Source organism: Ursus arctos, unplaced genomic scaffold (genome assembly GCF_023065955.2).
Source record: "Ursus arctos isolate Adak ecotype North America unplaced genomic scaffold, UrsArc2.0 scaffold_16, whole genome shotgun sequence".
NCBI lineage: Eukaryota > Metazoa > Chordata > Mammalia > Carnivora > Ursidae > Ursus > Ursus arctos.
Window position 1 is genome coordinate 42,853,423 of NW_026622830.1, and position 1,153,433 is coordinate 44,006,855.

The window sequence follows — 1,153,433 nt, forward strand, 5'->3', positions numbered from 1 at the left end:
GGCTGTGATCTTGGGCATAAAGGGGCAAGGGAAGGTGGATGCTGGAGTTTGCCCTTCTTCTTCAGCACATCCTGGTTGACTCCACAAGGAGGAACTGCCAGAAAGTCCTCTTTTTCTGGAAAATATATTCCCAACCAAGCCCTGGCCTGCTGGGGCCCCTGCCAGCACACATGTCTGTTAGGTGGCATTGGATGCACTGAGAAGCCACAACACAGGGAAGTTTCCAGAAGGCTTCTGTCCCCCTTCTGAAGGAAGGCACTGGCTCTACCTTTTTAGGGGTACTGCCCTTTTATAGGTACTTATTTTCTCTCTACTTCCAAAAAGACCTGGCTGGAGGATAGGTGGGTGATTATGTTTTCCTAAGTCTGTTGCTGCAGACGCCTATCATGAATTCGAATGCTAAAGATTTGAGATTCTGTATGTCTCAGTGAATCTGGACTCACTTTAGGCATGCAGGCTTCAAAGAAAAGCCTAAATGTTTAAAAATGGGGGGAGAGGGGTGATAATATTTTAAGGTCTCAGACGGTTTTGAAGTGTGGTATATAAAATAGGAATAACACCGAACTTGCAATAAATGTAATAAAACATAGCCTTAGAGCTTTACCTAATTGGTCATGAAAATACTCAGATTGTTGGGAGAAATTGGAAGTGGGAAATTGGTGTTGGTGATGCTCCTTCTAAGATTTATTTATTCTCACCTTTTCAAAATCGGATAATTGTTCCATTAACAGGCTAATTATCCAATTACTCTGACCCATTTTGATCAGCTCTTTTGAAGTAGATGGGAGATTTCCATGTTGAATTTTGTGTAGACTCATACTAATTATTGGTCTCATTTATTTTTATATTTTCTGCAATAACTGCTCAACACACACACACCATCTATCTGACATCAAAACTCTATGAAAACAATCTAATGGATCTTTGAAAACTTTCCAAATATCCAGCTGTCTGTTATGATATAACTTCAGGAGGAATTGGGTAGGTTCAGCCAACGTTTCTCTGATAAATAAAAAGCCATGTGTCCATTGCATCATCCTCCGGAGATGTGGGGCACTTAGAGATGCTGAAAAGTCAGGCGCTGAGGCCATGGACAAGCAAAGGATTAGCAACATGCATAAGATAAATGATGTGATGCCCCAGAATTGATTTCACATTGAGCTTTATGCTTAGTTTCGAAACCCAGGGCAGAGCAATAAAACTCCACCAAAAGCTCTCAAATGGCTTCCTGTTGCACTCAGAACATTTATTTCCTTAATAAATTGTGACCAGTGGTCCCATTAATTTTTTACTGAGCTTCAATTTGGCAAACACTCTTACCAAGTTGTAGAGATTTTAAATGTAGTGAATAGTTGTAGTTACTACTCATTTTGGTTTTGGTCTTTGCTTTTACAGCAGGTAGGAGAGAAGAGAAGATTTAAGACCACATTGGCATATATGCCACTTCAGGGTTTTCCTGCTAAAATTAACTTACATAAATGTATGCGTATATACATACAATTCTTTACAAGACTTCAAACTTATCCTGTTTATCAAAAACTGAATTTGATGATATCACATCTTCTGGTAACTGATTCCAGAAAACTGCATACAAAACTTGAAATGACGTGTGACAAGGAATTTCAGGATCCTGGCAGTTGTTTTGAGGGATTCTGAGTCACGCCCACAGGCCGTTGCTAAAAAGAGAAGCACCTGTGTGCAAAGGTGCTTTCAGCAGAAAGCTAACACTTTTAAATGTTTGCAGAAGAAACGATGTACTCAGTTTTGTATCCTTCTTTTTGATACATTAATCATATGTATCATCTCCCTCCCAGATGCAGGATGATAAGTTTAGATGCTCTGTCCATCATCAATTCTCTAACCACCAATGGGTTTGAACAAAAATGCCCATTGCTGTAGTTTTAGGAGAATTTATTTTGTTGACTTTTACAGGTCCAAACAACCAGTTCCAGATTATCTGAAAATTTATTGTCATATCAGGTTGAATTATTCCCTCCAGTTGCTTAAAAGTTAAGTACTCTATTCAACTTCATGTATGAGAAAATGCATTTACCTACATTCGCTCATGGTCTGAAATCCAAGCTTCCCAAAGTTAAGCGCCAATTGGAATTACTTGGAGACTTACTCAAATATAGATTTTCAGTCCAGTAGGTCAAAGAATTTGCATTTCTCACCACCCCCCAGATGCTACCCCTGCTGGGTCTGGGTCCCACTTTGAGAACCACTGGTATAAATAATGTCCTTTGTCCAGAAAACCTATACTAGCCTCTACCGATATTACTGGTGTACAGCTTGAGGAAAACACACACACACACACACACAGGTGTACTATTTCTTTCATCCTTTCAAAATTCTATTTTCTTTCTACTTCCATTGAGATCTACCAATGGCTGAAAGTAAGAAAAGAAATTTGGGCAACTCCATAATCTACATTCTCTATCATCCTGCAGCATCTTTGCTTCCTGCCAAAAACAACTTTTAAATTAAAACCGAACAAGATCTTGGGGCGCCTGGATAGCGCAGTCGTTAAGCGTCTGCCTTCGGCTCAGGGCGTGATCCCGGCGTTCCGGGATCGAGTCCCACATCGGGCTCCTCGGCTGGGAGCCTGCTTCTTCCTCTCCCTCTCCCCTGCTGTGTTCCCTCTCTCGCTGGCTGTCTCTCTGTCACATAAATAAATAAAAATCTTTAAAAAAAAAAAAAAAAACAAGATCAAAGTTAATGATTTAAGATGAGAGGAGAGAAAGCCAAGATTCTGGGTGGAGTTATTAGCTCCGTAGAGATGGAACTTAGGCAACCACCAATTCTTTCACAGTAAAAAGGTTTAGTTATAAACTCCAACAAGAGAGGAGTGCCTGGGTGGCTCAGTACCTGGATGGCTAAGTCGGTTAAGCATCTACCTTCAGCTCAGGTCATGATCCCTGGGCCCAGGGATGGAGATCCCCATCAGGCTCCCTGCTCAGAAGGGAGTCTGCTTCTCCCTCTCCCTCTGCCCCTCCCCCCACTCGAGCACGTGCTCGTCCTCTCTCTCTCAAATAAATAAAATCTTAAAAAAAAAAACCTCCAACCAAGAGAAATTAATGGTGAATACAGGAGAAATTTCCTGCCCATGAACTCCCATTCACACATTACGACTATGTACAGCCAATTTTCTAATCTAAAAAGGTTATTTTGATGCAAAGCTATCCAACAAAGATGTCATGGTTCAGAAAAGAAAGAAAAGGTTTACACCAGAATTGGCCTTCAAGGCCCCAAATGCTTCAAACATTCATGCATACCCACTTTACACTCTTGCCTAAGAAACCATATTAGAACTTGGTCAGCCACACACCTCCTGCCGGGTGTGCAGAAACCTCCATACACAGGCTGTGGCCCCAGTCAGTGTCCACGTGGGAAATGATTGTGACTCCCAGGTGCAAGCACAGGCTTGGTTTGTGCCTATGGCCAGATCTTAACTCGGACATGGGCTTTTTCTACAAGAACCTCAGGGGACATCCTGTGCTCTAAAATGACATGGTCAAAGCCACATTTTTCTATCCACTAAAAGTGTTGCGCAGAGTCAGTAAGTGGGTTTAGATATTGGTATGCATAATCAGGAGGGGAGGCAAGGAGGAGGAGAATATCTTCCTTTGCAGAAATAAAACATTTTATGGTTAGCCTATGGCAGCAGTAGGGACGTTGTGTCCCAAAGCAAGGAGAAGTTCTACATCACTCCCTGAAGCTCTCTGTGCCCTATGGAGCCACAGCCAGCATCTCTTCCTAGAGGGCATCACCGAACATGAAACATGCTCCCAGGGTAGCAGTGCTAATGTGACACCCACACGGGCCATGTTACAACCAAATGTGAAGTTTTCCGTTTCCTGAATGCAAAGACCCCTCCGTCGTGGAGGCAGCACTTTAGACTTCGAGGCAGGATTTCATCTGCCACCTAAATATTAACTAACAACACGCTTTAGGAGGAAAAACAAGTTTGAATATCTAAAAGAAATCCATGCCAGGAAATTCACTCCTCTGTTATAAATGAAGCAAATCTGTTATAAATGAAGTAAATCAATCCGTTGGAGTTGGAGGCACTGGGTTTTAATGTGTTTTGGATGAACATGGTAACAGAATTGTTAACATTATTCTCAAAAGGGATCTAATAGAAATCCAAATTTTAAACTGCATTTTAGTGTTTGTTTCAGAAAGAAATTGTGTCCCTTTAGTATTTTAACATGGGTTGACTGGCTATGCAGAAAGTTTCACACTTTATATATAGGAATTCTGGAACAAGAGAGCCTTTTAGTGTGAATGGTAAGCTTTCCCTTGTACCTCATCAGGGAAATCGATGTCATGTATCACTGTTACCTCTGAGAGTCACCGGTTGTGACTCAGTGGTTTGGAAAACAGTGAGAACCTGTCTCAAATACCGCCTGGTCCCTCTTTCTTCTCCTGAGAGCTTTACTACTGTCCACGGTCCTGACTGTTCCCACTTGGATTTTTTCACATGTCATAGGCTGTCCGGCCCGATTTCTCTCTCTTGCTGGCTCAGAGATGGCCAGAGGCGTGTCTCTCAGAGCTTCTCATTGCCAACTGAGCAGTGATGTGATGTGTACCATCCAAAGACCTCAAAACAGCAAGGAGAGGTCACGGCATAACTCTAGGTTATGTTTGCTGCATAATCACAGGTCCTGTGATACATGGAATAAAAACTGGAACATTTTTTAAATTGAATTGTAGTTGGCATACGAATTATATTAGTTTTGGGTATACAACATAGTGATTAAACATTCATATAGAGACATTATATATACTTTACAAAGTGATCACCACAATAATTCTAGCTACCGTCTGTCACCATAAGAAGTTGTTACCTATTACAACTATATTCCCTATGCGCATTGTGTCCCCATGTCTAAAAACAGGGAACATTTCTAACCCAACTTTCAAACTCTAGATAATGACATAGTGGCCATAATAGTATCCTTCTTCCTGTGAAAGCCATAATTCAGTGGAGCCAGCAAGGTCTGGACCCCAGGGCAGAAGTCCTATCCTGTCCTGTCATATGCATATCTCAATTTCTCCCAAATGACTGTGTAGGATCACATGATCACTAAGGCCCCTGCCAAAGCAGACTTTCTATTAATTTAGACCAAAGAAAAGATTATTTCCCTCTTGAAATGAATATATGTTATGTAAAGACAGCAGGCCTGGTATGAGTTTTGAGATAAAAAGAGTTTGCAAGTTATTCTGGATGCCACAGTGCTCCTATAATTGGAATTCCTTCTCTACTGTTGCTGGGATTGTTTTTGTTTTTGTTTTAATGTATATAATTTGGATAGCATCTCTTAGAAAAATCAAAATTCTTTGACAAAGTTTCATCCCTTGTCATGCTCAGAAAGAATTTTTGGGTTTCAGAGATGAAAACACAGTCATTTCAAAGAAAAAGTGGCATATCTGCTTATTGCTGGCAATGGCTGGAAATATATTTATCCTTTCTAAGCCCCAAATGTAGTGTGAGTTCTGGACCTCTAAAAAACTCCAAAGGATTTACTGTCTGGGGGAACAAGGAGTTCCACAGAATGCACAGACTCCTGGGCTATCGGAAGCCAGAGCAGCCAAGCTCTGATGAGCAGATGACATGTGTCAGAACTTTCCAGTAGGGCTGGTGGAATGTGTCCAACCTTAGTCTGCTGGCCTGGAAAAGAGGCCAGGCATCTATAATGAAGCCATTTTAACATACATCCAAGTTGGAGAACTCCTCATGTAGTTGACTTCCCTTGCACATGTAAGTCAATCTGGGGACAAAGGCTATTTTAAATAGTTACAATATGTAGAATAGAGAGAACATTGCAATCACTGTGATTATAGGTTATTCATTTTCTTGTAGGTCTCATGACTGTCAGAAAGTCAGAGTTGCTTTTTATCTTTGCTCACACTCACAGTTCATGATTTGATGCAGCACAACGAGTCACAAATGTTTATGAGGGCTTGGAGGGGTTGAGATTGAAGGAGTAGCTGTCGATCTCTGAACCCACCGCATGCTTTCCTTGGGGAAAAATGACAGTACTTGGTTCAATGCTTACTAAATTTTGGCAGTTTTCCCCCAGAGAAAAATCATAACCATAAATGGTAAAATCTGCACAATATATTAGTAAATATTAAATCAGCAGCTTGTTAAGGAGATCTCCAGGCATTTTTTGGACATGGACCATAAAACGTGTTTGTGATGGTCCAGCTTGATGCAATTCAGAAGACCTAGACGCACATATTATGCTGAGGTCATGTGTGCTTTCCACAGCGCCAGCAGAGAGCAGTTAGGCTGGCCTCTCCAAACAAAGTGGAGGCCCTGCTCATATAAAGAAAATTCCCACTCAGGTTCCCCGCACTGGGTACAATATGCTAATGAGGGAAGGAGGGGGAGTGCCACATTGTTCTGATTGGTTGGAAAGGCCTCGTCCTGATTGGTCGATATTGGCAGGCAACTAAGGCGATGCATCAGTGTGTTTTGGAGCCGTCCTGTTTTAGGTCCTGCTTGTATGTGGGGCGGCATCCTGCTTCTGCTCGGTAAGAGAAGCGGTTTAACAGTAACAGCAAACAGAAAACGCCCCAGGTGCATAAGATTTTTCACTTGGGGCTTATTTCCACGGTCCCTGTCTCAACATCACTGGGCAGAGGCCCCAGTTTCTTAGTCCTTATTAAAATTTTAAAAGAATAATTTCTAGGGGCGCCTGGGTGGCTCAGTCGTTAAGCGTCTGCCTTCCTCTCAGGGCGTGATCCCAGAGTCCCGGGATGGAGCTCCACATCAGGCTCCTCCGCTGGGAGCCTGCTTCTTCCTCTCCCACTCCTCCTGCCTGTGTTCCCTCTCTCGCTGGCTGTCTCTCTCTCTCTGTCAAATAAATAAATAAAAATGTTTAAAAATAATTTAAAAAATAAAATAGTAATTTTTAAAGCCTCAGTCTTGTTTCTCAGAGACATCACCGGGAAATGCAGGCACTGAAAAAATCTGCGAAGACGTAAGCAAGGAGTGTGCTGGCTGCTCTGACAGACGCAGCCCCTACACTCCACACCTCCCGCTAAGGAAAGTCGTGCATTTTGACAATCCCAGAAAACATTTCCTAAACTTCCTCACTGCGTGCCTGTGCAGGTCATGGTATCGAACTCCGGCCTAAAGCAGTGACTCTGCACCGTAGTCCCACATTAGAATCACCTGGGGTGCATTCAAGACTCCCAATGCCCATCCCACTCCTGCCCCCTTCCATTTCCCCCCCCAACGCCACCCCCGCTCCATATTAGCTAGTTATCTTGCCCGGCTGCCAGGTGTTTCTACATGTGTCCATGGTTCAGAACCAGGGCCCACAGAAGTATAATCACACCATTTGTGATATTGTGCAGATCCAAGAAAAAATGCTGTGTGTTCCATAGGTTTTTGCTACTCAAAGTGTGGATGGGCCTTTAACTAGCAGCTTTAACTAGAACGAGATTTGGAATTCTTACAGAACACCATTGTCAGGTAGCACTTTCTGGAGTGATGGAAATGCCCTACATCTTAGCTGTCCAATAGGGTACCTGTCGGTACATGTAGCTGTTGAGAATTTGAGAGGTGGCTCGTGCAACTCGGAATAAAATGTTAAATCTTTATAAATTAATTTAAATTTACAGTTAAAGAGCTGCATATAATTAGTGGTTGCATTATGGGGCAGAACAAGTAGGGGATTATTAAGGGGCTGACTTGGCTGACAAAGATTACAGTTCCCTCCATAGTATAGAGAAGGTGCCCCTTCTGCTTTGCGCTCGGTCATGAGGCTGGCTGTCCTGAAATAGGAGGTATGCCTTAGAGCAGCCGTTCTCAAAGCCTTCACTGGGGGCTTGTTAGAAATGCAGGATCTCAGGCCCCACCCAGACCTACTGAATCAGAACCTGCATTTCAACAGGTCCCCAAGTGATTTGTACAAACATTGAGAAGTATAAGTTTGAGAAGCTCTGCATGTAGATAGCTGCTCTGCCCTCCAGAAGACGCATAGCCATTTGCATAGACAGCCTCTACATTGTCCCTGGTATCAGTGTATACCATAAGAATTGCCAGTTGTGTGTGTGTGGGGGGGTGCCTGCATGGCTCAATCGGTTAAGTGTCCTACTCTTGATCTCGGCTCAGGTCTTGATCTTAGTGTCATGAGTTCAAGACCAGCATTGACTCCATGCTAGGCATGGAGCCTACTTAAAAAAAAAATGCCAACTGGGGATAGACACAGATTATGGAGAACAATACATTTGAAAATGGGGGTGGATTGGTGAATTTGGAGGACAAAAGAGTTATAATTTAGTTCAGTAAGTTGGGGATAAAGGAGAAACTATAGAGAATCGAAAGGCCAAGATCTAATTCAGGGTGTATCTCACCTCATCTTGAAATTCACCCCACTCTTTAGATGTGGACCCATGGCGGATATGCTGCCAGATACCTTGTTAATATTGGAAATTCCTGCATTGTACTGATCGATTAAACAGGCCTGTCTCCTTTCTACAGTGAAATTGGGAATCGATTTTACTCTTTACCTTCCAAAGTCCCACCAGATTTTGTTTCACTTGCAAGATGAGAGATTTCTCCTTTGAGTCTATTAAAAACAGCAACCAAAAAAACTCAACCAACAAAGTAATTGCACTTAGCAAAAAGGGGGCAGAAAATAGAACAAGGAAGAGAGTGGTTTATGTAACAGCAATTTTTTGTAATAAGTGTGGGGACAGGTCCCACTGGGAGGACATTTAGGCTGTAATTTTTGAAACGACAATTGGGCCCCAGCTGGATAGTGGTAAGGTTCGAAGCCAGGAGCCAGCACAGCCAGGAAGTGGAGTAGCAGATGACTCAGCCCACAGGGCATGGGAGGTTGGGATGATTGCTTTACCCAGGGGAGCACCAACAGTCATCTGCTGTGTTGATGGTGGTGTGTAGTCATCTCAATGTGAGCAAGAATAAAAATCGGTCTTCCTGCAGCTCATGAGAGTAATTCATTCACAGTTCTGCGTGCCAAATCTAGATATTTAGCACCAACTGCCCCTGAACTTTCCTTAGGGTTGAATTTTCCTTGCCTTGGGACCTCCTGTCCCCATACTCATTTCCTCACTTAGCACCCCCAATCCAAATCTAAAGCTAAATAGCTGGGAATTGGTTTTAAGTGCTTCTTTCACAGCTGTTCAGACTATCCCAAGTACCTTAGAAATCAAGTTCAACTATTTAAAATTAACATTCGTCTCTCCCCCCTCCCCTCCTTATACAAAAGCTATTTTTTAAAGATTTATTTATTTGAGAGAGAGAGAGTGCAGGAGCAGGGGGAGGGGCAGAGGGAGAGAATCTGAAGTAGACTTCCCACTGCACAGAGCCCCATGGGGGTGCAGGGAGGGCTCCATCTCACAACCCTGAGATCAAGACCTGAACTGAAGCCAAGAGTGGGATGCTTAGCCAACTGCGCCACCCGGGCGCCCCCAAAAGCTGTTTTTTAGGAGCTATCATTACAGAATTTAATTTGCAAATAAGCACGAGATGAAAACAAATGAGGTATTTTATTCTGGCATTTTATGTGATTCTACCCACATGCAACAGCAAAGCCTTTGAGGGGATTTGATCCATTGCTTCCTCCCCCCAGGACCTATAACGTCCTGGCACAAGAAAACACATCACTGGCATTTTGACAGATAACTTCTTATGTTCTGCCGCCAAAATAAGGATACAGATAAAAAGTCCAAACACGTGTCAAAAGTATCTACTCAAAAAAGTTTTTCAAAATTACTCTCCTGCAATAATAAAATAAGGGAAGAAATAGAGGTTGAAGACATATTAACTCACGGACATGGGAACCAGTAAGAGGGTGAAGCTGGTCCAAGGAGTATGGGAGGGTGTGGGGACTTGGAGCTAAACACAAAGACCCCGAAGAGAAAAGTGAAAAGTGCTACAGATAAGACCAGTTAACAAGCACCAGGGCAACCAGCCTTTGGTGATGTTTCTCCTGAGGGAAACTATTTGCCTCTCTCAAACAAGACCCACAAGTTAATATTCTGAGCCTTCATCAATAATAGTGAGTCAAACAGAGGTACATTCCCCAACATGACTCCATAATCTCTGAGTGGACATGTTGAACAATGTCTCAGTAGGACACCAAAAGGACAGACTAGCCTCATCCCTAATCCCAACCCTCTCTTGGCTTTTTTTCCAGGGGCTGGATAATGTCGTGGAACTCCAACCGGTTTCAATTGAAATCACTTATTATATATGCGTGTTCACAAGGGATTCAGCTAAACAGGCCTGAGATTCCTCTAGTTTCCTAGCACGTTCATTAAAAGCATGGCCTTTCCCCCCACTAAAATGTTCCCTTTGTAGCCCACCACCCCCAACATGGTACAAGATATTAATTCAAAGGAATGTCATGCGATAGCTAGATTCCTCTCTCTTGCAAACCCGCCTTTGTTTCTCCTCCACGGTGCCCACATTTCATTCAAGGCAGCAAGAAAGCATAGCAGGAAACATTCAGCTGGGCATGTTCTCTCCCATATGCAAGTGAGAAATGAAGCACGAACGTTCGACTGGGTTGAATTATAAGCTCTTCTGAGTGTAATACATGCATGAAACACTGTAAAATTGAAACACTTATGTGATTTAATGTTAATTTCTATTTGGGGGAACTCTACAGTTTAAAAAAAGAAAGGAATTAATGAATTATGGATATTCTCAAGAGAGTGTTCTCATTCTCAAATATTATGTTCCCCTCAAAGAAATTTTTCACCCTAAAGTAAGATGAAGTAAGCGAAAAGTTTTGGTTACCTTCTTTTAAAAAGATAAACTGATTTTTTTCATACTTATGTGAATATGATTTCCCTATGTTCGTTTTTGCCACTTATTGTAGAGAACTATTGTGTTTTTCACTCTCCACTTGGATGCATTAATTAGGAGCTTAAGAGAAGTGGCAGCATGTATTTTTCCATTTCTTAGGAACCTAAGTATTCATAAATCTGTCTTTCACCACTGGAAAAAGTATTGATAAACCTAGGGAAATTTCTCAACATTGTTGTTTAAAGAATAACAAGATTCATCACATGTCACTATTCAAATTATCTTTTAATTTACTTTGATAATTATTGATTCAGTTGTGTCTCCTGCCTCCAAACTATGTTCAGTCCTACCCTCTGCTACCTGTGAATGTGACCTGATTCGGAGAGAGCCTTCGCAGATACAAACAAGTTAAGATGAGACCATATTGGCTTCACATGGGCCCTAATCCTGACACTGGTGTCCTTATAAGAGGGAAATTTGGACACAGACACAGGGAAAATGCCCTGTGATCACAGAGGCAGAGAAGTGGAGTGATGCCGCCACAAGCCAAGAAATGCCAAGGACTGCCAACGATCACCAGGAAGCTGAGAGATTGGTGTGGAATAGACTCTCCCTTGAGCCCCTGAGAAGGAACCAACTCAGCTTGACTTGGGACTTCTAGCCTCCAGAGCTGGGAGAAAACAAATATCTATTGTTATAAGCCACCCAGTTTGTGTTCATTTGTTACAGCCGTCCTAGGAAACGAATTCCATGATGATTCAGATAGCGACGCAAAAATAATACCAAGTTTATAAGCACACTAGGTCTCTTTGATTGGATCTTAACTAGTTAGGGAAAAGCTATAACTATTGGAAAATTGCACAACACTGTTTCAGTTATCTGTGTCCATTTCCAGGTGGGGCTGTGGTACAAAGAGGACAGTAGGACTCCCCAGTTTTGCCACTTCTGAAACAGTGTTTCTATGGGACATCCATTCCAGGTGACACCTGGAGATGCCAAGGCCATAGGTCCACTGCCCGTCACCTACACACACAGCCCTCCCTGAAGTCCTGAAGGTGGGAACAGATTCATCCATGATTCTGCCAAAGGTAGTGGTTGGCCACGGGTTTATGGGATGAGGCTTAGACACTGGGTGCTGGGGGTAGGGGTGGGAGATACTGTCTAATGGGAATGGGGTTCATATGAGAGACCAAGACTTCTGCAGCTTCTGCTCCCATTTGCTCCTAAGTAGGCGGGCTGAAGGCCCACACCAGAGGGTGGGCAGAGAATGGAGGTGTGTTCTCCCTATGAAACAACACCTTCAAGGGGCAGAGGCTGAGCCTGGGGCCAGGGTAGGACAGGAGCAGACAAGCTCAGGATGAATGGGAGGATCACAATCCCAGCCTTTGGACCTCTGGAAGGCTAGTAGGGACACAGACATGCAGCTACTGGAGTGTGCAATGGTCACTTCTCACTCTGCTGTGCACCAAATGTCCACCCAAGGGGGCTTCTAGCTTGAAAGAACCACTGTCCTCAGCAATCATTTGCCTTCACTAGCCATGTTTTGGAGACCAGCTAAAGAAGAGCCCGGCAGATAAGATTCTCTGAGACACAAGTATGCCAGACCTGTCCTCAGAGGAGACCAGTGGGGGAAACTAAGTCGTAGTCAATCCCAGGCTCTGCCATCACTGACCCTATCAGCAGCCCTTGGGGTATATTCCAGGAGGCAGCTGGCCCAACGGTGGCATTTTTATTCACTCTGGTGTCTGCTGAGCTGTGCTCTTTTTCTCTGCTTTTCTTCATTGGTCCATGTAGGTCCCTGCGGCCAACTGGCAGGTGTGATAATTCCATGACTCTGTCTTAGGTCCACGTGCCTCTGTCTCCTCATAGATATTTCTTCTGCTTCCATATCATGTCGAATGAGGGAGGACCCTGGTGTCTTCCCACTTTGAAAGGAGATGCAGGGATCTATGTTTCCTCCTGATCACAACCAGGACTTACCAGGGAGCAGGGCATTTACACCTTTCCTCCACAAGGCTCACACTGACACGATGCCTGGTCAGAAGCATCCTGGGTTGATTTGTCATTCAGATAAGTAACATTATCTTCAGGTTCGGGGTGCATCTTATGTGCCAAGGACAAAATGCAGTAGAGTATAAGAATTATAAGATGTGTCCACTGACCAGCACCAGGTACATTCCACAAGTATTGGACACTTAGAGTTCATAGAGCAACTAAACAAACAAACAAAAGCAGAATCAGACCCATAAGTACAGAGAACAAACTGATGGTTAACAGAGTTGGGGGGGTGGGGAGATGGGCAAAATGGGTGAAGGAGAGTGGGAGGTACAGGTTGCCAGTTATGGAATGTAGAAGTCACAGGGATGAAAGGCACAGCATAGGGGATGTAGTCAATGGTACTGGAATAGCGTTGCATGGTGACAGGCAGTGGCTACCCTTGTGGTGAGCACAGCACAACATATAGAATTGTCCGATCACTCTGTCGTACACCTGAAACTAATGTAACATTGTGCCAAGTGCACTTCAATTTTAAAAAGAGTTCATATAGTAAGCCACCTTATTATTTCCATCCTTCACTTGACACTCCGAATAAGCATGCATTAATGGAAACAATCCAGAAGATACTGGAATATTCCCAATCATTTCTCTTAACTAGAGAAGTGATGTCATAGCTTGCTTAAGAGCAGAACACATGGAAGACACCTCACGTCATTCTTCAGGCCACCAGTGACCCCTATGAGAGCCAGTTCCCCACAACGTAAGTTAAGGACCCCTAAGTTCCATCTTCTAGAGTCCCCCTTTCCTTTAATATCCAAAGAACATGTCTGAAACTAGAGTTCCACATGGCAGACTAATCATACACGTGTATGCCCCTCCCCTGCCCCCATCCCCCTAAAATGAAAGTAAAGAAGTGCAAACGGAATTCAATCCATTACAACAAAGATCTGTATGACCTTCGTCAGAAAATTTGAGCCAGTGATAAATTTAACGAAGACAAAAGCAGATGAGAGGATACTGGTGGAGGGGCACCTGGGTTGCTCAGTTGGTCAAGTGGCCGACTCTTGATTTTGGCTCAGGTCGTGATCTCAGGATTATTATCTCAGAGTCATGAGATCAAGCCCTGCAACAGGCTCCCACTTAGCAGGGAGTCTGCTTGAGATTCTCCCTCTCCCTCTGCCCTGCTCCTGTGCTCGCTCTCTCTCAAATAAATAAATAAATAAATCCTAAAAAAAAAAAAAAAGAGGATACTGGTAGATAATAATAAATAAAATAAAATAAAATAAAATAAAATAAAATAAAATAAAGCAATGAATGAAAGATCCAGCCCCAGATATATTCCCATGAATTTTACAACTTGGAAGATAAAACTTTGCAGAGGAAAAGAAAATCAGATCAATTTTAAAGAGGAGATTCAGACTGACAGCGTCCATTAGTTAGATCTCTTTTCAACAACACCAGATGGTAAAGCACAATGAAGAAATGCCTTCAAGTGAGGAGGGAAAAGTATTTTGAGCCTAAAGTGTCACTGTTAATCAAAATATCAATTAAGCACCGGGGCAAAATAAATATGTCTTCAGATGTACACAGACTCTGAAAGTTAGCCTTCTGGAGCCCTTCCCAAGATAAAATGAGGGCAAAAAAAAAGGGGGGGGGAAGAAGAACTGAGATCTAGAAAACAGTGGATCTACCCCAGAAGTACAGAGAAAGAGCTTTGGGACTATGGTTCTCAGCAGATAGAAGGGAACCAACTCAGATTGGAGCAGAAATACAGAATTCTCCCAAAGCATGTTTTCAGAGAGAAAATGGATTCCCTGCAGCAGTTAGTCTAATTGAAAGTCTGGATATTTCTGAAGATCTGTGATGGTAAATGCGCTCTGTTGACAACATAAACAATAAAAAATAAGGGAAGGACTGAAGAAAGGAAGGGAGGAAGGAAATGGGGAGGGAAGGGGAGAGGAAGGGAAAAGGGAAAGAGAGAGGAAAGGAAGAAGGGGAGATTAGAAACTTTGGGAGGGGGGCACCTGGGTGGCACAGCGGTTAAGCGCCTGCCTTCGGCTCAGGGCGTGATCCCGGCGTTATGGGATCGAGCCCCACATCAGGCTCCTCTGCCATGAGCCTGCTTCTTCCTCTCCCACTCCCCCTGCGTGTGTTCCCTCTCTTGCTGGCTGTCTCTATCTCTGTCAAAAAAATAAATATATAATCTTTATAAAAAATTTAAAAAAAAAAGAAACTTCGGGAGGGAAAGAACCATTTAAGGAAATAAAGGTTCAAATATGAAGTCAACTGAAATATAACATGATCATATTTTGAGGAATTGAAGGAGGTCAAGAAGAAAATTCATTTGACTTTGATGATAGAAACATCTTGAATGGTGACGTTTGATTCATTAGAGAAGGAAAACAAATCTTAGCCTATTATAAGGCTGTAGAGCAAACCCAGGTTATAAGGATGTTAATGTGGTTTATTGTTGTTCAGTCTTTAGAATCAACCTGTAAACAAGGTCTAGAAAACTGAATTATGATTATAGAGCAGAAGGCACAAGCAAAAGTAAAAATGTATCTGATAAAGATGATGGAGGGAGAAGTTCTATCCCAGAGGTAGTCAGAGAAGGTTTGTCCTCTCTGCAACCCCTCTGTCCCGTATCTACTGAGTTCTGTTTGTTATTCCACAGGCCAACACAGTTCCCCTGCTCCGCACCTTTGGCCTTGCGTCCCTCTCTCTGCTTCTAGCCTAGCTGAGTCTATGCTCAGGCTCCAGCTCACGTTTCAATTTCCCTGGGCTGTCTCCTCTGGCAACCCCCGTCTACAGTGATCTCACTGTACATTTGGGAACTGCTTCACAGACTCAAACTGACTTACCAGACGGAGGATTTGAAGAATGGTCTCTTCATACTGCTTATAAAATCAAAACACATGCAAAATGTGGTAGCAAAGGGAAATTTCAACTGTTCATTTGGAAAACTTTCCTAAAAGCAAGGAACCTGATCTATCTTTGAATTCACATTCCTGATTATTTTCAACTTTTGGAGCAAAAGCAATACAGATCCTTGTCCTCTGGCCACCAGTTCTTATTAATTACATTGAAATGGGGCACCTGGCCCTTTCCTTACCGAGAAGAGAAGAGGACCAAGCCCCATTCTCTGCAAGCACCTTGCTATCTGGATGTAGAATCAGTGTCTGTCATCCTTGGCTGAGTGCTGGCATCACCTGGGGAGCTTCTAAAACTCCCAGTGTCTGGGCCACATGACACATTCATTACATCACAATCTCGGGGGCTGGGGGGGGGGATTGCTGGACATCAGTGTTTGTAAAAAAAGCTTCCCAGTGATTCCATGGGGCACCTGGGTGGCTCAGTCAGTTAAGCGTCTGACCCTTGAGTTTGGCTCAGGTCATGATCTCAGCGTCATGAGGTTGAGCCCAAAGTGGGGCTCTGTGCTCAGCGCCAAGTCTGCTTGAGATTCTCTTTCCTCCTTCTGCCCCTCCCCCCCCACTCATGCACTTGCTTTCTCTCTTCCTCTCTCTCGCAAATAAATAAATAAAACCTTAAAAAAAAAAACAACTTCCCAGTGATTCCAGCATGCAGCAAGGCTAAGAACTGATTTAAAGGCTGCCGCTTTTAAGGCAGTGAGTCTTCTAGAGCCTTGGCGACATATTAGAATCACCTGGTAGCTGTAAAGCTGCTCATGCCTGGTCCCACTCTCGAGACCCTAATATAATAGGTAGGGGGTGAGACCTGGGCATCAGGAGTGTATAAAAGTCTCCAGTGATTGTAATGTATAGCCGAGAAGGAGACCCACTGCCTGGCGTATCACACAACATTAACAGTGAGAGAGGATTCGGTGAGAGACCCCAGAGCAGGAGCCGGGAGCTGGAGGACACCGCCCAGAGAGAAAGCGTGGAAGCCCCTTACTCACAGAAATAAGCCACAAGAGCCTGGATGCAGGTGTCAGAGAGAAACAGGGCAGCACAGAAGCCTGCTAAGGTGGGGTGTCAGTGCAAAGAGGAATGCATGGACCAATGGCCCTAGGGCATTCCTTCCTCCAGACTCTAGGCCATGGAGCAGAGCAAAGGGGAAATGGCTTTCTCCCAGTGTTGCTCCTCCTACTGGATTAAAGTTGAAACCCGAGGGGGGATGTTATCTGGTGGAAGCCAGTAAATGGGAGTGACCAGCAATCGTTTTTCAGGGCCTGGGGAGCTGCTCGTGGGGCTCATCCTTTCCTACCGTGGTAGGAAGACTCCTACGTTGGTTGCAAAATCCGCCGTGATCTCCACCCCTGGAGTTGTGTCCTATAATCTTCTCGTCCATTTGGGCAGGACCTGTGATTTGCTTCTAGCCAACAGAATATGACAAGTTGTCATTCCTGTGATTACATAATGACACGTATATATAACTCCATCTTTCCGGAGTGCATTAGAGGGAGAGACACTGTCTGCTGACCCTGAAGACGAATGCCGCGTGAGCTGCCAGTGGAGAGGGCTGCACGCCAGGGAGCTGCAGACGGTCTCCAGGAGCTGAAATACTGAATATACAAATGGACAATGGCCAGACTGAGTGTAGAAATAGAACTCTGACCCACAGCCTGCAACAACCAGCCCAGGAAACCAACCCCTCATCTACAGTTAACCAGCCCAGCAAGCCAGCTGCTGTTTATAAAGCAGACTCCTAAGAAGCACACCGCAGCCTCTAGCAACTGGTTGGGGAAGCCGCACTATAGTCTCTGTAATGATTGGTCCCAAATAGCCAGCACTTGATTCATAACTGACAACTTCCTTATTTTGTTTCTGTTTCCAGCTTGGGACCAATGAGAGAAAGCCGCACATGTGCCCCAACCGGTCATGCAGGACGCTGGCTGCTAGTTAGCCTGCTCCGGCTTCCCCAGGCCAACAGCCCGCAATCAGGACACACCAGACCTGAAGCCTTCCCTTTTTCCCACTGCAAACCTTTCCAACTTTCTGCCTGCCTTTGACTCTCTGCCAAACACAAATAATGATGACCAACTCCCTTGCTCGAGCAATTCTGAGTAGATGGCCTTTGCCTAGTCTCACTTGGTTGGTCTTAATTTATTTCCACAGAATTGAGAGCCTCGGTCGCACAGCTGCGAGGAAGTGAATTCTGCCAACAACCGCAGGAGCTTAGAAATGAACCCAGATAAGAGTTCAGAGGTCTCAGCTGAAGCCACAGCCCTTCCAACGCCGGGATGGAAGCCTTGTGAGACCCCAGGGCAGAGAACCTATCCAAGCTGCACCCAGAGTCATGACCCACTGAAACTGTGAGATGATAAAGAAGTGCTGTTTTCAGCTACTGCATTTGTGGGCATTTGTTATGTGGTAAGAGAAAACCAGGACACATATCCTTAAACTCATGAGAAGCAATAAAGCCTGGAGCTAAGCTTTGGCTCTTCTCCAATACACAGACCAGTTAGAATAGTCGGTACCCTCAGAAGATCATGGACGCTCAGGCCAGAATATTGTATGCCTGAGGAGCACAACTGCTGCAAAAGGGGCAAAATGTTCCAACGTAGACCACGTGAAGCAGAATTACAAAAATGGTGATGCCAAAAAATGTAAATTAGCATGATATTAAGAACATAGGGGAAGAAATTAGCCATCTGAAACAAAAATCAAAGATCACATAAAAAGGCAACAAATGGGAATATTAGATATGAAAGACTATTTTAATATGGAAAATGATAAGGGCGCCTGGGTGGCTCAGTCCGTTAAGCATCTGCCTTCAGCTCAGGTCATGATCCCAGGATCCTGGGATCGATTCCTGCAAAAGGCTCCCTGCTCGGTGGGGAGTCTACTTCTCCCTCTCCCTCTCCCTCTATCCCTCTCCCTGATTGTGCTCTCTCTCTCTTCAAATAAATAAATAAATAAATAAATAAAATCTTTTAAAAATATATGGAAAATGATAGTGGTGGAATATAGGAGTGGAATAAAGAACAGACAGATAGAGCCCAAGAACCAATGTATAGGAAGCTGTGATCCATGACCTCTCCAAGATGGCAGCTGAGAAAGATGGCAAAGTTAAAAGGAACAGAAGACAGAAATAAACATGCAGATCCAGGTTGCAGGAGATCCAGAAGGAGAGGAGGAAAGACTTCAAATAATGTCCTTAAATTCCCTAGAATTAAAAAAGATGATAGTCTGCAGATGTAAAGGATACCAAGGATACTCTAGAAAAGGAAAAACTCTTGGACCCCAATAGGGTGGAATTAGAAGCATTGAAGTCAAAACTATTATTTTTTTTAAAGATTTTTTTTATTTGTTTATGTGACAGAGAGACAGCCAGCGAGAGAGGGAACACAAGCAGGGGGAGTGGGAGAGGAAGAAGCAGGCTCCCAGCAGAGGAGCCCGATGTGGGGCTGGATCCCTTAACGCCGGTATCACGCCCTGAGCCGAAGGCAGACGCTTAACGACTGCAGTACCCAGACGCCCCCCAAAACTATTATTTTTAAGCTTCCAGATGACCAAAGCAGATCACCTTCGCTTCCTTGTTTCTTGCTTGCGGTGGAGCAAGAATTAAATTGACCTCAGACTCCTCAACAGCAGTCCTAAGCTCAAGAAGACAATGGAATTATATTTTTGAAGTGTTCATCAATGTAATTCTGAATCTAGAACTGTATAACTAGCCAGACTGCTGCTGAACTGCGAGGACATAATAAAAATATTTCCAGGCATATAAAGTCTCCAAAAGGGTGTTCCGTGCTAGAAGTGCAAATATGCAAAGGACCAGAGAGAAAACATGTCGGGCAGAGGCTCTGGGGCTGGATCAAGCTCAGTGTGTTGAAGGAACCAAAGGAAGGCCAGAAGTTGAGTGGCAGAAGACGGGGTTAAAGAGGACCCTGGGCCAGAGTGTGAGGACTCTGCGAACCATGAGCAAGAGTTTGGATTTCTTCTAAGAATAGTGCGGTAGCCAGTGGGGTGATCAGAAAAGGGTAGGATCCAATTTCCCTTCTAAATACGCTATTCTGCCTGCTATGTGTAGAATAACCAGTAGGGGGCAGGAGTGGATGCCAGATTCCAGGCAGAAAGCTTCCTGCGGTAGTGGAGTGATGGTGGCTTGGCCTAGGTTGGTGGCAGTGGAGGAACAACTGAAGGGTAACCTTATTGTATCCAAATGTAAAACAGGAGGAATATGTAAGGGAACATGCCCAGTAGGTCCTAGCTCAGAGTGTCGGGAGGCAAACTTTTCCTCTATCCTCTTAGAGTCTCTGGCTGGGCCCAAGAATTAAGTAGACATAAGGGAGCCCAGCAAGAACAAAGCATATACATTTCATTCTACGTTTGCATAGGAGCCTTCCCAGGAAAATAGAGACCCTCAAAGCGATTAGGTCTAGGTGCTTATATGGTAGGTTGAACAAAGCAGTGCTTGTGAAATAGGGGAGCGAAAGGAGGAGAAGTCTGTTTTCCCAAGGTGGGTCTGTGCAGACTCTTCTTGGCCTTGGCTCCGCATCTTTGCTGATGACAGTGTTCCTTTCCTCCTGGTACAGGGACAGCAGCTTTCACATGGAGTTCTGTGTCCTGTTTTCAGGGGGGAAAAAAGGGAGGTCAGAGTACCCTTCTTGCTCTTTTGTCTTTCAAGTGCTTTTAGCTCCAGTTTGTCAGTATGTCAAATGGACATATTTGGAGTGACATGTTCTGAGCCCCCTTTCAGTAGCTTACCAGGAATCCACCTGCTTACCTCTGTCTCAGCCCTTAGCTAGTCACCATCTCCCCATCTTCCACAACACCTTGCCCAGTGCCTGCCAAGCTACCTCGCTTGTCTCCTTCCATTCATTGCTGTGTCCTTCCTTCCATCCTTGCTCCCTACAGATGCCTTTGTGGTCATTTAAAAATGGAAAACAGCTCGAGCCATTCCCATTTGAAACCCTCCCCTACTGTCCCTAAACCCCTCACTCCAGCCCGGTGGCCTTCTCCCTGCTCCTGGAAGCTCACCTTAGGGCCTTGGTTCTGGCTATTCCTTCTGCTTAGACTGGAACATTCTTCCCCAGAAATTCACCTTACTGGGTCCATCTTTTGTCATTTGTCTCTGCTTAAATGTAGCCCCGGCAGGGATGTCTTCTCTGATCACCCAAACAATGTAAGTCCGTGAGCTACTCTCACATTACATGTTTTTGTGGCACACATGCCCTGTATATCTTCATTTCTATATGCTTGTGTGTTAATTGTTTGTCTCCCCTCCATTAGATGGCAAGCACCTTGAGAGAAAGATTTTGTCTGTCTTATCATACATTTACAGTGCCTAGAAGAGTACCTGCCACCCAGTAAATAATCAAAATTTATGTGTTGAATAAAGAGTGAATGAACCACTATGGTTAGAACAAGAAGTGTACTTTTCAAATGATGGAAGACTATATAAAGAGATAAAGTTCAGTTCCTTTAACCAAAAAGAATAGAACTTAAGAAATGGCAGGGTTTTACAAAATCCCAGAAACATAAAACAAGGTGACAGAAATTAAAGCAAATTTACCAGGTAGGTTTAAAAAATAAAATTCAATTATGGTATACATTGCTCCAAATGGACTCATCTACAGTGAAGTGATGCAGAAAGGTTTACAATACAGGATAGACAAAAATGCATTGGCTGAATGCAAACACAAAGCAGGGGTCATGATAGGAATTTCTGAACAAATCAAGGCAAACACATTGAATGGGGCAAAGGAGGTTTGTAATAAACTACACGATCCAGGGTGAAACTTAGTAACAGGAGTATTTAGGTACTGGGTAACACCATGAAAATGCTAGAATACAAATAATTGTAAATTGTAATAGATTGTACAGATTTTATTGTAAATGTAAATAGAATTGTAAATTCTAAGAAAAATATCAGAACTCCAATTGAAATGGAATATCTTTCTTTTTGGAAGATTGTATTTATTTATTTTAGGGGGGCAATCTAAACAGACTCCGCACTGAGCATGGAACCCAATGCAGGGCTTGATCTCATGACCCTAAGATCATGACCTAAGCTGAAATCAAGAGTCATATGCTTAACCGACTGAGCCACCCAGGTGCCCGAAATGGAAGATCTTAACACATCTGCCCTAAGTCCATTATATTTCAGAAGGGGAGGAGGGAAGAAAGCAGCATATAAATTAGGAGACTGACAAATAAAATAGTAAAAATAAATGACATCATGAATTAGAATAAATGTAAAATGTAAATGAATTAACATTTAATTAATTGGTGTTCAGATTCAAGATAAACAGTTTCTGAACACCCTCTATATACTAATTGTAGAACTGCGTTATGGGGGTGTTCAATATGCCTTCTTTTCTGATAAATACAGAAATATTTTTCAAAATAGATTGTATACTTGGTCACAAAGAATGTCTCTATTAATTTCAAAGAGCAGAAATTATATAAGCTACATTCTTTGTCCACAATGCAATAAATCTGGAAATTAACCACGAATATTTAAAGAATAAAAATAAACCTCAACACTAACACATTTTTAAATGGTCTAAATAATAAGGTCAAAGGAAAAATTAAAATATTAGGTAATTATACGTAAGTTCACCTTTACACTTGTACTTCTAATTTGCTATGTATCCAATATTATATATAAAATTAATGTTTTCTGATTAACAAAGTAATACACTATTTTAAATATTCAGACAGTTCATAAACATACAACTTAAAAAGTTAAAGTCTCAATAATCCCACACTCCAGAGGTAATCACTGACTTCTTTCTTCTAGATATATATTTTTAAAGATTTTATTTATTTGGGAGAAAGAGAGGGAGGGACAGAGAGAGAGGGAGAAGCAGACTCCCTGCTGAGTAGGGAGCCCTATGCAGGGCTTGATCCCAGGACCCTGGGATCATGACCTGAGCCAAAGGCAGACGCTGAACTGACTGGGCCACCCAGGCACCATTTCTTTTAGATTTAAATAAACAAAGATATAAGTTAAAATATAAATAAAATATATATCCCTGCCAAATATCTCCTTCTGTGAAGAATCACCTCCCTCTACATCAACTGCATCTTTGGAAAGGGAATTTCTAACTACCATCTAACTACTAGATAATTCCTAACACTAGGAATTGGTTAAGTATCCACAGATACTCTTTTTTCTTTCTTTTTAAAGATTTTATTTTCAAGTCATCTCTACACCCAACATGGGGCTTGAACTTAAAATCCAAGATCAAGAGTTGAACCCTCTAGCTACCGAGCCAGCCAGGGGCCCCTCCAGGAATACTCTCTACTTGTCTCCCAGGGTGGCCTTGGGAAAGGACCAAGTTAAGGTCATCCCATACCAATGCAGACACATGAATAAAGAATTGCCATCATTATGATGATTATTCTACAGCTCAGACCCTGGGGTACAAAAGTACTCTTGTCAAGTCATTGTGCATAAGACACCTCTACTTCTACAACAGAGAAGAAAAATTGCTGAGTTGCCAGCCCTGGGCAATGCTTTCAGAACCAATGCTGCTGGGTTTACTTTAGAGGAGAAATAACTTCATTACAAGTGACATTTTCTTGGCTAGCTGGACCTCAGCTGACCAAAGTGCCCCCAGAGCACTTGTGATCTCTGCAGCTGACTGGAGTGGTCACTTTGGTCCCCAGGGACCCTGGTGTAGGAAGTCAAAACTGCCAAATGTGAGGCAAGTCCATGAGAGGGTCCAAAGTTTGTTATTTTTTTTAAAGAGTTTATTTATTTATCTGAGAGAGAGAGCGAACACGCTTGAGCACGAGTGGGGGTGAGGGGCAGAGGGAGAGGGAGAAGCAGGCTCCCCACTGAGCAGGAAGACCAACACAGGTCTTCGTCCCAGGACCCTGGGATCATGACCTGAGCTGAAGGCAGATGCTTAATGGACTGAGCCACCCAGGCGCCCCTAACATTTGTTATTTTAGTGTTGTTTTCTTGGAGTTTTCTCTACCTGTTTTAAATCGTAGCCTCCCCGCCACCTTCTTTCTCTTCTTGGGCTAATTTCTTTCTCCATGGCAGGTATCATCAACCTTGCTACATATTTTTCTTGTCTGGTTTATTGCATCTGTGGCATTAGAATGGGAGCTCCACAAGAGCACGGTGTTCTGTCTGTTCGGTTTAGGGCTCTAGCGCCACTGCCTACAACAGTGCTTGAAACATAGTACTACTCAATAGATAAGTTTTTGTTTTGTTTTATTTTGTTTTATTTTGTTTTGATTTAGAGAGAGAGAGAGAAAGTGCCCATGCCCACCTCTTAGGAATTCCTGACAGTTCTACCTTCAAAATAAATAAGGATCCAACTGTTTCTCTCTACAGGCACTGCCTTGACTCCACTCTGTACAACCTGCCTCTCCAGCCAGGATTATTTCAATGGCTCCTAACTTGTTTTAACTTGGGCCACACAGCCGGCTCTCCATATGGCATCAAACTCATCTTTCAGCAATAAACATCAGATTGGGCCACCCCCTGCTCAGACCCTCAAGAGCTTCCACCTACCACCTCAGAGTCTTTGACTTTAATGCTCATCCCAGATATGTACTCCTTCCTCACCTCGTCCAGGTCCCTGCTCAAGTCCCATCTTCTCTACCAGGCCTACTCCGACCACTCCATGCATTCAATTCTACCCTCTGCATCAGACTTCGGCACTCGTCAGCCTGCTTATTTTCCTTTTCCTTTTTTCCCTTATTGCTGACCTCTTCTAACACTCCAGGTTAACTGACTTCCCGATGTTCCGCAATTTACCCTGTCTCCAGCTCCTGCTTCCCAGAATGTCAGCTCCAACAGGGCAGGGAGATCTGTTTTGTTCCCCAGGGCATCCCAAACAGATCAGTGCTGGGCCCATTATCAGATGCTCAGTTAATTATTGAATGGGTGACTTGCAACATTAAGAGAAACGCAGTGGATTTTGATCTCCTGGGAGCTGAGCTGACTGTAAAAGAGAAATCTTAGGATTTTACAAGGCAGGAATCACAAGAACCAATGCCAATGCAATTCTCTTTGGCGACTGGTCTAAGGCAGAACAAGAATAAAAATAAGGACTTGTTTCCTTTTTCTGCTCTGTCCCAAACAGGTGTCTGATGCTCCTTCTGCGTCTCTGGCTACTTTGGTAACTCTAACACCCTTAGCAATTGTTCCCCAAAGGTTCTCTCCTTGGCAGGGGAGTGGAAAAAATGCAGTAGCTCACCAGGGACCCGCGCAGGGAAGAAAAGATCACTGCTGGTTCCTGCCAGAGCACCAGCCTGCAGCTCCCAGCTCCCCGCCAGTCCGTGTGGCCGTCCCTCTGATGTAGTTTTGGAATGTTGGTGAGATCCAGGGCTGACGGCCAGGAAAGTATTCTTGAGACATCTTTGGTGCAAAAAGATGATTTTATTAAAGCACGGGGACGGGACTGCTGGTCAGAGAGAGCTGCTGCACCGGGGTTGTGAGGAATGGCTGATTACATACTTGGGAGTGGGGGAGGTAAGGACAAAGGAAGGTGTCCAAAAGGACTTTTATATACTAAAGAAGACTCGCTGGATGCTGGAGGCCTGGCCATTGTCAGGCTAAAGTTGTTTCTTCTGCTAGTAATGCACTAACATTAAGACAGTCGGGAGCTTCCTGGACGTGTGTTACACTCTATCTCAGGTCCTTGACTGGGGCTGCTGGTCATTAAGGAATTTAATTTTACTCTCCCTTCTGCCATTGTTTTCCACATCACTATGGAGGGGAGGGTGATGTTAGGGCTCCAGGAAGTTGGGTTATGGGGTCTATGAAAATTAGGCTATGGATAAGAATGCTTTTTCCTTGTATATCACTAACACATGGGCAAACGGATGGAGACTCAAGTCCTGCTGGACTGTGATCTTTACCAGTTAACCATTTGTTTTTCCTTTCCTTAATTCGAGGGCAGCCAAGAGTGCTTGGGGACTGTCACAGGTATCCCACCTGAGGGGAGGGGGGTTGCAGGATGTCAGCTTGTGCTTTGTCCTCAGCTTGACTTCTGCTCCCTCATCACCTAGGCTTTGTAAGGGTGGCTCTGAACTGAGCAAAACCACATCCTGCCTCCCAGCTGCTCTGGCTCCCTGGGGTCCGGGCGGGGCTGGGCAGTTCAGCACAGGCAGAAATCAACCCCAGCAGCCCGCTTCCCAGCGGGGATGCAGCACAACATCCCCCAGCGAGAGCCCAGCAGCACCCCCCCACCCCCCCCACCCCCGGCCCTAGAGCGCCTCGATCCCAAACAAAGGGCCGAAGCCCACCCGGGACCTCCCCGGCAGGGACTTCCCAGCCCCTGCGGCTGATCGCTGGGTGTGCAGCCAGGCGGCGGGGCTGGCCGGGAGGAGAGGTGTGCGCGCAATTTTCCCGTTCAGCAGTGAGTGCAAAGAAAGGAGACAGAGCAGAATCTCAGAGAACAAAACTCGGGTCCTCCCCGGGGAGCGAAGAAGAGTCGGGCGGCGGCGCCGAGTCGCGTCGCGAGCTGCTCCAGCCAAGTTTGCTCTGGGTTAGATCAACTCTCTCAGTCCGGGCTTCGCCTGGTTGCAGCCAGGGTTCCTGGTCACCCGCAGGCGCCTAGGCTGCACGTCCCGAGGGGCGGAGTGGGGACCGCACGTGGGGAGGGAGCGGCTGGACCCCGGGTCGCGCAGGCGCCTTTCTCGCCCCCTCGCCTCACCCCCGCCCCGTCCCCTCCCCGGGCTCCGGAGGGTGTTTGGGGGAGGGGGATGGCCAGCGCCGGAGCCGAGGGAGGGCCGGAGGCAGACACAAAGCCCGTCCCTCCCCTCCCCCTTCCCTCCCCAGCTCCTCTTCCTCCTCCTCCCGCTCCGCCCCTGCAGGGAAACCCAGCCCCGCGCTAGTTCGCGGGGCTACCGCTCGCCCCCGCCTCCGAGACCTGCGGGGAGGGCCTGCACGAGGTAAGGGGCGGCGGCCGCGGAGACCCCACCCCTGGTGTCTGCACCCAGCACCCGGGGAGGTTCTGGGGCGCGGGCGGGGGCTGTGTGGGGTTCGAGGCGCGGGGTGCTGCTGCTCGCACCGTCTTCTCCTTCGGAGGGGACCCGAAGGGAGAGAGCGAGAGAGTGTCTTCGGGGGGCTGTGGGGACGGGTGGGGGAGGGGGCGCCGGGGAGTGGGACTCCTGGACTGGGGCAGGGTGACCTTCCGGCGCCGCGGGACGACCGCTGGTCTCGGCAGGGTCAGGGAGTATCCTTATCCGACCTCCGAGGGGGTGGGGTGAGGGGCAGCGAGAGGGTGCGGGCGCGGTGGCTCCAGGTGCCGGGTGTGTGAGTGCGCGCGGGAGGTGGGCGGAGGGACTTTTGTCGAGTTCTACCTGTGGGGGCCACCTATGGGGTGTCAAGTGCGCCTCGTGCCTGGGAGCGCGGGCCCGACCGGGGGTCGCACAGCCCGGGTGCCCAGCTCCGCCCCGGTCCGTGCGCCCTGTCCTTGCACCGGGCAGACGCCCAGGTCCGAGGCTTCCTCCTCCCCGGGCAGAAGACCCCGCAGGAGAGTACGTGAGTCCGACCTGGGGGCGCTGGGCTGTCGCGGGGATTGATGGCTGCACAGCAGGAGGAGGAGGAGCCCGGGGTTCCTGCCGGGAAGGGATGGGGCCACTTTCCCATACTCAGGCCTCCCCACCCCCTTCTGGGCTCGGCCTCCACCCTTGGCCTCGGCTTCGACCCGCGAGGCGTCCACCCACCCATCACTCGCCCCCCTCCACGGTCGGGGGACCTCAGGATTTGCAGAATTCTGATTTAAAGCCTGTGATTTGTTGCCAAGAAGTACAGGGCAAGACCCGGCCCCTTGGGCCCTAAGAGGCGCCTTTCTTTGCAGAGATCTCAAATCCTTTGGGTTTTCCTAATTCAGCAGAGGAGGCTGCATCCAACCCGGGCATACAGTGGAGCCGCACTTTCTTGCAGGCCTGATGGTTTCCCGAACACTGGGGTTTCTTAGGAACGTGCTGTCATCAATAAGGAAACCTCAGAGCACTCTTCCAGCAACAGGACTTTGTCAATGTTGAGCAAAAATAAACACTTGGCAGTACTCAGTAATTAACATGGTATTTTAAGGCAGTATTTAAAAAAATTAAAATTCAATGTAAAAAATCCACGATGAACAAAATATCAACATTCTAAATAAAGAAAGGTTTTGTTATGCCCCTGCATTATTGTGCAATAGGGACAGTGGTTTCCAATCACCCTCAGTTTGTCTGGTCTCCACCTGGGGGTTAATGAGGGTTGACAATGGCCTGCAGCTGATGAGGCAATGCTGGCTTTATATATAGTCTTTTTTTTTTTTTGTTTTTTTTGACTGTACAACTTTTTATTAACTTTTTACCTAGTTCAAATATGGGCGAATATTTTGATAGGTGTGCAGACATGTATGCATTTTCCTTTTGGCCTCAGGTTCCAGTATGTTTCTAGAACACCCTTGAATTCCCTGTGCTAGGATACTGCAATAGCTCCCTAGAGGGCATCAGGGGGCCAGGGATTGGGTGGGGCCTGAACAGTAGGGGCCCTTGCATTCCGGACTAGAGAAGAATGCTCCCTGGTGGTTGACAGGAATTGCAGGGTTTAGGGACTGCTCTCAGCAGTTGGAGGCTGAGGACCTGAGAGTAGGGCACCTACTACCAGGACCTCCTTTGTCTGGCAGCATTCTGCAGACAGGTTAGCTAAGCAGAGGAGACCTAAAATAATCCACACTTGACCCCCTGGAAGGGGCAGCTGGGAGGAGCTTGACTCCCTCCAGGGCTCTGGTATGTGCTTGTTTGCTAGAGAGAGCTTCCCATCAGCCCTTCTATCCCCACTTAAGGCTTCTCCTCCCCTTCTCCAAAGTCAAGGGCCACTACCCACCTCAAAGAGGAGTTCAGTTCTCCAGAATCAACCTCTTTACTGGGCTGAATCCTCATGCTCTGCGTGGAGGAGACAGATAGTTTATTTCTCTTCTGTGTGAGGCCATGCAGCACTGGGAGGCCAGCCTTAATGGGGCCCAGTCTTCACATGCTCCCTACGTTATGTCATCCGGTATTATGTCCCATTTCCTGTGCACATCCAGCCAACGATCTTTCAAGATTCTAATGGTTTCAGCTGGGAAGGTTTCCTGACATCCCTCCTCCTTTCCCTGATAAGACACCCCCTCAGTGCCACAACAATTCCTTTTGTATCACTTATGAGCAGTATGCAGGGGACCCCACTTGCCCACTGTGAACAGGGTCAAAAGCCAGGTCCTAGCTCCTCCCTGCCTCCAACACTGAGGAGTGGGCATTGAAAAGAATGAACGAAAGTATCCCTTGGTAAATGCACAGGACAAAGTCCGTCCTTAGCAGATTGATCATACTTTTATAGCGCATTGTGAAATGCTTTTACAGATAACACCTCATTTGTTTTTCACCATAGTACTATTAATTCCATTTGTTAGGTGAGAAAACAGAGGCCTGGAGAGGTCAAAGCACCAAAGCTAGGACCAGGGCTCCAGGCCCAGAAGACATCTCGCTGAACCACAGCTGACTTGCTAGAGGTAGTTGCACTCAGCGGTACACCCCAGACAGTGTTCGTCTAGAGAATTTAACCAAGTTGTGCTTTAGGGTACAACTTTACTAAAGAATTATGATTGATAGATAGATAGACAGACAGACAGACGCCTGTGTGGCTCAGTTGGTTAAGTGTATGACTCTTGATTTCAGCTCAGATTATGATCTCAGGTCATGAGCCCCAAGTGGGGCTCTGCACTGGGGGTGCTTAAGATTCTCTCTCCCTCTCCCGATGCCCATCCCTGGTTGTGTGCTTTCTCTCTTAAAAAAAAAAAAAAAAAGAATTCCTAAAGAGTTACAGTGATAGAAAGCATTAGAAAAAAAAATGCTACTGTTAAGCAGGGTTTCCTCTGCAGGACTTTTTAGTGCCTTTATTATAGTGTGCTCTGGGACTTTTTAGGATGACGCCATAATATGGACCGTTTGCCAATTTCATTTGGCCACAGCACACTCTTTCGCATGAAGCATCTTTAGGATCCAGTGTTCCAAGGAGTCCACTTTGGAAAATGTTTAGTTCGCCGCAAATGCTTTTTTAGTTCACCTTCTGACATCCAGGCAGTTTCCAAGGAGCGTTGGTGCTTCCGATAGCAAGACATCTATATTCCGGAAATGAAAAGGCACAGAAATCCACCCCTCCCCCATCTTGTAAGGTGTTCCTTTGCAGCTGCTGTGTGCCTGATTAACAGAGTCAGTTCTCCAGGGTTTGGTCAGATCGGAGGGAACCGAAGGAGTCCAGTAGAAATGCAAACAGGCTCCGGGGAGCGTTGTCTTCACGCTGCTTAGAAGCCGACAGATGTCAACCAGCTTTCCTGGAGCGTGCCTCCAACACCACTTGTGTGTGGAATGGCAGCATAGGGATCTGGAGCTGAGACACCTCTTGCTTGATCACCTCCACTGAGTGGGAAGGCGCACCCGGGGTTTTCAGTTGTCTCACTTCCTCTTTCCCTGGGAGCTGGCGGTGCGGATTCTGTAGGAAGTCTACATTTACTCAGGAAACGGTAGCTGCTGGATTGGGAACAGAGGACTGCCGATGGGAGCCCCGCTCACAAGCACCCACTGTTTGAAATCTGGAGTTGCTAAGAAAGAGTTCGCCAGTGGCCAACAATTCCGCACTTTCCACAGATGGGTAACCCTGGATGTTCAGCCTCGTTTGCACTGAAGGGAGAAGGTGAACGGGGAAGCCAGAGTTCCTATTTCAGGGTTTGGGGGGGGGGAGTGGTGGGCTAGCAGCACCAGCAGAGAGCCTTGGGAAAGGTGACACCATCATCAGAGGGGGCACGGCCAAAAGCAGACGTTCAAGGATCTCCAGTGCTGAGTGAATTTATCTCAAGCTTTGTTTCACAGATGCTTCCAAAGCATGGAAAGGAAATAGTCTCTGGGACCTGTATAGATCTGTATTGATTAGAGTGGTATCACAGAAGTCAAGGAAAGGCGTGTTTTGAGAAAAATGGACCTATGGGGGGGTGTTTGTGTGCACGCGCGTGCCCTCCTGCATTTGGGGTCAAGGAAAAAAGTGGGAGGGCAGTAGTGTGATTTTTTTTTTTTTTTTTTTGAGTTTGAAAGTGTTGCAGAGAAAGAATTTCCCCTGCCCTTCCAAGTCCTTCTAGAAGGACTAAGAATCAAATAGACGGGGTTCTTGTGAGCCAGATTAACAGGAGAAAAATCAAATTTAATTACATATGTATGGGGAATCCACACAGACATGAAATTCCCAAGACAGGCAACAGGAGGCCAAGGCGAGGGATAGGAGTCTGAGGTTGCCCTATTATGCAGGTGAGTTTCTTAGGTACAGAGGCATCTCTGGTAATAGCTCTCCTCTTGGTACCTGCAGGCAGTTGAGGGGGAGGTAAAGAGCTTTTCCCAAATCGGCAGGGTTTTGATTGCTTTGAGTCAAAATAATCTTCATGCCTGGTGGCCCATCTTGGGGTGGCCTCCCTTGGCCCCTACAAAAGTCCTGGATGGTAGCCAGATAGAAATTTTCAATAAGCAACTGGAGACACAGAGTCCTTGGGGCAGGGTGGGGACTGGAACACAGGAGCTGATGAATTAACCCACGGAGGGACCACAGGCCCGGCAGAAAGGGGTCAAAGCTGAACTGGGAAGCCCACATCCAGGAGCAGGGATGGAGTTGGTGAAGTCAGTGGTGGGGACGAAGAGGAAGAACCTGCACCAGTGAGCCCGCCAATCTGGAGTTTTCAACCTGCGAGTTTGTGGCCGGCATCTGTTATGATTGATTAGGGCCCCGTCTATCCTGTGCCATTAAGTATTTTTATTTTTATTTTTATTATTTTTTATTTTTTTATTTTATTTTTTTATTATAATAATATTTTTTATTATGTTAGTCTCCGTACAGTAGGTCCCTGGTTTTTGATGTAAAGTTCAATGATTCATTAGTTGCGTATAACACCCAGTACCATGCAATAAGTGCCTTCCTTACGACCCATCACCAGTCTATCCCATTCCCCCACCCCCTCCCCTCTGAAGCCCTCAGTTTGTTTCCCAGAGTCCATAGTCTCTCATGCTTCATTCCCCCTTCTGATTACCCCCCCTTTCTTTATCCCTTTCTTCTCCTACCAATCTTCCTAGTTCTTATGTTCCATAGATGAGAGAAACCATATAATTGTCTTTCTCTGCTTGACTTATTTCACTTAGCATTATCTCCTCCAGTGCCGTCCATGTTGCAGCAAATGTTGAGAAATCGTTCTTTTTGATAGCTGAGTAATATTCTGTTGTAGATATGGACCACAACTTCTTAATCCAGTCATCTATTGAAGGGCATCTTGGTTCCTTCCACGATTTAGCTATTGTGGACAATGCTGCTATGAACATTGGGGTGCATATGGCCCTTCTCTTCACTACGTCTGTATCTTTGGGGTAAATACCCAGTAGTGCAATGGCTGGGTCATAGGGTAGCTCCATTTTTAACTTTTTAAGGGACCTCCACACTGTTTTCCAGAGTGGCTGTACCAACTTGCATTCCCACCAACAGTGTAAGAGTTTCCCCTTTCTCCACATCTTCTCCAACACTTGTTGTTTCTTGCCTTGTCAATTTTTGCCATTCTAACTGGCGTAAGGTGGTATCTCAATGTGGTTTTGATTTGAATTTCCCTGATGGCTAATGATTTTGAACATTTTTTCATGTGTCTGTTAGCCATTTGTATGTCTCCATTGGAAAAGTGTCTATTCATATCTTCTGCCCATTTTATGATTTGTTTATTTGTTTCTCGTGTATTGAGTTTGAGAAGTTCTTTGTAGATCTTGGATACCAGGCTTTTATCTGTAGTGTCATTTGCAAATATCTTCTCCCATTCCGTGGGCTGCCTCTTTAAGTATTTTTAATATCATCCCTGAGAAGTGTGGAGTGTCAGCTGAGAGTGTGACTAGAACCACACAAGTTGATGTAGCCACTAGCAAACCAACTCAAAGGCATTATTATATCGAATAAATGCATGATGCATTAACATTGCTTTTTTTGGTAGAAACAGGTTTTGAACTTGCTAATGGTTTGGCAAAAGCCTAAACAGTCATTTTGTAGAAGACTGTCAGAAAATAAAGTTGGATATGGCAAAGGGGTTGTGTGGGTGAGGCTATAGATAATCCGTCCTGTGGGACACGTCTCATTCTGATCAAGAATCTTTGGTGGCAAGGACCTCCCCCGCCCCTCCCCCCGAGTAACTTGAAATTCCTCCAAAAGTTGTAGGAAAGGTTATAAAGCTACTCCAATTTGTATTTTGAAATCATCTGTAAGAGTGATTCAGATGATGTTACGGACCTTCATTAGTGTCCAAATGAGAAATAAACTCAGGAGGTATTTTAATTACTGCTGTGAGCTTATTTCTCATTTTTATTTGATCATGACATGTGGTCAAATGATAGTAAATGGAGATATTAACCTATAATCCCTCACTCCCCTGAATTCTCAAAGGTGAGCATTCATAAATCAAACTTGGTGGAAACATTTGTATTTTACAATTTTTAATGAATTAACTCTTTTAATTGAGCACATTAACAGAATAAATGACATAAATGGAAACTTTGATTTTCACATTTACGATATTGTGTTCTAGGTCAGAAACACAAAGTACCAAAATCCACTTAGCTAGTTTAAATAGGGGGTGAAATGAACTTTATTTGCTTTATAAGACATTTTTTAATTGATGAAATCACCAGAGGTGTCCCCCCCCTCCCCCAAATAGCGAACGTCCCCTTGCATTTAACTCTGGTTTGATTACAAGAATACTTAAAAATGAATGGAGGCAGGTATTTCTCTGTGTGGTAAGCAAAGGGCACCTTCATGGTGGGATTGCCCATGAACCTATGAGTGTCTGGAAATGAGCCAAGATGTCGCACCTCTGAGAGGGATGAAACCAGCTGCTGTGTCTTGGAAGACCAGTCTAGGTTTTATCACTTCAACATGGTGTGTGGGGGTGCCGTGGCATCTAAACAACACCCCTCATCTCACTATCCAGACTTTTTTTGTCCAACTGCAGAGTGTTCATGACTTTTTGTCCTACTAAAACCTTCAGTCTTTTGTAAAGTCAAGTGCTTGGACTTTTTCTTCGGATTCCTTTAATGGCTCTTGCACCCAGAAATCCTTTCTGCATTCTCAAACGACTAACCTTTTATATTTCTTTCTAACTTCTATGGTCTTCATTTTACAGATTTCTGTAATCATCTGGCATGCGGTTTATGAAGTAAGAATCAACTGAGCTCTTTTTTCCCCAGCAGTTTACCGAGCATCATTTGGGAAATAGGTCCACCTCTCCCTGTCTCTATAATCCGTGCTGTTTGGCAGCCAAGTCCTTCTCCACTTACCACACCTTTATCTGTCTTTCTATTTTTTCCAAATTCTCTTGGCATTGTTCACCATTAATTCTTCCAGTAAAATTTTGTTCTGTGGGGTTTGTCTGGAATTATACTAAGCCTGGACACTGATTTGGGAAGACTTGATCGTTTTTGCTCCTCTTCTAGTAAATTGCAAACTGAATGCAACCTGTAGGCATTGGCTGTGCATATTCACGCCACACTGGCTTCCTGTTTCCGCCCTGCTGGCAGGTGCTGGGTCCTGGCTGACTTCTGGGACTCTGTGGTTCCTTTGGGATCTGAGATCTGACCAGTGCAGGTGTCCCTCTATAATTCCTGGCTCATGGGCCGGCCCTCCAGCCTATCAGGGGATGCTTAGAGATGCTAGTGAGGACAGGGCAGTGTCGTTAGTGCTTGACTCAGGAGACAGACTTGGGCCAAATTTGACCCCGAAAACTCCTAATTAAAACGCTTTGTTATTTTCCTTTGTGATTGTTTTCCCCTGGCAGTTTAGGGGTCTGAATGAGAACAAAGACAGATGCTCTGTCTTTTTAAATTTTTATCAGGTCTTTATTAAGCAAACACAGGGGTGGTGGGGGGTGTATTTCAGAGGCTCCTCTGGATCAGCGTCCTGAAGGAAGGAGACTCCACCCCCATTTTATGGCTTCTGAGCAAAGGAGCAGAGGTAGGGAGGGAGGGAGGAACCAATGAAATGAGCAGACAGGAAGGGCCCCACAAGGTTGATGAAGGGTGCTTTCCTCAAAGCTTCTCACCCCTCACCAGGATGAGGTCTGATGTATGAAGTTGCAGTCAGACCTGACAGCTCCTTGTCCCTCCCCCAGGGTGGGAGCCCTCCCTTGGCCATCTGTCCTTGGGGCCCCCTGCCCACTCTCTCTGTATTCTGTGATTCCTGTCCTGACACAGACTTAACACATACTTGGTATTACACACAGTCTTTCTCTGTAGGCATCTCTGTAGGCACATCTCATACCCCAGTTATGTCTAATATATTCAGCTAATGTCTTTCCCTAAACAGTGTACAGTGTGACCTTGGGCCATAAGGTATTGTAAACAATACAAGTAACCTATACTGTAATGTTGTCTTGGGCGATCCCTTTCTCTTAAACTGCATTTTCACTGAATTTCCTACCAGGGTTGGAGTCATATCACAGAGCGGGGCCCAGGACAGGGCACAGTGACCTCTTTCTATTCAAGCATGCTATGGTTGCTTATAGAAGGGGCACTTTTTCCTGTCCTGGGTGTCAGGAAAGGATTCACAGTGGAAGACATTAGCTCTGACAGGTGGGTTATTTGGTGATGGCTAGTAACCAGTGGGTTTTAGGTAGAGGAGTGTCACGTGCAAAGAATGAGAATCAAGAGGAGGGAGGTGCATTTGGAGAAAGAGCCCTCTTGATCGTTATGGCTCCTGCTTGGCTCTGGGGAGTGTGGAGAGAGGGAAGGTGTGACCTCAACCCTCTCATGGCTTCAGCCTAGGCAGGGAGGTTAGAGGGGGTGTGGACCTGTGGAGGACAGTTTAGGACAGTGTCATGTCTGAAAGAATCAGACTGGAGAGACGGGGGGAGTCTGAGAGGGAAGCCTATCATATACATAGTCTTTTCACAAAACCATGCTCAGGCTCTGCTGGGAATTGTGGCCTATTTTTGATTTAAAGAGAATCTCAGCTTCCTTTGTCTCACAGGAAATAAGGGGAGGTCTTCACGGGAAAGTTCTGGAGACTGGGCAGGGCCCACTAGAGTGGCTAGATTAGAGGCCAGCTGACTGGAGGAGTTCCACCCCTGTATCAGTCTTTGGCCAAGGGCTGCCCCTCACACTTCAGCTCTCTCTGCATGCAGGCAGAGCAGGTCCCATCAGCCTGAAGCCATCCTCCCACAGAAATGGGTGCTGGCCTACGGAGGGAAAATGGTAGAGGGATCTGAGGGGACATGGGCAGACCACTGGCAGCATCTGTCCCTACCTGGGATGCTTGTTCTCAACCTCACAGCCAGGGGAGGGCAGACGGTTGGGAAAAATTAGCCCCCTTCATTTCTTGTGATGGTATGAGGAGCAAGAGTTCTTTACTAACCCTCTGCCTTGAGGCTTATGCCTCCATGGCCCGTGAGTGGGTACAATGGCCACCCACCATCTTCAACGCTTCCTAGCTGTGTTTATTTTCCAGTTTTACTGCAGACATTTATGTCCTCAGATCATACTGGAAACATTCAGTGTAATCACAGGATGCCTGTAACTATGTAAATGTCCTTGTTGGACATAGTTAGTTCATTGTGTCTATGATCATTGGCTCCCGGTTCCTTGAAGACTGGTGAGGTGTAGGATGGAGGACATCGAGAGCCATGGGTCTAGGAAACCAGAGAACGTTTAGATCTGAAGGAGAATTTCTTAGTCATGTCAGGAAATGGCAACCTACACCCTCACTGTCCAAGCCAGTCATTTGTCAAATTCTTGCTCCATAAATACATGTAAGCATCTGAGAGCATATGCACCGACTGCCTCCATCCTTTCTGCCCCATGACCACTGTCATCCTTTTCTCCCATTTCTGGTGGGTGCAGGGCATAAGACAAGGGGATATGTGATTTGTTTCAAACTAGCCAATCACAGGCAGTCTCAGAGAAGAAGCACACTGTTACCGGGGGTTGCAATCTAACATGCAGATCCTACCCATTGATGTCCCACCAGGAGGAACTCCATGCATCTGCTCTTCTGAGCATGTAGCACCTGCAATAATGGTTGAGACAGAGGAGTCAGAATAACGTGGCAGGACCCTGTGGAATCTGTTGAGATTTTAAGCATCGTGCTTCAGGATCTCAAGAGATATATCATGATAAGATGTGATTTGGACAATTGATATAAGGTAGAAATCAATCCCTAGTTTTTTTCTAAGACATTTTTCATTTAGTGTAAGAATCAAGAAACCAGGGTGCCTGGGTGGGCCAGTCAATTAAGTGTCTGCCTTTGGCTCAGGTCATGATCTCAGGGTCCTGGGATCAAGTGCTGCCAGCAAGCTCTCTGCTCAGCAGGGAGTCTGCTCCCCCTCCCTCTGCCCCTCCCCTCTGCTCATGCTCTCTCTCTCACTCTCTTTCTCTCTCTCAAAATAAAATCTTAAAAAAAAAAAGAATCAAGAAACCACTAAAATCGTAATTGCAAGAGGAAAAAATGATCAGCTCTAAGGATGAAAGGAAATGAATAGCACAAAAGTATAACATTTTAGTTACCATTTTACCATGAATCCATGTAAACTTGTGAGTCTTAGCTGGCCTTTAGTATGGAGGAATTCTTTATGCATCCCATGAAAGACGATTCAAGGAAGTTGTGAAAGGCTTCAGGGAAAGCTGTACTCAATTGTTCCAGAGAGGAAAAGAGCCTGGTATAAGAACCAAGAAATCATAGTTCTCAAGGATTATGATGGTATTATAAAATAAAAATCATTCTAGAAATAGTAATAAAAACCACTAGTGATAAAAATCACAGGCTGATTGAACCGAAGGTACCTTACAACAGTATGATTTAGTATTAATGTAACAAAACTGCCTTTGAGGGAAATTTTCTTCTGGCGAATGCTGGGAAGACTGACCAAAATACATTACCATTTGACTTCAGACATTTTTGTACACCATACGAAAGGCCTGATAGAAGCAAGGAGAGCGCCTTCTGACTGGTAAAACATTTTCTGATAAACCATTCGACAGAAAATCTCTGCAAATGAACGTTGGTGAGGGAACACAGTTTGCCTTCCCCTCATTCTTTTTTTTTTTTTAAGGTTTTATTTATTTATTTGACAGAGAGAGACACAGCCAGCAAGAGAAGGAACACAAGCAGGGGGAGTGGGAGAGGAAGAAGCAGGCTCCCAGCGGAAGAGCCTGATGTGGGGCTCGATCCCAGGACCCTGGGATCATGCCCTGAGCTGAAAGTAGACGCTTAACGACTGAGCCACCCAGGCGCCCCGACCTTCCCCTCATTCTTGAGGAGAAATTAGGAAATCTTGCAGAGTTGCTTTGGTTCAAGCACAAACATCCTGGTCACTGTCCCTTATCTGCTCATGTCTGCATCTGCCTCCTTCCCAGCATGGATTCCATGGTCGGGGATTAGAACCCTTCCTTTGCATATACCTTCTTTGTTTGCCCCCTCTGTCAGGAGACTCCCCTGCCTAAACCTTCCCTAGTCCGTGCCCACACCAGGCAGGGGGACATGGATGTGGATGCTCCATTTTTCTCAACCCATCCACTCTCCTGCTCAGATCAGTCTTAGACAAACTTTTTTTTTTTTTTAATCACATCCAAATATATAGGAGTGATACAAAGTTTGGGGAACTACCACTTACTATGATATTTCCCTTTCCCTCTGATCCTATCCTGTTTCATTTACTTAAAATGTTCCAATGGCAACCTTCTAAATCAATTTCACAACCACTAATAGGCTTTGAAAAAAAAGGTGACTTGGATTATTATTTCACTTGGATTCCTCCCTTCTCGGCCTCCCAAACCCTCCTTGTTCTCAGTTGATGACCTTGCTTCTTATTTCACCGAGAAACTAGAATGAGTCCGAAGAACTTCCATCACTCCCGACTTAAATCTACCACCAGGCCTGCACCTGTGTCCACATACGCTGCCCCACCTCGGCCCCAAAGCACGAAACATTGGTGCTCTTCCTTGCCCTAGGATGTGCCCCTTCCTCATACCCACGTGACTGGCTCCTCACTTCCTTCTGGTCTCTCCCGAACGTCCTGAGAGAAGGTGGCCCTGAGCACCTCATTTAAAATAGCAAATCTCTGTTCCACCCTCCTGACCCACTCCATGCCCTGCCTAATTTTTCATTAAGCATTTATTTTCTCATGACATAGGTTAGGAAAGTCAAGGTTTTGTCTGTTTTGTTCCATGTTGCCTCCTCAGCACCTAGAATAGTGCTGGCATAGAAACTTGTTAATAAATATTTGTTGAATGCCACATTGAAGGCAGAAAGATGCCTGAAGCCTTGGGCAGCATGGCTAAAGAGGCTAAAATATCCCTCTGGGCTAAAAAGAAGAGTGTGCCTTGTGCTGAGTTCCAGCAGGACACATGTCATGCTCAGTTCCACAGCGCAAGGTCTCAGGGCTCCCATGGAAGAATCAGGAGGGAGATGGGCTATGAAAGTCCTTCCTCTTTATCCTTTTCCTCAAACCCCAAGAAAAAATTCTGCAAGGGAGATTTTTTTTTTTAAGTACATGGCGTATTCCAATTAAGTGTGAGATAAAAAATTTGGAAGTGTAAATGTAACCCACCTCTGAGGGATGGCACTAGGGGACAGTAATGCGCTGAAGCTAGCAAAGGGGCCGGACTCCCGAGAGTCCCTTCTGAGGAGACATTGCTCCTGCAAGTGCTGGTTTTCAACCCATGTGCCTGGCTGGTGGAGCTAGGCGTGACCAGCTACGTAACTTGTGGATTTAGTGCCAATGAAAATGGGAGCCCCTTGTTTAAAAATGATGAATAATTTTAAGAAGGTATCAGCAGAGCATTAAACTAAGAATGGAGCCCTTCTGAACATGGGTCATGCACCCCAAAGCCAGGCCTGGAGCCCTGCAGAGCTCACGTTGCACGAGACGTAAGCTTCCACTAACAGGAGCTCCAAGGTCCCATTAATAATTACATGAGCTGAGGGTACGGAGTGCCCAGCATGTGGCTGACCCTGTGCTCAGCTCACACATGCTGACCTCATTTCAGAATCTTAACTAGCCTGTGAGGTGATCACCTCATGTATCATTCCCTTGGTATCCATGAAATAGTTTTAATTTCTCTCTTTTTTTTCATATTGTAGAAACTGAGGTACAGAGAGGTTAAGTAACTTGTCTGTGGTCACAAAGCACACAATGGAAGAACTGCAATTCAAACCAGGTCTGTCGAACACCAGGAAACTACGCTCTTAGCCCCTACCCTGTAATATCTTTACAGATATGTCCACGCAGAACGATGAAGGTGTATTAGTTTGCTAGGGCTGCCCTAACCCAGTAGCACAGACCAAGTGGCTTAGAACAACAGAAGTGACTCGGCTCCTAGTTCTGGAGGCCAGAAGTCTGAAAGCCAGGTGTCAGCTGGCAGTAGCACGCTCCCTCTGAAGGAGGCAGGGAAGGAACTGTTCCCTCCTTGCCTCTCCCAGCTTCTGGTAGCCTCAGGCGTTCCTTGGCCTGCAGACCTAGGGGCCTCTGGTCTCTGCCATCTCTGCCGGCATCCTCACAGGACCCTCTCCCCTGTGTTTTTAGGTCGCCTTCCCTTCCTGCAGAGTCGCCTGTCCAGGTGTCCCTGTTTGTAGGCACACCTGTCACCCAACGAGAGACCCTCTCATGATTTCATCTTGACTGAATCTGCATAGACCCTATTTCCAGATATGGGCACATTCTGTGTACTGGGGATTAGGACTCTCATAGATCTTTTCAGTGAGGTGGAGGAGGGGACACAACCCATAAGAGGATATATCCAGGAATGGTGACCAATGCACCCAATCCGAAGAGGCATTCTCAGTAGTAAATCATTAACTGCGCAAAGTGCCTGATTGGGATCGCCTTTCCCCTGTCCTGTTCCGCCAGGACAGGGAGCCCTCAGCACCCTCTCAGGAGTGGGTGAATGCCCAGCATGGTCGCTGATGGCTTAAAGAAGTGGGCGAGCAGACTGGTGGTTCTTGACCATCGATTTAGAGATGAGCTGTCCATTCCATGTCCGTGGCTGGTCTCAGTGATCTCCTGATGGTGCTGTTAGGTGCCAGGGCCTCCTGAGAGGTGGGTGCTGGATGGGCCGCAGCTTCGCCTCCTGCTGGTGTAGGGTGTGCTACAGGCCAGATAGACTGTGTTTGGGAGATGAGTAACAGAACCTCAGAATTCCTAATAATACAGTGACTGTCATCACAGTCACTTAAAAATGACGTCATTGAGGGGCGCCTGGGTGGCACAGCGGTTAAAGCGTCTGCCTTCGGCTCAGGGCGTGATCCCAGCGTTATGGGATCGAGCCCCACATCAGGCTCCTCTGCTGGGAGCCTGCTTCTTCCTCTCCCACTCCCCCTGCTTGTGTTCCTTCTCTCACTGGCTGTCTGTATCCTGTCAAATAAATAAATAAAATCTTAAAAAAAAAAAGAAAAAAAAATGACGTCATTGAGTGTGTAAAAATAAAATATTAGAATGATTTTCTGTAGGCATTTTCGATTCCTTTGTGTGCCACAGAGGCAGAAGACGAGGGGAAATCACAGCTTTTCCCGAATAAATATTCCTCTCCCATCCTTTGCAGTGTCTGGCTCTTGATCTTTTCCCCACTTCTTCTCCTGTTACAAAAATATTGCTTTTATCACTTACTGCTCCAAGAAAAATACAACGTGCCCAGTCCACATTCCTATCTGACTTCCTTTGGAAACCTAAGTCAGGGCTGGTGGAGTGCCTTGTGCTGAGCTATGGCCCTATCCGCTCAAGCAATCTCCAGGCTCCCATTCCTGCTTCAGTGAACTATGCTTGGTGGCTGGGGTCAGGGAGGGAGATCTGACACCCGAGTCGGGTTAGATGCACTGTGTAAGCTGAGTTCAGGAACTGGAGCTTTGCCTTGACCAGTTCTCTGGGAGGAAGAAGAGGTGAACCTGCAGAGGCCTCCAAATCCTGCTGGTGTATGAGGATAGTTATTCTACAGAACCCCAGGGTTAGATTGAAAGAACCCCCCAAGATCATGGAGACTGGTGCTGGTCAGCGGAAAGCAAGGGCATGACTGTGAGTATTATGTAAAACTAAATTTATGCCTTTTTAAATTATATGTACATAATGTAGTATGAGTTATATATTATTTTGAATTTATTTTATTATTTTATTTTTACACACTGCATGATATTTTTCTTTATTTTATTTGAAATCAATTAGCCAACATATAGTACACCATTAATTTTTGATGTAATGTCCAGTGATTCATTAGTGGCATGTAACACCCAGTGCTTATCACATTATGTCCCCTCCTTAATGCCCATCACCCTGTTCCCCCATCCTCCCACCCACCTCCCTTCCACAACTCTGTTTGTCTCTAAGAGTCAAGAGTCTCCAGTGGTTTCTCTCCCTCTCTGATTTCTTCCCATTCAGTTTTCCCTCCCTTCCCCTGTGGTCCTCTGCACTATTCCTTATGTTCCACATATGAGTGAAACCATATGATAATTGTCTTTCTCTCTTGACTTCTTTCACTTAGCATAATCCCCTCCAGTTCCATCCATGTCGATGCAAATGGTGGGTATTCATCCTTGCTGATGGCTGAGTAATATTCCATTGTAGATATGGACCACATCTTTATCCATTCATCTGTTGAAGGACATCTCAGCTCCTTCCACAGTTTGGCGATTGTGGACATTGCTGCCATGAACATTGGGGTGCATGTGCCCTTCTTTTCGCTACATATGTATCTTTGGGGTAAATACCCGGTAGTGCAATTGCTGGGTGGTAGGGTAGCTCTATTTTTACCTTTTTGAGGAACCTCCACACTGTTTTCCAGAGTGGCTGTACCAGCTCTTGGTCCCACCAACGGTGTAAGAGGGTTCCCCTTTCTCTGCATCCTCACCAACATCTGTTGTTTCCTGAGTTGTTAATTTTAGTGATTCTGACTGGTGTGAGGTGGTATCTCATTGTGGTTTTGATTTATATTTCTCTGATGCTGAGTGATATTGAGCATTTTTTCATGTGCCGGTTGGCCATTTGTATGTCTTCTTTGGAGATATATCTGTTCATGTCTTCTACCCATTTCTTGACTGGATTTTTTATTTTTGGGGGTTGAGTTTGATAAGTTTGTATAGATTTTGGATGCTAGCCCTTTATCTGATAAAGCATTTGCAAATATCTTCTCCCATTCCATAGGTTGCCTTTTAGTTTTGTTGATTATTTCCATTGCTGTGCAAAAGCTTTCATCTTGAGGAAGTCCCAATAGTTCATTTTTGCTTTTGTTTCCCTTGCCTCTAGAGATGTGTCTAGCAAGAAGTTGCTACGGCCAAGGTCAAAGAAGTTGCTGCCTGTGTTCTCCTCTGGGATTTTGATGGATTCCTGTCTCACATTTAGGTCTTCCATCCACTTTGAGTTAATTTTTACGTATAGTGTAAGAAAGTGGTCCAGTTTCATTCTGCATGTGGCTTTCAGAGAGACTGTCTTTTTTCCATTGCGTATTCTTTCCCTGCTTTGTTGAAGATGAGCTGACCATAGAGTAGAGGGACCCTTTCTGGGTTCTCTATTCTGTTCCATTGAATTATGTGTCTGTTTTTGTGCCAGTACCATACTGTCTTGATGATTACAGCTTTGTAATAGAGCTTGAAGTCCAGAATTATAATGCCTCCAGCTTTGGTTTTCTTTTTCAACATTACTTTGGCTATTTGGGGTCTTTTGTGGTTCCATACAAATTTTAGGATTGTTTGTTTCAGCTCTGTGAAAAATGCTGATGGTATTTTGATAGGGATTGCATTGAATATGTAGATTGCTTTGGGTACCAAAGACATTTTAACAATATTTGTTCTTCTAGTCCACGAGCATGGGATGTTTTTTCATTCATTTTTTTAAAGATTCTATTTGTTTACTTGAGACAGAGAGAGAGAGAGGAAAGCACAAGTGGGGGGGAGGGGCAGCGGGAGAGGGAGAAGCAGACTCCCCACTGAGCAGGGAGCCTGATGCAGGGCTCAATCCCAGGACGCTGAGATCATGACCTGAGCCAAAGGCAGATACTTAATGGACTGAACCACCCAGGTGTCCAGGTGCCCTGTTTTTTCATATCTTTATGTCTTCCTCAATATTTTTCATACACTTCTGTAGTTTTCAGAGTATAGATCCTCTTTGGTTAGGCTTATTCCTAGGTATCCTATGGTTTTTGGTGCAGTTGTAAATGGGATCAATTCCTTGATTTCTCTTTATTCTGCCTCATTGTTTGTGTATAGAAATGCAACTGAATTCTGTGCATTGATTTTATGTCCTCCAACTTTGCTGAATTTCTTTATCAATTCTAGCAATTTTGGGGTTTTCTCCATAGAGTATCATGTCGTCTGTCAAGAGTGAAAGTTTGACTTCTTCTTTGCCGATTTGAATGCCTTTTATTTATTTTTTGTTGTTGTCTGATTGCTGAGACTAGGACTTCCAGTACTATGTTGAAGAGCAGTGGTGAGAGTGGACATACCTGTTGTATTCCTGACCTTAAGGGAAAAGCTGTCAGTTTTTCCCCATTGTGGGTCTTTCATATATGGCTTTTATGATGTTGAGGTATGTTCCCTCTATCCCTACATGGCTGAGGGTTGTTGTTGTTGTTTTTAATAAGAAAGTTGCTGTATTTTGTCAAATGCTTTTTCTGCATCTATTGAGAGGATCATATGGTTCTCATCCTTTCTTTTATTAATGTGGTGTGTCACATTGATTAATTTTTGAATGTTGAACCACCCCTGCAACCCAGGAATAAATTCCACTCAGTCGTGGTGAATAATCCTTTTAATGTACTGTTGGATCCAATTAGCTAGTATCTTGGTGAGAATTTTTGCATCCATATTCATCAGGCATGTTGATCTGTAATTCTCCTTTTGGTGGGGTCTTTGTCTGGTTTTAGGATTAAGGTAATGTTGGCCTCATAGAATGCATTTGGAAGTTTTCCTTCCATTTCTATTTTTTGGAACAGTTTCAGAAGAATAGGTATTAATTCTTCTTTAAATGTTTGGTAGAATTCCCCTAGGAAGCCACCCAGCCCTGGATTCTTGTTTGTTGGGAGATTTTTGATTACTGATTCAATTTCTTTACTGGTTATGGGTCTGTTCAGGTTTTCCATTTCTTCCTGTTTCAGTTTTGGTAGTTTATTTGTTTCTAGGAATTTATCCATTTCTTCCAGATTGCCTAATTTGTTGGCATATAATTGCTCATAATATTCTCTTGTAATTGTTCATTTCTTCAGTGTTGGGTGTAATCTCTTTCATTCATGATTTTATTTATTTGGGTCCTTTTTCTTTTCCTTTTGGTAAGTCTGGCTAGGGGTTTATCAATCTTATTAATTCTTTCAAAGAACCAGCTCCTAGTTTCTTTTATCTGTTCTGTTGATTTTTTAAAAAATTTCTATGTTATTAATTTCTGCTCTAATCTTTATGATTTCCCTTCACTTGCTGGACTTAGGCTTTATTTGCTGCTCTTTTGCCAGCTCCTTTAGGTGTAAAGTTAGGTTGTGTATTTGAGACTTTTCTTGCTTCTTGAAGGCCTGTATTGCTATATACTTCCATCTTAGCACCACCTTTGCTGCATCCCAAAAGTTTTGAACTGTCATATTTTCATTTTCATTTGCTTCCACGTATTTTTTAAATTCTTTTTTAATTTCCTGTTTGACCCATTCATTCTTTAGTAGGATGCTCTTTAACCTCCATGTATTTGTGGTCCTTCCAAATTTCTTTTTGTGGTTGACTTCAAGTTTCATAACACTGTGGTCTGAAAATATGCATAGTATGTTCTCAGTCTTTTGGTACTGGTTGAGAGCTGATTTGTGACCCAGTATATGATCTATTCTGGAGAATGTTCCATGTGCACTAGAAAAGAATGTGTATTCTGCCGCTTTAGGGTGAAATGCTCTGAATATATCTGTTAAGTCCATCTGATCCAGTGTGTCATTCAAAACCCTTGTTTCCTTGTTGATCGTCTGCTTAGATGATCTGTCCATTCCTGTGAGTGGGGTGTTAAAGTCCCCTAATGTATTATTATTGATGAGTTTCTTTAATTTTGTTATTAATTGGTTTATATATTTGGTTACTCCTACATTAGGGGAATAAATATTTATGATTGTTAGATATTCTTATTGGATAGACCCCTTTATTATGATATAGTATCCTTCTTCATCTCTTAGTAAAGTCTTTGGTTTAAACTCTAGTTTGTTTGATATAAGGATGGCTACTCCAGTTTTCTTCTGGTGTCCATTAGCATGAGAAGTGGTTCTCCGCCCCCTCACTTTCAATCTGGAGGTGTCTTTCAGTCTAAAATGACTCTCTTATAAGCAGCATATTGATGAGTCTTGGTTTTTTATCCCATCTGATACCTTGTGTCTTTTGATTGGAGTATTTAGTCCCCTTATATTCAGAATAATTATTGAAAGGTATGAATTTAGTTCCATGGTATTCCCTGTAAAGTCACTGTTCCTATCGATTGTCTCTGTTCATTTCTGGTGTTTTTTACTTTCAGGGTCCCTCTGTAAAGTATCCCCTTTAGTATTTCTTGCAGGGCTGGTTTAGTGTTCACAAATTCCTTTAGTTTTTGCTTGTCCTGGAATCTCTTGATCTCTCCTATTCTGAGTGACAGCCTTGCTGGATAAAGTATTCTTGGCTGCATATTTTCCCCATTTAGCTCATTGAATATACCATGCGTCCTTTCTGGCCTGCCAGGTCTCTGTGGACAGGTCTGCTGCCAGCCTTATGTGTCTACCTTGTATTTAAGGACCTCTTGTCCCAAGCTGCTTTCATTATATGCTATAATATGTTGAGGTGTTGCTATAATATGTTGAGGTGTTGATCTATTTCTGTTGATTTAGAGGTGGGCTCTCTGTGCCTCCTAGACTTGAATGCCTGTTTTCTTCCCCAGATTAGGGAAGTCCTCAGCTATAATTTGTCCAAATAAACCCCTGCCACTCTCTCCCTTTCCTTTGCTCCTCATCATCTGGGACTCCTATAATATGGATATTATTTCGCTTTATGGAATCACTCGGTTCCCTAAGTCTACTTTTGTGATCTACTAGGTTTCTTTCCCTCTTCTTTTCAGCTTCCTTATTATCCATCATTTTATCTTCTGTATCACTGATTCACTCTTCTTATTTGTTCATTTTCATTTTTATGGCCTTCACTTGGGACTGCATCTCAGTAATAGCACTTTTAATTTTGGCCTGACTAGATTTTAGTTCTTTTATTTCTATAGTAAGGGATTCTCTAGTGTCTTCTATGCTTTTTTCTAGCCCAGCTAGAATCTTTATAATCATTGCTTTAAATTCTAGTTCAGACATCTTACTTATATCCATATTGATTAAATCCCTGGCAATGAGTACTACCTCCTGTTCTTTCTTTTTGGGTGAATTTCTCCATTTTGTTATTTTATTCAGAAAAGAAAAGAAGAAAAAAAAAGAAAACAACAACAAAAACAGAAAAAAACCCAACAACAACAAAGAAGCACTAGATCCTGGGTGTGTTTTCATCTGCTTGTTAAAAGAAACTAGATCCCAAAGTAAGAAAGAAAGAAAAACATGTGTGTGTGTGTGTGTGTGTGTGTGTGTGTGTATTTGAAAATAAAATACAATGAGAGGAAGCATATATATAAGGTATATATGTATATACATAAAGTATATATAAAATTATATATATATAATATATATGTTTATATAATATGTATGTATATACATAAACTATATATAAAAATCAAATAAGAATAAAAAAGAATTGAAAAAATAAAATAATTGAGAAAATAATACTAAAAGACTAAGGAATAAAAATACAAAGAAGGCTATATACTGTTTTCCCCAAGAGCTGAAGCTTTGCACCCCTCTATGACCAGTAAACTTGGTGTGAGCGAGTTGTTTGTGCTGGTCTTCTGGACAAGGGGCCTGTTGCACTGATTCTCAGGTGGACTTGCCCTAGTGGAAATGCACCTCCGGTGAGCAGAGGGTCAGGGCTCTGTGTAAGCAGCTCCAGATTGCACCAGGTGGTGCTGTTTTTCTCCCTGACTGCTTTCAGCACTGACAGGCAGGATGATTATGGCCTGGAGCTGAAAGTTCACATCCCCCATTCTTGAGTGTGCCCTTAACCACTCTTGTCTCCCCAGTTTCCATCAGAACTCTGTGTTCACCTGGCTTGTGACTGAATGTTTTCATCTCAAGCACACGACCAGTTTTGAGTCTCCAAACTTTACAGACTCCTGTGGCATGGACTGTGCTGCTCCACCCCGGGGAGGGAGGGGATCATACTGTGGTTCTGCCGCTTGTTGGGCCCCTGTCCAGAGAGTGGTCACCCAAACACGTATGGGCTCGCAGTTTATGGCAACACTGAGCAGAAAGCTGGCACCTAGACTGCTGTTCTCAGCCAGCTTCCCTACTCTTGTGCGTGGGAACTCTATTGCACTCGGTCCCCCCACCCCCGCCACATTCTTCTTGTGACCCCAGGGATCCTGAGACCATGCTGTCCCACCTGGGATTCCACCCCACTTCGCCACTTGAGTATGTTTAAGCCAGGGACATCCCCCACTATAGAGGACTTCTAAAAGTTCTGATTTTGTACCCCACTGCTTGTAATACTTTAAGTAGCCCCTGCCCCGGGCATATCCTCAGATATATAGCCCTGGATTCATGTCTCCACGCCTACCTTCCCAACGGTGGTCACTTTTCTGGTGCTAGACTTGCAGCGTTTGTTTTCTCAGATCTCTGATAGATTTCTCAGGCGTTCAGAATGATTTTATAACTATCTAGCTGTAATCCAGGGACCAGAGAAACAGGGTCCCCTACTCCTCCACCATCTTAACTCCTCACCCCCCAAATTCTCATCTTTTCTTAACAAATAATTTCAATTAAAATATGGGTTATAGTTTTTATTATTATCATTTTTTTTTAAAGTAGGCTCCACGCCCAGAATGGAGCCCAGTGTGTGGCTTGAATTCACAACTCTGAGGTCAAGGCCTGACTTGAGATCAAGAGTTGGATGCTTAACCAACAGAGCCACGCAGACACCCCTCTTTTTTATTATTTTTAATAGTGGTAAAATATAACATAATTTACCGTCTTTACCATTTCTAAGTGTATGTTTCAGTGGCATTAAGAGCATTCATATTGCTTTACAACCATCATCACCACAGAACTCTCTTCACCTTCTGAAACTGAAACTGTACTCCTTAAACACTAGCTCCCCACCTCCTCTCCCCAGCTCCTGGCAAGCACCATCCTACTTTCTGTCTCTGTGTTTTAGACTACTCTATGTTCCTCACCGAAGTGGAATCATAGAGTATTTGTCTTGTGATTGTCTTATTTCACTTAGCATGTCCTCAAGATTCAACCATGTTGTAGTGTGTGTTAAAATGCCCTCCCTTGGGGCACCTGGGTGGCTTAGTCATTAAGCGTCTGCCTTTGACTCAGGGCATGATCCCAGGGTCCTGGGATTGAGCCCCACATTGGGCTCTCTGCTCTGCTGGAAGCCTGCTTCTTCCTCTCCCACTCCCCCTGCTTCTGTTCCCTATCTCACTGGCTGTCCTGTCAAATAAATAAATAAAATCTTAAAAAAAAAAGCCCTCCCTTTTTAAGGCTGAATTATATTCCCTTGTGTATACATACTACATTTTATTGATCCATTCATCTGTCGATGGGCACTTGGATTCACCTGTTGGCAGCTGTATATAATGCTGCTGTGAACTGGAGTATTCAGATCTCTTTGTGTGTGTGTTTTTTTTTTGTCTTTGCATTTACATTTTTTAAATTTTTTTAATGTGTTTTTATTATATTATGTTAGTCACCATACAGTACATCCCTGGTTTTTGGTGTAAAGTTCGATAATTCATTAGTTGCATTTAACACCCAGTGCACCATGCAATACGTGCCTTCCTTACTACCCATCACCGGTCTATCCCATTCCCCCACGCCCTCCCCTCTGAAGCCCTCAGTTTGTTTCTCAGAGTCCATAGTCTCTTATGCTTCATTGAGACCTTGTTTTCATTCTTTGGGAGTATACCCAGAATTGGAATTACTGGATCATATAGTGATTCTACTTTTAATCTTTTGGGGAATTGCTCTGCTGTTTTCCACAGCAGCTTGCATCACTTTACATTTCCACCAACAGTTCACAAGGGTTCCAGTTTCTACACATCCTGACTAACACTCGTTGTTTTGGTCTTTTGATAGGAGTCATCCTAATGTGTGTGACGTGGTATCCCATTGTCGTTTTGATTTGCATTTTGTTAAAGATAGTGAGGTTGAGTCTCTTTTCATCTGTGTGTTGGCTATTTGTATATCTTCTTTGGAGAAATATTTATTCAAGTTCTTTGTCCATTTTTAAATCCAGTTGTTTGTTTTTGTTACTGAGTTATAGGAGCTCTCTCTATATTTTGGATATTAATCCCTTATTCGCTATATGATTTGCAAATATTTTCTCCCATTCTCTGGGTTGCCTTTACACTCTATGGTTTGTGTCCTTTGAGGCACAGATGTTCTTAATTTTGATGTAGTCCCATTAATTTTTTTCTGTTGTTGCCAGTGCTTTTGGTGTTATATCCAAGAACTCACTACCAGATCTAATTTGTATTTTCTTCGAAGAGTTTTATGATTTTAGCTCTTATGCTTAGGTCTTTAATCCTTTCTGAGTTAATTTTTGTATGTGGCATAAGGTAAGCACCAACCCTTTCTTTTGCATGTGGCGATCCAATTTTCCTAACACCATTTGTTGAAAAGACTGTCCTTTGTTCATTGAATAGTCCTGGTACTCTTGTTGAAAATCAGTTTGCCATTTTTGCATGGGTTTATTTGTGGGCTTTTTATTCTATTTGTTGGTCTATATGTCTGTCCTTATGCCAGTACCACACTGTTTTGGTTGCTGTAGTTTTGGAGTAAGTTTTGAAATCAGGAAGTGCTAAGGGTTTTATAAATTGTTGATTGGATCTGACCCCACATAGCCTAGAGGTTCCAGGAAATGACTGTTTGAAAACAAACCCTCAAGTAAACTGGAGCAGTCTTCACTCACAGCAGAAACATTCCCCAGTATTTTTCTCTAACTTTATATTAGTTTCCAGTTGAGTACTGACCCTCCTTTCCATAAGGGGGATTTCCTGTTCATGTGAACGCTTTCCTTTCTTTGGCGCAGTTTTCATTCCACATGAATTTAGTCGGAGCAGAGCCTTACTTTGTGGTTTCCTTGGGCTTTTACTTTGCTTTTTTTTTTTTAAAGTAAATTTTTACTCTTTTAGAAACAAATAAAAACATTATTGGATGCCGGGAGGCTTGAGACCTTTGATTACAATCAACACATGCTACAATCCAGTCCTACAAGGTGTGATTTTCCTCCAAATCTAATGAAATTCTTAGGCAAATAATGCTACAGAAGCTGCATTTACAATAGAAAAAAAAATCATGTCTCTGTTTGGGATCTACCTGGATATATTTTCATTTATTGGGAAAGAAAAATAGTCTCCTGATACGGAAGCAATTAACTTTAGAAATGCAAAGGGTATTGCCCCCGGGCATTTAAAAATCTACAAATTGTCTGCAACAATGTGCTTCACTGCCAGATGTTATTAAAAAAGGGGCAGTGTTCAGTGACCAAACAAGATGGTGAATTAAAGTTGCATGAGCATTTATATAGACGAAGAACGTTCGACAACAGAAATACCCTAAAACTCACTGAATCCTACCACCTACATTTACAGAAGGGGAAACTGAGTCCCAGAATAGTTTAATTATGGATCCAAGCTCTTGTAACTAGCACACTTAACATTTTGGGACTGCTAGCTATGTGCTGGCATTGTGCTGTGTGGGTCCTTTATTTAGCTGTTGCTGAGATGAGTAACAGTTATGTTTGATTTTAATCCAATCATTAGTTACCTTTTTGTTTTCTTTTTTTTTTTTTTAAAGATTTTATTTATTTATTTGACAGAGAGAGACAGCCAGCACGAGAGGGAACACAAGCAGGGGGAGTGGGAGAGGAAGAAGCAGGCTCTTAGTGGAGGAGCCTGATGTGGGGCTCGAACCCAGAACTCCGGGATCACGCCCTGAGCCGAAGGCAGACGCCCAACCGCTGCGCCACCCAGGCGCCCCATCCTTTTTGTTTTCTTTCTGAGGAGAAAACTGTGATCTAGAAGGAAAGACATTTCATGTTTTTATTTATTTTTCTGAGATACGTGATGTTGTAAATTATACTTTTATAACCGAGTTATTGTTAGACATTTGGATTATTTTAGTTTGTTGCCCCCAGTGTATTAGCTGCTCTACTTTCAAACTGATGACTTTCTAATTTTTTCAAATTAAACAAGTTAAAAAAAAAAAAAGACCTACCATCATTTATGCTCTTTTGCTCTTGATGTCACAGAGGATGATGTTAGGTGAATAAAACCTGGCCATAAACCACTCTGAGTAGAAGAATGACCCAGAAGAGTTGGACTCTGAATGTGAGGAAGTGTTAAAGACCTCAAGCAATTGATTTGGCTTATCCATTTCTTTTTATGTGTTTTTGTTCATGTATTTCTTTTTATGTCCAAGAGTGACATATGATTTTTTTAAAAATGTCTAATTAGGTTGACTACAGCTCTTCTTTTTTTTTATTTTAATGTTTTTTTTTTATTATATTATGTTAGTCACCATACAGTACATCCCTGGTTTCTGATGTAAAGTTTGATGATTCATTAGTTGTGTATAACACCCAGTGCACCATGCAATATGTGCCCTCCTTACTACCCATCACCAGTATATCCCACTCCCCCACCCCCCTCCCCTCTGAAGCCCTCAGTTCATTTCTCAGAGTCCATAGTCTCTCATGCTTCATTCCCCCTTCTGATTACCCCCCCTTTCTTTATCCCTTTCTTCCCCTACCGATCTTCCTAGTTCTTATGTTCCATAGATGAGAGAAATCATATGATGATTGTCTTTCTCTGCTTGACTTATTTCACTTAGCATTATCTCCTCCAGTGCCGTCCATGTTGCAGCAAATGTTGAGAACTCGTTCTTTCTGATAGCTGAGTAATATTCCATTGTATATATGGACCACAAGTTCTTAATCCAGTCATCTGTTGAAGGGCATCTCAGTTCCTTCCACGATTTAGCTATTGTGGACAATGCTGCTATGAACATTGGGGTGCATATGGCCCTTCTCTTCACTCCGTCTGTATCTTTGGGGTAAATACCCAGGAGTGCAATGGCTGAATCATAGGGTAGCTCAATTTTTAACTTTTTAAGGGACCTCCACACTGTTTTCCAGAGTGGATGAACCAACTTGCATTCCCACCAACAATGTAGGAGGGCTCCCCTTTCTCTCCAGCAATTGTTGTTTCTTGCCTTGTCAACTTTTGCCATTCTAACTGGTGTAAGGTGGTATCTTAGTGTGGTTTTGATTTGAATTTCCCTGATGGCTAATGATTTTGAACATTTTTTCATGTGTCTCTTAGCCACTTGTATGTCATCATTGGAAAAGTGTCTGTTCATATCTTCTGCCCATTTTATGATTTGTTTATTTCTTGTGTATCGAGTTTGAGAAGTTCTTTGTAGATCTTGGATACCAGGCTTTTATCTGTAGCATCATTTGCAAATATCTTCTCCCATTCCGTGGGCTGCCTCTTGGTTTTTTTGACTGTTTCCTTGGCTGTGCAGAAGCTTTTTATCTTGATGAAGTCCCACGAGTTCATTTTTTCTTTTGTTTCTCTTGCCTTTGGAGATGTGTCATGAAAAAAGTTGCTGTGGCTGATATCAAAGAGGTTACAGCCTATGTTCTCCTCTAGGATTTTGATGGATTCCTGTCTCACATCGAGGTCTTTCATCCATTTGGAGTTTATTTTTTTGTATAGTGTGAGAGAGTGGTCAAGTTTCATTCTTTTGCATGTAGCTCTCCAATTTTCCCAGCACCATTTATTGAAGAGACTGTCTTTTTTCCACTGCATGTTTTTTCCTGCTTTATCAAAGAATAGTTGCCCAAAGAGCCGAGGGTCCATTTCTGGGTTCTCTGTTTTGTTCCATTGGTCTTTGTGTCTGTTTTTGTGCCAGTACCATGCTGTCTTTGTGATCACAGCTTTGTAGTACAGCTCAAAATCCGGCATTGTGATGCCCCCAGCTTTGCTTTTCCTTTTCAACAGTTCCTTGGTGGTTTGGGGCATTTTCTGTTTCCATACAAATTTAAGGACTATTTGTTCCAGTTCTTTGAAAAATGTCATCGGTATTTTGATCAGGATAGCATTGAAAGTGTAGCTTGGTCTGGGTAACATGGACATTTTAACTATGTTAATTCTTCCGTTCCATGAGCATGGAATATTTTTCCATCTTTTTGTGTCTTCCTCAATGTCTTTCAAGAGTGATTTATAGTTCCTAGAATATAGATCCTTTACGTCTCTGGTTAAGTTAATTCCAAGGTAACGTATGGTTTTTGGTGCTATTGTAAATGGGATGGATTCCCTAATTTCTCTTTCTTCCATCTCATTATTCGTGTATAGAAATGCAACTGATTTCTGAGCATTGATTTTGTATCCTGCCACATTACTGAATTGCTCTATAACTTCTAGAAGTTTGGGGGTGGATTCTTTTGGGTTTTCCATATAGAGTATCACGTCATCTGTGAAGAGAAACATTTTGACTTCTTCTTTGCCGATTTGGATACCTTTTATCCCTTTTTGTTGTCTGATTGCTGTTGCAAGGACTTCTAGTACTATGTTGAATAATAGTGGTGAGAGTGGGCATCCTTCACTTGTTGTGTTCCTGATCTTAAGGGAAAGGCTTCCAGCTTTTCCCCATTGAGGATGATATTTGCTGTAGGCTTTTCATAGATGGTTTTTATGAAATTGAGGAATGTACCCTCTATGTCTACACTCTGAAGGGTTTTAATCAGGAAAGGATGCTGTATTTTGTCAAATGCTTTCTCTGCATCTATTGAGAAAATCATATGATTTTTGAATTTTTCTTTCTGGATAAAATCTAAGACACTGATAGATTTGTGAATGTTGAACCACCCTTGCATCCCAGGGATGAATCCCACTTGGTCATGATGGATAATCCTTTTAATGTACTTTTGGATTCTATTAGCCAGGATCTTTTTGAGGATTTTGGTGTCCATATTCATTAGGGAAATCGGTCTGTAATTCTCCTTTTTGATGGGGTCTTTGCCTGGTTTGGGGATCAAGGTAATATTGGCCTCATAGAATGAGTTTGGTAGCTTTCCTTCTGTTTCTATTTTTTGAAACAGCTTCAGGAGAATAGGTATTATTTCTTCTTTGAATGTTTGGTAGGATTCCCCAGGAAAACCGTCGGGCCTGGAGTTTTGTTTTTTGGAAGGTTGTTTATCACTGACTCAATCTCTTCATAATTAATTGGCCTGTTTAAAAAAATCAATTTCTTCCTGTGTCAGTCTTGGTAGTTTATAGGTTTCCAGGAAGGCATCCATCTCTTCCAAATTGCTTAATTTATTGGCATAAAGCTGTTGATAAAAGTTTCTAATAATCCTTCCAATTTCATCAGTGTTGGTCGTGACCTCTCCTTTTTCATTCATAATTTTATTAATTTGGGTCCTTTCTCTATTCTTTTGGATAAGTCTTGCCAGTGGTCTGTCAATTTTATTAATTCTCTCAAAGAACCAGCTTCTAGTTCTGTTGATCTGCTCTACTGTACTCCTGGTTTCTAATTCATTGATTTCTGCTCTAATCTTGGTCAACTGTTTCCTTGTGCGTGGATTAGGCCTGTCCCTCTGTTGCTGTTTCAGCTTCTTGAGGTGAGAATATAAAAACTGCATTTTAGATTTTTCTATTCTTTTGAGTGAGGCTTGGATGGCTATGTATTTCCCCCTTAGGACTGCCTTTGCAGTATCCCATAGGTTTTGGACCGTTGTGTTTTCATTCTCGTTGGTCTCCATAAATTGTTTAAATTGATTTTTGATTTCCTGGTTTATTGAATCATTCCTGAGCAGGATGGTTCTTAGTCTCCAAGTATTTGAGTTTCTTCCAAATTTTTCCTTGTGGTTGAGTTCCAATTTCAGAGCGTTGTGGCCTGAGAGTATGCAGGGAATAATTTCAGTCTTTTGGTATCAGTTGAGACCTGTTTTGTGACCCAGAACATGGTCTATTCATGAGAATGTATCATGGGCATCAGAATAGAATGAGTATTCTTTGGTTCTGGGGTGTAGTGTTCTATATATATCTATGAGGTCCAACTTGTCGAGTATGACATTCAAAGCTCTTGTTTCTTTGCTGATTTCTTGCTTAGGTGATCTGCCTATTGCTGATAGTGTTGAGGTCCCCTACTATTAGTGTATTTTTATCTATATGTCTCTTTATTGTGGTTAAGAGTTGGCTTGTGTATCTTGCTGCTCCCCTGTTGGGGGCATATATATTTATAATTGTCATATCCACTTGTTAGATACATCCTTTAAGAATAATATAGTGTCTGTGTCTCTAACTGTCTTTAGTTTAAAATCCAATCTGTCTGATATGAGAATTGCTACCCCAGCTTTCTTTTGAGGTCCATTGTCGTGAAAGATGGTATTCCATCCCTTTACTTTCAGTCTGAATGTATCTTTAGGTTCAAATGAGTCTCTTGTAGACAGCAAATGGATGGGTCATGTCTTTTTATCCAATCTGCAACCCTGTGGAGTTTTATGGGAGCATTTAGGCCATTTACATTGAGACTGAGTACTGAGAGATATGATTTTAATGATGCCATGTTGCCAGTAAAGTCTTTGTTTCTATAGATTGTGACTTTCTGTTCTCTATCACTCTTGGGGCCTTTTTACTTTTATAGAACCCCCCCTTAATATCTCCTGTAGGGCTGGTTTCGTGGTTATGAAATTGGTCAATGACTGACGATTCTGGAAGGTTTTATATCTCCATCAATTCTGAATGACAGCCTTGCGGGATAAAGGATCCTTGGCTGCATGTTTTTCTCTGAAAGAGCTTTAAAAATGTCCCCCCAACCCTTTCTCTCACTCGAGGTCTGTGTAGACAGGTCTGACATAATTCTGATACCTTTTCCTTGGTACGTGAGAAATTTCTTTGCCCTGGCCGCTTTCAATACTATATTCTTGGATCTAATATTTGTGAAATGCACTATGACGTGACGTGGCGTAGGTTTGTCATGTTTGAGCTTGGGAGGGGTCCTCTCTGCCTCTTGGACACGAATGTTTGTTTCCCTCGCTAGATTAGGGAAGTTTTCAGCTACAATTTGTTCAAATATCTCTTCTAGACCTCTGTTTTTCTCCACCCCCTTGGGGATGCCAATAATTCTGACATTGGAACGTTTCATTGAGTCAGTAATCTCCCGTAACCTACATTCCTGAGCGTGGATTTTTTTGAGTCCAGATTCTATTTTAGCTTTCTCTTCTACTAACCCATCCTCCATTTCACTGATACGTTTTTCTTCCTCATTCACCCTGGCCATCAGAGCCTCTAGTTTTGACTGCATTTGGCTAATAGAATTTTTAATTTCTGCCAGATTCGCTCTCATTTCCACCCTTAGAGATTCTGTATTCTCATTAACATTTTCATTAATACATTTTTCAAGTCTACACATCATCTTGACCATTGTTACTCTGAATTCCATTTCTGATAATTTGGTTATATCCATATCCATTAGTTCTGTGGCAGAGGCCACAGATTCATTGTCTTTTCTTTGCTGTGGGGGATTTCTCCTTCTCGTCATTCTGATGAGGAGAGGTTGCAGGGTTGCCCAGAGCCCAAATTATTGACCAGGACCCAGGCCGTGCGCCCTTGTTTTATAGGGATCTTAGGGATGTGGGATTCTTGATTTTTCAGCCTGCCTTCTGGGGGAGGGGCCTGCCACACCGATACTCAGGCAACCCTGTTTGGGTAGAGTCTCCGTGTCTCCTCAATACTCAGCGCTGGTGATGTTCATTTGTAGAGATCCAGATGTATCTTCCTGCATCTCAGGCTGATTCCGTGGATGTTCAGGCTGGTCTCTACATATCTGTTTTGCTGTTCTTGCAGTCTGTCTTCTGGGAGAGGGGCCTGCTGCTTGTCTTCTCAGGCATCTTTGCCTGGGTAGAGTTGCTTCCCTCCTTCTCAGGGGGAACGTGAACTGGTCGGCTGCACAGCTTCTCTTCCCTGGTGTCTTTCCTCTTCTCTTTAGAGGGTCAGAGCAAACATGGCCATGCGGGAATCTCCGGCCCAGAGTCACAGTGTCGCAGTCCACCCTCCTCAATAGATCCTCCAGGTCAATCCGTCTCTACACCTGCACGTACCCAACTCCACAGCGACCAGAGCTCTTCTGATGAGAATAAAATAAAACTACTGTGATGAAAACAATAGTTCCCACTGTGTTGGGAACTTTATCTACTTTATTCCATCTGGGGCCCCTATACAGTTTGTGAATTAAGTGCCATAAACTCCATTTTATAGATAGGTAAACAAAGGCTCCGAGAAGGTAAGTGAACTTGTCCCAAGTCACAAAGTTAGTAAGTGGTGCCAGGCCAGGATTTGCAACCAGGAGAAGCAGATTGTAAAGCACAGCATGGACTTTCCATGACGTGTCCCCAACATGGCCCAAAACCACGTCCCTGATGATTAGCTCCCTGCAGACGCTGGGCAGGGAGAACCTGAGCCCCAGGAAATATGCAAGCCTGGCAGCCAGTGCTTGGGCCACACCAAGCAATGGAATATGTGTGCTGTAGACATTTGGAGGAAAGGCATCCATTCAGAGAGCTGGGACCTCAGAGGACCCCTGGGGGTGCAAGGGAAACTGAGGCCCAGAGAGGCCATAGGCATTGCCTACTAGCGTCTGGGATTATGTCCCAGGCCTCTCAACTTTTCTATGACTCCAAGCGTTTTCCTTCTCCTCTTCATAGCCAACACCTGGCAATGGAGAATCCAGATCTCAGATTGAGGGAAAATTACAAAGTCAGAAGGTAGAAACAGCCAAAAGAAAATTGTAGGTAACTTAAAAGAGAAAATCAGGCCACACAGCTGATCCGGTGAGGGCTCTAATGGGAATATTTTGGAGGACCCATCCACTTGGATTACCACAAAGCGGTGAAAGGAGATCTGGTGGTATTGTTTGCAATTCTGAATTCAGAAAAAGCAGTGTCATGCCCAGGAGGGCCCTGCAGTGAGGATCGCAGAGGGTCTAATTTCTGGCTTAATTCTCCGTGAAATCCAGCCAGTCCTCCTTAGCAAATGCCAGCTCCTGAGTGGCAGACACCCGAAGCCCAGATAGAAGTGACAGCAACAATGACAATAATAATAATAGTAACAGTAGTTATCTTAGCTGAGTGTTACTACACACCAGAGTGTTAACTGGGCATGCGGCTAAGGGCTCTTCTTATATTGTGAAGGATTGGGATAGATTTGAAGAAAGAAAACAGCAAGATCAGATGTTAATTAAGGAGCAGTGTTGAAGGAAGCTTCCAGGTTGTTTTTTCGGACTTGTTTCTAAGCACAGCCTGGCCCACAGTTCATGGGTCAGTAGAGCTGAACCTCACAGTGACGTAATTAACTTGCTCAGAATCCCAGGATTAAAAAACAGGGATGCTGGGATTTGCATAGGAAATGTCATTCCACATTCCAGGACCCATGTGGCCTCCTAGGATGAAAACCATTCATTGTGGCCACCCTCGTCCAACTGTAGCCCAATAGGGAGGCTCAGAGAAGGTCCTCAGACCCAAACATTAGAAATATGCGTATTTTTACAGACCCAAACACTTAGAAATTTTCTAAAATAAAATTTGTGGTAGTGAGACAACCCAGCTCTCAAAAGTATCACAGCTGGGGGTGCCTGGTGGCCCAATTGGTTCAGCATCCGACTTTTGGTTTCAGCTCAAGTCATGATCTCAGCATCCTAGATCGAGCCCTGCATCTGGTTCCATGCTCTTCATGGAGTCTGCTGGACCTTCTCTCCCTCACCGTCTCCCTCTGCCCCTCCCCCTGCTTGTGCTCTCCCTTTCTCTCAAATAGATAAATAAATCTAAGGCCAGGGGGAGAGGCAGGAGGGTGTGGTGGCTTAAGTCTATGTTCTAGAGCTGTGGCACCTCCACTTACTAGCTGTTGTAGTCTACGCAAATTAATGAACCTCTCTGAGCCTCAGTTTCTTCATCTGTGAAGTGGGGATAAGAACAGCCCCTGCCACGAAGGAGAGTATCCAAAGACAGATGCATGTGTAATACCTCACTCGGATTGACATGTTCTCAACATCTGCCCATGCAGTAAGGATGCTACTAGAGGTCCTGAATGGGGAAGCAGGGCCTTTGTTCAGCTGACTTCACATCTCCTCCTGCTAGAGAGGTGGAAGATGGCTGCAGCTTGGTCAGGTGGTTGCATTTGTTAGGAGAGACTAGCCAATAAACCTCCCACTTTCAGGAGCTTAACCCAAAAGCAAATGTCTAGCCAGTGTGTGGGAAGGTGGCTCTTCTCCAGGTGGTGACTCAGGGAACCAGCCTGTTTCCACCTTGTAGAATTCAGCTGGAAGTCACAGTTTCCAGGGTCATAACAGAAGGGGAGAGGGGGCTAGGGATGACATGCGATAGGTTTTAAATATCATAGTTAGCTGGACAGAACCCGGTCACATAGGCTCTCCCCCAACGCAAGAACCTCAGGAATAAAAGGCACACGGGGAGCCCCTCTACTCCGGGGGCTGCCCTGTTGTAAGCAGTGATCTGGAACTTGCTTATTGTATTATTGCCAAGAGAGACGACACTGATGATGATTTTGATTAGGTGACTTTCTGGAGGTTGGGGAAAAGGGTGTCTTGACTTTGGGGATCTGTTTAAAGAACAGCCATGCCGTAGCACTCTGGACATCTTATATCTGTCCGCATACCCTTCACCATGCTTTTAGGAGAGGCAGGGGACTACAGAGGAAGAGGATGTGCTATTTTCCTTTTTCCCCAGGAAAAGTGTTTCCAGGTACTCATCTACAGCCAATCTTCCTTAACCCTGTGCTTGTGCTTACGATGCTACATACGGCTAAAACACACTCACTGCAGGTTATTGACCCAGCTCACCAAAGGAAGGTCATATTTCTCCTGATAGGTTGGTTTCTAAGGTAGGGTGATAGAACACATTTTAAATGAAACCCTGTAAAAAATACCTGTTTAATTCTTTGAGGTGTTAATGCCTAAATGGTTAGCCATTCTTTATCTGGGCTCTGCATGTGACAGAACCCACAGGCCCATGTAAGACAAAGTAGATATCTACAGGAGAATTATTCATAAACTGTCCTATGGATTGATCACACTAGACTGGCTTGTCTTTCTCACTAAACATCTTGAGGGAAGGGTCCAGATGGCGCTTGCCTGTTCCTCACCGTGGGCCCGGCACCTAATCCAATGCCAGGCATGAAATGTATATTTTAAAATGGTGATTATTGTAAAATAACGGAGTTTAAAAATAGCTGTTGATTTGATTCACTGATCTCTCCAAGAACTCAAAATAGCAGTGATCCTGCTTATAAATGTTCATCTTTTTCTCCTGCATTCTAAATGCCTCCCTGGTTTGTATCAGGCATGAGCTTTGCATGGCTTCTTCTAAAACATGACCCGGGTTGGCTGTCCTTGTCTTAATCATTAAGGTAGGCCCCAGCTGGTGCACTGGTGTATTTATTTCATGGCCACTGAACGAGTATTTCATAAGCTGGGATGGCAGCTCCCAGCTATAACAGGACAGGAACCTGGAGCCAGCTAGATTTGTGATAAAGTGACGGAATGATAAGATAACCTTAAGTCATTTCCACTTCTCCACATAGGACTGCTCCTTCAGCGTGCGACTTCACCAAGAATTCACAGCAAAGAGGCTACCGGTGGTCAGTGTTCAGTTTTCTAGAAGCTCCATGGTGGCAGTGGAGGGGAATTCTATAGAATTCAGCTCATCCTGCCTTACTTCTCTATCACATCATAAAACAAGTATCTCTATTATGTTAGGAGTGGGAGTTAAATCTTCCGTGTTTCAGAGGGTTTACATTAATGTGGTTTTCTCAAACTGAATTCCTCCTTGTTCATTCATGCCACAAATATTTACAGAGAAGTTACTATGTACACAGGCCTTGGTCATGGAATGCAGCAGGGCCACCTCACCACTGTCCCTTTAAATCCTCGGCCATGGCCACATCAGTGACCCTGGGGACAGAGAGTACTCCAGGCTCTGCCCTGCACACTCCCATTAGGATCTTCTTATGTGCATCCCTGGACCCTTACATCCAAGACTCCTCTCCTTCTCACCCTGTTTGGATCAGTAACCCAGTCTAGGGCTGTCTTCCTGGCTATGAACTGTCTATGTGGAGGCTCTGAGAGGCTGAAGAAGAGGAGCCAAGTTAGGGAGCCCTCTCAGTCTGGGTTCCCCCAGAAGCAGGCCCTGAGCAGACACTTGAATGTAAGTAGTTTATTTGGTGGGTGGCCTTGGGAAGCATTGGTAGGGGAGTAAGGAGGTGCGTTGGGAGGGAAGCAGCCGATCCATGGTGCATTATCAAATCAGCCCTGTGGATAAAGCTTACCCTTGCCAAAGCATGAACTCTGACTCAGTTATCCTGCCCATTAGGTGGGGGCCAGGGGGATGGGTATTCCTAGCTCCCAGAAGTCATGGATGAGGGCTGTTGGGTGGTGGGGGCATTAATTCCCCGCACCTGAGGCTGCTGTGCTCCTGGCCCAGGCAGCGTCTGGTGTTTGCCACGGGGGCCTGGAGTGAAAAGCCATATGTATCTGAGTAAAGCTGACTACTGGAGCCAGGAGGGCTCTGCTAGAGCCCTGAATTACCTGCATTTCAAACTTGAAAATCTCAAGGCAACTTGAAACACAGGTGCGTCTTCTCTAATGACTTCTACCTACAGTTTCATTCTGGGTGGCAGAGGCTGTCAAGGGCTCAACCCTTTGCTGATACAGTTGGGGTAGGTTTGGCTGTTTTGGTGATGGCTGATGATATATAAGAATAAGAGTTAGCTTTGGGTGTGCATTAGGGTGTCAGAAAGTATTTTAAGCAATTGGTTTTGCGTGTGTGAATGCTTATTAGTTATTACAGAGTTCCTTGTTTAAAAAGTTGTATATACTTCCGTGCTGAGACATTCCTGCACTGTGAAGAGTAAATAGGTCTGGGTAAAATGGATATATATTTAATGCAGTAAATGGCATTATTATTTAAACATACAGAACTCCAAGTTGTAGTAGAATAATGGTGATTGCCTAAATCCAAATTTTTGTATACCTTCTTCCCAAAATCCCTTAAATCAACAATCAGGGCAAATAAAAGCATCTTTCACACATGCCCTCGGTATAACTAGGAGACATCATTTTACAAACTTCAGGTTACCTGTACAGAGGGAGATAAACACCCAGGTCCAGCCAGGTGGCTCTGGAGCCCACCCCTGTAAGGAGCACCGGATAGATAGCGGAGAAAAGTGGAGAAAAGGACAGGAATTGAGGAGCCTGAGTGATGCAGCCCAGCCAAATCACCCCTAGAAAGTCAAGTCCCACCCGTAGTGGAAATACTTGAATGCTGATGGGACCCACAGTGATAGTCCTGGGAATGACAAGGCTTCAAGACAGAAGGGGGAACCTTGGAAGCGCACTTACCACTTACCGTTTGGAGACTGGACAATGTGGAGAGAGAAAAACGAAAGGGATAGAATGAAGAGGCCCCTAGAGATAAAAAGGAATCACAAAATCAGAAGAGACCCTCTCCCAAAAGCAGCGCTAGTCACTAAGTAAACTGCACTTCACCAAGTCAACAGCAGAGGGCGTGTTTGAATCAACAAATTTGGGTAGCCTCCCCAAGCCCAGTTTCCTGTCTGTGAGAACTTACTGCTGGTCCAGGAAGGAAAACATTGTCGGAGGAGCAGAAAACAGCGACAACATGCAAGCAAAACTGCAGTTAAAAGAAAGCAGTTTAAGAATCAAACCATTTCAGAGGATGAATATTCTCACCCCCTCTAAACACACATGTGCGTGCACACACATGCACCCCAAAGTAGAAGAAAACAGTAGTGTTCCAGCATTAATTATCCTGAGATAAGCATTTCCACATATATATTCATATATATGTGTGTGTGTATGTGTGTATATGAGTGTATACATATATGTGTATATATATACATACATATTTATATATTTATACGTATATATATGTTTATATATATTTATGTGTGTGAGTGTGTGTATATATATATATACAGATATATACTCCGAATCAAAAATTTAAAAAATCAGAACTAGAGTGGACAAAACCCTGGAAGAGGTGAAATGAGAGTTGGCTAAACTTGAGAGAGAAGATGAAGAATTTCGGTTTGCAGATGCTAATTGGACAGCAGACTGACCAATAACCTGGCACCTTTCGCGAGTTGCCCTTGTCCATCCATGTTTTTTTCTTACCTGAGCTCCAGGCCAAAGCAAGTATTCCTTGCCTGTAACTGTGCTCTCTTCCAATGGGAAACATTTTGTCAGACCAATCTTGTTGATAGTTTTAACTTTCCAAGTTCTCCATTAAATACAACTCTAGGAAATACCCAAATACTTTCCAATGGCGATTCAAGTGGTGCTTGTTAAATAGATGAAACTTTTGAAGGACAGCATCATCTGTCATGATAAAATGTCAGATTTTCAGAGATAACAGACTTTTCACAGATATGTCCAAATTGCGATGAATGACCACAGTAAATTATGCCATATTTTACAGTTCACAAAGTAATTTCTATATGCTATGTTTATCTTTAAAGTTGCATGTTTAAACAGATGTGGTGGTTTCTTCCCCTCTTCTGTGTAACCAGAAACAGATTAGAAATGCTTTCTCTTGGTTTACACATCTGAAAAATGAGAATGGCATGGGTTCCCTCATACGTGACATTTGCAGTACACGGCTAACTTTAGACTGTGGGACAGATTGTATTTTTCCAAAGATGGCTACATCATTGCCCAACCCACATGTTCTCTTAGCCAGCTCTCCATCAAGAGGGAAGTCTAATCCCTTCCCCATGTATCTGGATATGTTTGTATCTCACTTGTGACAATAGAATGTGGTAGGAATAATATTGCATTACTTCTGAGGATAATTTGGAAGAGATAAAGCAGTTTCCACTTTGCTTTCTGGAACATTCTTGCTAGAGCCCCGAGCTGCCATGTAAGTAGTTATACCTGTCCAAGGCCACCATGCTGTGAGGAAGCCCAGACTAGCCCCTGGGAGGAGACCACATGGTCTGAAACTTTAGGAAGTTAGTTGACTGTAGGCAGGTCTCCAGCCATGCTAGCTGTGCCTCCCCCCACCCCCGCCTTTTGTTCCAGCTCCACCTAACATCTGGTTGCAACCACATTCAGAACTCTTGGCCACAACTGCCCCGCCAAGCCCTTCCTGAATTCCAGACCCTCAGAAACCATAAAGTTAATAAAATGATTGTTGTTTTAAGTCACCAAGTCTTGTGGTGATTTATTTTGATGTAAGAGATAACTGTTATGAATGAAGCCTCAAGGAATAAGGACTCTTTCTATGCCTAATACTCTTTGCAGTAGTTTTGTTTTGGATAATTTTTAAAGAGACAGTTGATAGAACAGAATATGTCTCTTTTGAGAAGAATTATGCACCTCTCTAAATTTTGCATATAAACTAGCCTTTCCACTGAGAAACAATTGAGTTATTTTCAGGTAATTATCTTTTGTAGTTACAGAGCTTTACCTATTGCTTTTGACAAAAGTAAGTTATAGGACAGAATGCTGGAGAGAACTGTTTGCTTTGTTCTCGAATGGGATAAAACTTTAAGAACGCAGAAATTAAGAACATGGCTGCCATTTTCAAGGCTTTCTGATGAAATGCAAGTTCAGTAGCTTTCCTGTTGGCTACATGGTGAGCAAACATGCCCAATGGTCTAGGCCGTAATAAAAAGACATGGCCTTGAACAGAGGGCTGGGGCAAGAAGATTTGATTCCTAATGGCATAGTGGCAGTGTTATGGAGTCAGAGTGCCTGGTTTGGATGCTGGCTCCCTTGCATAATGGTGGTGTGGCTGTGGGTAAGTAAGCCCATTTCACTGTGCCCCTGTTACCTCATCTGTTGTTACAAAGGTTGTCACAAGGATTGAGTGAAATACTACCTGGGAATGGCTTAATACAATGTCAAGCATATAGTGAGTATTCAGTGCTCTCAGGACTTTAAGCTCCAGATCCAGAGACCTAGATCTAGTGAAAGGGAGAATAAAACATAGGCACTAAGAACCATCCAGAGATTAAAGTTTGAGTCAGATATGTGGTTAGTGGTGATCACAGTACTGCCCCGTGAAGTATATAGGGCAGTTCTAGACCTGCTTGATCCGTCCAAGGTGGTGGTCTTTCCCAAATAGAAGGGTACAGTTTTTCAATCAACGAAGAACTACACTCCCTTCCTGAAGTGTCCAAATAAATTATCAAGGTTCCTTTGTAGAATTTAACATTTAAATTTAAAATACTGAAAGCAAACTAGGATTAAAAGGCAACTACCTTAGGGAGCCTGGGTAGCACAGTCAGTTGAGAACCTGAATCTTGGTTTCGGTGCAGGTGGTGATCTTGGGGTCATGGGATTGAGTCCTGTGTGGGGCTTCATGCTCAGCTCTGAGACTGCTATGGTTTCTTTCTCCTTTTCCCTCTGCCCCTCCCCCCATTCTCTCTCTCAAATAAATAAATAAATCTTAAAAAAAAATAAAAGTCAACCACCTTAACCGTCTATTTTACCAGAGCACTAAGGTAAGGAAAAAGAAATGAAAGTTATAAAATTAGAATAATTAAAAGTGTCTTTCAGAGATTAATATACTAGCAACAATTATAAAAGTTAAAAAAATATATGGTTTACCATATAAAAAGTACCATAAAAAATATCTAGGAAGAAATTTAACAGCAGGTATGCAAGAATGACACACCAGAAAGTACAAAATATTGGGAGAAATTAATTGAGATCTTAAAAAATAGAAGCATATACCATGTTCATGGATTGGAATACTCAATATTTTAAAGATGTCAGTTCTCCCTTAAATGATGTATAGATTCTTTGAAATTTTAATTAGTGTCCCAGTAGGGGTTTTTCCTGTATAAGCTGACAAGTTGATTACAAAATTTAAATGGAAGTGAAAAGTAATCATAATATACAAGGAAATATTTAAGAATAACAAATCTGGAGGTTTCATATTACCAGTTTTAAGACTTGCTCTAAAACTAGATAATTGAAATTGTGGCATTGAAACAAGGAAAAATAGATCAATGGAACAGAAATAAGAGTCCAGAGACAAACCTACAGATAAGCACTCACTTTACTTACAAGAAAGACTACCTTACAATTAAGTGAGCGAGAGGAGAGTCTTTTCCATAGTTGATGTGAGGTCACTTGTAGATTTGTAAGGAAGGAAATTAAACTTGATCCCTATGCCATACACAAAAATTATTTCAAGATGGATCATAGACTTAAAACTGAAACTATCGGGGCGCCTGGGTGGCACAGCGGTTAAGCGTCTGCCTTCGGCTCAGGGCGTGATCCCGGCGTTATGGGATCGAGCCCCACATCAGGCTCCTCCGCTATGAGCCTGCTTCTTCCTCTCCCACTCCCCCTGCTTGTGTTCCCTCTCTCGCTGGCTGTCTCTATCTCTGTCAAATAAATAAATAAAAAATCTTAAAAAAAAAAAAAACTGAAACTATCAACATTCTAGAAGAAAACATAAGAGACTATCTTTGTGACCTTTGAGAAGGCAAGGATTTTTAAAAACAGAACTGATAATAAAAGAAAAAGATGGATAAATTTGACTTCACTAAAATTAATTTCATTCATCCAAAATGCCCTTAAAAGAGTAAAAAAAGCAAGCCACAAACTTTGAAAAGATATTTGTAAAAAAAAAATTTACAATACGTGCATCCAATCAAGGACTCAAATCTAGAAGTGTGTGTATATATATCAGATGACACTCTTTAAGAATGGACAAGAGACTTGAGTGGACACTTTATAAAGGAGGATATCAGAATGGCTACTAAATACATGAAAAAATAATGTTCAGCCAGAGATGGTCCCATCTCAACCAAATGCTGTTCTCACCAGAGAAATTAAAATAGCACAATAGTATATCACGACACACCCAACAAGATGGCTAAAATTAAAATGACTGACAACATACAAAGTGTTAATGAAGTTGTAGAGAATTTTAACTCTCTTACATTGTGGGAGAGAATATATATTTGTACAAGATTTTTGAAACTATGTTTGGCTATAGTGACTAAAGCTGAATATATACCCTCTGACACAGAGATTATACTGTGAAGGTTACCCAACCGAAATGAGTACTTATGTCCACATGTATTTATTTATGATAGCCAAAACCTGGAAACTTCCATTATCTACATAATGACAGAAAGGAATGAACTACTGACACATAACATGGATGAATCTTGCAGACATAATATTGACTTAAAGAAATCACAAGAGTACATATTGCATGGTTCCATTTATATAAAGTTCAAAAAAAGGCTAATCTAATCTATGCCACAAATCAGAAAAGTGATTATCCTTTGGAGGTACTGAATATGGAAGGCTTGAGAGAATCTTCTGGAATGGTGTGAAAAATCATCAAGCTCTACCCTTAACAATTGTGCACTTTACTATATGAAAGCTATATATACTCAATAATAAATTTCCCCTTCCTTGTCTTTTGTTATGTGACAGTCTTTGAATTTTCTTCCTATTCTTTTATGACATTTCTGTCTCCACTAGCTTCTTTTCTCTCATTTTGTACAAAATTCTTCCCACAGTTCCATTATTTTCTTTTGCTACAATCTGTGTCTTGAGCATCTTAACTGTGGCCGCACCTGTCTGCTTTCTGTAGGGGACCCTTACCCATATATCTTTTGCTCCAGTCTGCCTCCTCCCATGGGGTCATAGAACTGACAGGGACATCAAACTATTATCCAGCTCACCTCCATATGCTTCAGTCCCCTCAATGGCATCCCCTGGGGTTGTTATCCAGTCTATGCTTCAGTTTCCTTGATGATGAGGCAGTCACCCCTATGCCAAAGTGCTGTCCAGGGAGTCTTGGAATGTGCCTTCCCCTAGTATCTGTCCTTTGGTTCCTAGGTCTACCTTTTACCTGTTACAGGTCAAGTCTGAATCCTCTTTGACAAGATGGAAGGCGTTTTCCCTGCTTTTCCTTTTCATCAAGTCAAGCATTCAAAGCTCCTTCAAGCTTTTTTCCCAAACCATGGTCACACATTTCATTTCTTTCCCCTTCGGGACAGACCCCAATTTTTTCATCAAAGTGTGGTACCCAGAATTAAATAGAAAGCTTCAGGGTGATCTGACTTCTATAGACCATCACCCCCTTCATTGTAGATGCTCTTTTCTGGATATATAGTTATGCATCTGTCAGTGTTAGTGCTCCAACTGCCTATTGGATTTCTCAATCTGGATCTCCCTCAGAACTTCAGACTCACCTTATCCAAAAATGAAACAGTAGTACACCTACTTAGATCAGTGATTCCTCTATCTTATTAAGGCTAGCAGGTCCAATTGCTTGCTTCCCACACAGGCAGTTTGACACTTAGCCTTACTAATCATGAGGACAGCTGTTTTACCACTTCCTTACATTCTCTATTTGCATATGTGGGTTGGGGGAGGGGACCATTTATCCCGATGCAGATTATGCATTCATTCCTCTTCATTTTTCAACTTGCACTGGACTTCTCTACTTAGACTCACCTTATCTAAAAATATCATCATCATCCACCTGCCCACACCAGCCCCTTCTCCTGACTTCCTTATACTCTGGGTGTTTGTAATGGATGCTTCCTCCTTGCATCTGGCATAAGAGCTCTTATTTCTGGCACTTTCTTTCCAAGTTCAAGTTTATAGTTCCCTAGCTCAGCTCTTCATTATCTGCCCTAAGTTGTCCTTCCACTTCCAGCATCCACCCCTAGATAGAGATTTCAGGGGCTCCCGTAGGTTTACCTTATACAGTGGAAGCCCTCCCCTGAGTCCAGGCCTTTGCCTGACCTACCTTTCCCTCAGAACCCTCAGTTCCCTCACAGTCAGCCTGGATTCCCATGCCTTTGTCTTGGCACATCTACTTTTAGCCAGGCGTTCCTTGTGCTCGCATACTTGAACCTGCATCCATCTTCACCCCCCCCCCCTTCAGATGCCTACATCTAAAAACAGAACCCTCTTTGTGCCCCTACAGGGTCCATCTTAGACCTGGAACAAAATCCAACAAATGTGTGTTAAATTGAATAAATGCATGAATTACTTGCCCCTTTCATTAATTGGCAGAATAGAAATAGAAGTAGTTGAAAATTACCACGGATATATGTGTGCATTCCTAGAAATACTAGTCATTTCTGAAGATAAGTAGAGGTTTCCAAAATAGTAAACATGGTTATGAGAATATTATTCAAAATAATCTTGTGGATCTTACTTAACGTAATGAAATATATTTAAATAAGAGTCAAAGAATCTAATTTGGAGGCCCAGTGCTAAGGTTTAGATTGTTGAAGGTCAAGAAAATTCTTAGACTGTTCTTTGAAAGAAGACATTCCAGAGAAGAAAAATGATTGACCTGGAGAGGAGGTATGCCTCACACTTGGATGTGAGTACACTGACGTGAGGAAAACTTCATATAGTCATGGCAACCTGGCTTCTGGGGGAAAAATCAAGATCATTGGTTAAGGAAAATTAGCCAGGATGTCCATTTTGAAGTGATCTGAAGTAATCCAAATTTTCTCCATTACATAAAAGTCTTTGAGAAGGGCATAAAAATATATCAAAGTGAATCCTGGTTTTTCATAGGTATTATAATTTCTATTACCAAAAAATATTTCTCCAAATGTTGATGTTCCTAGAACTGTCAACAGGAGGTGTTTTATTGGGAAATGTTACTATTCTCATGCAAACATCAGCATTTGAAGTGACTGATCAGTACAATTAGGGGTTTTTAGTCTGCTTTTACTGTGCCCTTTTCAGACAAATGGCTAAGGGAAGAAGTCTTCTATACTTACCGGAAATATGCTGTTTTGGAATTACCCATGATTACTATCTTAATTCCTTCCCTCTCCCCCCATCACTATGGTTGGAGTAGGTTGGGGGGCAGGATCCCCTTTAGGGACAAGGCCAGAGCAGAGGACAGGGTCGACTTGACAAGTATGCGCTGAAAGAGAGAGAAACTACTCTTTGTAAGTAGAGGAGCTGCCCTGGGAAGGTCTTGAGAGGTTTCCTCCACCAGAGGGGAAACTGGACTTCCAGGTGCTCTCTTTTGATTTGCTTTTATTTTTTTTTTTAAAGATTTTATTTATTTATGTGACAGAGAGACAGCCAGCGAGAGAGGGAACACAACAGGGGAGAGGGAGAGGAAGAAGCAGGCTCCCAGCCGAGGAGCCCGATGTGGGACTCGATCCCGGAACGCCAGGATCACGCCCTGAGCCGAAGGCAGACGCTTCACGACTGCGCTACCCAGGCGCCCCTTGATTTGCTTTTAGATTCCACCTGTCAGTAATGGCCGTCTGCATCAATTTATCCAATTCTTATTTCAACAACAAGATTTACATTTGTAAAAGGCATGAGAGGAGTATATAATATGTTTAAATATATGATATGCTATACATTAATCAAATACTGACTGAGGTCTCAAAGTGTTATTTTCCATGAAGATTTAAATGAGTGGAATTCATCTTGGTTTTCAGAGAGAATCATGTGGATCGCACAGAATTATAATAGTGATAATACAATAATCCATGCAGTGAAAAAGGTATATAAATTAAGATTCATTAACTAAGTGCAGTGAGGATTTCAGGGAGTGAGGGACACACGTGTTCAGGAACTCAGAGCAGACTTGGGGCATGATGGCAAGGACGAGCAGATGGGGCAGTGGTGGTCAATAGCAAAGATGAATCTGGGCTTTACGACTGACCAGCTGCTGGTGCTGCCCATGAACACCTCTTCCAGATATTTATAAAATGAGAATTGAATGCTGCCTACTTCATAAAGCTGCTGTGATGGCGTAACGGAGTCACGTGAAATGTACTTAACACACTGCCTTGGCTGTAATCAGTTCTTAATAAATGCCAGCAGGTGTGTGTGTGTGTGAAGTGCACAAGACAAGGGATGGGGATATCCATGTGGTGTTAGTGGCCAGTAAGGCTTTGAAGGCTATTCCATAAAGAAATGCTGTCCAATAGAAATATAATGTGATGGGGTGGCTCAGTCAGTTAAGCCATACACCTTCAGCTCAGGTCATGACCTTGGGATCCTGGGATAGAGCCCCGTGTAGGGCTCCCTGCTCAGTGGGGAGTCTGCTTCTCCCTCTCCCTCTGCCCCTTCGCCCCCTCCCCCACTCATGCTCTCTATCTCAAACAAATATATAAAATCTTTTTTTAAAAAAGAAATATAATGTGAACCACATATGTCACTTTTAATTTTCTAGTGGTTATATTTTTAAATGTTTTTTAAAATAGGTAAAATTAAATATTTATTTGTTTATTTATTTATTTGACAGAGAGAGCACAAGCAGGGGGAGCAGGAGAGGGAGAAGCAGGCTCCCTGGTGAGCAGGAAGCCTGATGTGCGGCTGGATCCCAGGACTCTGGGATCATGACCTGAGCCAAAGGCAGACGCTTAACTGACTGAGCCACCCAGGCGCCCAAAATAAATTTTAATTTTAATTTAATATATTTTCTTTAATCCAGTATATCAGTTTCAACATGTGAGCAATGTAAAAATTTTTTGATGAAGCGGTTTACATTTTTTTACTAAGTCTTCAAAACCTAGTGTGTATTTTCTACTTAGAACACATCTGAATTCAGACTCTCCACATTACAGCTGATCAATAGCCATGCAGGGTTAATGGCTGCTGTGTTGGACGACCCAGCCATACGGAGTCTTACTCTAATAATAGTAGCACCTTTTTCTTTGCACTCTTTTTCTCTGTCCTCCTTCCTAAAGAGATAGATGGCAATGCCTTTCTCTGATACAGTTAATTTAAAGATATAGAAAAGAGGGAGAAAGCATGCTCCAGGTCACCATCTTTCACAACTGGCCTAATCCTGAGATAGTCAGTAATAAAAGCTCTTTGGTTAAAGAATGTTGGGAGATACTGGAACATAAATTAACCCTTCCAGATTATATTCACATAGAAGCTCTAGAAGTCTTGCAACAAAAAAACCTATTTTACTTTGTGTAACTCCACATTTCCCAGTTCGTTAGGATTATAGAACAATGTTTTCTCTTAACACACACTAACTTTGGTAACACTGTTTGGCAACCTGTTTTCTTCAATCTGCTTTTACCTTGAGAGTTTCAGTTTTTAAACATTTCATAAGGGCTTTAGAGCTTCCAATGAGTATTAGGTGTGTGCAATCACACATAATAGATGCTAATCAATATTTGTTGATCAGTGAATAGTTGTGATCAAGACACTCCCCCATAAATTTAGCTTTTTTTCCATAGAGAAATGAAATTAAAACCTAAGATAATTTAAAGTTGTCAAGGTGAGAGACACTTTAGTATTCCCTAGAGAAAGTCTCATTTGCTAGGCAACCAATGTAAGTTTGAAATGAATTTGCATTTCTCTTAGGAACACGACCACATTAAAGTTCAATGACCAAGTGAGAACAGACGCCCTTTGCTGAGGAAATGCCTCTGTGCGCACTGTGAGACCAACACAGCCAGGCTGGGACAGCTTCCCAGACCCTTCCAGCTGCTTCCCTCCGACCGATGGGAAGCCCCCATTAGTCAGCTGCTCTTTTTAACGATCAGTTATATTTTTCTTCTATAAAGATGATCTTTATGTTTGATGTTTCACATTTCTGTGTGGAAGATTTTATAACATATGTCATATATATCCACCATTAGCTCAGTTTAATATCTATACTTAAGATTTGTTTGGGTTTGGTAAGTTCTTGTATTTTTCTAAGTCAAAACCTCTTTGGAAGTTGGCTAATAGCATTTTGCCTGGCAGGTTTTTTTTTCCCTCAGGGACTCAGAACACTTTGCCTTAAGTACTTAGGGATGAAAATTGAATATTGGTGGCAACATTCAATTCTCTTTATTTTGCCCATGTAGTGAGAGCACCAGATACATGAAACTATGGTCTGATGTTCGAAGCATGGTAACTAAGATACTGCAGTGACAGCAAATCCCCTTCTCCCAATGGCCAGGTGTGCTCTTTAGCCTCCCTTGTACATTATTTTGTTAAATCAAAATTGGAAATATATGCCAGGGTGCTAGAACTCAGTCAATAGTATTAATGCAATTACGTACTTCAGGCTCCATATTATGTGATGCATGGATGGTGCACGAGGAAAGGAAAAATTGAGACCAGCACCCCTGAGCTACACACATTGAAACAACATCATTGAGGTCGAAGAGTGGTAAGTTTGGAGGTCCACGATGCAATTGTTTAGAGACTTTTCAAATAGATGAACACACAGGCGTAAGTGCAAATGAGAGGGAATGTACATATGAGTTTGACCTGTCCTGTTTCGTCAGATGAAAGATTTGGATTATAAAGATTTTCAGGGGCGCCTGGGTGGCATAGTGGTTAGGCATCTGCCTTCGGCTCAGGGCATGATCCCGGCGTTGTGGGATCGAGCCCCATATCAGGCTCCTCCGCTATGAGCCTGCTTCTTCCTCTCCCACTCCCCCTGCTTGTGTTCCCTCTCTCGCTGGCTGTCTCTATCTCTGTCGAATAAATAAATAAAATCTTTAAAAAAAAATAAAGATTTTCATAATGGACATTTGTAAATATGGACTTATTCTCAGGGGTTCATACATCCTCTTTGGGAATTTTTGAAATATATGCTCATTCTGAGGATAGTGTTTACTAATTAATATAACTGTTCTGGGTCATCTAAGGCAGTGTTTTTCAGACTCTGAGTCATGACCCCCTAAGAGATTGTGAAATGGGAAGTTGGGCACATCCAGCCTTGTCTTATTTTTTTTAAGATTTATTTATTTACTTGAGAGAGAGTGCACACACATGTAAGTAGGGGGAGGGGCAGCAGGAGAGAATCTCAAGCAGACTCCCCACTGAGCACAGAGCCCATTGTGGGGCTCAGATCCCACAACCCATGAGTTCATGACCTGGCTGAAACCAAGAGTCAGACACATAACTGATTGGACCACCCAGGTGCCCCCAGCCTTGTTTTAAATAAAAGTGAATGGAATAGAAAACATCAGAAAGAAAGAGCTAAGTACTGTTGTATAAAATGTTTGTTTCTGGGGCACCTGGGTGACTCAGTCAGTTAGGCATTTGATTCTTATTTCAGCCCGGGTCATGATCTCAGGGTCCTGGGATCGAACCTGCTTCAGCAGAGATTCTCTTTCTCCCTCTCCCTCTGCCCCTCCCACTTGTGGTGTCTCTCTCTTTCTCAAAGAAACAACTAAAATCTTTTAAAAAATGTTTGTTTCTGTTTTGAATGTATATGTATGGTATGGGTCATGATGTGAAATATATTTATTACTGTGGACAGAAGTCAAAAGAGTTTGAAAGCCATTAATTGCTAGATCGCTGGTTCTTCACCTTTGCTGCACACTGGAATCACCCAGTGGGCTTTGAAAAATAGGGCTGCATGGGTCCAACCCCCAGGGATTCTGCTGTCATTGATTGGGATGTGACCTAGGCATGAGGCATGCTTAAAACTTCTTAGATATGTAGGCAGGAAGAAGAGCCCTTGAAGAGCTGAGCCTTCTAGACAGGCTGTGCTAGGTAATTTCAATGCCTGCTTTTGGATTTGCATTTATTTAATTTGCCTTAGGACCAAATTGTCCTACAAATTGGAATTGTGGTAGGGTACAGGGAAGGAGCAAAGTGGGCTTAGGATATAGATAACGTCTGCCCCAAGTGAAGGACAAATGCAGTCTAGTGGGGTAAAAAATGAGAGCTTTGCAGTAGTTCAAATATTGAAATGTGGAGGGAGAGTGTCGAGAGTGGAGAAGAGACTGGGGTAATAGGAATTGTGTGAGCATTACACCTGCCATTCCACTGTGGGAGTGAATGGCCTGGAGTCAGCATGATATGGACCCTAGTGCCTGCTGTGGCCCCAGGTGGTCTGTTTATGGGTGCCTCTCACTACTGCAAGCCTCTCCACACACCAAATTTGCTGCATTGAAGGGTAATTCTTTTTCTTTTTTCTTTTATTTTCTTGTAATTTAATTTCTAAATTTTAATTTAATTTTAATTCCAGTATAGTTAACATACAGTGTTACATTAGTTTCAGGTGTACATTATAGTGATTCAACAGTTCTGTATATTACCTACTTTGTTGAGGGTTTCTATCATGCATGGATGTTGTCCTTTGTCAAATGCTTTTTCTGCATCTTTTGAAATGATCACATGGCTTTTATCCTTTCTCTTATTGATGTAGTATATCACATTGATTGATTTCCAAGTATTGAACCATCTGTGCAGCTGGGAATAAATCCCACTTGATTGCGACGAATGATTTCTTAATTTAGTGTTGGATCTGGTTTGCTAATATTTTATGAGAATTTTTGCATCCATGTTCATTAGGGATATTGGCCTGTAGTTCTCTTTTCTTAGCGGAGTCTTTATCTGGTTTTGGTTTCAGGGTAATGCTGGCCTCATAGAATGAATTTGGAAGTTTTCCTTCCTTTTCTATTTTTTGGAATAGTTTGAGAAGAATCACTATTAATTCTTCATTGTGTGTTTGGTAACATTCCCCTGTAAAGCCATCTGGACCTGGACTTTCATTTGTTGGGAGTTTCTTGATGACTGATTCAATATCATTGCTGGTAATCATTCTGTTAACATTTCTATTTTTCCTGATTCACTATTGGGAGGCTTTGTGTTTATAGGAATTTCTCCATTTCTTCCAGGTTGTCCAATTTGTTGGCATATGATTTTTCATAAAATTCTCTTATAATCCTTTGTGTTTCTGTGGTGCTGATTGTTCTTTCTCCTTTTTCATTTCTAATTTTATTTATTTAAGTGCTTCCTCTCTCACTCTCTCTCCCTCCCTCCTCTCTCTCTTTTTTACTCACCCTCCTCCCCTCCCTTTTTATGAATGGAGCTAAAAGTTCATCAGTTTTATTGATCTTTTTAAAGAACCAGCTTCTGGTTTCATTGATCTGTTTTATTGTTTTTATAGTTTCTGTTTCATGTATCTCTCTCTAATCTTTATTATGTCCTTCCTTCTGATGGTTTTGGGCTTTGTTTGTTCTTCTTTTTCAGAATCTTTTAGGTGTAAGTTTCACTTGTTTATTTGAGATTTTTCTTGCTTCTTAAGGAACTTCCCACTTAGAACAGTTTTTGCTGCATCCCAAAGATTTTGGACTATTGGTTTTCATTTTCATTTGTCTCCATGTATTTTTTAATTTCTTCTTTGATTTTTTGGTTGCCCCATTCATTGTTTAGTAGCATATTATTTAACCTCCATGTATTTATGCTCTTTCCAGCTTTTTTCTTGTGGTTGATTTCTAGTTTCATATACTTGTGTTCAGAAAAGATGCATGGTATGACTGATCTTTTTGAATTTGCTGAGACATATTGTGGCCTAATATGTAATCTATTCTGGAGAACTTGAAAAGAATGTATATTCTGCTGTTTTAGGATTGAATGTTCTGAATACATTTGTTAAATCTATCTGGTCCAATATGTGTTCAAATCCATTGTTTCTTTGTTGATTTTTCTGTTTGGATGATCTATCCATTGACGTAAGTGGGGTATTAACATTCCCTACTACTATTGATTGCATTATTATTAGTTACTTCATTTATGTTTGTTATTAATGGTTTTATGTATTTGAGTGCACCCATGTTGGGTGCATAAATATTTACAATTGTTTTATCTTCTTGTTGAATTGTTCCTTTTATGATTATATGTTTTCCTTCTTTGTCTCTTATTACAGTCTTTGCTTTAAAATCGTAAGGGAAATTCTTGGTTTATTCTCTTATGGTAGTTCTTCCCTCACAGAAGATGGAACTCTGTTATAGTCACATTACAAGGAGGGACTGAGTTTTAGCATAACAACATGATCTAATATATTAAATTAATATTGTTTATTTTGGCAATGAGTATTTATTTATTAATTTTTATAATAATATTCTTTTTAAGATTTTTTTATTTTATTTATTTAACAGAGATAGAGACAGCCAGCGAGAGAGGGAACACAAGCAGGGGGAGTGGGAGAGGAAGAAGCAGGCTCCTAGCGGAGGAGCCTGATGTGGGGCTTGATCCCATAACGCCGAGATCACGCCCTGAGCCGAAGGCAGATGCTTAACAACTGCGCCACCCAGGCGCCCCAATATAATAATATTTTTTTATTATATTATGTTAGTCCCCATACAGTACATCCCTATTTTTTGATGTAAAGTTCCACGATTCATTACTTGCATATAAAACCCAGTGCACCATGTGATACGTGCCCTCCTTAATACCCATCACCAGCCTATCCCATTCCTCCCCTCCCCCAAAGCCCTCAGATTGTTTCCCAGAGTCCATAGTCTCTCATGATTCATTCCCCCTTCTGTTTACCCCCCTTTCATCTTCCCTTTCTTCTCCTACCAATCTTCCTACTTCTTATGTTCCATAAATGAGTGAAACTATATGATAATTGTCTTTCTCTGTTTGACTTATTTTGCTTAGCATTATCTCCTCCAGTCCCGTCCATGTTGCAGCAAATGTTGAGAAATCGTTCTTTTTGATGGCTGAGTAATATTCCATTGTATATATGGACCACATCTTCTTACTCCAGTCATCTGTTGAAGGGCATCTCAGCTCCTTCCACAATTTAGCTATTGTGGACAATGCTGCTATGAACATTGGGGTGCATATGGCCCTTCACTACGTCTGTATTTTTGGGGTAAATACAGTTCAATGGCTGGATCATAGGGTAGCTCAGTTTTTAACTTTTTAAGGGACCTCCACACTGTTTTCCAGAGTGGCTGTGCCAACTTGCATTCCCACCAACAATGTAGGAGGGATCCCCTTTCTCCACATCCTCTCCAACAATTGTTGTTTCTTGCCTTGTCAATTTTTGCCATTCTAACTGGCGTAAGGTGGTATCTCAATGTGGTTTTGATTTTTATTTATCTGATGGCTAATGATTTTGAACATTTTTTCATGTGTCTCTTAGCCACTTGTATGTCAGCATTGGAAAAGTGTCTGTTCATATCTTCTGCCCATTTCATGATTTGTTTATTTGTTTCTTGTGTATTGAGTTTGAGAAGTTCTTTGTAGATCTTGGATACCAGGCTTTTATCTGTAGTGTCACTTGCAAATATCTTCTCCCATTCCATGGGCTGCCTCTTGGTTTTTTTGACTGTTTCCTTGGCTGTGCAGAAGCTTTTTATCTTGACGAAGTCCCACGAGTTCATTTTTTCTTTTGTTTCTCTTGCCTTTGGAGATGTGTCATGAAAAAAGTTGCTGTGGCTGATATCAAAGAGGTTACAGCCTATGTTCTCCTCTAGGATTTTGATGGATTCCTGTCTCACATCGAGGTCTTTCATCCATTTGGAGTTTATCTTTGTGTATGGTGTGAGAGAGTGGTCAAGTTTCGTTCTTTTGCATATAGCTGTCCAACTTTCCCAGCACCATTTATTGAAGAGACTGTCTTTTTTCCACTGGATGTTTTTTCCTGCTTTGTCAAAGATTAGTTGCCCAAACAACCGATGGTCCATTTCTGGATTCTCTATTTTGTTCCATTGGTCTATGTGTCTGTTTTTGTGCCAGTACCATGCTGTCTTTGTGATCACAGCTTTGTAGTACAGCTCGAAATCCGGCATTGTGATGCCCCCAGCTTTGTTTTTCCTTTTCAACAACTCCTTGGTGATTTGGGGCCTTTTCTGGTTGCACACAGATTTAAGGGCTGTTTGTTCCAGTTCTTTGAAAAAATGTCATTGGTATTTTGATCGAGATAGCACTGAAAGTGTAGATTGCTCTGGGTAGCATAGACATTTTAACTATGTTAATTCTTCTGATCCATGAGCATGGAATATTTTTCCATCTTTTCGTGTCTTCTTCAATGTCTTTCAAGAGTGATTTGTAGTTCCTAGAATATAGATCCTTTACGTCTCTGGTTAAGTTAATTCCAAGGTAACGTATGGTTTTTGGTGCTATTGTAAATGGGATGGATTCCCTAATTTCTCTTTCTTCAGTCTCATTGTTCATGTATAGAAATGCAACTGATTTCTGAGCATTGATTTTGTATCCTGCCACATTACTGAATTGCTCTATAACTTCTAGAAGTTTGGAGGTGGATTCTTTTGGGTTTTCCATATAGAGTATCATGTCAACTGCGAAGAGAGACATTTTGACTTCTTCTTTGCCGATTTGGATACCATTTATCCCTTTTTGTTGTCTGATTGCTGTTGCAAGGACTTCTAGTACTATGTTGAATAATAGTGGTGAGAGTGGGCATCCTTGTCGTGTTCCTGATCTTAAGGGAAAGGCTTCCAGCTTTTCCCCATTGTGAATGATATTTGCTGTAGGCTTTTCATAGATGGTTTTTATGAGATTGAGGAATGTACCCTCTATGCCTACACTCTGAAGGGTTTTAATCAGGAAAGGATGCTGTATTTTGTCAAATGCTTTTTCTGCATCTATTGAGAGAATCATATGATTTTTAAATTTTTCTTTCTGGATAAAATCTAAGACACTGATAGATTTGCGAATGTTGAACCACCCTTGCATCCCAGGGATGAATCCCACTTGGTCACGATGGATAATCCTTTTAATAGACTGTTGGATCCTATTAGCTAGGATCTTGTTGAGAATTTTGGCGTCCATATTCATCAGGGATATTGGTCTGTAATTCTCCTTTTTGATGGGGTCTTTGCCCGGTTTGGGGATCAAGGAAATATTGGCCTCTTAGAATGAGTTTGGTAGTTTTCCTTCTGTTTCTATTTTTTGAAACAGCTTCAGGAGAATAGGTATTATTTCTTCTTTGAATGTTTGGTAGAATTCCCTGGGGAATCCATCAGGTCCTGGAGTCTTGTTTTTCGGGAGGTTTTTGATAATTGCTTCAATCTCTTCAGAATTAATCGGCCTATTTAAAAAATCAATTTCTTCTTGTTTCAGTCTTGGTAGTTTATAGGTTTCCAGGAAGGCATCCATTTCTTCCAGGTTGTTTAATTTATTAGCATAAAGCTGTTGATAAAAGTTTCTAATGATCCTTCCTATTTCATTGGTGTTGGTTGTGACCTCTCCCTTTTCATTCATAATTTTATTAAGTTGGGTCCTTTCTCTATTCTTTTGAATAAGTCTGGCCAGTGGCTTATCAATCTCATTTAGTCTTTCAAAGAACCAGCTTCTAGTTCTGTTGATCTGCTCTACTGTGCTTCTGGTTTCTAATTCATTGATCTCTGCTCTAATCTTGCTTAACTGCTTTCTCGTGTGTGGATTAGGCCTGTTCCTCTGTTCCTGTTCCAGCTTCTTGAGGTGAGAATATAAAAACTGCATTTTAGATTTTTCTATTCTTTTGAGTGAGGCTTGGATGGCTATGTATTTTCCCCTTAGGACTGCCTTTGCAGTGTCCCATAGGTTTTGGACCATTGTGTTTTCATTCTCATTGGTCTCCATAAATTGTTTAAATTGATTTTTGATTTCCTGGTTTATTGACTCATTCTTGAGCAGGATGGTTCTTAGTTTCCAAGTGTTTGAGTTTCTTCCAAATTTTTCCTTGTGATTGAGTTCCAATTTCAATGCATTGTGGTCTAAGAATATGCAGGGAATAATTTCAGTCTTTTGGTATCTGTTGAGACCTGTTTTGTGACCCAACATATGGTCTATTCTGGAGAACGTTCCATGTGCATTCGAAAAGAATGAGTATTCTTTTGTTCTGGGGTGTAGTGTTCTATATATATCTACGAGGTTCTTCTGGTCTAGTACGGCATTCAAAGCTCTTGTTTCTTTGTTGATTTTCTGCTTAGGTGATCTGTCTATTGCTGATAGTGGAGTGTTGAGGTCCCCTACTATTAATGTATTTTTATCTATATGTCTCTTTATTCTGGTTAAGAGTTGGCTTGTGTATCTTGCTGCTCCCCTGTTGGGGGCATAGATATTTATAATTGTCATATCCACTTGTTGGATACATCCTTTAAGTATAATATAGTGTCCTTTTGTATCTTTAACTACAGTCTTTAGTTTAAAATCCAGTCCGTCTGATATGAGAATTGCTACCCCAGCTTTCTTTTGAGGTCCAATGGCATGAAAAATGGTTTTCCATCCCTTCACTTTTAGTCTCCATGTATCTTTAGGTTCAGAATGAGTCTCTTGTAGACAGCAAATGGATGGGTCATGTCTTTTTATCCAGTCAGCAACCCTGTGGCATTTATGGGAGCATTTAGGCCATTCACATTGAGAGTGATTATTGAGAGATATGATTTTAATGATGCCATGTTGCCTGTAAAGTCTTTGTTTCTATAGATTGTGGCTTTCTGTTCTGTATCCCTCTTGGGGCCTTTTTACTTTTATAGAACCCCCCTTAATATCTCCTGTAGGGCTGGTTTCGTGGTTACAAAATCAGTCAGTGTCTGGTGATTCTGGAAGGTCCTTATCTCTCTGTCAATTCTGAATGACAGCCTTGCTGGATGAAGGATCCTTGGCTGCATGTCTTTCTCTGAAAGAGCTTTAAAAATGCCCCCCCCCAGCCCTTTCTCTCATTCCAGGTCTGTGTAGACAGGTCTGATGTAATCCTGATATTTTTGCCTTTGTATGTGAGAAATTTCTTTGTCCTGTCTGCTTTCAATACTGTATCCTTGGATCTAATATTTGCAAATTGCACTATGACGTGACATGGCATAGGTTTGTTGTGGTTGAATTTGGGAGGGGTCCTCTCTGCCTCTTGGACATGAATGCTTGTTTCCTTTGCTAGATTAGGGAACTTTTTAACTACAATTTTTTTCAAATATCTCTTCTTGAACTCTCTCTTTCTCCACACCCTCGGGGATGCCGATGATTCTGACATTGGAACGTTTCATTGAGTCAGTAATCTCCGTAAACTACGTTCTTGAGATTGGAATTTTTTTAGGCAAGTTTCTGTTTCAGCTTTCCCTTCTACCATCCCATCCTCCAGTTCACTAGTTCATTCTTCTGCCTCATTTACCCTGGTCATCAGAGCATCTAGTTTTGACTGCATTTGATTCATAGCATTTTTAATTTCTGCCAGATTCACTCTCATTTCCGCCCTTAGGGATTCTATATTTTCGTTAATATTTTTTTCAAGTCTACACATCATCTTGACCATTGTTACTCTGAACTCCACTTCTTATGGTTTGGTTATATCCATATCCATCAGTTCTATGGAAGAGGCCACAGACTCATTATCTTTTCTTTGCTGGGGGGATTTCTCCTTCTTGTCATTCTGATGAGGAGAGGTTGCAGGGTTGCCCAGAGCCCGAATTATTGACCAAGACCCAGGCAGCGTGCTCTTGTTTTATAGGGACCTTAGGGATGTGGGCTTCTTGATTTTTCAGCCTGCCTTCTGTGGGAGGGGCCTGCCATGCTGATATTCAGGCAACCCTGTTTGGGTAGAGTTGCCCCATCCCCTGCGAGGGGGGTGGTGGGGATGGGCACAAAGTGAACCGGTATTTCCGGGCTTTTGTTCTCTGGCAGCTTTCCCTGGCAGTTTTCTGTGGCTCTTCTGAGAGTCAGAGTAGCAGTGGCCGAATCTCAGCCTCTGTCTCAGAACAGAGAGATCGCAGTCCGCTCTGCACTGAGCTCTCTTGGCCTCTTTAACTCTGTTTCTGTTGGTGCTGCTAAAAACCCTGCAGTGTTCCGGGTTGTGTACCCTGCAGCCAGCGTCTCAGCCCTCACTTCCAGGGCCCGCACGTCTCTGTCCTTTGTGCTTCTAACACCGCCAGCCGCCAGCCACCCCCGCGCGTGCTCCCGAGCTCCCTGTTTCAGTATGGTTCGGGGGTGCTCCGGAACGCCTGTTTTCAGTCTGGTTGCACGTGTGTTCCCAGGCTCACGGTCTCAGTCTGCTCTCTTGCAGGTGCCGGTCCGTGAGTCCGCCCGCTCCCCAGTGCAGGTGGCTACTGCTTCCCGGCACCCGAGCATGGAGGCTCCTTCCCCCTTCCGTTTATCTTCCGATATCTGTGCTCAGATTAACAGGTCCCTGCTTCGTACCACAATACTCAGCGCTGGAGATCTTCATTTGTAGAGATCTAGATGTATCTTCCTACATCTCAGGCTGATTCCATGGGTATTCAGGATGGTCTGGTAGATATCCAGCCCAACTCAGGGGACCAGCTGAAAAAGGGGACGCCTGTTCCTCCGCCATCTTAACTCCTAAATTAATATTGTTGCTTCTAATAGTATTGGTTTACATTCTTTGCTGGGTGTGACTGTGTGGCTTACCCTGAATTTAGTGGGCCAGTAAATTAACTCCCAACTTCTTGTGTATCTGTTAGCAAAGATTTCTAGAAGACATTGTGAAGTGATGTGAATGGGCCTTAAAGCTTACTTCGACCCTTTATCAGTAATCTTATCTATGTGTAAAATAGGAGTCCGAGGAAAACCTGAATTAAAAAAGAGAGTTGGGGGGGGCACCTGGGTTGCTCAGTTGGTTGAGTGTCTAACTCTTGATTTCAGCTCAGGTCATGATCTCGGGATAATTCACAATTTCTTATTCAGTTGGTCCCATTTCGAAGTCCTAGACTGGAAGATTGCACAACTCTTTAAATTTGTAGAAGCTGACATGTTGCAAGGGGATAATGGAAAACAAATTGACACTTAATTGATAGAGAAGGGAGTTTGGTTCCTAATTAGCTTTTTTAAGTGAAAGAGTATTTCAGAGTTTTAGAAATCTGAGCATTGGCATAGGGATTTAGAGAACGTTCTGGTAAAGAAAGCCCGTCTTTAGTTACCTGGCCCAGAGGTGAGAATGAGGGCCAGACAAGGAAGGGAAGGCCACTGGCCGCACTCACAGCTATCACTGCATCCTTCCAGAGCCTGGTGAGGCAAGTCTGCTATGTGGTTGTTCACAGTATCTTTAAAATGCTTCCAAAACCCTAAATGGCTAATTCTGTGTGTTGTAGATGGAGACAAGAGATCCGGACTTCTGAACTTCCACTGGAAAAGATAAAATGTGCAAGCCCTTCAGGACACTGGGGAGGCTGCGGCTGAACTGAAGAGGGAGACGGGGACATGCCAGTGTGAAGGTATGTAACATTGAGATGATAAAACCCAGTGTGTGGCAATGATTTCCAGGTTCTACCGTGCCGTCAGAGAGATTGTGTGCTCTAGCTCGGTTATGTTGGTGCGGGTGTGACTTCTCTGATGGGCAGCTTCGTACCCATTTCCAGGTGTCTGAGCGAGTCAGTGTAAGATGCATTGGCTGCAGGGCCAAACCAACACCAAGGCGGTTGAGGAGAACGTAAACTATAGCTCCCATTTATGGAGCATAGACTACGTGTCAGGTGAGGCTCTAAGCACTTTAATGGATTAATTCATTTAATGCCCACAACACCACCATGAAGCAGGCACTGCTGTTGTCCCCATCGTAGAAATGGGGCCACCAGGGAGCACAAAGAAGCTGGTTGCTCACCAAGAGGGCATTGCGATGGTGTGACCCCATCCCAACATAAAAACCTTACTCTGTCTGCCCTCTCTTGTACATTTCTTCCCAACCCCACTTTTCTCTTTCTCTCTCTCTCTCTCTCTTTTTTTTTTTTTCCTGTAGCATCATAGGTCTCCATATAACAGGGAATTAGCATCAAAGGAATGTCAGTAGACATCACTGGCAGATCTAATTTTCCAAAAATGGCCACAACACTATTGATTAGAACCTAGACATGCTCCCTCAGGCAGGGAAGTCTACTTTTCCTCTCCTGGAGTCTGGGTAGAACTCAGTGACAGAGAGAAGGTGGCAGAAGGGACACAGAGTGGCTTCAAATCCAGATCATCAAAGACAACATGGTTTGTACCTGCCTCTCTCATTCTTTAGGCACACTTGTCTTTGAGACCAGCCACCATTGGCCCAGAAAGGCCATGTGTAGGGGTTCCAGCCACCAGCCCCACATAAGGCCATACTGACATGTGATTGAGACTTTGGGTGGCTCCAGCTCCCCGCCTTGGAGCTGCCCCCAGATGTTGACCAGAGCAGAGACAAGCTGTCCCTGATGAACTATTCCTGTTCAGCCCTGCCCCCACAGCAGATTCATGAGCAGCACTAACATTGTCATTGTTTCGAGGTGTCTCATTTATACCTTCTGCAACACCATGTAAGGTAGAGGACAATACACTCATTTACAAGTAAGGAAATGGGGGCCCATTGAGATGATGTGACTCACTCAGGGCCACACCATGAGCTGGGATTTGAGTCCAGGTCTGGTCTACCAGAGCTTATGAGATCTACCACTGCCCAGCTGTCCGCTCCTTCTGGATCAAGAGCTGGGGCCATTGCTGCCACTTAGACACCACTGCTCTCAGAGAAAGCCAACCCATTTGGCATAAGAGGAGAAGATAGTAAAACAGGAGATTTAGCTTTACATAGTCTTTTGTGACTCTGTTTCCTGAATTCAAACCCCAGATAAACGCTGCCAGTCCTGGCTGAGACAGTTCTCTTAGGAAGCCAACTACCGTCCCCCCATGAGCTTAGATTCCGTGGGATCTGCTCATGTCACGTGAGATACTTTTCCATATCATGTGAAGTAATAGTCATTTGTGTGACCAGATACTTCTATGTTATCAACATGGTTAATTTCTTGTTTGATTTCAGGCTCCCTGAGGCCAGGGATGAGACTGTCTCCTGTCTCCTCACCTCATGTCTTCTAGCACAGATTCTGACTCCCCGTAGACAATGCATAAAGGCAGGAGACATAAATACCAGAGGGCATCAACTGAGAATTTTCTCGACAATGATGCCAGTAGGGTAAGGAAGTGCAAAATTCCAGATATAAATACCGACGTCTTATCTTGCTGCTAAAGATTTGTCTTTTGAGGTCAGGGGTTTCTTTTTCACTTCCTCTGTCTTTCCTGTTAGATAAAACATCTTCATGTTTGACTTCTATAAAAAAACAACTTCAATGAAATGCAACGGTCAATTAACAATAGCAGGAACTGGCAGGGCTCTGAGACACTCTATTTCACTGCGTCGTTATCCAAGTGAAATATATTTTCAGACGTGCGACATGGGAAATTTGATTTTGGTGCGAATGTTGAAATATGACATGTAGCTTCTGCATTCATTCTGGGCAGCCTTTACTCATAGGATGGTGGCACTTGTGTCTTTCATCTTGTATTTAGTTATGTGCATGTCATTGCAGCTGCTCGAGAACTGTGAATAACTCCTATCTCTACCTTGTCCAGAATGTCCACTATTTTACCCTATGCTTAGCGGGTGTAGGGCTCCAATAATAATGGAGGCAGCAGCAGGACCAGAATATGAGGATTGTTTTTTTTTTTATTATTATTATGAAGGATAAATAAATGCATGCAAAATATGAGGCAAATTTAAGTCTTTAATCATGTTTTTTATGGCCCAATCCATCAGTTAGCTTTTGCTGCCTTAAAAAAAAAAAAACCCAAAACGTAGTAGCTTAAAATAATGGTCATTTATTTAGTTCAGGATTCTACAGGTTGATGGTTTGGGCTGGACTCCGCTGGTCTGGCCTGCTCAGCTGGGCTGACACATGCATCTTCAATCAGCTGCCAGGTGATGGCGGCCACACCTGGGATGGCTCACCTCTTTTCTACATGTCTCTCCTCGCCCTGCAGGTTAGGGCTCCAAGAGAGTGAGCACACATGGCTTCTTGAGGATAGGGCTTGAAATGACACAGGGTCACATCTGCCAGATTCTATTGGCCAAAGCAGGTTACAGGCCAATCCAGATTCAAGAGAAGAAAAATCGTCTACAGCCTTTGATGGGAGGAACTGCAAAGCCGCCTTGCAAAGGGCAGGCATATAGGGAGGATACAGAACTGCGGTCATCTTTGCAACCCACAACACCACGTGAAAGGCCATTATTGTACTCAGGGAATTAACAACATTACGACAGAGAATGAAAGGAAACCACGTGCATGGCCAATAATTTACGAGAAAAATGGCACTGGGCTGGAGAGTGGACAGCAGGAAGACGCTGAGATGGATACAGAATAGAAGAGACACCGGCCATTTTCTCCTTTCCCCACTCGCCTAACTCTAAAAAGGGGATTGAGAGGGAGGGGTGTGGCAGAGCGCAGGGGGCATAGTTGGTAGGAAGACTCTTTTCTTTTACTCTTCCCTTTCCTCCCATTGTCAATGGGGAGGAGCGGTGGCAGGTGATGAAAGTGTGGCTCTCTCATGTCTCACTCGGGGGGAACCAGCAGAGAGGGAGGGGAAGGGTCAAATGGTCTGTCTCTCAAATCACTTTGTTCCCATGAGATTTCAGGAGGGCTTTACCTTATGAACACTTGGCCTTGTGAAACTACCACCATGTTCATAGTCACATTTCATCGTCACAACAGCCCTATAAGGGCAGGATCATTATTATCCTCACTTAGCATATGGGGAAACTGAGTGCTAAGAGGTCAAGTAACTTGCCCTTGATTGCAGTTGGGCATTGGCAAAGATTGGGTTCAAGGCCCAGCTGTGTGATGGCTTCCGTGGTGCACTTGGCTGAACCCCACCATGCTGATGTGGCCTGCGGGTTTGACAGAAATGGCAGCCCTTGTGCAGGTGTGATCAAAGCACATGGGATTTACTCCCTCCCCTTCCTCTGGCCTCCGTTTGGATCCTGGACTGAGGAGCATGCTATGGAAGGGTAGGGCTGGTGGGATGACCTCACCAGCGGAGAATTTGGCAAGCGGCAAGTAAGCAGCTACCTTTGGGAAGACTCCCCAACTTCCCCTGGGTAAGCAGGGATGGGTCATTTTCAATCCCACCTGGGTGATCCATTTCCTTCTCCTCCTGGCTGAGCCCTGAGGCCCCAGTGGCTGGGTTTGAGCGCCCTATTTCACGGTACCCAGAGGGTGCTCTGGTAGGGTCTAGAGCAAGCGTAAGCCTCTGCTCACCAGACCAAAATCCTCAGGCCACTATAAGGGGCCCATCTGAAACAGCTCTGCTGGAAATACCTCCCGTGCCTTAGCCTTGCACATGGAGAAGCACAGCCTGACTGGTGTCTTTCGCTGGACTCCTCTCTGATGTTCTCTGGTTCTCAGGCTTCTCTTCTTTCCATGCGACTGAATCTCACTTATTTTTTTTTTTATTTTAATGTTTTTTTATTATATTATGTTAGTCACCATACAGTACATCCCCGGTTTCCGATGTAAAGTTCGATGATTCATTAGTTGCGTATAACACCCAGTGCACCATGCAATACGTGCCCTCCTTACTACCCATCACCAGTCTATTAAATGTAGTGGGAATGCTTGTTTTTCCTGTTGCGCTCCCTGCTTACTGTTTAATTAAAGGCTAGTGCTGCCATCCGCTGGCTGAGAATTTTAAAGTAATTTCCTGAAGAATTTCTCTCTTTACTCATTCTTCTTTTTCCCTCCATATTTTCTTCAATTCTACTGGTTCTTTCCAACATGCAGATGCAGCTTAGAAGCCTGATAGTAATAAGAATAAGTGAGTCTTGTTGGAAATAGGAGCATTGCTTTAAGGCTTGCGATGAGTCAGGTCCTGTTCTAGGTACGTTACCCGTTCTTTCCTCACACAGCCCTAAGAGGTAGCGAGGCCCCGTCTTTGTCCCCATTTTACCGATGACAAAATGGAGAGCGGTGAAGTCATCTGCGTGTCGTGGTGTCTGGCACATTCGAGTGCTCCATGAATGTTAGTTTTTATTTGTAAAAATGAGCCATACCTTGGCTTGGGTCAAGAATTTGTGTGCAGTGACACTCGGACACACAGTGAAGGAGAGGGTGGGATTGGGAAAGCAGGGGGCCATCAGGATGTGACCATGAGCCGGTGACAGTGGGTAGCTGGGGCTCAACCCCATTGGGGATCTGTGACAGATGGTGTAGGATACATCTTGGAATTATCCCACCAAGGGACACGGAAGCTGGGGTATTCTTGGAGAAATCATGGGGATCTTTTTAAAGCAATTATGGACTTCATCATTGTAATCCTGTATGTTGCCACCCATTTGTCCAGGGAAGGAGGCAGGGAAAAGCTATTGTGCATTATTCCCCTGGCTTCCCGTACTTCCCTTTTGTTCTCTGCCTAGGCTGTCACTGCACAGCATACCACCCCCAAACTCAGTGTAAAATTAACAATGAGCATTTATTTAGCTCATGCAACTAAAGGTTGGCTGGGGTTTGGTTGATCTGGGTTGAGCTCAGCTGGGTGGCTCTGCTTCCAGCATAGGTCCAGCTAGGCTTGGCTTCCCTTGGTTGAGGTATGGGCTCGGGCCAGCTCCACCTGAGTGCATTCTGAGTCAGGCCTGTGGGCAGCTGCTGCCTGAAGAAGGTTCCTCTCACGACTGCGACAGAGGCACCGGGGTGCAAGTGCAAACCCAAGAGGCCTTCTGCGTTATCTTATTGAGTAAAGGAAGTCACGTGGCCAAACCCAAGTTAAGAGGCAGAGAGGTATATTCTGCCTTCACTGGGGAAGTTTCTGCTACTGGCCTTGGCTTAGAATCAACAAGGCACTCTACTGTGCCTCCTTTGCCTGCTGCTAAACTGTGCAAATACAACATGAAATGTAGAAGCTTTACCAATGCCAGTCTTCGTTATCACTTTGGGCAAAATCCCAAATGTTTAATGATATTCTAATTTGTTATAAATGGGAGATGAAATGGTCATTAAAAGCTGCACACCCTCAGGTTCCGGAAACCTCTTTGCTGTCTCAGACCTCAGCTGGGGATTGTTGCCTTATCTTGTACCATGACTTCTCATCATGGACTCACAAAGTGTCTAGAGTTGTTGAGCTCTTCCGTCCCAGTTACAACTGGTTACCACCTGGGAAGCTGCCTCAAGTGGTGAGACTTGGCATCTGCCCCTACCAGTTGCTCAAGCTCAGAGTGAAATAAGAGCAGCAAGTGGAATGAATAAATTGTCAGTTACACTGATGTGTGTATTTTCCTACATTTTAAGAGAAGGCTGGAATCCTGTAAAAATCTCGTTTCTCTGCTTTTCTCAGTACCTTGGCTCTCTCATCTGGCATGACTACAATTTGGCTGGAAGGAGAAGAGGCAGAGCTTTTATGTTGGTTGGAATTTGCAGCCATAAATTTACAGGACTTTTTCCAAGTTAGCATGGAAAAGACTTGCGTTTTATGCTTTTTGTGAGTTATAAGTCATAAAGCATATGTTCAGGGTGGCTTGACTGTAGTGTTCTTGGCCCTGTAAAGAAGGTCTGTGGAAAAAAACCTAAGCCTTGAACGATTAAACGTCTTTGCAAACACTCGTAAGTTATTTATATTGTGTCCACATATTGGCTGAGCAAGCAAGCAAGTGAACACAGACCTTGATGCTAATGTCTTAACCATGGCACCTTACTTTGTCCCGTTAGAGCATTCTAATAAACACATTAATGAAATCATATGCCCCATTAATACTAAATCAAAATGCCTGTGAGCTTAGTGGTTTGTGTCTGTCTTTATAAACGCGCAAGGCTGAAGCATAAAGTACCAGATGTGTGAGCCAATAACTAAGTGTCACTTCTTGGTGGGAAGGATGGTGGGGGGAGTGGATAAATGAGACAGGGAAGGGAAAGCAGTTGTGTTAATGGGCAGATTACCACTGTGGGCAAGGGGGGCTCTGGGAGATGATTCGACCTCAACTCAGAGTTGCTTCACCAAGGAGTGAGGTCGCTGGGGTATTTTATCTGCTGATTCCCATCTATCATTGGTGAGGGCCATTTCAAGGGGCAGTAATTCCCTGGTCTTCTAGTCCACCCATGGGTGAGTCAAGTATGGTGCTGTCAGAGTCTTCAGAAAGAGTGCCACTGGTACTTGCTGTGGAAAGTCTAGACTTGTTAAGAGGATGGTAAGTGCTGAGGGGACGTGGATGAGACACCATTAGCATCTGCTACAGGGCACTCCAGAGATTTTCGGGAATGGAAGGAGGGAATTTGTAGCTTTTGCAACGGAGCCCAGCAAAAGCTAAATACCTTGAAGACTTTTGGACTGAATGGGGAAAGGTGAGTGTTCTTTTGCATGGCTATTTAATTTATCTACATTTTGGCACAGCCATACAATGAAATCTTATACGACCACAAACAAAAGAGGGAGAGCTAATGAGCTGATATGAAACTCTATTCAAGTTATAGTTTTGAGTAGGAAAAAAGCACAGTGCAGAACAATATGTAGAATATGCTGGACTTTTTTTTTTTAATGCAGACACTTTTATTAGTTTATAATTTACATGTCCTAAAATTCACCCATTTTAAGAATACCAGTATGAATGTTTGGGTAAATATATGGTTTTCTAGAAATTTCATGTAAATGGAATCATACAATATGTAGACTTTTGTGTCTAACTTTCACTCAGCATAATGTTATTAAAATTATTCACATCATAGTTATGTCAACAGTTTGTTCCCTTTTTGCTGTACAGTAGTATTTCATTGTACGGATATATCACTTTTTGTTTATCCATCCTACAGTTGATAGAAATTTGGTTTGTTTTTAGTTTCATTATTCTGAATCATGCTGCTTACAAACATCTCCACCTGCAGTCTTTATGTGGACATATATTTTAATTTCTCTTGGGTAGGTACTTAACCAGCAAAATTTCTGGGACATATGGTAAGTATATGTTTAGTTTTTTAAGGAACACCACACTATTTTCAAGAGACTGTACCATTTTTTCATTCCCACCAACACTGAATGAAGGGTCCAGTTTCTTCATATCCTCACCAACAATTGGTACCGTCAATCTTTCTGATGTTAATCATTCTCATAGAAGTGTAGTGACATCTTATTTCCCATTTAGTATTTCCTAACGATTAATGGTGTCCAGCATCTTTTCATGTGCTTATTTGCCATTCACTAATTTTCTTTGGGGAAATGTCTGTTCAAATCTTTTCTCGTTTTTGTTTCTTTTCTTACTGATTAAAAAGGGTTTGGACTGTTGTAATTTTTCTGTAAGGTCAACATTATTTCCAAATAGGAAGTTAAAAAAGGAAAACCCTAGCCCCTATCAGTGTCCCCACACCCCATCAGAATGGTATGCTCAGGAATTGTTTCCTGGTGTTTCATCCTCAGTAAAAGAATTAAAGGGAAGGGAGAGATCAGATTTTCAGTCTTCTGCCAAAAAGAGTCATTGTCCGGTAAAGACACAATGGATCTTTATTAAATCAAGACATACTTCTTTGACAACCTTTTTTCTGTAAATGGGAAATTGGTGATTTAAAAATGTCCAGATGTTAGATAAAGGAAAAACATGAAAAGACTTATTCTTATCTTTCTTTCTTCAGTCCCTACAGAAGTTACCCAGCTTCCTCAGCCTACCCCCGCCCCCACCCCGTGTATGGGTAAGAGGCACTTGCTATGTGTCTGCCTGCCAGTGTAGAGCCAGACCCGGGGAGCGGAGGAGCGACCAGAGCTGGTCCGCGCATGGGCACGGGCGCTTGTGTGTTCCCCAGCAGTGCTCCCCTCACACCCTCTCCGCACTGACGGAGATTGCGCATAGCCGGTGCCACTATGGAGTTGCCTTTCTTTCACTTCCCACCAAATGCGCGACTTCTACAATTTCTCCCATAATGAACGTGAACCAGATATAGCCCGTAAATTTATTGAGTTCAAGCAGAAATTAATGGGCCAGTTACCTAATAGCAGGTGGAGTAAAGAACAATGAGATGGAACAGAAAAATGTTCCAGTCCACCTGCCATCTCCTTGACTTTCAGCAGGTTAGCTTGTACTTACTGGCTTTTAATTTTTCAAATATTTAGTGAGTTCCAACTATTCATTCTTTCATTCATTCATTGAAGCTTTAGGAAACCCTACTATGCATCAGACACTTTGTGAGGCCAGAACCAGCTGACAAAGGGCTTCCCCAGGAGATTCCCACCCTAGTGGGAGAATTAGACAATAGATAAGCAAGCAAGTAAATACACAACACATGTCAGGTTATAATAAACATTAAAAAATGAAATGAAATGCAATAAGGAGGTAGAGACAGATGGGTTCATAAAAATTCTGAAAGGATGTACTACAAGGGATTAATAGAGCTAATCGTTTAAATTTATTTATTTGTTTTAGAATTTATTTTCAAATTCTCCTATAGCAAACTTGTATTGCTTTTGTAATAAAAAGGTTATTCTAAATTTACAGAAAAACATTAGATTTGAATGTCTACATGGTTAATCAGATCACTTGTTTCCTCGTTTTATGACCAAAAATATTGAAAAAAGACAACTGGAAAATAACACATAGTCTTTATTATCTGGGGGTGTGATTTCTGCATGTTAGGAATTTTGATATTTGGAAATACAAGATAAATAAATTACAGAAAACCAGACATGTTTATAAAATGCCTTCCTGAGGGGTAATTGGAAATGATGAATGATCCCTTCAAGTTTTGGTAAATTGTAAATTTTGCCAAGTCAGTCAAAATAGAAAATGGTAGCGTTAATGAAAGATGTGGGAACCAAAACATCTGAGCTCAAAATGCTGTTTCTGAGATTGTTTTTTGTTTTTAGTGGCAAGTGGGAGTGTAAAAGTGTGTCTAGGAGTTCAGACAATAAAGCATAAAGTGGCGATTTCAGCCACTTAGTTAGCTTGGCCCAAGAAAACTCCCAAAGTTGGAAAATTCAGACAATTATAAAGCATTCAAAGGCTTGACCCAGATTGTTTGCTGGAGGCCCAGCTCCCTGGAACAGATGCCTGTGGGTATGAGATGTGGGGGTGATCACACTGCTGGCTCCTCCTTCCTTCCCTTCCACCCTTCCCTCACCTCAGGGCTCCATAGGCCTGACTCTACCTTTTCACTGATTGGTGCCACTTCCCAGAGGGGTGACATTTTGTTTCGTAACATACCACTTAGATCATAACAACCGCTAGTGATAATGAAGCGGGAGAGCGAGGTTCTTGTCTCACGCAGTCGAAGAATGAATCTCGCAAAGGAAGAGTGAGTAAAGCTATAGAGTTTTATTAAGCAAGGATACAGGAAAAGCTCTTAGGAGTGAGAAGGGTCCCAGTAGGGTTGCCACTGAGGGCTTTTAGCATTGGTCTTTTATAGAAAGCTAACCAGGGAACGTAAATCTTTTTGGCTTCTCTACTGGCACTATTGATTAAGGATGAGTGACAACATTTTTAATGGTTTACTTCTTTTTAGGGTCTGGTTATTTTTTGTTGGTCACAGGTGATTATCATAAAAAAAGACTCCTCCTCCCCCCCCAGACACCTAGGGTAGGGTGGTTTGGTGTGTTCCCTTATCTCTGGTTCCCTTACACCTCCGCATTTTTTGGGATTTCTGTGAGCCTGATCACATAGCTTCCTCTCTCTCTCCCTACCTAGCCCCTCCTGTCCCTTACTCAATAACGGTGTGGTCACACAACCCCCTACCCAGACACCCACCCAAAACCTTCCTGCTCCACACTGTCAAGTCGTTCAATTTCTGGTCCATGTCGATTTAAAAATCCATTTGGTTGGAATAAACCAAATCCTATCCAAATATGAACTTATGTTTTGTAAACGGGTCATGTTTTCTTGTAACTAACCAATTCACATTCATATTTATCTACTTAAGCAAAGAAACTCAAAATTTGTGCCCGCATGAATTATTCATTGGCTTGTACTTTAAGCTCTATGGCTCTACTCATTGTTGCCATTAATTTCCATTGTTTCAAAGTGATTGATCCCAATATCTTAGAGGCTTGGTTTTTTGTTTGTTTGTTTTTTACTTGCTTATTGATTTGATTCTTGGGGAGCACAACTTCCACACCCTTATTTGCATTCCTAGGGAACTCATTACTGAAAAGTTAAATGATGCTACTCCTGAGAATGCTTATCATAATGAGGCAGGAATTTTATCTACAAAGATAAAGTATACTTTAAGCAAAAGTTAACATCTTAAAGTTTGTTAGTATTCAACAAAAATTAAGGAAGGTGTCTAAACGACCATTTAAGATTGAATGAAAAACAATATATTGGCTCCTTTTTTCTTACAAATATCAAGTTCTCTAAGAATAATTCATTTCTTCAATAAAATACTTCAATAAAATGTAGATTTATTAGGCTTTGTTTTGAAAATCTGCCCATTTTTTCCTTCTTTGAACTTTGAAAAAGCAGAAGTTACACTGACATGCTCAGTGTGGTATTTGCTGATGTATGAGTGTGTGTGTGTGTGTGTGGTTTTAATTTTTAGTTGTTTTTTTTCTCCCTCAACCTTTTCTTTTAATGTGAATCATATTATATTTTCCACTCCTGAGCACTGTGATTCATTGCCATCTATTTCCTCTGGAGCTCACTACCCCACAGAGTCCTCTGGGAAATTGATTAGTCACTCCCGAGCAAGGCACCTTGCGTGCCCATGGTTAGCATCTGCTCCAACAACTGTGTCTTTTGGAGGAAGATGAAAGTTGCTGTAGCTCCTTCCTTTGGGGAAATAATAGGGCATCAATTTGGGGGTTTGTATGGCTTGTTGCACTCCTGGATTCATCTGTACAATTTAACATACAGACAAGTTGGATACCACAAAAGACAAATGTCTCATTTGGTTAAGAAGCTTTTCAGGCAATACTTCTGGCCTCAGGAAACAGATATAAGAGTTGGTCACGGCCCCTTGCCTATGGCATGTGCATATAGTGTTTGTGGATAGGTTGAGTCTTAATACATGAATGCAGTTTTGAAAAAGTTGGAATAGATTCATTTATCTCAAACATATTTTTATCTAACCCACTTGGGTCTAAACTTCAGAAAGTTTCAAGCCAAGGATTTTTCTTCATCGGCCAGACTTATGAAGACATTCCTAAAGTCATACCTTTAGGTATCATATCAATTATTTTTTTTAAGATTTTATTTATTTATTTGAGAGAGCAAAAGTGAGAGAGATCACAGGAGAGGAAGAAGCAGACTCACTGCCAAGCAGGGAGCCCAATGTGGGGCTCGATCCCAGGACCTTGAGATCATGACCCGAGCCAAAGGCAGATGCTCAACCGAATGAGCCACCCAGGCACCCCAATCCTATTCATTATTGTCTTGAGGTTTCAACTTGCATTTAGCATTGCCGGTTGACAGTTTGTGACTGCCTATGTGCAGGATAGAGTTGTGATCTTACCTCCATTTGATACTACCTGACCTAAGAGCACTAGGGTTGCTATCTCTGCAGTGAGAAGAACTCTTTAATTTTGTTAATCAGAGTAAAGCCTCTTCAAGTTTTCAGAACTAGAGCAGTCAAAGAGCAGGGATAAATGGTCAACCAGGTAGATAGGCTGAACAAGGTGTCAGAAAGTCCATTTCTGGGCTGAGCCCTGGCATTGGGAAACTACTTTTGCCTTGCTAGGCCTTAGGGTTCTTATGAGTCTGTTAGCATGGAGAATTAGAGATGGGAATGCAACAGAAAACAGGGCACCCACATAAGGGTCAGACACGGTGACCTGTAATCAGAACTGGGTCACACAAACAGAAGTCCTGACCAAGTATTAGATGAACACAGAGAAATAGAACATTTCAAATTTTGCTGTAAAAAAGTATTGCCAATTCTAGCTCACTGAGACAACAGAGCTCTTGTCTGGATATTCCACTCTTGCCTGTCCTATTGATTGCTGGAAGCCCTGGGGAAATACAGAACATAGTCACCTTCCAACTTGGAATTTGAGTGTAAGAGTTGGCCCATTGTCAAGACAGTCCAGAGAGCCACGTTTCACCCCAGCTCTGACACTGGCCAGCAGTGAGACCTTGGGGAGGTCATTTAGCCTTTGAGCCTCACTTTCTTTACTGACAGAATTCGTTTGGGGCCAACTCTACCTGAAGGCTTGGGGGTATGTGTGGAGAAGGGTCCTGAGGTACCCCACTGGGATGTATCACCACAACTGATTATCAGCGTCTGTGATGTCAGGGAGAGAGGAAGTCTGCTATCTGCCATCCACACACTCAGTGAGCCCTCAGCTTCCTCCTTGTGCTAACAGCACTCTGAGATGTTGCGACTTATGACAGTCCAGAAGGCCATATTTGTTGCTCACTAGCTAGCCTGAACATTGCCCAGAAACCTTTACAGGGACAGAAACTCAGGCAACCACAAGGGGAGACCTAGGCTCCCCTTCAGAGCTTGGTTTCCTGCGTAAACCACAGTGCCAGGATGTTGCCCCACCCTGGGAGCTAGTGCCTGGTGGGAAACTGGAATATTCCCTGCTGTTTTGGAATTTGTAGGCCAAGGAAAATACACTTCTTTTTCCGAAGGTGATTTTGATGAGCTTAGAACTAGAAAGAAAGTGAATGGTCTCAAGTGGTGATTCCCATGGACGAAGGGTCTGTAGCTGGGGGTAATGGGTGCCTGACTGGTCCCCTCCACCCAAAACCAACCAATCCAGGGAAACTCCAAAAAAACAATTTTCATAAAGCCTTTTTGTTTCAGTTTCCATTCCTGTTGCAGTGTTCTGTTTTAATGATCTTGTCATTTCTGGCTCTTAGAATAAGGAAGAGTTTGTTTCCATGTGAGTCAAATAATGTTTGTTCTCTCCAGCCTTTTCTTTATGTCGTATTTTAGATGTTTCATAGAACTTAGGTTAGGGGACAAATTGGACACAGTGCGAGCTGGTCCCAGAATGTTGCTGCAGGCAGAACTGACAGTGCTCATCTAGAAGAGCCCTCTGGTTTCTACCTCACATCTCGTCATGTTAATCATTAGCCATACTGCAGACCCCCTATAACTCTGTGTCTCCACCGCCTGACTGTGTGTCTGAGCTCCAGACTCCCATCTCTAACTCCCTCTTAGTCATCTCTGCTTTGGGGACCCACTCTGCAAACTCTGATGGTCTGAAGTCAAGCTCTTTTGTTTCTCCCACTACACCTGCTAGTTTTCTAGAGGCCATATTTTGGTGAATTGTATCACCTCCACTCATTTCCATTGGCTGAAACCTGAATGTGATCTTAGACACTTTTTCCTCTTCCTACTGCCTACACGTATCAAATCCTATACCCCCTAAGTAGATTTCACATATGTATGTACCCCACCCTTTATATTCATCTCACATATATACTACGCCCCCCCACCCTGCTGGCCCTCCGCATTGTCATTCTCCTATCCAGAAGTATTCAGTGGTGCCTTGTCATGATCCATAAAGTCAAACCTAAATGTGTTTGCATGGCCTACAGGATGATTTGTTCTCTCCAACCTCAATTCCCCTTCCAATGAATACCTGGGACTCTTAGCAATAGTGAGCAACATTGGATTTGTGCTTTCTCCAAAGCACATCACGCCTTACTTTGTTTGGCGTTTCTGTGCTTTCCTCTGTGCCTGGAACCCCCTCCACTGCCTACTTATCCTTCCAGGCTCAACTCAGAGGTTGCCTTCCTTGTAAAGCTCTTCTGGTCTCCCTCAGAGGAACTTATACTTCTTGTCTTCTGTTCCTGTTGCTCGGGTCACGAATCTCAATTTTAACAATGGTCTTGTGAGTGTCTTGGTGCAGAGGGCAGCATTTTAGTACATGTCTTCTCACATTGACTGTCTGCTATATTGTAGGTGCCCAGTCATGCTGCTTAAATAGAAGAATGCTTGAATGACTTGTGGGCCAGAATCACCCATCCTCAGGGCCTAGGTTGGGAAAGCAAGACCTGGAAACGTGAAAAGCAGCAGTAGAGCTGGCTCATTCCTCTCTTACGTTTTTGAAGGATGTTTTCACACTACACAGGAACATGGTCTCCAGGACCTTCAGGCCCACAAAGCCCATTCTGGTCTTTGTTTCATCCTTTAAGGGGGACCCCAGTGTATTTTATTTCTAGGTGTCCTGGAGGTCTGAGCTTCCTGGGAGCTTTGTAAATGAGAAGTCCTTCAGGACAGGTATGGGACAGATTGACCAGTTCTCCAAGACTGATGAGGAGGCTGAGAACTGCCTGGATCTGATCAGTGGAGGTGGCAGTGCTCTTTTTTTCTTCCTGTGTTTGCTCAGAGCTTATAGATGAATGTCCTATAATGAATCCAAAGAATGGAAAGAATTTTCAGGGGCTGGATCGGTGGAATAAATGGAAGAGCCCATGTTTGTATGAAGTAAGGAACTCTAAAAGCCTGGAATAGATTCTAAACCGATATCCTGATTTTATCTTTAAAACTGTCTTGCTCAGGGCCTGTCCTTACTCTTTTTTTTTTAAAGATTTTATTTATTTATTTGACAGGGACAACGAGAGAGGGAACACAAGCAAGGGGAGTGTGAGAGGGAGAAGCAGGCTTCCCGCTGAGCAGGGAGCCCAATGCAGGGCTCCACCCGAGGACCCTGGGATCATGACCTGAGCCAAAGGCAGACGCTTAACGGCTGAGCCATCCAGGCGCTCCACCTGTCCTTATTCCTATCCTGATCCTCGCTAAATATCTGTATTCTGTTAGGTGTTGGAATGATATTAACTTATTGTGATGAGCAGCAGGTGTTGTAGAGAAGTGCTGAATCACTATATTGTACACCTGAAACTAATATCACACTGTATGTTAAGTAATGGAATTTAAATAAAAACTTAAAAAAAGAGTTATGTTAACTTGGAGCACTAGTAAAAGGCTCAGCGAATGATCCTTATTCTCACAAGTACAATAGATGCTCACTGATTTACACTAATGGGAGACATACGCACACACAATTATCAGTCCCGAGCACTGAAACACTGGATACATCTATTTGGATGAGCATAATGAATTTTTAATCATGTATGGTTACTCTTTATTGCTTATGCTAATATATGCATTAATATGGTTATATAATTTTGACAATAATTTAATAATTTAATTCAATTTAATAATTGAAAAGTACTCTGCATGCATTTAATATATTATTTCTTCATATGTACTCTGTAAAAGGAGGTGGCTGTTTTCATAAATATTTATCTTGGCCTAGCAACTTAGTAAACCAAACTTTTGAAAAAATCTTTTAAATAATTTCTAGTGACACGTAAGAATCATTAGAAAAGCTAACACATTAAGGACTTCCTATATCCTAGGCATTATGCTAAGAAGTACTTTTCCATAGATTATTGCATTACATACCTATTTTACAGATGGAGAAACTAAGGCAGAGGGGGACCAACTGCTCAAAATCTCCCTCTTAGTGAATCTCTGAGATGGACCCCTCCCTGTTTTAGCAGTTACAGAGCCATAGCAAGGAGCTGGTGCCAGGGGATTTCTCTTTTTCCTTTCCTTTCCTTTCCTTTTCTTTTCTTTTCTTTTCTTTTCTTTTCTTTTCTTTTCTTTTCTTTTCTTTTCTTTTCTTTCCTTTCCTTTCCTTTCCTTTCCTTTCCTTTCCTTTCCTTCTTTCCTTCTCTCTCTCCCTTTCTCTTTCTTTCTTTCTTTCTTTCTTTCTTTTCTCTTTCTTAAGATTTTATTTATTTATCTGTCAGAGAGAGAGAGAGAACACAAGCAGGGGGAGTAGCAGGCAGAGGGAGAAACAGGCTCCAGCAAGGAGCCGGATGCAGGACTTGATCCCAGGACTCCAGGATCACGACCTGAGCCGAAGGCAGACGTTTAACCGACTGAGCCACCCAGGCATCCTGCCAGCGGTTTTCTTACCTTAAAATCAAAGCTAACTGATAGTGAATATGGTAAGGAAGCAGAAGGTAGTGAAACTATTTATACTTTAAAGTCTGAAGGCTGAGTTAAATTCTGTTTCACCCTTTAGTAGCTGTTTGGCCTTCTCTGAGCAAAAGTAAGTGAATGGTGATAACACCTGCTTTGTTCCTTCTGCAGCTACCCAAGGACTGGTGTAAGCATCAGGGGAACTACTAATTGTATAAAAGTCCTTTGAAAGCTGGACCTCAGTAAGGTCCTACTTTGGGGGCCTGAACTAGGCCTCCCTCCAGATGACACTTTCCTTCTTGGAAGAGTCCTGGGGCAGAGAAGGAAGCTTTCAGATCTGTTTTTTACCACCACTTATCAAAATGGTGGTGGTGGGGGGTGGTATGTCTACCCTTGGTTGAACATAAGATGATTTTAGACAGATCAAAAATAAATCTTTTTTGAGGTTAGGGATTCATTTTAAGATTATTTAAAATATATTACCTAGCACACCAAATTGTGATATCACCATGGTTATTGCTTAGGATGAGTTAAATTTATTTGTCTTTAAGTGAATTGATTTTTTAAAAGTAAATAAATAATAGAACAGTATTCAATGGATGTGGCAAAAATTAATGCAGGCAGACATAGAATTATGGTATATCTAATTACACTCACGTGTCCTTCAAGGCCCTTCTGGTGCCCAGAGACCTTCCAGGGGCCTGCAGGCATTTTGCATTAGTAATTTTGAATTCTTTCTTTAATTGGGGCTTCCAAAATAGAATAAACCTCAGGCCCCCAACACCTGGATCTACCCCTGTGAGTTGGACTTTATAACAGTTATAGGAGCTTCTTAGAATCTCAGGAAGAGAGTTTTTTGTTTTTTGGGTTTGTTGTTGTTGTTGTTGCTGTTTTTGTTTGTTTTGTTTTTTTGCAAGTTCTGGCTATCAGAGACACAATAGGAGCCAAGAAGAAAAATGGTCTTCAGCAGTTTTAAAAAATGAACTCAAGACATAAGGTACAAAAGCTCAGATCCATCAATCATTTCCTGATAGAAAGGAACCCTCAAAGGTCAGCCTCTTAAACACTGGTTGGAAGCTATACACCAAGGATCACCAGGCTGGTACACCCCTGTCCAGACTGCTATGGGTGTTGAAGTCCGATGGCATCTCAGCAGCCCCCTTCTCCAGAAACCTGCCTTTGGCAGAGGGGAACCTCCTTGCCCGGGAGAATATGCCCAACAGGGCAGCCCAAGTCATTTACTGGCCAATACAAGGATGTAAAAGGCAGGTCCCGTGCCTCAAGTGGGATAAGTGTGGTTCAATTCACGTTACACTGCTTTCCGTGGGATCGGGCTGGGGCTAGACTTTACCTGTGAGCACAGACTTGCTTGATCCTTTGTCTTTCCCAACTCTGTTTTCCTCATTCCCTGACAAGACACTGTCAATAAGCCACATGCATTTGAATCCCCACTTCAGGTGCTGCTTTTGGGGAATCTGATCTAGCACTAAGCCTTCCTCAGCAGCCCCTCCAAATACTTGAACAGCCTATACATGGCTCTCCCCAGCAAACAGGAGCTCTCTGCTTTCCAGGGCATCTATCCCATTTGTAGGCAAACTCTGATCCTAGGTCTTCCCTAAGACCCAGCAGGTTGAGCCTAGTTTTCGGAAGACGGCTCTCCTGCCCCACCCTACTCCCCTTCCCATTCTTCTGTTTATTCTGAACTTTCCCAGGCCATTCAGCTAATCCTATTGTGGCCAGGTTTTTGTTCTTTTCTTGCTTCCTGGCTTCTCTCCTCACCTCAGTCCGGAGTGGGAGAGTACCACTATTGGTGCCCACCCAAACTGAGCCCTATGAATTGAGCTGTCATATTTACACTGAGAGCTGAGGACTCAGAGCAGGACTTCCCTCAATGGAGAAACTGCTTTCAATGACCCACATAGGATCAGCATCAGGGATTCGGTCAATGCTGCCATCACATGGTGCTAACATTCAGCTTTGATCCAGAGTCCCTTACTTCTACATGTGTTCTTGGTAGACTATACCTTCCACCAGTATGTGCTGCAGCCATGTGTTTTGTGCCCCTCTTCATAGGTTTTCACATTTCTTTCTGCCAAATTTCATTTTGTGAGCCTATTATCTCAGCCACTTGAATTGTACTTCATATCTTAATCATGTCATCTGGTCCCATTTTTCCAAAGCATGCTACAAATGCCACTAGAGGTAGCCCAAATGTTTAGGTGGTACTCAGGTGAGCATTTTCTACGCTTTTTTCATTGTTCCTTTTAATTCCTATGAAGTTAATTTATGCTGTAAAATATAATTAGCACATCAAACACATAGCTTCTTTTTATATAACTTTAAGTTAAAAAAGAGTCCATTTAAAGAAGGTCCTTAAGCTCCTCTGGTACATGGTAATGGGAACTGTGAGGGCAGTACATGAATGACTGCTGTTCAGGAAACAGTGACTTAGAAAATCTGACATTTCTTTGTCCTGCACCCATTTGTAAGCTTAACCTTCACTCAACCCTTATCCTAGTTCAACTTCTTAATAAGCATCCTGAACAGGACAGGCATGGAAAGAAACTGGAACCCGTTCCAGTGTGGTTGCAATCCATCAAGTAGGGCTCTCTATGTGTGGGCATTTAACTACTGTACTGTCATCCTCTTAGGCACAATTTTCCATCTTGCTCAAAATGTGTCATTATTTGTTGGCTCCTTTCATGAAATTCAGCTCCATGGGTAACAGGTTCTTAGTAATTTCCTAGTCTAGTAGTCCTGCCAAAAACATAACAAGTATGGCTAAGCTGACACAGCTTGCCTTTGGACACCCAGGCTGACCCCTGAGGATGAACACTTTTTGCCAAACCATTTTGCCAATAATCCTAACCATAGTCATGAGTAAGATGGCCCTCCAGCCCACAGCTGCATAGCTCGAAGAGTCCACTGCCTTTTCTCTTTTTGAAACCGGAGGTCAACATTATCCACCAGTCTTGACCCATCACCTCTTCGATTTCCTGTGAATGCTTGGAGATGACCACAAATCATCTGCCGTGCATTTTATTTTTAACTGTAGCCTGGCATGTGATCCCACCAGATTGGGAAATGGAAATGCCTGTGGAATAGCCAGATACTTGAGGATTCAGTCCTGCACATTAATGCTGGCTTCCTTTTCCCAGTCTTATAGTCTTTTTTTTTTTTATCATGTAGGAAGGCCATTTATTTTATAATAGCTTTTTTCTACTATAAATTATTTATTTTAATTTTTTTTATTATATTATGTTAGTCACCATACAGTACATCCCTGGCTTCTGATGTAAAGTTCAATGATTCATTAGTTGTGTACAACACCCAGTGCACCATGCAATACGTGCCCTCCTCACTACCCACCACCAGTCTATCCCACTCCCCCACCCCCCTCCCCTCTGAAGCCCTCAGTTTGTTTCTCATAGTCCATAGTCTCTCATGCTTCATTCCCCCTTCTGATTACCTCCCCCTTTATCCCTTTCTTCCCCACTCTTACAGTCTTAGCTCTTTCTTTATTTGTTCATATTATAGGCATTAAATACTCCAGTGGACAAGGAATTAAGTAGGTTTGCTTCTTTTATTTTTATTCTGTTTCCATTCAACCTTAGGGATTCATTTTAAGATTATTTAAAATATATTATCTTGTTCCTAAGTTCCTTTATGGTTTTATTTAGCTTTGTTTTATTTGCAAGACACTCCTTCCTGACATTCATATAGATCTACCTCAGTGGGTGGGATTCAGCTATGCCTCTGGAACGCGTGCCCGTATTTTGTCCTTTCTGACTGTGAGTTCGTTGGAGAGCTGTCTGTGCAAACACATCAGCTTGTTGTGATTCTTCTCCCTCTAGCTATGTACTTACTTGTGTTCATGGTGTCAGAACCCCATAGCCAAGAACTTCCCACCCTACTTGATGAGGACGAAGACATTTTTTTTAATAAACTCCAGTTCACCTTTAAACTTTTTGAAATCTCTGCTCATAACTACAAAATCCTCAGCCAGATTAGGTTTCTCATTCTGAGCTGAGTTGAATGTAAGGATGATGTAAGAATTCTCTCTCTTAGTGCCCATGACCACCACTTCTCCCATCAGTTCCTCCTTGTGATTGGAAGGAAGACGAGAATAGCACCCCTTCCCACCACTTGCTCAACTTTCTGAGGGTTGAGTCTGCCAGTGCGTTAGGTCAGGGGTGTGTCATCCGCAGTTATCACAACGATACTATGGGAATGTGGGTGCACAGTTGAATTTCCTATCAGGTCGGTCTTCAGTCTTTCTTCCTGATTTCTGTAGCAGGAACGAATCACTCATTTCCTGCGTTTGACAGGGGCTGTGGTGTCCTGCCATTACAATAGCACTGTTTCTCATTTATGTCCATTATTTTCCAACACGAAAACTCATGCATGGATGCATAGATTCGATCTCAACTTACAGAGATACCTTACTGACTTTTCAAAACAAATGAACAAAATCCATTACTTATGAAGAAAACATGACAAAGTATGTCCTACCTTTGTCATATTCTGATTAGGAGTCCAATTCCTTGTGGTTTTACTGATTCCTGTGAGGTTCTGTTGAGCTGGTCATTTCCTCCTCTCCCCCTATATCCGGTTTTGCATCTCCCAGACTCTGCCTTGTGTTGCACCTGGACTGGTCCAGCTATGTTTCCTCTGGCCCCGTTTCTTAATTGGCTTCCTGCTAGATTTGGCCAATGCAAAGCCCTGATGGATATTGTGGGTGGAAGGAAAGGAAAAGCCAGGGCAATTCACCAAACTTGGTGTATTAGTGACTCAGATTTGTGCCTCAGCAAAAGGACAGGTTACCTGGGGTCATCACTGGAGAATTAGGCCCATGAATGGTAAGGACTACTGAAATGACCAGTCATGGGATGAGAAGAAGCATTGGTGAGAGGTTCATGGAGGTTATAATTGATCTAGGTCTTAAGGAGTACGTGGGTATTTTCCTGGCAGTCATGACCCACATGCTCAGAAGAGGAAGAGTAGATGAACGGTTATGGAGAAAACGGGGATTCATCAGGTAGGACCGTAGAATAGAAGGTGTCAGTCATGAGAGACGAAACAGAAGAAAATATGTTGGGTCCAATGTATGAGTGACCCTCAAGAATAACCTTGCTACGGAATTTTCACTTTCTCCTATAGGCGAGTTCACTATAACCCTAGAGTTCTAGAATGGGGAGGAGCAAGAAGACCAAGCTGTATTAGAACAACTCCATTTATAATATACTTCATGTACCAGGCTTCTACAGAATATTATATTTGATGAAAGTGTGCTGTGGCTTAGAAAGTTCCAACTGCACTATTGTGGGTGAAAGGAATGTATTGGCCAGGGTATTCTGATGCATACAACTGAATCCCCTGTAGCTAGCTTGTGTAGGAGGGGGTATTGAGGAACAGAATTCTCAGCATCATAAAAGGGGGTCAAGAAGTGGGCTTTAGGCTGAGCTTCACAAATGACTCACAGAGTGACACAACAGAGTCAGCTGCCAAGTGTCAGTGAGCTGGTGGATCAGGAGATCCCTTCCCAGCTGCTCTCAGAGCCACACTAGCTCTGCCATAGCCACTGACCCTCTCTCTGTCCCTGCATCACTCAGTTCCCAGCAAAACTTTTCATGAGCCCTTCTGCTTGGCAGAACCTAAATCACATGGCTGCATCCCAGCAGCAAAGAGGCCAGGAAATGAGGGTTTTGCTTTATTTTCACATTCTATGTTAGAAAAAGACTTATCGTGGGGCAACTGGGTGGCTCAGTCGGTTAAGCATCTGCCTTCGGAGCCGAGATGCCCTGCAACAGATGACTGGATTAAGAAGTTGTGGTCCATATATACAATGGAATATTACTCAGCAATCAGAAAGAACGAGTTCTCAACATTTGCTACAACATGGACGGCACTGGAGGAGATAATGCTTAGTGAAATAAGTCAAGCAGAGAAAGACAACTATCATATGATTTCTCTCATCTATGGAACATAAGAACTAGAATGATCAGTAGGGGAAGAAAGGGATAAAGAAAGGGGGGGTAATCAGAAGGGGGAATGAAACATGAGAGACTATGGAATATGAGAAACAAACTGAGGGCTACAGAGGGGAGGGGGGTGGGGGAATGGGATAGACCGGTGATGGGTAGTAAGGAGGGCACATATTGCATGGTGCACTGGGTGTTATACACAACTAATGAATCATCGAGCCTTACATCGAAAACCGGGGATGTACTGTATGGTGACTAACATAATATAATAAAAAATCATTATTAACAAATAATAAAAAAAAAAAAGCATCTGCCTTCGGCTTGGGTCATGATCTCGGGTTCCTGGGACCAAGCCCCATGTCCTGCTCCCCGCTCAGTGGGGAGTCTGCTCCTCCTTCTGCCCCTCACCCTGCTCGTGCTCTCTCTCTCTCTCAAATAAATAAATAAATAAATAAAATCTTAAAAAAAATAAAAAGACGTCCTGTAAGACATTATCAAAGTGTAGAGAGTATGGTCAAGAGATTTGGGGCATACATAAATGACAGGTCTCCACTTTAGGAAGGCACTAATTTTTTTATTTTTAGAAATTTTTAAAGATTTCTTTGTTCGAGAGAGAGAACACAAGCAGGGGGAGGGGCAGAGGGAGAGAAACTCAAGCAGACTCCCCGCTGAGTGGGGAGCCCGATACACAGCTTGTTCCCACAACCCTGAGATCATGACCTGAGCCAAAACCAAGCTGGCGGCTGCTTAACTGATTTTTTTTTTAAAGGGAAGGCATATAAGATGATGTCTGTTCAGCCTGCTCTAATGAAATGCCACAGTTATTATAAATAATAGAAATTCATATCTCACAGTTCTGGAGGCTGGAAGTCTGAGATCTGGTGCCAGCATGGTTGGGTAAGGCCCTCTTCTGGGTGGCAGACTTCTGTTGTATCCTCACATGGTGGGAAGCACGAGGGAGCTCTGTGAAGCCTCTTTTATAAGGATGCTAATCCCACTCATGAGGGCTCCACGCATGATCTAACTACCTTCCACCTAATATCATCACCTTGAGCATTAGGTTTTCAATATATGAATTTGGAGGGACACAACTACTCAGAACATAAGTGATGAAATTTTTGCTTAAAAATACCATTTTGATGAAATCACTCAGTTTTTCAGCCAAGGCCAATCCTGAAAACTATGTATAAGGTCTGAGACCACTGGTGTCTTTAGCTAGCCTCACATTTTATTTTAACAGGTTCTCTGAACCCAAGTTAGCAGTTCATTAACTTTTATGCCAGGTCACAAATCATTTTTTCCTTATATGGCATATAATCCTGGAATCCTTTCTTGCTCCCTCTCTCCTATGTCATTCTTGCTCAGTTTGGTGAGGACCATCTGCTACCTGAGATATAGAGCCCTCTTGTGTTACTTGAGGAATGCCCTCAGAGTGTAATACTCAGCCATAAAAACCAGCCCTTTGCAATATTGTTTCCCACTGGATGTAACATACAAGCACATGTTTATCACAGCATCTACAGGACCCTACACATGGTTTGCATGGTATTTCCTGTTGCTGTGGAATAAAGCATGTGCAATTGCTATATGATGTGTCTCAGAAATGTCATCAGTGTTGTGGACACTGTGATGTGCCACCAGACCCCCTTTAAGGAAGGACTTGTTCTTCTGGGCATGCCGACCACAAGCAGCCTTAAGTGTCAGGGGTGCCTGACATTGAGGGGTGCTTCAGCTGCAGAGGGCTGCTTAGTCCAATATCACAGTCATTCCCAGAAGGACCCACATCCAATGACTGATGGCTGTAGAGGTACAAAAGCCCAGCCATCTCAGCCCAACTCAGGACAACTCTGACCAGTATTCTAGCTCCCTGTGGGGCTGGGTGAACCTGTCCCCAACCCACTTCTCCCTCTGCTTCCCCTTCTTCCTCCACCTAGATTCCACCTGCATTGGTCCCATGGGTGCTCCTTAATAATTCTGCACACTAAACTTCTGGCTCAGAGTCTGCTTCCTGGGGACCCTAACCTACAATAATTAGCATCTGCAAGAAGCACATAAACAGATGCCCCAGCGTGGCATGTGCCAATCAAATGGTCCATGCGCCAAGGGCAGTAAATTACCCTGAAATGTGCAGCTGCCAGCTACTCTCAATCAGATCAAATCCTGGTGCTCAGAAGTGGTTTCACTCATTTAAAAACTCAGTGTCAATTTTACATCAAAAGAAAAAAACCCTCAAAAAATTTTTGAGCTTTAGTTAATGATCCACATGATGAAATATTGAGGAACAAGTACAGGTGTCTGTATTTTTCTCTGAAATGCACCAGAAATCAGATGGGTTGATAGAGAGATGGACGGATGGGTAAATATGTGACAGAACTTGCATTGTAGAATGTTAACAGTAGAATCTAGGTAGTGTGTGTATGTTAACTGAAAAAAACCTTTCTATTTTGCTCTGTTTGAAGTTTTTATTATAAAGTTTTGGAAAAACAACCAGGTATGGTGTTCCTAGGAAGGGCAGACTGGGAACTTTTTATGAATTTATTTCCAAGATAAGGTTCAACCCATCTAGTATTAAAGATCCTGTCAGTGTAATTTCCCTGGTAACTGGATCCATCATTCATTCAGCAAACATTTACTGAGCAGGTATATGCAGATGTTCCAGGAAGGGTAAAGGAATATAAGAGCTTTATTCTGCAGTTTTGTTACAGTAGATAAAACAAATATGTATAAAATGTTAAGTAATAATAATTCATATCACATCACCCTTGACATAGACTTTTGAAATGTATTTACTGGTTCTACTATAAAGATAATGTTTCTGGCAATTAATAATAACAATAATAATAGTGGCCACTTACACTGTGCTCACCTCATACCTGGCCATGTTCCAAGAGCTTCACATGTTTTGATACATTTCATCCTGACACTTGTGGGGCCATGAGAATGTGCCTCCCAGACTTCCAACTAGAGGGGGTGTGATTGACCAAAGAGCCAACTGCTGCACTTGGTAATCCATCGCTGAATTTCCCAGCTAGGTACTGTGCCCTGCAGGAATATTAAGGCAGGTCCATTCCTAAGAGACACAGAACTCCTCTGACTGCCATTGCTGCCTCCATGGCTCTGGCAGCCTTCTCAGACTGCATGGTGGTCAAGGATGCTCCTCCATCCTTCCCCATGGCTCTCCCAGCCTCCCCAGCTCCCTTCCCAACTCTTCCACAGGCATTTCCTCTAATAAAATCTTCACACAATTGATCCTGTCTTGGTGTCTACAAATCAGAGGACCCGGACTAACACAGTACTGTCCTATGAGCACTACTATTATCATTACCATTTTGCAGGTGCAGAAACTGAGACAGAGGGAAGTAACTTGCACAGAATCACACAGCTGAGCTGGAATTCTGACCTGTGTCTCTGATAACTTATTTCTAAGAAGATGATACTCTAGGGTAGATCTTGAATGTTCTGAGTTGGACAGGCAGCATCTAGGGTTTATAATTAATAATGATAAAAAAAAGTAATAATATTGACAAGTGCGGGCATGGTGCTTTGAATACCTCAACCAATTTAATCCACACACCTACCCACCTTGGTATTATCTCCCTCCCACATCACATACCTGCTAAAAGGCAGAGCTGGGTCCTCCCCACTGTGACTCTACTTCAGGGTCTTGCTCTCCACCTGAGGTGCAAGCAATAGATATTCAGTTTAGAGGAACTGGAAGATATTGGGCATTGTCATGGTCACCCTGCTTGTCGTATGCAGATATTTCCCTTAAAGCTTTATTTGTCCCCATTTCACAGATATGGAAACTGAGCCTCAGAGAGGTTAAGTGATACTGAACATAAAGCCTATGTGCGTACTCAAGTGTGCACACACACAAGCACACACACAAACATATGTGCACAAGTGATGAATTACAGATCTGGGGTTTTAACTAGCTGGGGCTTCTGACTGAGTCCAAAGCCGTTACATGTAATAGCAGCAAAAAAGGAAATACCTGAGAATGAATTTAACTCAAAAACCATGAGAAACTGTTCAAAGAAAATTAAAATGCCTCAGGGGAAAATAAAAGCACTGAGAAATCAACACATTTTAGCATTATCTCTTTCCTAACCTTGGCTGATTTCATAAGTGAGAAACAGCTTTTCATTGTCAGTTCCGTTTGCATTTTATTACTGGGAAATTTCAACGGTTTCAAATTAACCACATGTCTTTTCTATCTTGTGGCTTTTTTTTTTTTCCTGTTCATAACTTGCACAGATTTCATTATTGGGATGTTAGAATTTTTTATTGATTTATCTGAATTAATTATAAGTTAATTGTATTATCTTTTGTCAAATTCCTAGCAACTGTTGAGCCATCCTTTTACTTTGCCTTTTAATTGTGTTTATGATGTGTGTTGATGTGCATACTTTTTAAATGTAATTAGGTTTATCAATCTTTTCCTTTTTAATTCTTTTTTCCCCCCTGAAAGGGAGTGTATGCTGACAATGATCTTCCCTATTCAGAGATGAAAGAGATAAATGCCTGTATTTTCATCTGGTTTTATTATTTATATATTTAATTCTATAATATCTGGAATGTATGCCCAGGGGCGGGGGGAAGAAAAAGAAAGATGTTATTCAGCAAGCTGAAGCAGTAACTTTACAAAGAAATCAAGATCTTGTTTTGTTTTGCTTTGCCAAAAAAACTTCAGAGATGTTAGCTTGAAAATAAAATCATATCTTCTCTCATTGGGAGGCTATTTTGTTCTTCTTTTAATATGAAGTGACTTTTGCTCGTTACCATTTATTTATTTATTTATAATTCAATTAATTAACATATAATGTATTATTGGTTTCAGAGGTACAGGTCTGTGATTCATCAGTCTTATATACTACCCAGTGCTCATTACATCACATGCCCTCCTTAATGTCCATCAATTAAAATAATAATTCTGCATTGTCAGTCTAGCATTAGTTTTATTATGCTGCATTTGCTCTCTGTCTTGAAGAATAGGGGGATGCCCTGGTGGAGTAGATTCTATGGGTACTTAACTAATTTACTCAATCCAGGGTAAGTAATTTCCTTAATCAAATGACTTTAATAAGACCATTACTTTTTTTAACGTTCAAAAAATTGAGATATGACCCACATGGCATAAAATTCACCCTTTCAAAGCATACAATTTAGTGGTTTTCAGCATATACACAAAGTTTGGCAACCATGACCACTATCTAATTACAGAACATTTCCATCACCCCAGAAAAAAACCCTATAACCGTTAGCAGTCACTCCCCATTCCTCTTTTCCTCCCAGCCACTGGCAACCATTAATCTACTATCTTTCCCTGAGGATTTATCTGTTCTGGACATTTCATATAAATGGAATCACATAATATGTGGCTTTTTGTGTCTGTCTTCTTCTGCTTAGCATAATATTTTCTGAAGTTTCATCTATGTTGTAGCATATATGAGTACTTCATTCTTTTTTTTTTTAAAGATTTTATTTATTTATTCGACAGAGATAGAGACAGCCAGCGAGAGAGAGAACACAAGCAGGGGGAGTGGGAGAGGAGGAAGCAGGCTCATAGCGGAGGAGCCTGACGTGGGGCTCGATTCCAGAACGCCAGGATCACGCCCTGAGCCGAAGGCAGATGCTTAACCGCTGTGCCACCCAGGCGCCCCTACTTCATTCTTTTTGATAGCTAAATAATATTTCATTGTATGGTAATACAGTAGTCCTGCCTTATCTATGGTTGATATGTTCTAAGACCCCCAGTGGATTCCTGAAACTGTAGATCGTACTGAATTCTATATACACTATGTTTTCTCTATACATACGTGATAAAGTTTAACTTATAAGTTAGACACAGTAAGAGATTAATGACAATAACCAATAATAAACTAGGACAATTATAGAAATATGCTGTAATAAAAGTTACGTGAATGTGATCTCTCTTAAAACATCTTATGGTACTATACTCACTCTTCTTCTTGTGATCATGTGAGATGATAAAATGCATATATGACGAGCTGGATGCGGTGATGATGTAGGCATTATGATGTAGTGTTAGGCTGCTATTGACCCAACAATAAAGCACAAGGAGGATCATCTGCTTCCAGACCATGGTAGACTTCAGGTAACTGAAACCATGGGAAGTTAACCGAGGGTAAGGAGGGGGGGGTGGCTACTGTACCACATTTTGTTTATCCATTCCTCTACTGATGGACATTCAGATTATTTCCTCTTTTTGGCTATTATGAATTTTGTTGGCATCAACATTGTACAACCTTGTACAAGGTTCTGTATGGACATGTGTTTTCACTTCTCTTGGGTATAGACACAGGAGTGGAATTTATGGATCATAGGGGAACTTTATGTTTAATTTTTTGAGGAATTGCCAAAGTGTTTAGCATTTGTATCATTTTACAATCTCACCAGCAATGTGTGAGGGTTCTAATTTCTCCAGATCCTCAGCAACACTTAACATCCCTAATTTTGATCGTGGCCATCCTGGTGGGTGTGAAGTGGTATCTCATTGTGGTATTGATTTGCATTTCCCCAATGACTAATGATATTGAACATCTTTTCATGTGATTATTTGTATATCTTTGGAGAAATGTCTATTCAGATCCTTTCCCCATTTTTAAGTTGGGTTATTTGTCTTTTTATTGTTGATAGAGTTGTGTGAATTTTTAAATAAATTCTGGCTACAAGTCTGTTATTGGATATGTAATTTGTATCGTAGCTTTGTAGTAATTTTTGAAATCAGTAAGTTTCAAATTCAACATCGAGTCCTCCAATTTTGTTCTTTTTCAAGATAGTTGTGGCTATTCTTCATTCCTTGCATTTTGGCAATTTCTACAAAAAGTGTTTTGAAAACGATTGTGTTGAATATGTAGATCAATTTAGAAAGTATGGGCCATCTTATCATCTTCCAACCCATGAACATGGACTGTCTTTCTTTTTATTTCCATCTTCCTTAATTTCCCTCAAGGATGTTTTGTTTTGTACTTTTTATTGTATAAGTCTTACACTTCTCTTGTGCAATTTATTTCTAAGTATTTTATTCTTTCTGATACTATTGTAAATGGATTCATTTTCTTCATTTCACTTTAATTGCTAATGCATAGAAATACAAATAATTTCTGTGTATTGATCCTCTGTTCTGCAACCTTGCCAAACTTCGTTTTGGTTCTGATTTGTTTTGTAGATTCCTTAGGATTTTTTGTATACAAGATGATGTTGTCTGTGAATAGAGGTAGTTTTACTTCTTCCTTTCCAGTCTACATGCCTTTTATTTCTTTTTATTGCCGAATTGTTCTGGCTAGAACCTCCACTACAGTGTTAAGTAGAAGTTGCAAGAGCAGACATCCTTGTCTTGTTCTTGATCTTAAGGGGAAGACTTTTTTAGTCTTTGACTGTCAAGTATGATGTCATCTGTGGATTTTTCACGGATGTTCTTTATAAGGTTGAGAAAATCCCCTTCTATTCCCCTTTTGTTGAGTGTTTTTATCATGGATTGGATTTTGTCAGTTGCTTTTTCTGCATCCATGGAGATGATTATGTATTTTTGTCATTTATGTATATATTACATTGATTTTTTCAGCTTTGAGTGATAATTGACAAGTAAAACTGTAAGATGTTTAAAGCACACATCATGATGATTTGATACATGTATACATCCTGAAAGGATTCCTCCCATTTAGTTAATTAACACATCTATCACCTTACATATTTATCTTTCTTTCTTTTTGGGGGTGAGAACATTTAAGTTCTGTTCTCTTAGAAAATTTTAGTTATACAATACAGTGTTATAACTATAGTCATCATGTTATACATTAGATCCTCAGAACTTATTCATCCTATAGCTTCAAGTTTATACTCTCTTACCAACTTTTCCCAAATTTCCCAACCCCCAGCCCTTGGCAACCACTTTTGTACTCTCTGTTTCTATGAGTTTGACTTTTTTTTAAAAAAAAAATATCACGTATAAGTGATATGTAGTATTTGTCTGTCCCATTCATTTCTCTTAGTGTAATGCCCTCAAGTTCCATCCATGTTGCTGCAAACAGCAGGATTTCCTGTTTTCCATGACTGAGTAATATTCCATTGCATAAATATATCACATCTTCTTTATCCATTCATCCACTGGTGGAACTTAGGTTGTTTCCCTACCTTGGCTATTGTGAATAATTCTGCAATGGACATGGGAGTATAGATATGTCTTTAATATTCTGTTTTCATTTCCTTTGGATATATACCCAGAAGTCGGATTGCTGGATAATGTGGTAGTTTTATTTTTTATTTTTTTTGAAGAACATCCATAGTGTTTTCCATAATGACTGCACCAATTTACATTCCCATAAACAGTGCACAAGTGTTCCCTTTTCTCCACATCCTTGTCAACACTTATACATTGATTCATTTTTGTATGTTGAACTAACCTTGCATTCTGGAGATGAATCCCCCTTGGTCATGGTGTTTAAGCTTTTTTATATGTTGCTGGATTTGTTTTGCTATTATTTTGTTGAGCATTTGTGTAGCTATAATCATAAAGGATGTTGGTTTGTAGTTTTCTTGTGATAACTTTGTCTGGTATTGATATCACATAATGTGATTTCATAGAGCAAATGATAGTGTTTCTCCTCTTTTTTGGAAGAGTTTGTGAAAGATTGGTCTTAATTCTTCTTTAAGCATTTGGTAGGATTCATCAGTGAAGTCATCAAGTCCTAGGCTTTTCATTGTGGGAAGTTTTTTTTTAAAAATACTAATTCAATCTCTTTGTTTTTTTTTAAGATTTTATTTATTTATTTATTTGACAGAGAGAGACATAGCAAGAGAGGGAACACAAGCAGGGGGAGTGGGAGAGGGAGAAGCAGGCTTTCTGCTGAGCAGGGAGCCTGATGAAGGGCTCGATCCCAGGACCCTGAGATCATGACCTGAGCTGAAGGCAGATGCTTAATGACTGAGCCACCCAGGTGCCCCTAATCTCTTTATTTGTTATAGGTCTATTCAATTTTCTATTTCTTCTTGAGTCAGTTCAGTAGTTTGCATCTTCCTAGGAGTTTATCCTTCCATCTAGGTTATCTAATTTGTTGGTATACTGTTGTTCATAGTATTCTTTTGTAATTCTTTTTATTTCTGTAAAGTGAATGATGTTAATGATTTGACCCTTCTTTCTTTTTTCTAGTTCAGTCTAACTAGAGATTTGTCAATTTTATCTTCTTAAAGAAACAACTTTTATTTTTGTTGATTTTTCTCAATTTTTCTATTCTCTAATTCATTTATTTCTGTTCTAATCTTTATTTCTTTCCTTCCACTTGTTTTGGGTTTAGTTTGCTATTTTAAAAAAATTCTTCAGGTGAAAGGTTAGGCTTTGGATTTGAAATCTTTTATCCTTTTTTAAAAGATTTTATTTATTTATTTGAGATAGAGAGAGAGAGAGAGCATGTACACAAGTGGGGGGAGGGGCAGCGGGAGAGGGAGAAGCAGGCTCCCCACTGAGAAGGGAACCCAGCATTGGGGATTACAATGACTATATTAACTTGTCATAATCTAGTTTGGATTACCAACTTAGTTTTCATAATATATAAAAACTTCCTCTCCTTTGTACTAATATTGTCATACATATTACATCTTTATGTGTTATAAGTCCATCGATACAGCTTTAAAATTACTGTTTTAAGCTATTGTCTTTTAAATGAATACGAGAAAAAGCTATTAACAAAAAATATATTTGTACGGTCCTTTATATTTTTCTATGTAGTTATCTTTACTGGTGCTCTTTATTTCTTCATGTGGATTCAAATTACTGTCTACTGTCCTTTCATTTCAGCCTGAAAGACTCTCCTTAGTATTTTTTGTAGGGCCATTCTGGTAGCAATGAATTCTCTCAGTTTTTGCCTATCTGAAAGTATTTTAAATTCTCCTTAATTCTTGGAGGACAGTTTTACTGGTTATAGAATTCTTGCATGGCAGGGCTTTTCTTCTGGAACTTTGAATATGTTATCCCACTACCTTTTGACCTGCATGGCTCCTGATGAGATCATATGTTCAGGTCAACAGACAAGATGAAAGGTAGCAGAGCTGGCTACTTTCTCATTTCAGTTTCCATTTCTTCACCTTTCACAGAGAAGGGTCATATTCCCTAGTAGCTACAAGGGTCTGAGGCTACTCTCAAACTTTAGATGCCTGGAGGAGCCTTGAGTCCTGGAAGAGCTTGCAAGTCTACTGGGGGTGGGGGGATATAAGAAAGAGAGAGAGACGGAGAGGGAGAATTATACATTAAAGATCCTGCAAAGAGGAATAAATTAATAGAAAGGGCAATGTCTACTTCTTTAAGTATATTTAAGAAAGGAAAAAAAGGGAGAGAAAGAAAGAAAGAGAGAAGGGAAGGAAAATAAAAGTTAGACCCCAAAGAATACATACCATATGGTTACATTTATATGAAGTTCAAATAGGCAAAACTAAAGTGAGGATAGAAGTCAAGATAGTCGTTCTCTTTGGTGGTTTGGGGATAGAGCAAGATAGAGGCTTCAGGGAAGCAGGTGGTTTTTTAATCTTGGTGTGCAGGTGTAGACTTGTATACAAATTTATAGAGCTGTCCACTTAAGACCTGTGCATATGTGTCACATCAACCCCCAAAATTAAGGGAAAAAATAATTCTGGAAAGGTATATTCCAGACTATAAATAGTGAGGGGGTAGGAAAAGTAGAATTATGAATGGAAACAGGTTGGGTAATGTCACTATGTCTATCTGTTTGCGAAAAAAAATTTTTTTGCAATGATTGTGTATTAGATAAAAAAGATTTATGTTATAGAAAAATATTAAGTGAATAAATAATTGCTGGGGGAGAGAATGCATCTAATGATCAATTTAGTGCTGGGAGAAGATGAAGATGGAGTAGGGACTCTGGGGCAGTGGATGTCATGAAGGGCAGGGGAATTTCACAGCACTTTGGGGAGGATTGTGGTTGTAGGCACTCCCTTCTCCACTGGGCATCATCCTGGGGCCTGGAGCTGGCTGTTTCCATTAAAGTCTCTTTCCCCTTATGGCTAGGGAAAATCACATTCCCATACGTGGAAAAATGTAAATTGATGGCCTGGATAAGTCCATTGCTGACAGGTTTGATGCTGTTTTCTGACCCAGCAGGTCTTGGCATACCCATATTCCAGCATTTGTGTTTCCAGTGTGGAATGTGGCTCTGGGTTCAGGGCTGATGCTGGGGGTGCCACCCCCACCCACCCCATAAACTGGATCCCTGGGGATCTCACACAAGCCTTCTCTAATCCCTGTAACTCCACCCAGTGACCTGACAACACAAGCTGGTCAGCTTGATGGGCCTATGAAGCCTCTGCAATCATTTTTGATCCAGATGTGAGGAGACCAACCTGTTCATTAAGAGCAGGATTCCAGCAGGAATTGTTGGATGAGATTGTTTTCCCAGTGGGATGGGCCCAATTCTGATGGTGTGCACGTGCCTATACTCATCACCTCATGGATGGACTTGACATTTGTTCTTTTATGAGCTTGCCTGCTTTAGCCTATGTCTCACCACCATGTGATTTTCATGAGAGGAACAAGATAACAGGTGAGCAAAGCTGCTGTGCACAGAGTCCCTCTGGTTTGTATATAACTGCCTACATACTTGTGAAGGAAACACAATAAAGGCAAAGATAGGGAAGGATAATCTTTCTTGTGACCGTGACAATAACTGGCCCTGTACCTGCTTTAAGGCTTGCCGACAGCTTTCATGAGCTAGATCCCTACTACTGTCCCAACCCCGCTTTGAAATAGGAGCTATGGTCTAGGTGTTAGAGGTGAGGAAATTGAAACTCAGGGAGGTTCAGTTACCTGCCCAAAGTCACAAAACCAGTTCAACGATGGAGCGGGACATGTCTCCTGGCTCCTGGCCTAATGCTCTTCCTCTGGTCAACCCGCTCCAGAGTCTGCTGTGCCATAAGGAACAGGAGGTCCTGTTCTGTCTTCTCCTTCCAGTTAGCTGCGGAAGGGTCTCATTCAACCCTCACCCCTGGCTTCTCTTCTAAGCCTTTCTTCCTCTGTGCCTCAGTACCGCCATCCCTCCCGCCCCTCCCACTTCTGCCAGTGTGAGGGGGTCAGCAGGGCCCTCCGCTTTGCCACTTATCCTCTGAATGAATCATGTGTTGCTACAGTGAACATGTATTATTTCTTAAGGGAGCAAAAACATGCCACAAGCTAATATTTCAAGACCTCCAATGTCATCCTCAACTTTCATAAACAAAGGCACTGAACCTCAGACAACATTCCTGGTCCAAGGTCACACGATATGTCACCAGTGGAACTGGCTGAGTCCAGATCTCATGGCTTTTGTCCCCATGGCTCTTCCTCTGGTGCCATGCCTAGGCAAGAGAGTAGTCAGGCTTATCAGTGCTTACCTGGGCAGGAGTTTGGAGTTGGCTGTTTCTCTGTTCCTCTTTAGGTGCCTGAGTTTCCCCTGTGTGACAGGGAGCTGGCAATGTCTGGGGGCAGGCAAATTGAAACCAAGAACTACTCCTGTTTTCTTATGTTTTTAAAATACAAACACACATTATCATTCCCTTTCCATAAAGAGCCCTTCCCCCACAGTTTCCAGGAATGTTTTTATTTTTATTTTTATTTAATTTTATTTTTTTTAAAGATTTTATTTATTTGACAGAGAGAGAGACAGGACAAACAGGGGTGCAGCAGGCAGAGGGAAGGGGAGAAGCAGGCTCCCTTGAAAAGCAGGGATTCTGAAGCAAGGCTTGATCTCAGGGCCCTGGGATCATGACCTGAGCTGAAGGCAGACACTTAACTGACTGAGCCACCCAGGCATCCCACCAGGAATGTTTTTATTTTATTTATTTCTTTTTAAAGATTTTATTTATTTGTTTGTCAGAGAGACAGAGAGAGCACAGGCAGGGGGAGTGACAGGCAGAGGGAAAAGGAGGCTCCCTGCTGAGCAAGGAGCCCAGTGCAGGACTCGATCCTAGGACCCTAGGATCATGACCTGAGCTGAAGGCACACTTAACTGACTGAGCCACCCAGGTGTCCCTCCAGGAATGTTTTTAAATTGTTGATGCAGCCCATTCATAGGTTCCTTTTGAGTTGCCATGCCCCTTAGGCCAATCCAAAAATACTTATGAAAATTAAGGAGATGTTTTTACATGTCCAGTCACATCCTGAATAGCTGAAAGAGCATCTCCATCCAGGATGGCCAGCTAGTTTTCAAGTCTCAGATCCATACAGTTGCATTCCCTGGGACCCAACAGAGCCTCTTCCCTGCAGGTTTCCCAAGGCCCCATCAGGGCCCCTCCCTGTGCTTGGGCTCATCCAGAGCCATCTATCAACACATGTCTTTTTTTTCTAGGAACTCACAGATTTAAAATCTTTAAATGTGATGAAGGTTATTTTTTTGTTGAGAATTGACACATAAGTCAGATTCGAGAAAGTTCCCGTCATCTCCAACATGGGACTTTTGTACCACTTCTTCTTCTCTGGCTCCTCCCATTCCCTCTGAGGTCTGTTCTTCATGGGCATTTGGTCATACGGGCCATATTCAAACTTTCATACCTACCAGGCAGGGACTTTTTCAAAAGGACTTCATTAGGGTTTTTGGCATTGCTGCCTTGAACACGAGTGGGGTTTTGTTCTTTCGGTTCTGTTGAAGTGAATTGACTCTGTACCTTCACCTGGAGTTGGAGTCACAGATGAAGCCCCATAGGCTTTGCTGACATATGGAATAAAAATGAGATGATGATTTGAACCATAAAGGTAGTTTCTTTTTCTGTACTAGGAAGTGTTCATATTTAATTTAGAAGATGATTAAGGTGTCCTCATTATGCAGGAGCTTATCATGTGAGGAAGGTGACCTTTCCAAAGATCAGAACATTTGGGAGCCTCCTGCAGTGCAGAATCAGGGGGAGACTCTGCACCCCTTGGGGAAAGCAGGGGTCTTAGAATGATAGGAGCACATGGAGCTTAGCTGGTGTTTGTCAGGACCTCCTCTGTCCCTCCTCTGAGGCAGGGTCCTATCAAGGGTGTTCATCGATTCGGTAATAAGGTCCCCATGATGTAAGTGCTGGTGATGGAGAAGGGAACTGGGGAGAAGCAGGATCAGGTGGCACAGTGTTTCAGGAAGCTTTCTGAAGGGAGGCAGGGCTGGAGAAGACTCTTGACTGAGTGAGGTTCAGAAAAGCAGAAAGGCGTTCGGGGGGAGTGGAACACAGCATAGTCCCCAGCTATGGCGGTACCTGGAGAATTTCTGTGAGGAGAGGGATCCCAGTCTGTATAGTTCTGGAAGGTCTGCCAGGGTACTCTAGGCAATTTTAATGATTGCTTCAGAAACTCTGCAACCTGGAAACGGAATAAAAGTGTGTCACTCGGCCAGTTGTGCTCAGACCGGTCAGGGCTGCCTGTGAGTAGACTGAGGGAGTGTCCCAGACGAGCATCTCACACCCACCCCCTTCAGCCAAGGCACCTTTGCCTGTATCTGGTGAACTTCTAGAATTTCACTTGAAAAAAGAGATGTGTTGCAAATAAAAATGTTGGAATTCACCAAGCTGTCATCACACCTTAAATATAGGGAAGCTGAGGCTCAGAGGAGGAAGGCAACTCCTTTCTATTTTTTTAAAAAAAGATTTTATTTATTTATTAGAGAAAGAGAGAGAGAGAGATCATAAGCAGGAGGAAGGGATAGAGGGAGAAACAGACTTCCCGCTGAGCAGGGAGCCCAATGAGGGACTCGATCTCAGGACCCTGGGATCATGACCTGAGCAGACACTTAACCAACTGAGCTACCCAGGTGCCCCAACTCATTTCTAGGTTATACAACTAGTCAGACACAGCTTCTAGATCAACAGAGCTTCTACGTCGTACAGCTCCTATTAACATCTGATCCAGTAATCTCATACAGCCACACCCCACCAGCATGTTCAAAAATAAAATGGCAAGCAACATTAAAGAAGAGAATAACTTTGAGTTTCTTTTGAGAAGAATGAGTCTTGTCAGAAGTAGAAAATTATTCTGACAAAATCACTTTCAGTCTTCAAAATGTTTTCAAATAAAAGGTGTTGACTTTCTAAAAAATACATTTTTTAGTTCTGTATAACATGGCAATGGAATGTCATGGCTCGTTTGTAACTGTGCATACAACAGGGTTCAGGTAAATTAATAAGATTCAGGGTACAAATAGCTTAGATGGGGTTGCCGAAAGAATAAACTTGTCTTCCTAATTGTCAATCATATTTAAATCCTCAAGTATGTCAAACTCCAATGCCACAATAATTTGAGAGAGAATAACTCCAGAAATGATGTCGATGGAGTAGTTTTCCAGTTTGGCTGGTAAGACTGGAAACAGTTTGTAATTGCAATCCTGTGCTCTTGGGAGCTACCCATTAAACACTTCATTGTCTCAGATATTTAAAGGATAAAAAACATCTCTTGCTTCTGAATCCGTCAACAATTCTGCCAAGATATAAGCTAAAAGAACAAAGTCTTCCAAGGTTGAACTGAAACCACGAGAATATAACCTGAAATGTAATCGTTCTTACTTCTGCTAAGTTTTTTTCTATTACCAATAGCTTGCAACTGTTACTCTCAGTATTAGCCTGTCATATCTGAAGTTATCTTGGTGTTTCAAAGTTATGTCTACTGCAGGGGGCACAAGCTCAAAACCAGGTAGGCATGGAAAAGGATACACGATGGGTGTGTGATAACTAGGGACCCGCCTTCCTTCTGTGGGGGAGGGGACATCTGCTGTTCCTTCCAGCTGACTGTTTGTCACATGGGAATGTAGAACTGGTGTTGCCATCCCTTGTAATTCTTCAAAAGAGGCCAAAAATTCGTATTTGTTAAGTGTCATGTCTTCATTTTTCAACATTGGCAACAATTCAGTTTTTCTTTTGTTTCTTCATTTTTGTATCACTGGGCAGCCCAGAATTAGTATTCAGCCCTGTAGCCAACCTTCTTTTATTGCTAAATAGAATAATGACATGGCTGAATTGCTGAAGGATCTTCGTAAGGGATGCTCATCAAGTCCTCTTTTTTCCTTCCTCCTTCATCTAAAGCATTGTTTGCAGTTTGTTTGAGCTCATGTGTTAGCATCATTTCCCCCACAAACAAAAGTCCGAAGGGTCCTGAGTCTCCCCACCAACTTCTTCTGCTTTTTCTCATGAAGCTGTGAGTTTAGGCAGCTAGTTCTTTGTGCTCTTTATCCTAGAGATAAGTGACAAGCATGAATTGCATGATTTCTGAATGTGATTTTTCATTTCACATGTTAAGGAATCAGGGAAACTTATGCCGAAAAATGCCCATGTATTTGAGGGGCACGAGCCCAGGCTGGTTGTGGCATGAGCAAAGGGGTAGAGCTGCTGGAGCTCCAGCTTTGGAGAACCTGAAGGTGTTCTAGAACTGTGCTGTCCCACACAGTAGCCCCTGGCCACACACAGGACTGTTGGACATTGGAATGTGGCTTGCACGAATTGAGATGTGTTGTAAGTATAAAAGACTGGATTGGGAAACAGTATGGAAAAAAGAGAACATATCTCATTCTTTATATTGATCACATATTAAAATGATAATATTTTAGTTGTGTTAGGTAAGTAAAATATTAAAATTAATTTTACCTGTTTATTTTTATGTTTTAATCTGGCTACTAGAAAATGATCATCTTCTACTGGGTCCCAGTCATGCGCTAAAACAGGGGTCTGCAAACCTTTTCTGCAAAGGTCCAGGTAGTAAATATTTTCGGTTCCTCAGGCCATAAAGTCTTTGTTGTAACCATTCACTGCCATTCTAGTGCAGAAGTAGCCGTAGACAACAAAAACAGACACATAGAACAATGGAACAGAATAGAGACCCCAGAAATGGACCCTCAGCTCTACGGGCAACTAATCTTTGACAAAGCAGGAAAAAACATCCAGTGGAAAAAAGGCAGTCTCTTCAATAAATGGTGCTGGGAAAATTGGACAGCTACATGCAAAAGAATGAAACTTGACCACTCTCTCACACCATACACAAAGATAAACTCCAAATGGATGAAAGACCTCAATGTGAGACAGGAATCCATCAAAATCCTAGAGGAGAACATAGGCTGTAACCTCTTTGACATCAGCCACAGCAACTTTTTTCATGACACATCTCCAAAGGCAAGAGAAACAAAAGAAAAAATGAACTTGTGGGACTTCATCAAGATAAAAAGCTTCTGCACAGCCAAGAAACAGTCAAAAAACCAAGAGGCAGCCCATGGAATGGGAGAAGATATTTGCAAATGACACTACAGATAAAAGACTGGTATCCAAGATCTACAAAGAACTTCTCAAACTCAATATACAAAAAACAAATAATCAAATCAAAAAATGGGCAGAAGATATGAACAGACACTTTTCCAATAAAGACATACAAATGGCTAACAGACACATGAAAAAATGTTCAAAATCATTAGCCATCAGGGAAATTCAAATCAAAACCACATTGAGATACCACCTTACGCCAGTTAGAATGGCAAAAATTGACAAGGCAAGAAACAACAAGTGTTGGAGAAGATGTGGAGAAAGGGGAAACTCTTACACTGTTGGTGGGAATGCAAGTTGGTACAGCCACTTTGGAAAACAGTGTGGAGGGCCCTTAAAAAGTTAAGAATAGAGCTACCCTATGATCCAGCAATTGCACTACTGGGTATTTACCCCAAAGCTACAGACGGAGTGAAGAGAAGGGCTATATGCACCCCAATGTTCATAGCAGCATTGTCCACAGTAGCTAAATTGTGAAAGGAACCCAAGATGCCCTTCAACAGACGAATGAATTAAGAAGATGTGGTCCATATAGACAATGAAATATTACTCAGCCATCAGAAAGAACGATTACCCAATATTTGCAACAACATGGAGGGTCTGGAGGAGATTATGCTAAGTGAAATACGTCAGGCAGAGAAAGACAATTATCATATGGTTTCACTCATTTATGGAACATAAGAAATAGGAAGATCGGCAGGAGAAGGAAGGGGAGAATGAAGGGGGGGTGGTAAACAGGGGAATGAACCATGAGAGCCTATGGACTCTGGGAAATAAACTGAGGGCTTCAGAGGGGAAGGGGGTTGGGGGACTGGGATAGGCCTGTGACGGGTATTAAAGAGGGCATACATTGCATGGAGCACTGGGTGTTATACGCAAATAATGAATCATGGGACACTACATCAAAAACTAAGGATGTATGGTGACTAACATAACATAATAAAAATTATTCAAAAAAAAAGAACTAGCCATAGACAATATGTAAATGAATAGGTGTGGCTGTGTTGCAATAAATCTTATTTACAAAAACAGGTGGAGGCAGATTTGCTGACTGCCGCTTAATGAGAAGATAAAGACCAGTGAGAAAGAGGAGACGGGGTCGCTTCTGACGGTCTGGTGGCATGCTGTTTGTTGCTCTGGGTGCTGGTGAAGTGGGTCTGCTAGCTTTTTGAAAGTTCATCGGGCTGTTTATGTGTCATTTCTGTATTTTTCCATATATACATTATACTTCAAGAGAAAGCTGACTTACAAGCCAGGGATTTTATCTATCTATTCTTATCAATCAGTGACGAACCTCTTCCCACTTTAAGAGTGACATCACTTTTCCCATTCTGCACTGGTAGACAACCATTTAGTTGCCCCACATAATCTGCTTTCCCCCCAAGTATCTGTAATGCCCATCTTACCATACATTCATTCTGTATAACAGTCACTGCCTTTGGGAGAATTGTACAAGGACAAAAGTCAAACGCCTGGCCATTTGGGGAGGTGGAAGGGGACAGAATTCGCTGGATTGCAAAAGCTGAAGCTGTATTAGGGCTGCATATGCTTAAGCCACCAGATTTTGCCAATTAAAAAAAAAATTCTGGTTCCCTATGAGCTCATCCTGTCTGCAGAATGAATAAACGGATTTAATATTTTGTCATTTAAATATAGACAGTCAGCGAAGTATGACTTTTCCTTCTGGACCTCGATGCTGACCAATGATCAAGGCACTTGTGTGTGCATGCCTGCTCAGATGTAAGGAGAGAGCCAGGAAGACGGGGTCCAGGGTCTGGGCACGGGAACTCATCACACACCCGGGTTCAGTAGCTGAGAGAATGTCTTTATACCCCCAGCTCTTTGCTTCTCCACTGCCTCGAAGTTGCAGAGAGAGGGCTTCCAGAAGTGGAAACATTTTTAAATAAATCTTTTAACTTTTCGCCTGTGGATACAGCTGCGTTGACACAAAGCCACGTTTGAGGCATGATGTCTCGGAAGCCTGGCACCACGGAGTGTTTTTCTACTGGGACCCATAATGGCTGGCTTTTAAGAGTGGTCCTGTGTTCAGTTTTATCAATGTGGTGCTTGAACTGGGCCTTCAGCTGACCTCCAAAAGGAAATAGTTTTAAAAGGAAGAATTTTAAGTCTGCCAAGAGTCAGATAATGGCACAGCAGAGAAAAAAGCAAGGGTTTTGTGTGTTTTATATTAAAATACAAGTCCCTTAATGCCTCAAAACAGCAGCCTCTAGAAAATGTGCAGCTTAATATATCAGGCTAGAAATTACACTTTTAAAGACCAAAATTTTTCCTTTGTTCCTTGTGATTTATTGGAAAGAAACAAGTTCTTTCCTCCTGAACCTCCTTCTACCTTTATTTTTGGTTTTATACAAGTGACTGTTGTCCTCAAAGTAAATTTCAGAGCACTCTGAAAAAGTCCCTGCTGTGTTCATAGCCTCATGCCTGAGGAGCTTTTAGCCTGGACACCCTGCAAAAATGTGCCTTGACCACAAGGGCCATTAACGTTTGGCTAATTCTGTATGATCAACTTCTTTCCCACCTGCACATCCTTCTTTTTTCCCAAAGAATAATCTATTTTTTTAAAGATTTTATTTATTTGAGAGAGCGCACTAGAGAGAGAGAACAAGCACAAGTGGGGGGCAGAGGAGGGGGAGGAGCAGACTCCCCACTGAGCAGAGAGTCTGATGCAAGACTTGATCCCAGGATCCTGGGATCATGACCTGAGCCAAAGGCAGATGCTTAACTGACAGAGACACCCAGGCACCCCCCTCCAAAGCATAATCTAGTGAGGACCCTGGAAGACAAGGGGGTGAGTTTTTTCATTGTGTCAGCACATTGGGCGTGGCTCAGTGGAGGCTGTAATTTCTCCTCAGGGTGATCATTTGTAAGGAGAAATACTGTGTATCCCCTTCATCAGTGTGGACTCTGGCTGGATGCTAGACAGGGGTCAAAAGCCACCACTGCAAATCACTTCAGGGGAAATGTGATCTAGATTCTCACAAACCAGTCATCCATGATGGTCACCTACTTTCTGTTTGTAGCAGCCACATGAACAGCTGGAGCTGCAAGGAACAGCTGAGGCAACTAGTAAAGGAGACCTGGGGACCCTGAGTTCAGTGGCATTGCCGTGTACATTTTATCACCCGACACATGTCTCTGGTGTGCTATGTCCTGTTCCAGGAAGTTCTCAGGGGGTGCACACTGGGGTTCGAAATGGCTGGCGGAAGGGAGTTTGCCTGCACTGCAGTCTGACTCTGCACTCCAGGCCTGCTGGCAACCAGGACAGTGAGAGAGGACAGTGAAGCAAGGAAGGCAAAGCCCAAGCCCGAGGCAGATGAGATAGATGGTGCAGGGCTGATACTGGGCCACACAGGGTCCAGCCTCCGAGGGAGGAAGGATCTGAGTTTCAGTAGTTCTAGACACAGGTAAAGTTGGGGCCAGGTATAGAGGGAGATGACTGGGGCAAGTTTCCAGCCACTAGGGGGGCCTTCTCAGGTGCCAGAGATCCAGAGGGACAAAGAACCCTGGGCTCCCAAGAGTGGTGACTCTCTCGGGTGACTGCAGGTAGTTGGTGGACACTGTGGCAGCTTCAAAGAGAATGGCTAGGATGGTGGGTTAGTGAGCTGTGGTCTCAATAATGCTGCCTAACAAAGCACCCCCGAACTCAGAGGCAAACAACTTCAAGGATTTCTTTCTTGCTGTCACATCTGCAGGTGGGCTAAAGCTCAGCTGATCTGGGCTGGGCTCAGTGGGGTTTGTCTTCAAGATATGCATTGGGTCAGGTCCTCTCCATTTGACTCTCATCTTCCTGGGCTTTCTGGAATGTGTTCTTCTTAGAGCCATGGCAGAGGCACTGGCCTGCAAACCCAACTGCAAATGCTCACATCACTTATTCTGTTAGCCAAGGCAGGTTGCACCACCAAGCCCAACATCAAGGGGGCAAGAGTATTCTATAGACTCTGCCTCTGCTGAAGGGAACTGCACAGTCATGTGACAAAGGGTGTGAGTAGAGAGAGGGGTAAAGAACTGCAGGTGAATTACATGATCAAATCAATTTTTTTCCAGCTCGTGTACTTTTTTTTTAAGACTTTATTTTTAAGTAATCTCTCCACCCAGCGTGGGGTTTGAACTCATGACCCTGAGATCAAGAGTCACACACTCTGCCAACTGAGCCAACCAGGCACCATCACTGCTCAGGATGGATTCCGTGAACTAAACTCACACAGCTTGTGATTAAGTCAGAATGCCAATTTATTGATTTGTGATGAGAAACCTAAATATGCTGTGGACTAAGTAACTCCTGTCATCCACTCAGTGTACTCTTCTTGTAGGAAAGCTACTTAGAGCATTAAATCATACTCCAGTTTTGCTTATAAACATGGAAACAGAGCAAGGGGCATTGGTTGGGGAGCTTAATGGCTTGAGTTATCCAGGTCTGCTCTCCAGTGGAGACCTCCATCTCCACAACAGGAAGATTCCTGCCAAAGGGGTACTTGGGCAGGTCACCCCCCTTTAGATGGAGATGTGCCAACTTACTTTTTTGCACTACTTTTTCTAACCTCTTCTCTGATCATTAATAACCTACATTCTTTCTTAGGTACAACGTAACTGACTCAACCATAGCTTTAGAGATAATAATGAAATTATTCCTCAGTGACTATCAGCTGATACCACATTGAGAATTAGGGCATTCATCAAGACTCCCCAGCTACCCAAGCACTGATTATTGCTTAGGACAAGGTGCTTTACATATTCATTAATAACTCTGAAATTGCAATGGGCATCTTAGCATCTTTGTTGGCCACATGGTCGTGAGAGAGTTCTCATTTCCTGTGCGTGTAACTTGCTTGTTATTCTCGGGGGCCTCACTGGATAGTGGTGGCCTCAACATTTCAGTCAACAAAGTATTTAAGGACCACTTGAGGAAAAAATAAGAGTCTAGGTTGTCATCTAAAAATCTTCCATTGACCCCTATGCAAGATCAAGGAAATACCAGTATTAGACTTGCACATTTGATGTGGGAGAAACTAGAGAGAAAATCCAAGATACAGTAACAGAGCACTCTTAAGAGATTGTGCACAAAAATGCTCTTGAGAGATTAGGCTCTGAATACGAAGTAGTTTTAGGATGATATTAATCAACCTATCTGCTTATTTTTTCTTTTTAATTTATGCAGAAAATGACATATGATAGCACTGTGTGCCTAAATAAGGTTTCTATCTTTTAAAGGCTCTTTCAATAAGATTAAAATAAATCCAAAAGAATTAGAAAGCATCATGTCATGGTTTAATTATCAATGTCTGTCCTATAGATGGTATGTAAAATAATCGTGGTCTTAACTCAATGGTGATTTAGATGCTGTCAAATTGGTATTTTTCCGCTGGAGTATTCTATTGACCAGCCATCAAAAATGGAACTAGAACCATGAATGGAGTAACTCCAGACCTGCAGGGTGGCTAATAATGAAGAAACAGGAAGAGAAACCACTCTTTGGCTTTTTATAGCCTTTATGTATACTGGGGTATTTTAGCACTATCCGCCCTCATTTTTTAAAATTATTTATTAGGATATAATTTTCACACAGTAAAAGTAAAATCTTAGATGTACAGCTCAGTAAACTTTTTGCAGACAGAGCTCTGTAGCATACCACCACTGTAGCTACCACTCAGATTAAGGTGTAGAGCAACTGTATCACTCTGGGTAGTTTGTCAATAACATTCCCAAATGAGAATGGCCATTTTTCAGATATTTGTCATCATAGATTCATTTTAGCTAATCTGTGACATAAAATACATACACTTTTGTGACTGGCCCCTCTTGCTCAACATGTTTTTGAGATTCACCCATCTTATGATATATATCAATATCAATAATTTGTTGCTTTTAAGTCCTACATTATATGAATGTACCACAGTTTATTTATCCATTTTCCTATTAATGGATATTTAAGTTGTTTCTAGTTCGAGCTACTATGGAATGAAGTTGCCATGAATATTCTTGTACATATGTCTTTTTGTAGACACATGCACTCATTTATGCTGAAGTAGCATTCCTGTGACAGATTGGGCATAGATATCAGTAGACATTCCAGTTTTCCAAAGTAGTTGGACCAAATTTTACTCCTACCAGCAGTGTGTGAGAGTTCCAGTTGCTCCACATCCTTGCCAACACTTGATGTAACAGTCTTTTATCTATTCAGCTGGTGACATGGGTGTATCTCATTATGGTTTTAGTTGAGATTTTCCTGATGAAAAACAATATTGAACACCTTTTTGTATGCTTTAGACTTGTATTCTCTTTAGTGAAGGGCCCATTCATGTCTTTGCTCCTTTTAAAAATTTCTTTTCTTTTCCTAATTGGTTTTCAAGTTAAAAAAATATCTTTGTTAGATATATGTACTTAGAATATCTTTTTTAAAATTTTATTTATTTATTTGATATATAGAGAGAAACAGCCAGCGAGAGAGGGAACACAAGCAGGGGGAGTGGGAGAGGAAGAAGCAGGCTCCCAGCGGAGGAGCCTGATGTGGGGCTTGATCCCAGGACTCTGGGATCATGCCCTGAGCTGAAGGCAGACGCTTAATGACTGAGCCACCCAGGCGCCCCTGTACTTAGAATATCTTTTCCCATCCTATGAGTTGTCCATTCACTTTTTAATGATGTGTTTTGAGAACAGTGTTTCTAATTTTAATGAAATCTAATTTATCTTTTCTGCATTGTATATCCTTTTAAAATGTTGTTGTTATTGTTGTTGTTGAGATAGTTCTTGCTTTTTATGTCCTGGTTAAGAAATCTTTGCCTACCCCTTACTTCCCTGGTCTGATAACCTATTTCCCATGCCAGTTCAGTTGCATGCCAAAATCAATGTATTTTCTTGAGAATAGAAATCAAGTCAGGCTAAATCTGGGTGAAGCAGGAAATTCCAGAGTTCAAGTTAGGAAGGTGAAATCAGCAGATGTGCAGAATAGATTGAAGCAGAAAGAGGCCCAACACAGTTAGGTTTTTGGTCCAAGGAAAGATGAATTCTAGAGGCTTTGTGGTTGGGTGAGCAGATAATTAACTGCATTGCTGTCCAGCCCACATTGTATCTCTTTGAGTATTTTGAGTGTCTTGTCAGACTCCTTCGTAAAATTAAACTCTTCAATGTTCACAACTTCTGATTTATTGCTTAGAAACATTAAAGGTTGACAAATTTTATGTTTTAGGGACATGATGTTAATGTCTAGTGGCCATCATTTTTCTTCTAAGTGCTCAAAACCCATTATCTTAATAATCCTTTCTTGACCATATTCAGGAAATAAAACCTCCACTTAGAATAACATTTATCCATCCCAAATCCTCTCACTCTTCCCCCATTTTTTATAAGTTTTCCTAAAAAAGATCCATGTCAATAATTCCATGATCTCATCTGTTTTCCTACAGTCCTGGGTAAATGTTTGGGTTTGCTTGTCATAATGAGACCCTGGCAGGTCCTGGACAGAACTGCCCAGGCAAAGGGGATGAGTGCCAAGTGGGAGTCAGTAGGAAGCACAGGACATGGTAGGAAGAAGGCAGGGCAGCTGTAAACTCTGTGTGGGACAGAAACTTATGTCCCAAAGCAGGGTTAAGATCAGGTAGCAGCAGCTGAGCTGAGACACCACCACTCAGGAGATGATCTCTGGAGGCCATGGTTCTGTGAGACTTTCCTGGGAAGGGAGAGTAGCTGTGCAGTGAGAACATATCTCCCTGCCAGCCTATTCCAACAGTTTCAGCCTTAGAATGTTGGGACAACAGAAATGGAGCTGAGTTTCTTAAGTGGTAGTAATTGGCAGGAACAAGATGGGAGTGGCCACTTAACATCTAAGAAGGTGAACTGGATGAGGCTGCAGAGATGTCCTTGGCAGTCCACTCTCAAGATAGGGTAGATGAGCATGGTGTAGTAGAGAGGACTGTTGGGAGTTGAACATACCTGGTTCTAATACTGGCTCTACTACCTGTTAATTGTAGGACACTAGGCAGGATGATACTTCCATCCTAAGATTAACAAGAGGACCAAATAGGGTAGTATATATAAAATGGTAATTTTCCGGGGTGCCTGGGTGGCTCAGTTGTTAAGCATCTGCCTTTGCCTCGGGTCATGTTCCCAGCATTCTGGAATCGAGCCCTGCATCGGGCTCCCTTCTCTGCAGGAAGCCTGCTTCTCCCTCTCCCACTCCCCCTGCTTGTGTTCCCTCTCTAGCTGCCTCTCTCTCTCTGTCAAATAAATAAATAAATAAATAAATAAATAAATAAATAAATAAATTAAATCTTTACCAAAAAAATGCTAACTTCCCCAGTTTCCTCCTACTTTTTCCCTATGCTCCACCCAATGGATAGCTGTCAGTCATTATCTTTCTTGCCCACTTTGCAGCACTGGCTCAATTGAACAGTCATAATATTTTGAAATAAAACCTTCCCTTGGCTCCCAAGTAGATCCTTCTGTTCCATGATGACAGCCACCATGTTGTATACATCTTCTAGGGCTGCCATAACAAGATACCACAGATTTAGGTGGTTTAAACAACATAATTCATCTTCTCACATTTCTGGAGGCTGGAAGTCCAAGTTCAAGGTGCTCGCAGGATAGGATTCTTCTGAAGTGTCTCTCCTGAGTTTGCAAATGGCTGTCTTCTTGCTGCCTCTTCATGGTGTTTCCTCTGTGTGAGTGCATCCCTGGTGTCTCTCTGTGTATGCCTTCTTTTCTTATAAGATCAGATGGATTAGGGCCCAGCTTAAGAACTTCATTTTAACTCATTTGCCTCTTTGAAGGCCCTATCTCCAAATATAGTTACCTTCTGAGGTATGGGCTTTAGAGCCTCAATATACAAATTTTGAAAGACAAAATTTAGTCCATAGCACATATGTGTGCTGACAAATCCCACACTTGTTTTTCCAGCATGTACCCCCCTCTCTTTAAAAGCTAGATCCATTGATGTACCTGCCTCCAGATCTTTCCTCCTAGATGTCCTTCTGTCAACTCAAACCCAACAATTCCAAAATCCAATGCATTATCTTTTCCCTAAGTCCTTCCCTTTCTTGCTAATTTATGGATTCATATAGGGAGCACTTCTTATATGAGTCTTATCAATTTGTTGGATCTATTTGAATAGGAAAAACCAAGAAGACCAACATGTATGTACAAGGAGAGGGGTAGTATAAAATGCAGCATGGTTTAAGCATGTAACCTCTGGGGTCCTCACTTATCTCTACCACTTACTCCCTATTGACTTGGAGAATGTTATTTCACATTTTTATGCCCCATTTCAGGCTGATTACTATGCCAACCTCTCTTGGATGTTGTGAGAATTATATGAGTCTGTGTACCCACTCTGGTACCTTAGGCCTTATCTGTTCCATTCATACCAGCCTGACTTCTGGCTCCCAGCATTTGTATATCTCTGCCAAAAGAGAATAGGAGCAGCCCTCAACCAATGACTGATGAGTGTTGGTGTATAAATACCCCAGCTCCCTCACCCTTTCAGATGGGAATCACTCAAAGGCTTGTGTTTCATGCTGTTTGCTAGAGTTCTGTGAAATTAAACTCCAGTGAAATTGGCTTGAAAAGTATCCTCTCCTTCTGTGTCTCACTCTCCATTCACCTACAGGTATTTTCTGGGATTATCTGCTCTAGGAATTGCTTGCCCTTGAATCCCTGTCTCAGGATTTGCTTCTGAGAGATCCCAAACCATGACAGTATGCTATGGGCTGAATGTGTCCCCTCAAAAATTGTATATTTGAAATCCTGATGCCCAGGTGGTGGTATTAGGAGTTGGGGCCTTTGGAAATTGCTGAGGTCATGGGAGTGGAGCCCTCATAAATGGGATTAGTGCTCTTATAAAAGAGACCTGGTAGAGCTCCCCAACCCCTTCTTCTATGTGAGGATACAACAAGAAATTTGCAACCAGGAGAGGGCCCTCACCCAAACCATGCTGGCAGCCTGATCTAGCACTTTCAGCCTCCAGAGCTGTGAGCAATAAATTTTTGTTGTTTGTAATAACTGTGATACAGTAAGTAAAAGCTTGGCTCAGTCCCTAGCATCTAGCAAGTGCTCAGAAATGTTGTTTCTGCCATTATCTAGTTGTTGTTCATCAGTAGAAAGCAAAGATGCCCCTGGGTGGGAAAGCAATCTTCTCCATGTTGCAGAAAGAAGTCCTGTGTGGCCATCATGAGGCTGTGAGAGCCCAGCTAATAATGGCCAGTTTATAACCTGTGTTCGTTCTCAGTGGGGGCTCTACTGGCCCCACTGAGCCAAATGTTGTTTGGGGGTGGGTGGGTAACAACAACGAATCTTAGTCTTTCTATGTATAAATCACAGATACCTATGACATATAAACAAATATACAGTATATTTGTAAAATTAAAATTGAATGAGAGGGTCATTAGGAGAAAAGTGTCAAAAGAAGCCCTTGAGAGGGGAGCAAGGACAATAAGGACAAGAACCCCACTGGTTTATAACAGGCAAAAAAGTTCCTACTGACGTTACCCTGGCTTTGGACCATCCTGGGTGGCACTGTTTAGTTTGCAGGGTTCATGTCCTCTTTTCTGGAGTGGGGAGTTAACAGTTGACTTGCATAAAGTTGTTTAGTTAGGTTTGCCTAGGGAGGCACCAGGCTCTTGGCAAAACGTCCATCTGTTTGTGGTTAAGATTGTCCTTGTTCTTATTACAACCAGACTTGGTTACATTTCGAGCACCATGAGGCTTGGCTCTGAGGAGCAAGACGACCGGTTCATCCAACATGGTGTGCTTTGAATCTTTCCTTCTGACTTCTCCAAAACTTCTCCTCTTGGCTGACAGCACTGAATTTGGCAAGAAGAAAAAAGGACTGAATTCCTTCGTTCCAACCCACATTACTTTTGCCAAAGTATGATTATTAAAAAGGTTTAAAAATATAGCTCTCCTACAGACATATAATGAGCCTGGCTTAAAGATTTATTTCACTCATTAGGAAGGCATCAGCAGGATGGTCAGGCTAGTTCAAAGTAGGATATAGAAGATGGATATCTATATATGATTCAGTTCAAAGCAAGACAGCTGAAATATGCTCACCTAACTTAGGTACAAAACTAACTACTGTTGTACAGGGCAATCAGACCGTAATCTCTGGAGTTGTTCTCTACTAGACAAATGTAATTTGTGAATTATGTTTCCATGATTTTATCTGGACGTTTGGGGCAGTTTTTCTTAAATTATCATCCAGATTCACCTTGACATTTTCTATACCAGTCTCTATGGCCTACAAAATCTTAACAAGCTTAAGTCTTCTATTTTCCTTTTGAGTATCTGAAAGGCCACCTGAAAATCTTGAATTAACTTGTCCCTTTTACATCAAAGGCACCTGGGAGCCAAGTGCATTCAGTGGTTTGCTGTGTTTACAACGCCTTTATATGCCTAGGCATCTGCCTATTTCCATGGTGTAAATACTCCAGCCATGGGGAATTTCCATCTACAAATGTGATGACATTGAAGGCAGAGTTGAGAAGAAATGTATACAATCACTTTTGTGAACCAGTATTTTCTAGTTCCAGCACGTCACTGAGTGTGTGCTCTGACATACGTTTCATGGATTGTGGTCATGGTATTCAAATTACTTCCCAATGATGTAGCATTATGGTCACTCAGTAAGTATTTCTGAAGAGCCTGAAAGTTCATCTCATCTGATGGTCCTCAAACTATAATCTCTGGAACCCTAATGATATTCCTTGGGGATGTTTCACAGGTTACACAAACTTTAATTCGAATTTTCTTTTCAAAGTTATATTTTTAAAAATACAATAAAAGAACACACGCATAGACATGTAGCAAACATATAAAGAAGTATGTGGGACTGGTGAACACCAATTGTAGAATTTTTGTAATGTCCTGAAATAGAAAAGAGAGTATGATGGTAAGGAATTCATAGGGATTGTGAGTACAGAGGTGTTGATACTATCTTTAAACATTGTCATATATCTTTTTTTTAAAGATTTATTTATTTACTTGAGAGAGAGAGAGCACACACAGGAGCCTGCGGCGGTGGGGGCAGGGAGAGGGAGTCGGGGAGAGAAACTCTGCACTGAGTATGGAGCCTGATGTGGCGCTCGATCTCACGACCCTGAGATTACAACCTGAGCTGAAACCAAGAGTTGAATGCTTAACCAACTTCATCACCCAGGCACCCCAAACTTTGTTGTCTATCTTACATACCATGTAACAAATTCACAAGACATGTACCCACAAATATATTTTATATCAAATTTCAAACCTCTAAAAAACACTGTCAAATTTGCTACCAGACTAAACTTATTTTGTACAAGTGGTGGGATAAAGCTGTCTCTTGCCTTCTCTGTTTAATTACACATTTTCAAATGTTGCCTGGGGACAGGCATGAGACTTTAAATTAAGATCTATCTATAGATAATTTTTTTTTTACTCTGACTCTTTTACTAGCTTTAATGGTCAAAACATTAAATTGTCACTGAGACTCTTGTTATATTTTATTTTGTATAAAGAGACAGTGGAATGTATTTTTAAATTTTGAAACAATTTCATACTTTTAAAAAAATATTTATTTATTTATTTATTTAAAGAGAGCGGGAGAGAGTACACATGTGCCAGGACACTGAGTCTGGGCTACTGGAGTGCCAGGAGCAGAGGGCGAGGGAGAGAATATCAAGTAGACTCTGCGCTGAGCAGGGCGCCTGATGCAGGGCTCGATCCCATGACCCCAAGATCATGACCTGAGCCGAAATCAAGAGTCGGTTGCTTAACCAACTGAATAAATGTTGGAAATAGTACAAAGAAACAAGTATGCCATTTATTTATCCAGCTTAGTAAATTGTTAACACATTACCACATTTGCTTTATCATTCTTTGTCTCTCTCCCCTACACATACACACACACACACACACACACACACACACACACACACACCTTTTTCTAAATGACTTAAGAGGAAGTTGCCTCCATCATGTCTCAATACTACTTCATACTACAGTTTTTACTTCCTAAGAACAGGGACATATTCTTATGTCACCATAGTACAGTTGTCAAATTGAGGACATTTAACACTGATGTAATACTCTTATCTAATCTATGGTCCATATTCCAGTTTCCCCAGTTATCTCAATAATGCCATTTATAGCAATTTTATCTTTTACTTTTTAGACTCAGGATCCAATCCAGGATCATGCATTGCATTTAGTTGTCATTTCTTTTTAGAGCTTTTCGATCTGAAATGGATCCTTAGCCTTTCTTTGTCTTTTTTGTTTTTTAAAGATTTTATTTCTTTGAGAGAGAGAGAGTGAGCGAGAGAGCCCAAGCAGGGAGTGCTGCAGAGGGAGAGGGAGAAGCAGGCTCCCACTGAGCAAGGAGCCCAATGCAGGGCTCCATACCAGGACCTTGAGCTCATGACCTGAGCCGAAGGCAGACACTCAACCAACTGAGCCACCCAGACGCCCTAGCGTTTCTCTGTCTTTTGCAACCTTGACATTTTTTGAGTTCAGGACTGTTGTTTTTGTAGAGTGACCCTCAGTCTGGCACATCCGCTGTTCTTCACAGGTAGATTCAGGTCATGTACTTTTGGTGGGAATGTGACGAAAGTAATGCTGCATCCTCCCCAGTGCCCGATATCAGGAGGCACATGTAGCAGGAGGCTCTGCTGGCTGGGTAAGGTGGTGTCCTCCAGGTTTCTCTTCACTGGGAGATTTTTGAGAGCCACGATTTGAGTACAAATGAGGGATGAATCCAGGGGGGCTTATTTAGACTTTCCTGGACCAGGCTCCACAGTTGCTCTGAAAATGTCAGCCAGCTGGGTGAGCCAGCCTGCTTTCTAAGCTGTGCGGCATTTTTGTGGCCCCGGGAAAGGGCAGCATCAGCAGCCTGCTGTGGCTGGGACTGCAAAAGCCGTCAGTGTCTGCATGTCTGGCTTGCGGCACCCTGGTGCTCAAAGAGCTGAACTAAGTTCCACGACAGGAGCCTACACCAAGCGGGGCCTCCAGGATGGTTGCTGAGTGTGGTTGTTCCCCTGTTTGGTGATGTCATATGTGTGCAGTGTGGCTTTTCTGAGGTTTCCCTACTTTCCCATGCACAATAAAGACGGTCTTTTCTCTGAGCCAGGGCTACTGAAGTGCCAGGCCGCAAACTGTGCATGGCCTGACCCAGGCTGGGACAGTGGCCGCTCACAGAAAAACAGGAAATTAGAACTTAGGCACTTTCCACATATTGGCTAAATTATGAGTTTCTCAATGGTTCCATGTGGCTTGAATAACAGGGTCATTTTTTTTCACAGAGGAAAATACTCTAACTAATTAAGATGTATTTTATTGAATAACATTTTATTTTAGTGAATTATTTCGTGTCCAGCACCGTTTTAAGTTCTAGCACAGATTCACTCAGGAATTCATTCCACAGGTTTTCACTGGGCCAAGGGAGCATGACGGTGTGGGCAGGGCAGACATGACGAGCTCATCCATGTTTTATAGGTATGCCCGGCACCCTCTAAATGTTAGGGAACACGCAGGGCGTGTGGGTGATAAGTAGAAACATGGAATTATAATGTCATGGGAGGCTGTTTGAGGGGCTGTGATTCCCAGAGAAGGGAAGGCATTGTGGTGGGGGCCCCAGGGAAGGTTTTCCAGAGGAGGCGATCCTTGGGCTGGGTCTTGAGAGGTAGAGAGCAGTTACCAGGTGGTGAAGGGGGCATTTTAAACAGAGATTTTCAGTGATTCGAAGGTGTGGCAGATGAGGGTGGCCTCATGGGAGGGGTCAGGAATGGGAATAAAGGTTTGAGTCAGGTTGGGCAAGACCCTGTGGTGTAGGCTACATCAAAGAGCTTGGACTTCGTGTCAGGGTTGGTGTCTCATCTGGATTATTAGATTTTGTGTTTCAGAGCAAGCAGGGTTTCTCAAACTTGAGGGAAGGGTTTCTGGGGAAGAAGACCCTCACTCACCCTTCTGAGGGACATGACCTGCCTCTGGATGTGTAGATGTGGGGCTGTGAAGATGGGAGCTGCTACTGTCTTGTCACCGTGGGCCACACTGAGCACTGCCAGCCCTGGCCCCAGGAAGGCAGACAGGGAGACAGAAGAAAGCCAGGGAAACAGGGCCTCGTGGAAATCGTGGAGCCACTGGACTGGCCCACACCTCAGGACACGTAGACTTCAGTACGTCCCTTAATCACTTGTACTGCTTAGTGAGTTTTAAGTTTTTATTTTGAAATGATGCCAAAGTTCCCAAAAAAGTTGTAAGAAAAGTTCAGAGAACTCCAGTTTACTATTTATGCAGATCCTCTGATCTGTACCTGTTCGCCACTTTGGCTGTACCAGTTGAGAGCAGGTTGTAGACTTCACATCCCATTACCACTTACTATGTTCCATATGCCGTTTTTAATAACAGGGGTGTTCTCTTCATCCTCCCAGTCCTATCGTCCAAGACTGAAGCTTAGTCATTGATCGGAACTACAGATACTAATTTTTAAATGTTGCCAATAACATCCTCTTTAGCATGTTTATTTCTCCAGTTAAGGATCACGTGTTTTTCGGAGGTTTGGGTCTTTTTAATCTGGAATGATTTTTTGGCCTTTCTTTGTCTTTCATGACATTGATCTTTGTGTAGAATGTGGGTTTTTAATCTAATGTCCCTCAGTCAGGGGTGTATATGCTGTTTCCTTAAGACTGGACTCAGGTTCCACACCTCCTGTTGGAATATAACTGAGGTTGTATTCTTGGGGTGTCATATCAGGAGGAATGTAGCATCTGTCCACCCTTACTGGGGATCTTAACTTTGGTCACCTGGTCGAGGTCTTATGTAGTTTCTCCGCTCTAGTTACTATCATTTCTTATGCAATTAATGAGTAGTCTGTAAGGAGACATTACTGTTTATTTTTAAGCCAATTTGAATTGGATTTTCTGTTACTGACAACATAAAAGCTCCTCGCTGATTCAAGGGCCTATTTATGTCGTGGGATTAATTGCTGATGACCATGGGGAAACAAGCAAGGGATTATGATGAGAAGAATAGGAGTTTCTTAAAAGCTTTAATTGTGGGTCAGGTGGGAACAGAGCTGGACCAAAGTGCATGAGTATTTTGTGAGGATGAATGAAAGTCTTTGAAATTATTTGGGAAAAAAAAAGATTTTGTATTGATAAAAATCACCATCCTCTGTAACAAATCTTTCAACTGTGGGAAACTGGCAACAATTTGAAAATAAGTCTTTCATTTCATTTTTTTCAATACTTTTAACTGGATGATGTTAGTAATACTCAGAAAGGCTAGTGGTTATTTACAGGGACACACAAACTTTATTAAAAATGTGTGTACATATTTTTTTCTGGATTTCATATTGGCAAAAATGTTTCCATCAATTGTAAATTCAGTACCAATTGAGCAGGATTCCTGAGAGAAGAAGTGAACCGGACTCTGAAGTAAAAATTTCTGCGTAGGCCATTTCCTGGGAGGCAATCTCAGGGAATGCCAATAGAAAAGTAGGGACAGGAGTGGCAGGAAGGGAAGCAGTCATTTAATTGTGTTATTAAACAAGTGTGTGTTGTGTATATGTGCACGTGTGTGTGTGTGTTGTGTGCATGTGTGTTCAAATCCATTCATGATTGTCCGTGATTGTCTTGAAACAGACCCTGAGATAAGCTTAAATGCGTATTTTTTTGGGATTTGGAGGGGATGCTGTTGGCAAGTTTGGAAGTGAGAAGAAAAGGCAGCCACTAACTGGTTTGTTACCAAGCCAGCACCCACTGGGGCGCCTGAAGCCCAAGTTCACGAGATCCCCCTGGGAAAGAGTGTAGGGCATGCACGTTGCAGCACTCCCACCTGAGATGAGGAAGCTGGGTCAAGGTGAGCAGCAGTGCACCAGGCACGGTGTGGCTTCAGCATCTTATCCTCCCGGAATTGCCAACTTCGGCCACTTTCACCTCGCTGGTCTAGGTGGGACAGTGTGACAGGAAGTGACAGCATGCAAATGTCACCTGGAAAAATACTCAACCAGGATAGGCCGATGCTAGTCAGGAATGTTTCCTGTCTCCACGCATGTGGTATCTCAGAGATCTCTCTTATGGAGGGGACAGTGCCAATCCACACACACGTCACTGCCGAGATTAGAAAATTGGGCTGGACACAGATCAAAAAGGACCCTGAATACCTAACCAGGGAATATGGATATTCAATTCTAAAGACTGGCTTGCGAGCAGGGAAGCAGGATGCTGGGAAAGGACGGTCCCTTTGGTGTGGAATGTTCCGGTGGCTCAGAGTGGAGCAGACGCAGACAGCGGGGGTGCACAGACATTAGGGAGCTGCTGAAACCATTAAGGTTGCTGCGGCCCAAAGTCTGAGTGGTTGTGGAGAAGGGGAAGGAAGATGGCAGCCGTTTCAAGAAGATTGCAGAACTGGGCCATGATTGATGTGCGGAGTCAAGCGAGGTTTCAAGCCTGGTGTCCTCGTTAGCAGAAGGGCGCGGGGACTTGAGAAGAACGGAATGTTAAGTGGAAAGTCAGCATTCAACATTCAGAGCTGCGTTTTGGAGAAAGAAACCAAAAATGAGTTCTTCTTTTTGTGCTTTTTTGTAGACAGGTATTTCTGAGTTCAGAAAAGCAGGTAGGAAAGCAGGAAGGGGACTCGGCCAAGACTGGGTTTTGTTTCGCTTTGCTTTCTTTCTAAATTGGAACCAGACAAAATACATAGTTGCAATATAGAAATTATGCACACGTCTGCCAACTGAATGATTTGACTTCTGTCTGCTCTCTTTGTACACCTCGATGAGCTAATACAGGCAATAGAAAATAATCAGAAATGGGGAGCAGGAAGGAGAAGGAAACACTCAAACTCTAACTGAGAAAAGAAAGCCTTTGGTTTGTGGAAAAAGCCTTGGTTAAAATAGAAGCTTCTGGTTGGGGGGGAGCCTCCCGTTTGTACACAGAAGTGCCATGTAACGTGCGATGTCACAACAGGCAGGAAACGGAGATATATGGGTAAGAGCCCTTTGTAAATCAAAGTGCCATGTGCCGCTGGGTCACTGTTCCCACAGTCGTGGGCGTTAGCTCTGTTATATCCGGTCCCCACCATTTGGGTGAGGCCAGTGGAGACTGTGAGTGGGGATAGTTTGGCCGAGCATAGAAGCAGACATAAACTACCTTTCCTGGCTTTCACAAAAACACTTTCAGCCTTCTAGAGAAGAGCAAGAGGGTAAGGTCTTCAGGGAGATAAAAAGCATTAACCTCTAGTCTTCCTTTTGGCTGGAGACCTATTATAGCCACCCAAAGGGAGGGAGGTCTTGTTTTACAAAGATAATCAGCTTTGGGGTGATTCTCCGGCATGTTATTCAGTTTCCTATTATCTGCAGTAAGTCAAGGTCAGTAGAAGCTGATTGTCGAAGGTCGTAATATATCCCCAGGCCCAAACAAATGTGCCTTTGGGGGCTTGATCTCAGACACAGGGCTGAAGAATTTTTCAGTGCTTACTGAGTGTGTTTTGACCGCCAAGGTGACGATGCTGGCAGGGTAGAGGCAGCTGGTTTAGGACTGAGACAGGATTGGAGGAGGACTCCATATGGTAGACCTATAGTGAGGGGCTGCAGTGTTCTAGAATAGCCAAAGGAGAGAGAGGGTGGACGAAGGAGTATCATAGCCAGGATGCTTTTAAGGAGAGAGCATGACCTCTTAAAGTGGAATTAGAGCTAGAGAGTAATTAGGAAGCCTTAGGGCCATTGAATGCAAGCCTGTCCCTCTTCCCCAAGTGCCACCAGGGTGTAACTAGGGCCATGTGGGACTTAAACTTACACTTCTGCAAACCAAGATCAGGTGAGCATGGGGGAAGATCAAACCAGTAATGGAACCTGTGTCTGTTGTGGGAATCTGTTGGGCCCTAACATGATCCAATGTGCCCTGAGACCTGAGCAAGAGAGGCCTCTGTCCTGAGCTATGCACTTTGTTTCACCAGCTTCATCACTCCCCGTGGGAGGAGAAGTCCACAGCATCAAGGCTTATGCCAGCCTGGAGCCTACATTTCCCTTCCCTTCTTGCTCCAGAGGCGCGGCACTCTGGGATCCCTGCTCACACGCTCCAAGCCTGGTGGCACAGCCTGCATGGGCTGGAAGTTTGGGGAAGCGAATTCAAGATGGACGGGAAGGCTGGGGTGTCCACAGAGCTGTCAGAAGAGAAGGATGACAAACCATGGGGTAGGTTCAGGATTGCACCTATGTTCCCACATTCAGCACAGAACCCTGAAGAGTCTGAAAATTTTAAATTGAAGCCCAACTTTCCAGGTCCTCATAAAGTTTCATTTGCCTTGGTCGGCATTTTAGTTAACAGTTTGTGATCTTGATTTATAATGTTAAAAAATTCAGACATAAAGTATGTGAGCCTCCATTTGTGTTCTTGCCCCAGGCCCTGCAAATATTCATGCCCACCTAGCATCCCCTTGGGAGGCATGAGAGCCCAGACAAGGCCAATGGCTCAGTGCCTCCACTATCCACAAAGGCCATCCATCCATGGGCTTGTTTGACCCTGCATCCTTTGCTCTTCTTTTTCCAGAAGTCTGACTCCAAGATCATCACGATGACCCAAAGCAGTCTCTCCCAGGTGTGAGTTTGTGCTCACCTTCAAATACTCCTGATGGGGCAATCCGGCTGCTCCCCCACCCCTTGGCCTCCGTCCTAACCGTGCCCACTGTAATCATGGGTCAGACACCTGCACAAAAGGATAGGATTTAGGTAAACCATAGTGAGGAAAACCCTGTGCTTTAAAGAGAACATGTAGAGCCTAGCAGAAACTACTTGGTAGTTTGGTAGTAATATGAGATTGGATTTGTGAAATGCCTCAATCATATGGATTTGTCTCTCTCAGCAAAAGACATGAATGCCATTGGTCAGCCAAGAGAGACTAAAACAGGCCTGAACTGCCAAGGCACAATTTTAGACACAAAACCACCTCCTTGGTGATGGCAGAAGATCTCATCGAGAGCCTTACTATGAGAGCTTATGTGAGTTTTCATGACTCTTTTGTAGACACATTAAATATTATTTTGGAGAGCAGCTGTTTCTTTATGCATTATCCCTGATAATTCCTGGATTCTGCCTGTGACGTGGTATTAATCGATGGCAGTAGGGCATTTACTATGGATAGAGTGTATCGTGGTATTTTGTTATTTTGATATTGAATGACCAAACCCACATGGGATCTGCAGGCTCAGAAGGAGGGTAGTCTTCAGAGGAGACTCTTCTATTCTCCAGCCCACTTGAGAGCAAGGATGGGAATTTAAGGCTCTCATCCCCATAACACATGGGTGCAGGTACACGCACAAACACACAGAGAAGTCTATTTGCTCAGCCAGTTATATTTCATCGGGAGTTTTGCATCTGTTCTGGTGGATTTTTTATTTGTTTTGTGGTTTCCAATGAAGATGCAATGGTGTGGACACATACCTGGAGACTGCAGAATTCTGATTTGTGCACAAATGAAAGAGCCGAGAAACATGATTGGATAGGGAATTACAGAGGACAAATTGGGTCTGTATGTGATAGAAAGGAAAGGCCTCCAGATCACAGACTCTGTAGGAACAATCCAGCAACAGACAGAACACGTGGATTGCCTAAACCTAAATCCTGTGTTTCAAAGTAGTATAAAGAAGGACTTTTCCAGCATGGTATGTGGGTTGACAGCATGGTATTTGAGCTTATCTTGTAATTCTTGAAGTTATAGTTCTTCCTATCATCTTATGCTCTTCACAGAGCCATTCCTTAAAAACCCTTCCTTTCAGCCTCAATGACTTCTTCGTAAAATCTCATGCACTTTCTTATCCAAGAAACATTTATCGATCATATATATGCCAGCCACTGAGTCAAGTACTAAAGATACTACTGAATAAGGCAGATGGGATCCCCAATGTCTGATTGGCTAAAGGAAGATCTTTTCTTCCCCTCTTGTTCAACTTATAAAGAAAGAGAACCCACTAAGTCTAAAATAAGAGACTAAACATATGGCTTCCTTCAGGTTTTGCTGATGTGATCACTCAACTTGGTTGAGATGATACGCAGACATAATTCACGTCTTGCTAGGAACAAATAATGTGGTTTCATTCCAGTCTAGAGATCTAGTTTCTTACTTTGCTCTCTTTTATTACCTCAGTGTACAAAGAATCAGATAAAAGCAACCTCTTCGGAGATCCTGGGGTTTAGAATGGGCGAGTCACTTCTCCCTGCTAGTTGTTAGATTCTCATGAATTTTGGAAGTTTGCTGATGTCCCATTGGTTGCTTGAAATTGGCCATGATGAGAGTATTTACCCCACAGAATTGGCAAATGCTAAAATTGGGAGCTTTTATTCCCCCAGAAAGCCCGTTTTTAAGCATTTTCCAGCACATCCCCTGATTAAAGGGGCAGGTAGGCATCCTAATGGTGAAGTGGAAAGTTTGGAAAGACATTCACATGTACAGGATCCAAATGAAGGAAAAAGAAGCAAATCAGTACATGAAATTCTAGGCAATATGTGCCCCAGGGGCTAGTTTAATCTATAGGGATGATGTCCTTCTTTTTGTCATTCAGAGGTGGTTGTCATGACATTTTAATGTAGGACTATTTTATTTTATGGTGGCAAGAACACTTAACATAAGACCTACTTTCTTAAAGAGAACATTTTGATGTAACCGTTTAGACTGTGTGTCTGTTCTTTACTCTTCGGTCCCCTAATGGCAGAGGCTGTTAATAAACAAAACAAATTAGAAGAATAAAGAACACTGAGTTTGGAATTACAATAGTCTATTGCTGAGCGACAGAGTATTCCACGAGTTCTTAGGAGAATTGCTTCTACTTTTCTCACTGATTATCTAAGAAATACAAAATATCTAATACTGTAGCCAATTCATAATGAAATAGGTGAAGCTGCACCTGACATCATTTGTGATAGATCCAAACCTGACTGATGAATGCATTTGTTTGGAATTTTTGAAAATGAAATAAACCTTGGTCTGAGAGATATTACATTGGTAGAAGAAAATCTTACAAGTGTTCAAACTATGCAATGCATATTTGTTATTTTCTAAAAATGTATAAATTCATTGAATAATATTGCAAAATATATATTCAAAATTTAACCCACGAAAATTGGAACTTGATAGAAAAAATGAAAACAATTACCACCACCTTACGGGGCAGGGATATTAAGTAGTAGAGTTTCATGAAGACAAAATTCTGTTTGCTCAATTGCATCTTTGATGTAAAGTTTACAAAGAAGAGAATTCAACCCTAAAAATCATTTTCCTTAAAATTAAAATTAAATGGGTATCTGTGTGGAAAAGTAAGGACTCCCACCCCCCTACCTCACACCATACACAAAAATTAGTTTGAGGTGGGTCATAGATCTATGCATAAAAACTAAGACTAGAATACTTAGTAGCTTTAAATTCTTATATTAGAAAAGAAGAAAGGTACAAAATTAAAAAGAACTGAAGAAAGCTTTAAACACTTTAACAGCACTGTGTAAGAAACTGACCAAGGCCTTAAATGCCTTAATGGAGTGTGCTCCAGAAAATATTTTCTCCGTGAAAATGATCAATATTGGTATAATTCCAATGGAAATATTTGTGCTTGTTAGCATTGAGTTAAAATTTCCTTGATGACACAAAACTGGATTAAAATAACAGGATAAAAACATCTTTACAACAATCCACAACTCAGTCTCATGATTAGAAAAGCTGAATCCATTCCATTTCCTTCAACTCAGGAACTTTAATTTTAAAAAAGAGAGAGGTAGGGGCACCTGGGTGGCTCAGTTGGTTAAGCGTCCAACTCTTGATTTCAACTCAGGTTATGATCTCAGGGTCTTGAGATCAAGCCCCACATTGGGCTCTGCTCTAGGCATGAAGCCTGCTTGAGATTCTCTCTCCCTCGGTCCCCACCCCTAAAAATAAAGAAATAGATAGGTAGGTAGGTAGGTCGGTAGGTAGGTAGATAGATAGATAAAAATAAAAATAAAAAGAGAGGCGAAGCCTCCATTCAACTTTGGGGTATTGATATAAGAAATAGAAATGTGCCTTCTGCTTGTTCTTTTCACCCCGAAATTGAGGCATCTTCCTTAGATAGCTCAAAGGCTTCCATGTCCTGTGTTCATCTAAAATATCCCCACCAGAGGTGACACCAACAAGTTCTGCTCTGGTTTGACAGGACTTTTTCTTTATCAGGGTGTGCTTTACTTTATTCCAAGATCTTTGAATTAAATATTTGATAAGATGATAAAAAACATTTTAAAGTTATACCTGCTTCTGAGAACTCATGGTTATCTTTCTGAAAGCTATTCTGGTCAAAGCATATTTGATGGAAAGGAATATAAATCCACCCAAACTACTCAAGAAAAGGGAACATTTATTGTCAAGATACAAGATGTCTTGAACCTTGGTACTGCCAGGCCTGGTGGGACCTATAAGGCCAATGGCCTGAGGTCAAGACTCAGTTGCACATGTGCATTCTCCCTTCCTGGCCCACGGGGACCAGTAGCCCTTGTATCTGCTCACTCAGGATATATGCTCCCTATAAATTGAGCTGGCATATGGCTCCAAATCCAACTTTCAAGCATAAGCACCTACCCTGTGACTCTCGGCTCAAAATCTTGAACAGAAGATTCTACTTCATCTGAGAACAGCCAATGAAATACTAGCCTGGGTCAGTTGTAACATAGCTGGTCCGATCAGCTGAGGGAATGGAGTGAGCAGAATCACTCACATTGTTTATCAGGCAAACATGGGCAGGGCAGGTGCTCTATAAGGGGTGTGGTTGGGTCAGTCAGGGCATCTGAGTGAGGCAGGCAGAGGCACTGGTGAACCCAAAGAGCTTATATCCCATCTAAAGAGAACACTCAAGAGTCCACCAGTTGTGGCCGTGCTGGAATGACAACGTAGTGTGACCAGAGAAGCTACATATCTACATTTTATGCAAAATGTATGCAAATGTCCTGATTTTTAAAAAGTGGACAGTTGAGGCAGCCACTGCCAAGCCCTTCCCATATCCCTTGGGTACTTAACATTTCCATGCATGCTGGCCTGCTTTCCAACTGCCAACTTTGCCTAAGGGCTCTCTTTGGCCACTAGAGCCCATTCTGCCTACACTAGGGGCATGGTGGAAATGCTGGTGAATTAGAGCTTTCTGGGGGCAGCTTTCAACCAGCGACTGGGGGCAGTTGGACATTTCCTCATCTCCCTTGTCCCTCAGTTGACACTACTCTGAGGCATGGTCTATACTGGCTTGCAGAGTTCTCCAGAAGGGTTGAAGTCCAGTGGCCCAGTGGCTACGTGCTTGGTCATGCACTTTGTGTTGACCTCCCCTCCTCAATTACATGAATTGTTGATTCAGGGTCTCTGGAGTCCATTAATTCAAACTTTTTTTAAGGTGTATTACTTAGGGTGCCTGGGTGGCTCAGATGGTTAAGTGTCTGCCTTCAGTTCAGGTCATAATCTCTGGGTCTTGGGATCAAGCCCCATGCTGGGCTTGTATTATTAAAGTGTATCTGTTGTGGGGCGCCTGGGTGGCTCAGTTGTTAAGTGTCTGACTTCGGCTCAGGGCGTGATCCTGGAGTCCTGGGATCAAGCCCCACATCAGGCTCCTCTGCTGGGAACCTGTTTCTTCCTCTCCCACTCCCTCTGCTTGTGCTCCCTCTCTCACTGGATGTCTCTGTCTCTCTGTCAAATAAATAAATAAAATCTTTTAAAAAAATTAAAAAATAAAGTGTATCTGTTGTATCTGCAGTGTAGACTCAGTTCAAGAGCTGCTAGGTTATAAACCTCCAATGAAGAGTAACCACCTACACAAAATTAACCACCATACAGTTCTTCCCATCATGGCCAGAGAGCCTTAGAAAAGAAAGTTCTAAAATCAGGTGCTCACAGGTTAACAGGTCAACCCTGAGGAAGACCTGGAGTGTGTGGCTCCCTGTCCATGGCCTCCTTCGGGTTAAGAGCCAATGTGGCTTAGGAGGCTTCCCCATTGTATACGCGAAGTCACTGCACATTTGTGGTTACCACTTACCACGTGGAGCTTTTCAAGTGAGGAGGTTGAAAAGTCACATACTTTTGAAATGCCAGAAGAAAATCACCTGGGGGTAGGCACCCCCTCTCCCTTCTCAGCCCTGTTCCCGGTGGGCAGAGTACAACAGTCTTGAGGACTGAGCTGTGCTCTAGAGAAGCACTCACTCCAGGGAGGAATAGGAATGTCTGCAGGGGTATGGAAGAGGGGGAAGCAGGAAGCCAATTCTTGAATGGTCCAAGAGATAAAAGGAGGGCATTGGGTGGGAGGTGAGAGAGGCAATTTCCCATCCAAGAGAAGCAGGAATTTCTTGCCAGTTGAGTTGCCTACCTGTTGCCCAAGGTGGCATGCATTGCCGTTGGTGGAAGTGTTCCACACCTTGGCCACGTGGACACCAGCAAAGCTAATGCAGCATGGATATGGCGAGAGTCTCTGTGAGGCACCAGTTTTTCAAGGATGGAAGGGATAGGCCTCTATCGGAATTAGCCCCATTGTCAGGCCAGTCTTACAAGTGGCAGAAATGCACCTTGCTAAAAAAAAGAAAAAAATATTTTATGATCCTTGGTTACTTTTGGGAAAAATGAAGTACTGAACAGTGTTCCCAATTCTATTTAAAAACACAGCTATTAGAGGCGCCTGGGTGGTTCAGTCAGTTAAGCATCCGACTCTTGATTTTGGCTCGGGTCATGATCTCAGGGTCGTGAGATTGAGCGCCGCATCAGCCTCCACACTCAGAGGGCAGTCTGAAATTCTCTCTGTCCTTCTCCCTGTGCCTCTCCCCACCCCCCCCACACTTGTGCTCTCTCTCTCAACTAAATAAATAAATCTTTTAAAAAAATGAAATCAAGAATAAAAACACAGTTATTAGTAAGAGGAATGGGAGTACAGTTTTTCGCTTCTGATTTCTTCCCACAAATTAGTTTCTCTTTTCAATGAAAAAAATTCATAATCTTAAACTGTTTTAAAAAAAAAGTTTGACTATCAACTGAGGGAAAATCAGTGCTGGACAGTGATACAAAATGCTTAAAGAAAAACATTTTTTTAAAATTCACATAATTTGAAAAAAAATTCGCATAATTTGAATTTTCAACCCAGAGCCTGGAATAGAGTTTTTCTGTCCAGCTTGTTAAATCCCTGGTAATACAAAGATAATTATGGAAATATTCAGAAACCTTCCCTGGATCCAGACGCAGAGCCGCCCCACTGGCTTTTCCTCTTAGTAATGGGATGAAAAGCATTCAAAAGACAGACCTGCCGTCATCAGAGCCACTTAAGACTGGGCAAAAAGGTGATTGCATTTCTCGGGATTGGCCTTGACCTGACAGATGCCCAGGGGTGAGTCACTTTCTCCTTCTTCAGTCAGTTTGGCTGTAAAGTAATTATAATAACGAGATCTTGTTTACTAAGAGCTGAAGTCCACTTTGCCTCGTCTCATTCAGCTGCTAGGAAGGAGAAGAAGAAAGGTAGTGATTAGAAGGCTTTTGTGGCCAACTGTCAGAGCAGCTCGGCGTTGAGAACCCATGGCTTGAAGAGGTGAAGTCTCTTGCAAATTGGACTTGTGAGTAGCGGATGCCTGTGTAAGTGTCCCTCTGCTTCTCCTGTGGGTCTGCACTTGTGACCTGACGCAAATAAGTAGGAAGGGTAGGTTGACTAAATAAATGGAGGGGGGAGGGGAAACTAGAGGGGGGAAGGAGTCTACACCATGGACCCTCCTGTCTTGCCAAGATCTGGCCCATGACCAAGAACAGCAAAAGCTGCAAGAGTGCCAGTGGCTCAACCCAGCCTCGCTGATCAGTGAACTGGAAGCTAGGCACTCAGTGTCCCTCTCCCTGCACCTAGCCTGCAGCCAGGGTCTGGGCGGCGGTGCCTCCGTGCCTGTCCTCAGTGGTTCGCAGTAGAATGCACCGGATAGCCAGCCCAGAGCCCGCCAGACCACTCGGTGAGTCTATGCTGAAAAGTCAGGACAGACCTTCACCTCAGCAGTGGCTTTTGGGGCCACATGAAAAGCCACAGCTAGGTTTACTCTCCAGTGGCAGAGGCTGGGGTATCTGGGAGAGAAGAATATTCACTTCCTGCCTTTGTCCTTTAGCTGACTGGAGTAACCCGCTTCGTTTACATTCCTTCAGTGGTGTTATTGAAAAGGCTTGGCAGCTCCAGAATATTTGCAGTGTCCCATTAGGGCTTTTTTTCCTCCTGCTATTTTTTTTTTTTTTTTTGCTAGCTTTTAGCTAGCATCTGAAAAGATCCACTGGATGGAAGTGATGGGCTCATTTTTCAAGGATCCACTTTACCCTTCAGGGAATCCAGGAAAGGAGCAACCTCCCAACGTATAAATCTGGAGGGATTTTACAACCTCTCAAACTGCTGCACCTTTTTTTGTTTCTCTGTCTAGCCTGTTACTGGGGTGGTTTTCCGACCAAACTACTGGTGTAACCCCTCGGGGTAGGGAGGGGTGAGGAACCATGAATGGAAAGAAGTTATCCTTTTAAGTTAGATTAAATTTCTGTCCATATTGAGTTTAGGTGTTAGAGGTTATGGTTTGGGAAGGAAACTATTGCTACAACAGGAAGGGCCTTAAGCCAGAACTTCTTTTGGGCCCTTAAGAACTTTAATTTTTTAAAATGAGGATAATCAATGATGTGCTGTCCACTTGGATTTTATTCAATGGGAAGGACCGCTATTGCTCTTGGCCACCTGCTCTTATCACCCGCTGTCATCTTCCTCCTGGAATAGCCTTTAGAAGAAGGAGGAGGTGACCTGCATTTTCTTGGACAAATGTGATAAGTCTGTCCGTCCCACACGCACAGAATCAAGACTGGCTGTTTCACCGAGGACCACTGGAGTTTGAAGTGCATGTATGCAATTTTCAGGCAGCTAATTAAACTGGTAAACTTCTGGAATCCAAACTGCTCCCTTGCTATAGGCAAAATTCCCTGCCTGTCATGGCTCATCAGAAGGGGTTTGTCTGTGGAAATCTTCTGAACAGAACAAAGAGACTTAGGTCTGGATGAGGAATGAAGTCTTGGCTCTCTCCAGGCAGTTCCTTAACTGCTGTACGATGTCAAATCCCTCGCTGAGAAAACGTCTGAAAGGAAAATAATTTTAGGCTTGGTTTCAAGAAACTTTTTTTTTAAATGTGTGTGCTTCTGCATTGAAACAGTTAATCATTTGCTCCCCAAGGTGACGGTGTGGCTCCCATGCCCCTCTTGGTTCTGAACGCAGCACTGTGTTTTCATTCTGGAGTTGCTCCAATCTGTGGATTTTGCTAATAAGTGATGAACTTCAAAGGCCTTGGAGCTGGGGCTCCATTCAGCTGCTGAGTCCGAGAACCCTAAGCTCTGGAGTCAGCACAATTGCAAAGGAAAGCTCACCAGTCTTCTCAGGAGGTTTTGAGCATTGGCCTTCGGCCCAGCGGGATTGCAAGTGGAAAGAAACACAGGGAAGGCATCTCCAAGCCTTTAAAGTGACCGAGCCGTGGAGAAAGGACTAAAATAGGTGAAGGTTCCGGAAAGAGGGGTGGGTGTGCACTGCATTACTATCTTCCTAGATGGGATTCCACAGATCAGTGGAGCCCACTATGAATGTGAACACTGAAGCTAATCTTGGGGCCAAAATGAGCCCCTTTCCAAAGAGCGTTACTCGCTAATGCACATGTAGTTCTCTGCTAAGTAATTACGCTTTTCCACTTGTTGAAAAGTCCCTTTGGAGCTGCTGGCTCTCTGTCCCCCAGCTAATAATGAAACAGCTTTAGCAAACTGGCAGCAGCTACTGTGGCTTTGGTGTCTCCTCCCCCTCCCCCGCAGTTGAACCCTTTTTAATATTCCTTAATGTGGTGTGACATGTTTTCACTTTATTGTCCTTATACCGACCGTGTTGGTCATGGTCAGGACGAGCTTTATCTTGGGCAGGTTATGGTGAGTGGGAGAACAGTTTTATATTTGCTCCTGGTCCTACCTCCTTGGGTAAGGAAGGTTTGGGGATGCGCCCCCAAGTCTTCGATGCCTGCTCACTGGGATGAGGCTGGCTGCTTGGGTGTGTATGTATTTTACTTAGAAGTGGCCACTGCAGGCTTTGTAGCTGAGAGGGAGGCTTATCGGGTTTTAATGCTCAAGTGAGGGAAATTCCAAGCTGAAATGGCCACAGTTATGATTCAGAATCATATCATGCCTTTAAATTTTTCTCTACATTCCAAAGTGCCCCGCCCCCCTCCCCTTGGGTTATCATGGAGCTGTTTCCGGGCTGTTTCTTATATAAACTAATCTCTGTAAACAGGGACACAGGATTTCATCCCTATCTTTGATTTCTAAGGAGAAAATGAAGGGATTTATTGCCAGTGCCCTTGTGTTGACCTTGCCTGGGGGAGAGGGCTAGCAGAGCTGATGATGACCTCATCCCATTCCAGCAGGATTTCCTGGGACATGCAGGGCCTCATTCTTCTGCTGTCGGTCTGTGTTCAGCCACATTAAGTCCATAAGCTTCAGAGCAGATTACGGTGACATCTAATATTGATCCCTTTAGGACTCGAGCGTGAGGTCAAGCAAACACACAAAGCAATCATTATACTTTCCGCAGTGCCAGAGTCCTTCTGCGTCAGCTGGAGGAGCCGGCGGTGGGGCAGTGAGGTGGGGCACAGACTAGGAACTGTGCTGTCTGGGGCAGGAAATCAGCCTGAAAGGGGATGGAAGGGCTTTGGTGGGAAATAAATGGCACTGTGTTGTTGACGGAAAAAGATCTTGGCAGGACCGTTGTTGTGAGTGTTCTGTGGCTTAGAAAGGAATTTCCTACAGGCTGGACTAACCATTAAAAATGTCTCTACCTTCAGGAGTCCCGGGCGTGCAGTAGAGTGTCGCCGGGGGAGATGTCAGCTTGGACCATGGGCGCCCGCGGTCTGGACAAGCGAGGAAGTTTCTTTAAGGTAAAAGGAAGCCTCGATTAGGATTGCTAATGGGCCGGCTCACTCACTTTGCCCGGCTGCGTGGGGAGCTGTGGAGGGAAGGCTGCTCTGAGCCAGCTCTGGTGGGGGGGGGGGGGGCAGCTCGCCTGAACCCAGCTGCGAACTGTTACCGGGTTTACAGTAGGTTGGAGTTTTGGTGACTTAGTGCTTCCAAGGCAGGCTCAGGATCCAGGAGCTGTGAGATGCCACCTTGTGTAAAACAGTGGAGGCAATCTTTGTCAACTGCTCAGCTGTTCCTTTTGCAGCTGGATGGTTTTATGATAGAAGCTGGAATTTGCATTCCAGTGAATCGATGCTGTAGGCAAGTGTGTTTCACACTTTGCTTGATTGTATGAGTTACTTAAGTCCTCATTAAAAAACAGCAACAAAGAACAGTTTCCTAGGTCTCACCCTAGACTGATTGAATGTTACTTGCTGGTGTATTTATCAAATACCTAGAGGCCTCTTGTGATCAGGCAAGAGAGAACCAAAGCAGCATGATTAAAACCATACCACTTTCCTATTTGGATATTGATGTTAATGGATGAAAGTTATCTTGCAAGCTTAATGAATGAGACAAGAGTCCAAATGGGTGTTTGATCTACTCCGTGTGTGTATGTTGTAAATTAAGACTTGGAGGTCATTTCAAGTTTGCACTTGGGAATTCATTTCCTCTTTATGGCTTTTACTTTGTATCCTTTCACTCACCCTCAAAATAATGCCTCCTCACTGTAGAAAATTTGGAAAACACAGAATCATGTAAGCCAGTAGAAAAACGGAGGTAAAATGTACATTTGAAATCTGTCCTAGGCAGGTGTTCAAACACCAGATCTTTTCCCCCAAAGGAAGAGTGATAATAGGGGCCTCTTAATTACCGAGGAAAACTGACAATGTTTACTAATTATCCCATCCTGATGGGCTATAAGTATGTATTAACTTACATTTATATGCTTCCCACTTGTAAAAGATAAAACCTGATTTATTGTATCAGTTTTGGATTCCAAAAAAATCCATCTGAAGAGCCTGGTGATACAGCAAAGCTAAATTCAATAAGCTGACCACGGTAAGGACAGACATCACCTGGACACAGTTCCACTGGTGTGCAGGTGGGAAGGCAAGAGTCATCTTTAATAGGTTTACAGGTCTGGGTGCTTGCCCTTTGAGCTGCATTTTTCAAGGCAGAGAATTGATCGGGTTTCAGCAGAGTATGTGACATCATAGTTCAGGGTTGCTGGATTCAGCAAGACAATGGTCTTGAATAGAATCTTGGCGAGTTAACTGTTGTTTGATAAGCAAGCTTTTCCCAGGTGAGCAAACTTTGCCAGGACAAATTGTTTTGTAGGAATTTCCTGCTGCAAACAGTAAAGTGATTTATTGGTTTAAAGCCTCAACATCCTGGGCAAGAATATCCTGGAAGAAATAGTTGTGTTGACACAGATGGTCTCCATTCTCCGTCCTCATAGTTCTGTGCTGTGGACTTAGTAGTCTCCGTTCTTTATCCGTTTACCCAAGTTTGATTCAAACCGGTACAGCATCCACCCACAAGAGCCAGACAAGGGGCTCTTCAAGTCCCCTGTAGGCCAGGCACTAAACCCGCCAGGCTCCTGACTCATCCAGTTCCTCCATCCTGTCTTAGGCAGAGATACTTATTTCATCCTGGTAGAAGGGACGAGCCCACCCCGCTCCTTAACCCAAGGCACTGCCTACATCATCCTAACTACTGGCTAGTCCGTAACTACCACCTTACACTCAGGAAGCGTGGTGGGCTTGAATCTGACATGGTAGTTGGATTTTAAAGCCAAAACAAAAGGAGAAAATCAAGTATGGTCAAAATTGCCTTTGAAATTCCCGAAGAGGGTCCATATTGGACTCACTCAATACTACCTGTTAAGTCCATGGTAGTCAGTGTGTCCTGCAGTTCTGGGGAAAATCTTTTTTTTTTTTTTTTTTTACTGTTTTTTTCAGTTGGACGGCAGGTAAAGCAGTTAGTTTGTATTTCTGGTCTGTGTCCTATGGAAGAATCAGTCAGGCAAGAGGTGAGAGGCCTGCCTGACCCCGTTGAGGGCAAGTCCTCCTTCATCTTCCCTGAGTCAGATGCCCTTGAGGAAATTGTTGGCCAAGTAGTTTGTACTATTTAACTTGGTGTTCTTTCTTTCTTCCTTTTTTTTCCCCCAGAGCTTAAATAGTTTAAGTTACATATGTCAAGTAAATGATATAGTTACTTTATGCTTCTTTCTTTTCTCTTCTTTATAGACATTGTTATTCTTTACTATGGCTATTCCATAATTAATGATGGAATACTATTATTAGTTATTATAGTAAATCAATATTATTGATGACTTCAAAATTCAGGCATGTAGTTAGCTGTAAAGAAGAAGTCAGCTGCCCTTTGAACATTTAATGCTGACTCTTTGGGGGTTCGTCTTTAAAATGCCAAGATAGAGTTTGGTTTGCTGGGATGTTTTGTCATTTAGCACCTTCTGGGACCCATTGGCTTCTTCATGCTTTATTGCAATTCACATTTATCAAGCACGTGTGATCATCCAGGCTCTGTACTAGTCACTAGGGAGAGAAAAACCAGAAGCTATCCCTGACTCCATGGAGCTTTCAGTCTGGTGGCAAATAAATGTATTGATCAAATAATCACAATGCTAAACACATAATAATATCAAAAGAGAAAACAGTGCTTCATGTGAGAAGTAAAAGGGGCTCTGATAATGTATAACTCTGAGAATATTCCAGAGAAATCTTCCCTCAGGAAGTGTCCTTTGATTTGAGAGTTGAGGTTGACTCCATATTATCTAGGAAGGTGGGGTAAGGCACCCTTGTGTCTTGCAACTTATCTGAGTCATTTCCGTGAGCCAGGACAGATAGGAAACCACAAATCAAAGCTTGCCACCAGTGGTTAGTGATTCTGGTTTAAAAACACAAGTTGGATAGGGGAAGATAATGATGAAAAAGAGGTTTGGTGATTGTCTTTCAGTTGTCTACACTTCACACAAAATCACATGAGCCCTAATAACCAAGAAATGGACAATATGCATGTGGAATTCCACTGTGACCCCAGAATGTAACCAAGTATTCTCACGCTTCATGAAATTCTCCTGTCCGGTTATAGGGCATTACTAGTATATGTGAAGACCAGCATGGCAGGAAATAAGAGAGTCATTCCAAAATTTAGACGTACCCCACCTCTCTACGTAATATGGAATCAACGTCAGCTTGCAAATCAAAGGCCACTTTCTCAGGAAAGATTTCTCTGGAATGCCACATTGGGTTACATATTCTCAGAGTCCCGTTTACTTCTCACATGGAGCCTTGTTTTGCTTATGATTCATTATATGTTTAGTATTGGGATTATTTGACTGGCCACCAAAGATGGTCTGAGCATTCTGGGATGGTTGACAATGCCCCGTGGTTATTGTTCATGTGGAATCACATCCCAGAAGTCTGGCCACAAAAGTCCTATGCTGGACAAATACATTTTCCACAGTCCTTCCTAGTGCCATTGTGAATTTTCCTTACTCACTGGTGAGAAATTCATCTTCCTGCTCTATAAGGTGTCTGTGAAAATCTATAGGGGGAGATGGGTGATGCCCTGGACAAGGCAGCCAAAGGTATCTGCCCCTCACTATAGAAGTTGACGCCTGTTGCTATAGGAATCCCAGGGTGTGTTGCATGAACGAGGAAGTCATCATCTAGGCTGGCAAAGCTGTAGATGGTCCTGCGCTAGCAGAGACACTCATAATCAGATTTGATCTCTCCTTTTCCTGAATTCCACAGCTTCCCCTGAGCCACGCCCCCCCAGCCCATCCGGATGCCTAGTGCTGGCAGATTCCTCTCAAGTCACCCAAATCCTCACTCTCCTCCCTCTCCTACATCCACCTCCCCACTTCCCTTCTCATTCTTTCATTCCGGGGCACTATGGAGGATGCTCGTAACCTGTCTGCAGCCCCACCGAGTGTGTTTGGTTTTTTCCAAACCATTCCATTCATCCACATTGCCTGCTTGGAGACGCTGGCCCCCACTGGGCCGGACCGGGTCTGCACTCTTCACCTTGACATTCAAGATCTTCCGGTTATGCTTCCCCATTCTACCTCCACTGGTCCTGCCACGGTGCCATCCTGGGTCTGCTCCTGTTGTCCAAACATGCCGAGGCCCAGACTCCAGGCTTTGTCCATCCCTCCTCATCCTCTCTCCTTCTACCCCTCCGCCACACTCCCAACTGCCCTTCCGGACTAATGTAGACGCCCTCTATCCACTGACGAAGGAACTCAGATGGTCTGAACTGACATCTACCTTTATTTTTGTCTGAAGATAAAATTGTGGTAGAAGGCCTAGCGGTGGCCCCAGCATAGGACCAGGAAGTAAACTTCCATTCATAACTTGACCTCTGCCCTGAGCGATTTGTTCTGTCCATTTGTCACTGTGTCCCTGACCCCGATGGGGAGCCTCTACAGCAGAGACCAATTCCGGAAGAGGACCAGTGTGTATTGCCCACTCGACAGTCTGATTTCTTCCAGAAATGCCTGGGCGAGCCTGCCCTGCGTCAACTACAAGTTAGTAGAGTTCTCTGTTTCTCAGTGCCTGCTTCCCAGCCTCTCTTTGCCTCTGGGACAGGGGAAGAGTTGGTCTTAATTGACCAGGAAGAAAATGTGTTTTGACAACAGGGATCCTACCGTCCTGTGCCTCCCCACTGCTCATTCTGTAGGGAGATTCCCTGAGCCTGGGCTTGCAAACCAGCTGCGGGGTGTGAGGGCCCACCTCAGCAGTGGGGGTGAAGTCTGAGAAATCCTCTTTTGGTCATTTGGAAGGGTTTGGATAACAGGTGCATCATGTGTGTCTTTCAGATGGTCCAGAGAAGCCATAGAACTGAGCTCTCTGGCACCATAAAGAATAGAGTGTGACTAGTTTTGAAGAGACCTAATTGCTAAAATCAGACTCTATGAAACAGATAAACCAGGGGTGATGATTCCCCTCACCCCAACTCCCTTCCCTTCACTATCAGTCCCTCCTCAGAATTGGAAAAGTTACTCTTTTTTCAAAAATTCTGGCTGCAGGAAGATTTTCAATCATCCAGAACTGGCACAGCCTCACACCTTGGGTGTCAGTGATTGCCAGCATTCAAGTCTCCAGACTGCTATTGGTGTGAGAGTCATTTCTTTGCATGTGCAGCCCAGGACCGCAATTCACTGTTGTGTGACGGGGACAGAGAGAGCAAGGGCTTGCAGAAGAATGAATGGAACCCAAATCACATTTTAGTCAGTAATTTCACGGAATAAATCCTCACATGGATCTGTGGACACTCAAAAGCCAAAGGTATGAGTGCCATGCCCTTGATCTCTTGACTGCGCCCTGGGCAGTGAATAGACATCACCTCACATGCCAGGCATCCAGGGAGGTACCGTGCAACAGTCTGCAATCAGGAAAGGACTAAGTGCTGCAGTGAAAATGAAATAGAGATTAGAGATTTGGTCAGAGCAGATGACGTACTGATAATTATTCATAATAATATTGCAAAGCAGAGCTGACGTTGGTATTTGGTGTATCTTTTGTTTTCCACAAATAAATTCTTCCTGGACACTTACACTTGGAGAGGCAGCAGGGCTGTCCCATAGAAATACAAAGCCAGCTACAGGGGTTGTTCTAAATGTTCTAGTAGCCACATTAAAAAGAAAAAGAAAGTGAAATTGATTTTAATAATATATTTTATTTAAATTAGCATATCTAAAATATTATCATGTAAGCTTGTAATCAATATAAAAGTATTAATCAGATATTTTACATTCTCTCTCTCTTTTTTTTTTTTTTGGTACCATGCCTTTGAAACCCAGTATATATTTTACACTGAGCACATCTCGATTCAGACTAGCCACATTTCAAGTGCTCAGTCACCACATATGGCTGGTGGTTGCCATATTGGACAGTGGAGAGTTACATTTTATCTTGTCTAAAGTGCTTCCTGGTACAGATGGGTAAACTGAGGCCCACGGAGGTTGAAGTGTGGCGGGTTAGTCTATATGAGGGATGGGAATTGGACCTGGCCTGACTTTCTCCTGTGGCACTCCACCCTCTGGAGCCCCCCTGAGGGGTCCACTGTGATCCCTTTCCCCCTGTTCCAGTGAGATTTCCCAAGAAACTCCTTCTGGAGAGGTCATGGGGACAGTGACCTCTCTCTCTGGAAGAGTGGTTGGCTTTTTTTGGATTCACATGCATGTCTCACCCTCTGCTCCAGATTCCTCCAGGACACACATACGTCCCTCAGGGTGTGACTTTCCAGGAATGTCACGAACTAACAGTTCCCATTTGTGTTTTCAAAAAGCAATGGATTTCATGGTTTTATGGGGTAGTTTTTCCAGCACATTTTGGCATTCATTTCTGATATTACATATTGCCTTTGGGCTGCAATGCATTCTCACCTGCTTCAAGGAACTTTGTTTGTTTGTTTGTTTGTTTAAATCAGGAGTAAAATAGATTTCACTGGTTCTCCTCAACCATATATTTTTCTAGGCTTACTTGTAACTCTGAGTTTTCATTATTAGGAGGATACTGAAGAGGGAGATGTAGATTTGAAGGACTGTTATGTCTGTGTATAATTTTCAAAACGTTAAAACAGGACTCTCATACAATATAGGATAAACATCTGTCAACGCTTTACTCATCCCATGCATGAAACCAGGAAACCAGCACCAAGCTGGTTCAAAGAACACTTAGACACGTGATATATCTGTAGTTGACTTTAAAAGTCCTTCTGTAATAAGTTTACTTAGGTAAAATCAAAAGTGGTTAAAGTTCTACAAGCAATAAAACTCTAACCATTCGTATAATCTCTCTCTCTTTTTCCCCCTGAACAGAAATTCCCAGGCTGACACATAGCCACCCAGTGCCAGAGCCCCTCATTAGTTACACATAGCAAATTCAAACACAGGTACACCCTCCCCCCAGATAACTAAATAATCTTTAGGACACTTTGTCAAATAATACCCAAGTGTAATGCTCAAAAACAAAAGGGTTCTTCCACCTGGAAATTTTAAAACTCCCTAATAAAAAACTCTTGGGTGGAAGGGGAAATACAAAATGGAACTACAGAATTTCTAAAAAAATATCAGAACACTACCTGTCAGAATCAATGGCATACACTTAAAGCAGAGGACAGAGGAAAATTCATAGCATTAAACACTTGATCAAAAAAGATAGGTCTCACCCACTTTTTGGACTTATTTTCAAGTTTTAAATAGTGTTTCTTATTCAATGCTGAAAGGCTTATTCCCTACCTCTTCTACAACCCTCCCCTTTCCTTGTCCCCGGCTTTCTCCAACCAGGAATTGTGCCTTAAAGAGTGAATTTCTTCAGTGAGGTTGTAGAACTATGGGAAAGCTTGTTCTGAGTTGATTGACTTAAATACCTAGAGGAGAAACTTCCTGTTCCCTGTGGAATCATGGATATATTAATAGCATTAATTTCTAGGCTCTTTTTCATAATGTAAAAGCCTCGCAATGCTATTTTGGATATTGCTCTGACACCTAAAGTCAAATCCTAGAGACTGACAAAATCCTTGCACGTGGGCCTTTCACCAGTAAGTTCACCAGACAGGTGAAACGTATGGAGTCTAATTTCCCAGGATAATAGTCTTTCCAACATCTTTACATGGTAAGCAGAAAACCACTTTCACAACAACACTGGAAGCTGTATTATCTATCACTATGCAACTAATTGCCCCAAACCTTAGTGACTTAAAACAACAAATATCTATACCTCACTGTTTCTGCAGGTCAGAAATCTAGGTTTAACTGAGTGCCTCTGGTGGTAGGTCGCTAGGAGATTGCGGTCAAGTTGTTGGCTGGGCTGCATTCTCATCAGACTGTTTGAATGGTGGGGAGCCTACTTCAAACTCCCTTGGCAGGTCTCCATCCCTTTCCACAGGGCTGGCCTCAGGACGAGGCCACTAGCTTCTCCCAAGGCCAGCGATACGAGAAAATAAGAGAGATGAAAGCTAGAGTCTGTTTACCACCTAATCTTGAGAATGATACACCATCACTTCTGCCATGTTCTGTTCATTGGAAGCCAGTCAGGTAGTCCAGCCTTCCCTCAAGATGTCACTCAAAGGTGTGAATACCAAAATGCAGGGTTCACTGGCCATCTTAGAGACAAAAACGCAGAAAAACTGTTAAGTCACAAAGTAAAAAACCTATAGGGCCAGAAAGAATGACAAGAATGGTGTGAATGGGTGGGTCTTTCTGGTGTTGGGCAGGTAGTTTTGGTGGGAACACAACCAGCTAAAAAGCACCAGACTGTGCCGGGAGGGGGATGCTGCTGACTCAGTTCCCACCAGATGTTGACACACAAGAGTGAATGTGGGTCCTCTGATATTTTTCAAGAGAGGCCAGAAATCCAGATTTTTACATAAGAGAACCTCAATTTAAGAAGTATAGTGAAGATGGAAGAGAATACCTTCCAGGGCAGGCTTTGGCCTGGGGGCTGTCAGTTTGAACTCCTACTTAGTTAGCTGGGAGAGGGATCAGCCAGGTGGAAAATTCAGTCTCCTAACACTGCTGACCCCCTGGGAGGCTCTGGGGGGTGTGCAAGGGAGACGGATGCCACAGCTGCTGTTTCTCTTGGGGGCCTCACATGCAGCGGTGACAGAGCCTATGAATTCTAGCTGAGCTCTGAGAGGCAGGATCATCCATAGATGGACTGAGGGATACGTAGGGAAAGGAGCAGCATGTTTCTCCAGGCCTTAAGACAGTGCCTTGGGTCAGCCCATGGTCACCAAGTATGTAGGGACCTTAAGTTGTCAGAGACTCCCCCTCCCACTTTTAGGAGCAGCTTCACAGGTTTAGCTGATGGGGTACTGAGAGCCCACTGTCCCAGATGTTATAGGTATCAAGAGAGGAACTAAACTGGGATACAGAGTCTTCTTTCTCCTTTGTCTTATCTTCTAAAAAGGAGAATGGCTTGCCAAAAATATCCCTCCCACCTTCTTGTAATTCCAACTGGAAACTCATTTTCAGTTAATAAGTAGCACTTAACTGGAAGAATGTCAGATGATTCATTAGTCATTCACAACCCAGTATAAACTAGGACTTTATACTAGATGCAGTCAGCCTAGAGAAGAAATTTGAGTTCATGTGTACTGAGGAGAAAGGGATAGAATAAGGCAAATTGGGATTTCTGGGGGGAAGGTGGACCTCAGGGACCCACTGCAGGTGTGGGTCAGTCAGCATAGGCACCGGTCACCCAGAGTGGAGAGGGTGTCAGGATGTAGTAGGTGAAGATACAGATGATCATATCTTCTGGATAGTCTCCCAACACCATTGCCCTGAACCTGGAGGCTGAGTGGTACCACGTGGACCCTTTATTTAGGACGTATCTTTTACCACCAAAAGCAAACTCTTTCTGTATGCACAACACTCTGATACCAAATGTGTGGGCTTTTCCCACCCCAGCCCATTCTCCAATTCTCAGTGGACACCAGCTGGGTAGTCTGACACTAACTACCCCGGGTTAGCACAGAACTCATAGGTTAAAGGCTCATCCCCACAAGACTGCCTCCACTTCAGACACCAGTCACGAGCAGTGGATTTCCAGATTATCCAAACTTCTGTCCAACTTGGCCAGAAATCAGTGGTTCCCACAACCCCTCTTCAGGTTCAGAAATTCACTAGATTGGCTCACAGAACTCAGGGAAACACTTTATTTACTGTTATCTATGTATTATAAAGGATACAGCTGAACAACTAGATGAGATACATAGGGCAAGATCTGGAAGGGTCCTGAGCATGGGAGCTTATAACCCTGTGGAGTTTGGGATGCACCACTCTCAGCTTCACCAGTCAGAAGCTCTCCAAACCCCTGCATTTAGAGTTTTGATGGAGAGTCATTATGTAGGCATGGTTGATTAAATCATTGGCCATTAGTGATTAGCTCAATCCCCAGTCCCACTTTTTCTTCCCCAGGGATGGGATAAGGGGTGGGGCCAAAAATTCCAATACTCTAATCATAGGGTTGGGTCACCTGTCCCCCCACCCTGAAGCTATCCAGGGGGGCTACCTGCCACCAATCATCTCATTAACAAAAACTCAGGCAGGATTCAAAGGCCCTTGCAAGTGAATAATGAAAGACACTCCTAACACTTCTATCACTTAGGAAATTCCAAGCTTTTTTAGGTTCTGTGTCTGGAGGCCCAAGGGGAATGAAACCATCACAGACAAAGACAAACCCTATAGGCACAAATCATTCCCCTTAAGGTGGTCCTGTTAATGGACAGATAGGAGTGTTTGATGACAAATCCAGCAGTGTGAAAGGCAGAGTTGAACCCCCTTAACAATGTTAAGACTGGGAGATTCAGATGCTGACATTATCTTTTCAGGTCAGTGTCAGAGTAAAGGAAAGAAAGTGAAGAAGAAGGGGGTTTATGTTTAGTTAAAATATGAAGTCTTGATCTTGGGAGGACACAGTCTACCTCCATGTCAGCTGCTTCTCTTCCTTGCCAATTTGATTTGGAGGTTTGCATCATCTGTGCAGGACCAGATGTCAGGTGGAGCCTTCTTTAGCTGTGAGATGCCTATCCAAGTCCCTGAAATTTGGCTGCTGAGTTATGAGGAGGACCTGGTTTAGTTCCTTGTAAGGAGATTCAAGGGCAGTCTGTTTTTACTGATTCTAAATCAGAAGGGTGGGAGAAAGTTGGAAACATTAGTTTGGAGAGTTGTAACCAGATTTTCAAGGAAACTAGAAGAATTCAGGGTAGGTCCACACCAGAACCTCCAAGAAAATTAACAAAATCTGAATCAAATGTAGACAATGATGTAAACATAATTTCTTTTCTCCCCAATTATCCTCATTTTTTGGTAGTAAAACTAACTTGTTGTATTCAGCTTTACCTGATTATTCCTTTAAGTGTAGCAAGATCAATGATTGAGGAAGTTTTTTTAAAGACTGCTTTGCTGGAATCTTGTAAACAAGTTAGCAGGTGGACTTTTACATCTGTCTCAAATGTGACAAGCCAGTCAAAGCCTTAGTAATATATATACAGCCAGTATTTCCAGCTGTGTCCTGTTCCAAGGAGAACATTCTTATTGAACTTATGTAAATAACTAATTATTTTGTCATGAAAAGAATACTCAAGAGTTTTTGAATTCTGGAGGCATCAGGTAGGAGAAAAAATAAATGTTTCATCTTTGGTCAAAAAGGTATATCTTAACAAATTGTTAATAGCTTCAGAGAAAAGAGGAAGGGATTTCCTAAAATCTGGAAAAGCAAAACAATAGAAAACCAACGATGTTTTAAAGAAGGAGTCATAAAATATTATAATCCTCTCCCTCAGTTTATTTCTTGTTCTGCTTGAATTCAATATTTCCACCAGGTCTGGAAATTCTTACCCAGTTTAATTGTATGATCTGAAAGTTATCAGAAACCTGTATTCTAGAGTACTTGTCAGATTCCTTTCCACAAATATCTCTGAAGATGAAACACAGTTGCAGGAAGTTTTGTAAAACCTCTGAGTACAGCAAGAATTGTAAATGACAATGGATTTCAATACGCCCATTTTTACAGATCTAATGAGAATTCATCATAATGGAATTGACAAGGAAATTTGATTATTTCTATGACATTCCACATCTTGAAATAATAACTAAAATAATGAGTGATAGCATACAAGGACTTATCAGATTTTTGGAACACTTATATTAATAACATTTACCCATGCAATGTGATCTAAGAAGGTTTATCATCACTTATTTGACATCCTTCCCATATAATTTAACACATCAAATAAACCTAATTTGTTTAACATCCCTTTCTGTAAGGAGAGAGAACAAATCCTTTGAAATATTCCAGTGATCCTCTGCAAAATTTCAAAGTTAGTTCAAGGTCAAAAAGACTTCACTTTGAATTTAATTTTTGGAGAAGTTTGTCTAAAATATTAAAAGGCTTGGACACTTGGCCAAATAAGATCATAGGTCACTGTGAAACAATACTTAGTTATCCATTTAACCTAAGTGAGAATTAAAAATTTCACAAGCAAATATAGAAAGTTAAATAGTCATAAAAAGCCTTAGCTTTTGTTGGCCCAAATTTGAGTGGAGGGCAAAGTGCTATGCTCGTCTCGTCCCGTGTGTGGATTGGCCCAGGACAAATGAAAAGAGCAGGTCTCCTTTCATAAACCCGGGAGACACAGGTTCTTCCTTCACCATCGCAGGGACCAACCAAGTTTGTCTGTCCCCCTCTAACTTTTCAGTGTCCCTCCACACTCAGGAAACTTCCATGGCTCACTATTGCCTATAAAAGAGCTTTGAGTGAAATGCAAGTCTCTACGTAATTTATCCATAGAGTGTCTTTCTAACTCTAACACGGATATTCCCCTTCATGACTTCAGATTTTTCCAGCACAATGCCGAATAGTAGGGGATGCCTGTGTGGCTCAGTCAGTTGAGCATCTATTGGTTTTGGCTCAGGTCATGATCTCAGGGTCATGGGATCCAGCTCCATGCTGGGCTCTGCGCTCAGCCTGGAGTCTGCTTGAGATTCTCTCCCTTCCCTTCTCCCTCCCCCGCTGCCCCTCTCCCTGCACATATGTGCACTCTCTCTCTCTCTAAAATAAATAAATAAAATCTTCTTTAAAAAATGAAAAAAAAAAAGCCTTAGCTTTTTTTAGGGGTGCTGGGGTGGCTCCGTTGGTTGAGGGACTGACTCTTGGTTTCAGCCTAGGTCATGATCTCAGGGTCTGGAAATTGAGCCCCAGTCAGGCTCCTGCTCAGCAGGGAGTCTGTTTTCCCTCTCCCTCCATCCTGTTTCACCCACCCCCAGTGCACACTCTTTTTCTCTCTCTGAAATAAATAAATAAATCTTAGAAAAAAAAAGTTTACAAAAAAAGCCTTGGGCACTTGGGTGGCTGAGTTGGTTAAGTATCTGCCGTCCGCTTGGGTCACGATCTTGGGCTCCTGGGATTGAGTTCCTCAGCTGTTCCCTGCTCAACAGGGAGCCTGATTCTCCCTCTGCTCCTCTCCCTCTGATGCCCTCTCTGCTCATGCTCTCTCTGTCTCTCTAATAAATAAATACAATCTTCAAAAAAAAAAAAGCCTTAGCTTTTTTTTTAATATTGAAAAGACTCATTTTTTTCTAAGTAATCAAAGACCTGATAAAGACAAAACAGAATCTTTGTTTTTCTAACAGATTATTTTAAAGGTGAAGAAAACCTTTGTTTACAATTCCTTATTAAAAGCAGGACAGGGGCACTTGGGTTAAGCATCTGTCTTCAGCTCAGGTCATGATCTTAGGGTCCTGGAATTGAATCCTGCATTACATCAGGCTTCCTGCTTAGCAGGGAGTTTTCTTCTCCCTCTCCCTCTGTCCCCCTGCAACCCCCCCCCACCATGCTCTCTGTCTCTGTCTCTCTCTCAAATAAATAAAATCTTTAAAAAAAAAAAGCAGATCAACAATCTAAGAGAACAGCCCTTTTAACAGAGAGAAAAACCAAATTCTAATTTGTGTACTTTTGATATTAAAACTCATTCTTAGATATATTTTAATCTTAGCCAACTTGACCACACATTAAAATTCCTTTTCAAAGATTCCTTTACCACAAAACTTCTATGACTTTTTTTCTATATTCAGATGTTATCCTAAGTTTTCCCTCTGTAAATAACAAGCCTCACTTTAGGACAAAATTTCTTTTTTTTTTTTCTTCAACAAAAATGTATCTCCATTCCTCATACCTTCTTCTTCTTTTTTTAAAAGATAAATTTATTTATTTGAGAGAGAGTGTGTGTAAGTGCAGGGGGGAGGGAAGGGTGAGGGAAAGAATCTCAAGCAGACTCCCCAGTGAGCACAGAGCCTGTCCTGAGGCTCAGTCTCACCACCCTGAGATCATGATCTGAACTGAAATCAAGAGTCAGATGCTTAACTGACTGAGCCACCTATTAACCCCTTATATTTTTTTACTTTAGCCCTGCTCCCTCTGGCAACCATCAGTTTGTCCTTTGTATTTATGGATCTGTTTCTGCTTTTTGTTTGTTTGTTTTGTTTTTTACATTCCACACATAAGTGAAATCAAACAGCATTTGTCTTTTCTGGCTGACTTATTTCACTTAGCATAATACCCTCTAGGTCCATCCATGTTGCTGCAAATGGTGAGATCTCATTCTTTTTTATGACTAAATAATATTCCTGTGCATGTGTATACACCACATTTTCTTTATTCATCTATGGATGGACACTTGGGTTACTTCCATATCTTGGCTATTATAAATAATGCTGCAGTAAACATAGGGGTACATTTATATTTTTAAATTAGTATTTTGATTTTTTGGGGGTAAATACCCAGTAGTGGAATTACTGGATCCTATGGTATTTCTATTTTTCATATTTTGAAGAACCTCCATACTGTTTTCCACAGTGGTTGTACCAATTTGCATTCCCACCAGCAGTGCACAGGGGTTCTCTTTTTTTCCCACATCCTCACCAACCCTTGTTATTTCTAGTCTTTTTGATTCTAGCTATTCTAATGTGTGTGAGGTGGTATCTCACTGTAGTGCTGATTTGCATTTCCCTGCTGATGAATGATGCTGAGCATCTTTTCCTGTGTCCACTGGCCATCTGTAGGTCTTCTTTGGAGAACCATCCTCTGCCCGTTTTCAATCAGATTGTCTATTTTTTCCTCATACTTTCTTTTACTGAAAGCACACATCCTACTTTTCTGCATATGGAGATGTTTCCCTTATTTTTAGTAGATTTAACCACATATATTAATTAGAATTCTAAACTATTAGCAGCCTTAACTAAAAAGTAAATGATTGTGAACTGTATTTTACGTTAGCATTCTATGAATTGGCAAACTAATCAATACTTCTTATGATTTTTAGAAATATGTGTTTTTTATAGTATAATTTTTTTTAAAAAGCATAAAACATGTTTACTAAAAGACCTAAATTTATCTTTAGTTTCTGTATATTAAGGAAGTCAAAAGTAAATAAATGTTTCATAATTTATTCATAAATTAATGTTTCAGTAAATAATGTTTCATAATTTTGTCTTATTGGAAATTATCTAAATATTCAGTGAATTTAACTTAACTCATCACAATGTAGCAAAACTAAGATTTCAGGTTTCCCCAGAATGATTTGGGGAAACCATTTTTTTTTAAAGATTTTATTTATTTATTTGCCAGGGAGAGAGAGAGAAAGCACAAATATTTATTTATTTGTGCCTGTCCCACAAGCAGGGGGAGGGCAGGCAAAGGGAGAAGTAGGCTCCCCACTGAGCAAGGAGCCCGATACGGGATTTGATCCCAGGACCCCAAGATCATGACCTGAGCCGAAGGCAGACGCTTAACCAATTGAACCACCTAGGCGTCCCTTGGGCAAACTATTTTAAAAGTTTACCTCAAAACTTTATCTTATTTACATCTATTCGGTTTACTTGTTCTTAACAATTATGTTTAGATTACCCACAAGAACTTTTATAAAACATTAGACAAAGTCATTATTTCAAGTTATTGTCTACTGACAACTTTGATAACAGGGATAACAGGAACTTATTTGATTAGGAAACCTAGATAGGATAAAAGCTGTATGTCTAATTTACCGAAAACTATCCTAGATCACATGAACCTGAAAAACATTTGTATTAGTTTCTGTTCTATTGCTGAGATTTAGAAATGCTTTATTTATAAGTGTTTATTTTTAAGTCAATTAAATAGAGCTGTTTACAAAATAATTTTAACAATGCCATTCAGAGGTAGAAAATGTCACATATCTATAAAAGACACACATAAACATACAAACAGAGACCTTTTAGTGATTGTTTTAAAATTTTTAGATGGGAAACAGGTATGATAATAAAAGCTCACTAGTTTATAAGAGAACAGTTGGATCCAAACTGTTTCCTGGTCAGTGGAATAAGCTAAGGTTACCTGATTGGAAGGCTAAAATTTTTTTTTGCTAATATTGTGGAGAAGACACAGGGTTTTTCATTCGTCTAAATTTTGAATGACCTTTTCCCCCTTTTGTTTCACTTCTGATAAGAATTACTTCACGGAGGTTTATGCTTTTAATATTTTTATCTCAAAGTCAGGGGGAAAATGCAGGTTCCTCCAAGAAGGAGCTTGGTTTCCTAAGGCTAATAATTTACAAGCCTTTTGAGAGTTTTGGAATTGGTAAAAGGAATAGGTGGACTTTTTTTTTTTTTTTAAAGATTTTTTATTTATTTATTCGACAGAGATAGAGACAGCCAGTGAGAGAGGGAACACAAGCAGGGGGAGTGGGAGAGGAAGAAGCAGGCTCATAGTGGAGGAGCCTGATGTGGGGCTCGATCCCATAACGCCGGGATCACGCCCTGAGCCAAAGGCAGACGCTTAACCGCCGTGCCACCCAGGCGCCCCAGAATAGGTGGACTTTGAATGGCCTCCAAAGCTGCATTTCTGGTTTTGTAAAGATTTGTAAGAGAAAGACAGTTGCTTTAAATTCCTTAGAGGACTGGTTTGTAGCTTGGGTGCTAAGGTCAGCCATACCCATCCATCTTTGTTAGAATGCATTATTGTTTTGGTTTTGGTTTTGGCTTTCCCTTGATTATTATTTTTTTAATTTTTTTTATTATATTATGTTAGTCACTGATTATTAAGGGGAAAATGTAGCACTTTATCAGTAAATCTCTGAGTCTCATTGATGCTGGGAGGGGCTCACAAAGGGCCCTCCTTCAAAGGTAGATATGGAGGTGTCTATAACATCATTACCTTGGTGGACTTTTGTTTATGATCCTGTAAAGCAATTCAGACAGAGGATAACTAGAATGAGTAGTCAAATCAAGGAGGGTATAAGGAAGCAGTAAGAATTAGGTCAATCTTTTTCTTTCCCTCCTGTTTTTTTTTTTATTATTATGATATATTAGTCACCATACAGTACATTATTAGCTTTTGATGTAGTGTTCCATGATTCATTGTTTGCGTATAACAGCCGGTGCTCCATGCAATACATGCCCTCCTTAATACCCATCACTGGGCTAGACCATCCCCCGACCCCCTTGCCTCTAAAACCCTCAGTTTGTTTCCTGGAGTCCATAGTCTTTCATGGTTCATCTCCCGCTCTGATTTCCCTCCCTTCATTTTCCCCTTCCTTCTCCTAATGTCCTCCATGCTATTCCTTATGTTCCACATATAAGTGAAACCACATGATAATTGTCTTTTTCTGCTTGACTTATTTCACTTAGCATAATCTCCTCCAGTTCCAACCATGCTGATGCAAATGTTGTGTAATCATCCTTTCTGATGGCTGAGTAATATTCCATTGTATACATGGACCACATCTTCTTAATCCAGTCATCTGTTGAGGGGCATCTCGGCTCCTTCCACAGTTTGGCTATTGTGGACATTGCTGCTATGAACATTGGAGTGCACATGGCCCTTCTTTTCACTACATCTGTATCTTTGGGGTAAGTACCCAGTAGTGTAATTGCTGGGTCATAGGGTAGCTCTATTTTTAACTTTTTGAGGAACCTCCACACTGTTTTCCAAAGTGGCTGTACCAACTTGCATTCCCACCAACAGTGTAAGAGTTTCCCCTTTCTCCACATCTTCTTCAACATTTGTTGTTTCTTGCCTTGTCAATTTTTGCCATTCTAATTGGTGTAAGGTGGTATCTCAAGGTGGTTTTGATTTGAATTTCCCTGATGGCCAATGATGTTGAATACTTTTTCATGTGTTTGTTAGCCATTTATATGTCTTCCTTGGAAAAGTGTCTGTTCATATCTTCTGCCCATTTTTTTTATTTGACAGAGAGATAGCCAGGGAGAGAGGGAATAAACAGGGGGAGTGGGAGAGGAAGAAGCAGGCTCATGGCAGAGGAGCCTGATGTGGGGCTCGATCCCAGAACACTGAGATCACGCCCTGAGCTGAAGGCAGACACTTAATGACTGAGCCACCCAGGCGCCCCTGTCCATTTTTTGATTTGATTATTTGTTTCTCGTGTATTGAGTTTGAGAAGTTCTTTATAGATCTTGGATACCAGCCTTTTATCTGTAGTGTCATTTGCAAATATCTTCTCCTATTCCGTGGGTTGCCTCTTTGTTTTGTTGACTGTTTCCTTTGCTGTGCAGAAGCTTTTTATCTTGATGAAGTCCCAAAAGTTCATTTTTGCTTTTGTTTCCCTTGCCTTTGGAGACGTGTCATGAAAGAGGTTGCTGTGGCCAATGTCGAAGAGGTTACTGCCTATGTTCTCCTCTATGATTTTGATGGATTCCTGACTCACATCAAGGTCTTTCATCCATTTAGAGTTATCTTTGTGTATGGTGTGAGAGAGTGGTCGAGTTTCATTCTTCTGTATATAGCTGTCCAATTTTCCCAGCACCATTTATTGAAGACACTCTTTTTTCCATAGGATGTTTTTTCCTGCTTTGTCAAAGATTAGTTGACCATAGAGTTGAGGGTCCATTTCTGGAGTCTCTGTTCTGTTCCATTGATCTATGTGTCTGTTTTTGTGCCTGTACCATGGTGTCTTGATCACAGCTTTGTAGTATAGCTTGAAAACATTCCATGCTCATGGATTGGAAGAATAAACATAGTTAAAATGTCTATGCTACCCAGAGCAATCTATACTCTCAACACCATCCCGATCAAAATACCAATGCCATTTTTCAAAGTGCTGGAACAAACAATCCTAAAATTCATGTGGAACCAGAAAAGACCCCAAATCGCCAAGGAAATGTTGAAAAAGAAAAACAAACCTGGGGGCATCACGTTGCCTGATTTCAAGAATTAGGTTGTCTTATAGTCCTTTGCGTTAGGTCCCTCTTGGGTCTTTTTAATTCTTTATCGGCTTTTTGCAATGAAGCTTTCGATGAAGCTAGTTTGGGAATTTTGAAGCTTTTGCTTTAAGTGCACTTCTTAAATGATCTTGTCTAACTGGAATGTTTCCCATTAAGGCCACTGTAATTCTAGGCTGTAATTCCCCTGAGGACTGGCAGCAGTTTGGTAGGACCCTAGCCACAAATGGAGTTTAATCCACATTTCTGTCCAGTCAAATCTAGCCTCAAATGGGGTGCAACTCACATTTCTGTCCAGCTTATTTTGGGGTTCCCAACCCGATAGTTACCTAGCCAAGTTCATGAGGACACAAAACAAGCCTAGGAAGATTTCGCCATTTTTGTAGATATGTATAGCTTCCAGTGTTATAGTGCTTAGATATAAGATATAAGCAGGTGTGCTGGAAGGTGATACATTTCAGTCTTTGGATTTAAAGGATTTCACCTAAACAAATTTTATTCAACTGAGGCCTTCTACTGGACCCAGTCCAGCTCAATTTGGATCCAGTCCAAGTCCTGCTGGTAACCACCACCAGTTCTCAAAGTGTCAAGGGTTGGGGTTTTCCATTCAAAAACCTGGGGATGGTGGTCTGAAAAACTAAGGGCTTGGCTGGGCAGCACCTTCTGCCTGCTCAAAGTGACCTACCCTGTATGGGAAAGCCAATCAGATCGAGAGGATCTCAGAACCCGGAGGAGCTTACCCAAGGTCTTTGGAAGCTGTAAGAGAGAGAGTGGACTCAAAGGTCACAGGGTACCACACCTGTGTTTATCATTGTCCCTGAATGCCACAGGGAGTTCCCTTGAGATCCCGTTGCTGCCACCAAATCTGTTAAGCAACAGAATTCAGCTGAGTATCTAAAAGATCAAATTGGTGGTATTGAATGATTCATGAATCAGGTAGCATCCCATCTAGCAAATAGAAAGGAGCCCTGTAGAGCTGCAGCAAAGGAAATGTTTTTAAACATAGAAGGAGCAGAAAGGAAGTTATTAGCCAAGAAGCCATTGTTTTAGGCAAGGTTGCCCTCCTAAGGGGAACACAAGGGACCTCTCAGTAAATTTCTGAGTGCTGACCAGGAAAAATTCCCTGTTGTCTGGCTGAAGGTTACATTCCACCAGGGGTGGGGAGGAGGTGGGAGGGTGCTGAAACAAAGTTAGGTTAGGTATCAAGTCTTGGTTTGCTGATGCGGGGCCCTTAACATAAATGACTCCATTTTGGACCTGTGGTTTCCTTTTTAATAGCATGCGTATTAGGAAGCAGTTGATCCTTGAAACGTGGTCCCTGGATGGGCAGCACTGGCATGCCTAGAGTTTGTTAGCAAGGCAATCTCGACTGCTGGTTCTCAAGGTGTGGTGTCAGCTTCCAGCATCAGCTTTGGCTGGAAGCTTCAGAAATGCAGATTGTTGGATTCCACCCCAGACCTAGTGAATCAGACACTGGGGGTGGCGTCCAGCCGTCTGTGTTTTAACAAGCCCGCCAGGGGATTCAAGGTTGAGAACTGCTATACCCTATATTTGAATGAGTAGCCAGGACGATACAAAAAGCATGGAAATGTCTGCCTTCCAGAGCTGATTTCATGTTCCTGTCTGGAAAAATGGAGTTTATCATCTTCCCAGCTGGGCTGTGAGCATCAATCAGCTCAGACGTAGTGTTTTCATGATGTCAGTCATTCCCCCTTTGTAGGTGTTGGTGTGATTGCCACTGCCCGCTAGGGGTCCTGATGTGGGCTTTCTTTTCTGTCTGCTTCCCCATGATACGTCCACATTTTATTTGCTCTCTCAGAAGTGGCTGCACACAGACACACTAGAGAAGACCGTCAGAGGCAGGATGACGCAGCCGTTCAGAGCTCTGTAACAGACAGAAGCAAAATTGCCCCACGAGGCCCCCAACACCTGATGTTGCCGTTTACCCGCAGGTGCTCGAAATTTCTCTGGGCTCAGATTCACAGATGTGGACTCCTCCTCAGCGAAAGCTTGGGGAAATGAACTCAAACTCTTGTTGGTATATGCACTGCCATTTGCCAGAGGAACAGAAGGACACATGCAGAAGCAACATGTCCTTTACTAAATGGCTGGCCTTTCAGGGAAAACAGCTTTGGGGCTACTCCATAGGCAGAGCCCAGCCTTCCTCTTTATTCAACGGCTTTTTAAAAGTTATGTTTAATTTCAGAAACAGTATTCCAGGCATTGTTCTAAGCACTTTAAACCCATGTACTTACTTAATCCTCACACTGTTGTTATGCCCATTTTACAGATAGGAGATTGAGACGTGGACAGGTTATGATACCTGTCCAGGGTCACATAATTTGTGTTTTTTGTAGTGGTTCCATGGTGATGGTGCTTCAACCTGGAAGGAATTTCATAGAGATGAGACCCAGCACCCTTGGGGCTTTAAAATGCTGACTCTGTGCCTCAGCCAGCTCTGAAATGAGAAACGAGCTCCCCCCCCCCTTTCATGTCATGGTCCCTGTGTTGGACGCTTATTCATTGAGATGCGAGCCTGACTCTGCTTTCCCTACTGGGCACCCACAGCTGTCCCTTTCAGTTAGCCACCACTCAGAGTTTCCTGCCTCAGAAAGTGGACATTGTTCTTCTCAAAGACCACCCCAAATACATCCTTCATCAGAATTGGGTTTACTAAGTTGCTACAGCAGGGAGAACACACCAGAAGAAGCGTGGGGTGGGTGATCTCAGTAAGAGGGACTTGGAAGGGGCTTGTTATAGGATTTGGGCTTGTGCTGGCTAATTCTTTTTTTTTTTTTAACTTTTTTTTATTTTGAGAGAGAGAGAGAGAGAGCATGAGCTGGGGGCAGAGGGAGAGGGAGAAGCAGACTCCCCGCAGAGCAGGGAGCCCAACATGGGACTCTATCCCAGGACCCCAATCTCATGACCTGAGCCGACGACAGACGCTTAACTGACTGAGCCACCCGGGCACCCCATGTGCTGGCTAATTCTAAGGAAGGAAAGGTTACAGATTACAGGATGCCCAGATGAATTTGAATTTCAGATGTAGCATATATATAGACAATGCATTCTATGCTATATTGGGGACATACTAATATTAAAAAATTATTCATTGTTGATCTAAAATTGAAATTTAACTGGACACTCTGTATTTTATCTGGCAACCCAGAAGGAGGATTTGAGTGTTTTCTGGAAGCTAGGACAATTTGGGTCATGAGGTAGCTTAATCGTTTTTCTGTAGAAGGCAGGAGGAATAAAGGGAGCCCGAGGTAGCTACAGTAAAGCAGCCAACACTCAGTGTCAGAAGAGGGGGCCGTTTAGTCATTTTTGTGGTTTGGGCGTCCTGTTCTGTCTTATTTCAGACCTGGTGGCTAGTGGCCTTGTTGACTCCATGTGTTGACATTCTGTGTGCATTAGTAATGTTCACTTGGGAACAAGCCAGAAGCATTGCTTACTTTCGCATTTAACTTCCAGATTCTGGGCTTGTTTCAGAGTCTCCCCAGATGCTAATGTCTCAAAGACGCAGGTCACTTGAGGTTCTGGTCCAGGACAGCCAGTTCAGTCCATGCCACTGGCTCTCCGGAAATATGTTTTGTTGTTACACCATGGGTGGAGGTGTGCCTGGCCGTCTCCCTACGATGCACAGGCTGCCCCCCACAACAAAGAATTATCTGGCCCCAAGTTTCCATCATGCTGAGGCCGAGAAATCCTGGTCTGGATTAGGAAATTAGGATATTTGGAAATTAGGAAATACCTCATTTCTGAGGTCTCTCTCGCTATCTCTGGGGCATGCCTTCCAGAACTAAAGGAAATGAAAGCAAGAAAAGTGTGCACGCATGTTTAGGACCAACTGTCCTGAATTGGCAACATGTGGGACTAGCTCAGTGCCTGGCCTTTAACAGTAGGTGTTCATTAAATATGCTGAACGCATGAAAAAATATATATGTGCATATTGTATATGCATCATTCATTTATTCAGCACCTAGAGAGGCAGGGCCAGTCCTGGGTACTGAGTGTGCAGTAATGGGGGAAATAGATAACAGAGAAACCTGTGTGGATGATTGGGGAGGGCTGGCATGCCGGCTGGGTGAGAAGTTGGCAGTTAGTGCAGTCAGAAGCCATGAAGGGTTTTGAGGAAGGGAGCACCGTGATCCAACATACGTGCAACCCTCAGAAAGCTCACTTGGCGTTAGTGCCCTGTCTACATTCCATGAACCAAGAAAGTGGAAGTGCAGCTCAGATCTTGCCTGGGGTCCCTCAAACAACCCAGAGCCTCCTCTCACCCAACCCACTTGCATCCGGCTTCCTAGACATTCCCTGCACCTTGTCCACATGCCCAGGAGCTCCCTCCCTTCTCACTCTTTCAAAACTCCTCCCTGAGTTTCCTGGTCCCCTCTAGTTTTCTTTGCCTCACCCCCACCTTCTCATCTTTATCATGCACGGGGTCTTGGCCTGTCTGGAGTCCTGAGCTTTACGTGTTCCTTCTCTGTCCCTTTGAAACCGCACAGCAAACACGGAGCCAGAGCTGACACCCCACTTAGAAGACAAGAGAGGGAGGAAGATCTCAAACTCTTACTCATCTGTTGTTAAGCCCGTCCCATACTTTTGGAAATCACCCCGTACCTGAAAGATGCGATGAGGGCTGGAGAGGAACAGCAGAGGGAGGACAACAATCAGGAAAAAGTCAGCAAACTGTGACCCAGCAGACACCTGTTTTTGTAATTGCAACACAGTCACACCCGTCCATCTGTGTATTCTCTACTGCTCCTTCCGTCCATAACTGGGGAGCTGAGTTGCTATAGAGACTATTGCCTGCAAATCCTAAAATATTTACTTTCTGGTTCTTTATAGAAAAAGTTTGCTGACTGCTGACTTGGGAGATAATTGCATTTTTGTCACAGAATTCTCAAAGTCAATATCTTGCACATGGTTAGTCATGTCACCACCTTACAGATGAACAGATACATGCTGCTGCCAATGAGAGGTTGGTCTCTGAGGGCTGGGCCCCTTCTCTTCCCTGAACCACACTGCCTGCCTCATATGGGTCATCAGAAACAGCTAGAATGAATACATCAGAGGTCTCAACCTCAGATGCCTACAGGGGCCAGGTGGATCATGTAAATGAGTAAAGCCAAGCCAGGCGAAAGTTGATAAATAGCAACGACATTTGGCTGCATTACTGGGGACAATAGAGAATGGTGGGGACTGTAGCAAACTGAAGAGCAGATGTCCCACATCAAGAGGGTGATATCACCAGGATAGCACTGTGTTTCTAATTTTCAAAAAGCTGAAAACCTTTGAACTTTTAAACTTGGGCTTTTGTGTAAATCTCCTGATTTTTGTATGAAATACGCTTCATGTTTCAATGTTGGAACTATTTTAACCATAAAAGATAGGACAGGCCCATGTGAGGCAAGCTGGACAAAACATAGCTGAGTGTGTCCAGAGGTCACCAGGGACATTGGAAAGACCATCAGAATTTCTCACTGCTCTAGATAAGACAGCAGGGAGTTTGCCTAGGCTCTCACCAGGAAAAGTTCCATATCAACCATTAGCCCTGGCTTCCGGTCAAGCCTTCAGCTGGACACTAAGAACAGGCTCAGACTCCACTTATCTGCAGAGGGAAGGAAGTGCCCAGGAGCCAAAGAGGATAGGGAAATGCAGAAAGGCTGAGCTCCCAGAGAGGAGGGTGGGTTCCAGGAGAGCCCCAGGGTCTGAGAGGAAGCTGCTAAATTCATCCTGGGCACGGCCAACAGGGGTGTCCCAGGGATGCACGTGTCAACCTTTTGAAATGTAATAAAGCCCAATTTTACCTTTAGCTCATCAAAGGTAGGTGTCGCTGAATGCAAGTCAGAATTGCAATGAAGGGGCGCCTGGGTGGCACAGCGGTTAAGCGTCTGCCTTCGGCTCAGGGCGTGATCCCGGCATTACGGGATCGAGCCCCACATCAGGCTCCTCCGCTATGAGACTGCTTCTTCCTCTCCCACTCCCCCTGCTTGTGTTCCCTCTCTCGCTGTCTCTATCTCTGTCGAATAAATAAATAAAACCTTAAAAAAAAAAGAATTGCAATGAAATATCATGACACACCTGTCAGAAAGCTAAAATCAAACACACAGGAAACAGCAGGTGTTGGTGAGGATGTGGAGGAAAAAGAACCCTCTTACACTGTTGGTGGGAATGCAAACTGGTGCAACCACTGCAGAAAACAGTATGGAGGTTCCTTTAAAAGTTAAAAATAGAACTACCTTTTGATCCAGCAATCGCACTACTGAGTATTTACCCAAGGAATACAAGAACACTAAGTCAAAGGGATACATGCACCCCAATGTTTATAGCAACATTACTTACAATAGTCAAGATATGGCAGCGGCCCAAGTATCCATCGATTTATGAACAGATAAAGAAGATGTGGTGTAGGAGCGCCTGGGTGGCTCAGTCAGTTAAGCGTCTGCCTTTGGCTCAGGTCATGATCCCAGGATCCTGGGATCAAGCCCCACCTCGGGCTTCCTGCTCAGTGGGGAGTCTGCTTCTCCCTCTCCCTCTGCTGCTCCCCCTGCTTGTGCTCTCTCCCTCTCTCTATCAAATACATAAATGAAATCTTTTAAAAAAAGATGTGAGGGGCGCCTGGGTGGCTCAGTCATTGGGCATCTTCCTTTGGCTCAGGGTGTGATCCCAGCATTCTGGGATCGAGCCCCACATCAGGCTCCTCTAATGGGAGCCTGCTTCTTCCACTCCCACTCCCCCTGCTTGTGTTCCCTCTCTTGCTGGCTGTCTCTGTCTGTCAAAAAAATAAATAAAATCTTAAAAAAAAATAAAAATAAAAATAAAAAAAAGATGTGGTGTATATTAAAAAATGGAATATTACTGAGCTACAAAAAAAGAATAAGACAAATACTATATGATCTCATTCATATGTGGAATTTAAGAAACAAAACAAATGAACACGTGGGGAAAAAGAGAGAGAGAAAGAAAGAACGACAAACCAAGAAACAGACTCTTGGGGCACCTTGTGGCTCAGTCAGTAGAGCATGTCGCTCTTGATCTCGGGGTCTTCAGTTTGAGTCCCCTGTTGGGCGTACAGCTTACGTTTTAACTAAAGAAAGAAAGAAACAAAAAAACAGAGAAAACAGACTGATGGTTACCAGAGAGGAGGCAGGTGGGGGGATGAGTTAATAGGTGATGGGGGTTAAAGAGTGCTCTTGTTGAGATGAGCACTGTGCGATTGAAATAAGAACTTAAAAAAGAGTCGGGGAAATTCTGTGGAAAGGTCATGGGTTTGCAAGTTTGAGAATCCTGGCTACTAATCCCTCTTACAACCATCACCAGCTGCTTGCCATAGGAAAAACTCTCAGAGCCTCAGTTTCCTCATCTGTGAAATGGGACCAAAAATCCCTGCCTGTTGCACCAGAACGATGTGAGGATTAAATGATATGATGCCTAGTATAGTACCTGCCGCAGCGAAGGCCACTTGTTAAGTGGTAGCTATCACTGACTAAAGCTAACAGAGTGATATCTTTACCTTTCCTGTGACATGTGATACGGACTTCCTGGGGCTTCCCCAAAGTTAGGACAGCCTCAGCTTCTCCGCCATCACATCCATAGTGTGATCTTTTCAAGACCTGACAAGGATCCTGTAAGAAGTGTTACATTAGGTTCTGTACGTAGGAAATTTAGAAAGACTTTGGACAGCAAAGGGGGGTGGGGACATAACCCACCGGAAACTAGAATAACGCTGTGGAATGAATCTCTCATTCCCAGCATGCAAGGGAATGAGGGCTGGGAACAATAGGAGTAACCCAAAGACATCATTTATGACTAAGTACAAAGCTTTCCAGAATCAAACTCAAGAGGCAGAAATTACTCCCAGGCAAAAGAGGTGAATACTCTGCCTCAGAAACTAACAATGCATTATATGTTAATTAATTGAATTATTAATTGAATTAATTGAATATTTTTTAAAATAAAAAAATTTTTTTTTGAAGAGCTGAACACTCCACCTTCCCTTCCGTTTGGAGAGATCGTAGTCATTGGTCGAGTACCTACTACAGTTGATGCTCGAACAACTCAGGTTTGAACTGCATGGGTCCACTTATGCGTGGAAATTTTTTGATAAATGTCGTACAGTGCTGTAAATGTATTTGCTTTTACTTATGATTTTCTTAATAACATTTTTTCCTCTAGCTTACTGTCTTGTAAGGATACAGTATATAATACAAAATGTGCTAATTGATGTTTATGTTAAGGCTTCTGGTCAACAGCAGGCTATTAATCAAGTTTTGGGGGAGTCCAAAGTTATACTTGGGTTTTCAACTGTGAGGGGGTCAGTCCATCAACCATGTTGTTCATGGGTCAGCTATATTTGAAGGAGCCGGACTTAGAGTGTGGGCAACAGAAAAAAATACAGGGAACACCATGCTTGCTGTCATGTTTTTGTTAGAATCTATCAAGGGACATAAAACAAATACACCTGTCACCAGAGCTGTCTGTTCTGTAATCTCTGGGCTCCCTTCACTGTCTCCTTCACCACTGCCACTCACCCACAGCCCTTCTTGCTCTACCCCTAAGACCATATTACATGCATTTAGAGTTTCCCAGACACTGGAAAAATTTTGATCCACCACCCTTTATATATGATTAAATACAAATTTTTATTTTTCCCAAGCGACACAAAAGTTAACTCTGATGAAATTTAAATTGTTTCCTTTCTGGAAATGTGACAGCCAAGTGCTGGGTGACTCCATCAAAGATGTACATTGTTTTGAAATTTATTTATTTATAATGTCTACACCAGTGTGGGGCTCAAATCCATGACCCTGAGATCAAGAGTCGCACGCTTGACCAACTGAGCTGGCCAGGCGCCCCAAAGATGAGCATTTTTGTGTATGTGTGTGCTGCCAGGTGTCCCATGCTGCTGGCATGGGCTGATTGTGGTTGGGGCTCTTAAGCCTACTGATGTGCTGGGGACCTTCCTTACACTATTTCCCTGCTATCCTCCCACCAAGTTTCCCCTGCCCCTTTCCCAGATGAGGATTTTCAGATGGCCCCATAGGTCGGTCCTACAGGTGGGAAGACCCCAGATGGCCCTCCCAACTGGCATGTGTGGTTGGAGGGCTCATCAGTAAGCAGCAGGCCTGCCTGGTGGCCACTGAGTGTTGACTCCACTGGGGGCTCTCCGCTGGGTGTGGCTGGCATGCTCAGGGGCCATGGCTCTGCCAGGTGTTGGGGTTCAGCAGCCTTGGGCAGGAAGAGGTGCAGTCTTCCTCGGCTAACACTTCCTCTGGCTTGGGTTCCGAGGGCACATTGACGCAAATTTTGAGGACAAGGAACATAGCTTACTGACCTTTCCAAAGGACAGATTTCCCAACAATAAGAATATGATAGTAAGCTTTGGAGTTGTGCTAGCAGAAATTAGGGAAGTGGTTTCTGGCAGCTGGGTTTTCATTCTTGTGTGGATCATTTTAATTCCCCCCCCCCCGGGGCTGGAGGCAGAGGAAGGAGGTTATTGGTATAATTTACAGAAAAATTGCAAGAATAGCATGAGGGGTTCCTTGTATTACATACTTTCATGTGTGTTTGTATGTATAATTTCATGTATATACGTACTATATAATTTCAAATTTCCATAGAAGTTGCAAGAATAATACCAGTGACTTCTCTATACCCATTACCCTAGTTCCAGATTCCCTAGTTGTGTACATTTTGCCCCATTTGCTTGATCACTCTCTTTCTCTCTTTCTCTCTCTCTCTCTCTCTCTTTTTTTTTTTTTTTTTTTTGAGTAGACTTTTTGCCCAACGTGGGGCTTGAACTCACGAACCTGAGATCAAGAGTTGCATGCTTTACCGACTGGGCCAGCCAGGCACCCGCTCTTTCTCTCTTTCTACGTATACACATGCACAAGCAGTTGTATAACTATGTAACTATTCCATAAATATATAAATTTTGCCTCTATATGTAGTCATATATGTGATATATTTTCTGAGCCATTTGAGAATACAGTGGAGACATCACACCCATTTAAACCCTCCTGCGTGTATTTCCTGGGAGCGAGGACATTGTCTTACATATATACGCATAGTAAATGATCAAACCCAAGAAATTAAATGTGACTACACCACTGCTCTAGCCCACAGTTCATTTTCAGTTTGGTGACTGCCCCTGTTATGTCCTATGGAATTTCTTCTTCCCTCATTCTGGTTCCACCCCAGGCTCACTTATGCATTTAGGGGTCATGATTCTTGAATCTTCAAATGACACCATTGTATTCACTTTATTATTATACGTTGAACTTGTTAAAGTGTAACATACATACAGAAAGTGCTCACATCAGTATCCAGCTTGATGAATTCTCACAAAGTCAACCTACCTGGTACTGGTTCTAAGTGGTGTTTTATATATGATGTCAAAAACATCAGTCCCAGGGCACCTGGGCGGCTCAGTCGGTTAAGCATCTGCCTTCCGCTCAGATCATGATCCCGTGGTCCTGGAATTGAGCCCCGTGTCCAGCTCCCTGCTCATCAGGGAGCCTGCCAGTGCCCCCTTTTTCCCCCCACTTGTGCTCTGTCTCACACGTGCTCTCTCTCTCTCTCAAATAAATAAATGAAATCTTTAAAAACAACCAAAAAACCACATCAGTCCCTTGGTTATCAGAATAGACAATTCTCAGGACATGAGCCCAGCACATGGATGTGCAGCCATTGCTTATAGACACAAAAGAGAGACACATGCGGTTCCACCCAACTCTCCAGCTCTGGGACCAGTCTCGGGTCTCCTGCTCCAGGCTGATGCTTCTACTGGTGGGCCAGGTCTAACCCCTTGGATCATCTCAGCCCAGCCATCTGATTCCAGGAGGCTGGTCCAACATTAGAAAGATTCCCAGCATCCTTTGCTAGGATGATAATTCCTAATCTTTGTGTGTGAACAGCAGGCCTTTCTTCTCCATCCTGAGTGTCTGATGTCATCAGGAAACAGGAGACCCCAAGATGTGGAAGAGGCACGGCAGAGGGGGCTTCATTTTGTCCCTCCCCCCGCCCCATTGAGGCACCATCTGAGTGTGCCTGCCCAGGGTTGGCCCTCAATCCATACCTATATGGACTCCGTGAAAGCGCTGTCAAGAGGGTTACTCTTCTTTACATTTCACACTTATCTTGGGCATTGCTTTAGGTGATTGTTACCTTCTTAGGGGAACCCAGAGTTTAAAGGGTGCTGCTGGGTTATTAAGAGATCATTTCCTCCGAAGATGATCTCTACAACATACATTTGTAAAAACACAAAACAATAACTCTGACACACTGTTTTCTGACTTTTCTGGGTTCTGAGTTTTTAAAATATGGTAAAACATACACAACATAAAATATACTATTTTAACTATTTTTAATTTATTTTTATTTTTTTATTTTTATTTTTTAAGATTTTATTTATTTATTTGACAGAGAGAGAGGCAGCCGGCAAGAGAGGGAACACAAGCAGGGGGAGTGGGAGAGGAAGAAGCAGGCTCCCAGCAGAGCAGGGAGCCCTATGCGGGGCTCGATCCCAGAACCCTGGAATCATGCTCTGGGCTGAAGGAAGACGCTTAATGACTGAGCCACCCAGACGCCCCTAAATATTTTTTAAAGATTTTATTTATTTATTTATTTGTCGGGGGAGAGAGAGCACAAACAGGGGGAGTGGCAGCCAGAGGGAAAGGGAGAAGCAGGCTTCCCACTGAGCAGAGAGCCCAAGGCGGGGCTCGATTCCAGGACCCCAGATCATGACCTGAGCTGAACGTAGACGCTTAACCAACTGAGCCACCCAGGCGCCCCCAATTTTAACTATTTTTTAAACGAACAGTTTGTGACATGGAACGACTTACAGTGTTGCATTCACATTGTTGTGCAAAAATGACCACCATCGAGATCCAGAACTTTTTCATCTTTCTGAATTGAAACTGACCCCGTTAAACACCAATTCCACATTCCCTCCTCCTAGCGCCTGGTAACCACATTCTGCTTTCTGTCTCTGTGCATTTGACTATTCCGGATACCTCATATAAGTGGATTCATACACTATTCGTCTTTTTGTGACTGGGTCATTTCATTTATTGAAATTTTCATGCAGTTGTGGCAAGTGTCAGAGTTTCTTTCCTTTTTAAGGCACAAACATAGTCCATTGTCTATATATACCACGTTTTGTTTATCCATTCATCTGGACATTCGGGTTGCTTCCCCCTTTTTAGCTCTTGTGAGTAATGCTGCTACGAACATGGGTCAGATTCTGTTTTTGAAGAACATGTTCTTAGTTCTCTTGCCCTGACTCAGAATATTAAAACTTCTCTGGGGCACACCACCCACAAGGGGTGTGTGTGTCCGTGTGTCTGTGTGTGTGTCTGTGTGTGTGTCTGTGTGTTGTGATGAGTACAGGCTAGGGATGAAGTGACACCCAAGTCTGTCTTGCACAATGCAGCTCCCTGTGTTTGCCGGCTGGAAGGGGCCAAGGGCTTTAGTAACAGTGCACCCTATTTAGTGATCCGAAGGGCTATACTGGGAGTAAGGTGAGTTACGTCAAGTAAATGCAAGATGTCGGTATTACTAGCATCTATGACCACTCACCAGACGTGTTCCTGTTCCTTATTTCTGTCTTACCTTCCTGATCACACTGTAAGCCTTTTCCAGGACAGGGAAAATGTCTTACACCTCTTTTGGTGTCCAGTTAGCCCATTACCCTGAAAGCAGCAGGTTTCCAGTAAATTAGTTGATAGTGACACATTTTTTCAATTTTATTTAAATCCAAGTTAGTTAACATATAGTGTGCTATTAGTTTCAGGGGTAGAATTTAGTGGTTCATCAGTTGCATATGATACCCAGTGCTCATTACATCAAGTGCCCTCCTTAATGTCCATCACCCAGTTACCCCATCATCCCACCTCCTCTCCAGCAACCCTCAGTTTGTTTCCTAGAGTTAAGAATCTCTTATGGTTTGCCTCCCTCTCTGTTTTTATATTATTTTATTTTTCATTCCCTTCCCCTATGTTCATCTGTTTTGTTTCTTTTATTCCATATATGAGTTAGATCATAAGGTATTTGTCTTACTCTGACTTATTTCCCTTAGCATAATACCCTCTAGTTCCATCCACATCGTTGCTAATGGTAGGATTTCTTCTTTTCATGACTGAGTAATACTCCATTATATATATAACACATCTTCTTTATCCATTCATCCATCAATGGACATGTGCGCTTTTTCCATATTTTGGCTATTGTGGACATGGCTACTATAAACGTTGGGTTCATGTGCCCCTTCAGATCAGTATGTTTGTATCCTTTGGATAAATACCTAGTGGTGCAATTGCTGGGTCGTAGGGTAGCTCTATTTTTAACCTTTTGAGGAACCTCCAGACTGTTTTCCAGAGTGGCTGCACCGGCTTGCATTCCCACCAACAGTGTAAGAGGGTTCCCCTTTCTCTGCATCCTCGCCAACATCTTTCATTTCCTGACTTGTTAATTTTAGCCATTCTGACCGGTGTGAGGTGGTATGTCATTGTGGTTTTGATCTGTATTTCCCTGATGCTGAGTGATGTTGAGCATTTTTTCATGTGTCTGTTAGCCATCTCTATCTCTTCTTTGGAGAAGTGTCTGTACATGGACAGTGACTCTGATGTCAGATTTACCTAGCTACCCATGCTGTGCGTTGACATCACCAGTGTCCCAGTAGGTACTTTCCCACCATCAGAAAGTTTTTTCTTTGCGAATTTGCATTAAACAGTTGCTTCTGTCTTGTCTGCAGCTGGGCAGCTGACTTAAATTAGTGGACTAAATTATTAATAAAACAATTGCAAGAATTGATTTCACCAGTATATATTAGACATCCATTATGTGGCCAGTTGGACAAGATGCTGAATATACTGACATCAAAAGCCTTGGTCTTGTCCTCTGGGCTCCCATTAGAACCTTGTTCCACGTGTGGGCTATCAATCAGCCAAGGATTTTGTTAGAAGAACAGAATCTTAGGCCCTACCCCAGACCCAGGAGTCGGAACCTACATTTTAATGAGCTCCCCAGGTGATGTATGTGTACATTCCAGTTTAAAAAACACTAGTCTGGTGGATATTATTCTGTTAGTTTTATTCGTAGTGATAATAAGAGAGTTACCAACCTCTTTATCACAGTTTATATGTGTATGTGTATGTGTGTATGTAGAAGAGTTGAGACCAGGTTAGCACTGGAACACTGTGCCCAATTCTAGTCACATAACTTAAATCAAAGCAGGATTGTAAGAATACTCCAAGGCATCCCCATATACTCATTACCTGGGAACACTGGGGAGGCGTAAAGGCCCCGAGGGCCAGTGAAGGCACCTGGATGTCCAAGATGGAGGAAATAGCCTGAGACATCTTCTCTGAATTTATAGCAAAAAGAAAAACATTGGTTGGGTTTTCCAGTAGCAGATTCAGAGACAGGTTGTGAATGCTAGTAGTCAGTCTGGGAGGAGATCACTGGGGGCTCAGGCAGGAGAGTAGAGGAATGGGACAAAGAAGAGCTTGGTCTTGGGAACCTGTGTAATGAGTATCAACACTGTCCCTCCAAGGGTGAGGAAGCTGGGGTATTTATGTACCAGGTGTCAGTCACCCTGCTCTGAGCTCTTCTGGCCAGAGCATCTGCAAGCCTTCAGGAGAGACTTCTAGGTGTTTGCACTAGAAAACCATCACAGCCTGCGGGAGCGGTAGCCTCCGAGGGGTATGGGCAAGGAACTAACCATACCTGTGAGCATACCCCATCTGAAATCATGAGGCCAGGGTGCCTCCGCAGACCTGTGCATCAAAGCTCCAGTTCCTGATGAGGAACAAACCAACCGTTTGTATTTTAACAAGTTTCAAAGCCTCAGTGATTCATCCCCTCAGAGTTACTAATCATCTTCACAAGACCGAAATGACCGATCTTCACATTTTCTTAAAGTCCAAATTCCCTTTTCATAATCCCTCTGCCGTCTTCCTTCCCTAAACTGTATATATGTGCTCAGAGGGCATTATCATACTCAACTTACAGAAAATAGGTTTTTAATGGTCTATTTCAAAATTTTCACTTTAGTGTTGCAAGTTGTAGATTCATGCTTCCTCTTCAGTTCCTGTGCCTTTGAATCTTTACTCCATGCATTCCTGGTGGGGTTTTTTGTGGTTTTACTTTTGTTTCAGTTGAAACTGGAATTCTGCATACAGCACGTATTGCCCCCAGTGGCCATGTCAGCATCCCCGTAAGTCAGCATTTCTTTAAGAGTTTCTGCAGAACACTGCTTTGCTGAAATAGACATCGGCAAACAGTCCTCGGGCAGCAGGTCTGTGGAATTCCGCACGCCGTTGCCTTCCTGGTGACCCACACTGCACACTAGCATCTTAAAGCTCCTGAGGAGCCCACCGCGACCTTGTCTGAGTGAATGCTTAGCCTGGCTTCATTGGATGCTGCCAGCGTTATCGTTACCGAGGCAGTCACCCTGTTTGGAAATCTCTCCTGCTCACATCTTAGACTGCTGGTGTTGAGCAAAAAAGCATCCGGGGAATTGCTAATTAGAACAAATCCCCGGACTCTCTCGTGCATCTGAACTTGGTAGGTGCTTGTAATGGGTTGAGTCAGAAGCAGTGGGGCACAAGAACATTATAGCTCAGAGCTTACTCCCTTTTTTGTAACTAGAAAAAAAAAAAGAGAGAGAGAGAGGGAGAGAGAATACTTCCCTGTATGTAAAGTGATGTTTTGGTATGAGGAGGGCCTTCTATTCCATACTGAGGTCAACCCCTGGCAGGCAGCTGAGTAGATTTGTCAAAAAAGGTGCACTGCATGGGTGAGGCTCCACTCTGCTTGGCAAAGCCCTGGCCTCAGGGAGTGAGGAACATAATTCCACCCTTTGGCCATGGCAGGATGTCTTATTTGCTTTGTTTTATCAAGGCCTGCACCAACCAGCTGATGTATCGCTGGCACTAAGTTCGGCAAATAAGTCCCTATCAGCAGAGTAGTAGATCACAGGGCCCCTGTGCTCTCAAGAAAACTTGTCTAATTGCTGTGCTGTTAACTCCAGGCTCTATATATGAATCGCACCCATCGTACTGCTCTTTTATTTCTGTTTTTCCCAAAATGAAAATAGCTATTTTTCCTACGGGAAAAAATATGCTTATTGCAGAAAAACTGAAAAACATAAAGAGAGAGAAGATTACCTATATTTTACCACCATTAATTGCTCCATCCGGAAATGAGCCCTGTATCTACATGCTAAGGCATCCAGAATCGGGCTCTATCTGTTGTATTACATAAATCCATTGATAAAGATATCACATAAATGGGCTCAGAGAATACATGCTGTTTTGCATCTTTTCTTCCACTTAATAATTTATCACTATATTGATATATATTATATATAACAATAAATATATAACAGAATCACCATTTTAAAATGTATTTTTAAGATAGAGTTGGCATATAATGCTATGTTAGTTTCAGGTATACAACATACTGATTCGACAATTCTATACAAGACTCAGTGCTCACCACGATAAGGGTACTTATCATCTGTCCTTATACCACATTATCATAATATTATTGACTTTATTTCCTATGTCGTACTTTTATCTTCAGGACCTTTTTATTTTACAACTGGAAGTTTGTACCTCTTAACCCTCTTCACCTGTCCCACCCATCTGCCCACCCATCTCTCTGCTGACCACCATCAGTTTGTTTTCTGCATTCAAGAGCAGCGGAATCACTATTTCAATAACTGTGCAGTATTCTAGTATATTGCCGTACCATGATTTTAACCAGTCAACTGCTGGTAGCCATTTAGTCCTGGTTCACTATTATGAATGGTGCTGCCAAGAACATTCTTTGCTATATATCTGATTATTTCTTTGGGTCAATTCCTAGAACTAGAAATGCTGAATTCAACAGTTTTCATACATAAATTGATGATGTATACATTAAGATGGACTTCCAGAAAGGGTGAGTCATTATTTCTCCTCCAGGGCTGTAGAAAGCCCAGTGAAGCTCAGTAGGAAGCTGGAGGTGGTAAAAGGGAAGTGAATGTAACAATATTCATGCCACTGCACGCTGAGAGGCACAGGAGGACAGCTGGCGATCAACAAGAGTGAGCCAGAAGAAGCGTTAGAAATTCATCGATCTCTTTATTTTTTTTAAAGTTTTTATTTAAATCCCAGTTAGTTAACATACAGTGTAATATTAGTTTCAGCTGTACAATTTAGCGATTCAGCACTTCCATACAACACACTGTGCTCATCACAAGGGCACTCCTTAATCCCCATCACCCATCTAGCCCATCCTCCTGACCACCTCCCCTCTAGTAACCATCCATTTGTTCTCTGTATATAGTTAAGAGTCTGTTTCTTGGTCTGCCTCTCCTTCTCTCTTCCCCCCCCCCAAGCTCATTTATCTTGTTTCTTAAGTTCCACATATGAGTGAAATCATACGGTGTTTTTCTTTCTCTGACTGACTTATTTCACCTAGCATTATACTGTCTAGCTCCATCCATGTTGTTGCAAATGGCAAGATACCATTCTTTTTGATGGTTGAGTAATATTCCTGTGTGTGTGTGTGTGTGTGTGTGTGTGTGTGTGTGTATCTGCGTATACCTACATCTATTTAATGCTTGAGGAAACTGAAGTCCAGAGAGGTTAAGGAACACCCCTCCCCTCATGCACACACAAAGCCTATGACCCGTAGTTGGCAAGTGTCTTAGAATGGATGGCCCTCAAAGATAGAGATAATAAAAACTTCAGAGATAATTTTCAAAGGTGAAAGCCATAATTCTCATACAAATACTTAGGGACTGTGTGTCAAAGATCAATTTAACTCATTAAAGAAAAAACCAACAGGATGTTAAAGCAGATTCCAGATGGCAGAGACTGGTCAATAGTCACGGGACAAGAGAATCCCATGTTGAACCAGCTCTAACATCTGCCATTAGCCAGCTTTGTGTGTCTAACTTTGCAAGGTTAGATGTAAGCTTGATACGGCTAATATTCAACAATATTTTGACTTTCAAACAATTGCAATTTCATATGGCTCAACCTGATACAAAAGCGGTTAAAGATGTCCAGGGCAATAAAATTAAAACCTTTTTTAATCTTTTCTGCCAAACAAATATCATTTGCAACTTACCAATATTCCACATGTTCTACATCTGACTGTACGGAGGCTGGGCTTTAATCAAAAGAAAAGAGTCAAACAAAATGACATTCCAGGTGACCATTAGGTAAGTTTTTTTTATAAAGATTTTATTTATTTATTTGACAGAGAGAGACAGCAAGAGAGGGAACACATGCCAGGGGAGTGTGAGAGGGAGAAGCAGGCTTCCCGCCGAGAAGGGAGCCCGATGCGGGGCTCGATCCCAGGACCCTGGGATCATGACCCAAGCTGAAGGCAGACGCTTAATGGCTGAGCCACCTAGGCACCCCTAGGTAGGTTTATTATACAGTGTCCAAGTATGACTTTGAAAGGGAACCTTTTTTGCATCAAGTTTTGCACAGTTTTGTTAACTGTAGGAACAAACCCTTTGTGTCTGAACTGACTTATGAATGGACAAGGTTGATCTCAGTGGTAAATCCAGCCAAAGCTCCATTGGCCTTGTTCCTCTGAATTCTTGAAGGCCAAAGGGGCACCACACTCAGGTTTTAGTGCATGTTTCCCGTGGCAATGGGCTTCAAGCTTCACATTTCCCAGGGACCTGGGGTAGAAGTACCGGCTCAGGGTGAGGGAATCTGCTCTTGCCAGGGTTCCAGCCATGGTCAAGGTAGAATGCCTTCCATGAGAGCCCTGTCACACCTGGAGAGAATGCTAGGTGGAGCCCAGGAGGCCTGAATGCCTGCTGGTCATCTTGCCAGACCCCATTTTGTAAACTCCAAGATGCTAGTCCCCATGCACCAGGTTTGTCACTGACAGGACAGTAAAACAAACCACTTACAACCTCAGGCTTCTTGACCAACACAACCTCAGGCCTCTCCAACTTGAGCTCCACAAAAACGTAGATCAGCACATTTCAGTCAAGATTTACTGATTTCCAAAATGTAACCTCTCTGAAATCACTTGTATGCTACAGTCAATGGTGTGTCATAGTTATAATTGGCAGCTCTTTTTTTTTTCTTGATGGCATATAAAATAAGAGTGTGCCTTATAATTAGTAGTATCTTTAATTTGATTTGATGGAGCACACTATATTTTGTTTTTCTTCCCTATTTCAGACCCAGAGCCTGATGCTTAATACTTACTCTATAAACATTTCATAAAAACATAAAGAAACAAATGCAAAATCAGATTTAAAACACAAATGCTGAAACTAACCAGGGCTGCAGAAGACATCAGTGCCAACTCTTAGAAAGAACCCTGTCCTTTGTGGTCCTTCTACCATTTAGCTTGTTACTTAACCTTAAAATTCAAAGCCGCGAGTGGTGATATGGTGATAATCTGTGACTTCCAAGTCATTGCAGAATATAACACAATACCAGCCTCAGACAACTAACCAAGTAAATTAGGACCTCAGCAGAATGACTGCTCAAGATGCAGCCATATAAGTTGCTTCCATGTTTCATATATTGAACTACAGACACTGTGTGTCTCTTAAAACTTCCCCCTTCCAAGGATACACTAAATTTAAAGTTATATCAGTGTTTGAAGAATCATTTCAAATATGTTGAAAAACAAAACTCAAAAAACTCTGGGCTCAGCCTCTGGAAGTTGCACAGAATGAGTAGCATCTATGCCAACGCGGTCCTCCCGGGCCCTCACGGCCTGGGTGTACTTGGTGTTGATGGTCTGGTGAGTCAGAGCCAATTTGGCCCTCTCTTACAGGTCAGTGGAAGAGGTTTACACCTTAGTCATTAGAGGGACTGTGTTTTAAAGCAGAGGCTTTTGCTCTGTGAGAGCTTAACAGTGGATTGGAAGAGAGTGTACTCCAGTATGCAGCCACATACATGGTTGTTGGTGGTAAATAGTTGAAAAATCTTGAGCACTGCCCTTCAGTGGCTACCACCATGTCAGTGACTTCCCCACCATGTCCAGATGAGCCTCTCATGGACTGGCTGGAGCTCCGCCCACTCTGCGTCCTGATTTAGCCCTGATCTAGGAGGAAAATGAACAGGGAAGTTACCAAGAGGAAGGCAGAGGAGGAAGAGCACTCATTCATTCAACAACTCGTGTGTGCCAGGGACTGGCCTGAGCTCCAAACTTATAGCAGGGAGCAAAAAGACATGGTTCCTACTCTGGGAGTTACATCCAGGTAGGGGCATGTGAGTGAGCCTCTGGCTCTAGGAATAACCCACAGGCAGGACCATCCACCTCAAACAGTGAAAGAGGAGAGCCATGAGTGAAGGTTGGGGGCTGTCTTAAGTCAGGTTCCCCAGAAATAGGTGCAGAGCTAAAGATTTTTATGAAAGTGGCTTATCAGGAAGGGCTCCCAAGAGAAACCCATAGTGGAGTGGGGCAGGGAAGGAGGGCAGACAAGGGTCCAACTTCAAGCAAAGTCCCCTTGAAGATAACTTTGGCTCCATCTTAAAGGGATCTTGGGGACAGTATAGGTCTTCTCAGCTGTCTCCACCAGAGGAGAGGGAACTGGGGCATTTATACCTCAGCACCCATCTGTTACTGGTCAAGGACTGACTTTGAGGGTCCTTCTTGGTCTCTGTACACCAGACAAAGCAGGTTCTGGCTACCTGAAAGCTGTGCTTTGACCAGGGCCTTGGGACTGGCTGTATAGGGCCAGGTTTTCTTCTCCTGACCACTTTTGGGAAGCATTAGGGGCCCTCTCTGGTGGAAACACTGGTCTTGGGAGAGGCCACTGTGCTGCCTGATGTTTGCAGGGGTTTTCAGATCTGAGGAAGCTCCAAGAGGCTAAAAGCTATGAAAACCTGGTCCATCAACATCTTGAGGTGTACCCAGAAGTTACCGATGCACACAAAGGACACCAGGTCCTGAATTTTCTGGAAATCTCCTAATTTCAAATGTTTCTATTGGCTTTAAGAATATTCATGCATATTGGGCCCCAAAAAGCCCTATCGAATTGATGTGCCTCTAGGGACATAGCATGTGGAGATCTTTCTCATGGGCATTGTACAAGGACCTGTGTCCCCCAACAGATACAATCAGCCAACACATCCTGCTACCTTAATCCCACTCTGTATTTCTAGTACCCTCTGAACCAGACCTCTGATTTTTATGTTATGGGTGGGCAATGTAACTTGGTAAGCCCACTCCCCGCCAGCAAATATTAAAAATGCACATCTGCTGTGGACTTTGTCTGCATCATCTCAATGCACTCTTAAACAGGCCTGAGAAGCAGCCCTCAGTATGGTCTCAGTTCACAGATGAGGAAATTTAAGGAGTCAAATGATTTATTCCAGGACACACTGCTTGAAGCTACAGAGCCGAAGGAATTCCAAGCCAGTCATTTAGCCACATTCTGCTTTTAAATATTAGATTTGTTCACTTGTGTTTGTTTCCTCTAAATACTGATGTTTAGGAAACACAATTCACCTGAGTAAACTTGAAGGTCTAATTGGCCAGTAGTTTCTGAATGGGGCAGTGCCTTGTCCGACAAATAGAAAGGAGTTCTAGGGAGCAGTACAAAATGGAAGACGTGCATAGGCAGAAGGGAGTAGGGACAAGGAAGTCATAAATAAAAGAAAGGTTTGTTTCAGGCTGGTCACCTTCCTCTGGGGGAAGGACCAGGGTCTGTCCTTCCATTTACGTTACCTGTATTGATTAGGAAATTGCAGACTGGTTTAAAATACCACTCCTGGGAGAGGCTGGAACTGCAGGTAGGTTAGGCATTAAGTCCTGGTTTGCGACATGGGGCTTTGCACAAGTGACTCCATTTGGGACCTAGTATTTCTATTTTTAACACTACTCTTTTCTGCTTTGAGCTAAAAACAGAAAGTTATTCACAACAAGCCATTTGTTTCACTTTACTCAGAGGAGGGTACAGGGTGGGTTGCGTATTAACTTTTTCTCTGTGTAAGTATGTGGAGGTACTTTTTTTTCTTAACTCCAAAGTAGAAAATGGAATAAAAAGATAGTGAATGTTGTTTTTAGTAAATAGGAAGGTTCTGACTGTGATTAGGGGATGCTTTGAATCAGCAGGGCTAAGATGGACTATTGCAAAAATGCTGTTGGGTTCACTTGCTCTCCATTTGGAAAAAAAAAATCAAGGGCAGAGTTCAATCTCCTGCCTCACAGGCCATCCCCAGCCTTCATGTTTGAAAGTGGTGGCCCTCTGGCACATTCCTTGGCCTGCAGAAGACACCTTGAGACAGATTTGGCATCTCAGAGTGCAGGGTTTAGGGTTTTGGGGAACCTAGTGTGGGCATTATTAGAGTTATCCCTCCCCTCCTTGTCCTGACTTTATACCACACATAAAATTATACTCCAGATGAATGAAGGGCCTACTTATAAATAAATACGTTATATGTAAATAGGCAAAACTATATGTAAGTCTCAGCAGAAAAGGGAGGAAACTTTATAATTTCAAGATAAGAAATGTCTTCCTAGGGGCACCTGGGTGGCTTAGTCAGTTAAGCTTCCAACTCTTAATTTCAGCTCAGGTCATGATCTTGGGGTCCTGGGATTGAGCACCGCATTGGGCTCCATACTCAGTGTGTAGTCTGCATGGGATTCTCTCTCTCCCTCTCCCTCTCTTTACCCCTTCCCCTGCTCTCTCTCTCTCTCTCAAATAAATAAATAAATAAATCTTAAAAAAAATAAAGGAAAGGTCTTCCTAGATAAGGCTCAATAAACAAGGGCCATAATGAAAAATTTTGATTCTATCAACATTAAAAGCTTAAGGAAATTAAAAAACAAAAAACAGTATGAGAGAAAATCTTTTAAATATTTGAGACAAGAGATGCATATCCACAACTCGTGCAGTTTAATGAGAAAAACCAAGAAACCCCAAAATGGGCATCAGATAAATGAACAGGCAATTCCTCAAAGGAAGAAATACGAATGAACAACAAAAATATAATCTGAGCAAAGCACAGTAAAACAATAAGAAGCCACGTATACTCATCAGATTGGCCAAAGCTTAAAAGTTTGATAAAATCAAACACTGATACACACACACACACACACACACACACACACACACACACACACAATGGAATACTACTCAGCCATCAAAAACATGAAGTCTTGTCATTTGCAATGACGTGAATGCAACTAGAGGGTATTATGCTAAGCGAAATAGGTCAATCAGAGAAAGACAAATACCATATGATTTCACTGATATGTGGAATTTAAGAAACAAAACAGAGGAGGATAGGGGAAGGGAGGGAAAAATAAAACAAGACAAAATCAGAGAGGGAGACAAATCATAAGAGACTCTTAATCATAGGAAACAAACTGAGGGTTGCTGGAGGGGAGGTGGGTAGGGGGATGGGATAACTGGGTGATGGACATTAAGGAGGGCATGTGATGCAATGAGCACTGAATGTTACATGCAACTGATGAATCACCTAACTCTACATCTGAAACTAATATACTATATGTTAATTGAATTTAAATAAATTTTTTTAAATGTTAAAAAAATGAATGAGCTAGGGCTTCATGTGTCAATGTGGACAAATCCCACATTTCATTGAGTAAAAGAAGGGAACCACAGGACAATACATCAGTACAATTCCATTGGGTAGAAAAAGCACAGGACGATACCGTTCGAGAATGGTGTGCACAAAACTGTTAATAGTGGTTACCTCTGGGTAGGTGAAAAGGATTATGGGTGATGGCCAAGGGATATTAGATTTAACGACAATTTATGTTTTTCAATGAGGATGTATTCATGTTTTTTGTTTGCAATTATAATTAAATTTCAAAAATATAAATGCAAACACCCTCGGGGGATGTGGCACACAAAGTTTAGAAAGCCAAAAAATTACAGGGTTTTGGGATGCCCCACCATCATTTTCTAGACCCTCTTCTGCAAGTGGAAGGAAGAAGCCTTCATTATTTTGTTTGTTTCCATGCTGACAGTTCCTGGGGGCAAAGATCGTCTGAAGGTGGATGAGAAACCCCTTTTTTTCCAGACTACTTTAGAAGAGCCCCAAACATGGGATGTACCCACCAGATCATAAGGCTCCCCCAGCTCAACAGAAGCAGACAGAAGAGGGATTGTTTGGGTGATGTGGTTTTTCGTGACCTGGAGGTAGGTCTAATCCCACGGGGCTGATGGGGCTGTAAAGGCCCATCACACCCCAAGGCCAAGATGATGCACCAGGAAAATAGGAATTCCAGTGCTGAGAGCTAAACACTTGACTTTTCCCACACCCTAGGTTTCAAGGCTTCCCCATATCAGCAACACATCCCCTTTTCAAACCAAGATAACATTCCTGAGTTCGACTTGCCATTTGAAGAGTGCTGTATCAGAACTTGCTCTGTAAACACTTTCTCCTTTTAATTCCACTTGGCCTTCAAGAGATTTTTTTTCTCCTTTATCTAACCCTAAAAGAAAGAACACAAGATTTAGAGTCCCTCCCTTTTCCCTCCCTCCAGCCTCCCATGTGAGCAGGGATGGCATCAAGACCTCTGTCCCCGGTCAGGGAAAAGGGGCGTCTAGTGGGCAGATGTTGAGATTAGAGACTTCTAGGCAGCAAAGGAAGATTGGATGCCACAAACACTGGTCTGCCCAGGTAGACCAGGTTTGCCCCGAGTAATGAAATGGCCTCTTTCCAGGCTGGGAGGTGTCTGCGTCTATTTGAAGTGTTTTCTAGTATCATTCTTTTTCATGGCAAGGCTCACAATTAAAAACAAGGTTCAGGACACAACCAACGGTGGGCGGGGATCAGGTGGGATTTGAAGGCAGGTCTTTCTGAGCCCAAAGCTGGTGCCCTCTCCACTGGTCCATGCTGCCAAACCACCAGGCAGTTGCTGCGACCAGACATTCTTGAAAGTGTACAAAGCTGCTGCTGGCTGTGTGGCCCCTCAAAGGAGGTTCCCGCCTATGGGGAGATTACCAGAATGATTGCAAAGTGGTACAAATTAGTGTAGACTCCGGCTCTAGCCTGGGACGCTGCAGGCCCAGCCTTGCCCAGGCCGTGCGCTGGGTGTGATCTCAGAGGGAAAGAACCTAGGCCTTCCTGAACGCTGCTCCTGCCCTTGGCCTGGATGCCAGCTGGCATGAAAATCACCCAGGTGAACAGTTCAGGCTCCCTGCACTTTGTCATGCACAAATGCTCATAGATGAGGGAGGAGGGTGAACAGAGGTTTCTGAGTAGAATGAGGAAGGGGCCCAGAGACCCAACACAGGGCTTGCCTTCCTCTTTCCTGTTGCGCACAGCAGCCTGCTCTGTCCCTGCATGGGAAGGTCAGCACACCACCTCTGTTTGCCTGCGGGAGGTAGCAAACACAGACGATGCCCTGGCTTTATCAGAGCGGACTCTGTGATGCCCAGTGCTTGTCCGTGTCTGTTTCCTGGTTTGGGGCCTTCCTCATGACTTGTACTTTTCTGGAAATGATACAGACACTGTGTTTTTGGTAGAACCACTGTCTCACTAATTTGGTGCCCTGCACCCTGGTGTCCTGTCTTGCTCTGATTGCACTGAATAATTGCACTTGGCCCCGTGACCATCTTCCCAACTGTCCACACACATCCTGGGAAGACAAATAAGGTAGACAAAATAGGCAGATGCTTAAGCAGTCCCTTCCCTGTTTTGTAGGAATTCTGGACAGCTACAGGGATATGGTGGGGTCTTCAGCTGTGTAAGTGGATTTGGCGAAATTTCGATTGCGACTTTGATAAAGCACTTAGTTGAAACTGCTATTGTCTTTAACATGAGAAAGCTTAGCTTAAAACTACCCCCCCCCCCCCCCCCCGTGGATGGCAGATTATCTCTGTTTATCCTCAAAGATAAAGAGCATTACGAGCATAAAAGTTCCATCAAACATCTACAGGTATCAAAAACACAAACAAACACAAGTGTATCTGGGAGAATTTGAGAAACATCTCAAATCCAATCATTGACACCAGGGCAGACCTCAGGGAGGAGCAGATGTTTGGGGATGACTTTTGCGGGTGGAGGGGCCTGGTGGGTGGAACAACCAATTATTCAGAGAGTCTGTGCCGTCAGGTGGGCAAGCAGGGGCAGAACGGAGGGGAGAGGTGGGGAGAGGTGGAGGGGTGGCAAGACCCTCAGCCGGCTGGGAAGGGTCTCAGTCATGCAGCCAGGTGGGCCCTCTGTCCTCATCCACCTCTGTGTCTTAGGCGTCACTGCACTACCCTTCTGCATTACAGATAAATGGTGTTGTTCATGATTTGCCATCCGAGTGCTCCTGCGTAAGAACCACAACTTCTAGGTTCTTTGTGTTAGGTTAGGTACAGAAGGAAGCAGGTGTGGCATGTGGAGGTCTTGAGATACTACTGAAGGTGTCAGCAAGACCAGTGTGAGGAGAAACACTCTGGCCAGAGAAGATCAAAGGCATCTCCTGGGGAAGGCTGTGTTTAAACGTTCACATTAATAATGGTGGCTGTCAAGGTGACTGAGGGTGTGGAGAGGCTGATTGTGCCTCATGACCTGTCTCCTTGCTGGGGATGGGAACTTTTTCTCCTAGGTTTGCCCGAGGCTGTGGGTGACGCTCCTGTGTGTGGCTCTCCTGCCCAGGACCATAGCTGTGGCCCAGAATGGGCGGGTGACCCAGCCCAGATTGGGAGGCCTTCAGCACAGACACTCAGACTGCCTTCCCTCACCCCACTTGCTCCCCCCTTCTCAGTCCTTCCACCTCCTTCCATTTTCAGACATAGCACCCCTTTTATTTTCCTAATAATCTTGATTAGGAATAAACATACAGAAAATCACACATACTACTAAACACATGTCATGGAACTCTGTCAAATCATCATTTTGCCATTTCATTTTAAGAAATAAAGTCTCATGGGTGGTTGAGCCCCTTGACCTGTGAACATCTTCATCCATTCTCCTCCAGGGGTAACCACTATCCTGGATTAAGATTATAACCCCCATAAAGATATACTGTATGGTGACTAACATAACATAATAAAAAATTATTAAAAAAAAGAAAAAGATTATAACCCCCATATCACACATTGGAGTTGTCTATCTATGTGTATATTTGTAAACACTATAGTATTGTACAGATTTGAATGGTTTTAAACCTTATATACTGGATATAACCCTTTTCAAGCCTTTTTTTTTTTTTTTTTTGCTTTTGTGAGAAGTTTTTGAGCATTTCTGTTTATATGTGTGTTGATACCGATAGCTCTGGTTCATTAATTTTAACTGCTACATACCTCAGTTTACCCATTCTATTATTGATGGACATTTAAGTGCTTATAATTTGGTTTTCTTACAAATAATGATGCAGCAAATATTCTTATAAAGGTCTCCTTGCACCCATGTGCCTGGATTTCTCTAGAGTGCATATCTAGGAGGTCTGTGTGTTTCTAACTCTATAAGACATTACCAAATTGCTCTTCAAAGTGGGCTCTACAAATAATACTCCTCTAGCAGCATTTGGGGGTGTTTTCCCACATTTTCAAATATTGTCAGACTTGTACATTTTTGCCAGCGGGCTATGTATAAAAGGGATCTCCTGGTCATTTTCTCTTCCAAGTCCCCAGTGCTTCTAGAATGTTTGCCTACAGCTTGCATCCCAGGCACACACAACAGAGATGGATCAAGCATGGAGGACTTGGCTGGCCTCCCTTCTTCTGACCTCTGAGCATTGGGAGCATGCAAAGCTATTTTCAGGGACCCCTTCTCCATCTCCACTTTCCCCTCAGTTAATCTCTCCCTTTCACAGGGCTTTGGAATGCCAGCACATATGCCAGTGACTTCCAAATGTATAAATATCTCCATACCAATAAGAAAATCAAGACATAATGACCCAATATCCAACTCGATTTCTTCCTCAAACCTAACCCTCCCCATGTCAGTCAAGGACACGGCCATCTATCTATCTGATAATCAAGTCAAGAACTTAGGAGTTGTGCTTGATCCTTCTCTTCCTACCACTCCTACATCAAGTCCATCAACTTCTATCAATTTCTGTGTAAATTGTTCTTATATTTCTCCCCTTCTTTCTAATTCCTCTGCTACCATCTTGGTCCAAGCCACCTGGACCACTCTTGCCTACATCCTTGCAGTTGCCTCCAGACTGGTCTTGCTGCTTCTCCTCTTGCCCTTAGAAACCATCTCTAACCAGCAGCCAAAGTGATCTTTTTAGAACATAAAACAAAGAAAATGTCTTCCCCTCCTAAAGCCCTTTGATGGTTCTTAATGTAGAAAACTCAACTGTACGGGTACTGTGATCTAGAATGCCAATGAGCTCTGGTGTCTGCCTGCCTCTCCTGCCACGTGCCTCCCCAGCCTCTGGGACTTTCTCTGTATGGAGGGATCTTCCCTTGATCTTTTCATGGCCCCCCCTTGTCATTCAGAGCTCCATCACTTCCTCAAAGATCCACCCTCACCATCCCATCCTACCTAGAGTGGTGGCCGCTTAACTGCCCCCTACAGCATCACCCTGTTCTGTTCTCATCCTGGCTCTTCTCAGTGCTCAAGGCTGTGGTCTGTGCTCCATTGGAATATCATCTCCATGAGAACTGTCCACCTCACTCCATGCTTGTAGCACCTGACATGAAGTGGGTGCCCGAAAAGGTTTGTTGAATTAATGAATGAATAGATGGGGTCAACAGTTTAGAACAGCCTGTAAGCTCAGATGAAGTTTCTGCCAGCGCTTGGGTGGGATAAATCTGCTTGAGACAAGACAACACTTATCTTTAGCTAGAATAGTGATTATCAAACTTTATAGCCCTAGGATCCCTTTATCCTATTAAAAATTATGGAGGACCCCAAAGAGCTTATGTTCATGTGGGTTATAGCTACAGATGCTTGCTGTATTAGGAAATAAAATGGAGAAATTTTTAAAAAATACTTATTTTGAAACAATAATAAATCTATTACACAATGACATAAGTAACACTTATGTAAAAAATAACTATATATTTTTTTTAGAATTAGTGAGCAATGACACACTTTGAGAACAAGGGCTCTACACATAGAGTGCCTAGTTAGCTCCAGGAAGGATTCTGTTGGCTGAGTGATTAGGTGGGTTCAAGAGTTTAGACCAGCCTTGAGGGGCAGATGTAGCCTCTTCCCAGGTGTGTGGGTAGAGGATACAAGCACGCATGAGCCTTCTGCAAGATGAGGGTACATCTCCCTCTGCATTCCCCTCTGGTTCACCCACTCCCCACCCCATGTAGCCCTCTCTCTTCCCTTTCCCTAAGCAGTCTTCTTTATAAAAAAATAAATAAATAAAAAGCAAAGAATAGGATGAGTAAGCTTTTAATGTCTGGAAATTGATTGTAAGCTATGTGTGTCTTTTAAATATTCTTATTTCTGGAGCATCTGGGTGGCTCAGATGGCTAAGCATCTGCCTTCGGCTCAGGTCATGACCTCAGGGTCCTGGGATTGAGCCCTTATCAGGCTCCCTGCTCAGTGGGGAGTCTGCTTCTCTCTCTCCCTCTGTACCTCTCCACCCACCCCGCCCCCACTCGTGCTCTCCCTCTCTCTCAAATAAATAAAATCTTTAAAAAAACAAAAACAAGTATGCTTATTTCTGAGCCAGAACAATGATTGTATAAACTTTAATTCAGGGAATTCCTCTTGAGTTTTGACTTTGACAAAATGAATGTGGAGGCCTGGTTTTACCAGGATTTGTTTATTCCTCTTTGTATTCATGTTGAGAAACCAAACTGGGTGTCATATCCTTTTTCTTAGGGCAGTACCGAAACCTAAGTTCTTCCTCTTTTTTTTTTTTTAGAAAAAGCTGCTCCCACCCTCATTTTTTTCCTCTGGGTAGAGGAAATTCACACAGCCGGGATTAAAAAAAAAAAAAAAAGGTGGTCTTCTCTGTGCTCCTATTGAAGCCGCTGAAGCTCTCTGGGCTCTGGGCACGCCTCTTCCACTGCCTGACGTCACACTATTTTTGTCTTTGAATAGCTCATTGACACAATCGTCTCGGAGATCGGAGAACTGAAACAGGAGATGGTGCAGACAGATGTCAGCCTGAAGAATGGATTGGAACCCAGCGAAGCCCACAGGTGACAGAGACAATCAGGTGCCGGGCGTCAGATGGGGGCTAAGTGGACCCTAGCAGCTACGAGGACTGCCATCTCGGTGGCTTCTCAGAAGTTTGGGAACTGGGAGTGTGGTGGCCTCTCCCAATGAAGCTGTCTGTAGGAGGTGGGAGTGGCCTAGGAACCAGTTGCCTGTTTATTTTAATCACTTTGAAGGCACTTGAACTTTACACCCTCTCAATACCTCCTGGCACCAGAACCCGGAAACCTAAAGTTCTATCTGTCGTATCCACCTACTCACAGTGATGGAAACAATAACGCAGCAGGATCCTCCGCGTGCAAAATAGAATTCAGTGTAGCCCGTGTCAGTCTCCAGAAGGTTTAAAGGGGCGCCCTAAAGAGGATGGACTCATTTTGCGTTCTCAGGTCAGAAAAAAAAAAAACCCAGCGCTTACCATAGCCATTAGTCTAAAATGTGAGCCAGTGTGTTGGAGTTTGGATGTGGTTGTAAATAACTGAGAAAAGTGGGGGACAATATACAATAGACAATGCTTGTTAAGCATTGAAGTGTTGTGTTTGTATCGCACTAAGTCGTAAGGGACTGGTCTTTATTGGGAGAATGGGAGTGCGGAGGTCAGCGTGGGGGTGGTAGGCTGGGGGAGGTCACTCCAACCTCATCTTAGCTCTTGGAGGCTGCAATTGTTTACTAGCAAAGGCAATAGAATATAGACACTGATGCCTGGCACCTCGGAGGCCAGCCTCATTATTAGCTTTCCCCTCTTTCCCAGGAAATGGGTTGAGGCAGCCTGGTGCAGTGTGAGGGTGAGATTCACGGAGTGGGTTTTGCTTGCAAGTCATGAGACAGGCAGGAATCCTGCAAGGGCAGGTGAACCAGGTGGTGCTGGTTGCCCAGGCAAGTTTCAAACCAGCCCAACTTGTTTCCTGTCCTAGACTGCAAGGAGAGCAAGCAATAGCAAGGAGGCATTTTGCAGCTGGAAGGTGGTGCTTTAACTCTCCTGCGTCTCTGGAGAAACTGTATTCCCCCTTAGCTGTGGAAATGCCACATGCCCTCCACTTCTTTTCCTTCTCTACACAAAAAAAAAAAAGCCAGGGGGTAGACCAGATGGGCCCCAAGCTTCTTGCAGCAGCACCCTGGCATTCTCTCTGATTTCCCTGGACCTCAATGGCTAATTTTTTCTCCATACACTAAACAAATGCACAATGATTTTTGATTAAAGACTGTCCACCTCACATTCAGAATAGTGCCAAACTCCGTGGAAGTGGAACTTTAGCCAGGGGATTTCCCTTTCCCCTTTGCATTGTTGAACTAAAATTAAAGTGGGAATCGGGTTGGTGCCAAAGGGAAAAGAAGAGAGCTTTAGTGGCTGCTTTCTCCCACATCCAGGGAACATAACACAGCAAGGTAGTCCCCAAGCTCTGCAGAAGACAGACACCAGTGGCAGTACCCCCTCCACTTCCACCCCCGTGTGTAAGGCCCAGGGATGTTAGGTTTGCTGGAAGACGTGATGGTACATCAGGGGCCATCACATCACGATCTTGATGTCTGACTGCAGTAGATACTGGGCTGGGAGAGCTGGGCTGCCATCTTGTCGTTAACATCTCTTTTTCTTTTCAAGTTTAAGAATGACTGTAAGCATTCCATAATACTATGTTTTTCAGATTAATGTCACTTATTCTCGAATGCTATGTTGGTTAACAATGAATTTGTGAAATTTCAGACACATTTTACTTGGTGCTTTTTTTAGTGGGGAAGAAAGAGAAAGGGCAAGCGTGTCTTTATTGAACAATGCATACGGTGTTTACCATGTGCCCGCCGCTGTTCTCAGTGCGTCACAGCAGCCAGCTCGTTGACTCTCCTAACTACCCTATGAGCTAAAGCTCCAGGATGGTCTTCATTTTACTGATGCAGGAGCTGACTAATTTGGCTGTGGTTTCTGTGCTAGGGTCTCTCCCTGATTTTGCCGAAGCAGGGAGTCGTGACTTTGCTGTTAGTTCCTCTGTTTTGCCCGATAATGTCCGGGTGGCCAGATATTGGAAGGGTAGGGTAAAGAGGACCTTCTGTTGTTTCCAAAATGAAAGCAGAGCAGAGCTCTGGCCACAGGGAAACAGTAGGTCAGCCTGGCGTAGAGCAGCCCAAAGGGCAGACGAAAGGAAAGGAAAGGGGGTGTGAGCAGTGGAGCCACCTCAAGTGAAACCACTATGGAGCGAAGAAGGATTGCTCCCCTGCTCCCCTCCCTCAGGACCTTGGCTGGGCACGCTCCGGTGGCCGCACAGATGCATGGACGTCACCTTCCTTTGTGGCATCCTTGGCGAGTGTGAGCTGTGATAACAGCCTCACCTACCCCAGCCACAGTCACCACAAAGTGTCTGTGGTCCCTTCGTTTGTTGAACGCTGGGCTAAGTGCCGCACTGGTGCCCTAGGTTAGGAATGCTGTTCCTCCACCCGCTTTGGCTTTTGGTCACTCCTTTGTGGTTAATATTGAGATAATCTTTAACCTTTTCATGTTGCATGGCCCCCCTTCTCAGATTAATATTTTAAATGCTTAAAATAAAATATGTAGGAGGACAGAAGGAAAACAATTCTATTGCAGTAGAATGATCAGAATTATTAAAATGCATGATTTCATAGCATAGGCACTTCTTTATTAACACATTAAATAACAAGGTCTAGGAACTACTGTCATCTGGAAGCAAAGATGGCCAGAAACAGTACTTCCTCACCAACAATGAAAACGTTGGGGTTTCTGTTGGTGACAGTCTCAGCTACTGCGCAAACTACTGGGATTTGTTGCCTGCATTCAAAATGGGAGGAGGTTAATTTCAAAACCAGGTTAGTGAAAGTAAAGATGTCACTTTTCTATCCAATGATCAGTTCTCACCTCCTGACCTGTCAGCGTCTGATCTGTCTTCTGTTCCAGGGACACTCAATTGGCTTGGCTTTGGGGACACCATACTTCCTGGTTTCCTCTCTCCTCGCCTGCTGCTGCTTGTAGTCTCCAGCTGGTTCCTCCTCATCTCCCTCACCTCCTAACCCGAGAGCACCCAGAGCTTAAGCCTATAACCTCTCTTCTCCCCAGCCCCACTGCTGTCTCCCACTAACCTTGAGCAAGATACTTAAAAGTCTCTGTGCCTCTGTGTGCATATCAGTTAAATGAGGATAATAATAGAGCTTGACTTGAGGGCGGTGAGAAAGATTAAGTGAGTTAATAACTGTAAAGAACTTTGCACAATGCTGGCAGTGAGTAAATACAGTATGTTGTTTATTAAAAGAGACCTCTAGAGTAATTTCATAGTTAATCCCATCCAGTCTTGTGGCTTTGATACCATGTGTATATTGGTGATTCCCAGCTTATATCCCTAGGTTGGTCCTCTTTTGAATCCAGATGCTTGCATCTAGCTGTCCATTCAGCCCGTCTGGCATCTCAAACTTACAAGGCCAAGACCGGGCCCTTGGCTTCCTTTCACAACCCTGCTTCCTCCCTGGTCTTCCCCATCCCAGTGACCATGGCTGCAGGTTCTTGGGCCTCACAGCCATCCCTCTTGCCTTTCTGTCTCTCATACCTGTGCTCCCATCTCCAGACCCTGGCAGCTCTACCTGTAAGGTTCCCCCATCAGCACCAGTGCCTCTGCTTTCACCCATCCTGCCTTCTCTGGGCTGTTATTTAAGCAGCATAGAGAAGGATCTGACTTTCATTAACCCATATCCAAGTCATGTCACTTCTGTTCAAAGCCCTTCAGTATTTCTCATTCATTAAAACCAAAATCATCGCCATGGCTTTTGAGATGCTCCAGGCTCTAACTCCTCACATCCCCTCGCCCTCCTCTCTTACAGCCTCTCCCCTCTCTATCGGTCTGCTCCAGACCCACCAGCTCCTTGTCCAGAAGGCTCCTACCTCCTGAACTTTGTACTTACTGTTCCCTCTGCCTGGAATGCCCTTCCTCCAGGAAGTATTCACCTTAGGACCCTCATTTCTTCTGTCACCTTAGCTGACTTGATTTTTCTTCATAGAACTTGTACAGATCTGACATATATGGTCACTTGCTTAAATTGTGCATTTTCTGTCTCCCAGCACTAGGAGGGAAGCGAACTGAGAGCGTGGGTTTGGTCTTAGAATAGTGCCTGGTGTGTAGCATACATTCAGTATTTGAATGGACAAATGAAAGATGCCAGCCCTTTGGAGATTCTAAACGTATTAAAGCATCAGAAGCCTCTTGCAGAAACAAAACATTACCCTGTAAAGCAATTAGGGGACCCCAGCCGGTGCATAAAAAAATCAAAAGTTGAAAATGTGCGATGGGCCCTAAGGTGGCTCTCTAGCAAAGAAGAGGGACCAGGGCACCTTTCCGCTATGTGCCAGCCATGCTTCCTCCATCACTTCTGGGTTCTGGGCTGTTGTAAATGTCTGCCAGTAAAGGAGCATCTGATTTAAATCAACTCCATGCCCTCTGCTAGCGTTTTACCGAAAAGAAGCTAGGAAGCCAGGAGAGAGATCCAGGATTTCTTGTTCCTGCTCTAAATGCTATTTCTTATTTCCTCCTCTCGCCATTCGTTGCCCCAAGACTAGAGTGTGGGGAAATAAAGGCTTTGTGCTTTCCTCTCCCTCCCCCATGATTTCACAGTCTGCTTTCTGTTGGGGCTGGTACAGTAGGCCAGACATAGGCAGTGCTCCACTGTCATTGCCATCTGGACCCATCACCTCTAGGCTAAAAGAAGTCTCTGAAGTTCCCTTTGTCCTCAGGTGGAACAAAGGGATTGAACAAAGCAACTTCATGAGATGAGGCTCAGGCTGGCTTTGCAGGATGGGGGGGGAGGTTGCCTGGCTGGACTGGGTCATCAAATTGTTACCTTTGTTTGCCCTCTTCCTCACTTCCCTCACTCTCACTCCTCTTGTCACCTTGCTAGTGCACTCCAGCCTGAGCAGACTGCTGGCGGGGATGCCCAGGGTCTTAAAACTCTACACCCAGCCCCGGAATCAGATGCACAGAATTCAAAAATTCTTTGGCCAGCTCTGTCCCATACTGTAGTTGGTGTGTAGCAGTTGGTCACCACCACTGACTTCTTCTGGAAGGGACTGTGTGCCCCAGGAAGTTCTCAGCTTCCCAGCAGCTATGCAATGGCATTGATACCCAAACCACAAGAAGCTCAGATTGCTGGTCCCTGGTACAACCCTTCACTTTTTCCACTTGAACGATGTTAGAACACAAGGTCAGAAGAGAAGATCAGTGGCTTACAGTCTGGGGAAGAGATGCTCAGTGTTCTACTCCAGTAAGTCTCCTGAAGTACCACGGTGACCATAGTAATTGCTCTGTGACCTTCTGGAGAAACCCATCCTCACTTAGTGCTGCTTTATTAAAAAAAAAACAAAACAAAAAACTTTCCACTGAAGTAAAACATGATTAAGAAAAAGCCATCAATAAGTATACAGCTAGATGAATCTTCAACGGTAAACATACCACATAGCAGCACCCAGATCAAGAGACAGATCATTCTCAGCAATCCGCCAACAACTCTCTGACTTCTATTGCCACAGATTCGTTTTGCCTGTTTTTGAACTTCATATCACTGGAATCATGCAGCATGTGCTCTTTTAACTCTGACTTCTTTCCATGTTTTGTGTAGTATTCCATTGTGTGAACCCAAAACAATTGGTTTATCCATTCTACTGTTAATGGGTATTTGAATTGTTTCCACTTTGGTGCTATTTTGAATAATGCTGCTATGTACATTCTTGTGCATGTTTTTTTGTGACACACCTCAGTAAGGAATATAGGAGTGGAACTGTTGGGTTGTAGGATGGTTAAATATTCAACAGTCAGTGAATGGTGCCCAAAAATTTTCCAATCATTATAGTCATTCACACTTCCACCAACAGCATATGGGAGTTCTGAATGCTGTGTTCTCCCGGTCTACACTTGGTATTGGCTGTTTTTTCATTTTGGCTATTTGGATGGATGTATGGATTTAGAGCTTCTAGAAGCATGATGGTTGAAGACAGGTAAGAGTACCTGTATGTACTCAGTATCTCTGTGCTGTGGGAGTCAGGAATGGGAGCTCTTTGGAGCATCATTTTATAATTCTTGCATGTTTAAGTTCAAGGCTAAAGTCATGAGTCATGTTCACAGCCGGTTCATTAGGTGATATTTATGGAAAGTGTGAAGTTATGGAAAGGATTATTTGGGGGGAGGAGATAAAAAGAGAAGACAATACAGAAATTATGAGTGTAAATACCTGTGTACCTTTTATTGTTTATATTTCTGCTTATGAATCTTAGATCATAAACTTGTAACAGAAGAAAAAGCCAATGAAATTTTCCCCGTGTCTTGGATTCTTTTGCTTTATGCTTTACTTTGTTCAGTACTTACATGCAGAAATATTCAGCATCTCATGAATTAATTCAGCCAAGGCCATTAGCTGCATCATAACTAAGAAATGCATGTGCATAAATCCAGTAGAGCTATAGTGTGAGTTTTAATTCTTCTCTGAAACTCAATATATCTGCATCCAATGCAATTTCCTGTATTTAAAAAAAATATATGTTCTTTAAAATATATATTCTCAACTGCAGTGACTTCAGACACAGAGTTTAATGTCACTCATCATTATTCCTTTCCAGCTTTTCCTCTTGAAAAGTCAGATACAAAGTGATCATTCTTCGTTAATCTATACCTGCTTTCTTTGGAAGATTTTGGAGAGTGTCTCCATGAGGTCATTGGGAAGCAAGGTTAAGTCATCAGATGCAGAAGTCTGTTTGCATTTTGTCTTCTCACAGTGTCTGTGTCATGGGTACTGTTAGCCAGCAAAACAGATATTTCCTCTTTTGCCTTTTAGCTGCATGTGCCACAGGCCATTGGTTCAGGGCTGGGAGCTCATCCTCAGGGCCTACAGCATCTGAGCGTGGGCCACTGCCCTAGAATCAGTCATATCTGTCACAAAGGTTGGTTTTCCTCCTTTCCTGGGAGCTCCTGTCTGGTTCAGCAGAACCTGGGAAGCTTACGATAATCACTGGCTACAGAGTATTGGGTATATCTTGCAGTATCTTAAGTCTCTTGAAAAGGGTGTTCGGTGTTATCAAAATGTATAGTTTCTTTGGGGCACCTGGCTGGCTCAGTCAGAAGAGCATAGACTCTTGATCTTGGGGTCGTGAATTCAAGCCCCATGTTGGCTGTAGAGATTATTTAAATTTTCCTATCATGCCCATTGAGGATATTCTGCTATAACTAGCTTGATTCATCCCCAACCCCCCCAAACCCTTAAACTGTTTCTTGATTTGAAGCCACTGGTGGGTGTTTGGGATATGGTTTCAAGGAATTCTATGAGGATTGAACCAACTCTTTGCTTATATTGTTACCAATGTAGCAACAATTAAGTTCAACTTCAAAAAAATATGTGTTAGGTAGGTGCTGTTTGTTAAAATACCTGGACAGTGGAGCTAGCAGGGAGACAGGATTATAAACAAGTATCATGTAATGGAATGAGGATATAATAGTGGAGTATACTAGATGTTCTGGGAACCTGACGGAGGAAGCTGGTAATTCCAAATGAGAGGTGTTTTAGGAAAGATGAGCTCCCACATTAACCTTAAGTAAAGAATGAGGTAAGCCTCCAGATAAAATATGCCCAAACATCTATTTAGTCTGTTTTGATTGGTGGTATCTATGATATTGGGGAAGACTTTTATTTTATTTTAAAGATTTTATTTATTTATTTGACAGAGAGAGAGACAGCCAGTGAGAGAGGGAACACAAGCAGGGGGAGTGGGAGAGGAAGAAGCAGGCCCTCAGTGGAAGAGCCTGATGCGGGGCTCGATCCCATAAGGCCAGGATCACGCCCTGAGCCGAAGGCAGACGCTTAATGACTGAGCCACCCAGGCATCCCCATGGGGAAGACTTTTAAAAAGAACATTTAAGAGTCATCTTTTTGATGACCAAGTAGAACATGTGCATTGTAGAAAAAGCATCATATAAAAAATAAAAAGATTACCATGAATCCCTGAGACAAAACCACTCTTGATTGTTTTTTGACTATCGTATTTCTTTTCCTTTGTGTGTATCTGTCCAATATTTGTATGTGCATTTAGATGGCAGATCATGCATGATTTTCACAGATTTAACCAGGGTGTTTCTGATCATCCTGAAAATGCAGTGTGTCCTAGAAATTGATTGCATTTTTGTCGAGGGATAGCACCTCCCAGTTGAGTAGCTGGCTTCCCTGTCCGCAGTACCCTTGGGCACACAGTTTTAATGATGGCCTACTCTAGATTAGGTACGTTTTACCCTTTACAGATCTTGCCTTGCTATTATATTGGTAGTTGATTCTGCCACAAAATATTTGCTTGGTTAGAAGGCAGTGGTGATTTAGTCCAGCTGTGAAATAACACTAGTATAACCAAAAGCACGTAAACACTAAGAACTGCAAATCCATGAAATGCTTGCCTTACCATGAAGCCTCGTGCAAGCCATTGCTCAGGGTTAAAGGTCAGCGGGCCAATACTTAAAGCCTGCCTGGCTCCTTCTCCTGTTTTCAGCTCCAAGGGTAGCCAGGACAACATGTTCTTTGTTTCTATTTCTTAGTTTTACAGGAACCAATGAAGGCCCCTGCCAGCATTGGCTCCATATCCGCCCTTTTCATCTCTAGCTGGAGACTCAATGACAGGAAGTTCATAAGCCATAAAAGTCCAGATCTTTCTCCTCTCTGAAAATGGCAGTGCCTCCTCCTGCCTGGAGGCGGGCATGTAATTTTTCTATTGACCAAGAAATTAGCCAGGGCCCCACATATGGCCAGAATGAATTTGAGTCTCCCTTCCTCTCCAGACTTAAATGTTTCAGAGTAGGAGTTGAATTCAGCTTCACAAATTCTAAAGAAGTGTTTTCATGATTAAAAGTAAGATGTCATTGGACAGTGACTAGTAGGTATTTTTTTTATTAAAGATTTTATTTATTTATTTGAGAGAGAGAGAGAAAACAAGCAGGGGGAGTGGCAGGCAGGGGCAGAGGGAGAAGCAGGCTTCCCACTGAGCAGGGAGCCCAATGCAGGACTCCATCCCAGGACCCTGGGATCATGACCTGAACCAAAGGCAGGTGCTTAACGGACTGAGCCACCCAGGCGCCCACTAGTAGGTATTTTTGAAATGGCAGGTTTTCTGGGAATTTTTCATTGGCTCCATGTGCATATATATATATGTATGTAACAGAAATTGGAACTGGTCCTTGTACAAGCAACTTTTATCAGATGGATCTCTTCTGTGTGAGCTGTTGTTTTCTTGTCTTTCTGCATAAGGGGCCTCTTCAACTCCTATTTTTTTCAGAAACCATCAATAGCAGACCCCTCACTCTCCCCCAAAAGATCAAGGAAGCCCTTGATTCATCTCCCACCAAGCCTGCCATGTTGGCCACTGCTTGATATTTGGAGTGTACTTGCTTTCGTATTGATACATAGACAAGGATCTACTGCTCCACGAGCAAGGCCATGGCAGACACAAGATGCCAACTTCTGTCTGGTGCTTAATTCTTAGGATGACTCCTGCATTGGTCTCTTGTAGCTGGAAGCCTGAGCCCTTGGGCACTGCCATGCCCCAGGCTGTACCTTTCTTGCCTTTGAGGCCCGTTGAAGTAACATCTTCACATGGGCAGAATGAGGAAGGGAGGCCTCCATTACAGAAATATCAAGAGAGGAAGCTTTTCATCCTTTCTTTTTCCCATCTGTAAGTTGAGGATGGCAAGCACTAGAGTCTAGGTTGGGAATAGACCCTAATGGCAGACGGAGACCATTCCAGCTGCAAGGACCACCAGGGGCAATCCTCAGGAAGGTTCACATTAAATGCTGACCAAACAAGCTCCGGAACTGTGTTTATGGAATAGTCTTTGTGTATCCTAGAATGGAAACATGTTGCTTTGTGTTCTTTTTTGAGTTTCTGGAAATTAGGGGACAGTAAAAGAGACATCCTGGAAACTTTGCTGAACAGAGTCTTTTACTCATAGCTCCCAGGACAGTCCAGAATCTTAGAGTCCGTTCTTTTCAGGCTTTGTCTGTTTTAGTAACAGATTCCTTTTTCCAATAAGACTCCATCTTTAGAGATGGGGAAACTGAGTCTGAGTGACCTGTAATAACAGGCCAAGGCCTCACAGTTATGAAGAGACAACTGAGGCTTTAATCCCAGCTGACTGCAACTGCTCTTTCTACCAAACCACTGGAGATTATGAAACTGAGGGGAGGCCAGGATCGGACTTGACCAGATTAAACCATGCCTGCCTTACAAAACTTGGCATGTTGACGTTGATTCACACATGCAGGAAATTCTCATGTTGATGCATTCTGACTCCAGGTAAATGAGAACTTTGTTGAGATCCGAATGCTAAAGCCCCCGTAGGTGTGTGCATGGGGTTCCCACTGTGGATTTTTCAACAGAAGGTAGCTTTCCTGCCAATACTCTTCTACTCCTATCTTCTCTGTGCTCAACCAGCTGGTACATGTCAACCTCCTTTGTTGGAATTAAATCTTATTCCCAGTGTTGGGATGAGGCGTTCTGTATTTGGGAACCTTGAATGGAGCATATATCACTAATGCCTGTGTTAGTGGGTGTCAGCTAAAACTCAGTGTTGACTTTTATATCCAAAGCGCACCCCCGGCCGGCTGGTGGGAGGTGGAGGGGCTGTCTACAAAGGAAATTCATGAAAAGTGAGGAAGAAGCTGCAAACACTTCGGATTTGTTGTTCTGGAAGGATTCGGACTGCTTCCTTTTCTTGACCCAGGCCTTCAGATGGCCAAAGGCCAGGGGGATCTTGGTAGTTGTGGTGATTTTTGCCAACCATTTCCTGATAAACACAGAGACAAGAACCTTTTGTCTCCTGAGACTGGAGCTGAGGAGTCGGATTCTATTGTTGGGCCTGGCTGAGGGAAGGCCTGAATCAGAGGTTATGCATGGGGGACCCAGGAAGAAGCTGATGGAGAGACCTAGTGCCCATGATGTTTCTCGTTGCCCACTGAGCTTCTCCCCTTCCTCACTCACAAGGAATAAACCTGTTGTTTGCAGATGACCTCCTACCTAGTTCCCCATCATGCATAGAGCAGGCATATGATCGATGCCTGCCTGGGGGTGAAGCTAGGCTAGTGAAAGAAATAAGTGGAATGCAGAGCAAAATGGGGTAAGTGCCCCAGAGGTGCATACACAGTGGGTGAAGGAAGTCAGTGTGCCCAAAGATTGGTTGCAGCTGCAGGAGATGGCGAGGGAACAGGATCAACCTTCGTTTTGACAAGGGGGCTAGAGCCAGTGTCCAGTGGGCACTCCAGAATAGCTTGACCCCAGTCAAGGATGGAGCTGAGCAATGGCAAATAGATGCTTTTTGGGGGATCCTTTCCCCCTTGAGTCCAAGAGCAAGGTTTATAAACATTAATATAGGGGAAATATTCTTGTGTTTTAATCCAGATTGTCTCAGCCCAAATTCCACCCACTGTGACACAATTTTTCTCTTATTCTTGCACCATCTTGCCTATTATTATGCGCCTAACATTTATCATTAAATTGACTCACCTTTGACATATATTTTAAAAAGTAAATTTGGTAAACCAGTCATAAAAAGACAGTGTATGATCCCACCTATATGAAGTACTTGGGTTAAAATCATAGAGACCTAAAATAGAGCAGTGGTTTCCCAAAGTAGGGGGAGTTACTTTTTAATTAGGCATAGATTTCAATTTCGCAAAAGGGAAAGAATTCTGGAGGTGGATGGTAGTGATGGTTGTACAGCAATATGGATATACATAACCCTCCTGAATTGTACATTTAAAAATGGTTAAGATGGTAAATTTTATGCTGTGTATATTTTACCACAATAAAAAAAATTAGGGAAAAAGAAGTAAATTTAATATCTCTGCCATAATTGGGAACTACACTAAATACAACAGCAATTTAAATAAGTACTAGACATTAAAATAAAAACTGTGCCTCCATGTGTGACCTTGGTGTAGCCAACGTTCTTTGGGAAATATTGTCAATTTTAATAAACCATAGAGAATTTATAGCATATCAAAATTTTTCCCACCAAATATGGTTTGGTTTGGTTTTTGAGCTCCTCACTTTGTCGCAGGACTGGGCCTCTTTGTTAGGGAGGCAGGCAGTGTGATGAATCTTAAGCCACAATGAAGTCCTGGACAAAAGCACCTTGGAAGCCAAGGCTCTGCTTTTGTTGTTGATTTTTGTTTTGTTGTGTTTTATTGATGGGCTCAGCATCCTATTGATTATAATTAACCCCATCAATTTGCCATGATACATTCTATGACTATTTATTAGACGCTTACTATGTAAACAAGGAAAAACTGTTAGTTTTCTTAAAAGTTGGGAGGGTCCATTGGAGTCCTTCAGGGACCTAGCACTCAGGCTGCAGGAAGAGCACCAAGTCTTCCTAAAGATTGAGCTATCAGGGAGCATTTTGCTGGAAATCCAGGTAAGACCAGGGTGGAGCCTGCTACTCACCACTTCAGATCCAAATCCGAGGTGGCCTTTTTGGGTTATTCAGTCCCAAGTGCATCGCCAGGATTGGTCTGGAAGGAGCCAGCAAAGCAAGCAGGGAGTCCCCTTCCAAGAGAGAATCACCTTCCACACCTTGCTAAAGCCTGATATGCCTTGCTAAAGCCTGATATGGGAGACCAGGGAAGGAGTGTGGGGCCAGGAATTGGATAGTAGAGAAGAAGACAAAAGTCAAAAGCCAAGCTATATTTTAGGAGGTCATGATAGTCCTTCCTTCAACCTATCCTGCTCACTTGGTCATCTAAATATCTCCAGATGTCCCAATTGACAAGGTCATTAGTTCTGTAAGTGGAAGCAAAACAGAATACCTAGATAAAACATAGCAGTGGCTTTTCCATGAAGGCAGACCGCATTTAGTAGTACCAGATTCCAAGGCAGGCAGGAGGATGTTTGTGGGGAGACACACATACGCACATGTGCAGACATGCCTGTGCATGAGCCAGGGAACCGTAAGAAGTGGGTTAGGGAAGGATTACTTTGATTAGAGTCACCGCCGGCCTTATTTAATTCCAGAGGACTTGCCACTGATTCTATGAGAGGTTTTTAGAAGTTGTTAATTAACTAAATCCATCTCTTTTTTAGTTGAACTATGATCTAACAGTCTGCTTTAGAAAGACAAATTCATAGTACATTTTAAGTATTTAATTGAAATGGCTTTTGTCTTTAAAAAATAATCAAGGATATCCTATCATGGAGGTTGATGTAAATTGTCCATTTAAAAAATACAGTTGTTCAGGGGCACCTGGGTGGCTCAGTCGGTTAAGTGGCTGCTTTCAGCTCAGGTCCTCAGGTCGTGATCCCGGGCTCCTGAGATGAGACCACAAGTGGGGCCTCCTGCTCAGCGGAGAGTCTGCTTCTCCCTCTCCCTCTGCCCCTCCCCCTGCTCATGTGCTCTCTCTCTCACACACACACTCATAAACAAACAAAATCTTAAAAAAAATAAAAAGAAAAAATATAATTGTTCAGCTTAATGAACAATTAAGGTGTGCTTTTAATGTGCACAGGGAAGGTTTGGCTTTTTGTTTTTTGTGTATACTTGTTTGTCCCCTTGTCTGAGCATAGAACCATCCATAGTGCTGCACCTGCGCTGAGAACCATTAGTGAAATGGAAGGTGCCACCTTGTTGATGGTAAAAACTTGGCATTATGCCTTGTATCTAGTCCCCTAAAGCTTCATTTTTGCTATTCAATGGCTGAATGATGTATAGAAGGTTGCTAGCTGTATTTACTGCACCAGTGTTTTTTCCTACAGAGACAAACTACATCTAAGTTTTTGTACTTTATATATTTCTTGGTTCTTGGTGTCATTTGTTTGAAAAAAGACTGGATTGTAATGTCAAAGTATAGTCCTCCTGTGTGATGTTTGGGACCCTGGTCATTTTTAGCTGCTTTGATAAGTCATGCCATCCTCTGGAGTTGTGGATTAGGGCAAGAAAGAGCATCATTTGAAAAGTCTGCTGCAAATTATTTTTCTCTGAGATGAATTTGATTCTGTAAAATTTAATAAAAATAGAACTCGTGCCTTTCTGCCCGTCCTGTATTAGAACACGTTTTCTGCAGTTTCTTGCTCCTGTCTAGGCTACTAACATGTGGCCCTGGGAATGAAGGGAATAAAGCCAAGTGGAAAGCCTGCTCTCCTCCCACACTCAAAAGATCCTTAAATTGGGTGTGACCAGAATGTAGGTGTTGCGGGAGAGCCTTGTCCCCCAGGCTAGGTGTAATATCCACGGGGCTGCTTCAGAGCCACAAGGCCTCGGTCTGTTGGCATGAGGGCAGATAACAGTATCTGAGTTGCCCAGAGAATGCTCTCTGCTCCTAGAGGCACATTGGTGGGGCATTCTGTGGTTTGCCCAGTATTTTCACATGTGGGTGTGGGTCTCACTGAATCCATACCTGAGCTTTATCTCCCCATAAAAGCAGGGCTAGATGCTTGGAAATAGTAATAACAGTTGAATAAATAAATGAATTTTATACTCGTAAACCCAGGGAGATGGTAGACATTTTCCCCAACCTATTATTTTGAGACATATCAAACATTATAGGATAGTTAAGAATAGTACTGTTCACCCAAATTTACCAGTTGTTGAATTTTGCCACGTTTCCTTTACCTCCGAGACTCCCCCCCACACACACTTTTTTGGACGGGAATGGGAGGCTGACCATTTGACACTTACTTTCCAACATTTTCACACTTTGACCCTAAATTCTTCAGTTTGCATCTTTTAAGAACAAGAGCATTTTCCTGCATAAATAACAGTATCACACTCAGGAAATTAAACATTAATACAGTATATCTGTTATACACCCTTATTCAAATATCCCCAATTGTCCTTTATAGCTATTTTTTATTCTGATGCCATATGTGATCAATTCTGTGTACTCAATAGAGTTATCTCTCTTATGTCTCTTTATTCTCCTTTTATCTATAATAATCCCACAGCCTTTTAAAAATTTTTCATGACATTGATAATTTGAAGAGTTCAGGCCAGTGGTTTTGCAGGAAGTCCCTGAATTTGGATTTATCTGGTTGTTTTTTCTTGTATAGATTCAGGTTAAACATGTTTTGGGTCAGGAAGATGACCTAGATGTTATTATAACCTTCTCTGAGCATATATTCGGGGGGGGGATGCATGATGTCAAGTGCCTGTTCATTGAAGGGTTAATGCTGATGGCTTGATTCAGATAGTGTCTCACAGGGGCGACTGGGTGGTTCAGTCTGTTACATGTCTGCCTTTAGCTCAGGTCATGATCCCAGGGTCCTGGGATTGAGTCCCATGGCAGGCTCCCCGCTCAGCGGGCATCTGCTTCTTCCTCTACCGTGTCTCTAGCTCACTCTCTCTCAAATAAATAAATAAAATCTTTTTTTTTTTTTTTTAAAGATGGTGTCTCACAGATTTCAGCATTGTCAGGGTACCTTTCCTCTTCATGATCAGTGATCTGTGGGCAGATATTTGAAGACTGTGAATGTTCTGTTCCCTAATAATCTTTCACCAACTGATGTTGCACCCATTCTTTCTTGTATCAGTTCTACACCACGTGGAGGCATTATTTACCACTTGCTGATTAGAAAGACGAAGTTCAGAAGGGGAGGTGGGTCTCACCAGCCGGCCAACCACGACCATGTCATCATTAGAATCTCCTGAATTATATCACAATGATTTTTAAACTGCTCATTCTTTGCACCCCCTTCATATGTGCAGGCAGGCATCTGTTTTCAGAATCACTGGTTTCTATGAATCTCATCAACTTCTGTTTTAGGTTGAATTCCCTAGAAGCAGAGCCCAAGGTGTAGCTTCTTGTGCCATGATTTACTGAGATAGGGTCTCTTCACACGCAGCCCGTGAAGGAGTGAGCAGTGCAGTCTGGGATGAGTAGGAAACCAGGCGGAGATCTGAGGGCAGTTGGAGGGTAACTGCAGCCAGATCCCACAGGGAGCTCTGCCGCATAAACAGCACCCGGGGTTGCCTCACCTTCAGGCAGGAAGGCCGTTCCTCTAGGCCCTGTTTCAGTATGTTATTAGCAGTGCATCCGCTCCCAGGGGAGCATGGAACTTTCCAGGTATGACCAGGACGAGGGGGCAGCCAGCACCCACGGCAGCGGGGGCTTGGGTCCCCAGTCTGGTAAAGGGGAACTGGGCAGGGCATCAACAGCGTCCAATACAGATTTATTTCCCTTATTAGTTCTTTGCTGAAGGTTGCCTCTGAGAAATGCCAATCTGTCTTTTTTGTTCTTTCTTTCAATCTCTCTTATAATAATATACTATAAACCTCAAATGTCTGACTGGTAAAGAAAGGTGTTAGCTTAGTCATTTGCAAAGACAAGACCTAATTTATGGTTGCTCCTTGATGAAGCCTCATGAATCTTATTTACTGTCTTCCTGTCTGGGCCCGGGTTTTTTAGGCTGAGGTTTGTTGTTAGGACAAAGACTTTATCTCTTGAACAACTGAGGTGTCACGGGATGTGCCCTTCTAAGGAAGGAAGAAGTATCCACATACTTACTCACCGCACACAGGAGTGTTAGGATTGCCGCGTTAGAGATGGTAGAATTTGCTCTTGGTAAAATATCAACAGGCTGAGACGGCAGGGATGGAGGGTTTACTTAGGTTTGGAGAATTCTTTCAGGGGCATGTTACCACTGCACCCCTCCCCCTGCAAAAAACCACCCCACCTCATTGGTTCTGAGTTCAAGTGTGCATTTCGCTCTTAGACCTCAAGCAAATGTTTCTCGGACTGCAGCATCAGCATCTCTGGGGCTTGTTAGAAATGCAGAGCCTCCCCCACCCCCACCCAGGGCTGCGGAATCAGACCTTCTGGGGCTGAAACCAGGAATCTGTAGCTCAACAAGCCCCAGGAGATTTCTCTCTTAGGCTCAAGCACCAGTCCAATGCAGTGGTTGTAAACTTGCCTGCAAGCTGGAATTGCCTAGGGAAATTTTTAAAATTCTGATGCCTTTGTCCCACCCCAGATGTCTGATTTATTTGATCTGAGGTGCAGTCTGGCCATCAAAACATGTTTAAGCTCCAGGCGATTTTTATAGGCAGCCAGCGTTGAGAATCACTGCTCTACAATTGCCTCGTTTACTTCATGTGAAAGGAATTTTAACACCAACTCATTTTGAAGAGTGTGCTCTTACAGCTGTAAAGATTCACTTCAAAATACCTGGAGGCCCTGGAATGGCATTTGCAGAATGAGAAACTGCTCTTTTTTGGCACAGATTCTCCCATCTGGAAAGTTGTAGCAAAGGTAAAGGGAAACTTTAAGGGGAAACCAAGTGTAAATCATGAGTGGAAGCATGAGATTCTTCAGATATGTAGAAAGTCAAGAACGTGCAGGGAAGACATTAGGATGGGGGTCTCTGGCTAGCCCGTGCACTGTCCTTGTGGGTGTTGATCCTGAGCCTGCTTACCCAAAAATGATCGCCTTAGGTTGGCTTCTTCTATATTCAGTCCCTCCTCTTAGGGGTGGAGTGGTCCACATGGGAAGAGCACACTTTTTTTTTTAACTTTTTCCCACTCTTGCCTACCATTTGGCTTTATCACCATCATTCTCAATGTTGACAACTTCATTCAGGCCACACATTTGCGTTTCTTTGGGTTTAGATGTTTGAAGACCATTTGAACCCTAACCTGAGCTTGCCCCTTCCAATGTGAATGATCAGGTCTGATCTTTTTCACTGGCCACTCCAGGGCCGGTGTTGATGTCCAGCTCATTGAGAGCCAGGGTGTGGTAGAGGGAAAGAGATGCCAGAGCCAAACGCTCTTAGATTGGAATTCGCACCTGCTCACTCTCACCAGAGGCGTATCCTTGCCTTGCGCAAGTGACTCAAGCAGTCTGGGCTTCCCTGACCCCCCTCTTCATTTTTTAACACTGGATTCCCGGTACCTGCCTTTGGGGGCTGTCTTAAAGGAAATGAGAGAATGTTTGCAAAGGGCCTGGCACACAATAGACACCACATAGATACAAGCTCTCCTGTGTTCATGATCTTACTTGTTACCTGCAAAGTTGGAAGAACACCAGACCTCTTGAATTTCTAGCTCTGCCATTTCATGGGTGTTTATAATTCTGGACAGCCCAATATCTTCTTGGGCTCCAGTTTTCATTCATAAAAGGGGGATTACATACTCAGTCACAGGGTTAGTGTTGGCACCAAAGGCAACTAGGGAAATCAATATATTTTTTTTATTGAGATTTCATTCACGATTAGACCTTAAAGTGCATAATTCCCTGGTTTTTAGCACATTCACAGAGTTGTACAGCCATCAGCACATCCCAGTCCAGAACATTTTCTTTACCTCAAAAAGGAATTCCATACTGATTAGCAACCACTACCCATCCCACCCCCACCCCCAGTCCCAAGCCACAACTAAACTTGCTGTTTCTCTATTTGTGTCTAGTCTAGATATTTTGTGTAAGTGGAATCACAAGATATTGGTCTCTAGCTGCTTCCACTTAGCATGAAGTCCATGGTTCATCCCGTTTTGGAGCATGGCTCAGTACTCCATTCATAAAAAGAAAGAATGAATATTATGACTGAATAAAATTCCATTGTATGGATAGACCACATTTCATTTATCCATTCATTAGGTGATGGAAATTTGGGCTGTTTCCACTTTATGGCAATTATGAACTTATGTTAGCATAATTTTATAAATAGCACAGCATTACTCAACTGTGAGGTTTTATTACAAATAATATTAGTAATAAAAATGCCTAGATGTGTGAAAAGAAACAAGATCCAGTTCATTTGGGTACGAAATGAGTGTGCATGAGTGAGTGTGAATGTTTTGTTTTTGCTTTAAGAGCATGCCATGGTTGTGCTTATGATATATGCTTTTGAGCCACAGGACCACGTGCTACCATATGGGACATAGCATTTAGGGTTCTGCGCTAAATGGTTTATGCCAGAGACAGACTCAACAGCATTCAGGATGTTTAGAACCTTTGGAAACTGGGTTAGAAATAGAAGGTCTGTCCGGTCTGTCCAGTATTCTGTTTAATAGTATAGATAGGGAGTGAGAGCTAATATGGCATCAGACCCCAGAAAGCTTTCAGGCTGGAGGGGAAGACAAGTGAGGTGGAGATGAAAGATGGAGTATGTGCGAGGACAGGTCTAGCCTAAAGACTGGAGGATGGTCTCCTCCTCAGAGAAATGGGGCTGTGGCCATTTAACTCCTGCCAATTCTCTTTATCCTAGCATGGTAAGACACAAGGATGATGGCTATTCCGAAGAAAAGGATGTGAAGACCTGTCCACGGGACTCTGGCTATGACAGCCTCTCCAACAGGCTCAGCATTTTGGACCGGCTTCTCCACACCCACCCGATATGGCTCCAGCTGAGTCTGAGTGAGGAGGAGGCAGCGGAAGTCCTCCAGTCCCAGCCTCCAGGGGTAAGACTCAGAATCTCAGGGAAACATGTTGAGACAGGCAGGGGTGCTGCTTTGTTAAAGAGAAAGACTTGGAGTTCCAGAAAGTTCTTCCTAGGTTGTAGGGAGCATAGCTTCCAATGTGCACCTGGGTTGCAGTGCAGGGGGGTTGTGGGATGTATGGAGGCAGCTCCAAGGGAAAAAGCCCTTCACAGTTTGTCTTTCTGTCTTCATTGGCTAAGTTACCGAGGGAGGTCCAGGACTGGGCAGGGTGACCGGGCATCTGAGTAATGAGGAAGGCCCCTGGCTGAAGGGCCTGGGCTGACTTCTTGGGCCTCAACACTGAAGGTGAGCCTGGTTGTGGGGTCCTCAGTTGCCCCTGATATTTTTATTCTGAGCCTGGGAACCCTGCCAGGGCTCAGCCATGCAACTTGGGACTTCAAAAGTTCCAAAGTTCTGTGTCCATAGGCTTGTCTGCTCTCGCTGCTGATGTAAACCTGTTTCTCTTGGGCTTCCTCAGTGGCTTCCCACAGGGCTCAGTGCCCAATTATGTTTCTTCAGCTACTGTCTACCCAACACCAGTCAACACCAGTCTCCTAATCAAGACTACTCCACGACTCTAGAGGTTCCTCAAAAAATGTCACTCAGTGATTGGTGTATCCTGTGCTGTTCAGTATGGTAGGCACTTGCCCCATGTGGCTATTTAAATTTGCAGTAATTAAAGTAAATTAAAAATTCATTTCCTGAGTTGCACTATAGCCACATTTGAAGTGCTTACTAGCCACGGATGGCTGGAGGCTACCATATAGGATGGTGCCGAACATAGCATGTTTCCAGCACAGAAAGTTGTATTGGACAGCGCCTTTGTACCGTATCTGCTTCCCAAAAAAGGATGAATACAATAAGTCATAGATAAAGTAAGACTCGGAACAACTCATGACAAGAGATAGAAACTAAGAAATAGATGGCGAAGCAAGGGAAAAAAAGGGAAAAAAGACAAACTCCATCGTAGCTTGCTGAGAATGTTGTTGCATTTGGGCACAAAAATAAACTTTTGAGTTTCCTATCAGCCAGAGCCTCACTGTTATCACTTTTTGACTCATAACTGAGTCTTTGTTTCTCATCTGACAGAAACAGACAAGACTGAGACTTCTGTTGGAACAGGCTCAGGGTGACGAGGTGCAATATTTGATCATCTTTGTGGAATATTCCTTGGCCAGCATGCCAGGTCGTTGCCTCTAGTCTGGGTCTGTACGATCAGGAGCCATGTCTGTGGGGCCCCTTCTTTTTGGAGGTTGAGTTGTCTGCTCCTGCATTTCTGCTTGAAAGTTCTGAAGGGGGAGGTTGCCCTGTTGCTAGGCAACAACTCCCTTCGCTGCATGGCTTCCCTCCCAGCACAGGGCACGTCCATTCCTGCTGAGACCACGGGGAACAAGTCAGGTGGAAAGTTCTGTCTGTCTACCTACTTGATCCCTGGACAGGACCTGCCTGACGAGATAGAGCAAGATGAGGGCAGGCTGAGGGCAGGTGGAGGACAGGAGCAGCATGGATCTAGAGAGGCCAGAGGGCACCACAAGCAAGAAGGCTGAAGAGAAGGAAAAGCAGGTGTGAGACGAAGGAAGATTTTTTTTTTAATTTTGTACTATGTTATGTTATTCACCATACAGTACATCATTAGTTTTTGATGTAATGTTCCATGATTCATTGTTTGCATATAACACCCAGTGCTCCATGCAATACGTGCCGTCCTTAATACCCATCACCGGCCTAGACCAATCCCCCACCCCCTCCCCTCTGAAGCCCTCAGTTTGTTTCCCAGAGTCCATAGTCTCTCATGGTTCATTCCCCCTTCTGTTTATCCCCCCTTCATTCTTCCCTTCCTCCTCCTACCGATCTTCCTGCTATTCCTTATGTTCCACAAATGAGTGAAACCATACGATAATTGTCTTTCTCTGCTTGACTTATTTCACTTAGCATAATCTCCTCCACACCCATCCATGTTGTTGCAAATGTTGGGTAATCGTTCTTTCTGATGGCTGAGTAATATTCCATTGTATATATGAACCACATCTTCTTTGTCCTTGAGACAAAGGAAGATTTGAAAGTCCAGCCATGGTATCATAGGTCCTTGGGGTGCCACCATCCTTAATTCATCTACATCCTAGGACAGGAATCAGCAAACTTTCTGTAAAAGGCCAAAGTGTAAATATTTTTGGCTTTGTGGTCCATACAGTCTGTCAGAGCCTCTCAGCTCCACCTTAGACAGCATGTAAATGAATGGGTATGGCTTTGTTTCAATAAAGCTTTATTTATAAAAACAGGCAGCAGGATAGATTTGGTCTGCAGGCCCAACTTTACCAACCCCTGTTCTAAAGCTGCAGACATTCAGGAAATAAGGTTGTACTCTCTCTGATCCCCAAGGTTCAAGTAGATCCCCACCTGTGCAAGGGAATAATACTTCTACTCCGCCAACCAACAGCTGGTTCCCAGCAGTGCTTTGGGCTTTTGTACCCACTGGGATAGGGTTTAGGAAACATCTGCTTCAGTTTTCGGGTGTCCCAGAAACACTAACTCCCAGATGTATTCTATTCCATGGCTGCCTCCCTGTGGGTGCTGGGAGAGAATAGAGAACTCAGCGGTCTTCCTGATTTTCCCTCCAAGCAGACACCCAATCCCCATAACCACACTCCCACCCTCCACCCAGAAGTTTCTTAGAAGCTATTGACTGGACATATGGAGGAAAGTGAAGATTAGGTGAAATAATAAGAGTTAAGAGAGTGGAGAGCATGGTGTCTAAATGCAGAGGGAAGAGAAGTGGTTAGAGAAACAATACAGGATAGGATCCTTGGAGAAGGACCATGTACTCCATCCAGAAGGGAACCAGAACTCAGCCAGGCTGTCCCACTGCACACTGTAGGAGGCACCATTTGATTTGTAGCCTAGGTAATTGGTGCCTCCCTGGAGTTGTGCAGTGCCTAGGGGTACAGGGCATACTTGGCTCTGCAGTGTTGGAGGCCAGAATGGTGGCCTGAAATGGACAGTGAGAATTGGGTTGGTTTAAAGCACATGTCTGAAAACAGTATCAGAACCTGGAGGGAGATTGTCACAAGTTGGGGCAAGTCAGGTGTAAATGGACCTGTAGTTCCAGTGTTGGCTGCGGTGAACCTCAGAGCATACCTCCCCACCTCCCTAAGAGGGCAGCCAGTTTTAGCTCCAGCAGTTGTCACCGTACCTGGTGTTGCCATATCATCCTGTTTTCCAAGAGAAGCTAGAAACTCAGATTTTTAAAACCTGCTTTTTCACTCTTGGAACAAACTTAATTCTCTTTTCTTTTCTTTTTTTTTTTTTTTAAGATTTCTCTATTTATTTGAGAGAGAGAGATCATGTGCAGGGAGGGGCAGAAGGAGAGGGAGAGAAACTGCCTGAACCATCCAGGTGCCCCACAGATTTAATTTTCTCTCATAAATACACTCATCAGCCAAATTAGCCAGTGAACTCAACAACTCACCTCCTATGGTTTAACCATGTTACCCATGATTAGAACCGGGGTTTCATCAACCATGATGCCCATTTAGACACGGACTAGAGAGCACGTAACATGAGCTATAAAACAATCACCAAACTGAAAATGCTACTGCAGTCTAAGGAAGCATTAGTGTTATGGAGAAGATTCCATCAAAGGGAAAGTAGGATTCTGTGGAAGCCAGTTGTCAAAGGAAGGCAGCTGTGGCATGTTTGTTGAGAGTCCCTTTTGCTGGCAGGGGAGAGTCCTGGGTTGAGCCTTGTGGTTTAGTTATGAAGGGCATTCTAGTCATGGACATCAGGTGTGCAGGAAATCATATGCCCAGCTTCTCATCTTCTAGATATTTCCTAAGCTTGAATTTTTTTCCCTCTGCTAGATCTTCCTGGTTCGTAAATCCACCAAAATGCAGAAGAAAGTTCTCTCCCTTCGCCTGCCCTGTGAATTTGGAGTCCCACTCAAGGAATTTGCCATAAAGGAAAGCACGTACAGTAAGTGGTCACGGGATGGCGAAGTCCTGGTTGACGGGAGGGCCTCTGGTCATCTGAGCAAGTGGAAGTGGACAGAGCTTGTGCTCTGAGACAGACAGACGTGAGTCTGAGTCCTGGCACTGTTACTTCTTCACTCAGTGACTGGGCAGGTAGCCTACCCTAGGAGCCTTGGTTTGCTTATCAGAACAATGGGGAGATCACAACACTAGGGAGCTGTTAACAGTTTAATTAAACAGCCTGCCTGCAAAGCGTGCAGCCCACTACTTGGTACATGGCAGGATGGCTTTCTTGCTACCTTCCCAGTTAAGAAGAGCATGGATTTGTTTCCTAGGTTGGCTGATGACTAACCCACAGAATAAGCCACAGCGATTGGGCCTTTTTATGGGATGTCATGCGAAAGCATGTGTCTGCCCGTCTTTGTGAATTACCCTTGAATGGACGTGTTCCCTCCAGACAATCACTGTTCAGTCATCTATGAAATGCAGCTAATCAAAGGCAGAATCCAGCCCTCTGAAAAAATCAACCAGCAGAGGTTTTGAAGGGAGAGTGGTGGCTTTGGTTTTCTTCTGCTATTCCGCAATCACTGAAAATGTGAAGTCTCGGGAGGCCACTTTTTTTTTTTTAAGATTTTATTTATTTATTCGACAGAGATAGATACAGCCAGCGAGAGAGGCAACACAAGCAGGGGGAGTGGGAGAGGAAGAAGCAGGCTCATAGCGGAGGAGCCTGATGTGGGGCTCGATTCCATAACGCCGGGATCACGCCCTGAGCCGAAGGCAGACGCTTAACCGCTGTGCCACCCAGGCGCCCGGGAGGCCACGTTTTAAATATAAAAGGGAACACACAATGCTGGTGTATGCCAGCCTCCAGGAAAGGATCCATAGAGACTCTGTGCCCCAAAGGGGAAAGCTTCATTGAAAGCACAGGTTAGCAAGCTGAGGAGGGAAGGCCAGGAGAGGTGAGTTTGGAAGCCTGGTGACTCTCTCAGTAGCAAGACTGAGACCAGGACGTTCGCTTGCTTTCCGATTTCCACCTAAGCAAGACTCAGTCCCTGTGTTTGAAGAAACCGAAGGTACTGAGGTCAGTTTAAGGGTAGGCAAGGTATTGTATTCAGCCCAGAGTTCATAGTCTCACTGAACCAAATGGCCTTCATGGAGTCTAGAGGGGACATTTCCAGCAAAAGTGAAACCTGCGGCCTCTTTGTGGTCAGCCTCAGGTTCAGCTGTCAACCTGGGCCTTGTGATGTGTTTCCTCCAGGCTCTGCAGGTCACTGATGCCCAGGGAAACCTCCACGAGTGACCCTGGTGCAGGGCTTCTACCGGTTTACTTGCATGGGGTGATCACAAGACAGACTGCAAACCCTCCATTCTAAAGACAGTGGATCAAATTTTAAGTGAGGGAAGCAGTGCTGACGTGGCTCTTGGAAGTTGGCTAGCCAAGAAGTGATAGACTACCTGGGTTTTACATCCCTTCTAATATCTAAAGTGAAGCATGATAAGTTAGCCTGGAAGTCCCCTCTTTGCCCCCTACGGTAAATACAGTTAGTGTTTGAACTTTAAAGCTTTCTTGGCATTCATCTTGGATTCCTCCTGACTAAAGATTTTTCCTCCCTATTGTGTCAAGATTTGAATCAATTCCCTCTTCCTATCTGGGGACTTACAGTGGTTGAAAAAGTCTGAGGAAGCATTCCCTTGTAACTAGTTACCACAGGTCTTGGTGCAGCCATGATGGCCCCTTCCTGGCCAGGGCCTGGCTTTTCTGTGAACGGAGGTGGACTGAGAAAGGAAGGACTTGCTAGGAAAACAGATACTTTGTCATAACATCTGGACAATATGGTTTAATAGTAAAGACCAGCTCATATTTGTATAGACTGCCTTCACAGGAATTACTCCATTTTTAAATTTAATTGTATTGTATTTTATTTTATTTTTTAAGATAATAAACAGACTTTACTTGCATAAATGGTATTATGACAATCGAAAGTGCCCTCACAAGTCTGTAAGACTAAAGGCACGTGAGTACTATACTGTAGTTATAAAAGCTGCTTCCCACAGGGGGACAGGTAATAATTCTGAAGCCATTATACATGTATACTGGACCTTACAATGAAGTAAGTGACGGCAGGTGGTGGGAGCCATGATTCTCACTGCTGGAGGGGGAGGTGACAGATAAATAAGAGCAGGAGACTAGAATGATCCATGTGGTAAGGATCAGTGCTGGAGATATCAGTAAGAACCCATGTTTCTCTTGATATAGATACAGGTGGTTACATACAGGGAATATTTGTAATTATGATGTATTTACACAGGTTAGTATACACTCATATATTTCTTTGGTCTGTCAGCTGAGAGATAACACCTAAAAGAAACAATACCCCAGTAGCAACCAGCACACCTAATGCCCAGATATTGGTGTGTGTTTGTTTACTTTTAACTTTTTTTTTTTTTACTTAAATTTGACTTGGTTGACATACAGTGCAATATTGGTTTCTGGAGTAGAATCCGGTTGATTCATCACTTACATACAATTACTCCATTTTTTAAAAAATTTCAGTTTCCTCTCCTACCCTTCTGGGAGAGAGGGAAAATACTGTTCTTGTCCATTGTACAGATGAGAAAACCAAGGCTCAGAGAGGTTAACCTCCCCCACACCGGCTCCCTCCTACTTAACTCATTAAATTGTGGTGCACGTGTAAGTTTCTGTTTCTGTCTGTCTGTCATGGTGTATGTGCAGAGGCATAGGTGTGTCTGGGGATGCTATCGAGATACTACATAAGCCAACTAAGACAACATACGCAAATCACAAGCAACACAAATGAGGATATGAAGTGTAATAAGAGGGAGAAACACGCATCTGATTGAGGAATAGAGGAAATCTTCACAAAGCCGAGGCTATTTGGAATGTTTTTGGAAGAATGACTGCCTGAGTGGCATTTTGGCCGACACGGCATGAGGAGTGGTTGGCAAATACAGAAGTATTTGAAGTCAAATCACTCACTGTCCTGCCATTTGGAAGATGTGCAAGATGGCTCAACATCTTGCCAGAACATGGTTGCTGGAAAGCTTGTGCCGTTGGTGGTGGCAGTGGTGGCAGGTGGGGTGCTCGAGGTCAGTGGGTTTTAGAATCTTCCCTACTGAATTTATCCAAAAGCCAGTTTACTGGAACCTTGTGTTTTCCTCCAAGCTTTGTACTCCTTTCGCCGGGTGTCTTAACCAGAGGTGGTTTGTTTTGGAAAAGAGGAATGTGGTCCAGTAGATCCACCCAAGGAGGGTCAGTGGCAGTGGGGACTTTGGTGTTTCCCCAACACCGTTGTATGCTCATGGCCTCTCATGCTGACCTGAGTGGCCCCTTGTCCCCTGCTCAACTTTGTGTTTGAACTTTTTTTAAGATTTTATTTATTTATTTGACGGAGAAAGAGTGCGTGCACAAGCAGGGGGAGGGGCAGAGGGAGATGCAGACTCCCCGCTGAACAGCCCCAAGGCAGGGGCTCCATCCCAGGACCCTGGGATCATGACCTGAGCCAAAGGCAGACACTTGACCAACTGAGCCACCCAGGCACCCCATGTGTTTGAATTTTTTAAAAAGATAGTTGTGCAATTTGAGCCTGTGCTGGTCTGTTTACCAAGCACTGGAGCATGTGCTCCGAATGAGTCAGGGCCTGAACTTCTAGGCCATGGACTCTTTAATGGCCTCATTCTGGGTGACACACATCCTCCCCACAGCTGGTTCTGATAAGCCACACAGTAGTAGTTGGTTCGAGAGCACAGAGATGGTCCTACACATGCAGCAGACAACACCAGAGGGCCTTTTCTTTCCCAGAACAATGCTCCAGGACACTCAGCTGGTTTCTGAAATCTCTCTTTTGCAGCTTTTTCCCTGGAAGGCTCAGGAATCAGTTTCGCGGATTTATTCCGGCTCATTGCTTTCTACTGCATCAGCAGGTAAGACCTCCTCACCTGTTATGATTTCAAGCACCTGATTAATGCGTGCAGGATAAATGGGCCTGGGGTTTCTTGATGAAAGCTGGGCAGAGGGGTCTAGGAGGCTTACTGCCTATGAGATGTCCCTGGAAGGATTGGCTACGAAATTAAAACAGTCACCAAGTCCCTCTGCCAGGCTTAAGATCAATATACTACCCTGGCCCCTCCAAATTAATACGTCCGTGTCTTCAAGCTATTCCCAGGGCTCCTTTCACCTAGACCCATCAAGCAGGGGAAATACACACACATGTACACATACACAAACACACAGAAAGGGACTCATGATGCAGACCTGTAACATAAAGGTCCCTGATAATGTTTCTGAAAACTCTCCAAGGGATGCAGTTCATGCTAGAAATACAGGCTCCGTAAACCAGCCCATAAATCTTGCATCCCTGTCCTGCGGGCCCACTTGGTGCTCATGCCCTTTTTGTAACTAAAGCAACTGTGTTAGACTACAAGTAGGTCAGCCCCAAATCACCATGTTAGTGTGGGGAGGCTATGAGTTGTTGAAGGCTCTCCTCTTTTCTTTCCTTGCTAGCCATCATAGTTTTTCAAATGGAGTGTTCTTTTGGTGCTTCAGAATCCAACTTTGCAGAGACTGATGTTGTTTCCACATAGGGCCGCAGGGCTCTTCCTCTGCAGAGACTGATGTTGCTTCCACATAGGGCTGCAGGGCTCAGTTGGCCCCCTTGGCTTCTCTGTGTGCCTGTTACAGACGATAGAGCGCAGACAGGCATGCATTCCTGGGTTGTTTCCAAAGATCATGTCTCACAGCCATCCCAGTGTGAAACAAAGAAGCTTGTTTGGGGTTCCTTTCCTTTATGTCAATTTAAGGATCAAGCCTGGCTCAAAGACGGAGTTAGACGTTTGTTGTACCTATTGGGTTAGACCCTCCCAGGGGCAGGCACTGAGCTGTTGATCCCTAGACATCCCCAGGCCGGCAAAGCCACACAGCCAATGCCCTGAGGGTGGGGAGGCACTTTCAGTGGGGGCATCCAGGGCTGATAACCTGGAGGAAGAAACCAAGGGGCTTCATCTAGAGTTGGATCCCGTGGGCAAGAGCCCTTGGCCTGTGTAAGGAAGAATATCTGCTGCCCAGATAGAAGAAGAAGCCAGTGCAGAAGCCCTCACCAGCCCCAGGAATCCACACCTGGTCTGGTTTGAGGCCAACCAGTTCCCGAAAGTGAATTTCAACACTCACATGTTGATCGGAGGTGAAGTTGGCCAATGCTTACTCTTCAGAGTTGGCTTGTTGACTGTCCTGTTGTTGTGAAAAATTGTTACACCTATAAAACAGTATTTGGCAGTAGCACACAAAAGATACCATCTCTCCCCTCAGTATTCATAATAGGCTGGTATACCTGCTGTCCAGGGCTGTTTGATAGTTGAGGGAGATAAAGCACATGAAAGCCTTCTCTACACTACAAAACAAGATACCAATATAAGGTGCTGATGGGAAAATCCCCACATTGACATTCTGTGATCAGAGACCCCTGAGACTCATTGGCCTGTTTTGTCCCTCAAAATGCAAAGGTTCTTCATGTTTTTGTTTCTCCTCTAATGCTTTATGCTACTCGTTTACCCAAATCGATGTTCTTAGTCATCAGTACTTGATTTGACCCAGTCTGACCACAATATTTTTGAAATGTTCTAGTTGGTTACTGGTATGTAAATGTATCCACATAGGGAAGTGGTTGGGTTGTCAGCCCCGGTGTTCCCCTGGAATGCGTATGCACAGGTGCACTAGGTTAGGGAATTCCTGAATCAGTCAGCATGTGGCTTGCTACATCAGGAACGTCCATGAAGAGTCAGGCTGAGAACACAAATAAGACACAAACCTTGGCCATGAAGGCCTGGTCGCTCCCTGTCAGTTCAGCATCCTCAGTGTCTTGGAGCATGCTAGAATCACCTGGAATCTTGTTAGAACGCAGATTCCGATTCAGGTGGTCTGGGGCAGTGTCTGAGAGTTTGTGTTTCCAACAGCCTCCCTGGTCATGAGGCCAATGCTGCTGGTCCTACAGTTTACACTTTGAGTAGCAAAGGGCTAGACGAAATAATAATTCTTAATTATTATTGACTAAGTATAATTATAATTTCAGGGGCTTTCTATAAATGTGCTAGGTACCATACATACATAATTTCTCATCCTCCTGGCAACTCTGAAATTAGGATCGTGAAGACACCATGGCTCAGAGAGTGAGACACTTGCCCACAATCATTCAATTAATATGTGGCAGATACTGGATTTAAATCCAGACCTGCCTCAGTGCCAGAGCCCATATCTTGCTACTGTACAGCACCCCTCCATGGACCTTGGGGTCCAAAGGACATGGGTTCCCAGCCCCACTTAATTCCACATGAGCTCTGTGAGTGGGTGCCAGGACCTCCGCATCTATGCTATCCTGCGCTCCTGATCCACAGGATGGAGGACATCAGAGCCTCTTCCCAGCGGCCCGTGTGGGTCCCTTGTGAGTTACAGTGCTTGGTGCAATAGTAAGTGCTCACTAGTTAGTCTCTTTAGAAACGTGACATATAGAGCAAAGGTTAAAAAGTAGATTATGTGTGTCCTAAACCTCTTGAGTGAAACATTTATACCTAAGCTGGCTTTATTTTGTCTGTTATGTAGGTTTTAGAATCAGGGCTCCTTTCCTTAACAGGATAAAATGAGAGGGAAGCAACCGTGTGTGTGTGCTATGTTATACCCTTAGCTGGTGCAGTGGAAAAGGACTCATGTGCAACATCTAATTTTCCAGTAGATCAAAGCCGAAAACCAGCCATTAGTGAGATACAGGTGTGGTTTCCTGCCATACGTGCCCTTTAGAAAAACCCAAACCAGCCATGTGATGTTTAGGCTCCAGGTACGGCATTAGGCAAGGTAAAAGCTTAAAATAAACAGGTTGGTTTTGTCATATGTGGCTTTCCCCCAAATCGTCTAAAGAAAGAAGATTTTAATTAAGTTTGTACAGCTGTAGAAACATATATTTATATGATGCTTTGGTGTTACAAAGTTCTGCTTCCCATTAATCTTCTTTAAGATTATAATCTGAGTCATTGCCTCTCCCGAGTCAGGCAGCAGCTATTACAAACGCTGCCGTCCCCTGAGGCTCCACCTGCTTCATCCAGAACAGAAGCAAGTGGACAAGAAGGGGGTGCTCACAACATTTGGAGGCAGACGAAAGGGTCCCTGGAAACAACTCGGAAAAGAGCCGCCTCCTGACCTCCCCACCCCTAGTATTTATGTGAGCAGTATATTCGAGGCCATGAGACAAATTACATTGTATTCATGTTTTGCTCTTTTCATTGACCTTACTAATTTGTTACTCATTGTCAACAGCTTCAGGGGTTCCAGAATTCTCCAGTCATCCAGATTTAATCTGATTCAATTTAGAATGTTGCCTAATCTTACTGTAAACAACGAGTTGTTTGGGATAGTCATTCTCTTCAATGGAAATTTTCACAGCATCTTGTGTAGACAAAATATAGGCAGAAGCTCTAGGTTTTGTCTCTCAGTTACTCCACCTCAGCCATGATGGCCTCCTTGCTGTTCTTCATATATGCCAGACCCTCTCGCACTGCAGGGCCTTTGCACCTGCTGCTCCCTCTGCCTAAAATGTTCTTTCTTTCATGATTTACGCCTTGGCCCCCTTTAGATCTTCAGTCAAATGCTACCTGCTCACGGGGCCTTCTCTGGCCAACTCTCACTCTTGAATACTCTTTGTTATTCCCCTTTTGCATGTTTTTTTAAATCTGTCGCACACATCCCCTTCTCATGTATTCTATAAGTAGCATATTTGTTCTTTGTCTTTCGGTGTCCACTGGAGTGAAACTCCATGCAGGCAGGCAGGGTCTTTTGTCTGTTTGTTCTCAGCACCTGGAACAGTGTCTGGCACATCATAGATGATCATAAACATTTGTCGAATGAATGAATGTATTCCTTTTTTTAAAAAGATTTATTTATTTATTTGAGAGAGAGAGTATGAGCGGGGGAGGGGCAAAAAGAGGGGGAGAGGCAGAGAGAGCCTTCACATAGACTCCCTGCTGAGCTCTGCGCTCAGCCTGAAGCAGGGCTCAATCCCAGGATTCTGAGATCATGACCTGAGCCGAAACCAAGAGTCTGCCGCTTAACCGACTGAGCCACCCAGGTGCCCCCAAGTTCTTTTTTTGTAAGACCAGTACCACCACTGAAAAAAATAATTTCTTTTTGGATAAGTCACTATTGTTATTGTATATTCATTCATTCATTTACTCAAAACACGCTTTCTCACTGTCTGTATCAGGCAAGGCGTTGTGAGAGCCCTGGGGGGTGGGGAATCACCAATGCTTATCCCACATATATGAAAATGAACAGCTGTTTGCTAGGTCTGCTTTTGTTCTTTTGGAGAAAGCAGGAGGCCATGGTCCATGCATTTACTAGTGGTGACACTGTATGTTGGCCATGGAAGGACCCTTGTGTCTTCCTGTTGGTCCTGTCGGTCTGTGATGTTGTGTGCATGTGTTTGCTGGTCCACCCATGGTGCCATGCTGCTTGGGGGCAGGCTGTTGCATGAAGTCCTTTCCATTTGCCCCCCTACTCAGCATGGTGCAGGGGTAGCAGCAGCAACATCGCCTGGGAGCATGGCAGAAATGCCAAATTTTCAGCCTCACCCAGACCTCCTGAATCAGAGTGTGCAGTAAAATAAGACTCCCAGGGATTTGTGTGCACATAACAGATAGAGAAGCCCTACCTTAATACCAGAGGGAGTTCTTGTCTCCAGCACAAAAGCACAATGCATGGGCTCTAGCTGGAAGATGTCAAAGTAAAACCAACAGATGGTGGAGAACCTGCCGTGTGTAAGGAAGTGAGATATAAATCTTGGTTTAGGATTATACATTCCTGCTCAGTGAGTTGGGGCCCAATGTACAGAACATGTGGCAAATTAGTACGTAATGTTTTATGTGTGTATATGTAAGATCCACCAACATAGGGATTCTGATACTAACACTAGGTACATGTCAGCTACCCCAGGAAGGAAATTTCATCCTTGTTACAGATAACCAAAACCAGTCAGCCTATCTCTCAGGCTGTCCGAGTGTGTTACTAGAGGCAAAAATAGTAATCCTGCGGTCCTATCTCCAGTAAACACAAGGTCTGGTTAGGTATGATGTAGTGTCTCCTTAGGACATTTCAGTTGAAGCTAAAACATCTCTAGGGTGGAAATGCAAAGAAGAGATAGAAACAAGACACATAATTACAAATATTCTCTTTTTTGAAAAATCAGGGATGTTCTGCCGTTTACCTTGAAGTTGCCTTATGCCATTTCAACAGCCAAGACTGAGGCTCGGCTTGAAGAACTAGCCCAGCTGGGACTAAGTAAGTGGGTGCCCCTGCCCAGGTCTCTCCTGAAATGAATCTATGGAGCAGAGTCAGTGTTAGGCTGGCTGGTGATACACTGTCCCATCGAGAAACAATCCCCATCTCCGTGGCAAAACTTGGCCTCTAGGTCCATGAGGCCCCTGAATCACACCTGCCAAGAGTCTTTTTTCTAAGTCGAACATTGAACTGACTCTCAGAGGCAAGTCCTCCATTTGCCTGGGTAACCCCCACATCTCCCCAGCGTCTCCCATGAATGGGTTTAGCTACCTTAAATATCTGAGTCCTAATGGAATACAAACTTCTCTAGTGGGTCCTGTCTTTCCTTTCTGTGGCGTCTTACTGGAGAAAGACCTTCCATGGCCAGCAAATAGTACATCTCATGTGCACTACTTTTGTTCTGGAAGAACACACGGGCATTGACAGCACTTCTGTGCTTTGGGGAATTTGACCGTGCAGGCATCTCGAGTAACAAATGTCTCACTTCCTCTCTTGTTGTTCAGTTTCAGTGCTGGTGTCCTGGGCCATGTCCCCTATTCTGCCATGCATCCTCGCTCTGGCCAGCTGGGCACTGGGTTCCCCTCCCGCCCCTTTGCCACCGCCCCTAAATGCAACATCATGCTTCTGGACGGTGGTTGACAATGGATCAGGACATACAGTTCACCCAATTTCACTTCCTTGTCCCATTGCCCTCAGGAATTATGTGGGTTTAACTTTTGGAGGCGGGGGGAGCTTTCCCCCTAGATTGAAAGGGGAGATTCTCTTAAGAATTTTAGGGCTTCAGTCTTACAAAAGATTAATAACCAGGCCATTGTATTGGAATGGAAATTTGAGATGCTGAAATGCAAGTACCAGGGCTCCTAGGACCTCTGAGAAGCCTGGAGATAGATTCAGACTCCCTTTTCAAACTTAGATTGCTTCAAAAGAATTGCTACATATGTCTGAAGCCTGTCTGATGGGCAATTAGGTAGTGGGATTGGGAAACTAATTCCTGGTAAAAATACCAGGGTAGGATAAATGTCTCTGCTGAAAAGTTACGCCATCTCTTGCAGTGGAGTTTCAGACACCTTTGGAGAGAGTTTAAGACATTTCTTGAATTTAAGTGAATGTAACTAACTGGATCGCAGGCCTCCTGAAGACTTGCACCAGGTCTGTTTTCGCTGCTGACCTCCATCCGCAAAACTCCTGGTTCCGTGGTCAATGTGCAGTGCCTACTTCATGCTGGGGATGAAGGACTGAACTGTCATGGTCAGCATTTATGTCCTGCAAAGCTAAATGCAAAAATACCTTGTTCTAGTGGCCACTGACCGGAAGCAAATGAGGTCTAATTAATACATACTCAATTTATAATTGTCAGTGTACACACTGTTCATTTTGTGAAGACACAGCACTTTCTACAACTCTACTTCATTTATTTGTCCTTCCAACAAATGTTTCTGGAGGATCTGCTATGTGACAGGCTCCACACCAAGGGGTCAAAAGTTAATAGTGTCCGTCCCTCCCCTCCCCCACCACCCAGGTCTATAGTCCATATGGGAGAATACATACGTGGGAGCTAAATGTACTAAACCTTATAAAGTCTGGGAGTGGTGGCAGTAGAAGCCTAAGATGGACCCAAACGTGGTGGGAGCCATTCCACCCAGACCTACACTTGGGCAAGAGAAATGCATATATGGCGAGCCAGTGTGTAATCTCAAATTTTCTGGTAGCCCCATTAAAGAAAATTAAAAAGACACAGGTGAAATTAATTTTCAGAATTTATTTTATTTAATGTAATAGATCTGAAATATTTTGACATAGAAGCAATATTTTTAAAAGTATTAATGCAATAAAAGCAATATTTTAAAGGCATTCATGAGATATTTTCCATTCTTTTTTTTTTTTTAAGATTTTATTTATTTATTTAACAGAGATAGAGACAGCCAGCGAGAGAGGGAACACAAGCAGGGGGAGTGGGAGAGGAAGAAGCAGGCTCATAGCAGAGGAGCCTGATGTGGGGCTCGATCCCATAACGCCAGGATCACGCCCTGAGCCGAAGGCAGACGCTTAACCGCTGTGCCACCCAGGCGCCCCTCCATTCTTTTTATTTTTTATACCAAGTGTTTGAATCCAGTATGTATTTTATCCTTACAACACATCTCTCTACTGGCATTAAATTTTCATCAGAAACACGTGACCTGTATTTAGATTTCATTAAATTTACAGTTGAAAAACTACATTCACATAACATACCCTAGTTTCAAAACTACTTAAAAGTTTGCCAGTAATCGAATTGCCCATCTATTTTTAAATTTAATTGACATGAAACGAAATTTAAAATCAAATGCTTCTGTTGCAATGCCTGGATTTTAAGCGCTCAATGGCTCTCGTCGATTTGGACAGCACAGAGCCAGAGAGAAGGAAAGGAAGGGCAAGAGGAAGCAGGTGACACTATCTGTAATGTTTAGGACACACAGAGGACGGGACAATGGCTCCCAATGCCAGCCTCCCCGTTGTCCCCCATGATCAACCATTCTGGGCCCATAGAAAAGAAACGCATTTTAGGCAAACGCAACAAGGCAAAGCTATAGAGAGAGAATAAACCTAATCCAAATGGAAATCACAACAGACATCACCATCACCATCTCCCACAATTTGCGTGGAAACCCAAGCCCTGTGTGTAGGTAACATAGGGCCTTTAGCTGCAGTAAGCAATGTGCACTGCTCCAAAGAGTATTGAGTGCATGTGGCCATAGTAAGGAGGGCTTGGATTTAGGGAGTATGGGCAGCTAACCACTAAGATAAATGGTTGAACTTGCACTTAGCATTTGCATAGGTCTGCTGTCCTTTTTTTCTGCTGATGGGTTCCATGAGTGTATTTTTCCTCCTTTGGGGTTTTAATGCTGAACGCGCGTAAAACCCCAAGTGGATTGTGTAACATCCCCCAAGCCCAGCTGCTGGTCCGGCCCATTAAAGGGGAACTGCCAGGTCCTCTGGAGGGCACCTCCAGGAGAAGTGGCTTGGAAAGGGTGGCTTGCTTTGCGAGTAAGCTCAGTTTTTGTAAAGCAAGTCTGGGAGCCCCATGGCCTTTTCCAGGCTTATCCTGTAACAATTCCAGTCCTTTCCTCACCTGTGCAAAGGCTGGGCTGGCTTTGTATGTTGGCCAAGCCACTTCTCAGAGGCTTTGAAGGTGAAAAGCCCCTGGAGCCTTCCTGTGAGCCCACAGTTGGGCCTGGCAGCACTTCTACCCTTTCCAGTAAGGGAATGCAGTTAAAGCAAAAAAGAAAAAGAAAAAAAAAAACACCCAAGTGTGGCGCCTCCCCCTTCAAAGACGTGTGTTGTCATGCAAGTGTGCTCTTTTTAATTTGTGAAGGAATGGCCCGAGAGTACTGTATTTACATTCTTGTGTTCACTGATAATGACTTTCAGATTTTTGGAGCTCTCCAGCTGACAACAAACCCCCAAACCCTCCACCTCCCCATAGGCCTCTCTCCTCAGACGGTGTTTGTCCTGCCTCTCGTCAGCTCTGCCTTATAAATGGAGTGCATTCTATAAAAACCAGGACGCCTTCGGAGCTGGAGTGCAGCCAGACCAACGGAGCCCTGTGTTTTATTAATCCTCTTTTCTTGAAAGTGCACAGCCAGGACCTCAGTGGAGGCCTGAAACGGCCCTGCACAAGGACTCCCAACGCGAATGGCACCGAGAGGCCTCGGTCCCCCCCACCCAGGCCCCCGCCACCCGCTATTAATAGTCTCCACACAAGCCCTCAGCTGTCCAGGACTGAAACCCGGGCGAGCATGCCAGAAACAGTCAACCATAACAAACATGGGAACGTAGCTCTGCTTGGAACGAAACCAACCCCCATCCCTCCACCCCGGCTGAAGAAGCAGGCTTCTTTTCTCGAGGCGGAAGGCAGCGCAAAGACCTTGACCGGCGGCCGGCCTCCTCCCGGCCAGGAGCCGGAGCCGGAGGAGCCGGAGCCGGGCACAGCTGGCAGGCCAGGTGGGGCCCCGCCTGCGGAGGCCCCGCGGGATTGCACAAGGAGCGCCGGCCCTGAATCACGGCCCCCGTGGCATGGAGGCAGACAGAGGCTGAGCGACATGAGCATTTCCACTTCCTCCTCCGACTCGCTGGAGTTCGACCGCAGCATGCCCCTGTTTGGCTACGAGGCGGACACCAACAGCAGCCTGGAGGACTGCGAAGAAGAGAGTGACCAGGAGACCATGGCCCCCCCCATCAAGTCCAAAAAGAAGAGGAACAGCTCCTTCGTGCTGCCCAAGCTCGTCAAGTCCCAGCTGCGCAAGATGAGTGGGGTGTTCAGCTCCTTCATGACCCCCGAGAAGCGCATGGTCAGGAGGATCGCAGAGCTATCCCGGGACAAGTGCACCTATTTCGGCTGCCTGGTGCAGGACTACGTGAGCTTTCTGCAGGAGAACAAGGAGTGCCACGTGTCCAGCACCGACATGCTGCAGACCATCCGGCAGTTCATGACCCAGGTGAAGAACTATTTGGCTCAGAGCTCAGAGCTGGACCCCCCCATCGAGTCACTGATCCCCGAAGACCAAATCGGTAAGTCCCCACTTGGCCTTTTTTTTCCTTTTAAACACAAAGAGTCCCATAACCTTGTAGAACAGTGCATCATCCCGTGGCAGTTCTCTTGGCTGAAGTTTTCTCTGGAGTTCAAAACAACAACACACTCCATGCCCTCCACCCATTGGAATGGCACCGTAGCTTCTCAAAGCAGCCCTCACCTTAGACCTGACTCCCCTTGCAAGTGTTTTGGGGAGCCATGGATGGGAACCCCAGAATGGTACTATTAAGGGGTAAAGTTTGCCTTCTGAGGGTCTGGGGGCCCACCTGATTTTGGGCTGTGTGTGTGACATAGCCGTAGCCTGTTTCCCCGCAGTGCGTCTCTGCAGGCGGTGCATGAATAGAAAGGTATTTGTGCTGTCTTCTGGGAGGGTGTTTTCCTCTGCTTCGTTTGGGAAGGACACCTTTCACTGAGGGACGGTGTGCTTCGCAAGAGTGCAGCCATCACGGGTGTGCAGCTGGATTTCGTTTCCATAGTGACCACACCTGTGTGACAAGTGACAGCTCAGTAACCACAACAGACCCACATCCAGAAGCTCCCTGGGACCACCACCCTGTCCCCCTTCTACCAAAAGGGTAACCGCCCTGCTGGCTTCTGATGCCACAGAATTCCTTAAGCAACATGGTTTTGGAGTAAGCAAAAAGAAAAAAAAAAAGAAAAGACAAGTTTATTTTGTGTACCTTTCAAATAAGTAACATATTTGGAGGTCACATGAAAGGTGTTTTCTCCAAAGTCAGGGGAAATATTTTCTTTATAACCTCATTGAAGGGCTGAATTGTTAATAGTTTCTTTGGCCAAGGAAAATTTGAATTTGGCAGGGCATCTTTTTTTCCAGGGCAAGAGTGTTGCAAGGATTTTTTTTTTCTTTAAATTTCAGAAGGTTGACTCTAAAAGGCTAATTTCAGGGACCTCATTCACTGGGCAGCCACAGCTGAAAGAGCTACCAAATATTTCCAGGCAGTTCATAAAGCTAAACCCAGATTTCTTCTTTCTGATTGGGTCTGTTTGTTGAAAGTAGTAAACACTATGTGGTAGAGAGTTGTCTCTCTCTCTTCTTCTCTCCCACCCTCCCTCCCTTCCTCTCTCTCTCTCTCTCTGTCTCTTTCTCCTTTAAGTAAGTTTCAGCAGCTCTTTGATTTTCTCACAAAGGAATCAAAGCCTTGTTTGTTTTCTCGTGGTTTAAGCCTGGTTGACGGGGCGGGGTTAGAGCCGGGTGTTGCTGAGGAGAGAAACTGGAAGGAATGTGCCCTTGTGGTGTGCTTGGAACTGAAAAAGGTTTCTAGGGGAAGGCGGAATAGCCACCCAGGCTATCCTGTCCTCTGTCCCGCCACAGCCTGCCCCTCAGGGGAGACCAGCTCACTTGCCATATGCACAGGGGTGCTGAACGGTGGAAGAAGCTTCCTCTGGGGGAGCCCAATGCGGGGAGCCAGGCGCGCGCTGATGTCAGCACCAAGCTATGTGGCCACAGCGCCAACCAGCCCACAGAGACAAGGGTCCCGAGGGAACAAGAGCCTTCCCTGCCTTCCCTGCTGAGACCAGAGTGCTGTTCCCTGGGAGGCTCTTCTGCCAGCTACTTTTGAAGTGAAGTTCAGATATGCTATTCGTACTCAGCACAAGGGCTCATTTTCTCCAAAAACAAACATACACTTTGCTGCACTGGAGAGATGCGGCTTTTAATCTAAGGTCATGACAAGAAGGGACGTTGACATTTCTGGAGCCTCTCCTGTGAGCCAGGGTTCTGTCCAAGTGATGTCAGCGGGGCCTGGCCTCACCCCTGTGAAGCAGGCACGGCCATCCCCTGTGGGGTGCAGAACACAGGGCTTGGCCAGGTGAAGCCCTCTGTCCCCAGGCCACACCAGCTAGGAACTAGCAGGTGCAGCATTTGGAAGAGTAGCTCACCCTTTGTTGAGGCTGCTCAGGCTATAATTCTGTATGGAGGTGTGGGTGTGGCCAACTAAGTGTTGCCCCACTTTTTTATTGGCTTGTTTGTTTTGGTTTTTTAAACTTTTGCATGAGAACAGGCACCTCATCACATGTTCCTTCCCGCATGAAAGCATCATTCTGTGTTGGAAGTACAATGAATGCGCTGGACTTTTGAAATTAAGAGGAAGGTGAACCAGAGCTGAGGTCACCTGAGAAACTCAACACTTGCCCAAATGGAAAGAAAGAGGTGACCCTAATGATCAGAAAACTGATCCCCTTCAATGTGTAAGTCACTCAGTAGGACTCTGACAAAAAATTGGACTTAGTCTAATTGTCTGTGTTTTCCATATTCATGAGTGAAGTGCTCACTAGTTTACTACAGACTGGTTAATACAGTCACTCCTTTGAGCCTCATAACCAACTGAAGGTTGGTACATTTATGTAGATATTGCTCATGTTTTGCAAATTCAAGAACAGAGGCCAAGACATAAAAAGTGACTTGCAGAGGGTTTCACTGCTGATAAGTAGGGGAGCTTGGATTCAACCCAGATCTTTTCTCAGTTGTTTGCATATTCCTACCATATCTCACTTCCTGGGAGGAAGTAATTCACTTTTAATGAGTTCACTTTGAATGCCATCTCCGGAATACCAAGCCTCAAGTTTGTTCTGAACAGGTGTCTGCTAATGCTCCTAAGGCTTTTCAAGAATGCCAGTCTAGTCCTGTCCTTTCCCACAACTTCTGAAGGTGATAGCTCTGAACCAGGAGGTGGGAATTTACATTTAAAGCCTGCATTTACAGATGTCCATCCTGAAATCCAGGAAGATGGAGGAGGCATTTCACTAGCTTAACCATGTAGACTTAGAGCTGTCATTCAAATGTGAAAAATGACCGTATGAACACATACATGTCTACATTTAGTATCTGGAGATGGTGCTGATCTGTCTTCTTCAGAGAGTGGTTCTTCAGGTGTCTAGAGAAAAGCCAATGAAAGCACCAAGCAGCTCTCACTCACTGCCACTTTATCTACATACTCTTGTCATAGCCCTTTCGGTCAGCACTTTCTAGGTGAGTGTAAAATGATAAATAGCCAATCTCAAAAATAAATTAAAAAATTAAAAAATATAAAATAAATATAAAAAATATTAAAATAAAAAAATATATTAAAAAAAAAAAACTTCCACTCTAAATGGTTGTATCCTAGTATGGAGAATTTACATTCTGTTTAGACTACCCTTTAAAGCACTGTCACCCAAAAGCCCTGCCATTTCAAGGGTCTTGAATAAATATTAGTTGATTGACATCAGCTTCACTCTCTGGTTGAAGAATGAAGCCAGTGGGTCTAAGACATGGTGAGTTCCCAGGTGAGTCAAGCCCCCTATTCCTTCCAGGGCCACATATTGTTTCCCTTCTGGAGAGCTCTCCATGTACATGGACAAACAGATGCTTTAACAAAAACTGTACACACTTTCAGGTCCTAGGAGAAAGTCCTGGGATCAGTAGCTTTATCAGCAGTGAGGTATACTCATGACTGGTGTGTCCTACCCTGTAAAGTAGGGACAGGGTGTGACATTACTCATTATTCTATCATGTGTTCCTCTTTGGTGAGCTTGCCCAGCATACCAGTCTTTCTCCAGTCTTTTTCAACCAATGGGAGAGATTAGTTAGAAATTTCTGATGGTGAAATCTCCACTCTGCAGAACTCGTTGCTTTTTTGTGGTCGATGTTTTGATTTTATTCAAGCAAAAGAATTTTTATTTCTGATCTGACGTTAATCTTGGGAAATCCCTCTGTTTCCAAGGTTTGTTTCAAGAAAAACAAAATTTCTCCAACTCCAAAAATCTTAGTCATCCTAAATTTTCTATTTCGTTCAAACAGCCCACCACAGACTGTCGGCAACAATAGAAGAAAGCCAAGTGTTTGTATCCCTAAAAGTTGATAGTAAAAAAAGCAGGACAGTAGTGTTCTGCTTTATTTAATTGGTGTATGCTAAAATATGTATTTTCTCTGAAGAACATTTTAATTATGTAAAGAAAAGGTATCTTTAAACTCAATTCCTATTCATGTGATTTTTTTTTAAATAGAGAAACAATACTGAAAAGTGGTTAGACACCAGAGAGCATACATAGCACGAATAAGAAAGGGGGTTTGAAGTGACTCCCTAGGAGTTAAACAATTACAACTACTTTACTTCCTTAAGCTTCAATATCTAGTGTGACTTGTGTTTTAATTTTTATTTCAAGTTTGGTTCAAGCCCTTGAGTAATTATCTGTTCTTTTTTAGATTAAGGGTCATTCTGAGAGATGTGACCAGAGCGGCATATTGGTGCCAAGATGAGATTAGAACCTCAAATCTGACTTCTGATCTAGACCGTGTGATCATAACACCTGCAAGGAGGGAATGTCCTTGTACAGTTAGCAAAGGGTAGAGATAAAGGAGAAAGATTGACCTCTTGCAAGATATAAAGAGAATGCTTATATTAGTTTTGAAAATTAGTTTAAATGGAAGACCCCAGCAGGAAGCATCTCTTTTTTTTCCCATGGGACATCATTTGTTGTACAGTTTTTGCCTTGGGACATCAAAAATTGGGTTAATTATATCAACTAAAAGAAGGGTCACAACCCTGGAGTTTAGGATCTCTGTTAGGAGTCCCCAACTCCATGATACTCTGTGCAAGGAAATGGGTAGCTCAGTAATTCAGAGAAAGAGAGCCCTTGCTAACAAGGTGGGAACTGGGATGGCATCACAAAATAAGGCTCATGGAGATGTCTGTGCTAGTGTTCTCTGACTATATCCTGAGAATCTTCTATCTCAAGAGAGAGATCAGCACCTGCTGGGCAGGAAACATCACCAGGCAAAAGAGGAATCTTAACAGCAATTGAGAGCATGAGCAGGGAGACATTTGAAAGTCAATGTTGATTGAAATGGAGGCATCAGAATCTTTTTAAGAGTTGGACACGTCTTCCTCTACTCTACTTCCGCCAGTAGAATGGCCCCGATTGGCTGTCTTACCTGTAGATGAAGCCCTCACCATCCAGAGACCCACCCCTAGGCTTGCCTTGCTCCCTCAGTCTGTCTACAGGCCAGGGCAGGAACACCCCCACCTTACCTCTCAAGGACAATGTCCACTTTGGAGACCCTCACTTACTGGCCAGAGTCGGGGGCTTCTTTTAGAAACCAGAAGTCTTAGCCCGCCCATCTGTCAAATCCAAGAGTATGTGTTAAATGCATACTGTGTTTTTAATAGAAGCAAGTCAAAGTCCCCATAATCCCTCACTGGTGTGTGGTTCTTGATGGTTTACAGAGCAATTTTATGCATAGAAGCCCCTTAAATCCCCTTAATGCCTTGGGGGGAGTCCCCTTATCCTTATTTTTAGAGATGAGGAAACAAAAGCTTAGTGAGGTCAAGCCCGGGTGCAAATGGGACTGAACCAAATCATGTAGTGGGCTTTTCACACTACCCAGAGCGGCTATACTGTCTTTCTGGGCCATTTTATGAGGAGGAAGACTGCAGTGGCGAAGTCATTGTACCAGAGGGGCCTGCTTCTCATTGATGTTGTTACCCTGACTCTCCAAGTTCTGCTCTGTAAAATGCTGGCTCTTCCCTCCACCCCCTCAGTACTCTGCAGAAGCAGGACTCTGAGCACTGCCCACAACCAGGAGATGAGGCTAGACTTCAGCTCCGCCTCCCCGAGGCCAGAGGAGCTGCAGAAATTAATTAGAATTTTTCTGTAAGGAAGATTGGGCTCTTTTCCACTGCATTGTTGTTGTTGTTGTTAATATTTATTTATTTATTTATTTATTTATTTATTTGAGAGAGAGAGAGAGCCGGGGTAGAGGGAGACAGAAAGGGAGAGAGAATCTCCAGCACACGCCCCACTGTGCACAGAGCCCAATGCGGGGCTGGATCCCAGGACCCTGACATCATGACCTGAGCCCAGACCAAGAGTTGGATGCTTAACCGACTGAGCCACCCAAGTGCCCCCTCCACTGCTTTGGTTTTTACCAGCCTTTACTAGAAGGTCCTGAAATCAGTCTGACAGATCCTGTACATAAACTATGATGAGAATATAACCTATACTTTCCATAATGCCTTTCCTCGAAGCCCAGCAAAATGAACAAAAATACGCGTGAGTCATCCCCTAGTGCTTGCCATCTTTATTTTGGGATCTTCCTCTAAATGATGAAGTGCCCTGTGTTATTTATGGGCCAAAGCATGCATTGCTTACAAAACATAAAGCAAACCCGGTTACAGGACATCCCTGCGGTGACAGGAGACTTCAGGGATGGGGTGACTGCCCCACACCTGGGGGATGGCTTCATTGCCAGAGTCTCGCTTCCTGTATTCTGCAGGGGTAAGGAGAAGAAACATAATTTTCATGTAGCCACCCAAAGGAAGCGTTTTCAGTTCAATTCAGAAGTCACTTTTGGAGCCCATGCTACCTGTGGGCCTCTAGCTGGGGACTGCAGCTGGCTCAGGTGAGCACCCCCAGGTCTGGTGTTCTGAGGAGAGAGGTCTAGTTTGCTCTATGCTACGGCAGAGGTCACAGAGAACACCAGGCACCCAGGGAGTGGGGAGGAGGCGGGCAGGTAAGGCTGCATGGGAATCCATGTTGGGAAAAGCAAGGAGCCCACCAGCCACAGGGAACAGCATGTGGAAAGGTGCAGAGGCACAGAGGGGCCACAGTACTGTTGCCTTCAGTGAGAACATGGGTTGCTTCTTCATGAGGATATGGAGCAAAGAAGGGAGAGCAAAGCAGGGGGGCACCCCCAGAAGCTGTCTTTAGGGTGCTGGGAAGCATTTTAGAAAAATCACTCCAGGCAGAGTAAGAGTCAAACTCTTTAACAATCTCTGTAGCCTAGGTGCCAACCAATCAAATCAGACACTGGCCATAAACACCTGCAGGCCAATGTGACAAGCCCAGAGGCCAGGGGCGTGGGGTAGAGAGACACAGAGCAGGGACAGCAGTGTGACCCCGGCCTTCCTAATCAGTAGACCAAAAATTGTCAGCGATGAACCGAATCCACCTTTCATCTCTCACACTTTCTCATCCCAAGTGGGGCTGGGGTCTCCACCTCTCAGATGGAGAGAAAGACACACCACTGCCCAAGTGCTCAGCTCATCTGGGCGTCTGAGCTGTTAGACGGGGACAGAATGGGGCTGTGACAAAACCGTGGCAAGTTCGGGGCAGGAAAACCAGAGGGCCAGACTGCAGATCTGCTGTCTTTGTACCTGTGGGTGGGAGGGGCTGAGGAGAGTAAGAGGGCGCAAGGGAGAAAGATGTACAGGAAGCCAGGCGGCTTTTCAATTAATTTATCAAAGCACTTTCAGTTCCCATTTCCAACCAAGTAAACCACAGTTAACACAGAAGAAAACAAAACCAAGCAGGTCTGAATCATTAAACCTGGAGTCCCTATCCCGAGGTATGCACCCGGCATTCGAAAGGAACAGGGGAGCCAGTGATTCTTGCCCGTTGACTAGGCGACAGGTGCATAGAAAGTGCTCACCACGTGGGATCTCACCTGATGTTCCCAACAATCCCACTGGGAAGCTGTGAATGATCCCATTTTATAGATGAGGAAGCTGAAGCCTAGAAAGGTCATCTTCTTCCCTCAAGGTCGCAAAGTAGAAAATGGCTCATGTGGACTTCACATGTAACCTGAGACCTGCTTGAACACCAGGCGGTCCGCTTTTTAGGGGTAGTTGGTACAGAGGATTAGCAAAGTTCTGCTGTGGCTGCCTGGGTGTCCCATCCCAGCTCTGCTAAGATGGGATGGATAAATTTCTGAGCTGGAAGGCAGGAGCGTGTGGTGGTTCAGAGTACATGCTCAGGCGGTACCGTTGGGTTTGAAATCCCAGCTCTGCTACTGATGAGCTGTGTGTGCTTGGTCATGTGTCTTAACATCTCTGTGCCTCCGTTTCTTCATATGTTACATGAACTAGACGCCATTGTGTCTGCCCCACTGATACTCACCTGTTTGATTCCCAACTGCTGGTGCCTAAGACATTTTGCCTGATGTTTCACGTGCCACCAGAGGTCTTGTCCTGGGCAGATGGAATGGCTGGGAAACGAATGCCCTCTCTTCTCTCCTGGAACCTTAAGGGAGCAGGTGTATAAATACCCCTTGAGGCATGCTGTACACTGTGTGTTGGACTTCCCACAGGGTTGAGCTGGTTGAGCTCCAGCTGCCTCCAGTAATAACTGGCTTTGTAGAGCACACAATGTTGCCTGCCTTCTCTCCCATCTCACTCCCTCGTCTGCTACCGGTGCTTCCTGGGCTCACCTTCCAAATGAACTACTCACACCTGAGTCCTTGTCTCAAGGTTGGCTTCTGGAAGAACCCAGGCTAAAACAAATAGGGATTATGTACTCGTTTCGGTCAAGGGTGGTGTAAATTCTAAATCTGTGTGAAGTGCGTAGCAGTGCTTGGAACACACCGGCACCCAGGCAGTGTCAGTTCCAATCCTTAATCCAATTAAGCAGTCAAAGGAAGAGAGGTTAGCGCATAAAGAAAACACCCAGCTCGTTTCGCTGTTCTCGTCCAGAGGGAGGCCCTTGTGCTGTCTGACTTGGCAGCAGCAGCGATAGGCTTGCAGCGCGTCTGCGCCACCTGGGAGAGTCATTGGACTTCTAAGCTGCGTGTGCCCCTGCACAACGAGGATGGCCCTAGTGCCCGCTTCCCACCGCTGAAATGAGGGTTAACATACAGGGGCGGGGGTCATTTGTAGAATCCCCTTGGGATAAGAACTGCTCAGAGGAAGCCCAACAGATTGTAGCGATTACCCAGGTGTAACTTCACCATTTGAAATTTCAAACATTAGCTTTGATTTCTGTCGCTTTCCTTTAAAAAAACAAAACAAAACAAAAAAAAACAAAAAGACAAAAAAAAAAACCCAAAAAAAACACAGAATGCCAGAACTCAAATAAACCGAGAGGCCATGCGACCTCATCTTTTATGTTTGTCAACTAACTTTAGGTTGCAGCCTGTACATTTTGGACATTATGTCGCTGAGATTCTGGGTACTGTTAGACTCTCCCGGAGAATGGCCATTATTATTCTGTTTTGTTTTGGCCATCACTCAGGGTGCTAGTTCCACCTTGCCTTCCTTGGGCAATGAGGCGGATGGCAGTTCAGAAGTTCGAGGCAATGACAGAGAGGTGAAGCGACTTGGCCAAAGCCACTTAGAAAGACAGAGCCGGGCTGGCTGCCAGGCTGCCTGTTCCTAATGTTCTTTCAAAGACACGCGCCTTCTCTGGACTTCACCTTAACCTTCCAGGCTCTCACTTCCCCCTAGGCAGCAGTGGATAAGCAGAAAATACTCCAGCTGATTGCATGAGCCAGTCTTGTGATGGTTCCCTGTCTGAACTCGGACTTTCTCTGGTATCTGTGCTGTCGGTCAGAGTGAAGCAACAGAGACGGGGCTTCTGTCTTCCATTCCTGATAAGGAGTGACTGCTTCACAGCACCAGAGGCCAGCACATTGGACGTTTCTATACATCACTACATCAGGTCTCAGTAAGGCAAGGAGCACCTAAGCCTTTGCCATGCCCTTCACCATTTCCCCCTTGCACATGAGCCTTGGGAACAATGGGTAGGATCTATCTAAATATTTTCAGAAAATTTGCTTCCAGGTTTCGTCATTCAGCTAACATTTGGTTTCGAAAATTTAAAACATTGTAGTTTAAACAGTTCTCTAGTATTTTCATGTCCTTTGTATGTTTGTTTGTTTGTGGATAAGTGCAATTGACACGACCAGATTCCTTGGGTTGGGATCCTGGCTCGCCTTCTTGCTAGCTCTGTGGCATTGATCTCCTTGGGTTTGTTTCCTCATCTAGAAAATGAAAAACATAATAATCCTCCCCCCATGGGGTTTGTTTGAGTATTTGAAGAGTCGGTGTATATAAGGTGTCTAGAATAGTATCATTGTTCTTACAGTTTAGAAGATTTTGTTTTCTTGGACTTTGAGCAACCACAGATAGTAGAAAACAGCAGGTAGTAGTAATTTATAAGAAATGTGACCCATCTGTTCTTTCTTCTTTTTTTCTTTTCTGGGCTAGTCCACATTCTGAAAGATCTTCTGTTCCTTTTGTTTCCCCAAATCATTTTTCCCTCTTGCTTTGTGAGCAGAATCTGTTTTTCCTATTGGGAAGAACCAAATGGGTTCCAAATCCCTGTTATTTGAGCTTTATTTTTTTTTCTATTCTTATGCTTATTAAGGATTTCAGGAGGGCAGAGTTTAGGAGCAAAGTTCTAGAAAATAATGCAAAGAGAACAGTCTTATTTCTAAATTATGACTTTTAAAAAGTATACTTAAAAAAAAATCTAACACTGGTCTTTTGTTTTGTTTTCATTTTGGATTTTAAGAGAATGGGCAGTTGGCAATGGATCTCAGGTTTTAACCATCCTAACAAAAGATTTCTGCAGCACCATTGCTGAGGGTGCGAATCTGTGGCACAAAGACCAGCGTCCCTTCCCTGGTGGCAAAGATGAGTTGCATGAGGGTCCCTGGCTCACTGGTAATGGGCTTTCTACCCTTGCGCCCCAGGAACAGCACAAAACCTTATGTTGATGGTTTGTGCTACGTTCTGGCTCAGAGATGACCGGGCTCACCTGAGGTTAAAAGTTGCTCTTGGGGTTCAAGGTGAAAATCTCAAACTGGTCTCGAGTTGTTTTCCGTTGGTTTGATTTATGCAGAATTATTGTAACTTATATTCATAAAGTGTGCAAATCTTAACTGCTCAGCTTGACAGATGTTCACATATGAGCACACACAGGGAGCCCCCACTCAGATCCACATATAGAACATCTCCATCTCCCCAGAAGGGTCCTCCCACAGCCTCATTTATTCCTAGGGGTGACTGCTGTCCTGACTTCTGTCATCACAGATTCAATTGTGCCTGCTTTTGAACTTTATATAAATGAAGTGCTAAAGGAGATACTCTTCTATGTCTGGCTTTTTTCACGCAGCGTTGTATCTATGAGATTCATCCCATTGCGTCTGGAGCAGCAGGGTGCTCTTTTTCAGGGAATAAATCTTCCATCGTCTAATTCCATTTTCTGAATTCCATTCTACGAATATATTCTTGTCTCCATTCTATTGGGATGGGCCTTTGGATGGTTTCCAGTTTGGGGCAATTATGAATCACACCGCTATTCATGTTCATGTACAGTCCTAATTAATGATTCGCATGACTTCTGCCCCCCTTGGTGACCGCATTCTAACAGGGTAGTGGTCACTTATAACCATGAATGGGGCTTGTGTGACCTTTAGATAGAGAGGAATAAACCAGCGAATGTTTGTAAAGCGCCTTGAACTAGAGAATTAAGAGATCATTTATTTCGGAAAGCAGTGTGCTTGTGTAAAATAGTTGTGCAGCCTCAAGCAAGCCATTAGACATCTCCCAATCTCTGCCTCCTCTTTTGTAAAATGACATTAGTATTTTGCAAAAATAAGAGAGTTGTAAGAATTAGATGAGCTAATAAATAATAAAATAAAGCACTTGGAGCCTAGTCCAGCTGAAAGCTCAGTGTTAATCGCTATCATTGGTTTTTCAATGTAATGATCATTTAGGGTAAAGTCAAAGATGCTATAACATCACACAGGTTTATTAACACAACAGAACCAATATAGACCAAGTATTTTGTTTCAATGCCAGATGTCAAGTGAAAATGTTGTTCTGTTTTTCTTCTTACTTTATAACCTCTTTTGCTTAAACCTTGACTTCTATAGCTATATAAAGCTCTAAATTTAAGCAAAGATCTCCTGGATATAGAGGCAGAGGAAAAAAAACAAAACAAAACAAAACTTGGGCTGGAGAAGCAGATCATTGTGGGGTCAGCATTAACTTTGGCATGAGTTTTAATTCTCGGTTATGGGAAAACTGTTTTTGGTGTTTGTGCATCCAGCTTAGATTTCTCTTTGTTCCTGCCTTTTAATAATAGGTGGCAATTTGGATGCATTATGATATGATCCAACGTCAGGAATTCCCAAGGCCAGAGAGATAACTCAACTTTTTCCAGTTTTATAAGGAAGCAGATCCATGGGCTTCCAAAATGGAATCACATTAAAGTCTCATAGATGAGGTCTGGCTACCCGGGTAGTCTTGATTGAGAACAGACAAACATTGGAAAGCTGATGTTGAAAAAGCAGAGAGATTATGATTATATAAGGCATCTTCAATCTGGATCTCCAGATTTATGGTCACTTTACTGTCAGCCAAGAAAGCTACTTCATTGGGCAACTATTCAAAGAAAGAGGGAAAAATAATGCCTTCCACACCTAAAGGTATTTCTAAACTCTGGCCAGAAACACATTTCAAATTTTAAAATTTTTATTTTGAAATCATTTCAGACATACAGAAAAGTTGCAATCATGTTCACCCGTTATCCTGATTCCCTGAACATTAGCCCTTCGTCATGTTTCATTTTCCTCCTTTCTCTTTGCTTACATGCACACGCATGCACACGCACATGCACACACACATGCACACACACACACACACACACCCTTCTTTTTTCTGAACATTTCAGAGTTAGTTGCAGACATTGTGTCCCTTTATCCCTAAATGCTCCGTGTGTATTTCCTAAAAACAGAGACATACCTAACCTGCAGACTATATTCACATTGCATCCAGTGTCCCACTAAAATGCTCTTTATAGCAAATGAAATAAAGAATTTGGGGTCCAGAATTCAATCTAAGATAACGTGTGTATTTAGGTGAGCTTATTTTCTCTGGAAATATTTGAAGGAATCTTGAATCTTCTCTTAGCCAGTCTTTCCTTTAAAAAAAAAAACAAAAACATATTTACTTACCTGTCAACCAGATGGTCAGTGGAGGGACTGCGTCAAAAGAATGAATGTCTTCTAGAATAGTCACCTGTGCTCATGGGGGAGGGGTCATAAAAGTAGTTAAAACAAATCTATTTCATTGTATTGACTGTCTGCAAAAAGAACTGTAAGAATTTATTATGGAAGATTCACTTTCCCCGGCTTTCCAGAAAATGTGCTGGAGAGTGAGGAGCGATGGTGCTGCTATGTTGTTGGTTGGGTGGATGTGAAGTGATAACCCGTCTGCCCTGTAGCCCATGCAGAGTTGCAGATGTCCATTCTGAGAAAGCAGACCTTGCATTTCTTCTTCCTTCAGAGAATGGTCACAGTAGCTGCACTTTCTTTGGCAGATGTGGTGCTGGAAAAAGCCATGCACAAGTGCATCTTAAAACCCCTCAAGGGACACGTGGAGGCCATGCTGAGGGACTTCCACATGGCCGATGGCTCGTGGAAACAACTCAAGGAGAACCTGCAGCTTGTGCGGCAGAGGAACCCCCAGGAGCTGGGGGTCTTCGCGCCAACCCCTGATATTGTGGATGTGGAGAAGATCAAAGTCAAATTCATGACCATGCAGAAGATGTATTCGCCGGAGAAGAAGGTCATGCTGCTGCTGAGGGTCTGCAAGCTTATTTACACTGTCATGGAGAACAACTCAGGTGAGTCGTCCAGGCTCCTTGCATTTCCCACCAGGGCCAGGGATGTGGCCGGCATGGCCGGGGACATGTCAGGCTCTCCAGTTCCCAGTTCTTCTTTGTTTCCATCTCTTGATTTCGCCAAGCAGCTCACAAAAAATTCAAGTGTCATGCTGGTGTCTGGCAGATGGGTTACTTGCAGCAGATGGGTAACACCAAGAAAAGTAAGTGGTCGAAGCAACGAGATTCTTGTATGATACCAATTTTTTAAAGATTTAGTTCAGGAAAGTGGATGCAGCTTCAGTCTCTGGAGACTGAAGTCAAATCCTTGCTCTGTGAATGAGTTCATTAAGTATGGGGCTTTGGCTACCTTAATCTACTTCTAAACTGAAGTCTCTATACCTGACATTGAATCTGACCCTGTCCTCCGTAAGGCAGGGATTAGACGAGGCAATGCAGGCATAGCCCCAACCATGATGGGAATATTAGCAATTGTCATTACTACATTTTGGCAAATGAGTGTTTGTGTCCACGATCTACGTCCGGCATGGGTCAAACAAGGAGCATTCAATAATGATATGGCTTCAGTACAACCATTTCATTGGTTCTCCCTTATTTGCTGAAGCAGCGTAATTGAATTCACAAAAGAATTACGTGGTTTTGAAAGTAAGTCCTCGGATTACCTCAGTTCTGCTTCTTATAGACTCAGGAGTAACCATGATTCGTGGCTAGTGATTGGGCCCTGCGTAGTACCAGGGCTTCGGTGAGCCCGTGATCCACTTTTCCTCTAAGTAAAATTGCTTCATGGAGAAGCAACAGACAGCAAACACAGGCTGTATTAACCACCGCTTATGCAGATGGGAATGTGTGTGCACTTTGCACGTTGTTGGGCAAAGACATTAAAATGTAAGCTCTTGAGCCGGTCGTGATAGCATCACCTCTGAAATTTGCAAACATATTTCACGTACAGGAAGTATATTTTCTGTGGTTCAGACAAACATTTATGTAAGTTCTAAAATGGTGTCTGCACAGGATTATGTTCTTCCGATGCACAGTTTCTCGGCCTTAGAATTGATGACATTTCAAATGGACAATTCTTTATTGTGGGGGCTGCTTCCTGTTTGGAGTTTATTGGCATTCCGGATGTCATTTGCACCCCACCCTCTAATCATGACAAAGAAAAATGTCTCCAGACAATGCCAAATTCCCCTCGGAGGGGGGGGCACAGTCACCCCGAGTTGAGACTCACTTATGTAATGAAAAGTAGCTATAAAGACTAAAAAAATTGTTTTGCCATGTATTAATCGTATGTATCTATTTGACATAGAGTGAATTTGCACATTTAAATAAATTAACTGTGTGCTCACATTGAGCAGAGCAAAGTTTTTTTGCTGGTCAGAGTTTGGTTCTGTCATTATGTTGATGATTAATTTCTGCAGAAAGCAGTAAGGAACACAGTAGAATTCACAGAGGATTAACCTAATAAGTGATACTTAGTAAATGTTTTATAATACTACTTGCTGAAAGGTAAACTATTTGCAAGTACTCTGTTCTGTTGCATAACTTGATGTATATCATGAAAGCATGGAGAAAATCTTTCATGTGTCCATTGACTCGCAGACATTTCATTCTGAAATTGTATGTTAGGGCTGGTGTCTGGCATGAGCAGCCAGGAGGGTCACAGACTGCATAGGATTCCAGAAACACCCACCTCTGTTTATGAATAGCACATTTCCCCAGATGACTCCTAGCTACCTAATAAAAGCAGTATGCGTAGGATATGAAAGAAAGAAGTGTTGGTAAAAATATTCCCATCTTCCCCTTTCTTCCGATCCCAGGGAGGATGTATGGAGCTGACGATTTTTTACCAGTCCTGACCTACGTCATAGCTCAGTGTGACATGTTGGAACTGGACACTGAAATTGAGTACATGATGGAGCTCTTAGACCCGTCACTGTTACATGGAGAAGGTAACAATCGCTTGAAGATATGGGAAGAATGGGGGTGCCTTTTTTTGGTTTTGTTTCCTTTTTTTTTTCTTGAAATGAAATTCACATAGCATCAGATTAGCTATTTTAACATGAACTATTCAGTGACATTTGGTACCTTCAGAGTTTTGTGCGATCCACCATCTCTCTTTTGCCTCAAATAAATAATAGGTTTTCATCACGCCAAGGTAAAACCCCATGCCCATTCAGCAGTCCTGTGGGTGCTTTTTTGACATTGTAAGGGTTAACTATGGTTTTAATTTCTTTTTTGACTTAAAAGAATGTGCTGACTTTTTTCTAATTATAAAAGTAATCCATATTCATTGTAGAAAATATAGAAAAGTCAGAAAACCACAAAAATAGAACCCAGCCATAAATATACTTCACTGAGATTGGTTAATTGTGATAAAAAAATTATTGAATGGAAAAAAAATGCCCTTTTTAAAAAGAAATGGTTTCCTTGAGGAATAAGAAGGGTATAAACTTTCATGAGAGAATATGTTCACTACCAGAAAAATATCCTGCTGTTCTATCAGTGAAACAGTGAAGGCTGGCCTTTTGTTTTCATCTGTTTAAAATATTTGTTCTCAAGATGAAAACAGCATTGATTTTCTTTTCTATTTAAATAATTGTATCTGCTCACTGTTAAAATACAAATGCAGTGGAGTAAAATCTGGGCAGTTTGCTTTCAACTTACCTTGTCAGTTTAGTCTCCTTCTTGTGTCTGCCTGACCCCAACATGTCTTAGCAGAAATTCCTTCTCCTTACACATGGGTTAGGTATTTTATCCTGGAAATAATTGGGATGTTTGTCATTGTGGTGCACAGCCTTGAAAAGCAGAAATAACTGGGGCTCTTATGTGAGCTTGTCTTTTTAAAGAAGAACGAATCAGGGTCTTTGCATTGTGAATCCTGTTAATCCATTTTCATGAGCCCAGATGGCCCCTGAGTGGTGAATTGTTGCATAGAACTCTTTTTGTTTTTGTTTTTTCTTTTCTCCACTGAGTTTTAGTCTGGCCTTAAGTAAAAGAGGTCCATGTGCTGATTGGATTCTGCAGGGAATGTGTCATATCAGGATTTTCCCTGGAGAGAAACTGAAATGCATTGTCACCCCCAGAATGTGTCCCTTAATCCCCTAAGTCCTCAGTGCTTGGCCTTTTTATCAGAGGGTCTGTCCTCCCTGGAACCCTCGAGTTACAGGTATATGCTTCCCACCCCTTGAGGGACAGTGCTGACTCAGGATTAGGGATGAATATCTTTTCATCCTATTCCTCCCACCCCCAGAGAGTATGAATGAACCTCTTTGATCCTTTTAGCCTCCCCCTGTTTACCCCTCCCTTCACTAATATTCTTCACCCTGGAACCAGACATTCCATGATGATCCTTCAAGATCCTGCCTGGAGCTTTCCTGGCCCGCTGTGGGATTTAACAGGAGAGGGGAAAGCATGTGGTTTTGTCCAAGGACCAATAGAAGCATACCTTAGTCTCCATGCCCTGCTTTCCTTTCTTCTACTGCATTATTATTACAATTTCATATGTGTCTGGGCATTGTTTTCATTTCAGTTGTTTTGAGCTCTAATCATGCTTAATTCTGAGAATGAGTACATCAAACTCTTGGGACTTTGGGGAAAGGGCATGTCAGTTTCATTCAGAAAATTACCATTCTGTTGCTGGCAATGTATACTTAGGACAAACTTATGCTTACATCTTGTGGCCCGAGGACTGAGACAGCCACTTCCTGCCACCCTTCCCAGCATTTCCCCAGCATCAGGCACGGCCCTGGGCACCATGCTGGTGACAGTTGGGCAGGTGGCTGTCCTCACCTCCAGGAATCACATAGGAAAGAAAGACAAGGACCCAGAAGAGTGAAAGTATGGAGCAGCCAATGAGCTTGTACTTAAACTAGAGCCTGCCTCCACTTAACTGTCTCAGGCTTCCTGGCTTCTTTCCTTGGGAAAACAGGCTGGCCCAGCCGGGTTGGCTGTGGTTACAGACTAGGCCTGCACATCAGGGACCTGAAGCTATGCAGACCAGGAGGAAGACACACATTACTAACCCAGCCCTCTGCGGCCTGCCTAAAGCCCTCTTTGGTTTTCGGGTCAGCAGCCCACATCTCTTTTCTGCTGTTTAAGCAGGTAGTTTCATTTACGGAAAAGGCGTCATAGAATTCCTCTTAAGTGCACAGCTCTTGTGGGAGGGTTACAGTTTTGCTGAAATGTAACCCTTCTTCTAATTGCATCCACATGTTTCGAAGTGTGGTCAACATTGGGCTTCCAGAATTTTGAGTTTTCTCCTTAGTGCCCTGGACGGATCAGAGCTATGGAGTCTAAAATTTGACATCCAAAGGGAACACCCTCCCTCCCAAACTTGATTGTAATGGTCCCTCCGAGCCCCAGCTCCAAAACTGGCACCTCCACACAGCCTTACTTGAATACTTAAGTCCCTGCTGATTGCTCTTGAAATCCTGTGTGTAGCATTTAAATTCTGTACCACAGGGGCGCCTGGGTGGCACAGCGGTTAAGCGTCTGCCTTCGGCTCAGGGCGTGATCCCGGTGTTATGGGATCGAGCCCCACATCAGGCTCCTCCGCTATGAGCCTGCTTCTCCTCTCCCACTCCCCCTGCCTGTGTTCCCTCTCTCGCTGGCTGTCTCTATCTCTGTTGAATAAATAAATAAAATCTTAAAAAAAAAAAATTCTGTACCACCAAGTTTCATACTCAGCTGTGTGCTGATTTGTTCTCAGGGCAAATATTTAGTAAAAATCAGCTACTCAGAACTCTGTACTAACATGTGGGAAGTTCCATAGGGAACTTGCACCCAGTTGGGGGGGGGGGGTGGGCATTGAGCTATTCAGGGAACTTGAAACAAGTATCCTGTTGTGTGCATGGGACCTGTATTGCCCAGAGTGGGCTAGGTGATGCTACACTGAAACAAAACCCCCCATATCTCTGTCAGTGACCCGAAAACCACAAAGGTGTGTTCCTTTCTAAGTTACATGTCCGGTACAGTTTGCTGGGGGCTGTGCTCATTTCTCGGATGGTAGACCAGTTGCCACTTCAAATGTTGTCACTTGTTGACAAGAGAGAGAGTTCTTGAGAGTCTTGCATTAGCAGCTAAACACTTTGGCCATGAACAAAACAACTAACTTGGAATCCGCATGAATAAACCCGCTATACCTGTTTTCTTTAATAAATTCATAAATTCTGTAAAGCTGGGACTCAGATTCTGTTTCTTACAAACCTACCCCCTGCTCTATACCCGGTTTGGGCTCACAATAGAAATTCAATAGATACTTTGAGAAAAGTGTCTCTCAAGTTAAAATATGCGGAGCTCAAGTAGGGAATTTTTCATAAGCATTAGGGGCGCCCCCTAGTGGTCCACTAGCATGGAGCTTACAAGTTCACCAAAGGCATCTAAATATAGTTTAGGACCAAGGTATGAACCCACTTATATGCATCTCACGGTGTTGCGAGTCTTTTAACACTCACTAAACACAAGAAATCATTCGTAAGTGCACCTACTTGCCTTCACTTGTGAATTATTTTTTCCTAAATGTCACGTTGCGTTAGCCCTCAAGTAAGGATAAGAAAGGGAATCAGGAAGGAAGTTTGGAGAATCCATGTTATGGCGAACACGCTTGTATACTGTGCAGTTCTCTCAAAGTGTATAGTTTACTTAAAATTTGGAAAATATTAATTCCTAAAAGAAAAGCCCCAAAGCAAGTATTGCCAAGAGATGCGTGGACTCCTGCTCAAGAAGTGAATGATTCTAAGCCCAGAGTGCTGGACCCCACTATCCTCATGTGTCTCCCCGCCTTCATCAGGCCCTGACCTTTCCCGACAAAGCACTTTCACAATTGCACTGAAATAATCTAGAGATTTTGTATGTCTCACCCATCAGAATGGAAATTCCGGTAGTGAAAACAGGGCGCTGTCAGCCTGGCCCGACGGCGCCGCCTAGCGCTGGCCCATGCCGGGGTCCTCCAGTACTTCCATAGGATGAATGAATGAATGGAGGGAGGAAGGTGGGAAGTACTCGCGCTCTTGGACACCAGCTTCTGGTCCCACAAGGAATGCATATGGAGACAATAGGAAGCATGACCTCTGCTTCTGTTGTCCGCACCGGCTACCACCAGAGTATAAATCACTGGATAACTAACTCATTCTTTCTGCCCTTCCCAGGAGGTTACTACTTGACAAGCGCCTATGGGGCACTTTCTCTGATAAAGAATTTCCAAGAAGAACAAGCCGCGCGACTGCTCAGCTCAGAGACCAGGGACACCCTGAGGCAGTGGCACAAACGGAGAACCACCAACCGGACCATCCCCTCGGTGGACGACTTTCAGGTACGTGGCTGGCTGTGGCGACGACCGGGGCCGAGTGCCACCCTGCTCTCCGGGGAGGCAGTCCTGGCTCACACAGCACACACAGCCCGGGCGCCTGAGGTCCCCCGTTGTCAGATCATCCGGTGGAAAAGGGATATTTTAAAGCACCCTCTGACCTTGTTGTTTCACTTCTCTGTTTTCTTTGAATTAAAAAAAAAAAAAATACATGTGGGTTTGGCCCAAGTTTTGCTGCCCTTAAGAAAACAAAGCCAGATTAAGTCACGATTTCTCCCAGAATGTCCCGCATGGATGCAGAGCACCTGAGCAGACAAGAAGTCAAAAAGAAGGAAGCCCTTGGCACAGGTGGTGGGTGTTTTATTTTATGAGATTGGCCAAGTGGAAGTAGCAGTGTTAGGCACTGCAGTTGACTTGGTCTCTCTGAGAAGAGGGAGAGGTGCGGTGATGTCTTCCCTGTTCTTTCTTTTTCTCTCCCCGCCCCCTCAAGACGGAAGACTCCAGAAGCTCATTGGCAGCCTCAGCTCTGGCAGCCAGTCGGGGCCAGAGTTTCAGAGTAAGCATCTGAGCCAAATCCTGCCTGGATCCCCATCCGGAGTTTTCATGGCCATGAGCTGGAAGTGTGGGATTCCCAAAGACCTGGTTTTTCAGGGAGGAAAGGCAGATTAAGGCTGTAGACTTCTTGTCCAACACAACTCTTGATTTGCTCGTAGTCAGTGACATTATGAATAAGTCCTCAAATGTCTTTGAATAGTATTTTCAAAGTTTCAAACTGAATTATAAAACCTGACGAGGTTTTGTTTCTGTGTGTCATGTGGTGAATTTCAAAGCAAGACAGATTAGTCTCTATGTTCAGAATCACCTTCCTTGCCTTTTTCTCTTCTTGATGCTCTGAAAATACTCGGAGGTTCAAAGTCAGCCCATTGTGGAAAGGCAAGATCAGCAAGTCTTTCTCCAAGAGAGCACCAGTCTCAGAAATACATTCCCAAGTGCATAAATCTAAAAAGAATGCCTACTGTACTCCCTTCCCCAACCCTCTTGAACGGATTGTTGAAGAACTGTCCATGTGTTAAATGATTTAGCATGTGCAGTCTCTTGGGATACTGTGATATTGGCTGGGTGTCAAGAGGATTCCTGAGGTCCTACAGCCTCTGAGGAGAAGCACAAAGGAAATGAGAAAAGCTCATGTTTCCATCTCCCTGCCTGCCACCAGCCCCTCACTCCATCTGTAGCTTCTAACCTGGAGCCCCCCAGATTCCGCAGAGCTCCTCCCCACTGGCCTCTCTCCCTTGGGATATACACACCTGCTTAGAATATAACCGAGACGGACGCCTGGGTGGCTCAGTCGGTTAAGCATCTGCTCAGAGGGGCGCCTGGGTGGCACAGCGGTTAAGCGCCTGCCTTCGGCTCAGGGCATGATCCTGGTGTTATGGGATCGAGCCCCACATCAGGCTCCTCCGCTATGAGCCTGCTTCTTCCTCTCCCACTCCCCCTGCTTGTGTTCCCTCTCTCGCTGGCTGTCTCTATCTCTGTCAAATAAATAAATAAAATATTAAAAAACAAAAAAAAAGCATCACTCAGAGTCATGATCCCAGGATCCTGGGATCAAGTCCCGTGTCAGGCTCCTTGCTTGGCAGGGAGCCTGCTTCTCCCTCTGCCTGCCCCTCCTCCTGCTTGTGCTGTCTCTCTCGCTGTCTCTCTCTGACAAATAAATAAATAAAATCTTAAAAAAAAAAAAAAAAGAATATAACCCGAGAGAGGAATTGTCAGTGCTTAGCTTGGTTGTAAAAGTGAAAAGGCAGAGGCGAAGCTCCACTTGGAACTCCTAGATCAGGGTCATGGACATGCACAGTGGTCTCCTCACATTGGAGAGATGGCACACCACAGTGGTGAAGACTAGAACACTGGCTTTCCCGCTCACAAGCTGTGTGGCCTGAGGCAAGTTACTTAGTTCTTCTGTACTTCAGTTTCTTCTCTGGTCAAATGGGGATGGTGTAGACTTCCTTACAAAGTTCTCTTCAGGAGTCAGTGGGTTAATGCTACCCAGCGTGTGAGCTAAGTGTTGGGGGCAGTGGGATGGGAGAGGAGGGGGTTGGTAACATGGATCATGTGTGTTCTCTAGGGTGTTCAGATTCAAGATCGTCAGAGCTCTCTTACACATGCAGAGTTCACTGTCTTTTCCCAACGCTTTTCCTCCCATCCACCCAGTAGTAAACCCTCAAGGTAGCCACGTGGGAATCTGGGCCGAGAGCACCATTTCCCTTCACTCCTGAGCTGGGGCACCAGATTTAGAAAAGGGAAACGTATTTGTTTTCTGTCTGGACGTTTGCAGTTTTATCTGGTCACCTCATTCCTGACGAAGTGGAAAATGAGAACCGTCCCAGAGAGCCTGGTTTGAGCGTAGGGTTCTTTATAGCTCACCAGGGCTTTGCGCGTGCGAGGAGCAGGTTTACGGTATGTCTTGATAGCAGGTGCCTGGTGCTGTTTGCAGAGCCCAGCCCAAGAATTCCCAATCATTTCGCTTCAACAACACCCTGCCCTGAATCAGCGTCATCCCCCCGGAGCCTCGGATGAGGTTGAACCACATGAAATTGCCACTCGAGGAGGTAAAAAATGGTCAAACATCCGCAGTGTCTTGTGGTCCCGTGTAACATTCTTGCCTTTGTTTAGGCGTCATTAAAAGTGTCCAAAGTGAGCCCAGTACGTGCTCTTGTGTCCTCATGTTTTAAATGTGACTTCTGGTGTGGGCTCTTCTGCTGGTTGGTTTTCTTCTCAAGCTGGGGATAAATCCAGCATTGGAACCGGTTCCCACCCTTAGCCGGAGCTTTCTTAGTCAGGCTTTCTGAGGGACGCTAAGATCAGAGCAGTCCTGCTGGCCTTCCTGCTGCTTGTATTTATTTGCAGCACATCAGGATACAGCCACTCAGTCCGTATAGTTGTCCCCTCCATTGTCCAAATTCAGAGCAGCCGCTTTCCTCTCACCCGAGGCCTCGCATCCTGCCAGGTCGGTCCTGCCAGGCCAGAGCCTGGCCTGGCTCATGAGTTAGACCTCGCCCTTGCATTATCGTGCTGGCTTATTGGTCTGTCTTGTTTTCTCTTCTGATTGGTCTCCCACATCTCTTTTTTTTTTCCACCTGCAGAATTACCTCCGAGTTGCGTTCCAGGAGGTCAACAGTGGCTGCACGGGAAAGACCCTCCTCGTGAGACCTTACGTTACCACCGAGGACGTGTGCCAGCTCTGTGCTGAGAAGTTCAAGGTGGGGGACCCTGAGGAGTACAGCCTCTTTCTCTTTGTTGACGAAACGTGGCAGCAGCTGGCAGAGGACACTTACCCTCAGAAAATCAAGGCTGAGCTGCACAGCCGGCCACAACCCCACATCTTCCACTTTGTCTACAAGCGCATCAAGAACGATCCTTATGGTGTCATTTTCCAGAATGGGGAAGAAGATCTCACCACCTCATAGAAGAGACGAGACTCCCCCGTGGCACATCCAAAGGGGGGTTAGGAACCTTGCCTTCTGGCTTCCACGTGCTTGTGCTTGAAAAGCAGTCAGTCACCTCCTCGGGGACCCCTCGGTTCAGTGACTAAGCCGTCCATGGGCTGACTTGGCCAAGGGCATCCTTATCCATGTTGCCCAGGCAAGGTAGCTGAGGTTCATGAAATGATAGGATGCTCCTTCAAAGATGGAAGAATTGCATTCGATAGTTTAGTTGTCCCGAGATTGTTTGCTACCGACGCCCCGGCCAGGTTCTAGGTCGGCTCACATGTACGTGTATGTCCTGAATAAACATTTAGGGTGCGAGCTCTTCTCTTCAGTTCAACAGCAGGTGTTTGCCAAGCCTGTCCGATGCAGTGCATCAGGTATGTCTCAGTTCTGTGGATGGCTCTATCCTTCTTTCCTACCTTCTTCCTTCTTTTCTTTCTGTTCTCTCTCTCTTTTTTTTTTTTTTACAAAGAGCCTTTGTGTTTTTATATATTTCATAGAAATTTTTATAGCAGTTGCAGGTAAACTGTCAGGATTGGTTTTTAAAATATTTTTGTAACTTTAAAATATTCTATAATTATGCATGTGATTTTAACATTTAATATTCAAAAAGAAATCTCTTGCTGGATTTGAGAGTATTGCATTTTTAAAATGTCTCTCTTCTGTAACTGGATGTTTTGTGGGGAAAGACTGCTGGATTTCTTAAAGCAATGTATTACTGACACTGGCCACAGAATGCCTTTGGAAATCTGATGTACTGTTACCTTGTTCGCGCTCAGTGGTATTGTGCTCTTTCGTGTTTTAACCAAGTGATGCTGAGGATCAGGAGAGAAATGAATGTAGAGAGAGGCTGAGAGAGAAAAACAGACTCTAACAGAGGACTAAGGATGTAGTCTGCTGGTTCAGACTCCTTGAAGGAAGTGGTAAAAGGAAATGGAAGGGTCCACTTACGCTGAAAATACTGTAAATATGCATTGAGATTTGGCAAAATCTATCCAACGTTATTTGCTTTTGGAAACAATTTTGAAAACCCCAGGAGGAGGGGGAAAAAAATAAGGATAACACTTGCCCCACCTTTTCCACATAAATCAAAACTAACAGCATCAGATTATTTGGGGGCAGAAACCACGTGTGTATAATGTGACTTCCATTGAGTGAAGTAAGATGCTGTTTGGAAAAGAGTTCGCGATGCCACCCAAAAGCCAATCTGTGTTATAAGAATGTATGAAGTTAACTTCATGTTTTATGAGACCTGTTTGGGGGTGCACAGAGTATGAGGGTCCTGTTTCAACGTGACACAGGGAGTCACAAGAACATGTTATTGTACTGTGTAAAGATGCATCGTCATCTAATTTGGTGGGCTTTGTACTTTGTACCTTTGTTTTAGCTTTTGCTGTACATCTAGAACCCTCAGCACATACTGTGTTGTACTTCCTTTTGTAAATGATTTTTTAAATGGAATTTTGCACATAATACATTGTAATACTGTATGATAAGCATGTGTGAAGATTTTTGAAATACTGAGTTGTCCTTTTTTCTCCTTCAAGAAGCAGAGGATAATTACGCACCACCCAGTGTTATGCAAATCTGAAATGCACACCAGGGTTTGTGGTTCGATAAGAGGAAGTGGAAAAGTTTGCATTTTTGCAGGAGCCCAAAAATCCAGGAGGATAAGGAAAAGAATAGTGTTCCAATCTGAAAGGATTTCCGGTGTTATCTATGACAGTTCGTGGCTTAGTTGGACCTAGAGAAAAATCGCTGTTAATCAGAAGGGCCCCACAGACCACCCCCCACCATTCTTATGTGATCTCTGAAGTGTCCTGTCCAAGAATTGAGTGCTCTTTCAAAGTTCAACAGGGCAGGCGCTCCTTTTTGCCGCCATTTTCCTATGCTTGGAACTATCCTGGCAGATAGCCAGTGCTTGATAAGTCCTTGTTGACTGAACGAACTTTTCTAACCCCTCAGTAGGATGGATACTTAAAGATCAGAGCAACAGCTGAATGAACTGCCTGCTTTTTATATTTACAATGAATTAAAAATGGGGACAGTTGAATCCACATTGCTGTCCTCCCCACCCTCCAAATTCAGGTCATTTTTGTCCTCTTCCTTAGAAATCAGTGCACAGCAATTTAAAGCAAACCCCAACGTCTGAATGGGAGGCAGCCTTCAGGGAGATGAGAGAGAGATCAAATTAGGACAGATTCGTGTGAGCAGAAGAAAACATCACAAGACAGCCCCTGGTTTTGTCATTGGGCAATGCTTCCCTGCTAAAATTACAACATAACATGTGTCTTGATTTTTTTCCCCCACGCAGACATTTCTCACTTCTCAAATTGCCAGGAAACAGATTTTGGTGAAGTTTGGAAGAAATAAGAGGAGAGTAAAAATACACATGATGGGTGGAGGGAGAAGAGAATGTATTTCCAAATCTAAAATTATGTGATAAAAGTTGAACGCTAGCCAGAAGGAAAGATTTTTTTTTAATTTTTAAATTTTTTTATATTGTGGGCACTGTCAAAGATTCCCCCCTCAGGGACGCAGAATAGAAATAGAAACTTAATAAAGTAGTTCAGTATTATGTGGAAGTTACAACTTTAGGTCTATTGGAAAACAAAAGGCAGGAAACCCAACCATGAATGCGTTCATTCATAAATGTGACTTCGCTTCCATTGGGCAGCTCCTACCTTCATCTGGAAGAGACTAGAAATGAAAGCATGCTGGTTATTAACAGCACTGCCTGGTTACTCCCCAAAAGTCAGAGAGAAATGGCATAATACATGGGGCACACGTTTCTTAATCACCTGGCTGTATCTGATAGTAAAATCCTAAAAATCATCATTTTCCAGACCATGTTAATGATGGTGAATTTGAACCCAAACGTGTTGTTGGTTATTTAGTTCACCCAAACCAAATTGGAAATGTGAAAAATGTATATAACGTTGCAGATTAATGAGCAGACGGTAAGAACAAAAGGAGGAGGAGACTATCTGGTATTTGTGTCAGAGAACAGGTTTTTATTTGAGAAAGTTCTATTTTTCTCCAATATCAAAGGATGGGTGGCAGATGGCACCAGCTTTTCCCACGTGAACACCGACTTTGCCAGAAGAATAGTCACGGGAAGTTTTAAAAGTACTCAGAAAGATCTGGTGGAGGTTTAATAGAGTGGTCCCCACAGTCTGCCCTCAAACCCCCAACCCAGCGGGAAAATCTCCATTTTTTATTGAACCCAGGCAGTTGGGGATTGGGGGCAGCTTCTCATCTCGATTGGAAGATACTCTCCCACCATGGAAGATGCCTGAATTCTGAGACACTCCACACAACAGACATTTATAATTGCATTACAGAAATGAATCGGTATTTTCCTTGACCAAACACGGGACTCCTGTCTCTCACTGCCAGTCTGGAGGGGAAGGGGGCCCAGAGCCCACAAACCAGGGTGGTCCAGGCTGTGACTGACCTCTGTGCAGGGCTGCGGTGTTCCTCTGGAGTATGCGGTGGAGATGAGGAGCAGCTGCCCCTCTGTGAGCAGCCCTCGGTCTCCCGCAGGGAGTGTCACCTCCCAAGAGTGAAGATGATTGCCCCCATTTAGCTCTGTTCCTCCCCTTTCCTCCCATTTCTCCCCCATGGTTCCAGAGGGTGGGTTTTTCTCCTCCAGTAGACTACAGTGAGGGCCATCCCAAGACTTTGCCAACCAGGGGCTCTGGCTGGGCACGTCCTTTCCCCTCTTCTTGCCAGAGCCTCAGAGTGTGACCCAGGCCCCGCTGCAAATGTCATCCACCCACCCTGTCTGGCACCAGGACTTGGGGTCCACTGGTCCTATTGGAATCAGGTTCTCAGCTTCAGCTGCTTTTTTCAAAACACCTGAGGGCCTTTAAAACTCTTAATGCCTTGGCTACCCAGACCAGCAGAATCTCTGCAAGTGGGGCCCAGGCAGCCGTTCTTACTAGAACTTTCAAGGTGACTGTACCGTGAAGTCAGGCCTGAGAAACACCAGTTTAAATCAAGATGCAGGTCTGAAGATACAAACACACCTGGGAGAGGTAAGCCCTTGTCTATGGCCACGAACTCCTAATCGAGTGGAGGCTCTCGATCTTATTTGGTTGTCAGTAGACCATGAAATAGGTACTTCTAGTATGGTGTCATCTAGAGAAATACGAAGCAAGCCACACAGGTAATTGTAAATTTTCTAGTAGCCACATTTAAAAAAAGGAAAAAGAGAGCACCGGGCTCAGTCGGTTAAGTATCTGCCTTCGGGTCAGGTCATGATCTCAGGGTCCTGGGATCGAGCCCTGCATCGGGCTCTCTGCTCAGGGGGGAGCCTGCTTCTCCCTCTCCCTCTGTCTGCCACTTTGCCTACTTGTGCTCTCTCTCTCTCTGTCAAATCAATAAAATCTTAAAAAAAAAAAAAGGAAAAAGAAATAGGTAAAATTAATAGTAATATATTACCAGGCTCCTAATAATTTATTTTAATAAGAAGGTAGTAATATATTTTATTTAACTCATGATATCCCAAAGATCATACTTCGACAATTAATTTAAATATTAAAGATGCATTTTCTTTTTACACTGCCTTCAAAATCTTGCGTATGTTTGACAGTCATTCCACAGCTCGTTTCACACCAGCCAATTTCGAATGCTCAAAAGCCACACGTGGCTAGTGGCTACCATGTTGGATAGTGCAGTTCTAGCATATTAATGAGGAAAAGTTTGAAAAGCTAAAAAATATGAGTGTATGTGTATATAAAATTTAAAAAGCATCCACCGCTTACCTCCATTAGAAAACACACGTGCATGCTATCAAACACAAAGTTCTTACTGGCTGAGGTCATCACAGCATCTTGGCTCCTCCAAGTGCCACCTATCAGCAAGAATTCATCCGTGCCATGTCAGAACAGTGCCTGGCACCCTGCGTGCATATTAAATATTAGTTGCTATTATCATGATGTGATCGACATCTTCGAAATATTTCCACTACTGTTTTTTGTACTTACCCCCTTTGGTTATTACCTGCTGGTAAGTTTCTGGTGGAATAGAAGAAGGGCAGTAAGCAGGTCTCAAAAGCTTAAGCAAAATATATTGGGGTGAGATACCTAGCACTTAAGGGAAAAAAATGAAGCGAATGCCATCCTTTAACTCTGTTGGTGCTGATGAGAGTGGCGATGGTGATGGCGGCGTGTGTGTGTGCACGTGTGTGTGCGCGTGTGTGAGAACTGGGAATATTTTCTCAGTATTCCCTACTGACTGAGAGTATCAACAGGGCCCATAGCCAGTGGGAATTTTTGCCAAGAAGGGCGAAGGCGAGGAAGGGAGGTTGCAAAGACAAAGTCTGTCCACTTCCCAGTCTGAGTGAGATGCCGAGAGGAAAATATCTCTGCCCCCACGGAGTCCACAGCAGCCCTTCCCAGAAAGGAATTATTACCTCAGTAGAAGTGTAACTCTGGTCAGTGATTATTTTGACAGCTTTTCCACTCTTTGTTTTATTTATTATTTTCACTTGTTTATTTAGATATTTATATCTAAATTAGGATTACACCTAATAGCATATGCTTTAGCATGTGAAGCTCTTTATCTCTGATGACCATCATTCCCATCTCTTGCCCATTCTACAAATCATGAGAAAATGGACTCACTTTATCAGATTGTACTTCCAGTTCATTTTCTCTTCCTCACTTGCTTTCACCTTTGCAGTCAACAGACATGCATCTACTCTGAACAGAAAGGACGAAAACCTGCAAAGAACAATAAACTGACAAAGACGCTTTAGCCAATCAAAAGTGAATATATGTGGACTGGCTAGGACATTGGAAGGCTTGGGTTTTTACCAGCCCAATACTTGGCAAATTGCAAAATCTCATTACACAGATAGCTTAACATTTTGCTGCAAAATATAGTCCATGGGCCAGGCATCACATCTCCCGGGCGCTGGTGTGAATCTTGGGTCCCTCCCAGACCTGCTGAAGCAGAGCCTGCATGTTAGCAAAATCCACAGATGGTGTGTGTGCACACTGTACTTTGATTGGGAAGTATTAGTTCCAGGTGTGTCTGGGGCAATGGCATTTGTGCAGCTAATATATTTAAGCAAATGTAGGCATGCTGCGGTTACCACACCAGAGGAAAGAAGGTAATGGCTGTGAGGCTTACTTATTTCTTTTTAAAGATTTATTTATTTATTTCAGAGAAAGTGCACACAGAGGGGAAGAGAGAGAGAGAGACACTCTCAAGCAGACTTCCCGATGAGTGCAAAGCCCAACTCGAGGCTCCATCACACAACCTTGAGATCACGACCTGAGCCAAAACCAAGAGTCAGACACTCAACCGACTGAGCCACCCAGGTGCCCCTGTGAGGCTCACTTTATAAAAAGGCATAGCCTCACTAAAATCACCTGCATTATTACAAAAGGTTTAAAATACAGCTGTCAGGAAGTAAATATTAACCTTAAGATTACTCGTTGTGCTCTTGCTTTTGTAGGAAGAGAGCTTAAGGGTCTGGGGAAAAAACAAAAATGAGATGGGTTGATGAAGTCAGATTTACTAGTTTTGCTGTTTTTGCTGGGTATTGTCTTCTTTTACCTCTGACTGTGTGAGGGCAAACAGAAACTTGGCAAGTTCTCTCTGGGCCAGCTGCTGGCACATGCATGTGGGCATGTGTGTGGGCATGCACGTGTGTGTGCAGGGACATCATCATGTAGTCCAGAGAATTTGGTCACACTGTCTGCACGTGATGTAGGAAGTTCACGAGTTTTTTAATTCTCCAAAAGGACGGCCATACTGCTGTTAAAGGCATTTCATCCCCTCAGGATGCATTCATTAAGAAGGACATTTTACACATCAATCTTGAAAAACATGGAAGATATATTTAGTTAAATGTATTTGGTGACCAAGGAGTGAATTGTTCAAAATGTCTTTGGAAGAGTGAGTTCCTTTGGCCTCACCAACCAACGATTGCAAAAGGAAAGGGTCAGAAGACTTGGAGGTGAAATGTTTGAGACCTTCCATATCCTTCGGATTCTTCTGATCTTCATTTCTCTAGGGCCATAATTCCCAACAATACTGAGCCCTCCTGCACTTTTCTCCATGAAGTTGGTTCACTCACATGATTTTGCCCTGGCTTTTCTGTGGGAAAGGGAGGGATTGTTTTAAAAAATAAACACAGGGGCGCCTGGGTAGCGCAGTCATTAAAGCGTCTGCCTTCGGCGCAGGGCGTGATCCCGGCGTTCCTGGATCGAGTCCCACATCGGGCTCCTCCGCTAGGAGCCTGCTGCTTCCTCTCCCACTCCCCCTGCTTGTGTTCCCTCTCTCGCTGGCTGTCTCTGTCAAATAAATAAATAAAAACTTTAAAAAAAATGTTTAAAAATAAATAAATAAAAAAATAAAAAATAAACACAACTCACAGTTTACAATGTCAAGTATTCACTGGTACATAACAAAGCAGCTCCCCACAACCCGTTTCTGATGCCTCCTCCCCTAAACAACTTCTCCAGCTGTGTCTTCCTTTCTTGGGCTCCATATTTCTAAAAGCACGGGGATGTGGATGTATATTGATTTATTTTCCAATATCAGACATTAATTACTCAGTCCCTATTATGGAAGGTGAGGATTTAATCTCCTTATACCATATTCTCTCCTTACCGCATATATATATACACGTGCACATTTTCTTCTCTATCTTCCCCAAATAATTACAAAACACTTTGGATATATTATTGTTTTTTATTATTATCACAATGTAAACATCGTTAAGAGCTAGCCTACAATGCATTTGTATTTCTTTTCTGTACAAGTTTTTGTTTTTCTTGGAGTTGTTTCCTTTTTCTCCCTCTGGCTTGCTTACTTTTCATGTACCTACCACTAACTCCTCCTTAAACTTCTACTCCAGAGCTTAGAAATTCCTTGCAATATGACCTAAGAATTTGGAATAATCCATTATTTGCTTGCTTATTTATTTATTTATTTATTTATTTATTTATTTATTTATTGCATGGAGCTCTCTTCCTAGAGCTGAGCTCCTGTTCTAATATGGACCAGTCGGTCTCCAGGACTCGATAGAGCTGTCATCCTGGGAATTCTCCTTACCGTTCTATGGAGGAGTTAAACATCTTATTTTCTATATCTGGATCCCTTATTTTGTCTTTTCTCTTTCTTCCCTCACTTTTTTGTTTTTTGAAGCACACTATTCAGGAGAATTGGAGGTGAAATATTTGAGACCTTACATATTCTTCTGATTCTTCTGTCCTTACTAGTGCTTGATCATTTGGCCAGGTAGAGAATTCTACGGTAGAAATTGTCTCTCAGAGTTTTTAAGGTTGGAAATCATTTTCCTTCATTTGACTTCTGGTTTTCAGAAATGCTGTTGATAAGTCTGATACCATTTGATTTCTAATCCTTGCTTCTGTCAAGATATACCTTGTGTGTACCTTACACAGTTGTCATAATGACCTCCAAAGAATCGTATCTCACTTTATAACACTGGATAACCTCCTTCCACTTTGACTATGGGCCCAGGCATATGACCTACTTTGATCGAAAGCAGAATAGCAAATATGAGGCAAGTAAATGTTTGAAAAGTGCATTGGGCCCTCTCTTGCTCCTGAGAACCCTCTCATCACCCTTGTGAACAAATCCAGACTAGTTTCCTAGAAGACAAGAGATTGTGGGGAGAGCAGTCCCCCCATTCCAGGAAGTTCCAGACATGTGAGCAAGGCAGTCTTAAGCCATGCACCCAGTTCAGACCAGACGAATTACCCAACCAACCCACAAATTGTTTTAAGTCACAAGTTTGGGTGGTATGATAACTAGCAAAAGGGAACTAATACACCTCCCTTCCTTTTTTTAAATTTAAATTCAAGTTAGTTAACATATAGTGTAGTATTGGTTTCAGGAGTACAGTTTAGTGCTTCGTCACTTACATATAACACCCAGTGCTCATCTCAGCAAGTGCACTCCTGATGCTCATCACCCATTTAGCCCATCCCCCACCTAGCTCCCCTCAAGCAAGCCTTAGTCTGTCCTCTATATTTAAGAGTTTCTTATGGTTTGCCTCCCTCTCTATTTTTAACTTATTTTATTTTTCCTTCCCTTCCCCTATGTTCATCTGTTTTTTTCTTAAATTCCACATGTGAGTGAAATCATATTTGTTTTTCTCTGAATGACTTATTTTGCTCAGCATAATACCCTCTAGTTTCATCCACATTGTTGCAAATGGCAAAATTTCATTCTTTTTTATGGCTGGGTAATACTCCATTGTGTGTGTGTGTGTGTGTGTGTGTGTGTGTGTGTGTGTATACCATATATATACCACATCCTCTTTATCCATTCATCAGCTGATGGGCAGTTGGGCTCTTTCCATAATTTGGCTATTATTGTTGCTATAAACATTGGTGTGCATTTGCCCCTCTTATCTTATTTTTTTAAAGATTTTATTTATTTATTTGACAGAGAGAAAAAGAGGTAACAAGCACTGGGGAGTGGAAGAGGGAGAAGCAGGATCCCTGCTGAGCAGGCAGCCCGATGCAGGGCTCAATCCCAAGACCCTGGGATCATGACCTGAGCCAAAGGCATATGCTTAACTGACTGAGCACCCAGGCACCCCTCATTTTCCCCTTTTAATCAGCATTTTTGTATCCTTTGTATAAATACCTGTTAGTGCAATTGCTGGGTTGTAGGATAGTTCTATTTTTAACTTTTTGAGGAAACTCCATACTGTTTTCTAGAGTAGCTGCACCACTTTTCCTTCCCACCAACAGTGTGAGAGGGTTCTCTTTTCTCTGCATCCTCACCAACATCTGTTGTTTCCTGAATTGTTCATTTTAACCATTCTGACAGGTGTGATGTGGTATCTTGTTGTGGTTTTGATTTGTATTTCCCTGATGATGAGTGATGCTGAGCATCTTTTCATGTGTCTGTTGGCTATCTGGATGTCTTTGGAGAAATGTCTATTCATGTCTTTTGCCCATTTCTTAACTGAATTATTTGTTTTTTGAGTGTTGAGTTTGGTAAGTTTTTTATAGGCTTTGGATACTACCCTTTATCTGATATGTCATTTGCAAACATCTTCTCCCATTCTATTGGTTGCCTTTTAGTTTTGTTGATTGTTTCCTTCACTGTGCAAAAGCTTTTTATCTTGGGGTGCCTCAGTTGGTTGGGCATCCATCTCTTGATTTCAGCTCAGGTCATGATCTCGGGGTCATGGAATCCAGCCCCACATTGGGCTCCATGCTGGGCATGGAGCCTACTTGGGGTTCTCTCTCTCCCTCTCTCTCTGCTCCTCCCTCTAACCCCCCCCCCCAATTTGCATGCATGCTTTCTCTTTCTCTTGAAAAAAAAAAAGAAGCTTTTTTTCCTGATGAAGTACCAATAGTTCATTTTTGCTTTTGTTTCCCTTGCCCCTAGAGATGTGTCTAGCAAGAGGTTGCTGTGGCCACAAGGAGGTTGCTGCCTGCTTTCTCCTCTAGGATTTTGATGGTTTCCTGTCTTACATTTAGATATCTCACCCATTTTGAACTTCGTTTTGTGTATGGTGTAAGAAAGTGATCCAGTTTCATTCTTCTGCATGTCGCTGTCCAGTTTTCAAACACCATTTGTTGAAGAAACTTTTTTCCATCAGGTATTCTTTCCTGCTTTGTGGAAGATTAGTTGACCATACAGTTGTGGGTCCATCTCTGGGTTCTCTATTCTGTTCCATTGGTCTATGTGTCTGTTTTTGTGCCAGTACCATACTGTCTTGATGATTATAGCTTTGTAATATAGCTCGAAGTCTGGGATTATGATGCCTCCTACTTTGCTTTTCTTTTTCAACATTACTTTGCCTATTCGTGGTCTTTTCTGGTTCCATAACAATTTTAGAATTGTTTGTTCCAGCTCTGTGAAAAATGCTGGTGTCATTTTGATAGGGATTGCATTGAATGTGTAGATTGCTTTGGGTAGTATAGAAATTTTAATAATATTTGTACTTCCAACCAAGAGTATGGAATGTTTTTCGATTTCTTTGTGTCATCAATTTCTTTCACAAGTGTTTTATAGTTTTCAGAGTACAGATCTTTTGGTTAGGTTTATTCCTCAGTACTTATGGTTTTTGGTGCAATTGTAAATGGGATTGATTCCTTGATCTCTCTTTCTTCTGCTTTGTTATCGGTAATACATCTTGCTTCCATTTTCTAGAATCTTTTTAGAAACTTTTAGAATCTTCTTCTTATCCCGACTATTTGGAAATGTCAGTGATGTGCTTTGATGTGGATTTTTTTTCATCAATTGTATTGGAGAATCCGTGGTCTCTTTCACTCTGGAGACTCATATTTCTAAATTTTGAGGACATTTCTTATATTGTTACAATTATCATTTCTTCTCTCCATTTTCTTTTTCTTCTGGAATTCCTGTTATTTGAATATTGGACCTACTAGATTGAGGGTTTTTTTTTGTGGGGTTTTTTGGGGGTTTTGTTTTGTTTTGTTTTGTTTTGTTTTGTTTTTTAGCTTTAATCCCTGCTTTCTGTCTCTTTGTTTTTATTTCTTATACTCTTGGGGGCATTGCTTCGATTTCTAATCTTTTTAAATACAATAACATATTTGCAATTTCCAATTTTTTTTGTTTCTGAATGTAATTTTTATAACATTTTGTTCTTTCTTTCCATGGCTACAGTATCTTCTTACCTCTCTGTGGATATTACAGTAAGACCTCCTTTAGTGTTTGTTTTTCTGTTTATGACATTCTATTTTTGTTTGATTGTTTTGATCTCTGTCTTTTGGGTTAGAGTCTCTACTCAAATGCTCAATGACTTTTAACTATTCATAACTAAATGTAAAGCACCACAAAACTTGTTGGAAATCGTGTATATTGGGCAGAGTTTGTGAATTGGTGTCCCTTCTCTTAGAATGGCTACGTGGCACTCTGCTCATTTTGTCAGAGGGCTGAAAAAGTGTAAATATCTGTGGGGCTTTCCTCTTGGGTCAGGCAGTTTCCGTACAAAAAAATTCTCTGTCATCCTACTGGGGGTGGCAGGGTGGGGTTCAGTCTAGCTGCCAGCATTCTGGGAGCAAAGCAGGTAAAGGGTTTACAGGGGTTCATCATTCAGGATGCTAGCTTTTACTTAATCCCCATTGTTGGTAGTGTGTCTTAACCTCGCCCTTCATGCTTGTGCTTTGAACTCAAGGACATGGCTTATTGTGTCTCTCCAAGGAGTAAGGGTCTCATCTTCTCCCTTTCTGGTACTTGGCTTGTCTAATTCCCCGAGCCTCTTCCAGAATTAATTGCCTTGCCTCTTGGCTTTTCCTCCTGCAGTCACTGACCTTTTGGCTTTATTCTATCTGCTAAATGCGTTTATTAGCATCCATAATTTTGCTGCCACTTCTTGCTGTTATTGTTTCTTCCTTCATTCTTTATATTCTTATGGATTTATACATTGAAAACAATTTTTTTAATTCTCATTTTAGTGAGGTATTGGTAGGGGGTGGATGTATGCAGTCTGTCTTGTTTCATGGAAACCTGTAGTCAGCTTTTAATATGAGTGGTGAGCACAGTTGAAAACCTGGTTAGCAGGACTGAACATAGATTATTACACTGATGGTCAGAGTCAATGTATCTATCCTGCTCAGTTATTATTTTATAAAAAAAATACATTCGTTATCTAAAGGCAGCCACCCACCCAAGCTGTTTCATTGTCAAGCACATTGCCTAGGATTTGTCAATATATATATATATTTACTGTGCTCCTTGTCCTTTCTACATGATCTGAAGGGAAAGAAACGGAGCAACAACAGATGAGACACCAAGCTGTTTGCTTGTTTAAATGTGGAATTCTGCCATGGTGGATGCGAACCTGGGTCAGCACTATTTACAGAAGAGCACATGGTGTTTTGTCTCAATGAGCAGGAAAATGTTTTGTGATAAAATGTGGTAAAAGCTTGTAGTTTTTTCCAACTAAGCAGTAAAAGGAATTACACAATGTAAAATGATAAATAAAAAGTTCTATGAGTCATCTTTAATGTGGGGAAAACGTGCAGCCAGGACAGAAACAGTGTTTTTCCTGCATGTTAAAAATAAAATTGAATGCACTGAAACTGAAATCAATAATAGCATGTCCCAGGAGCTCAAAAGACCGTGAGACTTTATGGGTTCAATGTAGTTCATGCTTTTTACTGAAATGCTGGGGACAATAATGTAAAAACTGATGATTTTATTCTTTTAAAGTCATGTTTATTGAGGAATAACTTACAGTAAAAATCACTTTCTTTAGTGTATATTCTATGAATTTTGACAGAAACAGTAATGATCAGTCGCATAAAACTCTCCCATAATTCCCTTCTGCTCCCCTCACCCCAGTCCCTGGCAACCACCGATCTGTTTTCTGTTCTTATAATTCTGCCTTTTCCAGAATGTCACATAAATGGAATTATACCATACACAGAATTTTGACTCTGGCTTCAACATTTGTATACAGGTTTTTTATGTGAACATAAGTTTTCATTTCGCTGGGATAAACGCCTGGGAGTGCAATTGCTGGGTTAAATGGTAGTTGCATATTTAGGTTTTAAAGAAACCACCAAACTGTTTTCCAGAGAGGCTGCACTACTTCACATTCTCACTGGCTATATGGGAGCGATCCAGCTTTGATTTTTTTTTTTATTTCAGTGTTTAAACTGCTGAAATTCACGAGGAGATACACTCCAGAGATTCACTAGGTTTAAAATGTATGCACTGTTAAGAACGTTCTACTTCCGGAAGTGTTATGATGAATGACACTCCAACATAAACTAAGTCACCCACAAAAAGGAAAACAAAAATCATGCTGGCCTACTCTTTCTCCCCAGAAAACTTTAAACACCAGAAAACAATGGAGTAATGACGTTTACAAAGTCTTCAGCTTTAAAGGAAACCTTTAAGTACCCGTATTGCTATGGTGCTCAGCAATCTCTTTGGTTTTAATTCAGTGTTAAAGGACCAAAAAAGAAAAGAAAAAAAAAAGATGACTAAGTGTTCTGTCGGGGATACCCTTCCAGGTTAGCTCTATAAGCTGCAGAACACTGATAGTAAAGAAATTGGTTTCTTGTCCACAGCAATAGAAATGCATCATACATGTCCAGATGATGCAATAGATTACTGCTCTGAGGAGAACAACCAGTTTCACATTTATTTGGTACATACATTTCAGCATTCCTGATTGCCTTGTGCACTTCAGTTTTTTAAAAAAATATTTATTAGAGAGAGCTCCAGTGCACGTGTGGGGGAGGGCAGAGAGAGACAGAGTCCAAGCAGACTCCCCACTGCACACGGAACCCAGTTCCAGGACCCTGAGATCATTACCTGAGCCAAAACCAAGAGTAAGTCCCTTAACCGACTGAGCCACCCAGGCGCCCTGGCTTGTGCACTTTAAGTTCTCCCTTGAAGTGGTCGTAACAACTTACTGGTTCTTTCATTAATTAATCAATTACAGTCTTGGTCATGTGCTCATTTTATATGAAAATCACAATTTTACCTTTTCTAAAAATTATCCTTTAACATTCATTCAAAGTGGCACCTTAGTTTTGCTGATAGGACAATGCCTCTAAATTGTCTCCCTGTTTAAACACCTGGCAGGCAGAAGCTGAGCTCATGAGGTCATATTCTGCCCTCCAGGTGCATTTCTAGGATGGGTTTGCATGCTCCAGGGACTTTATTACCTGTGTGTTTACACTCACCTATATTGTTGAGGGTGGTGTTTTTTTGTTTTTTTTTTAAGGTTTTGTTTATTTGACAGAGAGAGAGAGCGAGCAAGAGAGCGCAAGCATGACTGGGGGAGTAGCAGGCAGAGGGAGAAGCAGGGAGCCCAATGCAGGGCTCGATCTCAGGATCTTGGGATTGTGACCTGAGCTGAAGACAGAGCTTAACGACTGAGCCACCCAGGTGCCCCTATTGTTGAGGTTTTCGGAAACAATGCCAATTAACTTAGACCTTGGGATCCTTCTTATAGGCCTACCTATTTCTTCAGCCATCTGCTCTCTCCTTCCATGCCTGGCCTACATCTCTGGGCAGGGGGCTGCTGAAGATCCCTGTGGAGCAACTGGGGTTCCCCTGGCAGTTAGATGTGAGGGCCTTGGAATTTAGACATCTTCTTGAGCACTTATGTGGGCTGGTTTGACCTCTGCAATGTGTCCCTCAAGACCACTTCAGTGACTGCTTAGCAAAGGAGTGAGGGGAAAGCTGCAAAAGCAGGCAAGACATTTCTTAGCTTCTGGACCTATGCTGTCCAGAGCCACTACCTATGGGGCTATTGAGTGCTAGAAATGTGACTTATGCGACTGAAGAATGGAATTTTTAACTTCATTTAATTTTAACTAATTTAAGTTTAAATGTGAAAACCAATGTTCTGTTCAGTTATTTGAAAATTCAGTATGATTGGAACCATTTGAGTATGCAAATCTACCTTTTAACTATACATTTTATGTATGCATTTGATGAAATCTAAATACAGAACAGGTATTTCTTTTTTTTTTTAAAGATTTTATTTATTTATTTGACAGAGATAGAGACAGCCAGCGAGAGAGGGAACACAAGTAGGGGGAGTGGGAGAGGAAGAAGCAGGCTCAGAGTGGAGGAGCCTGATGTGGGGCTCGATCCCATAACGCCGGCATCATGCCCTGAGCCGAAGGCAGACGCTTAACTGCTGTGCCACCCAGGCGCCCCAGAACAGGTATTTCTGATGACAAATCACCTCCTGGATTGAAATATGTTGCAAATGCAAAATACACACCAGATTTCAAAGACTTAGTCCAAAACAAAAAAAAGTAAAACATTCCGTTAGTATTTTTTTAAATTAATTACAAGTAAAATGAGAATATTTTTGATATATGGGGTAAAATGACATATACTGTTACAATTCATCTCACCTTTCTCTTTATGTTTATAAAAGTGATCGTAGATTTGAGATCACATACTGGGCTGGCATCACTGGGAAAGGCAGCTCTGGACCATGAATTCTCCCATTCTGGTCCACTGCCTTTCTCATTGATTACGGGCCACTCGAGTGTTCCTGAACCCCGCTTCTCTACTGTGATTTCCTAACCCCTGCAGCTTTCTGTCTCCTTACTAGGAGATCACACTACTTCTTTCCTTCAGTGACGGCCACGGAGGAGTTTTGAGGTTCTGAAATGGTAAGACCCCTATGACTTTACAAGAATGATCCTGCAATTCCAGACGCCGCCGCCAGAGAGAGCCGTGTCGCTGCCGTGGTTGCCGAGCAACTTGTGGCCCGGAAGTAGTTCTCCGCAGCGCCCCCCGCGGCGACCGCGCGCAGGACAACTTCCGGCGAGGCGGGCGCGGGGTCCCCTGAGCCGGCTTCTGCGGCGGCGGCGCAATGACCACGCTCCGGGCCTTCACGTGCGATGACCTGTTCCGCTTCAACAACATGTGAGTGAAGCGCCCAGGGCCGGCGTTGGTGGCCGTGTCCCCTCTCCCGGGCCCGCGGACCTACCCCGCCGGCCGCCACTGGCGCCTCCTGGGAGCCGCCAGGTCGGAGCCGTGGCCGGGGCCGGGGCGGACGTGCAGACCTCCTTGCTGACCTTGGCCGAGGCGCTGCAGCTTCATCCCTCATCCTTTCGTGCTCGTCGGAGCCGGGGGAGCGCGCGGGCGACCTGTCGCGGTGGCTGTCGCGATGCGCCGGGGCGGGTGGAAGGAGGTGGGAGAGAGCGGACTGAGTCCAGCAATGGCTCTGCCGCCTGCGGCCAGTGTCCGGGCGGGTGATTCGGTTTCGTCTTCTGTGCGGTGGTGGGCCCAGAAGCGCCGGCCGCGGAGGCCTTTGCGAGGTCGACAGCCAAGTGTTTGTTGAGAATACGAACGTGGGGCAGCCCACCTGCTGATGGTTCATTTGTATCCGAGTGAAATCTAGTGAGGGTGGCACCGACCACCGCCGTTTCTTTCTTGGCCCGGGTTTGTTTTTGTTCGTTTCGTTGCTGAAGCGGTGCATATAGCCTGGACAGCTTATTTCAGGTGCGAGGAGTCAGGGCCGGGGCGAGGGGGGGGGGGGGGGGTAGGGTGGAGACACATGCTGCTGGAGGCCCACCGTACGTACTTTCTTTAAGTCCGAGTTAAGGCAGGACTTGTGACTTGAAGGTAACTTTTTTTTTTTTAAAACAAAACATTTTATTACATAAGTTTCTGAACATTTAAAAAGTTGACAGAATTTTACCCTAAACACCTATAGACACATCGGCTGGATTCTGCAGTTAATATTTTGTTATGTTGACTTTCTCACATATCTGTCCATCCATCCATCCACCCACCCACCAGTCCAAAATCCACTTTAAAGACAGTTGAGCAGTGTGTGAAAACTGAGGACCAAGTGGTTCGGATTCAAGTGTTAGGAGGATGGGAAGAACTTGGGGTGGCTAGAAACCTTTCAAAGAGGGGATGAGCCTTGAAGGATGGATAAAATGTTAACAGTAATGGGGCTCCTGGGTGGCTCAGTCATTAAGCGTCTGCCTTCGGCTCAGGGCGTGATCCTGGAGTTCTGGGATCGAGCCCCACGTCAGGCTCTTCCACTGGGAGCCTGCTTCTTTCTCTCCCACTCTCCCTGCTTGTGTTCCCTCTCTCACTGGCTGTCTCTCTCTCTGTCCAATGAATAAATAAAATCTTTAAAAAAATTTACATTTCTAAAAAAAAATGTTAACAGTAATGAGGAAGTTCTGGAGAAGGAAGCAGGTGTGAAGGTGAGGAAAGCTTCCGGGCAGACAAGTAGGAGACAGGTGTGACTGGAGTAGTGGGTTTCTCTGCGCTGTCAGAGCAGCTGGTGAAACTGGACTTTTGTTCTGCCGTTGGAGGTTTCAGGCTTGATGGGAAGAATTTTCTAATGGGCCTTTTTCAATCAGAGCAGTGTAACTCAGGTGACTTGTGTTGAGCTCTCCCTGTGCTTCCTGGGCACTGGCACTGTAATCATTTAATCCTCACAGTTCTCTAAAGTAGGTACTCTGATTATCCTCATTTTTTGTATGAGTAAAAGTAAGGTACCGAGAGTGCAAGAGAATTGCCCCAGGTGATAGAGCCCTGTGGTGGGAGTGGGTGAAGCAAGGAGTCTAATCCAAGGCGATGCCTCTACAACAGTGGTTATTTAAGAGTGGTCCCAGACCACCAAGAACACTTTGGAAATGCATAATCTCGGCTGTTTAAGGACTAGCGCTCTGGAGCCTGAGCTCTTCACCACAGAGTTATGTGGAATGTAAGTAAATTAGAGGAGGTATACCAGGCAGGTAAGCCATTTAGGACATCTTGGCAATAGCCCAGAGATGACGACTTGACAAAGGTTTGGGTTTGGGCTGTGCAGGCCTAGGAAGGCACAGTGTGCCTCGAAGCTTTAAGAGTAGACAGGGAAAAACCATGTGTGTGTGTGTGTGTGTGTGTGTGTATACACATTTTTTTTTTTTGAGAGAGAGAGCACGCATACATGTGTTCAGGGGGCTGGGGGCTGGGTGGAGAGAGAGGGAGAGAGAGAATCCTAAGCAAGCTCCATGCTCAGCTCAGGGCCCGACTCGGGGCTCGATCTCACAACCCAGAGATCATGACCTGAGCCAAAATCAAGAGTCGGACACTTAACCAATTGAGCCATCCAGGCTTCCGCAAAACCTTGTTTTAACTGAAGGGGCGGTGAGGGGTTGAGTCCTGTGGATTTTGGGAGCAGGAGAACTTCCAGGCAGAGAGAGTAGTAAGGGCACAGGTACCTGTTTCTGACTGGGGGAGGCAGCCAGTGTGGATAGTGCAAAGTGAGAGGGTGGGAACAGAGCTAGATCTTGGAGAGGCCCTTCTAGGAGTTGGGCTTCTCCGCTAAGTGCATTGAGATGCCCAGGTGCAGAAATCAGGTAGGTGTCTGGGCTAAAGATAGCAATTTGGGGGGCTCATACTATGTAGATGATATTAAAACCAGGGTGCTAGGTGACATCAGTGATGGAGTGAGTGTGGATAGGAGAAAAGAGGTTCCAGGTGTTGAAGGAGACCTAGTGGCCCACTGAAGTGGGAGGAAGAGCTGATGGTGGGTCTTGGAACCTGAGTGAGGAGAACATTTCAGGTGGAGGGAGTGGGGAGCCATGTCAAGAGCTGCTGATGGCTGAGCGTGCAGCATGTCTGTACATTTATCCCAGGAGAGAAGAGAATTGCAGGAGTGGGGGTCTGGGCAGTGAGAGGGGACAGATCTGCCCACCAGCACTCCAGGCATGGTTACAGGAAAGCAAGTAGAGTGGGGTGCAGATGCTTGTCAGTGTGTGGGTTCCATGGTGGGACCCTTGATGAAGGTTTCCTTCCACTGTTGTGTATTTTCTATGTGAAATAGGAAGCAGCAAGATTGAGAAGGAGCGGCCTGTTGTGGAGAGTTGAGGCAAGATGAGAGGCTATAAAGTAGTCCTTGAGAAGTGTGGGAGACTGTATTCCCACACTGTGGAGCAGTGATTCTCCAGGTGTGGCCGAGGCTCTTCAAGCTGCTTTTTGCAAGGTCAGAGTGATTTTCAGGATATCACCAAGATGGGTTTTTTTGCCTTTTTCATTCTCTCACAAGTGCACAGTGGAGTTTTCAGTTGTGTGACTTGTAATACCAAGCGTAACAGACACAGGTGTGAGAATCCGGCTGTCTTTTCTTAAGCTAGACGTTACAAAGATCTGTATAATTGTTAAAACAATACCTTTCCTGTTGCTAAATTGTGTTCTTGAAAGAAGAGTGACTTTTGGTTTAAAAAGTAAGTTACTCATATTAACATGTAATTTATTTTAAAATGAATGAATATTTCAGAAAATTTAAATATCAGTAGATATAACCCACATAAACAGAAGTTCTTTGGGGTCCTCAATAATTTTTTAGTGTAAATGGGTTCTGAAACCAAAAAGTTTGAGAACTACTGGCCTAGAGAAGGGCCTTGGTAAGGGTCCCAAAGAAGAATCTGACTGGGTATACAAGAGGAAGAGTTGTGGTTGGCTGGTTTTGAGTCTGGCAAAATAGTGGTTCCATTAATTGAATAGGAAAGTGAGGGGCAGAGCTCTTTGTAGCCAGCCACAGAGGTACATTTTATGAACTGCTGACTCAGGAGTGTTTTGATCAAATATGCTGGTGAGACAGGTGCTGGGCAGCACCAGAGCCAGATCTGGGAGTCTTCTTCCAAAAGTTAAGTGATGGGGTGGTGGGGAAGAGGAGGTGAGAATGTAGAAGAGTGGGGAGCAAACACCTAGTGGTGAGAATGCCCACACTGAGCAGGTAAAGGCCCAGAGACAGGCAGGAGGGACTGCTGTCAGATGCTGCAGGGAGCTAGTTTTACTTTCTGTCTGTGATTTACATGCCTGGTTGGGCCCCAGTTCCATTAGTGATGTATTGCCACTTAGAAAATGGAAGGTTTTGATGCAGACATATTAACTATAAAGTATCTTGTAAGGAAGAAAAGTTAAATAAAAATTTATAAGTATCTTTATAGTAGCTGTGATGGCTCAGTTTGGCCATTCGGTAGCTTACACTGTCTTCCTTAGCCCTAAAGTTGGTTTTAAAGTTGTGGATTTAGCATGTTTTGTTTTCCTGGGGTATGTTTTTAGTTTCAGTGGCTTATTTAAACTGGTTTTGTCAACACTGCTTACTACTGACATTTCTTTTCTTTCTTTTAGTAACTTGGATCCACTTACAGAAACTGTATCCTTTAAAAAAAAAAAAAGTTAAATGAAGGCTAAGAGTAAGGAACATGGAGAAACAAAAGAAAAAATAGACTCGAGTACCGAAAAACTTATTTAAAACTTGTAGGCCAGGAAACGTAAGCAACATTGAAAGTAATTTAAAAAACCAAACAAACTGGGAATAAGAGTTGTCTTAAATCTGCCTGACAAGCTGCTAACAGAATGACCTCATAAATCTACAGCAGTGCAGCTCCCCTGCCTACCTTGCCCCTTGGCAGTAAGTATGGCTCCATGCAACCGAAAGCAGTGATTTCAAGATGGGTTATTACTCTCTGTGAATGAAGCCTGGAGGTGACGAACAGTCTGTGGTGGTTTCATGAAGTCATCGGCGACCAGGCTGTGCACTTTAACCACTACATCACTCCCAGGGTGGCCTTGGCTTTCCTGTCCCAGGTAGCTGCCTGAGCAAACAGCATCATGTCTATGTTCCTGGCAGGAGGATCAACAGAGGGGGAGGTGAGAGTGACCTTCCCTTTCCAGGGTACCTTTAGGAAGTACCACACAGGCCTTCTGTATCCCATTGACCAGCAGCTGCCTCCAGCCACACTCACCCAGCTATAACAGTCTGGGAATGAGCCCACCTTTAAATTAGGGCTTGTTACTAAGAAAGGATTTGGGGTAGTAATTTGCCATATCTGTCATGTTCCCCAATGAAAAATGGGCAAAGATATGTGAAGTTGGGGTACTCTGGGTTATGTTGCACTAATAGACAATCCCACATTCTCAATGTCTTTCTAGCTTATATTCCATGTCCATTGCAGGGTAGGAGGGTAATATTAACTGATAATTTAACAAAAGAGGGCATATAAGAAGTTAATGATATTATTAAGCATTTAGTATCATCAGTCAAAAGATATGTGGATTAAAACCAAAATGAGATGCCATGCTTTACCTATCGGATTATCAAGGATTAAAACAAATGATAAAACTCAGGCTGATGAGGGTGTATGAGGAGCATTCTTATAAATTGCTAGTGACTCTATAAATTGCTATAGTCTTTCTAGAAGGCACTTTGGCAGTGTAATACATAGTAATTACATTTCCCAGAAGCTAAAAATAATAGTTAGGTGAGGAGTTTGGCAAACTAAGGTGCATGGGCCAAATTTGGTCCACTGCCTATTTTTATTTTTGTAAATACATTTTTATTGGACACAACCACACTGGATAATTTACATATTGTCTCTAGCTTTGTCCATGGCTTTCATAGTTAGAGTAGTTGCATCAGAGATCATATGGTCCACCCAGCCTTGAATATTTACCGTCTGTCCCGTTATAGGAAATGTTTGTTAACCCCTGAGTTATGTCATTACAAAAATTTTTATTGCAGAATTATAATATTAACAATTTGGAATAGGATTCACACACAAGGAAATGGTTAAATAAAGTATACTGTATTCATGAGGAATTTAAAAAGATTTTCAAGAAACTGAAAATAGCCCACATGTCCCATGTCAGGAGATAGGAATTTTAAATTGTTCACCCAATGGAGTGTACTATACATTATTAAAAATTAACTACAAGGTATAGGTAACAACAGGGCTACATATCAGAAACAAAGCTGAGTGAAAAAGCAAAAAACCACCAAAGTTTTCATTTTATATTTCAGAAATCATGACTTTTTAAAGAGACCTCCATGTTTAAAAAAAAGATTTTTGAATGACACAAAAATTTTCATTGTATAAGGTGAAGTATTAGGATGCGAATCAACTTATATGGTGTGTGTCTAGTGACACTTCAGATTTACAGTAAAAGTCCCATAATCCAGGTGAGGCCAGGTTTGAAAGTAACCTGCCAGGTCTTGGTGGTTGCTGAGCCGATATCTGGGCTCCTCCCTGAGCTGGAAGAGAGGCAGTAATGGTGTGTGTTGGTGGCTGAATGGCAAGAACACTGGCTGGCCTGCCGTGTTACAGGTTATGTTTGAAGAGTGCTCAAAATAGTGGCTGTCGTTCAGAGAAGAGTCTGAAGAATTTACAACTGAGCAGACTTTACAGAAACTTAAGAAAATTGTGCGTTCGGTGGTGACCCCTCATAGAATTGCATCAGCAAGTTTACACTAAGAATAGAATGAGCACATGTCAGTAAGGACGCCAAGGTTGAAGAGTTTCGTAATGAGCAAATTATTCAGGCTTTCACTCTTAAGTCAGCTTTTCTTTGTAGTACCAGAAAGAGAGAATTTGAATCAGTGCAGGGGAAACACTAGGTAATTGTTAAATTGACTTGGGCAGTACTTAACTTTTAAAGTTATTTTCACAGCCACACAGCTGGAGCTCAAGTAGGTACTAGTCATTAATTTTCTAGTGCAATTATGGAAAAACAAATGTATTAAGCTTCTACTTTATGCCAAGCACCAGGGATAGACTGAACATGACATTCATATACAGAAGGGAGAGAGAGAGTAAACAATATCCAGTGATGATAAGTGCTGTGCAGAGATTTAGATACAGTGTGGTCAGTATGGATACAGATGATAGAACTTCAGGCTCCTGGTTCTCTGCTGTTAGCTGGGTTGTCTCCACTCAATTTTTGAAGTTATATATTCAGGCAATTTTGTTATAAATTATTAGTGCTAACCTAAATATTTAATGTACTGACATGAATATAGAAATCACACATAAACATAGAGCTGGGGATAAAGTAACAATATACTTTTCAAAGGAACCTTTCTTCACAATATTTCTCTTATGAAGAACTTTGTACTGTCCATTACTTTCCATACTCCTTAACAAGACTCTAGTATGGGATTCCTTTTTACTTACAGTACCTCGCCCACTGGCCAGAGTACTTCATTGTTGCGGAGGCACCTGGTGGAGAGTTAATGGGTTATAGTAAGTATAATACCACTGGAACTTTTTTTGGTAGGCAGTTGAGATTTTAATATGGGTTTCAATTGATTGTAGGAGTAGAAATATAATCATGATGCCTATAATTTTATTTCCTTTAACCACTGACAGCTCGCCAATGCTTTCTACATTTTAGGCATTGTGCTCTAGGCCCCAGGGAATACAGATAGACATGGTCTCAGGCTTCATGGATCTTTCATCCTGTGCTTATTTTACATTTCTGCATGGTTTATTTGGTACATAATGCAGGAATTGTAGCATCTTCATTGAATTAGTTTAACAAAATTAACGAAAATTTGAGCTGTGGATTATCTCAGTTTTGTGTACACATACATACCTACATGTAGATATTTAAAAAATAGATAATCTGGTTCTGTGTTCAAAATTAGTTGTGTGTTTAGTGTATCATTCCTTTTTTTTTTTTAAAGCTTTCTCTAAGTGAGATTCAAATAAGAGCACTAGTAACCATTAGTTAGATGACTGTATGTGTTACTTAAAAATTAAAACTTTGTCATTAGTTTCCTTTATAATAATGTACCAACAGTCATTCTATATTCATGTATAAATCCATGTGTTTAATTACTGAGTGCAATCTTTTGTTGGCAGTCATGGGTAAAGCAGAAGGCTCAGTAGCTAGGGAAGAATGGCATGGGCACGTCACAGCTCTCTCTGTTGCCCCAGAATTTCGACGCCTTGGTTTGGCCGCTAAACTTATGGAATTATTAGAGGAGATTTCAGAAAGGTGAGATCCTGCTTTTCAAGTAATAATTTATGAACCCTAACTGTTTGATTTTTCTCATGGTGAAAATTTATAAGTTTTTTTTTCTCTGTTCAGGCTGAATATTGTGCTTCACAGTTTGCAGGATTTTCATTTTCTCCAGTAGTCGTGTATTCACATATTCAGAGTAGTAGTGTTGTCCCTATTTTGCCATTGAGGAAAATTCAGGCAAAGTGAATATATGCTGGGTTATAGGTATAATCACAAGACTAGACCTTAATGTTTTTTTTAGTGTTCTTGCCACTGTGGCAGATGTTTCCAAATTCTCTGTTAATATCGCCCTTGGCGTCTCAGTGATTTTTTTTTCATAGTGCCCCACGGCCAAAAAAAAAAAAACAAAACCCTCAGTTTAGACTGCTTAAGCAGTTATGTCCCAACTGCTTAGTAAGTATTTATGGCCTAACAAACTAGTAACTATTTGGAAAAAATAAAAAATTGAAAGAAAAAAATATTTTTATTTCATTGTTAAATAACTGTGGTTACTTACTAATGAGATGTGTGTGCCTTTTGGGCATTGCATGACTTCTCAACCTTGGAAACAGATTCAACATAACCACCTGCATTCTTGTTTCATATTATTTTCTTGTGGTACTGGGTTGTTTTTTAGTCACAGGAACTGCCAAAACCTGGCTTCATAAAACCTTTGATGACCTGTTCTATCATCAAAAGAAATGTAACACCGTGTAATGCTGCATTTGTGAATTAAATCAAACTAGTAGTTTGCCAGTGTCTGACGTGTAAGGTTTATCTGTGTTTTTCCCAAACATTTGAAATATCCTACAGCACCTCAAAGAGTTTGGGCCACCTTGGAGCACTCTGGAGCACAGTTTGGGAACTACCAGCATTAAGGCTTTAAAAAAAAAAAAAAAAGACCTTTTATGTATGTCAAACACCCTCATTATGTGAGATAAAATGAATATAATTAAGAGACTCCTGCCAACTCCCATTCTAAAAGAGATAAGAGATGTGTGTATAAGTTTAATCAGTTGTCAAGCTGCCATTTATTTTTTTCTCTACTCTTAAATGCCTAGAAGTATATAGGAAAGGGAATATTTGCTGAGAAGAGCTCTTGAGGTTTTCCACTTAGTGGATTTAAAAAGGTAAGTTTTAAAGAAGTAACCATGGCCTGAAAATGCTCTGGGCCAAGCTGGGGGCAAGAGGAACTTGAGCTTATTCAGGGAAGAGAGAAAATAGTATGAGCTGAAAAAGAAATCAGTTCTAGTACTTGAAAATTTTTAGTTTACACATTTGTTAATGGCATTATCTTGATGAAAAAAAGTGTTTGGCATTACTATAGAATGGACAGGGAGTTAAGAAATGGGTTCAGATTAGCTATCATGCTACATATATGATTTAATGTACTTATTGAATAGATTCTCAGATTAGAAAACCACTAAGCTCCCTTCTTTTCTAGTTTCTAAATCTTCATTACTTAGGAATAGTTACTAAGGTTTTTATGTGTGTGTGTGTGTATATGCCTATATACATACATACACGTATTTTTAACTATACATTAAAAACAAGAGAGAAAAAGGAAATTAAAGTGGTAAAACAAATCAAAAGCCTGAAATGAGATGTTAGCTATGAATCCAAATATAATGAGTAAATACAACACTAAATGTTAATGGACTAATTACTCCAGTTAAAAGACAAAGACCTGGAGACATTATGCTAAGTGAAGCCAGCCACAGAAAGACAAATAATGTGTGATTCCACTTATAGGAGATACCTGAAACAGGTAAATTTGGAGAATCGAAGAGTGGAAAGGTGGTAGTCAGAGACTGGGAGAGAGGGGGGAATGGGAAGTTACTTATCAGCAGGCATAAAGTTTCAGTTAAACAGAATGAATAAGCTCTGTAGTCTGCTGTACACTTACCTGTAGTAAACAATAATATACATTTAAAATTTATTGAGGGAAAAACCTCATATTAAGGTGTTTTTACAACAGTAAAATAATGACAAAGATGGTCAGAACTGTGTTCTATTTAGGGGAAATATATGTAAAGATTAAAAACAAAGATTGAAAGAAATTTTTTAAATTATCATGCAAACTCTAACCAAAAGACAGTTGGTGTACTTAACAAGAGTCACATAATAGTTCAGTAATTATCAGAGTAAAAAAGGGTCATTGCTTATAAGTAAAAAGCTTTAATGCATCAGGAAGATGTAATGATTACAAGTTTTATGTACACAGTGACATAAATTCAAAGTAAAAATACGAAAATTGATAAAAATACAAGGAAAAATAAACATTATCATAATGGGAAATTTGAACATGCTTCTTTCTAATTGATAGAACAATTAGACAAATGGATTAATAGGGGTGAGTACTCTTCCTGGGCCAGATAAATATTTAGGCTTAACAGGCCCCCTAATATCTCTAGTGTATGTGTGCCTGTGTGTTGTGTGTGTGTGTGTGTGTGTGTGTATGAAATACCCCTTCAAAATTTTAAAAACTTTTCTTAGCTGGAGAGCAGTACAAAAATAGGTTGCAGGCAGAACCCCCCTTCCTCAACAGATTAAAATCAGTAGCTAAAAATCTTTCCAGAAACCTATGTCTTCTCTGGCAAATTTTACTATTTTAAGAAGTAACAACTGTTAGTTCACTTTTACACAAATTAAAAAAAAAAAAAATACAAAAAACACAACACTTTTCAACTTTTTTTTTTAAGGCTAGAATAACATTTAAGAAAACCAACAAGAAATACAAGGATTAAAAATTTGAAGAAAATAGATCAGTCTTTATAGATGCAATAGTCCCAGAAAAATCTTAGCATAATGGATTCAGCAATTCATAAAAAGGATGATATATCAGGGGAAGGAAGGTTGTTTTTACATGAGAAGACCTGTAAATGTATTCCACCATATTAATAGATTAAAGGAGAACATTTGTTAGTTAAGTGCAGAAAATGCTTTGATAAAATCCTATTGATTAAAAACTGTTAGCAATGTAAGGGGAGAACTTCCTTAACCTAAAAAAAAAAAAAAATCTACCAAAAACCTGTAGTAAATATTAGCAGTGATGCTTTGAATGCTCTCCCTTTGAAGAAAAGGATGAGACAACGATGGATGCCTACAGTCAGCCCATCTTTAGTAGTTTACTGGAAATCCTAGACAGCACAGTACAGCAAGAAAAATAAAAAAAGATACAAGGATTGAGAAGAAATAAAACTCTTATTTTGTACACATAAGATTGTACAAACAGAAAACCACAAAGAAGCTTCAAATAAATGTTTAGAATAAAAGTTAAGCAGAGTTGTTGGACAGTCAGTATAAAATTCAATTTCATTTCTATACAAACAGTAAAATTTAGGAAAAGATGCCAATTACAATGGCATCAAAATACATTAAGCCCTTTGAGAAAATCTAACAAAAGCTGTGCAAGACTTCTCTGAAGTTTCTAACACTTTCCTGAGAGACAGAAAAGATGACCTATCTTAGTAAAGAGAGAACTATGTCAGTGGCGTAGAGGGCTAAACTGGTATTTGATCCATGGAGCCAGTGTAATTGAAATCAAAATCTCCAGTCTTTTTTTGTGAGGCTTGTTAAATATATTCTGAAGCTTACAGGGGAATGGAAGGAGACAAGATCGTTTGAACAGCAACAAAATGGGCAGGTTTGCCCCTCCAGATTAAGCTCTAATGAGTGAGCTCTGTGTCAGTGCTGGAGTACTTGTCTAGACCAGTGGAACAGAACTGACGAACAGGTGCAGGGATACGTAGATTTTGACATACCTCAAGGGAAGCAACCGCAGAGCAGCAGTGAAAGGATACACTCTTCAGTAAGGATGGTGGCACAACTGGATATCCACATAGGAAAAAAATTTCCCAGATTACTACCGTACCATACACAGATCAATTCCAGATTTATTAAAAACCTAGATGTGAAAAGCAAAACTAAAAAGCCCTTTTAAGTAATATAGGAGAGCGTATCCATGACCTCAGAGTAGAAAAGAACTTAAATAAGACATAAAACCTGACTGTAAAGGAGAGGCTCATATGCAGCTTCACTGAAGTGAAGTAACTTTGTTCACCAAAAGTTACAGGAGGATAATAACAAGTCAAGCCACAAATTGGGAAAAGATTTGCAACAATCCTTTACACAATGTCAACTATCCAGAATACATAGAGAGCCACAGCTGGGTGGGAGAAAAAATAAAATGTGTGAAAGACCAATAAGGACTGAAAAAAATGAGAAATCTAAATGGCCTGCAAAAATATATTTAGCCTCATTAATAATGAGCAATGCCAATTAAAATTATCCTGAGATACGAGATTTTCAAAAATAAAAATGGTGCACCAAGCCTTACCCTCTTCTGGGTGTGTAAGCAGACTGGGAAATGGGTACTACCTAAAAAGGTTGACGAGGCCCATGTGGGCCAGTGATCACACTCCTAGTTGTAGACCTTAGATACTGTACCATGAGACATAATAAAAATATTCGTAACAGCACAGTTCGTAATAGTAGAAACCCAAAATGTTTATCTGTGGGATCATGGACAACTTGTAGTATATCCACCCATTAAATGGAATGCTAAACGGAAATTGAACAAGATCCAGCTACACCAGGCTGCCTTGCACATTACTGAAAGGGGCAAATCAAAGGATATACAAAGTATAATAATAAAGTCCATAAATAGGAAAAACTACTAGGTGGTGAATCTACAGCAAAAACCAAGGAGCTAATGAGAGTAAGAGTTGGGACTTGGAGACCTGTGGGTAAGGGAGGTGGATGTCACTGCCCAGAGACCGGAGGGCTTCAGGTCTGCCACTGTCAGGCAGCCCGTGTCCTGTTGTGACACGTAGGCCATGGCCACACAGGTGCTTATTATTGCTTGGAATCTTTAATTTGCGCATATGGGTGAAAATATGGTATCACTAGTTGATAAAATGAGCGTGTCATTTACTGTGATATAAAATACACAGTAATTTTTTAAAGACAGAATTATCGTTTTAAAAAATGTTTTAAAAATTTATCTTTTAAAGAAAATACAGGTTTTAAAATGTTAGTATGCTAACAAAATAATGTCTTTATACCTCAAAATAATTGTCATAAATCCTCAGTAATACAAATGGATATAAAGTAATCAGCTGCAAAGTCCTAGTATTACCATTCTTTGAATTATAGTCAAAGCCAACAAAAGACAAGTGTTGTTTTTAAAAATATGTAAGTATTTTCTAGAATTCCTCACATTCTAACATTTTCCCCTTTTTGTCTTAAAGAAAGGGTGGATTTTTTGTCGATCTCTTTGTAAGAGTATCTAACCAAGTTGCAGTCAATATGTACAAGCAGTTGGGCTACAGCGTGTACAGGACAGTCATAGAGTACTACTCGGCCAGCAATGGGGAGCCCGATGAGGATGCCTATGGTGAGCTCCCTTCTATGACAGCATCCCCAAAAGAAGCCAGAACACTTACATTCATTCTACACACTGTAGTCATTTTAATAAACTGAAAAGAATCATATTTGTTGGGCTTAATATTTTAAATCTGAGCTATATTTAAATCTCCTTTAACCTGCCTTTATGAACCTATCAACAGTTAACTTATATTAACCAATGGTTAATTACGATCAGTTATTTTATTATGTTACAGGCATGTTAATTTTACTAAGATTTTGTCAAAAGAACATTGGCATGTAGAACTGAGTAGTTGTGACCAGGAGTCTCACTTAAAAACATTTGTCTCTGAGGACCTAGTAAATGTGGGGGTAGGGGATAAACCTCTTACGGGAACTTTACATATACACTTTGACATAAGATATTTTGGTATTTGAGTACTTACATTAAATTTTGCTTCCTAACAGATATGAGGAAAGCACTTTCCAGAGACACTGAGAAGAAATCCATCATACCATTACCTCATCCTGTGAGGCCTGAAGACATTGAATAACCATGGGCAGTGGTTCTTAGGCTGATGCTCCAGATATTTTATGGACAATATTATTTTCATTGGATGATCTTGGAGCTCTATTAGGAGAAAAGTAATCATTTAGGTCTTACAGACTTCAAGAAAATACAGGTTATAACTTGAGTCTGATTGTTTCCAGTTAGCAATATTATACCTACTAAAGCTGTTCACTGTAATAAAATTCAATCAAAAAGGCAGCTAGGTCAGATGGAAACATTCCACTATTTTGGGTCCTAATATTCACTATATGCTAGGGAAAAAACTTGCTCCAGTCTCCTCCTAAATTCTATGCCTGAGAACCACTGCTGCATATATATTTTTTATTTTGTATTGAACTGTTAATTGAAGCTTTAAAAGCATATATGAAATGTATAAATCTAAGATGTATAATAAAATGCACGGTAGACTCTAGGAGTGTGTTTTGGAATCTTGTTGGTCATTTATAAAATAAGATCGGGATTGAGAAGAGCCATCATTTAGGATATGATGTTTTTCTTGTTTGGCTTACATAGAAAGCATTTTCAAAATGCATACTTGAAACAGTCCCTGCCCAGCATATGTAGGCATCTTTATTGCATAGTAAATTTTTCCCAGATACTTGTTTTCATACTTTTAGTCCCAGATCTTTTGTCTAATCTCACACCACTTTGCTTAAATCCTGCCTTTGAAAATATAAAGACACTGAAGTTTCTTTAGAAGGGAAAAAGAACCTAATTCCAAAAGACAGGCCATAAAACTAGGTCATGGGCCACCCATGTAGTTTCATGTATAGTTTTACTTGTTATACCTGAAAATATACAGTGAGTAAAAGAAGTGGCTAAAGAAAACCCCACAGATATGATTACTAAAAAGCTTTTGCCTCTGAAAAACTCTGGTGGAGTTGAGGGTAAGCGACATCTTTCATGTTCTCCCATGAGAAGGTAATTTTTTTTTCCTTCATGCATTTCATGCTGGCACTAGCCAGAAAGTGGTGGTAGGAGTTTACATTGGGAAACTGACCATTAATTTTTGTTCTTATGCAGCATAAATAGGACAGAATTGTAGGAAGACTGATTAGTCACTTATATTAGCATTTTGGCCTTTCATCTCACCCCTTGACTCTGCACTTAGCCAAATGGTAATAAAATCAAGTTTCTTCTGGCCAACCAGACAGACCTCAGTATTCCATAGTCAGGATGCATGTGACACCCAGCAGCTGGGGTAACACTGGTCCAGAGCCTAAAGCACTGAGGCTGAACACAGGTGTGCCTTTGATGCTGTCCGTTCTAGCTGCCTCTGCCCTCAAACATTTGCTTACTTTCAAGATACAGTTTAGTACCATACTGACTAGCTTTCTTAGATTCCTTTTATTATTTTACTGCTTTTTTTATTCTTTAACATTTTTGTAAATTTAGTAAGTTTTACCCAATTAAATCTGCAAATAATAAATTGCTAGCTGCCCTTCCAAGTAAAAAAATACTCTAGAAGATGACAGTTCAACTCAAATAGCTTGGGCAGTGAACAAAACAAGAAAAAATAGGCTTGATAAATCAGGCCAGATTAAAGAAAATAATCAGACCAATTAAGGCAAATATTTTTTGCTTGAGGATATGAGCAATGTGTCAACAAATGTGTTAATCATCTCTGTGCCACTTTTTCTTTTTTGGCATTACCTTTGGTGTTTTTCATGTGTTCTAAACCAAGTGTAAGTTAAATGTATCCTGTATTACAGTAGCTACTTTCTGCTGTAACACTAGAGGATGTTTATTGGTACTCCAGGTAGAAATGATTCCCTCGGGGCGCCTGGGTGGCACAGCGGTTAACCGTCTGCCTTCGGCTCAGGGCGTGATCCCGGCATTATGGGATCGAGCCCCACATCAGGCTCCTCCGCTATAAGCCTGCTTCTTCCTCTCCCACTCCCCCTGCTTGTGTTCCCTCTCTCTCTCTGGCTGTCTCTATCTCTGTCGAGTAAATAAATAAAATCTTTAAAAAAAAAAAAAAAAAGATTCCCTTGTCCAGTAACACTGGGAAACACACCAGCATTGCTACTGGGGTTCATAATGTACATAATGTACAGTAACGTACCCAAGGCTCTGAAAAGCTGAACTGTAAAGAGAATTAACAAGGCTTAACCCTTAATCTGGGGTTTCCCAAATTTACTGGAGCAGGGGGCACTGTTTTTCACAGCACGTGTTTTACTATTCTTTAAGCCATTACAGAGCTCAACCAGTTGGGGAAACTGATTATAGCATAACTGAAATGTGACTAAAACATCTTGGTAACAAAAGGACCTTGATTGGAAATACAGTAACTATAAATTATTTCCCAACTAGTGTTTTCAAAAGCATGTAGTACCAATGGCCACTGTTAAGAAGGCATGGATATTTAGAAGTTAAATTCATCCAAGCACATTCAATTCTACAAGGATGAACATGTTTAGGAAAGTGGCTGGGAATGAACATTTTACTGAACAGTCACGATGTGCCAGGTATATTCTGTTTCTAATATAATCTTCAAAGGAGTTGGCAGCCCATTTTATGAGAGAAGAAACTAAAAGATTAAGTTATAGATCAAGTGGCAGCTGGGAATGGAACTCAGTCTGTGAAGATGTGAAGAAGTTAGAGGTTTCAGGTGAGTGCACGAAATATCTTTATGAAGAAGACAAGCATGAAAAAACCACTTTAAAAGTTACTGTAGAATGTAACTTGAACACTTCTAGAAAAACACTTTCAAAAGTGCAGGTCCATCTAAAATAGTTAAAAGCATTACCTCAATTAGATTTCCTAATGCGTGATGTGGACAAAAAAAAATTTTGGACTCAGATAAAGAAATCGGCAGTTAAAAAAATACTTGCAACCCCCACCCCTCACTAACCCAAGAGCATTTTAAAAATAATTCAAAAAATAGCTTCAAAGACTTCACTCAATTCGTTACTGGTGAAATATACAAAAACTTATGGAGTCACAAGAGTTCCGAGTGATTGATTTATAAAAATAATAAAACACTTATCAATATGAACAAGAACATCAGGATTCGCTCTCATCAATGTCCTTATCTGGGTCTTGCTCGGCAGCCTCCTTTTCCTGTTGCTGTTTCTTCCAAAGTTTGGCCATGGCCAGGAGCTTGAGGTTGGGTTGGTTGGCGGCATCTTCCGGAAAGATGTAATCATAGTACTCTTCCCAGCCTGCATCAGACTACAGAAAAAAAGTAAAACAATTAAGAGATAAGCCAACACGTGTCTGAAATACACTGTAATTACTTTACAGTGGAGACTTTTCACTGCAAAACCCTAGCGAGTTCAAATTCAACTTATGTTCATTTACAGAACAACATCAAAGCCCATCACAGAAAGAACAAGGGCTGGGCCTACAAGGTTGGGGTGAACAAGTACCTGTTGGGTAACCGCGTGATGGACATTAATAGGCATGGGATGTAATGAGCACTGGGTGTTATGTGAAACTGATGAATCACTGAACTCTACCTCTGAAACTAACAGTACAATATATGTTAATTAACTGAATTTAAAAAAAGTAGCTGTTGGGGTTGGTATTGCTGCAAGTGGGGCTCACGGAGAGCTAAAAACCAGTGGGAAAAGATCCTAAAAATTAAAGCACAACTCCTCTACAGTCAACCAAGAAGATATTCCGTGTCTCCACATCCATCTTGTAGTTTTCTAAGATTTTAAATTTTTAAAGACTTAATACTTAGTAGCGAAAGCCATAATCTGTGCACTATTAATCTGACTCTCTGCCCTTACAGCCCCACCTCAAATTGGTCACTGATTTGGCCTAAACATTGCTCTAGTTCCAGCTTCCACCATCACTTGCTCTGCTTATAAGAGCCTCCCAACAGGTCCTCCTCCAATCTAAGCCCCCTGAGTATGCCTGCAGGAGATGCCAACCACTGGGTCATGTCATTTTGTGCTTAAGAGCCTTTCTGTAGCTTACAAAGTCTCTGGCTTGGGTCCTACCTAAAAGCTGAATTTCATTTCCCTCCACTCTGACCTCCTGCTTAATGCTCCAGAAATATCATGCTTCATATAGCTCCTGAAATCAACCACCTCCCAGAAGCCTTTGCCAACCATCTCCCATCTCCACCCCTGGGTAGATGATACACCCTGCTCTGTGTTTCCATGGTAGCCAGGTTGCAACTGTCTCCTACTCCAGGCCGTTTGCTCCCATGCTCAGATTGTACATATGGCACTTAAAAGTACAAATTTCAAAGTTAGATGCATTTCTGCTCATCTAATAAGAACAGCTCTAGGGGCTCAGTTCTTACCCCATCATCAGCCTGGACCTTTCTTCTCTTCTTGACTTTCTCTGGCATGAGTTTGTCTACTCTCTCCTTATCTGATACTGTTCCGAATTCATCTTCAAAGCTTCTCCACGATTCCAGCAACATAAGTCTCTCTTCTTTTTCTTCACAGTTCCTCATGGTTTTGTTAGCCTCTTCATAAATTTGTCTGCACTTAGCCAAACTTCCTTCTTTCCCTGAAGACAGCTCAAACTGTGCAAAGCTGATCCATACCTTAAGAAAAATTATTATGGAAGCAAATTAACCATGTCACCCAAACACGATCATGTAATAATGCTAATTTCTAGTTAAAGACATCTGAACATACTAATGTGTTCATCTGTAGTATTCCCAAGAACATACTGATTACATGCTTCAATAATGTTGAAGCAGTCTGCTTCTATATCCAATTACGTGTTTGAAATAGTCTTAAAATCCTGAAAAGAGTTTAACTTTTTATTCAATCCTGTGATATTCAAGTTACTCCCATGCAATATAAATATTGACCTGATACAAACTTTAAATTCCAAAGTCCTGTGACACTCATAGGCTCTTTCTAAAAGCAAGAAAATCATTAACGGAAAAAAACCAACAAAAAACTGGAACACTTAAAATACAGAAATATGGTATTTCCTTCAGGACTGCCGATTTAGACAAAATCAAAGATAATCTACAGAGTGCAAGGTACCTTGACATGTTGTGTCCGCTGAAGCAATCTTCGGTAAAGATTTCGTGTTCTCTCAGTTTCTTCCTGCTCAATTTCAAAATCAATATATGATTTCCAAAGCACCTAAGAAAGAGAACTTAGTAAGTCATCCTTGACATTTAAAGAGCAACGTGTCCCTATCCAAAGCTGAGCTTAACTACCATTCCAACCTAGGACATCCAGGAACCCAGGACTTATATGAACAATTAAAGAACAGGCAGCATCTGGACACAATAAGAACAGTGGCATTTATAAGCTGGCCAAAACTTGGCTACCATTCTACATTAGGAGATAAAAGGCTTTGGATTCATTTTTGGATTCTCTTTCAGAGTTTTTCAAATGCTGGACTTAAGAAAAGGTCAGAGACTTGCCAAGTCTCCCAGACACTGCCATGATCCTGTCACATACAACTGACACTACCATGAGGACATGCCTAGATTAGCCAGGATATACTCTTCTTACCTCCACTGTAAATTCCTTGATAGGACTGAGTTCACCTCAACAACTATTCAGTAAATAGCAGTGTACTTGCTAGATACTGCCTGGTAGGAAACAAGGATGGAGTGACATGTGGCCTGGATGCCTGGGAGCTGAGGCCGACTGATGATAGAACCATTATACATAAAGACCTGCCCTAATGCAGCCAGTGGGACCCAAGCCATAAAATGCAGAGTCACATTAGGGCAAGACTAACAAAAAGGCTGGGTGAGTTCAGTGGCTCCCAAACAGGTCCTAGCTGTGGTTTGGCGCCACCTTGTGGCTTAAGTTTAAATAGGGAAGGGATGATTTCAGGTCCTAGGACAGGCCAGGATGGTGGCAGTAGTTTAATTTAAGGAATATTCTGGTTTAGATAGAGATTCTTTTGCTGACCCAATCTGGGAAGAACTGTGCCAGGAGAATCGGGATGTGCAGCCTCAACCTCCATCTGCCCTGTTCTCCAGAGCTGCCTGCTATTTCCCTGCCTGGCCGGCCCTGTCCCATCCCCTTTAGTTAGCCGTCTACTTGAAGAAGGGAGGAAGAGAGCAACTGGCCCCATTATATCCCAACTCATCCTGGTGTCAGCATGGGGCTTTTCTGGGCTCTGGTGTCTTACTAGGAGAGGGCTGCTTCTCGCACTCCCATCCTTCTTCTATGCCCCCAACAGTAAAGTACTAATCTGAGTAGACAAGACAGCAAGTGAGTTTATCTTTACACTCTAAAATGCACACACATGTAGATGGTCATCTAAAGCAATACTAGGGAAATATCTAAAACAAAATCATATTCATCTCGAGATTCTCACCTCTGGCATGTCTAAGCGTGGCTGACTGATGGCTAACTCGTAGATTGCCCGGGCTCTCTCAATATCACCAAGGATCGTTTCTAATTCTGCAAATTTAATCCAAGAGGTACAATTTTCGGGTCCAAATTCCAAGAACTTTTCATAAAGCTTCCGGCATCTGTCAAATTCTCGAAGCTGCAGCTCCAATTCTATATAACCTTTAAATAACTTGTTCTTTGGACATTTGCCTATGGAAGTTCCCTGGAAAATAAAATGACCAAACCACTGTGATATGTGGTTTCAACCTGTGTACAGACATCACTGACCTATCCCATCAGCTGTTCTCTGCTGAGGAAGAACGTGACAAGCCATTCTTTGCCTCTGTGGTATCACTGTCCACACTGGGTCTTGACAGAAGGCCAATGGAAACCCTCTACTTCAGCCAGCTGTCAAGAGGGCCTCTGCCCACTGGTTCCTATTCAGCAAGAGAGGGCTGCAGAACTGTCTGTACAAGTACTCTGGATTTTACTTAGTTTCTCAGAGCACTAGGGAATATGGATGTCAGATGGATGAAACCTCCTATAAGTAAAGTGGTGATCACAGAATGAAAGCTGCTTCACTGCCCACAGCCAGAGAGCCAAGAGTGGCTTACAGAAAGACACCTGCATTTAAACAGCATTTGATCTTATTAAGAGACTTTAGAACAGCTGTTAAGAGGAAGGTGCATGTAATACCCCCAGGTTTTTGCACAAGATGAATTTACTCAAGAGCTGACTTCAGATCTAATGTGATCTAACATCCAATCCTTCCAGTCTGAGAAAAGATCTGGTAACTGGCAGCTACAGATAAAGCTTCCAGTGTTAAAATAGAGCGATTTAAACATTATCACCCGATCTTTCTTCAAACGCCATGCATTTTCTGACACATCTCAGGTTATAAAGGCAGAATACTTCTGTTGCATTCTTAGTAGGAACTGTCCAAGTTGTAAGCACTAAGATTTAATTTCCTTCTCAAAGAAGTCAGTGATGCATCTTGATCCTTCCTTTTTCTCCCCCAAGATTTTAGTTACTTATTTGAGAGAGAGAAAGAGAGCATGTGCACAAGCACAGGGAGAGGGGCAGAGGCAGAGAATTCCACCTAGGTGCCCCTGATCCTTTCTTTACTTACCAAAGCTCTTCTGGCAAATGGTAAATTTTTCTGTCTTATTTCAAATTGTGCATATAGTAACCACATCTTGGCAAATGTGAACTAGAAAACAAAAGCACAAAAAACATTTAAAAGAGTTGTTTCAATTATGCTAAAGTTAAAAATTTAGTAAAAGGCCACATGCAATTAGATTTCCCTAAATATTACAGCTAGGACAGATGTATTTTCTTGTTTTTAAGCAAATGTGATTATTTTACAAAAGTTACAAACAGTAATCCAAATACTTTATTGTACTGTATGGCCCTGCAGCCCCCACTGAGAACCGGCTTTGTTTTGTGGGTATGCTCGTAAGCAGGCAGAACATGCCATCTCTATTCTAGAAGGTAATTCGGTCAATATCTCTACTTGTTTCTCATGCTGGGAAATAGGGTTGAGATAATGTCTCAGCCATTTCCAGACTCGCACACCAGTGTTAAGCCCCACGCACACCCATGTCCGCTCGGATGCCAACAAACATCTGCTCGTTGTTTCCTGCACGTGCCGAGTGCTTTCTGATGTGCAGCTTCCTCCTTCCACTCAGTCTATTCCAGTGACCCACCCTCTGAATTTCTACATCTTTTTTTAAAGATTTTATTTATTTGACAGAGAGAGAGAGACAGCCAGTAAGAGAGGGAACGCAAGCAGGGGGAGTGGGAGAGGAAGAAGCAGGCTCCCAGCAGAGCAGGGAGCCTGATGCGGGGCTCGATCCCAGGACCCTGGGATCATGCCCTGAGCGGAAGGCAGACGCTTAATGACTAAGCCACCCAGGCGCCCCTCTGAATTTCTACATTATTATCCATATTACTCATTTGTCAATGCAGACTGTCCTCTCAACCAGGCTGTAAGGTGTTTTCAGAGGCAAAGAGCATACTTTTGAGACCTAAGTTTTCCAGGGTGCCCTGCATAGCAAACTACTCAAACAGTAAGTATTATTTCACAAGTAACACAAGCAGGATTTTGACACTTTGGAACAGAACACTTACACCAAACATACCTTTTTATGAGGAATTAATTCCAAAGAAGCTTGATATACCTGTCTCGTCCTCTCGGGATCCTGTATTAGGAAAGAAATTTTCACTGAATATTGAAGTCTGTACTGATGCTAGTTTTGCTAGCACTAGTAAAAATATACACCCCCACCCTGAATGTCTTCACAGGGTGCTATTCTCAAACCCTGATTTCATTGTTTATGATCAAACGTGAACTACCTGTGGCCATCAAACTTTGGTTAAAGAATCAACAACGAGATAGCCATCAATCTCTGAGAGCTTGTCTGTAGAAAGGCTTTTCTCCTGAGAGCAGACAGAAACAAAGACATTTTATAGTCTCAGATCGACAGCAGAAAGCTAGTCTTTCCCAATTAATTTATCCACAACCAATTTCTGAAAATCCCACCTGATCTTTACTAGAAGCAAAGATGTGTAATCTAGCTGTGATCCCTATTTAGGATCAGCCCGGAAAATGATACAAAATAAGCTAACGACGGCTTCATTGTTCCCTTGGAAGTTCCAAGTGATAATCTGGTGCCTCAGGTTTGAAACACAAAATGAACAAAACAAAAAAACACCTCACCTGGGCCCATGACAGGTATACAGAGTTTAAAAGGGGGCAGAGAAATTATGTTAACTGTATGGCTGAAACTCTAGAACTAGATTCCTGTTTCAGGGATTGTACATGTCAGTACCCACTGCTACCCACCACAGCCAAGGTGCACGCACAGGGGTGAGCAGCCAGGGAGGGGGCAGCCATCAACAGCTGAGGCGTAATTCCATTTTTTACCTTGGCCTCCAATTCTTCATAGAGTGCGTAGTTAACCCACAGATAGATATAGCGCTTCCAGTGCCGCTTCTCTTGAATGGGTGGCACATTGGCAATGGCTCTTTCATAGACTTCTCGAACGGTTTCTGCTTCTGCATCACTTTCCACCAAGCGCAAGTAATCAAACCATGCATCGTAATTGTGTGGATTAGCCTAGAAAGACCACAAGTTTAATGAATAAAAACCAAACCAAGAGCTACACTTGCTGAACTCTGTGAGGTAAAAAAAAAAAAAAAAAAAAAAAGACGCTAGATTGCCTTCCTATATTTTAGCAACTGTTTGGCACCCATGTCATTTAAAAGTACCATTCCTGGGGCACCTGGGTGGCTCAGTTGGTTAAGTGTCTGCCTTTGGCTCAGGCTCCTGGGATCGAGTCCCACGTTGGGCTCTCTGCTCAGCAGGGAGTCTGCTTCTTGCTCTGCCCCCCCGCCCCCGCTCATGCTCGCTCTCTCTCTCTCAAATAAATAAAATCTTAAAAAAAATACTATTCCTGAGATTCTATAAATAGAAAAGAAAAAGGAACATAGAGGGCAGATTATTTGCCAGGTGTCCCACAGCAAGGCTGCTTTAATATACAACCACCACTCTCCAGATAATCGCTCAATAATAAGACGCCTACTTTTATAAATATATTTGTTTGTACACTTGACTGCATATCATTATGTCTAGATTTAAAATTACAGTGGATGATGAGCATTAAGGAGGGCACGTGATGTGATGAGTGCTGGGTGTTGTATGTAACTAACGCATCACTGAACATTACAACAAAAACTAATGATGTATTATTATATGTTGGCTAATTGAATTTAAATCGAAAAAAATTTTTTTAAATAATAAAAATAAAAATAAACAGAAGGGGGAATGAACCATGAGAGACTGTGGACTCTGGGAAACAAACTGAGGGCTTCAGAGGGCTGGGGGGTGGGGGACTGGGATAGGCCAGTGATGGGTATTAAGGAGGGCACATATTGCATGGTGCACTGGGTGTTATAGGCAAATAATGAATCATGGAACATTACATCAAAAACTAAGGATATAATGTATGGTGACTAACATAATAAAAATTTATAAAAAAAATAATAAAAATAAAATAAAATTACAGTGGAATTAGAACCATGGTCACAAACATGAACCCTGCCTTCTCAATTAATAGTCATTTATCTTGAATGTATCTTGCTGACCTCATTTAATACCAGACTTGGTCCTTTGGCGATATCCTAATTCATTTGACTAAGCAAAAGTTTTTATATGCACAGCAGACCAATAAAGGAAAATGCTATTATCTCAAAACAATACATTACAAATAAAGAGATGAGAATAAAAACATATCTACAATGTATGTTTTGTTCAAGCAGTTAAGCTAAAAGGTAGTGTACAAAAACTGTCAGGCTCAATATCCGACTCTCCCATCTTCAGAAAGGACTTCACATGGATTCCCGGTTTTTGTTCAAGTTCTACAGCGCGCTACCAGCAACCCTCACAGTAACTTTCAACATGTGGCGGGCAGAGCAAGCGCTGCTTGCTGGCCTTTCCCAGGAGCCTGCTGACTGCTGTTGCAATGGCTGCCAATCACTGCAGACATGTCAGCAAGAGCGTGATCCCTGGGAGCCCTCTCCTGCTATTCTTCGCTGGTTGGCACATCTCTGTCACCTGCAAGGTTCGGCGTCCACACCAGCACTCACCTTCACCTCTTCCTCATACTGGAATCTTCGTTTGCTCACAATGATGTCTTCAATACCTCGGCGATCACCGAACTTCTTCTCAAAGATGGTATAGTTTTTAAAGAGTTCTTGGGCCTCCTGCTTTGAAATTCTATCCAGGGCATACTTGTAGATCACTCTTACCCTTTCAAACTAAAAGCAGACAGGAGAATTACTTCTACAACACAATACTCTCACTTGAGCCACAACTTGGAAGGTAATTAGGATATGATATATTACTTGTTAGAGTCTGTGGTCTCAGAGTGTCCAAAATAAGACTTTTCTTCTCCCTCTTGTTGAGGTATTTATTCATCAGGGCCCACTGACACGCTCCTCTGAGCTCCACACTTAATACTGTCTACCTGACACTGCCCGTGGGGTGACACCTATGCATCTCAGACTAAACAGGTCCAAAACTGACCTCCTGTTCCTCACCATCAAACCTGGGACTGTCTTCCCAGTCTTGGTAAGCAACACTTACCGTCATGCCCTTGCTCCAGCCTCAAGCACCAGGAGTCCTCCTTGGGATTCCTCTCCTGTCCTCATCCCCTACCTTCACTACCTCAGAGAGCCCCGCCACCTCTACCTCTTCAACACAGCCCTTCCCTTCTCCCCATCCCCTGCTCCCCTCCCCCCACTGCCACACCATCTCCATTTCTTCCATGGCCACTTCAAAAGTCCCCTTGCTTCCTTCCACTTTTGCCACGTTCTTCCCAATACGGTCTCCACAGATTAGCTAGAGGTTTTCTTTAGAATATAAATCCCATCCTACCACTCTTCTGCTTAGAACCCTTCATACTTCCCACTGGCCTTGGAATAGTATCTGTAGTCCTTACTGTGGTAAGTGTAAGACCCTGTGTTTGGACCTCAGCCTACCTCTCTCAATTCTACGGTACCTGAATTACTTTAAGAGATTATTTCTATATGTATTATGGAAGACCAGAACTGACTTATTTGTGGGGGAATCTCTGTTTCCATTTCAAATTCTGCTCTGTTCTAAGGGCTCTGGACTTCTGTTTTCCAGGTTTGTTACCTATAAAACCCTTTAATGAGGAGACCAAATGATGAACTCTCAATTTATACACAGTATTCTCATCATATATATAAAGGTTTAATTTTCAAGCAAAGGACAACACACTTAGGACACTTTAGTACAATCTATAATCACTCAGTTCCCAATCTGAAGCTAAGCTACAAATGTATGCTGTTTTCTTTGAGAGATTTTGGAAACATTTTTTCCAAGGATAAGTAAGAAAATGGAATGAACTCAATGCACACAACAAGTAATCGTTCCTAAGCTATTATGCAATATAAATGAGTTCTTCAAGTGTACTTACTTCTTTCTGATTTTCTTCAAATTTGGCAAAGGCAACATAAAGGTGTTCATCCATATGCTCATCTCCAAAGAACTCGACAGCTCTCTCATACACTTTCCGTGCATGGGCAAAATAACCATGTTTTTCTTCAAAGCGGGCATACTTGATCCAGTTCTTGACATCAGGGTGCACGAGGACAAGTTCAAGGGAATTAAGGAAATACCACACAAGACAGCAAGGCTTTTCAAACGAAAACAACAACAACAACAACAACAACAACCTCCAAACCCAAACCCCCAACAATGCAAACTACGACTATAGGGTTGAAAAAACATGTGCAAAGGCAAAGAACAGCTAAACTGCAACCTCTGAAGGGGGCCGTGACTTGTTCATCTGTCTTCCTCCAGGACTTACTCAGTATTTCCGTAGTGGGTACAAACAGGAGTCTGGAGAAATGAAAAAGCTGAAACCTGTTATTGACCATGCTATCCTGAACAAGTCATTTAACATGTCTAAGACTCAGTTCTATCATCTGTAAAAAGAGAAAAAAGAATACTAACCCAACCTCAGTGGCTTGAAAGGAGGAAATGTGTGTAAAGCTCTTAGCACTTTGGTGCCAAAAAAAGGTGCTCAATAAATGGCACCTACTGTATTATATGCTCAATAACATTAACATCTGAATTAATGATTAAGAAAAAAATGTTACAAAAACAATACTGCTAACTACAGGCAGAAGAAAAAGGGTTTTTTTAAGTTTTTCTCTTTTTTTATTGAAACATAGTTGACACAGAAAAGAAAGCTTTGAATTACCATTTTATTTCTTAATAGACTAAACCTATTTTTCATCTACCTTGCTACAGGAAATCACTAATTCAAAGTAGTAATATGTGGCAGTGAAATTAAGGGCATAGGCTCTGAAGCTGCAGCTGGGTTCAAGGCCCATCTCCATCACTACCAGAGAGACCCAGGCCACACTGCCTCTCACTCATGCCTGCGTCTCCCACCCCGCAGACTGGAGTAGTTCCCGAACTCAGAGCTGTCCTGAGGATTAAGTGTTGTTATTTGTAATGTGCTTACAACAATGCCTGACACATAACAAGCGCTATACAAGCTTCTGTTAAATTAAACATATTAAAATGGGCAGAGGTCATAGAGACCTTAAAATTGCATAATAAAGCTGATGCTTGTTTTTCTGGGTAATGTTCTATGAAGCTACTTAATTAGCAAACACCAAATCTGTTCCTAAGGGAGATATGTGTACACACACAGACACACACACACACACACACACACACCCAATATAGATTATCTTAAATCCTAAAAACAACTAATCTTGGTATATTCGCTTTTGTTTTATAAAGGAAAAAAGGTTCAGAAGTGTGAACTGACTTACCTGAGGCTGCCCCGCTAACAGGTGCCAGGGAAGGGACTCACACCCATCCAGCTGGCCTGGAGCCAGAGCTTGTTGCGCTACACTATGCTGCCCTCCTGTCTCCATCCTTTGGATGGATTCCCAGTAGTGGTGCTAATGACCAACACCCTAGAAAAACCTAGAAAAAAAACCCAGGAGAAACAGGACTGGCTATAGCAGCCAAAGCCCTGGTATGTCACTTTCCACAAGGAATGCCAAAATACAAACAAATCCAAGGTTTCACTGGAAAAAGCTCAGTTACCCAGACGACAAACTTTTATTCTGACCATCCTATGTCTCTAGAAACAGTTATGTAGCTCATGAAGCAGATGAAACTTGTATCTTTGACTTCTGGGCCTACGTTAATGACAACCCATATGTCCAGACCATGACTATACCTCCCCGGCAGGAGTAGCAACCAGGACACAACAGCACCACTCAGACTCACTCAAAGGATATAGCGTTCATAAATGGTGCGGGCCCGGTCCACCTCTTTGTATCGCAGCTCAAAGTTGATGTAGGAGTGCCAGGCTTGCTCCTCAGGCTGCCATTCCATCCAGCGCTCAAACACTTGCCGGGCACCAGCAATGTTTCCCAACATCTCCTCCATGTACGTGTACTTGTACCTTTAACAAAATCATCCCAAAATATCTGTCATGGTCAAAATGACTTACGGGGGGAAAAATGATCTTTGGCACTTTTTGCAGTTCTAACTTGGTTAAATGTGAAGACTTAGGGCTTTATCTTCCCCAAAGGTTAAAGCAAACATGTTTTCTTATCAAATATAGATCTGGAAACGATGAACCAGAGCAAATAAAGATACATTTTAATTAAAGATTGCTTAGTTCAACAATAGGTTTCTTATGCATAAAAGATTGCAACCCAAATTTTAATTTTGATTACACAGCTATTACATGTAGTGATTATGACACTATACTATAGAACATTAAAAACTACTTACAGTACATTTAAAGAAAAAGTAGAATGTAAATTAAATATATATGATTGCAACTATGTAAATAAAGTAAAACACAAAAATGCAGAACCTCACTAGCCTACAAAAAGCTGCTTTGGTAGATCAGAAACTTACCAGAACTGGTTGACTCGAGGCAGAGTTGTTATGGCCCGGTCCCAGATATTTCGGGCATGGTTGACCTGGCGATTCTTCATTTCCATTTCTGCATATTTCAGCCAGAGTGTAATGTTTCGGTAGTCTACATCTAAAGCACGTTCGTATATGGATCGAGCCCTTAAGAAGCCAGATTTGGAGAATATCAAGAGTAGTACACATAACACATAGGGCCACTATCTCAAACCATCTGCAGTGGCCTGCTATTTTATCATGTGTTCACCATGAGCCAGGTTCTGGGCATAAAAAAGTGAAAAGACATGTTTTCAGGAAGCTTACAAACTCTTACAAAAAACTACATGCACATCATTACACCGCAATATGGTAAATGTTAGAGTCAAGGTTTACACAAGGAAGCAAAAGGGAAGAAATAATAATAATGTCTGGTGCAAATGGCTAAGCAGGAGGTAACTCCAGAGTTAAGAAGTTGAGGAAAGCTCCAGAGGCCAAGGTGGGTAGGGAGGAGTGCTCACTGTAGGCAGAGAGAACAGCCTAATGTAGAGTAAGGAGACACAAATGTGTTCATGGACTGGCTGGTACACGGGCACAGCTGGGGCAGTGGTATGCCAGGAAAATGCAGAAAAGCTGGGGAACAGGACTTTTATCTTGCTGGCCACTGGCTTCCAGTGAACAATTTTTTTATAAAAAAAATCCCAATACAGAGAAAGCAGGTGAAAGTATGCTTCTCTGACTGTGCTGTGTGCTGGAGGTGAGACCCACCTGCAGCGTCTCCTCTGCTGCTTCCCCCAGGACTCCCTACCACAGTGCCCCTGAGGCTCCTCAAGGGAACCCTAGGGTTTCACTGAACAACTTGGATGACTACTAGAGGCACACTCTTTCACTTGTGCTTTAACTTTTTCTACTTCTTTTCTGTCTCTTAACTTATGATATCTTTACATATGAAGTTACACACTCAGCAATTTTACCTTTGAATCTCCTTTAGACTCTCTTCCCATTGTGCATATTTTATCCAGTTACTAATCACAGTCCTGTTTTTTCTTATGTTATCTTCAAAAGTCTGGAGGAAGGGAAAAAGGGTCAAATTGAAGGGAAAAGTAAGTAAAAATGACATCATCCTTTGTCTATTCATCCTGTTCTAAAAGGTTTATTCATTTTGTTCTTATTTAGGAGAAATTACACACTGGAATCCTGAGAAATAAGAAACTCACTAATGAAGGTTACAATCTCAGGTGTTTCTTTACAGTCTTACATGCAAACAAGGAAAAAACTTTAGATATAAGGAATTATTAGCAGATTTGTTGGTATTTTCTTTTATTGCTAATAACTAACTGATACTTTAATAATAGTCTTTACTTGTTCCTAGTATGAAAAAATGTTTTTAACCATTTCATTCCTCTTAGTAATGTCTCAGAATTTCACACATCACTCTTTGAACATCACTAATAAGGAGGTACAACAGGATTAGTGGTTTAAAATTACCCCAGGGACGCCTGGGTGGCTCAGTCAGTTATGTGTCTGATTCTTAATTTTGGCTCAGGTCATGATCTCAGGGTTGTGAGATCAAGCCCCGAATGGGGATCCATGCTGAGTGTGGAGGCTGCTTAAGATTCTCTCCCTCCGCCCCTCCTGCTGCTCGCACGTTCTCTCTCTGTCTCTTGAAATAAATAAACAAAATCTTAAAGGAAAAAAAAATTACCCTAGAGTGAGGATTCTACAGTGAGAATTCCCAAGTCCTCTCATGGCTCTTTTCCAGAAGGTGGTACAGAGAAAGTACATAACGTGGCCTTGGTAAGCCCTGCCCCTTCCAGCTGTCAGATGCTCCACTTGTTAAACTTCCACCCATCTTTGATTCAGCACCAAAAATTAGGTCTCTGGTGAATTTAGTTTCCTTATACTTTAAAAGACAACTCATGGCATATTTTCTGAAGTTCAGCAAAATGCAATTATCTGGTAACCAGAAGTTGCACTACTCATGTGGCTAGAAACACTAACCTATTCTTATCTTTGCAAACTCTGACCTATAAATTCATAACAGTGTTATTAATAGACTGGAAAATATCACCCTGACTGACCTTCCTTTTTCTTAGTTTGTAATCATTTAACTCTTCTTCATCTGTGATCTTCTGTTGAGGTGGAGGTGGAAGCAGCTCAAGTTCTCTTTCTTTAGCTTCTCTTAAGAGTTGCTCAGCAGTTATCTGCACCTCAGCTGGGGCTTTGTTTTTCACCTTTTAAGACAGAAGACATTTTCATTTTTAGTAGATGCTCATCACACAAGATTTAGGAAGCAAATACACATTTTTTAGGATGTGAACTTTCTAAGTATTATTACAAGATGCCCACTTTGGATGATAGGTTTTCATTTCTCTATGAAACTAAACAGAAAACAAGGTTTTCTTTGTTATGCATGGTATTTATTACAAAGCCCTAGGCAAGTATTAAGAGAAAAGGCAGGAAAAATAGCAAGTGTTCCCTTTTAGATTAGCGTAATAATAAATTTTGAGGCGCTTAGGTAGAATTCTCACTAAAGGTTTTGTGTTATCAAGATTTGTGCTATATCTTTTTTACTGCTGCAACTTCTACTTACAGAATTTTTCAATTATGTCCCAGGTGGACAATAATGTCTCAAACCGCGTTTGGCTTTTTCATGACATTTCAAATCAAAGACAACATTCAGTAAATTCCCATCATTAGACCGTAAGCTTCTTGAAGGCTTAGAGCTGTGCTGTCCAACATAGTGGCCGTGAGCTAATGTAGTGAGCCCAAACAGAGATGGGCTGTAAGGGTAAAATATACACTGGATTTTGAAGATTTTGTATGAAAAAAAAAAAAACCAATAAACTACCTACTTAAATTTCCTATATTGATTACATGTTGGAATATCTTGGATCATGGATTAAAGAAAATATACAGTTAAAATTAATGATGCTTGTTTTGACTGCTTAATGTAGCTACAGGAAAACTTAAAATTACATACGTGGCTCACATTGTATTTCTGTTGGACCACTGGTGCCCAATAAAATTTTATGGAATTGAGGGGCGCCTGGATGGCTCAGTCAGTTAAGCGTCTGCCTTCAGCTCAGGTCAAGATTCCAAGGTCCTGGGATCGAGCCCAGCACTGTGCTCCCTGCTCAGTGGGGAGCCTACTTCTCCCTCTCCCTCTGCCGTTCCCCGTTTGTGCGAGCACTGCCTAGCTGCTGCCGAATGACCCCACCCCTCCCCCAGCAAAAACACATCCTAGAACGAAGGCCATGCCAACGCGGGGGTTGCCCCGGGGTGACAAAAGCCTGCACCCCACCACCGTATAACCCTTCCCCTCCTCCTTCCCCTTTGCCCACATAGCGTAGAACTGCTCCCTCTCTTGCCGCGAGCCCCAAGGAGGCTGGGGCAAGCCCCTCTCCCGGACCTCCTCCCACGAAGCCGCTCGCGGTCTCCTACCTTGGCCACTTTGGGAATCCTCTGCTTCCCGGCCGCGGTGGAGGCCGCCATGGCTGCAGCAGCAGATCTCGGGCCAACCTGGACCCCAGAAATAGGCCCCGAGGGCTGGCCGGAACCCCAAAGCTTTCTGACAACAAACGGGGTCCCGGAACAGGAAGCGGAACTAGCTGGTGTGACCTTTGACTTCCCGCACGCGCCGTGACGCAGGCAACTTCGTTTCTGTGGTAACCGGGCTGAGCGTCCTCCTCTGAGCGCCGGGTCTCGGAGTTGCCCGTGAGGTGGGTAGCCCTGGCCCGCCCGACAGGGACGCGGGGACGGAGTTCAGGGCGTCAGGGGCGCATCCCCAGGTCAGTCTCCAGAACTGGGAGGACCTGCGAGGCCAAGTGGGTCGGTCGAACCGTGGCGCGGGGGAAGGGGAATAGGAACAAAGCTCTGATCCGGAGGCTTGGGGGCGGGGGAAGAGAGGCAGGGCCGAAAACTGCCTTTCCCAGCATGCTAAGGGGCGAGCTGCCGCGTCCCTAGGCGGCTCTTTGCAGCGTTGCATTCTAGGCTTTGTAGTCTGAGGTCTTCCTTTCTGGGCAGTTGTGCATAAATAAACTCTAAGGCTTGTAATTAAAAATAACTGGAGGTATTTTAAAGCCAGATAATAGGAAAAAAATGAAAATAAATCATCAGAGTACTAGCAAATAAGCCATACTTTTGGTCAGGTAAACAGGTGTTTAAATTTTCTGTGAATGTGCCTTAATTAGGTAAAGTCTCTTAGCTCCGATGTCCTTAGTTGTGAGATGAAAATAATAGTTATCTCTTTCATTAGCAGTAAAGAGAAAATCTATGCAAAGTGATTCGTAAATGTTAGCTGGTGTAATTCTTGACCTGTCTTCAAAGCAAAAAATTAATTATATGCAAGCAAATGGTTAAGAGAATTTTTTAAGAAAGACTTTTTAAAAGTACTTTTAGGTTCACAAAAAAGTTGAAGGTACAGAGAATTCCTATTTCTCACACCGGTCATCCCCCTTTCCCCAGTATTTCTCACCAGCGTAGTACATTTGTTATAGTTGATGAACCCACACTGACACATCATTATAACCCAAAGTTCACAAATTAACACTAGGGTTCACTCTTGGTGTGAGACATTCTGTGAAACTTAATGACCTGTATCTACCATCAAAATATGGTAAAGAATAGTTTCACTATTCACTATTCTTTTCCAGAATGTCGTATCATTGGCATCATATAGTATGTAGCTTTTTCAGGTTGGTTTCTTTCACTTGGTAATATGCATTTGATTCCTCCATGTCTTCATGGCCTGATAGCTCATTGATTAAGAAATGACAGTTGCAAGTCTCTTTTGGTGTTTAGAAAAAAATATTTATAAATATGCTTGTGTGTATTTTATGTATTTAGAAAAATCACATCTATGTGAATAGTGCTTTTGAGAAAACTTATGACATATGACAAATGACTAACTGAAGTCATTTGTAATAGTATAAAAATATTTGCCATAGCTCTCTACTACCAATTTTATTATTTAAATGTTTGTAAGTTACTTCACTTTTCAAATTTTAAGTAACTTGAATGAGATTTTATATCACTGAAACAAAGTCACCTAACAAAATAAATACCCATTAAAATAAAAAGATGTTTCCCTTATGTGATGTCCCTTAAACTTGTAACTATGAATAACTAATTTAACAAAGTTTAATTTTAATAATCTCTGTCCTCCTTTCAGAGATGCAAACACTTTGAATGTTTTATTTCTGGTTGCCCTCCTTCCATCTTGCAAGTTTTTATTGCCTGGTAATTCGATGCTGTTTTTGTTTTTTAAGCAAAATTTATCATCATTATTACCTCTTTTTCTTTTTTTTTGCCATCAGTGCTTCTTTAGATACACCTGCCTGTTTATTTCTGTCTCTCCAGCACTTTATCTTATATTACACTCCCTTCTGATTTTAATTTTATTCTTCCTGATACACATCTTTTAGTTCTTTTAACCAGATTCTTTGGTAATTTCTTTCCATCTTCGTAGTAAATTGTCTTTTCTTAACTTTCATCTTTTAGTGATTGTTTAGCTAGGCATAGAATTCTAGGTTAACGGCTGTTTTTACTTTTACTTTTTTAAAGATACTATTCTGGTGATAAGGAAACTATAGCGCATAGGTAAAATTCAGCCCATAGGCTATTTTTGCTAAGAATTTCTTTTAAAATATTTTTAAATAACTGAAAAAATCCAAAGAATATTTCAGGACACACTAAAGTTATATAAAAGTCAAATTTCAGTGTCCATGAGTAGAATTTTATTAAAGATTTTATTTTTTGAGAGAGAGAGAGCAAGAGCAGGTGCGCAAGTGGGGGAGGGGTAGAGGGAGAAACAGACTCCCCATTGAGCCTGGAGCTGGAGGGGCTCAATCCCAGGACCCTGAGATCACGACCTGAGCTGAAGTCAGACACTTAACCGACTGAACCACCCAGGGGCCCCTAGAATTTTATCAGAATACAGTCATGCTTATTTGTGATCTTATTGTTTCCGGCTGTTATGCTATAATAGCAGAGTTGGGTAGTTGCACAAGGAACATGTGGCTCACGAAGCCTGAAATATTTATCATCTGACCTTTTACAGAGGGAGTTTGCCAACCTCTGAGCCACTGGCTTATGTTGTTGCTGATGAGAAATATACTCTTAGTCTAATTCTTACTTTCTCATGGACAGTTTGTCTTTTATCTGGTTGCTTTCAGGTTTTCTGTTTTTAGCATTTTGTAATTTCACTACTATATATTTAGGATTTATTTTTATTTTTATTTATTCTTATTTTCCTGCTCCTGAGGATTCAGGTCTTTCATCATTTCCAAAAAAATCATTAGCCATTATTTTCAAACAACATTTTATTTACTTATTTTTGGAATTCCTATAAGAAGATATTCTTTTTATTCTGTCTTACATGTCTCTTAACTGCTTTCTATATTTTTTTCTATTTCTCTGTGCTTCTTTCTAGAAAATTTCTTCATAGCTGTCTTCCAGTTCATTAATTCTTTTTAATCATGTCTAATATGTTTTAACCCATCCAGTTAAAGTTCAATAATCATATTTTCCATTTTTAAAGTTTTTGTTCTTTTTCATAATTACGTGTTCTCATGACATTTCTCTTTTTATATTTCTAATAATTGTAAACATACTTATTTCATCATCTCTTTCACAGTCTATTATCTGAAGTTTTGGGGGACTTGCACACTACACAGGTAGCATGGGTTAGGATGCACATCTACTTTGGTCTAGGATTTGGACTCCTCACAAGTAGTTTTGTTTTCTACCCAGAGCTATCATTAGAGAAAGCTGCTTTGCCGCTTCCAGGGGGTAGTAGTTTCAGTTTTTTTAGTCTCCTCATTTATCAAGAGGCCCACCCCTCCAAAGTCCAGGTTGGACGCATGGGTTTAGTTTCAGTTCTTGGTTCTGAATGAGGCCCCTGCTCTCCCCGCAGAGGGTGCAAACTCTTGCCCCGAGGGCCTGCATCACATTTGATTACTCCCTGAGCCACTGCACACAAAGTCATTGCCACCTGGGTGGGGGATTTCTCTCTGCTTGTTCCCTTCTTTCTTTCCTTGTTTCCTTTCCCCCCAAAGCTCAGCTCTCTAATTATATTTTCTTATTTTATTCAAAAAAAATATATGTATTTGTAGCTTTTGCTTATGACATCATGTTTCACAAACAGGATGTCTCTTCAGTTTTGCTTTTAAGTTAAAACCAAAACCAGGAATGACAACATTTATGGCTAGCTTTGACAAGAATGTAGACATTATTAATGTCCGTTTCTACCCAAAGTAGGTAAAAAAATATTTTATAACATATGAAAATTTACTGTCTCTACTAATGCCATGTCTTTGTAGGAGGCACGTAATTTCACGTTCACAGGCACTGTGGAAAATATTATTGAGTATTTAATTGCTCAGAGGTAGTCAGCCTGGTTCTGATTGCCTCCTTTGAAATAATACTGTCATTTTATTGCTTGGGAATGCTTCTCCCCGATTTGGAGGGAGAAGGCCTTCAGGTGAGACACCCTCCAGTAGATTATCTCCCTCCTGGGTCATCATCTCCATCCAGCATGTATCGTTTCTCCTAACATAGAAGATACTGTCTGAAATTATATACATGCCAAGCCCAAAAGAGAGGAAATTTCAGTTGGGACCAAAGGGTTTCACACCAGGATTTCAGATGAAAAAATTCTGAATATGGGTAGTGGTGACATGAATGTACTTAACACCATTGAACCATACACTTAAAATGGTAAAAATGGTAAATTTTATGCCACATTTTGCCACAATAAAAACCATCATGACTTCAGCCTTATATACAGTTTTATGTTTTTCACACTGAAAAGGTATTATGCATTGAGAAGGTACAATGAAGAATGCATCGCTGTATTTAGAAATGCTTTTAAAAATCAAATGTTAAGAAAGATTGACATTAGAGTTTGAACATGGAATTAGCTCATATTGCACCTGGGCTGTATCTTAGAAAGGGAATGTCATCAGGTCATCAGAACTTAATGGCCACCTTACTGAAGGTGTGTTCATTTATCCAAGAAGGGATGTGTTTATTGCAAAGGGAATTCATTGGTCTCGTGGTTGTCAACAATGTAGAGATGCCCAGGAAACTGTGAAGGTGCCACCTAAGCATTAGCCATATCTGGTTTCCTTGGCTTGGCGTCTCTGCAGTAGATGAAGTTCCCCCAGACCTCAGGAGCTTCGAGTGACTTCTTGATGTCCACTATTTTAAATCCTGAGAAACTTCCGTGCTCAATATTTACTGAACACACGTCAAACACTGCTTTTAGTGTTTTACATGTAACAACTCATTTACAGAACCTTTTACAGTATGCATATTATCTCTAATTTACAGATGAGAAAACTGAGGCACCGAGAGTTTAAGTAACTAGCTCAAGGTTACACAGCTAACAGGGGCTAGAAACTGGGTCTCATCCCTGGTACTCTGATTCCATAGCCTGTGTTCCTGGCCATGGCCCCATGTAAACTGCCTTCTGATAGCCAGGCTTTCATAGCCATGTAGTTAGTTACTCTGTAAAGAGAGAGTGCCTGGATGGCTTTGCCATGGCATGTGTGGAGGTTGAATCAGCTTAAAGAAATGTTTGCTTATTTACATCTTCAGAGTGTGAAGAAAATTTTGAGCCACTATTTCTGATTTTGGAGATGCTATTATAAATATGAAGATTTTCTTCCTTTGCAGAATGTGAAGATCTGCCAGTCTGAGCTCACATTTTCACAAGACAGCACGAGGCTGGAGTTGAGAGTACATGCGCTCCCCAGTTCACCTCAGTTACCCTGACACCAAGGCTGTAAGGCAGTGGCCACATAGCACACCTTGTTCTATCAAAGGAGAGGAAGTCAGACTTGTATTTAGCCTACATGACTTGTTTGTTAACTGTCTGGGTTGCAGAAACATCTGGACTGTCTGGCTGTTGACTTTCCCATTGTAAATGAAAAATTGGCATTTTGGGCTCCTCCTTTCAGTTTCTGTGAGCTTGGACAATGTAGGGCATCCGCAAGAGCTGGGTCTGCTTGGCAAGTGCTAATGGAGGCCTGCAGAAGTAGAGGGTGGCTTCATCAAGGAGACCACCACAGGGTGATGATTCTTGACTGCCACCTGCCATCTTTCTAAGTCCCCCTGCATGACCCCACACTTTGCAACCTTAACATCCAAGTGTTGATGGATAAGAGCAGTTAAATTGCAGTTAATGTGAAACCAGTGGACTGGGAGAGCAGGGGACCCTTACTCACAGAGGCAGCCTGCAGGCTACTTCAACAAGGGGAGCGTCAGGGGGTTGGACTAGAAGGACATGCCCAAGGTTCAGTTTCTGATCAAATGTCGGTGTCCTGAGGCAAGTCACTTCACTTCATGGGCCTCAGTTTGCTCATCTGACAAAGGAGGAGCTTGGTCCAGTGCTGTCTCAGACCCCTGCCGTGCTCAAGTTCTTTGGTACACTGAAAATTATACAAGGATGTATCTAAACAACAACGATAACAACAAAAAGCCAAATGATATAATATTGTGTTTTGGAAGAAAACCATAAGCACTATGTAATTCCACTTATGTGATATTCCAAAATTTAGCTAAGATCGTCTATGTGATAGAAGTCAGAATCGTGGTTACATTTGAAGAGGATAATGAACTGGGGGGTGCCATGAGACAGTGTTCCAGGGTGCTGGAAATGGCCCATATTGTTCCTAGGGTCAGTACGGTGGTGAAAATTAATGTGCCTGTTTTGAGTATACTGGCTAATACATAATAAAATGATTATCCCAAGGAAAAAGGAAAAGAAGAAACAGGAAGGAATGAAGGGACAGACAGGGAGGAGGGAAATAGAAAGACACACACATATATTAAGACATTAAGAGAGAGATTGAAATCAGTTTGTGGCCTGCTGTTCCTGTCAGCAGCATTCCCCAAAGTGTCTTTAGACTCTCCACTGTCGCTGTCATTAAAAATTCTCCTCAGAAAGGGTGTGGGAAAAGCTGGGTTATACAAAGAAAGGAGGTACTTTATTATGGAACTTCTCAAAGACTTTAATGGGCATGGTGGGCCCTCAGGAAGGCCATCATAAACAGCATTTCCTACACTTAATTGACCACAGAACTTTTTTAGTCTCAAAACATCTCTCAGTACTGTTGCTTTTCAGGGCTCTAGTTTGGTGAACTCTATTTGGAACATGGGTAGAAGCTGCCAGTATTTCCCCTATAACTCTTGACCACATGCCATGGTGGCCAATTAAATGAAAAGGATTCTGAATCAGTAAATAACTCCTTTCAGTGTTTTTCAATTCTATTGTTAGAATATTAAAGCAGCTTTGTTGGGAACAAAGAGTACAGTTTCAGAAATTTCTAGATGGGCCAATTCTCGGAAACATCATTCTTCTGGAGAGAAACATGTGGCTAGTTTGAGATGACAGTCGTCACAGCCACCCCCCGCCCAGGGGAAAATGTGTCTCACCAGCACTCAAATACCATGTTCAATCTGACCATACGGAAATTGAATTAATGTCTGATTTTGTAAGTACTTTAACCAGACCGGCTTGTCATCTCAGATTAACGGTGGACTGTTTTCTCTCTTTTTGGGACAGTAAAAAATGTCAGTGCTCACTTCTCCAAGAGGAAAGGTAGAAGTGGTTCATTGCCGAAGAACAGAATCACAGGATATTTATTGTATCAAAAACCTCATTAGAAAATTTACCCAGAAGCTGTTTGGGAGGCTTAATGTCATCTATCTTCTGTAAGTATGTAGCTAAGTAAGCCAAGAATGTTTATCAATTTTTTTAACTGGAAAAATTACTTTCTTCAGGGGTATGGGCAGATGTCTAGTCTCAGAACTTCTGGACTTGCTTCTTGGTGCCAGCGGCCTTCATGACTCTGAGCACATTGAAGCACACAGTCTTGCTCAAGGACTAGCACTTGCCCACTGTGACCAATCTGGACATTCTGTGTTCACCTGAAGCAGGGGTACAGGTGCGCAGATCTGTTTTTGGGGCGTTTCTCAAAGCAGTTGTACCTTTGGATGTCATGGAGGTAGTCTCCACAGGTGACAGTGGTTCCGTGTGTCTTCATCTTGGTCACCACCCCAGGCAGAATCCACCCTCAGATGGAGACATTACCAGTAAAGAGGCTGTCAGTGTAGGTGCCCTCTATGGAGCCCAGACCGATGTTCTTGTAGTATGGTGGGAGCTTCTTCTTGCCAGTTTCTCCAAGTAGGACGTTCTTCTTATTTTGGAAGATGGTTGGTTGCCTTTGACAGGAACGTTCAGTCTGAATGTCTGCCATCTTCCTGGCCACCTGAAAAAAGGCTGTTTATCAATTTTATTACACACAAGGAAGGGATCCCATTCCTTATCTTATAGGGCTTTATGGTGAGGAAAGGGACAGCAAGAAAATTTGTCCTGCTGAGCAGATTGATCTCCAGGAACAACCAATCTCTAAGTCTCATAACAACCTGCAAATTGAGAGGGTTTCTCATGGGTTTGGATTCAGGCAAACTTGAGTTCAAATCTCAACTGCCCACCCACTAGTAGAGTCACTCGGGGTAAATTAAAAATATCTGCTGCTAGTTTCCAGCATTTATTCTCTGTTGGGTGCTGTGCTTTACTAGTACTGTCTTATTTACAACTCTGAGGTAGCCACTATCTTGTCCATTTTACAGATAAGAAAATGCAGGCTTGCCCAAGGTCAAGCAGTTAGTAAGTGACAAAGCCCAGATTTGCTCTCTTAACCATTGCTGTTAAAATGATCTTCTAAACTTCAAAATATGCATAGATTTTTTCTCGGTTTTTTTTTTTTTTGACGCTAGAATGTAAACATTCTATAATCTGTTCCTTATTATTTTTATTGAAAAAGATAAAAGATAGCTTAGTATTTTGGGTTTTATAAAGCTTCATATTAAATATAATTGAAATGTTTAAACTAAGTCCAGTCTAAGACATTAAAATTTGTATTTTCTGATTATCGCACTGATGAATGTAATGCAAATGTTCACAATTTTGTGGGAGACCAGCAGGGCAACATGTAAAAAATGCTTTAAAAATGTGTATATCAGTGAAACGATTCCATTTTTTGCCATTATGGTGAATTAAACACCGTAATGATGTCCTCTGGATGGAAACAACATGTCGACACACACACACGAACACAAAAGTTAAGTATTGTGTAGAGAACATTATCAAAATGAAATCAGAAACTTTAGGAAAACAGCAGGAACCAGTGTCACCTTCTCCTTGAGGATTTTTGCTACATTCTAGAAACCTCTTGCTTCTGTTTTGACAGCTTTGCAAAGAACAGAAGATAAATACTCCCTCCACCTAAGGAGGGAAGTATTAGATCCTTTTGTATAAAACTGGGTTGCTCATTGTAAGGATGAATGAGACATAAACCCACTGCTGAAGCCAGGGCAGTAAGGAAAGTAGTCTTTTCAACCTCAGCATGGAATGAAGGGGGACAAAGCCTTTAAGAATTTGAAAGCATGTGTTGATTTAAGGTCCATGCTGATTATCTGTGTGGCCCCAAAAAGCTTCAAAACTTCCTAAATAATGAGTGCATTTTCAGACAAAAGCTATGTTTGTTTACCAGTAGACTGAATAAAGCAAATAAAGTGGAGAATTTGATTAAAAGTGGTCACAGATTAGTAGTGTGTCCAGGAAACTGGCTGAAATAACACAAATCAGGACTGAAGGATGGAGGTTCAACTCAGACTTCAAATAATGCACCCAGATAGAGTTCTAAGCTATATGCACTTACAGTCAAAAATCACAAATATATAAGGAAACATGCACCATTAGGGAGAACCAACAACCAAAAGTATAAAGCAGAATCAGACCCTCAAAGACTTCGGATGTCGTCAAAGAATAGAAAATAACTGCTTACTATATCTACAGTGAAAAGATACATTGAAATAGACCATAAAAATGAATAATGAGATTTGAAAAAAAGCCAAATAAACCATCAGAAATGAAAATATAGTTAAAAGCTCATTGAATGAATTAAACATCATAACAGACATAGTTGAAGACAGAAGTAGCAAGTAGCAAACTGGGGGACCGATACCAATGAATTATCCAGAATTCAGCACAAAGAGAGGCAAAAAGTAAGAATGGAACAGTTAACAGTTACAGTTAGGTCTAATCAGACTTTTGGAAGGAAACAACAGGAAGTAGAAGAGGCAATATTTGAAGAGATCATGGCTGACAGTTCTCCAGGATTGTTGAAAATACCAATCTGGAAAACTCAGTGAAACCCAAACAGGATAAATGCACAGAGAAATCCACAGCTAAGCACATCATACTGAAACAGAAGAATACCAAAGCTGGAGAGAAGATCTGAAAAATTATTAGAGAAAAAAGACAAATTGCCTGCAAACTACTGAAGATTAGACTAATAATGATTTCTCACTAGCAACCATGATAGCCAAAGATAGTAGAATATCTTCAGTATTCGAGAGAAAACAGCACCAAACTAAAATTGTGTACCCAGGGAAATAGGTTTTCAATACCTAGAGGAAAATGAATGCATTTTCAGGCCAGCAAAAGCTGAGTTAGTTTATCAATGAACCCTGAATAAAGGGGTTTCCTCAGAATATCCTCTAGGCAGAAAGAAGAATATCTCAACTAGAAAGCCAAGATATAAGAAAGTAAACAAATATATGTGCAAATATGTTGGTAAGTCTAAGGAAAAAATCAAACTTGCATAAAGCAGTGATGATGATGCCTAATCTAATGTAGATACTAAATATAAATAGTAAGTTATGAGATATAAATAATAACTTAGGTAAAATATAGAACAAAAATAGCAGATAAATTGTCAGGTGCACGATTAGAATGAAAGTACTTTTAAAGTATTCAAGGGGAGGGTAGGATTCAAAGGTACTCCCCTTCCTTCCCAGAAACTACACATCCAAGCCTATTATGGGGTAAATTATTAATTTTTATTGAAAGACATCAAGGAAGACCTAAATAAATGAAGAAGTATACCACACTCTTGAATAGGAATATTTAATAACACAAAGAAGTCAATTCTCTTCCAATCAAAACCCAAATAGATTATTTGTTGAAGTTGATAATATAGGTGTGAATTTATATGGGAGAGCAAAGGGCCAGAGCAATTTGAAAGAAGAGAAACAAGGTGGGGAGATTTGCCCAACTAAAAACTCATTATAAGTATGGTAATCAGGACAGTGTGGTAATGGCCAAGGAATTAGAGATCCCAGAAAGAGACCCACACTTATATGAAAACTTGATGACCAAGCCAGTGAGGAAAGGATGTACCATTCAATAAATGGTGCTGAGACAGTTTGTTACCCATATGGAAAAGAGAATAAACGTAAAGACCAACTTCCTGTCATACAAGAAAAAAAAAAGGAAAGGAAAAAAAACCAATTCTGGGTGAATTTATGATTTAAACGTGAAAAACAGGTAACATTGTTGACGGAATCTCTTAGATTCCAAATTCATTTATCCAGCTTTTTAAAATTTATTTTTTATAATGATATGTTAGTCACCATACAGTACATTATTAGCTTTTGATGTAGTGTTCCATTTATCCAGCTTCTTGTTGGATGTCACCCCTTGGATACCTGGTAGGTACTTCACAACCAGCACAATCATCACCTGCCTCCAAACTACTCTGTCCATACTTTCCCCATCTCGGTAACTCTAGCAACTCCAGCCTTTCGCTTGCTTGGACCAAAAACCTTGGTGTCACCTTCACTCTTGCTCTTACCTACCACACCAGCAAAGCTGTCACTTCTACCTTCAGAATACGTCCAGAACCTGGTCTCTTCTTTCCACCTCACTTCTCCTGCTGAGGTGAGGTACAAGGCACCAGCATTCTCACTTGAGTATTTCAACAGCCCCTTTGGTCTCTGCTTCTACCTTGGCATCAGTCCTCGCCCAACACTCGCCCTCCCCCCAGCAGACCCAGCAAATTATTCTCAACATAATAGCCAGAGTGACACTGTTCACACCAACCAGATCCTGTGGTGCTCTGCTCAAAACCCTCCACTGGTCTGCCATATGCCTGCCGTGACCTGGTGTGGAGCCAGGTGAAAAAGGGGAGGGTAGGATTCATTTTTCCCTTCTGACCTCATCTCCCTTGAGCTCCACTGAGTTCCTTTATTTTTTCTGCAGCACCCTGGGCATACGTGTGCCTCATCCAACAGTTACAGAGGCGTTTCCATTGCACCTCAAACACTGCCTTTTCCTGGAAGCGCACCTGTGCGTGCCTGCGAGGTTCATCCTCTTCTCCCCTATTTTTCTTCATAGCACTTGAACCCAACTGACATTCTATGCATTTTAGGGTTTTTTGTTTTGTCTTTTGAAAATAGGCCTGTCTCCAGTCACTAGAATGTCAGCTCCATGAGGGGAGGGATTTTTGTCTGTTCCCCGCTGTGTCCCTGGAGTCTAGAAAAAAGCTTAGCACTTGGTATGTATTCGAGAAATGTTTGTTACATTAATGCATAAATCCACTACTAGCCATGTGATTTTGCATAATCTGCTTAAGCCTTAGCATCCTCATCTGTGAAACGGACAGTTACACCTAATTTACAGGATGAGTGGGACAGTGAGAATAGTTGTTAAATATAGGGCAGTGCCTAGCTCCTAGGAGTTGCTCATTACTACTTTTTCCTTCCCCCCGGTTTTGCCTATAAGGGAACAGGGATGAGAGTCAGATAGAGGCAGTCTTTTCTATTATTCTCCTTCCCTTCCTTTCTCAGCAACTAGGCAGCCATGGAACAGGATGAGGCACTGCTTTATGAGTATGATGGAATTTTCTTCCATATATATCATTAAAAGAAATCAACAAGCTGCAGAATATGGTACAAAGAGAGGCGTGATTGCCTGAGATGGAAAAGCAAGTGACAGAGGGCCACTGTACATGTTAATGGGTCTTGAATCTTTACCACGCGAATAAATTTCTGCATGTGAACAAATTCCTGCATACAAATAAATTACAAACCCCCAGGTTGGTAGCAAATGTGCACTTGTGACTTGCCCTTCCTGGGGTGAAGTGTGTCACAGTTGGCCTGAGCAGGAGGGGACATGGTTGGGCTGTCCATGTGATCACCAGTGATCCATGTGATCAGTTGCCAAGGGCCCATCCTTTTAGGGGGTATTCAGAGCATGGCATGGGAGATGGGGGTGGGGTTACAACTAGGGCCTTCCTACAGATTTTTTTTGAAAACCTTCCACAAATCTGTTTTCTCAAATCCTGTACACAGACACATACTAATTACCTGAATGTTCTTGACAGCCAGTTGTTTCCGAAAGTGAGTTTCACACCGCCGCTGAGCCTTGGAGTGGCTGTCAGGGTACCTCGAATCCACACGTCTCATGTGTTTATGTATTTTCTGAATTGGCAGATATAGAAAGCATAATGTATGCCATGTGGGAGTGGAGTAATGAAAGGTTTTTTTTAATCTTGGGATCCTAATAACTATGGGATCCTAATAACTAAAAAGGTTGTGACCTACCTCAGAAGCCAGCATATCTTCAGAAGTAAAAGTAAATTTACATTTCCATAGTGTGTACCCAGCCCATGCAGCCTTTCATTTTTCCTATTAAGTAACTCCCATCCTCTTGGCAGGTCAGCCTCAAGGCTCAGAGATCCATTTTACAAGCATTTCTAAAACTGGTAGTTTCTTCCTGGTTTTATTGCATTTCATTATATTACCTGCTGGTTCAGTCACAGATACAGGAATGAATACAACTGACCTCACCTAAAAACCCTGCTAAATGGTAGGGGAGAAAATGAGCAGATTGGGCATGGCAGATGAGCGGGGACAGGGCCAAAGGAATTGGCCACATCAAGTGCATGTGTCACAGTGCAGGGGGCTGGGAGGGGGGGAGGAAGGAAACTGACAGGCTCTGGGAACACCCAGATCTGTGCCATTTGTGCTGCCTAATAAAGCAGAAAATGGGGATACTGTTTCACCCAAGATTTCCATCAAGTGTAGTTAAATAAAATGAGTTTTGGCTGAACTTGGAAAATTCGCTAAACCAAGTGAACAAATGAGACATTACTTTAATGAAAAGAACTCTGATTTCGCTTGCTGGATAATATCCTTGAGCTTTAATGTATTTTGTGTGAAATATACATGTATGTGTGTGTGTATTTTTGATTTGGCTTATTCCAAAAAAGAATTCTAAATCAAACTTTTAAAAACAAGCCTCTCCCTCTACCTTTTTCCACCTCTCCCTTCTTTTCTCCTACAATGATTTTTTATCTGTCCCATAGAGGGCTAATGTTAAGAGGTAATAAGAAGTGGGAATTATACATACAAAAGTATGATGCTACGAAAGTTACTTTCTTGCACTCAGCCATTTGGAAATTGAAGTGCATTTTGCCATTGAAACGACGTTATTCATGGCTGGCTTCCCAGGCCAACCCATAAAAGCCTATTTAATCTATAATGTCTGTGTGGTATAGTACTGTGCTAATTGTACTATGGAACCCAACCACCATCCTAGGTTCCCATGGATAAATGTGTTTCAAGTTCAAATTGGGATTCCAGGAACACATTTCCCTTGTTTCCCTGAGGGGATGGCAGCTGCCTTGTCCCAGCTCTTGCCCACTTCCTCCTCCACCGCCACCACCATCATTGCCGGGTCCTGTGCCCTGGGCATTTTCTCATCTGAATTAGAGTGAGGACTATCACTGTGAAGCAGTAGGTCATGACTCTGGGAGCCTGGGACAGAGGAGCCCAGAGGATCAGGAGCTGGAGAGAACCACTACAGGAGTGGGAAGAGGGGCAGAGATTCAGTGAATCAGAATGGAGAGACTGGGGGACTGCATCCTTTTGCTAATGAGCCCTCTGTGTGGATGGTGTATTCTTGGGACCTGAGGGCAGTCTGCTGTCTTCTTTCCACGATAGCCCTGTGGCAGGTGCACCCAGAGGAAGTCCCCTATGGCTGAAGAGTGGACCTCCTTTGAAGAGGGCCAGTGGCTGTAGGTGCTGAGATCAACATGCCTAGCACAATGTTTCCCAAAGATGCCTGTACCTCTGCTGGTACCCACGGTGATTTGTCTTGATACACCCAAGAACAAGTTTTGTTCTAAATGTGTATCTTGATTTTTATGGTTATCTTCTGTTTATAGCAAGGGATACCAGTTTTCCATTTACAATGATGTTGTAAATTTTCTATTGAAATCATCTTATCTAAGCCAAAAGTGAACCATTTGAAGAAAAAAATGAAGTACAGGAAGTGCACGTATGTGAGAGACTGCTCTTTGGTGAACGACTCTAGAAAAATGGTATGTTGTCAAGTGGGAAAAAAGCAGGCTACAAACAGTATGGGTTATGTGATTCCATTTTTAAAAACACACGAAGTACATTTCATTATATAATTATTCTCAAAAAAAAGGTAAGTCTGGTGAGATAGACACCAAAATATTGGCACTGTTTGGTTACCTATGGGAAGTGGTACAAAGGATGACTTTTCCAATCATTTTTTCTCTTCTCATGAGTACTTTCTGTTTTTGACTGTAGTCACGATTTGTTACTTTTATGATGAAAATAAAACTGGAAAGCGTATAGAACTTTTTCTCTATGCTCTCCATTATCTTTTCTCCTCCTTCAGTTACATGCTATCTTCTTAGTCCCCTTACTAAGGAATATGGGTAACTTCTGCCTTTGTTTTTTGAAGGAACACTTAAATCTTTTTTCCTCCAACTTAAGATACCAGTAGATTTCACTCAGCTGAAAAAGTGAAAAGGGCATCTCAATTTCTATACAAATGGTTCTCCATGCAGTAAACCATATACAATCCCTAAGTCAGAGCTCTTGCTGGCATGCCAGGCCGCATGACAGCGGAGCAATTGGGAAGGAACATCAAGATGTCCCCTTGGGACAACCACCAGAACAAGAGTTGGAAGACCTGCTTCTCCACCCTTGTCTTTTTTAACTTGCTGGGTTGCCTTGGTTTAAGCCAGACCCTCAGGGTCCCCATTTCTGCAGCTGGATCAGGTGATAGATACTCACATGCTGTAAGAATCCATCAGCCCAGAGATAAGGGCTCAGGGTTTGAAAAAATTGGTTAAGATAGCTGACAGAGATGGGGCTAAACTCTCAGCTTCACTACTTTGCATAGGTGACCAACTCATCCAGGTTTGCTCAGGACCTGTAGCCCTGATGGTCGCATATCCTGGGGACCTTCTCAGTCTCAGGTACACAGGGACAGTTGGCCACTCTAACTACACATGTTTAGGTCAACACGGTGGAATTGACAATGTTGGAAGTATAGGGAAAATGACAAACAATTTCCCCAGCCAACCTCCAAGTGAAGGGTATTGGACACTTCGTGTAAATATAACACCTTTGTAATGAAATATAATTCTTAATAAAAACTTAGTTGGTAGCCCCAGATGTCCTGAAAGTTGTGTTCTCGAAGTTGCTGCCACATTGTTCCCACCTCTTCCGGAGGTTTCATACATTATGCGGTGGTTGCTAGGCTTCAGTAGCCAAAGGAGGGAGAAAAAATGACACCTCCTCATCTCCCTTTTGGTAATCTTAGTCATGTGTGCAGTTTTAATCATTTCTACAGGGAAAAGGCAAACCTTGCTGTTACTCTCTGCAATGACAAGGAGGAGATCATGGCCCAGGCTACCTTCGTGGACTATCCCAACTGGAATGTCTCCAATCAGGACAGCTGGGTATCCGTGTTCCGGGATCTTGACAGTGAAATCCCATGCACAGTAAGCAATTACACACAGTTCTTATTAGAACAGCCTTAATTTTGAAGGGAAGTCCTATGTTTGACATATGTCTTTCCAGTTTTGAGACTGAGTAGTTCAAAATTCACGATGGAAAGGACATCATGACAGTGAGAAACAAAGTTAGCTAGTGGGGAGGAAAGGTGAGTTTAAGAGCAAGAGGCCAGAGAGGATGAAAAAGAGAAGGTAATAGGCAGATCAGTAAGCAAGGCGTCGGTCACCTCTGCTGGTGAAGGAGGGAGCAGGGAATCAGCGGGAGCGTCAGATGTGTGCTTCTCAGGTCTTCACACTGTGCCCCCAGCATCAGTGTCCAAAGTCTTTTTTCAATTGTTTTTTATTGAACTATAGTTAACACACAATGTTACATTAGTTTCAGGTGTACAACAGTGATTGGTCAGCTCTTTATGTTATGCTATGCTCGCCCCAAGTGTAGCTACCACCTGTCACTATACAATGCAGTACCATCGACTATATTCCCTATGCTGTACCTTTCATCCCCGTGACTTCTTCATTCCATATTTTTTAATTTTATTCCGCTCCCTTTTTACCCATTTTGCCCATCCCCCTCTCCCTCCCTTCTGAAAGCAACCACCAGTTCTCTGTATTTATGGGTCTGTTTCTGTTTTGTTTGTTTGTTCATTTGTGTTTTAGATTCTACATAAGTGTGAAATCATTTGGTATTTGTCTTTCTCTGACCGACTTATTTCACTTAGCATAATACCTTCTAGGTCCATCTATCTTGTCACAAATGGCAAGGTCTCATTTTTTTATGGCTGAGTAATATTCTATTGTATGTGTACATATGTGGGCGCAAGCCTGTGTGTGTGTATGTATGTATGTAATACCACATCTTCTTTATCCATCCATCAATGGACACTTAGGCTCAGCGTCTGAAGTCTTTGATATGTTGAGAGGGCACCTGCCTTTACATCTTTGCTCCTGTAACAGTGATAATAGAGCCTTAGGTTTCTGTTGCACTCTGTAATTTTCAAGGTGCCCTTGTGGACTCTGGCTCATTTGATGTCTTCTAGCTGTGGGCACATTACAACCTGTTGGCAACTTGACTTGGTAGCTGGTGCCAGGTCTGAGCCTTCTCTGCCCTCAGCCTGCCAGAGCCAGGCCTGCATATGGCCCCAGTTCAGTGGAGAGCTAGAGGCCATGACTGTGGGTAGCATGCTTGCCTGTCAGTGGAATTCAAGAGTGTGTCCCCAGAGCCCTAGGAAACACCGATTGAGTGAATGAGTGAGTTCACCTCCCCATATATACATGTATATGGACACACATACATGCCCACATGCACCCCAACACGCCATCCAGCATTTATTCAGCTAAATAATGTCTTCCCCTTGTCCTTTGCTTCTCCTCTTTCTCACCACTCTATACACCCAGTTACCGTTTTCAGAAAAATTATCTTAAACTTGGAAATAGGCCAAAAAGATGCTTTCAGTCCAATGCTTGTACCTTTGATTGATTTTCTATTGACCAGACTATTGTACAGTTCTACAGGAACAGTGATTATCTTTGTAGATTTTTATCCATTCGATTTGTAAATAATTTCTGTCTGGTGGAAGAGATCACCTCAGAAGTTATGGTGTATGGCCTTGTAGGACATTAACAATTTTGTATCTAGCCTAGCTGTCTTATTCTAACATCCCCTCGTTAAAATGCCTAACGTAGCCAACTCCTCAAGTGCGACGAATTGTTTTTCTCATCCCACCGATCGACTCCTTCATTGATGGGTTGAATAAATCTCGGACATGTGCTTCTTTGATATTTGTATTAGGGTCATGATTTTACCTTTTCAAGCATCATAAATTAACACCCTTATTCGTAAATTCATTCCTCTTTTGTTCCTTTGCTTGTTCTCTTAAGATGGTTTCTCTTTGAACTACTTTTAAACTCCTTCAGCAGTGTAGAGCTTGGCTATCCTGTATGGTGGCCATCGGCCATATGTACTTTTGAGTACGTGACATGTGCTAGTCTGAATTTAGATGTGCTGTAAGTGTAAAATATACACTGAATTTCAAATATTTAGTAAGAAAAAAGTGTAAAATATCTCACGATTTTTATATTACTTGGCAAAATGATAATTTAAGTGTATGTTAGGTTAAATAAAATATATTGAAAATTAATTTTATGTGTTTAGCTTAATTCTTTTTTTTATATGTCTACTAGGAAATTACATATGCGGCATGTATTTGTGGCTCAAGTTATTTTATTATTGGAAAGCATTGGTATAGAGCCTGACGGCTTCATGTATTACTTATCCCAGGGGTATTTGTAACTGAAGTAATGCTTTATCTTAAAGCTAAAGAATAAACCTTGAATTATAATATTTTTGATGGAAGAGAGAATTTGGAAGATACATCAGCCAAATAATAAGCTGTGTACTCCTAAGACTAGTCCTGTTCAGAATGTAAAGCAGATGTTAGGTAAGGCGGTTGTGGGATTAGCAGGTAACACACGGAATGTGCTCACAGTGGTGTTGTGGCTGTTGCTATATGGACTGTAGGGTTTGTATTGTTTCCCTTTTGGGAGTTTTCAGGCTCCTGAACCAAACTCATGGTTCTTCTCTTGCCATTTTATGTCTGATAAACACCGCTTCTGAATATTTCTGAGGCATGCACTATTCAGCAGGAAGGGAGACCAAGACACACATATGTGCAGGTGGTAACACAAGGCTATCTATAAAATTGGTCAGCAGACAAGAAACACAGAAGCACTCCTGTTCTGATCTAGGTGCAAGCACCACCCCCACCAGTTAACCACCTCACATTCACATTATCTCTGGAATTTGAAGATTTGCCCATAAACACTGGGGTACTGAGTTGAGCAGATGTATGGAATAACTGCTCATTATTGAGGCCACTTAAAATGTCTTCAGAAGTTAGGGGACAAAGCTCTTTAAAAACTAGAGATTTAACCTAAAGTCCTGTTCGAATCTTGCTACTTTGAGTTTCCAGCTATCAGATTTTCTGGATCCCAAGAGTAATATTTGATTCTGACTCTGGGAATGTTGAACAAAACAAGCCATTGGATTCATAACGTGGCATCTGCCTTCCATCCTTCAAATTCATAAGAGAATCTTTCTCTTGTGTCACTTGAATAGAGCAGCAGCTGCTGACTCAAGAGCCCCAGGGAATGGGTGATTGTCTTTCACTTGGCATAGACACCCCCGAGGACAAGACTACTGAGTTAATAATCGATTTCACTCCCCTGCAGGCACTTCCCTGCCCCTAGCCCCCTTCGTGAGGGCAGGAAGAAGGGCTGGATGCACTGGACTCATTTGCAATCCCTGTTTCCTTGAATAATTCTAAGCTAGGAGGACAGAAGGCAGCAAATGGAATCAGTGAGATAGCTCGAATGCTGCCTGAGTGTCTCATCACTATAGACATAAAATATCACCCCCCAAACCGGGCAGCTCTGAGCCTGTGGCCACCCCAAATCCTCCCCGCACCTCCCACCCTGCTCTGACATGGCCCGAATGCTGACTCAGCCTTTAATCATGTTCTCCTTTCTTGTACAGCCTCTAAACACGTTGTTCCTGCACCTCTTTGTGGCTGTGGATGAGTATTCCGTTGGCTGCTGCAAAGAGATTATTCGGTGAGTGGCTGGGGTCTTGCAGACGATGACATCAGAGAGCTGGCCAGCAGCACCGTAGACAAGACAGGTTAATGCCAAAATGACAGAGAAGAGACTATGTGCCTAGTTTTAAAATATTTCAAAGGACATGAAATTCTTTGAGGTGTTTAATTTGCTTATAACTTAATGGCTGTATTAAAGCCTCTCTGTTGAACAGCAGTGATATTTCTGAAAGAAAACGATCTGTTTCTTTGAGTCAGCACTCCCTTTGACACACATCTTTCACTACCATCATTTGAAGCAAACAGGTAGTGCAGTCATTTAAAAAAAATGGTTTTGGGGAGGTAGAGTAAAGCATCATAGGTTTGGATGTTTCTAAAAATAGTTTTCCTCAATCTTCTCTTTAGAAATGTTTATTAATCTGACAGACTTCAGAATCATCCTGAATAATATGGCGTGTCGAAATATGATCAGTCAGGCTGCCAGGTGATGGTGCTGTGTCTCTGACAGCCTGTGCAGACATTTGGGGGTGGTGGCCTCAGCTTTCAAGTCACTTTGTAATGTCACACCAGACCATCCAGATGCCAGGTCAAAGGTTAATGTCAGCAGAAATCTGGTGTGCCACGTGAATATGACACACTCTCTTCTCTCTACCTCTATGGAACAGACAGAAAAGAGGCCGTTTGGAATTTAAAGAAACATAGAGAAGGAAAAGAAATTGCCTTGAGGATGTTCTTGCCTTTGCAGGCAAGGAGCAGAGGAGCCCAGATGGATTTATGAACATCTGATGTTTTTAGTGAAGGCATGTGTCTCACACAGTGCCAGCTAACAGGATTTCTCTGTTATTAACACCTGTCCTGCCTTCTCTTCCCCTCGCCAGGACCGTGTTTAAGGCAGTGCCAGAGCTGCACTTCATATTCCTCATAGTTCCATCCTACATGAGCCTAGGTAAGGTCTACGCAACCACCTCCTGTCCCCAGGTGCCAACATAGGAAACTTCATGCTTAATGTGGCGCTTTGGGGAATGGGAATAAGAAGGGTCTCTGAGTCCTTAATGTATCACATGCCTATTTGATCATAACAATTAAAATACAACTTAGAATGGAAGTTACATTTTGTTCTGAAGTCCGAAAATTATTCCTTGGTAAAATGAGGCCACGTTTCTTTGTCTCCGTGATTTAGGCTCGACTCTCATAACCGTGTTTGAGCAAGTGGGGAACATTCCGAGTCTGACGTATGATGAGGACTTTGCTGTGCATATATGTCACAGGCACAACCATTACCCTCAGCTGCATATCCGCAACGCCAGGTAAGGCTGGAGCAGTGCCTTTTCTGACCTCAGGTTTACCCCAACACTTAGCTTACAAAGAGTCACTAAATTGCCAGTTCTTACTGCGAGTGATTCTAGCTTGGATTAAATCATTTTATAATGCCCGTAAGTATTACTTCATTTGGAGATATTTACAGTTCCCCTTGCTGACATAATTTACAAGACTAAATATCTGATGAGACTCATTTGGTGCTATGTGCCCAGCACAGTTGTACATTTACTACTTAACGGGTTTCTGAAAACACAATCCTTGGCCCCACACTGGGTGAAATAACTTTCAAATGGCCTTAAAAATAAATCTGCCTGTTTAGTTTTCCCAATAAACCCCACCTATTTCCTGACATTGACCCCAAAGAGGAATTTTGGAACTTGAAAGTCTTTACCGTCAGTGGGCCCAATGACATGCCCCAAAGTTCAGCTGCCTTAAGGAGATGGCTCTGGCAGATTCTATTTTTCAAAAATGGCTGCAACACCATCTTACATCCTGCAAGCTGTCCCACAAGGTGATCTTGGGAGATCATTGTGCTGGAGAGGCCACATGTTGGCCCTGGGGTTGACAGCCCCAGCATGTCTCCCACTGACAGCATAGACTGCCAGCCATGTGAATGAGCCATTGTGGACGTCCAGCCAAGGACAGCCCCCCTGTATCTGGAGCCCAGCTGACATGTGACTGCAGCCACAGGAGAGACCCCAAGCAAGGACTGACCAACTGAGTCCTCCCAGATTTCTGACTCACAAAATTGTGAACAAAATAAAAGGGCTTTTTTGAAATAAAAGTGCATATGAAATCATTTTACAAGGGTGGTTGTTTGGTTTTATCAGTGAAGAATAAATTGTGTCTTCTTGGGTCAACTGTTGCCAAGAATACTGAATTTCTTTAGAAAGTATTAAATTTAAAATTTTAAAAAGTGAGAGCCTACTATTTACCAGGCATGTAGTATTATGGCATAATTGTTAAGAATTTGCAATGATGGCGTGAGATCTAGATTCTGATCTTCATTCGACTACTCACCAGATGGGTTAACTTAAAAAAGGAACTTGGCCTCTTCAGGCTTCAGTTTTCTCCTTGTCAGTGGGTATCAGGACATTGTCTACTGCATGGAATCCTTGCAATGATTGGATGAGCTGATGGATGTACTAAGTAGTTCACACACTTCCAATCACATGTAAGCGCCCAAGGAAATGAAATATTATTATTAAGTTAAACAGGGGCGCCTGGGTGCCTCCGTTGGTTAAGTGTCTGCCTTCGGCTCAGGTCAGGATCCCAGAGTCCTGGGATTGAGCCCCGCATCAGCAGGGAGCCTGCATCTTCTCTCTGCCCCCCACCCCAGCTCATGCTTTCTTTCTTTTTTTTAAGTATGGTTTATTGATTGATTGATTGATAATAATTTTTTATTGTGTTACGTTAGTCACCATACAGTATATCCTTAGTTTTTGATGTAGTGTTCCATGATTCATTATTTGCATATAATACCCAATGCGCCATGCAATATATGCCCTCCTTAATACCCATCAGTGGCCTATCCCAGTCCCCCACCCCCCTTCCCCTCTGAAGCCCTCGGTTTGTTTCCCAGAGTCCATAGTCTCTCATGGTTCATTCCCCCTTCTGTTTACCCCCCCTTCATTCTTCCCTTCCTTCTCCTACCAATCTTCCTGCTATTTCTTATGTTCCATAAATGAGTGAAACCATATGATAATTGTCTTTCTCTGCTTGACTTATTTCACTTAGCATAATCTCCTCCAGTCCCGTCCATGTTGCTGCAAATGTTGGGTAATCGTTCTTTCTGATGGCTGAGTAATAGTCCATTGTATATATGGACCACCTCTTCTTAATCCAGTCATCTGTTGAAGGGCATCTCGGCTCCTTCCACAATTTAGCTATCGTGGACAATGCTGCTATGAACATTTGGGTGCATATGGCCCTTCTCTTCACTCTGTCCGTATTTTTGGGGTAAATACCCAGTAGTGCAAGCTGGATCATAGGGTAGCTCAATTTTTAACTTTTTAAGGGACCTCCACACTGTTTTCCAGAGTGGCTGTACCAACTTGCATTCCCACCAACAGTGTAAGAGGGATCCCCTTTCTCCACATCCTCTCCAGCATGCTTTCTCAGTATCTCTCTCTTTCTCTAAAATAAATAAATAAAACCTTAAAAAAACTATTAAATGGGGAAGACAGACCCAGCTACAATAAACTATAATCCTGGGTGGCTTAGAAAAATAAAGAACAGAGAAGAATGAAGGCAGCTTCCTACAGAACCTCTGTGCCCACCCCCACACCCAAATGTAAATATCCCATCAACGAGTAAGTGTTTACATTTACAAACTGTGTGATACTTCTCAGCAATGAAATGCAATGAACTTATAGACACAGTAGGGCTGATCAATCTCAGCTCATGCTGAGTGAAAGAAGGCAGACATAGAAACAAAGACCATATACTATTGACTCCTCTTGTGTGATGAGCAAACGGCTAATCTGTAGAGGTAGAGAACAGGTGAGTGGTTGTCTCTGGTGGTGGGAAGAGTGCAACTGGGAGGAACATGCTGGAATTCTGGGGCAGTGGCAGTGCTCTGTATATTGATTGGGGAGCATGCAGTTGCCAAAACTCACCCAACTTAATACCTGTGCATTTTACTATATGTTACTATGCCTCAATTTAAAAAATAATTTAAAATAAGGTTTTATGGAGAAGGTAGCCCCTGAATCCAGTCAGAAAGGATGAGCCAGAGTTTAGTCAGAGGGAGAGACTGGGCAAAGCTGTGGAGTAGGAAAGCACCTGGAATGTCTATTAGCAGGCAGTAGGCAAGTGTGGCTGCTGTTCAAGGTGTGGAGAGGAAGAGCAGGCCACTAGATGGCAAAGGAAGAATTATAATGAGAAGGCTTTATCCTGCAACCAGCAGGGAGCACTGATGAAAGGCATGTTATGGGCTGGGTGTGAAAGATAACTTTTCATGTGGTAAGTGGCTTATAAGGCAGGAGCACAGAACAGTTTGGCCAAGAAACGATGATCTTAGCTGGAATTCAGGCAGTGACAAGTCAAAGAGATCCAGTTGGGGGGTGGGGCGGGGAGCGGTGCATGGATGCAAGGAAATGTTTGAGGGGGAAAGTGCAGTTTGGTTGCCAACTGGATGGAGAAGTTGAAGGATGTGAACAAATTAATGGTGACTCGGGTTTTCAAGTATGGGGGTGTTGGTGGGGTCATTAGCTGAGAGTAAAAATAATAACATTAGATGGAGAGGTGGGAGGTGGAAATACAGGTTCTCTCATGAATGAGGAGGTCATGAAAATAAAGGAGATTGTCTAGTTGAGGAGGAGATTTTAAAGTGAAAAAGCAGAGGTCTAGGCAGAATTTTGAAAGGTAAAAATGAGCTGTTAATGATAATAAGGAGGAAAACTAGAAGAGAGGGAGAGGGGTCTTACAGAAGTCAGACTCTTAAGTCTGCCAAATAATGCAGGGAAATCAAATAATTTGAGTATAAAGAAGAGGCCTTTGGATTTAGAAATTTAAAAAGATACAGATGAGTTGAATAAAACTGATGAACTTCTAGCCAAACTGACCAAGAAAAAAGAGAAGACAAATTACCAATATCAGAAATGAAAAAGGTGATGATATTACAGATCTTACAGACATAAAAGGATAAGGGCTCTGTAAATTCAACAATTTAGATGAAATGGGCCAATTCTTGAAAAAACACGATCTGCCAAAACTCATTTAAGGAAAAAAAATGGTAATAACTTGGAGAATTCTGTTATCTTTTAAAGAAAAGTTGAATGAACTTTGGGTGAGAGGGAGGGTGGCTGCCTGCCCTGACACTGGCCTCTCCCCCAGTCTCCAGCCCCAACCCTGCCCCATCCTGATTTGCTTCTCTCCTTTTTCTCTTGTCCTCATGGCTCTGAACTCTGTCTTCCCAGGGTCCGGGCCTCAGGTTTCCGTGAAGCTCAGCCCTTTGGCTCCTCTCTATCAACCGTGGCCGCTTAGTCCCCAGTGCCCTACCTCCAGCCTGTTAGTTTGGGGTCTGGTCTTGTCCCTCCTTGAAGGGCAGAGTTGGGTTTTAGAAATCACATTGCAACAAGCTGAATAAATAAGAGGCAAGGAAGTGAAGGCAAGGGAATATCCACTGGTCTTTAGAGAAGTTTGGTGATGAAGGAAAGCAAAGAGAAGAAGGCAGGTGATGAACGCTACTCAAACAATGTAAAGTGGTTCCATATTTACTGTCCACATAGAGTATTTGCTTTGCATTCTGAGATCCAGCTGGCATGTGTCTAAAGAAAGATTACCAAGGAGTAAAAGAAATTGATACAAATTATCCAACTAATTTAGGAAAAGAGAGAAGAAAATTCCTTGTAGAAAACTATTTTTCTTTCCTTTTTTTTAAATTCATAGCTAAATACTCACATTATACTTGTCTTTATAAGACTCCTTTGGTCAGGATACAAATGCTAATACAAGCCAAATGCATTCTGAAGAAAAGGAATTCTGTGAGTGAAATATATTTTTTAAATAATATTTTTCATGGATTCTCTCACACCTTTCAAATCCTCCTTCCCGATTTATGACGATTCTTTTGTGAGTATCAGCACAGGAAAATAGGTCCTCCTGCCCTTCAGGAAATTACAGTCTTTAAAGAAGTTTTATTGTAGAAGTATTCACAAGTACGCAGTTTCTTTATTATGTTAGGAGAAATTTACATAAATTAATTGCTTAGGATCTTGTAAGTAGTCTAATAATTGCTGAACTTTTGTCTTCATTTCATTTAAAAATCTTTCATTTTATTCTGCCACTTGCTAATTAGCTTGAAGGATGGGTTCATTTAATAAAATGAATTATATTTTCAAATTGGAACAATTTTTAAAATAAAATTACTCATTGCAGTCTTCTGTGTATGTAACTACACACACGTGCAAGTATATGTGTATTCTCTCTTTGTCTTTTTGTCTGTATGTAGTAAAGATCATAGGTTCTGTTAATTGTATTTTTCATTTAATATAACAGTTCATCATCCTTCCAGGTCAGTTTTATTCTTTTTAATGGCTGCATGGTATTTCAACATATGGCACTAATAGTCATTTGATTATTCCTTATTTATGGAAATTTGTCCTCATTTTTTTTCCTATAACAAGTAGTACTATGGCCTTGTACATATATCTTCAGGTACTATTTTTTTTCTGTAGTATAGGTTCCAGAAGTGGAATTTCTGGGTAAGAGTACATTAAATACCAAGATTTAAAAATAGATGCTACCAAATTATTCAACCAAAATATTCATAGCAATGTATATTCTAACGAGTGGAGTCTAGTTTCCTTATACTTCACCAACGCTGGATGTTTTCAGTTATTAAAACTGTTTCCAATCTGCTAGGTCAAGCCAATATCTTGTTATTTTAAATTGTATGTATCTAAATATTTGTGGATTTGAGTGCTGTTTTACAGGATTCATCTGAAATAAAATAGTTGAATTTGAAATAAATTTCCAGTTTAGAAATTATCTGGATGGATGATTAAATGTATGTGTACAAAGTAGACGATTTTAGGGAGTAGGGTAGATAGGAACGGTAGGTGGGGGAGGCACATTTCCAGAAGTATTTTCTTGACCTTTTTTTTTTCACACTTACTAGGTCACCAGTCTATTTTAAGAGGATATAAGTCAGGAGCAGTCAGATGGGAGAGATGCACAGGGCAAGTGTGGGGAAAGGGGCAGAGCTTCCGTGCCCTATCCAGGTGGGCCATTCTCCCCAAAGCTCCATGTGTTCACCAACCCAGAAGCTCCATATTTTCTTAAAGTATGTAGGCAGTGTACCAAATCTAGATCTTGGCGATTGTCATTTTCTTGAGGAACTTTAAAGCTTAAGTACTTTCAGCATAGATATTTGGCAAGACATTATTGTATTATTATCTATTATTGTAATAGATAATCCTGTAGAATTAGTTAGATAATTCTATATAATCTATTATTGTAATAGAAAATGGTGTATAATTCTAATACTAAAACTGACATGTACAGAGTCAGCTTATCTAAAAATGACCTATTTCTTTCACTTTTAGTAAGGCGACATCTTTGCTAATCTACTCACTGATGCCCCACTTGGCATTCAGGTTGTAGGTTGCTCGAGAAAAGGTGTAGACTGTGCCCAGCCCAGCGTGGGCTCCTAGTAAGCATGTGGTAAACTGACAGTTTTGAATTAGTTTCTCTCCTTCCTACTTCCCATCTCAGCCCTTCCTTCCTTTCCTCCTTTGCCCTTGAAAACTTTAGAGTTACGGACTATAACCTTCAAGGAGACAAGGCTGTCCCAGCCTGAACTAAACCTTCCTGATTCCTGACCCTGAGGTCTTGCCTCTTCAGCCTCTGGTGGAGAAACGTCCTGCTTGCCCAGCCTACAGGAAATCTGCAGGTAGCAAGCCACAAGAAGAGTATAGTCCTGATGGCAAGGAGATGACAGTGGGTACTTTGTAAGGAGGTAGGGGCATTTATAAAAAGACAATTTAGCATACAGTAGTGAATTCATGAGGGAATGGTGACGTTATGACAATTGATGGTTTTGCTCTTGGAAGGTGAAGAGGTATGACACATTTTAAGAAGCCCTCTGTCCAAAATGTTCACATTCAAGTTTTGATACTAGCAGGTATAGAATTTCAGGTAGCCAGAAAGTCCGTTTGTGTAGATCATCTCCCTTCCTTAAGGATGCAGGAAAAAGAAGATTTTTCAGAAGGTCAGATGAGCATGGCCGTGCATCCTCTTAGGCTGCTGCTTTTCTCTTATTTCCCCCACATTGATTTTTTGACATCTGTCTCATCAATAGTTACTTGCACTGATAATTAACAGTGAAGACACAGTTCTTAAAACACTAGACCAGACAAGGGTTTGGAATGTAATTAGCCTTCCCCTGTTTACCTGGCAACATGTTCAGAACCAGGGAATTAACACTGTAACACCCAGTCCCAGTTCTTTGATTTACCCATGTGGAAAATTGTGCTGTAATCTGCCCCTCCACTTAGACACGAATATTAAAGTTACTGTTCTGTATTTTGCATAATATTTGAAATAAAGCATAGCTGCTTCTGGCTTGATTAATACTCGGTGGATTTGAGATGTTCTCAGACCAAGAAACCATAGGAATAGTCTTTCTGGGGGAAAATCTACCTTTTTCGAGTCTTTTGTGGGAGTGGGGGAGGACTCACCAGGAAAGGATTATGTGCTGTCAGTCAGTGTTGTAAAATAACTAAAATGGAGTGCTGCTTTTCTGCCGATAGTAAAGGTTAACCAGATTGCGTCAACATTATTGCTATGTAAAATAGATGAAAGACAGTTTAGGGCTTTAAAGCATAAGATTGGTGGTTTTTAAACATGAAAATTTCACCTTTTAAAGCAATTATTTTTATTAAGCATTTGACAGCCTCATGCTGTTTTGGAATTCACTTACGTTGTACTTCTGAGCAATTTCATATAAATGAATGTTCTGATGCTTAAGTTATGAGAATCCTAAAGCATTCAAAAAGAAGGGATAGTGCAATTAGGAGCTTCACCATTGCTCTTCTTGAGTCCTGGTAAGTGACCCAGCCAATAAAATCTGGTTAACAATCCAGCTGGAGTGTCGGCGTGCCAAGATGGACTTTTGGATCAGATCCTAGTGGTATAAATGTCAGAGCCCTCCTACTGGCCTTGCACGTGCTTTGAAGTCATTTAGGGTTTAAAATCCTCCATCATTTAAAAAATCATGACATTTTTCAAGGAGTAGAACCTAAATGGTTCTAAAATCCATCTTCAAATTTAAAGTGGAATATGTGGTTGAGAAATGATGGATTTGATTTTCTTAAAGAAGACCACTAGAGGTCACAAGAGATCTTGGAAAGAAAAAGGTGCTTTGTTTTATGCATCTGAAGAAAAAGACTGACTCTAGGTTCTCCTACCTCAAGCTGAAACAGTGTTCACGGTAAAAGCTTGTTTTAACCCAAAGACACTACTTTCTTTAGGACTACCACTAAATTAGATGCTCTGTGAGTTTTTTTTCCTTCATTCACTGATTTCTTACAGCACAGGCACACACTCTCAGAATTGAAGAAATACAATATTTATGGCATTTAAAGTAACATCAGAATCACTTTTTCAACAGTACATGTTTAAGTCTAGCTAATGAAATGCAAATCCTCTCTGGATGTGGAAAATACCGTCAGACAGGAGAGGAGAGGCCGAGCCAATATTCTGAATGCAAAGGTGGCTCGCCCCTGCTGCTGCTGTCGTTCCAGTCCTTAAGTGTGAACTTTCCATCTGTGAATTCGCAATGCTTTCTTTGCTGGCAAGGAAACAATGTGCATTTCCCACCCTGGAGGGAAGCTAGCCTGTGGATTTTCCTCTAGGATTGTAATTATACAGAGGAGTGGTCAGGATGCTGAAGCTTTGAAGCAATCTGAGGGTCTCCCTGTCACCAAGAGACCATGCCAGTCAGCTGGAAAAGTTCTGTGGGTTCCAGGCGTCATGATATTCTTTGAAAGCCCAGCTAACTGACATAGTGGAAATGATGAGACCGTGTCCCCCCAGGAAGCAAGGGAGAGCCATCCCGTTCCTGTCATCCTCCACCTTGCCTTCCCCTGGGGTTAGAGGACACCCACACCCCAAGTGATGTGTTGATTTCTTCATGCTTTGGATTCTACTCCCATTTTCATCTGGTACATTTGTCAGAGTCTGATAGACATTTAGGTACCTGAGCAATCAACCAGTCTTTACGGGATGGACCTCTTATTTCCTGCAAACAAGGTAAAAGAAAATATTCTGTAACTGAATTACATTAACAAGCACATTGTTGCCTCCTCCAAGCCCCTTCCCAAATGGAAGATATTTAAGATTGTTGCTTTTCACCCAGAAAAGTATCATTCCCATTCTACTTTACGTTGATGAACTATAACCTGACATAGCTGGACACATGGCTGCACTATGCCAAACGAATTCACATAGAGTCGCTGCTCTGCTGTCCCAGTGGCAGGCAGCGCTCATCACCTCCAAGTGCTCGAATTGGAACATTTTACTGGATGAATTGCTTTTCGTAGCTGGGGTGTTTTGTTTCTGTGGAGCCGGACTTTGTCATATGCCATTTGAGACTCTGCAAGGCTGATGTCATACTTTATCATTAGCACTGGGGCTGATGCAAGATCATAAATTATCAATTGCCCCAAGGAATGCATTTGGCAGAACAAGTTCCAGTCTACCCATTTTGGGGAAGAGCTGAACAGAGAGACTCTTTAGAACTCTGCAGTTTGGAGATTTTCTTGTTATTTTTCCCAGCAGAATTAGTAGTTAGGTGTGATTATGGATAACTTCGTTAGTAGGCTGCAGAGGGCTCATGATTAGGTGTACGGCCTTGGGTCTGTCTGAGCCTTTGTTTCGTTTTTTTATATCCATGGAGTATTATTTTTGTGTTCATCCTATGTAGATAAAAGCCCATAGTACACAGTTGATTTTGGAGTTTTCTATATGATAGGTGTCTCGATTCACTTAAAAGGACTAGGATATTGAATTATTTTCCCATTATTTACAACAGTAAGCTCTCTTAATATCAATGTGGAGTGTTGTTTTTGGCAAAGTGTTTGAAAATGGATTTCTTTTAGAATCTAAGCTCCCCTCTGTTAACAGCACCCTTTTGGCAGGTTAAGTGGGGAAGTGGTTTCTGGAATGTAGTGGATGCTCTAGGCTCTTTGAGAGAGGTCCTGAGTGCTGGGGGTTGGGGGGAGCCAGTCAGAGGGGGTTTCCAGGTGGTGTGGGATGTGTCAGGGGAATGTGAAATCTCCCCAGAGCAAGTGCTGCAGAGGGCTTACTGCCTGCAGAGTCCCTTGTATCACTACATTGTACCTTCCCTGCTGTCCTTGTCCCTGCCTGTTTAGTAGATGAGAAACCAAGGCTTAGCACTGAAGTGCCTGGGCAGGTTTCTCAGTCAGTACAGGGTCGTGGGCTCCCCTCAGGCCACACGTCCCTCACCTGGAAAACGGGCTTAGTAATGGCACCCCTCAGAGCTGTCAGTGCATGTGCGATACCCACATATCCTGGGGATGGGAAGGGCCCCGCCCACGTTGGTGTCACTGTTGCTCCTGTGCTATGGCCTACAGGGTACGCAGGTGTCAAAGTTCAACAAATCCAGACTGGTTAAAGTGGTAAGGACAGATTTTAAACGGTAATAATTATTACAATAGGGAAAAGCGTGTAGTGTGAACTGAACTAAACTTTGGTTTATACGGAGGTGACTGGGCCTTTAAAAGAGAAAATGAGGGAATTGGGAAGGGGCAAGGAGAGTCTCAGTAGAGTCAGGGAAACGAAAAATTACAAGACGTGGGAAGTGGGGTTATTCCTTGTAAAACCCATCTGAGTTTGATAGCTGGAGCTTATCGGAGTTAGGCTCCTGCCCTCCCACAGAGACTGGGAGGCAGGGGCCCCACCCTCAGGTGTTGGCTGGAACAAATAGGAAATTCTTTTGGCAGCCTTGCTTTCTCAGGAAGGCACTTCAAGGGGGGCTGGGGTCATCCTCAGGTGTGGCCTTGAGCTCAGAGAAAGTATGTGGGTGTTTGTTCAAGTCTTTATAGGCCAAAGTTGAAGTCTAGTTGAGAAGAGGGTTCAGAGTGTCTTGGTTAACCTTTGTTACAGAGAAGCACAGGACTCTGTCTCTGTCCCCAAAGAGCATATTCCTTGGTTGGCAACATACTATGCTTTGACATTAATACAAAAGCGGTCAATAGATATCCAGTTTTGACTCTGTCATTAGGTTCCTGGGAAGAGAAACTGGGAAGATGAACCACTAGAGGGTATGGAGGGGAGGGGAAGTGAGCCTTTAAGGATGCCAGAATTTGGAATAAGTGAGGGAGTCACAGTGCTGGATTAGGGATGGAGACAGAAGGAGGGAAGATGGTGAGGTCCCTTTCTAGGGACAATGAGTAGATCAGCTGGTATTATTGTTGGTCATAATGATGGAAAGAGGCTTTAAAAATGAGGCTAAGGGCTCTGGGTTCATCCCAGAAACAGTGGGAGCTAGCAAAAGTTTTTGAGTAAGGAAGTGAGATAAAGAAAGCAGAGTTTTAAACAGATTAGTGATAGTGGACAGAATGGGAAAGTTTATACCTACAGTGGCCAGTGGGCAACCAGTACAATGATTCAAGCGTCTGTAGTGATAACCTCTTCCTTTCCATGCATTGATTATAAACGTTCTTCAGTTTTTATTGACCCTTCCTACCTAAGCAGTAGTAATATTAATAACAGTAGCATGTCACACATTATTATCTCACCATTTAATTTACTGTCTTTATGACAGAGAGAAAACTCTGGCACAGAGAGGTTAAGTGATTTGCCCAAGGTCACAGTTAGTAAATCCAGACTTAGGCATTCTGGCTTCCAGCCCAGGCTTTGACCACTACACTCTCTCATTTATTCTCCAATCTTTTCAAAAGAGCACTGCGAGCCTTCAGTGCATTTATTGTGGAGCTTTGGTATGCCCAACCAGAGGTGGCCACTGGTAGCTCTCACAGTGCTTGTGTATACACAGAAATAGATGGGCAGGTAGTCAAAGACTACTTTAAAAAATTAGTGTGGGGCTGAAATAGCTTGTGAAATGGCCATGGTGTCAGAGTACAGTCCCGCCCATCCTGAAGACAGAGTTGGTGTTTGTTTCTGGCTCCATGTTTAAATGTTTTTATTTAGTTAGTCATTATTATTAAAATAATGTGTAATGTGTAACACACTGTAATGAACACACAGTGTTACATTAGTTTCAGGTGTACAGTTAGTGATGCAGCAATTCTGTACATGACTCAGTTCTGGCTCCACGTTTTAGACTCATCACTAGAGAATCCCTCTGATGTTCTGGCATGTGGAACGAGACTGTTGGTTGGTGATGACATCATTGCCAGGTTGATAGTATAGTATAACAGGCAAATATCCTGGTTGCCAAATAAGGACCCTCTACTGTCTCTCCTTCCAGAGAGTGTTGACAAGAGGTTAAGAATAAGATTCAGGAAGAAAGAGATAAAGAAAGGGGGGGTAATCAGAAGGGGGAATGAAACATGAGAGACTATGGACTATGAGAAACAAACTGAGGGCTACAGAGGGGAGGGGGGTGGGGGAATGGGATAGGCCGGTGATGGGTAGTAAGGAGGGCACATATTGCATGGTGCACTGGGTGTTATACACAACTAATGAATCATCGAGCCTTACATCGGAAACCGGGGATGTACTGTATGGTGACTAACATAATATAATAAAAAATCATTATAAAAAAAAAAAAAGAATAAGATTCAACCTGAGAATTTATGTTTAAGCCCCCTGGTTGTCATCTTCTCTTTGTTTTTTCCTTCTTGTACCATGCTCTGTTGGCTAGCTTTCTCCTACATCTGAGGTTTTATATACCAGAAATCTAGTTTTTCAAATAGGTACTTCTTCCATCAAGATGATGCTTCCATCAAGATGCTTATTGCTGTTGAAAAACCAACATCATTCCAACAGATGAGGCTCTGTCACCAGAAGTAAAGGTTTCATCTTGGATACAGGGTAGAGATTTTCATCCAGAGTGCATGGAGTTGTCCACTTTAAAGCATTTAGATGTGGAGAGTAGAGCTGTGGCAGGAAGGGGGGAATCTGATCCAGGAATTGTGGCAGAGCTGGGTGGATGAGCCCATGGTGTTGACCTCTGGCCCTTGTGCCAAAGTCTCCTCTCCACTGTTTTGCTTGTGCTCATGCTTCCTGCTGCCCATTTTCAAAAGGAATGTCAAAGTAATTTTCTGAAGTAAAATTTTGAAGTGTGTTGTTGGCTTAGTGTAGTATGTGATGGCAGGGTCTAAGCTGACCTGGGTTCATAGCATGCTCTGCTGCCAGCTATTTCTGTCATCTCAGTTGGAGCATTTCATCAATCCTATGAGCCTTGCTCTCCTCCATCGACAGAGTGAAGATGGCAATGCCTACCTCCTGGGGTTGCTATGAGAAGTATAGCAACAGATAATCTGGATAAGGTCCTGAGCTTTATATACACATGATTCACTCAGATGAACCTACTATTAATGTCAAAGAGAACATATTAGAAGATCAAATAGGTGGATGCCTGGGTGGCTCAGACGGTTAAGTGTCTGCCTTCAGCTCAGGTCATGATCTCCAGGTCCTGGGATCAAGCCCCACGTCGGGTTCCCTGCTCAGTGGAAGTCTGCTTCTCTCTCTCTCTCTGTCTCTCCCCCCTCTCCCTCTGCTTCTCCCCTGCTTGTACTCTCTCCCTCTCAAATGAATAAATAAAATCTTAAAGAAAAAAGATCATCAGATAGGATGATGAAGATGGTGTAGTAATGAAGTAAAGGGAAGAAGAGATAGAATTTAGTAGCCAAATCAGATATATTACAGGGAAACAAAAAGGTAGAATATTTTAATAAGAGAAGTATCAGGAATTGAGTATACGAACATCCTAGGCAGGTAAATAGATATAATATAATCAAGAGTATACTAAATATAAATATAACCAAGAGTATACTAAAAAGAAGAAAAGACTGTTAATGGAGTCCAAGGGTCAGCATCACTGTGCTACCCTAAACCTGGTTGTTGGTACTCCCTCTCCTCCCACACTGGTTGTCAAGGTCACTGTACAGAGTCCTGAGAATGGAAATTTGAGGTGAATGTCTCCAAGATGGTGAGCAGAGCTTCATTATTTTTAAACCAGCATTTCCCCCTTTATGGGAAATGTGGAGATGTCTCAAGGAGTAAAGGGTAGACTTCTGTCCAAGATGGCGATATGGGAAGACCCTGAACACACCCCGTCCATGGACACACCAAATCAGTGCTATTTCAGAACAATTCCTCCTGAAGAAGAACAGAGGCCTGACTGAACAGCTTCTGAACAGCGCAACAAATGGTAGAGGGATCACAGAGAGAATGACAAGAGAGACAGAGAGACAGGAATGAAAGGAACCTCCACCCTGGATGCTGTGAACTTCAGTGAGCAGGGATAGTACCTGGGACCATAAGCAGACTTGTCTGTCCTGGGCCACAGAAAAAAAGCCTTAGTTTAAAAGGGCAACTAGAATAAAAAGGAACCAGCCCTAGAACCCTGCCAAATGACAGGGGAGCTGCTGGAACTTTCTCTGAGTCAGAAGGGCTGGCGAGCACCATGGTTTCTGTTCTCCACCCACCTTGATAGGAATAAAGGGTACCACAGGCCAGTGTTGGATAAATGCATAAACAAGGTTAAATATTCCTTATGCTAGTACTTCTCAGTCTTTAATACATAACTGTGTCACTCCAGAAGGCACCTATACTAGGAAATTGTCTTTAGACAGTGGAATTCTTTTGGGGGGAGGAAGGGGATGCTGAGGGCAATGTCATAGAAGTAGTGTTCCTTGAAATGCTTGGGAAAAGTTGTCCCCAGCTTTTTGTCCTTTGTCTCATGACAAATGCTGCCCTACATTCCATATCCAAATATGCTGGGATTTTCTATCCCCAGGTCCCTTGACATAGCTCTCTGCCCTTCTCTTCATTCAGGTTCCACCTCAGATGTCCTTCCTCAGAGAGGTCTTCCCTGACTGCTTGACCCTGTCACTCTCCATCCCAGAGCACTTACCACTATTTGAAATGTATGAAGTAATATATTTGCTATATTGTCATTGTGTTTCTCCTATTTGAATGCGGCATCATGCCATCAACATGTTGCTGTGTCCCCAGCATTTAGAACAGGCTCTGGCACATAGTAAGTGCTCCACTGAAGGAAGGAACACTGAACTTAATTAAGCCTTTGCCTTAAACAGGGTAGAAGATCATGATGATCTCATGCCGATATTTATGCGCCATGACACACTTCTGAAGGAAACTTACGGCGAGTACTTCCTGGCTGAACTAGTAGAGGCCCAAGACGAAGAGAATCATGCTGTTGTGTGTGAGGTTGGTGATTAATCCACCTGGGGATGTGCTTAGTGAGAAAAATGAAAGAAATAAGCGACACTGCCCAGCTCCCCGGAGCTGCCATCGCTCCCTGCTTCCTCAGGCACTTCCAGGTGGCGTGCCAGGCCCGCTTCTGAGCAGTGACATCACCCTCCTTCCCTGTGTGACCTGGCTTTAGGTTTGTAGGTTTTTGTGAGGTGCTTCCAGATACCAGGCTGCTGTGGACTCTGTGCCCTGCCCCTGAAGGTAGGGATGGAATTTAGGGTGAGAGAGAGATTCTTGAGGGTGTCTGGGGGGATTTCTGAGACCCCAGGATCCCAGAGGGCAGAGATCACAGACTAGCGTCCTGCTGGCACGTGGAATTTGTTTGACTTGGAAAATAATTCTTTTTAACTCTTTGTTTTAATGAAATTTTACACTTATAGAAAACTTCTAGGTACCAAAATTCCCTAAATGGTAACATTTTACCACATTTGCCTCTTTGCTTGCTTTTTCTCTCTATATATTTATCTATTTTTATATATAAACATATATATTCATATTACTTATCGCATAAATGTATTTATACCATAATATAGATATTATACATATATGTATTATTTTAGAACTATTTATATTTTTTTCTGAACCATTTAAGAGTAAGTTGTGGATGTTGCGCCTTTACCACTAAATACTTCAGTGTGTATTTCCTAAAGACAAGAATGTTCTCTGACTAACTGTAGTACAGTGATCAGGTGGAGCAGTTATGCTTCCTACTGTCCTATTGTCTAATCTACAGATCTTATTCCGGTTGTACTGACAGTCCTTTATAGCAGAAGTAAATCCACATCATCTGTTGCACTCAGGTGCCCTGTGTCTTCAGTCTCCTGTAATCAGAACACCTCCCCAGTGTGTCTTTGTTTTTCATGACAATGACCATTTTGAAGAGCACAGGTCAGTTATTTTGTGCCGCATCTCTCAATTTGGACTTGTCCATTGTTTTCTCATGATTTGATTTAGGTTATAGATGATTAAATTTTGTTGTATTAGCTAGCATTTCAAAATTAGGAAAGTATATATAACAATTGGAATTTCTAGCTTCTCTAGAAAAATCAGAAGGCCTGCTCTTGGGCCCCAGTAAGTTGGAGCTTTGGAGCAGCTGCTGCTGTAGACAGTGCAGGTGCCCTCGAGCCCATCACCATTCCCCCTGTGCCCTGGGGGTTCATGACCCTCCTCTGGCCATCTTCCCCACCTTGTACCAGCCTGGCCTTCATGAGCATGTCTGTTGTGACCACTGATTGAGAACATGCTTCACGAGTGTCCTGATTCCATAACATGCATCCTGGAAGGCTATACTGAGATGGGAGGTAGGGATGGCAGTAAAGAAAGATGGAACTCACCCCCTGTGGTTTGACAGCTGTAGACCCTGGGGTCTACCTACACCCAAGGGAAGGGGGGGAGAAGAGACACAGACGAGAGCTGGCAAGCTAGCTAGCTTTAGTGTGTCCCAGCTCAAAGCAGCGAGCAGGCTGACCCAGCTCCTTGGGCAGCCACTGTGGGCAATTCTGCAACTCTTGAGACTGTCTCTCATCCTTGCCTTGCCCCCAGAAGCATTCACGGAGGGACACTCCTCCCTTACAGAGTTCTAGCTAGCTGTGGCTTCCTTCTCTGCATTTGTCCCCACAGGATTTGATAATGAGGATTCGATCCCAGTTCTGACAGCTAAATGTAAATGTGTTGAGGTATCTTTAGACCTTTGTGGTGGTTTGAATGTGCTGAAGTAGGCCTTCCTGAAAAATATGATGGCATTCTACCTCATGTCAGTCCATCTGAAGCTTTGGGCATTCTTAAGGGTTGAAAATGATGAAATGGCGATATTCACAGCGACTGCTCAGTGGTATGGAGAAATTGTCTGACTGAAAAAAAAATGAGACTTCTAGTGCCTTATGGTAATTAGGGAATGTGTGGAGACTGTTCAGCTTTAGGAAGGATAGGGCTGTGACCAATGGCATCTGCTTTATGTGTGTATGAGAAAGGTGAGGAAAATACTTTAAAGTAGTAAGTACCCAAACTTGAGCATGCGTTGAAATGACTTCTTGGGTGATTAGAACACAGATTCCTGGGACTCACCCTCAGTGTGATCTTTTAGGTCTGGGATGGGCCGGAGACTGTGCCTTTTTCACTGGTTCCTGGGTGATATTGACACTGCTGGTTCAGGGACCACATTTGTATACTCTGTTTTTAGGGATTGAAGCTCTCCTCCAAATGACTCATTGTTGACTTGCATACAGGGATCTCACAAGGTCAGACTTTTGTTGATGGTTTTAGGAATTAAGAAAAGAAAGCAATTCAAATGTAAGCTAAGATGTTCCCTTTGCATCACATGAGAAATATAGAGGGCAATTTCTGTCAAGGCATTTAAAAAAGGTTTATATAAGCTTGGACCGAAGATTGTTTTTGACAAGATAATTTTATTTTGAATGAATTTTTGTGTTGCCTTTTGCATATCAGTAATAATCAACAAACATGGATAGAACCCTTGGATACCCAGCCCTACACCTGAATACTTCATTCATAAAATCCCAAGGTTTTATGGCAAAGATGACCACAAATTAGTTTTTTTCTTCAAGTGGATATTTGACCTTTGCTTTGTGCCAGTTTATTGAAAAGCATTCAAAGGTGGGAATTCAGCAGTTTTACTTCTAGGGTGATCATTCCGGGATTCTTCATACACTGATTTCTCTATTTGACAAAACTGTAAGAACTATTTAAAGAATATTACTTTTCTTGGAAAACTTGGAATCAAAAGTTCTTTTATTCTGATAACATGATCTGTTTGAAACTTGGTTCTACTTTAGCAGTTCTCAAGCTTTGTTTGTATGAGAACCACCAGGGAGGCTTTTAGACTATCTCCATGCCAATTAACTTGTATCCAGAATATATAATGCACTCATATAGCAATAAAGAGACAAATCATCTAAATAAAATGTGGGCAAAGGATTTGAATAGACATTTCTCCAAAAAAGATATACAGATGGCCAATAAGTTCATGAAATGGTGCTCAACACCATTAGTCATCAGGGAAATACAAACCAACACCACAATGAGATACCACTTCACACTTGCTAGGGTGGTTATAATAAAAGAGAGGGACGATAACATGTGTTGGTGAGGATGTGGAGAAAGTGGAACCCTCATAGACTGCGGGTGGGATTATAATATGGCATAGCCACTTTAAAAAACAATCTGGCATTTTCTCAAAAAGTGAAACATAGAATTACCATTTAACCCAGCAGTTCCACTCCTAAATTGAAAATAGATGTCCACACAAAAACACGTACACAAACATTCATAGCAGCGTTATTCATAATAGCCAAAAAGTGGAAACAACCCAAATGTCCATCTGCTGATGAATGAATAAACAAAAGTTGGTATAGCCATACAATGGCATATTATTAGGAGATAAAAGGGAATGAAGGACTATGCATGCTATAACATGTTTGAACCTTGAAAACATTATGCCAGGTGAAAGCATCCAGACCTCAAAGCCCACGTATTGTATGATTCCATTTATATGACAGCCTAAAAAAACAAGTCCATAGAAACAGAACAATAGATCAGTGGCTAGAGAAAGAGGTGGATGGAGAATAACTAATAAAGGGTATGGGCTTTTTTTTATGGGGGAAGCAGGGGACGAAAACGTTTTGGAATTAGTGGTTGAAGGTATATACCTTTGTGAATATAAAAAAGCTACTGAATTGTATACTCTTTAAAGGTTTATTTTTATAGGTGAATTATATCTCAATTAAAAATCCTGATGCTAGGATGTACCAAGTAGATCAATCTATTGGGGTGAGACACAATCAGCATTTCTATAACACTACCCATACGGTTGCAGTGTGCAGTCCAGGTGGTAAAACATTTATCTACATGATGGAAAATGAAAACATATCTGGTTAAGGACAGGATGACCTTAGATAAAGGCATTAGTTTCTTAATGTGAGAACTGGCCCTAAAAATTAGATTCTGAAGTCCTAGTTCATAATATTTGTTTCCTTCTCCATTGAAAGGGTTTCTTTACTTTTATTTTTTCATATTCAGGTTTTTGCATTCTTCTTTAAGGACTTTCATATATTTTCATTTGACTTACAGCTTCAGCCTAATGAAAAAAGGAGGAGTCAGGGAATATTTGGGCCCAGCAGCAAAACTATAATTTTTAAAACATTTTGAAAACTGTGTCTTTACATGATGAAACAAAACTACTGAGAAGTAATGATTCATGCAGACCTAATGGACAAATCTAGTTTAGTCAGGCCTTTGTTTTTTACAGAAGGCTTTTATTTATTTGTTCCAGCTTTACTGAGATATAATTCACATATATGATTGTGTAAGTTTAAGGTGTACACTGTGTTGATTTGATACATTTATATATTGTAAAATGATTACACCATAGAGTTAACTAACACCTCCCTCATGTCACATAATTACCAGTACCTTTTTGTGGTGAAAATGTTTAAGATCCATTCTTTTAGCAACTTTCAAATATATAATACCGTATTGTTAACTAAAATTACCATGCTGTACATTAGATCCCCAGAACTTATTCATCTTATAACTGGAAGTTTTGTGCCTTTTGACCAACATCCCCCCATTTCACTCACCTCCCAACCCCTGGTAACCACAATTTTACTGTTTCTGTGTTCTTTTTTTAGATTCCACATATAAGTGATATCATATAGTATTTGCCTTTCTGTGACTTATTGTGCTTAGCATAATGCCATCATGGACCATCCATGTTGTTGCAAATGGCAGGATTTCCTTCTTTTCTCATGGCCGAATAATATTCCATTGTATGCATATATATCACATTTTTTAATTCATTCATCTGTTGAAGGACACTTAGGTTGTTTCCATATGTTGGCTATTGTGAATAATGCTACAATGAACACAGAAGTGCAAGTATCTGTTTGAGATCCTGTTTTTGTTTCTTTTGGATATACAACCAAAAGTAGTATTACTAGGTCATATGGCAGTTCTATTTTTAATATTTTGAGAAACCTCTATAGTGTTTTCTGTACTGGCTGTAGTAAATTACATTCCTAGAAACAGTGTATGAGGGTTACATTTTTTTTTTTTAAGATCTTGTTTTTAAGTAATCTCTGCACCTGACATGGGGCTTGAACTCACAACTCCTGAGATTAAGAGTTACATGCTCTACCAACTGAGCCAGCCAGGGGCCCCATGAGGGTTACTTTTTCTCCACATTCTTGCCAATGCTTGTTATCGCTTGTCTTTGTTATGATAGCCATTCTAATAGATGTAAGGACATATCTCATTGGAGTTTTGATTTTCATCTCTTCATGATTAGTGAAGTTGAGCATCTTTTCATGTACTTGTTGATCCTTTGTATGTATTCTTTGGAAAAAATGTCTATTCAGGTTCTCTGTCCATTTTTAAATAGCATCTTTTTTCCCCTGTTGAATTGTATGAGTTCTTTATGCATTTTGGATATTAACCCCCATCTAATATTCCAGTATATGGTTTACAAATATTTTCTCCCATTCTGTAGATTACATTTTCATTGTATTGATTGTTCCTTTTGCTGTGCAGAAACTTTTTAGTTTGGTGTCATCTTTCTTATTAATTTTTGCTTTTTTGCTTCTGGTTTTGGTGTCATATTAAAAAAATTGTTGCCAAGAACAATGTCAAGGAGCTTCTTTCCTACATTTTCTTTAAGTAGTTATACAGTTTCAAGTCTTATGTTAAGTCTTTAGTCCATTTTGAGTTAATTTTTGTGACTGGTGCGAGATGGAGTCCAATTTCACTCTTCTGCATGTGTATAATCAGTTTTCCCAATACTGTTTATTGAAGAGACAGTCATTTCCCCATTGAGTATTCTTGGCTCCCTTGTTAAATATTAGTTGCTCATATATGCGGGTGTTTATTTCTGGGCTCTCGATTCTGTTCCGCTGGTTTCTGTGTCTGCTTTTGTCTTAGTACTGTACTGTTTGGATTGTTATAGCTTTGTAATATGATTTGAAATCAAATCACCTTTGTTCTTTTTTTGAAAGATTTATTTTTTTATTTTAATTTTTTTAAAAAATTTATTTATTTTAGAGAGAGAGAGCACAAGTGGGAGGGGCAGGGAGAAGGAGAGAGAATCTCAAGGAGACTCAGTGCTGCGTGGAGCCGACATGGGGCTCCTTCTCAGGATCCTGAGATCACGACCTGAGCTGAAACCAAGAGTCAGACACTTAACTGACTGCGCCACCCAGGCACCTCTATTTATTTGAGAGAGAGAGAAAGAGAGAGAGTACCAGCATGCAGGGGGAGGGGCATAGGGAGAGGGAAAGAAACTCAAGCCAGACTGCTTGCTGAGTGTGGAGCCTGACTTGGGACTGGATCTCATGACCTGGAGCTCAAGATCTGAGCTGACATCAAGAGTTGGTCACTTAAGTGACTGAGCCACCCAGGCATTCTTCCAGCTTTGTTCTTTTGGTATCTTTTGTGGTTCCATACAAATCTTAGGATAGTTTGTTCTATTTCTATTAAAAACACCACTGGAATTTTGATAGGGATTGCACTGAATCTAGAGATGACTTTGGGTAGTATGAACATTTTAACAATGTTAATTCTTCTAATTCAATTGTTTTTAGTACTATTGTGGATAGGATTGTTTTTTTCTTTTTCAGGGGTGTAACTTTACTGAATTCATTTATCAGTTCTAACAGCTTTTTGGTGGAGTCTTTAGGATTTTCTATATATAAGATCATATATCATTTTCAAACAAAGACACTTTTACTACTTCTACTTACTACTACTTTGCTACTTCCTTTTCTTGCCTGATTTCTCTGGATAGGACTTCCAGTCCTCTGTTGAGTAGGAGCGGTAAGAGTGGACACCATTGTCCTGCTGCTGATCTTAGAGGGAAAACTTTCAACCATTCACTGTTGAGTATGATGTGCTATGGGCTTGTCATAAATGGCCTTTATTTAATTAAAATATTTTTTCTACTATACCCTGTTTATTGAGCATTCTTCTCATGAAGGGATGTGATATTTTGTCAAATGCTTTATCTACATCTGTTGAGATGGTCATATGATTTTTATTTTTCTATTAGTGTAGTATATCACTTTTATTGATTTGTGTATATTGAACCATCCTTGCATCACAGGGATAAATCCTGTTGTGTATGATCCTTTTAATGTGTGTTGAATTCACCTTGCTAATATTTTGCTGAGAAATTTGCATCAGTATTCATCGGGGATATTGGTCTATAGTTTTCTTGTAATGTCCTTGTCTGACTTTGGTATCAGAGTAATGCTGGCCTCATAAAATATTCAATTTTTTGGAAGAGTTTGAGAAGGATCGGTATCAGTTCTTCTTTAAATATTTGGTAGAATTTACAAGTGAAACCATCGGGTCTGGGGCTTTTCTTTGGCAGGAGGTTTTTGATTGCTGATTCACTCTCTTTACTTGTTATTCATCTGTTCGTATTCTCTATTTCTTCATGTTTCAGTCTAGGTAGGTTGTATATTTCTAGGAATTTATCCATTTATTTTAGGTTGTTCAATTTGTTGCTATACAGTTGTTCATTGTAGTCTCTTATGATTGTATTTCTTTGTTACCAGTTGTAATGTCTCCTCTTTCTATTCTGATTTTGAGTTTTCTCTCTTTTTTCTTAGCCTAGCTAAAGGTTTGTCAATTTTGTTTGTATTTTCAAAAATCAACTCTTAGTTTCATTGAACTTTTGTACTGTTTTTCTATTTCATTTATTTCTGCTCTGTTCTTGTATTTCCTACCTTCTGCTAACTTTGGGCTTAATTTGATATCCTTTTCCAAGTTCCTGGAAGTGTAAATTTCATTGTTTATTTGAGATCTTTTTTTCTTAATAGTAAGCATTTTTTTTTTATGTTATAGATTAGTGGTTTTTTTTAATGATTTTTTATTATATTATGTTAGTCACCATACAGTACATCCCCAGTTTCTGATGTAAGGCTCGATGATTCATTAGTTGTGTACAACACCCAGTGCACCATGCAATACGTGCCCTCCTTACTACCAATCACCAGCCTATCCCATTCCCCCACCCCCCTCCCCTCTGAGGCCCTCAGTTTGTTTCTCATAGTCCATAGTCTCTCATGTTTCATTCCCCCCTTCTGATTACCCCCCTTTCTTTATCCCTTTCTTCCCCTACCGATCATCCTAGTTCTTACGTTCCATAGATGAGAGAAATCATATGATAGTTGTCTTTCTCTGCTTGACTTATTTCACTTAGCATTATATCCTCCAGTGCCGTCCATGTTGCAGCAAATGTTGAGAACTCGTTCTTTTTGATAGCTGAGTAATATTCCATTGTATATATGGACCACAACTTCTTAATCCAGTCATCTGTTGAAGGGCATCTCGGTTCCTTCCACGATTTAGCTATTGTGGACAATGCTGCTATGAACATTGGGGTGCATATGGCCCTTCTCTTCACTCCGTCTGTATCTTTGGGGTAAACACCCAGTAGTGCAATGGCTGGATCATAGGGTAGCTCAATTTTTAACTTTTTAAGGGATCTCCACACTGTTTTCCAGAGTGGCTGTACCAACTTGCATTCCCACCAACAATGTAGGAGGGATCCCCTTTCTCCACATCCTCTCCAACAATTGTTGTTTCTTGCCTTGTCTGTTTTGGTGTCCATATTCAGTAAGGTGGTATCTAGTGTGGTTTTGATTTGAATTTCTTTGATGGCTAATGATTTTGAACATTTTTTCATGTGTCTGTTAGCCATTTGTATGTCTTCATTGGAAAAGTGTCTGTTCATATCTTCTGCCCATTTTTTGATTTGTTAATTTGTTTCTCGTGTATTGAGTTTGAGAAGTTCTTTGTAGATCTTGGATACCAGTCCTTTATCTGTAGTGTCATTTGCAAATATATTCTCCCATTCCGTGGGCTGCCTCTTAGTTTTTCTGACTGTTTCCTTGGCTGTGCAGAAACTTTTAATCTTGATGAAGTCCCATAAATTCATTTTATCTTTTGTTTCTCTTGCCTTTGGGGATGTGTCATGAAAAAGGTTGCTTTGGCCGATGTCATAGAGGTTGCTGCCTATGTTCTCCTCTAGAATTTTGATGGATTCCTGTCTCACATCGAGGTCTTTCATCCATTTGGAGTTTATCTTTGTGTATGGTGTGAGATAGTGGTCAAATTTCATTCTTTTGCATGTAGCTGTCCAATTTTCCCAGCACCATTTATTGAAGAGACTGTCTTTTTCCCACCAGATGTTTTTTCCTGCTTTATCAAATATTAGTTGCCCAAAGAGCCGAGGGTCCATTTCTGGGCTCTCTATTCTGTTTCATTGGTCTATGTGTCTGTTTTTGTGCCATTACCATGCTGTCTTTGTGATCACAGCTTTGTAGTACAGCTCGAAATCCGGCATTGTGATGCCCCCAGCTTTGTTTTTCCTTTTCAACAGTTCCTTGGAGATTCGGGGCCTTTTCTGGTTCCATACAAATTTAAGGACTATTTGTTCCAGTTCTTTGAAAAATGTCCTTGGTATTTTGATCGGGATAGCATTGAAAGTGTAGATTGCTCTGGGTAGCATGGACATTTTAACTATGTTAATTCTTTCAATCCATGAGAATGGAATATCTTTCCATCTTTTTATGTCTTCCTCAATGTCTTTCAAGAGTGATTTATAGTTTCTAGAATATAGGTCCTTTACGTCTCTGGTTAAGTTAATTCCAAGGTAACGTATGGTTTTCGGTGCTATTGTAAATGGGATGGATTCCCTAATTTCTCTTTCTTCGGTCTCGTTATTCGTGTATAGAAATGCAACTGATTTCTGAGCATTGATTTTGTATCCCGCCACATTACTGAATTGCTCTATAACTTCTAATAGTTTGGGAGTGGCTTCTTTTGGGTTTTCCATATAGAGTATTATGTCATCTGCGAAGAGAGACATTTTGACTTCTTCTTTGCCGATTTGAATTACTTTGATCCCTTTTTGTCGTCTGATTGCTGTTGCAAGGACTTCTAGTACTATGTTGAATAATAGTGGCGAGAGTGGGCATCCTTGTCAAGTTCCTGATCTTAAGGGAAAGGCTTCCGGCTTTTCCCCATTGAGAATAATATTTGCAGTAGGCTTCTCATAGATGGCTTTTATGAGATTGAGAAATGTACCCTCTATTCCTACACTCTGAAGGGTTTTAATCAGGAAAGGATGCTGTATTTTGTCAAATGCTTTTTCGGCATCGATTGAGAGGATTATATGGTTCCTGAGTCTTTTCTTGTTGATATGATGTATCACGCTGATTGATTTGCAAATATTGAACCACGCTTGCATCCCAGCTATGAATTCCACTTGATCGTGATGGATAATCCTTTTAATGTACTGTTGGATTCTATTAGCAAGTATCTTGTTGAGGATTTTGGTGTCCATATTCATTAGGGAAATTGGTCTGTAATTCTCCTTTTTGAGGGGGTCTTTGCCTGGTTTGGGGATCAAGGTAATATTGGCCTCATAGAATGAGTTTGGTAGCTTTCCTTCTGTTTCTATTTTTTGAAATAGCTTTAGGAGAATAGGTATTATTTCTTCTTTGAATGGTTGGTAGAATTCCCCAGGAAAACCGTCCGGGCCTGGAGTTTTGTTATTTGGAAGGTTGTTTATCACTGACTCAATTTCTGCATAATTAATTGGCCTGTTTAAGAAATCAATTTCTTCCTGTTTCAATCTTGGTAGTTTATAGGTTTCCAGGAAGGATTCCATCTCTTCCAGATTGCTTAGTTTATTGGCATATAGCTATTGATAAAAATTTCTAATAATCCTTCCAATTTCAATGGTGTTCGTTGTGACCTCTCCTTTTTCATTCATAATTTTAATAATCTGGGTCCTTTCTCTTTTCTTTTGGCTAAGTCTTGCCAGTGGTCTGTCAATTTTATTGATTCTCTCAAAGAACAAGCTTCTAGTCCTGTTGATCTGCTCTACTGTACTTCTGGTTTCTGATTGATTGATTTCAGCTCTAATTTTGGTCAACTGCTTCCTCGTGCGTGGATTAGGCCTGTCCCTCTGTTGCTGTTCCAGCTTCTTGAGGTGAGAATATAAAAACTGCATTTTAGATTTTTCTATTCTTTTGAGTGAGGCTTGGATGGCTATGTATTTCCCCCTTAGGACTGCCTTTGCAGTATCCCATAGGTTTTGGACCATTGTATTTTCATTCTCATTGGTCTCCATAAATTGTTTAATTTGATTTTTGATTTCCTGGTTTATCGAGTCATTCCTGAGCAGGATGGTTCTTAGTCTCCAAGTGTTTGAGTTTCTTCCAAATTTTTCCTTGTGGTTGAGTTCCAATTTCAGAGCGTTGTGGTCTGAGAATATGCAGGGGATAATTTCAATCTTTTGGTATTGGTTGAGACCTGTTTTGTGTCCCAGAACATGGTCTATTCTTGAGAATGTTCCATGGGCATTAGAATAGAATGAGTATTCTTTGGTTCTGGGTTGTAGTGTTCTGTATATATCTATGAGGTCCAACTCGTTGAGTATGGCATTCAAAGCCTTTGATTCTTTGCTTAGTTTTTGCCAGGGTGTTCTGTCTATTTCTGAGAGTGGAGTGTTGAGGTCCCCTACTATTAATGTATTTTTATTTATATGTCTCTTTATTCTGGTTAAGAGTTGGCTTGTGTATCTTGCTGCTCCCCTGTTGAGGGCATATATATTTATAATTGTCATATCCACTTGTTGAATACTTCCTTTAAGAATAATGTAGTGCCCTTCTGCGTCTCTAACTATAGTCTGTAGTTTAAAATCCAATTTATCTGATATTAGAATTGCTACCCCAGCTCTCTTTTGAGGTCCATTTGCGTGAAAGATGGTACTCCATTCCCTTACTCTCAGTCTGAATGCATCTTTGGGTTCGAAATGAGTGTCTTGTAGACAGCAAATGGATGGGTCATTTCTTTGTATCTAGTCTGCAACCCTGTGGCGTTTTATGGGATGGTTCAAACCATTTACATTAAGACTGAGTACTGAGAGATATGATTTTAATGATGCCATGTTGTCAGTAAAGTCTTTGTTTGTATTGGCTGTGACTTTCTGTTCTGTATCACTCTTGGGGCCTTTTTACTTTTATAGAACCCCCCGTAATATCTCCTGTAGGGCTGGTTTCGTGGTTACAAAATTGGTTAGTGACTGACGATTCTGAAATGTCTTTATTTCTCCATCAATTCTGAATGACAGCCTTGCTGGATAAAGGATCCTTGGCTGCATGTTTTTCTCTGAAAGAGCTTTAAATATGCTCCCCCAACCCTTTCTCTCATTCCAGGTCTGTGTAGACAGGTCTGACGTAATTCTGATGCCTTTGCCTTGGTACGTGAGAAATTTCTTTGCCCTGGTCGCTTTCAATACTGTATCCTTGGATCTAATATTTGTGAAGTGCACTATGACGTGACGTGGCGTAGGTTTGTCGTGGTTGAGGTTGGGTGGGGTCCTCTCTGCCTCTTGGACACGAATGTTTGTTTCCCTCGCTAGATTAAGGAAGTTTTCAGCTACAATTTGTTCAAACATCTCTTCTAGACCTCTGTTTTTCTCCACCCCCTCGGGGATGCGATGATTCTAACATTGGATCGTATCATTGAGTCAGTAATCTCCCGTAACCTACATTCGTGGGCTTGGATTTTTTTAAGACCATCCTCTATTTTCATTTTTTCCTCTATTAACCCATCCTCCAATTCACTAACCCGTTCCTCTGCTTCGGTGACCCTGGCCGTCAGAGCCTCTAGTTTTGCCTGCATTTGGCTCATAGAATTTTTAATTTCTGTCAGATTCGCTCTCATTTCTGTCCTTAGGGATTCTATATTCTCAGTAACCTTTTCGTTAATAGTTTTTTCAATTCTACTCATCATTTTGACCATCGTTACTCTGAATTCCATTTCTGATACTTTGGTTACATCCATAGCCATTATTTCTGTGGCAGAGGCCACAGACTCACTGTCTTTTCTTTGCTTGGGGGGGCTTCTCCTTCTTGTCATTCTGATGAGGAGAGGCTGCGGGGTTGTCCAGAGCCCAAATTATTAACTGGGTCCCAGGCCGTGCCCCTTGTTTTATAGGGATCTTAGGGATGTGGGCTTCTTCTTTAAAGATTTTATTTATTTATTTATGTGGCAGCCAACCAGCAAGAGAGGGAACAGAAGCAGGGGAGTGGGAGAGGAAGAAGCAGGCTCCCAGCGGAGGAGCCCGATGAGGGACTCCTTTCCGGAACGCCGGGATCACGCCCTAATCCGAAGACAGGCGCTCAATGACTGCGCCACCCAGGCACCTGGGTTGTGGGCTTCTTGATTTTTCAGCCTGCCTTCTGTGTTCTGGGGGAGGGGCTTGCCTCCCGATACTCAGGCCACCCTGTTTGGTTAGAGTCTCCATGTCCTCTGAGAGGGGGGATGGGGATGGGCACTCTCTGAGCCGGTATTTCCAGGCTTTTGTTCTCTGGCGGCTTTCCCTGGCGGTTTGCTGTGCCTCTTCTGAGAGTCAGAGCAGCAGCGGCCGAATTTCAGCCTCTGTCACAGAACAGAGAGATTGCGGCCCGTTCTCTACTAATGTTCTGGCCACTTTAACTCTGATACTGTTGGTGCTGCTCAACCCTGCAGCGTCCCGGGATGTGCGCCCCACACCCGGCGTCCCAGCCCTCACTTCCAGGGCCGACGCGTCTCTGTCCTTTGTGTTTCTAACGCCGCCAGCCGCCAGCTGCCCCGGGCGCACTCCCGGATCTCCCGGTCTCAGTCTGGATCCAGTGAGCGCACCGGGATTCCGGTGTTCCGTGAGAAGCCTGGTGGCGCGCGCACCCGGCTCATGGTCTCAGTCTGCTGTTTTGCGGGTGCCGTCCGCGAGCCCTGCCCGCTCTCCCGTGCAAGCTACCGCTTCCCGGCGCCCGAACGCGGCAGCTCCCTCCCCCTTCCGTTTATCTTCCGATATCTGTGCACGGTTTCATGGCTCCCTGCTTCGTACCTCAATACTCAGCGCTGGAGATGTTCATTTGTAGAGATCCAGATGCATCTTCCTGCGTCTCAGGCTGGTTCCGTGGTTGTTTAGGCTGGTCTGGTACCTATCCAGCTCGACTCGGGGGACTGGCTGAAAAAGGTGTCTCCTACTCCTCCGCCATCTTAACTCCATCTTAATAGTAAGCATTTATTGCTATAAATTTACCTCCTAGAACTGCTTTTTTCTTTTTTAAATTTTTGTTTAAATTTTAGTTAACAAAAGTGCAATATTAGTTTCAGAAATAGAATTCAGTAATTCCTCACTTATATAGAACACCCATGGGGCGCCTGGGAGGCTCAGTCGTTAAGCCTCTGCCTTAGGCTCAGGGTGTGATCCCGGCGTTTTGGGATCGAGCCCCATATCAGGGTCCTATGCTGGGAGCCTGCTTCTTCCTCTCCCACTCCCCCTGCTTGTGTTCCCTCTCTCCCTGGCTGTCTCTCTCTCTCTGTCAAATAAATAAATAAAATCTTAAAAAAAAAAAAAAAGAACAACCAGTGCTCATCACAACAAGTGCCCTTCTTAATACCCATCACCCATCTAGCCCATCCCTCACCCACCTCTCTCCATCAACCCTCAGTTTGTTCTCTATCATCAAGAGTCTCTTATGGTTTGTTTCCCTCTCTCCTTTTTTCCCCCTCCCATATGTTTCGGTGTATAACTGCTTTTTCAACATCCCATAGGTTTTGGTATTTTGTCTTTCCATTTCTGTTCGTTTGAAGATATTTTTTATTTCCTTTTTGATTTCTTCTCTGGAACAATTCCATGATTGTTCAGGAATGTTGGTTTTTGGTGTTTTCTTTTTTTGTTTTTTAATTTCCACATATTTGTGAATTGTCCAAGTTTCCTACTGTTACTGATTTTTAGTATTATAACATATGGTCGGAAAAGATACTTGGTATGATTTCAGTCTTCTTAAATTTGCTAAGACTTGTTTTGGCCTAATATATGATGTATCCTGGAGAATGTTCTGTGTATGCTGGAGAAGAATGTATAGTCTGCTGCTGTTGGATGGCATGTTCTGTGCATGCCTGTTAGGGCCATTGGTCTAAAGTACTGTTCAAGTCCAACGTTTCCTTGTAGATTTTCTGTCTTGGATGGTCTATCCATTGTTGAAAGTAGAGCTATTAAAGGCCCCTGCTATTATTGTATTGTCTATTTCTCCCTTCATATCTTTTAATATTTGCTTGGTATATTTAGATGGTCCAATATTGAGTTTATATATATTTATGATTGTTATATCTTTTTGATAAAATGACCCCTTAATCATTGATATAATGACCTTCTTTGTCTCTTGTTTCTGTATTTGGCTTAAAGTCTTTTTTGGTTTCCACTTGCATGGAATGTCTTTTTCCCTCTCTTCACTTTCAGTCTATGTGTTTCCTTAAAGCTGAAGTGAGTCTCTTTTAGGCAGCATATAGTTGGGTTTCTCTTTTCTTTTCTTTTCCTTCCTTCCTTTTTTTTTTTTTTTTTTTTTTTTTGAGAGAGAGAGAGAACATGAGCGGTTGGGGGGGCGGGCAGAGAGAGAGGGAGAGATAAAATCCCAGGCAGGCCCCATGCCTAGAATGGAGCCCAACATGGGGCTTCATCCCACAACCCTGAGATTGTGAGCTGAGCCAAAGTCAAGAGTCAGATGCTTAACTGACTGAGCCACCCAGGCACCCCTGCTATCTTGAATTCTTTATCTGGCAAGTTAGAGATCTCCATGTCTTTGGGTTTGGTTACAGGAAAGATATGGTGATCTTTTGGTGATGTCATTTTCTTGATTTTCTCATGTTTCTTGGAGTTTTTCATTACTGTCTTCACATCTGAAGTAGCAGTTATCTCCTCCAGTCTTTACTTTCTTCAGAAGGGACGTACCTCTGTCAGCCCTGCTAGAGATCCTGAGGGGTTCTCAGACCTGCTATGGATAAATCTGCTCCACCTTTCTTGCTCCCTCTTGTGGAAGACTTCTTAAGCTTGTATGCATTCTCTGGATCTTTCAAAGCACCAGGTCGAGTGCTGATAACCTCTTTTATTTTCCCAGAGGTAGCTGCTCAAGTGTGTAGTCTCCCTCTGGCCACAGACTGATTTTCTGCAGTCTTCACTAACCATCTGCCAAAGCCTGCTCATGGTGCTATTGGGAGTGTGCACAGGAGCTGGCCACAGGGCGGGATGATGTGTGAGTAAGGCACACAGGTTGCTAGGATTGTTTGTGGGCCAGTTGAGGGGTTTCATGGGCAAGATATTCCCAGCAGTTTGTGGGCAGGCTTCTTGATGTAATCCACAATGCAGTTAGGAACCGGGTCCCTTTATTGCCCTCCAAGAGTGCTATTTGCTGATCTTCCTAGCCTCTTTCCACTCCCCAAGTCATAGAGCTCCCAATTAAGTACTCTGGATGAGGTGAAAGAGAAGGGCCTCTTTGGAAGAATCCCACACAGCTGGGGAAGCTGGGTGCTCACTCACACACTCTCCCTTTTTCCCATTGGCTAAATCCATGGCCCATTGGACAAATCGAGGGCCGTTCTTGCCCTTAAACTGTGCCTCATTGGGGAATGGGTGAGATGGGTAAAGCCAGACTCTTCCTCTTATTCACTTCAGTGCATCCAAACTTGTACTTTTTTGCTCCAGTGGAGTCCTGGAACTTCTCTGGAAACTACTTTTTACAAAGACTGTCTCCTCTATAAATGATTATCTAAGTCCATATTGTCCAAGGGCTTCTGGACCATGGCCAAGACAGGCTGGACCTAGTTCACAGTCCTCCTCAGGATTCATAGTCAAGTCCGAGGTGTGTCTGCCTATTTCCTCATGTGCAGTGGGCAAAACCTTGGTGTATGGTGCTGAATGCCACAGCTCCTCAGAGGCCCTTTTGTTCATGGCTGGATGCCGAATGTTTGCTGTTGAGCTTGGGGACAACAATGATGGACATCTTTATGCCACCGTGATGCTGATGTCACTCTGGAGAAGGCTTTTGATTCTTTGGTTTTAAGGTGCCAGTTTCAACCCAAATCACTTGTGTTAGTGCTTATGAAGAGCAGTTGCAGTGACTACCTCCATGTATTTTCCTCTCTAGTCACATGTTACACATTTTCAGTGCATGTAACATCAGAGGAAAATTGAAGGCTGAAAATTGTAGCCCCACCCTGCAAGGATCCTTTGGTGTCTCTAAAGAGGCAATTGGGGTCCAGCCCAGTTTCTGAGAGGCTGTGTTACCTGAGACATCAGATGCTTCACATTCTGTGGAGAAACAACCATGGGCCTTGATCTTTAAATAGGAGGGCAGAAGCAGGACCTCCTTAACAGGGAGGAAGCCAGTCCAGGACTTGGGAGCACATCTCCAGTTTCTACTGAGCTGTCTCTGGTGTCTTAAGCCTTTTTGAGTTCAAGATCAGTGCTGTCATTCCCCTCCCACCTGCCTCCTGGACCCTTCTCCCAACCACCTGGACTTTCTTCGGCTGGCCCTGTAGGCAGTGGTATGCGGGAACTAGTTCATTCTGCCTCACAAGAACCAAGTATTCAGTCCTTAGGAACTTTGCAAGCTGGTTGTTAAACACAGCCATTATTAAAAATTAAATTATATAAATTTGCTGTGCAGTCACACTAGAAAACAAATACTCAACACTCATCACCTCCTAATTATTTTATTATTATCTTTGCTCTTGAGATTATTTATGTCTTTGGTCTCTCTAGTGGAAATACTGTTTAATAGTGGCTACTGGGCATCCCTTCCCAACTCCCTGTTCAGTAACATCACATTGGTAGCTTAAAATTGGCCACAATGGGAATATTTACACCACAGAGACTGGCAAATTGCTGAATCAGGGCTTTCCCCTTCCCCATTGCTGATTAAGCATTTACGGGTAGCACACCATTCTTACAGGTGACTGTAGTGGACCAGAGATCACAACAGAGTGCATCAAATCTGTCTCTTCCCACATTGGCCCATGATAGTTACAGGCCATGCATGTAGAATGCCTGTGCCGTGTAGGAAACTCTTGACTAGTTAAAGGTTTTTAACTGTACAGACTTTCTTTGGCTTGGTAGCTACTTGGGAGGAGTTTTGAGTCACCACTTTGCTGCGCAAATTGCTTTTCATAACTTTATCCTGGCTTACCTTGACATCTGGTGTTTACTCCAAACTGAGATTTTGGGGAAGGGTGGTTGGAGGCCAGGGGCGGCTCCTAGAGACAGATGGGCAGAGCGTCTGCTTTGGCATCATCCACAGCATGGGCAGCAGTGGTCCGAGCAGGCACTACTGACCTGCGGGTGGGCAGAGCCTGCCAACTCAGCCCTGCCATTGGCATGAGGCAGAGGGGATCAAAGCTGGCAGTGGTCACAATAAAGGCACCCTCATTGTGGAATATTGTCACCCTAAAGGGATGAGTGACTGTAGGGCGTTTTTAGAAGGAAGCATGGCTGATACTGTGCACACATGTCTCTAAATGGACCTGTGTGTGAAAACAAGGCCACTGCATGTAGGGATTTCAAGGAACCGGAGCTTTATGTATATATATCCTCACAGGGAAAACAAGAACAATAAGCAGAACTTCCAGTTTTGCTCTCTTAGTATAAGATAACTGAAGACACCTTTGTGGTGGGAAGTTATCACTGTCACCTAGAGGATAGATAGCAGTCAACAATCAATGTCGTTTCATTGTTCAAGTAAAAAAACTTCACTAATCTATTTTTCCAGAAAACATACACACAGACACACAAAGATGCACTTGAATACTCCCACAAATTCATATTTCAGAATGTTGTTTCTCAAATCAGAATAGTTATTTGAAAGAAACTCAAAGGAGAAAGCAGACATTTCCACAATATGTCCTTGCTCTGTTGCAGTTCATAATTGTGAACTTTTGTGGATTGTCACAACCCAGGATGAATGATGGGTATATAACAGGTTGTAGAATTGGAGACCATTACATCTTTGTTCCTAATGGCAAAACATGTTTTTTCTCATTTTCATCAGAATGTGTGATCCATGCCATTTGAAATCAAATTCCAAACACAATGAGCCATTAGTGTAATAGCTCATTACTAACAGCGGTCTTATAAATAATACATTCTTATCATGCACATGCAGCTCGCCGTGAAGCCAGCAAAAGGTATTTCAGGCCATCGAAGTTTCGTTGTGCCAGCGTGGCTGTAGATTAGAAGGACATCTCCATGTGAACCAAGATGGATGCCAATTTTCCCTGCCGAGAGTGAGGCTGGCCGTCTCTTTCTGCACATATGGTAGATGGATTGGTTAATCAGCGTCTGCTGAGTCTTGGGCCTGAAATTACAGAGAAGCCAGACAACTGTGGCTACGCAGCCTTTGTTCATGAGTGCAAACAAGACAAACAATCACTTGTTATTTGGGGAAAAAATTAAAATGTTTATTTTGGACTTTTATTAAAGTGTCGATGGCTTTATAAAACGGCTGTGTAAATCCAGCCTTGTACAGCTAGTATCATTGTGGGGTGGGGTTGGGGGATGTAAAGAAAAGAGTACGCGTGGAAAATTAATTTTTAAGAATTCCTCTTGTATTCCAGCATTAGGGAGAAAACAAAGGAGTCTCACATTTATTTTTCAAACACATGTTTGAAAACAAATGACTTTGAACTAGAAGACACATTTGAGAACAAATAGTTTAATGCCTAATTTTTCTATGTGTCATATAAAAGACTGAGTATTGTTGTAGCTTAATTTTGTGCTTCAGTAGGTTAAAATATTAACCATTTTCTCTGACTGACATTTATGGGATGATGCTGCATTCTTGGGACTAGGGAATGCCTATGATTATTTCTTTTGCTTCCTGTACAGAATGGTTGTCTCAAGAAATACCACCTGAATGCTTGAGGAGTAGAACCTAGTAATGCTGGGTTTCTATCAGGAGCTGTCTGTCAAATCAGTCAACCAAAATTTGCTTAAAATCCATGTTATAATTAACAGGAGGAGTTATTTATGTACAATTTAGTTTTCTCTCTTTTCTAATTTTAGTGAAATATAATTTTATAACATTGTATAAGCTTAAGGTTTACAATGTAGCAATTTGATACATATATGGTATGTATATAAATATATATGATATATAGATAAGTATATATATGTGTGTATATATATATATTGCACAATAATTAACACAGGAAGATTAGTTAACTAAAGTACTATGCATTCTTTCTTGCTCTCTTTTAAAATTTTAAATGCTTTCCTGCAAGGGAAGAATGACATACAGAATTCTTGAAGGGACATCATAAAGAATTTCAGTCACAGATTTAAAATTTTAAATGCTTTCCTTGCAGGGAAGAATGACATACAGAATTCTTGAAGGGACATCATAAAGAATTTAAGTCACAGATATCTATCAGTGTGGACTATGATAGAGTTAAATTTCATTCCTTTGTATCACTACCAATAATAGGTGTAGATCAGCTAATTACTCATTAGAAGATAACTTGTTTTCTTGACTTCTGACACTTCTGACACGAAATGTGTTAGGTTTTGCTTACATCAACCAAATATTCAGCTCCCTAGATACCAACTGGGTGTCCTGCGATTCAGTGCTGACGCTACCTAGAGTTAGTGTGGACCTCGCAGGGTAAGGGCTCAGGCCCCCAAGACTGCCCCCACTTCAGGTGCCAGTCATCAGTCCCAGGTTGTCCCCTATACTTCTAACTGAGTGGCTATGAAGCCCTCCTTAGGGGTCGATAATTTGTTAGAATGGCTCACAGAACTCAGGGAAACACTTTCCTTACTATTGCTGGTTTATTATAAAGAATATAGCTCAGGAACAGCTACATGGAAGGGATGCATACAGCCAGGTGCAGGGGAAAGGGCCCTGAGCTTCTGTGTCCTCTCTGGGTGTGTCTCCTCCCAGCACTTCCATGTGTTCACCAACCCAGAAACCCCTGATTCCCCTCGTTGAGGGGTTTTTATGGTGGTTCCATTAATGATTCATTATTTTTTTTTTTTTTAAAGATTTAATTTCTTTATTTGACAGAGAGAGACAGCCAGCAAGAGAGGGAACACAAGCAGGGGGAGTGAGAGAGGAAGAAGCAGGCTCCTAGCGGAGGAGCCTGATGTGGGGCTCGATCCCAGAACGCCGGGATCACGCCCTGAGCCAAAGGCAGACGCTTAACGACTGCGCCACCCAGGCGCCCCCCATTAATGATTCATTATATCATATTGGTGACTGAAGTCAATCTCAAGCCCCTCTCCCCTCTCCAGAGGTCATGGGGTGGGGCCAAAAGTTCCAACCCTCTAATCAGTCTCATGTTTGGTTTCCCTGACAATCAGCTCCCTTTCTCCAGAAGTCACCTCATTAGCATAAACATAGGTATTACCCAAAGGAGCTTATTAGGAAAAACAAAAGATGTTCCTCTCAAGAAATTACAAGTGTTTTAGGGGCTTTGTGCCAGGAACCAGGGATGAAGACCAAACATGTATTTCTTAGTCTATCGCACTGTCCCACTTACCTTCCCACCTGTGTATTCCTCATCAGAGGCCTAAAATCATGGGACCATTGTAGGAGGTTCAGAACCAGGTTATCTGTTCGGATGTTAGGAGGTGACATATTTGTAAATCAGACCCACATGGTGAACCAGTGTTGTGAGTTTACTTCACTCAAACATCCCCACCAAACCTCTTTGCTCACATCTCTTCCCCATAAGACCATCCAATCAAATAAATGAATGAATTCAAGAAAATCAAAGTTCCAATCTGAAAGAATAGGTGATCAAGAACATCTCTGAATCCAGGGTCAGTTGGATGGAACGACATGGTGGAGGGGAAGAAAGTGGACAGGAAGGCTGGGCTTGCCATGGGATAAGCAATAGATATGGGGCAGGTCTGGGCAAAGAGGGCACATGTTCTTTCCCTCCAGAACTCTAGCAACTTCCCTAAGTTATGTAGCCACTTCTAGGTTTATTCACAGTGATCATTCATTGGACACTTTTGGAGCACATTGTGCTGTGGTTGGTGCTGGACACTAGAGCTTCTAAAGGAAGCTCCCTCCCTTAAATATCTCAAAGTGCCTGCCAGGCTACCAACCGCCCACATGCTGTGGGCTCCTGGAAGTTTCATGATGAGAATTCATTTGGGGTTTGATAGAGTAACAAGAAGTTTTGGATGTTTCAGGTGGAAGGTGTAGCTGTCGGGTTCATGAGTGTGTGCTCAAGAGTGAACATGCAGCTCCTGCATGAGTGCTTTGACCTGGGGCCCTTCCACGGACTCTGCATCCCACACCCTGATGATGTTCTGCAGCCGCCTGAGGAGCTAAGCATTAAAGGAAGTCAAGGTACGGTGGCTATCACAGGAACACATCAGCAATTACATCCATGCCTTCTACACCTCTGTGCCTTTTGAGAGGGATGGAACTAGATGGCTTATTTTATGTCTCCTTCTCCAGTTCCCTTGAAGGTATAGTTTCCACAGCTAATCATATCTGGTGCACACATCTGTGAGCACAGATGGCCAAAAGTGCACAGATGTAGACAGAGATGGTGGCCCTGTAGCTTAAGGTTCCCTAAATTCAGAATGCCTGCCTTCAGAATGTTCATTGTGAAATAATTGATTGTATTTCAGCATTTTACATACACACAAACACATCAAAATATGTGTTTTTTTAAGTCAATAGCTTGAGAAGTACTGTATGCTTTTAAGGTTTAATCCCTCTAATTGGTGCTTTTGTGTTTGTATCTTTGACAAATTATTATATAGTATAGGTCTACTGCAAGTAGTCCTTTTTAACGTGCTTAAATTATTTCTAGCCATATTAAATAATAAAAATTGATTTTTAAATATTGTATCAGGTTCTTCATGAAATGAAATCAGGTAATCTCAGACTTTGGTATTTTGATGAGGTTTTGCTCCATCCATGGGTATCTTTGCAGGTAAAATGTTTCCATTCTTAAATCAGACAGATACAGGATAATGTTGATTCACTTCTCTAAACCTGGGTTTCTTCTTTTGTAAAATAGGAATAATATTAATACCTCCCACTTAAAGGAATTGTGAAGTTTCACTGAGATTACTCTTGTCAGGGGCTTTGTGCTGTGTCTTTTTTTTTTTTTTTTTAAGATTTTATTTATTTATTTTGAGAGAGAGAGAGCATAAGCAAGGGGAAGGGCAGAGAGAGAAGGAGAAACAGGCTCTCCACTGAGCCGGGAGTCCGATGGATGCAGGGCTGGATCCCAGGTTGCCCATGCTTCTCAGAAAAGAGAATTCTAAGTATTCTTAGAACTTTCCTAAGTTCTAAGTATTCTAAAGAATACTTAGGGACCATTGTAGGAGGTTCAGAACCAGGTTATCTGTTCGGATGTTAGGAGGTGATATATTTGTAAATCAGACCCCCATGGTGAACCAGTGTTGTGAGTTTACTTCACTCAAACATCCCCACCAAACCTCTTTGCTCACATCTCTTCCCCATAAGACCATCCAATCAAATAAATGAATGAATTCAAGAGTATTCTCTTGAGTGGAGTGGCTATTCTCTGAGTGGCTATGAAGCCCTCCTTAGGGGTCGATAATTTGTATCAAGTATTCTAAAGAACTTTTCAGCATGACACAATCCTGAACCATAAGTTATCTTTGTCACTTTCAAGAGCATAAATTCTTCTAAAGGCAGCATTAAATAGGTTTTATGGCTTGATTTTTTTCATGCATAAAATGGAGATAAAAATAGTGTCTAACCCAAAAAGTTGTTGTGAAGACTAAATGTTAGAATCTACATGATGCGCTCATCTCAGTGCCAAGCACAGAGTAAATCATCAAAAACTTTGTTTTTATTTCAGCCTGTGACTATTGTTGTTATAAAAAACAAATTGAAAAGATAAAGTCATTTCCAGTGTGTTTCTGAGTAGCCCTGAGTCTACTATGATGTTCCATACATAGAATGAATGGAAAAATTCCTATCTTAGAAACTATATGGGGAAAACAAAATTCAAAATTTAGGCTGGACCTGGACTTTAAAATACACACTCTAAAGCCCAAGGAGATATGGGAGCTGAAGGAAGTCCTACTTCTCTCTACTACCTTTAGTGTTTTTACTTAAAATTACTTATCTAGGACAAAATGGGAAGTAAAGGAAATAGAAAAACTTCTCTTGTTATCTTCTGTGCCTTGTTTATTTTTGAAAATCCAGCTTTATGTTCACTGATACAAAGATGATTATGAAATTGTCATCAGGGAGCACTATTATAGGCTTCCAAATAACTCAGGGATGGGTTCACAAATCATCAACAGCTTATTATATCTAAGAAAAGAGTCATCAACACATTTTGCTGCTATCTTCCTTCAACAACAACAAAGAGTGAGACTCCAGAGAAAATTCTAAATGTGCTATGATCTACCGTTCATTGTTTTTCTGATGAAAGTCTCAAGTTAAAAGAAATATAATTTCTCTAAAATATGAACTAAGATTCTTGTTTCAAATGAACACACATCATTGTGCTTTATACCTTGTATTTTGCTTAGTACTTTTTACTTTTCAAAGGATTGTTGTATATATTATCTCATTTTATCCTCATAACTTGATATAGGAGACTAGGACAGGGGACATTGTTTCCTTTTTATACCTGTCCAAGCTCATGCAAGGTTTTCAAGCTCATCAGGGGTAGACGGTCCTGGAACCCAGCCCCAGCCCTCTCTGCTTGGCTTTGTCTTGTATGGCTTTGACTGTAAACTCCAATGATGTGTCTACTACCTTGGATACATGATCAGCTTTCTTCACTTCAACAAGTTATGTAATGAGTTACCACTTTAATGAGTTCTCAGTGGCCTACCCATTTCCCTCAGGGTTTTGGGTGCGTGAGTGTGTGTGTGTGTGTGTGTGTGTGTGTGTGTGCACACGCGCATGTGCTCTGGACAAATTCCATGTACTGGAATCTTCACCTCTGTGTCTGTGGGATTTGCCAGAACTGTGGAAGGCCACTCTGCCCCATGCAAGAGGCAGGCTGGAAGTGTCAGGAAATTAGCACTCCAGGAGCAGCCTCCACTTCCCTGTCTCATGTCCCTGTCCCCCTATGCCTCTTTCTTGATCAACTCTCCAAATAAATGGTTTTACTGGAGTCCTTGATTCAAGGTCTGCTTCTGAGGGAACCCATACCAGGACATTGCCTATCCAGTCTTTTCCCACCAGCTGTGAAAACATTTATTTTTACACAACTGTCAGGAGTCCAGGTATAAATACCCTAACTCCCTCACTTCTCAGGTGGGATAACTCTGTGACATTAGTATTGTACTGTTTCCCAGAGTTCCTCTATGGGATTGGGTTCCAGCTGTCCACAGTGGTAATCTGTGTCATGATACATTGCTTACTAGCTGCCTTTTCTTCCCTTTCTCCCTTCCTCACTACCCTACTGATGCTTCTTGGAATCACCTCCCAAATAAACCACTTGTTCTCAAATCCTTGGCTCAAGGTCTACGCTTTCCCTACCAGCTGTGGAACTTGCAATATCACACCAACCTCAACCCTTCTGAACAGACGAATGTCAAGGCTCAACATTCTTAAGCTAATATAGTGCCCACCCCCCCTTTAGCTACTTACCCACAGTATAATCAGCCTACTAGCTATTCGTTATTTCAGCCATATCACAAGTTTTCATTGGATCTAAAAAGTTTAACCATGTACATTCAGTTTGCATTTTACTTGAATAACTTGTATATGTTTCCGTTTTTCAGCCACTCATTTTGCATATATAACCTTTTGCACACACTTGTAAATTTTGGTTTTTATCTACTAAACCTTGGGACTAAACTGGGACCGATAGGAGCAAAGTCTAAGGATGCAGATTTTGTCCCATTATAAAGAAACTCTCTAGTAAATGTTTATTTATTTTTTTTGTGTGTAGTGAAAAGCCTAGTTTAGAAGTAACAGGTTCTCCCAATATTGGAAGAATTCATAAAGACACCATCTCTAAATATAGTCATAAAGACACCATCTCTAAATATAGTCATATGCTTCAAAAAAGGTTTTCTTGTTGTGTGGGAGATTGTACTAAATGAGATTTAAGATCCCCTAAGATGCTAAGTTTCTGTGAAAACTTAGTGAACATACATTAGGATATTGCATATGCCTGATAGTTTATGTGTATTTTCTTCCAGTAACAATAAAAGGGCTCAAAACAGTTATTTTTGTCCAGTCGGCCCCACCACTGGCCCTGCCCAGCGTTTGAAAATCATGCTGTGTCTTTTATTCACTGCATCATCACAGTAAAGACTTTGGAATCAGAACTGAGCTGGCGAATTTCTTGGTGATGCATAAGGCAAAATAGGGCACAGCCTGTATTTCCATAGCCGGATTGGCATTGCCACCGTTTACTGGTTAAAATTAAAAAAAAAAAGAAAAAAGAAAAAAAGCAACTTTTGTTTGTCATTAGGCTGGTGTGACCTGGGGAGCAGGGTCTCAGGCTCAGATCTGTGAATCTCATTATGCACCCTGGGCCCACTGTGTAGAATCTCTGTGGAACTGATACGCCCTTGGCAGGGAGAAACTTAGTTCTATATAACAGATTTGTGGGCTTTCAAAAGAATAATTAGTGTAGCCCCTTGTAACCAAACCACTCAGGAAGAGTGTTGCTTACTAGATATTTAAAAGGCCTTTCAAAATACGATTTTCATAATGCATCCATATAAAACATAGCAATGTTGCCTTTTAAATTTTTTAAAAATTACTTTTTGTCAGGAAATGTTTCTTTATGTCTTATTTAAATTTCTTTTCTTTGGACTTACTTTTGCTTCTTACCTCAGATTCTCTCTGTAGGAGGAAGAAACATCTGAAACCAGTTTCCAGTGCCAGAGCTAAGACAATGGCTAAATCAAACCTTATTGTGTATCAAATAGCCCTTTAGCTTCTTTTCCTAAGGTTTCATTTTATATACTTGGGTGCCTTTATGTTTCCCTTTATTTTTCTTTTAACATGGGTTCCAAATATGGATGAAACACTTTTGTTTAGAGCATAGCAGTATTTCTGCCAAAATATTTGCATTATATATCTCAGAACACTATTTTAACACCCAGTACATTCTGCAGTTATTGAGTGACCCACTAGGACTCCGTATTAGTTTGCTGGGGCTGCCCTAACAAAGTACCACAGACTAGGGAGCTTAAACAAGAGAAATTAATTTTGTCACAGTTCTGGAGGCTAGAAGTCCAAGATCAAGGTGTAGGCAAGTTTGGTTTCTTCTGAGGCCTCTCTCTTTGGCTTGTAGATGCTTGGCTTGTCTTCTCCCTGTGTCTCTCACATGGTCTTCTTTTTCCTTGTTTGTGTCCTATCTTTTTATAAGGACTCCAGTAATATTAGATTAGGGCCCACCCATATGACCTCATTCTACTTGAATTATCTCTTTAAAGACACCATCTCTAAATATAGTCACATTCTGAGGGGCTGGGGGTGAAGACTTCAATATATGAATTTTGTGGGGAAACAATTCAGCCATAACACTTAGGGTCCTGTGTTAACAGTTCCCTGGAGCCTTGTGGGCAAGACTAAAGCAAAATAATTGCTAAAGCAATTATGCAGATAGTGTCAACAAAGTCCTCTCTACTTAATGCTCATACAAAGCCTGAGATGCAAACTCATATTTATCACAATCTGTTTTTGGTATATGAAGGTAACAAAATTGCATTCTTTCAAAGCTTTAGCCACTCTTGCCAACTTTGCTTTTCTAGAATTAACCATGTGAGTTCTGATGCTTTGGTAGAGTTGTTGATGAAACAAGTATATAATACCAGACCTATGCCCAGCTCGTGTGACTATCCCCAAGGTTGACAGCATAAACTCTTACAGGGATTCTCAAAGTGGAGCCTTTGGACTGGTAACATACCAGGAAGAAGATGATGCAGACTTGAAACCCAGTCTTGTTGTCAGGAACACTGCCTTAAAAGTCTTGGTGAGCCTTTTGATATCAATTGACCCCTGAACAACATGGTGGTTAGGGGCTTTGTGTGCCCCCCCCCCCCAGGAAAACTTTTGACTCTCCAGAAACTTAGCTACTAATAGCCTACTGTTGACCAGAAGTCTACCAGATAACATAAACTGTCAATTAGCATGTATGTTGTAAGCTAGAGAAAGGAAAGTGTTATTAAAATTGTAAGGAAGAAAAAATACATTTACAGCACTGTACTGTGTGTGTGTCTGTGTGTGTATATAACCCGTGTGTACCTGGACCCGCACAGTTCACACCCCTGTTCAAGGGTCAGTTGTATTTAACAAAATCTGTTGCTGATTTTTCCATCAAAATTCAAGTACAGGTTTCTGTGTCCTTGCGAATGCTTTTAAAAACATGGGGCACCTGGGTGGCACAGCGGTTAAGCGTCTGCCTTTGGCTCAGGGTGTGATCCCGGCGTTATGGGATCGAGCCCCACATCAGGCTCTTCCGCTATGAGCCTGCTTCTTCCTCTCCCACTCCCCCTGCTTGTGTTCCCTCTCTCGCTGGCTGTCTCTATCTCTGTTGAATAGATAGATAAAATCTTTAAAAAAAAAAAAAAAAAAAGAAAGGAAAAAAAAATAAAATAAAAACAGCAGCGACAAATGATGGCACCCAGTTAAGGACGTTATTTTGCAGAGAGCAAGATGACTGGGGAGCATACTAGTACTCGCCTGTTCAGCATTAGGAAGGACTTGTGTTATGACTGGAGTGCTTTGCTACCAGCCATTTCATGATGGTAGAAGTACAAACACATTTTTATATAGGGCCTTGAGGTCTTTGAAAGAAAAGTGGCTTTATTTATGTTCGTTATGATCATTATGTGCTGGGATTATTTTCTCAGTAGGTGATGTCTGTTTTGCCCATATTTATGATGCAGGGGAGAAGGCATTTAATGAATTTCAAGAGTGTATTTGACTGTAAAACACATCTCTCTTAGTATATTCACATGTAAATAGCCCTTTTATTTGTTCTCTTTGGTGACCTTTCTTCTTTTGGGGGTAGATCACAGTTTGTTGTTGTTTGCCATTTCCAAATGGGAGGACGAATGATAATAATGAAAGATTATGCAAAAAATCCACGTTTAAAATAATGTTGATATGCCACTTGTGTTGCAGGATAATTATAGTAATTTGGCTATTACTCTATATGGAGTCAGGAGTTAGTTGCTAGAAAACACGGTGATAGGGGTGATTCAGGGGATTTTCATCCCAACAGGCTGTTTGATCCTGCTGACTTTTCTCTTGAAAATCAATTGCTTGCGGTGAATACTCTGAATTCCCCCTTGATTAAATTGGCTGCCGGTGGGCTGCACCCATTGCACTGGGGTCACTGTGAGTTCTGTGTCTGTTTACACAGGGTTTTTGACAACTCTTAAGGTATCATGGACCAAATTTAATCTAAGCAAAGCAACTAAGGAAGCAATTACTAGAAATCACAGTCTTTGCAAATGACAACAAACAAAGGAAAATGTACTAATTCTAAGCCCAACATGAAGCCAGTTATTTTGCTACTGGGTTGCAGGCCTTTTCTCCACTGCATATTGCTCTGGCTTTTGGTGTTTTCAGTCTTCAAGGAATACATAGCTATCTTAGAGGAAGACCTGGGACAGTCACAGTGGCAGCTGCCGCAGACTTCAGGTTTTTCACTGACAACGTTCCATTTCTCCCTCAGAGTTATTAATATTTCAGATTTTCTATTTCTTTTGAATCAAATTTAGGAGATTAGATTTTTCTAGGAAAGCTTCATTTCATTTTTTTTTTTTTAAGATTTTATTTATTTGACAGAGAGAGACAGCCAGCAAGAGAGGGATCACAAGCAGGGGAAGTGGGAGAGGAAGAAGCAGGCTCATAGCGGAGAAGGGATCACGCCAGGATCACGCCCTGAGCCGAAGGCAGATGCCCAACGACTGAGCCACCCAGACGCCCCAAGAAAGCTTCATTTCATATAAGAAGATTTAAAAATTATCAGAATACAGTTATGTATGTGTGTGTGTGTATATATCTCCAGTGTGTATGTACATACATATAGATACACAAGTATACACATATGTGTATATACATATATATATATATGCACACATGTATACAAACTATTAAAAATGATTAAAGAAAACAAAGTTTATTTAACACTTCATGAAGTGGATTGTCTCCTTTTGGAGAACTGTAAAATGGGGTAGTAGCTTTTATAGAATAAAGAATAAAGAACAAGGAAAAGAAAAATAAAATATATCTGATGGGCTGGGGCCACACTGTTAGCCTTGTTTGGAGTGAGAAGACCCAGAGTTGGTTTGGCTTTTGGGGATTGACTGACTGCCTTTCTGGTCAAGTGGAACACTTGTAGGGACAAGAAGGTTGTGTAAGTTGTGTAAGTTTCAGTTTGCTGATGGGGCACCCCAGGCAGGGGTAACTCCATCTTGGGCCTACAAAATTTTATATGTATGTATGTATGTGTGTATATATATTTATACAATATTCTATATTATATATGATTATTATAATTACCAAGTTATAAATAACATATTTATATTTACTTGATTTTCTGTTTCTATTTATATAATATGTCTGACTCCGTGTGGAAAAAGACTTCTTGTTTTTATTGAGTGCAGATTTCAATCTTGAAATAGTTTGGAGAAAAGAGAAACATAAACAATTCACAAAGCTAACCATGTGAAAAAATATTATTTATCATAGGTGTGAGAAAATATTCAGCTTCCCTGAAACTGAAATGCACATAAAAATCCAAGATCTTTTTCTCCCCCTTTTTGCATACTGAGTTATAAGTACGTATATATTTGAGATAATTCATCCTGAGCAAAGAGCTTGGTAACTAGCACTCCGAATTTCTGACAGATAGGAAGGTCGGCTGATAGAATACTCTGGAATACAATGTAGAAATGTTTTCTGCTCTTTGACTTCAACTGTAGTAAGTCTGAGGAAATAATCCTAAATCTGTAAAGAGATACACATTCAAGACTATTCACTAAGCTTAATCGTAATACTAAAAATGAACAAACAAATACCCAAATAAATAAACAAGTAAGTTTGTAAAAGCCCAAATCTCCCACAAGAGAGGGATGGCTAAACATGTGGGTAGCCACAGGACAGCGGTGCAGCAGCCTTTTAAAAGGTTACAAAGAGTGAAGGGAAATGGTTATGATATAATCTCATGTGAAAAAATCAATGCAAAACGAATTGAAGTCTGAGTAAAACTGCCTAAGAAACACATGCTATGAAGAGCCCTGGGAGGGAATGAGTTAAAATGACAAAATTAACTGAGTCACAGAAGTAACTGGAGGGCAATGCTTTTATTTCCTCCCCCTATTTTTTAAAATGTGAAAACAATCTTACATTTACATGAAAGTTGTAGGTGCTTTTTTTCTTCCTGAACCATCTGACAATAAAATGCTGACGACCTCCTGAGTCCTTGTGAATACATTGTATCCCATTGTACTCTGAATACAATGTATGATTCCTACAGAGGGACAGTCTCCTTTACAGCCGCAAACATCCAGCAAGATTGAAGAATTAACTTGAGGATGTTACTCCCAACTAATCCATAGTCCACAAACCTTATTCAAGTTCTCCCATTTGTCCTAACAATGTCATCCTTCATAGCAGAAAGATCCAGTCCAAAGTGACAATCTGCATTGAGTTGCTCTGTTATCTTTCGTTTTGGAACAGTTCCTCTGAGTTGCTTGAATATGATGCCCTAAACAAGTTTGAAGATGGTAGACCCCTGCTTCTGTAGACTGTGCTTGAATCTGTGTTTGTCTGCTGTCTCCTCCCGAAGAGATTCAAGTTGTGCACACCTGGGAGGACTAGCATAGAAGGGCCTGGGTTCTCATTGCGCCCTGTCGGTTATTACACACATTCAGTCTGTCCCATTACTGATGGTGGGTGGTCACTCTGATCACTTGATTGAAGTGACTCTTGTAGGTAAAAAATTAAAATTGTTTTAGCTCATTCCAGCCAGTGCAGAGAGCTATAATAATTTCTCCATTCCTGATCTCTATATTGATTCGGCCCTGATTCTCATTTGGAATCAGCAGCTTCGCTGATGCTATTTTAACCATCTCATGGAATTTCAGCTTCGCTCTGCCCAGCCTCCCAGCACAGGCACTTGCTGCTGCCGCAAATGTCTCCTTGGGTAGATAATGCTCTCGGTGTCCCAGTGAGTCAGTCCTTCTGTGCAGCATCTGCCCCTTGCCTCCAGTACTGGCTGATGTGTGGTCCATTGCAGGGAAACGGTTCCTGACTCTGCTTGTAGCCAAAATAGACAGCGCCTGTCACCTCTAACTAGGGCTAGTGAGATCTCCATGTGCCCACTCTGGAGCTTGACCTACAATTTCTTCTCTACTGTAGCTGGTTATAGCTCCTCCTTCTCCTCTTTGCTTCTTTACCCTCTCTTAAAATATATATATATTCTTTTGTTTGATCTTTTTAGAGAGCTAGCTCTTAGATTTATCTACCAAGTCTATGGCTTTCTTTCTGAATTTATTAATATTGGCTTTTATTCCTATGACCTCCCTTCTCTTAATTTCTTTGGATTTGCTTTGGTGTTCCTATTCTACTTGCTTGATTAATTTATTTTTGTTTTTTTTCTTGTTTGATATAAAAAACGTTTGTTGAGAAGAAAAACTTCCTCTACCAACTCAAGTTTGAATGGTCAGGGACCTGCAAATTCACTGGCAATAGACAGGTTAACAGGAAAAAATTTATTATGCATGCAGAAATGCTCTATATTGGTGAGCAACTCACCGAATAGCCAGAGGTAAAGATGTGTATATCAATTTAACAATGGGAGGAGGGTTAGGGGTTCAATGGGAAGATATAGAAACTTCTATTGGGTTTTTAATGCTAGTGGGATTGTGCCATTGAACTTGCCAGGGATAGAATCATACTGAAACATACAGACTGTGTAGTTGAGGTCAATGAAGGGGTCATCAATGGTAACAGTATCCACTTTGCCAGAGTTAAAAGGAGCTCTGGTGGGGTGCCTGGGTGGCGCAGTCAGTTAAGTGGCCAACTATTGATTCCAACTCAGGTTGTGATCTCAGGGTCCTGAGGTTGAACCCTGTGTCGGGCTCCACACAGTGCAGAGTCTGCTTCAGATTCTCTCTCCCTCTCCCTTTGTCCCTCCTGCTCATGCTCTCTCTCTCTCTTTTTCTTTTAAATAAATAAATCTTTTTTTTTTTTTTAAAGATTTTATTTATTTATTCGACAGAGATAGAGACAGCCAGCGAGAGAGGGAACACAGGCAGGGGGAGTGGGAGAGGAAGAAGCAGGCTCATAGCGGAGGAGCCTGATGTGGGGCTCGATCCCAGAACGCAGGGATCACGCCCTGAGCCGAAGGCAGACGCTTAACCGCTGTGCCACCCAGGTGCCCCTAAATAAATAAATCTTAAAAAAAAAAAAAAAAAAAGGAACACTGATGACTAGGAACTCAGTATGGCTAAGAGCTCTATTTTCTCTGACTTTCACCATTGTGTCTTAGGAGTGCTGCTGGCATTGCAGAGGAAAACGTAGCTGTCTATTTACTTGGAAGGAGCAGAGAGCCTATTTTGCTGGAATTTTATAAGAAAGTTTAAATTAGACCTTTAAATGTTTCTTGAGGCTAGAATGCCAAGCCAAGAACTCACCACCAGACTTCACTTCCAGTAGTACCTGTAGATTTGGGTGAGTTCCTTTCTTCTCAAAGTCCCCCAAATTATCCTTCCTTACTCACCTGTAATGCTGGGAAACTTGTAAGCCAGTGGCAGATACCCAAAAAGCCTTGATAAGCATTAAGTCCATAAAATCAACCTTATTTCCTTAAAATTATCTAGTTGTATTTGATTCTAAACATGTCATTCTTAAATATGGCATTCCAATCAAAGCCTTGGTCATATAACCAATGTTTCCAGTTACGTCCTGTTTACAAAGAGAACAGATTCTTTTTTTTTTTTTTAAGATTTTATTTACTTATTTGGCAGAGAGAGACAGCCAGTGAGAGAGGGAACACAAGCAGGGGGAGTGGGAGAGGAAGAAGCAGGCTCCCAGCAGAGCAGGGAGCCCAATGCGGGGCTCGATCCCAGGACCCTGGGATCATGCCCTGAGCCAAAGACAGATGCTTAACGACTGAGCCACCCAGGTGCCCCAAGAGAACAGATTCTTATTTAACCTGTGAAAATAACTATATTGCTATGAAAATTAGAATACTCAATAAGAGTTTCCAAATTCTGGAAGAATGAGGCAGGGAGAAAAATATAAGTGTTTTCAAAAGTATAATCTACTAAATTGTTGAAAGTTAAAAATACCTTAAGAGCAAAAAGGAAGGCTCCTTAAAGCCAGGAGAAATATTTTAAAGAAATGACATAATATCCTTAATCAGTTCATTTTGTTCTATGTAATTATTTTTTGTTCTCCTTGATTTGATCTCGGGTTAACAGTTTCATGAACCCATCAGCTTGCCTACAAGAGATTTGTAACTCCTTGCTCAGTCCAGTGATACGCTCTCAATGTTAGTCAGTGCTACCGGAAGCCTATATTCTAGAGTGCTTGGCGTTGTCCCTTTTCATGGGTCTTTGAGACAGTTCCTTTTGTTGAAGTTAAGCGCCCAGGCTTGTGGCTGATTGTAAGAGCTTCCAGGGAAGCATCAAGACAACCAGTAACTATCTGCAGGTGGTGGAAGACTTAACTGTCTGTGGCTAAAAATCTTATGAGAGTTCATTATGAAATTAACATAATTGGCAAGGAAATTTTGTTGTTTCTGTGGCATCCTGCATTTGAAAATAATAACTGGAATGTTGATAGCATTATATTATTGTGTCTAATACAAGGCAAAGCAGTACCAGAACAGTGAGGATGTTGACAAATTTCTAGGAGCTTTGTATAATCCCAGAAGTATTTATATTAATAACACTTACCCATACAAATATAACTTAGGGAAAGTTAAACATCTCTTATTTGACAGTACTTTTTATGCTATTCAATGTATCTAATTAATTTTCGTTATCTCTCATTTTACAAGAAAAGAACAAATCCCTTGAGATTTTCCAGGGACCCTCTGGGAAGTCAGTTAAGGGTCAAGATTTTACTTAGGATTTGATTTTGGGAAGGCAAAATACCAAAAGTTGTCAAATATCTTAAAAGGTTTGAACACCTGATTTTATAGGATCATAGGTTGCTATGAAAAAATACTTACTTACTGGGATGACTTGGCTCAGCTGGTTAAGTGTTGGCCTTGGGCTCAGGTCATGACCCCATGGTCCTGGGATCTAGCCCTGAGTCAGGCTCCCTGCTTGGTGGGGAGCCTGTTTCTCCCTCTCCCTGCCCCCCATTTGTGCTTTCTCTCTTTCTCTCTCTCAAATAAATAAACAAAATCTTTAAAAAATACTTAATTACCTATTTAATCAAAACAACCATAAATAATTCAAAAGTAACTACAGGAGGTAACATAGTGGTAACAAACAAACAAACAAACTTACCTTAAGACATTTTAAAACCAGTTTATCTGTGGGGCACCTACCTGGCTCTGTCTGTGAAGTGTGTGTCTCTTGATCTTGGGGTTGAGTTTGAACCCCATGTTGGGTATAGGGATTATTAAAAAAAATAAAATCATTAAAAAAATTAAAAAACCCAGTTTATCTGATTTCCCACATAAACTTGCAAGTCAGCTCAAAAATAATTTTTAAGATTTTTAAAAAATTTATTTGACAGAGAGAGAGAGCACACAAGCAGGGGGAAGGGCAGGCAGAGGGAGAACCAGGCTCCCCACTGAGCAGGGAGCATGCTGCTGGATTGCGGGACTTGATCCCAGGACCCTGGGGTCATGACCTGAGCCAAAGGCAAATGCTTAACTGACTGAGCCACCCAGGCACCCCAAAAATAATAATTTGAGAACTTGAATGGTATTGCTTTGAACCTATTGATCAGTGTGAGGGGAACTGACATCTTTACAATATAGTAAGATATCTAATCTATGAACATGGTATATTCCTCAATTTATTTTTGTCCTCTTTAATTTCTTTTCACTATGTTTTATACTTTTTGCAATATATGCTTTTCACATCTGTTGTTAGATTCATTCCTAGGTATTTGATATATTCACACTTTTGGAAACTTTATCTTTAAAAATTTTTGTTTTCTAATTGTTTGTTGCTGTTATATAGAAATGCAATTTGTTTTGGATATTGATCTTGTATCTAACAACCTTTCTACACTGATTTATTAATTCTATGAATTTATCTGCAGATTCTTTTGGATTTTCTCTGTACAATGTAAGTTTTTCTTATTTTCTAATCCTTATTCTTTTTCTTTTTCATGCACTGATTAATACCTTGAATAGAAATGGTGTTAGCAGGTATACTTTTGTTGTTCTTAATATGAAATGGAAAGCTCTGAATATATTACCATTAAGGATGGCTTTGTGAATACCCATTATCAGATTAAGAAAGTTTCTGTATTTATGGTTTGCTAAGAAATTTATCAAGAATGGCTGTTGTTGTTTTCTTAATTGAATTGAATTCTATAAAATGCCTTTTTTCTGTATTTGCTGAGTTGATCATATGATTCTTCATTATTCTGTTAATGAGGTAAATTACATTGATTAATTTTTGTATGGTAACTATTTTGTTAATAATAGGCTTATTATTCTTTTTATGCAGTGCTGGATTCTTTGCTAATGTTTTGTTGAGGATTTTTGCAGCTATGTTCCATGAGTGAGAGGGGTCTGTAATTTTCAGTTCTTGAAATATCCTTGCCAGACTTTGGAAATGAGGTTCTGTTGGCCTCATAAAACAATTTAAGGAGTAGTCTTCCTTCTTTTATTTTTGGAAGGTTATGCAAGACTAGAGATATTTATTCTTTAAATGTTTTGTAGAATTTCCCAGGGAAACTATCTAAACCTGGTGGGCTTTTTGAGGGAAGGTTTTTGATTGCAGTTTTAGTTTTTTAAATTGTTGTAGAACTATTCTTCGTCTGTTTGGTAGTTTGTAATTTTTTATCAGAACTTGTACATTTCCTTTACATTTTCAAATGCATTAGGATAAAATTGAAGCCATTCATTTTTTCCTATTATACTTTTACTGTTCATAAGCTCTGTAGTGACACTGCCTTTTTCAAAATTCCTGACCTTGATTATGTGTATTCTCCTGTCTCAAACAGTCTTGCTAGTGGTTTGTCAATTTTATTAGTCTTTTCAAAGAACCAATTATTAGCTTGTTTGGTCCTCCCTATTCTGTGTTTGTTACTTATTTTATTTCTGCTCTTTTCTTTATTTCCTCCTTTTTATATTTGGGCTTATTTTGATGTTTGTTTTCCTATCTTAAGATGGATCCTTAACTCATTGATTTTCAGGGTTTTTTTCTTCTCTTTTATGAGTGTTTAAATTATAAACATTCTCCGCTTGGATTTAGCTGCTGCTCACAAGTTATGCAATGTATTCGTTATCAATATTTTTGAAATTTCACTTTATTTTACTCTCTGGCCCTAGGTTATTTAAAAGAATTATTTATTCTCAAACATATGGGGATATCTTTTATCTTTTTATTTAATTTTATTATGGTAAGAACACTTAACATGAGAACTACCTTCTTATGTTTTTTAACTATACAGTACAGTTTTGTTAACTCTTAAGTATACAATACAGTTTTGTTAACTCTAGGCACAGTATTGTTCAGTAGATGTCTAGCACATATTCATTTTACATAACTGAAACTTTATACCTATTGGATAGTAGCTCCTCATTACCCCCTCCTCCCAGCCCCTAGCTACAACCATTCTATTCTATGCTTCTATGAGTGACTATTGTAGATACCTCCTGTAAGTGCAGTCACACAGTATTTGTCCTTCTGTGATTGGCTTATTTCACTTAGGATAATGTGTTCAAGGTGTATCCACATTGTTACATATTGCAGATTTCCTTCTTTTTCAAGGTTGAATAATATTCCTATATAAATGTGTGATATATATATCTATATAGATATATATATATATCTCACATTATCTATTTGGGATGTTCTAGTTATCTTTTTATTACTGTGTATTAGCTTAATTGCTCTGAAGTTGGAAAACCTACCCTGTGTGATTTTAATCCTTTAAACTTCATTGAACATATGGCTGAGTTTTGAAAACGTTCCTTGAGTCCATAAAAAGAGTGTATATCCTATAGTTGTTAGGTGCAGGGTTCTATATAAATCAGTCACATTTGATAATAATGTTCAATTGTATCCTCATTGACTTCATCACTTATCTGATTAATTAATGAGAGATGTGTTAAAATCTTCTGCTTTGATTGTGAATGTATTCATAGCCTATCATTTTTCATTTTTTATTTTGAATCTGTGTTGTTAGGTATATAATTTTTAAATCATTATATCTTCTTTGAACTTTTTTAAAAAATCAGTTATGAAGTATCCTAGTCATCTTTAATGATTTTTTTTGCCTTAAAGTCTACTTTTTCTGATTTTAATATGGCCATATCTACTTTCTTTGATTCATATTTGCATACCATATCTTTTTCCATTCTTTTATTTTCATTCTTTCTATTTCCTTACATTTTAGATGTGTCTCTTATAAACAGCATAGAGTTTAATTATTTTTAATCTAGAGTGACAACCACTGTCTTTTAATTAGACTATTTAGTCCATTTATATTTAATGTTCTTATGGGTGTATATCTACCATCTAACTTTATAGATGTCTCCTATGTTTTTATCTGTCATTACTGGGCTTATTTATTTGTGCCTTTTCCTTTATTAATCTCACCAGTGTCAATTTAATTAGTATTTTTAAGGAACCAGGCTTAGGAGTTGGTTGATTCTCTCTATTATCTTTTGTTATTGCATCAATACCATGATAGTGCTTCCAGCAAACAGCCACAAAACCACAATAAGCATGTTTTGCTGATACAGCTGAAGCCAGTTAGCTCTCCTGATCTTATCTGGGTCTTCTCATATGTCTTGGCATTGGTTGCCTGTTGGCTGATTTAGGCTGGCCTTGACTCTCCTCCATGTGCCTCTCATCCTTTTAGCAGGCTAGATTGGGCATGTTCTTATGGTGACCACAAAGGTGCAGGAGACCAAGTAGAAACATACATGGCCTCTTGAGGTCTAGGCTTTGCACTAACATATGTTACTTATCTAAAGCAGGCCACATGGCTGAGCCCAGAATCAGAAAGATAGGATACTACATAGCAAAGGGCCTAAATCCAGGGAGAGTGAAAAATCAGCATCATCATTCCAACCCTTGCTCACACACAAAGAAGAATAATGCTGATGATTTTTGTCATGGACTTCTTTCTCCTGTCTTATTGGAGACACAAACTCCAGTTTAGCCTACAGGAGGCTAAAACCTATAGTCTCATCTCAAGACAGTGATATGGAAATTACCAGGGCATGAAGCTCAAGTTGATCATACTATATGGCCTGGAGTCTGCACTGCAGTCCAGTGGGGAGGAGTTTCCTTGAAAAATAAGAAAAAAGCCCTTTATCCTCCTTTCACACAGCCTCCCTAGTGTTTTCCTTTGTATCGTTGTGGACTTCATCATCAGCCTCTTGCTGTTCATTCATCCATTCAGTAAATACTGAGTACTTCCGGGGCACCTGGGTGGCACAGCGGTTAAGTGTCTGCCTTCGGCTCAGGGCGTGATCCCGGCGTTATGGGATCGAGCCCCACATCAGGCTCTTCCGCTATGAGCCTGCTTCTTCCTCTCCCACTCCCCCTGCTTGTGTTCCCTCTCTCGCTGGCTGTCTCTATCTCTGTCGAATGAATAAATAAATAAAATCTTAAAAAAAAAAATACTGAGTACTTCCCATATACTAGATATTAAGAGCCTACTCTAGTACTGGGGAGTCTATTACTGTCTAATGGCAGGATAAATAAGCAGGACAAATTAATTTACAATAAGAGAAGAGTTTTGAAGGCTAGAAAATTGTGGTGGGACCACAGCAGAATTATACTTAAGTCATCTTGAGAGCATCAGCTTAGCATTCACAGGAAAAAAAGCTTTTGAGTCAAAACTTCAAAAACTAATTGGGGCTTTCTAGGTGAATAAGCAGAAAGATTTTCCTAGCAGAGGGAACAAAATGTGCAAGATAAGGAGGTATTAGGAACCATTGCTTATTAAGGGAAAGTACAAGTTCAGGGTTCCTAGAGCATGAAGTGAGGGATTGACAGGAGATGAAGCAGAATAGGAGATTGAGGTGAGGTAATCAAGGCTTTCATGCCTTGCAAAAGAGTTTAGATTAATCTATTCACAACATGCTGGATGGTGTTCCATTGGGAATCTTTAATTAGAAAGGGAGCCATGGTCAACTTCTAGTTCACAGGAAGACTTTCCAGTGGCCACTAGAGTGTCCAGGAAAGAGATGAGGAGGGACTGAATCAAAACAGTGATTATGGATGAACCTCAGAGATATTTTGGAGAATTAATGGAATTTGATATTTTACTGCATATGGAGGAAAGGAAGGTTATGGAAAAGGGAAAAATCAAGGATGACTGCAGAAATTGGGTGGATGGTGGAACCAGTTTGCAAAATGGGAATAATAAGAGTGAGTGAATTATATGATGGAGATGCTGTGATTTCTGATTTGGATGAGTTGAGTCTGATCTTCCGAGTAAGCATTTGGATGGATACACAGCATTCCTTCAGCGACAGGTGTTGTTTGAGGTAGACTGAAACATTACCTCCCAAAAGATATCCACATTCTAATCCCTGGAACCTGAAAATATTACCTTAGTTCTGGAAAAAGGGTATTTGTAGGTATGATAAAAGATTTCTAGATGAGATTATCCTGGGTTATCTGAGGGGCCCTACATGCTATCACAAGTGTCCTTATGAGAGAGAGACAGAGGGAGATATCACAGACAGGAGGAGGCTGTGACCACAAAGACAGAGATTGGAGTGATGTGGCCACATGGCAAGGAATGCAGGCAGTCACTAGAAGCTGGAGGCAAAAACAGCCTCTCCCCTAGAGCCTCCGAGGGAATGTGTCCCTGCAGACACCTTGATTTCTGCTCAGGGATACTGATTTTTGGACTCTGGCTTCCAGAACCATGAGAAAATACATTTCTATTATTAAGCCACGAAATGACTGGTAATTTTTACAGCAGCCCTAGGAAAGTAACACAATTACAAAGAAGACCACAGGGTCAGGGGCAAACCAAGGAAGGAAAACATATCAAGAAATAAGGATGTCTTCACTCTTCAGCAAAACTCCGAGAAAGAGTTGTCTGCTCATTATTTCCATTCTCTTTTATTGTCTCAAGGCTACTTCTTAGCCTTCAGTTCTCAACTTAAATGTTTGGAAGGACTTCAACTGCTCAATCTAAAGCAGCTCCTGGGGGCATTTTCTATATGCCATCTATCATAACGGTGTTTTCTTGTTCATTTACTAACTTGCTTTGGTGGTGCAAGTTCGTTTCATTCATTGCTGAAATCCCTGGAATGTTAATGTCTAACAGATGGTAGGTGTGAAATATAAATTTTTAAATTAATGAATGAATAAATGAGCATTCAGTGTACTTTGTTCATATGTTTGCTTCAGCAACTTTCACACTGTGAGATAGGGGTGTGTGTGTGTGTGTGTGTGTGTGTACCCTCATCACTTGTGAGCCTTGTAGAATAAGAGGGGCTACATCTGATTCATTATTTACTTCTGAGTATCTCAGGGTGCTTACAACTCATTGTTCTCCATTGAAGTTTAGTTGAATGAATGATTTAACTTGAACCTCTAATCTTTCCCCTTCTTAAAATTGAGTGACTTAAATTCATTCAGCAGGCTTTTTTGAAATCATCCATAATATGATAATAATAAACAAGAATTGCTATTTTGTAGTATTTTGGAGATAAAAATTTACTTTTATAATTGGACATTTAAAAAATCTTGATTACATTATAACACATGAAACTGTCCTTTAAAAAATTAAGATAATGCAGTTAAAGTTGAGTTCCCATTGAACCACGTCTAAGCCTGATTCTTTCTCTCCTCCCCAGAAATACCCATTGTAATAACTTTAGTATGCATCCACCCAGACCAGTTGTTTATACTTTTATATGACGTCCATGTATTCATAGAAAAAACACTACTATTTTGTGGTAGTGGCTTTTTTAAATATATAAATGGTGTCTTTGGGAATAGGTGGTGTTTTGAAATTTACTTCTTTTTTTTTTTTAGATTTATTTATTTTAGAGACAGAGAGAGAGAGAGCAAGCAGGAGGGAGGGGCGGAGGGAGAGGGAGTCAGTCTTTTTTTTTTTATTTATTTTTTAATATGTTAGTCACCATATAGTACATCCCTGGTTTTTTGATGTAAAGTTTGATGATTCATTAGTTGCGTATAACACCCAGTGCACCATGCAATACGTGCCCTCCTTACTACCCATCACCAGCCTATCCCATTCCCCCACCCCCTCCCCTCTGAAGCCCTCAGTTTGTTTCTCAGAGTCCATAGTCTCTCATGTTTCATTCCCCCTTCTGATCACCTCCCTTTTTTTTTATCCCTTTCTTCCCCTACCGATCTTTTTAGTTCTTACGTTCCATAGATGAGAGAAATCATATGATAATTGTCTTTCTCTGCTTGACTTATTTCACTTAGCATTATATCCTCCAGTGCCATCCATGTTGTAGCAAATGTTGAGAACTCGTTCTTTTTGATAGCTGAGTAATATTCCATTGTATATATGGACCACAACTTCTTAATCCAGTCATCTGTTGAAGGGCATCTCGGTTCCTTCCACGATTTAGCTATTGTGGACAATGCTGCTATGAACATTGGGGTGCATATGGCCCTTCTCTTCACTCCGTCTGTATCTTTGGGGTAAATACCCAGTAGTGCAATGGCTGGGTCATAGGGTAGCTCAATTTTTAACTTTTTAAGGGACCTCCACACTGTTTTCCAGAGTGGCTGTACCAACTTGCATTCCCACCAACAATGTAGGAGGGATCCCCTTTCTCCACATCCTCTCCAGCAATTGTTGTTTCTTGTCTTGTCAATTTTTGCCATTCTGAGTGGCATAAGGTGGTATCCTAGTGTGGTTTTGATTTGAATTTCCTGATGGCTAATGATTTTGAATATTTTTTCATGTGTCTGTTAGCCATTTGTATGTCATCATTGGAAAATGATATCTTCTGCCCATTTTTTGATTTATTTGTTTCTCGTGTATTGAGTTTGAGAAGTTCTTTGTAGATCTTGGATACCAGGCTTTTATCTGTAGTGTCATTTGCAAATATCTTCTCCCATTCCGTGGGCTGCCTCTTAGTTTTTTTGACTGTTTCCTTGGCTGTGCAGAAGCTTTTTATCTTGATGAAGTTCCACAAGTTCATTTTATCTTTTGTTTCTCTTGCCTTTGGGGATGTGTCATGAAAAAGGTTGCTTTGGCCGATGTCGTAGAGTTTGCTGCCTATGTTCTCCTCTAGGATTTTGATGGATTCCTGTCTCACATCGAGGTCTTTCATCCATTTGGAGTTTATCTTCATGTATGGTGTGAGAGAGTGGTCAAGTTTCATTCTTTTGCATGTAGCTGTCCAATTTTCCCAACACCATTTATTGAAGAGACTGTCTCTTTCCCACCGGATGTTTTTTCCTGCTTTATCAAAGATTAGTTGCCCAAAGAGCCAAGGGTCTATTTCTGGGTTCTCTATTCTGTTCCATTGGTCTATGTGTCTGTTTTTGTGCCAGTACCATGCTGTCTTTGTGATCACAGCTTTGTAGTACAGCTCGAAATCCGACAACGTGCTGCCCCCAGCTTTGTTTTTCCTTTTCAACAATTCCTTGGCGATTCGGGGCCTTTTCTGGTTCCATACAAATTTAAGGACTATTTGTTCCAGTTCTTTGAAAAATGTCATTGGTATTTTGATCGGGATAGCTTTGAAAGTGTAGATTGCTCTGGGTAGCATAGACATTTTAACTATGTTAATTCTTCCGGTCCATGAGCATGGAATATTTTTCCATCTTTTTGTGTCTTCTTCAAAGTCTTTCAAGAGTGATTTATAGTTTCTAGAATATAGGTCCTTTACGTCTCTGATTAAGTTAATTCCGAGGTAACGCATTGTTTTTGGTGCTATTGTAAATGGGATGGATTCCCTAATTTCTCTTTCTTCAGTCTCATTATTCGTGTATAGAAATGCAACTGATTTTTGAGCATTGATTTTGCATCCCGCCATGTTCCTGAATTGCTCTATAACTTCTAATAGTTATATAGAATCTCTAAGGGCGGAAATGAGAGCGAATCTGGCAGAAATTAAAAATTCTTTGAGCTAAATGAAATTTACTTCTTTACAGGCATAGGTCTAGAACATTCCTTTTACCTTCTGGGCAGTATTCCACCACATGGAATGTGTCACATTTGTCCTTAGAAGGACATTAAAGTTGCTTCTGTTATTTTGTTATTGAGAAAAGTGCTGCAGTAAACATCCCAATGCATGTCTCCTTGGACCCCTTGCAGAGTTTCCTCAGGCTCTATTCCTGGAGTTATTCTTGCTGGGCTTGGAAATACTCACATGCCACCAAATGTGGCCAAACCAGTCATCTTCCTCCAGACTTTTTCACAGTTCTCTCATACTAAGTGTCAGCATTTTAACCTTTTGACAATATGGTAGGTATGAAAGGAGATATTATTTTAACTTTATTTCTCTCAATATTATTGAGGAGGAACACTTTTGTATGTTTATGGTTGTTTACATTTCCTGGATATTCATTGCCTTTGCCTAATGGGTTGCTTCTTCTTTCTGTAATTAGATCGTTAGTCTATTTTATGTGTTGCAAATACTTTCTCCATGTATCAAATTTTTAAAAAAATTATTTTTAGGGTACTTTTGACAGACCTTTTAGATTTTGATGTGGTTGAATAGGTATGTTAACTAACTGGAATTAAAATAAAAATGTAAAAAAATGCCTGGCACACACAACAATTAAATAAATAAAAAATATTTTTTCTTTTCTGACCTTTACCCTTTTGCAGATGGATTTTTAAGGAAGAATTGCTCCACCCCCAAGATCATAAGATACTCTCCTATAATTTCAACATTAAAAATAAAAAACTTTAGGCTGTTAACATATTTGCAAGTGATTTTTGTCTATTATATAAAATAGGGGACCAGATTAATTATTTCCCATATAGTGAGCCAACATTATTTATTTATTTGTATAGTTTTTTCTTTCTCCACCAATTTGAAATGCCACCTTTAACATATATTAATAATTTTAAAATTGTCTGGCTCTTTTCTGGATTCCATTCTGTTATATTACTTGAATAATCCATGGTCCCAGTAACTCTGGCTTTATAACATGTCTTAATATTCATTAGGAAATTTCGCCTGCTGTTTGTTCTTATTTCTTAAAATTCTGTCGACTGTTTCTTAAAATGTCTTAAAAACTATTCCTCCATATTTATTCTTTTAGAATCAATTTATTCCATTTCACAAAAAAATCTTGTTGGGAGCTTTGATCTATATTTAAAATAAATGTTAAACTCCACCAGATTGTTTACTTTTATTTATTCCTAAAACCATCAAAATATATTCATTAGCTTTCCCTGTGTATTATCACTATTAGATAGAGCAGGGCAGACCCAGGTCTTGTGGGATCTAGAGTCTATACAGTCTGAGAGCCCTCTCTAAGAAAACAAATGCAAAATTATGAATACAATAGTACGTGTTGTGTCTTGGGAGGAACCTGGGGGGTGGTACCTGAACGCTTCACATTATTAGCTTCATGGTAAGCCCATCCCATAGAAGCAATCTCAAGAACCGGGGAAGTCCTAGCAAATGGTGCATCTACTCCCACTAGTTCATAACTTCTAAGCTACATAGGTGGTGTAAGTAATAAAATAACTTAAATTTGTAGCCTCAGTCATGTTTTTGGTTGTGTGTTATATAATACCAGTGCTTTGACTTTTCCCTGGGATAGCATCTCACATTTGAGGATCTCAGGACACATTATGAACATTAACTAATGAAACCTCCCAAAACCCCGGAGACACAAGAAAGAGAGATACAGCATCACCTCGCCCAGTTCTGAAATGCAGCCACCTCTGGGGACAAGCGTGGCAGCTGCTTACTAATAAACTGCAAGAACCCCACGACAGTTTAGCCAAGACAATTAGCTGTTGTAGTTGGTAATTGTCTCATGAACATTAGACTGTCAAACAGTGAAGTCACCAGGTTATCAGTTCATTGCAAATCAAATCCATTCTTTAAGGTCTCTTACTGTTTTAGTAAATTTGTCCTAATTATAAAAGAAATATATGTACAATGAAGGTCTAGTATTTTTCTTTTAGTTGCTTTTTGGGTTGTTCTTCAAATTTAAAACAAAATAGGAAAATCTATCTTTTAAAAAACAAAGAAGGACTTGAGAATAGGGAGTTATTGATATGTGTTTTTTTTTTTTAATTCAAAAAGTCTGCTGCTGAGCAAAACAGATCAATGATGGTAGAAGACCAAAGAGCAACTGCCTTTAAGTGGTACATTGGCTGGACAGGGAGATGAGGGAAACTTCCAGGTGCTGGGAATGCTTTAGGTATTTATTTGGGTGGTTTGTACATGGGAGTAAATATATGTAGAAGTTCATGCATTTTTACCGAATACACATTATATCAACAAAGTAAATTAACATAAAAAGCATGTGGCTCTTGTCATCATGAGAATGTCGGAAACCCCATATAGACTTTCTGAAAAGTTTTGCAGGGAGCAGGACATATTCAGGTACTAAGACATGATACATCCCCCCAAGCATGTTTCTTCAGAAGAGGAATTCTAGGTCCTTTGCTGCTCTTGCCAGCCATTTTCTCCCCATGCCAAAAGAGCTACCCCTTACCCTGGGAAGTGATTCTCTCTCATCGTACCTTCAACATTATGTACTTCTTCATCTATGCCCTTTATACTTCCCTAGCCATCCAGTTTTTCTCTTAGAATTTCATTCTATTTCACTCAGCTCCATCTCTGCTAGAAGCAGGTATAGGGCATGCATAATCTGGGGATTTGTGGTTGAGAGGTATCTGCAGGAGCCATTGTCCTGGCTGGCACAGTGGGAGAGGAAGAAGCTGAGAGGATAGACTACCTCTGGCCTATCCACATCATCTGAAATGAATGTCAGAGACAAGAAGATAGAGAGGCAGGCCTGTGCTGGCAGTGAGGGGGGGGGGGGCAGCCCCTGGGCAGAACATCCTAGGGTGACTGTGAACAGATGTCATTGCTGAGAATCCTCCAGCAGAGCAGACACAGGGAGAACCAGAGGAAGAGGTGGGAGAGAAGTGGGAGGGGGAGAGGGAAGCAAAGAGAGTCTGACAAGATAGGAGAGAGAGGGGGGCAGAAAGAGAGGAAGAGAAATAAGAAGGCCCAGAAGAAAGATGGGCTGGAAGAAAGACAGGAATGCAGAAGGAGGAAGGAGGAGAAGGAAGAGAGGGGAAAAGAGCTTTGTAGACAAAGAGGGAAAGTTTTTTTTTCTACTGTAATTTTTAGTAAAAGTTAAAGATGCAAACACTACCCTGATTATTGACTTTCCAGAACATATTAAAACAGTAATGCTCAGCTCCAGTTCTTCTTGCTTAGAAATTAGAGAAGTAAAAATAGTGGTCACTGTCAGATTGTGTGCTATAATATTTTCAAACAAAGGAAAAGCAGCTCTTGTGCAAATTAATCTTCGGCGTTCAGATAGCACTGACATAGCTAATTGTGGTCTTTCCCACATTCGGTCTTCAAATCATTTCAAAGCCTGCAGCCCAGAAAGTTGCTAATCAGTTGTTTGTTAACTTTAAAGGGGGGCTCCTATGAAAGGAGCACTGGCTCAGGAACCACAGAGGGTTAGGGCCCCCTGTGGGCCAGAACTAGGCTCCAGCCCATCGCTGGCATCCTGTTTTCCCCATAACTCTATAGGGGCAGATATCATTTTATCTCCATCACATGCATGAGGGCACTGAGAGGTCAGAATTGGGGTGGACTCCCCACCTCGTGGTACTGCCCTCTGCTCTACAGTTCTTCAGATGTGCTGCAGGTGAGAAACATATTGGTTACCATGCTGTCTCCAGTGTCCCATAGCTCTGCAGATATTTATCATCTATTTTCTGTCCTTATGCCACTCTCTCTTTCTCAAAGATGCTGAGCTTGGTACTTGCAACCACAGTTCCCCGAAAATAGTTGAGGAGCCACGGGAACCTGTCTCTCCAGAGGCCATGGAAGGCATTCAGGTAACAGAGGTCACTCACCCATGCGTGGGGCCCTGGGCCGGGCATGGGGGCTGCTTGTGTTGGGGGTGCTGGCTCACGACTGAGTTCTGATGCCTACTGTAGAAAAGGCCTCTCTAGCACTAAGACTGGGGAGACATCAGGCTGGGAGGAAACCTGAGTGCGTGTTTGTAATAGACAAATTAGAGAAGCTTCGCTAGCTTCAAGAATACAGGTCAGAATGGCGTTTCATTCCTTCTTTTCCTTCCTTCTCACCCGTTCCCTAATTTCAGGAGGCTAAGGCAGATAAAGCTGCTCATTTAAAGCCAGGTAGAAAATCCAGACATACTGGAGACACCTACACGCTGCCCACATACTCACATGAGGCTCTGTTTTCCTTCCTGCCTGATTGGGCTTTGGAAGCTATAGAGATGCCCTCCACAGCTTCCTGGAGAGCCGCTGGCTCCGCTTGTCTTTGCCTGGCCTCAGCAGGAGCCCCCCCCCCCCCCCAGCACCCTCCTGCTGTCAGATCTCTGCATGTGCTGTTGCTGCCCTCACCTAAAGAAGGGGTAAATCCACAGCAAAGGAGGCCACAGTCAGCCATGTAATAGATTACGTAGGATTTGGCAGACAAGCCGACAGATCCAGCTATTTGTTCCAGCTCTGCCAACTTCTGACCACTGATGGGTTTTCAGTAATATAAATGCCCAAATTTACTGGGCTCTGGGTGCTCACATACTCCTGCAGGACCTTGGAACATGTCTCTTGTGTCCTCAGGAACAAGGCCTCACCTAGGGGGTGGTGAAGGAAAATGGGCTCACTTCTAGGCTAATGTTTTTGGCCTGGTCCTACATCAGCACTGCGTGTGGCCAGAATCCCAAGGTGTGATTCCCTACACACCTCCTTCAGCTTCTGCTCTGCCTGACTTCTCCATCCAGCTGGGCTCAGAACCCCTCCCTGAGCCCAGGATGGGGAGCAGGTGCTGAGTCATTGCTTCTAAGACTCTAGCCTCTAACTGTTTTTTTCCCCCTCCTTTTCAACCTTGGGCAAAACATTGTTCCTCCTTGCCCATCAACTCATGCGAAGAAAACCTTGGAAAAGGAGGATGGAGGGAGGACATTTATCTTAGCACTAGGCCACCTGGCTTGTCCTCCCATATTTCCATACTGTCTCTATGGAAAATGCATTCTTATGCCCCAAGCCACAAAAGGATCCAACCTGTAGCTGGTTGGCTATTATATTTCAAGTGCTGATTTAGTCTCTGCATGAGACTGGGCATACCCAATGGCCAGGCACTCTGCTGTGTCTGAGGGTACTCATGAGACCAAAATACAGCCCCAGACTTCAAGAGGTAGTGACTTGGTATGGGAGAGGAGAACCCTAATTCAGTATGCAGAAAGGAGGATGGGAAGCATCCCGGAGGAGGGGACTTTTTAAAGAGTGTTGTATGACATGGATTAGGTTGTGGAAAAGGAAACTGATGAATGGAATTAATGAAAAAGGAAAACTTAGTGCTAAGGTCTTTTGCTTTTGGCAAAGGTAGAGTAAAAAGAGACTAGATTTATTCTCCTGCCTGAAAAACCAAACAGTGGCCAAAGTATATGAGATAACAGTTTTTAAGACACTACTTATCAGATAACCAAGGAGAGAGATGCCTGAGAGATGGGAAACAAGCTAGGCAAGTCTTCTGATTGCCCTGGTCTCCTATCTTGAGAGAATTTCAGGCCATGGCATGGGGCAAGAGACCCCAGTGGGAACCCAGTGGACTCCCAGAGTTGAGGAGGCAGATCTGTAAGTCCGTGGAGACTAAAGCTGCTAAGGTTTGCAGGAGAGAGTACCAGAGAGGAGAGAGCTGCTCAGAGAGAGATGTTAGACACCAGCAGAGGGCCGCTCCTGAATGTTCAGCTGAAGACTGATCAGCACAGGCACGTGAGAAAATAGTGAAGGTCAGGCTGAGGAAAGAACCTCCCAAAAGGAATCCAGTTCACAGTGCCCAGTGCTCATCCAAAGCTGGAACCAGTGCCTGTTCCCATCAGCCAGACTGGAGAACCTTATGACTCACAAGGCACTGGAAGAGTGCACGAAGAGTCTTGCATCAGTAGTGGGAATAATCAGCTCTAGAGAGAGCACTGCATCAGTCATGTCTAACATATTTGTAGAGCAGAACCAGAAGGATCAAACAGCTCCCAAGTGACTGAGTCCCAGAACAAAGTTCGAGAATGTGTTTAGGAGTGCAAAATTAACTAGCACCCAACTAGGTTAAATTACAATGTTTGGAATCAAAGAAGATATTACTGGCCCTCAAAAAACTGAGAATGAATGATTCATAAGGTGGAGATAACCAGTTGAAACCACCGTAGATCTGAGGCAGAAATTAGAATTAGTGAACAAGAACATTAAAACAGTTACTGTAACTATGTAAGTTCCAAAGTTCAAAGAGAGACATGGAAGATATAAAAACTAAAACCTCTAAACATAAAAACCACAATTCATGAGATGAAAAATACATGGAAGGATTAACCATAGATTAAACATCGCAGAAAGAAAAGTTAGTAAACTTGAAATACAAATGAGAATTAAAAAATAAAAAAGATCATTGTATCAGTGAGCTGTGGGATAATATCAAGTAGCTAATATGTGTGCAGGTGAAGTTCATAAAGAAGAGGAGGGAGAGGTTGAAATAGAAAAAATATTTGAAGAAATGATGACTAAACAAATTCTAGATTTTATGAAAACAGTAAACACACAGACACAAGCTCAATAAAAAGCAAGCACAAGAAACACAAAGACAACTGTATCAAAGCCCATCATAATCAAATAGTGGAAAACCAGTGATAAAGAGAAACTTTTAAAAGCATCCAGAAGAGGGGGAAAGGCAAGCTGGGAAGAGAGGAACAAAGATAATGGTTGCAGCAGATTTCATGTTGGAAACAATGCAAGCAGCAAGACATTGCAGTCACAGCTTTAAAGACCTGGCAGAAAATAAACTGTCAACCTAGAATTTTATACCCACCAATTATCTTTCAAAAATGAAAGTAAAATTTTCATCTACACACAAAATGTGGACGAATTCATTACCAGCAGACACATACTACAAGAAATGTTGAAGTCCTTCAGACAGAAGAGAAATGATACCAGATGGAACTCTGTATCTACACAGAGGAGTGAGGAGTGCTGGAAACAGTAACGGGATGGGTACACATGTAAGATTTTGTTCTTATTATTTATATCTCTTTAAAAGATAATTGATTGCTTAAGTAAAATAAAAAGAACATAATGCGGTGCTTGTAGCAGATGTTAAAATGAAATGTATGGCAAAAATAGTACAAAAACCAGGAGGGGAGAAATGTAAATATAGTACTTGAAGGCTCTTCTACCATACCTGACGTGGTATAATATCACCTGAAGATAGATGTGATAAGTTAAAGATGTATCTCAGAAACTCTAAAAAATATTGAAGTTACAAATCAAATTCGGAGAGTTATACTTAATAAACCTACAGAAGAAAGTGGAACCATAAAAATATATAACTGGGGCACCTGGCTGGCTCAGTTGGTAGAGCATGTGACTCTTGATCTTGGGGTTGTGAGTTCAAGCCCCATGTTGGGTATAGAGATTACTTAAAAATAAAATCTTTTAAAAAATATATACAACTAATCCAAAAGAAGGCAAAAAGATGGAAAGGGAGTATAAAGAACAGAGGGACAAATATAAAACAAATAGGATGGCAGACTTAAACCTATATCGATATATTGATAATCACATTATCAATTATGTATATCAATCATGTATAATTACACGTATATTGATAATTACATTAAATGTAATATACATTGAATATCCCAGTCAAAGATCATATAAGGCCAAGATAGGTTGGATGAAAAAGCAAGACTCAATTATATGGAGACTACAAAAATGCACTTTTTAAAAAAGATTTTATTTTTTATTTGAGAGAAAGATAGCACAAGTGTGGAGAGGGGCAGAGGTAGAGGAAGAGGGTGAAGCTGACTACTCACTGAGTGTGTAGGCTGACTCAGGGCTCGATCCCAGGATGCTGAGATCATGACCTGAGTGGAAGTCAGACACTTAACCAACTGAGCCACCCAGGGACCCCAAAAATGCACTTTAAATACAAAGATACAATAGGTTCAAATTAAAAAGATACAAAAAGATACAGTGTGTTAACACTAATCAAAAGAAAGCTGGGGTAGCTTTGTTCATTTCAGACAAAGTGGACTTCAGAACAGAGAATATTACTAGAAGTAACATAGATCAAGAGAACATGACAATCCTAAATACTTACGCATCTAGAATTTCAAAACACATGAAGCAAAAACTGATAGAACTGCAAATACAAACAAATGACCATATTTAGAGATTTCAATATCCCTCTCTTAATAATTGATGGAAGAAGTAGAAAATTGGTAAGAATATAGATTCTGAGAACACTACCAACAACTTTGAGCTGACACTTAATAACTCTACCCACAAAATGGCAGAATACACATTCTTCTCCTGTGCACATGGAACTTTTACCAAAGTATACCATATCCCGGGCCACAAAATAAATCTCAATAAATTTAAAAGGATTTAAGTCATCTAAAGTATGTCTTCTCACAACAAAAGAGATTATAAGAAGATAAAACTCCAGGTTAGTATCTCTCACGAACATCGATGGAAAAATCCTAATAAAAGTTTTAGCAATTTGAATCAATATTATAAAAAGGATAGTGCATCTTGACCAAGTAGGGTTTATTCTTGGAAATGCAAGGTTGGTTTAACATAAAAAATCAATCAAGGGCACCTGGGTGGCTCAGTCAGCTAAGCATGCTAACTCTTGATCTCAGCTCCTGTCTTGATCTCTGGGTTGTGAGTTTAAGCCACATGTTGGGTTTCACACTGGGCATGGAACCTACTTTTAAAAAATCAATGTAATTCACCATATTAACAAGCTAAAAAAGATTACCTAATGTTTCTTTTAAAAATGCAAGGAAGGCATCTGAAAATTCCATGTTCATCCCTCATTAAAACTCTCAGAAAATTAGGAATCAGAAAGAACTTCTTCAGTTTGATAGAGGCTATTTTTGTAACTAACATCATACTTAATGGTAGAAGACTGAATACTTTTCCACCATGGTCAGGAACAATGCAAGAATGTCTGCTCTCACCTCTTCTATTCAAAATTATACTGGAAGTTCAAGCCAGCAGAAAAAGATAACAGAAATAAAAGACATCCAGATGGGAAAGAAAGAATTAAAACTGTCCTTTATTTGTAGATAGAACATAATCATCTAGAATCTACAAAAGAGCTACTAGAACTAGTAAATAATTTAGCATGTTGCTAAATATATACAAAATTCATATGCAAAGTTCAATTTTATTTCTACGTAATAGCAATTAATAACCAGAAATTGAAATAAACTCCATTTACTCTAGTACAAATATACAAAATACTAAGAGATAAATCTGACAAAAGATGTTCAAGACTTGTACACTGAAAACCACAAAAAATTGCTGAGAGAAATGAAATAAGACCTAAATAAATGGAGAGCTATCCCATGTTCCTGGTTTCAAAGACTTGATATTGTCAAGGTGTCAATTCTTCCCCAATTGATCAATGCATTCCCAGTCAAAATTTCAGGAGGAATTTTTCTAGAAATTGAAAAATTAATTCCAAAATTCATATGGAAAATGGAAAGGACCTAGAATAGCCAAAACAACTTTGGAACAGAACAGTTGTTGGACTAATACTACTTATTTCAAGGTCTACTATATAGTTCTTGTCATTAAGCCCCTGTGATAACGATGCCAAGGGAACAGAAGATCCAGAAATAGACTCAGCCTATAACCTAGAGTGACAAAAGCAGATAATCGTTTGTCTGTGGTTGGCCGAGTGGCACAGGATGGGAGGGAAGAGCACCTAGAAACACAAAAGCTTTGGGGAGTGATGTATGTGCTCATTATTTTTATTATCGTGATATTTTTATGGGTGCATACATAGGTTAAAACTTTTCAAAAGGTATACTTCAAATATGTAAGTTTACTGTTAATTATACGTCAATAAAGCAGCTGGAAGAAACTTAGTGCAGCTTTCAAGTTGCACAGAAGAATAAGAATAACGAAGTAATAACTAACGTCTACGGAGAACAAGGAGGAGCCAGCACTGTGCTAGCATCTCTCTCTCTACCTGTCCTTATTTTATTCTCCTAACAACCTGGTCAGGCAGGTGCTGCTTTTAGCCCCTTTTAGAGATGAGGCCACGGAGACTCCATGACTTTCCCAAGCCAGTAAGCCATGGAGCCAGGATCTGAACCCAAGGCATTTGGTTCCAGAACTGGGGCTCTGAACCACTGTAGTAGGTGTTGCTTAAATGTCTTGCCTTTGTCATTTGCAGGCGAGAATCACAGAAGGAGCCACAGCTGAGGGACTTTTGTCAGCAGTCCATAGCGAAAACGCTAGTGAAATGGAGGTAGGGTCTTTGTGCTGGAGAGGTTCACTGCTCTCCACTGAGTGCTGGCGTGCTCGTTCCTCCTCCAGGCTTCCCCGCCTCTCTCTACCAGCTCAGAGCTGCCACCTTCTTTAGCACTCACTCCACAAAGCCTTCCTCGATGAGGTCTTCCTCCACTGAGAAATCCTTTATTTGTTATCCCTTGTACAGCTTGGTCCTAGAAGTTATACTGTTATGGATTCAGGCCAAGGGGTGGTAGCATCTTCCTCCAGCTGCCACCCCTGGGGCACTTCTTCTTCCTTTGTTGGTTTCCCTTCTCCCTGCCCACACTTTCACATGTGGTCCTTTGTTGAACCTCCTTGGTCTGCTGCACTGGAGTGTGCCCTCTGTTTCCTGCTAGAAACCCAAGGATTCAGGTCGTTTGGCAGGGTTCTGTGGACTCTGCTTGGGATTTTGAATTTTTCCTAAGGAGCAGAGGAAGGCTTTGAAAGTTTTAAGTGGGACATTCACATGATCAGACGGTCTCATGCCCCAGTGGTGAGCCCAGTTCTGAGCTTTCAGTGGATTCCCCATCACCTCTTCTAGACTCATGAGTCAAGCTGAGAAGTCTGGAGAGCCCTTGAAGGAACAGGAAGTCAGGTCATCTCCATGGAGGTCCTGGGAGGACCATGTTAATGCAACACTAATCCCAGACATCAGAATTCTGAGAGAGGGCCAAATTTTGGTACCCCTTTCTTCTCCAGATTCTGAACAATTAAGAAGCCTACACAGAAGTCAGCTAGAGATAAAGGTGCCACTTGATTTTGGCTAACACTGAACTGGAGAACAAAGCTTGGACCTGTAACAAGTGGATTTCCTAGTTCCGCCTGCTGAATTCAGTGTACACACCTGGCTGGAGGCAGACTTCACCGTTGGAGCAGGGTCTGCCCTCCTGGGCTAAGTGTGTGGAGGACAGGAGAATGCATGCAGTCAGGAGCAGGATGTGCTGCTAGGAAGAGAGTGCATCAGGCAGGCCAGGGTCCATTTTCCGAATCTTACTTTAGCACCTGCCGGGGGACCCTGCCTGTGTCCTTCTGGCACTGCTCATTCCTCAGCACCTGAGGACAAGGACTTCAGGTTCCTGGTCTTTCTCTGGCACTGTGCCTGCAGGCGGGTCAGAATCTTTGGGAAGCAGCCATCTGACAATTGCTGAAAGTAGTTGGAGAATCAGTACCCCAGTTTCTTTACCTCTTGGGTGGGACAGCTCTGAGATGTATTCTCTGGAGTCTCCTAAGGATCTCAGTGAGATTGAGTGGGACATTCTGCATTGGTGTCTTTCCCTTCCTTGCCTCTCTTCCCCACTCTCCTTGCAGAATTTCCTGGCATCACTCCCCAAATAAACTTAGCTCAGAGTTTGCTTCTGGGGACACCCATGCCAGGGCACTGACTCCTCAGGCTCCGGGGAGGAGAGAATGAGGCAGGGAGCAGAGGGTGAGGCATGCTCTATTTCTAAGAGGTAGCTATGCCTGTAGGGGCCCAAACCAGAATGTGGATGTGGAGGAGGGGACAGGATGTTCCCTGCTGCATTAGACATACTGGACCCCCAGAGGGCATCCGGGTCAACAAGGTGGATTGATGTCCTATGTTTATCTCCTTTCCCTTCTGGAAAAAACCACGGAAATGACAGTAAAGCAATAAGAAGGGCACAAATCCACAAAAACAACAAGACTAAGAGAGGAGATATTGGAAGGTGAGCCCTTTCAAAATGTTGAGAATGAAGAAAATCGATGGAGGAGTTTACACTGGCTTAACACGGCGGAGAAAGGAGAAGGTCCAGCACCACTGTGAGGGGAGGGACTAGCAGAAAGCAGGTGACTTCTCCTTCTGTGTCCACAAAAGGCCCAGGGCCTGGGCTTCTGGAAGGCAAGGCGAGGACCAGGCTGAAGTGAGGGGTCTGACAGTCTGCTATGCAGTGCTGGGGACACTAGAGTCCCTACAGACAGCACCTGGCTTGTCCGCCATACTCAAGCGTAACAACTAGATGACCGTTTTTTGGATGGATGGGATGGAAGCAGCTCCAAATTCAGGTTCAGCCCGCACTGTGTGAGGCTGTGTAATGGGGAAAGACAGAACAGACAAGTGGAACTCTCCATTTCAAATGGAGAAACCCCTGTCCTCTCCTCCCACCGTGTTCTCCAAATGCCAGAAGCCAGGTCTTTGTATTAGTTTTTTATCACTATGGTAACAAATTACCATGAACTTAGTGGCTTAAAACAACATAAATGTATTATTATACAGTTCTGGAAGTCAGAAACCCCAAACTAGGGGTGCCTGGGTGGCGCAGTCATTAAGCCTCTGCCTTCGGCTCAGGCCGTGATCCCAGTGTTCTGGGATCGAGCCCCACATCAGGCCCTTCCACTGGGAGCCTGCTTCTTCCTCTCCCACTCCCCCTGCTTGTGTTCCCTCTCTTGCTGGCTGTCTCTCTCTGTCAAATAAATAAATAAAATCTTAAAAAAAAAAAAAAAAAAGAAACCCCAAACTAGTGCTAAGATCCAGGTGCCGGCAGGACTCTGTTCCTTTTGGAGGCTCTAGGGGAGAATCCCTCCCTTTGCCTTTGTCAGCTTCTTTTTTTTTTTTTTTTTTTTAAGATTTTATTTATTTATTTGACAGAGATAGAGACAGCCAGCGAGAGAGGGAACACAAGCAGGGGGAGTGGGAGAGGAAGAAGCAGGCTCATAACGGAGGAGCCTGATGTGGGGCTCGATCCCATAACACTGGAATCACGCCCTGAGCCGAAGGCAGACGCCCAACCGCTGTGCCACCCAGGCGCCCCTACCTTTGTCAGCTTCTGGAAGCCACTTGCATTCCTTGGCATGTGGTACCTTCTTCCATCTTCAAAGCTGGTAGCATAGTATCTTCCAGTCTCTTGACTCAGACCCTACTGCTTCTTTCTTTCTTTCTTTATTTTTAAGATTTAATTTATTTATTTGACAGAGAGAGAGTACTAGAGAGAGCAAGCACAAGTGGCGGGCAGAGGGAGAGGAAGAAGCAGGCTCCCCGCTGAGCCGGGAACCCAATTTGGGGCTCCATCCCAGGACCCTGGGATCATGACCTGAGTCGAAGGCAGCCACTTAACCGACCCCTGGGGTCACGACCTGAGTCGAAGGCAGCCACTTAACTGACTGAGCCACACAGGCACCCCTTGCCTCTTTTTTATAAGGATCCTTCTGATTATATTGGGCCTACCCTAGATAATCCAAGATAATGTCCTTGTCTTAAAATCTTCACTTAATGACCTCTGCAAAGCCCCTGTTGCTCTGTAAAATGCACAGGTCCTGGGGATTGGGCCATGTACAGTCTGCAGGGACCACTGTTCTGCCTATCACAGTCTCCAAGAGATTGAGCACATATTCAGAGACATGGAGGTAAATACCAAAGAAATGAGAAAGTTGAAAGGGCTAGCCAATGGGAAGAGGAATTGGAGGGACAGGGGACTCCTGATTTTCTTCATAAGGTTTTAGTGTTGATATTATTTTAATGTTTGCTGTATTACTTTGATTTAAAAGAACACTGGGAAGGATCTCAGAATGAATCATTTTCCTCTAACTGAGCTATAACATCTTCTTAGATGCCCCTGAAATGAAACGGGAAGGTCTAACAGTAGCTTTCTGGGTGGCTCCCGCCGGTTGGACCCCCTGAGCTCCACCTCATCACCAAACTGCCCAAACAGTCCCAAGATCCAAAAATTCTTGTAGCACAAAATCACAATGAAAACACTTTGGGAGACAGGTATTTTGCTTATGGAATTGATAGGTATATACTACTACCACACTCTAACTTCTACCAGTGTTGCAGTTGAAATATGGATCCTATGTGAAAGACCAACGGAAACCATTCATTTTCTGAACTTCACGTGAGGACTTCTTTCAGTCCCTTTATAAATCTTGAATATCTCATTAAGAACATCTCATTAAGGGGCGCCTGGGTGGTTCAGTCGTTAAGCGCCTGCCTTCGGCTCAGGTCATGATCCCAGGGTCCTGGGATCGAGCCCTGCATCAGGCTCCCTGCTCGGTGGGAAGCCTGCTTCTCCCTCTCACACTCCCCCTGCTTGTGTTCCCTCTCTCTGTCAAATAAATAAATTAAATCTTAAAAAAAAAAAAAAAAGAACATCTCATTAAAACTAGGCCTGGCTCAGGATGATTTGTTTCAGGTGAGACTGTCACATCTGTCCTAGGGAGACCGTATAATGTAGAGAGGATGCAACCAGTAGCCCATTAAATTGCAGAAAATGAATAGGATTCCCACTCAGTTCCTCCTGTCTCCTTGCTGTAGGACATAGAAAACCTCAGTCAGCAGTCCACTATGGGTGATACAAATGGCTCTGTCAGCTGTCTGAGCTTGGCGTCCGTTTCGCTGCCCGAGCAGACCAGTGACTTCCGCCCCATCTACAAGGGAGCCTCAGCTGCTTTTTGTATTCAGCTCTTTTGTATTGAGGAGAAATACGAAGCAAGGCAAGTACTGATCCCAGGTTGTCTATTATGGTAAGACTTTTCTTATGGCATTGGTGGCCTCACATTTTAATCTTATGGAGCTCATGGTATCTAAACCTGGCCTCACATCCTAATCCTGTTTTGTTTTTGTTTTTGTTTGTTTTGTTTTTTAAGCATGGAATTCTGGGGCCCAGTCCCAGAGGTTTCAGACCATAAAATTTGGGCAAGGGCCACAGAACCGGACTGCCCAGGTTTTGGCTCACCTCTGTAACAGTTGGGGATCTGGAAAATCATCACTTATGTAACTAGTGCTGCTCTCCATTCTCTAAAGTTTGCATTTGGGTAGGGGGAGGCTTCGGATTTAGGTGGTTGCTTGTCTGGAGTCTTTTGGTTGCAAGTATCAGAAAATCCAACCCAAACTGGTTTTTGAAAAGTGGAATAATTGCTTCATATCACAAAGGATAAGTCCACTGGTGGGACTGATTTTCAATGTGGCTTGATTCAAGATAACCCCATCAAATTCCAAGTTTCTCTCTCTGGGTCCTGCCTCTGGTTCCCTGCCACTGGCCCCATTCTCAGACAAATGACAGTCCCAAATGGACAGTGGGCTCAGGCTCTGTACCAGAAGCTAGTGAGAAGGACTTTGAGCCTGGCTTTCTAGCTCAAGCCCCATCGGACCTGATCAGACTGTGTGCTCATTCCTGAGCTGATGGATGGGGCCAGGCCAGCACATGATGACAGCTTAGTCCTTTGCCTCATTCTCTCCCCACATCCCAAATTTGGGCCTGAAGCCTCACCCAAATGTAATCTGAGAAGGGGGCCAGTAGAACACCAAACAACAATCCAGGGCAGCTGCTAGAAGGAGGAGGCAAGGTGTCAGACAAAGCCTGGGCACCCACCAGACCACTCAGTCACCCCACTTCCTATCCCCACGTGTTCAGTGCTTGCTGCCATCTATAGTCTGGAAGCGGACCTTTGACCTTGATGCCTAGATTCCACATCCCCTTTAGAACTCCCACTGACTCCACAATTTTATTCATAGAACAATCTGGAAGAGGAAAAGTTTTGCCCAAATTCATAGACTGGAAGGTTCAGAGTATCCTTTAGATGACCAAGAGTACTGCTGGATATTTCCTTCTTAGAGAATGTATTTTTTTTAAATTTTATTGTTATGTTAGTCACCATACAGTATATCATTAGTTTTTGATGTTTTGTTCTATGATTCATTGTTTGTGTATAGCACCCAGCTCACCATGCAATACGTGCCCTCCTTAATACCCAGCACCGGCCTAGCTGGATCCCCCACCTCCTCCCCTCTGAAACCCTCAGTTTGTTTCCCGGAGTCCATAGTCTCTCATGGTTCGTCTCCCCCTCTGAATTCCCCCCTTCATTTTTCCCTCCCTCTCCTAATGTCCTCCATGCTATTCCTTATGTTCCACATATAAGTGAAACCATATGATAATTGTCTTTCTCTGCTTGACATATTTCACTTAGCATAATCTCCTCCAGTTCCATCCATGTCGATACAAATGGTGGGTATTCATCCTTTCTGATGGCTGAGTAATATTCTATTGTATATATGGACCACATCTTCTTTATCCATTCGCCTTAGAGAATGTATTTAAACATACTCCCAGTCTCCCAACCTCACTTAGAATCATGTTTTACTTGTACTTTTTTCCTTTTATGTTTTCAATTTCTTTGGAAATCTTAGAAGTTGAAAAGGGAAATCTTTATTTTAGTTATATCGTAGACATCTAAAAAGCCTATAAACCCTTCTAGATTTGTTGTGTACATTTATTTTTCCCTGTGTGTTCAGATAGGATTGTGCTTTGAATGTGACTTTTGAATTTTCAGACAGAAATTCGATGATCCGTTATGGTTTGTCTGTGACTATACAACCACAGGTGGTCAGAAAATCTTTTGCATGTAAAAGAGAAAAAGATCAGGATTGCTTATAATATACCCACATCTCTCTGACAGCTCTAACAAAAAAGGGAGGGATTATGTCACAGAATGACTATTGAGCGTCTTTGAATGCACAGGTTATTAATTGCTATAATAATGTCTTTAGTTAATAAAAAAATACTTTATTACTGAAATATGAAGCTTATGACTTTCTGCAACTTGATTAATGTTCAGGTAGACACAAATTCTGACTAGTGGTTGGCTATCACTGCGTGGCAGGAAGAGAGCCATAAATCTCTCTAAATATATACTGATGCTGCATTTGCTTGCGGGTCAGTGACAATGCTCACTGTCTTGTTTACAGATCACTGGACTTTATGAATTTTGTCTTCAGTCTTTTTCCTGTAAGTACATGCTGAATTTTGAGTAATATAATTGATTTTGTAATCTAGAAAAGTTATAGAAAAGTAAAATGGCGTATTTGCTGTCCAAACATGTACATTGCCATGAATGTTGAGGTTTGAATTGCTTCTGTGTTCTGAAAATAAGGTTGAATGATATATCATGAACTCTTCAAAATATCGTCATGGCTGTTTTAATAGTTCCCTTTCAATGTCTAATTTCTTTTAAGGATAGCTTTAACAGTGTTTTATTAGAATCAAATAATTAATAGAATCCTGGTAGTACATGAAAATGTCAAAAACGACACAAAAGTGGATTAGACTGCCATATTACTTTAGAGCTTACATTGGCTCAAAGAATTCTGAAACCACTAGATTGCTTTTCTGAGAGTAGTAAAGTAGGAATTTGTGGCTGATTTTCTGGTGGTGTCACCTGACACAGTGCCTGACATGGAGGAGGCATTCAACCTACTATGACTGGTTTGGTGGATCGGCCTCAGACAAACAGACCAGAGCAAACAACATCCTCCATTCCTGTTCTCTGCCTCCATTTTTGGTTCACTGTTGTCAAGGGATGGAGAGTCTAATCAACTTCTCACTTGATTGGAGGGAAGAAAGTGGGAAAGAAAGGCAATTGAGGAAAAAATGGATTTTTATGAAGACTTTTTCCATGCCTCCCCTATCAGTTAAGTCAAGTCAATAACTAGACTTCTTCAGTTGGTTAATTACAAGCAAAATATCTATTGTCTTATTTTTCCTGATACTCTTTCTACTGAGGCAAAAAACAAGTATGGTTTAATTATGTTTCCTGAAGCCTATGTGAGCATAAGTTGTATTTCCTCATTTAGTTGATATAGTGAAGCCTTGCAGTAATGTTCTCCATTGTTTTTATAACTTTTGGGGATTAATGTTAAGGCATTTTGAAGCTCATAAAGCAATGTAGATTATCCTAAAGTAGGATTTACAAAGCTAGTTTCCCTCAGAGATGACCCAAAGTATTTTCCCTACATTTAAATTCACTCCCACTTTGAAGTCCCTGTAAAGGCAGATCTTCAGCATTGCAAAACCATGCTGGCTTTTATAAGGTAAAAGACACTTTTACGTTTTAATTCTATTTTATTTCAGGATATGAGGAGAGGGGAACAAACTACTTTTATTATTCATCCTTAAATCCTTCAAATCTGAGTCAAAGCAATTCATTATAGTCTCCTCCTCCCAGAGAAAGACCACTGAGACTTGGCACCCATTCCTTATTTTCAGCTTGAGTATTTCAACAACTTGACTTTCAAGTTCCCCAAAAGGAGCTGTGTTATTTTGCTAGAAAGAAGGAAGATAAGGTCAAACAATGATTCACTCCTTTGGTTTGCACAAACATCCCCAGGGTTTTGGATTAGCACAAGTAATGCCTTCACAGGGTTCAGGAGGAGGCGAGATCCCAAAGGGACAAATTAGCTCTGGGAAGAGCAGGCCACTCCTGTAGGCACCTGGCAGAGGGTCAAGTGGGATGTGTGGAACACAGATGGTCTAGGACAGCTCTGTCCGATAGACAACAAATTCGAGCCACATAAATAATCTAAATATTCTGGCAGCCACATTAAAAAAAAAAAAAAGCAAAAAGACAGGTGAAATCAATTTTAATAATATATTTTGTTTAACTGAATATGCCCCAAATTTAACCATTTAACGTGTAATCAGTATGAAAAGTTATTAATGAGATATTTTACATTTTTCCCAGTGTTTGAAATCTAAAATGTATTATTACACCTGTAGCACATTTCAATACAAGCACTACATTTTCATCAGAAATACTTGATTTGTGTTTAGATTTCATAAAATTTACAGTTGAATAAGTAGATTCATATACCCAAATTGTTCCAACAAACATAAAACTTTTCTAATAACTGAATTGAGTATCAGTTTTTATATTTAAATTTTAAATTAATTAAAATGAAATAAAATTAAAAACTCAGTTCCCCAGTCACTCACATTCCCAAATGCCCAGTGTCCAGACATGGCTGCTGGTTCCCATATTGGGCAATGTAGATCTCAGGGGTAAGTGGAAGCTCTGAGGACATCTGGATCCTTATACCTGTTAACTAAACACACTTCCCAGGTTAAACACATTCTTAGATCTGTTCACCTAAATGGGATCATGTCATGATAAAATACAGACGTCCATTCATGTATAATACAGGATTTTAAAGAAGAAAAGGCCTGGAGCACCATTCTCTTATCTCAGAGTAAGGGGACCGGGGCTGGTGCTCTATCACTTAGCAAGCCTAGGGCCTTCCCTATGACACCACGCTGCCTCATGGCCTTCAGGGTGCAAGTGAATTTGCCAGCACAAAGGACCTTACTTTCAAAACTGACTTCCACAAAAGACCTATGCCAAATGGGTCCTATTGCTTACAATATTCATTTATTTAGGTTTCAGCCAGACTTGCAGAGATTTTCTCAGTATGCTTACAGTTCCTTATTGTCTTGAATTTCATATGATTACTTTCCAAATTATAGGAAAGTTGAACTTGAACACCCTGTCCTTTGCCCATTTTACTCCCTATTTTCTGTAGTGCTTTACAGCAGGAATTTGTTTAGTGATGAATGGTTTCTGATTCTCTTCCTGTGTGTCCTGGTTACTGAACATGTTAGGAGAAGAACTTCTGCATCATTTCTCTGCCGCACCTCACACCTGAGTTTGCCCTCATCCAGAACTTTGTGAAGATTGTCCCCTTCAACAACTGTACGCTGGAGCAGGATCTCTATGTCTTCCATCGGGCTGGATTGCTCAAGTAAGTGGACATACGTTTGGCTGAAAGGCAATCCATGAAATTAAACAAAGAGAATGGAACAAGGAGCTTGTTACCATTTTAACTTAATGATTTAAGAATTGTTTTATTGGTGGAGGGCTTGATCAAGTGATTTTAACCAATACACTTAGGGAAAAAGTCATATTGAGAAGTTACTTGTCCAGTCAGATATTTTATTGTCAATAGAAAAAATATGATACCAAAACAGAAAAACTGACACCCCCCCCCCCAAAATGGCCAGACTATTTACTTAGGAAGAAAAACAAACAGAAAACAATGGATATTTTAAAATCTTCAAACTTATCATTCATAGGGGAAAGGAAACCCAAACAAGAATGAGACATCATTTTTGATCAATTGGCAAGATCTGAAATAGGAAAGCATTCAGTTCTAATGAGACAATGTAGCAGTGGTCAGAATGTAATTGACATGAAATTTCCAAGGGCAGTTTGTCCAGAATGCTGTGGTGGCTCATATCCTTCAACCCTTAATGCCACTTCTAGAAATACATCCTAAAAACTGGTTGCAGAGATGCAAACAAGAAATTATATATAAGGATTAAAGATATTGGAAATACTCTAAATGTCCAATAGTAGGAGAATGTTTAAATATTTTATGGTAACTATATGAAGGAATTTTAACTCTGTTTGCAATTCATTTAAAGAATATTTAATGATTGGAAAATGCTCAGATCGTAACGCTAGGCTTATACTAGTATATAAAACAGCATTTCAATATGACCTAAATTTCTAGAGAAAGAAAAAACATGAATAAAATAGAGCAAAAGGAGACGTGCAGATGTGGTACTATGCTGTGCCACCCAGCCCCTCTTGTTGAGGACTAAAGAACTCACTTTCTGACTATGGGATGTGTGAACACCAACAGCTTGAAGCTGGGGCCCCCTTGAAAGAGATTGCCCTGGACTGAAGAGAAGGGTTTTGCCCAAGTTTGCCCCTCCCAAGGGCGGCCTGCATCCAGTGACTAGTCTTGCATGTGGGGAGGGGGAGGAGACGCAGTATAAAAAGCCAGCAGCTCCCTGCCTCAAGGAGGGACAACTCTGAAGGGTCTTCCCAGGGCCAGAACTCCCAGTGGGATCAGCTGAGTGTTTGTTGTGACCCTATTGCTTGCAGTCTGACTTTTCCCTCTGCCCTGTCCTGCTTCTGTCCCTCCTTACAGGGGTGGAGAGTCCTAAGAGCGCACCCCAAAAAATCCCAGCCTATAGAGCTCTGTGTGAGGCTGCCTCCCAGGGAACCTGGCCTGCAACACTAGACGGAGTGAACAGTTGCCCCTGGGCGGTAGTAGGAGCATCTGGGATGATTTTTAATTCCCTTCTTTACATTGCCTAAAATTTGGAATTCTACACCCAACTTGCGTACTGCCTAGGATTCTTGTGCTGGCAAGTAGTAGAAACCCATCCGATTGGCTTAAGTAACTGGAGAATTTATTACTACACAGTCAAGTGACGAATCCAGTCAAGTGAAGAATCCATCCATCCAATCAATGGCGATGCTGGCTTCATAGAGGGTTTAGTTAGCCTTATTTGATCTGTCTCTTCCAGGTTGACCCTTCTCAGACCCATGCTTCCTCTGTGGTTGCAGGATGGGTGAGGTAGCTGTAGACCTTTTATCACTTCAAGTCCAATGGGAAAAGAGTGGTGGGTATCCTTTTCAGAAGCCCCAACACAAAAGTCTTTTGCCTCTCATTGGCTCAGATTGTGTCCTGTGTTGACCCATCACTGGACCAGAGGCTGCTGGTTGGCAACACTTAGGTGTGTTCCCAGAGCTCAAGAGTTGGAGGGGTGTAGTGCCAGACAAAAATCTGGGGGCATCGCTGAAGAAATGGGCAGTTGAGCGGCTCCCCATAGCTCTGTTTCAGGATAGGACCATCTTGATCAATAGAAAATGAACAGTATATGTGTGTGGTAGGAATACTATCAATACTTTGCATTTTCTGTAATTTACCCTTTTCAAGCTAGTCTTATGTGTGTAGTCTTATTCTTACAAGATATTATGGAGTTCATCAAACTGTGCATTTAAAATGGGTACATTTTTACAGAATGTAAATGAGACCTCACTAAAATTGCTGCAAAATCTTACAAGAAAGTAGAGTAGTTTCAGAAAGCTTTCTCTATACTTGATATATTAGCCTTTTAAGTGAAGCTTAGAGAAACATCCTAAATGATCACTTTATATTTGGAGGCTGGCTAAATATTCCTTTGGCATTTTCATTTGGCACATTACTATGCAGTTTTGAAAAAAACAAACAGATCTATATATCCTATATGGATGGTGAGAAAAGCAAGGAGTCAAATAGTAATAGTAATTGTACTGATAGCTTACATGTATGAAAGGTTTATAGCATTTTAGTCACTTTCTTAATCACTTTCCATGTATCAATATGTACAGTGACTTTATTAGGTAGGTACCATTATTATTATCCCCATTTTACAGGTAAGGAAACTAAGACTCAGAGAAGTTAAGTGATTAGTTCAAAGTGACTCAGCAGGATGTGGCAGAGCTCGTATTAGAACTAAGGCAGTTAGGAGCACCTGGGAGACTCAGTTGGTTAAGCGTCTGACTCTTGATTTCAGCTCAGGTCATGATCTCAGGGTCCTAGTATCAAGCCCTGCATGGGGCTCCCTGCTCAGTGCAGAGTCAGCTTGAAATTCTCTCTCTCCCTCTTCCTTTGCCCTTATCCACCCTGCTCTCATGGGCTCTGTCTCTCTCTCTCTAAGGAAAAAAAAAAAAAAGAACTAAGGCAGTTAGCTTCCAAAGTCAACTCGTCACCACCTCACATATTGCTTCTCTTTACTGTGTTTTCAGGTAAAGCTACTGTAACAGAGAGACCCCAAAACACAGTGGCTTGAGCCAGATGGAAATTCCACCTCTATCACACAGTTGTGCAGACATAGCAGCCTTTTCCCCATGTAGTTGTGCAGGGACCCAGGTTCCTTCTCTTACTTCTTCCTCATCTGGTAGAGTGAGGGTGTCTACCTAACATCTGCATGATAAGTCAGGGGGTCTGTGAATTTGTATGGAAAGAAAAACTACATCTTTATTTTATAACCTCTAGTTGAAATTTAGTGTGTGCTTCCATTGTGAGCAGAGACAAGCCTCAGAAGTGTTCCTGAAGCCACAACTTTGTAACAAGTAGAAATCATGGATATTTTCCTATCATGTTACAGTTGTTCCAGATATCTCAAAATATGTATGCTCATCCTACTTTGAAATTTCACTAAATTCATTCTAATCAGAACTTGTTACTAATTGCTTAGGAGACATTGATATTACTAAAACATACATTTTAAAAACATTTTGGTAACTCTATTTCAATATAACTCCTTGTCTTTTATTTTACACATTTAAAAATATTATTCTGAGCAGGGGCCCTAGCATCAACAGACTGCCAGAGGGGTCGATGGCATTTAGGGGTCCTAAAATTTCTAGACCCCTGCCAGAGTGGGCTCTTTTCCTTCTCATGCTTCAAGCTGGCTCAAAGGATGGCCACCTTTCAGCCCATGGAGAAGGGTAGGAAGAGAAATGAAGAAGCACTTCCCTTTTATGGAGCTTACATCACTTCTGCTCATAGACTGTGGTCAGGAAGTTGGTTGCACGGCCCTCCCTAGCTGTAAGGAGGCTGAGGGTATGTCACTGGTAGGTTGGGTGTGTGCCCAGAGTTGGTTTTGTTATTAAAGAGGAGGAGGGGGAAAGGATACTGTGGACCCATCGTGTCTAGTTTTTATCTTGCATATACATAGAAGCTCTAGCAAGGTACGCAGGACTTTATTAACGTTATTAACCTTGTGTACATAGGACTTCCTTAACCTGAGGAGCAGGACCAGAAGGTTGGGTTTGACTGGTGACTTATTTTTTACTTTACGTTTATCAGTGCTGTTTGATTTTGTTTCATTAATAAACTTTTTTTGGAGGGAGCAGCTATAGATTTATAGCAACACTGAGCAGAAAGTAGAGGATTCCTACATACCTCTTCTCCACCCCCATCCCTGCACACAGACTCTCCCTCAGTTTACATCTCACACCAGACTTATGCCATTTGTTGCCATTGATGAACCTGTCTCAACTCATCATTACCACCCAAAGTCTGTAGTTTACATTGGGGTTTAGCCTTTCTGTTGTGCATTCTGTGGGTTTTGACAAATGCGTAAAGACATGGATCCACTGTCTTAGTATCCTACAGAGTAGTTTCTAAAAATCCTCTGTGCTCCACCTCTTTCGTCTCTCTCTCCTTCCCCACAACCTCTGGCAACCACCGATCTTTTTCCTGTTTCCAGTAAAAAGTTTTGTCTCCAGTTTTGCCTTTTCTAGAATGTCCTGTAATTGTAATCATACAGTATGTGGCCTTTACAGATTGGCCTTTTTCACTAAGTAATACACATTTTAAAGTTCCTCTATGGCTTGAAGTTCATTTCTTTTTAGCGCTGAATAATATTCCATTGTCTGGGAGTAGCATAGTTTATTTATCCATCAGCTCATTGAAAAACATCTTGGTTACTTTTAAGTTTGGGCAATTGTGAGTAAAGCTTCTATAAACATTTGTGTCCAGGTTTTTGTTTGGGTGTAAGTTTTCAGCTCATTTAAGTATATAACAAGGAACACAAGTTTGGATCATATGGTAGGAGTGTTTAGGTTTTTTGTTTGTTTGGTTTGGTTTTTGTTTTTTAAAGATTTTATTTATTTATTTGAGAGAGAGAGAGAGCACACATAGGGGGAGAGGGAGAAGCAGGCTCCCAGCTCAGCAGGGAGCCTGATGTGGGGCTCGATCTCAGGACTCCAGGATCATGACTTGAGCCGAAGGCAGACGCTTAACTGACTGAGTCACCCAGGCACCCAAGAGTGTTTAGTTTTGTATAAACTAGCAAAACTGTCTTCCAAAGTGGCTCTACCATTCTGCAACCCCACCAGCAATGAATGAGAGTTCCTGTTCCTCCACATCCCCACCAGCATTGGTACTGCTGGTGTTTTGAATTTCTGCCATTCTAACAGGTGTGTAGTGGTATCTTCTTGATTTGATTTGTAATTCCATAATGATGTATGGTATTGAGCATCTTTTCATATGCTCTTTGCCATTTGTATGTCTACTTTGGTAACATATTTACATATTTGTTCAGATCTTTTATGTATTTTTAAATTGGGTTGTTCTTTTTTTTTTTTAAAGACGTTATTTACTTATTTGTCAGAGAGAGCACACAAGCAGAGGGAGTGACAGGCAGAGCAGGCAGAGGGAGAAGCAGACTCCCCACTGAGCAAAGAGCCCCATGTGGGACTTGATCCCAGGACTCCGAGATCATGACCAGAGCTGAAGGCAGATGCTTAACCAACTGAGCCACCCAGGCATCCTGGGTTGTTCATTTCTGTTTGATTTTTAAAAGATCATGGGCATGGATTACATCTATCATAGAAAATCTTAGTTATTTTGTATGTACTGATAAATAAATAAAATCTTTAAAAAAAATAAAAAGATCTAAGCTTTCTCTAGAAAACAGTGGCCTGCTGCCATGTCTGCAAAAGGGTGGTGGTGACACGCATGTGGGTTTTGAGGGATACCTCTCCCGCACAAGCAGGAACAGGTTCTTACATGGAAAGGGGCATGGGAAGCAGAGGAAGAGCAGAAAGGAGCTACACAGATGGACAAGCTGAGAAGCGGTGTAGAGTGGTGGCTGGCTGGCCACAAAACTCACAGAGGAACAGAGCAAGGTTCTTGATGAGGCCTCAGATGGAAACAGTGGCAAAAGATCATGATTTATTTATTTATTCGACAGAGATAGAGACAGCCAGCGAGAGAGGGAACACAAGCAGGGGGAGTGGGAGAGGAAGAAGCAGGCTCATAGCAGAGGAGCCTGATGTGGGGCTCGATCCCATAACGCCGGGATCACACCCTGAGCTGAAGGCAGATGCTTAACCGCTGTGCCACCCAGGCGCCCCTATTTTTTAATTTTAACTGTAATTCCAAATAGTTAACATACAGCGTCATATTAGGTTCAGTTGTACAACACAAGTGATTCAACACTTCCATGCATCACCCAGTACTCATCAGAGAAGTGCCCTCCTTAATCCCCATCACCTATTTCTCCTCTCCCTAAGCCCCTTCCCTCTGGTAACCATCAGCTTGTTCTCTACAGTTAAGAGTCTATTTCTTGGTTTGTTTCTCTCTTTTTCCTTTGCTCATTTGTTTCTTAAATTCCACATGAGTGAAATCATATGGTATTTGTCTTTCTCTTACTGACTTGTTTTGCTTACAGTTATACTCTCTACTCCATCCATGTTGTTGCAAATGGCAAGATTTCATTCTTTTTTTATGGCTGTATAATATTCTAATGTATACCATATCTTCTTCATCCATTCATCAATTGATGGGTACTTGGGTTTCTTCCATAGTTTGGCTATTATAAATAATACTGCTGTAAAAATTGGGGTGCATGTATCCCTTTGAATTAGTGTTTTTGTATTCTTTGGGTAAATGCCCAGTAGTGCAATTACTAGATTGTAGGGTACTTTTATTTTTAATTTTCTGAGGAGACTTCGCACTGTTTTCCATAGTAGCTGTACCAGTTTGCATTCCCACCAACAGCATAAGACACTTCCCCTTTCTCCACATCCTTGCCAGCACCTGTTGTTTCTTGTGTTATTGATTTTAGCCATTTAGGTCTTTTCTTTAATTCTTTATTTTTACTAAATTGTAAGCACAAAGAGCTTTTTAGAGAAATCATACATTTAATGTTAGACATGGTAGTTTTGCCTGTTGGTATTGCTCAGCTCCTACAGGGAATATGATCTCGAGAACTGCCTTCCTCCCTCTGCTTTTTAAATTTTTTTAATTGTTATTATTTTTTTTTAGAGAGAGAGGGCATGTGCACACATGTGTAGGCACGTGCGGGCAGGCAAATGAGGGCAGGGAGGAGCAAAGGGAGAGAGAGGATCTTAAGCAGATTCCATGCTGAATGCAGAGCCTGATGTGGGGCTCCATCTCAGGACCCTGAGATCATGACCTGAGCTGAAATCAAGAGTCGGATGCTTAACCCACTGAGCCACCCAGGCGTCCCCACCCCTCTGCTCTTTTTAAAAAGCCATGTTCTCGGGGCACCTGGCTGACTTAGTAGAGCATGCGACTCTTAATCTTAGGGTTGTGAGTTCAAGCCCTACGTTGGGCCTAGAGCTTACTTAAAAAAACACAAAATCTGAAAGCAACCAACTTGTCCTTGAGTAGGTGAATGTATAAAAAAAACCCTGTAGGGGCACCTGGGTGGCTCAGTTGGTTAAGCGTCTGCCTTTGGCTCAGGTCATGATCTCAGGGTCCTGGGATGGAGCCCTGCTTTGGGCTCCCTGCTTAACGGGGAGCCTGCTTCTCCCTCTCCCTCTGCCGCTCCCCCAGCTTGTACGCTCGCGCCTGCGCGCGCGCTCTCTCTCAAATCAATAAATTAAATCTTTAAAAAACAAAACAAAACAAAACCCTGTAGCCCCCTCGGGCAGCTAAGCTTGGCTGGCTGAGAAGGAGGCCAGCTGACCTGAAGGTGTTTCTACAAAACTGTGAAGGGGAAAGACAAACTCACACTCGTCCATCCCAGAGATATTTGTGTTTTTAAAACATGATTGGTGTTAAAGAATGAGTTCAGAGGGATTTCATATCTTCCAAAATGAAGTTCAGAAATGTGAGTGTGGGAGTGACCTCCCAGAAGTCCAGCGGCCACCTCTCATTGACCCCTAGCGTCAGTTTTCCTGAGGCGGCACTGCCTTGACAGGGCCTCCCTTTTCTGCCCCTGTGTCTCCAGAGTGTTCTCTCAAAGTTCCAGGATGTTTTCATAGTCGGTCCCGTGTACTGACACCTGTATCTCAGCCAGGGAGGCAGAGGGGTCCAGGTGCAGCACTGGTGTCCCTCATAAGCCAGGGCCTGTGCCGTGAAGCTCTGTGATACGCGTCCCTCTTACCTGTGATAGGCACACTGGGCTTTTAATAAGTAAAGATGTACAAGGGTTTATTTGTCCCTGTTGTCAAGGAAGTGGTGGCTGACAGCTCCACAAGGCCAGCGAGGTCATGGCATCTAGCATCTTCCCCCACCCCCCTCCCCCACAGCAGGTGGCTTCCCCTCTCACATTTGCCTCGATTTACTCCAGGAGAACTCTGTATTTCATATGCTGTTCGGTTCCACTCCGAGCGTGGTCCAGAGATCCGCAACTGCAGCATCCTTGGAGAACTTGCTTCAAGGCAGAATCTCAGGCCCTGCCCCAGGCCTTCTGACTGTGTTTGCCTGGGGCTCTGTGTTGTTATCAAGTGCTCCACTTGATTTTTATGCACATTAAAGTTTGAGAAGTGCTGGAGGCGCCTCTGCTTTCTATGAATACAGCTTTCCCTCACTATCCAAAAGTAAGTCATTCCTATGAAACATCTCATACACCAAACCTGCATCTGGGAAATGAAGAGTATCCCCTGCTTTGGGAAAGTTCACGATATTGCCACTTCACTTTCCTGAAAGACCCAACATTAGTATGATGATGGCTTTCTTTGTAAAAAGTAAAGATCTTTAGATTTCTTTCTGGTAGCAAAAATGAAGTGGAGGACCCCGGCATATCATTTGGTAGGAAAGGATAGTGATTCTATCTCCTCTCCAAATACAGATTTTCTAGAACCATGTAAGCCACATCAACATTAAACCTTTCGTTATCTGGTAATTTCTGGTTCTGTTGAGGGGTGGAGCCCTTTTCCTATTGTGTAAATAGACCCTTGGGCTAGACCTTCTAAGAATAGGTGAACTATAACAGTCTTAGGGATTTTTTTCTACTTATTCCAAGTAATGTTCATTTTTCTTATCTCTTTCTAATTCCTGTCTTTTCATACACACCTCCCCTTAACCTGAGTTTTTGTAAAACCATCTTTTCAGATTTCAAGATGTAGATGATCAGTGGGAATGCTTCCAGCTAGAAATGAAGGAAAACCCAACTCAAAGTGGCTTCAGCCATAGGGCATCTGTTGGCTCAGATAACTGGGAGATCTGGAGACAGGCCCGGCTTTAGGGTTTGAATCTTTGGGGTTTTGGTTTCTTTCCCTTTTCCACCCTGCTTTTCCTGGTGGCAGCTCCAGCCCGAAGCTGGCTTCCATCCCGTTGGCAGAATGGCTGCTGCTGTTCTGGGCTGACATCCGTGCACCACTGCAGAGAGGGAGGGAGCTGGCTGCAGGCAAGTGCTTTCTTTCCCAGAGGCCCCAGCGCGCGCCTTCATTCAGCCAATACATCACGTTGACTGTGCAGTGTGTGCCAGCCCCCATTCCAGGTGCCGGGCAAGCAGAAGTGACTCAAACAGACAAAAATCCTTGCCCTCATGGGGCCTGCATTCTAGTTAGAGGAGAAAGACATAAAGGGAGGAGAGAAAATATATAGTGTCTAGCTGGTGAAGGTGAATGTACAGAATAAAGCAGATGAGGGAAAGAAGGCGCTCTGGGGTGTGGAGGTAAGGCCTCTGGGGAAAAGAGGTGAGGGGCAGCCACGTGGGCACAGGTCCTCAACACCTATTCTTTTTATACCATGGTTTTAGAATATGTTGTGTTCTTCCATTTTTTGCTTCACTTCTCTTGACATTTGGGATGGATTGTTCTTGCTCTTAAGTTTGGTTACTTTAAATTTCATGACCTCATGTTCTGGTCTCCCACCCAATCTTGTTCTTCTTCCCTTGGGAAATTATATTTGTGTCTGTCATCTGCCCTCTGGCCATGCTGGCGAACCCTGGAACAAATCATTCATTCAATTGTTAGCGATGCTTGCCTCTTCTGTCAACAAATTCCATGCCAAGGTTCCCTGTCATTTCACTTTTGACTTTGAAAAGAGAACATAATATTTATGTTAACTTTCCTTATAAATGTATATGCACTAAAGGCTTTTTAACACTTCTTACTTTATATAGTGATTTCTAGGATGTTTCCAAACTTAATATGAGGTTAGAATATGGTATAAATGATTCTTTTTCCTTTTGCTCATGCCTGCCCATTCTTAGCCTTCATATAGGCTTTTTCTTCCTCTTGTTTATGCATGAATGGAGGACACATTTGGATGAACTTGCCACTCATTCCATCTTCCTGCCCTTCCAAACCATGTTTTTCTGAAATTTGCCATTTTTAATTTGAGGGAATATGTTTCAAACTTATTTATTGTATTAGAAATTATTTTCTGTGAATAAGTATTTACCACTAAATTAAATCATACCACTAATTGTCAACTTTGCTCATAAATGAAAATGCCTCTAGGTTTTTGGCTTTTAAAAGATTCGTCCCCTCAGTGTTTTTCTTTTATTTGCTTCTCAGTGGGTGACTCTGTCATGCCTGGTTGTCATTTCTTCTAGCATGTCACTATTATACCTATTTCAGGCCCATGTATTATTGAGAGTGTTTTAGTGATATCAGTCCTGGTGCTTTTAATCAGCCTCCTTGAATAGAACCTAACAGAAAACTTAATTTTGTCATTATTGTTTTGTTTTGCTGGTTAGCTGGCTTAAACTGAAATATTGAAATCAAGTTGTTTTATGTTTCTATTACATAGATTACTTCTTTGGATTTCAGAAGGACTCAACTTACTTTTTCTTCTTTCTATCATTTTGGTTTCATTTACTGGCATCATAAAGTTGCCCTATATTCTGCAAGGCTCCATCCATGCACACATACTCCTGTAGGTGTCTAAAACCATTCATTCAATTTGGGATTGAAAAATTAACTGTTAAATCTTTTTCCTTCTATTTTTATATATGATTTTCTATTTTGTTATGTGTACAGTCTGATTAAGTACTATAAATTCTGATTTTTGAGGTCAGAGACTGCCTAAAATGGGACAAGAAGAAAAACTTACTGGGAAGCAGGTCCAGGGCTGCCAAACTTTCAGGACCCAAGAAGGAACAAGTGGGCAGGGGCTTCACCATTTCTTCATAGAGAGGTGACATTTCCTGGGGAATCATGGGTTTGAGCATTCAGGTATATCACAGAGAGAAAGTGTAAGAGAGAGGTGACTTGGGAGCTTGAAGGCCTATGGGGAAGGGTTAAGAAACAAGATGGCTCCATGCAGGACCCCCTCAGGAGACTGGATGGAGGAAGCCATGTGAACACATGAGGAGAACCCCAGCTGATCTGTCTCTCTGATTCAAGGTGGCTTTAGAACCAGGCCTGAACCTTGGCGAAAGAACACTTAAACTATCCTGGTTATTGAATATAAGTTCACTTCCGGGAAGGTTGGGCAAGATGACACGCAGAACAGGTAGAAGGAGGTAGGAGTTCTTCCTGGTTATACACCATGAGACAGAAGGAAGGGGCCTAGCATAAAGGTGATAACAAGAAAATGAAGATCAGAAACTCCTTGTCTGAGACTTGTGAAGAAGTGAAAGCAGGCCCACATTTAGATACCTCCAGTGGACCCACCATCTTTTGCAGTCCCACTGGGCCTAATTCTGACATGTAAACATCAACGTAGACTTTGTCTTTTTGAACATTTACTTAGCCCATTAAAAGTTCATTCCATAGAAGGTCTTGGTATCATTTTATAAACCCTCAATGATTTTTTTTAATCTTAAGATTTATATGAAAATATGGCAAGAAATAAAGATAGCTGCTTGCTAATTCAACAATAAATACAATCCCTCTTTGGTGTGTATGTGTGTGTGTGTATTACATCCATATATATTTTAAGATAATTTCATTTTAATTAAGGATCATGCATGTTGAGAATAAAACACTAAGCATCCTTATAACTACGTTTTGAAGTTGTTTTATTTTTCAAAGGGTTTCTGTAACTGAAACACAGGCTGAGTTCTCCATAACTCCTGGTCCATTTCTAACCTCATATACATCATTTAAAACTTAAAGGAATTTCGGAATTATTTCTCAGAAGATAGTTCTGGAACCAACAGAAGATCAGCTCCATAAAGGCAGGAATTGTGGCCTGTCCTGTTACCTGATGGATCCCCAACACCCAGAACACACTGGGCATTTAGCAGCCGTTTAATCAGTATTTTTGATGACTGAATGAACCATTCTCAATAAAGCCACTTTAATAATTGATTTTTAAGGAATACATTTTAATTGAGAAACTAGGCCTTATGTATATTCATTTTTTACTTTTTCTGGGTGCTCCTGCCAATTGCAGTATAAAAGCAGTTAGGCCATGTAACTACTGCCACATTTGTATTTCCTGTCTGTTGGCCACAGGTCCCTGCCTCTCATTCCAGGTAAAGGCAAAACAAACAAGCTGCAGTCCCTAGCACCTGATGTGTAAGCAATCATATACACACAGGCCATTTGCCTTAAAGCTCCTGGTGAAAAGATCACCTATGGAATAAACCTAAATTTGGCTTTTTAAGCTAAGCAAGAAACAATGGAAAAATTGCTCTCAGAGTCAAACACTAGGCAACAGAGAACAGCCTTGTCCAATAGAAATACAGGGTGAGCCACTATGTAATTTTAAATGTTCTGATAGCTCTATTAATTAAAAAATTAAAAAGTGGGTGCCATTAATTGTAATATTTATTGTTTAACCCATTATATCCAAAATATTATTGTTTCAACATGTTATCGCTATAAAAAGTATCATTAAGATACTTTACATTCTTTGTACCAGGTTTTCAGAATTCAGTGGGCGTGTTACACATACAGCACATCTCAATTCAGAGATGCCACCTGTCAATTGCTCAGCAGCCACGTTAGGCTTGCAGCTCCCATATTGGACCGTGTAGCTTCAGAGTAGTGCAGAAACACATTGCCCGTTCCTCCCTGTGAACGTCTGGGAACACACGAAGACGGTGAGGTGTTCCTCTTTGGCAAACATAAATAACAGAGATGAGAGCCTCACAGTGCAACACACTGGTTGTGTCCTCTGATCAACAGTAAATTTTCATGGACAAACTGGAGAAATTATGTCTGTGTTTTTGTGATCCTTGGCAGTAAACTAGCCTCATATTCCATCTAATGTTATTGAGAACTGCTGTGGGCTAGGACAAGCCCTGTTCTTTCAGAGTGGAACATGATGCGGTCCTAGCTTTGAGCCTTGCCAGAACGAAGATGCCATATCCCAGAAAGCAAAGGATAGCATGATAGAGACATGGAAAAAATGTCATGTCCTTGTTCACCCTCCTGGTTCCACAACACTCTTAGTAACTCTTTTGTAGCCCTGATCATATACAGAAGCATGAGGAAAACTCTCTGGCCATCTGCATGCAAGCAGCATAATTCATTCCTTTCACAGATATGTATTGAGCTCCTCTCTGGTTCCAAAACATTGTCATCACCCAAAAGGACACCCAGTACCCATTAGCAGTCATTTCCTATCCTCTCCTTCCCCCCAGACTCTGGTGGTAGCAAATCTACATTCTATCTCTATAAATTTGCCTATTCTGGACATTTCATATAAATGGAGTTATACAATATATGGCCTTTGAGATGTGGCTTCTTTCACTTAGCATAACATTCCTCCATGTTGTGGCCTATGTCAGTACTACGTTTCTTTCTGTGGCTGAATTATGCTTACGCTGTAGATAGATCATATTTTGTTTGTCCATTCAGAAGTTGATAGACATGTGGGTTCTTTTGACCTTTGAAGCTATTGTGAATAATGCTGCTATGAACATTCAGGTACAAGGTTTTGTGTGGACATATGTTCTTTGTTTCCTTGGGTATTTTTCTAGTATTTTTGTGGTCTTGTTTTTACATTTAGATCTTTAATCCTTCTGAATTAGATCTTGGCATAAGGTGGCCATATCAGAACAGAGTTCTTACCCTTCACTTAAAAATTGCCCATAATATTTATCTTATTAAGGTGATATTAATCTTTATTAATCTTTATACCAGTTAATTATAGATGTAAATTGTTCTTTGCAAATATGCTACTTTGTTCATAGTACGGAAGCATGCGTTAAAATGTAAGCACAAATAGTCACTAAAGGCTAAGTAGGTTAGACTTTTTCACCCTGTTAATGCTAGGAGGAAGAACACTCTCCTATATAGTAATAACACCCTAATGACTGGAGAGTGTTCAGTGCAAGGCCAGCTACATAGTACGCAGAACTCATTACGAGATGACAACGTGGGACTCTGGCATAAGATGGAGAAGTCATCTTCCCATGGGCTTACCATTCCAACCCAAGGCAAATAGGCATTCTCCAGTGGCTTGTGGCCTCTGCGCTGGGATGCACTAAATACTTGGGTTGAGAGTAGACAGGAGATCCGCACTGAGTTGCCAGCTGAACACCCCAGGGCACCACCTGCCCTGGGTGGGGATGACCACTAGTTTGCTCTGACTAGAGACTTCATGGGGCATGTACCTGGTCCTTGACCTTTCCCATGCCCGTGTCCAGGACCTCATGAGGGTAGAACATAATGGTGAACATGGGTCTCCCCCCACCAATGCAACCCATTTGTCACCTCTGGTAGAGGGCCACAGCAGTCATGGGGAAGGGATGGGGAGGCCCCGTGGGGCCCAAGGTGCCAGGGGCAGGAAACAGGTGGGAGAGGACCCATGGAGATATGGTGGGAGGTGGGTACCATGCATGAGCTGCAGCTCCAAACCCCTGGACATGCTCTGTTGTCTTACTTGACTGCATGTAAAAACAAAATCAAATATTAAATCATTAAAAATTTTAAGACTCGTGAAGCCAGCCCAGGTTCAATGTAATTTCTCAACTTCCTAACATACTTTAAAGATTTGGGAAAAAATTTGGCTTTATGTATGAATTAAATATGAAAGCAAGCATGATGCTGAACTATTTACTTATAATTTTTATGTCTAGCATCTTTTTTATTGACACATGATTGATGTAACATTGTCTTAGTTTCAAGTGTACCACATAATGATTCGGTATTTGCATGCACCGTGAAATGATCACCACAGTAAGTCTAGTTACCATCCATCACCATACAGAAGTACATTTCTTTTCTTGTGATCAGAATGTTTCAGATTTACTCTCTCAGCTTTTAAATATGCACTACAATATTGTTGACTATAGTCACAATGCTGCACATTACATGCCCGTGACTTTGTTATTTTGTAACTGGAAGTTTGTACCTCTTGACACCCTTCACCCGTTTTACCAATTCCTAACCCCCTCTCCTCTGGCAACCATTATTCAGTTCTCGTCTGTGAGGTTTTTTTTTTTTTTCCCCTTTGTTTTGGTTTTTAGATTCCACATATAAGTGAAATCATACAATATTTGTCTTTCTCTGACTTCTTTCACTTAGCATAATACCCTCAAGATCCATCTATGTTGTTGCAAGTGACAAGATTACATTCTTTTTTTATGGCTAAGTAGTATTCCATTGTATATATATACCACATCTTCTTTATTCATTCATCCATTGATGGATACTTGTTTCCATATCTTGACTATTGTAAATAATGCTGTAATGAACAGGGGGTGCATGTATCTTTTTGAGTTTATGTTTTCATTTTCTTTGGATAAATACCTAGAAATGGAGTTGCTGGATTATATGTAGTTCTATTTTTAATTTTTTGAGGAACCTCCACACTCTTTTCCATAGCAACTGCATCAATTTACATTCCCACCAATAGTGCATGAGGGATCCCTTTTCTCTACAACTTTGCCAACACTTGTTATTTCTTTTTTTAAAAGGTTTTTAAAATTTATTTATTTGACAGAGAGAGAGAGCACAAGCAAGGGGAGCGGCAGGCAGAGAGAGAAGCAGACTCCATGCTGAGCAGGAAGCCCAAAGCAGGGCTCGATCCTAGGACCCTGAGATCATGACCTGAGCCAAAGGCAGCTGCTTAACTGACTGAGCCACCCAGGCACCCCTCTTTTTTTTTTTTATAACAGCCCTTATAACAAGTGTGAGGTGACATCTCACTGTGATTTTGACTTGCTGTGTCTATTGGTCATCTGTCTATCTTCTTTGGGAAAATGTCTATTCAGATAATCTGCCCATTTTTCATTCAGATTTTTATTTGCTCTTCTGTTGCATGAGTTCTTTATACATTCTAAATATAAACCCCTTATCAGATACATGATTTGCAAATATTTTCTCCCTTCAGTAGGTTGCCTGTCCTTTTGTTGGTGATTTCCTTTGCTCTGCAGAAACTTTTTAATTTGATGTAGTCCCACTTGTTTATTTTTGCACTTGTTGCCTTTGCTTTTGTATTCAGTTCCAAAAAAATCCTTGCCAAGTCTTACATTAAAGTCTTTAATGCATTTTGTGTTAATTTTTGTGTGTGGTGTAAGATAGTGGTCTAATTTCATTCTTTTGCATGTGGCTGTCCAGTTTTCTCAATACTATTTATCAAAGAGACTATTCTTTACCCATTGTATGTTCTTGCCTCCTTTGTCATATAGTAATTGACCATGTAAGCATGGGTTTATTTCTGGGCTCACTGTTCTGTTCTATTGATCTGTCTGTTTGCTTTATGCCAATACTATACTTTTATGAGTACTGTAGCTTTGTAATATAGTTTGAAATCAGAGAGAATGATGCCTCTGGCTTTGTTCTTCCTCAAGATTGCTTTGGCTATTTAGGGTCTTTTGTAGTTCCATACAAATTTGAGGAATATTTGTTCTATTTCTAGGAAAATGTCATTGGAATATTGGTAGGGTTTGCATTGAATCTGTAGATTGCTTTGGATAATACGGACATTTGAACAATATTGAGTCTTCCACCATGAGCATGGAGTATCTTCTCATTTATTTGTGACTTCAGTTTCTTTCATAAATGTATTATAATTTTCAGTGTGCAAGTCTTTCACTTCCGTGGTTAAATTTATTTTCAGGTATTGTATTCTTTTGATGCAATTGTAAATGGGATGTTTTCTTAATTTTTCTTTTTGATAGTTCATTATTAGTGTATAGAAGTGCAATAGATTTTTGTGTATTGATTTTGTATCATGCAACTTTACGGAATTTGCTTATTAGTTCTAACAGTTTTTTTGGTGGAGTCTTTTGGGTTTTCCATATATAAAATCATGTCTTTAGCAAATAGTGACAGTTTCACTTCTTTCTTTTCAGTTTGGATGTCTTTTATTTCTTCTTCTTGCCTAATTGCTCTGGCTAGGACTTCCAGCACTATATTTAATAAAAATGGTGAGTATAGGCATTCTTGTCTTGTTCCTGATCTTAGAGGACAGTTTTTCACCATTGAGTATGATTGTAGTTGTGAATTTGTCATATCTAGCCTTTATTATGTTGAGATACATTCCCACTGCCCACTTTGTGGAGAGTTTTTATCATGAATGGATGTTGAATTTTGTCATATGCTTTTTCTGCATCTATTGAACTGATTGTATGATTTTTATCCTTCATTTTCTTAATGTGGTATATCACATTGATTGATTTGTGCACATTGAACCATTCTTGCATCTCGGGAATAAATCCCCCTAGATAATGGTGTATGATCCTCTCTGTGTATTGTTAAATTCAGTTTGGTAATAGTTTGTTGAGGATTTTTGCATCTATGTTTATCAGCGATATTGGCCTTTAATTTTCTTTCTTTTTTTGTGTGTGGTGTCTTTGTCTAGTTTTGGCATCAGGGTAATGCTGGCCTCCTAAAATGAGTTTGTAGGTATACCGCCTTCTTCATCTTCAGTTTTTTGGAAGAGTTTGAGGATTGGTACTTTTTAAAATTTTTTTTTAATTTTATTTTTTTTTCTTCTTTCAAATTTTTATTTATATTCTAGTTAGTTAACATATATTGTAATATCAGTTTCAGGAATAGAATTTAGTAATTCATGACTTACATATAACATCCAGTGTGCAACACAAGGGTGCTCCGTAATACCCATCATCAATTTATCCCATACCCTCTCCACTTCCCTTCATCAATCCTCACTTTGTTCTCTATAGATAAGAATCTCATGGTTTGTTTCCCTCTCTTTTTTTCCTCTTCCCCTATGTTCATCTGTTTTGCTTCTTAAATTCCACATGAGTGAAATCATATGGTATTTGTCTTTCTCTGACTGACTTATTTCGCTTAGCTTAATATACTCTTGCTCCATCCATATCATTGCAAATGGCAAGGTTTCATTCTTTTTGATGGCTGAGTAACATTCCATTGTGTGTGTTTATGTATATTTGTGTGTGTGTGTGTGTGTGTGTGTGTGTGTGTGTGTGTGTATCACATCTTTATCCATTCACCAGTTGACATTTGGGCTCTTTCCATAATTGTGGTTGATAATGCTGCTATAAATATCTGGGTGCATGTGCCCCTTTGAATCAGTATTTTTGTATCCTTTGGATAAATACCTAGTAGTACAATTGCTGGATCATAGGGTAGCTCTATTTTTAACTTTTTGAGGAACCTCTAGACTGTTTTCCATTGTGGCTGCACCGCTTTGCATTCCCACCAAGGTTCCCCTTTCTCCACATCCTCGCCAGCATCTGTTGTTTCCTGTGTTAATTTTAGCCACTCTGACAGGTATGAGTTGGTATCTCATTGTGGTTTTGATTTTTATTTCCCTGATGATGAGTGATGTTGAGCGTCTTTTCATGTGTCTGTTGGCCATTTGGATATCTTCTTTGGAAAAATGTTTACTCATGTCTTCTGCCCATCTCTTAACTGAATTATTTGGTTTTTGTTGTTGAGTTTGATGAGTTCTTTATAGATTTTGGATACTAACCCTTTATCAGATAAGTCATTTGCAAATATCTTCTCCCATTCTGTAGGCTACCTTTTAGTTTTGTTGATTGTTTGCTTTGCAAGGATTGGTATTAAATCTTTGAATGTTTGGTACAGTTCACCAGTGCAGCTCTCTGGTCCTTGGCTTTTGTTTGTTGGGAGGTTTTTTGTTTTTGTTTTTTTAAATTACTGATTCAGTTTCCTTACTAGTAATCAGTCTGTTCAGATTTTCTATTCCTTCATGATCCGGTCTTGGAAGAGTGTATGTTTCTAATAATTTATCCATTTCTTCTAGGTTGTCCAATTTGTTGGCATGTAATTATTCATAGTAATCCGTTGTGATTCTTTGTATCTCTGCAGTATCAGTTGTAACTTCTCTTTCGTTTCTGATTTTGTTTGTTTGAGCCCTCTCTTTTTTCCTGGGGAGTCCAGCTAAGGGTTTTTCAGTTTTGTTTATCTCTTCAAAGAACCAGTCTCTATTTCATTTATTTCTGTTCTGATCTTTGTTATTTCCTTTCTTCTATATACTTTGGGCTTCATTTGTTCTTCTGGTTCCTTTAGGTGTAAATGAGATTGTTTGTTTGGGATTTTTCTTGTTTCTTGAGTTAGGCCTTTATCACTATGAACTTCCTCTTGGAATGCTTTTGCTGCACCCCATAGATTTAGGTGTGGTGTATTTCCATTTTCATTTGTCTCGAGGTAGTTTTTGGCTTGTCCTTTGGTTTATTTGTTGATTGATTAGTTGTTCAGCAGCATGTTGTGTGATCTCCATGTATTAGTGATTTTTCCAGTTTTCTTCTTGTAATGACTTTCTTGTTTCATCCCATTGTGGTTGGAAAGACGTTTGATATGATTTCAATCTTCTTAACTTTATTTAAATTTATTTTGTGGCCTAACGTACGATCTGTCCTGGAGAATGTTCCATGATATTAAGTCTATCTGGTCTAAGAAGTCATTTAATGCTGATGTTTCCTTTTTTATTTTCTGTCCAGATGATCTATCCACTAATGCAGTGAGATATTAAAGTCCCCTGCTATTAATGTATTGTTCTAAATTTCTCCCATTTAGGTCCGTCTATGTTAGGTGCATATTTACAATTTTTTGTAATTTTTACAAATATTTACAAATGTTATATCCTCTTGTTAGATTGACCCCTTTATCATTATTTAATGCACTTCTTTGTCTTTTATTACAGTCTTTGTTTTACAAGCCTGTTTTGTCTGATATAGCTATAGCTTTGCCTGATATAACCCCAGCTTCTTTTTGTTTCTATTTTCATGGAACATCTTTTTCTACCTTTCACTTTCAGTTTGTTGTATGTCCTTCTGAAGTGAGTCTCTTATAGGCAAGATGTAAAGGGACTCCTTTAAGCTGAAAAGAAGGGGCACTAGTTATATATATGTGTGTGTGTGTGTGTGTGTGTGTGTATATATATATATATATATATATATATATATATATAATAAAATAGTCTATTTTAAGTTCATAGAGACTTAGTTTAATGCATTCTAAAGGTCTACATTTTTATTCCCTCCACCCCCATGTTTTGTTTTTGATGTCACATTTTACATCTTATTTTGTGTATCCCTTAACTAATCATTGAAGTTATCATTATTTTTACTACTTTCGTTTTTTAGCCTTCATACTAGCTTTATAAATGATTAATCCCCTACCTTTGCTATATATTTACCTTTACCAGTGGGATTTTTACTTCCACGTGTTTTCTTGTTGCTAATTAGTATGCTTTATTATATTTCTTGTAAGGCCAGTTTAGTGGTGATGAATTCCTTTAGCTTTTGCTTGTCTGGGAAATTCTTTGTCTCTCAATTCTGAGTGATAGCCTTGGTGAGCAGAGGTTTCTTGGTTTCAGCATTTTGCATGTATCCTGTCACTGTTTTCTGGCCTGTAAAGATTCTGCTGAAAAATCTGCTAATTGTCTTAGGGTGGTTCCCTTGTACATAACAAGTTGTTTTTCTCTTGCTGCTTTTAAGATTCTCTCTGTATCTTTAACTTTTGGCATTCTAATTATAATGTGTATTAGTGCAGATCTTTTTGAGTTCATCTGATTTGGAATATCCTGTGCTTCCTGGATTTGGATGTCTGTTTCCTTTAGGTTAGGAAAGTTCTCAGCCATTGTTTCTTCAAATAAGCTTTTTGCCCCGTTCTCTTTCTTGTTTCTTCTGGGACTCCTATAGTGCAAATGTTATTCTGTTTGATGTTGTCCCATGGGTCCCTTAAGCTGTCTTCACTTTTTACATTCTTTTTTCTCTTCACTGCTCTGTGTGGGTGAGTTCCACTGCCCTGTCTTCTACATTACTGATTCTTTCTTCTGCTTCATCTAGTCTGCTGGTGAGACCCTCTAGTGTATTTTTCAGTTCAGTTATTGTATACTTCAGCTCTGTGACTTCTGTTTGGTACTTTCTTATATTGCCTATCTCTGTTGAAGTTCTCACTGTGGTCATTCACACTTCTTCTAAGTTTGGTGAGCATCTTTATGACCATTACTTTGAACTCTTACTCAGGTAAGTTACATATCTTCATTTCATTAAGAGTTTTTCTGAGGTTTTGTCTTGTTCTTTCATTTGAAACATATTCCTGTTTACTCATTTTACTTGACTCTGTCTGTGTTTGTTTCTATGGTCTAGGCAAAACAGCTACCTTTCCCAGTCTTGAAGGAGTGCCTTTGTGTAGGGGAGGAACCTATTGTTTAACCTTACCCTAGCTCTTGGTTGTCTCTCGACCCTTTGTGATTGTCTAAGCAGCCTGATTTATTCTTGATATGTCCCAGTTGTTGAGAGTGTGCCAAAAGCCTGTCAGTGTTTCGAAGGGAGAATTCATTCATTGCCAACCTTCAGGCTGATTGGAAGCCAGACCCTCAAGGAGACCCTTAAACAGCCCCTTTCAAAGTATGCAAATATATGCAATTCTGTGGGACTGCAATCATAAATCCTGCTGGCCTCCAGACCAGGTAATGTGGAGGTGTCTCTTGGGTGACATTTATAAAAATTGGGGCTTCAAATGAGTGTATAAGCTCTTTTCTGGGAGTTGCTGGCAAGCTATAGCAAGGCTGAGGGAGAGCACAAAGCTGGCATCCCCTGGCCTACTTTCCCTGAGAATACTCCATAGCTGCTAGATGTGAGGTGAATCTGAGGCCTGCCCTCAGGCTGGAGCTCCAGGACAAGTACATAGGTCTTTTTCACAGGAAGACTGGGGTGTGTTCCAGTCCACCATCTGTGCACTGCCTTGGGAGTGGTAGCCTGCCAAGAACCATCTCTGTGATTGTTACAGTTCCATGGGACCCAAGAACACAACCCTTCCTGGCTACCAGAGCCAGGTGATCAAGGAGATACCCCTATGTGCACTGCGCATGCCTGAGAGTTTTAGCAAGGCAGCGGGAAAGTGCAGGGCTGGGGTATGCCTGCTGGCATTAGTGGGCACCAGGAAAGCACAAGGCCACAGGTGCCTGCTGGTTTTAGTGGGGCAGTGGAATAGTGCAGGGACTGTGTGTGCCTCTTAGCACTAGCAAAGTAAATGGGGAGCACAAAAATGACAACTTCCAGGGTCTCTGTCCCTGGAGAGAGTTCCAACAGGCTCCTTCCCACTTCAGCAGATGCTTTAAGATTAGCAAATGAATCTCCTTTACATATAATGTAGGTAGTTTTCAAACTGCTGCTTTACACTGGGCCCCAGGGTGAGTGAGTCCGCATGTGACCCTTTCAAGAGCTATACATTTAGGTCCCTTCAGCCCTTCAGGTCTCTACAGGTATAAACCCCAATGTTTTTCAAAGACAGGTGTTTTGGGGGTTCATCTCTTTGGTGCAGGTCCCAAGGATTGGGGTAGCTGATGTGGGGCACTAACCCCTCACTCCTCAAGGAGAAGCTCCGTATTCATGAAATCTCTCCCAATCGTGGGTCACTGTGCCAAGGAGAGGTTTTCGGCAAGGCTGCATTCCTGCCTCTCCTACCATTTTGATGTAACCCCTTTATTGGTTGTTGTCAAGGAACCATTCAGCTAGTTTTGAGGTCGTTTTCAGAGAGAATTATTCCATATGTAGCTGTAGATTTGGTGTGTCTGTGGGAGGAGATGAATCAGGATTTTCCTACGTCTCCATCTTAGACCACCCCATCTTTCTGCACATTTGACATGAAATGCATTTAGAGTGTAACTTTGTATTCTCTGGTTAATGAAAATATCAGTAATTTTTACCTTATTCTGAATGTGATGTATAGGTTTTCTAGAATGAATGAGTTACTTCTATAATTAATCAAACTCTAATGTTTTATATATATATTATATATATTACAGGATATTATTTTGTGTATATATGTATATGTGATATTTATAATTTTGTCTTCATTTGGGGGAAATACATATTTTAGTACTTTAACCTAAAAAAAGTATCTCTCCTCATCCAGGTCTATTAACATAAGATTAGCCACTTCATTGGATACTCCTGGTGTTGAAAATCTTGTTAGCACACTCATGCTGAATAAAAGTATATTGGAGGATTTAAAGCAATACAGTGAGGCCCGCAGAGACCATGTAAGTACCTGCTATGACCAGATTGGCTTCCTTTTCCTTGTGATATGGGCCATTATGGCCTATGCAGTTTCAACCTTGAACCTTGAATCCAAGTTTCCTGGGATCTCAGTTGGAGATAGTTGGAGAATTGTACAGTGGTGGGAAGTGGCAGAGGTTGGAACATGGCAGCAAGAAAAGAAAAACAAAGGAGACTGGGGTTTAAGGATATGAGGTTGTTCTCTTCACTGGTATCCCCAAGGCGGGGTGCTGATCAGATATTCTAAATCCTTATCACAGGCATGAAAAATCTGGACTTGATCCAGACAAGTATCCTGAAACAGGATAGATCTCAGGGCTTAGAATAGGTAGATCTGACTGAGGTTAGGGAATGGTAGCTTAGGAATCTGTGCATGCCTGGTGCTCACCTAGCAACACTGGATATCAGACTTAGGACAGTGGGACCCCATTTGACCCTACTGAGTAGTGATTCTGTCTAGATGTTTTTGTTGAGCTGCCTACATTCTCAGGTAATGGATATGCTGTCAAACACCTGTATGACAAGTGTTGGATTCTCTTTCTAGGATAGTAACTATACTATACTTTTGCCCTGGCAAAGGACAAGCTAGCAGTGGTCCTAATGTTTATACTGCTTTCTTAAGGACCATGACAGTTAACTTAATCAGACATGGAACAGTGCATGTAGTTAGAGAAATGCTTAGTCACTTTTTTGATAAATTTTATTTTGAAAAAAAATTTTATTGAACTATAATCAATAAACAGCTTGATAGATTTCACAATTTGAATACGCCATGTAATTAATGAGCACCTGTTTCAGGAAACAGACTAACCCCAGCCTGCCTGAAGTCCCCCTCATGCTCCCATTCAGTTACTTTCTCCCCAGGTTAATACCACCTTGACTTCTAAGATCACAAATTGGTTATGCCTCTTTCTGAACTTTATTTAAAAGGGATCACATAGTATGTTTTCTGATATCAGGCTTTTATTGCTCAGCACCGTGTTTGTGAGATTCACCCATATTGTTCTGTAAAGTATTTCATTGCGTGAAGATATCACAATTTATTTCTTCTTTTTACTGTCATTTGACGGAGTTTCCAGTTATTGGCTCTTTTGAATAAGCACTTTGGTTAAATTTTAAAGTCATCAAGAGGGAGACACCAAACACCTAAACACAATGAAATATTTGGTATTTATCAAGGCATCAAATTAAAATGAAACTTCTCTCCAGCCCATGTTTTTTGTTTCGGTTTGTCTTGATCTTTTTTTTTTCTTTCTTTTTTTTTGCTCCTTCCCTCCTGACCTGCTAGTGCAGTATGATGTATCATCCTGGTTCTCAAAGTGAGTTTTAAGGAGTTATAGAGGTCTCTAAGACATAATTTTCGGGGTGGAGGGGTCTGTGAAGTAAAAACTATTTTCGTAATAAGAATAAGAAACTATTTTCCTTTTCCAGTGTATTGATATTCACACCGATGGTGCAAATGTAATGGTGGGCAGAACCTTGGGAGCCTCAGTGTGGATCAAGGCAGTGGGCACCAGATTTCATCGCCATTCACTCATAGTAATAATAGGAAAAGAGAGTCTAGTGAAGATAGCATTGCCCATCAACAGACTGGCTAAAACACAAGGAGGAGCACCCCTAAATGCTGGGGAGGATGCAGGGAAATAGGATCATTTGTATGTTGCCAGTGGAAATGTAAGATAATACCATTGCTCTGGAAGACAATTTGGCTGTTTCTTCAAAAACCTCAGTGCAACAATCATACAACCTAGTAATTGCACTCCTGGGCATTTATCCCAGAGAAATGAAGACTTGTACATGAATGTTCATAAGCGGTCAGGATCAGCCCAGATGCCCTTCAGCAGGTGAATGGGTAAACTGTGGTACGTTCGTGCCATGGAGTAATACTTAACAATACAAAGGAATGAATTGTTGATGCATACATCAACTTGGATGAATCTGCAGAGAATTGTGCTGAGTTGGGGGGCAGCGGGGGAAGGAAGCCAAACCCTAAAGGTTACAGACTGTATAATTCCACTTATTTGACATTTTTGAAATAACACACTTTTAGAAATAAAAAAGAGATTATTTGTTGCCAGAGGTTGATGATGAGAGGAGAGCAGGGACTAGATGGGTATGGTTACTGTAGGACAACCCAAGGGATCTTTGTGTTGGAACCATTCAGTCTCTCGACTGTGGTGGTGGATACATGAACCTCTACAGGGGATAAAACTGTGTGGAACTTGACACACATATACACAATCACATCAATGTGCATTCCCTGCTTGTCATATTATACTTGAGTTTTGCGGAACATTACCATGACGGGATACTGGGCAGTGTGTACAAGGAATTTCCCTGTATTATTTCTTGTAATTGTTTGTGAGTCTACAGGTATCTCTATATAAATTTCAATTAAAAAAAAAAGGAAAAGCCAGTTTCACTTGAAGCAGTGAAAATTATTAACTTTATTAAACTTCAATCCTTAGATACATGTATTTTCAGTATTCTGTTGTGGCAAAAAGAGAAGTGCACATAAAGCTCTTCTGCTGTAGATTGAAGTTACTGGTTGTTTCAAGAGAAAGCATTTCTGCAAATATTTGATCTTCACGTTGAACCAGCCACCGTGCTCATGGAACACATTTTTACTTGATAGAACAGCTGGCAGGCAAAATATGGTTATTCGGTCTTGGAGAGTTGGCAGACGTTTTCTTAAAAATGAATGAAGTGAGGCTGTCACTCTAAGAAAACAACTGACAGCGTTTGTTCCCTCTGATAAAATCCACGCTTTCAGTAAAAAATTAGAATTTTGGAAAATCAGTACCTCTCCTCATGAGCTTGACAACTTCCAAAAACTTAGAATTTGTTCTGATGAGGCTGGTGGTGATATTACCAAATGTGATGCTTTGATATTTTGTCATAGGTCAACATTTGGAAAATCTGTGTAAGTTTAGGGAACCAGTATGTTCTAGATAAAACATGATCTTACAAAATCACACGTAAGTGAAAGATTCACTCAAACAACAGAATAGACAGATGAGTTTTAATGTAACAACATGTACCAATTTATTGATATGGTTTCAGATTCCACACTGCAGCTCATCTTTAAAACAGTACCACTTGTTGAGTTTTGGTGGAACATCAGAAGAGAATATCCATAATTATCTGAAAAGATTATTTAAATACTTTCTGTTTTCCAACTCTGTATCTTTGTGAAGACAGATTTTTTTTCATATATTTCAACCAAAATAACATATTGCAACAGATTGAATGCAGAAGCAGATATGAGCATCCAGCTGTCTTCCATTAAGCCAGACATTAAAGAGATTTGCAAAAATATAAAACAATGCTACTTTCCTCTCTAAATATTTTTGTCAAATTTTAAATTTTGTTTTAATTAGTAAATTAAACACAAATGAATAAACAAATTAAAATTTTTCTCAGTTTTAATTTCTAATACAGAAACTACTGATAGGTATCTATTACACACATACCCCATGCTCTTTGGAGAGTCCTCAGGGAATAGGGGTCCTGAGATCACAATTTTTGAACCACTGATGTAGAGCTAAAGAAAATGGATTCAAAGTCAAAGGGACTGTGGTTCTGAATCACAGATTCATCCCTTACTAGCTGGAAATCTTGACATGTTCCTCAACCCCCCCAAGCCTTATTTTCTTGTACGTGAAATAGAGGTAGTGATAATATTTACCTTGTAGGAGTGAGGATTCAGTGAACATAGGGAAGACATTTAACTTAGTACATGGTCCAAAGGTAAGTACTGATGGATGTTGGCTCTGACATTGTCATTATGTGACCGTGCTTAAGGCCCACTACTGACTGCTTACAGAAACCTTGATAGTTATATTTTTAAAGGCCTTAAAATACATGCTTATCTTTTCAGGATGGAACACCAATGAAGGCATTTGTAGCTGAAGTTGCAGAACAAGTAGTTGGCATTGCAGTGATCAGAGATGAAATGGTAAATTGTGAAATAGACATTGATTTCCTCTTTGCGCCCTTTTATATCATGAATTAGCATACAATGCCTCTTTTTCATTTTTGTGTATTTAATATGAATGCCTTTTTTGAAGGCTACACATTTTTTTGGAAGGATATAAATCATCATCTACTTGCATCCCACTTGGTTGACTTTGATTTCCCTTTTTTTTTTCAGTTTAAAATATTACAGAGAATACATGAAAACATTCACATTTTTAAAAATTCAAATAACCTTCCATCAGGACCACCAAAAAAAAAAGGTCTTACTTCTCTCCCCCAAAGGATTACTACTATCAATAGTTAGGCATCAATCCCTTCCTACAGTCTTTCTTGCACTTAATTATATGCACTCTGTGTGTGTGTGTGGCCAATTGGACAAGTAATTTTATTTTTTTCCTAATATACAGCCAGTTCTTACTTAATATTTATGGCTGAATAGGTCATTCTTTTCCTGCTGATTCAAAATGCCACCTTTACATGATTAAATTTCCATGTGCCTGGGTCTATTTTTAAACCCTCTGTTCTGTTCCATTCCATGGATTTATTTGTTATCTGCTGTATTATCATACTTTGTTATCTGGTAGGGCAGTCTTTTCTCACTTGTCTTTTTTTTTTTTTTATAAATTCTCTTGTTTTTAATTAGATATTACTCCTCCAGATAAGCCTTATAATACTTACTATGAACTTATTTGCTTCTTCATGGTTTTTATAGAACAATTCAGACCAAATCAACAATTAAAATACTGAGACTTTCTAGGAACATGGCTTCCTGTATTGGTGGTGGTGGTGTTGAATTCTTTTGGGTTCTTCAATAAAGTTTTGTGGCTTTTAGCATACAGGTTTCTTGTGCCAGATATTTTGTTTGTCCATATAGGTTTACTCTCTGCCCTGTTCTGTCCCAGGGAGCCTGACCTGGTGGTCAGCATCATGGGTGCCTTCACCCCTCAGCCTCTAATTGGGTTTGGCCAATGGGGAACCCTAAGGAGAGGAAGGGAAGAGAATGAGGTTGGGATGCCTTGAGCTGGCTGGTATCTCCATTGAGTTTCCCGACCTTTTCAAGGTGGTCTCTTCTCCAGGACCCTCTCAATTTGGATTCTAGTAACTAGTACCTCCCATGCCACCCACCTAAGGTGGTGATAGCTTGCAGTTGCTGCTACACTATCCTTACTGGTTTCCCTATCCCCTGCCCCTCCTTGTAAATAGTCTCTTTGTTAAACCCACCTCCAGTTATCCTAATTTGAAGATACCATCAGTTTCCTCCTGAGACCCTGACTGATACAGTCCTGGACATTTATGATTTATTTTTACTTGTTTTATATTTTTCTGGGTATTGTGATTAGATACTTTTCTTTTTCACTGTACTTTCTAAATGTTTATTTTGGTATGTGAGAACAATACTCATTTTTGTATTGTGACCTTATATCCACCCACCTTTTGGAAGTCTCTTATTAGCTCTGAGAGCTTTCTATTCATTCTCTTTTCTGGTACAGCCTCATTTCTACCATATTCTGTTGGCCAAAGGCATTACAGAGCATGCTCAGATTCCAGGGTTGGAGAAATGGACTCCACTTCTTGATATGGGTGTGGCAAAGTCTGTCTACCAAAGAGCATGTGGGATGCAAATTACTCTTGTAGCCATCTTTGGAAAATAGAATCTGCCACACATCCTTTTAAAAATATTTATATTTTATTTCTTTTTCCAGTTTTATTGTATGTTTAGAATACCATTGAGTAGTAGTGTTTATAATGGGTACTATTGTGATGTTCTTGATTTTAATGAGAGTGAGTCTATATTTTCCTCCATTTAGTATGTAGTATTTGCTGCAGGTTTCTGGGATATATCCTTTATCAAGTTAAGGAAGTTCTCTTCTATTTCTAGTTTACTAAAAGTTTTTATTCTGAATGAGTGTTGAATTTTATCAACTGTTCTTTTGGCATTTAGTCAGATGACCATATGGCTTTATTCCATTAATGTATCCTTCACCATTCTTGTTCTTGGGTTTATTTCTCTTTTTGACTCAGTACATCTTTGAGTAATTCTTTTAGAAACAGTGGTAGATGCATACATACATATACAAGAAGTTTTCATTTTGTCCTCACCCTGGAATACTCATTAGGCTATATATAGAATTCTTATTCCAACTACTTCTCAACAGATTGTTGATGTTTTTACTCTCATGGTCTTCCAGTGTCACTGATAAAATGTAATCCGATATAAATAAATTTTGTTTGCTTTCTGTCTTGAGAATTAGTTTGGTTCTTTTCTATCCCTGAAATTCTGAAATTTTACTAAGAAGTAACTTATGCCTCTACTGAGTCTTGGGAATATCTTTCTTCTATGATTTCAGTATTTTTTCCCTTTTAGTTTCTTCATTCTCTTCTTCTTAAATTCCTTTTAAGATGGATGTTGGACCTTTGGAATTGTTCCTTCATTGTCTCTTAACTTTCTTCTCAGTTCTTTATCTCTTGTATTTCTTATTCTTCATTCTAGGAGACTCCCTTGATTTTGTCTTCTGGATCCCTAATTCACTCTTCATCCATGTCCATTCTGTTATGCAGGCCTTCTCTTGGAATTTTCTTTTTAAAAGATTTTATTTATTTATTTTAGAGAAAGAGAGAAGGCACAAGCAGTGGGGAGGAACAGAAGGGGAGGGTGAAGAAAAAGGAAAGAATCTCAAACAGACTCCATGCTGAGCGCAGAGCCCGACAGAGGGCTCGATCTCACAACCATGAGATCATGATCTGAGCCAAAACTGAGAGTTGGACTGAGCCATCCAGATGCCCTTCTATCTGAATTTTCATTTCAGGGTTCATATATTTAAATTACAAGTCTCTCCCTTGTTCTTTTCTTATTCCTTTTGTAGCAGCTTGTTTTTTATGTTATATGCAGTATCCTTCTTGGTATCTCTGAGGACACTGAGTAGAATTTTTTTCTAAAAAACTCTCTTCTGTCCCCTGACTCACCTCTTTGCCCCTAGAGTAAATTGTAGTTTCTCTATCTGATCTTTTGCATTTGTCAGTTTTCCCCAAAAGTCATAAATGAAAGATTACAGTATCAGTATGGCTGGCTGGCATGGGTATCCTTGACAGATGTGCTTCCTCACTGCATCTCTCAGTCATTGGGAGGGCTGCCCATCCCAGTCTCTGATTGGGAAGGGACATCAGTTGTCTGGCTTCTTCTAATGGTCTTCAATGTAGGTGGTCCTGACAGGTGATGGGCAGGTTAAGAGGGTGTAAGCTAGTGTTAGAGAACTTTGATACATTTCCTTCCAAGGTAAGACTACTTTGCTTTTTTTTTTCTTTTAAAGATTTTTGTTTATTTATTTGAGAGAATGTGAGAGAGAGAGAGGGAGCGAGCGTAAGTCAGGGGAGAGGCATAGGAAGGAGAGGGAGAAGCAAGCTCCCCTCTGAGCAGGAAGACTGTCTTGGGGCTAGATCCCAGGACCCTGAGATCATGGCCTCAGCCAAAGACAGATGCCTAACTGACTGAGCCACCCAGGTGCCCTGTAGACTACTTTTGTGTCCCCTATCATGCCACCTCATTACTTTAAAAATATTTTTTTGTTGTTATTTTAAGGGATTTGGGATGGGAGGAAAATTAGGTGCACATAGCCCATATGCTGTTTTGAGCCAGTACCTCTGTAGGCTTTTTGTTTTTTGTTTTTCAGTAATTTCTCAGCCCTACATTTATTACTCATTTTATTTTATAATGAGGGATGCCTTCTTGGTAATTAAACTCTTAGCATGTTAAGGCACTTATAGGGTCAGTGCAGATGGAAAGGTCAGACATTGTCAGAATTGCCCTCATGGACTACCACTGGCCTGGTTACCCTGAACTGCCTTTCCTCTGCGCTTTGTAGCAGAGGCTGTAAAGACAAAGGACCTTGATGGGCTTGGATACAGACTTCAGTTTCCTGAATTTTCCAGTGCCAGCTTTGCTGATTACAGAGCAAATCAGGTTTCTTGCATTCTGCAATTCCTCTTTTTGGAAGTGTGCTTTTAGGACAATTCTGTGGAAAATAAGAAGAAATATAAGTAGGTGCTTTCCAATGTGCACGTAGTTTGATTTTTCCTGCATATCAGGTGTGTTTATTGCTTTTGTAGTGAGAGAAAGTCACACTCACTCTGGATGGTGCCTCCACCCCACAGCGTGCACTATGGGGAAGAGAAGCAGTGCACAGTTAGCATGGATGAGTCTCTGCTTCCCTGCCTACAGTGTGGGGGACCAAGAGTGATGGTCAGAACTGGACCCACAGAAGCAGGAGCAGAATGCCTGATATTTTCTTGTATAAGTAAACATCAGTCCTTTAAATTACCTTCCACAGGCTAAAAATAGAATACTTGAGAGGCATAAAAAGTTTAAGGAATGCCTATGGATGAGGCCCAGCCTTGCGGTTTTATTGTAGGCCAACCCAGCCACACGTGCCAGTCAAAGTGTGTGACCTGTGGGATGGCACGTTTCCATATTAATGGGTGAAGAGAGAATAGTAGTGAGTCCAGGGAGCACCAGTGGCTGTGTTTGTCCTGCTGCTGAGTTTTGTACATGTTCAGTCAGTCACACTGACCAGCTGGTGCTCCCCTTGTCCAACAGTGGTGATGAGCAGCCATCCTGTCACCTGGCCACTAGCAGAGGCTTGAGGCTCTCTGGGTTTTTAGCAGTCACAGCTGTAAGGAACAAACTCCAAAGCTGTGCAGTCACCCTTCAGAGAACAAGCAATCAGAACTTTCAGGAAATGTAATTTTCCGTTTTCAAAAATTGAACAGTGAAAATGAGGTAGTAAATCACGGAAGAGAAAAGCATGTTTCTTACTATTGCACCTAAGGTAATTTTTAAAAGATTTTCATGACAAAATGCATGCCATTTGCTTAAAACATCCTTAGATGTCCTTTCCCCTCCTCTTTTTTAGGATGTAGAGTACATACGATCCCATTACAACATTGAAGATTTCATCTACTTCAGTCACCACCAGCGCGAAGAACACGGGCACCTGTATCATTTTGCCCTGAACCCTGTGTTTCGTCACTACACCAAGTTTTTTCTGAAGGAGATCCTCCGTTTAGGCTATAAATCCTGTCTCTACTACCCTGTTTACCCACAGATCAGGGAAGGCAAGGTAAAAGAATGTCATCATTCACTTTTCCAGCACATCAACCTTTGTGATGTCATTTGTGTCGTGTGCCATATTTTATTCCTTCCTCGTTAAATGGATTTGGATTATAACATGGCTCTGAATTTCAAATGGCCACATTGGCCCTTTTATTTAATACACTATGGCAAAAGCCCAGAAGACTGAACTTCTGAAACATTTACAACCATTATAACTGGTAGAACAATTTGTTGGCTTTTCCCTATTGACAAAGCAAAGACTGAAAAGTCTGCAAAAATGCTCTAAGGGGCATGGAAGTCAAATAATTTCTTACGCAGCCTTAGTGAAATGCCAAAATGATCCTATCGTGTTCTTCAAGCAAAGAACATTTTCGTTTGAACTCATAGAACAAATCAGTTCAATCCTGTAAGATCGGTGTGCTCTCACAGCATTCCAAATAAGCCCTATAACTCCTGCCGTAAGAGTGATGGATAAAAAGTGGAGATGTGGGGTGCCTGGGTGGCTCAGTCATTAGGCGTCTGCCTTTGGCTCAGGTCATGATCCCAGGGTCCTGGGATTGTGGAATCGAGCCCTGCATCAGGCTTCCTGCTCAGCGGGAAGCCTGCTTCTCCCTCTCCCACTCCCCCTGCTTGTGTTCCCTCTCTCACTGTCTCTCTCTCTGTCAAATAAAGAAATAAAATCTTTAAAAAAAATGGAGATGTATGAAGGTGATATAGTAAATACCTTTATGTAGTAAATACTTTATGTAGTAAATACCCCTGTTACTCTACCTAACACTGTTATAGTTACGTAGACTAATCCTTTTGTAGTAAACACCATCTACTGTGTATCCATACATGCAGAGATAGCAAGCTCTTCATTTGCTTCCATCTTGCTTTCACTTATCCTGTTTAGTCTTCAGAGCACTTTTCACTAGCTAAATTATCTTTTATCATGAAAGCAGAGGTCTTTGTCTTTTTTTTAAAGGTTTTATTTATTTATTTGAGAGAGAGAGAACAGAAGCAGGGGGAGCAGCTGAGGGAGAGAGAGAAGCAGACTCACCGCTGATCTGGGAGCCCAACATGGGGCTTGATCCCAGGACCCTGGGATCATGACCTGAGCCAAAAGCAGAGGCTTAACCAACTGGGCCACCCAGGCATCCCTGTTTGTCTGTCTTGTTCAAAGCTACATCCCAGCCCGAGTGCCTAGAAGAGTCACACACATGTGTGCATGTGCACATCAGTGTGTATATACACCCACACACACATGCACACACACATGCACTCATAGCGTCCTGGTTGTTCCACAGGCAAAGGTCTCTTCAAGCTGCTTCTCAAGGTATTGCTTCTGACAAGTCGATCCCTCTATCACTGACAGCTGGTCCTCAGCTCCATGTAGACTTGAGAAGTGATGAGATTCAATCACTAGGCCAGCTAGAAGTTGTCCCATCATATCCCATTCATGACCAAAATCTTTCTCATGCTCTGCCCAGAGTCCAGGATGTTGTCATGATTCTTCTTTGTTACCACAAATGAGCTAAGCAGATTTTTAAAAGAATCTGATTCATTAAACTTAAAAACAATCTAAAATCAATCGGTACATTGCCCAAACCGGTAATTTTGACAATGTATCTTATTGAACAAAAGTCTTTGGGGGAAGTACAGAGGGAATGGGGAAGAAGAAAAAACATGGAAAAGATTTTCAGCGAGAGGTAGAATATGCCCCAGTGATGATTTTTTTCCTATCAAAATGCAGTGTGATAGCCATGTGAAAGCCCTAAACTTGAACTTAAGGAGATGGAAGGTGACGGTTCTGCTGGAAAATTCTGGTCCCACACATTTTCTTTTAACTTTGCATTTGGCAAGTTGCCAATGCGGTGACCTTCAGAATGTGATATTACATTCTTACCTTTTATTCATGATGTTGCCTGCATGTGCCAAGGTTGGTCCAGAAAGTCCTTTTGCAACCATAATAAAAAATAGTATCTTTGACATTTCACTGAACATTTGCATATTTACCTCAATCATGTAGAATTTGGAACGTGTTATACACTATTTCACATAGGATATAGAAACATACTTGGAGACAGATTTTTCCTCTCTGCACTCCCAGGTCATTTACATATATACCTTTTAACAAGTGTAAGAAGCAATACCAGGTAATTTAGGTAAGAATTTCCAAGTTCTGCTATAAATCCCTTGACTATAGTAAAAGTGGACGTTGGGCTTGCATCATGAAGATGGTTTCCCCCACACCCTCCTGCTAGGACATGTATTGAGAGACCCTCCAGGCATAAAAGCAGAACACTAGCTAGGAATTCCTGGGTTCTGTTTTTCAGTGTGTAAAGTCAGGGTGTGAAGTTGAATGGTGAAGGATTTTAGAAGTCCCTTTTAGAAACTCTTAGAAATGCCTGACAGTGGCGGGGGGGGGGGGGGTCTCGAATAGCAGCTAAGTCATACGTAAACTATCTTATTTATTAAGCTACACCTAGTTTTACTTGCTTTGTGTTCCAGTTTAAATTCCATAAATATATCATTAGAGATTCTGGTGTCATGGTTTAACTCTTAAGGTTTAAATGGTTGAAATACCCTGAGTTAGTGTCACCAGAACCCCCTCAGATTTCATAAATGTGAAAGGAATAAAAATCACCATGTTCCGTTTTCTCTGCCAAGTTTAAAAAATGGGGTAAAATGAATATTTAACACATTCTCCTAAAACATGATTTATCATAGTCTGTTACAGTAAGCATAAATCCGGCTCATAATTTAGCATTAATGTAAGTCAAAATAATATAATCCAATTTCCCTACCCCCTACCCCACTTTCCAGTTTCATCTTTTTGTTTTAAAACACTACTTTTATCAACAAAGGTCCAATTGAAGTAGTTGTGCCTTTCACAAACAGGAGGATTTCCACGTCCGTGCTCAGCCTCCCCTCAGATGACATTTTTATCTATGTGCCTTCTTAAAGCAGCTTGTGCCAAACACGCAAAGGTTAACAGGACGCAGATAACACAGCTTAATGGGGTCAAATCAAGCTGATTCATGATCACTATGGAGAAGAATATCCTCCTGGGGAAAATACTTGTACTGAAAAATCCCATAAACCAAACCACTTGTTTATCTGTCATTCCCACAGAGATAGTAATGTAATTACTCTCGTAATTATCTTCATTAGTGTCAGGCATTATCTACAATTCATTCCTCTGCTCGAAGAGTATGTTTGTTTATTTGCTGATTTTCCCCCCTCTCCGATTTGGCCGGGTGCAGACTTTTGTATTTGTAAAGCCGCACGCAGGCATCTGTGCTGCACGGCCCTGACATGCTGGCCCCTAAAACAGAGATTGCTGTCTTTCAGTTTCAGAGCTCCTATGCCCACTCCCTGACATCCGCCCTTCATTACTTGGTTCCCGTGCGGCCGCGACGACAGATTGTCTATCCTCTGGAAAAGCTTGGCATCAACGCTCCATCAAAGGCGGTCTCCAAGGATCCGGTGGGTAGCCGGGCGGCAGCAGGCAGGGAGGCGCCGTGCCAGCTCACGCGGGCGTGGCAGATGGGGTGGCAGCACTGTCTTCTCGGGAGCAGGCTGCTTCTTAATTACAGGGAGCCTGGAGCTCGTGCCCTTACAGGGGCGCCCTGCCGAGGCTCCCCTGAAGTCCTTCCCTCAGGTGGTTATTTCATAGAAACCTGAAACAGGGGTGGCCTGGAAAACAGACCCCATGGGACGCTTTGTGTGCAAGGCTGGGTCTTAGCACAAGTGGCCTGGAGTCAGACTCCCAGCATATTTCCGTTTTCTTTCTCCTTCCTCAAACGCAGATTCTGCCTTTCCATAGATGTTTTGTTTGCAAGGCAAAAGTGGTCATTCACAAGGCAGACAAAGCTGACAGAGACAGTAGAGCTGGCTGCGTTTGAGATGTGTGGGTCCTTAGCTGGGTTTGCTTTAACTCCTCTGTGGGGAGTCAGGACGATTCCCAGGACCACATTAACTGCCCTGGGGTGGCACAGGGCTTAACCTTAAAATGAACAACCCTGGATGTGTTTATTACCGGAACAGAAGAAACCAAAATAGAACCTAGATTGCACTTTCACTGAAAATGTACATATGTGTGTACACACGGCCATGCTCAATGAATTAGCTGGAAAAAACATGATCTTGTCAAGTTGACTTACATATGTAGGCTTGTAGTATTTGTACGCACTTCCATTTAAATAAGTCGAAAAAAAAATCCCCTCAGTGTGCTGACGTTTGTCCATTGTGAGAGGAGAGGAAAGAGGAATGTGGAAGGTTTAAACTCTCCAAAAGGTTAGCCAAGGAGTTGCTCAATTCTGTGCTCAAATAAAGAGCTTGGGCAACCCCAGCACTACAGGAAGTATGTTGATCTGCTGCTCGAAGCTCCCACTCTGCAAACGAGTGCCCTGGGTGGGGTGGGGGAGGGGCTCCATCAAGACCCGGCTTAGCAGCACCTGCTCACTGTAACCAAGGCTGCTTAAATTCTGCATTCATCTTTACATTTGTAAAACAGACAATAAATTTATATTTCTTTTTTTAAAAAACTGCATTCACATAGCGCTTTACAGTTTGCATTTTTTCAGCATACTCCTTTTTTTTTTTTTTAAGATTTTATTTATTTATTAGACAGAGAGAGACACAGCGAGAGAGGGAACACAAGCAGGGGGAGTGGGAGAGGAAGAAGCAGGCTCCCAGTGGAGCAGGGAGCCCAATGTGGGGCTCGATCCTAGGACCCTGGAATCACGCCCTGAGCCGAAGGCAGACGCTTACCGACTGAGCCACCCAGGCACCCCAATAAATTTATATTTCTTTTCTGATAAGTTCTAAATTTATATTTGAGGAGCGACTGAAAATCAATACCAGTTCTTTCCTCTCCTAACTCTTTATTATGGAAAATGTCAAGCATATACCAAAGTAGAGAGAACCAGATAAAGCAGGGCTTCTCATGCTGTCTGTGCTGAGGGACCTTATCTTCTTTTTTTTTAATGTACAATCCATCATAGACTGATAGTTTTATAAAAGGTGAATTCCTTAAAAATGAGTTTGAAAACAAAGGGAGACAAAACTCAAGTCCAGTTATTTATTATTAGATTTAATAGACACAGAATTAGTCTGTACAATTGTTATAAAAGCTGCTGAATGCTTCTCTCCATCTCTATGCTTGCATCTTCAAAGACCAATGACAGTTTGCAGATGGGCACCTGTCTCAGACCACATGTTGAGTAGCACTGAAACTCCCAGATACTTGGCACTGGGCTTCAAAAATCTCTAGTTCTGGCAACTGCTGGCCAGTCTTGGATCTTCTACACCCCCACCCACTTCTCATTCCTCCTTATCATTTTGAAGCAATTCTCAGATGCATATATTTCATCCAGGATCATGGGTATGTTCTAGGTAGCAGGGCCCAGGGCATTGCAGCTTACACTCTGTCCATGCTAAAGTGTGCCTGAGCCCATCTGGAGGACCTTTGGGATGGCCACCAGATGGTCTGTTTTCATGTAGAGATCCTGGGATTGGACTCCTTTGGAATGAAAGCCAAGACCCACAGGTTTGGCCCAAAGAGAGCGCTTTGGGGTCAGAGAGGGTGGCTTCTTCTGTAGCACCCTGAAACACAGCTTCCATAGAGTCATGCTGATCCCAGGAGAAGGTGCCTCCCTGCCCAAGGATGCAGCTTCTGTGTCAAATCAGGGTAAGGAGGAGAGATGCTACCCTTTTGCAGTCACTGCTGAGACTCCTTCAAGGATGGACAGACCATATTACTGGGCCAGGAGAAGCCCTCACATGGCTCCAGCGCCTTAAGCCAGTCCAGGAAGGAAAGGAATACAGAGCTATCATCTGGTTATCAAGAGCAGTGTTTTTCTGAATACCAGGAGCTTCTCCCCACCCCGACCCTCAGGAATCTCTAGAGGCTGGAGCTCCAGGTGGGGAAAAAGCCAGAGAAAATATTTTGTTTCATGATTTACCAGGTTGGTATGAGTTGAAATCATTACTTAAACATTTAGTAACCTTTTCTGTGGTGATCTCAGTTGCCGTGTGTCCCCTGTAGAGTCCTGGCTCATTTCAAGGCACAGCAGAGGATGGATTGTTTAAATCACTGGTCCGGGAAGACAACCCCTTACCAGATGGGTGGGGCTGATGGTTGGTACCTGCTGTGTTGTGCTGTGTTGTCTATTGTATCAGTGAATTTTGACTTCTGAAGAAACACTTCTGCTGCTACTGATTGTACTCCTCCTCAAGAAGGTTTTAGTAAAGGTTTAGATTTAGCAAACAAGATTTAGTAAATATTTTAGAAATCTTTAAAGTTTGGTCAAAGGATTATCAAGACCATAATCCACATGGGACAGGACTGGATATTCAACTGTTAAAATGCTAAATTATATTAAATTATTTTTTTTCTTTTGAACATTTTAGTTGGATTTAAGGCTTCGGCCGATTATCTGAGACAAGGTGAGCCAAATAGAAATTTTTAGGAGGGATTTCTATAAAGTCCTAAGAACATTGTTTTCTTAGCAGAGCAATAGTGTTGCAGCCATTGAACCTAGTGAAATTGAGTGACTATCATTACTAAATGAACTCCTTTTCTTTTCCCCTTAAATTTGCTATCCACTCCCCTAGCACATGAAGGTTATATGGCTCCCTCACCATGTCCCCACATTTCTCTGTCTGGGCACTTGCCTTTCGTACCTTTTATCCTACTTAAACCATCTCAGAGTGACCATCCATTTCCTTGCTTTCACCTAGGAAGCCAGTCTTCAAGGGAACAGATCACTCCAGGCATGAGTAATGGGATAGAGAGTGTTTCATCTCGGTGGGTTGCCAATTTGAATCTGGCACAAGCCAGCAGTGATTGAAATTCATCACTGCATGGCAGGGAGATATGCCTCCACCCCACCTCAAGGTGGTTTCTGCCTGGGTTGGATGATAGGTGTCCTTGCCATAATACCTTCCCTGTCGTCATTATTAATTGACAGCTTGCCCCATATCAGGTCAAAAGAAAGGACCTGGAAAACACGTAAATGATTTTCATCACATAGTACAGAGGTAGGTCCCAAAGATTCATCATAATATCTCCACAGTTAACTAGTGTAGATTCATGGATAAGAGAGAAGGCTTTTTTCTGACCAAGACCGTAACCACATGGGACAGGCTTGGAAGACTCATTTCTCAGCTTGAATTGGCCATCTTGGTCTCACATTGTGAGAATTATTGTGAGGGGAATTTTTTTTTTTTTCGCCCTCCCCCCCATGAGGGGAATTTTTTTTAAATGAATCAGCACATGGCCCACATGCGTGAAAACTACTATCAGGGAAATACTCAAAGTTTGGCTGAATTAATTGAATGGCCGTATTAATTAAAGACTGTGGAGCAGTTTGAGCCACACTGACTTTGGAATGGTTCTATTTTCTTTCCTTTCCTGCTCCCACATAGGGATTCAGAGATGACTGTGACTCCTGCCCTCTGGGAGCTTACAGGCTAGTGTCGGTATTACTGTGGGACTGTTCTTGTTAGTTAAACCAGGGGTGGGAGAGGGCCACACTGACCCTGGTATTGAGAGCCGAACTCAGGAAGAGGAGCCGCGTTGGGGTCTGCACAATCATGCGGTAGGGAATGTATTTGTTCCGAGGACTGTTTCCTTTCTAAGACTAAGATTTTAAATGAGTCTCATTTGTGATATGAAACACCAGATAATCTGCTTTGAGCTGAAACAGCTCCTACCCTTGCTTCAGTCTCATAGATGCTTCCCATCATTCACTTCAGTGTCTTTAGTTCTTCATCTTGGTTTACGGGATTCATAGAATTATATGAACTCATCTCTCTTTCTTCTCTTTTCTTTTCTTTTCTTTTTTCTTTTCTCTTCCCCCCCAAATTTTTGGGACCAAACCAAGCCATCATCTTTCAGATGACACAGGAATCTTACTTTCAAGGCAATTGATGCCTGTTGTTATTTTTTGTGGTGGTTTATTAGTGAAGGTCTTTTAAAATCTTAACTAATAAATTCTTTGAGGCCTCCATTTTCCCTTTGTACTTCTACAAAGGAAAATGACGGTTTATTTAACCCCCCCTTTCTCAGAGCTAAGTGCTGGCCCACTTTTTCCTGGTATGTGATCTCTCAGAAAGATGTCACTCACTGGCATTCAGTTACCCTTTGAATTGTCCCTTTTCATCTTGGCTGTTCTTCCCCAGTGTAGCTATAATTACCATCTGATGGACTGTTACTGGATACTGTTTCACTTGTGCATCTGCTGCCCTAGGAAATTGCATTATTCTCCCAGCACCTGCTAGATTTTCCCCAGTTTGATTGTTCCCCAACCCCTTCTTCAAACTTGGAAACTTTGGCTGCCCATGGTTAGACTTCCTTGATTGTACTTGTGGTCAGGGTGTGTGGATGTGTTTTAAAATCACCCCGCTGGCATCTCCTTGGTAGAGGTTGCTACAAATACGCGTATTTTTCAACATCCTATGTGCACTGACCATCTTAATGTGACCATGGTGATAGTATCTTGAAATGAAATTAACTCACTTTAAATCACTGCCCATGAGTCAAGTGTGCTTTTTCAAGCCATTTCTCAGCCTTTTGCACTACCTGTACGAAGTGTATTTGCTCCTATTTATGGTGAACCCTTTTCTCTGACATTCTTAGAATAATTTACATAAGTTCCTTCATGAGCTCTTTTCCCCCCCTTCAAACAGTACAAGTTTCATGATCATTTCATTCTAATTCTCTGAACACTCTCTAGTTTTGTATTTTATGCAGTATACACGTGTACATCAGCATGACTCATGTGACATCAGTGATTTATTCTCGTTATTCTCATAATTCCTTCCTCTTAGAAAGGTTACAAAATAATAACAGCAGCTACTTGTACCGACAGTATCGAGCTCTTATTGAAGGCTTCCCGCGAATCATCCCATTTAATGCTCACATCTGCAAGTGTAAACAGTCACTTCTACTACCCTACCTCGATGTACCTAAAGAAAACAGGCTTGCAGGGAAGGAGGGTAAATGACTTGTCCGAAGACTAACTCATTGGCAGAGCTTCAAATCCAGGCAGTTGGATGCCAGAACCCCTGCCTTCAACCATGATATATATATTCTTTCATCTAAAAAGTGAAAGCGTTGCTATCACAACTCATTGTAGGAGAACCAAACCACAGAAAAGGAAGATGGCTTGACAGAGACCTTTTGGAATCTCCCAGATCTTTGGCACCAGCTACTTAATCAAAAGGTGACCCACAGATAATTGGCTTTCCCCCAGAGGTGTTTGGATTTTCCTCTTGGGTGAGTCCTTCATTCTTGAGTCTGATTCCTGGCCAGCCTGACCCCAGCCGGGCTCGGCTGGGAAGGGGCAGACGCACAGGGTCGAGCTGGTGTGCCAGGGTCAGTCTTTAGACACCAGCTGATCAGGCTGTCGGCACTTCTGTCTCCAGGTTTTTGTTGCAGACCTTTTGAAATGATAGTGGCAGCTGCTGGGAAAGGAGGGAAAAAAAATTAAGATCCCGTATATAGGTTATGTTATAAGTTTCTCCATATTCAGTTCCATGCTACATGGGGCTTCACAGTGTTCTTAGAAAGTACTCAAGTAAATGCCTGGATAAGTGTCTGAAGGTTTGCTTGGGAGGCTGGGAATGGAAACGATATGTACTAGTGGCATAATTGACAAGCCTGGACATTATTTAGAAATTGGGTTGTGATAGAATGCCAAAATGAGATCTTTGGGGTGTGATTACCTAAGAGACTGTGAAAAGTAAAGCTACTTCTTAACAATCTCAGCATCATCAAAAATCAATCCTACATCTTATCCTCATTTTCTGGAATACTGTAGGACAATCAATCTCTCTCTCCCTCTTTCCCTCCCTCCCTAACAGCTTTATTGAGACATAAGTCATATACCATACATTTTGCCCATTTAAATGATACAATTTATTAATTTTAAGTATATTACATGGTTGGGCAAACATCACCATCTAATTTTAGAACTTTTTTGTCACCCCAGAAAACAAAGCCATTAGTAGCTACTCCCTATCCTCCTCTTCCCCCAGCCCTAGGGAACTACTAATTTACTTTCTGTTTCCATGAATTTGCCTATTCTGGACATTTTGTAGAAGAAGAATTATACAACATGGCATTTTGGGACTGTCTGTTAGCATGTTTATAAGGTTCATCCATTTTATTGTGTATCAGTACTTGATTCCTTTTTTTTTTTTTAAGGTTTTATTTACTTGAGAGAGAGAGAGTGAGCAGAGGGAGAGGGAGAAGCAGACCCCTGCTGAGCAGGGAGCCCGATGTGGGGCTCGATCCCAGGACCCTGGGATCATGACCTGAGCCGAAGGCACACGCTTAACTGACTGAGCCACCCAGGCGTCCCTACTTGATTCCTTTTTATTGCTGAAGAATACTCTATTATGTGTACATGCTACATTTAATTTATCCATTCATCAGTCAATGGACGTTTGAGTTGTTTCCACCATGTTGCAGTGAACATTCCTGCACAGGTGGCTGTATGTTTTTATTCTTCTTGGGAGTATATACCTAAGAGTAGAATTGCTGGTTCATATGGTAACTCTATGCTAAACATTTTGAGGAACTTCCAAACTATTTACCCAAGTGACTGCACCATTTTGCGCTGCCTCATTCTTAGATGAGACCCAGCATTCCTGCTAATAAGTGGCGAAGTGCTGGTTAACTCAAGGCCATGGCCGGACAGCGTACCTAACTACCCATTCAGTTCAGAAGTGGGGCTTTCCCACCACTCCTAGAGAGTGTCATGCTTGGTTGACTGTACACCTATAATAATAGCTTCCGTTATTCGGAAAGCAGAATTTTTCTAAATTCTGATCTCTCCTGATCTTATCTTCCTTGCCTTACCCTCTCTGGCTCATCAGCCTCCTGTAGGCCTGCATGCACATTTAGAAAAGCTCCAGCAGCAGGAGGGGGGGAAAAAAGCCCATCCAAATCACAGGAGTGAAATAGAGAACTTCCTGGTTTTTAAGCCACCAGCCTGTCCTTTGTTTGAGTCCACCTTTCCTAGTGTTACTGCTTTTAAAACAGCTCCCAACAGGAAACAAACAAACAAACAAAAAAAGAATCCTGAGGCTTTCCTGGATGCTGATCGGGTGTTTGCCATAACCCAGTAGGAGGAAAAAAAAAAATGCATTCTGTTCCCTGCAGAGCCAGAGTAATGAATGCCAGGGAGGTCCAGAGGCGCCTCGGGATACATCAGCTGCTGCTGCTGCACTCTGGAGGACCACAGCCAAGCAGGGCTCCTGGGCCGACCTGAGCTCCCCGGGGCAGGAACTGGCCTTCACAGCTAAGTGGCTTCTTCACAATCCGCCTTCAGGGAGGAAAGGCATGGCAGCACCAACAGGAGGCTTTGCTTTGTGTATTTTAAAGTAGCTGGGGATAGAAAATGACAAAGGGGACAATTAGAGCTGCGGATGCTGACTCAAGAAGTTACATCTTTCCCTCTTGATTAAAAAGAAAAAATAGGTTGGTACAAAAGCAGTCCATATTCATGGTAGAAATTTTAGGAAAATCAATAGAAAGAAGATCCGTAAAAACTGCAATCCTCTCTCTCTAGGTTACCTTTGTTAATATTTTGGTGTTTTTACTTTTAGATTATTTTCTGTGAAAAAAAATACATGCGATCAAATATGGTGTTTTGAAACACACTTTTTCTCTGAATATGTTATGAATTACTAAGTATTCCCAAGTGTCCTTTTCATGGTTGCACTTGCGCCGTGACGAGCAACCCCTAACTGTCCGTGAGTACTTTCTGTGCCAGGCTCTGTGTCACACACCTGCACGGATCGCCTCACCCCGTTCTCACAGAAGTCGGGGTGTCATTGTGCCTATTTTGCAATGGAGGAAACAGGTTAGGAGAGGTTATGTAACAGAGCATTAAGCCCAGCAGGACATGTGGGAATAATGATGACGCCACTTAATTTCTGCCTTCCGCTGTCTGTAAATATGCTCACTGTGGCCAGGTTTTCCCCTGTACCCAGGTAGAAAGTGGGCACGGCGTGTGACTTTTCTGGTCAATTTTAGGTAATGAAAGTTGTGTGCTCCCTACTCCAAATCACAAAACCTCATCTTCATTCCACAAAATGTCCAGTTTCATTTCCTGTTGTAATCAAAACTCAATTTTCACCTGAAGATTAGAGTTCCCCCTCCCCCTGCTGAAGCCCGTAGCTGGGGAAGGAGGGCGGAGAGGCCCTTTTCTCTCTAACTTTCCATGACCCTACTTATTGAGCATCTGTTTAGCTTACTATAGTTCAGTGTTGGTTTTTTTTTTTTTTAAGCATGTTAGCTTCTTATTCCTGGTCCTTGTGAAACTAGGGGGCCTGGGGCAGGGAGGAGCAGCTCGGGGGGCAGGACGTCCGCACTTGTCTGCTACAGTCACCGGAAGGCTCCTGCTCTGTGGGCCCGACTCCTCCTCTCATGGTGGATTTCTTCAGAGATTCCTGTCACTGGGGACCTCCCACTTGCATCCCCTCATGCAGGCAAAGCACTTCTAGCTCTGCAACCTGAGTCTTAATTTCCCCTTGAGGCGGCTCTATAGGAAGAACCTCCGATAAAAGTTCACACCTGTCAGGAGATGGCTGCTGCAGGCCACCTTCCCTTTGTCACCCAGCAGCAGCCGGCCTGCCCGTCGTGTCTTTCAGATCTCTTGGGCAGAAGTCGCATAGCAGTCTGCTGTGCCCACTAACTGTGGGAACTCACGTGAGGATCTCTGAGGGCCCCCAAGTCCTTTTCTTGAGACTTAAAGTGAAAGACAAGGCCGCCTCATGTCTCCTCTTTGGGGTAGAGTGGCATCTGACCCAGAGCATATCAATGTTTCTCATCGAGGAAATCTCCAGAAGAATCTTCTATCTCTTCTTCCTATGCTTTTATATCCTCATTGTGAATGAGGGGTTTAAAAGTGGTTTAACCAGTACTTGCCCACCTGCTTTGACAGTTTTGACAAGAGGAGCTTCTTTGGAATGTGGCTTCCATTGTCTTCGTTCCTCTGATGTCCTGTGTGACATAACTTACCCAAGGCCAGACAGCTGCTAGGCTCAGGCTTTGGGCCTGCAGTGTCCTGGTGCCAGATCCCAAGATTCACCACAGTTGTTTGTAGCCAATTCCCTAATGTTGGCCATTTCAGTTTTCATCCAAATGTATCATTATGAACAATGCTATCATGTCCATCTTTATTATTTTTGAGCACATTCATCATTATTTCCTTTCAGTAAATTCCTGGAAACTGTTTGGCTAGGTCAAAGGTAAAGCTACCATTTCTTGAATCAAAAAACATGAAGTTTTGGAATTTGAAAATGAAATTTATGGTTCCCCATTTTTAAAAGGTGATTTCTCTTTGCAATGTGTTTGCTTTATCTAAGTCAATCATCAGGATGCAGGAAGCCCTCTTTTTATTGTCAGATATATATGTTTCAAGTCAGATAATGAGGTCTGCAAAATGGCGGTCTTCCATTTTCCCATTTTCCTCTGGCTCCACTGAATCTCTGCTTGGAGTCTCTACTCCGCCTGATGGGAGAAGTAATCTCCAGCAATTCCAAGTAAATTTTACCATTTAAAATTTAAATAGAGTCCACTCAGGAATTTTCTGTCTTTTTTTCCCCCCCAGTGGGGAAGACATCACAGTTCTTAGGAGCCCATGAAGCATCATAGCATCACAAGGGCATGGAGGGTTCGGGGGAGCTATTGTCTGGTGCTTGGGTAGTGCCTGTCCTCACAGGCATCCACAGGGTTTGAGAACTTTAGCTTGTCCTCAGCCCATCCCTCGTTTTGGCATCCAGGTCCCCAGTTGGCACTTGACTACTTGCAGTGGGGACATTCCCTCTTCACAGCCTTGAGAACTCTTTGAGTCAGGCATGGTATTGACTGGAGTGTGCTCCTTCTCTCTCTCTTTCTTAATATATATCCCTCTCCCCCACACCCCTCTCTGTCTTCTGTTCACCCCCTCTGCCTCCCTCTCTGCCTCCCTCCCTCTTGCCCCCTTCTGGGCTTTAAGAAGCTCATGACCTGCCTCATCTTCTTTCTTGCCCTGACACCACCCTCAACCATCTCCACTCTTCTCAGAACAGGTGGCAGGGGCATTCCTGTGAGGTACACGGTCTGCTTCCATAGTCTCCAGAGACTCTATGAGGATCCTGTTCCTTTCTTCCACTTTTATGGTTTTAACCAGAGGGAAGGAGAGGCCTGTACTATACTTGTCTCTCTTTTCCTCCTACTTTCCTCCCCCTTCCTCCTACTTTCCTCCCCCTTCCAGTTTTGGGACAACAGACTTTGCTGTCACCATGTGTTCTTTTAAAATCTGTCGTTTGAGGCATCAACTCTGACTTCTGATACTCAAAAGTCTGGCTTTTTTGCGACTCAAAACCCTTCTCGCAGTCTGCCATCAGTTTTGAAACAAAAAAGCAGAGAACTGACCCACTTACTCTCCTGCAGCATGCCTGCCCAGTGGCTGGTGTCCCCTGGCTGCTGCCTGAAGGGTTGGGAGAGGTCATGAGTCAACAGGGACAGGAATGAAATACATCTGTTAATATGAAATAGTACCCCCCCCATGATGATAACAGTAACATACACACAGACTGCAGACCGAGAAGGCTCCCCATGAGGCTGGCCTGCTCCCCCTGGCCCATGGCAGAATTATAAAAACATAGCTCCATTCATTATGAAGTGGTTTTGTGTCCATGGATGCACATATTATAAAGTATTATAAATGTCACTTTTAGGTCTTTTCATGAAAGCTTTTAGATGCTATATCTTGTTAGTAAATTTTAGTTTAAAAAGGAAAAAAATAAAAGAGAGAGAGACAAACCAAGAACTATAGAGAACAAACTGATGGTTATCGGAGGAGAAGGGGATGGGGGAGGGGGGCATCAGGGATAGGAATTAAAGAGTATGCTTATCATGATGACAATAAATAAAATGATTTTAAAAATAAATAAATTCTAGTTTTAAAAAATAGGATACGCTTTCTAGGAAGATGCAAAAGACTAGGGAAACAGAGAAGCCAGCCAGGAACCTAGAGAGGTTATACATTCCCATGGAGCTCAGGCAGATTCAAAGTTTTCCACAATTTAGTAATTTTCATAAAGCCGTCTGAGTTTTGTTGTCCTCATCTACACACTCACCAACTCTGAAGGGAAAGTGACCTTTTCAGATATCAGAGGCAAAGGAGTAAGTGGGCCTTGGACACGGAAATTCCGGTTACCTTCCTGCCCACCCCGGGATGCCTTGGCCCAGGGAGCGCCCCCCCCCCCATGCCTGCTCCCGGCACATTGCCCCCATTGCAGGAGCAGCTCAAAGCCCTCAGCCCTCTGTCCTCACACCGCTGCTGTACTCTGGGGTCGAAGCTTTTGAAGGAAAAATAAAAACCTTTATCTTGTCTGTTGCCTCCAGACCATTAAGCTGAGTCAAGATTACTGATGTCACAGTCTCCATGGTAACCAACTTAATAAGCAAGAAGAAAACAAAAAGGGTGGCTTAAAAACAGGGAAAAGAAAAAGAGAGATAGAGTAAATAGGTATGGAAGGAGCGTGGGAGCCATAAAGGTTTTTTATTGCTACTTGTTGGAGATCTCAAACATGAGTCAACGACAGCGCAGGTAGACCCGAGCTGTTCAGGTGGTTGAAAACCCTGGTAATAAACATAAATTACATACTATACCATTGCTCCTACTTCTCACACTCTTCAATCATGTCCTGGCTTTTGTTTGTTCTGTTTTTGTAATATAATCCAGTGCGTTGAAATGATCTCCATGGTAGTCGTTATAATCAAGGTTTTTATCGTAGTTTATGTGTTTAACTGGAAGGAGCCACGCTGCCAGGGAGTCAGTCTCGGGCAGCACTCTCCCATCACCTTGGTGATTCTCCACTGGCCCAAACCATCCCCATTGTTGCCACTATTCACTGACCTCAGTACAGCGCTCCAGTGAAACCAGAGATGCGCGTTGATTGTAAAAATTGAACCAGGTGCTTGCTTGCTTGCTTGCTTTCTCTCTCTCTTTCTTTCTTTCTCCCTTCCTCCATCCCTCCCTCCCTCCCTTTCTCCCTTTCTTTCTTTCTCCCTTCCTTTCTCTTTCTTTCTCTCTTTCTTTCTTTCTCTTTCTCTCTCTCTCTCTCCCTTCTTTTCTTTTCTTTCTTTTCTTTTCTTTTTTCCTTTCCTTTCCTTTCCTTTCCTTTCCTTTCCTTTCCTTTCCTTTCCTTTCCTTTCTTCTTCTCTTCCTGTAGGCTACATGCCCAGCATGGGGCCCAACACAGAACTTGAACTCACAACCCTGAGATTAAGACCTGAGCTGAGATCAAGAGTCAGACACTAAACCGACTGAACCACCCAGGCACCCCCAGGCATTTCCTATTAAAGGTTTTAATTTGTGAGCAGATCGCAAATGACATCTGATAGTGTCCCATGGAATTATATATAATTGGCAACTATTTTAAATAGTTTACTAGACAGCCTCCCTCCCCACACACTGGGTCTGGGGTCACTCTGTGTTGGTAAGACCCCAGCCAGTGGCCCCCTGACTTCTAACAGCTCACCCCTCCCTTCATGTCACCTGGGTGATCCAATTCACCCCAAAGGCAGGAGCAAATGCCAGACTCTGAAGGTGTTTGGGTAGCTAGGTTCAACTCTATGCCCAGTGCCCTGCCTGTGACCTTGGTTCGTCATTCCTTTTATCTTGTCAGGTGTAGGCACCTGATTCTATTCTTCATGGGGATTTTCCTACCGTCTCCCCTCTCCCTATGTGTTTTGCTGGGCCGGAGCTGTTTGCGCTGGAGGCTGCTGCCTTGGGCCCAACGACCTTTGGCCCCTCTCTGGGCAGCCAGGCTGAAATCCAGGTTCCCTTGAGCATGAAGTGAGACAGGACATGAGCAGCTTGGCTTCTCTTTCCCAGCGTGCTTGCCTTCTGGTGACCCGGCCCACTGGAGAGCAGATGGGGGATACAGCCCACCAAGCCCAAAGTCCAAAAAAATCTCCAGGCCCTAAGTAATCAAATGCATCTTTTTAATTTTGTTTTTGTTATTTAATTAGGGATTTATTTCAACTATATAGAAATATGCATGCATATGACAAAAGCAGGAAGAAAATACAAACAAAAATAGTTGTGCTAGTGTTAGAGGAAATTAAAAAAAAAGTTTTGAATATCATCCTTTGCAAAATAAAACATAGCAAAACATTAAATAATTCAATGAAACTATTCAATTGGTCTCATTATATTTCTCTGCAAATAAAAAATATGCTAAAATTAAGAAAAACAAAGCAAAGTCAGGAGAAATGCTAATAAGAGTTAACATTTGTAAGTGTTATATGTGAAAGACACTATTCATATTCTTTATAAGGATGAGCTCATTTAATCCCCATAGGCACCTATGGTCAAGGAGGTCTTTTTTTTTTTTTTTTAAGATTTTATTTATTTATTTAACACAGATAGAGACAGCCAGCGAGAGAGGGAACACAAGCAGGGGGAGTGGGAGAGGAAGAAGCAGGCTCACAGCGGAGGAGCCCGATGCGGGGCTCGATCCCACAACGCTGGGATCACGCCCTGAGCCGAAGGCAGACGCTCAACCTCTGTGCCACCCAGGCGCCCCCAAGGAGGTCTTTTTAATGATAGAGCACATAGTTGGGTTTCAAGTCCATCTTCTCAAGTGCTTCTTGTGAACCAATCTCTCTCTCTCTCTCTCCCCCCCCCCCTCTTTCTGTCTCTCTCTCTCACACACACACAGCACACAGAATCACCATCCAAATACTGTCCTAGAGGGTGCTGGAAGTCCAGCCACATCTATAGCTATACATTATCAACCCCTAGAGCACACATGATTCTGCAGTCCTGTTCCTTACCCCGCCTCCTCTATCCAGGTTATCCCCTGAGCAAAGTGGGCTTGTCCTTCCCTCAACCTTCTTCTCTACCCCAGCCCATCACTTGTCTAGACTCTGATACACACCGGGGTTTGAACCTACCATTCATGGAATCACCCCTGTCCTGCCTGGACAGACTCCTCTGCGTAAACATGGGCCCGGGACCTGTTCTCCATCTCTGGCTAGGAAGTTCCGAGGTGGAGACGTAATTTATGTCATTTGAACATCACATCAGTGTTTATTGTGTGCTGACCATGGGTTGGGCCCTGCTCTTGGCCCTGGGGCTGCAATACTAAAGTGGACACATTCCTGCCATCCTGGTGCCTGTGTTCCAATGAGAGAGGCACATAATGGACGGACACACAGGGGTGCTCCGTGCCAGGTGGTGGCAAGAAGAAAGCCTGGGAGGGGATGGAGGATGAGGGGTGGGCGAGTGGGGAAAGCCTCTCTGGTAAGGGTCATTCAAGCAAAGACCTGACCTGAGGGGGCGGGGGGGGGGGGGGGTGGCAGGAGGAAGGAGCTGATTTCCCTTCCTCATACCTGCCCGAAACCTAGGCTGTCCCTGGGCCTGCCCCTTGCCCCCATGTGAGAACTGCCTCCACCTGGGCACACTCCCATGGGGACACACCCAATGACACAGCACTGATGCTTTGCCTTTGATTTTTTTTTTTTTAAGATTATATTTATTTGAGAGAGAGTACAAGCAAGAGGAGAAGCAGAGGGAAAGGGAGAAGCAGGCTCCGCACTGAGCAGAAAGCTCGATGTTGGGCTCAATCCCAGGACCCTGAGTTCATGACCTGAGCCAAAGGCAGAGGTTCAACCGACTGAGCCACCCAGGCGCCCCTTCACTGTTATTTTAAATGAATTTCATGCAAGAAGCCCAACAGATGCAGTTAAACATTTCAAATTTTGTATTTAAACCTTCCTTTTCTTGTTAACCTTCCATAGCTTGCTCAAAGCCAAACCAGAGCTATGTGGAGTTATAACGCCCCTTGAAACAGTGACTTCTAGTTTTTTAATAAAGAGGGGAAAAACCCCAACTCAAATAGGGTTTAGAATTTCAGGTACCCAAAAGTTTGGAAAAGGTTAAATATTTTACCTAGATGGAAGTTGGCTTCCTAGGAATTCCTGGGGAGGGCATTGTATCTGTTTAAGAAAAAATGACAAAGTAACTGCTATTTTGAAGGCTTTACTTAACAGATGTGTAGAGTATAGAAATCTATGTATTATTAAATAATTCTTTATAATATGCTCAAGAATAAGCAATTTGTAAGCCTGTTTACGTTCTTGCCATCTGGGTGCATTCTGTCACCCATCTGTTTCATGTAATTATGTAATTATCAATATAAGGAAAGAATAGGTGATATAATTAACAAGAAAAACCGATCCACACTGAAGAGTAAAAATGACATGCATCTGTTGAATTGCTTTTTGTTTCTCTTCCTTCATTGTTAACTGTTTTTTCATTTCACAGTTGCATTCAGGCTGTCGGCTTGTATCACACCCTCAGGAGAGCTGTTTTTGCCATAGTGTGCTCTCGCATGTGCTCTCTCTCTCTTTCTCTGTCTCTCACACACACACACACACACACACACACACACACACACACACACAGAGGCAGAGTGATTAATAAAGTATATGGGAGCTGACATAACTTTGAAAGAAATGAGCAAGGTCTTCTTGGTGTTATTCATTGATTCTCTACCGCTGGGAGAGCCCTGATAGTCATTTCCAGAACACATAATATGACAACTAGAACTCTAGGAAATATTTAAATTAATTAGTGACAGATGGAAGGACCAGGCCGGTGTGTGCCCTCACACAGGATATTGGATAGAGAAACAGCTTTAGAAAAATTCCCCTACTTGGTACTTTTAATGTCAAGGCTCAAGCAATACTTGTTATTTCATGAGAGTACAGCATCCCCAGTGGATTAACTTCCGCCCAATCCCACTATTTAGTCATGCAAGTTGTTCTTTTGTGTAATGGATGAAATGATGATGCGTCCCTGGCAGGGCAAGTGGGCACTCCTCTGCTCGGGCAGGCACGTATGCTCTCCCCCTGACGTGGGACCAGCAGAGGGGTGCACATATGTGTATTCGTGGGGGGCATTGCAGGGATTTCTTCATTCCTGTTCTCCGGAGGAGGTACGCTCCCCACAGGAGTTCTCCCCAACATCCAAGGAAGCCCTCACCTTAACCAAACCTTGGATTTCAGTTCTAAGGCACACAAAGAGGGGCAATCCCCTGACCCACAGTCGTTCGTGGAAATGAAGGCATTGAAATCTCCACAATTCGTTCCATTGATTAAAGATCACGAGCAGGCCCCCTGACATGCTGTGCAGACCATCTTGCCCCTCCCGGGGCTCTCTCCCCACCTCCCTGATCTGGGTGTGTGCATGGGAAGGAAAGGGAAATCCCAGTCTGCGGGCCCATAAAAACTACAGAAGAGCTCTCACCAAGGAGCTAAGCCTCTCTCACAAGCTGAGCTAGATATTTCTAATTCAGTCATTTCTTGACTTCTGCCTAAAACTATGTTTTTAAAAATAGTGCCGCTCACCAAACATAGAGCTATCTCTGTTTCCTCTTGCTAGGTGATCATTTCACGTGTTGGGAATATTGGTGTTTTAACAATCTGTCCTCCTTGTGGCATCCCTTGACAGAGCCTCTTGGGCACACTGTCTCAGGCCAGGCCTGGCTTGCTGGTTGACCTCCCACACTGGGAGGCTTGTGATGGGCAGTCACTGACTTCCCACCTCCGCTGTTCCATGATCAGGAAGAAAATAAATATCCAGTTCCTACCTAGGTTCCTCTTTGTTCCTTTGAACAGTTTTCTTTGATAAATTCTCCATAAAGCGAATAACCATCCCCCAGTCTATTTGTATTTTGAATTATTACTTCTGTGAATTTTTTTAAGCCATGGATTCCCAATGAACAAATATATAAAAGAAAATCATTAGGCCCCCCGTAGGGAGAGTATTTTAAAGGAGTAAGTAATAGGGACAAATGGGCTAGATTGCTCGAGGGATTTGGTGGGTTTTGACTTAATACTTACTTATTTCCTTAATTCAAAGTTAAAATGATTTAATTGCAACCATACTGACTAATCCATTAAGGATTTTAAAGGGAAGAATGCCATCTGATTCCTAAAGAACCTTTCTTGTGTCATTTCTAGTTTTGAAAAGGTTTTAACAATGATTTTTTTCAAGAAACATTTCAGCTTATATTTTTGAGTCTTTTTTTTTTAACAAAAGAGCATGGGGTGGTGGTTCCTCATGAGAAAATCATCGTAAAAGAGGTATTTACATAAATATCATATTCAGCTAAAAAAGAAAAATGAAAAAATCCTTGTATTTTATACCAAACCGTATTAAAAATCATGAAAGCTTAGACTAAATGGTTTTCATTTAACCCTCCAAAGTGGCATTAATTTTTCAAGTGGTAACTGTTGCTGAAGATGCTATTGTGCCCGTGTGATAAATGTTTAATGATTTGGTAGTACATGCATGGCTTAAAATCCATTATTTATTGCACCTTCGCTTGCCTGGCAAAGGTGACGATTTTATAGCCCCAGCAGTCATGCAAACACATTTATACCAAACCGATGACTGATAATAAATTTCCTTACTGTAAATGTCAGTGGGTTTCATGTGTTGCTGCCATTACATCTTGTTTGGAAGCTGAATGCTACACAGTTATGGGAGGCGCCAGATGGTGTCATTAACACGAACGCTGGGACTGTTTACCGCTGACGTGCATGTGAGAAATTAAAAGTGCGGGCTTGTCTTTGCACTGAAGCATGATGTCAGTGGTGCACAGGTGTAAAGACAGGGCAATATGCTTGCTTATTCCCTTCCATCCCACCAAGGGGGATTTTAGGGGATTTCTTTTTGAAAATAGTTTTGTGTTTGAATATAGAACAGAGTAAAGCAAAGGGGAACATTCTCCCGAGGACTCCTGCTTGATTTTGTGTGTGTGGAGTCTCAAGCACCCTGAAAGTCACACCTGCCATCCCATAGGTGGTTCCCACATAAGTGGCAAGCCGGCTCTCCTTCCAGGCATGACAAGGCCTTTTGTACTAATTAATTACAGCAGGATTGTTATTGCTGTGTGTGTGTGTGTGTTGTAATTTCAGATATTTAAATGCCTATTTGGGAAAAGTTTCTGTTGAGAGCATGGAATTAGTGTTTCTAAAAAGTATCAAAATCATTAGGAATTGATTCAAAGAATGAGGAGAAGAAGGAAAGTGGAAATTTTCTGTACTAATTTCTTCCATGCAATGGGCTCATCTTTTCACAAGAATTAGCAGTGGGACCAAGACCTTTTACTTTCTCTGAACCGATGTGAAACAACTGAATGACTGAAATTAACCTCCCGTGTTTTATTAAAATGTATCTCTACTTTAATTGGGCAGTGGCCACTCCCATTTATTGTTTGTCAGTTTCTTCCTGTGGAGGTTTCCGCTTAGCTCCCTTCTTTTCAATTTCAAAAGATGCTGGTTTGTTGTCTTCCTTCCTCTTGAACCAAGAGGCTATCCCATTGATTCTGACCAAATGCCTTTGAACTTTGGCTTTAGACTTAGCATTCTCCATAGGAATTTTCAGAAAGGCTTCTTCTTTCAAAACAATCATTGTGCCTTGCTCTCACAAAAAAGCCCAGAGAACCTTTTGGTGTGCAGAGTTTTCAAGTCATGTGAAAAAGAATATAAACCATTGTTTGCATTGAGATGAAAGAGATGGACTTAATTTCTTCAGACTAACTCAGAGGTACAATTGGAAGTCAACAGGAATAATGAGCCTAACTGAAAGACAGAGCGTGCTTGAAGGCACACCTTCCGAATGAAAAAGAGAGTCAGGCATTTTAGCTTGCTCCCAGGACATGCAAGCATATTGAAAATCGCCAGGGGTGAAAATAAAGAAATGGTAGGGAGACAGCACAATTGAAAAGCTGCATCTGTGGGACAGCACTCATTTGGACAGAGGTGCTCAGGAAAATGACTTCTTTTCCTCCATGGGTATCATTTTCCTAACAAATGAACCAGAGGTCTAAACCAGCAGTGCAAATAGCCACGTATGCGACCCGAGCAAACAGCCTCTTCCCTAGGAGAATGGAAAGTTCTCTTCTTATTCTGTGCCCAGAGGTGGGAGATGGCAGCATGAACACAGTTGGTCATGGGCTTTCTCTCCCAGCCTTCTCTCTTGACCCCTGCTCCGCCCCTCCCTCCCCTTCTGTGTCTGCCTCTTGGATTGCCCGGGCAGGACCATTGTGCCTTCTCAGGACAGCCTCATTGAAAATGCATTTATAGATACTGATCTGTATTTCAATGGGAGGTGTCACCCTTCCAGACCCTTGTCCTGGCTTTTCCCTCTCATCCAGAAAGTTCTTTCCCTTGTCCATCTGGACATTTATTGATCCTTCTAAATCCAGCTCAGTTGGCGCTTTCCACAGAAAGACTTCCTTGCCATCCTAGACCACCCAAACATCAGCTGCGTCTAGAGTTGCCTAGCTCCGCACCGCCTATATTGCCAATCCACAGTATCATGAACAAAAGGAATGTGTGTTCTTTCGATCCACTGAATTTTGGATTGGTGTGTTACACAGCAATAGCTTCCTGACACACTACCCTTATCACTGCATTTTATTTGTTTACAGGTCTGTCACCTGACTTAATGAGAATTAATGTAGGAACCATGCCTCATTCTTACTTCAGCACATAGACCAGTGTTTGGCACGTGGTAGATGCTCAATATGTATTTGTTGCATTGACATTGTTGCATTAAGCTCTATGTTAAAGTTTTGATGTAAGAATTTCAGGCATCAGGATACTGAATGGGTTTATCCTGATGCTGTAGAATTGTTCCACATATCCAGCTGCCTTTTCCACCACGTTAGACTGGCTTTGTTGCTAGAATACTGATTTCATATAAGCTAATGGGAGTAAAGCACTTACTCACATGCCAAGTATCTAATAAATGTTAGCTAGTGTTGTATTATTTTTTATGTTACATTAACTATCTCTAACACTTTTTCCAGTTACTCCTCTGACTGGGGACATGACATTGTGACCTTGTAACTCTCTGCTATGTATTTGTAAGTTGCTTCTATGGGAATAAGGGCAGATTCCAGTCTGATTCCATGATATTAAATGCAAAATCTTGTAAGCATTTCAACTGTTTGGGCATCCCTGATAAGCCACCTGTCCCACCCTTTATGATATGGGGCGGAAAGAGAAGAATGACCTGAAGACCTACTTCTTTAAGCAAATAGTATTCAGATAAATGATACCCCATATATTCTCCATAAACCTTACTCTTACTTTTTTAGAAAGGGAAAATAACCAACAATACAGCTTCTTTTTTTTTTTTTGAATTAACAAAAATCTCAAGAAAGTAAATTTATCACAGATTATTTCATCTATTTTTCTTATTCCTTACATAATTATTAAGACACTCAGAGTCAAATTCTGTATTATAAACACGTACATACATGCATTTTTCATTTCATGCCTGGAGGACCGTTTTTATTTTCGGATACCTGTAGGAAAATGCCATCATTTCAGAAAGGCATAATTTAACAGGAAGAGTGCCTTCCATCACTTTTGAATATGAGTGTTTGCAAAACCTTTGAGACCATACCTTCATTTCATTTGACCACAAGCGGGTCTTTCATGGGGATATAGAAATTGAGAATGATTAAGCAGCAATGAAGTTTTTCAAGAGATATATATGTAAGGTATTAGTAATTTGTGCTTTGAGAACAACACAAAGTCAGGTCGTTGATCCCGCAAACCACTTCCCTTCCATGGATTTGCTTCATTCCTGCCTTTCCCTCTGTGTTCACACTGGAGAAGTCATTTCTTCTTCAGTTTGTGGGTGACACTGTGTTGAAGATGATACCTGGAGTGCCGAGTAGTGGAAACATGCCAGACAAAATTCAATTAGTGTGATGCAGAGGCTCCAAGGACGTTTCTAAACGCTTGCCTTACGGTAGGAAGGGGGGACATGGAGCCATTTGAGGTTATCTTGGTACACATGCCAGCATGTCCGACGTTGGGGATCAGTGAATCTCTGTTTCTGAAAAGCCAACAGTGGATCTCCCTTGCCAATGCTCGTGTATGCATCAGAGCAATCATACTTTTAATGATTTTATGAGAGGCTTGTTCAGGGCAGTTACTTAATTAAAAACAAGTGAGTTAATCACTGCATCATATCTAAGGCACCATGATTTATAAGGTGTACCTTTATTTTATGTACCATGAAGAAAAAAAAAAGTAGCAAATTGAGGTGTGACACAATGTTTTAATGGGAGGCCTGAACAGAATATGAATCAGTCATATAAGTCTTATTGCTTTGAAATTTCTTTCAACTATTCAGAGAGGAGAGGCAATTTACATTCCCTTCAATTGCACTGTTTTCTATGTGATGGGAATAAAACTTTTGCATGTGTCTCAGTAACAAAATGTAACACGGGTATCTACTTGTGGGTATCTGTCATCCTTTATTTGCTCCTATAAAGCACTTGATTGTTGCATTGCAAGAAAATATGGAATTACAGCCATTCCTCCAATGACTAATATTTGCTTCACTAATATCAGATTTGCACCCTGCTGTTCAGTTTCTGGGCCTTTATGGGAACACAATAAGTGTTCATTTTAATGCCAAACCATGTTGTAATCTTTGTGAAAACATTGTCAGTAGCAGTTAAACTCAACACATGTTGTACACATAATGCAGAGGACTCTCCGGAAGTGATGCCAATGAATAGCCATGACCGAGCCACCCACGCTCAGGAAAGGAATTATGTCACTGCTGCTGCCTGGCTGACTGCGGTGGTTAAAATGACATCGACTGTGAGATTGATTCCAGGGATGCCAACATGTGAGAAAAAATGTACATCCTAGAATCGATGAAATCCAGTAAAGTCACTCAACTCAACTTCCCAAACACTTTTTATTCTAATATAAATGTATACGAATGGTCACAAGTGTCAGAGGGTGGCAATAATTTTAACTTTTTATAATATTTGCAAAATAGTGATAATATCCAGGTGAGGAATAAAAGTGTATGGAGGATTAGTACAGAGGGAGTTGATAAAAGAAATATAAGAAAAATGCAAGTTGAAGAAATGTACTCAATGAATTATAGTGGCTTCAGGAACTATGGCAAAGACCACTAGTTGCCCCTAAGAGCCATTCCTCCATTTAGCCTTACTAATGGAACCTCAATTTTATTCAAGGCAGCATTGCACCCAACTAAGATTATTTCCCAGCCTCCCTTGAATCTGGCATGACCATGTGACTCAGTGTTGGCCACTGAGGTAGAAATAGTCGGAATGAGAATTCTGGGAAGGCTGCTTAAAGGGAATGGCTCAGCAAGGAGGATGCCTCCTTTTTTCTTCTTTTCTCCCTTCTTTCTGCTGCCTGGAGTGAGGATATGATGCCTGATCTCCAGCAGCCATCTTGGGCCATCTGTGAGGATGGAAGCCTTGCCCTAGGATGGAGAGTTAGTCAGGGAGAAGTCTGGGTCTTTAATAAATTTATGGCACCTGCCTCAATAACTCTGGACTATACACATTTCCAGATAGTCTTTGCATAAACGAGAAATTATCTTCCATCCTGTTTAAGCTACTGTTTTCTGTTTCGGCTGGGTCTTCTGTTGTATGCAGTCAAGCCCAACCCTAACTGACACAGGAATCCTCTTTTCTTCAGCTAGGATTCAATCTATGTGGGAGTATGCCACAAGAATCTATTCTACTCTACCTGTTTGCCCAGGATAATGGAAAAAATGTAAAGGCATTAAAGGCATATGGTTCTTTAACAATTCTTCCTGGGTAGTATATTACTAATAAATCTGCGGAGGCAAAAGTAGTGCTCCATTCACCTCCCAACTATTTCATGAGTACCTAGAGTGTACCTGGAGCAGATCCTGCACTAACCACAGCCCACTCTGCCCATGCAGCACGATTTGGGGTGTGCTCTTGCTCGTGTAAAGAATGCAAGCCAGAAAGTGTCCTTGGGTCATCATTGTTCTCAGCAGATACCATAGGCAGAACAGCTCGCATTTTTCTGGAGTGCTGGGGCTACGAAAAGTTTTGGGAAAGTTAAGAGAATCCTTCAAAAAGCAAGGCTCAATTGTCCAAAATAGCTAAATCGTGGAAGGAGCCGAGATGCCCTTCAACAGATGACTGGATTAAGAAGTTGTGGTCCATATATACAATGGAATATTACTCAGCTATCAGAAAGAACGAATTCTCAACATTTGCTGCAACATGGACGGCACTGGAGGAGATAATGCTAAGTGAAATAAGTCAAGCAGAGAAAGACAAATATCATATGATTTCTCTCATCTATGGAACATAGGAAATAGGATGATCGGTAGGGGAAGAGAGGGATAAAGGGGGGGGTGATCAGAAGGGGGAATGAAACATGAGAGACTATGGACTATGAGAAACAAACTGAGGGCCTCAGAGGGGAGGGGGATGGGGGAATGGGATAGACCGGTGATGGGTAGTAAGGAGGGCACGTATTGCATGGTGCACTGGGTGTTATGCACAACTAATGAATCACCGAACTTTGCATTGGAAACCAGGGATGTACTGTATGGTGACTAACATAATATAATAAAAAATCATTTAAAAACAAAAAAAGCAAGGCTCAAAATCATGGCATCTTCCTCACAGCCTCCTCTTGCTCTGCCAGGACAGCGGCCTTGGTGTTGGTATCATACTCTTGAACCCTTGTAATAATTTTAGATGAAAGGCTTTTCAAAATTGTATTTTGTATCTGTGGAAGTGATTTCTAACTTATTAGCTCTCTTTTACATGTCTGTACCTCTCTACCCCGTCTTTATTTGGTAAATATTGTAATACTTTGCCCCAAAGAGCTCAACTTATGAACTTGGGACTTTGAAACTGACACGGATATCAATCTGTCATTTGTTTTGATCCAATTGGGAAAAAGAGGGCCTCTCAAAAAGAAAAGAGAATGGAGAAGCATAAGGAAAAAATTACATTTATAAAGCAAAAGCAGGCTTATTAAGAATTTCAGAAATTCTATTCCTAATGGCTTTGTATCTCTCCATCTTCCATTTTCTTGCATGGACAGAGCTCCCTTTGAAGTCTTTGGAAGCTTTCTGTAAGAAAAAATATATATACATGGGTGTGGAGCTGAAAATTGAGCTCATTGTTTTGCCCTTTTAAAATGTGTTTTTCGAAGATTTGCCTTTCATATTGCAGATGGGAGAGAGGATGTGCAATTTTACCTTGTGTAACATCTTTGCCTGAAAAGCTCAAAGTATTTGTAGACGTTGTTTAATGAATAGCTCCCATGTTTGCCTGCTGAGGAAGGCAGAGGTTTGTGTAATTTACTTCCATTTTACACCTGAGGAAACTGATATTTAAGGAAAAGAGGCTCCGAATTTCAACCAGTAGCAGAATTAAGAAAACAAGCCCAAACCTTGCCACTGGGCTAATGGTGCCCAGTCTAATGATCCTGGAGGTTGAAGGTAACCTCCAAATGAAACGGTATCATTAGAAAAAATTCACCATAGATATTGTCATGTTCCATTTTAGTATGAACCTTGGATTTATTATGTAAGATCATTTATATTTATTTTGACTGCTTCCTAGTTTATTGGCTTATTTGTAATTTTAGTAACTTCTGATTTTGGATTTATTACTGAAATTGAGTTTCAATAATGCTTTTATTCTCATTCTAGCTCATTCTAAGTGCATAAGAGAAACCAAACCAGATGTGGAAACACAGAACTAAGGTCTGTGTGTATCAGAGAAAATTACATTTCGACCAATTTTTTTTGTACACACAAAACAGTTAGCAAACATGCATAAAACTCAAAACTATGTATTTAAGGTCTCATGGTAAATGCAAGTGAATCAGGGCATCAATTCAACTGACTATGTATATCAATATCCTTTTTACTAAAAAGATCAGATTTAATGACAAGTAGTTGTAATTATGTCTAAATCATTTGTTTGCTCATTTAAGCAACTGGCAAAGAATCACCTAAAAATTTGAAACAGTAGAAATTATGTCAACACTCTTTAATAAGGGCTCATGAAAAAGTTAATATATCCATTCTTTTGCCATTTATTAAATCTCCAAAAAAATGTATGGCAGGAATAATTCAGATAAAATAAGCAAAACAAAACCCAAATGAAACAAACACCTCCAAAAACAAAGATGTGGTTCCTTACCTCAGGAAGCAAACAGTCTAAGTGGAGGGCAGTGAACAAACCAACTAAATTAACAAAAGTGGCCAAAACCTCCTCTAATGGCTCATTCACTTATATGTCTTCTGTTTCAGAAGCCCACAAGAAATTACAGATAAGTTACGACTTAATCTTGTGCTCATTTCTGTTCCCTGTTTTCTCACCTCAACTCCTGTCCCTCTCAACCTGACCCTTGTTGTCATTTCCCTCCCCCACCTCAAGCTCAGCTCTAGAATGTTCTAACAGGGATATCCCATAATCCTGTCTGGGATTGAATTGAAGTTCTGCATTTTAAACTCATTATGAGATTCATCGTCAATTTCAAGGAACACTTCTTTTAGCCTTAGAAGGTCTGCTTACATACCATGTTATGTGTTTTATTCCTTCTCGCTGGGATGCATGTTGATCTCTACATTGAAAATTATCCCTTTGTCTGGAGCGCCTCGGCGGTTCAGTTAGTTAAGCATCCAACTCTTGATTTTGGCTCAGGTCATGGTCTCAGGGTCATAAGATCTAGACCTGTGTTAGGCTCCATGCTTAGGGAGGAGTCTTCTTGAGGATTCTCTCTCTCTCTCCTGCCCCTCCCCTTCTCTCTCTCGCTCTCTCGCTCTCAAATAAATAATCTGAAAAAAAATATTCCTTTGTCTAAAGATGCTAACTTAGTCATTAGAAAAATAAGAATTACAAGTGTCTTCCCAAGACATGGAGGTAAAAATCTATTTTCTCCCCCATATTGTCACTGATTTGGTATGTAGTTAAATGGCTTACAGAATTTTGTCTCCTTTACCTTTGAAATAACTTACTAACACAAGGCACATTTAATTTCTGTCTATAAAATATGAGTCAGTAGAGAAAGCTTTATTTTTACTTCACTATTAATGAAATAAAAAACAAAAATTAAAAAACTAGGTCTCCAATGTGTGGGATATTTTTGGTGGATATTCAGACCAAGAAAAGGAAGAGTTGGCTTGACTTAAAGGATCTTACATACTGCTGTGGTTTTTGGTTTGTTTTTATTTTCCCCTGATGAAAACCTGTAGTTTGAAAGAACAGAAAGGGAGGAAATATTCCACTTTCCTTAAAAAATGGCTTGTACTCCTGCTTATGAGCAAAATAAACCCTTTATAAAGCAGCTGAAGGAGTCTTCATTTGCAGTTGTCACTGAAAGATATTTCCAGGCTGGGAAGAATTTTTTTCAAGGTATTTAAAAACCATCTATCCTAACAAAAGAAAAATGTGGTTTTTTCAGGTCACTGCATCATACCTGATGATGAATATGTTTTTAATTAAAGCCTGGACACAACATTGGTTTACTGAAAACCATTGTGATGCCTGATCTCTCTCCTGAGACACCCACCATCATTGGTACTGATGGCTAACTCTTGACACCCCGAGGCCACTTTGTGTATTCAGCAGTTAGAAAGGTGATTTCTGAGGCCTGGCAGCTGTTGGTGTTAAAGCTATTGTGTGGGAAACAAAAGCCATTCTGTTCTGTTCCCCAGCCTTCTTTGTATCATTGATACAGGAGCTGTTTCATAAATGGGGTATAATTCTTTACCAGGGAATTTCATTACTGACTATGCTTCAGTGTTTGCATGCGCTTCCGGTTAGCAGAGGGGAATGTCTGAACATACCTCCTATGGAAGGAATCTTGGAGTTCTGACCTCTGTTAAGATGCTGGCATTTTAAGTCTGTTAATTAGACCTGTGATCAGATGCCATCATACCAACATCTATGTTTCCAGTCTTCCTTGCTGTAAACCGCCAGACCCAAGGCTGGCTAGAGTGAATCGGCTGCCACCATGTTGGTCTTGGAAATTAATCAGAACACAGTACATCTGTGGCACCCACAGATACCAGAATTAACTGCTTTTCTCAAAAAATTCCTCCTTGACCTGTCTTAGGAAATTCTTATAGAACAGATTAGAGTGATATTTATTTGAAGAACAGACATTTTTTCACCCAAACGATACATTCATTATTGTCATTTAGAAAATGTGTCTGCTTAAGGAATTTTTAGTTGCATATAAAAGAAACAAACGGTCCTAAACAACCAAGAAAATGGGGTGGGCTGCATCATTCTCCCCAGCTATTCTTCCCTCCCTGGGCTGTGCCCTTGCTGGGTGCCTTTGAGGTTCCTCCCATGATAGGTGAGTCTCTTTCCTCATCTTGTAGGTGGTGGGCTCAGCCACATTACTTGCTTTGGCCAGGCTGAGGAAGTATACCTTATCTCACTTTTTGCACTTCTACCATTGCCATAAGCACATTGGCCAGCTATCTCTCATCAAAATAAAGATAAGAGACGTGTGAGGCCAAGTTGGAGCCAAACCCAGCTGAAGCCAGCCTTCAAAAATGTACTTCCAGATGACCCAGAGATGCATCAGTGAGAACAAATGACAACTATCTTAAGCCAGTGCCTTTTGTAGTAGTTATGCAGCACTACTGTGGCAATAGCTGACTGATACTTGTTGCTCACATAACTGAAGACTTGAGAGGTAGCATGGGCTCCAGATAGAGTTTGAAAGGAATTCCTATTCCACTTCTCTGTGATTCTCTTGAGGCTTTAACCAGGATGGTTTCCTTCTTGGTGGCATGATGACTGTACCATTTCAGGCTTCCCATCTATATCCCAATACTATCTAGAAGGCAAGAGGTTTCTCTTTTTCAACCATCATATAAAAAAGTCCTGGGCTTACTCTCGAAAACAGTATGGAGGTCCCTCAAAAAGTTAAAAATAGAACTACCCTATCATCCAGCAATTACACTACTAGGTATTTGCCCAAAGGATACAAAAATACTGACTCAAAGGGGTACCTGCACCCCGATGTTTATAGCAGCATTATCAAAATAGCCAAACTCTGGAAAGGGTCCAAATGTCTATCGACTGATGAATGGATAAGGAAGATGTGATATATATCTATATATATCTATATATAGATATATAGATATAATGGAATATTACTCAGCCATCAAAAAGAATGAAATCTTGCATTCACCACGACATGGATGGAGCTAGATTGTATTATGCTAAGTGAAATAAGTCAATCAGAGAAAGATACCATATGATGTCACCCATATGTGGAATTTAAGAAACAAAACAGATGAACATATGGGAGGGGGAAAAAAAGAAAAAAGAGAGAGGGAAACAAACCATAAGAGACTCTTAAAGATAGAGAAAAAAACTGAGGGGTGATGGAGGGAAGTGGGTGGAGGATGGGCTAGATGGGTGATGGGTATTAAGGAGGGCACTTGATATAATGAGCACTGGTTGTTGTATGTAAGTGATGAATCACTGAATTCTCCGGAGACCAACAATGTACTGTATGTTAACTAACTAGAATTTAAATAAAAATTTGGGGAAAAGAAAGCCCTGGGCTTCACTGTGATTAGGCCAACACAGGTCATATGTCTATCCTGGGCCAATTTTTGAGCAAAGAGGGTGGGATTATGCGACTTGATTTATGTCAGTCAGGGTCCCCTCTGAAAGATGGAGGCAAGCTCAATCTCTTCCAAAATCCATGATGTGCCTCATTAAAGGTGGGAACATGCTGAGAGGCATCAGCAGCATTAATTATGGAGAACCTAAAATCTCTAAATATTACATTACATTATTTGGGTCAAGACTGTTTCTACCTCCATATTGCTAGCCTAGCTAGAGCTAGAGAGAAGGGATTTATCCTCTAAATGTCACGTGTTCCCTTGTAAATGGCAAAACATATGGCCATACCCATGCTACCTCAAGCACGGGAAGGTGCTTAACATAGGACTCTACCACTACCCCACAGGACTCCCAAGCTCCTAGTAATTCAGGATTTTAAGAAAATGCAAAATAGATTTGGTCTATTGGAATTTGAAGATCTATGAGCTATAGGATGAATTAATGCTAATGTAATGAGAACTTAACTGACTGGGGTGCATTGGTGTGGATGTCATTCCACTGCCTTCTGGCCTCCATTGTTTCTGATAAGAAGTCAGCAGTAGTTCTTCCAGACCAGAGTAAGAATCAAATAAAAATGTGTGTTGAATTAATGAATTAAAAATAGAACCATGGTCTTGTGACACAATCTAACATTCTTTCAAGAATACCCCACCATCACTTTGTAAAACCTTCCTTTGTACATTTACTGCTTCCACTGAAGCCTCTGTAGGAAAGTGAATCAAACAAATCAACTCAGATAAGTTTTTCAAACGTGGATATTAAAATGACCACCAGTTACTTTCTCTGCTTCTAAGAGTTCTCCCTGACCTCAGATCATCTACAATATTGAATAACCCTTATTAGCTAACATGTTTTTGCCATTCAACTGAGGTTTGTCATTTTACGAATATTACTAACCCCTGTGCACAAGGCACTGTGTTAAGTAGTGTGATGGATGCAGAATGGAAAGAGTTAATACTTGCCTTAAATTACCCAACAATTACAATCTAATTGTTGTTCAAGTTTTCAAGGTAATCTTGGACAGAAGGATCTTTCATGAAACTCCAGATTCTCAAGGAGCAACTTGTCTGTCTTCTTGTGGGCTTATTTTTACTTTATTGTTTCTAACCATAAGGGGCCTCAGTTCTATAGGAAACATCCATCAGCAATAAGGCAAAAATGTTGTAAACCAAGCATCTTGATGTGATCCAGACCAGGTCTTAGGTATATTCCCATATTCTTACATTACTGTCTTAAAAATACCTTTCCATAAAGGTCACTATGGCTGTGTATGGGCATTGTTCAGTCTGATTTGCGGATAATGTCCTGGTTAAATAACTCTACATAATTGCCAGTCCAGGAGCTCAGACTCAGCTGCATTTTCCTTAGGTCTCTCTTTCTCTTTGTATCTTTTATTACAGTTGAATTATGCCTTGAACCATACGAATAGAAAACTGACATTGGAACCTAAAATAACTGTCAATGCCAAGATTGTTGTGGTTGGTGCATCCAATGTTGGAATTTCCTTCCTAGAGACATTGGTATTTTGGTGAGTTGTTTTACTTTATTTATTTCTTTATTTTTAAAGGGGCTCTTCTCTTCTATACCTGAGATGGTTTTTTGAAAGAAAAGACCTGAGTTTTTTGTGTTACCCCACATACTGTGCCTAGGTGAATGAATCAGTGAAATATTCTAGACCAAGGGTTGGCAAACTATAGCCCCTGGGTCAAATGTGGCTTTCTTCCTGCATTTGTAAATAAAGCTTTATTGGAACACAGTCACAGTCAATTATATGTTGTCTCTGTTTTCTTGATACAGTGGCAGATTTGAGAGGCTGTAACAGAGGCTGTTTAACCTGCAGTGCCTAAAATATGTATACTCTGACCTTTTCCAGAAGTTTGCCAACCCCAGCCTATACTGTGTTTCCCTTATTGGCTGAATCATAAGAATCACCTAGAGCATTTGTTAAAGAGGTAGGTTCCCAGGCCCAGCACCTGACATACAGAATCAGAAACTTCCAGGGACAACTCTGGTACTCTGTATTTTAACAGGTGCTCCGTATAATCAGGCAGGTTTGGGAACCAATTTTGACACTGCATAACACAGATAGGCTTTCAGAATTGTCAGATGGGCCTTTCTTCCAGCCCCTGCATTTTGGGTGCCAGGGAACAGAGGAAAGCTCCACAGGGAAGACTGAGGCCCATTCATCTCTTTAGCATTGTTCTGTTACCTTCACAGCACTAAACGGGTTTCCTTTCAGAGCCCATTTTCATCATAGGGAATTCCCAGGGGTCCTCAGATTCCCCTGAGTAGCTCTCCATCTGCTCACTGAATTTCAGCCCCTCCCTGACAGGAAGAGCCCTAGGTTATTGTCCCAGAACTTGGTTCATGGTCTGGCATCACCACCAACTGACATGGAACCCTAGATGCGTTGCCTCGCTTCTCTTGGACTTGGTTTCCTTGGTTTTTTTTTTTTTTTTTAAGTCTCATGGATGTCTTAAAAGACCCTGGCTTTGGAGAACCACAGACTTCTGAATCAAGAGTCCAGTTTTTTCTAAATCTTTTATTCAGGATCACATGAGAAATTTTAGCTCCTGTTCAAAACTATAGGTGCTAAGAGATAAGCAGAAGATGGGAGAAAGCAGTCCCCCCTCCCCCAACTCCTCCAGAAGCCAACCAACAAAGGTACCAGCCCAAGCATAAGGCCTTGTGAGGGGTTAGACAAGGAAAGGGAGGGAGGAAATGACCCCAACAGGTGTTTGTCCCTGGTTGATAAGGAGACGAGCTAACCCTGCAGGGTTACTTTGCTCATTTGACATCGCATTAACCAGATAAAGATTTTTTTTTCACTTTACAGCCAGTTTGTTCAATTATCTGGAACATACCCCTAGTTAATCAGAAATAAGTCACATGTCATTATTGAAATCAGCAACAGAGCTCATATGCTTTAAATATCGTAGTCAGTTTATAGCAATCTTTCATTGCAAGAATGAAATAACGAGAAGCAGCCAGGAATATCCATTTTCGCATGTAAGTCATGCTACAGTTGAGGGCTTTCCTCATTCTGAGGGGTCTCTTCTCTAAGACTCCGAACAGCAAGTCATGTGCGGCCATTTCTGAATGATGAATTATTGGTGTGGACTTGTGAAAATATAGTAGTTCAAGAAGTTAGCAAAAACAGGTCTGAAATCTTACTTCACCTACATACTTAGTCATTACATCTTATTTTAAATGATTACATTAAGATATATACATATAATTTTCCTTTTGTGGAATCAACTTAGATTTAATAAAGACAAGTAGAAATTTGGATATAAGTACTTGGTTGATTAAATTCCTCAATCAGACAGACCTTTTTAAAGCATTTTAAAGTACTCCTAGTTTTCTGTCATCATTACACAGATTACAGACCCTAAAAATAGACTGGTATCAGTTTACGGATCTTGAATCCTTCACAGAGGAAATAGTTTTCTCATTATTTTCCCTAATTATTTTAAATTAGCAATCACCATAGTAACCTACTGCATATTTGACTTTACCAGCTTAACTGCTATTTGAACTAGATGTTATAAATGATTTGACCTGAAACGAAATGGAAATGATCGCCAAACATTGACCCCCAGTGAGGATTAAACCCACATTTTGGAGGCAAGATTTAGAAATATTGTCCTCCTGATGTTTCCGCACTGCCGTATCAGACACAGCTGGGGCTCTGTAGTTCCCGGAACGCCCACGTGAGGCCCAGTACAGCAACCTCTTTTTCCAGAAAATCTGGTAATCCTGTTATCTAGTGACAAAACAGTCAACTCTTTGTCCTCATATGATGTACATACCAAAAAATTACAAAGCATTTGTCCTCTTCAAAGGATACCAAAAGCAGTCCCTGCATAAATTCTCTTCCCTTGTGATGTCCTTTTTCCCTCAAGTGCTAAGGTGCTGCTGGGGTAGCTGAAAGGATTTGCCTTAAGTCATCAACTAATATAGCAGGATGTAGCTCCATGGGAGGGGGGAATAGTGAGGGTGATGTTTTTGAGTTTTTTGTTTTTTGTTTTGTTTTAGTGCAACATTCCATCTGGTCCTTAGCTGTTACCCATCCAGTTACATCTGCACAGACCCCTCTTCTTAAGAGTCTTTGGTTGTCAGGCCTGCGGGCACCCTGCATCTTCTTGTCCTTACGAGACAAGGCCTCCTGGGCCCCTCAGTTTCTGGTGACATGTGTGACAGGTGTTTTCCTAGGGACACATACGAGTATCCCTTGGGGTGCTCCCATCCTCCCAGTCCTATTCAGTCCACCAGTGCTGGGCTCAAGAGTGGCAGCCCTGCTCTCAGAGCTTCCTGAAATCTCCATCCGCCCTCCTACCTTTCCTGACTGGCTGGTGGAGGTGCAGGGTAATTAGGGGTCAGGGGGAGGCTCAGCTAATTTGTCCCCCACTTCCCGGGGCATGTCCATTCATCTGAGAGTATTGTGTCCAAGAAACCCCAAGAAGAGCCGTGGAGGGAGAGTGTTTGAGTCCCACACACCACGCTATGGCCAGCCACCCTCTAGCCACATGCATCTTCTGGCCTTTCCCCATCACCTTCTCTTTCCCAAGGGCTGCCATGGTGATCACGAGGAGCTGAGCAGGGGACCAAGAGCAGACATGGAGTCAGGGCCAGGGGAGCTTTCTTGCGGTAGGGGTTGAAGAGGAGGAAACCCCCGCCCATCCTGTGGTGTAGACAGCAGTGAACTGGAGGGGAAAGGCAGCTCTTCAGACATTTTATTGTGAATCATCTAGGTTCTTTAGCATTCCAAGACATTTACATCATGGACCTGAACTATTTTTAAATTATGGTTCTCATGATTGATAGGTTGTGTTCATTCAGCTGCCCCAGCTCTTTGGGACTGAAAGTTCTTGTCTTGGACAGTATAAGAATTTCATATACATTATCCTTCTTTGTACTTTTAGTAATAAGACTTGTCTAAAACTCCAGTCATGGGAAAGAGCAGAAAGAACTTGGTATCAGCTGTCCGCCCCCCTGTGCTGCCAACCAGTGCTATGGCCTGTCCTCCTCACTGTGCTGAGAGGGTCATGGCAGGGACCCCCACAGTCCTGCCAGCCTGAAGGTGCTGTCACCCTAGGAACTCCACCAATCACATCTGAGGCCTAAAGGGAACTTCCTCTTCTTGGATCAATAGTCAGGTCTGGAGGTGAGCGTCTGTCATCTGTCCAGGAATCACTGTTTGCCAGAGAAGAGCTTTGTAATGAAGTCTGAAAGCTCTTTTCAGAAAGCAGGAGGCACTTTGCCGCAAAACTTTAGGAAGTCATATTTTCACCAATCACTTCACGGATCAAGTCCAGCTCTGCTGAACACCCTGAATGTCATGCTTTGAATACTAAAGGCTTTCCAATGAAGTACTCCAATTTCATTTTTTAAAGAGAAATATAGAAATGCTATGCCAAAAAAAAGGAGCAGATGGGGCACCTGGGGGGCTTTGTTGGGTAAGTGTCTGATTCTTGATTTCGGCTCAGGTCATGACCTTAGGGTCGTGAGATCGAGCCCCACATCGGGCTCCTCGCTGGGCATGGAACCTGCTTGAGCTTGTCTCTCTCCTTTTTCTTCTGCCCCTCCCCTGTTCACACTCTCTCTCTCCCTAAACAAACAAAAAAAATAATTAAAAAAAAAGGCAGGAGCGTCCTTTTTACTCACAGTGTGGTCTGTGGAGCGGCAGCAGTATCACAGTCACCTGGGCGCTCACTAGCAATCCAGAGTCTCAGGCCCTGCCCCAGGCAGTGTCCCAAGTAGAGAGCGGTTCCCCCCCTCCAAGAATTACACAGAACAGCTTCTTTGCTGCTATCTCTTGGGCATGAACTCACTGAGCTGCAGCAGTTACGGGTTTATTCTGTTTCAGCTCGTGTGTTTCTATGCTTCTGTGCATTATATTATTTACTCCTAATTATGGAGCAGTTCCTTTTAATCCATTATTTTAAAATCCTTCCTAATTAAATTCTGAGGTAAAGAATCTCTCGAGGAGCCTACAGTGGCATCCTGGGATGACAGTGACTGAAAGCAGCTCTGGGTGGTGTCCCGATGACCCTTTGTGTGCCTAGAGAAACAGGCTTCAATTCACAGAAAGCGCTGGAGGCTGCGAAGGCTCCAGGCTCACCTTCCCTTCCACTTCCACCACAGGGAAGAGTTTTCTCAAAAAATCGACCAAATGATCTCACCAAGGGGGGGCATCTCTGATTTTCTACCTAAACATGAATCTCTCATCTGGTTGGGTGGGTTGCAGTGACTAAGAAGAGCTTGGACCAAGGAGGCCACATGTGTAAAGCCGCCACTGGGGCCAGACGACCGAACTCCTGCTAGTGGGCCACACATCCGGCGCAGCTGTGGGCTCTGGCAGCAGCCAGCCCAGCGCCTGCGGCTTAATTAGACTTTTTATCTCTACATTCGTCTGAGGACATCTGAAACCTTCAGTGTGGCCTGTCACTAATTAGGTGACTAATTAAATAGTTAGTGCTTACTTGCTGATCTCAGAGCTAAACCCCAGTGAACAGGTTGGTAGTTGTCATTGTTCCATACCGTCGGTCTCAGCCCCATGAATGGATGGACATGTGCTCCCTTAGATTGTCCTTTTGATACCCAGGCAAGCACAGTGTGGTGGCCAGGCCTGCGGCACGTGCGCTGCCGTCCTCCGCTTTGCCTGGGGAGCAGGCAGAGATCAACGGGGCAGGTCGCGTCTTGCCTCTTGTTATGTTGGCATCACAATGGGACCTGTCAGGGGCCCACGCCAAGACACCAAGACACCGAGACACCGTCTGGTGACTGGGGCGGGGGTGGGGGAGGGGAGGGACAGCTCTGTGTGGAGCTCAGAGGTCCAGCCTTCCCAGGCAGAAAGACTTGCCGTTCTGCCACCAGAAAACAATGACCCAGACTCCCTGGTGTTGCTAATCACAATTGAGTTTCCTAATCTGATTCCAAGATTTAAATGTAATTAATGTTAAATGAGAAAAATTTTCATTTACTGAAATTGTCCATTCCAGCTCATTTCAGGATAACTTTTCTTATCTCCTACTGCCCACTTTAGATACTCCCAGAACAAAAGAAAAGCAAGACTCTTTGAGCAATATTAGGCCTTTTGGGGGATAAGCTTATTGTCATTTTTGTGTGTGCTTTTTTTTTTTTCGTGAATCTTTGGGGTTAATTGGGGAATGAGTTCTTCACGATCACACAAAATACAAACCACATGTGCAGATTGAGTAATAGACTCACCCACCCTCCACCCTCTACTATCAGATCATTTTCAAATGATGATGTTGACACATGTCTTGGATTGCATTCCTTCAAAAGCTGAAAACAAAGAATTTGGGTACAGTTTATTTGGGGGTGATCCCAGGAAATTACCTGAGACCGTAGGGTGGTGAGGTGGGAAAGGGAGGGAAGTCAACAAAACCCCCAAAAAGCATTGGTCAGCGGGTCGCTGTGGGCAGCTGAGACCTAATGCCACACTGGGGCCCTCAAAGGGACACAAGGAAAAGTGGTCCCTCTTCAGGTGAGGGAGGTATAGTATTTACCCACCAGTTAATGTCCTTCTGATCACATGGTCACCTTCGGCTGTTCTTCCAGCCTGTCCCTTCATCTCCCCTGGGCAGAAGATGCCCCCAGGCAGAAAGGGGCAGGAAGGCAGAGGGAAGGGAGAACCTTTTCCAGGTGTTGTGTGGGTAGGCTCCCTACCATCCCCATTTTTTTAGTTTGTTCTTTCCTTCTTAATATGCCATTGTCCTTTAGCAAAGCACGTGGGCAGAGATGAAGGAAGAGAAAAAGCGAGGCTAGATAAGAAGGCTGTGGCAAGAGGATTTCATGGCCACCTCTCTTCCCAGGCGTTCTTGCAGGTCTGAAGAGAACCCAGGTGTATCAGAAAGTTTTGCTGGAAAAAAAAGACAGCCTTGGGGGACCTGTCTTGGCAGATACTTTATTTCTACTTTGGGACAGAGAAAAGGTTAGATCGGTAGTTTTCAAATTGTGGTCTGTGGACTAGCACTTCCAAATATCACTTGGGGACCCGCTAGAGATGCGAATACTCAGGTGTCATCCTGTAAGGATCAAATCAGAAATGAGGGGGAGAAGGGGGCAGGGCTCTGTGTTCTCACACCCCTCTGAGGGGCAGAGTCCCAGAACCACCGACTAAGGGTGTACTGGAGAGAGTCGGTGTTCTGCCATGACTGATGGGGCCCAGGAAAATCATCCAACATCTGTGAAGCTTACTGTCCTCACCTGTACAACTGGGAGAGAACCCAGAATCTCTCCTCCTCACTGGCATGAGGGTTAAATCAGGTGATACATGCAAAGCATCTGGAAAAGCCTAGCACTCAAAACTTATTAGACTGACACTGCCCCACTAATTAAATCTGCATATCTAGTTCCCTTGTGGCAGCCTTGCATTATCTCATATGAGAGAAGAGCCTGGGGAGGTAGAGCCTTTATATGGAAGATGCTTTCTTCCCTGAGGATTAGGGATGAATCACAGGTGTTTCCTGCCAGTGTATGTGTCTCCTCCTTGCAAGAGTTCCTGGTCTGGCAAAGACCTTCTCTTGCAGTTTGGCTAAAATGGCCACCATCTCTGGTTCAACATCAGGAGGACCAAGCAAGCTGACCAACGCTCTGTGGTGTTTCTATTTTGTAAAGTTGCTTGACTATGGAAAAAACTGGAGTTGTGCCCTGCCCTTTTAACTGTCTACCCAAACTCAAGGATGCAGCAAATCCCTTATGCACCAAAGACTCTCATGGTCGTAGGGGCCACATCTCTGGCTCCCACTGACCATCACTGCTTTATGGGTTGCCAATGGATATTTCTCAGGCCCTTTCGTGATACTTGGATGCTTTGCAAACCTTAATCTGGACTATTTTAGATCCTCTAGTCTGTCACTAACCTCAAGTTTATCATGTAAGTCTTAGGCGTCTCCAAGTGCACCACCATGCCAAATCTAGGAATTCCCTTACATTAAAAAAACAAGGCCAAGACAAATATTTCAGCCTTTACTCATGTGTCTCAGATATTTAATGGGATCATATACTCCTTCAGTAAAACTTATATTAAACTCTACCCAATTTTATTAAGCACCCAAACCCCCTGGGAGCCTCTCATTTTTCTGTGCCTAGAATAGTGGTTCTCAAAATGGACCACCAGCATGGACATCATTTGGGAACTTGTTAGAAATACAAATTCTCAGGCCCCACCCCAGACCTACCGTATCAGAAACTTGGAGAATGGGGCCCAGAGATCTCTGTTTAAACAAGTCCTCCAGGGAATTACTTGGACCTCAGTGGCACTAGTCCATATTATCTATCTCCCTCCTACTGTTCCCACCTTTCTCGTATGCAGCCTAACTCCCCAAAAGACCAAGGACACCATTACTCCCAGTCACACCTCCTTGACCAGCCCGAGCTCTGAATCCACTAGTCACTTTCTTGCTTTCCCATAGCACCCACCAATTGAATTCTGTTGACCTGGTACAAACAAATAGAAGTGGCTATAAGCACTTTTAGGGATAAGGAGGTGTCAAACTGACACTTCCCTTACACCATTTGATACTGGGTGGAAATTTGGAGGAGAGGCCTAGAGAAGTGCCAGGTAGCCACCCCCTCTGGAGAATTGGAGCACTTGGAGCCACTGTGTGAGATCCAGACCAGACAAGGCCATCTACTGGGCACATGGCCTCTGGAGACCATCTTGATCTCTAACTGGAGTTCTCAAAAGAGAATTTCTTTCAAAGGGATAACCAGAATCTTCCCAATATACCAACATAGTAAGGCACTTGGGCTTTAAAGAAAAAAAAAAAAGCCTTGAATTTCCTTGTATTTTAAGAACTTGTGATGGACATAATGTTGTGATCAGCTTCCTGGACATGAGGTTAATGTTGAGTAACTTTTTTCTATAAGCAACGGATTGTGAAAATTCCAGACTCAACAACTCTGTACACCAGAGCTACTTGTGGGGGTGGGGTGGTTTTAAAAAGTTTCCTGGGCCCCTATTCCTGTCATTATAATTTCCGGGCTGGGGTGGGTCCCAGGAATATGTATCTTTAAGACTCCCCATGTAACTCTGACACGCATCCGGCTATTGTAACCATTTATGTAGACATTTCCTCAAAATTGGCAGTCTTATCTATAAGGAAACCTATTTCCCCCTATCATTGCTCATTGTAATTAACCTGTTTTTATGAGCTTGTTTTCCAAACCACATTTTCCAATTCTCAACAAATCATATAACTTCTAGGTTGACATATCATTACTTCAGGGCTTACCAGGCATAATTATTAACTTATCATTAAACATGACATAGCTGAAGTCATTACCCATGTCATTGTATTTACACGCTAAATTGGACCTCGTGAAAAGCATTTCATACACTTCATGCTTAAACTGTCACCATTAAGAATAAAGGTCCAAGATCTAACTACCAAGCATGAGGAAACCTGCCTGTATGGTGTTAATAAAGCCTTGTAACCACCAGCATTTGCCCCAAACATAAAACCTGTCCTCATCCCCATCCCCACACCTCCAGAAGTGATCTCACTCACTGTTGAATCCCCACAATGCTTTATTCCAGTCTTAGGGACCTGATTGATTGATATCTTATATTTTACCATCTCTTGTGTGCAAAGGCTTTCCAGCTGGTCTTTTATAACTGCCGTCTTGGTATTACATCTTGTAAATGTTCCATATATATAAAACTATGTTCGAAGTATAAATGTATAACATTTTCACTTCATTTCCCATACATTATAAAGCAAAATTCAATTTCATCTTAGTTTGTTTTGCCACAACTTCCAAATTTTATTCTTCTTCATTCAGTGACCATTTCAAACATTACATTCATTTTCATTTTTTCAGTAAGGATTTATGTTTTACTTTTATGCAGAGATACACAACTACTCATCTGAGATCCTGAATCCCCAGACCTTCCTCCTAGTCCCTTATCCTGGGCACCACCCCTCTCCCCTGATGGGTCCCTGGAGAATTCACAGAGCACCTACGTTACTCCAGGCAGGCACCCAGACCTTATTGTTGGGTTCAGTGTTGATTCTAGATCTCTTGTCCCAGGACACAAGCCTGGGCTCAGGCAGATTTAAGAGTCTTGCTCCTTGGTCCTTTTCTCCAGGCCCCTTGCTGGTTCCTACTGGAGCTTCCATGAATAGGAGAGCCACGCAAGATGGCGCCCGAGAGAAGAGAGAAAAAGGGTTAGGGAGAGAGCTTTGAACTTCTTCCTCACCCCATGAACACTCCACCCACCTTTAGAAGAGCTCAGAATCCTTAATGCCACCCTCTTTGGGTCGCTGTTTCTTTGGTCTCCCCCTGGAGGTCTGAGTACGCCATTACTGACAGCTGGGTGGCAATGGAAGCAGCTGCCATGCTGTTTTTACTAACACAACAGAAATGAAGTAGCCAAGGACATTGCCAAAAACAATGTCTTTTGTGATCTAAACAAAATGGTATTGCCGAAGAAAGTTAAAAATTTTTTTTCAGGGAAAAACAGGCAGATTCTCTTAATAAACGTATCATAAATATTTTGACCTGTTTTGCTTTATATTTTTCTTTTGGTATTGGAAATTCACATAACTCCCAACTTCTAAGTTCCATCTATAGCGTTTCATCATGAATTTTGTGACATTGCATGATATCATTAAGACTGAATTAGATCTGAGTTATCCTTTGACTACTTAAATAAGCAGTTAGGTTAAATACCTGTCTTGAGCTAGGATTTACTGTAATTTGGCAAACATTTTTGTCATCGTTGTGAACAATTCAGAAAGCAGGGATTTTTAGTAAATTAAATGGTAACATTTAGATTGATGTGGAAGAATTATTTTCTCTCTGCATTATCTATTTATTCAAATAAAAGCATTAATGGAAGCAGTTAATTAAGTCACTGGCTTTGGTTGCTCTTGCTATACCAAAAAAAAAAAAACCAAGAAAAAATTAAAAATAAAAATAATAAGCATTAACTTGGCAGGCTGACAGGTTTCTCTTGCCCAGAACGGTAAGCAACATGAAAAGTTTTATGTTTCTTTTATCGTGTTCACAATAAATTGGCAATGTGACCCTCTTTATTTGAAGGATAAGGATGTTTAGACCTAATTTTGTAGCTGTCCTCCTGAAGCATGGAATGAAACGCAATACCTTTTACTTATTTCCCTGGATACTCTAATCCCTCCCTGCTTTACAAGTATCTTTGAGCTGTTCCTCCCCTTGTATCCACAGCAACATAAAATCCCCACTGGAATTATCTGCTGTGAAAATGCAGGTGCACTTGTTTAATGTTTCATTGGCTTGAGCACTTAACTTGAACTTTTTTTTTTTTCCACGACACCGTGACCTTTGATTTTGGAGCAGAGGGCTCACAGTGATGTTAGATATTGTTTATGTGCATGAAGCCAACACCATTAGTTCTGAGAACTGTGTGTTTTTCTGTGGTCCTGCTATTCCTGCCATTTTGTCTACTGTGTGTCCAAATCCAAGATGTACCCTGTGACTCACTGTTCTGTTTGCAGGAACTTTTAAAATATTCATTGGTCATCAAATTAAAAGTCTTAAACATTTGATCTCCATATTTCATCCTCAGAAGAGCTAAAGACTACTAAAATTGTACATTAAAAACTTTATTATTTGGACCAATATTTTTTATTATTTTTTTTTAAAGATTTTATTTATGTATTTGACAGAGAGAGAGCACAGCAGGGGGAGCGGCAGGCAGAGGGAGAGGGAGAAGCAGGCTTTCTGCTGAGCAGGGAGCCCAATGTGGGGCTCGATCCCAGGATCCTGGGATCATGACCCAAGCTGACGGCAGATGCTTAACTGAGCCACCCAGGCGCCCCAGACCAATATTTTTAGATAGTTATCAACTTAAAAAATTAAATACTTGGATGTTTCTGAATCAGATTAAAAATCAAATAAAAAAATACAAGGTTGGAGAAAAATGTAGACACATTCATATAAAGGCGTGAAAGAGTTGGGGAACCTTCACTGAGTAACAAGAAGGTTAACGAGGTTAATTTAGGCCCTGATATAAGGCCCTCATGAGGGCCTTACATACCATGCTCATGCATTTGAACTTAATGTTTTAAATTATTTTAATTAAAATCATTATTTATTGCAAATGTTCTATGCAGCAGGCAATATTCTAAACATTTTTACAGATACTATCACGTAATCCTCACAGCACCCCTATAAGGCATTAGGTTCTATTATTCCCATTTTACAGACTAGGAAGCCGAGCCGCAGAGAGGTTAAATAAGTTGCCACTTTCCCAAGGTCAAAAAGCTAAAAAGTACTGGAGCCTGGGGTCCAACTGAGACAATCTGACCCTTGAGCCCATGGTCTTAGCTACTCTGCTCTGCTGCTATCATGGTGATGAGCTAACGTGGAAACTTAAAACCAGGAACAACTGAGATTTGATTTAATTTAAAAAGAGGTTTCCAGTGGCTGTGTGGAAGATGGGCAGGAGAAAGACTCGTGCCAGAGAAACTCACTGGAGACTATTTCTCTAGGCAAGAAGGTGAGCTAAGGCAATGGGTCTCAGGAATGTCGGTGGGGCGCATTCGAGACATGTGGATCAGATAAAAGTGACTGGACATGGTGACCACTTGTGGGAAGTGAGAAAGAGGGGAGGAGTCTGAAGTTGGCTCTCCAATCCCTAAATCGAGAGATGGTTGGTTGGTCATGCCTTTGGCGGAGATAAAGGAGCAAAGGAATGGGGCTCCAAAGCCCTGTGTTTGAACACCTACTGAATTTGGGATGCCTGTGGAGCAGCCCCATTAGGACTGATAGACATTTGGAAATTGGGTTTCAGGCCCAGAAGGAAGCTATAGTGTAAATATGTAACAGGAAGTCATGGTAGTAGGTAGCCTGGGTTAGGAAGCAGGCATGAAGACTGGGAAGCTTGTGAGCAGGGATGGATGGGCAAAGGAGGAGGACAGCAATCATAGAAGAGAATCTTAACATAATGTTGTCCCAGACAGCATGTTCTATGGCTGCAGCTTTTGGCCGGGGTCTCTGTCGTGGCTCTGGCTGACCCCATTTCCTCCATTCACATCAGTGATGACGTCCTACCCTTGCGAGTTCCTGGATGACTCCCCATCCCCTTTCGGTTCCCAGAACACTGCACATACCTGTCTACCTCTGTTCATTTGAACTCCATGGAGTTAGCCATCTATCTGCCTGGACCCTGATTGATAGAAGGATCTTCCCCCATGCCCACCTACCCTTCCTTCATGAGTCAGCATGAGTAGAGATTTCTAGTTGCCTCCCAGTATTTATTCTGTACTTTGTTCTTGATAACAGAACCTTGGGCAATGTGGTTTTTGAAAAACACCATTTTCCAGGTTCTCTTTCTGCCACATGTGGCTGTATTACTGAGTTCTGGCAATGTAAGCAGAAATGTCACATGAGACTTTTAATCTCTTCTTAATGGACAGACCTTTCCACCCATTCCTCCTTCCTTCTGACTATAATGTGGATACGGGATGTGATATCTGGAGCTCCAGGAACCACCTTGGGCCTAAGGGGACCTTGAGAGTGGAAGCCATCTTGGAGAAGCAGACAAGCAGGGCCATGGCCCCTGTTGACTGCATGTCTCCATCTTAGCACGAACTGGTTACTTCCAGGTTTATTAAATACAGCTGTAAGAGAAGTGTGCTGGTACAGAAATAGGGAGAAGAAGGGAGGAACATGAAGAGGAGACAGGGTTATTGGGGAAAACCTGTCTTCTGAATTAGGGGGAATGGAAGAATGGTCTTGTCGATGTTATTAGAGGTAACAAGGAGGGAAACAGGGTTGGGGGGTGGCTGGTGGCCGGTCTCTGTTTTCTTTATGATGTGGGAGATGTACTCACTTGAGAATGAGGAAAGGGGATCAGAGGGAGAACAATAAAGGTTAAAGTAGTGACCTTGAAGACTGGATAAAGGACCAGAGTAGCCACAGTGAAGAATGCAAAAGGAATTTGGCTAAGGAGTGGAAAGGTGGTGCCTTGTAGATAAAAATCCAGACAATGCCCCCCACTCAAAATCTTTTGGAGAAGTCTTTAATTGCACAATTACATAATTCAGGATATTGCAGTGTGGCAATTTGGCAATTTAGAAGTCATTTGATCCATGTTGTTAGATCGTTCAAATTATTCAGTGCCAAAGGGATTGTTTTTGTAGTAAAAGATATAGCTGGATAATTACTAAGCCGCCTGTTCACATAGAGCTGTAAAAACGGCATGTATATAACTGTCTTATTAGTACAACATAAACCACATTTCCATCACATAGGCACCAAAGCCAAAATAAATTTTAACTTCATGTGGGTATAAACACATATTATTATTTGCATTTTCTGTTAAATGGAACCAGATTAAAGACCTGTCATCAGTGTGCATTTGCAGACTGGCAGCCCTAAGTAGCTGGGTTAATTGTGACCTTTATGTTATTTGAACATATTCAAAAATTTTATTCTTATTATTAGAGGATAAGATGTGCTTGGTTTTCTTTGTATCAAATAAGAATATTCATTCTTAAATGACACGTATCCTTAGAGACTTTAGAGCACAACCTTTCATAATATTTAGCTATTTTTAAATGTCAGGTGCCGCTGAGTTCATTACACTGCTGGCCCATGCCGTTACCAAAAGTCTCCTGTTTTTAGTGGTACTTAACAGATTGTCAGTAAATTGATAGCATTTCCATGTTTGGAAAATTTCCAGTTTCCTCATGGGAAAGGAGGGCAGGTGTTCCCCTCAAACTTGGTGAAGGTTTCTTTTTTGGCATTTGGTTGGTTTAAGGGGAGGTGTGAACTAAGAAGAGATTTTAGAGAAATCTCTTTCTCACCATCCTATGAAAAGATCAACTCACTCATAAAATTTTGCTGACTTTAGCTGGAGGGCAAATTTGTGGCAGGAGTATTTTAATACGTAAGGGGAAACATGGAGTGAGTCTTGAGCACGTCAGTCCATAGCAGCCTCTGCTTACGCGCTTGCGTTGTGCTACCCAACGTCACTCACAGGACTGGTTAGAGGACAGCCAGGTAAGTGCAGAGGGCACTGCTCGGGTTGGAAGAGACATGGCTCTCTCCTCTGGTCCTGCTGCCCATGAGCTTCGTGACCGTGAACAAATTACCTGGTATTTCCAACCTTGATTTTCCTCTGTATGCAATGCAGATAATAACAACTTGCCCCCTGCCCCTGGCACAAACTGCCTTGAAGATTAATCTCTATGATAATTTCCATGAACGTGTCTCGGGCCCTGGAAAGTCTGATGCAAACATAAAGCAGTTTTGCTTCTAAAAGGAACTTTCTAGAATTTCTCCTAGGTGATACTTTGGTATCTGATCTGAGTAATTGAGATGAGATATATATATACACATACATATATATATATACACACACACAGAGAGAGATCTGAAAATAATATATATATATTCCTTTTGTAGTAAATGCAAGATGTGCCATATATATATTTATATATATATATATCTGAAAATAATAAAGTTAATGTTGACTGATAGGAATTAGATGATCTTTGGATCCTTGTCAACTGTTTGGTGTCTACAGGGCAATGGAGACAGAGGTTAGGTGAGAAGACGCTGGAGCCAGACAGCCTGGGTTCATGCCCTGCCTTCAGACTCCCCTGCTCTGTAGTCTTGAGCACATCACTTTGCCTCAGTTCCACATAATTAATAGGGATATTTTTACCGACCTCATGGTTTTGCTGCTTCGAGGATCAAATGAGGGACACACAAAGCACTTGATGGCAAGCACTCAGAAGATGTCAGCCATGGTGGTTATGATCCCAAGAAACTTCTTAGAAGTAGTCTGAAACTTCAACTCTGCATTAATTTACATTCAGTTTTCCTCCCTCCTCCCAATGTTGTGCTTTATTTTGCTTTACTCCGAGAAGCAAATTTTTTTAAAGATTTTATTTATTTATTTGACAGAGAGAGACAGCCAGCGAGAGAGGGAACACAAGCAGGGGGAGTGGGAGAGGAAGAAGCAGGCTCCCAGCGGAGGAGCCTGATGCGGGGATCGATCCCAGAACGCTGGGATCACGCTCTGAGCCAAAGGCAGACGCTTAATGACTGCGCCACCCAGGCACCCCGAGAAGTAAATTTTTAAAAAATGAAACGGTGCCTGGCATGACAGTATTTTAGCTTCTGGAAGTTTCTGCAGTTAGCTGCTCCAGGGCCTTCTTTCTTTCATTGAAATGGTCGGTTCTGTTGGAACGTTTGTGCAAAAAGAGTTGCTGAAAAGAAAAGTTCAACAATTGGATGACACATGAAATAAGGTTAAATGGAATTATAATAATTCACCAAGTCGAGCTTTACCTCCTTTTTTATGTGTTCTCTTCTCTCTCCTTAGCTCTCACCTGAAGTTTAGTAATCTCACCCTGATTTCAACTCATGGACTCCCTGGAAAAAAGCTTCTGGGCACTGAACAAAGGAAGTTTTTAGCAAGCGAGTAAGAATTCCATTTGCCTTTTCATTCTGAGGCCTAAATGTCCTAATTTCTGTGCATTTTATGCTAAATACAGTTGACCCTTTAACAACACGGGGCTTATAGGGGTGCTGACCCCCATGCAGTCCAAAATCTGTATGCAACTTTTGACTCCCCCCAGATCTTAACCAGTAATATCCTACCGTTGACCAGAAGCCTTACCCGTAACATAAGCAGTCGATTAACACATATTTTATATGTTACATGTAATATATACTGTATTCTTAAAGTAAGCTAGAGAAAAGAAAATGTTATTAAGAAAAACACAAGGAAGAGAAAACACATTTACAGTCCTGTACTGTATTTATGGAGGAAAAAAAGAAGTCCATGTGTAAGTGGACCCACACAGTTCAAACCTGTGTTGTTCAAGGGTCAGCTGTAGTAGATTTCAGACTGGAAAGGGAAGGGTGGCAGGTTTTTCTCCTGGAGTTCAAACTCACTTAGAACATACAGGGACAGACCTGTTAATGAGGGAATGGAGAGTTGGGCTGCCATTTTTTATTTGTGGGAAGATGTCTGGCCTCTTCCAAACCACTGGGTTGGAGCCTGCTGACACAGCTACCTCCTGCACTTGGCTTCTGAGTGACACTACAGCACAGGGAAGCTGGGTGACTGTATTTGCATCAGACCAGGTGACTCCCTCAAGGTTCGGAGTTGGAAGATAAAGATGGGGTACTTCACTGGGGTGTGGGTCTCACACACCAACCCCCTGGCCCTTTGTCATGAGTGGCTGATCATGCTACGACCTTCTTGCTGGTCTGGGCAAGCTTCATTGTTTGCATCCCAGTAGAATCACTATTTGTCAACATCTGTTCTAGAAAATGTCATTTCATTATCACACAGCTTGCATTAATTTTAATTTCCTGTAGCAAAGCATGGGTACAAGAATTACTAGGCTCCCCGCCTCTAGAAACAATGTCCCAATTTTTCAGCGAGGAGGAAGGAAATTGTTCCCTCTCAGGGTGTTCATTTTAGAATCCATGATGAAGAGATCTTCAAACAGTGAGAAAAACGGCAGTTTCCTTGCCAGCAGAGCCAGGCTCACTTTGACCTAATACTTTTATCAGACTATGAACTTTCATTTTTTCTTGAAGGACATCATCAGGGCAGTAAAAAAGGCATGGGTTTTGAGCCAGATGGTTGTGGATTCAGGTGGATGCCCATATTACAAAGGGAATTTCATTTATCTGAGCTTCGGATTTTTTGACTGTGAGAAGTATATAAGACAACCTTGCTGGAGTTTTTTTTGTTAAAATTATTATAACAGTAAGTTCTGACAAAGCATAGAGGATCAACCCATGTGCATCTCCTTCCATCGTTGTCTGTCTTCCAAATGACACAATTCCCAGGGAACGTTGGTCCTGTTGATTAACATCTCATGAGGAACAGTCAGCTTGATATAGGTTTCTGTCAGCCCCCCTGTTAGGTATGCTACAGGAGAGAACAGCTAGCAAATGACTATCTGCTGGTATGATTCTCCATGCATGTGGCTAGGTGGAGAGTCACTTGGTGGCCCCGCTTCTGTCTGCACCTGTCCACATTCTCGACACAGTAGCCAGAGCAATGCCACACAAGTGTGAATTAGATCGTGTCAACCACGGAACAGCCTAGAATGGCACTGTCCAACATGGCGGCTACTAGCCACATGGGGCTATTTAAATTTAATTTCAGTAAAAGTTAAATGAGATTAAAAATTCGGCTCCTCAGTTACGTTAACCATATTTCAAGTGCTCAGACAACTCCACGTGGCTAGTAGCTGCCATATCAGACAGCACAGCTGCAGAACATTTCCATCCTCACAGGAACTTCTACAATGCTCCAACTTAAAATCCATCCGTGTCTGCTTGCTTCTTTGACTTTGTCTTTTACTATTGTTACCCTTGTTCTCTCCACTCTAGCCACCATAACCTCCTTGATGTTCCTAAAACACAGTGGGCAGGTCTCCACCTTGGAGTCTTTTACATGTCAACTTTTCACCCTCCAACACACTCCAGTCCTCCTTCCTCTGCTCTGCTTTTTTTCTTGCTACAGAAATTCTTCTAAATATTTTTAAATTTGCCTTTTAAAAATTATGTTTATATTCTGAATCCTTAACCTCTAATGTAAACTTTATAAGGGCAGGGATTTTTTGTCTTGTTCACAGTATGTCCCCAGCATCTGGGACAGTGCTTGGCACACAGCAGGTGCTCAAAAAATAATGTCAAACAGATGAAAGTTGCATCCAAAAGTACCTGCAAAATTTCTCTCGATCAGGCTATAGACAGGAACTAAATAACACAGCCAGATGCCTCGGTGGGAGACTCCATGTTATCATAATTCTTAGAAACCACAAATTGAAATGTAAACAGGATGTTGCCTTTCAAATGGTCCTCCTACCTCAATAAAGGAAATTATCTCTGGTCATGGAGTTTAAAAATAACTAATACCTTGACATCCATAAATTTAATAATTTAAATTCCTCATTCTACATACAAATTTTGAACTTTGCCCTAATAAGTGTTTTGATTATTATTGTTATTAATTTTGAACAGCCATTTTTTTAATCTCCCTCCGTCCCCCCTAGTCACCCCAGTCTAGCTTCTTGTAGAGGTGCTAATGACATGCTGGGATACAGCAGAAAGAAAGGCAGTGGGAGGAGAGGAGAAATAGGAAGCAGGAGAAATCCACTAATTGGACAATCAACCCTGAATAACGAACATTAATTGTGATGCTCCTTCTTCAGAGCATCACAGTGAATCCTTTATGAAAACCTCTAAGGTTCTTTCCAGTTCTGAAGGGTTCTGATTTCATGAAGTGCATGTCTCCACCCTGCTTGTAATTGCTCCCCTGGAGTTTGCTTGTAATTTTTCACCTAGAGCTTTAACCTAAGTCTTCTGACCACTGGTTGTGGGGACAAGCTGGCCACTCTGCACATATGTCCCCTTCCAGAAATTTCCCAGTCCTGCTATTCTGTTTTTTTCTCCTCCTTATTGCCTGTTTCCAGAATGTTCTATGAAGACAGACTTTCACATTGTTGAGTCAGGGTCAAGCTCGCTTGAAAAACATAAGGTTGTATTGATGTTCCTTCTTTGGTCCTTTCTCTCTCTCCCAGAGAACTCTAGTGGAGGTATGTCTCTTGTCACCAAGCCGTGAGACATTCCCTGCTGTGTTAGAATCCTAATGCTCATTAACTCTGCTTAGGAAATAATTCTGGAAAACTATCACCAACAGTCTCCAATGTCTAATTTCACCTACCTGATGGGTAAAGAAGACCCAGAATGGACAGTAGTCACCTACACAGTGATACTTTAAACTGACAAATGTCATTCAATGTACTAAAAGACTGTAAAAGCCAGCACCCCACATTTTTCAGAGCTTCTGAAGGTTCCGTAAAAAATCCAATGTTTCTAGTGCCAGTTCCCACTGGTCGGAGCTTCAGATTTTAACTCTGAAATATGCATACTGACATTATCAACATTACTGTCCTGCTGTCATTAAAAATAACACTGTCTTAACCTTCCCCAAATTTCCCCTGAGAACTTTTATCTTTGAACAAACCCTCATAAGACTAATCCCTGTGCACTAACTATATTTAATTTTTCCCTGTCTTGGACAACTGACAGTACCATTCCTATTATGAAGAGACGGTGTAGCAAATAAGGACAGTCCTTTGTGGGTCTCCCATGAATGTGTGAAACAGTGAAGTTTCCTGTTTTCCTTCTAGCTACCAAAATGGTTTTTTAAAAGAGAACTTCAGCCCACTATCTATTATATTCTGGTGACAGGCCAGTCCCTGATTTTCTTTTCTTATTAAAAAGAAATTTTCTTATTTTTAAGTGTTGTTTCATGGAGAGATACAAAGCCCAGAGTCCCCTTCTCTTTCACAGGCCCTTATAACGGGGTCTAATGTGCATCCATTACGAGAATTCTTTTTGTGTGGTGAGAACAGACTCATGTGTGGATCAAAAAGAAAAAATGTTCTCCCATTACCACTTCACAATCCTGTTTGCCTCCAAGGAGGATAAACAGGATTATGCATCATTAATATTATTTAGAATAATACCCTTCACATACGCATCCCACTTGACAAAGCAGCATCGTTTACGTTCCCATGTTCATCCTGTACCATGGTCAAGGCATGTGAGGAGGGCAGTTACCTTACATCAAGAGGTCAAGAAACTGGAGTATTGAAAGGGCATGCAGAGTCCCGAGGTTCTGGTCTCATTGGTGACAAATCAGGGACACAGACCATGGCAAAGCAAAGCCTAGATTTAAATGAAACATGCTGGGGTGCCTGGGTGACTTGGTTGGTTAAGCATCCCACTCAGGTCACGATCTCAGGGTTGTGAGATTGAGCCCCATGTTGGGCTCCACACTCAGCGTGAAGACCACTTGAGATTCTCTCTCTCCTTCTGCCCCTTCCCCCCCCACCCTCTCTCTAAATTAAATAAATGCATTAAAAAAGTAAATTAAACATGTACTGTTCTACCACCCTATATTCTGGGTCTTCAGAACAAGATCAATAAAAGGTCGTGTTCATGAGGTCAGACCTTTCAGAAAATTCTGGAAACCACCCTCATAAAACTCTTTAAATAAACCCAAAGCCACCCAAACCCCACTTTTCTCACATTAGAGTAGAATGCTCAAACTCAAATGGAACCCACAGAAGAAAACCTGTCCACCCTGGACCCACTGCTTCCAGTTCCCCATAAATCACCTTTGCCCTACAGAGTGAATCCCAAAAGTCTCCAGGGACTGTACTCGCTGCAAACGTAATTCCCTAATTGACATCTTCTCTACATAAAATGTGTAGTTGTTTTGGCATGAATCCATACACTAATTTTGAGAATGAGTCATTTATTGAAAAAAACAGAAGCAAATATGAAGGGTTCTCAATATTCAGGACCTTGACCCCTGCATTTGGGAATCCTCAGCAATGTCACTTTCTTCTTCCTCATTCCCTCTGAGTCCGTGGTCAACATAACGATTCAATAGCTAAAGTAAGTTTACACCCACCATGAAATAGAAGCAGAAGAAAGAGTATATATTAATGATTTCACAGAGACACAGATGCCTGTGTGTCGCACGCACACACCCGCCCTCCCTGTTGTAGACTGGCCTATGCCAGGTGGAACGGTTTAGCTTTAATGGGAAGATGTCAATCTGTGACTGCATGTCTCATAACAAAAAATCTTCCAGTATCAAGCCGGGGTCCTGGTAAACTCACGGCAAGAGCACAGACTTGGCCCACTAGGGGCCTTGAACCAGCTCACCAGATGTCTAATTAATGCCCACTGTCAGCTGCTCAAATGTCACTGATGGAGCTCTTCTCTCCGCAGCCACTGTTTTCATGATAAAGATTACGCGTTGATGTCACTGTGCTCCTGGGTCAATGTGGTGGTGGGTAGAATGACTGCCATAGACCGAGCAGCCAAGCACGTGGTGCTTTCCAAAGAGGAAATCGTGCTCTACGACCACCTCATCCTCTGCACCGGACAGCAGTACCAGGTGAGGCCGCACACAGAGGTCTTGGTGATTAATGGTCCATGTGTTTACTGGGGCACACATTCTAAGGGTTAGGAGCAAGCCTGCCCACCAGGACAGCTGCCACTCTCTTCATAAAAGTGCCCGCAAGGCCTTCACACACGACCAGAATTATGTCCGAAACCCCTCCCGGAAATCCATTCCAAGAAAAACATTCTGCTCAAGGGTAAAAATCACAGCAAGTTGGAGAAATGTCATTCTTTAAGCTGTTGTCCAAAAGTCTAACACTTCCTGCTTACCAGAGCAGAATCCAGACACAACCCAGCATGCGTTTGTGGTAAATTAATTTATGCCTCAAGAGGCTAACATTTGGCGGTGGTGACGGGCTCATGCGAAAGTATTTCAAACATGCGCACCTTCTGTCAACCCTTATTTTATTTTGTCTCTCAGTTATAAAACTAGGAAATGTGACTGATTGATTACCCAGTGACCATGCTTTCCATTTGGATTAAATTCTCAAACCACATTTGAGGAAAGCATTGCTGGATACCACGGAAGCTGTTCAATGTCTTAAGGAAGCGAATTTTAATATTCTCACTTTGCAACACACATTAGCATTTCATGCGGTTCACAAAAATAGGGCATTTCTTTAATGAAAGGAGATTGACTTTGTAATTCAAAGGGGTCTTTTCATTACATTTTCTCCCCGGGAACTTGGACGGGCCTTCCCACGGTGGGTTTGTTTCTGACAAGTATGGAGCAATCCGCCCCCACCCCAGGCACTGCCGTGCTTTGTCAGGTACTGGGTTAGGCCATTTTGTGAATGGCTGTGGATTTGACAAGGGGAAGAGTGTGCAGGTTTTCTTCACAGAGCCCAGCCAGGAGGAGGCAGCACGTGGTGGGGAACAGACAGCTGAGCAGCTCCCAGCATCACTTACTAAATGTTCTGAGCTGTGGTTACATGTTGACATCAGCTAGGACACTTGAAATATATCCATGCCTAGGTCCCACCCCCCAGAGGCTCTGTTTTAATTATTCTGGGGTGGAGCCCAGTGATCAGCATTAACACAAAACAAAACAAAACTCCCAGATGATTCTAAGCTAAGGCTAAGAACCAGGACTTGAATTTTCTTGACCTAGAATCTCTCATCCATACCTTAGAGCAGCACTTCTCAAACCGTAATGTGCACCCACAGCCCTTGTGCGTCTATCTCGTTAAAATGCAGATTCTGAGCAGGGGCTGGGAGGCAGCTGATACACTGCGGTTCTAACAAGCTTCCAGGTGAGGCCAGCCCTGCTTGTGAGCGGGCCACACAGAGTTCAGCTCAGCCTCTGAGGGATTGCTTTTCTTTCTTCTCCTCCTCCTGCTCATCCTCCTACCGCCACCACGACTGCTGCTACTAAAGAAATTCAGTTTTCACGGTGCAGAAAAGGATTTTTTTTTTCTGGTTAAAAGATAAACACAAACTAGAGGAATACTTTATTTTGATAGTTAAGTATTCCTCTTTTTAAACATTAAACCAGAAGAAAACACCGTATACCCCTTAAGCTTGTCCCCCCCACTGCTCCCCCCACCTGCCCCACGGAGTTCCAGCTGCTGCCTGGGACCATGGACTTTGGAAAATGTGAGTGGAAGACCCGGCCAGCTGTCCAGAGACTCGGGCATCTGCCCATGTGTGTCCAGCTGCCCCTGCAGCTTTAGTCTGTGGCACGTTAAGCTCTTGCCCTTTTTACAACGGGAAAAATGAAATGAAGAAGTGATAAAGGGAGTTCCAATTTAATTTTTCCAGAAGGACATAAAAATTAAAGGTACATAGAGTGATACAAAAAAGGCTGCTGAATTCACTGGGGAGTGCTTCCAGTTCTTATGTATTTTCCTATTTCCTTCTCTTCAACTCTCTCATGGTTTTGTCCCAATTGTGTGATTTGAAAAAAAAAATTTAGTGATAAAAATAAAGCTTAAATCCAAATCAAGAAGACAACCTATTATAAAATATCATTACGAACTTTAACCTCTAAATAGAACTTTAAATGGCATGAGTCATTCTAATATATTATGCAGTATTTTTGATATCTAAATACATGTCATTTAATTTTTTATCAGAAAATCCATGCACAAAGTAAAAGATTAAATTGGGCTGTGGGCCTGTGTGTGAGGCAGGCTGGTCTCTACCTTCCAAGTCCTCTCTCTAGGGGCAACCACTTGGAGGCATTTCTGTTGTTAGTTCCTCAGTGGTTACCCCCTCAGAATGCCAAATAATGTGTTTATAGAAGTTTTATCTTTGATCTGTCAACTCCTGACAATATCTATGACCTTTCCATTTTGGAAGATGAAGCTTTATCTAGCTCATATTCAGTACCCTCTAACTCCCCTCCCCACCCTGCCTATTGATTGGGTTGTTTTTGTTGGTGGGCACATGCTGGTGCTCATGCACAAAGCCCTGGGGTAGCTTACAACTGAGGTCCTGGGCCACTTTCCATGGCACATGGAGAGCCATGGAGAGACAGACAGATGCCTCCCCAGATGCCTGATTTTGGATCTTCTCAACAAGAGGAAGAATAAAGATGTGTTAACTCACGACTCTTCAAGGGGTGATGCTCACTGGAAGCCAGCAGGTGGGGCAAGAACATCCCACCAGGGAAGAGAACGAGTTGGGATGTTAGTTATATTGAGCTTGGTGTGGGTCAGCAATATGATGTGGTCTCCACAAAGGCTAATTACGTCCTTGATGGGGTAAATAAGAGCAGGACATCCAGAATGGTGCAGCCCCAGGTGAGAGCCTGCTACAAACAACTAAAAAGAGAGGTGTGTACACCGCTTTGGCTCTTCCAATGGAAGACCTGAGAGGTACTCCCCAAGGTCCTAGAGCAACATTTACTGTGAAGAGACTTCATTGGATTTGGAATGATTAAAGGGGGAAAATAACATCCCAAGAAATGGGGGCTACATTTCCTCCCCTTGAATCTGGGTAGGCTTGTGACTGTTTTGACTGATAAAAGTACAAAGGAAGTGATGTGGTGTGACTTCTGAGGCTGGGTCAAGGGCAGGGTCTCCTTGTTTGTGGTGACAGTGGCTCCTGGAGCCCTGAGTGGCCACGGAAGAAGTCCAGGTGTCTACCCTGTGATGGCCATATTGGACATGCCATGCACGGGTTCTCCAGCTGACAGTTCCAGCTGAGCCCAGCCTTCCAACCATTGCTGACAAAGTACCAGACACATGAGTGAAGCCATCTTGGGCCCTCTATCAACTGAATCACCAAGTGACTTCTGTTGTTAACAGATGGGATAAAGGAATTGCCCAGCCAAACCCTACCCACATTCTGGCCCACAAAATCATGAAAAGTAATAAAATGGTAGTGGTTGTTCAAGCCACTGTTTTAGTGTGAGTTTGTTGCATAGCAAGAGACACCTGGAACAAAACGATAACATGGAATGAGGGAAAGGGAACCACATTTGGAAAAATCAGAGAACACACCTTGACAATATTCCAAAATGCGTGATTCACACACATACATGCACATACATGCACACACACTGCAGGAACTGTTCATCCTCCTCAGTACGATTTGATCACCTAGCCTCTGAAATGGACGCTGAAGCCATCTGAAGAGCAGAAGCTGAGCTGAGAAGGCCACAGAATTATTAGGTGAAAAGGAAGATGGGTAAGAAAGGATTGAAATTAAGTCCCTATCAAGAGACAGGACTGCTGCTGTCCAGGGTTAGAGGCTGAAGACAAAGCACAAAGCTCCCTGGAGGGCAGAGGCAGAGGACAAGGGGAAAGGATACATTTGGCACAAGAGACGAGAAGATGTGATCAACATGGTGGCTACATATAGATCATTGGTTTTCCCAAAGAAGACACCCTGACAAATAGAATAGAGACAGTAAAGATATGCTAGAAGAAAATTTTCCTTACCTAAACACCATTTTGTCCAATTGGGCACATGTCAGGCAAAATCAAAGACAAATTTCTCAGCCAGTTATATTCTGATGAAATTTTGGTTCTGTGGGAATGGTAGGGAAAAAATGCACAAATTTCAAGAGAAAAATAATAGATTACCAACCGTTGAAAAATCAAGCCATCTATTACTATTTAAACAAAAAGAAGACAGGCACCCAAAAATTACCTTTTCAGAAGGAAATGGCATAAGAACATGAAATGAGCCACACAGAATTTTGAAGAAACCATAGTGATTCAATAATTATATGCCCACCTAAGTCTCTCCTATTTGAAGACAGTAAAAAGCTGTTGTTCTGTGTGTGAGGCCTCAGAAGAATGATCTTCCTCATTCTTTAATGTGTACTTCCAATAACTGAGGCAGAAAGGAAAATATAGGACTTCACAATAGTTTATTTATTTTTTTTATTTTGAAATTTTATTTTTTAAATTTTTTTCCTTTTTACATATATTTTATTCTTTTTTATAATAATTTGTTTTATTATGTTATTCACATACAGTACCTCTCTGGTTTTTGATGTAAAGTTCGATGATTCATTAGTTGCGTATAACACCCAGTCCACCATGCAATACGTGCCCTCCTTACTACCCATCACCAGCCTATCCCATTCCCCCACCCCCCTCTCCTCTGAAGCCGTCAGTTTGTTTCTCAGAGTCCACAGTCTCTCATGCTTCATTCCCCCTTCTGATTACCCCCCCTTTCTTTATCCCTTTCTTCTCCTACAGATCTTCCTAGTTCTTATGTTCCATAGATGAGAGAAACCATATGATAATTATCTTTCTCTGCTTGACTTATTTCACTTAGCATTATCTCCTCCAGTGCCGTCCATGTTGCAGCAAATGTTGAGAAATCGTTCTTTTTGATAGCTGAGTAATATTCCATTGTATATATGGACCACAACTTCTTAATCCAGTCATCTGTCGAAGGGCATCTCAGCTCCTTCCACGATTTAGCTATTGTGGACAATGCTGCTATGAACATTGGGGTACATATGGCCCTTCTCTTCACAGTTTAAAAAGATAAGTGACAAGCACCAAACAATTAAAAAGTTTGTAAGTCGTTGGTAAGTCTGAGAATAAATACAAAATGAGTAATAACAAACCTTAATCTAAATCTAATTAAGACCAAGTTGTTTGAAAATAGGGAGAGAGGTGGCCAGGGAGAAATAAGAATTGTCTTAAATGGGGAAACCCAAAGGTAATATTTTGGTCTTGACTCTCACATGTAGAAGGAATAAGATCAATGAATGCTTTTGAACAGCACGAGTAAATTCACCTTCCAAACCCGGAAGAAGATAAGACAGGAGAAAACATTGTTCGTGTAAGCAAAGGGAAGAAAACAAAGAAGCAGCCACAGTGTTTTCAACAAGTATAAACCAGAATGGCATTAGGAAAAACAACAGTTGCAACGGTGAATGCCACGGTTTTACACTGTGCTGTTATGACAGCACAGCTCTGTGTTTGTACCAAATTCAAAATACAAGAGAAATACCAAAACAAAATGACACCCAAAGTTTCCAAATGAAACAATAGTTAAAAGTGCACCAGCAAAAGGTGTTACACAAATTCAAAAGGCTATTGGAAGCAGCAGCAAGATTAGTATCCTATAATAAAGCAGAATTAATTGGTGAAAGAAAAGCATTAATGTCGACAAAGGGTACAATTTGCAATAACAATACAGAGGTGACGAGCTCGTTACATGCTGAACATGTTCATGTCAAAGAATATATCACAGAACCAGAGGTGCCTGGAGTATTTGTTTCTTGGAGTCGCATTTAAGATGGGAAAAATCAAACCAAAGCACATCCAGAGACTCTAAGTTACTCCAAATATTTAGACACAAGGGTGAAGATTCAGGATGGCTGTCCTCAAATACTTGAAGGGTGTGGACATGCAGAAAACAGATCAGACTTTTATGTCATTGCCTGGGAAGCCAATGGAAGACAGACCACCAGAAGCGATGGGAATATAGTGCTTACTTATCCTATGAAACAACTTCCTAAGAGTCAGGGTCCTGGGGAGACTGGGTGGCTCAGTCGGTTAAGTGGCTGCCTTCAGCTCAGGTCATGATCTCGGGGTCCTGGGATCAAGCCCCATATCTGGCTTCCTGCTCAGCGGACAGCCGGCTTCTCCCTCTCCCTCTGCCGCTCCCCCCACTGTGCTCTCTCTCTCTCAAATAAATACATAAAATCTCAAGAACAAACAAACAAACAAACAAAAACAGAGTCAGGGTCTCCTCCAAGGGGGAATGTCCTGCCCAGGAGACAGTGACCCTGTCACAGCAGGACCCTCATAAGGCAATAGAAACACCTGATAGAGGTTGAGGGACTGCCGTGTGTGTTAACTGATGCAGTTCTCGCAGTAAATCTCCAAAGGTAAGGTCCATGCTGCTTTTGTCCCCATTTTATGGATGAGGGAGCCAAGGTGCAGTGAAGCGGAGGTGATTTGTCTAGGGTCAGATGACAACAAAGTGACAGACTGGGATTTAAACACAGGCTCCAAACTGTGAGTTCTTCTCCATTGCCCTTATCTCTCTCCTGTCTCCCTTTTCTCTGTCTCTGTCCTTTCCTCTCCCCTCCCTGCCCTCCCTCTCTCACAGATGTGATCCAGGAATTACACTTGGTGGCTTTTAAAAGTCTTCACAACACAGAAATTCTAGAACTTCTTTCTCTTTCTCTCCCTTCCTTCCTTCCTTCCTTCCTTCCTTCCTTCCTTCCTTCCTTCCTTCCTTCCCTTCCCTTCCCCCCCCTCTCTCTTTTGTTCTTTCTTTCATTAAAAATATCTGGAGAAAAGCAGCCTAGGTCTGGTAAGGTGGCTCCCTGATGTCATCAGGAACTCAGACCCTTCTACCTTTTGTTCTTCCATCTTTACCAAGTGGCTTCTATTCTCAGCATCTTGAGGTGGCTGCTGTGGCTCCAGCCATTCCATTTGTAAGAAGCAGGAAGGAGGAAGGACTAGAGCAAAATGACTTTTCCCATTGTCCCACCCAGGGACTGCTGCTTATAAATCTTTTGACCACCTCTTAAGTCACTAGTTAGGAAATGTTTTTCAACTGGGTGTATTTACCAGGAATCTGTTACTAAGAAAGAAAGGGAGGGGTGCCTGGGTGTCTCAGTCGGTTAAGTGTCTGCCTATGGCTCAGGTCATGATCTTGTGGTCCTGGGATAAAGCCCCATGGGGTCTCCCTGATCAGCGGGGTCTGTTCCCCCCTTGCCCCTCCCCCTTTCATGTTCTCTCTCTGGCTCACTCTCTCAAATAAATGAATAAATAAATAAAATCTTTAAAAAGAGAGAGAGAAACAGAATATTGAGGAGGCTACCAGCAGTCAGGGATAATAACAATAAGTTATTAACTTGCTAAGGGGAATGGGGTGGCCGAGGGGCTCCCATCAGTCAGGGATGCTGAGCTGTTCAATTCCGAATCATCTGATGGAATGGTCAAAAAGTCATCCACTACTCGCCAATCACTAGCAGCAGTTTAGTTAATGCAGAACACTCTCTAATTTGGATAGTGAAATACACCCATGCTCTCCTATTAAACTTTATTCTCTCCCTTACTTTGATGACATAATATGATTTTTCTTCCATAAACCTTTTTTTCATCTTTTGAGTTCTGCTCAGTTCTGTGTGGACAAATTAATTTGCCTTGGGATTTAAAATCCTAGCTTCAGTTTTGCCTACTGTGTGAAAATGCCATTGTGTGAATATGAAAAATACACGATCCCATTAATTTTCCTTTAATTTCTCCAATTCTTTAATTTAAAAGTCTGCAAAAACAATCCCACACATTAAAGTGCACACAAGAAATATATGGGTTATCAGAATGCAATTACATTTCAGGGTCACAATAGGTAAGCTGATTTTCATTTTGGACCTTATTCTTTGTCCCTCCCCCTTCCTTGTTTGTTTGTTTTTTAATCTAAACACTTACTATTTGGAATAATAACTCATTGAAAGTTTTATAAATTGAATAGCTCCCAATTTGTTCTTTGGCCCTGCCATTTTCTGCCAACGACTTTTCCTGATTCATTAGAGTATGACCTACTAAGTGGGTGTACTGTTACCTAAATTTCATTTTCTTTTATACAACGATGCTCAGTGGAGTTCTGGTGAGGTTTTGAACCTCCAAAGCACAGCATTCAATATCATGCATTTAAAATCCTTTACCACCTGTGGGGGTGGTGGGAGCGATGAGGGGACTGAGACGGTGGTAGCCGTTGTGTGAAGATGGAGTTTCCTGGAGGAAATGACAATTACCTGACAATCACAGGGTCCTCGCACCCCTTCCTGTCAGGTGCCAAGACGTTCCATACACCAAGCTTGGGAGATGAGAAATTTGAAATCCCACCTATCTCCTTGAATTCTGATCCCTTACTGGCTGTCTCAGATGTGACTGGCCTCTTTGATGACCTGGCAGACCCCTCCTCCTCTCAGAATGACAGCTTTTCAGACTAATATGGGGTCCAGACATTGGACATGTCTGTGGGCATGACTCATGGCTTGATGGAGCAGGGTGGGGGGGGCTCCTGAGTGGGGGCTTGACCATGGACTTGGACCATTCTATAGGAGCTCAGTATGGTGCCAGCCCACCTGTTACAATTGATGTACGAATGACAGATGACATCTCACTTGTTGGGGCATAGTCAGTTGACTACCACTGATGAGTCAGAACAAAGTTCTCGACTTGGTTTGAGCTTAGGGGGTGGCACCATACTGCCACCTGCCAGTCACCCAAGGATCGTCTTTCAACCACCCCTTCACCTATTAGTTCACTTCACAAGGATGGTGTTGAGGATTTCCGGAGGCAACTTCCCAGCCAGAAGACAGTTGTGTGGAAGCAGGAAAAAAGCAGAAGGCCCCAAAGAAGAGAAAAAAGAAAAATCCTAATGAAGCTCAGAAGCCAGTTTCATCATCTGCTTTATTCTTTCGTGATACACGGGCTGTCATCAAGGGGCAGAATCCCAATGCCTCTTTTGGGGGGGTTTCAAAAATTGGGGCCTCCATGTAGGATAGTCTTGGAGAGGAGCAAAAACAGGTGTATAAGAGGAAAACCGAAGCTGCCAAGAAAGCATCTGAAGGCTCTGGCAGCATATAAAGACACTCAAGATTGTCAGGCCACTGTGGAAACAGTAGAATTGGACCCAGTGCCACTGTCACAGACTCCTTCTCCACCTCCTATGGCTACTGTTGACCCAGCGTCTCCAGCGCCAGCCTCAGCAGAGCCCCCTGCCCTGCCCCCTTCCATTGTTGTTAACTCCACTCTTTCCTTCTTTGTGGCAAACCAGGCATCTTTTGGGGCTGGGGCTCAGCCCAGTGTCACCAAGTTGATTATTACCAGACAGATGTTGCCCTCTTCTATGACTATGTCTCGAGGGATGGTTACCATTATCCCAGCCACAGTGGTGAACTCCCAGGGGAATCCAACTAAGCCAAACCAGTACAGCCACTATCCAGCCCAGTCAACAAACCCAAACTGTCACTTGCTCAGTGTTGGAGAGGCAGCATCCTCCACCCCAATGACAACCCCACCATTGCAACAGCTGCCTCAGCCCCCCACTCAGCAGCAAGTGGCCATTCAGCAGCAGCCTCCCCTACTTCAGGTCATGCCACAGCCTCCACCTCAGAAAGTTTGAATCAATTTATGGCAACAGCCACCTGCTCTACAGATCAAGATTGTGCCTCCACCCACTCTGAAAATGCAGACCACCTTAGTCCCACCAGCTATGGAACGTAGTCCTGACTGGCCTGTGAACAACAGCCCCAAGGCCCATACAATGGAGGAAATCTGACCTGAGACAATCTGTGAGATGATCACAGATGTAGTTCCGACAATATCCATTCTCAAATGGATATTGAATTAGTGAGTGGGTCTCCTGTGATGCTCTCACCCCAGCCTCGATGTGTGAAGTCTGGTTGTGAGAGGACTCCCGTTGTGAGGAAGGACTGAGACAATGAATACTGCAGCAATGAATGTGGGGTGAAGCACTGCAAGGATGTCTTTGTGGCCTGGGTGGCTTCTAGAAATTCAAACACTGGTGTTTGTGAAGGCGTCCTTCCTGTTTTCCAAGCCAGGGAAGAACTTATCTGCTGGGAACATGTCTCAGAGCCTCTTTTTAAAATGCAAGCTGGGCTTCTAGTAGTGTCTGATCTCAACCCATAATGGTCCTTCGTGCTTCTCCCCTTTTCTGTCTCTTCAGCAGGGGCCATACTGTGGAGCAAGGCTGTTGAGTTTGTTCTAATCTGGAGTTGTTTTTTTACTTTCAAGGACAAGCAGAGATACCAGTGATAATAGCAGAGGAAAGGGCGAGGGAATATGAACAAGTCAAACATAGGGGTGGTGCTGGTGGGGGGTTGTTTGAGGAAATTCAGGATGATTGTCATAGGACATGCCTAAACAATTATTAAAATGATGGAGAATACTCAAAAAATAAATCATTTACCAGAGCCTTACATGGACTGCCTTGTAATACCTATGAATATAAAAATTCCAAAATTTAGTATGATTTTGCTAAACAAATAATATTGCTAATTAGAAAATTTTACCTCCACAATTGTAAGTTGCAGTAAATGACCACTAATTCCTGAGTTGTTTCTTTTTACTAAATATCATTTTACTGCAGGGTCTTTGTAGAGAAAGGACATCTAGGTTTTAAAATTGATTGTTTTTTTTAAGCTATTTAATCCAGTTTGAAAATGAATTAAATGCATCACAGTAATGTACAGGGCTTACCATTTATATTGAAGAAGGACATAACCAAAAAGTTTCCTAGATGTAATCTGAGACTTAGTGAAGCCCCATTTCTTCAAGCACCAGCCAGCATTCACATCTACCCCATATCAAAGGCATTTTCTGCACTTGTCAAGGGAGCAAGAACCTCCTCTGTACCCACAATAGTCTCTACTGCAGGTGAACTTTTGCCCATCATCACTGTAAACCGATCCCTGCCTCACAGCCCATGGGCCTCACACCACAAGTATGCAAAGAGCTGGTGCAGGTCTTCTAACAGAGACCTTGTTTTGCCTTTAAGTCTTGCTCCTGGCGCTGGCCTCATTATCTTCCACTTAATCTCTCCTGGTCACCAAATAAAAATCAGAGGGGTGAGGTGCTGACCCATGGGGCAAACTCATGTCACTGTGCTATTTTACTTGGCATTTGTTAGATTCTAATTTGAACCAAAATAATGAAAAAATTGAGGTGACATAAAAAAAATAGTATCTGGCATTTCCTGAGAAATCAGATCTGGCCACACTGAACCCATACTCTATCCTGGCATCTACTGTATAGAGTTGAGTTGTGGCCAAACTCTGGCCAGGGCTTGGGCCTTCGAGTTTGCCACAGTACCCTTGACACTGAAGACAAGTGTCAGCCTTTATTATGTTCTTCCTGTTGCTTTCCCTTACTAGAGGAAAGTGCTTCCATTCATGTCTGTGTCAAAAGGGGGAGAAGAGAAGTTATACTGGGAGGTTGAGACAGAGACAGAGAGGAGTGTATACTGTGTTGAGACAGAGACAGAGGGGAGAGGGAGGGAGGGCGGGAAGAGGGAGAGGGAGAATATTTCTCTGACAAAGTGCAGAATAGTTCTATAATTTTCATAAGTAGTAGTCCCCTTCCCTCATTTTCCTTTCTGCCTTGCCTCTCTATGCACTTGGATTTCAACCCCTGGTATAATTGCTTCTGTACAGTTTGTTTTTACCAAAAATGGCTATGTCAAATCCCATTCTGTGTGCTCTTCCATGGCCTTGCTGCTCCTGCATGAAGAGATGGATTCTAGGTTCCCTCCCCCTGATTCTGGCCAAGCTTTTATGACAACCTCCATGAATAGAACATGGTAGAAGAGACACTCCTCAACTTCCAAGACTAGGTTAGAAAAGAATATGGAGCTCTCTGTACTGGTTGGTTCTCTCAGGACGTTTGTCCTTGGAAGTTAGATGCCATGTTGTGAGGAAGCCCAAGACACATGGAGAGGCCACATGTGATGTTCTGGCCAACACCCCAGCCAGGATCCCAGTCCATGGCCAGCATCAATTGCTGGACATAAAATGACAACTTGCTGTCATTTTTTAATACCTGGCATGTTTTCTGGGGGTGGAGGGAGGAGTGAGATGGTTTATCTCCAGATGAATCCAGCCCCCAGCCCTCAGGTCACCTGCAGCTTTGGAGTCTTCCCAGCTGAGGCCTCCAACACATCCCACCTTGCCCTTGTCTGAATTACTGACCTGTAGAATGTGTGAGCCTAGTAAATGGTAGTTTTGCACCAGTGAATTTTGGAATAATTCGTTATGTGGCATTAGATAACCAGAGCAACTCCTGAGAATTGTCTCTCAGTGGTCATTCCACCTGGTTTTTGTTTTCTGTTTTTCAATTAAAACCTGATTGTATCTGAGGACAGAACAAGGCATACTTATACCGGACATTGCTATGTTTATTTAATTAAATTAATGTATGTATTTATTGCTGTGTTAGTGCTTCCCTTACTGCCACTGAAATAAGCATGTCTCTGTAACATACCTCAGGTCCCATGCCCTACAGGGGCTGATATTAGTCAACATGTGACAAACAGAGAGATTCCAAACAGCGGGAAGCAGCGATACACTGATAAAGTTCCTTGCAACCATTTCACTCTCAACGATGAAGAAGATTGCTGTAAGGCCCTGAGTTGGATAAGGAACAACTCCATCATCGCAGAAGGTAAGGATGTTGGTAACTGTGCATCTTTGCAGAATCGCTTTTTATTTTTATAATGAGTCTCATTCTTCATCTAGTTCCAGTATATAATTAGTGCCTAATTAATTCCAACCAAATCATTCATCTGTCATGCTTTGTTTTCCAGATTAATTTACAACTTGTTGTCATTTTTGGATACCCAGCATGTTTGCTGGGGGAAAGAAAAAGGCTTGAGATAGTTTAATTATCTATAATTATTTTATTACACAAAATGAATATCCGAAGAGCAAAGCATGGCTAAAATCATTAACTAATTAAAGAATAATTTAATAAGCAAACATGTTTAGCAATTATATGGAAAATATGTCTCCTTTTGTGAAGCCGAAAAGACCTCGGAAGAAAAAGAAAGGTCTGCATTGGAAGGGCTCTTTTCTTCCCTTCCCAATCCATTGTTCTCTTTCTTGACGGTGTATGCACAGTCCTTCCCACAAACACACATATTCGACTTGCATGTCACTTTTTGAATCGAAATGAGACAGTAAACCATTTGAACAAATGCCTCTGCCACTCAAAAGTGTTTTCTCAAGTATCTTCCTCTCTGTTGCTTGGATTAAACTGAAATTGTTTGACTGGCAAAATAACCAGAACAGGGCCCAGCTACATCTTTGTCCTTAATTGAAACCTGGGAGTGAGGTTTTGAAGATGACAAAGTGCAGTCCCTTTGTTTAGCCTACAGCTCGGGGAGGGTCAGTGACTCGTGACTTGCTTAGCTTATACAACTCCCCATGGCAGGCTGGGGTTCCGTGCAGTCTGGGGATGTGAAAAAACACTAAATGCCTATCATCTAGGGATCAATACGTAAAATTAAATCTATTAATCTATTTAGTGTACTTATTTAAATACAATTTAATGATGTTAATATAGTTGATATATTAAAATTAAACACGGTTTCTTCTAATTTTTGGTGGAAGTCTTAGGGATTAATTGACTTTTTGTTAAGTTGCTACATTTACTCCATTAAAAATGGGTAACAAGTGACACTCAATACATTGCTGGATTTAATTTGCTTGTATTTTATAGGCTATTTGATCTAAATTCATAAGTGAGATTGGCTTGTAATTTTCTCTTATAAGCTTTACATGTCTAGTTTGGGGAATTAAGGGTATGCTAGTCTCACCAAGGGTGTTTTGGAAGCTTTCTGTATTTTTTTAGGATCTGAAATACGTTGTGTAACCTAAAAGTTGGACAGAAATAACCAAGTGGGTCTGGAACCTTTGGGTAGAGGTGGGATATATAAATATGTACCAGACTCAGATTTAAAACTTGCCAGAGTGTTTTCATGTTTCCCTCAGAATTTGGTATTATTTTCAATTTTGCATCTGTGTAGTTTAAACCTGTTTCACCATTTTAGTCATTTTTTAAATCACTGCCCTACAACCTACATAGAATTAAGGAATTCTTAAATTGGGGATCAGCAAACTTTTACAGTGAAGGTTCAAATAGCAAATATATTGGACTTTGGAGGCCATATGGTCTGTGTCCCATCCACTCAGTTCTGCCTTTGCAGCAAAAAAGACAATACATAAATAAATGGGCAAGGCTGTGTTCCAATAAAACTTTATTTACAAAAATTGTTGATGAGCCATAGTTTGCAGAACCTCCCTGCTTTTATGCATAGGATTTGTCACAAATCATTACCATTTCATCAAGTCTAGGCCTCAAATTGTAACTTAAACTCCCTGAAAGCATGAAAGTCCATGGTTCAGTATAAAACACACAGTGTGTTTTAGGACTATCCCCAATCCTGTCATAATGCAGTGTTATAACTTCGAACAGTTGCCTATTTTTGATGTGAGGAATAAGGAGTATTTTGGCCAAAAAAAAAGGGGCCTTTGAAAGTGACAGTGCAGGTTCTTGAGGTTGAATGTTTATGGCAGAGAAGTTAGAAATCCCAAAATAACAAGCACTATGCCCTCCTTCAGATGCCTTTTTTTTTTTTTCATGCTCTTGGTTGTCAGATGGGGGAAAAGCGTCTGTGCTATTCTGATGACTAGTTGTCAGAGATGGTGTTACTCTGTTGCCCACTTAAAGGAAAATAAATGCTTTTGCAAGATTTGAGAATGTCTTCCATCAGCCACTGCATAAAACCCTCTGAGTACCTGCTTTTGTCCATTGAACAGGCAAGATAAGAAGTATGTAGAAATGAGTTTCTTGTTTAAATGTAGGCTATTTCCCCCAGCTCTAGTGCTAATGACATTCCCAGGGCATCTCTCAAGTAGGTGCTCCTAACCGTTCGATGCAGGGCCCAGGCTCTGGGAGACATCCGAGAAACTCAGCCCTGCCCGTTTAATTCAGCTCTGTGTGGTGCTCCTTTTCAAATGACTTTCCATGTAAGAAAAGTTAGAGAGAAAACTGTTAACCTCTAGCCTGAAGGAAGCTCTTTCTCTTTGTAGCTTTTCCACAATTAGAGTCCTATTCAGAATTGAATTTAATTAGTCCCATTCCAGATAATATCTTCCTCACGTGGGTTGCTGTGAGGGCTAAATGAAATAAATAAGATAGTTCATGCCCAACTCAAGACAGTGTGTCATACAGAGTATGAGTTCAGTGATACAGGCTGCTGTTGGCAGTACTGTTACTACTGCTACATGTGGTGGGGCTGTTGCTCTGCACTGAAGGTTCCCCAGGGCATAATCTCAGCCCCTGGTGATAGCATGGTCAAGGACACAGTCTACACAAAAAATGGGGATCCTTGTACACCAGGGGCCAGTCCATCTGTAGAGAGGCATGATGTCCTTCATGAAAGCCCTGGAAACTGAAATTTGGAGAAAGAGGATTGGCCTTAAAGAAGGGCAGGATAAGTAAACAGAGAGACAGGTCGGGGAAGTGTGAATAGTGTTGGTCACACCCTTGGATGGCAGCTGGTGAAGGAATTTAGGGCCCAGCCATGTCCAGTTTTAATTGGTTACTTTTTAATTTTTTAAAAAGATTTTATTTATTTATTTGTCAGAGAGAGGGAGAGAGAGCACAAGCAGGGGGAGCTGCAGGCAGACGGAGAAGCAGGATCCCTGTTGAGCAGGATCCCCATGCAGGACTCAATCCCAGGACCTTGGCATCATGACCTAAGCCGAAGTCAGACACTTAACCGACTGAGCCACCCAGGTGCCCCTTAACTGGTTACTTTTTAGGGGTTGGGGAACTAGTGAAGGAGGTAACCAGTGCACAAAACAGCACTTTAGGAAGGTGAACCTCCTGTCCGTGGCACCCATCTAGTAGCGAGTAAGCGATCCAGAAGGAACAGGTTGGAGAAGACCGTATGGCCCGTTGAAGGTGGGGCAGCTATGCACGCAGATGAGAGCTGCTGCAGCCACTTCTAGCTTCTACTCAAGTCAGTTATGGGATGATGGTATTTGAGGCTAGAAACTGGAAGGCTGGCACTTCATGAAAGGCGAGCAGGGCTGCGTTCCTGTACCCATTGCCATCGCTCCACCTGCCAACCCTGGCTTCCTCTTCATGTCACCGTAACAACACCAGGAAGAATGTGGACGTCTTGCATGATAGTTAGCTTTTGCTCCCTCAGTGCTGATTTCCCCTTTTCTGAATAGTTCAGGGTGGGACTGGCAGGAGGGAGCTGAGGACAGGGCCCTTCCTACAAAAGTCTGAGAAAAAAAATCTCCTGTGTCTCAGTGGCTGTGATTGGGTCACAGGTCCATCCAGGAGTCAAACGTTGAGTCCCAGGGACACACCAGACTTGACTTGGCTGAAGTACTGGGACGTGAGGGCAGGGGCTTGTTTGTTGCAGGTGGTAAAGGGATTGTTCTAGAAGGACAGGTGGATGCTGGGTAGCAGAAGCAATGGATGGTGAGTCGGAGGAGGTCAGCTCTGGAATTTCTGCCCATTGAAACTACAGATATGGCCCCAAAGCATCACCATTGTCTATCTGCCCCCCTCCCCCCCACCCCCATTCACTATTTTATCCTGCCTCCCTCTGCTTCCAAAGGAGAAATGGTGGTTCTGTGATGGAATTAGCCCAGTCTGAAGGAAATTGTTTTCTGGGCTCTAGAGTTGGATGGGTTTATAGATGTAAATTATCCTAAACTATTAGAACTGCTCCAGTGTCATGGAGAATAGCCGACATCACCAGCTCAAATGCTGCTTTCAACTGCAAACAAAACCGGGAGGTTTCCGGGGGTTTCAGATGGAACCCAGCAACCTAATACATTACAACGGTTTATGGCATTAATTGAAACTAATTGAAATTCATCTGCTATTACCTCTGTACTTTCCATGAAAATGAAAAGTAAGATGAAAGTAAAGTAAAAAAAATAAATAAATAAGTAAAAACGGCCTTAATGGCCCGAAATGGATCAATTATTTTCATCTTTAGCTAAATGCAGTTTACTGCCTTATTAAAAACATGTTTGTTAGGAAAAGTATAACATTAAAATTCCAGTGCATGAATCACCGAGCAAAGCCTTTGTTATGTTATATCTAATATAGTCTTCCCTTCTTATTTGGCAGAACAATATAAGACAGGTTAGGCTTGGGTCATGGAAATCTTATGCTATGACCTATAAAAAATAAAAAGAACATTCTCTGGTCTATTCATGGACATGATATTTTTTTAAGTGGATGTTTATTTCATAATTTACTAATACTCTATGATATCTGTTTTAAATTCTTTCATTATCTAGTTATTTGCTAAAGTTAATTATACAGATTAAATGCCAATTAGAGGTATTTTTTTTAGGAATATGTTACAAATAAAATGTAGTGGTATGAGCACTCTGAAACCAAACTCAGAAGGTCTGAGTTCTGGGGAACCATCTACTTGCTGTGTGACCTGCAGTTAGATCCTTAACCTCTATGTCCTCAGTTTTCTGAAGAACATAGTAAAACATATTGCTTGGCCTATTCTGAGGATGAATGAGGTCATACATAATCACTCTATGTCTCCTTTGAAGTGGAAAAAGGAAATATAGTTCTTCATTAAAATACAATGCAATATGTAAATACACAGACATAATTGTAAAATGTAGCATATAGTTTTTGTTTTCTCTGGCCTTAAACATATAGTAACTAGGAAAAAAATTCATATCAATATCTGTGTGCGTAACTCCTGAATGGATTTCTTCTACAGACTGTATGCATACATTGAGGTGTGATTTCAGGGCCAGTCTACTAAATCAGGAAATCTCTTCCTTTTCTTAATTTCATGAGATGGCTTTCTTCCTGGAGAATCCTTCATCTTTAGAGTATTGAGCATGATAAAGAAATACATACTTTCTAGGTGGTTAAAACTAAAGCACTTGGTTCAAAAGAATAAAATACTTTTTTTATAATAATATTTTTTTATTATATTATGTTAGTCACCATACAGTACATCCCTGGTTTTTGATGTAAAGTTCGATGATTCATTAGTTGCGTATAACACCCAGTGCACCATGCAATACGTGCCCTCCTTACTACCCATCACCAGTATATCCCATTCCCCCACCCCCTCCCTCTGAAGCCCTCAGTTTGTTTCTCAGAGTCCATAGTCTCTCATGCTTCATTCCCCCTTCTGATTACCCCCCCTTTCTTTATCCCTTTCTTCCCCTACCGATCTTCCTAGTTCTTATGTTCCATAGATGAGAGAAACCATATGATAATTGTCTTTCTCTGCTTGACTTATTTCACTTAGCATTATCTCCTCCAGTGCTGTCCATGTTGTAGCAAATGTTGAGAAGTCATTCTTTTTGATAGCTGAGTAATATTCCATTGTATATATGGAGCACATCTTCTTAATCTAGTCATCTGTTGAAGGGCATCTTGGCTTCTTCCACGATTTAGCTATTGTGGACAATGCTGCTATGAACATTGGGGTGCATATGGCCCTTCTCTTCACTACGTCTGTACCTTTGGGGTAGATACCCAGTAGTGCAATGGCTGGGTCATAGGGTAGCTCAATTTTTAACTTTTTAAGGACCTCCACACTGTTTTCCAGAATGGCTGTACCAACTTGCATTCCCACCAACAATGTAGGAGCAATCCCCTTACTCCACATCCTCTCCGACAATTGTTGTTTCTTGCCTTGTCCATTTTTGCCATTCTAACTGGCGTAAGGTGGTATCTCAGTGTGGTTTTGATTTGAATTTCCCTGATGGCTAATGCTTTTGAACATATTTTCATGTGTCTGTTAGCCATTTGTATGTCTTCATTGGAAACGTGTCTGTTCATATCTTCTGCCCATTTTATGATTTATTTGTTTCTCGGGTATTGAGTTTGAGAAGTTCTTTGTAGATCTTGGATTCCAGGCTTTTATCTGTAGTGTCATTTGCAAATATCTTCTCCCATCCCGTGGGCTGCCTCTTAGTTCTTTTGACTGTTTCCTTGGCTGTGCAGAAGCTTTTTATCTTGATGAAGTTCCACAAGTTCATTTTATCTTTTGTTTCTCTTGCCTTTGGAGATATGTCATGAAAAAGGTTGCTGTGGCCGATGTCGTAGAGGTGGCTGCCTATGCTCTCCTCTAGGATTTTGATGGATTCCTGTCTCACATCGAGGTCTTTCATCCATTTGGAGTTTATCTTTGTGTATGGTGTGAGAGAGTGGTGAAGTTTCATTCTTTTGCATGTAGCTGTCCAATTTTCCCAACACCATTTATTGAAGAGACTGTCTTTTTTCCACCGGATGTTTTTTCCTGCTTTATCAAAGATTAGTTGCCCAAAGAGCTGAGGGTCCATTTCTGGGTTCTCTATTCTGTTCCATTGGTCTATGTGTCTGTTTTTGTGCCAGTACCATGCTGTCTTTGTGATCATAGCTTTGTAGTATAGCTTGAAATCCAACAACGTGATGCCCCCAGCTTTGTTTTTCCTTTTCAACAATTCCTTGGCTATTCGGGGCCTTTTCTGGTTCCACACAAATTTAAGGACTATTTGTTCCAGTTCTTTGAAAAATGTCATTGGTATTTTGATCGGGATGGCATTGAAAGTATTGATTGCTTGTGGTAGCATAGACATTTTAACTATGTTAATTCTTCCGATCCGTGAGCATGGAATATTTTTCCATCTTTTTGTGTCTTCTTCAATGCCTTTCAAGAGTGATTTGTAGTTTCTAGAATATAGATCCTTTACATCTCCGGTTAAGTTAATTCCAAGATAACGTATGATTTTTGGTGCTATTGTAAATGGAATGGATTCCCTAATTTCTCTTTCTTCAGTCTCATTGTTTGTGTATAGAAACGCAACTGATTTCTGAGCATTGATGTTGTATCCTGCCACATTACTGAATTGCTCTATAAGTTCTAGTAGTTTGGGGGTGGAGTCTTTTGGGTTTTCCATATAGAGTATCATGTCATCTGCGAAGAGAGAGAGTTTGACTTCTTCTTTGCCAATTTGAATACCTTTTATCCCAAAGAATAAAACACTTTCTTAGCATCTACTAAAAAATTGTTAAAAAGGTTGTTCTATTACTCTTAGGGCAAATTGTGCTTAAAAAATTTAAGACCACATTTTTTAAAAGATTTTATTTATTTGACAGAGAAAGACAGGCAACGAGAGGGAACACAAGCAGGGGGAGTGGGAGAGGAAGAAGCAGGCTCCCAGAGGAGGAGCCTGATGCGGGGCTCGATCCCAGAATGCCAGGATCACGCCCTCAGCCGAGGGCAGTCGCTTAACAACTGAACCACCCAGACGCCCCCACATTTTATTTTTTGAACTTAACAGGGAGATCACCTTAAGGATTGCATTTCTATAAAGCCATGTTACTTTTAAATATTGGTAAATTTTGGGGGCACCTGGGTGGCTCAGTTGGTTAAGTGTCCAACTCTTGATTTTGGCTCAGGTCATGACCTCAGGGTTGTGAGTTTGAGCCCCACATTGAGCCCCACATTGGGCTTGGAGCTCAGCAGGGAGTCTGCTTGAGATTCTCTCTCTCCCTCTGACCCCCTACCCCTTGCTCTCTCTAGCTCTGTCTCAAATAAATAATAAAATCTTTTAAATATATAAATATTAGTAAATTTCCTAGCTTCTGAAACTATTATTTATCTAGTCCAGGAACAGGATGATGAAACTGGTCTCATTTCCCCTCTGATTAAGATAAATTGAAGAACCTCCAGAATATGGGTGCACTATGATAGTTGAAACGTTAAAAGGTCATTGCCTTACTTTGGTGATCACAATCAAAGTTGCTAGTGTATTCATTTATATCTTCAAAGAGCATGTATCAAAAAGCAAGGTCACCTTTCCATTTCTGCCAACATTTTAAATGACAATTCTTAGTGCTTTTTTGATCTAAGGTGGAGAATTGATGGCTTGCAGAGAGTGATTTGAGACCTCACTTTCCCTCTTTCTCCCCAGCTGGGCTGTCAACACCAAAACCCCTCTCTCATCTTGGCAGTGCCCTTGTACATTTCACCAGGAAGGTGGCTGCAGGTTAGCCTCGAGGGAATGAGTGAGTGCTCCTCTTGCCAACCTTCATTTCTGGGGCTTTCACAGGGTCCTCTTTGTGATGGTGCCCTCCTTGTGCTCTTTCCTGTTCCAGATCTGTAATCTTAGTAATACATAATTTATTCCCTAAAAGGAGCAACAAAGATCGGCCTTCCATGAAAACTGCTATGGCTATATTCTATTACCCTTTATTGAAGATTCATCCATACTGTTCTAATCATCTGTTACCATTTGGCCATTTCAAAGCAGGGAAGCCTACCATGGTACCTCTGTCACCTATCAGATCAAAATGGGTTGTGTCTTATCCTTAGATTAACTGAGCTGCAGAGAAGACAGTGACCAGATTTTTTAGCATAAAACTGATATGCAGGGGAAATCCCCAGCTTTCCCATTCTATTTGCAACATATATGTGTCGAAAAGTCAGAAGAATGTATAGGATATCCCAATTATGTGAAGGAGGCCCCTGCAATGTGTTACTTCCTTATAACTATTTGCAAAGACTCCATGAGTTATAAAGTACCTAAGTGGTGGAAATGCCTCGATTAAAGTAAATCTCTGGCGAACTGAAGTTATCTGACTTTAAAAGCATGCCATACATGAATATATATCATGGATCCCACATAACCTGGGGCTGCCATACCTCCTCTTTTCAGTCATCAGGGTGTTTGGCACCAGTGGAACCCCATTCACCCCATCTCATATGTTCTGACTGGGAAAAAGCTGTCAGACCCAACGTCTCCTGTAGACAAAGCCCTTTTCTCTGCTACTAGTTCATCCATCCTCTCCCCTCACCAACAACCACTTTGTTTCACCTACTTTTAAACTCTTTCTTCTCACGTACCCAGTGATTGAAGGAAATCTGTATCTGCAAGGCTCTCTTTGTTCTTCTGTCTCTCTGCCCCCTCTTTTTTCTCTCTCCACTTCCTTTTTCTCCATTTTCACTCTTTGATTCAGCTAAAAATTGACCCAACTGTCACAACATGTTATACAAGGGTTAACTTTCTCATAAAACATTTTCATTTCCTTGGATTTAAGCACCTACCAATATGGCAGAAGTATTATTTTATACTGTTGTGTTGTAGACACACACAATTTTGGTTACATTTAGGATTATGTAGGATTTTGGGAGTCTTACTGGAAACCTAATAACCAGATCTAACATTGTAAAGAGGAACATGTTTCTGTCTTATACATCTCAGGTGTACAACTTATCTTGTGTCTGAATGAAGCAGTGCCAACTTTATAGTGAATACCAAGTAAAAATATGTAGTAGGAAAATCTGGCCATGGAGAGGTTGTTCTGCAAAAAAATATTTTAGAGGGCACAGAGGTAAGTCCCAATTAACTTATGATCAACAGTATGATAAACCTCAGTCATCCATGTGTCTAGTCAGGAAAGGTTTTTTCACACCCCCAGTAAGTGACATACTGTTCAAGTCTCCAGGCATAACATGGCAGGCAGGGCAAACTTGAGGTCACCTCACAGATTATCTTAGGCATGTAGACCGAGGTGAGTGCAGGGAAGGAAAAGGAGAGACTCTCATGGGCCTCCTGGGGCTTCACCTGGCTGGAGGCTGGAATGTCTGCTTAGATCGAGGCACAGCCACAGGCTGTGGTCAGGTCTTGACCTTCAGAAGCACTAGTTCTATCCAGCCATGCTAGAAATTACTTCAATAAATATAATTAATCATATTTTTACACCTAGGTTGATATTTGTCCTGAAATAAATTAATAATAAAAATCTTTGTCTACTAGGTGTATTCTGGGGGAGCCCCCAAAACATAAGACTTTGCTCACCCTATTAATTATTTCCGTGCTTCTATTTTTGCTGTTAGTCTTATCAAAAATTATTTTCCGGGCATTTGAGTGAAGCCAATGTTATTGGTAGCAGCTCTAAATATTATTGTTTGGTTTTTCTGTTTGAGTACAGTCAACACACAATGTTACACTAGTTTCAGGTGTACAACATAGAGATTCACAACTCTATACCTTATGCTGTTGTTACTGATGATGGTGAAAGTAATAATGGATTGTGTAGCAAAGTGCCTGGCTTTATGCCTGGTATATGGGAGCCACAACATAAAGGTGAATGGACTCAAAATTCTTAAGCAAGTAAAAGTGAAAAATGATGTAGAAAGAACTCACAACTGCACAACTGTCATGGAGAGAATAATCCTCCTTGAGAGCGCAAACATTTAAAGATTTTATTGTTTTAAGTAATCTCTGTGCCCAATGTGGGGCTCAAACCCACAACCCTGAGAACAAGAGTCCATGCTCTACTGACTGAGCCAGCCAGGCACCCCCCGTGTGTACATTTAAAAGGCAAGAGATGGAAGTGGCAGAGCTGCCTTCATCACATCCGGTCTGGTTATATTTGTGGAGGGATGTGATTTGACCGGTGACATGTTCTTATTTATGTTGTGCAAGATTATATTAAAATGAGATTCTACTATATTCTGCGGGTAATGTGAGAAATATATGTAAACAATCTTATAAAAGATGTTTGGATGAAAACTTTTAGATGGCATCACATAAGCATCTATTTACCATGGCCAGTATGACATGATAGTAGGGACTACTCTTCAGCAAATAGCCACACCCTTCCCCCTTCTAGTGTGGGCAGAGTGCGCTTCTCACTCTTTGACCATGTGCTTGGCCTTAACGACTGCTTTGCTCAATGGAATGTTAGTGGACCTACTACTGCAAGGAGGGGCTTGAAAAGTGAGCAGTTACTCTTGCCCTCCTGCCGTCCTGCCTGTCTCCATAAATAGAACAGGCTTCAGGTATTTCTTGGTCCAAGAATAATGAAACATGGTGCTGGCTGATCCCAACCACAATGTGGAGCCGGATGGGCCACCATCAGCCAGCGCAGATGTGTGAGCCGACCTACAACAGTAGGTCTACACTGAGTCTTGCTCTACACTGAGTCTTGGTCTGGCTTGTTTTGCAGCATTATTGCAACTATTAGGATAACCAAAGTCTTAGAGAGGGGGGTGGATTTTGTTTCAAACTGAACTTAAAGATAGGTAAATCTATTCTGAAGTTAGAATATCTTTTTTTTTAAGATTTTATTTATTCATTTGACAGAAACAGTGAGAGAGGGAACACAAGCAAGGGGAGTGGGAGAGGGAGAAGCAGGCTTCCTGCTGATCAGGGAGCCCAATGCAGGGCACGATCCCAGGACCCTGGGATAATGATCTGAGCTGAAGGCAGACACTTAACTTACGGCTGAGCCACCCAGGCACCCCTGAAGTTAGAATATCTATCAATAAATTTAAAATTTAAAATTATTTAAAATATTAAATATCTAATTTAAATAGGAGAGATTTTATAAAATAAGTTACCTTTTCAAGTGAAAGGCAGAGTCCGCTTCAGCTGTCTACAATCTGTGGGCAACCCTGCTGGACAGTCCCCAGCAACATCGCATTGCCCTGGCTTCCATGAGCCTCTCATGAAAAAACCCATCTCATATTATAGTTATTAGAAACTAACATGAAAAAGACTGGAAAAATATTCAACTCTGAATTGTGTGGGGGCCTAAACTCTTAAATTTGTTTCCCTGAAAATGAATGTTGTTTTGACATGCATATTTTAAAAGGGCAGAAGACCTCAAGCCTTTGACAGTTTCAGGTTCAAGTTTTGGCTTTCCTGGCAGGCTGATTCTTTGTTGTGCCAGACAGCTAGGATGCATGTTTCACAGCAGGTGGAAGCCTCAGTAATTTAAGCAAAGTGTTGGCTCTTTCAGCCAAGGAAAATGCAGCCCACCAAGGAATGTTGCATTAGAGCATCTGAATAGAGAGGGAATCATAGCCACAAAATTAGAGCCTCCTAGTGAAGGCAGGAAGAAAGGACCCCACCCCCTGCCTTCAGTGCCTTCTTGCCATTCCATATTTGAGGGACAGGAAGTATGGGAGAACTTTCTAGGTGCTGTTACCCTCAAAGAAGCAATCTGAAAGTTATTCTAGTTTCTTTTTTTCCCTAAGCAAATAAGCAGGCCATTACACCTTCTTTCAGTTTTAGATGGAAACAGATTTTTGCATCATTTATTCAACCAAATTGAATAAATACACTTACCACTTATTTTGCCTTGTAAAATTTCTCTTACTACCATTTCATAAACAAAGGAAAAAGAAAGAGATTTTCAATGACTCTATCATTTTGTCGTAAAATTGTTACATGTTGCCTGACAAGTGAGTCTACAGCAGTTCTTTTGTAAAAAGGTAAAAATGCCAATTCAGTGTCAAAAATAGCATATAAATAGCATGTAATACATTTCACTCCTTTGATAGTTTGATCTTAAAACTGATGAAATTAGTAGAATAACATGTAATTATTTCTGTAGTATTTTTAAGAATATAAATAAGTAGTTTAGACTATTACCATCTAAATGCTCTTACACAGGGGAAGTCTTTCAAGATTATGTTGTGATTTCATTCTTACTGTCTGAAAGAACAACCTGCCATCCCTTTCGCCAATTCTTGACTCCTTAAATCTAAAAATCAGAATTTGAATCTTCATTAAATTATCCATTGAAAAGCAGAATGCTCTAGTCTTTAGTTCTCAAGAAAGGGAAAGATTTCCTTAAAATCAATCCAATTCAACACTTTAACATTAAAATATCTGTACCATCATGTCCATGACTATGTGTGTGTGTGTGTGTTTACCAGTGTCCTTTCATCATTTACGCAGAACTTGCAAATATTGCAAACTTAAGTCATTTTTTTTCCCTTAATAAGTGTAGCGACTAGGGAACAAAGACAAGATAAAAGGCTTTATTCCAGATGGTTTCATTTAGCATAATTTCAACTTTCAAATTACAGGACCATAGATGAATGTCCTACTTCTGTGTTAAAAGTACTTGACTACTTTGTGGGATGTTTTGTGCCAATTCTTTACTAAATTATCTTGGTCACCGTTGCTAGGTAACACCGCTGGCTTCCCGCAGCTGAAAGGAGGAGAAGGTTATAGGGAACAATTCGGCATTATTAGCATTTGACTAAGAAGGTTGTTGGTTTTTTTGTTGGTTTTTTTTTTTTTAACCTTGTATCTTAGCATTTTCTGCCTTTTCTAGGGAATGTCATTGTCTATGGGAATACAATTGACACTTACACCACAGTGGAGACGCTCTTAAACATCGGTGTGAGGGGCTCCTATATCCACCTGGTGCAGCCCCCGCCCACTTCCACCATCACCTGCATCAACAACTACTCGGTGGAGAGCACGGTGGAGGACGCGCTCAGCGCCGCGGGGGTTACCATTTACCGCGACGCGCTCCTGGCTCAGTGGAACGACGGCCAGTACCCAGACCCCATTCACAGCGCCTGCTTCACCACGCCCACCAAGCCTTTCAGACTTACGTGCGCCGTAAGTAGGTCCCTGTGAGCTTCACTTGCCACCTGCGGAGAGCCCTCACCTGTCCGGGACGTGGGGTCTGAGAGATGGCCTGTGGGGGATTTATAGCTACAGGTTTTGGGTTTTCTTTTCTAACGGTTCAGATGATCCCTTGCTGAGGGAAAAGCCACCCCAAACTTAGTGGCGTAAAACACCAATCATTTATCATGGTTATCTCTTTGGTCCTGGGGCTTGAGGGGGCCCAGCTGGGTAGTTCTCAGGTGAGGTCTCTCATGTGGCAAAGTCAGACTGTGGGCAGAGCTTGAGTCACGTTCATCCCTATGTCTGGCTTTTGATGCTAGATCAGCTTCAGCTGAGATTTTGTCCAGAACACTTCATCTTGTCAGGGTGACTTGGTTCTAAGAGCAAGTGGGAAAGAGAGGGAGAGAGAGAGACTGTATCACCCACCCATATCCAAGGGGAAGAGAATTAGACCCTGCCTCTCCATGGAAAGAGTGTCAAAGGTTTGAAGAGTGCTGACATTGACCAAGAGCTCACAATGTCCCAGTCACCATGCTGCATGCTTGCAGTATCTGTCACCTGGTCACAACTGCTCTGTAAAGGAAAGCATCCCCATTTTACAGAAGAGAACACTCTGACCCCAAGTCAGTGGTATGCTGGGCTCCCAACCCAGTTCAGAAACATCCCAAAGTCTGTTGCTGTTAACTTTCTAAGACTCTGAAAACAGCAATAGGGGTTTCTCCCCCATGGAATGGAGACTTAGAAGACCTCTCTCTCTCTCTTTCTCTCTTCTATCTATCTATCATCTATCTATCATCTATCTATCTTTTGAGAGAAGAACTTTTCTCTTAGGTTGTGTAATAGCTTGACTTACAACCCGTGTCCTCAGATTGGCCAGTTCAGGAGATTAGCAGAAGACGGCAGTGGCGGAGAGAAGGACGGGGCCAATCTAACAGATAAGTAGGAGACCCCTTAGGGAGGCTGAGATCAGTGTTGAGTGTGGGGCTGGGTAGTCAAGGGTATATGTTATCGGTTGTGGTAAAGAATGCTAGCAACATTCAGTGGGCAAACTCGGGGGAAGTCAGTTGGGGCTTGTAGCAATCCCTTACCTAAGTCATGGCTTCTGACTCAAGTGCCTCCACAGGTAAATGACCCTTAATCCCCCACCTGCCCCATAGTCTATCTGGACAGAACTCAAAGCAGACCGTCAGCACACAAGAGATTTCTCTGGAATCCCTCATTTTATCCTGATAATCTATGGAAATTTCACATTCTGCTCCTTCATACATGTGTTCATTCATTCCACAAATATTCATTGAATACCTGCTAGGTCTTAGGCTCTGTCCTAAGTTCAAGAGTCATACTGATGAAAAAGAAAAATTTCATTTTATTTTAATGTAAAAATGACATTGTATATACATGTATGTCACAATATCTATTTAAATTAAGAAGAATCTAAATGTTTTTACCCAAATTTTCTCCCCAAAATGGCGATCCTGGAAGATGTGCCAAGTTTATCCTGGAGAACCGCCAGAGCTAAACACGTACCCTGCTTAGGAAGTGGAGGTATAAGAAAACCTCCCCTAGTAACCAATTGAATACAGGTTCTCTAGCAGCCCCCTCTGGCCTTTATTTCCCTGTTTAGATCAAAATTGAAATCATGGCAAAGACATGTACAAATACTCTCAATTGCCTTGGATCTAACACACCTTCCTGCTGAAACTTCATCCTAAAGCAAACTGAGCCAGGTAAAGTCTCCTGCTTTCCCCACTGTGCCCTATACCACAAGGAATGGCCTCTGCAGGTGACATTTCCCAGCCCTGGTTGCTCACTGACCTTCATCTGTGTTTGGCCAACAGTAGGTACTAGCAGGAGATTTCTCCCCTCTACTGTCAGCTTTGAGTAGCATCTCTGTCAGGGCATTAGGAAACTTTTGGTGGGGAGGAATACATTCATTATCTTGACTGTGGACACAGTATTGTGGGTTGCATTATGTCCCCCCACCCCCAGAGAAAGATAAGGTCCTAATCCCCAGTACCTGTGAATGTAACCTCATTGGAAATAGGATCTTTATAGATGTTATCAACTGAAGAGGTCATATGGGATTGGGGAGGGCCCTAAATGTAATGACTGGTGCCCATCGATGGAGAGAAAGGTTTGATTCAGCGGAGATACTTGGGGAAAGAGGCCATATAATGAAATGATGGCAGCTGTAAGTCATGGAACAGCAATAAGCTAAGAAGAGATAAGGAAGGAGTCTTCCCTAGAGCTTCAGGAGGGAGCATGGTGATGACAACACCATGACTTCAGACATCTCATGTCCAGAACTGTGAGAGAGTAAATTTCCGTTGCTTTAAGCCACCCAGTGCACGGTACTTTGTTGCAGCAGGATTGGCAAACTAAAACAGATGATGTCACAAGCATATGCACCTGCTAAAGCTAAATTTTTTATAACCAGAATCATACATTATGTACTAGTTTATATCTGGCTCCTGTCAGTTAGCATAATGGTATTGAGATTCAGCCATATTATTCCATGTATCAATAGTTCATTCCTTTTCATGGCTGCGTAGTATTCCATTGTATGGCTATATCACATTTGGTTTATTCATTCAATTGCTATGCACATTCTTGTACAGATATTTGTGTAGACATATTTTCACTCCCATTAGCTATATATCCAAAGAATGGCTAGGTCATATGGTCAGTGAATGTTTACCTTTTAAAGGAGCTGCTGTACTGTTTTCTAAATTTGCCATATCATTTCATATTTCTACCAGCAATGTATGAGAGTTTCACTTGCTCTATATACTTGCTAGCACTTGGTATTATCAGTCTTTCTAATTTTAGCCATTCTAGTGGGTATGACATGATATATCATTGTGCTTTTAATTTGTGATTTCCTGATGATTAGTGATGTTGGGCATCTTCTCATGTGCTTATTGACCATTGGTATATCTCCCTTTGTGCAGTATCTGAGCTATTATAAATGGGTTTGTAAAATTTTGTTTTCCAACTGATTGCTGCTAGTATATGAAATGCAGTCGATTTTGTATATAAACATTGTATCCTGAGACATTGCTAAGTTCACTTATTAGTTCTAGTAATTTATTTCTAGATCCATAAATATACCATCTGCAAGTAGGAACTCTTTTACTTCTTTCTAATATTTAGGCCTTTTATTTAATTTACTTGCTTAATCTACTGGCTATAACCTTCAGTGAAATATTGACTGAAAGTGGGGAAAATGGACATTCTTGCCTTTTTCCATATCTCAAAAGATAGCTTTTAGGCATTCACCCCTTTATATGAGGTTAGCTGTATGCTTTTCTTTGGTGCCTTTTATCTGACTGAGGAAGTAACCTTTCATTCTTAGTTTGTTCAGAAGATTTATCATGAATAGCTATTGAATTTTGTCAGATATTTTTATGTCTATTAAAAAAGATCATATTCTTTTCTCCTTAGTGCTGTTGATAGGGTGAATTACATGGATTGATTTTCAAAATGTTCGGCTAACCTTACATTTCTGGAATAAACCCTAGTCATTCATGATGTATTATCCTTCAATATATTGAATTTGATTTGCTAATGTTTAAAGAACTTTTGAAACTATTTTACAACTATATTCATGAAGGTTCTTGATCTGGTTTTTTTTGTCTGGTTTTGTGTAATTTTCCTTGGTTAGTTTTCTGGTTTTGTGTAATGTCCTTATAAGTTTTCAGTATTTGGGCTATGCTGGCCTCATAAAATAATTTAGGCAGTGTTTCCTCCTCCTCTGTTTCCTGGAAAATTTTGTGTAAGACTGGTATTATTTCTTCCTCAAATGTTTGATAGAATTAACCAGTGAAACCATCTGGGCCTGGAATTTATGTTGTGGGAAGGTTTTTGATGAATTCAATTTCTTCATTAGCTCTAAGGCTACTCAGATTTTCTGCTTCTTCATATGTCAATTTTGGTATGTTGTACTTTTTAAAAAAATTGTCCATTTCATTTAAATTGGTTAAATGTTGGCACTAAGTTGTTTGTATACTCTTATATCATCTATTTAGTCTAAAATCTGTAGCATAGCTTGTATTTCATTTCTGGTATTGGATTTGTGTCCAATCTCTCTCTCCCTGTCCAGCTGATGAGAGAGAGAAAGAGAAGAGAGACACAGAACTGTCTCAAGTTTTCTGTCTAGCTAGATGTTTGCTGACTTTATTGACCTTTTTCAAAGAATCAGCTTTCGAGTCTATTAATTTTCTCTTGTCTGTCAGTTTTCTCTTTTCATTGATTTCTGCTCTTAACAATTATTTTCTTCTGCTTGCTTTGGATTTACTTTGCCCTTTTTCTAGTTCCTTAAGGTAGAACCTTAAGCCATTATTTATACACACATTTAAAGCTAACTTCTTCTGTGTTAGCTATCTCCCACAAGTTTTAATATGTTGAGTATTCGTTATCATTTGGTTCAAAAAATATTTTCTAATCTCCCTTATGATTTCTTCTGTGACCCTTGTATTATCTAGAAGCGTGTTATTCTTAGATCTCATATTTTTATTGATTTCTACCTTAATATCATTGTGGTCAGAGACATATTCTGTATGATTTTAATCTTTTCTGATTTACTGAGACTTGTTTTATGTCCAGGCATATGGACTATCTTTGTGAACACATAAAGAATATATAGTTTGCTGTTGTCAGGTGTAGTGTAAATAACATTTTTTTAAAATTGAAATACAGTTGACACATAATGATGCTGCATTAGTTTCAGGTGTACAACATAGTGATTCCACATATAAGTAACAGATCAGTGTGGTTGACGGTGATGTTTGGATCTTCTTTGTCTTTACTGATATTTTCTGGTCTAGTTCTATCGATTGCCAAGACAGATATTAAAAATCTCTTACTATTATTGTGGAATTTTCTATTTGTCTCTTCAATTCTGTTAATTTTTGCTTTCTCTCTTTTGAGTCTCTGTTATTAAGAACATGAACATTCATAATTGTCATATCTGTCTCATTAATTGTGCTTTTTATCATAAAATGTGCCCCTTTATCTCTGGTAATATCCCTTATTTTAAAGTTCACTTTACCTGCTATCCTTCTTATGTTTACTGTTTGCATGGTTTATTTTTTTCATCTATTTACTTTCTGTGTTCTTATATCTAAAGTGTCGCTCATGGGTATCATAAAGTACATTTTGTTAGTATTTTTATTGTTGCATAACAAGTTTGACAAATTTAGCAAACTAAAACAGCATCCATTTGTTAGCTCATAGCTCTGCAGGTTGGTAGCTATGGTGTGACTGGCTTCTCTGCTCAGGGACTCTCAAGGCTAAAATCAAGGTGTTGGCCAGGCTGTGCTCTCTCTGGAGCTTGGATCTGTGGTTGAATTTAATTTATTGCAGCTGAGATGGGAGGTCCCTGTTTCCTTGCTGCTCAGACAGGATCCCCTCTTCATTCCAAGAGGCCATCCACATTCCTTGCCACATGGCTTCTTCCATCTTCAAGCCAGCAACAGAGAGTCTTTCTCATGTCGAATCCCCTTCACACTTCAAATCTTTTTCAGGAAAAGCCTAGTGTCTTTTAAAGGGCTTACCTGATTAGGTCAGACCCACAGAGCATATCTTAGTCAGCCATGCCATAGAACACCCCCTAATCATTGGGGTGATCCTCTCATCACAGTCCCAGTTCATGCTCACACTCAAAAGGATGGGTGGGAATCTTGGGGACCAGCTTAGAAATCTACCTACCCCATGCTTTTCTATTCTTTCTGCATTTTAATTGAAGTGTTTAGACCGCAAATATTTAATGCAATTATCTGTGTGGTTAGATTTAGGTCTACCATTTTGTTACTGGTTTACTGTTTGTCTCCTCTGCTCTTTGTTATTCTATTCCCCTCTGCCTGCTTTTTAAAAATTAGAGTATTTTTAGTATTCTATTTCAATTGGCTTCTGGTGTATATCTTATTTTATTTTTTAGTGGTCGCTCTATGGATTATAATATATACATCAGTAATCTTTTGCATTCTAGTTGGAGTTAATATTGTACCATTTCACATAAAATATAAAAACCTTGCAACCATACAGGTCTCTTCTCCCCACTTTCTGGGCACCCTTTTCTGTTACATTTGACATGTATCTACACACATTGAAAACCAACAAAAGTATAACTTTTGTTTTAAGTAGTCATACATATTTTAAAAAACTTAAGAAGAGAAATAAACTTAAATGCTTACCCAGCAATTTTCCAAATTTATTGTTCTGTCTTCATTTCTGAAGATCCAATATAATTTCTATCCAATATAATTTCCTTGCACCCTGAACAACTTCCTATAGCACATACAATTGCAGGTCTGTTGGCAATGGATTCTCTAGTTTTCCTCTTTCTGAAAATATCTTTATTTTGCCTTAGTTCTTGAAAGATATTTCCGCTGGATATAGAATCATGGCCTGAGAGGTTTCTGTTTTTGCTTTTGTTTTTGTTTTTGTTTTTCCTTTCAGCACTTCGAAGATGTTTTTTCCATCATCTTCTGACATGGAAAAGTTTTGATTTAAGAAATCTGTCATCATTCAAACCATTGTTTCCCTGTATTTAATGTGTCATTTTCTCCTGGATGCTTTCAGATTTTTCTCTTTATTGTCAGTTCCCAGCAGCTTGATGCTGTGGGGGTTCCATGTTTATTTTGTCTCACTGCATGGTTTTTCTCGAATTTCTCTTGTTTGGAGTTCATGCGCTGAGCTTCTTGAATCCTCCACTTATAACTTTTGATAAATTTTGGCAAGGTCTTGGCCATTATTTCTTGCTTCATTCTTCTCTCCTCTCTTCCTGGGACTCCCATTGCATATCTGTTAGTTTTTTCTTGTTGTTGCATAGGTCTTTAAGGCCCTATTCATTTGTTTCAATCTCTTTGTTTCTTCTCTCTTTATTCTTCACATTGAGTACTTTCTATTGATGTAACTTGAAGTTCACTGACTCTTTCCTCTACCATCTTTATTCTTCTACTAGTGTATAAAGTGACTGTAATCCATTCTCTTTCCACCAAAATAAAGAAAATTACCCTCATGCTCATCATTGTTCCAAGTGTTCTACTGCCCTACACCATCTGTCTCCTTTTAAATGCTCATTGGCATCTTTGGGTAATAGTTTTTGTACTTTGACCAGAGTTTATAGTTGTATCAGTTAGAGGATTAGAAGGGATTACACCATTATAGCAGAAACAGAACTCTTGAGTTGGTATTTTGGACTCACATCAATACCTTGCTTCCTTCTGCCCAGTGGTGGTACCTCCTGGGTGCCCACCAAATGCTCCAGCCTCCAGCCGGCTGTCTCCCTTTTCTACACAACATTCATTACAGTCTGAAACCCTCTGCTTGTCAGGGTGATGACTTTGTTGGTGTCCATCTCTCCAATTAGATTATAAACTCTGTGTTTATCCTCTTCACCAAGATATTCTTGGGGTCTAACATGGGAAGTGTTTGTGGAAATGCATAATGAATGAGATTTATCAGATCACTGCTTCCTGATCTGTTAACCCGGGAGTTTTGCTCTCCCTAATCAGAATTATAAATATAAGTACTCTTAAATATTCATTCAGAACAACATCAGTGTGGCCAGATATTTCTACTTCATATTTTTATCCAGTATTGTAATGTTAAGTTGGCATTAAAGGAGTGCACGAATTGCACTTGAGAGGTTTGTAACTTAGAACACATGTTCCCTTGAACTGTGTTAGATTTGCTTATTCAGTTTTCAGTCTGGTTCACAAAGTCCTCTGAAATCCCCAGTGTAACAAAATTGTGAATGCCTACACCAAAACAATATAATATTTTTGCACTACCAATAATTTTAAAATCTGGGAAAAGAAGAAATAATATATTTAATATGCAACTTAATTAAAAGTAGGTTTAATTAGGAAAAAACTGGGTAGGTATAAGAACTTTTGTGGGGATGCTGAAGGGGACTCCTGAGTATTTTCAAGGGCTCAAGAGGTTGATGGTACTCTTTTTCATGTATAATTTCAATTCAAATCAAATGGCTTTCCACATTTTTGTATGAGTGGGAGATCCATTTTTATAATGATGGGAACAGAGTGGAGGAGAGAAAAAAGAGGAGCAAAGAGACAGAAAGATCCAGAGTCAGAGAGAGACTCAGAAAAATGTATTTTCCTGTGGTTACAGAGTAAGAGTTACAAAACAGAACAAATTCTAAACAGACTTGAAGAAGCTTCCTTGGATGGAGTAACTGGGATAGGGTTAGATAGCTGAAGGAATAGAGACAGGGAAAAGGGAAAAGGCCCTAGGAGCTCCTTGAGGGAGAAAAAGGACATCACAGAGATAATGGATCCGAGTCCAACGCCATCCAATAGATCTGATAGAAATGGTCTGTATCTGTGCTGTTCAGTATGGCAACCACTAGCCAGCTATAGGTTTTGGGCATTTGAAATAGGTACTACAATTGAGGCTCTGGATTTTTAATTTTGTTTGATTTTAATTAATTTAGATTTAAATGTATATAGTCACACATGACCAGTGGCTACTGCAGGATCATTCATAATTCATGCACCATTCATGGGCACAGGCAAAGGATATGGAAGAGAAGTATCTCTGGCCCAGGACAGCTAATGTCTGTACATGATAAGTAAGTGAGGTGCTTAAAGCAGCATGTGAAGGAAGCAGGGAGTATGATGTCTATCAGTAAGGATGAGGACCCATGTCATATGTTCATTTTTAGTAGGCTTTTAATAAGGTGGCAAACTATATTTAGGTAAAGATAAAAATGACTAAACTATTTCAATGACAACTGAAGACTTAAAAACAATTAACTTAGACTGACTTAATGACTTTCAACATCACTATGGAAGAAGATATCCAGATAAGCGCAAGATAGCATTGAAATTTGGGCAGAGAATGGAGGGGGCATACAGGTCACTTTTAAGGAGGGTGCAGAGGTGTTTTAGGCCCCTCTGTAGCACAGTGCCTCTCATAGGGTAGGCGCCTCATAAATATTTACTCAGTGACTATCTTCCATGCCAGGGCAGGAAGGAATAAGGCAGGAGCCCAGACATGGTAGATACTGAGGCTGATGGGGGCTTTCATCCTCTCTGGGGCATTCTTCAAGGATGGGTTTTCTTGGTTTAAAAGGGCAGGAATGAGGCAATCTGAAGACTCAAGACTGAATGAAGTGACCCCAAGAAGGAACCTGGAGAGACTTAAGTGTCAGACACAGGAAAAGGAAAATAGAAGAAGGCTGAGATGAGAGCTATTCAAAATGTAGGCAAATGAGGGAAAGTATTGTCTCTATAGATGTAAACCTCCTTACGAAATTACTTTTCTGAGAGCTACTCCATCACTTGGCATTCTTCTCTCCACTGGATGTCTAAATTGAGTGATTACAAAAGAGTGATATTAGGTATCTTAATTTGTTCTTCATACAAAAGGCAGACTCTCTCCCTCTGTCTGTGTCTGTCTATCTGTCTCTCTCCATATACACACATACCACATCATTATGACATTTTAGTAGATTAAGCGTTATTGTTGTTTTGGTTTGGTTTTTGTATGCCCCCAATAATAAGGTGCTTTGGAGACTATTCATACTCTTGAGAATGTAAAATGAAGAGTGATAACTGAGTAATAACATGAGTGTTTGCTTTGTAGATGTTCTTCAGCTTCTGTGAGAAGAATGTGGATTATGAAACATTTAAAGCGCTCAATGATGCATGTCTCGTCTATGACGGCCGACTTGTGATTGATACCAACTTCCACACCAATGACGTAGCCATCAGAGCTGCTGGCTCCCTCACCAAATTCTCCAATAAATATTACTCAAATGAGTGGACTCATAGCAGCTTCAGTTCCAAAGAAATTGGCTTCCAGCTAGCAGCAGCTATGCTCAGTCTCTTTGACCCAACCCTTGAACCTGTGACTGAACCACCAGCTGATCTTGACCGACTCATCCCTATGTACAAGGGAGCCAAGATCCAAGGTGTGTAGTAGGCCACCTTCTTCTCTGTCATGAAGCCACCTTTTAGATCTGGATCACTGCTTGGGGCAGCCCTTCATGTTTCTCTTAGGCTTGGTGAGGAGGTTTCTCTGTCTCTCAGTGGGTTTGCACAGAGACAAAGGAGGGCTCAGTCTCGTTTTTAAACATTTATTATGGACCTAGCATTTTATTGTGGTCCTTTGTATTTTGAGCATGTATTGCTTATGTATGGATCATATCATAACTGCCGTCCCTATTTTATAGGTACATAAAGAGAGCCTGGGAACAGTCAGTAACTTGCCCAAAGGTTACTCACAACTGGTTAGTGGGGCAATGTCCTGACATCTTGCTAAACTTTTGTTCTCACTATAAGCTCACAGCATCCCAGGCCTTGGCCTCTTATCTAGATGAATAAACTAAACCATTCACAACTGTAAAAGCAGTCTCCTAAGCCATATTGACCCCTAAGGAGATCATCATATGAGTAATACAGGAGTTCTTTGTGCTTGGCTGATGAGAAATATCTTTGAAAGTAGTGTCTTTGAATGTTGTGGACCTTTTACCACAAAATGCACATATTTACAAAATTGTAAGTTCATTTCCAGGAGATTGATGGACCAACCTCTAAAGCCATCCATGGACCCTAGGGTATCCATGGACCCTAATCCAGTAAACAGAACATGAGATAAAGAGACCCAAGCCCTACATTCCAGTCCTTGTCATATTCTACCTAACTAAATGGACTCTGATAGATCCTGCTCTGTGTCTCACTTTGGATCGAGAACTTAGGAAAGGTGGTGGCCATAGGAAAAGAAGAGAAGGGATGGGTATCAAAGACCAGAGCTAGATCAAGCTTATACTATGGGACAAGCTAGAAATAGTAAGAATTTCATAATGATAATTTTCCAAAGAACTTTGTTGATTTTCCTTAATAACATCCACTTGAATATTTTGGTTACATGATGAAAGAGGGACAGGGAATGGGAATATCAATGCACCATTTAAGTCCTCTGTAGGTCTTGGTTTGGCTTTGACAGGCATAGGTTAGAGTGCCAGGGGTTATGCAAAATCACAGGATACATAAAATTAGCTTGGCGTATTTTCTTGGGGGCATTGCTGACTATTTTATAGGGTATAATGGCACATTCACATTGATTTTGTTAAATAAAATCAATCTCAGGGAGTTTCTTGCTAATATTAGTACTTAAGGAGGATAGTTAGAGTAGCATACACCATGGTAGGCATCTCTGTTTATCTTGTGTCCTATGTGCTATGTGCAAATATATAAACTCCGCTACCACTTCATTAACAACGAAATTAAAATGTGGAAAACTTGCCATTTCCTGTAGGAGGCATTCTTCCTGGGTCTTACCATTATCTGCATATTGCCAAACCTGCCATTCCAACTCCCTTAGAGGTACAAATGGCCCAGTCTAACTTTGTAAGTATTATTCCTGAATTTCATTTTACTTTCAAATATAACACTTTGTTTACAGGGGGATGAAACTCTCTATTCAGAGACTCTAGTATAATGTGCTGGTTCATCAGAAAAACCCTGTGATAACCAGCTCCCAAGATGGCTCCATGATTCTTGCCCCTTGGTATTCATGCCTTTGTGTGGTCTCCTCCCACACAAAATAGGGCTGATCTGTGTAGCCAACAGGATTGTGTAGAAATGACAGCATGTGACTTCCAAGGCTAAGTCATGAAAGATATTACAGCTCTAACTTGCACCCTCCCGGATCACTTAGTGCCATGTTGTGAGGTCACCCAGGCCTATGTGGTAAGGAATTGAGGATTCCTCTAGCAGCCATTAGCAATTTGTCAGTCTCGTGAGGGAGCTGCCTTGGACGTGGATCCTCCAGCCCTAGTCAAGGCTTCCGATGATGTGGCCCCAGGGGACATCTTGACTATAAATTTATGGGAGACCTTGAGCCAGAGTCCCCCAGCTAAGCTGCTCCTCATTTCTGACTCCCAAACATTGAGGTAATAGTTTATTGTTGTTTTAAGACATTAAGTGTTTTTTAATAGAATATTTTTTAGAGCAGGTTTAGGTTCACAGCAAAATTGAGAGGAAAGTACCGAGATTTCCCATCTCCATTTACACAGAACCTCTTCGGTGATCAACACCCCCACCAGACTGGTATATTTGTTACAATGGATGAACTTACATCGACACCTCATTGTTACCAAAGCCCACAGTTTACTTTAGAGTTTGCTTTTGGTGTTAAACATTCTATGGGTTTGGGCAAATGTATAATTATACATTTGGGCAAATGTATAATTATACATAACATGTGTCCACATTACAGTGTCATACAGAGTAGTTTCATGGCTCTAAAATTCTTATGTTGCCTGCCTATTCATCTATCCCTCCCCACAACCCTGGGCAACCACCAATCTTCTCACAGTTACCATTGTTTTACCTTTTCCAGAATGTCATGTAGTTGGACTCCCTACAGTATGAGTTCAGATTGCTGCTTTCACTTAGTAATGTGCATTGCTTTTCTCCATGTCTTTTTATGGCTTGATAGGGAATTTCTTTTTAGTGCTGAATAATATTCCATTATCTGGATGGAACACAAATTATTTATCCATTCACCTGCTGAAAGACAGTAAGTCGCTAAGTTTTGAGATAATCTGTGATGCGGCAATGTACAAATCCATTGCTTAGGGTCCGGAATGTCCATACAGAACCCATTGTTCTCCCGCACTGCCTGAATTACCCTGGAAGGGCCATCCAGGAAAAGCAAAAGCTGTGGGGTGGAATACCCCCTGGTTCAAGGTAACTAGAAAGGACGCAGTGTGGTTGGTCAGTCAGCAACCTCCTCAGATTAGATCCTCTGTCAGACAGTCCCAAACTGGTGTTTGCTGTCATTTGGGGGTTGCCTTTCTGATGTGTCATGTTTGCTTTTTTGTCAGTGGGGCAGACACAACACTGTAAGTTGCCTATTTTCTTATCCTGAATATTTTTGAGGGTTAACAGGCTGACTAATGTAAAATAAACACATTTCCCAGATTTCCTTGAGAATAGGGTTAGCCTTGTGGCAGGTTTTGGCCCATGAGATGTAAGTAGAAGCTGTTGGAAAATTCCTTTAAGGGAGGCAAACTCAAAATGGCACAGGTCTCTCACCTTTCTCCTTCCTGGAAATCAGAATCCCCGCTCTTCTGTGTACTTCCCCCTGGACTTCTCTGTATTTCTGGTCCTATTAGGAATCACATATAAGGTAACAGTGCCTTTAAGGAACAAAACAGGTGACTAGTCAGTGGTGGATGTTGTTGTTAATTATAGTTTCAGATAAATAATGAAACCTGGTTCTTGCAGGGAAGAATAGATGCTATGTATTTAAAACTTATTTCCCTTGGGCTTCTCCCAGATTCTTTTAGGTATATCCTATATACATGGTCTGATTCCAGATTTTCTTACAAATAAAGAAAAGATCATAGAGAATAGTGTTATGGTGTCTATTGCTGTGCAACAAAACTTAGCAACATGAAACAGCCATTTGATTCTGCTCACATATTCTGTGGGTCAGGAATTTGGATAGGACACAGTGGGAATGGCTTGTCTGCACCCCTACTGTGTCTGGAGCCTCAGCTGGGAAGACTAGAAGATAAGTTGTGACTCAGTGGGTGGATCCTCCAAAGGCTTGTACTCACCTGGGCTGGGATGACTCCATCATGGGGAGTGCTGACCAGAGCATCACACCCACGCTATCCTGGTCGCCTGGCCTTCCTCACAGCATGGCAGCCTCAGAGTAGTCAGACTTCTCACGGGATGGCTCAGGGCTCTGCATGCAAGTGGAGCTGCTGTGCCTCTTATGACCTATCCTCCATAGTCTGCACAGTGTCATTTCGCCCCACCATCTGCTGGGACAGTCACAGCCCGCTGGGATTCACAGAGAGAGGACATAGAGGTCATCTCTCAGTGGGAAGAGTGTCAAGGTCATATTGCAGATGAGTATGTGGGATGGGGGACATTGTTGTGGCCATGTTTGGAAAATACAATCTGCTACTGATGATGTGGGGCATTAGATAGATAGGATGAAGCCCAGATGTTATGTTCAGAAGCCGAGCACTTTGGTCATCAGAGGTAAATAACTGGACCCAAATATTATGTTCAAGAGCTAGAAAATACTAGACTTGGTTTCAGACCGAACCAGATTCTTCAAGGACACTGTGTGATTTCCTGCATGCAGTGTCAGTTATGTATGAACCCCTGGCCCTCTCTCTGAATAAAGTTGGAGGAGGTTTTTAATAAAGACCCTCTTAAAAAGGGTTTTTTTTTTTGTTTTTTTTTTAGATAATGAGTTTTAATAAGAATGCAACTTAAATAGATTCTTTGGCTGGTGCTATGACAGTATTTGAACAGGACCCCTGACTTTAATTAACCATTTTGCCAGGTGGGCCTCCTTTTTAATTAGTACAGAAGATCTAAACAGATTTTTATCCATTTTATTCTCCAAGAAAAAAAAAATGTAGGATGGTTCCATGGCAATCTTTTGGGGTTGGAATTAATTTGATTAAGTGAAATTGTTGCCAAAATGGTCAGGCAGTCACCTAAATATAATCAATTGATTGAGAATGGAGCCCATTGAACAATATTTCACAAGAGAAACTGAACTGCTATTCTTACAATAAATGTAGTGCAGATGAATTTTACCAGACTTTTGTAGCACTCACTAATTGGAATATTTAAGTAAGAAGACACTTTAGTAATTCATGAGCTCTGAGAGGTAACCTGACAAAAAGAAGAAAGGAGACCCCTACATAATAAACTAATTTACAGATTCCAGTCCACATGCTTTGTTGGCTTATACACCATGGAATAGAGAAATTTGTCACAACAAATTCTGCCTTGGATACCATCAAATTTAAAATTGTGTGTTCATCATGAGAGAAGGGGACTTGATTTCTTGCACACCAAGTCTGATTACTCCTGTGTCTTCCATTTGGCATGAATTCCAGAGCCATTTTCCAACCTTTGTCAAAATCATAAAGGAACTCGAAAGGATAATTGTATTCAGGAAAAAAGGAAGGGGGAAACATACTACACCAGAACCAGTTACTCTGCCAAAATCTTAAATTCAAGATCCACATTTTAAAAAAAAGATCCACATTTCCTAACAATTTACTTATTACTTAAAATAAAGGAAGCAACTAGACACATCCCACAGAATTGGAAAGTGTATGAAATCATCATCATTACTTCAAAATCCCTTATGGGGTGCCAGGGCTGGAAGCTGCCTCAAGCCATCACTTCGTGGAGTGATTTTCTGTGACGATAGGCAGAAAGAGTTCTGGACTTCACTGGATGTTCCTAGTCTGTCAGTAACTGTGACTAGGAATGACCTAGAAAATTCATATAAGTCTGCCTGGCCCTATAAAGAGTAATTTGTGTCTGAGAAGCCCATCTGTAGATGGCTTGTCTTTAATGTCAATGCAAAATATTTCGATGTGTTCCACATTCCCAGAACGGCCCCCTGGTTATGCTAACACAGTGCCAGATCTCATTAAAATGGACAAAATTACTTCCATAGCTGAGATTAGCTCTCTTAACACAGCATGGTCATTTTTTTCCACTATAGTATGGTCTCTTTCTGTCCTCTGAAAGCCCTCATAGCTATAATGTGTGAAAACATACAGAGGCAATCCAAAGATTGTCATTCAATCTTTAAATTAAAAAATAAGACCAAACAACCCCCAACAGATACCATGACGACAAATCATTGAAAGTGATGCTGACCGTATCACCCTCCTGTGGAGCAACCTGGCCCAGCTCCGCAAAAACTTGTCAGGACACCACTAACTCAGTTACGGTGGAGCTCGTGTTGAGATGCTCAGCCTTGGCCAAATCAGTCCCCCTAAATGCAGAGTCCTCGTGAGCAGAAATGAAACGCTTTGTAAAGTCAAAGGCCATCACATGGGTGGATCACAAGTTGTGCCCCTTTGATGCCTGGGTTACCTTCCTTAATCCCACAGCTTAAAGAAATTTTAAAAGAGAAGGTGGAAGGGCCAACACCTTGTGGGACTGTGGACTCTGCCTTCCAGTGAGCCCTGAGGAAACCTGGCACTAAATCTATGCTGGAGCTGTTGGCAGTGCCATCTCTCCTGGACCTGCCAGCTGCCCTACCACCGCCAAGGCCAGGGAGCGGCCCCTCCTCAGAGACTCACTCGATTTTCCACCATGGCACCCCTCCTGAGAAAGGTCACATGGAAGGGAGGCAACTAAGCCTCAAGTTGTTGGCCAAACTCAAATGGTCTTTAAAGTCTTGTATTGAATCTTAAGAACACATGTGGCAGGCACATTCTTCACTCTCATGGCACCTTGTGTATTTAATTCAGAAATAGTTTTTGTGCGATGGGCTGCTAGGTAAGGCTGCTAGGTAAGGCTGTCACATGCCCCAATCTGGGAGGTGTTCATTGCACAGTCTGAGAAGTCAAGACTTGAGGAAACACACCTGATGGAAGAAAGTCTGTGGGGCTATCTAGGACTAGAGAAGTACTTGCGGCAGGAGTACAGGGTGAGGAGATGATCGGATAAGGAGAGCAGGTGGTCTGCAGCCAGTGGCTCAAGCCTGGCCTTTTCCAGACTCTTCTTGAGTCCAGACAAGCCCCACTCTTCTGCACCAGACTCCTCCCTCCCAGGGTCCCTCCTTCTTCCCTCCCTCCCTCCCTCCCTCCCTCCCTTCCTTCCTTCCTTCCTTCCTTCTCCCTTGCTTCTTCTACTTTGTTTCATTTCTCTTTCTCTCTCTCCCTGTCTGATTCCTTGCCACAACACAACCGCTGTATTTAAAAATAACTTTTTACCATGTTAGAAGTGATAGTCATTTTTAAAAAATAGAAACAACAGATAGTTAAATGAGCAGAAAGAGAAACACTAACAGTGACCCAGTCTGTCAACCAGAGAAATGGATGATTTGAATGGTTTGTTAAAGTGTGGTAGAAAAACAAATAGAATGATACTATGGATGTTTATAAAAATAGAACAATACTGTGTAAGTTATAAAATATAACTTTTTTTTTAAAGATTTTATTTATTTATTCGACAGAGATAGAGACAGCCAGCGAGAGAGGGAACACAAGCAGGTGAAGTGGGAGAGGAAGAAGCAGGCTCATAGCGGAGGAGCCTGATGTGGGGCTCGATCCCAGAACGCTAGGATCACGCCCTGAGCCGAAGGCAGACGCTTAACTGCTGTGCCACCCAGGCGCCCCTAAAATATAACTTTTATACTATACTTCTGTAGTATCAAATGTACTGTAAACCTATTTTCCTGTTGAGGAATATAGTTTACCAAGGACTTTTGTTGGAGGTGTTGCATCCCATTGTGTGGATGTACCATTGTCCTGTTAGCTGATGCCTTCCATGTTGCTAAGGAGGTAGATTTCCTGTCTGTATCCATCCATCTCTGTGAGTGATGGATGACTTGCACCTCTCTCGAGGTGCCACCCCCCCAAACCTTTTCCTAAGCTATATCTGCTCTCTCCCTGACCCCCAGATACCCAGTTTTGCCCGCATAGTTGGGGTTGGCCCAGGGTTTACCTGACATCCCTCCTGTATATCTCACTGTGTGCCCTTTCCATTGGCTGATTCCTCCCCAGGGCTTTGCCATGTGATGCCCAAACACCCACCAGTTGTTTCAATTTATTTAAAAATTCAGTTAAACCGTGTGTCCTTATTTAGACAAAATCCCCAGGGGATGTCCAGGACTAAGTAAATGTTTGGGATCAGTGTAGTCCAACTTGCCTTGGATTTCTAAAATGCCACATTCAAGTGCAGAGCAAAAGCTTAAATCTATATGCTCTCAGGAAAGCTTTATTGAATGTAACTGTGTACTAAGTTCAGAGTCTAGAGGCAAAGTGCACATTCAGCTGCCACCAACAGAACCCTGTTTTTCCACTGAGGGTTCTCAGTTTGGGTGTCTGAGCTGGTGGGAAGCATGTCTCTGGTTGGTAGGTCGGTAGTCATTAGGGGCTGAAATAGAAAAAGTGATCGTAACATGGGATTTATCTTCCCTTTTCATGTGGGTTTATACTGCAATTTTAGCCAGCTTCTAGGGGACACAAAGCCATGCATCCGCACCTTTAACAACTTACAAACTAACAAGTAGCCTGCAGCACGTACATGTGTGCTTCCTGCCCATGAACTTGAACCTTCTTCCTGGGAACAGACCTGACCAAACAGCTGAACCTCCCCAAACCCAGCTGGCAAGGAGTCATCTTTTACTTGTTTCTTTTGCTTACATAAACTTTTTTTGAAAGTCTGAAATTCTTTCCGATCACCGTTGACTAGACGGTTTTCGTCAAAACAGTGCTGTGAAAAAATTTTAAAAATTAACAGACTTAACACACCTCACAGAAGAGAATAAACCCAGTTCCTTGTACCAGCTGTGCGAGGTATTGAATAGCAGAGAATTGGTTGTAACCTAGCAACTGATTTAGAAACGTGGAACAATGCAATCACAGTTTAAAATATCCTGAGGAACATTTAATCATTAAGTCCAGTATGTGGTTTCTGACACAGGGTTAGCTTCTGTTGAGTTTAGTCAATATCAATTACTGTCATTTGTAATGTGTGATAAGATGTAACCTGTCTGTTATATATGAAAAATATATTGCTATGATAAAGTTCCCAAAGTCCAGAAATGTTTCTAACGTTGTTTTTTTTTTTTTTGATACCCCCCACTCTTCACCCCCACCAGGGTTTAGAAATAGTAACAGGTAATGCAAAAAATGGGACTTACTTCCGAATACATATTAACAAGTATAAAATGGTGGAAACCATCACATGCCTTTCTAAAGAGCCTTTCCCTGCCTCCAACTACATCCGCCTATTTGGCCAGCACGAGCAACTTCTCAACAACCTATGTGCTCGGTACGAGGACAAGCTGATCCCAGATCTCTACAGGTCAGTTGAACATTACACTTTACTAATAGGAAATGCAAACATTTATAATGTCTTGTGAATGAGGGATGTGTTTTGCGATGCACCAGAGAGCCAAATGGGAACCCATGGGAGAGGCTAGAGTGGCAGAAATTTAATTCTAAGATAACAGAGAGTATCTGACTACCAGCATTGGCCTGAGAGTGGAGGGTCACATGGAGAAATGCATGGACTCTTGACATGTCCACATATGGTCCCCATGGCCACGCACAGGCCTGGATCCCAGATGCATCCAAGCACAGTCTTCACACCACAGACAGGCCTAGATGAGATGATACTCAAGTCCCTTTACATGGGGCTGCTAAGAGAAGTCAGAAGTTGAAGAGGGAGATTTGGGAGAAGGATATGGAAGCACTTGGGCCTGGTGGGAATTCTACAACCACAGACAGGCTATTTGTGACCCCAGACTTCCTCCCAGCATGTGCTCAAGCAAAGGAGGAGGCCATTTGTATAAGACATTAAGGGAATTCTGCACTGCAGGGTGGTTAGACTGGGTGATCTGTGACTCTGTCTTTTCAAATGCTAAGACAGTTTTTCATCCTATACTCTTGGGAGGGCTAGAATTTTAGAGTAGAAAGCTATTCCTGGACACAGTGTGTTGCTTAGAAAGGTGAGGAGAACTTCCTTCTCTGCACAAAACAAGATAATGACAGAGCCAGTATCAGATACAGATGTAGGACATAAGTCATAAAATTCCAGGGTCCTCAATACCCAAGGCAGCAACTGCTAGGATCAGGAACAATCTCTCTTTCCTTCTAAAAGTGTGTTTAAATTGGGACATCTAGGTCGCTCAGTCAGTTAAGCACCTGCCTTCAGCTCAGGTCATGATCCCAGGTCCTGGGATCAAGCCCCGCTTTGGGGTCCATGCTCAGCAGGGAGACTACTCCCCTTCTCTTTCCCCCCACCCCCTGCTCATGCTCGCTCTCTCTCTCTCAAATAAAATCTTTCAAAAATATGTTTAAATTGTAGAGTTCATCATACAAATGATAAAGTATATAAAACATGTATGTACACTTTCAGGGAAAAACAATACCAGAATTCTGTGTCCCTCCTACCTTTCTTTTTTTTTTTTAATTATTTATGTATTTGAGAGAGAGAAAGAGAGCACAAGCAGAAAGAGTGGCAGAGGGAGAGGGAGAAGCAGGCTCCCTGCTGAGCAGGGATCCCAACTCGGGGCTCGATCCCAGGACCCTGAAATCATGACCTGAGCTGAAGGCAGATGCTTAACCAACTAAGTCACCCAGGTGCCCTGGCCCTCCCACCTCTCTAAGAAAGAATTCCTGGGGGTGTCTGGGTAGCACAGTCTGTTAAGCATCTGACTCTTGATTTCTGCTCAGGTTATCATCACAGGGTTGAGAGATCCAGCCCCTGTCTGGCTCTATGCTCAGCAGGGATTCTACTTGAGATTCTCTCTCCCTCTTCCCCCCTCCCACTTATGCTCATGCTCACTCTCTCTCTCTAAAATTAAAAAAAAAATTTTTTTTAAAGAAAGAACTCCTTACTTCAAAATGTTAGAAGCCCTCTCTCTTCACACCCGCTTGGTGTCCTTGGAGGTAACAACTATCATGAGGATTATTTAATCACTCCCTTTCTTTCCTATAAAGCAGGGAATCAGCAAACTTTCTCTACAAAGGGCCAAATGGTAAATATTTTCAGCTCTGTGGGCTGTACAACCTCATCACAAGTATTCACTTCTACTGTTGTAGTGTGACTGTAGCCACAGACAATACATAAGCAATCAGACGTGGCTGTGTCCCAATAAAACTTTATACCAAAGCAAGCGCCAGGCCAACCCTTGTTTTAAAAGTGTACCACATAGATATGATTTCCTAAATAATAAATTAATTTGTTTTGCTTACTTTTGAATCAATTCCATGGCTGGGTAGAAAAAGTCAACACTCCCTCTCACACTGTTTGTTTACCCTGCTGTATAATATTCCCCTGCTCTACTGTCACAGCTCATTCGTCTGTTCGACTGATTGACGTTTAACTTGTTCCCAGCTCGGTGCCATCACAAACAATGCATGGACACTTTGGGCACACCTCATGTGTGAGGACTTCTCTTGGGTATATTAGGTGGTGCTGAATTTTTCCCCAAAGTAGTTGTATCTACATAAACTCCCTCCCTCAGTGCTGGAGAATGCCTCCAAGGCCCAGTCAGTCTGTGGCACAGTTGGATTTTAAAATGTGGTCATTCTGGTGGTGTGGAAAGGTATCCTCCTGTGGTTTTAATTTCCCTGCCCTGACTTGTAACACAACTCAGTGTCTTTTCCTTTGTTCATGGGCCATTCGTGATAGTTTCTGGGAAACGCCTGTTTGTGACATTTGTCCATTTTTCTTTTGGGTTGTCTTCGTACTCATTCACAGGAGTCATTTATACACTCTGGATGCACACTCATGTTAGTTACATATTTTTAACATTTTGAGCCTTGTCTTCTCACTTTATGGTATCAATTAACAGAATTAAAATGAAATTCTTAATTTTAGTGTAATCTGTTCATCTTCTTCAGGGTGTCTTGGATGTTTTTGTTCCTTTCCTCTTCTAATAGTTTTATAGTACACGCGTGAAGCTCTATGAAAAGCCCCACTGGATTTGATAAGAAATGCACTGAACCTTAGATCAATTCGGTGAGAATTGACATCTGTCATAATTTGACATCTTTGATATTAAGCCCATATGTTATGATATAACATAGTATAGGTCTTGGTTTATTTAGGTCTCTTTAGTATCCTTCAATAAAGATTTAAAATTTTCTCCATGATGTCTTGCAAAATTTTTGTTTGGTAAAATCCAAAGTGCTTTGTATTTTTATTGCTGTTGTAAATAATCATTTGCTTATTGACTGCTGCTATATAGTGCATAGAAATGCACTTTCATATGGTTTCACATTCTGCAAATTTGCTAAGCTTTCTCATTTATTCAGATCATTTCCCTATAATATTGTTTTAGATTTTCCACATAGAAAAATTATATCATCTGCAAATAATGACAATTTGTTTCCTCTTTTCCAATCTTTGTAGCTTTTATTTCTTTTTCTTACTTGCTACAGTGGCTAAGCTTTGCAGTAAAAGGTAGGACAGAAGTAGTGAGAGATGGCACCCTTGCCTCACTCTTAATTTTAAAGGGAATATATATGTTCAATATGAAGTGTATGACATTTGTCATATATTTTGTGGATGCCCTTTATCAAGATAAGAAAGTTTCTTTTTATTACTGGCTTGCTAAGCATTTTTATCACGCATGGATTTTTATTGTTTTACACAAAGAGTACTTAATTTCTGAAAGCTTTCATATATGAGGATATTTTCCTACATGCCTCCAATTATAAACTATATTTTGGTATAATATCAAATTAGGTAAAGTATCAAATTTCTTAATCATAGGCTTTCCCGCCTCAATCTTTATAGACTTGACTCCAATCTTTATTTAAAACGAAGAAAAATACAAGTATTTAGAAAACGAATGCATTTGTTCCATAGCATGTGCATAGGATTTTATTGTTGCTTTAACCTTACCCAAAATATTGAACTAGAGGGGAATCAGTTGATTGTTAAAGAAAATTTTTACTCGATGGGCAGCTGTATGCCTAGTCTTCTTTGAAAAGAAAATGTTTTCACATTTGACCAAATTCAAAAGCCCTAGCCGGTTTGTTTTTCCTGGAGAAGAAGGTGGTGCTGAAACAGACAGACGCTGCAAGCTTGGGACCACTGGTCGGGGCGCAGCTGTTAACTGATGATGGTAATAATTTTAAAAGTTAATTTGATTTGCTAAGAGTGAATATTTGGGATGGCAAAATGAGACAACACTAGGACGGGCCATATCCGGATGTGCCAACTGCCATCTGTAAGAAAGAAGCAAGGCGGGCAGGAAGATGGTGGCCGATCATCGGAGGTCACTGATCATGGTTAAGTGACGTTCGGAGGCCATTGTCATGCCTTGTCAGTCACTCCCACATGTGTGTTAGCGTGTACGTGCAGCTGTGGCCGCATTCTTTTCAAGTGCCATGAAATGCTGCCAGGCCCCAATGCTAATTCTTGGCCCACCACTGCCTGCCCTGTCTGTTGTGAGACAGACTGGCAAGGTTCTTTGCAAGCAGGAAGGGCAAATGGTTTCGCTTATTTTGGCCCTAGTGTGATTACCGATTATTGCCCTGACCTTGGCAACACCGGCAATATTCTTGTTCAAATCCCGGCCAGTTTCGGTCCACCACGTCTAGGGCCACCATCCTGCATGCCGGGAGGGCTAACCATCAACCAGCCGCTCCGTCTTCTGCAAGATGGACGAGATGTCAAGAGCACGTTCCTCCTGGGGTTCAAAGAACCCCTCGGGAGACTTTTCCTCCATTTTCCCCAACCCGTTCCCACCTCATCGAGGGCCAGGACAGAGCAGACACTGGCAGCACCAGCGGGAACAGTGGCAGCCACGGGGGCAGATGCTCTAGCAGTCGAGGCCTCATGAGTGCTGACTCTGGCTGCCTGCGGAGGGGCTCGCTTGGAGCCATTGGGAAACACGTGGTGGTGGCTGAGCCGTCCGCCACCGTGTACACGGTTGGACAGCTGCCACAGGACAGCAGTGCAGCTGAGGGTCCAGGGCCCAGGCTGGCTTGGATTTTATTCTTTCTTTTCACCTTGGAGTGCCAGTACAAATCCACCACTGGTGACTTTGTGTGTGTGCGTGAGTGTGTGTGTGTGTATGTATGTGTGTGCGTATAAGACGGAGAGAAATAAATCCATCGACTGATTGGCTTACCACTTTGGAAAAAGAATGGAGCCCATTCTTATCATTTATTCCTTTCTGAACCAGTCCACATTTAAAGTCATGGACTCTGGGAAACAAACTGAGGGCTTCAGAGGGGAGGGGGGTGGGGGAATGGGATAGGCTGGTGATGGGTATTAAGGAGGGCACGTATTGCATGGTGCACTGGGTGTTATACGCAACTAATGAGTCATGGAACTTTACATCAAAAACCAGGGATGTACTGTATGATGACTAATATAATATAATAAAAAATATTACTATTAAAAAAATTAAATAAAAAATTTTTAAAAATAATAAATAAAGTCACGCAACAAATGTGCGACTAGAATGTACTCTTCCCCTGAGGAGTACTGCGTCCCGCAGCGTCTCCTGTGTGAGCACACACACGTACCACAAAGCTTGCAAAGCCCAGCCTGCTGAGTCCCGTGACAGTGTTTAGATGAGAAGCCCCTCCCACCCTGCTGGTACTGTTCCTCCCTCGGGACATGGGGGCAGAAGGAGCTTCCAAGAGGCTGTCAGAAGTCACAAAATGGGAACTGGGATGGAGGGGGGAGAGGCGAGGTGAGGCTGAGGCTGTTTCCCGAGAAGTCTGCTGCAGGCTTTAACAAGGCATGTCCCGTGCCCACTCTTCTTTCTTAACTCTGCCTCATCCTCATTTCCCCCACTTATGGATGGCCCTGCAAAAACAAGGTCTTGCCTACTGAATCCCTCCCCCGCCTTATATTAATTAACAGTCTGTAGCATCCTTTTTCCTGGCGGCGTGAATAGGTCTTGCCCCAGCTTCTTTGTGTGAGCCTATCAGATGCTCATAAACCTTGATTAAATCACCTCTTTTCACATCTTAACATGCTCCGCTCTCAAAGACTGCCCTCACATGGCCCTCTCCTCCTGCGAGCCCCGCCGCCCTCCACACTTCCCCAAACACTCGAATGGCCTATTTTTAGTGGGTAAGTGCTGCTGTGCACAATATTCTACATGGGATTTGAGCAAGCCCTTTAAAAGGCTGCCATTACCGTTTGAACTATGAATCTCCAGAAGTTACTCCCTTAGGAAAGCTGCCTTGTGCAGTCTCTGTCTCCAGAGCTGTTAAGGAGGACACTGCCAACGCACATTGTCACCTAATTCACTTATTAGACTCCAATTGGAGTCATTTAATCATGACTTAAATGTTTGTCTGTTCCTGTGCAGTCAGTGGCCTTGTGCTGTGTCCAGTAGAAAAATCACACACTAAATTCTAGGTGCGCATTTTTCCAGACTCCTCAAAATTCCTTGAAATACGACTGCCCACTCCAGCTTGTCAATTTTTTTTTTCTTACGTACCTAAAAATTGCTGGGTAATCGTTCTCCCAAAATGCAAACTTCCCTGTTGGCCATTTACTGAGTCACCCACCTGCCTTTCTGTAGAGTGTTTGAAGTGTTCCTGCTTCTCTGTTTCATTTCACATGCCACCAGGTTGCATTTGATAGCCTAATAAATAGGAATTCTTTTTCAGATGATTTGCTGAAATCAAAGTCCCCTCTCTTCATTTTGCTTCCCGGTCATTTAATTACAATCTTTTTCTCCACTCTGAAAGGTGATTTTGAATGGGTGTGCACACACGCTCCATCTGGGGCTCCTCACTGGTCATTCCCTGTCCCCCTTGCTCTAACAGGCAGCTTCCTGCCCAGTGCTGTTTCTCATACGATCACACAGCCTTGAAGCTGAACCTGTATACTTGAACATCCCTCTTTACTGAGTTGGTGAATCTTAGATCTGGAAGTATAGACCAATGTGGGGACCGAATTCCATGTGACACAATATATGTTCATTTTCACTTGTAATATTGCTCTAATGAAAAGACTAGGGTTTTTTTTTCTAGTATATGTCACTTCCCTCCTTCCCACTGTGACATTCATTTGTGTAGAATTAGCCCTTCCTAGGGATGAAAAGCAAGATTGGTTTGAACCATCCTAAAATTATAGCCAGTACAAGTCCCTTCAGATGTCCATGCCAAAAATCATAATGTGAAAGAAAAATAAACACACCATTCACATAGTCAGGAATGAGCACCATAGGGCTTTGCATAAAGTATGGAGCTTTTTTTTTTATCAAAGTATAACTGACATACAATATCCTCTTAGTTTCAGGTGTACATCATAGTGATTCAATATTTTTATACATTATTAAATCATCCCCATAATACATATAGTTAGCATCTGTCACCATACAAAGTTATTATAATATTATTGACTATATTCTCTGTGCTGTTCATATATCCCCATGACTTCCATTATGTATATATACACCACATATTTATCCATTCATCTGTGAATGGACACTTGGGTTGCTTCTATATCTTGGCTATTGTAAATAATGCTTCAATAAAAGTAAGGGTGTGTATATCTTTTCAAATTAGTGTTTTCATTTTCTTTGGGTAAATACCCAATAGTGTAATTGGTGGATCACATGATAATTCTATTTTTAATTTCTTGAGGAACCTCCATACGGTTTTCTGCAGTGGCTGTACCAGTTTGCATTCCCACCAACAGTGCATGAGGGTTCCTTTATCTCCACACTCTTGCCAACACTTGTTATTTCTTGACTTTTTGATTGTAGCCATTTTGACCGGTGTGAGGTGATATCTCATTGTGGTTTTGATTTGCATTACCCCGATGATGAGTGATGTTAACTATCTTTTCGTGTGTCTATTGGCCATCTGGATGTCTTTGTAAAAATGTCTGTTCATGTCCTCTGCCCATTTTTAATTGGATTATTTTTGGTGTTAAGTTGTGTAAGTTCTTTAAATATATTTTGGATACAAATCCCTTACTAGATATATCATTTGTATATATCTCCCCCCATTCAGTAGGTTGCCTTTTTATTTTGTTGATGGTTTCATTCACTGTGCAAAAGCTTTTTATTTTGCTGTAGTCCCAGTGGTTTAATTTTGCTTTTGTTTCCTTTGGCAAAGGAGACATAGCTAGAAAAAATGTTTCTATGGCTGATGTCAAATAGATTTCTGCTTATGTTTTCTTCTAGGAAGTTTATGTTTTCAGGTCTCACATTTAGGTTTTTAATCCATTCTGAGTTTATTTTTGTGTGTGGTGTAAGACAGTGGTCCAGTTTCATTCTTTTGCATGTAGCTGTCCAGTTTTACCAACACCATTTGTTGAAGAGACTGTCTTTTTCCCATTGGATATTTTTCCTGCTTTGTCATACATTAATTGATCATAAAAGGATGGATTTATTTCTGGGCTGTTTGTTCTGTTCTATTGGTCTGTATGTCTATTTCTGTGTCAGTACCATACTGTTTTTGATTACTACAGATTTGTATTATATCTTGAAATCTGGGATTGTGATATCTTCAGTTTTGTTCCTCTCTTTCAAGATTGCTTTGGCTGTTTGGGGTCTTTTGTGGCCCCATGCAAATTTTAGGATAATTCTAGTTCTGTGACAAATGTTAGTGTTTTGATAGGGATTGCATTGAATCTGTAGATTGCTTTGGGTGATATGGGCATCTTAACAATATTGGTTGTCCCAATTCATATCTTTCCATTTGTTTTTTGTTTTCTTCAATTTCTTTCACCAATGTGTTATAGTTTTCAGAGCAGAAGTCTTTCACCTCCTGGTTAAGTTTATTCCTAGGTATTTTATTATTTTGGGTACAACTGTAAATGAGATTGTTTTCTTAATTTCTTTCTGCTACTTCATTATTGGTGTATAGAAATACAACAGATGTCTGTATATTAATTTTGTATCCTGTGAATTAATTTACTAAATTCATTTATCAGTTTTAGTAGTTTTTTGGTGGGGTCTTCCAGGTTTAATTTATATAGTATCACATCATCTATAAATAGTGCAAGTTTTACTTCTTCCTTATCAATTTGGATGCCTTTTATTCCTTTTTCTTGTCTGATTGCTGTGGCTAGGACTTCCAGTACTGTACTGAATAAAAGTGGTGGGAGTGTCTTGTTCCTGACCTTAGGGGGAAAGCTCTTGATTTTTTACGGAAAGGTATAAATTCTTATTTCAAGTGCCTCAGTCTTATTCATGCTAATAAGAATCTCTGCCTTGAGGATAGTGCCTGTGAATGAATGGAAGAGAAAGGAGTATCCCATCTCATAGCCAAGATTTTTTTTTTAATATTAAAGGCTTTTATTAATGAGAATTTAAAGCCAGCAAACTCATTACCCACTAACATCAATCTAACATGGGAGATGAGGGGTGGGAACTCACATTTATTAATGGATCACTCTTCACCAGATCTCTCTACCCACCTTATCGAATATGAACTCCCATAGTCCTTGTATCTTCCCTTCCAAGTGGGCATTATTACCTCATAAAATGGAGGAAACTGATAGTCTCCATACTACACAAGAAAACCAGTGTTTTCATTATCTGAAAGGAAATGTGTATGTTTAAATCACATATTAATACCCAGGGAGAAAATTTCAGTGCAGGGATGACCCTGCATTCCAAAATACTGTGCTGCATGTGAACTGTACATGAATAAATCACATAAAGTGTAAGGCATAACTCATATACGTGTCTATTGGACCAGATCTACAGTATTATTTAAAAATTCAGGCTTTCCACCAAGCTTTATAAAAACAAGGAAATATCTCATGGCAAGACCACTGCAGCAACCTGTAAGTTATCTGTAACCCCCATCTCCATAGCTGCTATGCTGGCCACCATCTTTGTCATGTTGTACCTGTGTACTCGTGGTATATATTCTAAGAGAATTTAGTTCAAAGTGTTTAAAAGTGGATTATTCTCTTTCCTTAGAGTGCAAAGAACACTGGGCTAAAACAGAGCATTCAATTCTTGTACTGTTGCTTATTAGCTTTGTGAATTTGGGGCAAGCCATCTTACCTCACTGAGCACCAGTTTCCTAATCTATGAAGTGGAGATGTAATTTATGATAAACTTTCCTTCATCACAAGGTAAAAGCAGATGATGATGTAAAAGTATTTAAAGATGTGAAGTACTCTACAAGTGCAAAATATTGTAATTACTTTAGCTCAAGTGTTCACGTGTGCTACAAGTCCATATTAGCCTTCTTGGAAAGGAAGACATTTTCAGGCTTTTATGCAATATTTCTTCTCCCTCCAAAATTAATGTAAATTTAGGAAAATTTAGTGTTTCTTTTAAAAATTCAAGCTAACAAATGTTTTCAAATTGCATTATTAAGGCACTTGCTGTATTTTATTTTTTTAATTATGTATCTGGAGGTACCTATGAGATTTCACATTCTCTCTCTTTTTTTTTTTCCAGAGTCATACTCTGAGGAAAAAAACTACTCAGGGTGAGGTCATTATCAAGAATTAAATAAGTGTGAAATCAGGTGCTTTCAATCAGTAATTCAATCAGTAATGTATGAAGACTAGACTCAACAGCATACCTCCCAGGGTACTTTATAGCAGAGGAATGGATCAAAGGTTTCTATATAAGCAATGCTTAAAGACATTTCATTTCAAACCATGGGCACCAAAAGCAACCAAGTAGGTTTAGAATATCATTGAAAGTTGAAACTGAACTATCTGAGTTATAAAGGAGGTCTAGAATCTAATACATAGTTTTAAAAAAATGCTTTGGAAAATTGTTTCACACATTGTCAAGAGTTACAAACACCTTAGATGTGCACTGTCCCAAATGATAGCCAATTGCCAGATGTGACAATTTAGATTTTATAAATAGAAAGATTAAATAAAATTTAAAGTTCAGTATTGCAGTCACACTTGTCATGTTTCACAGGCTCAACAGCTACATGTAGCTAGTGGCTACCACAGCACACAGCAGATGATTTGCATCATTGTGAAAAGTTCTCTTGGACAGCGATGCTATAGACCGGTCACATTCAAGGGATTTGTGATCAGCGGTGTTGGGCCTCTCTCTGAAAACGCTTTCCTAAAATGCTAATCACCAGCCCCATTTGGTTGTGAGCCCCTGATGTGCAGATATGGTACTAATAGATGGGTGCTCAGTGAAGGCCCAGTGGGTAGAAGGAGGAAATGATTTCTGTCTCTACCTGCTTTGTGGGGTCACCTGGGAAGAAAATCCCCCCCAGATCACGTGCCAAAGGTGAACAGATGGGGAGAGAGGGTAGCATGGGAGAAGGGGCGGAGCAGGCAAGCTCTCTGGCATATTTGGTCACAGTGTAGGCAAGCCAAGAGGCACCACATATGTCCTTCCTGCCCATTTATGCTTGTGTACAGCCCAACTTCCTCACCAGTTATGCATGGCAGCCTCAGTGACTAACATCCTATCCTGTTGTCAGATTGCAGGTCTTGGTTTGGGGTTCAGGAGATGTAACAGGTGTTTAAAACTGACTTTTGTCCCTTTGAGAATCTTTGCAATATCACTTTTCAAAATTTTGCTGCAGGAGTTAAAGTTCTTTATAGATTTTCTTCCTCCTTCTCATCTGGCAGCATGTAGGTTGAAGGTTATTATTTATGAGTCTAAAATAATAGCTAATGAGCCAATGGTTATCTACAAGGCTAGTAAATTGCTTTAGTATAAATACCTCTTTACCAAGCTCCAGGAAGCAACTGAGTTGTTCTATTGTTATTGGAATTGTTAAAATAAATACATTTCAGAAATCATGTTTTCACTCTACTGAACCATGAGAAGAAAATGGCCTGTCTGCCTGAATTTTCTGTGGCAAACTAACAATTGCAAAAAGATGCTTTGAAGCCAACTGGCCAGCATGGAGTTATCACGCATGAAACATTCTCATTCCTTCCCTCCTAAGCCTGGATCTTTTTATGTTTCTTTTTGAGGATTATTTTGTATATATTTGCTTATTTTTTAGTATTTTCCATTACAAAAACAATACAGGCTTATTATAGAAAATTTAGAAAAATATTTTAAAAGCTAAGTGGAATACAAAACCGAACCTAATCTCCCTACTTAGAGCATATTTAGGATGGTTAAGCTATTTGAGATGAGAAGAGTTGAATGATAACTGCTGATTGCTCCTAGAATGAAGACCTGCAATAAGTTCATGGACAGTATGACTTGTCTCTCTTGGAACCTAGGCGCTAGGAAAGATCTTAATTGCAGACCAGCACACTCATCTCATAAATGAGAAACCCAAAGTGGCAGGGCTCGCCACCAGTCACAACCAAGACACTGGCATCAGTAACACTGGAACTACAGTCCCTTGACTCTCAGTTGCATTCCCTTTACACAGGGACAAGAGTAATATGTTTTCCATTGTGCAGTGACATGCTTTAGAGAAAGCACCTGCTTGGAACATGAGAATAATTTTTCTCCTCTGACAAAATACTGCAGGAGATGCCCAGGATAATTCATGTGTGCAGGAAGAAAATATTAGAACCTCTATTTGTATTTGTATTTTTTTAAAAAATAGAGAGGAATCAAACATTATTAGTATTTGAAGTATAGTTACTGGCACCTTCTTGGGCCAGATGAAAGACAGATATGCGTTCTACAGGGACTCCACATATCCAGGGTTGCAGGGAGATGTCACAGCATAGAGGGATCAACCTTATTAGTGAACTTTGGAATGTACTGTAGCTTTTGTGTATCTGGTTCTGTGGATTTATAGATACTCTATGGTTTTAACTAAACTAACCTTCACAAAATGGACAAGATCATTTAAAGGACTCCTTCAAAGAAACCACAGGTTGAAAATCCTGATAAAGCATGCATGAGTGAGCCAGGAAATGACAGAATCAGTGTCTCATACTCCTCATTTAGGCTCTTTACTGGCTTCATTAGGAGTACATATAATTCAGTTGCAGACAAGAGAATCCTCTCTGACTAGTTCAAACAGGAGGTGAGGTACTGCTAGTTATGGGTAGTTTATAAAAATGCCTTGAATGGGCTGAAGGCTTTAATCTGACTTCCAGGAAAATTTTAGAAAATGGCTTTGCATATCTGGCCAATCTTTGCCACAGTGAGGACCAACTCTGCGACCACGCCTCTCTGCCACAGTCCACACCAGCAAAATGGGTACCCTAAGTCCTGCCTCTTGCTGCCTATTGCTACAGCCAGTGCCAGACAATACCATGACAAGGCTTACCAGAAAAGCAAGGAAAATAGTGGAAGCAGAGTCTCCACCTCAGTGATGTTCACATCCACCTTCCAAGTCTTGCATGAAGGTGTCTCTTTGGAGGAAGCTTGGTCCCATGTAGAACCCAGATTATAGACTCAGTTCCATGTAGAACCCACATTTCCACTATCTGGGAAATGTAGTCTTTCATTTTTCTGCCTGTGATATTTTGGGTAAGTCATGCTACAAGAGGTCTGAGATGTGGCTGGCTGAGCTAGTCTGCATTATCTCCAATAACTGGCTAATCAAACTTACCAGAAGTCAGTCCCCCCAAATACAAAACTATCATTAAGAAGACTACTTAAAATTTAGGTTTACATCTATTATCAATGAATTTATTATCACTAAGGATGAACTTTGCCCTAATTATATACAGGTCAACAAACCCCTGTCCAAAATCCTGGGAGCAGATGTTATAGCATTCCATATATATACACACACACACACACACACACACACACACACACATATATATATATATATATATATTTACACACACACACACACACACACACATACACTCAAATAAAAAAGTAAAAAAAAAAATAAAGAAAAAAATTATTTGGGGAACAGATTTACCCTCTCACTTGAAACAACTAAAAACTGCACAAAATATTTTAAAGAAAAACATTGAATAAAGGATAGTGGATATAAGGCAATGAAGGACAGTGAATTCTGAGAGACTGGAAACAGATAAGATACACCCTCATTTGATCCAGCTTGTTGCCTTGAGAGAGTTTTGAGGCCAAGGCAAAGGGTGGAACCCAGCAGAAACCCTGCACTGAGGAATTAAGCTATGACCCTGGGGGGTGGGGGGGGTGGGCAAGGTTGCTAGAGTTCTCAGAACAGGGTTCTGGGGAGGAGAGAGCTGCAGAGAGACAACCATGGAGATCTGCAGAAGGCCCCACTAGAGAACCCAGTTGAGTACTAATCAGTGTTTGCAGGTGAGGAAACTACCCAAGGTCAGGAAAGAATCACTCAAGAGGATTAAACGTCATGGTGCCCGATGCTCGCACAGAGCTGGGAACAATGCCTGTTCCAACCAGCCAGCTCGACGAAGCTCCAGATTCATGGGGCAGTGAATGGAGTACACACCATGGTCTCCTCAGTAATGAGAAAAACCAACAGGCATCCAAAGAAGCAGGAAAATACAACTCCTCATGAAGAGAAAAATGAATCAATTGAAACAAATCCAGAATTGACCCAGATGTCAGAATTATCAGACAAGCATATTAAAAGTTACTGTAGTTGTATTCCACATATTAAAAAGTTAAGTGATGTAGAAGGTATCTGTAAGACTCAAATCAAACTTCTAGAGATGAAAACTATAATGTCTAAGATGAAAAATTACCTTGGATCAGAGTAATGAAAATTAGACCTTGCTGAAGAAAAGATTAGTGAACTTGAATATATAACAGTTGAAACTACCCAAAATATTACTTATTTATGATCTCTCCAACCTAATGCATGGCATAACAACCCCCTCATATTACATAGACCGCCATATCGACCCCCAGCCACCATCTCTGAGTCATTCTCTATTCTCACTCTGTTTAACTTCTCTGTTAATTTACTCTCCCTATTGATAATCCCATTGTAACCCCAGTGTTATGGACTAAATTGTGTTCCCCAGAATCCATATGTTGAAGCCCTAATCCCCAATGTGACTATCTGGCAATAGGGTCTTTAGGAGTAATTAAGGTAAAAGGAGGGTCATAAGGGTGGTACCCTTATTTGGTAGGACTGTGGCCTTATAAGAAGAGGAAAAGAGAGATCTCTCTCTCTTTCTCCTTCATGTGAGGAAACAGTGAGAAAACAGCCCTCTGCCAACCAGGCGGAGAATTCTTGCCAGAAACCATTGAAACCCAGAAACCATGGCACCCTGATCTTGACCTTCCAAGAAATACACTGCTGTTAAGTTCCCCAGTCTGTGGTATTTTGTTATGACAGCCTGAGCAAACTAAAACAGACTTACACCCCAAGTTTGGTGCTGCCATCCACTCAGGCAGAAGATTTTGCTGCTTCCAACAGCTGCTGGCCACGTTCTCCTCCAGCACTCCGGTTCAGCCACTGGGGAATGACCTCCATGTCAGCTAGGCCTCGGTTCAGCCCCTGCTCCTGTCTTCACAGCAGCCTCAGGTTCCTTACTGGGGCATAAAGGGACTGTCCTGGTTCTCATTGGGTGGTCTTAATGTGCGAAAGGAGGGTGTACTCCTCAGCGGACACACCCAGGGGGGCCTCACCTACCAGGGCTGCCTTGCCTGCCAGGCCACTCCATTCCTCTAAGCTCCATTTCCCTTACCTGTGAAAGGGGGCATAGAACTGCTTCTTGGGGTGCTGCGAAGGCCACACGAGGTGAGGAGCAGAACTATGCGGCTCAGAGCCTGCCCTGGAGGAGCTGCCCCACCCACGCTCACGGGGCTGCACTTCTACAGGAGCCCCCAGCCTGGGGGTGGTGCTGCCGCAGGTCCTGTGCACCCCCAGACCTGGCTCTGCGTGTGCTGCCCGGCGGTTTCCGGCACCCGCTCCGGACAACTCTGCAGAGCGACAGATGGCAGAGCCCCCGCATGGCCCCAGCCGCTTTTCCTTCCCTCCACAGACACTCTCCGTCCCCCACGCAGCAAACTCTGAGCTGTGTTTCATGACTTATTAGTCCCTCTATCTGGTAATTTGGGGAGAAGAGAGCACCAAATGCCACCAAGGCTGCCCCCGCCGTTGCTAATAGGAGCTGCGGTTTGGATCCCACGGCACCAGCTTGGCCCCAGCGGCTCCAGCAGCTGCCTGAGCGCTGTCTGCCAGGCCAGGCTACGTGCTGCAGGCTCCGAGGGCAGAATAGAGCCCAGCACAGTCACGCTGGGCTCTCGGAGGCTCGCAGCATTAATAATCTATAGTTCAATCATTAGGAGCAAATCCAAGTGAAATAGGAAAATATACACCACGCTGGAGGCCGCAAGGCTGCTGGGAGGTGGCTTCTCTGCTCTGTGGCAGGCTTAATGATTAGTTCCCAGCCACTAGCAGCCCCAGCTGACAAGCGGCGCCTGCAAGCTGTAGGCTTCCTGCACGTGATAATTGAACAAAGTGAGGATTCATTCAAGATATTAACACAGACTCTCTACCAGGGGTCTGCTGGGCTTGCCAGGCCCCTGAATTGAACCCTCTACAGTGCACCCTTGGAGGCTGTTCATTGGGTCAATTATTGCCCTCTGGACAGATCTGCAAGTGGGTCTTTCCAGATGCAGGGTCCAAGGCTGCTGAGGTCCTGGCAAGGATTTAATAGATAAACTAATATAACCCCGCCCTGATTTCTCCAATTATGAGCTGGGCCAAAGTGCTAACCTAGGCCTTTATGGCAACAGGTCCACCCGTAGCACTCTAAATAGGAAGATACTTGAAGTGGAAAAGCATTTCTAATTTCAGAGTTAAAAATATATATAATTTATTTCAAGCTATTATTGGATAAAAAGTTTTTTAAAAAGTCTTTGTTGATATTCTTCCTGGTCATAACCGTTAGTTGGGAACCTCTGTCTGCAGGTGACAGAAGCCCAGCTCAGACTAAGTGAAATCCCAGAAGAGACTAGAATGTCCTGCAGAACTATACCAAGCAAGGGGCTGGTAGCACCAGAGCCAGGATTTGAAACCCCACCAGAATTCGGCTTCTTGTCCCTATTAGTTGGCTTCCTTCTCTCAGACTGGCATCCCCTTAGGGTGAAAGTCCTGGGAAGCCCCAAGCTCATGCACCTCATAGCTTAGTCCTTAGAGAGTCGGGCCTCTCTTTCCCAGTGCCACTTTGAAACATTCCTGGAGAAGAACTCAAAAAGGTCTGGCCCCTACAATGAGCCCATCCATTCAGACCATCAGCCTGGCCATGTCCCAGCCCTCAGGCATACGACCTTAGCCTCTCTCAGCCTCACTAGTTCCCCTGACAGTTCCAGCTCCTCCTCCCACTTCTGGCCTTGGGTAAATACCTGTGCCACAGGCCATAGGATCTGGTTTCCCAAGCAACCATCAAAGAGGCTGCATGATGCAAGGCAGAAGTGCAGGGGCCTAATTTTCTGTGGATAGGAGGGAGCCAGAGAAGATAAATCCCCTCTCTCTGACCCCGATAGACTATCCCAGGATCCAGTGTCTCCATATATCCTGTCCAGAGACGTCCTGCAGGGCTGAGTACGTGCCCTTGCCTGAAACAGTGGCGGTAATCCTGCACTGTTCCCCATCTTTCACTACTTCAGTTGCCCTTCTTTTTACTCCGGCTGCTTTTGGATTGTACCGCCCAAATAAAACATTAACACTTAATCCTTGCCTGAGGCTCTGTTTCCCTGGGAGGACCGGGAACACACTAGAATAACAAAAATGATGAAAATCATGACAACAGCTTTTTTTATTATGCCCAAAGCCCATGGGAACAAAGAACTCAGGCTGAGTTGGAGACAGTTTTCAATAAACTTGTCTCAGAATTAGGATTTCACTAGGTTAAATTTAGATTAAAGGTTGGGGAAAAGACTTCCTATTTAGGAATGTATTGAAAAATAATTTAGGGGCTTTTGGTTAAATATGGCAGACTGCACATACAAGTTTACGTCCTCTCCCTCCTGAAATCTCCGAAAGATGAGAACAAAACTAGAAATGTATAAATCTACCCATAAGGAGAAATAAAACTGGAGAGGAGATGCTGGCCGATGAGAGATAACAGATTCTGCGAAGCTTGCTGAAGCAGAGCAGAGACCGCTGCAATCCAAGTGCCTGTAGAGGAAATCCTGGGAGATATGAACAACGACAGAGGCTGAGATGAGGCACGGGACTGAAAACGACAGATTTAAAGTAAATAAGATGCCCCCTCCCCCAGTCTTCTCCCCTTCCCGCAACTGTCAAGGCAACCACTGCTCCCTCTCTCCTCCCCAGGTGTGGGGCTAAAAGGAGAAGAAACTGGGTGAGAGCCCCAGTACTGACTGGCAGAGTCCCTAGTCTGCTTCTCCTGACCTGTTTCCAGGGTGGTGGCAGCCAGGAGCAGAGGTATTGACAGATAGTCAAGGAAATGTCATAAAAAAGGAAACAAAGCCTTCTATCTGACTAGTGAGAACCCCAAAAAGAGAGAGCAGAGAAAACAGTGTAGGTGTCTTTTAAAGGCACAATAGAAGAAAGAAGTCCCAGAACTGAAAGACATCAATCTCCAGGTCGAAAAATCCCCAATAAATTTTCAATAGCCCAAAGGTTTTCGAGCATGAAATTCAAGAACAGCATGGGTAATGAGAAGCACCTCAAATCCAGTGAAGAAAACATGGCACTAGACACATTAAAAAGGAACTAGGATCAAAATGGCATCAGGTTTTTCAATAGCAACCTCAGAACCTGAAAGCCAGTGGGGCAATGTCTTCAAACTTCTGCAAGGAAAAATTTTCAAACAATAATTCTATGGCCACCCATCAAGGAAGTGCCAAAGGGATAGAACTATTGCTGCTCATAAATGAAGGAGGGATGGGGTGATTAGAGCATCACTGTTTTGCAACTCCTAGTGGGTTAAAGGACAGAGGTGTTGACACAGAGAAAGAGACAGCCAGATACTATGCGCTTCGTGATAGGGAAGCACCACCTTGAAAAAAAAATTGAACCTGAATCTGCCCAGGACCTTAGACCCACCACCCAGCCTGCAGGAAATAGAGGAGCTAGAGGAATATGTTAAATAATACCATGGAGCTGCAGTCCACAAAATTCAGAGCGTGGGAAACAGCCTGAGCCCCTCCACAAACCAATTGCAAGAAATGAAACCAAGCTGGAGGGGGAGCCTATGGGTTAAAACAGATTTTTAAAAATATCAACTTTTTTTGATCCTGATTTAAATAAGCAATAAAAAGAAATTATGCCATTTCTTACTTTATTGAAAATCTGAACACTGGATATATGATGATGTTAAGGAATTATTAATGTTTTACATGTGAAGACAGTACTGGAGTTATATGTATATTTTAAAAACCAGAATCCTTATCTTTTAGAGATACATAATAAATATCTGGGATATGCTTTAAAATAACCCAGAAAGAAGAAGAGTATTTGGAGCTAGAAGTGACACAAGATTGGCCATGTGTTGGAGGCTGTTGGAACTGGGTGATGGGTAATGGGCGTTCAGTATGCTATTCTTCTTTTTTAAATTCTTTTATTTCGTAGTATGCTATCCTTCTAATTTAAACATTTTTCTTTTTAAAAAACAATTATTTAAACCAAAATGAAAACAGTTCACTCATTTCTCCCACCCCTTGCCCCCCCCCCCACCTCTGGCCACCATCAATATGTTCTCTGTGTCTATGAGCTTAATGTCTTGTCTCATTTTGTTTTGTTTTGAGATCCCACATATAAGAGAGACCATACAGTATTTGTCTTTCTCTCTCTGACTCATTTTGCTTAGCATAATGCCTTTGAGCATATTTTAAAATTATTTTTTAAATATTCTTTAAAAATGTTTTTAAAACATTTTAAAATTCTACATAGTGAAGCATTATTTTTTTTTTAAAGCAACCAAAGTTGTAAACTAAAAAGGAGTAAACCAGGGTCTCAAACATTGGAGAAGAGTAGGGAAGTCCCAGTGGATCCGGGGGACAACCAGGCCACACAGGGCAGGAGCAATGAAAGAAGGATTCTGGAAGGGGAGTTAAGATGGCGGAGGAGTAGGGGACCCCTTTTTCAGCCGGTCCCCTGAGTCGAGTAGGTACCAGACCAGCCTGAACATCCACGGAATCAGCCTGAGATGCAGGAAGATACATCTGGATCTCTACAAATGAACATCTCCAGCACTGAGTATTGAGGTATGAAGTGGGGAGCCGTGAAACCGCGCACAGATATCGGAAGATAAACGGAAGGGGGAGGGAGCCGCCGCGTTTGGGCGCTGGGAAGCGGTAGCCACCTGCACGGGGGAGCGGGCAGACTCGCGGACTGGCACCTGTGAGAGACCAGACTGAGACTGAGAGCCAGGGAATGCGCGCGACCAGAATGAAACGGAGCTCCGGTGTGCTAACTGGAACCAGACTGAGACCGGGAGCTCTGGGAGCATGCAGGGGTGGCTGGCGGCTGGCGGTGTTAGAAACACAAAGGACAGAGACACACCAGCCCTGGAAGTGAGGGCTGGGATGCTGGGTGTGGGGTGCACATCCCGGGATGCTGCAGGGTTGAGCAGCACCAACAGAAACAGAGTTAAAGTGGCCAGAACATCAGTGGAGAACAGTCCATGATCCCTCTGTTCTGAGACAGAGGCTGAGATTCGGCCACTGCTGCTCTGACTCTCAGAAGAGGCAGAGCGAACCGCCAGGGAAAGCCGCCAGAGAACAAAAGCCTGGAAATACTGGCTCACAGTGTGCCCATCCCCATCCCCCCTTGCAGGGGACACAGAGACTCTACCCAAATAGGGTTGCCTGAGTATCGGCATGGCAGGCCCCTCCCCCAGAAGGCAGGCTGAAAAATCAAGAAGCCCACATCCCTAAGGTCCCTATAAAACAAGTATGCACTGCCTGGGTCCTGGTCAATAATTTGGGCTCTGGACAACCCCATAACCTCTCCTCATCAGAATGACGAGAAGGAGAAATACCCCCCAGCAAAGAAAAGACAATAAGTCTGTGGCCTCTGCCACAGAACTAATAGCTATGGATATAACCAAATTATCAGAAATGGAATTCAGAGTAACAATGGTCAAGATGATGTGTAGACTTGAAAAAAAGTATTAACGAAAATGTTAATGAGAATATAGAACCTCTAAGGGTGGAAATGAGAGTGAATCTGGCAGAAATTAAAAATTCTATGAGCCAAATGCATCAAAACTAGAGGCTCTGATGGCCAGGGTGAATGAGGCAGAAGAACGTATCAGCGAATTGGAGGATGGGTTAGTAGAAGAGAAAGCTAGAATAGAATCGGGACTCAAAAAAATCCAATCTCAAGAATGTAAGTTATGGGAGATTACTGACTCAATGAAATGTTCCAATGTCAGAATCATCGGCATCCCCGAGGGGGTGGAGAAAAACAGAGGTCTAGAAGAGATGTTTGAACAAATTGTAGCTGAAAACTTCCCTAATCTAGCAAGGGAAACAAACATTTGTGTCCAAGAGGCAGAAAGGACCCCTCCCAAGCTCAACCACGACAAACCTACACCACGTCACGTCATAGTGCAATTCGCAAATATTAGATCCAAGGGTACAGTATTGAAAGCGGCCAGGGCAAAGAAATTTCTCACGTACCAAGGCAAAGGTATCAGAATTATGCCAGACCTGTCTACACAGACCTCGAATGAGAGAAAGGGTTGGGGGGGCATTATTAGAGCTCTTTCAGAGAAAAACATGCAGCCAAGGATCCGTTACCCCGCAAGGCTGTCATTCAGGATTGATGAAGAAATAAAGACCTTCCAGAATCGCCAGTCATTGACCAATTTTGTAACCACGAAACCAGCCCTACACAAGATATTAAGGGGGGTTCTACAAAGGTAAAAAGGCCCCAAGAGTGATACAGAACAGAAAGTAACAATTGATAGAAACAAAGACTTTACTGGCAACATGGCATCATTAAAATCATATCTCTCAATAATCAGTCTCAATGTAAATGGCCTAAATGCTCCCATAAAACACCACAGGGTTGCAGGTTGGATAAAAAGACATGACCCATCCATTTGCTGTCTACAAGAGACTAATTTGAACCTAAAGATACATTCAGACTGAAAGTAAAGGGGTGGAATACCATCTTTCACGCCAATGGACCTCAAAAGAAAGCTGGGGTAGCAATTCTCATATCAGACAGATTGGATTTTAAACTAAAGACTATAGTTAGAGACACAGAAGGGCACTATATTATTCTTAAAGGATGTATCCAACAAGTGGATATGACAATTATAAATATATATGCCCCCAACAGGGGAGCAGCAAGATACACAAGCCAACTCTTAACCACAATAAAGAGACATATAGATAAAAACATGCTAATAGTAGGGGACCTCAACACTCCACTATCAGCAATAGATCACCTAAGCAAGAAATCAGCAAAGAAACAAGAGCTTTGAATGCCATACTGGATGAGTTGGACCTCATAGATATATATAGAACACTACACCCCAGAACCAAAGAATACTCATTCTATTCTAATGCCAATGGAACATTCTCAAGAATAGACCATGTTCTGGGTCACAAAACAGGTCTCAACTGATACCAAAAGACTGAAATTATTCCCTGCATGTTCTCAGACCACAACGCTCTGAAATTGGAACTCAACCACAAGGAAAAATTTGGAAGTAACTCAAACACTTGGAGACTAAGAACCATCCTGCTCAGGAATGACTCGATAAACCAGGAAATCAAAAATCAATTTAAACAATTTATGGAGACCAATGAGAATGAAAACACAATGGTCCAAAACCTATGGGATACTGCAAAAGCAGTCCTAAGGGGGAAATACATAGCCATCCAAGCCTCACTCAAAAGAATAGAAAAATCTAAAATGCAGTTTTTATATTCTCACCTCAAGAAGCTGGAACAGCAACAGAGGGACAGACCTAATCCATGCACGAGGAAGCAGTTGACCAAGATTAGAGCAGAAATCAATGAATTAGAAACCAGGAGTACAGTAGAGCAGATCAACAGGACTAGAAGCTGGTTCTTTGAGAGAATCAATAAAATTGACAGACCACTGGCAACACTTATCCAAAAGAAAGAGAAAGGACCCAGATTATTAAAATTATGAATAAAAAGGAGAGGTCACAACCAACACCAATGAAATTGGAAGGATTATTAGAAATTTTTATCAACAGCTATATGCCAATAAACTAAGCAATCTGGAAGAGATGGAGGCCTTCCTGGAAACCTATAAACTACCAAGACTGACACAGGAAGAAATTGATTTTTTAAACAGGCCAATTAATTATGAAGAGATTGAGTCAGTGATAAACAACCTTCCAAAAAACAAAACTCAAAGCCCGGATGGTTTTCCTGGGGAATTCTACCAAACATTCAAAGAAGAAATAATACCTATTCTCCTAAAGCTATTTCAAAAAATAGAAACAGAAGGAAAGCTACCAAACTCATTCTATGAGGCCAATATTACCTTGATCCCCAAACCAGGCAAAGACCCCATCAAAAAGGAGAATTACAGACCGATTTCCCTAATGAACATGGATGCCAAAATCCTCAACAAGATCCTGGCTAATAGAATCCAACAGTACATTTAAAGAATTATCCATCATGACCAAGTGGGATTCATCCCTGGGATGCAAGGGTGGTTCAACATTCGCAAATCAATCGGTGTCTTAGATTTTATCCAGAAAGAAAAATTCAAAAATCATATGATTCTCTCAATAGATACAGAAAAAGCATTTGACAAAATACAGCATCCTTTCCTGATTAAAAGCCTTCAGAGTGTAGGGATAGAGGGCACATTCCTCAATCTCATAAAAAACCATCTATGAAAAGCCTACAGCAAATATCATTCTCAATGGGGAAAAGCTGGAAGCCTTTCCCTTAAGATCAGGAACACGACAAGGATGCCCACTCTTGCCACTATTATTCAACATAGTACTAGAAGTCCTTGCAACAGCAATCAGACAACAAAAAGGGATAAAAGGTATCCAAATCGGCAAAGAAGAAGTCAAAATGTCTCTCTTCGCAGATGACATGATACTCTATATGGAAAACCCAAAAGAAGCCACTCCCAAACTATTAGAAGTTATAGAGCAATTCAGTAATGTGGCGGGATACAAAATCAATGCTCAGAAATCAGTTGCATTTCTATACACGAATTATGAGACTGAAGAAAGAGAAATTAGGGAATCCATCCCATTTACAATAGCACCAAAAACCACACGTTACCTTGGAATTAACCAGACACATAAAGGATCTATATTCTAGAAACTATAAATCACTCTTGAAAGACATTGAAGAAGACACAAAAAGATGGGAAAATATTCCATGCTCATGGATCGGAAGAATTAACATAGTTAAAATGTCCATGCTACCCAGAGCAATCTACACGTTCAATGCTATCCCGATCAAAATACCAATGACATTTTTCAAAGAACTGGAACAAATAGTCCTTAAATTTGTATGGAAACAGAAAAGGCCCTGAATTGCCAAGGAACTGTTGAAAAGGAAAAACAAACCTGGGGGCATCACAATGCCAGATTTCGAGCTGTACTACAAAGCTGTGATCACAAAGACAGCATGGTACTGGCACAAAAACAGACACATAGGCCAATGGAACAGAATAGAGAACCCAGAAATGGACCCTTGGCTCTTTGGGCAATTAATCTTTGATAAAGCAGGAAAAAACATCCGGTGGAAAAAAGACAGTCTCTTCAATAAATGGTGTTGGGAAAATTGGACAGCTACATGCAAAAGAATGAAACTTGACCACTCTCTCACACCATACACAAAGATAAACTCCAAATGGATGAAAGACCTCGATGTGAGACAGGAATCCATCAAAATCCTAGAGGAGAGCATAGGCAGCCACCTCTACGACATCGGCCACAGCAACCTTTTTCATGACACATCTCCAAAGGCAAGAGAAACAAAAGATAAAATGAACTTGTGGGACTACATGAAGATAAAAAGCTTCTGCACAGCCAAGGAAACAGTCAAAAAAACTAAGAGGCAGCCCACGGAATGGGAGAAGATATTTGCAAATGACACTACAGAAAAAAGCCTGGTATCCAAGATCTACAAAGAACTTCTCAAACTCAATACGCGAGAAACAAATAAACAAATCATAAAATGGGCAGAAGATATGAATAGACACTTTTCCAAGGATGACATACAAATGGCTAACAGACACATGAAAAAATGTTCAAAATCATTAGACATCAGGGAAATTCAAATCAAAACCACACTAAGATACCACCTAACGCCAGTTAGAATGGCAAAAATTGACAAGGCAAGAAACAACAATTGTTGGAGAAGATGTGGAGTAAGGGGATTGCTCCTACATTGTTGGTGGGAATGCAAGTTGGTACAGCCATTCTGGAAAACAGTGTGGAGGTCCCTTAAAAAGTTAAAAATTGAGCTACCCTATGACCCAGCCATTGCACTACTGGGTACTTACCCGAAGGACAAACGTAATGAAGAGAAGGGCCATATGCACCCCAATGTTCATAGCAGCATTGTCCACAATAGCTAAATCGTGGAAGGAACCGAGATGCCCTTCAACAGATGACTGGATTAAGAAGTTGTGGTCCATATATACAATGGAATATTACTCAGCTATCAGAAAGAACGAGTTCTCAACATTCGCTGCAACATGGACAGCACTGGAGGAGATAATGCTAAGTGAAATAAGTCAAGCAGAGAAAGACAATTATCATATGATTTCTCTCATCTATGGAACATAAGAAGTAGGAAGATCGGTAGGGGAAGAAAGGGATAAAGAAAGGGGGGGTAATCAGAAGGGGGAATGAAGCATGAGAGACTATGGACTCTGAGAAACAAACTGAGGGCTTCAAAGGAAGGGGGTTGGGGGAATGGTATAGACTGGTGATGGGTAGTAAGGAGGGCACGTATTGCATGGTGCACTGGATGTTATACGCAACTAATGAATCGTAGAATTTAACATCAGAAACCAGGGATGTACTGTATGGTGACTAACATAATAAAAAAACATTAAAATAAAAAAAAAAGAAAGAAGGATCCTAGGGGGAAAAACATCAATTATTTTGATTATTTGATATGTTAATGTGGAAGTTAATATTAAGGGGGCATTTTAGAGAACTGCCAGAACATCTTGGGGGGAAAATGTGCTAGATACATTGAAAGCTAAGAAAAAACAAAACAAAACATTATAGGGCACTCATTATTTCCAAGAAAAGCAAAAAGTTACCGATTTGCAAATAATATTTGCATTGTTAATATGATCACAGATATTATTTAACCAAAAGTTGCAATACAAACTATTTGAGAAGTTGAGGATGGAGAGGAGGAAGGGTCTGTGTTTAAAAAGATAAATCCTCATTTGCATAACAAGAAGTCAATAGGTGTGCTGGAATTAATAAATAAGAATTTATAACATGTATATATGAACAATCACATTTATATTAGTAATCACTTGAAGAGTCAGCTGGTAGTCTGTGTGACTTAGGATCTTCTGTTGCAAGCAGCAGAAAGCAAGCAAAACTAGATTTAAGCTAAAAAGAAGAATTCGTTTTAAGGATTCGTGGTTGTCTCACAGGAACAAAGGGCAGAGATATGGCTAGGCCTTAAGAAGGAACCAGAGTCAGGAGGGCCAAGGTGGCTAGTAAGCAAGCAGTGGTGGCTTCTTCCTCTCTGCAGACTAGGCTTCTTGGCTTGCGCCTCACCTCCCATGTTACATGCTACAAATCCCAAACCCACAGAGACTAACCAGATGCATCTCTATCCCAACTCCAGATTTCTTAGACAGTGACTGGCCAGCATGGCTTGATAAGCCAGTTTCAAACTATGACTGCAGATTATTTGGCATGCCTCCCATAGAGAATGTCGGGTCTATGTCCCCTTGCCTTGAGTCTGGGCAAGCTTGTGATGGCTCTGACCAAGGGACTATGGCAGAGTGAGGCCATGTGACTTCTGAGGCTGAGGTACAGAAGGCCACACAGTTTCTGGCTTGTTTGCTGGAACATCCTGACCTGTCCTATGAGAAGTCCAACCATCGTGAGGCTGCCATGCTGTGAGGAAGCCCAAGCTATGTGGAAAGACCATGCAGACACTCTAGCAAAAGTTTCAGCTGAGCCAAGCCTGCAAGTCATCCCAGCCCAGGTGCCAGACATGTGAGTGGAGAAGCCTTCAGATGATTCCAGCACCAGTCATCTGAATGGCTCCTAGGCTTTATTTCTTTATCTTCCCATCTGAGGCCCCTACAGTCACAGAGCAGAGACAAGCCGCTGTGGGCATAATAAAATGGCTTTTGCTCCATGCCACTAAATTTGGGAGTGATTGTTTGTTGCACATCAGTATCCAATGCTTGGATCGAATGACTGTCCCTGCTACATGGAATCATGAGCTCACAGCATGACGGCACCTACCAGCCAGGGAGGTAAGGACAGCAAAGAGTGGAGCAGATCACAACAAACTATGGCTTGACAAACAACCCTCAAGTTGTTCACTACATTTCTTGTCCTGGTATCACAGCAGCCTGTTGCCTTCCTAAGCAGAGGGAGGGCATATGGTTTGAGAACTCTTAACCTCTTGTATTTGAGCCGGGGTCTCCATTCTTGCTCTCCCACACAGTAAGGCAATGAAAAGGAGGGAAGAGTGAAGAGGTGTATTTGCCATGGTAAATGGCGTCATGAATTCCCTTCCCTCCAGCCCCACAATGGTCTTCTAGCAGAAACAGTTGCCAAGAAATGGGAAATATCCTCGGAGCTCTGGCATCTTCCCTCTGTGGCCTCTCGAGTACAGAGGAGATCATTAGAGAGTCCTCGTGTTGCCTAGCAACCCGTGAATGCTGTTTGCTATCATGTCATTAATATGATATGAAAGTGTCTCATAGAAGACATTCATCTTGCATTAATGAAAATCAAATTTGCTAATATGACACAAAATCTGTTCTTCCTTGTGACTTTCTATACTTAAGTAGCTTATTTATTGAATTAGACTATGAGTGGTTTTCAAGCTTGAGACTGTTAAAGTATCATAATAATGACTTTGTTTTCAATAATATCGGATGGCTGTTAATGATGTGATTATGCAGCTATAACTCTGCAATCACCGTTGTAGACAAAGCCTCCTCCCTAGAAGCCCAACCCCAATGCCAGCTAACTATGTGCCACCCAACTTCTTACCGCCAAAACCTCAGCTGGGAGAGGACTCTGGTTTGAGGCACTATACTTTCTAGATTATCCACATTTTTCTTTGGAGCTTGAAGACAGAAGACCGAAGGAGTATCTGTAGCTTGAAGAAATCTCCAGTGAATAAATGGATCTCATATAAGCATGAGAAGAACCACCAGAAGTTCTTCAGCCATCTGCTTCTCTCTGAATGAGGGTAACAAAGTATATCAGGCACTAAAAGAGGGTAAGAAATAGTCCCCTACTTTCAAATACAATTTATTCCTGAGAACATGTATGGAATTCAAATGTACAAAAGCCAGATAATAGACTAATATCTTACAGGAGTAATTCCCTTCCCAGAGAGTTAATCTGCTATTGCTCAAAATGTTCCTTAGTATTTAAAAATCTCAGTTCAGCACACAGAAAGGAGTTTTGGGGTATCAATGGCTAAGATATGAACAAACAAGTTGTATATTATAGTCATATACACAGAAGCAACATCTGTAAGTCAAGGGCTGCTTCTAGAGGCATTCAGAAAGAAACTTTTCAAAAATCTTAACAGCAAAGTTATATTTCTGGAAATTATTTTTTACAAAACTTTTTTTTCTGTTTACAAAAGTAATGTCTGATCATTGCATAACTCAAAGGGGGTGGGGATAAGAAGAAATGAAAATTATCCATAGACAATCACCCAGATACGACCACCATAAATTTTTTGGTGTATGTCCTTCCAATATTTTTTCTCTGAATATATAAATATTTATATATGCTAACAGTATTTTACATGCTGACTTATAGCTTGCTATTTTGTCTTGTTGAGATATTTGGAACACTTTTCCATTTCTTGAGATATTATTTTAATGGAATTATGTCTAGTGACTGAAGAGGGTACACCATACCACTGTGTCTTACTAGATCAGGTTGCTTCTGACTTTTTGTTTTGATAATTAATACTGCTGTAAACATCCTTAGTGGTACAGCTTTATCATATCCCTGATGGTTTCCATTACAGTTTTTAGGTGTCATTAACTCCTTTCTATTCACCATGTATTTACTGAACACCAGTGTGCTGTCTGGGTATAGCTACCAACAAGCAAGCCAGGCTTCCTTTTTTTTTTAATAAAATTTTTTTATTATGTTATATTAGTCACCGTACAGTACATCCCAAGTTTTTGATGTAAAGTTCCATGATTCATTACTTGCAGGCTTCCTTCCTTCATGGAGCTTAAAATTAAGTAGTAAGAAATAGAACATTTTAAATGGCAGTTAAAAAAATTCTACCACCCCAGGGAGTGTTCCCCTTCTCCCAATCTCACTCTTGTCCCTGGCACTGACCACATTCCAGATGTGTGCATGTATGTTTCTTGTATAGACTGCACACAGTTTTCTTCTCTCACTTGATAATACACATTGAAGATCTTTCTGTGGCAGTACATGTCGATCCCATTCTTCTTCATGGCGTCTTTATATTTCATAGAATGGCTAAATCCTTGTTGACTTAACTATTTTCTTATTAGTGAACATTCAGTTTGTTTTCCATTCTTCCATGTTACTGTAAGTCACATGCTCATTACTTTGTGTGTATCATTAGTGGAATTTCCAGATCAATGTGTATGTGCATTTAAATTTGGATCAAGAAAAAATAAATACATAAATAAATTTTGATCAAGATATTAGCTTAAATTATCCTCAGAAAGGGTTACTTCAACTTATATTCCCATCAAGAGTTATGACCGGGCTTGTTTCTCCCCTTCCTCCTCAACACTGGATATATCCCACGTTTTAATTTTTGCCAACCCACAGGAAGAAGAAAGGGTAAAAACACAGCTTTCATTTCCTTGTTGTCAAATTTCTTGTTCCTATCCTTTACCCATTTTCCTATTGGTTGCCTTTTTTTTTTTAACTTACGGGTATTTATAATAACATAGGCTAATAATCCTTATTATATGTATATATTGCAAATATTTTCCAGTATATCTTTTTTTTTTTTTTTAAGAAAAGTTCTAAGTTCAGGGGTGCCTGGGTGGCTCAGTGGGTTCAGCGTCTGCCTTCGGCTCAGGTCATGATCCTAGGGTCGTGGGATTGAGCCCTGCGTCAGGCTCAGCAGGGAGTCTGCTTCTCCCTCTCCCTCTGCCCCTACCCCTACTTGTGCTCTATCTCTCTCTCTCTCAAATAAATAAAATCTTTTAAAAAAAAGTTCTAAGTTCACAGAAAAGCTGATCATGAAGTATAGAGAGTTTCCATATACCCTCCCCCCAACACACAGTTTTATCTCCTATTTACATCTTTAATTAGTGTGGTATATTTGCTACAGCTGATGAACCAATATTGATAGATTATTATTAACTAAAGCCCATAGTTTACATTACAGTTTACTCTTTGTGTTGTGTATTCTATGGGTCTTGACAAATGTGTAATGATACGTGTCCATCGTTACTGTATCACTGTCCTAATAGTCTTTCATGCTCTGCCTATTTATCCCTCCCTTCCTCCATACTCCCATACCCCTGGCAACCACTGATTCTTTTATTGCATCCATAGTTTTGCCTTTTCCAGATGTCATAGACTTGGATCTATATAGTATGTAGCCTTTCAGATTGGCCTCTTTAACTTAGCAGTATGCATTGAAGGATCCTCCATGTCTTTTGTGGCTTAATCTCTCATTTTTGTAACACAGAATAATATTCCACCATATGGATATACCACAGTTTGTTTATGCATTCATCTATCAAAGGACATTTTCATTGCTTCCAAGTTTTGGCAATTACAAATAAAGCTATAGACATTTGGGTGCAGGTTTTTGTGTGACTATAAAGTTTTCAAGTCATTTGGCTATAAACCAAGGGGTTCAATTTGGGATTGTATGGTAAGAATGTGTTTAGTTTTGTTAGAAACTGCCAAACTGTCTTCCAAAGTGACTGTAACCATTTTGCATTCTCACCAGCAGTGAAAGAGAGTTCCTGTTGCTATACATCCTCACCAGCAGTGGGTGTTGGCAGTGTTTGGAATGTTATCCATTCTAATTGGTGTGTGGTGGTACCCATCCACAGGACTTCTTACAAATCTTTCTTCCTGGTAGATCAGATATATGTGCAATAGGAAGTGCTGGGCACTCAGTCATGGCAACATCAGGTCTTATCTGCCCTGGGTGAGTTCTCAGTCTTTGGCAGTCATCCCACCTTGTCCTCAAATACTGTCTGTCTCCACAGAGTCCATGCTGAAGCCATGTCTCTGGTCCTGTGAACACAGGTGGACCAGACTGGTTTCATTGCTTTTCCACTTTGTAAAGTAAGCAAGCAAGCTTGTTTTAAAACCTGGACTTTAAAGATTCACTTGATATTTTAAATTAACCCACTGGGTTAAATCTGCTAAACAGTCAAAGCCGGTTTGTGTATGTGGGTAGATCCCATGTAACAAAACCACTGACTGTGTGCCCCACAGCAGTGAGGAGACTGTGCCCTTGTGCCCACTGAGCTCACTGCATTTGCACTGGGGCATGCATCACTGTTTTCCTGGTCTTGGAGCACCTCAGGACAAGAACACATCTTCACCTGTGGATCCCTGGCACCTGGCATGGTGCTTGGCACATAGTGCCGGACGTCAGTGAATGTGTGATTGGCCCTGACCTATTGTGTCTGTCTGTCTCTGTCTTTGGCTGCATGAGTAGACAATATTTATCTCATTTCCCTCATTTCAACTAAAGCGTCTCCCAGTTAAGATTCTAATGGTCTCCTAATGACCAGGTACAGTATAGTTTTTGGTCTCTGATTTATTTACTCATCCATTCATTTAGTAAATATTTATCAGCCACCTGCTGTGTACTATGTTCTGCAGGTACGGTTGTGAATAGGACTGAAAAATCTAGCCCTCCTGGATATTATATTCTAGAGGAGGACGGCTGACCACACTCAAGTACCTAAATGTGCAAACAAGACCATATCAAAGAGCAATAAGGGCAACAAAACAAATAAGAAAACGTGGCCAGGAGTTGAGGTGGGTGGGGCCCCTCTGAGGAGTGAATATCTGAGCCGGAGGCTCGTTGAGATACAGGCAGATGCAGAAGGTCCAGAGAGCGAGGAGGCAGCCAGGGGGACCAGCAGGTGCAAAGGCCTGGAAGTGGGAGAAGTCTTGGAGTATCTGAGGAACAGGAAGGAGCCAGTGTGGCTGCAGAAGAGTGAATGAACGTCGGAGGAGCTGCGTCTTGTAGGCTTTGTAGGCGGAGCTTGGGACCCGTGACATTTGTTTGCATGTGTGAAGAGCAGCAACATGCCAGTTTGTTTCAGAAGTTCACTGCAGCCGCCATGGAGAATGGATGGTAGGAATTATGAGGAGGTTCCCGCCCTTATCCCAGGTGAGAAACTGTGCTTTGGACCAGATGGATACAGGGTGAAGTGGTCAGATTTGGGATGTATTTTAGCAGCAGAGTGTGCAAGACTTGCTCCAAGCAAATTACTCAACTGCTGACTCAAACTTCAAACTTAACGTGGCCAAACAGAACTCATGATTCACCTCAGTAGTGGGCACTGGGGGTGTCCACCTCACTCTCTTCACTGGTCCATTGCCCTGTCCCCCAGGTGTGTGAATATTGGCCTATAACTCCCAGCTACCCCCGCAGTGTCACGAGCAAAGAGCCACCTTACCCGCAAAGTGACACTTTGACAATTCCCGAGAAGACCACAGCCAATGACAGACACAAGCTCTAAGAGGTCTCCTGCCTCAAGGTTCAGCCCACTCTGTGATGTAGTTCACAGTCCAGAGCTCCCCCTGGGCCCAGGCTGAAGCCACACTCCTGTTGAGACCCATTCTCACTCAGCTCCTTCCCTGCCCCTCCTGCTCCCTTGGCCTGCCTTCTGTCTTCCTTGTCCCTCTCATGAGCACCTTGTCAGACTGTGACTTCAGAGTAGAGAAGAGAGACAAGAGGGTCCCAATATTTCAACGTCCAGCAGGAAATGTGGTTCAAAAAGTAGAATATGATGTGGGATTTCCCAGAAGCTTCCAGAGAGAAGTAGTGTTCGGCTGTGTCAGATTCCACTGCAGGGCTGAGTAAGTTGGGGACAGAGAATTGGTGACTGGATTTGGCTTTTGTAAGGCCTGCTTCTGAGGCGGTGGAGGCTGGAAATAGCTTGAGAGAGAGGATATAATCTGAGGAACTGGAAATGCAACAAATAGAACCAAATTTTAAAAGTTCTGCATGAATAGAGAACTGGGAGATAATTGGCAGAAGGTGAGGAGGAGAGATGACAAGTGTTTGTAAGCAAAGAAGTGATGCAGATGAGAGCGGGACAGCAGCAGAGCTGGGACAACATTCCTATCCTAACACCTGCAGAGGAGCGGGAGAGAATTGGGGGGTGTACTTCAGGGTGAGACAATGAGGCAGTGCCTGACTGCCTGTTTTCTCAATCAGCTGAGAGCAGACAAGCAGAAAGGGGACTTGGATGTTTGAGGAAAGAGAAAAAGTCACGTCAGAGGGCAAAGAAGTGAATTGACCAGGGCAGGGTTTGGGGTCACTGGGCAGTGTTGAGAGCACAGAAGAGATCTCAGGGTAAATGCGATGTGGGACCAGGCAGTGGCGTTCTGTGAGGTTTTTTCTCTCCCTCTTTGGCTTCTCAAGTGCAGAAGGGAAGTAGGCAGACAGCAGGTGACATGGAGGGAAAGGGATCGAGGGATGAAGGGTGTTTGCAGAGGAGGGACCCTAGAGCCTAAGGACTCATCCCTTCTCATCTCAGCCTCCTGTCTCCACTCTGAGAAAGTGAAACATGGCTCCAGGAGCTGGCATCTACAGCTAGGCCGTGATCAACAAGGCTCACCCGAGACACCCAGTGCTTGGCCCAGGCCCGTTTGTCCCCCTTAGGAGAGAGGACAGAGAAAGGGATACTGCAGCCAGAACCACCACACACCCTCTCTTCTGAATCGCAAGAGTGGCTGCTGTTGACGGCTCTAGCCCAGCTTTTCAGCCTCTTGCCGCCTGCCTCCTGCGCAGAAATCAGCAAGAGAGCCAATCACCAGACGGCTGCCCTTCACCCTGACCCTCTTAGGGACCTCCCCGCTCAAGCCTACATCCTGTAGTATGCCCCCCCCAGCTCCTCCTGACCCCAACACCCCTCAGTGCTTTGCTCCCCTCCCGCAGCAGGACAGAAACCTAACTTTGCTTTACGGTCACCGCGGGCTCCAGCGGGCATCAGCTGCTTGGAGCTCCTGGCTCCCTCCCTGTTTTCCGGGTGACTTCTTATAGCACTCTGTTCCAACCTCTCCCTCTGCTCCCGTCATCCCACTGGCCCCAGGGAATATTGGTGTCCCCCTGGTTTTGTCTTGTCATCTCCTTCTCAGGCCACCCCTTCTCTCCTGAGACCCCCATTCGCTCATTCTCCCCAACTGGACATCAACACTTAAGTTGTCTGCAGGCACTTTGACCTCTGCCTCCTGTAAGAAACGGAAGGGGCTCATCCCCGTGGCCTCCACCCTGTCCTCCTCCCCTTCCTGGAGTCGGCTTCCCACCTGGCCTCCCAGAGCCAGGACCGGGGGCAGCAACATGCCCCCTTCCTTCCCATGCCTCCCCTCCTCCATCTCCCTCAACCATTCTCTTTCACCATTACAGCTGCATTTGGCAAGCCCCTCGGCTTTGGGCTGTATCCTAGTCCAGTGTAGCAGATCGAAAACATAAATATGACGACTACACCCCTCCTTTGTTTGAAACATTTCCACGGCTCTGTATCATTTATGCAATAAAAGTCTAAGGCTCCTAGACAAGCGCTAAAATCTAGCCCCCAACTACAGCCTCCTGCATTGCATCTAAGTCAACGCAAACCATTGTCATGCCCTGACTCTCCTGCGCCTGCACAGCTTCCTGCCTCTGCATTTCCCCGTGCTTTTCCTTCTGCCTGGAATACCCTAGGCAAACACCAGTCCCCTTCCACGCTGCTGTAATCAGCTCCCTGCGGGTTATCACGGAGCTTTTCCATGCTCTCAGGCACTTGTCGCCCACTATTATCATTAAGTTTCGCACTTCCCTTGCCTCTTCTTGTCAGAGAGCCTCTGGCTATAAGGCTCATGGCATATTTGTCTTTGCATTTGGAATATCTTTCATGGTAGGCATTCAGCAAATGCTTGTTTTTATTTTTTTTCAACTCTAGGCCAGTGCTGTCCAGTAGAAATAGAGTGTGAGGGGCACCTGGGTGGCTCAGTCCTTAAGCGTCTGCCTTCGGCTCAGGTCATGATCCCAGGGTACTGGAATTAAGCCCCACATTGGGCTCCCTGCTCAGTGGGAAGCCTGCTTCTCCCTCTCCCACTTCCCCTGCTTGTGTTCCCACTCTCTCTGTCAAATAAATAATAAAAAAATCTTTAAAAAAAAGAAAGAAAAAGAAATACAGTGTGAACCATATATGTAATTTGAACTTTTTTAGTAGTCACATGAAAATCATAAAGAGAAAAAGATGAAATTAATTTGATAATATATTTGTATTCAACTCAGTATATCCAAACTGTTGTCTTTTCAACATTTAAGCAATATAAACATATTGAGATATGGTATGTTCTCTCTTTATTTAATATTAAGTCTTAAAAACCCAGTGTCTCTTTTGCACTTGTAGCACATCTCAGTTCAGACCAGCCACATTGCAAGTGCCCATAGCCACATGTGGCTGGTGGCTGGTGGCTCCTGGGCTGGGCAGCTCGGGTCTTGGCCATTGCTGCTCTGGACCTCTGCTTTCTTACCTACAAAACAGGAAGATCTCCAAGAAGTGCAGTCTCATATCCCTTCCAGTTCTAAAAAGAAGGGTGGGGGAGGGGGGCTTCTGGTATTTTGTGATGAAGTGAAGACAATGTCTCCTCTCTGAGAGTGAAGAGTATCTTTCCACCAGCGACAAGATGGACCTGGCCATTTCCTTGTATTCCCCTGTCCCTTGTGCTCAGCGTGTGGTGTAAAAGCCCTCAGAAGTGTGGTCCAGCCATGGAATTCCTGTGGGCTCGGATCTGAAAACTTAACTCCTTCACCATTTCTTTACTAAGAGTAACACAATAAAGAGGCTGAACAATTAGCAATTTCTTTTGAATTTTTATTTCAAAATAATTTCAAACTTCCAAAAAGTTTGCACAAATAGAGCAAAGTAAAAAGCTGCATAATCTTCACCTGGATTCCCTAATTGTTAACATTTTACTGTACTTGCTGTATCATTCTTTCTCTCCCTCTCTCTCTATCTTTACACACATACACACACACTTTATGGATGGAAAGGCATATCTCTTTTCCTAATGTTTGAAAGCAGATTGCAGAGACACGATGCCCTCTAAATCCTTCAGTACGCACTTCCAAAGAATGTGACACCCTTCCATAACCATAGTACAATTGTCAGCATTTAAAAATGACATAAATACAGTATAAATGGACTTTTCGATCTTAGTCTTGCTAATTGTCCCACTGATACCTTCCCTCTGATCCAAGATCCCATAGGGTGTTAGTCCTTGTTTCTGCTGGACCGATTCCAATCCGGGACAGTTCCTGAGCCTTTTACCTTCACGAGCCTTCACCTGTGAAAAACACAGCCGGTCACTTTGTGTCTACCAGTTTGGGTCTGTCTGGTGTTCCCTTATGATTCCTGTCAGGTGATGCCTTCTTGGCAGAACCACAGGAGCGATGCTGTGTCCCTCTCCGGGCGTCCTCTCAAGAGGTACACGGTGTGGATCCTCCCTGTCACTGTACCGTTAACTGTGGCCCCGTGGTTGGGGTGGAGGCTGCAGGTTTCTCTGCTAGAAATGTAATATTTTTACTTTTGTAATCCATTAATGATATTTTGAGAGTACATAAAGATTCTATTGTTTTAATCTTCCTTTTTTCCACTAGTTTTTGCATCCATAAACAATTCTTGCTGGAAATAGCTGTTACTGTGTTGGTGCTATGGTGAGCTTTTGCAACTCCTTCATTCATTCTAGCCACTTAGCTCTTGACTGTCCCTTCTCCCCCATTTGTTTATTCACTTGTCCATAACAGTGTGGACTTATGGATTCTCATACTATCTCCCGGGTCATAATTCATTACCCTCATTATTGTGTGTGTGAGAAGTAAGAACTAGGAATAGGTGAGTTGTTTTTTTGTCTGTTGTTTGTTTAAGTAGGCTCTTTGCCCATTGTGGGGCTTGAACTCACAATCCTGAGATCAAGGGTCGCACATTCCACCAACTGAGCCAGCCAGGCACCCACTGTTTGCCAAATTTTAATACTTGATTTTTGGAAACTGCAAATCAGAAAACGTAAGAGTGACAAAGAAAGTGAAGGAACACTTTGTCGTTTGTCATTATATCTGGTAAAAGCCTCAGTTAAAAAAAAAACACATTAATTAGAAAAGCCTGTTACAAAAGGGAATTATTTTTTCAAAGACTTTTTATTTATTTATTAGAGAGAGCACGAGAGAGAGCACACAAGCAGGGCAGAGGGAGAAGCAGACTCCCCACTGAGGAGGGAGCCCAACACTGGGCTCGATCCCAGGACCCCGAGATCATGACCTGAGCTGAAGGCAGACGCTTAACCTACTGCGCCACCCAGGCACCCATGCAAGGGAATTATTTTAATCATGTATTAATTATTGAATGACTATAAACATGTATTAAACATGCTATATACTCTGTACCAATGAGTGATATTTCTACTAAGTGCTCTTTTAAAATTTAAAGGGCAATTAATTTAACCAAAGGAATAACGAGGCAGCAAAATGTCTTGCTTTTCTGGCGTTGGCTGGTTCTTGTGGCCTCGGTCTCACAAAAGGTAATTCCACCTGGTTCTTTGTTTCCCCCACCCTCGGACTTGTGGGGGCTTATATGTGCATATATACACTTTTTTTTTTTCCTACAGAAAATAGATAGGAAATGGCCATGGTCATGAGCGTGGCTGAGTGGCTGAGTGGCCTAATGCTAGCCTGTGCTCTCTGCAGCCTAATTAAAGGAAAATGGTTGTGCTTTCTATGAAGAGAGACACAGAATAACAGGAGAGGGACACAGGAAGGGAAGCTGAGCACTAAGAGCTTTCCCTTTGCTGCAGAATTAAATGCTAACCTTGCCTCATACTCTTAGGCCTGAATTTATATAACAAATCAATGTAAATAGCTGGACAACTTCCAGGGCACTAGACTTATTGTGCAAATTCAATTAATGCAGCCCCTAATAAACCAGCGATGTGCAAGGAAATGCCACAGATGGAATAAAAGGCCAGAGACGTAGAGCTAGACAGCGTAGACTTGTCCCCATACTCTGACTCCGGGCACAGGCATCGTCCTAAGGGACGACCAGACCCACTTGACCGCTGCGGCAAAAGGTCCGGGCAGACGCGTGGCCACTGTGCTTTCACTGGTAAACTTAAATAGAAGGACGATTCTCAAGTATATAAAAATTATATTCTTTCTACAAGAAGACAGGTTTGCTCTGGCAGGTCAGGCAAAAAGGCAGATAGGTCAGAAGAAAATCTGGCCCAGCTGGGCCTTTGATGCCTGTGCCTTAACCATGGCCCGTTCTCCGAGCCTCCATCCCGATATACACCCCCCGAGCCACTGGGTTAACAATTTTTGCCTTAATTGCATCACTTTTCAAAATAAACCAGCAAAAGCAAGGAACTCCATCTTTCCTCTTTTTATTTAATCTTCATCAGTTCAGACAAAAACCAATATATCGAGGCCTCAGTTTAACCATTTTTATGTTATTTTTATTGATTCCCACAGAGCTCGTTAGTGTGTGACAAAACATCCTGAAGGCTTGTTATGAAGTCTTACCTTCCGTGCAGCCAAACTTAATTGCTGCCATAAAACTGCAGCTAAAATCCGTTTATGCAGACACCCTTGAAGGTAGGAAAAGAAGTCCCTGAGGAGAAAAAAAAACTGCAGAGTTACGCTAAAGAAAGACTCTCTTCCAAGTAAATAACAAACAGGAGTGTTTGTTTTAGTATTTCGTCTCTAATTCATACCAGAAAAGATCTGAGGTAGCCGACATACATATAAACAATAAGCTGTAAGTAAGAACAATCATCACAGCAGCACAATACATACGGAGCCCTTCCCCTGTGCCGGTCATAAAGCCAGCCTTGTTCCTGGATTGTCTTCTCGCGTTCTGATAGTAAGTCTCTGAAGTAAGGACCACCGTTATTCCCATTGTACAGCTATGAATACCGAGGCCGGGAGAGGTTAAAGCTAACTAGCTCCAGATTACATAAGCAAAAAGTGGCATAGCTGAGATGAAAAGAAAAAGGCATCAGGGCAATGGGGAACTAGGGGCAGGACAGCTGTGGGAGGCTGAGCTGCGGTACAAAAGCTGGGTATTCAAGCACAGGTCTTTATCTAGAAGATTCACATGCCTGGCTTTGAGCTCTGTCAAGGTCAAAATAAGGAGGGAAATCTCATCAGTGGTTGGATTTGTAAGGACCACAAGATAAATGCATTCCATTTTCTCAGGTGAAGCAGTTTCTCCTGGTGTAAGTATCCAGGATTCAGAAAAACAAATGGACAGCAGACAGATCTTTCAGATAACCCTCTATGAATAGTATTTCTGACAACCAGGACCCCAGTGGCAAGGGAGGCAGGGAATCTGTGCTCCGTCCCCCGCACCATCTGGGTGCTGACACTTTCTTAGGACAAATGTGCTCTGGGAATCTGTGTTCTGTGAGACACAGTAAAGCCTAAGAAAAATTTGTGTTTGAGAGAGAGCATGGCCTCCCCACGTTGGTGTGGGGGTGCCAGGGCCCGTGGGCTGGTCAGGATCACCCTCCGGAGACAGTTCTGCATGTATCCGGCTCACAAATAAATCACGCTAGTTCCAATGGCCTGCAGCAGACAGCAGCCTCTGAGTGCTGAGCAGAGAAGCTGGGCAGGGCAGTGTTCTCCAGCACCTCTGCGGCCAGACGAGGGCTTCCAGAACACTGTAGGACACCAGGCTTGAAGCAGTGTTAGCTTCTGGTTCCTGGGTACATCAGGGTAGTTCGCACCACCTCTGTGCATCCCTGAGCTGACCAGCAGTAGGGGAGAGGTTGTTTACAAACCATTCAGGAGATGGCCGACTTCTGCCCAAGATTAGAATTCGGGTTTTAGTGCTAGTGCGTCGTAAACCATTTTTCCTTAGAGCAGTAAATACCCATAATAGGTTGAGGCCAGTTCCAGATTGTGACAACAAAACCATAGCCAATCTTTAGCAAGTGACAGTTATGACTGGTTATCAAATAACTAGCTGGTATTGCCTCCAAAATCATTAGTCTTACCTTTCCAGAAATGCCTCAAAGCAGGAAATTGACCAGATAGAGATTCTGGCAAACTCAAGTTAGACAGGAAATATTCATAATCAGACTTCCATTTTAGGCTTCAGGGCTTGTTTGATTGTTTTTGTCTTCTCCTGTGTAAACTCCACTGCCCCAGAAATGTGTAATTTAATTTCTGAGCAAAGCTAGGGTTAACTGGAAACACTTATTTGTTCCTATTATTATTTTTAAAAATTGTATTGAAATGCGCGAATCCACTTTCTTTCGTGGGCAGAATAAAATGACCGGAATACAATCTTGCAGTGTGAACACAAATTGTTCCCTGTTCTCTGCCTTGTAAACCAGCTTGGGCTAGATGGGGACGTGCAGGGGACCAGGGCTCTCCCATGGGCTTGGAGGTGGCAGTCACATATGGAAAACATTTTGTGTGGGATTTTTTCCGGATTGTTTAATTTCGGGACAGGCCTGAATGCAGAGTGATAAATATGTTCTAGTTCTGGGAACATCAACTAAACACATTCTCCTAATTTTCATGAACTTAACTGAAGAAAAGAATTTTGTTCAATGTAGATGCTATGGAGTCTTTGGCTATCTTAGAAGACAAAACATCCATTCTCTCACTCCTCTTCAGAGACAAGATCTTGATTTATAGGATGTTACATTGTACTTAAAAGAAATGACAGTGATTCCCAACCTCCCCTGAAGCCATGGAAGCCGTATGACCAAACTTTAGCCAGTAAGATATAAATAAAGGTGCTATGTGAGATTTCTAGGAATTGTCCCTAAAAGAGAGTGGAAGGGTCCTCTTTTTTTCTTTATCCATCTAAGAACATGTATATGATTACTGGAGCTCAGCAGCTATTTTGCGCCGTAAGGCCAAATGCCCTATGGATAGTACTGTGCTCTGATGTCTGTGGAACCAAAATGCCCATCCGGACACTCCACCTAGCCTTTCTTTGTGTGAAAAAAGTACTTATTTAAAAAATTACAACTGCAATCAAACCTAATCTTAGCTAATCTCAGGTTGGCAGGGGATACCAACGAAATGGGGGTGATTCAGAAAGTTGCTAGAAAGTCTCCAGAATGAGCATAAGGAAATGAGACTTGGTTGTGCAGTTATTCAGAGCATGAACTTTGAGGTCAAGCAAAACAGTTAGGACCCGGTCCATCCTCATTAGTTGTATGACCTTGGGCAAGGCATTTAACCTTTCCAAATCCATTTCTTCATCTATAAAATGGACTGGCAAGTCCCACTTTAGAGGATCGGAATTAGGATGAAGTGAGATCATGCACTTAAACTATTTAGCACAATGTCCGTGGGTTTATGTCCCCAGATGAATACAACAGCACCTTGTCATCAAGCTGTCATAAAAAATTACTTGTCTCAGAGCATAGTAAGCACCTGCCAGGTGGTATATAAGCTACCTTAGGCAGTAGACACACCTTATTAATTATGGAATAATTTTAATAAGAATTAGAAAAACTGTACAAGCATATCAAATCCATGATTTCGCAGATATCATGGCTTAGGACAAGGCAGAAGTAGTTATTTCTGTTTTTTTTTTTAAGGCTAATCAATCTAAAGAAAATTTTTGAAGTAATACATAATGTCCATGAAAAACTGATGGGTTTCCAAGTGACTGAAGGTTGGCAAACACCAGCCAAAGAGAGGTGAAATTAGAAATGCAGTGACAAAGACCTGAGGGCAAGCAGACAGCAGTTTCATCCTGCTGAGCCCCCCTCCAGGCTTTCCTTCCCATAATGTGCCCTTCCGTGGCCTGCACCCACCTCAGTTTCCCTGACACTACCCTCCCCGCCCCCATCCCTGCAGGGTGTGCTTCTGGGGCAGGGACCACATTTGCATGGTGGTTCTCTTGATGCCCGAAAAATGTCTGGCTGTGATTGATTAATGGCAAAGAATGACCCCTTCCTTGCCACTTTGTAGCCATAGAAGTCAGGAGCCCTAGAAGATACAGATGACAGAGAAAAGAGGGTAAAGTCCTCATGGGAGCACAGTGGGGAAGAAATGAGTAGTCAGTGAGGGGTGGTTGAGCCAGCAGAGAACAGAGAACTAGACGAAAACAGGTGCTAGAAATAAACGGTTTTGAAAAGCTTCATTGGACTTGTTGGATGGATGGATGGATGGATGGATGGATGGATGGATGGATGGCTAGGTGGGTGGAGGGATGAATGGATGGGTGGGTGGGTGGCTAGGTAGGTGGATGGATGGATTAATGGATGGATGGTTGGATGGATGGATGGATGGATGGATGGAAGGAAGAAAAAAGGAAGCCAGGACATAACATGTTTTCTTAGCATCTATACCAGCAGGGAGAAGGAGACATGGGGCAGATGGCTTCCAAAAACATGTTTACAAACCTGCCTTCATCTCACCCAGACCCTTTCACCAGGCTTTGCACACCCACATGCCTTCTTTGGCCCACAGGTGTGCACTGATACCAGCCTGGCTGGTAAAGACCGTGATGAGCCACAGGGCGCATCAATTGAGCTGATTGCTGCTGCATAATTATGAGGACCCAGCATTACCAAATATGATTTTTTAAGGAAACGCCCCAAGTCAAATTTCCAAATGTTGTTCAGTCCAAAGCAGCCCCGTCTGTAGGTCATGCCTAGCCCCTGGGTGTCTGGGTGCAGCCTCAATGATATACCCTGACATCTGTCACTTCATGCATTCTTGGACTGTAAATGGGAAAGACAAGCCCCACAAGCCAATGCTCCAGCCCACGCTACCACAAGGCTGAGATTCACTGTGGGCATGACCTACAACCAGGCATTGTGGCAACTGTCTATCCTCCGCCTTGAATCTAAGATGCTGTCGGTATGAGAAAGGACTTGGACGGTAAGAACTTCATTCTCTCAGGAAAGCCTGCAGCACTCCTCCTCCCCCCCAGTGCTGTTTTCCACCGAGAGAAAAGGCAACTGTTAACTGTTAGGTGAGTTTCCGGCTTGAGCAAACCTCTGTGCAGGTGTGGATGGCAGCTGGAGATCCTCTTGAGGAGTCTAAAAGCGAAAACTATTATCACTCCAGGATAAAATTAGAACAATTTTCATTTAAAAAAAGAAAGAAAGAAAGAAAGTTATGTGTTTCTTCTCTGCCCACCTGCCTCCTTTTTTCTAACTATTGCTTAGTTGTGCCATTTCACCTTGCACGTCTGAGGGCAGGGAGTGCAGCCTAGCTCTTTGGCAACTCTACTTTCCTCCCTGCCTGCCAGCTAAGATCCAGGACTTGAAAGAAGACACCCTTTACCCACTGTATTCTTTTCCCTTAGACACATGGGCCTTTTTCCTAAGGTCAGCGAATTCGGCTTCCTCCAGCCTGTCTTGTGGGGTCCTTTTCTCAGCATTTGGTGTGGCCAATGGCTCAGCTAGTTACCAGACCCCCACCAAGCTTGTATGATTTTGTCGATAAAATTGGCTGATTGACCAGATGAGGATGAGCTCTGGAGAAGTCTGATCAATTGCTTAATGATTGGGCCATATTGACCAGGAATGGTTAATTGAGTTCCACAAGTCAACATTCCCCGGAAATTCTGAGAAAAGTGTATCACTTGCAAAAGTGATGGAGAATTTAAGTCCCCCCCAAAGAACCCAGGCCAGCCATTGGCAGACTGAATAGAGACAGTGGTGTCTTCTGTTTGGGCCCTGGAGCGTTTGTGTAAACTATTTCTCACGGCTAGATCTGTGTGTGGAAATGATTTGTGTGATATTAACACCCAAAGCCACACAGCCACCAAGAGGTCACATTGCTGCCATGTTCTTACCCAACATTCTCTCCTGAAGATTTCTAGGCAGCCAGCTATGAAGGTTACCTAGTGGCTCTGGTTAGTCTTCCCTTTTTGAACATAAATTGGGGAAGAAGTTAATATTTTCTTGTTTTTAAAAATTCAGTATTGGGGGCGCCTGTGTGGCTCAGTCAGTTAAGCAGGTGACTCTTGATTTTGGCTTGGGTCATGATCTCAGCCTCGTGGGATCAAGCCCCACATCCAGCTCTGCGCTGAAGCATGGAGTCTGCTTGAGATTCTCTCTCTCCCTCTGCCCCTTCCCGCCACTCGCTCTTGCTCACTCTCTGTCAAAAACATTTAATATTCATGGAAATATAAGTTTCCCAAAAGCTTATCACTAATGCTGAGTATCCACAGCACTTGGGGCGGCCAGTGCCGACCTGACCACAGCCTTGGCAAGGACTCCAGATGTTCCTCTTCTTTCTGTGGAGAAGGAAAGAAACCAAACTGTAGAATTGCTTCAGTTTATGGGGAGAACATTAGACCTACATCTTTTCATAAAGCAAAACTTCTAACAACTTTCTATCAAAAGGAGATTGGGTTGGTTTGACTCAGAGTGTTCTTATCAGTTGCAAAATGAGTTTGGTTACATTCAGAGCTTTTCTAATTTTAATAATGAAGTCTGCCATGTATTTAGGATGGTTTAAAGGAAGCCCACAGGGATCTGTGCCACCCTAAACCTCCTCTTACCTAAACGGGGTCCTAGGAGCAGGTGCAGAGGCTCTCCAGGGAGAGGAGGGAGGGCAGCCTGAGTCGGACCCCTGCTCTCACCTGCAGGTGTCTTCAGGAGCTTGGGCCCCACCTCCTCCCTCCGTCTCCTAGGGACCAGTCTGTGCCAGATGCTGTGGGGACCCAGAGCCCACAGTGAGTAAGAGAAAGGGACGAGTGCCAGGTTAGCTTTCCTGTAAGGTCAGAACTACCCCAGGCAGCAAAAATGGCACAGAGAAAGTGAGTGGAAGCCCTTAGGCCAGGAATTAGTTTCCAGAAGGAGGCTTGTGTTGGGCTCAAGCGTTGGACAGTACTAGGGAAGACGCAGGCTTGGAAAAGGCTGCTCTGGGCTGCAGAAATGGCACAGAGCCCATCAGGCAGGAAGGCCAGAGTGGGAGGTATCTGGAGGGGGCTGGAGGGAGTGAGAATCTTAGACCCTCCACAGAGAAGAGGCAACAAAGGAAGCATCGGGCAATTGAGGTGCAGTCTGGAGTGGGAAGAAGCCTGAGCTAGAAAGAGACTCTGAGAGTGTGCCCTCAAGCTGCCTGTCAGTTCCCCACCCCTACTCGCCTTGAGCTCCCCCTCCCCACCCCCAGCGTGCAGAGGAGGGATGCCCAGAAGTTCTGCAGCCCAAGGCCAGTGTGGAGAGGGAGCTGACCATGGCTTTCCAGCCCCCATGCAGCTGAAGGGGTCAGTGTAGGAAGTGATCAGCTGGGTACCCCTGTCATTAGGGTTGGCGTTGTCCTTCCCACAGGAGATGGAAGAAGAAACATAATGCGCACCCATTTCATTCTTTTCCATAATGGGATTGAATTGGCCTTCTTTGAATAAAAACATTAGCACCTGCTGGAACGAATCAGTAATCAGATTGCCGGCCATTGGGATGCTTTTGCCCACCTGGGACACTCTTGTCTGACTAGGGTGTGCAAATTAACATTCTCAGCATCCTTCAACCACGACAAATCAGGTTCGGAAATTCGCGGTGAACAAACCTCACTGCAGCTTTACACATGTGCTTGGTTTGGTCTGGTCACAGGGCACATGGATTTTTAGCAAGTAGATTATAATGCCTACATTTAAAAATTTCCCCTAAGAAGTATAGCCCCCTACACATTATAGAAAATAGATATCCAAATAGCTTTCCTCCAAGCTGATGCCCACATCCAGCACTTTAGAAAACTCAAGCCACATAGCTGTTGGTCTGAGGGGCGGCTGGCAAGTTTGAGGGCCTTGTGTTCTGTAGCAGGAGAATATGGCTCTATTTCAGATGGAAATACTGGAATATAGGGTTATTAAAAATTTTTGTAAAATTGTTACACGGCCCCATTTTCTCTACAAGTCAATTTCCTAAAATGTTACTTTGCCCGTGGTTCAGAGGGAGGGAGGGATGAGTAGACAGAGCACAGGGGCTTTTTAGGGCAGTGAAACTCTCCATACGACACCGCAGTGGCGGCTACATGACACGATGCATTTGTCAAACCCACAGAATGTGCAACACGATAGAAAAATGAACCTCAGTGTAACCTATCGACTTCAGTTAAGAACAATGTATCCATACTGGTTCATTGATTAGAACAAATTGGAACAAATGTGCAAGGGGTTAATAGGAGAAACTGAGGGTAGGAGCCAATGTATGGGAACTCTGTATTTCCGCTCCCCTTTTTTCTGTACACCTAAATCTGCTCTAAAAAGAAAATGTATTAATTTTAAAAAGTTAATGTGCCAGAAGCAAACAAGGTCTGGGGACTGGGGAAGTAACTTACAGACAGGGACAGAGCTACTTGGGGCTTTGAATGGTAAATGACCAAGGACCACCACCCAGAGCATGAACAAAGGGATGGGTGTCCTCATCGTAGTGGCTGCTCTGAGGTCATCCCTACCAGAACAAGCAGTTTCTTTTTTTTTTTTTTTTTAAGATTTTATTTATTTATTCGACAGAGATAGAGACAGCCAGCGAGAGAGGGAACACAAGCAGGGGGAGTGGGAGAGGAAGAAGCAGGCTCGTAGTGGAGGAGCCTGATGTGGGGCTCGATCCCATAACGCCGGGATCACGCCCTGAGCCGAAGGCAGACGCTTAACCGCTGTGCCACCCAGGTGCCCCAGAACAAGCAGTTTCTGTAAGAACTGGGGAAGAACCCTGCAAATGAGATTCTTCTCTGGGTAGATTTTTGAGTACATTTTTTTCCTCTTCATCAAAGGGACCCCGTCCTTTTCCCCACTAAAACACCTTATTTCTAACGCCTGCCCTACAAAATAGCAGCTACTTCATCTGACAGTGGAGTTGTTGCTAATTATCTGCCCACTCAAGAGCCTGACCTGAATCCTAATTTAAACAGAGCAGACGGAGGGCATCTTGGAAACTGTAGATTATTTGCTAGTCATTTTCTTCCTAAATTCCATTCTGTTCTACATGCCATTTGATCAGAGTTGCAATCAGAATAGATGACCTTTCATGATCTCAGCGTCCTGTGATCGAGTCCTGCGTCCAGCTCCCTGCTCAGCAGGAAATCTGCTTCTTCCTCTGCCTCTCTCTCCCCTGCTCGAGCGCATGCTCTCTCTCTCTCAAATAAATAAATAAAATCTTAAAAAAAAAAAAAAGAATGGATGACCTTCCAGTGGGACTTCTGTTCAGGGATTCACTGGAGTCTGAAATCATTTTACCCCAGCAAAGGGTGTCATTGTATGCGTTTTAGCTTGATCAGGCTGTGAGCAATCTGATGTTGCAGACAGGTGTGCAGAAGCTGGTTTCCAGGCAGGGCAGGTGCCCACACACTCCTCTTGCTGGTGCACCAGCTCTCCACCCCCCACCCCCCCGCTGTGGGAGCCTTAGCATTTCATGACCCTGGTTTCAGTCGCTCCTAGGGGCGGCCACTGAAGCTGCACTAAAACCGAGAAGGAGCCTTCGGAAGTCAGCCTGCCGGTTTGGCTTCTAGGGTGTCTCTTTTCATTACTACACTTTGCTTTAATGGAACCCAGGAGTTCTTTCTCAAGAGAGAAAGCAAAGGGGCGCCTGGGTGGCACAGCGGTTAAGCATCTGCCTTCGGCTCAGGGTGTGATCCCAGCGATCTGGGATCGAGCCCCGCATCAGGCTCTTCTGCTATGAACCTGCTTCTTCCTCTCCCACTCCCCCTGCTTGTGTTCCCTCTCTCGCTGGCTGTCTCTCTCTCTGTCAAATGGATAAATAAAATCTTAAGAAAAAAAAAAGAGAGAGAAAGCAAAGCCAAATAGAGTTCTAGAAACCTTTCTCTTTTGTAAGTAAAAATGGCTGCCACAGATGAATTCCGGGAATGTAGGCAACAAATAGTTTGCTCAGAGATTGTCACCTTCTGGACGAGAGTCCCAAAATGTTTTCCCACAGGAGACAATGGTAGGAAGTGTGAGAGAAATAAGATTTCAGGACTCCCAGATCACTGGTGTGCAAGCCGTTCAGGGTACTGTGATGAGAATACAGGTGATCAAATACTCAGGTGCCCTTTCGGCTGGGCACTGGTGGGAGAGGCGTGGAGAGTTTCAAAGGCAGCAAAAGAAAAAAATTACAAAAACATCCAACTCCCTCTTCATGCTCCCCCCCCCATCCGCCCTCCACCCCTCCAGGCACTGTGCAGAGGGGTTTAGCAACTATATTTTCAGAAGATTAAGGGTCACTTGTTTCTCCAGCCATCAGCATTCGGCTTTGTGGACGGGGGCTAAGGGACGGTGGGCAGGCCGTGACCTTCGGGAAGTGGGGTTTCCCCAGAGATCCCTCTGTGAAGCAGACGACGGGGAGGGCAGGGAGTGAAGACTGCCTGAACCTGGAACCGTACCTGGGGTTTGGGAGCAGGGCCATGCTGGGGCGAGGAAGACAGACTGAGATTGTGGCACCTAGAAGGACATGGCTGAAACCAAGAGGGTGGGAACTTCCTCAGGCTTGTTTGCGGCGGGGCTTAGCGAGACCACCCTGAGACCCTGGTTTCACCTACGGCTTTCCCTCTCTTCCCATTGAGGCTCCCTTTTTCATAATACTGCCCGTCTTGGGGCACTTTGCAGAGTTTTGTCACCTGTTTATTTAGCAGAACTTGACTCTAACGACAGACCGATCAGGGCCAGGCAGTGTAGAATGTACACAGTGCCATGTGCATCCACTCATTTGTGAAGACCTATGAGATGCCTGTTGCTTGCAGAGGCTGCGTTAGATGGCCATGGAGTGATTCCAGTGGTCCCTCCTTACCTGAGGGAAGTATCTTCCAAGACCCCCAGTGGATGCCTAAAACCACGGGTAGAACTGAGCCGTGTATGTACGGGTTTTTTCTGCGCATACATACCTACAATGAAGTTTCATTTATAAACAAGGCACAGTAAGAGATTAACAACAATGACTAATGAGAATATAGAACAATTATAGCCATATACTTAATAAGAGGTATGTGCATGTGGTCTCTGTCAAAATACCTCATCGCACTCGTCCTTATGTACATTATCTTGTGAGGATGGGAGATGCCCACAGGACGAGGTGAAACAAGGTGAATGATGCAGGCATTGCGACATAGTGTGAGGCTACTACTGACCTTCTGCTGATACGTCAGGAAGGGTATCACCTGTTTCCTGACTGCAGTTGACCGCGGGGTAACTGAAACCACAGAAAGCGAAGTTGCGGATAAGGGAGGAGCTACTGTCCTCTACAGCCCTGCCTCTAAGAGCACCCTGCCCACCCGTCCCCTTGCTGAGCTCTCCCGCTTCCCCTCTTCTCTCCACTCCGCCTCCCTGAGTGCTCGGCGCACACACTCCTGCCTCCAGGCCTTTGCACCTGCTGTTCCCTCTCTCAGGAAGGCTCTTCCCCCAGATCTCTAGGTGGCTCCCTCTCTCCCTCCCCTCAGTTCTTTACTCCCTGAGCCTTCCTTTGGCCTCCCCCATCGTTGCCTGGCTTGTGTTTTTCCCCTAAGCAGTTCTCATTATCCAATGCGCTGTATATTTACTTATTTACCACTTGAATATCAGCTTCACGGGCAGGATGCGTGTCTGTTTTGGTTCCTACTGTTTCCCCTGCACCCAGAACAGTGCTGGGCACATAATGAATGTTCAGTAAGTATTAGTGGGATTAATAGTTGAACGGATCACAACAAAGGAATTAATTTAGCATGAAATTCGGTCATACTCTGGTGAAGCAAATAGGTGATAGGGAATAACTGATAAAGCTGAGTGCCATGCTGAGTGTAGCACAGACTCTTGTCATTATACTTGTCCTTTAAGGCTTCAGAGGTCGCTGGGACTCGTCACCTCCTTCTCTAAGAATTAACTTTAAGTCTGGGAAATCAGAAGGTGCTCGTCAGCACGTGGACACCAGTTTTTTCTTCCCCTGGGCACACACATGGCACGCATCAGCAGTAACGGGAGAAAACAGTGAAACCACATGATCCGCGTGTCCCCTGTGCCGAAGAAGTGATGTTTCCAGTTTCTAGACACTTGGCATTAAAATAAAATAAGAGTTAAAATACCAATAAATGTTCTTGGTCCTCCAAGAATGCATCAGGTTTTCAGTGAGATCACCTGGAAATAATGAGGGCCTTATTGTTCTCTGTGTAAGAAAGCATTTATTCAAACAGTTTTCAGTGAAGAGTTAACCAATATAAACACCAAAAGAGCTGCTCTCCTAAAAAGAGATTCAATTAAGCATCAGTGCAATTGTACGGAGACCATGCCGAACACCGAGGTGGCCTGTTTTTCTGGTCATTATTAATCCAGAAACCTTAATGATGCACAACGTTTGTGTTATTGTCTACCCAAATGTAATTTGTTTATGTAGCAGTTCAGTTAATCCTGCAATCTGTTTTTCTCAAATGAGGGCAGATAATGGAGACACCGTTCTTTACAAGTCTTCAGGCTTTTAAATTCTGATAAAATCAGGATTCTTCACTGGGTCTTGCCCCAGCTCTGAATTAAACCACTTTAAATGTAATTATGGAACCTGGCCTTACATCAGGAACATCCATTTAAAAAATTGATTGGCCAGGCTGTTCCACGAGGCATTTTATGAGCAAACGATTGCAAAGGGGCCAGAACTGTAATTTATAAAGGCAAAAAAGCAGGTAAATACTTTATTAGTGGTAATGAGAGGGTTTCCAGCTAACTGAATCTTTTCTTTCCTCCCTAGCTACTTCATGGAGCCATGGTGCATGGCCCTCTTTCACGATCGTTTTATTGATCTAAGGAAAGAGTTACGCCAGATCTTGACCTCCAAGGAGGTAAGAGTGATTAATAGATATGTGAGTTATTCCTTGGAAATTACAAGCTGTTTATAGTCGTTGATCATTTAGACTTTTCTCTACATTCCCCCTTTTGGTTTTACTTTTAACCAACTAGACTTCCTATAAACAGGCTATGGAGTATCCGAACACAGTGATAATTTGAGGAAAGTGGATTATTTAAATCCTTTTGCGACAAGCAGATTTCTTTTTCCTTTTTACACATAACTGTATTTCCATTATCAGCTAACAGGCAGTGTCCACTGGAAACTGGATCTGAGTTTTAGCCACTTATTCTCAAGAATGAACACTGCATCCCTTTAGCGTCTGCTCATACTTGCCAGCCATTCCCTAAACATGTGTGTGCGCACGCGTGTGTGTGTGTGTGTGTGTATGCACGCGTGTGTTGTTATAAAAATGTAAAGGGAAGACATAAGATGTCCAAACACACCCCTTTAAGAACCAAAACTTCTTTCTCAAAGTGATAGAGAATTAACTGGAAGTTAGGCTACATTTCCCAAAGTCTCCATGCTCCGCAAGAAATTTGACTCTGCAGTGTGAATCGGGAAATGTTTGTGAAACTTTAAATTAAATTCTTTCATTCAACACTAGAGTCCTTACCGGAGCTGTGGAACGTTAGCATCTATGCTCAAAAAGTGGTCAGATATCCATCCTAGATTCTCCCTTGCTCTACTCAGACAAGGGCTGGGGCACAGCTTACTTTCACTGTGTTTTACTGTCTAAATGGTCAAGTCCTGCGACTCTGTTATCACTTCCACTTGACAGCACCCATGCCCCTCGAAGGTTCCCGTGGTGTGGGCTGCCATGCTGGGCAGCACAGATACAGGTCATGTGTGGAGTCCCTACAACACGCACCATCTCGCTTAACCATAACAAGAGCCATTCAGGACACACTACTGTCATAGTTTTGACTTTACCAATGAGGAGAGGCTAAAGCCGAAAGATTTTAAAGGACCTGCCATGGATTACACGGCTAGTCTGTGGCCAGCAAGCTTCAAATTCAAGGATCTCTCACTCTGAAGCCAGGAACATAGGCACTGAGCCATATGGACTAAACTGCATGGCTTGGTACCTTCTCTTCATTGCCTGCCCCCTTTCCAGTTTTATGCCTGGGGTCCAAGATTGGAAATTGAAATAATTTTACTAATCCAAAACAGATTCAGATTGGGAAAAATAGGTTTAAAATGTAAACCAAACTCATTTGTCTTTAGAATCCACAGATAGGAACCAGGCAGGTAAAGGTACATGAGGGAGGCAGAGGGGACTGTGACCATGCAAAGGTCATCCACTGCTAATGCCACTCATACTTGAATTAAATGCTACAGTCAAACAGGGCCCTGCAGTTCATTCTAAAAGCGGGAGTGAGTCAGTTTAGGTTGAAACATGAGCTCGAGTTGTAAGCTTGGTGCTTACTGCATTTCACTCAACTCCTTAGGGCCCACTCTTCCTCTCAAAATGTATTCTGCAGCTCATTACTGCACCATAGTAAAGACTCATTCATTTTCTAGTTATCCCATCAAAACTCTGTGCTTAAATCCTTCTAAACCCCAGAATCAAGCTCCTCAGTTAATATTTTGTACAGAACCATGGGGTTTTAGGTGCCAAGCTTAAAAGGGAGGCTTTCCTCTTACCCTTCCAAGTAAACTACCAAATAGTCGCTTTGCATGGCCCTCACCAAGACACTCTCAACCTTTTATCCATGAACAGACATTTGCTCTGGGTCAGTTCATTGTGTGTGAAGTCACCATGGAAAACAGGCCCTTTTAGTAGACCTGAAGGGACCACGAACATTTGTGGAAGACACACTAAGGGCTCCTTCACCATTCTTGTGGCTTTTCTAGATTTCCAGAAAGTGAAACCTCTGGAAGAAAAGCCTCCACTGGGGGCTTGCTCTGCTTTGTGCATTTACATCTGTCAAGTAGGCAAGGCTGCAGGAAGAGGTGGAACACACAGTGGTGTCTGCCTCTAACTTAGATCCCTGCGGGGCAGGGACCACCTGTTCCCATCTCAGAGAGCTGTGGGAGGGGTGAAGAGGGAATGTGTGCAAGTAAATGGCACAGAAGAACAGCTCCCAGTAAGTGCCAGCCCCCACAAGTAACGGTGTTGGAGACCGGCTGGCAGTGGAAACAGTACTTGTATAAGCAGGTACTCAGGAGTTCATTTAAGAGTCTGGCAATAGGAAAATAAAGGGGATAGCCTTCACTAAAGAATAATGGTAGTTCTTTTTCTCAAATATTGAGATGATGTCACCCATTTCATTTCACTTTCCAGTTGTCTTTAGGAAAGTACAGCAGTCCAATCCCATTAACTATGATATCCCATAGCTCTCCCTCCACATGAAGAGAAAGAAATAAAAGACTATTATCTTTGACTGTTATTATAAGCCATCTCAAATTCATGTATCATTTATTTTTAAAACAAGCTCATTGTAAGACTTTACACATCCTTTCATGGAAGTAAAGAGGAACAGATTATAAATCCACTGGAACTGCATTTAGCTGGGATTTAAGCCAAAGCATCATTGACCGAAGTGAAATTATGTATAGTTATGTTCTTCAAAAAGATAACAACTATAAACATATATGCACCTAACAACAAGACCCCACTACCTATAAAGCAAAAGTTGATAGAACTGAAAGAAGAAATGGTTCTAAAATAAGACCTGGGCTGTGATCACAAAGGCAGCATGGTACTGGCACAAAAACAGACATACAGACCAATGGAACAGAATAGAGAACCCAGAAATGGACCCTCGGCTCTATGGGCAACTAATCTTTGATAAAGCAGGAAAAAACATCCAGTGGAAAAAAGGCAGTCTCTTCAATAAATGGTGCTGGGAAAATTGGACAGCTACATGCAGAAGAATGAAACTTGACCACTCTCTCACACCATACACAAAGATAAACTCCAAATGGATGAAAGACTTCAATGTGAGACAGGAATCCATCAAAATCCTAGAGGAGAACACAGGCTGTAACCTCTTTGACATCGGCCATGGCAACTTTTTTCATGACACAACTCCAAAGGCAAGAGAAACAAAAGAAAAAAAGAACTTGTGGGACTTCATCAAGATAAAATCTTCTGTACAGCCAAGGAAACAGTCAAAAAAAACTAAGAGGCAGCCCACGGAATGGGAGAAGAAATTTGCAAATGACACTACAGATAAAAGAGTGGTATCCAAGATCTACAAACAACTTCTCAAACTCAATACATGTGAAACAAATAATCAAATCAAAATGGGCAGAAGATATGAACAGACTCTTTTCTAATGAAGACATATAAATGGCTAACAGACACATGAAAAAATGTTCAAAATCATTAGCCATCAGGGAAATTCAAATCAAAACCACCTTGAGATACCAACTTACGCCAGTTAGAATGGTAAAAATTGACAAGGCAGGAAGCAACAAATGTTGGAGAGGATGTGGAGAAAGGGGATCCCTCTTACACTGTTGGTGGGAATGCAAGTTGGTACAGCCACTTTGGAAAACAGTGTAGAGGTCCTTTAAAAAGTTAAAAATGGAGCTACCCTATGATACAGACGTAGTGAAGAGAAGGGTCATATGCACGCCAATGTTCATAGCAGCTTTGTCCACAATAGCTAAATTGTGGAAGGAGCCCAGATGCCCTTCAACAGATGAATGGACTAAGAAGATGTGGTTCATATACACAATGGAATATTACTCAACCATCAAAAAGAATGATTACCCAACATTTGCAGCAACATGGACGGGACTGGAGGAGATTATGCTAAGTGAAATAAGTCAAGCAGAGAAAGCCAATTATCATATGGTTTCACTCATTTATGGAACATAACAAATAGCAGGGAGATCAGCAGGAGAAGGAAGGGAAGATTGAAGGGGGCAGTAAACAGAAGGGGGAATGAACCACGAGAGACTATGGACTCTGGGAAACAAACTGAGGGCTTCAGAGGGGAGAGGGGTGGGGGATTAGGATAGGCTGGTGATGGGTATTAAGGAGGGCACATATTGCATGGAGCACTGGGTGTTATATGCAAATAATGAATCATGGAACACTACCTCAAAAACTAAGGATGTACTGTATGGTGACTAACATAATATAATAAAAAATTATTATTAAAATAAGACCTGGGGAATTCAATATCACACTTTCAATAATGGATAGTACAACCAGATAGAAGATCAATAAGGAAATAGGGGACTTAACACTCTATAAACCAAATAGACCTAACAGATAAACACAAAACACTCTACTCAACAACAGCAGAATGAACATTGTTCTTAAGCATATACGGAACATTCTGCAAGAGAGGCCATATGTTGGGCCACAAAGCAAGTGTCAATAAATTTTAAAAGATTAAATCATACAAAGTATATTCTCCAACTGCAATGGAATAAAACTAGAAATCAAAAAAGAAGGAAAAAATTTCACAAAATTGTGGAAATTAAAAACAGACTCTTAAGCAACTTCTTTGATTTTAAAGAAGTCAATGAGATATTAGAAATGCTTAGAAACAAATGAAAACAAAACCACAACATACCGAAAGTAATGGGATACAGCTAAAGCAGTTTTCAGAGGGAAATTCGTAGCTGTGAATGCCCAGAGTTGTAAAAAGGAAATATCTCAAATCACTAACCTAATTTTATGCTTCAAGGAAACCTAACTAAACCCCATGCTAGCAGAAGGAAGGAAATTATAAAAATTAGAGTAGAGATTAATGAAAGAGGGAGTAGAAAACCAACAGAGAAAACTGGTGAAACCAAAAGATAGTTCTTTGAAAAGATCAACAAAATTAACAAGCCTTTAGCTAGACTAAGGATAAAGACTCTAATTACTAAAATCAGAAATGAAAGTGGGAGGGGTGCCTGGGTGACTCCAGTCAGTTGAGTGTCTGACTCTCGATTTCAGCTCAGGTCAAGATCTCAGGGTTATGAGATTGAGTCCCGAGTTGTGCTCCACTCTGGGCATGGGGCCTGCTTAAGATTGTCCTTTTCCCTCTCCCTCTCTTAAAGAAAAAAAAAAAGTGAAAGTGGGAACATTTCCACTGATCTTACAGAAAAAACAAAGGATTATAAGAGAATACTGTGAATAACTGTATGCCAACCAACTAGATAGATAACCTGGATGAAATGGACTAACTTCTAGGAACATACAAACTACAAAACTGATGCAAAAGAAATTTAAAAAAATCTCAACAGACCTATAATAAGTGAAGGTATCAACTCAGCAATCAAAAACTTCATGACAGAGAAAAGCTCAAGACCAGATGGCAAATTCTACCAAACATTTAAAGAAGAATTAACAGTAATCCTTCTCTAACTTCTCAAAAAAAATGAAGAGAGAGGAATACTTTCCAGCCCATTCTTTGAGGCCAGCATTACCCTGATACCAAAGCCAAATACATCAAAAGGGAAGAGAACTACAGACCAATAGCCCTTATGAATTTAGACCTAAAAATCTTCAACAGAATACTAGCCAACTAAATCCAACAGTATATCAAAAGGATTATACACCATGGCCAACTGAGATTTACTCCAGGAATGTAAGAGTGGTTCACCATATAAAAATCAATCAGTGTAATATACCACATTAACAGAATGAAGGGAGAAAAAATGCTGTCATCTCCATTGATACAGAAAAAAACATTTGACTAAATCATACATTCTTTCATGGTAAAACACACACACTAAAAATCTTAGGAATAAAAGGGAACTGCCTCAACCTGATAAAGGGTATTTATGAAAAACCTCCAGCTAATATCACACTCAGTGAAAGACTGAAAGCTTTAGCTCTGGGATCTGGAACAAGACAAGGATGCCTGCTTTCACCATTTACATTCAACATTGTACTGGAAATTCTAGCCAGAGCAATTAGGCAGGAAAAAGAATCAAAAGGCATCCACATTGGAAAGGAAGAAGTAAAACCATTTTCTGAGATACTATGATCGTATATGTAGAAAATCGGAAAGAAGCTACAAAACACTAGAGCTAATAAATGAATTCAGCAAAGCTACAGGATACAACATCAACACACAATCGTCATTGTCTACATTAGCAATGAATAATCCAAAGGTAGAATTAAGAAAACAATTCTATGTACAATAGCATCAAAAAGAATAAAATACTTGGGAATAAATTTAAACAGGAGGTGTAAGATTTGTACACTGAAAACCTCAAAACATTTCTGAAAGAAATTAAAGCAGAACTAAATAAATGGAAAGACGTTTGTGTTCATGAATTGAAGACTTAATATAGTTAAAATGGCAGCATTCCGCAAAGCCATGTATACATTTAATGCAATCCTAGAAAAATCCCAATGGCATCTTTTGCAGAAATGGAAAAATTCATAGGAAATGCAAGAGACTCCAAATAGCCAAAACAAACTTGGAAATAAAAAAAGTTGAAGGACTTACACTTTGCAATTTGAAAACTTACTATAATTCAGCAGTAACCAGGACAGCATGGTACTTGCATAAGGACAGATATATAGGTCAATGGAATAAAATCGATAATCTAGAAGTGAAACAATTTCTCATGGAAAGATTTATATCATTAATCATTAGGGAAATGCAAATCAGAACTACAATGAGATACCACTTCCCACCCACTAGAATGGTTATCGTAAAAAGAAAAAGGAAATAACAAGTGTTGGCACTAGACGATCATACTGAAAAGGGGAGATGGTCACACTGAGGGGGGGAGATAGTCACACTGAGGGGACATGGTCACACTGAGGGGAGATGGTCACACTGAGGGGGGGAGATAGTCACACTGAGGGGAGATGGTCACACTGAGGAGAGATGGTCACACTGAGGGGGAGATGGTTACACTGAGGGGAGATGGTCACACGGAGAAGACACACTATAAAAGACAAATCCACAAAAATCTGTTTACAATCTAGAGAGTATTTGTCTTAGATAAAAGCTCCATTTTGTGATTTTATAGTATTTACCCCATTGTCAGAACAGCACCACACATCATGAACCCCAAATCTTCTATAATTTTGGTAAAGTCATTTTTGCAAAGTCATTTTTGCTTGATACAGTTCTCTGAAAAACTAAGGAATCTTGTGGAATAAATGCTTGGGGACATTCTAGCAGGATGCAAATGTTTCGGCACCTCTAATATTAGGTCCTGAGCATCGGGTGCCTTTTTCTCTGTCACTGTTTTGTTGCACTGATATAAATCTGAAGTCCTCTGAGCCCCAGTGACAAGTGAAGTGTGTGTAATCTCCAACACCTGGTAGTGTCTCACTTAAATGATCAAATGATAATTCTGTTATGCTTCCATAACGTTTGAACCTATTTTCCTATCTATAAAATTCTTACTATTAATAAATTAATGATCCGTTAGAACTCTGCGAGTCATCTACTTTTTTCCTGTTCAAAATTAAAATTATTGGAAGTTTAAGTAAATATACCATCAAAGTCCCCGTGACTCTTCTGTTAGGGTAATTTGGAATTACTGTAGTGTTCAGAATGCAGACAGCTCAAACCTTGGAGACGTGAATTATATAACAACCTTCTATCCATGGGCAGGTGTATGATGAAGCAAATAGGGTAAAACATTAACGCTATGGAACCCAGTGGTGTGTGTGCCGGTGCTAAGTGTACAATTCAGTCAACTTGCCTCTGTTTGAATACTTCTATAATAAAACGTTGGGAAATCTCCTAATATATTACAGATATGCACAGCATATCTCAACTTTAAATAGCTATTCTCTCTAAGCTTTATCTTTTTTATAATAATATTTTTTATTATATTATGTTAGTCACCATACAGTACATCCCCGGTTTCCGATGTAAAGTTCGATGATTCATTAGTTGCGTATAACACCCAGTGCACCATGCAATACGTGCCCTCCTTACTACCCATCACCAGTCTATCCCATTCCCCCAGCCCCCTCCCCTCTGAAGCCCTCAGTTTGTTTCTCATAGTCCATAGTCTCTCATGTTTCATTCCCCCTTCTGATTACCCCCCCTTTCTTTATCCCTTTCTTCCCCTACTGATCTTCCTAGTTCTTATGTTCCATAGATGAGAGAAACCATATGATAATTGTCTTTCTCTTCTAAGCCTTATCTTTAAAGATGTCAATGAAATTTGACTTGACTAAGAATTTAAGAGCTTTTTAAATCCTATTTCTTGAGAAGACGGTAATCATGTGAAACATCTAGAAGTTTTCATGTAAAAATGTTTAATCACTTCCTTTCTTATTTTTAAAACAAGTGTGATCTACAGATAATTTTTATCTGAATATTAAGAACTTAAGGGGCGCCTGGGTAGCGGAGTCGTTAAACGTCTGCCTTCGGCTCAGGGCGTGATCCTGGCATTCCAGGATCGAGTCCCACATCGGGCTCCTCGGCTAGGAGCCTGCTTCTTCCTCTCCCACTCCCCCTGCTTGTGTTCCCTCTCTCGCTGGCTGTCTCTCTGTCACATAAATAAATAAAAAATCTTTAAAAAAAAAAAAAGAACTTAAAATTACTATTCTTGCTGAACACTGAGAACATTACGCCAGGTGCAGTAGGACAGTCACAAGAGGACTAATGCTGTTTGATAATACTTATATGAAGTACCCAGAGTAGTAGATTCACAGACAGAAAGTAGAGGTACATAGCACAATTCTGTTTTCTTCATAATTGGATGACTTTCTTATATATGTGTCCTTGGTTACCACTTAAATTATCCTTTATATTTTAAAAAAATGGTTAAAGCGGTAGATCTTATGTGTATTTTGCCACAATTAAAAATAAAAAATTTAAAAAGCTAGGGGGAAAAAAAGACCATCCTTAGGAAGATGAGCACTCTTTTTCATTTTAGTGAAACTGCCCTCTTATTGTCCAAGTAATTTCTGTTATCTGGCCTCTTCCTGTGTTTTCCAGGAGGAAGACCTTCCTTCCATAGAACAGCTAGCCCGGCAGATAGAAGATGAGGAAATTAACCTGAATGAGAAGCCCAGGAAATATCTCAAAAGAGTCTTCCAGGAAACCATCTACAAGTCACTGGTGGAGAAGAGCATTCTTGACTACCTGCACTATAATCACTACCACCTGCCCATGTACGCATGGCCAGGCATCATTTAGTTGTGGCCACGGTCTCCACTTTATTGTGTTCACACGTGGAGTTCCTGGAAGTGCTCAGTATAAATAGGAAACCTCTCTGAAGCCTGGCTTGACTACCAAGCACCATTGTGGTTTAGTGACTTCTTTTCCGCCTCCACAAACGCCTGTAGTTTTCTATCGTCCCAGTAGGTGGCGCCCGGCCGTGGGTCTCTATTCTGGGGCAGGGAGCCGCTTTTGAACACCAGGCGTGTTCCAGTGCAGAATAATCCATTTCAGCAACAAAATGGGACGCACTGTGTAAGACTTGTTTTTACGTTGGGTCTGACAGATTTCCGGAAATGCCCTGCCACCAATTTTGTTAGTTCTTCCCGTTTACCCAGTAATACTCCTGGGTGATGAAAAAGAAAACCACGTGCCTAGTATGGAAAATCGGTGAAACAGATGATGAGATATTAGCCCTGTAATCCAACATCATATGTGAGCTTTGAAAATAAGGCAGCTCCTATCACAATTTCTGTATTTTAACGTTGTAGGTTATGAGAACAAAAACTCTAAGATCACACAGGCTCACAGGTTTTAGATGAGAAAATAGTAGTGGGAAATCAGTGTAGTTCATTTCCTTTGACCCTTCGCACTGTTGCTTTGCACCGGGGCCTCTGGTACGAGTCACTTGTAACGTGGCTCAGAAACCCTCTTTCTTATAAATAAAGCAAATTTTGTGCCCACTAGAAAACATAGGGGTGGAGGAACAACAATAGTTTTTATTTGGGTCTCTTTTAATAGATAGCCTGACACAATTCACGACTGAATTTTTGATCAACAGGGCTTAAAATTGTTTTTCATGGATGCAATTGCAGTTTTTCAAGTTTTATGTATTTATATTAACATTCAGCCAAAGTTGGCACAATTACAAGGGTCACACAGCTATTAGGAGGGAAAATCAGGGACACCTGCATGGCTCAGTCGGTTGGGCGTTTGCCTTTGGCTCAGGTCATGATCCCGAGGTCCTGGGATCGAGTCCCGCATCGGGCTCCATGCTGGGTGAGGAGCCTGCTTCTCCCTCTGTCTGCCGCACCCCCTGCTTGTGCTCTCTCTCTCAAATAAATAAAAAATCTTTAAAAAAAACTTTAAAAAAAAAGGAGGGAAAATCATAGTTGGTGATACAGAATTATACACCCACTATCAAACTGATACTTCTCAAAAGGAAAATTTAGATTCCAATTTTTCTGAGGCAAGCAAAAGCAAGAACTAAAGTCTGCTAATTCCTTCACACAGATGTTTCACACATGCATGGGTCGTTTAGAGGGAGGCCCAGCTTCGGCCACGTGCTACAAACAGTCTAACTTGAATGGAGAAAAGTCCCTACCGGTTGGCTCTTCAAACTGCAAACCAACACACAGGGAACCATATCTCAGGGGCTGGTGAATAAGGCAGCTTGAGGATCTATTCCCCCACCCTTAGCCCCCTTCCCCTGAGAGGTCCTGGGTCAAATTCATCAGTAAATGCAGCAAGTTTCTGTGACAGGACCTGGGACCCTTGGGTGAGATTAACTGAACCACCTCAGAGGATCAACAGGATTTCTGCAACCAAGTATTACCATCAAAAGCCTTCTAGTTACATAAATGTGACCCCACATGACAATGCCGACCTTAAAATTGAATCATGCATTCATACGACAGCAAGTTTTTCTTTGCTGCTTTTTAAAAAGTAGGCTTGGATTTGAAAAATGTGCAGAATGGGTTTTAGTCTACAAAATGTCTGGTGAGGTCATTCTCACCATCGTCCCGTATTCACGAAGTGAGTCATTTCCCAAGTCTGGGCAGGAACTTTAGCATCTCTGTTGCACGTCAGCATTTTACCACCCAAGGACAACTTTTCTAAAAGTAAGAGAAGAACCCAAGGGTCATTGATTTGGCCTTGACATTGGCCGTGTTCAGGGCTTCGAGAGAATAAAGATATTTACTCCTCACTGATGATAAAGCCTGGCCAAAGAAAGGGCTTCAGAGAGAACAATATTTGGACTTCTCTGTGCGTGCACAGGCATCGATTCTGTAGAGACAGATGAATGCGTGAAGTCCCTGCATATTTCAGCACAGAGTTGGGGGCATCTCGGGCTCCAAGGCTGATCTTGGAATTCTATAGTTTTGAACAAAGCACAGTGACAAGAAAACACCAAAGTTAATTTCCCCCAAGTTTTATTCCCCCCAAATCACATGCACCTGCCATGCTTCACAGAGGCCTCTGATGCTGGTATGTGGGTTTGTGATAGAGTACACCCACCCCTTTCCAAAAATGGCTCCTTGTACCCAAATATCACAGGAAGGCCAAAGAAAAATAAAAGATGAGCTGACAGAGGAAAGGGAGCGCTGCATGGAGGAGAAAATGTAAAGCCAGCCAGTCAATATTTATCCTTAGAAGAAAAGTGTGTGTGTGTGTGTGTGTGTGTGTGTGTGTGTGTGAGAGAGAGAGAGAGAGAGAGAGAGAGAGAGGAAGGGAGGGAGAGAGCTCACCCCGCACCCGGTGAGGGAGTGCTAGCCAAGAAGAAGGGAGAGGGGCTCGAAAGTGGCCGCTTGTGAGGAGCTGTTGATTGTTTTCTGGTTGAGAGAAGAGGTGATGATAAGGCTGGGATGCGGCGAGCCCGAGCGCCGGGACGGGCAGCGAGCCGGCAGCTGTATGCTAATGCTCACAGAAACCAAGCCTCCGCATTCCCCATTAAAGCCGGCGGCCAGGAGGCCACACATCACTGAACAAATAGGCTCTCTCTAGACAAATAAAATAACACACGTTGGCCTGCGGGGAGGGGGGAGAGCCAGAGGGGGAGAAGAGTGGGGGGAGAGGGAGGGAGGGGGGAAAGGGGAAGGGAAAAGAGATGGGGAGAGGAGAGCTGGGGAGGATAGGGACTGATGTGCGGCTGGGAGGGGAGAGGAGAGAGAGCAAGAGAGAAAGGGGTTGGGGGGGGGAGAGCCGCAGGGAGAGAACCGGAGAGAAAAAAAGGTGAGAGTCTAAGGGAGAGAGAGTTGAGGGTGGTGAGGGTGGTGAGACAGAGAGTGGGAAGTGGGAAACCTGGGGTGGGGCAGCGAGTGTCACGAAGTGAGAGACAGGAGGGAGGGGTGGGGAAAGAGGCTAGGGGAGTAGGAGAAGGAGGAAAGGGGGACAGGAGGGATGGGAGTGGGACAGAAGAGGGAGGCAAGAGATAGGAGTCGCAGGGAGCTAAAGGGGGTAGGAGAGGAATACTGGACGCGGGGAAACAACACTTACACCCAAACCCCAAAGCAGCCACAAGAAAGGGGGCACTGAGGCCAAGGCGAAGTGTGCGCCCCTTCTGGCCCGAAGGGGACTGGCCACCTCTTGGTCCCCCCTGGGGCGGGCGACGAAGAGGAGGATCGGAGTCGTGGCCTTTCCGGTCAGTTTTTGCTGAGGGTGTTGTCGCTTCCTTTTCTGAGACTGCGGCGCGCGGGGAGTGGGGCCGCCGCTTCACAGGTGCAAGCAGTTCCCTCGTGCACCCCACGTTTAATGTCATCCTGGTCCGTTCAGTGCCATTCCAGCTCTAACTGTCATAATTCTCTGCTTTGGGCTTTTCCACATTTTCTGGCTTCGCCTTTGCCAGCCAAAGCCAACACCACCCTTCCCGTCCCGGGGTCCCGGAGCCTCTGGTCCCCCGCCCCTCCCAGGGTCCCACCCGAGGCAAAAACAAACAGCCCCGAGGGCACTTCACAGAGCGTGCAGTGGCCCCGACGGCACACTCGGGAGGATAAAAGAAGCGGCCAGCTACCCCGTCGGCCCCCGGCCGAATAATGGGTGCGCAGCAGATTGCCGGGGGCACTCGAAACTCGAGGGGAGGGAAATACTTGAGCGCGGTCCCTCCCCGCGCCCTGCGGAAGGCGCAGCCTCGCGGATTCTCCCTTGTTCGCTCTCTTTCATGCACTCTCCTTTTGTGTGGAATTATTTAAACGAGAGATCCATGGCAGCTTTATGCTAATGTGCCGAACAAAGGCAACGGCCCGCGGGCGGGGGCCCGGAAGGTTCCTGGAGGCCCGACCGGGCCGGGCGGGGTGGCGGGCGGGCGGGCTGCGCGTGTCTCTCGCGTGCCCCTGGGACTGACACAACAACCCCTCATTCCTGCAAACACAAAGCCTCTCCCAGGCTCGGGCCCCGCGCTCGCCCCGTTCACTGGGGCGCGGGCCCCTCCAGGACCTGACGGCTGGTTCGGCGGCGGTAACGAGCGGTTCAGGCCGGGTCGCGGCTGGTGGGCACGGAGGGCCTGGGGTGGGGCTTCTGTGAGTCCCGGAGAAGGGTCCACAGCAGAGTGGGGATAGGGATGTTGGCGGGGAGCGCTGTCAACCCCCTCTCGCCCCTCCGAGTGTCTCTAAACTCGCAGCGCGGTAGGATTGCGGACCCTCCCGTCTCCGCCTCTCAGGAGCTCAGTGGCCGCCTGGACAACTCGACACCCCACCGGACAATTCCTAGGCCGAAATCCCCCGCTTTGGCGCCTATTTCCAAGCTTCGCGCTTTCGAGAAGCTCCCCGGAGCTAGACTCTTGAGCTGGGGTTCACAGTGAACCCCCGCGCGCTCCCCGACGGCTACTTGGGAAACCAGTATCCCCCCCCCCCCAAAAAAAAATTAAAGAGCCTGGCCCTGCGGCCGTCAAAGGAAGAACCCGCAGCGGGGTCTGCAGGGACGAGAAGCAATGAGGCTGCCGAATGTTTCCAAAGCGCTGGCCCGGACCGACTCCACAGAAAGGGGAGGAGTCTCCTGAGGCCTGGGAAGGACACTTCGGGGACCTGCCTTGCATCCCTCTGTTCGCCGACTCCAGTGAACCTCCTCTGGAGGGAGGCAAAGCTGTGCTCAGTGTTTCCGCGACCCAACTCCACGCGGCGCCCACTCGGAATCGCAGTGCGTAAAGGCCGGCCGCCGAGGCGCAGCGTGGTGGCTCTTTGCCCTTCTCAGTAGAAGACAAATGTTTCGACCCGAAGCCCCCATAGGGACGGGGGACTGCAGGCGCGCAGATTCTGAGAAATGAGATCACTCAGAAGACAACGGAAACTTATAACCAGGTCCAAGGCTGTACATACTTGGAGGTTGCTGGTGTTTGCGTGCGCCCTCAGCCTAATTCTTCCCCAGTGCTGAGACATGAAATTAGTTTCAAATACTAGCATCTTTCAAGTTTCCATTTATTTCGACCGTACTCGTCTGAAAGCAGATTTCACTTTCCCTGGCAAGACTAAAAACCACAAACTAAGCAAAAGATCCATTGAATCTCAGTATCTCAATAGTGTTCAATAGATTCTCTAGGCTTAATTCAGAACCCGTTTGAATTCGCTGCATTCAGGAAGGATTTCGCTTTGGTTTGGTTTTTTTGCCCCCACCCCCCGCCCTCTTTACAATTATGCGTGTTGTTATTTTTAAAGGATTCACAAGGTGACTAACTCGCTGTTATCTGTTGAATGAAAGCAGTGTTACACATGCAAGACCAAATACCCTGCAGTCAGTTGGGGACGGCGTGTGGAGCCCCCGCCCTATTATTCCACAATCCAGATGGGACTCGTGATTAGAAAATAAAATTGGCCAAAGCTGTCCCGGAATCCCTCTCCTACTTCTAATTTCATCAGCAGTATTAATCAGCGCTCAAAAGAGCAAGGAAGTAACATCAGTTACTTTTAGATTGAAACATATTTATAAATTTTAGATAAACTCATTTTAGAATTTCTAACTTTTCGAGGATTAGCATTCACCGCAGTTAGCATTTTTAAAACGAGGGTGAGAGCTTTCAAAATGTATTCCATTATATGTATTCTTCTCTTTTTAGTCTGAGTTTAAAAAAGATCACAAACATAAAATCATCAAATATCTTTCCTTTTGGTTAACCCTTTGATTACGCCTAACAATTGCCCCATTACAACTTATTGCTCACGTGGATTCTTAAAAAAAAAATTAAAAATCTGCTTAATTTCCTCGCCAGGGTATTTTCAGAGGGAAAATCCAAAAATAATTAAATACCTTCAGTGGCATTAAGCATAAGCAAAACTCAGCATAATCTATATAGGTGCACAGAGCTTTCCAGAAAAAAAATGTCCGTTTCCTTCTCTCTCAATAAAGTGGGTGACATTTTCCTCACAACATAATGACATTTTCTGCGGCTTTGCTATTTGTTCCCTAGTGGTGGGTGATCAGGCCCACTACGAACTCTTGGGGTTCTGCCCCGGTCCCCCAAAGATTCTGCCTTTTGTGTTTCCTTGGGGCTGGGCTGGAAAGAGGATGAAGGCAAAGGGCCCGATCTGGGTCCAAACGGGGCTGCCCGGGTGGTGGGTAGGGGGTTGTGAGTGTGCGGATCCTCGCTGTTGTCTTTTCCTGGTGGCAAGGGGGGAGGCAGCTTGTCCTCTCCGAGGCCGCAGCCTGCCTCTGAGGACAGATTGCCCCACCTCCCCCCGGCCGGCAGCACGCGTCTCTTTTGCGTCCAGATTGGCCGCGACCGGCGCTCAATAGCGGGAGGTTAATTTCCTTCACAAAGGTGAAGGGGGCACGGCTCCGGGGGGGCCCCCCCGCGCCCAGACAGGCGGCCCCTTTATTCCGCTGCGCCTTGATTGGAGCCCTTGATTTAGCATCTGATGTCAGCCGGCAGACAAAATGCCCGCTCCGAATGAAAATGCATGAAGCGGCGCAAGGAGAGCGGAAACCAACTTCAGTGGGGCGCACGCGGCCGACCGCGCGTTTCGGCCTTTGGCCAACTCCTTCCGAATCAACCCAGCCCCGCGCCTCGCGGAGGCTCAGAGTGGCCTGGGCTGGGCTCCTCTAAGGATGCCAATCCTTGAGCTTCGGAGAACTTAAAAAAAAAAAAAAAAAAAAAAAAGTTCAGAAATTCAAGTTCCTTTTGGAACCCAGCCTAACTTGCCCCCCTCCCCCGCCGCGCCCCGCCCCAGGGCTGCGCCTGCTGGCGATTAAAGAAGTGCGGTGCCAACTGTTTCTAAAACTAGAGATAAAACCCAGACGCACGCGGGCGCACGAAGGCCGTGGACGCAAACATCGCCCCCGGCAGCAGCCAGAAGGCCAGATCCTCTACCCAAGTTTGGAACCCCAGGGTCCCATTTTCGCTGGAGTCCTGGGTCCCGTGGCCCACCAGGCCGACACTCTCGGTCGCCTGGGCTTTGCCGCTATTTTCGATTTTTGATAATTTCCCAAGCACCAGGCGGAGTCCCTGCGCCTCCCCGACCCCTCTCCCGCCCCAGCAGCCCCACTCAGATCTCCCCCGCGCCTGCTGCTGCCCACCGCCGCCCCTACCCAATCAGCGCACACAACTTCCCCCTCCGCTCCGGCTCGCGGATTGAACCCTCCTGACATATTTGGGGCCATTCTTCTCCTTTGTTGCTATTTTGCTCGCGACCCGCGGGTAATCCCCGCGCGGGAGGGGGGCGTGCATTGTCGTGCTGATGGACGGGCCCATTTGGCGGCTCCGCGCCCCCCGGAGGAGAGACACAAAGCCCAGGCACGTGCGCCTCCCCATAGAGGAGCAGCAGACCGTGAAGGGAGGCGGGGCCGGGCGTGTGCCTGGGCCGGGCGGGGCGGCGGCGCCGGGCGGGGCGGCAGCGGGGCGCGCGCGGGGGCCCGCGCCCTCAGGTACATCTGCCGCACCTACCGGGCGACCCCCGAGTCCCGGCCCCCTTTTTGCCGCCCCGTCGCCCTCCCACCCGACCAGGCGGAGGAGCTGCGGGCGCGCTGATTGGCTCCGGGGGAAGCGGGAGGCGAGAACAATGGCCCCCTCCCCCAGTTAAAAGGGAGCGGCTCCCGGGCCCGGGGACAGGGACGCGCGTGCAGGGCGCAGAGCCGGGCCGAGCCGCCGCCGGCGCCACGCGAGTCCCGCAGCCGCCGCGCCCGGGCCATGGGCCGGGGGCACTAAGGGCCGCCAGGGCCGAGCGCGGAGGTGGGACAGAGCCAGTGCCTTGCCCTCGCGCCGCGCCAACATGCCCCGCGGCTTCCTGGTGAAGCGCAGCAAGAAGTCCACGCCCGTGTCCTACCGGGTCCGCGGCGGCGAGGACGGCGACCGCGCGCTGCTGCTCTCGCCTGGCTGCGGGGGCGCCCGAGCCTCGCCCCCGGCGCAGAGCCCGGGGCCGGGACCTCTGCTGCCGCCCGCCGAGCGCGCCCATGCGGCGCTCGCTGCCGCGCTCGCCTGCGCGCCGGGCCCGCCGCCGCCCCCGCCGGGCCCGCGGGCCGCGCACTTCGGCAACCCTGAGGCCGCGCACCCGGCGCCGCTCTACAGCCCCACGCGGCCCGTGAGCCGCGAGCACGAGAAGCACAAGTACTTCGAGCGCAGCTTCAACCTCGGGTCGCCGGTCTCGGCCGAGTCCTTCCCCACGCCCGCCGCTCTGCTCGGAGGCGGTGGCGGCGGCGGCGGCGCGAACGGCACGGGCGGCGGCGGCACCTGCGGCGGCGACCCTCTGCTCTTCGCGCCCGCCGAGCTCAAGATGGGCACGGCGTTCTCCGCGGGCGCCGAGGCGGCCCGGGGCCCAGGGCCCGGGCCCCCGATGCCCCCCGCCGCCTCCCTGCGGCCCCCGGGCAAGCGGCCCGCGCCCCCCTCCGCCGCCGCCGCCGAGCCGCCAGCCAAGGTAGCCAAGGCCCCGGGCGCCAAGAAGCCCAAAGCCATCCGCAAGCTGCACTTCGAGGACGAGGTGACCACGTCGCCTGTGCTGGGGCTCAAGATCAAGGAGGGCCCGGTGGAAGCGCCGCGGGGCCGGGCGGGGGGCGCGGCGCGGCCGCTGGGCGAGTTCATCTGTCAGCTCTGCAAGGAGGAGTACGCCGACCCGTTCGCGCTGGCGCAGCACAAGTGCTCGCGCATTGTGCGCGTGGAGTACCGCTGCCCCGAGTGCGCCAAGGTCTTCAGCTGCCCAGCCAACCTGGCCTCGCACCGCCGCTGGCACAAACCGCGGCCTGCGCCCGCCGCCGCCCGCGTGTCGGAGCCTGACACCGCTGCCAGGGCTGAGGCGCGGGAGGCGACAGGCGGCGGCAGCGACCGCGACACCCCGAGCCCCGGCGGCGTGTCCGAGTCGGGCTCCGAGGACGGGCTCTACGAGTGCCACCACTGCGCCAAGAAGTTCCGCCGCCAGGCCTATCTGCGCAAGCACCTGCTGGCGCACCACCAAGCGCTGCAGGCCAAGGGCGGGCCGCCCGCACCTCCGGCTGAGGACCTACTGGCCTTGTACCCTGGGCCCGACGAGAAGGCGCCCCAGGAGGCGGCCGGCGACGGCGAGGCGGCCGGCGTGCTGGGCCTGAGCGCGTCCGCCGAGTGCCACCTGTGCCCGGTGTGCGGGGAGACATTCCCCAGCAAGGGCGCCCAGGAGCGCCACCTGCGCCTGCTGCACGCCGCCCAGGTGTTCCCCTGCAAGTACTGCCCGGCCACCTTCTACAGCTCGCCTGGTCTCACGCGGCACATCAACAAGTGCCACCCGTCAGAGAACAGACAGGTGATCCTCCTGCAGGTGCCCGTGCGTCCGGCCTGCTAGAGTGCGCCCTCCACCCCGCCCCCCCCCGGAACTGTGCCTTCTCTTGGAGACCCACGAGGAGAGCGCGCCCTGCGCGCCCTGAACCCGCGTCCGCGCCCGGGGCGCCCACCCCCGGTGAAAGTGTTGTCTCCGCTTCTCTCGGTGTGGCGTGACGGTAACCCCGATCCTCTCGTTGTGACTCCTTTTGCCCCCCCCCCCTTTTGCGTTGTGTCCCCTTTCCCTCTTTGGCGCAACAAGAGCCAATCTCTTTCTGTACAAGAGAGAAAAGCTGTACGCGTTTGTCTCGTGGTTGGAAGCTTCCCCTTGGAGCGGAGAGCTGTTTTTCTTGCTAGTATTCGCTGTGTTCATGGTCTAGAAATGCGGTTTGCTCTCGCCTACCAATCTCTGCTCTCTATGTATGTAGCGTACGGGTTGTTTTGGGTGAATCTTGAGGAATAAATGCCTTTATATTTCACAGGCTGTAAATTGAACTTCCCACACGATTAGCTTTATTATGGCTTGTGAACTGCTGGAGTCTGGCTTTACCTTTTTGTATGTGAACAAATCAAATTGCTTAAAAAAGAGTTTTCTTTAGTATAGCCACAAATGCCTTGAACTGTTGTCTGTTTGGGATTGTTTTTGGGGGGAGGGAAGGGAATTTTCAGAAAATGCTGTAGAAACTGCCTCAATACTTCACGTAAGACTCTTTGGTTTGATCATCTTTGTTGAGGTAGGACTATATGAGTTCTCTCTAAATGTATATTTTGATTTATGAGTAATTGTTATTTATTCTTTATTTATTTATATTAATTATGAAGATTATGATATTATTTGATCGCAGATCTTTTTTTTTGTACGCTTCCCCCCCTTGCCACTCTTGACATTTCACTGTGCATTTTAGAAGAGAGCCTTTTTCTAAAGGGATCTGTTAAAAGTTTTAACTTTTATACCTATCTGAGCGAATTACAGACAACCTACCATTTTATTCTGCTTGGAGGGCCCCTGAAGCCCTCGTACAACCGACAGCTCTTACTTTTAAATGCAATCTCTTTTCTACATACATTATTTTCTTAATTGTTAGCTATTTATAGAAAGCTTCAATAGAACTGTTTCAACTGTATAACTATTTACTATTCAAATAAAAATATTTTCAAAGTCAAAGTAAGATGGATTTTTTTTTGCATCATGCGGCTTCCATAAGGATTTAAAATGATTTCTTAAATGTCTGGTTTTTATTAAAGAAAAAAAAAATCCCACCACCCTCACTAGGATCATGAATTTTAGAGCCAAGCCTGAACCTCTGGGGTCTGCTCTTCTGGCACTTCAAGGATGTCTCCTCAAAAACAGCCAGCTGGAGCTGAAGGCATGTCAGGGACCCTCAGACAGGCAGAAATGCACTGGAAGGTGGGGTTAGATGAAAGCCATGGAGATTTTTTCAGGGAAATCTACATAAATGCCCACAAGAATCCTTTTGAATAGGGGATGTAGAAACACTGCTTTAACTTAGCAGGTCCTTCATTTCCCGACAATTTGGGGCTCGGTATAACAGTAATTCCTCACATAAATAAGGTGGGAAGTTTGGGGTCCTTAAGTATCAATGAGAAAAAAGTAGAAATGATTTCATGGTCAGATTTCCAAAGTAAGGGAAACAAACCAGATCACACGTGGATACAACAGAAGTTAACTGGGTTTGGGGTAAGGGCTCAAAAACAATTTTTCAATCAGGTGAGCAATCTGCTTTTGGGGGGGGAAATGGAACACCATCTGTTTGGGGTATTAAATTTAATAACAGGTCATTACAGTGTTTTCCGTTATGTGTCACTCAGCTCTTTGAAGAACAATTCTGACACTCCCCAGTTAATATTTCAAGTTGTTTTCCTCTCTTTGAAACACTCCATTATGGAGCTAAGCTCAACATCGCAAGTGTGCATTTCCTTTTGTGGTGTGTTTTGCTACTTTTTTCCTGAAGCTACTTCCCCCCCACCCCGAAATCGAAGGTTTGTCCACCAAAGTGATTTCAGAAATCTGCCCAGGAAAGGGCTGCCTGTCTGAAGGGTGTAGACTGGCTGAGGGTGGGAAGGGCAGTCCGTGAGAAACTTGGAAGGAAGAATTGGGAGAGGTCATTTCCCAGACTCCGAGCCTGAAGTGTGGTGCAGGAGAGGGTTTAGTAAAAGACTCGGTTGTCAGGAACACTGGATATTCTTCCCCGAGAGGGCCTGGCCACAGACTCAGAATGACAATGCAGAAGCCACTACAGGTGAGTTGGTTCCGGTCAGAGTACGTGGTGCCCTTGATTGCTGATGACTATGTGTATTAGCAGTTGGGAAAAATACTGGAGGATGAAATCTCAGTGCCTGCACAATATGAACTCACGGGGACGAAACAGAGTTGATAACATCCTGGAAACTTTGATTGAAACAAAATAAAACCCAAATTTGCAGGCTGTTGGCTGTCCTGTCTGAGCGACACTCACGTGAGAGTTTTTAAATGTCCTCTCTGAAAGACACCGTACACGAAAATATTCCCCATACCAAGGGTCAGTGTATGTTCTATGCCAACAGAAAGTTTCCTGGAAGGCCCGATGGTTGGCCACACACGACAAGCGAGGCCTGTCTGCAGGAACGGCAGCTTGTCATCTGTGCTTGGCCCACTGGTTTTGTCCATAATCATAAAGCATAAATTCTAAGATCCACATTCATGAGGGTAGAGAAAATTTGGTTGTTTGCTTTCATCCCCCATGGGAATGTATTTCCATGGACCAAATATACCTTTTCTAAAATAGAAACTGGAATTTCATTTGTGTGAGATGTTTGGTGAAATTGTATAGAAAATTGAACCCATTAAAGTTGACTAAATGGTGTCCAAGAAATAGACAAGGTTTGTCTATTTCAAAGCTACGTAGTAGGGGTCAGCAGGATATTCCACGGAAAGGGAATCAGGATTATCTTTTTCATCCCTCCCTGGATAATAAGTTCATAAGGGTCCCTGATCTAGAATACCAAGTAGAAATGTGCTCCCCTTCTTTATAAATATGCAAAGGATGCCCAGGACATCCTGTGTGTCTGAGGTTGCTCCAGGCTTGGACAACATTCCCTGGAACCTACGGAAACAGCCACGCCCACCACAGTAAGGGATTGGTGCTGGGAGGGGGGGTGTGGGGGGTTAGTAAAAGGGACAAGACCAAAGAGGGATGAGCTCAAAGAGGGGGCCAAATAAAGGAAAGGATTTTATTTTTGCCCATGGTCTCCACACATTTTCTTTTCTTTTCTTTCCTTTTTATTTTTTATTATGTTATGTTAGTCACCAGACAGTACTTCATTAGTTTTTGATGTAGTGTTCCATGATTCATTGTTTGCATATAACACCCAGTGCTCCATGCAATACGTGCCCTCCTTACTACGTTTTCTATTTCTACACGAAGGTGGTGCGTTAAAGCAAAAGGCTGCTCCAGGCTCCCTGGTTCTGAAGTGAGCCTGCAGCTTTGCCCCTTTCTCCAGAGTTGACAACGTCCTCTTGATTCACGTTTCCCTGGGGGCCTGGAGAAGTCATGGCTCCTCCACCCGTCAGAGCAGAAACACTGGATCGAACTGGCCTGACTGGGGCCCCCTACTCGAAGGCCTCCACTGTGGAGACATTTGACCAGGCGCTCCCCCTGCCTTCAGGGGTCCCAGGGCCCATCCCTGGGTTCAGTCGGGGAGTCCCCAGGTTGCACGGGTGTTCCAGGGTGACTTGGGAACCCCAGTAGCCAGGCCAGAGGCTCCCCAGCTGCCCACGATGGCCCATGGGAGAGCAGAGCCAAAGCCTGGAGCCTGCAGGACTGCAGCTGTGTGCTGGCACACGTGGGTATGTTGGGGTCCCTGCAGGGACCAGGGCACACAAGCTTGGGTGGGGCAATGCCAGTCTGCAGGTGCTCGTTGCCCAGCGAGTCTGTGCCAGATGCTGCTGACCGCCAGGGCACACCATCTCCCCTTGGCCTCCATGGCTCCGCTGCAGGGTCCTGAGGGGAGCAGCCGCCTCCTCCCAGCATCTACCCCCCCTCCCCCCGTCTCCATTCCCCTGGGCTTCATTCCACAGCCATCCACAAAGTCTTCGGACAAAATGAAGCAGAAGAGTCTCTCCACAGTCCGAGTGAACACATAACATCACAGCATTCTTCACCCACCAAACATCTTGCGGAAAGAGAAGGGGTCTGGATTGTGGCTCAGGCCAGCTCCTTGGCTCTGCTAGTCCCTAGGCTTTCTGCCGGCCTCTGGCCCCTCATCTGCAAGCCAGAGAGAGTGGGGCTCTGCGAGGTCCAGTGAGACATTTGAGGAGGGTTCCCGAGGCTGTGAGATGAAAGACAGCAAAGACCCCAAAGGGAGCAGGCGTCCTCGGTACAGGCAGGAGAAAACCTTTCTCTGGAGCGTGTTCTCTGGTGTTTAGGATTAGTTATGAATCCTCTGGTCTGTGGCAGGCAGGCTTGGAGCAAGACTTGCTATCTTCTTGAGGAAGGGACATTTTGGTCTCATGGAGAAAGTTTCTAATCGACCCCTAGTGCGTGGGGTCAGTTAGAATGACATATATACACACAATGATGCATCACCCAGGTTCGGCTAGAGAGACCTGTGCAGTTTGGTGGCTGAAGGTACAAGCTGTGAGGTCTGGAGAAAGTCAGGGGGGAAACTGAGTGGTAAAGAGACCCCACACACAGTGGCAAAGCACACCATTGTGGGTGAGTGAACTGAACAGCATGCAAGGGCCTCCATCCCCTCTGATTGCCAAAGTGGTTCCAATGCTTGGAGCACAGTATGGCAGTCTAAAGACCCTTAGGATTCTAACCCTAAATTATGGAAACATTTGATTAATGTTTTGGAAATATAACTTGAAGGTAATAGCCTGAAAAATCCATTCTGCTAAGAAAACCTCCAAGTGCATCTTTGATTTCTATATATCTTGAATATCAAAAGAAACATACTGTTTTTGTATTACCAGTCTGCAGCATGAAGTGGCCGATAATCACAAGGAAAGCATGGTATACTCATGTCTCCTGGGCTGCCATACAGCGATCACCAGGCACATACATCAGCATCACAAGAAAAGTTCAGAAGCGAGATCTGGTCGTGGGGCCCACAGTTGTCCCCACCCGGGGGCCCTAGGTGAAAGAATGATTCCCCAACACCCAGAGTGAGAAGACCACCCTCTGAGGTCTTCTCACTTCTCAAGGTCCTGGGGCTTCTTCCTGCCCCCCTGGCACATTGGTCAGTCAAGTCAGGCCAGGTATGTTGAGTCCACAGGAAGAAAGGGTAAGAGAGGACAGCACCCACCCTCCCACTGATATCCATGAATAGGGGAATCTCTTTCTTCACCAGGAGAACTAGGGAACTCCTGCTTCCTTCTGAGGATGCTAAGGAAACATAAATAATTTTCAACCGATTCATCAACATCTTGTCTTGTGCAAACAACCAGCTATAGGTTTGGGTGTCACCAAGGCAATTTCCCCGTCAAGAGGGTTTTCTGTAGACAAATGAATCCTGTGTCTTTGGACATTTCTTATGAGGAACTGCAGGGGAAAAGTACTACATGCCAGATTGGATCTGGAAAGTGACAGAGACCAATGAGAGGTGTCACCAGCAAGGCACCTCTGATGGACCTTCGTGGCGAAGAGAATCGATTTCTTACAGTCGGTGAGCGAAACAACTTGCTCACGAATTTACCATCCACAACCTTTTTTTTTTTTTTTTTTGGTTGTCCTTAAGGCCTGATACGCTTCTCAGAATCATAGAACATATTTGAGCATATGATTTGAAGTCGATTAACATATTTTCACTAACCCAAACACACACCCCTTCATCTTTTAAGCCCCAGCTGTCATCATTTGTGTCCCACATTACTTTTATTGTGGGCTTGGGCTGTTGCATCTGGAAAGTGAAATGTTCAAGACACGATGATCCCTCTGGCAGGATGTATGGCGAGCAGATGGGTTGCGGGGTAAACGTGTTTGTGTTTGTCTTATTTGAAGACTTCTATACTGTGTGGATTTCTTGGTGGCATTTCCATACAAAGTGTCCATACTGATGTGTTTGCCTTAGCTCATGGCATGAGCCCACCACTACTGGCACGAACTGTTCTTAGGATGTTTACTGTATTGAAACGAAACCTATAGAATGTTTACCGCTGGTCAGAGCACATCCAAAGGTGTGAGTAGCGGGAGTTCGTGTTTTGAGCAGGTCAGATTCACGCCGTGCAGCGTCCCCACCGTCCACGGGAAGCTTGTCTACATGATCTGCGTTCCTAGTTTACCACGTTGCTTCCTTTCACCACAACCCAGGTGTTCACCGTTCCTTCCACTTGGTTTGAGCCAGTAGACTAAGCATCACACAGCAGGAAACAATAATGGCAGAAACTTCAACCTGAGTCCATTATTCTCCTTTTTCACTCACCAAAAAAGGCCCTTTTATTCGAATGCAACATCTGCTTCATCTCTGTTGTTCAGGACCTGGGCCCTGATGCAATGCCCCTTCTCACACGCCACAGCCAGGTGTCACACCTGACGGTGACAGGAGGGACAGACTGAGCCAAGAGGCTATTGTCTGCTAAATCTGATAGGAAGCAGAGGAGGTGCCAGTGCATGGAGGGGTTTCAGAGAAGGCTCTTTTTACGGGAGGGAAAAAAATTAGGTTACAATTTCCTGCAAGCACAAAGAACAGAAAAGGATGGGGAACTCGGGCTGAAACCCACGTGTCCAATATTGCTGTTTCAAAGCTTGTCTCACCAGTGGATTGCCGTTCTTTTCTACTGCTGTGGATTCTACTGTCTTATGTAAAATGAACCTTGATCATTCCAGGATGCAGCTACAACAAGGGCAGAAGATGGGCAGAAATGGACAGGAATCGTGTCCATAAAAATGAACTGTCAGGGACACAAGGTGACGAACCAAACTGCAGTCCCTGGGTGACTAGATCCAAACAGAATCATGTTAGATCTCATCAAATATATTACACCCCATAGGACCACACTCTTTCACTCATCTCTTTAATAAAAGACCTTTATTGCTTCTTTTGAGCCGTGTCATTATCCTTGATATCTTCTTGAGGGTTTTCACCTGAAAATCTTGATAATTCACCAAATACCAATTATAGTTTTAAATCATTTTTAGGGAAACATTTACCTACTAAAGATTTCAGATTCGTATTAGAAAACCTTTTGCTTTATGAACCACAGAGAAAATCATGATGTCCCCCCTTTTATTTTCAAAATTGGTAATTCTGCTTAAAGAGAACACAAAAAAGTTAAACACACATTATATAGGTATCTTGACTTCTTTGTTGCAGCATCTGTGATCTTATACCTTCTAAGGTTGTACTGAGATCCCAGAATTATTGCTACTATTCTGGTACTTCCCCAGTTCTACCATTATAACAGTAGAGGTTAACCCAGGGGTCCACAAACCCAGGGGTCAACTGACCAAATCTGGCCATGAGCCTGTTTTTGTAAATAAAGTTTTATTGGAACATGGCTACACCCATTTGCTTACTATTGTCTATGGCTGTGTTCATACCTCAATGGCAGAGTTTCGTCCTCTCGATAGAGACTCTATGGTACGCAAAACCTTAAATACTTACTATTCGGCCATTGATAGAAAAGATTTGCCCTCTCCTGGACTAGACAAAAGAATTGTGCAGTATTGTTTTATAGATCTCTGACATACCTGCCCTTGATTAGATGGAAACGTGGTCCTTGTGAGAACTGGGTTTGGCTCAGTTGTGTCCTGACCGCCACACACCAACCACTCAGCATACATAGTCTTAAAAATTGCAAAATTGAGGTGTCACTGCCTGTTTTTACAGGTATCACTGTCTCCGGCACCACTTTTTTTGTTTTGTTTTGATTTTTTCAAAGATTTTATTTTTTAGAGTTCTCTACACCCACTGTAGGGCGCGACGAACTCACAACCCTGAGATCAAGGGTCCCATGCTCCACCGAAAGCGCCAGCCAGATGCCACTAGGCACTTTCAAAACCCTGAATGTTTAAATGAGGAATTTAACTAAGTAGGAAGCTGCCTCCAAGACAGTTTTCTTAATACTGTTCATGTTTTTCACGTCAGCTGGAGTGGCTCTCGGGCAATACATACAACTTCTTCTCTGTTACGTCATCCACAAAAACCTACATGGAAGAGGAACAGTGTCTCCTGATTTGAAGGTTTTTTCCTCACTGCCGTAATGGCAGACTTTGTTGAGTGAGGTGGCAACTGTTAGATTGAGTTACAGTAAATTACAGTTTTTATTGGTAAAAATAAAAAGTTTAATATCCACAATTTTGTATGGTTCAACCTGACATTTCAAGGATTGGGGTCGTCGTCGGCTGAACAATTTGAGTTAAAGCCAGAAGATAACTTTAATTCAGCAGTGATCAGTTTTAAAATAATACTAATTGAAAATCAGCAAGCGCTATCATGACAATGGCTCACCTCACTTAATTTTGCAAGTATTTGAGCATTTGGGGCATTTAGATCAATGTCCAACAGCGGGAAGTCAGCTCTGATGAGCAGTTCCTAACTTCTACTTGAAACATTTTCTAAAGCACTTTTCTGGCCCAGCTTCATCAATGTATCAACTATGGCAGCAACCGTGGAGAACATTGTATTGTTCCAGAGCCTGGTGCCTCAGAGTGCGGACCGTGAGCCTATAGCGTTGGTGTCACCTGAGAGTTGGTTAGAAATGCAGAATTGCGGCCCCACCCCAGACCTACCAAAGCAGAATCTGCATTTCCATAAGATCCCTAGTGGATCTGTGTGCACACTGGTGTTCAACGTGTGCAGCAGAGAGTGTGAGGTCTTGGTCATACATGGTGTGTTCCCAGTTGTTGGCCACTGGAAGTTTGGCCCGAGAAGAGTTGATGGCTTGAAGTCTTAACCAGAGACCACGAACCCCAAGTAATGGTGGCTGTGCAATAGTCATAACAGCTAAAATTCTTTGAGCTCTTCTTACTCACCTGCTCTAAAGCCTTTATATGATTTACTCATTGACTTCTCATAATTACTCTATGAGGTTGTGCGGATTACTCCCATGAAACAGGTGAGGAAATGGAAGGCCCTAGGAGGTAACATGGCCAGTAAGTGGGGACATTTAGTTGAAAGCCAGAAGGAAACTGGCTCACAGAGATAAACTTTGAAGAGGATGAGTGTGTCCATGTGGGAGAAATCAAATGGCGGGGAAATACAAAAGTCATGACTCCATCTTCTTATCAAGGGGCTACCACAGTACGGAGCGTGATCTGGTGGCATAAGAACACATACGGTTCTAATCCCTAAAGCATGGAAACACCGGAGCTGTGTTTTGGCAATGTGACTCCAAAGGAATAGCCTGGAATTTCCACCTCAGTGAGAGGAGCCCTGCAGGTCACCAATTCGTGTTATCTCTTTCTTGTATGTTGGAGAAACTTCTTTCTGAGTGACCCAACCTGCAGACACAACTAACCAGGACTCATGGGAAATGGAGTAATTCAGCACTCCGTGACTGTAACCAAGGCCCTCACACTGGTATGTCTGCAGTACCAAATTCGGAGATTTCGAGCCACTTTGGCTTTGCTTTCACAGGCTGAAGATACGAACCGCGAGAGGGAGAGACATTTGAATTCATTGCGAACAATGGAGTTTTAGGCAGCACCGCAGTGAAGACATCACTTGGGGCACGCCCATGTGCCTTCTGTCCCTTCTCTAACTTCCACTTTGGTTCTAAAAGTACTTGGTTGTGGAAATCACAGCTCTACACCTGCCAGCAAGTTAACAGGCCATCCCAGAACCATGGCAACCAGCAAGAGTGAGAGAAGGAAAAATCCCTGAGCACACATGTTGTTAAGCACTCCCTGCTCAGCCTCAACCAAGGGCAGCCAATGCTGAGGAGAAAAGAGGCCAGTCCCAAACCCCCAATCTGAGCCTCACAGTCGAGTCACTTTAAAGAAAAATTTCCAATAAAAAATTTAATTTTGTGCCTCAATAAAAAAATGTAGTTTCCAAGTAATGGATTCTGATAAGACTAGCAGGCACTCCTTTTATCCTTCTGCCAGGGTGGGATTTCACAAGCTCACGAGCAATGGGACCCTGTTTCTTCTCCAGCATGCCGTAGCTGTCAGGTGCTGGGGCTCAGAGCACAAATGCCTGCTTTCATCATCTTGTCTCCACCTTTTAAGAGCTATGCAGCCTTGGGCGAGTTAATTCTCTGCCTGTTTTCTCACTGATAAAACCAGGAAAGAGTAGTACCCACCTGTACTGGACATTGAATATGCTTTCTGCAAACCCTGCACCTTTTGAACACTCTTTCTATGTTCGGATAATTTCCCATCCCATGAGTCTTGCCTCCCCAAGGCAGGACCCAGAAATTACTGTCTCCAGCCTCCTTTGCAGCTAGGCTCTGCTGGAAGAAAATGGAAATGATCAGTGTCCTCCAGTAAGGCCTGCTTCACAGGGTGGGTTAGAGGTGCTCATCCACTAATGATATATTCCCACGAGACGTGGATGCAGATGAGACACCAGAAGGAGGTGCACCAGGTGCACTGGCACAGGTAAGGGGCGTGGAGAACATCTGTCTCTCAGAGGTGGTGAAGGCCCAGTGCCATGGTGTGAGCTGTAGTTGGACTTGTCTGGCAAGGTGATTTGGGTGTTGCTCCTGGCTCTTTTTGTCCCAGAGCCTTTTATGTGGCCCTTCTGGACTGTCTGTGAGGTAGCCAAGAGCACTGAATAAATTATTTATCTGCTCCAGCTGGCTAAAGTGCGTTTAGCTGTCTGCAACAAAGTACCACCCAAGACTGTTGTTGAGACTGAGTTATTTAGGTCAAGTGCTCATGAGAACTCATTCTTATTATTTTGAGTTCTTTGAGGTCTATGTTAATGCCATGTGGTGCAGATTTTCAAACATTTCTGCAAACTCTTTGACGTGTCTTCCATTGAGCAGTGGCATCTGTGTCCCTCCCTTGAAACTGAAAGACCTTTGTGACTTCTCTTCAAATAGAATGCAGTGCAGGGGACACTGTGTGACTTCTGAGATCAGGTTAGCAAAGGCCATGAGGCTTCTGCCTGGGTGTTTCTTGGGGATCTTATCTCCATGCTGTGGGAAGCCCAAGCTGCACAAAGAGGCCACATGTATGTGTTCTGCTGACGGCTCCAGGTGTGATCTCAGCTGACAGCCAGGACTGACGCCAGACACACGAGGAAGCAGGTGAGCCCCTGAGGTGATGCCTGCCCCCTCCACCACCTCAGATCATCTGTGTGTGAGCTCAGGGGAAAGTAGGGGAGAGTATGTAGTTAACAGAAGGTGTTACATTAGTGTCAGGTGTACAATATAGTGATGTAACGTGATATGGTGGGGTTCAGAAGAATAGAGTCTACACTCATCTTCGCCACTGCACCACTGAAAACACCATTAGAATGTGCCGTTCTGGGCGCATGCCTTCTGCATGTTGTCCTCACCTCAGCTTCAGACAGCCGTTACGTCAATTATCCTGACTGTGTAGTGACAAAACACCCCCAAACTTGGTGGCTTAGAAGGACAGAAGTCATTTACTACATTGGGTTGTTTCTGTGGGTCAGGAATTCCAAAGCAGCCTGGCTGGGGGCTCTGGCTTGGGCTCCCTCGGGAAGGGATGGTGCCATGTCAGCTGGAGCTGCAGTCCCATGCAGGCTTGACCAGGGCTTGAGGACCCACTTCCCAAATGGCTCCCTCCCACTGTTGTCCATGTGCACAGCACTGCCTGAGTGTCCTCACTGCCTGGTGCCTGACTTTCCCCAGAGCAAGCGATCCTAGACGCATGGTGGGAGCTGCATTACCTTTATGACCTAATATCAGAAGACACACTCCATCACTTCTGCTGTATCCTCTATGGGGCCACATAGATTGTCTCTGAATCAGTGTGGCAGGCACCACACAATGGTGTGGATGCCAGGAGCTCGTGATCACCGGGGCCATCTTTCAGGCTGGCCACCATGATCAGTATTACACAGGTGGGGAAGCAAGAGTCAGAATGGTTAGCACTCAGGGGCTCCAGGCCACGTTGAGAGCGTGCAGCTGGAATTTGAAACCACCACCCTCTGATTCCTGAGCCTATGCTCCTCTCCCTCGACAATGAAAGGTGAACTTACAGTGTATTTTGATGCATTTGTGTTAATTTTTTCAGAAATGTCTTCAAAATCAGGGAATTCTTCTGAATGCTATCATGGAAACATGTGGGACATGTGGGTTAGGCAAGCTGAACAGGAGGACTCACTGTCTCCCACTTAATGCCTCATTTTACTGTGGCTGAAATTCTACTTTTTCCGTGGGTGCCACCTTTTTAAAAATATTTTTTCTTTTCTTAAGCTGATGGGTAATTTAATGAGTTCCCAAACATGGGAAGACATAGATCCTAGCTTCATGGTATTTTTTTTTTTAAGATTTTATTTATTTATTTGAGAGAGAGAGACAGAGAGCACGAGCAGGGGCAAGGGTCAGAGGAAGAAGGAGAAGCAGGCTCCCTTATGAGCAAGGATCCCAACGTGGGGCTCGATCCAAGGACCCTGAGATCACGACCTGAGCCGAATGCAGATGCTTAACCAACTGAGCCACCCAGGCGCCCCCCTCCCTTTTTAAATGCAACTCCAAAACTGACTTTATAGAATTCTAGAATGATCAAATAGTCTATCAGGGCTAAAATTACATAAACTCTCTGAATCAGTAATTTCACTTTGGGGAATTTATGTTATAGAATTAAAAGCAGTGGTATGCCAGGCTATAGGTGTGATGGTGTTTGCTGCAGGCACATTTGTTATAACAAACATTGGAAACCACCTGAATGCCCACAGATGGGTTAAGAAAGATACATCTATTCTAAGGAACAATATGCAACTACTAAAAAGAATAAATTAGGAGGACAGGTGCCCATGACATATTGCAAAGTTTAAAAAAGAAGTTATAATGATGTGTATTGTACGATGCTACTTCTGTAAATAAGAAAGCCCTGTATCTTCGTGTGTATCTGCATTAATCTGGAGAGAATCTGTTTATCGACTGGATGGGGTGCAGGGTTAGAATGAGGATAGATCCTTAGTTTGAGAAAGAAAAAAAATATAGACTATATGGTATAAAGTACAAAGCTATACTTTGGCTGTTTTATTAAAATCTCATAGGTGGTTAGTAAATACATCTTCCCCGATCTGAGTTTTCTTACTGGCATTCTGCCCTCTTCTTCAGGTTGAAACAGTTCCAAGGTGCCTTTTCCTGATGCCTTAAAATGAAGGTGCCAAGATTTCTCTGAAAGCAGCCATAGAAATAACTGTTTCTAGTGGACCCATAATCAGCCATCAACATGGAAGACAAAATGGGGTGACATTTTTTAAAAGGAGGAGAAGATGATGCCATTAATGTGCAGCCCTCGCTGGTTCAAACTGTTCACGGCAGATTTGCGGCAAATGCTCTGTAGGCTTGGCGGGAGGGAGATCTGTTATTGAGGGCCTCTGCCTGCACTTAGCCCAGCGGCCATTTCTCAGGGAATATTGATCAAAAGTACTCACCTCCACCATCTCAGGAGCATAATGCAGTCCCTGAGTATTCATGGGAAAAAAAGCTTTTCTTTGCCAGGCTATTTTCTGAAGTCAAAAAGATCCTTTCAGGAGCTATAATAGCAAGCCCCTTCCCACTTCACACCCTCGGTGAGAGGCACACTCCAATTTTCAGACCCCCAGGACCCCACGTCAAGGTGGAAGCTGACAAGTGTGACCTCTTCATGTAAAATATTCTCGGTCAAACTCAACAAGCATTTTGCTAGAGGGACAGGTGGTACATAGAAGTGGAAGATTAAAAATTACACCTGGACACACAGGGAAGGGAACTCTTGTCCCAGAGAGAATTTATGCATTTATTCTTTATTTCCCCAAATAATGTTTTAAATAGAATTTTTGATTACAGACACAATGTCCTCTGATATATGAGGCAGGAATATCTTGGTGTGAATGTAAAAAAAAAAAAAAAAAATCTAGTCCGTGTTTTTCTTGCCAGACATGGTACAAAAGGGAGGATGTTAACTGGGACTCCCCGATGTCTCATTTGTTCTGTAAGAGGCAGAATCTTCCAGACAAATATTTCTTAACATGACAGCCTGTTATAAATTCTCACCCCCTTCATCTTATCTAATTTCATTTAGGATGCTAGAGACTTGGGTATTCAAAGTACTTTTAATTTAAAATGATAACGATAAAAAAGAAGCAAGCTCCAATTCTAGAAAATTCTTTTATATTACCCAGAAAGAGCATCATTTCGGAGTTCCTGCTGTTTTGGTTGCTGTTTTCTGGTGGTTTTGGAGGGCACATCTGAGAGCCTATTTGGGACAGAGAGGATGGTGCTCTTGTTTAAAATGCCCCTGATTCCTGGCGCTGTCTGCCGGGCTTGTTAGGTTGTCTGGGGCTGAAGCTGTGGGTTAAGCTGCAGGAGGCAGTGGGCAAAGAGACTGTGGTCTGTTTTAGGAGCCAGTCTCTTTTTGTTCCATTCAAGGGTGGTCTTTGGGGCACGTTAGGACACTGACGTGTCTTTACCTTCTTAACTCCTGAAACATAAACCTTTTCTCAGGAAACAACAGACAAAATATTGTGGCTGAACTGTGGCAAGAGCTCAATCATGCCATGGATCTGTGTATATAGAGTGTAGGGGGCCTCCTAGAGTGTGGCACACACCACCGTATATGACCTGTTCTTGCTTCTGGTTCTTTGCCGTAGTGTTTTTCAGATCTGAAGACACGAGCCATTTTTCTTTCCAGTGATGTATTATCCAAAGATTTCCAGAGTAATAGAGGAAGGTCAGTAATAGCATCATCATCTTTGCCCTTTGGGAGAATATCCCAGTAAAACAAGCTCCCCAATGCTGGAAAACACTGGCCCCTGTTGTGCCTAGTCCAAGTGAGAGAAAGGTCAGGGTGGCTTCTGACTTGGCCCCAGGGAAACCTTCACAGTGGCCAGAAGGAACATGGAAACTACTAACAGTCTGTGCACTGAAGAAGATCTGTGATTGTTGCCGTTGGAGGTGTGGTCAAAAAATGGGGCCCAGGAAACCTAGCTGCTTCTTGGAGCTCTGCTTTCTAGCTGTGTGAGCCCCAGGGAGCCATCTTTGGGCTTCGATTTCAGTAGCTGCAGAAGGAGGTGGTGGGAGCATGGAGACAATCTAGCTGATAGTCCTGGGTAGACCAGATACACGGGGATGACATTTGCAGTGTGTTCCATCTCCCTGACCTTAGCTTTTTGATTTGAAAAATGAAATGCAATTAAAACCATTTCCATTTACAGACGAGTAAATGATAATAGTTCCCCTTGACATAAACTGTTTAATAAATCAAAGGGGCCTCAATTTATTTTATACACATACACAGGACGATAACGCTAGCTCAAATGTGTACAGACGTGAACAAATATAAATGTCTGAGTCTTATTGCTGAGAGACACTCTGTCCTGCAGCAAATGTAAAAAACTCTGGCATTTTTCCAGTAGCAGAGTATTTTACTGTGGTTGGGGTGTACCTTAAAGGTATTCTTTCTTTAAAAGCTGGCACCTGGCAAAAGCCAAGAAAGGTCAAGGAGAGCATTCCTTGTAGCAATGGTCCTTTTGGAACCAGTGGAAGTTGGATTCTTTTTGGAATTCTGTTGAAGGTCTTACATGATCTGGCCTAAGATTTGATGAGTATTCTTTGAGAATGACTGGAAGTATGATGACTGGGATACCCTCCCCAACCCCTCTCCCTGTCTTTTTGTTATAAATAAAACAATAAACTGCTTTATGAGACTTTCATAACAATATCCTGTGAAATTCAAATGACTATTTCCAGATCTGGAAAGCATCCATAAATTATCCTGGAGGGAACTGGGGCCATCTACTAAGTGGGATCATCAGGAAGGGCAGGACACTACGCTGAGCAGTTAGTTCCCCGGGGAATCTTCGCTCTTGTTCCCTTCACTCCCAGGTACCTACGTGGGACGGGGAGTGAGGGCTGCCCAAAGCATCACAATGGGGTTGGTTCAAGCATTTCAATCCAAATCTATCTGCAGGTTGGGATCCTCGACAAGGTGAGGGGAACTTTAAAAATTAGATCCTGAGGTTCTGTCCAAACATGGTAGATCAGAATGTAGGTGGGCATGGAAGCACCTACGAAGCTTCCGGAATGATTCTGATGCACGACAAGGCTGGGAACTGCATCAAGCTGTGTTCTATGAGGAACCAAGTGGTAAAAGCACTTGCTACCAGTCCAAAGCTTTAAGAAGCCCCATCAGTTCAGGCTCTTTCTGGCTCCCAGGAAGGCACCTGGACCCTTTCTGAGGTCACCTAAATGTCTTGAAAGTCACAGGGACTCAACAACTATTTGCGAAATGGATGAATGGATGATTTTTAGACAGCCCAACTGTCCAATATGTTGAAAGTTCCCTGGCGCTCAGAGCACGGGACTAACCCAGGATGCTGGTGGAGACCACCTGGCCAGGCTGTCTGCAAGAATGTGATGGTTGGAGCCCTGAGGCAGGGCCATCAACACGGTCTCAACGACACCAGCGGGAGGCTGGTATTACATTTTATCTACCACTTACTCACAAAGACAAAGCAAGCCATCTTTTGTGAGATGCCAGGATAAACTTTATTTCCCTAGAAACTATAATGAAAACAAAAGAAACATATGGCACCTAAGTGTTGTGTTTCTACTTTATTAAATCATCACAGTAAATCAGAAAGAGAAAAAGAGGGTAAACTGGAGAGTCGAGCAGCGGTCATCAGCGGAGCTGTGTGCTTTCCTGGGTGCAGCACGCACGCGCCTGAAAAGGCGGATTGTATGGAGGGGTCTATCCCACCCAGGCATAAACCCAGACATGGGGCAGTAGGCAAATTAAATAAGAGAGAGCAAAATAAAAATCAAATGACATCCTATAACTTAATTTCCCATATTTATCCATTTCTTTTTCTTATTTACATGAACTAAATGTTGTCGACCTGAAACCATAAGAAAACATTGACTTAATGTGTATATCATACACGGGTACTGAGTACAGCTAAAACAGTGGGTGTTTCCTGTTGAACTTCCCTCCAGTGGCTACAGACATGACACGGTTACACGTGAGACGTCACGGTACATCGTAAAGGATCCCTCAAGCCTCTGGATGACACAGATGTTCCAGGAAGTGAAGCGTAGGCGGCCGCACCGGGAGGAAGGTCAGGAAGGTGTGATTTGCGTGGTGTACGGACCCGCATGATCTCCGTGTGTAAGGCTGAGGGTCCCGTCGGTCAGCCCCTCTTGTGAAGGCCAGGCTTGATTCCCCTTCCTCCCGCTGGCTCTTAGCAAACTGATCCTTCACTGCATGAAGACACGGCGACAGTCCCTTACCAGGCGAAATTTCCTCATTACTGTCTTCTTCTGATTTTACTATTTTTAAGAAGTCATCGTTTTGTTTTTTTTTAAGTACAAAAACCTTCTCAGTTAGACGATGGAACATCAGCTTTGCTTTGGACGGAAATCAGGGTGAGGAGATCAGTGAGCAGAGTAGGGGGACGGGCCTGGCCCTGTCTGGGAGCTGGCGAATCTTATCCATTTTGGGCCTATTAGGGCCACTTTCGAGTACAGATGGCTGACCTACTAATGCAACGAGTCAGCACTGTGACTCAGGTAGGTCCCCGCCGGATGAGTGACCCTTCATAATTTTGCTGGAAAGGCATTTATTGCAAAAAGCACAATATTTGCTTTTCTAAGTGAAAAAAAAAAAGAGCTTGATCATTTCAATTTTCCACCCCAAATAACAGAAATGATTCAGGTCCACGTGATCATAAGCAAACCTGGTTGCTAGATTCCCTGCTCCCCTATTCCACACCGATGCTACCGCTGACAACAGTGGGCTCAGAAGCAGCTCTAGCCCCCAAACCGCCGGCTGGAGTCTGGGGTCATAGGGATGTTGAAATCAGTAGGGATGACAGGAAAGGTCCAGGTATTTGCTGCCTACAACTGAGCTTCCCACTTGCGGATTAGGAGGACTGGTTCTGGAAGATAAAATGGAATTGTGGAGCACAAGTCCAGGGGAGTTCAATGCCACTTCCAAGTCCGGACACTTCAGCTAAATCCAAGAATTCTGCCACAGGGGATTTCTAAAGCCTGGAAATGAAATGTCCTCCCAGAAGCTACTGGCTGTCAGAGCCTGCCCAGGACTCTGGAGCCCAGGCATGGGGGCAATGCTCTCCCCTGCAGGAACAAGGTCTGGGCACTCTGTAAATACCCAGTGGAGCAGCTCAACACGAGTCTGGAGTCTGAGTGATAGCAGACAAACTGTGCCGACCAGAAAGTCCAAATTATTAAAAAGGTTGGGGGGGGGGTGGCTGGGGCAGGGGTGGGGAAGATAAGAATCGTGGCATTTGCCGACACCACAGAAAATGCTGTGACTTCCAGTCACCCACTAATGCCATTAAGCCCCCACTGAGTGAAACAGTTGGGCCTGTTTACAGAACAGCCCGAAGTGACTAAGGCTTGCTTCTACTTCCCTCAGGCTCGAGTAACCCCCAAACTGCTCTGTCTGTGAGCTTGGGCTTCACGCCCTACCTGCAGTCCTCTCTAAAGCTGAAAAACTAATTCTCTCTAGACTTAGAAGGTCTATCCTTCCCATAGGAATCTCTCAATCCTTCCTCACTTGTCCCAGAGCAAGCCTGGCTCCTGGGTCTGCTTGTTTCTCCTGCAAGGGTCAGGTACCAGCCAAACCAGCAGATGGAAAGAACTGACTGGTCAGTGGAAACGGCCACTCTGATGGACTGAGGGGGTTCGGGGGACTCAGCAGGAAGGGAACCCAAACTGCCAGGGGGTAACACACAAGTGGGCAGAGAGGCAGAGAGTCAAGGGAGGTGGGGAAGTACCCTTGCAGGGACATATCTTTCTCGGCTTCTTAGCAGCTGCGTTCTATGTGCTGCACCCTCCCCCCCCCAGCCTTGAGTCATGGGCTTACTCTGGAGACAGGCTGCAGGCCTAGGTGAGAGGCAGAGGGCCAAACAGGTCTTCCTGATTTTTCTGTCACTAACACCCTTGGACCCCCAGCAAGGATGCTGGCCAAGCACAGATAGAAGGTGGGCTTTTCATTTCTTCTTCTCCTTTTTTTTTTTTTTTTTTAAACAGGCTCAACATGCCTTCCTTGGAGCCGAATGTGTAGAAAGCCCCCGTTTGCACTGTGGCTCTCTCCCCCAGCAGTGGGCAGGAGAGCACAACTGCAGGGCGAAGCTTCTGGAGGCAGATGGACATCACGGGGGGCCCTGTCTCAGTCTAGCGCCTGTGCTGGTGTGCACCTTGCGTGTTGACGTGGCGCTGTGCTGAGCGGGGGCCCTGGAAGCTTCCTGACCTACAGGAGCTTTCACAGGGACAGGACCCTGTTTCTAGAGCCATCTGAGGGCCTCCAGGATGGTCGGGAAAACCTCTCCCAGTTAGTGGGCATCAGGCAGCAGGTGGAAAACACTCAGCAACTCAGATAAAACTTCTCCTGGGCAAAAGACCTTAGGGAAAGCCAATTTCCATGATGATGAAATTTTTGAGTAAACCATAAATCTTAACACAAGAACTAGTGAAATCAATGCAGAGAAAATTCTTCAGTTTAACAGCTGTTTTGCCAGCCCTTCTGTGAATCTTGCTTGGGTTTATAAACAACTTGGGGTACAGAAACCAGTTGCCCTCCAACCCTTCCCAAAAGCCCAGAATCTTCTGCCATCCCTGCCAGGAGCAGCTGCATCAACACCCATGAGGGCGGGTCTGTCTCTGGTTGTTGGTGACCTTCCCCTCTTCTTTGGAAGCTCAAGTTTCATGAGGTTCTAGGGCAAGACGACATGGCGCAGTGAGAAAGTCCAACCCGCGACATTTCGGTGGGATTCACCTTTAACTTCAGAAGTCTGTTAATGGGAAGATGTGTTGAGGGCACCCGCAGAGCAGTGATGTTTCCCACAGTCTCTGTGTTTGGGGGTTCAGGATGGGGGAAGGGGGAGTCTCATTCATCTCCTCCTTGCCAAGAGGTGCCGTGAGGTAGGCACTCAGGCTGGTGGCCAGGGCCCTGCAAAGGAAGCAGAGAAAGGCCGAGTCATGGCACGATGGCCCTCGTGGGCACAGATCCAAGAAGGACTTGTGGCCCTCAGGAGACCTGACACCACATGCCCAGAAAGGTTTTGATGACCTCCCTTTGTCACCGGGGCAGAGATGTTTGCTGAGTGAATCAACACGTGAATGTCTTTCCTCCAGTTCTTTGCTCTGGACTCTCCTGCAGCATAAAACAAGCTGTGAATCTTTTCAAAATTCACCTGGCCTCAGCGTCCAATCCACAAGCAAAGAATGAAGAGAAGAGGCATCTACCTGCAGTAAGGGAAGGGGAGCCAGTGAAGCAGCCTCATGGCCCAGAGTCAATGAAGAAGCCGGGAAAACTTGATGGACAGCTTTGGGGATCCCTGTCGATGTTATTATTTACACGTATTTACATATCGATATTTCACCTGATGAGATACAACTCGATTATCCCCCAAAGGGTCTGAGAGAGAGGTCAGGACTAAATTGCTTGCCTGAATGAGTCCAGATGGGCATAGCACCATTCAGCACTGGAGGGACAAGGAGTAAAATTGAAGTGTGCGTGTCTGCACCTCTCCCCTCCCCAGGGCCTGTGCGAGGGTGCTCAGAGGAATCCAGGACTGCCTGCTGCAATACCCAGCCCCTGTTGCTGCTGGAGTCTGGTCTCCCCCGGGGCCCTGCTGCGAGGGAGACGCTCATTTCATCACCCCTCTTCCCCCGTAAACTATAACACAGTGTTACACCCCAAGCTTCTGGGCTCCGAACAAAGCTCAGAAGCAGGCTTTCTATCCTCCTCCCAGCATGCTTCACTTCCAGAGGCTTGGTCTTTGAAATTTTTATTATTATTGGCATTTGAAATTAATTTATGTAAGTTGTCTTATTCACCAACAACATCTTTTCTCATCCTCTGACCTCTGAAATCAATACTCACTAAACATGCTTGGACCTGAGGAGACAGCCTTCCCCAGTGTGCTCCCAATTCCAGCACCTTAAGGCTCCCATCATGGGGGCGTCTGCTCCCTGCTGGTCCCCGTAAGGCCAGGCAGAGAGAGGAAATGCCCTGGGGCTCTCTCCTGCGGTTCTCATCTTTAAAACCAGGCTGCTAGTGACAAAGGCAGCACAGCTATACTGACCTCCATGACAGAGACGGCATTGGTAAAAGGTCTCTCTCTGTCCCCTCAGAGCTGGACATGGGGGTGAACAAACCTGATCCAATCCTAGATAATGTTCTGTTTTGAAATACCTTCACTTTGAACTGTGTAAGATTTCACATTCCTCGCTAGGAAGCACTCTACCCAGTATTGTAATCAGATCAATTGCGTGAGAAGAAAGGAAAAAAAAAATAAAAAGCAAGTGAATGAAAGAGATAAAAGGATGTTCAAAGATGTGATATTAAGTGAAAGAGTAATTCTGGATTAGAAGGAAATATTGAACACCCCCAGCCGGGGAGGACAAGGAGGGAGAGGAAGGGTGCACACCGCATTCCAGCAGCGGGGCAGGATGGCAGGCAGACAGAGGGAGGGCAGGTGAACAGAGGGAAGGCAGGAAGGACTTTGAGGAGCTGCAGGAAGCTCTGCAGCAAAGCGCCCCCCGCCCCCCCATCCAAAGCCAGGGCCCCAACCGCTGGGGGCAAAGGGAAGGCTCCCCCTCCCCAGCCGGAGCCTGCTCGGCAGTGCCCCCTGCATTCCTCCAGTCCCCCACTTCCCCGCTGGCACATCCCCAGCCTGTGATGGCTCCTGCCGTGCCCACTGCACCCCGTGATTGATAGGGAGGCGGCAGCTGGGGAATGAGCCGGCGGGCCACAAAGGAGATAATTCCACTCGCAAGCTGCCGGCAGCCGCTCCACTCATTCGGCCTTTTCCTCCTGCTGGAAGCCAGGGGTCTGCTCAAATGGCACTCGAGCCCCACTTGGCCACTCTGTAGCAGGAGTGGGAGGGGACGCATGGTTATGGGGTCCAGCCAATAAAGACTTCTGCAGGAGGCCCCCACTCTGGAGAGAACTGTACAGCCCCGCTCTACTTCACCCCACACAAGCACCCGGGCTGGTGGGCATGTTGCCTCGGGGTGCTCAAGCGAGCTGGCCTGGTTCGGAACAGTTCTGGGACTGGGCCAAAGCTGTGCCGAGGGGAGAAGAAAGGGCAGCTGGGCCACAGGGCCAGCTCGTTGTGACAGTGGCTGCTCCTCTGCCCTGCAGGTGGTGGAGGGTGACGTTGTGGATGAACCCAAAAGTCTAGATGCTAACATCCCACCCGCATAGTTCCTGAGACAGTGATAGGCATCTGTGCCACGCGTTCCTCTCTGGTGACACGGTTAATAAATGACAGCTCACTGGTGTCCTCCCGTATTATTATTGTGAACATCATCACCATCTGGTCTCCCTTCCACCTGGGAGCCCATGAGTCGGTGCAGCCTGGGCCACCCCCAGCCGGCACCACCATAAGACGGCATGGAGACGGGCCTGGACCCCGGAGCCAGGGCAGAAAGGAGAGGCCCACGGAGGTCACACCTGCTGCAGCCAGCCTGCCCTCTGGGTCCTAAACTGCAGCCCATCCCCGGGTTCTTCACCCTCCATGCTCCCCCAGCTTTTGTCTGCTCTTCCTCCCCCAGCTGTTCCATTCAGCAGCCCCCAGACAACCTGCCCTCCCTGCACGGAGGCCTTGGAGGCGCCTGTTAAGGCAAGCGGTCAAAGGCCGGCCCAGCACGTGCCACATCTTATCGGCCCATCTCAAGATCCTGCTCCTCCTGGCTTGGGCAACAAAAAAGGGGGCGGCCCCGGGTCCACTGGCTCCCCGTGGCCCTGCACACAAAAGGGCGGGCGACAAAGACATTTTCCGGGATGGCAGGTGTTGGTGTCGGATTCCGCCCAGAGTGCACGGGCAGAAGAAAGGCGAGGCTGGGTTTCCCCAGGCAGCACAGACATGCAGGGGCAGGAGTGTGGGCAGGGCCCCTGGGGAGGGAAGGTGGGAGGCAGCAGGCACTCGGGACATTTCAGCAAGGTGTTAGCCGTGGGTGGAGGCCAGTTAGTGAATTCACACACCCCTCCCCAAGAGCAGAGTGGCTGGGCAAACCCCAAGTATCAGTCTTACCTTGCTCAAACATCGCAATGAGACCTTTGCATATTTTAATCTGAAAGGAAAGAACGAGAAATCAAATGAGTACAAGCCCAGCACACCCACAGCCCAACCTGATAATGAACACAGTGCTAATAATACATTTATTCCTGTGCTGCCTGAGTGTTGTTACAGCTTTGGAGATCATTACGAACTGAAAATTCACTTAAAATTCTACTTGGCAGGACAGAATTCTAGCTGCCATCACATTTATAGACGTGAAATGAGAGAGACAATAGTGGTCCTAGGACATGTTGCGTAGACGCTGCTGGGAGCTCTCCAGGCACAGGGCGGAACCGACCACCATACCCTTTTCCTGTTGCCCCGTATTTACTGACTGATTTGGTCTAAAATCCATCAAAGATAAGAATGTTCAAGATGAGCACTTGGAACTCCATGGATGGGCTGAAAAACACTTGCCAGGCTCTAAGTGTGCAAGTTTGCACGCCTCTTCGTTTCATTTCACAGGTTTCGGAGGTGTACAGTGTGTTAATTCAGTACTAGTGTCACCTGTGATGTGACAGTCCCCAGGGAGGAGGCACGCAGCCTGCTGTGTAGAGGGAGGCCGGGAAGGGGACCCTGCCGTGGTGAAATCGGGCTGCAAGCTCACCCTCCCTCCCAGAATAGGAGGGTCTCAGCAGTCACGCCGACCCCGAGAGAGGATCCGAGGTTTACGGACTTGGTGACAGGTTTTCTTGATCCTCCCCCACCCGTCCCACAGACAGTCTATTTCCTAGGAGGGTTTCCCTTAGGAAGTCCTCAGCCTCATTCTGCGCCAGGCGTAGCCCCTCGCCCCAACCCCCACAGTGCTCCTGAATTCAATGTCACTAGACCACCATCAACTCTGGACAAAGGACATTCATCAGTGACACGGACTGTTGTCTGCTCTGCCACAGTCATAAGCTAGGATTGTCTGCTGACCCTGCCTGCCAAGGTTGGCACAGTGAGCAGGGCAAGACTCTAAGACGGTGGTTCAGGAGGCTGTCAGAAGGACTACTGACATACTCTTAAGTGGGGTTCTCCAGAAGAAATGTGCACTTCTATGGTCTATTGAAAATTCATCCCCCTGCAGAATTACTTGGGGTTAGGAATTTCAGGATAAATAACTGATCGTGGACGATTTCCAACCACAGTTACCACTCCTTCTCTATACATTGATAGTGCTTCAGACCACAGGAAGTTCTTCCAACCGTGTTGACTGTTGGTAGCAGACTAGAATGTCTTCCAGGGATCCTGGAGAAAGCGGTGATCTAGATTTCCTGTTTTCTCCCGATGCACTGTGCTGTAGCTCCCCATTTCCTCTCATGGAAAATGGCGGACATACAGTATCTCTCCACGGGTCTGTCTTCCTTGAGTTGGGGAGGCACGGCTTTTCAGGGCACCATGCTACCTACCCTCTCCAGTGCGAGCAAAGGGTCTCTTCGTGAAGGGGCTCCTTGGCCTCCCTCCCCTGCAGCCCCTTCAGCCCTGGTTATGCTGGGCGTACCAAGAAAGCAGATGGCGCGGCTAACAATGGAGGACTTGTTTGTAATTGCTGATGAGGACTGGTTTGCTCCTCTCCCATGTGTGTCCCCAGATGCAGCCTGGTGTGGTGTGCTGGACCAAACAGAATGTCTCAGTAACTGCCAGTCCGTGGGTGAGTTAAGGAGATGCAAAGACAGAGACAGTTGGGGGCTGCCTTAATTATTCCGTGGGGCTCAAATGTCACTTGCCCTTGACACACAGGCAGTGCTACCAAAGGGTGGGGGCCCGCACTTGGAACAGAGGAGGAGGCTGTCAGCTTCCTGATACATCCCTGGGGGTGAGTGTGAGGTACCAACTAGCCTGGGCAGCGCTGGAAGGCACCAGGAGAGAGCACACGGTGCTTGGAGATGAGGGACGGGGAGAGAACAGGAGGCGTGTGACGCTTAGGGGGGGTCGGGGAGAGACACAGCATAATTATTTCATCTTTTCATCAACTGGGCACCTGAGATGTGCCAGGTTCTGTTCCAGGCTCCTGGTGACAGCCGTGAACAAAGCAGATGAAGCTCCTGCCTGTGGGGCCTTCGATGGAGGAGCTGCGGCTTGCATTCCAGCAAAGCGGTATCACCCCTTGGGGGGCAAAAATATCTTATTTTTCATACGTCGAAAGCCCAGATGTAGGTATGGTAAATAAACAGATACACAGGGTTTCTGGAGTGCTTCAGGGGGAGGAGACAAATGAGGAAATTGGCCGGAGGTCTTGGGGACCTCCATGGTGGGGTGATAGTGAAAAAGAGCTCGAGCCACATTGGGTGGGAGGGTTAATATGTGCATTACATTCAAAGTTTTTCCTTTTTTTCCATTAAATTCAAAGTTTTGCTTACATGTTAGTGGTGTTAGGACTCGGGAATAGGCCCCACTCGCGTCTAAGAGCAGCGGAGTGGGGCCCCTCCGGAGAGAACCCTTCCTGTGTCAGGCCGACACCAAGGGGCTAAACTGCAGCCACTCAGTGGCTCTGAGTGGAGAATCCAGAAGCCACTCTTAGAAAAGATGTCCTACTTCATGGGCCTCGTGCAGCTTCTTGGTTACTCCGGATATCAACAAGGATTTGCTAAAACACAGGAAACAATAGTCTTGATTGGAGATCTGCTGTGTTCCACACAGCTCTGCCTAGTGGAGGCTTTTCAAGAACCGGTCGGTCTTTTTGTGGCATGTGTTCTCTGGCAAGCCTCACTGGGAGAGCGGAAGAGCAAGGATTTGAACGGAGCTTCTTATCTCGGAGGGAAGGCTGCCATCCAGGACCACCACCTGGGGTGACGCTGGGCAGGGTCAGACAGGAAAAGTGGCTGCTTCTCCCTGGGTCCTTGTTACTGAACAGTCAGTGGGGAAAATGATTAACTGGTTCAAGATAATTAGAGAAGGGAATGATTTTGAGAGCTGGCATGGCTGAGGGAGAGAAACAGTGGACCACGGTTCCAGCTTTAGGCTCTCGTTAAGTATCCTCCCAGCAGGAAGGCGGACAGAGCGGAAGATCAGAGAGCTGTTTGGGCTATTCAGACCCCTTGGAATGGCTCTGAGGAAGGGAACAGGTGCAGCCGTGGATGGGGTAAGCCTACACGCTCAACTCAACACTGGCAACTCAAGACCAGTGGGAATTAGCCAGCTTAATTAACATTTCCAAATGGCCCAAGGATGGCTTCCAGTATTTCTAACCCAGAAGCTATGGCTGTGTCCCGGCCCTGGCCCTGGCTCTGGGCTTCCTCTTTTTGGTTGTTGGTCTTGCCCATCAATTTTGGTTCTGAATCAGAAAGCTGGGACAGCTGGACCAACAGGCAGGCAGGCAGGCAGAGAGAGCACGGTTCTTGTGTGCCTGCCTGTGCATATGCACCTGTGTGAGGGCTCAGAAAGTAGGTGGAATGCTCGTGAAGTTCTCTGGCATTCTTCTCTTTCCTTTCCACAACCGTGGTGTACTTGGATGGCTCTATGGCTAAAGTGAACTAAATTATACATTGAAGATTAATATCTTGGTTTCGACTTTTCTTGTCAGGCCCTCACGGAGACAGAGGTTTCTAGACCATCTCGCTATCTCACAGAACATGAATACAAAGATCTCAGTTACATCTTCGCCGTGACAGGGCTGTTCACTGTACCAGACTGAATTCACATCTCAAAAAATGGTGAAACAGTGCAAACATGTTTATAGCAGGAATATTCCTAATAGCCAAAAAGTAGGAAGAGCCTAAATGTCCATCAGCTGATGAACGGACAACGCAAATGTGGCCTACCCTTACACTGGAATATTTATTTGGCAATATAAGCTACCACATGGAAGGACCCGAGGACATGCTGAGTGAAAGAAGCCAGTCACCAAAGACCACATACTGTGTGATGCCATTTATATGAAAGGTCCAGAATAAGCAGATCCAGAGAGACAGAAAGTAGACTAGTGGTTGCCCAGGGGTGGGGCAGAGGGGGTGGTGTTTAGGGGAGGAGTGGGGATTGATTGCTAGAGGGTTTATGGGTTTTTTTAGTTAGTTTGTTTTAGGATGAATTAAAAAGTTCTAAAATTAGACTGCGATGATGGTTGCACAACCTTGTGACTATACTAAAAACATCAAATCATACACTTTAAACGGATGAACTATATGGTAGGTGAATTATATCTCAATAATGCAGTTTGGAAAAAATGGCAAAAAAGAACAGAAGGTGATCTGAGCAGCACCACTGTTACTTCGATTCCAAAAGTGACACAACAGAAGTGGCTACAGGGTTTGGAAAAATCAGATCCCCCGTGGGCACCCAGGGCAGGGGGACAGGGGCACCTAGCGATGCCAGCAGCAACTCTCCTCCTGTGTCACACCACAAACTCTCAGCCGTGCTCAGAGCAAAGAAAATGGGGCTGCCCCTCGGGCCACACGCTACTCTTCGCTTCGAGGTTCTCGAGGGTTCATCCTAACTTGAGTTCATTGGTCCTATAAACACCCAGGAGTGGCCTGGGGTGGTGAGGTGGGATTACAGTGTAATTCTCCACAGGACACACTAGGATTCTGTGTGCAGCTCGGAGCGACTTTTTACGTTCTCTAATAGTCAACTGCTCAGGAAAACATAGCAGTGATGTCTGCGGTGACTTGAGGGAAGACAGCGAGTTCAGGTATCTGTCTGAGGTGTCTGAGGAAACATCAAAGCAGCAATGGGACCGTCTGGTTGTTTCCCTGACAAAAGCTGTCCTGTTGTCTTCAGACACGAAGGAAGCAGTTTTATTCCACAATTAAGATGTTTTCTTTATGTGGATTCTTTCTGCGGTGCTTCATTTGCCTTCTAAGGTAGGCTACACTTTGGTTAACTTTCGGTTACACTTCTCAGTTATCTGCGCCAAAGTGGGTGTGCATTTGCCACTGGACATGCTGTAGAGGTCAGAAGTCCTATAAAATACTCCTTTCTGCTTTTGGGGAGGAGCATTTTGCCTTTGCCACAAAAGAAGGGCTCCCCCCGCCACAAGCAGGCACCAAGAAGTAGGGGGCCTCTCCGGGTGGGCAACGAGTCTCATCTGGCTCAGCACCCGAGCCCTGGTCTTGACATGACCAGCCGCCTGATAATGAGAAAACCAACCCTCCTCAGTTCCCACACTGCCAAAAGGATGACTCTTGCTCTGTGGAGGGCAGACTGTGGGGAGAGTGTGCAGTAATGTGATTTCTACACATAGGTAAAGAGCTTTTACTACTCGTCGATTGTCCTAGAGACTATTTTCTCCAGAGCAAGACAATACCTAGAAACCTTAACTCTCGTATCCTAGCTTTTGTGGGTCATCGAGAGTCCTTTGAAGTGTCTTCAATGTTCTGTGTACCGGGGATGGTTATCTACCATGATTCTCCCGTTAGCCCATGAGTTCCCGACCACTGGATTCTGGTGTGAGTCTGGGTGGGGGATCTTAAGTAGGTGGGGGTCGTGCGACTGCAGGTCAAAGTTCTGCCCCATCTCCTTTCCACCTTTTCCCTCCCACGCAAACCTTCCCCTACAAGAGGTGGGTGTCACCGTGCTCCCCTCATCTGTACAGTCCCAGTTAGGGGCTATATTCTGCGGCACTGGGGGTAGGGGTCGTCACTGAGAGCAGCTCTAGCAGCCAGTGGAGACCGTTCAGGGGGGACATCTCCTGGATCACAACATTCGTTCTTTAGTCAACATGTATTCTGTGCCTGCTGTGTAGCAGGGGATGGGAATACATGGGGAACAAAATATTACCTACCTGGTCTCCCTCCCACCCCTCCCCTAAAATATCCTCCCCATAGGAGTCAGAGTGATCTTTTTAATCAAAAATCATATCATGGGACCCACTGTTTAACACGCTCCAGGAGCTGCCCAGCTCACCAGAGTAAAAGCCAAGGTTTTTCCCTAGGCCTGTGAGGCTGTTTTGACCTTCCTCCTCCTCCTCACCCCCTTGCTTGCTCTACCCTGATCACGGTGGGCCCCTCACTGTTCCTCAAACGTGCCAGAAAAGCACCAGTCTCAGTGCCTTGGCATTTGCTGTTCCCTCTGCCTGGAGTGCTTTCCCCCAAGATTTAAGTGGCTCACTCCCCACTTTCTTCAAGCCTCTCCTCAAATGTCACCTTCTCAGTGAGGCCTTCCCCAACCCCATTTTATTTTTTCCAAAGATTTTATTTATTTGAGAGAGAGAGAGTGTGTGAGTGCGCGAGTGGGGGGAGGGGCAGAGGGAGAAGCAGGCTCCCCACTGAGCAGGGAGCCCTGGGCTCGATCCCAGGACCCCAAGATCATGACTTGAGCCGAAGGCAGACTCTTAACCCACTGAGCCACCCAGGTGCTCTCCCATCCCCCATTTTAAAGTGCACTTCACAGCTCCTGACAGGAGACCAGCATCTTTCTCGTCCGTCTAAAAGATAAGCCTCAGGGAGGGTGGGGCTGCTGTTTTGCCCATTTCTCTACCTTCCCTATTAGTGCACAGTAATATTTATGGAATGAGAGCCTGAAGGCCCTGGCCCCTGTGGGGCTTATGTGATGATGTTCCAAGGAGTGAAGCCACATTTCCCATCTACTTAGGCCGTACCAAAGGTGCGTGTGTGTCCCCAGGATTTGAGTTGGACTGAGTTTTTTTTTTTTTTTAAAGATTTTATTTATTTATTTGACAGAGACAGCCAGTGAGAGAGGGAACACAAGCAGGGGGAGTGGGAGAGGAAGAAGCAGGCTCATAGCAGAGGAGCCTGATGTGGGGCTCGATCCCACCACTCCGGGATCACGCCCTGAGCCGAAGGCAGACGCTTAACCGCTGTGCCACCCAGGCGCCCCAGGACTGAGTTTTAATATCTAAATATGGCCTCTGGCAAGTCACCAGCTTTGGGTAATTGGAATAAAGAGCAGAGTCAGCCTAAGGGCCCGAGGAGTCCCATTTCTGGCTTCTTCCTTTCTTCTCTGTGGTCATCCATCTCTCTGGGACTGTCACCCTGATGTTGTTGGGTGGGCCAACATCTCCTGGTCAGGAGAGTCTGGACTCAGAACGCTGCATGCCCAGATGTTATAGAGAGCTCTGCTGCTAACCAGAGTCAGGCTGTTCCTCTAGCTGCTTCTCCAAGCCCCGGGGACAGAGCTAGGGAGTAGAGTTTCCCTAACTACCACGCATGGGCTCTGAGACGCAAACAAGCCGCAGGGTCTGCCCGGACGTATCTCAGCAGCAATGGCAGGAGAACGTGTGCTCCGTGGTTTTGCCTGAGATCAGGGTGGGGGGAACAGGACCCTGCCACGTGGGTCCTGGAAGACCTGCAGCAGCTTTCCTCACCCTTAGGCAAGCTCAAGGTCAGTCGACCTGCTGGAGAGAAGAGACAGGCTGGGTGACCGTGTAGGCCAAGGATGCTGCCACAGGTAACAGCTGAGCACGGGGGTGGGGGTGGAGTGGGGGGAAGCCGGAGGGGCCTGGTGTGGGGACACAGGCAGGGGGATGTGTCCTCTATGCATCTGGAATTTTATTGTCTCGTATTCCTGAAGTGGTCAAAAAATAGCTTTTTGCCTTTTCTTTCTCTCTTTACAGTCTTTACAGAGATGCTGTGAGGTTTCTTCTGAGCTAAGAAATGAATTTTGGCCATGTCAGTGCTGTAAATATGTTATTTTATTTTTTAAACAAAGTTGACTGGCGTGTTTCCCATTTTTTAGGGATTCTTTTCCCCCTGGCCTTTCGAGGGCCTTTGAAGGTTAATCGGAGAAAAGCAACTAGCATTTCTCTTTATTATGCTATGTAGAGGTTTACTTCCTGGTCGTCATCATATATGGCCTTCTGGAAAAAGATAGTATAAAATATTCTTTCTTTTTTCCATCAGCAGACTTAAATCCTAATAAGAGAGCTTCCATTTGGCCTCTGCTTTGGTTTAGTTGTTGCTAAATAGAAATTCAAGCAAAACCATGGAGTTTTCCAGGAACCCACCCTACCGGCTGGGACTTGCACCTGTTTTATCTACTAGAACCGGGAGAACACGACGGTCACAGCCATGGTTCACCAGGGATGTGAACATGGGTTGTCAGAAGCTCCAGGTTCTTCTGAAACAAATCCTCAAGGTTACTTGAAATAAGCTTTAATTAAGAGTCATTTCCAAAAACTGTCTCTGAGAAAAATTCTCAGTACCTGTCGGCCATCTCTTGGCAACTGCGAAAGTGTCACGGGAACTGTAATTAGCAGTTAGGCAGGGAGGAAGATGCCACTTGCATTTAAAACCCTGTAAGGACTGAGAAATCAGAACTAAACTGAAGACAGCATTTCACAGAAAAAGCAGCATCTTCAAGTTCTTCCAAAGGAACAATTTAAATGTTATGTCAGTACTTTAGAATGAACAATCTTGGGTCCCTTCTTTTTCTGGGAATCTGTCAACACCCCCAACATCTGCACCAGCCCCAGGGGCAGAAGGGTCCTCACACAGGCTCTGAAAGGAGTCATTTCTTCCTCTGTGCTGTTCCCACATTGCCTGTCCCTCATTTTATTCTTCTTGTCCATGGCCTTCCAGTTCTCAGACATGTCAATTCTTAGCAAGTGCAGGAAAGTTGAAAATTGACTGGCGGGACACTTAGCAGTAGATCTAATACGTATTAGGTAAGTTTCCCTTCTCTTCTAGGCTCACAAGGCAAATGGCACAGCTCACCTCAGGGAACTCTCAACCCAACCAACACAAACCATAGGCTCACTGTATCTTTCTTTCTTTTTAATATGTGGTGACGGTTTGGAGGTAACTCATCTGGGTTTACTCATAAGTAGCCATGTTTTAATGGGTCATGAATACCTGCTCTTCTCTAACAAGACTGCAAGCTCCAGAAGGGTAGGGAAGACACTGAAAATGAAGTTCCCAGAGCCTTCGTGTTCCCTTCAGGTGCCCAGCACAGTCCCAAGGGCAGGGGAGGGGAGAGCCAATTCAGAGATGGCCACATGGGGCGGGGAGTACCATTGTTTCCTATTGGAACAAATGTCTGTCTCCTCTCTTTCTTCCCTCTCTCTGAGTGGACACTGAGGAGAATATTAGCATTTTAAGACGGAAAAGGGATGAATAAGCATGAAGCAAAATCTAGTGCTAAACAGGGCAATGAAGAATTCTCTTTAAAACCCACAATACCATTTATGGAAGTATCCCGCATCCCATGTCAGTTATTCAAACTGCATTATGCGGTTTGTGGAGTACCCAGGCCCTGGCTTCCCCTGCCTTTCTCACACGAGGCTTGGGCCATATTGCTTATCACTGGTCCACTTTCACTAGGAGCTTGGGAAGCGAGGGGACCGCTGAACACAATCAGAATTTGTGCTGCCGCGGCCTCAGGCCCAACACACACCTGTGGCCTGGAGACAAGCAACAGCCTGAATCTTTCTATCCAATTGCTACTGTATTCCTATTGCATACGTTTTAAGAAAGAAGTCATACACATGTCACTCTCTAAAGAATTTACTGCCCATTATAGACAGGACACATGCATGTGCACGAGAGCAGACATACACGCGATTTACATATGCTGAGAAAAACCAAGACAGAAGTAATGACAAGTTAAATGGCACTAAAATGAGGACCTAACAATTACAGAGATGCCTTGACAGTGGTTCTCAGTCCTGCCTGCATCGTAGAATGCCCTCAGGAGTTTTTAAAAGAAAGTTCTCATGCCCAGGCCATACCCCAGACCCATACATGAACCTCTCTGGTGGAGGGTCATGCAGGAATTTGCAGGTAGTCCAGTGTGCAGCTGGAGCCAGCACCACTGGGCTTGGGTGATGGGATTATGGGTGGCTTAAAGAAAGCTTATGGATGCTTTATCCCCTTTTCAAGAAGTACATTTTTAGTTTTAAAAAAATATGTCATGGGGCGCCTGGGTGGCTCAGTCAGATGATTGTCCGATTCCTGATTTTGGCTCAGGTCGTGATCTCAGGGTCATGAGATTGAGCCCAGGGCTGGGCTCCATGCTCAGTAGGGAGACTGCTTGAGATTCTCTCTTTCCCTCTCTCTCTGTCCCTTGCACTTGCTCTCTCTGTCAAATAGTTAAATCTTAAAAAAAAAAGTCATATGCAAAGGGGTCAGAATTGAGATGGACGTGGATAGGAAGATTTGGGCTGGCTCTGGGAAGGACAACAGGGGTGGAGGTGCTATCTGAGTGGGGCGGTTAGCTGTTTGCAGGCCACATGGCTACACTCATTTGACTACAGCCAAGTGTTCTGAGAGTGCCGAGTGGAGGTGGCCCTTAGTTCTTGAATAGACAGTGATGTAAGAGAACTTGTATTTAAGGGAAACTTCTGGATTATATAAATGGAGTTCTGAACTTTTATCCAGGTCTTTAACTAACATTAATAAAAAGTCAGCAGCCATGGCTCTGATGAATGGGACTGTCCCCACAGGGTGGGCGCTGGAATGGCATTTCCAGTCGTGGTCCCTGGCCTGCACTCCCTTTCTAGGGGATAGGCCAATGGGCATGCAGCAGTGTATTCCAGGATGAGAAAGGAAGAATCGGGAGGCACATGTTCTAAGAGGAAGGCAGAAGGAAGATGGGCTGGAAGAGGTAGAGGGTTGCACAGGACGGAGTGAGGAAAAATGTGGGCATGACAGCCCAGCAAACACGGGCTGAGGGGGCCCTATGTGTCAGGCACTGTGCTCATCTCTTTACACATATTAATTTACTGAATCCTTACGAATACCCTTTAAGGCAGGTTCTTATTAGACCCATTTTACAGAATCAGACTGAGCCACAGAGTGACAGGTAACTTGGCTGAGGCCACACGCCTTTATTCCAGGGTTTGGCAGCAGTGTGTGGGTGCATGGTCTCTGGGCCCGGGTCCTAGTTGCGTTCCTAGCACCCCCAGAGTATCAGAAGGCCCCCTAGGTCTTGGGATGGCCTGCCTCAATGCTTAGGGCCTGACGTAGCCAGGGCATGGGGAAGCCTCTGATGCACATTTGTTCATGACATGAAGTCAGAGTATATTCTGGGCTTTAGTTCCCTCATCTGGTCCATGTGGTTGGTTAGAAGCTGGAATGAGAGGACTCCTGGAAGGATTTTTCAGCCACAGCTATGAGGCCACCACGCAGACTGGCACAACTACATGGATGTGCTGGCCAGTGAAGTTATAAACGGTCACCCCAGTAACCAATAACCACAGCATCGTATGCGAACAGCTCTGGTAATCTGAGTTTCTGCTGTTTACGTTTCCAGCACTATCACTTTCCCAGACTTCATTCTTATCTTATGAAGACCTTTCGAAGAACAACAATGAGGAAGGTACAGCTTTCCTGAACAGACTCTGTTGGAAAAGCACTGCTATAGTATTGCTTCTCTCCTCTCAGAGAGGCAACATGGGTTTTGCACACTGAAAAAACTCTTTAAGTAGCTGGTTGGGAACTCTGTGACCAATGTAACTGACAGCCAATGTTTGGTGACAGCTAACCAAGTAGGGGATGGTGGTAACCATCTGAGTCTTGGATGACGTCACTCATACCTGACTCCACTTTGAGAAGAAAAGAGAGTGTGGAACCAGGGGTGAGGGCCCCACTGCTAACTTGCCCATGGCCTTCAGTTGTCCCTTCTTGGCCTGGTCTTCACCTACTCAAAATCAATGTGAAGGGGTTAGGCTTGATATCTCCTGAAGCTTCCTCGAACATTCTGTGATGTTCTTTGCTGGCTTCAGAGAATTTATGAGGAGGGTGAATACATAAGAAATGCTATCAATCAAAACCTTATGAAGAACACTTTAACATGGAGGGAGGAATGGAGAAAGGAGGGCAGAGAGGGGAATGGGAGAGACAGAGAGAGACAGAATGAATCTGTAACCTGACCACCCTCAATGAATGGGGAAAATCTGTCATCTTTGGGGGGTTATAGTTAGAGGCTGCCTTGTGCAGTTTCTGGGGATCAACCTGACTGCTAAGTGCCAGCAAACTGGCCATGTTGGGATCTGCGTGCAGAGGGCAAGCCTACAACATCCTGGCACACGTGAGCACTGTGCATGGTTCGGGGTTCCAGCAAGTGGAAGCAGGGTGTAGCTTTACTCCTCTCATCAAAGGCTGGTGGGTTATAAAAGGAGTTTGTGTAGTATCAACTTGCCAGGTTCACTTTGGGACCAGTACACATGAAGTCTTAGGAGGGTCACCAGAATGACCCAGTGACACTAGGCAGAGTCTTCTGATAGTTTCTATGAACTTAATTTGAGAAAATTACTGGAGTCTTTTTTATCAGGTAGGTGAGCATAATAATCCTTTCCAAGAGGGCTCCCCTGCACATGGTGAGTGTGACCGATGAAAGCTTATAGTTTTGTGCAAGAGTCGTGGTGGCAGGAGCATCCTAAGACCGACTCAGACTAATCTGGGTTAAGCTCCAAATATGACCTACATTAAAAGTGGCAGAATCTGGTGGAGCCTAGCGAGGAATTTCCTCCCACTTGTTCTAAATCCTGGAACCCTTACAATCATGGAAGAGGAAGTATTTCTGACCATATCTTGGAGAAATCAAAGGTGTTTATGTAGGGCTCACAAATAAACAAAGATTTGTGCTCCCTCTGCTGGCTCCCCACAGCAATATTAAAGTAGAAAGGAACCAAAAACAGTGTTGGCATGTTCAGCAAACACTTGATTTGTGTATACTGAGAACAACTGGTTTAATTTGGTTTGGGACATCCTTTGAAAAAAATCAATCTTTATGAGGGTCTGACCAAGGCAATTGGAAATTCTTAAAATTAGATATTAAAGTAGACATACCTGTAGTCCTCCACTACCAAATTGCTAGCTGTGACTGTAATAGTGATTTGGGGATTCACTTATCAACAGACACAAGTAGATTCCTCCAAGGTTTTAAGGTCCAGACACAACCCTTAAAGCAGTTCTGGGGAAAAAGAAAATCTCGGGTTCAAGCTAAAGTTTCTTTTTTTCTCCTCTTGTTTATAAGACCAGCTTCCAAAAAGTAAAGATTTATACTATTTATATCCTTTCCGATAATGTCAAACATTAGACTTGATTTTCCAAATCATTAGCATGCAGAAGAATGACCTCATGGTGAACAGATGCACTTGGCTGTGAGCTGCAGTGATTACATCAGTCCCGCCCAGCAGTCGAGGGCGCCCATTCCAGTTAACCCTTTAAGGCCTCTCTGCCGGCCCCCCTTCCCTGGAAACATGCATGAAAACATAAGCTGAGTCTCTCACCCCACATGAGTGTGTGTGTGTGTGTGTGTGTGTGTGTGAAATGCATGTATATACATGCATAAACATATACACATATGTAAACACACACATATGTGTTAATTGCAGCTAATAATTTCACACTGGCTACCTTTTAGAAATTGCTGGCCAAAAGGGAAGGAATCAAAAGGAACACAAACTATAGGGCTAAGAAAAAGGCAGCTCAAACACCTATTATACACTGTGTATTATTACCAGTACAGGTAGTGGATGGGATAGGTATGAGGTAGGTGGTGTTTTAAAATAACCTTTTCTGACTGGGAAAATAGTTTGTTTGTTTGTTTTATCTCCTTTTAAAAGGCTGAGTACCCACCTATGAGCCTAACGATCGAAGATGCTACATCCTCATCAGTGGCTGACAGTGAATCATGAAAAGAAGCCCGTGTACTTGGCCAGTGTGCCCCTCTATGGCTTCCTTGGGTGACAAGCAACAGCACTGGGGCAGGGGGAGTCTGAGAAGAAGGCATTTTCCAACAGTAGCATCTTTGGGCACAAGTCTCTCCCACTGAGCACGTTTCTTACTCATGCGTAGGACTCCAAGGTTGATATTATAGGCCTTCCCTCCAGAAACGGGGGCTGCTTGCTGCTACAAATACAGTGTGGAAGGAATACAGGGTTCAGGTTATTCTCCCTCTGCATTAACGACAAAGCCCCTTGCAGCGAGGATACAAAGAAAACCTGGGAGCCCCTAATTCCTCAGACTGTGCATATGCATGTGAGCAGGCGCCCAAGGCCTCGCTTTGATGGCGCTGCTGGCCGAGATGGTCTGATTGGGTCCTAAGTGCACTGTGGGGGCTTAAGCCGCTCAGGGTCAATTTTTCCAGTTGGCTTGCTGCTTGGAGGAGCAGAGTCCACCTCTGATTCTTAGTTTAAGCTAGCTGGCTCATCTGGGTTTGACTGTACTTGTCCCAAGAAAATAGGACTAACACTGAATAAATGAAAAATGTTTTCATCTGGAAAAATGGTCACAGGCCGGGACAGGGATTCCTCAAAAGCAAAACTGGCAGGGAAAGGAGGGGAGGATGTGCTTCTGAAAATGTGCCTATTTATGGTCTGGAAATGCTCCGCCCTCACCACATGGCCCCCCAATTTCGGTGCACATCAAATTCCTTTCGAGTTCCTTCCTAATCTTTGTTGTGGGCATATATGCAAAGTGGTAATAGAGAACACGATCCTCGGACTTAAAATCGCATTCATGGGTTGGCATGATATGTGCACCAAAAATTTGATCGCTCAACACTCACTGAATGCCTTAAATCCTGAACACTGTGAAACGTCATCCGGATGCTACTAATTTGGAAAGAGGAAGACCAACATTTGTCTTAATATCTCCCCTTTGGTGTCACGTTCCCTTTGTACCGGTTCCAGTGCCCACTCATGAGCTGTCAGAGCCTTATCTGCTAAGTGACTTTGGCAAATGTGATGCTCTTAAAGAATCCTGTTAGCCTCCAAAGAGCAGGTCTTGGAAAACCCAAATCACTCCTGGAGACTCACTGAAGATGTTACCTACACACTAGCTCATTTGAATTGATTAAAGTAATTGTGAACTTTTGGAAAAGATAAAATTAATTTATACAGATGCTGAAGTATGCACAGGAAACAAAGTTCACCAATATTTATTTCGGGAACATCTTAATCTGGAGCCTTAAGAATGTAACAGCTAAAGGATGTCAATATCTAGTTGTTATTTAATTTCTTCTCATTTTAAGAAACAAAAAGCTTTCTCAAGCGTTAAAAAAAAAAAAAACCACCACCACAAAACCCCCGCACAGAAAAATTAAGCCCCAGTAACTCATGAGGATGAGAAAGAGCTGACTGCGGTCTTTAAAAAAAATTAACTTTGCTACAGATCCTTCGTGTTCTTTCACCTACACACTAGAAATGATTTTAAACCTCTAGCCAGAGTGGTGTGAAATCTTCATTTCCCTTGAAACTGATTTTTTTTTTTGGTTTTAGATAGAATGTTGGCAGAGTGTATAAAAGAATTCAATTCACAGCTGTTCTACTTTTTTTTTAATGTAAGAAACATTAATCAAAGCTTTAAGTTATAAGCTTTCTCATGTTGTTTAGTATTCCAGTTCAACAAAGATCAATAGAGGCCATCCCTGTGTTTCTTGACGCCTCACCAGGAAGCAGAGGCGTGATTATGTAAATCGCACGGCTCCAGCACCTCGGCCAGCTTGCTTATCTCTCAGGCCTTCTGCCTGCTGCTCCTGGCTCCCTGAGCAAGTGCAAGCCTCTCCCTCTTATCTCCCAACAAAGCTCGGAGAGGCAAGGATTGAAGCCAGCGATGTTAAACAATGATGCATGGCTGATTTTATTTGTAAGTGATTTATTTCACTGAATTTAATTTTTTCACTTTGTGTGTAAGATATTTGTTAACAAGTCAGAATCGGAGAAGTAAGGCGGTGTTCAGAGACAATTGACACAGGTTAGAAATCTATTAAGCATGCTAACAGTTGTGTCTACACCGGTGGAAGAAGAGGGAAGCCCCTCATTGAGAATTTCAACATGCATTGACTAAATATCCCATTTATTCTCTGAAAGGCAATTAATCTGTAATTACATGCAGAAATTCACAAGTAATTCTATTCTTTGGGAAAAAAAAAACACCCACAGTAATCATATAATCAGTTTAAGTGGTAGTACCCTTTTTTTCAAATTGGAAATATAAAAAGTAAAACCTAAAAACAAGGACATTCATGGAAATTTTTGAAATTTTCCATTGGCGTAATAAATGAAAATGATTGAAAGCCAGTTGCTAAACAGGTTCCACGCCAGGTGCTGCTCTGGTCGGCAGCTTGTCCATGTGACACAGACCACTCCAGAGAGAAAGCGTGCACGCCGCTCTGCTGTAATGACGGACCAGGGGACACTGTCCTTCCATTTCTCCTGCATTAATCCCTGACCCGAGTATCTCGGCAGCATAATCCCCATTTAGCATTAGTAGCAACGGCTTCGACTGTGAGGAACACTTTTTTGATAAGTAAGCACTGATTCGGGCATCGCTTTTAAACAACATATTCCCAGCTCAGCAAGAAACCCACACTCGTGAATGAACCGGAGCACATTACTGAGAAAAAGTTCATTAACCTTGCTAGATTCGGGGGTTAACAGGATAGCTGAAGAAAAGCACTGAGTGAACAGCTCGGATACAAAACAAATTAAAATGAATGTCATCATTCCTTTTGATATTCATTAGTTGATTCAGAGGGAGAATGCTCTTCTTAAATTTGCAAGCATTTATCTGTGAAAAACAGGTGTACATCTGCTGCTCGAGTGCGTCCTAAGCGCGGGAGGGCAGAATAATGCAGACACTCACCCGTTCCACCGAGGGAGGGGCTGGGCGAGGGAGAAAAGACTTGGGCGGCGAAATCCTCAAACGTCATGACTTCTCGGTGGTTCTGAATTATTGCTTCGAGGTACAGAGCTCGCTCTTCGTAGCTGTGGTCACCGGTCAAGGAAGCAAGTGCAAGTAGGGAATGACACACATAACAATGACACAGTTCACTTTGGTTTGATTACAGTTATGCAAATTTTACATGTGTTGGTTGGCGGGGGAGGAGGGGTGGGAAGAAAAGTACTTACAAGTCTGTTACTATCCTGCCAGGGAATTAAATATGAGTAATAATTAACAGTGAGATTCTGATATTGAGACCTAAGTTTCTCTTAGACTTTGGTTACAACCAACACCAGTATTCCTGAAAAATATGTACATCAATGGTTACAGAATCACAGCAAAAGATTGTTAAGCTTGATCCAAACAAACCAAAACAGAGGCCCTGGTTGAGGTGGCATCTCCTTCCACCGACGGCTGTGGGACAGTGTCGGACCTTCCCTTCCCGGGTCAGTGGATAGAACGTTCTGCTCAGTCTCCTATAGAATGAATTGATGCTTGAAGCAGGAATTGGTGGTACACTTTAAAAAAAAAAAAAAAAAAAGAGAGAGAGACGATGCGCGTCCCTGGGAAGAGGCAAGGCCAGGAAGGTATGCTCCGAAGGGGCGCCAGTGCTTCAAGCCAGGATAGGCTAGAGTATGAGAAAATAGGAGCTCATAAGTGAGAGGCTCTAGCAGAGAGTGCACAATGCAATTTAAAAAAGAAAAGACTATTGCCTTTTAATTAAAACTGCAGTCTGGAACACACGCATTCAAATGTGTAATCAAAAACCAGTCACCAATAAAACTTACAAGCGTAACACGCTGAAGCAACTTTCCAGCTGTCTTAATAGGACCCCTGCGTGTGGCAGCCTTTCACAGGGCAGAAAGCAAATCTTCCCCTTTTGTGTATGGCTTCTGTTTCCTCAGAAGGTGAATCATGCACTTCCAATAACAGGATAACGTCAGAACAATTTGACAGCGGATGGAGGCACCGCACGTATGACTTTATGAATTAACACTTGGGGAAGTCGGCATGACGTCTCATTTTCCCCTTCCTAGTTATCAATGCAAAAGTTAAAAGACGTGTTTTAGTCGTTTTGAAAATCATGCTAATTCTCCAGGAACACAGGGAACGTGGATCACCATCAATCAGTTCATTATTTGCTGCTCCGGAAGAGCAAAAGTAATTTCTAGCATTTCTCACTGGATTTTAAAACTATCTTTCCAAAATGGCCTCTTCACAAATGAAAGTTGGTGAAAATTATGCTTTTCCAATTAGCTTTTGGTAGTAAGCATGTGATTTAAGAGCGTAAAATATTTTTCTATTTTCTTTTGTCAAAGGATGCATACAGCTTTCCCAGCACAGGCCCTTCCTCTTCCTCCTCCTTTAATTATATTCAGAAAAGAGTTTCTATGGCAAAAATAGACAAGGCAAGAAACAACAATTGTTGGAGAGGATGTGGAGAAAGGGGATCCCTCCTACATTGTTGGTGGGAATGCAAGTTGGTACAGCCACTCTGGAAAACAGTGTGGAGGTCCCTTAAAAAGTTAAAAATTGAGCTACCCTATGATCCAGCCATTGCACTATTGGGTGTTTACCCCAAAGATACAGATGTAGTAAAGAGAAGGGCCATATGCACCCCAATGTTCATAGCAGCATTGTCCACAATAGCTAAATCGTGGAAGGAGCCGAGATGCCCTTCAACAGATGACTGGATTAAGAAGTTGTGGTCCATATATACAATGGAATATTACTCAGCTATCAGAAGGAACGAATTCTCAACATTTGCTGCAACATGGACGGCACTGGAGGAGATAATGCTAAGTGAAATAAGTCAAGCAGAGAAAGACAACTATCATATGATTTCTCTCATCTATGGAACATAAGAACTAGGATGATCAGTAGGGGAAGAAAGGGATAAAGAAAGGGGGGGTAATCAGAAGGGGGAATGAAACATGAGAGACTATGGACTATGAGAAACAAACTGAGGGCCTCAGAGGGGAGGGGGGTGGGGGAATGGGATAGACCGGTGATGGGTAGTAAGGAGGGCACGTATTGCATGGTGCACTGGGTGTTATACGCAACTAATGAATCATCAAGCCTTACATCGGAAACCGGGGATGTACTGTATGGTGACTAACATAATATAATAATAATAAAAAAAAAAAAAAAAAAAGAAAAGAGTTTCTACACCATGAGACCAGAGGCATCCTGGGGCCGTGCTGGCCAACTTAGTAGCCGCAAGCCGCATGTGGCTACCTAAATTTAAATTTAAATTAATTAAAACGAAAAAAATAGCAATTCCGTTCCTGGGTCCCACTAGCTATATTTCAAGCACCCAGCGGCCACATGAGCTGGGGTTACTGTGCTGGATTGCACGGACAGAGAGCATGCCCTTTGTCATGGAAAGAGCTACTAGGCAGCCCTCTTCCAGAATTTCTCTTTAGGCTTATTCTAGGCAACTTTAAAAAAGCAAAATGTGTTTGAAGATTTCAAAAGCGGCCCCTCTAATGGAGTCACACTGCATTACGTAGATGGTCACCACAGCCGAAGGTCTGGGCGGTGAGGGCCTGCACTGGCTTCTCGAATGCAGGCTGAACTCCTGGTGACTCACCCTGACAAACGAACAGGCTGCCAAACTTCCACAGTGAGAGGCGTCCTCTCAGGCCCAATTCTAGAGGGACCCACTAATGCCATTCACGTCTCATTATGAACACGCTTATTCTGCACAGCACTTGGCTGTCGCGCGGCTCGGCCCTCCGTGCACGGCCCCAGCAAGCCGCTGGTCCAGGGAACAGCAGGACGTTAGGCCTGAGTGGCCGTCTGGCGAACAGGCACTCTGACACTAAGCTGGCACGTGCTGGCCCAGCAGGGGCCGAGCGAGGCGTGACAAATTACTCAAAGAGCTGAGCTAAACTTATGGCTGACAACCACCTGAGCCTTAGGACAGCCGTGGCCCGCTGTCAACGCGCAATTCATGGCTCCCCCTTTCAGACCGCAGTCTGCTTGAGGGCCCGGGTTAGAGCCGGCGCAGCCCTCTAAAGACCTGTCATGCTCTGCCTAGAATGGTCCTGCTGTTTCCTGAAAGGCCCCACTGCGTCCAACACATCCACATACAGTGCTTGGGACAATGGTGAACAAAACGGAAGTGCGGATGCGTTTTGCTAAATATGGTCTAGGAGCCATGTATCTGGAAGAGTGGCTGCTGTGTTAATCGAGCTCACAGGCAACCCCACAAAGAGATGCCACGTCGAATACCGTGTAAACTGACTTCAGACAGCAGCCCGTCATCCTCACCCGGGGATGACACTAGCCGACTCGTAAGCTCGTCCTTGTCAAGCCTGAGAAATTTGGGCGCCTAAGAGCAAGTCCAGCACTAGAGTTACAGGGGGGTGATAATCAAGTTTTGAGATTCTCTGGCTCAATGAATATTTATGGTCTGACTCCCAAAACAAGGCACTGTGGGAGACAGCACAAAAAGATGCTTCCCGAACCAGATTACTAGAGGAGGAAGTGGTTACCTCACAGAAGATTCCCAATCTTGCATTCACGCCCCCAACTGTCACACGTAACACACACTCCCCCACCCCCAGGCTGGTCCTGTGCTGTCACCGGAGCGTTAACAGCGCTAAACTGGGTGTTGTCATTTAGACAAACATCCATTAGGGACTGCAGGGAGACCAGGAGATCACCAAATGCATTTTCACTCACGGCCCACGCCAGGGCATGTAAACACCATGACAAAAAGAAAACAAACACCACCCCAATCCTGGCAGTGTTTAGAAACAGAGAAGGAGCTCAGGGTGCCAAAAATCATTTCTCTTAGTAGCTTTAAAAAACGTAGCTCTGGGATTTAACGGAATTTATTAGAACTACTAGCAAGGGCAATTAGGAGCAGTATCACCTGACATTAATAATCTTTAGGGCTTCTGGGCTGGTTGCTTTGTATAAAATTAAAAAAAAAAGCATTTATAACTTAGACATCAAAACGCTTCTAAGGTTCTTCTCATGCATAAGACATGTTAAGATATGACGAATGCTGTAACAATGCCAGGCAGTAGATGGTCAGTGCCTCTGGCTGAAGGCAGGTGGCTAAGGGGGCACCTGGTCACAAATTCAGTACCTGTTCTGATATGGGCCATTGCCCTGCTGTTCTATTAAAAAGTCCACTAATAAGTGTAAAACTTAAATTCTGTTCTGAATTACTATCTCCTTCAAAACCGCACACGGTAAAGTACTTTCCTAAAGAGAAAATTTTCCCTTTGATTACTCAATTCAGAGAGCATTCAAATTACTATCTAGGAACCCCTCTTGGTTTCTAGATATTTTGAGCTTCTTCAGTGTCTATGTTTTCACATAAGAATTTTATCATTTACCAATGTTTCTTTATTTAAATAAAGAGGCTATATATCCTTGGTGCTTACATTTTATCAAAAGCTTCCAAGAGAACTTTCTGAGACCCTCAAGACACATTCAGCTGGGTTGCAAAAGCCCAAGAATCCGAACCCAACTCCCCAGCTTTATTCTGATGATTATTTGTTTTTATTTTTCGAAATGGCAGCAGGAACATGACAGGAAGAGGCTTGACTGTTGGAGGAAGACAGGCCTAGGTTTGAATTCCAGTCCTCTCTCCCACCCACTGGGGGACCCAGAGCAAGCTGCCTCCAGCCTCGGTAGCCTTAGGTGTAAAGCAGGGATGCTGATCAGAGGATCAGATGGAATCCTATAGTGAAGCCTTGACCCAGGTTCCAGCGCGCAAGAGAAGCACCATAGATGTGGACTGCCTGCTCCCCTTCCTCCCTTCATGTGGGCTTCTGGGTTCGTCTTCCAGAAAGTGGATCAAGTAGGGGGAACCTCTGTGTCAGGCTTTAGGACAAGCAAGGCTCCTTTCTGCTAGACCCCTGTGAGGTCCCCACAGTACGGATCAGGAAATGGAAGCACAAAGGGTTCAAGTGATTTTCCAGAGTCACAGTTACGTGGTGGTGCTATTGGGACCAGAACCCAGGTCTTCCAACCTTTACAGCTTTTGGCTAATATATCTTGATTTCTAGGGTACATGGGGTTAAGTTCAGGATTTCGTGCAAGGTTGGGAGCTAAACTAGTGGTGAGGATAAATCAACCGACTTAACTATACCAGGGTATGAAAATCAACCTGAGTCCCTAGGTTTAAGCTGCATCGACACCCACAGACCATGCTGACTTTATAAATTCGGAAAAATAACAATTACTTAATTTTAATTTCTTTCTACTTATTCAGGCTATGTGTTTGTTGACTGCTGTTTAGGACTTTCAACTTCTTCTCTTAGAATAACTCCACCTGTTTTTTTGATTGTTTTTAAGGAAAGGGGAGAACTGTTTGCAAGAATCTCTATTGCAGGTTGTATCTTTTTTTCAACCCCTGAAACTCTTCTTGACGGGACCTTCTCTAAGTTTCCAAGGAGTGGACACCAGACCCAGCCCAACAAAGCAGCCTTGGAGGAGGCTGCCTACTGAGGTCAGTATGTGTGTGTTCTGCAGTGGTTTCCATACCTGTCCCTGGTTTTCTTTCTTAACTCATTGCAGCCCCTTATGGCTGACACAAGCCTGCGCAGAGCTGGCTGCTCCGATGACTCTGCAAACTCCTGCCCATGGCAGTGGTCTACAGAGGGAGGGAAGCCAAGTTTCGGCACCGCCTGGGAGGCTTTGGCCAACCCCGGGACCCTTGGATAAATTGTGGCACTTGCAAATTTTGCCACCATTGCTTGTTCCATCCCTTGAGGATAAGACAGGGGAGAAAAGAGAACCTCCTGCCATAGTTACTGTATAGGACCGTCTCATCCTAAGCATCCTTGTATTAGCTTCCTGTGGCTGCCAAAAGTGACCACGAGCTGGGGGGCTTAAAACAACAGAAGTTTATTCCCTCACAGTTTTGGGAAGCCAGAAGTTCAAAATCAGGGCCTTACTCCCTGCAGAGGCTCTAGGTGACTGCATCACTCCTATCGCTGCCTCTTTGGCTATACTGCCTCCTCCTCTTCTCTCTGTGTCTCTTATCAGGACACTTGTCATTGGATTTAGGATAATAAACTTGGATAATCCGGAATGATCTTCTCATCTTAGGATCCTTAACTTACTTATAGTTGCAAAGACCCTTATTGAAATAAGTTAACATTCACAGGCTCTGGGATTAGACATACCTTTTTGGGGGGGCCACCACATAGGCCACAGTACTCCTTGAGTATGAGTCAGGTTTATCCTTACATTACTTGCTACCTAGCTTATATGTGCTTTACACAGTATTTATTGAATGGATAAATGATTGCCTAGGATCTGTGCCCACTGTTCTGGGATATGACATTCTTAGATATATTCCAAGCAAAGGCAGTTTATAAGGAGAAATTAGAGATTTTTCAATTTGAAGTAAAATTCCACATAGATTTTTAAAAAATAAGTGATACAGAAGAAAGTATGGGGCAAACTCTTTATGACCTTGGGATACGGAATAATTTATTAAACAAGAAACAAAAAACATGAACCATAATGAGGAACACTGATACATCTTAGGATATTCAAATTAAGAACTACTGTTTACCAGAATACCATAAAGAAGGTAAAGCTACAAGGCAAAAAGTGGGAGAAGTCATCTGCGACACCTGACAAAGGGTAAGTGTCCAGAATATATTAAGAACTCCTGCAAATTAATAAAAGAACCAAATAATCTATTAGAAAAATGGGCAAAAGACACAAACATTTCTGGAACATAAACTATGAATGGATGTTAAGGTGCTTAACATCACTAATAATCAGGGATTATTAGAGCCACAATGAGATACCATTTTATATATACCAGACTGGCAAAACAAAACAAAAAATCTAATAATGCCAATTATCAGAGAAGATGTGGGGCAGAGGAACTCTCAGAGCCTACTGGTAGGAGATAATTGGCCTAAATTCTCGAGAAGGCAATTTGACATTATCCAGGAAAGGGCAGCCATTCCACAGGTAAGAATGTTTATCGTATTCTATAGACAACAGCAAAGTCAAAATAGAGAGAGAAACCATTTTTAACTTTTACTGATAGATGTAGATTCATAGTAGAATAATATATAGCAGTGAAAATAAACTATAGGTCTGTGTATTAGAATGGATGAAACTTAAAACAATGCTAAGGAAAAAAGTAATTCACTGAAGATCATGTATGGCATAATTCTAACTACATATATTTTTTTAAGAAGAGGCAAAGTGAAACATAGTGCTTTAGGAATACACACATATGCAGTGAAACTATAACCTGGATTATCTCTCTGGGGTGGAAGGGGAAGTAGCACACAGAAGGGCCACAAATACATTGGTCAGTACACATGGAGGGGCCAGGATGGGGGCATATTTTATTGTTCTTTAGGACTTCTGTAAATGCTTGTGGTTTTCTATTCTATATAAAATATTTCATAATGAAAATAAGCCATCTGGTGAGAATGGAATAGAGTACTAATCAAAGGGATCTTTTCTCACCTATTCAAAGGACAGGATGAGCTTCTTTAAGCCAAAGGCAGATACGAAAGGTTTAAGTTTGGTTGTTAGACATAACAATGATAGACAGGTTTGTCTGAGTCAGACACAGAAAAAGCAGAAAAGAGGCAATGCTATTTTTAAGGCCGTAGTTCCAGGAACAGACCAAAATATGAGAGCTCCACATTTTCAGAAGGTTGTGGAAAACTTTGGATACAAATGCCATTCATGGGGAGGAGGGTATTGCTCCAGAAAAAATGTCTCCCTACGAAGATACTTTTGCTAGAATGATCACACACTAAGAATGACAAAATGGACTGAACTAGAGAAACGTCAACATACTATCTGTACACATGGGCCTGTGTGCATGATTTCTACACAGCATTCTCCTCGGCTTAGTACACTTGATCTCAAGTGAATCTGCCATTTTCAGAAAGCAAGTCCATTTCACTCAAGCACACGTCCATTCAGATATATGTGCTGAGCACCCACCAGCGCTTGGGAATGGGCACACAACTGGGAAATGGGACAGAGTCTGTCCCTACCCCGGCCAGGCCCCCATTCTAGCAGGGACAAGCACACAGAATAAGGGGAACTGTTCTTTCATTAGTGCCAGGTAGGAGAGCAGGGACCAAAAGGACATGGAAGTCCCAGAAGGGGTGACCAGAAAGGGGTTGCCAAGAGGGAGCAGGAGAAGGCAGCGGTAGGAACATTTCAGGTGCAGAGAGGCATGAGCTGGAAGGAGCTCTGGGCAGGTTCAGAAAGTGAAAGGAGACTGGAACCCCAGCATAGCAAGAAGGGGCAAGGGGTACAGTTGAAAGACTGGAGGGGGCTGGGTCACAGGAGGCCTGAATGGTCTGAGGCAAGGGAGCAATACGGCCTCACTTAGGTTTCCAGATCATCCTGAGAAGATCTACCACCACTAAGGAGAGTCTAGAGTGCCCTCAGGTTTGAAGAGGTCAATGCTGACTTGGTCTATATGATCAATCCATGGGCTTGTACAAATGTCTCAATATTTTATACTTGTTCTTTGCCTATTTCCAGGACATATATATTTTGAGCAAGTGGAAATGGTAAGAAGGCTACTTGCAGATTTGAAATGACCATAACCTCTGAGAATGGTCTTGACAGAGAAGGGGTCTGGCTGGGGGATGTGCCTGACTTGGAGGGAAGAGCAAATGGAGCACAGGCCGAGTTGGAAGCAGCCTTCCCAGGTGAAGCAGAGAACAAAGGGCTATAGACAAGACAGTGGGCACATTCTTCACACAAGGACAGATGCTGTGCTCACAGAAATCTGGTAAAAAGGAGATTATTTAAGATAGCCGTGGATTGAGGAATGCTACCCAGAATCAAATGCTTAAAATATATCTATAGATATACCTTAAACCTAGTAAAAACATGCATCAGCAGTTGCAGAGTGTCTGAGCTCAGAGAAGGGACAACTATGAATAACTTACAAAACAAGGAAATTAATGAGCCGATTTCCCCTGTTGGTCCCACCACCAGTAGTTTTTGGAAGAGAGGATGCAGAGGATGATGATAACACATTTTCATTTCTTGGGCAGTGTTCTGAACAGTGATCAAAGGAAAAAGCTTTAAAATGCTCACTGGTCTCAGATATGACACCAAAAGCACAAGCAACCAAAGAAAAAAATAGGAAAATTTATCAAGAAAGTGAAGGGACCAGGAAAAAAAAAAAAAAGGTGAAGGGACAACCCACAAGTCATTCTGTGGGAAATATTTGCAAATCATTTATCTGATAAGGGTCTCATATCCAGATTATATAAAGAACTCTTATAATTCAATAATAAAATGACAACTCAAGTAAAAAATGGGCAAATGATTTGAATAGACATTTCTTCAAAGAAGATAGACACATGACCAATAAACATATAAAAAGATGCTCAACATCATTAGCCATTAGGGAAATGGAAATTAAAACCACACTGAGATACTACTTTAAACCCACTAAAATGGTTATAATCACAAGGGCAAGAATGAACAACAGAAAGTGTTGGTGAGGATGTGGAGAAACTCTAATTCTCATACCTTGCTGATGGAAATGTAAAATGGTACAGTTGCTGAGGAAAAGCTTGGCAGTTCCTCAAGAGAACTGAAAGTGTATGTTCGCACAGAAACCTGTCCACAAATGTTCACAAATGGATGGATAACCAAAATGTGGTCTATCCACACAATGCAATATTATTCAGCCATAAAAAAGAATGAAATACCAAATGTGCTACATGATGGATGACCCTTGCAAACAATGCTGAGTGGGAGGCGGCAGATATGAAAGGCTACATATTGTGTAACTCCACTTACATATATGTCTAGAATAAGAAAATCCACAGAGTCAGAAAAGGAATTCGTGATTACCAGGGGTTGCAGGGAGCAGAGGAATGAGAAGTGACTACCAGTGGATAAAGGGTTTCTTTTGGGGGTGATGAAAACATTCTGGAATTGGGTGATGCTAATAGTTGCACTATCTGGTGAATATACTAAAAACCACTGTACTACACAATTTAAAAGGGTGAGTTTTATGGTATGTGAATTATATCTCAATGAAAAACTATCCCCCCAAATGCCTATGGTATGCAGTACACACTATATATTGTGGGGAGGGTCTTTGAATAAAAAGACCCTCCACCAACCACACTCTGGAACAGATGGACAATGACCTGGCAGAGAACAAAGCCGTCCAGGCACTGCTGCTGGATCATTTATTCATGGAACATACATGAAGAGGAGCAGACCAGGTGGCAGGGACTGTTCTAGGAGCTGGAGGGAGCAAGATGAGAAAGATTACAGCATTCATGACCTATCTGGGAAGACAGACATCCATCACCTGTGAGGTGGTAAGCACCCCATGGATCGAATGGACCCAGAGGGTGTGTGAGTCCCTGTGGATGGAGAGTGGTCTAGGTCAGGCTGCAAAGGGCCTGTCATGTCAGGAGCAGTGACAGTCTCTAGCATTTGGGAATCACTGGAGTTTTTAAACAGATGAACAGCAAGATATGACTGATACTTGAGAGATAATGGCGGGGGAGGGCATGTATGGAAGGGCCTAGAAGGGAGAGAGATTGGAGGAAGGGAAACTAGTCAGGGAGAGAGACGTGGCATGGGCCTCAAGAAAGCAGGGGTGGAGGGAAGGGAGAGGAGGCATCAGACTTAGGGTTGCTCACGCTTGGTGACAGAGGGAGAAGGCAGGACAAAACTCCAGGGATCAGGGCTCAGGTGACGAGGGGAGTCTGAGGGGCCAGAAGGGATGTCAGGGGAGAAATACTGGACAGGTGATAACTGTGTCCCAGCAGAGAGGCCTGGGCTGGAGATAAGGAATGATGAGTCACAGGTTTGGAGATGGTCTTAAAGGAGAAAAGGGGACCATGCAATGCTGGGAACTCCTTCCTAGCCACTTCCATGGAAGGGGGCAGAAGTACATTGGTAGGAAAGGACGATGGAGGGACTGGGGAGGGAGCCATGTCACAGAACCCTGGGAAGGGCATTTCTGGAAGGAGGAGCCTCTGCTCCGATTCATTTCTGTACCCTTAACATCTTCCCGGTATCTGCCATCCAGGGGAATACTCCATAGGTGGGCTGGGTTGGCATTCAATAATCCTAAATAAATGGAGGAAATTCCATAATCATCAAGACAGGAACAGGTGCCAGTTACAGCCTAAAGCCATACATCATTTTTTATAGAGATTCTGTTTGTCTTTGAATATAATGCAAATTTAAATTCTAGGACTCTTTAAGATCCCAAATAAATGAATCATTCAAAGTAAATGTCACAGCCTGGTAACGGATGAAGAGGATAACTTTACTGAACAATGTAACCCGATAAAATGGATGTTCGGGGAAAGGAAATTAAACACATGGAGGTATAAGATATTAGATTAGGTTTCAAACACTAATGAGATACACTCCTAGAGAGGAAAGCAGGGCACTTCTGCTAAGAAAGAAGAAAATACCCATGTAACCAGGTTTAAGAATAATTCTGAGGAAATGACAAGAGTAAGTGGAAATGGGACAGAAATAGGTTTGCTTCAGGCTATTAGATTACGAACTTTTGGAGGCCTGCTCCCATACTCCCGTGTCCTTCCGGCACAGGGAATGGAAGCTCTCCCTCTCAGGATCTGAGATGCTCCAAGGGTGCAATGGATTGGATCTCTATTCACGTCAGCTCTGTTCAGGGGACTCATTTGTGAAGGACCACTCCCGTTTCCGTCTCCTCCGGTGCTGCGAGTACACCTCACCTTTGCTAAATCACCAAGACAGAAAGGACCCCACGACACTGCCACTCCAAGTCTCTGGCGGTAAAAACACGAGTGACAAGAAAATCAGTCCTTGGGCCTAGTTCACGTCTGGAGAACATGCTGTCAAGTGAGTGCGCAAGGATTCCACAGGCCGCCTGGCTGATGAAAATGACCCAAGAACTGACGCATCAATAGGAACAACAGAGAAGCCCAAGGGTGCTGCCACGCTTATGCCAATAGCGTGGTTTCTGGGAGGAAGGGAGTCCATGTCACTTGAACTGCTTCTCTTTCACAGATTTCCATTCACCCTAAAGATATGGCATGCGAAGGGCTAGAAAATGTACTCTCAGGCTTAGCTGGAGAAATGGCTACCTCTGACACTCTGTTGGCATTCAACATCCATGTAAAAGTCACAGCTAAATGTAAAACAATGAGAAATGCGGAACCGGCTCTGAAAGTCTGGGATGTTCTTTGTTGCAAGCTATAGAAAGGGCAGACAATTGAAATACAGGTAAACATGGATTTTTCTGCTCCAACTTTATCGTCACTGACCGTAAGAAGAAAGTTATTATGAATACATTACAGGTATTATTTAGTGCAATGTAATTTGAACTGAATCATCCAATATTTATGCTTCTAGCACTCTCGCTTTGGAGGCGAAAGCGCATTCCCTGTGACCTAACAGATTAGTTTATATCTAGGTTGATTCTAAAAATAAAACAGATTCATGATGATATATGATAGATAATAAGAGAACAAAGTCAACAAGGATAAAAAAAAAATCTTCTCTGGCAGATCTTCTGGTTATCCTTCTCTTGAAATATCCTGTATAGTTGCCTGTCAACAACCCACTGGGCCCAGATGAAGTAGGACAGGGCTCAGGCATGGCAGAATTAAATTTCCTGGCCCAAAGTATTTGCACCAAGCTCTATACAGACTTCCTTGATTTTTCATTTCTGCAAACACTTTGGGTGAAATACTCCTTTTTATAATGTTTATAAATTTGAGCTGTATTTGTTTTTTTCTTCTTTTGAACATTTAAAAACAGAAATACATCTGAAAACAAAAGAATATTTCTATAGTTCTATAAAAATGATTATAATGGTTTAACGGTATCTGAGTTTTCCAGGAAGATACTCATCTTAACACCAATTATCAGATGACAAGGAGAAACTTCAAGAAAAGTTAGGGGGTTACCAAATGCAAGCGACCTAGAAACTGAAAATCAGCTCATGTGAAGGGTGCCAAGTGGCCTTCTCTGGCCTACGCAGATGCTGCTTTACTTGGTAAAATAGGACATCACAGCACACCTGAGTGATAACTCTCACTGCTGACCCAGCACTTGAAACTCAATACACCCACAGACTTATAACTTAGAGCAAGAAAATTATCGAAACCTAACTGGAAATTTGGGGAAATTCTAATAAAGCTCATCCATGATCAGAAGTAGCAACACTATGTTTGCCACTTAATATTAAAACAACTGATTTCTGGCAATTGAAGACAGAGCGTGATGCAAATGGTTCACGTAGGCAGAAGCTACACCAAGGGGACACAGAGTCGAACTGTCAGTGGCACCAGGGAAAGACGTGCATGGATGCAGGGAACGTAGAACGGCTCCAACCCTAGGCATGGCCACGCCTGCCAACAGACATGGGCCCCCATGCAAACCCCAGGTGGTCAGATGAGCACGGAGAATGCTAGTTTCATGAACACTGTGACTGGGGAAGGGGTTTTGAGTAGCTAGAAGGCCAAAAGCACCTTTTACTCCTCTTTACATCTGTTCCAGCAACTGGGTCAGTGTTAGGTTTACAAAGCCATAAACATATATAAAAGTTAAATAACATAGTGGGAAATTTTTATGTTTTGCTTTCAAGGTTGGTCACAGAAATTCCCAGGGTCTGATAGAATGACTCTGATTTCATTTCTGTTAAAAATTGTTTGTCTGGATGAAGTAGTCTAGCTGCTTTGCATGTCCTTGCATGGGTGTAGATGAAAGTAGTGTAGACAAACAACCTGTTTCCACTGGGCCCCAGAGCCTCCTGTGGCACTCCTCCTTCCTGGGGAGAAAGGGAAACCGCCCACAAAGACACTGGCAGAGGTCTCAGGGAAAAGGCCGACGTGAGGTTCCGTCACGGTGGTTGCATGGTCTTGGAGACGGTCAGCAACACACGGTGTACAGGATGCCCTTTTACAAAAGCACTCCAAAGGGAACAGTCCTGGTCCTGACAGCCCTCCGGGAGGTGTCTGACACATGCATCAAACTGTATCCTGAGTGTAAGTTAGCCCCAGGCCCAAGGCACCTCCACTGATGTGGCATCGAACACAAACTGATATTTAGAGAGTGATGCCAACTAAAATGATATCTGCTTTCCACAGGCCAAGACTGTGCTAGGTGTTTCACAGACTGAGTCACATCTCATCCTTGCAACCACCTGTATGGTTTTTCTATTACTTTTTTCATTAGGGAAGGAAACCGAAGCACAGAGAGCAAAACAGGCTCCAGACCCCTCAGATGGTAAATGCCAGGGCCTGGACTCAAACCCCAGCAGCCGGACTTTGGAGCCCCCACTCTTAGCTATGGCCTTACTTCTTGAGGTCAGAATTCTCCCTCGAAGACAAAAGCCCGGTGTAGCCACAACTAACAGAAAGCCCAGCTCCATCCCCTTCCTGGTGCTTTTATGGAAACCTGAAGGAAGAAATGCAAGCTCTTTTCCCATCCCCTCCAATTCAGACACTATTCTCCAACTTCAGGAGAAAGAAAACTTGAAAGATTTTTCCTCCTGCCAATTAAATAAATCTCAATGCTTAGATCCCAAGTAAGTATTTCCAGCTATAACATGAGAGAAATTCTTGTGGGTTAGGGCAGGGACAGGGTGACTTTTTCACTAAACCCCGCTGGTGTGCAATTCCTCTGTCTGCAGGGTGGGACTTCTATAGCATGGGAACCCCAGGTCAGGCCACCCTTGCACTTGGCAATGCAGACGCCTCTTTCTGTCTGTCTCTCATTCCTTAATTAAAACTACCTCCCATCCCTGGCAGTCTTGCCCAGATGCTGGCGTCCTCATTCCCCCAGGGCCTGGCACCTTGTATCTGATGGTGGACAGTGCGGGGTGACCACTGCATTCTTCGTACTTCTGGTGATATTCCCATTCACCTGCTGTGGTATTTTCCATGGCTTTCACCTGACACTGGATAGTGTCATGCCAATGACCCCACAGGTTGTCAGTTAGAGGAAAGCAATTTTCTTCATGAGCTATGGTTAAATCTGGCTTAGGGTAAACTGTGGGAGGGAAGAAGATTTTTATGTGTGTGGGTTTTCTTTTGTACTTGGGAGAATATATGTCATCAGGTGCAGAGTGGATATTCAATCCCATTTGAGTGTGACATTTGGATAACAGATTCAACATCTATGCTACATTTCGGGTAGGTACCTTTGAGTATCTAGAAATTTTCCATTTTCCAGAGTAATGCAGAAAGAAATAAAGAAACAAGGCTGACCCAGCAGGTACAAAGATCAGAATCAGAAGTTCTCTCATAACAACACATGCTTTAAAAGAAAACATACAGATAAAAAATGATGGGTGTCTACATCTTGCTTTTAGATGTCATTATATTCCGCGATTATCCTACTTCACACTTCAAATGAAAACCGCATGCTTTTATGTTTTATATGCAAAACTCCCTATCAGAAATCCTGTTCATTCTGACTAAAATATATTTGTCCATTACAAACAGAAAACAGCCCTGAATGCTGTTAAAGATCAAATTCCCAACCACAATTCTCCAGGATTTTCCACATTTGGGTCTCATAAAGTCACTCAATATCATCTTCATGACTAAAAATATAACTGCAGTATTACTTAAAATTATAATCAAATCATTGCCCTGCAAATTAAGACACTTACTCTTGGAAAAAATAACTAAATTGAATTAGGTGTGTCTTTTCTTGATAGATCAAAAGCAGGTCCATTAAATCACCAGCTTTATATTATTAATGGCATAAGACATGGCCCAGATGAGGAAAATGTCCTTTGGAGCCACTTTGTATTTTATTTAAAGAGAGCTGGAGATGTTCTGCACAATTCAAATGTGAAGTAGAATTGTATCACATGTCCCCAGACCAGGAAGGCAGATACGATCCCCATGAAGCAGACTATCCATACCAGAAAGCCTAGGTTCCTCTTCCCTCAATTCCTTATTCCGTCCCATTATTATGCCTGCTGCTCTCCCATCCATCCATCCATCCTTCCAGCCATCCATTCATCTATTTACCCACCCTTCTAACATTCCTTCCTTCCATCCACCCAATCTTCTTTTTTTTTTTTTTTAAAGATTTTATTTATTTATTTGACAGAGATAGAGACAGCCAGCGAGAGGGGGAACACAAGCAGGGGGAGTGGGAGAGGAAGAAGCAGGCTCACAGCAGAGGAGCCTGATGTGGGGCTCGATCCCGTAACGCCGGGATCACGCCCTGAGCCGAAGGCAGACGCCTAACCGCTGTGCCACCCAGGCGCCCCCATCCACCCAATCTTCTAACCATCCACCTATCCATCGATCCATCCAGCCAGCCAGCCAGCCAGCTGATATTTACTTAATGCTTCCTATGATAAATCCATTATTCTTCCTTCAAATGTTAAAAAAAATACTTCCTTCCTTCTCAATTCTCTTCTAAGTCTTGGCTTCTATAATATTTAACACTCAACTGTCATAGTAAGTGTTATAGTATTTTGTGGGGGATTCTAAAACATATTATGGCTCTGAGTTTACATTTTAATTAGCCTGAGTTCTAGCGGGGCAAACCTCAGTTAGAATAAAAGACAATTCTTCTGAAATAAACAAGAACAGCCTGCCCAGTGTTGGCACACTGCTCTGCCCTTTTGTAGCCATAAACCCATGGAGTCCTCTTGGAAATCTCAAACCATAGATGCTGAAGCTGGGACATGGAGCAGAAATGATCCTTCTGAGACTAACCAGCTAGTACTGAGCAGGGCTTGAACTCAGGCCCAGGCTGATTTGTTTCAAATGCTAGCCCCTTCTACTCTCTTATGCTGTCTCAGTTTAATTTGAATATTATTTTAGTTAAGAATTTGTAATAGTCATGCTAAGTTAATTCACAGATACTGTTATTTGCTAACAGGGAAGGTGAAAATACAGAAATTAGATGCTTCTCTCTCCCTCCAGAACCAAGAATAGTACACAATAAATCGGCAAATTTTATAGCTAAACTGAAATAAATGGTGACTACCAAGCTGAATTATTATCTGTATTATTGATGTAAGAGGCCAGAATTTAGAGTAATAAACTATATTAATTCAATTCTTTCATTTATTCATCAGGGAGGCTTGGGAAATTTAAATGAGTCCATTTAAAGCAAAGTTGATCTTACTCTGCTTATATTTGGTCACATCTTTAAGACAATCAGTATATAATTCTAAAGTTTTGTTAATTATTTCAAATGGACATTTTCAATGAGAAAATAATTTAGCATTATCAGATATGTACTTTGAAGTTGCAACATGCTTCAACACCAGAGAACAATGCAGCTTTTCATTGCAAGATCCCTTTGGCTTTTGCTCCACAATCAAAACACTGAGAGGCAATAAGAAGGGATTGTTATTCTTCAATTGTTATCTTTCAAAAGTAATAAATCTTCTGGCAAATCCTTATTTTTTAATTATGTGCTACTCAGTGTCATTAAAAATCACTGAAGAGGATACACTGGTCTTTGCAATGACTCTAAGCAAAAAGAGGGACTAGAGACACATGTGATATGGTAGATAGCATGGTCTAAGCCAACAGTGTGTTCAGGGCCACATGGCCCTAGGCAAGTAGCTTGCCTTGCAGAACCCCAGTTCCTCATCTGGGAAAGGGGGTTCAGGGCTTACCTGTAGGGCCATGTTGCAGTGAGGGGGAATGATGCCATATGGGTACGGAGCCCAGGGGCCAGGTGGAGTGCTGTTCATGACCACAGCAGCACCCGTTAGTAGAACTGAAGAGCTGCTGGAAAGGAATAACTGTGGGGTGGGGAGCCCTGGCATCACAGAGCAGAGGATGGAAGGCAGACTGGCACTGGGGCTGGTCAGTAGCCTGTGCAGTGGTCAGACATCCGGTCCCGAGTTGTGGGCCTCGATGACGGCTAAGGCATCTCCTTGTCCCATGGCCTGAAACTGCTTCCTCCAACAATGCAGAAACATTTCAGGGGAAATGTTCTTCTCAACTAAAAACTGAAACACGAGGACCAGGGACTAGGATAGTCATCACTTTAAATTATGGAAACTTGAGTGCTGCCTACAGTGGATTCTGAATCTCATCAAGTATACGGGTGATTCACTTGTGAACTGATGTTTCTGACTATTCTTGCCCCATGACTCCTTAGAAATGTCACTTTAGAAATTCCCTTGGTACTTCTCTACCACTCTTACCTTCTAGGCTTCCTCACAGCCACATGCTGATCGCAGAGATGGGGTCCCACTGCTTTCATGGGACATCATATAAGCATGCCCTGGGGATCTCCTGTCCCGGTATGTATTTGACTTGGTCCCTGATTGTCAAGGAGAGTGCATGAATGAGAGAATATTAAAAAAAAAAAGTCTATACTTCCTCAATCAGGAGTAATTATTTTTTGAGTTCATGGAGACTATAAAAGACATTTACCCTATGGTCCCTGTCTTCTCCCCAGCTTACCTCTGGTGCAGCACGACTGACCTGCAGGACCTGCTTCCCAGGGCTTCTAGCTAGTGCCTATAAATGCTCCAGGTATTGAGAGCAGGGACCCGGCTGGGCCCTTTGGGGTGGTTGGAATGCTTTGTGGGGTGGGTCCTCTGCACAGCATGGCTCTGAAACTTGGGTAGAGTCTGTATAGGCAGGGAAAGAATGATGGAGGAGGAGGTGGTGGGGAGCAGCAGGGGCAGTTCCCAAGAAGACTGCCTATAGAAATATGGAAAACAGGGCTTCTTAGAAATAGAACTGAGAGAAGTCTAGATGTGACTGGTAGTAGGGGTGGGGGCCCCCAAAGAGGGAAGCTTGACTGATGATGTGGGGAGGTGGGTCTCGCAGACAGGCACACAGGCTGAGGGGAAGGAGGGATGACACAGCACAGGCGTCTGGCACAGAAAACCCCTGACACAGCCCTGGGGATGCCTCTGGGTGAGAAAAACAGCAGGGCATAGGTAGAGGACATTCAAAGAGCAGACAGGTCTTGAAGGATGCCTGGCTGGCTCAACTGGTAGAGCATCTGACTCCTGATCTCAGGGTCATGAGTTCAAGCCCCACACTGGGCATGGAACCTACTTAAACAAATAAAATAAAATGTTTGGGGCACCTGGGTGGCTTAGTCGGTTAAGCATCTGACTCTTGATTTCGGTTCAGGTCATGATCTCAAGGTTGTGAGAGGCTCAGAGCTCAGTGGGTGGTTCTCTCTCTCTCTCTCTCTCTCCCCCCCTCTGCCCCTCCCTTTGCTTGAGCTCTCTCTCTCTTTCTAAATAAATAAGTCTTAAAAAAAAACACAAAAACCAAAGAGCAGACAGGTCTAATGGATGATGCGGAGAAAACTTAATCATGCACCACATTTTATAATTTTTAAGTGTTTTACTGAATTCGCAAGAATTTTTGCAAACTGGCAATAGATTCCTCTAAAAATATTCTTGAGATGGGGGATGGAAACATACAAAACAATTTTAAGCATCTTCGTTTCTGCAATTCTCAAAGTGAATGTGTCTCCGGGTCATATGCCACATACAGAGCCCACGTGCCTCTCTGGGTGCAGCCGAAGTTCCTGAAGTGGGGCTCTGTCCTGGCTCTGCCCTCCATGTGCAGCCCCAGAGGAGGCTGTCTTTTATTAAGAATCTACTAACGTTGCTTGTATGGATTCAGTGAGAGAGATAAATGGGTCAACTTGCAACTAATAACAAATGATACGTATGTCACTGAAATCACATATCTTGGAAAAAGCACTTGCTGAGAGGAATTCTAAGGGCCGGGAGAAAGGAGCCATTGTGGCACAAGGGCCAGGATCACTGGTCACTGTCAGAAGCCACCAAGAGCAAGCCATTCTCCCCACTTGATGATCTGACCACTATGGAATAAGATGCTTGTGTCATTTTCTACAGGGACGGTCCATGAATGTGACTGTCTCATTGAATCTATCCATGAGTGAGTGCCAGGGCCCTCCATGGGTGATTATCATTAGCTGCCTGATGTCACGAGCCAGGAGATACCATGGGACAAAAACTGGGGGAGGTCAAAAGTTACCGAGTGGTGGTTCCCCACAAGTTTTGTGACAATGCTCATCTTATTATTAAAGGTGAGCAATCAGCCACCTGAAGGGCTTATACCTTTGAACTTTTTGAAGGACAAATTAAAGGCACTACTTGACCTTTTTATCAGTTAGCAATGCTATAAAATTCCCTTGGTTAGGAGAGAATTAAAAATAAAGGCCACTGCATTTCCTTAGAAAACAGTTATGTAGAGTTAATGATTTAAAGGAGACAAAACAGCAGATTAAGTCACCATGGTGAAAATCGACTCTGCCACATTACATGTACATGGGAAACCAAAGAATTCTTTACTGAGAATGGTTTATTTTGAAAGAACAAACTCTGATCTCTTTCCAAATAGCCTTGTCCCTGGGTGTTTTGCTTTGTGTTTTTTGTTGTGGTTGTTAGCTGGCCTCCTGCTTCTGCCAGGGAGGACCATTATCATTGTTAAATGCACGAATTCCTCAAATTGCCCATCCTGGAGTTGCCGTATGCAAAGCAGCTGCTCTCTGCCAGGGTCTCTCTGGCAGGGCACGGCCAGGACCTCTGTTCCAGATGCCTGGTGACCCACATCTGGCTTGTTGCTGTGCCCCCAGCATCTGCTAAGTGAATTCTGCTAGTGCTAAAGAGCCGGTATTTTAAGAAAACATCACGCACATTTAGTGACAATCCATTTGGCCATTTTCACTTCATGCCAAGAAGCAGACATTCCTATCCATCCATCCATCCGTCCGCCTGTCCGTCCGTCCATCCATCCGTCCATGCAACCCGTCCAACCACCTGTCCATTCACAAACATAATTCTGACTCCTATTCTGTGCCAATCATGTGCCAAGATTATTTGGAAAAATTCTCAGGAAATTCTATGAAGAAGGTATCGGCTATTTTCACTTTAAAGGTGAAGTAAGCAAGGCTCTAAGAAGCTAAGATTAGGCCAACACTGGCAACTTCAGGTTCAACCTAATAATGTCCTGAGCCAGAGGGAGGTGAGAGAGAGAGAGAGAGAGAGAGAGAGAACAAATGAGGGAGAGCGAGCCTGTATTCTTCCCACAGACTAATTTGAAAGAGGTGGAAGGAATGAGGAGAGACCCCTAAACCCAGCTGGGGGTGGAGGGGGTTGAGGGGCTGGGAGAAGCTGGGGCCAGGCACGGGAGACCACCTCCAGAGGCTGTTAGTCTGCGAAATCAGGAATAAGCCCTTTGATGTAAGCAATAAATACAAATTCAATTTTAACATTTCTGTACAAGTTACACCACTTGCAGTTTGACTTGTCTTACAGGGCTCAACTATTTCTTAGATGAGATCTGGCGACTGTAAATATTCATGATAAAGACCCCCTCGGCCCATTTAAAGCAAGCTCTTACTAATTAATTTCATAATTAATGTGTTCTCACATAAATCTAGTTGGCATCATGCACCCAAAGGACTACAGAGACGAGGTCACCTGAGAAGTTACTGGGTCTGGATGTTTGCTTGAGAACAAAGACAATGGTCTTAAAGAAAGAGGACAGGGACCTCTGTGTCAAAGTGTAACAGGTAAGTGCAAAAATAACGACAAAAGTCACTCATATCCCTGTACACAGGCCTCTCATGAGGATTCACGAGAAGGGTTGGCAGCTCCTCTCACTGAGGGTTTGGACAGTCAGCAACAGGGCCTGGCTTTTAAATGAAAAAGTTCAAAGCCAGAGTAGATGGACAAGAGTAAAAGCATGTACACACAAGTGGAGATGCTTTCAGCCCCTCTGAGCTCGGCGGGGCTGTTCAGCTGTACCGGAAGTCACGGAGAGCGAGTCGCAGGCATCCCCACACAAGACACAGAGATGTTTTAGGCTAAACACTCTGACGTGAAGACAAGGCAGGGGAAGGCCATCTCCTTGACGGGGTGCACTCGTTTTGAAGCAGTGTGTCATCTTTTATCTCATACCATCTTATGAGGTGAGAGTACTATATTTACATTCCTCCTGGGGAGAGCCATTCCAAGTGAACTCACAAGAAATAATTCTACAAGTTATTCTTCTGCTATTCTTACCCTGTGCCCAGAAATTAGATAAAACATCACAGAGAGATGGCTCTGAGGTGGCATCTGTTCTTTATCTACACTTCCAGAATTCCATTTGTCCCAACACTTGAGACACAAGGGGACCCACTTGATACCTGGGGGCAGTGGACATTGCAGCCCCATCTCTTTGCATGAGGCCCCCGCAAAGCAGCCTGAGTGCTGATGACAGATGCTCTTACTGCTGTTGGGGGCTGCATCCAGGGCACTCAACTCAGCCCTGGATGAAGGACATAGTCCTGGGAGGCGGTGGAGGGAAAGATGGAATGTGCAAAAATCTGAAACTGAGTTCCATGATGGAGAGGCAGAAGTAAGCCTGCAAGTGTCATGTGCTCAGCCACGCCTGAGCAGGCACCGCCGGGAGTGATGACAAAGGGGGTGGACAACAGCCCCTGCTTTCAATGGCTCCATCCTTAGGAAGGAAAATATACGCCAATGCAGCTTATACAGAGCAAAAGGGAAGGCACGGTAAAGAATAAACTTTTTAATCAATGTAAGCTCACTAAATGATATTGAGGGAGAAGAGTAGGGAATCAGGGTCACCTGCTCTAGAGGCCGTTGAGGCCGAGGGCTGAGCATGCTGTCCTCTGCCAAGGCAGAGAGGAGGGGAGAACTCCGTGGGAGAAAAGACATGTCATGGCACCATTTTTAGCACAGAAGGAAACCGGCTGACGGTGGAGCTGTTGAGGGGCTGCCAGAGTCCCAGTGCAGTGAAATTCAGGGGCTCTGTTTTCTTACTCAGGGGAACGAGGGACCCCGATGCTAGGACAGGTCTGCAGTCCTCTCTGTGTGCAGGGACTGCATGGCATTCTCCTTCCAGGGACCGCTCTGGATTGACCTCACATGGACAAGAATCAAGACGAAGTCTGTGGGCAAGATTAGTAAAAATTTTTGGAGATTTCTTGCTCCGAATTCTGTGTAAGTGAACAGCCCCAGAAATACTGTATTGTAGCTACAGAAGTCTGAAAATGGGGTGATTTATGTATTAGGCCGAATCATACAAAATGGCTAGTTCTTGACCTACAAAAGTGGAAATTTCATGTGGTCACTGATCACTCTGGAAGGCCCACAGGCCTTAAGTTCCCCGAGTTAGCCTGGGCCACGGCCCTGCTTGTGGGTATTTCTCCTTCCCTCTCAGGCCACAGGCCACAGGCTCACCAGGGAGCTGGATGGCCTCCAGCATGCAGGGCTTTCCCAACCCTTGAAACCACCCCGCAAAGTCACCTTAGGGCTACTAAAATCCCCAATGCCTCCATGTTCTACTGAACAAATTACAGACCTTCATGGGTGGGTTTGCATGAGTTTTCTGAAGAGATCTCAAGTCTGTTTGTAAATATCACCCCTATTATGCCAAACAACTTAATAAGATAGATCTTTCTTAGCTCCAAGATGGTATTTACCTATTCCCTCTTCCGACGCCATTCCTAACATGAACTGGTGGCAGAATGAACTGGTGGCTGATGGAGGTGTACTCAAGTGTTGCAACAATAAATGAGTAATGGGGCAAAGCATTCCTGCCCCAGGGCACAGAGGTACAGACACAGCAGCATGGCTGCCAAGGGCATGGCCTATCTCCGCCAAGGAGACAAACACCAGGACGGCTCGCAAAGACTACAACCCATTGATCTTGTTGACTCTGCTGCCATAAAACTGGAGGTGGGAGAGTCATCCAAGTAGAAGGAATAAAGCCTTGGCCTTGTTAAGAGTCAGGTCTAGGGAAGGAGGTGAGTCTGTGTCCCAGACCCCTGGAAGGGTGGGAGGAGTTACCCACTCATGTCTTGATAGCCATGCCAGACCCAGCCTGTGGTCTCTGAGTCTATGCATGAGTGAAGAGCCAGTCAGGGCCCTGCCACACGCCAGAGAGGTCCTCAGGGTTCTGAATGCTGCCTGCAGGACCTTGACAAGGTCTCCACCTTCCCTGAAACCCTGGTTGCCTCTGTAAAGTGGGCATATTATAGAACCCAGTTGTTAATATATGTGTAATATATAATATGTGCAATGTAACATTAGCTAAATGCTGGTTGTTATTAACTAGATGCTCACCCTCTGCAAATGGGGAAATTAAGTTAGACTAGTGAGCACCAACTGCCCTGAATGTCCCAAAGACCTGGTGACTTAGGACACCCATGACTCCATGCCCTCTCACAAGCCACATCTCATGTGGTAGCAAATTCAAATCTGTCTAGAACCTGTTCGCTTGTCACCACGGCATGCCACCCTAGAGCCAAGCCATTGTCTCTTTGTCCCTGGATTATGGCTGCAGCCCCCTCTCTTCTCTGCCAGCCTCTCTGCATCCAGCAGCAGGGGTCATGAGGGATGGGGTCCCTCCAATGGCCACATTTTATAGAAAAAGCTAAGTTCTTATGGCAGTTGGTGAGGCCCTGCCCTACTGGGCCCTTGTCATCAATCACCTCTGACCTCTCTGTGTCTTCTGCCTGGAATGTTTTTCCCAGACCCCCCTCACTTTCTTGGGAGGCACCCTGATCCAGTCTCTTCTCTCTGCTCCACACACCTCACATTTTAATGTGCTCTGCATCTTCATGATTTGTCCTGCTTGCTGTGTGCCCCCCCCCCACACTAGAATGGAAGCTCCAGAAGGGCAGGCATGTGGTCTGTCTTGGTCAGGGTTTTGTTCTAGGCCTCCAACCTACGGCCACAGTACCTTACGTGGCTGGCTGGCTGAAGGAGCATGGCAGTGACTGACTCTGGCTTTTTGCCCCAGTTCAGAGAATCCAGATGAAGCCGGGATGAGGGGGAGTCTGCTTCCATGGTTTTTGTGAATCCTCAAAGGAAGGGGTTCTTAATCTAGGTCTATGGACAGACCCCAGGGGTCTCTTTCAGGTGATGATCAGAATTCAAGGAGACCTTGGACTTCTATGGTACAAACTACATCCTTATTTTCACTTTCCTCTAACTGAAATTAAGCAATTCTTTCCATTATGAATATGGACAATGAACCACAGTGGTACTACCTGTGACTTTGTCGCCAGCAGAAATTATAGATATTTTCGTATCACATCATGGTGCTGCCAATGTCTCAAAATATTGGTTTCCCTCATCACTGCTTCAGAATTAGTTACAGTGCCCACTGCTAGAACGTTGTATTTAATGCATGCATAACAATGGCCATATAGTACTACATATGTGCTTGATTTGGAAAGTATTTCACTATACCTGACTTACTTTGTAATCCTATGTCTTTTATTTTCTGCATTTATAAACACTCTGAGAAGGGCAGGAGGTCCATGGCACAAAGGTGTTTGAGGGACCCCGCTGGTGGGAAAGCCTTTAGTTAAGTTCTAGGGTATATGCTCAAAGTTGAGTCCTCGGAGTGAGAAGGTGACAGCCCTTACCACTAACAGTATGGTTCAGTGCTGTCGCATCTGTCCAACCTCCCTATGACCGGCATCAGCTCATCTTACAGATGTGGAAACAGCCATGGAGAGGAGGTACTGCTGAGGTCCAACTGGGAGCAGGATTCAGATCTAGGTTTCTAGCTCTAGAATCCTGAGCCAGTGTCAAGAGGGGCTGCCAGTAAGATTCTGCAGTTTGAGCAAAACAAAATAGACTTCCAACCTAGAGTGGAATATATATATATATATATATATATATACACACATATATACACACACACACAAATATATATGCTTTTTGCCTAACAACTAAATTCAATATATTTACTTTGTCCTTTCAGAATACTTATGTAAAATGGAGCCTTAAAAATAAATCATATAGGAAAAAAGGGCATGACCTGGGTCATTTTCCATTGGAAAAGACCTGATGTGTGGGAAGGAGGAGGGGAGTACACTTATGAAACAGACCCTGCTGCACTAACAGCTTTTCACATACCATTGTATTTGGCATCCCTTTTCACAGACGTGGAAACTGAGGCTAGGAGTAACGACCTAACTTGGCTCAGGTTGCTCTCCCATTTTATAACTAAGTGGCTTGATTGACATTTGATAATAAATATACTGAGAAACACCTGAGACCTAACACTTGTCTTTTTTTTTTTTTAAAGGTTTTATTTATTTTTTTTATTTGACAGAGAAAGCACAGGCAAGAGGAGCAGCAGAGGGAGAGGGAGAGGGAAAAGCAGGGTCCCCACTGAGCAGGGAGCCTGACGACACGGGGTTCCATCCCAGACTCTGGGATCATGACCTGAGCCAAAGGCAGATGCTTAACCGACTGAGCCACGCAGGTGCCCCCTAACACTTGCCCTTCTAAGCAATCCTAGTAACTCTTCACAATTAGTTACCACCGGTCAGACCCAGTACCCGGCTGGAAACGTTTTTCTCCTGTCGGTTTCCTAAAGGTAGCTACTGCCCTGGGGGCAGGGGTGGGATTCGCCAATAGAAAAGCTCCAGGCAACAGTTACAGTCCCTCTGAATCAACAGCCCCATGCACAGCTTCAGAGCAATACAAAACAGGTAATTTAATTTCATAAAAGGATCTTTCTACAGTTTGTTTTTTTCCTCCCAGCCTATTGAAATGTACACACCACGAGGACAAAGTACAAGGTGCTGTTCGGCTGTAATTTTACTTCTGCACATATTTAATGTGCTGCTGGGGATGAAACACTTCATGGTTCCTGTGCTCAGTAAATGAAATAAATCAATGTGTTTAAGAGAGAGCGATTTTTTTTTTCCTTGCTGTTTGGAAGAGCTCTTTACTTTTCTATTAACATGAACTTAATGAACCATTTCACATTCAAAACCCCTTAGAAAGGTCGTAATGCCTATTTCCTAATTAAATTTTTTTAAAGTCAAATAATGCTAATTTTCTTTTATATCTCCACATGGGGAGCAGTGCTTTATAAAAAAAATTACTGAAACAAACAACAGCATTGAGTGAAGGACTATTTCAGTGAGTTAAAGATCGATGCTTGTAGGGCTTTATAAAGGAAGACAGAGCAAAGACCTGGCCCAGCATTTTATTAAATATAACCGAAGAACCACAGAATTTGGGTTGCCATGGAATTCAGGCCTCAGTAAAGTTTATCGTTTGGTGTCAAGTTGGTGTGATGCTTCCAAACGAGCAGCCATAAAGCCAACCTGCTTTAAGCAACAGTGGTCACCCACATTAGGTGCCTTTGCTCGGATTTCCTTTACACTGATGCCGAGACTTCACAGCCTGTGTTAGAAACGCCTAGGCTTCATGGGATGCAGAAACAGGTACTTGAGGCTCACTGCTGCTTCGTTCTCAGGCCAGTCTGATTTTTTTCCCCTCCTAATTGCAGCAGACAGCATCAGAGCTTTGTCAGCATTACCTGCTCTGAATAGAAGCACTCTCGGGCAGCCTCGTCAAAGACCAGGGAAGAAAGCAGGCTCTCTGGCTGGCAGCGGTCTTGGATTCTCGCCCCCGGCCATACTGTGCAATCACGCTGTTTATTCCACTGTAACAATCAGACGGCGCGAGCGGAGCACCTGGTCCTCCCGGCCGGGCCTTCCTTGGCAGCTGACGGGCAACCTCGCTGCCAGGTGGTCATGCTTCAATTACATTAGCTAGCCATTCTAGGGTTAACGAGGACCCACTTTCTTCAGAATGCCCCGGGAAAATCAGTTCTTCATAAAGGACAGTATGCCTTTTGTTGATCACTGAACAATGTTGCTGAAAATCCATTAAATTAAATTCTCTTTATCGGGCTGCATAATGCAGTCACGATAGCCCCAGCGAGAAGTTTGCACGTTTATTTACCAAATTTCTGAATAATTTATATGCGGATCCTGGCTCTTCTTTCATTTAGTGGCCAAATGTTTCTTCGGAATGGAACAGTGTGGCTTTGCCTTCATTTTAATATGGGTTAATGCTCACTTGCAAATAAAAAAAACAAACAAAAGCAGAACTGAATTGAAAACTAGCCAGAAAAGTAAGTCTCATTTTAACTCAGATTTCATATTCCAATTTTCTTTTGCAGGAGGACTTTTAAATATATTGTCACGAATTTATGTAATATTTTTTTTCATATGATCACCATTTTTATAACTGAAAACGAGAGAGATTGAAACAAGAGTTCAGGGTGGGGGGGAGAACGGACTCAGTTGGGGAACTGTGGCCAAGGCTCAGGTGGAGGTGAGTCTGGGTGGAACGGCACACACAGTGGCTGAGCTAGACGCGCGGCTGGCGTGCCCTCCCACCCACCAGAGCTGCTCCTAGCAGGCCTCACGCGCAGGCAGGCGGGCAGGACAGCGGGAGACGGGAGCCCCCTGCCCTCTTCTTCCTTTGCTTTTCTCCCCCCAGTATTGACAGGCGGTCCCTGGAGGAGCCCTCCTTTCTTGTTCAGGCGGGTGCTTTAGGTTCCCTACGGTTAGATACCCCAGCCAGCAGCCTCAGACACAAGGCTGAACAGTCTGGATGTGTTGGAAAGCTTGAAGTGGAAGACATGTAAGGAAAACAAATGTATAGAGAGATCAAACAGTTGTTTAGATAATATTTTCCTAGGAATTTAGCCTTAGCTGTTTGGGAGATAATTTAAAATAGGATTTTTTTATTTTTTTAAATTCAGAGGAAGCATTAATAAAAACATCAACAACAAAAAAAAGTTAGATATTGGATACATATTAAGTACCAAAAGAACATAAGCCAAGCAAAGAAAAAATTTTTATTGAATTTCACTTTTATTTAAGGGCGGGGGGGGAACCCTACCTTTTTTTCAAGGATGAGGAAGAGCATCCGAATAAATTTAGGGAGAAAGGTGTAAATTTTAGTTGATATGCAAATTACAAGTACTGTGTGAGAATATTTGTAGCAATTAGTGATGGCGCAGTCGGAGGTGGAAGGCATGAGAGAACACAGCGCTTAGGGGGAGAGCACTGGCCTGGGTGTGAATGCCTCTCCACTCACTGGCAGGGATGCTTGGGCAAGTCCCTGCATTTCTTTCTTTCTTTCTTTCTTTCTTTCTTTCTTTCTTTCTTTCTTTCTTTCTTTCTTTCTTTCTTTCTTTCTTTTTTTCTTTCTTTCTTTTTATTTAAGATTTTATTTGAGCGTGAGAGAGAGAGTGGGAGAGAGTGAGAGAGAGAGAGAGAGAGAATGAGTGGGGGAGGAGAAGAGGGAGAGGGAGAAGCAGACTCTCTGCTGAGCAGAGAGCCTGATGTGGGGCTCAGGACTCCGGGATCATGACCTAAGCTGAAGGCAGATGCTTAACTGACTGAGCCGCCCAGGCGCCCCACCTGCACTTCTTTCTGAGCCTCAGTTCCCTCTTATGTAGAACGGGGCAACAATCCCACTCCCAAGTTACGATTACAATAAAGCAGTGTTACTGTGTTACACAGACCCCCGGAGCTCACTAGCCGTCACTGGCTAGTGGACGTTGCACTAGAATGTCATCAACTTCCAGTTCGCTGAGGCACCTCCACTCGGCCCTCCGCCACCCTAGCCGGATTCAAGCTAGGAGCACGCACTCAGGCACTCTCGGCCCTGTAATGTAACCACTTTACTGATTTCCTTTGCAGTCAAGCCTCCAAAGCAAAAGCAAATTAGAACCCAGTGCCAGAACAAAGCAAGCACCAAAGAATAACCTTCTGTTCTATTGCTGATGGAATATCAAGAGCACAGATTACAATCGGACATTCAGAAATAAATGTTTTAGTTTTGCTTCCTGATCATTTTCGATAAACGCTTTGGCTTTGCCTTGGCATTTATCTTCCTGAGGCAGGCTGGTGTCTGGTCACAATGCACGGTGCTAGTAACATTATCTCTGAATTATAAGATCCACCTTGAACAAGGCTCCAGCACAAAGGTATTAGAATGTGCTGGTGACAAGCAGACGCTCTTTTGCAGCTCAAAAACAATGGCTGACGCTTCAGTATGAATAGACAGAAAGCACATCAAAGGCAGCCTTTTATGGAGAAAAATTGTGTGATGTCCACTTTAATCTCTCTCAAAATCTATGCACAAACTGAACCCAATTTCATTTTTCACATAAATGCTAAGGCTTGATAACAAGGACATCTTTTTCTTTACAGTTAAAAGACAAGGAGACAAAGATATGCTAGCATAGCCTTTGAACTTTTTAAAGCTGTATCAATGGGCCATGATACTTAACCACTGATACAAGGGCAGAGTTTTTTACAATAGCTGCATTTAAAGCATTCTGACTAAAACCATTCATTATTATAGATTAAAGAATAGCATTAATATCTACACTTTCTTTAAAGCTGCATAGTTTTTATACTTTTAACCCTTTGATCAATTTCACAAAGGTCTAAAAAGGTAAGATGGTAATATCACAAGGGTTTATAAAAATACAGTAGTATAGGGATGTAATTCGAAGGGGGTCACATTCATTTCTGGGATGAGGAAGGATGCAGAAGCAGCATGTTTTGGGGTAAAATGGGGGAGATGGTTCTCTGGTGAACAGATGCCTTGGAATGGAGATAATCCAGGCAGTGACTCTCTGACACTGAGTTGTTCGGCAGGTGTAGGGGCTATGAAATGGTGTCTTCAGATGCCTCCCAATCTCCACTTTCCTTTCCCTTACCTCTGGGTCCCTCTTGAGTCTTGGGTGTCCCAGAATAGGTGCCCTAATTGTGAAGTTGGTGCTGTTTGTCTTTCACAGTTTCCAGCCAGCATCCCAGAGTCCCCCACTTGCTCCTGACTGCCAGGCTGCTCCTCGTCTCACACGACATTCCTGTGGGTGGAGTCCAGGCTCTGCGGTCAGACTGTTGGTGCTCCGATCTCACCATTACCACTCATCCAGCTGTGTGCTTATGAGGAAGTCAGTCCACCTCTTTGAGCCTCAATCTCGGTGTGGGTTAAGGATGAAAAGAGTGATCCTACACAAATTGCTTATGGTGCCCAGCACAAGCTAAATGTTTACCTAGATAGATATTTGCCACTACCTGCCACTCCCTGCTTGGAAAGAAGCCATGGAGGTTCCTGACCCCGTCTCCCACAAAGCACCAGCAAGTCTTTCTTCCTATGCCTTGGGCATCCATGAATCCCTGCTAAGGGGGCTGGTAATGCCTCGCGGCAGCGGCGCTCATTCCTGGCCGCATGTGAGAATAATCCGGTGATTAATTCACATTGATGAAGCCCCTCTTCAAACCAAGTCACCAGAATCTGTGGAGCAGGTCCTGGGTATCAGTGTATCCTGCACTTCCTCATGGGATGCTAGGGTTGAGAACCAGGGCTGATGGCATTGTGACACAAACATTTCCCCCGGAGTCCTCCCCTTCTGCACATGGGCACAGAGCGGGAGGGGAGGACCTTCAGGGGTCCGGGAGCTGTGCTGGGGACCTGCAAGCAAGAAATGTGTTTGATTTCTTATCTTTAAAACAACGCAAATTTCTGGTGTGTGTTTACGTTAATAAAAAAATGTTGTAAATGATTAAACACCCAGTACTGCTGCTGACCTGCAAAGATGCATTTGGCTTCTCATGGGACCCAACTGGCTCATTGCTTGGTTTCCCAATGTGAGAAGCTCTAATGTAATGTCTGGCTATCCCATGAGCGTTTGAGTTTTGAGAGGAAGTTCATGAAGACAGAGAAGCCTGTTATATCCAAAGGGCTGAAGTCAGGATGGCGGAAGGGCAGATGACAGGACAAACACATTGGTCAGAGGCTGGCTCTGGGTAGGAGGGCCACTGTGTGACATTTGCTCTGCTGCGAGAATAGGAAGTTCAGGGGAGCTTTTAACCTAATCCTAGCTTTGGCTCGGCTTTTGGCCTTGACTAGTACACATCTCCCAGAAAGGGCTGCTCCTGAAAAAAGCTTGTTTTAAAAACCAAAAGCAAAAAAGACCAACCACCTCTTGCCCAGCAGGGCTCCCTGCCCCTTGGCTATGTGGTGGGGATGCATTGAAGAACCTCTCAATGGAGCCTCCCTGGCACAGCACCGAAACACTTCCATCACCTTGAACTATCAAACAGGTGTTTAAGACTCATATTTCAGTGGGATTTTAATTATAAACAGATTTTATCAGTTTGTCCAATGCCTTTACCATTCTTAGAACCAGCCCGTAAGAAGTATACTCTTGGAGAAGAAAAACCAGCAAAATCCAGCAATGGCTTTGAAAGACGCTATAAGAAGGTCTAAATTTGTAGGCATTTTGTGAAAAGCTGAAATCATGACATAGCCAAAACTAATGGAGCCTACTAGTCCTGAACAATGTACATCTGTTTTGGAAAAAAATATATTTTTAATGAGTGGATTTACGAGCGAAGTCTATTTTCTTCCTAGAGCCAAAAGTATTTCTCCTGATGAAGGACGTTTCCCTCCCTTCAACAAGAGCTGTGGTCAGTAAAATTTTACATTCTTATTTAACTACATGTTCATAATAGAAATCAAACCCGTGAGATCCTCTGATTGTTGCATGGATGTGTAGGTCTCAGCAGGAGTACACAGGTAAAAATGGAGAGCTACAAAACAACAAAATTTGAGATTTTTGTTTCCTCACAATTTCTCCATTTTGAGGGTTTCACTTAAAAACATGTGAGAACCATTTAGAGAAATAAAAAATAATTCTAAACTAATTTTACATTAAACACATATGGTGGCAGGTTATAAACCTTTTTCTGGAATTGAGTTTTAAAGCCCTTATCACGAAACAGGGTTGGAGACACTGCATATAATAACAATAATAAAATAACACTCGGGCACAACGCCCAGAGAAACCAGCTACGCAAATACAAGGCTAAAGGAAAAGGATGGTCTCAGTGAGAGGCCAAAATGGTTCAAGATATGGCAACGTCAACACTTGGGGCTTCCGTGGAACAAGCAGCCTCCCAGACGCAGCCCTGGGCTCTGGCAGATGTCCTGTTTGGCAGTTAAACCCTCCTCACAGCCTGCCCCCACCTTTCCCCCCAAAACCGCCGTGCATGAAGATTTCACTGCACAGATAATGGAGTTCATGTTCATATATAATACACATTTTGAGAATCCAAAAAAATTAGGTTGAACTACGTGAAAATGCTTTTTTGGCTAGGCCCCAAATAGTCAAATATCAGCAATTTCATTTACTTCAAGCCAATTTAAAGCAAGGAGCGGGGAGCCCATCCCACAATTGTCTCTCATTTTTCAACAACATAAAGCTGTTTTCAGGGGTGCCTGGATGGCTCAGTTGGTTAAGCATCTGCCTTTGGCTCAGGTCATGAACCCAGGGTTCTGGGATCGAGCCCCACATCAGGCTCCCTAATTAGTAGGGAGCCTGCTTCTCCCTCTCCCTCTCCCTGCTACTCACCCTGCTTGTGTACTCACTCTCTCTCTGTCAAACAGATAAATACAATCTTAAAAAACAAAACAAAACACTGTTTTCAGAACACCTCTAGAGGGGATGGGGTGGGACAGTTCCTGAAGAGGCCATATCAACAGAGTCAGAGGATCCCTGCCCCTTATCAACTGTGTCTCCAAGGAGGCTGCCCCGTCCCCGACTATAGACTACATTCTGCTCAACAAAGTTTCGGGGAGGGAGAGTAAAGGGTGGTGCTCTTCTAAAGGTCCCAATCCCATGCATCCACACATGAACACCCTGTGGCAGCATTCTAGCTGCCTTTTGCCACAATTATTCTTCTAACTCTTAATCCTTTTTGTTTTTATGCTTACTGTACATGGGGTCCTTGGAATAACTATAACACAGATTTTCAAATTTATTAACTTTATAATTGTTAAACAGGAACACAAATACAGTTTCTAATTCTGATGGGGTAAAAACAGTTTTTGAAGAAATGAAAATTCAGACATATATATATGTTTTACCATTATAGGTAAATATATATATTTTATATTTATATATATTTATATTATATATATATGTATATATATTATATGTGTGTGTGTGTGTGTGTATAACCATTATAGGAATGAGTTAATATTGTGATGAAGAAATACAAGCTGAATGTGGGACTCTACCCTGTTTAAGGGTAGAAAGAAATTCTATGACTTGGGAGCACCTGACAGGGTAGAGAGGAGTTTAACCTCCATATTAAATAGTCTTTGAGAAAAGGCATGAACCATAGGTATTAGTTTTTAAAATCAGGGTTAAACAGCCGATCTCAGTTTGTAATAGGTTTTCTGAATGAACATGGCTAGTTTTACACCATGTGTCATAAAATATCAAATTTATCAGGTCTTTGAACAGATAACAAATCACCTCTATGTCCAGACAGAATTTTACAACACACTAAAAATTAAACAGATAATGGAAGTTTTAAAAATATTTTTCTTGACTGTTACCATTTTCCCAGAAGAAACAAACTCAATTGTTATTCCCTTACTTTTAATAAAATCTATGCTATAAAATTTCTTGGGCAGTTCCATAAAGGAGATACTGGAAAACAGTAATGACATTTTATTTTTGACACTCAAGCATTTCTAGAACTTTAATTTCAGAAGGGAAAAGCTGAAACTAACAGGTATATTTTCACTGCATTGAAAGGAAATGTAGCTTTTTAAAAATTTGAATCTTTACTCTCACCTAAGAGAAAGAAATTATAAAAACTGATTAATAATTCACTTACTTAAGAAGTGATCTGACTTTGGGTTTATGAATATATAATGAAGGAAAAAGTAAATTTGCTTTCAAGTTAAGACTTAACAGAAGTTTGTTGAGCCCATAATTAGCACCTACCCGGGCGGGCTTTCTAAAATCTCAACAAGGAAAACCTGGAATGCAAGTCCCATTCAACAACCTGAGAAGATGGAGCACTTTTCACAGGCACAGAACACATTACGAAGTTCATTAATTAAACAGTGCGGGTGGAGCAGATGGATGCTACCTACGCTCGAATGACGCTAAATTGGGACAGAGGTTTGCAGTCCTTAATGAGGCTCCATAAAATGAATGATTACATAGTGATCACAAGTAAACAAGCCTGCAAGGAGAGCTGGATTATCAGGGCAACAAGTCCTGCAACATGGTAACAAGAAGACCAACGTGAGTGGAAGTATCCAGTACACAAAAACGTCTCTGAGGTCATTCAATCCCAGCACCCTTCCAGAGGCGGAGGAAAGCGGTACAGGGATACAAAGGGTTAAGCATGAAATGACAGTGGGGCAATATGAAAATGCCTGGCCATGGAAATGAATGGGACAGAAACCTTTTTATCACATATTAAGTGCATTATTGAGAATGAGACTCTCAAGATTCCTTTTATCTTCACAGAAAAACAGATGCAAAATGTCAGGTACTTGGACTTTTTAAACCAAAAGGCTTAGCAGAAACAGCTATCCAGAAAACGTGGGCATTAAGATGATTTCTTTAATGATTTTTTTTCTCTTATCACTAATTAAATTTTTACTTTTTCAGCTATGTCAAACCCTTAACTTTTTGGGGGATGGGGGCTCCTAATTAGCCTTTGTGCACATGGACTTGTATACACACTCAAAAGAAATTTTTTAGACTCTTAGGTAAAACAGAAACTTATTTTGATATTAAAAATTTGCTATAAATATTTGTTTTCTGGAACTCAAAATTTTGAAATGAAGACTATACTTCTTTAGAATGATCTTTTATATTTTCCAGTTTAGACACAATATAAGCTCACTAACAGTAATTGAGAACTTTGGAACAAGGGTATCCAGAGAACACAGGATAGTCTGGGTATTATAGTATAGCTCAGAGGTCAGTAGTAGTTAATGGGGACCCTCTGCTTCTGTCCTGTGGCCCCCACTGGGATGCCCCACGTCATTATGCCTGATCTGTATTTCCTTGGCTTTGATTTTCTCAGTACACATGTCCTTTACCGTAAATTTCTTCAAAACCATTTTTGAAAGATGTAGAATATAAATAGATTAACATAAAAAAGTCAGTGTCTTGCTTGCAAGAGCAGAAACATCACCATGATGGAACTGTGCTCTCAAATATTCATCACGGCAAAAGCACAAGGAATCACATCCATCAGGTCCTTGTTTTGAGTTAGACTCTCTTGTGAGATATATTGAGAATATCTATACTGAATGTTTTCACACTGCTGTTTAATGTGGAAGCCACATGTACTTAGGTATAAGTGACGGACATATGGTATCAAAATGGAATCTTTTCCATTGCAATTTACAATAGTTTTCTTTCATCTTTATTTCATAAAATCGAAGTTTAAAGGGATAAGATCCTCTTGGTATGAATAATGATAGGATAGGCTAAAATGAAATGGAATAGCTTCACTTTCTCAAAGCTGTGTAATTTTGATAGCTTCCTGTTCTTAGGTCAAAAGTGTGGACCCGTGAGAAACAGTGGGCGGGGGGCGCTCAGAGTCAGGGTTGGCCGGGGCTCCCATCCTGGCCCTGCCCTGGCTGTGGGGCTAGGCTAAGCCCCTGCTTCCTTGAGCTTCATTCTCTCCATCTGTGATATTCTGCAGAGCTGTCACCAAGAGCAAGAATAATGGATCAATGGCCCTCCTCTTCTGTGTGCCTTTGGCCAGCCTGTGCTTCTCTGCACGTTATCCACCGCAGTCCCAAACTGCCCTTTGGATGCCGACTGCGGCCTCCGGTCCATCAGCTAATGAGAGAGCATTTTATGGGTCACGTGCAGACACTAACTACTGACTGAGAGTTCAGTCTCAGTGGTGTCCCCACTTCTGTCTTTGTGCAATTATTCAGATATTCTGCATTTCACCCACGTTTCATAAAACTGAGTGGGAATAGGATAAAAGGAAAGTACTGACGCTAGTAACACACATAGCTCTCAAGCTCATGGCAGTGGCAGCAGAACTGGAAATCCTTTACTTGGTCAACTCAAGGAAAGTATTTTTAAAACTTCGGTATCTTTTTAACTTAATTTTATTTAACTGTCATGGTGCATGTTAAAAGTGTCTAATGGATTTTTAGGCTCACTGAATATACACTAGCTGACTTCCGGTGGCAAAGGGCAAGAACATTTGAGAACATGCTGGAAAAACAGCATCAAACACGAGGATCTGCGAAGTGAGGCACATTTAGGAATTTTACATATTTTGTTTCATTATCTGAAAACAGAATGCCCTTTATAAGAGATTAGATGTACATTTGAATTCATATCTGTTGATAAGAAAGCAAAAATTCTGGATTTGAAAATGTAACCAAAATGAAATATCAATATTGAGAATATGAGTCTCCAGTCCCCTCCCTCAAAGAAATCTTTCGGGGGCACACAAAGTAATCTGTTAAAAAAAAATCTGTATTATCTTCTTAGGTTGAAGTTCCTTTAAAAATTTACGTATTCGCCAAAATCTGATTGCAAAAGCTCTCATGTGCCAGACTGACTACAAAACAGTTAGTGATTAGGTCCGTAATTAGAAACTGTCTAATCATTTTCTGTTGGCAATTCTTGACTCTGAAATGCTTAAATAAAATGTTCAATGAAGGATTATTTATAAAAGAACCAATATTTTGATCATGAATTCAAAGGGAGGCCTGATTGTACAAATGCAGATAACTGCCTTATTTAGTACATAAAATCTCAGACTGAATTTAGACATCTATTAGCACAACTGATCCTAAATAATTTAGTAGGAACATTTTTTTAGAAGATCCCTCTGTATTTGTTTCACAGTTTGAAAAAAATGTTCATTTGAATGTAAATTTATAATCTAGATTTGTTTGGGTTGAATTTGATTATTTAAATGAGCCATGCATTTATTTACTAGGAGTGACTATGCAATATCATATTCCACAAAAGAATCCACATTCTTTTATAGCTTTAAAATATTCTAATGCGAAGAGCTTGAAATGCTCTGCAATGAGTTGATACACTATCAGGCAGTAGTTTCTGTGGAACTTTTAAAAGAGAAAGCTAGTGTTAAACTCTCCTATTGTGAGAAAGGGACAAAGTATAAGCTTAAAAATTCCCCTTCTCTGAATGAAAAAAAAAGGTCCAGAAATTTAAAATACCTTCAACCCAAAGCAAAGCAAGACATTTCATATGCTTTCAGTAAGTGTAACACATTTTATATAACGATCCAGAAGCCACCTTTCTAGAGCCTTGCAACTAAAGACTTTTTAGCTGGAGGGGTTAAAAGTGTGGGTGTGGAAGTCAGCTTTTGTTTGAAAAATTAGCAATGCTATGAGTCATCATGCATTAGCAGCAGAAGAGTTTTGCATCTTGTACGAATCCAGACACCATATGCCATGCGAAGGCCTATTACTTTATTCGGTGCCACCGCTGACAGGCAGCCACGTGGGTATCCCCAGTGGAAGGGCTGTCTCCTCCCGGCGGCGAGGACAGGAACCCAGTGAGCTGAACACATCCGACATTGTACAGAGCAGCAGGAACAGCTGGTAAGCTAGCAAGCAGCAACGGCCGAGCGGAGCACGGATGCTAATGAGCCTGGCGACAATGCCGGCCTTCAGAGGGACGATGGCAACGTCCGCATGTCCCCACAACAGGCTCAAGAGTAGAATCTGCTCGTTCATGCCTTCAGTCTCATTAAAACACAATACTGGTATTTGTGGTTTATCAAAACCAGTTGTAAGTCACAACTTCTAAATCTACCCAAGAGATCTAACATGCTTTAAAAAGTTGCACTGAAATGTACGTACAATTTCCACAGGCATCTTTACATTTTGCAGGGAGTTTGGGGCAGTGAGGTGACAGCGCAGCCGGAGTAGCTGCGACGGGGTCTGGGTCCTGGCTCACCCCTAATATGACTGTGTTGCCTCAGGTGGGTTATTTAACCTTTCTGGGGCTCTGTGCCCTCAACTGCATTTTTTAAATATAATAAAATACATAATAGATTATATTATATAAGACACGGTACTGTGTTTGCCTAATATCCTGAAATAGGATAATCATTGTATCTTCTTCAGAGGATTGCGGCAAGGATCAGATGAGTGACTCTAGGTGGGAGTTTCATGGTGCCTGGGATGGAGCAAGCGCTCGTAAAGCTAAGCAAACTGCTGGCTCTCCAGGTGACCTGAGAGTTGAGCTCTCCTGGAACCAAGGCAGTGGGCAAGTTCCTTAACCTCCCAGCCTTGTTTCTCTCATTGCCTAAGACGCAGCACATTTCCTTAGGAGTGAAGAGCCTGTTACATGGAGGTGGGGCAGATGACTGCCAGATAGAGTACAACCAGACGGTGGTGACAAGGGAAGCGGGGGTAGGGAGGCCTTTGGATGCCGGGTGTGATGCCCACCGTGGCATCTGCGGTCCCCAGACCAGAGATCCTTGAACGTTCCAGGTTTAGTGAGGGTTCTGTTTTGCTGAAAGGAGCTCACTTCTCTGAATGCTCCTTGCTTTGAGCAAGTCACTGTTACTCCTACTGACTTTCCAAATGCCAGGTGGAAGGTCCCTGCTCAGGATGCCTTCTTTTGGGCTCTGAGCCGAGCTCTCTATCATGGCCACTATGAAACTGCAATGGACCTCTCTTTTCCTTATGTGTTCCATGCTCAACAAAGGGTCCTCTGAGGATGGGGACTATGCCCTCCTTCCATTTGTGTACCCTCGAAAACAGCACAGTGCCTGGCGTACAGGAAATGGCCAATAGCTACTCGGTTGAATGAGTAAACTAATGGAAAAAATGGCTTTTAGATTTGTCATTTTCAAAACTGGTGTCTGGGAGTGTGAATGAGATGATCAGAAATCTGTTGATCACTTTTTTTTTTTTGGCCAAGATTTTATTAAAAGCTCCAAGAAAAGACACTTAATTAAAAGATCATCTCCAGCAGTGAATGCACTTTTCATCTCTACTCCTGGGGTTGGGTGTGTGTAAATACAGTGGGAGAATTGTCTCCTTGAAGTCTTCCTGCAAGCTAAGCTCAACTCAGGGGATGTCAACCTGAAGCTGACATCGGTACTTTCTGAAAAATACAAAGCGTGCAGTTGCCTGCAGAGTGCAGAGCAGTGAGATCACCTGCCTCTGAGTTTAAAAGGCTATAAAGATTGACATAAAGACCACATACCAGGAGAGATAAACTTGAATTTAAAGAAGTACAGTGACAAACATCCTAAGGAACTTTGTGCAAAATACAGTGTGGAATTCATGACGAATTCAAGCATGTTTTAATGTGGAAAACTGCGTTCAAGGAGGAAATCTTAGTTCTCTGGCCTGCAGCTGCTGAGGCTCTCACATGTCACAGGCATTAGACCCTCGGCTCTGTTGCCACTGGCTGTCTGCTCCTGGCAGGGTGGCCTTGCACAGTGGTCAGTCCTGACCCTGATTTGAATTTGTTGCCTCTCGTATATTTGCTTTCTTTATAATCAGCTCTCAATTTTCTGTTGCATGCAAAATTCCACAGACAAAATCAGGATTACTCAACATGTTAAATGAGGATTGGAAAGCAAGGTGAAGAACTGGAAGGGGCCTTTTCTGACTCCCACCCTGCTTACAGATGATGCAGAGGAGCAGTCTGAGAGCAGACCCTTCAGCACAGGCTCCCCCAGTCCTCGGTGGTCCTGGAAGAGCCATGTGTTCAGCCCCGAGTTCTCTCAGAAGTCAAAGCCATCCAAAGAGGAGAGTGACACACTATGTTTAGTATCTTCTACTGATCTTTTGTGGAGAAGTAGTTGCTAGAATAAGAATGCTCTTTAATCACTGAGATTTCAAAGATTTTTAAAAAAAATGTTTAAAAAATGCCCAGAATAGTAATACTTGCAGCACAAGGCTCAAGAGTAGACGAAACAGCCCAGGATGCAGTTATGATCACGATCAGCACAGAATGGAGCTGGTAGAGTTTGGGAAGGGAGCAAAATATGTGCCTGAAATTTACACACCTAACCCCCCCCTCCCCGAGACACGGTGTCCCAAGTAGTCCATTTCCCTGAAACAAGTTTCAGAGGAATGGTGATCCATGCAAGAGATAAGACGCACATATTACAAATGGAATGTGCCCCTAGCAAGGGTACTATGAATCTGAGCCATAAAGCTGCCGCCTCCACGTCCCGTGTAATGTCACCTAAGCACTCTGCCTTGCATGACTTGCTGCAGGCTGCCGCAGATTAGAGCTATCGATCGCTCCCTGCAGAAGGGTCTCGCTGTGAGAAAGGAAGGTAAGCGGCAGAGACAGGCAGCTTCAGTATTGATTGGCTCCAGCGGGGGGCTGAGCCTCCAAATGAGGGTCAGCACTCCTTCACACCACCTAGGAGACTTACTATGATGTGTATCCAGGCACAGAGGGATAGGGGAACTGGGCCAAATGCCAGAGTCTCAAGGCCACCTCCTCTCATGTTAGCTAGTCACAATACCTCTCAGAGAAGCCAAAGGTGCCACATGAAATCTCAGGCTTAAAAAAAAAAATCATGGCAACAGAAGCCTGGGGTGGGCAATGGTGTACTCTTCCAAGGTAGACGGACGGACCACTGCCAGAGAGCTGCCAGAGGCCACATCAAAAAACTGTCAAAGCAATGTGTATGCAGCTTCAATTGAGAATGTCCCTCTAATGTCTGAGAGGTTCACCAAAGCCAGAAGGACAGCTCTTGTAACGAAAGACAAAAACCTTTCCCTACTAAAAGTTGACTGCTTCCCCCACTTATGGCTGAATATTAAAAAAAAAAAGGGAGGGGGGCCCAAGTGGACATTCTACTTAAAGAAATTTCAATGATGTAAGTGGTTCTCAAAAGATTTTCGTGGAGACAAACTTCCACTGGCACAAAACCATACACTCATCTCAAAAGTCAAGTAAAATTATGAGGTACATCACAGTTCATGATTCTCCAAGGCAATGTAAAATTAAATAAAGGATTAATGAGGGCAGATTAAAATGAAAATAAGGAACCCAAAGAAACAAGCTAAGAACAAAATGCACCCTTTAAATGTGTGTTTCTGTGGACATGAAAGCACAGTGATCTCAACATTACTGCCGTGATTAAATTCTTTGGCCTAAGAAGTCATTATTTAAATCATTTCTCTCTTTGCAGTATCCATTATAAGTCATTTCCTCTTATGCAGGCTTAAAGACATCTTATACTGTAATTAAATAAATGGCACTAGAGTCTATTTTCTCTTAGTTAGAAATTCCTTAAAATGTTTGCATTTCATACTTTAATTCAAGTAAACCCTACTGAGTTCTTATTATGTTGGATGCAGGGGACTGAAAGGCAAGTTAAGACTGTCTTTGCCTTCAAGGAACTCTCTCTCCAGCTGATAGGGCAGGTGCATCAGAAGAAGCCCTGCCCTGTGTGGTCAGCACCACACCAACTGTGGAAGACAGCAGAGAGGTCCACTGGCCTCCTCCCTTCCCTGAACAGACAGGTCGCTGCTCCCCTCAGCAGGTGGATTCTCCTCCCTTGAATCCAGGCTGGTCTTGGGACCTGCCTGGCCAACAGTTCTGGGACTTCTAAGGTTGAACTGTGAAACCTGGTGCATTCCACCTGGGTCTCTTGGAGCTCAGAGCAGCCATATATGAAGTACAATTGCTGTGGGATTACTTTGCCATGAAAAGATCCAAGCCAGCTAGGTGGGGAGGCTGCCAAAGAGTGAGAGATGCCTGGAAGCCTGCAGCTGCTCCAGCAATGCCAGTTGCACTGTGAGTGAGAATCACCCAGCTGAGCCCAGTCAACCCACAGCACAATGGGAGGTCCTCTCTCTACCATCTCTCCTTTAAAAACCTCTGCACGTGGAGCGCCTGGGTGGCTCAGTTTGAGCATCTAACTCTTGGTTTTGACTTGGGTCATGATCTCCTGGGTCATGGGATGGAGCCCTGAGTGGGCTCCATGCTCAGTAGGGAGTCTGCTTGGGATTCTCTGCCTCTTCCCCTCCCCCCACTGTGCGTGCTTGCTTGTTCTCTCATAAACAAACAAACAAACAAACAAACAAATAAAAACTCTGCACAAGTCATTAGACTTTATCCTGCAGGTTTCCAAAGTGAGAAGTGACAAGACAATGACTGGATATCTATTCATATGTATCTTTTTTATCTAAAATTAAGAAGAAAATTCAGGTTTACTGAGACTTAACACCTGGCACCCTTCTTGTTCTTGCTCGGTCATCTATCAGACTGTCCTGGGTCAGGATCAGTCCTGAGGGTGAGACAGGGGTTGGGGGGGGAGGCTCCCTCATTCACTCTTACCACCCTGTGATGTATCATGGTGTACATGACCCCTCATACTGAAGTTCTGAATTTTATTATCTTATAAATGGGATAGTCTTTCAAACACATTGTACTGAAGCAGATCATGACCATGAAAATCTTCCATACCACACAAACATTTGTTCTTGATCTCACAGGAAAGTTCTTATTAAAGCTCTTCAACATAAAGATGAATTACTCATCTTTCTTTTCCACAGAAAGACAAATGTTCTAAATTTGGTGACTGCTTCTGTAATGACAAGGGGCTGAATTTATTCATTCATTTAACAAGCATCTATTGAACAAATGTTTACTCTGTGGCAGGTGCTGAGGCTGCATCAGGGTTGGTATTCACCTGGAAAACACCAGCATGGGCAGCATCCTGGCCAGTGTCTGCTGCTGCTGGTGCCCACAGTTAAGTATTTCAACTATCACCCTTGAAGCCATCAGGGAACAAAACAGACAAAAAATCCCTGCCCTTATGCAGGGGGCACAACATGCGTAAAATGAGTAAGTGACTTATATAGCAATGTAGTGAATGATAAGGGCTGTGGAGAAAATAAAGGGTGCAGGTGTGCTGTGGGAGGCGGTGGGCAGGTGTGTGCAGGTGTGGGGCCATTATGCCCCAGGGAGGCTGGAGGCACCGGGGAGGGGATAAAGGAACAAGCCCACTGGACATCTGGGCAACAGTGTTTTAGGCAGAAGGCATGGAGCATTTGGGCCTCCCCTGCAGGACTCTGGCCTTGACGCTGAGTGAGATGGGGGCCACTGGAGGCTGTGGACAGGGCAGCGATGTGGCCTGATCCATGTTTTACTAGGCTGGCTCTGGCTGCTGGGCCGACTGTCCTCCTGGGCAGAGGCAGGGTTGGAAGCAGAAGACAAAGCCAGGAGGCTATGGTTGGTCAACAGTACATCCTGAGCCATTATCCTAGGAAAAAATGACCCTGCTGGTTTCCTCAAAGTGACATTCTAACATTGAGAGAGTCACTGCTTATAAAGGAAACATGTCATGGAGAGAAGATCTTGAAAAGAAATGCTGGGAAATGCTCCCTTCAGCCTGGGAGTTTACTGTAGAAGATGGTCTATGTTTCCAGAAAGCTCTCCGACCTGTATCACCAAAACCTCACAATTTTGTAAGCTGTTTCTAACTTTCCCAATGAAAACCTGACTACATTTTCAATCTCTTTGTCGAAAAATGTAATCAACAACTAATATGACCTCGGGGAGGATAAGATGGGAATCTCCTGTCAAATGCCAAAAAGAACCTTCACAGAATCTGTGGCTAGGAATGAACATAAGCACCAGCAGGCCAAGACAATGATCCTTTGCTCTCCAAGGCCTAGGTATCTTTGCAAGGTTTTGTTTTCAGCTATAAAACCAAGTATTAAAATAAACTGAGTTTAGAGGGACTCCTTAGATCACTGAGTCACAGAACTATTATAAGATCAAGGTTCTAAAAATAACATTTAATCCCATTGCTCTCACTAAAATACTATTTATATCTTAAAAGCAAAACAATTTTACACTATTAAATATAAAATACTCCAAATTATTTTTCATTTCATCTTCAGCACATCCTTTCAAATTCTCATTGAGTACACATTTTATAATGTCATAAAATATTAGGATAGTAGAACCTGTGTATACTTTAAAATAAATCAATATATGTATGTTTGAACGGCATGCTTAAAAGTTTTCCGTTTTTTTTTTTTTTTTTTTTTCCGTCCTTTGATGGGGTATGTAGTAAGAAAAAGACTGGAGATGACAGATGTAGGAAGTAGGTTACAGGCTGGTGTCCTCAGCCAGCGAAGGGAGGACTGGGTCCACCTCCACTCTTCCCTCCAGGATGGATGGAGTAGTAGCTGCATCTGCTGACAATGAAAGGCTGCTTGCCACGAGCCTCCCATACTGAAAAACTGCCTCAGCACCTTGAAATAGGCCACGGGCATTTATGTAATCAATTCTAATTAGCCTATAGCATTTTTCTGTGAAACAAGCAAAATGAACAAAATTATGCCATTTCCGGCCTCAAGTTGTAGACGGCACATGCAAAGAGATACACAAAAATATGTGAACAATTTGAAGACACAACCAGAAGTAAGCTTTTCCCTCAGAGCTCCCATGACCTTCCGATTTTCTCTTTTGTGTTTCAGTGACTCCACAAATGCCCACTGGGCACTAACTGCAGGTCTTTCCTAGAGAAAGGGTCACATCCCAGTCTCTGTCATAGTCACAATCGCCGTACTGGCTGGGAAGCCTCTTAAGGGCAAGGCCACTCATCTCTGCGTCCTACAGCACTTGCCACAGCCACACCACCGGTGTCGGAGGCGGGAGGAACACAGAGTGACCAGGTGTGTGTGGCAGTCTGGGACCTGACTTGCTCTCCTGTGCTGGGGCATGGCACGTTGCTTCTGGATATAAAGAATGCAGGGTGCTGCCCTCCTCTCCAAACTGACAGTGCATCTGTCAGCTTGCTCATGCAACATGGATGCATTTCTCCTGGCAGGTCTCATCCTGGGCTTTAGGTGTGCAGGAGATGGAAGAGAACAAAACAAAGTTCCTGCTCTCATGCCCTTTACATACTAGTGGCAGAAACAGACATTAAGTAAATGGTAAGTGCTAAGGGGGACATGGGTGAGACTGCCCAGAGGGCTTGCTGACAGAAAACTTTCTAAAGAGTGATTGCTGAGCAGAGACCTAAGGAAAGGGAAGGGGTGAGCTGTGCAGATGCTGGGAGGAGGAGGGGTAATTCCTCACACAGTATGCTGTTCCTGAGGCTGGAATATGTTTGTGGATCCTTGTAAGGATTCTGGATTTTTCTGTAGGTGAAGTAACTGGAAAGTTCTGAGCTCTGGCATGCTTTGATTTCTATTTCAGGAGGAAAACTCTGGCTGCTGGAGAGTATTCCAGGGAAAGCAGGGAGAAGTAGGGAGACTGGGAGGAGGCTGCCACACTGGCCCAGGAAGGGGATTCCTGGACCAGGGAGGGGTGATGGGGAGGTAAGAAGCAGCTGCATTTCCATTATGTTGTGTGGATTAATTTATATATATATATATATATATATATGTTCATTCCATAAATCCTAATAATAATCTGTCTGTGAGGGATTATGGTCCTCATTTTAGAGATAAGGAAACTGCCAGAGGTAAAGATACTTGTTCAAAGCCAGTTATTATTTAAAATAAAATTGAAACCACCCAAAGTCTGTCTGAGGCCAGCTACCGTGCATTACCTGCTAATCTGGGCACTACAACTGCAAGACACACCTTACAATTTATTGGGCACTTGTAGGAAAATTGCTACTGAGGATGGATGAGAATGTCCTCGGATGCTTCTCAATGAGAACGGAAGTCTGACCAGGAGGGTCTATTGCCACCATGTCACAGGTAACTACCTCATGGGAGATCTAGGAAAAGGGTTTGGGTGCTTTCATGTAGCTTCTCAAAAAAAAAAAAAAAAAAAGGAAGTTTGCTCTCCTTTATCATCAGTAGAAGTCTAGTTAAATGACTGGTCAATATGACAAACCACTGACTAAATCGGGGGCCCCCAGTGCATGTCACTCCAGCAGCTCTGGGACTCCAAAAGCACAGCTGATCTGTTTCCTTATCTAATCTTTATGGCCCAACATGTGATAACTGGGGCTAATGAATCCAGAGAAAGGAGAAAAGGAGCAATGAAAAGATTAAGAAAATTTATCTCAGGAAGCCAATATATTAAAAGGTAAGAATGTCTCATCCTGATCTGATGTGAGCTAAAACCAACACTTAAGAGAAGCCTGAAATTCTACAGAAAGCGGAGTTTATGTGAAGTGTTTCTGCACAACTATACATTTCCTGTCAAAATTATAGTGCATAAATACAGAAATAATCTTCATGCAGATAATTTAAATGCTGGTTTCTGATACAAATCTCTGACGTGCTATATGTTGTTATGTTCAGTGAATGTTTATCCTGTTAGGCCTAAATTCTATTTTCCCAAATTAATGAGAAGACAGTATTTCTAAGACATTCTAAAGAACGCTCCTTTATTTAAAGGAGTCAAAAATCCTATGACAGTACCCCTTAATGTTAAAACTAATTTATATTTCTTCTCATATTCATATTAAAATTGTTTTCTTGGTAGTATAAATTTAATTTCAATTCATTTAATTTTAATTCATTTAATTCTGAATATATGAAGAAAACACACATCCTATTTGTTTATCACAGTGAAACTGAACTCTCACCAGGAAAATATAATGTGAGGATAATTTTCATCTTCTTCTGGGAGAACGTTATGGTTCTGGGATGTTAAAGGCAGAACATAATGATAAGTAGCAGCAGCTCCCCCATCAATTCCATGCCTTCTTTAAATTCCACTGAGGATGGCAGTTTGGATGGAGACCCCAAAATCTATTCTGTCCATCTGTTTTATTATTCTTAGAACAACTGTCAAAAGTTGCCCAGGGATCAAGTTGCAAACATACTAATTTGCCTTTGAAAAGTAGGCCCTGGGGGAATTCTGGAACTCTGCTTATAAATTCAGAATCCCATCAACTAGCGAGCCTGCCTACCCTTTGTGGAGGTATGAGACTTTGCACTTCCAGGCACACATCTGCCTCAAAGCCAGGATGCACTGATATACTTACATCCCACTTCATAGGCAAATGAAGGGAAAACCAAAGGGGCTTGGCATCTTAAGGGCTGGCTTGTCCCATGACAAGCAGACCCTGAGTTTTTAGAAGGCAGCCCCTTCATTGATCACTCATGGATTAAGACCAAAGCTTTGTACTGGACAGTTGAATGAGTGGGCACGGCAGAGGGACACAAATTCTGTACTCTTGTGTGTCCTAGGACCAAATCAGCAAGACTGAAGACTGAAGTGTTAGAAGAAATCAGCTGAAGATAAACATCATAAGCCTTTAAGTATTGTATTGTTTCATTTTTGTGATTCTGATGAAAGTGACAAGATCATCTGGACATACATAATATCAGATGTGGGTTTGTAAGTAATAACGAGCAGTGTCCAAGGAGGTGTCTGTTTAAAATATCGTGGCATTTTGGAAAGATGACACTCTGTTGGAAACTAAAGCAGCTGTGTACTTCTCAAGTTGGTTATGTTAAAGGCATGTGCAAAATACAAGGTAAACATTAAAATGAATCTTCACTCCCTAGTGGCTTGCATACTGGACACCTGATCACAGGGGTGGGAGGGGAAAAGGAAGAGAAAAGAGGAGGGCATTAACACAGATCCTCAGAGCTCCCACCCTTCCCCTACCCGGGCCCCAGTGGTCTCTATCAAGTCTTAGAGAATAAAGTCAAACGCTTTCAAAGCACAGGACCCCAGGAACATATTTAAAGCACAACAAAGTACCAATTTTAGAGTTTGGTAAAATTCCGTAACAGTAAACGAGAAAAAACACCCTTTCAAGGCTAACAATGATGGAATTTGGCTTGTACTCACCCACAGGTTACCAAAAAAGTATTCTGCTTTGATTAAAAAATTTACTTGAGTGTGTTGCAAATTACTCTAGCTCGGAAACCTGCGGGGAGCTCCGCTGCATACACTAAGGCAGACGGGCACAGAAGGGATCACCATTTGGACTTGCCTGCTTTGTCCTTCTTTGGCTTTGCACAATCTCTTATTATAATAAGGCATGTATTATCCTTTTTGGAGATTTGAATAACAGAAAGTCTCACTTTCAAATATATTGCTTATAATCCCAGAGTCTACTAAATGTTCTGCGGATGCTGTTTATGGCATTATGCTCCTTTCAAAATGGGACTGATAATTAGTAAACTGAAATTTGATTAATGTTGGATTAAGAGGTTCTGATGTCTCGCTGCAATGTGTTATTTCAGTCTGTGGGCACTGGAAGAGACTGTCCTTAGGAAACTTCTTTCTTTCCCCTTTCCAGAATGGGAAGATTAATTTAAAATCCTGACTTTTTTTTTTTTAAAGAATTCAGTTTCATTCAACAGTTTGTAATGTAGGATTCAGTTTTTTCTCTCTTTTTTGTTTTTTCACTTTGAAGCTAGAGCCAGTGAATTAACTATTTGAGAAAGAACAAAATAAACTAGAAATAAACGTCTTCCTCCAAAAATGCCAACGGGGAGCCCTTCTTGGTTACGGCAGAGTAACCTAGCATGGATAAATGTTTCAGACAGTCTTAGTTCTCACTAGATTCAAGTACAGAATTTTGAAAATATGATGAACTTCTCTGAAAACAAATGACCTGTTTGGTCTAAATACTGAAGCCTGTGAAAATGACTACTAGATATTATTTGAAGGAAAAATTTTAAATTAATACTGCGATGTGCTCTTTAAAGTTCAGGTTAGGGATACCTCTTTCAGTTTTGTCAGAATTATAAAAAGCGCTGTTAATTTTAAGAAGTTTTTCTGTGCCCCATGGCCAAAAGACTCCATGTTTCTTCCTTGCCTGTGGTTTTAAATTCATAATCTTGTTTGCCTACTACTGAAGAGTGTGGGAGAATCAGGAATAATGGGCTCCCTTTGAAGCTGTGCCATTCCCAAAGTAACCATCTGAATGCTAAAGAAATATTGTCATTTATGGAGTGACCTTTTGCTCTTTGAATATTCAGACATGAACAAATGTTAAATGCCTAGAAATCGTAGCAGCACTATGCAAAAATGTACGCAGGGTCAGCAAATACCCTCTCGCATGCTTTTGACATGATGACCATTTCCACTTTTCTAACAGCTTTCTAATAGCAAAATGTATTTGGGAACAACAGTGGAATTTGTGTCATCATGACCAAATGATTACGGTGCAAACCCGAGATTCTTCTGGGGCCCAGCAGGCTTCTGGTCCCTATGGAAACGAAACCTCAGATATTGTCCTCCACTCAGCTGGAGGACGGAGCAAGGGAGGCTTTTGTGCTTGGTGAGATTTCTTCCACAACCTTCCAGCACCAGACCTTAGTGCTTCCTCCCGACTCTTTTCTAATTGAGATGCAAATTAATCTCTCTGGCTGATTACACTTCCCTTAAAGCTACTGACAAATGCAGCTGTAACCAGAGTTTGCGGACTTTCCAACAAGTGACTTCAGCTGTCAGTATTTGCATGTGCAGCCAGGGCCCAGCCTGCTCCAGGTCTCAGACATGTGGAGAGCTTCCCTTAGGCATTGCAGGCGTTTTATTTACGTGTATAAAATTTACATACAATTAAGAATGTAAAAAAAATAAATAACCCTACAACTACGTCCCCAGGATTTGGAAATCAACTCTGACACCAACATTATCTAAGGCCTTTCCAGACGCTTCTTTCTTCCTGGGACTGGAGCGGCATGCCTCTCCTGGGAGCCCATGGCTTTCCTGGCAACATTATGATTTCTTCTCACTTCCTTCTTGTAAGTTTTCTGACTTGGACACTCCTTAAATTCAATCTGTCTCTCAAACTAACTAAATAAATTTATCACTCCAGGAAAACGGGATAACTGAATAACCTTTACGTTTCATGGCTCTCAGTAAGATTCCATTAATTTCAAGACCAACTATAAAGTCACCATTCTAATTGTCAGGATTTCCACACGAATGTCCTTCAATATCTTTTTGGTGTGGTGATGAGTGGATTATTATTTTGAATGCAATGGAATATAAAAGTAATACGCACACTGTATCACGGAATCCAATTTTTCAGTAAAAATTCTAACACTTCTTTTTTCTTGAACACTATCATGTACGTATTTTTGTCAATACAGTTTGGTCAAAAAACTAGTTATTGAGTACCGGCTATGTGCCAGGAGCTCTTTTGAGTGTTGGCGATCTGGGTATAAACTTACACATGCAGAAGTGGAATAAAAGGAATTTTGAGAATATATCTATATAGACCTACAAAGATACATACTCTATTTGTAGAGCCATATGAGGTTTTCAATTTTGAAAAAATTTAGTTTTATAAAATAATGATTTGCTTTTGTCTCTAAGTCTGTTTACTAGTTGTTTTTTTTTTTAACCAAATCAATCTAGCTCCCTCCCTCTCTCTTCACACACACTCATATTCATAATGTACTAGGAGGTATATGAGACAGGGATATCAACTGAATGGAGACAAGGCCCCTGTTGGGCAGCTAGTAATATAATCAGGAGACAGAAGAGGATAGAAGGAGGCCCTGTCTGGCAAAGAGAATGTCAGAGGGCTAGATGGCTATGCGGGGGGGGGGGGGGGGGGGGGGGGGTTGGGGTGAGCGATCTGTCACAGGAGAGACACAACAGGAGTGTCCGGGGTTAGTAGAGCTCACCGTACCCAAAGGTCCCATCATGGGAAGGAACACAGGCCTGTGAAGAACTAGCTCTGAGACACCGTGACCCCATAGCCATGGACCCAAGAGGGGCAGAGCAGAAAGCTGCATTGCTGCTATTTTCCTAAGCATGCTGCCCCCAACCTGGTTTCCACACAGATTGTGAGATTTACATCAACTTTTCTGGAAGGGATGGTCTTTTGTCTCATAGTGATAAGTCACTTTACAGCAAAAAGGTGCAAAATGGCTTCTTGGTCCCACGCCTTGAAGACTTTCCCCACACCATGTGCTTCTCGCAGGCCCCATCAGGCACCGAAGGTGGAGGGCAACCCAACCCCAGGAAACCACGTCTTCACACCGAAGAGGGCCTGCCACATGTCACTGAGGGAAGACAGTCTCCTGCCTTTAACACCTGTGATGGGAAAAAGGGAGTACTTCCCGAGACCTAAGTCCACAGTTGGGTGGTTACAGTTCTGACAACAGAGGTTTAAAACTCCAAGCTGGTGATGTGTTAAAATAACCAGAGTGACATTTACGGATTACTCACCAAAGACTAGGTACTGTGTTACCTACTTGGCCCACTGACCCTCTCACCATCCCTCAGACAGAGGCCAGCTGGGATCTGGGGGTGATGTGACAGTGCTGCGTGGCACCAGGCCTCAGTGCTGGGTGGCACGTGGACCGGGCGAGCTGTAGTGACAGGGGAGCACACAGCCTGTAAGGATTGCTGCCAGCAAGAAAGGGGGCCCAGTGGGGTCAGAAGTTCTGATTCTTGACGAGAAGTCAGAAACCTAGATTTCTGAAAATGCAAAATCTCCTGATTTTTCAATGAGGCTGACAAACTCGATCTTTATGAGTAACACTGGAGGCCAACTGCAGTTCAAACAAAACCCATCTGGGGGCTGGATTCAGCCTGCAGGCAGCTGGTTTGTCCGCTCTGGTTTTTGAATATTGGCTTTGACTTTAAGCTAAAAGCTGCTTCCTGGTTGCCTCTGTTTATTGGTCCCAGTTCTGTAGACTTGTCTCCTTTTAAAAAAACTCCCAGGCTCCTGAAACAACTCCTTCTTGGTTTTAATGGCTCCCTGAGACCTCTAGGTGAGGTGGCCACTCTCTTTGTGGACATGCTCCAAGTTGGTCAAAGTCTCTCCTCACTGTGTGGGCACCGGAGCAGCACCACATTCACAGTGCAATCTGAGGCTGCAGGAGCAGAGGGGCCGTGCCTTTGTTTCTGTGAGCCGGACCTCAGGTGTCTCAGGCTGTGGTTTGAGAGAACACTGGTAAGCCACTGCATCACCTCTGGTCTCTCACCTCAAGTCTGTGCTTAACCAAAATCCTCAGACATTTCCCAGGGATTGCTGTCATGCCCCATCATCCGCATCCTGTACACACACAACTGATCATCTACACCCAGGCGCATGGCATTAGTCTACCCTGCTAAATCTCACCTTGCTGGTTTGGGGCTAAAAGTCTCATCTGTTTACGAAATCCTAGTTTCTGATTTTGCCTTGTGTCAATTGAGTTAACCCTCTTAGCTTCCTGACAAATGGTATTTTGATAAACATGTGTTCTAGACCTTTGTGAGAGTTGCTGATAAAAAAGGCGGAGGATTGGGCAAAGCCGTGGTGCACACGCAGTACCAGAGACACAAAGGCCCCAGTCAACTGGAGGTCCATGAATTGTATGTTTAGCCAGAGTAAAGTCACCCAAATCCCCTGGACCCATATTTCTCTTTCCTACTTGCCAGATGACTGTGATACTTTATCTTGTGTTTTATCAAAATTAATATTTTATATTTAAAAGCTTTCTCTAGGGGCACCTGGGTGGCTCAGTTGGTTAAGACTCCCCTCCTCAGTGGGGAGTCTGCATATTCCTCTCCTCCTGGCTTGTGCTCTCTCTCACTATCTCTGTCTCTCTCTCTCAAATAAATAAAATCTTAAAAAAAAAAGCTTTCTCTAATCTCTGAAAATAGTAATTTTATCAAACACAATTAGTATGTTTGGGATATTTTGTTCTCTGTACACTCATTTTTTTTCTTTTTTTAAAGATTTATTTATTTATTTGACAGAGAGAGAGAGGCAGCGAGAGAGGGAACACAAGCAGGGGTTGTGGGAGAGGGAGAAGCAGGCTTCTCGCTGAGCAGGGAGCCCGATGCAGGGCTTGATCCCAGAACGCTGGGATCATGACCTGAGCCAAAGGCAGACGCTTAACAACTGAGCCACCCAGGTGCCCCCACTCATTCTTTTCTGAAGGCTCACAAGCTATTTAATAATTTGGCCTAACAATTCTACAAGGGGTCCATGTGACATTCCAAAATCCATCCTTATAATCCTATTTGAAAATAATGAAACTATTTTCCTGTTTTCAGTTCTGGGTGCATCCTTTATTTTACTTGATTTCTAAAAAAACCCCAAAAATCAAAAAACAAAACTTCTTATGGATCTGAGATCACTGTTGGAAATTTGTTCTACAACTAGACACTGGCCTTGAAGGCTGGACCTTACTTCCAGGGGCCAGTTCTTTTTTCCCCTTCTTACTGTGTTCTCAGTGATCTGAGTTTTCACTAATACGCTTTTCAGACACTTTTCTGTCCCTTCTCATATGAAGAAGATGGAGGACAAGTGGGGTAAAGGTTAACGTGGCAGCCTTCTGTCAGGACAGCATGGAGCTCCTCTTTCAGTCTTGATGCACCCGTGTTAAATACGCACTCACTAGAACCCACTGGCTGCTCTTCCATGCCTCCCCTTCTCACTCAGAGACAGTTTTAATTCTATCATAAAAAAATCATTTCTTATTCCCCATTATAGTCTCGACCCACCCATGGGAATGTGCCATTCCTTGATCTGAACTCTACTTTTTGAAACGTGCTTCCTAAGTGTCAAGGTTCAGGTCTACTTGCTCTCCTCCTTTTCTTACATGAGCTCTAGTACAAAGTTGAGTACAAAGTACCTTCTGCAACTTTCAAAGTCACAAATCCAGTCTTTCAAATTGCTAAAGAACAGATCCAAAACAATAGTTGCCCTCATTTGCTTCCTCTGTCTTCTGAGAAGAGGATATTGTTTGCCTGCCCAAAACTTATCGAACTCTTGTTGCCTTTAGTAGAATGTACAGTGTAACTGGTATCAGGTAGTGCAAATCCCTGTCACAATGACATTTTGCCTTTGGGCCTGTTTAGAATTGTGGATCGGGAAAGCACTGTCCATGCCTTCCCATCTGGAGCGTGACTCCATTCTGGTGGCCCCTCTTAAATCTGGCCCCCTCCCATGCATTTCCCATTCTCAAGCACTTCCCTCTCACCCAAGAGTGCCTTCTTTCTTTTCGGTGATGTTATTATCTAATATGTTTGCTTCTTTCTTTGAAGTAATTCAGTTCTAGGTTCTATCACACCCAATGCTCGGGGTGATGAGACTGCTAAAATCAGCTACGGATAAGACCCCTCAGGAGGGTGTGTCCTGCTTGACAGGTCTGCTGAAGGTAACCCTTCATTTCTCTGTTCTTCGCTTTTCTGTGTCACTATTCTCTCCTTTTCCTCTGCCTCCCTCTCTACCTCCACCTCCTCCTCCCAAGCTTACTCCTTAAATGTTATCCTCCAGAAAGGTCTGTCCCTGACTGAATTCTTCTTATCCTCCACACCCCAGCAAATCTAGCAAGCCCCATGCTGAATTAGTCTACCTGTTTTATGTGGGGATCCAATCCATCCCCCTGCCACTGCCTTATATTAGGCTCTCACCCTCTCTCAGAACTCCTCCCACTGCCCCTGAAATGCCTCCATCAGCTCCATCCTTGCCGTGTATGCTTCCACTTTACCATGTGGGAGCTTCTGTGGTGCTCAAATGTGATGTGCATTTTTAGAGCTTGGTCCATGAGCACACACTGTCCCATCACTTGGAATCTCTTATTCATATTTCTATGCCCAGGGGCTTGGACAGTGCCTAGCACAAGGCAGGGACACGGTAAATGTGGACAAATGCATACTGGTTCCGCATGTCAAAATATACCACATGGTACTGACTCCTTCTCATATACTTTTCTTAAGTGTATAGGAAAAAATAGAGAAAATTAAAGATCTTCCCAGGAAAAAAAACCCCAAAGATCCTACCAGAAAAGTGAGAGACAGAATTGTTACAGTTTCAGGGAGAGAGGCCACTTTTGAAGGTGTATAAATTGAGACTAAAGCTTAGCAATCCTATTAGGAAGTCATGAGTCTAAAAGAGAAGCTAGAGTATTATTAACTATTTCCATTAATTGAAAATGAAACTAAATTTCACTTAAGAAAGAGGTACAAAATTACTTTTCCTTAGGCAGCCCAGTTCTCTCCATCAAATGCTGATAGTTCCAGAGAGGAGAGATAGCAAATGCCACTGTGGCTATTGTTCTATTGAAGTAGACGTTGATTTTAAAAAGCCACCATCTGTTTGATTTAGGGTGAGCTCCTCCTAACGGGCGCACTGCACATTGTGTGGCAAGCTTTTCCCTGAAACAAGTTAGCTGAGGAGGAGAATGAGAGAGCCCTGGTTCTGACAATCTGAGGAACTTCCACCATGGTTTGATTTTGGAATCTTTAGTTGGCTTGGGAACTGTAAACATAACATGTGGCAAGCTTCCCATTTACAACACTCTAGGCATGGGAATAGACCCCCTGATTGCCCACCAGGGATAGAAAAAGCAGATGGCAGGTGAGTTGGCCCTCGTCACTCAGAAGAGCAGCGGCCACGGGACAAGGGCTCCACTTGACAGATTTGATTTAGCCTGCTGAGGAAGTTACCAGAAAACCCAGGAAGGACAAAGGGGCTGGTCTGAACTGTTACTGAGGGTGTTTTCCAAACACATCCCTACTGTGTTCACTTTTTTTTGATCATGTATGACAATGGTATATTCTTCAGTCTTCTGTGAGCCTTCACCACACAGTTCCAACTGTTTGATCATTTAGCCAAGGGTACCCCAAACAAGAACTCCTTTGACAGATTCTAAGCTGGATTTACTGCTCAAAAATATCCCAGAGAGGCAAATCCATTCTAACAATGTGCCCACTCCTCTATTTCATAAGAAATGTTGTATTTTCTTGAACATTACCGAACAAACTTGATACCTTTACTGCTCACATTTCTACTCCTAGCTAAATACTGAATTGCAACTGACAACTCTTTTAGGGCACTGAAGTGTCAGTCATTAGGTGGGGAGGGCACAAGAGATGCAAATTAGTTAACTCCATCGGCTCTTTTCTTCATTTGTCATCAGGCTCAATGCTTGTCTACCTATGGTCAATACAAAAAAACAAGTACTTTCTCTCTAAAGGATTGAAAGAAGTTCTGAACTAAACAACGTGTCCTTTGTTCATATAATAGTCATTCTGATACCTGAATGACATTTGGATGCCATAAACAGTTTGGCAATGTTTTACTTAACAACTGTAACCTTAATATTAGAAACAAAATGGGGACACAGAATTGCCCATATGAAATAGCTGGTGTTGATAAGGAAATTTCCCATTCTTTGTCAGCACTCATTACTATACCTAATGAAGTAATGCAACAGGTAATAGCAATGCTTTCTCAGAAACGTGGTCTCTTCTGTGAATTGTGTCTTCTAGGGCCATGTATGCAAGCTGCTTCATTCCTTATTGGGTCTTGGTTCATATGCCAATAAAATGTTGCCAGGGGATATATTGTCAGGATTTAGGAAGGGAATGAAATCTAATAAATACCCAGGAAGAGAATTCCCCAGCTCATACTGGGGGGAGCAGGGTTTGTAGGGTTTGGAATGGGTTCCAGGGAGGGCTTCATGGGCATGTGACCTAAGCAGCTGCACAGTGCTTTCAACAGGCCCTGCTTGGTTTAATACTGTGCTGTTGCTCTCTTAAAGTTCTTAATAATTTTATCTTTGATCTTGTGTTTTGCACTTGAAGTCTGATGAGACAATGGAGCATGCACGTGGGCAGAGGAAATGCATATAACATGTGCTCTGCTTGTTCCTTGCACATAAGCCTTAGCAGCACCCCAGGAGCAGGACTATGGTGGAGCCACAACACCTGGAAGGTCAGAGAGACTCCGAGAGAGCACACGGGAAGTGTGTTACCACAAGACTGAGTAGGTGGGGAAGCGGACTATCCTGAGAGGCCATACTCTCCACCTGAACCAGAACTTGCTTTGAGCACAGAAAGAAAGCAGTATCATCCTAAGAAACAAGAATAACCAAGAAATCCTATATATCCTTAGTTGTGTTACTTCTCTGTGTTATCCACAATCTACTCTGAAAATGATGACAGAGAAGGAGAGGGAAAAACAGGGGGACTCACAATTCCTTTTCCTGTCAGTCCTTCCTTACTCATCAGTGGACTGAAGAAAGAGTGATGGTACAATATGTGCGTATGAAGAATGAGATAAAAATCTGTAAGTTAGTTTTGTATGGTGTTTTCACTGTTAAGAACAGAATATATCCCTGTACCAGTTATAAAATATGAGCTGTGTCATTGTGGTGACTCCATATGTGAGTTAAATGCTTTTATATCTGCATATTAAACAATATAAAGACTGATAGAACTAATGCTAATAATCTAAATTTTTAATATTTTTTGACTTAAAATGACATTAAATAGCCAATAAAAAACACCATGACAAGTAGAGAGAAAAAGCACAAAAGAATGGAAAAAGCTTTATATTATAGCATGTTTTAAGGCACTTTCCTTGCTTTTTGAACGAGGGGCCCACATTTTCATTCTCTTCTGGGACCCCTTGGTCTCAGCCCTGGTTTTAGATGTGGCCCAAGTATTAGTGATCTTCTCAGCCCCTGGGGGGACCTACAGGGACTTCAGGTTGTTGCCCCTGGCATCAGGCAGCCTTGCGCTAATTTTAGAACTTTCAAGGTGAGCCATGAGATGACAGGGTTAGGGAAGCTTGGCTTCCTCAGGCATCACCCAGAAAACCACCTCTGCTTGAAGCTTGGTCTTGTGTCTGTCTGTACTCTGATGGGCCTGACCATGCATTAAATACTAAAAATCCCAACTTTACCACTTGAGAACACTCAGACTCCTGTGCTTGCTATGGTGCCCTCTGCCTGGAATGCCATCCCTCTTCCCTGGGGACAGCTTCCTTGTCATCCCTTCAACCTCAGCTTACATGCTTTCTCTGCAGAAAGCCTTTTCCCTGGCCCTGTTTTACCCGCACCCTCTATTTAGTTGCTTTGTACAACATTATTAGTTTGTATGTCTTCTCTGTGAAGTGTGGGGCAAGAACCCCATTTGCCTTGCTCCCTGTATATCCCAAGCTCCTGGTGCTGGGCTCGGCAGTTCGAGAGTCCACACTGTTTGTTTGCTAAATGAGAATGCAAGGAGACAGCTGTGATTAGGATGTGTTAGGATTTTCAGTGTTTTTCAAAATTCAGATCAAAGACTTATCTCAAAAAGCAGCAAATTCCAGACATCAGCTGCTACACAATTATTTAAAAAGTGTAAAAATTAGTAATTAGTAATGTTTTAAAGAAAAAAGTACAGGGGCACCTGGGTGGCTCAGCTGTTAAGCGTCTGCCTTTGGCTTAGGTCATGATCCCAAGGTCCTGGGATCGAGACCTGCATTGGGCTCCCTGCTCCACGGGAAGCCTGCTTCTCCCTCTCACACTCCCCTTGCTTGTGTTCCCTCTCTTGTTGTCTCTCTCTGTCAAATAACTAAATAAAATCTTAAAAAAAAACCAAAAACAAAACCCTTCTTTTTTCTTTTTTTTCTACTTTTCTCCTTATTATACTTTTGGTTTCTGGCCTATATTAGCACTTTTGCAGGACGAAATTAAATTAACAGAGTAGTTTAGTGATTGCAAAGTTTTCCCTATTGATTACATATTTATAAAAATTATAGATAGTATTTTATTTCTTGTTTTAAGTAATTTATTTGAATAGCATGAATTGAATCTTCTCAAGGTATAAGATAAAAGAAAAATGCTTAAATTTTTATAATATTGACATGATAGGTTTTGTTACTTTCCCTTTCTTAATTTCTATACCAAGTTGTCCTCTGAGATGTCAACCTGGCTATTTTATGAGTCACTGGAGAATACAGCATTTACTCACCCATATTAGCATCAGCAGCCCTGGCTGGCAACCACACTAGTCTAATGTGGTTCATCGAAAAGTTTTCAAGTGACGCTGAATCTTATCCTTTGAACTTGTAACAATATTGTTTTCCCTAAACCTGATTATTCTGATGCTATATTCATTCTTATTTGAGAAAGCAGTGTTGAACAAAATAACAAAGCATGTACTCTGTAATGAGAAGTCTGATAAGTGGGGAAGGTGACGTGACAAAAATCACAATGGACTTATAGAAAGCAGAATTTTCTTGTTTGCAAATGATTTTTCCTTGCCTTGGTCCAACATACTTGACTGATGAGCATCCAGCTCATCCTAGTTGACATGCAAACTGACAAGCCAATTGCTGAATAGGTCTTTCTCATTTCTGCCAAGAACCTCTTTCAAGCATTTGTGAAATAAAAACCCCCATGCTGAAGGCTGAATTGACACCAGCTCTAAGAGTAAGTCTAGAGTGCTGTGGATATCACTTCGAAGAATGCCATCTCCGAAACATGCACCACCGGCCTGGACAAAGCGCGAGGGAGCACGCAGAAGGGAATAATGCTGCCCTGGCCCCCAGGGAGGGACCAGATGGGACCTAATAGCTCTTTTCTACTACTAATTTCTATGATAATTCCAAGTTGCCACATGGCATATGTATTTTTTTTAAATCTAAAGACAGAATATCAGTCAATGCAGTGACCAGTATTTTAATGAAAGGTATTTTTCATGAACTGTATCTACACACACATCCTGTTTCTTACCCACCCTCACCCCCACCCTTCGGCAACACACCACTTACAGTTGGAGTGGGAGAAGTATAGAGAGAGGTCAAACACAACATGTTTATACTCATCATCAATACCAATTAGAAACAAAGAGACTCTAAGTTTTACTAGGAGGTCAGAAGCCTTTTGCAGCAATTCTGTGAAGTCACCTTAAATTCTTTTTCTTATAATCAGACATTATGCCTGGGCTTAAAGATTTAAGCATGCCAACTGATGTCTGAGAAAAAAATTACAAAAGTGAAATTTCTTCTGGTTTTAGAGAGAAGATCAGGGGTTGGTGAAGATCTGGGAAAAGTTACAAAAGGACTTTTAGCATTCTCACCGGCGAGTTCCAGTGCAACTTCACTGAGGGTGCCTTTCCCTGTCCCCCCAGCCAGATGCAATTGCCCCCTCCTCTGACCTCCTAGGGGGCCATTTGAACTTCCAGTGGCACCTGCCACATTCTCTGATTGATTACAGTCATTTCATTTGCTGTTGGTTTTGGGTAGGTTTCAGGTGACCCCATTACAGTTTCCTGAGCATCCCACCTTCTACACACAGGGGACTGCAACCCACAGGGATGGGCGGAGGGGAACCAGACCTCAGGCAAAACATTGAGAAAGGATGAGCCGCTCTTGACAGTCACAGCTTTTTGGCACAGAGTTATGTGACTACATTATGAAAATAAACTCTTCTGGAGCTTGGTGAAACACAATATTATTATAGTTAATATAAATTAACTGATAGTATGAAGATTTCATGATATTATTTCAACACGCACTGAAAAACTTTCTCTCTTCCCTCTTCAACCCAGTGACTACTCACCTCTCGTGACAATCTGCCAGGAATCAGGATTCCAGGACGGTTAATGGGTTACATACTCAAAGCAAAAAGATACAAGCTCTGGTAGAGTGGGATGAGGCACTTCACGGCCCTGCTGGCATTGATGCACGTGGCACATATAAGGCTTGGCAGTAGCTTCCCACTCACTATGGCTCCATCAAACAGAGGCCCAAAAAACGGAACCTGTTGATTCAAAACAGAAAAACACTTACTTTTCCAAAACCAGTAAAAGTCAAACTAAAGACATGAGAATAGCTGGTTCTGAGACCTGTCATGACCATGCAGAAATGACGCTCATGTTAGCAGGATACAGGTCGAGGGCTTTCAAATCAAGCAACACAGTTCTCCTCCACAATACTCCCTTATTGTGAGCTCTTCAGCAAAACTTCTCATGACAAATTATCACCAGGTTATTCGTTTTTCCCCTTGTGTTGCCATTTACAGAAATAGCTTTATTCTTTCTAGGTGCCTACATCACGTGGATTATGTACAATACACAGCCGTGTCTCACTGCACACCTCCTAGCCTTGCATCCTTCTGAAACCTGTTTGGAATTGGCAATGTTTCTGCATGGATCCTGATGTGTACTGACTCTTAAAGGAGAGATGACTATCACTGTTAACAGCTACAAGGTCCCATTTATAATCCTCATTCTTGAATCTTCTTTCCTCTGTTTCTAAGATGATTGCGTTATCCTCATTTTTTCCTACTTCTTTATTAGAGGCTTGGCATTCCTTCACTGGACCCAGTTTTACTACTGGGGCAACCCACAAAGTTCTGGTGCCTGTCTTTTCGTGCTCTCACTTTTTTTTCTCCATTAGAAATTCATCGACTCCACTTATTAATATGGAGATTGTCAGCTCCATAAGGTCAAGGACTTGGTCTGCCTTGTAACTCTTGTATTTATTCACTCTCTCACTTGTTTATTCATTTATTCAAAAATATTTATTATGTGACAGACACTGTTCTATTCACTGGGGACACAGCAGTGAATAATGAAATTCCTTATATCATTGAGCTTATAATTTATTGGAGGTTTGAGAGAATAAATAGTATAAATACATAAAATATATATTAGGTAGTTAAAGTGCTAAGGTGAAAAATAGAGTAAAGAAAAACAATAGGACTCCTTCTGAGGGGGAAAAGTCCTCCAGTTTTAGATCACATGACCAGGGAGGGCTTCAAGGAGAAGATGACACTTCAGTAAAAGCTTGACAGGAGTGAGGGAATGAACCTCATGTTATGAGGCCATCTGATGGAAGAGCATTCCAGGCCAAGGAACAGCAGCCCACCCAGCCCTGTGGTGGGAGTGGAATTGCTATGGTTAAGAGATAGTAAGCAAGCCACAGAGGCTGGAGCTGAGTGAGCAAGAAAAAGACCAGAAGGCAATAATGTTGGGCAGGTAATAAGAAGGGCCTTAAAGGATTCTGATTTCTGCCCTGAGCAAGATAAAAGCCTTCTGGGGGGTTTAGGGAAGTGGGAGATCTGATCTCACCTTACATTTTAAAGGTATGTTCTGGTGGTTGTGTTGGGAAAATTGCAAAAAGTAAGCATTATGGAAAACAGTTAGGGAATTGGTGAATGATCCAGGCAAGAGATGATGATAGCTTGGATCAGAATGGTGGCAGAAGTGGTGAGAAGTGGTAGGTTTTTGGATATAGTTTGAAGGTAGACAGGATTTGTTGAGGATTACTAATGAAGTGAGAGAGAAAAAGAGGCATCAAGGTTGATGCCATGGTTTATGCCTGGCAATTGGAAGGTTGGGGCCACCTTTCCCTGAAGTGGAGAAGACCAAAAGGGAGGGTCACTAGTTCAATTTTAAACATGCTAAGTTTGAGATGCCTATTAGGTATTGGTGTTGATGTATGGGGGTGGCAGCAGATAGATCAGGCTGGAAGTCAAGGGAGATGCTCCAGCTGGAGATTCATAACAGTTATTTATGGATGGTGTCAACAGCCATGAGACTGGATGATCAGATGAGCAAGAAAAGAGGTTCAAGGACTAATCCTGTGGCCCTCCAATATTTAGAGGCTGGAGACATGAGGAAGAATTAGCAAAGACTGAGGAGGAGCTGCCGGAGATGGTGGAGAGAAACTTCCAGTGAGATGGTGGAGAGAAACCTCCACTGTAACTGGCACATGGTTGCAATGCAAATACTGGCTGAATGGGTGAAATTAATTGTTATTTTAAATGTTTTAAATTATTTAATAAATGCAGATCTGCAGCATAGGTCTTTTAACTTGTATCAAAGACTATTTGTTTGTGGAATACCTTTTCTGTGGTTGGCACTGGGAGAGGGGCTGGGTATACAATGGTATATGGAAGACTAGCTCTGCCCAAAGGAGTGGACGCAAGGTGCTGATGTAAGAAATCTATGAACTAACATCCCTCAACAAAGACATAAAAATCCCTTACAAATTTCTGGCAAATTAAATACAGCACTATATACAAAAGACAATGTATCTTGATCAAGTGGTATTTTGCATAAAAACCAAGGCTGGTTTAACAATCATAGATCCATTAATGCGTTTACTACTTTCATAAAATAAAGAAGAAAAAAATCTAAGACCTTCTAGATAGATACAGAAAAAGCATAAAATTACACTCTCATTCATGATTTAAAAAAATTCCCAGCAAACTGGGAATAGAAGAGAACTTCCTCAATTTGATAAACTCTTAAAGAAAAAAAAATTGTAACATAATTAATGGTGAAGTGTTAAGTGTTTTCCACCTAAGATCTGAAAAGGCAAGGATGTCTATGTCACCTTTTCTATTCAACATTTTTGAAGATCTTAGTCATTACAACAAAGAAAATAAGAGAAAGAAAAGAACAAAGAAAGGAACATAAAGATTAGAAACAAGTAAAGTCATTTTTATTTACAGATAACATCATTATATACATGAGAAATCCAAAGGAATTTAACTAGAACTAACTGGATTTTGAAGGGTCACAGGATACAACATACCCTCCAAATCAATTATACTTCTGAATGTTAGCCTCCAAAAATTGGAAAATGACATTTACAAATACTGTTCATAGTAGCATCAAAAACATCAAATACCTAGGAATAAATCTGACAAAAGGTACACACACACACACACACACACACACACACACCCAAACATTGCTGAGGTAAATTAGAGACAACCTAAAAAATGGAAAGATGCACAATGTTCATGGATTGAAGTTTCCATGTGTCAGGGTATCAAGTCTGCTGAAATGGAGCAATAGACTCAGCACAACCAAATCAAAATTCTACCAAGCTGTTTTTATAGATATAAATAAATTCATTCTAAATTTATATTAAAATGAAAAAACTTAAGTTAGCCAAGACAGTAAGATTTATATTACCTAATTTTGAGGCATACTATAAAACTTTAATATTTAATATATCATAATGTTGGTACCAGATAGACAAATATATCTATTTGATATAGCTATTTGATATATATAGCAGAACAGAATACAGGGCCCAAGAATAGATCCAAGTGATTTGTAATAAAGCAGCACATCAGTTTTATAGGAAAAGGAAAGTCTGTTTCAAAAAAGGTACTGAAACAAACAGGTAGCCATTTTTAAAAGTGAACCTTGGCTTCTACCTCATATTACACATGAAAATTTAGATGGATTATAGATCAAAATAGTAAAGCTAGAACCACAAGGTTTCCAGAAGAAAACATGAGAAAATCTTCACAATTTGGGATTAGGCAAGGGTTTCTTAGGGTATAAAAGGCACCAATCATAAAAGAAAAAAAATTAGTGGGACTTAATAAAAATGTAAAACATTCTGTTCATAATGAAAGTGAAAAGTCAAGTCACATATATTCACCAAACTGGACATATCCTCAATGTCCATCAATAGGAGAATGAATGAAAAGATTGTGGTACATTCAACCAACAGAAAATTCCACAGTTAATGAGATGAACAAACCACAACTACATGTAACATCATGACCCAAATATTATGCTGAGTGAAAGAAACAAACACAAAGAAGTTCACACTATGTAGTTCCATTCACAGATAGTTCAAAAGCAGGTAGAACTAATCAATAGTGAAAAACATCAGAACAGTGGCCAACTTTTCAGGGGATTAGTGATTGTGAGGGAATGTAGGGAGATTTCTGGCAGCTGGCAATATCCTATGTTTACATCTGGGAAGCATTAAATCATTTGCTTTGAAAACATCGTCAAGCTGTACACTTAAATTTATGCCCTTTTCTTGATTAATGTTATGTTAAAAATATTTAAAAAAATAAGACTACAGAAGATTTGAACAACGCAACAAACTCATCCTGATGGATACATACAAAATATTTCACCCAACGATTGTAGAACACATTCTTTTCAAGCATGCATAGAATATTTAAAAAAAAATAGACCATATTCTAGGCCAAGGATCTACAAATAGAGCCTATGGGGTCTGATTCCAAGCCTGGTGCCTTTTGTGTACGGCTTGTAAGCTGAGAATGTTTTTCACTTTTTTAAATGGTTGAAAAAAATATTTTGTGACATGTAATAATGATATAAAATTCAAAATTAGTCAAAAAATAAAGTATTACTGGAACAGAGCCACAATCCTTCACTTACATATTGCTTCTACCTGTTTTCACACAGAAAAGAGCTGAGTAGCTGTGACAGACACTGTGTGGGCCACAAAGCCTAAGATTCACTACCTGGTCCTTTACAGAAAAAGTTTGCTAAGCCCTAGTCTAGGTCATAAAGCAAGTCTCTGAAAATTTCAAGGAGTTGAAATTATACAATCCTTATTCTGTGCCCAAAGAGCTATTAAGTTAAAAATCTACAACAAGAGGATAACTAGCACAGATCTCTATGTTTAGAAATTAAGAAACATACTTCTAAATAACTTCTAAATAACAAAAATACTTACCAAAAAATATATTAAGCTAAATAGTCATGAAAAGAGTAGATATTAGATGTTGAAGTGGTACTGAGAGGGAATATGTGGGATTAAATGCTCTTATTAGCAAGGAATAAAAGCCACAACTTAATGAGACAGACATCAACCTTGAGAAATATTTAAAATCCAAAAGAATAAAATAAACTCAGAAGAAACCAGAAGGGAAGAAATAGTGAAAACAAAAGTAGGCTTTAATGAAATAGAAACAACCACACAATAGAGACAATAACAAAGATCAAAAGTTGGTTCTTTAGAGAAAGGCTAATACACTTAATAATCAGAACCTTAACTCAGCATTTCATCCCTGTTGAGCACATGTGTTCACAAAAAACTAAAGACCCTGGACGACTCATAGCTGCCCTCCCCTAGCTTGATGACCAGAGCCTAAGATTTCCTCACCAGTTGCAAGTTAGGAGGTGCATGTGGATCCCCTATCACTAAAGGAAACACATCTGAGAGAGGAAGCACAAACCTAGAAAGTGGAGCCCAGATGGTTTTCTCCTTATCAGGCCTGGGTCCAGGCCAGGACACTGTCACACCCAGGTTCTCTCGGCCAGATAGTATGAAAGCAGAAAAAGTTCTTTGCAGAGGAGGGACGGCACTGAAGTTCATGCTGCAACACTGCTTAGTGTGCCAGCACGAGGAGGCGTCCAGCTGCGGGAGCCAGGACAGAGGAGAGTCCTTGGGACACAGAAAGTGAGATGAGTCCACAGTCTTTCATGGTTCATTCCCCCTTCTGTGGACTCTGGGAAACAAACTGAGGGCTTCAGAGGGGAGGGGGGTGGGGGATTGGGACAGGCCGGTGATGGGTATTAAAGAGGGCACGTATTGCATGGAGCACTGGGTGTTATACGCAAACAATGAATCATGGAACACTACATCAGAAACTAAGGATATACTGTATGGTGACTAACATAACATAATAAAAAATTATTATTAAAAAAAAGAAGTGAGATGAAATCTCCACTTGATTTGTGGGGATTAATCTTTCACAGATTCAGTCAAGACACCTTGATGTTCCAAAGCAAGGTAACAAACAACTGAGCTCTGTTCACCTTCCTCGTGGATAACAACCTCCAGCTTCCAGAACCGGAACACTGCCATGTACAGGTCTACTGAGAACCAGGCCACACTGAAAGCAATAAATGCAGAGTACGGGTGGCTTGAGTTACACAGTTTGGTCAGTTATGCATCCCATTTGAAAAACCGGGGGCATGTGTTCATAACAAACATATGGCTAGGATTTCTGCACCCAGCTTATTGACACTACCTTTATAATGCAAGAGGTGGGTGACAGCACAGAGACCCAGCATTCAAGTTTCTGCTGGACTCCGCATGTATGCCTATAAAGTGTACACAGGATAGGTACATACAGAGCCACACGAATGTAATCAGCCTTCATTTATAAGCATCCACATACTTAGGTGAAGGTGAAAATGAACTCCTTTCTACTCTTACAGAGGTTGAGACTCCTGGGATTCAAATTCTGCACTTGGTTTGGCTGCCAAGAAACCAAGTTTCCTTGGTAACTTACTACACTTACATATGTGGATGTATCTGGAGCCCAGGAGAGGTGTGGTATGCCCTACTCCCCTTACAGAGTGGCTGGAAACATTCAAATGCTTTATTAATCTCTAAAGTGGGTTGCAAATAGTACTGTCTAAATGACAGCAGGTAGAAAAACCATACAATATTTAGATAAGGGTAAAAACTTTAAGAGAAATATAAGGTACGCTTCTTCTGAGAAAGAGAATGTTTATTTCCATCAGTTTCAATCTTTATATTGTCTAGATATATTCTCTAAGTAACAGAAGATCATTTTGGGGAAAAGTAGATAATTAAAGAACTCTAAAGTTTTGCCTGAAAATTTTGAAGATTACATAGAATCTTTCTAGGTCAAAAGGGAAGAGATTTCAGATTTTATCAGTTTAATAGTTATGTATTTGCCCACTTTCATCAAAGCCCCAATAAGGGCTGCAGAGGAAAACAGAGGTAAATATGTCACACCGCTTACGCATAAGCAGTTTGCAGGGGAGATAAAAATATGTATTCAAGAAGGCAAAAAAAAAAAAAAAAGGGAAAAGAAAGAGGGAAAGGAAAAGGAAAAAAAGCCTGAACCTTTAGTTCAGGTACAGATATAAGAGGAGAATCCTTATATTACTCCAGAGAGGCTTGACTCTAGTTACTCTAGAGCCAGAACTGCTTTCAGTATGGGATTCTCCATCAAAAAATGATCTGTACAAGACCTATGGAAACACAGAGCACGTGAGAGTGCTTAGAATTTAACACATTTTATTTTTACAAAATTTTAATAAAGTTTTCAGTCTAGGGACTCCTCAGCCTCTCTGGCAAATAACATAACTGCTATTGTTTGTTTGTTTTTTTTTCCAGTGGGAAATTTATTGTACTTCAATGCAAGTTTTTAATTTTTAATTTATCTGGCACTCATTTTGACATCTCAAGCATAACTTTATGGGTGCAAATATACTCTTTCAGTTCTTAAGTTCACACTATGGGATTGTGAACTTCCCAGAGGGGGAAACTATAGCAGGTCCTGGAATCCTAGATGGCAGAGGCAGAAGAGCCCTTAAAGATCACCTGTTCTGACCTTCTTATGCACAGACGTGGAAAGGGGATGGCATGGCAGTGTCCTCTGGGAATGCACAACTCCACAAGGTCACCAGTGAGGTGATGCTTGCTGAGGAGGGGCCAGCTGGAAAACAGCTCATTGGACTTGGGCTAGTTTCTTGAAAGATAAGTGAAACACACTTAAACTCTATTTTGCAGAGCCTGGGGTAGACACAGAAAAAGAATTTCCAAATAGGGAGAAAGTTCCCTTAGGGAACAACCATAGCATCTCCATGAATGTCTTTTAAAGTAGGCTGATGGATTAACTGGGTCTATAAGGGATTCCCCTTTGACACCTTTGGACTAGAATTCTTAGTAACTGAGATGAAAGTAATATACATAATTGAACTATTTTGGAATTAATCAAGAGGTTATATTAAAACAGAATAACAAATGAATCATAGAACAAGGGGTTAAAGAACCCAGGAATATTTGATTTTTGATGATGAGCACAATGGTTGTGGCTCCTTTTACTAAGCTCCCTCTGCTGGGCCAGGTTCGGAGCTCAGAGATCACAGGCAAATAAGTAATGCCCACAATTCCTTGAGGCTGACACTTAATCTATTTTACAGAGAAGAATGTGGTTAGACTGCCTGCCTTTCTAAGCTTATCAAGGTCAGAGTCTTCACTTGGAGCCATGGAAGCTCTCAGCTTCCCCAGCCTTCCTCTTTGCACCCCCTCCCCCTACTCTGGCCACAGCAGACATCTTTCCTCATTCTTATGAAGCTCATGCCTCTGTAAGGACTTTGCTCTTGCTGTCCTCTTTGCTTGATGCTCCTTGAGGGGTGCCTCTCCTGCTCCATTTGGGGGTCACCTCCTGGGGAGCTAAAGCATCACCCCTGGGGGAGCTTTCTCTGCCCACCTATAGTGTCCCTCTTCATCCCTGATCATTTTCCTTTCTCTGAAGTCAGCTTTGTCTGGTATTGATATAGCCAGTCCAGCTTTCTACTAATTCGTGTTAGTGTGGGATATCTTTCTCCATCCCTTTACTTTTAATCTGTGCCTTTATAATTTAAAGTAGGTTTCTTGTAGACAACATACAGTTGGGTTTGCTTTCTTTTTTAATCCACTGACAGTCTTTTTTCTTTTAATTGGTGTATTTGGACTGTTGACATGTAAAGTGAGGATTGATATAGTTAGATTACTATCCACCAGGTCTGTTAGTGTATTTCACTTGTTCCTCTTGTCATTTCCTATCCTTTTTCTGTCTTCTCTGATTTTTTTTTTTTTTTTTTTGAGAGAGAGAGTGTGTATGCCAGCAGGAGAGGCGGGGGGCGGGGGGAGAGGATGAGAGGGGAGAGAGAATCTTAAGTAGGCTCTGAACCCAGCAAACAGCCTGACGTGGGGCTCGATCTCACAACCCTGAGATCATGACTTGAGCTGAAACCAAAAGTCGGACACTTAACAGACCAGGCCACCCAGGCTCCCCATGCCTTCTCTGATTTTAATTGAACATTTTATATAATTCCAATTTTTCTCTTTTCTTAGCATATCCATGATAGCTTTTTATTTTTTTTTTCACTTTTTTTGCTGATTGTTCTTGAGTTTGACATAGACATTTGTAACTAATTCAAGTCCTCTTTCAAATAGCACTATTCTGCTCCACAGGTAGTACAAATACCTTATAACAGAGTATTGCCAATTCTTTCCTTCCATCCTCGTAACATTGCTGTCATTCATTACTTATCCAATCACTGAATACATGGTTGCTATTATTATTTAGAACAAACTATTATCTGCTAGATCAATTAGGAATTAGAAAAACAAAAGATTTCATTTACCTACATTTATTTCTTCTCTAAAGCTCTTCCTTTTAAAAGTAGATCTGTATTTCTGATCTATATCATTTTCCTTCTCTTTGATGAATTTATTTTAACATTTCTTGCAAGGCAGGTCGACTGCCCACAGATTTCCTAAGCTTTGTTTGTCTGTAAAATCCTTTTTTTTTTTTTTTAAGATTTTATTTATTTATTTGACAGAGAGAGAGACAGCCAGCGAGAGAGGGAACACAAGCAGGGGGAGTGGGAGAGGAAGAAGCAGGCTCATAGCGGAGGAGCCTGATGTGGGGCTCGATCCCAGAACGCCGGGATCATGCCCTGAGCCGAAGGCAGACGCTTAACCGCTGTGCCACCCAGGCGCCCTGTGTCTGTAAAATCCTTATTTTTTCTTTCCCTTTTGAAGGATACAGAATACTATGTTGGTGGGTTTCTTTCAACACTTCATTTTCATCCACTTGCTTCTCGCTTTTATGATTTCTGAAGAGGAGTCTACTGTATTACTTACCCATGCTCCTCTATAGTTATTTTTAAACTCTGGTTTCTTTCAAGATTTTCCCTTTATTTTTGATTTTTGGTATGTCTTAGTCTGTTTGGGCCGCTATAACAACATGTCATACACTGGGTAGCTTGTAACAACAGAAATTTATTTCTCACAGTTCTGGAGGCTGGAAAGTCCAAGACTAAGATGTCAGGAGACCTGGTGTCTGGTGAGGGCCTGCTTCCTGGTTCATAGATGGCTATCTCTATGTCCTCACATGGAGGAAGTGGTAAGGGAGTGCTCTGGGGTCTCTTTTGTAACTAATTCCATTCCTAAGGGCTTTACCCTGACGACCTAATCACCTCCCAAAGGCCCTATCTCCAAATACCATCACCTTGGGGGTTAGGTTTCAAACAATGAATTCCGGGGGTAGGGGCACAAACATTCAGTTTCTAAAACATAGTTTGAATATGATATATCTAGCTATAGATATCTTAGTATTTATCCTACTTGGTATTTTCTATGCTTCCTGGAGTTGTGGTTTAGTATCTGTCATTAATTTGAAAAATTCTCATGTATATTAAAAATATATTATATATTTAATTATAATTTCAAATAGTTCTTCTGTTCCTTTCTTTTCCTCTTGGTATTCCCATGAGGTGTATATTAGATCTTTTACCTTTGTCTCACAGGTCTTAAATGTTTTATTCAGGCCTTTTTTTTTTTTTTTTAAGATTTTATTTATTTGAGAGAGAGAAAGAGAGACAGAGAGAGAGAGAGACAGTGAGAGAAAGCATGAGCAGGGTGGGGGTGATAGTGGGGAGAGGGAGAAGCAGGTTCTCCGCTGACCAGGGATCCCTACGTGGGGCTTGATCCCAGGACCTTGGGATCATGACCTGAGCCTAAGGCAGACACTAACCAACTGAGCCACTCAGGTGCCCCTGTTCAGGTTTTTTCATCATTTTTTCCTTTTGCATTTCAGTTCCAAGGTTTCTACTGACTTATCTTCAAGCTCACAACTCCTTTCCTCAGTTGTCCAGTTGATTAATGAGCCCATCACAGGCATTTTCATTTCTGTTACAGTGTTTTTTATTTCTAGCATTTCCTTTTAATTCTTTCTTGGAGTCTGCATCTCTCTGCTACATTAAGTTATCTCTTCTTGCATGCTGTCCACCTTTTCTATTATAACTCTGAACATATTAATCATAATTATTTTAAACTCCTGCTCTGATAATTTCAAAATCTCTGCCAAATCTGAGTCTGATTCTGATGCTTGTTTTGTCTCTTCAAACTGGCTTTTTTTTTTTTTTGACTTTTAGTATGCCTTGTAGTTTTTTGTTAAAAGCTGAACATAATATACCATGTAAAAGGAACTGAAATAAATAGGTCTTTAGTGTGAGGCTTTATGTGTGTCTCTCTTGGAGTCAGGTTCTGCCTATTGTCTGCTGAAGCTGTCGAAGATCATGACAAAGGCTAAAATCTCCTTGGATGCCTGTGTTTTTGTCTCCCCTATTGTCTCTCCTAAATAAGGTCTTAGATGTGAGGTTCTTTCAGTTGTTACTATACAAAAGTCCTTTTGATGTTGTGATAAGGTGTGGGGGAGAAGTGTTCCACAGACTTATAATCAGGTCTCAGTCTTTCAATGAGCCTGGGTCTCTGGGCTATGACCTTCACAAGTGCTTCTCAGCTTTGTTTTGTTTTTCTGTTCCCCACTTCCTCCTTAGGTGAGATAGCAAAGCTAGAGGGAACTTGAGTTTGGTGCTTCCTTTCCCCCAGGTTGGCTAGGTTCTGGTAAAACCCCAGTAGGTAAGGGCTCTGGTAAAACACTCCTCTTCAGGACAGGCTTGGTTAAGAAGAACAGAATGCTCCAGGTGTATTTCAAAATGGCTTCCTTCCCCTCCCTCTGCTGAAGTACGAGGGTTTTTTCCCCCCTCCAATCCTCACTGTGAGAAAGTGGTAGGGCTCCTAGAGTGAAACACACAGAAGTGTGGGGGTCTCCCAAAGACCAGGCCCCTCTTGACTCTAACTTGCAAATTTGTGTACAGGTAGCCTCCAGCAATTGGTCAACTACAGTTGACATTTTCCTACCCTGTTATTGGTTCCCCAGGGATTTCTGTTCCCGGGCTTCTGCTATGGCAAGTTATGATTCTGTGTATCTGCCTGTCTCTCCAACTTGGGGGCAGTGATTTTCCTTGTGACTTTAATTCTCTGATGGGTCAAAGAAGAGCTGCTGATTTTCAGTTTGTTGAGCTTTCTTCATGTTGTTACGATGGGGGTGATGACTTCCAAGCTCCCTAGATGCTGGACTGGAAACTAGAATCCCCCCTACCTGAACTAAAGCTGCTTCCTTCTTGCCCATCCTGTCACTCTGTTTAATTTTCTTTATAACACCAAAGCTCCTATCTGAAAGTCTCTAGTTGAACCATTTACTTACTTATTTATTGGCTCTCTCCCTTACTAAAACTGGGATTCCAGGAGCATGAGACCACCAGCCCTTGACACTGTATCTGGCATGAAGCAGCCTCAACAGATACATTGCCTGAATGAGTGAGAAGAAGCCTCCAGCTCCTGAGGCTCTGACCACTGGACATTAACCAAATCGGCTGACCCCCTGCACATTTCTAGAACACGATCTGTTGTGACTGTCTGTCTTTTTGCTTCATGGAGGTGCCCAAAAGGCCAGGATGAAAGGGTGACAGTGTGGTCCTAGGGTCCTGAGCAGGCTTCTGGTGCTATCCCTCTTCTTCCATTTGGTGGGTTTGAGAAAAAGCTTCACAGTCAAAACACAGAGATGTAAAAACTGCAAAGACTGACTAAACCTATCTTGAGATCAGCACCTAGAGCACAGAGGAATAGTCACACTTGAGGAGACTCAGACAAGAGCAAATAAGGATGAAACTGTTAGTTTTACTAATTATGAAAAATAATGAGTGTCTTCCCCCTTATGACAGTACTCTTGGGGTGGGGGGAGAGTGGGCATCTTAATTCCAAAGAGGAAAATCAAGGAGCTATTCAGTCTAAAACCATTCAGAGTTGCCTACTCCAGGCAACAATGACAACCAACAAAAAGAAAATAAGAAAGAATAGCCCCTTCCTCCTATTTTTGGCAACACCACACTTAAGACAATCAAAACCCATTCCTTAAAACAATAAGTACACTTCTTCCTATGACTAACGCTAGAAGCAGCCCATAATCAGTGAGATGCAGCTGTGATGGAAGTATGCACGAAGAAAACCTGACAACAAAACCCCCAAACAACAAACAACAAACTAATAGATTTCAAGGAGTGTACAGAAAATACACCTTCAGGAGAAATTCTTGAATTCTGGGGGCACTGGGTGTTGTTTCTTCTCACAGAGGAGTTCTGTGTACTTCTGACACCCTGACAGAACAATCAGGAGAACACACCCGGTCTCTTGGCCAGGAGGCCCTTCCTACTGAGGCAGCTCAGAGGTAGAGGATGAGAACAGTCTTGGTTTCTGACACAAAGCGGGCTCTACCGTTTGCCACACAGCGTACATTTACACAGGCTGGGTCTGGCTGCCGAGGGAGGAAGGATAAGGCAAAGGATAGAAAGATGTATATATCAAAGGAAAACTGAAAAAAAGGAAAAACAATGTCAACTTTTGAGGTAAATCAATGGAGAAAGAATTCTCAATAGCCAAATTGTTGTAAAGGATAAAACAGGAGCTAGGAGTTAATAATAGGCTATAGATTTTTTCCATCTGTATTGGGGCTTATCTTATAAATAAATGTTCTTTATTATTTTTTGTCAACTGCTTGTGGGTGACTCAGAGAGTCTTTCAAAAACTGGACAAAAGAAATAATATAAATCCCTTGTATCCAGGGAATTCCTCTAATTAGGAGTGGCAATGAATTAGAAATTTGTTTTTGATATAACATCTGCAAGTGACAGCTGCCTTTCACAAAGTTCTCAATGTCATTCCTTTACTAAAAAAACTCCAGTAACAATAATAATAAATTCCTAAAACAATATATCATGATAATAGATTTAATAACATATTTCTGGGATGCCTGGCTGGCTTAGTCAGCAGAGCATGCGATGTTTGATCTTGGGGCTGTAAGTTCAAGCCCCATGTAGGATGTAGAGATTACTTAAAAAAATAAAATCTTAAAAAAAAAAGTCTTTTAGTAAATTCTGGTTATTCAGCATTCTCAATTACCTTTTAGAATAAATGATTCTTCACATATTCAGAAGTTTATAATTTACTTTCCCTGAGAACTTCCCAGAATATTTTAAAGGATATGCTTTAATCTCAAAAAGGTTATTTGGTTGAGGTTGAGATAAATATTTAAGAAAATTGCATAGATGAAATAAAAAGAAATTTCCATAACCATGTTGCAGTCAAACATACTCCATATATAATGAAGCCACATTAGTAAAAGATTTCCTTTCAAACAGAGATGCCAATACTGGTTACCCTTCACCTTACATGTGCAAATGCTTTTGTGATTTCTGGTGCATCAACCTTAACCAGCATTTCTGGGCACTGGCTCCAGGTGAAGGTCCTGGGCTAGCTGTCTTCCTGAAGAGCAATGTGAGCATGTGAGCATAGAGCGCACACACACACACGCATACGCTCTGAGTATGTAGCTGCTGAGCCTACAAGGGAGACAAATACCACCTTGACAGCAACCTGGTAAGTTGGGGCAGCTTAGGGAAAGGATGGGTGTATAGGAAGGGAAGGATCAAACAGGGCCCATTGTCTTAAAGGGGCACTTAGAATCCCTGCAAAGGACTGCAGAGAATACTTGGTCCCCAAACGGAATGCTACACCTGAGGAAATAAGAGTCCAAAGAAATTAAGAGACCTTCCCAAGACCCGCACCCACTTGTGGCAGCACAGAAACTGGAACTCTGGGGTCTCGTCCTCTATCCTGGCATTCTTTCCTGCCTGTACTTCTCAGAAATGGCTGAATCATCCATTTTTCTCCCCTGCCCATATCCACCAGGTCCAAGTAAGGAGAGTCTGCAGGACATTAACATGTCTTTCACTTATAAAACTGACATTCTGGTTGAGGTGATAAGGAGAACTCTTAGCTTCCCCAAAGGTTTCTCTTGTCCTAACTGCGCCCGGTCAAGGCTGCTCCAGCACGACTGCCCTCTGGCCAGATAGTCACTAGCCAGGTGCTAATGTGCCTAGAGATAAACATGACAGAACATTAAACCTACCTTCACAAATTCATAAAAGCAAATGTTTTGAACACCAAAATTGTTTTTAGTTGCTGAAAAAAGAAAAGCAACACGGGTTCTTACTGCACTATGGAAGCTTTATGAACCCCTTTTCTGCAGAACAAATTAGGCATTTAAATAAACTCTTTCAAGCACTCATGTTTGGCTCTATATGCAAGTCTTCCTCGACTACTGACTTAGTAATGAAAATAGAAATAACCCCCCCCCCCAGCAATCTGACAACAGCACATTTCTTTTCCATGACCAAAAACTACCATGTCAACATTTACAGAGATGAACTTACTTTGAAAGTGATTTCACAATGAAATCGTGTTGCTGAACACACTGATATTTATTTATTTATTTATTAAAAGTTCAATGAAAAGCTCAAGAAGTGAGCAGACCCTCTCAGACGCGAGGGTTTTCTGTGCTCATACAGCACACCCACACTTCTTCAACATACCATTTCGCAAATGCTGTGTATTATTAAAAGGAGGCAGATTCTGCCAGGCACATAATTTGTATATTTAAGGGAGGTGTATGGAATGAAAAAGCAAAATATGTTAAATTTCAAAGGACTTGGAAGCAATGCTGCCTGTGAGCTTGTATTACAAATAGCCCTACATTATTACATACGCTATTAATGAGGCTGAGTGAATGAAAGTACAATTTGAATATGCATGACTCTATCCAATGAGCAGGACTTTTGTGTACTGATGAGGTTTTTTTTTCCCCTCCTAAAAAAGGATTAAAATTATCCTTAGAGAAGTATGACTGCCCAGAGACCAGTAAAATAAATGTACTTAGACCAGAGTCATACTATATTCCAATGAAATATATAGGTGCTAAAAGAATGCCTTTGACTCTACCTACAATTTGTGAAACTTGTGCATAATCCTGTCCTCCTCCAAAGGAATATTCCTCAACTTCAAGCAGCTGCGTCAATACAATTTCTAAGCAAAAATAATCATTTTGGTGGAGATCCCTAAAAGTAGGCAAGGTTAAATAAATCTTTTGAGTACAAAGCCTTTACTTCCACACTGAGGAGCACTAGTTAAAAGACTGGGGAATGGGTAAATTATTGCACCAAATGGCTGAGAATTAATCTCTGCTGACTAGCTGTAATCTAACGAGGCGTCTGTGTCCCAGGGAGCCCGCAGCATGTCCCTGGCGGTATGTGCAGTGTGTCGAGTCTGCGTGGCACCCTTTGTCCTCGCTCACAGGCGGCCTTTCCCCTCATTGTCCATAATATCCTCATGCATCTGGGACGCGTGGAATGCATTCATACTAACAGACTTACCATTGTTTTCTCTCAGAAGCTTTGTTGAGCAAAGACTGCATCACGGTTACTGATAATTATATTGCTTAATTAATCAAGACAAAAAAAATTTGCAAATCATTGCCTGGTTGCCAAGCAGGGAGATAAAAAATGACAACAATACAAGCTGAAGCAATATAACAAAAGTAACAGCTATCTGATCAGAAATTCTTATATAATGAAGCTATTAATGCTAAATCGGTTAATGTTAACATTGCTCCAGGTGTCTCTACTTAGATGCAAACAAAAAGGCTAACATTATGGATATAAAAGGCCAAATGTTGCCATGGATTCTGTAACCTGATAGAGAGGACAGCCTTTTCATTTGATTAGGGAATGCAATTTAAATACCAGGGACTGAAGCCAAACAAACAGACTTTCCCTCCACAAGCCTCTTGCATTCACCCTGGGGTCAGTGGTTGGTGAACAAAAGGTCAGCCACACTTGCCCTGGAAATGTCTGGATTAATTTTATTACATTGTAATGGTTTGTACTTTAAATGTGGGGATAACACTAAATTTCCAGTTGGCCATTATTCTCTTCTTCCCTTTAGGCTTTTTGAATTGAAATATTAAGACAGCGATTTGCTCAATTCATCTTGTCAAAATTTATGACCAAATTTATAAAACTTACATATATTTTCTAAAGAAATTTTGAAAAGATATGTTAATACTTGTTTTCATGCGTTAAAACTGTAATGCCTTTTAAAAAATCATTTTTTAAGAAAGTTAAAAGTTTCACTTTTGACACTGTGAAGTGAATTGGAACACCTTTCATGTTCTTTATTTACTACAAAAAACAAAGGTGACATTTTTAGGATGGTAAGTGACATTTCGAGGGCCATGTTTTAAATGAACTAATAAAGCCAGTTATTCCATACTAAATAATAAAGAACCACATTTTGCAGATTGGGAAGCTACAGGACACTAAATCCGTTGGTTGTCTAACATCAACATTTTCAATTTAATTCTTAAACTAGTGTTCTTCCTGGACAAACACAAATGTTATTAGCACTCAGAGCCACTTTCTTATACAAGAGTGAAAACTTTCTACACACACAAAGACATGAATCAAAGATAACACAAATATTTAGTATGAACAACTTGTGGCATCTTTTTACTCCCTGAATAGAAAAGAGGGTTCCCTTTATGTCAGGGTTCTCACCAGCCAGAGCGGGGCTATTCTGAATTCAGGAGGTGACCCACACTGTGTCTAGTCTGAGAAATGATTCATTATTTATTCTATTTTCATGGTGGCGACTGTAACTGAAAAATTACTAGCAATGGTAATAACAACAGCAACTAACACTCAGATGGCTTTTATTCTGAGCCAGCCACCGTTTGAAGCACCTTTCACTTCTTAGCTCATTTAATCTACATGACTTTAACACTTTCGATTATGCTATAAATCCCAGGAAGTCTCACTTATTATTTTAAAGCTCAAAAATAGTATTTAGAATGGTAACTTTTAGCTCCTTCAAGAGAACAATTTGGAATGAAAATGAAGATTACACTTAATACCAACCTAGAGCACAAAGTCATTTTCTTGAGGAGTGACTTAACTATGCTAAACGTTTAATTAAAAACTTAAAAGCAAACCCTGCTATTAATAATTCCAACACAAAAACAAGTCACTATATAAAGCACCGCTAAAATACCACTAAAGGCATGGCAAGGATCGAAACCGCAGCCAATTTAGTACACGGCACACAACCATTGGATTGTTCCAGCCGTTTCCATGATCAATACCAATTGACGTGGCTGCATTGATTCTGTGGCAAGGTGCTTCAATTGTTAAAAATCATCGCGTGGGCGGGCTGTGCTGCAGAGGCCTGGCCTGCTTCACGGCCATGCTCGCAATCCTTCAGGATTGACCCCCATTAGCAGCAGTCAGAGGCTCCGTGAGCAGCGCCTGTTTGTCACACAAGGTCGAATTCTATACCCACAGCCATCCACAAAATACTAGATGTGACATGGGGTTCGTTCAACTCTTATTATTATTAATCAATGTGTCCCAAATTTAAAATTACCATTTTTTTTAATTAAAAACATTTTAAATTAAAAACACTTAAAATACCATTAATGTCTTCACACTATAATTTACAAAGAGTCTAGTCATAACAATACAGAATTCTGTGCTCCTGAGGAAAGGTACTCTGAAAATCCCAATTCATACTGAATTCCCATATAGCATGTGGAATTCAGATATATGTGAGACAACCACCAGTTGGAAAAAAGTCCCCTTTAACATATTTACCTCATTGTTTTTCAAAAACAATGAATCATATGGCAAATGCTATATGAGTCAGAGTGGTAATGCGGTGAAAACGTACCTCGGGTTTCTTTGTGATCGCGATAAAGAACATGTGATTCTTCACTGGGTAAATAATGATTGAAACGTCTCCGAAGGCAGTCGGGATAATGCCCCTGCGGTAGTCCCTGGAGTGTTCAGACCAGACGATGTGGACCTCGTCATTCCCCAAGTGACGGAGCTGCAATGGCCAATTGGTTCTTTATTAATCAGAGTGATAACAGCAGTTTATGAGGGGTCGTGGCTTACAAATTGAATTATAATACTCAGAGGCAAAAATATTTCACTATCAAAAAAGGTACGACACCACTGCCTTCTAAGAGGATTTAAAAAACACAAACACATGGAAACACTGCTTACTTTCTAAGAAATACACTAGCACTGAGATGATGCATATAAGCATGGCAGGTACATTACTGCTAGAAGGGGACGAGACCTTTTCAAGGATTGTTTTTAAATTGAATCTTACTCCTGTATTAAAGCCTTATGCTTTATATTGCTGAGCATGTCTCCAATTAACGACATGAGCCTTTTATTCCATATTACAATAGAGCTTCATAAGACTCTTAATTCAATGGTTATTAAGAAAAAATATGCGTATAAGAGACCAAAAGCTACTATAACACAATTTTTACCAAATGTATAAAAACTAGATTTGTGACAAAGCTTTAAGAAAAAGTACGTATAAAGTTACCTTTGTTTAAGAAACTAATAAGTATTACTTAAATTTAATAAGAACACTAGTAACTAGCATTCAGAGATTGCCTTACTATCCAGAAAGTATGTCCACACGTACTGTTTTGTTTAATCTTTCCACTAACTCTCTGAGGCAGATGACATCATCTTTGTGCTATCTGACAGGGAGGAGACGGGGCTCAGGAAAACAAAGGCACCACCTGACCAAGGTGTGCAAACAGCGAGGAGCAGAGAGGGCCTAGAAACCTGGGCTGGGTCCTCTAACTCAGTGCCATTTCTACTGCTCACGACTGTTGAAGTTGACACCAAAAGCCAGTTGTACTATCACAGCTCAAATAGTGTAACCCACTGTTTTTGCCATTTTATAGACAAAGATGCCATAAAGTCCAAAAACAAGTCAGAGACCCCCAGTGTCTCTGAGGAGGGCTTAGCATGTCTCCAAGGAAGGGACTCTTTGAGACTTCTTCCTAGGCCGAGCTCTTCAGCTGCAAGAACATCCTTGATGAAGGTCCTGTGTACCAACTGTATATCCTGGGCTGGAGAAAGCCCCACATGAAATCGTCTGATAAGCCTGAGAGTGTGACTAAAAGAAACTAGATTTTTAAAGATTAAAATGTTGGCCAAAATTGAAGTCCTACAACCATAAAGGCTGACTGGTGAAGGCCCTTTGAAACCTACTGAAAGTCTGAGGTCTGGTTCTCTCACGTGCTGCAGAAGAAGAATGCTATCTACCACCATGAAAAAGTATTTCTTGCTTCCTACTTATTAAATAGATGAACCCTAAAAATGACTAAATTCAGAGGCACTGTTAATAAAATAGTGATGCCGTGCCAAAGGTAATGTTGTAGTTCTGTATTAAAATACAAAAAAAAAAAAAAAAAGGATGCTCTGGCATACCACATATTTAAAACATGTTAGCACAAATAAAATTTTCTTTACAGACTATTTGACCACAAAAGAAAACTCTGAGGTGACCCCACCATGGCCTCCTTTCCATTTACAAGGTTACAAAGGAAGCTGGTTTGCTGCAATGCTTTCCTATTCTTCACTCTTCCATGCTTCTGGGAATGACTGTGTAAGTCAATTTTTTAAAAAGACTTACACCAGTACCATTGTACTACAGTGATACAGGTGCGATTGCAGGTAACCCCTATGGTGAAGGGCGCACGATTCAACAGTGTCTGAGCTTGGGCGCTGGGATAAATGCAACTGTAGGTGTTGAGCAAAAGTCACGATAATCCAGAACAATTTAACAGCATCTACAACTTTCTAAATGTAAAATTACCCAGTACGTCTTTCTTCTTCTTCTTCTCCTCTCACATAGAAAGGCTAAAAGGGTAGCAGGCAAAAGGTGTAGCCAAGCCATTACCACTCATAAATAGTTAAAAGAAAAAGAAAGACACCAAGTTCTCACATCAACACTGAACGTCTCTCTATATTCTTCTATTTCCACCTCTCTTTCTTTTCTCTTTCCTTTTTAATAAAACATGCCAGGCTCTCACAACACACTCCTGAAATTCAATCGTTTTGCAGTGAAAACATGGTAGTCGGCATTACCAGCAACACAATAAAGGCAGGTTTTCAAGGGAAATAGGAATTGTATCAAATTGAAACTTTGGTGGGGGGGACTTTAGCCCAGCAGAAGATTAACTGTGACAGTGGGGCTGCCCTCACCCTGTCAAGAGAGGCAAACTGCCAGGTAGTTTTGTTGTGCCCCTTGACATAATGCCAGCACAAAAGTCGCAATGGGAAGAGCACACCTACCAAGCACCCTTCAAATGTGGGTGTTTACCTAATGTCAGCACCCTAAAACCTGTGATGGCTCCTTTCAATCCAGAAGAAAAGTTGCTCAAGGCATTGGCTCCAAGGTAATACAGTGATTACTGAAATTTTGCAGTTACTCTCTCTTTTCTCAATTAGGTTCCTCAATTATATAATCCACGTAAGTCTCTTCTAATTCTGTTTGGACTGTGTTCTCAGAACCATAGCAAGGGAGAATAGTATCACACTGACAGACCCGTCCTCCCAGTGTGGCATTTCTGTAATTAAGGAAAAGCTATTTCTGTGTGGTAATGATACAGTATTCATCATCTCAAAGCTGCTTTCAACGTCATGTGCTCCAGATCTCTGGACAAGTCACAGTTTAAATGGCTAACTCACAAAACTAAGAGCTAAAGCCACAGGACCCACTGACTGGTAGATCTGGAGCAAAGAGCAAAAACGTGCCCTCTTCCGCCTCAGACAAGAACACAAGCCAGTGAAACAAGTAAAACTCACCTGGCCAAAATGTCCACTGTGTCAGAATAGGAAGGAATACTCTGGAAGCTTCAAAATGTTGCTCAATTTAGAGGGGATTTTATTACAGAGATGTCATTTTGGGAGTTCTAGAGAATTCTGAATAGAAGCCCCCCATCTGAAATCTACCGGTGAGTTTGTTGCATGCACACAAGTCAAGCCAGTATGACTCATGTATAATCTGGGAGAGACCGATGAATCTCGTTCTGGGATGGAGCTGTCATTCATGCCAGCTACTGCTTCAATTGCACAACAGGCCCCAGAATGTGCGGATGCTTAACAGGCTTGGAACAAATGCTCGCTTCTTCAGTCTTAAGAAATCAACCCCATGTCCTGCCACTTCTCGTCCTGACAGAGTTTCAAAGTCCCTCTGCCTGGGCCATTCTGCCTGCTGCTGCCAGGCGGCACGCACTGGTGACACTGGTCATGGTACACACCTAATAGGCTGACCTCCTTTCCCGACTAATTGCATTACATCGCCAGCTGGCTCCAGAAGGAGTCGTCTGTTTGATTGAAGAATTCCTGCTCCTCAGTAGGCCCGGCTGCTACTTTTACTAAGTAACAGTCAGGCCTGACATCCCCATTGTTCAGCTGACAGTGTGCCCATCCTAAAATCTAAGTTTTATTTGTAAATTAACCAAGAAACTTCCTGCCAGAACAGTGCTGCCTGGAGACTGATAATGTGGGCCTTTCATCCCTTTTCACTCGTACTGTATCACTGCCAATTTGTTTTTTATGCGGCTGGCCAGCCTGAGGCTATAAAAGCCTTGTAAGACATAAGTGCAATTATAGTCCTGGAGTCAAATGAATTGGACAAATCCAATAGCACAGCTCTGTCCCCACTCTGCAAACCCCTACAGCAGTTAGATTAGCTGTGAAAAATCTAATCTAGCTAGAGCTAACAAATTTCTGCAGTGAAGGATCAAGAGTTCAGTATGGGGTTGCAACCGGATTGTGGAATTGAAAAAGTGCCCCCATGACAGGGGCAGAAGAGAGCATGAATCACTTTAGAATTCTGCAGCTCATTTTTAAGCTGTTAGGGACAATTTAGTTAGAATAAGACAAGGAACTGTGGGCTGCTGTTACTGTGACTGATTTTTAGTCTGGCTGTGAGACATCCTGATAAAGAGAGTTTGTCACTAATGATGCTAAATCTCAGAGCTGCAAAAGGTATCAGCTGAATTTTGATTATTACAGTAGGGAATCTTTCAACCAGGCCAAGCCTTGCAACATTATTTATAGCAAGGCGTTTTATCAAGAAAACATGATGCCTTTTCGCAAAAGAAAAGAAAAAAAGAAGAGAAAAAGAAAGAGAGAAAAAAAATAAAAGAATCCTACCTAGGAAATAATTTTTTAAAATATTTTAAATAAACCTATTAACAAAATAGTTCTTAGTCATAAAAAAAGTCATAGAATATGGCAACACATTTGCAGATTAGCAGCAATTTACAAGGCACTGCAAATAAAAAGGATGTGGAAGCCTTGCCTAAGGTCTTGGTAATCTGAAACAGGGCAGAGTACCCCCTTCAATAAGAATGTTGCCACCAGGGTGGCCGTCAAAACTAAGACGTGGAGGCAGCTCCTCCATGGGCGAAGGAGGCAGCACATGGCCATCATGCTCTGCACATCGCAGACACTTAGTCACTGTGAAAGTTGTCTGTGATTGTGCTGCGACCCAAGTTCTAAGGTCTTATGCCATGAACACCATTGCCATGATATAGGTGATCTAGACGTCTGGGGCTGCAGTGATGATAAAGCAAAACTGCAGAGAAAAGAGATGAGGTGGTAACAGTGGGGCCCACTGACCAATATCAGTCACCTTCTAAAGGGTTAGGAGAAAAAAAGATTCAATTAGACCAGTGGGCAATGACGAGGGCTGACGTTAGAGATCTTACACCAGGCACCATGCTAAGCAGGTTCATGGGCATTATCCATTTACTTCACAACAACCCTGGGACATAGGCTGTTTTCAATCTTGTTTAGTAGATGGGGAAACTGAGGCATGGGCTAGAAACAGTTGAGCCCAAGTCTGCCTGTCTCCAGACCCTGGCTATAACCACCACACTAGATCCTCCAATGGCAACCTTAGCTCCTGAATGAACTATTTGCCCACCCACTCAGGAGCTGTCTGCAGTTTTCTTGCATTCTTGTAGGAAGACAGTGGGTGTGAGGTAGGGATTCCAGACTCACTCTGCCACCCACGAGCAGGCTGGCTGCAGTTGTTCCTTTCTTCTGGAAACTCAAGGAAGTGGGTCAGAGTTCTAGGCTTCCTTCCCAGACTAAGATTCCTCTAAGCACTAAGGTATTCCTCACCTCTAACAGAGGGTCGCCTAAGGTGAACATCTTGCAGGTTAGAAAGTTCAGGGCCATGTTCCTCTGGCGAGTTCCTCAGAAGTGGAGGAAGTTTCCTCTGAATTCTAGAGAAAACTGCTTCCATGGCCCAAGTTGGAAGAGAAACAAGGTCAGTGCCAAAGGTGGGATCCCTAGGCAGGAGCACACCTGCACTTGTCTTTTTCACAGATACTACCCAATCACCCCCAGCAAGCCCGGGAGATGCCTGCTTTCTCAGCAATCTGTCACTACAGGGTCTTTGCATCTTATGACCTTTGCCAACCTGAGAGGTCAACAATGTTATTTTCTGTCAGTTAACAGTCAGATGAGGGACAATCCAAAATTAACATTTAAGACCCTTCCTTTTCCTAAATCTTAATCTTAGAATTTAAGACTCAAATGATTGATTGCTTTTCATTTATTTCTTTGTCTAGTTTGTGCCAAGCTAGATATTTCAGATTAACTACAACTGTAGCTTGAGAAGAAACACAATGAAATTGCATCCAGAGGAAATCAGTCTTGGTGCATGTTATGCCAAGGCCTTTGATTTGGACTACGAGACCTACAAACCTACAAACCATGGTGACTAAGAATGGTCCTCAAAGAGCCTTCTTACCTTTTTGGTGAGTGAATCATCTGAGTCTGATGGCATCCGAGTCGAAACGTGGAAAATCACTTCCACAGTCGAGGTAGCATAGTAAGGGGCGGTCTGCCCCGTGCTGCCGTTGCGCTGAAGTCCGCCCATGAACCCACAGTGGGTTGACAGATCCACCTGATGCAGGTAACAAAAAGGAAAGAGTAAGGGTCAAGCTTAAACTGTCCTCATTCACCAAGCAGGAACGTCCTTTTTTTTTTTTTTTTTTAAGAAATCTAATTATTTTCATTTTTATAGCTTTCTGATAACAAACAAATATAATATTAAATTAGACAAAATTAAAACATTAAAGAAACATTCACAATGAAAGTGCTCCAAAATCCTCTCAGCCTAAGAAAGGCACCATCACAAATTTGGTGCATATTCCTCTAGCTTTTTTCCATCCTATACATATGAACATACGTATTCATGTGTGTATGAGTGTGTATTTATATGTATTTATGTACACACACACACAACACAAACACACACACACAGAGATTTTCCCTGTTGATGGATTTATGGGATTTTCTGCTTTCTCAAATAGTGTTGGTGTGATCAAACCACCAGGAGCATTCAAAGGAATGTTTTGGTAGGATGTTGTATCAAAGGGTACAGATGTTTTAAAATTTAACAGCCACTGCTAAACAATCTTTCAAAGGGGTTGTTCTGATTTACACCACTACTACAGGTCTGGGAGCTATCATTCTTTTTCAAGTTATGGTGTGAATGCTCACTTCTTAGTCAATGCCCAAGACCTCCCCCCTCTTTTTTTAAATTTAACTTTTCATGAACCAGTATTCTTTCAGTAAAGCACCTGTTGTAACACAATCGGGAAAAAAAAAAAAAGCAATAGAAGAATCTCTTCTGTGCCAAATACAATCAATATATACACTAATGTTCTTAGTTTTCTTAAAATTCCAGTTAAGAATGTGTGGTTTAAAAAGTATATTAGTCTCTCATCTATGGAACATAAGAACTAGGAAGATCGGTAGGAGAAGAAAGGGATAAAGAAAGGGGGGGTAATCAGAAGGGGTAATGAAGCATGAGAGACTACGGACTCTGAGAAACAAACTGGGGGCCTCAGAGGGGAGGTGGGTGGGGGAATGGGATAGGCTGGTGATGGGTAGTAAGGAGGGCACGTATTACATGGTGCACTGGGTGTTATACGCAACTAATGAATCATCGAACTTTACATCAAAAACCAGGGATGTGCTGTATGGTGACTAACATAATAAAAAGATATTATTATTTAAAAAAAGTATATTAGTTAAAATGATTAAGTATATTCTACAGTAAATAAGAAGTCACTTTATTAGTAAGGAGGACAATTTATTAGAGTACAGTAACTCTTTTAGACTAAAATCTACTTGACATTTTATAAAGTACATGGTCTTGACCTTGATGTAGGCTTCTCCTATTCCCATCTCCGTATTAGTTTTCTTGCTAACATTTAACTCTGAGTCAAGTCTTATTTATGCACCCGGAGAGTTTCCTACAGCACAGATAACCAAGAAACCAAAACAAAAGTAAGTAAAAGTAAAAAAACTATTTCAGATATACTGATTTCCATTATAACTACTCTGAGTTCTTTTAGATTCCGGAAATACATTTTCCTTTAGATTTATGTTCCTAGACACAGACGGGTGTGTGTGCAGGCATGTGTGTGTATAAATGCATATGTCAGTCAGAGTATCATTTAGCAGAGAAAAAGCAAATTCTTTCACTATCAGTCATCCTGGGATCTCCCTTAGGGAAATAGGTTGGCTGCCAAACCATTATGGCTACTCTATTCTATTTTCATGCCAATTTTTGACTTCATTCAGCTCTTTCTTCATATTTTTCACCCACCAAGTCACTGATTTCTTCTCCAATCTCCATACCGTAGTGGAAGCCAATGCTTCTCTAACCATGTTTATCTTCTCTTCCCACAAACTATCTATGGGTGGGTGAGCCAATCTGACTACTCAGTTTGGATAAAAAGCAGATGAAATAACATTAAAGGAAAAGTTAAGGGAAACAAAAGTTCATGTATGAAGTACTGAAAAGCAACTAACAGAAGATGTCAAATTCAATACATTCATCAACTCCCAGAATGCTAACCCGTACTAGATTTGAATGTAAAATCATTATAATTGATCTCCAGTTTATATACATCCTTAAACAGTGCTGGTCAATAAACAGCTCCTAAATGAAATGAATTACCTCCCATCCAAGTCCGGCAACAAAGTCTTCATATGCTTGGCTTCCTCTTTCATTGGAGAGGATTGAACACTTGTCTTCTTGACCTTCAGCAATGTAAAACACTGCAATTTTGTGTGTTTCACGGCTATAAATTTTTAAATTTAAAGTAGTTAGAATTCTCATATATAAAATTTTATTTCACTACAGTCACCAGCATGACTCCTAATACAGAGCTCACATTTCTGGAGAATTTACTAGAGGTCAGTTGTTCTGAGGAGGTTCGACACACGGTCTCATTCATTCTTCGCAAATGCTCTTAAGAGACAAGTGATTATCATTACTTCCCTTGAGAGGTGGTTGAAAGGAGGCACAGAAAATTAAACAAAAAGCACACACAGCAAGCGGGGAGACCAGGAATTGAAGCAGGGCAGTATGGTTCTTGAGATCACGCTCACAACATGTGATATATTTAACAGCATGTTAGAACACACTGTGTGACAAACTCTCTCCGTTTTTTTGGTGCAAAAAAGTATATATATGAGAGCATTTCACATAGATATCAGTTGAGACTAGGTCTATGTGACTGCCTATATTTTACTTAACACACTTTGAGAGAAGGATATTGGGTAGCTCCCTGACTAGAACTGTAAAATGTGCTAACACCTTCTGAGAAACAGAAGCTTCTTCCAAGCAGAACACACTTAGGTACTTTCCCTGGGAGGGGATGTACACACCCTGTGCTCCGACTAATCTGAGGGAACCAGGCAGGGTGAACTGATGTCCAGAGGAACCTCTTAGGCCATATAAACCCTTCACCCACTTCCTCCAACTACGGATTTTGGGTGCTTTGCTGTTAAAACAAGTAAACATGATCTGTACTTTGAGGACAGGAGTCCTCCCTTTTTGCCTTTTGTACATCTACCCTGGTCCCTGGCATATAGTAGCTGCTCAGTTAAATCTCTGTTGACCAGAGACCCAATGCTATATATAAATATATTAATAACCAATTTCTACAAATTATACTCTAAAGTGTCGAAATAACTAGACTTTTACCTGGCAATTTGGTGATAGTTAAGAGATGAAGACACTGTGCTAATTCAGAGCGTTCATTAAGAACCCCTCATTCCGTGGCCCCATCATCTAAGAGTTTTATTCTGGTCTCTATTTTCTAAAGTTTTGGATTATTGCCTGCCGAGCAGTTCTACCTTCCCTATTATTTTTGCATTGTATTCTGAAAAATCTCATAGGAAAAATTGTCAAGTGCTCAAACAACACAGAAATGTTTCTGTTATCTTAATCGTTCAACATTTTAGCAATATAATCTGATTAGACATCTATACTGGTGGAATTTGGGCTCCATATTTTAACATATTCGCAAGAATTTCCTTCTCCAGGGCTTACGTTTCTACTTAATAAGCAGAATGAAATGAAACTCAACTAAAAAGTCACAAAAAATGAATCAAGGAGGAGAGTACTCTCCTTCTATTTATCTAGGTAGCTTATTCATTCCACCCATAGTTTATGTAAAAGAAATGTACTTAAGAGATAAATTAGAAAATATAGAAAGGAAAGAGAAGAATACAAAATTCACTTATGTTCTTTGCTTCTATGTTGAAATCACAACTGCTACTTTCACATACAAAAGTGAGAAGCTACTATACCCTGTTTTGCAACTGATAATTTTCACTTAAATTATTTGTGAACACTTTTTTATTGTGTAAAATCTGTGTAACATAAAAAGTCACCATATAAACCATTTTTGGGTGGGAACACTTTTATACCATGTAATTCTATGACAAAGTTATTAATGGTTTTGTAATATTTCAGTATACGAATACACCTTATCCCAAATCCTTGTCATTGGACCTTTAAGTTGCTTCCAGTTTTAAAGACCCTGTAACATTATCTTCGATACATCCTTCAAATACATTCATAGAAAAAGAATCTCAGTCACTGCCCACTTTTAAGGCTTTTGAGAGTGCTGTCCTGCTGCCCCTGGAGAAGATGGACATCCTGAATGCCCTGCCTGGCGTGGTATAAGCACACAGTTGGGGGCACCTCTCTTGATGGAAACCATTGCTGTGAGAGGAGGGAAGTTTTGTGGTGATGGGTCCCAGGGGACTGGTGCTCTAGAGCAGAGACCTTGTGCTCTCAGACTGTCAGAAAGCTTGTCCTCATGCAGTATGGGGATCCAAAACTGCCACACCATTTATTCCCTGAGTGACAGGCAGGACAAACCCGTATTCTAGAATCTGACTAGCTTATTCTCAGAGCTATAATAATTTGGGGGCTCAGATGATGACAGAGATCATGACCTCTGGCCTGAAACACTGTCTCTTTCAACAAGGAGAAAAAGTATAGTCACTCAATTCCTTTCTGCAGCTCTCTGTATATTCAAGAGTCCTCAGCATGTGATTGTTCTCTGTTCTATTCACTTTCATACATATGTCAAGACCATCTCAGGTTTATCTGAAACATTTTTGTTGACTCTCCTCAAAGTCCAAGCTTTTTATCTTGTAGCTGCTCGCAGGTCCTTGAGTCCTCATTAGCTCAACATGGGAACACAAGAGCTAAGCCCCAGTGACTGCCTGACTGATGTAGGTGTGAGGAAAGGTGACCTTTAGCTGTAAACATTCATCAAATTTCACATCCTCCAAAATGTTAGCACCACAGAGAGCCTGCTAGGATCAGACGCTGTGTCTGGTCTTATTAGAGCCAGGCTTTTGAAATGATAATTAGCAACAGCACTTCATATCCATAAGCTGCACCACCAATGCATGAAGGAGCAGGTAATTCAGGAACGCACGCACATAAAATCAACAATTTCCTCTTCCTCATTAGAATGCATTTTCCTTTCTTATTAGGAATAGACTAGAATAGCTCAGTTTCCTTGTGCTGTCACATTAAAAAGCCAAACAAAGAAAAAAACATGATTTTAACTTTCACCTTACCATGTAGTGACAAGAGGTATTAACATTTAAAAGAGGAACCCACTGTAATTTGCATGTCCGTTCATCATACTTTTTACATCTTTGCTTTCTTCATAGTATATGGATGATAGCTGCAAGACAGTCTCTACTTTTCCTAAGAACATGCTAAGCAGGAACTATGAATTGACAGCAGGGAGATAAATTGGTTTCAGAAATAAATAGAGCCACCCTAACTAAAAGTTGAGGGACAGGTATGCTCTTACCTGCTAACTGACCAATACATGGGACTGTCTAGATATCCCACACCTAGAGCCTTCAATGTTTCCATTTTTTTTTTCAAAAAGAACCTCAGAAACACCCTGTACAATAAAGTAAGTTGATACCTTTTTTAGATATTAAGAAGATACTAAATCCAGGAGTTGGGGTTTTAAGTGAAGGTTAATCAAGGGACAGAGGATTTGCTGATCAGCTCTCAAAAGCCGTATTTTACTGCAACAGCACCCCAGGGAGCTCATTCAATTGTACCTCATGCAACTAAAGTGCATTAACACTCAACAAATTGGCCACAATTACAAGATACCAATGTATTCTCTTAATACTAGGAAACATGGAATGATTCAGCATATGCTTGAAAAGCTGAGTTTGGAGCCTAAGCGACTGCTTGTTAAATACTGGAGGACAAGAGGGAAAGAGAAGTGAACCCCCGAGTCCTTCACAAGAAACCCCTCACAGAGTTTCCACAGAGAATTAGGTCTCTATTCCTCTAGAGAAAAAGGAGCATAACAACAATTGGGAAACTGAATATGATGAAGGACAATGTGAGGAATAATGGCTTCAGGTTTTTCATCTGTAATGAGATACCTAATGATATTCCTATGGGGAATAAAAGAGGAACAAAAAGCTATTTTTTAGAAAATGAGTTTTTTAAAAACTAAGACTAAACAAGCAGTTTACTCAAGACTTTTAAGCACCTGTTCTGCACCAAGCACTACACTCACTGTTGCCTGAGATGTTTTTGGAAGCATACATTTCCCCGAATAAAAAACTGGTCTTGAGTTCATCTGTAGAATCGTTTCTAAGATTGTACAAAAAAGGGGTGGATCTGAGATCTGACCAGCTTTGAGAAGAAGGCTCACTACTAGGGAGTTACTAATTGAAACACACTCGTTTTAAGCTCGCCCACATTAAAGAGACTACAGCCAGTGCATTGGCAGACAGCATGGGTTATGAAGTCAGACTCACTTGGTCCGAACAACATGGTTACGTGTGAGCTCAGGTGGGCTGTTTGAGCTAGGTAAGCCTCTGTCCTCATTGGAGAACGAGGTGACTACAGAGATTAAATGAGAATGAATGTCCACTGGCTGCCACATGAAAAGGTCCTCAACCAAAGACACAGATTAGATGGGAGCAATGACCTCTTCTTAGCGTAGCAAACATGTAAGCTTATTCCTCAAGTGGAAAAACACCAAAGGCATGGCATGTGCAGATGTCACCAGATTCTAGTTACAGAGTGGCCTTTGGGTGTCTTTGTAGGTGTATTCTCCTGCAGCTCTGTCACCCAAGCACACACAATGATAGACAGGAAGGAAGTGGTCTGATATACTTTCACATACCACTGACGGGAGTCCAGATTTTTTAGCTCTCTCAATAGTTTCGAATTTTTCTTCAACAGATGGAAATTCTTTCTATAAAAAAAAGAGATGGAGGAAAAGCTGTATAATCCCAGACCAATTCTGCCTTTTCCAAGCAGTCAATTAACATTCATCCTATTCATCCATCCACAAAACCATCCATAACCCTCCTCACTCATGAAAGATTTGTGGTCTGAGCCCACAGAATGAACTCCATTCTCCTTAAGATGTTTGAAGGCATCAAAATTCCACAACATCCCATCACTATCCATGGACACTGGATGGCTCTGAGATGAATGAGTGTGTCACTGATGTGTGTGCACCTGTGGCTCTTTTCACTATCAGGTCTGCTGTGAATCCCTTTTCCTTACCTCTGTCCTTAGAAACTCCACTCCACTCCACTGTTAGGGTCCAGCTCAAACCCACCCCTTCCACAGAGTCTTCCTCACTGTCCCACACTTTGTATTGGATTAACTGTTCCTCTTGGACTCTTGTGTCATGCTATCTTTCATCAGAGTTGTGCCAAGTCTACCTCCTTCACCAGACCTAAGGTGAGATGGTGGCTTATTCATCTCTGTAGTCCATCTGCATCTTTTGTGACAACAGAAGCAATAATGGACAGTAATTAAAGTAATTAAAACACAGATACACATGCACAAAGAAAATGTCTGATACCCTTTAAAATATACAAGATGTCTGAAATTCAATCTGTGCATCAGTACAGCATAATTAGTTCCACCTGTAGCTTTAATTTAGCAGCAGAAAATAAGCTGTAAATGCAGAAAGAAAAATCTCCATTTCTATTCTCTGCTTCCCAAACACCAAATTGAGAACAAGAACAAGCACACAAAAATAATGATAAAATAGGGGAAGGTATAGAGAGGATTGTTACCTTCTGTCCCAAGAATTCATCCCCAAGTCATCTAGCAACAACCTGCAGAAATAAAAGGGTCCTCGTGGCTCTACTGGTGAGGGCTGCTCCTGGCTGGCGACTTTCATGGCCGAGTCAGAGTTACACCTCTGGATGTAGTCGTCTTCTTGGGCATTCTGGCGCAAAATGACCTCGATGATTTCCTTCTCCTGGTCACGGTTCATTCCCCGTGGGGGTGGGGAGGGCTCATTTAGATTTAGCTGTGATGGTAAAAGGCATTCAGGACTTGTGTGGCCAATGTTTTCAAGTAATTTGTCAAGGACATCATCTCCCTCCTCAGTCTGAGAAAAATCTTTCTGAGCTCCCAAACCTTGAGGTTGCCAGCCCGAAATCAGAAATGCAGGATTTCTGCCACTGGGTGCTAAGCAGCCTTCCAAAGGTCCATACAAAACCTTCCCATCCCAAGAATACTTCCCTGAGATATCCCTCACAATTACTCTGACGTCTGACAGGGTGCTCCCCTGAGAGCTGCCTGCTGGCCCTTCCGAGGGTGTCTGAAGGTAGGAGATGAGGGTGCTGTCATTCAGCACAAAGAGCTGCAGGTTTGGGCTCCGGAACACCTCAGAGGAAAGCTCGGGGGACTCGGCGTGTGCGTTGTCATGATTCTCGCTGACCAGGCTGTGCAGCACGGCAGGGCCCCCACGCAGCGGGAAGTGTCCCAGGTGGTTCACCAGGTGGGCCATCACCATGCGGGCTGTCAGAGGGATCAGCTCCAAACTCCTCCTCTTCCGCTCTGTGAGCCAGGGTAAGGCAACATGGCAGACAGTGGGGAAGGAAGGTTAAAATCTGTACTCGGAATGCTGGATTTGTTTTAGTCTGGGCATTTTTTTCATCTATTTTCTTTTTTGACACTAACTCTATTTGAATTAAAAGTACAATTTAAATAGATTGCTAGAAATAAGTCAATCACAGAAAGACAATTATCATATGATCTTATACGCGTAATTTAAGAAACAAGGCTGAGGATCATAAGGGAAGAGAGGAAAAAATGAAACAAGATGAAACCAGACAGGGAGACAAACCACAAGAGACTCTTAATCTTAGGAAACAAACTGAGGGTTGCTGGAGGGGAGGGGGATAGGGGGATGGGATGTCTGGGTGATGGACATTGGGGAGGGTATGTGTTGTGGTGAGTGCTGGCTTTAAGACTGATGAATCACAGACCTGTACCCCTGAAGCAAATAATACATTATATGGTAATTAAAAAAAATAAAATATAAAAATAAATAAATAGATTGCTAAAAGAACCAACTTCCATGAAGATCTCATTCTGAAAGGGACACTTAAAAATCTGTACATACAGCAGTAAATGAGAGAAGTTTCCTGTCCTGAAAAAGCTGATGGTTCGGGAGTTCTGGGATGTGGAACCTGCAGCTGGAGAGGATCCAGTGGGAAAGGTGGTGGGCTGGGGGTCCAGGCCACAGAGGCTACCTCACCCCCCTCACCGGGGTAAAGGCAGACGCTGATGAAGAAATGAATCAAGCCTGTGATGTCGCAGATGGATTCGAAGAAATCTGCTTTAAGATCTTTGCAACAATTTATATTTTGTTGTTTGGGCACTTTAAATATTTAACAGAATCTGATATATTAATTAACTCATGGAAATAGAAGGTTTTAATTGAATTTGTAGTTGATGATGAAATGCCTAAGAGCAAAGGACTTACAAAATTTTTAAGGCTTCAAATGTGTAGAAAGACTGACACTAGCATGTGAAGGTGGGCTCTGTGAAATGCTGGAGGGGTAAGGGAGAAGCAGAGAAACAATCTGTAAGCATGGAGGGAGACAAACACTTAAGCTTCAGAGTGGTCACGGAAATTGTAATCTGCCAAATTTAGAAAAGAACTGTGTTAATCCAAGAACAAGTGAAAATGAACTCTTTTAATTTCAATAAAAAATATCACTAGATATTTAAGTAAGGTAAGACTTATACTTTGGGCTTAAAGGTTTAGGAAATACTTGGTTTCTAAATTCACAACAGAAAACTCAAATATTAATTAAACACAAATAACTCTAAATTATGCTTTCCAATGCTAAACACCTTCCCCCTCAGACATTAAAAATTCAATGAACTTCTCTGTGAAACATCAATTGTATGATGTATAAATCCTAGCAAGAAACAATAAAATCCTAGAGTGTAGGAAACTCGGTGTGGTGACTGATGAATAGTCTGTCCTGAATTTTCTTGAATTTCTTAATTTTTGCTATTCAGTGAATAAGAAATCACTGTATTCAATAAAGCAAAATAAAATTTCACATGAAAACTTCAGTTTTCATAAGCAAAGGTCAGCTACATCCATCTCTGACATTCAACTGTCCTTCCTGACCCTTGTAGAAGAGAGTATGATTTCCATACAGCTGAGAAATTTAAACACCTCAACTAATTCCCCTGAAATCACAGTTATGAATGCCTTTGCTTTTGTGTCCATATTAACTTTTTCAAAAGTTACAGATGCTTTTTATTCATGCTTATCATTCCATATGAATATGCGCTCTGTCAGAAATGTTAATGCCCCCAACAACAAAGGCACTGCCAGCTGGGGGTTCAGGAATCTATGGTGTAAGACAGCACATGGTGATGACTTGATGGAGCAGGCTATGGAACTAACGACAAAGGTCCAATTTGGTAAAGCCCAAAGCACACAATTACAACTGGAAAAGCAACTTTCCTCTGCTTTTACTTACAGAGGTTGTGCTTTCAATTTGAGATACATACAAATTTGTATTTTAAGGAACGTGTCTCAAATTCTACAATGGGAAATTAACTGGAGTCACACTAATCAAGTCATAAACCGTGACACACCCAATAAAAACTTCAAATATCTTTGGTATTGAAAAGTAAGGAAAGGGAATACTTGTGAAGTAAAAATTGTTTTCTCCTGGCAGACTTTAGCTGCATCAACTGCCTGTGGTTCCCTGAAAAATAAAGAGAAAATCTAGACTCCATTCATGAGAAAACAATCTCGTAACTTCCACAAACTATGAAAAAATATAATCCAAATATTTATTTTTTAGAGACGAAAGAGAAAAGCAGTGATTTTAGTTTGTCTTTTAACTTTCAGTTTTTAAAACTCCCGTTTCTTTCTTTTTAAAGCAGCTAGGTATTAATGACGAGAAATCTGAGCACCTGTGTGTACCACCAGTGGCTTTTCCTTGAGCTGGGCCAGCAGCCACCTCAGCGGTAGGTAACTGAGTGTGTCTCTTGCTTGTGACTATTCGAAAGTAGTATTTACATCAGATAGTAGGTAATAGTGAATGAGAGAGTCACTTCAAAATAATAGATAAAAATACAATATTGCTTCCCAGAAACGTGAGAAAAAATAGTTTGGTTATCAATGATGAATTTGACACTGTATGATAAAAAAACTCTCAAATACGAGCACATTTTTGTTTAACCTGAAATACTTTAGCTATCATCTTTAATTTTCCTCTCATTCTTAAGAGGGTATGCCCACTCAGCAAGAGTGTCTGTGCATGCCAATACGTTTTTAAGCTGCTTTGCTTTTTTATTTAGTTAAAGTGTTAGTGAATTTTAAAACTCCTTTGCCACTGAAGTTCAAATAGTTATTTTCAGTACCACAGAACTATGTTAGGACAAGCTTGCATAAGGTCTGGGGTTTTCTGGAAAATAAAGTTGAAGAGTATTGTACATGGAAAGCAAGGTGGTCCCAAAATTTAAATATGCATTTTTAGGTTTTTCATTTTTCACTAACCTACCAAGCTCCTACTATTTTCAAGTGACAGGTCATAATACGTGGTGAACTTATTTTAGGGATAGCCATGTGGGATGAGTCCAAATTAATGTCTTTCAGAAAAAGTAAGTTTCTTTCCTTCAAGGACACAAACTGCATGGTAGGAACCAACAAAAGAAATGGATCAAGGGTCATTTTGATTATTTTTTAAAGATATGGTTTGAATTTATAACCATGGGTGGGGGGGGGAAATCAAGAAAATAGTCCAGTCTAAAAGAAGAGTGGAAGTCCAGAAAAAGACAACTAAACGATTAAGCAAATTGAGGTCAACTGAGAGGACAGTGTGAAGATGTGCCATGTACTGTCCACCAGCACAACTAAAAGTTAAGTCTTTAGACTACTCTGTGGAAAAATCTCAGAGTAAATACTGTGATATTTCAGAAACTTGGTCATTATACCTTCAGTTCAAATTTCATCTCCATTACTTCTGACTTATGTACCCTTGGGAAAATCCCTTCACCTCAGTCGCTCATCTATAAAATCAGGACCGGCCGATTCCAGAGCCTTTGCCCCTGACTGGTGCCCCCACTCCAGTCCTCTTCATCATCACCTCACCTGTCCCCTTCCTCTGGGCCTAAACCATACTCCAGACTCTGCAGTCTTGCAAGCATAGCCCTGGACTCCATGCCCTCACCTGGCTACTGTCCTTCTTTTGTCCACCGAAGGCCCTACAAAGAAGAATGTCTTGGGGGTCCGAACCAGTCATCCCCAAATCACTTGCTCAGGCTATCTGGCTACAGACTAACCTCCATGCCTGAAGGACTCAGCAAAACTCACCATTGAACGCTTAGCTGGGCAATAAAACAGCTCCTGTTTCGGACTCACCCTCCCTGATGTTTTTGAAGCACCTAGCACTGTTGACTTTTCTTGGTTCCTCATCCCCTTTCTTCCCTTGACTTCTCAGAACTGACTCTGGGTTCTTCTTCCATTTCCCTGACTTTGCTTTCCTGGTGACATTCCCTCATTCTTTTTTCTTTTACGTGTTTTTACCCTCAAGGTGTCATCCTTGGGCCTAGGTTTTAACTTGCAAAGTCCGTAACATTTTCATGGGTGATCTAACACTCCACACCCACATTTTTTTTTCTTAATTTTTAACTTTGAGATAATTGAAGATTCACATGCATTTGTAAGAAGTAATACAGAGAGATCCCAAATATCCCTCACTCCCTGGTAATATCTTACATAGCACAGCTATAGTACAGTATCACCATCAGGAAGTTTTGACATTGATATGATTCATCAACATTCAGAGTTTACTCGTTTCACATGTACTGTGTGTGTGTTTGGTTCTATGCAATTATTTCACATGTTCAGGTGATATACCTACCTTTTGGACTCACATTTCAAGGCCCAGAGATAGGCTTGTCATTTCAGGAAGAAGGATGGTTGAGGACAGCAGTCCCCAATCCTGACAACTCCCACATATTCTAAAACGAACCCTCTGCCATCAGCAGAGTGATCCTCAAACTGTGGCATGTAAATCTCCACCTCTCTACAATGCTCTCCTAGTCTGCAACCCTCCACTAGAGCCTTTCAAAGTCTGCCCATTCTTCTAAGTCTGGCTTAGGTCCTTCCCCATGGGAAGCCCCTATGGTGCTACTGGTCCACAAATGAGTCCTCCTGCATTAATCCTTTCTCTCCAGTTACATGTAAAGTTCTTCTGGGATAGAAAATGAGCCTTTTTCTGTGGGTCTCATAGGTCTGAAACAGATAGATCCTCAATACAAAATTCAACTAAGATAGGAAAAGCGAGAGGAGGCAAAGAACAGAAAAAAAGAAGCAAGGAAGGCAGAATTTGCTACCACAGAGGAGTCTAGAAACCAGAAACAACTAGATTTTTAAAAATAATGTTAGCAAGCATGGGCAAAAGGCTACAATCTTTCCTTTTCCTGCCCATGAGAATTAATATTCTGAAGAATCTCACCCTCTTCAACTGTGAGCAGGTTACCCAAATCTGCTGACGAATGATATTGCACTGGCTCCGAATTCTTCACATTTGCCAGTGGCAGGAAAGGATCGTAATCTGGGGATGACAGGTCAGCCAGGGTCAGTGTGTAGTGACTCTGTTGGGTGTATGTGTTTGAGCCACAAACACAGCAGTGCAGAACCTGTGAAAAACAGAAGGGAATGTATGCCATGGATGCGACTAACCTCCTGTCCCCTGACATTCTGCCAAACTACAACAGCACTTAGGAGGTAGGTAATACTTGATAGGCTTGGTAATACTTGAAGACATAGAATCCCTTCCATTCTAAAACATCTTCTTGCTATTTGCAAGTTTATTTTGCTCCTTTTACATCAATGCCAATACATATAGTCTCAAGACAAAAGGAAAGTGAAAGTGAAAAAGTGCTTATTTTGCGCCATTTTGGGCAGTTGCACACACCTAAGTCCTGCTGTGGTCCACCAGAATGTTCATAGAACTTCTTTTTACGGTCCCAAATTCTACTACCCAAATGTCCATCAACAGCAGAACAGATACATAAAACATGGTGTACTCTCATTGTGTACTACCAAATAGCAATGAGTGAAAAATCTACAACTATTCACAACAGTATAAATGAATCCTTCAGAAATAATGCTGAGTGAAGGACACCAGACACAGAAGCACATACTGCATAATTCCAGCTATACAAAGTACAAAAAAAAAACAAAAAAACAAAAAAACACTGTTATACAGGCTGGCGGTTACCCCAGGTGTTTGTATGGAGATAGTGACTAGTAGGGAGGCATGATGGGGGCTTTTGGGATACCAAGACTATTCAGTTTCTGCAGCTGGGATCTGGTTTCACAGGTGTGATCACGTTGTGAAAAGTCATCAAGCTCTCACTTATGATTGATGCAGTTTTCTGGATGCATATTATACTTCAATAAAAAGTTTCCTTTAAAAATGCAATAATGGTATTCAATAAATTTGTGAATTGTGTTAACTAGAAGGTGACTTTTTTATTGGTAAAACAATTTTAAGAGAAATCTTTTAAGAAAAGAAATATTAGAAAAGGGATAAATTTAAATGACTGTGGCTACTTTACTTGGTCGAGCCAGGCCTCACATAGGTTTAAAAGCCACAAAGATGACAGAAGTATCTAATGAAACCTAACAGAGTTATTAAAATTTTTGAGCACTAAAGAAACATGTAAAAATACACAATACTTTTTAGTAGAATTTCAACCATGTGTCTTTTTCCCTTGTATTTAATACATTTTAAAATAAGGCAACACGGTAATAAGTTCATGACTTGGAATATTTTTTTAAAAGGTTATTAGCAGGGGCCCCTGGGTGGTACAGTCGGTTGAGTGTCTGCCTTTGGCTCAGGTCATGATCTCAGGGTCCTGGGATCGAGCCCTGCGTCGGGCTCCCTACTCAGTGGGGAGCCTGCATCTCCCTCTGCCTCTGCTGTTCCCCCTGCTTGTGTTCTCTTGCTCACTCTCTCTCTCAAATAAATAAAATATTTTTAAAAAAATAAAGGTTATTAGTAAAGGTTTGTTAACTAAAAAAATAAACAGATTGTCTCTACTTAGCAGTAATTATTCAATGGATACACAAGCGCTAAGTTCATAAATAAGGTTACTACAGGAGGTCCTGTAAAGCCAATATAGAAGGATAATACAAAGCGTACAGAGCAAACACCATACCTAAGCATCAGTAGGGGGAGAAATTCAAATATTTTAAGTACTATTAAAATGATGAGGCTAAATATTTTGATGTGATATATTTCCTTAATTTATTTCTTAAGATCTTGGGGCACCTAGGTGGCTCAGTTGGTTAAGCGTTGGCTCAGGTCATGATTCAGGGTCCTGGGATGGAGCCCCGAGACGGGCTCCCTGCTCAGTGGGCAATCTGCTTCTCCCTCTTCTTCCTGCTTGTGCCCTCTCTAGATATCTCTGTCTCTTTCTCTCAAATAAATAAATAAAATCTTTAAAAATTTTATTTCTTAAGATCTTTTAAAGTAAAGAGATTACTGAGAGACCTTTATGCTTTTTCTTCCTTTGATAAGCAGATTTTGTCAAACTGCAGCTATAAACATTCCTACAATTTAAACGGTTCTTTTAAAAATCGAGTACAGATAGACCATGTTACATGAAAACTGGGGGGCAAGGGGTTTGGTCAAACCACAGTTGTTTAAAGACGCTGGTCATGTGAAAATGAAGACTTCTTCCACTTGGTAACCATTGCTTCTCTACAATAATATCTGCTCCGTTTTCTCTCCTTAAATTATTCGTTTCTTTTAAAATGTTTCAGCCCCAATATATGCTTTTCAAAAGGGCACAAATAAATAAGTAAATGTATAGAACATATTTTGGTAATTCTCTGATGCTTCAGTCTATACTCTATGACCCTGAGGCCCAAATGGAGACTCACCCTATAGATATAATCCAGCAAAGGGGCTCTGGACGAGTGCTGCTCCTCCAGGGCCGCCGTGGACACTGGGTGGAGGAGGGTGCTCACCGGCAATGCCATGCACCAGTCCAAGAGGCAGAGCAGCAAGGACACAATAAACTGGAAGAAGAAACAGGCTCAGTAACATATACTGCAATCTTTCAAACTTCACTACATGTAATAGCAAACAACAGAACTGTCCTTGCACACTAATAATTATTTAGTGGACACACAAATGCAAAAGAAATGAATTAATAAATAAAGTTTTCACAGGGGAGACCACTAGGACCAATACAGAATACTATAAAGGATATCCCTACATAGAACATCATTTATTATTTTATCTTAACATTAAAAAAAACCCCACCAAACTCTGGACAAAACTTAGCTGATGTGCCACCTACCTTTTTATCTGCTTCCACTGAGGAGTACTCTGCACTTGGTAAAAGAAAAGCAATTGTGGCCACAAGGATCTGCATAAAAGACAAATCCCCAGTGAAACAGACCATAGCAATAGTTTGGGAAACCATATGATAAGAGTCCCAAGATGGCCTTGCACTAAACCCAGCTTGGTGCCAACTCACTAGAGGAAGGTGATAAAAAGCAGAGAGCCAGTTTAGAGCTCCCTGAAAATCAGGAGAAAGTGATAGAGCCATGCCTAGTATCTACTCCACTCTACTGGATCTGAAACTAGGGGCCTCAGAGGAAGGAACATTTCTCTCTGTGGTCACACAATTCCCATCATCAGACCACACTTTACACAACGAAAGTAAAAAATATTTTCAAAAATAACTATGAAAATGCTCCCATTTGATTTTCTAATAAACCATTCAGGTCTCCATCTGTCATCCTGGTGTAAAAGCATTCTCAAAGGTACTCCTCTTTCGATGATAACCTATAACTGATCTTTGAACAATTCGGGGACTAGGGGCACTGACCCCCCTGACCGTGCACAGTAAAAATCCATGTATAACTTTTGACTTGCCCCAAATTTAACTACTAATAGCCGACTACTGGCCGGAAGCCTCATCAATAACATAAACGGCTGATCAACACATATTTTGCATGTTATATGTACTCTGTGCTGTATTCTTACAATAAAGTAAGCTAGAGAAAAAAATGTTAAGAAAATCATAAGAGAAAATACATTTACAGTCTTCTATTGTACTTATCCAAAAAATCCACACACAAATGGACTTATGCAGTTCAAACCCATACTGTTCAAGGGTCAACTGTACACAGTTGCCCTAAAACACAACTTTACAGCTTGCAGCATCTGATATTCCTGCTCTGTTCCTCTCTAGGTCACCTAAGGTCTCTCTGAGAGAACAAAGTGATCTCACTGGTGAAATCTGTCTAGGGATGAGAGAAAATAAATCAATATCACTTCTTCTCTCCCTGTAATACCACACAGAGATAAATCAAATCTCCTTGAAGAGCTACAAAAAGTGTAGCTTTCAAAACTGGCAGGAATGGACGTGCCTTATATGTAGGCACCTACAGAGGTGAGGGTACCTGTTTCTGTACATACAAGCACCCTCAGATGTAAGCCACCTCCAGGATATTATCACTGAGATGATTCTTCCTGTTCCTTCTTTTTTTTTTTTTTTTTTTTAAGATTTTATTTATTTATTTGAGAGAGAGAGACAGCCAGCGAGAGAGGGAACACAAGCAGGGGGAGTGGGAGAGGAAGAAGCAGGCTCCCAGCGGAAGAGCCTGACGTGGGGCTCAATCCCAGCACTCCGGGATCACGCCCTGAGCTGAAGGCAGACACTGAACGACTGAGCCACCCAGGCGCCCCCTTCCTGTTCCTTCTGTCCTTCTCTCCCACCAGCTACCCCCCAGCCCCCACCATCCAGAGGGTATTACAGTAGTAATCTAATTACAGCTGGGTAATCATGCTATGACAGAAAGCGTGGTCCGGGGCTTCAGTCTGGGAGAGACTCCTGTTTCACACAACAGTTCCCCCCCGTCCCCCGCCCCTGCATGGAGGGCATCATAACCAGCTGCCTACTGCTTGTTGGCACCATCCAAATTACTCTCGATGAATGAAGCCCAATCTACAAAAGGTCTCTTTGTTGTGGTCGTGTCTGCCTTTCAAACTCCCCAAGTGTGAGACTCTGTCCTGGAACACTGGTGGCTTCTTTACGTAGTGCCTGAAATCACAGCTGAGAAGGCCAGTGCGATTTAATCTTAAAACGAATGACACGTATAGCAATGCAATAGACAGTTCTCTAACAATTGTTTGAGTATCTGTAATTCATTAAATACCGAATAGAGTAAGAGGAAAATGCTTATGTTTTAGCATTCCAGGAAAAGACTTACTTCTGCAATTTTCCGAGGCAGAGAGGTTTCAAACATCTGAAGCTTTTCCCAGTAGGAAACCAGCAACTGAAGAACATCACAGGCCACCTGAGCCACGATTTTGTTAGAAAACTATAAAAGGAAACAAAACCCCAAACGGAAGAACTGAACTTAACGAGTACATTTGTCCTAAGGAAGAAAAGAACAGGTATTTCTTTCCAGCGATGTTTAGGGATATATTTTCTTGTTTGGCATTCAATTTTTGAAAAATGTGTCCTGGTACCAGATAGTTTATATATGATCGCCATCCTGTAACTGCCTCTTGCCAGACTAGCAGTATGAATTTACGTGTTCTAAGGAAACAAGTAGCTGTCATTCAGTCATAGGAAAATTAAAACCATAATTTCAGATGCCTCATGCAGATCGCATAAATCATAACTTTGACAATTAGAGGAAATTAAAATGTAGCCCATTACTGAGTATTCCCTATATGCTGAACCTTTCACAAGAATTTTCCTCATTTTCGCATTGATAAATCTTCATTAGCAGCTCTGCAAGGTAGATGCAATCTTTATTTTACACCTGGAGAAACAGGGACTAAGCAAGTGACTTTCTACCTTCCAAAATTAAACTGAACCCGCATGTGTAATGTACTAAGAAATGTGAAACTGGCGACTGTGAGAACAAAATTTATATCTTCTGGTGTATTCAATTACTTTGAGTGTGTTTTTGGAGTCTGGTGTGTGTCCAAGGTCCTCTAGATGCTCCCATTTCTTGTGAGATGGCATGTCAACAGGGAGGGGTGGTGCCTACAAGGTCCGCTGGCTGGGGTGGATGAAACAGATGAAGGTACCCTGTGCCTCTCTCCCTGGCCAGAACCTGGGACTACTCTGCTATCCATACCTCCTTATTTACAGAAGAAAGGTTTGTCACTGATTTTGGGTCTCTGTCTAGGGAAACCTCTGGATATGTAGCTTAGTTATTTCCACACCAGGAGCTCCAAGTCACATGAAGCAGATCACAACTGACCTCAGCACCACATAGACACAGAAAAGTCAACATTTAGCATCTCAGTATAAATGCACAGGGGAAGGAAGAAGTTAAGGCAAAGGGGATTCATTTGGATTCTACAGGATAAACACTTCCTGGCTACCCCTTCCTGATAGGCACAGAGTATACCCAGGGCAAGAGCATCTGTGCTCACGGGGCTCTTCAGAGCCTGGCCTCCAGGCCTCAGGTGATTTGATGCTCATAGGCTTCTTTCAGTCCCTCAAATACTCTGGCTTGCTTCTGCCCAGGGCCTTTGCACTTGCTCCTTGCTTTGCCTGGACACTCCTTCCCCAGGTCTGCATGTTGCTGGCACTTTCAGATCATGGCACTAAATGTCTCCTCCATGAGGCCACCATGCCCATCCAGAGGAGTGGCAGCCCACCTGCTCCAGCTCTTCAGCTTCATCCTGTTCCCCTTACAGTTCCCTATGGCATGAAGGGCTATCAAGCTGATCTTTGATATTTGTCTGCCTATTCTTTCGTGTGTTTAATTTTTCCACATCTTGTTCACCATTATATTCCCAATGCCTCACACAGCCCCTTGAGGAGTAACACATGGTAGTCTGAGGTGAAGGTAGAACTGAGGGAGTGAAGAACATGAATAGGCACTGGGTGTGTTTCTGCTGCATCACAGTAGTCAAGTCATGGGGTGGAAACAGAAGGCTGGCATGGCTCTTACATCTAGAAGCTGAAAGCACACAAGAGGATGACGAAGAAATGAGAGCTATGGTACCCAGACAACAAGCCTCTGGGCAGAGGGGTAAGGTGTGAGAGAGGAGGCAGACAGCAGAGAGGACGAGTTGTGGGGGGAGGCAGAGCTGTGCTTAGCTTGGAAGAAGGCAGAGGGAGACTGTCTCTGTCCGGGCAGTGGGCAGCAGGGCCCTGTGGCAGGCAAGGCTGGGCTGGAGCGCTACAAATGGGGGTGGTATTAGTCACACGTGAATGCTGTGGAGGATGGTGTGTGTGGGGGAAATAGATCACTCACTCACTCAGCACATACTCATGGAGTAAGGACAATGTGCCAGCACTGATGGTGACGCAGGGCAGCGACACCTGTGGTGGGGATGGCAGAAGGTATAGGTTGCTGAATCACTGTATTGTACACCTGAAACTAACATCACATTGTGTCAGCTATACTCAAATTAAAAAAAAGGAAAAGAAAAGTAATCAACCCCACTCCCCCAAAAACCCATATGGGGAAAAGAATTCTGGGAAATGCTATCTGGGCTCAGCTAAACTGACAAGTAATAAGGCCCCAGCTCCCCTACTGGCCTGACACCACACTCCACTCCATATATTAACATCTTGCTCTTCGAATATATACCAATTCATTTTTACCTCAGGGCTTTGTACTTGGTGCTCCTTCTGCCTGGAGTGCCCCTTCCCCAGACACTGCTTAGCTCCCTCTCACTACTCATTTCTGCACTCACATACCACCTCTTCCCACTACAGAGGATCTCTTGCTCCCAGATGCTCTCTAAAGTGTACATGTGTAGTAGCTTGGCCAGTGTCAATTCCCTCCTCTCTCCTTAACTAACAGTAGATCTTTTTCCAGGTGCAAGTCCTCTCTCCCAGCTGCAGAAATGTGTCCTAACTAGCTGAAATTAATCAGAAGATTTTATTCCCAGCCTCAGTCACTGGCACTGAGTGAGAAACCTCCGCTAACACGTCTCAGTACCCCTTACTAGAATGCTGTGAGGGAAGTCTTGCTAAGCATGAACAAGGACACACAGGACCCTGACTCCTACTGGGAGACATCCTCCACCCTGCGGGCAGCCCACCCTAAGATGAAGCCACCTCTGTGGACTACAGAGCAGAAGAGTCAGATGATTAGGTCAGTGTTGATGCTGTTCCTCAACCTCAAACTCTTCCATACTCATGTATTTTCCAGTTATATGAACCAATACATTCCCATGTTGTTTAAACCAAAAAAGAAAAGCAAAGCATAGGGCCCAAGATGAACAGGATAGATACAGTCCCTATTCTGAAAGACTGACAATCTTGGGAACAGGCAGGGACCCACTAGTGTATGTACCTGAATGCCATGCTTAGTACTCCAGTCTGTGGGTGACTTGGTCAGGCCTTGTGCAGACAGAGTCCTGTGGTGGCAGTATGGAGGACAGATCTGTGGGGGCCAGACTAGGGCCATGGGGTTGGAGGGCATCTGGAGGCTCAGTTATTGGCAGAGGGAGCCAGCCTGGGTGAGGAATGGCCCTAGGGCAGCAGGACTCTATGACTGAAGACAGTGGTGGGGTAAGGAGGGGGAGACAGTTAATGATGTCTCCTAAGATGGGGTAAGAGAAGGAGCAACAGGTGAGGCTGAGGGTAGGGGCTCAGGCTGGGCTGCCTGGGAGGCAACACTGGAAGCTCACCTGAGCCAGAGCCAAAGGTGTCACTCTAGTGCACTTGGCCCACATCCTGGATGGGACACCTAAGTAACTACAGCTCAGGCTTAGAACACTCCCCTGTCACCCCCGCTGCCCACAACACTACCCCACCAGACACAACTAGCTGGGTGGTAATCTCCAGGTGCCTATGCAGTGCACTGCTCTCATTTACTGCTGAGGCTCCAGGCTGGTTTTCATTGATACCCCCCGGGAAGCATTTCCCAGACTTCACTGACCATGCCCTTCCCACATCAGAGGGAACACCAGGTCAACCTTGTCAAGTGTTCCTGAAGGGCAGAGTCACAGCAGAGTGATGCCCAGAGTCATGCGGAATCCATAAGGCAGGAAGCCCTTCCAGGACTCATGTCCCTTTGCTGCTGGGGCTGAGCCTCCTCCTAGCAGAGCCCCAAGCCTCCCTGAGGGCCCACTTCTCGGAATTGTTCCTTGTGGCAACACTCTCCCTGCTAGGCCCTCGGTTCTCTGAGATTTACGTACTACCTCCTTCAGTAAAAGTACCAACTGTAATAGGAATACAGACATCAGCGGGAGGCAGGCAGGGAGCTGTCCCAGGGTCCTGGAATTACATCCATGAGTTTCCCTCTACTGTTTCTAACAGTTAAAGGGAGGCTGATTTGGCTGATCTTGGCCCTCAGATTTCTTTGCAGTTCAAGCTGGAGTGAGTTCCTTGGCCTTCTTTAGTTGTCTTCTCTCTTATTTCTAAAATGGGGAGAGCCAGAGCATCTACAGCAGTGGGGGCTTCCACGGGACAGTCCCTGCACTGTGCTGGGATGCCCCTGACAGAGTCTGGGCTCCATGCTTTCTTTTTCTGGTGCCTTATGTTTTTCCTCATAATTATAGAAAAAGTAAAAAAATTAGAGTAGAAAAAGTAAAAGAAATTTTTGAAAATGTGGAGAACTACAATGAGAAAATGTAAACCCTCATATCCTCCTACTTTTGTTATCAATTTCCATCTCTCTTCTGTACTACATAGAACAGGACAGAAGGGTAAAAGGATAGCTATACAGATATATCTATGTATCTCCTTCATTCTCAGACACCATTGACTTATTAACAGCTTTTCCAGGAAAGGGGTAGAGGTGGGGAAGCCACACTACATTCAACATATTAGATTTAAGAAAACACTAAGATTTGAAAAATAGATCTTAGAGTTGAGAAAACAGGATATTAAAAAAATCAGACTCTGCACAGATATACAATTGCTATCTGACGTCTTTCCACTTTAATAGTTACATGTGAATATTTCACCGTGGTTTTTGCAACTGTGCAAAAGCCCAGACAAGGGGCCAGGGTGTCCTGGGTTTGACCCTGGCCAACTCATTACTTCCCAATCAGCTCATTTTCCACATCTGTGACGAGGAGGTGGCAGTAACCCTTCACCTCATAGGGTGTTCTAAGGATTAAAAGCAACAACAAAGGTCAGCGCCCTGCTCAGGCCAGAGGCAGCACTCCTAATTGATCCTCGTTCGATCAATTTTCTGTTCCTCTCCACAGGGATCAGCAGCAAGTGTTTCTCCAGCTCGCATGACACAACCGGCATGCCCAGGTGTGGAGGAGGAGAGGATAGCAGAATGGGGTGACAGAGACGGGAGGTCAGAAGGCATCACGCTTGGACAGGAAGGGGAGTGGGTGAGGAGGGCTGCAATGAAGCCAGGCTGCAAAAGCAGGCAGGGCTAGACCAGAGGGCTGAATGCCAAGCCATGGGCAGGGGATGCCCCCAGCTGGTTATCCTGTGGGCTGCCTGGTGATGACTGTCCCAGTGTCAGCTACAATGGCGGTTCTGTTACTAGTACAGCAGCACATGACAGGCAGTAAAGAAGGGCAGGCCTGAGCCTGGACGCTGGTATCAGATGAACAGTTCAGGGTTTGAATTTTGGCTCGGCCAGGCTCTATCTAGAGCCTGGAACGAGCTCCTTTGTTCTCCCACACCTCAGTTCCTCCACTGTAAAATGGAACAACTGTCTCACAGCTGAGAACTTCCACAAACTCCCAGCACGGTGCCTGGCAGGGACTGGGCATTCACTGGTTCTGGGGGTATAATAACAGCAATGCCAATTATTACCACCATTTCTAAGCAGGAGCCAGAAAAGGACCTGGCAAGATTTGAGCTCCAGTTTAGGAAGTGGCCTAATAGTATGTATAAAGGTTTTGTTTTTCGTGTTACACAGATATGCTCTTGGTGACATCACTTATACCTGCATAGCTGTGGGCTCATGACATGATTTCTCTGGGCCTTACTTTCCTCTGGTGTGACATAGGGATTGTACTATCTACCTTGCTGAGCTGCTATTGTGAAGGTTATAGACTTATAGAGACTCTACCATGAATCCAGCCCAGCGTGACTGCCCAGTGAATGGCAGGTCTTCTTTTCATTAACAAAGCAAAGGAAGAAAGCCATCCTAAAAGTGCCAAGAACCAGTCAGACAGTGAGCACTCAGGACTGTTCATCTGGTCTCTCCCAGTCCTACTGAAGAGGCCAGGGCATGAAATCCCACTTTCTTGTCACTATTACCAGCAGACGACAGTCGTGTTTCTTGCCACGGGAAGTGCCCAGCTACCAGAGGAACCCTGTTCAGCTGCAGGGCTTGGCTCAGGAACGCTCAGGCTATGGATGGCCAGGTTGCAGCCACCAGTGGGGAAGCAGTTGTTGGTGGCCTCTCTTGGGAGCCTCACAGAACGTTCAACATGGCTCTCAGAAAAACAATTTTTGATTCAAAATCTCTCATGTACAGGAAAATAATGATGGGGCTAATTCAAACTAGAACTGGTTGACTATCTGGGATACAACTCACTGTCAAACACATATCTCGAATTGGTAATACCTTTAAAGTGACACCTATCACATTGATGGCCTCTTTCAGCTGAGGATGGCTTGTACACTGTGCCAGTTCTTCGCAGATCCAGACCCCGAGGGAGCAAATGGCAATGCATCTTTTGAAAAAGAAGGAAAAGGAGGGAAACTCTTAAAAAATTTAATATATTTTCTTGGTACTTTCAAGCGACAAAGTATTTTAAATCTTTTTTACAAAGTGGCCAAAATTATAGATATGTTAACACAGTGTCTTCCTGAGGAAAAAGATAAGGTACCCTCAATAGTTCAGTTTTCAGGACAAATAGAAAAATTGGTATTGGTTAGTAATTAAATATTTAATGAAATAAATGATCTATTTCCCATTAGTAGTCACAGAGCACTTATCAGTTATTTTTGCTGACACTTTAAATTACGTTGTATTGCTTCACGATAGTTTTGAGGAAGACTCAAAAACATGAATCTTAGAAAATGGCTGGAAATTGAGTTTATAATTGTTTTTCTTACAATAAAATATACAACACCTACTACAAACAAAAGACAACCCCCACATTTCATTGTAAAGAATATCAGAATACAACTTTCAGAATCAGCTGCACTGTTATTGCTTTTAAGCAATGTGCTAGACAAAGCCTTCAAGTTACACAGTCCTTTAAAAATTACCTTTTTCAATTATAAATCAATTTTAAGTGGTAATTCTCTTTGAAATTGATATAGTCTACTATCTTTTGCAATGATCAAAAAGTCATATTCCAGTTTTTTTCTGAATGCCCACATATAAGATTAAAATACTTCTCCCAGACCTGCTCACTTTCAGAACAAAAGAGGGTTTCAAGCCACTACTCAGAACCAGACGTTAGCTGTGGTATGTATATGTTCTTCTTAGTAAGAAGAGATTACATCCAGTGCCAATTAAACTGAACGTACAGCTCAGCTCTCCACAGTGCAAGTTCTTTGTATTCAGTATAATTCAGCAATTAAAATAAATATATTTTGCGGTTTTAAAATCACCATGTTTCATTGGATTCTCACCTCTTTAAATTAGGATAGATGAAATTCTTCAGAACACGTTTATTAAAAGCTCTTTGGAGACTATGTCACCTTCTACCAAAATGCACTCAGGATACGCATGTAGCCCAGTTTACAAGGCGAGCCTGGTCTTCCTCAGTTCTCCAACACCAGCATTATACAGGAGTTCCACACAGTTCAAACCCTCAGCTTTCCTTACTGTGTAGAACTGTCTTCTCTTGCCTGATTCTCAGTCCAGAAACTGCATTTGTATTCTTCGCTTGCACTCTCTGTCATGTATTCTATATGCTTTCCAATAGCCTCTTTATCTTCCCCCAGCTTAACTCAGACTCTGACTGTTCAACCTACTAAAATCTATCAAACTTGGAATTATATCCCAAATCATATTTTTACCACTTTAAGAGCCTCTCTTCTTTGCAGGCTTGTGTGTGTGTGTGTGTGTGTGTGTGTGTATCAATACACACGTTTTACAACCCATTAACCTATCTGTTAAATGTAATTCATTAGCAAAGATCTCTCATTTCTTAGGAACACCTGCATTACTCTGTAACTATTAGCCTTGTACAACAGAGAACATTTGTGACCCATAAAACGGTTTCATAATGTGAACTACTCTCACCTGCCTTGAGTTTTAAAGTCACACTAGCTTATAGCAGCTCTTCAATGCTATTTTTCTCTCTTTGAAATTTATCACTTAGCATTCCCATTTAGCATCTTCCTATTCTAGTACTCTTAGGTATTCCTTTTGGCTTTGAGTTTCTGTCAGTTAAGCTCTCTGTATCCCAAATATGTCCTTTGTGATCCCAAATGAGTTCTATCTCTCAAGACTTTATTTTAGCTAATGGCGGTACCACCTTCACTCTCCTTTGTATGCCAACACACTCTCTGGAGACTGTTTGCTACTCTGCCATCTTACACCACTCCAGTTTATGTAACAGAAAACTTACTATTTTTCCTTAGCTTTTCTACATTATTATCACTCGTAATTATAACTATCTTCTCTTGTAATTATCCTCCATTTGTTTAAAATCTTGGTCATATTTCTGCTGATCTGCACTTGCATGACCTCAATCTCATTGTCTAACTCCATGTTTCATACACAGCTATAAAGACTGAGCATATCATACACATTTCTATTCCATTTTTCACTCCACAGAAATTTGGGTTTCTATAGTAAAGAAAAAGTGGGGGAGGAGGGGAAGGTATAGCCAAGACATGTTAAAGGTTTGAATGTGGTAGGTAAGTGAAAAGGAGAAATCAAGGATTTTCCCCAAGTTTCTGGATTGAAAATCTGGGTAGATGATAGTGCCCTTTACTAAGATGGAGTCTGAGGGATGGTCAGGAGACTCGAGGGTTCAGCTGTGATTGTGTTAACTTTGCATGTGTTAAGACATCCAAGCTGAGGATGTAGGCATCAAGTAGGCAGCTTAACACATAAGCCTGAATATACAAGGGGTTCACAGAAGAGGCCAGGCAAATAAATTCAGTATCATCAGTGGTATTTAAAGTCTGGTTAGAATGGATAAGTGCACCTAGGAGAGTCAGAGGGAGAAGAGGACCAGCCCTAAACCTCTAACACTCAGAGGTTAGGTGGAGAAGGGAGACAGAACAGGAGTAGCTGCAGGGACATAAGAATAAAATCAGAAGATTATATTCTAAGGAACTAGCATTGTTTAGGAAAAGGGTAAAGACAGACTAATTTCAGAATTAGTAAGACAAGTATGCACATTAAAATTTCTAAGGCAACTTTTTTTTTTTTTTTAAGATTTTATTTATTTATTTGATGGAGAGAGAGACAGCCAGTGAGAGAAGGAACACAGGCAAGGGGAGTGGGAGAGGAAGAAGCAGGCTCCCAGAGGAAGAGCCTGATGTGGGGCTCGATCCCAGGACCTTGGGATCACGCCCTAGACCGAAGGCAGACGCTTAACAACTGAGCCACCCAGGCGCCCCTCTAAGGCAACTTCTAAGAAAACTGAAAGAGTCTATGACTTCTACAAAAATAGAAGTAATAAATGGAATGTGGAAAAAATCATCTGAAAGAAAGAAAGGAAGGAAGGAAAAAAAGAAGAGGGGAAAAATGAAGGCAAGAATAGGGACAAAATGAGAGAATATTGATAAGGACCAATAACAAAATATAAAGGCAGATGAAAGAAATGTATCCAAACATGCCAGTAACTGCAGTAAATGTAAATGAATTAAAGATTCAGTTAAAAGATCAAGAGCAAACAAGATAAATGTATAAAATAAAGAATGTACAATTTTTGCAAAGACATTTAAAGAGAAGAATACAGAAAGGTTAAATGGAAAAGGATGGAAAATATTATTTAAAAATACCTGAATCAGTATGAGACAACTGGTTTTTAAGAGAAAAAAAAAATCATCCTTAGAGGTAAATAGGGTCACTAAATAAATTAAAAGAGATATGATTCTCTATAGGGATTTGATAATTCTTTAGTTCTATACAGCTAATAATATAGCTTCAAAATATATAAACAAAGACTGACAGATATACAAAGAAAAATAGATAAATGCACCATAATAGTGGGAGATTTTAACCTATCTTTCTCAGTAAATTATTAAGATGGTGAAAAAATTTAGAAAGGATATAAAATATCTGAAACACATGATTAAAAAAATTAATCAAATGGACACATCTAGAGTGGTACACCCAACTACTGAAGAAATGGTATATACATGCCTTTCAAGCCTACACAGGACATTTGCAAAAACTGCCTTTCTACTGGGTCATAGAGCAAATTTCAACAGTTTCAAAGACTGTCACTTGGCAGACAACATATTGGATCTGTGATGCCTTTAAGACATCAGTAGCAAAAAGATAAATAAAAATAACCATATGTTTAGAAATTAAATACATTTCTAAATAAGTCATGACTCAATGAAGGAATCATAACGAAATGGGAAAAATCTATTAATAGAAAAATACTGCATATCAAAATGTACAGAACTCACATAATGTAGCACCTAGAAATTAACATACAAACTTAAATGTGGACATTTGTAAAGGAGAATGGCTGAACTAGTATGTTGAGTTAGTATACTGTTATATTAACATATCAGAATTAATATGCTGATAAAAAGAAAGGAATGACAGAATATGAAGAAAGAAAAAAGGGCAGAAAATAGAAAATAAAAACAAATTAGAATGAAGAGGCTGAAGACAAAAGTATGTTCTTTGAAAAGACTAACAAACTTGACAAATCTTTGGCAACACTAGTGACAAAAATCAGAGAATACATAATAGGATCAGGGATTAAGAAATGCATATAGCTCCAGGAGTGAAAGAGACACAAGATAGCAAAAGGATAATGGAGCCATCATGTATGCCAGCATATTTCAAAACTTAGATGGAATGGACAAATTTCTACACAAGTTTAGTTTATATAAGCTGTTGAAAGAAAGAAAGAAAGAAGAAAGAAAGAAAGAAAGAAAGAAAGAAAGAAAGAAAGAAAGAAGGAAGGAAGGAAGGAAGGAAGGAAAGAAAGAAAGAAAGAAAGAAAGAAAGAAAGACAGAAAGAAAGGGAAAGAAAGAAAAGAAAGAAAAGAAAAAGGAAAGAAAGAAAGAAAAGAAAGAAAAGAAAACCTTAATATTCTTAAAATCATGGAAGAAAACAAGTCAATGGTTAACCTTCTCATAAATAAATGACCAGACCTAGATAGTTTTACCATCGAGATCTAAATACACAGGAGCATGAACTCTAATTTTATAAAAATTCTTCCTGACTATAGAGAATGAAACAATACTTCAATCATTCTGTGAGAGTATCTAACCCTGGAATCAAACCTGATAAAGGACAGGGTGGGGAAAGAAAATTACAGGCCATGAATATAAAGGCAACTTTCCTGAACAAAATGTTAGTCAAATCAGATCTGGTACTGTATAAATCAAGTTGAGTTTATCCCCAAACTCGAGGTTACTCTAATATGAACAAACTGATAATGAATTTATAACTTCTGGTAATGGAAACTAGAAAAGGTAGACTAAGCCTTCCACTGAAGACCACTGAAGAAGCTAGTCAAAATACAGCACCCCCCCAAAACAAACAAACAAACAAAGAACCCACAACCCAGAAACCCTTAAAGACCATCAAAGAGCTAAAAAGGCAGTGATGGTTGGTAGGCTGCTAGAGAGAGAGAGCAGGGCAGGAGCTGATTCCTTGGAGGCAGCAGGAGGTTGAGCTGGGCTTCTGGTGACCTTATGAGGTTGGAGGCAGAGGATGAGGAACTGGTATTCCCCTCCACCACTGCTCCCAGCTTTGGGCTTCAGGTTGGAAGGACAGGTTGCAAATTTCATTATGCAGGTGGTCCAGAAAACCTCTATATTGCTAAAAGACTGCTAGCAACCTCAGATGCCTGGCAGAAGCAAACAAAATTTTTCCAGACATTGCTAAATGTCTCCTGGGATACAAAATCACCTCTGGTTGAGAATTACTAGCCTATACATACACCATTTTTATAAGTTTTTGGTTTATCCTTCCATTTTCTTCTCCATTAAAAAATAACGGGGAACACAGGAATATATTTGTAATCTTGTTTTTTCTTCTACAAAATGCAGCACGCTATAATCTTGGGTACCTTAGGGTTTTCACTTAATAGTGGTACACTTTAAAAAAATTAAGTAAAGCATTTCCTCAACATAATTCTTACTATACTTTTTAGTGTATGTACGAGTAATGTGGAAGAGTGTTGTTTTTTTTTTTAACATTAACTGTTTACACATAAATTTGTATCTTAAAATCCTAAAATAGTTTACCTTTTAGTCAACATTTACCTTGCACATTCATTTGGTTCCTCTGTGGCATTCTTCAGTAAAATATTTATGAGGTAATGCTAAAAACACAAAATTAAGTAAAATAAAAACTTTGTTTAGTAGTTGGTTTCCCACATGTTCTGACTGTGTTCCAGGCAGTCAGGAGCTACTGAAGGACCAGGGAGCTCTGGAGAGGCTCCCAACAGGGAGAACCTGGGGGGAAGGAAACACAGGGCTTGGGGGAGCAGCCTGGTGGTGGTCTCAGCCAGGGCCTCTCTGGGCAAGTAGGCCAGCCTAGAGAAGAGGGTTTCTGGGTATGCAATAAAAAACTAGCAAAGCCACTGAGACTTCAGATAGGAAAAGCTCGGTTTTCTTTTACTTCAAATTAGATTATATATTGTACACTAAATTATATATTATAATTATGTACCATAATTAGACAGATAGATTGATTCTGAGATTTGAAAAGCATTTTTGTTTGCCCCAAAGTCAGTTAAGGGAAGAACAAATGCTTACTTTTATTCTCTAAGGAATTAATAACTTGACATTTCAAATTATTAGTAGTATTTAATCAGGCTAACAATGGGACTGAATATTTGGCTAACTTCAATTATTTCTTATAAACTCATTTGATGCACTAATGTGGCACAATTAAACCTAAAATTATTACAAAGGATGATTCATTACATAATTACAATCCATAGGCATGATAAACAGATCTAATAAAAAACACCCAAGGAACCTATCAGTTATAACTGCCATATGCTCTGAATCTAATACATTTAATCCCCCTAAAACAGTCATCTGGAAACAACAACAACAACAACTACTGAAAGATTTAAACAATAGAGCAGAACTTTCAGGGGTAAGTAGATTAATGTACGATAATGGAAGAGATAACCACATAGCTAGAATTATAAAATGCTAAACTTGAGATTCATTCAAATGCATGAGGTACCTTGACATCTTCAGAACCTGTGATGACTTCCTTGACTTCCGGCACAGACTGCAGTAAAGGGATCTCCCGGTAGGTATTTGGAAAGCAGACAAGAGAACCGAGAATGGTGAGAGCTTCTGAATGAGGTGTCTGCACATAAAAAAGTGAAAACACCCATTTTTCTTTTTCTAAGCCACAAACTTTACATAAGCAACATACTTCACTTTTTTATGATTTTGAGAGGGAATCTTTACAATTATTTTATCCTAGATAAGAAGTACCAAACTATGCCAGGTTATTTTCCTCCAAGTGAATATTTAAGCAGGAGAGGTTTGCCTAAATGAAAAAGCAAATTTCCAAGGAATGGAAATTATCACTATACTTGTATAAAAAGCATTGTGAAAACTGGTCTGCAGATACATTCAGAGTCAGAAGAGCAAATGACTCAATCATGACTTTTTCCTTTTATTTTTATTTTTTTAGTCTTAATGTTCTTGACAAAGCAGGGTAAAGGAAGTGATATCAACTTAATATTATTTTTGCTGTGAAGACAGTTAAAAATTCATAAGGAAGAGGGGTTGAGGCTGAATTTCAGAAGGTAGAGAAAGAAAGCGGACACCATCTACCAAATTTCCTGTCTCATCAAGAATACTTTGCAAAATAACATATAGTGTCTGATATCTAGTGAGATACAAAATCACTTATTTGTCCATTATTGGAATTAGGTATATATTAAAGGAGACACTTCACTAGATTTCAATCTAGCCAACACTTACTAGCAGCTATGATTAGCCAAGAATGGGGCAGGCACCAGGATTACAAAGGTCTGCCATTTGCCCACCTACCCACCTGTCCATCTACCCTTCTGTCTCTCTACTATTATCTAATAATTATAACAATACCAGCTAACACTTATGGTGCTAGACTGTTCTAAATGCTGTACAAGCATTTCCTCAGGGAATACCCTCAACAATCCAATGAAGTAGATACTATTATCATTTCCACACTACAAGTGAGAAAACTGAGGCTCAGAGAAATTAAGTGGCATCAAGTGACAGACCCTGATTTACACTGAGACCATCTAACTCCAGGGCCTATTTTGTTAAGCACTTGGGGGTATGAAATGAAAGCGAATCTCCCTCCCCTATACAGATGGCAGTGTGGTGTGTGGGGTGCGGGAGAAGAGGCAAATAGCTGTGATATACAATTCAGTGATATGGCTATGAGAACCAGATAGCTGGGATATCATGGGAGCCCAGAACATTCATGTTTTACCTCACTTGGTTCCCATCAGCACACAGGTCCAAAAGACAACATAAAACACACAGATACTCTCTGGGGCCCAAAATGTGGCAATGATTTATTCTGCTCAGGATGGTTAGGGACACTAAAACAAACTGCTGTTAGAAGTCACATAGTGCTGGAGGAGCCAGCCAGGCCTGCAGAGTGGGGGAGCGAGGTGAGAAGCGAGAGGCCAGTGCAGGCAGTGGGAATGGAAGAGGCAGAAGACCTGGGGCACCCATGAACCTGTAAAAGGCCCAGGTGCACAGAGCCCAGAAGCCATGTGGGTGTGCTGCAGGGACAGGGGGAGCTCCAGGGGGCAGAGTCTGAGAAAAGCACTCGGGCTCCCAAGTAGCGACCCCCAAGCCACGTGGCACAGTGCCCGTCTCATTCCACCCGAGGAATGGTGCCATCAGAACAGAGCAGGAGTGTGGGATGATGGATGTTCTCAGGGAGAGCAGAGAGTCGGGTGCTCACTGAAGCATACTGCAGGTGAGAGTGACGGCAGCTCTGAGTGTAGCCATGGCATCAGGCATGAAGTCGCTATTATCTTTAATGGTTTATTTCATTTTTTTAAATACAAAGATTTGAAACCACTGGGGCAAAATGAAAATGTTAAGACTTTCCAAAATTGGTCAGTGAGTACAGTTTCTTGTTATGTGACCTCTACCACACAAAGCCCTTGGTCACCACCCAGGCCTTTCCTCACCTGACCCCTGACCAGTGTTGGATGCAGGGGCTAGCTCCCCTGGGCCTGGGAACACTTGCACCATTTGGCCCTGGGACATCTTCTTGGCTCCTACCTAAGGCGATCTGACAGTCTCTGTGCTGTAATGCCTCATTTCCTCAGGATCCAAACTCTGTGATGCTGAGTGTGGTCCTGTGCCTCTTCTCTCTCAGATCTATACTCACTCCCAAAGGATATCCAACCCATGATTTCAAGGCCTCCTACATGTTGGACTCCCCAACATTTCTCTCTAGACCAGACTTCCCTCCTGAAGTCCAGGTTTGTATGTCATGCCCCCTCAGGGGTCGAGAGGCATCTCACACTGACAAGCTCCACCTGACCAGAGTCTAGTCCTTCTGTGTAACACTACCCCACCTCCATCAGTCTGTCCCCTCATCTGCTGCCTTTCTTTTCCTTGATTTTTATTTTAAGATCTTTAAAAAAAAAAGGAGAGTGTTACATCTAACTATCCAACACCTAGATTCAAGATTTTACCACTCTTACCTCATCTTTACGTTTCATTTTTTTCATTTCAATTTAAAAATTTACTAAGAAGTTTCCACTTTCAATATCTTAAAGCGAATTTAAGACATTATGTCATTCTACCTTTGTGGTCCCCAGCATCCCTGCTTTGGGTTTTTTCTTTGTATACATCACTTTCCGACGTGTTATATAGTCATTTTGTGTTTGTAATGCCAACGAAGATGGGGGTTAGATGGTTTTCACCACTTTTCTACCCCAGTGGGTGCTCAATTAGTATCTCAAGATAACGGGTGGCTGCTGCTGTGCCCATTTATCCTATGACCACTGAGGGCCTTTCAGGTCTCTGCTTCAGCATCACTTCTCCCATGAAGACCTTTCTAACGTATGTCTTCCCCTTCCCCTCTCACCAAGCAGAATGAACTACTCCTCTGTTGCTGTCCCTCTGGGGTCTGGATATGATTCTACTGTGGATGCTAGAAACTTATACATAGATATTAACACCTAGTTTACCCAGGTGATTCCCTGAGGGTAGGGGCCCTCTCATATTCATCCAGGCCAGGTCCCAGCACGTAGTGGATCCACAGTAAATGTTTCTCAAACAGCCCTGCTTCGTCAGTCCTCTCTAATCACTGCCCTTTATCCACCAGACAATCTTGGTTTAGACTTCGCTGACATTGATTCCTTTCCCTGAGTGGCCTTAACTATTTTGTCATGTGTGAGCCTGGCTTGAACTGTGGACTTTAATTTTTTAAATTATCTTAAGATTTTATTTATTTATGAGAGAGAGTGAGAGTGCAGGAGGAAGAGCAGAGGAACAAGCGGACTCCAGGCTGAGTGCAGAACCCGATGCAGGGCTTGATCCCACGACCCTGAGATCATGACCTGAGCCAAAACCAAGAGTCGGACACTTAACCAACAGAGCTACCCAGGCGCCCCTGAACTGTGGACTTTTAGATTGTATGCTAGACTATGTAACAATGAGATATAAAACATGAGCTCTTAAATAGAGTAAGGAGTTGTTACACAGCTTTATTCAATGAATGTGGTAAATCTAAATAATTTTTTGGCCTAAGCACCGAGACTAAGGTGAGACCCAATGTCCACACAGGAGAATGAGGCCTGTGTGTCTAAGCATATTGTCTAGGGTAGAGAACCAGTACAGTACAAGGCAACACTGGGATGGAACCCAAGTCTGACCCTACAGAGCTCCAGGGTCTAGCATGAGAAGGGGATTCTATGTACCACAGTAACTTATGTGCTCACTACACTTTATCTGTTCCACTGGTGATGGACATTTGGACTAGTTCTCGTTTTCGGCTACTACGAAGGACGTTTACGGAGCACAAGCTCCTGCCTATCTCTTGATGACCTATGCATGTGCATGTCTTTCCCCTGTTGCCTCAGTGGGGCAGATCTGCATAACAGGGGTACTTCGAACTTGTAACTGACTTGTGTTAACCAAAAATTTTGACTGAGTAGGTGTGCCCCATCCAAACACCTCTCACCGTTCCCCTACAACTGTAAATCTCAAGTTTAAACTAAGAGAGAAATTAAAAGTAATTCAGAGTTACTGCTCCTTCATAAAACTCTTCCACATGACCATATTTTCTTTCTTTTTAAGAAAGAAAAATTTTGGGAAGCTACTTTAACAGCTTATCTAGCCAAGAGATAAATTTTCACAGAGAATGACTGCCATGCATGATATTATCTCTAGAAAGGGTGCCGGCCTTTATACAGTAAACTCTAATAGCAAGTAAGGAAATTGTCAATAAAGAAGTATGATTTTCCTTCCTGTACCCTGTGAGTTTCTTCAATGTTGATCTAAATGCTTACAAATAAATTTGAAGGTTCTTTGAGAATGATTATCCTAAAATATTTTTCAGAAACAAAGAAACATAAAAATTTGTCATATTGCTTACAAAAAAGTTGAACTCAACATTTTTCTTCTTCCTTTTTTTTCTTCTACCTTTCTTTTCTTCTTTCATCCTTCCCTTTTCCTCCTGTATCTTTTCCCTTCCCTTTTTTACTTTATCCTTACAAGAAGAAGTTAGCACATGAAAATACCAGTGTGAAATACCAGCTATACAAAGTATTAAAAAAACAACTTAATTTAAAATCCAGGGATGGAGTTTGAATTTACCCTGCACAGGAGAAATAAGTAGAGTGAAAAAGTAACAATATGCCAAATAAAATTTACATAGCTAGATACTCATATTGATTTCAATATAAGTCCCTGGCAAACAATAAAACTAATTTCATTCATACCATGTGCAGAGGAAAACAATGAGTCTGAACAGGTAACAGCTGTATAGAGCACAAAAGTGAGAGGCCCTTTAAATTTAAATGTAGAAGAGTGTTCTCTCAAAAGGCATTAACACATTGCCCTAATAGTGGAGGTAAATGTGGCAATTGCAAATAATTTCTTTTTGCAGCCCTGAATGTTCACTTAGTCTACCTGATTCTGATTTTTTAGTACAAGAATTTTGTCAGAGTTTTACTGCACATTAATAATATATATTCATTACCTGCTTAAAATTTAAGTGTTCTAACATTTCTTTTTTTTTTTTTTTTTTTTTTACGATTTTATTTATTTATTTGACCGAGAGAGAGAGACAGCCAGAAAGAGAGGGAACACAAGCAGGGGGAGTGGGAGAGGAAGAAGCAGGCTCCCAGTGGAGGAGCCCGATGTGGGGCTCGATCCCATAACGCCAGGATCACGCCCTGAGCCGAAGGCAGACGCTTAACAACTGAGCCACCCCGGCGCCCTGTGTTCTAACATTTCTAACAATAAAAAATATTTCCTATTAGACTGATAATAAGCAAGATAAGCATTTAAAAAATTATTAATAATGTACACTTAAAATTCTCTCTTTACTACAGACATCTCCTCTTGTGCCACCATTTACTGGAAAATGCTAATAGACTCTAAGAGACAAGTCCTGCTTCTGACTGTGTAAATGTGCTGAAATATTAGTGAGGATATGATTTTTCACACTCTGGCCTTTTGATGAAACGCCTTCCCAATACCAGTGTGTCATCTTATCCTACAATTTCACACATCAGCTGCCAGGGCATCTACCCGAGAGCCCAGTTTCACATTGCACTAATGAGTCAACACCTGTTAAGAGTGGAGAAATCTGAACCTTGTTAGCGATTGTGAAGCCTCCTGGGAGTTTGGATGCTGAGCATTGTCATACTCACCGCCGGCGTGTCTGTACTGAGGACCCTGGCAGCAGCTGTGATGAAGTCCCCCACCAGCATTGAGAAGCCAGGCAAACCCAGAGAGAAGAAGCGGGGTGGACAGTGCCTTATAATAGTGTTTAAGATATCCTAAAAGGAAAGATAAGAAAACGCAACTGTAATTTTCAACAACGAAATTCCAAAGTAGTCAGCTCATTTGTCCATACGGCCACTGTCTGGTAATCTGAGAGAACACAGGTTACAGAAATTTTTCAGTAAAAGGGATACTGGGAGATGAACTGGTCCAGGGCCTATTGTACCCGTTTTACAGGTAAGACAATGAACACTAAGTTGTAAAATGACATGCCCAAAATCTAAGTCATGGCACTGGGACTAGACACTCCTTCTGCCTTCCACCTAAAGGTGACCTCTTTGGATAAGCTATAGGAGTGTCAAGGTAGATATACAAATAAAACCTGCAAACATCTATCACTTCCAGTATTCTTCATTTTTCAAAAGTTAAAGCACACTATTACATTAAAAAGTCTTCAAGTAGGCAAAGGAAATTTTCACTCTTTGGATAACTCTCTGTGTTGAACAATGGGAATGAATGGAGTGCAGTCAGAGTCCGAGCTCAGGGAGTTGGTGTGCTCTGGGTACAAGTGTGATTGTGAGGTCAAAGTGCAAATACAGCAGTTGCCTTTTACACGGTGTGCAGCACAAAGAGCACCGACTGCCCAGACACCTGGTGTTGCTCTGTCTGGAATGGCCCATCCTTGATGGGTGGCAGGCCGGCCCCTGGCCGCCAGCTCGGCTGTGAGGCAGCCACCCCGTTCCAGCCTGCGGCAAAGCAGGGCTCCACTTCTAGACAGCATCCGTGCCACCCACGGCCAGGACACATCTCTGTAGCCATCTGTGCGTGTGTATGTGTGCATGGGGGATTAGTCAGAACACCACAAACTTCTTTTATGCAGTTCCAGGCCATGCGCACTAATCAAACATACTAAAGTACTAGATTTAAGTGTCTTATAGTTATTCAATGTATGGTTAGTCTCAAAATACAAGCAAGAAGCAAAATACAAAATAAAAAAAAAATCTGGTTTCTTTTCTCAGATTTCAGTGTGCCTATTTAAGAAACCTTTTAAAATAATCCTGATTTAATTTGATCAAGTTAGAGCAAAGTAGTAGCAACATGCTAAATTCTAACATAAGTCCTTCATGACAAAAATAACCTCATTTCACAACTTGTAATCTTGAAAGAGAATTTTTCTGTGTTTACAATACATTTTTCCCCAAGTAAAGACTTATTTTTTCCCTTACATAGTAGATTCATTTAGTTTCTACAAATTGGCTGTTTATATCCTTAAAATGACTGTACAATGCTTACTCTTTTGGAGCTCAGATATGGTCAATAGTTTAGCATGGACTAATTTAAAGTTTTAGCATTTCAGCAGAATTTGTCCTATACCAAAAATAAAGAGATAGATAATAGACAGAAAAAGGAAGGAAGGAAAGAAGGTAGGAAATAAGGAAAGAAAAACCTGAACCACACTTCTCCCAAGTTAATGTTTAACTCTGCTTTAATCACGTCCTTTGATACACTTTAGGGTCCATATCAGCCAAGGTAAACATTCTAAGGGGCTCAGCAGATGGATGCTGCAGTTTAGAAAGTGTGTAGTAAACTCATGCTCCAAGAGTGGAACAAAAGATCCACCTTTTTCATAATTAAGCCTCTGATTAATGCCCTGGGCTCCTCACCACACACCTGTAATTACTCACAGAGGTACGCATTGTGCTGGGCCTTGTCTCGGAATATCAGGCATCAAGCTACCCAGCAGCAGATGGGAGCACATTTCTGTTGACATATGCTGCAGTGAAAGGATTCGTGCAAACCTGGCCAGCAAGGTAGCAGAATGCCATGCATCTGAAGATTAATAATGCAAACAACCATGATGTTAACTTTGTTATGTGTGTGCTAATTCCATCTGTTGAGATGAGGAACTAAGCTCTGAACCCTGTCGACTTTTAAAAATCTTTGGCATATTACTTAAATAAGCCATTTTCACCACTGGAATTTAGTTTTAACTTTTAAAAAATGCTTTTCTGGGACAAGTTTGTGGGAATTATGAACTGAATCCTTTAACAAGCTAGGGCCAGAATCTGTACATGAAGTCCATTTTGCTTCATAAGATTTATATGTGTAAAGGTAATGCCCTGTAAAGGGGGCATTCACAAAAAATTACTAAGTTGCCATTGACGCTAAAGACAGCAGAAATGCATGGAGCCGAGATAAAGTCACACTGCTCCCCACGCTCTGGATCCGGGCCAGTCACTTCAATGGAACCTGTTTCTACGGGCAAGAAGATTGGAAAGAGAGGGCAAAATAACAGATGGCTAGCCTACCCTACCCTGCCACCCACGTAACACAGAGCCCCGAGGAGAAGCGGGGCCTGGGTAGCTGTCGCCAGTTAAAGGCAGCACTGGGGTAGGGGTACTGTAGGAGTCAAGGAGAGAACTATATGGCCAGTCAGCCAAATTATGGCCATATGCCTGCTTATTTTGCTTATCCATGCTGAAATGGAACAACCCAAAGATTCTATCTTTGTGGTAACATATTAAAATTAGGAATAACTGTGTGGTGCTCAAAAGAGAGCCACTGCATATTTCCAACAGAGGTACATCCACCAAGGGTTCCACTCATTTCTAGTAGAATCTTTCTTTCACCTTCTCCTCCGTACAGTAAGATCTCAGTTACCGCTGGAATCTCTGGAAAATAAAACTCTGGAGACTCTGAAACTTTCCACACAGTCTCCAAGGCTTCATATATAGATAGGACAGGAGAGTGCTTCCCAAATGTTATTATTCATGTACATCCTCATGCCTTTTGCCATATCCAAGTCCAAAGTGAGCATTATTTGTCTGTTTTTGAAAGGAAATCACTTTTTTTAAACTTAAATAAGATTATTCTGGAAAACTAGTATCCTATGTCACAAATAGAAAATAACCCTTATGTCAATACAGTAATGGTAAACCAAGGCTACTGAATTTTTGTTAAATAGCACTGTCTGACAGAGGCTCCCCTTATTATGAAGGGCGGCTTGATCCTCGGGGTGTTGTGAGAGTTCTGTACCCACTCCAGCTGGCCTACCTGAGAGAGTCTCAGGGACTGGGGGAGGTGAGGAAAGGGGCCACTGTTCTTACGGGGTGACTAGATGCTGTTTAGTGAAACCTCCATTGTGACCCCTGGCTGGAAATGCCCCTGAACCCTGGCATGATGAAAAGAGCTCTGGGCCTGGGGCCTTGAGGCTTACTTTCCACGCCTTGTGTATGTGACTGTGGGCAGATCTTGTCATGCCTAGGGCTTCATGTTTCTCTTCCATTAAAGATGGATACAGAGCTGTATCTAATGGTATAGATGTGAACACATGCCTTTCTAAACTGAAAAAGGGCCATACAAAAATAGAGTAACAAATTTTTTTTTCCCAAAAAGGGAAGGACTCTGAAGGAGTTTACTTTCTAGAACTTACTTCGTAGGTTTACTTTGTAGAATTCAGTGGACTATTTTTTGCTGATACTCAGAAAGAGCAAAAGATTTCAAAGGTGGCACAAATAAGCCTCTCAGATTACATTATCCTAGATATTAAAAAAACTCTAGAAATTAATGGTCTCAAATAACAATCTTAGCAAAGCATTCCAGCAATTAGCTATCATGTATATAATTTCTAAGGCAAATACTAAAAACAGGAAAATGATATGTTTCGATTTTCTAGCTTTCATTCTTCTAAGGAGTTCTAGAGTTTACCTGAAACAAGTGAATCTGGTAGCAAAAATTAGTTTCTTTTTCCGTACTCTAAACAGACTAAAAACATTAAGCTAAATAATAAGCCCAATGAAAAATGGACTCTAAAACAAGAATCCAGTTTATTCTTGAAAACTGACCAGTATGAGGCACAGACCAAACTCTTTCACACGTTTTTGTTCAAAGGACATAAAATTCATTCTGCAAAACGCTGCCATACAGCAAACAGACCACAAAAGTAGTATTTTTCTTCCGTTTTTGGTTAAAAGTCCACATTCATGCTACACATTGAGTGTGAAAGTGGACTGCATGATGAAAATTGTGAATTTGCAGCTTATCAAAAGATTCCGGCTTACGAGAAAGTAACTGGTGAGAACATCTGTCTCTTATCACTGATCTTACAAAAAATCAGGTAATTCAAATAGAGGCGTGTTGTTTCCTCTCCTCCAAAGCACCGTTCTATAAACACAAACCGCATTCAGCCTGGTAAATGAATCGCTTTAATTGAATGCTATGTACACAGTAACTGGAAAAACCATAAGTGATAAGAAAAACATATGGTGATGGCAACAGAAATTGGTTTATTCATTTTGCATAGTGTTGTTTCTTTAGTTCTCTTATAATTGACCTTTAGAACGATAAATGTGTAAAATAATTTTGTTTATTATGGCTCCAAACCTTCCAACAATTACACAAAATGAAAATTTAAAAGGAAGGTTTCATTCTGGAAGCATTTCCATTGTTTACATAATTGCACAGCTATAATTTAGTGCTCATGTTGTTATGGAAAATAAAAAAAAGGGCCATTACAGGCCATTTCAATTCAAAATATTGCACAGTGGTGTCAAAAATGGGGGAAAATGTTCACTTTAAAGCAGTTTAAAATGGATTAACCCTGTAAACAAAAACATTTCAATATAGTATTCTATGAAACACAAATGTTCAAGAAGTAGCCATCGTTCAAACGGAATTAGAAATGTTGCAACTGTACTTTCACACCAATTACATATATATTATTCACTTAATATTTGCTCACGGCCCAGCAGATGATGGTTGTAACACAATAGCCGACCATCTGTCTCCCTGCCTTTCCTTAGCGGACTCGCGCCTGCTCCTCAGGAGCAAACAGATCCGGTTATTCCACCTAAAGTCACTCAGACCTTCCAGGAGGCCAAACAGAATTGTTAAGAAATAAAATTTATGTATACAAAATCATTGAACTCCTTCTTTAATTTTTTAATTTAAGAAAAATAAAATGCTACATAATGAATAACTTCACTATTTTTCAGAGAAGATACCTGCCTTTTATCTAGAAAATTCTAGAGGGAGCTCTTTTGTTTGGTAAAAGGGAGAATGTTCAGATCTGGTTATCTCATTAATCTGGTTAATGAAAAATTTCAACTCACTCCACGCCCAAGTAGAATTACTAATTATCAAAATATTTGAATGCAAAAGGATACTTTTAACACTAACCCTGGATATAATTTAAACTTTCTTTAACAATTAAAAAGGCAGCTACAGTCCTGCAGTACTTTGAAGACATATTTGTAAGTATCAATTATCTCTTTCTTAGTGAAGCTCAGAAATGTTGAGTGACCAAAAAAAAAAAAAAAAAAAAATTTAGTTACCAGAAGAACAGATCCCCCAAAGTCCCAAAGCCTTAGCCTCTTGCTTCTGCTAGGAGGTCTTTGCTTTTCCAGCTCTGTGCAAAAGACACACTTCACACACCACAACCTGATACCTGGCACCTTCATACTCTACATTGGTTTAGACAGGAATTTTTGTTGATTAAAAAAAAAAGCCTTTATGATTACAACCTTTAAAAAAAGCACAGCAGATCATGTCATGGGCACTGTGCTTCTGGAGGAGTCACTGAAAAAAACAACCCAGCAGAAGAAAGCTAAAAATTCCTTTCAAGAATATGTGGTATGTGCTACACGTTATCTGTTAAAAGGGCCAAGTGTGGTATGATCCTTTGGAGAAAAAGCAGAGATTTTTGTAAATGCTGGACAAATGTGACCTCTCCTGGTGTAACTACGTTACCAAGGCAAGAAGAAATATGACAGGACAGAGTAACTGCGTTCTGTAGCTGGAGAAACAAAGTCACCTAGTACTTCTCACCATGAAATATGCTATGGAGAAGACACCCAGTTTCCCTGACATCAGTGTGCAAAGGAAAAAGGGAGTGAGAAACTTGAAATGAACTTCTGATGGCCACGGGAGCTGCTTTGACCATTTGCATGAAATCAGGATTTCAGGAGTGACAGAACATCAGGCAAATGGAAGAGAAAGTCACTGCAACCCTCAGCTCTAAGGAGAGCCTTGAATATTTTTTATGACTGCCTGCATCTCTGAGAACTCTGCTAGCCTTCAAACTGATGAAGGCTATCTGACTGCTTCAGGAAAAATGGGGGATTGATTGGTTGACTGATTTTAAGAAACACTGTATGAATTTTATTTTATACTGAAGTTGATATGTCACCAGATTGTCTTAATTGCTTTTTCTTTCTGATATCTGTAAGAGCATTATTGAGAGTGCTGAATACTAAACACCTGACCCCAGGGAGAGCTTTATTGAGATATAATTTACATGTAATAAAATATATCCTTTAAAGTGTACAACTCAGGAACACCTGGGTGGCTCAGTTGGTTAAGCATATGACTTTGGCTCAGGTCATGATCCCAGAGTCCTGGGATCGAGCACTGGTCAGGCTTCCTGCTCAGTGGGGAGTCTGCTTCTCCCCCTGCTCATGCCCACCCCTCAAATAAATAAATAAAATTTTAAGGTGTACAACTCAGTCATTCTCGGTATATTCATAAAATTGTGCACTATCACCACTATCTAATTTGAGAACATCTTCCTCACTCCAAAATAAAAACCCTCTACCCGTGAGCATTCATTCTCCATTCCTGCCCACCAGGCAACCACTCATCTACTTTTCTGTCTCTATGAATATGCCTGCCCTGCGCATTTCAGAATATGGACTCATACACTAGGTGGTAGTTTTTTGACCTGGCTTCTCTCACATGGCAGGTTTTCAAGGTTCACCCATGTCACAGCATGTAGCAATACTTTATTCCTTTTCATGGCCCAATGATATTCCACTGTGTTGATACTCCACCTTTTATCCTTTCATCAGCTGATGGACATTTGGGTTGTTTCTACCTTTTGGTGATTGTGAATAATGCTACTATGCAAATCTGTGTACCAGTTTTCGTTTGAATACCTATCGTCAGTACTTTTGGCTATATACCTAGGAATGGAATTCCTGGTTCATATGGTAATTCTATGTTTTAACTTTTTGGGGAAGTGACAAACTCTTTTCTACAGCAGCTTCACCATTTCAACATTCTTACCAATAACATATGAGTGTTCCAGTTTCTTCACTTCTCATCAACATTTGTTTTTTTTCGTGTTTTTTAAAATTATAGCCATTCTAGCGAGTGTGAAGTGATATCTCACCGTAGCTTCGATTTTTATTTTCCTGGTGACTAATGGTGTTTAACACCTTTCCACATGCTTGTTGGCCATTATGATATCTTCTTTGGAGAAATGTCTTTCATTCATTTTCAAATCAAGCTGTTTGTCTTTTGGCTACTGAGTTATAAAACTTCTTTATATATTCTGGGCACTAGACCCTTACCAGATACATGATTTGCAAATATATTCTACCATTTTGTGGGTTGTCTTTCACTTGTTTGATAGTATCCTCCGGTGTACAAAAATTTTTAATTTTGATGAAGTATAATTTTTGCATTTTTTTGTTGTTGTTGCTTTTGCTTCTGATGGCATATTTAATCATTTCTTCTAAGAGTTTTATAGTTTTAGCTCTTACATTTAGGTCTTTGATCCATTTTGAATTAATGTGTGTATATGGTGTGAGGTAGGAATCCAACCGCATCTTTTTGCACACGGATATTCAGCTGTCCCAGTACTGCTTATTGAAGAGACATTCTTCTCCCACTTAACTGTCTTGGCCCCCTTGTCGGAAATCAGTTAACCAGAGATATATGGGTTGATTTCTGGACTCTTAATTCTACTCCATTGATCTATATACTAACCTTTTACCAGCACCAATACCATTTTGATTCCTATAGCTTTGCAGTGAGTTTTAAATAGGGACCTGTGAGTCCCCTAGCTTTGCTCTTTTTCTAGACCATCTTAGCTATTTGAGGTTTCTTGCAATTGCCTACAAATTTTAGGATCAGCTTTTCAATTTCTGCAAAAAAGGCCACTGGAATTTTGATAAGGATCCTACTGAATTTGCAGATCAACTTGGGGAATATGGTCATCTTAACAATATTAAGTATTCCAATACAGGGATATGGGACATCTTCCCACTTATTTTGGTCTTCTTTAATTTCTTATAGCAACATTTTATAGTTTTTAGTGTCTCTCTCATTTCCTAGGTTATATTTGTTACTAAATATTCTGTTCATTTTGATAAATGAAACTGTCTTCTTAATTTCATTTTCATATTGTCCATTGTGGTGTACAGAAACACAGTTAATTTTGTATTATAGATCCTATATCCTATAACCTTGCTGAATTAATGTTTTCATTCTAATAGGAGTTTTTTGTGAGTGTGGGGATTCCTTAGGGTTTTTATATACAAGATCATGCTGTCTGTGATTATAGATAGCTTTCCTTCTTGCTTTCCAGTCTGGATGCCTTTTACCTCATTTTCTTACCTAACTGCCCTGGCTGTAATTTCCAGTACGCCACTGAATAAAAGCTGTGAGAATGAACATTCTTCCTCATCTTAGGGAGAATGTGGAAGTTTAAAATGGAAAGGCCTGTTGTTTCTGGGGTGGGAAGAAAGCCAGTGCCTATAACGTGGCATTCAAACTTTTCTCAAAATATTTTTGGAGATTAGCAAATTAATGTAAGGATGCTCAGGGTATCTCGGAGATCAGACGCACTGAGCAAGAACTTACCCTCCACCATGTGAACTGAGTCATTCTCTCAGCCCTAAGTCCTTAGCAACATGAACGAAATATACAGCCGCCTTTACTCTCACCAACAACACCCTGTTTGCAGCCCACGGATCAGGAAGATCTGCTTTCACATGGGCTTCCTATAAAGGGTATTTAACAGCTCACTAGGGAGACTAACAGAAAGATGGCAAACCATCGGGAAATTCCGGCACATTTATGATTTCAAAAGATGAAAAAAAAAACAACTGTTGGAGGGTTGTAGAGAGATGCGACTTACCAGCTGCACAATCATGCCTTGAAGACACCACGGCCTGACTATGTAATGACTGTCCTAGTCGTGACCCTGATGAGCCTCCAATCTACAACATTACGGTTTGTACAACAGGCTGGTTTAATGAGGTTGATGCAGATGCTCAGAGTAGTTATTAACTCCTGACAATGGGACTTCAGCAAATGAGGGTTTCAATGAGTAGCTGCTGGCGAGTAATGACAGGGAAAGTGTCAAGGCTGCAGCAGACTCCAGTGAGCAGAAAGTACGCTCAGAGTGCTGGACATGGATGCAGCATTCTGAAATGGGACCAAACCTGGTGGCCAAAGCTGAGCAACAAGTAGACGCAGAAAGGCATTTGTGATATGGGCCAGAAAGGCATTTGTAATATGGGTGGATGAGATGGGAAAGGAGGATATTCAAATCTGCTTTTTCTGAGACAGTCAGCTCAAGTCTCTCTACTGGGTCTTCCACCCCACTCCTCCACAGCCTTTACAATGTTGTGGAGCAGAAGCAAAGGCAAATAGTCACTGCTGTCACAGATTACAGGAGAGTTAGAAATGTACGTATGGAGCATAATCGCGCAAGTAATATCATTAAGGCAGGAATTACAACAATGAGAGAAACATGCACTCAAATAATTAATATAGGTACTACGGCAACAGGCAGCCATACTGTTCCCAGGTATATTGTTCATCCTGTTTCAGGAATGAATCAGCTAGAAACATATTCTTCGTAGAATATTAAAAAGAAATTCTTGGACGAAACCATAGGCTTAATATACTCAGGTGCTGCCTAACGCCATGGCTGCAAGGTGCAGTGAGGTTCAGTCAACATTGCTATGACGCCAAGCAGAATACTCATGTCACTCTCCTGCTGGAATCCAGGTTAGGATCTGACTGCACACTTGTACCACCTTAGAATTTAGTAGGGGAAACAACCCTCTACTGAATTTGGGTAACAAGGATATTTAATGTGTTCCTTTGGAACCCTGAAAACCTAAAGAAGAAAGATTAAGAGATCGTTTTTCAATTTTTTCATTTACACATATGGAGTAGGAGATCAATGAAGGCCAGAAATCGTCTTAAGGTCTGGACACAAAACCAAGCACGCTCCTCTTCCTTTGGAAGATAAAGTGTTAACGCAGAGTCAGTGAAGCACCATTTGACAATCGTGAATAACGGGCCTCATATGTAGAGCCAGAGCACCATTCTGAGGACAATCTTTAGCTCTGAAACACAAATTATTCTTTCATCCCATTCACTCTGCCTAATAATCATTTATAAATACAAATAATACTTTTTAGAGCAATACTTTAAAGAGAAGTCAATAAATGCTCTGGCTTAAAAATGTGCTTCCAAAATGTACACATATCACTCTCATAGAAATATTATCAAATGAGGGAACTGGGTCATAAAATGCTATCTTCAAAATAGAAATGAGCCTCCCACCAAAATATTCTTAGGAAACTACTGGACAGAAGTTGCGTCCGTGCGTGCGCGTGTGTGCGCCCATGCGCACACTTGCACGTGCAGAAGACATAGTGTGTATGTAGGGGTGGTAGTTAGAAGGATTCTATAGAAAAACACCAAGAAAACCCCCAGGATTCCAACAAGAAAGGAGGATTCCTATTTTTCCCCCAAATGAATACTAGAAAACCCACATCATTTGTGGCTTCTGTGTTCATTTAATACTTATAACAGACTTAATGCTTCTGATGTTGTTAAAGACGAATGTCCAGTACCTTTAAAAGTATTTCCTTCTCCCTTGCTGAAATCGGGAAGCCTAGTTCTCAGGTGTGCATGAAGGTGAGGTTTCTTGGTGGCGTGGGGGTCTCCGGGCTCTTTGCTAGCCCATGACCAAGAACAGGTTAAAGAGGAAAGACTCTTCCTATTGGAGCCTCCCATGTCCTCTGGTGTGTTGTCACACAGGAAAAGAAACACACTTTGGAATATGATTATTGTACATTCTTTTTATTCTAGGATAACATAAGATGCATGCTCTCTAGTTTGTTTCCTTGTATGTAAAATTACCTGAGCGTGGGAGCAAAATCAAAGCTTTCCATTTTTTGTGTTCTGTTAAAGGAAAAAAAAGGAAGGGAAAGAGGGGCAATGTGCTAGTCATTCGATTCTGGGACTCTACAAACCCATCACACCAACATGAAGTGGAGGTCCGGATGCGATATGTAGAGCAGTCCCAACAGGGAACATTTTTAGTTTCATCTTGGGCAACAGACTTACAACATCGTCTTCTTTTTTGTAATGTAATATGTGTTTGGACAATGAGCTCTCAAGAAGAGCTTAAATCTGAGAGAAAATTCCCAAAGGGAGCTAGATCTGTCAACCCAGTTCTCAGGCTAGAACCACTAAGAAAGCAGCAGTTTTGGCAAACCTGAGACATCCCCTAGTCTGGCTGTTCCAATGACGGGGAGCCCAGTGGATGCGAATCCCACCACAGGAGGAAGGAAAGAGGTAAAGGTGGAATTAGACCATCTAGAATAATTAAACAACCTTTAACAGGTCGACAAATGGCTTGCTCCTTCAAATTCTAGGAAAATAACTGCTTAACATTTTGGTTTCCAATTTATATATAATAAAATTCATTTGGGGGGGCCTAAAAAGTACTTTCTTTAAATAAAATTGCTTTCACGCAGTTGTTGGAGAGGAGGAAGAAGGAAGAGGAGGGATTTGGATATAAGACTCCTAAAAGATATTACTACTTTGGTCTCTGATCTTGGGCAGGTACTCTGTCTCCTGAGCATCAATTTCATCATCTGTAAAATCGGAGTGAGAACGCAACCTACCCCACAGCGCTCTTACAAAGGGCAACAGAGACTGATTAGAAAGCATTTTGTAAATTCTAAAGCCTCAAACATCATTGTTTGTAAATCATAGCAGCATTTTAAATTATGATCTTATTAAAATATTAATTTTTCTAGGGCCAACTGAGAAAGAAGACTTGAAACAGATTTGATTTCAAATCCACTCACTAGGGAGACTGGGTGGCTCAATCAGTTAAGCATCCAACTCTTCATTTCAGCTCAGGTCATGATCTCAAGGTTGTGAGATCGAGCTCCATGTCAGGCTCCATGCTGGATATAGAGCCTGCTTATGATTCTCTTTCTCCCTCTCTCTCTGCCCTCTCTCTCTCTCTCATAAATTAAATAAATAAATAAATAAATAAATAAATAAATAAATAAAGTGCTTTTGTTTTAAAAAAAATCCACTCATGAAAGAGGAGTCCAAAATGAAAGCCATGTCATTCTTCTAGTCTCCTACAAAAACATGTCACAATAAATTGACAAAGTTCTTGAGTGCTAACTCGGTTGCAGGTACTATGTCTGTCGCTGTGAGGGGAATGAGGCAGAATAAAGCTTGGCCCCTGCCTTCCAGCAATGACCCCTTAGGGGTAGGGGAGAGCTCCACATGGCTGAGAATGAGGGCAGGCCAAGGGCGTAGGGCTCCTGGAGGGGCACAGCCCAGCACTCCATGAGGACCCAGCGGAAGGAAGCAGATAGATGACACAAAGGCCCTGAGTCTTCACAAAAGGACCATGCTGCGCACATTCAATGCAAGACTCCAGTACAGGGTTTAAAAAAGAAAAAAAAAAAGGTAGGTATTTTATTTTGTCTTACTACTAAAAGGTTCTCTTCTTCTAAAATTTCTCTAGCCCACAAATACCTACCAAAGAATATTTTTCCATGGAAGAATAAAAGAAAAACCGTTGTTTATTGTTTTTTTCAGAAAACAATGTTCTCGCTAAAATGTGTTCCAGTAAATAGCATTAATAGCTGAACAGTCTGCAATTACCACACTCCCACTTATTGTTATATATTAAAAAGGAATCAACAGACAAAAAGAGATTATTCCCCACAAGGAGAGCACTTTCTCACAGAAACAAAACTTGCAATTTCGAATGCTTTTCTTGATGTTATTTCCTTGTATCCAAACCTATCCTTTATGGATTATAAACCACAGTCATGATTTAAAATCTCTTATATTCAAAACTCAATCCTTTCCACACAGGAGTTAAGGCATCCCCCTCCCCAAGTACAACTCAGTATTTGCAATGATTCTAGAAGCCACCTCTAGGTCTCTCAGTTCTTCTCTGCCTGAAGAAAAATGTAAATTTTCTTAAAACCTTCATAGAATTCTAAATGGGAAAGAAGCTCTTGCAGGTCAATGAGTGATTTTCCAAATAACAGGGGAATCCCTTCTGCAGTGACCCTACTAGCCTAACTGTAGAGGCCTAACTGTCCTCATTTTCCCAGGGCCCAAAAGAGAGCCATTATATCCCATTTCACAGAACAAGCAGCTCAGGCCAGCGGAGGCTACGTGGTCACTGACTCAAGCATACAGCGACTTCAGTGCAAGGCCAGGGCTCAAGCTCCAGAGTGGATGGCCCTTTTGCCCAGGCCGACAGGGGGTGGCCAGACCAGCCAGCTGTAGACAGACACGACAGAGCTTGAGAGGCTTACAAACCCTGATCAATCACTGGCCTCTACTGAACAGGACACCTGGCTAGGAATTGCCTCTGGTGGTAAGCTGGAGTCTATCTACATCAGTCCTCACTCAGGAGGTACAACAGTCTGATCTCTCTCTCCTCACAGGCAGGGCTCCAGACATTTGAAGGAAGCAATGATCTGTGCCCATGTGCCAACTCCTCACCAGGCAAGCTGTTCTCTCCCCATCCTTCCCCATCTCAGCCGCTCGGCAGTGGGCACTCAGCGTGCGGGGGGGGGGGGGGGTGCAGCACAGCCCCCCTGAGCCTCTCTCCACCTCCATTCACACTTGCAATGCCTCAGGCTCTGGGGCTTCAGGCCATGCCATTCATTCAGATTCTGCTTCTGGACAAAATGCACCTCAGGTATTTGTCATGTTAACTCTGAATTAGTTTATCACTCCATGCTTGAGTTCTTAAATTTTTTTTTTTAAATAAATTGGACCACATGAAATTGAATCCACCCTTTTTGAAGAAGAGTCCACTACTGGTGATTTTCATAATGTTCATCCTAAAACATTTGCCTCTCTTTAATCTCCCTGGTTAAACTTTTGGGTTTAATTTCCTTGGTTAAGTTGAGAGAGCTAGTCTTTCATACTTGTTTGATGGCTGGGTTCTGTCATTTAATTGCATTGGCTGGCTCTTCTCCAAGTCTGGTGTCATCTGCACAGGTACCACTATTCAAGGGCAGGGTCCCTCAACCACAGCACTATTGACACTGGACTGTAAATTCTTTGTTGTGGTCCTGCAGGTTGTAGGATGTGTTACGACATCCCTGGCCTCTACCCACTACACCCCCTTCCCTCCTGTGACGACCAAGTATCTCCAGACATTGCCCAGTGTCCCTAGAATGGAGGGGGTGGCAACCCCCCGCCATCCCAGGAATCACTATTCTAGGGTAACGAATGATGGCGAGATCACAACTATAGAAAGCAAAAAGTTCATGTCTGCTCTGAAATTTATCACTGGAGCCAAAATCTCAACCAGAATGGTTTGGCTCAGCTACTTTGGTCATCTGTTCTTCCCCATGATGCCACATGGATTTGAGGAGGCCTTCCTCTTTTTTCCCTATTTTTGATCAATCAACATACTTACTGAATGCGTATTCTGCCTGGGAAAAGACAAGATGCACTCCAGTGAGTCTACTAAGGAAGATTCTGGTGATGTGGGCCTTGTTAGAGGGCCCATAGGGTTTTCTTCCAGAGACCTCAGAGCACAAAAGAACATATTTTCTACTGAAAGATGTAGGTCAGTTTATACACTTTACCATATGGTAACAGTTTAGTAAGGACAAAATCTTTCAATTTTCCACATATATTGAGTGGCTATTATATTGCATTTTTATGCTTTATTTCATATAGCATATGGTTATTAAACACATATGGCTAAATTTGTATTTAAATTCATAATTCATATTCTTCACTGATAGCTTTTATTTGAAAGAAAGTCTTCATACCTTTAACTCCAAAAAGGGAAATCAAACAAAACTCAAGTTTCTGGCCTCAGGTAAACCTCCAGGTCAGCTTCCCCTGCTATCATCTTACACTTTCTAAAGCTGTGAAACAAGTTCACTGCACACGTGTTAAGCCTCCTAACTGAAGCCTCTACCATCTGTTACCTTCTACATATTTCTACTTTCCTTATTTAGGTGTACGAGGGGTAAGTGGGCTCGGTCTATAGCTTAATGAAAATAATTATTGGTTTCACAGCTGTAAAAGAAAAGAAAAAAAGACCCTCCAGGTTATGATTTTGGTGTAGTCATCTGTCTCAAGTCTCTATTGTCACTGATAGCTAACAATCACTTGCTGTACAGAATAAGCACTTTAGAGATATATTAGAATTACTTCCTTGTAGAAGGAAGGAGAAAGGGGATCCCTCCTACATTGTTGGTGGGAATGCAAGTTGGTACAGCCACTCTGGAAAACAGTGTGGAGGTCCCTTAAAAAGTTAAAAATTGAGGGGCGCCTGGGTGGCACAGCGGTTAAGCGTCTGCCTTCTGCTCAGGGCGTGATCCTGGCGTTATGGGATCGAGCCCCACATCAGGCTCCTCCGCTACGAGCCTGCTTCTTCCTCTCCCACTCCCCCTGCTTGTGTTCCCTCTCTCGCTGGCTGTCTCTATCTCTGTCAAATAAATAAATAAAATCTTTAAAAAAAAAAAAGTTAAAAATTGAGCTACCCTATGACCCAGCCATTGCACTACTGGGTGTTTACCCCAAAGATACAGACGTAGTGAAGAGAAGGGCCATATGCACCCCAATGTTCATAGCAGCATTGTCCACAATAGCTAAATCGTGGAAGGAGCCGAGATGCCCTTCAACAGATGACTGGATTAAGAAGTTGTGGTCCATATATACAATGGAATATTACTCAGCTATCAGAAAGAATGAATTCTCAACATTTGCTGCAACATGGATGGCACTGGAGGAGATAATGCTAAGTGAAATAAGTCAAGCAGAGAAAGACAATTATCATATGATTTCTCTCATTTATGGAACATAAGAACTAGGGAGATCAGTAGGAGAAGAAAGGGATAAAGAAAGGGGGGGTAATCAGAAGGGGGAATGAAACATGAGAGACAATGGACTATGAGAAACAAACTGAGGGCCTCAGAGGGGAGGGGGTGGGGGAATGGTATAGACTGGTGATGGGTAGTAAGGAGGGCACGTATTGCATGGTGCACTGGGTGTTATACGCAATTAATGAATCATCGAACTTTACATCGGAAACCGGGGATGTACTGTATGGTGACTAACATAATATAATAAAAAATCATTAAAAAAAAAAGAATTACTTCCTTGGATATGAGATAAAACAAGGTCCCTAATTTGCCATCTTAATTCTGCACTTTTCCTAAGACTGAATACTCATTTATGTTTAGTCTTAAATATATTTATAAATTTATGTACCTAACATAGAGTTCTAGTTATAAGTCTAAATTTTCAGCAAAGAACAATTCTTTGTCTGAGAAAAGGTGATGCAATTATTACATATCACTGCATGATACAGGCTGTCTGGGGTTATTAAAAGAGTCAGGTATGGCCAATTTACAAGTATCACCCCTGCACCTTGCTTTCATAGCTCACTGCTGAGTCTTAATGCTCACTGAGGGGCCCCTTGGGATCTTTTTACAAACGACTGTTTATTATTATATTATTCCATCATATACCTCATGAGAGGAGATTGTAACATCCGTTAAGAAAATCATGAGCTATTTTGACTTCTAAGAACATTATTCTATATATGATGTTTAAAATTATGTTTTCTTTAACGTTGGTGTGGCAAAAAGTTCACTAAAATATGAAGTTAAATGAAAGCAAAAGGTTCCTAAAACAAGTTAAATATTCTTGGCTACAAAACAAATGGCTAAAATTAAGGGGGGGGGAGAAATGCTACAAGTGCATTTAGTGACTGAAATATGAACCATGCTGATCGTCTATCACCAGTGCCCAGAGTGGAACCTCGCAGAGTAGCCACTGTCTGAGCCAGGTTCTTACTTGCAGGCAACAGAATCCACCCTGCTGGGATGAAGATGAAAGGGATTTATATCTATATATTAGATGGCTTACAGAGTTTCCAGAAGTGTCGGGGAGCCATGCATGAACCCTCCACAACCAGGAACAAGGTGGCAAGCAGAAATGTCCAGCTATATACCATCGTGATTCCAGCAGAGATGCCGCTGCCCGCCCTGTCACCACGATGCAGGTTCCAGAGCAGAACCTCCCCATGACAGCTGCCGCCCACCACTCCCTATGCGTACTCTCCAGCACTGCCACCTAGGTGCCTCTGCTGGATGGGACCTGGGTGGATGTCGACCCAGCTGCAAGGAGCTGGGACACATACAGTTCAGCTTTTTAGCTTCCACCATAGAGAAGGCACAGTGCGCAGGGTAAGGAATGGGTAGAAAGTTAGCCAGTGGCAGGGAACATACAAAAAATGTTTCTGAATCACAAGAGGGTTAAATAAACATTTTAGTCAAGTCTGACCCACAGCATGGGGAGTGAGTATTTCTCCACACGTTCTGAAATTCCACAATGCCTAATTCTACCTTTTAGTCAAACCATTACATTCAAAAGTAAGAAAATATATGGGGAAATAAAAACATTAACATCCTAACATATCAGAAAATAAAATACACTCGTTACTACAGCTGCTGTCTTTTCCTCATCCTCTTCAGTATCATTACGAGGGCTCACCTTACTGAGGGCTGTTGTGTCCAGACTCTGAGTTGAGCGCATTACATATTTTACCTCCTCAAAGTTTTCAAACAACTCTTGGAGGTAAGCACCATAATTTCCTGCATTTTACATATAAGGGGACCAAGGCATAATGAGGTCAAATGACTTGGCTAATAAGAGGAACAGCCAAGACTGGAGCCCAGACAGGGCTTGAAGCCCATGCTCTTAATTATTACACTATATCACACCATATTACACTCAGTCATGACTTTACACTGTTATGATTCAAATTTGTCACTTGACAGTTACTTCCAGGCTGAGCAATACATATTTCTCCACCTGAGAGAGGCTTCATGCTTTTTTGGAGTGCTACAAAATTAGATGAAAATGACAAAGACCCACATTTTCCAAAGTTTCTAGATACAAATTTGCAACAATTTTACATTAATGTAAGCTTTTCCCTTAAAAGAAACTTTAACTTTGATGCGTAACAAACTGCATTAAGACATTAAATCTGTAAGTCATTGTTAAAAAATAGTTTACTTATTTTAAGCAAAGAAACGTTCCAGTCTTTGATATATGTTCTTAGAAACATGAAAATAAAATTCCTTTCCTCAACTGTCCTTTTCCATTTCACACATAGTGATCTTTCCATATGTTTTAAATAACGATGAAATTAATAGGAACTGTTTTTAATAATCCCAAATCATGGTGCTTTTCAAGTCCAAATATTTTGGGAAAGACTGAGGTGAAAAAGCTGCTTAAGCATTAGGAAAAACTAACAACAACCAGGAACAGCTTTAGAAGGGCAGTTGAAAAATCGTGAGGAGCTGGGAAGGTAGCTATGGAAAGCTATCTGGGCCTGGAGGTGGGAGGGCCCTCCAATCAGGAGGGGTCTGAGGAGTGAGGCCAAGGCCAGAGCCCAGGTCAAACAAGACGGAAGAAGAAACAGAACCAAGGACTGACTGACTGCTTGACCAGCCTGTGAGCTGTGGATCAAGGGGGAAGACATACCCTGTTAGAATAAGCCAAGCCTTGCCTCTGAATTCCAACAGCCTTTTTAATGTGTGGCACTGGGCAAAAGTTCTTGATATTTTTTGAACCTCTGTTATTTAAACAATGGGTCATGATATTAATCTAACCAAATTGCAGAGAAGAATCGGGTGGGACAACGTCATGCAGGTGCCAGCAGGAAATCTGGCACTGTGGGTGCTGGGGAACTGAAGACCCTCTGCCCTGCCCCCACCAGCCCACCAGACACAAAGCAGCTGGGCAGAGGGAAGCCAACTGAAAGACCCTTCATAGGCAGGCTGGGCAGTCAGTCCCACAAGTCACCCCAGGATTTTATTCATAATGTAGAGTTATTTTGAAAGTTCTTACAATCATACATATTTTCTAAACCAGTAACAGGACCAATTTTTTTGAAAAAATTCAGAGTATAGGAAAAGTTTATAGCTACTCTGAAGCATTTTCTCAATCATACTAATAAACCATAAACTCAAATTGCACAGGTACTTGGTAAAATACTAGTTGATAAGGTCATTGTTTTAGTTATTAAATTATTAAGTTACTAGAATAGCTAAACCTGGTCCAAACAAAAACAGTTGGCTTGGAATGTGCTATATTTTGGCTGTTCAGTCTATGTATCATTATTACTTTTTTAAATACAGAAAGGACTATATTTGTTTACATAATGAATTAGCTACCTTATTAAATGAAACCATGGTTTTATCTGATTGTATCACAGAACACAGTCTGTGAGACATTTTACAAACAGGTTTTTTAAAAAAAATGTCTTCAATTATTATAAGCACCCTTATGCCTTGAAAAAGGATTTTTAACATCTTAGAGCTTATTTCCAATTCAACACTTTATTAGTCACTGCTGACATAATTTTGATACTGTCATATTGAGGAAAGCATTTGTAAAAGGACTATGCCACACCATCACACTCACAGGGCCCTGGGCCTTGTGGCAGTTTTAAAGGCCGGCAATGGCCGGTGAGCCGCGCAGGGAGAGTGTGCAGGCACGTGTGCCACCTAGAGGTGAAAGGAGGAAATTCACCTTGGATTTTATTTGTAAGACAAAACTAATAAATGTTAGACCATTTTAAATTATTTGCTATTACTTATCTTACTAAGAAATAAGGAAAATTTTTATAAGGTTCTCTCTACAGGAACAAAGGCTTTTAGTGGCAGTCTAGTGACTCTTTGAGAGCTTTCACAAGAAGGAAACAAGACGGTACCTAAGATGGTACCAGTCACAGGTGCACAGTTCACCAATTAAAAAAATTGAATTTAACTGTATTTTCTACAGTAAGTGCTTTCTTGTCTTCTTATAATTAACATAATATCTGTTTCCAGAAGAACATATAGGTTCTGTAACAACCACCATGATCCATCTAGGCATGTGGACCAAAAGTTAAACTAATTATCGGAGATATTTCTTACTTAAATAAGAAAAGTTTCTTTCATTAGAAGGTTTTCTGGTAATTTTCTTCTGGAAAATAAATAAGGTTTATTTAGAGTAATTCTGTTTGGCAGACAGGGCTTCTAAAACATATACCAATAATTGTTAAGATTACAGCAAAACAGCCAATTCTTTTAAGCACACATAAAAATTCAAGTGTCTAATGGCTAGACAATAGGCTGATTATAAAACAGAGACTTAGGATATCCCTGTTTTGTCTTAGGATTCTGGATATTGGGATCACTGCTAGCAATGGGCCAACACTTAAACGTATTTTACAATGAACTACAAAAGTTAAAGCTTAACCAAAAACATGGCACATATTAAAATTATTTTAAAATGAAAATGATTTTAAGTATAAAATCTGAAAACTCCCTTTTTCTACACTGTAAAATTGTATTTTTTGAAATTATGTTTTGGGTTCTCAAACTCTTATTTCACCTCATATTATTGTTTCATTTCACAGCCTTTAAAATAGAAAGATGATTCCAAATTCACATGTATTTATGTGACTTTCTAGAAAACTCATTCTAGAATACTAAGTATTTGCTGCTGACTTCTAACTTGTTTTCATTAAATGAGAAAATTCTACAGCTGATTATTATTTCCAAGTAATTTTTTTTCTACAAAATTTTAGTAAAATACATCTCTAAAGTACTGTGTTGTTAACTAAACCTTTGTCTCTTCTGTCACTGAGGGATTTCATTATGATCTGTGAGAGTTCGTTCTCTTCCCTATTTATATCCCTCAATCTTCCACACACCCTAAGTTGCATCATTCTGTGAAAGATGCTTCCACCTGCAATAATGGCTACAAATATCTGAGCACAGAGTACAAACATTTCTACTTTCACATCTCTATTTCTGTGTTTATTTAGGAAATAAATGAGACTGTGGGTCCAAGTCCAGCCTATTATATAGGGATGTCTTCTATGCACTGCTGGAACTGGAGCAAGTATGACAAAGACAACTCAGTAGGACAGTATGGTTATTACTTCAGATAAAAGCTCAATGATGAAAGCTCATCATTGTGTATCAGGGGATGTATTTCAAGAGTTTTAAATAGGGCTGAAGGGTCAAGAAGCTTCAAGAAGCACATTCGGAAGCAACAGAGAAAAACTGGCTAATCTGGAGAATGACCTCTTACATGTTTCCTAAGGGTATCAAAAGGTCTGTGTGTCTGTATTATACATTCAAAGAGTAAAACAAATACAGAAAGGATGACTACTGGGGCACCTGGGTGGCTCAGTCCTTAAGTGTCTGCCTTCGGCTCAAGACATGATCCCAGGGTCCTGGGATCGAGCCCTGCATCGGGCTCCCTGCTCTGCTGGGAGCCTGCTTCTTCCTCTCCCACTCCCCCTGCTTGTTGTGTTCCCTCTCTTGCTGGCTCTCTCTCTCTGTCAAATAAATACATAAAATCTGAAAGAAAGAAGGAAAGAAAGAAAGAAAGAAAGAAAGAAAGAAAAGAAAAGAAAAGAGAAAAGAAAAGAAAAGAAAAGAAAAGAAAAGAAAAGAAAAGAAAAGAAAAGAAAGACTACTTGGTAGTTCATGAACGATTCAAGGTCACTGATAAGTAGCTACAATTTCAAGGGTAAATTCTGAAACATTCTTTATACCTCTAATTGGTCAAGAAGACCTAGTAATAACATAAAATGCTCTGAAACTTCTTGAATCTTTCCTATTCCTTCTTCCCATTCCCAGTGCTACCATCTTAATTCTCATCATTTTTAAGTTCTATATTTGTTTAACCGCTTCCTAATTAATCTGTTTCCAGGCCCAACCTCCCACTCTATCCTACCACTGTCACATTTTCAAATCCATCTTCCAAACTGAGTCCAGAATAATCTCTGTGAAGTACAAACCAATCCTATCACTTGCCTGCTTGACATTCATATGGCGAATCAGGAGAGAGTTCCTGTTCCCCTCTCTGCCCTCTGCCCACTGGCAGGGCTCTTCCCGGGAGAGGAAGGCCAGGGACTGGCCACATCCTACCCTGCACACCCAGGATCCACAAGGATGGGCTATCACTAGCGGCTCCTTTGACCTTTCTGTTTCCTTTTTAACCACCAATCATATTCCTTTGCAAGAAATTAAGATAACTCCCCATCTAGAAATGTCAGGACCCCACATTTATGAGTGAGGTCTTGTACAAAAACATCCTAAGTACTAAAACAATAGTTTTTAAATATTTTTAAATGACCAGAATAATTTTCTTCAAATAATATCTACTGCAGAAACCCACCAATAGCACTTTTGAATTTGACAACATAGGCTGAGGCTAGCTCATCTAGTACTACGTAAGTCACAGAACAAAGTTGAAATTAGGTTGGTGCAATGCAAGTTCAGCGGAGAGAAGAAGTAGGAATGTGACGAAATCTGATTTACATTTTTGAAAGATCAATGTAGTTGCTGTGTGTAGAAGAGCTGAAACTACTGAGAATTTTAATGTGTTCGATGTATTTTCACAAACCCTAATTTAACCTGCAAAAAGTCCTATGCACTTTTCACCTTGTGGGCTACTATGATAAGAGAGTCACAGAATACCTGATCCTCGCTGGTTAATCCCAGGTGCATCACAAGGTAAAAATGCACCAGGAAGTCCGAGTTTGGCAGAACGTCCTGGCGTCTGGTCATCATGGCACAGATCAGTCTGTACGCTTGTAGTTTGCCTTCCTTATACTCATTTGGCAATGTTGTCGCCTGCCAAGGAGATGAGGTTTAAAGATTTAATCAACTCCAGCTGCAGAGCATTTCGACATTTCATTTACTTCTCAGTATTCCATAAGAGTTGTTTATGGAGATGAGGGATGCAGTGGCTTTAGTAAGATTCAGCTTGTCTTCAAAACGTGCAGTCTTGGGCAATTACATTTTTTAAACTCAATTTCAGAAAGGAAGAGGAAATTGCAATAAAGGAATAAACATATCCACTTGCCTTAAATAGCCATGATGCAAACATTCTGAGTGGTGGGATCAGGACTGGTGGAGACGGAGAAGACTGGTTATCCAGGCTTATTGCCAGATTGTCCCGTATCTAAGTCACAGAGAGGAGAATTTTAGGAAAGGCCATGCTTAGTTTATCCCAACAATATTTCAATATTGTGTTCCATGGCCAAATAGTTGCTTCTCATTAAATTTCTGTACATTGAATGAAAACCTACAACATTTACAATTTTTTCTTTTACTGTGAGATCGACTGTCATTTTGAATTGTGTTCCACTTACTGGACATAGTGTTAGATTTAATACAAAACTGGGGCATTGTTTTCCCTTGAGTGTTAATACCTGCAGAAGCCCTGAACTCTACATGGTAAGGAATGGGTTAACAAGTTATACCGTATAAAATATAAATCATTTTTGAAAACAACAACAACAACAACAACTTAATAACCTAGGGAAATCGTACATTATAAACAAAAACCAGAATGAAAACTGTATGTATTCTAAGAGTCTACCTTTGTAAAAATGTATTTACCTACAGAAATAAAACAATATATTTATACTGGTTATTTCTGTGGGATGATGATGTTAATTTTCTTCATATATTTTTCAAATTTTGTACAATAAAACCAGTGTCACTTTTATAAAGAAAACAAAACTACTCAGTACCCTATCCTTTAATGTCCTATAGTAATATTCTACATATGCATAACTTCTGCATTTATAAAATGACCAAACTATAAGTTATTTATTATTTATTCTTTGACAACCAAACATACTTTGTCTACACACCTAATCTGTGTTCCAGAATATGTTCCAGAATACATTAATTGCAACAACGTTTTTATGTTAAATGATAAATCAATTTCCCCCTCTTAGAATAAAAGGTAATGTAGCAGGACATACCTTTGCTAGTTTGTACCAGAGTTCATAGAGATAGCCAAACACTTTGGCATGAATCTTGGGTGACTGGATATTATTCACATCCCCGAGGATTCCCAAGATTCTTCGCCATAACACAGCGGCAGAGTCTGGGTGCCAACCAGTGAGGTTCCCTCCAGCAATTATACTACAGTCATCTGCAAGGCACTCACTGCTATCTATGGAGAAAAACATGTCTGTAAACACAATCTTGATTTCATCATTACAGCCTTTTCTCTTTAATGCAAATTACTGATGCTTGACAATTTATGTATTCAGAGTAAAATAATTAAGATGAAAAGTGTGTAATGGCTGACGATTTGAAAGGATAGAAAAGCTGAATCAGTGAAGAAAGGTCAAATGCCTGGTTCTTTGAACTAAAAGGACAACAACCTAGAGATGATAAAACAGTTTCTGGAGATCCTGGGAAGGGTTTCATAAAGCAGGGGAAGGAGGAGAACCTTGAGCCGGACGGGTAGGGAACAGGGCCATGAAAAATAGGTGGCCAGGGAAGGCCTCATTGCTGGGGTGGCATTTATGGTGGCTGTTATTAACTCAGGTTTATTGGGGTATAATTTGCTTACAATAAATTTTATCCTTCTTACACTCAAGGAGTTTTCAGAAGTGTATATAATCATGTAACTGTTACCACAAACTGCCATGAAAATTGATATAAGGAATAACCTCCTCACTCCAAAAGGGCCCCTTTATATTGAGTCCCCTCCCCCCTCTTCTTTGCCCCTTGCAACCACTGTTTTCTTTCCCTATAGTTTTGCCTTTTCCAGAATGTCATATAAATGGAATCCTACAGTATACTTTAAGTCTGGGTGCTGTCACATAGCTTAACGCATCTTAAGATCCATCCATGTGGTTGTTTCTTCTTCAGATGAATATTCCATTTTATGGATGTATCCTACTTTATCCATTCACCTGTTGAAGGACATTTGGATAGTTTACTGTTTTTAATGATTATAAATAAGGTTACCATAAACATTTGTTTATAGGTTTTTATGTGAATGTATGTTTATAGTTCTCTTTTAAAGACCAGAATCACAAAATGACAGATGGTATTTCTTTGATATTTCTTCCTTTTAGTGGGCCATATCTTCCAGGGATGCCTGAGAAAGGGGCATGTCTCTACATATCTTGAAGTGTTTGTTCCCTGATTTGTAGTCCACAGTTTGGTTGGGTATAGAATTCTGTGATGGAAACGCTTTGCTCCAATTTTTTATAGTTTCCTTTGTGATTTCAAAGTCAGCAGCTTCTGATGCTTGAAATTATTTCATGAAAAGTTATTAACTCCGCAAAATTTTAGTATCCTCTTTTTATACTTCGTGTTCAGAAGCCTCATGAAGTGCCCTGGTATCTATTTCCAGCCACTGTATTTGCCAGTTCATTGGTGCTTTCAACTACAATACCCGTGTTGTACTGACTTCCGTTGACTTGATTTTATTTCTTTTGTATTTTTAATATCCAAAAGCTCTTTCTTGTTTTCTATTCATTTTAATACTCTTGATCCTTGTTTCATGGATGCAATGTATTCTTATTTCTCTAAAGATATTAATAGATTAAAATTTTATTTCTTCCCAGACTATTCCTTTTTTTGTTTTTTTTATTCTAAATTTTAAATAATGTGTTATATTAGCTTCAGTTGTACAATATAACAATTCAACAATTCTATACGTTACTCAGTGCTCATCAAGATTAAGTGCACTCTTAATGCCTTTGGTGTGGGGATGGGTGAAACAGACTCCCTTTTTTCCCCCAGACTCCTTTTAAAGATCTGTTCCACCCTACTTCATCCCATATTCTTATATTTGTCTCATATTTTTCATATTAGAGATCCTCTTCAAATAGCTGGGGGTTCTTGGCTATCTGTTCATACTTAAGAATAGTCCACAAAGAGCTGAAAGAAGTATAGTGCACAGGTATGATCTTCGTTGAGTTTTACCACGTTCTCAGAGAACCTCAGTCATATGTATCTTTAGGGTTTTGGGGTTTTTTTCTGAACTCAAATTCTAGGAAAAAGACTCTCTACTGCTCAGAGTATGCAAACTATTTAGTTCTTTTGTTTTCAAGATAGCACCTCTACACTCAGCTCTGTATTGATGACTCCAGGCCAGAAACCTCCTAATTTATTTGCTTTTCCTTCTGGGATTAAATTCTGTCTCTTAAACAGACTTACAGTCTTCCTGGTTTTAACCCCACCATTACCTCCTACTTCTATAGCTACCTCTTATGGGCAATTTTCTAACCCTTTTAGGGAACCCGCAATAACTGCAGTCAGATTGCTTCTTGGCTTTCCCTAGTACTGACACAGGATTCGGTGTTCTCAGGTCTGCTGATGCCTTGGTCATGTTGGTCACTTCTGTCTTTTTCCTGCCATCCCTGTCCTTGTGGATTTATGTCTAACTTCAGACAAATGTCTAATTTAACATTCCCTATTGCTAACACCTTATGTAAGTATGGTACACCTGCTATAACTAATGAACCAATGTTGAAACATTGTTATGTAAAGTCCATACTTTATTTAGATCTCTTTAGTTTTTAACCTAATATCTTTTTTTTTCTGTTCCAAAATTCCATTCAGGATACCACATTACATTCAATTGCCATTTCCTTCACCTCCTTTTGGCTGTGTCCTTGTTTCTGATGACCTTAATTGTTTTGAGGAGAACTGATCAGGTATTATACAGAATGTTCTTCAGTTGGGATTTGTCTGCTTTTTCATGATGGGCTTTTTTTTTTTTTTTTTTTTTTTGTATCTTCATTTGCTTTTGCATTTCTGAAGTGAACTTCTCTTAGTTCTGATGTCTGTTATGATGTTTCCCCAATATTCTTGGACTTCATTTGCTAATACTTTATTTAGGACTTTTGTTGATATGCTTTTAAGTGAGATGGACTCTTTTTCCTTTTTTAGTACTGACCTTGTCTGGTTTTATTGTCAAGGTATCACAAGGTAAATAACAGAATTTAGGGAGCTTTCTTTCTAATCTCTGGAACAGGAAAAGATCGTTTCTCTTTTATTTGCAGTTTCAGTAAAACAGGGAATTGTCCTTTATTTTTATAAATCTGTTCAAATTAACTTACTGTATTATTTTTTAAGACTTATATTGTTTATAGTTCTGATCCCTTTTCACCCTCATTATTTTTTCCTTCACTAATCTTGCCTACTTGTCTATTTTATTAATGCTTTTAAAGACTGGTTTTTGATTGTCTTTGCTTTCTAGTGTGTATGTGCATGCTCTTAGCTTTATTAGTTCCTTTTCAATTAACTTCTATATGTTATTATTCTGCCATTCTTTCCCTAATTTTTTTAAATAGGACACACAGATCAATAATTTTCTCTTCGCATATACACACCTAAGGGCATATGTTTTCCTCCATATAAGTCTACAAAATCTAGAGATTTTGGAATTTCCTCCATTGTAGTTCAGTTTGAAATATTTTCTAATTGACAATTTCATTTCTTTTTGGACTGAATTTATTTGAAGTGCAGTTTTTAGTTTCTTAATGTATTTTTCTTTTATCTTTTTGTTCTTAATTTATTTCATCATATTCACAGGATGTGGTATAGTTTCAAAGCATGGACATGTGTTGAGACTTAATGATCTAATTGGTCAATTTCTATAAATGTTCCACATGCTTTCAAAAATCTCACATATTTTTTTAAAAAAGATTTTATTTATTTATTTGACAGAGAGAGAGACAGCCAGCGAGAGAGGGAACACAAGCAGGGGGAGTGGGAGAGGAAGAAGCAGGCTCCCAGCGGAGGAGGGAGCCGGATGCGGGGCTGGATCTCAGGACAATGGGATCAGGCCCTGAGCCCAAGGCAGATGCTTAATGACTGAGTCACCCAGGAGCCCCTAAAAATCTCACATATTTTTCATTTAATTTCAAAGGTTTTTATATATATCCATTCAATCAGGATTAATTGTATCATGTATTTCTTCTGTATTCCAATGTTTTTTTTTGCTAAACTCATCAATTAATGAGAACTCGTTGAAATTTCCTACTATGATTATGGTTTTATCAGTCAGTAGTTCCTTGTAATTCTGTCAAATTTTGCTTCATGTATCTGGAGGCTATGAAGTTCATATAAATTCAGAATTACTGCTCTCACTAATAAGTCATTTCTGCTTTAAAGTTTATGTGACTGACATACATACAGTTAGTACAGCAGTCTGTCTTTTTCCCTAGCTACTCATGTATTTATTTACTTACTTAGGATCTTCCTGTACATCATGTCTTAGGGTTACCTCTTGTAAACATTATATGGCTAGGTTTTATTTCTTCAATCTAACCCAAGAACTTCCGATTTGAACTGCAAGTTTACATGGTTTGCATTTATTGTAGTTGCTGACTACTTTGATTTCATTTCTGACATCTTATTTTCAGCTTCCTGTTCAAGCCACCTTTGCTTTGCTTCTCTCTTTTTTTATTTATTTGTTTATTTAAGCAATCGCCACACACACTATGGGGCTCGAACTCATAACCCCAAGACCAAGAGGCAGCATGCTCTTCCAACTAAGCCAGCTAGGCACCTGGCTTTGCTTCCCTTTTGAACCTTTGGAGGGAGTTTAAAGAGTTGTCTCTCACCTCCACCACTAATCCCCTTTCTCTATTGTCTTACAACATACATTGTTAACATAATCATTCCCAAAATTCTATTCCTCATCCCACACAAGTGGAGACAGACTGATTTCCAGGCAATTATCAACTCCCACTGAGTGTCATTTTGAGTATATAAGTTGTGGATGTTTTAAAGGCCTAATCAAAGAAGTTGAAGCACAATCTATGGATGTGAGGAACTCAAGTAGCCAACAAGGAGCAAGGAGTGAACCTGACAAGGAGCCAGGGCAGATCCAAGAACAGTTCTATATCCTTCCAAACTGCACCCACAACAGCTGCTGATAGCTTATTATATTAGTTATGGAAAGATCCCAAGACACTGAACAAAGGATTTAATAAGGATTGCACATAGTGTCATGGAAAGGCCTTCCAGAACACAGAAGCACTGTTCCTTCTTAGAGGAAAACACATCGGTATTTTCCACAGTGGTGTCATATAACCAGTTGAGGAGACACATTACAATGTGCAGATATAATCCAAGCTGGAATTCCTACATACCGTTCCTGAAAGATAGAAGGTAGAGAAGCAAAAACCTTATTATGGGCCTTCTAGGTTCGACTTCCATAAAGCCTCAGAAGAGAGACACCTTCCTAATGTTTAATCAGTAAAATAAGTGCATCTGTCAGTCTGAAAAGTTATGCTGAAGCCTTAGTGAATGCCTGCAATCAATATAAGCCCCTAAGTGAACAAATAGCATAAATGGCATTTATTTTTCTGATTAAGAATGTCATGATGTCTTTAATCCCTTGAGGGGTTAAAAAAAAAAAAAAAAAAAGGAAGTGGATTAGATGATTTACAGCTTTGTTTCATCCTCTACTACCACCCAAAATGCAGCCATCCAAAGACAGATCAGCTCCCAGCATTCCAATCACACTGGAACTCTGGCTGAGCAACAACTCCAAGTAAATGTAGGCCAGGTACCTCATCACCTGTACGTCCCTGCTACCTGCCAACTAACACAGTCTCCGTAATGGAAGAATTCCACGTAGAAAGTCTGTTTTAATACTGCTTTGCTCTCAGAAAAATTTATACTTCAATGATAAAATCCTAGGAAACATCCTTCACATTATCAAAATATGCTGAGTCCCCTAGAAGTATTGAAGTGATTGCATGCTCAATATTACTGTGAATTTTTTTTTAATGAATTGAAATGTTTTTGCCCCAAATTATTCCACTCATGGCATAAGTAACAGAACAGATGCTGACATTTTACATGTAGATGGTTCCTCAGTGAAGCAGCATTTAATTAAAAATGGGGATTTGAGAGATTTCAGAAAATTTCATGTGCACCCTAAAAATACCAAGTATTTAGTTTATTTTCTTTTTTATGAGCAAGCTAGCATGCTAGTCTAGTACTGTTTTGCTTCATTATTACTAAATGCTACAGAGTCATTTAAGAAATTTTATTGAAGTGGAAATTCTCACAAACAAAATCATGTCATCTTTCTCCAAACACACATGATTTTAGTAGAGAAATCTGAAGTATAGAACTTTGCAAACATGCAAAGGATTTGAGCCATGAAATATCCTTGTAATTGGTAAAACACGCCCTTAGAGACCACATGGAGATTTCACATGGCTGCAATTTTATATAGATTTGGTAGAATGTTGAAACATAGCTAGCACTTTGCGGATGAATTTTCCCTTTCAATTTGAAAACTAAACAAAAGGCACAAACCCAAAGGTTCGACTGAAACACCTTCATTCTGGGAGCAGAAAAATCAGGCCTGGATTTTGATGATCAAAAGTGGAGAAGTAGGGGCGCCTGGGTGGCTCAGTCTTTAAGCGTCTGCCTTCGGCTCAGGGTCTGATCCCGGTGTTCTGGGATGGAGTCCCACATCAGGCTCCTCTGCTGGGAGCCTGCTTCTTCCTCTCCCACTCCCCCTGCTTGTGTTCCCTCTCTCGCTGGCTTGTCTCTCTCTGTCAAATAAATAAATAAAATCTTTAAAAAAAAAAAAAATTGGAGAAGTAGCTGGTTGGCATTCTGTTGACCACCATTACAGCCTAACGCTCCTCTTCTTTCTCATCTGCTTTCCAGACATACATTATTCATTTTAAAGATTTTAGAAGGTGAGCAACCAATCCCATGGTAGTCTATCACTGTTATTTTTCTTTATAATATTTCACGTCTTCAAAGTTGATCAAAGCCTAGTGAAAATGCTGAAGTGTGCACAGTGGCAGAGAAGGCTCACAAACCTTGTTCCTTCAAGAACAGTTTTGGTGGCAGGTAACAGTGAATGTAATTCACATGCACAGCTATAATTAAAAGCATAATTGGTAAAAAGATTTCTGTAACATTTGGAGGCAGGACTGTGATAAATACACCAAATGAAAGAGATTTTGAAACTGAATCTTACATACTTTCTATTCTTAAAAAAGGTTAAAATTTAATTGTTGTTTTTAACTAAATAAAACGGTAGCCTGCAACTTAAAGTTTATTCAATTATTGATTCAAGTATTTATTGAATGTTCTCTCCTGATATGTACCATTCTAGGAGCCAAGAAGCTGCTGTGACCACAACTAACAACCCCCCACTCCTAAAGCTTATATTCCAGTGGGGGAATACCAAAGAGCCTCCTCCAAATAAACTAAAATGTTTGATACAATATCTTACTGAACCTTGTCTTAAAATGTATCACTGACCTGACAGGAACCTGGAAAGGAAAGAGCACCAAAGCCGGCTTGTACCCTTTGGAGTTCTGCAAACCCTTGGAATTCTTCAAGTTTTTCTGATAATGAAAAATTTTTCAGTATGCTAAAACTGAATTAATGACTGATATTTTTCTTATTGATATTGACTGATAATGATTTATAGCTTTTTTTTTCCTTTTCCTTTTTTCCATTTTGTTTAAGAAAATCTTCCCTAACTCAAGGTCTTAGACATGTTTTTAGAAAATGTTTTCTTCTAAAAGTTTTAAAATCTTTTCACATTTCAGCATTTTATCCATCTGTGACCATGGTGTGAGGTAGGGATTCTATTTCATTTTTCTCCGTATAGCTAAATACTTGCCCACAGGCATTTGTTGAATAATATGTTCTTTCCTTGCCAGATCTGGAATGCCAATCTTTCATATATCACAATTCCATGCCTGTGTGGATTCAATACATATTTTATATTCCATTCCTTTAGTCTCAGTTGTCTATCCCTTGATTAAAACTTTCTTTAAAAAAACTTAAAACACTTATCACACTGCTTGTGGCTATTAGGATAAATGTTCTCTGTCTTCTTGGTAAGTTCTTAAGTCAGACATAGCTATGACTTATTCATCTTTTTATTTCTTATAGCATAAATATCAGTATTTCTAGATTGTAAATTGATTCGCTAAATAAGAGATGAGGTCAATAGCAATACTGTTTCCTAGCTATAAAGTCATAAATATTCCTCCCCTCCAAGATAATGCTAAGTGAAATAAGTCAAGCAGAGAAAGACAACTATCATATGATTTCTCTCATCTATGGAACATAAGAACTAGGATGATCGGTAGGGGAAGAAAGGGATAAAGAAAGGGGGGGTAATCAGAAGGGGGAATGAAACATGAGAGACTATGGACTATGAGAAACAAACTGAGGGCCTCGGGGGGGGGGGGGGAATGGGAGAGACCGGTGATGGGTAGTAAGGAGGGCACGTATTGCATGGTGCACTGGGTGTTATACACAACTAATGAATCATCGAGCCTTACATCGGAAACCGGGGATGTACTGTATGGTGACTAACATAATATAATAAAAAATCATTATAAAAAAAAAATAAATAAATATTCCTCCCCTCCAAAATCATTACCTCAACAGAACAAAATTAATGTATGTATAAGGCATATTTTATTACTTTCTATATTCTTTTTTTAATAATAATAATTTTTTATTATGTTAGTCACCATACAGTACATCCCTAGTTTTTGATGTAAAGTTCCATGATTCACTATTTCATATTTTTGAGTAACACCCAGTGTTATTTTCTGTATTCTTGATGCTCTGCCACCTAGGGTTTTCCTGACCAGGAAGACACTGCCACTCCACAGGTTAGCTAACTCCTAGAGATAGCAAACAGTTCATGTGTCTTTCATATGTAAACCCACCAACCCAATACTCATCCTTTCCAACTACCTCCTTTCTCTAGCTGCTACATATCAAAGCCTAAGCACCACAGAATCAGGAACCAGGCAGCTAGTCAATGCTCCAAAATCAGCTGAATTTACTCAAACTAGGCAATCCTAAATGTGCTTTGCCAGCCTTGCCTTGAAAGGACAATAAAAGCTGTTGCCTATGTTTCCTTTTCTCTCTGTCTCTCTCTTCCCCTCTCCTGACCAACCCTGATGCTTCCCCTTGTGTCTCCACTTACCCCAGCATGGCATACCCATGGCCCTGTTTCTACAGATCTATGAGTATAAACTTCTTCCTTCACAACAATCATTTCCATGTCTTCCTGTCTTGCCATACTTGATTAAAACAAATCTCCATTTTGAAACGAAGAAAAATAAATTTAGCTGTTATTTTCAGCAAACATGTAATAATGTAAGTGAGAAAACAAATATAAAACTGTTAGCTTGCCAGTGATGAAGGAATTCAAGATTTTAGAAGCAGTTTATTATCCTAAACATTTCATAATTGGTAGGATTATTCAATGAGAAAGAAGGATACACTCAAATTGTTTGATTATTCTCCTTGCATGTCCTAAAGATCAGGCTAACATGAGTTTTATTTTGCATGTTTATGAAGAAATTGTTCTCTTAAGAACAGAAAGTTAAATTCAGAACTGTGATAATCCTTAAACCTTATCATATTACAGTTTGTCCTTTTCACAGATGACAAGATGAACTATTGAACTGAGTGTACTGATTCTCTATATTAGTATTTCAAAGAAGAACAAAGTATTTGGAGGAGTTAATCACAACATAGAGTGCATCATATAAAATTACCTCACACAAGTTTATTAAATTGACCTGTCCCATGCATACTCTGAAATGGGATCAAAACTAATCTTCCCAAAGGACGGACAAAAGAAGTAGGCACCCAATTCTCTTTCTTTTCAATAAAAATAATTAAAGCTAGTTCTTGTTTAAGTACATTCAACTTACTGAAAATTCACTATTGCCTTTGACAGTGATATGATGATGATTTCCTTTGGATATCTGTATATTAGACCCAAAGAAGCCATTTATTCCATAAAAGTATAGATAATTCTCAAATAGTTTAAAGGGGTTTGCAGTTGTAATTTGAACAGCAACGCAGTAGAAAGGAGCAGACATAGTGCTGCACTGGAGTCAAAGTACTTTGGAAGCCAGTTCCCACTCTGGTAAATTACTCTCTAGCCAGACAGTATGATTTTTCTGTGTCTCAGTTTCTCCATTTCTGAAACAGTATTTATAAGACTTGGCCTGTTTACCATACAGAATCAGAGAAGATGTCTCAAAATTCTTTGTAAACTGTTAAATCCCTTTTAAATTTACAGTATTATTATTTAAAATTATTACATATCTTTATATATCATTATATATATCAGGAATTTTAATCATTTTTAAAAGAATCAAAAATTTGAGAAGCATAAATTGCTACCCAATAATTTATAAAACTAAGCAGAGAATTTTGCCAATCATTTTCTCACTGACTCTGCAAAGCTTCTACCATTGGCAGCTTTGAATACATAAACCAAAGATGTCCACTGTCTTTTAAGGACAGCACTGCAGTATTATAAGGCAATGCATCATTCACTTACGGTTAAATGGTTTGTTTTTCTTCGTTCATGAATCTATTCTAAATTAAAATACACACATTTAATACACATTAAGATCATACTTCTTGGTCTTATCTAGCTCATAGATAAACGATTTTTTTGACACCATTTTTCTATATAAATTTTATGAAGTTTTGATATTACTACATCAGCAATTTCCAAGAACACTAGAGATTGGTTAAATTTTATAAAATAATTAATGAAAACCAAAGTTTGCTTGGTTAAAAAAAAAAACTAAGGCAAAATTTTAGCCTTTATTTATAATTTTAAAATCATTTTTAGCATTTTAATGACACTTTTTACTCAACTTGTGCTTTCTAGTTTGTTGTTGTTCTCCTAAAATATATCTGCACATAAGCATGAATATGCTGGGCCAGGAAGGACTTGTGTGTGTGTGTGTGTGTGTGTGTGTGTGTGCGCGCGCGCCTGTGTGCATGTGTATAGCTAAAACTGCAGAGTGCTTCCACATGCACGGTTCTGTGCACCTGGCTTATGTGTTTATATATTTATTACTCCAATGACTCTATAGTAGGGACTATTACTATCTACATTTTACAAAAAAGAAATTGACAGAGAGATTAACTTGCTCAAGGCCACCCAACAATTCGTTGGCAAAGCCCAGACGCAGGTCCAGGAAGTTTGCCCTTGTAGTCCATTCATGAATCTTAAAAATATAACACTCGGGGGAGAAAAGTAGCAAAAAACACAGAATATGATACCATTTTTTAGAAGTCTAAAATCTAAATTACATGATACATGGTTTGAAGATGCAGATATATGTGGTTAAACTATAAAGAAATCAAGGGAATTATTATTGAATAAATTGGGACACCTAGGGTGACCGGATGACCAAAGAAGGGAAGGGACTTGAGAAGGGTCTAGAGAGAACTTCACTGGTGTGGGACCCATTCTATTTCTTAAGTTGGGTAGTAGGCTCAATGCTGATCATTTTATTACTATGGCCCATAACTTACATATAGGTGACAACTTACCTTGTATGTGTCAAACATTTTATTGTAAAAATTAAAGAAAATATTAATCAATAAGCTATTCAGACTCTTTGACTTATTCTGGATTTGTGATACACATGAGTTGGATAAGTCACACTTCTCTGTTTTCAGAGTCAAGCAAATCTGGGTGGGGAGAGCAAAGGCTTGGCATGAGTATCACCACTCCCTCCCATGGTGGACAGTGGTTGTCAGCATGGCTTGCTTCCTCCCATGTCTGACCACTGTTTCAGGATCATCTCCACACAGGACTCTGAGAATTCAGGACTGATTATGAACAGGTGTTTGGGGCTGCCACACCAATTTGGCTGGAGGTAGCACCCCATCATCATTGTGCTAAAGGATTCCTAGAATTCTTGCAACTGGGAAACTCTGGGATTCCCAAGTGGTAACACGGGTGCCTCTTTTTCAAAGATGCAGTTACCTGTTAAGTTTGAAGCATCGGTGGGACTCAGTTGTAACCAATGGCGGGCATCAGAGTCGGTCACAACATCTGTGGGAGTGTTCAGTTCTGGATCTTCCTCACAGGTTGGCCATGGGTTCATGGACAGCTCTGCCTCATTGTTATAGCCCAGAGCTGTGTCACTGCTGATACTTTCACCTGGCACAATGGAAGAACCAGTCTGAGATAACAAATAGCTGAAAATCAGGATGTTCCCAATTACCAATATGAAAGTAACTAAATAGCTGACACAGCAGGAATCATTCGCGGGATAGGGGCTCAAAAGCTGACATTGTGGAGGACAACAGAACAAAGCGCCCAGGTGCAGGGAATTAATGGTCATTATGAGTTCCCCTACATATCACCAAGTGACAATCTTTTCAAGAGAGTTTTCAATTCAGTTATCCCATATCCCCAAAAGATTACATCAAGTCCTTCAGCTTTCTACTGCAACCTACTCAACTACGAAATAGGCACAGATGGAAGAAGAAGATGGGAATTCCTTTCACCACAAATGCGAGTTCATTCTACCTGCTACAAGAGCCTAAGGATGCTTTTTACCTTGAGCTCAATGTTTAGACCTAAACCCAGAGTGAATAACCCAGAGTGAATCATCCAGGCTCACTGGGGGATGAGGTGTCCAACTGCAAAAGATTTTCTCCAAAAAAATTCTCCCCTTTAAACACTAAAAAGTTCTAATTTGTCATAATACAATGATGATTTCAAAGGCTATTAAGTCTTATAGAGTTATTTAGTCTGACACAAAACAGACCTAGACAGTCTGCTCCTCCAAGTCTTCTGTCTACTTCCTAACAGTTTTATGTGTCTACCCTTCCTGTCTGCTCACTCTTCTGTCTGCTCTTTGCATTTGCTGCTGACAGTCCCTCAGCCTTGCTGCTTCTAATCTGCTGTCCTCTCTTCACGTGCCAAGAGCTGCAAGTTGTCCTAGCCACTAGATAAACTGAAAGTTGCCCCAGTAACCAACCTGTCAGGTCCGTAACTTCATCTGCCACAGAACTCCAAGCCAACAGGGTCTGAAAGTGGAGCCTGAGAGGAGCTCCCCTGCCTCCACCCAAACCACCCTAGATCTGCAGCAGTTGTTTACTATGCTTCTGAGAAGGGGGCAGCCAGGCAGCTGACTTCAGGGAAGCAGATTATTAGGGCCATAGTTTACATACAGTACATAATATGTCTACAGATTTGAATCAAATTTCATTTTTTAAATACTTATACCATTGACTTCAATGTACTCCTGAAGCATTTTGCTCCCAGACTGTGGGAACTTTCTGGGGAAGATCATTTTTCCTTCTGGGTCTGTTTGCTCACCCAGCCATTGGCCTTGCTTGTGCCCCTCACCTGGAGAAAGGGCCAAGGTGGAAGGACAGGCCTCTATGGCACACATAATGGACTAGATCTCTTTTACTGTACATTGGACTAACCATCCATCAATTCTGGAATTCCAGGAATAAAAATGTCCCACTTCACAACCATGTCTCTTCAAAGGATAAGATACCATACAAGTCAGAGAGTAGAAGAAAACAAAATAGATCGACTCTGAAGTTGGACGAACACAGACTGCATTTCCTGGAACTTACTCTTCTGTCTTTCCTTACATTTTCCTTGTGTCTGCTGCAAATCATCTTTTAAATCCAATTCAGCAGGGCTGCTGCTTCTTCGAACTAAGATCTTCAGACAAAAAGAAACAATGCATTTGTTACAGGAAAGTTCTAATTTTTATGAGACTGTTAAGTTTCTAGTCCACATTTCTAAAGAAAAAGAAACAAACAATAATAATAGCAACAAAAATTGAATGATGTTTTCCATTTGAAGGATATGTGTTCACAAATTACTATAATTGAATTACAAATTACTCAAGATCTGAAATTTTTGGCTTCTTCTTTGTCAAGTGACATCCAATTAAATTGATCTACTGAGAAGGGATGCCAGTTTCTATGGAAATAATTTAAAGTTTTATTTGTACCTCTGCTTGAGCACACATACATAGTGAAACCAATTCTGCAGAAGGTCTGAGTTCCCCAGGAATGGTGAAGGTGCTGGTAGGGAAGGTGTAAACTCCACCCAGACATCTAAAGGTCACTTAGTGCCTCCTTGTTAAATGTGCAACAGACTCTCCTGAGCACCACTCCACACTAAACCCTGTGTTAAATAGAGAGGACTAAAACATTTGGAGGCAATCCGTATCCTCTAAAATTTATAACTTGCTTGGAGAGACAAAACATACACATTACACAAAATGATTACAGTGTACATAAGCAAAATATGCAACTAAACTCTCTCTAAAAGGTATGCAGAATAAAGTGTTACCTTAATTGGCTCACAGTTACAGGAGAGCTGTTCAAGAAGGCAACAGACATGAAGTGGTAGAGAGAAGGCAGGAGGGGATTCAAGGCAGGAAGCACTGAGTGGTAATCAGCAAGTTCTATGTGCAGGAAAAGAAGCTGATTATATAGCAGGCCATGCAAGGCAGTCAGGTGAAGAAGGAAAATGTTAAGAAGAAAATGCAGACCACCTTCTAAAAGAGGTAGCTGCCAACTGGCCTTCAACATCAGGCTTACAAATTTCAACCCAATACTGACAAAATGAGCAACTGTATGTTCCAGACAATGGTTTACTGTGATTAAAAATACAACCAGAAAGATGAGTCTAGTAGTTATCTGTGGGATAGATTAAAATTAAGAAGAAAATTGCTATGGAACTGTTACAGTGATTAAGGAATGAGAGGATAAGGCTTTTGACGGTGGAAAAGGAGAAGAAAAGACAAATAAAATGCTGTAGAATGACAGACAAGAGCCTATATGAGAGCTGTATATGGGAGTGGAGGAAAATTAAATCACAAAAGGATATGAATCTAGGGGACCATGAGAACGATGGTGACGAAGGAAGGAAGGAAGGAAGGAAGGAAGGAAGGAAGGAAGGAAGGAAGGAAGGAAGAGGAAGGAAGGAGAAAAGAAGGTAGGAAGGATGGGAGGAAGGAAAGAAGGAAGGGAGGAAGCATAAGAACAAAGGAACTTAAGAAGACTTCTGATGTTTTAATTTTCATCTTTGTGCTAAATATCCAAAGCAAATGTATTTTAAGTGGGCAACAAAACTCCAGGACTAGTGAGATAGAGGAGAAAGTCAGGAATGAAGAAGTAACATTTAAGGTCTTCCAGGGCAAAGTGTATAAAAAACCTGGGGTTCAATGAGCCAACTAAAGGGAAGACTACTAAACAAGCAAACAAATGAAAAGGAGGGGCTGAGATGTATAATTAAAAGACAGAATAATTATGAAGCTAAAACACAGAAGTCGGTCATGGATGAAATATTCAGAAGACTAACACCACATGAAAAAATATTACCCAGCCTTAAAGAAGGATGATATATGCCTAATGTGATAATAGAGATATATCCAGAATCTTTTCTTAACTAAAAAGCAGAATGTGAGCACTTCTCACATGGAATTTCCTCCAGCTATAGAACTAAATTTTACATCAAAATCTCAGGCTCACAGAAAGCAGAACAGACCTCCTAGTGATCCATACTCCCTCCCAACAAAGTGAGCAGAAACCACAGTAGTGAAACAGGGCTGCCATAAGGGTAAATCTAGTATTACCACTGCTAGTGGCAAAAAGACTGAGAGTCCAGGATTAAAGTAGCACTCCTTGGTTCCTGGAAGAAACAAATGCACGTGTTGTCCTGGTGAACCTCCATCACTTCAGACATCCAGGTTTTCTGTAGATTAAGACCCATCAGCTAGGACACTCACAATCAATGATCACCAAACACCCAAAGAAATAAATCATCATGTACAAGAGTCTCAGAAAAAAACAAATATCAGACTTAGACCCTACCCCAAACCCTAAGGATTTCAGGTAATCAGAAAGAGAATTTAGAATTGTAATTTGTGACTATTTTAAAGGAATAAAAGATGGGAATCACAAAAGTGAGCAAGCAACAAGAGATTATTAGAAATTACAAGAAATGCTTGAAAAGAATTAACCTGAACTTTCAGAAGCAATAGCTATAATTGTTGAACTAAAATACTCAGTGGAAGTATTAAACAGCCAACTCCATATGAGTAGAGAGAACTATCGAACTGAATGAAAGACAGATCTGATGAATTACCCAGAATGTAGAAGAGGGCCAAGAAGAGTAGAAAATATGAAAGGAGACAAGAACATGGAAGGTAAAGTAAGAAGGCCTAAATGTATTTCTACTCAAAATTCCAGAAAAAAAGAGCTGAAAGAACAAAAAAGAGGCAATATTTGAAGAAATGATTATCAGGAATTTTCCAAAAACAATGGAAGAACAAGCATTCACAGATGCATGGCATATAGCATATACAAAAAGAACAAATGTATAAACTAAAAGAAAATGCCCATATAATATAATGCAGGAAGACTGAAGGACAAGGACAAAGAACAGCAAAGAACAACAACTAGACAGACTGGTCAGAAGAACTTTCAATAGCAACAATGAAAGACAAAAGATAGTAGAAAAATAGCCTTCAATAGAAGGTGGGACGAAGGGAGAAAGAAATAGGGGAACAACAGTAATTAAGATGTTATACTACTGTGTAGAGAGACAAAGTAACCAATGAGTCAAGATAAGTATATATGAGAGAAAGGTGTCATTTCAGATCAATGAAGGAAAAATGAATTCAATAAATGGGACCTAGGACAAGTGGTTATCCATGTGAAAAAAAATAAAATAAAATTAGATCCTACCTCACTCCATAAACAAGAATCAATTCCAGATGGATGAAAGACCTAAATGTGTAGAGCAAAACTGAAACACTTATATTCTTATGCTTGTAGAGTTGACATTTTAAGATTTTCATAAAACCTAACCATAAAAATGGTTAACAAAAGTACCAAAATTAAGAACTTCTGTTCATCAACAGACCTTGAGAGAGTGAAAAGTTAAGCCACACACTGGAAAAAGGTTATTTGTCAGAAATATAACCAAAATAGGATCAGTCTTCAGACTGTATAAAGAATTAGTAAAAATAAAAGAGAAAAAGACAAAAAAAAATCAATAGGAAAATGGCAAAGACATCACATGAAACACACATGGTCAATCGACATGTGGAAAGATTTTAAAGATTATTGGTAATCTGAGAAATGCAAAATAAAATGAGATCCCTTACTTTCACCCATCTGACTCATAAAAATTTTTAAATCTGACAATAGCAAGTGTTGATGTGGATGAATGGGAACTCTTAACACATTGCTGACAGAAATATAAGTGGTGTAATCACTTCGGAAAACATGCATTCTCTTGTAAAGAACATTCTTATACTTTATGTCTCATTAATTCCATTCCTAGTCACTATAAAGAAAATCTTAAACATGTAGATCTTGAAACAAATACAATAGTATACATAGCTGCATCTGTCATTAAAAACAAGTTGAAACAGCCTAAACGTCCATCAACAAGAGTATGGAAAAATAAATTGTGGCGTATTCACAGTGGATTGTCATACAGCAGAGAAAACAGGCTACATGCCACAGTGTTGATAAATCTTAAAAATACATAACTGAGTAAACAAAGCAATAATATCACTTTAATAAAATTTTAAAATAAGGAAAACTAGAAAATATATTGTTTGGAAATACATACACATAGAGCAAAACTACAGAGCAAAGAAAGGACAATATAAACACAAAGCCAACATAATGCTGCTCTCTGAGGGGACAAGGGAGGTACCTACAGGCCAAAGCTACAGCACTGGAAAAATTCTAGTTCTTAAACTGGGTGGTGGGTATGTAGGGATTTATCTGATTGTTGAAATATATGTATGAAATATACATATATCGTTGAAATATACATACACATATATACAAAATATACATACATACATAAACTGGTATATGCCATTTTAAAAAATAAAGACAGAAAAACTTAACACTGGTTATCTTCTAGGCAGGGAGGACTAGTGAGAGGCTTTCTCTGTTTATTTTGCACCTTCCTGTGATGTTTGAGTTTTCCATTAATAGATACTAAATATTTTCTTTTAAATGACTAAGCAGGAATTACCTGCATGCATGAGATATGGGCTACTTTTTAATTTTCTTCTTTATACTTTATATTTGGTCTAAAAAAACCAATAAATGCTATTTTACATTTTTCTAAAAAAGAAATCATAACTGATCTTTGTAAAAACTCACTTATGTAGCAACTCATGTCAGGTGGAGCATACTACCTAAAGCAGTTATCAGGAATAGGGAATCTGAATATGTTTGACAGGCAAGTATACCTGCTTAAAAATATAGAGTGCTATGTACAGGCCAGAAGGTAAATTCCATTTTCATGTTAATCTTTTTCTATTTTTGTAATTTTATACAAAAAGCAAGCAAGCCTTTAAGAGATCTCAATAATCAATCACCAATCGCCAATAACCAACAGCCAATAACCCATCTAAAGGGAGAAATGTTTTAAAAGAAGGTATTGCTGCCACTAATAAATTTATTTATTTTGCTAATAATTTATATGCTTGTTTTTAATAACAAACTGATACAGTCTGAAAATATCTTACTGTTATTCCTTCATGTTCTTTCTTCACGTGTCCTTTATTTTCTTGAATAGGCCTGGGCTCTGAAGAACTCCAAGTCTGTACACTTTCTACCTTTTGACCTAGGGATTTTGGGGAAAAATTTACAAAATAAAATTTCAGATGATAAAATTAGAAAAAGATCTTCATATACAAGTAATTAATCAAATTTAGATATCCTAAGATATGTATAAAACAGGAGTTACAGATCTGGCAAACTGGTAGCCTATGGGTCAAGTCTACTTTATAGAATCTTTGATCCACAGAGCACTTTTAAGAGAGTGGACTGAATGCTATTCACTGTAGCCAACAAGTCCGCTTAGCACATTATGTTAGCACAAGGGAGGGCAACAAGACCTCTCCTGGGGGCCTTCAGAAAGTGATCTCAGAGGAAAGCTACCTGAGTTGGCCAGGTAAGCTGAGAGGAAAATAGAGTAGTATGGTGGCTCAGTATTACTCAAGAATAAAGACCGGGGAGAGAAAGCAAAAATAACCAGTATCAGTAATAAAAAAGGGAATATCGCTACAAAGTCTATAAACATTCAGATGGGCTCATAAGAGGCCAATAAATTTGAAAAAAAAATACATCAATGGAACAAACTCCTAGAAAAACACATCTTAATCTGAATCAAAATAGGAAAAGGAAAATCTTAATAGTCTTAAGATGACTTATAAATTTGAATGGTATTTTAAAATCTTCCTAGAAGAAAACTTTAGGCAACTGGTGGATTCTACCAAATATTTCAGAGGGGAAAAAAAATCACAACAGTCTTACACAAAACCTTTTGGAGAACAGAAAATCTTTCAGATAATACATCTCTCAAGTTACTTCTTAATTGTATTTTCTTATTTCAAGATTTCTAAGAGGGAACACTTGCCTACTCTTTTGATGAGACTATGCGATATCTTGTTGATAAAGAAGGTGGTTTATTTCTTACTTAACCAATGAAACCAGAACTAAATGATAAGCACCCTCACTGGCACCAGCCACCACTGAAACATGCGCTTTCCCTGACAAACACGGTGTCCGCTGTTTACAAGTCTAGCCATCTGACTCTGCTTTCCACGCCCTGCTGTTGCTGAAAGGTGTCGCAGACACCGTGTAGATGCATGTTATCACAGGTTATTGTTTTCAACCTCAGCAGAGTCCCCAAGCTGCTAATAAACTTTCTCACAAGTCTGGCCAGCCCTCCATGCTCATGGTCAACTCTTATGGCTCCCCCCAACAGCCCTTTCCCACATGCCCCTGCCATGCCTCCCCCTAACTTTGCTGCTCTCCCTGAGCCTGTGGTGCAGCATTCTCTGCTTCCCACCTACTGCAGCCCCTCTGGACTTCTCTCCAGTCCTCAAACAGGCTACTCTTAAAAGACGTACACCTAACTATATATAATTTAGATAAATATATTAAACAGTAAAAATATTGCATTGCCAGAAGTGACATCCTTGCAATCAACCTAAAAAGGATACAATCAACTTAAAATAAATGAAGTAGGGTTAGAATAAATGTAGAATGCAATCCGGCGTTCTACATATAGAGCTCCTTCCCAGCCAGGATCTGCAGTCCTGTGTTAGGAACTACAGCTACTCCGTACCCTGAGGAGAATCTGAGCACAGTGGCTCAGTGACGTCCGGCGTGCTGCTGCTCCGCGAGATGTGCTGCTGCTCCGCCACCAGGCAGCCAGATTCGGCTGCAGGTGCATTTTCTGACTGCTGACATTCTTCCACTTCTGTGGGCATGAACACAAAAACATACGGAGATGTGTTTCAAGTTAAAAATAATTTCACCACTTGAACCAAATGATTTTAAAAATGTAGTTTTAGATACTTCCTCCCCCCAAAATTATACAGTAAGATAATGTGAATATACATTGTAAAGTTTTCTATACTTGTTAAGAGTAATACTCCACTGCAAGAATACATTTTAAGTAGGGCAAAGCATTTTGTTTTTCAAAGTGAAGGGAAAAAAAAGAGAAAAAGCTGCAGAAATGGTTGAGAACTGTAAAAGTCACTTGGAATTTCAGGCATGCCAAGGAATGAGAGAACAAGGAGATACACGGAATAGGTAATTTACATTTGAGGAGAGTAGAAAGTCACACACACATACCCCTCTCTAGGAAATGGGAATTTCAACTCTATTATTCCTTTTAACAGATAAATCCACAACTGTCCAAAATAAAATACTATAATTACTTAATAGCTTATACCACCAAATGTGATGTTGAATTAATTACTAAAGTACAAAAATGATCCACTGGTATTTTTAGAGAATCAATACATAAGTGCCATAAAATTTTAGAAAACTACAGATGAGTACTGACCACTGGATAATATCAGCTAGCATTATTACAAACTCTATTCTCCTAGAGAATGAGTTCTCTATTCTCTATGTGGCTCCAGACAGATCCCTCTAAAATAAAGAGCTGCCTGCACCATCACTGTACAGTCAAGCCCGTGCTCTTCACAGTGAATACAGGGATCCCCCTGGCCTTACCCCACAGATGTGACCCCCACTGGATCTCTCAGTCACTTCAGTCTCAAGCAATCGTAGCCCACCGGCACCTGCTGCTCTCTCCCTTCGGCTGTTCACTCCTCCATGCCAACCTCAGACCTGTTCCTGCCTGCCTTCCTGCCTCCCGTGCTGCCTGGACACCCCTCCTACAGGACTTGCCATGTGCTCCTGCATATGAACCCCACCAACGCAGCCCTCAGAAGACTCCACACTCACTCACAGAGCCATGAAACTTTGTCTATAGAGGTAGAACATATTTCCCAAAAATTTTAATTAGCTGAAGTTTCACTCCTTCTAAAAAGAGACAGATCAAATTCAGCCCGTATAATCTTACCTGGCAGTGTTACCCACTTCCTCCCCTGAAATGAGGTTGGGTGCTCATGTGCCACCCTCAGTCTAATCCTTTACTCTGAAGACAAGCCAAAGCGTTGGCTCTCCCTAATCAAGAAGCTGTATATGGGAAGATTCTAAATATAAGACACCGGACTTGAACAAAGGGTTGCTGCTTTATTTTTACTATTCAAATAAAAATTACATTTTAAAGTACACTTATACAAGTTATGAGACTTCAAAACGATGAAATTTGTGTGATGCTTCACTTATAATTCAGAGTACCAGGCCACAGTCTAAATTTAGACACTCACAGGAAGCTGAACTTAGGGCACAAGCAAACAAAGGCCAAGGTAGCAAGAACACACAGGCCGTCTTTTCCAGGTTGTCTTTGCCCTTCTCTTCTCTTGAATAGCCAAGAACTGTTTGTTTTCCCGCAGAGAGACACAAGACATGTGTACATATCTGTGATCTCCCCACACGTCCCCACAGACTAGGCCCTTTTCACAGGTCTGCAGCTAGGCTCTTTGGTATTAGGCAACAGAAGCCAGATGATACCATGGGACCAGCCCCTTCCGGTTGTCTTCATTCATCGTTTATTCTAATTATGCAAGACACCGAAACCTTCTGGGTAGTGTTTATACTTGTTAATGAACCTACTTGTTAATCTAATATCAGTAGAGGGAGCCCAAGAGCTTCCTAATTCTCTAAAAAATAATTGGCAAGTGCCAGTTTTTACAGACCGTGGGAAGAGCGGGTTTTATTCACTTAAACTTGATGCCAAAAACTGGTAGATGTTGATTTCTGGGCTAGGAGCAGAAAAACAAATAAGAGCAAGGCCAACACTAGCAGCATCTTTTTAAAGATAAAGAACATCGCCATCTGGTGGGATACAGGATGGCCACAACACCACGGCTTCCAAATTTGAGTGTCCCCCCTGGTCCTTAACACAACAGACGGGCGAAGAGCCTACCATCACCAGCTGGTGTGCCTTCCCAACAGACTGGCCTAATGCAGCTTTACAGTTTTGTTTTTGTAAAACTGTTGGTAGGGACTTCTCAGATGGAGCAAGTCCAAGCCCGCAGAAATCGCCGGAAGTGGTAAGGATGGGGGCATCCATGATGAGGGTGGGAAGGAAGAGGAGAATCACAATGTCAAATGTGCATTAGGGCTGCTGTGCTACTGGTGCGCTGAGCTACTCCTACAGTTGACTATTAAGTGATAGAGTGCAGAAAAATAAATTCTTATCTCACAATTAAAACCCAATTTCCTGATTTGCAAATGTATATTTCTTGGCTTTTTCTCACACTTTATGCTAAGTATATATTCAATATATGTCTTGCATAATGAACGAATGAATACCAAAAAATTTTCTTGATACTTTTTTTCTTTAAACAGTTCTTGAGCTCCCTCTGCTGGCTTTTTATATGTGTTAAAGAAAGCTGCTTGTTAAAGCTGCACCCATTTCACAGTGTTAGCTGGCGCAGTTGCTTTTCCATAACAAATTAAAACCATTTTAACCCTGCTATACAAACATCAAGATGCAGGATTACCTGATAATCAAAACAGAAATGAACAATCTAAGTTATATAAAAATTACATTACACGTTCTTGTAGATCTAATGGATTCTGTTTTGAGCATCACATAATTTGTTTGAATCACTTCAAAGAGCTAACTTCTATCTCAGGCTCACCAAATCATTCACTTTCTCTCAAGCGTTGCTAACCCAATAACCTGAATTTTAAAAGTACTAACCTTCTAGCTTCTTGATAGTGTAAGTTACACAACACTACTACTAAATCATTGCTTTCTAAAGCTCCATTCAAAACACCAGGAAAATGACCAAATTAGAATTACTTCATTTTTTTTTCCCACTGAGAGAAAAATCCACATGATTAAATTAAGTGTGTCTTTAGAAACTTCTATTTATTCCAGACGTCTGACTACTTTTCAAAGCAATTTCACTCATTCTTTAATTTAAGTCTTCCTTAATCAATCTTATTAAACAAAGTGAGACTTATTCTTCAATTACCAAAATTCTGGGTTCCATTTACCCCTCATACAGGATTGCAAAGGCAAAATTAATAGTGTAATTTCCTTTTAAAGCATGGTACACGATACCTACTTGACCCTATAAAAAGCAGAGGAGATGTAAGTCAACTCAACACTTGAGGTTTCTTATGAGGTCCAACTGTGAGCCAGCCCAAACCCTGACAAGCACTTCCTGATACTCAGGTACTACCTGAAAGCCTGAGAACCAAAGGCAGAAGCAGCTGAACGAGGCTTTCACTTAGGTACCACTGAGTCTCTTTTAGAATGAGGGAAGATCATTGATCCTCTAATTACTACTATTACAATGGTCCTAAAACAAAAATAAAATCTATCGTCTGCATGGCCTATAAGCAGTACAGATTGATAAATGTCCCAACATAAAAGCAGTTAAAATTGCAAAACAGCTGGAAAGAATTGTTCCCACAAAGGAGAAGGAGGAAAATCACCAAAACTGCAGTTCTACCTCCCACAAGTTTATGTAGCTATTCATATAAATGGAATACAGGTGGTTATTACTTTCCCAAAAGTCTGATGCCAAAAAAAAGAGTCATAAAGGGACTAGAATAAATATAATAGTGGCTGAAAGTAAGTAATTCTCCATTGTTTATATTATTTAAAGCAATTTCGGCATGTTGTATAGTCATATAGACTAGAAACAAAACAAGAAATGTTAACAAATGAAAACAAAATTAGCAATCATTTTTATAGTGAAAAACTTGTGGCCAGAAAGTCAGGGTTAATGTATCTGCATACTATGGATAAGTGGATATATATCTACCTATATCTATACTTAGCAACAGGTGATCAAGATATGCCAACAAACAAGGATTTAAATTGGAACACAAATTTAATACTCTAGTGTGCCAACCAGTGAGAATGTACAACCTAAGACAGGATTGATGTGCACTGCTCTTGGCCTAGTCTCTTGACAGGACAATCCCAAAGGAAAATGGCATCACCTTAATAGTAAAGAAAAAACTGCAACAGACTAAGGAGGAGCTCACTATCACAGTTGTCAGATGAAACACAGGGAATAGCAGATTGTTCTCAATACCACTATACTGCTAAGTCCCTTTACCCTTTGCGCTATAAAACCAGAAATAAGGACGGCAAAGGCAGGAAAATACTGATTCAGCACGTCCTGCTTCATTTCACTCCAAATCAGGGTCTCCCAACATCAGCACTATTGATATTTGGGGTCAGATAATTCTTCACGAGGGGGCTGTCTGCACAGCCACTGAGGCCGTTCTGCAGCATCCCACTAGATGCCAGGAGCGCTGCCCCAGCTGTGACTACATGTCTCTAGACACTGCCAAATGTTCCCTGGGGGGCAAAATCATCCCCAGTTGAGAACGACTGTTTTATTTATTTTTTATTTTTTTTTAAAGATTTTATTTATTTATTCGACAGAGATAGAGACAGCCAGCGAGAGAGGGAACACAAGCAGGGGGAGTGGGAGAGGAAGAAGCAGGCTCCTAGCGGAGGAGCCTGATGTGGGGCTCAATCCCATAACGCCGGGATCACGCCCTGAGCCGAAGGCAGACGCTTAACCGCTGTGCCACCCAGGCACCCCAAGAACGACTGTTTTAAACCATATTTAACTACTGTTGGAACTATGTACCTACTTATGGGAATCAAGAAACTGAGTAAACTAAAATATAACAGTGAATGAGAAAAAAGTTTCCAAAATGAGATTACGAACAGAAATAGGTTTCTTGTGAGAAAATATTCTGGACAAACTAGTAGAAAACTTTATGAAAGGGAACAATAAGGGGAAAAAATGGACTGTAAAAAAAAAAACAAACAACTTTCCACCATGAAAGAACTCCCTTTGGGGCATAGCAGCTGTATATCACCCAAATAGAAAGCAAACTACTTTAAACGCTTTATTGCTCATCTTTAGGCAGTAGAACTTTTTTGAAAACCAAATTATCAAGTAGTTAATGCTCATGAGTAATTTAACTGACCGATGACCTTTAACCATTCCTACTGTGTTTCACCTTTGGTATTTGCTAGAGAAAAGTATTTTCTAAGAAATGTACTCCTTAGTCTCAATAAAATGAACTTCTTCCCTCATATTCTGCTAATTAAATAATATGATATCTTACATACTCATCAGGGAAATTAAGATTTGATTCTGCTTTGCTATACCACAGTATGGCATGATTTAGTGCCACAGAAAGCCACAGGGAGGCTATCTCTGATACTAAATAAATACTCATCTATAATACCATCTTTCTGAAAATAAAAAGAACATGAAAACATGTCCCTCTTTAGCATGAAGATTCAGTTCATTATAGAATCATTGAAAAGTAACTGGACATGGGCTTAATTATTCACTGTAGAGAAAGTAGATCCATTGTTGAGGGGTCTGTGCCAAAAATCACCACTTTTGGTCCCTGTCTTAACAATCAAGAAAATACACTGTGTGCAAACCACATGTGGCTAAACTCAATTTTAATTGGCTTGAGCACAAGAACAATGTTTCCTTGTTTTGAAAATTAGCACTTTTTAGCATCTTTTTTTACTCGAATCTTAATAATCAGTGCGACTCTCCATAAACATTATTACTTTGTAGATGATTATGATTTATTAATTCCAAGGAGCTCTTGCCTACATGAATGTTCCTGTTTCTTCACTTTAGGGAGGCATAGCAAGCATTCGGACACCAACATGCTCAAAACTTCTGTTCTGCTGACATTATACAGAAGGCACGCTGAGGCAGTCATCTCTGTTAAAAACTATGGGCCACAAAATCCTGTATTATTCTTCACTGGGAAAGCAAAGGCCAGTGGTGTTAAAGAAATTCTTCTTGACTGATTGTTACTAAACATCTAACTACATAAAAACAATGATTAATATTCATTGAAAATAAATGCAAAGTGCAACGGCCAGGCACGCATGCATGGTGGGGGGTTAGGGGGGGCGCTTAACAAAGGAAGCAAGGCCCAGCGGCAAGCAGGAGAAGCCCGGGGACATTGACGGACACAAGAGACAGCATTACAGTACCTGACAGCCTGTGAGAGCAAGAGGAGTAAGAGAGACCAGGTAAGAGAGCGCTCACGGTGTGAAGGAGGAGCGGGACGCTTTTAGTGGCAGGCAAAGCCTCAGAAAGGTGGACACAGTTGCTGATAGACTGGCTTCGCTTAGCTTCCAGGAGAGATAAAGTAACAAATATGTCAGAAGCACATCAGGATCTTTCACTTTTTTTTTTTTTTTTTACTGCTATTTTTCTGGTCTTCCTTTCAATATTTAAAGGAGGTCATTTTATACTTTATAGAAAGTCAGTACAAGGCACAGTATTTAACCGCAGTCTCTAAATACAGCCAACCTTCAGCCATTCTCATGACGTGGGAGAATGCACGATTCACAAATAATCTCGTTTTAGAATGCTTTACACGTTTAGGCTTCCTTTTTTCCTCCTGTGTATCAGACTCACATTTGGATTGTTTATTTGGGTAGACATTATAATCCGTTTTCCCTTCCTAAAGGACACACATATGAAAAGACCATGGGGAGGGAGGGAAAAATCTAGCCTAAAATTAAAATTGCTCTATAAATAATAAATAATTCAAAAATTGGTTTACTGAGAGCTGACCGTATTCAAAAGCAAACCATGTAGTAAATTAAATGTCCTAAAACCTCAAAAACACATAAAAGTCAAGTTGAACATTAAAAGACTTGGTATTTAGAAAAAAAGGCAAAAATCTCCATAAAACCCGTCCTTTCATAACACATTTCATGCTGATTAAATCCATAATTTATTAGTATGAACTTTATGATGCTCTTAAGTTTTCAAAAGACTGCTAGTGAAATGACCATTTGAGAAAACCTATAAACACAAGAGAATACACCTCATATATGAAACTACCATCGGTAAGATCACTTTCATCCTTAAAACTAAATATAAAGGTTTACTTGCTATTCTATTATTTTTTAGGTGATTTTATTTCACATTATTGAAACAGAAATACAAATGAGAATGATATATTTGCAAAGAGTGAAACAAACTTTTTACTTCCTTGTGTCTCCCCAGGCCCCATCCTCTAGCTGTCAAATTCCCACTTCTAACTTCCACATCTAAAGGACTGTCTGCAATGTGATTACAGTACACTTCACAAATGGGTGAGATAATATTTAAGGGAAAATGACTTCCATGCGAATGTCAAACTGACTTACTTCAAATTTCCTAAAAGATGTGTTCATCTCTCAATGTCAGAGGTGTTTAAAAGAGCCTTCCCTTTATAAATGAAATGATTGTACATTTTTCCAAAACTGATCACTAGATATTTTAGAAATAATAAAACTTAGAATAATTTTTTGCATGGAAATTGACTTGCTTTAATCACTCATTTTAGACACCTAAAATTTTAGCATCATTCACACTCAGGAACAAAGTTTTCCTTTATAATTCTTTAAGACTCTCCTTGTCGGTTCCTTTTAAGTTGCAAAGTAGTTGATTCTTTGTTAAATTAATCGTCATTTCCCTACTCTGCAATTGATTATTTTATTATTTTCGTCTTACCACCATCACTGACATTTTCTCAATCTAAGTGTAGTCTGTGAGGCAAATTATAATATAATAATCTTAAATTATTGTTGTATTGGGATCAGGGAAAAAAAAGTCACTTTCAAATGGGTCTTCCATAAAAAGCACTTTAATGTTAAATAAAAGTGGCAAAAACTAACTTTGTGAGCTGCTGTTCTGTCATTAAAAGGTGGTCTCCACACAAATAAAAATCTACCATGAAAGTACTCTGGGCCTTTTTTAAAAGATGGAAAGGCAAATTTATTACACAATGTAAAAATAACAGAACTGAGTAAAACCAGTTTATTTATATAGTGACTATTAGTCTATATAAATTAATTTTATAAAACATCATGATATAATAAAATCTTCAGAGACTGTTGTTTTCACAGGCAACTAAAAAGATAAATGTATAAAGTAAAATAGGAAATACATGGGGCACCAGAGAAGCATGTGACTCTTGATCTCAGGGCTGTGTGGGTTTGAGCCCCACCTTGGGTATAGAGATTACTAAGAAATAAAATCTTGTAAAAAAAAAAAATAAAAAAAGGAAATACATATGTGTGTACAAAATACATAAAGGAATAGATCCATCCAATGCAATAGCTCTTATCCCATTATCTTTTAAAGGTTATGTCTCCAAGTGTTTTTAATTTAATTAAGCCTCGAAAGGCCAGGTTTATGACTTTAAAGTGACATAGTCTAAAATAACTTTAATGTGATTTTGTAAAAGTTCTTATTGCTGCAATACCATGGCTTTTCAGACACCTGAGAACACTGATGAACAGAAGCTCAATGGCATAAATACACCGAGGATTATCAAGAACAATACTGGTGCCACTATCGTATTGTTGGTCTGAAACACCTGTTGAAAAACTAAAATACGATCTCTTCTATGGCTGTGTTTTGGCCAAGCAGGGGAAAAAAGAGCATGCAATATACCATGGTTTGCTGCTCATTAAAATGTGAAAGTAGAGTTTTATAAAGTGTTTTGAATGATCACTTTTATTATCATTACAATTCTAGGGCACTGAGGGGTATCAGGGAGTCAGGGCAGCTGAGGCATGATGATGCCACTTTGTCACAAACTTCTGCTCTGATCCAAAGATGGAAGAAAGGAGTTTTTAGGAGTTGGGACAAGAATGGAAATCTTTGAGTAGGCCTTCCCCAAAGTTGCCTGTTAACAGGAACTGAGTCTCTCCTCAGGGGAGAGGATGAAGGAACGCAGGAGAAGTAGAACAGGAGGTGAATATAAATAAGGTAGTAATTACCAACAAATGTTATGGCAAAGAGCATTAGACAGTTAGGGCTAAGGTACAATATATTTTCATAAAGACTCCAAAAGGATTCTAAGCCATCTGTATGAAGCCTTTACTATGCACTATAAAATACGCTGAGTGTAAATGACTCTGGTTTATGACCAGAGGATCTTGTGACTTTCTGCAGTCAATATGCTGAATATTGATTATAACAGCATGGAATTACTGATGTGAAAAACCACAGGAAACTCAGATAAATTTGTTTTAAATGTAGTTACAGCGTCAAAGTCACTGGGGGGAAGGGTCTTTATTTGTTCTTATTTAATACTGGATATAAGCTTACTTTTTAAAGATTTCTCTTTTGGGTTTAAAAGTAGAGTGTAGCAAAAAAGTCCAAAAAACTGGGGGTTCTTGGTCAAGTTCTTATTAGTTCTAACAGGCTAGAAGGACAACAGCTCCAGGCATGTAAAGCTCCATTCCCCAAAAGAAGCAAGGCACTTCAATATCCCCCTCCAGTCCTGCAAACTACGTGCATTATTCTCTTTTTCTGTGTTGGAACAGCGCCACACTAAGATTAACGCTGCTCAACAACAGTAATGCAGCTGTGCGATTACTGAGAATCTATTTGCTTCAGGCTTTAAACAAAATATCTATTTTCTCTCTTTTGCACATATATCTCAGTAGTGACAGCTCAAGTTCTTTTTCACAATGAACGATTCAGAAATAAGTATCAAAAACAGATTTGAAGAGAACAGAAGAGACAATTAAAAGATACGGAAACATCCCACTTAATAAAAGGCCATGTATTTATGTTCTGAGTCGAATTTTAAAGCTTTTAAAACATTTTATTCCTACAAATCCATCTTAGATAGCAACAGACCTTAGAGAAACACTTAAATAAACGTTTACCAGTTGCTTTCTGGCGAACAATATTTCTTGCTTTCTCAGCTCCCGGTGCCCCAGATGTGGTGGCGCTTCTCGATCGCATTGGCTCGGCCACATCCGGGTGGCTCCGCCAGCTGAGAGAAAAGGACCTCCCCACAGTGGCTCCTTTCGGAGAATCTAGAACACAGCCTGATAAAGGATAAGACAAGAAAAATAATCTAAAGGCTGACTTCATTATCATTCATTGCACAGCCTGTGTTACTCAGCAAATTTCATAAATCCAACTGTGTATAATCGGCAGCTTCTCTTGTTGCAAAATTAGGTACCACTTCTCTGCTTTCCTCTCATAGAGCTCTGGTCAAGTATTTCAAACGAGTGGTCAAGGATCCAAGAGATATACAGGAGAAAAGAGAATGAGACAGAGATTTCTGCACAAGTAATGTGCTGGCGGCTGCCACCTATGGGTCGTTTTCACACCCAGGTTCCTGAGAGTATATTTTGTTTCCACAAATCCAGTGCTTAGAAGGCAAGTATTTCTATAATGAACATTTAAATACATTTTTAGAATAAAGCAATATAATAGATAAATCGGAAATATTTGCCATAGTCATTAATTACATAATTGAATTCATTCTGTATCATTCCATAAACAGTGTTTTTCAGATTGTTTACCTTCCTATAAATAAATACAGCCACTCACAGACTGCAGCGAAGATATTATAAGAATCAGTCCCATTAATGACATGTTTATATGGTTAAGTAATCACCATAATTGGTTCACACCTCCCCACATCCACATCCTCTGTGGGCCTCTCCCACAATGACCCTGGGCTTCATCACATGACTTACTTTGTTACCAAAATGAGCAAGCAGAGATTTGAAATGCATTTGAAAATCTGGGCTTGCCCTGTTGCTGCTCCTGGAAACCTAAAACCTCACCAAAAAAGCCTGAGCTGGCCTGCTGGGCAATAAAAGGTATATGGCCACGTCCCCCCATCACTGCCCCAGCTGACAGCTGGCCAACCCTAGAGCTGCCTGGCTGATTATCTGATAGCCTAGCTGACTGCAAACACAGGAGTGAATCCAGCAGAACTGCCCAACTGTGTCCAACCCAAACTGTCACTCATAAAAACATGATTTAAACAACTGGCTGTTCCTTTAAGTCACTATGTTTTGGGGTGATCTGTCACACAGGAAAAGCTGATACAGTCTATAATAAGGCTATTGTTGAGGCTATAGTCTACCCAAAGCAAGCAATGTATACTTTATGCATCTTTGGAGAGGAAACTCCTCTCAAGTTTTAGGACCAGGAAAAGCTACGTATCACCTAAGCTGTCGATTTTCCCCTTTTGTAATCTGTGATCCTCTGCTGTAACCCTGTGAAGATCAGAGTCAAATCTAAGCTTGCTCCCGTTCTCCCTCCCTAGCAAGCATAGGGGGCTCTCTGGCATGCATTCTGGCATCTTAACCACTCCGGCAACTCCACTCCCTTTAAATTTGCCCCAGTGTCCTTACCCATTTTATCTATTGTATTATAGGTACTTCTATGAACTGCCTCAAAATCTTTGCACAATAAATTGAAGTACAAGTGAATTAATCCCAAGACTGTGTCACAGCATTAAAACAGTAATGAAGACAAATTGTTGTCCCCAGTAGAAACCACCACTGATGTTTTCCACCTTGATCTGACTCGAGGTCTCAAAACAACTTTTACCCAGAAACACAACACAAGCCAAAATGACACCCATCTGAAACACTCAGAATTTTTCCACCTTTCCTAAGCAGGCACTGGAATATGACTTTCTAGTGTGGTGCCTGGAGCTGGACTTGCCCAGCTTTGATTTCTGGCTTTCCCACTTCTCAGCTAGGTACCTTGAGTGAGTCCATCACCATGGACTCTCTGTACTTCAGTTTCTGTCTGTGATACCTGGATAGTAACTCAGAAGTTACCAAGAGGGTGAAGAGAGAGAATACATACAAGCACGAGCCATTATTATTATTATTATTGCTACTACTGCTACTCCCCTTCATCTTCTTTCTTCCTCCACAGCCCCTTCATAAATTCATCATCCTTACTATGAGGACAGAGTGCTATGAAACACCATCCGATACACCATTAAAAAGACACGGCCTGTATGGTTTATTCCAAAATTCCGTGCATTAATTGCCTATATGTATAGACATACTCCGCCTCCATCTCAGACATCTGGTATTACTCTGTAAGAGTAGAAGTACCTTTGCCTCGCTGCTTCTTTTCCTTTTGTTCACTTAATTTGTCCAGAGGTAGGTTTGTCATCTCAACTCCATAAACAGTTCTCGCCAGCACTGCTGTCAAGGAGTCCATGATGTTGGCCCACTCGTTTATGAGTTCTTCCCATTCCGTGAGGGAGGACAGCACACCAAGGAAGTCATCCCAGAGCTCTCGAGAAATGTACACACACAGGTTTGCTCGGATCCACGCCACCATGAGCGTCTAAAACCAACGAGCCAACAAGAGAACTGAATCACCCTCATTTGGAAGAAGAATGATTTTTAACAAAACATTTTAAATTACTAGGAATAAAATGAACTTTAAAATAAAAAGCACTTGATCTTGTTTTTCTTTTAGTGTCTTAAAATTTATTTGATTAACTGTAACCAGGATCTGAGCTATGGAGAAATCACCTATTATCATGAACAAAGTTACTGATTCAAAATCCTCTGGTGTCTGCGGCTAGTCCTGGCTGTAATTGGGGAGAAGACAAAACTCTCAGTACAACAACTATTCTACTTCTTGAGACAGCTCTCTCTCTCACTCTACAGTGGCTGCTTCTAGCCTCCTCTTCAATCTGTAAATCTCCAGCCCCATTGATTCCTCCCTGCTTTTTAACAGATGAACCCACTGCAGACCTCATAGAAAACAGAACCCATTAAACAAGAATGCCCTCAAACTTTACCCACAAGTCACAGTGTTTGTCCAGCTTCTCCTCTATCTGCAGGCTGTAAGTGAAGAGGGGCTCCCGCTCTTCTAGGCTTGTTCCCATCTATGCTCTGAACCTCCTCCTCAGTCTTTGTGTTTCCATTACCCCTGCCTCTCCTTTTTCTCCAGTCTCTCCTACTTTGCCAGCTCCTCCCCATCAGTATTTAAACATGCTCCAAGTCTACCTCATCTTAAAAACAAAAAACAAACAAAAAAGTTCCCTTGAGCCCAGAGTCCCCCCTATAGCTAGAACTGCTAAAGCCAAATTTCTTGAAAGAATGTTCCACACTCACTGCATGTGCACCTCCTCATTTCCTAGTCTATCTGCGTACTAGAGAGCTCTACTTGCATGTTCTGCAGGCACCTGTTAATACAGCAGAAGAGTAAAAAGAATTCAAAGCTTCCACTGAGATTCTTCCAGTTTCTCGACCTGGTCTCTCCTGCTCCTGGCCTTTGCATGTAGTCTTCCTTCCTCTCTTCCCTTCTTTTTTGCCTCTTTAAATCCACTCTTCGGGTCACAATGTGGACATTACTTCCTCCAAGGTGTCTCTGACTGCAACCCCATCAAGCCTCCGGTAAGTAGCCACCATTCCCACAGTTGTCTTCATTTCCCTATCAGAGCACTTTCCTTAAGAGTCTATTCACTTCTCTGTGTCCCTCCTCTAGCCTTATGGTCCCTGGCACTATAAGTGGTCACATGGGCAACCCTACCAGACAATTATGCATATACTCGGGATATTTCCTTACCTTGAAATGGCCTAGTTCCTTACCTTCGCCAAAATGTTCCACATCCTTTAAAATTCAAATCAAATATACCTGCCTTGAAAGAAGTGCCAAGTCTATCTCAGGTGTACCCCAAAGGCTTTCCTAATCTTACTAGAATAAGTTATATATAACTAGAATAGTTACAGCCAAAGTCTGTTTAACTTCCCTGATCTAAGTTGTTAGAGCTAAATGTGCTCCGTAAGGTGTCAACCTGCAAATATTTCTGCCCACCCCAGATGCAAACAGACTCCCACAGTCAATGGAAGTTGTCCTATGCATGGGATAGGGGCGAATTGGCTTTTTAATTACAAGAGAAATTTTTCTTTAACATACACATAGGAAAACTTGGAGAAATAGGAAACAGCTTGTAATTAGGCAGGTCTGTTCTGACCACTTGAAAAATCATATTTGAAGTGACCCTTACGCAATGTACCTGTTCTCTATGTTCAATTCAAATTTACCACACTTTTCAAAAGGGTAAAAATGTGAAAGTTGAGCTAAAATCATTAAATATATTGAAAAGAAGGTTTTAAATATTCATACTAAGATGGAAGAATGCCAAAGAACAATGCAAAAGGAAAAGCTAAAATAATTTTGTCATTTATTATTACTAAGACCTTATTACATATATTTATTATGACTAAAAGGCCATCTTCTGTTTATTCCATTTTACACTCCTGTTTTCAAAATGAGTTTGAGGGCATGACCATAAAGTGCATATACACAATAAAACTTAATATTAAAGAGTAGGTCAAAGAGAATCTCGGCAGAGTAAGAGAAGAAAGGAGAGACTGGCAATGCTACCAGCGCTCAGCCTCAGGTCTGGTTACAGCACGTGCTTCAGGTTAAAAGCAGAGTTTTCATGTGGTAGAAGATGCCCTGTGCTGGGAATCTTGCACTGGCTTCACTTTATTGACTAATTATAAAACAAGGACTGAACACAGTCTTCTTGCAGGTTATTAAATTCATCTTAGCAAATCTCACAAATATGTGCACAGAGCTGGCGAATCATCGTCATCATCAATCACAGCTAACAAGACCTGAACCCAGAGCAAAACTGTGCCTCCTCCTGAGCGGGGGAGGGGTGGCACATCTGTGCGCAAAGGCAGGCTGCTCTCTCAGCAGGTTACCCTTGTCTAGGAGGAGGGAAACAGACAGCCCCAGACTCGGGGGTTCTGTCACTAACTTGATTTGTGAGCTGGGCTAGTTACTTGGCTTTTCTGGAGTCATTCCTGGTCAAAAGTAAAAAGCTGAATAAGAACACCTCCAACGTTCCTCCGGCACTGAAATTCATGTTTTATCAAATACATCTTGGCAAACAAGCTGTATAAAAAAAAATCTGTTAGTAAACCACTCCTTTTCTTACATCCCTTTCCTAACCAACCACTTGCTGCATTCCTCTACTCTTCACACTTAGGGGACTATATAATTGTAAGTACTGTTACTAGAAGGACCATAGTCCAGGTTTCCTGATATACTTTCAGAGCTTCAAGCATAAGGTCCTATTTAGCACTGATAACAGATTAAAACATCACTTATGGGAAACGTTATTATCTGGTACATATCTAAATAAAATCCAACTATCATTTAAAGAAAATTTGGTAACCCAAGTTATCTTATCTACTGAAAGAAACTAAACACTAGAGGAAACATTCAAAAAAGATAAAAGGACAATGGCAACACAAAATTCCCTTTAATAGTTTCCTTTTTGTTTTTATAATTTTTATTTTGTTATATTAGTCACCATACAGTACATCCCCAGTTTTTGATGCCATGTTTAATAGTTGCCTTATTCAAATTTTTAAAAATCAAGCATCTGGCAATTGTAGACAGTCTACATGAACAAACAATAATTTGATTGCATGTTTAATTTTAGTATGGAATTAAGATGACGCCCACTTGATTGCCTGGCAGAGCTGTCCAGACCTTTCACATTTTTCTCCCTGCCTTGGATCCCACAAAAGGGCTTGATAGGTCAACGGATGATCATAAAACCCAGATGAACCCACTCTGTTTCTTATGACAAGCCTGCAAAGTCAGAAGGAATTTTTTCCTGATTGTGACAGATTAGGGAAGAGACTCAGGAAGGTGAACTGATTTGCTCAAAGCCACACAGCCAGGAAGTACCAGAGCTGAGATCAGAACTCAGAATTTGTCTACCTCCAAAAAACTCATCCGCTCTCCACTATTTTATGTTGCTTCTTAATTTAAGCAGTCTTTTTGATCCATCTAACCACTGCCAAAATAATGATGATATCAAAATCATTAATAATCCTGGACTTAAAACTAATTTTCAAGATCTGATAAGATTCTCCAAGAACAAGGGGGACTTTTCTCCCAAACCAAAACTAATCAAACACATCAAAAAATACAACTTCACAATAGATTCTTGCTTAATTCAGTGACAAGTTCTTGCTCCAATTCCAATACATCTCATAGATGCAGGGCCAGACAACTGGTGAGGAATGAGACCCATGCACCCACTAGCCGACGCCTGGCTTCAGCCCACTTCACTTGGCAGCCCCAGTCCCATCAGGGCTGGGAGACTGAGAAGGTGCCGACAGTGAAACTCTCCAGGAGAGTCAGAGCCAAGTGAGCAGAGTGTCTGTACTCCTCTGGGGGGGAAGCAAAGCAAGTGGTCAGTATCACCCTTGAGGAAAGGGTGGACGAACACAAACAAAATGATGTGTAGACCACTTCGTGTATCTAATAACCAGGCAAGGCAATCAGAGTTAAGAGTGATTATACTATTCAGGAGGCAAGTGAGTACATGCCAATTATTTCTGTAGCCTCTCATATATTTTTCATCAAGCCAAGATCATTCGATCATATTAAATTATTAAAATTAATATGAACAGCTGGGTTCTCTTGTGTTACAATGGGAATATACAACCTTATTTAAAGAATTAGTTTTTCTTTGTGTCACCTGTTTCCTACCTGTATTCTAGATATGCTCTTAGTATATATCCTCCAAAATCACCTTCAAGTCAACAGAGGGGGGAAGTTGACCTCTCTTCCCTACAACCATTATTTCCAGCTCATCATCCACCATACTATCTTCCACCAAATTACTCAAAGCAGGCCCATCTATTGTACTCATGTCTCTATTTCTATGGAATGTCAAACTTTTCCAGAGTACTTTCACACTGTTCTCTTTCAGAAATGCTTCATAAATTCTGTGCATCCCATAAATACTAGTGCTTTCTAGAGCAATGCTACAATAGGCTACCACGCTCAGGACCCTTTAAAACTCCTACTTCCTATTCAGTCAGTTCATCATCTGCTTCCTCTTCTCTTCCCCTCAGGGTGATGTCAGACTACTCGGGTTCTTGACCCTTCCCACCATGTGAGATGTAAGAGACACGGCCATCTCCTTGACTCTCTGCTCCCACCTAAGGCCAGTCCAGTCCCGCTCACCTTATCCAGGACTTCACTTCTTTAGTTCTCCTCTCTCTCCCCCAGGCTGTCTTCATTGGACCCTACTCACTGCAAGCAAACAGACTTCAAAACCACCCACCTTAAACTCTAGCTTCCATGCATGTTGCCCAATCAGCTAGCTCCTACTTTTGTCCTCCCTTCAACCTCTGAAAAGCCTTAACTATACTTGCTACCTCTATTGCCCAGCTCTCATTTTCTCCTCCATCCACTCCAAGTGGTCCTCATTCCCCTAGAATACTCTCAACCAATGACATCTTGTCAAAGCCAGTGTCAACTGGACGTTTTCCTCTTCCCCAATCCTTGTCTCCAGGTGTCTAGACACATGGTCCTCTAATTTCCCTCACAGCTTCCTGGTCACCCTTTCTCAGCATCTCTGGATGGTTCCTCTCCTCCAATAACGATGGAGATGGCCCTCTCCTCTTTAGGACACAAAACCGCTCCATGGTGATCCCATCCAGTCCTGTGGCTTCAAACACATAGCCCAACATACTAATGACTCTTACAGTTTTATTTCTAGCCTAAACCGCTCCCTAACCTTAAACCCCATTCCCATGCTTCCATTTACCTTTTACTTCCTCAAATCTACCTGGCCCTTCACCAAGGACATCAGCTCTTGTTTTCTTCCTAATTTCTACCAACCTGAAGCAAATCAAAAGAGGAAGTAAATGGCAGACAGGTGGGAAGGCCTAAAAGAAGCCAAGCACTACCTGTAAAGAACAGATTACAACCTTTAAGAGCTAAAAAAGAAAATTTACAATGAAATTTCTAGAAATTTAGAGTTCAATTTTACTCTTAAAATTCTCAATGATTAAAACTATTTTGCTGTAAATTCTGATTCATTTCTTGCATTTGCAGTGTTTTAATAAAAGAGACTTACCCTAAACAGTAACCCTGCCAAGCTCTGGGCAAACAAGTCCTTTATTTGTTTATCCTTTGGCTTCTGCATGACAGCTTCTGTTATCCTGAGTAGTATTTGCAACATCTGTTCCCTGAGCCACCCAAAATAGAAACTCACATTATTAATCACATTTCCAAAGCACTTTAATTTATAGGTACAAGAAATTCTAAGAATTCTGCAACAATGATAATCATGTATTACTCAAAAATATTAATAATCTGAATGCCAATTACATAATGAATACCATATTTTATCAAAATAAACCACCTAATGCTACAAAAGTTCTAAAAATATGTGACTTACACCCACATCAATAGGCAGGATAAAACAAGTATCATCCTAGTCTAATTTTATCCCCCTCCAATAGGGAGGAAAGACTGTATCTCCAATTATACCAGTCCCTTCAAGGTGCTCAGTGAATAGTTGTGCCCATTTGAACTTTTGCAGCATCCTTTCATTTTCCCATCCATTATTTTACTTAACCTGTGAGGTCTCCCCATCTACCTTTACGGTAGGAAATAAAACGGACATTCTGGTTCTAATTCTGGGGAGATACACAGTCAGTATCATACTATGACTGAACTCCAGAGGAACTCAGGTAGAGGGGTGTGGAAAGGTCATTTTTGGTCACTCTGAGGCACGGAGTTTTATGCCTGGAAGGTGCTAGGTCTGCAAGAGGGCACTGAAGACACAAAATAACACTGCTAATTATGTTAATAGTAATAAGTTCTTCAGAACAGCCAAAGGGCATTTTTCTTTTTCACAGCTAAGTTACATTCTTCATACCAGAGTGTTTGCTTACTTTTCCTTTTCTTGAATTCCATGCAAACAAAGAACACATATCTTTTGTATATAAGGGAGGTCTGTTTGTTTTGAGGGGAATCACACCTTTTAACTTCTCCTTCAAGGCCATATCCACTAACAATTCATTCATCTTTACAACTTTCTTCTTGGCCTACATGCTCGTTAATGATACGATCGGGAACTGGACAAAGTCATCCAGTCCGGGTCAGATGATGAGATCTCCAAGTCACAGTTCCTTTATACTTCTCTCCTACTTCCACATATTGAGAGAGTATTTTCTCATTAACATAATGTGGAATCTCATTAAACTCATGGTACAATGACCTCTACAAATAGGGTTTCCTGCCTTATTTGTAGCTGACCCCATTTGATTTTCATCCCAGGGTTATCTGTTGGCAACATTTGGAACTTTGTTCTAGTTGTTTGCTTATGCTGTACACTGTCTATGGATTCTGGAAGCATGGAATAAGAAGAGCTCTCAAGTCATAGGAGATGTGGGTGCATGTGTCTGGAGCGGATGGCTTAGAGGAGGACGAGGGAAGAAATGGCACAGAGCTGGGGAGAGCATGTCCCTCACCATTTTCAGGATACCCAGGCCCCTGTCACAGGCCTCAGCATCACTACTGCCTGCTCACATTTATGTGATGCTTAAGACAACAAAAAACAATCCTTTCCACAAGAATGGTTAATACTCATTTTATGAACATGATGAGAAAAAAAACATAATAAATTTCACATAAAACCTCAGTTTTGGGAACTGCTATCAAAAAATGCAAACTTGGGGGTACCTGGGTGACTCAGTCGGTTGAGCATCTGACTCTTGGTTTCAGCTCCAGTCATGATGTCAGGGTCGTGGGGTCGAGTCCTGCATTGGGCTCTACACTCAGGAGGGAGTCTACTTGAGATTCTCTCTCTCTCCCACTCTGCCCATCCCCCTGCTCATATATTCTCTCTCTCTCTCGCTCTCTGAAGTAAGTAAATAAATAAATAAATCTTTTTAAAAAACGTAAACCTGACCAAAGCAATGATTGACAAAGACACAGGGTTAATTTAATTTCTGAACCTATGAAAGTTTACCAAGCCATGAAACTCCCACACAGAGTCTTCTGGAAGAAAATGAGGGTAAAAAAATCATCTCCAGTGTGGAAAAGTCTTTCCTAACAGTGTTGACTCCAGCTTGTTTCTTTGTATTTTGTGAAACACTGACTTTGGTCCCTACTCCTCCTCCTCAAAAAAAAACCCAAAAAAACAAAAAAAAAACTGCTCCAAGAGTGTACAACTTCCATGGGAACATGGGAAATTATGCATGTGTGCTGTCCCTGCACTGAGGTTTCCTGCTTTACTACTGACCTTGTCCCCAACTCCTCACAGAGGCAGTACTGTTAACCATTCACACAACAGGGCTGCTCACTATTTCAGGGCTGCTTCTTACACTTCCTTGGGTACAGCCCTAGTCTAAACTGCCATCAGCTATGGCCCCGGACTTTGTATACTGCCCCCTCTCCCCCACACTCTCTCTCCTCCAGAGGAAGGCAGAGAAATCTTCTGGAAACATAAACTGGATTGTGCTATACTCTTGCGCACACACAAAGGAGTAGCCAGTGTCTCTCCCATGGTCTGCAAGGCCCCACTCAACCTGGCTCTGGTTGGCCCCTGCCACATCCCCTCCCACCCTCCCTCTCCTTCTGTCTGCTCCACTGCACTGGCCTGGAACATACCACACTTGCTACTTGCTGTTCCTTCTATGGGAGGCTCTATGCTCAGACCTCTCCCTGGCCTCTCCCTCCTTGTCCTCAGGGTGCTGCTCACAAAGGTCTTCCTGAACACCTGTAGAAAAACACTCCTTCCCTCTCCACTCTGTCCCCTTCCCCAGCTTCACTGTGCTTACACCACTGAAACTGTTGCGTTCATTCTGTCTCTCAGTCTATGAGGACGGAAACCTCATGAGGGCAGGAACTGTGTCTAGTTCACCTTCTATTCTCACAGCAGAAGCTTAGTAGTTATGTACTGAAGAAGAGAGAAAGGGAATTCAGGGACTGTCCAACACTAAAATGCATGGGAAATTCTGCTGGGAAACAGCCCGCACCCTTTTCTATGTGTTACTGTTTTTTGGTATTTTCAGCTATTTCTATATGTTGCTTTTTTTATACTTTAACCTGGAAATGTCAGAATTATTAAAGAACAAGAAGAATTGCTTAATTCTTTTTTTTTTAAAGACTTTATTTATTTATTCAACAGAGATAGAGACAGCCAGCGAGAGGGGGAACACAAGCAGGGGGGAGTGGGAGAGGAAGAAGCAGGCTCCCTGCGGAGGAGCCTGATGTGGGGCTCGATCCCATAACGCCGGGATCACGCCCTGAGCCGAAGGCAGACGCTTAACCGCTGTGCCACCCAGGCGTCCCAGAATTGCTTAATTCTATCTTAGAATTTTCACCAAAAAAGATTATCAAAATGATCAAAATACTACTAACACAAAAGTAAACTGAATTCAGTTTTCAAAGAAAAAAGCCATCAAAAATACTATTGCTATACTATCGAGGAGCAGATGCTTCTGTTGCGGGCATACCAGCATTTCTCATCACTTTCAATGTTACCGACATAGCATTTAAGTTTGTTTAAATCATATTGTTCATCACAGTAACATTTCCAGTCTGAGAAATTGACCCTGAAATTTACAACCTTTTTTTTTTTAAAGACTTTTTAAAATTTATTTGACAGAGAGAGAGACAGCCAGCGAGAGAGGGAACACAAGCAGGGGGAGTGAAAGAGGAAGAAGCAGCCTCCCAGCAGAGGAGCCTGATGCAGGGCTTGATCCCTGAACACCACGATCACGCCCTGAGCCGAAGGCAGATGTCCAAGGACTGATCCACCCAGGCGCAGCTGGAATTTACATCCTAAAATAATCATTTTGATTCCTGTGGTTTCTGTACCAGTGAACTTGCTACCTGACGGGATTCCTTTGGACCCACCCTCCCTTCGTGGGAGAAAAAAAAAGGCTGGACTCCACAGCCCCAAGGGCCCCTGCCAGGTCAGTCCTGCTTCATTTCTATGCTTTCCACCAGGTACACACAGAGCTTTCCCTTTAGTGCTGACTCAAGGACATCCAGAAAAATCATCCAGAACACAGGCTTGGTAACGGGGCCCCACTGAGGACTTCCATGAGGGAAGTGGCCACCAGAGCTGGTCTGCAGCGGCCCCGAGCACTGAGCGCACAGGCCAAAGCCCACTGACAGCAGGGCTGACCCAGCCAGGCTGCCCCAGGGCAGTGATGGGTGGGAGGAACATGTAAAGGACAGGCTGGAGAGGCATTTTACAACCAGAACTGAGGGGCATGAAGAAAGAGGATTACAGAGTGGCTCTGAGGTCTCTGTTGCTGAGAACGTCTGAAAGCACCTCCTAAGCTGGAGTGATGTGCTCATCATGGGACGAGGGCATGGGAAAAACCCACAGCACTGTGTACTTTCAGGGGTATTATAAACACAGAGACACCAAACAAAAACAAAGGACAAAAACGAAAACATTTCGCATAAGCACATTTTCACGACGCCACTATATGTTTGACGGTACTATTACTCAGTCATTCTGACAGTCTGTCATTTAAGATAATTGGTTTTCCAAAGTGAATTTAAAGCTTCAAAATTGAAGCAATAAAAATCAGTTAACAGCATTTCAGAGCAATTAACAACCTCTCCTGGGCTTATGAAGAATGATATAAAACACCAGTTACAGTGCTTTTCCACAAAGCAGTCTGATGACAATTTAAAATGGAAAAATCTACTATTAAGTAATATGACTACTTTTCATTCAGTAACATTTTTAAAGCCAATAATAAAAATAAACTATCAAAGTGCTGGATACTTCATAATTCACAGACACTGTTACAAAAGATTATCATCTTATTGTTAACTTTGTAAAGCCATTAGTAAGTGGAGGCATTAACCTTTTAATTATTATGTTGAAAAACAGAAACATGTGTTTTACAGTATTAATTAATTTGAAATAAACTTACCATGTCTTTTTATTCATTGTAAGCTCCATTATCATGCGCCTAAAAATAATCAAAACAGCTTTACAGGCATCAACTTGTTCTTTTAAGAGCATGGGAACTTCAGGACATGGTTCCAACAAAAAGACGTTTGCTGCATTTGTCAAAAATACCTTGAAATCAACAAATTTTACATTAAACATATAAATGTAACTAAATACTTAAATCTGAACAAATTTTTCTTAAAGATAATGATATTAATTTCCCTCTACTAAACAAATCACCTTTGAGTTATTTCAACTAAGGCAAGTGGTACCAACACACACTCAAGATTTTTTAAAATGCTTCTCTTAGAATCACCTGACACACTTGAAAGACCTTTCCTAGAAAAAAATTATTAATACATATTAATAGTGCAACTGTAGAAAATTTATGAATCAGAAAGTTTCTGAAGACTTCTTTTCACATTACCTCAAAAGAAAAGGGGAAAACAGTAAGATAGGATCACTGCTTCTGGGTGAGAAATTTGGGGGTCGGGGATGGGGAGAGGAAGAGGAGCAGTGGTCAGACAGTGGCTGGGAAAAACTATCTGATTGTTGTGGAATCTCCCAGCACATGAACTTTGCAGGTAGGAAGCATGGCCAGCACCACCCAACACGACCGCAGATCTCTAGTAGCTGTAGGGAGCCAGGAAATGGGCAAGGCCACATGGTCAACAGTACATAGCTTCCAGGTGCATATACTTTTAATAGGAGAACTATATTAGGCAGTAGGATATAAAACCTAAGTGAGTTCTTGAGATAAAAACAGATTAAAAAAAACTTAGATGATCAGCCAACAGCTCTACAGTCTACCTCAGACCTTTAGGGTATAAGTTCACTGTCCCTTACTGTCAGGGGTGTTTCAGTAGAAAATTGTGAGATGCACAGATGTGGCCTGTTATGTAGTCGTAAGTGACTGCTTAGGGGCACTACAGTAAAGTTAACACTGTGTTACTACTGACACAGATGACACCAGTGACCCTTCAGTTTAGGAGACTGAGTTGTCAGTCTGGTGATGAAGATGGATGGGTACCATCTACCTAGATCCTATGCCTTCTTGACTCTCCCTTGTGTTCAGCAGTACAAATTCAAAGGATCTGGGAACAAACAGAGCTTCTCTGGCTCACCTCTGAATGAAATCTATCAACACAACATCTTAAAATAGATGCACAAACGGACTGAAGAAATTAAAATAAACATGCTCAAAAGTCAAGTGGGTGAACTTAAATATTGACAGCCTCTAAGATTATCTTGTTCAAGATTAAAAAGGTGTCAGGGCCTAATTTTCTAGAAAGAATTACCAAATAAGCACTGTAATAATTGGTAACAGATGATAACAGCAATTGTGAAGAATTTACTAGCTTTCAAGTGGGAAAAAGGAAAACAAAGAATTTTTGACTAACCAACTAGAGCAGTTTTAGTATAATTTTAGTGGCCATTTTATTTTTTTACTACCCTAACTGAGATCAAGACCTGAGCTGAGAGATCAAGAGTCAGAGGCTTCCTATGTTCCATAAATGAGTGAAACCATATGATAATTGTCTTTCTCTGCTTGACTTATTTCACTTAGCATTATCTCCTCCAGTGCCATCCATGTTGCAGCAAATGTTGAGAAATTGTTCTTTTTGATAGCTGAGTAATATTCCATTGTATATATGGACCACATCTTCTTAATCCAGTCATCTGTTGAAGGGCATCTCGGCTCCTTCCACAATTTAGCTATTGTGGACAATGCTGCTATGAACATTGGGGTGCATATGGCCCTTCTCTTCACAACGTCTGTTATCTTTGGGGTAAATACTCAGTAGTGCAATTGCTGGATCATAGGGTAGCTCAATTTTTAACTTTTTAAGGGACTTCCACACTGTTTTCCAAAGTGGCTATACCAACTTGCATTCCCATCAACAATGTAAGAGGGAACATAAGAAGTAGGAAGATCGGTAGGAGAAGAAAGGGAAAAAGGAAGGGGTGGTAAACAGAAGGGGGAATGAACCATGAGAGACTATGGACTCCAGGAAACAAACTGAGGGCTTTAGAGGGCAGTGGGGTGGGGGATGGGGATAGGCCAGTGATGGGTATTAAGGAGGGCACATATTGCATGGTGCACTGGGTGTTATACACAAATAATGAATTATGGAACTTTACATCAAAAACTTGGGATGTACTGTATGGTGACTAACATAACATAATAAAAAGTTATTAAAAAAAAAAGTCAGAGGCTTAACCCACTGAGTCACCCAGGTGCCCCTAGTGGCCATGTTTTTGGAAGATGTACCGCATAGACGATCTCCTGCAAGACAGCTCTTTCACTCAAGGTATTTGGTTTCTTGATGTGAATTTGAAACTTTGCATATTCCCAGGTAAAAGTGAGGAGTCTTCATATATTATATACTCCTTTCATTTTCATTTTTAAAAAAGATCAAAATACCAACTCCATGAATATTTCTTACTACCATGTCAGTACTGGTTAAGGTAAAAATAAAAAAAAAATTAATATGTCCAAATTGTACCTGTCAACAGCAACTGGAGAAGAGTACTAGCTTATTCAACCTGTCCTTGGCCACTTTTTCCTAATGAACCAAGGAAAGGACCAAAGATACTGGATACAAAGAGAACAAAAACAGCTATTATAATCCAAACTAAACATTTTTGAACACTGTTGTGCTACAATCAAGTGGAAAGTATTTTTTCTTGGTTTGGCCAAGCCGATGTAACTCATCCTTTCAGAAAACAAATTAACACTCTCCTGAACCTAGGGAGATACTGGCAGTGGGATGGCTGAGGACGGCATATGGCAATCCACTTGGAGGACAAGGAATACCAAGGCACACAGGCTAGGGACTCCGGCATGCACTTCTCTGGTGAGGGCACAGATTTTCCTAACAACTGGCACCGGAGTTCTTTGGAGCTACTCACGTAAAATCATCTTCATTTTGTTTAAAGTTAATTTCAAATTATTTGCTGATTTTCACTGAAAAATGAGAAAATTCAATAGTTACAGAGTATTAAACTGCTAATGAACCTGAAAGCAAAAAGGAGACCACGACAAGGAATCGTACTGAGAGACAGATGACAAAAGCAGTGTCACTGAAAACTGGACAACAGGCAAGCTATGCCTATGCTAGCTCAGGTGGATATGGGGTAGAGAGTGGGCGCCAGGGAGCAGGGGAAAAAGAGGCATTCTGTGTTTTCACTTAGAGTCCTAACAACCTTCTACCTAGATGGGAGCCAAGAGGTAATCAATCTCCCAATCCCCATTTTTGAGGTAAAATCCTGAGGTCTGGGAAGATTAAGTGATCAGCCAAAGTTGTTCTTTCCAATGTTCCCAAATGTCATTGGTTCTATTTTATATATTCATACAGATAAAGATTTAAAAATTAGAGCATTTATCATCATTCTTTATAAACAGGCAATTTTTAAGAAGAATATTCTTTATGGGATTATATAATCACCACGCTTGTCTTGCAAATTAGAGTCCAGGTGACTGACTAACTCCCCATATGTGTTCAGGAGATACTTTTAAGATTTGGATCTTGGTCATTTCACATTCACTGCATAATAATCCCTCTCAAAAACCTGCAACCAGCTCATAGGTCTCCTTCGACTAGAAAAGAATCTTTACAAACTGAAGATGAGCGGTTAGGAAGAAAACTCAGAATGAGAACTTAAGAGCTGTTTACTGACAGGTAGATAAAAATATCACCATACTTTAATGATGCTATCACAATAAACAAAATGTTCAAATGGACTCCAACTGGAGGTCTTTATGTTACCTGCAGCATAGCCTGGGCCCCGGCTTTCACGTTCTTATTTTCTTCTTCCGTCACACATCCTCTGCTCACTGCACTCGTGAAGGAGTATGTTCGTCCCCAACTGGAAGATCGCTTATGACGAGAACCGTCAGATGAGGTCTTTAGAAGATAAAAACCAGTTAATGGAGGGGGAAGAAGTACATGTTCACATATTTAATTCCTTACACTCACCAAAATTCATGAGAACATAGGTTTTAGAAGGGTGAGTCTTTTTTCCATTTTGTTCACCACCTCCAGCACCTCAAACAGTGCCCAGTGTTTAGTATGTGCTGAAGAAATAAACACAGGTCCAGTGACTGAATGAGTCTCTAAAACAGACCTTTAAAATGTGTGATAAATTCCATTTGCTTATCTATTCATTTTGACCTCATGACCAGTTATTAAAATGATTTCACCAATATTAAAAAATAAAAAATTATGGAATTAATACAGATATTTAAAAGTGATATGCCTTTGATTACAAATAGTTTTAAATGTTTGTTGTTAATTGGTGCAACACCCACTTTTAGAAATAATTTCTCAGACTAGATTTCAAAACAGCATGCCAGAAATCTAAATATGACAGATATTTGTTTCAGGAAGAGATCCCACTGTGTCGTTTTAGATTTATCCAGCCTCTAGCTTTACCTAACCAGGACGAAAAGTTCCATTCCAACAGCACTCACTCTGAGGACAGCACCCAGCCCTGAATGTAGGCTTCTTAAGAGAGGAGATAGCACTCATTATTGGGTTAGTCCTTTCAGCTGCGCTGCACAGGCCACTGCATAAGACAAGACTGCCAAAACATTCGAAATGTAGTTTCTCAAATGCTATTTGTTTAAACATGTCAGTACCAATACGGCAGTGACATTTTTTTTTAAGATTATTTATTTATTTATTTGACAGAGATAGCCAGCGAGAGAGGGAACACAAGCAGGGGGAGTGGGAGAGGAAGAAGCAGGCTCCCAGCTGAGGAGCCCGATGTGGGACTCCATCCCAGAACGCCAGGATCATGCCCTGAGCCGAAGGCAGACGCCTAACGACTGCGCTACCCAGGCGCCCTGGCAGTGACATTTTTAGTCTCATACAGAGACGTGTGAACATACGATGGTTCATAAAACAACTATGCCACCACAGTGAATGACGAAGCTGCCATGCACAGCCGGACCTAGCCTGAGGGTACGGAGGTGACCAATGATCCTGAAGACAGCCCAGAGCAGCCTCACTAAGGAGGTCCTCACGGAACTCAGCAACTGGAGAGCAGCAACTATGATAAAAAAGCCCCGCCGGCCTGTGCCCCACTGACTGGCACCCTCACCCGATCGGGTAGACTTTGCTAAAATACATGTACTCCCAACTGAAACAAGCGACAACGTATTACCTCTTTGCTGTCAGTCTCTGAAAATCCTAACTTTTCAGCATCTTCTAGGGAAGCTTCTTTTTTATCTGGTTCTTCCATGAACACAGGTTTGTCCTGGAGGATCCACTTTCTGTACACTTGAACTACCTTCCTTGTTACAGCGATGTCACAGGAAGGCAACAAAAACGCCTAAAATAAAAAGAGAAGACTCCCTTTAACTCCACACCTGCTCAGATCACTGTAACAGACGCATAACAGACATTTCTAATCACCACCACCAAGTTCAGACTTTCCTCTGAAACATACAAAGCCTGATATTTTTGTGCACACCAAACTGCTGAAGAAAAAAGGCATTTTCAATTGGGCCAGAAAATGTCATGCAATTTAAAAATAACTTCTGTATTCTGAATAATTTTTTCACAAAAATAGCCAACATGCACACCTACACAGATACTTTAATTGCCTATATAAACTATAATAGTTACACAACTGGGAACCTGTCCAAATGAATTAGAAATTGATTATAAGAGAACAGACATACTACTGCAGCTAGCTGCAGCCAACTGTCACACCTCCGCATAACTTCATGTGCAGGGATGTCGTGCTGGTGACGGAGGAATTATTTACACCACAGAAGTTGGCAAATGCTATTAATTGGAGCCTTTCTTTTTTCTTCCCCTTTGTCTTTCTCTTCCTTCCTTCTTTTTACCCCCTCCCTTCCACCTTACCATCTCTTTCTGGGAGCCAACATTCACCAGCATACCAATGAGTAAAGACTGTACTCAGGTATTCTTTTTTTTTTTCCATAATTTTTTAATTATATTATGTTAGTCACCATACAGTACATCCCTGGTTTTTGATGTAAAGAGCGATGATTCATTAGGTGTGTATAATACCCAGTGCACCATGCAATACGTGCCCTCCTTACTACCCATCACCAGCCTATTCCATTCCCCCATGCCCCTCCCCTCTGAAGCCCGCAGTTTGTTTCTCAGAGTCCATGTACTCAGGTATTCTGTACTCACTGGTATGCTGGTGAATGTGGCTCTCAGAAAACACATTAAAGAGAGCCTCTGGCCAGTTGTAGCATTGTGTACATTTATGTGAACTTTTTAATTTTTTTCTGATTTTTCACATTTATTTTAGAGAGACAGAGAGAGAGAGAATGTGCCCAGCAGGGGAAGGGGCAGAGGATAAGGGAGAGAGCAAGCCGACTCCAGCACTGAGCACAGAGCCTGACATGGGGCTCAATACCATGATGCTGAGATCACTGCCTGAGCCAAAACCAAGAGTCAGACTTTAGCCAACTGAGCCACACAGCACCCCATGAACTTTTGAACATTAAAGACTCTCTTTACACATATGCATGTAAGACTTCTGATTTAATGTAAGATTCCAAACATATAAACAAAAAGGTAAAGGAAAAATGTATTTGCTTTTTGAGTATTAGCTCTAAGGAATATTTCTGTCTCAGGGGTAAACACAAAGGAGAGGAACTCAATACTACAGGAAGTGTTTTCATTCCACAGATGAAAAATTAAGCTGAGGCTCAGAACACAAGAGATATTTTCCCAAGGTTACAAAGTAAGTTAGCGATGATTCTAGGTCTTGAAATCTCAAGATTCAGAGATTTAATACTCTCTTAATGTTCACGCTACAGGATCTAATTACAGGCAGATTTCAGTGTAACAAGGATTCATGCAATATATTTCCATCAATGTCACATCAAATTCCAGAATAGAGGAGTCTGTGTTGTAACAAGACTGTAACATATTAATGTAACAAATATTCTGACTCGTATCTCAAGAAAGATCAACAAAGACAAAGAAGAGTATGATAAAGTACAATGGTGTCCCACTCTAATTTTGTTTCAAATTTTATTACAAATATTTTCACACATACAAAAAAAGTAGAAATACTTTAAAGTGAATACCCATATACTGCTGCCTAGATTCTACCATTAGCATTTGCTAGATTTGCTTACCACATACCTATCAATCCACCCCTATTTATCCTTCTTTCAATCCATTCTATTTTTGATGCATTTCAAAGAAATCTGCAAACATCAGTACATTTCACCCCTAAACATTTCAACATACATATCACTTCCTTAGAGTTCAAAATTTCTTTATGGTACTTTACAGAAAATTTATACATCATGAAATGCACAAATGTTTAGTGGACCGTGTGATGAGTTTGGACAAATGTAGACAATGAGGTAATCCAAATCCAAAATCAAAGGTATATCATGTATCCTCCTTCTAAGAAGCAAATAGAAATTTTCTCTGTAGGAAAATAAGATCACAGTAAAACCCAAATTATTTGTACAAACTCTCTGGTTAATATGATATGTAGCAATATTAATTAAAAATTAGAAATATGAGAAAAGAAGTCAACATTAACAAAACCACAATAAAAACCAGAGAATATTTTAAACACATAGGAGATCCGGACAAAGAAAGTTTCGAAAAGAAATGTAAATGGAATTGAAAAATAAAATAACTAAAATTAAAAACTCAGTGGGTATGGATTGACAACAGAATGGACATGGCTGAAAACAGGATGAAAAATCCAAAGGAAACACCCAGAGTGAAGCACGGTGAGACGAAAGGATGGCTAACTCAGAAAGGAAGGCAAGAGAAAGAACACAATGACAAGCTGCTCCTATACTTGGCTGCAGAGGCACAAGGAAAGAAGACTAGCAAAATAGGGCAGATATGATATTTGAGGAGAGAATGCCTGAGAATTTTGCCAAAATTGGTAAAAGATGTCAATCCACAGACTCAAAAATCACAAACACAAGCAGGGTAAATACAGAGTACCTTACAGTAAAACTGCTGAAAACCAAGAACAATCAGAAAATCTTACAAGCTTCTAGAGGAAAAAAGAGACATTTCCCCCAAAGGAGCAACCACATGACCTCACATGACTTCTCAAAGACAATGCAACAAATATTCAATGCGCAAAGAGAGAACGGCTGCCCACATAGAATTCAATATCCAGAAAAATTGCACTTCAAAACCAAAAGCAAAATAGAGAAATTTTCAGATGCAGAAATGAGGAAAACTTTTACCAGGAGATCTGACCTAAGGGAAATACTAAAAGTTACTCTTTAGGCAGAAGGAAAATAATCCTGGATCAGAGATTTAGGAAAAGATAAAAATGCAATAAACGGGTGATTATCTGGATAACTCTAAATGGAAAAAATATATACATGAATATATATATATAAAAAAGAATAAAACTGGGTAAAATAATAGTTATGAAAGAGATAACATATGTGTATACATATATTCAAATGCAGATGGTCCTCAACTTACGACAGTTCAACTCAGAAGTTTTCAACATTATGACAGTGCGAAAGTCATGCATATTCAGTAGAAACTGTACTTTGAATTTTGATCTTTTCCTGGGCTAGGGATATGTAGTATGACACTCTCTTGTGGCGCTGGGCGGTGGCAGTGGCTACAGCTCTCAGTCAGCCCTGGGATCACAAGGATAAACAACTGATACACTTACTACCATTTGATACCCATATAACCATTCTCTTTTTCACTTCCAGTATGGTATCCAATAAATTACATGTAATACTTAACAATTTATTATAAGCTAGGCTTTGTGTTAGATGAGATCGCCCAACTTGTAGGCTAAAGTAAATGTTCTGAGCATGTTCAGGGTAGGTGAGGCTTAGCTATGATGTTCGGTAGGGTAGGTGTATTAAATGCATTTCTGACTTACTCTATTTTCAACTTCTGATGGGTTTATCAGGACAGAACTGCATTGTGAGTTGAGGCAAATCTGTACATAGCAGGGGCATATGAACTGAGAAGGAATAAATGGAACTGGAGTGCATACTTACAGGGTAAAAGTTGAAATTAATGCTAGATTTTAAGTTAGGGATGCTAACAATTAAAATATTACAAATGAGTGTAAAAATACTAAGCTAGAAGAGAAAAATGGGATGCTAAAAAACAACCAGACTGAGAGAATTCAATACAATTAGCAATACAATTAGAAAGCAGGAAGTAAGATAGTGAACTTATACACCATTACAGTAGTTGTTATGTCAACTGTAAAGGGAATAAGGCTCCAATCAAAAGATAGAAATTATAAGGTTCGATTTTAATAACTATTAAAAGACTATATGCCATTTATAAGAGGACACCAAAAACATACGGATATGGAGAGGTTGAAAGTAAAAAGAGAGAGATACACAATGCAAACACTAACCAAAAGAAAACTGGTAGAGCTATATTAAGAATAGGCAAGACTGACTTCGAGGCCAAAAAAAAAAAAAAGCATTACTTAAGAGAAAAAATTCTTCCTGATGAAAGAATCAGTTCAAAGGAACATATGACATTTGTGAATTCATACTGAATCTAATAATTTTGCCTCAAATATATGTGTGTGTGTGTGTGTGTGTGTGTGTGTAGCAAATACCAATAGACTTTGAAAAAAAAATAGACCAATACACAGTTATAGTAGGATGTTCTCAGTAACTTGCAGAACAGCAGATCAAAAAAATAAGGCTAGAGAAGAATGGAACACATGCTTCTTACCTTCTCACCGTATTCTCCATGTCTCAACCTCTCATATTTTTCATCTTTGTCTCTCTGGGGGACACTTGGGATAATTTCTTCAGGTCTGTCATTCTGATTATTCAGTCCTCAGCTGTACCTAACCTGCTATTAAACTCACCCACTAAGGTTTTCCTTTACTATTTCAATTATTACTTTTTTTTTTCATTTCTAGGAGTTCTATTTCCTTATTACTCAAATCTGCTTAGACATTTGTTATAATTTCTTGTTTCCTGGAAACATTTCCAAGTTATCTTTTATTACGTTAAACATGTTGAAGGTACTCATACTGAAAATTCTAGAAAAGTTTTGACTTGAAAATTCCTAATTGGAAGAAAGGGTGATCTGAAATTATTATACCCAGTTAAACTGTTTTTCATGTGGAAAAGCAAAAGGGAAACATTCCTCATCACAAAAGAACTCAGGGACTAGAGCCTCAAGACACCTTCTTGAAAACACCCACTCAATGACAAAACAAGGCCATCCAAGAAGTGCATCAAAGCAAGCATGTTAGGACTCGGGACACCAGGAGGAGAGTGTAGCTAAATTCAGAACCAAGACTGAACAACTCTGCACATCAGAATTCCAAAACTGACTGCAAATAAGGGTAAATTTAGCCTAACAATTTATAATATAATGAAATAAGTGGATGGGGAGAGGAGGCTGAAGAAAATACCAGGCTGGTAATTTCTTCAGATTTCTTAAGAAATCAATAAGTGCTATCTAAAATTACACCATGGGGATAAAAACTGATGCCACCACCTCAATATGATTTTAATCTTCTCATTATAGATAAATATTTTGGTAATTAATATTTCTTGTGTTAAAGGAAATGTTTATTTGAATTTCTACAATTCTGTGTCTCTTTATTTTTTCTTCTGTCAAATTCAAATAAAATAAAATTCAGAGCTCTTCATTAAAAATGCACAAAAGCATCATTAAGAATTAAAGATTCCATTGTCATAAAGTTACCTGTCAATCCCTCACCCCCACCCCGGTGCCTCCACATACCCTCCCATTGTCTCTGCCTTTACCTCAGTCAACCTCTGTCTGGTTTTACCTTCACCCATCCATGGCTGGCTGCCTGCCTGTCCATCTTTAACTGCCTGCCAAATTCTCCGACTGTCTGCCTGTCTGTCTGCACCTACGCACCTGTCCATCTACACCTCCCTGCTCACTTCCACCTCTGCCAGCTGGCCTGTCTACACCCACCTGTCTAATCTTCTATGCCTGCCTGCCAGTTTGTTTACGTCTATCAACTCATCTGTAAGTCTTCCTGTCTGTCTGCCAGGCTGCTCTCTGTCATTTTATGTCCTGCCTTACCCATCTCCTCTCTGCCATGCTCTTATTTGCTTATCTAGCTAGCCAGGCAGAAGTCAAATATACACCTATAGGAATACCTGGAATGATACTCTACTAACATCAACAGTGGTTGCTTAATGGCAGTATTTTGAGTGATTGGCTTAAGACACTATTTGTCTAATGAACATTCACTTTTTTAAAAATAAAGTTATTTTTTAAAACAAACCAACACCAACAAAACAACATAATCGACAAACAACCTTTAGAGCAGCGCTTTGAACTTTTCAGACCCATAATCTAAGTAAGACATTTTACAGAACATATATGCATTTGTATAATAAATGTTGTTTTAGAAGCTTTACAAAGAAATACTAATCCTTAGAATATGCAGTGTACTCTGAAATGTTTCGGTCCATCCTATTTTATTCTATTCCATTATTTTAAAACAATACTGGCCTTTTTTTTAAAGATTGTATTTATTCATCTGGGAGAGAGACAGAGCACAAGCAGGGGGAGAGAGAGAGGGAGAAGCAGACTCCTCGCCGAGCCGGGAGCCCGGTGTGGGGCTTGATCCCAGGACCTGGAGATCACGACCTGAGTCGAAGGCAAATGCTTAACCATCTGAGCCACCCAAGCGCCCCAAATACTGGCTTTTGATAAGTTGATTTCATGACCTACAAATGGTCACAATGGGTAGTCCGGAAAAACACTGGTAAGAAGACAAGTTTCCAGCGGAGTGACCCCGAGACCAGAACTGCCCCACCTGAAGCTTCTACCACTCACTGCTAGCCTGCCTGCTGGGGGCAGCAGTAAACTGAGGCTGCCTTGAGCACCACTGAACCTCGTCTCCCCTCACTTACCATCTATTTCCACTGCCTGCAACCTACCGAACCACCCAGGCCAAGGAGACTTGCACAGTTAGCCCCTGCCACGAGCCTTTCTGCGCTTGGGGCCCCTTGTCAGCATTTATTTCGACACCACACCCATGGACATCTGACCTTCTTCCATCATGCACTGTTCTCTGGTGCATACACACACATCTTACCTCCCCCACTGAGAGCATGCACTTCCTGAATGTACATTTTAAACTTTAATGGCCTTTAGGCCTAAATATTAAATAGTCTCTGAATACCTTAAAATTGAAAACGAAATCACTAGGAAACAAGTCACATTTTGCCATCCTGAAAAGAATAATACATCATTGACCACAAGAGGGCAATAGAATGCAATGTTAAAACCCATGCCCCTTCAAGAATCTCTACTTAGTATTTTAAACATGCACAACACTCATAGTTTAAATTTCACATATATGCTTTCAAATTAGATTTGATGAAGAATAATGAGAAGGTGTAAATAAAATGTTTTTTGGCTTCACGGCACACAGATGTCTCAGAAGTTCGGTCATAAGTAGTCTGCAGTTACCTACTTGGCCCAAGCTACTTCTGAACTGAATTTAGATTGGAGTGAGGACTAAATGGAATGCAGAATTTAGAGCACCCTCTTGCCAGCGGTGCAATGTCAATAATGGATGCAAACAAAACTTTCCATATAATAAATTAACAATTTACACAATAAAGGCAAAACCATATCAGTTTAGCATTATCTTGTGTGCAAAATTTATAAGCTTTGTCAATCATATCCAGTCTTATAGTAAGCACTAGCATCCAAGAGCTTAAAACATTGCTACAGATCAGGGCCTGCAAAGTATGTCCTGTCATCCAAATCCAGCCTGCGAAGTGAGTTTCATAAATAAAGTTCCCCGGGAACGCACCCATGCTTCTTCGTTATGTGCTGTCCATGTCTCCTTTCTCACTACAAAGACAGAGCTAAATAGCTGTAACAGAGTCCATGTGATCAACAAAGCCTGAAAGACTATTATCTAGTCCTTTACTCTATAAAGAATATGACCTCTATCCTCAATTATATGACCTTGATGATTTCAACTCAAATTAAATGGTTACCAAGTACCTTCCGTGGGTACAACAGGAATGCAACAGGGCAACGTTAACGGACAGACTAGGGTAGATTTTTAAGTCATGGACTATTATGATAAAAGAATGTTTTGGCAGCATGACATATACAGTATAGGCTAGAAAGGGATGACACGGCAGGTGTGGGGCTCCAGGGAGCATGCTGTTAACCACGGTCAAAGGAAAAGGAGGGAGCAGGAGTGAGAAAGCCCCCTGCATGGCTTGTCCAGTGATGGCTCATTGGAGGAGCTGGAGATGAGAAGCACGGGAGGGCTGAAATTAATACACACACAAGAACACGAGCCCCGTTAAAGAAGTGGTCAAGTCATGAGGAGAAGCTGATGTTAGGGAAGAAAATAAGCTAAGCTCTGGCCTCATCATCATTAAGACACCACTAGAATGTCAGACAAGATCACCAGTGGGCATTTTAAAAGGCAAGTGTGCAAACAAGAAGCAAGGTCCAGACAAAAAGCTTGAGTGAGAGTCTCACGCCACATGGCTGCTGGCTCCGAGCCCGAAGGAGGCAAGTGTGGAGTTACAGAAGAAGAGGCTCAAGCCCAGAACTTGGTCAATTCTTGGAATCTGGGGTCAAAGAAAACAGGGGCCAAGAAATGAGACAGAGAAGACACAGTCAGGGAGTGAGAATATTACACTAATATTTTCTTAAGTCCAACCTTTTTATTCACTAAAATACAAAATACGTGAAAACCTCCAGATTGCTGTGGATTACACTGGAACTTTCATTCTTGGTTGATTTTTCCTTAATGACAGTCTCAGAAGTGAAAGGGTTCATCGCTATCTAGAAGTCTTGCCCCTTCTCGAAAAGCTCTTCATGCTGCACATGCACCGGTCACGTGTGTGCACAGGGCTCCTCCCCTTCTTCCCACGGATCACAGGTCTCTGCCATTCAGGGGCCTCACCTTCTGTGCGTGTGCCCAGACTCAACAGCTAGTCCCCATCACATGCACACACCCACAAAAGAGCCAGGCTCTGTCTCCCAGGGCACCGGTACCAAGATGCAGGTGGCCAGTGGCTCCAGCCCACACCACAGGTCTGCTGTCTTCTCCACTGCACCACGGGTTCTGTTTCCTCTGTCAGAGTTTCTCCACAGCAGCACGACTAACATTTGAGGCCTGATGTTCCCTGTCGTGGGCTAGTGTAGGCCCTGTCCTATGCCTGTAGGATAATCACTGCCTACTACCCACTACATGCCAGTAGCATTGCCCTCTCTCCAGTTGTGATGACCAAAAATGTCTCTGGACAATGGCCCTGGGGGGGGCAGAACCAGCCCCGGTTGAAGCTCAGGGCTGCTAATCGTTGCCCCGCCTCAGATCTATCTCTGCCGTCTTCTTCCTCACTTGCACCTGCTTTCTTGTTTGTACTTCCCCTCCCTTTTCACTCACCACAGTGGCCACCACCAGGGTGCTGTATCAGCGTCATCCCTTGCTTTCCCCTTATTCCCCTCCCCACCCAACTATTTCCTCTTACGTCATAAATACTTCAATCACACGTTCATGCCATGCGTGTTTGCAGGGAAAGTACAACCACCTGCAGAGCCTCCACCGAGCTCCCTCTGGCCCTTGGGACAACACCAGCCTGGGGCTCCTCTTTGCCATGTTCATTGGTTGATGAGTATTCAGCAAGGGCTTTCTTCCCACTTACCTCTGGGTTTCAAGTTTCTTACCGACACGTGAGGGTATTTTTGGAATGATTTGCTCATATATAGAATTTCCCCTCCACATGTAGGAATTTTACAAAAACAAAATCTTAAAGAATCATACGCAAAATCACAACACTCCATATGACAAATTAAAAGCAGGATTAGAGGGATCATTATTCAGTCCTGTAATGTAGCCCAACTCATCAATAGTATTTCTTGCAGTACTATGAGCAAAAGAACAAGAACAAAAGTCTCTTCAATTTCATGAACTTAACATCACACATACACACACACACACATACACACACACTAACCTGACGAAAGACTTCGTTCACAAAGTTGACATAACCTCGTGTTGACAAGAGAATCCGCTGCACCATTTCATACACGGTGCGGTGCTCTTCTTCAATGCTACAGAGGCTGGAGTTGCTGAGTCTTCGGTCAGACAAGGTGCTGCTGTTGGAGTGGTTTTTGTCCTGCTCTGCAGGCCCGCCGCCATCCAGCTCTGGCACCCTCTCTTGCCCCACACCACCACCAACAGTCTGGAAGAAAGTCATTACCACTTCTGAGTGAGCCTCTCTGACACTCAAGAGCACCCAGTGAAACCAAACACTTGCTTTATTTTAAAGAACTCTGGTTACCATCAACTTGAAGGCAAGCTAGATACCAGCACTGCTCGAAGCACAAGGGGCTCCAGGACCTGTACTCACCAATTTTCCAACTCACCAGCTAATCCCTCTCCAACTCAGTTATTTTAAGAGGAAAACACTAAATTATTGCAGGGAGGGAGGCTATGAAATTTTATCAACCTAAAAACTTTAACTTATATTTGCAATATCATAGAACAAATTATGTCAATGAATTTATACTATGATCACCTTTGGTTTCTAAATTCAGCACTTACTCTATAGTCATAGAGATTTGAAAGATCAGTGGATTTTTTGCAGCCACAATGTTGGAAAGCATCATTTGATTCATGAGAGTAAGTGACACCTGCTGAAGGATATCAAGATCTTTAGAGGGTATTTTAGGAGAAGAATCTTGATCTGAGTTTTATATTCAGAATCTCAGACTGAACTTAACTGAAATATTTACAAAACTTTAAATATTTAGAAGGCTTTAAGAGCACAAAGAAAATAATTCATGCTCACATGTTTATTGTGGATTTCTGCTCTCATCTCCCCATAGAATTAAAGGTTTCCTAGAAATATAATACTTGTATAATTTTGCTTCATTTTTATAAATTCCACTATTATTTTTTAAGTATCAAAAATGTATAACCCAAATACCACTAAAATTCTACCTACTGTGAATATTCTTTTTACAACAAATGGTAAGATAGGAGTAGTACAAAATAGTAATTTCAGTAATTACCAAGACAGTTTGAAAGCAGATATCCAAATAGCAATCTCTAGGGAAAATTAATGGAAGATTATATATTTATAATAATTTTTCTCTTCATGCCTTATCTATTAAGTCTGTGTAGCTTATCAAAGGTACTGTCATACTGTGAGATGAGCTGTCCTATGGAAAGTATTTTATCCTTTTGCTGCATCAACTATCTTCCATAGAAAAATAAAATTTTACTCATTTTTAGTGATTTGGAAGTTGGATTAAGTATGGAGGTTGGATTAAGTCTAATGCCTCTCTTGTGGCTCAATAACTTGTGACTCTTTGATCAATAACTCCCATTTTCCCCACAGGTCAAAGAAAGAGGGGAAAAAACATGTATATATGTACATATGTAGCAAATTAAAAATTATCACAAATTCTATGACTCCCCCTTCCCTTTGATCCAGATGGGCTCTGTGACTGTATTAACCAGTAGAAGAGAGTGGAAGAGACCTGTGCCAGTTTCAGGCCCAGGTCCAAGATGCTAACAGTTACCACTTCCCATCTCTTGGAACATTTGCTACTAGAGCTCTGAGCAGCCACAGAAGTCCAATGACCCTGTTAGAGAGACTGCGTGGAAGAGGAGGCCCAGCTGAGCCCCACCTTCCAACTACACCCATCAAAGTAACAGGCATGTGAATAAAGTCATCTTGAATCCTCTAGACCAACCAGCCACCAGCTGAAGACCACCACCCGCTGACCTCAGTTAATGCCATATGAAGCCCAAGAATTGCCCAACCAGATCCTGCCCAAATTTCTGACCCAAAAAGTATATGTAATATGACAAAAGGGTTGTTGTTTTGAGCCACCATGCTTTGAAGTCATTAAATAACTAATTGGGTAACACAGCAATTAGGTAGCTAAAATAATGTAAATAAAGACATATGTTTAAAGGCACCAAGTCATTTTAAAAAGTGCTCTGAACATACAGAAAGACAGAAACAGACCCATAAATACAGAGAACAAACTAGTGGTTGCCAAAGAGGAGGCAGTGCATGGACAGGAAAAATGGGTGAAGGGCAGTGGGAGATACAGGATTCCAGTAATGAAATTAGTGAGTTGCGGGATGAAAGGCACAGCATAGGTGATATGGTTGATGGTACTGAATGGTGAGCATAGCATAACATACAGACTTGTCAAATCCTATGTTGTACATCTGAAACTAATGCCACACTGTGGGTCAACTATATTTCAATTAAAAAAAAACAAAATAAGTTTAAAAAATTTAAAAGTGAGCTCCGTTATCCAAATAGAACATAAGAGGTGGATTTCTCATCATGCCATAAATTGAAAACGACTTCTCTTAACAGAACAGTGCTTTCCTTAGCCTTAGTCCCTACTCCTCCACAAAAGGCTACTTTCCAAAAACATTTATATGTTTTGACAGATGTTTATAACTGTAGTGAGTGATGAGAGTGAAAACAAACTGATAATCCAAGTCTCCTCATTTCTTGTCTCTTTTATGAAGATTAACAGTAAAAAGGCATATATAAGAATTAACCACAAAGAAAGGTCCATTTTCCACCCACCACAATCAACCAAGAATTCTCAACTACTGGGGCGCCCGGGTGTCTCAGTCGTTAAGCATCTACCTTCAGCTCAAGGCGTGATCCCAGGGTCCTGGGATCGAGCCCTGCATCGGGCTCCCTGCTCTGCTAGGAGCCTGCTTCTTCCTCTCCCACTCCCCCTGCTTGTGTTCCCTCTCTCACTGGCTGTCTCTCTCTAATAAATAAATAAAATCATTAAAAAAAAAGAATTCTCCACTATTATTTAGTACTAGTTGATTCTGGTGGCAAATGCAAAAATGGTTTTCACTTCTTTGGCACAGGATGAAGTCTGAGTCGGTAAAACCGACATACGGGCTTGGTCCAGGCCTGCACCGCCAGGATTCAGGAATTGCATGATACAAGCTACCACTTAACACTTCCCATCAACCCTCCCCAACATCTGGTTTCTTCTCACCCGACAGCTCATACTGAGACCTGTTCACTGCTGGGGTCAAGCTAAAGGGGGACACCCACAAAGCAGGTGTGAAACAAGAGGATGCAACACACCATTCTGATGTGATGCCTAAAGCCACTGAATTCCCCTGTCATGATTCTCCTACACAGCTGTGGGCAGACTGCACCGCCTTGGTAGAGCTCTAGGACACAGAAATACTAGAGTGGTAGTCAACAAACAAATGTGTTTGTATAATATACAAACTCCTACAGGGTTGTCAAGTTTGGGAGATTCACTTTTTCTAACTGCTCATCCCATGAAATACAATTTCAGGAAACCCGCAGCCCACGAATCATTATTGAATGGTGCACTGAGACTTAATAAAAGTATAACTAAGGGTTATCATACAAATAAATACAAATATCATACAAAAAACTGATACCATCCCAAACTTTCTTTTTCATTCCCAAATGGGCTTTTATGGGTTTTAATGTCAATTAATATGCTGATAGAACTGCTAAAAAATGGTCACTGCTGAAATTTTAAAATCACCACTCTGCTTTCTCTAATGTATGTTGAAGTACTTTTATCTCATACAAAAATGAATTACTGAGGACTAAATAATACTTCACCGAACACATTTTCAGCTGAAGTGATGCACCAAGAATGTACAGTTTGTTCAGGTTTATGCTGTTGTTGTCAACATAGTATACGGGATGTAAGAGCAACTGTCCTTCCGTTCTCCCATGAATATTTGTTATACCAGATTCTCCAAGTGGTAAGAAAATTTAGTCTAGAAGATGCACTAATTCATCTCCTCCCTGGTGAAAAATACTGTTAAAGGTAGTAGGTTTAGATCCTGAAGCAAATTCACTTTGGAAAAAACACACACACAAAAAAACCCCTCAAACAGACCCTTAATACAATAATAAGGGCAAAGGTATAAACTCCATTTGGAAACAGCACTTAAAATATTGTTTCGAAGGGCTTTTACAAGAGCAGTATATTCTTTGAAAAGAGATTTCGGATCAACTGATTCAGTAATATTCACTTTACATAGGCAAAATTATATTAAATTTCAAATTCCAAACAAAAACTTTCAGGAGACAAACGAAACTATATGTGCTTTTATTCCTGTAACTCTGTCTCCAGAATCTAATATTCAGTTGTTTAAATTGCTGCTTTTTCTCATGTACAATGCAAATGAAGAGAGAAACACAGGAGACACATATGAGATGAGGCGGGAAACACAGCTGCGAGGCACAAACAGGAGTACAGGAGGCAGCTGATTAACTGAATAATGACCCCCCCCCCCAAAAGATGTCCATGCCCTAATCCCCAGAACCTTTGAGTATCTTATCTTACCTGGAAAATGGGATTTAGAAGGTGTGATTAAATTCAGGTGTGAGAGGGAGCGATTATCCTGGATTATCTGGGTGGTCCCCATGTAATCATGAGTATCCATAAGGAGACAGGAGGATCAGACACAGAAGGCCATGGGAAGATGGAAACAGAGGGAGAAAAGGTGATATGATGAAGGGCCACAAGCCAGGGAATGCAGGAAGCCTCTAGAAGCTGGACAAGGCAAGAAAATGGATTCTCCTCTAGAGCCTCCAGAAGGCAGAGCCGCACACCTGCCAAAACCTTGATTTTACCACACTGAGACTGATTTTGAACTTCTGACTTCCAGCTGCAAGGTAATAAAATGTATTGTTTCAAGCCAATGGACATTTGTAATTTGCTGCAATGGCACTAGAAGACTACTATAACAACTCACTGTGAGGCCCACTGAGAGTCTATACAATAGCAGTGACCATTTCTAGGTATGGCCATCTGCAGGGTGTGGCAGCGCTGGGCTAGATACTTTTCTGCCAGAATCCATTCCCCCTCCCTAATGGAACTCCAGGGCTCTGTGTGCTTCCTCCCCTGCGGCCCAGGTGACTCACAGGAAGCTGGCCCCATCCACAGGACCAGGGATCGGTTCTGTTTCGTGGGCCATTCACATAGCCAGCTTCAAATCAGTCAGCGCCTTGTTACTGTTCCAGGAGAGACAAGTAAACTAGGTTGTCCCACTCAGACAAAAGATAAGGGCTTTACAGAAATATCTAGGTTGTCTCTGAACACGAACAAGGAAGGCAGTGCCCCTGCTGCTGGCAGCCATCTTACAATCAGCAGGAAGTGGAAGACAAACCTACCAGAGGGAAAGGGCAGAGTAGGGAAAACTGTACAGAATCATGGTGAGAGTGTGAATAAACCACATTCTCTGTCAGCCCTGCCATGAGCTGCTTCTTTATGAGATTAAAATATTTCTTTTTAATCTTTAAGACACTTCGAGTTATGGAGTCGTCTTCTGTTAGGATGATACAACCATCCAAACTCATTTGGGGGTCAGACCTTTATGACACTAAGAAAGGCAGATAATAAAAGTAGATGACTCACAAGTGTGAATGACCAACTAAGGAAAAAACTGGAACCTTGAATCAGTGGTTAATCTGCTATGCTTGCTACTTATCATCATCCAAATGTATTTTTCAAGAATAAGAAACTTATTTTCAGTGATGGTTTTCTGAAAGTTTGAAACCAGGTAGGAAAAAGTCACAGCCTTTAAACAGACTATTTTGAATTGACCTAACAATCACACAAGATATAATGTAAAATTTATCAAAGAATGTGACTGCATTTCTTATATATGATTTCATACAAATTTTTGTCTACCTGATTATTTTTAGTTTTTGTCTACCTGATGGGTGAATAAATGTCTCTCAGCATGGTCCAGAACTAATGGTGTTCCCTGGCTCAGTGAAATCCAGGGTCATTTTTATTTTCTCTTCCGTGAACTTCTCTTTCATCTCCTTTTGTCTGTTTTTCAATTGGATGTTTGTCTTCTCATCAGCTTGTAGGTACTCTCTATATATCAGAGGTATGAACTCTCTTAACAGCTCTGATGTTATAGATGCTTTTCACAGTCTGTTGACCGAGTGTGGCTTTACTGTACCTTTTGACATACAAACTTTTTCAAATTTGTAAAGTAAAGTGGGACCTCATTTTTTCTGTGGCTTGTGGGTCTTATCTCTACCTAAGGTGGTCTACCACTTCCCAAATGTATATATTCCCCTAGATTGTCTCCTAAATTCTTTATCATTTTGTTTAATACTTAGACCTTAAATCAATCTAGAACTTACATCAATCTGACATCTGCTTACGTATGTGATATGAAGCAAGGTTCTGAGAAAGAGAGAGAAAGACAGACAGACTGACAGATCTTTCAGCTCTGAGGGTTATAGATTGGATTCAAAATTCAATGCTACTCTGTCTCATTTTCTAGAAGGAACTTGTGGTTTCTGTCTGGAACTCTGATAATTTTTTCTTAATTCCTAAAAGTCAAAAATGTTTGTGTCTGTTACCTTTGTGTCTGTTTAGCTAATTCTCCCTGGGACTCAAAGGCCTTGTTAGTCTAAGGCATGACTTTTTTTCAGCTCAAGTAAATTTTGCATTAGTTCAATTATCACTTCTGAATTTTTCTCCTTTTGTCCTCATGATACTTGCAAGGTAGGTCTGGACCTATCCTCAGATCTTATTTATTCATTTCTGATTTCCATTTCTTTGAATTTTTTCTCAGTGTTGTCAGATATTCCTTTGGAAAATCAATTTTGTTCTCAGCAATGATCGTTACTGTTTACAGTTTACCTATTAAATTTTTAAACTAATGAATTTAAAGTTTTTAATTTTATTTTAAAGATTTTATTGATTTGAGAGAAAGAGAGAGAGAAAGCACGAGCAGGGGGAGAGGCAGAGGGAGAAACAGACTCCCTGCTGAGCAGAGTGCCCGATGCTGGGCTTCACTCCAGGACCCTGGGATCATGACCTGAGCTGAAGGCAGATGCTTAACCGACTGAGGCACCCTGGCGCCCCAAATTTAAGGTATTTTTTTATTTTTTAAAGGACTTTTAAAAATTATTTGACAGGATGAGAGAGCAAGAGAGCAAGCACAAGCAAGGGGAGTGGCAGAGGGAGAGGAAGTGGGAGATACAGATCCCCCGCTAAGCAGGGAGCCCAATGCGGGTCTCGATCTCAGGACCCCGGGATCATGACCTGAGCTAAAGGCAGACGCTTAACCTGATTGAGCCACCCAGGCACCCCAAATCTTTCTTTTAAAATCTTCAGTAAGTCTTTTGTTGCTCTTACTGCAATTATATCCCCCTCAGACTTCTTTGAAACTAAGTTTCTCCAGTTCTTCAGTCAGTCCGTATCAAAGCGGTGCTTCTCCATCAAGATGCTGTCACTCGCGTGTGTGCCCTCTTCCAGCTCAGGCCTAGTCACGCTTCTGGGAACTCCAGGGCATCAGCAAACTTGCTCTAAGTGGACCACACTTTGTGCATAAAACCGTATACCTGCCATGAAGCAGCTTCTCTCGAACCTCCTCAAGTGGTTCTGCTCTACCCAGTGCAAAGTCCCTAAGCAACTCAGTCTGCTGGGAAAGCCCCATTTGTCTGTGACCGAGGACTGCAAGAGAGGGAAGATACACCACGGGCCCCACACAGAAGGAGGTCTTCACTGAAGGCCTTGGAGAGAGACAGCCTTTTCTTGCAGGGATTCCATCATGGCATCCTGAAATCCTGAGATGCTCTTCCACTCCTTCCCCTGAGATCCCAAGAGGGCACTTGGCAGTCTCATGGGTCCTTTCCATGGCCCACCTCCATGATTCCTGAGGGCCCTCCTGGTGCTGGGGATTGGTGAAGGCAACCTGATCTTATGCTCTGAGGTCACTGGTACTTGAGCAAAGGAGGGAAAATAAGAGGGGGCCAGGAGTCTGCACAAAACAGCCATCTTCTCAAAATGTCTCCCTGGCCCCCAAGATCGCCTTGTCAGGGCAATGTCAACAGAGCACTGCAAGTGCTACCTCAGAGCTCCCTCTGACACCTCAGCAATACAGAGAGAGCCCACCAATAAAGCCAATCCCCATAACCAACATTCTTTAAGAACCAAAAACCCTAATAATCAATTACTTTGGTATGTGTTAGCATATTTTTACCTACGTAAAAGATAAGATGAATGACATACCTGTATGATTTTGGGCAGTACATCAACTCCATTTTTAGTGTTTTGTGTTGTAGTTAGATACTTTTTTTCCAAAAAGAAAGTTACAATCCATTTAATAAAAACAACGCGAGCTGCCATGTATGGAATTTTTGTACTGTAAATGTTTTCATTGTCTCGAGTTGTAGTAATGTACAGTGGCTTTGGTCTCAAATGGGGGATGTCTGGAAGAAAAAAGAACACATGATTAGTTTCGTGAGTGTAACCCCCACAAATGGTTCAGTTTTTTACTAAGCACATATGTATTTGGTTGTATAGAATAGCAACTAAAATTAAAGAACCAGAAATTATAAAAGATGACATTTTTTGGTAGACTTGTTTTTGACTCTGCCCTGCAATCTGACCAAGATGGGACGGTGGCTACTGTTACTGTTTGCTTGTTACAGCAATGGCACAGAGCTATGGAAGTACCAAGCTAATAACTCTTTTAAATAAATATGAGAAATGACATGAGATTATAATAGCAGAAATATTTTCACATACATTATAACTAATTTAATCTTATTTTATGACTGAAATAAATCTAAAAGCATGTATAGACATTTTTCATCATTTTAGGTATTTTATTATTTTTTAAATCCTTTTAGGTATTTTAACATCCAATATTATACTAATCAAATCCACGGGACTTTAGTTTTATATCCTTTTCCCCTTAGATGAATCCAAAGAATATTATCAGTATAAACTACTGTATCTCTGAAAGAATTTATCTTTGAGACATCGAACACCACCGTTTTCAAAGAATTAATAAGAAGTCCCTTTATCATTCTTTATATTTCATAATCCATACAAAAAAATTACACGGTATTGGATTTGTCCAACTCTCTTACTAACTTTTATACAACTGGAGGTACCTGCATGAGGAAGACAAGTTCTCAACCACTTTTAATTTCAGCATATTAAAGTATGCTCTATGTTCCACAGTGAATACAGACTATTTTACAAAATCAGAAACAAGTTCTGAAAAAAATACCCACATATATACAGCTAACAAATACATATCTCAGTACCTCGAAAGGTTAGTACTTCTACATCTTTCAAAATGCATCAAGCTTCTGCTGTTTTCCCCTGATCCAAGCGTGCACATGTGTGTGGATGTATATAAACACCCAAAGACAACTGAATTAGTAGTCCACATTCCCCAGATGGATTAATGTCTTTTGTGACCTTCTCCCCTCCAAAATTGTTCCTGATTATTCATTTTAACTAATTTTTGCCTGCTTTAAAATAATTGGGAGAGGAAAATTTGCCTCCCCACCCCGGAATCAATCTAAGGGATACTTGTGTCCTGTGAGCCTTCATTTCTCATAGAAGAAAAACTTTAGCAGTGAAATCAGAAATTCCCTTATGTTTCCTTCCTTTCTGGGGCTTACTCTCCCTAGGTTGCCCAGATGCCCAAACATTGGCCCCTCCATAAGAAGCTGTAAGTAGCACCTGCTGGATGAAAGATCCAAAATAAAAGAAAGGCCTACTATGGGCAGCTGCGAGGCCCAGGCTGGCCTGCCTCGCCACTGAGCAAGGTCTGGGGTCACCATACCCCACCACCTGGAAGAGAAGACTTAAAGAAACTTTATTTTAACATTAAAAGATTTTAAATATAATTACACCAAAAAAAAAATCATGACACGTGTTTAACTATTTCTGAGTACAGGAGCCACAGCTCCCCTTTACTGCTATGAGCTCAGGTACAAATAGGTAGCTTGTACAAACAGGTAAAATCATTTTTTAGGAAACTTTAAACCTCTTATAATAAAGTTACCATTAAATATAAGAATAAAATGACTATTTTACTTAAAAATAAACAAAAGTCACTTTGAAAGACACTGAACAGCTTCCCTGTGGACATCCTCTAGACATGGCCCAATCAGTACTTACCAAGTACAGGTTTGTAGATGTTTGTTAACTTAGTAAATGATGGAAATAAATGAGGAAGATAATACTTTCGAAACAATGTAAAAAGAAATTTAAAACCAGTATCTTGATTCTCCTTATTCTTCCACTCCAAGCTTGCAGCCTTTGGATAATATGTGGGAAAGAACATATGTACATTTACATTTCAACTTAATGTCTACTAAACTGGAATGCTGTTATCTTATTAAAATTCCTAACCTAAATTAAAAAAACTTGCCAAATTATGATGAAAAATAATGTTGACAATCACGTAATGAGATCATATCTTAAAACTCAAATGATGACAAGAATGAATACCTTAAAGTGGTTAACTATGTTAAAGACATTTTTACTGAGTATTAAAAAAAAAAAAAACCCCAAAGATACCATATTTTTAAAATCGCTCTACTCATCAAGCCTGTATTTTTTTCCAACTTTTCTATAATGATTTAACATTCTTTCTGCCCTTAAAATATTTAGTCAGATATAATCTGGTATTTTTTTTTTAAACTCAAAAAGGGCCATTTATAATAAACAGGAATTAAGGAAATAATCCCTCAGAAGAATTTCACGCAATGTTACATGGATACATGAAATATCATTATCATCAGAAGGCCAAGTTACAGAAACTTGAAAAGTGCATTGTCCTTATTAAAAGCAATCCACAGGCTAAGATAAGCCAGACCTGCCAGTCCGGCTACACCTGTCACAGGTTCCTAATACTGGTTGGAACACAGAGTACTCTAAAGCAGAGCTTCCCGACCTCCTTCATGCCGTAGCCCACTTAGAAAGTGAAAACATCTGTGCAGCATCTAAGGTCAAAGGATGAGGGGCTTCGGCTGCCCCTGGGGCAGAGGGGCTCCATGTCAGCAACCTGGCAGCAGTTCTCCGGGGTGAGCCAAGAGAGAAACTCTGCTCTGAGGACTCAGTAGAGAGAAGGGAGGGAAGAAGTGTGGGATGGACATGCACATACAAGTCTGCACACTATTCAGGGGGTTCACAGTCTACATAAAAATCCTCACCCTCTATCACCGGCATCCTTCCTCCAGTGGGATTCTGGGGATTATGTCATATCTGAGGTTGCACAGTTCATTAGTGACACATCTAGAATGAGACCCAAGTGCCCCAACACATTCAATTTCTCGATACTCCCTGCCAATTTCCAGGGACAGATGGAATACTCTACCACTTCTGAACAGGTGGAGTCTGAAATGCAGGTGCAATGGGCCAGTAGGGCCAAAATACACAGCTTCTAGAGGACAAGAGAATACTCCAGTCTGCTCTCGGGATTTTGGAGTTTTTGTGTTTCTGGTGCTGGATAAAGGAAATGGGAGAGGAGAGCAGACAAGATTACACAATAGGACAGAGTAGTCAGAAAGGGAGGCAAGGACTGAACCTTGAGGGACAGCGGAGAGAAAACAGACCCCTAAAGAAAACTGGCAAGAAGAAAGGGAGGAGGAAAGAAGGAAGAAAACATTAAGGGAAGAGGGCAGTCATTGTCAGATCACCTGAAACACTAAAGTGTTCTTTCTCTGGACTTGACCACTAGACCTCCTTCATGGTCTTGGGCCTCCTTCTTAGCAGTGACAGGGAAGGGGCAGGTAGAAGTGAGTCTCAAGAGAGGAAGTGGACTGAGCAAAGATTATAACATCAACAAACTTGGTTGTGGAGGACACAGAGACTGGACAGAGTTCCCAGGAAGAACTTAGGGACAGGAGAAGTGTTGGCTGAGAGAAAAGAATTCAGTAGTTTGTTTTTGAACCATATCAGAAATGTAGACTAGGGGAAAGGGATCACCTTCTGAAATCATGAACTAATGATCATAACTCCACATTCAGTTGGTAAACATCACAGAAAGGTACATGTGACATCAAGTTGGTCTGTGCTGGTGGCACAAAGAGACACCTCCATATGCTTTCGCCCCATCTTCCGGCCTGCCCTGCCTATTCCTGATCTGCCCATTCAGCCTCTAGGCCTGCCTCCTCCCCGATCCTGCCTTGCTAGCATAGGATTAGGGGTCAGGAAGAAGAAAAGAGTCAAGAACAGATTAATATACTATGAGGGAATACAAAATATATATGGGTCTCTGCCCCACTTCCTGGCATAGGGCCCCTAAAACCCTTGTAATTTCCTAACTGATAAGAGCACGAGGAGCATCTTTTCTTTTAATAACACAACCCATAGAGGTCTCGTAGGCTCCCAGATGGCTCCTGAGTGAGAGGGCTGGTCACCAGAAACACCACGCCGTGATTAGAACTTAGAATTTTCAGCACGCCCATCCCTACCCCTCCATTCCTCCAGAGAGGGAAGAGGGGCTGGAAGTGGACCATGCCTATGTGAGGAAGCCTCCATAAAAATCCCAGTAGCAGGGGTTTCAGGGAGCTTCCAGGTAAGTGAACATATCCACGTACCGGGAGGGTGACAGCTCCACAGAGACAGACATTCCTGTGCTTGGGACCCTCCCAGACTGTACCCCTTGTGTCTCTGCATCTGGCTATTCATCTGTATCCTTTATCATCTCCTTTAATAAGCTTGTCAATGAAAACAAATGTTTCCCAGAGTTCCCTGAGCCACTCTAGCAAATCAGTCAAAGCTGAGGAGGAGTTGTGGGAACCTCTGATTTATACTCAAGTTGTTCAGAAGCTGTGGGTAACCTGGGGCCCTCCTACTTGTGACTCGCACCTCAATGTGATGGAACAGTCTCATGGGACTGAGCCCTTAACCTGTGGGATCTGACGCCATCTCAAGACAGACAGCGTCAAAGCTGAGTTAAACCACAGGACATTCAGCTGGTGTTGCAGAGTTGTCTGGTGAGGGGAAAACCCAAACATTTGCTCACCATAAGTGCTAGAAGCAAAGTGCTCTCTGTGAATGTGGTAATACTACAAAAGTGATGGAGAACTGAACTTTTTTCCTTTACATACACACTCACACAAAATAGTATGCATGCCAGGTCTTTGCTGATGTGAACTGACACATATTCTATTTCTAGCAAAGTATCACAAAGAATCACCTCAAGGAAAAAGCAAAGATACAAAATATGGATAAGCAGGAAGAAAAGAAGCAATGTCTTCTCTTTCCCATCAAGAGTAAGACCATTACTGAATTATCCATGATTCTGCTCTTACCTGAATAACTATATATTTCAACAGTATCTGAAGAAAAAAGCATGTTTGGTCCTCAGCAATCTTTTCCCCTGATATGGCTGGCAGGAGAGGAGTGATTTCTTCTGGATATATCTTTGCTGTAGAGTGGGGAAAAAAGGAGAGCTCTTTCACCAAAGTTAAAGTGATTTTTTTTAAATGGCCGCTATTAAAATACATCTGCTGCTCCGTTGGAACCTGCTCACACTGTACTCCAGGCCACTGTGCATGAAGGGCTTCGAAATATGGTACCAATGTCCATGACGCCCCCTCTCCCTCTCTTTCAAATTCTGCTTTGGTCAGCCTAAGATCAAGTACCTGTCAATGGGCAATCAAGTGTTATGCACTAATAAATCAGTGGCCCTAACTGCCAAGTTTCTTGAAAACTCACAGGACTCAAATGGCTGCCATTAATACTCCCAGGAGGCCACTACTGTCCTTCCATGAATGCTGCATGAAAATACAGAGCTGGCCAGAAAGAGCCTGGGTGAGCAGATGAATGTCCATTCATAAAACAATCATCATGAGGACAATAAACAGTAGTTCAGGATGGTGGATTTAAATCTCATTAACAGCCACGAAAACACTCCAGACACACCATGTGTCTCTACTTCTTGCTATTGCCAACATCTGTCCCCTCCCTTCCACTCCTGTGTCCACCACTTCAGTAAATTTCTCCTGTCATCATTTCATATAAAATAGGCTCTGGTTCTTCCAATTCTAATGTCCGTAAGACTTTAATGTGAATATGAGCAGGGAGTAATTCCTCCTTTGAACCCATCTATGAAATAAAGATTTCTATTCAGGATAATGGCAAACCGAGGAATTCCTCAATGTAACTTCAAGAGTCATTTCAACCTGTGAGGTCTGCTAATGCTCCTCACCATCAGCCACACTAGGGTTAGGATTGATGAGTGTCTCCAGCGTACAGGGCCCTCTGGATGACATGATCGCTGGGAAACCAGGCACGAGGCAAGCAAAAATCAGCACCTGCTCTTCTGCACAGTGTGTCTGAAGTGCTTGAAGCCACAGAAGAAACAGCCTGATTCCTTCACATCTTATCTAAAAACAAAATTAAAGGTGACAAAATTAAACACTTAGATGTTTATGCAGAGATGCACTGCAATGCAGAATCAGTTCTGAGAAAGAAAAACTAGAAGTTAAAGGTACTGTTAAATTCCTGCACCAAGTTCTTAGTGACAAAGAAGCAGGCATGCTGCAAGAAGTACAAGGATTAAGAGCTTGGGGTCTGGACCCACAGTGCCTGGGCTTGAATCCAGGCTCTGCTGCTTGCTGGCTTAGCTGTGGCCAGTGGAGAACCAGTGAACAACTTCCCTGTGCATTAGTCTCCCCCTCTGTAAAATAGGGATGATAACGGAATTTACCACAAAGCACTCGTATAGGGTTAAGTGAGTTACAACAGTGCCCCTATCCACAACAGCTGGTTATCCTCAAAAACAATGCAAAGATAATTTTCCTCCAAATTTACACTGTGCTTTGAATAGGGTTTATGTCATATCACTACAATATTCACATGTATAATGCAATGTTCTTGAAAAATCTTAGAGCTATATAAAACCTTGAAGACCTGGTTCAATGGGACAGGGCAGCTCTCCATTTCCCTGCCTCATGTCCCTACTCTGCTCTCTCCAACAGCTTCCCTGGGCTCTGAACGACCACTATGACTTGGTGGAATACATCAATACAGGCACATGTGTCCTTTGTCCTCCTCTACACTTACTTTCAGCTCCATCCCATTCTTAGAATTTATAAACACAGGTAAGAAATTCCGTTTCTGGATTTCTAAATGGCTGAAAGGATAACACCAATAAAAGAAATTAAATAAGGAGAAAAGATGAAAAACATGTCAGATGAAGCTGAAAGATGCAGTGAGCTCCAAATGTAGGCAGGTGAGGGACTGGCTGATCTCTCAACTACACCAGGGTGGTGCAGATTCCTCAAGAGGAAGTGTTTAAGCCAAACATGAGGCTCTGCAGGAAAGCCAAAAGAAAAGGGGGAGGAAAGGGGAGGGGAGGGGAGGAGCCTAAGGGAGTGGGAGGGGAAGAGGGGAGGGAAGAAAAAAGAAAAGGAAAAGGAAAAGGAAAAAAGCAAGCTTGGCTGACTCCCCATAGAAGTCAAATATACTGAGACAGACACCCTGTCTGGAGACAGTTCTACCCCATCAACAGTGGATTCCAGGACACACTCTCAGACATGCCCATGGACACACCACTGCTGTGTACAAAACTTTAGGACCACTCACACCCATCCCCCTTCCCCAAGCAGGCAAAATAAGTTGCTGAATACAAGAGACATTGCTGAATACAAGAGACCAAAAAATGACAGGGCTCTATGTATATCTAACCACATCATATTAAATTTAACAGAAGGAAAGTTTCTACAAAATACTATTACATCACCAACTTTTTATGTTAACTGTATTTAACAAAATGTAAATAAGGCCAATAATAAACATGAGGTCACAACCTGATAAGTTTTTTTAATTTATTTATTCGACAGAGATAGAGACAGCCAGTGAGAGAGGGAACACAAGCAGGGGGAGTGGAAGAGGAAGAAGCAGGCTCATAGCAGAGGAGCCTGATGTGGGGCTCTATCCCATAATGCCAGGATCACGCCCTGAGCCGAAGGCAGACGCTTAACCGCTGTGCCACCCAGGCGCCCCACAACTTGATAAGTTTTAACTATAAGACTAAATTGAAATAGGAGGGATAAAATATGGAATCTATTGTGAAGCTAAGAATAGTTCACCTCCCTTTTTCAACATGTAAGAAATAGTTAACATCAAATTTAAGTGGCTATGAGTGTTTAAATAAGTATAAAACAAAAAATATTTGAACTTATCAAAGGTACACACAGAACTACAAGGGAATAACTTCCCATAAAATATGTATTTCTGGCTGGCTTCTTTTGCCATTTATGTTTTAGGGTCATCTTATCCAGCATCGAATAGTATATATCATTATAAAAGGTATGGTCGTTTTAAAATGAGCCAATGTTAACCTAAAGTACAAGATCGATGTGCTGCAAAGAGGTAAACATTCAACAGGAAGGCTTTGCTGCTCTTTTCCCCAACAAGGGTTCTCAAAACCAGCAAAAATCATTCAGAGACAACTATAATTTTAACAAGATTACTGGGGTGAACAGAATCCAGCACAGGAACGCTGAAGCTCGGAGAGGAACTCCAACCCCTTCCCTTTCCTGATGATAAAAGTGGAGCAGTTAGCGCCTTGAAAATGGTTCCCTGACTATACACAGCAAAATAAAAATTAGAACTCCGAATTCCAAACCCTGAATCCCAAGCCCTGTTCTCTGAATAATATTTAAAATGTCTATCACAGTAAGGTATGAGATAAGAACAAAAACTCCAACAATATTTGCCATATAATTTTCAATTTAAAATAAAAAGTAAGTTTAGTGGTTTTTAAAGATCTTTTTTCCCCCCAAAATGGCCTAGTTTTGTCACTTTGTGGCACTGATAAATTTAAGAGTGATGCAAAATGCCATTGCACATTCACCTAAAATAAATACCTTAATAGAATTTCCAGTGTGTAGAAGCTTCTTTAAAGTTGAGCCTGAAAGTTCAAAACAGAGTTAGAAACAGAGTACATAAATTTATACCATACACAAAAAAAAAACTCAAAATGGATTAAGATATATTTTAAAAGATCAGTTTTAGGAAGAAAATATGTACTTGTGACAAAAGATACAATTTTTAAAAAATAAAAGAAAGATGACCTTCAGAAAAAAAAGAAATGTCATAGGAGAGAGAGATATCTTTAAGATGAAAGTACTTTAAGTATGAACGTCTTCAAAACTCTTAAGAATCAAAATGATTCATATTCAAGTAACATATATGCCCACCATGGATTATGTATAAATATCTCATCATGCATAAAATAAATGATTTTTTTAACCTCTAAAGTTGAAAGTAAAACTAGCTGTTCACAGAACATTTACGAGAACATTTTGTAAATATTCAAAACAGCAAGTTTCTTTCCTTGTGGTGACAATCACATTTATGGGTTCAGTTCTCTAACGGAACTCTGGTCACTGTCAAGGAGAAGGAATCAAAGTTTACTCAGAACTACACCAGTCAACTGCAAATACTTTGGTGCTGCATCCCACTTCAACTACAAAAGTCTCTCTTACGAGGACGGAAACATATTACCTATCATCCTATAAATGTGTTCACGTCTTAGTATGGAGATGGCTTGGCAACCCAACTAAATATTAGATGTAGGCTCTAAACGGGATCTTAACCTTAAAGAAGGAAGTAATTTTTAAAAATGAAAATATATTGGAAGTTAGGCAAGAGAACATGTCCTCCCAAATTTTTCTGGGAAAAAAGAACTATTTAGATCTGCTGATGAGAAGTTTTATGGAATAATTAAAACTTGGACATCAAACCATATTTTCCCCACCACTGTATTTTAAAGAGATGTTCCACCAAAAAACAGAGCCAGTCTCAACAAATTTCTACAGATCATCTTTATGTGGATAGATACATGCATGTTAGTTAAATGCATACGATTTTCTAACTGTTGTGCCATTTATAATACTGAGGCTTAGTGGAAACTCACCATTGTTATGACCATAGTACAGCACTAAATTACCAATGGTTTGTGAGTGAGTAAGGGAAGTTAAAATCCTCCCTCTACTTCTCCGGTCACCAAACCATCTCCAGTAATTTTCGGTCTAGAGCCAGCACTTACTGGGCTAAGCTCTCTCACAGCTACCGTTCAAGTGCCTGTGCTCATGGGACTTTTACCCCATACCTCTCCTTAACCTGGGGCCATGTTCATCCATTCTTCGACAGTCTGGTGTGCCTTAGTTTAATACTGGCTCCAGTATGCCCATGAGGACCTCCTGTGGTTGGCACTGTCAAGAGACACTCCACTCCTCAAGAGATTTGAGATAAATTCTGCACACACAGCTCTCTTTCCGGACATCTAGCAAATCCATCATCTTGCAACACAGTCTTGGAAACACTTTCTCCTGGTCATTGTGCATGAGCACCGGGGCTTCTCAGTCCTTTCTCTTCTTAGACTAGGTCCACAGTTTTAACTTGTACGTTTGGCCTACCCACAGCTGTCTATATCCACTCATTTCTACATGGAGAGAAGAAAAAATCTTATAGAAATGACAGCCTTTACAAAGAGACATACAGACTGTCTGATCCATATCTGCCAATAGTCCCTGACTTTTTTTTTTTAATTAACCTGATAATTTGTTAGAGCAGCGATAGAAAATGAATACATACGTATTTGATCTAGCCCATCTTGTTGTATTCAGAAACTCCTGAATGTGTGAAACAGTACAGGTTGGCAGTTACAAGCCAGAGTCAGAAGTCAGACTGCTAGGGTTGAACTGATTCTATGAACTTCTAACTTCTATTGGCTAACTTTGATTGTATTTTGTAAATATTCTTTGAATGTGAGTCTTGCTGCTTTTCAGGAGGGCTGGATCTAGGACAAGAAGAGTGAGGGGTCTGCACAAGATTTAAGGGGACACCAAAATTCAGTAATCAAAGTAAGTAATATTTTAATATGATACTTTCTAAAAATCAAAATTAATGCAAAAAAATCCATGATGAACATTATTAAAGTTTAAATAAGTATCAGTGTTCAGCTAAGCCATACTGGAGCTTAAGGTACAAGGGAAAGTGTGTACCACTATAGATATGTTTTTATGTATTTTTAATGGTTAATTTCTTCCAGAACATTTAAGCATTGAAAAAAAAATCTCAATATTGAACAATCAAAAAAGATTAAAACTCACCCTTAAATATTTTGTTTATAACAGAGAATGCATTATAATTTTATTTTCCTGGCTTTAATGGAAAAAATTCAACAACATTTTCAAAATCTTCACTTAGCTTACTTTTAGTTCTGAGAACTGCAATGCTTGACAATTTCTCTTGACAAAGTAACAATCTTTTACATATCTTTTGAAGGCCACTGGTTCACAAAGAAAGTTCTAATCCAATTTTAGCATTATAAAATGGATTCTTATTTCATTTTCTTTTTCTATTTTTATTTTTTTAATTTATTATTTTTTAAATTTTTTTATTATATTATGTTAGTCACCATACAGTACATCCTGGTTTCTGATGTAAAGTTCGATGATTCATTAGTTGTGTATAACACCCAGTGCACCATGCAATACATGCCCTCCTTACCACCCATCACCAGCCCATCCCATTCCCCCCCCCCTCTGTTTTTGTGCCAATACCATGCTGTCTTTGTGATCACAGCTTTTGTAGTACAGCTCGAAATCAGGCATTGTGATGCTCCCAGCTTTGTTTTTCCTTTTCAACAGTTCCTTGGCGATTCGGGGCCTTTTCTGGTTCCATACAAATTTAAGGACTATTTGTTCCAGTTCCTTGAAAAATGTCATCGGTATTTTGATCGGGATAGCATTGAAAGTGTAGATTGCTCTGGGTAGCATGGACATTTTAACTATGTTAATTCTTCCGATCCATGAGCATGGAATATTTTTCCATCTTTTCGTGTCTTCCTCAATGTCTTTCAAGAGTGAGTTATAGTTTCTAGAATATAGATACTGTACGTCTCGGTTAAGTTAATTCCAAGGTAACGTATGGTTTTTGGTGCTATTGTAAATGGGATGGATTCCCTAATTTCTCTTTCTTCAGTCTCATTATTCGTGTACAGAAATGCAACTGATTTCTGAGCATTGATTTTGTATCCCACCACATTACTGAATTGCTCTATAACTTCTAATAGTTTGGGAGTAGATTCTTTTGGGTTTTCCATATACAGTATCATGTCATCTGTGAAGAGAGACATTTTGACTTCTTTGCTGATTTGGATACCTTTTATCCCTTTTTGTTGTCTGATTGCTGTTGCAAGGACTTCTAGTACTATGTTGAATAATAGTGGCGAGAGTGGGCAACCTTCTCATGTTCCTGATCTTAAGGGAAAGGCTTCCAGCTTTTCCCCATTGAGAATGATATTTGCTGTAGGCTTCTCATAGATGGTTTTTATGAGACTGAGGAATGTACCCTCTATCCCTACACTCTGAAGGGTTTTAATCAGGAAAGGATGCTGTATTTTGTCAAATGCTTTTTCGGCATCTATTGAGAGAATCATATGATTTTTGAATTTTTCTTTCTGGATAAAATCTAAGACACCAATCGATTTGCGAATGTTGAACCACCCTTGCATCCCAGGGATGAATCCCTCTTGGTCATGATGGATAATTCTTTTAATGTACTGTTGGATTCTATTACCCAGGATCTTGGTGAGGATTTTGGCATCCATATTCACTAGGGAAATCGGTCTGTAATTCTCCTTTTTGACGGGGTCTTTGCCTGGTTTGGGGATCAAGGTAATATTGGCCTCATAGAATGAGTTTGGTAGCTTTCCTTCTGTTTCTATTTTTTGAAATAGCTTTAGGAGAATAGGTATTATTTCTTCTTTGAATGTTTGGTAGAATTCCCCAGGGAAACCATCCAGGCCTGGAGTTTTGTTTTTTGGAAGGTTGTTTATCACTGACTCAATCTCTTCATAATTAATTGGCCTGTTTAAAAAATTGGTTTCTTCCTGTTTCAGTCTTGGTAGTTTATAGGTTTCCAGGAAGGCCTCCATCTCTTCCAGATTGCTTCATTTATTGGCATAAAGTTGTTGATAAAAGTTTCTAATAATCCTTCCAATTTCATTGGTGTTGGTTGTGACCTCTCCTTTTTCATTCATAATTTTATTAATTTGGGTCCTTTCTCTATTCTTTTGGATAAGTCTTGCCAGTGGTCTGTCAATTTTATTGATTCTCTCAAAGAACCAGCTTCTAGTTCTGTTGATCTGCTTTACTATACTCCTGCTTTCTCATTCATTGATTTCTGCTCTAATCTTGGTCAACTGCTTCCTCGTGCGTGGATTAGGTCTGTCCCTCTGTTGCTGTTCCAGCTTCTTGAGGTGAGAATATAAAAACTGCATTTTCGATTTTTTCTATTCTTTTGAGTGAGACTTGGATGGCTATGTATTTCCCCCTTAGGACTGCCTTTCCAGTATCCCATAGGTTTTGGACCATTGTGTTTCATTCTCGTTGGTCTCCATAAATTGTTTAAATTGATTTCTGATTTCCTGGTTTATCGAATCATTCCTGAGCAGGATGGTTCTTAGTCTCCAAGTGTTTGAGTTTCTTCCAAATTTTTCCTTATGGTTGAGTTCCAATTTCAGATTGTTATGGTCTGAGGATACGCAGGGAATAATTTCAGTTTTTTGGTATCGGTTGAGAGCTGTTTTGTGACCCAGAACATGGTCTATTCTTGAGAATGTTCCATAGGCATTAGAATAGAATGAGTATTCTTTGGTTCTGGGGTGTAGTGTTCTATGTATATCTATGAGGTCCAACTCGTTGAGTATGGCATTCAAAGCTCTTGTTTCTTTGCTGATTTCTTGCTTAGGTGATCTGTCTATTGCTGATAGTGGAGTGTTGAGGTCCCCTACTATTAGCATATTTTTATCTATATGTCTCTTTATTGTGGTTAAGAGTTGGCTTGTGTATCTTGCTGCTCCCCTGTTGGGGGCATATATATTTATAATTGTCATGTCCACTTGTTGGATACATCCTTTAAGAATAATATAGTGCCCTTCTGTGTCTCTAACTATAGTCTTTAGTTTAAAATCCTATCTGTCTGATATGAGAATTGCTACCCCAGCTTTCTTCTGAGGTCCATTGGCGTGAAAGATGGTATTCCATCCCTTTACTTTCAGTCTGAATGTATCTTTAGGTTCAAAATGAGTCTCTTCTAGACAGGAAATGGATGGGTCATGTCTTTTTATCCAATCTGCAACCCTGTGGCACTTATGGGAGCATTTAGGCCATTTACATTGAGACTGATTATTGAGAGATATGATTTTAATGATGCCATGCTGCCAGTAAAGTCTTTCTTTCTATCGACTGTGACTTTCTGTTCTGTATCACTCTTGGGGCCTTTTTACCTTTATAGAACCCCCCTTAATATCTCCTGTAGGGCTGGTTTCGTGGTTACCAAATTGGTCAATGACTGGCGATTCTGGAAGGTCTTTATTTCTCCATCAATTCTGAATGACAGCCTTGCTGGATAAAGGATCCTTGGCTGCATGTTTTTCTCTAAAAGAGCTTTAAAAATGCCCCCCCAACCCTTTCTCTCATTCGAGGTCTGTGTAGACAGGTCTGACGTAATTCTGATACCTTTGCCTTGGTACGTGAGAAATTTCTTTGCCGTGGCCAGTTTCAATACTGTATCCTTGGATCTAATATTTGTGAAATGCACTATGACGTGACGTGGTGTAGGTTTGTCGTGGTTGAGCTTGGGAAGGGTCCTCTCTGCCTCTTGGACGCGGATATTTGTTTTCCTTGCTAGATTAGGGAAGTTTTCAGCTAAAATTTGTTCAAATGTCTCTTCTAGACCTCTTTTTCTTCACCCCCTCGGGGATGCCAATGATTCTGACATTGGAACATTTTACTGAGTCAGTAATCTCCCATAACCTACATTCATGAGCATGTATATTTTTAAGTCCAGATTCTATTTTAGTTTTCTCTTCTACTAACCCATCCTCCAATTCGCTGATACGTTCTTCTGCCTCATCCACCCTGGCCGTCAGAGCCTCTAGTTTTGACTGCATTTGGCTCATAGAATTTTTAATTTCTGGGATTCCCTCTCGTTTCTGCCCTTAGAGATTCTATATTCTCATTAACATTTTCGTTAATACTTTTTTCAAGTCTACACATCATCTTGACCATTGTTACTCTGAATTCCATTTCTGATAATTTGGTTATATCCATATCCATTAGTTCTGTGGCAGAGGCCACAGGCTCATTGTCTTTTCTTTGCTGGGGGGGATTTCTCCTTCTTGTCATTCTGATGAGGAGAGATTGCGGGGTAGTCCAGAACCCAAATTATTGACTGGGACCCAGGCAGTGCAGCCTTATTTTATAGGGATCATAGGGATGTGGGCTTCTTGATTTTTCAGCCTGGCTTCTGAGGGAGGGACCTGCCATACCGATACTCAGGCAACCCTGTTTGGGTAGAGTATCCGTGTCCCCTGCGAGAGGGGATGGGGGTGGGCACACTGTGAGCCGGTCTTTCCAGGCTTTTGTTCTCTGGCGGCTTTCCCTGGCAGTTTGCTGTGCCTCTTCTGAGAGTCAGAGCAGCAGAGGCCGAATCTCAGCCTCTGTCTCAGAACAGAGGGATTGCGGCCCGTTCTCCACTGATGTTCTGGCCACTGTAACTCTGTTTCTGTTGGTGCTGCTCAACCCTGCAGCGTCCCGGGATGTGCGCCCCATACCCAGCGTCCCAGCCCTCACTTTCAGGACAGGCGCGTCTCTGTCCTTTGTGTTTCTAACACCACCAGCCGCTAGCCGCCAGCCGCCCCCGCATGCTCCCGGAGCTCCCGGTCTCAGTCTGGTTCCAGTGAGCACACCGGAGCTCCGTTACAGTCTGGTGGCACGCGTTCCCCGGCTCACAGTCTCAGTCTGCTCTCTCGTGGGTGCCGGTCCGCGAGTCCGCCCACTCCGCCATGCAGGGGGCTACCGCTTCCCGGTGCCCGAACGCGGCGGCTCCCTTCCCCTTCCCTTTATCTTCCGATATCTGTGCGCGGTTTCACGGCTCCCCGCTTCGTACCTCAATACTCAGTGCTGGGGATGTTCATTTGTAGAGATCCAGCTGTATCTTCCTTCATCTCATGCTGATTCCGTGGATGTTCAGGCTGGTCTGGTACCTATTCAACTCGATTCAGGGGACCGACTGAAAAAGGGGTCCCCTACTCCTCCGCCATCTTAACTCCGACCTGGTTTTAATTTTCAAAAACTCTCTCTGTATCATGCCTCAAGCCAATTAATAAGCAAAGGCAGTATACCACACCAGGAATGGTACAAGAACACGGAGAAACCCGCTTTGGGGTGCTGGCGTGCAAGGTGTGCTGAAAGTTGCCAGTTGAGCAGGAACACAGAACTTTCTGGCACTATAGTATCTATAATAAGCACTCAGGAGCAGCAGTCCACTGGAGGAATCTGAAATTAATCTCAAAAGGAATCAAGGACCTAAATGTGAATCATACTAACTATAGCATTTCTATAAGAAAACATAGAAGATCTTTGTGATCTCGGCTTAGGCAAAGATTCCTTAGACGGGACACCAAAGGCATGATCCATAATAGAAAAACTGATAAACTGGACTTTATAAAAATTTTTAAAAGTTTACTCTTTGAAGGACACAACTAAGGAAATGAAAAGACAGGTCAGAGATGGGGAGAAAAGATTTCCAAGTCACATATTTGACAAAGTACTTAAATCTAGAATATATAAAGAACTATCAAAATTCAATATTAAGAACACAAACAACTCGATTAAAAAAATGTTCAACTGATGAGTGGATAAAGAAGATGTGGTTCATATCTACGATGGAATATTACTCAGCCATCAGAAAGGATGAATACCCACCATTTGCATCGACATGGATGGAACTGGAGAAGATCATGCAAAGTGAAATAAGTCAAGGAGAGAAAAACAATTATCATATGGTTTCACTCCTATGTGGGACATAAGGAATAGCTCAGAGGACCACAGGGGAAGGGAGGGAAAACTGAATGGGAAGAAATTAGAGAGAGAGACAAACCACGAGAGATCAGAAGGACAGAGGTTGTGCTCAGATACAGGTCTGCATGATGACAAGGGTGCAGAAGATAAAGTCGAAACCATGGAGGGTGAGGGGTTGAGGAGCTGATGGGTAACTTGGCATGAAGGCAAAGGACTCGGAGACAGTAAAGCCATTAAAAAAAAAAAAAAGGCAAGTAAGCAGAACATCAGAAGACCTGGAGGCAACAAGGAAGGACAAGTTCTAGTCAAGGGAGAGGTTTCTACAGAGGGGGTTGTGGATTAGGTCTGGAATGGGCCTTGGAGAAAAGAAAGACCATGATCTCACCCCACAGGCCTGAAGGAGACAAAGAACCTGAGAGAAAAGCCAGGTTTCAAAGAGCCGGGGAGGTGAAACCAAGAGGCTGGGGCTCTAGGGCTGTGGCTTAACCCAGTAAGAGGATTTCCAGAGGACTGAGTACAAAGTGGGAAGGAGGGCAAGAAATGAAGGGTAATATGTACCCCAGAAAGCACCCCAGAGAGGACCCTGGGAAGACACCAAGTGGGTCAAAGGGGCACTAGGCTCAGCCATCACCTGGTAGACACAAAGGCATGCAGGGTCCCCGTAGTTCAGCCTGGCTGAGATGCATCTCTGGGGAAGTCCTAGTGTAAAGTGCACAGAAGACCCTGTTCCCTCAGGAAGAGGGGGTTGTGGTGTGTCCTGACTATGAGGGACCCAGGGAGGGCTGTCGGGATCAGACTCCCTAGCAGTAGTTAGAGCTCAGTGTGCTGTAGAAACTTTGAGAAAGAAGGCTGCTCAGAGGTTGTGTTCACACCCCAAGCACTGTCAGGCCACTGGGTAGCCCCAGACATAACGCGAGGGATACTCTTACAAAGTCATCAACAAATCTGCAGTGTATTATGCATTGGTTTTTATATTATGTATCAGAAGAACCTGGCTGAGCAAATTAGATGAATAACGACTCCTATAAAAAACACATATGAGGTACTCTGTGAACCTTCCATTTGAGCCCACTCCTTTAAACTCAAGGGCTATTTATTTTGAAGATTTTTGATATAAAACATCTCTAGTACAAAACAAATCCTTCCACCCACAGCAAACATTTACCACATACAGGCATAGCACTGTATGCTGAACGGGACGGGAAATGTGCTTCCTAGAGACTCATGAGCAGTAAACCCTCTTAAAGCAAACCCATATAACTTGAATCCTGTACTGATGATGCATGGGCACATGAAAGGGGGCCACAGCCTGTCCCTGCACCAAATATTCTTGGTTTACTGATGTGCCATTCTTTATCATCTCCTCACATCCTATCAGCTCTCATTATTACAGAGATAAGCCTTCAAGTGCCACCCTTGTCCACCATGATGTATTGGCCTAAAACTGACTTTAGGAAAATCTTCCCATTCATAATGAGTCATGGGAACTTACAAACAGTTGAGTAGCAGGTTGGCAGACATCACGGTTGGTGAGTGTTCTGTCAGTCACCTCCCTGATCTTCCTACCCTCTAAACCTCACTTGAAGCAGTATCTCTAGATACCTGGAATAATGAACAGTGTTCATTTCACATGACAACACTGAGAGTCCAAACAGGCTTCCTCATTCAATGGCTTATATATAGCAAGGAGCCAGCCTTTACATCCTTACGCATAGAGAAATTTATAGACTACTTTCTCCCTCTAAAAACAGTTTAGAGAGAAACAGAACCTCTCTCTTTGCTACTGACAAAACAAGATCACAGGATAAGAAACTGACTTCAAATGGACTTCACACTGTGGCAGTTGATGCTTCAAATTAACTTCTTCTTTCTCTGTATAAGCCTGGCTATCTGATAGGTCTGAGAACTTTTAAGACTTGCAGAATATAGGACTTGCTCTTATTTTAGGTTTCTATACTTAGGGACATTATTTGTAGTGTGTGGCAGGAAGCATACCAAAGCAGTGGAGTGTGAACCCAGCTTCAAGGTTCTAACTCAGTATTCCAGAGTACCTTGGCTACTACCAGCCATGGTAACATAAGTAGTTTATACAGTAGTGGTCTTCATATTAGGTAAGAAATATTAGATATCTAGAATATAAAAGATCTAAAATAAGGGATACTAGGTATGTAGAATGCCTGGAATTGACTAGTGAAAAGCTTCTTGTCCTACCCTCAAGAGGTTTCGAGGAAGTCAAGAAGATACCGATGCTATGGAAATATTTAATGCACATTCCTTCCTTTTGAAATCTGGTGTTTCCTTATAGTCTCAGTTTTTATAACTAACTTGGTCAAGACCTTGAGTGACAAAATGGTAGCCATTTTAACAAATCCAAATAAACTGAGAAGAATGCAAGAGAACGAGGTCAAGAAAATGTGTAGAACTGCTAATCCACAATCCCTTATCAGCAATTTCAATATCTAAGAAATTATGAAAACAAAAGCTTTGTGTGTGTAATTCACTAGTGGACAGGACCTGATCTGCATCTGAACTCATGTGGTGGCAACACCCGACTAACCTGAGGTTATTTTGGATGTAGTTAATCCACTGATGCTGAATATTCATATCTTAGGCTACAGAAATAAGAATTCTCTTGGTTACAGGAGAACGTCCAGTCCCCTGGGCTGTTATATATAGACACCAACATTGTGTTAATGTTTATTAAACATCAATACACCACACTGCTATTCTAAAATCTGAAAAATTCTGATTCCAAAGTACATTCAGCCTTAAGATCATAATAAAAGGTATGGTGACCTAACCATCAACTTCTACCCAGTTTGATAAATCATGCAAAAATACATTTATCTGAAAAGAGCCTGTTTGATTCAAGTATTAGGCATATAAGCATCAAAATAAGGATGATTTTATATGCAAATGCTCATACTTCAACATTCTAAAACATGACTTATTCTGACCTTGTTACACAGACAGCTTATTCTATACACTAGATAAACTAGCTTATTCTACAAAAAAAAACTAGATAAACAGCACCTGTTCCCATGCTAGCTCAGGAGACTAGTACTCTGCAATCCCAATCCAAGAGTCACTGTTCGCAGTCAGACACTATTAAACTGTGTAAAAGCTAACTGTACCTGCAATTGTAACCAGTCCATGTGGTAATAGTAGCCAGAATTAAGGTGATACCATAGACCACCTACTAGATGCATAAAGTTTCACAACACAAAGAGCAAATGAGTTTCTACACCCATTCCTAGTAAGTTTATTCAGGCTGAGGGGGGCTATTAAGCTTCAGACATTTTAAAGTACTCTCTGTAGAAAATGAGTAGGGTTTTCATACATACGATATAAACAGAATGAACGGATTATATCTAGCACAAATAAAAAGGTCTGCATGCAGTTATTTCTCATTTTCATCTATTTCTCCTACACCACGGAGTGTTACAAATACCTACAATTCCCCCTTCAGATTATACTTACCATTTCATTTTTAAATTTTTACTTTAAATACACAATGTCAAAGTAGCAATTAACAGAAATGCTACTGATAATGCTAAAATTTAAAGAGAAACCTTCTTTGTGTATTTGAAAGATTTAAAGACCAAGGCATCTACCTTCAAGTAATGATATCATCATTCAGTTAAGTAGATGTATTTATTATATATATTTCACTAAACAGTTCAGTTTCTATAAGGGTCAGTTGTATTTCTCATATAAATAGTACTAAATTAAATTTGGGATTCTGAATTTTGAAATATCCACTGCATGTGCCATGTTCTTTTAGCTCCCATGTCTTTCAGAGATCGATCTCCCATCTAGGAAACCCTTTCCACACTCGTATTTCAAGGCTCAGGTAGAGATTACCTCTCTTGAAGCCTTCCTCAAGTCCTCTGAATAGAACTGTTTGACTTTCTTCGTTGCTACCATTACAACTTTTCATGTGACAATTATACTGCAATTATTTTCTTTCTCACCTATCCCCCACCCCAGCAATCAGCTTATACAAGCATGATGAGATATTATTTTTTTAATAATAATTTTTTATTATATTATGTTAGTCACTATACAGTACATCCTTAGTTTTTGATGTAAAGTTCCAAGATTCATTACTTGTATATAACACCCAGTGCACCATGCGATACATGCCCTCCTCAATACCTATCACCAGCCTACCCCATTCTTCCACCCCCCTCCCCTCTGAAGCCCTCAGTTTGTTTCCCAGAGTCCATAGTCTCTCATGGTTCATTCCCCCTTCCATTTACCCCCTCTTTCTTCTTCCCTTTCTTCTTCTACCGATCTTCCTACTTCTTATGTTCCATAAATAAGTGAAACATGGTGAGATATTCTTTGTTTCTGCCCCAGAACTTTGTTTCTCCCTCAAGAGGTATATGAATGAATGAATGATCAGAGAGTTAAGATCCCATTATAAGGTTATGTTCTGCCAAATATGATCATCTGGCAAGAAGGAAAAAAGGGAGGAACTGTCAGTCTTCAAAGGCAGAAAGACCAACCAGACACTCTTTAAACAAAAAGTAGGAGTCACAGTCAGTAGCAGAAATTACACCAGTTGTGCCATGTATATTAAATTGAGAGGAAACACTGTTCGATGTTAAGAGCTGCACAGAAAGGGCAGCCGTGGTAACTTGGTTATATTTCAAGTTCCCTCCTGCTGCCACACCCTAAAGCATTCAAACAGAGTAACTATGCATCAATGATAAAATCTTGAAGAACAAGATATTTTTGTAAGGAAAAAATGAAAAATTACTTAAAAATACTCTGGATCTAATGCTTCTCAAACAATTTTGTGCATAGGAATCCCCTGGAGCTCCTGTTAAAAATGCTGCCTATGATTTGTTGGTGCGGCATGGGCCTGACATTCTGCATTTTCTAGCTCTTAGGTGAGGCTGATGCTGCTGGTCTATGAAGCATCCTTTTTAAGGAGCACCTGTGGCAAGATAGATATTCTGTTTTCCTCCAACGTCCAGGTTGGACTTGTCTTACTTTTAACCAGCATACCCTTCTTACCATCCCTTGTTATAACCTAATCTTGATGGTGCTAATTATAGAAAACATTTTGAAAATTCAATTGGAAGAAATCTATATCACTTTAAAAATCTTTAAATTGTTCTTACCTATACTCTGGTAATGCCATCGAAAGAAAATTCGTTCAGGTAGAAATTGCAGTATTTTCTACAAAACAAATTTAAAAATTATTAAGATATAAAGAGAAAATAAACTACACATTTCATGACAGTGCTGTGTGTGTGTGTGTGTATTTCAGAAAAGAAAAAAAAAAGTATTTCTAATAACATAAATAGTGCACTTGACCCTGTAGCCCATGGGACAGTGTCTTTTACTTGTCCCAAGCAACCTTCCTTCCCTGAGTGCCTTAACGGCATCAATGTCCCAAGTTTAATTCCTCCTAAAAGAAAACAAGAAAAAGAAGGAAAAAAAAAAAAAACCTGAAAAGTATCATTTCATCTTAATTAAATCATAGCCATTGCTTAATTTCATATTAAAATAATTATTTCTCAAATGCCAGATTCCCAGGTTTCTGCTTTTTCACCTTCCACTTCCCCATTCCATTATCATCATTATTAGTCTCTGGACAAGGACCAGAGTCGGAAGAAAGTTGAACAACAAGGAGTATAAGACCATGAGCACACGGTGGAATAACAAAATGAAACTGCTGCCAAGAATTTCTTGAAAATAATAGCTAAAAATAAGGTTAGGATTGCAGTTAGGAATTCTACCCCCTTCACCCCACACATTGGAAGATACAATAAAGAATGAACGTATGATGTACAAGAGTATTTGGCTAATAAAAGCAGCTTTTCCCAAAAGCAAAAACCCAAATACGTTTTTTTCTTTTTTTCCCCACTCTAAAATTATTTTTAGTCCAGTTACTCTTGGGTCATAAGATTCTTTGTACTTTATCTGCAACTACCTTTTTAAGAAGTGTAGAAATCCAAAAACTGATCAAAATATATTTCTTGGTATTGATAACGCATCACTATTTTACCATGAAAAATCCTCATTCTAGGTTTATCTAGGCTAATACTCTACCATTTTGAAAGATGAAGGTAAAAAATGTATATCCAGCTCTCCTGAATAAGTACATTTCCAGGCAGCTAATAACCTGCCTCCTCCATTTGAGCCAGCCCGATGTTTTGCTTTGTTTTCATTTTCTTATCTTAACGTTCCCCTGGGTCAGTGACATATACCTGTATTACTTCATTTGTTCTCATTTGACAACAATGAACAGGTAGGAACATCCACTGAGAAAAGGCATTATAGGTCCACTTCCATCAGAAGTGAGTGACTTTAAAAGGCAGACTCCTTGCTCCGCCTGGATGTTTCTCCACCCACAGCCTTGTGCTGATGGCCTCGCCTCACCATCCCTCTCACTGCAAGTACCACCTCCCCACAGAGGCCTCTCTGGGCCTTCTTTCTGGGCACCACCTCACCCCTGCTCTGATGCTTTCTCTACCACCTGTTCTGTCATCTTCCTAGCCCTAACCCCTAGCTGAAGTGATCTTCACATTCACTCATTTGAAGGCGGTATTCCCTCCCCCAGAGTAGAAGACCCACAAGAACAAGAACACCTCTGTCTTTTCTCGGAAGTGTCCCTAGCACCAAGAGCATGGTTGGCACATAGCATGTGCTCAAATAAATACTCAGCAGAAGAATTATGTATGCTTTTTACTTGCAGAACTGGTTTGAGATTTACAAGTACCCTAATCTTTGCTTTGGTCGTCTGTTCACGTTAACATAAAATGTACCTGGGTCTTTCCTTACAACATGTCATTGACTTAACAGTATTTACATTAAAATACATTAAAATGGGTGGGCATTTTTTAAACCCTAAACTTAGTAAGGAAAACCCAAACAAAAAAAATAAAAGCTGTATAATTTAAAAGAACTGATTTTTCAAGATTTGACAAACATAATAAAATACAAATATATTTAGTTATGGCTTTTCTTATAAATTCTTCATACCACGCATCTACACAGATGAAAATGCTATATTAATTACATTGAAGACTATTTGATTATATATATTAAAAGCAGTATGTGGCTGATCACGTGCTGACAATCACTAACAGGAGTTCTCTCCTACATTTCCACTTCAGACTTCCTCTAGAACATGTGGGCTCAGCATCTCATAAGCCCATAACTCTAAAGGGTATCTTATATCTTGTTTTATTACGTGTTAATGCTGACATACACTCAAACACACTTATATACACACAATGGGTACATGTATATCATACCCCATTTAGTGAAAAATATCTATACACTTGATACCAAGCTTGGCATTTGAAATGCAGAAATAAAATAAATATAAATAAACTATTTAGTTCTTCCTTTTAAGGGTTTCGTGATTAATGGGCAAGAGAGATGATAAAGAAAATATCATTCAGGAAAAAAAAAGGCTGACAAATTTCTCTGACTTGCTGCAGAGGTGAGGGGGAGAGCACCACATCTCAATAGAAGCTTCACGGAATGGTACCAGGAAAAAAGGACACTTGAGCTGAGACTTACAGAATTAATTAAATTAGCCTCGTGGAGAACAGGAACAAAAGGAAGAGCATGTGTGAAGGCCAAGAGGCAAAGACAGCCTGGGACCTGAAAGGAACAGCAGCAGCAAGAGAGCCCACTTGGCTGGCAGGTAGGTGAGAAGGGGAGAAGGGCCTGGAGAGGCAGGTGACGCTATGATCTCATGGAGCACTGTGCAATCACTGAACAAGTTCCAGGTGGACGGGAATTGAAGATGGCTGAGACAAAAGGCAGAGATATCAATGAAGAGGCAACGGCAGCATTTCAGAGGAGGAATGAAGTGGCCTGGACAGAGGTCAGCAAGATAAAGAGGAGAAGCATATAATAGTGATATGTAGTAGGTAAAACTGTCAAGACAGTAGTCAGAGTACTTGTGGTGAATGGAGGACTCAAGAATAACTCCCCAGCAGCTCAGCAAATGGCAATACTTCTATCTAAGATATCAAATCTAGAAGGAATCCCAGAACTGAAGCATGTCAAGTTTGGTTCTGGACATCCTAGAATTGGAGGTGTCAATGGACTTCTTCAAGGAGATGTTCTAGACAATTAGATATATGGGCCTGGAGGGCAGAAGCAGGATGGTAACAGGATATAGGTAGCAGCTGAACATGTGTGTGTATAAGATCCCTCTGAGAGAGCTTAAAAGGAGATGAAAGGAAACCCTAGAGATATCAGTGCACTGAAGTTCTCCAAAGACAATAAGGATGAAGAAGGAAGGGGCGCCTGGGTGGCTCAGTCGGTTAAGAATCTGCCTTCGGCTCAGCTCATGATCATAGGGTCCTGGGATCCAGCCCAGGTTCAGGCTCCCTGCTCATTGGGGAGTCTCCTTCTGCCTCTCCCTCTGCAGCTCCCCCTGCTTGTGCTCGCTCTCTCTCTCAATTTTTTTTTTTTTAAAGGATGAAGAAGGAAGAGCAGAAGCTAGAGACAAGTATGCAGGGGTCAAAGAAGAAATTTTGAATTTCCCAGGTGTTTGCACATTTATTTGTCTCAGAGATTAAAAATACTCATTACTATTTACATATATACCTAGTTAGAAAAAGTTAAAAGATGCTGGAAAATATAAGAAAACTGATGTAAATGAAAATATAAGAAAATTGACTTTAGTATTAACTCAAGTGAACTCAGCATTATCTGCTGCCTGAAGAACCCATAACCTTTGTCACCCAGACATCAATCTATAAATTGTGCAGAGACAAATAAATGGCTTTTTGGGGGGAAAAAATCAAGTAGGTCTTCACCTTGCAATATACACCAACATGTGTATTAGATGAGTAATACACAAAAGGAAGTAAGGGTAAAAACCAGGTTGTGTTGTAAGTACCATTATGGTAAAAGGGAATCAGAAGAAGTAAAAATAAGTACGTTCTCTATGGAATATTTTAACAAGAACCCATGCAAGCACTGTTCTACCAACAGAATGTATACCTCAATATGCCCATGAGCTGCAGACAAGGACACAGACAGGAGTACAGTACCCAGAGAGCTGTCTACAGAATGTGGGAAATCATCACAAGCAAAGAGAAAATCAATAATGACTCTGGACCTGAGAATAAGGACCAGAGTCTCAGCAGTCAGGCTGCTGCTGACCACATGAGCAACTCTAGCACCCAGAAAAAGCACGGCCTGGAGATGGCCTAGGAGGTTTCCAGACTGAAGAGAGGCCTCCATTCACATCTAAGTTTTATGGTTCTAACTCATACTTCCCTTCACTGAAAAATTTATTACAGAGGCTAGTTCAGTATGTTTGATAACAGATGAATAATGATCATTGCAGGCTGAGTTCTCTGAGGATAGACACTGCGGTGGAGTTAGGAGTGCCCTGGTTTACTGTAAAGGAACATCTGTGGAAGGGAAATGAGGAAGTAGGAGTGGCCAGGGAGCCTCAGACCACCATACAGAGCTAAAAGTCTCTGCCAGCTTAGCAGAAGTGCCACAGCAAAGATGATGCATTAGAGGGGTCTGGTGTGCCTGAAAATGGCTAGGTCCTTGTACCACCACCTTGCTCAGTCAATGGCTGGGGATGAGAAGAGGTGATTGTGGCTGGAGAGCTGAAGGCACTGACAGCCTCGGGCTGCCAGCTAACCCTGCTCCTTGCAGCTCCGTAGCAAATTCTTTCTTGAAGGGCGATGTGAGCAGCACATCTCTCTGCCACAATAATCTTCCAATGATTAATTAGAATATTTCCATCATATTAAGAGGCTGAAGTACTAAGAGCAGTGCACCCTACTCCAAGGATACCATCTCTGCTGACATTGTTTCTTGTCAATGGGCTGCTGCCCCATGTTGACTGAAGCCTAAGCCTGTTGAGTCCTTCCAGGCCTTCTTCTGCTTCCTACCTTGTAGTTCACTCTTCCTGAGTGAATGGCATGGCAGTGACTCAGTATCCTACTTTCTCATGCATTCTCCACCAAGGGCACTGGGCACCCCAGCTGCATTCCAGGATCATCTTTTGATCCCATCCAGCCATTTGATTTTAAAACAGCATATAGAAGATGCTGAGAGAATTACTCTACAGATTCGGATAGATTTTATTTATTTATTTTTTATTTTTTTGGGGGGGTAAAACATTTATTTCAATAATATAATAATATATTTTACTATTATTATGTAACATATACTAATAATGTATTATTTCAATAACAATACATACATGTGTACTAGTCATTATGTAAAAAACATTTCTTTTTTTAAGATGTATTTATTTATTTTGAGAGAGAGAGAAAGTGCATGGTGGTGGAGGGCAGAGAGAGAGAATCTCAAACAGACCCCCCACTGAGCATGAAGCCTGATAACAGGGCTCAATCTCATGACCCTGAGATCATGACCTGAGCTGAAACCAAGTGTTGGACACTCGACTGACTGAGCCACCCAGGTGCCCCTAAAATACATTACTTACTGTGGGCCATAAGCCAAAGCTTAAAATGGATAGGAGTACATACAATAAAATATTATTTAGCCTTAAAAGGGAGGAAATCCTGACACATGCTACAAGAGAGATGAACTTTGAGGAAATTATACTAAATGAAATAAGCCAGTCACAAGAGGACAAATACTGTAATGATTGTATTTCTATGGAGGCACCTTAAATAGTCACATTCAGGATAGATTTTATATTGGACTAGATGAATGCTTGGCATGCCCACTGTTATTCAGACCTTTACTTCAGTCAGGAAACCAATTCGGCACTGAATTATGCTTCTCAGCTTTCCAAAATACTTCTCCGTCTCCTTGATTTGGGTTTATTTTCTTAATGTGCAATAGAGAAAAATGTATTTTCAATATAAAGAAAACTAAAGAACATAGCAAGATGACGTGTATCTACACACCTGCACACTGTCAGTTGCCACTAGTAGTCTGCAACTTGTCCTGAGGTCAGGCCTATCATCATCACCACTTCAAGATAAAAGTTTTCTTATTTATAAAATGGATGGACTTTAAAGACACTCAAAAATAAGCTCAATAAGGTCTGAACATGAAACACCACGTCCAAGCTACTAAAAACATTCCCAAATGGACAGAATCTTATACAACAACTCAAAGGTTGAAACGTCACCCACGCTCATGCTTCTTTGTGTACCCAAATATTGCAAGGACCATTTTTATGCGTTAAAGTCTCTGAAGGCAATAAAAATAAAGCCCCATATGGCCATCTGTGTCTAACTGCTAAGCCTGTCCCTCAGAAAGTCCCAGAGGAAGCCTACCTTTGCTGAGGCAAATACATCGTGCCATTTCTACTGCAGCCGATATTCTAAGCTACACTACTGGGAATGCCACATAAAGCTACTGACATCTTGTTTGTAGTTTCACTGGAGAGTAAAATAAAAAAAATTTTTCAAGAAAGCCACACAGTGTGAATAAATATTACTTTTCCGAAAAACACATGGCTCTGTTGAATGCTCAGTGCTCAGCTGCATCTATATGGTAATCCATTATAGCACACTTGAAATCAAAATTAGGTATTACTACTGATCAGCACATCAGGGAATCTGTCATTCTTTTAACTGATTATCCATAGTTCTTTTTTCTTCAGAACCTACTGCATGACCAGAAATAATGTGAAATGTAAGCTGGAGTTTATACAAGATGCTATAGTGTACTTTAAAACTGCTGATCTTCATTTAATTTGTATGGGAAACATTTTTTTCCCAAATTATTACCAGATGATTGCAACATATCGCAGTCGATTCATACTTGATTTCAATTCTGCTTAGAAAGGTAGGATGATGGAGAATGAGGACAAGATTACATCCTAACTCATGTGAGGTAATCTACCAAAACAATGGCCAACTAAACTTGTTATGTCCAGAAGCAGGGAGCATGGGGTGCAACTCTCCCTGAAACTAGCCAAATGACATAGGGTGCAAGGTAAAGGAAGTGCTGACAAGGGAAAAAATAGGGAGTTTAGCTTAAAAGAACATTATCATATGATTTCTCTCATCTATGCAACATAAGAACTAGGAAGATCAGTAGGGGAAGAAAGGGATAAAGAAAGGGGGGGTAATCAGAAGGGGGAATGAAGCATGAGAGACTATGGACTATGAGAAACAAACTGAGGGCTTCAGAGGGGAGGGGGGTGGGGGAATGGGAAAGACTGGTGATGGGTAGTAAGGAGGGCATGTATTGCATGGTGCAGTGGGTGTTATAGGCAACTAATGAATCATCGAACTTTACATCAGAAACCAGGGATGTACTGTATGGTGACTAACATAATATAACAAAAAAAAAACATTAAAAAAAAAGAAAAAAAAAATGTAGAGCATGTTTGTACAACTCTCTCCTGAATTTATAAAAAAGAAACCAACGCATCCAAATAGTGTTAACGCACTAATCCAAATCAACTTAAAGGGAGAGAAAAAGCTCTTTACCTATCTTCTGCTCTTCTAACAATAAATACAACATGCTATTGTGAATTTTCCATATATTTAGCGCTGATGTCGTTTCTACCATCTGCCCTGAAAGGGTCTTTAAAGCATTTGCTAGTGCTGCCTTCCAGGGGACCTGTTCTGAGGGTGTCAGTTACCAATGAGTCAAGCAGCACACTACATGAGAGGGGCCACATGCCAGGAAGCTCAGGGCATCTGGGTGCAACAGATAATCACCAGAATGTAATTTCAGACTTCCCCAAACATGTCTCCAATTTCCCTCCCAGCAAAGTGAATTGAGTAATTCACTATATCCTGTTGGATCAATCCCAAGTTTCTCACCTATAAGTTTCAAGGCATAAAGAAAACTGTAGTCTTAAATATTAAATTTAGAAGTTAAAAATTACCATTGAAAATGGTTCCTTTCAACTTAGACACTTGTAGTTTAAGTCAAATTATTAACATCCTGTAATAAGATAATCAAATTTTAACCACAAGCAATGCATTCAAAGAATCCCCAGAAAGGATTGGATGTTCTTATTTTGTTTCCATCTTCCCAGTTGCAGAAATCATAAACATTTCATGATTCAAAGCAGACACCAGTATAACCACAGGCTATAGAAATGAAAGGCAAGGGCCTATTTTTTATTATTCCCCCAGTATCTGTTACTGAGCACAGAATGGAGACATGATTTCTGAGCTAACTCACCACCACTGGGAATATATGAGACAAATGAGAAAGGGCACGACTGGCCGTCCGGGCCTCTACTGTGATCCCTGCACAGGGGCCTCAAGGAATATCATGCAGCAGGTCACACTATATCATAACAATACTGCTATCATCTGGAGTTGCTCCCATCCAAGCCTCAACATTAATAAAAACAAGTATGACTAATGCTATGAAGCCAAAACAATTACATACATACTTCTATTATCATTTAAAATACATATAACATATTAAAATATACCCCTGATGTCACGAAAAAGTGACCGAACATTTTGCTCAGGACAACCAGTGGCAATGATTTTGCTCACCAACTGGAATTCAGGATAGCTTTGGAGATTGGAGATGGGTGTCTCTACTGGCTCAGTTATTTTTAAAATTTTCTCCAGGGAACGAGAACTAACACTAGGTTTGTTTTATTGTTTGTTGGATTTTTTCCAATTGCAATCAGCCATTTAGAATTATTGCAATGACCCAGGAGCTGCATTCAAAGTTGGCATCATTCTTTTAAGGGAAAAACAAAATCCATGGAAGCATCCAAATATCTGAAATCCTCAATAAGAACTTAAATTTCAAGGATTTAAAAAGAATCTGTTTTTCTTGTTCATTTTATTTGTTCTTGTCCCTCCTCCACTCAATAAGAGTAAAGTGGTCCTTGTGGAAAAAAGAATAAAAAGCAATAACAACATGAGAGGTTTGTGGAAGGAAGTCCTTCACTCAGCATGAGAAGGAGGGAGTAGTGTGCAAGTATGTTTGCACACTGGACTGTCTGAAATAAGTCATGACAAATAAAGCAAAAGAAAGCAGGGGCTGTGGAAGCCAGTTAATTGCAAAACTACAATTCTGCTGTCTTGCTATGTGGTATTTGCTCATAAGAAAAGGCCTTAGCTGTTATATAAAGAAAGCAGAAGGACTGTGACTTAATCCTGCTGGATACCTGCCCTGAATGTGCTGGTCTGTTTATGATTCAGCCCAAGCTTTTCCACTGAACCTGTGCAGGAGTTTCGGATTCGTGTTCATCTGCAAAGAGTTATCAAAGATGTGCAGTTCCACCAAAGGAAGAAGAAAGAAGGTGGGGGAAGAAAAAGGAGGTGGGGGGAGAATGAGGCGGAGAAATGGAAACAAACATCTCAGAATTATTTGTAATCCTAGTATATTCATAATTCTAGTTTTTCTTCAGGAAATTCTTCTCTGTTATTAATACCTGAGGTAGGATAATGCTATTAAGTGTGAAAAGTTATAAATAATTTCCATCTATATTGGCAAAAATATCAAAACTCAAATTACTGATTGCAAATACAAAGCAACTGTACAGAGAGTGAAAACCAGCCATTCATTTCACCTTCTTGTGCACAACTCTGGGCACTGCACTGGGTCCAGTTGTGTTATTATCAGAAAAGCTAGTAAAAATCCTTTTCCCCCTATTTTGAGGAAAAGAATCAGAGGCTAAACCCACTATCTTTATAAACTCACTTGGAGCAATAAAGAACAAGAGAACCAGTGTTGAATTCCATTAAAGTAAGACAGCTTCCACCACAGTCCCGGATTCACGGCTGGTCATCTCTGACTCCCAAACTAACTAGACACACCAAGACTCCATATGCACGAGTCCTGCCTCCAATCCAGCATCACCTCCACACCACGGAGAAGGAAGGGAGATGGTAGGTAGGCCTAGAGTAAATTTCAAACAACCAAACTTCACCTTCAATAGTAAAGGAAAAACAAACACTAGTGACCAAAGTCTACTCCCCATCCTCCGTGTGCCCCTGAAGCTCCCCACAGATCATTGGCACTCTCTGGGTAGCTCACCTGCTGCAGTTTGCTCCTAGTACCCACACCTCTCCAAACTCTATCTCCCCCACCGAAGCAAGGGAGAAGAAGAAACAGCATACATCTTCCTGAAATGACATGTAAGAATTTTCTTTATCTTGGGGTGAGGGGAGCGAGTGCAGGGAAGATGGGAGCTGTGATGGGGAGATGAAGTACTCCTTAATTTGGCCATTATTTAAAGTATCATTTTCATCCTAAAACAAGCATGAGAAAAGTAGAATGAATTTGTGTGTGGCTTTTCAATTTCATGTTTGCATAAGGCCACTTTGGAACCATGCTTCCCCCCAGCCAATGGCACTTTGGTAACAAAGCCTGAGAAGCCAAGGGAAACCATTTCAGTAAAACCCTAAACCTTAAGTCCCCTGCTCTACGAGGACACAAATGTGCTAAGGATTTAACCAAGTGTTTAACAAAGAGAAATAAAGTAACAAGGCTCTGTTGATAGACTATCGAGCTTCTCTGTCCAATCAGTAGCCACTAGGCACATGAAGCTATTTAATTTTAAAATTTAAATCAAATGAGATTACTTAAAATTAAAACTTCAGTCAGTCACAATAGCCACATTTCAAACACTGAGCAGCCCACATAGCTAGTGGTTACCGAACTGGATACCACTAGGACAGAACATTCCCATCATTGCAGAGAGTTCTACTGAACAGAGCTGCCCTACAGAAAAAGCAACTGCCATGTTTAGATCTGCAAAGGCTACTCAGAGTCAAGTTGATTTAATATTCAAAACTAAATGGAAGCATGCAATTAAATTTCATGCTAAAAGACTTGCCTGTGAACTTCCTGATTTGTAGTGTCCTAGGTTGGGAGCGATGTAAGAGACCTCAGGGCTATCCAGGCCCAGTCCTTCCCGTTATACACATGGAAGCCAATGTAAAGAAAGGGCCAGGACCCACCTCAAGGCCACACAGCTCAGCAGCATCAATGCCTGATCTAAAGCTACCTTCTTCCTATTTCTTTTGTCCAGAGAGTTTTAGGTGAGGAAGGAAAATGTTTTTAACATAAAAATAACAAATAACCCCAGGGGAGATAAGATGAGAATTTAAGAGGCTTTAATCCAACAATAAACATAAACAGGTGCAAGTCACTGTGGGAGCAGGAGCCGGGGTGGGGGCTACAATGGATTACACTTAATGGTTGCTGCCTGAGACTCTTTACAGTCTCATCAGGAAGCTAAGGCAAAGCCACCTTCAGGGGAAACTAAGAACATCCAGCTAGAATGAAATGGTAACACAGGAGTTTATTATAAAAGTTCACAGAAAAAAAATGGGCACCTCTAGCTGGAGTTGCCAGAAGAAATCAGTGGGTCTGAACAGAGCCAGAAAGTAGGAGCCAGAGGACAAGGAGAGCAAAGGGCAGTCCCCAAAAAGAGAATTGCATAAGCCAGGAGGCAGAAGTAAAACTATGCAAAAAGAGGTAAAGGGGCAGTAAGCAAAGCAGAATGTGTGTGAGAGAGCACTTCCACAGAACAACACCCCCCACAACATGTACAAGAAAAACAGGCGGGGACCCTGCAGGGGTTCAGTGTTAGCCCGGTTCAGGCCACACTATAGCAAGTTATAAAGAACCTGTGCAGGTCTCTAGGAAGGAAAAAATGGCTTCTTGAATCTGGTGGGGTAATTTGGATATATCTAAAACTAAGCAGTCTAGAAGTCAAATGTCCTGTATATCTGTGATGCCTAACTCCGTGATCTTTGAAAACAGATAAATGAGTAGCATTCAGAGGTCAGAACACGTGTAAGCCTTGAAATTAAACCTCTCCTGTCAATGTATATTTTAAATGGGTGAGGGGGTGGAGGAAAGGAAATGCCTTGCTATCAAATTCTAGAATTTTCTTAACCTTGAACGGAAAACTCCAAACGAATGCATTTCTGTACCAAAGGCATATGACATGGCAGACATCTTGAAACAATATCTCCGAATGAACTATATGCTCTCATTTTCTGTATTCTTGATGCTCTGACATCTGGGACCTTGCTGACCTCACAGGGACCGCCCCTCCCAGGGTTAGCCAAGTTGTACACACATGCTTTTGATAGGCAAACCAACCAATCCAAAATCCATTCCCACAACCACCTCCTTTTATGGGCTCTCAAACTTGGGACACTCTCCTCCTGCTCAAATCACCTGAGGACTGGGAACTAGACCACTAGGGACCCCTCTACAGCCCAGAGCCTGCTAAAATTATTCCAACTATCCAATCCTAAACCTGCTTTAGCTTGCTTACCTTGCCTTGCCCATTCCTTCCCTCAAAAACCACAATGAAGACTCCCACCCTCAGCTCCCCCCTCTTTGCCTACTCTCTGTGTGCTCTCTGGTTCCCTCTTCATAGCCCTGCTGGCAGGCCATGCCTCCTGTTTCTATTGTACTCCTGTGCAGTACAGTAAACATTGCTTCCTTCATGGCAATCATTTTCATGTCTGTGTGCCTATCTTACCACACCTGATTAAAACAAATCCCATGTGCCATTAAAACCACCTCTCAACTACCAAATATAGAAAGTTCTCAGTCATTTGACCTTGAAGCCCATTCACCAGGTGCCTTACGTGTCTACACCAGCCCTCCTTTTTCTGTGCAGGTACTGACCTCAAGGGCTGCCACCAAAAGTATCACTTCTACAAAGGGCCATTCAGAATTTTCTGTGACTCAGAAGGTCATTACTGGAGCTCTGGCATAAGTTCATTGTTACCAGTGGACACTTCCGCTAGTATGAAATGTAATGTATGCTCAATGAGGGCAGGGGCTTCTGTCTGACTTGCCCACCGCCATATCTCCAGCACCTAGAAATGTGCCTGAAACACGTACCTGGCATCCAATAAATGTGTGTAATAAATTAATGAACTATACAAAAATAGATACATATTGGTAGATGTGGCCTATGCAATACAGCTTCATAAGCAGGAGAGTACTGAGACTCCTACATGGTAGGCGGTATGGCACTGAGTTAAGAAAATGGGATCTACAATCAGACCAGAGGTTAAATCTCTACCATTTGATAGCTGTGCAATCTTGGACATGTCACCTATAAAACAAAGACCCCAGTCTTCCATTGATGAAAATTGGGAAGACAGAATCCACTTCAGAAGGAAAGGATGACACAGGATGGCCATGTACAACACTTATATTGTGGTAAGATGGCAATGTAAATTCATTTTATGGGGTCCTGTCATCCCCCACTGCCATTTGAAACACATGGCAATGATAGATGAAATATATTTTTAAAAGAAGTGTAAAATTAACAAGTGAACCTCCATAAAAAAAAAAAAAAAAAGAAGAAGAAGAAAGAAAAGAAAAGTGACAAACATCCCCAGGAAGCAGCAACCACAGAAACTCCAAGTGATGCACAGATTTGAAGCTGCAGGCAAAGGTGTCTGGAGGTCAACTGCAAGGAGTACAAGTGCTCCCGCTGGCTACAGAGACCGACAGAAAGGCCTGCTCGCTGCCTGAAACCGCAACTTCAGCTGAGCTGGCAGCCTTAATTGCACACCACGTGCTTCATCAGAGCACTGTAAGGTCTCTGGTAGCTCATGACATCTAAACACTACTGCCTCCCTTTGCAAAGGTTCCCTTCCAGATCATCCCTGACTTACAGAGACAGGCAGCAGGTCTCCCTACACACTTTCCTTCCGAGCCTTCCAAACTCTCTCATCTCTCTGCTTTCTTCCAATCCATGTTTTATTTATAAGCTACCTTCACAAGAGATCCCTTCTGTGATTGAACATGTCTTAATAATTCTACCTCTTGTAAAGAAAGCCTTCCCCAATTATTTACACCTTGATAAGTATTTACCTCTGAATCCTCATAAACCATCTCTTTATATGGCACTAACTTGTAGAAAGTAGCAACGAAGTTACTTAATTTTCAGAATGAACCATACAAATTACAACCTACCTTCTAAAGCCAGACACAGAAAGAGAACATAAGCATAAACAAAAGTAATGCTGGTCCATTATTCATTCATATTTACTATGCAAAAAGAAAGTTTTATGAAGCTTTGAATAATATATATTTGTTCTATTATAAAAGCTACTAATCCTCTGTAGATGGTAATGTGTCTGTAATAACACCCTTCCTAATCTAGAATTTCTGGATGCAAGGAGAGGGTATTAAAACCTCCTCTGTGGGAAGTATATAGGACTACAGTCCCTGACGGGCTTTCCTGCTGCAGGACGACACTTGCAATTAGTGACAGCAAATGTCATTCTCCCAAAACATTTCTGGGCTTTAGAGGACATCGGGAAACTAACAAAGGGCTTAAAAAATGGCAGGAAAGGAAGGAAGAAGAAAGAAGGTGGCAGAAACAAAGTAAGCCAAAACCTGATCTACTATAAGCAACAAGCTCAAGAGAAACAATTCAGGATGCCAGAGAACTAATGTCAATTTCACTGCCGGATCTGTAGATGTCTGTGCCCTTCAGACCCCAGTTCCCACCACATGGTAAATTTGATGAACTACACCTGAGATTCCCTCAATAAACCAGGACCCTCAAATGGAGCCAAAGTGGTCCCAACCAACAACACTCCCAGGCCCCTGGCAAAAGAAACACAAGCCCTCCAGAAAAACACAGGACTGAAACAGATTAAATCTAGGTTCAACTAAATCTGATCTCAAAATCCCATCACAAAGCATGCAAGAAAAGAAGCCATTGTGAGAGAGAACAGATTTAGGCAAACCAAAGACTTTAGATACTGGAATAATCAGATACAGAATATGAACTATTACATTTTAAATGTTTAAGAACACAAAAGACGTCTAAAAATGAAGGACCAAGGGTCTAGCAAAAGCAACAGAACAAATATGAACACTGAACTTAAGGAAGTTAAAACACGAAACAAAAATCACTGAGATGTAAAACCCAACAGAATGGTTGAGCAGCAGATGAGCTCCAAATGGAGTCCATGCACTGCATGGAAGAACCGAAGACATCCCCAGAATGCAACACAAGAAGGCAGGGAAACAGCACGAAAGCCAGCTTGAGAGACATGGAGAACAGATCGAGGTTTCAATAAGAATCCTGGGAAGGACACCAGAAGGACAGAAAAGAGTCTACATTTGAGAAGACAGCAGCTGAGCATTATACAGAATTGATAAATGTTCTGAACCCAGAAATACAGGAAACGCATAGATACCAAGCAAGACAAGAAACCTTCAACTAGACATTTTGTGGTGAAACTACAGATCACCAAAGACTAAGAAAAAGATTTTAAGAGAAGCCAGAGAGAAAAGGCACTGAAAGGAACAATGAGATGGGGAACAGAGTTTAAAAGCTGCTGCAGTGATATGAGAAGCTAGTAAAACCCTATCTGTAAAGGGGGACACAAGTAACTTTTACTGCCACTACTGCGAATATGGTGCCTAACATACATCACAACGGAAGACAATGAAATTAATCCAGAGCAGAAAAAACTGAAAGAATTATGACCGTCAAAAGAAGGGTCATGCCAAAAAATTTTAAAACACTGGGGATCAAAAATTCTTAGAATTCCTCAAATTCTTAGAAAAATACATAATTTACCAAACCTGAAACAAGAAAAAAGAAAACCTGAATAATCCTGAAATAATCCTAAAATGATTAAAGAAATTGAACAAGTGGTTTAAATCTTCCAATTAAAACCAAAACAAAAAAGCACCAGTTTCAGAAGGTTTTTACAGGAAATACTAAAAAACATTCTAAGAACAGATCATTCCAATCTTATCCAAACTATTTTATAAAATAGAAAAAGAAATGCTTGACACCAGGTTCTACAAACTTTATATAACAAGATCATTCAGAAACAATGTGAGGAAGGGAAATTTAGGCCAATCTCAATTGTGAACATAGGTCCGAAAATGCAATATATATTAGCCTCTAAAATTCAGAACTACAACTCACCATTTTATATTGAGGAAGAATCATCACACGGTTATCTCAGTTGACGCAGAAAAAAGTATACATTTGGAAACTTCAAAACCTATCTAGGACTTTTTATAAATCTTACCAAACTAGAAATAGAAGCAAACTTACTCTGATAAAGTGTATCTACTGAAAATTTACAGAAAACTTCATAAACAAAACATCAGGAGGCAGGGGAAGCCCTGAATGATAAAACATTAACAGAACTCTTTAAATCAGAAGCAGGATGACCGTCCTTGTTGTGTCTATTTACCCACGTACTGGAGGGCCGGGCCAGCAGTGTAAGACAAGAAAACAAACTAACTGGCAAGCTTGTCATTATTCACAGACAATCTGACTGTCCACCAAGAAAACACACAAACAAAAAATCTGCAGACAATATGTTGGAATTAAATAAATCATACATACTCACTTAATCCAGAAGTGGGAATGGAATGAATGAACTTGAGCTAAATTCACAAACAGGGATAAATCTCAGAAATACCGTTGAATGTAAACAGCAAGCCACAGATGATTATGCACCACGTGAGACCATTTTTATTATACTCAAAACCAAACAAAACTGCACAATGCATTGTTTAGTGATACGAATACTTGTGGTAAAAACCATTTTTAAAAAAGAAGGGTAACGGCATAATGCAGAGGAGTGGCTGCCTTCAGAGGAGAAAAAGAACAGGATCAAGGAGAAGCACCCAAGTAGCTTCTGGTTCTTAAAATGAGGGAGGGGGGACGGTGTCAAGAGAAGGGCTTTAGAACTATGCCTCAAAACTTACATATATGTTATAGATTCTTTAGTAAATGGATCAACTGCTACATAAACCAGACAATTTAAATTAATGGGACAGTTCAAACAAATGATGGATACATATTTAAGTGACAGGCTTAATTAAAGCTCCTGTTAAAGACAGCTCCTCTGTACAAACTTCATTCACAGGAGGGTTACCACAGGAAACACAATAACCACCAGAACATAAACAGTGAATCAATGTCTCTTACTCTGGGGAAGGAGTACAGCCCTTTAAGGACAGAAAGGGGAACCACAGTCACTGAGTGCCAGCCGGGAGCCAAGTACTGGGCAGGAGGTCTTCAGATCTGTTTTATTCCACAAACCCAAAAAGCCCCTGGAGAGCTTTCTCCCCTGGCCTCTTCCTCCAGCCAGCTCTGCAACAAATATACATTAGGCCTTCCTTTTATCATCATAAAGTTGATCGCACACCAGCCTAAGCACATGTCTCTTCAAACCATGAATAATTTCTAGATAACCAACAATTAACTTTCAGAACCTACAATTTAGTTCTAGTGTAGCTCTCAAGGTATCAGTAATCTGGCCGCTTGTCTAATACATGTGGACAAGAGAGACTGTAAGCTTAATAGACCAAGAACCACACCCAAACGTACTGTTCCAACTTGGAAAAGAATATGTGATCACACATGGACACACAGACACATACGAAGATTGCAATCTCACTAGTAGTCAGGAACAACATATTAAAAACAGTGGGTTTTCAACATGTCAGTTTGCATATATACACACACAAAAAATCATCGCCAGTGTTGCTTAGGGAAATTTACACGCAACTTCCATAAAAGTTTCCATAGAAATTTATACGACCTTTTCAAAAAAAATTCGGCAATATCAGTATTTTAAATGTGGATACATTTGCATCTAATAACTTCACATGAGGTAACCCTACGGGAAAAATTCTCCCATGTTTGCAAAAAAATTAAAAATCACAAGAATATTCTTTACAGCATTGTTTGTAAAAGTGGAAGGAAGGAAATACATGTCCATCATTTTTTATGTCTAAAAGTAAAACTAAAGAGCTAAAGTACCACATTTTCAACAAGAATCTTAAAAGCTAAATGAATTTAACAAAAACTTACTTCAAAAAGAAAGAGGATGGAGTCCAGCTCCTCCCTTTGTGACTTATTATTCCCTAGAATGTACAAAAAAAAATTAGTTATCATGACAATGTGTACATTTTAAGATATTAAAAATTATGTTATCTTGAAAACATTAAAGCTTGAACACACACTCATTTATTCAAAAACTACCAGGAGGTTGCGTGGAACCCCTGTCAGGAATGTAGATAAACACCCAAGCCACAGCACCTGAGTCCACACCTAGCAGAGCCACTCTCCGCTAGCTGTTTAACCACAGCTCCACGTTTGCCAAGTCACTGTCAAACCATGGAAGGCAATTTATTTGTTTCTCAATTACTTATGAGTTCAAATTATGAAGGAATGCACAGCAGATGCAAAGAAAGAGTTCTAGCTTTTTTGATGTGAAGAGGCACAGAGCAGTCATAACTATGAAAAGCCACGCATGTCTTCAGGTCACGTGCACTGTCCTTTTGATAGTGACAATAAGAGAAAATACAAAACCTACAGCATCCAGTTACATTTACTGTCCAGTCTCTCTGCCGGGGGCCCTGCGCTAAGAGCTTGCCATTAAGCATTTAACTTGGGAAGTGATAACCTTTTCTGCAAAGGGCCAGGGAGTGTATGTTTTAGGCCCCTCTTGTAATCATTGAACGCTGCCATGATGGTGCAAAAGCAGCCATGGGTAACACATAAATGCACTGGTATGGCTGTGTCCAACAACTTCTTTGTCAAAACAAGCAGCCAGCTCTAAGTTGTGGACCCCTGATCTAACGGAATCCCCACAGCTCTAGGAAGTAAGGTAAGATGGCATTCGTTCATTGAACAAATACTAAAGAATGCCTCTGTGTCAGACATTCTTCCAGGCCCTGAGGATACAGGAGTGATACAAAACACAAAAAACCATGCCCTGAGGAAGCTTATATTCTGGCAGTAGGAGGCATGCAGTAAATGAGAAAACCAAGAGGAAAGGCTAATGGAGAATGCCCAAGCAGGCAGTATTCAATTCTGACCGGGGAAGTACACCTTGCTGATAAGATGACATCTGAGCAAAGATCTGAAAGAGGTAAGGAAGAAAAACACATGGACAATTGGGGGTAAAGAAATAAGCCATATGGACATTTGGGAGAAATTTGTTCTGGGCAGAGGGATTGGACAGTGCAAAGTCCTTATGGTTGAGCAAGGTCAGGAAATAGCGAGAAGGCCCTTGAGTCTACAGCGAAGGGGGAGAATTGCTGCAGGTGAGGTTAGAAAGCGGGTAGGGTAAAGGCTGGCAGGTAGGTGGGGCCTGAGGCCATTGTAATGACTTCCACAACCGGGAGGCTATTTGAGGGTGCAGAGTCATATTTTTAAAGCATCACTCCAGCTGCTCTTCTGAAGAGACTCTGGCAGGGATTGGCGGGGGGGGGAGTAGGTCACAAGTGTGGAAAGGGGAAGACCATTTCTGAGGCTAACTGCACTAATCTGCGTGAGGATAATGGGAGCACCAGCAATACCAGCACAGGCAGTGAGAAGAGGCCAATGACTCTGGATGTATTTTGAAGGTAGAGCCAATAAACTCGGGTTTTGGCCTAAATAACGGAAGGCTGACATTATCACAAGATGATTTCATGATTCACAGAAAACATTTTCCTTCTTTCTGTTGTTTTGGTATATTTTCTTCCTGGTACTCCAATCAAAACACACATTGTATTAAAAGCAAGAAACTTTAAAATCTCAATCCTATTTGTATTAGTTCTTCATTATGATTCTTTGTAGTAGACTGCAAGAATGCGGAGTTTTTCCTCTCCTAGCAAGAGATGTCTATTTCTCTATTTGCATCAGAGAGGCACGTAACTTGTTCTGGTCAATGTGACATTAATAAATGTGAAGCAAGCACAAGTTTGAAAAATCTTATGCACCAGCTAAGCTTGGAACCCTATAGCCAACATGGAAAGGAGCTCGAGATAGCCTGCAAGCATGGAGTGCCCTGGTCAACAGCGTGCCAACCACAAGACACGTAAACAAGGCCATCTACCACCAGCTGATGTGAGAGGCATGTGCAAGCCTAAACCAGAATAACTGCCCAATAAACCCAGAAAATTGTAAGCAAAATGACTGGTTGTTTTATTAAGGCACTTAGTTTGGGGATGGTTTGTAATGCAATTTGTTATGCAGCACAAACTAACTGATACACTCTGAACAACTACATTTTTTCTAAAAGGACAAAGGGAGCAAAAGGGGAAAGAAGGAGGGACGGAGGAGACTTTAAAATGGGTTTTTTGGTTTAAGGCTTTTTTTTAAACAAGGGATTCTAATATCTTTCTTTGCTATTTTGATTACCCATAATATCACACTTTTTTCCTCCACACACCTGTGAAAAACAGTTAAGTGGAGCAAAACTAGGAAACAGGATAAAAGTCAGATTGTTTCATATTTGAATTTTCTACCAATTTGGAAAAAAATTAAGCTCAAGATTTACATCAATTTATAACTCACAGGGGAAAAAACTGAGCAATTCATTGAAAAACAAAAAACAAAACCCCTTGTTGGCATCCTTGGGCACGTGCCCGTATTTGACTTGATGACCGTCTAGAAGCTGGAACATTCTGTAAGACTCTGAGCCACCTGGTCTGTGTCCGAGACCACCATAGCGCCTTGCACCACGTTCTTTCCCCTCCATGCCTGACGTCTGCCTTAGGTTCTGCAGAAGCAGTCAGGACACCCATACATTCCTCTCTGCATCCTCTTCTGTATACCTGACCCTACATCAGCCCACATCCCCCACCATCTTGCACCATCAGTTATCTCCCTTTAGTCAGCCTGCAAACAGGTAAATGCAGCCTGTAAAACCCTCCCCTGACCACGCTACGCCTTGAGTTACACTCCCTTGTCTTCACCATCAAACTTTCTAGAAGGGTATTCTTGTGTGTAGCCTCCAGTCTCACCCCCACTCACTCCATCTCTCTGTCTGGCTTAGGATCCCACTACTCACCTAGATTTTTCTTTCAGTGCTCAGTGACAACCTCCTTGATGCACTACCACTTCCTGATCCAGCTGCTCCACAACTTTTGCATTCTTAAACGTTGCCGACATTTCATTCCTTGAAATTCTCTCTTCTCTGGGTTTCTGTGACAAAATGCTTTCCTGGCATCGAAGCCCCTCCCCAGCTCCATACACTACTTCTTTATCTTTCCTCTTTATCTGCCCAATAAAAGAATGTCTTACCCCAAATCCTTAACTGTCACTCTCTCTATGAAGAACACATCTCTTGGCAAGAGCATGATTGCACCTCTCTTCTCCCACGCTCCCATTCCTACATTTTTACTGCCCAGTCAGAACCCACATCTGGGTGTCCCATGGGCACCACAACTCAGACTGCCCAAAGCTGCACTCATCCTCCTACCTCCTGAACCTGGCTCCCCTCCAGAGTTCCCACTACTGTTGTGGCAGTTTATGAACCAGACTCAACATTCTGAAAGCATATACGCATCCCTATGCCCACGGCAGCATTACTAAAATAGCTGAGATATGGAAGCAGCCCAAGTGTCCATCAATAGAAGAAGAAGTGGTACATACATACAAGGGTATATTACTCCATACCATAAAAAAGTACGAGATCTTGATATTTATAACAGCATGAAATACCTAGAGGGTATTATGCTAAGCGAAATAAGGCAGAGAAAGACAAGTGCCATATGATTTCACTCACATGTGTAATCTAAAAAAAACAAAACAAGTGAATAAGCAAGCAAACAAAAAGCAGAATCAAACCTATAAAAACAGAGAACGAACTGATGGTTATAAGAAGGAAGGGGGTAGAGGGATGGGTGAAATGGGTGATGGGGAGTGGGAGGTACAGGCTTCCAGTTACGGAATGAACACGTCACAGGGATGAAAGGCACAGCATATTGAATACAGTCAGTGCTACTGTAATAGTGCTGTACGGGGAAAGATGGCAGCTACGCTTGTGATGAGCAAATCACTACGTTGTACATTGGAAACTAACGTGATACTGTGTGTCAACTATACTCAAGTAAAAGAATTTTTTTTTAATAAATAAAACTGAGGTAGAAATAAGTGTGCTAACATGTAAGGATTTCCAAAATAGACTACATAAAACAAATAAGAAGGTGATGATGGCAGCTAATATTTACTGAGCACATATTATGTGCCATACTCTGTCCTGAAATCCCAGGATACATGTTAACCTGTTTGAGGCTGACAGAAGAAAGCTGAGTCAGAGAGAGGTGAAGTCACTTGACCAAGGAGCAACAGCTGGAAGAATAGCGCCAGGATCCAAACCCAGTCTAGTTCCCCAGGATACACTATCCTGTCACCTAAATACAGAGCAGATTGTGCAGTGTGACATTATTGGGTTGATTTTTCAAAGAATATTTTATACAGGTATATAAGGGTATAACTATAAGCAAATATAAACATAATACATGAATAACACATATAGAAAGAAATGCAATGAACTTTTAATGGTGGTTGCAGGCAGAGCAGGACTGAGGGTCTGGGCAAAAACATACGGTTCAATTTTCATTTCCAACCCTTTACATTTTTTTAAAGATTTTATTCATGTATTTGACAGAGAGAGAGAGTGCACAAGCAGGTGGAGCAGGCAAGGGAGAGGGAGAAGCAGGCTCCCTGCTGAGCAGAGAACCCAACATGGAGCTCAATCCCAGGACCCCGGGATCATGACCTGAGCTGAAGGCAGACGCTTAACTGACTGGGCCACCCAGGCACCCCATTACAAACCCTTTAGTGGAGTCTGATTTTTTTCATAGTACGCACATATTACTTTTTCTTTTTAAGTAAATTATTCCTGTGGAACTCACGCCTTCTGTGGGTTTCTCCTTCCATTTTCCCTGTAGCCATCGGTTATTCAAATAACAGCTGTATAAGAGAATGTTCCAGGGAAACGAAGATGCTAACCATCGCGATCTCCCAGCTTTGCTAAGAGTCTGGCAAGAAAGGAAGCTTAAAAGCATATAACTTGTGGCCCATGACACATACAACCTTTAAAACTTTCTGAAAGTTAAACAAACTTTGTATATAAAAAAATTTTGTAGAAATGCTTACCTTTTAATTTCAAACTATTTTCCAGTGTTATAAAATTTTCATAGAAGATGAAATATATCTGAGAATAGTTGGTCTCAAAAAATTGCTTAAGATCACTTGCATCCACATTATCTGAAAAGAAAAAAATTATCATTATGACAATAATCTTATACAACTATCAGAATTCACAAACAAATGAAGGAAGTAAAAACTTTTTCAGAAATGAAGGAAGTAAAAACTAGATTTATCCCCCTATGAGACAAAACAGAACTATGAAAACAGTATCCCCATCCAATTGTTCTCCATGAAGAGATCTTAGTTGGCATAAGGCCCCTCCCCCACAGGCAGACCCCTGCAGGAGACTGATTCAAGGGCATCAGAGCTATGGGGGCACAGCACTCAAAGACCAGATAGAAGGCCAGTGGTTAGTACAGGACTGGGGAGAAACAAGATGCCTTCCTGTTGGGGATGGGGAACAGAAGTTCACAGAGGAGGTGGCTTTGACATAGGCCATAAAGAGGGATGGGTTTATACATCTGAAAAACAATGTTGCTACTGGAGTCCTATATAGGTGCGGTCTCCTCCTCCCTCCCAGCTGACCTGAGACCAGTTCAAGAGAATTAGCAAGGACTCCCCAGCACACCCACCCACTCCCACCCAGGCCACTGGTCAAAGCCTTCCCTCCAGCTTCCAGTGAGCTGTTCGACTCCTGTTTGGACACAGGGAGGCCCGCCATGTGTTCTAGAGTTGCCCTGAGCAGTGTTTCTTCCTGTTGCACCAGGCGTGCTCAACCAGGGACTGCGGCTAGAAAGGCAAGTTGTGCAGGGAGCTTAGCCCAGCCATAACTGCTGGGGCCCAGCAGCAACAGAGCCACAATTAGGGGCCCGATTACCCCTCACAACTCTGGTCAGAGTACTTATCCACTGTCAACACACCTTTGTACATTTTCCTTAGCAAACAGGTTGTTTGTGCCATTTACAACAGGGTCCTGACCAAGGTGTTAGCTCTTGGGAACAACACACTAATCATCTTGGGAAAATTAAGTACAGCTTCTTTAAATTCTGCAAGGATTACTCAAGAAACAAATGTGCTGCTATTTAATTTATGATAAAGTGGATTCAATTGAATTTTGGGGTCCTAATACTGTGACTATATGTAAACACATCCATTACTATATTTAAGTTCTATAAACTGATGTTGGTGAATATAAGAAGTTGTTTTCCTCTGAGAACCCTATGGGGCATTTCATTCAGGAAAAAAACAAAAACAGAAAACAAAAATCAAAAACAAAACAAAACAAAAAAAAAAACACCTGACCTGGGTCTTTGAAATAATGTACATAAGGTGTTTATAAAGTCGTACCAGCTGCCAGTTTCACATTGTATTTTCTGCCCCAAAATAAAAGCACAGAGCAGTGGAAGTTCTTAGTAACTAACAAATTTACCTGCATGAAGGCAGGTAGCAAAGAAACTAGTATTATCATTCTTATGAGCTACATAAGCTTACCGAGGAATCCTTGAGTGCCTTCCACAGAATGTGCGCTTCCAAGAAAGGATTCTGTTCCCTTTCACTCCAGTACAAACTGCTGGCCCACCCACCACTCACTCCTTCCCCTGACGCATACTTCACCGGCCAGCTCCTATTGACATTCACTGGTAGCTGAAACATCCCCAGCCTGCCCAGAGACCAAGTCAGTGCCTCTGCCATTGCCCCACCAGCTGGTTCTCCCTAGGTCAAAAACATATCTCACTTTACTTAATTCCTGATGGAATCCCTCCAGATGGAATTGACTTAATTCTGAACGAATGATCTGTCTTCTATGGTAGAGATGCTAGCAACCCTACAAAAACCCCGGTCCATCCCATGTGTCATTATGTCCCCTACATTTAGCACAGCATTTATCTAGTTCAGTATTTTCTAGAATGAGTTGAAAAAGAGAAACAGCCTGTAACATATATGTACGTTAATAACAATGATAGGATAATGGCCACAACGTGTAAACCATTAATTAGATCATATGCCTATAGGAAAGAAATGGCCTAACTCACTTTCAAATCCTGGATATGATCAAGAAAGAGATTTCACCGGTCTGCTGAGTACTCTAGATTTCACCCTGCAAGCTTTACTCTCAAAGCCTGCTGCCAGCTGCATTTCTCTACGTGAGGGTCTACAAGGCTCCTCAAATCAAATGTGTCCAAAGTAAAGTATTGTTCTCCCTTCAAATTCTGTTCTTCCCTCAGGCCCCGCCACCCACCCAGCTGCTCGTCATCCCAGGTTCTTCTCACTCCTTCACATCCCATCTCCAGGGTGTCAGTTCCACCTCCAACATGCTCCAGCCCTGGGTACTTCATGCCCTCCACAGCTCTGCCCGGCATACGTCACCATGAATCCTCACCCAGGCTACAACATGTCCTCTGCCTGGGCTCCTGCTTCCACTCCTCCCCTCCACAGGCCATCCTCCACCATGCAGTCAGCAGAAAGACTGAACACTATAAATCAAACCAGGGCATTCGTTCATTCAAAACCTCCCAGTGGCCTCCAGTAGTACTTAAAATCCAAACTCCTGACCACAGCCTACAAGGCTGTGCATAGTTTCCACCATTCAATGCCAACTTCATTTCACAGCACTCTGTCCTTCACACCCTACCCTCCGGCCACTGCGGCTTCTTTCTATTCCCCAAACTTCTCAAATGCATTCTCCATCTGGGGCACCTCTTGTATGCCGTCCCCAGGCCCAGATCCCCACATGGCTCATTCCCTCTCATCCTTCGGAACTGCGATCACACATTAACCTCTTCAAAGAAATCCAAAAGTGCTCCTGTTTGTTACTTTTCACATGCTTTCCAATCGCCCTGGCTTCTTCCTTCACAGGCTCTGCAACAGCTGGATGCCTGACTGCTCACCATACAATGGACACACAATGCCATAAGCAAGCAGTTTCCCTGGCACTGAGGATGTGGGTGCACTGACACAGCAAGATGGCACAGCGAAGTTACTGGGTGATCGATGACTCCCTTATCTTTCCTGGGTCCCCCTTGGTCCATCAGAGATACTCAAAAAGAGCTACCTGAACAAAGAGGGTTCTAGTCAAGGTTGAGGAGCACTCATACAGACTGAGGTGCTCTCATGAAACCAAAGGCCAGGTAACAGCCACCTTCCTCCTCAGCCATTCTGTATCTTTCTTGTGGATGAGGCATGGATAGGACAGAGCTTCAAGTACTCACCATCAAGACCATTAGATACCTTTCAGGTAACCTGATACAAAGGGAAACTAAGAGCATGACATCTGTAACATATTCAGTTTTATTTATAAATATGACGACTGCTCACTGGTCTAGAAGCCCTCTTCACATGATTCCCTCCTCCAGCTCTTAAGATTCGTTGAAATTCTCTTATGTATTCATTTCCTTCTTCACTGACTGACACGCCACTAGACCGGAAGCTGCATAAGGCCAGTAATCTCATCCAATTTGTTCACTGCTCTATTCCTAGCCCCAGGAACAGAGCTTGGTACCCAAAAGGTACTCGAGGCGTATTTGTTAAATGAATACACAAACAATAAATATTAAATATTTTCTATCTCTAAGTCAATAGCTGGAAGAACTGATTTATCTGATTGTTTAAAATCAAAAGCCATCAGATGAATATTTAAAAGTAAGCCTAGCTCTTGAAGAAGGAGGCCACAGACACTGGAATTTAACATCCTGCAAAAGGGAACACAAGAAAGTAAGAAAGGGCTGATTTTTAACAAGGCTAACTTCAGGAAGCATAGAGACAAGGAGGAAGCCTTCGTTCAGAAAAAACGATGAACAATGACAAAAACAACTATGACCAGAAACATCCCTTAGACAGACATTCTTTACTCATTCATTTGAACATTACTGAGCCAGTACCCATTCCAACGTGCCTTGAGCCAAGTGCTAGGAAATTCAAAGACAGTAAGACACAGGGCCTTTGAGGGTACAGAGGTAAACAAGTAATGCAAAAGGTACCATGACCAAAGCTTATGCATGGCATCAAAGTGGGGAGGAGACAAAGCCACTTGGGGAGGCTGGGAATATTAATAATGCTATACATTTATACTTTAAAAAGCACATTCAGGAATTTCTTTTTTTTGACCCTCACCCATAACCCTGTGAGGTAGACGGGGGGGGGGGGGGCGGTGTGCGATCAAGATAAAGAAACCACAGGTTCTAGATCTCCCATGTCCTGCCCAAGGTAACACAATCAGTCAGAGATGTGGGCAGAACTCCTACCTGGCCTCCCAACTCAAATCTGAACCACACAAAGGCCTCAGAGACAAGGGCGAATAAATCAAAACCAGAAATCAGGTCAGGAATATATAAAAATAATCATCACCCTGGGAATGCAAAAGAGCAGGAAGATAAGTAGACAGGTGAGAAATGATGGGAGTGAGTGGCACTGAAAGTCAAACTGCCAATTTCCCCATGAAGAAGCTCATTGCAGTCCCCTCCCATAGCAGTCCTGGTGAGTAGTAAGGAAGAGAGAGGGGGGACAAGTGCTGAACAAAAGAGCTCAGGCCTCAAACTGCCTCTGGGGTGGTGACTTTCAGCATTGGGCACAGACACACCAGCACACTGCCTTACTATCATCACAAAGCCCAGAGAAGTACATTCAAACTAACCACAGAGAAACAAACAGCAGATACCTTTACAGAGCTAGGGGTCATTCCTGACTCTTTTTTTTTCTTTTCTTTTCTTTTTTTTTTTTGTTTTTTTATATTTAATTTATTTATTTGAGAGAGAGAAAAAACACAAGCCAGGGGAGAGGCAGAGGGAGAGAGAGAAGCAGGCTCCCCGCTGAGCAGGGAGCCTGATGCAGGGCTGGATCCCAGGACCCTGAGATCATGACCTGAATCCAAGGCAGATGCTTAGTAGAGTTAGTCACCCAGGCTCCCCTATTCCTGAATTTTTAAAGAAATCTTTAATTTCTCATTCTCCTTTACCACCAACCAAGAGCCAATAAACCGTTCCTGTTATTTTTGCATTTTATCCAGAAAATAATCTATAAACCACACCAAAAGCTACCCTCTCCCACTCCTTTGTCCAGCTAAAACCTCTTGTTGACAGTTATTTCTCCCTATTTAGCTGAAAGGCAATAGCAAAGGTTGAGGGCAAAAACCTCCAGAGCAGACTGCCTGGGTAAAGTCTAGAAGCTACAGGGCCTTGGACAAGTTTTTTTTAAGCACTCTCTGCCTCAATTTCAATCTCAGAAATGGGGCCACCAATGGTTCCTACAGCATAGGACTCCCGTGGGGATAAAATCAGCTTGTCAGAGTGCTTTCGGCATTATATACATGTTACTTGTTCTGTAATTACCTAGCCCTGACAAAGGCTGTCTCACTAGGTGGGAGTAACCAGCTTCACCTACCTGTGAAGCCATAAAACTCAATGACTCATGAAACTCATACACTTAATGAGACTGGACTTATTAAATGGCACTTGAACACAACACAGCAATAAGCACTACCAACAAACAAACCTATGAAAGCAATGGGATTATCCCTCCATTTCCTTCCACATATAATCCTTTTCAAAACCATTTCTACTCCTTTTTAATTGAGAGAATCATAATAGAGCCTCATGAAAACCTGCTTCAGCAGAACCCAGGAAGCACCAAAGGAGGGGGAAAGATCCTTATCCCACTCAGGAGCCCCAGTGGAAACCCTCAAAAGGAATAAGAAGCTCAGTTCAGTTCTTCCCCAGTAGGGAATTGCCCCCCCCATCCTTCCTACTGCTCCATCCCTCCACATGCCCCCTCCACCAGAGAACTAAGAACCTTCCCAGCCCTGCCTACACATCCACATGTAAATGAAGACAGTATAATTTACTATTTTACTCAAATTCCCCAGACAATGGCACTGAAAGTATGATGCTCCAAATTACAGAATTATATACAGAAAAAGGGGAAATAAACATTCAAGGTGAACTTGACAACTTAAATAAAACATAATTTAGAAATAGTGAGAACAAGGCTATGGACTCTGGGAAACAAACTGAGGGCTTCAGAGGGGAGGGGGATGGGGGAATGGAATAGGCTGGTGATGGGTAGTAAGGAGGGCACGTATTGCATGGTGCACTGGGTGTAATACGCAACTAATAAATCATCGAACTTTACATCAAAAAAATAAAATTAAATTAAAATTAAAACTTAAAGTAGAAACAGTGAGAACAAGGAAAATAAACTAGTCAGACATAAGACAAAAAACACTGACAACGGAAATGTCATTAGCAATGCACTGTTACTTAAAAGCTAATATGACTGGTGATTTCACCTTTTAACAACAGCCTTGGTCCTTGTCCGCTTTCCCTCTTGTGGTAGTTTGTAAAAATGCCACAAATTATTCTTTACCTGAAGCCACACCTTTGGGTGATGCACACTCGCAAATGATTTGGGGCAATCAGTCATGAGAAATATGACCCAGTGGTGGCTGGAGAACCTCACGTAGTGTCTGGTCTAAGGGATAGGAGGAAACTCATGGAGCACAGCTGGACCCAACCCATAGTGGAGCCAACCCCAAGCAACCAGCAGCCAGAGGCAGAACCACCCCAGCCAACACAGTCTGGTGAGGAAGAAAAATAGACACTTGTTGCCATAAGGCCTATGGGGAAGGGCTGTTATTCAACGCTACTGTGGAAGAAACTCATCACCAAGCAGCTTCGCTGGCCAGCGAGCCCATGAAGAGATGCCCCCCAAGTATAACATTATAAGGAAAAGCAGAAAAAATGTTTCTGAATAACAGAGGCTGCCCATCGATACAAACTTTCTGTCAACAGTAATCCATGCCAACCAGGGTGCAGGCAAGACTCCTTTTCCTGACACTGGCCAGTAGATTTTAGAACTTCTGTGTGTGCACTACAACTGTGCCAAGCACAGATGAATGACCTGGAGCTTCATACCTGGTAAGGAGTAAAATCCACACAATGAAGCCCTTTCGAGACTTAGCAAGTAATCAGGTCAGAAGACAGCAGGTATGCTGATTGTGCTTCAGTGGTAAATCAACACTTTTATCATCATCATTATTATTAAAGAGAAATACACATCTGAAAAATGCATCTATTTACAGACCTGAAAGCGGCCCTTGTACTGATGATACGCAATTGCAAAATCCCAGTGTGGATGAAATACTAACTTACCTAGTAGATGAAACGCTAGGTAAGCCCAGTACATCAGGGCTCTGAAAGGAGATGTGGTCAAGGACGTGGTGTGAGAAGTCTGGTGGAAAAAGGTGAATCAGGAGTTGGGCCTAGTCATCCCCCAAAGTCAGCTTGCAGGTAAGGACACCTGGCATGACACCACACACCCCCCCCCAACACTCCATCATACAAAGTTATTTCGGGAAGTTCTGCAAAACCTTAAGAAATAAGAGTGCAAAGTCCATTCTGCAAACACACTTTTTCTGATGCCATGAAGACTTCAAATTTCAGAAAAATTCTCTCAAGTGCCATGTCTTCAATCCACACCCACTTTTAGGTATAAACATCATTGGACATATTGGACAGGGAATTACTCCTGGAGACATCCAGAAGTTAAGCAATAATCTACTGAAGATAACCATGACTCCACCCCACCCCAAAATAAAGGGAGGCCCTTGCTCCTGCACAACACCCAGCCCCTATTCCTCACCTCCCCACCACAAGATGCCTGACACCAGACTCAATCAATAGACAACTGTTAGACCAGGCACACACCAGGGATGTCCCCTCTGGCCTTCCTCCCTGGTTTCCATCCATGTCCCCAGAAATCCAAGTTTCCCCCATGACCCACATCTCTAACTGTCCCCTCCATACAGCGCTGGGCATCACCTAATTTCACCCCAGCTTCCTAACCACAACTCTTCCACCCCCTATATCCAATAAAGCTTACCAAATCCCCTCTCCTGCACCACATCCCTTCTGGCTCCACCTAAAACCTAGAGTCCCCTGAGGGGACTGCTTCACTATAGACTGTCAGGTAAGCCCTTCATTATCCTACACCCCATACCGCCTGGCCCAAGATGAGGTCGGCATCCTCCCTGCTCACCACTGCAACATCCAGACCATGGCAGTGCTTCCCCTCACACACACCAATACTTCCTTGCTACTCATACAACCAGTCTGCATGCTAACGAGCCCACCCACCCGAGCTGCACACAGTCTTTCACTCACCCCAGCATGCTCTCTGAAGATTTCAGGGCCTGGCTCACTCTTTCTCTTGTAACTAGCACTGATTTCAGCATTTACAAAGGTTATGCCTGACTTACCCCAAAGAGGCTGTCTTCCACGCCCTCTCCCACCAGGCATGTCCGCAGCACAGCCTAGACCCAGCCACTGCTTGTTACCACCCCACTTTGGGGTCCCAGTTTCGTTCCTCTCTCCTGTCACCTGCCATTTCTCCTTGTCCCTGCTCACCCCTCTAGAAAGATAATTCTAACAACTCTTCAACCCTATCAGGTCCTTGAACCCAAAGACCCCACCATCTGATCACTATCTATGCTCCTTAAGTCTTCACATTCGTTTTCCCCAATTTGGTTTCCGCAGCCCATCTTTTTAATCAGCCCTTGCACATTGACCTCCAATGCCCTCCCTTTCCCCTTTCCATATTCACTCAAGAGAACCCCAGTCTCAGTTTCGACCCTGAATCAATTGAACGGATTTATGTGCTCACAGGCCATGTGCTACACATAAAAAAGGATTTTTTAAATTGTTTTAAAAATTGAATACATAAGTGAAAGAATAGGTTTCATAAATATGTAACTTGTGATATATAATAAAAAATAAACCCTTTAAACACACCCACCCAACCAAGCATCCAAGCCAATCAGGCTTTTGCCCCACCATTCAAGTGAGTCCTATCCACACTGTTAATCCAATTTTCATTCCTCTCAGGGGCAACAGCACATACACAGGTGCCTCTATGCCCAAACACCATCAGCCTGGCCCAAGAGAAGGAAAAGGCCCCTAGAACCCTGGCATAATGATTCTGGAAGCATACCGGGGCCTAAACTATATATTCCTATTTGCAAAAAGTGAACCAAACTCATCTTTTAGCTTGGCTGATACTTTTCTTTCTTGCATACATTATAGCCATGTTGTATATACCAGATACAGTGCAAAATTTTAAATTCTTCCCTAAAAATATACATGTATCCAAAATTTCACCATGATTGATGATTCACTTCCATAGATATTCTCCATAGCATTTAAACTAATAAGTAAGAGCGGCCTGGAGAGACACTGTTGGTTTCCCTCCAGCCCCCTACTTCACCCACTCCCACAGACAGACATTTCCTCTTCCTAACAGAGGCCCTATCTGTTCAGGGCTCATCCTCCCCCACAAAGTCATGTCCTTCGGGGAGGCTGGCCTACCCCTGGCCCTAGGAGGTAGGACCTGATGCTGCTGAGCCAATTACAGTGCCATCACGCCCCTTGCCAGTGATATGTTTAGGCCCAAGCCTGTGACCCAACACTGTTTAATAAGAAATGGGAAGAATTCTGATGACCATGTCTGGAAAAGATCCATTGCTTTTAAAGAGACACAAAGAAGAAGCATTTCCTCTTTTCCTGCCTCTGGATGTTGTTCTACCTGGGTGCAATGCTTGTAAGGGCTGCAGGCATTTTGCTACCTTGAGGACAAGCCTGCCACACTGAGGACACTAAGGATGGCAAGGCAGGGTGGCAGAGAGAGTCTGGACCCTCAACATCACAGAACTGTTGAGTGAATTAGCTGGCTCTGGGCCCACCCTGACCTGCCTTGGGGCTGCTGTTATAAGAAAAAAAAAAATTCCTTATCATTTGCATTCCGGTTTTCTGTTACCTGCATCCAAAAACATTCTTGGAAATACCAAAATAAAACCTGACAGTTAAACAGGAAACAATTATCAGTATGAGTGAAGAGGTTGTAAAAAATATCCATCCTACTAAGATGGATTCTTTTCATTTCTTTATACCTATAAGGTAAACTAGATCTAGAAAGCAAAATTCTTACAAGTCAGATATTAACACTTCTTATCCAGGACTGACAGTCCACACCTAAAAGTAATTCTATATGAAGATGTATCCCAATTACCCAGCGCTAAAGTTTCAAAAGTAGAGCTATTTTATTTAAACATTTTGACTTACATTTCTCAAATACAGGATCCTAAGACTTTCTTTTTAACCAATATGAAGTTCCAATATAACAAAACATAAATATATACCAATGAAATACAATGCTTAACAAATGTGCTTCATATACATTTTAATATATCTATTCCTTCCGTAGAATCAAGTTGCATCACACTTTTTAAGTCAATGCAAAATTGCTTCTACTTTTCTTGATCTGAATTGGGGCTAGCCTATATTACAGTCAAAACCAAGCGCCAGGGAGTCATTGGTAGAAATAAGACAGATAAAGCGGGAGCTAGCTGGTAACCTCTACCTGCACCCATCTCCAACAACTAAGGAAGCAGAAAAGTGGTGATGACGGCAGAGAGAGCCATCTGACTTGTGTCAAATAATTATTAATAATTATAGTAATGGCTTACAAAAAGAGCTTTGAATATATTAACTTAATTAAACCCCTAGTAGCCCTAGGAAGCAGGTACTGTCCTTATGGCCAGTGGTTGGTCAGGGAGGTTAGGTCACTGCCAGACTCGAACCCAGGCAGTCAGGCTCCCACACTGCTCCTCTAAATCCAACGTTAACAGGAAGTGACAGAGGAAGCACAGGGAAGCATAACTGGAAACATGATTTTATTTTTTAAAGATACTACTGATTCATTTGAGATACAGAAAAAGAGAGAGAGAGAGAGAGACAGAACGAGTGGGGGAGGGACAGAAAGAGAGAGAGAGGGGAAGCAGATTCCCTGCTGAGTGGGTAGCATGACACAGGGCTGGATCCCAGGACCCCGAGATCATGACCTGCACTGGTCAGATGCTTAGCCAACTGAGCCACCTCGGGGCCCCAGAAACATGACCTTTTTTTTAAGCACATAGATCTGGTTGAAGTCACAGAACTAAAGAGTTACTAAATCTAAAAGTGGACCCAGAAGTTGGTTCACTGAGGACACCAAAGTCAGCTTGCAAGTGGAATGACCTTCCTCCTGGACTGATTAAAAAGGAGGTCTTTCTATGAAGTTACCTCAGCAAAAGCTGAAATACCCTTCCCCAAGGGCCTCTCTTTACCTCCAGAAATCCATCACAATGTCCCCCAACCTGTCAGCAGCTACAAACATGGTCCCCTGCATACCTTACACAAGAAACTAAAGGCCTCTGGTCACCAAGCTGCCACTTTTCTCACTCCTGGGCCTCAATCTGCTAGCAGCATGGGAAGGCCAGAAACGCACAACCTGAGGATGGGCAGCAGGTAATTTGTTATACAAGTCCAGTGGAACATAAGACGGCCATTTAAGTATTATGTAAGTCTTCACTTAGGGATGTGGGAAAATATCCAAGGAGTGTTAAGTCAAAAATCTAGGGCTAGACCATGCATAATGACTATTCATGTAAAACTGTGTTTATGTGTGTTGCACACCCAAGACAGACACAGAGAGAGACAGAGAAGAGGATGCACGTAAGCAAGAGCAGGCACAGAAAACAAGCATAGAAAACAATGGTCATTAGAGGATTGCAGAATTTGAAGAGCTTTCTCATGCAAAATTATTTTTTGTATCATTCAAATATTTATAATGACTACATTAAATTTCATAACCAAAAAAACTATGTGCAACAACATGGATGGACCTTGCAGGCTTTATGTTAAGGGAAATAAGTCAGACAAAGAAAAATATGTACTCAATGATCTCACCCGTACATGGAATGAATGAATGAATGAACAAACGAACGAACGAAAGAAAGCCAGCCAGCCAAACTCATTGAAAAAGAAATCAGACTTGCTGCTACCAGAGGAGAAGTAGGATGGGAGGGAGAACTAAAGAAAGGGGGAAAAAATAAATACACACACACACACACACACACACACACACCCCTATTTTTCATTTTTTGGGGGGAAAAAAAGCTGCCAGAGTGTTTTGGAAAGAGATCTTTTTCAGATATTTTTCAAAGCCTATTTACCATAAAAAGAAAAGAACAACTCAGCAAACATGACACCACACTATAATGTTCGCCAAACTTGTCTTACTCTCCAATTTTGAAGTACACTCAAGACCCACACAATATATTAAATAGTATCGTCAACAAGAAAAATGCCCCCAAAACAGCAAATAACAAATTTCTTCTGTCCAACACTGTAATTAAACTTATTCTATAACACATATGTTGTAGATAATGCCCTGAAATGACCTATTTATAGAGAACTTTTGCTGTTATTAGGGAAAGCTATGTTTCTCTAATTGTCATTTACCAAAAAGTGTAGAAAAATAATAGAGCCAGGCAGAAAGAAATTACCTCTGCCCAGCCACTCAATAACTTGCACTGAGTTAGGGACAACCACATGCGTGACACCCCGAATGGAAAAGGTGATGACATTTCCAATCATGATAAGGTTCATTTACAAGACACGGCGGCCTTAGCACACATTCAGTCACGTTTCTTCGTTCTGTGTAAACCTGGCACCAACAAGCAACTGCCAGAAGAGAATCTCCATCGGTGCACGCTCAGCTAGCAACATCAGTTCATAAAAATCACATCTTTTCAAGTTACACTGAGCCAGAGATCAAGACTCCCTCAGGTCTTTCCATTAAGAAACACAATATAAAGTACAAATGGGGCCCTAATTTAGTCGGTTCCTGAAATGGAGCCAACCATTGGCTTCTCTTCGCACACATGATATAGATAAATCAATATTACCCTGACCGATCAACATTTTCCGGTGTTCATTCTTTTCTGGCAACTGGCAGATCTATCTCCATTTTTTGTCAAAATCAGGGGTACTCTTTTTTTGTTTTTAGAGGAAGAGAGTGTGCATGCCAGGGGGAGGTGGGGAGCAGGAGCAGAGGGAGACTGAGAGAGAGAATCTTATGCAGGAGCCCAGCACAGAGTCGATGCGGGGCTCAATCTCACAATCCTGAGATCATGACCTGAGTTGAAATCAAGAGTCAGACGCTTAACCGACTGAGCCACCCAGCCATCCCAGGGGTACTCTCTAATATATCGGCTTCTTGCCTCTTACTGAAATTTGGAGTAACATAGCAAGTCCAACTCCATACTGTTACAAGCTTGGACTGCTGTGTGGGCCCCACTACATGGCCTCACAGCAGTCTAGCTTTCCTGTCCCATGGGCTGAGGTGTTCCCAGCCTGTCTTCTCATCACTGCTTGCTGCCACAATAAGGACAGACATGGGCCACATGTGCCCACCTTCTGCAAAACCTGCTTCTGCCACGGCTTCACCAGCACCATTTCTTTCTCTTACCTCTTCCCTTTTCTGTCTTCAGTCACTACTCAGTATTGGGGTGAAGGATCACACTTTTTATAAAGTAAGTCAAAAGAAAAGAAAGGCTTTACAAAGAAAGGTCCTGAAGTTCAACTCAGGTCACTCCCTTGCTCGTCCTCCCCCTGGGGCTCCCCATCTCACCTTAGTTAGAGGAAAGTCCCAAATCCTCAATGAGACCTACAAGCCCCACCTGGTCCTACCCTTTCCTCCCCCACCCACAACTCCTCCAACTCTACTGACTTCCATTAGATTCTCAAGGCTATTTATGACTCAGAGCCTTTGCACTTACTGTTCCCTCTGTTTGGAACATTACCCCATAAATAATCACCAAGCTATTCCCTGCTTAACCCGATCTTGACTCTAAACCCCTCTTCAGAGAGGCCTTCCCTGACCCTGCAGTCAAGACCAGCATACACACACCCCTATCAAGCTTCATTTTTCTATAATCATTACCTGAAATTATACATTTACTTGTTATTTATTGTCCATCTGCCCGAATGAATGAAAATCTCATTAAACTGGAGCTTCATTTGGCACACAGCAAACCCTCAGTATCTACCTGTGGAATGACTTAAAAAAAATGTATACTAACACAGATAGAATTCAAAGAGTGGCAAATCCATTTATTAAAAGGAAAACCCTTACTTCCCTCAAATTAGATAAATCCTCAAATATAACTCCCACAGTCTTAAGTAGAACTTATAAAATGTCATGTAAAGTTTTCTCAATGCCCCAGGATTATCAACACAGAAGTCAATGCCCTTGTGATATATACATGGGCATAAGCAGAGATATGAGCAGTACTATTTTGTGTGGGAATGTATCAGAATGCCTTTCCAGAATTACTTTCTCAGGAATATATGAGCCAGAATGAGATTCAGTTTCTAGGAACAGGGCAAATGATATCCAGGCCGGCCAATTAGAGTACCCCATCTCCCACGGGAATGGGTCCATGACCCAAGTAAAGCCAATCGGCATGGTCTCAGGACCTGGGGCCCTAGAGGAGCTACACTCTTCTCAAGAGTCACTAGCTTTCAGGGACCATCTCTCCTGCACCGGGAAGAGTCAGCCTGAGAACGAAGGAAAACCACAGAAAGGAAAGAAAGTGAACACAGAACCAAGAGTGGAAGGAGTATTTTTCACCAAGAGGGAGATCAAAAAAGAGAGTGGAGGTGAGAATGGGTGTGTGTCCTGGACTCCACTTACATCCCTGTCAACAGTCATACGTACTTAAGCCAAACGTTAGCCTACAGTAGTTGTGTGTATCATTAAATCTCCCCCTTTTAAGTTAGTTTGAGTTTCTGCCACTTGCAACCAAGAGTCCTCACTCATACAAATATGCTCAACATATACAGCTGACCCTTGAACAATGCAAGGATGGGGCTGTCTACTCCCTGCATGTAACTTTTGACTCCCCCAAAACTTAATTCATAACAGACCAGAAGCCTCACCAATAACATAAACAATTAACATATATTTTGTATATATGTAATATGCACAAGATATGCTATATTCTTACAATAAATTAAGCTACAGAAAAGAAAATGTTATTAAGAAAATCATAAGGAAGATAAAATACATTTACATTCCTGTACTATTAGTATCAAAAAAAAAAAAAAATCCACATAGAAGTAGACCCATGCAGTTCAAATCTGTTGTTCAAGGGTCTATTGTACTATCACTCTGGTGGAGCAGAATGATTTTTAGGGGGGAAAAAAAACTCAGCTGGTTAAACACACACACACAGGTGGTTGCCAGGGGCTGGAGGGAGGAGGGAATAAGAGACTGCTTAATGGGTACAGGATTTTCTGTTGGAGTGATAAAACTGTTCTGGAACTAGACAGAGGTGTGGTGATTACACAGCACTGTAAATGTTCTAAATGCCACTGAATTGTTCACTTGAAAATGATTAATTTTACAGTATGTGAAATTTACCTCAATAAACAAAATTTTAAATGTGAAAACAATGCTGCAATGCATTTCTTAATCACCTTTAAGTAAACCTATCATCATTTTCTACAAAAGGAAATTAGGTCAAATGATATGTACATATTTTAAGACCATTGGCACATACCAATAAATTACTTTCCAGAGAGATCATACCAAATAAGAATCCTATCAAAGGTGTATTGGAAAGCAAATACGGATAACCGGGAGGAATCATTAAGGGAAGAAACATACACAACAGCAACTTTGCTAAAATCATCGGTAAATACTTTTTTATTTGTAAGTTTATATATCCTAGATAACTGAAATGACATTTAAAACATTGGTTCTTGTCATTTCTTCATTTGTGACATATATATGTATATTTTAAACATCTGTTCTAATTTCTATTAATATATAGGAGCTCTATATGTACTGAGGTTATAACTACATCCACTCCTATAAATTTCAAATATTTTTCCAGTTCGTTATTTACTTACTTCAGTTAAAATGTGTCTGTTTGGGTACATATTTATTTAAGGAGCAGGAAGAGAGGAATGGAACCATTCTTTCCAAAATAAATAGCTGCAACCTGACACACACACACACACACACACACACACACACACACACACACGAGGTGATATTTTACTTCTACCCCGAAGTTCAGCATAAGTTCTACTACATCAAGCCTAAGTAACCCAAACACATCCTTATCTTATCAGATATAAAGTCCATGGAAAATAGAGGTCTACACTGTTTGTTCCAGAAATATGACCAGACATAAATAAAACACGTTAATCCCTTTAAACAGTTGTAACGAAGCAACATAGGTCATCTGTTCCCCTCTCTTCCATGCTGTCTTAAAAATACTATCAAAGATCTCATTGAAAGAATTTTTACTACTTATAACCAGTCCTTTTTGGGGGATAGTGACTCAGTTTTGGTTTCTGTGTATTTAAAATTTTACAATAGTGTCTCTGCAATTTTGTTTCCATGAAAGCCTCATCCAAGCCTATCCTTACCGACAGCCCTCTGGTCCGGCTGCCCCTCTCCCTGGACCTCTTTTCCCAACCTCTTCTCCCTTTTGTCCACTCAAATAGTCCTTTCTTACAGCTGTTCCCCTTGGGATCAGAGGGTGGGTCTGATAATGAGTGTGCGTACACAAGGGAGAAGGTTAGGGGGCTCCTTCAAGAGGCCTTAATTCTTGGTCTCAAATCATTACTTTAATGATGGGAACATCTGGCTTGTGAAAACAATCTTTGGGGCAGGAAGGCTTTTAGAAATTTTTCAAAACATCAGGTGGCTGCTACTCCCCCACAGACTTACATCCGTCTATTTGGAAATCACATTTTGGGTTTGTTTGCTTTTTTAATAGTTATTTATTCTAGACTTGGATTGCAAGTTCTGGCATCCCCAACACTGTGTATAGCCCTGGCACCTATTCTGTCTGGATAAAAAGTAACTGCTAAATGAACAAGGAGTCTGAAGCCAGCTGCCTGGGTTCAATTCCTGACTCTGTCACTTACCAGCTGCATAACCTTGAACAAGATCCTTATCCTCTCTGTGTCTCATCTGTAAAATGAGGATAATAATATTACTGATCCCATTTGGGAGGATTACATGAGTTAATTCATGTAAAAGTATTTCTGGCAGTGTTTGGCACATGGAGAGTGCTGATTAAATGCTAATAACTACAATTACAAATAAGGAAGTATGTTACCAAAAGGAATCAAGATGAACAAGAAGCTATTCATGTTCTCAGTGTATTTATCAACTAGTAGGTGATATCCTGCAGATACAAAGCCAAAGGCCATAAATGCCAAATGCAAAGTTCAAAATGCTATGAGAATTCTGAGGAAAAATCATTTTAGGGTGGAGGGATAAATTGAGTTTATGTGGAAGGTGGAGTGTGCTCGTGCAGTCTCCTGGAAGGGTTTTAGATGGTAGGATGGGCAACACCTTCTGGGAAAGGGATGGGCTCCCTGAGAAAGTAGACACCAAGACAGGATTACACATGTAGGAGATTGATTGGGGGAACTCTCTGTGAAGGGAAAGGGGAGAGACCTGAGAAGGCAGGGAGAGAATTCAACCACAGTGCAGGTCTGACCCCCTGCGAAGGGGGGTTGGGCAGGAAGAGTCTCAGACTCCAACGCAGTCCTGAGAAGGTCTTGACCACACCCATGGGGAGTCCTCAAGCCAAAGTCACCCTTCAGAGGCATGTGGATGTTGCATGAGTGGACCACATTAGTACTCCTGCTTGCTCAGTAACTGCAAGTAACCCAAGAGAAGCTTAGCTTTGGCTAAGCTTTGGTGGTGAATCCAGAGAGCAGCAGCCGGAGCTAATTATCAGTCATGATCCCCACAGCAGAGAACTGAGCGGCACATTCTCATGGCTCCCACGGTTGGGCACAGGCAATGTCACTAGTACCTATGTGTCCTTCAAACCATGGTTGAAGTTCAGTGAATATGTGCTATCACTTAAAATCAAACACAAGACAACATCAAAGGGCTCCTTATCGTTTAAGCTAAACCATGGTTGCAATAGCGAAATTACGTATTTACTGTTAAAAATTACAACTACTTTTAAAATATCTCAGATGTGGTTTCAATTTCTAAAAAAATATAAAAGACATAAAAATGGTTATGAAATATCTCTTTTGTAAAAATCACAGTTAAAAACTTGAAATGGGCATTCAGAACTAAGTCAGAAACAAAGCCTGACTGAGAATCTAAAAGGTAAGTCCTTTCTGAACTGGTAGCTTAAGGCAGCATGTTGATCCAATGAGAATATTAGAAAACATTTTGCAAAAGCACATCTTATGTGACGTTAAATCGCATTCAAGGCAAAAATGGAGATCAAAATTACCCCAACCATGAGAGCCACACCCAGTAGGACAGATGGTCCCACAGTTGAGAGACACGAAAGAAGACCACTGAGAACACAGCACTTCCCTGGGCCCACCTGCTGCACTCTGGGATACATGGTCACTGAGTGGAAGACCAGACAATATGTGCACTACCTGAACTTTCCTCGTTTTATATATATACATTCCCCGGCTTCTGGCCCAGTACTGAATGCATAAGTTAAAAGCATTTATGAGATTGCTCCCCAAAAGAACAATAATAAGTCTTACAGATTACAGTATTTCCTTTATTTTTAAGGGGATGCATGGCACAGGAGAGGGAACAAGACATCCTCAGTTCCTATCACCTCACCAGCAAGAAAACTGACTCAGCAGTTGGTTGACTCTACCTCTTACCTTCGCAGAGAAAACACAAGCCATGCTGTGAGAGCTCCCTCCACATTAGGACCCCATTCTTAATTCCTCCAAGTGGCCTTAGAGGAAGCAGTGTCCCTCTTGTCAAGCCTGATCTCCTGTCCCACACTCTTGATCCTACTGAAGACCCCTCCTTTCTCCATTTGTATTCCCTTTCTCTGCACTGTTTCTTCAATTTTGCTCTTTTATTACTTCGTTCTTCTACGTATATATACACTGAAATTTGCTCTGCTCTTAAAAAATATGAAAAGCATATCCACACATATGCACCCACCCACCCATCCTTGATCTGGGATTTCCCCCCTCTCTTTCAGGCATATTAATCTGTATTCTTTCCATCCCATGACCCAGAAATAGGACTCAAGCTAACTAAAGAAAAACGGTGTTATTGGCACCTGCGACCGAGAAGCTCAGGGGTAGAGATGGCACAGACATGGTGAACCTCTCAGCTCACACAGCTCCAGTGCGCTCGTCTCACCCTCCATTTCTCTGCCCCACTTCCCCCTGATTATGAATTTGATTTGAGGTAGGTTCCCTCTACTCTGGGGAAAGATGAACGGTGGCAGCCCATGCTATACCCTCAGGGTTTGCAATCCAAAAGGAAGGAAGTTCTCAGGTTCCCGGGACCCATGTTTCAAAATCAGGGAGTCTGACACTCTCGGGCCACTCACCAAGGGGACTCGTCAGATTTGGCTCCTATTCTCCACCTACGTCTTCCTGGTTCCCAACATCTACACACACCACAGGATAAAAGCCATTGTACACGTAACTCCATGGTGGCCACACCATTACCTTCACACGAGTTCCTCTCTCTGCAGTCCCTTCATCCCCAACTTGTCCACTGGGAAAACCCCGTATTCGTCATTCCAAACCCACCTCGGACCTCATCTCCCTCAGGAAGCACTGGCGACTCTCCAAGAGGCCTCTCTGCTGTGCCTCCTCTGCACTGCGTGTGTGGCCACCTCTATGGTTTCACCCGCTCCACCGAGGCACTAACACCTTCATGGGAAATGTAGCTGCTTCTGTGTCTACCTCTCCTATTAAACCAGAGGTCCTGGGCTTCTGCCTTATTCATCTCTGAACACACAGCCCTCCTGAGCAAACAGACAGACAGACACAGACACACACACGCACTCACTCATACACTCCTAAAAAATGTCTGTGGAACTGAAATTTTTTTAAAATCCAAAGACAGCATAGTTGTCTACCACATTTATAGATTATTAATTTTACAGTACAATAACATATTCCTCCTTTAAAGCATAATTTAAAAACTTAAATTGAATCAATTTGTTATTTTGATAGTCAATTTTTTAAATAAACAATTCTCTATAGTTTTATCTATGGAAAGATCAGTACTCTAAACAGCCAGTAAAAGTATTTATGCCCAACTGCAAGTAAAGCACTTACAAACAAAATAAAAATACAAATTATGAAAGTTTACGTCAGAATATTCTGGGCCGATCAATTAGCTCTTTTCCCAGAATAAAAGAAGGAAGTCAACCATTTTCAGTTGTCCCAAACAAAACATCTGAGCTCGATTGGACTTTTATCCTAGGTTCACCCTTCTCTCTTCAGAACTCCAGACATCCCTGAGCCCTCGAGGCAGGGATTGGTGTATGTGTGATACACATATCTGTGTCCAAAGTTCATCTTACATTTAAAAGCTACAGATATAAAACGTCAGTAATTGATGAAAAATTAGCAAAGGGAGCATTATGGCAAAATGACTTTGCTTCAAACAAGGTTGAATGAGAGAGACAAAATAAGACTGCCTGAGGAGACTGAAATGACACCTCAGGCTCTGCTCTGGTTGCAGAAGGTCCTTTGGCACTAATGTCCATGCAAATATTTTACCACCTGCTAGGCCCGCCAAGGGCACAGAGAGGCCAATGAACAGCAAAACACAAAAGGAGTCTTTTTATCTTCTGCCATGATGAAATCAAATATAGCCTCAAGTCTCCCTAGAAAAATCTAGTAAAACAGACCAGGAAGAGAGCAGCACAAGTCAAAGCAACATTTTTGGGAGACACGCAAAAACTCTAGGGCTTTTGTTTACATATTAACATTCACTGTGGTGGGTAAATATATTTTCTGATATATAAATATACTTTTGAGTCAGATAACTAGCAGAGGCATAACATGCGCTTTATAATCAGAAATCTCAGCTCTGCCACTTCCTGACTGGGTGCTCACAGACAAGTAGTTACGCTCACTGGGCCTCAGTTTCTTGATCTACAGGTTGAGGGTAGGAACACGACCTGCATCAGAGGTTGTGGGAAGATTTGATGGAACCATGATGACAATAAACAACCATACCACAGCTTTCTATCCTTCTATTAAGTTCCAGACCCCATGTCCAACAACCTCCTAGACATGTCCACTTGGATCTTGCCCTTTTCTCAAACTCAACACCCCTAACATCAAATTCACCTTCCCCTATCATTAGCCAGGATCTCCTCCTAACTCCTCTGGCCCTCTCCCTGACACTCCCATTCTCCAAAATGCCTACCGCCAATTATCAAATTACACGAATCTGTTTATTGCTAGTCGGACTACAGTGGAAATGGTCGTCTCAATCCTTGCTGCTAGCAGGCTCATTGGGAGCAACACTTAGGAAAGAGCACAGTGAATCAACCCAGAAACACGTTCAAACCCAGCAATTTGACTTCAATGGAATCTGTCCTAAAGAAATAACACAAAATATAGAAAAAGCTGCTTCCCAAGATGTTTTGAGCAGTATTATTCATGTCAGAGAAAAAAGAACGAAAGAAAGAGAGAAAGGAAGGAAACAATTTAACAATCCAGGAAAGGGTAAGCTAACTTACGGTACAGTTTCAACAAATGTTTGTAGTTAATAAAAATGAGGGGGAAAAAATGAGAGGAAAATGCTAATAATAAAATAAGTTTAAATGGCAACATTTAAAATTGTAAGTGAACTTGTCCCTACCTAATGCAACAGATGCTTTAAAGGAAATATACCAAAATGTTCCATTTTACTCTGTCAATATATAGAGAGTATTTGTGAAAAACTGTTCTCTCTTCTGTGGTTCCAAATATTTGGCCCAAGCCCGACGTCACTTGATTTGCCTGAACTATGGCCTCTTACCCCAGATCTCTTCTCCTTCAGACTGATCACTCCTCGCCTGGCTTCTACAAACCTGTTTCATTATTTTACTTAGGCAATCACTAGTTCCTGCTGCATTGGTCCTTTGAAATCGCACCGCCCCCCTCCATTCATGGAGCATCTTAGTTCAGACCTTTATCATTTGTCTCTTCCCTTGCTGCCAGCAGTGTCACCTGTCCCATCACCCCCCAATCCATTTTCCTGGCCTTGCTAACAGGCAGGCAGCTCTCAAATCTTATCATTTGACCTACGAAGAGTTCTTCAAGCGGGCCCTCTCACCTGCAAGGTAAGATACAAGCTTCCAACTCAGACAAACAAGACCTTTTCTGATCTGGCCCCCAAACTGCCTCAGCTTCTGACTGTCAGGCCACCACTCCTCTCCTCCCACCAAGATCCCCCAGTCCAACTCATTCTCCTGCCCCTACCCCTGGCCTACATAGCACTCTAGTCACGCATCTGACACTGTGAACACCCTCAGGGCAAGAATTCTAGCACTCCATCTCATGACCAACATCACCTTGTGACTCCCTCACTGGACTGGAGGAGGAGCAGCCTGGTGTTCCTCACCTGTCTACATCATTGCCACGTGTATTTCACTATCAGCTCCCATCTCTCCTTTCCTGAACTGTCTTCCTGCTGCCCCTCCCAAATTCTAACTTTGCTCTGTCCAGTGTGCAGCCACTAGCCACATATAGATACTGAGCTCTTAAAAAGCAGCTAGTTTGAAACGAGACGTGCTATAAGTGTACAATACACACTGGATTTCAAAGACTTGGTATGAAAAACAGAACATAAAATATATTAATATCCTATATTGATTACCTGTTGATACGATACAGATTAGATCTGCAGAATTAAATAAAATGTATTATTAAAATTAATTTCACCTGTTTCTTTTTACTTTTTTAAATGTCGCTACTAAAAAATTTTAAGTTACACATGTGGCTCAGTAGTCTAGCCATCCTTCTGGGACCAGCATGAGTAAAACTCCTTCAAGACGCCCTTCTGTTTGTGCCATTCTTAATGATTTTTTTTGACCCCTTGAAATCCTATAATGGAGTCCAACATATAAGCCGCTATCTAACTACATACCATACTATATGCTTACTATTACATCAATTCTTCTTGCTACATCAATACCATTTCTATATGGGGATTTGTAGTGGGTACACAACTTTTAATTAAACATGTAATCTTTGCTGGAGCAAGATAGCAATGCACAGAATTTTTTTTGATTTCTGGTTGGTTTTATTTACTCATTTACTCTCTCCTTGATGATTTCAACCATGCAGGGAGAAATGCAAGTCTGGGGACCTAATAGCTCTTTGTTCTACCTGTAATCAACACAATACATATAGGCCATTTAGTCCGTAGCTTGGCCCCCTGTAAGGTCTGTCTGCGCCTCAGTCTCCCTCCTTGTCAAATAAAGTTAATAATATCAAGCCAATCTACAATACGTAGCCAGATTAAAGTAGCTAAGCAAGTTCTAACTGGAGCCATTACCATGAATGTGTGTCTCTCAGCCAACTGTCTTAAACACAGACTAATTTCTATAAAGAGAGAACAAATTCATAGCAATTATCAAAATATAAAGGGTGGTGTGGGAAAGTACCTATCAAAATACCTGTCCTATCCTATTAATGATGGGATGCAAGTAATGGCAGAGGAAACTTTACATGCCTGCTGAAAGCTGAAGTAGTTTATCCATTATACTTGGAATAACCTTTATAAGGTAGACATTACCATACCCATTTGACAGAGTAAAGAAACTGAGGTTCAAAGACAGGCTAAGTAACCAGCCAAAGTGATGCTGCCACAGGCTGCAAATCCAGATCAATGGTATCATCTTTGTATGTAAAAAAGAACATCTGTATTATCACTTGAAGACAAAACAGGTGAAAAGCAAGAGTATTACATAAATATGCAAATAAAAATACAACAATAATGTCCATTCATTTCCTTCAAATAGTTTTCTTGATCTTGGCTAATTCCTGTCTTTCAGATCAGGAGGCCATTTTTTTCTAAATAGATTTTTAAATAGCAAATAAATAGAGTATATTACGTGTCAGGAACTAGTACCTTAATGAACTGTTTTTCTTCAAAGTCTTTACACCACAGTTGTTAGCGTAAGTTTACATTAGACACGACTAGAATTCTTCAGACACATTTACAAAAACGTAGTCCCTACAGATAAAGATTGCAAAAATAAAGTACACTGGGTCATTCCACAAACAAATGCATCCACAAAAAACAACCTAATATCAAAGAACCTCTCTATGGTACAAAACTGAAGTCCTAATGAGCTCAACGAAATGAAAAAAGAAAGTTCCTCAAAATAAGATACTGCACCTTAAAGTGAAACGACAATTACAGAGCCTTGAAAATGAACTACTTTCTCAGAATGGTAACAATGTACTGTGCATCTCTAAGAAGCCAAACTGATCTAGGTTTAATTGATTCTGCCTTTACAAAATGGAGCGAACTTAATCCTGCAGACCGAGAACAAAAGTTCGAATTCTCTACCACAGAAAAAGTCCCAGAGTATCAAATGCTTTAAAATACTGTACAACTTTCCTTTATCAAAAATGTCCCTGCAGTAGGTGTTAATCAGTCACTACTAAGAACTCTGCACAACGCAACCTGTGTGTGCATGAGATTTTACTACAGGGAGGAGACACTTCAGTTTACCAAGGACACCACACTTCACTTTCAAAAGTCTTGAAAACTAAAACTAATCCCTCTTAACAGTAAGTAATTAATTTACATTTCATTCCAAACTGAACAAGATAGTACAGATCTCAAGGAATCCGAGAATGTGAATAACTTGGCAAAACCAGGCGTGTGTGTGTGTGTGTGTGTGTGTGTGTGTGTGTGTTTCCTCAGAGGTACTTTGCAGGGTATAAATAGAAATAATTAGCAACTTTTAATCTCATGAACAAGATCTTTATTTAAAATTCTCACATATAAAATGAATTCTTTTATGTCATATTTCTCCAAGTGACAGACACATTAAAACTATGTGTCCTAAATCAGGTGCTTTTTCCTCATTTTAAGAATAAAAAAGGACATCTAGAAGAAACAAGGTGTCCTTTTCTCAGCCCCCCAAAACACTACAGCCAGCACAGGTGTTTGGTCCCTCACAAAAGTTAAGACTAAGTAGGTAAGAAAATAGAAAACAAAACACAGCCCAGCAAAGCAGCTAGAGATCACATGCAGCAGGTGACAGGAAGCCTTGTGGACACCTCACAGCCACAAGGATGAGCTTCATCTCAGGTCAACCGCCAGCCCGCCGGGCTCCACGGAACCTCCACCCAGCAGTCCATGAAAACGAAAGAAGGCAAATAACTATCACTGTCATCCTGGCAATAAAGAAGCAGCAGCCTCCTTGAACCCAGGAAAGCCACCCCTCCCTCCAACAGACAGGAGGAGCCCACTTCACACCAAGGACACAAAGAAACCCAAGTAGCCAGACCCATAATAAAAATAAAAATAAAAAGAGGAGCACAGGAAGAGAGATGACAGCTAAATTAAATTTATCCTGGGAGCGCTCCGAGGTTCCGTCTATTTGAAGACTCCGACTAAAAGTAAAAATAAAATTTAAGGGGAGGGGGCCCACAAAAGAGATGACAGTTCAATTAAGTCTGTGCTGGAAACACTTGCAGACTCAGTCTACTTAGGGCCTCACAGTCAAAAATTAAAGTTAAAAAAGGAGAGGGGAGGTGACAGTTCAGTGTGTGTGTGTGTGTGTGTGTGTGTGTCTGTGTGCGCGCGCGCGGAGCACCTGGAGTGCAGGATTTGGTGGGGAGGAGAGTCAAGGCTCAGCCGGCCTCGAGGTGACCCGGCGCGAATCCGGGGTAAGTTTACACTCTGGGCGACAGAGCAGAACCCCAAGGCCAGAGTGCCCGCTGTCAGAGAACAATGCTGGGCCAGGGAAAGGAGGGTCACAAGCCACCCCCACCGCACCCCTCCCCCAAGCCGTCGGCATCCCAGGTCCGACCCTCGTCAGGCCCACGTCCTGGCAGGTGCCCCCGAGCCGGCGCCCCAGAGCGCTCCTCACCCAGCAGCGCCCGCAGGTGCTTCAAGCGCGTCAGCACGTCCTTCTTGGGGTCCAGCACCTTCTGGGTGGACTTCTTCACATCTCCGTGGCTCCTTCGGGAGAACATCCCGCTGCGGGGAACCCGGGCCCCGCCGGCGGGGCAGGAGGCTCCTGCGCCGCGCTAATCACTACATACGGTCTGGGTCGGCGCGTGTCCCGCTGGCCACTCGCCGCCCCCGCCGGGCCGCCACCGCCGCCGCTTCAGCTGTGACTCCAGGAAGGAGGGGCGGCCCGGGTACGGCGAAGGGCGGGGCAGGAAGGCGGTGTCGGCGCGGAATCGACGGCCCCGCCCCGCGGGGGGCGCCGGTCGGCCCTAAGAGCACGGCGCACGCGCACGCGATTTGGATCCGCCTCGCGAGGGCGCGCCTGGAGCGCAGAGTCGGCACCGCGAATCACAAAGGAGCTTGGAGCACGAACATGCTGTACTACAAGTCCCAGGATGCACAGCGACAGAGCCCTCCAATCACGTTGGCGTGTCTTAGGCACGATGGAGGTAAATGGGCTGGGTCTGAGCACGTCCTTCCTCCTCACCCCGCTGTGAGCCGCAAGGCCTTTAGGGAAATGTAGTTCTCCAGGGAGCGAGGCGTGGTGACTTACCTATCCAGTGTCCCCCAAGCCCTGGAGTCTGACCACTCCCCCACCCCCCACCCCCACCCCCACCCCCACCCCACCCCCACCCTCACTGAGAGGCCCAGTGCTCCCAAAGCTTCACCCCTTGGTCCATTTTACCAACCGAGTTTCCTCTAGTATCACGTGAACAAGAAGACCATCTCTGTAAGAAAATTTCAAGGATTTTAAAATGCAAACTATTTTGCCTTTTGACTTCTAGATTCACACCAAGGAGGGAAGTCCCTTTGACCACACTAAAATCAGAGGTCCAATTTCACCCTAACATAAATGTGTTTGGCGTCAGGAAGGGCATCCCTAGACGCTGGGTGAGGAGTCCAGCCAGTCTCCTTGGTTTGTGGGGTCCAACTTCACTTGAGGTATTAGGTTCCCTTGCTCAGAGGGCTCTTCAGGATCTTGTGTCTTGCTCTGCAGGAAGTGCATGTTCTCTGTGTTGTGCAAGGCTGCATAGCAATCCAGTAGCAGAACCAGAACCTGAGGGACCTGACTCTCAGACTGGTATGTTTTGTAAGGCTAGGTGCCTGTAACCTGGAGCAAAGCTTTGAGATGGAAAATGGCCTGGAGATTCCTTACAAGAGATCTGTAGGATTATTTACTGGCATCTGGATCCTTGGTGCTCCAAATTTTGACAGCATTGGAGCAAGTACTTAAGCTGGCTGTTTAAAATCATATGCTTTCCATCCAATTGGGACAACACAACTTTTTCTCATTCAGGGGAATCTGTAACTTGGGGGAGAAGCCAGAGATTTACATAGCTTTTTATTCTCATAACTAGCATAATATATGGCCTCTAGAAGCACTCACTTAAAGTTTGTTAAATAAAATGGAATGAAAGCTAAAATAGTCCTGTTTATCTCATCCAGGCAAGCAAAAACATATCTTCTAGTTGTTAGAGCCTCTCTGTTTTTAGAGTTGTCAAATAGCATCGATAGAACCGGGATGTATTCATACAAAGGAATATTATTCAGCTATAAAAAGGAATGGACTACTAATAAACCCAATAACATGGATGAATCTCAGATCCAGATATGGAAGCCCCACACTCAAGATGATGCCAGCCTGGGTCCCCAGATGACATCTCAAAAAGGGCCACAAACCCTCCAAGACTGTTGCAAGAGAGAACTAGCCTTTTCTTTTAAGGCATTTTGAGTGCCTTTGTCACAGTACGTAGCCTGTGCCTGGTTGCACATAGTATGTCATAGTATTCACTGCCCCATCCCCTTAAAAGATACCTTTGATTGAAAAAAATAGGATGCACTTGTCTTAGGGAATTCAAATTGTCTATCATACAGCAACCTGTCACTGTCATCGAACATTTATTGAAGACCTGCTATGTGCAAGGCATGAATCTAAAATTTGGAGATAAAAAGATGTATAAGATGCAGTCTCCTGGGGCGCCTGGGTGGCACAGCGGTTAAGCGTCTGCCTTCGGCTCAGGGCGTGATCCTGGCATTATGGGATCGAGTCCCACATCAGGCTCCTCCGCTATGAGCCTGCTTCTTCCTCTCCCACTCCCCCTGCTTGTGTTCCCTCTCTCGCTAGCTGTCTCTAACGCTGTCAAATAAATATATAAAATCTTAAAAAAAAAAAAAAAAAAAGATGCAGTCTCCTGTCCCCCAAGGCTTTCAATCTAGTTGAGGGGCAGAACAACTAAATAAATGAAGAGATAAAGGACAACATACAGTAAATATGTGACACTGTCAAAACTTGGTAGTATTAGAAACAGGTATCCGTGCATTAAATTATTCTCATCCACTATACCTACCTTTTATTTACAGATGAAAATGTAGAACTCCGGGGTGCCTGGGTGGCTCAGTCAGTTAAGTGTCTGACTTTGGTTCAGGTCATGGTCCCGGGGTCCTTGCTCAGCAGAGAGCCTGCTTCTCCCTCTGCCTCTGCCTTCCCCCCGCTTGTGCTCTCTCTCTCTCTCTCTCTCTGTGTCTCTGTGTGTGTGTCTCTCTCTTCAGTTTGGAAGGATTTGGGGTTTTTTCAGATTGACTAAAATATCTGTGCCTGCACATTAATCCCAGTTGTGATAAATATCATGTTAATTCTAGCATATGGAAAAATTCGACGTTCAGCTGCAGATTTTCCTATCAGATGAGCTCACGGAGCCTGTGCTCAGGAGTCAGATCTCTTCGTGCGTCAGACATACTGCGGATCATCATTTGGATGCTATTGCCCCCGAGAGCCAGCCCCTGGGAACCCCAGTGACACAGACTATTTTTATTGATCATTCGACTTTTGCATTCTTAGTTTCTTTAAAAAAACAAAAACCTATGACCTAATAAATTCAATTTTTCTCTAATATCGGCTTTTACCCTGAAATGTTGAATTCATTCGATGTGTATGTCGTGCCCCTGAGAATCTGCACCTATCTAAAATCCCTAAGGAAGAAGGGACGCCCCTCTGTGAGAATGAAATGCCAAACTCAACACTTAAGAAACAAGAAACCCAATGTCCTCGTTTTCCAGAAGATATATTACTGTAGACACTGGAAATATATTTTCTTCTCCTCCAAAAATATTTCCTAATAGTTTCTTTTCTTTCCAAATATCTCTCAAAGGAAGAGATTTAATACTTAACTTTGAACTTGACTATAAATCATTTTATATGAGAATTTCACTTCAGGACAGACTTGAAAAAGTTTTTGAAAATGTACTAGCCATTTTGATATGTCTGATGGATGCTTGATAACAAACCAATGCCTTAAGGGAAAAGAATCTAATCGTTTCTCTAAATTTAGTCAAGCAGATGTTTTCACAGCTGTGCATTTCAACCACAATGTCATTTGCTTTGGATATATTTTTCATGTTTTTAATCATCAGAATAGTATTAATATTTCCATGGTGAATCGTGGAAACACGTCAACATTAGAAAAATATAAGCCCATAAGTAAGTATCAGAAGAACTTTTATAAATTAAAAAAAAACCCATATCTTTGAATGATAATGTTGGAAAAATCAGGAATCATGGAAACTATGTAAACAGTAAATACAACTTGAATAGACGGATGATGTACAAAGGCTAGAGAGAGATGAAGATTCATAGGTGAGAAACCTGTGAAAATGTGCTCATTACCTCACCTCTTCCCCCAATACACAAAAGGCCACCATTAGGTTTAATATTAGATAAGATTTACTCCCTAACTTAGAACCAGGTGCTAGATTTTCTAAAAATGAATGTAGATTATAGAATGTCAACAAAAACTATTCATTCAAAATGGAGAAACCCATCACACAGTTTTACTTATACATTCCTATAATTTTCAGAAAAATGAATCTCAAAATAATTCTTAGAGAACAATAATGCTTATTAACCACGAAACAAGAATACAATTTTTTTTTTGCTAATCTACATGTAAATGTATGTCCTAAATGGAAAATGCTTTTACCTGATGTCTCAGACAGCATTTTCAGTTTTAAGCAACAAAAATTGACTGGCTATTTAGGTAAAGATGATTCATCCAAAGAAAACCAGGCTCCCAAAATCAATGGGAGATTGGAGATCCAGGCTTGGAAAATAACTAGAAAATTGGATACCAAGGCAGCTCTGGGAGGCCTGGACAAGTCGTAGAGCAGAGCACGTGGGTCAGCATACCAAGGCTTCCGTGACAAGGAAGGACCTCCCACCATCCTGCACATCTTCAAACTCAAAGTCTCAAGAACATCCGGTTGGCTAAGCCTTAGCTGGGTGCCTAGCTCATGTGTCCACCCACCTGGCTGCCCTGGGTCAGAAAATCTGAGGTGCTATTTCTCTTTGCTAATCCTCTTGTATACCAAGACTATAAAGATAGGACATACCCCCAAAGCACAATGGAGCGTATTATTGGAGGAAGGGATTTTGGATGCTGAGTAGCTAAAATAACAACAACAGTAAAGAGTGAACCATAACAAAAACAAGAACAAAGTGAATCATAAGCGATGATTTGCTTGACATAAATTAACATATGCCCTGGAATATGAAAATGATTTATAATTAAGATCTGTACTTTAGTACAAGATGGAAGACGTAGTTTACTGCTTTCGGTAAGTCTTTAAGGAAGGATTACATTTGATAGTTTTTTTCCCAAATTTTAACTGGGGAACCACTGATGTCACTTAGATATAGGATATGTGGGAATTATGCAATTACTAAAATCATCATGGTGAATAATTGCAAAGAATTGACTCATATTGTTGTTTCTGTGTAGCCAAAACATTTGAAGAATTCAAATGCCACAGGGAACATTACTAAGTACCTCCCTTTATATTATCCTTTTTACTATGTTTTTTTTTATCCTTCTTTTCTCTGAATTGAAGAACCCCTCCATGAGCCACACTTTTATCATGTTTTAAAGTCCTTTTTGGTAATCTTTTTGATCCAATCAATAGACTTAACTGAGTCCCTACTCTGTGCTAGTTTATACACAGCAATGAAGTTATAAATAGAATGAGGATACAGTCTCAATCCCCAGAGTAGTCATAGTCTAGCTGAGAAGTCAGATATAGCCCTGACCTCAGAGAGCTCACAGTCTAATGCGGGAGATGGACACCTAACTAGATAATAATAATTAATAAGAGCAATGCATGCAGGACATTATGGGAGATACCAGGAGGACTGGGCAGTAGAGATGAGGGGAGTATCAGAGAAGGCTTCCTGGAGAAGGTGACACCTGAACTGGAGAAAGGAGATGAGCACACCACAGGCGGGGCAAGGGGGAAAATGCAATGGGCTGTGTGAAGATCACCAGAAGCATTCTGGTGTGGTTTTGTGTGATTGCCACCCAAGTTTGTGCTTGTGGTTGTACTCAGCATAATGTAGGGGTTGCAATAATGGGTGTATGTTCCTGTAGCCTTATAAAACAGAGGGCCAAATGAAAGTAAAAGGTGATGATGCCAAAGCTGGAAGAGACAAGTGAATTTCTTTTGACTCTGTAGAAGCAGGATGGGAAGCCAGCAAAAGCAAAGGCTCTGAATCTCCGTCCTTCCCCCTTACTAGCTGTGTAATCTTAAATGGGTTGACTCAATTCTCCAAGCCTCAGTTTTCTTCATCTATAAAATGCAGAGAAACTCGCGTTGGGCTATTTATTCTAAGGAGTAAATGAGTATAAAAAGAATTGAACACAATGCTTGGTACAAAAATGTTGTTCAATGATTATTATTACTTTTTTCTTTTCTCCTCTACTCCGAGAAAATACAAACAAGGCAATTCGGCTTGCTAAGATTGTGCACACTTGATTTCTAAATGTGTTGAATAGGAGGGGTTTACTCAGCTGTGGTTTCTCATGGTTTTACATAATCGAATCTGAACACCATCCAAACAGGTCGAAGTAATATCCCAGAACCCTTTATTTCACACATTTGTTACAAGTACTCCTCAGGAAGGAGGGGCATATTCACTGATGCCGCCATCATACCAGGTGAAATATTGCTCTTTTCCCGGTGGTCAATGATACCGAATTAGGAATGCGGGCTAAGGGAAAGGACATAACGTGTGACTCAGCAGTTTGTTTCGGGGCATATTTTACTTCCTCTGCTTCCTATAAGACCAAAGCCATGAATACTTTATGGGTCTTCTCAAAAGTTACATCATAATTCAGATGATTATAAATAAGATTATAATAAATCAAATTAATAATTTCGCTATAACAGTCACAAAACAACAAAGTAACGCCCCTCAGTGTGAAAGGTTTGGTTTAAATAATCTATCCAAAAGATTCCAATTGACATTTTTCTCCGTCACTTAAATATTCATTTTAATGATCAAAATAATAAGCCCCCCTTTTTTTTTAGCTTTTTCACAATCTGAGGCTTTTCTCATTCATTCGTTTATTTACAAAGCATTTGCTGAGTTTCTTTCTGCTGGGCATTTATTCACTGAATAGATAGAGATTAAAAAAAAAAAAAAAAACAAGATCCCTGTTCCTGAGGTGCTCACTATCTGGTTGGGTAAACTCTCCAAAGATGACAGCTTACAAAATAAATATGAAGCTGTTTTTATTTTTAACTTTCAGAAAGTATTAAGAGAAGCCCCTCGTTTACTTTACCTTTGTATAATTCTGCCCTGCTCCACCTCAGCCCTGGTCGTGATATTGCCTACTATAGCTGTAGGCTAAATAATTTCACCTAATTGTCAAGTGTTATCAGCAAGGAAATCCTGGAGTCATAGAACGTGTTGAGAGTAAAATATGACTGACAGGTGTATTCCCTTATTATAAAAAGGAAAAATAAGAACCAAAGTTGGTTAGTGGTTGGTTGTCCCCAGACCTGGGGATGGAAACATTTACCTGAATCTAACATGTGCTGGTGGCATTAGGGTGGCTGGACAATGCTATCTCCTCCCAGTACCATATCACAAAGCAATTTTGTGTACCTTCTCCCATTCAATCCTCACCACAGCCCGTGAAGCTGGGGTTCTCATCCCCATTTCATCTAGACTAAGAGAAGTTGTGTGGCTGGCCCAAGGTCATCCAGCTCACAAGAAGCAGGTCAAAAGGACAAATCAGAAGGACTTAGATCAGCAGAGCATAAGAAGTAAATAAATGACTTGGTTGGTCTCCTGGCAGCTGGAGATCAAGATAGACCAGTTCAAAAAGACTGGGAAAGACTCATGAAGGAGAATGCAAAGGCTTGCCCGGGAACTAAAATTACCAAGACTTTAGACTCTGCCTTTAGAACCAGAGGCTACTTTAAAGTTTATCCAGACAAACTTCAGAGTCAGGTCACTTTTCCAAATCTCTAAAGTTAATTAATAGTCAAGCTAGGTAAGAAGTTCAGGTGTCTTGACTCCTGGGCCAATGTTCACCTTAACCACATTATTTGCTGGCTAGAAAGGTCAGTGGAAGCTCAATTTTTAGTAAAAGCTGGAAGGAGAGTGGGCTAATCTTTCACAATGGTTGTTCTCAACGAACCACAGTCCCAGTGTTTATACCCCTGTATTTTTCTTTTCCCCTTGAATCTGAGCTGATTCTGGAATCTTCTTTAACCAATCGAACATAGAGGAAGTGACAGGGTACCAGTTTCCATTCTAAGCCTTCAAAACGCCTGCTGGCTTTCATTTTTGCACACTGGAAGAAGCCAGTCACCATGTAAGAAGTTTGACTATTTGGAAATTGCCACCCTGTGAGATGTTTAATCTAGCCACGTGGGGCAACCAAATAGAAAGGAACTGAAGTTCCTGGCTAACAGCCTCAGCTGAGCTTTGAGCCAATAGTTAACACCAACTTCCCAGCCCTGAGAGCGGGGCCATCTTGCAAGGACACCCTTGAGCCCTAGTCAAACCTATCAGCCATGTAGAGCAGAGAGAAACTGTCTTAGCCAAGCCTTACCCAAATTACAGGATTGTGAACGGTTAAACAGAAAGTTGTTGGGGTGTACCACTAAGTTTGGAGATGATTTGTCACATACCAATAAGTAGCTGAAACAGAGAAGGTGTGTGCTGGTGGCCCCAAGGATCTGGAACTAACAAATCCTGAAGACTTATCTCCTCAGCTGGACAAAGCCACACACTGCATCCACTGGCTTATCTCTAACATCCTTCGGTTCTAAAATTCTTCGAGCTTGTGACTCTCTGTGGCTCATCCCTGTGACTCTAAACAAGCCTTGTGTCTACATGATAAAGAGATTTTTGCCCCCGCAGAAGATGACTGGCCTGACAGGGATTGTTTTTCTCACCAAGAATTAGAAATGTAGGTGACAAGAAGGGGGGAGAATGGTCTTCCATAGGTCGAGGCAGACAGAAGAAGCTCCAAGGGTTTGGGTGCTGGCAACAAGGAAAGAAAATTCTGAGTTTGTCTCCACAAAGGACATTGGGAGGTATTTACAGATTAATTAAGCGAATATCCATAGGAAAAGCACCAAGGAAGCCTGAGATACGCAAGTCAACAGAAATTGACTTGAGACATTAACTTTTGATTCATTCCGTATTACAGGAAGCACTGCAAAATGTACTGGACTTGTAACTAGTTCCTTGCAGCTGGTGAGCAGGCAGGAGCATAGATGGAGCTCCAGAAGAGTCAGGAAGAGGGCATATCATTTATCTATATCACCACAGTGTTGCGTGGCAACCTACCACAGAACTTCAGTGGCCTACGACAATAAACATTTATTCAGCTCACAGGCCTATGGGGTTCATCCAATCTGGGTCAGGCTTGGCTGCTCTTGGCTGAGATCCCTTATCTTGGCTGATCTAGCGTGGCTGATCTAGCGTGGCCTTTCCTGGGACAACTGAGGTAACTCTGCTCTGGTCCATATTTTCCTCATCCTTCTCCTGGGACCAGGGGACTAGCCTGGACATGTCCTTCTACTGGTGATGACACAGGGCAGAAGTGAGCAAAATCAATCGCACTAGCAGTTTTAAGCAGTTTTAAGCCTGACTGGCATGCTTGCCATTATCCTATTGGCCAAAGCAGCTCACAAGGCTAAGCCAAGAGTGAGAGGAGGAGGGCAAAAGGAATAGATACAGGGAAGGGTTAAGAATCATGACCATTAATCAATCTACCATGCAAGTTATTTAGTAAATATCAACCTTCACAATGGAAAAGGGAGCCTTTTGAAGAAGCTCTCAGGTCTGATGAGGCAGCATTATTAACCCCTGGGTCACTGAAGCAGAGGAAACCTGCCTCTTCAACAAGGAGTGACTGCTGCTAGGCATGATCCTCAGTCCTTTTGCAACGTGGTTGTGAGCGCGCTATGACGGCGCACACGCAAGTTCTGTCTCTCCCCAATGCCCGCTTTATTCCGTCATAAAGCAAGGTGACTATAATGATAAAGCAGGCTCAAGATTCCAAACTAATGACATTTCACTACATGCTAACTTGGCGTCTTACACGTCACACAAAGCAAAGCATAAGACAAGTTGCACAACAAACAAGACAGAACAGGGGAATTGGAAGTTAACGAACCAAACACGAAGTCAGTTCTGTGAGATAAGGCCTCGGACTGGCGCGGGTCAGCTCTTGGCACGTGCTGCTTATTATGTTCAGGTAGTGGAAGATCTGTGATGTTCGGAGATCCATCGGGCGGAGCATTTGGGCGCAGCTGCCTTTGTGATGTGGTCAGATATGAAAGGGTCAGCATCTAGATAGTCAGTTTGCTGCAAAAATCCTCCATTTTTAAAGGGATTTAATAAGTCTTGGGCCTTTGCAGATGTCCTCTGGTTCTGCTGGGTATCAGTTCTAGGTGTCACCAGCCGTTGCCGGTTTTGGCAATATCTTGGCAATATCTGGTCTTAGCTGCAATGCCCTTGGTTGCTGGCATCACTGCCTGACATAAGTTATTGCTCAACATGAGTGACTCCATCTTGCTCTCCACAAACTTTAAAGGAATTCATATTTCCACCTGGTTATTCTCATAACTACCCTTTGGTGACCACCCTTCAATGTCCCCTGCCTTTTTGAAAGCACATAGAGACTACTGGACTTTGGAGTCTGGGGAAGGAGGCTGTCCTGAGGGGTAGGGAATAAAAGTGCTGATGGTGATACTAGTGGGTTTTCCAAGTCTCTGTTACAAGACCCAGGTGTATTTTTAGGAGGGAATTGCTGGGATGAGAACAGTACAAGAGACTTAGTTATAGTACACTTTCCCTCCTACAAAGTAAGAGGGACTTGGATGATTGATTAAAAGGCAAATAAGATAGTAGGATATGGCCAGTGTTTATCTAGGACTTCCAAGGTGGAGGTGGGGAGACAGTGCACCTGTCATAAGTCTAATGGTGACCAAGGGGAAAACTGTTGGAAGGTGCAACATATCATTTAAGAACTACCAATTCTCAATGCTCTAATTGTGTCTGACTTTTTATAAAGTCTTTTATGAATTGGGTTGTTTGGTATGGGCTAGCTACTCAGAGCCTGAAAACCACAAGCAGACATGATAACACTGAGTTTCTGGACCTGAATAGCCAAACTCCAGAGACCAAACTCGTGGTGATCCCACTGATAAACTCAGATTTTAGCAGTCTTCCCCCATGAACATTTCTTTAGCTATAAGAGCTACATTAGATGAGTTCCTGATGAGAGAGTCCCCACCTTCTAGAAACCTTGACCCCTGGAAATGTGTTCAATATCCCCATGCAAAGGAATTTTTCCAACAAAAGTGTGGCATTCAATGCAATATTTGTAGGGTGTGTATGATTCTTGCTTTGGAAAGTGAAAGCTTAGGAAACTAGCTTGTATTTAACTGGCTCTGGGAGACGAGAGGAGAAGTTGGAACTTGGTTGGAAAATACTGGCAAATATAAAACTTCCCCTGGTAATCTTCACTCAAGAGCGGAGCAGATGTTCTAGGTGTTCTACCCAACTGCTCCTGCACTCACCTCTACACCCGAAGGCCACTTCCTGTGAAACACTGTGACTCTCTGCCTGAAAGCCTTTTTTTCATCATGGGAGCATATTTCATCCATGCCATGGACATGCCAGAGAGCTGTTGCTTTCAGAAGCACCCGTGACAGACCGATAGTTGATGGATAAAGATCCCAGTTTCCTCACCTTTGGAGTAGAATAACTCTGAAGAATGTACTGGTTCCCTGCTTGATAATGAACCCTATTGGGTTACCTAACCCGCCCTGTCTCACTTCCCCCCTCCCCTGCCTATGTTTCCTGGGATACTCCCCCAACCCCGCCACCAAATCAACTACTTGCTCTCAGATCTGTGTTTCATCCCAAGCTAGCACACAGCCTCATAAGAGAACACAGTCAAAATAATGAGCTAAAGTTTTAGCAGAATAATACCTAGGGTTTGCACAGTTGATCTTTGCCAATGTTGAATTCAGCAAACTAGGAACTGATATGAAAAGCTAAATGGAAGTGAATTAAGTTTATGAGATTCAAGCAAGGCAAACCCTCGGGCTCCTAAGTAGGCGACAGGTAGACAGACAGGCAGTTGGAGAGAAGGATGGCTCCAGCCATCTATGGGACCTATAAGTTGAGACCTTAGCCTGGGGGCCAGAGGCAGGCAAACTGTGAACCTGAGGAAAGACAGTCCCTACTCTTTACCATGTAACGTGCCTGTCTGTGCCTCGCCCAATGTACGTGCGTGTATATGTATGCACACAGAGGAACTCTATGACATGTATATGTGAGTGGGCTTGTTGGGTGGAAGACACCAAATCCACAATGGTGGTCCCCTCTGGTGGTGGGCATAGTGACAGCAAGTTCCTTGGAAGGAACGCAATTGTTCAATGGGCATTTGTCTCATCATTGCTGTCTATGTCTTTGTGCGTCCAAAATACATTGTTCATAATTTTAAAATATATGAATCTACTCTGGCTTTGAATCAGCCAAGAAACAACCATTTTCTGTCTTCACTTTGTTGTCATGATGTGTTAAAATGTTCTCTCAAACACACTATCATTACTCTTGGATCCAAGAAACCTGCACTAAAGAATCAGTCCCGTGCAAAGTCTGCAAAACAAAATTATTTCATCTGTGGCTGACAAAAGTTTTCTCTAAGTTTTTTCTTTGTCTCCTAACTTTTTAAAAGGTCCATTTCCAGAATATCAACTTAAGTAAACAGTCCTCACTTGTTGGGGAATTCCAGGATATGCTTCATGCACTGGGCACTGAAACCGAGCAGCTTTGTGAGAAAAGTGATCTAGGTCATTTCAGGCTTTCATCCTTTGTGATTTCAAGTCAATAAAAATAGTTGGCCAGGAAGGTGACTCAGGATTTGGCTTGCTCTGTCTTACTTGATTAGAATAATAGCAGGTTGATTTGGCTTATTTCATTCCTTTTCATTTCTTTATTCTTGCTCAGAATTAGATAAAGTGGCTATTATTCCTCTCCCACCTCTAATCAGTTAACTCTGAGCAAAAAAAATTATTTTTGCCAAATTGATGTGATCACACACAAGGTTTCCAAATTAAATAACCCTGGCTTTTCCTCACTTCCTCACCAAAAATTCCATCCATGAAGGTATATTTCAAAAATAGAAAGTGAGCACAATGACCATGTGAGTTTCCACTAGGAGGAATTGGGGCTATGATTCAGCTGTTCGGTGGACACTGATTACCTAATCAAGGCAACGCCTGCTGCTGTTTAGAGGTGATACCCTGAACAATGAAATCTTTCCATTTCTGAGTGTCCCCTTAGTTCAGAGATTTCAAAGTATTTAAAAATATTAATGAGGGGCGCCTGGGTGGCACAGCCGTTAAGTGTCTGCTTTCGGCTCAGGGCGTGATCCCTGCGTTCTGGGATCGAGCCCCACATCAGGCTCTTCTGCTATGATCCTGCTTATTCCTCTCCCACTCCCCCTGCTTGTGTTCCCTCTCTTGCTGGCTGTCTCTATCTCTGTCGAATAAATGAATAAAATCTTTAAAAAAAATAAAAATAAAAATAAAATAAAATAAAATATTAATGAGATCTGAAGGCATGTCTATACTAGCAGATATCAGGCCATCAATAGTTTACCTTACTCACCCAAAAGAAATAATACTTTAAAAATACAAATAGCTCAAATTCATTAAGCACATAATATGTATGAAGCACTAAGTGTGTGTGTGTGCATGTGTGTGTGTGTGTGTGTGTGTGTGTGTGTTTTCATTATCTCATTTAATCCACACAGTATTGTTAGGAGGTAGAGATTACTAGTATCCCTATTGTACAGATGAGGGGGTTGAGGTAAGTAACTTGCCTAAAGTTGTACAGCTACTAAGTATTAGACTGGTATTTGACCGCAAGCGGTCTGGTTCTTCACTTTACCTTTTTGATTCCTTTGCCATTCTGAGGCTCAAAGTGGGCAGGTAACTTGCAAATGGTCACACAGCTATGGAATGGTAGAGCCAAGGGTTTTAACTCAGATCATCTTGTGAAGCCAGAGACGTTAATGATTGCTTTTCTCGGGGGAAATAAAAGTCCTTAATCAAGGTCCTTCTGTAGATTATGGGTGGTGCATACAAGAATCCCATTTCTCCTAGTTACCAAGCTTCTTCTGAAGTGTTAGCCAACAGTTGCAAATGACTTATGGGGCATGGATTTTATATATTTAAAGGCTCTGCTCTGACGCAGACGCAGGGACCATCTAAAGATCAAGTAAGTTAGAAAAAGGAGGTAAAATATGTCCTTTCACTCCCCAAAAAAGAAAAAAGACAAAATTATCAGTTGTCCTTGTGTGGCTTGGAATTAGAAATGATCCAGACTTTTCTACTTTAGAGCAAAGAGACAAGAAAAGCTAAGTGAGAAGCCACTGGAACAGACGCTGTAAATAAGATGCTTTAAGAACCTAGGTTCCAATGGTACTTTTTCTCTAGCAAAATCACCAGTCTCTTAACATGACCAAGTGTGATTCATAGCAGTGAAGGCATCCTGGGTGAAATCCCAGCATGGGGCAACAGATAGGAGATGGGCCAGTGGGGAGGTGTCAAGGCCACATGGTTTAGGGCGGACTCACCCTCTTTCGGGGCCTTGCAAGTGCCAACCTGCACAGGAACGAAATTGCATCATTTTTCCAAGTCAGACTCTTGAGTGCAGGTAAAGGGCAGTTTCCCTGAAGCACTCAGCCTGAGGTCACCAGGAGTAGACAGAACAGAGGTGGAGAGAGAGCCAAGCCAGGTCTGGAGAGTGCTCTGTGGGGGTGTTAACCCAAAGGCACTGCCAGCATCTTGGGTTCATCCCAATGGGCCTGTGAAGAAGAGGCCAGGGGAGCGGGCGAGAGAGGGCGCTGGAGACAAGAAAGGGTCCACGGCCCACCAGGTAGGCTGCATCTCCGGGGATGCTTTCTTCTGCTCATGAGGAGCTTCTGGGCAGTAAAGCCATATATGCCTGTAGAGTCCTGCATGTTTGTCATACCCTAACCCCTCAGAGGCTTTTCCCTGCACTCTCTCCCTCATCTGCCCCACTTAGTCCATACTGGTTTTCTTTCCCTAGAATGTTCCCACCTCATGGTTTTACCCTTGCTGTCATCTTGGGAGAAAGGCAGTCCCTGCTCTGCACACAGCTGCCTTCTGCTGTCCCACCTCCTCTTTAGCATCACCACCTTGGGGGGCCTTCCCAGGTCCCTCAAACTAAAGGAGTGCCTGGCGCTCCTGCACACCAGAATGGTCTTGTTCAAGTGCAAGTATGTGCAGACAGCTCTCCATAACAAAAGCACCTCTGGTAGCATGAGTTCCGCGGTGGCCAGGGTGTCGTTTTATTTACTGCTGTCAAGAGTGGCTGGAGTATAACAGACACTAGCAGATGTGTGTTGGACGAACTCCTTCTGCCTGTTTCAGGCAGACAAGACTGTCCTCTTTATGGTTTGTCGTGCTCTTCTGTGGTATATTTATCGTGTCCACGCTCTCTGATGAGCCTCTATTTGAGAAACCAGATCTTGACATGTGGGTCTTCCTGTCTGTGATATTATGGGAGTCACGCTGGGCCCCCGAGTTTTGTGTGCCGTGAATATGAAAAAAACTTCTGATCTCTGAAAGAACGCAAATTGCGACAGTAAAAAGGATGGATAAATTGCCCATTGATACCACAGAGCACTACTCAGCAATAAAGAGGAAAGAACTTCTGGTTCATGCAAGGACATGGGTGAACCTCAGAAACCTTCTGTTGAGTGAAAGCAGCCAGACACAAAAGAATACATATTCTATGATTCCATTTATATAAAGTTCTAGAACAGGGAAAACTGATTTCTAGTTACAGAAATCACAACTTGGTTCTGCATGCAGGGCGTGAAGATTGTCTCGAAAAGTGTGAGACCTCTCCCAGGTGAAATGGAAAGATTCTGCATTGTTCTGAGCAGTTGTTACACAGGTGCACACATGTGTCACAGATCCTTGACCTGGATATAAGAATCGTGCATTTTGTTGTATGGAAAACAAAAAGTTATTTTATCTTTTTTTTTAAACAATTAACCAGCTTAGAGTACATCATTAGTTTCAGATGTATTGTTCAATAAGTTATTTTTAAAAATCCCACTTTCAACAATCCCAAGGTAAAACAATGAGATAAAACTGTTATTGAATTGTAAGGAAGATTGAAACTCGCCAGAAGTATATTTGGAGTACAACAGCAGAACAGCATCAGAGAAGACTTTTTCCAATGTAACTCTGAAGAAGCCAAATCAAGCTAGTGGAAGAAAGAAAAGGGAATTTTTTATGTCATGCAACCAAGACGTCCAGGCGTGGAGTTGGCTTCAGGGATCAAGGCTGACATGCATCCAGGCCTCCCTGGCACTCAGTTGCATTCTGCTTTCTCTCTCCGCTGTTTTTGTTTTTTGGGGTTTTTTTTTTTTTTTTTTTTTTTTTTTTTGCTTTGTTTTGCAGGCTGAGCCATCATGACAACTACAGGGAATGTCCACAGAGGAAACAAAAACATCCCACAAAAGCCACTACAGTATTAGAACAAAATGATGGAGGAAGGCCCAGCTCCTCATGAACTACTTAAATGCCACCATTCCATTCTACTATATACCACAAAAATTAATTTACTGATATCAATGAACTACTTTCAATTTGGTGAGCTGGGGAATCTTTTTGTGTGAGGAATATTTTAAATTTTATGTTCATGCCGAACACCTAAAACCCACCACAGCTGAGTAGCAACCATGAGACCACCGTGCCTGATGCTTCCTCTTCTGCACAAATAGATCATCGCTTCATTCAAGAGGGCAAACATTCTTGTATTAGACAATCGCCTGATAAATAGGGGCTTCCTCTAGTCCCCAACCTTCCAGAATTATCACTAAGCCAGGACCCGTGGAAAGCTTCCGTGCTTGAGTTTTCCCACACCCACAGAAAACTCCCAGACTAGAGCATTAGGTGGTCTCTACTTACCCCAAGGGACAAACAAGCCTTTCCATGATCCCACGATAGTTTTTAAGGAACACTTAAGCTTTCTGAAGGCTTTTTGGTCAGTCGTTTTCCAAAAGATGAATCTACAGTTCTGAGGAAACAAAGAGCATGTGTGGGTCCTTCTGTTTCCAGGTTTGGACAAAGTACAACATTAGTTATCAGTTTAAAAAAGAAAAATTCTAGTGTTCTTTGCCTAACGTACTTAGTGAAATAGTTGTTAACGTAATTTACTTGTAAAAGTAGGCCATTTCTATCAGAATAAGTTCTGGAGCTGGTAAGGAATCAAATGCAAACATTGGAGTCATTTTTACAAACCAGAAATACAAGTGGGCAAGTTTCATAAAAGCCCAGGGAATAAGTTTAAAGTCTAATGACAGGCAAGAGAAATATCTGTGATTAATCCAATAGAACAAATGTTTCTATTTCTAGTGTCTATGGATCTCATACTATGGATTAGAAAATCACCCAAATTCCAATATAAATGCAGACTAAAGATATAAATAAAATAATTCACAGAAGAAATACAAAAGGAACTATCAATCTCACTACCAAGCAAGGAACTACAAATTGAACAAAATTGGGATGCCGTTTTTCTCCTCGTAAGTCAGCAAAGTGGTTTTTAAATGAACAGTTTAACGAGCACATTGAAACATCACTGGTCAGAGCATAAACTCAGACAGCCTTCAATAAGCAACTTGGACTTAAATAAGTCTATATTCTTTAGCCTTATAATTTCCCATATAGGAACCAACCTAGAGAAATAGGAGGAAAATTTAAATATTCACATAGGTACCCATCACAGCACCTTTTATGTACAGATATCACAGCACTGTTTAATAATATTAAAAACTGTAATTAGCTTAAGTGTTCACTGGGAAAAATAAAGACATTATAGTATATTCATTCAATCCCAATTTCAAGGGGATATCATGTATGTAGCCATTAAAATTATTTTATGAATATCACATGACAAGGGAAAAATGTTAATATTTGAGGGGGAATGTTAATATTATAATGCTAGATAAAAAAGGTTAGAAGACTGTATATATACAATATAATGCAGATATAAATAATAATAATAATAATATAAATATAAATAATAATATAATGCTATATAAATACATGCATGCATCTGCTATTCTATATAATGCAAGAAAAAAAAATCAAACACAAGACCCCAAAACGTTAACCTGGATTTTATGCAATGATTTCTCTTTTTAGGGCGGTGCCTTTCCAGATTATTACAGGAGCATGCGCTATTTTTGACAACCAGAAAAAAGTCACTTAAAAACAAAACCGATGAGATCTTGAATGGCATCCTCTTAAAGAAACAAAAGAATTGTAAGAGTAAAGCTTAGCAACTTTCTACCTGGATTATTCAGGCTCTTTGTTAAAATATTTTCATTTTCAAGGCCATACAGGCCCATAAAGCAAACTAACACTTCCAGCCAACTTAATAGAGAAATTAAGTGGACACTAAAAGATTTATATTAATGGCTGCTGACAGGAGGTGTCATGACTAACTGCCAAAAGGATAATTAGAGTCCTTTCCTCCGTGGCAATTGCTTCTGTCGCTTAGCTGGGCTGGCGATGCTTGGCTTCTTGGGTTCTCTCTAGGGGAATTAGAGGAGTTCACCAGCATGAGGGCTGTCCAGGGTGGCTCTTTAGGTCTCCCCCAAGTTGGTCTGGTGACATGAGCCTCTGTGTAGCATTTGAGCTGTACGTACCTGTGACAGCTTAGCTAGGCTGGACCAGAATCACAGGGAGCATCTCATCTCCGGTTTCTCAAATGTACGGTGTAGTGGAGGTTAAGCAAAACCAGGTGGCATCTCCAAAGGGCTATGAAACATAAACCTGACAGAACATGGAAAATCAGAAGTGGCCCATTCCATCATAGACAGAGAAAAAACCTAAGGCATGTGTTATGTACAATTGGCAGGAGATCCATTTTTCCCATTGTCATAGTTAGGCAGACTCTGAGACTAGGATTTGGATGCAAGAGGTTGATTTAGAAGGTCATTCCAGAAATCCCAGTGAAGGAATGTGGCCATGATTAGGGAAGGGAGGACACCTGGGATAAGATGTGTCAGTGAGCAGGTTATCACTGTGGGCAACAGGAGGAGCTCAATCCTACTGGAGACCCTCTGAGGAAAAGTGTGGAGAACAAGTCAGTGTTGTCCTATTGAGGGGCAAGGAAGCTGGGTATTTATCTACCAGTTCCCATTCCTCAATGGGTGAAGTATGTGCTTTGGGCATTAATTCCAAATCTCTGGCAGCAAACTGCCCTGTGCGAGTTAGTCACCCTCCTGGCCAGAAAAGGCTGTTGGGCAGGAAGATGCAGAAAGCTATAGAAGGAACTGTCTGCAGGTAACTCGGAGGAGATAGGTAGCATCTGCTACAACAGGCCATACCTCAGCCACCTCACAGTACTTCCACTGGAACTTGTCCCCCTAGTTTTTTCCCTCAAGTGCTACACCATTTTTTCTAAACTCCTTGAGATGGGCCTGCTTTGCTTCTAAATGGTGATGGATTCTTATTAGCCTCTTTCTTTGGCTTCTGGAGTCTTCTCAACAGCCTCTTTTCCCTGGTCTGGTTTCCCTGGTCTAGGCCTTAGGTCTGCCGCAAACACCAGCTAAGCATGATTCCTTGGCTTTATCCATCCATCCGTCTACCCACCCATGCATCTATTTTGATTGGAAAAAGAGGGGAGGGGTATGGGAAAGAAAGCGATAAAGAAGCAGAGAGGGAGAGTCTTTAAGATATTATCACGTAAATAGTCGTGAAATCGGCTTCCATACAGCAAATTGGAATGAAGAGTCGGATCATATAAAGAAGGGACAAAAACAGTGTTTAGTTACCACCTTTACCCTTTTTGAATGGATCTTCCCTTGTAGGAAGATACTTTGAGGTTATGCAAGGAATTTGTTGTTATACTTTTGTCACCGGTTATTTTTCTGTTGATGTTTCTTATCTGGAACAATTATTACTGTGGTGTTTGCCAAATGGTGATTTTCTAATTCCATCCTGCCTTCTACACTTATGAACTGGATTTCCGCTGTAATGAAAGGCCTTCCCTTCTCCCTTATTTATTTATTTATTCAATTGTTTTTATTTATATTAGTATGGATGCCTGGTTATTTATTGTAGTCTATGATTACACATAGAATAATCTATTATTATCATTATTTGGTCATTCAAAATATCCCAGACCTGAGAACCAGGGTTTTCATGTCTATTTGCCACAAAACACTATGTGACGTCTTTCCTGGTTTCCTGTGGTTTCTGGAGAGACACAAGTCCCCCACAAGGTTGAAGTAAAAAGGCACTAGGATTGTTGAGACAGTGTGAGCTGTACAGCCATATCCTTTCAAACTCAAAAGCAAGATTTGGCAGGAGTAAGTCCCAAGTTATAGGACAGGAACTCTTCTTTATTTGCATATTTATCTTTGTGCTTTTTTTTTGCCTTTGACAGCAGAGCTCTGACCCAATGAGGATATTGGTTTAGCAGAAATAATAAACAGCTGTTGAGTCCAACTCTATGCCTGAGGCTCGGGGGTCTTCAAAGATGACTGTGGCATGGGACCAGGGGCCAGGCTCACTCACTGAGGTCAGCTCTCCAGCCGTGCGACATGGACGGCGAGGGGGATTTTCATGTGTGGTATCCTCTCAGGAAGAAACAAATGAAACTCAACTCAAGTCTGTGGTTTGACATTTTCAGAGTAATCTACAGTGAGTGGCAACATGTCGAAATTACTTTCTTGAACAGAAAGTTGGCCTGACAAAGAAACTGAGGGCTCCAAACTGCTTGTCACAGAGAAAAGAATAGATTTGGGCAATATCCAGAGATCAGATCACCGGGGTCTGAGGAGGGAAGGTGCAAAGTCATGGACAAGGCAGGGCAGGGTGCCTTAGGCCAAGGGCTCCTGAGACAGCCTGGTTCTGAATCTTCAACTTTGCCACTTACTAGCCCCGGCCCATTACTGAGGACCCCCTAAGCCTCAGTTGCCCTATTTTTTCCATGGGCATTTGACATAGGGATGAAAACAAGAATAAGTATGCTGTGTGAGTTTTTCTTCATTTGCTTCCCCAGATCCACTCTCCACTCCTCTCTGCCCTGCTCTGTGCCCAGGAGACCCGTCTTTCCAGGTAGCATCACCTCAGCGGCCAGGCCTGCTAGTTGGGTGTGGCAAATGGGAGCCATTTGTAGGAGATTGGAAGGTGGTAGGAGAGAGGGGTCAGGGATACTTATGCCTTTCCCCCTTCTCCCACTCTTCCACCCATGCTCCCTGCAGGCTCCTCATAAAACCTTCCCACTACTGCTATTCCCCCAGTGTTTCCCATCCCATGTTGGTTCCCTAGACCTGCCCTCACCCCTGTATGTATCCCTTCACTAAACTCCCTTTGTTTGAGCTATTTAAGTGCTAGATTCAGATGGATAAATGCAGTACAGGGCTGCTGGCAAGAGTCAATGAATGTCCCTCCAAAGCATGGGGCATGCTACGCTGGATGTCATTAGAGGTGTGCCTCAAAAATGTTGTGGTACTATATCACAGCCTCTCTCATCACTCTTGGAAGCCATTTTGGCTGGTGACAAATGCATAGTTGCTTTAGAAGGGAGCAAAGAGGGGTGACATTCTGGAGCATCCTGGTATAAATGGGGCCAAAACGGGATCAGAGTCAACAATGGAAGAAGTTCTATCCTGGCACTCTGGGCACTATGTCAAAAGCAATGAGTGCAAATACAGTTGCCATGGACCCAAGAGCCTTAATGGTGATATTACATAACCTGATTTATAAAGAAAAGCTCAACTGAGTGATTAAAAAAACCCCACATTTTAACAAATATCCTAGAGTAATTTTGTCTGTATCCTTACCCAGAAGCAATGAAAAAAAAAAATCTAGTAGACACCCAAGTAGTGGCTTCTTTTCCCTAAAATAACAAACACTTTGGTAATACCTTGCTGGATCAATTTGTTTTCCAGAACCAGTTTTGGGAGGTGGTCCTGTAGCTGTGGATGCACAGAAATAAGGGGTATAACACAATTACCCACTGGGACAGCTCAGTAAGTGATGGAGTGCAGAAACAAATTCTCATTCAGTAACCTTGGTGCCATGTTTTGTCAAGACTTGGTATGCAATGTGCATACATTTGCAGTATGATTGCCATGTAAGATAAAATTGGTATGATTGGAACCAAACCACAGGTACAACCTGTAGGGTCTGAAGGATAATTTGAATTCACGAACTTAAAAATGTCATATGGAAACAGACAATCCAGCATTCATTAACCTTGTCTGGGATGTCAAGGGGGAAAAAGGCAATCAATGGAATGTTTCTAAAGACCTCCTTGTTTGTCAGTGTATTTCTGGAACTGAAACAAGAGTCCATGCTGAGAGGTAAGACGAGAGTTCTGTAAAGGAAGATTCAGCATCTCAGAGGCTTCAAAGAAAGGTCACCTTGCTTGTTTGCCAATGAAAGGGAAAAGTGGATCTGGGCACAAAGCTTCTAATGAAATAAATCATTTAAATAAAGGTGAAAAATTTCAACACACCCACCTTGCTTACCTTGTCTCAAAAGGAAACCAAACCCATGGCAGATGACAAACACCTAGTTTTCTAAGCCAGTTCAAAATTTTGGGAACTCATTTTATTTTTAATAGTATTTTATTTTTAATCAACATCATGGATAAGTGACTTGATTTTAGAATTTCGAGGGAAAATTTGTCAAAGATGTGTCTGAGTTTTTGATTTGTAAAGCCAAAGGCTTTAGAGATAGCTCCATAGGAGAAAAAGATGCGAAAGAGAGACAGAGAGACAGAGAGATGGAGAGACAGACAGAGACAGAGACAGAGAGACAGAATGACAGAGAAATACAGATAGAAAGCAGTTTAGCGAGTAGACCCGGATAGTAATTGGGGCTTCCTGGCTCAGTCATTTTGCAGTAGGTTTAAAATTTGAGGCAAATTACTTCTCTTAGCCCAAGTGTCCTGAACTGTCACACAGGACAGTGATGCTAAAGGACCGCCCTGTGCAGGGATGGCCTGGCACCTAGAGGGGGCCCAGCGCACAATGTCTTCTGTTAGTGTTCTCGTGGCAGCCATGATTTTGCCCCACAATCCCTCTCCCCTGGAGCATTAGCTCCAGACAGGCCTCTGGCCCTTGCATGTCGAGCTTATCCTTATGAAAAGTGACTATTCTGCCAGTAAAGGAAATAGCCTGGAGCCCTCTTCTCAGACATTGTTCGGGACAGAGGAACCAGTACTCACTGCCTGTTTACTCAAGTGAGAGGGTTCAAACTACTTCCTCTAATGGTCTCAGAGAAGGCTTAAGGTTTGTCAGCTGAGCATTTGTGATCTGGCTGGCTGGGAGTGAATAATTAAACTCCTGCCAACACAAAGTGCCCTGTAAATTCCTTAGAGCAGCTTCCTGTTTCCTCCATAATGCATGTCTCCCCACCCCCCACCCACATAATTGTATCTGTGTTGTTATTTAGCCAGAAGCTGACCTCGTAAGGCTTAAATGCTGTCCTTTCCCTCATGGGCAGTTTCTCAATAGCAGTTGTGTGTCAGCTTGCAGGGAAGCCTATGCCTACCCCACCCCACCCCCGGATCTGGCTGAGAGGGGCTGGAGCGGGTCCATCGAGCAAAGTGAGGCCAGCTCCCATCCTAACAGATTCAGAAAGAGCCACTCCAGCAGAATACAAAACAGAGGGGGCAACCAGTGCCTTTTTGCATGTCGATATCCTTGTGGAAGGAAAAGTTGGCCTAATTGTATAACATCCTGTTCCTGGAGGGCCAGTATTCAAGGGTGGAGAGGTACTTTAAAACAAACAAAGAGCACTCTTGAAAGGATTGAAATGAGACCGATTCACATCCAAGCCTGTTCAGAAGATACTGTGAACTGTGTTTCCTGTTTCTACCCATCAATGGTGGCCTAAGATATTTCTCCAAGATCCTTGCATCTTAAGGGAGCTGGCTCCCAACGTGGACACCTGCGGCTCAGTCCCACAGGCCACTCCAGTGGAATCACATGTTTTCATGCACAACGTTCAAGGAAGCCTCCTCCCACCATGAGCGAGAGGAAGCAATTAACTTTTAATTCTGTCAATCTGATCATTTCATTGTCTTATGAGGTAATGCTCAGTCTTTCAGATTTCTCCCTCTTCTGCTTCTTTCCCAGAATGCTTTGCAAGATGGCTATTTTTGGATGTTTGGGGAAAAGATTTAAGGTCCTTGGAGATGGTATACTCTTGCTCCTTCCTGGGCCAAAAGCCCTTTGAGTCCCTGGTTCTTACCTTGCTGGCCTTTGGGGCTCCCGTCTGTGGCCAGAGACCTCTGGGTCAGCCTCCTGCCCACAGGGAATGTCAGTCAACTTCCTCTGGCTGGTCGGCATCACCCCAGCTCTGCTCAACGGCAGACCATGAAACCTTGCCAGCTATGCCAAATCCTCCAGCAGCCTGGTGCCTGAGCACCCACCCTGATCTCCACGGAGGCATCACTTCTTCCCACTTAGCAGACCCCCAGGTAGTTCTTCATTCAGAGCTCTGAATGCATGGGGCCCATGAGGAACCTGGGAGAACTGCCTCTCAGGGCCCCACTAACCACAGTGACTCAGCTGAGCCCCTGACACAAGTATGTGCGTGCAAATAGTTTATTTGGGAGGTGACAGTTGGAAACACTGGCAGGGAGTGAGGAAGGAAACAGGGAAAGCAGAAGCCATTAAAGCTTGCATTATCACGCAAATTGCCACTGTGGGCAACTGGAGCTTAATCCCCCAGGGGAGCACTGAGCAACAGTGTAGAACATGCCTCACAGTTATGGCCATGTTAATAATTCATAAAGGTAATTGTGAAGATGATATGGAATGTGCGTGCAAAGCAATTAGCACAGGACCCAGCACATAATAAGGGCTCAGTATATGAGAGCACATCCTGCTTCCTCCCTACACATTCTCCTGTTTGCCAGTTCTTTGCATGGTGTCTTGGGCTCTTACGTTTTTTTCCTGATGTCTTTGATCATTTCTTCTGTTTTTCACACATTTTTATTTCTACTCTCTGGACCCGGGGCAGGTATTTCCCAAGGTCCAACTTGAGCTTTCCACTCTTTTCCTGTTCAGTGAATCCATCCATATGCAAAGTTAATGGGAAAAAACACTCAAGTCCCTTCAGTGCTAAAACCTAGATGCCTCTGGAGTACATATGCCATCCTACCCCCAGCGTGAAGCAGTCTGTGTTAAAACTTTGTCATTTCAAACCTTTTAGAAAGTGTAGTAGAAGCAAGTGCATGAATACTGATAAGTTTGATAATATGAAGTGCTGTAAGGTACTGTGGGGAAGTGAATATTCTCATACCATTTTGGTGGAAGTCCCAATGTATATGGCCACTTTAGAGGACATCTTGACGGATATTATTAAAACTGAAAATGCACAGACTTTTTACCACCAAGCAATTCAACATTTGCATATCCATCATAGAGAAACTCATTCAAAAGCACAAAACGATATTCATTGCTTTTTGCTATATTAGCAAAAAATTGGAAATAACCTACATGTCCATCAGTAGGGGACTAGATTAATGAAAAATCATATATTTATATGTTAGAATAACTATTATAGCAGTTAAAAAGGAATAAACTAGAACTCTGCATATCAACCTGGAAAGGTCTATAATAAATTGAAAGAAAAAGCAACTAGCAACCACCGATATGTTTTCTGTCCTTATAATTTTGCCTTTTCCAAAAGGTTGTATGGATAAAGTTATACAGTATGTAGTCTTTTGAGTCTGGCTTTTTTCATTTAGCTTAATGCATTTAAGAGTCATCCATATTATTACAGATATCAGTAGTTCCTTTTTTACTGTTAAAATATTTTGCCTAGTTTTTTATCGGGCTGTTATGTATGTAACACAGTTTGAAGAAATAAGACAAAATTTGGAAAGGTAGAAACCAAACTCCCAATTATAAGCTCTAGGAGAATGGAGGGAGCCAGGATTGGAGAAGGGAATGGTTAAAGATTAAGCTTTATCTGTAATGTTATCATTAAAAAAAAAATAGTGGATTTCTATCTTAACTTGCATAATTGAACATTTAACTTACAAAGGCAGTAGATGAAGTTGATAATTGCACTGGTTATTAAGGGATCTCTATTCTTAGATAATAGACACTGGAGTCTTAAGGAGTAAAAAGCTATGATGTATACAACTTACCCTCAGAAGGTTTAGGAGAGGGAGAGAAAGAAAGAGAGAGAGAGAAAGACAGATTAATTGAGAGAGAGCACTTGAAGAGGAAAGGGAAGAGCTTTCTAATGATCAAAAGCTTGAAGTTCATGGAACTTCCTTAGAGGCAGGCTGTTAATTGAAAAGAACAAGACTGAGGAGGGCAGATACCCAAATTCCATGAAGCAGGAAAAGAGAACAACTGTGAGCAGCATCTACGTTCCAAATCAAAAGGAGAAGAGAGAGGAAGACAGGAAGGTGTCACTCCTCCTGAGACATCGTGTGGATGCAGTGGACTCCATGTGAAGAAGGAAGGGAGCAGGAGGATGAATTATTCTGAACTAGCATCTCAGGGCTCAGGTTTAAGCTTATGAAAGAGTGTATGCATAAGGGGTTGTTAGGCTTTCAGCATGTCCTTCCACCTGTGACAGTTGGCTGGGTCCATGGCTTCAAACTCATTTGAACCTGAGTGATATGAATCGTACTTGGAAGATACCTTAGTGATGTGACCGTATTCCCTCAGACCTTGTGACCAAAACAGTTCATGCTGGATGATGGAAGTCAGGTGTGCAATAAGGGAGTCCACTGAAGAACTAAGAGGAATAAGGGCAAGAACTAGAATTTCATGGCTCCCCATACCATCCCTGTACCATTGGCCTTCCTACCCTGCCATTTTACCCTTGACTCATGATGGTGAAGAGCAAACCCAAGGTGGTCCGGGAACGTAGGTGGGTACCATGTCTGCATCGGTATAGGACATCAACACTAAACAAGGGACTTACTCTTCGGTGTTGTTTTACCTAACTTCTCACCCCATCTCTTGGCCCTTCTAGATATTCCTACCAGAGTGCCAAGTGTTAACTTAGACTCAGTCTTTGTGATGTTCAGCTTCCCTCCCAAGCTAACCGTTCTTCACCATGTCCCGGTTTCTGTCAGTGGCTCCAAAGATTTCAAAACCCACTTCTACTCTACAATTTCTCCTTTTCTTCTCAGTTGAAACTTTCATTAAATACCACTTCTCTGCCTTTGAAATTTCCTCTGAGACATCTCTTCTTTGTGTCAGCATCCACCAGCCCGGATGAGAAAGTGACTGCTGTTTAATTGACCTTGTCTTCACTCTGAGCTCTCCCTGTGCGTTGCTTCTGCCGACTGCTATCAATCATCCCAGCTCCGCGCCTTCCCTCCCCAGAGCCCTCAGCAGCCTCCTACTGTCTGTCTCATTAGTCCACTTATTAGTCATTTTTAGCATAACTTCCAAGAAGTCACTGCCCTTTAGATGTTTTCCTTCAAATTGTCTCATATCCGTCCTTTTCCCAACATTTCCATTGCTGCCCCCTTAACCCTAACACTCATCATCCATGAACCCAGTAATCACTGGCCTCCTTGATTTTAGTTCCTCTACTTTATCCTACATTCTACTTTTGCATTTATCTTGTTTAAACATTTCACACCTCTGCTCAAGAATGCACAGTGGCTTACCACTTCTTATCACAACAAATCTCAATTTCTTTATCTGGCTGTCATCATCAGGCCCTACACCCAATTTTCCTATCCACCCCCATCCTTTTTCCTCTTCTAAGCCAAGATCCCTCTACCCTCTCTTTTCTGTAAGCATCCCATACCTTGTTCTAATTGTACAGCCTTGCTCAGACTCTTCATTCTCTGTTCAATCAGAACCTGTTTAACTTATTAAGATCTACAGATTCTTTCATGGCTATCCATCTACTCCCATCCCATTCTCTATCAGTGTTAGAACCAGAGTGTTGGGAGCAATAGATCAGATTCTATATGGTCAGGGTGGGACTGAGAGTCCATGAAACCCCACAGAGGCAATTGGGCTTCAGGGCCCTAAATATAGGCCTGAGAGAGAACCCATTACACTAAAGATAATTCTGTAGGACTTGGATGCAGGAGATAGTCAAGCCTGGGAAGGAAGTCTATGCCAGAAGACTTTCAGTCCCTGGAAAAATTGTAGGCATGGTAAGTTTAGAATGCCTTCAGGAGTCAGTGTCAGTTCACACAAGGGAAGAACGGGTGGGGAAAAAATAAAGAAAGGAGACTGGTAGTAGAACTGGCAGCAATGGTTCTGACGGGCTGACATAAAGATGTGGCATTCCCCACACATCTTGTGCATTTGCTTGAGTTCTGTGGCAGATCGTGTCCAACAGTGGCCACCGTAAATTCCTTCCCTCACCTTTATGCACATGTCACTCTGCCATTGAAAGGCGGCATCTATTTCTCCTCTTCATGCATCTGGGCTCTCCTTGCAACTGCTCTGGCCAATCCACTGTGAAGGACAGTGATATTCTGGGACTTTTGAGCCTGAGCCTTAAGAACCCTGGAAAATAAAATACAAAACTTGAAATACATACTTAAAATATTAAAAATTTGCTAAGATAAATTTGGAAGAAAATCAGATAATTTTTATTCAGAAGTTTATAAGAGTGAAAATGGATAATGACAAGAGACATATGAGTCAAAACCTGGTCCAGAAAGGAATCCTGGCCTATTTATAATGCCAGCATACTTATTAATAAAAGCTTAAAACATTGTATCTTTAGCACTGTATTTGTTTCCTTTGCTTATGTCCCTAATGGTGTGGGGGGATCAAGTTTGAAAAGGGGCCCTATGTAACACAAATGAGGTCATCAAGATTCCACAGCTTTGTCTGAGGCCATTTAAATCCCCTGAAGCACAGCCTTTTCTGGAATCAAAATATAATTAGAAGTTTATTATGCTGCCAATATAGGACTATTAGAATTTTTGGTTCGTGGGACCATCAAACGGTGACTGGGCAGGATAAGGATTGAGACACAAAGACCAATGCTCAACTTAATCTAAAAATATTCAGTTGTTCATGGGATAAGGGATAAGTAGGTTCTGCTACAATAAAAATCAGAATACTTTTTTTAAATTTAAATTAGAGAGAGAGAGAGTGCAGGTGGGGGCACAGGCAGAGAGATAGAGAGAAATCTCCAGCCGACTCCCTGCTGAGTGTGGAGCCTAACACAGAGCTCCATCCCAGGACCCTGAGATCATGACCTGAGCCAAAATCAAGAGTCGGCCACTTAACTGATTAAGCCACCCAGGTGCCCCCAGATCAGCATACTTTTGAACTTATGAAGGATTATTAAGGGTAGCTGAACCTGTTTGGTCAAAGAACTAGCCCAAATATTTGTCAATTCTTTGAGCCAAAACCTAATGCTTTACTGGGGATCTCCTCTTCTCACCGTAAGGATTAAGGTATTGCTCCTGATGTCCCTAAACGGTTGGAAAATTAAACCCAGTATCTGTGGTTTTTCAGCAATTAAAGATGTCTCAGATAAAAGGAAAATGGAGATTTATGTGATATTAAGGCCCTCGTGTAACCTGGAAAAATCAACTACAGTACACAGAGACCCACATTCCTGGGTTTCTGCCGCAGGAGAATTCCATTGATGGAATTAGGGCCCCGTACAGCATAGGAGAGATTGGACAAAGTAGGAGGTGGTTTGTGAAAGTTATGAGTTTGCTCTCGGTCAGGATGGCTTACGACAGGCTTCTGGAAACCAGTGTTGTGGCCTTGGGAAGGTAGACAAGCCACCTATTCCACTGAGTCTGCTTTCACATTTATACAAGTAGAAAATGGTGGTGTTCATCCTGCTTACCTCAGCGGGTATTATAAAGCTCAACTGGGATAGTGTATGGTAAACCATGTTGGAAACAAAGTGTGAAGAAGTATAAAAATACAATATTTCAGGTAGGATTCCAACATGGGGAGGCATAAACAAGAAGAGAAACATTGAGCCAGCATGCAAATCAAATGCTTGGATGAATAAATAAATGTGTGGTTGATATGATAAGCATATAGTAATGTGAGTCATTAAAATTTACGGATGATTTCAGAGGAAACTCGATATGTGAACGATGTCTTCTGAAAAACTGTAAAGGCTTCATTGACGAACTGGAATTTGGAGACCTACGAGAAGCAAAGAAGGCAGGATGAATGGATGAAAGGAATCAAATTAGCTGCAATGGGGAAGACATTCCAAGGACTGTGTACAAAGCTAAGGATGATATGGTGGGAAGAATGAAAGGACAGGCTGAGGAAGAAAAGGCAACAAGATGTGCCAACTGTGAGGGACCAGATGCTTTTTATACTTTGTCTCATTTAAGCCTCACAAACCACGGTGTGATGTAAGCATTAGCTTCTCCAGTTGGTGGAGGACAAAGCTGAGGCTCAGAGAGCTTCTTTATTTGGCTCAAGGCTACTCAATAGTATATGGAACTGAGATAAAAACTCAGGTCTTTCTGAGGCTAAAACTTAATATTCTGTCTCCTATGCCTTGGGTCCATATTTATAAAGTACGGGGAGGCCCCAAAGTCCCAGTGGAGGTGGGGGAGGAGTCGTGGGATGAAATGGAATTAATACAGTCCAAGCAATAGATAGACAAAATTCTTCTTTCTCTACAACCTTATTTTGGCTTTGAATGACCTAATTTTCTTCAGATTACTTTAATATGCTCATGTCCTAAATCACAGAATTTATCTCTTTCCCTCTCTCTCTCTCTCTCTCCTTCTCCCTCCCTCTCCCAAAGAGAAGATAATTACCTTCAGGCTAAGCTGCCCTTTTTAAACGCATCCGAAATAACCTCTCAGCTATCCTCTTCTCCCCACCCAAACCACCTCCTCTGGAGATAAACACATTGCCAGTGCCAGAACTGTCGCTCAACCGGAATTACAGGACAATCAACAATAGGAAATGATATTGCAAATACAATTGAGCCCATAATACCCATGAGAGTCTTGTCAAACTCATCTTACAAAAGTTCCTCTTACAAACATCCTCTCATAACTGGTGTGATGCCATCGGCCAACGTGTCTCATCAGGGCTGGAAATAGAGAACCCCCTGGTTCTCATTATAATTAATTGGCTGTGATAGAAACTTGAAACAATTGGGCTCATGATGTAATTCCAACACAGGCTTCCTTTGATGAAATCTTCCATGGGCTGCAGGAAATACCTCCGTGGGGAAGGATACACATACCAGTCACACAAGGTAGACTGAAACTACCAGTGTTAGTTTCTACACCCATGTGTCAACTCTGTTTGCTGCACCCCTGTTCTAAAAAGAACTCAGTTAAGAACTCACTTAGCACTTAAAACCAAGGTTTCAGGACACGATGGATCTCTCCGTGAGGTTTCTCCAGATCTGGTGTTTGGAACTCTTGGTGAATATCATCGCTGACTGTTTCCATAGACCCTCAACTCCCTTGCCCTCTCCCTTACTGGGTTTCTCTTGGCAACACCATAACTCCAGTTAGGTCCAATGTTCCATCTGCTTTGTGCTTGCACCCAGGTCACTGATTGTGGCTGGACACTGGCATAACCACACTAATTGGTCTACCTTTGAAGTCACAATTATGAACCTCCAGGGAGCTGCTCATGCTGCTCAGAAGGCCAGCCTCTTGCCTCAGGCCGCTTACTCTCCCACTAAGAAAATGGAAGCAAGCAAGCAAACAAGAAGTACGCGTCTTCCCACCACTGTGTCTACCTGCTTACCTGCATCTGTGCCCGTAGACTCTGCCTTCCCTTCCGTTACTATGAGTAAACCGTCCATGCCCCAGCTAAAGCCATTTCTTCCACCTATGTCACAGAGTCACAGACCCCAGGCCCTCTCACCTCTCGGGGAAGTGGCTCCAGCAATTTTCTCTTTTCTCTCTATGTCATCCATTTCCCCCTCTTTACTGGATCATTCCCATCAACACACATACTGTTGCATCTCCCAGAGCCTATCTCCTGACACTGCTTTCCTCTCCAGCTAGAGCCTCATGACTGAAACACACTTTTTCCAGAACTCCTTGAAAGAGTTATTGTGACTGGCTCACGTTACAATTCAATTTCCGTTCTTTCTTTAACCCCCTTCATTTCAGCTCTGCCCTTGCCCCTTCTCAGTGTTTCCAGTGCCTTTTACATTATTTTCCAGTGGTCAGTTCCGGACCATCATCTTATTTTACCTACAGCAGCTTTTGACCCAAGTGAGAACTCACTTCTCTTTGAAACTCTGCCTTCCCTCTGTGTTCCCATTATTAGGACAGAGTAACAAATTATCTCAAATTTTAATCACTAACAACAATAAACACATTATTTTGCTTATAAATCTGCAAACTGGACAGGGCTTGGAGGGGACAGCTCATTTCTATCTCGCTCCGTGTCGGCTGGGGAGACTCGAGGGCCAGGGGCTGGAAGCCTCTGAGGTTCATTTACTCACAGGCCTGATGCCTGGGCTAAGAAGACCACACACCTAGATGCTGGAAAACTTGGACTCCTCTGGCACCGGTCTCTGTCTCTGTCTGTGGTCTCCCTAGCATGGCAGCATTCGCATCAGAGTAGCCATGTGTCTTAAATCCTCAGGTCTCACAAGGTACGCATTGCCAAAGAGCGAGAAGGCCAGGCAAAAGCTGTACTGCCTTTCCTTTCACCATCTAACCTTGGAAATTCTACAGCTTCACTTTGGCCATAGTCACAGACCCCACCTGTCGTGGTGCCGTGTTAAGATCACATTGTAAAGGAAATAGTGCTGGGGCCATCTTGGCCAGACTTGGCTTCCAGGTACTACATCCTTCTGGGCTTTTCTCCTGTCTCAGTAGTAGCTGCCTCTTACTCTGCTTTACTGATTTCTCTTCACCTTCTCCGCTCCTTAAAACTGGAGTCCCCAGAGCTTTGTCCTTGGACTTTTCTTTTATTTACTTCTCTTTTTTCTTGGTATCAGAGAGTCTCGTGGATGTACTTGTCACCTATATTTAATGACTCAAATGTATATGTCTAGACTGGACCTCTTCCATGAACTGCCTACCCTATTTCTCTGCTCGGATGCCTAATAGGCATCTCAAAGTTAACACATCAAACCCATGCTCCACTCATACATTTCCCCATGGAGTTGATGGCAACTCCATCCTGTTGGTTGATCATGTTCAAACCTGATCTGTCACACCCTTCACCAATTCATGAGCAAACTTTGGCTTTGCCTTCCAAAACACATCCAGGATCTGGCCACTTTTCTCATCTTACTTCTGTTGGCCTGGTCCAAGCCACCTATGCTACTTCTTATAATCACTAACATTCTTTGACTTGATGCTAAAACTCTCTGTTTGTTGCTACTGTGCATTCTGCCGTAATTTCAACAGTCAAGTTGAGAACAGCTTGGAAAACATGACTGCGTGGGATATACATTGCAGAACTGTTCCAGTTGCCTTGAATTCCTTCTCCCATCCAGTCCCTAAGCCACCTCTGATGGCTTGTAGTGGGTGAACAACTGCATCTCTTATCTCATGTCTTGAGGTTGGCATGGCAAGAGGCTAGACCAGGATGCCCCAACCTTAGTCAAACGCTGTATACCATGTGAGCAAAACTGGGACATTCCATTGCATGTATTTTTAACCCAATTCTGAGCATGAATCCATTTGAGAATCTGGTAGAAGCCACAGACATCCTTCCCCAAAAAGGTATGCATGACATAGGAAAAGAACCTGAGGAGATCCATGGTGGAATTCTGCCATCCATTCCTGAACTGTTATGTCCAAAGCCCTTGGCTATGTTTCCATAAAGACCATAAAGCAGGGGTCACTTATTGGGTCAATCATTTTCATTCTTTGACATCACTGTTACCCTATCTTCATGGCTAGGGTTGGGGATCAGGGGATAAGAACTGCCCCTAAATTAGCAAGATCTCACTCTTCAGAAAAATAGTTTGTAACAGTGATTAGTAAGCTAGCTTACTAGCTCCGTTTTAAGTTTTGAGTTGCGAGGGAAAAAGCATCATGCTATGGAGAATGGCCCTGTTTTTGTGTCCTATTTTTAGGTATGCTACATCTGTTGTAATCTCAGGGACTGAGCAATTACTCGAATTGTCGATTATTTTTAAATATATGACAAAAGTAGAAGTTGAATTGTTTACACTAACACTTATCCGATCATTTCTCTCTATTATTCCAGGAAGATTCAAAAAGTGACTGTGAAAGAATTCTCTTTGATGTTAAAAATTACAAACAAGATTGTTGAATAAGGTCTCCTGGGCTCAATAAAACTGAAAGAGGTAGGCAATCATCTATGTTACGGGATATTGTGAATTCAAGATCACTCCTAATGAGTGAATGTTTGACTGTGGATCTCCAAAAGGGTTGAAGTATTTTTCACTTCACATTTGCAGTTATGCACATGGAGTGAAAAATGGACAAAGGATCTAGCTTATTTCTTTATTATATATATTTTAAATGCAAGAGTAGTGAGGATTCACCTGATATTTTAACTAGCTATGCTACTTTGTAATAATAATGCTTTATAATAGCCCCAGACTTGCAAGACCTTGATTGGAAGGATTTATATTTATGCCTCCAACCCGCCAGAGGTAAATTAGGTAAGTAGCTTACGGTTACAACAGTTTTGCACTGAAAGCCGTTTTGAAGTTATATATAGTCTAGCATGCTATGGTATACATTTGGTGCTAACACTAAGTTGACAGCCCAAAGGTGCTGAGCATATAAAAGGGAGTGTGGGGGAGTTAGAACTGAATTCTTGCAAGAGTAAAAAGAGACTGGGGGAAAAAATAGTGATGGTGAGCGGACTTCAGCTGCTGAGCACCTTCAAGTCTCGATACTGAAACAACATTTATAAAACCCAAGTTGTGGGTGACAGGTTAGGATTTGGGGTCATGTCTTCGTTCAGATTCCCCAGAAGCAAACCCTAAGATGATGATTTATGCAAAAGCAATCGATTAAGGAAGTACCTCCAGGGGAGACTAAGGAAGTGGAGAAAGTAGTGGGGGGAGCAGAAAGAGAGGACACAGGGTCTGGGAAGGTCCTGCAGAAGTGGCTTCAGCCTGATCCTGCAGGAACCCAGAAGGGTAAGTTACACCTCAGAATTTGTTCCAACCCGAGACAGTCTGAGAGCTGGGCTTTCAGAATCCTGCACCTGCTGGAGGGGAGTAAATTCCCAGCTCTCCAGGCTGTCCGCATATTTCGGCAAAGTGGTTGCCCAGTAGCTAGAGAACATGCCCCAAATGAGAACTACAGGTCAGGATGTTGGAAAGAAAAGAACTCCAAAGTTTGAGGAGGAGGTTGGGGTGGGGGGCACATAAATGCAATGAGAAGCATACAAAGAAAGCTGGGCAGGATGCCAGCAGTGTCTGCTCTAGGTTGCTTCAGCCTCTTAACTTTGTGGCTTAGGAAGAAGGGGACAATCTGAGTGGTGGAATTCATCCAAAAACAACCACGAGCAAGAATTTTTGTGATCTCTATTGAAAAAATAAGACTCTTGGCTCTAGACTCTATGATATGATTTTTATCAGTTTCTCTCTTGTTTTCTACTATGTCTGAGCTTTATCTAGTGCCAGCTCTCTAGGGTAGAAGTTAAAAAAATAAACTGGAAATAGTAATCGTGTATGCAGTTGATAATAAACATGAAACAGTGTAGCATTTTCTGTACACAGGATTTATTAACAAGTGTTCTTAGTTCACTGGTAATTCAGGGGCTGGGTATTTCTTTTCTTCAAATGGGTTGCTGCAAAGGAAATTGCAATAATTATAGCTTCAAGATTAATTTCATAATTTGTCAACATTTTTTTCTAACAACCAGCAGAACACAACAAATAGATTCATTTTTAGCAACTCAGCTGGTGTTTTGCAGAAAACCATGTAAAAATCATTGAAAATGTATTAAAAGAAAAATGTTAATCAACCTGTTCCTCACCAGATAGTATCTGAGCAAATATACACAAGCAAGTATTACAGATATTTGTAATTAGAGAAGGACATTTTGGACGATAAGGTAATTAAAATATATGACATCATAGAACAACCTATATGACCCAAATCATCAAGATCAAATAACTTTGGTAGTGAGATTACTATCCATATGGCTGAGAAATAAATCGTGTTTGGAAAAGACTATCCTTCTTCATTATTGTTCATCTTGAGAGATTCATATAAAACAAATTGATTTATTAATGATCTAAATCAATTGTTCTCTAAATACAGCTCAAATTATTGGTGATTCTCTTTGTTTTCATAATCCATTAAAATAGTCAAGAATAATTCTAACTTATAGATAGATTATTTGCAAAATAGTAGTCATAAGCTACCACTGTGTGCCATGTGGTTTTTACTCAATTTAATTTTTTTTTACTTTATTTATTTACTTTTTAGTTATATACAGCAAATGATAAAAATAGCAAGTAGCTACTGATAAATTTTACATATGTTTATACCCTCAAAAGCACCAGTATATAGACTATTTCAAGCACCCAGAGGACTATCTGATGCCCTCCTCTATAACCCCCTGAAGCAGCCACGATTCTGACTTCTATCAGCATAGATCAGCTTTGTCTGTTTTTGAACTTCATACATGTGGAATCCTACCCTATACAGCCTTTTGTATTAGATTTCTTTTGCTCAACATTATGTCTGTGAGATCTGTCCATGTTGTTGTATTTCTCATTTCTTTAACTATGGAATTTCCTCTTAAAGAACAAAGAACCTTAATAATCAAGGCCTAATCTGTTGTGTTAGACAAAACGGGAGAGCTGATACTGGGCTAAAAATTCCATGCCCTGATTGACTTGCTCTGAAAATCCCGCCATCTCAAGTTGTTGGAGGAAATCTAATGTTTTGCAATACCATAAAAATTTTGAATAATTCTACTCGCAATTTCAATAGCATTTCTATTTATGGATTATTAAATCAGATTGTATTTCTACTTCTAGACTAGGAGACAGATGAGAAGCTACATGGTTAAAGAAAAATTTCACCGCATAAATTCACTGACTTGCCTGAGGCCGTAAATGCCAATTTAACGTCAGCCTCATTTAGCAAAAACTTCCATGAGTTGATATACAAACATCTCTTTTTCATACACCAATAACTCAAGTGCGGTTGATAAAAGGATAAGACATCCACCTTAGATGGTCCCAAAGGTATTTGTCTGTGGTGAAGCAGAGAAAGACTTAACCATAGTCTTCCTGTGGCTCTTCATAAATGAAAGTGACCTCGGGAACTACAGTGAGGAGCTGCATGCCCAGGTAGGAGAAACCAGAGCAGTGAGCAAGGTCACCCAAAGTTGGCCATCCTTTTGTAAAGGAGTTGGCTGGTGCAGTTCGCCCTCCGGGTTTCCCTTTGGCCCTCTATCTATTAGGCAACACTTCCTGGCATTGAATTTCTCTAGATGGCATGACTTTTAATGAAAACACTCAAATAGGTGCAGAAATCAAACCTATCACTGAAGCTCAAAGAACAATCTCCACAAACACAGTGTCAAAATAAGTCATTAATCAACGAATACTCTCTGATCACACAGAATAAGTAATGAGGAGGGAAGTAACAAGTAGGTAGTAAGGGGTAGAACCTACTTAATTCAAATTAGCTTAAATAAAACATACATATATATGTGTGTATATACACACACACACACACACACACAAAGGGTTCTTTAGGGGAGATATCTCGAAGCAAAATCGCTGGATCGTAGGGTGTGCGTGTTTTAGGTTTTAATAGTTCTGTTACATTTTGCAGTGATGTTTTTGACACTTCTGTTCCACCTTCCTTCATATTTGGTTAGTATATAAGGCTGGACCTCTGCCTTACCTTATTTTCGGTATCTTCAGTACCACCCTATGCTTTACACCACATCAATCTTCCCCTGATGGGCCTGCCTTGCATCTAGACAGCTATCTGCTGGAAAAGGATGGAATTTCTGAAAGCCAGAGTAGCTTTGTCATTTATTTCTCACTCGGGAACTTGTGAAGGAAGCAGAAAAACATTTATAGGTGGCAATACAAGATTTATGTAGGGGAGGTTTTTAATTGCCATCTTATTCTACCTAGAAATCTTAAGCCACGGTTTGCAAACCCAAATGCCTTAGGGGGGCCTCACAGCACAATAGGACATGGTGAGAACCTGTGAGGACCTATGAGGACCGGGCTAGCCGGTCCTGATGAAGATGGCAGGAGTTGGAAAAGCACAATCTTGAACCTGAAAGGAAACTTATCGACAGCTTAAGCAGAGCTCTTCTTTACAAATGAGGATAATGAGGCTCAGAAAGTTTATTTCTCTTCTCAAAGACATAGAACTAGTGAGTGCCAGAGTCCAGCACTGCCTGCCATACCTGCATGCACTGCTTAATCTGTTTCCCCACCTCCATTCCCCACGGGTCCACTTCACTGTCCTTACTTTCCTTCACTGGGCCCTGAGTTGCCTCATCAGTGCTCCCTTGTTCCCTAGACTCTGGTTGGATTTGGCCAATGGCAATCACCGGCAGGGGAGTGAAGGGTAGGGGAAGAGCAAGGTTAAGGTATCTCTTCCCCATTTCCTCTCCTTCTGGCTACTGTTTTATGGCAGTGGCTATATCCTTCCACAACTATAGCTTCTGCCAGAAGGCCCCCTCTCTGGAGCCATTCTTACTGGGCTCTTGGGACAGTGCTCCATCCCTTTGCCTCTTTAGGTCTGGGGTGATAATGGCTCCTCACTCCTGTGGATCGCTGGGTGCTTCTTGGTCCCCTGTTAATCCTGGCTGCACCACTGTAGCAGTCCCTTCATTAATCGATCTAAGTTAGATTGTTTCCCATCAGCCAACGGATATACACCTGTGTGTGTACACCTGGATAAAAAATTAAGTGAAGGCAAAAGCTTAGTTTTGCATTTTTATTTTTAAATGGAAAATGCTTCTTCTACTTTATTTTATATTGCATAAGCAAACACTCCTTGGGAATATTAAAAATCTGACCCCCAACGTATATCCAAGTGGTCAATGAACATATATGACATGCTTAATTTAATTAAGTCATTAGGGAAATACAAATTATAGCCACATAGCATGTTCATTAGTTGCAGAACTATACGGAACTGCCAAACACAACCACCAAATTGCCAGCACTAGTAGAATGAATTGCAGTCTATTCACATCATGGAAATGCAGGGCTCTACAGCAATAAAAATGAATGATTTGTACAAGCAACCAAGTAGTTATCACAAATATGATGTTGAGTGAAGGAAGCCATACTCAAAAAGTGTAGAAATAGAAAAATGAATCTTAGCTGTTAGAAGTCAGGATATGGTACCATTGCTGGACGGTAGTGTCTGGGAGGAAGGTTGAGGAGAACTTGGGGGGGCTGGAAAGTTTCTGAGTCTTGATCCGAGTGTTGGTTGTAAGGATGTGCTCAGTTTGAGAAGTTCAGCAAACTATTTACTCGTGACTTTCCCTTTTCTTTTTGAACACTTCAATAAACATTTCTGTCCTTCAACAAAACTTTCTTTTCCCCTTCACATCTATACTCCAGCAACTTCCCGAATTGATATGACATGTGTTCTAACTGGTGATGCTGTTTAGATCCTGTAGAAATGTCACCGTAAGTGGTTTTGAGCAAAATGCAGTGTCAGTAGCTGATAGCTTAAACATAACTGTGCTGTTTTGATGGGGTTCAGGATACAGTACCCCAAATACAGCTCCTCAGCATATTGGATATTTTGAGAAAATGACAGAAGCAGGAAGGTCTTTCTGGCTTCCTTCTCCAGCCCTTCTTCCCAGAAACAGGCCATAAAATCCTTGTGTGAGAGGTGCCCTCCCTATGCCTGAAGGAAAGGAACCTCCTTATCTCTGAAGATAAAGGGACACTGAAAAAATCCTAATAAGCAGGGCTTGCTAAGTTTCCCACAGTTTGCAACAATTTTCTCACACTCCTTAACCTCTCATATTTCTCCACGACCATCTATCTACTCTCCATCAAACCTAGAGTGAAGGTACATAGATCTTGCTGTTTCTTTGGGTCTTCACATCCTTATAAAGCCTCCTATGTCACATAAAACTTATATTAAATAAATATGTGTTCTTTTCTCCTGTTAATCTCCATCAATTTATTTTTTTAAGTTTGTTTATTTATTTATTTTTAGTCATCTCTACATCCATCATGGGGCTTAAACTCACGACCCTGAGATCAAGAGTCGCATGTTAATCTGACTGAGCCAGCCCGGCGCCCCCCGTCTTCATCAGTTTAATTTCTGGACGCAGTGAGGAAGCTGAAAAGGGTTGGTATATACATACTCTATGACCCAGCAAATTCCTTACACTGGTAAATCACTCAAAAATAGAGACACCAAATTGTTTTTCTCACAAATATCTAGCTGTTTCAAATGTAGTAAGTGTCATTGCAAGTAAGTGGTTATACTGGAACCAGCACGCTGTTGGGAACGAATCCAGTTGCAACGTTTGCACTATTTATAAATTCTGGGTTTTACGGCCAGAATAAATGGACTTTATTGGATCCATTTGCTCACTGGTTGTGCCTATACAACCCCTGCTGTGTTCATTGTGTGCAAAATGGTCAATATGTGGGTTCAGATAACTTCCATTAGAAGAAGTGTTAAGAGTTTGGTCTAAATATCCAGAATATTCTTGCCACAAACTGGGTCACCGCTTGGACAGGAGGAAGTTTGTGAGAAGTCGTGACGGAGCTCAGAACGAGGGGCGGACAGGCTGTCAGGTTGCAGCAGTGCGATGGCTATGTTCCCAACAGCAGGGATGCCAGGGTACAGGGTTTCCCCTGAGACACGTAATTTTGTCAAAGACAACTCTTAGAAATGTTTAATCCGAATCACAGTCATCTACATGCCTGCCATGTCCAACCTCAGAACCAGGGAGGGAAGAAAGGAAGGACAAGCCAACTTGGCTCAAAAGACAGCAGGCACTATGTAGCTTCTGTAGGAAGGCCAAAAAAATGACTGCAACCACATGAGTATGCCAGCTTATGCTGGGATCTATTTTTTACAAGTAAGGATGGAAGCAGAGCCACACAACAGCTACATCAAAGGGTGAGGTCACGGCTGTGGTTCTGGGATGCAACGGTTCATTAGGAGAACACTTCCAATGACCACTTTAATTAAAGCATTAATTAGTGATGGAGCCTCATTATATTTCCCCAAAAGTCTTGGTGTAGCTTTCCCACATTCCTATTTGCAAGAGGACAAAGGCTAAGTGAGAAAAGCAAGGCAGGAGAAGAAGGACAAGAGAAAATAAATTGGAGAGTGTAACTAATTGAGTTTTTACCTACAAAAAATTAACAAAAAAAATTGCCTGTTAAATACTCTGAATAATTTAAGTGTTTGGAGAAATACAGTAGCATGAGCACAAGTGACTAATGATTCTTATAATTTTTAGTCAGGAATCGAGGGAAGGATGGAGGGAAACAGGGAGGGAGGAAAGAGAAATAGCCATACAAATCCACACATGTTATATGGGAGCATCTTACTAGATATTTATCTGGAAAATAAAGATTTCATAAATCCAATTCTTTACATGCGTTCGGGTCACCATGGCAACTTGGTTAGTAGATAAAAAATCTTTTGGTAGTGTGACTTCAACAACTATCATTGTAGTACCCCTACATAGTCTTTTTGGACAGCAAGTTTTACAAAATTCTTATCAGAGGAAATATTGAGATCCTGAGTGACAGTATAAATTACTTCACCAAAATATATGCATTGAATTATTTGGAAGTAAATGGCAGCCTCTGCATAGGCATAAACATGTGGACTTGAGTAACTTAACTTTTGATTTTGCATGTTTTATAAATCATATATTTTTACTCACCTTTCTTTATAAATCATATATTTTTATATGATTGTTTTATAAATCGTATATTTTTACTCCCCTTTCTAGTTAAAAAAAACTTTAATTCTGTGTGAAGAGGGATTGTTCATTCATTACATTTGCAGAGAAGCCTCTGAGGTTGTTAAAAGGGTATTAGAATCACATGGTAAGAAAAGGTGACCTTTGAAATTCCTGTTTGACTAAATTTCTGAAGACAAGGAAGGAGGAAAGACCATATCATGTATCTTCGTCAGTTTAATTTGCTGACAGCTAGTGATTACTGCCAGGAAATTGTTATATTGTTCTCTGGAACCTTGAAAGGGATAGTGTGACTCAAAGTTTGGCCTCCCACGTGGGGCAAGGGAGCCTTTGCAAATAAGACCTGAGTCTCAGCTTCCAGACACAGAAGAAGAGAGAGCAGACCCATGGGGCTGTCCATGGTCTGACATTCAAACTCCCTAAAACTGTCAGTTCTTGGAAACTAGACTTTCTTTGGTAGCAAAGAAGAAATCAGAAAGCGAGGCATTCAAAGCAGTTCTGCAAAAAAAAAAAAAAATACACTCATAGTGACCACAGCCCTATGATACTTTTGTAATCTGATTCCTGTCACATTTTTATCATTCTTATGTTCTTCCTGTCTTTTTTTTTTTCTTTTCCTGGTCTATTTTCTTAAAATGTATCTTGGTGAAACAACAGATACTGGCAAGGATGCAGAGCAAGGGGAACCCTCTTGCACTGTTGGTGGGAAGGCAAACTGCTATAGCCACTCTGGAAAACAGTATGAGTTTCCTCAAAAAGTTAAAAATAGAGCTACCCTACGACCCAGCAATTATACTACTAGGTATTTATCCAAAGGATACAAACATAGTGATTCAAAGGGCCACACGCGTTCCAATGTTTATAGCAGCCATGTCCACAATAGTCAAAATGTGAAAAGAGCCCAGATGTTCATCCACAGATGAATGGATAAAGAAGAGGTGGTATATACATACAATGGAATACTACTCAGCCATAAAAAAGAATGAAATCTTACCATTTGCAACAATGTAGATGGAACTGGAGGGTATTATGCTAAGTGAAAAGTTAGAGAAAGAAAAATACAATATGATTTTACTCATATGTGGAATTTAAGAAACAAAATAGATGAACATGGGGAAAGAAAGGAAAGACAAAATAAGATGAAAACAAAGAGGGAGAGAAACTATAAGAGACTCTCACCTATAGAAAACAAACTGAGGATTGCTGGAGGGGAGGCGGGTAGCAGGATGGGGTAACTGGGTCATGGGCATTAAGGAGGGCACTTGATGGAATGGGCACTGGGTGTTATATGCAACTGATGAATCACTAAATTGTACCTCTGAAATTAATAATACACTATATGTTAATTAAACTGAATTTAAATGAAAAATTTTAAAAAATGCATCTTGGTAATTGCGGTGTGCATTCAAGTTTGTATTTTGTTTTCTTTTTCCCCCACAGCATTTCTTACATTGCTACAAAGTCACCATAGCCATTATTTTAAGTAGCTGTGTAAAATTCCATTGAGTGGATTACCAAAATTTAGTGCACAGGTGCTTCTTCAAGGAATATTTTTTCTGTCTGCCCCTGTCTGCACCAGACAACTTCACTGCAGTTGGGCACAGGGAGCCACGCTCATGGAAATGAAGTCCAAAGAAATGTTCCCATTGGAACCAGCTGGATCTATGCCTCCTGCCCAAGGACTGGTGAGCGCTGGATGAGGGTGGGGATAATGAGTGTCCATAGCTTTATATCCCACTCCCGAAGAGCTTTGGTGGCAAGGAAAAAGCCCGGTGAATGTCCAGCCCAGAGCAACTCATCAGAAGCCAATGTCCCTTTCATGCAAATTAAAGAGAAGATTTTATACATATTGACCTTAAAACACAAGAGTCAGCTCTTTTACAGAAAAATGAATTTATTCTTGAATAGCAGAGAATTGCAATTTGGGAGAAGAAAACTACAGTGAACCAGAGGCAAGTCTGGAGTAGAGAAAAGAGGGTTTGTTTTTGTAGGGGTAGAGAGGAAGCTGGCAGGGGCTGTTACAGATTCTCCTTGGCTGAGTGTGGCAGTCTGGGCTCTTGCTGGGCAGGGAGAAAATCTTCCTTCCTGCTCTTGGGGTATATAAAGTTAGCTTCTTCCAGTTGGGTAATGCAAGCTGCGTTTTTAAGGTGAGGGGTGGTATTAGAGCTCCCCCTTCAGGGATTCCAGACTCCATTTTTATTGCGGTTTCCTTTCCTTTCATATGTGCAAGCCAGACTGTAATTAATTTGTTTTATAGACTTTATTGCTTAGAGCAGCTATAAGTTCACAGCAAAATTGAGCAAAAGCTACAGAGATTTCCCATTTATGCTCACACATGTGTAACCTCCCTTGTTATCAACATCTCCCACGAAGTGGTACATTTGTGAAAATTGATGAATCTACATTGACACATCATTACTACCCAGAGTCCATACTTTACATTAGGTTTCATTCTTGGTGTTGTGTATTCTATGGCTTTGGACAAATGTGCAATGGCTTATACCTGTCATTTATAGTGTCACGTAGAATCCTCTGTACTTCACCTATTCATTTCTTCCTTCTCCTTAACCCCCGGCAGCCAGGGATCTTTTTACTGTCTCCATAGTTTTGCCTTTTCCAGAATATCATATAGTTCCAATCATACAGTATGTAAAACTTTTCAGTCACTAATATGCATTTAAGTTTCCTCCATGTCTTTTCATGACTTGATAACTCATTTTTTTCAGGGCCGAATAATATTCCATTGTCTGGATCTGCCACCATTTATCTACTCAGCTACTGAAGGACATCTTGGTTGCTTCCAAGTTTTAACAATTGTAAACAAAGTTTCTAAACATTCATGTGCAAGTTTTTGTGTGGGCATAAGTATTCATCTCCTTTGGATAAATACCAAAGGGTGTGATTACTGGATCATATGTTAAGAGTATGTTTGGTTTTGTGAGAAAACACCAAACTGTCTTCCAGAGTGGCTGTACCATTTTGCATTTCCACCAACTATGAATTAGAGTTCCCACTTCTCCACATCCTCATCGGCACTTGGTGGTGTCAGTGTCCTGAATTTTGGCCATCCCGACAGGTGTATAGTGGTCTCTCATTGTTTCAATTTGCGTTCCCTGACAACATATGTTGTGGAGCCTCTTTTTACATCTTAGTTGCCACTTGTATATCCTCTTCGGTGAAGTGTCTGTTTAGGTCTTTGGCTCGTTATAAATCAGGTTCAGGCTTTCTGTTCGAGTTAGTGTCTCACTGTCTGGGACCACGTATGTGGACTAGAACCAGCAAATGCAAAGAAGCATTTGTGGGATATGTTCCCGGTGTAAAGAAACCCTCAACTCTGCATTGTACCTCTGGCCAGCTGTCAGAAGTTCCTTCCATTATTACTCCCCCTAAAAGGAGCACACTCAGAATGGCCATTAAATTACTCCTGTCTCTGCCCCACTGCCCCAGCTCCCCTCCGCAGCCCAGCCTCTTCTCACCTCAGCTGCCCATGTGTACCTGTTGAAAAGGAATTCATATCACACCACTCCTCTGTCAAAACCCTGCAGCGGCTCATCCCTGGCCATCCCACCCTCTAGCTGCAGCTCTAACCACACTCCCAACTCAGGGCTTTCACGCATGCTTTCTCTCTGCCTGGACCCAGCTCAGGTGTGACCGGCTTCATCCACACTATTTAAAATTGCAACTCCCAACCTGACCGCATCTCCCCCTTTGCCCGGCTTTGTCCTTTTCCATTGAGCTTACCATCATCTGACACCCTGTGTATCTTGCTTATTTATTCATTGTCCGTTTTGCACAAGTACGTGACACTGTCACGGAGGCAGGAGTATGTGTGGGTGTGGCTCACTGCTATATCCCTAGCATAGAGAATAGAACTCAGCTATTATAAGATTCTCAACAAATGCATATTAAATGAATGAGCATTTGAGGGGCGCCTGGCTGGCTCAGTGGGTAGAACATGCGACTTTTTTTTTTTTTTAAGATTTTATTTATTTATTCGACAGAGATAGAGACAGCCAGCGAGAGAGGGAACACAAGCAGGGGGAGTGGGAGAGGAAGAAGCAGGCTCCTAGCGGAGGAGCCTGATGTGGGGCTCGATCCCATAACGCTGGGATCACGCCCTGAGCCGAAGGCAGATGCTTAACCGCTGTGCCACCCAGGCGCCCCAGAACATGCGACTCTTGATCTCAGGGGCATTAGTTCAAGCCCCGCACTGGGTGAGGAGCATACTTTAGGAAAAAAAGGAATGAGTATTTGAAACAAGTGATTTAGTCATCATTTTGATACTGCCATTGGGTCATGCTTAGAAATACATTGAACTTGCCTTTGAAATCCACACCGTCCATCTTTTAAGTGAGACCATACAGGATGCTCTGATTATTTCAGTGACAGAACTTCCTTGGCTATGACCCAAAATACAACCACAGTAAGCCACAGCCTATTCTATAGGAAATATAATTTTTAAAGCTCCCATTTTTTGGTTCTTATTTGCTTAGGACAGCTGTGTCTGCCTGCAATGAGTCATTTCAAGCAGCGAGGAAAGGCATTCATATGAAATACATGTAGCTACTCTTTCTTTTGTCTAGGGTAGTTGAAGCTGAGGCCAATTTACCAGAAGTTAGGAGGTAGCTTCGTGGCTGTGTCCTAGAAGTGTCCACCCCCAGCTCTGCTTTCCTAATGGGAGGGTAGTTTCACATCAGAGGATTCAGGTCACCTGGGTCTGGGACATTACAGCAAAGTGTTGGAATCAATACAAGTCAAGCAAAAACAGTATCATTGCCTTCCTTTGAAATATCAATAATAGAGGTTTATAAGAGGAGGAGGTTAAAAAGAAAACTGAGCAGACAGCTGTCGTCTACACTGGGGCCCCTACCCGCCATCCTCTCAGCCTCCCGACTTCATGGCCATTGGCCTCCTTTCCAAGTGGCACTCACTGCATTTCCACTGAGCATTTCTTTGTCGCAACCGGAAGTACCAGAGGAATGAAGACCACGCGGGACCAGCTGTCAAACAATGGCTACCATAAGTACGTATATAAATAGGCTACCTCCTTTGCCTTCAGGTGGGATAACTCTGATGTGAGTCTTCCACACAGGCCTAAGCTCCAGATGCCCACCGTGGAAGCTGGCTTGGTAACACCTTTGATCAACACCCCTCCCATCCTCAATCACTTCCCTGCTCCCTCGTCTTCATTCTCACACCAATTCTTTGCACTCTGATGCTTATCCTGGGATCAGCTTTTGATGGAATCCATATGAGACAATGTCCATTTCAAAAGAGCATCAACCTGGGCCAAGGTACACTTTCATGTAAAACCTTTTTTCTTATTGCTTTCAATCCCCTTCTTTCCTTCTCTCTCTCCTTTTCCTTCTTTTCTCTGGATTTCTAAGCCTCACATTCTTCTCTTCTCCTCTCTCTCTCTCCCTCTTTTTTCATGCTCTCAAGTGACAGCTCACCTACTTGATTGCAAACCCTGTACTGCTACTAAAACCAAATGGTTATTATTACAGAACTGGATCTTAGGCCACTGAGAGGTCTTAGAGGGATTGGGACATTATTAACATATTCAGACAAGGCAAAAAAGAGCTCCTTGCCTGCGGGAGCCTCAGCTTACTGACAGCATGCCAGGGCAGCCTCTGGAAACTTGGCACAGCTGCCTTTCAGACTAACGGACCATCTTGGAAAGGCAGAGCATATGACAGCTCAGTAAGAAAGTTGATAAACCAAGGGCAAGACTGCTCCCACGTAGCACATTACTCTCCAATGAATGCTGCTAATGAGCTCCAGCAATTCTTACCCTGGGGGCTCCCATTTGCATTGTCTTGTGGTGTCCAAGAAGCTCGGGGTGCCAACCCAGAAAGTTTTGTGGAAGTTACAACACAAAGGGAGGTTATGAGCCAACTACTACTTGATCTCTGTATAATGGAACAGGAACCAAGTAATTTCAGCCTAGAGCAAACTATTACTCATCCCCAGTATATGTTGCTTGGGTTCACTGCACTGCAGTAGCTATGCTTTTAAAGCCACTCTTTGGTAATTCATGTTTTCAGAAACTCAGATTTGGGAAGGGTGGGAATATATGGAAAGGAATTTTTGGGGTGATAGCACTTGTCAGAAGTGCAGATTCGATCTTCTCGATGTTGATTTCATACACTGGATTTTTCTAAAGACATGGATGGTCACCAGAGCCCACACTGCTGGTGCCTCCCTCCACACACCCCATATCTCCTTAACACCCCCATCTCTGAGCATGCCAACCAAAATCTTCTGGCTAGAAGCCGCCGAGGACCTACTGGGGTCTCTGGAGCCCCTGAGTCCTTGGAAGTAGCCCTCCACCCATGGCTGGTGGGAACTGATAAATAAGTACTCCAGCAACCTTGCCCACTGGCTAAGGTGACCTGAGGTGTGCCCCACGAGGCTCCCGAAGTCCCCAGCAGGACTGTGCATGCCCTTCACTAACCTGCTGGATAACAAGGCCTTCACTGCACTGTGATTGTACCTCCCAATAAAACCTGGGCACACAAGCACTGTCTCAGATCTGCTTTCCAGAGAGCCCAAGCGTGGCCTTCCTGCAGTCTTTTCCACTTAGGATGCAAGTGACTATGGCACACACTCCAGGGCCCCTATGCCTTCTACAGAGACAATTTCAGAGACATGACCCCCAAGGAGTAATTGTAACTTCAGTGCAAAACTCTAGAGACTGCCGGACAGATGCAGTCTTTCATCGTTTATATCGCCGGAGGAAGCTGTTGACTCTGCTCCTGGGGCTAGCTCAGCTATGGCGTTTGTATGTGCAATTGAGCTGAAAACAGCAGAAGAAGATTTGGATGTGAAATAACAAAATAGTCCAGATTTGTTTAGAGCCTACTCCTGCACGCGTGTGCATGCGCACACACATACACACACACACACACACACATTTACTACCCCCCCCTTTTTATAAAGATTTTATTTACTTATTTGACAGAGAGGGAGACAGCCAGTGAGAGAGCAAACGCAAGCAGGGAGAGTGGGAGAGGAAGAAGCAGGCTCCCAGCGGGGCAGGGAGCCTGATATGGGGCTCAATCCCAGGACTCCAGGATCACGCCCTGAGCCCAAGGCAGATGCTTAACGACTGAGCCACCCAGGCGCCCCCACATTTACTACCCTTAACAAAGAAACTAGGTTGTATTGGTTTCCAGGGCTGCCCTAACAAAATACTGCAAACTAAGGGGCTTAGAACAACAGAAATATATTCTCCCACAGTTTTGGAGGCTAGAAGTCCAAATCAAGGTGTTCCCAGGACCATGCTGCTTCTGAAATCTGTAAGGAAGAATCCTTTCTTGTCTCTTCCTAGTATCTGGTGGTTTGCTGGCAATCTTTGGTGCTCCTTGGCTTATAGAAAGCATCACTCCATTCCTCTGTCTTCACGTGGCATTCTCACTGTGCCTCTTCACACCGTCTACCCTCTGGAATGTCTGTCCATGTATCTAACTTTCTCTTTTTTATGAGAATGTTGGTCAGATTGGATCAGGGTCCACCTTAATGACCTCATCTTAACTTTTTCATTGGAAGTTTAGGATCCACTTGTCCATTTCAGCAAAACAAAAACAAAAACAAAAAAACTAGGATTTTTATAGGGACAGCAGTAAATTTGTAGATCAATTTTGAAGAGTATTGCCATCTTAACAATATTTAGACTTCGAATTCACACGCATGGGATGCCTTTCCATTTACTTATATCATCTTTAATTTCTTTCAAGTATGTTTTATGGTTTTCAGTGTACAATGAGGTTGTTTATTAGCTCTAGAGGGGGTGTGTGTGTGTGTGTGTGTGTGTGTGTGTGTGTGTGTGTGTGTGTGTTGTGTGTTCCTTAGGATTTTCCATAGTGAAGATCATGTCACCTACACATAGAAATAGCCTTACTTTTTTTCCTTTCTGATATGAAATACCATTTATTCCCTTTTTCTTGTGTAATCGAGCTGGCTAGAATCTCTAGTACAATGTTGAGTAGAAGTGGCAAGAGAAAATATCTTTGTCTTTTTTCTGACCTTAGGGGGAAAGATTTCAACCTTTCATCAGTAAATATGAGGCTAAATGCTGTTTTTTTATTAAATTGAGGAAGTTCCCAGAGTGGATTTTTAATTTGTTTACAAAATATATAAAATTCACATATCATTTTGTGTCTGGAAACTTTCTACATATGGGAAATCAAACATTTGCTGAAGATCCCATGTACTCTATTCTTCTATCATTGAATTCTTTGGGAAATCCCAGGATTATAATGAGCCTATGGCCAAACAGCTCCCATTTCAAGGAAAGGAAATGTTCTCCAAGGTTGCCTGGCAGATTTGAAGGAAAAGGGCCTGGAGACTCTGACTCCCTGAGGAATTCTTCCCCAGCTTCAGAATTCAATAGGCAAGTCCATGTTCCAGTGGCAAGTTCTGAAAAGACTGTCTTTTTTCCCCAGAGGAACCCACAGTTGTAAAAGGGCTTCATTTATGAGTTTATCATGTAAGCATTTTGTGCTAAGTATGGAATTATGTTTCTTTAGGAGCCACAAGGAATAGGAATTTTGCCTAACATTGAGATAGATTTACATAAGACTGGAATTAAATGAGAAGTATAGTACCCATATCTTAGACCTCAGGAAATCCCAGCCAAGAGGAAGCATGTGCTGAGTTTGGGTTCACTCATTTTGCCATCACATAGAATGCCAGTTGCAACAAGCCATCCTTGAATAGCCATATAAAAGAATTCAAGATGTCAGGAAGATATTACTTATGGACAACATATGTGAAAGTGTGGTGTTCATTCTACTGGTGGTAGGCAAAATAATTCTAGATGTCACAGTACAAGAGTAAAACTGACCAAGAACAGCTGTTCAATGCTGGCTTGATCAGCTGAGCAATTAGTCAGAAACTTCTTTGAGATGGCAGGCTGCTTCTCAGTCATCACTTACCCCATATTGACATTTGGCCATTGGTCAATCTCAAATACTCCTGCTTTTGAATTGGCTGAATATTTGTTACTATTTCAATTCTTTTCAGGGTGTCTTCATACTGCACCCAGGAGTAGGAGAAAACCTTAAGTTTAGTCACAGTAGATGTGACTAACTTATTTATTTAAGGAAACATGAAGCAAATACTGCATATTGATAAGTAACTAATGGTTCCCGTTACAACATACTGTCCCGCCCATAGCTTGAGCTGGTAAACCCAGTAATTTACTGCGCAGTGACAAAACCACCAAAAACATTGGTTTATCTCCACTTCTGACAGTCAGAAATATGCTTAGTTCCAGGACTGCAGACTCTACCTGTCATCCTGCAAAAGTCTACAACTACTAAATAAGAGAAGAAAGGGAATATATCTGTGGATTGTGTCAGTATTTCTGAAAATGTGGTACTAATACTACTGATGGTGGGCCAGATAATTCTAGGGAGTCAGAAAGATCAACTTAAAACATTTTAATAGTTATATATTTATGCTAATGTGTATTTAATACATAAGTAGCACATAGAGTCTATGTTTCATGATTATTATAGCTTATGATAGAGCTAAAATAGAAAATTAGGTTTTTAAAGTAAGCCCATTAAAAAAAGTGTCAATGGGGCAAAAAAATCAAGAAAATTGTTAGTGAATGTCTCTGTCAGATGTCAACACAGTAGTAACTACAAAACAAAACAAATTCACTGGCATACAACAATAAATAAGTACTCTCATGCTCTAGTGTGGTCAGATGGGGCAGTCCTCTACTATGTTTCTCACTGTGTGGCAGGTCTACCTGGGGCACATTTTTCTCATTGCAAATATTAGAAGGTCCCAGAGGGATGAAAATACATATATGTGAAAACATATGATGCCTTTTAAGGCCTAGCCCTGGAACTGGTACACTATTACTTCTGCCCAGTTTCCATTGACCCAAGCAAGTCATGTGGCCATGACCAACATCAGTGGGATGGGGAAGAATGCTATTCTCATGGAGGGTGGAGATGGAGGAGTGAACATTTGCTAAGCAATAATCTAACCTAACTTGACCATTAGAGTCAATGATTGAGGTGTTAGGGTATCTGAGTTAGTGAATTCATCACCTTAATGAAGAAGGCATATATCAAAGTCATACCCTCATTAGTGTTGTTTTATAGTAGAAAGGTTACATGTTTTAAAAATTGTAAAATAATATTTTATCATAGAAAAAATTCAAAAAGAACAAAAATAGAAACAAGTAAATTGTACATCTCTCTTGATTCCAATTTTCTAATCCTATACCCAGGAGGTAAATCCCTGTTAGTTCTTAGTGCTTTCTTCCAGACTATTTTTAATGCTTATTGGTTTGTTGTTTTTCCAACAGATGTGAAGTCACACCATACATATCATTTCTAAATTTTCTTTTTTTTTCCTTAACAATACATCATGGATATTTTCCCATGGAAGTACACAATATCAACGTCATTATTATTATTTTTTAAAAATTTTATTTATTTATTTGACAGAGAGAGAGACAGCCAGAGAGAGAGGGAACACAGGCAGGGGGAATGGGAGAGGAAGAAGCAGGGTCCCAGCGGAGGAGCCTGATGTGGGGCTCGATCCCAGGATCCTGGGATCACGCCCTGAACCGAAGGCAGACGCCCAACGACTGAGCCACCCAGGCGCCCCTCAACGTCATTATTTTTAATGGCTGCACAGTACGCCATAGTATGAACATAGCATGATATATTAAACCACTTCTATGCTGACAAACATTTAGGTTGTGTCCAATTTTTTGCTATCACAAACAATAGCAAAGGAATGTATCTGTATGAAAATCTTTGTGTGCTTAGGAATTTCTGTATTACTATTCCCAAGAAAGAGTTGCCATGTCAATGGACATTTAAAACTTTGGTGGATACCTTTGAGTTACACTTCCAAGTGGCTGTACCAATTACCATTCCTTCCACCACATTATGATTATTCATAAAACATACTTGAGCTTTAACTGTAATTACATTTGGGAGTCTTCCAATATTAAGTATATAATTGATTGTATGAAACCAGAAAACTTTTCTACATACTTAATTCTGCAAGAAACAAAATTTGCCTAATGTTGAGAACATCTTTACAGTGATGATGCCTTCCCAGCTTATAACTGTTGTTTTTCTCAAAAGAATTTCTGACCCACTGGAATGTCAAGAATGAAAAAGATGTGGAAAACCAATGTTGGCAAGGAGGAGGACCAAGGGGAACTCTTGCAGACAAATGGTGGAAGCGAACATTGCTACAGCCATTTTAGAAAATTATTGGGTAGAATCTACTAAAACTGAACATCTGAGCCAACGATTCAGCTTCTAGGTATATACTCAGCAGAATTTGGAACATATAGTCATGTAAAGACAACTACTAAAATGCTCACAGCAGCACTATTCGTATTAACCCTGAACTTGGAACAGTACAAATGACAAGCACAAGTACAGGAATAAATAATTTGTGGTACAGTCATAGAATGGAGCATTATACAATAATGGGAGTAAACATTTATAAGTAAAAATACAGATAAATCTTGCAAACAGAATTTTGAATGACATAAGCCAGATGCAAAGGAATCTGTCTTGTATGATTCCATTTATATGAGTGTCAAGGAGAAGTAAAACTATTATTATTTTTAAAGATTCAAAAAAAAGATTTTATTTATTCATTTGAGAGAGAGAGAGAGAGTGGGCACAAGCAGTGGGGGAGAGGCAGAGAGAGAGAGAAGCAGGCTCCCTACTAAGCAGGATCCGATTGTGGTGCTCAATCTCAGGACCCTGAGATCATGACCTGAGCTGAAGGCAGACACTTCACCTACCGATCCACCCAGGTGCTCCAGAAGTAAAGTCATTTATTGCTGTTACAAGTCTGGATAGTGGTTATCTTGGGTGTGGTGTGTGGCTGCAGTGACTGCAAGTCCCATGAGGAGGCTTCTAACTGTTCTGTTTCTTGACCTGGATGCTCACCTAGCGGTATGCCATTTGGGACATTTCACTGAGCTGTCCCAGGATAACTGACGCACTTTTCCCTGTATATGCTGTATCTCAATACAAAGTTTATTAAAAAGGAGTATTTGGTGAGAAATCCCTGTCTCTGTTTTAAATATTTTTCTTAAAACTTCGATTGTATCTTTGGGCTCTACTATTGTTGAATTAGTGGTGATGTAATGGCTCCGTCTACTCCTGCCCACCTGGCACACAATGGAACCAGCAAAAGTGAAGCAAGGCGCTAGGTGTGTGCTGGGCATGCCCCTTCTTGGTGCTGCAAGATTCCTTCAGGTTTGCCACAATCAGCACTGCCTGGTTGAATCCTTGCACTGACAGGGGGCTATCAGAGCCTGCACACCGAAGTGTGACCCGAGCTGCGGTTGTATCAGAAGGTTGAGAAAACTTGGTTCCTGAGTGATGAACAAAAGTAGGGCTCAGACCAGAGGGTGTTTTCTTATGCACCCTGAATCGGGGGTTTGCAGACACTATGAAAACAGTAATCATAGCAATCAGTCTAGACTTCCTCATTCATGATTACTCAACACCTCTATCTGACCCTGCTTGCTCACTCATTTCCCCGTGCTCCTTGTCCTTGATTATTGACTTCATTGTTCGCCAAGCAGAGTCGAGCAATCACTTTCACGTCCTAAAGGGGAGTTTCTGCAGAGCTATCTCTAAAGCTTGGCCAAAGCCTTCAGGCTTCTTTGTCATCCTCCAAGGTGACAAAGATCTGGAAACTCACCTCTTAAAATGGTTTTAAAAAAAACCCATTTTGCTTGGAATTTGGCAGGGGGGGCTTTAATTTAATGCAATAATAGCATCCATGTCATAAGGGTTGGGATTTCATGAGTTTTGGGAAGATAATTATGTTCATGAAATCATGGCAACAATCAAAACATTTTCTTTATCCACAAGGTGTCCTCAAACCACATTGCAGTTCACCCCTCCCTCCCCCCACCTCCACCTCATTGTCACTATAGACTCATCTGCATTTTCTAGAATAAAGTTGCTTTTGAAGAAGTGGCTGTGGCAATGGGCCAAATCTAAAAATCTTTCACACATGTTTGTGTACATACATACACACGTGCACACACCAACACATGACAAGCATACATGTGTGCACATGCACACACACACACACACACACATGCACACATACACCCCTTTCTAAGGAGAGTCTTTCTATAGGCTCACAGCAAGGTAAACAGCCTTATGTAGCTTGGGAGCATATCCTGTGACTTCTTGGCCACAGAATTGGAAGAAGGCAGGAAACCTGACCTCGCAGCCTGAAAGGAAGGTTGTTGGAGGGTTCTGCCCAACAGGAAGGGCCAGCAGCTACAGATAGGCAGAGGCTTTGGGTCAGCACAAGCCATGGTCTGCAGGTAGCAGGTAGGATGGTGGGTAGTCCAGCAGCTTCTAGCAAGCACCTAGTTCTGGAAGCTGGAAGTCCAAGACCAAGGTGTCTTCGGGGTTATCTCTTCTGAGGCCTCTCTCCTTGGCTTACGTGTAGATGTTCTCTCTCTGTCTTTGCATGATCTTCCCTTTAGATGGGTCTACTTCCTAATCTCCTCTACTAACAAGGACACCAGTCATATTGGATTAGGGCCAACCTTAATGACCTCCTTTTAACTTAATTACCTTTTTAAAAGCCCTATCTCCAAATTAGGTCACATTCTGAGGTACTAAGACTTCAACATATGAATTTGGAGGTAGGGGAAACAATTGAGTCCATAACAGGCCATAAAGGCCAGGGATGGGCCAACCCATCCTGTGGGCTGGGGCGGGGGTGGGGGAGGGGGTCAAGGGCCTTGTCGATGGAACTGAATCCTGGGATCAGGAACCCCTTTTGGTTCCAAACACAAACCTTGAATTTCAGTGAGTTCTTCACTCTGCACGACAGTCTGTGAGTCCCCAAAAGATTCCTCTTACCCTTGCTCTTCATCTTTCCTTGGAGTAAACTGTCACTACTTGAGGCTAGCCCAACTAAGTAGCTTTTCCTGAAGCTAAAAGCACAGAGCACTGTGAGTGATCACAAGTGTTGTCTGCTTCCAAATAGGTAGATCCAAGGAGAAGGGGTTAAGAAATTAACTCTCGGCTTAGCTGGGAGGGGAGAGAAGGAGCTAAACTCTCCCTTTTACTTCTCATAATGGCCTTTCTTTCTTTTTAATGTTCTGGCATCTAAGGTAACAATAAAATCAGGCAATTCCAGTTGTTATTACAAAGAGGGATTTATTATGCTCTTTTAAATCTGTGCTTATAAACTTCTCTTGGGCATACAAGCCAGAAGCACCCAATTATGTGTTTAATAAAAAGTCCTCCGGAGGGCAAGCAGAAATAGCAGGATGCAGGCTCTGGCTCCTGTGGGGTCACGGGTTGCAGTGCAGCTGATAGGGGAATTTGCCTGGCTCTACACTTTTCTAAATATAATCTTCTGCCAAGTTTTCTCAGCAGTGTAGACTTGTTGCCCAAAGCTATGAGATAAAGGCAAGTTCTTAAAGGAAAAGGATTCATAAGCCATAGAATTTAGCAGTGAACTGGGGAAGTGTTCCTACCTACTTTGTCTGGGAGGGAAAAGTTCACTTGTCAGAGAGCATTTGGGGGCACCTGGCTGACTCAGTCAGGAGAGCAGGTGACTCTTGATCTTGGGGTTGTAAGCTCAAGCCCCATGTTGGGTGTAGAGCTTATAAAAAAAATAAAAAGCATTTTTATTTATACTTCATAAGTCAAACTGAACACACGCAATGATTTGGGGAAGTGGTATTGCCAAATGGTGACATTTTTGTGAGGAAAGAATGAAGGTCAAGGGTTAATTTTTCCCCCAATTTGTTTATGCAGAGGCTGTAAACTTGTGGTCCCAGGGCCATGGCTCACCCACAGACAGGTTTTGTTTGCCTGTCCTGCTAAAATTAAAATTATGTGTATTGGAATAAGCTACCAAAATTTTTAAATTGAGAGATTTTATGCCAATATCTGCATTTCTAGCTTTCCTTCAGCAATTAGAAGACTTGGCAATGTGAGGTCCTAAGTGGTAATAACCATTTGAGCCAAGCGGTGGGCATAACCTGGAGACTGACCAAGATCCAGTCCTTGACCAAGTCCTAACCAGGCTCCTCTGAGCCTTCCTCTCTACTGGGCCTCAACCTTGGCCTATAAAGATTTAAAAAAACACGAATAGTTTCTAAAAGCTCAAGGCCACATCCCTAGGATGACCCAGCCCCCCTTAAAGTGCTTGCCTGAGAAGGCTCAAGGCTGCCAAAATAATTTCTTATTTGTTTCAACCAATACCTGAAGGGAGGGTCCCTGGATCCCAATCTCTGTGGGAGGGCAGGAGACTAACTTCCCTGTGTCCCTAACTTCCCTAAGTTTGCTAACTGAGCTGTATTTCTCATGGAACACCTTCCCTTGCCACTTTTTGTAATTTTTCACTTCCCTGACTCTACTGAGACCCCACTCACTGCCCCCCATTCCTTCATTCTCCCTTTAAAAGGCCCAGTCACCTCTGTACAAACCAAAGTTGTGTTCAGTTGACACTACACGCTTTTCCCTACTGTCATAGTTAATACTGATTCAAATCCGCCCTTACCACTTTGACAGGTGTCTGGCTTTGTTTGTCTTTGACAAGATGTAATGCACCGTCCCCAGTTTATCCTGGTCCCCACCCTCCTCACTCCCTTCCTTGTGTAGAGGCTGAGTATAAGTTGGCAATTATCAACTCGCATGCTCTGCTATTTCATACAAGGAAGTGGAAAGGAAAATAATTTTTATGCCCACACGTCTCTTCCAAAGAGGGAAAATGAGAGATACAGAAAGCCATGTGTCTCAAGAAAAATGGGAGAATGCACGATTCTTTTAGAAACAAAGGCCACGTCTACTTAATATTGAATACGTTGCTCTGGCTACTTTACTCCTAGACATTACCTGTCTGCTTCCTGAAGTCACCTGCCTTTGTATCCCAGAATCTAAAGTACCCACATCAAGCCATTGTTGAAGGCCTAAGTGGCTAGGCTGTCTGGACACAGTAATGAAATTATAGGCTTAAAAGCTACCTGAGGTACCTCCCCATAGCCTTCAGCTTCCACCTTAGATGATCCTCAGCTCTTGGGTTTCCATGTGAGACCAACCATCCTCAGCGTTCATAGCCTTATTTCTTATCCCCTCAAAGCTGAACCGCCAAGTGTGTTAAGAAGAAGCATTTTAGAGAACCTTGGTGTTGGGCAAGTGGGTGGTCCTGCAGAAAGGATTGGTTCATTTTCTCCCATATGGCTGTATCCATGGGGTCGGCAGGTAGTGGAGGATTGATATTCTGGGACATAATGTCAAAGGTACTGAAGAGAACGAAGCATTAAGACTGTCAACATTAGTTACAAGGCAGCGTCAGCTTCTGGCTTCATGCAGCATGAGCTGTGCTGTACTTGCCTGCTTATTCTTATTAAAACTGCAATTCCAAGTAATATTTATTGTCTTGGGCTAAGGACCCGATGACTGCCTGAGCAGCTAAAAGGAGTTGGTTGTATTGGTGTCCAAGACTTTCTTGACAAAGGATACAAAACTATTAACATTTTTCAAACATGAAGTGGTCCAGGCATTTAAGCATAAGATAATAATTTACAAAGGAATGCTTTTATCCCTGGAGAGCAGTGTGCTGAGTTATGGGTGGGCTAATTTCCCCCCCCTTTTTTTTCCTGTTTGGAAGAATGTGTCTAAGAGTCTGTTGCCCTCCATCATTAAAAGAGACTGCTGTACAGTCATAAGAACTCTTGACAGGACCTTGACTGGCAGGAGTTGGTGAGTAAGGCCAGGGTCCATCTGAAGCGACACCAGAGAGGAGGGAGATGAACCAGGTTTATAATTCCCTTAGGGCCCAGACTCTGTTTCCACATACTTCTGGACTCCTTGGGTACCAGACCAATGAAAGAGAGATATATAAATGACGAACACCAAGCCCCTCCTCAGTCGTGATTAGGTGTGGACTGGACCATGAATGTGGGGTGTTCTGGAAATAGTCAGAATCAAGTAGGTTCATTCCATCCATCTTTCCAGGGAAGATGGGCTTATTTATTTTACTTTCTATTGTGAAGAATTTGAAACACACACACAAGTCAATAGAACTATATAGAAGCCCATGTGCTGACCACCAGCCCTAACTTCCATGAACCCAAGGCTGCTTCTGTCTATCCACGCCCCATCCTATATTATTTTTTGGTGCAAAATTTAAACATTACGTGACTTCATTCACAAATATTTAAGTATATAGCTCTAAGAATAAGCACTATTTTGAACATAACCACAATAATACCATTTTCAGATAAAAAATTGACAGTAATTTCTTAATGTTACTATTTAAATTTCTGATTATCTCAAAAATGACATAATTGTTTTCAGTTTGTTTGAATCACAATTCAAATAAGATTCAGACTATGGTTAGGTTGCAATTCTGTGTCTCTTAAATCTCTTCTGATCTGTAAGATTCCCCTCCATCTCTTTTTTAATTTATTTAATTTGTTGTATTGTGTCATATTGTATTGTATTTTAATTCCAGTATAGTTAATGTATGGGGTTACATTAGTTTCAGGTGTACAATACAGTGATTCAACAATCCCATATGTTCCTCGGTGCTCATCAAGATAAGTGTACTCTTAATTCCCTTCATCTGTTTCCCGCATCCCCACTTCCACCTCCCCTCTGGTAACCAGTTTGTTCTCTACAGTTAAGAGTCTATTTTTTGGTTTGTCTCTCTCTTTTTTCCCCTTCGTTCATTTGTTTTGTTTCTTAAATTCCACATATGAGTAAAATCATATGGTATTTGTCCTTCTCTGACTGCCTTATTTCTGTAAGGATTATACACTCTAGATCTATCTATGTTATTGCAAATGGCAAGATTTCATTCTTTTAATGGCTAAATAGTATTCCATATATATATATATCGAAAAAATATATCTATACTACATCTTCTCTATCCATTCATCTATTGACATTTGGGCTGCTTCCATAATTTGGCTATTGTAAATAATGCTGCAATAAACATAGGAGTGCATATCCCTTCAAATTAGTTTATTTGTATTCTTTCTTGTATTTGTATTCGTGTATTTGTATTCTTGTAGTGCGATTAATGGATCATATGGTGGTTCTATTTTTAATTTTTTAAGGAATCTCCATACTATCTTCAACACTGCTGCACCAGTTTGCATTCCTACCAATATCATCTCTTTTGTTCTTGTTCCATATCTGTTGGAGAAAGTGGAATTTATTTTTTAAATTGCATTTTGAAGTAAAAGCAGAATACATAGATGAATAAATCTTACCCAAATCTCCCAGCCACTATAGCACTTTGCCTTGTCCTCTATTGTGTCCCCTACTGTGTCACATTAGAATTGTTTGTCACGCTATTTTTTCCACCACTCAGGTGCCCTGGGGCCAGCAACAGTCTCTTACCCATTTCTGGATCCCCAGAACTAGCACATTGTCCAATAAGTGTTTTATTAAATACAGTTGAAATACATTAAATACAGCTGAAATACATTAATTCCCATATGAATGGAAAGCCATGACCCACATGGAATCGGAATGGGTCTGGGAGGAAGATTTGTTTGTGTAGAGCCTGTGAGGAAGTGGTTCCCACCCAGCAAAGTGGGGTGACCAGAGTGTGTCAGGGTCCCTGTGGCAGGGGGAGGACATGTGTGGGGAATTAGAAAACATTTCCACAGTGGCTCTGATACCTACCCCATGACAGATTGTGAGAATGGCCTCAATTCTTCACTCCTCCCTGTATTCAGGCCCTCTACCATGTGCCTTTTCAGTTGTCTCACTTCTTAGAGGTGAGCCTCTGTTCTCATCCTTTGATTTGGCTTTGGCCAAAGAATGTCAGCAGATATGATGCGTGCAGGGGTGTGAGATAACACTTTTCCATTTGCTCTTCCTGTCCTGCTCTTCTGCCTTCACCAATGAAAACACGCTGGAACTAGCCTGCTGGAGGATAAGGAGAGTGAAGCGAGTCCAAATGCCCTAGTCACTCCAGCCAAATCCATGTCCATTCTGATCAGCCAACACCAGCTGCCTCCCAGACTTAGGAGTGGGTCTCACTAAGTCAGAATTGTCCAGCCTAGTCAAGTCTAAATCACTAAATGCTTCTTGTTGAAGGCGCTAATTTTGTGATCATTTGTTATGCAGCATTATCGTGGTGACAGGAAACTGATACAGCTCCTCTCTCTCTCTTTCTGTCTCTCACACACACACTTAAACATACATACAAACATATGCATGCATACATCCTCCAAGTTGAGATCCCTGATTTCAATCTACAGAGAAAAGACTAAAAATGTTAAAGATAAGCTATAAGGACATCAGGGTGATTAAATGGTGGTAGCATGGGTTATAATTCTTGTGAAAAAATTGTTCTGTAGTCCACTTCTTGATACGAATGGGGGATTCTAAGGTTATAATGAATAAATTCTGAGGTTGGAGAGGGATAAGATTGAATGTATGTGAAATATTGTTAAATTATTCCTCTTGGGTGACTCTTCACTTTGTAGCCATAAATAATGTATCACATAATCAGGTATCAGGCCTATTGTTTGTCTTCCTCAAAATTCTAGAAGTAACTAGGGGTGCCTGGGTGGCTCAGTTGGTTGGTTGTCTGACTCTTGATTTCAGTTCAGGTTATGATCTCAAGGTCATGAGATCGAGCCCCCATCAGGCTCTGATTTCAGCAGGGAGTGTGCTTCTCTCTCTCCCTCTTCCTTTGCCCCTCCCCCTGCTCTCTCTCTCTCAAATAAATCAAAAAAGAAATATTTTAAAAATTCTAGAAGTAACTAGAATTAACTCGGAGAAGGTTGAGAGATAAGATTTTGCCTTCTTATGAAAATCATTTTGCCTTATAACGATTGCAACAAATATCTTACCTCTCTTCTTAATCAGCAGCAGCAAGAGCAGCTAATGGATACAGAGTGCTTTCCTTGTGCCAGGCCCTGTGCTTGGCACGTCATGTGCGTCATTTCATGTAATACTCAACACAAACTTCTCAGGGAGGAACTGATGTTATCCCATTTTACAAATGAGGAAACAATCTCAGAAAGGTCAAGCAACATGTCCTAAGTTCATGTAGGTGGAAATGGCATACCTAAACTTGACATGTGTGACTCCATAGCCAGTGCTCTCTATTATGTCACGTCCTGTCACATCATGTCATAAAACACTCCATTCCAATATATTACTACATGTAATTCCCTGAGAGAAGGGACCATGTCTCTACTCTCTGTGGTATGTATTTCATGTCTATCTCCCATGCACTATGTATTCTCCATGCTTGGTAAATAATTGAATAAATAATTGAACTGAAAATGAAAATACATTAATTTGTGCTCCGCCCCACCCTTGGCACCCTGTTCTTTCTCGGTCTAGCCAACTTTTTGGGTGCCTCCGACTACCTCTGATGTTCTTGTAGCTGCAGTGCATACCAAGAGCTTCCTGCCTCTGCCACCACAGCACCTTTTCCTTTTCTGCCCCAAGGCTTTCTCTAATGCTAATGGAAGCCCATATAACCTATAGCAAGTGCTGGAAGGGCAGGGAATATGGGGAAGTTCATTCTTCTAAGGGCACCCCTCCACCAAAGGGAGTAGGGGCTGGTAGGTAAACATCCCAACCCCTTATCCTTTGGTGGAACAATTCTGAAGTGTGTCCTCAGGGGGACTGAGTCCAGTGGCCCAAAGTAATGACTCATCCTAATGGGTCATCCCAATAACGGCCCAATGACATATCCTTTGTCACTATCCCTCGCTCCAGTTTTCTGGGACCACCTTCCAAATAGACTTTGGGAAGGCTCTGGTTTCAGGATTATCCAAACCAAGGCCCCCAGTCTTCTCCCCACGGTAAATGACACCACTCTTCTGGCACCTGGTTGTTCAAGACAAATACTACGTATGATCCTTGACTTTTTTCTTTCCACCTCATATCCAATCATACCCATTGGCAACTAAACTTCTCCCTCTCTCCATGCTTGACCTCAATGTGCCCCCACTCCTTGCTTGGATTTTCTAACAATAGCCTCTTCACTTCCTGACTTCAGTTTCCAGAATGATCTTTTAAGATGTTATTCATGCCACAGTGCTCTCCCACTGAAAGCTTGTTGGTGGTAATTATAATCAGGGCGTTTGTGAAGCATTTTCTAGGTGCTAGAATCTGTTCTGAGGCTGTCAAGTGTATTAAACTCATTTATGTTACTAACATAATATAATAAAAAATATTATTATTAAAAAAATAAACTCATTTAAACCTTACAAAAACCCTGAGAGGTAGATACCACTTTTATTATTTCGTGATTTAGAGGAAAATTGAATATATAGTTACATAGGAGTTAAACAATTTGTCACTCTCCTTAACACATGGCCTGCTTTACACCTTCTAAGTATTCAGATAGTTGATGGCAACTTTTTTATGTCGCTGGATTACCAGTGAAAATGATTTTGCTATTTATGGTTTCTGTTTGATGCACTCTGAAGGGGAGAGAAAAACTACTTCAAATTTACCAATCTGAAGCAAATTAAGCAGAATCCCAGGAGGAAAACTATGATAAGAGAATCTAACTGTATTGCAAATGTGAAATAACTTCACTGAAGAGAGTCAGAGAGGGGGATCGAGGGGAAGGTGTTGACCCAAGTAACTTTGGAAATGCATGGAGTCTATACTCCTAAAGGCAAAAGGAACTGCACAAAACCTTGTGCTCTATTTGATCAACTTATTTCTCATAGGGGAAGAGTTAACGAGTTTGATACTGTTATACCTGTATATGGAACAGAACAATTAAGCTAATGGATGATGATGATGGGAGCCAGTTTCTCATTGTTGGAGTGGGAATTTGCATGTGAGCAAGGGAAGGAAGCTGGAATGAGCCATGTGGTAATGGGTTGGAGTTAGAGATATCAGTAAGAACTCATGTTTAACTCAATGTAAGTACACATGGTAACAGATAGATATGTGTGTTTATACATGTATTTCTTTGCTCTGTCAGCTTGAGACAGCCTAGAAGCAATGACACCCTCATGGCAATGAACACGCCTAGTGCCCAGATCTTGGTTTCTAATACCACCGTCCAATAAAAGGAATCAGGGCTCCTTGGAGAAATCGCTTATTTTACAACTGGGGTGGGAAATATACCAGATGAGCCTGGAGACTTATAGTGCTATAAAATAAAAAAAGCGCTAAAAAGTATAACACACACACTGATGGGGGTATGTCAAAAGACCACAGTAGCCAGCTGAAACAGCTCCCAATGGCCAAAACTAGAACAATGTGAGCAAAAAAATAAATAAAATTATATTAAATAAAGCAGGAGTAAAATTAAAAACAAATATCTATGAGCCCATACTGATATAAGTAAATGATGAATAATTAATGGGGGAGAAGAGACAAAAGTCCCAGGCAGAATTTCAAGTAGGTTATGTGGATATTCCAGGCTCAACATGGTGGAGCACAACTCCCTACTCCTTAAGGATGGGCTGCACACAGTGACCTCCTTCCAAAGAGCACTGTGTGGAAAGGGGAAATAAAAGAGGAGCTTTACAGTGGAGAAACCTGACCAACACTACCTTAGCCGGGTGCTCAAAGGCAAAAGCAGCAGTCATATTCATGTCGATAGTGTGTGCCCTTGCTATGAAGTGAAGAAGATGGCTCCGTGATCTTCCTCCTGAAAACCCATCATCCCATTTTAATGGTGAGAAAAACACCAGACAAGTCTTCATAGAGGGACATCCTGCAATATACCTGGCCAGTAACTTCTCAAAACAGAAGACACGAATAGACACTTTTCCAAAGAAGACATCCAGATGGCTAAGAGACACATGAAAAGATGCTCAACATCACTCAGCATCAGGGAAACACAAATCAAAACCATGACGAGATACCACCTCCCACTGTCAGAATGGCTAAAATTAACAACACAGGAGACAACAGGTGTTGGCAAAGATGCAAAGAAAGGGGAACACTCTTGCCCTGTTAGTGGGAATGCAAACTGGTGCAGCAACTCTGGAGAACAGTTTGGATGTTCCTCAAAAAGTTAAATATAGAACTACCCTATGATCCAGCAATTGCACTCCAAGGTATTAACACAAAGGATACAAAAATACAGATTCAAAGGGGTACCTGCTCCCCGATGTTTATAGCTGCGTTATTAACAATAGCCAAACTATGGAGAGAGCCCAAATGTCCATCAACTGATGAACAGATAAAGAAGAGGTGGTGTATATATACACAATGGAATACTACTCAGCCATCAGAAAAATGAAATCTTGGGGCGCCTGGGTGGCACAGCGGTTAAGCGTCTGCCTTCGGCTCAGGGCGTGATCACGGCGTTATGGGATCGAGCCCCACGTCAGGCTCCTCTGCTATGAGCCTGCTTCTTCCTCTCCCACTCCCCCTGCTTGTGTTCCCTCCTCGCTGGCTGTCTCTATCTCTGTCGTATAAATAAAATCTTTAAAAAAAAAAAAAAAGAAAGAAATCTTGCCATTCACAATGGCATGGATAGAGCTAGAGTATATTACGCTAAGTGAAATAAGTCAGTCAGAGAAAAACAAATACCATATGATCTCCGTGGAATTTAAGAAAGAAAACAGATGAACATATGGGAAGGGGCTAAAGGAAAAAAGGAGAGAGGGAAACAAGCCATAAGTGACTCTTCCTGATGAGATCAAACTGACAGTTGATGGAGGGGGGTGGGTGGGGGATGGGCTAGATGGGTGATGGGTATTAAAGAGGACATTTGTCGTGATAAGCACTGGGTGTTGTATGTAAGTGAAAAATCACTGAAATCTACTCCAGAAACCAATATTGCACTGTAGGGTAACTAACAACATTAAATTAAAAAATAACTACCAAAGTCACCAAAAAAAAGGAAGTCTGAAAAACTGTCACGGTCAAGAGGAGCCCAAGAAGACATAATGATCAAGTGTAATGTGGTCTCCTGGATGGGATCTTGGGACAGAAAAGGGATATTAGGTTAAAAATCTTAAAGTTCTTAAAAAGTTCTTTAAAAAAATCTTAAATTTCTTAAAAAAGGAAATCCAAATAAACTATAAACTGTTTAATAAGAATGTCAACATTAGTTCATTAATTGTAGCAAATGTTCAATTCTAGTGGAAGACGTTGATAATAGGGGAATCTGTGGGCAGGGGGCTATATTTTTACTACCTTTGCAATTTTTCTGTATATCTAAAACTGTTCTAAAAAAAACAAAAACCAAATAAACAAATACAAAAACAAGCAAAATAAAAGAGAAAGTAAATCGAGTTATACCATATGTGCTTACTTAGTACTTTGTGGAGATTTGACAATTTCTGGCTAAGCTCACATAAACCACCCAGACAGATAACTTGGATTTCAAGGGGGACAGTATTTGGATCAGAGTTATCTGGTCCCACTATCAGCAATGATCAAATTCATCGTGGAAAATCCCAATCTGAGCCGCGATTTGCGATGGGGAGACATCTTTGATCCATTTCCCACCCCTACAAGAAGCAAAGAAACAAGAGTTCTAAAATTTCTTTCTGAAAGCTTCTCTCTAGCGATGCAAGGAAAAAAATATTGAGAGGAAGAAAAATAAGTCTGTAAGCAAGCTTCTGCAGTATGACTTAGGGGAAAAGCATTTTGAGGATAACTTCTGATTCACCTTAACTAAACCCTTCAGTGCTTGAGGAAGTCACTGATGGACTTTCTTTTTCACAACCCGAAGGCCCTATTGAGGCAAAGTTCATTACTGTAGATTTGGGAAATACATTGAATTTGCCTGCTGAAGCAAGTGGCTTCCCACCCCTTTGGCTTATTTGCTCTCTATAGATATGATGCTCCTGGGAAGACTCTGATCCTTCTTTGTGTCTGCAAGACCCCTCTACTATCCCAGGCAGGGTTGCTGAAGCCTCATTGTGGCAGACAGGGGAGCTCTGGAGAAGCTGAAGCATTAATACTACCCTGATTGTTTTCACTTTTACTTAAGTATAATTAACAAAGAAATTTCTAAGATACTTAAAATGTGCCTTGTGGTGATTTGATAGATGTATACATCCTACAAGGGTTGCCACCATCTAATTAACACATCCATCAATTCCCATATTTATCTTTTGGGGGGGGAGTTTAGAACATTTATGTTCTGCTCCCTTAGCAATTTTCAATTAAATAATACAACGTGATCCACTGTAGTCACCATATGTTACATTGGCTCCTCAGACCTTGTTTATCTTATAGCTGAAAGTTCGTACCCTTTTACCAACCTTTCCCTACCTGCCCCACCCCCCACGCCTGGATGTTTTTAAGAAAAAAATGTCACAGCTACTTTTAAATAAACAGTTATACAAACTTGAAAGATGATTGGTTCTACTTTCGATTTTCCTTCTCCGCCTCAATCATTGTCGATCTGGGTTTCAGTCTGGATCGGGTGTTGTCAGAGCTCCACTCACGCGTCCTCTGGCCCTTTGCATTTTCAGGCGCACCTGCTCTTGGGCTGGCTTCACCTTCCACAGCCGGCTCCTGAGCCTCTGCAGGGCTGTTCCCAAACTGTGGGAACTCACTTTGCCTGCAGACAGAAAACACAAACGCCTGGGAATTTACTGCCCCTGGGGGCAGCCCTGACCTGTGACTCACTGGGGTTGGGGTGGGGTGGTCCAGGGGTGGAGACTGGGGCTGGCCACCCTGATTGGTCAACTCCAAGTGTGCCCTTCACCAGGGCTGAGCCAAAGTGGCCCTCAGTGGGATTTTCTTGACATTTTACTGGTTTAGCCTTGCTCCCTTCTCTGGTCTACTACCCCACTTCAGGTTTTTCCCGGGAATACTTCATCATAAATCCTTTTTGTACAAATGCCTGTCTCAGGGTCTGCTTCTGGGGATCCAGACTGAGACAAAACTCAGTTCCCCATTTAGGAAAGGAGGTGCTGCCAGGAATGTGGTTGGCTGACAATATGCTGCTTTGGGGGTGGCCCCTGGCCAAAGCCTGAGCAAGACACAGGTGCAGGTCCTGGCCTTTCTTTGCAGGGTAGGGCTCCTCCAGCAGGCAGTCCCTCCCTCTGGAGCTCCCAGCCCTGCTGCCTCTTCCTCAGCTTGCAAAGACAGGTTGCAAAAGTGCCAGGTTGCAAAGGCAGCACCTATGACTTTTGTTATTTGTTGGGTGCTTGCTTCTGTTACATTTCTTTTTTATTTTATTTTTTAATATTTTTTTATTATATTATGTTGGTCACCATACAGTACATCCCTGGTTTTTGATGTAAAGTTCGATGATTCATTAGTTGCGTATAACACCCAGTGCACCAAATTGTGCATTTTACTTTAGCTATCTCAGAGTGAGGTCGCCCCTGAAAAATCTTTGTGGAATGTTTCTGTTTCCTTTCCCCCCACAGTTTGCCAAATGAACTTTTGTCTCAGAATCCTCGTTTCCATAAAGAGAAGTAAACAAGTCACCGCCTCACTGGTAACTGTCCAGGTGCAGCAGGCCCGTGATCACGTGAGCATTGGGAATCAATTTCTTTTAAGTCAGATTCAGGGATGGGCAACAAAGAGGATCTGTAAATTTCTGAATCCACAGTCATTTGTGGACAGAGTAAGAAATGGAATCAGGTGGGGGGCCTGGGTGGCTCCGATGGTTCAGCATCTGCCTTCAGCTCAGGTCACGATCTCCAGGTCCTGAGACCAAGCCCCATGTCAGGCTCCCAGCTCAGCAGGGAGTCTACTTCTCCCTCTCCCTCCCCCTCTCCCCTTGCTTGCGCTCTCTCCTTCTCGCTCTGTCTCTCTCAAATGAATGAATAAAATCTTTAAAAAAAAATGGGGCCGCGTGAAAGTGAGGGATGTTCGATCACAGTTCATGGTAAGTTGCAGTTTTGGCCCAAATATCCTGTGCTAACGAAAGCCCTGTGTTCTATCACATAGAGCAGAGCTGCTCAGCTTTGGCACTGCCGACATGCTCATGGAGCATGCTCATTCGAGCCAGGTCGTTCTTTGTTGTGTGGGGCCGTCCTGTGCATTGTGGGATGTTCAGCAGTATCCCTTGCCTCCACCTGCCAGATGCCCTAGTATCGCCCCTCCCCCTCTCGCTGTGATCCAAATGTTTCCAGACATCCACAAATATCCCCTGCTGGCAAAATCATCCCCCTGTTGAGAGCCACTGGCATAGAGGTTGCTTTAGCCTGAATGTGTCATCCCCCCCTCCACACCCATATGTTGAAACATAACCCTCAGTTAGGAGGTGGGGCCTTTGGGAGGTGCTTGGGGAGAGTCCTCATGAATGGGATTAGAGTTCTTAAAAAAGAGACCTGAGTGAGTTCCCTTGCCTTTTCCACCATCTGAGGGTACAACAGAAGTCAGAGACCCTGAAGATGCCCCCCCCAACCATGCCAGCCTCCTGATCTCAGACTCCCAGCCCCCAGAGCTGTATGCAGTATATACCAGAGAAACAATCTCAGTCCAGCAGAGGTGCCAGAGGTGACGAGAGGTGAGGGTATAAAATAGAGGAGGGAGAATCAGCTCCAGCCTCCAGACCAGCAGCAGTTATGGGGATTATAGCTGATCTCACTGCCCTTCCCCTTCTGTTTTCCCAGGGGATGCCCAAAGCAGAATCCTGGACAAGCTTGTTCCCAGATGGGATGAATGTCTATTTCAGCAACTGGACTTGAGTCTCTTTCCCTGCTGCCAGAGGTCTTGATTGCTGATGGCTAACGGCTAAATCCCTTTCCAGGCGTTGCCTTGGCTGAAGGGAGCCACTTTACTCAAGGTTACACCCACCCCCTCCCTGAAGGCAGCCCATGTCCAGTGACTGGTCAATAAAGGGGTACAAAGGTCTAGTCCTTTTGAAGATTTGGATCTTTAACCCTGGAACATTTTCATATTTTATCTCTCTATCTATGTATCTATCTATTTGTTTTCAGCATGTCCTTTTTATTTAAAAAATTGAGTATAAAACCATAAGAGACTAGGGAGTCTGGGAAACAAACTGTGGGTTACAGAAGGGAGGGGGTGGGGGGATGGGGCAACCAGGTGGTGGGTATTAAGGAGGGCATGGGTTGTGATGAGCACCGGGTGTTATACATAACTAATGAATCATTGAACACTACATCAAAAACTAAGGATGTCACATGTGGTGGCTAACTGAACATATTTTTAAAAATTGAGTATAGGTGACACACAATGTTACATTAGTTTCAGGTGTACACTGTAGTGATTCAACAAGTTTATACATGGTGCTAAGTTCACCACAGTGTGGCTGCCATCTGTCACCATACATCACTCTGACAGTATCATTGATGATATCTGTATGCTGTGTCTTTTATTCCTGTGACTTGGTCATGCCATCACTGTAGACTCTATGTCCTTCACCCATTTTGCACAACCTCGCAAACCCTTCTCCTCTGGCAATTATCAGTTTGTTCTCTCTGTTTGTAGGTCTGATTTTGTTTTTTGTTTGTTTATTCATTTGTTGTTTTAGAGTCCCCATATGAGTGAAATCGTATGGTATTTGTCATACTCAGTTTGACTTACTCACTTAGCGTAATACCCTCTAGGTCCAGCCATGTTGTCTCAAATTGTACAACCTCATCCTTTTTATGGTAGTGTAATATTTGTGTGTGTGTGTGTGTGTGTGTGTGTGTGTGTGTGAGACATCTTCCTTATCCGTTCATCTATTGACGGACACAGGCTGCTTCCGAATCTTGGCTATTGTAAATAATGTTGCAATAAACATAGGGTGTATATGTCTTTTCAAGTTAGTATTTTTGTGTTCTCTGGGTAAGTACCTACTAGTGGAATTACTGGATCCTTTGGTAATTCTATTTTTAATTTTTTGAGGAAACTCCATACTGTTTTCCACATGGCTGCACCAATTTACATTCCCACCAATGGTGCACGAGGATTCGATTTTCTCCATATCTTTACCAGCACTTTTTATTTCTTGTCTTTTTTATTTCAGACATTCTGACGGGTGTAACATGATGTCTCACTGTGATTTTCATTTGCGTTTCTCTGATGATTAGTGATGTTGAGCATCTTCTCATATGTCTGTTGGGCATCTGGGTGTATGTCTTCTTTGGAAAAACATCAATTCAGGGCATCTGCCTGTTTTTTTCCATTGGATTAGTTGTTTGTTTGTTTGTTTGGTGTTGAGTTGTAGAAGTTCTTTATATATTTTGGCCAGATTAGCCTATTATCAGATATATCACTTGAAAATATCTTCTCTCATTTAGTAGGTTCTTTGTTTTGTTGGTGGTTCTCACACTGTGCAAAAGCTTTTTATTTTGCTGTAGTCCCAACAGTTTATTTATTTTTTATTTTTTTAATAATATTTTTATTATGTTAGTCACCATATAGTACATCCCTAGTTTTTGATGTAAAGTTCCATGATTCATTACTTGCGTATAACACCCACTGCACCATGCAATATGTGCCCTCCTTAATACCCATCAACAGCCTAGCCCATCCTCCCCCCCCCCCGAAGCCCTCAGTTACTTTCCCAGAGTCCATAGACTGTCATGGTTCATTCCCCCTTCTGTTTATCCCCCCCTTTTTGCTTTTGTTTCTATTGCCATAGGAGATGTATCTAGAAAAAGTGTTGCTATGGCTGATATGTTCTTCAATTTTTTTTTCTCTCTTCCTGGGTTACTATTTTGGATTAAACTTCTGTGACTCTTATCTATGGACTCATATTTTCTAAGGCTTTGCCCTAGGATCTGGAAAACTTTTTTCCATTTATCTTCTACTTCATCTATTGAAATTTTTACTTCCATAATCATTTTTTAATTTCTAAAAACTCTTTCTTTCTTTTTTTTTTTAATAATGATTTTTTATTATATTATGTTAGTCACCATACAGTACATCCCCAGTTTCCGATGTAAGGCTCGATGATTCATTAGTTGTGTATAACACCCAGTGCACCATGCAATATGTGCCCTCCTTACTACCCATCACCGGTCTATCCCATTCCCCCACCCCCCTCCCCTCTGTAGCCCTCAGTTTGTTTCTCATAGTCCATAGTCTCTCATGTTTCATTCCCCCTTCTGATTACCCCCCCTTTCTTTATCCCTTTCTTCCCCTACTGATCATTCTAGTTCTTATGTTCCATAGATGAGAGAAATCATATGATAGTTGTCTTTCTCTGCTTGACTTATTTCACTAAGCATTATCTCCTCCAGTGCCGTCCATGTTGTAGCAAATGTTGAGAACTCATTCTTTCTGATTGCTGAGTAATATTCCATTGTATATATGGACCACAACTTCTTAATCCAGTCATCTGTTGAAGGGCATCTCGGCTCCTTCCACAATTTAGCTATTGTGGACATTGCTGCTATGAACATTTGGGTGCATATGACCCTTCTCTTCACTACGTCTGTATCTTTGGGGTAAACACCCAGTAGTGCAATTGCTGGATCATAGGGTAGCTCAATTTTTAACTTTTTAAGGGACCTCCACACGGTTTTCCAGAGTGGCTGTACCAACTTGCATTCCCACCAACAATGTAGGAGGGATCCCCTTTCTCCACATCCTCTCCAACAATTGTTGTTTCTTGCCTTGTCTATTTTTGCCATTCTAACTGGCGTAAGGTGGTATCTCAGTGTGGTTTTGATTTGAATTTCCTTGATGGCTAATGATTTTGAACATTTTTTCATGTGTCTGTTAGCCATTTGTATGTCTTCATTGGAAAAGTGTCTGTTCATATCTTCTGCCCATTTTTTGATTTGTTTATTTGTTTCTCGTGTATTGAGTTTGAGAAGTTCTTTGTAGATCTTGGATACCAGTCCTTTATCTGTAGTGTCATTTGCAAATATCTTCTCCCATTCCGTGGGCTGCCTCTTAGTTTTTCTGACTGTTTCCTTGGATGTGCAGAAACTTTTAATCTTGATGAAGTCCCATAAATTCATTTTATCTTTTGTTTCTCTTGCCTTTGGGGATGTGTCATGAAAAGGGTTGCTTTGGCTGATGTCGTAAGGTTGCTGCCTATGTTCTCCTCTATGATTTTGATGGATTCCTGTCTCACATCGAGGTCTTTCATCCATTTGGAGTTTATTTTTGTGTATGGTGTGAGATAGTGGTCAAGTTTCATTCTCTTGCATGTAGCTGTCCAATTTTCCCAGCACCATTTATTGAAGAGACTGTCTTTTTCCCACCGGATGTTTTTTCCTGCTTTATCAAATATTAGTTGCCCAAAGAGCTGAGGGTCCATTTCTGGGCTCTCTATTCTGTTCCATTGGTCTATGTGTCTGTTTTTGTGCCAGTACCATGCTGTCTTTGTGATCACAGCTTTGTAGTACAGCTCGAAATCCGGCATTGTGATGCCCCCAGCTTTGTTTTTCCTTTTCAACAGTTCCTTGGAGATTCGGGGTCTTTTCTGGTTCCATACAAATTTAAGGACTATTTGTTCCAGTTCTTTGAAAAACGTTCTCGGTATTTTGATCGGGATAGCATTGAAAGTGTAGATTGCTCTGGGTAGCATGGACATTTTAACTATGTTAATTCTTCCGATCCATGAGCATGGAATATCTTTCCATCTTTTTATGTATTCCTCAATGTCTTTTAAGAGTGATTTATAGTTTCTAGAATAAAGGTCCTTTACGTCTCTGGTTAAGTTAATTCCAAGGTAACGTATGGTTTTTGGTGCTATTGTAAATGGGATGGATTCCCTGATTTCTCTTTCTTCGTTCTCGTTATTCATGTACAGAAATGCAACTGATTTCTGAGCATTGATTTTGTATCCCGCCACGTTACTGAATTGCTCTATAACTTCTAATAGTTTGGGAGTGGCTTCTTTTGGGTTTTCCATATAGAGTATCATGTCGTCTGCGAAGAGAGACATTTTGACTTCTTCTTTGCCGATTTGAATAGCTTTGATCCCTTTTTGTTGTCTGATTGCTGTTGCAAGGACTTCTAGTACTATGTTGAATAATAGTGGCGAGAGTGGGCATCCTTGTCGTGTTCCTGATCTTAAGGGAAAGGCTTCCAGCTTTTCCCCATTGAGAATAATATTTGCAGTAGGCTTTTCATAGATGGCTTTTATGAGATTGAGAAATGTACCTTCTATTCCTACACTGTGAAGGGTTTTAATCAGGAAAGGATGCTGTATTTTGTCAAATGCTTTTTCGGCATCGATTGAGAGGATCATATGGTTCCTGAGTCTTTTCTTGTTGATATGATGTATCACGCTGATTGATTTGCGAATATTGAACCACGCTTGCATCCCAGGTATGAATCCCACTTGATCGTGGTGGATAATCCTTTTAATGAACTGTTGGATTCTATTAGCAAGTATCTTGTTGAGGATTTTGGCGTCCATATTCATTAGGGAAATCGGTCTGTAATTCTCCTTTTTGAGGGGGTCTTTGCCTGGTTTGGGGATCAAGGTAATATTGGCCTCATAGAATGAGTTTGGTAGCTTTCCTTCTGTTTCTATTTTTTGAAATAGCTTTAGGAGAATAGGTATTATTTCTTCTTTGAATGTTTGGTAGAATTCCCCAGGAAAACCGTCCGGGCCTGGAGTTTTGTTATTTGGAAGGTTGTTTATCACTGACTAAATTTCTTCATAATTAATTGGCCTGTTTAAGAAATCAATTTCTTCCTTTTTCAATCTTGGTAGTTTATAGGTTTCCAGGAAGGATTCCATCTCTTCCAGATTGCTTAGTTTATTGGCATATAGCTGTTGATAAAAATCTAATAATCCTTCCAATTTCAATGGTGTTCGTCGTGACCTCTCCTTTTTCATTCATAATTTTAATAATCTGGGTCCTTTCTCTTTTCTTTTGGATAAGTCTTGACAGTGGTCTGTCAATTTTATTGATTCTCTCCAAGAACCAGCTTCTAGTCCTGTTGATCTGCTCTACTGTACTTCTGGTTTCTGCTTGATTGATTTCAGCTTTAATTTTGGTCAACTGCTTCCTTGTGCGTGGATTAGGCCTGTCCCTCTGTTGCTGTTCCAGGTTCTTGAGGTGAGAATATAAAAACTGCATTTTAGATTTTTCTATTCTTTTGAGTGAGGCTTGGATGGCTATGTATTTCCCCCTTAGGACTGCCTTTGCAGTATCCCATAGGTTTTGGACTGTTGTATTTTCATTCTCATTGGTCTCCATAAATTGTTTAATTTGATTTTTGATTTCCTGGTTTATCGAGTCATTCCTGAGCAGGATGGTTCTTAGTCTCCAAGTGTTTGAGTTTCTTCCAAATTTTTCCTTGTGGTTGAGTTCCAATTTCAGAGCGTTGTGGTCTGAGAATATGCAGGGGATAATTTCAATCTTTTGGTATCGGCTGAGACCTGTTTTGTGTCCCAGAACATGGTCTATTCTTGAGAATGTTCCATGGGCATTAGAATAGAATGAGTATTCTTTGGTTCTGGGGTGTAGTGTTCTATATATATCTAAGAGGTCCAACTCGTCGAGTATGGCATTCAAAGCCTTTGATTCTTTGCTTAGTTTTTGCCAGGGTGTTCTGTCTATTTCTGAGAGTGGAGTGTTGAGGTCCCCTACTATTAATGTATTTTTATCTATATGTCTCTTTATTCTGGTTAAGAGTTGGCTTGTGTATCTTGCTGCTCCCCTGTTGGGGGCATATATATTTATAATTGTCATATCCACTTGTTGAATACTTCCTTTAAGAATAATATAGTGCCCTTCTGCATCTCTAACTATAGTCTTTAGTTTAAAATCCAATTTATCTGATATGAGAATTGCTACCCCAGCTTTCTTTTGAGGTCCATTTGCGTGAAAGATGGTACTCCATCCCCTTACTCTCAGTCTGAATGCATCTTTGGGTTCGAAATGAGTCTCTTGTAGACAGCAAATGGATGGGTCATTTCTTTTTATCCAATCTGCAACCCTGTGGCGTTTGAAGCCAGAATTTAAACCATTAATGTTCAGGCTGAGTACTGAGAGATATGCTTTTAATTCTGCCATGTTGTCAGTAAAGTCTTTGTTTGTATTGGCTGTGACTTTCTGTTTTGTATCACTCTTGGGGCCTTTTTACTTTTATAGAACCCCCCGTAATACCTCCTGTAGGGCTGGTTTCGTGGTTACAAAATTGGCTAGTGACTGTCGATTCTGAAATGTCTTTATTTCTCCATCAATTCTGAATGACAGCCTTGCTGGATAAAGGATCCTTGGCTGCATGTTTTTCTCTGAAAGAGCTTTAAAAATGCTCCCCCAACCCTTTCTCTCATTCCAGGTCCGTGTAGACAGGTCTGATGTAATTCTGATGCCTTTGCCTTGGTACGTGAGAAATTTCTTTGCCCTGGTCGCTTTCAATACTGTATCCTTGGATCTCATATTTGCGAAATGCACTATGACGTGACGTGGTGTAGGTCTGTCATGGTTGAGCTTGGGAGGGGTCCTCTCTGCCTCTTGGACACGAATTTTTGTTTCCCTTGCTAGATTAGGGAAGTTTTCAGCTACAATTTGTTCAAATATCTCTTCTAGACCTCTGTTTTTCTCCACCCCCTCGGGGATGCCGATGATTCTAACATTGGATCGTTTCGTTGAGTCAGTAATCTCCCGTAGCCAACATTCGTGGGCGTGGATTTTTTTAAGACCATCTTCTATTTTTATTTTTTCCTTTATTAACCCATCCTCCAATTCACTAACCCTTTCCTCCGCTTCCGTGACCCTGGCCGTCAGAGCCTCTAGTTTTGCCTGCATTTGGCTCATAGAATTTTTAATTTCTGTCAAATTCGCTCTCATTTCCACCCTTAGGGATTCTATATTCTCAGTAATATTTTCCTGAATACTTTTTTCAAGTCTACTCATTATCTTGACCATTGTTACTCTGAATTCCATTTCTGATAATTTGGTTACATCCATATCCGTTACTTCTGTGGCAGAGGCCACTGACTCACTGTCTTTTCTTTGCTGGGGGGGGCTTTTCCTTCTTGTCATTCTGATGAAGAGAGGTTGCGGGGTTTCCAGAGCCCAAAATTATTGACTGGGTCCCAGGCCGTGCCCCTTGTTTTATAGGGATCTTAGAGATGTGGGCTTCTTCTTTAAAGATTTTATTTATTTACTTATCTGAGAGAGGGAGACAGACAGTCAGCAAGAACAAAACAGAAGCAGGGGAGTGAGAGAGGAAGAAGCAGGCTCCCAGCAGAGGAGCCCGATGAGGGACTCCTTTCCGGAACGCTGGGATCACGCCCTAAGCCGAAGACAGGCGCCCAACGACGGCGCCACCCAGGCACCTCCGGTTGTGGGCTTCTTGAATTTTCAGCCTGCCTTCTGTGTTCTGGGGGAGGGGCCTGCCGCGCCGATACTCAGGCAACCCTGTTTGGTTAGAGTCTCCGTGTCCCCTGCGAGGGAGGATGGGGATGGGCACTCTCTGACCCGGTATTTCCAGGCTTTTGTTCTCTGGCGGCTTTCCCTGGCGGCCGGCTATGCCTCTTCTGAGGGTCAGAGCAGCAGAGGCTGCATTGTCGCAGAACAGAGGGATTGCGGCCCGTTCTCCACTGATGTTCTGGCCACTTTACCTCTATTACTGTTGGTGCTGCTCAACCCTGCAGCGTCCCGGGATGTGCGCCCCACACCCGGCGTCCCTGCCCTCACTTCCAGGGCCGGCGCGTCTCTGTCCTTTGTGTTTCTAATGCCGCCAGCCACCGGCCGCCCCGCGCGCTCCCGGGTCTCCCGGTCTCAGTCTATGCCCGGTGAGCACACCTCGATTCCGGAGTTTCGTGAGAAGCCTGGTGGTGCGCGCACCCGGTTCAGGGTCTCAGTCTGGTGTTTCGCGGGTGCCAACCGCGAGTCCGCCCGCTCCCCCGTGCAGGTGGCCCGCCAGCCGCCAGCCGCCCCGTGCGCGCTCCGGGAGTTCCCGGTCTCAGTCTGGATCCCGTGAGCGCACCGGGATTCCGGTGTTCCGGGAGATGCCTGGTGGCGCGCACGTTCACGGCTCACAGGTCTCAGTCCGCTCTCTTGCGGGTGCTCTCTGTGAGTCCGCCCGCTCCCCCGTGCAGGTGGCTGCCGCTTCCCGGAGCCCAAACGCGGCAGCTCCCTCCCCCTTCCGTTTATCTTCCGATATCCGTGCACGGTTTACAGCTCCCCTCTTCGTACCTCAATACTCAGCGCTGGAGATGTTCATTTGTAGAGATCCAGATGCATCATCCTGCGTCTCAGGCTGATTCCGTGGTTATTTAGGCTGGTCTGGTACCTATCCAGCTCGACTCAGGGGACCGGCTGAAAAAGGGGTCCCCTACTCCTCCGCCATCTTAACTCCTCTCTAAAAACTCTTTCTTATTTATCTGATTGATCCTTTTACTCATAACACCCTGTTCCTATTATATAGATATATAATAAGTTTGTTTTCAAGTTCCTGTCTATGCTTCTTTCAGAATCAGTTTTTTCTTTGTTTCGGTTTCTCTTTCTCTCTCTCTCACTCTCTCTCTCTCTCTCACACACACACACACACACACACACACACACACACAGAGCTGATTTGCTGTCTGTTTGCTGTCGAGACAGCTGGTCAATATTACGTCCAGACGCTCTCCTGGGTGGAAAGTGCACCTGAGTGCTGTGACTGCTAATAGACAGATGTTGCTCCAGGATATTGTGAGGAACACTTTCCATTTGCCCTTCCTTCCACCCTGTCCCGATCCCTCCTGATCTCTGCCCTCCCAGTTGTGTTTGGTCAATGAGGCACGCTGGTAAGAGAAGAGACAGAGAGAACAGAGTGTGGTCTGTGTGTTTACTTTCCTGTCTTTCTCCCCTCATGTTGTTTCGGGTTGTCTGTGCTCATCAGCAGAAGGTCTCAGATCTTTTCAAAATGACTCACCCTCCAGCTTTTGCTGACTGCTCCCTGCCCTTGTCTCTTCAAACTGGGAGTTAAGACAGCCCTGCTGCTTCTGGCCTTGGATCTAGCACCATCCCTTGTCTTCCCAGTACCCCCCCACCACTGACTTTCCTTATTAGAACTCATCTTATCTTGACCTGCCTAGAAGGCAGAGCCAGAGGCAACATGCTATTTTTATCAGAGAGTTCAATCCCAGAGCAGAGGAATAAGGAAATGGGGTTAAGGAGGGGGAGCTGATACCAGGAGACAGGATGATGCCGGCTGCCACTGAGTACACTGGTTGCTCAGTCTCCTAAGAACAGGACTATGTTCTCAGATGGGGTGGAAGTAAGACAGGCTGTCCGGGGGAAGACGGGGGCAAAGGTTTGTCCACCAGCTCCCATCTCCCATTGCCAAAGAGTAGTAACTCCACAAGGTGTTCATGTCCCAGCACTTTCAGGTGGCACGTGGCAGGCTCCAAGCATGGTCTCCTAGTGTCCCAACTCAGTCTGCTCATTAAGCCCCAGGGCGGGAAGTAAAAGGTGTGCTGGGCAGGTATGAGGCATGTGCTGGCTGATGGCACCAGTGTGGTGGTACTAAATGTTTGACGACTGGCTCTCCATTTCCATGGTGTGAATTCTCACCACGGCTGATTTCAATATAGATGCGGAAAAACGGTGTCTTGTATGGTATGTTCACCATAACGGGTACAATAGGCATCATACAGATACAATAGAATATACTCCAGAGTATATATAATAGTAAAATGTAGTGAAATAGGTAAAAAGTAATGAGTTTTGAATATTCATTCCTTTGTTTCTTATAGAATTTATTTCATTGTAAGTTTATATAACTTAATTTTTAAATAACGGCTATTTTAATCCTCCCAAGCCAGTAAGGACTGGCTCCACAGACGTTACTGAATTGCATCTGCAAAAAGGAAGTTGGAGCCTGTCAAGTGGCCACTGAAGCAGTGGCTGGACCAAGAAACAGTTGAGGCCCAGAGGACCTGAAGCAGTGTTAGAGGAGTCTGGTGCAGTCCCTTACAGAGAAGCCCACTGTGCATTATTCTAATTGGGGTGTTAGGACCTAATGACACAACTGAGTAGGTTTAGGCCAACTAGCAAGTTGCACACTCTGCAGAGGCCAGAATCAGGAGGCTTTATTTGAAAAGCACCAACATCCGCTCATGAGAACACACCCCTCCCAGTACCTGCAGATTTTTCAGAGAAGGTTCCCCAGATTTCGATGGGGATTCTGCACATGGGAGATAGGGACTCTCAGGAGCAGTTGTGTAAACATTCCTCACTTCCACTGTGTCTGGCTCCATTCCTTACTCCCCACCTCCACCAGACCTGCCGGTTCACAGACCAAAGCCTCTGGAATCCCGACAACCAGTCCAGCCCCCATGTCCCAGCCGCAATCTCTTAGGGTAAAGTGGGCAGCGGCTTCTTTCTCTCTGTGGGTCCACACATTTCCTGTGTTTGCCATTTCCAAGAAATGTGTTGAAATCTCTCAACTACCCATCGGTAACTTTCTAGGTCTCTTTGATTTTATGGGTAAATTTATTTAATTTTTTTTGTGCTATGAAACTGTTACCTCATTTGGGTGTTAGGAAGCAGACGAGACAAACATAGATGGTAGATCGTTTGCTTTTAATGGAGAAAGCGCTTCCATGTGATTAAGTAAAGCACGTGAGTGCTTGATTTTCACGAGTGTGACTACTTATTTATATCATTACTTATAAGGGAGAGAAAAGCAAGCAGACAAATTAGTAAACACCTTTGAATTCACAAATGGCCACCTGTTTCTCAGAGGATAGCACGATAAAAAACTCGGCTCAATGAAAACAGTCAGTGCACTTGAAATCTCCAACACGGACTTGATTTCTGACCTACGGCGGCTCAGTAAACCTGACGTTCATGCTTCCCGCCTGTTAAATAGGCTAATGGTGCTTCTGAACGTGGCACGAACTTCAATGACCGAGATTGTTCCCAAAGATTTATAAACTTACAACTAAAGCCCTAAATTAGGACCTAACAAATTTAAAAAAAGGGATAAAAACAAAGAGAAAGAGAGGTAGAGAGAGACTGAATCCTGTTTTGAATAAAGAGAGGTTTTGTCAATCGGCTGGTAGAGATTATGAAGAATAAGAGCAAAATGACAAATCGGCCACAACTTCAAGTGACATCACTAAAAGTTTGCCTCATGTTTTCATCCGATTTAAAAATCTAACCTCATCATTGTGTTAGTGAGGCACTTTAAGAAAAAAAAAATTGGGGATGCTTGGGTGGCTCAATTGGTTAAGCGTCTGCCTTTGGCTCAGGGCATGATCCCAGAGTCCTGGGATTGAGTCTCACATCGGGCTCCTTGCTCAGAGGGGAGCCTGCTTCTCCCTCTGCATGCCACTCCCCCTGCTTGGGCTCGCGCTCTCTCTCTCTGACAATAAAATCTTAAAAAATAATTCTTATTCAAGTGTAGTTACCATGTAGTGTTATATTCGTTTCAGGTGTACAATATCAACAGTTCTCTACATTATTCAGTGCTCATCACAAGTGTACTCTTAATCTCCTTCACCTATTAATTATCCAACTGAATTCCTGTTTTTCCTTCATTTTTCTTAAGAAATAGGGGGCTGTAGCCATTCACCTAGCGTGCTGATTCACCCATAGACTCATTTTTCTTTAAAGCAGCTTTTGTCTCTTTGATAAGGAGTTTTCTTAGCAGGTGGGAGCTCAGACAGACCAAGATTAGCAGGTACAGCCTGACTTCTTGACCAGGGGCTCTGGGAGGAGTCGCTCCAATCATTACATTGTTTGTGAAAGATCTTTCTCTTCCTGGTGACTCAGATAATATCTTCAAAGTATCAGATGTTTAAAATAAAGGTCCATGTGCCCGGAAGGAAGCTGACAAGTCCACCACAGCTAAGGGCTCCATCACCGTGTCCAGGAATGGAGCAAGGGCGTGACCCGCCAGGTGCCCAGAGGCAGCTGAGGCCAGACCCCACCTCCCACCCCTGAACAGGGCCTGTCCACCTGTCCTGATTCCTGGTGCATATACTCTGAAGATCATTAGAAAGCTTTTTAAAATCCACCAAATGAAAAACGTATCACTGCCCCCTTGTTTATCTGTTCTTGTATTAGAGCAAATTGAGAAAACAAGCCTGGGTATTTAAAAGTGCAATAAGCTGGATCCTGGCAACGTACACAAAGGTGGGAGTGACTATTTCAGCACAGGCCAGAGTGAATAAACTATTCATGTTAACAGGAAAATTATAGGCTAACTTCTATGAAAGCATTCAAGTTTAGGTTCTCTTACCAGTTCCTGGATGGTTTTTAAGGCATTCATAACCACGTATGCTGTTGGGCTGAAACAAACATTTTTGAACCTTAAAAAGTTCCCTTTGTTTCTCCTATCATTTCCAAATCTTAATAAACCATCAGTCTCCACTTTGTGGAAAGGGAACTCAAGCAGAGAAATGGAGTATGTCTCCCAAAATTTTTTTCAAGCATAGTTCCAGGGTCTCATGGAAATGGGTTTATCAACCCTTATCTGGGTTTCTGAGTTCAGACCACTGTCTACTCTCCTAATTAGTATGATTTCTTTCCTTGTAATGAGTTTGACACTTCCACTGCCCCATAAGTTGCTCAAGAAGACCTCAAGGATAATAGTAAGAGGTAGAACCAGAGAGTCTGCTGTCAGAAATCCTGCCTAAATTGTGTTAAAAGGCTGGGTGGAAGGAGCAATCAGGCTTGATCGTAGACTATCTGGGAGGAAGTAGAAGGTCACCGGAATTGGCATGCTGGCAAACCTGGACAGGAATCCAAGATAATTGTCTGTTTGGTATTATCTTGAGGCAGGACTGAGAAATAAGTGACACAAAAGCTGGAAGGGAAGATTGGAGCCAAGTATGGAGACCCTTCAATGCCAACCATATCCATTAGCAATTGGGTCAGCCACTATAACAGAGATCCAAATTCTGTAGCTTCAGTATATTAGGTGGTAACTCTCTCATGGATAAGAAGTCAGGAGGTTGGCTCTCTACAACTGGTATGACAGCTTCAGGGACCCAGGCTCCATCTACCTTTCTGATTCTCCACCCTTGAGGCTATCTGTTGGCAGTAGGAGCCCCCACCATCTTGTCCATGTTGTAGGTCTGATCCTGAGAAGGAGAAGAAAAAGGATGATAGCCCATGCCTCTTCAGGTGAGTTAGCTCCCCTACAAGAGTTTTCTTAAGGAAGTCCCAGGGATTCCACATATAGCTCTTAGACCACCCCTGGCTGCAAAGGAGGCTGGTAAGTGCCATTTTCTAACAGGGCATTTCTTCCTGGAACAAAATCAGTGTCATAAGACATGAATGAAGAATGGATGTTGGGTAGCAGTTTCAAGCTCACCAGCCTAAGGAGCACAGACCATTTTCTTTGGCAATGGGAAGTTGTTGGAGGATTCTGAGGAGAGAGTAGAGGGGATTGGGCCAAGGAGTTGAAATGGCAGGGGGTGTGGGGAGCAAGCGGAGAGGGGAGAGCAGAGGCGATGCTGTGTGGATGTGCACAGAACGGAACGTGGACAAATACACTCCAACCACTCATTGTCACCTGGGAAACTGAGGCAGCTGGATGGCACTGCTTTAAGAAATGCCATCCCTGCAGCTCTTGAGGTAACAGGGCTGACTGTTAACTGAATGTCTTCAGATAGAATATGAAGAGCCAAGTCAGCTGTCATGTGATTAGTAATTTTATCTATCAAGTTCGGTGTCATTTCTTCTTTAACACAAATGTATTCCTTCCATACAGCTACCCTAAAACACTTTCTCTTCTGTCCTTTGCACTCATTTTGACACTAATATAATGCCTTATAATTAAATCATATTGAAACCTTCTTCAATTTAAACTATGTACAAACAGACTTGGAAATTTTGTCATGCTTAGCACATCAGCACCAACTCATATACAATTCGTAGTCACAATTGAATAGGTATTTAGATCAGTGAGATGTTTATGAGCTTTATGACTCAAAAAACAAAGCCCAAATACATGAAGTAAACACAGCAGTAATAAATAAAGAGGATGGGCTAACGCACACATGATTTACAATAAATCATAGAATCCATTGTTGGTCTGATGTGATATTTGAATACAGTTATTCTAATGTTTACAGACTTATTTTAAGGTTTACTATCTGGATTTGGAATATTGGGATTTCTGAGATGTTTCAGTGATTTATGGAGACAAAGGGATGGAGTATTTGAAGTTGGAATTGTTCTATACATGGCATGGTTTCCTGCCTTGGCTATCCACTCTGTGGATATTTGAAATTGTAAGGTTTATGTTTGAACTACAATAATTTTCTTTCAAAAAGGGACACGTAAGTGGTATGATGTAGTTCATAGTCATCAACACTGAAATTCAAAGACAGGCACTATTGCAAGGAATAGTTAGAAACGGCCAGTTTTCAGGTCACAAAACACTCTTGAGGACTTTCGGGGACTGAGCTATGTGAAAAAAGTCATCTCCGTGTTGGCTGTTTAGAGGTTAGCAAAAAATAAATCAACCCACAGGACATCTCATATCTGCTACTGACTCAGCCTCTCACCATAAGAAGACTTACATGTTTCCAATCCCATAAAGACATAACATTTTTTGTGTTTTAAAACCTAGGTCTCTTGTGAAAGGACATGATTCCACTTCCAAATGCACATATAGAAGTAGAAAAGAATTCTTTTTTTTTGGTAATATAAAACACAGATTAAATATTTATTTAATAATAACTTCTCACAGCAAAAAGTTTTCATTTTCAGTAAACAACAAAATCCTATGATAATCCATACTTTTCCATACCATATTCTTTTTTCAGAATCACAAGTAACATTTAAATATAAACCTTCACATCTAAATTAAAGGTTCTTCTGAATCACTTTTGGCCATAATAGCTCTGTACAGATTACATACTGCTCTCCTTAGAACCTATGTTCTTCATCTTTACTTTTCTTTTCTTTTTTTTTTATTAATAATATTTTATTCAAGATAAAAACTTCTGCACAGCCAAGGAAACAGTCAAAAAAAAACCTAAGAGGCAGCCCACGGAATGGGAGAAGATATTTGCAAATGACACTACAGATCAAAGACTAGTATCCAAGATCTACAAAGAACTTCTCAAACTCAATACACAGGAAACAAATAATCAAATCAAAAAATGGGCAGAAGATATGAACAGACACTTTTCCAATGAGGACATACAAATGGCTAACAGACACATGAAAAAATGTTCAACATCATTAACCATCAGGGAATTCAAATCAAAACCATATTGAGATATCACCTTACGCCAGTTAGAATGGCAAAAATTGACAAGGCAGGAAACAACAAATGTTGGAGAGGATGTGGAGAAAGAGAATCCCTCCTACACTGTTGGTGGGAATGTAAGTTGGTACAGGAACTTTGGAAAACAGTGTGGAGGTCCCTTAAAAATTGAGCTACCCTATGATCCAGCCATTGCACTACTGGGTATCTACCCCAAAGATACAGACGTAGTGAAGAGAAGGGCCATATGCACCCCAATGTTCATAGCAGCATTGTCCACAATAGCTAAATTGTGGAAGGAGCCGAGATGCCCTTCAACAGATGATTGGATTAAGAAGAGGTGGTCCATATATACAATGGAATATTACTCAGCCATCAGAAAGAACGATTTCCTAATATTTGCTGCAACATTGAAGGGACTGGAGGAGATAATGCTAAGTGAAATAAGTCAAGCAGAGAAAGACAATTATCATATGGTTTCACTCATTTATGGAACATAAGAAGTAGGAAGATCAGTAGGAGAAGAAGGGAAGAAGAAAGGGGGGGTAAACAGAAGGGGAAATGAACCATGAGAGACTATGGACTCTGGGAAACAAACTGAGGGCTTTAGAGGGGAAGGGGGTGGGGAATGGGATAGGCTGGTGATGGGTATTAAGGAGGGGACATATTGCATGCTGCACTGGGTGTTATACACAAGTGATGAATCGTGGAACTTTACATCAAAAACTAGGGATGTACTGTATGGTGACTAACATAATAAAAAAATATTAATAGAAAAGAATTCTGTTCACTACTTCACCCAGTCGCATCCATCCTGTGAGGAAGAGTCTTGGTTTAAGATGGGCACTCTGGCCTCTTTTTTAGTTGCTAATTACCAATTTTAGATGTTCCTCTTTGACAATGAATTTCTGGCATAATGTCTGTTTTCATTCAGAGAAACACTGAGATTTACAAATTCCGCAATCTCTGCTGATCAGTTAATAATGTGGTAAACAGGGTCTCACAGCTAGACAGATGGAGGCAGCTCTCCAGTGCCAAAAGCTGAGGAGGTCAGGATCTGGATGGCAGGGACTTCTCCAGGGAATTTATCAAAAATTGTAAGACTCAAAACAGAAGATACTCATCCAAGCTCAAGAGTGATGGTTATTCTTTCTGACAGAGATATAACCCAATTTGCCTACAAAAACACTCACATTATTAAAAACAAAACTAGCAGAGGTCAGATGAATTTTTGGTGGCTAAATATCCAGGTGTCCTTCTCTGGCTTTGCTCTGCCCCTCACCCATCACACTCACCCAATTCTATCATAGCATATCTTGTTCATAAGGAATAGGGTGCCAAGTGATGGCATCCTTTAGCTTCCTGTAATCTACTGACCCCTCCATTAAGCCACCCCAAATTAACAAACCACCCAAATGATATTGAGGTTCTTGCCGTATTAAGGTAGTTCTATATAAGTTCCCTGATCTCCCTTTGAACCAGATGGCTGTACGGAAATTTTTGCTCAATTGCTGCTTAGAGGATTAAGTTTATCCTAAGCTGACAGAAGAGCCTTCTTTCTACATCACTACAAAGCTGGTGAATGAACCTACCTGAGGACCAGGCACCAGCCAGACATCTGGGCAGCAGTGAGTCTGCTCATCTTTGGAAACCCAAAGAGAGCCAACCAGCTCTAAGACTTGTATGATGGCAAGTATGAGAGCTGTTGTGTGGTGTATAAGTGAGGATCCCTCCTTACCCTACCAAGGCACATAAAGTAAAGTTTTGCTTCCTGCCAGGAGTTTGCAGGAAGCAGAGCAATGACTCGGTTAAGCCGCAGAGGCCTCCTGCCTCAGCATCCAGAGGGAGGGCCAAAAGTGGTTAATGTGGGGACATGGAATGGATTCCTTGCCAACCCTGCCCTCAGTCAGTGGCAGCAGGGAAACTGCCATCTTACGGGCAGGGCACTCTTTGGAGAACAGTTGGAGTAAAGAATCCATGGAGAAGCTGAAACAAATATGGTGGTATCTGTTCATTTGGTAAATCCTAACTGGACACTGATTTGATGCACACATCACGCTAGGTATGGAGGATACAGCTATGAGTGGAAACAGTTCCTGACTCTAGGGGACTTCTAGGTGGCAAGAGAAGAGAGGAAGCTGAACACTGTGGCCAACCAAGAACAGCAAATGTTGGGTGGGAACTCTTAGTGGGATCCCTGAAGAAGATATCATGTGCCACATCCTCTCAGACCACCTTGTGCTCACTCGCAGCTGGCGGGCAGTGTCTATGTACCCTGACAGTTTCCTACCTCCAGTACCTTCCTTCTCCACCTGAGGGCTGGAAGACACTTACTGCCCCTAGTACAACATTCAACCAGTTGGTGGATAGATTCCCTGGCTTCCTCCCTGCTCAATAGGCAATTCTGAGGTGTGTCCCATACAGTCTTCGAGAGGCCACCAAGAGGAGTGAGCGCCAGTTGCCCTCAGCAGTAACTCACTCCTTGACAAGTCCCATATTGATTTCCCTGCCTTACTTCCCCACTTCCTCCAGCTCATCCTGGGCCACCTCCCAGTTAGCCACCTGGCTCAAATCCTTTCCTCAGGCTCTGCCTTTAGGGGTTAACCTGCCTCAGGCTAAGGATCTGAAATAGCACGTGGTACATGGCACTTTTGAGTAAGTTGGAAGATGGGCACCCACACGCTGAATGGGCAGCCAGTACCAGAGCGCCCACGTGGCCAGTGAAGGGTGGCCCAGCTTGGATGTTATTCCACCTCCTCCCTTGATAAAGCAACTTTGTGTAGGTCACAGTCTGACTAGTTTTACACAGCAGCCCCACTGGGATGGTAGTAGAGACTTATAAACTGGAGACTTTATATATCTAAATTACTTAAGGCATCCTATCTTTTTCCTGCTGCCCATGGGATGGGTGCCTTTCAATTCATGCCTCTGGGGTTCCCTTGGGGTCACCCACCCCAACATCGAGGCCTCAGAAAACACATCCCCTCACTTCCCTGAGACATGAAGCACAGAAGCAGTCATTTAGGCACTCTGTAGGGCCAAAAGTGTTTCAGAATTTAAATAGTTCAGACGTTGGAAGTGTAAAACTGTACATCTACCAAAAGTGACATATCTATCACCCCTGGCAGGGTCTGAGGCCATAGCCCCTAAGCTGACAGTTTAAAATTTCTTCACCTTCACCTTGAACACGAGTTTGCCCCAACACTACAAAAACTTTGGTTCTCAGACCATATCAGATTTCAAATTGCAGGCACAGGATTATGGAGCTCTTCAAAGTCCCACCCACCCAAATCCTATCACCTCAAGGCCCACTGCCTGACCTTCCTCTGACTTCTGAAGGACTCATGGCACTCAGTCTATAACAGGAAGTACAGCACCTGCTACTACTCGGTGTTACGTTGTTCTCATTGTTTTTCGTGCCTTCATTTCAATTGTAAACACCCGTGAAAGCAGAAATCCTGTTTTGTGCAGCATGCTGCATTTGTTAGGACTCTCTTGGTTGTAGGAAAATGGATTCATTTCAACTTTTTGAAAATGGAAGTAGAGTTGATACACACTTTACATTAGTTTCAGGTATATAACATAGTGATTGGACAAGTCTATACATTATGCTATGCTCACAAGTGTAGCTACCATCTGTCACCATACAATGCTATCACAATACCATTGACTTTATTCCCCATGCTGTACTTTTAATCCCTGTGACTTGTTCATCCCATAACTGGAAGCCTATACCTCCCACTCTCCTTCACTCATTTTTCCCATCTTGCAAACCCCCTCCCCTCTGGCAGCCACCGGTTTCTATTTATGGTTCTGTTTCTGCACTTTTTGCTTGTTTGTTTTACTTTTTAGATTCCACATATAAGTGAAATTGTATTCGACTTTTAAAAACTGAAGTTTTGGTCTCATAACTGAATAAGTGTAGGAATAGCCTCTGATTCAGGTCCAGCTGGATCCAGGGGCTCTATTATTCCATCAGGATTCTATCTTACTGTCCTTTCTGTGTCTCTAGGCACTACTTCTTTGTTTGTATCATTCTTGACCAGGCTTTCTCTATGTGGTTTCCCCTAGACACTGGAGGTTTACAACACCTAGCTGAGCCATCCCCAGGGAGAGACAGCTTCTGTGATCTAATGCTTTCACAAAAAACTCCCATTGATCACTCCCATTGGCCAGCTTGGTCCTAAACCAATCTCCATAGCCAAGAGTGACGATGTTCTCCTTGATCAAACATGGATCCCTGTTTCCCCATGGAACAAGGGCTTTCAGGCATTGTTGGTAGAATGCAAAGTGGCACAGTCTCCAGGAAGGGGCAATTACATATGCATTTATCCTTTTACCCAGAAATCCCACCTCTGGGAAGCTGAACCACTGATGCAGTGGCAAACAAATGAATATGCGTGCCCAAGGCTAATTCATTGCAGAGCTACTCACAATAACAAAAGATTAAAAATAATCAACTGTCCATGAACAGAGACTGATTTAATAAAGTAAGGCACATCCATAATTGGAGCTGCTGAAAGAAATGAAGAATATGATGGTTAGTTTTATGTGTCAACTAGATTAGGTTATGGGGTGCCCTGATATTTTGGTCAAACATTGCTCTGGCTGTGTCTGTGGAGGGTGTCTCTGAATGAGATTAACATTTAAATTGGTAGACAGTGAAGCAGATTGCCCTCTCCTGTGTGGGTGGGCCACATCCAATCAACTGAAGGCCAGAATAGAACAAAGAGGCCTTCCCTTTCCTGACTTAGAGAGAATCCCTCCTGCCTCATGGCCTTTAAACAGGAACATTGTCCCCCCCCCTTCAAACTGGAATGTTTGACATCAAGAGAGTATAAGTAAATATTGGGGCTTTGTGTTTGCTGAGCCCCCTAATATTGGTCACACAGATACTTTCAACACTACTTCCTGAAACAAATGATTGCATTAATCAATTAACCTGTGTGTGGACATTGATACTGGTGGGGCGAATTCACCCTGGAAAGTAAGAAGTTACTCATATTGGTATCAATCTCTACAATAGATTGAAAGCGTGGCTGGTGATAGGCAGGGGAGGGGACAAGAGCCAAAATGATGGTCCAACACAATCTCGTGAGAGGGTGAAAATCTGAAAGGCAGAAAAATATGCAGCTCCAGAAACATTTAGTCTGAGCCCGGGAGAGAATCAGTGGATCTGAAGCAGGGACTTGTCACAACCCTTGTTCATTTTTTGAGCACAGCAAGCTCAGAAGCCACATTGTGCAAGTTTTAACACAATATCTTCTGATAAATTAGGCCATTTTATGCTCTTCCTACTGTTAAGCTTGCTTATATCCAAGTGCTTAAATTCCTTCATAGACTTTCAAATCATGAGGCCGCAGTGATTACATGAATGTTCTGCAGTATTCCATCATCCCATGTAACAAAACGTTTCCTGATAGATCACTAAAAATATCTGCTGCTTCATTAAAAGCAGATTTCTATTTGGTGATGCATGCACAAGATGATGGATGGTGGCTTCTGATGGGCATTCCATCCTGCTGATCCACAGGAAAGCTCTAACAGGTGCAGCCAATGCACTACTGGCACACCAGAACCCTTAAATGCAGAAATCCAGCCCCCTTGGTCCCTGAAGGGGGTGGGAGGGGCTTTAGTTGATTATGCCGCGAAGGAAAACAGGTCAGACTTATTTCTGGTATTGTTTGAGTCCATTTGCATTTTGTGATTACCCACCAAGTAAATATCACCTACTTATAGTGGACTTAAAATAGTTAAATGGGAACCTAGCTGACAAGACTAGACCCAGCCTCTACGGCCAGCAACTCCGTTGCAGTAAAGCCTTGAGGGAGAAGCCTCAGAGTCAAAACCCTGATTAAGGAGGAAAGAGGCTCACGTTAACTCTCACCAGATGATTCTCAACCTCAGTGAAGGTTCCATTCTTTGTCCCTTAGATGGGACAATCCGGAAGCACATCCCCAGTGGGACTGTGCCCCAGTTTCTCAGTGGTAGCCTCTTCATTAACACAGACACTGTATTGGCTGCCCCTCTACCTTCCTTTCCTTCTCCACTTCTCAACTTCCTGAAATGAGCTACTTATACTTAAATGTTTTTCTCAGGGTCTGCTTCTCAGAGAACCAAATCAAGACAATCCTAGAGGTCTACAAACCGTCTCTGAGCCCAGCAGCACATGAGAGGGATTCCAGAGGCTGCTGGAAGCCGTGTTAGTACAGCAATGCGGTTAGATGAACTGGAACCATAGAGACAGAAACAGCAGGCTAATGGTAATATGGGGGCTGGATTCCGTTGAACCACTTACAGAGAGACTGAGATTCCATATGACTGCAGGTGTGCAAGCGAGCCCACCTGAGATCAGCTGAGCTTGCCTTCTATCAGCAGAACTGTAGACTTCTGAGCAATAACAAAGGGTGGTTATTTGGACTATAAGATTTGGGGTCATTTGTTATGCAGCAATAGTAACACTACATGATGCTCGATTTTTTAAATTGAGCTATAACTGACAAAATTGCATGTATTTAAAGCATATAATGTGATAATCTGATATATAAGGAAAAAATTGCTCCTATGTGTTACCAAACAAGGAAGAAAATTATGGAAGGAGAGCACCATTGCTTCCAATGAGGTGGAGGGTGGGCAGTGGAGGCCAGAGCTGACCTGCAGTTTTTAGGTGGAGGTGACATGATGTTTCCATGTCACTGTGGTGAGAGAGAATTGGAGGAAGGTCTGGCAGCAGAAGCAGCTACTAAAGTATCAGAGACTCTAGAATGAAACACACCAGCCTGGGAGTACTATCTGCCCCCCAGGCTGTAACTTCTTGATTCTCAAAAATCCTCCATGAGGCATAAAATGGGAGAAGATATTTGCAAAACATTTATCTGAAGAAGGCTTGTATCTAGAATATATAAACAATTCTTGCAACTCAATATTAAGAAAATCCAAGTTGTTGTTGTTGTTTTTTTTTAAGGGCAAAAGATCTGAACAGCCACTTTCCCAAATAAGGTTTTAAAATGGCAACTATATGCATGAAAAGATGTGTAACATCATTAGTCATTAAGAAAATGAAAATGAGGGGCGCCTGGGTGGCTCAGTCGTTAAGCATCTGCCTTCGGCTCAGGGCGTGATCCTGGAGTTCTGGGATCGAGTCCCACATCAGGCTCCTCCGCTGCAGGCCTGCTTCTTCCTCTCCCACTCCCCCTGCTTGTGTTCCCTCTCTCACTGGCCATCTCTCTTTGTCAAATAAGTAATAAATAAAATCTTTAAAAAAAAAGGAAATGAAAATGAAAATCATATTGAGACACCACTACAAAATCTACAAGTACAATTAACATTAAAAAGACTGACCACACCAAGTGTTGGTAAGGATGTGAAGCAACTGGAACTGTCCCAGTCTGCTGATAGAAGTGTAAAACCACTTGGGAAAATAATTTGGCAGTTTTTAAAAAAGTTATGTGTTTCCCATTCCATCTAGGTATTCCATTCCCAGAGAAATGAAAGCGTATGTCCATACAAAGATGTGAACATGAATGTACATAGCAGCTTAATCTAGAAAAACAAACTGGACAAAACTGGAATTTTCATCAACAGGTGAATGGATAAACAAATTTTAGTATAGCCATATAATAGAATATTCCTCAACAATGAAAAGTAACAAACTATTGATGCACACAACAAAGTTAAATCTGAAAATCATTAGGGTGAGTAAAACAAACAATACTGTACATACTGTACATCCTGTTTCCATGTATATAAAATTCTAGGGGATGCAAAATTATTCTAAAGTGACAGAAAGCAAGGGAAACAAAGGCAAAAATGAACTATTGGGACTTCATCAAGATGAAAAGCTTTTGCACAGCAAAGGAAACAGTCGACAAAACCAAAAGACAACCGATGGAGTGGGAGAAGATATTTACAAATGTCTTAATCAGATAAAGGGCTAATATCCAAAATCTATAAAGAACTTATCAAATTCAACACCCAAAGAATAAAAAATCCAAGCAAGAAATGGGCAGAAGACACGAATAGACATTTCTCCAAAGAAAACATACAAATGGACAACAGACACATGAAAAAATGTTCGATATCACTTGGCATCAGTGAAATACAAATCAAAATCATAATGAGATACCACTTCATTAACAAGTCAGGAAATGACAGATGTTGGCAAGGATGAGGAGAAAGGGGAACCCTCTTGCCCTGTTGGCGGGAATGGAAACTGGTACATAATTCTGGAGAAGAATTTGGAGGTTCCTCAAAAAGTTAAAAACAGAACTTCCCTATGACCCAGCAATTGCACTACTAGGTATTTATCCCAAAGATACAAATATAGTGATCCAAAGGGGCACCTGCATCCCAATGTTTATAGCAGCAATGTCCACACTAGCCAAACTATGGAAAGAGCCCAGATGTCCATTGACAGATGAATGGATAAAGAAGATGTGTATATACGGAATGGAATATATATACGTGGTATGTATAATGCAATACTACTCAGCCATCAAAAAAATGAAATCTTGCCATTTGCAATGATGTAGATGGAACTGGAGGGATTATGCTAAGCAAAATAAATTAATCAGAGAAAGACAATTATCATATGATCTCATGCATATGTGGAATTAAAGAAACAAAACAGAGGATCATGGGGAAGAGAGGAAAAATAAAACAAGATGAGAGAGAGGGAGGCAGGCCATAAGAGGTTCTTAATCATAGGAAACAAACTGAGGGTTGCTGGAGGGGAGGTAGTGGGGGATGGGGTAACCGGGTGATGGGCATTAAGAAGGGCACATGATGTAATGAGCACTGTGTATTATATGAGACTGATGAATCCCTGGCCTCTACCTCTGAAACAAATAATACATTATATGTTAATTAATTGGATTTAAATAAAAAAAAATAAAGAGCACCCTTGCATAAAAATAAACAAACAAACAAATAGACAGACAGACAGAAAGTAGACCAGGGATTACCTGTTGACAGGACGGTTGGGGGAGGGAAGGATTATAAGGGCATCAGGGAATTTTTTGAGAATGATGTCTATGTTCATTATAATGGGTATATACATGTGTCAAAACTCATCAAATTGTGTTTGTTTAAAAAAATCTTCCCCTATGGACTCTGGGAAACAAACTGAGGGTTTCAGAGAGAAGGGGGGTGGGGGATTGGGCTAGGCCGGCGCTGGGTATTAAGGAGGGCACATATTGCATGGAGCACTAGGTGTTATATGTAAACAATGAATCATGGAACACTACATCAAAAACTAATGTACTGTATGGGGAATAACATAACATAATAAAAATTTTTTTAAAAAATTTCCCCTAGAGCTGATAAGGGGGTGTGGTACCTGGCACATTTGGTACTCCTATTCTGGAAAATTTTACTCCTTACCTGGCATTCTTAGAGAGTTATTCCACTAAGTCTTCCAAATTGTCTTTCTGTAAAAATATTTTTTCTTTCTTTCTTTCTTTCTTTCTTTCTTTCTTTCTTTCTTTCTTTCTTTCTTTCTTTCTTCTTTCTTTCAGAGAGCGCAAGCACAAGCAGGGCCAGAGGGAGAGGGAAAAGCAGACTCTGCTGAGCAGGGAGCCTGACATGGGACTTGATCCCAGGAACTTGGGATCATGATCTGAGCTAAAGGCAGATGCTTAACTGACTGAGCCACCCGGGTGCCCCCAAATTATCTTTTGTAAACAGAATGGAATGGAGTAAGTATGTATTTTGATCTGCATTCTGCTGTAGGCCTGCCAACTCTGGAACCTAGAGTCAACCTCTGTCCCCAGCAGATGAGGAAAATGAAAGGCAATGGGCTGTTCCAAGGTCACTTATCAGGTCATGGCCAACCCAGTGGTTTGTCCTCCCAGATTCTGACTGTGGGCCTGTACTCAGATCACTGGGACACCTGGCTTCCTAAACCCTTCATAGATGTCCATTGTTTTATTGGTGTGTGTTTTCCCTCTGAGGCTGGATTGAGACCATTTTCTCTGTTGTTCAGAGTTTTTAAGGACGCTCTGGGAAACCAGTCTCAGTTTTCAGTGCAATGGTATTCCTCCTTCCATTGTATCCCCAGGTCACAGCTCTTTCGTCCTCCTGAGCTGCTTTGATCATTGGTGCCTTTATCCCAAATCTATACACGGCCAGCCTCACCCCTCTGGAGACCTCATGAACCCAGACTCTGCACAGGCAGCCTGAGGATCAGGCTGACATACATATGCTTGGCCAGGATAATAAATGCCTTCATTATCCCGGACCACCCAGCTAATATTTTATCTTCAATATGAATGCCTCACTCCACAAAGGCCCTGTTGTTCTCACCCTTAGGATGTGGCAAAGCCTGACCATAATCTCCCTGTTCATAAAGGACTCACAGGGCTCAGGTTAAAACTTTTGTGAGCACTTGCAAAATCCTTTGGGAAATCAGTGTAGTTTATAGCAGTGTCTTATGCCACACCTCTCTCAGGCTCATCTGACCCATTTAGGGGATTTCCAAGTGAGCCAGTGCACCACACACAGAGTGGCCCCTAGCGCCTGCCTCTGCCCACGTGCCAGGGCTGACTCAGGAGCTCAGGCTCCCACCTTACCCCCTTTCAGCCTCAGCCACCCCTCTTCAAAGGACTATGTGCTCTGCATACATTGCAGAGATACGGGAGGGCACAGGAAGGAAACCCACTGACCTAAAGAAGCTCATAAACTATTGACCTCCTTCTGTCCTGCCTCCATATACCCTGGAAGAGAAGAGGAGGAGAGGCCTGCTGATGTGGACAAAGACCTGCCCTGGCTGTTTATCTTCCTGACAATGAAAAGGCCTCCTCATTGTAGCCAAACTGTTGCTAAAAATTCTGTTTTCAGTGGTGAAACAGATAACTTTTGTCGAATGGCCCGCTGGCTCCTTGTTTCTCAGTGTGGTCCATGGACAAGTGGCCTTGGCATCCGCTGGGAGCATGTTGGAAATGCAGAGTCTCAGGTCCCTCCCAGTGTTACTGAATCAGAATCTGTATTTTCACGAGATCCTCAGGGGATCCAGGCCTGAGAGGATGTCTCAAAAAACCACTGTTGAATGTTCCCCAAAGAGAAAGCTAATCGGCACCTTGATATACCAAATGGGGAAGGCATGGTTGTTTCCTGGGCCTTTTTGGCAGTTTCTAGCATTCTAGAATTCCCTAAAGGGTTGATTCTCCAGTGGCCCTGGTGGGAATTTTTCTGGAAGAAGGGAAAGAACACCATCCTTGCTGGGAAATTGAGCGAGGAAGCTATGCATGGGCCCAATAGCAAGAGTTCCAACTCGCGGAAAGGATTGAAGATGGTGGAGGAGTAGGGGATCCCTTTTTCAGCTGGTCCCCTGAGTTGAGCTGGATAGGTACCAGACCAGCCTAAACACCCACGGAATCAGTCTGAGACGTAGGAAGATACATCTGGATCTCTACAAATGAACATCTCCAGCGCTGAGTATTGAGGTATGAAGAGGGGAGCTGTAAACCGTGCACGGATATCGGAAGATAAACGGAAGGGGGAGGGAGCCGCCGTGTTCGGGCGCCGGGAAGCGGCAGCCACCTGCACGGGGGAGCGGACAGACTCATGGACAGCACCTGCGGCAGAGCGGACTGAGACCGGTGAGCCGGGAGCGCGCGCCACCAGGCATCTCGCAGAACACCAGAATCCCGGTGTGCTCACAGGATCCAGACTGAGACCGGGAGCTCCCAGAGCGCGTGCGGGGTGGCTGGCGGCTGGCGGGCCATGTGCACGGGGGGAGCGGGCGGACTCGAGGTCGGCACCCGCGAAACAACAGACTGAGACCCTGAACCGGGTGCGCGCACCACCAGGCTTCTCACGGAACTCCGGAATCCCGGTGTGCTCACCGGGCAAAGACTGAGACCCAGAGATCCGGGAGCACGGGGCGGGGGGGGGGGGTGCTGCGGCTGGCAGCTGGCGGCGTTAGAAACACAAAGGACAGAGACGCACGGGCCCTGGAAGTGAGGGCAGGGAAGCCGGGTGTGGGGCGCACATCCCGGGACGCTGCAGGGTTGAGCAGCACCAACAGTAACGGAGTTAAAGTGGCCAGAACATCAGTGGAGAACGGGCCGCAATCCCTCTGTTCTGTGACAATTCAGCCTCTGCTGCTTTGACTCTCAGAAGAAGCATAACAGACCGCCAGGGAAAGCCGCCAGAGAACAAAAGCCTGGAAATACCAGCTCACAGCGTGCCCATCCCCATCCCTCCTCGCAGGGGACATGGAGACTTTACCCAAACAGGGTTGCCTGAGTGTCGGTGCGGCAGGCCCCTCCCCCAGAACACAGAAGGCAGGCTGAAAAATCAAGAAGCCCACAACCCGGGGCGCCTGGGTGGCGCAGTCATTGAGCGCCTGTCTCCGGCTTAGGGCGTGATCCCGGCGTTCCGGAAAGGAGTCCGTCATCGGGCTCCTCCACTGGGAGCTGCTTCTTCCTATCCCACTCCCCTGCTTCTGTTCCCATTCTTGCTGACTGTCTCTCTCTCTCAGATAAATAAATAAATAAATAAATAATAAATAAATAAATAAATAAATAAATAAAATCTTTAAAGAAGAAGCCCACATCCCTAAGATCCCTATAAAACAAGGGGCACGGCCTGGGACCCAGTCAATAATTTGGGCTCTGGACAACCCCACAACCTCTCCTCATCAGAATGACAAGAAGGAGAAGCCCCCCCGCCCCCAGCAAAGAAAAGACAGTGAGTCTGGGGCCTCTGCCACAGAAATAATGGATATGGATGTAACCAAATTATCAGAAATGGAATTCAGAGTAACGATGGTCAAAATGATGAGTAGAATTGAAAAAACTATTAACGAAAAGGTTATTGAGACTATAGAATCCCTAAGGACAGAAATGAGAGCGAATCTGACAGAAATTAAAAATTCTATGAGCCAAATGCAGGCAAAACTAGAGGCTCTGACGGCCAGGGTCACCGAAGCAGAGGAACGGGTTAGTGAATTGGAGGATGGGTTAATAGAGGAAAAAACGAAAATAGAAGATGGTCTTAAAAAAATCCACGCCCACGAATGTAGGTTACGGGAGATTACTGACTCAACGAAACGATCCAATGTTAGAATCATCGGCATCCCCGAGGGGGTGGAGAAAAACAGAGGTCTAGAAGAGATATTTGAACAAATTGTAGCTGAAAACTTCCCTAATCTAGCGAGGGAAATAAACATTCATGTCCAAGAGGCAGAGAGGACCCCTCCCGAGCTCAACCATGACAAACCTACGCCACGTCACGTCATAGTGCATTTCGCAAATATTAGATCCAAGGATACAGTATTGAAAGCGGCCAGGGCAAAGAAATTTCTCACGTACCAAGGCATAGGCATCAGAATTACATCAGACCTGTCTACACAGACCTGGAATGAGAGAAAGGGTTGAGGGAGCATATTTAAAGCTCTTTCAGAGAAAAACATGCAGCCAAGGATCCTTTATCCAGCAAGGCTGTCATTCAGAATTGATGGAGAAATAAAGACATTTCAGAATCGTCAGTCACTAACCAATTTCGTAACCACGAAACCAGCCCTACAGGAGATATTACGGGGGGTTCTATAAAAGTAAAAAGGCCCCAAGAGTGATACAGAACAGAAAGTCACAGCCAATACAAACAAAGACTTTACTGGCAACATGGCATCATTAAAACCATATCTCTCAGTTCTTAGTGCTAATGTGAATGGTTTGAATGCTCCCATAAAACACCACAGGGTTGCAGATTGGACAAAAAGACATGACCCATCCATTTGCTGTCTACAAGAGACTCATTTTGAACCCAAAGATGCATTCAGACTGAGAGTAAGGGGATGGAGTACCATCTTTCATGCAAATGGACCTCAAAAGAAAGCTGGGGTAGCAATTCTCATATCAGATAAATTGGATTTTAAACTAGAGACTATAGTTAGAGACGCAGAAGAGCACTATATTATTCTTATATTCTTATATTATATCAACAAGTGGATATGACAATTATAAATATATATGACCCCAACAGGGGAGCAGCAAGATACACAAGCCAACTCTTAACCAGAATAAAGAGACATATAGATAAAAATACATTAATAGTAGGGGACCTCAACACTCCACCATCAGAAATAGACAGAACACCCTGGCAAAAACTAAGCAAAGAATCAAAGGCCTTGAATGCCATACTTGACGAGTTGGACTTCATAGATATATATAGAACACTACACCCCAGAACCAAAGAATACTCATTCTATTCTAATGCCCATTGAACATTCTCAAGAATAGACCATGTTCTGGGACACAAAACAGGTCTCAACCAATACCAAAAGATTGAAATTATCCCTTGCATATTCTCAGACCACAACACTCTGAAATTGGAACTCAACCACAAGGAAAAATTTGGAAGAAACTCAAACACTTGGAGACTAAGAACCATCCTGCTCAGGAATGACTCGATAAACCAGGAAATCAAAAATCAAATTAAACAATTTATGGAGACCAATGAGAATGAAAATACAACAGTCCAAAACCTATGGGACACTGCAAACGCAGCCCTAAGGGGGAAATACATAGCCATCCAAGCCTCACTCAAAAGAATAGAAAAATCTAAAATGCAGTTTTTATATTCTCACCTCAAGAAGCTGGAACAGCAACAGAGGGACAGGCCTAATCCACGCACGAGGAAGCAGTTGACCAAAATTAGAGCAGAAATCAATCAATCAGAAACCAGAGTACAGTAGAGCAGATCAACAGGACTAGAAGCTGGTTCTTGGAGAGAATCAATAAAATTGACAGACCACTGGTAAGACTTATCCAAAAGAATAGAGAAAGGACCCAGATTATTAAAATTATGAATGAAAAAGGAGAGGTCACGACGAACACCATTGAAATTGGAAGGTTTATTAGAAATTTTTATCAACAGGTATATGCCAATAAACTAAGCAATCTGGAAGAGATGGAATCCTTCCTGGAAACCTATAAACTACTAAGATTGAAACAGGAAGAAATTGATTTCTTAAACAGGCCAATTAATTATGAAGAAATTTAGTCAGTGATAAACAACCTTCCAAATAACAAAACTCCAGGCCCGGACGGTTTTCCTGGGGAATTCTACCAAACATTCAAAGAAGAAATAATACCTATTCTCCTAAAGCTATTTCAAAAAATAGAAACAGAAGGAAAGCTACCAAACTCATTCTATGAGGCCAATATTACCTTGATCCCCAAACCAGGCAAAGACCCCCTCAAAAAGGAGAATTACAGACCGATCTCCCTAATGAATATGGACATTAAAATCCTGAACAAGATCCTGGCTAATAGAATCCAACAGTACACTAAAAGGATTATCCATCATGATCAAGTGGGATTCATACCTGGGATGCAAGCGTGGTTCAATATTCGCAAATCAATCAGCGTGATATATCATATCAACAAGAAAAGACTCAGGAACCATATGATGCTCTCAATTGATGCCGAAAAAGCATTTGACAAAATACAGCATCCTTTCCTGATTAAAACCCTTCACAGTGTAGGAATAGAGGGTACATTTCTCAATCTCATAAAAGCCATCTATGAAAAGCCTACTGCAAATATTATTCTCAATGGGGAAAAGCTGGAAGCCTTTCCCTTAAGATCAGGAACTCGACAAGGATGCCCACTCTCGCCACTATTATTCAACATAGTACTAGAAGTCCTTGCAACAGCAATCAGAGGACAAAAAGGGATCAAAGGTATTCAAATCGGCAAAGAAGAAGTCAAACTGTCTCTCTTCACAGATGACATGATACTCTATATGGAAAACCCAGAAGAAGCCACTCCCAAACTATTAGAAGTTGTAGAGCAATTCAGTAATGTGGCGGGATACAAAATCAATGCTCAGAAATCAGTTGCATTTCTGTACACAAATAACGAGACCAAAGAAAGAGAAATTAGGGAATCCGTCCCATTTACAATAGCACCAAAAACCATACGTTACCTTGGAATTAACTTAACCAGAGACGTAAAGGACCTATATTCTAGAAACTATAAATCACTCTTGAAAGACATTGAGGAATACATAAAAAGATGGAAAGATATTCCTTGCTCATGGATCGGAAGAATTAACATAGTTAAAATGTCCATGCTACCCAGAGCAATCTACACTTTCAATGCTATCCCGATCAAAATACCGAGGACATTTTTCAAAGAACTGGAACAAATAGTCCTTAAATTTGTATGGAAACAGAAAAGGCCCCGAATCTCCAAGGAAGTGTTGAAAAGGAAAAACAAAGCTGGGGGCATCACAATGCCGGATTTCGAGCTGTACTACAAAGCTGTGATCACAAAGACAGCATGGTACTGGCACAAAAACAGACACATAGACCAATGGAACAGAATAGAGAACCCAAAAATGGACCCTCGGCTCTATGGGCAACTAATATTTGATAAAGCAGGAAAAAACATCCGGTGGGAAAAAGACAGTCTCTTCAATAAATGGTGCTGGGAAAATTGGACAGCTACACGCAAAAGAATGAAACTTGACCACTATCTCACACCATACACAAAAATAAACTCCAAATGGATGAAAGACCTCGATGTGAGACAGGAATCCATCAAAGTTCTAGAGGAGAACATAGGCAGCAATCTCTACGACATCAGCCAAAGCAACCTTTTTCATGACACATCCCCAAAGGCAAGAGAAACAAAAGATAAAATGAATTTATGGGACTTCATCAAGATTAAAAGTTTCTGCACATCCAAGGAAACAGTCAGAAAAACTAAGAGGCAGCCCACGGAATGGGAGAAGATATTTGCAAATGACACTACAGATAAAGGACTGGTATCCAAGATCTACAAAGAACTTCTCAAACTCAATACACGAGAAACAAATAAACAAATCAAAAAATGGGCAGAAGATATGAACAGACACTTTTCCAATGAAGACATACAAATGGCTAACAGACACATGAAAAAATGTTCAAAATCATTAGCCATCAAGGAAATTCAAATCAAAACCACACTGAGATACCACCTTACGTCAGTTAGAATGGCAAAAATAGACAAGGCAAGAAACAACAATTGTTGGAGAGGATGTGGAGAAAGGGGATCCCTCCTACATTGTTGGTAGGAATGCAAGTTGGTACAGCCACTCTGGAAAACAGTGTGGAGGTCCCTTAAAAAGTTAAAAAATGAGCTACCCTATGATCCAGCCATTGCACTACTGGGTGTTTACCCCAAAGATACAGACGTAGTAAAGAGAAGGGCCATATGCACCCCAATGTTCATAGCAGCAATGTCCACAATAGCTAAATCATGGAAGGAGCTGAGATGCCCTTCAACAGATGACTGGATTAAGAAGTTGTGGTCCATATATACAATGGAATATTACTCAGCTGTCAGAAAGAACGAGTTCTCAACATTTGCTGCAACATGGACAGCACTGGAGGAGATAATGCTAAGTGAAATAAGTCAAGCAGAGAAAGACAACTATCATATGATTTCTCTCATCTATGGAACATAAGAACCAGGATGATCAGTAGGGTAAGAAAGGGATAAAGAAAGGGGGGGTAATCAGAAGGTGGAATGAAACATGAGAGACTATGGACTATGAGAAACAAACTGAGGGCCTCAGAGGGGAGGGGGGTGGGGGAATGGGATAGACCCGTGATGGGTAGTAAGGAGGGCACATATTGCATGGTGCACTGGGTGTTATACGCAACTAATGAATCATCGAGCCTTACATCGGAAACCGGGGATGTACTGTATGGTGACTAACATAATATAATAAAAAATCATTAAAAAAAAAAAAAGTACCACTCGCCAAGGCTGATCTCCTGCTCTAGAGCTCTCTGTTGTTCTTGTGCTAGATCCCTTTTTGTCAGGTTACGGGATGGGAGATTTTTCTTGCTTTTGGAGCTTGGGCCTATATTGCTGTAACCGGTCCTCTAAGATTCACTTTTGTTGTATCCCAAAGTTTTGGGACCCGTGTCTTATCATTGTTCTTTATTTCCATGTAATTTTTACTTCTTCTTAGAATTCCTGGTTGACCCACTTATTGTTTGGGAGAATGTTCTTTGACCTCCATGTATTCATGGTCTTCCCTGGTGTTTTCTTGTGGTTGATTTCTAGTCCATAGTAATGTGGTCAGAAATGATGCATGCTATGATTTCCATCTTTTTGAATTAGTGGAGACTTGTTCTGTGGCCTAATAGTGATCTGTTCTGGATGATGTTCCATGTGCTCGCAAATGGAATGAGTATTCTGCTGTTTTAGGATGGGATGTTCTGCATGCATCCGTTAAAACCTGTGCATCACCCAAAGCCACTGTTTCCTTGTTGATTTTCATTTTGGATCACGTCTCCATTAATAGAAGTGGGGTGTTAGAACCCCTACTATATTGTATTATAGTCAATTAGTTGCCTGCTGTTTGTTATTACCTGTTTTATGTATTTGGGTCCTCCTATGATGGGTGTCTAAATATTTAAAATTGTTCTATCTTCTTGTTGCATTGTCTCCATGATTATGACACAGTGTCCTTCTTTCTGCCTTACTACACTCTTTTTTTTACATTCTGTTTTGTCTGATAGAAGTATCCCTAACCCTGCTTTGTTTTGGCAACCACTTGCATGCTAGATGCTTCTCATCTGCTCTCTTTCAATGTGCAGGGGACCCAGTAGGTCTGCAGGCTCGAGCTGAGTACCTAGTTTCAGAGAAGTTGGTCTAAGTGTGCAAACTGAGACTGAGTGTGTAAACTAGAGAATGTTTGAGAACATGGACTTCAGAACAACATGGACCTAAAATCCCCTTGGCCAGCAAGGAGTGTGTGGGGTTTCTCTGGTCAAGGATATGGCCCATGGGGCACCATGGTGGCTCTGCCTTTAAGTTTCTGCCTTCAGCTCAGGTCATGATCACAGGGTCCTGGAATGCAGCACTGCATGAGACTCACTGCTCAAATGGAAGCCTCCTTCTCCCTCTCACACTCCCCTTGCTTGTGTTCAATCTCTTACTATCTCTCTCTGTCAAATAAATACATAAAATCTTAAAAAAAAAAAAAAGGATATGGCCCATTATCCTGGCAACAGAAAGCCCATCTCTGATCCATCAGATGCCAGCCAGGGAATAGTGGCTACCATGGATCTGACCCAGAGCCTGGGGCCTGGAGGGAACTGCTGCTTCAGAAGAACTGCATAAGGAGATGCACGAAGGCTGGAAATCCTGGCTCCTAGGTCAGCATAGATGTTCATGGAACCAGGCTCAGGTGTGTCCTTTAAGGTACCCCTCCCAACTTCTCCCAACACACAAAGCAAGCAGGGAAAGGAATCCAGAGATCATTGACAAGGATCCCAGAAAGATTCCAAACTTGGTAAACGGCCAACAGGGAGACTGAGGCTGGAAAGTCCTGCCTGCCCTGAGTCCATCTGCAAATTATCTTCCTCTGGCTTTGTCCCCTTCACATGCAGGATTTGATCTCCTTACATGTTTTTCCCCACTACGAGCTGACGCAGTTCCAGAGATTGAACTAGAATACTACAAGTTCCAAATAATGGGGCAAAACAAAACCAAACAAAAAAACTAAAAAGCACCTCAATAGAAGAAGCAGGACACAGTCTTCCAGGCCTTAGAGCAGAGAAAGGCAACCCCTGTCCTGGGGCAGGAAGGAGTTCTGGGGAGTGGAAGTCTTAAAGACTCCCATTTCAGTAGTTGTTGCTATTCTTAGGAAAGTCCCTACAACCTCTAAATCTCAGGAGTTCTGAGGGGCTGTCTCTGCTGCTTGCCTAAATTCACTGTACTGAAATGGACCTGTGCTCTGAGTAAGGGAGATTTGGGGTGCCCTCCAGTGGCTAGGGAGAAGGGCTGGCTCTTCTCCTTCCTCCCACATACAGTAGCTGATGACTCTGGAAGATTTCCTAGGTCAGGAATGAGTATGAGAGTCTGTGCTAGTTTTCCATTACTGTAGGAAGTAAAAGACCCAAACCACACACCTGGGCTCTAAAACAAAACAAGGGCTTTAATCTCCTAATATGCAAATCTATCACAAAACTATTTAAAACAACTAAATGGCACCCCCTACATAAGGAAATAGATAGGGGGAAGGAGTGTGGAGCACATGGGGTGCACCGACCACCAGTACACAGCTGCTGAGGAATCCCTGCAGGGCCACCGGACACTTGCTCAGCCCTGAGGTTGACTGCAGCCAGTTCTCCTTCTTGAGTGCTGCTGACCAGCTAGGACCGGGGCTCCAGCTGGCAGGACAGGGTGTAGCTAAGGACAGAGGGACACCTGTGAGTTGCCCAGGAGCTTCCATTCAAGAGTCCCTGCCAGTGTTTGTCCACAGCTGGAGTCTGGCGCCCTGGCAACAAGGCCTGAGGCTGCCCAGGGAAGAAGGATCCCAGGAGTGGCCAGCAGAAAGAGTCCACCCCGAACCTCACCGACCCAGCTCCTGATGGGCCTCACCTCTCAGCTTCGCTGAGCGGCTCCATAGCCTGGAACCAGGCCCGAAAAGGATCCTCGGGCTCTAGGGTGTAATTCTCGGAAGCCACCTGGAACAACATGATCTTGGCCATGACTTGGTATTCCTGAGCAGAGAGAGAAGCACAGGATGCATAGGGAGACTGGGGGGGGGGGGGAGCTGCAGGGCCTGGTGAGGGTTGAGCAGTGGGACCAGGGACCTGTCCCGGGTCCTGGGACACATCGCCACCCTCCTGCCTGCAGATTCATCCGGTCTCCACCTGTTCTCAGAGGTGAGTATCAGTAGCCCCTCCTCCGGGAAGTTCTCCTGGATGCCATGCATCTGTTCCCACTTCCTAAGGGGATGGGTCTTGCACTGCTTTATTCTCAAGGGATCCCAGGAAATGTGATGTGGAGGGGATGGAGCCAAGGAATGTTCTTCCCAGGGACATCTCTGAGGCCCACTCCCTACCCTTCCCTCCGGGAAGCGCCACATATGCTCACCTTATTTCTTTTCTGGTGGTTGATCTCATTCCCCCGGAAAGCAGACAAACAAAGTCCATCAGAATGAGCTCCCTGGTTCTTAGGAGCACTTGATTCCCATCCCTTCTCATGCTGCACCACGGCCAGGACCCGTAAGGGGGCCGTGCATACACAAATAGCGGGCCTGGGATCTAGGCCAGGCTCTGGAGTCCAGAGAAAGGAGGACATGGGGCAGATGGACTGGCTACAGGTCGGGACCCTGCAGCACCACCCTCTCGGAAGACAGTAGGGGAGGCCGAAGCCTCAGGCAGGAAGGGGCTGCTGCGGTGACTGAGGTGCTTGCTGATGTGGAGGGTCCTGACTTCATTCTCCCCCCACGGGCAACCTCACCGGGGGAGGCTGAGGTCCACTCAGACAGACCTCATGCAGCTTTGCCTTAAGGAACCTCTGCTGCTTTACCAGTCTTGAGCACCAGGAGCAGTGTCCTAACTGCAGCCTCCCCTCACTCATCCCTGAGATAGGCAACAGCCCCCAGGCTCACAGGGGCAGCTGTGAGGCTGTCATGAGGGGAGATTTGCTGAGTCCTGAGAGCTCAGGGCTCAGTACTGGGGCGCTCTGCTCCCAAACCTCCGGATTCTGGTCCCTCCCCCACAATCCTCAGGCTCACCCACCTCCAGATAGTCCTCCATGGCAGTATCCAACATCACCAGCTCAGTGAGGAAAGTGCCAAGGAAGGGCACGACACCCTGTGTCATGAGGGGGAGGGTTGGGATGACAAAACCCATTCTCTATGGACCTTTCTAGACCCTCCTCCTGGTCCCTTTGAAATAAGAATTGTAGTGCTGTGGCCACAAGAGCCGCAGCTGGAGTTGGAAGGCCCCCCCTTCCTGATCTTTCCTTTTTGGGAGGCTTCCAGCCCTCAGGGAGGAGCCCTCCTCCTCTGACGTTGGAGGCCCTGGGCCTCAGGCACACTCACCTTCTTCTGCATCCTCTTCCGGTCTCCCCGGAGGGCTATCACCAGGGTGGCAAATCTATTGGATGGCCACTCCTGAAGGGCCAAGGACAAGTTCCTTGAGACCATGATACCCTCAGGCCACTTGCCCCCACCATCTTGGACTTCAGACCCTAGACATCTGACCTAACTCATACTGATACTGAGGCCCCATTATCCAGAAGCAGGCCATGAGTGATTCCAGAACAATCTCACTCCAACATTCACTCCATGTGTGACCTTGAGCTTGCAGCCTGGCCTCCCCGAGCCTGTTTTCTCATCAGGAAACGTGACAACTCCACCTGTGTCCCATGGTCTCCTGAGGACTCAGGGTCCTATTACTCTCATCATTGTTGTGGCCCTCAACCCAGCCCAACCCCATCACTGAGCAGAGGTCTGTCCTCTGGGCTCTCCAGGTTTGTACAGGCCCCCACCTGGAACAGCTGTCGACACAGAGGGAGAGGGTGTCTAGGCTAGGAAGTCTGCTTGGACACCACCTGCTTGCCCCCTCGCCACCAATGGCATCATCACCTAGGCTGTTGCCACATTCATGCCAAAGTCTTCCCCTCCCCAAGGAACGCTTCAGCCCATCCCGACTTCATCCACTCAGGACCCTGTTCCCTCCCACCCCTCCTCTCTTTCCAGACCTGCACCTTCCAGGCTACCTTGATGAGCAGGTTCCTGCCCTGTGTGGTGTCCTTGCTGCACAGCTTTTGAAAGATCTTCAATGGCTTCCTGAACAGAGGCAAGGGAGGCAGGATCAATGGACGAATAACGTGGCAGGGTTGAGTGCGAGTGCCTTTTCTTTGAGAACGCCAAAGTGTCAACCTGCCTGGTTGAGGGTTTCTTCTGGGTTCCTCTGAGCACTAAGGTCTTTGTAGGACATGGGAGGGAGCTCTCATGTGGCTCATCCTGGGCCTCGCTTCCCATATTCATTGAGAAACGCTGTTTGGGTCAATTTTGGGTTCAAATGGGCAGAGAGCTTAGTGGCTGTCAAGGAAACACGTGAAAAGATTTAAAGCAGCTCAGCCCCATGTGGGACATTTGGCAAAACTGATTCTAAAGTGGGAGGCATGGTGGCCTCTTCACCAGGGAGGCTGAGAGACCCACCCACCAGCCCAGGTCCTGTGGTCGGGGTTTGCTGCCTCCCAGAAGGTCCAAGCTGCCTGAGGGGGAAGAGGACAGGCCTCTGGGACCTTCCTCGTCCATCCTGGTCCCTCCATGGAGTGAGACCCACTCACCTGGAAACTTTCTCCCATGTCTTCTCAAGGCAGTGAATTGAGACACTCTGCAGAGCCGAGAGGATGGCATGCAGGGAGGAGTAGTTCCTCAGGGTTTGACAGGCCTGGGGAGGGAAGAGAATGGGCTGTCACATGGGGAGCTGGCGCCCAATTGGCTCTCAAGCTTCAGTCCCCCTTGGGGAAAGCACTCCTGCTGGAGGAAGCCTCTGTCCAGGGACCTGCCGAAGGGCACACGTGAGGCCCAGAGAGTCCCACTGCTGCAGAGGAGAAGGATTTTACCTCACTCCAAGGAAGGAAACCAAGCATCCCAGAATGGGGCCATGCAAGTCGAGGTCAGCATGCCCCTGGACGGAAGAGCCTAGGGCAAAGTCCCTAGGGCAAAGACCAGGGCCTTCAACCCTGAGACCTGATAAAGGGAAGAACAGTGCCCGAGGCTCAGGAGAGCACCTCAGCTGGGCTTCCCATTGCATACCTTGGCCACCTTGATCCAGTGCTTCACCACCATGGTCCTGTCCCGGGCTGTCATGCTTGGGTTGCCAAGGCAGGTGGTGATGACACACTTGGCCACACCGTTGAACTGGGTGACAGTGGCCCGGACTGTGGGCGCCAGGTGCTCACTGCCAGGCTTATTGCGCTTGGACCAGATGGAGCCCAGGCACTGATGGGGCAGCAGCTTCTTGAACAGCTCCTACAGAACAGGGGGACCTTTGTTCACCTAGCCATTTCCCATGCAAGACTCATGTCCTACGTAGGGGTTACAGGTCAGAGCTGGACCCCGGGGAGCTGAGAATCTGAACTGAGCCTGGTTGGAGACCGTGGATTTCATTCCATTGTTTTTCACTGAGGGAACAGGCTAGAAGGACAACAGCTCCAGGCATGTAAAGCTCCATTCCCCAAAAGAAGCAAGCACTTCAATATCCCCCTCCAGTCCTGCAAACTACGTGCATTATTCTCTTTTTCTGTGTTGGAACAGCGCCACACTAAGATTAACGCTGCTCAACAACAGTAATGCAGCTGTGCGATTACTGAGAATCTATTTGTTTCAGGCTTCTAACAAAATATCTATTTTCTCTCTTTTGCACATATATCTCACTCAGTAGTGACAGCTCAAGTTCTTTTTCACAATGAACGATTCAGAAATAAGTATCAAAAACAGATTTGAAGAGAACAGAAGAGACAATTAAAAGATACAGAAACATCCCACTTAATAAAAGGCCATGTATTTATGTTCTGAGTCGAATTTTAAAGCTTTTAAAACATTTTATGCCTATAAATCCATCTTAGATAGCAACTAGACCTCAGAGAAACACTTAAATAAACGTTTACCAGTTGCTTCCTGGCGAACAATATTTCTTGCTTTCTCAGCTCCCGGTGCCCCAGATGTGGTGGCGCTCCTCGATCGCATTGGCTCGGCCACATCCGGGTGGCTCCGCCAGCTGAGAGAAAATGATCTCTCCACAGTGGCTCCTTTCGGAGAATCTAGAACACAGCCTGATAAAGGATAAGACAAGAAAAATAATCTAAAGGCTTACTTCATTATCATTCATTGCACAGCCTGTGTTACTCAGCAAATTTCATAAATCCAACTGTATATAATCGGCAGCTTCTCTTGTTGCAAAATTAGGTACCACTACTCTGCTTTCCTCTCATAGAGCTCTGGTCAAGTATTTCAAACGAGTGGTCAAGGATCCAAGAGAAATACAGGAGAAAAGAGAATGAGACAGAGCTTTCTGCACAGGTAATGTGCTGGCGGCTGCCGCCTATGGGTCGTTTTCACACCCAGGTTCTTGAGAGTATATTTTGTTTCCAAAAATCCAGTGCTTAGAAGGCAAGTATTTCTATAATGAACACTTAAATTCATTTTTATTTTTATTTATTTAAAAAATTTTTTTATTATGTTAGTCACCATATAGTACATCCCTGGTTTTTGATGCAAAGTTCGATGATTCATTAGTTGCGCATAACACCCAGTGCACCATGCAATATGTGCCCTCCTTACTACCCATCACCAGCCCATCCCATTCCCCCACCCCCATCCCCTCTGTAGCCCACAGTTTGTTTCTCAGAGTCCATAGTCTCTCATGCTTCATTCCCCCTTCTGATTACCCCCCTTTTTTTTATCCCTTTCTTCTCCTACCGATCTTCCTAGTTCTTAATTTGGGAATTAAGAAAACAGGAAACAGGCAAGGCCACATGGTCAACAGTACATAGATTCCAGGTGCATATACTTTTAATAGGAGAACTATATTATGCAGTAGGATAGGAAACCTAAGTGAATTCTTGAGATAAAAACAGATTTAAAAAAACTTAGATGATCAGCCAACAGCTCTACAGTCTACCTCAGACCTTTAGGGTACGAGTTCACTGTCCTTTCCTGTCAGGGGTGTTTCAGTAGAAAATTGTGAGACGCACAGATGTGGCCTGTTATGTAGTCATAAGTGACTGCTTAGGGGCACTACAGTAAAGTTAACACTGTATTACTACTGACACAGATGACACCAGTGACCCTTCAGTTTAGGAGACTGAGTTGTCAGTCTGGTGATGAAGGTGGATGGGTACCATCTACCTAGATCCTATGCCTTCTTAAGTCTCCCTTGAGTTCAGCAGTACAAATTCAAAGGATCTGGGAACAAACAGAATTCTCTGGCTCACCTGTGATGGAAATCTATCAACACAACATCTTAAAATAGATGCACAAACTGACTGAAGAAATTAAAATAAACATGCTCAAAAGTCAAGTGGGTGAATTTAAATATTGACAGCCTCTAAGATATCTTGTGCAAGATTAAAAAGGTTTCAGGGTCTACTTTTCTAGAAAGAATTACTAAATAAGCACTGTAATAATTGGTAACAGATGATAACAGCAATTGTGAAGACTTTACTAGCTTTCAAGTGGGAAAAAGGAAAACAAAGAACTTTCTGACTAACCAACTATAGCAGTTTTAGTATAATTTTAGTGGCCATTTTATTTTTTTACTACCCTGACTGAGATCAAGACCTGAGCTGAGAGATCAAGAGTCAGAGGCTTAACCGACTGAGCCACCCAGGTGCCCCTCGCGGCCATGGTTTTGGAAGATGTATGGCATAGAAGATCTGCTGCAACACAGATCTTTCACTCAAGGTATTTGGTTTCTTGATGTGAATTTGAAACTTTGCATAGTCCCAAGTACAAGTGAGGAGTCTTCATATATTATATACTCCGTTCATTTTCTTTTTTAAAAAAGATCAAAATGCCAACTCCATGAATATTACTTACTACCATGTCAGTACTGGTTAAGGTAAAAATAAAAAAGAAATTAATACGTCCAAATTGCACCTCTCAACAGCAACTGGAGAAGAATACTAGCTTATTCAACCTGTCCTTGGCCACTTTTTCCTAATGAACCAAGGAAAGGACCAAAGATACTGGATACAAAGAGAACAAAAACAGCTATTATAATCCAAACTAAACATTTTTGAACACTGTTGTGCTACAATCAAGTGGAAAATATTTTCTCTTGGTTTGGCCAAGTCGATGTAACTTATCCTTTCAGAAAACAAATTAACACTCTCCTGAACCTAGGGAGATACGGGCAGTGGGAAGGCTGAGGATGGCATATGGCAATCCACTTGGAGGACAAGGAATACCAAGGCACACAGGCTAGGGACTCCGGCATGCACTTCTCTGGTGAGGGCACGGATTTTCCTAACAACTGGCACCGGAATTCTTTGAAGCTACTCAAGTAAAATCATCTTCATTTTGTTTAAAGTTGATTTCAAATTATTTGCTGATTTTCACTGAAAAATGAGAAAATTCAATAGTTACAGAGTATTAAACTGCTAATGAACCTGAAAGCAAAAAGGATACCATGACGAGAAATCCTACTGAGAGACGGATGACAAAAGCATGTCATTGAAAACTGGGCAACAGGCAAGCTATGCCTATGCTACCTCAGGTGGATATGGGGTAGAGGGTGGGCGCCAGGGAGCAGGGGAAAAAGAGGCATTCTGTGTTTTCACTTAGAGTCCTAACAACCTTCCACCTAGATGGGAGCCAAGAGGTAATCAATCTCCCAATCTCCATTTTTGAGGTAAAATCGTGAGGTCTGGGAAGATTAAGTGATCAGCCAAAGTTGTTCTTTCCAATGTTCCCAGATGGCACTGGTTCTATTTTATATATTCATACAGATAAAGATTTAAAAAGTAGAGCATTTATCATCAAACAGGCAATTTTTAAGAAGAATATTCTTTATGGGATTATATAATCACCATGCTTGTCTTGCAAATTAGAGTCCAGATGACGGACTAACTCCCCATAGGTGTTCAGGAGATACTTTTTAAGATTTGGATCTCGGTCATTTCACGTTCACTGCGTAATAATCCCTCTCAAAAACCTGCAACCAGCTCATAGGTCTCCTTCGACTAGAAAAGAATCTTTACAAACTGAAGATGAGCAGTCAGGAAGAAAACTCAGAATGAGAACTTAAGAGCTGTTTACTGACAGGTAGATAAAAATGTCACCATACTTTAATGATGCTATCACAATAAACAAAATGTTCAAATTGACTCCAACTGGAGGTCTTTATGTTTCCAGCCAGCCACGTACCTGCAGCATAGCCTGAGCCCCGGCTTTCATGTTCTTATTTTCTTCTTCCGTCACACATCCTCTGCTCACTGCACTCGTGAAGGAGTATGTTCGTCCCCAACTGGAAGATCGCTTATGACGGGAACCATCAGATGAGGTCTTTAGAAGATAAAAACCAGTTAATGGAGGGGGAAGAAGTACATGTTCACATATTTAATTCCTTACACTCACCAAAATTCATGAGAATATGGGTTTTAGAAGGGCGAGTCTTTTTTCCATTTTGTTCACTGCCTCCAGCACCTCAAACAGTGCCTAGTGTTTAGTATGTGCTGAAGAAATAAACACAGGTCCAGTGACTGAATGAGTCTCTAAAACAGACCTTTAAAATGTGTGATAAATTCCATTTGCTTATCTATTCATTTTGACCTCATGACCAGTTATTAAAATGATGTCACCAATATTAAAAAATCAAAAATTATGGAATTAATACAGATATTTAAAAGTGATATGCCTTTGATTACAAATAGTTTTAAATGTTTGTTGTTAATTGCTGCAACACCCACTTTTAGAAATAATTTCTCAGGGGCACCTGGGTAGCGCAGTCCTTAAGCGTCTGCCTTCGGCTCAGGGCGTGATCCCGGTGTTCCGGGATCGAGTCCCAATTGGGCTCCTTTGCTGGGAGCCTGCTTCTTCCTCTCCCACTCCCCTGCTATGTTCCCTCTCTCACTGGCTGTCTCTCTGTCACATAAATAAATAAAAATCTTTAAAAAAAATAATTTCTCAGACTAGATTTCAAAACAGCATGCCAGAAATATAAATATGACAGATATTTTGTTTCAGGAAGAGATCCCACTGTGTTGTTTTAGATTTATCCAGCCTCTAGCTTTACCTAACCAGGACGAAAAGTTCCATTCCAACAGCACTCACTCTGAGGACAGCACCCAGCCCTGAAGTGAGGCTTCTTAAGAGAAGAGATAGCACTCCTTATTGGGTTAGTCCTTTCAGCTGCTCTGGACAGGCCACTGCACAAGACAAGACTGCCAAAACATTCTAAATTTAGTTTTTCAAATGCTATTTGTTTAAACATGTCAATACCAACACGGCAGTGACATTTTTAGTCTCATACGCAGACGTGTGAACATACGATGGCTCATAAAAAAACTCTGCCCCACAGTGAATGACGAAGCTGCCATGCACAGCCGGACCTAGCCTGAGGGTAAGGAGGTGACCAATGATCCTGAAGACAGCCCAGAAGCAGCCTCACTGAAACAGGTCCTCACGGAACTCAGCAACTGGAGAGCAGCAGCTGTGATAAAAGAGCCCCGCCGGCCTCTGCCCCACTGACTGGCACCCTCGCCCGATCGGGTAGACTTTGCTAAAATATGTGTACTCCCAACTGAAACAAGCGACAACGTATTACCTCCTTGCTGTCAGTCTCTGAAAATCCTAATTTTTCAGCATCTTCTAGGGCAGCTTCTTTTTTATCTGGCTCTTCCATGAACACAGGTTTGTCCTGGAGGATCCACTTTCTGTAGATTTGAACTACCTTCCTTGTTACAGCGATGTCACAGGAAGGCAACAAAAACGCCTAAAATAAAAAGAGAAGACTCCCTTTAACTCCACACCTGCTCAGATCACTGTAACAGACACATAACAGACATTTCTAATCACCACCACCAAGTTTAGACTTTCCTCTGAAACATACGGAGCCAGATATTTTTGTGCACACCAAACTTGCTGAAGAAAAAAGGCATTTTCAATTGGGCCAGAAAATGTCACACAATTTAAAAATAACTTCTGTATTCTGAATATTTTTTTTACAAAAATAGCCAACATGCACACCTACACAGATACTTTAATTGACTATATAAACAATAACAGTTATACAATCCAATGAATTAGAAATTGAGTATAAGACAACAGACATACTACTGCAGCCAGCTGCAGCCAACTGTCACACCTCCGCCTAACTCCATGTGCAGGGATGTCGTGCTGGTGACGGAAGGATTATTTACACCACAGAAGTTGGCAAATGCTAATAATTGGAGCCTTTTTTTTTCTTCCCCTTCGTGTTTCTCTTCCTTCCTTCTTTTTTCGCCCCTCCCTTCCACCTTACCATCCCTTTCTGGGAGCCAACATTCACCAGCATACCAATGAGTAAAGACTGTACCCAGGTGTTTTGTACTCACTGGTATGCTGGTGAATGTGGCTCTCAGAAAACACATTAGAGAGAGCCTCTGGCCAGCTGTAGCATTGTGCACACTTATGTGGACTTTCTTTTTTCCGATTTTTCACATTTATTTGAGAGAGAGAGAGAGAGAGCATGTGCCCAGCAGGGGAAGGGCAGAGGATGCGGGAGAGAGCAAGCAGACTCCAGCACTGAGCACAGAGCCTGACACGGGGCTCAATACCATGATGCTGAGATCACTGCCTGAGCCAAAACCAAGAGTCAGACTTTAGCCGACTGAGCCACACAGCACCCCATGAACTTTTGAACATTAAAGACTCTCTTTACACATATGCATGTAAGACTTCTGATTTAATGTAAGATTCCAAACATATAAACAAAAAGGTAAAGGAGAAATGTATTTGCCTTTTGAGTATTAGCTCTAAGGAATATTTCTGAGGGGTAAACACAAAGGAGAGGAACTCAATACTACAGAAGTGTTTTCATTCCATAGATGAAAAATTAAGCTGAGGCTCAGAACACAAGAGATATTTTCCCAAGGTTACAAAGTAAGTTAGCGATGATTCTAGGTCTTGAAATCTCAAGATTCAGAGATTTAATACTGTCCTTAATGTTCATGCTACAGGATCCAATTACAGGCAGACTTCAGTGTAACACGGATTCATGCAATATATATATTTCCATCGACGTCACATCAAATTCCAGAATAGAGGAGTCTGTGTTATAACAAGAAGGTAACATATCAATGTAACAAATATTCTGACTTGTATCTCAAGAAAGATCAACAAAGACAAAGCAGAGTATGACAAAGTACAATGCTGTTTCACTCTAATGTTGTTCCAAATTGTATTACAAATATTTTCACACATACAATAAAGTAGAAATACTTTAAAGTGAATACCCATATACTGCCACCTAGATTCTACCATTAGCATTTGCTAGATTTGCTTACCACATACCTATCAATCCACCCCTATTTACCCTTCTTTCAACCCATTTTATTTTTGATGCATTTCAAAGAAATCTGCAAACATCAGTACATTTCATCCCTAAACATTTTAACATGCATATCACTTCCTTAGAGTTCAAAATTTCTTTATGGTACTTTACAGAAAATTTATAAATCATGAAATGCACAAATGTTAAGTGGACCATGTGATGAGTTTGGACAAATGTAGACAATGAGGTAATCCTAATCCAAAATCAAAGGTATATCATGTTATCCTCCTCCTAAGAAGCAAATAGAAATTTTCTCCGTAGGAAAATAAGGTCACAGTAAAACCCAAATGATTTGTACAAACTGTCTGGTTAATATGATATGTAGCATATTCATTAAAAATCAGAAATATGCGAAGTCAACATTAACAACACCACAATAAAAACCAGACAATAATTTAAACACATAGGAGATCCAGATAAAGAAAGTTTCAAAAAGAAATGTAAATGGAATTGAAAAATAAAATAACCAAAATTAAAAACTCAGTGGGTATGGATTGACAACAGAATGGACATGGCTGAAAACAGGATGAAAAATCCAAAGGAAACACTCAGAGTGAAGCACGGTGAGACGAAAGGACGGCTAACTCAGAAAGGAAGGCAAGAGAAAGAACACAATGACAAGCTGCTCCTATACATGGCTGCAGAGGCACAAGGAAAGAAGATTAGCAAAAAGGGCAGAAATGATATTTGAGGAGAGAATGCCTGAGAATTTTGCCAAAATTGGTAAAAGATGTCAATCCACAGACTCAAGAATCACAAACACAAGCAGGGAAATACAGAGTACCTTACAGTAAAACTGCTGAAAACTAAGAACAATCAGAAAATCTTACAAGCTTCCAGAGGAAAAAAAAGACATTTCCTCCAAAGGAGCAACCACATGACCTCACATGACTTCTCAAAGACAATGCGACAAATATTCAATGTGCAAAGAGAGAACAGCTGCCCATGTAGAATTCAATATCCAGAAAAACTGCACTTCAAAAACAAAAGCAAAATACAGAAATTTTCAGATACAGAAATGAGAAAAACTTTTACCAGGAGATCTGACCTAAGGGAAATACTGAAAGTTATTCTTTAGGCAGAAGGAAAATAATTCTGGATCAGAGATTTAGGAAGAGATAAAAATGCAATAAACAGGTAATTATTTGGATAACTGTAATTGGATAATATATATGAATATATATAAAAAGGAATAAAACTGGGTAAAATAATAGATATGAAAGAGATAATATATGTGTACACATATAAATAATATATTCATAATATGGAATTCAAATACAGATGGTCCTCTACTTAGGACAGTTCAACTCAGAAGTTTTCAACGTTATGACAATGCGAAAGTCATGCATATTCAGTAGAAACTGTACTTTGAATTTTGATCTTTTCCTGGGCTAGGGATATGTAGTATGACACTCTCTTGTGGCACTGGGCGGTGGCAGTGGCTACAGCTCTCAGTCAGCCCTGGGATCACAAGGATAAACAACTGATACACTTACTACCATTTTGTACCCATATATCCATTCTCTTTTTCTCTTCCATTATGGTATCCAATAAATTACATGAGATATTTAACACTTTATTATAAGCTAGGCTTTGTGTTAGATGAGATCGCCCAACTTGTAGGCTAAAGTAAATGTTCTGAGCATGATCAGGGTAGGTGAGGCTTAGCTATGATGTTTGGTAGGGTAGGTGTATTAAATGCATTTCTGACTTGCTATATTTTCAACTTCTGATGGGTTTATCAGGACAAAACTGCATTGTGAGTTGAGGCAAATCTGTACATAGCAGGGGCATATGAACTGAGAAGGAATAAATGGAACTGGAGTGCATACTTACAGGGTAAAAGTTGAAATTAATGCTAGATTTTAAGTTAGGGATGCTAACAATTAAAATATTACAAATGAGTGTAAAAATACTAAGCTGGAAGAGAAAAACGGGATGCTAAAAACAACCAGCCTGAGAGAATTCAATACAATTAGCAAAACAATTAGAAAGCAGAAAGTTAGATAGTGAACTTATACACCATTACAGTAGTTGTTATGTCAACTGTAAAGGGAATAAGGCTCCAATCAAAAGAGAAATTATAAGGTTCGATTTTAATAACTATTAAAAGACTATATGCCATTTGTAAGAGGACACCAAAAACATACGGATATGGAGAGGTTGAAAGTAAAAAGAGAGAGATACACCATGCAAACACTAACCAAAAGAAAACTGGTAGAGCTATATTAAGAATAGGCAAGACTGACATTGAGACCAAAAAAAAAAAAATAAGTAAATAAAAACACTATTAAAGAGAAAAAATTCTTCCTGATGAAAGAATCAGTTCAAAGGAACATATGACATTTGTGAATCCGTACTGAAACTAATAATTTTGCCTCAAATATATATATATATATGTGTGTGTGTGTGTGTGTGTGTGTGTGTGTGTGTGTTTGTGTGTGTGTGTGTGTGTGTGTATAGCAAATACTGATAGACTTTGAAAAAAAATAGACCAATCCACTGCTATAGTAGGATATTCTCAGTAACTTGCAGAACAGCAGATCAAAAAAATAAGGCTAGAAAAGAATGGAATATGTGTTTCCTACCTTCTCACCGTATTCTGCATGTCTCAACCTCTCATATTTTTCATCTTTGTCTCTCTGGGGGACACTTGGGATAATTTCTTCAGGTCTGTCATTCTGATTATTCAGTCCTCAGCTGTACCTAACGTGCTATTAAACTCACCCACTAAGGTTTTCCTTTACTATTTCAATTATTACATTTTTTTTTTCATTTCTAGGAGTTCTATTTCCTTATTATTCAAATCTGCTTAGTCATTTGTTATAATTTCTTGTTTCCTGGAAACATTTCCAAGTTGTCTTTTATTACTTTAAACATGTTGAAGGTATTCATACTGAAAATTCTAGAAAAGTTTTGACTTGAAAATTCCTAATTGGAAGAAAGGTTGATCTGAAATTATTATACCCAGTTAAACTGTTTTTCATGTGGAAAAGCAAAAGGAAACATTCCTCATCACAAAAGAACTCAGGGACTAGAGCCTCAAGACACCTTCTTGAAAACACCCACTCAATGACAAAACAAGGCCATCCAAGAAGTGCATCAAAGCAAGCATGTTAGGACTCAGGACACCAGGAGGAGAGTGTAGCTAAATTCAGAACCAAGACTGAACAACTCTGCACATCAGAATTCCAAAACTGACTGCAAATAATGGTAAATTTAGGCTAACAATTTATAATATAATGAAATAAGTGGATGGGGAGAGGAGGCTGAAGAAAATACCAGGCTGATAATTTCTTCAGATTTCTTAAGAAATCAATAAGTGCTATCTAAAATTACACCATGGGGATAAAAACTGATGCCACCACCTTAATGTGATTTTAATCTTCTCATTATAGATAAATATTTTGGTAATTAATATTTCTTGTGTTAAAGGAAATGTTTACTTGAATTTCTACAATTCTGTTTCTCTTTATTTTTTCTTCTGTCAAATTCAAATAAAATAAAATTCAGAGCTCTTCATTAAAAATGCACAAAAGCATCATTAAGAATTAAAGATTCCATTGTCATAAAGTTACCTGTCAATCCCTCACCACCACCCCAGTGCCTCCACATACCCTCCCATTGTCTCTGCCTTTACCTCAGTCAACCTCTGTCTGGTTTTACCTTCACCCATCCATGGCTAGCTGCCTGCCTGTCCATCTTTAACTGCCTGCCAAATTCTCCGTCTGTCTACCTGTCTGTCTGCACCTATGCACCTGTCCATCTACACCTCCCTGCTCACTTCCACCTCTGCCAGCTGTCCTGTCTACACCCACCTGTCTAATCTTCTATGCCTGCCTGCCAGTTTGTTTACGTCTATCAGCTCATCTGTAAGCCTTCCTGTCTGTCTGCCAGGCTGCTCTCTGTCTGTTTATACCCTGCCTTACCCATCTCCTCTCTGCCAGGCTCTTATTTGCTTATCTAGCTAGCCAGGCCAGCAGTCAAATAGACACACATAGGAATACCTGGAATGATACTCTACAAACAGCAACAGTGGTTGCTTAATGGCAGTATTTTGAGTGATTGGCTTGAGACTCTATTTGTCTAATGAACATTCACTTTTTTAAAAATAAAGTTATTTTTTAAAACAAAACCAACACCAACAAAACAACATAATCGACAAATAACCTTTAGAGCAGTGCTTTGAACTTTTCAGACCCATAACCTAAGTAAGACATTTTACGGAAGCATATATGCATTTGTATAATAAATGTTCTTTTAGAATGTTTACAAAGAAATACTAATCCTTAGACTATGCAGTGTACTCTGAAATGTTTCGGTCCATCCTATTTTATTCTATTCCATTATTTTAAAACAATACTGGCCTTTTTTTTAAAGATTGTATTTATTCATCTGGGAGAGAGAGACAGAGCACAAGCAGGGGGAGAGAGAGAGGGAGAAGCAGACTCCTCACTGAGCTGGGAGGCCAGTGTGGGGCTTGATCCCAGAACCTGGAGATCATGACCTGAGCCAAATGCAGATGCTTAACCATCTGAGCCACCCAAGCGCCCCAAAATACTGGCTTTTGATAAGTTGATTTCATGATCTACAAATGGTCACAACGGGTAGTCCGGAAAAACACTGGTAAGAAGACAAGTTTCCAGCGGAGTGACCCCGAGACCAGAACTGCCCCACCTGAAGCTTCTACCACTCACTGCTACCCTGCCTGCTGGGGGCAGCAGTAAACTGAGGCTGCCCTGAGCACCACTGAACCTCGTCTCCCCTCACTTACCATCTATTTCCACTGCCTGCAACCTACCGAACCACCCAGGCCAAGGAGACTTGCACAGTTAGCCCCTGCCACGAGACTTTCTGCACTCGGGGCCCCTTGTCAGCATTTATTTCGACACCACACGCATGGACATCTGACCTTCTTCCATCATGCACTGTTCTCTGGTGCATACACACACATCTTACCTCCCTCACTGAGAACATGCGCTTCCTGAATGTACATTTTAAACTTTAATGGCCTTTAGGCCTAAATATTAAATAGTCTCTGAACACTTTAAAATTGAAAACTAAATCACTAGGAAACAAGTCACATTTTGCCATCCTGAAAAGAACAATACAGAGAAAGACAATTATCATATGGTTTCACTCATTTATGGAACATAAGAAGCAGGAAGATCGGTAGGAGAAGAAAGGGAAGAAAGGGGGGGTAAACAGAAGGGGGAATGAATCATGAGAGACTATGGACTCTGGGAAACAAACTGAGGGCTTCAGAGGGGAGGGGGGTGGGGGAATGGGATAGGTTGGTAATGGGTATTAAGGAGGGCACATATTGCATGGTGCACTGGGTGTTATATGCAACTAATGAGTCATGGAACTTTACATCAAAAACTAGGGATATACTGTATGGTGACTAACATAATAGAATAAAAAATATATTATTAATTAAAAAAAAAAGAACAGACAAAAAAAAATCCCGCCCCCCCCAAAAGAACAATACATCATTGACCACAAGAGGGCAATAGAATGCAATGTTAAAACCCATGCCCCTTCAAGAATCTCTACTTAGTATTTTAATATGCACAACATTTACGGTTTAAATTTCACATACGTGCTTTCAAATTAGATTTGATAAAGAATAATGAGAAGGTGTAAATAAAATGTTTTTTGGCTTCACGGCACACAGATGTCTCAGAAGTTCGGTCATAAGTAGTCTGCAGTTATCTCCTTGGCCCAAGCTACTTCTGAACTGAATGTAGATTGGAGTGAGGACTAAAATTGAATGCAGAATTTAGAGCACCCTCTTGCCAGCGGTGCAATGTCAATAATGGATGCAAACAAAACTTTCCATATAATAAATTAACAATTTACACAATAAAGGCAAAACCACATCAGTTTAGCATTATCTCTTGTGCAAAATTTATAAGCTTTGTGAATCATATCCAGTCTTATACTAAGCACTGGCATCCAAGAGCTTAAAACATTGCTACAGATCAGGGCCTGCAAAGTATGGCCTGTCATCCAAATCCAGCCTGCCAAGTGACTTTCATAAATAAAGTTCCCCGGGAACACAGCCATGCTTCTTTGTTATGTGCTGTCCATGTCTCCTTTCTCACTACAAAGACAGAGCTAAATAGCTGTAACAGAGTCCGTGTGATCAACAAAGCCTGAAATACTATTACCTAGTCCTTTACTCTATAAAGAATATGACCTCTATCCTCAATTATATGACCTTGATGATTTCAACTCAAATTACATGGTTATCAAGTACCTTCCGTGGGTACAACAGGAACGCAACAGGGCAACATTAATGGACAGACTAGGGTAGATTTTTAAGTCATGGACTATTATGATAAAAGAATGTTTTGGCAGCATGACATATACAGTATAGGCTAGAAAGGGATGACACGGCAGGTGTGGGGCTCCAGGGAGCATGCTGCTAACCACAGTCAAAGGAAAAGGAGGGAGCAGGAGTGAGAAAGCCCCCTGCATGGCTTGTCCAGTGATGGCTCACTGGAGGAGCTGGAGACGAGAAGCACGGGAGGGCTGAAATTAATACGCACACAAGAACACGAGTTCCGTTAAAGAAGTGGTCAAGTCATGAGGAGAAGCTGATGTCAGGGAAGAAAATAAGCTAAGCTCTGGCCTCATCATCATTAAGACACCACTAGAATGTCAGACAAGATCACCAGTGGGCATTTTAAAAGGCAAGTGTGCAAACAAGAAGCAAGGTCCAGACAAAAAGCTTGAGTGAGAGTCTCACGCCACATGGCTGCTGGCTCTGAGCCCGAAGGAGGCAAGTGTGGAGTTACAGCAGAAAAGGCTCAAGCCCAGAACTTGGTCAATTCTTGGAATCTGGGGTCAAATAAAAAAGGGGCCAAGAAATGAGACAGAGAAGACACAGTCAGGGAGTGAGAATATTACACTAATATTTTCTTAAGTCCAACCTTTTTATTCACTAAAATACAAAATACGTGAAAACCTCCAGATTGCTGTGGATTACACTGGGACTTTCATTCTTGGTTGATTTTTCCTTAATGACAGTCTCAGAAGTGAAAGGGTTCATCGCTATCTACAAGTCTTGCCCCTCCTCAAAAAGCTCTTCATGCTGCACATGCACCGGTCACGTGTGTGCACAGGGCTCCTCCCCTTCTTCCCACGGATCACAGGTCTCTGCCATTCAGGGGCCTCACCTTCTGTGCGTGTGCCCAGACTCAACAGCTAGTCCCCATCACATGCACACACCCACAAAAGAGCCAGGCTCTGTCTCCCAGGGCACCGGTACCAAGATGCAGGTGGCCAGTGGCTCCAGCCCACACCACAGGTCTGCTGTCTTCTCCGCTGCACCACGGGTTCTGCTTCCTCCATCAGAGTTTCTCCACAGCAGCACTACTAATATTTGGGGCCTGATGTTCCCTGTCGTGGGCTAGTGCAGGCCCTGTCCTATGCCTGTAGCATAATCACTGGCTACTACCCACTAGATGCCAGTAGCATTGCCCTCTCTCCAGTTGTGATGACCAAAAATGTCTCCGGACAATGCCCCTGGGGGGCAGAACCAGCCCCGGTTGTAGCTCAGGGCTGCTAATAGTTGCCTGGCCTCTGATCTATCTCTGCCGTCTTCTTCCTCACTTGCACCTGCTTTCTTGTTTGTACTTCCCCTCCTTTTTCACTCACCACAGTGTCCACTACCAGGGTGCGGTATCAGCGTCATCACTTACTTTCCCCTTATTCCCCTCCCAACTTTTTCCTCTTACGTCATAAATACTTCAATCACATGTTCATACCATGCGTGTTTGCAGGGAAAGTACAACCATCTGCAGAGCCTTCACAGAGCTCCCTCTGGCCCTTGGGACAACACCAGCCTGGGGCTCCTCTTTGCCATGCTCATTGGTTCATGAGTATTCAGCAAGAGTTTTCTTCCCACCTACCTCTGGGTTTCAAGTTTCTTACTGACACGTGAGGGTATTTTTGGAATGATTTGCTCATATATAGAATTTCCCCTCCACATGTAGGAATTTTACAAAAACAAAATCTTAAAGAATCATACACAAAATCACAACACTCCACATGACAAATTAAAAGCAGGATTAGAGGAATCATTATTCAGTCCAGGAATGTAGCCCAACTCATCAATAGTATTTCTTGCAGTACTATGAGCAAAAGAACAAGAACAAAAGTCTCTTCAATTTCATGAACTTATAACACACACACACACTAACCTGACAAAAGACTTCGTTCACAAAGTTGACATAACCTCGCGTTGACAAGAGAATCCGCTGCACCATTTCATACACGGGGCAGTGCTCTTCTTCAATCCTACAAAGGCTGGAGTTGCTGAGTCTTCGGTCAGACAAGGTGCTGCTGTTGGAATGGTTTTTGTCCTGCTCTGCAGGCCCACCGCCATCCAGCTCCACCACACTCTCTTGCCCCACGCCACCACCAACAGTCTGGAAGAAAGTCATTACAACCTCTTTTTCTTTTTTTTAATAATAATATTTTTGTTATGTTAATCACCATACAGTACATCCCTAGTTTTTGATGTAAAGTTCCAGGACTCATTCCTTGCGAATAACACCCAGTGTACAATGCAATACGAGCCCTCCTTAATACCCATCACCAGCTTATCCCATTCCCCCACCCCCCTCCCCTCTGAAGACCTCAGGTTGTTTCCCAGAGTCCATAGTCTCTTATGGTTCATTCCTTTTGTTTCCCCCCACCCTTTCTTTTCCCCTTTCTTCTCCTACTGATCTTCCTACTTCTTATGTTCCATGAATGAGTGAAACCATATGAGAATTATCTTTCTCTGCTTGACTTATTTCACTTAGCATTATCTCCTTCAGTCCCGTCCATGTTGCTGCAAAAATTTGTGTAATCATTCTTTTTGATGGCTGAGTAATATTCCATTGTATATATGGAGCACATCTTCTTAATCTGTTGAAGGGCATCTCGGCTCCTTCCACTATTTAGCTATTGTGGACAATGCTGCTATGAACATTGGGGTGCATATGGCCCTTCTCTTCACTATGTCTGTATCTTTGGGGTAAATACCCTGTAGGGCAATGGCTGGGTCATAGGGTAGCTCATTTTTTAACGTTTTAAGGGACCTCCACACTGTTTTCCAAAGTGCCTGTACCAACTTGCATTCCCATCAACAATGTAGGAGGGATCCCCTTTCTCCACATCCTCTCCAACAATTGTTGTTTCTTGCCTTGTCAATTTTTGCCATTCTAACTGGTGTAAGGTGGTATCTCAGTGTGGTTTTGATTTGAATTTCCTTGATGGCTAATGATGTTGAACATTTTTTCATGTGTCTGTTAGCCATTTGTATGTCTTCATTGGAAAAGTGTCTGTTCATATCTTCTGCCCATTTTTTGATTTGTTTATTTGTTTCTTGTGTATTGAGTTTGAGAAGTTCTTTGTAGATCTTGGATACCAGTCTTTGATCTGTAGTGTCATTTGCAAATATCGTCTCCCATTCCGGGAGCTGCCTCTTAGTTTTTTTGACTGTTTCCTTGGCTGTGCAGATTCACTTTTTCTAACTGCTCATTCCATGAAATACAATTTCAGGAAACCCACAGCCCACAAATCACTATTGAATGGTGCACTGAGACTTAATAAAAGTATAACTAAGCGTTATCAGACAAATAAATACAAATGTCATACAGAAAACTGAACCATCTCAAGCTTTCTTTTTCATTCCCAAATGGGCTATTATGGGTTTTAATGTCAATTAATATGCTGATAGAACTGCTAAAAAATGGTCACTGCTGAAATTTTAAAATCACCACTCTACTTTCTCTAATGTATGCTGAAGTACTTCTATCTCATACAAAAATGAATTACTAAGGACTAAATAATACTTCACCGAACACATTTTCAGCTGAAGTGATGCACCAAGAATGTACAGTTTGTTCAGGTTTATGCTGTTGCTGTCAACATAGTATACGGGATGTAAGAGCAACTGTCCTTCCGTTCTCCCATGAATATTTGTTATACCAGATTCTCCAAGTGGTAAGAAAACTTAGTCTAGAAGATGCACTAATTCATCTCCTCCCTGGTGAAAAATACTGTTAAAGGTATTAGTAGATCCCAAAGCAAATTCACTTTGGGAAAACACACACACACACACAAAAACCCTCAAACAGACCTTTAATACAATAATAAGGGCAAAAGTATAAACTCCATTTGGAAACAGCACTTAAAATATTGTTTTGAAGGGCTTTTACAAGAGCAGCATATTCTTTGAAAACAGATTTCAGATCAACTGATTCAGTAATATTCACTTTACATAGGCAAAATTATATTAAATTTCAAATTCCAAACAAAAACTTTCAGGAGACAAATGAAATTATATGTGCTTTTATTCCTGCAACTCTGTCTCCAGATTCTAATATTCAGTTGTTTAAATTGCTGCTTTTTCTCATGTACAATGCAAATGAAGAGAGAAACACAGTAGACACATGTGAGATGAGGTGGAAAATACAGCTGCGAGGCACAAACAGGAGTACAGGAGGCAGCTGATTAGCTGAATAATGACCCCCCCCCAAAAGATGTCCATGCCCTAATCCCCAGAACCTTTGAGTATCTCACCTTACCCGGCAAATGGGATTTAGAAGGTGTGATTAAATTCAGGTGTGAGAGGGAGCGATTATCCTGGATCATCTGGGTGGTCCCAATGTAATCATGAGTATCCATAAGGAGACAGGAGGATCAGACACAGAAGGCCATGGGAAGATGGAAACAGAGGGAGAAAAGGTGATATGATGAAGGGCCACAAGCCAGGGAATGCAGGAAGCCTCTAGAAGCTGGACAAGGCAAGAAAATGGATTCTCCTCTAGAGCCTCCAGAAGGCAGAGCCGCACACCTGCTAACACCTTGATTTTACCACACTGAGACTGATTTTGAACTTCTGACTTCCAGAGTAATTTAAGTAATTTATTACTTCCAGGTAATAAAATGTATTGTTTCAAGCCACTGAAAGTTTGTAATTTGCTGCAATGACACTAGAAGACTACTATAACAACTCACTGTGAGGCCCACTGAGAGTCTATACGATGGCGGTGACCATTTCTAGGTATGGCCATCTGCAGGGTGTGGCAGCGCTGGGCTGGACAGGTGTCTGCCAGAATCCATTCCCCCTCCCTAATGGAACTCCAGGGCTCTGTGTGCTTCCTCCCCTGCGGCCCAGGTGACTCACAGGAAGCTGGCCCCATCCACAGGACCAGGGAACGGTTCTGTTTCATGGGCCATTCACATAGCCAGCTTCAAATCAGTCAGTGCCTTGTTACTATTCCCGGAGAGACAAGTAAACTAGGTTGTCCCACTCAGACAAAAGGTAAGGGCTTTACAGAAATATCTGGGTTGTCTCTGAACACGAACAAGGAAGGCAGTGCCCCTGCTGCTGGCAGCCGTCTTATAATCAGTGGGAAGTGGAAGACAAACCTGCCAGAGGGAAAGGGCAGAGTAGGGAAAACTGTACAGAATCATGGAGAGAGTGTGAATAAACCACATTCTCTGCCAGCCCTGCCATGAGCTGCTTCTATAAGAGATTAAAATATTTCTTTTTTACCTTTAAGACACTTTGAGTTATGGAGTGTTCTTCTGTTAGGATGATACAACCATCCAAACTCATTTGGAAGGTCAGACCTTTATGACGCTAAGAAAGCCAGATAATAAAAGTAGATGACTCACAAGTGTGAATGACCAATGAAGGAAAAAACTGGAACCTTGAATCAGTGGTTAATCTGCTATTCTTGCTACTTATCATCATCCAAATGTATTTTTCAAGAATGAGAAACTTATTTTCAGTGACGGTTTTCTGAAATTTTGAAACCAGGTAGGAAAAAGTCACAGCCTTTCAATAGACTATTTTGAATTGACTTAATAATCACACAAGATACAATGTAAAATTTATCAAAGAATGTGACTGTGTTTCTTATATATGGTTTCATACAAATTTTTGTCTACCTGATGGGTGAATAAAGGTCTCTCAGCATGGTCCAGAACTAATGGTGTTCCCTGGCTCCGTGAAATTCACGGTCATTTTTATTTTCTCTTCCGTGAACTTCTCTTTCATCTCCTTTTGTCTGTTTTTCAATTGGATGTTTGTCTTCTCATCAGTGTGTAGGCAATCTCTATGTATCAGAGGCATGAACTCTTTTAACAGCTCTGATGTTACAGATGCTTTTCACAGTCTGTTGACCGAGTGTGGCTTTACTGTACCTTTTGACATACAAACTTTTTCAAATTTGTAAAGTAAAGTGGGACCTCATTTTTTCTGTGGCTTGTGGGTCTTATCTCTACCTAAGGTGGTCTACCACTTCCCAAATGTATATATTCCCCTAGATTGTCTCCTAAATTCTTTATCATTTTGTTTAATACTTAAACCTTAAATCAATTTAGGACTTAAATCAATCCGACATCTGCTTACATATGTGATATGAAGCAAGGTTCTGAGAAAGAGAGAGAAAGACAGACAGACTGACAGTTCTTTCAGCTCTGAGGGTTATAGATTAGATTCAAAATTCAATGCTACTCTGTCTCATTTTCTAGAAGGAACTTGTGGTTTCTGTCTGGAACTCTGATAATTTTTTCTTAATTCCTTAAAGTCAAATAGGTTTATGTCTGTTTAGGTTTGTGTCTGTTTAGCTAATTCTCCCTGGGACTCGAAGGCCTTGTTAGTCTAAGGCATGACTTTTTTTCAGCTCAAGTAAATTCTGCATTAGTTCAATTATCACTTCTGATTTTTTCTCCTTTTGTCCTCATGATACTTGCAAGGTAGGTCTAGACCTCTCCTCAGATCTTATTTATTCATTTCTGATTTCCATTTCTTTGAATTTTTCCTCAGTGTTGTCAGATATTACTTTGGAAAATCAATTTTGTTCTCAGCAGTGATCATTACTGTTTACAGTTTACCTATTAAATTTTTAAACTAATGAATTTAAAGTTTTTAATTTTATTTTAAAGATTTTATTGATTTGAGAGAGAGAGAGAAGGCACGAGGAGGGGGAGAGGCAGAGGGAGAAACAGAGTCCCTGCTGAGCAGAGTGCCTGATGCCGGGCTTGACTCCAGGATCCCGGGATCATGACCTGAGCTTAAGGCAGACGCTTAACTGATTGAGCCACCCCGGCACCCCAAATTTAAGGTATTTTAAAGCTTTATTTTTATTTTTTAGGGACTTTTAAAAATTATCTGATGGGGAGAGAGAGCAAGAGAGCAAGCACAAGCAAGGGGAGTGGCAGAGGGAGAGGAAGTGGGAGATACAGATCCACTGCTAAGCAGGGAGCCCAATGCGGGTCTTGATCTCAGGACCCCGGGATCATGACCTGAGCCAAAGGCAGATGCTTAACCTGACTGAGCCAACAAGGCACCCCAAAGCTTTCTCTTAAAACCTTCAGTAACTCTTTTGTTGCTCTTACTGCAATTATATTCCCCTCAGACTTTTTTGAAACTAAGTTTCTCCAGTTCTTCAGTCAGTTCTTATCAAAGCGGTGCTTCTCTGTGAAGATGCTCATTGTCACTCGGGTGTGTGTCACTCTTCCGGCTCAGGCCTAGTCACGCTTCTGGGAACTCCAGGGCATCAGCAAACTTGCTCTAAGTGGACCACAGTTTGTGCATAAAACCGTGTCCCTGCCATGAAGCAGCTGCTCTCCAATCTCCTCAAGTGGTTCTGTTCCACCCAGTGCAAAGTCCCTAAGCAACTCAGTCTGCTGGGAAAGCCCCATTTGTCTGTGACCGAGGACCGCAAGAGAGGGAAGATACACCACCGGCCCCACACAGAAAGAGGTCTTCACTGAAGGCCTTCGAGAGAGACAGCCTTTTCTTGCAGGGATTCCATCATGGCATCCTGAAATCCTGAGATGCTTTTCCACTCCTTCCCTGAGATCCCAAGAGGGCACTTGGCAGTCTCATGGGTCCTTTCCATGGCCCACCTCCATGATTCCTGAGGGCCTTCCTGGTGCTGGGGATTGGTGAAGGCAACCTGATCTTATGCTCTGAGGTCACTGGTACTTGATCAAAGGAGGGAAAATAAGAGGGGGCCAGGAGTCTGCACAAAACAGCCACCTTCTCAAAATGTCTCCCTGGCCCCCAAGATCACCTTGTCATGGCAATTTCAACGGAGCACTGCAAGTGCTATCTCAGACCTCCCTCTGACACCTCAGCAATACAGAGAGAGCCCACCAGTAAAACCAATCCCCATAACCAACATTCTTTAAGAACCAAAAACCCTAATAATCAATTACTTTGGTATGTGTTAGCATATTTTTACCTACGTAAAAGATAAGATGAATGACATACCTGCATGATTTTGGGCAGTACAGCAACTCCATTTTTAGTGTTTTGTGTTGTAGTTAGATACTTTTTTTGAAAAAGAAAGTTACAATCTATTTAATAAAAACAACACGAGCTGCCATGTATGGAATTTTTGTACTGTAAATGTTTTCATCATCTCGCGTTGTAGTAAGGTACACTGGCTTTGGTCTCAAATGGGGGATGTCTGGAAGAAAAAAGAACACATGACTAGGTTCGTGAGTGTAACCCCCACGAATGGTTCAGTTTCTTACTGAGCACATATGTATTTGGTTGTACGAATAGCAACTAAAATTAAAGAACCAGAAATTATAAAAGATGACATCTTTTGGTAGATTTGTTTCTGATTGTACCTTGCACCTGACCAAGATGGGACGGTGGCTACTGTTACTGTTTGCTTGTTACAGCAATGGCATAGAGCTATGGAAGTACCAAGCTAATAACTCTTTTTAACAAATTTGAGACATGACATGAGATTATAATAGTAAAAATATTTTCACATACATTATAACTAATTTAATCTCATTTTATGACTGAAATAAATCTAAAACATGTATAGACATTTTTCATCATTTTAGGTATTTTATTATTTTTTAAATCATTTTAGGTATTTTAACATCCAATATTACACTAATCAAATCCACGGGACTTTAGTTTTATATCCTTTTCCCTTTAGATGAATCCAAAGAATAGAATCAGTATAAACTACTTTATGTCTGAAAGAATTCATCTTTGAGATATCGAACACCACCATTTCCAAAATAATTAATAAGAAGTCCCTTTATCATTCTTTATATTTCATAATCCATACAAAAAAATTACATGGTATTGGATTTGTCCAACTCTTTTACTAACTTTTATACAACTGGAGGTACCTGCATGAGGAAGACAAGTTCTCAATGAATCACTTTTAATTTCAGCATATTAAAGTATACTATATATTGCACAGTGAATACAGACTATTTTATAAGATCAGAAACAAGTTCTGAAAAAAATACCCACATATATACAGCTAACAAATACATATCTCTGTACCTCTAAAGGTTAGTACTTCTACATCTTTCAAAATGCATCAAGCTTCTGCTGTTTTCCCCTGATCCAAGCATGCACATGTGTGTGTATGTATATAAACACCCAAAGACAACTGAATTAGTAGTCCACATTCCCCAGATGGATTAATGTCTTTTGTGACCTTCTCCCCTCCAACATTGTTCCTGATTATTCATTTTAACTAATTTTTGCCTGCTTTAAAATAATTGGGAGAGGAAAATTTGCCTCCCCACCCCCGCATCAATCTAAGGGATACTTGTGTCCTGTGAGCCTTCATTTCTCATAGAAGAAAAACTTTAGCAGTGAAATTAGAAATTCCCTTATGTTTCCTTCCTTTCTGGGGCTTACTCTCCCTAGGTTGCCCAGCTGCCCAAACATTGGCCCCTCCATAAGAAGCTGTAAGTAGCACCTGCTGGATGAAAGATTCAAGAGAAAAGAAAGGCCTACTATGGGCAGCTGCGTGGCCCAGGCTGGCCTGCCTCGCCACTGAGCAAGGTCTGGGGTCACATTACCCCACCACCTGGAAGAGAAGACTTAAGGAAACTTTATTTTAACATTAAAAGATTTGGAAATATAATTACGCCAAAAAAAATCATGACACGTGTTGAACTCTTTCTGAGTACAGGAGCCACAGTTCCCCTTTCCTACTATGAGCTCAGCTACAAATAGGTAGTTTGTACAAACAGGTAAAATCATTTATTAGGAAACTTTAAACCTCTTATAATAAAGTTACCATTAAATATAAGAATAAAATGACTATTATACTTAAAAATAAACAAAGGTCACTTTGTTTTGTCCCTGTGGACATCCTCTAGACATGGCCCAATCAGTACTTACCAAGTACAGGTTTGTAGATGTTTGTTAACTTAGTAAATGATGGAAATAAATGAGGAAGATAAAACTTTTGAAACAATGTAAAAAGAAATTTAAAACCAGTATCTTGATCCTCCTTATTCTTCCACTCCAAGCTTGCAGCCTTTGGATAATATGTGGGAAAGAACATACGTACATTTACATTTCAACTTAATGTCTACTAAACTGAAATGCTGTTATCTTATTAAAATTCCTATCCTAAATAAAAAAAACAAACTTGACAAATTATGGTGACAAATAATCTTGACAATCATGTAATGAAATCATATCTTAAAACTCAAACAATGAAAGAATGACTACCTTAAAACAAAGTGGTTAACTATGTTAAAGACATTTTTACTGAGAATTAAAAAAAAAAATCACCCAAAGATATCATGTTTTTAAACTTGCTCTACTCATCACGCCTGTATTTTTTCCACCTTCTCTATAATGATTTAACATTCTTTCTGCCCTTAAAATATTTAGTCAGATGTAATCTGTATTTTTCTTAAACTCAAAAAGGGCCATTTATAATAAACAGGAATTAAGGAAATAATCCCTCACAAGAATTTCACACAATGTTGCATGGGTACATGAAAAATCATTATCATCAGAAGGCAAAGCTACAGAAACTTGAAAAGTGCATTGTCTTTATTAAAAGGAATCCACAGGCTAAGATAAGCCAGGCCTGCCAGTGCAGCTACCCCTGTCACAGGTTCTTTTTTTTTTTTTTTAGATTACTTATTTATTTACTTGACAGAGAGACAGCCAGCAAGAGAGGAAACACAAGCAGGGCAGCGGGAGAGGAAGAGGCAGGCTCCCAGTGGAGGAGGCTGATATGGGACCTGATCCCAGGACTCTGGGATCATGCCCTGAGCTGAAGGCAGATGCTTAACGACTGAGCCACCCAGGTGCCCCTGTCACAGGTTCCTAATACTGGTTAGAACACAGAGGACTCTAAAGCAGAGCTTCCCGACCTCCTTCATGCCGTAGCCCACTTAGAAAGTGGAAACATCTGTGCAGCATCTAAGGTCAAAGGATGAGGGGCTTTGGCTGCCCCTGGGGCAGAGGGGCTGCATGTCAGCAACCTGGCAGCAGTTCTCCGGGGTGAGCCAAGAGAGAACCTCTGCTCTGAGGACTCAGTAGAGAGAAGGGAGGGAAGAAGTGTGGGATGGACATGCACATACAAGTCTGCACACTATTCAGGGGGTTCACAGTCTACATAAAAATCCTCACCCTCTATCACCGGCATCCTTCCTCCAGTGGGATTCTGGGGATTATGTCATATCTGAGGTTGCACAGTTCATTAGTGACACATCTAGAATGAGACCCAAGTGTCCCAACACATTCAACTTCTCGATACTCTCTGCCAGTCTCTGGGGACAGATGGAATACTCTACCACTTCTGAACAGGTGGAGTCTGAAATGCAGGTGCAATGGACCAGTAGGGCCAAAATACACAGCTTCTAGAGGACAAGAGAATACTCCAGTCTGCTCTCGGGATTTTGGAGTCCGTGTGTTTCTGGTGCTGGATAAAGGAAATGGGAGAGGAGAGCAGACAAGATTACCCAATAGGACAGAGTAGTCAGAAAGGGAGGCAAGGACTGTATCTTGAGGGACAGCAGAGAGAAACAGTGATAAGAGCACGGGGAGCATCTTTTGTTTTAATAACACAACTCATAGAGGTCTCGTGGGATCCCAGATGGCTCCTGAGTGAGAGGGCTGGTCACCAGAAACACCACGCCGTGATTAGAACTTAGAATTTTCAGCACGCCCATCCCGACCCCTCCATTCCTCCAGAGAGGGGAGAGGGGCTGGAAGTGGACCATGTCTATGTGAGGAAGCCTCCATAAAAATCCCAGTAGCAGGGGTTTCAGGGAGCTTCCAGGTGAGTGAACATATCCACGTACTGGAAGGGTGACAGCTCCACAGGAACAGACATTCCTGTGCTTAGGACCTTCCCAGACTGTACCCCTTGTGTCTCTGCATCTGGCTATTCATCTGTATCCTTTATCATATCCTTTAATAAGCTGGTCAATGAAAACAAATGTTTCCCAGAGTTCCCTGAGCCACTCTAGCAAATCAGTCAAAGCTGAGGAGGAGTTGTGGGAACCTCTGATTTATACTCAAGTTGTTCAGAAGCTGTGGGTAACCTGGGGCCCTCCTACTTGTGACTCGCACCTCAATGTGATGGAACAGTCTCATGGGACAGAGCCCTTCACCTGTGGGATCTGATGCCATCTCAAGGCAGACAGCGTCAAAGCTGAGTTAAACCACAGGACATTCAGCTGGTGTTGCAGAGTTGTCTGGTGAGGGGAAAACCCAAATATTTACTCACCGTAAGTGCTAGAAGCAAAGTGCTCTCTGTGAATGTGGTAATACTACGAAAGTGATGGAGAACTGAATTTTTTTCCTTTACATACACACTCACACAAAATAGTATGTATGCCAGGTCTTTGCTGATGTGAACTGACACATATTCTATTTCTAGCAAAGTATCACAAAGAATCACCTCAAGGAAAAAGCAAAGATACAAAATATGGATAAGCAGGAAGAAAAGAAGCAATGTCTTCTCTTTCCCATCAAGAGTAAAACCATTACTGAATTATCCATGATTCTGCTCTTACCTGAATAACCATATATTTCAACAGTATCTGAAGAAAAAAGCATGTTTGGTCCTCAGTGATCTTTTCCCCTCATATGGCTGGCAGGAGAGGAGTGATTTCTTCTGGATATATCTTTGCAGCAGAGTGGGGAAAAAAGGAGAGCTCTTTCACCAAAGTCCTTTTAGGACTTTTTTAAAATGGCCGCTATTAAAATACATCTGCTGCTCCACTGGAACCTGCTCACACTGTACTCCAGGCCTCTGTGCATGAAGGGCTTCCAAATATGGTACAAATGTCCATGACGCCCCCTCTCCCTCTCTTTCAAATTCTGCTTTGGTCAGCCTAAGATCAAGTACCTGTCATTGGGCAGTCAAGTGATATGCATTAATAAATCAGTGGCCCTAACTGCCAAGTTTCTTGAAAACTCACAGGACTCAAATGGCTGCCATTAATACTCCCAGGAGGCCACTACTGTCCTTCCATGAATGCTGCATGAAAATACAGAGCTGGCCAAAAAGAGCCTGGGTGAGCAGACGAATGTCCACTCATGAAACAGTCATGATGAGGACAATAAACAGTAGTTTAGGATGGTGGATTTAAATCTCATTAACAGCCACGAAAACACTCCAGATGCACCATGTGTCTCTACTTCTTGCTATTGCCAACATCTGTCCCCTCCCTTCCATTCCTGTTTCCACCACTTCAGTAAATTTCTCCTGTCATCATTTCATATAAAATAGGCTCTGGTTCTTCCAATTCTAATGTCCTTAAGACTTTACTGTGAATATGAGTAGGGAGTAATTCCTCCTTTGAACCCATCTATGAAATAAAGATTTCTATTGAGGATAATGGCAAACCGAGGAATTCCTCAATGTAACTTCAAGAGTCATTTCAACCTGTGAGGTCTGCTAATGCTCCTCACCATCAGCCACACTAGGGTTAGGATTGATGAGTGTCTCCAGCGTACAGGGCCCTCTGGATGACATGATCGCTAGGAAACCAGGCACGAGGAAGGCAAAAATCAGCACCTGCTCTTCTGCACAGTGTGTCTGAAGTGCTTGAAGCCACAGAAGAAACAGCCTGATTCCTTCACATCTTATCTAAAAACAAAATTAAAGGTGACAAAATTAAACACTTACATGTTTATGCAGAGATGCATTGCAATGCAGAATCAGTTCTGAGAAAGAAAAACTAGAAGTTAAAGGTACTGTTAAATTCCTGCACCAAGTTCTTAGTGACAAGGAAGCAGGCGTGCTGCAAGAAGCACAAGGATTCAGAGCTTGGGGTCTGGACCCACAGTGCCTGGGCTTGAATTCAGGCTCTGCTGCTTGCTGACTTAGCTGTGGCCAGTGGAGAACCACTGAACTTCTCTATGCATTAGTCTCCCCCTCTGTAAAATAGGGATGATAACCGAATTTACCACAAAGCACTCGTACAGGGTTAAGTGAGTTACAACAGTGCCTGTATCATCAACAGTCGGTTATCCTCAAAAACAATGCAAAGATAATTTTCCTCCAAATTTACACTGTGCTTTGAATAGGGTTTATGTCATATCACTACAGCATTCACATGTATAATGCAATGTTCTTGACAAATCTTAGAGCTAAATAAAGACCTGGTTCAATGGGACCTGGTTCAATGGGACAGGGCAGCTCTCCATTTCCCTGCCTCATGTCCCTACTCTGCTCTCTCCAACAGCTTCCCTGGGCTCTGAACGACCAGTATGACTTGGTGGAATGCATCAATACAGGCACATGTGCCCTTTGTCCTCCTCTACACTTACTTTCAGCTCCATCCCATTCTTGGAATTTATAAACACAGGTAAGAACTTCCGTTTCTGGATTTCTAAATGGCTGAAAGGATAACACCAATAAAAGAAATTAAATAAGGAGAAAAGATGAAAAACATGTCAGATGAAGCTGAAAGATGCAGTGAGCTCCAAATGTAGGCAGGTGAGGGACTGGCTGATCTCTCAACTACACCAGGGTGGTGCAGATTCCTCAAGAGGAAGTGTTTAAGCCAAACATGAGGCTCCACAGGAAAGCCAGAGAAGAAAGGGAGGGAGGGGAGGGGAGGGGAGGAGAGGAAAGGAAAGGAAAGAAAAAAGAAAAGGAAAAGGAAAAGGAAAAGGAAAAGGAAAAGGAAAAAAGCAAGCTTGGCTGGCTCCCCATAGAAGCCAAATACACTGAGACAGACACCCTGTGTGGAGACAGTTCTACCCCATCAACAGTGGATTCCAAGACACACTCAGACATGCCCATGGACACACCACTGCTGTGCACAAAACTTTAGGACCACTCACACCCGTCCCCCTTCTCCAAGCAGGCAAAATAAGTGGTGACATTGCTGAATACGAGAGAGAAACAAATGACACAGCTCTATGTATATCTAACCAAATCATGTTAAATTTAACACGAGGAAAGTTTCTACAAAATTCTATTACGATGGCAACTTTTTATGTTACCTGTATTTGAGTTAACAAAATGTAAATAAGGCCAATAATAAACATGAGGTCACAACCTGATAAGTTTTAACTATAACACTATTAATTGAAATAGGAGGGATAAAATATGGAATCTATTGTGAAGCTAAGAATAGTTCACCTCCCTTTTTCAACATGTAAAAAATAGTTAACATCAAATTTAAGTGGCTATGAGTGTTTAAATAAGTATAAAACAAAAAGTATTTGAACTTATCAAAGGTACACACAGAACTACAAGGGAATAACCTCCCATAAAATACGTATCTCTGGCTGGCTTCTTTTGCCATTTATGTTTTAGGGTCATCTTATCCAGCAATGAATAGTATACATCATTATAAAAGGTATGTTCGTTTTAAAATGAGCCAATGTTAACCTAAAGTACAAGATCGATGTGCTGCAAAGAGGTAAACATTCAACAGGAAGGCTCTGCTGCTCTTTTCCCCAACAAGGGTTCTCAAAACCAGCAAAAATTATTCAGAGACAACTATAGTTTTAACAAGATTACTGGGATGAACAGAACCCAGCACAGGAATGCTGAAGCTCAGAGAGGAACTCCAACCCCTTCCCTTTCCTGAAGATAAAAGTGGAGCAGTTAGCGCCTTGCCAATGGTTCCTTGACTATACACAGCAAAATCAAAATGAGAACTCCGAATTTCAAACCCTGAATCCCAAGCCCTGTTCTCTGAATAATATTTAAAATGTCTATCACAGTAAGTTATAAGAACAAAAACTCTAACAATATTTGCCATATAATTTTCAATTTAAAATAAAAAGTAAGTTGAGTGGTTTTTAAAGATCTTTTTTTCCCCTCAAAATGGCCTACTTTTGTCACTTTGTGGCACTATAAATTTAAGAGTGATGCAAAATGCCATTGCACATTCACCTAAAATAAATACTTTAATAGAATTTCCAGTGCGTAGAAGCTTCTTTAAAGTTGAGCCTGAAAGTTCAAAACCGAGTTAGAAATAAAGTACATAAACTTATACCATACACACAAAAAAACTCAAAATGGATTAAGATATATTTTAAAAGATTAGTTTTAGAAAGAAAATATGTACTTGTGACAAAAGATACAATTTTAAAAAATAAAAGAAGATGACCTTCAGAAAAAAAGCAATGTCATAGGAGAGAGATATCTTTAAGATGAAAGTACTTTAAGTATGAACCTCTTCAAAACTCTTAAAAGAGTCAAAATGATTCATATTAAAGTAACATACATGCCTGCCATGGATTATGTGTAAATATCTCATCATGCATAAAATAAATGATTTTTTTAAATCTCTAAAGTTAAAAATAAAACTACTGCTCACAGAACATTTTTACGAGAACATTTTGTAAATATTCAAAACAGCAAGTTTCTTTCCTTGTGGTGACAATCACATTTATGGGTTCAGTCCTCTAACGGAACTCTGGTCACTGTCAAGGAGAAGGAATCAAAGTTTACTCAGAACTACACCAGTCAACTGCAAAAACTTTGGTGCTGCATCCCACTTCAACTACAAAAGTCTCTCTTACGAGGACGGAAACATATTACCTATCATCCTATAAATGTGTTCACGTCTTAGCATGGAGATGGCTTGGCAACCCAACTAAATATCAGATGTAGGCTCTAAATGGGATCTTAACCTTAAAGAAGGAAGTAATTTTTTTTAAATGAAAATATATTGGAAGTTAGGGAAGAGAACATGTCCTCCCAAATTTTTCTGGGAAAAAAGAACTATTTACATCTGCTGATGAGAAGTTTTATGGAATAATTAAAACTTGGACATCAAACCATATTTTCCCCACCACTGTATTTTAAAGAGATTTTCCAACAAGAAACAGAACCAGTCTTGACAAATATCTACAGATCATCTTTATGTGGATAGATACATGCATGTTAGTTAAATGCATACAATTTTCTAACTGTTGTGCCACTTAGAATACTGAGGCTTAGTGGAAACTCACCATTGTTATGACCATAGTACAGCACTAAATTACCAATGGTTTGTAAATGAGTAAGGGAAGTTAAAGTGCCCTCCTCCCTCTACTTCTCCGGTCACCAAACCATCTCCAGTAATTTTTGGTCTAGAGCCAGCACTCACTGGGCTAAGCTCTCTCACAGCTACAGTTCAAGTGCCTGTGCTCATGGGACTGTTTTACCCAACACCTCTCCTTAACCTGGGGCCATGTTCATCCATTCTTCAACAAAGTCCGGTGTGCCTTAGTTTAATACTGGCTCCAGTATGCCCATGAGGACCTCATGTGGTTGGCACTGTCAACAGACACTCCACTCCTCAAGAGATTTGAGATAAATTCTGCACACACACATCTAGCAAATCCATCATCTTGCAACACATTCTTGGAAACACTTTCTCCTGGTCATTGTGCATGAGCACTGGGGCTTGTCAGCCCTTTCTCTTCTTTGACTAGGTCCACAGTTTCAACTTTGACGTTTGGCCTACACACAGCTGCCTATATCCACTCATTTCTACATGAAGAAAAAAAAACTTATAGAAATGACAGCCTTTACAAAGAGACATACAGACTGTCTGACCCATATCTGCCAATAGTCCCTGACTTTTTTTGAAATTCACCTAATTTGTTAGAGCAGCAATAGAAAATGAATACATACATATTTGATCTATCCCATCTTGTTGTATTCAGAAACTCCTGAATGTGTGAAACAGTACAGGTTAGCAGTTACAAGCCGGAGTCAGAAGTCAGACTGCTAGGGTTGAACAGATTCTATGAACTTCAAACTTCTATTGGCTAACTTTGATTGTATTTTATAAATATTCTTTGAATATTTATATTCAAATAAATATTTGAGTCTTATTGCTTTTCAGGAGGGCTGGGTCTAGGACAAGAAGAGTGAGGGGTCTGCATAAGATTTAAGGGGACACCAAAACTCAGTAATCAAAGTAAGTAATATTTTAATACGATACTTTCTAAAAATCAAAATTAATGCAAAAAAATCCATGATGAGCATTATTAAAGTTTAAATAAGTACCAGTGTTCAGCTAAGCCATACTGAAGCTTAAGGTAAAAGGAAAAATGTGTACCACTATAGATATGTTTTTATGTATTTTTAATGTTTTTTTCCAGAACATTTAAACATTGAAAAAACAAAATCTCAATATTGAACAATCAAAAAAGATTAAAACTCATCATTAGCTTAAATATTTTGTTTATAACACAGAATGCATTATAAATTAACTTTCCTGGCTTTAATGGAACAAATTCAGCAACATTTTCAAAATCTTCACTTAGCTTACTTTTAGTTCCTAGAACTGCAATGCTTGACAATTTCTCTTGGCAAAGTAACAATCTTTTAGATATCTTTTTAAGGACACTATTTCACAAAGATAGTTCTAATCTAATTTTAGCATTATAAAATGGATTCTTATTCGGTTTTAATTTTTAAAAAACTCTCTCTGTATGATTCCTCAAGCCAATTAATAAGCACAGGCAGTATATCACACCAGGAAAGGTACAAGAACACGGAGAAACCCCCTTTGGGGTGCTGGCGTGCAAGGTGTGCTGAAGGTTGCCAGTTGAGCAGGAACACAGAACTTTCTGGCACTACAGTATCTACAATAAGCACTCAGGATCAGCAGTCCACTGGAGGAATCTGAAATTAATCTCAAAAGGAATCAAGGACCCAAGGGGCGCCTGGGTGGCTCAGTCGTTAAGCGTCTGCCTTCGGCTCAGGGCGTGATCCCGGCGTTATGGGATCGAGCCCCACATCAGGCTCTTCTGCTATGAGCCTGCTTCTTCCTCTCCCACTCCCCCTGCTTGTGTTCCCTCTCTCGCTGGCTGTCTCTATCTCTGTCAAATAAGTAAATAAAATCTTAAAAAAAAAAAAAAAAAAAGGGAATCAAGGACCTAAATGTGAATCATACTAACTATAGCATTTCTATAAGAAAACATAGAAGATCTTTGTGATCTCAGCTTAGGCAAAGATTCCTTAGACGGGACACCAAAGGCACGATCCATAATAGAAAAACTGATAAACTGGACTTTATAAAAATTTTTAAAAGTTTACTCTTTGAAGGACACAACTAAGGAAATGAAAAGACAGGTCAGAGATGGGGAGAAAAGATTTCCAAGTCACATATTTGACAAAGTACTTAAATCTGGAATATATAAAGAACTATCAAAATTCAATATTAAGAACACAAACAACTCGATTAAAAAAATGTTCAACTGATGAATGGATAAAGAAGATGTGGTTCATATCTACGATGGAATATTACTCAGCCATCAGAAAGGAGGAATACCCAACTTTTGCATCGACATGGGTGGAACTGGAGAGGATTATGCAAAGTGAAATAAGTCAAGCAGAGAAAGACAATTATCATATGGTTTCACTCCTATGTGGGACATAAGGAATAGCTCAGAGGACCACAGGGGAAGGGAGGGAAAACTGAATGGGAAGAAATTAGAGAGGGAAGAAATTAGAGAGTCCATGAGAGACTCTGGACTCCGGGAACCAAACTGAGGGTTACAGAAGGGAGGGGGTGGAGGATGGGGTAACCGGGTGAAGGGTATTAAGGAGGGCGCCTGTGGTGATGAGCACTGGGTGGTATACGCAACTAATGAATCGCCAAGCACTACATCAAAAACTAACGATGGCTAATTGAACCTAATAAAACTTAATAAATAAAAGTTTTCATAAAAAAAAGTCCCATCAATTCAAACATACACACTGCTAAAGACATACAGTTGGCAAATAGCACATGAAAGATGCTCAAGATCATTAGTCATTAGAGAAATGCAAATTAAAACCACAATAAGATACCACTACCACTAAAATAAAAAGACTGATCACACTAAGTGTCAATGAGAATGTAAAATAACTACAATAACTACAAGAACTCTCATACTGCTGGTGAGAATATCAGCCACTATGGGAAGAGTCTGGCAGTTAAACATATGACTCGATATGATTCAGCCATTCCATTCGCAAGAGTCAGGAAAGCACATGTATACATAAAGACTTGTACACAAATGTTACAGTGGCTTTGTTTATATTCAAATACTAGAAGCAGCCCAAATGCCTATCAACAAGTGACTGGATACACAAACTATGGTGTATCTATACAATGGAACACTATACTACTCAGAAATGAACTATTAATATATGCACCAACACAGAAGAATCTCGAAATAATTATATTGAGTAAAAGAAGCCAAACAAAGAAGAGTACACACTGCACGATTCTACTTCTGTAAGATTCTGGAAAATCGAATTAATCTATAATGACAAAAAGTAGATCAGTGGTGACCTGGAGACTGGGCAGGGAGGTGGGAAAAGGGCATGAGAAAATCATTCAGAATGATGGCTATGTTCATTCTCTTGATTGTCATAATGATTTCACATTCTCTTGATTGTCATAATGTTATGTATAAACCTATGTCAAAACCTCTCAAAATTAACATTACCTACACATAATAGTTTATTGTATGTCAATTATACTCCCCCAAAAGAACTGCTTTTTTAAAAAGGAAAACACAGAGGAGGTGGCTGGCAAGTAACTAAATGAAAGATCAGAAGGACAGAGGTTGTGCTCAGATATAGGTCTGCATGATGACAAGGGGGCAGAAGATAAAGTCAGGAAACCATGGAGGGTGAGCAGTCGAGGAGCTGATGGGTAACTTGGCATGAAGGCAAAGGACTTGGAGACAGCAAAGCCATTAAAAAAAAAAGGCAACTAAGCCGAAGATCAGAAGACATGGTGGCAACGAGGAAGGACAAGTTCTATCAAGGGAGATGTTTCTACAGAGGGGGTGGTGGATGAGGTCTGGAATGGGCCTTGGAGAAAAGAAAGACCATGATCTCACCCCCACAGGCCTGAGGGAGACAAAGAAGCCTGAGAGAAAAGCCAGGGTTCAAAGAGCCGAGGAGGTGAAACCAAGAGGCTGAGGCTCTAGGGCTGTGGCTTAACCCAGTAAGAGGATTTCCAGAGGACTGAGTACAAAGTGGGAAGGAGGGCAAGAAATGCAGGGTAATGATGACGAAAGCACGCCAGAGAGGACCCTGGGAAGACACCAAGTGGGTCAAAGGGGCACTAGGCTCAGCCATCACCTGGTAGACACAAAGGCATGGAGGGTCCCCGTAGTTCAGCCTGGCTGAGATGCATCTCTGGGGAAGTCCTAGTGTAAAGTGCACAGAAGACCCTGTTCCCTCAGGAAGAGGGGGCTGTGGTGTGCCCTGACTATGAGCGACCCAGGGAGGGCTGTCAGGCTCAGGCTCCCCAGCAGTAGTTAGAGCTCAGTGAGCTGTAGAAACTTTGAGAAAGAAGGCTGCTCAGAGGTTGTGCTCACATCCCAAGCACTGTCAGGCCACTGGGTAGCCCCAGACATAATACAAGGGATACTCTTAAAAAGTCATAAACAAATTTGCAGTGTATTATGCATTGGTTTTTATATTATGTATCAGAAGAACCTGGCTGAGCAAACTAGATGAATAACGACTCCTATAAAAAACACATATGAGGTACTCTGTGAACCTTCCATTTGAGCCCACTCCTTTAAACTCAAGGGCTATTTATTTTGAAGATTTTTGATAGAAAACATCTCTAGTACAAAACAAATCCTTCCACCCACAGCAAACATTTACCGCATACAGGCATAGCACTGTACGCTGAACGGGACGGGAAATGTGCTTCCTAGAGACTCATGAGCAGTGAACCCTCTTAAAGCAAACCCATATAACTTGAATCCTGTACTGATGATGCATGGGCACATGAAAGGGGGCCACAGCCTGTCCCTGCACCAAATATTCTTGGTTCACTGATGTGCCATTCTTTATCATCTCCTCACATCCTATCAGCTCTCATTATTACAGAGATAAGGCTTCAAGCGCCCACCCTTGTCCACCATGATGTATTGGACTAAAATTGACTTTAGGAAGATCTTCCCATTCATAATGAGTCATGGGAACTTACAAACAGTTGAGTAGCAGGTTGGCAGACATCATGGTTGGTGAGTGTTCTGTCAGTCACTTTCCTGATCTTCCTACCCTCTAAACCTCACTTGAAGCAGTATCTCTAGATGCCTGGAATAATGAACAGTTGTTCATTTCACATGACAACACTGAGAGTCCAAACAGGCTTCCTCATTCAATGGCTTATATATAGCAAGGAGCCAGCCTTTACATCCTTACGCATAGAGAAATTTATAGACTACTTTCTCCCTCTAAAAACAGTTTAGAGAGAAACAAAACCTCTCTCTTTGCTACTGACAAAACAAGATCGCAGGATAAGAAACTGACTTCAAATGGACTTCACACTGTGGCAGTTGATGCTTCAAATTCACTTCTTTCTCTGTATAAGCCTGGCTATCTGATAGGTCTGAGAACTTTTAAGACTTGCAGAATATAGGACTTGCTCTTATTTTAGGTTTCTATACATAGGGACATTATTTGTAGTGTGTGGCAGGAAGCATACCAAAGCAGTGGTGTGTGAACCCAGCTTCAAGGTTCTAACTCAGTATTCCAGAGTACCTTGGCTACTACCAGCCATGGTAACATTTAATTAAGTAGTTTATACAGGAGTGGTCTTCAGATTAGGTAAGAAATATTAGATATCTAGAATATAAGAGATCTAAAATGAGGGATACTAGGTATGTAGAATGTCTGGAATAGACTAGTGAAAAGCTTCCTGTCCTACCCTCAAGAGGTGTCAAAGAAGTCAAGAAGATACCGATGCTATGGAAATATTTAATGCACATTCCTTCCTTTTGAAATCTGGTGTTTCCTTATAGTCTCAGTTTTTATAACTAACTTGGTCAAGACCTTGAGTAACAAAATGGTGGCCATTTTAACAAATCCAAATAAACTGAGAAGAATGCAAGAGAATGAGGTCAAGAAAACGTGTAGAACTGCTCATCCACAATCCCTTATCAGCAATTTCAAAATCCAAGAAGTTATGAAAACAAAAGCTTTGTGTGTGTAATTCACTAGTGGACAGGATCTGATCTGCATCTAACTCATGTGGTGGCAACACCCGACTAACCTGAGGTTATTTTGGATTTAGTTATCCCACTGATACCAAACATTCATATCTTAGGCTACAGAAATAAGAATTCTCTTGGTTACAGGGTGCTGTCCAATCCCCTGGGCTGTTACATATAGACACCAACATTGTGTTAATGTTTCTTGAACATCAATACACCACACTGCTATTCTAAAATCTGAAAAATTCTGATTCCAAAGTACATTCAGCCTGAAGATCATAATAAAAGATATGGAGACCTAACCACTAACTTCTACCCAGTTTGATAAATCATGCAAAAATACATTTATCTGAAAAGAGCCTGTTTGATTCAAGTTTTAAGCATATAAGCATCAAAATAAGGATGATTTTATATACAAATGCTCATACTTTAACATTCTTTTTTTTTTTAAGATTTTATTTATTTATTTGACAGAGCGATAGCCAGTGAGAGAGGGAACACAAGCAGGGGGAGTGGGAGAGGAAGAAGGAGGCCCTCAGCAGGGAGCCTGATGTGGGGCTGGATCCCAGGACCCTGGGATCACGCCCTGAGCCGAAGGCAGACATTTCACGACTGAGCCATCCAGGCGCCCCTTATACGTCAACATTCTAAAACATGACTCATTCTGACCGAGTCACACAGACAGCTTATTCTACACACTAGATAAACTCGCTTATTCTACACACTAAACTAGATAAACAGCACCTGTTCCCATGCTGGCTCAGGAGACTAGTACTCTGCAATCCCAATTCAAGAGTCACTGTTCTCAGTCAGACACTATTAAACTGGGTAAAACGCTAACTGTACCTGCAATCGTAACCAGTCCATATGGTAATAGTAGCCAGAATTAAGGTGATACCATAGACCACCTACTAGATGCATAAAGTTTCACAACACAAAGAGCAAATGAGTTTCTACACCCATTCCTAGTAAGTTTATTCAGGCTGAGGGGGGCTATTAAGCTTCAGACATTTTAAAATACTCTCTGTAGAAAATGAGTAGGGTTTTCATACATACGATATAAACAGAATGAACAGATTATATCTAGCACAAATAAAAAGGTCTGCATGCAGTTATTTCTCATTTTCATCTATTTCTCCTACACCACGGAGTGTTACAAATCCCTACGATTCCCCTTCAGATTATACTTACCATTTCATTTTTTTAAAAGATTTTATTTATTTATGTGACAGAGAGACAGCCAGCGAGAGAGGGAACACAGCAGGGGAGTGGGAGAGGAAGAAGCAGGCTCCCAGCGGAGGAGCCTGATGTGGGACTCAATTCCGGAACTCCAGGATCACGCCCTGAGCTGAAGGCAGACACTTAACGACTGCGCAACCCAGGCGCCCCTACCATTTCATTTTTAAATTTTTACTTTAAATACACAATGTCGAAGTAGCAATTAACAGAAATGCTACTGATAATGCTAAAATTTAAAGGGAAACCTTCTTTGTGTATTTGAAAGATTTAAAGACCAAGGCATCTACCTTCACATAATGATATCATCATTCAGTTAAGTAGATGTATTTATTATATATATTTCACTAAACAGTTCAGTTTCTATAAGGGTCAGTTATATTTTTCATATAAATAGTACTAAATTAAATTTGGGATTCTGAATTTTGAAATACCCTCTGAATGTGCCATGTTCTTTCAGGTCCCATGTCTTTCACAGATCGATCTCCCATCTAGGAAACCCTTTCCACACTCCTATTTCAAGGCTCAGGTAGAGATTACCTCTCTTGAAGCCTTCCTCAAGTCCTCTGAATAGAACTGTTCGACTTTCTTCATTGCTACCATTACACTTTTCATAGTGGCAATTATACTGTAATTATTTTTTTTCTCACCTATCCCCCACCCTGGCAATCAGCTTATACAATACAAGCGTGGTGAGATATTCTTTGTTTCTGCCCCAGGACTTTGTTTCTCTCTCAAGAGGTATTTGAATGAATGAATGAATGAATGAATGATCAGAGAGTTAAGATCCCATTATAAGGTTATGTTGTCCCGAATATGATCATCTGGCAAGGAGGAAAAAGGGAGGAACTGTCAGTCTTCAAAGGCAGAAAGACCAAACCAGACACTCTCTAAACAAAAAGTTGGAGTCACAGTCAGTAGCACAAATTACACCAGTTGTGCCATGAATATTAAATTGAGAGGCAACATTGTTCGATGTCAAGAGCTGCACAGAAAGGGCAGCCATGGTAAGTTGGCTATATTTCAAGTTCCCTCCTGCTGCCACACCCTAAAGCATCCAAACAGAGTAACTCTGCATCAATGATAAAATCTTGAAGAACAAGATATTTTTGTAAGAAAAAAATGAAAAATTACTTAAAAATACTCTGGATCAAACGTTGCTCAAACAATTTTGTGCACAAGAGTCCCCTGGAGCTCTTGTTAAAAACGCAGCCTATGATTTGGTAGGTCTGGCATGGGCCTGACATTCTGCATTTTCTAGCTCTCAGGTGAGGCTGATGCTGCTGGTCTATGAAGCGTCCTTTTTAAGGAGCACCTGTGGCAAGATAGATATTCTGTTTTCCTCCAACGTCCAGGTTGGACTTGTCTTACTTTTAACCAGCATACCCTTCTTACCATCCCTTGTTATAACCTAATCTTGATGGTGCTAATTATAGAAAACATTTTGAAAATTCGACTGGAAGAAATCTATATCACTTTAAAAATCTTTAAATTGTTCTTACCTATACTCTGGTAATGCCATCGAAAGAAAATTCGTTCAGGTAGAAATTGCAGTATTTTCTATAAAACAAATTTAAAAATTGTTAAGATATAAAGAGAAAATAAACTACACATTTCATGACAGTGCTGTGTGTGTGTGTATTTCAGAAAAGAAAAAAAAACTATTTCTAATAACATAAATAGTGCACTTGACCCTGTAGCCCATGGGACAGTGTCTTTTACTTGCCCCAAGCAATCTTCCTTTCCTGAGTGCCTTAAAGGCATCACTGTCCCATGTTTAATTCCTCCTAAAAGAAAACAAGAAAAAGAAGGAAAAAACCCCTAAAACGATCATTTTATCTTAATTGAATCATAGCCATTGCTTAAGTTCATATTAAAGTAATAATTTCTCAAAGGCCAGATTCCCCGGTTTCTGCTTTTTCACCTTCCACTTCCCCATTCCATTATCATCATTATTAGTCTCTGGACAAGGACCAGAGTCGGAAGAAAGATGAACAACAAGGAGTATAAGATCATGAGCACATGGATGAACAACGAAATGAAATTGCTGCCAAGAATTTCTTGAAATTAATAGCTAAAAATAAGGTTAGGATTGCAGTTAGGAATTCTACCCCCTTCACCACACACATTGGAAGATACAATAAAGAATGAACGTACGATGCACAAGAGTATTTGGCTAATAAAAGCAGCTTTTCAAAAAAAAAAACCCAAATACCTTTTTTTTTTTCCCCACTCTAAGTTTATTTTTAGTCAAGTCACTCTTGGGTCATAAGATTCTTTGTATTTTATCTGCACCTACCTTTTTAAGAAGTGTAGAAATCCAAAAACTGGTCAAAATATATTTCTTGGTATTGATAACACATGACTATTTTACCATGAAAAACCCTCATTCTAGGTTTATCTAGGCTAATACTCTACCATTTTGAAAGATGAAGGTAAAAAATGTATATCCCGCTCTCCTGAATAAGTATATTTCCAGGCAGCTAAGAACCTGCCTCCTCCATTTGAGCCAGCCCGAGATTTTGCTTTGTTTTCATTTTCTTGTCTTAACGTTCCCCTGGGTCAGTGACATATACCTGTATTACTTCATTTGTTCTCATTTGACAACAATGAACAGGTAGGAACATCCACTGAGAAAAGGCATGATAGGTAAACTTCCAACAGAAGCGAGGGACTTTAAAAGACAGACTCCTTGCTCAGCCTGGATGTTTCTCCACCCACAGCCTTGTGCTGATGGCCTCGCCTCACCATCCCTCTCGCTGCAAGCATCACCTCCCCACAGAGGCCTCTCTGGGCCTTCTTTCTGGGCACCACCTCACCACTGCTCTGATGCTTTCTCTACCACCTGTTCTGTCATCTTCCTAGCCCTAAACCCTAGCTGAAGTGATCTTCACGTTCACTCATTTGAAGGCGGTATTCCCTCCCCCAGAGTAGAAGACCCATAAGAACAAGGACGCCTCTGTCTTTTCTCGGAAGTGTCCCCAGCACCAAGAGCATGGTTGGCACATAGCATGTGCTCAAATAAATACTCAGCAGAAGAATTATGCATGCTTTTTACTTGCAGAACTGTTTTGAGATTTACAAGTATCCTAATATTTGCCTTGGTCCTCTGTTCACGTTAACTTAAAATGTACCTGGGTCTTTCCTTAGGACATGTCATGACTTAACAGTATTTACATTAAAATACATTAAAATGCGTGGGCATTTTTTAAACCCTAAATTTAGTAAGGAAAACCCAAACAAAAAAAAAATAAAAGCTGTATAATTTAAAAGAACTAATTTTTCAATATTTTACAAACATAATAATATATAAATGTATTTAGTTATGGCCTTTCTTGTAAATTCTTCATAGCACGCATCTACACAGATGAAAATGCTATATAAACTACATTTAAGACTATTTCTGATTATATATATTAAAAGCAGTATGTGGCTGATCACGTGCTGACAATCACTCACAGGAGTTCTCTCCTACATTTCCACTTCAGACTTCCTCTAGAACATGTGGGCTCGGCATCTCATAAGCCCATAACTCTAAAGGGTATCTTATATCTTGTTTTACTACGTGTTAACGCTGACATACACTCAAACACACTTATATACACACAATGGGCACATGTATATCATACCCCATTTAGTGAAAAATACCTACACACTTGATACCAAGCTTGGTATTTGAAATATAGAAATAAAATAAATATTCATAAACAATTTAGTTCTTCCTTTTAAGGGTTTCGTGATTAATGGGCAAGAGAGATGATAAAGAAAATATCATTAAGGAAAAAAAAAAGGCTGACAGAAATTTCTCTGAGCAGCTGCAGAGGTGAGAGGGAGAGCACCTCATCTCAGTAGAAGCTTCACGGAATGGTTCCAGGAAAAAAGGACACTTGAGCTGAGACTTACAGAATTAATTAAATTAGCCTCGTGAAGAACAGGAACAAAAGGAAAAGCATGTGTGGAGGCCAAGAGGCAAAGACAGCCTGGGACCTGAAAGGAACAGCAGCAGCAAGAGAGCCCACTTGGCTGGCAGGTAGGTAAGGAGGGGAGAAGGGCCTGGAGAGGCAGGTGACGCTATGATCTCATGGAGCACTGTGCATTCACTGAACGGGTTCCAGCTGGACGGGAATTGAAGACGGCTGAGAAGAAAGGCAGAGATATCAATGAAGAGGCAACGGCAGCATTTCAGAGGAGGAATGAAGTGGCCTGGACAGAGGTCAGCAAGATAAAGAGGAGAAGCATATAATAGTGATATGTAGTAGGCAAAACTGTCAAGACAGTGGTCAGAGTACTTGTGGTGAATGGAGGACTCAAGAATAACTCCCCAGCAGCTCAGCAAATGGCAATACTTCTATCTAAGATATCAAATCTAGAAGGAATCCCAGAACTGAAGCATGTCAAGTTTGGTTCTGGACATCCTGGAAATGGAGGTGTCAATGGACTTCATCAAGGAAATGTTCTAGACAATTAGATATATGGGCCTGGAGGGCAGAAGCAGGATTTGGATGGTAACAGGATATAGGTAGCAGCTGAATATGTGTGTGTATAAGATCCCTCTGAGAGAGCTTAAAAGGAGATGAAAGGAAACCCTAGAGATATCAGTGCACTGAAGTTCTCCAAAGACAATAAGGATGAAGAAGGAAGGGGCGCCTGGGTGGCTCAGTCGGTTAAGCATCTGCCTTCGGCTCAGCTCATAATCACAGGGTCCTGGGATCGAGCGCACCATCGGGCTCCCTGCTGAGTGGGGAGTCTGCTTCTCCCTCTCCCCCTGCTGCTATCCCTGCTTGTGCTCGCTCTCTCTCTCAAATAAATAAATAAAATCTTTTTTTTTTTAAAGAAGGAAGAAGGAAGAGCAGAAGCTGGAGACAAATATGCACAGGTCAAAGAAGAAAATTTGAATAATCCAGGTGTTTGCACGTTTATTTGTCTCAGAGATTAAAAATACTCATTACTATTTATATATATATACTTAGAAAAAGTTAAAAGATGCTGGAAAATATAAGAAAACTGATGTAAATGAAAAATATAAGAAAAGTGACTTCAGTATTAAATCAAGAGAACTCAGCATTATCTGCTGCCTGAAGAACCCATAACCTTTGTCAGTCAGACATCAACCACCAGGCACGATCGGTCAATCTATAAATTGTGCAGAGACAAATAAATGGCTTTTTGGGGGAAAAAATCAAGTGGTCTTCACCTTGCAATATACACCAACATGTGTATTAGATGAGTAATACACAAAAGGAAGTAAGGGTAAAAACCAGGTTCTGTTGTAAGTGCCATTATGGTAAAAGGGAATCAGAAGAAGTAAAAATAAGTACGTTCTCTATGGAATATTTTAACAAGAACCCATGCAAGCACTGTCCTAGCAACAGAATGTACACCTCAACATGCCCATGAGCTGCAGACAAGGACACAGACAGGACTATAGGACCGAGAGAGCTGTCTACAAGTTGTGGGAAAACATCACAAGCAAAGAGAAAATCAATGACTCTGGACCTGAGAATAAGGACCAGAGTCTCAGCAGTCAGGCTGCTGCTGACCACATGAGCAACTCTAGCACCCAGAAAAAGCACGGCCTGCAGATGGCCTAGGAGGTTTCCAGACTGAAGAGAGGCCTCCATTCACATCTAAGTTTTATGGTTCTAACTCATACTTCCCTTCACTGAAAAATTTATTACAGAGGCTAGTTCGGTATGTTTGATAACAGATGAATAATGATCATTGCAGGCTGAGTTCTCTGAGGATAGACACTGTGGTGGAGTTAGGAGTGCCCTGGTTTACTGTAAAGGAACATCTGTGGAAGGGAAATGAGGAAGTAGGAGTGGCCAGGGAGCCTCAGACCACCATACAGAGCTAAAAGTCTCTGCCAGCTTAGCAGAAGTGCCACAGCAAAGATGATGCATTTGAGGGGTCTGGTGTGCCTGAAAACGGCTTCCTTGTACCACCATCTTGCTCAGTCAATGGGTGGGGATGAGAAGAGGTGATTGTGGCTGGAGAGCTGAAGGCACTGACAGCCTCGGGCTGCCAGCTAACCCTGCTCCTTGCAGTTCCATAGCAAATTCTTTCTTGAAGGGTGATGTGAGCAGCACATCTCTCTGCCACAATAATCTTCCAATGATTAATTAGAATATTTCCATCATATTAAGAGGCTGAAGTACTAAGAGCAGTGCACCCTACTCCCGGGACACTGTCTCTGCTGACATTGTTTCTTGTCAATGGGCTGCTGCCTCATGTTGACTGAAGCCTAAGCCCATTGAGTCCTTCCAGGCCTTCTTCTGCTTCCTACCTTGTAGTTCACTCTTCCTGAGTGAATGGCACGGCAGTGACTCAGTATCCTACTTTCTCATGCATTCTCCACCAAGGGCACTGGGCACCCCAGCTGCATTCCGGGATCTTCTTTTGATCTCACCCAGCCATTTGAAATCAAAACAGCGTATAGAAGATGCTGAGAGAATTACTCTACGGATTCAGGATAGATTTGATATTGGACTAGATGAATGCTTGGCATGCCCACTGTTCTTCAGACCTTTACTTTAGTCAGGAAACCAATTTGGCACTGAATCATGCTTTTCAGCTTTCCAAAATACTTATCTGTCTCCTTGATTTGGGTTTATTTTCTTAATGTGCAATAGAGAAAAATACCTTTTTAATATAAAGAAAACTAGAGAACATAGCAAGATGACATGTATCTACACACCTGCATACTGTCAGTCGCCACTAGTAGTCTGCAACTTGTTCTGAGGTCAGGCCATCATCACCAATTCTAGATAAAAGTTTTCTTATTTATAAAATGGATGGACTTTAAAGACACTCAAAAATAAACTCAATAAGGTTTGAATATGAATCACCACGTTCGTAGTCTGAGCTACTAAGAACATTCCCAAATGGACAGAACAAATGGATACAACAACTCAAAGGTTGAAACGTCACCCACGCTCATGCTTCTTTGTGTACCCAAATATTGCAAGGACCATGTTTTATGCGTTAAACTCTCTGAAGGCTATAAAAATAAAGCCCCACACGACCATCTGTGTCTAACTGCTAAGCCTGTCCCTCAGAAAGTCCCGGATAAAGCCTACCTTTGCTGAAGCAAATACATCATGCCATTTCTACTGCAGCCGATATTCTAAGCTACACTACTGGGAATGCCACATAAAGCTATTGACATCTTGTTTGTAGTTTCTCTGGAAAGTAAAATTTAAAAAATTTTCAAGAAAGCCACACAGTGTGAACAAATATTACTTTTCCGAAAAACACATGGCTCTGTTGAATGCTCAGTGCTCAGCTGCATCTATGTGGTAATCCATTATAGCTAACACTTGAAATCAAAATTAGGTATTACTACTGATCAGCACATCAGGGAATCTGTCATTCTTTTAACTGATTATCCATAGTTCTTTTTTCTTCAGAACCTACTGCATGACCACAAATAATGTGAAATGTAAGCTGGAGTTTATACAAGACGCTATAGTGTACTTTAAAACTGCTGATCTTTGTTGAATTTGTGTGGGAAACATTTTTTTCCCAAATTATTACCAGATGATTGCAACATATCGCAGTCGATTCACACTTGATTTCAATTCCACTTAGAAAGGTAGGATGATGAAGAATGAGGACAAGATTACATCCTAACTCATGTGAGGCCATCTACCAAAACAATGGCAAGCTAAACTTGTTATGTCCAGAAGTAGGGAGCATGGGGTACAACTCTCCCTGAAACTAGCCAAATGACATAGGGTGCAAGGTAAAGGAAGTGCTGACAAGGGAAAAAATAGGGAGTTTGGTTTAAAAGAACATTAAGTCTTAGTTACTTGACCTTTGGAGTAATAAAAGGTCAGAAAACTTCTGGCAACTGGGCAGTTGGGTTTAAAGGAAACACGATGAGTACCTGAGCCACAAGGACAGTGTGGTTTCAGACAGACTCACAGCAGAAGGAGGCTGGAAGCACGGATGCTTCCAGGTAGACCTACAGAGAGGGCAACTTGTTCTTCAGCTGTCATGGGCCTAGCCACGCATCTCCTACTACCAATGACTCGACCCTCCGGTGTGGACAAAATATCTGCATTGAACTCTGGGTGTCAAAACTTGTTTGAGGACCTAAAATTTAAGAGAAAGGGACTAAAATAAGGAACTGCATAATGTGAAATATAAGATGACTGTGTTTTTAGCAAAAAAGGTAGTGCTTTTCTTCATATATGGCAATCCATTCCAGAACAGTACAGTACCCATCTCATGACTAGCCATTCTGTTACTGAGCGAGGAAAGCACAGCTCCACCTTGTTACATCCTCTTCAGTCTTTAAGACCAAACTGAACCATTAGCTCTTCAGAAGGGTCCACTTCAACCAAACCTCTCACCATACCCCTCACCAGCATGCTTGCTAGCTAGATGGACACAGGGCCCACCCCACTGCTAGGTGCTACATTTCTTGAGAGAAGGGACCCTCTATTAGCCATCTTGTATTCCCAACTCCAAGAACAGTACCTGGCACCTCATGTTTCCTAATAAGAACTTCATGCACAATGAGAGGAATGAGTGGGAAATGAAAAAGAGGAAGACAACAGGAATTCTAATTTTAGTTCACGTGTATAGGCAGACATAAGGAAATGCCCCAGTTTAGGGAAGGTGCTCACACTCTAACATGGTGGAAACACAGAACCTGACAAGTAGGTACTTGATAAAGAACTGAGCGTGGAATTGTGCTTCCAAACATTACAGTAAACCGTAATGCTTGATTTAGATCATCACTTCAGAGGCAATACTTTTCTCATTCAAGGTAAAGGTGAATGAATGAAAATATTTCAAAAGAGAGACTAAAATACAGGACAAAGACACCTAAAGGAAATATGGAATATAATAAAAATGGAGGGACCTCTAATTTCTCCCTCCTATATTTTAGAAACCAACCAATATTAAAATGTTGAAAACCACATTAAGCAATTAAAACCCAGAAAGGGTAAAGGATCCCATCTACAACCAAAACACTTTGAGAAATCACTGCTTAAAGCACAGATGAAATTGCAAGGAGTCAGGAGGGGGAGGGGTGGTTCCCCTCCCATGAAAGCAGAACATATCCAGAATATGTAGCAAAGGAGGAGACCGTCCTAGAGAGAAATGGAGATTCCTCCTTCTGAAATAGATTTGCTGAAATAGGGTCATTTTTTTTTTTTTAGAATTTCTGAGTCATGTTCTTAAAAGAGCCAAGAGGACACTAAATCTTTTTTAAGATCTGGAAAAATAAAGAAAATGGTGATGCACAAATAAGTTACATGCTGAAATCAGAAAATATTACATGGAGATAAAAACAGAGAAGGGGGAATAAACCATGAGAGACTATGGACTCTGGGAAACAAACTGAGGGTTTCAGAGGGTAGGGGGGTGGGGGAATGGGATAGGCTGGTGGTGGGTATTAAGAAGGGCATGTATTGCATGGTGCACTGGGTGTTATACACAAGTAATGAATCATGGAACTTTACATCAAAAACTAGGGATGTACTGTATGGTGACTAATATAATACAATTTTAAAAATTATTTTAAAAAAAACACAGAAAGCATGAATCTCTAGTCTGCCACAAAGTCCCCCACTGTAACCCTGTGGATCACAAGGCCTCCCTGGAACTAAAGAGGTTGAACAGAGATAAATACCTAGATATAGCATGTTTAAAGTTGTAAATTCTGTATATAACTAAAAATCCTACACAAATCTACAAAAGCAGAATATCTATGAAGGAACAAAAATCAGGCTAATAGTCCTTTTCTCTGCAACATTAAGCTCCAGAAGACAGTGTGGTCAATGGCTCACTGTAGGCTAAGCCAAGTAGAATGGGCACCAGAATACCACCCATATGGAGAACTGAAGTCCCAAAGTAAACCAGGTCCTTAGATAACAATCAGTACATGATAAAGAGAGCTAGACTAAACTATAGTTATTTTTAAAAGCAAACAAAATTCAAAATTTTGAGGAAAAAAAAAAAGATTATGATTCAGAAAGTAGATAGCCAGATTTATATGTTTGAATCTAAAAGAAAGCTATTCTAGAGCTGGAAGTATAGCAGCCACATATCTTCCTTCCTTGACATATGAAGCAAATTCATATTCCAGCAAATACAGAGATTAATTAAACAATCCAAAAACAAAGGTGTGAGGGTCTAAACCCTGTGACAGGAAGCTATATTTATATAATAAGAGTTAAGATGGTTATGAAAACTAGAGTAAATCCTCAAAATGATTAGCCTAAGAGATAACATTCTAAAAATATTACAGGAAAACAATCCAGATACAAAATACTTAAAATAGCTGAGAAGTGAGAAGTACAAAAAATATGTGGGATTAAAGTAAAAGCATGGGACTAGCATCAAGTACTCCTTTACTCTTGATATGAATAATTGGAAGAAAAAAGTTCCAAATCGTACTTTGCTAATTTAAAGATAATTATTAATAGCACAGAGGATCATGGGGAAGGAAGAGAAAGCTGAATGGGAAGACATCAGAGACAAAGACAAACCATGAGAGACTCTTGACTCTGGGAAACAAACTGAGGGTTGTGGAAAGGGACTGGGGCGAGGGCATGGTGTAACTGGGTGATGGGCATTAAGGAGGGCACGTGATGTGATGAACACTGGGTGTTATACACAACTAATGAATCACTGAACACTACATCAAAAACTAGTGATGTGCTGTATATTGGCTAACTGAATTTAAATTATAAATAAATAAATAAATTGGCATTCTAAAAAATATTACTAAAGATAATTATTGGAATGATAGAAAATAGAAAGTATATTTTCCAAATCACAAAGTACATTCCATAAAGTGAAAGTGACCTCTCCCTCAACAGACAAAAGTAGAAAAAACCCCCAAAATGTTGATTATCACACATAAAAAATCATAAATACAAATAGGTTAAATTCCTCTACCAAAGACCAAGTCATTCAGAAGTGGCTTTCAAACACAGAAAGATTAACAATAAAGCACAGAAAATGATCTATCAGGTGTGCATGGGCACAAACACACAGCAAAGTAGTATCAATAGCAAGTGAAAAGGCTTTAAGGGGAACAAAGGGAATCATTTCAAATAGAATAAAAATGTGGGGAAAAAGACAGTCTCTTCAATAAATGGTGCTGGGAAAATTGGACAGCTACATGCAAAGAAATGAAACTTGACCACTCTCTCACACCATACACAAAGATAAACTCCAAATGGATGAAAGACCTCGATGTGAGACAGGAACCCATCAAAACCCTAGAGGAGAACATAGGCAGCAACCTCTTTAACAACGGCCACAGCAACTTTTTCATGACACATCTCCAAAGGCAAGAGAAACAACAGAAAAAAATGAACTGTGGGACTTCATCAAGATAAAAACTTCTGCACAGCCAAGGAAACAGTCAAAAAAACTAAGAGGAAGCCCACGGAATGGCAGAAGATATTTGTAAATGATACTACAGATAAAAGACTAGTATCCAAGATCTACAAAGAACTTCTCAAACTCAATACACATGAAACAAATAATCAAATAAAAAAATGGGCAGAAGAGATGAACAGACACTTTTCCAATGAAGACATAAAAATGGCTAACAGACACATGAAAAATGCTCAAAATCATTAGCCATCAGAGAAACTCAAATCAAAACCACATTGAGATACCACCTGACGCCAGTTAAAATTGGAAAAAACTGACAAGGCAGGAAGGAACAAACATTGGAGAGGATGTGGAGAAAGGGGATCCCTCTTACACTGTTGGTGGCAATGCAAGCTGGTACAGCCACTCTGGAAAACAGTGTGGAGGTCCCTTAAAAAGTTAAAAATTGAGCTACCCTATGATCCAGCAATTGCTGTACTGGGTATTTACCCCAAAGATACAGACGGAGTGAAGAGAAGGGCCATATGCACCCCAATGTTCATAGCAACATTGTCAACAATAGACAAATTGTGGAAGGAGCCGAGATGTCCTTCAACAGATGCCTGGATGAAGAAGATGTGCTCCATATATACAATGGAATATTACTCAGCCATCAAAAAGAATGATTTCACAACATTTGCAGCAACATGGACAGGACTGGAGGAGATAATGCTAAGTGAAATAAGTCAAGCAGAGAAAGACAATTATCATATGGTTTCACTCATTTATGGAACATAAGAAGTAGGAAGATCAGCAGGAGAAGAAAGGGAAGAAGGAAGGGGTGGGTAAAAAGAAGGGAGAATGAACCATGACAGACTATGGACTCTGGGAAACAAACTGAGGGCTTCAGAGGGGAGGGGGGTGGGGAATGGGATAGGCTGGGGATGGGTATTAAGGAGGGCACGTATTCCATAGTGCACTGGGTGTTATACGCAACTAATGAATCATGGAACTTTACATCAAAAACTTGGGATGTACTGTATGGTGACTAACATAACATAATAAAAAAATTTTCTAAAAATTAGATTAAAAATGTAATTCACAAGTTAGTGATAATACAAACCTTTAGGCAACCAATAACACAGCATGAAAGTAAAATTAAAAAGTACATGAAAATAGGGGCGCCTGGGTGGCACAGCGGTTAAGCGTCTGCCTTCGGCTCAGGGCGTGATCCTGGAGTTCTGGGATCGAGCCCCACATCAGGCTCTTCCACTATGAGCCTGCTTCTTCCTCTCCCACTCCCCCTGCTTGTGTTCCCTCTCTCGCTGGCTGTCTCTACCTCTGTTGAATAAATAAATAAAATCTTTAAAAAAAAAAAAAAGAAAAGAAATGAAATGCAGTACCTTAGGGGAAATATATTTATCACAGGAGATTTTCATGCTCTCTATCTTTGACAGATAAAAGAGGCCGTACACTGAAATACAGCATCTCTGAATACAGTTGAGTGGTTTAATATACATACAGAGAGACAAAATTTCACATCACAGATTCTAACATTTATGAAAATTTACCAAGTTATTTTTCTAAGCCATGTGAATAAACCCTCAAAGTAGGAGTTGTACAAGTCACAAGTAAACTCAATGCACTGCATGTCCACCTTGGAGAGTTTAAACTAAAAAAATGTGCAAGTACTTGAGGGATTTTAAAACATTCTTGTGAGCACCAATCAAGTTTAAAAAAAATTATAATTACAGACTAAAGATTATCAACAATGTGAATGCTGTGGAACAAAAACTGGTAAAAGCTGAAAAAAGAGGCAAATCTGTCGAGTTTAATTATAATATCAGAATGAAATAAAAATAAGTTTAGAAATAAGCTTAGAAAAGGTGATTTTAAGGAAAAGAAAAGAAAAGCAAATTTCATAACAACAAAAGCATCTCCAAGTACTGCAAATCACTAAGCTATAGATGAGGATTTGAATTGGTAGTAGTGTAGGTAATTAAAACAAGTTTCCTCTAAATCTACTGTTTATTTGACTCATTAATAAGTATTCTTAAGTGCCCTTTTTGTGCCGGGTACCGTGTGAGGGATCAGAGATAAAGCGACACAGGACATTCCTCCTGCTCTAAAAATGATAGCTCTAAGGGGAACAGGCAAGAGCATCAGGGATGTCAGTACATGCACAAGGAAGTGAGTATCACAAGGCACACTTCCAGAGGGAGATCACCTTTGAACTGAATCCTGAAGAATACATAGCAGTAAGCTAGGCAGCAGAGGACATTTTAGGCAGACTAAGCAGTAGCAGGAGAAAAACAAAAACAACCTTGCTGCTTTTCTGCCAGTAGAAGCAAAAGTAAGGTGGGTGACAAGGGGTGGAGAGGCAGGCAGAGGCCAGATCAGGAGGGGCCTTGAACATTTTGGCAGGGAGTTCAGTCTTCATCTGAAAGGCCAAAGGAATCAGAATGACATTATACAAAGAGCCTTCCAGGTGGGTGAGGGAGACAGAAGGGGCAGAAGATCACAGACCAAAGGACTAGTTAGTTATCAGGATACTCCAGTAGGAGGGAAGACTGAAGCTCTAAACAAAGGATGGGGTAGTGGGAAAAAGAGCGTATTCAAGAGCACCAGCATGAGATGTACAGAACCATGGAGTGGAGAAAAGTACCATCAAGACTGATCAAAATAGACAGATACAGATAGGAAATCATTTTCATCATACTAAAAATGCAATATTCAAAAACATGGGAAGTGTAGGCACTTGATAAACTGTAAGAGGTTAGTTTTTCACTTTGCCAGAGATCATGCAAAGGTCTAATATCTTTTTAACAAAAATCAAACTGCACTAGACTCTTTATTTCTAATCAGTGACTATCCAGAGGCCTTCACAAATTCCCAAATTAGTAGCATAGAATTCTACCCACATTATATGGTTTTGCTCTGAATAAAGCACTTGCTAAAACAAATTCAAGAGGAGCCTTCTTTTCACAAGGATCTTATATGGGAAATCTCAGTCACAAGCAAACATGCCATACTTTTCTGCGTTTCACACAAGCTCCTATTTTCTGGCTAAAAACCGTATTTTTCAGGTCTCCTCAATTTTGGTACCAGCACAACTGGTTAACAGTTTTTGCTGTGCTTTTTTTGTTGTTGTTGTTAGAAAACAAAACAAAAAAATCACTTCCAAAGAGTTTCCAAGTAAGTAATGAGTACTGAATTAACAAAGCCTGAGTGAGATGCCACTTTGTTGTTCTTGCCATCCTAGAAACTTACAGGATTTAAATGGTTGCCTCAACATAATTAGAAAGTGTCGCAGAGGAGCAGCTGGGTGGCTCAGTCAGTTAAGCATCTGCCTTCGTTTCAGGTCATGATTCTGGGGTCCTGGGATCAAGCCCCACGTGAGGCTCCCTGCTCAGCTGAGAGCCTGCCTCTCCCCCTCCCTGTGCCTCTCCATCTGCCTCATGCACATGCGTGTGCGCTCTCTCTCAAATAAATAAATAAATAAATAAATAAATAAATAAATAAATAAATAAAATATTTAAAAATTAGAAGAAGAAGAAGAAGCTGTCACGGACCTGCAATCAACTCAGGACTGGCCACTCTGCCAAGTTCACTCAGTGAATGCCCAAGGTCTTCAAGAACAGCAGGTGCACTGCATGCAGACTTCAAGCCAGACTCTCCTTTCAACCTGGCCAGTGTCACAAACACATCAAACACCAGGTGTCACTCTGTAACAGACACTACACTACACATCCAAACAAAACAAGCCATAGAAAATGGAGACAGGCTGGTGATGGGTAGTTAAGGAGGGCACGTATTGCATGTGCACTGGGTGTTATAAGCAAGTAATGAATCATGGAACTTTAAAAAATAAATTAATAAAATTTTTTAAAAAAGAAAATGTAGAGCATATGTTTGTACAACTCTCTCCTGAATTTATAAAAAAGAAACCAACGCATCCAAATAGTGTTAACACACTAATCCAAATCAATTAAAAGGGAAAGAAAAAGCTCTTTACATATCTTCTGCTCTTCTAACAATAAATCCAACATGCTACTGTGACTTTTCCATATATTTAGCCCTGAGGCCGTTTCTACCATCTGCCCTTAAAGGGTCTTTGGAAGCATTTGCTAGTGCTGCCTTCCAGGGGACCTGTTCTGAGGGTGTCAGTTACCAATGAGTCAAGCAGCACACTACATGAGAGGGGCCACATGCCAGGAAGCTCAGGGCATCTGGGTTCCAACAGATAATCACCAGAATGTAATTTCAGACTTCCCCAAACATGTCTCCAGTTTCCCTCCCCCCAAGGTGAATTGAGTAATTCAGTATATCCTGTTGGATCAACCCCAAGTTTCTCACCTATAAGTTTCAAGGCATAAAGAAAACTGTAGTCTTAAATATTAAATTTAGAAGTTAAAAATTACCATTGAAAATGGTTCCTTTCAACTTAGACACTTGTAGTTTAAGTCAAATTATTAACATGCTGTAATAAGATAATCAAATTTTAACCACAAGCAACACATTCAAAGAATCCCCAGAAAGGATTGGATGTTTTTATTTTGTTTCCATCTTCCCATTTGCAGAGATCATAAACATTTCATGATTCAAAGCAGACATCAGTATAACCACAGGCTATAGAAATGAAAGGTCCGGGCCCTACGTTTTATTATTCCCCCAGTATCTGTTACTGAGCACAGAATGGAGAAATGATTTCTGAGCTAACTCACCACCACTGGGAACATATGAGACAAATGAGAAAGGGCACGACTGGCCGTCCGGGCCTCTACTGTGATCCCTGCACAGGGGCCTCAAGGAATATCATGCAGCAGGTCACGCTATATCATAACAATACTGCTATCATCTGGAGTTGCTCCCATCCAAGCCTCAACATTAATAAAAACAAGTATGACTAATGCTATGAAGACAGAGCAATTACGTACATACCTCTCTTATCATTTAAAATACATATAACATATTAAAATATACCCCTGATGTCACAAAAAAGTGACCGAACATCTTGCTCAGGACAACCAGTGGCACTGATTTTGCTCACCAACTGGAATTCAGGATACCTTTGGAGATTGGAGATGGGTGTCTCTACTGGCTGTTATTATTAAAATGTTCTCCAGGGAACGAGAACTAACACTAGGTTTGTTTTGTTGTTTGTTGGTTTTTTCCAATTGCAATCAGCCATTTAGAATTATTGCAATGACCCAGGAGCTGCATTCAAAGTTGGCATCATTCTTTTAAGGGAAAAAAACAAAATCCATGGAAGCATCCAAATATTTGAAATCCTCAATAAGAACTTAAACTCCAAGGATTTAAGAAGAATCTGTTTTTCTTGTTCATTTTATTTGTTCTTGTCCCTCCTCCACTCAATAAGAGTAAAGTGGACCTTGTGGAAAAAAGAATAAAAAGCAATAACAACATGAGAGGTTTGTGGAAGGAAGTCCTTCACTCAGCATGAGAAGGAGGGAGTAGTGTGCAAGTATGTTTGCACACTGGACTGTCTGAAATAAGTCATGACAAATAAAGCAAAAGAAAGCAGGGGCTGTGGAAACCAGTTAATTGCAAAACTACAATTCTGCTGTCTTGCTATGTGCTATTTGCTCATAAGAAAAGGCCTTAGCTGTTATATAGAGAAAGCAGAAGGATTGTGACTTAATCCTGCTGGATACCTGCCCTGAATGTGCTGGTCTGTCTATGATTCAGCCCAAGCTTTTCCACCAAACCTCTGCAGGAGCTTCGGATTCATGTTCATCTGCAAAGAGTTATCAAAGATGTGCAGTTCCACCAAAGGAAGAAGAAAGAAGGTGGGGGAAGAAAAAGGAGGTGGGGGGAGAATGGGGCAGAGAAATGGAAACAAACATCTCAGAATTATTTGTAATCCTAGTATATTCATAATTCTAGTTTTTCTTCAGGAAATTCTTCTCTGTTATTAACATCTGAGGTAGGATAATGCTATTAAGTGTGAAAAGTTAGAAATAATTTCCATCTATATTGGCAAAAATATCAAAACTCAAATTACTGATTGCAAATACAAACCAACTGTACAGAGAGTGAAAACCAGCCGTTCATTTCTCCTTCTTGTGCACAACTCTGGGCACTGCACTGGGTCCAGTTGTGTTATTATCAGAAAAGCTAGTAAAAATCCTTTCCCCCTATTTTGAGGAAAAGAATCAGAGGCTAAACCCACTACCTATATAAGCCCACTTGGAGCAATAAAGAACAAGAGAACCAGTGTTGAATTCCATTAAAGTAAGACAGCTTCCACCATAGCCCCGGATTCACGGCCGGTCAACTGTGACTACCAAACTAACTAGACACACCGAGACTCCACATGCACGAGTCCTGCCTCTAATCCAGCATCACCTCCACACCACGGAGAAGGAAGGGAGATGGTAGGTAGGAGGTCTAGAGTAAATTTCAAACAACCAAACTTCATCTTTGATAGTAAAGGAAAACCAAACACTAGTGACCATAGTCTACTCCCCATCCTCCGTGTGCCCCTGAAGCTCCCCACAGATCATCGGCACTCTCTGGGTAGCTCACCTGCTGCAGTTTGCTCCTAGTACCCACGCCTCTCTGACCTCTATCTCCCCCACCGAAGCAAGGGAGAAGAAGAAACAGCATACATCTTCCTGAAATGACACAGTAAGTATTTTCTTTATCTGGCGGTGAGGTGAGCGAGTGCAGGGAAGATGGGAGCTGCGATGGGGAGATGAAGTACTCCTTAATTTGGCCATTATTTAAAGTATTATTTTCATCCTAAAACAAGCATGAGAAGAGTAGAGTGAATTTGTGCGTGGCTTTTCAATTTCATGTTTGCATAAGGCCATTTTGGAACCATGCTTCCCCCCAGCCAATGGCACTTTGGTAACAAAGCCTGAGAAGCCAAGGGAAACCATTTCAGTAAAACCCTAAACCTTAAGTCCCCTGCTCTATGAGGACACAAATGTGCTAAGGATTTAACCAAGTGTTTAACAGAGAGAAATAAAGTAACAAGGTTCTGTTGATAGACTATCGAGCTTCTGTGTCCAATCAGCAGCCACTAGGCACATGAAGCTATTTAATTTTAAAGTTTAAATCAAATGAGATTACTTAAAATTAAAACTTCAATCAGTCACAATAGCCACATTTCAAGCACTGAGCAGCCCACATAGCTAGTGGTTACCGAACTGGATACCACCGATACAGAACATTCCCATCATTGCAGAGAGTTCTACTGAACAGAGCTGCCCTACAGAAAAAGCAACTGCCATGTTTAGATCTGCAAAAGCTAGTCAGAGTCAAGTTGATTTAATATTTAAAACTAAATGGAAGCATGCAATTAAATTTCATGCTAAAAGACTTGCCTGTGAACTTCCTGATTTGTAGTGTCCTAGGTTGGTAGAGCTTCAAGAGACCTCAGGGCTATCCAGGCCCAGTCCTTCCCCTTATACACACGGAAGCCAATGTAAAGAAAGGGCCAGGACCCACCTCAAGGCCACACAGCTCAGCAGCATCAATGCCTGATCTAAAGCTACCTTCTTCCCATATCTTTTGTCCAGAGAGTTTTAGGTGAGGAAGGAAAATGTTTTTAACATAAAAATAACAAATAACCCCATGGGAGATAAGATGAGAATTTAAGAGGCTTTAATCCAACAATAAACATAAACAGGTGCAAGTCACTGTGGGAGGGGGAGCCAGGGTGGGAGCTACAAGGGATTACACATAATGGTTGCTGCCTGAGTCTTTACAGTCTCATCAGGAAGCTAAGGCAAAGCCACCTTCAGGGGAAACTAAGAACATGCAGCTAGAATGAAATGGTAACACAGGAGTGTATTGTACAAGTTCACAGAAAAAAATGGGCACCTCTAGCTGGAGTTGCCAGAAGAAATCAGTGGGTCTGAACAGAGCCGGAAAGTAGGAGCCAGAAGACCAGGAGAGCAAAGGGCAGTCCCCAAAAAGAGAACTGCATAAGCCAGGAGGCAGAAGTAAAACTATGCAAAAAGAGGTAAAGGGGCAGCAAAGCAGAATGTGTGTGAGAGAGCACTTCCACAGAACAACACCCCCCACAACATGTACAAGAAAAATAGGCGGGGAACCTGCAGGGGTTCAGTGTTAGCCCGGTTCAGGCCACACTATAGCAAGTTATAAAGAACCTGTGCAGGTCTCTAGGAAGGAAAAAATGGCTTATTGAATCTGGTGGGGAAATTTGGATAAATCTAAAACTAAGCAATCTAGAAGTCAAATGTCCTGTATATCTGTGATGCCTAACTCTGTGATCTTTGAAAACAGATAAATGAATAGCATTTAGAGGTCAGAACACGTGTAAGCCTTGACATTAAACCTCTCCTGTCAATGTATTTTTTAATTGGGGTGAGGGGGTGGAGGAAAGGAAACGCCTTGCTATCAAATTCTAGAATTTTCTTAACCTTGAAAGGAAAACTCCAAACGAATGCATTTCTGTACCAAAGGCATATGACATGGCAGACATCTTGAAACAATATCTCCATATGAACTATATGCTCTCATTTTCTGTATTCTTGATGCTCTGACATCTGGGACCTTGATGACCTCACAGGGACCGCCCCTCCCAGGGTTAGCCAAGTTGTACACACATGCTTTTGACAGGCAAACCAACGAATCCAAAATCCATTCCCACAACCACCTCCTTTTATGGGCTCTCAGACTTGGGACACTCACCTCTTGCTCAAATCACCTGAGGACTGGGAACTAGACCACTAGGGGACCCCTCTACAGCCCAGAGCCTGCTAAAATTATTCCAACTATCCAATCCTAAACCTAGCTTGCTTACCTTGCCTTGCCCATTCCTTCCCTCAAAAACCACAATGAAGACTCCCACCCTCAGCTCCTCCCTCTTTGCCTGCTCTCTGTGTGCTCTCTGGTTCCCTCTTCATAGCCCTGCTGGCAGGCCATGCCTCCTGTTTCTATTGTACTCCTGTGCAGTACAGTAAACATTGCTTCCTTCATGGCAATCATTTTCATGTCTGTGTGCCTGTCTTACCACACCTGATTAAAACAAATCCATGTACCATTAAAACCACCTCTCAACTACCAAATACAGAAAGTTCTCAGTCATTTGACCTTGAAGCCCATTCACCAGGTGCCTTACATTTGTACACCAGCCCTCCTTTTTCTGTGCAGGTACCGACCTCAAGGGCTGCCACCAAAAGTATCACTTCTACAAAGGGCCAATCAGAATTTTCTGTGACTCAGAAGGTCATTACTGGAGCTCTGGCATAAGTTCATTGTTACCAGTGGACACTTCCGCTAGTATGAAATGTAATGTATGCTCAATGAGGGCAGGGGCTTCTGTCTGACTTGCCCACCGCCATATCTCCAGCACCTAGAAATGTGCCTGAAACACGTAGCTGGCATCCAATAAATGTGTGCAATAAATTAATGAACTATACAAAAATAGATACATATTGGTAGATGTGGCCTATGCAATACAGCTTCAAAAGCAGGAGAGTACTGAGACTCCTCCATGGTAGGCGGTATGGCACTGAGTTAAGAAAATGGGATCTACAATCAGACCAGAGGTTAAATCTCTATCTACCATTTGATAGATGTGCAATCTTGGACACGTCACCTATAAAAACAAAGACCCCAGTCATCCATTGATGAAAACTGGGAAGACAGAATCCACTTCAGAAGGAAAGGATGACACAGGATGGCCATGTACAACACTTATATTGTGGTAAGATGGCAATGTAAATACATTTTATGGGGTCCCGTATTCCCCCACTGCCATTTGAAACACATGGCAATGATAGATGAAATATATTTTTAAAAGAAGAGTAAAATTAACAAGTGAACCTCCATAAAAAAAAAAGGAAAGAAAAGAAAAGTGACAAACATCCCCATGAAGCAGCAACCACAGAAACTCCAAGTGATGCACAGATTTGAAGCTGCAGGCAAAGGTGTCTGGAGGTCAACTGCAAGGAGTACAAGTGCTCCGGCTGGCTACAGAGACCGACAGAAAGGCCTGCTCGCTGCCTGAAACCTCAACTTCAGCTGAGCTGGCAGCCTTGATTGCACACCACTTGCTTCATCAGAGCACTGTAAGGTCTCTGGTAGCTCATGACATCTAAACACTACTGCCTCCCTTTGCAAAGGTTCCCTTCCAGATCATCCCTGACTTACAGAGACAGGCAGCAGGTCTCCCTACACACTTTCCTTCCAAGCCTTCCAAACTCTCTCATCTCTCTGCTTTCTTCCAATCCATGTTTTTTTTTTAGATTTTATTTATTTATTCGACAGAGATAGAGACAGCCAGCGAGAGAGGGAACACAAGCAGGGGGAGTGGGAGAGGAAGAAGCAGGCTCATAGCGGAAGAGCCTGATGTGGGACTCAATCCCATATCGCCGGGATCACACCCTGAGCCGAAGGCAGACACTTAACCTCTATGCCACCCAGGCGCCCCTCTTCCAATCCATGTTTTATTTATAAGCTACCTTCACATGAGATCCCTTCTGTTATTGAACATGTCTTAATAATTCTACCTCTTGTAAGGAAAGCCTTCCCCAATTATTTACACCTTGATAAGTATTTACCCCTGAATCCTCATAAACCATCTCTTTATACGGCACTAACTTGTAGAAAGTAGCAACGAAGTTACTTAATTTTCAGAATGAACCATACAAATTACAACCTACCTTCTAAAGCCAGACACAGAAAGAGAACATAAGCATAAACAAAAGTAATGCTGGTCCATTATTCATTCATATTTACTATGCAAAAAGAAAGTTTTATGAAGCTTTGAATAATATATATTTGTTCTATTATAAAGGCAACTAATCCTCTGTACATGGTAATGTATCTGTAATAACACCCTCCCTAATCTAGAATTTCTGGATGCGAGGAGGGGGTATTAAAACCTCCTCTGTGGGAAGTATATAGGACTACAGTCCCTGACGGGCTTTCCTGCTGCAGGACGACACTTGCAATTAGTGACAGCAAATGTCATTCTCAAAACATTTCTGGGCTTTAGAGGACATTAGGAAACTAACAAAGGACTTAAAAAATGGCAGGAAAGGAAGGAAGAAGAAGGAAGGTGGCAGAAACAAAGTAAGCCAAAACCTGATCTACTATAAGCAACAAGCTCAAGAGAAACAATTCAGGATGCCAGAGAACTAATGTCAATTTCACTGCCGGATCTGTAGATGTCTGTGCCCTTCAGACCCCAGTTCCCACCACATGGTAAATTTGATGAACTACACCTGAGATTCCCTCAATAAACCAGGACCCTCAAATGGAGCCAATGTGGTCCCAACCAAGAACACTCCCAGCCCCCTGGCAAAAGAAACACAAGCCCTCCAGAAAAACACAGGACTGAAACAGATTAAATCTAGGTTCAATTAAATCTGATCTCAAAATCCCGTCACAAAGCATGCAAGAAAAGAAGCCACTGTGAGAGAGAACAGATTTAGGCAAACCAAAGACTTTAGATACTGGAATGATCAGATACAGAATATCAACTATTACATTTTAAATGTTTAAGAACACAAAAGACGTCTAAAAATGAAGAAGGACCAAGGGCCTATCAAAAGCAACAGAACAAATATGAACCCTGAACTTAAGGAAGCTAAAACATGAAACAAAAATCACTGAGATGTAAAACCCAACAGAATGGTTGAGCAGCAGATGAGCTCCAAATGAAGGAGTCAATGCACTGCATGGAAGAACCGAAGACATCCCCAGAATGCAACACAAGAAGGCAGGGAAAGAGCACGAAAGCCAGCTTGAGAGACATGGAGAACAGATCGAGGTTTCAATAAGAATCCTGGGAAGGACACCAGAAGGACAGAAAAGAATCAACATTTGCGAAGACAGCAGCTGAGCATTATACAGAACTGATAAATGTTCTGAACCCAGAAATACAGGAAACGCATAGATACCAAGCAAGACAAGAAATCTTCAACTAGACATTTTGTGGTGAAACTACAGATCACCAAAGACTAAGAAAAAGATTTTAAGAGAAGCCAGAGAGAAAAGGCACTGAAAGGAACAATGAGATGGGGAACAGAGTTTAAAAGCTGCTACAGTGGTATGAGAAGCTAGTAAAACCCTATCTGTAAAGGGGGACACAGTAACTTTCACGGCCACTACTGCGAATATGGTGCCTAACATACATCACAACGGAAGACAATGAAATTAATCCAGAGCAGAAAAAACTGAAAGAATTATGACCGTCAAAAGAAGGGTCATGCCAAAAAATTTTAAAACACTGGGGATCAAAAATTCTTAGAATTCCTCAAATTCTTAGAAAAATACATAATTTACCAAACCTGAAACAAGAAAAAAAAGAAAACCTGAATAATCCTGAAGTAATCCTAAAATGATTAAAGAAATTGAACAAGTGGTTTAAATCTTCCAATTAAAAAAAAAAAAAAAGCACCAGTTTCAGAAGGTTTTTACAGGAAATACTAAAAAACATTCTAGGAACAGATCATTCCAATCTTATCCAAACTATTTTATAAAATAGAAAAAGAAATGCTTGACACCAGTTCTACAAACTTTATAACAGGATCGTTCGGAAACAATGTGAAGAAGGGAAATTTAGGCCATTCTCAGTTGTGAACACAGATCCAAAAATGCAATATATTAGCCTCTAAAATTCAGAACTACAACTCACCACATTTATATTGAGGAAGAATCATCACATGGTTATCTCAGTTGACGCAGAAAAATATATATGTATTTGGAAACTTCAAAACCTATCTAGGACTTTTTATAAATCTTACCAAACTAGAAAAAGAAGCAAACTTCATCTGATAAAGTGTATCTACTGAAAATTTACAGAAAACTTCATTAACAAAACATCAGAAGGCAGGGGAAGCCCTGAATGATGAAACATTAACAGAACTCTTTATGTATGGTGTGAGAGAGTGGTCAAGTTTCATTCTTTTGCATGTAGCTGTCCAATTTTCCCAGCACCATTTATTGAAGAGACTGTCTTTTTTCCACTGGATGTTTTTTCCTGCTTTATCAAAGATTAGATGCCCAAAGAGCCGAGGGTCCATTTCTGGGTTCTCTCTTCTGTTCCATTGGTCTATGTGTCTGTTTTTGTGCCAGTACCATGCTGTCTTTGTGATCACAGCTTTGTAGTACAGCTCGAAATCCGGCATTGTGATGCCCCAGTTTTGTTTTTCCTTTTCAACACTTCCTTGGCGATTTGGGGCCTTTTCTGTTTGCACACAAATTTAAGGGCTGTTTGTTCCAGTTCTTTGAAAAATGTCATTGGTATTTTGATCGGGATAGCAGTGAAAGCGTAGATTGCTCTGGGTAGCATGGACATGTTAACTGTGTTAATTCTTCCGATCCATGAGCATAGAATATTTTTCCATCTTTTTGTGTCTTCTTCAATGTCTTTCAAGAGTGATTTGTAGTTTCTAGAATATTGATCCCTTACGTCTCTGGTTAAGTTAATTCCGAGATAACGTATGATTTTTGCTGCTATTGTAAATGGAATGGATTCCCTAATTTCTTTTTCTTCAGTCTCATTGTTCGTGTATAGAAATGCAACTGATTTCTGAGCATTGATTTTGTATCCCAACACATTACTGAATTGCTCTATAACTTCTAGAAGTTTGGGGGTGGATTCTTATGGGTTTTCCATATAGAGTATCACGTCATCTGCGAAGAGAGACATTTTGACTTCTTCTTTGCTGATTTGGATACCTTTTATCCCTTTTTGTTGTCTGATTGCTGTTGCAAGGACTTCTAGTACTATGTTGAATTATTGTGGCAAGAGTGGGCATCCTTGTCGTGTTCCTGATCTTAAGGGAAAGGCTTCCAGCTTTTCCCCATCGAGAATATTTGCTGTAGGCTTTTCATAGATGGTTTTTATGAGATTGGGGAATGTACCCTCTATCCCTACACTCTGAAGGGTTTTAATCAGGAAAGGATGCTGTATTTTGTCAAATGCTTTTTCTACATCTATTGAGAGGATCATATGATTTTTGGCTTTTTTCTTGTTGATATAATCTATCACACTGATAGATTTGCGAATGTTGAACCACCAGGTTTCAAGTTGTACTACAAAGCTATGATCACAAAGACAGCATGGTACTGGCACAAAAACAGACACATAGACCAATGGAACAGAAGAGAGAACCAGAAATGGACCCTCAGCTCTATGGGCAACTGATCTTTGATAAAGCAGGAAAAAACATCCGGTGGAAAAAAGACAGTCTCTTCAATAAATGGTGCTGGGAAAATTGGACAGCTACAAGCAAAAGAATGAAACTTGACCACTGTCTCACACCATACACAAAGATAAACTCCAAATGGATGAAAGACCTCGATGTGAGACAGGAATCCATCAAAATCCTAGAGGAGAACATAGGCAACAACCTCTACGACATCGGCCAAAGCAACCTTTTTCATGACACATCTCCAAAGGCAAGAGAGACAAAAGAAGAAATGAACTTGTGGGACTTCATCAAGATAAAAGGGTTCTGCACAGCCAAGGAAACCGTCAAAAAAAACTAAGAGGCAGCCCACAGAATGGGAGAATATATCTGCAAATGACACTACAGATAAAAGACTGGTATCCAAGATCTACAAAGAACTTCTCAAACTCAATACACGAGAAACAAATAAACAAATCATAAAATGGGCAGAAGAGATGAATAGACACTTTTCCAATGAAGACATACAAATGGCTAACGGACACATGAAAAAATATTCAAAATCATTAGCAATCAGGGAAATTCAAATCAAAACCAAACTGAGATACCACCTTACGCCAGTTAGAATGGCAAACATTGACAACGCAAGAAACAACAATTGTTGGAGAGGATGTGGAGAAAGGGGATCCCTCCTACATTGTTGGTGGGAATGCAGGTTGCTGCAGCCACTCTGGAGAACAGTGTGGAGGTCCCTTAAAAAGTTAAAAATTGAGCTACCCTATGACCCAGCCATTGCACTACTGGGTATCTACCCCAAAGGTACAGACGTAGTGAAGAGAAGGGCCATATGCACCCCAATGTTCATAGCAGCATTGTCCACAATAGCTAAATCGGGGAAGGAGCCGAGATGCCCTTCAACAGATGACTGGATTAAGAAGTTGTGGTCCAGGGGCGCCTGGGTGGCACAGCGGTTAAAGCGTCTGCCTTCGGCTCAGGGCGTAATCCCGGCGTTCCGGGATCGAGCCCCACGTCAGGCTCCTCCTCTATGAGCCTGCTTCTTCCTCTCCCACTCCCCCTACTTGTGTTCCCTCTCTCGCTGGCTGTCTCTATCTCTGTCAAATAAATAAATAAAATCTTTAAAAAAAAAAAAAAAGAAGTTGTGGTCCATATATACAATGGAATATTACTCAGCTATCAAAAAGAACGATTTCTCAACATTTGCTGCAACATGGACGGCACTGGAGGAGACAATGCCAAATGAAATAAGTCAAGCAGAGAAAGACAATTATCATATGGTTTCTCTCATCTATGGAACATAAGAACTAGGAAGATCGGTAGGAGAAGAAAGGGATAAAGAAAGGGGGGGTAATCAGAAGGGGGAATGAAGCATGAGAGACTATGGACTCTGAGAAACAAACTGAGGGCTTCAGAGGGGAGGGGTGTGGGGGAATGGGATAGGCTGGTGATGGGTAGTAAGGAGGGCACGTATTGCATGGTGCACTGGGTGTTATACACAACTAATGAATCATCGAGCCTTACATCGGAAACCGGGGATGTACTGTATGGTGACTAACATAATATAATAAAAAATCATTAAAAAAAAAAGTCAAGCAGAGAAAGATAATTATCATACGATTTCTCTCATCTATGGAACATAAGAACTAGGAAGATCGGTAGGAGAAGAAAGGGATAAAGAAGGGGGGGTAATCAGAAGGGGGAATGAAGCATGAGAGACTATGGACTCTGAGAAACAAACTGAGGGCTTCAGAGGGGAGGGGTGTGGGGGAATGGGATAGGCTGGTGATGAGTAGTAAGGAGGGCACGTATTGCATGGTGCACTGGATGTTATATGCAACTGATGAATCATCAAAATTTACATAAAAAACCAGGGATGTACTGTATGGTGTCTAACATAATATAATAAAAAAATATTTTTATAAAAAAAAAAGAACGCTTTAAATCAGAAGCAGGGTGACCGTCTTTGTTGTGTGTTTTACCCACGTACTGGAGGGACAGACCAGCAGTGAAAGACAAGAAAACAGACTCACTGGCAAGCTTGTCATTATTCACAGACAATCTGACTGTCCACCAAGAAAACACACAAACAAAAAATCTGCAGACAATACGCTGGAATTAAATAAATCATACATATTCACTTAATCCAGCAGTGGGAATGGAATGAATGAACTTGAGCTAAATTCACAAACAGGGATAAATCTCAGAAATACCGTTGAATGTAAATGCAAGCCACAGATGATTATGCACCACGTGAGACCATTTTTATTATACTCAAAACCAAACAAAACTGCACAATGCATTGTTTAGGGATACGAATACTTGTGGTAAAAACCATTTTTAAAAAAGAAGGGTAACGTCATAATGCAGAGGAGTGGCTGCCTTCAGAGGAGAAAAAGAACAGGATCAAGGAGAAGCACCAAAGTAGCTTCTACTTCTTAAAATGAGGGGGGAGGCGGTGTCAAGAGAAGGGGCTTTAGAACTATGCCTCATAACTTGCATATATGTTACAGATTCTTTAGTAAATGTTCAACTGCTACATAAACCAGACAATTTAAATTAATGGGACAGTTCAAACAAATGATGGATACATATTTAAGTGACAGGCTTAATTAAAGCTCCTGTTAAAGACAGCTCCTCTGTACAAATTTCATTCACAGCAGGGTTACCACAGGAAACACAATAACCACCAGAACATAAACAGTGAATCAATGTCTCTTACTCTGGGGAAGGAGTACAGCCCTTTAAGGAGAGAAAGGGGAACCACAGTCACTGAGGGCCAGCCAGAAGCCAAGTACTGGGCAGGAGGTCTTCAGATCTGTTTTATTCCACAAACCCAAAATGCCCCTGGAGAGCTTTCTCCCCTGGCCTCTCCCTCCAGCCAGCTCTGCAACAAATATACATTAGGCCTTTCTTTTATCGTCATAAAGTTGATCGCACACCAGCCTAAGGACATGTCTCTTCAAACCATGAATAATTTCTAGATAACCAACAATTAACTTGCAGAACCTACAATTTAGTTCTAGTGTAGCTCTCAAGGTATCAGTAATCTGGCCACTTGTCTAATACATGTGGACAAGAGAGACTGTAAGCTTAATAGACCAAGAACCACACCCAAACGTACTGTTCCAACTTGGAAAAGAATATGTGATCACACATGGACACACAGACACGTACGAAGATTGCAATCTCACTAGTAGTCAGGAACAACATATTAAAAACAGTGGGTTTTCAACATGTCAGTTTGCATATATACACACACCAAAATCATCTCCAGTGTTGCTTAGGGAAATTTACACACAACTTCCATAAAAGTTTCCATATAAATTTATATGACCCTTTCAAAAACAATTTGGTCATATCAGTATTTTAATGTGGATACATTTCCATCTAATAACTTCACATCTAGGTAACCATACAGGAAAAAGTCTCCCACATGTTTGCAAAAAAATTAAAAATCACAAGAATATTCTTTGCAGCATTGTTTTTAAAAGTGGAAGGAAGGAAATACATGTCCATCATTTTTTATGTCTAAAAGTAAAATTAAAGAGCTAAACTACCACATTTTCAACAAGAATCTTAAAAGCTAAATGAATTTAACAAAAACTTACTTCAAAAAGAAAGAGGATGGAGTCCAGCTCCTCCCTTTGTGACTTCTTATTCCCTAGAATGTATAAAAAAAAAATTAGTTATCATGACAATGTGTACATTTTAAGATATTAAAAATTATGTTATCTTGAAAACACTGAAGCTTGAACACACACTCATTTATTCAAAAACTACCAGGAGGTAGCGTGGAACCCCTGTCGAGAATGTAGATAAACACCCAAGCCACAGCACCTGAGTCCACACCTAGCAGAGCCACTCTCCGCTAGCTGTTTAACCACAGCCTCCACGTTTGCCAAATCACTGTCAACCCGTGGAATGCAATTTATTTGTTTCTCAATTACTTACGAGCTCAAATTATGAAGGAATGCACAGCAGATGCAAAGAAAGAGTTCTAGCTTTTTTGATGTGAAGAGGCACAGAGCAGTCATAACCATGAAAAGCCACGCATGTCTTCAGGTCACGTGCACTGTCCTTTTGATAGGGACAATAAGAGAAAATACAAAACCTACAGCAGTCAGTTACATTTATTGTCCAGTCTCTCTGCCGGGGGCCCTGCGCTAAGAGCTTGCCATTCACCATCTAACTTGGGAAGTGGTAGCCTTTTCTGCAAAGGGCCAGGGAGTGTATGCTTTAGGCCCCTCTTGTAATCATTTAATGCTGCCATGATGGTGCAAAAGCAGCCATGGGCAACACATAAATGCACTGGTATGGCTGTGTCCAACAACTTCTTTGTCAAAACAAGCAGCCAGCTCTAAGTTGTGGACCCCTGATCTAACGGAATCCCCACAGCTCTAGGAAGTAAGGTAAGATGGCATTCGTTCATTGAACAAATACTAAAGAGTGTCTCTGTGTCAGACATTCTTCCAGGCCCTGAGGATACAGGCGTGATACAAAACACAAAAAACCATGCCCTGAGGAAGCTTATATTCTGGCAGTAGGAGGCATGCAGTAAATGAGAAAACCAAGAGGAAAGGCTAATGGAGAATGCCCAAACAGGCAGTATTCAATTCTGACCAGGGAAGTACACCTTGCTGATAAGATGACAACCGAGCAAAGATCTGAAACAGGTAAGGAAGAGAAACACATGGACATTTGGGGGTAAAGAAATAAGCCATATGGACATTTGGGAGAAATTTGTTCCGGGCAGAGGGATTGGACAGTGCAAAGTGCTTACAGCTGCGCAAGTCTGGCATGCTCAGGAAACAGCGAGAAGGCCCTTGAGTCTACAGCGAAGGGGGAGAATTGCTGCAGTTGAGGTTAGAAAGCGGGTAGGGTAAAGGCTGGCAGGTAGGTGGGGCTTGAGGCTATCGTAATGAGTTCCACAACTGGGAAGCTATTTGAGGGTGCAGAGTCATATTTTTAAAGCATCACTCCAGCTGCTCTTCTGAAGAGACTCTGGCAGGGATTGGGGGGGGGGGGAGTAGGTCACAAGTGTGGAAAGGGGAAGACCATTTCTGAGGCTAACTGCACTAATCTGCATGAGGATAATGGGAGCACCAGCAATACCAGCACAGGCAGTGAGAAGAGGCCAATGACTCTGGATATATTTTGAAGGTAGAGCCAATAAACTCGGGTTTTGGCCTAAATAACGGAAGGCTGACGTTATCATAAGATGATTTCATGGTTCACAGCAAACATTTTCCTTCTTTCTGTTGTTTTGGTATATTTTCTCCTGGTATTCCAATCGAAACACAAATTGTATTAAAAGCAAGAAACTTTAAAATCTCAATCCTAGTTTTATTGGTTCTTCATGATGATTCTTCGTAGTAGACTGCAAGAATGCAGAGTTTTTCCTCTCCTAGCAAGAGATGTCTATTTCTCTATTTGCATCAGAGAGGCATGTAACTTGTTCTGGTCAATGTGACATTAACAAATGTGAAGCAAGCATGAGTTTGAAAAACCTTATGCACCAGCTAAGCTTGGAACCCTATAGCCAACATGGAAAGGAGCTCAAGATAGCCTGCAAGCATGGAGTGCCCTGGTCAACAGCGTGCCAACCACAAGACACGTAAACGAGGCCATCTACCACCAGCTGATGTGAGAGGCATGTGCAAGCCTAAACCAGAATAACTGCCCAATAAACCCAGAAAATTGTAAGCAAAATGACTGGTTGTTTTATTAAGGCACTTAGCTTTGGGATGGTTTGTAATGCAATTTGTTATGCAGCACAAACTAACTGATACACTCTTGAACAACTACATTTTTTTCTAAAAGGACAGAAAGAGCAAAAGGGGAAAGAAGGAGGGCCAGAGGAGCTTTCAAATGGGGTTTTTGGTTTAAGGCTTTTTTTAAAAACTAGGGATTCTAATATCTTTCTTTGCTATTTTGATTACCCATAATATCACACTTTTTTCCTCCACACACCTGTGAAAAACAGTTAAGTGGAGAAAAACTAGGAAACAGGATAGAAGTCAGATTGTTTCATATTTGAATTTTCTACCAATTTGGAAAAAAATTAAGCTCAAGATTTACATCAATTTATAACTCACAGGTGAAAAAACTGAGCAATTCATTGAAAAACAAAAAACAATCCCCTAGTTGGCATCCTTGGGCACGTGCCCGTATTTGACTTAATGACCGTCTAGAACCTGGAGCATTCTGTAAGACTCTGTGTCCAAGACCACCACAGTGCCTCACACCACGTTCTTTCCCCTCCATGCCTGACGTCTGCCTTAGGTTCTGCAGAAGTGGTCAGGACATCCATACATTCCTCTCTGCATCCTCTACTGTATACCTGACCCTACATCAGGCCACATCCCCCACCATCGTGCACCATCAGTTATCTCCCTTTAGTCAGCCTGCAAACAGGTAAATGCAGCCTGTAAAACCTCCCCTGACCACGCTACGCCTTGAGTTACAGTCCCCTTTCTTCGCCATCAAACATTCTAAAAGGGTATTCTTGGGTGTAGCCTCTAGTCTCACCCACCTCCCCCACCCCCCGCACTCACTCCATCTCTCTGTCTGGCTTAGGATCCCACTACTCACCTAGATTTTTCTTTCAGTGCTCAGTGACAACCTCCTTGATGCACTACCACTTCTTAATCCAGCTGCTCCACAACTTTTGCATTCTTAAACGTTGCCGACATTTCATTCCTTGAAATTCAATCTTCTCTGGGTTTCCGTGAAAAACTGCTTTCCTGGTATCGAAGTCCCTTCCCAGCTCCACACACTACTCCTTTATCTTTCCTCTTTATCTGCCCAATAAAAGAAGCAGTTACCCCAAATCCTTAACTCTCACTCTCTCTATGAAGAACTCATCGCTTGGCAACAGCATGATTGCACCTCTCTTCTCCCACGCTCCCATCCCTACATTTTTACTGTCCAGCCAGAACCCACATCTGGGTGTCCCACGGGCACCACAACTCAGACTGCCCAAAGCTGCACTCATCCTACCTCCTGAAACTGGCTCCCCTTCCAGAGTTCCCACTACTGTTGTGGCAGTTTATGAACCAGACTCAACATTCTGAAAGCATATACGCATCCCTATGCTCATGGCAGCATTACTTAAAATAGCTGAGATATGGAAGCAGCCCAAGTGTCCATCAATAGAAGAAGTGGTACATACATACAAGGGTATATTACTCCATACCATAAAAAAGTACGAGATCTTGATATTTATAACAGCATGAAATACCTAGAGGGTATTATGCTAAGCGAAATAAGTCAGAGAAAGACAAATGCCGCATGATTTCACTCACATGTGTAATCTAAAAAAAACAAAACAAGTGAATAAGCAAGCAAACAAGCAGAATCAAACCTATAAATACAGAGAACAAACTGATGGTTGTAAGAAGGAAGGGGGTAGAGGGATGGGTGAAATGGGTGACGGGGAGTGGGAGGTACAGGCTTCCAGTTATGGAGTGAACGAGTCACGGGGATGAAAGGCACAGCATATTGAATACACTCAGTGCTACTATAATAGTGCTGTACGGGGACAGATGGCAGCTACGCTTGTGATGAGCCAATCACTACGTTGTACATCGGAAACTTACGTGGTACTGTGTGTCAACTCTACTCAAGTAAAAGAAAGATTTTTTTATAAATAAAACTGAGTTAGAAATAAGTGTGCTCACATGTAAGGATTTCCAAAATAGACTACATAAAACAAATAAAAGGTGATGATGGCAGCTAATATTTACTGAGCACATATTATGTGCCATACTCTGTCCTGAAATCCCAGGATACGTGTTAACCTGTTTGAGGCTGACAGGAGAAAGCTGAGTCAGAGCGAGGTGAAGTCACTTGACCAAGGAGCAACAGCTGGGAGAACAGCGCCAGGATCCAAACCCAGTCTAGTTCCCCAGGCTACACTATCCTGTCACCTAAATACAGAGCAGATTGTGCAGTGTGACATTATTGGCTTGATTTTGCAAAGAATATTTTATACAGGTATATAATGGTATAACCATAAGCAAATATAAACATAATACATTAATAACACATATAGAAAGAAATGCAATGAACTTTTAATGGTGGTTGCAGGCAGAGCAGGACTGAGGGTCTGGGCAAAAATATACGGTTCAATTTTCATTTCCAACCCTTTACTTTTTTTAAAAGACTTTATTTATGTATTTGACAGAGAGAGAGAGTGCACAAGCAGGTGGAGCGGCAGACAGAGGGAGAGGGAGAAGCAGACTCCCCGCTGAGCAGAGAACCCAACATAGGGCTCAATCCCAGGACACCGGGATCGTGACCTGAGCCGAAGGCAGACGCTTAACTGACTGGGCCACCCAGGCGCCCCATTTCAAACCCTTTAGTGGAGTCTGATTTTTTTCATAGTATGCACATATTACTTTTATGTCTTTCTTTTTAAGTAAATTATTCCCGTGGAACTCACGCCTTCTGTGGGTTTCTCCTTCCATTTTCCCTGCAGCCATTGGTGGTTCAAATAAGAGCTGTATAAGAGAATGTTCCAGGGAGACAAAGATGCTAACCATTGCGATCTCCTAGCTTTGCTAAGCGTCTGGCAAGAAAGGAAGCTTAAAAGCATATAACTTGTGGCGCATGAAACATACAACCTCTAAAATTTTCTGAACGTTAAACAAACTGCCTATAAAAATTTTTTTTGTAGAAATGCATACCTTTTAATTTCAAACTGTTTTCCAGGGTTATAAAATTTTCATAGAAGATGAAATATATCTGAGAATACATGGTCTCAAAACACTGCTTAAGATCACTTGCATCCACATTATCTGAAAAGAAAAAGTTACCAGAATGACAATAATCTTATACAACTATCAGAATTCACAAACAACCTTTTCAGAAATGAAGGAAAGTAAAAACTAGATTTATCGCCCTATGAGACAAAACACAACTAGGAAAATAATATCCCCAACCATTTGTTCTCCATGAAGAGATCTTAGTTGGCATAGGGCCCCTCCCCCACAGGCAGACCCCTGCAGGAGACTGATTCAAGGGCATCAGAGCTATGGGGGCACAGCACTCAAAGACCAGAGAGAAGGCCAGAGGTTAGTACAGGACTGGGGAGAAACAAGATGCCTTCCTGTTGGGGATGGGGAATAGAAGTTCACAGAGGAGGTGGCTTTGACATAGGCCATAAAGAGGGATGGGTTTATACATCTGAAAAACAATGTTGCTACTGGAGTCCTATATAGGTGCGGTCTATCCTCCCTCCCAGCTGACCTGAAAGCAGTTCAAGAGAATTAGCACGGACTCCCCAGCACACCCACCCACTCCCACCCGGGCCACTGGTCAAGCCTTCCCTCCAGCTTCCAGGTGAGCTGTTCCACTCTTGTGTGGACACAGGGAGGCCCACCATGTGTTCCTAGAGTTGCCCTGAGCAGTGTTTCTTCCTGTTGCACCAGGCGTGCTCAACCAGGGACTGCGGCTAGAAAGGCAAGTTGTGCAGGGAGCTTAGCCCAGCCATAACTGCTGGGGCCCAGCAGCAACAGAGCCACTTCATCCAGGGGCCCGATTACCCCTCACAACTCTGGTCAGAGTACTTAGCCACTGTCAACACACCTCTATACATTTTCCTTAGCAAACAGGTTGTTTGTGCCATTTACAACAGGGTCCTGACCAAGGTGTTAGCTCTTGGGAACAACACACTAATCATCTTGGGAAAATTAAGTACAGCTTCTTTAAATTCTGCAAGGATTACTCAAGAAACAAATGTGCTGCTATTTAATCTATGATAAAGTGGATTCAGTTGAATTTTGGGGTCCTAATACTGTGAGTATATGTGAACACATCCATTACTATATTTAACTTCTATAAACTAATGCTGGTGAAGATAAGAAGTTGTTTTCCTCTGAGAACCATATGGGGCGTTTCATTCAAAAAACAAAACAAAACAAAAATAAAACCCAAAAAACAAAAAACAAACAAAAAACCTGACCTGGATCTTTGAAATAATGTACATAAGGTATTTATAATGTCGTACCGGCTGCCAATTTCACATTCTAGTTTCTGCCCCAAAATAAAAGCACAGAGCAGCAGAAGTTCTTTGTAACTAACAAATTTACCTGCATGAAGGCAGGTAGCAAAGAAACTGGTATTATCATTCTTATGAGCTACATAAGCTTACGGAGGAATCCTTGAGTGCCTTCCACAGAATATGCACTTCCAAGAAAGGATTCTGTTCGCTTTCACTCCAGTATGAACTGCTGGCCCACCCACCACTCACTCCTTCCCCTGAGGCATACTTCACCTGCCAGCTCCTATTGACATTCACTGGTAGCTGAAACATCCCCAGCCTGCCCAGAGACCAAGTCAGTGCCTCTGCCATTGCCCCACCAGCTGGTTCTCCCTGGGTCATAAAACATATCTCACTTTACTTAATTCCTGATGGAATCCCTCCAGATGGAATTGACTTAATTCTGAATGAATGATCTGTCTTCTATGGTAGAGATCCTAGCAAACCTACAGAACCCCCGGTCCATCCGATGTGTCATTATGGCCCCCACATCTAGCACAGTATTTATCTAGTTCAGTATTTTCTAGAATGAGTTGAAAAAGAGAAACAGCCTGTAACATATATGTATGTTAATAACAATGATAGGATAATGGCCACAACGTGTAAACCATTAATTAGATCATATGCCTATAGGAAAGAAATGGCCTAACCCACTTTCAAATCCTGGATATGATCAAGAAAGAGATTTCACCGCTCTGCTGGGGACTCTAGATTTCACCCTGCAAGCTTTACTCTCAAAGCCTGCTGCCAGCTGCATTTCTCTACGTGAGGGTCTACAAGGCTCCTCAAATCAAATGTGTCCAAAGTAATGTATTGTTCTCCCTTCAAATTCTGTTCTTCCCTCAGGCCCCGCCACCCACCCAGCTGCTCATCATCCCAGGTTCTTCTCACTCCTTCACAGCCCATCTCCAGGGTGTCAGTTCCACCTCCAACATGCTCCAGCCCTGGGTACTTCATGCCCTCCACAGCTCTGCCCGGCATACGTCACCATGAATCCTCACCCAGGCTACAACATGTCCTCTGCCTGGGCTCCTGCTTCCACTCCTCCCCTCCACAGGCCATCCTCCACCATGCAGTCAGCAGAAAGACTGAGCACTATAAATCAAACCAGGGCATTCGTTCATTCAAAACCTCCCAGTGGCCTCCAGTAGTACTTAAAATCCAAACTCCTGACCACAGCCTACAAGGCTGTGCGTAGTTTCCACCATTCAATGCCAACTTCATTTCATAGCACTCTGTCCTTCACACCCTACCCTCCGGCCACTGCGGCTTCTTTCTATTCCCCAAACTTCTCAAATGCATTCTCCATCTGGGGCACCTCTTGTATGCCGTCCCCAGGCCCAGATCCCCACATGGCTCATTCCCTCTCATCCTTCAGAACTGCGATCACACATTAACCTCTTCAAAGAAATCCAAAAGTGCTGCTGTTTGTTACTTTTCACATGCTTTCCAATCGCCCTGGCTTCTTCCTTCACAGGCTCTGCAACGGCTGGATGCCTGACTGCTCACCATACAATGGACACACAATGCCATGAGCAAGCAGTTTCCCTGGCACTGAGGATGTGGGTGCACTGACACAGCAAGATGGCACAGCGAAGTTACTGGGTGATCGATGACTCCCTTATCTTTCCTGGGTCCCCCTTGGTCCATCAGAGATACTCAAAAAGAGCTACCTGAACAAAGAGGGTTCTAGTCAAGGTTGAGGAGCACTCATACAGACTGAGGTGCTCTCATGAAACCAAAGGCCAGGTAACAGCCACCTTCCTCCTCAGCCATTCTGTATCTTTCTTGTGGATGAGGCTTGGATAGGACAGAGCTTCAAGTACTCACCATCAAGACCATTAGATACCTTTCAGGTAACCTGATACAAAGGGAAACTAAGAGCATGACATCTGTAGCATATTCAGTTTTATTTATAAATATTACGACTGCTCACTGGTCTAGAAGCCCTCTTCACATGATTCCCTCCTACAGCTCTTAAGATTCGTTGAAATTCTCTTATGTGTTCATTTCCTTCTTCACTGACTGACACGCCACTAGACCGGAAGCTGCATAAGGCCAGGAATCTCATCCAATTTGTTCACTGCTCTATTCCTAGCCCCAGGAACAGAGCTTGGTACCCAAAAGGTACTCGAGGCGTATTTGTTAAATGAATACACAAACAATGAATATTAAATATTTTCTATCTCTAAGTCAATAGCTGGAAGAACTGATTTATCTGATTGTTTAAAATCAAGACTCATCAGATGAATATTTAAAAGTAAGCCTAGCCCTTGAAGAAGGAGGCCACAGACACTGGAATTTAACATCCTGCAAAAGGGAACACAAGAAAGTAAGAAAGGGCTGATTTTTAACAAGGCTAACTTCAAGAAACATAGAGACAAGGAGTAAGTCTTCATTCAGAAAAAAACAATGAACAACGACAAAAACAACTATGACCAGAAACATCCCTTAGACAGACATTCTTTACTCATTGATTTGAACATTACTGAGCCAGTACCCATTCCAACTTGCCTTGAGCCAAGTGCTAGGAAATTCAAAGACAGTAAGACACAGGGCCTTTGAGGGTACAGAGGTAAACAAGTAATGCAAAAGGTACCATGACCAAAGCTTACGCAGGGCATCAAAGCAGGGAGGAGACAATGCCACTTGGGGAGGCTGGGAATATTAATAATGCTATACATTTATACTTCAAAAGACACTTTCAGGAATTTCTTTTTTTTGACCCTCACCTATAACCCTGTGAGGTAGATGGGGGGGGGGGGGGCGGTGTGCGATCAAGATAAAGAAACCACAGGTTCTAGATCTCCCATGTCCTGCCCAAGGTAACACAGTCAGTCAGAGATGTGGGCAGAACTCCTATCTGGCCTCCCAACTCAAATCTGAACCACACAAAGGCCTCAGAGACAAGGGCGAATAAATCAAAACCAGAAATCAGGTCAGGAATATATAAAAATAATCATCACCCTGGGAATGCAAAAGAGTGGGAAGATAAGTAGACAGGTGAGAAATGATGGGAGTGAGTGGCACTGAAAGTCAAACTGCCAATTTCCCCATGAAGAAGCTCATTGCAGTCCCCTCCCATAGCAGTCCTGGTGAGTAGTAAGGAAGAGAGAGGGGGGACAAGTGCTGAACAAAAGAGCTGAGGCCTCAAACTGCCTCTGGGGTGGTGACTTTCAGCATTGGGCACAGACACACCAGCACACTGCCTTACTATCATCACAAAGCCCAGAGAAGTACATTCAAACTAACCACAGAGAAACAACCAGCAGATACCTTTAGAGAGCTAGGGGTCATTTCTGACTCTTTTTTTTTCTTTTCTTTTCTTTTTTTTTTGTTTTTTTTATATTTAATTTATTTATTTGAGAGAGAGAAAAAACACAAGCCAGGGGAGAGGCAGAGGGAGAGAGAGAAGCAGGCTCCCCGCTGAGCAGGGAGCCTGATGCAGGGCTGGATCCCAGGACCCTGAGATCATGACCTGAATCCAAGGCAGACGCTTAGTAGAGTTAGTCACCCAGGCTCCCCCATTCCTGAATTTTTAAAGAAATCTTTAATTTCTCATTCTCCTTTACCACCAACCAAGAGCCAATAAACCGTTCCTATTATTTTTGCATTTTATCCAGAAAATAATCTATAAACCACACCAAAAGCTACCCTCTCCCACTCCTTTGTCCAGCTAAAACCTCTTGTTGACAGTTATTTCTCCCTATTTAGCTGAAAGGCAATAGCAAAGGTTGAGGGCAAAAACCTCCGGAGCAGACTGCCTGGGTAAAGTCTAGAAGCTACAGGGCCTTGGACAAGTTTTTTTTAAGCACTCTCTGCCTCAATTTCAATCTCAGAAATGGGGCCACCAATGGTTCCTACAGCGTAGGACTCCCGTGGGGATAAAATCAGCTTGTCAGAGTGCTTTCGGCATTATATACATGTTAGTTGCTTTGTAATTACCTAGCTCCTGACAAAGGCTGTCTCACTAGGTGGGAGTAACCAGCTTCACCTACCTGTGAAGCCATAAACTCAATGACTCATGAAACTCATACACTTAATGAGACTGGACTTATTAAATGGCACTTGATCCCAACACAGCAATAAGCACTACCAACAAGCAAACTTATGAAAGCAATGGGATTATCCCTCCATTTCCTTCCACATATAATCCATTTCAATACCATTTCTACTCCTTTTTAATTGAGAGGATCATAATAGAGCCTCATTAAAACCTGCTTCAGCAGACCCCAGGAAGCACCAAAGGAGGGGGAAAGATCCTTATCCCACTCAGGAGCCCCAGTGGAAACCCTCAAAAGGAATAAGAAGCTCAGTTCAGTTCTTCCCCAGTAGGGAATTACCCGCCCCCCACCCCATCCTTCCTACTGCTCCATCCCTCCAGCTGCCCCCCCCACCAGAGAACTAAGAACCTTCCCAGCCCTGCCTACACATCCACATGTAGATGAAGATGGTATCATTTACTATTTTACTCAAATTCCCCAGACAATGGCACTGAAAGTATGATGCTCCAAATTACAGACTTTTATACAGAAAAAGGGGAAATAAACACTCAAGGTGAACTTGACAACTTAAATAAAACATAATTTAGAAATAGAGAGAATAAGGCTATGGACTCTGGGAAACAAACTGAGGGCTTCAGAGGGGAGAGGGGTAGGGGAATGGGATAGGCTGGTGATGGGTAGTAAGGAGGGCACGTATTGCATGGTGCACTGGGTGTTATATGCAACTAATGAATCATCGAACTTTACATCAAAAAAAATTAAAAATTAAAAAAATACAAACAGTGAGAACAAGGAAAATAAACTAGTCAGACATAAGACAAAAAACACTGACAACGGAAATGTCATTAGCAATGCACTGTTACTTAAAAGCTAATATGACTGGTGATTTCACCTTTTAACAACTGCCTTGGTCCTTATCCTCTTTCCCTCTTGTGGTAGTTTGTAAAAATGCCACAAATTATTCTTTACCTGAAGCCACACCTTTGGATGATGCACACCCGCAAATGATTTGGGGCAATCAGTCATGAGAAATATGACCCAGTGGTGGCTGGAGAACCTCACGTAGTGTCTGGTCTAAGGGATAGGAGGAAACTCATGGAGCACAGCTGGACCCAACCCATAGTGGAGCCAACCCCAAGCAACCGGCAGCCAGAGGCAGAACCACCCCAGCCAACACAGTCTGGTGAGGAAGAAAAATAGACACTTGTTGCCATAAGGCCTATGGGGAAGGGCTGTTATTCAACACTATTGTGGAAATGTTGATGGGGAAGAAGAAACTCATCACCAAACAGCTTCGCTGGCATGAAGGCCAGCAAGCCCATGAAGAGATGCCCCCCAAGTATAACATTATAAGGAAAAGCAGAAAAAATGGATCTGAATAACAGAGGCTGCCCATCGATACAAACTTTCTGTCAACAGTAATCCATGCCAACCAGGGTGCAGGCAAGACTCCTTTTCCTGACACTGGCCAGTAGATTTTAGAACTTCTGTGTGTGCAGTACAACTGTGCCAAGCACAGATGAATGACCTGGAGCTTCATACCTGGTAAGGAGTAAAATCCACACAATGAAGCCCTTTCGAGACTTAGCAAGTAATCAGGTCAGAAGACAGCAGGTATGCTGATTGTGCTTCAGTGGTAAATCAACACTTTTATCATCATCATTATTATTAAAGAGAAATACACATCTGAAAAATGCATCTATTTACAGACCTGAAAGCGGCCCTTGTACTGATGATACGCAATTGCAAAATCCCGGTGTGGATGAAATACTAACTTACCTAGTAGATGAAACGCTAGGTAAGCCCAGTACATCAGGGCTCTGAAAGGAGACGTGGTCAAGGTGTGCTGGAGAAGTCTGGTGGAAAAAGGTGAATCAGGAGTTGGGCCTAGTCATCCCCCAAAGTCAGCTTGCAGGTAAGGACACCTGGCGTGACACCACACCCCCCCCCCCAACACTCTATCATGCAAAGTTATTTCGGGAAGTTCTCAAAGCCTTAAGAACTCAGAGTTCAAAGTCCATTCTGCAAACACACTTTTTCTGATGCCATGAAGACTTCAAATTTCAGAAAAATTCTCTCAAGTGCCATGTCTTCAATCCACATCCACTTTTAGGTATAAACATCATTGGACATATTGGACAGGGAATTACTCCTGGAGACATCCAGAAGTTAAGCAATAATGTACTGAAGATAAACATGACTCCACCCCACCCCAAAATAAAGGGAGGCCCTTGCTCCTGCACAACACCCAGCCCCTATTCCTCACCTCCCCACCACAAGATGCCTGACACCAGACTCAATCAATAGACAACTGTTAGACCAGGCACACGCCAGGGATGTCCCCTCTGGCCTTCCCCCCTGGTTTCCATCCATGTCCCCAGAAATCCAAGTTTCCCACATGACCCACATCTCTAACTGTCCCCTCCATACAGCGCTGGGCATCACCTAATGTCACCCAGCTTCCTAACCACAACTCTTCCACCCCCTATATCCAATAAAGCTTACCAAATCCCCTCTCCTGCACCACATCCCTTCTGGCTCCACCTAAAACCTAGAGTCCCCTGAGGGGACTGCTTCACTATAGACTGTCAGGTAAGCCCTTCATTATCCTACACCCCATACCGCCTGGCCCAAGATGAGGTCGGCATCCTCCCTGCTCACCACTGCAACATCCAGACCATGGCAGTGCTTCCCCTCACACACACCAATACTTCCTTGCTACTCATACAACCAGTCTGCATGCTAACGAGCCCACCCACCCGAGCTGCACACAGTCTTTCACTCACCCCAGCATGCTCTCTGAAGATTTCAGGGCCTGGCTCACTCTTTCTCTTGTAACTAGCACTGATTTCAGCATTTACAAAGGTCATGCCTGACTTACCCCAAAGAGGCTGTCTTCCACCCCCTCTCCCACCATGCATGTCTGCAGCACAGCCTAGACCCAGCCACTGCTTGTTACCACCCCACTTTGGGGTCCCAGTTTCGTTCCTCTCTCCTGTCACCTGCCATTTCTCCTTGTCCCTGCTCACCCCTTCTAGAAAGATAATTCTAACAACTCTTCAACCCTATCAGGTCCTTGAACCCAAAGACCCCACCATCTGATCACTATCTATGCTCCTTAAGTCTTCACTTTCGTTTTCCCCAATTTGGTTTCCGCAGCCCATCTTTTTAATCAGCCCTTGCACATTGACCTCCAATGCCCTCCCTTTCCCCTTTCCATATTCACTCAAGAGAACCCCAGTCTCAGTTTCGACCCTGAATCAATTGAACGGATTTATGTGCTCACAGGCCATGTGCTACACATAAAAAAGGATTTTTTAAATTGTTTTAAATATTGAATACGTAAGTGAAAGAATATGTTTCATAAAATGTAACTTGTGATATATAATAAAAAATAAATAAACACTTTAAACCCACCCACCCAACCAAGCATCCAAGCCAATCAGGCTTTTGCCCCACCATTCAAGTGAGCCCTATCCACACTGTTAATCCAATTTTCAGTCCTCTCCAGGGCCAACAGCATATACACACGTGCCTCTATGCCCAAACACCATCAGCCTGGCCCAAGAGAAGGAAAAGACCCCTAGAACCCTGGCATAATGATTCTGGAAGCATACCGGGACCTAAAATATATATTCGTATTTGCAAAAAGTGAACCAAACTCATCTTTTAACTTGGCTGATACATTTCTTTCTTGCATACATTATAGCCATGTTGTATATACCAGATACAGTGCAAAATTTTAAATTCTTCCCTAAAAATATACATGTATCCAAAATTTTACCATGATTGATGATTCACTTCATAGATATTCTCCATAGCATTTAAACTAATAAGTAAGAGCGGCCTGGAGAGACACTGTTGGTTTCCCTCCAGCCCCCCACTTCACCCACTCCCACAGACAGACATTTCCTTTTCCTAACAGAGGCCCTATCTGTTCTGGGCTCATCGTCCCCCACAAAGTCATGTCCTTCTGGGAGGCTGGCCTACCCCTGGCCCTAGGAGGAAGGACCTGATGCTGCTGAGCCAATTACAGTGCCAACAACGCGCCCTGCCAGTGATATGTTTAGGCCCAAGCCTGTGACCCAACACTGTTCAATAAGAAATGGGAAGAATTCTGATGACCATGTCTGGAAAAAGAGCCATTGCTCTTAAAGAGACACAAAGAAGAAGCATTTCCTCTTTTCCTGCCTCTGGATGTTGTTCTACCTGGGTGCAATGCTTGTAAGGGCTGCAGGCATTTTGCTACCTTGAGGACAAGCCTGCCACACTGAGGACACTAAGGATGGCAAGGCAGGGTGGCAGAGAGAGTCTGGACCCTCAACATCACAGAACTGCTGAGTGAATTAGCTGGCTCTGGGCCCACCCTGACCTGCCTTAGGGCTGCTGTTATAAGACAAAAAATTCCTTATCATTTGCATTCCGGTTTTCTGTTACCTGCATCCAAAAACATTCTTGGAAATACCGAAATAAAACCTGACAGTTGAACAGGAAACAATTATCAGTATGAGTGAAGAGGTTGTAAAAAATATCCATCCTAGTAAGATGGATTCTTTTCATTTCTTTATACCTATAAGGTAAACTAGATCTAGAAAGCAAAATTCTTACAAGTCAGATATTAACACTTCTTATCCAGGACTGACAGTCCACACCTAAAAGTAATTCTATATGAAGATGTATCCCAATTACCCAGCGCTAAAGTTTCAAAAAGTAGAGCTATTTTATTTAAACATTTTGACCTACATTTCTCAAATACAGGATCCTAAGACTTTCTTTTTAACCAATATGAAGTTCCAATATAACAAAACATAAATATATACCAATGAAATACAATGCTTAACAAATGTGCTTCATATACATTTTAATATATCTATTCCTTCTGTAGAATCAAGTTGCATCACTTTTTAAGTCAATGCAAAATTGCTTCTACTTTTCTTGATCTCAATTGGGGCTAGCCTATATTACAGTCAAAACCACTCACCAGGGAGGGAGTCATTGGTAGAAATAAGACAGATAAAGCGGGAGCTAGCTGGTAACCTCTACCTGAGCCCATCTCCAACAACTAAGGAAGCAGAAAAGTGGTGATGACGGCAGAGAGAGCCATCTGACTTATGTCAAATAATTATTAATAATTATAATAATGGCTTACAAAAAGAGCTTTGAATATATTAACTTAATTAAACCTCTAGTAGCCCTAGGAAGCAGGTACTGTCCTTATGGCCAGTGGTTGGTCAGGGAGGTTAGGTCACTGCCAGACTCCAACCCAGGCAGTCAGGCTCCCACACTGCTCCTCTAAATCCAACGTTAACAGGAAGTGACAGAGGAAGCACAGGGAAGCATAACTGGAAACATGATTTTATTTTTTAAAGATTTTATTGACTCATTTAAGATACAGAAAAAGAGAGAGAGAGAGGGACAGAACGAGTGGGGTAGGGACAGAAAGAGAGGGAGAGGGGAAGCAGACTCCCTGCTGAGTGGGTAGCATGACACAGGGCTGGATCCCAGGACCCCGAGATCATGACCTGCGCTGGTCAGATGCTTAGCCAACTGAGCCACCTTGGCGCCCCAGAAACATGACTTTTTTTTTAAGCACATAGATCTGGTTGAAGTCACAGAACTAAAGAGTTACTAAATCTAAAAGTGGACCCAGAAGTTGGTTCACTGAGGACACCAAAGTCAGCTTGCAAGTGGAATGACCTTCCTCCTGGACTGGCTAAAAAGTTGGTCTTTCTATGAAGTTACCTCAGCAAAAGCTGAAATACCCTTCCCCAAGGGCCTCTCTTTAACTCCAGAAATCCATCACAATGTCCCCCAACCTGTCAGCAGCTACAAACATGGTCCCCTGCATACCTTACACAAGAAACTAAAGGCCTCTGGTCACCAGGCTGCCACTCTTCTCACTCCCAGGCCTCAATCTGCTAGCAGCATGGGAAGGCCAGAAACGCACAACCTGAGGATGGGCGGCACGTAATTTGTTATACAAGTCCAGTGGAACATAAGACGGCCATTTAAGTATTATGTAAGTCTTCACTTAGGGATGTGGAAAAATATCCAAGGAGTGTTAAGTCAAAAATCTAGGGCTAGACCATGCATGATGACTATTCATGTAAAACTGTGTTTATGTGTGTTGCACACCCAAGACAGACACAGAGAGAGACAGAGAAGAGGATGCACGTAAGCAAGAGCAGGCACAGAAAACAAGCATAGAAAACAATGGTCATTAGAGGATTGCAGAATTTGAAGAGGTTTCTCATACTTAAATTATTTTTTGTATCATTCAAATGTTTATAATGACTACATTAAATTTCATAACCAAAACAACTATGTGCAACAACATAGATGGACCTTGAAGGCTTTATGCTAAGAGAAATAAGTCAGACAAAGACAAATATGTACTCAATGATCTCACCCATACATGGAATGCATGAACGAAGGAAGGAAAGAAAGCCAGCCAGCCAAACTCATTGAAAAAGAAATCAGACTCCCTGCTACCAGAGGGGAAGTAGGATGGGAGGGAGAACTAAAGAAAGGGGGGAAAAAATAAATACACACAGACACACACACACACATACACACACCTATTTTTCATTTTGGGGGGAAAAAAAGTTGCCAGAGTGTTTTGGAAAGAGATCTTTTTCAGATATTTTTCAAAGCCTATTTACCATAAAAAAGAAAAGAACAACTCAGCAAACATGACACCAGACTATAATGTTCGCCAAACTTGTCTTACTCTCCAATTTTGAAGTACACTCAAGACCCACACAATATATTAAATAGTATCTTCACCAAGAAAAATGCCCCCAAAATAGCAAATAACTTAAATTTCTTCTGTCCAACACTGTAATTAAACTTATTCTATAACACATATGTTGTAGATAATGCCCTGAAATGACCTATTTATAGAGAACTTTTGCTGTCATTAGGGAAAGCTATGTTTCTGTCATTTACCAAAAAGTGTAGAAAAATAATAGAGCCAGGCAGAAAGAAATTATCTCTGCCCAGCCACTCAATAACTTGCACTGAGTTTGGGACAACCACATGCGTGACACCCCTGAATGGAAAAGGTGATGACATTTCCAATCGTGATAACGTTCATTTACAAGACCTGGCGGCCTTAGCACACATTCAGTCACGTTTCTTCGTTCTGTGTAAACCTGGCATCAACAAGCAACTGCCAGAAGAGAATCTCCATCGGTGCAAGCTCAGCTACCAACATCGGTTCATAAAAATCACATCTTTTCAAGTTACACTGAGTCAAAGATCAAGACTCCCTCAGGTCTTTCCATTAAGAAACACAATATAAAGTACAAATGGGGCCCTAATTAGGTCGGTTCCTGAAATTGAGCCAACCATTGGCTTCTCTTTGCACTCATGATATAGATAAATCAATATTACCCTGACCGATCAACATTTTCCTGTGTTCATTCTTTTCTGGCAACTGGCAGATCTATCTCCACATTTTGTCAAAATCAGGGGTACTCTTTTTTTGTTTTTAGAGGAAGAGAGTGTGCACGCCAGGGGGAGGTGGGGAGCATGAGCAGAGGGAGACTGAGAGTGAGAATCTTATGCAGGAGCCCAGCACAGAGCCCAATGCGGGGCTCTATCTCACAACCCTGAGATCATGACCTGAGTCGAAATCAAGAGTCAGACGCTTAACCGACTGAGCCACCCAGCCATCCCTGGGGTACTCTCTAATATATCTGCTTCTTGCCTCTTACTGAAATTTGGAGTAACATAGCAAGTCCACCTCCATACTGTTACAAGCTTGGACTGCTGTGTGGGCCCCACTACATGGCCTCACAGCAGTCTAGCTTTCCTGTCCCACGGGCTGAGGTGTTCCCAGCCTGTCTTCTCATCACTGCTTGCTGCCACAATAAGGACAGACACAGACCACATATGCCCACCTTCTACAAAACCTGCTCCTGCCACGGCTTCCACAGCTACTCGTTTCTCTTCTCCAGCCCCATTTTTTTCCTCTTACCTCTTCCCTTTTCTGTCTTCAGTCACGACTCAGTATTGGAGCGAAGGATCACACTTTTTATAAAGTAAGTCAAAAGAAAAGAAAGGCTTTACAAAGAAAGGTCCTGAAGTTCAACTCAGGTCACTCCCTTGCTCATCCTCCTCCTAGGGCTCCCCATCTCACCTTAGTTAGAGAACAGTCCCAAATCCTCAATGAGACCTACAAGCCCCACCTGGTCCTACCCTTTCCTCCCCCACCCACAACTCCTCCAACTCTACTGACTTCCATTAGATTCTGAAGCCTATTAATGACTCAGAGCCTTTGCACTTACTGTTCCCTCTGTTTGGAACACTACTCCCATAAATAACCACCAAGCTATTCCCTGCTTAACCCGATCTTGACTCTAACCCCTTTTCAGAGAGGCCTTCCCTGACCCTGCTGCCTAGACCAGCATACACACGCCCCTATTAAGCTTCATTTTTCTATAATCATTACCTGAAATTATACATTTACTTGTTATTTATTGTCCATCTCCCCAAATAGAATGAAAATCTCATTAAACTGGAGGTTTATTTGGCACACAGCAAACCGTCAGTATCTACCTGTGGAATGACTTAAAAAAAAATGTATACTAACAGACAGAACTCAAAGAGTGGCAAATCCATTTATTAAAAGGAAAACCCTTACTTCCCTCAAATTAGATAAATCCTCAAATATAACTCCCACAGTCTTAAGTAGAACTTATTAAATGTCATGTAAAGTTTTCTCAATGCCCCAGGATTATCAACACAAAAGTCAATGCCCTTGTGATATATACATGGGCATGAGCAGAGATATGAGCAGTACTATTTTGTGTGGGAATGTATCAGAATGCCTTTCCAGAATTACTTTCTCAGGAATATATGAGCTAGAATGAAATTCAGTTTCTAGGAACAGGGCAAATGATATCCAGGCCAGCCAAGCAGAGTACCCTATCTCCCACGGGAATGGGCCCATGACCCAAGTAAAGCCAATCAGCATGGTCTCAGGACCTGGGGCCCTAGAGGAGCTACACTCTTCTCAAGGGTCAGCAGCTTTCTGCGACCATCTCTCCTGCACCTGGAAGAGTCAGCCTGAGAATGAAGGAAAACCACAGAAAGGAAACAAAGGGACATAGAACCAAGAGTGGAAGGAGTATTTTTCACCAAGAGGGAGGTCAAAAAAGAGAGTGGAGGTGAGAATGGGTGAGTGTCCTGGACTCCACTTACATCCCTATTAACAGTCATATGTACTTAAAGCCAAATGTTCCCCAACAGTAGTTGTGTGTATCATTAAATCTCCCCCTTTTAAGTTAGTTTGAGTTTCTGCCACTTGCAACCAAGAGTCCTCACTCATACAAATATGCTCAACATATACAGCTGACCCTTGAACAATGCAAGGATTGGGGCTGTCTACTCCCTGCAAGCAACTTTTGACTCCCCCAAAACTTAACTCATAACAGCCTACTGTTGGCCAGAAGCCTCACCAATAACATAAACAATTAACACATATTTTGTATATACGTAATATGCACATGATATGCTGTATTCTTACAATAAAGTAAGCTAGAGAAAAGAAAATATTATTAAGAAAATCATAAGGAAAATAAAATACATTTACAGTCCTGTACTGTTATTATAAAAAAAAAATCCACATAGAAGTAGGTCCATGCAGTTCAAACCTGTTGTTCAAGGGTCTATTGTACTATCACCCTGGTGGAGCAGAATGATTTTTAGGAGGAAAAAAAAAACCCTCAGCTGGTTAAACACACACACAGATGGTTGCCAGGGGCTGGAGGGAGGAGGGAATGAGAGACTGCTTAATGGGTACAGTGTTTTCTGTTGGAGTGATAAACTGTTCTGGAACTAGACAGAGGTGTGGTGATTACACAGCACTTCAAATGTTCTAAATGCCACTGAATTGTTCACTTGAAAATGATTAATTTTATAGTATGTGAAATTTACCTCAATAAACAAAATTTTAAACGTGAAAACAATGCTGCAATGCATTTCTTAATCGCCTTTAAGTAAACCTATCATCATTTCCTACAAAAGGAAATTAAGTCAAATGATATGTACATTTTTTAAGACCATTGGCACATACCAACAAATTACTTTCCAGAGAGATCATACCAAATCAGAATCCTATCAAAGGTGTATTGGAAAGCAAATACAGATAACCGGGAGGAATCATTAAGGGAAGAAACATACACAACAGCAACTTTGCTAAAATCATCGGTAAATACTTTTTTATTTGTAAGTTTATATATCCTAGATAACTGAAGTGGCATTTAAAACATTGGTTCTTGTCATTTCTTCATTTGTGACATATATATGTATACTTTAAACATCTGTTCTAATTTCTCCTATTAATGTGTAGGAGCTCTCGATGTACTGAGGTTATAACTACATCCTCTCCTATAAATTTCAAATATTTTTCCAGTTCATTATTTACTTACTTCAGTCAAAATGATGTCTGTTTCGGTACATATTTATTTAAGGAGCAGGAAGAGAGGAATGGAACCATTCATTCCAAAATAAATAGCTGCAATATGACACATACACACACACACACACACACACACACACACACACACGAGGTGATATTTTACTTCTACCCCGAAGTTCAGCATAAGTTCTACTACATCAGCCGAACTAACCCAAACACATCCTTATCTTATCAGATATAAAATCCATGGAAAATAGAGGTCTACACTGTTTGCACCAGAAATATGACCAGACATAAATAAAACACATTAATCCCTTTAAAAAGTTGTAACGAGACAACATATGTCATCTGTTCCCCTCTTTTCCATGCTGTCTTAAAAATACTAACAAAGGTCTCATTGAAAGAATTTTTACTAGTTACAACCTGTCCTTTTGGGGGGATAGTGACTCAGTTTTGGTTTCTGTATATTTGAAATTTTATAATAGTGTCTCTGCAATTTTGTTTCCATGAAAGAAGCCTCACCCAAGGCTATCCTTACCCACAGCCCTCTGGTCTGGCTGCCCCTCTCCCCGGACCTCTTTTCCCAACCTCTTCTCCCTTTTGTCCACACAAATAGTCCTTTTTTACAGCTGTTCCCCTTGGGATCAGAGGGTGGGTCTGATAATGAGTGCACGTACACAAGGGAGGAGGTTAGGGGGCTCCTTCAAGAGGCCTTAATTCTCGGTCTCAAATCATTACTTTAATGATGGGAACATCTGGCTTGTGAAAACAATCTTTGGGGCAGGAAAGCTTTTAGAAAATTTTTCAAAACATCAGGTAGCTGCTACTCCCTCACAGACTTACATCCATCTATTTGGAAATCACATTTTGGGTTTGTTTGCTTTTTTAATAGTTATTTACTCTAGACTTGGATTGCAAGTTCTGGCATCCCCAACACTGTGTATAGCCCCTGGCACCTATTCTGTGTGGATAAAAAATAACTGCTAAATGAACAAGGGAACTCTGGAGCCAGCTCCCTGGGTTCAAGTCCTGACTCTGTCACTTACCAGCTGCATAACCTTGAACAAGATTCTTAACCTCTCTGAGTCTCATCTGTAAAATGACGAAAATAATATTACCGATCCCATTTGGGAGGATTACATGAGTTAATTCATGTAAAAGTATTTCTGGCAGTGTTTGGCACCTGGAGAGTGCTGATTAAATGCTAATTACTATGATTACAAATAAGGAAGTATGTTACCAAAAGGAATCAAGATGAACAAGAAGCTCTTCATGTTCTCAGTGTATTTATCAACTAGTAGGTGATATCCTGCAGACACAAAGCCAAAGGCCATCAACGCCAAACGCAAAGTTCCAAATGCTGTGGGAATTCTGAGGAAACAGCACTTCAGGGCGGAGGGATAGATCGAGTTTATGTGGAAGATGGAGTGTGCTCGTGCTGTCTCCCGGAAGGGTTTTAGATGGTAGGATGGGCAACACCTTCTGGGAAAGGGACGGTGTGTCACTTTGGGCTCCCGGAGAAGTAGACACCAAGACAGGATTACACATGTAGGAGACTGATTGGGGGAACTGTCTGTGAAGGGAAAGGGGAGAGACCTGAGAAGGCAGGGAGAGGATTCAACCACAGTGCAGGTCTGACCCCCAGCGAAGGAGAGGGGGATGGAAGGAGGGTTGGGGAGGAAGAGTCTCAGACTCCAACTCAGTCCTGAGAAGGTCTTGACCACACCTATGTGGAGTCCTCAAGCCAAAGTCACCCTTCAGAGGCATGTGGCTCTTGCATGAGTGGACCACATTAGTACTCCTGCTTGCTCAGTAAGTGCAAGTAACCCGAGAGACGCCTAGCTTTGGCTAAACTTTGGTGGTGAATCAGAGAGCAGCAGCCGGAGCTATTAGTCAGTCATGATCCCCACAGCAGAGACCTGAGCAGCACATTCTCATGGCTCCCACGGTTGGGCACAGGCAATGTCACTAGTACCTATGTGTCCTTCAAACCATGGGTGAAGTTCAGTGAATATGTGCCATCACATAAAATCAAACACAAGACAACATCAAAGGGCTCCTTATCGTTTAAGCTAAACCATGGTTGCAATAGCGAAATTACGTATTTACTGTTAAAAATTACAACTACTTTTAAAATATCTCTCAGATGTGGTTTCAGTTTCTAAAAAAATATAAAAGACATAAAAATGGATATGAAATATCTCTTTTGTAAAAATCACAGTTAAAAACTTGAAATGGGCATTCAGAACTAAGTCAGAAACAAAGCCTGACTAAGAATCTAAAAGGTTAGGGGCGCCTGGGTGGCACAGCGGTTAAGCGTCTGCCTTCGGCTCAGGGCGTGATCCCGGCGTGATGGGATCGAGCCCCACATCAGGCTCCTCTGTTGTGAGCCTGCTTCTTCCTCTCCCACTCCCCTGCTTGTGTTCCGTCTCTCGCTGGCTGTCTCTATCTCTGTCAAATAAATAAATAAAAAAATCTTAAAAAAAAAAAAAAAGAATCTAAAAGGTTAGTCCTTTCTGAACTGGTAGCTTAAGGCCACATATTGATCCAATGAGAATATTAGAAAACATTTTGCAAAAGCACATCTTATGTGAGGTTAAAACGCATTCAAGGCAAAAATGGAGAAGATAAAAATTACCCCTAACCACTAGAGCCACACCCAGTAGGACAGATGGTCCCACAGTTGAGAGACACGAAAGAAAGAAGACCACTGAGAACACAGCACTTCCCTGGGCCCACCTGCTGCACTCTGCGATACATGGTCACTGTGCGGAAGGCCAGACAACATGTGCACTACCTGAACTGTCCTCGTTTTATATATATACATTCCCCGGCTTCTGGCCCAGACTGAATGCATAAGTTAAATGCATTTATGAGATTGCTCCCCAAAAGAACAACAATAAAAAGTCTTACAGATTACAGTATTTCCTTTATTTAAGGGGGTGCATGGTACAGGAGAGGGAACAAGACATCCTCAGTTCCTATCACCTCACCAGCAAGAAAACTGGCTCAGCAGTTGGTTGACTCTACCTCTTACCTTCGCAGAGAAAACACAAGCCATGCTGTGAGAGCTCCCTCCACATCTAGGACCCCATTCTTACTTCCTCCCAGTGGTCTTAGAGGAAGCAGTGTCCTCTTGTCAAGCCTGATCTCCTGTCCCACACTCTTGATCCTACTGAAGACCCCTCCTTTCTCCATTTGTATTCCCTTTCTCTGCACTGTTTCTTCAATTTTGTTCTTTTTTTTAAAATGTTTTTTTATTATATTCTGTTAGTCACCATACAGTACATCACTGGTTTCTGATGTAAAGTTCGATGATTCATTAGTTGCATATAACACCCAGTGCACCATGCAATACGTGCCCTCCTTACTACCCATCACCAGTCTATCTTGTTCCCCCACACTCCTCCCCTCTGAAGCCCCCAGTTTGTTTCTCAGAGTCCATAGTCTCTCATGCTTCATTCCCCCTTCTGATTACTCCCCTTTCTTTATCCCTTTCTTCCCCTACCGATCTTCCTAGTTCTTATGTTCCATAGATGAGAGAAATCATATGATAATTGTCTTTCTCTGCTTGACTTATTTCACTTAGCATTATCTCCTCCAGTGCCGTCTATATTGCAGCAAATGTTGAGAACTCGTTCTTTCTGACAGCTGAGTAATATTCCATTGTATATATGGACCACAACTTCTTAATCCAGTCATCTGTGGAAGGGCATCTCGGTTCCTTCCACGATTTAGCTACTGTGGACAATGCTGCTATGAAGTATTTAGAATGCTTATACAGGAAAAACAAATCTAAGAATTTCTGTTATCCATTTGAAATGGTAATTAGGAAACCACATGGAAAGCCCTCCATTGTTCCCTGCCACCTCAAGCAAAAACTGAGAAGCTTACAGGTATGCTACAGCACAGCGTTGATTTCATAACAAAGAACAGTGTCGAAACTTGATGGTTGGTATCAAGTCACTTTGTCCACCTGACTTCACTTCATTCCTGGTAAGAACATTTAAAGAAGTAAAGAACAAATATACATATTTCAGCATAAGGAAAATTTTCAAAGCCAACTAACAACTGACTTCATGTTTGTTTTTATCTATTTATAAGTAGCAGTTAATCTAACCAAATAGTACCTGCCTCCACATCAGAGCTTTTACTGGTATGTTAAAAGATAAAAAAGCCAAAAGCCAAAAGTAAACTAATCTACCTAAGAGCATGCTATCAGCATTTCATTTAACCACGTGGTATTTTGCATTTTTGCACACTGATTAATCTCCATTATTTTCAAAAGACACACAATGTGTTTACTCACTTTTTTGAATTCTTTTATCGTAAGAGATAAACCTAACATCATGGCTCACAAGATTATGGTCTTATGTTATGTTTTTATTTAAAATGGTACTACTCTCTTGATGGTTTTTCCAAATTCTTGCAATAAAGTGAGTTAAAATGGAGTCAAAATGGTGCTTCACTTATCCCACAAATACTTATTGATTTTCAACTATGTACGTGTCCTATGTGTTCACACAGAGAGGGAAAAATTTGGTTTTACCCTACAAAATGTACATCTCCTTAGATATTAGACAAGTATCACATTTAAAAACCAGATGTATAATTAATTAATTGGCACAGAGATTCAGTATTACACAATAAAGGATTATGAAGATGGATGGTGGTGATAGCTGTGTAACATTATGTGCATATTTAATACTACTGAACTGTATACTTAAAATGGTTGAGATGGCAAATTTTATGTTATTTGTATTTTACCATAATAAAAATGGTGGAAAAATACAAATCAAAGACAGATGTACAGAATGAGTGAGAATCTACTTTGGAGTTTTAAAAGGAACTGGATGGATGTGAAAAGGATTCCTTCCTGCAGTGCCTGCTCCAAGCCCTGAAAACAGAGGCAAAAATCTATGTCCCCGTCCTATCTTGTCTTCTGGATCTGCTCTGTACACTTCTGTTATTCTATGAAAGCCAGATTCGTTCTCCACATTGTTTAAAATGTGCTCTGGATTATAAAGAAACAGTACAAATAAAATATGCCCAAGCTAACACCAGAGTATTTCATTAAGTACATAAGGACTTCCTAAAAAAATTTACTTTTACATGAATAATTAAAGAGGAATAGACTTTTTCTGACAAAAAATTTTAACAGAAACTGGTAAGAGTGACTTCCCCCACCAAGAAAGAAACTAGGAGGGTAGGGCACAGAATTTTGGATCATAAATTAGCAAATGGTACAAATATAGCAAATAACAGGAAAATCATTCTCTTCCTGGACTAAGGCCTGTTAGGCCACCTCCTAAATAAATATGTCTTTAACCCGTTCACTTTCTACTTAGTCCAGGTCACCTCTGCTGTCACCTGCATGGCCAGCATGCCTCCCTCTCCTCTTGATCCCCTTGTCTACTGTCCACGCAGCAACTAGGGTGGTCTTTTAAAACACAACCATGCCACCAGCAGCCTCACATGCTTGAAATTCTCACCTGGTGTCACTGTTTGCCTGCTTGCTAAGCTTCGGCCATACTGCCCTTCTTTAACTATCACTGTCCTGAGCACTCCACCCTCCTTCAAAGCTCAGGGCCTTTGCATATGCTGCTCCCTCCACCTAGGACTCTCTCTGCCTCACTGAAATAGGCTTCTCCTTTAGATCTCAGCTGAAATGTTTCTTCCTTGGAGAGAACTTCCCTGATTCCTCAATCCAAGTCTATCTTTAATTAATTATTCTCTCTCGCAGAACTCTGTTGTTTTCCTTCATGGCATGTATTCCAATTTGGTGTGTCTGTATTTATTATCTGTCTTCTGCATTAGATTGTGAGGGCTATGGGGGCAGACATCTTTACTGTGTTGTTTACAGCTGAAATACCAGAGCCACTTATTAGCACATAATCATCTAGTACATATTTGTTACATGAATTAATGAATGAACAAACTGTTTGGGAACTTGAGTTCAGGACTTTATATCTGCCTTACGCATACTGTAAACCTGCTATGGTTCCGTTCCTCACTCCATCGGTGAAGATTTTGCTGTATCTCTCCTTCAACATCGCAGTTGGAAAATGCTCCCATCATTCATGTGCTCCACAGATCTTACCAGCACATTACTGATTTCTATGCCCAAGTAACTGATAAAAACACTGTACCTAACAAAGCCAAAAATGAAACATCAGGTCACAGACGGACGTCTCTCTAGGTTGAGAGCTGAATATCTCACTTCTGATCCCGGAGTTGATACTCCTTTGTGTCTTACTCTTCGCCAAATCAAGAGAACCTATGAAGTTTGTCACACAGCCAAATTGTCCACTGTGCCACCACCACGCTCAGCTCTCGATGTTCTCTAAACCTAGAGCCCTCTCACACACCGCACTGTGGCCTTCTGTAGCACGGATTCTCGGGGAGCTCCACGCAAGCTGCTGGAAATCACTGCTGCTCCTGTTAAGTGTACACATCTCCTGTTATCCCTTTACTGCACTAAGGTAGCTAGTAGTGAAAATGAGCAGGGGAAACTATAGGTTTCACTTTGTTAGGATTTTTATTTGCTCCTGTCTCATCTCTTTTAGATTCACTCTAATATCTTCCAAGTCATATCATTCAAATAAATATTTACTGAGCATCTGCTATGGACCATGCACTATTTGAATCCCCATAGATTTAGGGCGATCAACACAAACCCCCTCAGTCCTGTATAGCTACAGTATGAGCAGGCTCACAGAGAATTAGAAAAAAATCATATCTAAAAACTGATGGAACATTATCTGATTTCAGTATCATATTTCTTAAGTTGCTTTAAAATATCAATCTCATTAGGGGTGCCTGGGTGGCTCAGTTGGCTGGGTGTCTGCCTTTGGTTCAGGTCATGATCTTGAGGTCCTGGGATTGAGCCCCATGTCAGATTCCCTGCTCAGCGGGGAGCCTACTTCTCCCTCTCCCTTTGCTCTTTCCCTGTGCTCGTGCTCTCTCTCTCTCAAATAAATAAAAAATCTTTAAAAAAATCAATCTCATCAAAACTTACACATCAGACTGGTTTTGTTCATATAAAGCTTCCATCTCCTCCAACTTGCCTGAGTCCATCCTCCTAGAACATACAAAATGATATTGATACACATCCACTAATTCCGCCAAGTCTGTAGCAATGTCTGATCTACTCTATGTTTATCTTTGATTCATATATCTTATCAAAAAGCAGTACCTGTGGGAATGCCTAGAACAAGTGTTGGTGAGGATGAGGAGAAAGTGGAACCCTCATACATTGTAGGGAGGAATATAAAATGGTGCAGCCCTATGAGAAACAGTCTGATGGTTCCTCAAAAAGTTTAACATAGAATTACCATATTATCCAGCAATTCCACTCTTAGGTATATACTCAAAAGACTTGAAAACATATGTTCATTCAAAAACTGTGTATAAATGTTCAGAGCAGCATTCTTTATGGCAACCCCGAAGTAAAAACACCCAAACATCCATCAACTGATGAACTAATAAACCAAATATGGCATATCCATTCAATGGAATATTATTGGGGCATAAAAAGGAATGTAGTACTGCATGCGTCAACATGGATGACCTTTGGAAACATTATTCTAAGTGAAATAAGCCAGACACAAAAGGATAACTATTGTGTGATTCCACTTACCCGAAATATCTAAAATAGGCAAATTCATGAAGACAGAAAGTAGATTACTTTCTGTAATCTACAGATTAGAAAGATGTTACCAGGGGCTGGGGGAAGAGGGAAATGGGGAGCTATTGCTTAATGGTTACAGAGTTTCTGTTTCAGTTGATGAAAAAGTTTTGGACAGAGGAGTGATGGCTGCACAATGATGTGAATGTAATTGATAGCACTGAAGCGTACACTTAAAATTGGCTAAAATGGCAGCTTTTATGTTATATTTTACCACAATAAAAAAATAGAGGAAACAAGCAATAAAAAGGAATGAATTACTGACAACGTAAGCAATCAACATACTGATGAAGGATATTCTCAAATACATTGTACTCAGCAAAAGAAGTCAGATACAAAGGAGTACATACTGTATGATCCCTACTGGCCCTTTACAGAAAAAGTATGCAACTCCTGGCACGCTGAATCCAGACACCTCCCCCGCAAAAAAAGACAAATATAATCTGTAGTCACGGAGAGTACATCAGGGATTGCCTACGGCTACAGAGAGTAGGTAGCTACAAAAGGGGAAAAGGGAACCCTCGGGGTGACAGAATTCTTGACTGCGGTGCTAGTTATAAGGATGTATAAATTCGTAAAAAACTAAAAAAATCTGCTAAATTTGTATTTTGTTGTATGTAAATTATATCTCAATAAAATTAACCAAAAAAAAAAAAACACACCACTCCTTTAGAAGCAATAAGACATGACAAAAGTATGTAAATAACTTTAACGAAAACAGATCTTAAACATTACTACAAGGGTAGTAGTACTGCCTTCTGCTCAGGTCATGATCCCAGGGTCCTGGGATCAAGTCCCCCATCGGGCTTCTTGCTCAGCGGGGTGTCTGTTTCTCCCTCTCCCTCTGCCCCTCCCCCTGCTTGTGTGTATGCTCTCTCTCTCCCAAATAAATATAAAATCTTAAAAAGAAAAATCACTACAAAAAATGAACACTTTTGGTTTGCAACAACAGGACCAAAGGTGTTTCTCTACTATCCACCTTGGGGCAAATTTTTAAGAAATTTTCCTTTCGAAGGATAAAAATATTAAAATTCTGAAATTCATAAATATTACACAGTAGGTCTGTCAGCAATCCAAAGATAAGTGACCCAACTACTTTTAGGGCCAAAATACATGTAGCAAAAACATTTTGGCACTATTGGTATAACTACAAAATCAAGAACTTAACCCTCTTCAAACATAAGAAAATATATAATTCCCAATGAAAAACGTAAGCATGACTTCTATCTTCCCTTTCATCAAGTAGTTAAACAGAGATCATGGAAAAGTCTGATTTATTAGAATTCAGTTAAATATTCCTTTTATCAGTAAATACTATTTTAAGGAATAGCTGAAACTCCTGTATGTTTAACAGATCTGCAGGTATACAAAAGACATGTGTGAAATAATTCTATAAAAATACACACATGGGGGATGCCTGGGTGGCTCAGTCGGTGAAGCATCTGTCTTCAGCTCAGGTAAATCCCGGAGTCCCAGGATTGAGTCCCACACTGGGCTCCCTGCTCAGTGGGGAGTCTGCTTCTCCCTCACCCTCTGCCCCTCCTCCCTACTTGTGTTTTCTTTCTCAAATGAATAAAATCCTAAAAATAAAAAAAACACACACACATATGCTGGGGCCCCTGGGTGGCTCAGTTGGTTAAGTGTCTGCCTTTGGCTCAGGTCATGATATTAGGGTCCTGGGATCAAGCCCCATGTTGGGCTCCCAATTCAGTGGGAGTCTGCTTCTCTCTCTCCCTCTCCGTTTGCCCCTACCCTCTGCTCGTGTTCTCTATCAAATGAATAAAATCTTTTAAAAAATAAAAAAATGAAAATACGCACATGCTTTCAGATTTAGATTTATCTATAGTAAAAATTGTACTGTTTTGTGTTCCCACCTCAGGCTGGGAGCCCAAGATAATTTTTCTAAAACCTCACTTAAACTATTAGCAGTTCTGCATATAGAAAGTGGACAATTATTTCAATTTGCTGAATACAGCACCTAATCTTGAGATCATGGAACGAACAAGGCAGAGTCCCTGCTCTAGACCCAGCGACTATCATCTTCCTGGGAACAATGATTCTTGAAAGGTCCTGTGGGTCATGGGCCCATCAGCTCTCACATCAATCAGATAGATTGGCCTGTCCCCGCTTGGCTGTGTCAGAGACTGGCCAACCTCCTCAGGCCGAGTCTTCCAGGCCGCTGAGTCACCTGAGCAGAAGGGTTTGCTAGTGGAAGGTGCATGTGCAGCAAAAAGCTGCAAAAGGTGCTCTGCCAAACTAAAACCTAGAAAAAGGAGTGATTTTATAACTTTTAAGTTTGCCTCTGAACCCCCCAAAAGTGGTAACTTACAATTTGAGTGAAACAGAGAGCTGCATGGACTGAAGGTCTGAAGAGCCAGTCGTAAGGCCGGGGCGGCCAGCTCCTGCTGGACGAGTCTGTGTCTCTTTGGGCTTGTCTCCTCATGTGTTACATAACCTCCAAAGTGCCTGGTCGTCTGAGTGCAGCGTGGGGTCATATTTTAGAGCCTGCGTGCCTTGGCATTCTGGCATCTCTGCTGCATGTCCCACCACTGTCTCCTCACTTTTTAAATGAAGTAACTGTCCTGAAAGAACAACAGACAGGAAATCTAGGAAATCTGTGTTCAAGGTGAGGCTTTGCTCCAATATGCTGTAAGTTCAGACAAGTCCCTGAACTTGATCTATAATTTCTTTTGGCTCAGTCTCATTTGCAAAATGACCTAACTGTTCGACCAGGCACTCTCTGATGTTCAAAACAAAACTCACCTTTCCCCAAACACTCTTCCTCCTGATCTCTGATGCTGTATCTGAGAGAGAATCCCCTCAAGATCCTCTGATTCCTCCTTCATTCATTACCCATCCCACCTCCACCCCTGTTCTAACAGTTACAAGTCCAGTTTGCCTCATCTCTGAAACCCAGACACTGATTTCTGGGCCCAGCGACCAGACACAGTTTGGACCATACGCAGCTCTCACAGTAGGTCTGTCAAAGAGCGATCATAAGCACCCCTGCCACTGTTCTTTCTTATCTCCAATCTATTCCATGTAGTGCTGCCATCACCACCCTCAAGACATAAAAAACTGCCCTGTCACTTCCCAGTTTAAAATCCTTTACCAGCTTCCAAATGCCTTATACATGAACACACAACTCTCCTAGGCCTAGAACCCACCTTTGTAGCCTCTGCACACACATCAGTCCCCCCTTCCTATGTGACCATGAGTCTCTGCACGGCTGTATCCTTCAGCTGCATTGCCTATCTTCCTTCTCAGAGTGGGGACCTCATCCTTCCAGGTGTGGCCCCAATGCCCCCTCCTCTACCCCAGCTCCTACCAGCATTTCTCCTTATGCTCCTGTGTACACCTCTCTAGTGTCCTCACACTGCATTCTAATACTCACTTTTTGTGCCCCTCTACCAGCAGAACATGCCCTGGTATCCACGCAATGGCTGCCCTATGTTAGGGAAAGTAGTCAAGGATGGAATTTAAAGTGCAAGTTTGAAACCAGACTGCCATGGTTTAAATCCTAGTTTCACTTCCCACTGGCTATGGCCAAGATACTTAATCTCCCCAAGCCTCTGTATACATGGATGGAAGAAATGGTTTAAATATCAAAGTGTTCTTATAAGAACAACGGATAACACAGGCCACGTGCTTAGCACCCTTTTGAGGTAGTAAGAGAAAAATTAGAATAATGGTAATAAGTAGTAGTGAGTAAGGGACAGGCAGGGCTAGGTAGGGAGAGAGAGGTAGGGGGCTACGGGATCAAGCTCATACAAATCTCAAAAATTCAGGGATATAAGGAAACCAGAGCTAAGGGAACAAACCAGACATCCTGTCCCAGGTGTCAGAGCTGGGGTCTTATTATGACAGCTACCTGTGACCAACAAAGAATTACAGGACGCTAAAAAGGAAGCAAGCCACTGAAGGTGTTATCACTAGTCCTTACTCAAGGGTGCTATCAACAGAGAAGTAAAAAAGATTTAAGTTCCCTGGTTAGCTTTCTATAAAAGACCAACCCTAAAAGCCCACAAGGGTAAACCTGTCAGGACCCCTCCCCTCCTGAGAGCTTCTTCTGTTTCATCACTTACTGAACCTCTATCGGTTTACTCTCCTTTGTCTGAGAGATTCAGTCTTCGACTAGGTGAGACAAGAACCTCAATGGTCTCCCACTTCAATAGCAGCGGCAGTGGTAGAAAGAAAATTAATAGCAAAGACTGACGTCATTGCTACTTGTATGTCAGGCATTGTCCAGAGAAGCTGACATATATATATACCACTCCTAGGGCCCTCACTACAGGAAGAGTTGAGTACTATTATTATACTCTTTCTCATTTTTGCAGAAGAAATGGACAGCACAGAATGTCTGAGTAACTGCCCCAAGGTCACAAGTAGGCTCCATGCCCAAAATGGGGCTTGAACTCAGGACCCTAAGATCAAGAGTTGCAGGTTCTAACCACTAAGCCAGTCAGGCACCCCAACCACTGAACAGATAACTTATCCAAGGTTACTCAGCTTCTAAAGTGGCAGACTTTGTATGTAAGCTTTCAACCCCACAGAATCACCTTTGATTTTAGAAGAGTCATTTTAAAACATTTGGAAAATAGCTCTAATGGTGAAGTCTACAAAGGGGGGAAAATACCCAGATTCACACGAATTCACACAGCCATAATATACCTATATGATTATGGAAATTTTCATAACCATATAGAATCAAAGGTGGAAATTACTGCTATAGAAACAGTTTGTTTTACTTGGTTACCTTTTAAAAAGCAACATTTCTAAAAAGAAAATATTACTGGATTCATTCTAGCTAACCCCAGAAACTATGTTCCTCTTTTGCAAATAAAGATACAATAGCTGTGTAATCTGAATTGAGTGACATTTCCTTTTCAGCTCTACAGTCAGGGATAATTTAGCTAAGTTTTATTAAACACACAGATCTATAGTGGACTGTGCTACAGAATTGTATTCCAAAAATCACCAGTATCCACAGCCTTCGTCATACACCTTTTTAATTTCAGAATCTCGGCCTGAGCTTCATTTCCTTACCTGTACAATGGGGCCAACAGTACACACTTCTAAGGGGCTGTGGTGATTGATTACTCTTTAAGCGAATATTTATGAAGTGCTTACTCTATACTGCACATTGTTCTAGACACTGAATATAAAGTAGTGAACAAAGTACTTGTTCTCAAGTCTATGTTCCAGCGTGGGATACAGATATACTGATGATAAATATATTAGTGAAAAGTGCTAAGGAGAATAAGCCAAGGCAGGTAAATAGAGTGATGATGAGAGGACCTGAGGGTTTTGTTAGTGTTCAGAGAAGGCACAGACCTGCAGTGTGGAGCGAGTAAGGCATGTGGAAATGGGGCCATAGGTTGGGTAGAGAATTACAGGCAGCAGGAATGTAAGTACAAAGGCCCCAAGGAGGGGAATGGGTGGCTCACACACGTGCCACCCACACCTCTCCTTGGGGTCCCCGCATCAGCAAGGAGGCAGTGACACTGGAGCAGAGTAAGGGAGGGAGACCCTGGTGGCTGATATCAGAGTGAGGGCTGGAGGCTATGTCAGGTAGGACCCTTGTAGGCCCTCTCACAAGTTTTCTGTTTTATTTTCAGTGAGATGGGAAACCATACAGGTATTTTGAGCAAACAAGTGACAGGATTGGAGCTACGTCTTGAAAAAGAACTTTCTGACGGCTGAGTTAAGTAGACAAAAGTTGGCAAAGGTGGAGGCAGGAGACCACTTATGCTATTAAAGTAATCCAGGTGAGAGAAGATGGCAGCTTGGGCCAGGTTGTGGATGGAGGCGGTGGTGAGAAGTGGTTGTGTCCTGGATAGATTTTGAAAGGAGTGCTAATACAGACATAAGAAGAGAGGATTCAGGGATGATCCCAGGGTTTTGACCTACGGAAATGTAAATACAAGGTTGCCGTTCCTGAGGTGAGGAAGGTTACACATGGAGTTGGGGGAGGGAAAAGAGTTGGGAGCTCAGTTTTGAACATAGGAACTTTAGGTGCCTATAGGATATCAGAGTGGATGAGTAGACCATTAGATAGAGGAGCCTGGAGTTCAAGGAAAGGAGTTCAAGACCATTAGATAGAGGAGCGGAGATACAAATGTGGGTGTCACCAGTGTAGCATAGTATTTAAGGACCATACAGAAAGTCAACGTGGAATATCAAGGAGTAAGAATTTCCTGTCCCCTTCTAGGTCCGTCAAGCTGTACTAAGAATCAAATTGATATGAGACAGATTAACAGGAGAAAATCAAATTTAGTTTCCTACATACAGGGAATCCACACTGACATGGAAATTCCAAAGATAGGCAAAAAAAGGTGTGTGTGTGTGTGTGTGTGTGTGTGTGTGTGTGTGTGTATCCATCCTGAACTAAGGAGGAATCAGGTGGGGGTCTGGGACTTTGAACGGAAAGAATGCAAGTCACAGGGCAAGAAGAGCAAATGTTTGGTAATTAGATGCTTCCCTTGCCATATAGATGGGTCACTTGGATAAAATTTATTTCTGGTAATAACCATTATTAAATTGGGGAAAGACCACAATTTAGATTCTTCTATTAGTCAAGGAAGGGGCAAAAAGTTTCTTTCATAGGGAGGAAGTCCATAGGGTCTTGATTGCCTTTAGGTCAAAATAATCTTCAAGCCAAAGTGGCCCACCTTGGAGCAGCCTGGCCCTTGGCCCCTACAGGACCAAGAGTTGAGGACATTACGGGCAAGGCTGAATGCCAGCCAGACTCAATAACCCTCACATTTCTCTCTTCTCAATAGCCCTCCCTTCCTTGCTTTTTTTTTTTTTTCTATTAAAGAGTATTTTGTGAGTGATAGGGTCAATTTTTCTTTTTTAACTTCGGTTTCTGGATTCCGAATCTCCAGTATGTGTATGTGTATAACAGTTTAAAAAATTCACCATTTAAATTCTAAAATTGTATTTGAAGCTATCCACACAAATATGAATGCCAGTTGTGATATTTTTTGTAACACTGTCAATGAAATTCTTTTGCAATTTAGAACTATCATTACAAAGCTAATAGGAGCTATGAAATTTCTAAAGGCATTTCTAATTGATCTTAAATTTATCAATTGCCAGTAGTTTTCAACTTACAGAAATGCTGAAATTTTGAATGTTGAAAGTTCACTTTGTGATAAGTAAGCCAATCTCTTGGTTGTAGATCCTTTCCAAGAAATATTAAAGAATGCCAAAGCTGTAACACTAAATTTGTGAAACAACTCTTTTCTTTGTAAGATGAGTTGAATTAGTTCTTAACTTGGGTTTCACAAGTGTAAATTTATCTTTGAAACAGATTTTTTTCCATTTTCTTTTTTTAAAGATTCTTAAGTAATCTCCACACCCGACCTAGGACTGGCACCTACAAACCCAGATCAAGAGTCCTGTGCTCCACCAGCCAGGCGCACCTCCACCAGCTACTACTAACTGCTTTACACAAATCTAAGATCATATACAGATTTTAAGAAGTAAATTGTTTAATGAGTTCAGTTTTCATATGTTCAGCCCAAAATTTTAAAATTAAATTATCTATATGCTTGTGTTAAAAAAAAAAGTACCTGAGAGCGTATTTTTTAAATTAAAATCTTGTGGAAAATAGTTATGAACCATGAAAATGGTGATTTGTTACCTTTTGCTCTTTGTTTTCATAAGCCATCACAGAAACCTTTCCGAGGGGTTCATTCATACTGGCTTCCCAGCATTAGGGAAAAATCACAGTCTGGGGCGGGAGAGGTGGGAGCCCGCTTTCCTCTGCGGCTCTGGCTCGTTGGGTGCTTTCTGGCCGGCGTCCTCCCACGTTCGGGCCACTGATTTGGGGCAGGACCGGCTGCGTTGGCTCCTGGCGCTGAGCACCCAGGCAAAGGCGGCCCTCTCACCCGCGGCGACCGAGCCCAGACCCCTCAACAGCACCACCGGTCGCTCGGCCCGAAAGCCACTGCGACACCCCGCAAAGCTTCGCCCGCCCTTCTCCAAAACTGCTGCAAGTCTGCGCCGGGGACGCTGGGCGCGCTCCCGGCGGAACCCTGGAGGGGGCGGGGCCGGTGGGAGCCCGGCGCTGATTGGGCGGTGCGGCCGACCTGGTCCAGGGCGCCGGTCGGTAAAGCCGGGCGCCCGGGCCTGGGATTGGGATGTCAGGGGCTGCGGGCTCCTGGCGGCAGCTGCTCCTGCAAGTCGCGGGGACTGCAGCGCGGGCGGGCGGGCGAGGTCAGCGGACGCCGTCGGCGGCTGGCCGTGTCGGCCGCGGGATGAGGAAGCGGACGGAACCCGTCGCCTTGAAGCATGAGCGCTGCGCCGCCTCGGGCTCGTCCTCCTCCGGCTCGGCAGCCGCGGCGCTGGACGCCGACTGCCGCCTGAAACAGAATCTGCGGTGGCGGGCAAGGGGCCGGCAGAGCCGCGCTGCGCCGCGGACGCCGGCATGAAACGGGCGCTGGGCAGGGGAGGCACGGCGCAGGGGCGGGGGCGGGGCGGGGCCCCCTACCTGGCCCGCACGCAGCTCTTAAGCCCCCCGCCCCTCCATAAGTTTCTTGCCTGCAGGAGCGCCCCACGTCTACCCTGCATTCTCACGTGTCCTCTTTCCCTCGCCTGGCCCGCCAGTGCGGCCCGCGGGCATCCTTTCCCCAGATAGCTGCCTGCCGGAGGGCCCCCGACTGTCCCCTTCCCTCCCCTGGTGTCCTTTTCTGGCCCTCAGCGGAGCCCAGCCCCGTGCCCTTACCCTTCCCAGGTGAGCCAGTGGTACCCCGTCCTCGACCGGCTGGACCAGCGTCTTTCCCAGGGGCTGGGAGCAGGGGGCAATCACGACCCCACGTTGTAGAGTAGAGGAGGGCGTGGGGGGCGTCCCTTGTGAGGCTCCTGGACGCTTCTCACGTAAGAGGTGGGACGTGGAAGGGCAGGCTCCAGAGCCAGAGAGCGTTGGGATTCTTGGCCTCAGATCTGCATAGAACTCAAAACTGAGCGCCCCTCTTGCTGGGCTGGCGTGTGCGGAAGCTTACCTTTTCCCGGTTTCTCACTTTGGTAATTTTTTCTTGGGTAACTACTTGTCAGAAGTGGCATTCTCTGCTGGACCTTTGGGGGAAGGTTCAGTGGTGTGATGTGGCCAGGGGTACACCGCATCGTCAGCTGTTGGAGGGAAACCTGTCCTTGCTTGTGCAGATGGCTAATGGTGCTTGAAATTGGATTACACTGAGTTGTCTCCTTAGGAATCTCTGTAGAATCTGGAAGTCTTAGTTTTTTTTGCGTTGTCTGAATAGGAGATGAATGCATCCAGGTAAAGCTGATTTCAGAATTAAGATAGTGTATTTCACAGGGACAGAGCTCTCCATATGCTAGCTTTGTAATTAATCTGGCTGTTCACAGAACGTATCATTCATGGCAAGTTTGAAGTCTGGGTGTTTCACGGTTTTGAACAGGTTAGTATGTAATGTTCTCAGGTGTTGTTGCAGAGTCGTTTCTTTTGGGGTCAACTGGAATGCCCTTAATTGACACTGGCCACTTCAGTGTCAAATATTTATTAAAATAGTCTCTAAAAATATCAATATCATTGCCTAAAATATCATGAAATTGAAAATGAATATTTGGATAAATAGAAATATTTATCCAAATAAATAGAAATATCCAAATAGACACTTTAATATTTCAACCTCATTGCTTAAAAGGTTATGAAATTAAACTATAGTCTTCTCTAAGTCAGTGGTTCACATTCTTGCCAGAAGGGCAGGGACTGACAGTATTTTTTTTTTCTATAAAATTATCTAGTAACTGGTCAATATCTTTTGTGAAACTAATTCTAGCTTGAATGTACTTTTGTAAACAGGTTTGGCATTACACCTAGATAAGTTTGGGAATTCTTCCTTTGAAGAAATGAAATTATTAGGCACAATAGTGTTTGGGGAAACAGTGCTGGCCTGGCACCTTCCTCAAAAGATGTACTGTATTTAAAAGATACGCTTATTTTCATTTTTGTATCAGGACAAAGAAAGACATTCAAGAGGTGCTCATATCCTTTGGAGGAACGAAAGGCTGTTAGGGAATAAAAAGAAAAGCAGAGGGCAGGAAAGCCAAATGTATGTGTTACTCCGTGGTTTCCTTCCCTATTTCTTGGAATGTTCTCCTGGTCATTCTTCTCCTTTGTTTTCTTCTTCACCCAGGTCTCTGCCCAACTGTCACGTCCTCAGAGAGGCCCTCCCAGACCAGCCCATCCAAAATAGACTTCTTGCCACTCCCAACACCCTTATTCTGTTTGCTTTTTTCATCACACTTATCTCTCTTGACCTTGCAATTATCCGTGTACTTAATTGGCTTTATTGGTTCTCTCCTCCCCTACAATAATGGAACCCTATGAGAGCAGGGGCCTTGTTTCCTCCACTTTTCTGTCTCTAGTGTATGGCCATAGTAGGTGGCGGAAAATACTTATTGAATTAGTATCTCTAGAATAAATTCCTAAGAAGTGAAATTGCTGGGCCACGGAGTGTGTGTTTATAATTTTGAAAAGTGAGGCCAAAGTGTCCTCCAAAGTACTGATGGATACTTTTTCCCCAGCAGGTCAGTTGCTTCCCTTCCCCCCAATACTGAATATCACCAAATATTTGGATCTTTTTTCTATTTGATTGATGAAAATGACATCTGATTTGTAGCTATAATTTGCATTTCTAATTGTTAGGTGGCAATTTTTGTGTGTTTTTATAAGCCTGTTGAGTACCTTTGAGTCTCATTACCTGCCTTTGGGTCCTATTGTGCACATTTTCAAATACACAAAAGTAGGGAAGAGAATATAATGAACCTGGATGTATCCATCACGTCTTTTTAAACAGTTTGCCATGTGTTTCCAGTCTTGAATCATTTGTCCCTCTTCCCTCCATTTCTTTGTAGGGTGGGGGACTAGAATATTTTAAAACAAATGATTTTATTCATAACTACTTCAGAGTATAACTTGGGAACTGGAACAAATAGAGACTTTTGAAATATATATAACCTCATTGCTATATTTATCAAAACTTTTTTATATTTATCAAAATTAACAATTTATTTAATTTAATTAATTTAATTAATGAATTAAATAAATTAGATTAACTAATTTAATCTAATATCCAATCTACATACACATTACTCCAGTTGTCTCAGAAATGTCTTTAAAAGGTTTGTGTAAAAATCCTGTACATTTCTTAAAGTTATTCCTAGTTGATCTTTTTTGTTGTTGAAAATAGGACCCTTTCTTATATTACATATTTTTATTATTGTACTTGACTAATTTTTATTTTATTTTATTTTATTTATTAGAGAGAGAGGAGCACAAGTAGGGGGAGTGGTAGGCAGAGGGGGAGGAAGAAGCAGGCTTTCTGCTGAGCAGGGAGCCCCATGCGATCTGGGGCTTGATTCTAGGATCCTGGGATCATGACCTAAGCCCAAGGCAGATGCTTAGCCGACTGAGCCACCCAGGTGCCCCTGTACTTACTGATTTTTCAAGCAGTAACTTATGTAATCATATTGTTTCCAGTAGTTTTTGCAGTTGGTTCTCTTGGATTTTCAGGTATAATATCATATCAGTTACAAATAATAAGAATTTCATTCCATGTTTTTTACTTTTTATGTCTCTTGTTTCTCTTTTTTGGTTGCTTTGTATTTCCAGGACAAAATCAAATACTAAGTAAGAATGATAGTGGGTACGTTGTCTTGTTCCTTACTTCACTGAGAATGCTTTTAGTGTTTTTGCCACACTAGTTATTTTACTAAGGGCTGTGTTGTTGCTCTTTGTTTTTTAATCAAAAATGGTTGTTGAATTTTATTAAATACTGTTTTAGCATCTGTGAAATTATACAGATGTTCTTCCTTGACCTGTTAACATGAATAATAGTAACAGATTTTATGTTATTGAATCATCGTCATATTATTGAATCATCAGTGAAAACTCTGTTAGTGTGTAGCCAGATTCTAGTAATATTTTACTGAGTCATTTTACATTGTGATTTGTGAAACCAGTTTGTAATTTTGTTTTTAATGTAATCTTTATCAAGTTGTTTTAGTGCTTTCCTTAGCTTTATTAAAAGCTTTCTCTGCTTTAGCCATTTTAAATACTCTTGAAATGATCTGTTTCTTTAAATTTGGTGGAATTCCCCAGTAAAACAACCTAAGCTTGGTGCTTTTGGGGCTCCTGAGTGGCTCAGTCATTAAGCGTCTGCCTTCAGCTCAGGACATGATCTCAGCGTTCTAGGATCAAGCCCCACATCAGGCTCCTCTGCTAGGAGCCTGCTTCTTCCTCTCCCACTCCCCCTACTTGTGTTCCCTCTCTCCCTGGCTGTCTCTCTATGTCAAATTAATAAATAAAATTAAAAAAAAAAAGTTTGGTGCTTTTTTAGATTTGCTATCTCTTTCTGAGTTTAGTTTTGGTGATTTATACATTCATAGAAAATCATCTGTTTTATCCAGCTTTTTCCTCTGTATCAGGGGCTGTTATCCCTGTCCTGTTCCCTGATTTTGTGTGCTTACGTTTTTTTTTTCCTTTTTCCCCCTTTTATTTATTTATTTATTTATTTATTTATTTATTTTAATAAAGAATTTTCTTTCTTTTTTTTTCTTTTTTTTTTCATTATATTATGTTAGTCACCATACAATACATCCCTGGTTTCTGATGTAAAGTTCGATGATTCATTAGTTGCCTATAACACCCAGAGCACCATGCAATATGTGCCCTCCTTACTACCCATCACCAGTCTATCCCATTCCCCCACCCCCTCCCCTCTGAAGCCCTCAGTTTGTTTCTCAGAGTCCATAGTCTCTCATGCTTCATTCCCCCTTCTGATTAACCCCCCTTTCTTTATCCCTTTCTTCCCCTACCGATCTTCCTAGTTCTTATGTTCCATAGATGAGAGAAATCATATGATAATTGTCTTTCTCTGCTTGACTTATTTCACTTAGCATTATCTCCTCCAGTGCCGTCCATGTTGCAGCAAATGTTGAGAATTCGTTCCTTCTGATAGCTGAGTAATATTCCATTGTATATATGGACCACAACTTCTTAATCCAGTCATCTGTTGAAGGGCATCTCGGCTCCTTCCACGATTTAGCTACTGTGGACAATGCTGCTATGAACATTGGGGTGCATATGGCCCTTCTCTTCACTACGTCTGTATCTTTGGAGTAAATACCCAGTAGTGCAATGGCTGGGTCATACGGTAGCTCAATGTTTAACTTTTTAAGGGACCTCCACACTGTTTTCCAGAGTGGCTGTACCAACTTGTATTCCCACCAACAATGTAGGAGGGATCCCCTTTCTCCACATCCTCTCCAGCAATTGTTGTTTCTTGCCTTGTCAATTTTTGCCATTCTAACTGGAGTAAGGTGGTATCTCAGTGTGCTTTTGATTTGAATTTCCCTGATGGCTAATGATTTTGAACATTTTTTCATGTGTCTGTTAGCCATTTGTATGTCATCATTGGAAAAGTGTCTGTTCATATCTCCTGCTCATTTTATGATTTGTTTATTTGATTCTCGCGTATTGAGTTTGAGAAGATCTTTTTAGATCTTGGATACCAGTCTTTTATCTGTAGCATCATTTGCAAATATATTGTCCCGTTCCGTGGGCTGCCTCTTAGTTTTTTTGACTGTTTCCTTGGCTGTGCAGAAGATTTTTATCTGGATGAAGTCCCACAAGTTCATTTTATCTTTTGTTTCTCTTGCATTGGAGATGTGTCATGAAAAAGGTTGCTGTGGCCAATGTCATAGAGGTTGCTGCTTATGTTCTCTTCTAGGATTTTGATGGATTCCTGTCGCACATCAAGGTCTTTCATCCATTTGGAGTTTATCTTTGTGTATGGTGTGAGAGAGTGGTCAAGTTTCATTCTTTTGCATGTAGCTGTCCAATTTTCCCAGCACCATTTATTGAAGAGACTGTCTTTTTTCCACGGGATGTTTTTTCCTGCTTTATCAAATATTAGTTGCCCAAAGAGCTGAGGGTCCATTTCTGGGTTCTCTCT

At 42.2% G+C, this 1,153,433-nt stretch overlaps 7 protein-coding genes, 2 long non-coding RNA genes and 2 pseudogenes across 30 annotated transcripts; 5 read left to right on the plus strand and 6 right to left on the minus strand.

The window, feature by feature from the left end:
* The first annotated feature begins 26,498 nt into the window (after positions 1-26,498).
* Positions 26,499-265,160, plus strand: RIN2 (Ras and Rab interactor 2). 5 transcript variants are annotated; one of them, XM_026502950.4, is made up of 14 exons: positions 26,499-26,616; positions 84,621-84,743; positions 143,357-143,594; positions 154,248-154,340; positions 203,077-203,177; positions 222,392-222,584; positions 226,460-226,571; positions 230,440-230,512; positions 235,813-235,904; positions 239,313-240,452; positions 253,576-253,881; positions 255,696-255,827; positions 260,025-260,188; positions 263,323-265,160. In XM_026502950.4, the coding sequence occupies exons 3-14, from the start codon at positions 143,502-143,504 to the stop codon at positions 263,644-263,646; spliced, it is 2,823 nt and encodes a 940-aa protein (XP_026358735.1). In that variant the 5' UTR covers positions 26,499-26,616; positions 84,621-84,743; positions 143,357-143,501; the 3' UTR covers positions 263,647-265,160. The 5 variants fall into 5 exon arrangements, with proteins under 5 accessions (XP_026358735.1, XP_026358736.1, XP_026358742.1 ...); XM_026502951.4 differs by lacking the exon at positions 143,357-143,594; XM_026502957.4 differs by lacking the exons at positions 26,499-26,616; positions 84,621-84,743; positions 143,357-143,594 and adding an exon at positions 153,804-154,047.
* A 14,760-nt stretch (positions 265,161-279,920) lies between these two features.
* Positions 279,921-294,266, plus strand: NAA20 (N-alpha-acetyltransferase 20, NatB catalytic subunit). 2 transcript variants are annotated; one of them, XM_026502947.4, is made up of 6 exons: positions 279,921-280,044; positions 284,263-284,287; positions 287,063-287,153; positions 287,775-287,910; positions 293,169-293,314; positions 293,752-294,266. In XM_026502947.4, the coding sequence occupies exons 1-6, from the start codon at positions 279,992-279,994 to the stop codon at positions 293,835-293,837; spliced, it is 537 nt and encodes a 178-aa protein (XP_026358732.1). In that variant the 5' UTR covers positions 279,921-279,991; the 3' UTR covers positions 293,838-294,266. The 2 variants fall into 2 exon arrangements, with proteins under 2 accessions (XP_026358732.1, XP_057168676.1); XM_057312693.1 differs by lacking the exons at positions 279,921-280,044; positions 284,263-284,287 and adding an exon at positions 284,328-284,784 and having other exon boundaries at positions 287,087-287,153.
* On the minus strand, positions 290,075-312,241 carry CRNKL1 (crooked neck pre-mRNA splicing factor 1). 3 transcript variants are annotated; one of them, XR_008959409.1, is made up of 15 exons: positions 312,050-312,221; positions 310,687-310,839; positions 309,580-309,671; positions 308,615-308,773; positions 307,984-308,150; positions 306,135-306,313; positions 304,780-304,950; positions 303,059-303,250; positions 302,274-302,333; positions 301,262-301,342; positions 300,116-300,355; positions 298,816-298,917; positions 298,113-298,361; positions 293,730-297,028; positions 290,075-291,745 (listed from the first exon to the last, which is right to left on the minus strand). XR_008959409.1 is itself a non-coding variant. In XM_026502946.4 (14 exons), exons 1-14 carry the CDS (start codon positions 312,098-312,100, stop codon positions 296,861-296,863), a joined length of 2,064 nt encoding a protein of 687 aa, XP_026358731.1. In that variant the 5' UTR covers positions 312,101-312,241; the 3' UTR covers positions 290,075-296,860. The 3 variants fall into 3 exon arrangements, 2 of the variants coding, with proteins under 2 accessions (XP_026358731.1, XP_048078117.1); XM_026502946.4 differs by having other exon boundaries at positions 290,075-297,028; positions 312,050-312,241; XM_048222160.2 differs by lacking the exon at positions 300,116-300,355 and having other exon boundaries at positions 290,075-297,028; positions 312,050-312,216.
* Positions 312,242-319,035: 6,794 nt separating this feature from the next.
* CFAP61 (cilia and flagella associated protein 61) lies at positions 319,036-604,849 on the plus strand. The gene is made up of 26 exons (XM_057312694.1): positions 319,036-319,324; positions 328,134-328,284; positions 331,829-331,905; positions 332,765-332,832; positions 333,067-333,193; positions 347,963-348,095; positions 370,186-370,345; positions 396,048-396,139; positions 402,510-402,584; positions 406,875-407,053; positions 409,305-409,344; positions 411,991-412,130; positions 435,155-435,281; positions 439,178-439,255; positions 444,183-444,389; positions 447,719-447,853; positions 478,297-478,424; positions 494,250-494,348; positions 499,703-499,871; positions 512,319-512,493; positions 525,967-526,259; positions 535,881-536,208; positions 537,555-537,646; positions 544,908-545,113; positions 595,577-595,667; positions 604,549-604,849. The coding sequence occupies exons 1-26, from the start codon at positions 319,182-319,184 to the stop codon at positions 604,747-604,749; spliced, it is 3,714 nt and encodes a 1,237-aa protein (XP_057168677.1). The 5' UTR covers positions 319,036-319,181; the 3' UTR covers positions 604,750-604,849.
* LOC123001275 (40S ribosomal protein S11-like) lies at positions 319,416-319,869 on the minus strand (annotated as a pseudogene).
* LOC123001274 (TOX high mobility group box family member 4-like) lies at positions 507,904-509,528 on the plus strand (annotated as a pseudogene).
* A 7,802-nt stretch (positions 604,850-612,651) lies between the features above and the next one.
* On the plus strand, positions 612,652-614,232 carry INSM1 (INSM transcriptional repressor 1). The gene has a single exon (XM_026502838.4). The coding sequence runs from the start codon at positions 612,684-612,686 to the stop codon at positions 614,217-614,219; it is 1,536 nt and encodes a 511-aa protein (XP_026358623.1). The 5' UTR covers positions 612,652-612,683; the 3' UTR covers positions 614,220-614,232.
* A 16,631-nt stretch (positions 614,233-630,863) lies between these two features.
* RALGAPA2 (Ral GTPase activating protein catalytic subunit alpha 2) lies at positions 630,864-936,513 on the minus strand. 10 transcript variants are annotated; one of them, XM_057312700.1, is made up of 41 exons: positions 936,178-936,513; positions 910,437-910,547; positions 905,373-905,425; positions 887,743-887,800; positions 874,601-874,644; positions 871,936-872,113; positions 871,037-871,152; positions 867,894-868,032; positions 865,983-866,182; positions 857,903-858,130; positions 848,101-848,268; positions 846,702-846,839; positions 842,912-843,060; positions 838,078-838,189; positions 832,274-832,511; positions 830,063-830,227; positions 826,376-826,516; positions 820,067-820,201; positions 818,460-818,557; positions 813,535-813,607; positions 811,904-812,080; positions 800,094-800,287; positions 799,184-799,282; positions 798,796-798,951; positions 776,125-776,253; positions 770,454-770,582; positions 769,517-769,575; positions 763,712-763,820; positions 757,457-757,567; positions 755,536-755,604; positions 755,114-755,251; positions 752,676-752,859; positions 746,964-747,735; positions 746,054-746,125; positions 741,532-741,655; positions 739,309-739,464; positions 733,393-733,551; positions 714,801-714,928; positions 653,821-653,942; positions 637,328-637,367; positions 630,864-634,236 (listed from the first exon to the last, which is right to left on the minus strand). In XM_057312700.1, exons 1-40 carry the CDS (start codon positions 936,281-936,283, stop codon positions 637,363-637,365), a joined length of 5,742 nt encoding a protein of 1,913 aa, XP_057168683.1. In that variant the 5' UTR covers positions 936,284-936,513; the 3' UTR covers positions 630,864-634,236; positions 637,328-637,362. The 10 variants fall into 10 exon arrangements, with proteins under 10 accessions (XP_057168683.1, XP_057168682.1, XP_057168685.1 ...); XM_057312699.1 differs by having other exon boundaries at positions 813,517-813,607; XM_057312702.1 differs by lacking the exon at positions 826,376-826,516.
* On the minus strand, positions 848,872-857,896 carry LOC130543795 (uncharacterized). Its single transcript, XR_008959416.1, has 2 exons — positions 856,419-857,896; positions 848,872-855,139 (listed from the first exon to the last, which is right to left on the minus strand). It is a non-coding gene; the product is annotated as an uncharacterized LOC130543795 (long non-coding RNA).
* A 58,669-nt stretch (positions 936,514-995,182) lies between the features above and the next one.
* On the minus strand, positions 995,183-1,003,445 carry LOC130541850 (uncharacterized). 3 transcript variants are annotated; one of them, XR_008959415.1, is made up of 3 exons: positions 1,002,767-1,003,445; positions 996,148-996,390; positions 995,183-995,652 (listed from the first exon to the last, which is right to left on the minus strand). It is a non-coding gene; the product is annotated as an uncharacterized LOC130541850 (long non-coding RNA). The 3 variants fall into 3 exon arrangements; XR_008959413.1 differs by having other exon boundaries at positions 995,183-996,390; XR_008959414.1 differs by having other exon boundaries at positions 995,183-996,393.
* A 36,950-nt stretch (positions 1,003,446-1,040,395) lies between these two features.
* On the minus strand, positions 1,040,396-1,066,132 carry LOC130541847 (ral guanine nucleotide dissociation stimulator-like). 4 transcript variants are annotated; one of them, XR_008959411.1, is made up of 9 exons: positions 1,048,156-1,048,243; positions 1,044,897-1,045,061; positions 1,044,043-1,044,258; positions 1,043,571-1,043,674; positions 1,042,995-1,043,064; positions 1,042,315-1,042,386; positions 1,041,360-1,042,084; positions 1,040,862-1,040,947; positions 1,040,396-1,040,669 (listed from the first exon to the last, which is right to left on the minus strand). XR_008959411.1 is itself a non-coding variant. In XM_057312704.1 (7 exons), exons 2-7 carry the CDS (start codon positions 1,044,987-1,044,989, stop codon positions 1,041,938-1,041,940), a joined length of 702 nt encoding a protein of 233 aa, XP_057168687.1. In that variant the 5' UTR covers positions 1,044,990-1,045,061; positions 1,048,156-1,048,243; the 3' UTR covers positions 1,040,396-1,041,937. The 4 variants fall into 4 exon arrangements, 1 of the variants encoding a protein (XP_057168687.1); XR_008959410.1 differs by having other exon boundaries at positions 1,040,862-1,042,084; XM_057312704.1 differs by having other exon boundaries at positions 1,040,396-1,042,084.
* Positions 1,066,133-1,153,433: the final 87,301 nt, after the last annotated feature.

Bases quoted from the DNA above. Each gene is read 5' to 3' on its own strand.
- RIN2 (XM_026502950.4), top strand. From the start codon at position 143,502: ATGGGCTGGAAGTTTGGGGAAGCGAATTCAAGATGGACGGGAAGGCTG. The intron at 203,178-222,391 runs GTGACAGAGACA...TCTTTATCCTAG, and splicing joins GAACCCAGCGAAGCCCACAG to CATGGTAAGACACAAGGATG. The intron at 235,905-239,312 runs GTAAGTGGGTGC...AATGACTTTCAG, and splicing joins ACTAGCCCAGCTGGGACTAA to ATTTTTGGAGCTCTCCAGCT.
- NAA20 (XM_026502947.4), top strand. From the start codon at position 279,992: ATGACCACGCTCCGGGCCTTCACGTGCGATGACCTGTTCCGCTTCAAC. The intron at 280,045-284,262 runs GTGAGTGAAGCG...TCTTTCTTTTAG, and splicing joins CTGTTCCGCTTCAACAACAT to TAACTTGGATCCACTTACAG. The intron at 287,911-293,168 runs GTGAGATCCTGC...TTTGTCTTAAAG, and splicing joins TTAGAGGAGATTTCAGAAAG to AAAGGGTGGATTTTTTGTCG.
- CRNKL1 (XM_026502946.4), bottom strand. From the start codon at position 312,100: ATGGCGGCCTCCACCGCGGCCGGGAAGCAGAGGATTCCCAAAGTGGCC. The intron at 309,672-310,686 runs GTCAGTCAGGGT...CCCTTCCTCCAG, and splicing joins ACAAACTAAGAAAAAGGAAG to ACTTTTGAAGATAACATAAG. The intron at 306,314-307,983 runs ATATCCTTTGAG...ATTCCCTTGAAC, and splicing joins CCGCACCATTTATGAACGCT to TTGTCCTCGTGCACCCTGAT.
- CFAP61 (XM_057312694.1), top strand. From the start codon at position 319,182: ATGTCAGTGCTCACTTCTCCAAGAGGAAAGGTAGAAGTGGTTCATTGC. The intron at 409,345-411,990 runs GTAAGTACATGC...TGAACATGTTAG, and splicing joins TTGTCTTCAGTCTTTTTCCT to GAGAAGAACTTCTGCATCAT. The intron at 444,390-447,718 runs GTAAAAGAATGT...GCTGTCTTTCAG, and splicing joins CACAGATCAGGGAAGGCAAG to TTTCAGAGCTCCTATGCCCA.
- INSM1 (XM_026502838.4), top strand. From the start codon at position 612,684: ATGCCCCGCGGCTTCCTGGTGAAGCGCAGCAAGAAGTCCACGCCCGTG.
- RALGAPA2 (XM_057312695.1), bottom strand. From the start codon at position 936,283: ATGTTCTCCCGAAGGAGCCACGGAGATGTGAAGAAGTCCACCCAGAAG. The intron at 830,228-832,273 runs GTACTTCTACTC...ATCCTTTATCAG, and splicing joins AAAGAAGCAGCGAGGCAAAG to GCTGTGTTCTAGATTCTCCG. The intron at 770,583-776,124 runs GTGAGTATGACA...TTTTATGTGCAG, and splicing joins TCAGTACAGACACGCCGGCG to ACACCTCATTCAGAAGCTCT.
- LOC130541847 (XM_057312704.1), bottom strand. From the start codon at position 1,044,989: ATGTGGCCGAGCCAATGCGATCGAGGAGCGCCACCACATCTGGGGCAC. The intron at 1,044,259-1,044,896 runs GTAAACGTTTAT...CCTGTTCTGTAG, and splicing joins TGTTCGCCAGGAAGCAACTG to GAGCTGTTCAAGAAGCTGCT. The intron at 1,042,387-1,042,994 runs GTAGCCTGGAAG...TTGGCCCTTCAG, and splicing joins GCAGGAACCTGCTCATCAAG to GAGTGGCCATCCAATAGATT.